The sequence below is a fragment of the Ornithorhynchus anatinus genome, chromosome 3 (genome assembly GCF_004115215.2).
Source record: "Ornithorhynchus anatinus isolate Pmale09 chromosome 3, mOrnAna1.pri.v4, whole genome shotgun sequence".
Taxonomy (NCBI): Eukaryota; Metazoa; Chordata; class Mammalia; order Monotremata; family Ornithorhynchidae; genus Ornithorhynchus; species Ornithorhynchus anatinus.
In genome coordinates this window covers 96,507,287-97,660,719 of record NC_041730.1, presented here as the reverse complement: position 1 = coordinate 97,660,719, position 1,153,433 = coordinate 96,507,287, and the positions used below count along the sequence as shown (strand labels likewise).

General features: G+C 43.0%; 4 protein-coding genes and 11 non-coding genes across 52 annotated transcripts; 4 read left to right on the top strand and 11 right to left on the bottom strand.

Annotated features, from left to right (window-relative positions):
• Positions 1 to 18,561: 18,561 nt before the first annotated feature.
• LOC114810424 lies at positions 18,562 to 18,699 on the bottom strand. The gene has a single exon (XR_003758124.1). It is a non-coding gene; the product is annotated as a small nucleolar RNA SNORA7 (small nucleolar RNA).
• A 55,827-nt stretch (positions 18,700 to 74,526) lies between these two features.
• Positions 74,527 to 74,664, bottom strand: LOC114810400. Its single transcript, XR_003758100.1, has one exon. It is a non-coding gene; the product is annotated as a small nucleolar RNA SNORA7 (small nucleolar RNA).
• Positions 74,665 to 79,312: 4,648 nt separating this feature from the next.
• RHOBTB1 (Rho related BTB domain containing 1) lies at positions 79,313 to 185,928 on the top strand. Of its 6 annotated transcripts, XM_029060440.2 has the most exons (13): positions 79,313 to 79,412; positions 91,140 to 91,235; positions 94,271 to 94,370; positions 144,893 to 144,976; positions 146,367 to 146,568; positions 146,935 to 147,038; positions 162,683 to 162,868; positions 164,360 to 165,303; positions 165,899 to 166,017; positions 172,621 to 172,771; positions 177,539 to 177,627; positions 181,935 to 182,040; positions 183,776 to 185,928. In XM_029060440.2, exons 5-13 carry the CDS (start codon positions 146,377 to 146,379, stop codon positions 183,943 to 183,945), a joined length of 2,061 nt encoding a protein of 686 aa, XP_028916273.1. In that variant the 5' UTR covers positions 79,313 to 79,412; positions 91,140 to 91,235; positions 94,271 to 94,370; positions 144,893 to 144,976; positions 146,367 to 146,376; the 3' UTR covers positions 183,946 to 185,928. The 6 variants fall into 6 exon arrangements, with proteins under 6 accessions (XP_028916273.1, XP_028916272.1, XP_028916274.1 ...); XM_029060439.2 differs by lacking the exon at positions 144,893 to 144,976; XM_029060441.2 differs by lacking the exons at positions 94,271 to 94,370; positions 144,893 to 144,976.
• On the bottom strand, positions 120,083 to 120,155 carry TRNAF-GAA. Its single transcript has one exon. It is a non-coding gene; the product is annotated as a tRNA-Phe (tRNA).
• A 41,198-nt stretch (positions 185,929 to 227,126) lies between the features above and the next one.
• On the bottom strand, positions 227,127 to 250,209 carry CDK1 (cyclin dependent kinase 1). 2 transcript variants are annotated; one of them, XM_029059062.2, is made up of 8 exons: positions 250,064 to 250,209; positions 246,322 to 246,377; positions 243,749 to 243,905; positions 241,764 to 241,887; positions 239,446 to 239,616; positions 238,666 to 238,829; positions 238,373 to 238,514; positions 227,127 to 227,814 (listed from the first exon to the last, which is right to left on the bottom strand). In XM_029059062.2, the coding sequence occupies exons 2-8, from the start codon at positions 246,356 to 246,358 to the stop codon at positions 227,698 to 227,700; spliced, it is 912 nt and encodes a 303-aa protein (XP_028914895.1). In that variant the 5' UTR covers positions 246,359 to 246,377; positions 250,064 to 250,209; the 3' UTR covers positions 227,127 to 227,697. The 2 variants fall into 2 exon arrangements, with proteins under 2 accessions (XP_028914895.1, XP_028914894.1); XM_029059061.2 differs by having other exon boundaries at positions 250,056 to 250,206.
• Positions 250,210 to 257,135: 6,926 nt separating this feature from the next.
• On the bottom strand, positions 257,136 to 257,273 carry LOC114810504. The gene has a single exon (XR_003758203.1). It is a non-coding gene; the product is annotated as a small nucleolar RNA SNORA7 (small nucleolar RNA).
• Positions 257,274 to 272,313: 15,040 nt separating this feature from the next.
• LOC114810795 lies at positions 272,314 to 272,451 on the bottom strand. Its single transcript, XR_003758488.1, has one exon. It is a non-coding gene; the product is annotated as a small nucleolar RNA SNORA7 (small nucleolar RNA).
• Positions 272,452 to 302,367: 29,916 nt separating this feature from the next.
• ANK3 (ankyrin 3) lies at positions 302,368 to 981,312 on the top strand. Of its 32 annotated transcripts, XM_029059644.2 has the most exons (51): positions 645,892 to 646,327; positions 769,301 to 769,402; positions 769,796 to 769,894; positions 770,918 to 771,016; positions 779,543 to 779,641; positions 787,397 to 787,582; positions 788,318 to 788,341; positions 789,510 to 789,608; positions 813,974 to 814,072; positions 825,954 to 826,052; positions 829,178 to 829,375; positions 836,677 to 836,775; positions 838,866 to 838,964; positions 843,076 to 843,174; positions 843,831 to 844,028; positions 847,613 to 847,711; positions 848,023 to 848,121; positions 855,100 to 855,297; positions 859,621 to 859,719; positions 867,114 to 867,212; positions 867,306 to 867,404; positions 868,899 to 868,994; positions 871,385 to 871,457; positions 872,046 to 872,108; positions 887,234 to 887,357; positions 889,126 to 889,137; positions 891,724 to 891,826; positions 908,216 to 908,322; positions 910,933 to 910,965; positions 912,972 to 913,196; positions 913,744 to 913,842; positions 915,658 to 915,812; positions 925,810 to 926,021; positions 928,026 to 928,233; positions 929,179 to 929,275; positions 932,415 to 932,643; positions 932,827 to 932,952; positions 934,998 to 935,120; positions 935,545 to 935,571; positions 936,747 to 936,828; positions 940,334 to 942,928; positions 948,759 to 948,833; positions 949,928 to 950,059; positions 952,170 to 952,313; positions 954,611 to 955,301; positions 960,053 to 960,431; positions 963,319 to 963,369; positions 967,281 to 967,367; positions 974,207 to 974,290; positions 975,788 to 975,873; positions 979,889 to 981,312. In XM_029059644.2, the coding sequence occupies exons 1-50, from the start codon at positions 646,214 to 646,216 to the stop codon at positions 975,854 to 975,856; spliced, it is 8,907 nt and encodes a 2,968-aa protein (XP_028915477.1). In that variant the 5' UTR covers positions 645,892 to 646,213; the 3' UTR covers positions 975,857 to 975,873; positions 979,889 to 981,312. The 32 variants fall into 32 exon arrangements, with proteins under 32 accessions (XP_028915458.1, XP_028915464.1, XP_028915455.1 ...); XM_029059625.2 differs by lacking the exons at positions 645,892 to 646,327; positions 963,319 to 963,369; positions 967,281 to 967,367; positions 974,207 to 974,290 and adding exons at positions 302,368 to 302,473; positions 392,971 to 393,009 and having other exon boundaries at positions 940,334 to 948,133; positions 955,208 to 955,301; XM_029059645.2 differs by lacking the exons at positions 967,281 to 967,367; positions 974,207 to 974,290 and having other exon boundaries at positions 645,893 to 646,327.
• On the bottom strand, positions 383,700 to 383,837 carry LOC114810906. The gene has a single exon (XR_003758596.1). It is a non-coding gene; the product is annotated as a small nucleolar RNA SNORA7 (small nucleolar RNA).
• LOC114810602 lies at positions 616,193 to 616,330 on the top strand. The gene has a single exon (XR_003758298.1). It is a non-coding gene; the product is annotated as a small nucleolar RNA SNORA7 (small nucleolar RNA).
• LOC114810832 lies at positions 691,937 to 692,073 on the bottom strand. The gene has a single exon (XR_003758523.1). It is a non-coding gene; the product is annotated as a small nucleolar RNA SNORA7 (small nucleolar RNA).
• On the bottom strand, positions 747,390 to 747,527 carry LOC114810802. Its single transcript, XR_003758494.1, has one exon. It is a non-coding gene; the product is annotated as a small nucleolar RNA SNORA7 (small nucleolar RNA).
• Positions 816,175 to 816,312, bottom strand: LOC114810546. Its single transcript, XR_003758242.1, has one exon. It is a non-coding gene; the product is annotated as a small nucleolar RNA SNORA7 (small nucleolar RNA).
• Positions 981,313 to 991,091: 9,779 nt separating the features above from the next.
• LOC114810782 lies at positions 991,092 to 991,229 on the bottom strand. Its single transcript, XR_003758475.1, has one exon. It is a non-coding gene; the product is annotated as a small nucleolar RNA SNORA7 (small nucleolar RNA).
• A 46,337-nt stretch (positions 991,230 to 1,037,566) lies between these two features.
• On the top strand, positions 1,037,567 to 1,147,054 carry CCDC6 (coiled-coil domain containing 6). Its single transcript, XM_029060039.2, has 9 exons — positions 1,037,567 to 1,037,976; positions 1,088,610 to 1,088,759; positions 1,100,483 to 1,100,611; positions 1,117,302 to 1,117,405; positions 1,120,461 to 1,120,621; positions 1,126,326 to 1,126,482; positions 1,128,655 to 1,128,755; positions 1,134,090 to 1,134,214; positions 1,142,737 to 1,147,054. Exons 1-9 carry the CDS (start codon positions 1,037,626 to 1,037,628, stop codon positions 1,142,929 to 1,142,931), a joined length of 1,473 nt encoding a protein of 490 aa, XP_028915872.1. The 5' UTR covers positions 1,037,567 to 1,037,625; the 3' UTR covers positions 1,142,932 to 1,147,054.
• The last annotated feature ends 6,379 nt before the right edge of the window (positions 1,147,055 to 1,153,433 follow it).

Here is a 1,153,433-nt window from a genome sequence, read left to right as displayed (position 1 = left end):
CTGACTTTCCCATCACTACAGAGGGCATCAGCATCCTTCCCGTCTCCTAAGCCCATAACCTTGGCGTTATCCTTGACTCCTCTCTCTCATTCAACCCATATATTCAATCTATCACCAAATCCTAACCGTCCTACCTTAGCAAGTTCGCTAAGATCTGTCCTATCCTCTTCACACATACTACTACCACATTAATACAATCACTCATCCTCTCCCACCTGAATTATTGCATCAGCCTCCTTACTGACCTCCCAGCCTTCTATCTCTCCCTGCTCCAATCCATATTTCCCTCTGCTGTCCGAATCATTTTTCTAAAAAAACATTCAGGACATGTCACCCACCTCCTCAAAAATCTCCAGTGGTTGTCCACCCACCTTTGCATCAAACAAAAACTCCTCATCATTTGCTTTACAGCTTTCCATCTCCTTGCCCCCTTCTACCTCACCGCACTTCTCCCCTTCTACAACCCAGCCCACACACTTGGCTTCTCCAGAGCTAACCTTCTCACTGTGCCTCGATCTCGCCTATCTCGCCACCTACTCCTAGCCCATGTCCTGCCTCTGGCCAAGAACGCCCTCCCTCCTCAAATCAGTCAGACAATTACTCTCCCCTACTTCAAAGTCTTACTGAAGGTGCATCTCCTCCAAGAGGCCTTCCCAGACTAAGCCCCACCTTTCCTCATCTCCCACTGCCTTCTGCATTGCCTTGACTTGTTCCCTTTGCTCTTCCCCAGCTCCCACACCCACAGTACTTATGGACACATCTGTAATTTTTATTTATCTACATTCATACCTGTTTTTCCCCCCTCTAGAATGTAAGCTCATTGTGGTCAGGGAATATGTTTGCTTATTGTTATATTGCACTCTCCCAAGCTCTTAGTACAGTGCTCTGCACATAACACAAAGTAAATATGATTGAAGTGTCCAAACTATCTTCTATTTAGTACACTGGGTTTTTTAATGGTATTTGTTAAGCACTTACTTTGTTCCAGGCACTGTAATAAGCTCTGGGATAGACACAAGCTAATCAAGTTCAACACCATCCAAGTTCTACATGGGGCTCACAGTCTTAATCCCCATTTTACAGATGAGGTAACTGAGGCACAGAGAAGTTAAGTCACTTGCTCCCTTTCCTGTTTAAACACTGTGAACCCTATGTGGGTAGGGGACTGTGTCCAACCTAATTATCTTGCATCTACCCCAGCGCTTAGCACAGTGCTTGTCATAATAAGAATAATGATGGTACTTGTTAAGTGCTTACTATGTGCTAAGCACTGTGCTAAGCGCTGAGGTAGATACAAGCTAATCAGGTTGTCCCTCATGGGGTTCACAGCCTTAATCCCCATTTTTAAGATGAGGTAACAGACACAGAGAAGTTAAGAGACTTGCCCAAAGTCACACAGCTGACAAGTGGTGGAGCAGGGATTAGAACCCACTAGCTCTAACTCCCAAGCCCTTGCTCTTTCCAGTAAGCCACAATGTTTCTTAATACAGTGCTCTGCACACAGTAAGCGCTCAATAAATGCGAATGAAGGAATGAATGAATGCTTCTCATATAGTAAACCCTTAACAAATACGACAAATTGAGCTCAAATTGTAATCAGAGAAACAGAGTGGCTCTGTGAGGAAGGAGGTTTTAAAAGGGCATATAAACATTGGGATGGGTTAGAGGGTAGAGGTTAAGGAAACACCTTCCTTAGTCAATAGAAAATATCTCTCTAAAATGGTGTAAGATAAACTATCCTTCTATACTCAGCTCTTCATGATTTCTATAAAGAAAAAAACCGGCCAAGGACAATGTTTGCTGAGTCAATATTGCTCATCAAATATTGATCAGTTTTCAATTAACTCGGTCCCTGGACTCTAGCACAAAGGATGTCCAGGATTAACCAATAGAGGCAGAGTTTTCATCACAAACAGGAAAGGACTGGAATCGCAAGGAAACAATCCATCTTTTTGAATGGTAGGTAATTAAGCAATGGGAAAATTACAGATATTTAAATTTGAAGCAGCATGGCCTAAAGGATAGGGGACCAGCTTGGGAATCAGAAGGACCTGGGTTCTAATCCAGGCTCCACCACTTGTCTGCTGTGTGACCTTGGGCCAGTCATTTCACTTCTCTGTGCCCCAGTTACCTCATCTGTAAAATGGGGGTTGATTGTGTCATGTCCCGTGTGGGACATGGACTGTGTCCAACTTAATTAGCTTGTATCTACTCCAAAACCTAGTACAGTACCTGGCACAGAGTTTAAAAAAAGGATCAGGAAGGTTATGGAGAGAACGGTTAATAATGTTGGTATTTGTTAATCATTTACTATGTGCCAAGCACTGTTCTAGGCACTGAGGTAGATACAAGGTTATCAGGTTGTCCCACATGGGGCTCACAGTCTTAATCCCCTTTACAGATGAGGTAACTGAGGCACAGAGAAATTAAGTGACTTGCCCAAAGTCACACAGCAGACATGCAGTGGAACGGGGATTAGAACCCAGGACCTCTGACTCCCAAGCCCGTGCTCTTCTCACTAAGCCACGCTGCTTCTCTTGTTGTCCTCCAAAGACTCAAACGCTTAAAAATCACACCATAATAATACTAGCAGTATTTATAAAGCGCTGTAGTCAGCACTGGGAAAGATATGATACAATCAGATTAAACACAGCCCCTGACCCACATTGGGTTCACACTCTAAGGGGGAGAACAAACAGGAATTTAATTCTTATTTTAAAGATGGGCACTGAAGAGTTATAAGTAACTTGTCCAAGGCTATACTGTAGGTGAATGGCAAAGAAGGAATTAGACCCAGGCCTCTTGATGCCCAGACCTGTGCTCTTTCCACTTAGTCAATTGGATTTAGGAACACTTCTCTAAGAGAAGATCCAAACTGCTCCCACCAGAGTGAGATGCAACTTTACAGAACTAGGAGATAGTCGACGAGCATGACTGGAAACCATTACTGCTTCCAATGGTGTGGGGATCCCCCAGGGATGGAGAATAAATCTGAAGTACTAACCCATGGGCTACCACCCACTTATATCTGCAAAGGAGAAAATGTCACACCTCCATTACATCTGTTTTCCCAGGAGTGCAAAAATATTGTAATTGTGAAATAATAAAATACAAAGTCTGCAATTTTCCATTATAGACCTTTTATCCTGAGAGCAATTTAATTATATTTGTAGAATAAGAGAACAAAAGAGATTTTTAGAGGAGTATTTCGATGAGTCAGTGTTTAAAGTGCTCCCTCTCGACTTCAGCATTTTGAGTGCTGAACATTATGAGTTTTCCTACGTGCAGAGGATAGTGTTTTATCTGTTGATAATAATAATTGATAATTGTGGTATTTGTTAAGCACAGACTATGTGCCAGGTACTCTGCAAAGCGTGGGGTGGATACAACCACCTGGGTTGGACACAGTCCCTGCCCCACACAGGGCTCACAATCTTAATCCCCATTTTACAGATGTGATAACAGACCCAGAAGTTAATGATTTCCCCAAGGTCTCTCTGCAGAGACGTGGTGGAGCCAGGATTAGAACCCAGGTACTTCTGACTCCCACGCCTGTGCTCTATGCACTAGATCATGCTGCTTCTCTACTGTCCCTCCCCTGAGGACTGTGAGCCCTGTGTGTTACAGAGATGTTGTCTACCTGACCATCTAGTATCTACCCCAGTGCTTAGTACATAGTAAGTGCATAACAAATAGCATAATTGGTAGTATTAGCAGCAGTGATGGTAGCCATAGTAGAAATACTAGACTGTAAGCTTCTTTTGGGCAGGGAATGTGTCTTATTTTGCTATATTGAACTCTTCTAAGCACTTAGTACAGTGCTCTGCATATACTAAGTGCTCAATAAATATGACTGACTAGTAGTAGTAATAGTAGTAATAATATAAAGTGCCTTCCTATCCTTCCCCTGACCCATTCTTGTTTTCTCTTTCCACTCAGAACTGAAAGTTTCCTTGGTAGAGATATAGGAAAATAACATCCCTTCTTCCCCTCTTCAAAGCCCTAATGAGAGCTCACCTCCTCCAAGAGGCCTTCCCAGACTGAGCTTCCCCTTTTCCCTCTGCTCCTTCTGCTGCCTCTCTACCCCTCCCTTCACCTCCCCTCGGCACTGTGCTCGTCCGCTCATTTGTATATATTTTTATTACCCTATTTATTTTGTTAATGAGATGTACATCTCCTTGATTCTATTTATTGCTATTGTTTTTGTCTGTGTCTCCCCCAATTAGACTGTAATAATAATAATAATAATAATGTTGGTATTTGTTAAGCGCTTACTATGTGCCGAGCACTGTTCTAAGCGCTGGGGTAGACAGAGGGGAATCAGGTTGTCCCACGTGGGGCTCACAGTCTTAATCCCCATTTTACAGATGAGGTAACTGAGGCACTGAGAAGTTAAGTGACTTGCCCAAAGTCACACAGCTGACAAGTGGCCGAGCCAGGATTCGAACCCATGACCTCTGACTCCAAAGCCCGTGCTCTTTCCACTGAGCCATGCTGCTTCTCAAGACTGTAAGCCCATCAACGGGCAGGGATGGTCTCTGTTGCTGATTTGTACATTCCAAATGCTTAGTACAGTGCTCTGCACATAGTAAGCATTCAATAAATACTATTGAATGAATGAATGCCCCGGGTGGTTTAGTCTTTTGCCTGCTCAGAGGCAGAGGGCTGGAACAGATGAACTCTTGAAGTCACATGTGGGGTTGGGGTGGAGCTAGTTTCATGCAGCTCAACAGTAATGAGTCAAATACATCGCTTCCTTAGCTCTTCAAGGAGTGGAAATCACTTCTTAAATGGGGAACTCCCTTGGGGTTTCTTCTGTCTCAAGGATTCTCCCTCAGCCCCTCAGCACTTGTAGACATAGCCAGTATTTATTTTAGTGTCTGTCTTCCTCTCTAGACTGCAAATTCCTTGTGAACAGGGAAGGTGCGTACCAATACTTAGTATAGTACCCAGCGCTTAATACAGTGCCTGGTATAGAGTAAGTGCTCAATAGCATTAACAATACCCTATGTTGTATTGTTCTCTTCCAAATGCTTAGTACACTGCTCTGCACATAGTAAGGGCTCAATCAATGCCCTTGATTGATGGATTCTGGGATTCTATGACTGGCTAGCTGAAAAGAAGAATCTGGGGTCAGTGACATCCTTTGCACGAAGGCTGCTGTCATAACTGCGCAGTGGGAGGAATTTCGTTGACAGCATGGCCAGCCTGAAGGAAACTACTGGTGGTCTACCTGGGACCAAGTCCCTTTGGGGGATCAATCAGGCCAGATACACAGCGAGTGCGACACTGATGCATTGCACGACTTGGCCTGTGCAGAGTGAAGGGCGGCATGTGCACATATGCAATGGGGTAGGCCGGTGAGGTCAACCAGACCTTCAAACCAGCCAGTCCTCTCTCACCTGGGGCCAAATCAGACTGTGTCCTTCCCAATATAATCAAGTGAGGATCCTATATCTGAACTCGGTATCTGAAAGCTAAAATTCAAATCCATCTATTGCATCATCATTAACATCATCAACAGTACTGATCGAGAACTTATAGGCTACAGTGTGTTTTATAAGGCACTTAGGGAACGTACAGAAATACAATAAATGATCCCTGCCCTCAAGAAATTTATGATCTAATGAGAGAAGACAAGCACATACAAAGAGAGAAGCAGCGTGGCCTAGTGGATAGAGCATGGACCAGGGCATCAGAAGTACCTGGGTTCTAACCTGGCTCTGCCACTTGTCTGCTGTGTGCCCTCCCTCGTGACCTGTGTGACCTCCCACACACCTTCCCCTCGACCCAATCGGGGAGAGGCAAAGACAAGTTGGGTTTGTGGGAGACCTCTGTGGTCCCACTGCTGGTGAGCTTTCTTCCTTGAGGTGGCTCCTCAATGTTCCTGAACATGCCTGGCCCTGGGAGATAACAGAGCTGGACACCGTCCCCATGAAGCTGGGTTGTGAAGGCCTGTGTGGGTACCTGTGCTTGGGGAAGCAGACTTTCCCTTTGTCCACGGTCACATATGTCCTCAAAACTAAGCCCCCGGACCAGCTTCAGCCAACACCTGGGAAGTAGAATGCCCAAAGCCATGGTGGGGAAGAGTGGCCGGATCCATGATGGGCAAGAGTACCTACAGCCATGGGAAGCAGGATCCACGAGTGCCATCAGAGAGCTGATGCCCCAGCCACTCCATTGAAGCAGAGAAGCAGCTTGGCTCAGTGGAAAGAGCATGGGCTTGGGGCCAGCGGTCATGGATTCGAATCCCGGCTCTGCCACTTGTCAGCTGTGTGACTGTGGGCAAGTCACTTCACTTCTCTGTGCCTCAGTTCCCTCATCTGTAAAATTGGGATTAAGACTGTGAGCCCCATGTGGGACAATCGGATTACCCTGTATCTACCCCAGAACCTAGAACAGTGCTCTGCACACAGTAAGTGCTTAAATACCAACATTATTATTATTATTATTGAAATAGTGCCAGAACTGAATGGAGGGTGCTGGTTTGCTGCTTGGAGACTATTCAGCCAGCCAGGAGCATCCCTGGATCAAAACAGGACCTACTTGGGCCACAGAGCATGACAGAGGACTGAAGATAGTGTCATTGGTCGAGAGGAGGGATAGTTTGTGGTGTATGTGTATTTGGACTGTACTGACAGGGGCTCTTGGGCCTGGGCTCCTGCCTCCCTGCTTTGCCTTCTGACTCCAAGCACAAGTGATTGCAGCTGGATGGGAGGTCCTTCAGTGGCCTTGTGAAAAGAATGTGGAACTAGGAGTTCAATCAATTATTGTTATTTACTGAGCACTTCAGAGTGCAATATAACAGAGTAGGTAGAAATGTTCCCTGTCCACAAGGAGCTTACAGTCTAGCGGGGGAGAGAGTCATCAATATAAATAAATGAATTATGTATATCAGTGATGTGGAGCTGAGGGAGGGGTGAATCAAGGGCAAATATTCAAGTGCAAGGAAGCCCAGACCTCTGCCACTGGCCTGCTGTGTGACCCTGAGGAAGTCATTTTTCTCCTTTGGGCCTCAGTTTCCTCAGCTGTGGAAAAGTTCTGCTTTCCCTTCCTCTTAGATTATAACCTCATCTGGGGCAGGGACTTTTCACCGACCCCAGAACTTAGCCCAGTGCTTGCCACCCAGAAAGGGCTCAATAAATGTAAATGTAATAATAGTAATAATAATATTTGTTAATTGTTTACTATGTACCAAGCAGTGCACTGGGGTAAATACGAGATAATCAGGTCCCATGTGGGGCTTCCAGTTTAAGTAGAAGGGAAAACAGGTATCGTTTTGAAGATGAGGGAACTGAGACACAGAGAAATGAAAGGAATGGCCTAAGGTCACACAAAGGCAAGTAGCAGAGTCGGGATTAGAACCCAGGTCCTCTGATTCCCAGGCCAAGAGTCCCTCCACTGAGTCGTGCTGCTTCTCATTAACTTGTCACCACTGGATACCAGAAAGTTGGGCTTCCACTCTGACCAATGCTTAACTCTAATAAACAAGCAATGGTATTTATGAAGCACTTACTATATGTAGAACACTGTACTAGGTGCTTGAGCATGTACAATACAACAGAATTGGTAGACATTCTCTGTTTACAGTGAGCATACTGACTAGAGCTAGGGGAGCAAATCACCAGGAGAAAAAAAAAATCAATCAATGATATTGAAATCTTATTCTATGTGAAGGAGTGTCCCAAAAGGTTGGGAGAATACAGTAAGATGGTAGACACGATCCCTGCCCTTGAGGATCTTATAATTTAGTGGGGAAGACAAACATTAAAATAAATTACAGCAAGGGGCAAGAAGCTGTACCAAGGATCCAGTGATTCTGACGAGAGGTTGGGGTGGGTTTTCAACCCAGTAGAGAAGCAGCATGGCCTAGTAGAAAGAGCATGGACCTGGGAGTCAGAGTACCTGGGTTTTAATTCCAGGTCCCTAACTTGTCTGTTGCATGGCCCTGGGCAAGGCACTTCACTTCTGTGTGCCTCAGTTCCTCATCTGTAAAATGGTGATTAAGACTGTGAGCCCCATGAGGAACAGGGGTTGTGTCCAACCCGATTATCTTGTATCTATCCCAGTGCTTAGTACAGTTCCTGGCACATAGAAGCACTTCAAAAATACCACAGTTATTATTATCATCAGACTTATGTCTGGAAGGTTGGCTTGGAAATTTGTACGGATGCTCTTAAGATCTAGGTTTTTGGGGCAAAATGTGAAACAGGCTTTCATGGGCTGGAACAAAATGGGAATGAGATATTGTGACTTCTGTGGCTTTGCTCAGATGAGTTTTAAGAGTTGTTTGAAGGCTATGAAGCGGGATGATTGATACACACTAATTGGGAGGCAGTTTCAGGAATCACAGAAGACAGTTCCCAGTGCAAGGTGATATTTGGGGAAATGAGACCCTGGATAGTTTGTGAGGGGTGACGGGATGAACAGAGGCCAAGCGAAGAGGAGAAATGCGGGATGCTGATGTAGGACTAGACTTCCACCTGCGTTTATACCTTTAGGACTTTGCATTTTCATATGGAAAAAGGGAAGTCAGAGATTAGAGCAACAGTGTGACATTCAGGGAAACAGAAAAGGAAAGCAACCCCAGCAGCAGACCTATGATCTCCCCTGACCGATGGGCTTTGCAAAATCTGGACCTGAAGGACTGAATCCGTTCTTTCCCCTGAACTCCTGTCTAATAATTGCATCCTGCCATAATGTTTGTCACACTGGATTTTGTTCCTTTTTAAAATATGCTGACGGGAAGGTTTTAGGGAAGTAATTATGAAGCCGCTTCAGTTCGCCCATCTTCCAAAAACCTCACCAGTGTCTCGGTGTCCTGTTTTATGAGTTGAGAATATTCTGAAGCGAACTTAAATGCTGACCCTCAGCATTATTTTTGAAAATCATCTGATTCCTCCCACCTCAGGGAGATGTCCAGGGGACACTTTCAGAGTGTCAATCACAAGGAGTTTTCTCCCTTTTTTTCCCAGTTTCATTAAATAAGAAGTGTGTCAGAAAGGTGAAAGGACGTCAGGAGATAGCGCCTTGAGTGTCCCATCAAGAAAGCGATGAGAGGGGAAAAGCTGAAGGTTTGTGTAGCCAGATGCTGCAGTTGGGCAGTGCCATCACCCATCACCCAGGAAGGGGCCTATAATAAATGGCATCTTCTAGGGTCTGAAATAATTTCCCAGCTCTGCAGGAAAGAGTCAATCTCCTTACACAAGGGAGCAGTTGTCTCCTTTAGCCACAGATGCACCAACTCGATTAATAAAGTTCCTCATCTAACTCCTCTTCCCTCCCAGGGCCCCCACTCCTCACAAACCTCTAATAGCTGCCCATCTCTCTCCACATCAAATGGGAACTCCTCACCATTGGCTAGTGGAAAGAGCACAGGTCTGGGAGTCAAAGGACCTTGATTCTAATACCAGCTCTGCCAATTGCTTGCTGTGTGACCTTGGGCAAATGACAACTTCTTGACCCCTCAGTTTCCTCAACTGTAAAATGGGGAATCAATACCTGTTCGCCCTCCTACTTAAGTCTGTGAGCCCTAAGTAGCTTGTACCTACCCCAGAGCTTAGAACAGTGTGTGACACATAGTAAGTGCCTAACGTCCGTTTCCCCCGATTAGACTGTAAACCCGTCAAAGGGCAGGGACTGTCTCTATCTGTGATCGATTTGTACATTCCAAGCGCTTAGTACAGTGCTCTGCACATAGTAAGTGCTCAATAAATACTTTTGAATGAATGAATAAAACAAACTCAATCAAGACTTCTCCCTGCTAACTATCCAAGTGTTTAGTACAGTGTTCTGCATGCAGTAAGCACTTAAAAAATACAATTGAATGAACTATTCTCAGTTATCTCCCACTACAAACCAGGCTGTACACATCGCTCCCCTACCTCCTAACATTGACTCCTTCCATGTTCACACCCTCCCTCCTGCCTGGAAGTCCCTCCCCTTTTATATCCAACAGCCTAGTGGAAAGAGCATAGGCCCAGAAGTCAGAGGACCCGGACTCTAATCCTACTCTGTCACTGGTCTGCTGTGTGACCTTGGGCAAGACATTTATCTTTCCTATGCCTCAGTTGCCTTATCTGTAAAATGGGGATTAAGACTCCCCATGTGGGACATAGACTGGGTCCAGACTGATTATCTTATATCTAACCAGATTGGAATATGGTAAGCATGAAACAAACATCATTACCAAAAAAAAAACCCAACTATAAAACAGACCACCACCTTCCCCATTTTCAAAGCATCTCTCCTCCAAGAAGCTTACCTGACTAAATCTCCATCTCCCCACTCCACTCTCTTGCCCTTCTGTATTACCTATGAACTTGGGCCTATAACACTTAAGCCTTTTGATGCTCATTATACCCCCACCCCATCAGCACTTTGGCACATAAGGTCATATTCCTCTATCTGTAATTTATTGTAATGCTCTTCTTTCCCACTAGATTGTAAACACCTTGTGAGCAGGGATCGTGCCTACCAGCTTCTTGTATTCTCCCAAACGGTACTGTGCTCCACCTATAGTAACCATTTCAATACTCTGGAAGGATTGATTTTTCTCCTGGTGATTTGCTCCCCTAATTCTAGCTCACTGCGGATAGGGAGTGTGTCTACCATTTCTGTTTTATTGTACTCTCACAAGTGCTTAGTACATTGCTCTGCACACAGGAAGTATTCTATAAATATCACTGATAGATTGATTCCTTAACATAGTGTAACACGTTGCTCAAACCATGAGAAAGCATCTGCTGGAGCCCACTGAAATGTGTCTACAGTTGAAAGAAATGCAAAATTTTCATTCAGTCTTTGATCGTATTGAGCGCTGTCTGTGGAACACTGTATTAAGTGCTTGGGAGAGTACAATACGACAGTAAACAGGCACATTCCCTGACCACATTGAGCTTACAGTCTAGAGGGAGAGACAGACATTAATATATATAAATTACAGATATGTACATAAGCATCAACTTAACTGAGTTACCCTACCATGGGCAGAGTGGACTGAATTTGGGAACTTCACTTCCTTAAACACAGCTCTTACACTCGTGAAGAATTTTAAGCCAAACTCTGTTCTTTGTACCAAGAGGAATCTATAAATTATAGAGTTAGTAATTAAAGAGTTAATAAAACTCTTGACCAGTATTCCCTCTGTAGTAGCCTCACTGGACTGAAAACAAGAGATGTGGACAAAATTAATTTTTAAAAAGCCCTGTGACAAAGGTGAGGGGGTCCTTCCTGCTATCTGCCCCAGGCTGTTACCAAGAAGGGTTAGTTATTTTTATTAATGTCTGTCTATCTCCCACTCCAGACTGTAAGCTCATTGCAGGCAGGGAATGTGTCTACCAATTCTGTTATATAGTACTCTCCCAAGCATTTAGCACAGTGCTCAGCACACTTTAAGAGCTCAATAAATACAGCTGATTGATTTATTGAATGATCAGGGTGCATTTGAGCTACTACTCCCAGAGATCCAGTTTCATCTATTTGCAAGCTCCTTAAAGGCTTGCTTGAATATGGAATCCCATAAGTGGAAAATCATGAGGCCGTAAGCTCCTTGAGGGCAGGGATCATGTCAACAGCTCTACTGTATTATTCTCCTCCAATTGCTTAGTACAGAGCTCCACACACAGTTAGTGCTCAGTAAATACCATTGATTGATTAATTGATTGATCAGAGTCAGGGATAAGACAGAAAGATGACAGGAGGTCTAATCCAGCATTTGGAATCAGATCCACTTGGCTCATGCTTTCAAAGCTTTATCAAAGGTTTATTTATTCATAATAATGTTTATCTCCCCCTCTAAACCGTAAGCTCATTGTGGGCAGGGAACGTGTGTAGACTCTGTAATAGTGTAATCTCCCAAGCACTTAGTAGAGGGCTCTGCATACGGAAAGAGCTTAATAAATACAATTGATTGACTGATTTATCTGCATCTAAAGTGATCGTATATTCTGGAGCAAAAAGTAAAATGGGGAAAGGAGTGTCAGCAATGCAAACTAAGGGGAAGCTGAAAGAGGAGGAAAGGGAGGAAGGGAGCCCCAGAGAAAGAGAGACAGAGAGATACATTTGGTGAGAGTGAGAGACACACACACATACACACACAGAGTCATACATACTCACTGAGACAACCTTGTTGGCACAGTACAGGAGCAACAACAGAAACAGGAGAGAAGAGAAGAGAGAAGGAGCAGCTGATGCAAGCTTAGTCACAGTTGCTATCCCTGGTTGCTAAGCATTTCCACCTATGCTATTCCCTACCCAGGAAATCCATGGCTGCCACAATGCCACCATCTTGCCTACTGACAATAACAACAATAATAATAATAATAATAATTGTGGTGGTAATTGTTAAGTGGTTAATACATGCCAAGTACTGTTTTAAGCAATGGAGTAGATACAAGTTAATCAGGTTGGACACAGTCCCCATCCCACCTGGGACTCACACTTTTAAGCCCTATTTTACAGATGAGGTAACTGAGGCACGGAGAAGTTAAGTGACTTGCCCAGGTCACACAGCAGACAAGTGGCAGAGCCAGGATTAGAACCCAGGTCCTTCTGACTGCCAGGCCTGTGCTCTTTCCACTAAGCCATGCTGCCCACTGACCTGTGTGGGCCATCAGCATCATCAACAATCATATTTGCTGAATGTCTACTGTGTGGACATCTGTCCATTAAGGATTTAGGAGAGTACAATAGAAGAAAGAAATGGATCCTCCTCTTGATGAGTTTACAATCTAATACTCCCTCCCACCCATCTTCCAGACAGTGGAACTAGGAAACAAAACTCTCAATTATCCCATGAAATCTAGGACATCTAATCACATAAAAGATCTCTGACAAGACTGGGTGATTTGAAAACAGTCACCCTTTTGACCACAGCTTGCTTGAGCTTCTCCTTTCTCCGGTGTTCTTCACCAATCTCCAATCCATCAATCAGTCATTCAGTGGTATTTATTAAAAGATTACTTTGTGCAGAGCACTAAATTAAGAGCTTGGGAGACTGCAATACAGTTGATCCCTGCTCTCAAGGAGTTTACAGCTTCCTGGCAGTGAGATCCCGCTAATCTCACTTGATAATCTGAGCAAAGGGAAATAAATGAAATTTTCCACAAAAACTGAGGCATCTGAATCCCATCCCAATCACATTCTTTCTGGGGCTGTGGCACAATTCAGGTAGGAAGGTCTGATGCTTTTATCCTGAGCTTGTTGTAAGATCTTTTCCCCTAAAGTGACCCTGCACTTTTCTATTGCCTTTCACAATCATCTCTTGCCTTTCTTGCTTCTGCTGGTTTAACTCCCACATCCTTTCTGACAGCTAACAGAAAATATCATCTCCATCTCCTACCTTCTCTCTGAACTGATATTTTTAAACTGAATCTAATGGCATGGCATTAAAGAATGCTTTCTGTCATTGAGGAATAGGGCATTTCATCTGCTACAGTGGTCGATCAAATGCCACAGAAAAGAATAAAAGCTGCAGAAATCAAATCCATCTCCATTTTCCCTGAAATGTTTTCTTTCACTACATGAGAAGCACTGACTCTCCCAAGTTTGAATTATTTGTTCCCCACGTGCAACTTAAATATTGGCTCACATACCACCATTCATCTTCCACAAATGTAACTTCAGACTTTAAAATCAAATCAGATACTTAAACTCTTAGCTTCTAATGACTCAATTGTTATTGTTTACAAGAGCAATTTGGTATTAGATCTTTTTTCTCTGAAAACTGACTTTAGAGACATCTCCCTCCTTCCTGTTCTCTCTTCCACCCTCTCTCCCCCCCACCCTCTTTTTCTTGGGACATTGGTTTGACTTGGAACAGCTATAACCCTAAGGCTCAATTTCCTTTTTAATCTTCCACAGAATAAATCAGGTGCACTTTGGATCAATGTCTAGAAATGCAAGAGACCATGAAACACAAGGTCTAAGCTTTCTTGTAGGAAGGTTAGGCTACTTTCTAGAATATCTTTTCATAAAAGGGGTATTTTCCATGGACTCAAACCTCCAGAAAAACTTCCAAACAAACCCATGGTTCACTCTAGTTTTTTTAAATGAAGCCCTATCCCTAAATACAGTAGGATTAGTAAAATATTCTTTGGGAATGAAGGGTTCACCTACAGCTCCTATTATAATAATAATTGTACTGTTAAGTGCTTAACATGAGCCTAGCATTGTACTAAACACTGGGGTGGATAGAAGATAACCAGTTCAGACACAGACCCTGTCCCACATGGGGATCACAGTTTAATGGGAAAGGACAACAGGTATTTAATCCCCTTTTCATGGATAAGGAGAAGTTAAGTGCCCAAGGTCACATAGCAGACAAATGGCAGAGCTGTGATCCACTAGGCCACGCTGAAGAGAAGAGCAGATGAATTAGCGTGGCTCAGTGGAAAGAGCCCGGGCTTGGGAGCCAGAGGTCATCAGTTCGAATCCCAGCTCTCCCACTTGTCAGCTGTGTGACTGTGGGCAAATCACTTAACTTCTCTGTGCCTCAGTTACCTCATCTGTAAAATGGGGATTAACTGTGAGCCTCATGTGGGACAACCTCATTACGCTATATCTACCCCAGCGCTTAGAACAGTGCTCGGCACATAGTAAGCGCTTAACAAATACCAACATTATTATCATTATTGATTATAGTTCACTGATTTGTTCAGAACCGCTAGCTCTGTTTCCCCCATGTAAATTGTGTTCCCACTGGAGTCCAGAGTGTCTGGATCAAGTAGAAGGACAAGGGTACAGCACGTAACAGAGTACACAGAGGTGTCTTATGTTTCCTACTATGTATGTCATATGTATAGATCTAATTTACCTATTTATTTACATTAATGTCTATCTCTCCCTCTAGACTGTGAGGTCATTGTGCGCAGGGAATGTGTTTGATGTTACACTGTACTTTCCCAAGCACTTAGTACAGTGCTTTACACACAGTAAGCACTCCATAAATGCAATCAATAATTAATAATAATAATAATACTAAGCACGCTCACTTTAACACTAGTCTGCTTACTGTGACTAAATCTCAACTATCTTGCCACCAATACCTCACATTCATTCAATCATATTTAATGAGCACTTACTGTGTTCAGAGCATGGTACTAAGCACTTGGAACATACAATCCGGCAACAGAGACAATCCCCACCCGACAATGGGCTCATATTCTGTCTCTGGCCTGAAGCTTATATACAGCAGACCACCACTCCCTCCAACTTCAAAGGCTTATTAAAATCCCATCTCCTCCAAGAGGTCTTCCCCAAATAAGCCCAAATTTCCTCTACTTTCTTTCCCTTCTATGTCACCTATGTACTGGGATGTGTACCCTCAGCCCCACAGCACTTCCATATCTTTGCTTTGCACACAATAGGCGCTCAGTAAATACAATTGATTGAATGACAGGCAGTTGTAGTAAGCTACCACATTAACTGGCTCTTTTTCAGGATTCCACTCGGGCCTGTCCATCTCATGGCACAACCTAAGTAGTTCTTCATTTTCACCATCCATGACCAAGCTCCAACTGGCATTTATTTGTCTGAAGAACCGGGACTAGAACGCAACTTTTCAGATTCCCAAAGCTGTGCTCTTTCCACTTGACTAACGGTAAGGCTCAAATGAAAGACATATATATAAGAACACTTTTATCAGTCCATCAATCAGTGGTATTTATTGAACGCTTACTATGTGTAGAGCACTGAATTGAGCACTTGGGAGGGTAGAAGACAGAATTAGTGGATATGTTCATTGGCCATAACGAGCTTCCACTCTAGAGGGGGAGACAAACATTAATGTAAATACATAAATAGGATCAAACCCAGTGGCAAGCCACATCAGACCAATTCAGTCTTTTCCCTTCTTTTATATCTTATTTTTCTGGAAAGGTCTAGCTGTTCTAGAACTTGGGCCTGGTATACCTGAAAAAAAAGTTTGCTAATTATACCCTTAATAGATCAAATCCACAACTGAAATTAATTTTATCAGCCCTTTCACACTACTGCCCTCTCATCCACTGTTAAAACAATATATATGTTTTCATTTTCTTTCCAGCTTCGAGCCTTTTCCAACTCTCATTTGATCAGAGAGAAAGAATGTTGAGAATTTGATGTAATTGGTTTCTCTGTTTTCAAGGTCACAGGGTCAGATGTTGCATTCCTGATTGAGATCATTACCAAACGTCTTTAAATGTAATAATAATGATGGTATTTATTAAGCGCTTACTATGTGCGAAGCAAATAGCAAGTGAGTCTGTGGGGGGAAACAGAGTTTAGCAGCTCCTTTGAGTTTTGGTTTTTTTCTTTTTGGTATTAGTTAAGTGTTTATTATGTGCCAGGCTCTGTACAAAGTGCTGGGATAGAAACAGACTAATCAGGTTGGACTTAGTCCCTGTCCCACATAGAGGTTACAGTCTTAATCCCCGTTATATAGATGAGGCAACTGAGGCACAGAGAAATTAAGTGACTGGAGCAAGGTCACATAGCACACAAGTGGTGGAGCCGGGAGTAGAACCCAGTTCCTTCTGACTTCCAGGCCTGTGCTCTATCCGCTAGGCCACGCTGCTTCTCAGTTGCTGAGTTATTCAGAAATTCCTTTTGCTCTATAGGCTGAAAATGGAATGTCTATCTGTATCCTTCCCAGCAAAGAGATCTTCATGGTCAGGAATGATAAACACACTTGAAAAAAACCTCAAGTTTGTCACAGGACATTTGTTTTCTTTTTAGCAAATAACAAGCAGCAGGAAATCTAGCAGACAGCAAGTAAAATAGACATGAGTCACCAATGACTACAGACAAAAAGGGAAGGGAAGGATTACACCATCTCCTCAAATGTAGGCTAAATTTGGGCACCTCCTTCTATAATCACCGGGGTTTTAGAATAAAATTTTCTTTGACAAAGCCTATCCATTTTTATTAGTGGTAATGATCATATTGGAGAGGTATTAATCCGTTTCTCCTTTCACTAGCTTGTGCCATTTAATCTGAACCAAAAAAATAACATCTAGAAATCTGTATGGATAACTATTTCCTTACTAAGTCATTTCCTCCTCCCCACATAAAGCACTACATTCCTAAAGTGGATTAAATGAGAAAATACCCTGTTATTACATAATGCCTTTCACTTGGACTTTTAAGAAAAAAATGTGGAAATTTCAAAGCAAACTCATCTCCACCCAAGACTTGTGTACAGAGTGGTCGGCACCTATAAATAAAGTATGGGAGAGTGTGAAATCACTTAACACATAAATAGCACCATTAGGTTTGGGCCCGCACATTGTTTAAATGATGAACTGAAGTGCAGCAGCAAAGGATAACATTGCTTAGAAAATATTTTCAATCAACTGTATTGACAGAGCTTCTTCTAGAGCCACTGTACTAAGAGCTTGGAGAGTATAATACAACAGAGTGGGTAGACGTAATACCTTCCCAGAAGGACTTTACAGGCTAGATGAGGAAAAAAAATTAAAAGAAACTATGGTAAAGAAACTCTTTACCATAGACTTTAAAGCACTCAATCACCTTGTCCCCTCGTACCTCACCTCCCTGATTTCCTACTGCAACCCAGCCCACACACTTCGCTCCTCTAATGCCAACCTACTCACTGTACCTCAATCTCGTTTATCCCTCGCCCACATCCTGCCCACATCCTGCCTCTGGCCCGGAATGCTTCCCCTCTTCATACCTGACAATCACTCTCCCCACCTTCAAAGCCTTAGTGAAAGCACATCTCCAAAAGGCCCTTCCCAACTAAGCCCTCTTTTCTTCTTCTCCCACTCCCTTCTGTCGCCCTTACACTTGGATTTTCACCCTTTATTCACCCCTCCCTCAGCCCCACAGTACTTATCTGTAATTTATTTACATTAATGTCTGTTTCCTCTTCTAAACTGTAAACTTGCTGTGGGCAAGGAATGTGTTTAGAGAAGCAGCGTGGCTCAGTGGAAAGAGCATGGGGTTGGGAGTCAGAGGTGATGGTTTTTAACCCTGGCTCCACCACTTGTCAGCTGTGTGACTTTGGGCAAGTCACAATTTCTCTGTGACTCAGTTACCTCATCTTAAAATGGGGATTAAGACTGTGAGCCCCACATGGGACAACCTGATTACCTTGTATCCCCCCCAGCACTTAAAACAGTGCTTGGCACATAGTAAGAGCTTAACATAAACCATTATTATTACCAACTCTGTTAAAATGAACCCTCAAAGAACAGCAATATAATGACCAAAAGGCTCTTTAACCACCAGGCTCTTAGGAAGCACTACATGAATTTGCAGATTTTTCCTGTTAAGCCTGTAGTTTCTACTTCTTCTTACTCTTATTGTAAATTATCTCAGCCTCTGTTCACACCTTCTTGTCTTATGCCGTCAAGTCGTTTCCAACCTATAGTGACACCACGGATACATCTCTCCCAGAACACTCCGCTCTCCACCTGCAATTGTTCTGGTAGAATATCCATAGCGTTTTCTTGGTAAGAATACAGAAGTGTTTACCATTGCCTCCTTCTGCACAGTAAACTTGAGTGGCCACCCTCAACTCTTTCCCATGTCACTGCTGCCCAGCACCGGTGAGTTTTGACTTGTAGCAGATTGCCTTCCACTTGCTAGCCTCTGCCCAAGCTGGGAATGGAAGGGGTATGCCTCTGCTTGACTCTCCCTCCCATAGTTGAGACTGGTGGAGTAACGGAAACTCTCCAGGTTCGACCCTGAGAGGGGGTTTCACCCTTACTAGAATGTAAACTCCTTATGGGCAGGGAAGGGGGAGCTTAGTGAAGGCCTCTTGGAGGAGATGTGCTTTCAATAAGGCTTAGAAGTGCGGGAGAGTAATTGCCTGTAGGATTTGAGGAAGGAGGGTGTTCCAAACCCTCAATCACCTTCTCCTACCTCACCTCACTACTCTATAACCCAGGCCACATATGTCACTCCTCTAATGCTAACCTTATCACTGTACCTCGATCTCATTTATCATGCCACCGATCCCTCATCCATGTGTTGCCTCTGGCCTGGAATGTCCTCCCTCCTCAAATCTGACTGAATTATTCACCACTTCAAAGCCTTATCAAAGGCACATCTCCTTCCAGGGACTTTCCCTGATTAAACCCTCCTTTCCTCTCCTCCCACTTCCCTCTATGTCACTCTGACTTGCTCCCTTTATTCATCCCCGCTCCCAATCCCACAGAATTTATGTATATATCTGTAATTTATTTATTTATATTAATGTCTGTCTCCCTCTCTAGACTCTAAGCTAGTTGTGGGCTAGGAATGTGCCAGTTTTTTTGTTGTATTGTACTCTCCCAAGCACTTAGCACAGTGTTCTGCACACAGTAAGTGCTCAATAAATGAGTGAATTGAATGAATGAATGAGCTTGCCTGGATCCAGAGAACATGCAGAATCACTAGCCACACCTCATATGCTAACTGCTCTTTGATTTCCTATCCTTCTAAACCTCTGGCAATCTAGTTCTGAGGAATTTGCCAACCGAACCCTAATTCACCCATTTAATGGTTTGCTAGAGTTTTCTGTGATCCTTGAGGCTCCCAAGGTGTCTAATAACGCTGACAAATATTTCTCATGAGGCCTAGTGGTGGAAATGATGGAGGCAGTGGTTGGGAAGGCACCCCCAGAAATTTTCTCCTCAACCCACAAAGCGACTCATTCCTTCGAATGCCTGTGCTGCCTGGGATTTTGGAGAAAGAACCAGGGTTGCCAGAGACAGTCGGAATCAATCATTTTCATTCCCACCACTGCTAAGAATGAGTTGAGTCCGGCCAATCCGCATTCATTAGAGGCAGAAGTCAGATCTGAACTAAGGTCAGAGGTAGAACGCTAGTGCACTCAACTAGGAAAATAGCCAAGTCATGGGATTTAAGCCACTTTGACTTCATTTCATTTGTATTAAAAACTTGGCATTTCAGCCAAAGAAACTCAGCTTCTCACAATTTGAAATATTTTTCCCATGCAGAAGGTATATTTGGAAATGCGCTTTTGCAATCAATCCTCGAATTTCTTCCACAGTTGTTTGGAGATATAACCTCAAAACTCAAATTAGGACAAGGTTTACTGCTGTTCAGGCCTGGGCCAGCTGGTATGACCCCTGGCTGCAGGTCCACTTGGAATTACGCTGGAAAACCTACGCAAGACGACTGTGGGGTCAAGTACGTGACATGGGAGAATGGCTTCAACTAAGTTTCTCTCATGTTTGACAAGCACAATGTCTTTGAGCTCTGGGGTTCAAAAGTGTTGTATAAATTCACGGTATTACCATTATCTGAGCTTCTTATGCTGACCACCTATTTCCACTGGTTGACATATGTCACACTTTCCATAACTGATCAAAATTCACAGGCCAGGTCTGTAAAAGAAGTATCAAAGGAGAAAAGCAATGGAAGAAAAAGTCAGTCAATTGTATTTATTGAGCACTTACCATGTGCAGAGCACTATACTAACCACTTGGGAGAGTACAGTATGGACAGGAAATTATTGTATTATTATTGTACTGAGCTTAGAACAGTGCTTTGCACATAGTAAATGCTTAATACCATCATTATTATTACTGTATTCTTCCAAGCACTTAGTACAGTGCTCTGCACATAGTAAGCACTTAGTAAATATGATTGACAGTCTGAATGACAAGAGACAATTCCCTGCTCACTTCATTCAATTGTATTTATTGAGTGCAAAGCACTATACTAAACACTTGACAAAATAAAATATAACAGATATATTTCCTACCCACAATTCGCTCATAGTTTAGAGGAGAGAGACAGACATTAAGACAAATAAATAAAACTACAGATTTGTACATAAGTGCTATGGGATTGGTGGGGGGGGGGATTAATATAAGGGAGCAAGGGAAGTCAACAACCTCTTAGCAGACCTTCATAAACCCCGGGTCTGGCCATCTGTCTTCAGTCTACAGCAGCTGCCTGCCACTGATCATTATCATTATCAACAATATGTACTGAGCTTCTACTGTACGCTGAGCTCTGTACTGAAAAACTGAGGTATATACACTAGATATACTAGTATATACACTATTTACACTCTAATGGGGGGAGATGAAGTGATGCAAATGGCCAAATATACTGAATGAATGAATAAAAGGGGGAGAAGCCTATGAAGGCTCCCAGGACCCAGAATATCAGAGAGCAGGGACACTCAGCCACTCAGGGGGGAAAAGGGAAGCCTTGGTCACTGTCGCTCCCCATGGCCAAATGGCATTTCCTGCCGCACTTTGGAGTTTTCTGAGAGTTAGGAGACTGGCGGTCCTTTCCCTCAAAGCCTATAACTCCACAGCTTGGGCTCAGAGGGGCACAGAGGGGGCTGATCCCAGAGGTGGGTCATGATTTGTTAGGAATGGCCACCCACCAGCTCCCCAGCACACTGCTCCCTATCCTCCCCACAGGGCTGGCAGCTTCCTCATCCTCCCAGGGCCCAGCAGGCAGATAGGTGCTGCTCAGAACCAAAGCGAATGGCTCGGGCTAACTATCTGGGGCCTCAGAGACTGTTCCCTGCTTACACTTGGGTAACACCAAGCAATGATGTCACCAGGTCACATGAGGGAGCAGCAAATCGGACTCAGGGTGGCCAAATGTCTGAAACTGGCCCTGGGGTAAGCATACTCCTATCTTGAGAAAAAGGCAACATAATAATAATGTTGGTATTTGTTAAGCACTTACTATGTGCAGAGCACTGTTCTAAGCACTGGGGTAAACACAGGGGAATCAGGTTGTCCCACGTGGGGCTCACAGTCTTAACCCCATTTTACAGATGAGGGAACTGAGGCACAGAGAAGTGAAGTGACTTGCCCACAGTCACACAGCTGACAAGTGGCAGAGCTGGGATTCGAACTCATGAGCCCTGACTCCAAAGCCCATGCTCTTTCCACTGTGCCACGCTGCTTCTGCAACATGGCAGGCTACGGACCATGGGAGAGTCAGGAACTCAATGAGGGAGAAGTCAGGAGTGGTAACCTGATCTTCTGAGGCCTAAATGGATGGCCCTTTTCAGCCAACTACAGAGAAGCCCAGTGAGGCCGTCAAGAAGTTAATGGTCACATGGAAACAGATTCATCCGATATGAATCTGTAAGGTGCCACTGGGTGGCTGATAAATTCAACTCAAGTCCAGTGATTTAAAATATACTGCCTAGACAGAGCCTTGAAACAGAATAGTCTTCCCATGAAATAACAGTCTTTTATCTTGAGCATTTGGAGGAAGAAATGAGGTGAGTTCATTTCCCCAAAATGTAACAATTAGAAAGAGCTCACTTTAAATCCTCTTTCATGCTTATTCTGATGAACTCCTACTTTGTTGACCTTCGAGGCATGGAAAGGGTAAGTGTCCTGTATAACTTTTTACTGTGAGATGACATATTTTTATACTTCCATGAGCTCTATACAAGAAGGATAGTTTTCAATAAATTTTATTAGCACAGTATAAAAGTCTCAGAAATTCATTCGACTGATTTTAGCTTTATGCAACAAGAGGCCTTCCCTGTCTAAGCACTCATTTCCACTTTTCCCACTCCTTTCTGGGTCACCCTTGAACTTGAACTCACACCCTTAGCCCCGCACACTTAGTACATATCTGTCATTTATTTTTTATATTAATGTCAGCTCCCCACTCTAGATGGTAAGCTCGTTTTGGGCAGGAAAGGTGGCTACCAACTCTGTTATGTTGTACTCTCCCAAGCCCTTAGTACAGCCCTTTGCACACAGTAAGTGCTCAATAGAGGACCCCTTCCAGACTGTGAGCCCGTTGTTGGGTAGGGATTGTCTATCTGTTGCCGAATTATATTTTCCAAGCACTTAGTACAGTGCTCTGCACACAGTAAGTGCTCAATAAATATGATTGAATGAAGGAATAGTTGAGAGGGAAATAGAAGCAAAGTAAAAAAACAACTTCAGTTATAGCTACTTCCTAAAACACATCTATGATCAATCAATAAATGGTATTTATTGAGCACTTACCATGTGGAAATCACTGTATTAAGAGCTTGGGAAAATACAATGCAACAGATATTGGTGTATTAAAACATTAGCATATATTTCACAGTCCAGTGTCCATAAACATCTCAAGACATTTTCGTTAAACACCCACTCACTAAAAATCATATTCAGCCAGACGTTGTTGAACTGGTGTTTTGAAGTAACTTGTCCTACAGTGAAGAGTTACTCCAAAAAAAAGAATAAAAGAGAACTGTTTTGTGATTTACTAAAAATACACTCACAGGTTGTCACTGACACTGGATCCTGACATCTATTCTGATCGAAAGTGTAAGATTTTCCCACTGCCCTTGACCTCTGAATTTCCAGTGGTGATTTTGTATATGGTCCAGAATATTTATAAAAGGGTACAAGCAAACTGAGTTTTGGTATTGCAGTTTCAGCAGATCTGAAGTTTGCCTGGGCAGTTTCTCCTTAAAGACATTCTGAGAACCCCTCTTGCATAATGCATTTATCCTTTTAATGTAAGAATGATAGTGAACATCCAAAGTCAACATGTTTCTCTTTTGCTTATTTCTGAGAACCTTGGAAAACTATTTTGTGTTGTGATGTTGTCATTGCCCCAAAAGCCAGAGACATTGAGAGAAAGCTGTGCTAAAATACATTCCTTTCTCTTCTTTTAAATATAATGTCTGAAAAGAGATCAGTAGAGCCATATAAACTTTGGCTTCTGAGAAACTAGAACAGTTAAGAATGGAGGGGCTGAAGGGAGTTACCAAGAGAAATTGATTATGTTTACTGTTTGCCCTTTGTCAGATTCGTCAATCAACCATATTTATTGAGTACATACTCTGTGAAAAGCATTGTACTAAGCCCTTGGGAGAGTACAACAGAATCTAGCAGAACTGTTCTGTGGCCATAATAAGCTTACACAGAAGAGTATCTCTCAAGGATCTTGCTTGTTCTGAGTAATTTAAAAGAAATGACATCCTGAAGAGAAGGATACTATAGCAGAAGAGGAGAGAATAAAGAAGAAAAAAAAAATACACCCAAACCACAGGACAAGTGGAATTTCCAGTCCATTGCACATAAATACACATACCCATACTAGAAAAAGGTAGCATCCTTCAAATAAACACCTAAAAGAGCAATGAGGATGGCTTATGTGGCATAGGGAGAGAAATCGTACTAAAAATGAAACCTTAGAGAAAAGCAATATGATGACCTTTTACTCACCCACGCTCTAAAGCATCTCTTAAGGAGCTCTAGATAAGTGCAGATTTTGCCTGGCAAGCCTTTAATTCCTACTTCTTCATTCTCATATTGTAAATTACCTCAGCCTCTGTTTGACCCCTACCAGAACATAAGCTACTTGTGGACGGCAATAATTCACTCATTTGTATCTCTTGAACACTTAACGTGTGCAAATCACTGTATTAAGCACTCGGGAGACTACAGTTTAACAGTAAACAGACACAGTCCCAGCCCAGGAGCTTACGGTCTAGAGGGGGAGACAATTATATGAATAAATAAAGTACAGCTATGTACATAAGTGCTGGGAGGCTGGGAGGGGGGAATGAATGAAGGGAGCAAATCAGGGTGACACTGAAGGGAGTGGGAGAAGAGGAAAGGGGGACTTAGGGAAGGCTTCTTTGAGGAGATGTGCCTTCAATAAGGCTTTGAAGGCGAAGAGAGTAATTATCTCACTCCCTTGGTGAAACCATTTGCTCCCATGGCTTCAACTATCATCTCTACACAGATGACACCCAAATCTACATCTCCTCCCCTGTTCTCTCCCCCTCCCCCCAGGCTCGTATCTCCTCCTGCCTCCAGGACATCTCCACCTGGATGTCCGCCCGCCACCTAAAACTCAACATGTCCAAGACTGAGCTCCTTATCTTCACTCCCAAACCCTGTCCTCTCCCTGACTTTCCTGTCACTGTGGACGGCACTACCATCCTTCCTGTCTCACAGGCCTGCAAACTTGGTGCCATCCTTGACTCTGCTCTCTCATTTACCCCACACATCCAATCCATCACCAAAACCTGCCAGTCTCACCTTCACAATATCACCAAGATCTGCCCTTTCCTCTCCATCCAAACTGCTACCCTGCTGGTACAAGCTCTCATAATATCCCGACTGGTTTAATGTGATCTCCCATCCTCCTGTCTGTCCCCACTCCAGTCTATTCTTCATTCCACTGCCTGGATCATCTTCCTTCAGAAATGCTCTGAGCATGACACTCGCCTCCTCAAAAACCTCCAGTGGTTGCCTATCAACCTTTGCACGAAACAAAAACTCCTCACTTTGGCTTCAAAGCTCTCCATCATCTTGCCCGCTCCTACCTCACCTCCCTTCTCTCTTTCTACTGCCCACCCCATACAATCCGCTCCTCTGCCACTCACCTCCTCACAGTCCCTCGTTCATGCCTGTCCCACTGTCGACCCCTTGCCCACATCCTACGGCTGACCTGGAATGCCCTCCCTCCTCACCTCCACCAAACTAACTCTCTTCCCTTCTTCAAAGCTCTACTGAGAGCTCACCTCCTCCAGGAGGCCTTCTCAATCTGAGCCCTCCCTTTCCCTCTGCTCTTCCTCCCCTCCCCATTCCCCCTTCTCCCGCCTTCTGCTCTTCCCCCTTCCCCTCCCCACTGCACTATGCATATTTGTACATATTATTTATTACTCTATTTTGTTAATGATGTGCATATATCTATGTTTCTATTTATCTTGACGATATTTACACCAGACTACTTGTTTTGTTCTGTTTTGTTTTGTTGTCTGTCTCCCCCATTTAGACTGTGAGCCCATTGTTGGGCAGGGATTGTCTCTGTTGCCAAATTGTACATTCCAAGCACTTAGTACAGTGCTCTGCACATAGTAAGCACTCAATAAATATGATTGAATGAATGAATGAATCTCTCGGATATAAGGAGGAAGGGCAATCCAAGCCAGAGGCAGGACGTGGGTGAGAGGCTGGCAGCGAGGTAAACGAGATTGAGGTACAGTAAGAACACTAGCATTAGAGGAGTGAAGTGTGTGGGCTGGGTTGTAGTAGGAGAGTAGTGAGGTGAGGTATGAGGAGGCAAGTTGATTGAGTCCTTTAAAGCCAATCGTGAGAAGTTTTTGTTTGACGTGAAGATGGGGGGCAACCACTGGAGTTTCTTGAAGAATAAGGAAACGTGTCCTGAGTGTTTCTGTAGAAAAATGATCCGGGCAGCAGGGTGAAGTATGGATTGGAGTGGGGAGAGATAGAAGGCAGGAATTATGTCCATGAACTCAGCTATATTTCCCCAACCCCTTAATACAGTGCTCTTGCCCACATTTTGGGCTCAATAAATACTATTGATTGACTGGTACTAGTAGCAACAGCAGCATTTAGTGATCACTCAGTGCAGCACACTGTGCTATGTGCTTGGAAAGTACAAAATAATGGAGTGGCAAATTCCCTGCCCAAGAGGACCTTACACTTTTACAGGGGAGACAAACACAAAAACATTTGCAACTAGAATGGCAAAAATAAGTAATTTAGCACTTAGTAGAGGGTAAATAAGTTTATATCTAGAGTTGGTTGAAGGGATGACATGGCTCATGGTGGCAGAAAATTAATCGGGGAAAACTTGTTGGAAGAAGTGGGATTTTAGGAGGGATTTGAGTCTGGAGAGAATAATAATAATACTAATGAGAGGAGTGGGGTGTGTCTCTTGAGGGCAAGGAGAGAGTTCCAAGTCAGGGTAACAGTGTGAGCTACAAGACAGAGGAGAGTTAGTTAAGAGCAAGGGATAGCTGGAAGGATTGGCTTGGGAGGAGTGAAGACAGTGGATTGAGAAATAGTGAGCAATAATGGTAAAAATAATATTTGTTTAGTGCTTACTATATGCCAAGCCCTGTTCTAAGTGATGGGGTACATAAAGATAATTAGGTCATACAGACCCTTCCGACATGGGGTTCACAGTAGAAATGAAACGAAGTAGGATTTAACCCCCATTTTATAGATTACTGAAGCACAGAGATGATTACTGAAACTGAAGCACAGAGATGTTAAGTAACTTGTCCGAGGTCACAGGGCAGATGAGTGGTGGTATCTGTAATTTATTTATATTAACGTCTGTCTTCCTCTCTAGACTGTAGGCTCATTCTGGGCAGGGAATGTGTCTGTTTATTGCTATATTGTACTCTTCCAAGCACTTAGTACAATGATCGGCACACAGTAAGCGCTCAATAAATACAACTGAATGAATGAACCCAGGGCCCGTCTCCCAGGAACATGCTCTTTCCACTAGGCCATAATGCTTCTAGGCCATGCTAAAGATGAAGAGACAAGAGAGGTGAGGCCAGATGGTGAGGCCTTGAAGCTAACTGTGAAGAGCTTTTGTCTGATGCAAACAGTCACAGGAAGCCTGTGGGATGTTTTTGAGGAGTGGAGAGATGTAAGGTGTGTGATGCTTGAGAAAGATGATCCAAGCAGCAGCAGGTAGTCTAGATTGGAGGAAGTAGAGGCCGGAGGGCAGGAGACCAGTGAGGAATCTAATACACAGTCTAGCTGTGGTAAGACCAGAACTTATACTAAGGTGGTAGCAAGTTGGGTGGAGAGGAGGAACGAAATCCAGGGGGTCTTATTCGGAAAATAAATGGCAAGATTCCAAAGTAGAAATTGTGCGAGTTGAATGATAGCAAATCTCTACATTATACATGTAAAAACAGGTACTGAGGTTAATTACTGCAAACAGTACTATATTATTGAGGTTACTGATACCTTTGGTTTTGGGGATCCTCCCATAATGCTCTTTTCCTACTGCCACCAGTGGAATTTAACTGGTTGCAAGTGAAGTAAAAACAAAAAAGTCAGTACTGGGCTTTAAACCAGTTGGGTGGAATTGTCAACTCAAAAGTCAACTCCCAGCTAATTCAACAAGTCCTTGTTTTTAATCCATACTTTCGACGCTCATGGGTCTGAGTTCTACCTCAGCATGTTGAAACTACTGAAACAAGGGCTGTGAAATTTTATTTTTGTTTCAGAAAAGAAATGTCTAAAAAAGCTTACCTCCCCCACCCCTAGAACATTAATAGTCTACATAAATGCCATTCCAACGCAAACAAGGAATCTCGGTAACAGATTCAAAAAGGTTAAAGACACAGCAATGTGGGCCACACTCATGGCTGAGAGCTATTAAGCATGCAACGAGTCCAAAAGAATAATGATGGTCAGTGGGAGAAAAACTAGTCCACAGAATTTTGTATTCTTGAAGATCTTTCATGGGGAGATATTTCCTGAAGCTTATTGTTCTGAGTGCCCGGGAGTTGTGGGTGGCCTCTTATCCTTGCTTCTGCAAACAAACCTCAATCTGAACTTGAAATCTCTCTCCTGTTTCAACACCAAGTCTCTCCACAGCAAAGGCTGCAGCAGGGTCAGGGTCAGACTCTATTCCGTTCTGTGGAGACGAATGCCCGCCCTCTAGAGAAGACTATGGCACCAGACGCACGCTCTAAAGAGGTTTTGCACCGTTCACACTTCTATTTCCATGGAAGGAAGATCTCTATCCCTGTGGCTAGTAAAAGTGAAAAATCCACTGCCTGATATTCATGACCAAAAAAACCCATTCTATTTCTTTAGCACATTTGCGATCACAGCTTTAAGCATTGTTCTTGACACTGGTTTATTCTGAAGTTAAAATGGAAATTATGAATATGCAACATTGCTGTGTCTTATTTCTGTCAGCTTTGTCCTTACTTTTCATTCCCAACAGTATCAATTAGCATTGCATAATATTAATAGAACTGCTGCTGAAATAATTAAGTGCTTCAGCTGATTTTTTGTTAATCGATATTTTCCCTTCCCACAAACAGCTGCTTATCCTCTTTCCAATAATCCATAGGGGTAAATATGTGAATGTTGACCAAGTGCTCTGCAGGTGTGGGGGTGGAATGTGAATTGTGATTTTTTTAAATTCAATTCCATGATTTCCTGGGGAAAAATAAAGTGTTTTCAACTTCATAAACATAATTTGGGCCAAACTGTGAAGCTTATACCTCCAGTTAAAAAGCATATAATATTTAAAACCATTTGAGGCAGTGATGCTTTAAATGGGGCTTTTATATTCAGGATGGCCCAAGGGAGAGAGGCCCCTTTCTGGTTTTTATGGCTTGTTAGCCCCATAAAGAAACCCTTACTTCATCACACTCAAATAAATAAAATGACTAGTAGTAACAAGATAATGAAACCAGTTTGCCCTCCTTTATGCTCCTTTGAAGCATGCCCATTGCCTCACTGTGTTTATGACCCACATTTCTGAAAAAAAGATCTAGTCAGACATTATCTAGGGCCACCCCAGAGTAGAGGTTCCTCTGATGTTGTGACTGACTTGGACCTCAAACCCTAGGGAGGCTGTAAAATAATCTGTGTACAACAACATTGCTTCTGGGCATTGCCTCTTCCTCTTTAATAGAGATTATTTTTCAAATATTACTCAATTCCCCAAGTCAGTGTCAGCAACAAAGTTCAATCTGCTATTCAGGATTGTCCTTAATGTCCACATTTTCTGGCACAGGGGACCCTGCCCTGTAACAAAGAATGAATCAATAATAGAGCTGGACTTTCTGTAAAAAATGCATTGACATGCTTCTATTTTCCCCCTCAAGCAGCATAATACTGTGAGGCCCTTACGTCTATTTTACAATCTAAAGTGAAATATTCCAGTGGAAATATTTTGCCCCGGATGATTTTCCCCTTTTACATTTAGCACTACTGAGCCTTGGTTACATATATTTGCATCGGCCATCAAATAGAGATCCACAATCAAAATATTTGACCTCTGTCTGAATCTGAAGGAACCTTGTATCTGGCCCCATAAAATAAAAATGCATATATAAAAATGATTTAATAAGAAACCTCTTTCCACATTGAGGAATATCTTGGTCGTTTGCTCTCTCGATCTGTGCAGCATTGCAAATGGTCTGAATTCAGAAAGGAAAGAATGGCTGTTCTGAACAACAATAAATATTTGATACGTGGGCATGTGACTGAAATAGCTAAGGATACAACCGATTTTGTTAAGACTGAGCTGCAGAGCACCCTGTGATGTCCTTTAGAGGTCAAGAAACTGTCTAGATGACTCATTTGTACTGGTTGTTTATATAGCCAGGATTTTAACCATACATCCTTTTCCTCTGTGCCTGTTGTCACAAGCTAGTATCTGTGCAATTGTATTAATTTCCATTTTGGATAATGAACTGAAGTATAAATGCATGGTATTATATATACATACTACTTAATATTTGATCCACTAATCTTCTTGGGGTTCTCAGAGGTAGACTATTATCACTGGGGATAGAGAATGTGTCTCATATGATTATATCGTACTGTCCCAAGTGCTTAGTACAGTGCTCTGCACACAGTAAGTGCTCAATACATTTAATTGATCAATAGGCTACTATTGCACAGACCAGTTATGTGACTTGTCCAAGTTCACATTAAAGATGAGAAACAGTGTAGCCTAGAGGAAAGAGCATGGTGCAGTTCATTTTACTAGACACCAAGGAAATACCAAACAATGAAGTGACATATTCCCTGCCCACAAGGAACTTATACACTTAAAGGAAAGAAACATAAAAATATTTACAAGTGGAGTGGGCAAAATTTATAAATTGAGCAGTCACATATAGTTGAGTGCCACGGTGGGTGCAAATTAAGTTCATGAATGATAAAGTAGACTGAAGTGATGATGTGGGTCAAGGTGTTATGGACAAATAAACCTCTGTCTAAAAAGCACAAATTAAATTAATCGATGAATGTGGCCTTCCAATTACTTTGGGGGTACAAGGAGAATGTTTAAATACCTTTGAAGACTTTTAAAAATAGTTGTTTTTCCTTTCTGATAATACTTATCCTGATGCTCTTTGTAAATTTTAAGAGACTGAGGTCATCTTCGGAGCATGCCTACAAATCCCAGTGCTCTGTTTATGAGACTGACATTTGGGCAATGAAAATGGGTTAAGGCCTATTTCTGTGAGATCATCTCGTACATAAGAGCCTAATTGTGTTGAATAATTTAAATAATAGATGCCCTTTATTTTAAGAAAAGTTTCACATAGCCATGGAAGATAGAGAAAAAATGAAACTGTTGACAAAAATGAAGTTTGATTTTGTCTTTGTTGTTGCGGCGTACTCTCCCAAGTGCTTAGTACAATGCCCTGCAGACAGTAAGCACTCAATAAATGTGACTGATTGATTGATCAATGATCTGGGCTCTCTCTACTTCCAATTAAGAGCAGGAAGAAAGAGGGTGAGTTTCCACATTTTAACAGCCAACTTAAGTGATTCCCCATGACACTGTTTTTTTCTTAAGAGAAAATCAAAACATTTAAGATGAAAGTCACACTTAAGAGGAAGCAGATTCAGTAAAATTCTACAAAAATCTCCCCTCTGTTCAGGAAAGTGAATTCAAGCAGAGAAGTCAAATTACAATTTTTCCAACCTCTTCATGACCTTTGATTTATTATCTTACCTAAACATAACTCAATTGGAGGAAAACAACAGTAAGACAGAGAATAAGTGGAAACAAAGAATAAATATGTTATGAAGCATCAAAGACTGCTATTTATAGCTGTTCCGTTAAGCAGACTAGCCAATTATGTCCTGGGAGTCCATGCACAAAGGTTAATGGACTTGTCAAAAACTTGGAAGCCAACATGTCATTTGAACCCCAAATCCTACCATACAACACCATACTGAAAACACTTGAGAATTTCAGTCTCTGATTCCTGACAGTATGAAAAATTCCAAATAGATCTTGGTTAAATGTATGCTTTGTCACTCTAAGACAGCAAAGGATATTGTTTCAACTCTATTTACGTAAGCCCGTTTATCTTGGCCAATGTCCTTAGGGTGTAAGCTCTCCTAGCCAAGATAGAAAACAGTGTCATATCCAATATTCTAAACTATTCATTCCAAGTTCTGAGTTAAATATGGGCAGCCTGCCTGAATATACAAAATTTCTGAAATCAATTCAAAAAAGTTAATTTTGCAGTGAGTAGATTTTTTTTAAGAAAACAGTTCATGGAAAATGAAAGTCTCTTGAAAAATTCTGCTATTCAACCACAGTAAAACACTTCACCAAAATATTTATCCTGATTCTTCCATCCCTGTTAAGCAGATTCCTTAACATATGGCTTGAGTACTTTTTCCTCTATCTTTCTGTCTCACCAGCCATCTTACATTCTAGGTTTTTTTTAAATAGATATATAGAAAAGTGATGCATGTCAGAGTATTAGAAAGCAAAATATACTAATTCTGGTACTTGTACAACCCTGCCTTTAAGAGATTATGACATGCTTTGCAGGCAATCCATCAATATTTATTGAATGCTTGCTGTGTGCAGAGTACTGTACTAAGTGCATGGGAGAATACCACATAATAGACACATTCCCTGCCCACAGAGAGCTTATGATTTGGATATTAGAAAACTCTGTGTCACAGGTCCATGCTCTGTCAAATAGGCCATGCTAATTAGGCCATGCTAATTGTATATTTATCATGGGTTACACACACACACACACACACACACACAACCTATCATGAGGTGTGCACCCCATAGAATCGAGACGGTGAGCCCATCATTGGGCAGGGATTGCCACTATCTGTTGCCGAATTGTACATTCCAAGCACTTAGTACAGTGCTCTGCACATAGTAAGCACTCAAGAAATACTACTATTGAATGAATGAGTTAAGCTCCTCAAAAATGTGACTGTCTCATGAATGGTTGCTTCATGAGGCCTCTCTTCCCCTAGACTCACATCTTCCAAATTAGGATCTGTTCCAGAATTCCAGGATAAATAATACAAAAGTTATTTATGTGGTATACACTTTAACCATTTAAACTATCATCTAATCTTTGTAAAAAGAATTCAAATCCTAGAAAAAAAAATCAATCCTAACTTTTTTTTTTTAATCACAAAGTAGAAAAGTGTCAGTGTGGTAAGCTTTGCACTGCCTGCTGAAATAATCATTATTCATTAATTCATATTTATTAAATGCTTACTGTTTGCAAAGCACTGTACCAAATGCATAGGAAAGTACAACAGAACAGTAAACAGACATTCCCTGCCCACAGTGAATTTACCATCTAGAAGGGGAGATAGTAATATAAATTAATAAGTTACAGATGTGAACATAAGTGCTATCCTTTCCCACATATGTCCTGTTCTATTGCTCCTGCTGTTTTCTGACTCTGATCTGTCTAGTTGTGTGAAGGAAAATGGAGTATTATTTTGTTGCTGATGTTCTTCATGGAGGTTGTATTTTTTTTGAGGTCTCTTGTTTTCTCAATGAATTGGAAAAGACCTCCCAATTTTTATTCATCCAGCCTGAGTATTGCATATAACAACAGCTTACCAGCTAGGTTGAGGAGAGAGTGTGTTTGCTGCAGCTTCTGAAGTTTCAGAGATATTCTAACTGCGACCATGTTGCACCCATTTTCCCTGCCAGCTGGCACACAATTTGAATCACTGGGCACAGCAGTACCAGGAGAGAGATTGTGGATGGCTTAGTGCAAACCATCAGCCCTACTATAAGCCTCAGGCACAAGTCCTGCTGGCAGTTGGATATATATTTTCCCACTCAAACAGGGTGTCTGGAAAATGCTTTCCAGAAAAGAACCCGACTATTTTCTTGAACAGAGTATGCAAGTATTCACAGGATTTCTTTCAAAGACACACTCACAGAGCCAGTCAAAACTGACAGGAAGTGGACTGAAGATGACTACCAACTTCAAATAAGGGGAGCAGTAAGTAGGAAGCTAAATGCTTTTAAAGAATAATTATTTGTAATGAAATACTTATCATCATGGGCTGTTTGCCCCTCCACATCCACTGGGACATAGAGGTAGCCCTTAATGCTTGGGGCTGTTTTTGTTTCACTTGCTATCACTATCTTGCTGAATCCTGTTTTAAAAGCATATGCTTACGCCAGACTGATCTGTCTTCAGCAGCTGTCTCCCAGCTGTCCGCTGCTATGCTACATTGTTGGAATTTTTCCTTAATTATATCTTTAGAGAGTTTCTCCTACTCATCCTGTCAAATTAGGTTCATCTTAAAGCAGTTATTGGTATTTCCTGTTGCCATGCATTCTTTTCACCTGTGCCAACTGGCAAAAGTGTGACATAAGTAGTGCTTTGGTATTTTTTGGACTGATTCTGTTCTAAGGCCTCACTGTTTCTGATTCTGTCTTGCCATTTTATATTAACATAGGCTAGAGTGGCCATTCATCTAGACTGATACAACAGAGTCTGGTTTTCTGATTGGTCTTTCCTACTACAGATGAAGCGCGCTGGGCATCTAAATGTCCAAGTCACATAAATCCATCAGTCACCACTTACACTTTTTCCACTTATACCCATCCTCAACCCTTATATGAATTTATTCAATTGTACTTTCAATTACTTTCAGTTGCACTTTCAATTAGAGAAGCATAGTGGTCTAATGGATAGAGCATGGGCCTGGGAGTCAGAAGGAACTGGGTTCTAATCCCAGCTCCACCACTTGTCTGCTATGTGACCTTGGACAAATCATTTCACTTCTCTAGGACTCAGTTCCCTTATCTGTAAAATGGGAATTAGGACTGGGGAGCCCCATGTGGGACAGGGAGAGCCCCATGTGGGACAGGGACTGTGTCCAACCTGATTTGCTTAGGAGAAGCAGCGTGGTGCAGTGGAAAGAGCACGGGCTTTGGAGTCAGGGCTCAGGAGTTCGAATCCCAGCTCTGCCACTTGTCAGCTGTGTGACTGTGGGCAAGTCACTTAACTTCTCTGTGCCTCAGTTCCCTCATCTGTAAAATGGGGATGAAGACTGTGAGCCCCACGTGGGAGAACCTGATTCCCCTGTGTTTACCCCAGCGCTTAGAACAGTGCTCTGCACATAGTAAGCGCTTAACAAATACCAACATTATTATTATTATTATTATTGTATCTACCCCAGGACTTTCTACAGTGCCTGGCACATAATAAGCGCTTAACAAATACCACAATCACTATTATTGTTACTTTGATTACTTTGAAAACACTTTTATGTCTCTTTCACCCACTAAAGTATGAGCTTCTCGTAGGCAGGAAACACTACAATGCATTGCATACAGTGGATGCTTCACGTCTGCTATTTCTACTATTCTGACTATGAGTATTACTCTATTTTTATTTTTAGGGACAAGTTTCTCTCTGCCTCAGCTCCTTTTGCCGAGTTTTGCAACTCTGAACAGCAGCCCATGTTCAAAGGGAGGGCAGAAGTACCCCAATAAAACTGCTCTTGATTCAGGTGACCTCGACTGGACTTCCCCAAAATCCAATGTGTGACTTCATTGAGTTGCATTTGAGTGCCCAATATAATGCATGTGACATAATAATGATATTAATAATAATTATGGTGCTTGTTAAGTCCTTACCATGTGCCCAGGACTGTTCTAAGTTCTGGGGTAGATACAAGCTAATCAGGTTGGACACAGTCCCTGTCCCACATGGGGCTCAGAGTCTCAATCCCCTCTTTACAGATGAAGTAACTGAGGCACAGAGAAATGAAGTGACTTGCCTAGGGTCACACAGCCTACAAGTGGCAGAGCTGGAATTAGAACTCATGAGCTTCTGACTCCCACGCCCATGTTCTATCCACTATGTAATGCTGCTTTGTCTCTGTAGGCTATCCTCAGAGGTAGCCAGTGACCACCTTAACTCAAGCACTACAGTCAACTCCTAGAGAAGAGTAATACACCAGACATGGTCAATAAGGGGCAAGTGACAGAATCATTGATATGGTCACATGTTTTATACCCTTCTATACAATTATAACAATCTATCAAACAATTTATCAATTGGATAAATGTATTTATTGAATGCTTATTATGTGCAGAGCACTGTACTAAGCGCTTAGGAAGGTTTGGCAGACATGTTCCCTGCCCACAGTGATATTAGAGTCTAGAGGAGAAGGAAAACTTTAAAATAAATTATGGATATGTACATAAGTGTTGTAGAGCTGAGGATGGGCTGAACAAAGGGTACACATCCAAGAATGTAGGCAATGCGGAAAGGAGAGGGAGAAAAGGAAATGAGGACATGATCAGGAAAGTCCTCTTGGAGTATATGTGATTTTAATAAGGCTTTGAAGGTGGGGAGATATGCAGAGGGAGGGAGTTCCAGGCTAGTGGCAGGATGTGAGTGAGGAATTAGAAGTGAGGTAGATGAGATGGAGGGATAGTGAGTAGGTTGGCCTTAGAGGAGTGAAGTGAGGATTCTGGGTTGTAGAGGGGTAAGGTGATGGAGTGCTTTAATGTCAATATAAGGAGCTTCTGTTTGATGTGGAGGTGGATGGGAAACCACTGGAGTTTCTTGAGGTGTGATGAGACATAGGCTGAACAATTGTTTAAAAAAAAAATGATCTAGGCAGCAGTGTGAAGTATGGGGAGAAGGAAGGCAAGAAGTCAGCAAGGAGGCTATATCGTATTCTACCAGTTAGTACAGTGCTGGCATACAGTCAATGTTCAATAAATATAACTGATAAAGTGAGAAGGGTTGGAGTCGAGGCACAGGTGGAGGAGGTAGATTGTGAAAGAAGGCAGGAGATCTTTTGAGATACTGCTGGAAAAGTCTGGGGAGTTGAAGAAGGAGCAGGAAAAGGTAGGTACTAAAGAGTAGCAGGGGAGATCCTAGGGACATCGCACCTAATGGCTTCAATTTTATCAGTGAAATGGGAGGCCAGGTCATTAGAGGCAAGAGATGGGTGGCTTGGGGGGACAGGGAGTTTGAGGTGGGAGTTAAATGTCTGAAACAACTGATGAGGGAAATGGGTATAGAAGTCAATAAGGATGGAAAAATAATAGAAATAATGCTGCTGGCAAAGGAGAGGGCAGAGTTAGAACAGGCCAGGATGAAGTTGAGATGGACGAGGGTGGCCTGATATCCGGGTTCCCACCAGCAGCACTCTGCGACTTGTGCACAGGAGTGAAGAAAGTGGACTGTGGAGGTGATCCAGGATGTCAGTGGTAGGAGTTTGGCAAAGGGATAGGGGAGTCAACAAGCTGAGTTCAGTAGAGTGCTCCTCAGGACATCAATTTGTGCATCAATAATCATAACACAAGACCAATTCCTGCCTTGTGGCATTAAAATCAAATAAGGAAATACATGTGACCAGGAGTAGGATGTCAAGGCTAGAAAAGTCCAGGGCTTTGTGTATCCTATCAAACCAAATACTTCATACTCAAAGAACCTGTATGAACCCAAACCAAAGTTACACCAAAACTGAAGGGAATTCTGCAGAGATGGCGACTTCAGACACTTTCTCCTTTGAAAATCAAGTCCTTCAGAGTCTAGAAAATTAAGTCCTTCAGAATGGAAAGACTCTAGATCTAACTAAAAGGTCAAAATATCGATGATAAGACCCTTCTAAACATGGATATGGAGCTACTTTACGATTCACAAGAACATGCTGATTGCCAGTCAGAATGTTTCAGTTAGTCTTTTATCCTGTTTCTGCCAGATGCCCCTAAATACAACTTAATGAAGCTAATTTTTGAATGTCCCCCTTTTGCACCTATTTATGGAGTAGTTTCCCATCTGGGGAAATTTCTTCCTGACCTCAGCTAATGAACTCCGTAGGATTTGAGACATGAAGATGGATGGATCTTGAAATTTAATCCTGGTTAATTTAACCTCTGCTATTCTTAGGAAAAATCTGTAACCCTCAGATTTGAAATATTGATAAGTTTCCATAGACCACATGCAGTAAAGAACAGTGGGCTTCTGTGTTGTTTTTAAACAGACTTTGAAAGAATGTAAAGCTGGTTAAAGAAAACTGGCTGCAAATCAAAAATGTGTGGGAAACATTTAAGATTGAGATGAGGAAGTTGCTAATAAAATTAATTTTTTTTAAAAAAAAACAATGTTACCACAAGGACAACACAGACCAGTAAGGTGGAGGGGAGAAAGAAGCAGAAAATAAAAGGAACATGATTTAAAAAAAAAAACAAAAGAAAAAACTTAAAAACAACTTGAAAACATCAGTTTGCACATCATTCAACCAATCTCTTATCTCCCCACCTTATTCCCCCTCCCTTATGCCACGCCTTTGCTTTCAAGTCTTTTCCCCAAAAGCACTCTGATACTTGTCCCATTCCTCACCCCCTTATTAATCTTTATACTCGATTGCTTCCCTTACCTGAAATTTATTTTAATGTCTATTCCATTGACCTGGTCTGTAAGTCCCTTGAGTGAAGGGATCATGTCTGCCTATGGCACTGTATTCTCTCAAGTGTTTAATATAAGGTGCTCTGCACTTAGTAAACATTCAATCAACACCACTCATTTATTGAACTAAAAAGGATGATCTATTTTGGAAATGGTAAAATAAAACCCCAACTGATTAAGTGGGCCTGTTTCATTCATTCATTCATATTTATTGAGTGCTTACTGTGTGCAGAGCACTGTACTAAGCACCTGGGAGAGTATGATACAACAATAAACTGACACATTCCCTGCCCCCAATTAGCTTACTCTCTAGAGTAACTGTCTCTGGGACTCTGGACGTGTTCAAATTATTTTGAGTTAGTTGATTTTCCCCCATAAGTGGAAGATTATCCTAACACCTAAATCCAGCCTTTTTTTTTTTTTTTTAACATTTTCCAGCATAGTGTCATAGAATAAATTATACAAGACCAAGTCCACTATGCATCCTTGCTTAATCCAGTGGCAGTGGAAAATGGATAATATTAATAATGATGGTATTTGTTAAGCATTTACTATGTGCCAAGCACTGTTCTAAAACAGCACAGTGCCAGCTCTGACCCACCCAAGCATGCTGTCACCAAGTAGTCTCAGAAGCTTATCACATTCTATGAGGCTGCCAAATTAAGAATTACTTTTCCAAATCCAGATATACTGATGTTGTCAGATGTTTTTGTATGGTCTGTGAAAACTAAAGACTGTATGCTCCTCGAGGGCAGGAATCATGCCTACTCATTTTTATTGTACTCTCAAAGGCTTAGTACAGTGCTCTTTACCAATTAAACACTCAAATACTACTGATACATGGTCCTGTCACACTGTGATCTGAAGTTGCACAGTGATTCTGGGGGTGTTCAACAAATTATATTCTTCAGTAGTCATTCCAGGTAGATTCTGACCCAGGCTCTATCCACTAAGCCACCCTGCTTCTCACTAGGCCATGTGCTTCTCGTATATGCCTGCAGCTGTTCCTTGAAAACCTTCCTGGTTTCAAAGAAAAAAAAACACAAAACTTGTGTCAACCATTGTTTACACGGCAAATAAGGGAGTAGGGAAAATATGGTTTGGAAACAACTGACCTATGCTTCCCACCTGTCATTGCCACTTCAAAGGGAATCAATTTGTTAACTGCTTAAATTCACTTTCCACAGGAAAAAGTATTTGATAGTGACAGTAGTTTCGCTTTGTGATATTGATGATGGAGTTTCCCACCTAGGAGAGGGGACCTAATCCCCTCCTTCAGGATTGAAAACCTTCACAAAGGTATTACTTAGAGACACAGTGGATTATGCCACACTGATCACACTTTTCATCCCTACTAGTTATTCATTCAATTGTATTTATTGAGTGCTTACTATGTGCAGAGCACTGTACTAAGCACTTGCACTGTACTAAGCGCTTAGTTATGTCTTTCCCATCATACAAATGAACTGCTGACAGTATAGCAGTGACCCTTCCATTCTGCTTGAAACATGTTTTAAAAGGCATCCTTGGGAGCACTCCTTCACTTAACCAATCAATGGCATTTATTGAGCACTTGCTGTACACAGACATTATAATAAACACTTGGGAGAGTACAATATAAGAGATTTGGCAATATAAGCTCCCTTCAAGAAGCTTACAGACTACAGGGGGAAACAGACATTAAAATAGATTACAGAGAGTGGAAACAGTAAAGCATAAGAATATTTACGTAAGTACTGTGGGAGGGAAATGTGCATCAAAGTGCTTAAGTGTTAGACCACATTAGGTAACTCTACTCCCATATTCTTCTATCACATTTCCAAATCAAATTCTAAAACAGCACATTCTGAAAGAAAAGCTTATACAACTGATAATAAATATCCTATAGAATTTATCATCATCATCACCATCAACAATGGGATTTATTGAGGGAATACCGCATGCAGAGCACTGTTCTAAGTACTTGGGAGAGTTACACAGAGTTGGTAGGCATTTCCTACTCACAACAAGCTTAGAGTCTAGAAAGGAAGAGAGATATTAATATAATTCATAATATATGATTTATAGAGCTGTACATAAGGGCTGTGGGGGTGAGGCGAATATCAAATGCCCTAAGGTCACAGAGCCAAATGAATAAAGGACACAGAAGGGAGAGGGAGCCAGGGAAAAGGGGCTCAATCAGGGAAGCCCTCTTGGGGGAGTTGTGACTTTAATGAGGCTTTGAAGCTGGGGAGAGTAGTGGTCTGGCATATGAAGGGGAAGGAGTTACAGGACAGAGAGAGGATGTGAGAAAGGGATTGGTGGCACATATAGATGAGATTGGGGCACAGTGAGGAAGCTGGCACTACAGGAAGGAATTGTGGGGGCTGGGGTATAGTCAGAGATCAGAAAAGTAAGGTAGGAGGGGATGAGCTGATTGAGTGCTTTAAAGCTGATGGTATGGAGTTTCTGTTTGATGTGGAGGTGAATGGGAAACCACTGGAGATCCTTGAAGAGTGGGGAGACATTGACTGAATTTTTTTTTGAGAAAAATGATCTGTGAAGCAGAGTGAAGTAAGGACTGGAGTAGAGAGAAAGACAAGAGGCAGGGAGGTCAGCGAAGAGGCTGATGCAGTAGTCTAGGCGGGATCGGATAAGTGCTTGGAACAGTATGGTAACAGTTTGGACAGAGAGGAAAAGGTGGATTTTAGCAATGTTGTGAAGGTTGAACCAACAGGATTTGGTGACAGGACGAATATTCAATAGTAATTATTGAGCCCTTACAGTGTGTTACCCTTCCCCTCCTCAGACTGGGTCAGAGAGGTGAGCACTGCCTGGTCTCTAGCCCAGAGCCCCATGCACAGAGCCTTTGCTGCCTCTGCATATCCCCAGATGGCTTCTAACACAGAGCCCCACCCAAAGGTGGTTTTTCCTCATTGTTCCTTCACTTATGTGGCTCCAAACAGCCATCTGGGTTGAGCTCGGCTGAGGCAAAGGGAGGAAGATTCTAGCTGCCTTGGTCCAAGGCAATGGTCAGTGGTCCAAGGTGGCCCCACAGTGCAGAGCAGGGACTCTTCCCGCCCAGGCCACATGGCTCTAAGATGGCGGATCAGGCTGCGAGGTGAAAATCAATGGACCGTTGGAGGAGAGATTAAGAGCGATTAACAGAGACCATTGGAGAACAAGGAATGCCAACTTCGTGCTGGACCGTCAGTGAGAAGCCCCGGAACCCAACGGACAACACAGAGACTAATGAAGTTTCGCTCCTGTGGGAGCATCTTCGGGAGGACTAAGTGGAGCTACTTGGGTCAGCCAGGGATGGGTTTATGCAAAGGAAAGGATATGTTAAAACCCTGCCCATGTAAGCGGCCAAAAGTATGTAGACCGCTAGTTCACGGACTGCTCTGTCCACGGATCCCTATGTGTCTGGAGCAGCAGTCACATGCTGAGCCCTCCCAAAAGGGAGTGGGATTAAAGGTGTTTGACAGAGCAAGCTGTGGTGTTCGTCGTCTCTATGTTACCCCTCAGTATACTAGTTGCTTGGGAGACTGCAATACAACAGACAGACAAATACCTGCCAACAACAAGTTCCCAGTCTAAAGACAAGCTATGTGAGTTGAGTGAGAGAGATTCGTTGAGAACAACGCCAAGGTGCTTGTGAGATATGAAGAATAGTGGTATGGTCTACAGTGATAAGCAAGATCAGGGAGGATGGGATTAGTACAGTGCTCTGCACACAGTAAGCATTCAATCAGTACTATTGAATGAATGAAAGAATTTGGGTGGGAATATAAGGAGTTCTGTTCTGAAAATATTTCATTTGAGGTGTTGGCAGGACACCCAGGGAGAGACATCCTGAAGGCAGGAGGAAATGTGAGGCTGCAGAGAAGGAGAGAGATGTAGGAGATGCAGATTTGGGAACCATCCTCATAGAGATGGTGGTTGAAGGCATGGGAGTGAATGAGTTCTGCGAGGGAGTGGGTGGAGATGGAGACTAGGAGGAACCCCAGAATTTTCAGAAGGTAGGAAGCAGAGAAGGAGCCTGAAAAGAGACTGAGAAGGAGCAAAGACAGGAAGAAAACCAAGAGAGGACAATGTCAGTGAAGCCAAGATTGGATAGACAATGTTTCAATCAATCGATCAATCCACCAATGTTTTTTATTGAGCACTTACTGTGTGCAGAGCACTTACTAAGCACTTGTATAGAACAATATAACATAGTTGGTAGGCATGTCCCCTTTCCATAGTCTAGAAGGGGAGACAGCACTGGGCTAAGTGTTTGGAAAGTACAATTCAGCAACACATAGAGACAATCCCTGCCCAAAACAGGCTCGCTCACACATCATGTTGCCATTATAATCAGTCATAGCTCTCAAAATAGGAGAAGGCACAGGGACACCTGCTCCTCTGTGGTCTCATATTCGGTGAATTTATTCCCAAGGGAAAACAAAGTTTTGAAAAGTCGAAATATTAATTCTATCGTATTGTGCTTGAATTGGTATCATCTATGCCCAATTTGATTCAGGCATATAATGGATAATATTTTTAAATGGGATTTGTACTAAGCACTGAGGTAGATATATGGTTGGACACAGTCCATGTCCCGCATGGGGTTCACAGTCTTAATCCCTACTTTACAAATTAGGTAACTCAGGCACAGAGAAGTTAAGCGACTTGCCCAAGGTCACACAGCAGACAAGTGGTGGAGCCAGGATCAGAACCCAGGTCCTTCTGACTCCAATAATCGTGCTCTACCCACTAGGCCACGCTTCATCTCTATGGATTCAATTATATATAACAAATTTCCTTTAAATTTTTAATTCAATGTATTCACTGTAAGAAAAGTTTCTTTGCGTGAAAAGGAGTCATTTCTGAAATGTTATGGTATGTTTTTATGTAATATCAGAAGAGTCAAATTAGTCTTTGTCATCAGGTTTTTACAAATAAGTTCAACATTAATGAAAACCTAATGCTACTAAAAAATGTTAAATTGCACATTTTGGAATTACGCTTCAGTACTTTCTATTACCCTTGTCAAGAAAATAACCGTCTATATTGCAGTTGATACTTTTCATGAGAAGAGCTAGGAAAAAAACATAATTGTACAATTTAGTAGATATTATTGTAAGAAAGTGTTGAAATCATTGACTTCCAACTCATTTTATAACTTGAAAAAAGAAATACATTCCTGCTGTTCTCAGCAACAGGAGAATATAAAACACTTTCGTTAGTGTTGTCGATTCTAACTAGCTTTTACTAGATAGGAAGAATCAATAAAATATGAGACTCATCGACACACAATTTGAGAAAAATGAGGGAGAAAAGCATGAATGGAATATGGAAATAGACCCAGCGATGCTTCTCAAGCATATTAAAAATACAAATCACTTGCTATTGGCAGGCCAGTCGTGCGCTAGCCATTCCTTTTCCATTATACAATGCAGTCTCTATATTTAATGGCCTTTTCTGAAAGATACTGCGGTTACTGATTGAGCCACCTTCGCTGCTTCCATCCTTCCAAAGCATCTAAGAGAAACTTACTTCTAGAAAAAGAGGGCAGTGCTGCCTTGACAGACATTTAATTCTTAGGCTCTCTCCACTGGAAATGTGTGTGCTCTTGGGGATAATAGATTATAGAATATGGACACTTGTCTTCTAGGAATTGGACAGAGATTATTAGCACATTGTACATTAGCTTGCAACGAGCTCTCTGGTGGTAATGATTTTATGCTTCTACCAACTTGAACTGGATTTCAGCCAAGAATGGCAATTACTTTCTAACTCCTTAATAATTTATTTGTGCTCTCCAGTCAACTGTTGGTCCTATATTAATCCTCTTGTCTTCACGGGTAACACAGTTCATAAAACGTATCACTGTCCCAAGATCTTCCTTTAAGGATTTACTGGATCTTAATTATAGGCATTAGTACACCTCTCTGCTAGTGTTCCTCAGTGGAGGTTAAAATGATTAATAAAGATTACATTGCCATATCTGTTTTCTTCAAATCTAGACACATAGGCCTTCAGGGGAACTTTAAAAGTCATCTAGTGAAGTTCCTTTCCCAGCCTCCAAGCAACAATACACTTAATCTCACCAAGAAAAACAGTGTCTCACTGTTTTCTTAAATATCTCCAGAAGGGATTCCTTAGCTTCCCTCACTATTGCATTCCAGTGACTCACAACATTCAGGAAGTCGAGAAGAGAAAATATTAGGTTTTCTCCAAGAGGTCTTTCCTCACTTTTTACACCCTGGAAATGACACGAAAATCCTTCAAGGAGGCAGCTGGATAAATCGTGGAGAAGTCACACTCTCTGCTCTTCCCATAAAATACCTCTGATTTACAAATGGAATCCTTGATTTTTAAAAGACTTTCTGCTTGAGCGAAAACTGGATTCCACTTCAGAAAAGGGGAATATTTGGGTTAGATTGTACGGGATAATTTGTCACATAGCACTGACTTTGCACCAGCCAGATCTCCTGCAAATATCAAATTTGGTTTGGGTGAGAGGAGAGGAGGAAATTGCGGAAAATTAAAAGGGAAAGTGCAAACCTTGTTCAAAACTTTTTAAAGTGGTATTTATTAAGAGCTCACTATGCATCAGGCACTTTACTAAGCTCTGGGGTTTTTTTTTGGTCTTATGCCATCGTCTCCGACCCATAGCAATGCCATGGACACATCTTTCCCAGAACGCCCTAGCACTATCTGCAATTGCTTTGGTAGTATATCCATACAGTAGATACAAGTAAATCAGGTTCGATACAGTCCATGTCTCACATTAACCTTAAGCTTGTTGTGGGCAGGGAATGTGTCTGTGATACTGTACTCTCCCAAGTGTCAGCACACAGTAGGTGCTCAGTAAATATGATCGAATGAATGAACATGGGCTCACGGTTTAAAACCCAATTTTATAGATAAGCTAAGGCACAGAGAAGTTAAGTGACTTACTCCAGATCACAAAGCAGACAGGTGGTGGAGGATTAGAACCCAGGTCTGATGACTTCAAGGACCATGCTCTTTCCACTAAGCTGTGCTGCTTCTCAGTTTTTACTGAGAAACAATGTGGGCCTACACAATCAGGATAAGACTCTAAGCCCCTTTTGGGCAGGGATCGAGAAGCAGCATGACCTACTGGAAAAAGCACGGGACAGGGAGTCAGGCCACCTGGATTCTAATCCCAGTTCTGCCACTTACCTGCTTTGAGACTTTGGGAAAGTCACTTTTAACTTTTCTGTGGCTCAATCTTCTTATCTGTAAAACACCTGCTCTCCCTCCTGTTTAGGCTGTGAACCCTTTGAGGGATAAGGGCTGTGCCTGACCTGATTATTTTGGATATCAGTGCTTGGTATGGTAAGAAGCAGCGTGGCTTAGAGGCAAGAGCTCGGGCTTGGGAGTCAGAGGTCCTGGGTTCTAATCCCTGTTCAGCCAATTATCAGTTGTGTAATTTTGGGCAAGTCACTTAACTTCTCTGTGCCTTAGTTATCTCATCTATAAAATGGGAATTAATGCTGTGAGCCCCAAATGGGACAACCTGATTATTTTAGAACAGTGCTTGGCACATAGTAAGCGCTTAACAAATACCATCATTATTATTACAGTGTGGCATGTAATAAGCACTTAAATACCACAATTATTCGGTTCATTAAGGCTCTCCCAAGTATTTAGTGCAGTGCTTTGCCCACACAAAGCACTCAATAAATATCATTGATTTATTGCAGCACGGGGTGAATGCTGGACTAGAAGATGGCTTCGACAGTAACTTCCATGATTACAGCCAGGAAGGAGAATGAGAATGACTAATATGTGAGGAGAAGGGTATGGAACTGATAGCTCATTGTGGGTGGGGAATGTCTGTTTATTGTTATATTTTCCCCAAGTGCTTAATACAGTGCTCTGCACACAGTAAGTGCTTAATAGAACTGAATGAATACCCGTTCTTGATGATAATGTTTTTAACGACAGTCACAGTGACAAACACACCAGAAACTCTTTCTGGGCAGGGAACCTATCTACTGAATCCATTGTAGGTACTCTCCCAAGCGCTTAGGACAGTGCTCTCCACACAGTAAGCACTCAAATACCATTGATTGATTGTTTGACTGCAAACAGGAAATGACTGAGGCAACCCAGTAGTTGAGCATCTAAATGCTGCTGACAATGCACTTTAGATAAAGAACAAAGCATAAGAGGAAATGCTTCCGCCTCAACAGAGATCAGGGCCTTGGACTCTGGAGAAACCCTCACAAGGAGGGGAGGGCAGGAAAAAGGGAGGGAGAGGAAAGAGAACACATTAGCTCAGGATAACAGATGGACACTAGGCAATGAGCTGCGATAAATATGTTCTAGTCTTAGCTCAGCCTCTGATTTTCATTTGGGGAATTAGATTTCTAAAAGTCTACTTCCAGTCTTGCATCCACACAATGGGAATAACAACACCTCGAACTTTCCCTGTAGGCAATCGTGAGGACAAGCAATCTCAGGCTATGTTTATCTCTATAAAAATACTTCTTCTGATTATGATGGAGTTGTAGACCTGGCCACATTAACTCAGGGGTTTTAGGAGCAGTAGCCCAGGGGTTTGGACTAATTCATTCATTCAGTTGTATTTACTGAATGCTTACGGTGTGCAGAGAATTATACTAAGCACTCAGGAGAATACAATGCAACAATAAACAAACATTCCCTTGTGGCAAGGAGTATACAGTCTAGAAGCTAAGCAACCTAGCCCTGCAAAAATAAATCCACAATTATATGCATGGAATACATTCATTCATTCAATCGTATTTATTGAGTGCTTACTATGTGCACAGCACTGTACTAAGCACTTGAAATGTACAATTCGGCAACAGATAGAGACAATCCCTGCCCAACAATGGGCTCACAGTCTAAACGGGAGAGATAGAAAACAAAACAAAACAGAACCACTGACTACAAGAGGGAAGAGAGGCCGAAGGCATGGGAAAGCATGACATCCTCCTGGTCACTAGGCTCCAAGGAAATCCCCATTCTGGCTCCCTTTCAGTTTTCACAAGTCCTACCAGTCCTTTTCTGACTATTGCTGATATTCCCGAAAGTACCCCCAAAACAGGGTTTAGAAGGTACATATCTATCTATATGCATGGATATATAATTATGTATATAATTATGAATTTATTTATAGATATGTATCAGTAGGTAGTTCTGATATACTCTCCCAAGCATGAAGTACGGTGCTAATAATAATGATTATGGTATTTTTTAAGCACTTACTGTGTGCCAAGCACTTTTCTAAGCACTGGGATAGATACAAGGCAATCAGGTTGGACACAGCCCCTGTTCCACATAGGGCTCACAGTCTTAATCCCCACATTACAGATGAGGGAATTGAGGTCTTTGCCCAAGGTCACACAGCTGACAAGTGGCAGTCAGAATTAGAACTCATGACTTTCAGATTCCCAAGCCCGTGCCCTATCCACTAGGCCATGCTCCTTTTCAATGCTCAGCACATAATGAGCACTCAATAAATACCACTGATTTCACTGATCTATGGTTTGGGATAGAACAATTCTATTTTACCAACATATCTTATTAAAAATTTCCTTATGATTATCATGGGAAACAATCTAATCTTATAGCTTTTCTTATCGCTTCCATTGGATAGGAACATCTGTGTGCAGCCCACAAAATCTAATACTTCAGAGCCCCTAGGACAGTTTAATCCAGCCCTGAATGACAGCCCTTATGCCAGTGACAGGAGCGAACCCTGTTCTCACTGCAACGTTTCATGTTGGGTTTCCTGACAAGGTGAGATCCAGGTGCCCCGGCAAATAGTAGAGAACCAGCAACCGGAGAAGAGGAAGAACTGTGGTATTTGTTAAACACCTACTATGCCAAACAATGTACTAAACGCTGAATTAGGTACAAAATAATAAGGTCAGACACACTTCTTGTCTCACAGTCTAAGGAGAGAGAGAAAAGATTAAGAAACTGAGGCTCTGGGAAGTTATGGTCACGTAACAGGCAAGTGGTGGGGATCAGGTTTAGAACCCATGTCCTCAGATTCCCAGCCCACGCACTTTCCATTAAGCCCTATTGAAAATAGACACTGCTCCAGTAGCTTTTGCCCCCATTGCCAGCTTAAATGGCCCCACGGTCCTGAAGCACAGACTGTATAGGAGCAATTTGGTTCCTCTCATGTCCCAGCTGCTGCTAATTCATTCCCTCATCTCCAGATGCAATTAATATTTTTCTAGACAGAAAATGAATGTGGTGATATTTATTAAGCACTTACTTCATGCTGGGCACTGTCCTAAGTGCTGGGATAGATACAAGCAGCAGCATTTCCTACTGGCAAGAACATGGGTTTGGGAGTCACATGACATGGGTTCTAATCCCACTGCTGTGTGACCTTGGGCAAATCTAGCTTCTCCATGCCTCAGTTACCTCAACTGTGAAATGGGAATTAAGATTACCCCGTGTGACAGGTAATCTGTTTACCTGATTACACTCTATTCCAGCACTTAGCACATAGTAACAAATACCATAAGAATGAAATAAGATAATCAGGTTGGACACAGTCCCTGTCCCACATAATAATAATGTTGGTATTTCTTAGGCATTTACTATGTGCAAAGCACTGTTTTAAGCGCTGGGGTAGATATAGGGTCATCAGGTTGTCCCACATGAGGCTCAAAGTCTTAATCCCTATTTTACAGATGACATAAATGAGGCACAGAGAAGTGAAGTGACTTGCCCACAGTCACACAGCTGACAAGGGGCAGAGCCAGGATTCAAACCCATAACTTCTGACTCTCAAGCCCGGGTTCTTTCCACTGAGCCACACTGATTTCCAGTCTCAATCCCCATTTTACAGATAAGGTAACTGAGGCACAGAGCAGTTAAGTAACTTGTCCAAGGTCACACACAGTAGACAAGTGGCAGAGACAGAATTAGAACCCAGCTCCTTCTGACTCCCAGGTCTGTACTCTATCCACTAGACCACACTACTTCTTGTGAAGAAGGAATCTGAAAATCATGGATGTTCTTCAAGAAAAATATTGAAACCACAGCAGTAGAATTTCTAAAAATGGATGAAAACTCTCAATGCTTGGGAAAATGCTTTCAAAAAACATCTGTGTCATGAGTCCCCGGTTTGTACCAACCAGGACCTTCATTCATTCATTCAATAGTATTTATTGAGCGCTATGTGCAGAGCACTGCACTAAGCACTTGGAATGTACAAATCGGTACAGATAGAGACAGTCCCTGCCCTTTGACAGGTTTACAGTCTAATCGGGGGAGACGGACAGACAAGAATAGCAGTAAATAGAATCAAGGGGATGAACATCTCATTAAAACAATAGCAAATAAATAGAATCAAGGCAATGTACTTCTCGTTAACAAAATAGGGTAATGAAAATATATACAGTTGACCTTCCTGAACTAGGGGAGCCTTTGTGACAGGTAGTAAAGTTCAGACCACACCTCTGATCACCAAAGATATTGTGTAAGGTTTTCACTTGGTCCCACAAACATGCAATAGAGTGATCATACATACGATCACTCAGTCCACCACCCAAGGGTCCAATACCAGTCTGGGGTCAAAAGAGCCCAATCTGCCAATGCTTCTTCTTTCTGCTTCCAAATGCTGCTGCCTTCTACTGCTCTCAGCAAACTTTCTTCTTGCTTCTCAGCCTGTGTCTGCTCCCTCTATGCTACCTCCAGCTTCCCCTTTGCAATTCCAAGCAACCACCTTTCATCTGCCTTAGGCTTCACAGCTGTGCCCCTACATAGCAGTCACTGATTGGCCCAGGCCCCATTACTGGGTAGAACAGGGAGAGAAAGTCCCACCTCCCTCCAACTTTCACCCCCACAGGACCACAATCACCTCCCTCAAGTAAAAGCCTATCAGTCCCTTCCCAAAATCTCTCCCTTGTTGCTGTTCTAGGGATCACAAACAGTCACTAGAAAGGCAGCTTGTTGGGGGCTCACCACAATATATACGTTACATACAGATCGTAATAGTAAAAATAAAACCTATTTTAGAAGTCCTTCAGGAGAATACTTATTAGAATTCCAGAAGGAACGATTAGTGTTATAGCAATAGCCGGTCTTTGTATTCATCACTATTTAGGGATCATGTCTACCAGCTGTATTGTAATCAATCACTCAGTCTATGGTATTTATTGAGTGCTTACAGTGTGCAGTGCTCTGTACTAAGAGTTTGGGAGCATAGGACACAACAGAGTTGATAGACACGTTTCCTGCCCAAAGTGAACTTACAGATAGAAGGCAAGACAGTTGTTTATATGAATCAATCAATCAGTGGTATTTATTGAATGCTTGCTATGTGCAGAGCACTGCACTAAGCATTTGGGAAAGTACAATACAATAGAGTTAGCAGACACATTCCCTGCCCACCGTGAGCTTACAGCCTAGAGGGGGAGACAGACATGAATATAAATAAAGAATTTCTAATATCTAATTTGAAGACACTGTACTCTCCCAAGTGCTCAGTGCAGTGCTCTTCACACAGTAAGTGTCCGATAAATACCAGTGATGACAAGGTGACTGCTGCTAAAGAACTGGTCCCTCTAGAATCCTGTAAAGTGCTCTTGTCACTCTATTTGCAACTGTATTTGAAGACCAAGAGGCTAGAAGATTGACTCTATAAGATAGTAATTAAATAAAAGAAACTAGTTTCCTTAGTGGCTTTTTTATAAGTTGAACCTCTCTCTTTGAGGCACCTAATTACTTCTCAAGGCTACCTTGCTTTCTGATAGTACAACACTTAGAAAACATTAGATTATCATCAAAGAGGAAAACAGTGTCTATGAAGTAACAATAATCTCCTTGAAACCACACTTGCCCCACCCTTACCCAACCTTATGAATCAGCAAATGTCCTGAGTTACGGAAAGGGATGTGAAAGTTCTGGAAATCTTTTTCCCCTTTTTTTGCACCGGAAATAAAATCCCAAACTTGGAGGGAAGGGTGGGGGAAACAAAGTACAGTAATTAACAAGTACCTTTAACAAAAATAAATACTTTCTTAGACAATTTACCTTGGGAACCACTGAGGGAAATATACCCTTCTTCTGCCTACCCCTCTACTGAGATGCCTGCTTCAGTCACTGACTCTCTGGACCAAGACGGGTCTGACCAGAGTCATCATCATCAATGGCATTTATTGAGCACTTACCTGTGCAGACCGCTGTACTAAGTGCTTGGGAGAGTACATTACAGAAGGGTTGGCAAACACGTTTCCTGACCACAGCGAGCTCAGAGTCCTGAGTCCCCCAGACCCTGGGTCCTGAGATGTAGCGGTAGATGAAGCAGTATGGCAGAGTGGATAGCACATGGGCCCGAGAGTCAGAAGGACCTGGGATCTAATTCCAGCTCCACCACTTGTCTGCTGTGTGACCTCGGGCAAATCATTTGACTTCTCCGCGCTTTGGTTACCTCATCCATAAAATGGTAATTGAAACTGCGAGCCTCATGTGGGACAGGGACTGCATCCAGCCCAATTTGTTTGTAGCCACCCTAGCGCTTAGTACAGTGCCTGGCACATAGTAAGCACTTAAAAAATATTACAATTATTATTAGGTGGCCCTCTGAGATCTTGGCCAAGCTAAGTCTCAGTTATGGGGACCAGACTAAGCTGAACCATATCCCCACGAGGCCCCTTTCCATTCCCCCAAAGGGGCTGAAAACCCTGGCAAGGCCTAAATAGCCCAAGCTCCATGGAGTCTGGAAAACCCAGGATTTATGAAGTCCTTCAGTGATCTTTGCCTTCACACTTCCTAGAAGGATGCAAGAGAATGGGGCTTCTTAGCATAAACAATTATATCGAATCTTGCCAGATCCAGCCTTCAGGTCTGCCAGTCAGTCAGTTGTATTTAATGAGCACTTACTGTGTGCAGGACATTGTACTAAGCACTTGGGAGGATACAATATAACAATATAATATTCTCTACCCATAATGGGCTTTACAGTCTACGGGGGGGACAGTCTTTACATTTTTTTCCAGTGCATGAAAAATAAGAAGCAAAGTTACAAATAGAAACCATCAACAGGAAATAAGAGGTCTTATTATCTGCATTTAGCAAGTACCTCCCTTCAGGCAGCATTGTAAGCCCTGAAGAAGAAATCCCAGTTATCAGGGGGAGAAAAGTGTTTGCTAGCCTAACAATATTTGAAAACTTCTTCTTGAATGTCTAAGAACACATTTCATAATGGTTTCCCACCATTTCTGAATATTCGTCTAGGATAATGTAAAAGTCTTTAGGAGAAAAACAGGATATATTTTGCCACCCAACTTTCCGGTTTTGCTCTGGATGTCCACAAACCTCGCTGCACACAGAGACTATGAGTCAAGTTATGAATCAGTGGTAATGCTGATGAATCCAGTGAACTATTTGGTCCTAAACTGGCAAATGGCCTATTATCTGTTGCATTCCCTCTGTTAGGAGTTGGCAAAATTCTCTAGCTACATCAGCAGGACCATTGTGACTCATGATTTAAATAAGCTTCTCCAAAGCCAAACCAGAACTGAAACTAAATAACAATAGAGTGTTTGGCTTCCTTGGGAATGATTCTCCATTCTGCTGATACATAAGGGGCAAAAACTTACCTTCTTTAACAATGATTCCACTCTCTAATGTAAAGCTCATTAACTTTTACATTTTTCCCAAGCTCAGTTGTCCGAAATGGCTTATGTACAAATCAATCAATTAATCAATCAAATTTTTTGAGCACTTACTATGTACCGAGCATTGTAAGAGCTTGAGAGAGTACAATACAACAGAGTTGGCAGACCCATTTCCTGCCCACAACAATCTTAGAGTCTTACAGTCTTCTTATCATGGGTGTACTTCAGGAGAAATGTTGAACCCGCAGCAGAAGAATTTGTAAAAATGGATGAAAACTCTTGATGCCTGGGAAAATGTTTTCAAAAACCGTATGTATCATGAGCCCCCAGGGTGTACCAACCAGGACCTTCCTGGACCAAGGGGAGCCTCTGTGTCAAGTAGTAAAGCTCAAACCACACCTCTGATCACCAAAGTTACTGTGTAAAGTTTTTACTTAATCTTACCAATGTGCAAGGGAGTGACACACACAAATACTCATTCACTTAAGTAAGCTTGTTGTGGGCAGAGAATGTTTTCTGTTTATTGTTGTATTGTATTCTCCCAAACCCTTAGTGCCATGCTTTGCACATGCCAAGGACACACAACAATTAACCGTCTTTATTGAGTGCTTATTTACCTATTTATATTAATGTCTGTCTCCCCATCTAGATTGTTCATTCATTCCTTCAATAGTATTTATTGAGCACTTACTATGTGCAGAGCACTGTACTAAGCCCTTGGAATGAACAAGTCGGCAACAGATAGAGACAGTCCCTGCCGTCTGCTGGGCTTACAGTCTAATCGGGGGAGACGGACAGACAAGAACAATGGCAATAGAGTCAAGATTGTAAACTCACTGTGGGCAGGGAAATGTGTCTGTTTATTGTTATACTGTATTTTCCCAAGAACTTAATACAGTGATTTTCACAAAGTAAGCACTTCAGAATCTTCGGTCCTGATGGCACAGCCACAGCAGGTATTAAGCACCCTGCCTGCTAAGATGGAGTCGAGGAGACACATGGACCTAGGGTGCCATGGGAAGCCACAGAATGGGAAGTGTGGGGGCTTTCTCCAACAGCTTTTTGCCACCAACCCCAGAAGGGAAGGTGGTAGATTAGTCCCCGGTGATTCCTACACCTTCAGGGAGATGCCTCAATCTTGTCTATCTCGCCACTATCCCCTGGCCCAAGTCCTGCCTCTGGCCTGGAACGCCTTCCCTCCTCAAGTTTGACAGACTCTCCCCTCCTTCAGAGCCTTCTTGAAGTCATGTCTCCTCCAAGAGGCCTTCCCAGACTAAGTACCCCCCATCCTCATCTCCCACTCCCTTCTCCATTTCCCCGACTTTTTCCCTTTGCTCTTCCCCACTTCCAGCCCCACAACACTTATGTACATATCTGTAATTTATTAAATTGTATTAATGTCTGTCTTCCCCTCTAGACTGTAAGCTCTTTGTAGTCAGGGAATGTGTTGGTTTATTGTATCGGAGTCTCCCAAGCACTTAGTATAGTCCTCTCCATGCAGTACGTGCTCAATAAATATGACTGACTGACTGATTGGACTTCAGCCATAAGATAGTGACGGCGAAAGGGGTGCAGAGACTTGGGGGAGTCCTGAACAGGTCCCCAGAACCTACAGGAAATCCACAGAGCTTTCGAACCAGGTGGATCTTGGGTCTTGAATGACTCAAGAGGCTCATTTGACAGGGATTTATGACTGAGACCTCCTGGTAACATCACAACCTGTCATCCATGAATTTATCTCAATTTGTCTTTTTAAGCATTTTCATTGGCGTGTTTGCTTTGGGTGAGATGCCAAATGAAATTCAGCTTGATCGAGGAAAGTGACTTTGCCCATACTTTCTGTGCTAGTACATTTGGGGCTGTAATTTGCATCTCATCTACAATGCAACAGTGACTAGATAATAGATTTTCTTTATTTTGTCTTCCCGAAATTCACTAGAATCAAGTCCAATCTTGTCACATTAGAGCTGTTGTCACTTCAGTGTCAATTCAGTATAATGGATTTAGTTTTGGAGAATGTTATTTAAAAAATATAAAATCACTAGAGTCAAATATAGCAATCGAAAAACCATTTTTCTCAAGCAAAAAAAAAGCAGAGAAAGCCATGTTTAAGCCATGTTTAAGAGTGTCAAAGAAACCATGTCATTTTAGAATGTTCAACCATTTACTTATAAAGATAATATTTCATTTTTTGTGTTTAAAGAATTAAATAGTTCTCTTGACTCAGAAGTTCCCATCCTAAAAAGAGAAACATGTAGAGGGTGAACAAATTGAGATATTTACAATAAGCCTTATAAGATAATAATAATGGTATTTGTTAAGCGCTCACTATCAAGCACTGTTCTAAGTGCTGGAGTAGATACAAGGTTATAAGATTGCACAGCCTTAATTCCCATTTTACAGATGAGGTAACTGAGGCACAGAAAAGCTAGGTCACTTGCCCAAAGTCACACAGCTGACAAGTGGCGGAGTCGAGATTAGAACCCACGGCCTCTGACTCCCAAGCCCGTGCTCTTTCCACTAAGCCAAGCTGCTTCTCTAACCCAATACATCACTTAAGGAGAAATCAGTCAATAGATTGAAGTTAGGTAATAAGGAAAATGAGCACACTCAGTTCTGCCATGACATAATAATAATAATTGCGGTACTTGTTAAGAATAATATTAATAATAATGGTATTTGTTAAGTGCTTACTAGGTGGCAAGCACTATTCTAAATGCCGGGGTAGATCCAAGCTAATCTGGTTGGACACAGTCTCTGTCCCACATGGGGCTCACAGTTAAGCACTTACCATGTGCCAGATACTATACTAAGCGATGTGGTCAATACAAGCAAATCAGGTTGGACACAGTCCCTTTCCCACATGGGGCTCACAATCTTAATTCCTGCTATACCACTGAGGTAACTGAGGAACAGAGAGATAAAGTGACACGCCCAAGGTCACACAGCAGACAACTGTTGGAGCCAGAATTAGAACCCAGGTCCTACTGACTCCCAGACCCGTGCTATATCCATTAGGCAATTCTGCTTGTCATATGTTTTCGTTATACATTTTGGCTAGAATGTTATTAGGGAATTGGGAATCCTTCACCTACAATGCAAGCCTTCTGGAATATTCATTCATTCACTCAATCACATTTATTAAGCGCTTACTCTGTGAAGAGCACTGTTCTAAGCAGTTGGGAAAGAATAGTACAGCAATAAAAAGTGACAATCCCTGCCCACAGTGAGCTCACAGTCTAGAGAGGGGAGACAGATAACAACACAAATAAATAAAATAGACAAATAAATATATAAAATAAATAAATAAAATGAGCCATGGTGTCAGAAATTGTTTATTTGCATGTGAGTATGTACCTATGGCCAAGGCCTTTGAGTGAGTGAGTATGGAAGTCAATGTGGGAGATTGACTTAAAAATGTATTTGCAAAACTAACCCATGGGTTATTGGAGAACTGAGTATATGAACATCATAAGTTCATCTCTATTGTACTGTATTCACATAAGCACTTAGTACCGTGCCCTGCACACAGTAAGTGTGTAATAAATACCATTGATGAGAGGATGCTGATAAATTCAGCTCTGTAAATTCTCTAATTTCCTTTAAAGAGCTGAACTAATGAATTGAGAAGAAACTCCATTCCTCCTCCTGCCCCCTCTTCGACACTCCCTCATTCCCTAGCAGTATCTCGAAAGGAGAACTCCCGCTCTCTCTCAGATTCCATCCCCTCCTCCTATACCTCTGACCACCAATCCTTTACACCTTAACCAAACACTTGCCACCTCCCCTTTTCCCTCATTGACCGCTATCTTCAGCTTTTAGTTTAGGGCCCTGCACACAGTAAGCACTCAATAAAGACGATTGAATTAAACACTATTGAATTAATTTTCAATCTCTCACTTTCTAGTGGCTCCTTCTCCACCGCTTTCAAACACATGCATGTGCTTCTTATCTTAAAAAAAACCCTCTCTTGACCCTATGGCTCCCTCCAGTTACCACTCTGTCTCCCTCCTACCATTCCTCTCCAGACTTCTTGAACAAGTTTACACCCGTTGCCTCCACTTCCTCTCCTCCAATTGACTTCCTAACTCACTACAGTCTGCCTTTCATCTACTTTATGCCAGAGAAACGGCCCTCTCCAAGGTCACCAATGATCACCTTTTTGCTAAATCCAATGGCCTCTACTCCATCCTTATCTTTCTTGATCCCTCAGCTTCCTTCCACACTGTGGACCACTCCCGTCTTCGGGGGAAAACATTATCTAATTTAGGCTTAATTGACACTTTCCTCTCCTGATTCTCCTCCTATCTTTCTGACCGCTCATTTTCAATCTCTTTCTCAGATTCAAACTCTGCTTCCCGCCTTCTAATTATTATGGGATTCCCTCAGGCCTTAGTTCTGGGTCCTTTTCTATTGTCCATCTACACTCATTCATTTGGAGTGAATGAATTCACTCAGTCCCATGGCTTCAACAATCATCTCTATGTGGATAATTCCCAAATCTACATCTCCGGCCCTGTTCTTTCTCCTCTCTAGTCTCACATTCCCTCCTATGTTCAGGACAGTTCTATTTGGATGTCTTGCCAACAACTCAAAATTAAGATGTCCAAAAGAGAACTCATCTTTTCACCCAAACCCTATCTGCCCCCTGACTTTCCCATCACCGTAGACAGCACCACACCTCCGTCTCGCCTATCCCGCCGTCGACCCCCGGGCCACGTCCTCCCGTGGTCCCGGAACGCCCTCCCTCCTCACCTCCGCCAAACTGATTCTCTTCCCCTCTTCAAAACCCTACTTAAAACTCACCTCCTCCAAGAGGCCTTTCCAGACTGAGCTCCCCTTCTCCCTCTACTCCCTCTACCGCCCGCCCTTCACCTCTCCGCAGCTTAACCCTCTTTTCCCCCCATTTCCCTCTGCTCCTCCCCCTCTCCCTTCCCATCCCCTCAGCACTGTTCTCGTCCGCTCAACTGTATATATTTTCATTACCCTGTTTATTTTGTTAATGAAATGTACATCGCCTTGATTCTATTTAGTTGCCATTGTTTTTAAGAGATGTTCTTCCCCTCGACTCTATTTATTGCCATTGTTCTCGTCTGTCCGTCTCCCCCGATTAGACCGTAAGCCCGTCAAACGGCAGGGACTGTCTCTATCGGTTGCCGACTTGTTCATTCCAAGCGCTTAGTACAGTGCTCTGCACATAGTAAGCGCTCAATAAATACTATTGAATGAATGAATGAATGAATGAGCCTGTAACCTCGATATTATCCTCAACTTATCTTTCTTGTTCAATCCTCACATTACCAGACACCAAATCCCGCTGGTGCTGTCTTCACTACATCTCTAGAATTTGCCCTTTCCTCTCCATGCAAATTGCTAGTATGCTGATCTTAGTCCTTATTATATTCACCTTGAATATTACATCACCTTGAGTATTGAGAAACAGCATGGCTCAATGGAAAGAGCATGGGCTTGGGAGTCAGAGGTCATGGGTTCTAATCCTGGCTCTGCCTCTTGTCAGCTGTGTGACTTTGAGCAAGTCACTTTACCTCTCTGTGCCTCAGTTCCCTCATCTGTAAAATGGGGATTAAGACTGTGAGCCCCAACTGGGACAACCTGATTACCTTGTATCCCCCCAGCACTTAGAACAGTGTGTGGCACATAGTAAGCGCTTAACAAATACCATCATCATCATTATTATTATCGACTCTTCCCTGCCTCTTCCCACTCCAGGCCACATTCCATTCTGCTATCCATAATGTTTTTCTTCAAAACCATCCAGTTCATGTTTCCCCACTCCTCAAGAATCTCCAGTAATTGCCCATCCACTCTGCAGGGGCAGAGGGATGAGGGAAATTGCTGGGACAGGATAACATGGATGGGGTCAGTGAGGAGACTGGGGGCAGTGCAAGGGGTGGGGAGGTGCTGTGAATAATAATTATGGTATTTGTTAAGTGCTTACTAAGTATCAGCCACTGTACCAAGTGCTGGGGTAGATACAAGCAAATCGAGTCAGACTCAGTCCCTGCCTTTTGTGGGGCTCACAGACTCAATCCCCCTTTTACAGATGAGGAACTGAAGCAGAAAGAAGTGAATTACTTGCCCAAGGTCACAAAGCAGACAAGTGGTGATGCCTGAATTAGAACCCATGACCTTCTAACTCCCAGGGTCGTGGTCTATCCACTACGCCATGGAGAATGCATGGGGGAGTGATATGAGTGTGAGTGTGTGTGGGGGTGAGGGCACTAGGCCTTGGAAGGATTGTCTAGAGGGAGGGGATTTAAGGGATATGACGGGGCCAGAGGAGTTTAAGGGTTATAGGTGAAGTTGTCAACAGCAATAACTGCTCAATCTGCTCATTCTGTTGACTGATTGCTGAATTGAAAGTGGCTCCTTGGGTCCTGGAGACTGAAGAGGTGAATGTTTCCGAGTAAACAGAGGGCTGGGTAGATGTGAAGGCAGGCAGCTGTTGATATGCAAAAAGACACATCACTCACCCTTGCGTTCTCTCCCATACAGCATGGCCTAGTGGATAGAACATGGGCCTGGGAGCCTGGCTCTGCCACTTGTCTGCTCTGTGACCTTGGGCTAGTCCCTTAACTTCTCTGTGCCTCAGTTATCTCATCTGTAAAATGGGGGTTGAGACTGTGAGCCCCAAGTGGGACAAGGGACCGTGTCCAACCCGATTTGCTGGTATCCACCCCAGAGTTTAGTACAGGGTCTGGCATATAATAAGCACTTAAATACCATAATTGCCTTCAGTCCTACAGCATTTATGGACATGTCCTTACACTCTGTCATTTCCCCTAACTGTAACTTATTTTATTATCGGTCTCCTCCTCTAGACTGTGAGCCGCTTGCGGGCAGGGATCCTGTCCACCAACTCTGTTTTACTGTCTTTTCCCAAGCACTTGGCAGTGCTCTGCGCACGGTAAACACTAGATTGGTTGACTGATTCAGTGAGGACTGATTTAATTTAATGACTTAATGAATCTTTAGTAGTGGGAAATATAATTTACTGTTTATTTTCATCATTTTTCCTTTCCAAGGTTTCACGTCAAGGTATAAAGTTGAATTTCTTTTCATAAAGATTGATCGTAGGTTTCGTTACTAAACACAATCTGTCTTGGCTTGGAAGCCAACAGACAAAATAAAAAGAGAGCAAAAGCTCTCAAAAATAGACTTGAGTACAAAGATTTGGCAATATTGCGTTAAATGTAGGATTTAACAAGCAGTCCATAAATTAAATATCTTAAAGGTATGAGTTATTTGTTGCTTCCTATATTTTTCCAGCTGTTGTAATCTAATTAAAAAGAGTCCCATTTAAAATGTTGAATACAAGAGAGCCTTCTGGGCCAAATCCTCATCCATGGATAAAAATCTCACCATTACTTCATCCTTGAACAATGAGGACAGCTTCATACAAATGAGAGATATAAATATTATAATCCTCTTTCTTCCTGAAAAAAACAGGATCTCTGGAAGTTAAGAAATATGCCACATTTTCATTGCCTTGGTAAATTTAGTTACCAACTCTAATGTGGAGAAAGAGAACAGTCCTGGAAGAGAACTGAGTTTTAGTTGCAAGTCTAGACTTCTGGTCCACAAGCAGCATACCTAGTCGATAGAGCAAGGCCCTGGGAGTCAGGACTTGGGTTCTAATTCCAGCCCCGTCACTTGTCTGCTGTGTGACCTTGAGCAAGTCACCTAATTTATCTGTGCCTCAGTTAACTCATCTGTAAAATAGGGATTAAGACTGTGAACCCCATGTGGGACATAAACTGTGTCTAACACAATTAGCTTGTACCTACCCCAGTGCTTAGTACAATGCCTGGCACACAGCAACTACTTAACAAATACATTTTAAAAAACCCTCAAACCAAAAAAACCCATCTCTGCCACCGACCTGCTGTGTAGACCTGGACCAAACATTTAACCTTGCTGGGCCTCAGTGTCTTCATCTGTAAAATGAAGATTAAATCCCTGCTCCACTTACCCCTTCGATTGTGATTACCGGAGACATCTGAACTGTGTCCAAATTGATTATTTCCTATCTACCCCAATCTTTGGCACAAAGTAAATTCTTAATAAATTAAAAAAAGACCCCGCCTTAGAAATATTCTCTGTCTTTTCATCAGCAATAAAACAGCATGAACTAGTGGAAAGAGCATGGTATTGAGAATCTGGAGATCCAGGTTCTAGTCTCACTTTGTCACTTGTCTGCTCTGTGACTTTAGGCCTCACTTCTCTGGGCCTCAGTTTCCTCATCTGTAAAATGAGGATCAAATGCCTGTTCTCCCTTCCCTTTGGACTGTGAGCACTGTGGGAGACCGGGGTGTGTATCTGATATGATTATCTTGTATCTTCCAGAGTGCTTGGTTATAAATTTTTAAAAAGCACTAAATTCACATCATTATTAATGTGATTATTATTATTCATAATAATGTTGGTATTTGTTAAGCACTTACTATGTGCCAAGCACTGTTCTAAGCGCTGGGGTAGACATAGGGGAATCAGGTTGTCCCACGTGGGGCTCACAGTCTTAATCCCCATTTTACAGATGAGGGAACTGAGGCCCAGAGAAGTGAAGTGACTTGCCCACAGTCACACAGCCGACAAGTGGCAGAGCTGGGATTCGAACTCATGAGCCCTGACTCCAAAGCCCGTGCTCTTTCCACTGAGCCACGCTGCTTCTCCATTCATCAAGAATCTACTCCCAAAAGAAAATGGTTGAGACTAGAAAAAATATAAAGTATATATATTTATAAAGTATAAATTCCCAGCATAAAAACTAATAGATGAAATAATGAGGAAGCAAGGGAAGCAGGATGACTTTCTGGAAAAAGAACAGGCTTGGAAGTCAGAAGACCTGGGATCTACTCTCAGCTCTGCCACTTGCCTGTTGTTTGACCATGGGCAAATCACGTAACTTCTCTGTGCCTCAGTTACCTCATCTGTAAAATGGGGTTAAATCCTCCTCCCTCCTCCTTAGCCTGTGAGTCCCATGTGGGACAGGCACTGTGTCCCACGTGATTATCTTGTATTTACCCCAGCAGTTAGTGGGCAAGGAATGTATCTGTTATATGGTACTCTCCCAAAGACTCAGTATAGTGCTCTGCACACAGTAAACACTCGGTAAATATGACTGAATGAACGACATGGGTAAGAGGTATTAAGAATAATAATAATAATGTTGGCATTTGTTAAGCGCTTACTATGTGCAAAGCACTGTTCTAAGCGCTGGGGGGATACAAGGTGATCAGGTTGTCCCTCATGGGGCTCACAGGCTTCATCCCCATTTTACAGATGAGGTAACTGAGGCCCAGAGAAGCGAAGTGACTTGCCCAAAGTCACACAGCTGACAAGTGGCGGAGGCGGAATTAGAACCCATGACCTCTGACTCCCAAACCCGTGCTTTTTCCACTGAGCCACGCAAAGTGTGTAATGGGCTTGGGCCTGTATTTAATCTTCCCTCTTGCCATGCTGGAGGATGAAACAAAAGATCAGTTGCCAGGGCCAGACTATGCTTCTATTCTTCTGGGGAAATCTTCCTACGCAGCAGACTCTGAGCATCAACTACAGCCCTCGAGGCAGTCACTGAGAGTTTCTCTAGGCAGTAACTGTGTTGTAGAGGCACACACCCATGAAGACAAGCAAAAGATTTTAAGCAAGCACCTTCCTGAATAATCCAGGTGTACCAGACCAATGCTGTGTTTAAAAAAAAATCTGAGGAGATTTTATACCAGCCTATACCAGGGGAGCCAGATACACAATCAAAAGTCTATAATGGCAATCCAAACCCAGGGAAGCAGCATGGCCTAATGAAGAAAGCACTGGCCTGGGAGTCGAATCCGGGCTCTGCCACCTGTCTGCTGTGTGACCTTGGGTAAGTCACTTAACTTCTCTGTGCCTCAGTTACCTCACCTGGAAAATGGGGATTAAGCATTTTGTTTTGCTGTGTCTCCCCCTTTTAGACTGTGAGCCCATTGTTGGTAGGGATCGTCTCTATCTGTTGTCGAATTGTACATTCCAAGCGCTTAGTACAGTGCTCTGCACACAGTTCCCGCTCAATAAATACGACTGAATGAATGAATGAGTGAAAGGCTGTGAGCCCCACTTAGGACATGGACTGTGTCCAACCTGACTAGCTTGTATCTACCCTAGTGCTTAGTACAGTGCCTGGCACATAGTAAGCGCTTAACAAATACCATAAAAACAAGCTATCTGGTGGCATAGAATTCTGCTAGGTAGGCAGCATATTGACCAGCAATTAAGTGCTGAACAAGGAAGCAGAAAACCTATTCATTCACTCATTCAATAGTATTTATTGAGCGCTTACTATGGGCAGAGCACTGTATTAAGCGCTTGGAATGTACAAACCGGTAGCAGATAGAGACAGTCCCTGCCCTTTGACGGGCTTACAGTCTAATCGGGGGAGACGGACAGACAAGAACAATAGCAATAAATAGAATCAAGGGGATGAACATCTCATTAAAACACTGATAAAAATAAAATAAATAAAATAAAAAAAAAACCTAGATAAGAGAGGCAACGCGTCCCCTTTGAGACTGGCAAAACGGTGTGACCTCTGTGGCATCGGGTTTCAGAGAGAACTAACTAAAAGCCTGCACAAGTGCAGGGCTGCCCAGCTTCGTTCATTCATTCAGTTGCATTCACTGAGAGTTTACTGGGTGCGCAGCACTCCACTATGTGCTTGGGAGAGTACAATACCAGTGTAGTGGATAGAGCACAGGCCTGGGAATCAGAAGGTCCTGGGTTCTAATCCCAGCTCCGCCACCTGTCTGCTGTGTGACCCTGGGCAAGTCACTTCACTTCTCTATCCCGCAGTTACCTAATCTGGAAAATGGGGATTGAGACGGTGGGCCCCACATGGGACAGGGACCGTGTCCAACCCAACTTGCTTGTAACCCCCCCAGTGCTTAGTATAGGGCCTGGCACACAGCACTCAACAAATACCACAATTGTTATTATTATTAATAACAATTAACAGACACATTCCCTACCCACAGTGAGCTTAGAGTCTAGAGTGGGAGGCAAACATACAGAGAGAAGCAGCATGGTTTAGTGGAAAGAGCATGGGCTTGGGAGTCAGAGATTGTGGGTTCTAATCCCGGTTCTGCCACCTGTTTGCTGTGTGGCCTTCGGCAAGTCACTTAACTACCCTCTATCTCACCCCAGCGCTTAGTATAGTGCTCTGATGATGATGATGATGATGTTGGTATTTGTTAAGCGCTTACTATGTGCCGAGCACTGTTCTAAGCGCTGGGGTAGACACAGGGGAATCAGGATGTCCCACGTGGGGCTCACAGTCTTAATCCCCATTTTACAGATGAGGTAACTGAGGCACAGAGAAGTTAGGTGACTTGCCCACAGTCACACAGCTGACAAGTGGCAGAGCTGGGATTCGAACTCATGACCTCTGACTCCAAAGCCCGTGCTCTTTCCACTGAGCCACGCTGCTTCTCTGCACATAATAAGCTCTTAGCAAATACCAACATTATTATTATTACTCTGTACCTCAGTTACCTTATCTGTAAAATGGGGATTAAGACTGTGAGCCCCACGCGGGACACCCTGATTACCTTATATCTACCTCAGCTCTTAGAACAGTGCTTGGCACATAGTAAGCACTTAACAAATACCATCATCATTATTGTTATCATTAGGAATAATATAAAATAAATAAATTCTGGATACGTACATAAGTGCTGTGGGGCTGAGGCGGGGGGCGGAGGGGCAACGCAGAAGGGCAAGGAAGAAGAGAAAAGGAAGGCTTAGTCAGGGAAGGCCTCTTGGAGGAGATGTGCCTTCAATAAGGCTCTGAAGAAGGGGAGAGCAGTTGTCTGTCAGACTTGAGGAGGGAGGGTATTCCAGGTCAGAGTCGGGATGTGGGCAAGGAGTTGGCGGTGAGATAGGCAAGATGGAGATATAGCTGTCTATAACGGCAAGACCTAGAGCACGGGCCTGGGAGTCAGAGGTCGTGGGTTCTAATCCTGGCTCTGCCACGTGTCAGTTGTTCGACTTTGGGCAAGTCACTTAACTTCTCTGTGCCTCAGTTACCTCATCTGTAAAATGGAGATTAATAATAATAATAATAATGGCATTTAAGCGCTTACTATGTGCCAAGCACCGTTCTAAGCACTGGAGTAGATGCAAGGTAATAGGATTGTCCCACGTGGGGCTCACAGTCTTACTCCTCATTTTACAGATGCAGGAGCTGAGGCGCAGAGAAGTTAAGTGACTTGTCCAAGGTCACACAGCAGACAAGTGGCAGAGCTGGGATTAGAACCCATGTCCTCTGACTCCCAAGCCCATGCTCTTTCCACTAAGCTACACTAAGACTGTGAGCCCCAAGTGGGACAACCTGATTACCTTGTATCTACCCCAGTGCTTAGAACAGTGCTCAGCTCATAGTAAGCGCTTAATAAATACCATAATTATTATTATGATTATTATTACCTGGTATCTACCCCAGTGCTTAGAACAGTGCTTGGCACATAGTAAGCACTTAACAAATACCATTATTATTATTATTATTATTAGATGTCACATCTGATTCCTTGAGCAGATCCATTAGCATCACTTGCGGCAAGACAGGATCAAAAACAAAGTCCTAGAATTCATCAATTAGTCAACCCATCAGTTTTATTAAGAGCTTACTATGAAAACTCATTTTGCGCGGGAATTGTGTCTACCAAAGCTGCTTTTCTGTACTCTCCCATGCACTTAGTACAGTCAGTCCATTGTACTTATTGAGCACTTACTGTGTGCCGAGCACTGCACTAAGTGCTTGGGAGAGTACAATATAACAATTAACCGGCACACTCCCTTCCCACCACGAGCTCACAGCCTAGACCTTACAGTCTACAGTGCTCTGAACACAGTAAGCGCTCAATAAATAACTCCGATGTCGATGATGATGCAGAGCACTGTACTAAGCATTTGGGTGAACACAATACACCAGACTCGGTAGACACATTCTCTGTCCACAAAGAACAAAGTTGGTCTCCTAATACTGATGCTATGCTCACCTCCACAGATCTACACTGGGTGGAACCATCATTCACCCAGTAAATGCCTGTTTACAGATCATCACTAGCAATTTCCATCAGTTGAAGTGATAGATTGGGTTATCACTGTATCTCTTTATTACTGTTTCTTACTAGTACTAAGCCCCCAAGCAATCTACTTGAGAAGAGTAAATGCCTGTAGGAGGACAGTCTAGAGCTTTGATTAAAGGAGTAAATGTTGTAAACATTCTTATGCATATACTGAGAACAGCAAGAATAATAACATTAATTATTCATATTGAAAGCTCATTATTGAAAACTCAAATTATTGAAACCTACTGAAAGCTCACCTCCTCCAGGATGCCTCCCAGACTAAGCCCCCCTTTTCCTCTGCTCCCCCTCCCCTCCCCATCATGACGACTCGCTCCCTTTTCTCTGCCCCCTTCTTTGCCCCGCAGCACTTGTGTATATATGTACATATTTATAATTATAATTCTATTTATTTTTATTAATGATGTTTATATATCAACAATTCTTTTTATTTATAATGATGCTACTGATGCCTGTTTACTTGTTCGGTTGACTGTCTCCCCCCTTCTAGACTGTGACCCTGTTGTGGGCAGGGATTGTCTCTGCTGCTGAATTGTACTTCCCAAGTGCTTAGTACAGTGCTCTGCACATGGTTAGCGCTCAATAAGGATGATTGAATGAATGAATAATAATAAGCTTATTAAATCCTTACCTTGTTACTAAACATGGGTTAGTGGAAAGAGCATGGACCTGGGGGTCAGAATGAGTTCTAATCCCGGCTCCACCACGTGTCTGCTGGGTAACCTTGGACAAGTCACTTCACTTCTCTGTGCCTCAGTTACCTCATTTGTATAATGGGGATTGAGACTATGATCCCCACATGGACAGGGACTGTGCCCAACCCACTTTGCTTATATCCAGCCTAGTGCTTAGTACAGTGTCTGACACATAGTAAGAGCTTAATAAATACCACAAAAATAATAATTATAATTATTATCATTATTATTAAGCACTGGTGAAATATGCGTGCTGGGTTGTAGAAGGAGAAAAGCAAGGTGAGATAAGAAGGGGCAAGTTGATGGAGTTCTTTAAGGCCAATAATGAAGAGGTTTTGTCTCATACATAGGTGGATAGGCAACCACTGGAGATGTTCTAGGAGGGGGATGACATATCCTGAACGTTTTTGTAGAAAGATGATCTGGGCAGTGGAGTGAAGTATTGACTGGAGTGGGGAGAGACAGGAGGTTGGGAGTCAGCAAGGAAGCTGATGCAGTAATCTAGGTGGGATAGGATGAGGGATTGTTTTAATATGGTAGCGGTTTGGATGGAAAGGAATGAGCAGTTTTTAGCGATGTCGTGAAGGTGGGACCGACAGGATGAATATTCATTCAATGGTATTTATTCAATAAATACTGTAGCGCTTGCTATGTGCAGAGCACTGTACTAAGCGTTTGGAATGTACAAATCGGTAACAGAGACAGTCCCTGCTCTTTGACTGGCTTACAGTCTAATTGGGGGAGACAGACAAAAACAATAGCAATAAATAGAATCAAGGGGATGAACATTTCATTCAAACAATAGCAAATAAATAGAATCAAGGTGATGTACATCTCATTAACAAAATTAATAGGGTCATGAAAATATATACAATTGAGCGCACGAGTACAGTGCTGAGGGGAGGGGAAAGGAGAGGGGAGGAGCAGAGAACATATGGGTTGAATGAGAGAGAGGAGTCAAGGATAATGCCAAGATTAGGGGTTTGGGAGACGGGAAGGATTTCGGTGCCATCCTCAGTGATGGCAAAGTCAGGGAGAGGACAGGGTTTAGGTGGGAAGACAAGGAGCTCCGCTTTGGATGTGTTACGTTTGAGATGATGGGAGGACATCCAAGTAGAGATGTCTTGAAGGCAGGAGAAGATGTGAGCCTGGAGAGAGGGAGAAAGGTCAGGGGAGGAGATGTAGATTTGGATATTATCTGCATAGAGATGGTAGTTGAAGCCATGGGAGCAAATGAGTTCTCCAGAGGAGTGGGTTTAGATAGAGAACAGAAGAGGACCCAGAACTGAACCTTGAGGGACCCCCACAGTTAGGGGGTGGGAGGCAGAGGAAGAGCCCACCAAGAAGACTGAGAATGAACTGCCAGAGAGATAAGAGAACAAGGAGAGAACAGAGTCAGCAAGTCAAATTTGGAAATGTTTCCAGGAGAAGGGGGTGGTCCTCAGTGTCAAAAGCAGCTGAGAGGTCAAGGAGGATTAAGATGGAGTAGAGACCTCTGGATTTGGCAAGAAGGAGATCATTGGTGACGCTTGGGAGGGTGATAACTGTGGAGTGAAGGGGACAGAAACTGGCATTTTTGAAGGCATATCTCCTTCGAGAGGCCTCCCCAGACTAAGTCCCACTCCCTTCTGCGTTGCCCTGATTTCCTCCCTTTGCTCTTCCCCCCTCCCAGCCCCACGGCACTTATGTACATATCTGTAATTGTATTTATTTGTATTGATGTCTGTCCCTCCTCTCTAGAGTGTGAGCTCCTTGTAGGCAGGGAATGTCACTGTTTATTGTGGCGCTGTACTCTTCCAAGCGCTTAGTACAGAGCTCTGGATACAGTAAGCACTCAATAAATATGATTGAATGACTGAATTAAGATGGGACACAGTCCCTGTCCCACACGGGGCTCACAGCCTGTCACCTCTAGTTTGCAGATGAGGAAAGTTAGACTCAAATCTCCCAATTCATAATCCCATGCTCTTTCCACTAGACTGCCCTTCCTTCCTGTCCAATGTTTTACACAGTCCCAGACTCACTGACACCATCTCCCGCTTCCTCTACCCCTCACCCCCCCCACCCCACCCCCAACACACTCACTATCTTAGAGAAACCAAAGAAGATAAAGAAGGTCAAAAGGCAAGATCACAAACTCAAACACAATGGTACCCCTCTTCAGCAGAATGGGTAATTTCCTGCGTCTAAGCAATTACAAATGGGCATTGACCTGCCTTAATAAGGAGATCTGAAGCCAGGACTGACTGGAGGGAAGGAAGGAAGAAAAGCTACACTGGGAGCCTGTTGTGGCCAGGGATTGTCTCTCTTCGTTGTTGAAATGTACTTTCCAAGGGCTTAGTACAGTGTTCTGCACACAGTTAAGTGCTCAATAAATACGATGGAATGAATGAATTGTCCTCCATTTATGGAAAGCGGGTGGAGATCTGGGAAAAAAAGGGAGGTGAGGGCAAAGGAGCAGAGTGGGAAAAGTTAGTGGAGTTCTTGGAAAACCTTGCTCAGAACTTTAGGCTCATTTATTCAATCAATCGTATTTACTGAGCACTTACTATGTGCAGAGCACTGTACTAAGTGGCTTGGGAGAGTACAATATAACAGTTAGCAGATGATGTGATCCAGGGGATGTCTGGAAGTCACTGAAGGATTGTGAGCTGCCCCGGGAAGTGATGAGCCGGGAAATCAAGGAATCAATCAGTGGTATTTATTGAGTGCTAAGTGAGTGCAGAGCACTGTTCTAAATGCTTGGGAAAGTAGAATATAATAGAGGTAGTAAACACCATCCCTGGCCAGAAGGATTTTAGAGACCACAGGGGAAAACACGTTAAAATAAATTACACATGGGGGAAATAGTAGAGTATAAGGATATGAACATAAGTGCTGCAGGGCTGGGATGAGTATCAAGTTACTTATGGGGTACACAGGAAAGTACATAGATGATGCAAAGCAGAGGGTACATTTAAAGTACTTTTAATCCCAGAGTTCAGTCAATCAGTGGTATTTATTGAGCACTTACTGTGTGCACAGCCCTGAGTAGAGTACAAAGACACAGTCCCTGCACTCAAGGGTCTTAAAAATCTAGCATGAGAGGCACACATTAAAATAAATTACAGGGAGGGGAAGCAACAGAGTACAAGGGAATGGACATAAATGCTGTGGGATGGAGTGTGTCAAAATGTTTAAATGGTACAGACTTAGGGGCATATATGTTACAGACCGGAGGGAAAATAAAGGGGGAGATAGAAGATTAGCCAGCTCAGGGGTTGTGTAAATTTAGGCAGAAGCCGAGGGGCCAGCAAGGTTATAGCAGACTGGGCCTTGGTTGATTGTGATCAATCTGTGGTGTTTTCTGAGGGCTTACTACGAACACCATGCACTGTACTAAGTGCTTGGGAGAGTACAACATATAACAGAGCTGGCAGAAACACTGCCGTGTAGTTGTGGAGGAGATGAAAAGCACGAAAAGATCCCTCTCCTTCCAATCCTGTCTGAGGAGGAGAAAAACAACATAAGGAAAAGACAAAAGGTTTTAGGATTGAACTCCTTATTGGTTTCTAATGGTTTCTTAAGACCCCACCTCTAACCCTAAACCTCCCAATAAAGATCCTTAGATGTTATTAAATGATCTTGAATTTACCCCCAAAGTCAAGTTTATCCAAGATAATTTACCCCAGTTTTCCCTAGATTATAAACTCTCTATGGACAGCGCATGTTTCTGCCTACTGTTATAAATATAATAATAATAATAATAATACTTATGGTATTCGTTAAGCACTTACTATGTGCCAGGCACTGTACTAAGCACTGGGGTGGATACAAGCATTCAGACTCAGCCCCTGCCCCACGTGGGGCTCACAGTCTCAATCCCCGTTTTACAAATGAGGTAACCGGGGCACAGAGAAATGTTTTGCCCAAGGTCATACAGCAGACAAGTGGTGGAGTCAGAATTAGAACCCATGACCTTCTGACTCCCAGACCCATGCTCCATCCACTACACCACGCTGCTCGCTTAGTACAGACCTCTGCTTCGAGTAAACGCTCCATAAATCCGATTGATTGACTGACTACCCCGACTCCAAAGGTGGTAAGAAAAGACACATTCAGCCTCTTGTGCCCTTTCGTCAGCATCACCTATGAACCAATTGCTCATTAAAGACAACACAAGATTACCAACTTGCCTTGCCTTATGCCAACGTGTCATTTCCAACGCAACCCACAAATGCAGGAACCCAGTCCCACCCCATTAGCATGGAGACAATATTCACACAGCCACACAGCTTAGTTTGGCAGGACATGTGAAGAGAATGATTGATAGCAGCAGACAAGCAGCTGCTGTATGGTGAAATGAATACGTGAGTCAGGAAGGACAGAACTATGAATGGATTTAAAGGCCTACCCAAGCATGACCGAGAGACAGCATGGTCTACTGGATAAAACCCTGGCCTGGAAGCCAGAGGATCTGCCTTCTAATCCCAGCTCTGCCACTTGCCTGTTGTGTGAGCTTGGGTAAATCACCTAACTTCTCCGTGCCTCACTTTCCTCAACTGTAAAATGGGGATTCAATACCCGTTCTCCTCCCATTTAGACTATGATCTCCATGTGGGACAGAGACCGTGTCTGACCCGATTACCTTGCATCTACCCCAGAGCTTAGGACAGTGCTTGACACACAGTAAACACTAAGCGCCAAAAAGAAAAATGATTTGGGTTCTAATTCTGGCTCCGCCACTTGTCCACACAATGTGACCTCAGGCAAGTCAGACAAAATCAGTACGCGTTTCCTCTTCTGTAAAATGGGAACTTGATACCTGGTTACTTATGTGCCAAGCACTGTATTATGTCCTGAGGTAGGTACAAGATAATCAGGTCAGGCACAGTCCCTTTTCTACTTGAAGCTCACAGTTTAGTTGATTGTTATTATTATAATTGCATTTGTTAAGAACTTACTATAACTCAAGCACTATTCTAAGTGCTGGGGTAGATACAAGTTAATCAGGTTGAACAAGGTCCCTATACCACATAGGACTCGTAGTCTAAGTAAGAAGTAGAACAGGCACTGAATCCCTGTTTTACAGATGAGGAAACTGAGGTACAGAGAAGTTATGTGACTTGCTAAAGGTCACATAGCAGGCAGCTGGCGGAGCAGGGATTAGAACCCAGGTTCTCTGACTCTCAGGCCCATGCTCTTTCCACTAGGCCAGGCTGCTCCTCTGGATTTATCTCCATAATTACTATTAGTTTTTAAGCGTGAAAATGGAAGAGTGTGCCCAGTGGAAAGAGCATGGACCTCAAAATCAAAGGACTTGGTTTCTCAACCCAGTACTGCCACTTGCTTGCTCTGTGACTTCGGGCAAGTCACTTAACTTCGCTGTATTTTGGTTTCCTCATTTGTAAATTGGGGATTACTGCAGGGAATATGTCCAGTCTGGTTATTTGATATCTGTCTCAGCATTTAGTACAGTATAAGTACTTTACCAAGACCACAGTTATTATTAAGGAGTAAAATGGATTCATTTGAATTTCATTCCCTCTTATTTCCCTTATGCCTTCTCTAAGAAAGGTGCTGATGGGAAGTGAAATGCTAAAAAGAAAGCAGCAAAGAGAAGAGGAGCAACAGAGCACATGGATAATCACCAACCAATTAATTTGTTTGTGAATAATCGAGGTGAATGTATTTGCTTTCTAAATGTACCCCTGATATACCTCCAACCACTACATGGTTTATGCAACTAACTATCCTTTAAAAGTTCTAAATCTGTCCTGGAATGTCACTGTTGCACCATGATGTACCCAGTGCACTCAACGGCATGGGAATTACTCAGTATAGAGAGAAGGTCACTCGAAAGACGGCGGCCAAACTCTCTCGGGTGGTCATTTTTCACTATGACTGAAATCACACTTTTACTCTCACGTTCCAATCACTCATGTCATTTTCATGCTGTAACGACAAGGGGGTCTCTCTTTAGCCAAAGATACCCAGATGTGCTTTTTCTCAGGCCAAATTTGGATGGAAAAGCCCTAAATTCCACTCTTCTCTTCCTGGCAGGCACCACGAGCAGGCTGTTCAAAGTCTGTGCCCTTCAGACAAGCTCATGGTCTTGTCATGCATTCTGCATACACCGCATTCCCCTATAATGCAAGGGTTCCATTCTCCACAAAATCCCCATTAAGAAAATTTTATTTTAAAGCAGGTGCTCATGAACCCAACCTTTTCTTCCGACACTGCACTCTACCAAAGAAGACTGATGTTGTGGATAAAAAAAAACAACACAAAAACCCTTCTAATGCCCTAAGAGTATTCTTTTTGAAATACCTAGTGTTTTCACTCTGAAAGGGTTGAATGTCCTTCACGTCAAGGAAAAACACCTTAATCCAGTATTCCTTCCCTTTAAATGATCATCTTTGGGCTTGTATATATTTGTACATATTTACTGCTCTATTTATTTTATTGATGATGTGCATTTTTGCAAGGGAAGCAGCGTGGCTCAGTGGAAAGAGCCTGAGCTTCGGAATCAGAGGTCATGGGTTCGACTCCCAGCCCTGCCACTTGTCAGCTGTGTGACTGTGGGCAAGTCACTTAGCTTCTCTGTGCCTCAGTTACCTCATCTGTAAAATGGGGATTAACTGTGAGCCTCACGTGGGTCAACCGGATTACCCTGTATCTACCCCAGCGCTTAGAACAGTGCTCTGTACATAGTAAGCACTTAACAAATACCAACATTATTATTATTTTTCTATGGTTCTATTTATATATTTTTATGGTGGTGACGCCTGTCTACTTGTCTTGTTGTCTGTCTCCCCCTTCTAAACTGTGAGCCCATTGCTGGGTAGGGATTGTCTCTATCTGTTGTCGAATTGTACTTCCCAAGTGCTTAGTACAGTGCTCTGCACACAGTAAGTACTCAATAAATACAATCGAATGAATGAATAAGGAAAATTTGGTGTCAATTTTTCTAATCAAAAGATTATTGGATTTGCCCATAACATACCTTTCTCAAATAAGCTTCTCCAGCAAATTATATTTTCTTTGATCTCCTATAATGTGCCTATTCACAGCATGATAATAATAATAATAGTGGTATTCATTAAGTGCTTACTATGTGCCAAGCACTATACAAAATACTGCAGTAGACACAGAATGAACAGGTCCCATATGAGGATCACAGTCAAAGTAAGAGGGAGACAAGGTATTGAAACCCCACTTTGCAGATGAGGGAATTTAGGCATAGAGAAGTGACGTGACTTGCCCATGGTCACACAGCAGAGAAGTGGCAGAGCCAGGATTAGAACCCAGGTCCTCTGACTCCCAGGCCCATACTATTTTCCTCTAGGCCCCACTGCTTCCCTGTCATTTTGAACATCTTTAGAAAATAGGGTTTTTCCTAATCAGAATTTACTGGATGCACCTAACTCTCAAATATCCATGGTAATTATCCAGATCAATGAAATCCCTAGATAATCACCAGATATTCTTTTAACCAATAGTTAGTGATGGTATTTACTAAGCACTAGCTATGCGCCAAACACTACGCTAAGAACCGGGAAGGTACAAGATAAGTTCTACCAGACACAATCCCAGCCTCACATGGAGCTCATTTACCTCACTAAAACTTGCATCAGAGGTGTCGATCTATTAATTAGTAGTATCTATTATCCACCTTGTAGAACATCATGAAATACAGCGTTCTTGCCCTCAATGAGCTTATAATCATGTCTTGTCTTGCCTTATGCCGTCGAGTGGTCCCATAGCGAAACCACAGACACATCTCTCCCAGAACGTCCTGCTCTCCATCTGCAATCGTTATGGTAGTGTATCCATAGAGTTTTCTTGGTAAAAATATGGAAATGGTTTACCACTGCCTCCTTCCGCGCACTAAACTTGAGTCTCCGCCCTCGACTCTCTCCCCTGCCGCTGTTGCCCAGCACCTGTGAGTTTTGACTCATAGCAGATTGCCTTCCACTTGCTAGCCACTGCCCAAGCTAGGAATGGAATGGATATGCCTCTGCTTGACTCTCCCTCCCATAGCTTGGACTGGTAGAGTACTGGAAACTCCCCAGCTGCGACCCTGAGAGGGGTTTGTAATCATGAGTTACGTACATATCCGTAATTTATTTATTTATATTAATGTCTGTCTCCTCCTCTAGACTGCAAGCTTGCTGGGGGCAGGGAATGCGTCTGTTTATTGTTATATTGTACTCTGTCTGCACACAGTAAGTGGTCAATAAATACATTTTACTGGCTGACTGATCTAATGTAGAGGGGGACAGGGAGAACCTATTTACTTATAAGGGTGAAAGAAGAAAGAACAAAAGATCAGGTATTTTCAACTAGTGTATTGTATTCTCCCAAGTGCTTAGTATAGACCCGCTTTAGACTGTGAGCTTGTTGTGGGCAGGAAGTGTGTCTGTTGCTACACTGTACTCTCCCAAGTGCTTAGTACAGTGCTTCGCACAGAGTAAGCGCTCAATAAATATGATTGATTAAATGAATGAATGAATGCTCTGCACACAGTAAGCGCTCAATTAATACCACTAATTGATAGTGGAGACAGGACTACGACTTGTTCATCCCAAGCGCTTAGTACAGTGCTCTGCACATAGTAAGCGCTCAATAAATACTATTGAATGAATGAATGAATGACTAATGAAAAAATGGTAATAATAGGTATTTCGAAAGACAACTAGTTGAATAAATGAATGACTAACAGCCACTTCTTGGATTTACCACATGACTGATTCCCAAAGACTGTCTTGAAACATTGTATGTCAGGAAAAATTTTCTCAAAGCATGGGTACAAAGGAGAATTGGTTCCTGAACAAAGTTCTTATAGCCTGCTTTTACCAAAAGTACCTAGAATTGTCTTCTCATTTATAGATGAATATTGTAGTTACACTAGTGTACTTATTCATTCATTCAGTCAGTCAATAGTATTTCTTGAGCACTTACTATGTGCAGAGCACTGTACGAAGCGCTTGGAATGTACAGATCGGTAACAGATAGAGACAGTCCCTGCCCTTTGACGGGCTTACAGTCTAATCGGGGGAGACAGACAGACAAGAACAATGGCAATAAATAGAATCAAGGGGAAGAACATCTCATTAAAACAATAGCAAATAAATAGAATCAGGGTGATGTACATCTCATTAACAAAATAAATAGGGTAATGAAGATATATACAGTTGAACGGATGAGTTCAGTCCTGAGGGGATGGGACGAGAGAGGGGGAGGAGCAGAGGGAAAGGGGGGAGAAGAAGGTTTAGCTGCAGAGAGGTGAAGGGGGAATAGAGGGAGCAGAGGGAAAAGGGGAGCTCAGTCTGGGAAGGCCTCTGGGAGGAGGTGAGCTTTAAGTAGGGTTTTGAAGAGGGGAAGAGAATTAGTTTGGCACAGGTGAGTAGAGAGGGCGTTCCAGAACCGTGGGAGGACGTGGCCCAGGGGTCGACGCGGGATAGGCGAGAACGGGGGACGGTGAGGAGGTAGGCGGCAGAGGAGCGGAGCGTGCGGGGTGGGCAGCAGAAGGAGAGAAGGGTGGAGAGGTAGGAAGGGGCAAGGTGATGGAGAGCCTCGAAGCCTAGAGTGAGAAGTTTTTGTTTTTCGCGGAGGTTGATAGGCAACCACTGGAGGTTTTTAAGAAGGGGAGTGACATGCCCTGAGCATTTCTGCAGGAAGATGAGCCGGGCAGCGGAGTGAAGAATAGACTGGAGCGGGGAGAGAGAGGAGGAAGGGAGATCAGAGAGAAGGCTGACACAGTAATCTAGCCGGAATATTATGAGAGCCTGTAGCAGTAAGGTAGCCATTTGGGTGGAGAGGAAAGGGAGGATCTTGGCGATATTATAAAGATGAGACCGGCACAGTAAGTGCTCAATAAATGTGATTGAATGAATGATACAAGGTTAGAGAGGTTCCACAAGCAGTCAACTTTTAATCATACAAAATGGAGCAAAATTGTCAACCTTCCCTAGTAGCAGCATGGTATAGTGGATAGAGCACAGGCCTCCAGTCAGAGGTTGTGGCTTCTAATCCCAGATCCACCACTATGCTATGTGACCTTGGGCAAATCACTTCACTTTCCTGTGCCTCAGTTACCTCATCTGTCAAATGGGGATTGAAACCCAAGTTGTCTGCATCCAACCCAGAATTCATTACAGTGCCTGGCACATAGTAAGCCCTTAGCAAATACCATAATTATTACTATAATTATTAACACCCCAGTGATTGGTTAACACTCCCTTCTCTACCCTCTCCCCCTGCCCCCCGCCCATTTCTGCCCCCCGCCCATTTCCCCTTCTCCCTCTCCACCTACTCCTAGCTCTCTTTAAACTTTCCACCTCCTTCACTACTCCTGTCGTGGCCCTTTTTCTTTGGCTCTCATGAACTGTTCCCCAACTAACTTCCAGTGCAATTCTGTACCATGGGGGAAAACTGTACTTACACCATAAAGCAGGTTAGTTTTATAAAGTTTATTTATTTTAAATTTATTTATGTCTGTCTCCCCCTCCAGAAGGCAAGCTCATTGTGGGCAGGGAATGCATCTGTTTATCAATATATTGTACTCTTCCAAACATTTACTACAGTGCTTTGCACACAGCAAACACTCAATAAATATGACTGACTCAGTGAATGAATGAACTTGAAACCCATGTGTTGTAAAAGAGATAAATAAAGGGTGTAAATTTACCAACATAGGTGTTAGTTGTGTCGAGGACTGCTTGAATATAAAATAAAATATTCACGGGTTAAGAATAACTGTTGAGGTGATATGACACAATCTGAGGTAGTGGAAAATTAACTTTAATTTGTTTATTTCTATCGATGCCTGTCTCCCCCTCTAGACTGCAAGCTCATTGTGGGCAGGAATGCGTCTGTGTTTTATTATGTTGTACTCTCCCAAGTGTTTATACAGTGCTCTGCACACAGGAAGTACTCAATAAATACGGTTGAATGAATGAATAAATGAATAACAGGGAGGGGTGCTTCATGAACAAAGCAGGATTTCAGGAGGGCTTTGAGGATGGGGAGAACTGTAGCCTGGTGGTATGAAGTTTCAGTAGGGGAGAAGCACTTGAATAAATGTTGCTAAAAAGTAGTGAAATTGATTGTTTTGATTGCCTTTGTTCTTCCTGCCCATGGCTTGAGGGAAGTGCTGAGGGGGAACGGAAATGTGTAGTCCCGCAAGGAGCCATAGGGGAAGGAGAAGCAAAGGGTCTGGATAATCCATCCTGGGCCAGCGCTAATAGAGAGGTGATTACTTGCAGCCATGACTCAGTTTAGTCACACTAACTTTGATTTTTAAATAGTTTAATGAATTCCTCTACCAAAAATATTGATAATTGTGGTATTTAAGCGCTTTCTATACACCAGGCACTGTATTAAGCGCTGGGGTGGATACGAGCAAATCGGGTTGGACACAGTCCCTGTCCGACACGGGGCTCACAGTCTTAATCCTCATTTTACAGATGAGGTAACTGAGGCACAGAGAAGTGAAGTGATTTGCCCAAGGTCACACAGCAGTGGCGGAGCCAGAATTAGAACCCATGACCTTTTGACTCCCAGGCCCGTGGTCTTTCCCCTGTGCTGTGCTGCTTCTCATTAGGGGTGAAGCCATGATCACATACAACTGAAAAGACCTGGGAAACTTGAGACCCTAAACTGTAAGCACCTTGTGGGCAGGGAACTTGTCTATCGGCTCTGTCTACCGGCCCTTGTGTTGAACTCTTCCAAACCCTTAGTCCAGTGCTCTGCACACAGTAAAGGCTCAATAAATATGATGGATTGAAGGAACTTGAGTTATGGGCATATTCAGGGGAGGAAAGTTGTAACTGACTCCTGTCAACTCCCCAGGGCCAAGGGAACATGTGGTTCTTGCTGTTGTCAGCCGATCCCTGTGACAATGGGTTTCATTTCGGGCCTCGGTTAGAAACAGTAGCACAGAGGAGGGCAAACCTTAAGCGTCAGCAAAAGATTTCTGGCCAAACCCTCCTGCCCACTTCCTCACAGCGCTTTTCACCTTAGCCGCCAAGGAAGGAGGTGAGGGGAGAAGTCAAAGTAGCTACATCCCTCCCCATCCTCACGCCTTTTTGAATGGGGTGAAGGCCTGGACAGGTGGGAAAGCCCAGTTGAGGCCTAAAAGTGGGCAGCCTTGGCCTGACCTTTTCCCCAGGGTCAGAGCAAGAAGGTTGGTGAGTTTCTGGTCCCTTGGAGGGTGGGCTGGGGGGTGGTCAGATGGGGGGCAGGCCACATGTGCAAGCAAGCATGGTTATCCACACCACTAGCAGCAGCAGCAGCAGCAGTTGCTGCACAAGCAGTTACAGCAGCAGTTGCTGCACAAGCAGTTGCAGCAGCAGCAGTTGCAGCAGCAGTAAGTTGCAGCAGCAGCAGCGGGCTCACGTGACCTCCCCCGCACTCTGCTCTGCTCCGGCGGCTGATGCTGCCGTTGCAGCAGCCGTTGCAGCGGCAGCGGCTGCATCTCGTGGGCCGGGCTGGGACCTGTGCAGCCTAAACCCCGGGAAGAGCAACGTGAATAACAGCTGCAGACCGTAGGCGGGGGGGAGGAGGCTCGGAGGGCAGGGGGAGCGGGGCGAGGGATGTGTCTGCACGGTGTCTGTGCACGCACTTGGGTGGGGCGTGTGTGCATGCCCGGGGTGTGTGCACGGTGTGTGTGCACAAAGGGGGTGTGTGCGTGAGGATGGAGGGCGGCGGGGGCGGGGTCGGAGGGGGCGTTCTCCTGCAGCTTACAAAGCCACCCGACAGTTGAGCTGCCGCCCCTCCGCTCTCCTTGCCCGCGGGCTGGGCCGCATCGCACCGCGCAGCACCGCACCGCATGCAGGTGAGAGCCGCCGCGGTCCCACCAGGGGAGCTGGATTTGGGGGGGCTTTGGGGGGGGGGAGCCCTCCCTCCAGTCCCCCGGGACGATGAGGATGATTTTGCAAACTCCCCACCCCGGGACCGGCAGAGGCTTCAACAAAGAGACTTTCCTTGCAAGGGGCGTGCCTCCTCCTCCTCCCTACCGACCCCGGCCTCCTTCCCCCCCCCCCCCCCCCCCGAGCCCCCCAACCTCCATCCAGCTCCCAATGCCTCCGCAAAAAGTTGGAAGCGCCAAGTCCAGCCCTGGGGGTGGTGCCTGCCAAAAGGGGGGAGATGCATGTGGCCGAGCTCAGCTGGATTCCTGCAGATCCGTTGTGGTTGGAGGGGTGGGGAGGGGATTTAAGCGCAAAAATAAATGACATTAAATTGGCCGAGTTGGGGTGCCCCGGCAGGACTCCCCGGGATGCCCCCGGGCACGACGGAACAGGTGGGAGGAGGAGTTGCCGAGTTGCTTGCACGCCCCAGCGCTTTGAGCAGGGCTGTGCACCGGCCTGCATCCCGGCCGGGCCATTGTGTGCAACTGCAGCCCCCTCCTCTCCTCTTCTCCTCCCACCTCTCCCTTCCACCGCTTCCTGTGCAGCAGGCAGAGCTGGGGCGCAGAAATGCAAAAATAACCCCCCCCCCCCCAAAACAAAGAACAAATCCCAGGCACTTTGGGATTTGGGAAATCCCAGGGATTTGCGATCCCAAATCCCAGGCAGCAACCAGATTGCACGGGCTGGGGGCTTTAAATCCTCTCCCTTCTGTTGCAAGACTTCAATTTTGTCCCATTAACTTCTGGAGGATGTGCAGAGAAGGGGAAGGGAATAAGTCATTCATTCAATCGTGTTTATTGAGCGCTTACTGTGTGCACAGCACTGTACCAAGCGCTTGGGAAAGTCCAATACAACAATGAAGAGTGACAGTCCCTACCCGCAACGAACTCACAGCGTGTGGGGGGAGGCAGACATCAATGCAAATAAATAACCAAATTGCAAGGGAAAATCTGCTAGCTTTCCCATAAAGCCCTGGTAGTTCTAAATAATAATATAAGAATGATGGTATTTGTTAAGCGCTTACAATGTGCCAGACACTATTCTCAGTGCTGGAGTAGATATATCAATACAAATAAACAGACATCAGTACAAAAGATGAAGGTGCAAAGGAAAATCTGCTAGCTTTCCCTTAAAGCCTGGGTAGTTCTAAATAATAATGATAGTATTTGTTAAGCACCTACTATGTGCCAAGCACTGTTCTAAGTGCTTGGTGGGGATACAAGGTCATTAGGTTGTCCCATTTGGGGCTCACAGTCTCAATTCCTACTTTACAGATGAGGGAACTGAGGCACAGAGAAGTTAAGTGACAGCTGGTAAGTGGCAGGGTTAAGATTAGAACCCACGACCTCTGACTCCCAAGCCCGGGCTCTTTCCATTAAGCCGTGCTGTTTGTCTGCTTCTAAAGTGAAGAGATTAAGATAATACCACCTGCTATCCTCTGGATGTTCTGAGCTAAGAGTGATTTTGAGATGTTTTATAAATTTGAAGTGTTGTAAGTATGCTTAATAATAATAATGAGGCCTTGTTTGAATTGATATAGCCCCCCCACCCCAAACCTCCAAGTTCCCAGGACTGACTGAAAGTAGTTTCTCTTGGAGTTGATTAGGGAATTGGAAAAGATTGACCTGTGAATTCTTTGGAGTGCAACTTAAAAAACCTTTGAGTGGAAAATGGTGTGCTGCATATCGAAAATTAACCGGCTTTTCTTTGTTGACTCTATATAAAGTGAGTCCTGGTACTTGCTTGGTATTCATGTTTCTTGAAAATTTATCAGAATTAAGTGCTAAATTATTATGCTCTGAAAAAAACTTTTTCCAAAAGTGCATTTGTGAAAATATCCATCTGTGGTATTGATCGCTTACTGTGTGCTGAGCACTTGGAAGCAGTATCATTCTGAAGACCTCTATAGATTGATGATTGTGGTTTAGGGGGGAGTAAATAGCCCAAGGAATTTAAACTCTTCAAGTTGTGCTAGAAATGTGGGTAATCCGAAGTTGTGTTGGGGAGAGAAATTGATTTGACAGGAATGTGTTGCCGAATTCCACGGATTTACAAGAAATATCTTTAACTTTAAATGTCAAGTGCAACTTGTGACCAGTTTTTCACATTTTTATACCTTCCGAATGTCAGTTCATATATTTGGACAAATCAACCATTATGAAATTACATCATTTTAATTATAAATGACTTTCTAGTTATTAAATATTTTAATTTTAATATAGCAGAAATACTTTGTCCAGGGTTTTGTACCAAGTATTTGAATTTCTCCATGCCTGAATTTGGTTTAAAAAAAGAAAAGAAAACCTGTTGAACTTGTAATGCCTGATTTACATTTATGTATATATATATACACATATAATATACACCCACTTATATTAGGTATGGCAATCCTGGCAAATTAGCTCTAGAATTGAAAGATAACTAAACATCCACTTGATGATAATCATTCAGTAAATGGTTTTGATTAAGAGCTCACAGTGTGCAGAGCATTGTACTGAGTGCTTATGGTGTAGAAATTACAGATATGTATTTAAGTGCTGAAGGGTTGAGGGTGGAGTGAATGTCATGTACTTAAAAGGTAGCGATTCAAGTGCATGGGCAATGCAGGAGGGAGATGAAGTAAGGGAAATCAGGGCTTAAATGGGGAAGGCCTCTTGGAGGAGATGGGATTTTAGTAGAGCTTTGAAGGTGGGAATAGTGATGCTCTGTCAGATATGGAGAGAAGGGAGTTCCAGACCAGAGGGAAAACATAGCCAAGTGAGATAGACAAGATCTCGGGCAATCGGTCATATTTATTGAGCACTTTCTATGTGCAGAGCCCTGTACTAAACACTTGGGAGAGCACAAATATAATGGGCACATTTCCTGCCCACAGCAAGCTTAGAGTCTAGAGAGGGAGACAGACATTAAATAAATGACAGATATGTACCTAAGTGCTGTGGGGCTTGGATGGGGGGGGGGATCAATAAGGGGAGCAAATCAGAGTGATGCAGAAGGAAGGTGAAGAAATGGAAAAGAGGGGTTAGCAGGGGAAGGCCTCTTGGAGGACATGTGCCTTCATTAGGTTAGTGTTGGATGAGTAAAGTGTGAGGACTGGGTTGTATTAGAAAATCTGCAGGGTAAGGTAGGAGGGAGAGAGCTGATTGAGTACCTTAAAGCTGATGATAAAGAGTTTTTGTTTAATGCAGACGTGTGAATGGGCAACCACAGAGGGTTCCTTAGTAGGGCGATCCCACAGTTTTTTAGACAGATGATCTGAGCAGCATAGTGAAGTAAGAACTGGAACGGGGAGAGATGGGAGTCAAGATATAGTTCAATTATCATTTTAACATTTGATCCATTAGACTTTTAGAATCTAGAACAAATATCCCATTCATTGCTCCTTTTGTACTTCTAAGGTACACAGCTCAGCATTACGTTTCAAGGTTCGAAAACTGAAGGAACCTTTGATCCAGCATACAGAAATGTAACTGAAGTTTGCACTCCAATAGGCTAATGTCCACTGTTGACACATCAAATGTTAAATTTACTTTGGACAAAAAAAAAAACAGTGGTGCAGGAGAAATTTTAACTTGATTGCTGCATGATATTTTAGATACTTAGATATTTTAGATATTTTATGATATTTATATCTCTTGGGGCAGGGAACAATGTTGTACTTACCCAAGCGATTTGCTGGTATCCAGTCCAGCACTTCACAAAGTGTCCCCCACTTCTAGAATGTGAACTTGTTGTGGACAGGGGTTGTCATTGTTTATTGTTAGAGTGCACTTTCCCGAGTGCTTAGTACAGTGCTCTGCACACAGTAAGCATGTAATAAATGGTTGAATGAATGAATGGCACATAATAATAACAATGTTGGTATTTAAGTGCTTACTATGTGCAGAGCACGGTTCTAAGCACTGGGGTAGATACAGGGTAATCAGGTTGTCCCATGCGAGGCTCACATTTAATCCCCATTTTACAGATGAGGTAACTGAGGCCCAGAGAAGTTAAATGACTTGCCCACAGTCACACAGCTGACAAGTGGCAGATCTGGGATTCGAACCCATGACCTCTGACTCCAAAGCCCAGGCTGTTTCCACTGAGCCACGCTGCTTCTCTAGTGCTTATCAAGTACCACAAATACTGTAATTTATTATTATAATTATTTTAAGTGCTTGGGAGAATACAGCATGAGTTGGTAAACATGTTCCCTGCCCAGTGAGTTTACTGTGAATCTAGCAAGTGTATCTACCCCAATGTTTAATACAGTGCCTGGCACATAATAAGTGCATATATATTTACATACAGTTACCAGACATATGTGAGGATGATTGGGTGATTGTGATATGTGTGTGTGTATTTAAAACTCACTTATGTTTGACTCTGAGATTTCTTCCCTTAGTGGCTTGTGACTAAAAAAAAAAGTCCCCAATACTATATTACATGCAGTGTTTAGTTTTTAAGTATTTAGAGTTCATCTTGTTGTTCCTTTAAGGTATCCAAAGTAGAAAAACAACTCTTATTTTGTTCTCTATGGTTAATCACTCAATCTATGCTATTTATTGAGTGTTTACAAAGCATTGTGCTAAGCACTTGGGAAAGTACCCCAACATAATCCCTCTCTTGGAAGAGCTTACAGTCTAGCAGAGGAGCAGGGAAATAGAATAATTCTCAGGGATTTCTTATATTTATTGAGAGACTTCAGTACCAGTGTGCATGTGGCAGCGTTTCTTCCTCTTCAGCTTGTGTCCCACAAGGCTCAATTTTGGACTCTTTGATCTTTCCCGTCTGTACTCACTCTCTTCAGAAGCTCACCACCTCACAGGGTTGAAACTATCTCTTCAACTACGGAATCTCTACTTCACACCATGAACTGTCTTCTTGCATGTCCTCCTTTTTCTGAGACCTCTCCATTTAGATCTTACATTTCAGACTTAGCATATCAAAAACTGAACTATTCTTCCATACTAGGCTGTCAGCTCACCCTGTTTTTCCCTTCACTGTCAACAGCACCATTTTCCTACCCAAATATAACCTTGAAGTTATCCTTGGCTCTGGCCTCGCGTATATTCTCGGTAGGCTTTCTCTTCCCAAGTCCTTAGGAGTATTATCAGAAATCCAGTACCTCCCATTCCCACCGCAGCAACACTAAGCCCTTATCATCTTTTGACTGGAATAACAGAACAGTCTCCTTGCTGGTCTTCTTGCCTTACTCCCCACGCCCCCGTCCAGGCCCCCTCTTGAAAAGTAAGAGCAAAAAATTTTTTTTTCCCCAAAAAGCCAGTCTCATCCTCAAAGCCATATTCCTTGTTGCAGTTTGCAGCAACAAATCAATCAGTTGTCTTTGTTGAGCACTTACTCTGTGCAGAGGACCGTATCATATACTGTGTTGGAAGAATACAGTATAGCAGAGTTGGTAGACAGATTCCCTGCCCACAAGGAATTTACAGTCTGGAGGGATAGGCAGACATTAAAATAAATTACAGTTATATATATGTGCTGTGGGGCTAATGAAGTGAAATAAGTGTACAGGTCAGTGCAAGGACAGTGCAAGTCCAAGTCCAAGTCCAAGTGCAAGGACAGTGCAGAAGGGAGGAGAGGAGGAAATGAGGACCTAGTTGGGGAAAGGCTTGGCTATCTGCAGGTGTCTCACCACCTTGCTCCCTCAATCCTAGTTTCTCTCGTCTTCCACTGGCCTAAGGAAAGCACATACAATTTCCCTACCTCTAGAGCCATCAGACACATCTGCTCTTAGAACAGTGCTTGGAACATAGTAAACGCTTAACAAATGCCATCATTATTATTATTCCCCCACCAGGAATGCTCTTTCTACTCTGCCTTGCCAGATCACATCCTTTCCCTTCAATTTCTATGAAAAACTGTGAAACCAGTCCTCTAGAATGTAAGCTCGTCCTCTAGATTATAAACTCGATATGGACAGGGAATGTGTCTTCCAAATTTGTTGTATTCTTCCAAGCACTTATTAGTATTCATTCAGTCATATTGAGTACTTTCTGTGTGCAGGGCACCGTACTAAGCACTCGGGAGAGTACAATATAATAAACAGACACATCACCTGCCCATAATGAGTTTACAGTCTAGAGGGGAAGACACATTAATATCAATAAATAAATTACATATATGTACATAAGTGCTATGGGGCTGGGAGGAGGGATGAATAAAGGGAGCAAGTCAGGGCGATGCAGAAGGGAGTGGGAGAAGAGGAAGGGAGGGCTTAGTCAGGGAAGGCCTCTTGGAGGAGATGTGCCTTCAATAAGTCTTTGAGGCAGGGGAAAGTAATTGTTGGATTTGAGGAGGGAGGACATTCCAGACCCAAAGGCAGGATGTGGGCCAGGGGTCGGCGGTGAGACACACAAGATCGAGGCACAGTAAGGAGTTTAGCATTAGAGGAGCAAAGTGGCTCGAAGTGTACTATTAGTACAGTGCTCTGCACACAGTCAGTGCTTAATAAAATACAGTTGATTGAAACCTTCCCTCATGTATTCTCTCCCACCTGGCTCTTTCCCCAAATCATGTTTTTTGCTCCAACTAGCTCACAGATATTTTTGTTTCTGTTATTTAAGCACTTGTGCCTCTTATCTAATTGTATGGTCAAATCTGTTTCCGTGTGCTGCTGTAAAATTTTTATTTATAGGTCTTCTTTGAGCCGTCATTTCCCCTATGTCCCCTGTCTTCTGCACATGAGTCTTTCCTCTTAAACACTTGGATATTCACCCCAATCCCAGCCCTACAGCTGGGGCTTCTGCTGCTTCTCTTAGCTGTAATTTTATTTTAAAGTCTATCCCTGTAAACTGTATACTCCTTGTAGGCAGGGAGCTTGTCTCCCAACTCTGTTATATTATACTCTTACAAGTGCCTAGTACATTGCTCTGCACACAGTAAGCAATCATTAAATAGTATTGATTTTTTTTGGTAATCTCTTCAGTCTGTAATATAGTGCTTTGCACAAAATAAGCTCTTGATCAGTGCTGTTAATGATGATATACCCAAGAGTTCACTGTGTGAAAAAATCACTGCTCCCCAGTCCTACACTGGTCCTAATTGTAACTGGTAGAATTATCACATCTGTAACTGAAAAATCTGATGGTTTAAATCAGGGCCCAATTGTATATTGGATATGTAGGCATATCCACCTATATGTGGATAGGTGACATCCTCAATTCCATTCTAATGATCCCTTAAAGAATCCCTCTCCCTGAAACAGAATGAGTGCAGGGGCATAAACAGAAATATAAGCAACCTTTCTCTGCCAATTCCAGCTTACCTTCACACCTTTAATTTGTGTACAATAATAACAACAACAATAATAATGGTGGGGGTGTTTGTTAAGCACTTATGTACCTAGCACTGTACTGAGCACTGGGGTAGATAATAGTATTTGCTAGATGTTTACTTTGTGTCAAGCACTGACAAAGCTACAAGTAAAGATGCAGTCCCTGTCCCACTTGGGACTCACAGCCTGAGGGAAAATAGTTATGGAATCCCCATTTTACAAATGAGGGAACAGGGGTACAGAGAAGTTACATGATTTTCCAAAATCCACAGAGCAGACAAGTGGCAAGGCTGGGATTAGAAGCCAGGTCCTTTGACTCCCAGTCCCAGACCCTTAATAACAATGATTGTGACATTTTTTAAGTGCTTTTTTTAAATATTATTTGTTAAGCACTTAATATGTGCCAAGTCATCTTATAAGCACTAGGTGGGTACAGGATAATTAGGTCAGATCCAGTCCCTGTTCCACATAGGGCTCACAATCTAAGGGGATGAGAGATCAGGTGTTTAATTTCCATTTTACACGAGGAAATTGAGGCCAGAGCATTTAATCAGCTTGCCCAAGCTCATACAGCTGGTGAATGGCAGGGCTGGGATTAGCTCTTGGGTCTCTTGATTCCCAATCCTGTGCTCTTTCCACTAGGCCATGGGGCTTCTTGGTGGAGATAGCCTCGAGGACATTTTGATTGTTTTTTCCACAAAGCTATCATTACTCACAACATAGGCCGAGCCTGGCAAAATAATATTACCGGCCATGTAGACCCTTCCTAGAGTGACTCCTGCTGGGGAAGGCGGAGATCTAAATTTTACCCATTCCAAAATTACTAATAGGCCACACTTGATTTTGTCTCTTGAGCTTGGAGTCCCATTAATCCCATGTTTTCCAATGACTTCTTATTTTTGCTTCTCTTAATTAAACATAGACATTTTTAGAGAGATGGATGGAGTTGAGGCAGGTGAAAAGAGGAAACTAGTTGATTTCTCTCACCCACATCTTTAGGAATCCTGGTGTCACTCCCTAGACACCTGGTACCCTCTGCTGGAACATAGGGCAGTGTAGTGAAGGATCTACAAACCCTGGGAGCTCCTCTTTTCAAGGGCCAAATTTAGAAGATTCTGCAGTGGAAAGAGCACGGGCTTTGGAGTCAGGGCTCATGAGTTCGAATCCCAGCTCTGCCACTTGTCAGCTGTGTGACTGTGGGCAAGTCACTTAACTTCTCTGTGCCTCAGTTCCCTCATCTGTAAAATGGGGATTAAGACTGTGAGCCCTACGTGGGACAACCTGATTCCCCTGTGTCTACCCCAGCGCTTAGAACAGTGCTCTGCACATAGTAAGCGCTTAACAAATAGCAACATTATTATTCCTGATTAAGCCTGCTGCAGTCAGACCCCTACCTTTTGGATAGATCCTAAGACTTGACATTAAGCATTATCACTTTCTAGGTGCAAATGTATTAATAAGTCTGCCTCAGGGTAGGGGTGGGGGGATTCTAAATCAAGTTAAATCGGGCTCTCTTAAGAGAATATGCAATTGTAAGCATTTGGAAAATGTTCATGAGGAATCCTATGGATTTAGGGATTTGCCAGAACAATAGTTTATTTGTGACTTATGATAATGGTATTTAAGCTCTTACTATGAGCCAAGCACTGTTCTAAGCATTGAGCACTGTTCTAAGCGCTGACTTGGACCTAATTATCTTGTAGAAGCATACTTGAAGACAAAAGGGCAGAATGTGATTCAGGAATTTAAGGCCCATACTTCTTGGATGGTAAGAAGTATTGCAGGCACAAAGGGCAATGGGACAAAAATGAAGACTCTTCCACAGGACAGTGGTTACAGTAATCACTGTTTATGAAATGTGATAACTACAGTCGGGTATGTTATAAAGCAAGGCATAATCATAAAATAATATACAAAGGATGACAGGTGTTATAATTGAGTGGGGAAAGCAATATAGAACCTTGAAATGGACAATAAAACATCTTTTGGCTAAAATATACATATTTACTTGAATATCTGTAAAATATTTTAGTTTTACCTACTTGTTGGATTGTAAGGTCTGAGGGCAGGGCTTGTGTCTACAAATTCTATTGTTCTCTCTCAAACCTTTATTTCATTGCTCTCTGCACATCTGGCACTTTATAAATACTATTGTTTAATTAAAATGTCACAAATAACTATATCCCACAGTAAAGCAATGGATCTCACAAATTGTATAGGGAAAAATTTGGCCATACTAAGAACAGACCCAGAAACTGGCCAAATCACACAGCTCTGCTTCTGGTGAAGAGGAAGCAAACCTTGTTTTCCCCTTAGAGTTGTCTGCCTTTCTCTGTCTCGCTCGATGCTAGATCTCATTCTTGTAGTTTAAAATTGCTCAGATCCTTCACGTACTAATCATTAAAAAGCAAAACTAAAGCCTCTCATGAATTAACGCCTTGTCATGGCAGGAGAGTTTGTGTATGCAGATGAAGCTTAAAGCTGCGCCATATAGGGCTACCCAGAGTGGCAGGGTCTAAGCAGAAGCATCAAAGTTGATTCACCTGTGCTGGCAACAGTGGCATGAGGGCATGGGAAAGAGTCAAAGGCGGATGATCAAGTGATCAAACCGTTGAGCAAAGTCAATGGCAGAGACCCGCGTTTTTACTGCACGGAGGAGGGCAATGGTAAACCACCTCCGTTTCTTTACCAAGAAAACTCTACGGCTAGACATACTAGAACAACCTTATGACAGAAGATGGGATGTTCTGAAGAGGGTGGATCCGTGGAGTTGCTGTAGGTCGGAATCGACTGGGTGTCATTTGAAGAAGAAAGTCTGATCTTGTGTGTTTTTTTAAAAAAAATTCCTAATTATTGCTACAGTTCATTCATTTCCAAAAAGGGAGCTTCTATAATTTATGTTCAGGTACATGACAGTTATTTGCCAGAAACTCTGGTTTCTTCATTGTCAGTCAGTTAATCAGATAAGCAATCAATCAGTGCTTACTTATGCAGGGCACTGTACTGATCTCTGCCCACAAGGAGCATACATCTATAGGAGGAGGCAGATAAACTACAGAAATTGTCAGTGGTACAGTGTAAGACTACTGTTCGTAAGTGCTGTGGGGCTTAGGGTGGAGTGAATATCAAGTATTTAAGGGGTCCTGGTCCAAGCTTTTAGGCATTGTAGAGGGGAAATGAGGGCTTAGGAAAGGTCTCATGGAGGAGATGTGATTTTTAAAAAGGCTTTGAAGATGGGGAGAGTGGTGAAGGGGTAGGATGCGAAAGAGTGGGAGTTCAGACCAAAGGGAGGACATAATAGGATAAGTCTTTCATTCTTTCATGTTGCATTCTTTGAAAAGGGGTCATTTGCTATCATGAATTTGACCCTTTTCTTCCCCACCACTTGTTAAGCACTGTACAAGACAATCAAGTTATACCCAGTCCCAGTCCCACATGGTACCATTAGAGTCGAAGTCAGAGGGAGGAGGATTTAATCGCCATTTTACAGTTGAGGTGACTGAGGCTCAAAGAAGTTAAGTGACATGCCTGAGGCCACACAGCAGGCAAGTAGCAGAGCTGGGATGAGAACCCAGGTCCTCTGACTCCCAGGGCCATGCCCTTTCCGCTAGGCCATGCTGCATCTCTATTTCATCTGGTTATCTCCTATGTCCGAGACAGCCTTCTTTTGATTATCTAAACATTCTCATAGGTTTCACCCCCTCCCACCATCAGTCTTGCTCTTGTGATCTCAGTGGCTTGGGTCAGTGAGCTGCTGTTTCCTCAGCAGACTGGACTTTAACACGTTATCTCAACAGGCCTATGTCTCTTTAGTCTGACTGTCAAATGGCAATCCTGGGGCCACATATGGGCCAAAAAAGAATCCTCATCCCGTAGTTTTGATACTGTGTATTGTATTGTGGTTTTACAACCAATTTCTCCTGTTTCGGGAGAAATAAATGAAATGCTCAGTGTCTGATGAAGAAAAGCCATCCAGAGAAGCAGCATGACGTAATGGATAGAGCACGGGCCTGGGAGTCAGAAGGTCATGGGTTCTAATCCTGACTCCTCCGCTTGTATGCAGTGTGACCCTGGGCAAGTCACTTCACTTCTCTGTGCCTTAGATACCTTGTCTGTAACATGGGTATTGAGACTGGGCGCCTCACATGGGACAGGGACTGAGTCCAACTTGATTTGCTTGTATCCATCCCAGTGCTTAGTACAGTGCCTGGCACATAATACAAGCTTAACAAATACCATTATTATATTATCCAGTGCCCTAGGGAGATTTAGGTCCTGTAATGCCAATGTGCTATATATATATATGCAGGCTCAGCTGACTGGAATGTTTCTTGTGTATGTTTTATTGGGTTAGCAGAAATCTCCTTCCTTCCAGGTATATTGGAACCATCCAGGAGATAATATTGGCAGTCCAGGAAAGTGTGCTTGACAAGACCCAAGTTGCCAATCACAACTGAAAAGACCCAAAATGGTGAGTTTCTGGCCTGTTAAACTGTCCTTTCCCAGTTCCCACCCCTAGACTCCTGGTCTCACTCTGTGTCCACACTTCAAGTGAAAACTCTGGCCTACTTATGATCACCCCCACGCCCCAGGAGGAACACAACTAGTAGCAGCAACAGAGTGCTGGTGGGGTTGCACAAACCACTTTTCTTTCATCAGTCCATTTGTGCATATTCTCTGCCCTAAAATTTCAGGACCTTCATTCTCAATGGAAGACTTCATCATAACCATCGTTAAAATGAAAGGTTGCTACCTATGACTGACCTCTAGTAAAATACAGGGGTTCAGTGTTTCCCTCTAAATGAGCTTTTTTAAGTGAGTTTCACTATTCTGTTCAGGTTTCTTAACCATTAGGATTCGCTCTGCCTTTGGCTTTCAGCATGCCAATACAATAAACAGTTTCTTAGAACATTATATGGATTCGTCACACTCTCTGAAGGATATAAATGGATCTATTGGCAGCTTTATTTGTTCTTAAATTGACTGTTTCTTTCCTTTTGTCAGATATAATTTAGCCAGGATTCTTTATAGGAATGCTGTATTGTCATAATTACAGGCTTCAGATTCATCGTTACTACATACGCTAACATTTTTCTCAATTCTTAAACTTGGATTTGGATTGGATTTAACACATTATCTTGAATTTAGAAGATAATGGAAAATACATTGTGATGCTTATGCCCTTATTTTCAATTCTGTAAACTCCAGATCTGAAATCCTGGTCAACCCCATCCAGATTGTTGAACTGTAGACTTCCCCCCCTTAAGCCATTGTTGGACTGGTGGACGCTTGAGCATTTTATCCAGCTATACTGGGTGTTTTGGCTTAGCGTGGCCCTACAAGGAAGACACTAGGCACCTCGAAAGTGTAGGACAGGCAGCAAGCAGCCAGGTTTTGCAGACAGCTGCTCTACTTCCGGCCGAGGCAGAGCTTAATATACTCTGCTTGAGACTCTGCTACTGACCGTGCACTTATCATTGGGCAGAGGTGTCCTGTAAAGCAACAGGGATGCCTAAGTCATATCTGGGCTATGGGAGGCCCACTTGAGGCCTCTCTGGTGTGAGCCCAGATGGATTTTTTGACAGTGGGTAGACCACACCAGTCTTTCAGATACATCCTGCCCCACTCCAGGAAACCCATGACAGGGACCAGAAAGGCCATGCTGACTGTAAGTCTTTCATAGTCTACATAAGGTATATCTATATATAGATATAGAAGAAATTGAAATTGAAGATCTGTTGCCGAATTGTACATTCCAAGCTCTTAGTATAATGCTGTGTACATAGTAAGCACTCAGTAAATACAATTGAATGAATGAATGAAAGATAAGAGAAAATAAAGAGAAAGTTGGCATAGTAACCAGAGAGAAAGATTGAGAGAGACAGGAAGGAGACAAAAATGGAAGGAGAAGGATCAAAAAATGGTATTTGTTGAACAATGCTTACTTTGTTCCAGGCTCTGTACTAAGTGCTTGGGTAAATTCATTATAATCAGATTGGTCTCAGTTCATGTCCCACATGGGGCTCACAGTCTTAATCTCCATTTAACAGATGAGGCAATTGGGGCACAGAGAAGTTAGTGACTTCCCTGTGGTCCCACAGCAGACAGGTGGCATATATTAATTGCTTGAATACCATTTAAAAAAAAATGGTGGAGTTTGGATTAGAACCCAAGTCCTCTGATTGCCAGGCCTGTGCTCTCTATCCATCATGGTCTCTATCTGGAGGTGGGGGGTGGAATCCTTTCCTCTTTTTCAAAGGGGAGGGAGCAGACCAGTTCTGATTGGTGACCCTCAATAAGCTCGTGCTGCCTTCTGGGCCCCACAATCTGTGGGCCTCCTCAGACATCACATATGATATTTTTAGTGTTTATAGGTTTGAAAGCTCTTAGGAAGATCTAGGGATGGGGATGGGGAGGGAGATCACTGCAGATAGAGAACAATTGTGTACCATCTCTGTTGTTAATCTACTCTGTTGAATCACTCTCCCAAGCACTTAGTACAGTGCTCTGCGCACAGCGTTCAAAAATACCGATGTTGTTGATGAAGGTGGCCAGATGGAGTGGGATGGAGATTTTTTTTTTTGAAGATGGGAATGCCTGTTAAAATCAGCTGAATCTTGGCAATCTAGTTATGTTTAATAACACAGCTTAAACTATTTGAAATGAACAACCTCAAAATTCCACCCACCTGCACTGAGGAGATTGTTTAATTTAGATTAGAGTCACACTGCATTTTGCTTGTTTTCTCTACTATGTTCCCGTCTTTCATTAGAGAAGCACCGTGGCTCAGTGGATAAAGCACGGGCTTGGGAGTCAGAGGTCATGGGTTCAAATCCCAACTCCGCCGCTGGTCAGCTGTGTGACTTTGGGCAAGTCATTTAACTTCTATGTACCTCAGTTACCTCATCTGTAAAATGAGGATGGGGATGAAGACTGAGCCCCACGTGGGTCAACCTGATCACCTTGTATCCTCCCCAGCACTTAGAACAGTGCTTTGCACATAATAAGCACTTAACAAATGCCATCATTATTATTATATGGGATGGGAATTCAAGGAACCCTACAGGGAGGAAGGAACGAGGTTGTTCTTGCCTTATGAGCCTGACACTGGACAGTCAGACCCAATGTCTGAATCCTGAAGCGGTGGAAGTTGAGGTGTTGGAAGTGTTGTTCATTGACTTGGACAGTTGGAAATCAAAGATGACTCGCAAATGGTGAGATAAACTGTGCATGTGTATTTTGAGTAGCTCGTCAATTAAAAGGTCAGCCATCCTCCTTTCCTTTGCTAAGTTGTGATATTTTATTAAACCTCCAAGAGAAGAGTTTGCCACTATCTGATTATATGGAACACTAGTTATGCTTCATAGGAGACAGTCTGTTTTGGTTGCATTAGCATTTTTCCTAGTTCTTTTTTCCCAGAATTGCAGTTGATATTACAGACTCTTAGTGCTCAATTTTATTTTTGATGGGGGGAAAAAAGTTAAATGTAGGCATTTCTTTCCTCAGAGTAACTACAGTAAAGAAACTCATGAGAGACCTCATCTTACTAAGTGGTTTTGCACAAGCTGTTAAAATGGAAATGAAGCTTATTTTTCCCATTGGAGTGGTAAGTAGAGGCTGATTGTAGTTTTAGAACTTGTTTCTCACTGTACTGATTTTTGACTTTTTATGACCAATTTCACGATAAAAGCTAGTTTTAAACAATCTCTTATATTGACCAGACAGAAAGCAGTTCTAATAATAGCCTAGCTATTTATTATTAGGCATTTAACACCTAGCTTATTATTCTTAGGAACTCATAAATAAAATCTAAAGTGTGAGTGCAAATCACAGGATAATTTGCCAGATACCAGTAGGGTCAAAATCTCTAAATTATTGTAATGCAATCTATTAACCAGAAGACAGAATCAAGAATGAATGCATCATTCAGTTCACTTTCTCTCTCAATGCATCCTGAGTGTGTTTTAAAGAATTCCCTTTTCAGAGTACGTGGCTGCATTGCATTGCACATTGATGAAGAAAAATTAGGCTATAAAGTATCTAACAAGAAAAAATATAGAATGTTTTCATCAAAGGATCTGGGTGTTTTGTGATTCTGATGGTATTAAATAATGGAGCTATGACATTTACTAAGAAATGGAGGGAGAAGTATTACGTGGTATCAAAGTCACGTACTTAGAAATATTAAGAAAACTGTCTATGATGAAATATATAATAGTATAAAAACTGGTAGGGGAAAAAGAGCCTCCTCATAATGAGGTACCAGAGCCATCATTATGATAAATGCAAACAAGTAAAGACATTTCTGCTGTAGTACACACTTTCATTACACAGTGAAAATAATCCAATGAACGTTCTAGGGAACGTTCAGCCTGAGTCCGTTCTGTGTAGAATGTGATCCACAAGTTGTTGTGAGAGGATTCAAAGGTGTAATCAGTCAGTGATATCTCTTGAGCAATTACTATGTGTAATGCTGCTATAAGATTGTATTGAAACTCTTATTATGTGCCAAGCGCTGAGCTGAATGCTGGGGTAGATGCAGATCGAACACAGACCTTGTCCCATATAGGGCTCATAGTTTAAGGGGCATGGGAGAAAGGGTATTTCATCCCATTTTACAGATTAGGTAACTGAGGTTGAGACTTATCCAAGGTCACACAGCAGGCAAATGGAAGAGGTGGGCTTAGAGCTCAGGTCCCCTGATTCCCAGACCTGTGTTCTTGCCTCTAGGCCACGCTGCTTTGCTTTCCAGCATTTTCCTCAGCCTTTCTATACTGCTCTGTACATTGTCTGTACTGCTCTGTGCATTGTCTCTCTTTAATTTACAGTATTCAGCATAATAAAGTAACTAGTGGTCAGGGTTGCAAAACTCTTTAAGGATGGACAGAACATTAATATAGGAATTTGTATTAAAAAATATCCATCAGGTCATACTTTGAGCCGTCTCCCCTTTCTCCCCCAAGCCCAGTCATTCCTATTGTCAGTGACGTCTATAATAAAATTTTTCCAAAACATGAGATTCTTTGAGAACATTACTCCAGTATTGTAGGAGAAAAGACTGTATTCAAACAAAAATATTATTTTTTGTCATTCATTCATTCAATAGTATTTATTGAGCCCTTACTATGTGCAGAGCACTGTACTAAGTGCTTGGAATGAACAAGTCGGCAACAGATAGAGACAGTCCTTGCCGTTTGACGAGCTTACGGTCTAATCAGGGGAGACGGACAGACAAGAACGATGGCAATAAATAGAGTCGAGGGGAAGAACATCTTGTAAAAACAATGGCAACTAAATAGAATCGAGGCGATGTACATTTCATTAACAAAATAAATGGGGTGATGAAAATATATACAGTTGAGCGGACGAGTACAGTGCTGAGGGGATGGGAAGGGAGAGGGGGAGGAGCAGAGGGAAATGGGGGAAAAGAGGGTTAAGCTGCGGAGAGGTGAAGGGGGGGTGGTAGAGGGAGAAGAGGAGCTCAGTCTGGGAAGGCCGCTTGGAGGAGGTGAGTTTTAAGTTGGGTTTTTGAAGAGGGGAAGAGAATCAGTTTGGCGGAGGTGAGGAGGGAGGGCGTTCCAGGACCGCGGGAGGACGTGGCCCAGGGGTCGACGGCGGGATAGGCGAGACCGAGGGACGGTGAGGAGGTGGGCGGTGGAGGAGCGGAGCGTGCGGGGTGGGCGGTAGAAAGAGAGAAGGGAGGAGAGGTAGGAAGGGGCAAGGAGCCTAGAGAAGCAGCGTGGCTCAGTGGAAAGAGCATGGGCTTTGGAGTCAGAGGTCATGAGTTCGAATCCCAGCTCTGCCACTTGTCAGCTGTGTGACTGTGGGCAAGTCACTTAACTTCTCTGGGCCTCAGTTACCTCATCTGTAAAATGGGGATTAAGACTGTGAGCCCCATGTGGGACAACCTGATTTCCCCGTGTCTCCCCCAGCGCTTAGAACAGTGCTCTGCACATAGTAAGCGCTTAACAAATACCAACATTATTATTATTAGAGTGAGGAGTTTTTGTTTGGAGCGGAGGTTGATAGGCAACCACTGGAGTTGTTTAAGAAGGGGAGTGACAGGCCCAGATCGTTTCTGCAGGAGGATGAGCCGGGCAGCGGAGTGAAGAATAGACTGGAGTTGGGCAAGAGAGGAGGAAGGGAGGTCAGAGAGAAGGCTGACACAGTAGTCTAGCCGGGATATAACGAGAGCCTGTAGCAGTAAGGTAGCCGTTTGGGTGGAGAGGAAAGGGCGGATCTTGGTGATATAGTAAAGGTGAAACCGGCAGGTCTCGGTAACAGATAGGATGTGTGGGGTGAACGAGAGAGACGAGTCAAGGATGACACCGAGATCGCGGGCCTGAGAGACGGGAAGGATGGTCGTGCCATCCACGGTGATAGGGAAGTCTGGGAGAGGACCGGGTTTGAGAGGGAAGATGAGGAGCTCAGTCTTGCACACTCGTGAACAAATGTGGGTTCAATAGGAATTCTCCTGTATCTGTTAACGTTAGTTGATTTTGCATGTTTATAAGATTTGGGTCTCTTTTTCCTCACTTCTCCCCTTTCCCCCCACAAATTATGCCACCTCAGAACCCCAATCATATTTCTCCAATATAGGGTCATTCAGTGTTCAGATGGTGTATCCCAGTGTAGATAATGGATAATCGTATATCTGATATTTTAAATTTATGCCATGGCTCCTGATAGTCCCATGACCTGGAATCTGATATTTTAAATTTATGCCATGGCTCCTGATAGTCCCATGACCTGGAATCAGCACCTGTGTTCATGGGGATCTGGAAGGGTAATGGAAAAGACCTGAAACCAAGGGGGAGGTACAAGGGTCTCCTCAGAGAAATGCCTAAGGATTTGGCAAACACAGGATGCTTCAGAAAATGGTGCCTGATGTCAGTCCATCATGCTGGATATCTGAATTTAAAATGTCATATCCAGTCTGATATTTTTGGTTGCTGTCAGTGTCCACTGTACTCCTGTATCTTGTAGTGCTTCCCAGTTCCATCACCCTGGGCCCCTTACATCAGGATAAGCAGCATGGCCTGGTGGAAGGAGCACAGGCCTGGAAGTCAGAGGTTCTAATCCCGCCTCTCCTACTTGTCCTGTCTGTGACCTTTCTCAAGTCATTTCTTAGTTCCTCATCTATAAAATGGGGATTAAGACTGTGAGCCCCATGTGAGACACGATGGGACAGGCAGAGTACACAGTAAGCCCTTAATAAATAACGATTGAATGAATTATCTTATATCTGCCCTGACATATAATACAGTGCCTTTTAACAAACGCCACTTAAAAAGTCACAAAAAAGGAGTAGAAGATGCTGAAAGTCATCTGTGTGAGTGTAGGAAGGGGGAAGCATAGAGGTTTGCATGGAAGCTTCAATTTAACATTTTAAATTTTTAATTCATTTGTAGAAAGGCATTTATCTAGTGACAATAATTTCTATGTTCATTCGGTAGTATTTATTGAGCACTTACTATGTGCAGAGCACTGTACTAAGCGCTTGGAATGTACAAATCGGTAACAGATAGAGACAGTCCCTGCCCTTTGACGGGCTTACAGTCTAATCGGGGGAGACTGACAGGAACAATAGCAGTAAATAGAATCAAGGGGAAGAACATCTCATTAAAACAATAGCAAATAAATACAATCAAGTTGATGTACATCTCATTAACAAAATAAATAGAGTAATGGAGATATATACAGTTGAGTAGACCTGAGGGGATGGGAAGGGAAAGGGGGGAGAAGAGGGTTTAGCTGTGGAGAGGCAAAGAGGTGGGGGTAGAGGGAGCAGAGGGAAAAGGGGGGCTCAGTCTGGGAAGGCCTCTTGGAGGAGGTGAGCTTTAAATAGGGTTTTGAAGAGGGGAAGAGAATCAGTTTGGTGGAGGTGAGGAGAGAGGGTGTTCCAGGACTGCGGGAGGACGTGGCCCAGGGGTCAATGGCGGGATCGGAGAGAACGGGGGATGGTGAGGAGGTGGGTGGCAGAGGAGCGGAGCATACGGGGTGGGCAGTGGAGAGAGATAAGGGAGGAGAGGTAGGAGGGGCCAAGGTGATGGAGAGCCTTGAAGCCTAGAGTGAGAAGCTTTTGTTTTGTGCTGAGGTTGATGGGCAACCACTGGAGGTTTTTAAGAAGGGGAGTGACATGCCCAGAGCATTTCTGCAGGAAGATGAGCTGGGCAGCCGAGTGAAGAGTAGACTGGAGCGGGGAGAGAGAGAGGAGGAAGGGAGATCAGAGAGCAGGCTGACAGTAATCTAGCCGGGATATTATGAGAGCCTATAACAGTAAGATAGCCATTTGGGTGGAGAGGAAAGGGCGGATCTTGGCGATATTATAAAGGTGAGACCTGCAGGTTTTGGTGACGGATTGGATGTGTGGGGTGAACAAGAGAGCCGAGTCTTAGATGACACCGAGGTTGCAGGCCTGAGAGACGGGAAGGTTGGTCGTAGGGAAGTGATAGGGAAGTCAGGGAGAGGACAGGGCTTGGGAGGGAAGATGCGGAGCTCAGTTTTGGTCATGTTGAGTTTTAGGTGGCGAGCAGACATCCAGGTAGAGACGTCTTGGAGGCAGGAGGAGATACGAGCCTGAAGGGAGGGGGAGAGGACGGGCAGAGATGTAGATCTGTGTGTCATCTGCATAGAAATGATAGTTGAAGCCGTGAGAGCGAATGAGTTCACCGAGGGAGTGAGCATATATGGAGAACGGAAGAGGGCCAAGAACTAACCCTTGAGGAACCCCAACAGTTATAGGATGGGAGGGGGAGGAGGAGCCTGTGAAGGAGACCAAGAATGAATGGCCAGAGAGATAAGAGGAGAACCAGGAGAGGACAGAGTCTGTGAAGCCAAGGTGAGATAAGTTGTGGAGGAGAAGGGGATGGTCGACAGTTCAGGAAATTCTGAGTGTTGCTACCTGGTTTTCTCAGTATCTTTTCTGATTGGCCTTAATGTGGGAGCAAACTTGTGCCATTCTTAGTGATTCTGAGAAGATGGCTTACTGTTCACAAAGGGGGTTCCTTTTCCTCATGCCCTGTTGCCTTATAGATAAATCCTTGGTATATAGCCAAAGGGGGATTTTGACCACATTCTATATGGAAACTCTAACTGTGGCTAGAGAAATGAAGGAGACTGAAATCAAGAAATTAGTGGTCTTGGAGAATGGAGATTGCTTTGTACACAGTAATCGATAGTAATTATTGAGCGCCTACTGTGTGCAGAGCATTGTACTAAGCACTTGGGAGAGTACAATATAACAGAGTAGCAGACATAGTCCCTGCCAACAAAGAGCTATATTAGATGCTCAATATGTACCATTTATTTGTTGATTATAGATATAGAATCAACCAGGAGAACTAAAAATCTTGGGGCAAAATTCTATTTTTTTCCTTTTACAAGAATAATTGGAGTAACAGGCAAACCTTTTACAACAAATGTTGTAATCTTTTTAATGTAATACACAAAAATCAATTCAAATGAAATGTTTGTAAAGCATTGGGGGGAAAAGAACACATTAAAGTAATAAAATTTTGAAAAGAAAGCATAGAAAGTCAGCATCACAGGAAGAGAATTTAAAGCTCCCTTCCAATATATCCCCTGTTTCCAGGAAGTACTAAACTCAAATTACCTTTGGCAACTGGGGATCTGAACCAGGGAAGTACTAAAAAGCAACCAGAAGGTGTGGAGAATAGAAGAAAATGCCATAGGCCAGGAAAATGGTGGATTTTATGTCCATATTTCTGCTTCTGAATTGGAATATATGCCTATTATCCTTTTACTGGGGACATAAAACTGTAGAGCATAATAGTGCAGAAGGCAAATCAGCTCATATCGTGCACTTCATTAGAAAGAAAACATCCATTGTAGCCAATTCTACTGATGTATTTTAGCAATGATCTATGAAAGACACAGTAACCATTGGCTTCCCAGAAAATAGGGCAATACTGACTGTGAAGAAAATGATACTAAGGAACCATTTTTCCTCATTTAGAGAGAGCAAATTTAGAGCACTTGTATTTCCATTTGTATGAATTTTTAATACAGAATAAAACATAAGTGTTTAGTATAATATTGATTCTTAAGGTAGTAATCTCCCATAATAGCATACTAATTGGGTAAGATTAAGTCATCCAGATTCAAGAACCCTGAGGATAACAAACACTCCAGCATCCATCATTCTTATCATTGGATTCCAGTGTTTCAATTTTAAAATACAACGGATGTAGGGAATAAAAACAACTGGTACCCAGTCAGTTGTTTAAAGCAATTTTCTAGGCCCTGGAATTTTGAACAGTCATATTTTCTCACAAATTCAGAATTTGGGCTAACATAAATCACCTCTAAGTGTCTGAATACACATTAGTAGGTCTTATAATCCATTTTAATTTATCATTTAGAACCATCTTCAATATTATATAAACTGACTGCATGTTGAACGTAGTCCTATTATGGCATATTTCTAATGTTTTAAAAGTGTTTTCCTCATACTTTTTAGTGTAGTAGGGGTGGATTTGCTCAGATTAAGATCTGAGAGCTTAAATGGCATCAATTGATGACATTCATTCGATCGTATTTATTGAGCACTTACTGTGTGCAGAGCACTGTACTAAGCACTTGGAATGTACAATTTGACAACAGGTAGAGACAATCCCTGCCCAACAACGGACATTTATTGAGTATTTACTATGTGCCGAAGAATATACTAACCATATAGGAGAGTACAGTACCAAAGAGGTGGCACACACTTTCCTTGTTCACAAAAGCTTACAAGCTAGAGACATCTCAGAACTGTGTGAAAGAAAGCACAGTAGCATTGCTTGGAGCTTCAAGGCTCAAAGCCCCCAGATTTTTACCTTCTTCATCCATACTTGCTCATCCTCTCAATAAATATACTAGCATGATGAATAGACCAGGCAGTCAGTCAATTCATTATATTTATTGGGCTCCTACTGTAGGCAGAGAACTGAACTGAGTACTTGGGAGAGTAGAATAGAGTAAGTCCTTGCCTCAATTCTATATAGAAGACCTTAGTGCTCCCATTAGATAGGTATTAATGACAAAACTCATGAATTTTTTGTTGCCTTTATTTAGAAAATAGAAGTAGGATAAACCAATTTGGTAGGCTGTGGACAAACCACCATTGTTCCAGCAGCAGAAAGGTCTTAGAAAAATTACTGAAGAGCAAGCATTGAGTTGTGACTTATAAGAGACAAAGATTAAGACCATCCAACACCCAGGCAGGCACTAACTGAATTTTTTCCTAGCCATTTTTTATACAGAATATCACAGATCTTCAAAGCTATTTCAGAGTTCTACTTAGTAGTATTACGTGGTTTTGGTTAAATAAACCGGAAGCCTAAATCATATTTCTAAACTATTTTAAGTGGAGGTGGTAATCCTCATTCCACTTAGCTACAGCATTGTAGAAGTGGAAGCTTCCCCAGGAGAGGGGCAGAATAATGTTTTATTGTTGTTTGTATTTTGTTGTGTTTTTTTCCAGTGGTACTTAAGCACTTACTATGTGCCAGGTGCTGGGGTAGGTACAAACTAATATATTTGGACACAGCCCATATCTCACATGTGGCTCACAATCTTAATTCCCATTTTATAAATGAGGTCACCAAGGTGTTAAGTGACCTGTCCAAGGTCACACAACATACAGTTTCAGAGTCGGTATTAGAACCCAGATCCTTCCAGCTCCCAGGTCCAGGCTCCATCCATTAGACCACACTGCTCCTCACTAAGTCACGCTGTTTCTGCTGTTTCTGAAAGAACTAGTGGGTACATCTATTTCTAAACCAGTTTCAGATGTTCCAAGAGGTAGAGTGTCCAGCATGCCTCTTGGAAGGCTTTTGCACAGCCCAATGATTTGTACTGGCAAGTCATTTGAATAAGATGAGGAGCAGTGTGGCCTAGTGGAAAGACGAGTGGCTCAGTGGAAAAAGCACGGGCTTTGGAGTCAGAGGTCATGAGTTCAAATCCCAGCTCTGCCACTTGTCAGCTGTGTGACTGTGGGCAAGTCACTTAACTTCTCTGTGCCTCAGTTACCTCATCTGTAAAATGGGGATTAAGACTGTGAGCCCCACGTGGGACAACCTGATTCCCCTGTGTCTACATTAGCGCTTAGAACAGTGCTCTGCACATAGTAAAGCGCTTAACAAATACCGACATTAAGAGTACAGACCTGTGAATCAGAGAACATGAGTTCTCATCCCAGGTCTGCTGCTGGTCTCCTGGGTGACCTTGGACAAGTTTGCCACTCAATCTCTCAGTGCCTGTTATCTCTTAAATGGGGATTGGAATTGTGAGCCCTTTGTGGGACAAGGACTGTGTCCAACCTGATTGTCATTCATTCATTCAGTCAGTCGTATTTATTGAGCGCTTACCGTGTGCAGAGCAATGTACTAAGCATTTGGAAAGTACACTTCAGCAATAGAGACAATCCCTGCCCATTGGTATCTATCCCAGCGCTTAGTATAGTGCCTCACATACAGTAAGTGCTTAACGAATACCATTAAAAAGTAATAGTCATCCTACGTTTTCTTTTCATTACTTCTCTTCTTTTCCTTACTCGAGCATCTGAAATCTTGGTCCTCTGAAGTTAATCCACAGTTCCATTTTTCTGAGTACATGAGTCAGTGGTTTTTATTGAGCACTCACTGAAGCTCTTTACTAAATGCTTGGAAGAGTACAAACAGAATGGGTAAACATGTTCCCTGCCTACCCGGAGCTTTCAGCCTGATGTTTTCATTGTTTGTTGCTGCTGAATTTTCTGATTTCCAGCCCTTGAGAAATTCTGTAGCAGGAAAATAAAGTCAAGAAGTTAGTTAATCCATCTCTCCATATCCAGGCAGTTCAGTACTGAAATTACCCTAAACCAAGGATTTAGTTTCCTTATCAATCCCTAGGGAAGGAGCAGGGCTAGATAAAATTCCCTGAGGGCTTTGAGGCTACTTGGTTTAGTGGGACTCCCCACAGGGAGGGCAGGGATCATTTTACTGATTTTCTTGTATTCTTCCAAGAGCCTATGCTTGATCAGTACAATATTTAATGAATGCTTACTGTGTGCAGAGCACTCTACCAGGCATTTGGGGGAGTATAATGTGACAGATTCACATTCCTGTCCACAAGGAGTTTACAGTAGCTGGGGAGACCACCATGAAAAGAATTTACAGGGATGCACCTAAGTGTTGTGGAGCCGTGGGTGGGTTGATTAAAGGGTGCAAATCAGTGTGCAAGGGCGATTCAGAAAGGAGTGGGTATAGAGGAAATGAGGGATGAGTTGGGAAGGCATCTTGGAGATGTGTATTAGATAAGGATTGGAAAGTGGAGCGAGTGATGATAGTCTGTCATATGAAGAGGGCATGCGATCCAGGCCAGAGTCAGAATGTGGGCAAAGTGTTGACAGCGAGATGGATGAGATTGAGATACTCTGAGTAGGGTGTTGTTACAGCATGCTGGTTTGTAGTAGGAAATCACAGAGGTTAGGAGGGATAGGGTAAGGTGATTGAGTGCTTTAGAGCTGATGGTAAGAAGGTTCTGTTTGATGTGACAGTGGATGGGCAACCACTGTAGGTTTTTGAGGAGAGGGGAGGCATGGACTGTTTTTTTTTTTTTTTAAGTAAAATGATCCAGGAAGCAGAGTGAACTACAGATTGAGTGGGGAGAGACAGAAGGCAAGGAGGTCAACAAGGAGATTGACACAGTAGTCAAAGTCAGGATAGGATAAACATGGTAGCAGGATGAATGGATAGGAAAAGGCAGGTTGGCCATATTGTTAAGATAGAACCGACAGGATTTGGTTACAGATTGACTTTGTGGATGGAATGAGAGAGACGAGGCAAAGAATGCCAAGGTTATGGGTTTGTGAGACAGAAAGGATGGTGGTGCTTTCTACAATGATGGGAACCTCAGGGAGAAGACAGTGTTGGGGTGGGAAGATGTGTTTTGCTTTGGACATGTTAGGTTTGAGGTATACAGTGTACCCTGCACACAAGGGATTTAATAAATACTATTAACTGATTATTAATCTGACTCTGAAAGATCCTAGGGTATTGAACTGGATTCTGAAGCCTGGGAAAATTCCTTTTGTGTGGACTTCTTGGGGAGAAAAGAATTACTGAAACTGAATTGAAACCCTGCTTTTTCAGGGTCACCCCTGAAGAGCACTGCTTCATTCTAGGGTTTTACAGTGTGGAAGGTGACAACTTTACTTCAGTTTCTTTTTCTGGCTATTTTCCCTTCGTATCTCATTTTTACTATCTCTGGTATCTTCTTGGCAGTTTTATTTTCTTTTTCCCAACATTTTGAGAGGGTTTGTACTGCGTTGTGGTTTCTGCAGTGTCAGGACCCTTCTTGTTATCTTTTCTTGGTGGCAGGCATGAATTTTAGTCCCACTGCCTTGGCAGCCCCTTTCCTGGAGTAGAATGAGGTGGTCAGAGTGGGAAGGACTTGACAGGGACAAGTTTGGTATAAGTCAAGGGCAAGCTCTTTGTTTTCAACAAAGAGCAAACCTGATGTAGGACTCTCAAGGGGACCGAGTGCAGGGCTCGGGGGTGATGCTGTGAAAGACAAATCATAGTCTTGGCCCAGAGAGATGAACACATGCCCAGTCATAGCATGGAGGTCAACACAAAGACTCTCTCTTTCTCTGTCATTGTCTGACTCTTTCCCTCTCCCTCCTAGGAAGGTGGACCAACTCCTTCTGTGTTCCACTTTTCCCCCTCATCCCCATTACATGTGGCCAGGAAAGTTGACCCCACAGATCTATGTATGTCTAGAGAAGTGGGCTTGCAGACACACACACACACACGTATGGGCAGGGCACATACACCCATGTCCAGGGAAGGTGGGCGTGTAGTAACATAGAGTGCCGTGAGGATACACACACAGATGGCAGTCAGGGTTTGGCAGAGAGTTTGTTTCCAAAGGATCGGATAAGGGCCTGGGGCTCCCATTCACAGCCTAGAGGTGGGGCAGGTGAGACACCCCATCAGGAGATGGGTGAGTTGAGCAGCCCAAACAGGTTGGGATGAAGGTAGTGATTTTGCCCCCCAAAACCCCATTCCGGGTTGATGACCTCTCTCCCTTAATGGTTGGTGCCTTTGACATTCGTAAATCCTGTTGCTCCAACCTTAACAACCATGTATCTACCCCAACACTTAGTACAGTACAGTGCCTGGCATATAGTAAGCGCTTAAATGCCATAAAAATGTACACAAAATGCAAGTATGACAAGCCCCCTATAGAATTGAGTTGAGGAAAGTTTAGTGTTATCGGGGGGTGGGATGTCTTTTTTTAATGGGATAAATTCTGAAGCCTTAAACCAGCACTTTCTTTGCCGATACGTGAAACCTTTGGGTCATGATATGGGTAAACTCCAGGAGTTAAAAGTGATTTGCTGTTTATTAAAGCTTCATTATACAGAGGGCAGAGTTTACAAGATTGTCAAGTTATGCAGCCAACAATTTGTCATGAAAGGGTGGAAAAGAAGACACTTCAGCATTAATCATCTCTGTGAATGGGAACAAATAGGGGGATTTCCAGTGCATTTTATCATGGAGAGATAAGGGAAGATTGTAATTCAAAATACATAAAATTGAGTGGAGAATAGTCTCTTATAGGTAGATTCTTCTGATAATATTTTGAAAAGCAACTTATTGCTTCTCCAAGAGAAAAAAATTAGTAACCAGATATGCTCAAGATATTCATAAACTGAACTGTTTCTGAACTGTTTCAGAATAAAAAAAAGTAGGTATTTGTTTCAGATGTATTTTTTTGCATCTGTTGTTTATCCCAGACCCAAACGATGCTTCTCAATGCGAGTTCACTTGTCAAAAAGCATAGTGGCTGTCCAGGTGAGAGGCCCAAGGCATTTTATAGGGAGAGAGAAAAATGAGAGAACCTCCTAAGTACTGCTTAGCAATAACAGGTCAAGTAAATGTCACTGCAAAGAATCTGAACAGTTACTGATTTAACCAGTCTTTGGGAGAGTGTTTGAAGTGTTTGAAGGCATGTTGGTTGTTTGTTTTTTTTAAAAACTTTGTTCAAGAGATTGTTTCAGTGGGAAAAAAATATATTCAAGAGGATGATATATCAGAATTAGTACAAATGCTTTAAATGTGTTCCGTGCTTCATATTTTACAGTCTTTGACAATTATTTAATTTAATTTTCCTGACAGAAGTACATCAGTATTTTGAAAGATGAGAAATCCTTTAATAAGTGATCTATTTCTTTCCAGTACATATTGGTTTTCTGGTAAATGATTAATTTAGGTCTGCATGAGCTTCATCATGCAGTGTATTCATAATTTAGTGTGAGATTTGATCCTAAAATGCTTTTGTAGTATGATAAATACAGCAATATATAATACAACAATGAGTCTGAGATTTTTAGAGACCCATAAATTTACAATTATGACTCTCAAATGAGTCTTCCCCTCTTCTGTTAACACCAGGGAAATCTTTTTTTTTTCTTTTATGGAATATGTTAAGCACTTACTATGTGTTAAACACTATTTTAAGCACTGGGGTAAGTACAAGTGAAGTTGGACACAGTTCCTGTCCCACCTGGGGTTCACAGTAGGAGAGAGAACAAGAGAACTGAGGCACAGAGAAGTGTAGTGATTTGCCCAGTATCACACAGCAAGCACTTGGCAGAGCTGGGATTTGAACCCAGGTCCTCTGACTCCAAGGTCTGTGCTCTTTTCACTAGGCCATGCTGCTAATGTTATACACTGAACAAGGAAAAAAAAAACTTTGAAAGTACATAGAGTAAAGGAGGAGTCAGGGAATGGAAAATTATCAATCAGTTGTTTGGAGTGCTTACTGACTGTAGAGCACTGTACTAAGTGTTTTTTTATGGTATTTGTTAAGCACTTACTATGTACTAGGCAGTGAACTAAGTTCTGGGGTAGATAGAAGCTATTCAGGTTGGATACAGTCCATGTCCCACATGGGGCTCACAGTCATAATCTCCATTTTACAAATGAGGTAACTAAGGCACAGAGAAGTTAAGCGACTTGCTCAGGGTCACGCAGGCAAGTTGTGGAGCTGGAATTAGATTCCAGATCTTTCTAACTCCCAGGCCCGTGCTCCATACACTATGCAGTGTTGCGCTTATGAGAATGCAGTATAACAGAGTTGGTAGAAACATTCCCAGCCCAAAATGATCTTACAGTCTAGAGGGAATTATTCATATTAACCTTGTTCTTGCTGAGTTGGTGTGACGTATTGTGATGAGCCCATTATAAGAGGAATGCATTTGTGGGCAAAAGTAAATCCATGTAGCCAAATCATTATCAGTGCATTTTAGTTCTCCACTCTGCAGTTCTTTCCCTTTCCATCCAAGGATCATAAATGCTTTCTAAGCACTTCCTCACCTAGCTGCATTGAATTCACCCTCTTTCCTTCCCATCATGTGGGTATAAATGAAAACAAAAAATGGGGTAGGTAATATTCATTATTATGGCATTTATTAAGTGCTTATATTCTTCAAAGCCTTATTGAAGGCAAATCTCCTCCAAGAGGGCTTCTTTTCCTCTTTTCTCACTCCCTTCTGTGTCGACCTGATTTGCTCCCTTTATTCATATCCCCCCCCTTGCAGCCTCACAACACTTTTGTATATAGCTGTAATTTATATTAATGTCTGTCTCCCCCTCTAGATGGAAGCTCCTTGTGGGTGGGAAATATGTCTGTTTTTTGTTGTATTGTACTCTCCCAAGTGCTCAGTATATTGCTCTGCACACAGTAAGCACACAATAAATATGAATGAATGAATGAATGTTCTCAGTGCTGGGGTATTAACAAGATTTGAGATTAGGCATAGTCCATGTTCAACTGTCTCTCTTACTCCCATTTTACATCTGAAGCCCAGGGAGGTTGTGACTTGCGTAAAGTCACACAGTAGGCTAGAGCTGGGATTCAAACCCAGGCCTCCAGACTCCCAGCCCCATGCTCTTTCCTCAGTCCTCTAGACTGTAAGCATTTTGTGGGCAGGGGTTGTGTTTATTAATTTGGTTGTTCTCTCTCAAATACCTAGTACTGTGCTCTACACAGTAAGCACTCAATAAATACCATTGAGCAGTGAATTTCCACTAGACTACGTCACTCCTTCTGTTCTTAAAATGACAAGTCAGAACTTCAAGTTTCTAAGACATAGTTAGACATAGACTCTGCATCCTCTCCCTTATGTAGGTTTTAGTAATGTTTCCTCATTTAAAAATGTGAACTTCAAATTTTTACAGTTGAAGGGAAAAAAAAGCTGGAAAAAGCAGAGACCCGGGGGTCAGAGAATCTGGATATCTGATTCTGGCTACACCACTTGCCTGCTTGGGCAACTCATTTACCTCTTTGTGCCTCAGTTTCATGAACTGCAGAATGGGGATTTATTACCTATTCATCCTCCTACTTTGACTATTAGCCTCATGCGGGACAGGGATTGGGTTAACTTGTGTCTACTCCGGTGCTTAGAGCAGTACCATAATACCAAAATTACCATAATAATATTTGAAGCTGATTTAAAAAAAAATTTAGTGCAAGGACAGCAAATGAAATAAACCCCTCTAAATCAGTCATATTTATTGAGCACTTACTGTATGCAGAGCACTGTACTAAGCACTTGAGAAAGTACGAGCAGAGAGTTTACTTCCTGCACCAACACAATATGAAATAGTATAATGAGCATATACCCCATACTGTACTTATAAAACATTGAAAGTTTTCATAAAGATGGACAAATGCTAAAAGGCTAAATTTCACCCGTGTGTGATATTAAGAAGGGATTCAATCAACAACTGTAGAGAAATCATATGAATCTACGTAGTAAAAAAAATCCCACCCCCAAATCCTTCCATCTAATGTACTTTTGCCATTCAAGTGAAACCTGTTTGTCATCTCCTATGAACTGCATTCACATGGTTTAGTTTACTAAGAAGTCCAGGGAATTTTAATGCATTTTTCTTCTCCATATACAATGACTACTGTTGTATCACATGCTTTTATTTTGGGGGCCTATTCTTCTCCCTAGAGAACTGGATCTTTACATGTATATCTCTGAAGGAAAATTAAATGTGTTTTGATGAGATCAACCTCACAGAGGCTTTGGCAATGATTTTGGCAGTGAAACTCGTGGCAGTAAATTACTTCTTTTTTTAATGGTATTTGTTAAATCCTTAGTATGTGCCAGGCACTGTACTAAGCACTAGGATAGATACAAGCTAATCACTTTGGACATAGTCCACGTCCCACACAAGGGGCTCACTGTCTTAATCCCCATTTTACAGATGAAGTATCTTCTTTTCCTGCCAAACCTTCAGATTACCATTGGAGGGGGTTATTCTTTATCGGTAATGTTGGATTGGGTTCATTTCACAGACCACCTCCCCAATACTCTAATTTTTGTTTCCTATAATTAAGTCATTCTGAGGCACACTTATATAGTTCCTCTTTCAATTATACCATTTTCTATGTAGTTACCAACTGCTTTGTAAGTAAAACACTGAAAGGTCACTCTTAAAGGAAAACGTTTTGAGAGAATGTTCACCCTGACTATAGTCTGCATTAATCAGGTTCTTACTAGATGGAATATTTTCTAGTTTTGGTCCTTGAGTTTTACAAAGGATATGGAGAAATTGAACACGGGCCAGAGGAGAACAGGGATGAAAGTGGGATTCTATGGAGCAGAAGTGAAAAGAAATTGTGATAATTTAACGTAGACAAGAAAGGACTGGAACTTTTTATGAGTAAGATGCCGAGTAAGCGGCTCTCATAGCAGCAGATGACCAAACAAAAGAAAACAGACTTAAATTGCAGTGAGTGAGTTCAAACAGGAGGAATTGCTTGGCAATGAAAGTGAAGCTTATATGCTGCATCATTGATTAAAGGTAATAATAAGAAAGATTACCCATCTAACCTAGATAATGAAAACATTGTAATTCCAGTTCCATTGTATGACCTTGGGCAAGTCACTTAACTTTTCTGTGCCTGTTTCCTCATCTGTAAAATAGGGATTATATATATGTTCTCCTTTCTACATAGACCATGAGTTCCATGAGAGACAGGGTCAATTATTCAACCTGATTATCTTGTATATACCCCAGTTCTTAGAACAGTGCTTGGCACATAGAAGCACTTAACAAATGCTATCAATACTATTATTATTATTGCTGTTATTTTCATAATTATTATAATTGTCCACCTACTTAGAAGCAGAGGACTAATAAAATCTTGAGATTCTTTTAGCCTCTGATTCTGAATAAAATGCCATTGCCCTTGTTCTTTCCAGAAGATAGGAGAAGCAACATGGCCTAGTGGATAGAGCATAGGTCTGGGCCTGGGTTCTAATTCCATCTCTGCCTTTTATCTGTTGTATGACCTTGGGCAAGTTACTTAACTCCTCTGTGTCTCAGTTACCTCATCTATAAAATGGAGATTGACTGTGAGCCCCATGTGGGACAAGTACTGTGTCCATCTGATTATCTTGTATCTGTCTACTCCAAGGGTTAGTACGTTGCCTGGCACAAAGTAAGTACTTAGCAAATACCATTTTTTAAAAAAAAGAAGGTACAGAAACCTTTTGGGCAATAATTTGCAACTAGTGAGGCTCAAATCTCCTTGTCACTGATTGGCGTGAAGAGCCGTGGCCAGGCTTCTGTCTGAGTCCTGCTTTCACATGATGTAAAGCCTTTCTAGGATTAACCTCATCCTTTGGAATTTCACAGTATTAAATATGGTGTCCATGGAAGTTATTTACGAGTTTCCCCATCCCATCTACGTACCACTGCACTCCCTGCCCAAATGGGAATGTTACTGGCAGAGATGAGAGACCATCAGCATCACCTAGAAGCAGCATTGCCTAGTGGAAAGAGCTTGGGCCTGGAAGTCAGAGGACCTGAGTTCTGATCCCAGCCCCACCATTTGTCTGCTCTGAGACTTTGGAAAAGTCACTTAAATTCTCTGTGCTTCAGTTATCTCATCTGCAAAATGAGGATTAAGACTGTGAGACCCATATGGGGCATGGACTGTATAAAAATAATAATGATAATGGTATTTGTTAAGCACTTACTAAGGGCCAAGCACTGTTCTAAGTGCCAAGCACTGTTCTAAGCACTGGCACTGTGTAGCCAACCCAATTATCTTGTCTCTACCACAGAACTCTGTATAGTGCTCTGCACAGAGAGAGTGCTTAAAATTACATCATTATTGTCATCACTAATATTAGTATTATTAGCAATGCCATGAGTGATAGTTGATAGCCATTCCTTAGCCATCTCATGGCAAAAGAACCAGAGGCTCTTTTAAAAAATGGCTACTATTTTTAACCCTTATTAAGCATTTACTATTTGCTTGGGGGAGAAAACGGACACTTAACAACAGGAGCATAATATAACCAATAGTAAAAACAGGTTAATTCAACTATTCAAAAAACATCATTGGCGAAATGGGTAAATCGAGTGTTGCTTGGAGAGAATTAGTTGTTTGGGCCCCTCACAACTCCTTTTGTGGTCTTTGAGAAAAGGCCGAAACATCTCCAACTGCAGCTTCTACATGGAGTAGGATTCCTCAGTCCCAGGGTTGAGAGGCAGGGTGGGGACACCCGATTATCAGACTCCCCCCTTCGCTGTAAGCTTAGGGTAGTAACTTTCTAGTCAGGGAGAGAGTTGGTCGTATTGGTTCTTATGATTCCCTTCTGCCTCAGGAGACTGGGTCCATGCTTAATAGCTTTAATGAACAGATCAGGGGCAGATCTAGGAGGTTAAATGTCAATTCCACATTTGGGAGTGGAGATGTTTGAAGTATTTCAGATATGAATTGAGCCTGAAGTTGAGTAGGGTGAATTTCCCTTTGAATTAGAATGATTCCCAAGTTTATTTTTCCCCTAAAATTTTGAGGGTCAGTAGTATCTGCTTTTTAAATTAATAAAGAGGAGAAGCAGTACTGGGTGGTTTGTTTCTCTGAATTTGGTTCACTGTTTGTTGCTATCAATCAAGCATGTAGCACAAGCTAAGGAAAAATGTAAATGGAAAAAATAGAAGCTAAATGGCAGTGCCATAAGGGAATTTAATACTTTAAAAACCTAAAACCTAAGAGCATTTTTATCTGTCTGTATGTGAAATGACTTACCAACTCACTTTCCAGGATATTGAAACCTAACTCCAATATACTAGGTCTAAGTGATACATGGATTTAATTGTTTCCAAGTACTTACCTGAGACTTAAAATGTTCTGAAACAACTCTTGGGAAGATCTACTTGGGAAGAGTTTCTAAGCAATGTATGGGTATACTAGTGCACAGATTATTTGCATTTTGAAGTCAAGGATCAGATGTCAGGGATCTGCTTACTCTGTCGTTAACTTTCCAAGTCATGACTTTGATAACATGAGCAGAGAGTAAAATCATAAGGCCAAAAGATACTCTGAAGTAACTTGAACCTTCTCCCTACCTTTAGGGAGATTACACCTTTACCCTTCTGGACAGAAAAATTTCTAGTAAATAAATCATTTATTGAGCACTTAACTGTGTGCATAGTACTGTAGCTTGGAAGAGAACAGAGTTTGGAAGAGTACAGAATAACAACTGGTAGACAGGTCCCTGCCCGCAATGAGTTTACGGTCTAGAGATCAGCAAGGAGGCTGATATAGTAATCAAGGCAGGATAATATAAGTGCTTGGATTAACATGGTAGGAGTTTGGATGGAGAGGAAAGGGTGGATTTTAGCACTGTTTTGGTAGATGGAATACATGAGTTGAATGAGAGAGAGGAGTCAAAGATAATGCCAGGATTCTGGACTTGTGAGACAGGAAGGATGGTGATGCAGTGGTGCTGTCTACAGTGATGGGAAAGTGGGGGAGGACAGGGTTTTGGTGGGAACATAAGTTCTGTTTTGGACATGTTAAGTTTGAGGTGTTGGCAGCACATCCAAGTAGAGCTGTCTTGAAGGTAGAAGGAAATAAGCAGTAGAGAGGAGGAGAAATCAAGGCTGGAAATGTAGACAGAGGTGGTAGTTGAAGTCATGGGAGCTAATGAGTTCTCCAAAAAACTGAGTGCAGATGGAGAATAGAAGGGGACCCCAATCTGAACCTTGATTTAAAGATCTCCAGGGATGGAGATTGCACAACCTCCCCACAGGAATCTATTCTGGTGCTAAAACCTCTCTGTCAGGAAACCCTTCTTAATAGCTAATCTAAAGCTTCCAGTTCCTACTCTTTGTTCCTTTCTGGAGATGAGAACAGCTGGTCTGGAAATAAAATCCTTCATCTATACCCCCAAATACCCACTCATATATCTCCTTCTTCTCCAGGATTAATTAAGGAGTTTAATTCCTTTACCTCACTGATCAGTCTTTCCAGTCCTCTCAGTTATTCTCTTCAGAACTCTCTCCAAATTATTCACATTCCCTTTGAGTCGTAAAACCAAATTTGGAAGTTCCCCATCTCAATCTTAATAGCAAGATGATCTCAGTTGTGTTGGCTGTTCTTTCGGATTACCAGAAGGTGATAGTTCTTCTAAAAAGTCTCCATGCTCTTTAAGCAATTCCTTTTTCGAAGGAAATCCTGCAATTCACTACTGTCAGTACACTGCAGATCCAATGTAAGCATTACTGTGATGTCCCATTTCTGGAGTTGTTTTTAAGTAAAGAGTAGATTTCTAAAGTGGTGAAGTTTAGAGGGATGGACTAGATAATCTTTTGTACTAAAATCAGCATTTGGTGCATTAGGCATATTTACATACATAGGTCTCATTTGTGTTTGAAGATGACCTGTCTGGTCCTCTGGTGTATCCAAACACGCAGATGTGGCTGCAGTTACCAAGTGATTCCATACACTCAGAGATTGTTCTCTTGCTCTGATAAGTTTGCTATCTGCAGTGTCTGCCTCTGTGAGACCAAGAGGAATACTTAAACAAATCTCCTCAAAGCCTCTGCAAAAGAAGAGCATCACTGTTCCTGATTGCTCTAGGTCTAGCTGGTCCACCTGCTGCAGGTCTCCCTCAACAGGTGGCTGCTGCTGAAGTGTTCAAGACTTTTTAAACAGTAATTGTGATTTTTAAACACTGTGCTGGGGTAGTACAGTATAATTATATCTGACCAGTCCCTGTCACACATAGGACTTGCTCTAATGTAAGCATGAAGGAGAACCCCATTTAACAGATGAGGACACTGACATGCAGAAAACTCAAGTTCATTGCCTAAGGTCACCTAGGCAAGTGGCCGAGCTGTTTAGAATCTGGGTCTCTTGCTTCACTATGATGTTTAAAACATTGTTTTCCACTTTCCCTATTTAATTGTCCCCACGGCAACTGCTAGAGTGTCCTCCTATCGTGTTCCTCCCAGAGGAATTGAGTTGTTGACTGCCTTGAAGCTGGTTAACTGTGTTTCAAGACTTTGTGTTTTGTGATTCTGCTCTGCCATTTAATTTCATAGGAGCCACTGAAAAACTACTAGGCTGTTTAGTTCTTCTAGTTAGGCACCTTGGGCAGTCTTCAGGACACCTTGGGCTTCTTGATTTCATTTTACACTTTCTTGTTTGTCCATACACCTTTGGTTAGATCCTGTATAGGTAGCTGTGAACACATGAGTTATATTTCAGTGGTGAGATATTTTTTTCTTTTTAAATGGTAGTTAAGTGCTTACAGTGCTTGCCAGGCACTGTACTAAGCCCTGGTGTAGATACAAGCTTACAGGTTGGACACCATTCATGTCCTGTGTGAGGTCACAGTCTGAATCCTCATTTTACAGATGAGGTAACTGAGCCACAGAGAAGTTAAGTGACTTGCCCAAGGTCACACAGCAGACAAATGGCAGAGCTCAGATTAGAACCCAGATCCTTCTGACTCCCAAACCTTTGCTCTACCGAGTAGGCCATAGGGTATTTAGAATTTCCCTGGTGCAGGCTAGTCATAGGCTATCTAGTTTAAGCTTTTAGTATGGCTCTACCACTATACTGTGTATTGAACTTCTAAATTGTATTTTCTCAAGTGCTTAGTACAGTGCATTGCACTCAGTAGATAAAGGTACTGTTATTTCTGCCACTATCTCTCAGAAGTAGGTCATTTTGTGTGTGTCTTTTATCATCTTGTGTGTGTCTTTTATGTTTCTCTATAGCTCGATCATTTAGCACATTGTTGAAAGCTGAAAGTTTCAAAGACTTTTGATGGTGCCACAGCCTGAGCTGGAAGAATACTCCAGAGAACCCTGAAGCATGGTCTCATAAGAACTTCTGGATCTTTTGTTGTTCTCTCAACCATGCTTATCGAAGCTTAGATTATTACTGTATTTACTACTCACAAATGCAGTATAGCTCTGGATAGGGACGCGGAGAGGAGCAATCAAAATTCCTGGAATTTTGACTTGAACAGTCATATTGTTGTGGAGTAGCTTTGGGAAACTTACCAGAGAAACTGCAGTTGTGTCCTAGTTGTCAGAGCAGAGATCTTCTGTTGATGACTAACAGTTTTGAGGATGTTGTGAATGAGAAGTTCTTGGTTGTTTAGCCCTCAACTTTTTCTTGGTCTATTTTGTAACAAAGATGACGTTCGCCATGGCCCGATACTACATTGTTCTTCAGGGATAACATTCTTTCAGCATTCAACTCCTCTCTATGAAATTATTTGCCATTGGCTCAGTATTCAGTATATTGAGAAAAATCTCTCCATTTAGCATCCAGCTTTTATCGATACCAAAATCAAATCTGCCCAAAAGCAGTGAGAATAGTTTGCAGATGAATATGTCCAATGAGCAGGGATGAACAAGCCTGCGTTTCTCTATCTGCAAGGAGTCATGTATTGTTACTTTTAAATTTCTAATTTGTGATTAGTAACTTACTACAAGAGGAGGAAAACATCATAGTTATAATATTGTATCATTACTTAACATGGTTTCGTGTATTCCTATGCAAGAATGGTTTAGGTTTGTTTACAATTATGACTTTCTAAAATTTTAAAAAAGAAATTCACAAGCTTGAACTAAAATAGAAATGCATTGTGCCATCCTTTTCACAATTGTTTGTAATTGAAACAGGATAGCTCTTGACACATCATTGGGTGTTCCTTTTCAAGTGTGATCGCTTCAAGCTGCTGTAGAGCAAATTCTCTTTGACAGGCTTGTTCTTGAAGATTAGCAATGTTTGGATTAAGTTGTCCTTCAGTCTGCTACTTAATCTTGGGGTAGTCTTAACTCCAAAGAAAATCTGCCCTGCCAAACCTGGCATCTCATATCAAATCTTCATTGGGAAAATTAGCTAATCCTCTCCCCCTCCCTCCCCCTTCCCTCCCCCTTCCCTCCCCCTTCCCTCCCTTCCCATCTCCCCCATCCTCTCCATCCTCCTCCTCCTCATTTAGACTGGGAGCCCGTCACTGGGCAGGGATTGTTTTTATCTGTTGCCCGAACTGTACATTCCAAACCCTTAGTACAGTGTTCTGCACATAGTAAGCGCTCAGTAAATACTATTGAATGAATCTACCACTACTGGCTAAGTATTCTTAGCTAATGAAAAGCAGCGTGGTCTAATGGTGTAAGCATAGGCTTGGGAGTCAGAGGACTTGAGTTCTAATCTCAGCTCCATGACTTACTTGCTGTGTGATCTTGGGCAAATCACTTGATTTCTCTAATATTCAATTCCCTAATCTGCAAAATGGGGGTTCATTACCTCTTCTCCTTCCTGCTTAAACTGTGAGCCCTATGTGGGACCTGATTATCTTGTATCTACCCTAGTGCTTAATACACTACCTGGCACATAGTAAGTGCTAAAGAAATACAAAAAAAAAATGAATAAGTAGTCATCCTTAGGTAAACTATAAGACAAGCCACAGAAACTGACCAGGTGCAGGGTATGACTGTACTGTGGGTATGCACCATACCCCAACAATTAGTATATAAAATAATCAGAGTACCACCACATTATTTATATGCGAAAGGATGCATATCTGAGTGCATATGTAATACTAAGGGCAGGGTGGGAAGGGGAAGGCCTTTTGGAGTGCTGGTCTGTCAGATATTCATTTCATTCAGTCATTTTTATTGAGCGCTTTCTGTGTGTAAAGCTGTGTACTAAGAGTGTGGGTGAGCACAATAACAACCAATGGACACATTTGCTGCCCAGAATGAGCTCATAGTCTAGAGGGGGAGACAGGCATTTATCTATATAAATGAATAAATAAATTATAGATATATACATATGTGCTGTTGGGATGGGCGGGATGATGAATGAAGGGAGCAAGTCAGGGTGATGCAGAAGGGAGTGAGAGAAGAGGAGAGGAGGGCTTACTCAGGGAACGCTTCTTGGAGGAGATGGGCCTTCAATAGGGCTTTGAAGAGGGGGACAGCAATTATCTGTCTGATATTAGGGAGGACATCTTTGCACACAGTAAGTGCTCAGTAAATATGAATGAATGTATGAGGCAGAGAGATATGAAGGAGGAGAAAGTTACAGGTCATAGGGAGGATGTGGCCAAGAGGTAAGTGCCAGGTTGGTGGTACAGAGAGTAGATTGGCAATAGAGAAGTGTACAGATTGAGTTACATTAGATCAGCAGGGTAAGGTGGGGGAGAACTGATTGAGTGCCTTAAAGCTGTTGCTAAGGAGTTTGTGTTTAATGCAGAAGTGGATGGACAACCATTATTATACATTAGAGTTGGGAAGCAGCATGGGGAGCATCGTCCTGGGAGTCAAAAGGTCATGGGTTCTAATCCCTGCTCTGCCACTTGTCTGCTGTGTGGCCTTGGGTAAGTCACTTCACTTCTCTGTACCTCAGTTACCTCTTCTGTAATATGGGGATTAAGTCTTTGAGGGTGAGGCCTTTCCAGGACAGGGACTCTGTCCAAACTGATTTGCTTGTATCCACCCCAGCACAATCTATATAGGAGGGAGAACATTGAATCCCCATTTTCCAGATGAGGAAACGGAGGCCCAGAGAAGTTAAGCGTCTTGCCCAAGGTCACACAGCAGACAAGTGGTGGAGCCGAGAGTAGACCTCAGGTCCTCTGACTCCTAGGCCTGTGTTCTTTCCTCTAGGCCGTGCTGGTTCTGACCTTGACAGTTCTGGTTTAGGGATCCACAACTGAAGCATAATCTGGAAAATTTCGAGAGTCTAGATTAGACTAATGAATATGATAAGGTAAAAGGAATGTCTTCTAAAGAATGAAGGAGCTGGGTATATTTAGCCTGGAAAGAGAAATCGAAGTGGTCCTTGCTAATAGTCTGCAAGATTGCATAACGATATTTCTTAGGAATAGCTAGCTAATAATTGTGAAATTAAGTGCTTTCCAGTCATCTTATTTCCACTGAGGACAGGATAAAGAGAGCAGGTTTAAATTGTCACAGGAAAGACATAGACCAGAATTACATTCCTTACTGAAAGGGAGTAATATGAACTTTGTTACCAGGCACTTTTCCTTCTCTGCAGATTTATTCTTTTTTTTATTTAAATAAAAGAGCAATTTATGGAATATTCCAGAAGGAAGAAGGGTGGGGTACATGACATTTCAGGACACTCAGCCTCTACTGTTACTACAACTGTTTTCCAACTTTATACTCCTACATATGTTCGAAAAATCAGCACTAAAATTTCCTGGTAGAGAAATCAGAAGGGTTTGTCTCCCCTTGGGAACACCCTAGAGGGCAGCAGAAGCTCGAAACTCATGATGGGTGTGATTCCCATCTCACCTAAGACCAGTGTTTCATCCAGGTCATAGTTTGTCACCCATTCTGTCGCATTTCACTCTCAGAAAATAGAGATGGCAATGTCTGAGCTCTCTTAATAGGCTCTAATTCCAAGCTTGTTTCTAAAAATTAAGCCACAAGTGGAATGGTCATTTACATCTTATAAATATTTGTGTTATCGTCCTTGCTAGCAATTGTTTTACTGAACACTAAAGAAGCGGCAGGCCCTAGAGGATAGAGCATGGGCATGGGAGCAGAGGACCTGGGTTCATTCATTCATTCAATAGGATTTATTGAGCGCTTACTATGTGCAGAGCACTGTACTAAGCGCTTGGAATGTACAAATCGGCAACCGAGACAGTCCCTGCCCTTTGACGGGCTTACAGTCTAATCGGGGGAGACAGGCAGACAAGAAAAATGGCAATAAATAGAGTCAAGGGGAAGAACATCTCATAAAAACAATGGCAAATAAATAGAATCAGGGTGATGTACATCTCATTAAACAAAATAAATAGGGTGATGAAGATATATACAGTTGAGCGGACGAGTACAGTGCTGAAGGGGTGAGACGGGGGGGGGCGGGGAGGAGAGGGAAAGGGGGGAGAAGAAGGTTTAGCTGGGGAGAGGTGAAGGGGGGAAAATTTAAGACTTTTACTCTGCAGAAAAAACTATCTGCCGAAACCCGGGATCGAACCAGGGACCTTTAGATCTTCAGTCTAACGCTCTCCCAACTGAGGTATTTCGGCTGAGAAAGGAGGCCTTCTAATATCGGCTCTGCCAGTTGCTTGTTGGATGACCTTGGGCAAGTCACTTAATTTCTCTGTGTGTTAGTTTCCTCAATGGTTAAATGGAGATGAAATATCTTTTTTCCCTTTTATGTAGACTGTGAGCCCCATGTTGGATAAGGACTGTGTCTGACCTAAATAATTTGTACCCATCCTAGCACTTAGAACAGTGTTTGACACATAGTAAGTGCTTAACAACAACAAGAACAACAACAAAAAACTAGATTGGTAACTTGCCTTCTGTACGAAGCCTCCTATTGTGCTTATTTATTTCAGTTAGTAAGGAGATAGAGTAAAATCTGTGATGCTAACTTAAACCCATTCAGTTTGGAAATCTGTTACGCTGTTTTTGTGGAGGGGAAAATAGATATCTTTTCCCCTGTAGACAAGTGTGTGTTTTGCAAAAACAATGAACAACAGTTGAACTTTAGGATTTGAAAATTGTTCTCAGCCAGACACAGATCTTAAATCTGAAAAAATGTGAATTGACAATTTTCAGTAATACTTGTACATGCTCAGCATAAAGTCTCTACTTCATCAAAAAGTTATTGTTTAAAAATGTTTAGTAATTCTACTATTACATAATGGATTGTCTACGACAACAGTGTATAGGAAAGACAGATCGGTCTCCAAAGCACCGAAAAAAGTGGTTCCAAGGATTGCAATTTCAGTAGTTATGTTGATACAGTAGCATTTTGAAATTCTTATTAGCAATACTTCCAAGCTAACAAATATTTTTCTAACATGGATGTATCCTACCTTGATTGGACTGGTGTTTATCTGTCTTTCATTTACCAAAATTAGAGTCGTCTTTTGAGGGTGGTTAAAAAAATTACAGGCTTTGCAAAATTATAATGAATTAAAGTCCATAAACAGTCTCGGTAATTGGGTAGGAGGAAGCAGCATCCTCGTAGTGTTACTCCATCTGGTTAGACTACTTCAAAGTTAAGGTCTTGGACCATCTCCCCAAAATGATGCTGGGACTTTTTTGGTTCAGGCCCATCAATTTGAGAGAGATGGACCCTGAACAGAAAGCATTCTCTTTCCAACTTCTCCCTCCTATAAAACCTAGAATTATTAGCATGGGAGGATTGGGCAATCTGTTGTTTTCGCTACTTTTTCCTGTCCATTAGAAAAATGAATAGGAAAAAAATTCCTGGGTGAGAAATGGAAAATGATGAACTTTGAGAAAGGACCCAAAAGTTTGAATGGATCCTAAGGGAGAACTTTGGGAATTTTATAAGGTTTTTATTTAACATGAAATTTCCCTTTAAAATGCAATCAGGTTTAATTTACCTAAGAAATCTGGCAGTTTTAATAGCTGTCAAAAGCTTTTTAGAATTTATGAAGGATCATAAATTGATTCTATATTTGTAATTTATTGTATGGGCTTTCAAGAATGGCTGTTGATGAACAAATTATTCACCTCCTGCTTCACAACTGAAACCCCCTTGTCCTATGTGGGAAATATTCTAGTCAGGAATGTTTGAGAATAAAGAGAATAGTTTATGGAGATGGGACCAAAGACCAGGATTTACAAATTGCAAAGCTTTGTTTTATGGTAATACTTGGGGCATTTGTCAAACGCTTATTGTGTGCCAGGCATTGTACTAAGAGGTAGGGTGAATACAAGCAAATCAGGTTGGGCACAGTCCCTGTCCCAAATGGGGCTCTGAGTCTTACTCCCCATTTTACAGAAGAGGTAACTGAGGCACAGAAAAGTGATTTTCCCAAGGTCACACAGATAAATCATGGAGTTGGGATTAGAACCCACGTCCTTCTGATTTACAGCCCCATGCTCCTTGAAGCTTGTTGGCATCACATAATTGAATTTTTGCTCTTTGATTGTGAGTCTTTCGAGGGACTCGGTCTGTGTTAATTCCCACCTGTGTACGCTTTCCCAGTGCTTAGTACAGTGCTCTGCATATAGTAAGTTAGAGAAGCAGCCTGGTGTAGTGGATAGAGCATGGGCCTGGGAGTCAGAAGGTCAGGAGTTCTAATCCCAGACCCCCCACTTGTCTGCTGTTTGACCTTGGGCAAGTCTCTTAACTTCTCTGTGCCTCAGTTATCTGTAAAATGGGGATTGAGACTGTGAGCTCCACATGGGACAAGGGGCTGTGTTGGACACAGCCCAACCTGACTTGCTTGTATCCACCCCAAACCTTAGTACAGTCCCTAGCACACAGTAAGCACTTAACAAATACCATAATTACCCTCACCCCACAGCACTTATGGGCATGTCCTTACACACTGTCATTTACCCTAACTGTAATTTACCTAATTATCGATCTCCTCCTCTAGACTGTGAGCCGCTTGTGGGCAGGGATCCTGTCTCCCAACTCTGTTTCATTGTATTTTCCCAAGCACTTAGCAGTGCTTTGCACACAGTAAACTCTAGATTGGTTGACTGTTTTAATGAGGACTGAATCTTTAGTAGTGGGAAATATAATTTACTGTTTATTTTAGTTATTTTTCCTTTCCAAGGTTTCACATCAAGGTATAAAGTTGGATTTCTTTTCGTAAAGATTGATTGTGGGTTTTACCTCATCTGTAAAATGGGGATTGAGACTGTGAGTCCCAAGGGACTGTGTCGGTCCCGATTTGCTTGTATCCACTCCAGTGCTTAGTACAGTGCCTGGCACATAGCGCTTAACAAATACCACAGTTATTAATTATTATTATTTACTGCTATTGCTTCTAAGTGGAGAGCTATAAGTTTGTGGCTCCAAGAGAAGAGAAGCTGGACCACCAGCAATTTATAAGCAGTTGGAATAGTTTGAAGGAAACTATTTTTGAGCTTTGCTTAACGTCTAGGAGGGATTGACTGCTTTTGTATACCAGAGCTTCAGGGCAATGTCAAAATGTGTAGCACTGGATAGTGAAACAAACTATAGAGTTGAGTCATCAGAGTCTAGTGGAAAAAACACTGGGCTAAGAATCTGGTGGACCTGATTCACATCCAGGTTTTCCCACTTCCCAATGTACTTTACTCAAGTCCTTAACTTTTCTACATCAGTTCCCCCATTTATGAAATAAGGATATTATTTCCCCTCTTCCCCTGTCAACCTCAATCAATCACTAGCATTTAGTGCTTATTATGCACACAGCACTGTACTTAGTGCTTGGGAGAGTACAATGCCACAGAATTAACCTTCCAAGGCATAGTGTGGAGAATCCACCCTTTCCTCCCTGTCCATACAGTTACCACGTTAATGCAGTCACTCATCCTATCCCACCTGGATTATCGCATCAGCATCCTTGCTGACATCCCAGCCTCCTGTCTCTCCCCACTCTAGTTCCATACTTCACTCTACTGCCAGGATCATTTTTCTAAAAAAAATTCAGGACATTTCACCCCTGCTCCTCAAAAAACTCCAGTGGTTGCCCATCCACCTCCGTATCAAACAAAAACTCCTCACCATTAGCTTTAAAGCACTCCATCACCTAGCCCCCTTCCTACATCACCTCGCTTCTCTCCTTCTACAACCCAGCCCGCACACTCCGCTCCTCTGGTGCTGACCTTCTCACTGTGCCTCAATCTCCCCTGTCTCACTGCTGACCCCTGACCCATGTCCTGCCTCAAGCCTGGAACGCCCTCCCTCCTTTAATCCTATAGACAATTGCTTTCCCCCTTATCAAAGCCTTACTGAAGACATCTCCTCCAAGAGGCTTTCCCAGGCTAAACCCCACTTTTCCTCATCTCCCACTTCCTAATGCAAAACCCTGACTTTCTCCCTTTGCTCCTCCCCCCTCTCAGCCCCAGAGCAATTATGTACATATCTGTAATTTTATTTGTATTTGTCTGTCTCCCCCACTCTAGACTGTGAGTTCATTGTGGGCTGGAAATGTTACTGGTTGGTTTTTGGTTTTTTTTGATGAGTTGTACTTTCCCAGGTGCTTAGTACAGTACCCTGCACATAATAAGTGCTCAATAAATGCAATTGAATGAGTGAGCAAAGATAACTGCCTCAAAGCTCTATGGGAAATAGAATTTCAAAATTTTACTCGTTATATATGTGTTATTAATGTATTCATTCAGTTGTGTTATATTCACTAAATATTATCTGATTGTTGTAAGGTTAAATAGAAATAAGTGCAATTTATTTCTTTCTTCCCCAGCCTCTCCATTCTGTGTCTGTCAAGTGAGGAGCTAGTGGAGAGGATAGGAAAAAACAATTTTGATGAGAGTGGGGGGGATTAAGATTGAGTTCAATGTGGGACATGAACTGTGTCGAAATTGATGAGCTCCTAGTGACCCCAGTGCCTAGAGTAGTGCCTGGGACATGTTGAATGTTCCAAGGAACTATCGTGGCCCTAGTGGATAGAGTACAGGCCTGGGAGTCAAAAGGATCTGGGTTCTAATTCCAGGTCCATCACTTGTCTACTGTGTGACCTTGGGTATGTCCCTTCACTTCTCTACGCTTCAGTTTCCTCATCTCTAAAATGGGGATTAAGACTGTGACACACACCACACCCCCCACCATGTGGGACCCAGACTGTGTCCAGCCTGATTACAGTATATCTTTTTCAGCGTTTAGAACAGTTGCTTGGTACACAGTAAGGTTTTTAACAAATATAAGGTTTTTAACAAATACCATAAATACCAAATACCTTGTAAAGCCTTGCATTTTCCATCATGGGTGTTCAATTGGAAAACATTGCTATTTAAAACATTAAATCCGCATGAAAAAAATGGTAACTCTCTGACATGTAGGTGAAATGGAAAAAAGTGTTTTTGTTTTGATGTACTGCATTTCGTTGCAAATGCACCTACCTTATTTAATTCAGAACTCCAAAGGGAATGTCTTATTCGTGTGAGCAGCTTATTTACAGCTAGCAAAGACCATGCCTATGTTCTTCGACGTCAGACTTTATTGGGTTATTTACGTAAACGCACAATTTGATTACTTTCGCTGACAATATCAAGACAGGGTTCTAGTTGCCACATAAATTACTTTCTTTGGAGGCAGCACTTAATTGGATTTTTCACTTAGTACTTATTAGCAAAGTGGAAGAGATGTCAGTACAGCTTTTTGCATAGTACTAATGCAGTCGCTGGTAAACAGCAAAAGAAAATTCCCATTCCCTTTTCCCTTCATTCTGATATTAGCAGGCTTGCTATGAGTTTTGAAAGTGATGGTCGCCATACGAATAATGCTTATGAGCTAATTGTGTAAATCTTTCATCGGCAGAGACTGAGATAAGTGTAGGTCCTGGTCATAAAGTTGGGACTAATTCGGGCATGGAACCAAATAAGTTACATTTAACTATAAATCCACTTTCTCAAAAAAACCACATCACAGTTACATCTCATGGTACACTTGGATTTCTCTCAGTGTTTCCCAGTTGGTTGGAAAATTTAATCTTTCTCTACACAAGATGGGCATACTTTTTAAAGATATTTTCTTGAAGATATAAAGTCTAACAGCTGGAAGGAGGAGTTAATGCTGCTCAGTGGTGCCTGATTTTTGTTCTTGGATTATGTGTGGTTGGAGATCCCCAGGTTTTTCCTCACTTCTTGAGAATTGAGATATGACCTGGGCCTCCACTCAGTCTGGAGTGGCTGGTTTTTCAAGGTTATGCTGTTTTTCATTCCCGTTTGCTTTAGGAGTAGCTAATATTTATAAAATATTTATTCAAGGCAGTACAGAAGAACTGTAGATGTGGGCTTGTCTTTGCTCTCAAGTCATGTACATAAGAAAAACACGCGTAAGCAGTCAATTAATGGTATTTATTGAGCATTTACTGTGTCCAAGTGCTTGGGAGAGTACACTATAACAGAAGTTGGTAGAAATGTCCTCTGCCTACAAAGAGCTTTGAGGGGGAATCTCACTGTTTTTTCTCATCTTGTTGCACTGTATAGAGAGTGGGCAGATCACTGTACTAAGCACTAAGAGAAAATATACAGGTGGGAATTAAACACAGGCCCTCTCCCTTGGAGTTCATTATCTGAAAGTTTAAGTGGGGAAAAAGAGATTGGGAACAGACAACAGGAGTGATGAAACATTAAAATACAACACAAATAGACAAAATGGGCTCAAAGTATTGGCGCTGATGAAGGAGTCGGAGAGTGTGTGGGAGCGAGCCAGGAGTGGGACCCATGGAAACAGGAGGGAAAGTGGAGGATATCGTGGTGCTTTGCTTGGCGGGGATAGAGGGGCTCGAGAGCACAGAGGCAACTTTTATCTCCAGCCTGTTGCCCACGGAGCATTCTGGGAGTGGGAACCTGCGGTGGTGGGAGGGAAGGTGGCGGAAACCTTGGTGCTTTTCTTCTTGGAGGGGTTGGAGGGGTCTGAGAGAGAGCGCAGGAACAGCTTTTATCTCTAGCCTGCCAGGGCCAGAGCATTCTGGGAGCAGGGACTCATGGTGGCGGGAGGGAAGATTGGGGATCTGATGCTTTTCTTGGCAGGGATGGAGAAGTGCAAGAGAGCACAGGAGCAGCTATTATCTCCAGCCTGCTGCGTACGGACTATTCTGGGATCAGGGACCCGAGGTGGCGGGGGAAGGAGGCGGATATTCAGTTGTATTTACTGAGCACTTACTGTGTCCAGAGCACTGGACTAAGTGCTTGGGAGAGTACAAAATAACATTAAATAGTCACATTCTTTGCCCACAATTAGCTTACAGTAATGCTTTTCTTAGTGGAAATGGAGGGGTCCAAGAGAGCACAGGAGTAGCATTTTATCTCCATCCCTGCACATGCCATGAAGTTTTCTGGGAGCCGGGATCCAAGAAGGCGGGAAGGAAGGTCATGGCACTGAGTACTCTTCTCAGTGCCGATGGAGGAGTCCAAGAGCATGCAGGAGCAGCTTTCCTCCAAGCAAGCTGGATCGGGGATGATTGTGAAAGCAGTGATCCTCAGTGGTGAGAGAGAAGGCAGCAGTTACTGCAGTGCTTTTCTCAGCAGCGTTGAAAAAGATTTGCTACATAAATAATTGATGAAACGTTTTGTAAAGCCAAAGTGTTTGGTTTCATTCATTCATTCACCTTTACAATATCGCCAAGATCCGCCCTTTCCTCTCCACCCAAACGGCTACCTTACTGCTACGGGCTCTCGTTATATCCCGGCTAGACTACTGTGTCAGACTTCTCTCTGACCTCCCTTCCTCCTCTCTCGCCGCTCCAGTCTATTCTTCACTCCGCTGCCCGGCTCATCTTCCTGCAGAAACAATCTGGGCATGTCACTCCCCTTCTTAAACAACTCCAGTGGTTGCCTATCGACCTCCGCTCCAAACAAAAACTCCTCACTCTAGGCTTCGAGGCTCTCCATCACCTTGCCCCTTCCTACCTCTCCTCCCTTCTCTCTTTCTACCGCCCACCCCGCACGCTCCGCTCCTCCGCCGCCCACCTCCTCACCGTCCCTCGGTCTCGCCCATCCCGCCGTTGACCCCTGGGCCACGTCCTCCCGCGGTTCTGGAACGCCCTCCCTCCTCACCTCCGCCAAACTGATTCTCTCCCCCTCTTCAAAACCCTACTTAAAACTCACCTCTTCCAAGAGGCCTTCCCAGACGGAGCTCCTCTTCTCCCTCTACTCCCTCTACCACCACCCCTTCACCTCTCCGCAGCTAAACCCTCTTTTCCCCCCTTTCCCTCTGCTCCTCCCCGTCTCCCCATCCCCTCAGCACTGTACTCGTCCGCTCAACTGTATATATTTTCATTACCCTATTTATTTTGTTAATGAAATGTACATCGCCTCAATTCTATTTAGTTGCCATTGTTTTTACGAGATGTTCTTCCCCTCGACTGTATTTATTGCCATCGTTCTCGTCTGTCCGTCTCCCCCGATTAGACCGTAAGCCCGTCAAACGGCAGGGACTGTCTCTATCTGTTGCCGACTTGTTCATTCCAAGCGCTTAGTACAGTGCTCTGCACATAGTAAGCGCTCAATAAATACTATTGAATGAATGAATGAATTCAGTAATATTTATTGAGTGCTTACTGTGTGCAGAGCACTGTACTAAGTGCTTGGAATGTACAATTCGGTTACAGAGACAGTCCCTGCCTAACAACGGGCTCACATTCTAAAAGGAGGAGACAGACAGCAAAACAAAACAAGTAGACAGGCATCAATACCATCAAAATAGGTAAGTAGAATCATCGATATATACACATCATTAATAATATAGAGAAATATATATATAAATATACATAAGTGCTGCGGGGAGGGGAAAGGGATAGAGCAGAGGGAGGCATTGGGGAGGGGAGAAGGGGTAGAGGGAAAGAGAGGGTCCAGTCTGGGAAGACATCCTGGAGGAGGTGAACTCTCGGCTTTGAAGAGGGGAACAGAGTTAGTTTGGCGGATGTGAGGAGGGAGGGCATTCCAGGTCAGCGGTGGGTCGTGGGCCCAGGGTCGACGGCGGGATAGGCAAGAACGAGGCAGAGTGAAGACGTTAGCAGTAGAGGAGTGGAGCATGCAGGGTGGGCTATAGGAGAGAAGGGAGGTGATGTAGGAGGGGCAAGGGGATGGAGAGCTCTGAAGCCAAGAGTGAGGAGTTTTTGCTTCGTGCGAAAGTTGATAGGCAACCACTGGAGGTTTTTGAGGAGGGGGGTGACATGCCCAGAGCATTTCTGTAGAAAGATAATCCGGACAGCAGAGTGAATTATAGACTGGAGCGAGGAGAGACAGGAGGATGGGAGATCAGAGAGGAGGCTGATGCAATAATCCAGTCAGGATATTATGAGAGCTTGTATCAGCAAGGTAGCAGTTTGGATGGAGAGGGAAGGGCGGATGTTAGCAATATTGTGAAGGAGAGACCGGCAGGTATTGGTGACGGATTGGATGCGTGGGGTGAATGAGAAAGCAGAGTCAAGGATGACATCAGGGTTGCGGGCTTGTGAGACCGGAAGGATGGTAGTGCCGTCCACAGTGACGGGAAAGTCGGGGAGAGGACAGGGTTTGGGAGGGAAGATAAGGAGCTCAATCTTGGACATGTTGAGTTTTAGGTGGCGGGCAGACTTCCAGGTGGAGATGTCCTGAAGGCAGGAGGAGATATGAACCTGGAGAGAGGGAGAGAGAACAGGGGAGGAGATGTAGATTTGGGTGTTATCTGCGGAGAGATGACAGTTGAAGCCGTGGGAGCGAATGAGTTCACCAAGGGACTGAAGATAGATGGAGAATAGTAGGGGACCGAGAACTGACCAGCATGGCTCAGTGGAAAGAGCACGGGCTTTGGAGTCAGGGCTCATGAGTTCGAATCCCAGCTCTGCCACTTGTCGGCTGTGTGACTGTGGGCAAGTCACTTCACTTCTCTGCGCCTCAGTTCCCTCATCTGTAAAATGGGGATTGAGACTGTGAGCCCCACGTGGGACAACCTGATTCCCCTATGTCTACCCCAGCGCTTAGAACAGTGCTCAGCACATAGTAAGCGCTTAACAAATACCAACATTAGTATTATTATTATTATTAACTGACCCTTGAGGAACCCCTACAGTTATTCATTCATTCAATAGTATTTATTGAGCCCTTACTATGTGCAGAGCACTGTACTAGGCGCTTGGAATGAACACATCGGCAACAGATAGAGACAGTCCCTGCCGTTTGATGGGCTTACAGTCTAATCGGGGGAGACAGACAAGAACAATGGCAATAAATAGAGTCCAGGGGAAGAACATCTCGTAAAAACAATGGCAACTAAATAGAATCAAGGCGATGTACATTTCATTAACAAAATAAATAGGGTAATGAAAATATATACAGTTGAGCAGATGAGTACAGTGCTGAGGGGATGGGAAGGTAGAGGGGGAGGAGCAGAGGGAAATGGGGGGAAAAGAGGGTTAAGCTGCGGAGAGGTGAAGGCGGGGCGGTAGATGGAGTAGAGGGAGAAGGGGAGCTCAGTCTGGGAAGGTCTGTTGGATGGGAAGGGGAGGAGGAGTCCGCGAAGGAGACCGAGAATGAACGGCCAGGGAGATGAGAACCAGGAGAGGACGAAGTCTGTGAAGCCAAGCTTGGATAATGTGTTGAGGAAAAGGGGATGGTCGACAGTGTCAAAGGCAGCTGAGAAGTCAAGGAGGATTAAGATGGAGTATGAATCATTGGATTTGGCAAAAAGGAGGTCATTGCTGACCTTTGAGAAGGCAGTTTCGGTGGAGTGGAGGGGGTCCAGGAGAGAGTTGGAGTTGAGGGATTTGAGGCGGTGAGTATAGACAACTTGTTTTAGGAGTTTGGAAACGGAAGGGTAGGAGGGAGATAGGGTGATAACTGGAAGAGGCAGTGGGGTCGAGAGGGTTTTTTCAGGATGGGGGAGACATGGACATGTTTGAAGGCAGAGGGGAAGAAGCCATTGGAGAGTGAGTGGTTAAAGATGGAAGTTCAGGAGGGGAGGAGGGAAGAGGTGATAATTTTTATAAGATTTTATCAGAGTGGGAATGGAGTCTTAAGCACAGGTGGAGGGGGTGGCACTTGTGAGGAGGAAGGAGATCTCTGAAGATACTGCTGGGAAGGATGGTAAAATAGAGGATGGGGTGAGAGCTGGGGGGCTAGGGGAGGGATGGAGAAGGGGAAGGGGTGACTTTGGGGAACTCAGACCTAATGGTGTTAATTTTCCTAATGAAATAGGTGGCTAGATCATTGATGGTGAGGGATGGGGGAGGGGGAGGAACAGGGGGCCTGAGGAGGGAGTTAAATTTCTGGAACAGTTGGCAGAGGTGATGGGTATGGGTGTCAGTGAGGGAAGAAAAATAGTTTTGCCTAGCAGAGGAGAGGGCAGAATTAAGGCAAGAAAGGGTAAATTTAAAGTGAACAAATTCAGCTTGGTGCTTAGACTTTCACCGGCAGTATTCAGCAGCTTAAGCGTTTATCTTGACACCGCACAATATTTAAATTAGCTTGAAACTACGCTGATCCTGATTTTTTTCTTTCCCAAAGTATATCTTTTGTGTCACTGAAGAATGGCTAGAATACTTTCTCCACTTGTGCTGTAATTAATAATAACTGAGTGTTTGTTAAGTGCTTTCTATGTGACAAACGTTGTATTAAGAGTTGGGGTAGACACAAGATGATCGGGCCAGGCCCAGTCCCGGTCTTTGTAGGAAAGAGAACATGTATTAAATCGGCATTTTACAGGTGAGGAAACCGAGGCACAGAGAAGTGAAGTGATTTACCTAGTGTGTCACAGTAGGGAAGTAGTAGAACAGGGCTTAGAACCTAGGTCCTCTGACTCCCAGGCCTATGCTCTTTCAGGTAGTCAGTCGTATTTACTGAGCGCTTAACTGCGTGCAGAGCACTGTATTAAGTGCTTGGGGAAGTAGGATATAACAGTATAACAGACACGTTCCCTACCCACTGCTGTCCTGCTTATCCCTTCTATTTATCCGTTTATCCTTTATAATCATCATGATCGCCTTGTTCTTTTTGTGTCCTTCTTCATTAGCTGCTTCTTTCATGGATGAAGAACTAAAGGAGATCATACGACCCTTCTCTTCCACACAGCTAACCCACCATGCTTGCTTCATTGTTAGAATGCCTGGGAGTGTGGTGGACGTCATAAGAGACCTTGAGCGGGGAGTTAAAATGTTGGGATTGCAGATTGAAAGGAGAAACAATGTCTTACTCTGAATTATGATCAAATTTCAGTTTTACATTTCATTTGATACGTGATCCCTTCAGGAAAATGTTTAATTGAAGGACCATGGCAAAAAAAAAAAAATCAATTTATATTTATTTCAGGCTCTCCCTTGCTTGTGTTTATTTATTGAGTCCTTACTGAGTGCAAAACACTGAACTAAGTTCTTGGGAGAGCACAGTATAACAATGAACAGACACATTCCCCCCCACAATGAGCTTACAGTCTAGAGGGAAGGCATATATTAATATGAGTAAATAAATAGATTACAGATATATGCCATGTGCTGGATGTTGAAATCGAGAAGCCGTGTTTCTTACCTGCTTCACTTTGTTTCATCCTACTAATGCTCCCAGAGTGAAGGCAGACTTTGTCCTGCTCCCCAAGTCATTGTCAGTTCATATTTTGAAGCACAAGAGATTGCATTTCATATCATGCTGGTCCTGGCCCATTTATCTGCTGATGCCAAGCGGGTCTTTTGTCATTTTTCTAAGTGAACTTACACGTGGTGATTTTTCTCTTGTATAGGAAATGGGGAAGTGCCATGGTAAAAGATAGAAATTCCAGGAACATTTCAAGACTGTGTGCACAAAAGCAGACGCTCCTTTTTTTTTTTTTGATGCCATTTGTAAGTGCTTACTATGGCTGGGTTAGATACAGGTTAATGAAGTTGGACCCAGTCCTTGTCCCACATAAGGCTCACAGTATTAATTCCATTTTACAGATGAGGTAACTGAGCCACCGAGAAGTTAAATGACTTGCCCAGGGTCACACAGCAGACAAGTGTTAGAGCCAGCATTAGAACACAGGTCCATCTAACCCACAGGCCTGTGCTCTATCCACTAGGCTATGCTGCTTCTTTAACCCAGAGGCTGAAAGCCAATCTTAACAATTTTCTAGGTGAGGTGTAAATGGAATCCAAAAAAAATGCCAGAGAGATGAAGTTTTAGAATTAATCTTCTCTCTGGGGAAATGCCCCCTCTGAGAGAAGCAGCGTAGCTCAGTGGAAAGAGCTCGGGCTCTGGAGTCAGAGGTCATGGGTTTGAATCCCGGCTCTGCCACTTGTCAGCTGTGTGACTGTGGGCAAGTCACTTAACTTCTCTGTGCCTCCGTTACCTCATCTGTAAAATGGGGATTGAGACTGTGAGCCCCACGTGGGACAACTTAATAATAATAATGTTGGTATTTGTTAAGCGCTTACTATGTGCAGAGCACTGTTCTAAGCGCTGGGGTAGACACAGGGGAATCAGGTTGTCCCACGTGGGGCTCACAGTCTCAATCCCCATTTTACAGATGAGGGAACTGAGGCACAGAGAAGTTAAGTGACTTGCCCACAGTCACACAGCTGACAAATGGCAGAGCTGGGATTCGAACTCATGAGCCCTGACTCCAAAGCCCGTGCTCTTTCCATTGTGCCACGCTGCTTGATTCCCCTGTGTCTACCCCAGCGCTTAGAACAGTGCTCTGCACATAGTAAGCACTTAACAAATACCAACTTTATTATTAAATCTTCCTGGAAAGGGTGTGGCTTTCTGAAATCAAACTTTGCTAGGGGCGTACTGTCAGCTCATGTGACAGTAGATCTCACACACTACCCATTTTTAAATAATATTGATTAGGTGGCTCATACCTAGAAAGTTCATGAATGTTTCCCACAAGGGGATTGTGAGCCTCACCTTTCCAGGATGAAGTCACCCTCTAGGTACCATCTGGCTACCTTTGAAAATGGCAGTACCTCTCTCAAGCTGTAAGTTGCTGCTCTGGGCAAGTAATTAGTACCCCAGTAACGTTAGAGTCTAATGGAAAGAATCCGTACATCATCATCATCAGTGCTATTTATTGAGCATGTGGTGTATACAGAACGTTGTACTACGCACTGGGTAGAGTTCAGTACAGTAGAATGGGTAGACGTGTTCTCTGCCTATAACAAACTTATAGGTTTTGGCTTTGGGCCCTCTTTTATGGCTCCTGAATTCTAAAGAGGAAAATCTCCATGAGCACCAAACACGTGACAGTGATTTTTTTTGGCTCTTTCCCCTCCCCGCCACAAAAAGATAGTACAGACATACTTGAGCTTGACAAATCCGCACCAGCCCTGGAATGGCTGGATACCTCAGTGCTGTCCTTGGTCAGTATCTCTGAGGGCCTTGGTAAAGAAAGCTTGTGTCTCTTGTTTTTAGGGTCAGAGCCACTCAGGATAAGAGCCAGGCTGACACTCTGGTTAGTGGCTCGATTTTTTTTTTTTAATTTTCTTTTTCTGGTCTAGGACAAAGGGCTGACCTATGCGTAGGAGTGAGTTGGGGGAGCAGCGGGCAGGGAGGGAGAGAGAAGAAACCGGATCTGCCCGTCAGCAGCATTAACTGCAACCGAGAAAGAACAGTGGCTCTCTCCGCTTGTCCTGTGCGTGCCCGCGTGTCAAGCCGCAGCCTGCTGCAGGCTCCGCGGCCCGGAGCAGTCCGGCAATCTCCCTGTCCAACCCCGCCTCACACCCAGAGAGCACGGGCACCAGGCCCTGTTTTCATGAATGAAATCCAATCGCGTGTATATAAATAGCACCGAAGGCTGCTCACGTCACAGGGCGAGCGGCGGCTGCCGCTGTCGCCGCCCCAGATCGAGGAGCTTTGCTCTTCACTCCTCCCGATTCACCCTCCCGGGTGGGAAAGGGGGGAGGGGACGAACCCCCTCCTGATCCGGACCGAGTGCAGCAGCAACGCTGAGGGAGGGACGGGGAGGGAGTGTGCCATGCTGCCTTTGTGCAAAGTTGTGCCGGCTGCTAGACCTGCTCGCCCCTTGCACACCCGTGACCTGGAGCAGTAGTGGCTGCTGCTGAGTTGAGAAAGCCCCCTCTCCCCCAACCCCCGTGAAGGCGGAGAGAGAGAGAGAAAGAGAGCGCACCAGTCCCGGCTCCCGGGTAGGTTCTATGTTGTGAGTGCACTGTTGTCCTGAACTTCTGAGCAACACTCCCCCTCCCTCCCCCACTCCCCCCCCCCCCCCGGTCCGGCCTGGGCCATGTCTGGGCTCAGCCCCCCACCCCACCTGGCTAAAGATTAACGGCATCCCTAGGCTTAGTGGCATCCAAGAGTCTTCGCCTAACGGGGAGTCTTGAAACCAGCCTGTCAGCGCGTGACCGTTGTCCTTACTAATATCTGAGTTCTGGTGGGGCTCTTTCCAAACCAGGAAGGGGCTTTTTTAAGCGGAAGCCCGGGAACTTCCTAGAAAGCTGGAGAGGTGGAAGAGCAGGGAGACAGGGACTCAGGAACAGGCTTGTTGCCGTCTACTGAATAGGAGGACTATTGGGTGGGTTCTCTGTAGAACAGTCCAACTTTCTAGCTAGGGCTCTCCCCCTAAGCGTGCGGTGCGCAGCAAGAGGAGGAGAGAAGTGAGTGATGCAGTATAAACAAGCCATTGTGCACTTGGCTCCCACACGACGGTTTACTAATCAGCCCAGAGTTGAAAGTTCTCTCCCACTTCTAAACCCCAAGCCCCTGCCGCCACCCCCCCATCTACAAAGTCTGTTGTGGGTTGCCATGGCAACAGCTGATCACACCCGGGGGCTTGCAGAGCACATACCTGCTATCTGCTTGCAGAACTCTTTCAGGGGACAGGGGAGAGAAGGGGCCCCAGGGGTATGGGGAGAAGAGGGGAGAATGGCTTGCGAGCCAAGTGGAAGGGGGAAATGTTTAAATATTTCAATAGCTTGTACCGTTGAAACGACCGACTAGATTCCCTCCCGGCATCGAACGTCTCTGTGTAGGGAAATGTCAATATTTAGACACGGGCAAGCCAGAAAGCTAGAAAATAGGGCCAAGCTAAGAGGTTTTGACTTGGCTTTACTGGTCAGAACACAAGCTGTGCCTGCAGAGCTGACTCTACACATCTACTTGAAAAAATACACCAGGCTTTATATATACAATCCCAGTAAGCTCTGGGATGCAGGGCCAGAGAATTCTCCCTCCTCGGCCTTGTGCTAATCACAGATCCACAGCTGGGCCAGGGCCAAACACACAGCTTGAACCTTTGCTGAATGGCCTATCTCTAACTGCCCTGCGAGCTGAACTCTTGTCCTACCCCTGAAGTTATTCTCTCTAAACTGTAAAAAACAGTGCTTTGGATCTTGAAGGTGTCAGTGGTCATTAGCAAAACTTTTGCACATTCCAGGAGTTCCTGGAGATCTTAAAAGACGAATGGATATCTTTGCTTAGGGTAGGCTTGTGTCTTATCTAAATTGCATTGGTGCATATGTTTACAAACACTTGTCAGAAATAAAGACCTGTTTTTATATCTTACAAGAACTTTTCTCAAGGCCTATGGGAGTTATTGGCTACTAGAAAATAAACATAAGCTCTTTTCAGTATAAACAGTGCCTACATAGTGCTCCGAGCCCAGAGGAATAGGGAGAAAATTCTCGTGTGCATAACGAAAGAAAACGGAATTTTTGGTCTAGTCTTTCCAAACCTTGTTATGAATGTTTTCATTGATAGATATTTTGAAGTAAGAAAATTTGTGCCAGAAACTTGGAACTATCCTGAGGAAATATTGCACAGCTGTTAAAGCCCCTTCCAGTCCAGAGGATATGTCTTGAAGTCATTAATATCCCATTTGTTAGGTGTACCAATACTGAAGAAACATCAATCATTGATCAGAAAATACTGTTTTCATCAGAACAAACAGTTGACCCTCAGCAGTGACACTCCGTAAAATTAGCGTTCATTGGTATTTATCTTTCTTACTGGCAAATTCCCTTTCCTGATGGTCATTTTTGGAAACACAGACATAGTGTTTTTATTATTATCATTATTGTTAGTATATTAAGCACTTTCTAGGTGTCAAAGACTGTTCTAAATGCTAATACATAGAGAAAGATATCCATGAATGAATATGAATCATCCTTTTCGCAATACATTTGGCCAAAAAATAGACTCATCTTAAACAGTGTCACTTATCGAAAGGGAGAGCCTATCATGTGGAAGGAAAATTGCATCTGAAATTTCAGGAACTCCCTCTGTGCTCTCTGGGCCAAGTGGGGTTTATCTAGTATCCTTCTTGTTTGTGGAGATCGGGTCCAGATGAGGTAGGGTATCTGTTTCTTTGCTTCTCCAAACCTGCTTTGTTGCCTTGCATCATGCAAGCAGATGCCCTCTGATGATGCATATCAGCCTGGGTGATCATTTCATAACAGCCTCGTCCAAAACAGCATCCTAAGAGTCATTGTTAGCATTACTCTACCTTGGCTCTACCTAAGTAGTCTGTCGGAATAAGGATGGATTTATCAAATTTAAATATGTCCCTTTGGCAGTTGAATTCTCCTGGGAATAAGACCAATTAGAAATCATCGTAACTCCCCCTGTTGTAGCCATGAAATTTTGTAGCTCTCAATTCTCCCCTATTTAAGATGTTTCAAGTTACCTCTGTTGGATTGCCTAAGACATAGGCATAGTGATAAAAAATCCACACATATCACCATTACTTTCTTTTATTAATAACTTTCTGATTTGATAATGACCTTACTATTCTTTAGCTTTACATCTTGATCGGTCATGCATCGGAAAATAATTCTATGCTACTTTTGCATGGATTCATGGATCAGTCTTGTGGGTGACCATTTGGAAGAGGGAGGGATGGGGGTTAAAAAAAAACCCTAAGGAATCTATCAACTAGGTTTCTCATCTAACAAAATGGGACAGGGGAGCGAAAGGTCTTCATCGGGGGGATGGGGGCGGAGGGGAGATTTTGAAGGGGGGCTAGGTGAACATCCTACTCTTCCATAGGTAACAAATTCCAGCATCGTAAGCCAGCCAGTTGTGCTTGGTGCTTAAACTCTGTTTGTTGTAATGAAATTTAAACTGCACTGATTAATAAACTATTTCAGGAAAGAGCACAGGATTTTGAGGATAGTTTTATCAAAGCTTAGATGGATCCAAAGTGTGTGTAAGTAAATTGTGTAAGTATATTCCAACTAAAACTTGGCAAGACCACTTTTTCAGGTATCTGTTTCCAGCTTCAAGTGGTCATATAAGCAGGCTTAGAGGTTTTTTGTTTTGTTTTGTTGACTTCATTTAGATGAAACCAGGCCCCCTTTAAGTGGATTCTCTCCCATAAGTGAAGCACTTTTCTTCATGTATTCAATTCACGATGACTTTGGGTTAGTCATACATTCAGAATACAACCCTCCTGGGACCTTAACTGTAAACCACATGCAGTTCGATGTGGGGATTTTAGAACAACCAATTCCTAACTGACCAACCATTAAAGTGGTGGTATCTTTGGATAAAATCATAGGACTTTCTCCCCCTCTGTACTCTCAGCTCTTGGTGGGCAGGGAACATGTCTGTCAATTCTGTTTTACTCTCCCAAACGCTTAGTACAATGTTAAGCACACAGTAAGCACTGAATTAGTATCATTGATCAACTGATTGATTAACTTCTCTCAGATTTCCAATGATATAATGCTAGGTGTAAGATTCTTCGCTGGTTTCTGGTTGAGAAGATTCATCTGACAGACTACTGCTTTCTCCTTCTTCAAAGCCCTCCTGAAATCACATCTCTTCCAGGGGTTCTGCCCTGATTTTACTCTCATCTCCACAACTAGTTTCCCCCATAACTGCCACTTCAGGACTTCTGCATTTTTTTATGGTATTTGTTAAGCACTTACTTTGTGCCAGGTACTGTACTAAGTGCTGGGGTATCCAGTCAAGTTAATCCATGGTATTAATTAAACACTTACTATGTGAAGAGTGCTGTACAAAGCATATGGGAGAGTACAATACAGCAGAATTAGCACATTCCATGCCCATCAGGTTGAAACAGTACATATTCCACATGGGGTTCACAGTCTTAATCTCCATTTTACAAATGAGGTAACTGAGGCACAGAGAATCAGCAGATGTGAAGCAACTTTCCCAGGGTAACACAACATACAAGTGGTGGTGTCATGATTAGAACCCAGATCCTTCTGATTCCCAGGCCTGGGCTCTATCCATTAGAGCATGCTGCAACTCCTAAGCACTTGAATATTCAAGCCTCCAACATTGATTGCACTCACATACATATCTTTAAACTCTCTTGCGTCCCCATACCTGAAATTTATTTTAGTGCTCGTCTCCTGTACTAGACGGTAAACTCTTTGAGGACAAGGATTATGCCTACCAACTCTAATCCTCCCAAGAGCTTGGATAGTAAAGTGTGCTCAGAGTAAATACTCAATAAACACTTTCAGTTGATTGAGGGCATAAATATGTGGAAGGAACATGATCCAGTTTTCATAGTTTCTCCTCTCTCGCCACCCTTTCAGTTCACAGTCTGCAAGTGGCAGAGCCAGGACTAGAAGCCAGGACGTTCTGACTCCCAGGCCCCGTGCTCTTTCCACTAGGCCATGCTGCTTCAGTCTGTCTGTCTTCAGTTTTGGCCACTGAGGCATCCTCTTGACCATTCTCGGTTTTGGCTTCCTCTTGGTGCTCCACGTGACTTCCTCCCCACCAACTTTCCACTGAACGCTGAGCCATGCCACTTGTAGCCCAGCCAGATGGGCTTCTCTGCCAGCCAGCCTTCGTGTCTGAGAGACCGTTGTCCTACAGCTCAGACCTTCATATTGCCGTTTTACAGGTAAAATATTTTCAAAAGCTTGTGGTAGCAGAGAATTACATTCTTCTTCTTCATTTTCTTTAACAGGCTTCAGTTCCTCCTTAACTTCTTCTTCCCACTTTGTTACTGACTCGAGCATTGATGTTAAGCCTATAAACGTTTTACAGTTTCCCCTTTCACCCTCTGGTAACTGCTCTGGCTCAATTTGTGTCTCTGAAAAATGTTTTCTGACACTCTTCCCCTCATCTGCCTCGCCCTGTCTGAGATTTGGAGCCTTGCTGCCAGTCTGTTTGGCTCAGTGCGGTTTGTCAACTCAAAAAGCTTGTGCATTTTTATAGATTTCTACTCTCAAATACTTCTCAGACTCTTCCCATTAGTTCCTGGCCCATCCAGGAGTCCTGCACGATGAACAGATTCTTCCTTTCTTTAGCTAATAGTGTGCAGAAACACCTGGGGACACTTTCTCAAAGGAAATTCCTCTTCTGATGATGTAAACAGATTCCTTTACCTTAGATCTTTGTTTTGATGCTAGACTGTAAACTCGTTGTGGGCAGGGATTGTGTCTGTTTATTGTTGTATTGTACTCAACCAAGCGCTTAGTACAATGCTCTGCACACAGTAAGCGCTCAATAAATCTGATTGAATGAAAGAATGAATGAACTGTGGTGTATGTTGTGCTTTTTCATTATCTCCTCTTCCTGATTCCTTATTGTGAGGGGCCTGGAGTAACTGCTTTTTAAAATAATCATTCCAAACAGAGGTGTGTGCTGAGCACTGCACTAAGGGTTTGGGAAAGTACAGTACAACAGAATTGGTAGGCACATTCCCTGTGCACAGGAGTTTATAGTCTAGAGAGGAAATAATCGTTCAAAAATGTGTCTACTTTTCTCTTCCTCCCCGCTGTACCTGACAAAACTATCCTGTTCTGAATCCATGTTAAACTATCAGCGTCATGAAAGTAGAACTGCTGTATTTCCTCCTCAATTTCACAGTATCACATGTAGGATTACGTACACCAGAGTCGATTGCTCCTGTGCGGTGCTAAGCTTGGTACCATAATAATAAATGTGGTATTTAAGAGCTTACTATGTACCAAGCACCATACTGACCTCTGGGGTAGTTAAACAAGATAATCAGATCAGACACAGTCCCTGTTGTACATGGGATTCAGTCTACTGGGGAGGGAGAATGGTATTGAATGTCCATTTAACAGATAAGGAAACTGAAGCACAGAGAAGTTGCATGACTTGCCCAAGGTCACACAGCAATGTTTGAAATGGGGAATCAAGATCCTCTTATTCCCAGACCAGTGTGCTTTCCACTAGGCTGTGCTGCTTGTGCAGAGAAGTTTTAATGTCATTAATAGATGCAAAAAGAGTCGATTCTATAGAGCCTCTCTCAGGAAGGCACTTTCAAAGGAGGATTGCCTATTTAAGGAAATTAGGTGGCTGCTTAGTATATTACAGCAGATTGTAAGCTTGTCGTGGACAGTGAACATGCCTACCAACTCTGTTGTATTCTCCCAAGCTCAGTACAGTTCTCTGCCCACAGTAAGTACTCAGTAAATATCATTGTCTAATGGATAAGCACAGAGTGCAGCACTGCCCACTCTACTGCATGAAAGTTATTGATCTACCCAGAGTGCCTTATTTTCTACCAGAGTAGCATGAGGCACTGGGAGAGTTTGTATTCCGGCTCTGGGAATACCATGATTAAGACCCTAAAGGACAGAGCAGTTTGGGGAAAGCTCTCAAATTGAAAATTGACCTTTTTAGTTTTGGTTCTAGGTCTTGTATTTGCCTTGGTTTGGCCAGGATCCTGGGGCTTTTGCAGTGGTCAGAGAAGGGGTAAAGTAATGATTCTTCAAACATTTGTTTCTTACAGCAATCTAATCCCATCCTCACACCCTCTACCAATTTGGTAGATGTGAAGTCACCCTCTCAAAGGCAGTTTTGCATGCATATCTTAAATGGGGCAGAGCGTTGGTTTACCAGCTGCCTGCCACGGGCTACGCTTGGCTGCTATTCGCCAAGCTTCACTAGAGACTTCTAGAAGGGAAATATTTCCTTATCTTCATTTTCCGTGTGGCCAGGCTAGAACAAAAACCAGAAACCGAGACCTGTAGATTCTGTTGTACCTCTAAGTACAGTAAGTCTATAGTCAAGTCCTGCCACTTGCCTTCGGACTTCAGTGTCAGGAATCTGCTTGCTCAAAGTAAGTCCTCAACGCAAAAGTTGTGTTTGTGGTGCAGTAGAATGGGAGCTGGAGACAGTCTTAAGACATCATCTTGAGAGGTAGGTGAGGCCTGCAACCTACTTCACTCTCTATTACTCTGGAATTTTTCCCGTTAGCCTTCTGTGAGGCAATTGCTTAGGCGTCCATTCTTGTGTAATAATTGTGTAATATTGTGAGGTTGTGTTCGTGAATAATGCCTTTTGGAAGCAGGACTATTTGTGGTGGTTTCCTGGGTTGAGCATTCTATCTTGTTTTGCCTAATTCGATTTGAGATAACTTGGTTTAAGATGACTGGGAAGAGGTCGGGCAGGCCTGAGTTGTCAGTATTATTAGTAATATTACTACTGTGAGGTAAGTGGAGGGATCCAAGAACAGCAGCAATACCTGAGTTTTCCACAATCGAAAGACTATCTTGGTGGATCTGGGAGTGGAGGTGAAGGGAGAAACAGGAGGAGGAGGAATCTCAAAGGTGAACAGAGAAGCAGTCAGTAATATGAGCAGTGTATATTTTTGATCTCTAATTCTCTCGTCTCACATCTTGGAAAGTTCTGATCTTCCTTTCCAAGTTTCGCCCAAAGTCAATGGAAAGATTTTTTTTTCCCTCACCCTGGGAGCCAGGGTAGGAGCTGAGAGTAGTGGGGAGAGAACCCAGAATCCATGTCATTTGTCTTGGGATCTCAGTGTTTGCAAAGTTTGTTATTCTCAGTTAGGAGACACTGCTTAGATTTCAGATTCTCAGATTGAGTGTTATTCCCATTTACGCCTTTCACTCGCCCAAGAAATCTGGAACCAGTAGGACTGGGGCATTTAAGGAAAACATCAAAGGTGTAATTTCATATTTCAGATACACAGCGAGTCCATAAACAGTGGAGCTTGCCTTCACAGCAGCGTGGTTTAACATTAACAGCAAGGTAAGGGGTGTCTGGGGAAGTGAGCAAAGATTAAATTCCTCCTTTTCTTCCCCTTCTCCCCATAAAACCTACAACTTAAGATCCCCTCCTCTTCTTGTACTTATGCCCCTGCTTGCCAAAATGCTCTGTGAGGAAAAATCCAAATGTGCATGTTTGATCAAAGCTGCATCTAAAGGTCACTTTTCCTCAAGTGACTTTCCTTGTGCAATGTCACCTAGTCTAATGACATTTCTTAAGACCGCCTTCCATTCCCTTCTGTTTTTCAGAGAACATTATAGAATGATCTTCCCTCTAGAGTTCAAAGGTGTCATTTGTGTTTTGTTTGTAAACTTTACCGATCCTTCTGTCCTTAAATGTTGTCGGCTTTTAGCTGAAACCAAAGGAATCAGTTAAATGATGATACTGGCCTCTTCTCTCATTCAAAGAGTTTGAAGAAAACAAGAGATAGTGCACCAAGTGCTTTCAGTTGCTTAGAAGGCTGCTCAAGCTATTCTTTATCTCTAAGTTTAACACACCAGGGCTCTGAACCTCTGAAACTCCTGCCTTCCTTAAGTTGTCCTCATGAAACCTTCATTTGGTGGAGAAAACAAAGCTCTGTAGTAGATTGATTGAAAGGTTTTCAGAGGACACTGTCTGGAAAGAAGTCTTGCTTCAGAGTAGGCTGTTCAGCGTGCTTCCACAGCAATGTAAGTTCATTCCCTGGCCCAAATACCTTTAGCACATGAGTAGAATATCAAGGCCTCTAGCTTCTTGCCTAATGAAGATCAGTGGTTTAAAATGTAAATGGCTATAGAAGACATCTCCCCAACCTGGGAGAGTGAGTGCATATATGAGTGAAGGACACAAAGAGTGACAGGTGTGTGTGTGTACAGGGACACACAGGTAATACGATCAGTTTGACTAGATATTAGACTAAATTGCTAGAGAGCAAAAATACCTGGGTTCGAGGTCAGGACTTGTGAACTTGTAAGAACTCATTACACCAGTCCTTAAAACCCATCAACTCCTCCTTCCTTCCAGTTTGTACAAAGGTTGGCTAGAGGCAATGGGTGGGTAAACTTTAAAAAAAAATTATCTGGTCACGTGTTTTAAATGCTAGTTTGTAGAATGGTGAAATGTCACTGCATTAATACCTGGTCTGCAGGTTCCCCCAAGTGAATTAGTCTCAAGCTCTCATGGTGCTAAGTCTTGGCCTGGGGCCCATGCCCGCTGAACTCTGCTCTGGAACTGAACTGGATTGGCACCTGAACTGGAATCAGTGGATTCGGGCAGAGAGGATGTCTACAGGAAAGACCCTACCTTGTTTAAATTGGAACAACTGGAGTGGAAGAGAAAGCAGAATCCATTGGTCATGTCACATTCAGGGATATCAACAGCTCATTCAGTTGTTAGATCCTTTTATAAGTCATTAATTTGGACCTCCAAAGATTGCATGAGGAAGAGATGGTGGCTTTGTAATTGGCAAGGTCATTTTGTTCTCTATCCTTATCAAGTGCCAGGCGAATGTCTCATGATGGGAGAACAGAATTACCCCAACCTGGCCAAACATCACACTGGAAATTCCTCAGGCTCTTTAAATGTCACTGCAGTTGCTCTAAAATCTTTCCCAAAATAAGAGCAATTCAGTTTTTTTTAAAATTAAAACTTCCCTGTAAGGTTTCTGTCTTAAAAGAAATGACTTTGGGGATTAATGTTTACTGCCCTCCATTTCTCTTTTTTTTTCTGGTGTGCATCATAATGCTATCTGCAGCAAATGTCATTTCAGAGACGACTGCTAGAGATTAAAGGAACAAAGTCTGATATTTTTATTTTTTCTCCCTCAGCATTGCTCTTTGGGGAGAATGTAAGGTAACGAGTGTGAGGTCCTTAGAAAGACACTTGTTCTCTGAGAGCAATTTAGTTTCAAACTCAGCCTGTCTGGCATTGCCTTTCCTCTGGGAAAAATTGATTTTTAAAAAGTGACGCACATAAAATCGCCAGGCTGGAAAGATCTCCAGAGGTGATCTTCTCTGTCCCCATCATATCTCGAGGCTAAGTGGCACCCAGTCAACCACAGACAAGTAACTGCTTCACTGTTCCTTTAAAATAATGAGATGAGGATAGTCCATGTCTCCTCTGGCAACTGCATTATCCATGTAGTTGGATAATTTTTCCTAATGTCTAATCTGAATGGCTCCTTCAGGTTGGGTCTCCCGATAAGGATATGAATTTTAGTGTTTTCCCCTACCCTGTTGCTATTACCTCTGTTGGTAGAATCCAGTGTGGCCAAGTGGAAAGGGTCTGAGCCTGGAATTTAAAGGATCTGGGATCTAACCCCAGCTCTGCCACTTGCCTGGGGTGTTGACTTCTCTGCGCTTCAGTTTTCTCATCTCTAAAATGGGGATTAAATATCTGTTCTACCTCCCCCCAGGCTGTGAATCCCATGGGACAGAGACTGTTGCCAGAGTAATTTTCTCATATCTACACCAGATCGTAGTCCAGCGCTTCACACAGAGTAAGCACTTAACAAATACAGTCTTCATTATTATTTAAGAAAATTCACATATGGGTAGTAAATACAATTCATATTATTCTCGATGGTCCATTGAATCCCACTAGGCATTTGTGTGGGTTTCTTTTCCTCTCTAAGAGAATTGCCATGTACTCATTAAATTGAACTTGACCCTCATTGCTTTTGACCCACTTTTCCAGCTATTCACTGTCATTTTATATTTAATGTATGTTTTTTAAGGGCCAGTCACCCTTCCTGGCCTTGTGCCATCTACATTAGTGAACACACATTCTGTTCAGTCTTGTCAGTCGCTCACCAAATTGATCAATTGTTCTGGGCCAAAGTCAGGCTCTGGTAGCACTCCACTCAATATACCCCCAAGCCAGGGTTGCTTTTAATGGTATGTGTTAAGCACTTACCATGTGCCATGCACTGTGCTAAGCGCTGGGGTACATACAAGCTATTTAGGTTGGACACAGTCCACATCCCACATGGGATTCACAGTCTTAATTCCCATTTTATAGGTGAGATAACTGAGGCAAGGAGAAGTTAAGTGACTTGTCCTAGGTCACACAGCAGACATGTGGTGGAGCTGGGAGTAGAAGCCAGGTCCTTCTGGCTCCCAGGCCCCTGTCCTAACCACTAGGATAGAGACATAGAAATGTGAACAACTCTGTTTGGAGAGTGGCTTTGATTCATTTGGCACGTACCCATTAAAAAATCATCCTTCCCCAATCTACTGATTAGTTTTGTGGGCAGAACTAAAATATTTCTTCTATGTAGGAAAGGTCTGCCTCTTAAGAAAAAAAAAAAAAAAACCCAAACCAAAAGAAACAACATTTCAACACCTACTTTTAGTGGGTAAAAGTTCCTATGTTTGGGCACTGTTTGGTTTCGTCTGCAGTCAGTGTGTAGATTGCTCCATGACACTGTAAAGTGTATTGAGAACATTTTTCCTGAATTGATGCTAGATGAAAAATGCAACAGACAGCTGGAAGGGCCAGTGGATGCAACAATGCCAAAGGTTAAACCAGCTGATCATCAGTGTGAAAAGCAGTTCAAGAGATTCAGACTTGTACCAGCAGCCCTGGTTCTACCCAAATTGAGCTCTATCTAACACCAGGTTTATATTTTCAGAAAACCAAAAAGAAAATAACATGTTAACTAGAATAAACCACTCAGGTTCAAAAAAACAATTTTGTGTTTTGGTCCTTATATGGAGTATAAAAAGGAGCCTCTCCTGAGTTTCAGTAGTGGTTGAGCTTCTCATTTGTGACTTTGAAAACTACAAAAGAAAGGGGGAAAGGGAGGACCTGGTGAATCAAGACTTTGGTCACCCTCAGACATCAGGGGGATTTTTGAAAGACAGTCTAACAAGAGTCTCTTTCTACAGTTTTTGATAAATGGACACTGACATGGACTACGAAAGGCCCAACGTCGAAACCATCAAATGTGTAGTGGTCGGAGACAACGCAGTGGGGAAAACCCGCCTGATCTGTGCCAGAGCATGCAATACTACCCTAACCCAATATCAGCTCCTGGCCACTCATGTACCGACGGTCTGGGCAATTGATCAGTACCGTGTTTGCCAAGAGGTAAGATGTCCATTTCTTCCATTGCTCAGTGCCCACTTTGCCAATCTGATGAGAATGGGCTTTTCTGGACGGTCAGAATAACATTAACCTTGTTGGGGACTTAAGAAAGAAAACAAAACCCCAGTCGAGCTCATCTTGGAAATTCAGTGCTCATCAATTCATTTTGTTCAGCTGCTCTCAGAAATGCAATATTTATTCTTCTTAAAACATCCCCCACCTTCACAAGGGAATAGAAAATGAGCAAACAAAAAAAAAGTATCTAATGTGCCTCTACCAGATGGCTGTAAATTGTACCAGTGGTGATAGGAGTGGAATTAATCCTGCTGCTCTAATGCCCCGTGTTGCTCTACTTTCATTCGGTTTCAGGTCTTGGAGCGTTCTCGAGATGTGGTGGATGAAGTAAGTGTTTCGCTCCGACTGTGGGATACCTTTGGGGATCACCACAAAGACAGACGTTTTGCGTACGGCAGGTAAGCTAATTCTAAGCCAGTCCAATTTCACTTGAGGTGTTGCCAACCAGAAACTGAAGGATTATTTCCCACCCCTCCCCCAACACACACACAAATCAATTATCAACACATAATACAGCAGAAATGTGTTGTAAGATACCAATCAATCTTATTGATTGAGTGCTTAATATGTAGAGAACACTGTACTAAGTGACTGGGAGAGTACAGTGCAACAGAATTAACAGATATATGAGCTGCTTGAGGGCTTTTTAATTGAACTTGTGGAAAACCTGCATCTCGGGGTCTCAGAATGCACATTGGGCTTGATCAGTTGATCCTTGAGTGCTTACTGTGTGCAGTGCGCTGAGCTATGTGCTTGAGAAAGTACAGCGCAACAGAGTTGGTAGACATATTCCCTGTCCACAAGGAGCTTCGGGTATGGAGAGGGGAGACACAAAATTATATTTCAGATATCTACATACGTGCTCAGGGACTGAGGGCGGGATGAATAAAGGGTTTAAATCCTAATGCAAGGGTGATGCAGAAAGGAGAAGGAGTAGGAGAAATGAGGGTTTAGTCAGGGAAGGCTTCTTGGAGGAGATGGGATTTTTTTAATAAGGATATGAAGGTAGTGAGAATTGTGTTCTCTTGGATAGGAAGGGGGAGGGAGTTCCAGGGCAAAGGCAGGATTTGGGCAAGGAGTCAGTGGCAAGGTAGACAAGATCAAGTTACAGTGAGTAGGTGGTGTTAAAGAAGCGAAGTGGGCATGCTGCATTGTTGTAGGAAATCAGTGAGGCAAGAGAAGGGGGAAGGGTGAGTGAGTGCTTTAAAGCCAGTATTAAGGTGTTTCTGTTTGATGCAGAGATGGATATGCAACCCTCGGAGGTTTTTGAGGAGTGTGGAGATGTGAATCGAACTCTTTTTTTAATGATCATGGCAGCCGAGTGAAATACGGACTGGTGGGGGGAGTTTGCATGGAGAATAAAGGGTGGTCTTAGTGATGTTGTGAAGGAGTCTAGCACTGCATCCTCCACAACCATCATCTTGGGCTTTATTCTGCAACTAGGAGATTTTTGTTTTTCCTGAACCTCTCCCATTTGGATTGGCATTGATTCAGAGATGATCTGTGTGTCTGGGGGAGGAGGAAGTGTTCTATGTCTATAGGCAGCAAATCCAGAGATCCCATCTGAGCTGAGGAGATGCCCTTATCTTGTCTTATGCGGTCGAGTCGTTTCCGACCCATAGCAGCACCGTGGACACATCTCTCCCAGAACACCCCACTCTCCATCTGCAATCGTTCCGGTGGTTTATCCATAGAATCTTCTTGGTAAAAATATGGAAGCAGTTTACCATTGGCACCTTCTGTTCAGTAAACTCGAGTCTCTGCTCTCGACTCTCTCCCATGCTGTTGCTGCCCAGCATGGGTGAGCTTTGCCTTGTAGCAGATTGCCTTCCACTGGTTAGCCCCTGCCCAAGCTAGGAATGGAATGGCTAGGCCTCTGCTTGACTCTCACTCCTGTGGTAGAGTACTGGTAACTCTCCAGGTGCGAACCTGAGAGGGGAGCAGAACCCCTAGGTTCAGGAATTCTGAGGCAGAACCTTTGTGGAAACTTTCATTCATTCATTCAATAGTATTTATTGAGCGCTTACTATGTGCAGAGCACTGTACTAAGCGCTTGGGATGAACAAGTCGGCAACAGAGTTCCAGACCTCCTTAGTTCTAACTTGTAGTTCTGGGAGTCTGGAAGACAGTTTCAGCTGGGGCCACCTAGTCACCCAGGCCCACAAATCAATGACACCACCCCGTCCCCCTCACTTAATAATGATAATCATCATTATTATTATTGTATTTGTTAAACATTAACCATATGCCAGCACTGGGATAGATACAAGTTATTCCCACAGGGACAAGTTCACAGTCTATAGGAGGACAGGTGTTGAATCCTCATTTTATAGAATAGGAAACTGAGCCACCAAGAAGTAACTTGCCTGAGGTCTCACAGCAGGTAAGTGGCAAAGCCAGGATTAGAGCCCTGGTCCTCTGCCAGGTCCGGGCTCTTTCCACCAGACCACACTGCTTCTCTGAGAGGGTGCTTGGATCCAGGCTGGTCTCAGTTCCTCTAGAGTTTCAGGGGTCAAATCCCAGGAGCACTGTGTTTTTTTCCTTCTCCTACCCCTTCTGCCTCACTCCTCTCCCAGAAACAAATAGCAGTCAGGCAGCAACTTCCAGCGCTTAGTAGGGCATTGCACCATGGCACACTGCCATTGTTCTCTTTAATAAAATCTTGCCTAAAACCCTTCAAACCAAAAGCCTTTGGGTCTCTGTAAAAGAGAATTTATACTGCAGATGGGAAAGACAGTGTAGTGTTCTCAAGCTTTCACCTTGTCCTGTCTTCCTTGCCGGCTTTCTGGCTAACACCAACATTTGCATTCCCTTGGAATGTTTTAAATTATTGTTGTTCCAGGCAGCCCTGCTTTGGCTTCCCATCTGCTGTCCCTGTCTTTTAATGGTGACATTAATGGAATCTAACACTCCTGACCTTGGGCTCCATAGCTTCTAAAAATGTTATTTTTATTTTGGTGATTATTCTCTTTGAGGAATCACCAAAATCCTCCATAAACTATTTTCCAAACTACAAGCAAAGCATAGCCTTTTTTTTCTTTTCTATTTAAGAAAGCAGAGATTGTGAAAATGAAACACCAAAAAGGGTATTGGCCCAGAAATCTGAGTGCCTTAAAATATTCAAGCTACTCTTCTCTGTCACCTTGATTTAGTCTCTTTTAAATAGGTTACCCGTGGTTTTTATATTCCAGTAACTAAAAGGAAAATTCCTCCACATATTCCAAATGTGTTCATCATCAGCTGGAGAGATCAATCCCTTAGATGCCGGAAAGTTAAGATACTTCTTTTCTCAGCCAAGTGTGACCTACTTAGAAGCAAAACACTATATGCTATGAGATACCTCATATATTACTTTAGTGCTCGTTAGGTGGTTTAAAGTTATTAACTTATTCTATCCAGTCCTACTGGTGCAGGAATTGACTAAATGATATAATCCAGGGATTTAAACAAATTAATTCATTCCTGAAAATGCATACCATACAGGAACTAACAATAATAATAAAAAGCCCTCACATAAAAGCACACCCAGAATAGGAGTTCCATGACACTAAAATGTGATGCCTTTCTGTTTCTGCCTCGCCACATCTAGGATTATTCTTGCAATGTGGAAATAATTTTCCTTCTGTGAATTTGCATAATAATTATAAATATCATTTAATGCGTATAATGCACCTTCTGTTTGCTGAGCGCTGAGGTGTAGATATAAGATTATAACCTTGGGTGCAGTCCCTGTACCACACAAAGGGCTAACTTCTAGAGTGTAAACGCGGTGTGGGCAGGGATTGTCTCTCTTTATTGCTGAATTGTACTTTCCAAGCGCTTAGTGCAGTGGTCTGCACACAGTAAGCGCTCAGTAAATACAAATGAATGAAGCCTCTATCGTATGCTCATTTAACAGATGAGGAAACTGAGGCCCAGAGCGGTTAAGTGATGTGCCCAGGGTTAGAGTAGGCGAATGGACATCCAGATTCTCAGTCCTATGCTCTTTCCACCAAGCCGCCTTCACTTCCTTTCCTGATGTTCCCGACTTTTCTTCTTTTCAGTCAGTGGCGTTTTTCTATTTTATGCTTCACTTCCTGAAGCAAATGAAGAAATTATGGTTAAAATCAGACATCCATATGCAGTGTTTGAGCAGTAGTTGCAGAGAGAATGTTTTCACATGGATAAAGATTCAGGGCTGCCAGGGCTAAAAGCTTAATTAAAAGATGCCCATTCTGTGCAGTGATATCACATGCTATGTCTGGCATATGCGGTGTAACCTAAAAATTTCAGAACACCTTTCCTCAAATGGTGTCATTGTATACCTGTCCTGAGCCCACAAACCAGAGTCCTGAAATGTTTCTTTTCAGGATTGTCAGTGGAGCTACATTTTTATTGCACTATTGAAATCATGCTAAAATCAAAATCAGTTGAATTGATGAATTTTGCATAAAATTTCAGATCTCCTTTTTAATAATAATGGCGGTATGTGATAAGCACTTACCATGTTCCAAACACTGTACTAAGTGCTGGGGTAGAATCAAGGGATCAGACTTTTCTGACTCATGCAATTGCAAAGCACTTCACCCCCATATTAAAGTTGGCACACTTTCATTCACCTGCTCCTGTGTATGATTATTTTAAGCCAATTTAAATTTTCTAAGACATCCAAATGCTTTCAAGAGGATATGTGTCTTTTCATATGAGTTTATTTTAGAATCCATTTAGTAAGTGTGGTTACTTCTCGTTTTCCTTTCCTCTTCAGTTTTTTTCAGTGGTACTTGTTAAGTGCTTATTGTGTGCCAGGCACTGTACTAAGAGGTGGGTTACATACAAGCTAATCAGGATAGATACAGTTCATGTCCCAGGTGGGGCTCACCATCATAATGCCAGTTCTACAGATGAGGTAACTGAGGCACAGAGAAGTTGAGTGACTTGCCCATGGTCACGCAGCAGACGTGTGGCAGAGTCAAGATTACAACCCAGGTCTTCTGACTCCCAGACCCAGACTCTTTCCACTAGACTACCCTGCTTCTCACATTCTGTCACAAAACCTATCCCAATCAGAACTACATCCTAGTCCCTTTCAAAGAATAGTCATTATGCCTTGGTTAAAATGATAAACTCATTAAATAATAATAAGTTCACTCTAGCCCAGTAATAGCCATCCTATTCCTTCCTGGAACTTTTAAAGCTACATTTCTTTGACTACAGCATTCTAAAAATATATTTTGCTAACTAGGTGATGTTTGTGCAAATCATAATTACTGTTTCTGTCCAATGGAATATTTGATTATAATCTGCAATTCACTTTAGCTTGTCTTTTTTTTTTTCCTGTATTACTGAACTTTCTTTGGAGCTAATTATAAATGAGTGCATTATACATAGAGACTCATTTTTAAGCTGTAGAATGTTTTTTGTGTAATCATAAGTTCATTTGGATCATGCTTTAGTAGCAAAATTAACTCATGCTAGTTCATAGATGAGAACTTGGAACACCATCACCATGTTTTCAGTCTCCTGCCCCAAGGAGAGTTTTTGTATAGCAAAGATTGAAGTTGAAAACAGGGACCTGAGGAAAAGCAAACACAACACACACGTACACACACACTCTCTCTCTCTCTCTCTCTCTCTCCCTCTCTCTTTCTCTCTTTCTCACTTTCTCTTTCAGAAACGAAAGGAAATGCTGAAGGTTAAAAAGGCAAGATCACAAACTATCCTTCTTGGGCAGAATGGGTATATATATGCACACACATGTATATCTGAGGAATGAATGTCAATTTAGTGGATGATTTTGTATTGGGTTTGACTGGGAACAGCCAGTAATTTTTAGTCTACCACATTGACCATACCCTATGGCTTTTATTAGCTACAGAAAGAGTTCTTTGCAGGAAGCATGAAATCAGCGTGATGTGAAGTAACCCGAAAGCCTGATTTCTAATAGTTATCTGATCACAAAAGATTCTTTTTCGAGTGTGACTCGCTGCTTGACTACTATTATTGTAGAGCCAGAAGAGTAGACCAAATTAATCCAGAGTATTAAAAGGGGGAAAATGGTGACAGGGCTGTGCCTCCTTTCTCCCAGCCCCATTCAGTAATCAGACAAGCTGATAGGGGGTTGTCTCTGACTGCAGTGAAGGCAAAATGTACCTGTTTCCATCTCCAAAGTGGGCCATATTGTCAGAAACAATGTTTTTGAGACATACTATCTCCAGAAATACTTTTAATGAAGAGATCTTTGGGAAATGTTTCTTTTCCTTATCCTAAATTGTTTGGAGGCGTGCCTTGGAGGGTTTTCCCCTCTCTAATAAATTCGGGAACTTCTGGCTCATACTCCATTCTGTAGATTGACTTTTTACTTTCTTTGTAGAGTAAACAGTTGGTTAGTCTTGGGCATGGGCATCAAAGAATTTAAAAAAAAATGAAAGGAACCAAAAGCCTTAATATCCTGGGCGTGTTCCAATATTGCCTGGCAACCCTCTGGCAGCTGAAAGCAGAGCCACCCTCTGAATGGCACGTGGAACCTCTGAACACTGTCTATGGGGGTGTGTGGCCTCGCCCAGTTGAGGATTGCTGATCTCATATGTGACAAGCAACAATGCAAAGCCAAGTAGAGAACCTAGGACTTTGAAAGTAAAATCTTCACTCAGAGAGGGGCAAAAGTGGAATTCCAGATCATTCTAGAAGGAGAAAAGAAGCAGCATGGCTTAATGAGAAGCAGTGTAGTCTAGTAGAAAGAGCACAGGTCTGGGAGTCAGAGGATCTGAGTTCTAATACTGGGTCTGCCACTTGTCTGCTGTGTGGCCTTGGGCAAGTCACTTAACTTCTCAGTTGTCTGGTCTTTCGCTGTCGAATCGTTTCCCAACCATAGCGACTCCAATGGATACATCTCTCTCATAATGCCCCACCTCCATCTGCAATCATTTTGATAATGTATCTGTAGAGTTTTCTTGGTAAAAAAAATATGGAAGTGGTTTACCTTTGCCTTTTTCCTCGCTGTAAACTTGAGTCTGTAAAATGAGGATTAAGAGTCTGAACCCTAGGTGGGATAAGGGACTGTGTCCAACCTGATTATCTTGTATCTACCTCAGTGCTTAGTACAGTGCCTGGCATGTAGTAAGTACTTAACAAGTATCATTTTCAAAAAGAAAACATATCAACAGGAAAGTCCATAATAGGTCTTTTTGTTCTTCTTATGATTACTATTCAGTCGTATTTATTGAGTGCTTACTCTGTGCAAAGCACTGTACTAAATGCTTGGGAGAATACAATACAATAGCAAACAGAAGCATCCCCTGCCCACAACGAGCTCACAGTCTATATTATTATTATTATTGTGTTTTTAAACACTTACTGTGTCGAGCATTGTTCTATGCTTTGGGATGGATACAAGTCAGACCCAGTCCCTGTCTCACGGAAGCTCACGGTCTAAGTAGGAGGGAGAGCAGGTTGAATCCCTATTTTACAGATGGGGGAATATGGCAGAGAAAAAGAAGTTAAGTGACTTGCCCAAGGTCACACAGCAGGCAGGTGGCAGCGTCAAAACTCAGGTTGTCTGACTCCCAGGCCTGTGCTCTATCCATTAGACCACAGTGCTCCTCATTTTATGGAAAGTTTGGGGATGTCAGGGGATAATCGAGGTTTGAGATGGGTTAAGTAGGCATAGTGTCTGCTATGTAACGGGGCAACTCACCTAACAGCTTTCTCCTTCAGTTTCCTCATCTGTAAAATGGGGATAATGAACCCTTTCTGGGGCAGGGACTGTATCCAATCTGATTATCTTGTATCTGTCCCTGGGACAGCGGTTAGCACATAATAGGTGCTTGATAAATGTCATTATTATTAATAATCAGCCTCCCTTGTCCCCTTTGGAAAAGGTAGACCCAGTTCTACAAGAGAATGGATTGTGTAACTGCAGTTCTAATTTCCTTCAAAAATATGAGCTCCTATTTGAAAATTTGAGACTCTAGTAGTATGTGGTTGTGTTTGGCATATGTATCTCTAATTAAAAAAGAAAAACGCCTAATAATCTGATATCTGTTCTAAACAATGAACAATTTGATTGGAATTGCACTATTTTAGCCAGTGTAGTGGAAAGAACACAGGCCCGGTGAGAGGACCTGGGTTCTAATGCCGGCTCCGTCACTTCTCTGCCATGTGACCTTGGGCAAGTCGCTTAACATCCCTGTGCCTCAGATACCTCATCTGTAAAATGGGGATTGAGTGTGGACCCCATGTGGGACGTGGACTGTGTCCAACATGATTAGCTTGTATCTATCCCAGTGCTGAGTGTAGTTCCTGGCTGATGGTGTTCAACAAATACCATTAAAAGAAAGTGCAAATGATTGGCATTCTAACCTCTATCAGTCCCCTAATACTCTGGAGTTGTAAATACCCCAGCTGCTCCTATCCAGGAAATAGGCCAGGGGTTGATGAAGAGGGTATTTGATATAGGTTTAGTCAAAGGGAAACAGTAATGTTGATGATGATAGTGGAGTCCTTTGAGAGTAATGAACGAACCTCGGTTTTGAGTCGTTGCCTGAAGATTTGATTATGGTGCTTAGAGTTCGCTGCACAATAGGACGCACACTTTCTTGTTCTTGCTGGGCCATTGTAGGCAGCAAATAAGTCGGGTGGGGCTGTAGCGCACTGCAAAATGCCACAAGAATTTTATATATGGAGCCTATTTCTGGCTAAAGTGACCCCAGAATAGTGCCCATGCTGTGTCGTGAAGATACAGACCAACAGGTGGTGGTGACTCACATTAGATTTCCCATACAGGAGTTAGATTTCTAGTGTGGATAAAAGTAATGTGTATATGCATTTATATTCAACAGATAAGACTGAACGACATCAAAACCCTCCCTTTTCCTCTTGTGTGTCCGTCAGTGCTTGATTTCGCAAATCTAGTAATATATCACATTCCCAGTTACTGGTACTGATAAACTATGTTATTGTCTAGGTCATTTGGGTTTTCATCACTGGAATTGGAAAACATTGTGATTTTTTCTTAAACCCAAAAAACTAAGACATATAATTTGACCTAATGGGTGTTATTCTTTGGAGCCAAAAATATAAACTGGGAGACTACTTAACCTGAAATTGAGCAGTAGCGTGAAGCCAGCAATTAGAAAATGCAGGCTCCCTATTTCCAAAACGAAGGCTAATAGGAAACGAACGGTCCTTTAATTCCATTACCTTTTGTCAAAACAAGATGGCCAACCAAGAGAGCAAAATCGAATTAAAGATGCAGCTATGTGTTTTGCAGTGATGTGCCTATCCAAGTTTAGCAGTAGATATTTCTAACAGTTCAGCTTTTTTCTCTGCCTGTAGAATTTGACCTAAAAAGTTTCCGCATTTCTGAAAGGGAAGTAGAATATCCAGTTCGTGGCTGGACATCCAAGTTCGGGTGTTGTGTCTGGGTTAGGCATTCCATTGTACTTTGAGTACATCTTATCCTTATGAATGCTGGGGCAAATTGTGTAAATTACTGATTAATAGATGGTATGACTAATTAAGCACATTTAAGTAATGGGAAATGTAATCGGACATAAGCAGGACCAACTTTATTCCAACAGCCTCTATCGTAGAGCTGCTGCTCCCACGAGGCTGGCTATTACATTAGCAGAGTAGACATTTCATCTGGAAAACAGCTCAGAGATGCTCCTCTGGACAATGTTTGGCACTGTGGTTCTGAAATTGGATAATGCCTCTTTTTTATTTATTCAGGAAAGTGCTGTGTTTTAATCACATGTTTTGGAAAATAACCAATTTCTCTGTTTAGAATATTGCTTCCTACTAAAAGTGCAGTTGCAGGCCTTGGAAGATTAGTTCCACTTGCTAATTGCTCCAAACTCTGGATATATTTCAGGGTGTTTTGACAGTTCCCCCACATAACACCTGCCCTTAAGAAGCTTCACTGCTATTGGTAAAGTATCCCGTTGATTTCTCCTGCTCCCACCCAGGCCACACTGCATGGACTGGCTCTGGCCCTGGCCCTAGCCCTGGCTTCCTGGATCACATCTTGCAGTCCCTCCCCATGCCAGGCGCCTTCTTTCTCTCCCCCACTACCCCGCTCCCCTCCCCCCCACCAACCTCGCAGTTCTGCCCATCCGTTGTGAGTGTGAAACCACACAGTCATTCATCTCCAGGTCACTTGGCTATGTTGACCTTCACTGACCAATTCCCTCCCATTTCATATGCTCCCTTACTAAAAAACTCTGACTCCCCATGAAACACATTTCTTCTCTGCCTTGCTCCAGGCTGTGTGTGCTGTTTTGATCTTGTCTGTTTGCACAACGCTGTCGGACTCCATGCATGAAAGGTTGTGTTGTCGATGTGAACAGTTAAAAAATGTTTCCGTGTAAGCGTGCCTAGTGTGGTGGTCGGGGGGTGAGTTAGGGAGTGAGACGCAGGGGAGGGAAAGTCCTAGCATAGAAACCTTGGCTCCCCAAGCCGGAGGCCAGGGACCCAGACCCTCCTGAAATAGCAAAAGTTGGGACATTTGTAATAGTACCGCGGAAACTGGAAACCCAACTTGAAGAGGGTCTCGTCAGATAATAGTGGCTGGTCCTTGAGTGCCGCTATAATAATAATGTTAATAATTATGGCATTTGTTTACCACTTATTATATGCCAGGCACTGTACTAAGTGCTGGGATGGATACAAGCAAATCGGATTGGACACAGTCCCTTTCCCACGTGGGGCTCACATTGTCAATCCCCATTTTCCAGATGAGGTAACTGAGGCACAGTGAAGTGACTAGGCCCAAGGTCACACAAAAGAAAGGTGGAGGGGCTTGGATTAGAACTCATGACCTTCTGACTCCCAAACCCGGGCTATATCCACTACACCTGCTAATTCATTCAATCGTATTTATTGAGCGCTACGTGCAAAGCACTGTACTAAGCGTTTGGGACAGTACAATACAACAACAGACAGACACTTTCACTGTCCACAGTGAGCTAATCAGTAGCTAATGTCAATCATCTAATCAGTGGTGTTTATTGAGCTCCTACTGCATGCAGAGCACTGTACTAAGCACTGGGGTGAGTTCAGTGTGAGTTGATAGACACGATTCCTTCCCTCAGGGAGCTTGCAGTCTTAGACAATTCAAAGTCCATCTTCAGGCACTGGGAGAGCTGCTCTCTAAGATAGAAACCGGAGATAGGGGATGGATGAGAGGGACTTCGGCAAAACAAAAGACCTAAGGAATCAAAGGGACATTAATTAGCAGAAGAGAAACATCTAAGCAGGAGTTAGACCACACATTGCCAGTTTACCTCATTGGTTATATTTTCTGGATGAACGATGGACCAGGCTAAGGGGTGGGTTCTTTCAAATAAAGTCATCCAGCTCTAGGCGGCTGGTAGCTGCACAACTGTCCCTTACCCACTTCATAGCTGAGGTTAAAATTCAGGGATTAGTGGGCAGCGAATATGTGACCCTACTTCATGATTCAGATGAGCGGGTCTACTGATGCTGGTAGGGGAAGTGTAGAGGAAGTCAGGGCTGTGCCTGACTAGAGAGTATGGCTGATGAAGAAGAATTAAGACAAGTTAGTTTCCCAGGACCCACATCTGACTACTGACAACTCATTTCAAACAAATATTTCAAGCACGACCTCGGATTTCCTGTGTCAGGTGAAAAGCATCTCTGGACTTGGATGCTTTATCCAGAAGTCCACACCTACTGTGGAATTTAAAGAGATGACTTTTTTTCTCATGGTGGTCACTGTTCAAAGTCCAGTTCAGCCCTGGAAGAGTGGGTAAATTCATTTTTTTGTGAATTTTCACTACACCATATAATCTCTCAGATTTGAATAAAGTCCGGTCCTGATCTCACCCAATATTTTACGTTCATTTTGACCTCTTTTCTCATTGTAAGATGTCAGAAAATGAAGAGATAATTTTGATTTAACCTATAATGAAAGGGTGATACAAATGAGGTTGTTTTATGGCTTATAACTTTCTGGATTATTTTTTTCTTTCATTACCCCATCCCACCTCCTCCTGGGGAAAAAAATAACTGGTTAAGGCTATATAAGCCTTTTTTTTTCTATTTTTGCATATTTGAGATATGTCCTTGAACAAAGCTCTTGATTATCCAGGAAGCCTCCCCATTTAATAGTTGTTGCCCAGGAATGCTTCTACTTATTTTGTCTTATCTGCTGAAGATTTGTCATTTAAATCCATTTTTCTGCTGCCAAGTCCAAGAGGGAAAAGAAACTTTATATCTTTCCCTTATCAGAAACTTTTTTCCCCTTTCCAGAAACAGTTTCTATTCAGCAGTTGCTGTGTTAGTCAACAGTACCTGGCAAGCACAGTTTATAATGAGGTTGTGAAAAGAACAGCTTCCTTGTAATGCTGCTTTTTTCCCTTTAGAGTAGTATTATCAATTTTAGGGAACTTTTGTTACTCCCAGAACAGCAGGGAGTAAGAAAGACAGGGTTAAGGCATGGATGGGAAGTCCTGGTGTTTTGGCTTGTCATTTAGGCATAGGCGTTGACATTAGAAGTGTTCATTGATTAGACTTTTAGGTGGACTAATAGGCCCTGGCTCCAAAAATATTAGCCTTGACTATTAGCACGAACCTGGTTCTGTGCAAGTGTGGCTCTGAAACAAACCCTTCTTAAAATCCTCTCAGAAAACACTCGTGTCCCATGAGGCAGCCAGTCATTATTTACTACAATTCAGTTGTATTTATTGAGCGCTTAGTCTGTGCAAAGCACTGTACTAATCGCTTGGGAGAATACAGTACAACAATAAACGGACACATTCCCTGCCCACATGTAGTCACAGGTTTTGATGTTCAGGTAGTCAGTATTACAGAGCACAAGGGCCTTTTTTATCCAACAGAAAAATCACTTTAATACCCAAAATAAAATAATCCAAGCCCAGATTTGTACATGGTTTGACCCTGCCTTCATGCACCATTTCTTTGCACCCTTGCAGAGCTGTTTATGCCCAAACGTTGCATCCCCCCGAAAAACCCACATAGGTCCCCACCCTGCAGTCAGTCATCCCTACACTCTTCTGGCCCCCCAAAATGAGTTAGCATTGCCTTTTCCACCTTTTTTATTGTTGTTATTATTTTTAACCAACCTCTTAGGGTGAAAAGGAAGTGAGGCCATTATAAAGAGAAAACTTTAGATGCTTTTTTCTGTTTTCTCCTTCATAGAACAGCTTATTTTAAATGCAGCCCGGTGTCAGACACTGAGCAGAGACTCCACACGGGAATTTGTGTTTTGATAAAAAAAGTTATTGAATATCACTGGTTCCTTGGACTCTTGCCTAAAGCTGAACTATTAATAGCTGCAAGAGCCTGTGCTCTCTCCAACTACAGATTGGGACAATTGGCTCAAAATTCAGAAGGAGCAAAGTGTGTTCCCGAAAGATTGGCTTACTTATATAGGTGGGGTTAATAGCGCTGGTTTAAAAAGATGTCATCGACTCGAAAAAGCCTGGTAGACAGATCCCTTCGCCCATGGCTTCGTATCCCATCTGTCCTTCCATCTATAGGAATATGAGGTTTCCTGACAGTCTTGCAGTGGGGGATGAGACAAATAGAGGCTGTGTAGCCAAAAGAGCTTGCACCGGATTTGAACAGGTCAGAGGATTCAGGTAGGGTCTAAAATGTTGCTGCTTATAGGATTAAGTACCAGAACATAGCCCCGCAGCTAGAATGTGATCAGACTGTGCCAGTCCCAGGTTACGGAGAGATCAGACCCAAGTTTAGAAGTATTTGTTCTCCCAAACTGCTCTCTCCTCTTTCTGGCCTTTTAAACGCCAGTTATTTAGGTAGGGTTTCGCGAAATGTTATGAAACACTTCTCAGCCTGCCAGGATGTAATTCTTCCACTGAGATTTTTTTTTTGCCCGAAATCAAACTCTTAAGACACAGTTTCTAGCTTTGTGTTGCCCTCGTCCCAGAATTCAATTTTTTCAACCCCCAAGGACCTGTCTGTACTTGTCTACAAGTCATCTGGACAGTTACTAATATCTGTTTAATGGCATGAATGCTATCATGGTTACCCTGGCAACCAAGCCAGCACTGATTTCAAATCCGAACATGCTGCATCGTAAACTTTGATAAGAGGATCGATGTTGAGCTGGAGGGCAATGGTGTGACCTGAGCTAGCAGAATGTTTTTCTTTCTGGGAATAGCCATGTGCTTGCACTTGGACATTGATAGCTTTAATTAGAGGAAAGCACACTTTGGGTAGATGCTGGGTAAGTTTTTTTCTTTTCTTTTTATTTTTTCTGTCTGTCACCCTCCTAAAGCTTTGCCAATCTAGGCCCCCATCCCAAAATTTCCTTTGACTCTGGGCAAAAATCTATTATTGAATGTAGCCTTGACTGTAGCCCTGCTTCAATTATCTGAGGTAATTGTGAACTCCATTAATAGGGAAAAAGCCAGGGTAGAGAGTGTTTAGTTTCTTTGCACAAATACAGGGAGAGTCAGCCCAGCATCGTGCCAATTAGTAAGGACATTGTGGTCATTTGGTATCAGATTGAAAGAACAGCTGCATAGCTGAAAAATATTACCTTGCTCTCAATACTTCATATGTGTTTTGGAGTTTGCTGCTGTTTTTTCTGATCCTGAACCTTGAATAATGCAAGAGTTTGGGTATCTAGGTTCTAAAGTAGACAGGCTGTACTTTCACTGTTATTTCAAGCCGGCACCCCGAAAGTTAATTCTTATGTTCCATGTTCCTTGTTCCTTTTTTCTTATGCTGGAAGTATTTTTCTCTCATTGTTCAAGGTTTGGTATGCTTTTGTTTTTTTTTTTTTAATTGAGAAGCCAAATTTGATTAATTCTTTTTAGGTAAATGCCCAGAATTTTCTTACATAAGATTATTTTTAGAAATTGCAAGCCTTGCTTGTTATAGAGGACTGAGCATCCCCATTGACATGGAGAAAGAAGTACGATTATGCAGCTATCTCATTAGTGGTTTAAAAGGAAAATGTTTTGATTCAAAATCCTGGCTGTTCTCATTAGGTAAATTAAGACAGTAAATTGATGCTAAAATCAAGTTCAGTAAAACTGAGATGGTCAGTTTATTGCTGATTTTAGATGTTGGAATATTCTGTTGATGACTCTTTAGAGATAGCTTTTAGGGTAAAAAAAAAAGTCTTCATTTTTTCCTGTCTTGATTCTTCTTAAAGTCACTATTCAGCATTTTCTTTTTCCTAAGGGGGGTTTGCAAGTACTGTTCAAATGATAATTTTCATAGCAGCTATCATTTGAGGAACCATAAACTGTAAGAATTTTCCATAAATTCCAGGCCTTTAACACATAGAACAGTGTGTTATTAAAAATGGAGGAGGAATATCTGTGGAAGTGAAAGGAATCATGTAGCAAAATAATATGAACTGGGATTTTTCCCATTAAGGCATGAAAGTCTTTTTGTGATGCTGGGTTTGAGAGAACAGCTTCTAGAGGTCTCTCTCCTTGCCAGCCTAATGAGTTGATCTAAATATGATTTTCTTTCATGCAAATGCAGAAAAATCAAAAAGCTCTTCGCAGTCACTCTGCCATTTCAATGTCAGGTCAAAATAGTTCTATGGTGTTTTCTCACCCAGGATAAGGAAACACAGTAGCTGATTACTTTGACATAGTTGTTGGAAGGTATTTTTCATCCCAGTGATTTTTAAAACTATCCCATTTACTTTTAAGCTGGTCGCGGGCTTTGTGGTGGTGTTTATCATGAATTTAAATAGTTTATATACGATGACGTTACGGCTGACTCAGAAATACAGGTAACCTCCATATGTTGTTGGATAACTTAATCACCAAGGGCCTTTCAGGACACTACCCAGTACTGCAGTGTAGGAGTGAAATTCCTGAATGATGATGGGGTGGTGGATTGTGAAGAGGCTGATGTTTCCATGGTTATAAGATCTACTCTACCATCCACATACGAGCCCATTTCTTTTAAAATGCCATACTACTGGGATAAGTGGCTTCACATTGGTTAGTTTTGACAATATGATAATGTTACTGCAAGTCCTCTACTTCGGGAAAGAAAAATAATTTGGGTTACTTTTGTGATTTCCTTCTAGGTCTGATGTAGTGGTCCTCTGTTTCTCGATTGCTAATCCCAATTCCCTAAATCATGTGAAATCCATGTGGTACCAGGAAATCAAGCACTTCTGCCCGCGAACACCTGTCATCCTAGTTGGCTGCCAGCTAGATCTTCGTTACGCCGACCTCGAAGCTGTTAATAGAGCCAGGCGCCCTTTAGCAAGGTAAATGGAACTTAAATGGACTCAGCAAATTCTGTACGTCCTTTACTTTAGGTGTTTTGAGAGAAAACTCAAGTTCCTCCTAGTTAATAGAGAGCTACAAACAGTGCACTGAAGACACACTCAAGAGCAACTTTCTAGTTAGAGGTTTTCCCATTCTTTGGATTTAAATCCTAACCAGATTTTGCTATTAGGCACTACCCGTCGCCTTTGCCCTTCAGTCACCCTCTCTCTGTAACCCTTTTTCCCTAATTCCTATCAATCATTTCTCTTCCCCTACGTCAGTACCAGTCCAGACAAATATTAATCCTAGAGCTCTCAGGGCCAACAGTTAGTTTTGGAACAAGTATCAATCAGCATCAGTCAGTGGTCTACTTTGAGTACGGTACTAAGCACTTGGGAGAGTGATAATAATGATGGTATTTGTTAAGTGCTTACTATGTGTCAAGCTCTGTTCTAAGTGCGGGGGTCGATTCAAGCTAATCAGGTCAGTCACAGTCCCTGTCTCACATGGGGCTCACAGTCTTAAACCCCATTTTACAGCTGAGGTAACCAAGGCACAGAGAAGTGATTTGGGTCACACAACAGACAAGTAGCAGAGACAGAATTAGAACCCATGACCTACTGACTCCCAGGCCTGTGCTCTATCCAGTAGGCCATACTGCTTCCCCTGGATATGGATATGTACATGAGGGTTGTGGGGCTAATAGTGAGGTGAATACCATATGCCCAAAGGGCACCTATCCAGTGCATAGATGATGCAGAAGGGAGAAGACGTTGGAGAAAAGAGGGCTTAATCGGGGAAGGCCTGAACTCTTTCCATTCTCTAGGGACCCATTTAAGTGCATTAATATAATGGACACATAGGATATACACAGTGTCCTTGACTAAATAGTCCACCAGTGATCTGAAATATGCTCTTTCTCGAAGGGCTTAGCTTATTGCAAGGAAGAAACTTGGGAGAACTGGCCTCACTGATGTTCAAAATTCTCTTTCTTTTGTGGGTTGTTATAGTTCTTCCCAACTACAACCACTTTTGATTCTGTGGAAGGTGAAGCACATAGTTGGTTTTTAATTATTATTATGTTGTTGTTTTTTCCACGTGTCAGGGAATGAAAGCCTTCAGCTCTGCTCAGCCAAGCAAATGTGTGCTGGGAAACAAAGGATTCTCTTGCCTATTTGGAGCAATTAATTTCTCTTTCTTTTCAATCGTCCCATTTATATGCTTAGGGCAGGATCCTCTCTACACTTTGGAAAACATATTTTGAAGTGCCACAATTTGTTATTTTTGAAGAGCTCAGGATGGCCTTGGCAAATTTTCAAAAGCCCTATTAGCTTTCTGAAATAAGACATCTGTTACTTTAATGTTTGTGAACTTGGAATAGAATTGTAAATGGAAAACAGAACAGGGTGCTTGGATGTGCTCTGGTTGCTATTGGTTTTTAGCATGTGGCTAGTTATGACCTTTATCGACTCTTCTGTGCCTGTTTTCAGACCTATAAAAAGAGGAGATATTTTACCACCTGAACGGGGTCGGGAGGTGGCCAAGGAACTTGGGATCCCATACTACGAAACCAGTGTATTTGACCAGTTTGGAATTAAGGATGTGTTCGACAATGCGATTCGAGCAGCCCTGATTTCTCGGCGGCACCTGCAGTTTTGGAAATCCCATTTGAAGAAAGTCCAGAAACCTTTACTTCAAGCTCCGTTCCTCCCTCCCAAGGCACCCCCACCCGTCATTAAAATCCCAGAGTGCCCCACCGCCAATATGAACGAAGCTGCCTATCTGTTGGACAATCCTTTGTGTGCTGACGTCATGTTTGTCCTTCAGGATGAGGAGCATATATTTGCACATAAGATTTACTTAGCTACCTCCTCTTCAAAATTTTATGATCTCTTTCTCATGGAATGCGAAGAATCTCCAACTCCGGTGGAAGTTCCGTGCAAGAAAGAAAAGCCTGTTAGGGATTTTCTGATGAGGACTTTGAGTCTCGACCCGGATGACGAAAGGAGCGAGTCCACTGACGCCTGTCTTCGGCCCTCCAGGAGCGATGGCACATTGCCAGAGCCTGAGGTGAAAGCCATAAGAGCTTTGTCGAGCTGGAGTAAGGGGTTTCTGAGCATGCACAAGGAGATTCGAGTTAACCCCATTTCCAATAGAGTGGGTCCGGTGACGGTGGTGGGGATGGACTCGTCCGTTCAACGGGGCCCTTTCAAAACTGTCCTCCGGTTTCTCTACACGGGACAACTGGACGAAAATGAAAAAGATATGATGCGGTTGGCTCAAATTGCGGAGATCTTAGAGGTATTTGATTTAAGGATGATGGTGGAGAATATTATGAACAAAGAAGCCTTCATGAATCAGGAGATTACTAAAGCATTTCACGTCCGAAAAGCCAACCGAATAAAAGAGTGCCTTTGCAAGGGGACCTTTTCTGGTAAGTCAGTACCCGGGGGAGAGCTTACGGTGGGTAGCGAGTGCCTTTTGGTCGATGATCTTTGATATTAAATGAAATCATTGGTACCCTCAGAGGTGTTTGATTTCCCTCCCCCCGCCCTCCAACACACACAGAAAATATGTTCTCATTGTGACTAAAGTCCACAGTTTACCTACGACTCTACAGGCACCCTGGCCCAAACTTCCCACCTTAATTTATAGTGGTTGCATAAAATGGAGGATATCAGAGCCTAGGAAAATCAGACAGATCTGGCTGACAGTCATTCAGGCAATGATCTACAAAAGATGAAATCAGTTCCCTCGCTCCTTTCCAGGACTTTTTAGCTTAGGTGGGGTACATATGAATTTTTATTTGTGGGGGAACACTAACCTTATTGCTGCACTTAGGCCTTGTTTCCTCTGCCTTTGAGCTTCAACAGCAGGGCAAGATGGGATGGGTGGGGATGGGAGGTCAAGGAAGCATATGGACCTGTGGAGAGGAGAGGAGGCGTAGCAAACTGGGAAATGTTGATGCGTCTAGATGTCTCTGCCTCCGGTCAACCTGACACAATTTGGTTTCTTTAATTCTTTGGCAGATGTGACATTTGAATTGGATGATGGGGTCATAAATGCGCACAAACCACTACTGATCTGTAGCTGCGAATGGATGTCTGCTATGTTTGGAGGATCATTTGTTGAGAGCTCTAACAGTGAGGTAACTTAACATTTTAATACATCCTTGACTCTTTGAAGCAATCTGTTGGAAATTCATCAGGCAGTTGAGATTGGTTATGAGTGAGGTTTCACAGCAATGGAGCTGATTGCGGTCTAAGCATTCATCACAGGCTGCTGATCTCCAGGTATTGACCGACTTCCCATTATTAATAATAATAATAATAATAATAGAAATGATAATTGTGGCATTTAATGACTCCTATGTGCCAAACCCTGTACTAAGCACTGGGGTGATGAGATACTCGGGGGTCCACAGTCTAAGTCAGAGGAAGAACGGATATTAAATCCCCATTTTGCAGATGAGGGAACTGAGGACCAGAGGAGTTAAGTGACTTGCCCAAGATCTCACAGCAGACAAGTAGTGGAGCCAGGAGTAGAAGCCTGATCCCTCTGATCCCTAGGCCCGTGCTTTTTCCATTAGACCACGTGGCTTCTCACTGATTTTGATTTCTCATTCTCACTCATTTCCATTGATTTAATAAAAAACAGTGATTGATGTCTCTTATGGTGCTTTTCAAAGCCACATCAATCTGTGAAAAACAGGGGAAGGAGAGGAGATGGACAGAGGCATAGAGGCAGGGATGGAGGGTAGATACAAGCTAATCAGATTGGACAGAGTCCATGAGGGGAAGCAGTGACCTAATCCCACTGCTCCAGCACCAGGAGCCCCGGAGTCCCACTGATCCCTTGGAGCAGTAATAATAACTGTGGTATTTATTAAGCACTTATTACGTGCCAGGCACTGTACTAAGCTCTGGGGTGTATACCAGCAGATCGGGTTGGATATAGTCCCTGTCCCACGTGGAGCTCACAGTCTCAGTCCCCATCTTACAGATAAGGGAATTGAAGCACAGAGAAGTGAAGCGACTTGCCTGAGGTAGCACAGCAGACAAGTGGCAGATCTGGGATGAGAACCCGTGACCTTCTGTATTCTTGTGGTGACTAGCCAGGGGGGCTGGGGCCAGGGCAGGGCAAGTGCGAGGCTGGAGCTTTGTGGGTGGATGGCTGACCCTCTCCCATTGCAGACCGTCTCCCACTTCAGACGGGAGAGGGAATCATCAGGACTCCTCAAACTTCTACAGTCCCCTTGGAGCATTGGGACCCTTAAGTACTTTGATAGCCCTCCCCCAGCCCCACAGCACTTATATACGCCTCTTTATACTTTGTCCTGTCCCCTATCCATAACTGATTTTGACTGCCTCCCCTACTAGACTGTAAGCTCTCCGGGGCTGGATTGTGTCTGTCAACTCCATTGTATTATACTCTCCTAAGAGTTTAGTACAGGGCTCACAGAGTAAGTGCTCAATAAATGCTACTCGATGGTATTGCATATTTGGTTGTGTGCAGAATTTATGGTGGAGTTGGTAGACCTGTGATTGGCGTACCGCAAAAGAGAGTTGAGAATGAAAAGCTTAAATCTCCCCTTAATTGGGCCAACCCAATGGTGTTTGGGTTTAGCAATCCCTCCTGGACTAAACTGCCTTTTATTCAAAGTGAGACACAGTAACTAAACAAAGAGAAGATGATCGGGGTCAAAACTGTAGAAATGAAAGGACACTAAAAGAGCTGACTTCACAAAAGTTAATCCCTCTTCATTCTGTCCAAGAAGATTAAATTTCATAGTAGAAGTGCCAAAATCCAAAGTGTTGCTTCGGTAGTGAACGTAACTTTTTGGTATGTGTTTACAGAACTCTGCCTCCACCAAGCAGGGAAGTTGGAAATCACTAGAACTGCAGATCCTAGCGCTAATTTACTAAGTGGCCAATCAGGTGATCTGAGGTCAGTAAGTTCCTGAAGGAAAAGAACTGTGGAAGTTATGTGGCATAGTGGAAAGAGCATGGGACTGAGAATCAGAGGACCTGGGTTCTAATTCTGACTCTGCCACTTACTTACCTACTGGGTAACCTGGGGCAAGTCACTTCTCTGTGTCACAGTTCTCTCATCTGCAAAGTGGGGATTCAGTTGACATATTATCCCTCCTAGATTGTTTGTGAGCTGCACGTGGGACTTGATTATCTCGTAAATTACCCCAATGTTTAGTACAGTGCTTGACACACAGTAAGCACTTAACAAATGCCATAATTATTAATGATAAACCAAGGAAAATGAAATTATTGTGTGAAGGTCCTCTAGGTAATCTTATTAAATAGGAAAGGTGTGGGGTTATCCAGTACCCATAAGATAGAGCCTCTGGTCAAGAGGGTTAGACTTGTGCCTTAGTCCCCAAAAGTCAGGACTGAAAACCTGCACTGAGGAACTGATTATGGAAAAATGGCTTGGACAGAGCCACCTGCACTCTTGTCTCTGCCAGTCATGTTCTTGCTGGAACCTGGAGTGCAACAAGTAATGCAGGGGTACAGCAATCAATCAGTGGTATTTATTAAGTGCTTATTGTGTGCAGAGCAGTGTACTACGCGTTTGGGAGAGTATACAATACAGCAATACAATAGTTATTTTTTTTTAATCGCATTTATTAAGTGCTTATGTGCCAGGCACTGTACTAAGTGCTGGGGTAGGTACAGGCTAATCATATTGGACAGAGTCCATGTCCAGTTTGGGGCTCACAGTCTTAGTCTCCATTTTACAGATGAGGTGTGGAGAAGTTAAATGACTTGCCCGGGATCACACGGCAGACAATTGGCAGAGCCTGGGATTAAAACCCAGATCCTCTGACTTTCAGGCCTGTGCTCTATCCAGTAGACCATATTGCTTCTCTGACCTGTTCCCTGCCCACAGTGAGTTTACAGTCCAGAGGTGTGGAGTGCGGGGGCAGTCTTCCCCCAGGTTAGTTAGGACCGGGGCTAGGACTCAGATCTCCTGATTCCCATGGTAGTAGTGTTTTCCCTGGTCCAACAACAGGCCTTCATTACCGGTAGGTGAACCTTGTATCATTCTCCTCTGTAAATCCTGTTAACTTTGTCCATAGCAATTTGGGAAAAAGCAAGATCCCAGTCATCTAAGGTTAATCCTAAAACAACTCTCTTTATCAGGGCCCAAGAAATCACCTCCATAGCAGGCATGTGTGTTAAAGGTAAAGCTGCTATTTTGGGGGACGAGGACGTGATCCCACTTGGGATCTGTCAGTCTTCCCAGATCCCATTATAACTCTGAATTTCCTGGCTTGGGTTAGGTTTCCGCAGGACAATTACAGGCCTATTCTTTCCCTCACTTGAATACGAGTTATTTGCACATCAAAGAGAAAACTTGCACGTTGTGGTTATTTTAACTCTGGTTCTTATATTTAATATTCCAGAAGATACTGTATTTTACTTATATTTTTCTCATTACTTTTAATGAAGCAGTAAGCATAATTTCCTCCCCAGAGGCCCTCAGCAAGTGGTTCATTAAAAATACATGCCCAGATTGTAGTAAGCAATACGATGGAACCATAATACCTTCTCATTCTCTCCGAGACCCTCTCTAATTATAAACTTAATAGACTTAGCTGATCTTAGCAATTAATATTTTAAACCTACCAAAGTGAAATATGTAAAATGCAGAACAGACCTCAGGACCGTACAGGCCAGTGTTAGGTTTAGTTCATTGTTCCGACTCGACGCACCATCCAATAAGCAGAATATAATTGTAAAACTCTTAATTCATACTTTGAGTGTCGGACTCATTAAAAGAAAAAAAAAGTTAAAAGAGTCGCTCGGAAGCTATAAAGTTAATTATAAAGTTTGGGATCCCAGCAGTAACCTTAAAAAAAATCAATCAGGGAAAGAAAGTGCACGTTTTGAAGCCGCTTCAATTTATTTCTCATTTGCAGTAGCTGCCAAGTGTACCTAACGCTATTTTCAAGGGAAAGGCAGGCTGATGGTGATTGAGGTTGAAAGTGTAACTTAATAAAGATAATACATTTGTGTGAAACAACGATCAAACCACAGGTCCTGGGGTCACTATAGACGTCAGCACACATCAGGTGCGGTGCGAGCCCAGGGTAAAGCCACGTGCTGGTATCTGTCATCACATGCTGCCGAAAATCCTTTCTTTTGATCTAGACCATGTTTTATTTAATGCAATTTTAGCATCTCTTATTAACTTCAGGAAAAACTCATAACAGAAAATGCATTAACCTAGTCTGAAGATGATATGATGTGTTGGAAAAAATTCTTCCCAATGGTTTACTTTGTTTTATGGCTGCCTTGCCGGTGAAGTGACCTGAATCAATAGCAAGCCTATTAGCCAAATCCCTAATTGAACAGAATGCGGATTGCTGCTCTCAGGATCGGCCAAAACTGATTACAGTTCAGTTCTCCACACTGAGCATTGTGAGCATTGTGTTCGTTTAATTTCAGTTCCCCTATAGACCCTAAGCTCCTTGTGGCCGGGGATCGTGTATACCAAATCTGTCATATTGTACTCTGTGACCGCTTAGGACAGTGCTCTACAAAGTAAGTGCCCAGTAAATACCATTGATTGAGAAATATCGAGAAAACTGTTGTTCCAGTGATCAGTTGTCTGCTGCTTTCCCAAAGTGTTGCGTGAATATCAGGGCAACTTCTTTGCTAAGACTGGAAAATCATCAGGCCAGTAAGTTGCTCTCTCATGAATGTAAATCAACAAAATCCACGAGGAGTTGTGATGCTTTTCGCCCTGGTATTGGCTTTATATAATATAATAATTGTGGTTTGTATCGAGTGTACTGTGTGCCAAGCACTGTGCTAAGTGTTCTGGTACACCTAAGATAATCAGGTCTCACATGGGACTCAGGCCCAGAAGAAGCAGCATGGTCTAGTGAATAGAGCACAGTCCTGAGAGTCAGAAGGACCTGGCGTCTAATCCCGACTCCACCACTTGTCTGCTGTGTGACCTTGGGCAAGTCACTTCACTTCTCTGTGCCTCAGTTACCTCATCCATAAAATGGGGATTAAGACTGTGAGTCCAACATGGGACAGGGACTGTGTGCAACCCAGTTACTGTATCTACCCTAGTACTTAGTACAGGGCCTGGCACATAGGGGGCACTTAACAAATGACATTATTATTATTTCTGTTATTATGTAGGAGGGAGAAGAGTTTTTGAATCCCCATCATACAGATGAGGAAACTTAACCAAAGTAATTTGCCTAAAGTCACGAGCAGACGAGTGGAGGTAGGATTAGAACCCAGGTCTTCTGTGTCCCAGACCTGTGCTCTTTCCACTGGACCACAGTGCCCTACTTTGTGTAGAACCCTATACTGAGTGCTTGGGGGAATACAGCAGAGTTGGCAGACTTGATCCCTGCCCATAAAGAGCAACCCGTCTAGAAGGGGAGACAGACATAAATATAAATAAATAGTTTATAATTTTCACCGATGCCCAAGGGTAACAACTTGTCTACCCACACCATGGAAACTTGTATGTGCTTTTGTATGAATTGGAGGCTGAGAGACTTAAAAATTAATGCCATTATCCCTATTTTGATCCAGTTCTTAATAATGTATGTAGATTCTTCATTGAATTGGTGTCCTAATCTTCCATTTTATTGACGTAATGAATTTTAATTCAGCCAACTACAAAATAAACTTTCTCTGGTATTACTGTGAAAATTGATGGATCAGAAAGTCACCTAAAAATAATTTAAAATTAGAGTTGGGAAGGGAAACCACTATTCAATTTCATTTTCCACAAACAAAAACTGGTGGGGGTTTTTTGTTGTTGTTCTTTTAAGATGTCTAGGATTCTGGGTCCCTCTTTACAAGAAAAGAAACATACCCAGAGATAGGAACCTGGTTCTGTCACCCATGGTGGGGAGACCTGAAAGTTGTGCAGATACATGGTGTAAGCAGGAGGCTTTGTGCTCCCTAGAGGAGTGTACTACAGGGCAGGTTGGAATATTTGGAGGTTGGAGAAGCAGCATGGCCTAGTGGAAAGAGCATGGACTTAGGAGTCAGAGGACCTGGGTTCTAATCCAGTCTCCGCCACTTGTCTGCTTTGTGATCCAGGGCAAATCATAGCTTCTCTATGCCCCAGATTCCTCTTCTGTAAAATTGTGGATTAAGACTGTGAGCCCTATATGGAACAGGGGCTGTGTCCAAACCCAATCATTGAACTGTATGTTCCAAGTGCTTAATACAGTGCTCTGCACACAGTAAGCACTCAATAAATATGATTGAATGAATGAATGAATGAATGATCATCTCTTAACTCTCCCAGCGCTGAGTATAGCTCCAGGCACATAGTAAGCGCTTACCAAATGCAGAATTGTTGTTGTTATTATTATTACATTTCCTTTTAAAGGGACCTAGGGGGCTGGCTGGAACAGCGGTGATGGCCATGGGTAGGGGCAGCAAGGTTTTCTTCCTGATGATTCTGCTCTAGACGGAAAATGGAATTGCAGTTTCGGTGCCCACAGAAAGCACCACCTTCCCAAGAGTGATTTTCTCCCCAACAGGGGCAGTAGGTGGAGGAAGGGCGTTCTCCCCACCAAGACCCAACGAAGCTACCTCATCGCCTTTTCTGCGACCAGACGGGCAACCTCAGCTCCTTGAGTTTGGCCAGGATTGTACCATATGGGCAGGACATCCGGAGGCAGGGGCCACTGAGGTTGGACCATCCCTCACCTCTGTGTCTCTGCTCAGTTTTGAAAATTTCTTTTCAGGTGGTCCTCCCCAACATTAATAAGATGTCAATGCAGGCTGTTCTGGATTACCTCTACACCAAACAACTGTCATCCAACTTGGACCTGGACATGCTTGAGTTGATTGCTTTAGCAAACCGATTCTGCCTTCCCCATTTGGTAGCTCTGGCAGGTAAGAGCGTCTGGCATGTGTGGCTTTGTCACCTCCTCTGCTGCAGAGTTTATTACAGTGGTTAAGTGCAAAAAATTATTTGACCCCTGAACTTGGCAACACAAAAATGTAGTTTCTTTCTCTTATGAGAACAGACTTGCCTAACCAATCAATCGTATTTTAGTCAATTATATTTCTTGAGCACTTACTGTTTGTAGAGCACTGTTCTAACGGCTTGGAGTACATTGTAATGGAGTTCATTCAGTTGGAATTTTTCAAGCACTTATAATAATGTTGGTATTTGTTAAGCGCTTACTATGTGCCAAGCACTGTTCTAAGCGCTGGGGTAGACACAGGGGAATCAAGTTGTCCCACGTGGGGCTCACAGTCTTCATCCCCATTTTACAGATGAGGTAACTGAGGCACCGAGAAGTTAAGTGACTTGCCCAAAGTCACACAGCTGACAAGTGGCCGAGCTGGGATTCGAACCCATGACCTCTGACTCCAAAGCCCATGCTCTTTCCACTGAGCCACGCTGCTTCCCCAATGTATGCAAAGCACTGTACTAAGCACTTGTGAGCATATACTATAACAATAAACAGATACATTACCTGCCCACAACAAGCTAGCTGGCAAATACGGTCCCTGCCCACAACAAGCTTTCAATTTAGAGGAGGAAACAGACAGTAATGGAAATAAATAAATTATGGGTATGTATAAAAGTGCTGTGGAGCTGAGGGAAGGGTGAATTAAGGGTGCCAATCCAAGGGTGCCAAGTGGGAGGGCAAATGTGACCAAGACAGCCTTTCCAAGTCCGGGAAGCTTGCTTGCTCTTCCGTTTTTAGACTCAGTGGTTTAACACGGTCCTTGGTGGAATGCACATCCCAGAATTTCAGCAAGCCACCCAGAGATGTGCTTAATGCACTAATTCCCTGTTAATCTACTTGGAGGATACACATTTTACCAAGAGATTGACCTTACCATTGTGAAATTCTATTTAGTTTTTTTTAAAAAAAAGGCTACAGGAAAGTGCTAATGCTGTAATTTTAGCCTCATCTGACTGCATGACTGATCGCATCAATCCTTTCTGCATACTCTCAGAATGAGATTCTCAGCTGAGCTGCTGTAAAAGACTTGAAACTGTGGGGCTCATGAGCTTAGCTAATATTACAATCCTCTGTCCCTCCAAGACTCCTTAGTTGGTCTCCCTGGACAGCCTAGGGGATGTGAAGTGCAAATGCTATATTTGTTCCTGTTGCTGAGAAAGTTCTGAGAGAATTTTGCAATCAGGCAAGAATGCTCTCCCACCATATATGCCTCACTGCTGTAGATGTGAAGTCCGGGGGAGGGATAAGATAAGTTTAAAGGGGGCAGTTTTATTTCTTTTTATGTTGCCCTGCTTTTCCCAAATTTTTCCCTTTGCTCTTTTCAGTTAGTTGGTCAATTCATTAAGTACCTGCTATGTGTCCAGCACTGTATTCAGTGTACTCTTGGAAGAACACAAGATGACCTTACCTGCTGTGTGTCCAGCACTGTATTCAGTGTACTCTTGGAAGAACACAAGATGTCCCCTTCCCTCATGGAGCTTACAATTTAGCAGAGAAAGCAGATAGTAAAGTAAATTACCAGTAGGAGGAAGTGATAGAATATATAATTATATCCATAAGTGCCACAGGGAAGCAGCGTGGCTCAGTGGAAAGAGCATGGGCTTTGGAGTCAGAGGTCATGGGTTCAAATGCTGGCTCTGCCACTTGTCAGCTGTGTGACTGTGGGCAAGTCACTTAACTTCTCTGTGCCTCAGTTACCTCATCTGTAAAATGGGGATTAAGACTGTGAGCCCCATGTGGGACAACCTGATTCCCCATGTCTACCCCAGCGCTTAGAACAGTGCTCTGCACATAGTAAGCGCTTAACAAATACCAACATTATTATTATTATTATTACAGGGGTCTTTGAGGATTTAAGTTCTTATGTGGCACAGAAGTGCTGAAAAGGTAGTTAGGGGATATAAAGTGGGAGATATGAAATCAGTCAGGGAAGGCGTCCTGGAGGGGATGCTATTTCAGAAGAGCTTTGGAGAACAGTGGTCTGTTAAATGTGGGAGGGAACTCCAGGAAGAAGGGAGAAGCAGCATGGCCTAGTAGAAAAAAGCACAGGCATGGGACTTGGGTTCTAAATCCCAGTGCAGCCACTTGTCTGCTAGGTGACCTTCGGCAAGTCACTTCCATTCCCTGTGCCTCAGTTACCTCATCTGTAAAATGGAGATTAAGACTGTGAGTCCCATGTGGGACATGGACTGTGTCCAACCTCATTCGTTTATAACTAACCCCAGCGCTTAGAACAGCACCTGGCGCACAATAGGCACTCAACAAACTCCATTGACAAAGCACCTTTGGAAAAGGAAGGTGTGAGCGGGCGGTCAGCAATAGGAGACGAGAGTGAGAGAGTGTGTGTAAGCTTGAGAAAAATGAAAAGTGTGCGTTGGGGTGGAATGAGAGTAAAAGAGTGTGTAGGTAAAAGGAAGAAAACTAATTGAATACCTTAAAGCTAATGGTTAGAAATTGAGGACAGGAGGCAATCTTTGGAGTCTTAGGAGGGACAGGAGACATGTACAGAATGATGTTTTATTCATTCATTCAATAGTATTTATTGAGCGCTTACTATGTGCAGAGCACTGAACTAAGCACTTGGAATGTACAAATCTGTAACAGAGAGAGGCAGTCCCTGCCCTTTGACGGGCTTACAGTCTAATCGGGGGAGACGGACAGACAAAAACAATAGCCATAAATAGAGTCCAAGGGGATGGACATCTCATTAAAACAATAGCAAATAAATAGAATCAAGGTGATGTACATCTCATTAACAAAATAAATAGGGTAATGAAAATACATACAGTTGAGCGGACGAGTACAGTGCTGAGGGGAGGGGAAGGGAGTTTTAGAAAAATGATCCGGCCAGCAGAGTGAAGTATGGACAGGAGAGGATGGAGGCAGGGAGATTGTGAGGAGGCCGGTGCAGTCGACAAGGCAGAGTGTGACATTGGACCGGCGTGGTAGCAGTTGAAATGGAGAAGAGGCAGATTATGGAGGTGTTGGGAAGGTCGAGATGACAGGATTTGATGATTGCCTGAAAGAGTGCCAAGTCAAGGTAATGCCACAGTTATGGCTCTGAGAGATGCTGGGGCTTAGTGTGGGTATCAGCTGTGATGGGAAAGTTAGGAGGCGAGGATTTTAGAGGGAAGATGAGCTCAGTTTTAGACATATTGAGGTAGAGGTTCTGGAAGCATGACTGTCATGTCCTGTAGGAAGAAAGCAATGAAAGATTGCACAGGAGGAAAGATTTGGGAGTCATCTGCCTTGAGGAGGTAAATTGAAGCCATGGGAATGGATGAGAGCACTCCAAGAGAGTGATGGAAGACAGGGAGGAAGAGCAAGAATCAAGAGTGCAACTTCCCAAGGCCAAAATTCCATTTGAAATATCTGAGGTGTCCATGACCAAGCTTTAGCTGTAATGTGAAATTGGGTGCTCGTCTAGAGCTCGCTTTCATCTTTCATTTCTCCAGTGCAAGAGGATCGATATTTGTTTAACCAGTGTTTGCAATACTTGGGGCAGATATAGGCTTGCTTTATTTACCAAGCGTATTTATTACATTCCTATATCGTTCCTGGGATGATGAATGGTAATAGGAGGCAAATTTTTGTCGGTAGTTTCTATTGTAGATGGCAGATTCGGGCTCATTCTGAGCCATCTGTGTGCAGAAGGCACAAGACTTACACAGCAAAGACCATAAATCTAAAAGTCCTGACAGAACACGGGTGCCATGGGCTTGTCTTGACACTTCATACTTTTCTGTGCCACCTAAAGAACCACTAGAAACATCTGCCACGGTTTATTTCTAGACCTATTTAATAATGATATTTGATAAGCACTTTGTTAACATTTGTTAAGGGATAGAAGGTTTTCAGAGTGGACGCAGTCCCTGTCCCATATGCGGCTCACAATCTTAATCCCCATTTTACAGATGAAGTCACTGCGGCACAGCGAAGTGAAGTGGCTTGCCCAAGTCACACAGCAGATACGTGGCAGAGTCGGGATTAGAGCCAGGTCTTTCTGACCCAGCCTTGTGAGAAGCAACAAGGCTTAGTGGAAGGAGAATGAGCTTGGGAGTCAGAGGTTGTGGGTTCTAATCCCGGTTCCGCCACTTGGCAGCTGTGTGACTTTGGGCAAGTCACTTCGCTTCTCTGTGCCTCAGTTACCTCATCTATAAAATGGGGATTAAGACTTTGAGCACCACATGGGACAACCTCATAAACTTGTGTCTACCCCAGTGCTAAGAACAGTGCTTGGCACATAGTAAGCACTTAACAAATACTATCATAAGTATTACTATTGTTATTATTATTTATCCACTAGGCCATGCTGTTTTATTTCCTCGACTGAGCGGCAATTGGGGAGAGGGAAAAGGAACATATACCACTTGTCTCAAAGCCTAGATGGGGCAGGGGGGATGTCAGCTCCAGATTTCCTGAGATGCCCAGTGACCTGGCATCACCCTAGTCCCTCAGCACTTATGTACATAAATGATATACTATAAATTATTTATATCCATATCTGTTTCCCCCTCTAGACTATAAGCTTATTGTGGGCAGGAAATGTGTCTACCAACTCTGTTGTATTTTAGTCTCCCAAGGACTTAGTACAGTACTCTGTATTCAGAAATCTCTCATTTAATACCATTGATTGACTGCACCCAAGTTTTAACTGAATTTTTTCTTTCTACTTCAACAGAACAGCACACTGTGCAGGAGCTGACCAAAGCATCAGTGAGTGGAATTGGCATAGATGGGGAAGTGCTCTCTTACTTGGAATTAGCCCAGGTTTGCAGCTATCTTGTTTTTCATCTTTTAACTTTTTTGAAAATGATATTTATTATTATTATAATAATATTTGCTAAGTACTTACTGTGTGCCAAGCATTGTACTAATCGCTGGGATAGATACAGTTTAATCAGGTTGGACACAGGCCCCGTCCCAAATGGGGCTCACAGTCTTAATCCCCATTTTACAGTTGAGGTAACTGAGGCCTAGAGAGGTTAAGTGACTTGCCCAAGGTCACACAACAAGTTTCAGTGTTGTAAAAGCCATCTGCTCTTGCATCAGTTAAATTTTTTCCCCAACAGCCTACTGGGTCTGCCAAAGAGATCAGAGCGTTTCAGGTTCTGTACTTAGCTGGGTTTCATGAGACAAAGCCGCAAGGTCTTTCCAGTTGCCCTCTTCCACCTACTACTTGCTCTCCCTTCTCCACACCTGTGGTTTTTTTTGTTTTGTTTTATTTTGGTTTTTTATGGTTGTTAAGCAACTACAATGTACCGGGCACTGTACTAACTGCTGGTGTAGCTACAAGCTGATCAGGTTGAACAAAGTCCATGTGCCACCTGGACCTTATAGTCTTAATCCCCATTTTATAGATGAGGTAAGGGAGGTGCAGGGAAGTGAAATAACTTAATAATGTTAATAATGTTGGTATTTGTTAAGCGCTTACTATGTGCAGAGCACTGTTCTAAGTGCTGGGGTAGACACAGGGGAATCAAGTGGTCCCACGTGGGGCTCACAGTCTTAATCCCCATTTTACAGATGAGGTAACTGAGGCGCAGAGAAGTTAAGTGACTTGCCCACAGTCACACAGCTGACAAGTGGCCGAGCTGGGATAACTTGCCCCAGGTCACACAGCAGACAAGTGGCAGAGCTGGCATTAGAACCCAGGTCTTTCTGACTCCCCCAAGTTAAGCCCCCTGGGCGGAAAACGTGTGATAGTGGGAGATTTATTTCCCCCTGGGATTTATTTCTCTCCACCTGGGATATTCACCCTGTGGTGCTGAAATGCTCAAATAGAAGAAGTTGTGGGTATCCATACAGTCAGCCTAATTCTTGCTCACAGAGTTGCTGGTTTCCACAGTATCATTTAATAATTCGTAGGTGATTCGCAGGTACACGCGCTTGGGTTAAGGTGTACGGAGAGAGTTCTGCTGAAAATGGAGCTGCCCTGCCCAGGACTGACCCCCTGCTCTCTGGAGCCCTTGAGAGTGCAGGGGAGCTGTGCAGCTTTTCATTCATTCATTCAATCATTTATTGAGTGCTTACTATGTGCAAAGCATTATACAAAGCCCTTAGAAGGGTACAGCCTAAGCCCCACCTTTCCTCAGTGCCTCTTCTGTTCTGCATCTCCTTGACTTGCTCCCTTTGCTTCCCCCGCAGCCCCACATCACTTATGTATATGTGTATCTATAATTCTATTTATTTGTATTGATGCCTGTTTACTTGTTTTGATGACTGTCTCCCCTCTTCAAGACTGTAAACCCAGTGTGGGCAGGGATTGTCTCTCTGTATTGCTGACAGTCCCTGCCCACACTGGGCTTACACACAGTAAGCGCTCAGTAAATAAGATTGAATGAATGAGTACAATAAAACAAAAAACACATTCCTGCCCATAGCGAGCTCATTTTAGAGGGAGAGACAGATGTTAATATAAATAAATTATTGACATATATATATAGACATATAGCTATATATATGTATGTAATGTGCTGTGGGGGTGGGAGGGAGGATGAATTAAGGAGCAAGTACAGTTTGGGGAAATGGAAGATCTTGATGAAGAATTTCTACTTGGGGTGGTGGGGAATCTGTAGGGAAATTTCCTAACAACTTTGAATTTACCCAACAGAATAGAAGCCATGTTTCACTTGTCCCACTTCCCATCGATGATCTGCCCCAGACTCCCTAGACCACTGAGAGACAAAGGCCTGCCTCCATGGGGAGCCTCTCCCCTAAGGAAACTCGCGGCACAAAACCTGCCATCTCATTTTCTAGTTCATTCATTCAATCTTATTTATTGAACACTAACTGTGCGCAGTGCACTGTACTAAGCGCTTGGAAGATTGTAATGCAACAAGAAACAGACACATTCTCTGCCCTTAAAGAGCTTACAGTCTAGAGGACAAAACTTACAGTCTAGGTAAGGGGCCCTGTGGGGAGTTTTTGCTTTCTCTGTTCTCTGCCTGACCCAGAGGTGTGGTTTGCCATGTGACTAGGAGTCTTTACCTCCCTGTTAAAATCAGTGATGCTGGTTGAGCGCAGGGAATGTGTCTGTTATATTGTACTCCCCCAAGCACTTAATACAGTGCCTGGACACAGTAAGTGCTCAATAAATACTAGTGATTGAAGGGTGCCTCCTCTCACAGAGAGGCAGTGATGGCTAGGTCCTGGAGGAGAAAGCAAAGACCATTTTGACAGCTGTACAATTAGAAGCTGCTTCGAGCGTGAGACGGAGAAGGGCTTGGTCTGAAGTGGAAGAAGGAAAATAAAAGCTTTTCCGTGGGTGGCAGAAGGGCGGCATCTGAAGCTTCAGATTCCAGTGCCCGTCTGAGAAGGACAATGTCACCAGTGTTAGTTCAGCCTTCCCTGTGGCCAGTAGCTGAGGATGAATAGTGGTCTTTGCCAAGAAAGCAATAAAATGGTGTTTCCCTCTGGACTCTTGTGGGTGGGCAGACTGGAAAACTTGTGTCAGCTTCTATGTTTTGGGGTATTTGCTGGGGGAAAACCCCAAATTGCCCCACCTGCCCTTCTCCTTGCCCTCCCTCCTCACCCCCCCATGCCCTCCCTCCTCCTTGCCCTACTACTTTGTACAAACTTTGACAGTAACTATTCAAGGACAACACTTATATTTCTCTACTTAATTTTCATGCAGAACTGTTGGGAAATCTGAACACACGGTGACATTGGATGCAGTAGAATTATGGGTTATTTTTAAAGAGCTTTTTTAGAAACCAGTCGAGTTCCTGACAACTCTTCCTTTTTATTACCATCTAAGAGGTTATTCTTCTTCTCCTGTAATATTGGGCAGCTTTCAATCACACAAATGCTGTACAAGAGGAGCAGCATCATCTAGTGGAAAAAAGCATGGGCCTGGGAGTCAGAGGACCTGGGTTCTAATCCTAGCTCCACCATGTGCCAGCTGTGTGTCCTTGAACAAGTCGCCTAACTTCTCTGTGCCTCAGTTTCCCCATCTGTGAAATAGGGATTAAATACCTGATCTCCCTCATACTTAGACTGTGAGCCCCACTTGATATAGATACTGTCTGACCTGAGTAACTTGTATGTACCTTAGCACTTAGAACACTAGGGAGAAAGGCGTGGCAAAGCAGTAGGGCGCCAGTCTGGAAGCCAGAGGACCTGGGTTCGAGTCCCACCCATCCCGCTAATCTGCCGTGTGACCATGGGCGAGTCACTTCACTTCCCTGTACCTCAATTTCTCCATCTGTAAAATGGGAGTAATAATACCTGCCTTAGTTCCCCTACCTCACAGGGTTGTTGTGAGGGCTGGAAATGAACTAATTAATGTAAGAGCACTTTGGCAATAAAGCGCTATAACTATTTTATTTAGAGAAGCAGCATGGCTTAGTGGAAAGATCATGGGCTTGGGAGTCAGAGGTCATGGGTTCTAATCCCGGCTCCGCCGCTCATCAGCTGTGTGATCTTGGGCAAGTCACTTAACTTCTCTGTTGCCTCAGTTACCTCATCTGACAAATGGGGATGAAGACTGTGAGCCCTACGTGGGACAACTTGATTAGCTTGTAGTATCTACCCCAGCACTTAGAACAGTGGTTGGCACATAGTAAGCGCTTAACAAATACCAACATTATTGTTGTTATTATTCGATGCATAGTGAGCACTTAACAAATGCCATAGTTATGTATTTTATTGTTATTATTAAGCACAAATTTCTTCATACAGCTCTACCCAAGCAACTAAACCCAACTCAGGGTTCACACCTGAGTGTTCCTTAGAGACTGGCACTTATTCTAAATTCCGTGGTGGCTTCAAGAGGTGGTTTCCAGAGGCTGACTGTGACTAAAGCTGGCGCCAGCCCCGTTAGAAGCATCTGTTCTCATCTCCTTGTTGTTTTTGAGCCCTTAGCTGTGGCCAAGATGGCCCTCTGAGCAGGCACGTCCTGCTCTGGTGTCTCAGTCTAGAATCTTCCCCAATCCTAATCCCGGGGCTCATGAGGAGAGACCGAAATTAGCTACGGGTGAAGGAAGGCTTTTCTCTGAGTGAAGTTCTCCTTTTGGGGGGAAGCCCCTGGCTAAAACCTGACTGGGATTTTTCATTTTTTCTTTTTTTCCTTACAGTTTCACAATGCCCATCAGTTGGCAGCTTGGTGTCTACACTACATCTGCACCAACTACAACAGCGTTTGTTCCAAGTTCCGCAAGGAAATCAAAGCTAAATCTACAGGTAAGGCCAAGCTCGTAGGACCCCGGGCACTGGTGGGCCTGAGTGACACTGCAGCAGTAGCTGAGAGCAGGGGGCTGCCATATGTGTTATGTGCCCGGGTCCCGAAAGATGAGGCAAGCAACGCAGCTCTGACCTCGTGGTTCAGTGGAAAGAGCACGGGCTTAGGAGTCAGAGGCCATAGGTTCTAATCCCCACTCCACCACCTGTCAGCTGTGTGACTTTGGGCAGGTCACAATTTCTTGGTGCCTCAGTTACCTCATTTGTAAAATGGGGATTAAGACTGTAAGCTTCACGTGGGACAACCTGGTTTTTTTTTTACGAGATGTTCTTCCCCTTTACTCTATTTATTGCCATTGTTCTTGTCTGTCCGTCTCCCCGGATTAGACTGTAAGCCCGTCAAACGGCAGGGACTGTCTCTATCTGTTGCCGACTTGTTCATCCCAAGCGCTTAGTACAGTGCTCTGCACATAGTAAGTGCTCAATAAATACTATTGAATGAATGAACAACCTGATTACCCTGTATCTACCCCAGCGCTTAGAACAGTGCTTGGCACATAATAAGTGCTTAACAAATACCAATATTATCATTATTAACTTTGTCCATCCCTTTGACTGTGCTCCTTGCCCACCCTTGCCCCTAAAGGAAGTATAGATAGAGGAGCAAAGTGTGCGGGCCCATGACAGAATACTGGTAGATTCTAGCACCAACTGTATCTCGACCTCATCTGTCTCACCACCGACTTCTCGTCCAGGTCCTGCCTCTGGACTGGATGGCCCGCCCTCTTCATATAGCATAGTATAGTGGATAGGGCACAAGCCTGGGCATCAGAAGGTCATGGGCTCTAATCCCACCTCCACCACTTGTCTGCTGTGTGACCTTGGGCAAGTCACTTCTCTGTGCCTCCGTTACCTCATCTGTAAACCGGGAAGTAAGACCGTGAGCCCTCTGCAAAACAGGGACTGTGTCCGACTTGAATTGTTTGTATCCACCCCAGCGCTTAGTATAGTGCCTGGTACATAGTAAGTACTTAACAAATAACATAATTATTATTATAATATCAGGAAGACAGTTACTCTCCCCACCTTCAAAGCCACCTTGAAGGCACATTTCCTCCAAGAGGCCTGCAGTGCCTAACCCGTCATTTCCTCTTCTCCCCTCCTAAAAAAAAAATATGAAAAGATACAGTCTTTGACCCCAAGCAGTATATAGTCTGAAAGGGAGAAACAGTTAACCTAAACTGGCAAGTATTCTTTTTTCTTTGATGTAATGTTTTTTTTAAATGACATTTAAGTTCTTAATATGTGCCAGGCACCAAACTAAGCAGTGGGGTAGATACAAGGTAGATATAGTCCATGTGGTACATGGGGCTCGAAGTCTTAATTCCCATTTTACAGATGAGGTAACTGAAGGACAGAGAAGTGACACGACTTTTCAAGATGAAGCTAGGATTAGAACCCAGGGCCTGTGACTCCCAGTCCCAGGTTCTTTCCCTTAGGCCATGGGAGTGAGAGCATAGGTGTCACTAATAGACACAAATGAATAAACCATCAGATAAATTCATGAGTGCTAAGGGGCAGCATCATCAGGGAGAAGGAAGGGAAGTTAGGCAGCTAATGCCTCTTGGAAAAGATGAGATTTTAGCAGGGCTCCGTAGAAGGCGCCATGTTGGGTAATTTACATAGGGTAAATTCTACCTCTTCTCTTCATACCCGTTCTTTTTTTTTTCCTTCTCAGACAATCAGGAATATTTTGAGAGGCACCGTTGGCCCCCCGTGTGGTACTTAAAGGAAGAAGATCACTACCAGAGGGTGAAGAAGGAGCGAGAAAAAGAAGACCTTGCACTGAATAAACATCATTCGCGGCGGAAGTGGTGCTTCTGGAATTCTTCTGCAGCAGTTGCCTGAGACGAGAGTCAAAACGTGCACCAACCTGAAACCCCTACTGTAAGACTAGTCGGGTTGCTAGGGAGAAGATGTAGTTCAGGTTTCAGGCACTGGTTTTTCCCTCCTCACGTGTGCATTTATCTCTGTTAGGATCAAAGCACAAGCTCACCTCAGATGAGCCTGGAAAAGTAAAGCTGATGCTTGCTGCATTCCTTAAAGTACTTGTAATATGTATATTTTTGGTTAGGAAGCTTAATAAACTTAGTCCATTATTACCTTTCTTTTTATACAAAAAAATCCAGTATTCGTGTTTCAGATTCCAAATTGGAAAATATTTTTATATCGTTTTGTGAATTTTGTTGAAATGAAAATACTATGTATTACTTTATTTTACAGGCCACAAATTAACCATGAGTAGCCCTGTAATTAAACTGTTACTATCTGCCCACATCCATGCATAAATACTGAGACGTCATTACCTAATTAGATGGTTGTTTCTGTGTTCTGAAGAGTTGTAATGAAATCACCCAAACTGCAAGTTAGAGAGTGTTTAATCTTTGTTCTTTTGAATAACACTGGTATAATTACCAAGTCAACTACAAGAACGTGTATTTCCAATATTTGCCATGTAAGTGCTTGTAATTATATGGTTATAGGTGCCATGTAAAATATAGTGATACCAAATATTCTGTTGAAAATGTCTAGATTCTAGAGGGTAATCTTTGTAATCATTAGAAGGGCTTATTAACTCCCAGCATTATCAGGGCAACTCAGTGATGGACCTGAATACAGGAAAAAAACAAAACAAAAACAATTCCATTGTTAGTATTTGGTTACTGTCTGAGAGTTCAGGTTTCTTATTGTTCCTTGTCATGCATTTGCATGCAAATTTTCCACTGACTTGAACGGGCAGGGTTTTGCTGCATTCGTCCACTATGGCCTGCGCCGTGCATCTCCCAGGCCAGCAAGTCTTCCTCAATTCTCTCCTGCATCTCTCCTCTCCTTCATCCCGACTCGTCCCTGGCCTTTTCCCAGACAGAACTCGGCAACCCGCAGCAGAGGGTGAAGCAAATTACTCGGACTTTTTCTCCGAAAGCAGGCGGAGGCCGTGAAAGCGTCAGAGCTGGAGGCCGTGAGATGCGGAGCCCTCGCCATGCTCGGTGGTGTTTGGTTCATCGCCGCGGGCCTGGTGCCCGGCTGAATTTTCATCGATTACATTCGGACGACGGGCTGGTGGGAGGGTCTGCCCTCCTGTTCACGGAGGGTCAGCTTGGCGGCGTCCAGAGGAAGAAACCGAGACAAAGGTGTCGGGTGTGAGTGGGCTCCGGTTCCTGGTTTTAGCTTGGGACCCACCAAGGTCTTGATGTCTCTCCTCCTTTCACCCTGTGGTCGGACATGACACGATCAGACCCGGTCCCTAGGTGCACAAGAGGCTTCCAGGTGGTCTTGATCTCAGAGTCGTAGATGGCGGCAGGCATGGTGGCAGGAGCTACTCGGCCTTAGAGCAACGAGGATCGCCCCTTCCTGAGGGACCAGGGAAGGGATCCAGCGAGCACACTCCAGCGCCCACAGTATTTCTTCCCATTCTATGATAAAGGAGGGCTATAAAAGAACGATGACTTGCAGGGGTATCCGTGTTAATTCTCCGTCAGTAGTGTCATCAATCATAGATGGGGAATAAAAGTGGGAAAGGGAGAGAAGAAATGACAAAGCTAGGAAAGAATTCACAACTATCCAATCATAAAATATTAGCTGATCATGTTTTCAACGAGTAGTGCTAGTAGGTTTTGTACAACCAAAGCTGTTTGATTGTAATCTTGCCAAAATGTAATGGATATATAAAAGAACCTGGGGTATATGCAATAATATCCACTTGTATTTGTTTTCAGCTACTATAACCAAGTGGCTGGTTCATTTGGTTAATGCTGTCTATGGCCTTTAATCTAGGTGGTTTATTTTATGTTTTTTATTTCACAGAAAGCCAATAAAACTGTTTAACTATAACATGTCTCGACTTCGGGCTTGCTTTAAAACCATTTTCCTAACACCACCTCTGATAGTGGTTTTTGCCTTGGCTGTAACAGCTGATTTCGGGCCAAGTGGTCTCAGGTCGTACCAGCTCATGCTCTGATCGCAAGACTGCTCTGACAGTTAAATCACTCTGGCAGAAAAAGACGGCACTGGGATGGGATTCTCCCAACTAGCTTTGCTGCTGTTTTCATGTTGTTGATTTTCTATAAGATGTTATGGCAAGCGGAGACGGAGCCATCTGGATCCAGTTTGCTTCTTCAATCAACGCTATCAGGCAGAAAAGGACAGCGGTCATGTCTACCGACTCTTTTGGATTGTACTCTCCCAAGCACTTAGTACAGTGCTCCACACACAGTAAGCTCTCTGGGTTCTAATCCTGACTCCACCACTTGTCTGCTATGTGACCTCAGGCCTCGGTAACCTCATCTGTAAAATGGGGATTGACTATGAGCCTTATGTGGGACGGTAACTGTGTCCAGCCTGTTTTGCTGGGACTCAGAAGGACCTGGCTTCTAATCTTGGCTCTGCCACTTGTCTCCTATGTGTCCTTTAATTTCTGTGCCTCAAATACCTCATCTGTAAACTGGGGGTTCAACCTGTGAGCTCCATGTGGAACATGGACAGTGTCCAACAGGAATTATATCTAGTATAGGGCCGGGCACTTAGATGCCATTTAAAAAAAAAAAAAATTGATCCAGGACGGCTTGTGGGAGGTGGATAATGCACACAAGAAAAGCATCAGAAGAAGTTTGTGTTTAGTAAAACTGTGACATAATAATGTTGGTATTTGTTAAGCACTTACTATGTGCCGAGCACTGTTCTAAGCGCCGGGGGAGATACAGGGTCATCAGGTTGTCCCACATGAGGCTCACAGTTAATCCCCATTTTACAGATGAGGTAACTGAGGCACAGAGAAGTTAAGTGACGCCCACAGTCACACAGCTGACAAGTGGCAGATCCGGGAGTCGAACTCATGCCCTCTGACTCCGAAGCCCAGGCTCTTTCCACTGAACCACACTGCAATGCTATACCCTTCTCCCTGGGTGAGGATTAAGATTCTCCAGTGCCATTATCCCTTGTCAGTGGGGTGCTGGTCCCCAATCCTGTCTCTTGGTAGAAATTTACTATCATTCATTCGGTCATATTTATTGAGCGTTAATATGTGCAGAGTACTGTACTGAGTGATGGGAAATGATTTGTGCAGCCCTGACTAACTCACCTAAGGGCTTCCAGTGTGACTCTTTTAGATTTAGACAGCTTCTTGGTGATTCAGAATAATATTCTGGCACCGGCTTCAGGGCCCCTTGTGACCTCTAACCTCTAGTAGCATAAAGGGAGTTAAACAGTCCTCTACACTGTAAGCTCGTTATGGGCAGGGATCAAGTCTCCTAATTGTATTCTCCCAAGTGCTTAGTACAGTGATCTGCACATAGTAAGCAATCAGTAAGTACAATTGATTTAACAAGACTGGACCTCCTGAACCTGCACATTTACTCTGATGATGATGGAAAAATGGACACAACCAGCTACTTGGTATGTTTGTATTCTTACCCGGAGCTGGTTTTCTTTAGGAACCCGTTGAAAACCATGTAGGGGAGAGGTGAACATGTGGTTGCTCAATATATCAACTACCAAAGACAATTACCAGGCTTGGCAGAGTTAAGTGGATGGAGGCAATCAATCAATTGATGGTATTTAATGTTTAAAAGTTATCAAGCAGCTTTTAAAAGCCACCCACCTCCAAATATTGAGTAATTTTACCTAGAAGCCTCTTCAACCCTCACTATATCTCTCAGCTGAAATTGACTCCCCTAGAATCTCTTTTGTAAACTAGACTCAGTGTATGTATGTGCCTACTCTAGAAGGTTTCATGGTTTATTTTGGGAAAGGGTTATTCTTGATGGAATGGCAAGGCTGCCATTTCAGGCTGGGTTTCCTGGATCATGTCCACAATGAAGTCCAGTTAAAACTTCTCATAAAGCTTGTGGCCCAGCTAGAGCTCTCTGGATTTGGAAATTGGACATCATCTACCTAGAACACCAATCCCAATTTCAAGTTTGTGAGCTGGCAGAAATATTTTCTTCTGTTTTGAAATCACTTGCCTCTGCTGCTAAATTAGGCGGGCTGGTCAAGCTTATACTTTTAAAAATGTTACGTGGGTTTTGAGGGGAGGTTTGATGCAATTGAGAAAGAGCAAGATACGGTGTGAATATGTAAAAGTTTGTGTTTATAAAATGAAGTTATTCATCATGGCCGAGGTAGTTAAATTAAGTATTGGGAGCCACGGATGTATTTTTCCAAAGCGTGAATTTATGAGATTGCTTATTAATGCTTCCATTTATTTTAGGATGTAAGACTTTCTCGAATTTCCAACAAGACCAGATCATGAAAGTATAGATTCTCAGAAAGATTACTCTGGTGTTACACTGTTTTTATGTTGGGTTTTTTTTATGGTATTTGTTATGTCAGGCACTGTACAGACCGCTGGGGTGGTTACAAGACTGTGAGTTTGTTGTGGGCAGGAATGTGTCTTTTGTTATATTATACTCTCCCAAGCACTTAATACAGTGCTTTGTACACAGTAAGTGCTCAATAAATACGATTGAATGAATGAAATACAAGACAATCAGATTGGGCACAGTCCCTACCCCGTATGGGGCTCACAATCTGTCAGAGGGAGGAAGATCAGAGAGATTGTCAGTTCCTCGGGAGAGAAGATTTAAATTGTTGGTGGGTTGTCCTTCACGTCACTGAAAAATAATCCTCATTTCCTCTTGAGGAATAATTGTTTGAACAGGGATTACATTGTTGCAGGGCTGACTGCACAACTCCATCCTCAGTGTTTGCTGAGACCTCATCAGTCTAAGCATTTTATTTCTCTATGGAAATGGTATGAATTAGGCTCACCCTAGATGTTTTCAAACAAGGTGATGCTTCCAAGGACCGAATACCAATCCTGACTGGCATCTGGGTTCCCACACAATTCCCAGAACAATTGAGAAAAGCCTTAACCCTCTGGGGCTCGCCTGCGCGATTCTTGTTGTCCCTGGAGCATTTTAACTGCAAACAAGCAGAGAAAGGGTAAAGGTGAAGGTTACGTCGCACGTCATTCTACTCTGCGGCCAGCCACAAGTTCGTAATCAAGTCTGGGCTTAACTGATGTTTGCTCAACAGGAAACAAGGGTAGCTTGGCTCACAAGATAGATCTTTTCCTGGAAGGGAGAGAGAGCATGGCAGGTTTCGTGCCAGTGTCAAAGCCCAGACCCAAGAACTACCTCTCAGGGAAAGAATCCTTCCAACCAGAACTTTGTTAAATTGTGGTCTTCCAAGTGCTTTGTACGTACTCTGCACAGAGTAAGCGCTCAATAGATACAACTCATTGATCTCTTTATAGAATTACTTAGGTTGTGTGGGACAGGGACTGTCTGATGTGTGGTCATGGGTTTGAATCCCGGCTCTGCCACTTGGCAGCTGTGTGACTGTGGGCAAGTCACTTCACTTCTCTATGCCTAAATTACCTCACCTGTAAAATGGGGATGAAGACTGTGAGCCCCACGTGGGACAACCTTATTACCCTGTATCTATCCCAGCGCTTAGAACAGTGCTCTGCACATAGTAAGCGCTTAACAAATCCCAACATTATTATTATCTTAGGGAAAGGTGCCCAATAATAATAATTATGGTATTTGTTAAGCACTTACTATGTGCAGAGCACTGTTCTAAGCGCTGGGGTAGATACAGGGTAATCAGATTGTCCCAGGTGGGGCTCACATTTTTTAATCCCCGTTTTTTTACAGATGAGGTAACTGAGGCACAGAGAAGTTTGTGACTCATTCATTCATTCATTCATTCAATAGTATTTATTGAGCGCTTACTACGTGCAGAGCACTGTACTAAGCGCATGGAATATACAAATCGGTAACAGAGACAGTCCCTGCCCTTTGGCGGGCTTATAGTCTAATGGGGGGAGACAGACAAGAACAATAGCAATAAATAGAATCAAGGGGATGAACATCTCATTAAACAATAGCCCATGCTCTTTCCACTAAGCCATGCTGCTTCTCATTAGTTATATTAATATCCATCTCCCCCTCTGGACTGCAAACTCCCTGTGGGCAGGGAACCTGTCTACAAACTCTTATATAATGCACTCTCCCAAGCGCTTAGTACAGTGTTCCTTACTCTCTAAGCACTCAATACCATTGATGATAATGCAAGTTATGCAATGCAATGCAAGTTAGTGACTTGCCCAAGGCCACACAGCAGATAAATGGTGGAGCCGGGATTAGAACCCACGACTTCTGACTCCCAAGCCAGGGCTCTTTCCACTAAGTCACGCAAGCATTTTATACCAGTTATTATAAATTAGAGATTTTCCCCTTGCTGAGTCGTTGTATTTGTTCTTAATGCCCACTTGGTGTCATGATCATTCTGAACCCTCTGCTTCAATCAATCAATGGTATTTATCGAACACTTCCTATGTGCACAGCACTCTACTGAGCACTTGGGCAAGTACAACAGAATTAGCCAACACGTTCCCTGTCCATGACATTCCATTTCTGATGGCCAGACTGATCTTGCCAAAGTCCCATCTCTTCAAAAAGTCTTCGCTGAATAATCCGCAACACTTGCAGTCACGACAACTCAGTAGCCACTCACAGTATTTACGTCTTTCTTTGTTGTCCTCAGCATTTGTGATATACAGATGAAGCCTTGGTTGTGTGTACGGTTGTGGGCTGCTACGTAGCCTCTGTTTTCGTACAGCTGTTAATTCCAAGTTCGGAGCTGCTCATGAGAAGCAGTGCATAATCATTTGTGTGTGGCTAAGGGGGTGAGGGGAAGGGTGGGCAAGCAGATACTTCCAGATTACAATCATCAGTGTATTAGGACCTCCTGTAAAGAGCATTTCAAGGACTCCGATGATGCTCTCAGTCTGTAAAATTGAAAATGTATCCCAAAGGCTTGGAATCTTAAGGGCCATCCTCTACAAGTAGTAAGCACTCAATAAATACCGCTGAGTGATCGGTTGGCACCAGAATCCCAAATAGATTAGGTTGAACTGGAATGGACCTGGAATCCAGCCCTTGTTTTCGCCACTGGTGGTGGTGAAAGCATCAACAAGGTACCCGCAGTTCTCTGTGCCTCATCTTGGGATGATGATCAACTTTTCTGGGCAGCCAAAGTGTTTTTAGTTGTTTCCAGAATCCAGGCCTATCGATCTGTCAGATGTTTTTTGTAAGATGTACAATCACTTTTATAAGAGCCTTGATTAGAAACGAATTAGATGATAGAAAAAATATTTGCTTTCTATATGAGAATTCCTGTGTGTGGCATTGTTAATATGAGCTTACATCCCACCTTTAACTAGACAGGCATCAATCTTGCCTGCTGGCCCTGACAGGCTTTAGAAAGCTGGCAAGAATGGCCATGATGGAAGCAATTGTGCTGAAAGTTACAGAAACCCACTGGGAGCAATGCAGCAGCAGCAGCAGCAGCTGGAGATCAGCATTATCATCAATGGTATTGAGTGCTTAGAGAGTAAGGAACACTGTACTAAGCGCTTGGGAGAGTGCATTATATAAGAGTTTGTAGACAGGTTCCCTACCCACAGGGAGTTTGCAGTCCAGAGGGGGAGATGGATATTAATATAACTAATGAGAAGCAGCGAGGCTTAGTGGAAAGAGCATGGGCTATTGTTTTAATGAGATGTTCATCCCCTTAATTCTATTTATTGCTATTGTTCTTGTCTGTCTCCCCCGATTAGACTATAAGCCCGTCAAAGGGCAGGGACTGTCTCTATCTGTTACCGATTTGTATATTCCATGTGCTTAGTACAGTGCTCTGCACGTAGTAAGCGCTCAATAAATACTACTGAATGAATGAATGAATGAATGAGTCGGAGGACATGGGTTCAAATCCCAGCTTCACTGTTTGTCAGCTGTGTGAGCTTGGGCAAACCACTAAACTTGACGCACAGGCATCAGTTACCTCATCTATAAAATGGGGATTAAGATTGTGAGCCCTAGGTGGGGCCACCTGTTTACCTTGTATCTACTCCAGTGCTTAGCACAGTGCTTGCCACATAGTAAGCAATTAACAAATATTATTATTGTTATTACTGTTCTCTGTGCCTCAGTTACCTCTTCTATAAAATGGGGATTGAGACTGTCCAACCCTATTTGCTTGTATCCACCCAGTGCTTAGTACAGTGCCTGGCACATAGTAAGTGCTTAACAAATACCACTGTTAACAAATACCACAATTTAAGAAATTATATGATTCATATAGTTATTTCAAGCAGCAGCTACTGTATTTCCAACAACTCGACTCTGTCCATCCCAGCGGAAGGTTGTCTGTGGGGATCCCGGGGGTGGAGGGCCACTATGGCTTCTGCTGAACTTCATTCATTAATTCAATAGTATTTATTGAGCGCTTACTATGTGCAGAGCACTGCACAGAGACTGAGTGAACCTGTCTGGATGTCTGTGGGTGGGTGTACCAGTAGTGTGCCAGTAGGTGTGGGTTTTGTATGTGTCTGGGTGTGTCAGTGTCTACTCTTGGTGTGGGACCACAGGTCTTGCGTATGTGTGATTGCGTATGTCTACGTACCTGAGTGCGACTGTGGGTGCAACAGTGTGTGTGGGTCGCTGTTTGTGCAGGGCAGTCACATTTCCCTTGGTTCTGCCTCTGAGTCTCTGTCTCTTTGCCTCCCATTTTGCCTTTTTCTTCCCTCACCCATTCTTGGACATTGGTTCCACCTCCTAGAAGCCCTGTACTCCCTTCTTCTTAGAGCGCCAGTATGGCCCAGTAGAAAGAGCGTGGGCCTGGGAGTCAGAGGTGTTGGGTTCTAATCCTGCCTCTGCCACTTGGCTCCTAGGTGAACTTGGGCAAATCACTTCACTTCTCTGTGCCTCAATTACCTCATCTGCAAAATAGGAATTAAGACCGTAAACCCCATGTGGGACTACTGAACTGGACTGTGTCAAATCTGATTAGCCGGTCTCTACCCCAGTGCTTAGAACAGGGCCTAACACATAGAAAGTTCTTAATGAATACAATTAAAAATTTTTTTAAAACCTGTTGTAAGCCAAGTGAGAGAACCTAGTATTTTGAAAGTAAAATTTTAACTCAGAGTGGGGTAGACATGTGGAATCCAGGACACTGTGGAAGCAGAAAAGAAGCAGCCTGGCTTATTGAGAAGCAGAGTGACCTAGTAGAAAGAGCATGGGCCTGGCAGTCAGAAGGATCTGGGTTCTAATCACATATCCTCCAAGTGCCTGCTGCGTGACCTTGAGCAAGTCATTTAACTTCTCTGTGCCTCAGTTACTTCATCTGTAAAATGAGGTCTAAGATTGTGAGCCCCATGTGGGACAGAGACTGTGCCCAGCCTAACTTGTATCTACCTCAGTGCTTGGCACAGTGCCTGTCACATAGTAAGTGCTTAACAAATACCATTAAAAAAATTCCAAAAAAATCTGATCTCTCTAGCTAAAACAAAAGAATCAAAAAATGCTGAAATTCTGAAACAGGTTTCAGTATTTTCATGGTGCCAAAGTGCCCCTTGGCACTGCTTCAGTAGGTCCCATCTGGAAATGGTCTGCAGCTTAACCCCTTATCATTATATTCAGTCAGTGAGACAGATGCCAAGAGTCAATCAATCAATCCTATTTATTGACCGCTTACTATGTTCAGAGCACTCTACTCTGCCCACCTAGTAGACATATTCCAACAATGGGTAAAGTGTTGGAGGGCAGAATCCAGACATCCAAGTGTCTAAATACTAGATATGACTTGTCAGATTAGGTCATTCCTTTCGTCCGAAGGACACAGGGTGATCCTCCTGTGAACGAGAGAAGCCGTTGGAAGGATTTGGCCTGTTAAAAATGGATTACTCTTTTTACTGAGTTTGCTGTAACAGATCAATCCAGAACACCTTTAAGACCCATCCATTCAGACCCATCCATTCCTTCTTCCAAGTTCAGTGAGGGGAAATGTAATAAGTCAAGAGAAGAACTTTCGATTCAAGAAGAATCAGATTCAAATCCAGAGAGTCCATCATTCATCCACAAAGCACTATGGGTTCCCTTTCAGCTACAGCATTTCTTTGAGTTGTACAAACTTCCATATACTGGTCCTCCTTTTTTCTCCCTCAAAAATAAATTCCCCATGCCTCCCTCTTTGCAACCTTTCTAGGCAGAGGAGTCAAAGCAAATGAAACCTCAGATCAGTTGGTGTGAGAAGAGTCTTCATTGGCTGATGAAGGAAGGAAAAAGTCTGATTAAGGAAAGAGGGGAGAAGAGAGAAGAGGAAGGGGAGAAGGGTAAAGAGGAGGGAAGACAGAAGAGGGGAGGAAAGGGGCGGGGGGAAGGGAGAGGGTGTGAGGAGGGAGTCAGCAACATGAAGCCCACCAGAGATGCTGTCTGCCCCTGGAGTGCATCGTGGTGGGACAGCTGCTGATTGGGGGAGGTGAGGGTGTGAACGAACACTGCAAGACCACACCCTGATCACTCACAGTGGTGACTGGAATGATCCTGGGAGACCCTGGGACCTGCACCCAGATTCGTCATCCCAGCCTAGACTGTAAACTCGCTGTGGGCAGGGAATATGTCTGTTTATCGTCGTATTGTACTCTCCCAAGGGTTTAGTCAGTGTTCTGCACACAGTAAACATTCAGTAAAATTGAATGAATCAAATTGAATGAATTCACCCAGGGAGGGAGTGGCTGTCCCTCACATCAACCTGAGGGCAGGGACTTCCCCACCCTCTCCCCACCAACCACCACATCAGCAGATGATCACCATCAGTATCAGAGGATGCTCCAGCGGGCTTGAGAAGTATTTTGGCTGAAACGTGATCCTGCCCCTCCTCCCTCTCCTGCCCACAGCTCCCCTGACTGCCCACCCCACACCTCTAGCTCCAAAAGGCAGAGGGATGGAGGAAAGAAGTAGAAGCTGCATTCCAGATCCTGGCCCTGTCTCGGGCCCTGTTCCAGCTCCCACCCAGTCCGCAGGATCAATTCTGAGCCTACTTTAGCACCGGCAGGAGAAGCTCAGCAAGGAGCAGACGGGGAGCTTTGGCAATAACAGCATTTGTGTTTCCTCGCCAAGGAGTGTGGGAGGGAAGGGCAATCAACCGATCGTATTTATTGAGCCCTTACTGTGGGCAGAGTACCACACAACAATATAGATGCATTCCCTCCCCACAAGGAGCTTACAGTCTAGAGGGAGTAAGAAACATAGGGAGGGAGAGAAAGAGAAGTGACCTCACATCTAGTTGTGTTCTTAGTTTCTATCTCCTCCTCCTCCTTTGCCATAGCTGCTGACACCAATGCTGTGCTTAGCTGGGCTACTTCTGGCCTTGGCCCATCAGATTCTTGCCCAAACTCTACCTTGGCCCGATCCTCCCGTGCCTGAAGCTTAGCCCTCCTGCTGCCGTCTCAGTGGCCTTGGCTCCCGGGATCCTGGCACGGGATCTGCTCTTGGGCCCCGTGGGCGAGGGAGAGGGGAGCTGTCTCCTTCCCTGCCCAGTTTTGGAGCTTACTCTTTCCCTGCCCAGCTTGGGGACTTTACCTCAGCACCACCGCTGCCGGCTCTGGGCGGGCACACGTGGTGGCGATGGCCTGGCCAGCCAGAGATGAATGCTCCCTCTGCCTTTCGGTGAGGCACAGCTCAATCAATGATATCTAGTGAGCACATACTGTGTGCAGAGAGGAAAATACAACCGAGTTGGTAGGCATGTTCCCTGCCCACAACGAGCTTTCAATCTAGAGTCATCTGGTCTCCCCCTCAGCCCCCTTCCATCTGGCCAGGAGAGCCCAGCTACTTCATGTCCTACTTCTCTCTTGGTTTACTGAGGTGGGGGTGACATTAATGGTGTCTCCCTCACAGTACCAAGTCTGTGGGTGGGCCCCTGGTCTTAAGAGCCCTGTTGAATTTTTAAGGACAGCTACATGTAACTCCTGAGTCACAGATTCCCGACTCCTAATTTAGAGCATGATGGAGATAAATAAAGTAGCGTGAATAAACTACTCCAGTGAAGCAGCCCCGGCAGGGCCTGGGAGTCAGAGGACCTGGGTTCTAAAATCAGGTTTACTAGTTCATTCCGTCATTTCAAACCTATTCCATTCAATCGTATTTATTGAGCACTTACTCTGTGCAGAGCACTGTTCTAAGCTCTCGGGAAAATACAATGCAACGATAAACAGACACATTCCCTGCCCACAACGAGCTTACAGTTGTCAGCTGGGTGACCTTGAGCAAGTAGCTTAATTTCTCTGCATCTGTTTCCTCATCTGTAAAATGGAGATTAAATCCTACTCCCTCCTATCTAGACTATGAGCCCCATGTGGGATAGGGACTGTTTCTAATCTGATTATCTCAGATTTACCTCAGCACTTAGTCCAGGGCTTGGCATGTAGTAGGCACTTAACAAATGCCACATTGGACGATATCTAACTCGATTAGCTTGTATCTTCTCTAACGTCTAGAACAGTGCCTGGCAAATGGTAAGCGGTTAAAAAATACCACAATTATTTATTATATTGCTAATAAAATAATAATAATAATCCAATTACCTTGCCAGGCCTTAGGAATGTCTCTGTACATGTGAAATTCAGTGGGGCTTCCATTTTACTTACTTTAATTGGCTCGTTTACTTTCCCAGTAGAGCATAAGCTCCTTGAGAGAAGAAGGCGTTGACTTTCAAGCCTCTCCATGCTTTGAATATTGTGTGCCATCATTTGGGGTGGTTGGCTGATTGAAGTGTTCCACAACTGACCTCATTTCTCCCTCCTCATTTCCCTTCGTCTCTCTTTCAATAACAGTGTGGAAAGCTAGGAGATGTCATACCCTCAGACAGACACTCCTGGCAGTCGCTGAAGGCCGGCAAACTATAGGGGAACTGCATGCAGCTGAAATCACTCCAGGAATACTTTCCAGCCACAAATCTGTTTCCCATAACTAGGTTACAGGGCACTGAACTGGAAAACACAACACTGTATCCCATTCCAACTTAATGGCCCTTTTGGCAAGACCATCCACATCTCTTCCCTTCCCATTTCTCTCTCCAGGATAATGCAGAAGGGGCAAACACTTCCTGCCCTACTTTGGAATTCACTCCAAATTCCTGGAATTCCACCATGTTTTTCAGTATTTGGAGGAAATACAGCTTCTAAGAATCTGGGCTTCACCCACTAGCCACAACAATTCCTCTTCATGCAGGCTTCGATTATTCAGCTGCTGGTAACTCTCCTTTTCGAATGACTCCACTATCCGTTCCTGGAAAGCCCTCCAGGGTGGTAATTTGCCAAGGGGCCCAGGAACTGTGATCGCTAATTTTGTTCCTTTTTGACTTTCACAAGGTTCAGTGCAGGAAGTGCAATGTTTCCTACTTTCTGCCATCATGGCACAAAACCAGTTTAAGTGATGCTCCTGGAGAGGAGACGACTGGATGAGACAAATGGGATTTTTTTTTTAAGTGTGGGAAAAGAAAGGAGAATACCGTAACTTGATAAAAGTGGTTATAAGGAGAGAAAATATTCTAATTTCTAATGTTTTCTCCCTCATCTTTGCCCAGCCCCCATATACCTATCCTGCCAAACTAAGACCCTCAAGCCCAGTCAAAGTGTAAAAACTTCAGGAAAGAGAAAGTTGTGGTGAGCTAGAGTGACTCCGTCTTGTATTATTTGACCCTGGAAGCAACAAGGGCAAAGGACGACTCCATCTTGTATTATCTGACTCGGGGAGCAACCAGGACAAAGGACAATTTAGAAGAGAAACTGTATTATCTCTCTGAGGAGTTTTGAGGAGAGGAACTGAAGTGTTTTGCTGAGGGCTTAAGGAGGGGCTAAATTGCTCTGCTGGACTGGAGTGGACTGCCCGATGGGCTATGCCTGCAGGGGACTTGGGCAGGAAGGGGTGGCCTTCCTCTCTGGTTAACATGGTGATGGTAACAAGCTAAGGAGCTGAAGACAGCAGGCAATCCTGAGCAGCCCCCCTGCTGCAGTCCCCTCTGAGAACAATGGATCAAAGGGGGAAAGAACTGGCCCTCTTTGCCCGGTTTGCTTGGCGTGGAGCATGGCTTAGTGGAAAGAGCCTGGGCTTGGGAGTCAGAGGTCATGGGTTCGAATCCCAGCTCTGCCACTTGTCAGCTGTGTGACTGTGGGCAAGTCACTTAACATCTCTGTGCCTCAGTTCCCTCATTTGTAAAATGGGGATTAAGACAGTGAGCCTCACGTGGGACAACCTGATTATCTTGTATCTACCTCAGTGCTTAGAACAGTGCTCTGCACATAGTTAGTGCTTAACAAATACCAGCATTATTACCTAAGCCATGCACTGACACCTAAGGCTGCCGCGACCCAGCACCAAAGACATGAAACAGGATGACGACGAGCTGCGGGCAGTCAAACTCCCTGAAACTCCTCTAACGTGGGATCATCTTCACCAAGACTTGGGGAAAACCAGGACGATGATGAGCTGCGGGCCGTCCGACTCCTTAAAACTATCTTCTTCATCAAGACTTGGGGCAAACCAATTGGATTGGTAACTATAGATGTTTTTGTGTGTGTGTGTGTCTGTGTATGTGAATGTATGTGTGCATATAAGCCTAACCCTTGTTTTAATAAAATAAAGCTTTCCACTGTAACATGTCATTTGAGCCTCCAAATTAATAAGGGTGTCAAATCCCTGGTTAAGGGCTCATAGGGCAAGAGCCTGATACTGTGGCGGGAGTGATCCGTGGGAGGGGCTCATGACAAAAGTATGGGCAAAGCGAACTGATTTTATGTGAACTAGGTGTGTCTACTGGAAAGAACACAGGCCTGGAAGTCAGAAAGACCTGGGTTCTAATCCTGGCTCTGCCATTTGTCTGCAGTGTTTCCTCTGGCAGATCACTTAACTCCTCTGTGCCTCAGTTACCTCATCTGTAAAATGGGGATTATGACTGTGAACCCCACGGGTGATATGGACTGTGTCCAACATGAGTAATTAATATATACTCCAATATTTACTACAGTGCCTGGCAATAGTTAAACACTTAGTGAACACCGCCTCCCCGCCCCCCCCCCCAAAAAAAACTAGAGGAGAAAATAGCTGCACTTTAAGATCTCCCCTCTAAGAGGCTGTGACCTGGTTACAACAAAACTGCCAGACAGGAGGGATAATATTTTCCAGTCAGCAAACTTAGTTGACATGAAATGCTGTTCTACAGAGGATGAATAGAGTAGTCTTTTGGAAGGAATGAGTGTCTTGCTTTCAGAACATCTCTACTTAGATGTCTGGCCAATACCTCAAATATAACATGTCCAAAAGAGAAGCAGCGTGGCTCAGTGGAAAGAGCACGGGCTTTGGAGTCAGGGCTCATGAGGTCGAATCCCAGCTCTGCCACTTGTCGGCTGTGTGACTGTGGACAAGTCTCTTAACTTCTCGGTGCCTCAGTTCCCTCATCTGTAAAATGGGGATTAAGACTGTGAGCCCCACGTGGGACAACCTGATTCCCCTATGTCTACCCCAGCGCTTAGAACAGTGCTCGGCACATAGTAAGCGCTTAACAAATACCAAAAGAGAACTCCTCCTCTTCCCACCCAAACCCTGTCCTCCCCCTAACTTTTCCAGCACTGTAGACAGCACCACCATCCTCTGTGTCTCACAAGGCTGTAACCTTAGCATTATCCTCGACTCCTCTCTCTCATTCAACCCATATATTCAATATGTCACCATATCCTGTTGGCTCTATTTTCACAACATCGCTAAAATTCACCCTTTCCATTCCATTGTACTCCTTCTCCAGTGGTTAGTGCAGGGCTCTGTATTTAGCAAGAGCTTAATCAATACATATGATTGATTCATTCATTTATTAATTGATTGGACAGAGCATGAGACTGAGAGTCAAAATGTTGGGTTCTAGACCAAACTCTGTCACTGGCCTGTTACGTGACCTTGGAAAGGTCACTAAAATTTTCTAGACCCCAGTTCCCTTATTTATAAAACACTGGATGAATCACCCCTTCTAGTTTACAGTCTAGAAGGGGAGACGGTCATTAAATTAAAGTTATACATAAGCACTGTGGGACTGTGGATGGGATGAATTAAGGGTATAAATTCACTCATTCATTCCATCGTATTTATTGAGCACTGACTGCATGCAGAGCACTGTGCTAAGTGCTTGGAAAGTACAATTCATCAACGGAGACAAAATCCAAATACAAGGGTAATGAGGGCTTATCTGGGGGAAGGCCTCTTGGAGGAGATGTGATTTTAATAAGACTTTGAAGGTAGGAGGAGTGATTGTCCTCTAGTCAGCAAACTCGTGGGCAGGGAGCGTTTCTACCAACTCTGTTATATTGTACTCTCCCAAGAGCTTACTAGAGGGACCTGCGCACACAGTAAGCACTCAATAAATATGATCGATTGATATGAAGAGGAAGAGCGGTCCAAGCGAGAGGTGGGTCGTGGGCAAGATCCACGAGATCGAGGTATAGTGTGTGGGTTGGCATTAGGGTAGTGAAGAGAGCGTGCTGGATTGTATTGGGAAATCACTGAGGCATGACACACAGAGGCAAGGAGATTGAGTGTTTTAAAACCAATGGTAAGGAGTTTCTGTTTGATGTGGAAGTGGATGGGCAACCCCTGGAGGTTCTTGAGAAAGGGGGAAGCATGGACAGAACTTTTTTTAGAAAAATGATTTGGACAGCAGACTGAAGTTTGGACTCTGTTGCCTTATTGTACATTCCAATGGCTTAGTACAGTGCTCTGCACATAGTAAGTGCTCAATAAATGCTACTGAATGAATGAGTCAAGGAGGTCAGCAAGGAGGTTGATGCAGTAATCAAGGCAAGATGGGATAGGTTTTTGGATTAACGTGGTAGGAGTTTGGATGGAGAGGAAAGGGTGGATTTTAGCAATGTAGTGAAGATTGAACTAACAGGATTTGGTGATAGAGAAGCAGTGTGGCTCAGTGGAAAGAGCCCGGGCTTGGGAGTCAGAGGTCATGAGTTTGAATCCCGGCTCTGCCACTTGTCAGCTGTGTGACTGTGGGCAAGTCACTTAACTTCTCTGGGCCTCAGTTACCTCATCTGTAAAATGGGGATTAACTGTGAGCCTCAGGTGGGACAACCTGATTACCCTGATTCTACCCCAGCGCTTAGAACAGTGCTCTGCACATAGTAAGCGCTTAACAAATACCAACATTATTATTATTATATTATTATTATAGATTGAATCTGTGGGTCAAATGAGAGAGATGAGTCGAGGATAAGTCCAAAGGTATAAGCTTTTTAGACAGGGAGGATGGTGGTTCTGTCTACAGTGATGGGAAAGTCAGAGGGAGGACAGGGTTTGGATGGGAATATGAGAAGTTCTGTTTTGAATGTGTTAAGTTTGAGTTGGTGGCGGTGGGACATCCGAGTAGAGATGACCTGAAGGCAGGCGGAAATATGAAATTACAGAATAAAGAGAGAGATGAGGGCTGGAGATGAAGACTTGGGATTCATCTGCATAAAGATGGAAGATGAAGCCTTGAGAGGAAATGAGTTCTCCAAGGGAGAGGGTGTAGGTGGAGAATAGAAACTGACCCAAACTGAGACTTCTAAATTGGAGGTGAGAAGCAGAAGAGGAGCTCGTGGAAAAAGACTGAGTGTCCAGAGAGGTAGGAGAACTGGGAGAGGACAGTGTCAGTGAAGTCAAGATTTGGTAACGTTTCCAGGAGAAGGGAGAGGTCTTCAGTGTTCGAAGGCAACTGAGAGATCAAGGAGGATTAGGATGGAGTAGAGGCCACTGGATTTGGCAAGAAGATCATGGGTGATCTTTGAGAGGGCAGTTTCTGGGGAGTGAAGGGGGTGGAAGCCAGATTGGAGGGCATCAGGGAAAGAATTGGAGGATAGAAAGGGGAGGCAGCAGATGTAGACAATTTGCTAAAGGAGTCTGGAGAGGAATGGTAGGCGGGAGATGTGGTGTTAAGGGAGGGTATTTTTTTTTTAGGATAGGGGATACATGAACATTTTTGTACACAGTGAGGAAGAGGTTTACTCTGATTATCTTGTATCTGCCCCAGAACCCTAGCATATGAGCTCAATAAATGCCATAATAAAGATTAATGTGCCTTTTACATGCATATTTTGCTTGAGAGATATTTCTTTTCTTTTATTTTTGAGGGATGTGAATAGTCAAACACATTCATTTGTGGTCATTTTGGATTTAGGTATAGGAAAAATATTTTGGCAAGATTATTTTGATTTAGGCTCTGCTGAATCCAGAAAGGAAGGATATTGATGGATTCAAGAAAGTTAAACAATCAGAAGCACAATTTTCACCACAGACCAAAAAGAAGATTTTATTTTTAAGCATGTGGAAGGGGAAAAGAAAATACTGAGAAAAATTTAATTTTTTCCTTTTGTTTTTATGATTTCTAGCCATGTTCTCTTACCTATTGTGTATCTGCATTTGATAAGTACCCATCTCTCCAAATGGAATGGAAACGCTTCAAAGACAAGACCTATTTCTTCCACTACTATTGTATTTTTCCAGGTAGAGTTGTAGAATGCTATGCACTGAATACTCAATAAATGCTCAACTCTCTCGCTCCCATATCCCTTTATCAAACCCGTACCATTAACGCACAGCCTGGATCACCTCCACAGTCCACTCCCTTCTCTCCCGTGTACAAGCCTCAGAGCACTGCTGGCAGAAGTCCAAATATCAAGCCGACCTTGTCCACCTAAAATTAATTCTTCCATGCTTTAATTCTGCCCTCCCCTCTGTCCAGTGACAATATTTATCCATTCTTATTGAATCCTATGCCCATTGCCCTCACCAGTTGTTTCAGACATTTAACTCCCTCCTCAGATCCTGTTCCCCTGCCTCTCCCATATCTTGCCCCCACTGACCTGGCCATGTAAATTGAAACTATCAGAGGAGATCTCCATAAAATCTCCCCAGCTCCTCCCCAAACCCTCCCCCGGAATCCCTCCCCTCTCCTGCCCCTTCTTCATCTCTCTCACTTTCCCCAGCAGAATCTCAAGAAAGCTCCTGCCTTCTCTCAAAATCCACCCCTTCAAAGCTTCTTATCAATCTGTCGACAGAACCTGTCCGTTCAACCTTCAAAATATTACTAAAATCTGCCCTATCTTCTCCATCCGAACTGCTACCTTGTTTATGCAAGTGCTTATCCTATCCCTCACAGATCATTTTTCTACAAAAAAATCTTCAAGAACCTCAAGTGGTTGCCCATCCACCTCCACATCAAACAGAAACTCCTTACCATTGACTTTAAAGCACTCGATAACCTTCCCCCCTCCTAAATTACCTGCTTAATGTCCCACTACAACTCAGGATGCACACTTCACTTTACCTCAATCTTGTCTATCTTGCCGCCGACCTCTGGCTCTCATCCTGCCTCTGGCCTGGAACTCCCTCTCTCTTCATATCTGACAGATTATCACTCCCCCCACCTTCAAAGCCTTATTGAAGGCACATCTCCAAGAAGTCTTCCCTGACTAGGCTGTCATTTCCTCTTCCCCCACTCCCTTCTGCATCACCCTTGCACTTGCATCATTCATTCAGCCTTCCCTCAGTCCCACAGCACTTAAGTACCTACCCATCATTAATTAATTAATCAATATTTATGTCTGTCTCCCCCCTCTATACTGTGAGCTCACTGTGAGCAAGAAATATGCCTAACAATCCCATTATATTGTACTCTCCCCAGCAACTAGTTCTTGCTCAGTAGGTTTTATTGCCATTCTGGGATCAAACCTAGCTACTGTGTCTCTGATTGTGCCAGAGAGCCTCTAATTTCCATACCCTCTCTTATCTAGGCCTTCTGGGTAAGGAAGTCAGAACCATCTGATTACTCTGGAGTGGCATAAATGGGCAGGTCAGGGAGGAGTCTCTTACCCCAAAGGATTAGCCTATAGAGAGAGGTTGAAGGGAAGACTATTGCAGTTGGAAAATAAATTTCACCCCAAGCGAACTAGATTTGGCTAGAAGGTCCATCTCAAATGCCAGCACGTTGAAAGGTGGAGGGGAGTGAGAAAAGAAGTGAGTGCTGGGGGTTGTGGGGTTGGTTGTTTTTTTTTTTGGGTGGGGGGAGAAGCTGAGCTAGTGGAATGGCCTGTAGCCTCAGTACTAATTCTTTCTCTAGGAAACAGGTGTCATGGTTGAATTGTGTATTCTAAGTGCTTAGTACAGTGCTCTGCATGGAGTAAGTGCTCAATAAGTACCAGTGATGGAATTAATTTGGGAATAGTAACATGTCTGGAAGGTTTTCTCAACCGTGATCTCAAACCAGCACCTCGTGAGGGAGACCACAGAAATGGACGACTCGCTCAAGACCTCGCTCTGTGGAAGAGGGCTCCTGCTACCCTTGAGGTCAGTACTCAGCATTTTTTCAACTGTTGGGGAAAATGGTGGTGATGATGATGATGTCAGTCAGTCAATGGTATTTATTGAGTGCTTACTGAATGCAGAGCACTGAAATAAGCACTTGGGAGAGTACAATATGAGACACATTCCCTGTCCACAACGTGCTTATGTTGAGCACTTACTATGGACTACGCACTGGGATAGGAACAAAGTAATCATATCTGACGTGGTCCATGTGTCACATGAGGCTCACAGTCCAAAGGGAAGGGCAAACAGATATCCCTTCTGGTTCAGATGAGGAAACTGAGGCACAGAGAAGTTAGGTGGCTAGCCCAAGTTTCTTCATAGGCAAGTGCGGAGTAGAATTTGAATCCAGATCTCTTCACTCCCAGGTCTGTTGTCTTTCCACTTGGCTACAATGTTCCTCTGAACTTCTAGATTTATCTGGATATATAGAGAGCTAGAATCTCCTCATCTGGGTATATTGCTGGGGAACTGCACTACCTGTTCTGAGATTGTCCTGGGGATTGATAACTGTGATATTTGTTAAGGGTCCCAAGACATTAAGCGAATTGCCCAGGGTCATACAGTAGACAAGTGGCAAAGCCAGGATTATAACCCAGGCTCTCTGATTTCTAGGCCACAGTGCTTCAAATAATAATAATAGCAATAATAATAATAATTATGGTGCTTGTTAAGCACTTACTAGGTGCCAAGCACTGTTCTAAGCACTGGGGTAGATACAAGTTAATCAGGTTGCACACAGTCCCTGTCCCACATGGGGCTCACACTCTTAATCCCCATTTTACAGAGGAGGGAACTGAGGCCCAGCGAAGTGAAGTGACTTGCCCAAAGTCACACAGCTGACAAGCGGTAGAGCCTGGATTAGAACCTAGGTCCTTTGACTCCCAGGCCTGTGCTCTATCTACTAAACCATGCTGCCTCTGGCCTGTGCATCCCTTGACTCCATTAACGTTGAATTAACTCTCTTCAACTTGCACTCACAAGCCTGGGCTTATCTAGGAGGGCTCCCAGTGCGTGGCTCCAGGCTCTTAGGTGGGGATTCAGCCTGGCACTGAGAGGAATCTGTACAGGTGGATACCTGGCCCTTCCTGCCTTGATGGGGGTTGATGCTTGATAAAGCGGAGGGGTTTTTTCCAGATTGTAAAAATAGTGCTTGAGCCACAAATCTATTGAGAAACTCAGAAAGGAAAAACCTCTGAATTTATGAACATGAGATTCCAAGTCCGGGTGCCACCATCCCCTGCCGAAAGCTTGACTTTCCATCCGTTTCCCATTCACACTCCTTGGGGTAATGCACAATGGGAAGAGTGGGCTGGGAGCATTGAAGAGGAGACATTTTTTCATCTTTATTTTATTGTTAGCTACCCTTGGCGACTTTGTTCTCCAGCTGGCTAAAATTACACCATTGGCATTGATGTTTTCTCTTCTTTTATTCTCTTCTTCACCTCTAACATTGTTTCCCCACAAATAAGAAAGCATCCAGTCTCCATTTAAATTAAGATCCTCAGATTTTTAAATCCCTTAAATGAGAATTAAATGAGAATTTTAAATGAAAAGCAATTCGGCCTAGTAGAAAGAGCACAGGCCTGGAAGTCAGAGGACCTGAGTTCTAATCCTGGCTCCCCCACTTGTCTGCTGTGTGACCTTGGGCAAGTCATTTAACTTCTTTGTGCCTCAGTTACCTCATCTGTAAAATGGGGATTAAGACTGCCAGCGCCATGTGAGACATGGACTTTGTCCAATCTGATTATCTTGAACCTACCTCAGTGCTTAGTACAGTGCCTGAGACTGTAAACCGGGTGTGGGCAGGGATTATCTCTATTGCTGAATTCTACTTTCCAAGTGCTTAGTACAGTGCTCTGCACACAGTAAGCACTTAATAAATATGATTGAATGAATAGTAAGCTCTTAACAAATGCCATAAAAACAGAATCCCTTAAAGAGCCAGAGTTATGGCTAATGAGAAAAAAAGTCAGCTGGAATGTGTAATGGTGCAACTGACCTATCAAAGTTAAATAGATTTTTTTTTTTTAAATCACCATAAGAGAGACTGGATCAGTGACTCTAATCCATTTCTCCAGGCTCGATATTCATAGATTCCGATTTGCTGACTGCTAAGAAATTGAAAAATGGAAACAACGTCCTAGGATTACTTGCCCTCTATTTTTATTAGCTATTAGTTTTCTAGGCAGTTATAGCCAATTACATCTGATTACTAATACCTTGAATTCATGTAGTGTTTTAATTTTTCCAAATCACTTTCAAATCAATCAGTTCTGTGTAGTAGGAAGAGGCAAGTGGTACTCTGACCATTATAAAAGGAAAAAAACTATAGTTCAGAGTGGTCTTGTGATGTGCCTGAGGTCACTAAGCAGGCCAGTGGCAAAGCCAGGTCTAGAATTCACACCTGAGACTCATGTAGACAAGGATGCCATGGGGGTATAAAAACATATGATGTAGATCCGGCCTTCTGTTTTGCTTGAGATAAAGAAGTTCACTTCTGGCCATTTCTTGTTCCCTTTGTAATCTTCCATTAGAAGAAGGGCAATGTCACATCCTCAGTAGGCAATGTGGATGTCTCTTTAAGATTAGGGGTCAGGAACCTTGAGTTCTGTGCTATTCATTTGAACCTTCTAGTACTTCCTTTGCTTAGAACAGTGCCTGGCACTAGTAAGCACTTAACAATTACCATTAAAAAAAGAGAAAAGTAAATGAGGGCATAAGGGTGGATGGCCCAATCCCAACCTCCTGGGGGTCAGTGGTTTCACAGACTGTCAGTAAAGAATCTGTTTCCTGCCCATGGAAACTCACCCCCAGCCTTTCACCTGGGGCTATTTCTTTTGTTATTGTGGATTCATTACAATGGTTTGCTATCCAATGCTTTGACTTCCTTCCCCAGTTCCCTCTAGCTAAACTACACCTGTTGCTCTCATCAGTGTTTGGATCTCTGGGTTTAAGACTGATATTCTGGGACTAGGTCCACCGAGCAAATGAAGAAAGATACATTTTTTTTGGTGGTGTTCTGGTGCCGTAAGGCCATGGAGCTAAATGTGGAGGCTGAAGGGTCTTTGTGTCCACTGTGGGAGAAGCAGCCACCATCTGATTCAAAGATAAGGAAGGAGGCCAGTCGTCTGGTTTTACACTAGATGGTCCAGATTTCAGCTGGTCTGTTCCCTGTATGCTATGGATACCAAGCCCAGTACTTTCATGTCTGGGATTTTTCTTTTCAGTGCCCAGCTGGGTTTCTGCTACCAGGTTCTGCAGCTTGAAAGCAACAGCTGTGTCCAGAGGGTCCCAGGGTGGGAATGCAAGGGCTCTGGAGCAAGTGTGCATGTGGGGAGATAAGTGTTCACAAGACCCCTTTCTAGCTCCAGAGCCCTGGCTAGGTTCAAGCAAAATCAGTATACTTCCACCTGAAAAGCAGAAATCAGCTCACTTGATAAGCAGTATGCGCAGTGGAGAGCGTGTGGGCTCGGAGCTAGAGGACCTTAGTTCTAATCCCCGCTCTGCCATTGGCCTGCTGTGCGACCTTGGGCAAGTCACTGAACTCTGTGCCTCAGTTTCTTCATCTGCAAAATTGGGATTCAATAACTCTTCTCCCGCCTTCTTCAAATGAGAGGCCCGGCAGTGTCCAACCTGATTAACTTGTATTAATAGCACTATTTAGTACAGTGTTTGGCTCATAGTAAGCCCTTTAAAAATACCACTATTATTAACATTCCAAAAAACAGCCCATCTGACTCATCACAGTACACTGTGTGGCCTTCCAAATACATGTGACATCACTTGTGCTTTCATGTCCATCAGTGGTCACTTTACTCAGGAGCTAATCTTGGTTGTTGGCCATCCTGCCCTATCCCTTCACTTCCTCACTGTCGGTTCATTCATTCAATCGTATTTATTGAGCGCTTACTGTGTGCAGAGTACTGTTCTAAGCGCTTGGGAGAATACAATGAAACAATAAACAGACACATCCCCTGCTCACAATTGTATTTATTGAGCGCTGTGTACAGAGTACTGTTCTAAGCGCTTGGGAGAATACAATGAAACAATAAACAGACACATCCCCTGCCCAAAACGAGTTCTCCTGGAGATTATGACCTGGTAGCTTTTGTGGTGATATCTTGGCTGCAGTGCCCAAAAGAAATCACGATAGTGAAAATCCTGAACACAGAGCTACTAAACTCCCAAATTCACCACACCTTCTGAGTTGTAGCAGGTAGGTGGGTCTTGAATAGGGAATCTAAATCCTGCAGCTGAATCAGATCACACAGTCACCGCACTTTACGCCATCATCCTGGTAGTGAATTTTGAGCCCTTAAGTATTTTCTCTAGCTTGAAATCATTTTGCACGTCAACCGAAATGTCTTCTTGCTTCCAAGTTAAACAGTATGTAAATGCAAGCTCGGGCTTCTTTGGAGTTAACAGTTTAATTGTGCAGATGTTTCTTGAAAAGCTTTCCAATTCATAGAAGATTTTTAGTTTTTATATTAGTCTGGCTGTCTGCCAGAAAAAATACCATTCTGTTTTTGCATAGAACCAAGGAATTATGATTTTTTTTTCCTCCAGACATCCAGGGGCTCTTTAATATTGAAGATACCATAGTGGCATCTGGTGGCCAGCTACAAGTAACACAGGAAGGGCAGAAATCTGTGACGATAACTAAGAAACAAAACAGAATTTTTTAAAAAAACCTTAGAGTATATGGTTTTTAATCCCACAAGTATTCCAGAGTTTACTCTATGTCGTTTTATTTATCAGTTTAGTCAAAATAGCTTTGGGCTTCACGGTTGTTTTGCTCGAGGAAAATTAAACAGCCCCACTGAAATTATAAACAAGATTCATGATTAGAAAGGATATATTGAACATAATTTGAACTGTTTCGTTTTTCCTCTCCATTTAAACCACCATCTTTACCCAAAATAGACAGCACATTTCCCAACCTTTAGAGACACATGGCCTCTGAAGTGAAAACCGATCAATCGTTTTAAACTCAACCAGTCATCTAAAGTTTTTAGAAAGCAATCAGATTAGAAGGTAAATAATCAACACTTGTTTGAGGCAGAAGTAGTACTTCTATGAAATAGTGATCTCATCTCCTCCAGGAAGACTTCCCGGATGAAGCCTATCTGAATCTGGTCACTCCAGTAATCCCTTGGGAGTTACGTGTTAGGTCTATTCACTGCATGTGAATTAATAAATCTGTGGCCTGTGTACTAATGAATCAGTCAGTCAGGAGTACTTATTGAGTGCTTATTCTGTCAGAGCACTGTACAAAGTGTCTATTCGCTGCATGTGAATTGATAAATCTGTGGCCTGTGTACTAATTGATCGGTCAGTCAGGAGTACTTATTGAGTGCTTATTCTGTCAGAGCACTGTACGAGTGTATTGTTCATGATCCCTGCCCTCAAGGACCTTACAGGGAACGTGTCTGTTTATTGTTATATTGTACTCTCCCAAGTGTTTAGTAATAATAATAATAATGTTGGTATTTAACTGCTTACTATGTGCCAAGCACTGTTCTAAATGCTGGAGTAGATACAAGGTAATCAGGTGGTCCCACGTAGGGCTCACACTCTTCATCCCCATTTTATAGATGAGGTAACTGAGGCACAGAGAAGTTAACTGACTTGCCCAAGGTCACACAGCTGACAAGCAGCGGAGACAGGATTAGAACCCATGACCTCTGATTCCCAAGCCCGGGTTCTTTCCACTGAGCCACGGTGCTTCTTACTACAGTGCTCTGCACACAGTAAGAGCTCAATAAATACAATTGAATGAATGAATTAATGCAATCTAGTAGGAGATACAGATACAAAGCTATACTACAGGTAAGGGAAAGCAGTAATAATATAGTATAAAAATGTGTACATAAGTACAACGGGGAAGGAAGACACTTTGGGGCCAGGTTAGCTGTGGTTCAAGAATGGCCTTTTATATCCTAGCAGTCTGTGACTCCCAATTCCAAGAAATAGTAATAACAATGGAACTTGTTAAGCACTTACTATGTGCCACGCACTGTTCTAAGCACTGGAGAAGATACACGTTAATCAGGTTGTACAGAGTCCCTGTCCCACATGGGGCTCTCACTCTTAATCTCCATTTTACAGGTGAGGTAACTGAGGGCCAGAGAAGTGACTTTCCTAAGGTCACACAGCTGACACGTGGCAGAGCTGGGATTAGAACCCAAGTCCTTCTAGACTCTCAGACCCGTGCTCTGTCCACTAAGCCACAAATGACACTAGTACCAAAATGAAGGCTAGGGAGGAGAAGTATGTTTTCCATGAAATGAAATCATTGGAATCTCCCTAATTTCCTCATTAAATTTAAGGCCAACTCAAGATAGCACCCACTGTATTGAGACAGTATCTATTTCCCATTAGGCATCCATTAGGCAGAAGCCCTAAATCATTTGTTCTTCCAACATCCTTGGATGTCCACCAACTGAGAATAGGGTGGTTAATTCACCTGCCCCGGCTCAGAGCCAGTTTCTACCAAGCTATTCTATTTTGAGGGCAATGCCACCACGACCCCCTATCTCACTGTGAACAAAGTGGGTCAAAAATGAGAAGGAACCGGAGAGAGAAAACAGTCTGATCGAGCTGGTCGAAACTGGGTTGAAAATCACAGCCTCGATGAAAAACACCCGGGCTAACTGTACCTCTCTGCTGTTGGCAAGTTAAGAAATGATTGGGTGGTCAGCCGGTCCTTGAAACTCTTCCAGGAGGAGCTCGCAATAAGGAGCTCTGTAGAAAGCGATGCCAAGTCATTTGTGTGTTATGTAATTAAAGATTCAGGGAAAATAGCCTTCTTTATCACAGTGGCTTCTACTGCATGCAAATGGATACTTTGCTGACACACCTATGCCTTCTCTTCTCTGAGAAGATTCAAATTTAAGTCTCCCTACCATCAAGGGGGCTGTTTGTGCCCTGATCTCGGGCAGCTAAGAGAAGCTCTCTCAGTTAAAGGATCATACAGAACCTGTCTTGATAATCAAGAAAGCTATTCTTGGATGGGATGCCGGATTTAGAAAGCTAAGACAGTAATTCTCTAGTCACTTTAAGAGGTAGCGGGTTGTCTGTGCATGTGTGTTTGTGAGTGAGGTTTGGGTTGTTGTTGGTTTTCTTTGATTATCAGGAGAGATCAGAGTGCAGGACCCAGGAGACACACGGCACTCATATTTCCCATCGGAGACAAAGTCTCCTTCGCTGGCTCTCAAAGTGTCCCATTTACTAATGATTTGACAATCTTTAATACTGAATATTTCTCAGCCCAAGTCATCCTCAGGATAGACAGATCAGAGACTCACTCAGGGAACACACATTCTGAAAAGCTTCTCCTTGTGGACAGGAAATATATCTACCAACTCTGCTGTATCTTACTTTCCCAAGCACTTAGTAGTGTTCACTGTGGGCAGGGAATGTATCTGTTATATTGTTCCTCTGTACTCTCACAAGTGTTTAGTACAATGCTCTGCACACAGTAAGCGCTCAATAAATACCATTGAATGATCAATTGATTGGGCTCTCTGCTCCCTTGGGAATTTGATCATCCATATAACAGGAAGCATATAAGTAAATGACCTGACAGAACTAGCCATCCTTCATTCATTCATTCAATCGTATTTATTGAGCACTTACTGTGTGCAGAGCACTGTACTAAGCGCTTGGAATGTACAATACGGCAACAGATAGAGACAGTCCCTGCCCAACAATGGGCTCACAGTCTAAAAGGGGGAGACAGACAACAAAACAAAGCAAGTAGACAGGCATCAATACCATCAAGATAAATAGAATCATACATATATACACATTATTAATAAAATAGAGTAATAAATGATATATACAATTATACACAAGTGCTGTGGGGAGGAAAGGGGTTAGAGCAGAGGGATGGGGTAGAGCAGAGGGATGGAGTAGGAGGAATCGGGAGGAGGAGGGGCAGAGGGAAAGGGAGGGCTCAGTCTAGGATGGCCTCCTGGAGGAGGTGAGCTCTCAGCAGGGCTTTGAAGAGGGGAAGAGAGTTTAGCGGGTGTGAGGAGGGAGGGCATTCCAGGTCAGTGGTAGAACATGGGCCAGGAGTCGATGGTGGGACAGGTGAGAACGAGGCACCGTGAGGAGGTTAGCAGCAGAGGAGCAGAGTGTACAGGGTGGGCTGTAGAAGAGAAGGGAGGTGAGGTAGGAGGGGGCAAGGTGATGGAGAGCTTTGAAGCCAAGAGTGAGGAGTTTTTGCTTCATGCAGAGGTTGATAGGCAACCACTGGAGGTTTTTGAGGAGGGGAGTGACGCCCAGAGCGTTTCTGTAGAAAAACAATACAGGCATTGGAGTGAATTATAGACTGGAGCAGGGAGAGACAGGAGGATGGGAGATCAGAAAGGAGACTGATGCAATAATCCAATCAGGATATTCATTCATTCAATAGTATTTATTGAGCGCTTACTATGTGCAGAGCACTGTACTAAGCGCTGGGATATTATGGGGGCTTGTATCTGCAAGGTAGCAGTTTGAATGGAGAGGAAAGGGTGGTTGTTGGCGATATTGTGAAGGTGAGACTGGCAGGTTTTGGTGACGGATTGGATCTGTGGGGTGAATGAGAGAGCAGAGTCAAGGATGACACCAAGGTTGCGGGCTTGTGAGACGGGAAGGATGGTAGTGCCGTCCACAGTGACGGGAAAGTCGGGGAGAGGTCAGGGTTTAGAAGGGAAGATGAGGAGCTCAGTCTTGCTCACGTTGAGTTTTAGGTGGCGGGCCGACATCCAGGTGGAGACGTCCCGGAGGCAGGAGGAGATGCGTGCCCGAAGGGAGGGGGAGAGGACAGGGGCGGAGATGTAGATCTGTGTGTCATCTGTGTAGAGTTGGTAGTCAAAGCCGTGAGAGCGAATGAGTTCACCGAGGGAGTGAGTGTAAATGGAGAACAGAAGAGGGCCAAGAACTGACCCTTGAGGAACTCCAACAGTGAAAGGATGGGAGGGGGAGGAGGCGCCTGTGAAGGAGACCGACAATGACCGGCCAGAGAGATGAGAGGAGAACCGGGAGAGGACGGAGTCCGTGAAGCCGAAGTTGGATAATGTGTGGAGGAGAAGGGGATGGCCGACATTGTCAAAGGCAGCTGAGAGGTCAAGGAGGATTAGGATAGAGTAGGAGCCATCAGTTGGCTGGGGAGGCAGAGTGACCTAACGGAAGGAGCCCGGGCCTGGGACCGGGACCGGCCTGCTGTGTGACGTTGGGCAAGTGACTCTTTTGGTCTCAGTTTACTCATCTGTAAAATGAGTTGATAGATTCGGAGCCCCAGTGTGGGACAGGGACTGCGCCTGATCTAATACTTAGATCAGCACTTAGCAAATACAAAGCACCTAATGTCTAACTTAAACTTTTAAGTAAGTGAAGTAGCCAGTCCTTCTTAAGTTTTTAGTTAACTTCAACATCAGGAACTGTCACTTTGGCAAATTCTACCCCAGTGGGGGACTGTGTGAGAAGCAGCATAGCCTAGTGGATAGAACACGGGACTGGGAGTCAGAAGGACCTGGGTTCTAATCCCAGCTCCGCCACTTGTCTGTTGTGTACCCTTAGCAAGCCACTTCACTTCTCTCTGCCTCAGTTGCCTCATATCTAAAATGGGGAGTAAGGCCGTAAGCCCCATTTGGGGCATGAACTGTGTCCACCCTGATTAGCTTCTTTCTAACCCAGTGCTAAGTAAAAATAATAATAATAATTCTGGTGTTTATTAAGCACTTACCTTGTGCCAGGCACCGTACTAAGCAGTGGGGTGGATACAAGTAAATGGGGCTGGACACAGTCCTTGCCCCATGTGGGGCTCACAGTCTTGACCCCCATTTTACAAATGAGATAACTGTGGCACAGAGAAACAAAGTGACTTTCATTCATTCAGTAGTATTTATTGAGCGCTTACTATGTGCAGAGCACTGTACTAAGCGCTTGGAATGTACAAATCGGCAACAGATACAGTCCCTGCCCTTTGACGGGTTTACAGTCTAATCGGGGGAGACAGGCATACAAGAACAATGGCAATAAATAGAGTCAAGGGGAAGAGCATCTCATAAAAACAATGGCAAATAAATAAAAACAATGGCAAATAAAAAACAATGGCAAATGAATGCCATTTATAAATGTCAAATAAATAAATGACTTGCCTAGGGTCACACAGTAGAGAAGTGGTGGAGTTGGGATAGTTTTGGAAAATCTCTGTAGTGGCTTAACCAACTTGTCCCACTTCCCCACGAGTTTCCAGGGCTGGGTTGGATACCGGAGACCAGTGCAGAGTTCAATTCCTATGATCCCAGCGGCCAGGCTACGTTTCCACCACTGAGAGGGTAAAAGGTCATGCCTACCTTACCAAGCCTTAAACCGAGGGCCCTGCAACACTTCATCATTTGTCCTGGCTCAAATAAAGAGCTAACCACACCGGAGGTCAGAGAGAGAGAGACATCGCCAGCCCTCAGTCAGTGATTTCAGTGGGTGGTCCATTAGGCCCTTAGCCCAGCACTGATCTGAAAAATAAAACAGACCCCGGTTAACCTCCTTTCGAGAACCGGACTTGACGAGCATGAGACCAAGGTAAAAGCACAACGAATGATTCCCATACCTTCAAGACCTCCTCCAGCCAAGCTTCACATCTGGACTTCCAGGCGGTGTGGCTTCATTTTCTTGGCTTTCCCAGATGCACGTTTCTGATCCTGCTGACGAGGACCTCCCAGACAACATGAGAAGCAGCATGGCATAATGGATAGAGCCCAGGCCTTGGAGTCAGAAGGTAATGGGTTCTAATCCCAACTCCGTCACTTGTCTTCTGTGTGGCCTTGGGCAAGTGACTTCACTTCTCTGGGCCTCAGTGACCTCATCTGTAAATGGGGATTAAGATGGTGAGCCCCACAAAGGACAGGGACTGCGTCCAACTAGATTTGCTTATATTCACCCCCGCTCTTACTACGGTGCCTGGAACATAGTAAGCATTTAAAAATTACCACTTTTTTATTATTATTATTAATTTTCTAGCAATGTATCACCATCCAGTAGACCTGAGGCATCAAGGTGTCTACATTGTAAATCTCTTTTTTCCAGTATTGTGGCTACAGATGTATATTCCCAGATAATGGCGACAGCATGGTCTAGTGGAAAGAGCAGTGGTCTGAAATTCAGGAGATCTGGGTTCAAGTCCTATCAGGTCACTGGCCTGCTGGGTGGCCTTGGGCAGTCAATAAATCAATCAACCATATTTATTTAGCCCTTACTGTGTGCATAGCACCATACTAAGCACTTGGGAGAGTGCAATAAAACAGAGTTCATAGACATGTTGCCTGCCCACACAGAGCTTACAGTCTAGAAAGAGGAGCTTACATTCTAGTCACCTAACCTCTCTGTACCTTAATTTCTTTATCTATGATAAGATAGATTTTTTTAATGTATTGTGTTGAAGTGCTTACTATGTGCCAGGCACTGGGGTAGATAGGTTGGACACAGTCCATGTTCCACATGAGACTCTAAGTCTTTATCCCCATTTTACAGATGAGGGAACTGAGGCACAAAGAATAATAATAGTGTTTGTTAAGCACTTACTATGTGCCACACACTACCAAGCACTGGGGTGGATAAAGGCAAATTGGGTTAGACACAGCCCCTGTCCCACATGGGGCTCAAGGTCTCAATCCCCATTTTACAGATGAGGTCACTGAGGTCCAGAAAAGTGAAGTGACTTGCCCAAGGTCACACAGCAGACAAGTGGCGGAGCCGGAATTAGAACCCGTGACCTGCTGACTCCCAAGCCTGTGCTCTATCCACTACGCCATGCTGCTTCTACACGACCTGCCCAGAGTCACACAGCAGACAAGTGCAGAGCCGGGATTAGAACCCAGAACTTCCAGGCCTGTGCTCTATTCATTAGGCCACGCTGCTTCTCTGTGACTGTGATCCCCATGCAGGGCCAGGGTCCTAGAATATAGTAAATTTTAATAAATGCTCTAATTATAATGAATGCTATTGTTATTTTACAAACTGATTGGCCCTCCCCTAACTGTGTATCTACTCCCAAATCTTAGAATAGAATAAATGTTAAATAAATGTCCTAATTAAAATGAATGCCATCATTATTTTAAGAATTGACTGGTGTTCCGGTGTAATTCTCAGTCCACAGAACAGAGAGTAGCACGCCAGCCCACCTTGTCTAGCACATCGATCAGTCACTGGTACTTCTTGAACACTTACCACGTGCAGAGCATTGTACTTGGGAGAGTAGAACAGAATTGGTAGACATGTGCCCTGCCGGCCAGTAGCTTGCGGTCGAGAGGGGAGACGGACATTAAAATAGATTACGGATCCGTATCCAAATGCTGAGGGTGCTGAGAGTGGGATGACTAGCAAAGGCTTAAAGGGCACAGATCCAAGTATACAGGCCAGCGGGAAGACAAAGGGAGTAGGGGAAAGTGGGGATTAATTGGGGAAGGCCTCTCGGAGGAGATGGGAAGCAGACCCAGAACCTCTAACCTTCCTCCCTCTCCTAAATCTTTCTGACTCAGCCCATATCTCCCACTCTCCCCACTCCACCCTTTCTCCAATGGTCCAGTTTGGGGTTGTTAAATAAGAGCCATAAGCATGGCCAAACTAATTCTCTTCCCCTCTTCAAAACCCTATTTAAAGCTCACCTCATCCAAGAGGCCTTCACAGACTGAGCTCCCCTTTTCCCTCTGCTCCCTCTACCCCCGCCTTCACCTCTCCGCAGCTAAACCCTCTTCTCCCCATTTTCCCTCTGCTCCTCCCCCTCTCCTGTCCCATCCCCTCAGCACTGTACTTGTCCGCTCAACTGTATATATCTTCATTACCCTATTTATTTTGTTAATGAGATGTACATCACCCTGATTCTATTGCTATTTATTTGCTATTGTTTTAATGAGATGTTCTTCCCCTTGATTCTGTTTACTGCCACTGTTCTTGTCTGTCCGTCTCCCCCGATTAGACTGTGAGCCCTCAAAGGGCAGGGACTGTCTCTATCTGTTACCGATTTGTACATTCCAAGTGCTTAGTACAGTGCTCTGCACATAGTAAGCACTGAATAAATACTATTGAATGAATGGAGAAGCAGTGTGGTTAGAGCACAGGCCTGGGAGTCAGAAGGACCTGCGTTCTAATTCCGGCTTAGCCACCAGTCTGCTGTGTGACCTTGGTCAAGTCATTTAAATTCTCTGCGCCCCAGTTACCTCATTTGTAAAATGGGAATTGACTCTGAGTCCTATGCGGGATATGGACTGTGTCCAACCTCACTGTCTTGTATCTACCCCAGTGCTTAGTACAATGCCTGGCACATATAAGCACTTCACACATAACTTTAAAAAGGTTCATCTTTTCAGCTTGTTGAATAGCCACCACTACAGCCAGGCGCTGCAACGTTTCTTTAAACACCTTGCTAAAAGCTATATTCATCAGATGTGTTGTACTGGTTGAACAGCATTAAATCTGGTTTCATTAAATCTGGTGTCAGCCTGAGGACAATCTCCTGAAACCACTAACTTTCCCAACAGCTCACTGAGTAGAAACACACTATCGTTCTTTGAATTAATGCTGAGCCAGCAAAAGAAGAGTCAGAACTCAGGAGTAAAATCAGTAATGGAATGAATTCAATAATAGTGGTCCCAACCAGTGAAGGAAAAACAAGGGAAAGTATTGGAGAATACATTCCAGACCTCACCAGTGCAAGCCCTGTGGTATTCCATACCCATTTCCACATGACTCTCAGCCTTATCACTAAGTACAGGGCATTTTTCTGGGCACTTGGATGGTAATTAAGTTGACTTTTTATTGTCTTTAAGATCCACATTATTGACTCTACTAGGAGCCCCCAGGATCATGGCCCCAGATACTAGTGAGAATAATGCTGCTTTCTTATTTTCTGCACCACCATATGACATCTTTCTTTTTTGTAAGGTATTTGTTAAGCGCTTAATATGTGCCAGGCACCGCACTACACACTGGGGTAAATAAAAGCTTATCAAGTTGGACACAGTCCATGTCCCACATGGGGCTCACAGTCTTAGTCCCCATTTTAGATATGCGGTAACTGAGGCCCAGAGAAGTGAAGTGACTTGTCCAAGGTCACCCAGCAGACAAGTGGGGGGTCAGAATTCGAACCCAGGTCCTAACTCCCGGGCCTGTTCTATATCTACTAGGCTATGCTGCATCTTATCTTTCTGGAGCACGAAAATGAATTGACAGTCTTCATTTTTGATCCTTAAAATTCATTTTGATATGTGGTACAACACTGACAGGAGCCAAGAGGCAGTACCACATTCTAGCCCCAGGCATCTTGAAATTACCCCATAAAAATCCATTTCAATTGACCTGGCACAAGGTGGTCAACCTATAACACTTAAAACCTGTCTAATCACTTCAGTGCGAATAACCCAATGCCTAACGTACCATGATCTAAGTTCAAAGGTGGCTGAATAATTGGGTTTCTTTAAACAACAGCCTGCTTTGCTGACATCTCATTTTCCAACAAGCAGCTGTTAGCCAAATATAGCTATTGTTTATGTGCCCCTCGAAGGCTGTTTTTAAAATCTCTTCTTCTGGTGAAAACGTTGCCTCATGTAATTGGAGATAACAGGAAGAGGAGAAGGAGTTGTTACTTGTGTTTAAATAAACATCTGCTCAGAAAGGCCGGCGTTGGTCCCCTGAGTAATCCCTTCATATACTGCCATGAGGCATATTCAGTTATTGTACATCCAGTCCCTGTTCTCTGCTGGGTTAGTTTCCAAAAGGGAGATTTACCTTGAGGAAAGGATAAAGAAAACAAAGCATCTCATCCTCTTTTCCCTCTACAATGAGCACTGCATTCATTCGCTCAGTCGTATTTATTGAGGTTTACTGAGGTTTATTGAGGTTTATTGAGGTTTGCAAAGAACTGTACTAAGCACTTGGGAGAGTGCATTATAACCATAAACAGACATATTCTCCGACCACAGCGAGCTTTCAGTCTACATATTAATGTAACAAATATGTAATGGAGACTAAAATTTGGTACCCCTTAGATGTGGGACTCAGAATGACAAAGTGGATAGAACATATGCCTGGGAGTCAGAAGATCATGGGTTCTAATCCCAGCTCCACCACTTGCCAGCTGTGTGGCCTGGAGCCGGTCACTTCACTTCTCTGTTCCTCAGTTCCCTCATCTTTAAAATGGGGATTGAGACTACGAGTACCATGTGGGACAGGGACAGTGTCCAACCCGATTTGCTTGTATCCACCCCATTGCTTAGTACAGCGTGAGTACATAGTAAGCACTTAAAAAGTATCATGATTATTAAATACCCTGATTATTAGATGCCTGAGGCATTTTTACGGCACTTGTTGCTGAGAGTGTTTCAGAATGGGACTAAGGCAATAGAGTGTCAGAGAGCAACCGTTTGATTGTAATTTAAAGGATGTCATGAGAATTGTTCTCCCTCTTATGGGTAACATTGCAATACTGGTAGGTCCCACAGCAGGGAAAAACGAGTTGTGCTGTTTCTTAATTTCTTATTTCTGGATCCACTTGATTTGCCTGCCGTCTCCCTGGGTATCCAGGACTAGGACATTTCAAGGACTTCCTGCTTCTCCAGTTCTCCCCAGATCCTGAGGGTTTCCCAGGGAGCAGTGTGGCCTAGTGGATAGAGCGGAAGGTGGTAGTGAGAAGGACCTGGGTTCTAATCCTGACTCCGCCACTTGTCTGCTGCGTACCCTTGGCGATTAACTTCACTTCTCTGTACCTCAGTTACCTCACATCTAAAATGGTGATTAAGACTGTGAGCCCCATGTGGGGCATGAATAGTGTCCAACAGGATTAGCTTCTTTCTACCCCAGAGTTTAGTACGGTGCCTGGCGCGGAGTAATTGCTTAGTAATAATAATGATAATGTTGGTATTTGTTAAGCGCTTACTATGTGCAGAGCACTGTTCTAACCACTGGGGAATCAGGTAGTCCCACGTGGGGCTCACAGTCTTAATCCCCATTTTCCAGATGAGGTAACTGAGGCACAGAGAAGTGAAGTGACTTGCCCACAGTGACACAGCTGACAAGTGGCAGAGAGGGGATTCGAACCCATGACCTCTGACTCCAAAGCCCGTGTTCTTTCCACTGAGCCACTTAACAAATACCATTTTAAAAAAAACCCAGTTCATCTGTTTGCAGGTGATTTCCAGGTCTTTGCCTGACTGTAGTACCATCTGAAGAGGAGGGCCACCCGCTAGTTTCCTGCATGGATTGTAAAATCATGCCATGACCATCTAACCTCTCCTACCCCTACGTTGAGGCCAAAACTGAGAACACCTTGAGGACAGGAATCGATTGTGTCTACCCACTCTTCTGTATTCTTCCAAGCACATAGTACCGCACTCTGCACACAGTAAACACTCATTAAATACCCTTGATTGATTAGGGAGGAGGGGGGAATGCTGATATGAATGACATACAATTTCGTGAAGCGTTCCATATTTTTCTATTGATGCCTGTCTACTTGTTTTGTTTTGTTGTCTGTCTCCCCACTTCTAGATCGTGAGCCCGTTTTTGGGTAGGGATTGTCTCTATCTGTTGCCGAATTGTACTTTCCAAGAGCTTAGTACTGTGTTCCGCACTCAGTAAGCACTCAATAAATACGACTGAATGAATGAATGAATGGGATCAGCCAGTAAGCCTTCCCAGCCATTCAAGAGAAGCAGCGTGGCCTAGTGGAAAGACCACAGGTCTGGTAGTCAGAAGGTCATGGGTTCTAATCCCGGCTCCGCCACTTGTCTGTTTAGTGACTTTGGGCAAGTTACTTCACTTCTCTGTTCCTCAGTTACCTCATCTGTAAAATAATAATAGTAATGTTGATATTTGCTAAGTGCTTACTATGTACAGAGCACTGTTCTAAGAGCTGGGGGAGAGACAGGGTAATCAGGTTGTCCCATGTGAGGCTCACGGTTAATCCCCATTTTACAGGTGAGGTAACAGGCACAGAGAAGTTAAGTGACTTGCCCACAGTCACACAGCTGACAAGTGGCAGAGCAGGGAGTTGAACCCATGACCTCTGACTCCAAAGCCCAGGCTCTTTCCATTGAGCCACGCTGCTTCTCTTGAATGGCTGGGAAGGCTTTGAGACTGTGAGTCCCATGTGGGACAGGGACTATGTCCAGCTCAATTTGCTTGTATCTTCCCCAGTGTTTAGTACAGTGCCTAGCACATAGTAAGCGCTTAACAAATACCACTACTATTATTTTTATTTTCTTCCACTTAAAATTCTAGTGTCTGGGGCTTGAGACTCTCCATATTCCTGACCAAAATTTGGAAACATTCCCAGAGAGGTAGCACGCTGCTTAGGCAGACTCTTCAGCATGCCCACATAAAAAGCACTGTTGCTTTTCCAAGAATGCTATACCAGTCGATCAGTCAGCCAGTGGCAGAGCCGGGATTCGAACCCTTGACCTTTAACTCCCAAACCCGTGGTCTTTGCAGAGCTATGCTGCTTCTCTTAAAGCAGTCTTAATCCCTTGACTACTATGTGCCAGACACTGTACTAAGCACTGGATGGATAAAAGGAAATTGGGTTGGACACAGTTTCTGTCCCATGTGGGACTCACAATCTCAATCCCCACTTTCCAGATGAGAGAACTGAGGCACAGAGAAATGAAGTGACATGCCCAAGGTCATGCAGCAGACAAGTGGAGAAGCAGGATTAGCACCCACTTCCTTCTGACTCCCAGGCCCATGTTCTATCCACTACACCATGCTTAGTTCAGTCCCTGGAACATACTAAGCACTTAACTAATTACATTTTCAAAGAAAAAAAGGAGTGGGAGGGAGTTCCAAGTCCATGAAAGAAAATGGGCAGGGGGTCAGTGATAGATGAGATCGAGGTACAGAGTTGACTGGTGTAAGAGAAGCAGAGCGTGTAAATTGGGTTGTTCTCTTGACTGTCAACCCCATGTGACAGGGACCTGATTAACCTGTATCCACTCCAGCTCCTAGAAAAGTGCTTCGTACACAATAAGCACTTGAATACAGTAATAATTCTAATTGTTGAAAGTCAGGAACCATATTTAATTCAATATCCTAGTACCTTTCCCCACTACATTTAGTATAGTTCCCTGAACAGTATAAATGCTTAACAAATGTCAAAACAAACACACCTGGTTTGATAATAACCCAGTTCTCTATAGCACTTGCATCTCCAGACTGACATTATCATCCCCATCAGCAAAATTTTTTATCGATCACCTATGTGCTGAGGGCTCTACCTTGTTTTACATTGATTCTTTGTGTGAAACTTTCTGAACTGTTGTTTTCAGTTTACTTTAAAAATAGAATTCAGCTGCAAGCCATGTTCACGCTTGGGAGCTTCTTAAAAATGCAGAACATGCATTGCTACAATGTAGGGAAATTATGTAGCCTAAATATTACTCCTCTATTAATAAATTCTAAAGAATCATGTGCTTCTCCAGGTTTATTAATAGAGCCACCTGAGCCTTTTTTTTTATATATACCATTGATGGATTTGATGAATGACATAAAATCAATCAAGCAATCATAGTAGATGGAATAAGGGCATGGGAATCAAGGGGACCTACGTTCTAATCATTGCTCCACCACTTGTCGGTTGTATGACCTTAACTTCTCTGTGCCTCAGTTACCTCATCTGTAAAATGGGGACATGAGACTACGTCCAGCCTGATCATCTCATATCTACCCCAGCGGTTAGGACAGTGCTCAGCATATAGTAAGCACATAACAAAGCCCATAAAAGACCTTTCCTGATGAAAGTCTATCTTTGAAAAAGCCAATTCTTTCAAAAAATCATAATTCAAAGGAAAGAATTAATATACAGTGTTTCCGTATCAGTTTTAAGATGACTTAAGGTACAGAACAACTTGAAGTTCTTGGGGTTAGTGTTGAACAACTGCCTATAATAAGGCTCGTGGTTTCAAAGAAGGGATGATAAAAACAGGTCCAGCCAAGGGATTTTAACACACTTGTTTACAATTAACCACAATCCTGTAACTTGATTTAAATGGTGCACAGCATCTGATTTCCATTTAGAAATGTGGTAATAATAACATTGTAAAGATTGATTCTTATATGTAGATCAATTTTCCCATGCTCTCAAAACACCTGAATACTGAGATAAATGATATATTGGATATGTTGCTCTTTTCTCAGTTTCAATGGAAAATATCACAGGGTAATTATTCTCGAAGGTTTACAGTACAATAACGATTTTAGTACTGAAACTTTTCATCTGGAAAAAATGGTGCATAATTATCGATAAAAATTAGAAAGCACTTCGCAAATATAAAGTGCTTTTAATATCAGTAGTCTTATCCATGCATATATAATACCCCAGAATGCAAAATCCTTTGATAGCTGTTATCTAATTAAATCCTGGAAAAAAACAACTATGTGTTTTTGTCCATGGGTAGTAAAAATAAGGCATGATTTGAAACAATTGTATATGATGCCTTTGAAGTCTAAACTAACTGCAGCTTGTGGCTTTTATCATCATTATACCCACAAAACTCAGAAGATCACTAGAACCACTCTAGTTGCAGAGGATAACTAACCCTAATATAATAAATGCACAATTTTGCACCAGCAATACAACAATTATATTGAATAGCAGCTTGGTCAAATGTAAAGAGCACAGGCCTGGCAGTCAGAAGAACTGAGTTCTAATCTCATCTCTGTCATTTGCTTGCTGTGTAACCTTGGGCAAGTCAAAACTTCTCTGTGCCTCAGTTACCTCATCTGTAAAATGGGGATTAAGACTGTTAGTCCCATGCGGGACAGGGGCTGTGTTCAACCTGATAAACTCGTATCTACTCCACTTAGAACAGTGCTTGACACATAAGTGCTTAGCAAGTAGTGTTTTTTTAAAAAACAAAAAACAAAAACCCCAGCAGCATCAAAACCATAAAGAAACTTAATTTCAAGCCTCTAGTGAATGAAGACTGCAAATATAATCTGTGCAACAATAATGAAATAAGGAACTCAAAATCAGTCCGATCCTCAAAACCCTATAGTGACCCCCTGTTGTAATTTGCATCAATCAATCAGTGGTATTTATTGAACGCTTATTGTGTGCAAAACAGTTTACTAAACACTTGGGAAAGTACACTACAAAAGTTGGTAGATATGTTCCTTTCCCATTTAAAGTTCAACAGAATCCTAAGGAATGGTTGGTTGAATCAAGAGAAGCAGTGTCTCTGAGGGGACAGAGCACTGGCCTGGGAATCAGAAGGACCTGGGTTCTAATCTTAACTTTGTCTGCTGTGTGACCTGGGGCAAGTCACTTCACTTCTCTGTGCCTCAATTCCCTCATCTGTAAAATGGAGATTAAGACTGTGAGACCTATGTGTGACAGGGACTGTCTAAACTCATTATCGTGTAACTACCCAGCACTTAGAACAGTGCCTGGCACATAGTAAATGCTTAACAAACACTATTATTATGAGTTCAGGGGAATTCATTTGACCTTTTTCTCCACACCAGTAAAATAGAGCAAGACCTGTCCATACTCCATGTTAGCCACTTTTTAGGCAACATAACTTCTTTGTCAGATCCTTGAACAAGACACAGTGGATAGAGCACGGGCCTGGGAGTCAGGTCATGGGTTTTAATCCCGGCTCCACCCTCTGTCTGCTGTGTGTCCTTGGGTAAGTCACTTCACTTCCTAGTGCCTCAGTTACCTCAAGTTAAAATGGGGATTGAAACTGTGAGCCCCACGGGGGACAGGGACTGTGTCCAACTCGCTTTACTTGTACCCATCAGTGCTTAGTACACTACCTGGCACATAGTAAGCACTTATTAATAATTGTGGCATTTATTATTATCACATTTACCAACTCCACCGTACTGTCCCCTAAGCACTCTGCACCCCCAAAGGTGCTCAATAAATAATAGTAATGAATTGATCAATCACATTGAGTGCTTACTGGGGACAGAGTACTGCATCAAGCACTTGGGAGAGTATAACAGCACCATCTAGGGCATGAGACAATTAATAATAATTAGTATTTAAGAGCTTACTCTGTGTCCAGCACTGTTCTTAGTGCTGAAACAATTGAGAAGTACTGATTGTTAATGGCTGCAGACATAGTAAACATGTAGAGAGTAATGAACTATTTTATGGAATCAGCTCAGCATTCTGGGCTGACAAAACAACAAAAAAACAATTTTACATACCAGCCAAATATTTTTACTGGCAAGAAAACTTAATCTTGCCACCAAATTTCACTAGAGTCAATGACAATGAATGGGTAAATAGAAAACAAGTCAAGATAACCACTGTAGTCTCATTCCTCTAGCTACTCATGGGCAGGAATCATCTAAATTTATTGTAATCTCCTAGGCACTTGGTAACAATATAATAATGGCATTTGTTAAGCACTTACTATGTGCAAAGCACTGTTCTAAGCTCTGGGGAGGATACAAAGGTTATCAGTTTATCCCACATGGGGCTCAGAGTCTTAATCCCCATCTTACAGTTGCAGTAACTGAGGCACAGAGAAGTCACAGGGGCAAGTGGCAGAGTCAGGATTTGAACCCATGACCTCTGACTCCCCAGCCACGCTGCTTCTCTGGTACAGCATGCTACACACAGTAAGTGTCCATTAAATACCATAGATTGAGCACCCTGCTTGAGTAAGTCAAAGACTGGCTCTGCACATTGAACAGCTCTCAAAACGGGCAAATCACTTATCTGTGACTCAGTTACCTCATCTGTAAAATGGGGATGAAGACTTTTGAATCCCATTTGGGACATGGCCTGTGTCCAGCATGATTGATTAATTTGTATATACCCCAGCATTTAATAGAGTGCCTGGTACATAGTAAGCACTTAACTACAAAAGAGAAAGAAAAAAAAATCACAGTTCTCCCTCCATGGGCCTACACTGAGCCCCAAGGCTACGTATGTGAAGTTTCTCCAAGCCTGAATAGTTGACATCAAGTTGGGAGGTGTCCTTCGGAGGGCCAGAGGTAGCCAAGTGGCATCCTGGCTCTTTGTTGCTACTAGCCCTTCCCGGTCTTGGGGCAAAAAGGACTGCAATTCATCAAACTTCTGTGCCAAGGCAGGGTTTCTGAAAACCAGTCATTCTTGCTACACTTTTTTTTAATGGCATGTGTTAAGCACTTACTACATGCCAGGCACTGAACAAGCGCTGGGATAGATAGAAACTAATCAGGTTGGACATAGCCCATGACTCACATGGGGCTCACAATGTAGACCATGCCGTTCCATTAATATGGTAAATTAAAAGGCATCAAAATTAAGCTAAAATGCAATCTGGGAATTTAGACACATCCTCACTTCTGTATCACTAATGTATTCGACAAAGGTGTTTTCTTCTTTGGCATAGCCTGGTGGATAGAAGACGGGCCTGGGAGTCAGAGGACCTACGTTCTAATCCCAGCTCTATCACTTATCTGCTGTGTGACCTTGGGCAAGTCACTTTCATTTCTCTGTGCCTCAGTTCCCACATCTGCAAAATGGAAATTCAATATCCATTCTCTCTCCTACTGTGAGTCCCATGTGAGACCTGATTATCTTGTATCTGCCCCAGTGCTTAGTTCGGTGCTCGACACCAGAGTAAGTGCTTAAATACCATTATCAATATTATATAACGAAAGCTGCCAGATGGTCAATGGAAAAGTATTATTGGGCAGTAATATTGCGGATGTTATGAGTTGCAATTACTGACACAATTTTTGCTCTTTTGCACACTGCTTTTTAGTGGTATTTGTTAAGCACTCAAATACAATCTCAACCCACAGTTGGAACTTATACATCTTTATTTTTGCAGTAACATTAATAAGTTCTTCCATGGGCCCCCTACCACCTGCTACGGTAATGACTCAGAAAGTAATATTTTCAAGATGACATTGTTGCAGGAAGTGGCAATAAACTTCCAAACACATAATACCCAATAGTGGGTTATAAAGAAATTAATGACATAATGAAAGTTGAGTTTGATTTGCAGCCCATAATTTGTAACAGCTTAAATATGCAAGATTCCAGAAGTGTTGATTACATAAATTGGCTCAGTTTTCCCTCCACCCTGCATATCAATGCTGGATTTAAAGTTAAACATTTAGAAAACTGTATTTAAAGTGTTTTTTTTAAAGAAACAAAAAGCAGTAATAGTGAGGTCTACATATACAACATCATTGTATTTAAATCTATTATGATATTTACATGTTAAAGGACACATTTGAAATCAGAAGACCAAGTACAGATTCCGTTTTATAACAGAGAAGAGACATATACAAAAAACACACAATAGAGTTAATAGTAAAATATGACTGTTCATTCTTGATAAACATACTTAGAAACATTGAGAGAATGCTAGAACTTCTTTATTTGACTGGATGGAAGGTTAAATTTGTCCAAATCATTAAAGTATGGATGATTCAATGCCATTTTGCCAGAAATTCGCTTTGCAGGATCATAAACTAACATTTTCTGGAAGAGAAAAAAGGAAATTTGTGGTTACTCACAAAATCTAGCAATAAAACTAAGAAATGCACCATGAAATTTTACATACCTATCAAATCGCATGTTTATACCTGTCAAGTGTCATATTTATTTCTACCAAACCATCATTAAGTTAGTTTAATCTTTGGAAAGAGGAATGACTAATCATTTATGATTTAACACCAAATGCCCTAAATTTTTATTTGAAGACATTTAATGCCTCTTATTCTTGCCTCTCACTAAAAGTGCTCTGGCAACAACCATTTAAAAAAAAAACAAAAAAAACTACTAGGGGCAGGGGCCTTCATTTTGTCATAGCATTTTATTTTGCTATGATCAAAACTAGAAAATGTAAACTAGAACACAAGTCTGTTTTCATCAGAATTTTAAATGCTTCTCCTGTTTACCTCTCTGGAACCTAAACCCTTCATTCCCACGCTGTGCCAGACTTCTAGCAGTGGGTCATTATCTTCAATGACCCACGGGCTGCCAACTTTCTATTCTAATTATTGTGGTAGAAAGAAAAGGAAGGAGAAGGGAAAAGCAAGGTCCAAGCAGAGGACTTGCCCCTTCAAGGAAGCAGGCAATGTGGTGAATCCAACCTCTCATTTGACTCTTTTTTTTTTTTAATCATATTTAAGAGCTTACTCTGTGCCAGGCACTGTTCTAAGCGCTGGGGTAGATATAAGCTAATCAGGTTGGACACAGTCCATGTCCCACTTGGGGCTCACAGTCTTAATCCCCATTTTACAGATGATGCTCCCAAGGCAAAGAGAAGTGAAGTGACTTGCTCAAGGTCACACAGCCAAGTGGTGGAGCCAGAAATAGAACCCGGGTCCTTCTGGCTCCCAGGTCTGTGCTCTATCCACTAGGCCATATTCGGTCTATTTATTCAATCTCCTTACTACCTCAACACTTCTGCGCTAACAACTACGGACTCACAGTCAGCTGTATTATGAAACCCTAAACTCTATAAATGTGATTGATCGATTACTTAAGCACTAATGTATCCATTTCTCTTCTTCCTCCGGCCTTTAAATTAGTTTAGGGTCTATCTCCCCTGCTAGACCGTAACCTTGAAGTTGGGGATGATCTATGAACTCTACTGTACTCTCCCAACTTCAGCAATCTGCACAATAAGCATGCAGTAAATTCTATTGATTGTTTCAGATCTGAGTACTGGAGATAGATGTCAGACAGTGTTTAAGGAAAAATTAATTAGAAAAAAGTCTCATTGTACAAGCAGTCCTAAACCCAAACTATGCTCCTGCAAGCCCTCTTGTCAAAAAGTTGCATCAACCACTGTTTTGCCAGAAAACAAGGAGTTCAAGCAAAGATGGATTGAAAGCAACAGAAATAGCGTAATTTCTGCCCCACAAGGTAAAATTCAAGAAGGCTGCAGAAAAGGACAAAGTTAACCTACGTTCCCTGATCTTCATTAGCATCATATAGGGGACTAATTTCCGTTTCAAGGAAACCAGAATGAATTTTAAAAGTTGTGATTTTGTTCCCTTCGATGCTAATGAGCCACAGTGTACAGTAGTAGGGTGTTCCTACCTAATGCTGTTAATCTGATTGAGGCAAGCTTTAAAAAAATTCCTTTGCAGAACCATATTGCACTATAAACCAATTCTCATCTGAGTGCACTAACTGGGTCCCCTTATTTTTCAAATTCCACTGACAGCCCAGAACATCCCATTTTGACAAATGCTTGTAGGATGGCACGATGCTGGGAAAGTAAGGTACCCTTTCCGCTCTCGCTCCCTTCCTATCAAACCTGCTCTCCCAATTCCCACTGGCAACTTGAACCTTAAACAATAGGTGGAAACCCATTTTGGTATCAAGCGCTTATTACAATGCTCCACACTCCCTGTGGCTTAGTGAAAAGAGCACGGGCTTGGGAGTCAGAGGATGTGGGTTCTAATCCCAGTTCCTCCACTTGTCTGCTTTGTGACCTTCGGCAAGTCACTTAGCTTCTCTGTGCCTCAGTTACCTCATCTGTAAAATGGGGATGAAGACTGTGAGCCCCACGTGGAACAACCTGTAACCTTGTATCTAACTCAGAGCTTAGAACAGTGCTTGGCACATAGTAAGCATTTAACAAACATCATCATCATTATTATTATTAATACAATTGAATGAACGAATATAAAGATTAAAGTATATATATTCTAATTAGATTTTGCTTGTATTAGAACTTCAATCATAGGTATTTGAGTGCTCACTGTGTGCAGAGTACTGAACTAAGCACTCGGGAGGGTACGATTCAGTTGGTAGATGCAGATATCTGCCCTCAAGAACCTTACAAAGATCTACATGTTTGCTTCTGTTTTGCCAAGTTTTCAGGATAATTTCAGTTTCGATGTATTTTGTTTGTGCTTTTATTATAAAGTGAATAGGAAGTAATGGCCATCACTGGCATCTGTATAAGATGAGATGGCAGTCATCATAAGGTCTTCACACTTGTAAAGAAAACAATAGGAAATAAGTGAAGCAGCACGGCCTAGTGGATAGAGCACAGCCCTTGGAGTCAGGAGGACCTGCGTTCTAATCCCGGCTTCTCTGTTGTGACCTTGGGCAAGTCTCTTAACTTCTATGTGCCTCAGTTACCTCATCTGTAAAACGCAGAATAAGATGGGGGAGCCCCATGTGGGATATGAACTCTGTCCAACCCGATTAGCTTATCCATCTATCCCAGCTCTTAGTACAGTGCCTGGCACATAGTAAGCACTTGGTGGTTCGTAGTAGAGGCCGTTAATGCCTCAGGTATTAATTTATTCATTCATTCATTCAATAGTATTTATTGAGCGCTTACTATGTGCAGAGCACTGTACTAAGCGCTTGGGATGAACAAGTCGGCAACAGATAGAGACAGTCCCTGCCGTTTGACGGGCTTACAGTCTAATCGGGGGAGACGGACAGACAAGAACAATGGCAATAAGCAGAGTCAAGGGGAAGAACATCTTGTAAAAACAATGGCAATTAAATAGAATCGAGGCGATGTACAATTCATTAACAAAATAAATAGGGTAACGAAAATATATACAGTTGAGTGGACGAGTACAGTGCTGTGGGGATGGGAAGGGAGAGGTGGAGGAGCAGAGGGAAAAGGGGAAAATGAGGGTTTAGCTGCGGAGAGGTAAAGGGGGGATGGCAGAGGGAGTAGAGGGAGAAGAGGAGCTCAGTCTGGGAAGGCCTCTTGGAGGAGGTGAGTTTTAAGTAGGGTTTTGAAGAGGGAAAGAGAATCAGTTTGGCGGAGGTGAGGCGGGAGGGCGTTCCGGGACCGCGGGAGGACGTGACCCGGGGGTCGACGGCGGGATGGGCGAGACCGAGGGACGGTGAGGAGGTGGGCGGCGGAGGAGCGGAGCGTGCAGGGTGGGCGGTAGAAAGAGAGAAGGGAGGAGAGGTAGGAAGGGGCAAGGTGACGGAGAGCCTCGAAGCCTAGAGTGAGGAGTTTTTGTTTGGAGCGGAGGTCGATAGGCAACCACTGGAGTTGTTTAAGAAGGGGAGTGACATGCCCAGATCGTTTCTGCAGGAAGATGAGCCGGGCAGCGGAGTGAAGAATAGACTGGAGCGGGGCGAGAGAGGAGGAAGGGAGGTCAGAGAGAAGGCTGACACAGTAGTCTAGCCGGGATATAACGAGAGCCCGTAACAGTAAGGTAGCCGTTTGTGTGGAGAGGAAAGGGCGGATCTTGGCGGTGAGGAAATAGGTGGCCAGATCATTGGGGGTGAGAGATGGGGGAGGGGGAGGAACGGGGGCCTAAGGAGAGAGTTAAAGGTCCGGAACAATCGGCGGGGGTGACGGGCATGGGTGTCGATGAGGGAGGAGAAGAAGCTTTGCCTGGCGGAGGAGAGGGCAGAGTTAAGGTCAAGGGATCTAGCACAAAATGGAGAGGGAGGTAAAGAGTTTATGCTACTAGCCCCTTTCTGTCCGTGAAGGCTCTGGTAGAGAATCCAAGCCCTTGAAAATGGCCGATATACACCTGATAGCATTATTTAGTTTCTAGCTCTTTGCTACCTTTCCATAATTTCCCTATAGGAGACCACCCATCACTAAATCCTGTCAGTTCCACCTTCGCAACATCCTTTCCCTTTCTTCTCCATCCAAACTGCTACCGTGATAATCCATTCACTTATCCTCTCCCACCACGATTACATTATCAGCCTTCTTGCTAATCTCTCAGCCTTCTGTCTATCCCCACTCCGGTCCATACTACACTCTGCTGTCCAGATCATTTTTCTACAGAAGTGTTCATGACATGTTCCCCACACCTCAAGAAACTCCAGTAGTTGTCCATCCATCTCCGCATCAAAAACTCCTCACTGTTAGTTTTTAAAGCACTCAATCACCTTGCTCCCTCCTTCCTCACCTCGCTATTCTCCTTCTACAACCCAGCCTCTACGCCTCACTCCCCTAATGCTAACCATCTCACTGTGCCTTGATCTCACCTGCCTTGCCCCTGACCCCTGGCCCACATCCTCCCTCCTCAAATCCCAAAGACAATTACTCTCACCTGCTTCAAATCCTTATTGAAGACACATCTCCAAGAAACCTTCCCTAAATTCCCCTTTCCTCTTGTCCCACTCCCTTCTCTGTAGCCCTAACTTGCTCCCTTTATTCATTATTGTTTTATTATTTCCCCCTCCCAGACCCACATTACTTATGTATGTATCTGTAGTTTATGTTAATGTCTGTCTCCCCCTCTAGATTATAAACTCGTTGTGGGCAAGGAATGCGTGTTATACTGTACTCTCCCAAGCAGTTAGTACAGTGCTCTGCACAAAGTGCTCAATAAATACGACTGAATGAATCTAAAAAGAATTCATCTATTTTATCAACTGCAGGCAGTCTTCAGATTTACGACACATGTTCCTGAAAATTCTACCTAACTGCTGTAAGCTAAAACCAATTTTCCCCTAGTAACCAGGTTATAAATGGGGAAATGTTTCCTTAAGAGAGGTTGGACACCCTGTTGGTTTTTTTTTTTAACCAAACTTCCTCAGAATTGTGTACTACATAAAATATAGATGAATAATATAGCTACATGAATAGATTTCATTGCATCAGAAGTTGCAAGAGAGGGTATCTAACTTCTAGACTGTAAGCTCCTGAACTCCCAAGCACTTAGTACAATGCTCTGCAAACAGGAAGTACTCAATAAATACAGTTGCTTGAAAAGGGACTAGGTTTATCAGACCTCCTCCCTGGTGACCCCACCTGACAAATCAAGTTCTCTCTCCTAGCCTCTGCTACTTCACTGCCTGCCCCCATCTTTTCTCTCTCCCTCCCAATGCAGTGCTCACTGTACCTCGATCTCATCTATCTTACCCATGTCCTGCTTCTGGCCTGGAATGCCCTCCCCCTTCCTATCTGACAGAAGATCACATCCCCCATCATCAAAGCCTTATTAAAGGCACATCTTTGAAGGGGCCTTTCCCAACTAGGCCCTCATTTCCTCTTCTCCCTGCCATTCTGTGTTGCATGTAGATTTGCCCACTTTATTCACCTTCCCTCAACCCCGCAACACTTACGTACCTATCCACAATGTATTTATTTAATGTCTGTGTCTCCCTCTAAACTGTAATTTTGTTGTAGGCAGGGAATGTGTCTACCAACTCTCTTATACTGTAATTATTATTAATGATGGTTTTTGTTAGGTGCTTACTATGTGCCAAGCACTATTCTAAGCACTGGGGTAGATACAAGCTAATCAGGTTGTCCCATCTGGGACTCAGTCTTCATCCTCATTTTACAGATGAGGTAACTGAGGCACAGAGAAGTTAAGTGACTTGCCCAAAGTCATATAGCTGACAAGTGGCAGAGGCGGAATTAGAACCCACAAACTTCTAAACCCATGCTCTTTCCACTAAGCAGTGCTCTGTATCCAGTAGGTGCTCAATAAGCACAATTGATTGATTCTACTCAAGACCCCATGCACCACTGCCCACACCCTCAGAGCTAGTATCAAGGGAACTAGTTTTATAAAATCAAAATTGATGTGTGGTTAGGCTAATGGTGCTAATAGAGCACAGGCTTAGGAGTCTGAGGATGTGGGTTCTAATCCCGGCTCCGCTTTGTGTGATCTTGGGCAAGCCACTTAACTTCTCTGTGCCTCAATTACCTCATCTCTAAAATGGGGATTAAGACTGTGAGCCCCATGGGGGACAACCTGATTACCTGTATCTACCCCAGTGCTTAGAACATTGCTTGGCACATAGTAAGCGCTTAACAAATACCGTAATTATTATTCCTCGAAATGCTAATGAAGGTCTGATCAATCACTTGTATTTATTGAGCGCTTACTGTGTGCAGAGCACTGTACTAAGTGCTTGGAAAGTACAATTGGGCAAAAAATAGAAACAACCCCTACCTAACAATGGGCTCACAGTTTAGGAGATGTCCAGTGTTCCACACATCTGCCTGAAAAATTTGAAATTGGAGGGAGGAGGATGGGAGGGTAGAAAAGACGGGTGGGGAGCCAAAGGAAGAAACAGGAAGATTGGGGAGATAACAGGAAGGGAAGAGGAGCGGGAGCTATTGCTACTTATAATAATAATTATAGTATTTGTTAAGTGCTTACTATGTGCCAAGCACTGTTCTAAGAGCTGGGTTAGATACAAAGTAACCAGGTTGTCCCACGTGGGGATCACAGATGAGATAACAGGCATAGAGAAGTCAAGTGGCCAGCCCAAAGTCACACAGCAGACAAGTGGTGGAGTTGGAATTAGAACTTCCCCCTTCCCCTTATTATTTATTACCCTATTTATTTTGTTAATGAGGTGTGTATCCTCTTGATTCTACTTAATCTTGATAATGTTGTCTTGTTTTTGTTCTGTTTTGCTTTGCTGTCTGTCTTCCCCCCGTTAGACTGGGAGCCCGTCATTGGGCATGGATTGTCTATCTGTTGCCGAATTGTACCTTCCAAATGCTTAGTACATTGCTCTGCACATAGTAAGGGCTCAATAAATACTATTGAATGAATGAATGAACCCAGGCCCTCTGAATCTCAAGCCTATGCTCCTTCCACTAAGCTACGCTTCTTTAATAATAATAATAAATGAAGGCAACATCCCTAGGAGCCATTCCCCAAGCTCCAAATAAAAAGCAGGCAACCCTGGTCCAGAGAACTTGCACACCATTATATAAAATCATAAATGCAAGAACAGTGCCTCCAATGGTTGCCTATTCACCTCTGCATCAGGCAGAAACTCCTAACCCTCAAATTCAAGGCAATCAGCTCTCTCTCAATTACCCCTATTCCTCTCCCACTACACCCCAGCCTACACACTTGAGAAGCAGCGTGGCTCAGTGGAAAAGAGCACGGGCTTTGGAGTCAGAGGTCATGGGTTCGAACCCCGGCTCTGCCACTTGTCAGCTGTGTAACTTTGGGCAAGTCGCTTCACTTCTCGGTGCCTCAGTTACCTCATCTGTAAAATGGGGATTAAGACTGTGAGCCCCACGTGGGACAACCTAATTCCCCTTTGTCTACCCCAGCGCTTAGAACAGTGCTCGGCACATAGTAAGCGCTTAACAAATACCAAAATTACTATTAAATTATTACACTTCACTCCTTAAGATCAACTTACTTACTGTCGCTCGTTCTTGTCTCACCCTGTATCATCCCCTTACTCACACCCTCCCTCCTACATATCTCATGGGCTAGCACTCTCTCCATCTTTAATAAAATCACCTCTCCTCCAGGATGGCTTCCCTGATAGACTATGTTCTCCCTCTCCCCTATCCTATTTCCTCCCCCACCGCCACACCCAGGTATTAATCCCACCCTTTAAGCACTTAGGTACTCATCCCAATCCCACAGCACCTAATGTACAGAGCCTTATACTCGGTTGATTCCCTTTGCCATAATATTTTAATGCCTGTCTCCCCAGCTGGACTGTAAGAGCTCTTTGAGGGCAGAGACTATGTCTCCGAACTGTATTTTCCTCTCCCACGTGCTAAAATAAGCACTCAGTAAACACCATTGACTGATTGATCCAGAAAGCTAAAAAGACAGAAAGTTTTGGGTCAGAGATTCTAAGTCTGTCTGCACTAAATTCATTCAGTACCTAAAAATTGCAATCCCTTTCCTTTTGATGCATCTCTTCATGCTTGACAACTAGCACTGCTTCGAAAAAAATTCCTAATTCAACCTAATCTAATCATCATCTCTTCCTTTGAAATATCTTTTTCCTAAGCCCTTATGATTTTTCTCTCCCAAGACTAATACACAAAAGTCCCCAGAACCAACATTAGGAAGAAACATTCCACTAGTGGAACAGCTGCATTTCGTTTCTGGGGCAATAAATATTTATTTTAAAATTAAATACCTTGAGTTGATAATCTCTTATGAAACAATGACTAAACTGTTAGTGTTCATTACAGAAACAAAGACTGAAGCCTCTAGACAAAGATTTCAAATGTATGTGTAACTCCCAAAGGAAGCAAAGAGTCAAAACCTCAACTCAGTCCATTTTTTGTGATCTTGAGTGAAGGTAGTGGCAGGCTAAGAGTATAGACTCCATCCTCTCACACCCTGCAAAAATTACAGTACTATGTTCACTCTAGACTCTAAGTTTGTTGTGGGCAGGGAGTGTCTGTTATACTGTAATCTCCCAAGAGCTTAGTACAGTGTTTTGCACATAGTAAGCGCTTAATACAAATGAATGAACTGTGTGTCAAATTTTGGTAAAATACATAACTATTTATGATTTTTGATGAGTTTATTCTCACTTTACAAAATTATCACCCCCTTATTTCCCCTCCTGTCTCATCCATGCATCTGGTCTCCTTGCCTAAGTATTTATATACGCACTCACTCCACCCCTACAACACTTAGATACACATCCTTACACTTGGTTGTTTCCCTTTCCAGTAATTTATTTTAGTGTCAGTCTCCTTCCTAGACTATAAACTAAACTACAGAAAAGGGATTACAAATTGTACTGTCCAAGCACTTAGAACAGTGCTCTACGCAAAGTAAGCAGCATTGGTTGGATATTTTATAATATGCATGAGTCTTCCCTGCTAATGATTCTGCATTAGAATATGAAGACAAACTTCTTTTCAAGCATCTTTACAAGGGAAGAATGTTTGATAGAAATCAATCCCAGAATCTTCCTATTCTTCCCCATCGAAACCACTTCCACAGTCCTTCTGGGTCCAGCAGCTACCAAAATTGTGTAATCCCTTTACTATTCCCCAGTGAAGACAAGGAAGCTTTTGATTCCAAGTATTTGCCTCCCTCCCCTGACCATTTACAAGCAGATGCTTGTACAACCTGCTTTACTCTGTTGTGGACCAGCTTTTCTCCCTGTGATCCCCACTAACTCCTCATCACCTTCAGCTGAGGGCTCTACACATTGAATCAAGATGAATTTTTCTTTAAAAAAAAAAGTCTGCTTATACAGGGAAACAGTGCTCGAAACAACTTCACTGGGAAACTATGGGAGAAGGAGAAATCACACAGAAGGGAAAGCCAACAACTTTCACAAGGGATTCTGAGAGGGGGCAAATCAAAAGTCAAGGTTAAGAGAAAACGTTTTATATACTTGGCAAAATAGGGCCTCAGAAAATAGCCATTACAGCTGGGAAAGAACTGAGGCAGAAAAAAAACCATATTTGAGCACTTCCTGTGTGCAGAGCACTGTACTAAGCACAACAGAATTGGTAGACGTGTTCCCTGCCCACAAGGATCTTACAATCTAGAGGACCACTATGGCCCACTAATCAAGAAATCTTTTTGAGCAGAAGATTTGAGAGGCTTGGGAGTCAGATACAAGCAAAAATCCAATGCCATGTGCGGCAAACCTGACAACACCCTGTCAGTTCTAAACTGGCCTCCTCAGCTACACCTACGCCCACAAGCAAACTTCAGTGTTATCTTAAAATAGGATCAACCCTCTCTTTTTGCCCATCTAATACTAAGGCAATATTTAAAGTGTATCCTTTAGCAACTGAGCCCAACCTGGAATAATTCACAGAATGGTGGTAATGAATCTACAACTCCCAGCACCCTACAGGGTTTACATGCACTCCACCTGTACGTGAAGCTACGATGATTTGGGGCTTCAAGACTTCAGGTGCACACTCCATCAGGTGTTGAACTCTGGACTGAGCTAAGACCCAGCAACCAACCAGTGGGAGGCTCAAACATGATGCCTGAATCCAAAATTCTTGCAACTGGCAAGAATTTACTTCTCTTGGAACGTAAACCTAAAACCATGTCCAGAAAATGCTTTACAGAATAAGATTTCAAGATGTCCATGTTCCAACTTACGGTCATAGCTAATGATGATTATGGTATTTGCTAAATGCTTACTATGGACAAGCTCTGTGCTAAGCATTGTGTAGATAAATGTTAATCAGATCAAATGGTTCCTGTCTCACCATCTAAAACAGAGACAACAAGAATGTAATCCCCCTTTTATAGATGAGGAAATGGAAGCACAAATAGATCCAAGCCTCGTGTCTGGTGTGTGTCCCAAAATGATCTAATACACAATTAAATCCATTTAAGAATACCTCAGGTTTGGGAGGACCACTTACCGAGAGCAAGTCTATTCCATTTTCATCCAAGTTTTTGACATGGGATGCCAAGCTCCCTGGTTTCCACTTGGGAAATGTGTTCTTATAATCTTGCAAGGATTCCACCTCTGGCCATACTTCATTATTGGGGGTACCCAAAGCCCTATAGTACATAACAAACCAAACATTTTTAAGTGAGTTTAAGTGTAACCCATGTAAATGTCCAAAAAATCCTGCTTTTGACAAGGATGTCTTAAATTTGATGTTTCAAACATTCATTTGTTTTTTAAATCCAATGAAAACTAAATAGGTACCTGAAAATTCTGAACAGCTGATCAATCTCAGAATCCCCATGGAAGAGTGGCTTCTTGGTTGCTAATTCCGCAAATATTGTGCCTATGCTCCATATATCTACAGGAGTCGAATAGCGAGCAGATCCTAGTAACACTTCCGGAGATCTGTACCAAAGGGTAACTACCTGGCAGACACACAAAATTCAGCAATTTGGATAAATAAAAATTCATACCAAAAATGTGAGAAATGGAACTACCCGTAGCAAAAACTGAATAAGAGATTCATTATAACATTGATATACAGAGACAGAAATAACGGTAGCACTAAAAACTGTAATTATAACCACCCCTATTTCTCTCTCCTACTTAAATCTATAGGGGGCAGATATTAATCCAGGTCACATAACCTATCCTCCAGATAACATACGGTTTCCAAAATTGAACTCTATAACCAAATAGCGCAAATTCTCATCTTTCATTTTATACTTTGATGAGCTTTGTTTTCTTTTTAATTTGCTGTACTGAAAAAGAGCCGTAACAAATCTCAGAGACTCTTGTGCATTTGAAAGAACACTGAATGTCAAATTCTTAGCTTTACAGAAATGCTAAAAATGTGTTATTTTATCTTCATTCTTACCGAACAAATTATAATAGAGGGCTCTGCAGACAGTAGGCGTTCAATAAATACCATTGATTGGATGGAAAATTTCCTGTGATACCAAAAGGGTGTTTCTTGTTTTCTGATAAAATCATCACAAATGCCTCAACTCTAGCATAAATACAAGAAAACGATTTTCTCACCTCGTGTGTGTAAACTCTTATGGGGATTCCAAAGGCTCGTGCAAGTCCAAAGTCTGCCAATTTAATTACTCCTTTATCATCTATTAACAAGTTCTGGGGTTTTAAATCTCTGTGAAGAACTCTTCTTGAGTGACAGAACACAATACCTTGTAGGATTTGGTACAAATAACTCTAGAGAAGAGAAAGATTAGAAATAAAAAAGCTAAGTCTGATGGTGACAGTTTTTTTTAAGAAGGCCCTTACAGATGTAAGGAACTATTTAAATCATTCAAAGTGGTTTAAATAATTACCCTCTATCCCCAAACAGGCCACAACTGGCATTGTTTCCAACAACATACACATTTACTGACTTGTTCACTGGGTTTTCTCTTTGGAACTTGGGATTTAGCAAAGAATTCAGGCTCTATACAATAATCTAGACTTCTTGTGTCCTTCTCGGTAGAACCCCGTACAGTATGGGGACTAAAGTGGGGCTGGCTGAACCTTTGTAAAGCAGATTAAACACTGATCTAGAAATTACTCTAAAGTCAGCCTCCCCTGTTAGATTGAGCTTCTTGAGGGCAAGAATCATGTCTACTTACTCTATTGTACCCTCCCAGGATATTAGGCCAGAACTATGCACACTTAGTAGATACTCAAAAGTCTGTTGATTTGGTTAATTCAGGAAAGGAGCATGGCCTAGTGAATAGAGCACAGGATTGTAGGACGTCAGGGGGCCTGGGTTCTAAACCCAGCTCTGCCAATTGCCTTCTGTGTGACTTTGGGCAGGTAATTTAACTTCTATGCCTCGGTTCTCTCCTCTGTAAAATGGAGACTGAATACCTATTCATCCTCCCACTTACTCTGCGAGCGTCCCGAGGGACCGGGACACTGTCCGACCTGACTACCCTGTATCTATCCCAGTGTCTAGCGCATGCTGATCATTTAAAGACCACAATTCGTATCATTATGAGGGTGACCGGTGGCCCATAATCTACTCCTCTTAGCCAGTTCAGCTCCCCTCAAACCAAGAAAGATTTTGGCCTTTAGTAAGTATCGCAGCAGAGAAGCTATAGCAATAGTGCTTGGCTAAAGTCTGGGTGTGCCTATGGGAACTACAAACCCTAGCCAAAGGCTGATACAGCCCAGCCAGATGTTGCCCAGATTTAAATCCCAAACATGTAGAAGAGCCCCTCTGGGGCAAGAAACACGAGCGCTGCTTCTGTTGAATCATCCCAACTGTTTAGTTCCATGCCCTGCACTCGGTAGATGCTCAAGACACCAACGATTGATTTATCTGGGCTCCAGATTAATAACTCAAGCAAGGTATCAGCTTATTTTATGTACCCTATTCCAGAGCTCATTAGTTCCCTTCCTAAACTGTCTCTGAACTAATGGCCTGCCAGGCGACCTGAGTTCTTAGTAACTGGTCTGAAAGCAATGGATCGTCTGCTGGCGCTATGCCAGCACTCTGCCAAGGGGACACGACCAGCGAGAATCCTGAAAAGTGGCCGGCTCACTCGGGCAGCCAAGGTTGCAGGGGCCACGAAAGCCATTGGAAGCGGCACTAAGAGGTAGTAACTTCAGTCATCGATGGAGTCCCGCCACGTGCATTTCATCGGGTGTCACACCTTGCCCCGCCTATTCGCTGTTGCCCCCTGTGTCCCAGGAGTCACGACATTGGCAGGGATGAGATGGGGGCAGTTCAGTGCAAAGCACCACACTAGAATCAATTCCTTCACGTGGATACTTGATCCTCAAGTGACAGGAGCAACAGAGCTCACCCTTCGTTCCCCACCGGACAACTCCTTCTTCAATCTCTCTATCTCAAATCCTCACCTCCAGAAGAGAAGCCTAAAAGATGTATTCTTGCGCCCATCAGCTCACAGCATTATTCCTGACCCTTTGCTTCCCTAGCTTCAGCTTCCTAACCTCATCACAGGCCCTCATTTGGAAAAGCTATTGGAAAATAGATTGCGGCTTTACACATACATGATTCCATGTACCGTGCTGTCTTGAGAAAGGGTTCTCAAGGATAGCCACCAAAAAATACTCAAAATAAATGCTCTCACATAATTCTTCTGAATTAGATATGACTTCAGTGTCTTAAGAGGCATAATCACAGCAAACTATTATTCCAGAACTACCATTTTAGAAACTTTTCTAGAAAAAAATACAAGCCCATTGTTACCCATGAAGTAATCTAACAAAATTACATATAAGATAGAATCTGCACACTATAACAGAATTAGCATTGCAATCTGATCTTTTGAATCAGTGAGCTAGTTAAATGCTTACAGAGATGTTTCTAGGGCTATCAGTAAGCAATTCACCCATACCTTAACCAGAGAAGAATCCATATACTGGCCAGGAGGGATAGAATCCAAATATTTCTTGAGATCCATGGAAAGGAATTCAAAGATTAGGTACAGTCTGGCATCTTGCATAAGCACATCTTGAAGACTAAAGAGCAAAGCAATTTTTGAAAATTAAAACCCAAGACTGATAAATGAATGCAAGACCTAATCCCCCAGTTCCACAAATAACTTGCTTGTTCATCCATGTTTCATCAAGTTCTTTGAGGTTGTAAAAATTTATCCATTAAAAATGCATTTATGATTCTGCCTTTTCATAAAGATAATCCTAAATCTATTTCGAACAAAAAGGTGGAAGTTGGACTTGTAAAATGTGGAAAGGAACCATTGTTAGAGAGAAATGAGAAATTGTCAGCTCCCTGAAAATGGATATTTTAAAGTCAGCCAATTGTATTTGAGCGCTTACTGTACTAAGCACTGTGCTAAGCGCTTGGGAGAATACAATAACACAATAAACAGACGTTTCCTGCCCACAACCTGAAAGGTAACCTAAGGAAATGTATTCAAATATGGTAAGACCTCATTAACATCTAATACGGTATGTCTGATAAAGGCTCTCATTTCTACTTCTCCCACTGCCTGTCTTGTCTTTGCACTCAGTTTTGCCCCCTTTATTCACCGTCTCTCAGCCCCACAGCACTTACATATCTGTAATTTATATTAATGTCTAAACTGCAAACTCTAGGGAAGCAGCATGGCCTCTCTCAATGGAAAGAGTGTGGGCCTGGGAGTCAGAGGACCTGGGTTCTAATTCTGACTCTGCCAATTGTTGCCATGTGATCTTGGGGCTTGGCACTTAAGTTTTGTGTGCCTCAGTTCCCTCAGCTGAAAATGGAGATTAAATCTTCCTCCCTCTTATTTAGACTGGGTCCAACCTGATAAACTTGTACCTACCCCAGGGCTTAACACATACCATAACAAAAACAAGAAAGTTGTTTTGGGTCAGGAACGTGCCTACCAACTCTGTTACACTGTACTCTCCCAAGCGCTTAGTATAGTGCACTGCAATAACAGTAAGAGCACAATAAATACCGAAGATTTAATTCACTCTTTGGTTTCATCTTTTTACCTTCTCTTTAGCTACCACGGCCACGCTCTACAGAAGGAAGGGTTTGACACTCATGATCACAAAGCCTCAGGCTGTAAGCAAGGAAGGAAACCTCAAGGGACATAGTAGGGGCTATTCAGATATTGCAGGGATCTGGGGGTTCTCCAACCTCGCTGCGCCGAGCGATCCCCCCACCCCCGGCATCTGCAAGCAACAGAGATGCCGGCCAAACCTGAGCCACTGAAGGCGGGGGGCATGCGGGGCACAGAAGGGGCTGTGACGCTAAGGGGGCTCACAGTCTAAGTAGGAGGGAGAAGAGAATTGAGGCACCGAGAAGTTGAGTGACTTGCCCAAGGTCACACAGCAAGCATTTGGCAAATCCTGGATTAGAATCCAGGTCCTCTGACTCCCGGGGCCACGCTGCCGGATCGGAATACAAAGGCAGCCTCCAGCTCCACCCGGCAGTTAAGCTAAGTGGCGGAGGGAGAGAATGGCGGTGACGTTTCCCGCGCTTTCACTAGGGCCGGGCAGCTCCTTCGGTTCTGCTCCAGGGTCCTACAAAGGGTGGCCCTTTGCCTCCCTTGTCCCCATCCCCGGGACCGGCACGAGGGTCCCACCCCTGGAGTGCCTTCAAAGACCCTGCCGACCCTGGGTAAGAACCAGTGGCCCAAATGGCTTTTCAGCTAAGCAGCTCCCGTGGCTCAGCGGGACTCCCCACAGCAGCACCCCTGATGGACCGCCCTTCCCCCCCCCCAGGCTGCTTTTTAGCCTGGTGCACCAGGGAGGCCCCACATCCTCGGATCTGCCCAGGCACGCCTAAGATGTTTTGAAGTCTTATTTGAAACTTTCTGAGGGAAGAACCAGGAAGGTCATTTTGTAACCGCAAGACCTGTGTACATACCATACTATATTTGGATGACGAAGCTCTTTCAAAAGAGATATTTCTCGAATTGCAGTACTGGGGACCCCTTCCTCCTCACTCTCTAGTCGGATTTTCTTCATAGCCACCACTTGACCGGTGGTTTTGTGTCGGCCTTTATACACCACACCGTAGGTACCTGAAACACAAAGGGAATGACAGATGCTTACCTCAAAAATGTGAAATTATAATTATGATCACAAACGGAGCAATACATTTCTTGAATCCAGGGAGATTTCGATCCCGCAGTCTTGTAAGTGCCCTTTTTAAGTATTTACTGGGGAATCATCTTCCTAAAACTAGAAATCAACAGCCTATAGTACCACCTACAACAGGACTCCTGCCTGGCCTGTTGTTTTCAACAGGTTGGTGTTTCTGGTATATGACAACTTCTATTACCTCCAGTTCTATCCTTAACTCTTTCACATTCAATCAATGAAAAGCAGCATGGCCTAGTGGAAATGGAATGGGCCCAGGAGTCGGAAGACCTGGGTTCTAATTCCGGCTTTGCCAAATGCTTGCTGCGTGACCTTGGGCAAATCTCTTAATTTCTCTGAGCCTCACTTCTCCTCCTCTCCCTCCTACTTAGACTGTGAATCCCGTGCAGAACAGGGATTGTGTCCAAACTAATTAACTTGTATCTAACCCAGTGCCTAGAACAAATACCAATAAAGGAAAAACAAAATCAATAATATTAAGAGCTTACTCTGTATACAGCATGATATTAAGTGCTTAGAAAAGTACAGCAGTGATTTAGCCCTCATTTCCTCTTCTCCCATTCCCTTCTGTGTTGCCCTTACACTTGAATTTGCACCCTTTATTCACCCCACAGCATATCTAATAATAATAATTATTATGATATTTGTTAAGTGCTTACTATGTGCCAGGCACTGTACTAAACGCTGTGGGGGATACAAGCAAATTGGGTTTGCACACACTGCCTGTCCACATGGGAATCACAATCCCCATTTTACAGATGAGGTAACTGAGCCACTGAGAAGTGAAGTGACTTGCCCAGGGTCACATTGCAGGCAAGTGGTGGAGCCGGAATTTGAACCTAATTCCTTCCGATTCCCAGGCCCATGCTCTACCCACCATGCCAACATCTGTAATCTATTTTTCTATATTAATTTCTGTCTCCCCTGTAGCCTGTAAGATCCTTGTGGGCAGAGAATGTGTCTACCAACTCTTACAGTGTACTCTCCCAAGCGCTTAGGGCAGTGCTTTCCATACAGTAAGCACTCCAATAAGTAGGACTGGTTACGATATAACAGAGTTGGTAGACAGAGTTCCCTACCCTTAAGGAATTTATAATCTAGGCAGTTTTACAATCTATTTTATAATCTTCCTCCCCATCCCTCACTTTTTTCCACTGGTAAATGAAAAACTTTTTAATATATGAGCATCACACCTCAACTCCAGTCTAGGGTTCTAAAATCTGTGCCACTGAACTGTGATACAGTGAAATTAATGCTAGGAATTTCATTTTAATAATTTCATCTGAACATTTATGCAACTAAGCATTTTGATTCAGTAAATATCAGATCACCTTCATATATTTCACTTTGTAAACCCAAACTTCTCCAGACCGTTCCCAAAAGCAACTCCTATCTATCAATGGTTTCAGGAATTCCTTTGGAAACATTTTGCCTTGGAAACATCCTTTACTATTACTAAACAGAAATAGTAGTAGCAATAATATTTACTAATTGCTTACTGGTCTCCAAATAAAACTAGATCGGCTAAATAATAATTAGGAATGCATTAAACACTCACTATTGGCTAAGTGCTGGAATAGATACTAGGTTATGAGATTGGACAAAGTCCCTGTCCCACCCAGGGATCACAATCTATTTTACCCTTATTTCACAGGTGAGGAAACTGAGGCCCAGAGTGGTTAAATGGCTTGGCCGAAGTCTCAGAGTAGGCCAAAGGCAAGCACAGCACGCTGTGCACAATGGCTGGTACTTGAACCCAATTCTCCTGACTTCTAGTTCTGGGAAGTTTTCACCAATGTAGAATGGAATATTGGAAGAAAAGCCACATTCCCAATTAATTCTTCTAGAAATTTGGGCACCTTTTGAGTAACATGGAGTAAAGTTCACCATAACTACTCAGTTGTTACTGATGATGAGCACATATGTATTTAAGGCACTACCCAACATGTTTCATAAGAGGCAATATGGGAAGTAACTAGTCTAGTGGACAAAGCAAAAGCCCGGGAGTCAGAGGACCTGGATTCTAATCTCAGCTCTGCCACTTGCCGGCTGTGTGACCTTGGGCAAGTCACTTAACTTCTCTGTGCCTCAGTTCCCTCAACTGCAAAATAGGGATTCAATATCTGTTCTCCCTCCTACTTACACTGTGAGCCCCATGTGGGACTGGGACTGTATCTGACTGATTAATCTATGTCTACCCCAGAGCTCAGAACAGAGCTCTGACGCAGATAAAGTCCATAACAAATATCTTAAAAAAAACCTATAACCACCACTCCCCCATCCCATTTACATGTAGTTATACCAGTTGGAAAAATTATTTGGTAGGATTTTACTCACCTTCACCAATTTTCTCTATCTTTGTATAGTCTTCCATGGTTTTTCAATGACGAACCCTGAAAAGGAGAACAGAAAATGAATATCTTTCTCACAAATATGAAAACTGAAAAGAGGTACTGAATTATTGGTTTTATTCTTGCACTGAAAGAGGACTTTGATGAACTAAAATTACTGAGCTCTTAGAGGGCCAGGTGCTGCCCTCATGTTCTGCATAGTGCCACTACTCTAAAATATTGAAGGTGAAGTACCTACCATTTCCCAAACACTCATTGCGCCTCCCACCCCCCTGCTCACTCAAATTCAAACAAAAATACAAAGAACAACCTTTCTCCTAATATTAGCTTTACAAAATTTAGATGATCATTCCAAATTTGCAAACTCCCTGAGAGCAGAAATCATGGCTGCTAATTTTACTACACTAAGTGCTCAACAGTCTTTAGGTATACAGAAAGTGCTCATTAAACACTATTCATTCGTTCCCCTCTGGAGCCCTCCCTATTTAGTTAGAAAACCTTATCTTACTGTTTCCAGGTACAAGGATAACATGAATTTAATGCTTCCCATTACATTATCACTATATTATGTGTTTTCTTTATTGTCTCCTAAAGATATCAAAAAATTAAGAGAAAAAGCGGTTTACTGAGAGTTGGGAACATCTCTTTTAGAAAAAGAGTAAAGGAAGTTTGGATAATAAGAGATGGTTTCTGGGCCTCTCTCTCCCAACAGACTGTAAACTCCTTGTGGCGGGGAATATATTTTGTACTTTCCAAGTATAGTAACAATATACTAACTTCACTACAGTGGTGACTTGTCCTTAATACTATTACTACTAATTAACGATCACCCAGCAAGCCAGAAGTTGACAGTATCCCAAGTTATATGTATACATTTACATACCTACACACACATACATATATATATGTATATATACACACACAAAAACACTAGACTGGACTGTAAGCTCCTTGAGGGTAGAAGACTCCCAATTGTTTAGTACAATACTCTGCACACTCTAAGCACTTAAATCAATCGCATTTATTGCATGCTTTCTGTGAACAGACCATTGAACTAAGCAGTAAATGCCCTTGATTTATAACTGTAAAAGCACAGAAGTATTCAGGTGGTCCAAAAATCCTTAGACTCGACAGAGGAACTGGAATTGGACAGTCACTATTCAGCTTTTACCGCCTACACTCTGCCATTGCTCTCACTGTCACAAAGAGAACAGCAAAATATAATTTCAGGCTATCACAATCCAGTGAGGTGAGTGGGGGAAGAAAGTAACACTGCCCGCATTTTGTGTTTTAGACAGAACTTCACAGAATTATAAATCTCAGGTTACAGACAAAGTTTGTGAGCTAATTTAGGGTTTTCAACCCACTCCCCTTAGAAAACTATAAGCTAACACACGCTCACACTACACATTTCCGACCCGATTTCAAAATAGTGTTCATTAAATCCTCCAGCTTCTGGTTTTCCTTCCTCCAGCTCTCCGTTACATTCATGCCGGAGAATTATCTGGCCGGAAAACAAGCTAATCATCTTCCTCCCAGTAGACGAGCTAAAAATGATCTTTAAGGCCTGACTTGCAGCACACTGGGATCTGCCAACACAACGTTAGGGGGGTGGTTATAAATTATGTATAATACTATCTTCCCCCTCCAGACTGAAAGCTCGTTATATGGGCAGGGATGTATCCACTAATTCTGTTGTACTGAACTCTCCCAAGCGCTTAGTTCAGTGCTCTGCACATAGTAAGTGCTCACTGAATATCATTGATTGATTTGGAGGTCAGAGAAACCACTGAGTAGGAGTCCCAATGGAAAGGCAACCTCCCCATCTCTTCCAGGCTGTTTCCCAGTGTGTCGCATCCTACAGAAAAATCACTTTCCCACATGCATGGACGTTATTATTAGGAATAATAATCGTTTTTATTGAGCACTTACTGTGTGCAAGGCACTGTACTAAGCACTTGGGGAAGTACAATATAATAAACAGTGACATTCCCCCTCGGGTGCATCCAGACTGCAAGCTCCTCATGAGCAGGGGATGAGCCTGCAGATTCTGTTGGGGGTTATACTCTCCCAAGCGTTCATTACAGTGCTCCGCACATAGTAGGCGTTCCAATGGATATCAACTGATTGATACCCATAATTTATTGATTTACATTAATGTCTAGCAACCTTTCTAGCCTCTAAGGTCCGGGTGGGCAGGGAATGCATCTAAACAACTGTTAAATTGTGCTCTCCCAAGTGCTTAGTACCGTGCTCTGCACACAGTCAGCGCTCAATAAATATGATGAATTGATTATTCATTCATTCCATCGTGTTTATTGAGCGCAAAGCCGTGTGCTAAGCGCTTGGGAGAGTACAATATAACATCAGACACATTCCCTGCCCATAATGAGCTTATTCTCCCCAGGAGCTTAGTACAGTGCTTCTCGTCCAGTAAGCACCCAATACATACGATGGATTACTCTCCCAAGCACTTTGTACATTCCATTCAATATTTATTGAGCGCTTACTGTATGCAGAGCACTGTACTAAGCGCTTGGAATGGCCAATTCGGCAACAGATAGAGAGAATCCCTGCCCAACAAGGGGCTCACCCAGTAAGATCTCAATACCTACGACTGATTCTTCTCCCAAGCGCTTAGTACAGTGCTCTGCACCCAATAAGCTCTCAATACCCACGACTGACTCTTCTCCCAAGCGCTTAGTACAGTGCTCTGCACCCAATAAGCTCAATACCCACGACTGATTCCTCTCCCAAGCGCTTAGTACAGTGCTCTGCACCCAATAAGCTCTCAATACCCACGACTGATTCCTCTCCCAAGCGCTTAGTACAGTGCTCTGCACCCAATAAGCTCTCAATACCCACGACTGATTCTTCTCCCAAGCGCTTAGTACAGTGCTCTGCACCCCATAAGCTCAGTAAATACGATCGATTATTCTCCCAAGCGCTTAGTATAGTGCTCGGAACCCAGTATGCGCTCAATACATACGATTGATTATTCTGCCAAGGCCTTAGTACAGCAAGTGATCAAGCAATACGAACATTTACTCTCCCGAGGGCTTAGTCCAGTGCTCTGCACCCGGAAGCCGACTTGTTCATCCCAAGCGCTTAGTACAGTGCTCTGCACATAGTAAGCGCTCAATAAATACTATTGAATGAAAGAAGCGCTCAATATATACGATTGATTCTTCTCCCAAGCGCTTAGTACAGAGCTCTGCACCCAATAAGCACTCGATAAATAGGACTGATTCCTCTCCCGAGCGCCTCGTCCAGTGCTCTGCACCCAGCAAGCGCTCCATACCTGTGATTGATTACTACCCCAAGCGCTTAGCACAGTGCTTTGGAAGCTTTTGAGGCCTACGACCGATTCCTCTCCCGAGCGCTTAGTCCAGTGCTCTGCACCCAGCAAGCTCTCAATACGATGGATTCCTCTCCCAAGCGCTTAGTCCAGTGCTCTGCACCCAGCAAGCGCTCCATACCTGTGATTGATTCCTCTCCCAAGCGCTTAGCACAGTGCTTTGGAAGCTCTCGAGGCCTACGACTGACTCCGCTCCTGAGCGCTTAGTCCAGTGCTCTGCACCCAGCAAGCTCTCAATACGCTCAATTCCTCTACGGAGCGCTTAGTCCGGTGCTCTGCACAGGGGGAGGGCTCAATAAATAGCAAAGTTTGCTTGATTTCCCGCGCTGGGGGGGGGGGGGGGGAGGGGAGTCCTCGCCGACCTCGTTACCGGAGGAGGAGAGGGCCGAGATGGCGTCGGGCCGGTTCGGGAGAGTTCGGCCGGGCTCGGGTGAGTTCGGGCCGGGTTCGGCCGGGATCGGGCCGGTTCGGCTGGGCCCGGCCCCGGTCGGCAGCGGCTGCGGGGCAACGCCGAGTGGGGCCGGTTTCAAACTCGCCGCGCTCCAGGCCCCGCAGCTCCACCAATCAGCGCCCTCGTAGACTTTCAAAGGAGCCAATCAGGGCGCGGTCGCCGCGGGGGCGGCCAAAGAGCCGCGAAACTGCAGCCGCGGGAAAGCGGGGAGGGAGGGAAGGAGGGAAGGAGGGAGGGCGGGCCCGGGGCGCATGCGCGGGGCCCTGCCGGGGGCGGAAGCCGAGGCGGCGTGGCCTGCTGGTCATTCATTCATTCATTCATTCATTCATTCATTCATTCATTCATTCATTCATTCATTCATTCTAACAATAATCATAATAATATTGGCATTTGTTAAACACTTACTATGTGCAGAGCACTGTTCTAAGCGCTGGGGGAGATACAGGGTCATCAGGTTGTCCCCCATGAGGCTCACTGTTTTCATCCCCATTTTACAGATGAGGGAACTGAGGCACAGAAATAATAATATTGGTATTTGTTAAGCGCGTACTATGTGCAGAGCACTGTTCTAAGCGCTGGGGGAGATACAGGGTCATCAGGTTGTCCCCCATGAGGCTCACAGTTTTCATTCCCATTTTACAGATGAGGGAACTAAGGCACAGAAATAATAATAATAATAATAATAATAATAATAATGGCATTTGTTAAGCACTTACTATGTGCAGAGCACTGTTCTAAGCTATGGGGTAGATACAGGGTCATCAGGTTGTCCCACATGAGGCTCACTGTTTTCATCCCCATTTTACAGATGAGGGAACTGAGGCACAGAAATAATAATAATAATATTGGTATTTGTTAAGCGCTTACTATGTGCAGAGCACTGTTCTAAGTGCTGGGGGAGATACAGGGTCATCAGGTTGTCCCACGTGAGGCTCCCAGTCTTCATCCCCATTCTACAGATGAGGGAACTGAAGCCCAGAGAAGTCAGGTGACTTGCCCACAGTAACCCAGCTGACAAGTGGCAGAGTGGGGATTCGAACCCATGGCCTCTGACTCCAAAGCCCATGCTCTTTCCACTGAGCCACGCTGGTTCTCCATCCATCCATCCATCCATCCACCCATTCATCCATTCATCCATTCAATCAATAATATTTATTGAGTGCTTACTATGTGCAGAGCACTGTACTAAGAGCTTGGAATGTACAATCCATTCATTCATTCATTCATCCATCATATTTATTCAGTCATTCATTCAATAGTATTTATTGAGCACTTACTATGTACAGAGCACTGTATTAATATCATTATTAAAAATAATAATAATAATGACATTTGTTAAGCGCTTACTATGTGCAAAGCACTGTTCTAAGCACTGGGGAGGATACAAGGTGGTCAGGAGGTCACACGTGGGACTCACAGTCTTCATCCCCATTGTAGAGATGAGGTGACTGAGGCACAGAGAAGTGAAGTGACTTGCCCAAGGTCACACAGCTGACAAGTGGCTGAGTTGGGATTAGAACCCATGACCTCTGACTCCTAAGCCTAGGCTCTTTCCACTAAGCCACACTGCTGAGCCCTTACTGTCTGCAGAGCACCGTACTAAGCGTTTGGGGAAAGCAATAAACGCAGTAAAGACAGACAATCCCTGCCCACAACGGGCTTACAATCTAGAGGGTGGGAGACAGACAACAAAACAAGTAAACAGGGATCAGTATTAATAAATAGAATTATAGACAATGATGATGATGATGATGATGATGATGGTATTTGTTAAGTGCTTACTACGTGCCAAGCACTGTTCTAAGCACTGAGGAAGATACAAAGTAATCAGGTTGTCCCTCGTGGGGCTCACAGTTAATCCCCATTTTACAGATAAGGGAATTGAGGCCCAGAGAAGTGAAGTGACTTGCCCAGGGGCACAGCGGACAAGATACGCGTGGCTCCGTGGAAAGAGCCCGGGCTTGGGAGTCGGATGTTGTGGGTTCAAATGCCAACTCAGCCGCTTGTCAGCTGTGTGACCGTGGGCAAGTCATTTAACTTCTCTGCGCCTCAGTTACCTCATCTGTAAAATGGGGATTTTAAGACTGTGAGCCCCACATGGGCCACTCTGATCACCTTGTATTCTCTCCAGTGCTTAGAACAGTGCTTTGCATGTAATAAGCACTTAACAAATGCCATTATTATCATTATATATATATATGTAAGTGCTGGGGGGCAGGGAGGGAAAGGGCAAAGGGAGCGAGTCGAAGCGATGCAGAAGGGCCGGGGAGCTGAGGAAAAAGGGGGCTTACTCTGGGAAGGCGTCTTGAAGGAGGTGAGCCTTCAGTAGGACTTTGAAGGGGTTGGGGGAAGAGTGATCGTGTTCCTCTCAGGGATCCACCCGCACCACTCTCCCTCCTTACTTGCAGACCTCAGAATAACAAATAATAAGCAGCGCGGCTCAGTGGAAAGATGCCGGGCTTGGGAGTCAGAGGTCATGAGCTCGAATCCCGGTTCTGCCACTTGTCAGCTGTATGACTGTGGGCAAGTCACTTCACTTCTCTGTGCCTCAGTTACCTCATGTGTAAAATGGGAATTAAAACTGTGAGCCCCACGTGGGACAACCTGATTACCCTGTATCTACCCCAGCGCTTAGAACAGTGCTCTGCACATAGTAAGTGCTTAACAAATGCCAACATTATTATTATTAAATAATAATAACAATAATAATGGAATTTGTTAAGTGCTTTCTATGGGCTAGGCACTGCCCTAAGCACTGAGGTAGAGCAAGGTAATCAGGTTGGACACAGTCCCCTGTCCCACGTGGGGCTCGCAGTCTCGATCTCCATTTCACAGATGAGGGAAGTGAAGTGACTTGCCTAAAGTCACACGGCAGACAAGTGGCAGAGCTGGGATCAGAACCCAGGTCCTAATGACTCCCAGGCCCATGCCCTAACCACTAGACCACACTGCTACTTGTTGAGCGCTTACTCTGTACATTGTACCGAGCACATGGAAGAGTCCAATAGAGTCAGTGGACATGATCTCTGATTTCAAGGATTTTAGACTATTGGGAGAGCAAACTTGAATTGGCAGAAGTCAGACTGGGGACAGGATTTCCGCCAGCTGTGCTTAATTAATTAATGAATTCATTTATTCATTCAATAGTATTTATTGAGCGCTTACTATGTGCAGAGCACTGTACTAAGCGCTTGGAATGTACAATTCGGCAACAGATAGAGACAATCCCTGCCCAGTGATGAACTTACAGTCTAATCAGGGGAGACAGACAAAAACAGTAGCAATAAATAGAATCGAGGGGATGTACATCTCATTAAAACAATAACAATAAATAGAATCAAGGTGATGTACATCTCATTAACAAAATAAATAGGGTAATAAAAATATATACAAATGAGTGGATGAGCATAGCGCTGGTGGGGGGGGAGAGGAGGAAGAGCAGAGGGAAAGGGGGGGAAAGGGGTTTAGCTGAGGGGAGGTGAAGGGGGGCAGAGGCAGAGAGGCAGCAGAGGGAGCAGAGGGAAAAGGTGAAGCTCAATCTGGGAAGGCCTCTTGGAGGAGGTGAGCTCTCAGTAGGAATGATGGCATTTGTTAAGGGCTTACTATGTGCAAATCACTGTTCTAAGCACTGGGTGGAGATACAGGGTAATCAGGTTGTCCCACGTGGGGCTCACAGTCTTAATCCCCATTTTACAGATGAGGTAACTGAGGCACAGAGAAGTTAAGTGACTTGCCCCCAGTCACACAGCTGACAAGTGGCGGAGCCAGGATTAGAACCCATGACCTCGGTCTCCCAGGCCTGGGCTCTTTCCACTGAGCCAGGCTGCTTCTCTATCTGATTGGGCACCAGAGCAGAAGAAGTGGACTACGAACGTGATCCAGGACTGGAAGAAGGTGAAGAGAGTCGATCATCGAGGGCCCGTATTTTCGCACAAAAGGTGGGGAGTCCAGGAGGAGTGTGATAGCCTGGGCTAGATGGAGTGGGTCTAGAGTCTGGAGGTAACCGTGTGGGGATGAGGACCGAATTCCTGGTAGAGGGAATGTGGCTGAGAGGAAGGTTAGAAGATTGCGCTCAAAGAGTGGCAGAGCGGAGTTCATGAGGAAAGAGATGACGCAGTGTTTCAAGATAAATAGGGCTAGTATTTGCCCATGCTGATACGTGGCTGAGGGATGAAGCAAGAGACAGGCAGAGTTGAAAAATTTGAAGAAACGGTTGGCTGGAAGGGACCAAAGCGTTCATCAGCGTGGTGGTTCTTTAAATTACAAGTTCTTTTTGGGCAAGGAACGTCTCTACCCACTCTGTTTTATTGTACTCGTCTCCCACTCCCTTCTGAGTTGCCCTTGTACTTGGATTTTCACTATTTATTCACCCTTCCTGCAGCTCCACAGCACTTATGTGCACTTTTGTAATTTGTTTATTTATATTAATGTCTGTCTCTCCCTCTAGAATGTAAGCTTGTTGTGGGTAGAGAATGTATCTACCAACTCTGATATATATATAATAGTGTTTGTTAAGTGCTTACTATGTTCCATGAACTGTACCACTGGGGTAGATACAAGATAATCAGGTTGGACACACTCCCTGTCCTACATGGGGTTTACCGTCTTAATCCCCATTTTATAGAGCAGGTAACTGAGGCAAAGAGAAGAGAGTGACTTAATAATGATAATAATGTTGGTATTTGTTAAGCTCTTATTATGTGCGGAGCACTGTTCTAAGCATTGGGGTAGATACAGGGCAATCAGGTTGTCCCACGTGAGGCTCACAGTTAATCCCCATTTTACAGATGAGGTAAATGAGTCACAGAGAAGTTAAGTGACTTGCCCACAGTCACACAGCTGACAAGTGGCAGACCCGGGAGTCGAACCCATGACCTCTGACTCCGAAGCCCGGGCTCTTTCCACTGAGCCACGCTGTTTCCCCAATGTCACACAGCAAAGCGGTGGAGCTGGAATTAGAACCCAGGTCCTCTGAATCCCAGGCCCACGCTCTTTCCACGGGGCCACGCTGATGAGCTCAGTACAGGACTCTGCACACAGTAAGCGCTCAATAAATATGCTTGATTGATTGATTGATGAATTACTCTTTCAGGCATTTATAACAGTGCTCTGCATACAGTAGGCCCTCAACAAATACCATTGATTGATTAATTGATTAAGGTTGGAATCCCCTAGGATTAGATTAGATTAGGAAGAGTCAGTGAAAGGAAGAAGTGGGAAAGCCAGCAAAATCCAAAAGGAATGCAGAAGTGGGACCAGAAGGGAGGTGGAGAGCAGCAACTAGTAGCTGCGGAGGGCGGACGAGAAAGACACAACATGGAATTTGAAGGACGAGAAGATGTTAGAGTGAAAGTGACAATAGGAGGCCAACTCCTCCTCCTTTCCCACTCAGTCGGGGGAGTGGGAGAAAATGAAGGCCTTTGGGTAGAGAGCAGTGAGGGGAGATGGTGTCATCAGGTAAGAGCTTGATCTCAGTGATGATAATGCTAGAGAAGCAGCGTGGCTCAGTGGAAAAGAGCACAGTCTTGGGAGTCAGAGGTCATGGGTTCGAATCCCGGCTCTGCCACTTGTCAGCTGACTGTGGGCAAGTCTCTTAACTTCTCTGTGCCTCAGTTACCTCATCTGTAAAATGGGGATTAAGACTGTGAACCTCACGAGGGACAACCTGATTACCCTGTGTCTACCCCAGCGCTTAGTACAGTGCTCTGCACATAGTAAGTGTTTAACAAATTCCAACATTAACAAATACCAACATTATTATTATTATAATGATGAGGAGGAGAAAAGGGAGGGAGTGGGCCAGGAACTGGTTTAGGATGAAGGGAAATTTGCTCATGATAGAGCAGGGGTTCCATAGACCACAGTAGAATGGGGCCTGTCTCCCCTGCTGGACTGTTAGCTTCTTGAAGGCAGGGATCAAATCTTCTAACTCTATTTAATAATAATAATAATGTTGGTATTTGTTAACAGAGGACTGTTCTAAGTGCTGGGGTAGATACAGGGTAATCAGGTTGTCCCACATGAGGCTCACAGTTAATCCCCATTTTACAGATGAGGTAACGGAGGCACAGAGAAGTGAAGTGACTTGCCCACAGTCACACAGCTGACAAGTGGCAGAGGCAGGATTCGAACCCATGACCTCTGACTCCCAAGCCTGGGTTCTTTCCACTGAGCCACGCTGCTTCTCTTGTTTTCTTGCGAGTGCTTGGTACAGTGCTGTGCACAGAGCAGGGAATCGATTACTACTGGTCAGAGCAACCCCTTTCTTGATATCTGTCTGCAAGGCTCGCATGTCTGCTCCATTAATCTCCCAAAAACCGTCCACTGCTATGGTGCAATGTTCAAGACTGCCAGTCAATCAGTGGTATTTACTGAAGTTTACTTTGTGCAGAATATTGTACTACATGCTTGGCAGAGTACGATACGGTTGGTAGACCCTACCTCTACGCTCAAGGAGCTTGTCTTGTCTTATGCTGTCTTCATCTCCGACCCATAGCGACTCCATGGACCCATCTCTTCTAGAACCCCCTACCTTCACCTGCAATCGTTCTGGAGGTGTATCCATAGTTTTCTTGGTAAAAATATGAAAGTGGTTTACCATTGGTTTCCCATCCCCTCAGCACTGTACTCGTCCGCTCAACTGTATATATCTTCATTACCCTATTTATTTTGTTAATGAGATGTACATCGCCTTGATTCTATTGATTTGCTATTGTTTTAATGAGATGTTCATCCCCCAGATTCTATTTATTGCTATTGTTCTTGTCTGTCCGTCTCCCCCGATTAGACTGTAAGCCCGTCAAAGGGCAGGGACTGTCTCTATCTGTTACCTATTTGTACATTCCAAGCGCTTAGTACAGTGCTCTGCACATAGTAAGCACTCAATAAATACTATTGAATGAATGAATTGTCTCCTTCCACACAGTAAACGCAGTCTCCGTCCTCGACTCTCTCCCATGCTCCTGCTGCTGCCCAGCACAGGTGAGTTTTGTCTTGTGGCAGATTGCCTTCCACTCGCTAGCCACGGCCCAAACTAGGAGTGGAATGGGTAGGCCTCTGCTTGTCTCTCCCTCCCTTGGAGGAGGCTGGTAAAATACTGAAAACTTTCCAGGTGTGATCCTGAGAAGGGAATCAAGCAGTTTAGAGTCTTTTTTATGCTCTTTAGGACTGCATACCCTTTCCACTTCCCCAGTGACTCAAGTATTCCGCTGTTATCCATTCTCTTCCGATGTGCCACCCAAAATACACGTGTTGCTTCAGTGCTGTTCGGTGGAATGCATTCCTCGTTCTCACACCTGGTAAATTTATCCTGCCATTTCAAGTGGGGCCTGGTTCATAGATGTTGTTGATGAAACTGTTCCAGGAACAGGATGCCTTGGTAACTGAACTCAGTGACTGCTTTAAGTTCTAGATATCTGAAGAAAATTTTGGGCGTGGATAGGGCTGGCCAGGGGAAGACTGGTGACTGAAATAATAATTATTATGCTACTAAATTCCTAATTTGTGCCATGCACTGTACAAAGCAGGGGGGTAGGTATAAGATGATCAAGTCAGAATAAGAAGTAAGGCTCACAGAATAGGAGGTAAGGAGAGCAGGATTCTTATCTCCATTTTACAAATGAGGAAACTGAGGCACAAAGAGGTTAAGTGACTTGCCCAAAGTTACACACTGACCTAGTTAGGTCTTCTGACTCACAGTCCTCTGCTCTATCTAGTTTTCCTCTGGTGGAGTACAGTGGGAAAAAAACAGGCAATAGAGGAAACAACTGACTCGATGTCAGTGAACAGCTATAATCAGGGCCCTAAAGAAAATTACAGCACTTTTGAGCCTCTTATGGGATAGGGACCCTGTCAGGATTGATTATTTTGGATCTGCCCTAGTGTTTAGGAAAGTGCTTGGTGCCTAGTAAGTCCTTAAAATACCATTATTATTATGTGACAAAGCAGAGAAACACCCCGGCCTAGTGGAAAAAGCAGGGGCCTAAGAGTCAGAGGACCTGAGTTCTCAGATTTGCTCTGCCACTTGCCTGCTGTGTGACGTTGAGGAAGTCACTTAACTTTTCTGTGTTTCAGTTTCCTCGTCTGTAAAATGGGGAGCGAATACCTGTTCTCCCTCCTACTTAAACTGTGAACTCTATGTGGGACATGGATTGGGTCTGATCTGCTTATTTTGTATATACTCCAGCATTTGCACAGAGTAAGTGCTTAATTAATAAATCAGTGGTAGTTGTGCCTTGCTTGCTGTGTGCAAAGCACTGTACTAAGCCCTTGGGAGAGTACGATATAATCAAGTTGATAAACATGTTCCCTACCTACAAGGATCCTTCAGTCTAGAGGGGGATAATAATTGAAGCTTAACAAGGGGATATAATAATACCACAATTACCATTATTATTATTATTATGTCAGCAGAGTAGCTGAACCAATGCTAATTCAGGAAATGGGTAAGAGGCAGGTCAGCTTAGAAAACATCAGGGAACTGGAAGCTAGGGACAGCTTGACGATGAATTATTAAGGATGCCAGCTTTGGAGGTTTCCATGACAATGGCGCTACATTTACCGCAGACAGCCAATGGGGCTAACAAGTTATTACTTGTTTGCCAATTCTTTATTGTTTTTTTTCCAGGCAATTTCCGCTTTCTCCAGGGCTGATTAACTAACTAAGAGTTTTTAAACAAGTGGCCTAGAGTAAAGGAGGCAGAGTGGGAGGAGAAGGGAAAGAGGAAAAATAAATTGTCAGTTACAGCAGCCTAAAGAGAAGGAGGGACTCAGTGTATTTCTGTCGGGAATATTTGTCTGGTTGGTTTCATTCATTTATTCACCCATTTTTCTTTTGGCTTCAAGAATACGTGTATGGATTGCATTGTCTGTGTTTGTGTTTTATGTAAGTAGTAAAGAATGAACTCTATTCATGCTTACGGTATTTTGGATGTGAGGGGCATGTTTGGGTTTGAAGCCCAAACAGGAGAGGGAGGACTGTGGGAACCACTCCTCCAGCTCTGAAACTCCCTGTGGGTGGTCCGAACAAACTTTACCCTTCCGCCTCGCAGAAGGGTGCAAAGAAGCAACTTGGCCTGCTGGATAGAGAGCAGGCCTGAGAGTCAGAAGGACCTGGGTTTTAATCCTGACTCGGCCACTTGTCCGCTGTGTGACCTTGGGCAAGTCATTTCACCTCTCTGTGCTTCAGTTACCTCATTTGTAAAAATGGTGATTAAGACTGTGAGACTCATGTGGGAAATGGACTGCATCCAATCTGATTAAGTGCATCTACCCCAATACTTAGAACAATGAGCACGGTGCTTTGTACACCAGAAGCGCTCGATAAATAGGAATGAATGAATGAATACGATCAATCAATCAATTAGCAGACAGGTTCCCTGTCCATAATGAGCTTACAGTCTAGAGGGGGAGACAGACATTAATATGAATAAATAAGTACGGTGTCTGACCCATAGTAAGCACTTAACAAGTACCTTGAAGAAAAGAAGCTCCCTGTTTAGAGGAGGCAGGTAGTGGAGAGGTGGGAGCAAAGTTGTCAGTCAATGATATTTATTGAGCGCTTACAATGTTCTGAGCACTGTACTAAGTTCATTCATTCATTCATTCAATAGTATTTATTGAGCGCTTACTATGTGCGGAGCACTGTACTAAGCGCTTGGAATGAACAAGTCGGCAACCGATAGAGACAGTCCCTGCCCTTTGACGGGCTTACGGTCTAATCGGGGGAGACGGAAAGACAAGAACAATGGCAGTAAATAGAGTCAAGGGGAAGAACATCTCATAAAAACAATGGCAACTAAATAGAATCGAGGCGATGTACATTTCATTAACAAAATAAATAGGGTAATGAAAATATATACAGTTGAGCGGACGAGTACAGTGCTGAGGGGATGGGAAGGGAGAGGGGGAGGAACAGAGGGAAAGGGGGAAAAGAGGGTTTAGCTGCGGAGAGGTGAAGGGGGGGTGGTAGAGGGAGTAGAGGGAGAAGAGGAGCTCAGTCTGGGAAGGCCTCTTGGAGGAGGTGAGTTTTAAGTAGGGTTTTGAAGAGGGGAAGAGAATCAGTTTGGCAGAGGTGAGGAGGGAGGGCATTCCGGGACCGTGGGAGGACGTGGCCCAGGGGTCGACAGCAGGATAGGTGAGACCGAGGGATGGTGAGGAGGTGGGCGGCGGAGGAGCGGAGCGTGCGGGGTGGGCGGTAGAAAGAGAAAAGGGAGGAGAGGTAGGAGGGGGCAAGGTGACGCAGAGCCTCGAAGCCTAGAGTGAGGAGTTTTTGTTTGGAGCGGAGGTTGATAGGCAACCACTGGAGGTGTTTAAGAAGGGGAGTGACATGCCCAGATCGTTTCTGCAGGAAGATGAGCCGGGCAGTGGAGTGAAGAATAGACCGGAGCGGGGCGAGAGAGGAGGAAGGGAGGTCAGAGAGAAGGCTGACACAGTAGTCTAGCCGGGATATAATGAGAGCCTGTAGCAGTACTTGGGAGAGTCCAATACAAAAATATAACAGATGCATTCCCTGCCTGTATTGAGCTTACAGTCTAGAGGGGGAGACAGACATTAATGTAAACAAATAAATTACAAATATGTACATAAATGCTGTGGGAGTGGAAGGGAAGATGAGTAAAGGGAGCAAGTCAGGGTGATGCAGGAGTGGGAGAAGAGGAAAAGAGGGCTTAGTCAGGGATGGCCTTTTGGAGGAGATGTGCCTTCAATAAGACTTTGAAGTTGGGGGAGAGTCTGTGGGACATGAGGAAGGAGGACATTCCAGGCCAGAGACAGGATGTGGTTGGAGATGAGATAGATGAGATTGAGGTACAGTGAGAAAGTTGGTATTAGAGGAGTGAAGTGTGTGGGCTGGGCTGTAGTTGGAGAGTAGCAAAGTGAGGTAAGAGGGGGCCAGGTGACTGAGTGCTTTAAAGTCAATGGTGAGGAGTTTCTGTTTGAAATGGAGGTGGATGGGCAACCACTGGAGGTTCCTGAAGAGAGGGGAAATATCACCAGAATGGTTTTTGCAGAAAAATGATCTGGGCAGCAGAATGAAGTATGGACTGGAGTGGGGAGAGACAGGAGGGTGGGAGGTCAGCAAGGAGGCTGACAAAGTAATCAAGGCAGGATAAGATAAGTGATTGGATTAATGTAGTAACAATTTGGATGGAGAGGAAAGGGTGGATTTTAGCCATGTTGTGAAGGTGGAACAGACATGATTTAGTGATGGTTTGAGTATGTGGGTTGCATGAAAGAGGATCAAAGTTAGGAGAGCCTGGCCCTGGGATTGCTTTTTTTTCCAATTATCTCCTGTCCCCTTGTCCAGCTGTTCACTGCCCTACCAAACAAGTCCCCATGCTCCCCCAATCCACTGGGTCCCCCCTTCTCTGTCTCCTCATGGGGGAAAGGAGTGAGTGGAGCTGGGAGAGTGGCTGTGGGTCTTTCAGAAGGTTTGTGCTTTTTCTGGCTCCTTAGGGGAGAAATTCTTGGTGAAAAGGAAGGCAGAGGGAGAAGGAGAATAATAATAATTATGATATCTGTTAAGCACTTACTATGTGCCAGATACTAAGCACTGGGGTGGAGACAAGCAAATCAGGTTGGACACTCATTCATTCAATCATTCATTCAATCATATTTATTGAGCGCTTGCTGTGTGCAGAGCACTATACTAAGTGCTTGGATAGTACAATTCAGGAACAAAGAGAGATAATCCCTGCCCACGACGGGCTCACGGTCCCTGTCCCATATGGGGCTCACAGTCTTAATCCCCATTTGACAGATGAGACCACTGAGGCACAGACAAGGTAAGTGACTTGTCCAAGGTCACGCAGCAGACAAGTGGCAGAGCTGGGTTTAGAGCCCAGGTCCTTCTGACTCCCAGGCCCAGGCTCTATCCACTAGACCACGAACCTGGAGGAAGTCTGTAGCAGGGGAACAGATTGCTCATAAAGTTTGCTCATTAATTCCTTCAACTTTTTATTGCAACCCCATAGCAGAGCAGACCATTCCCACCTCTGATACGTGGGCAGGTGTTTCCACAGTGTCGTTCATACCCTTGTCTTGCTCTGCATCAGGGTAACCGGTCGGCGTTGATTGAATCGACAGAATTGTGTTTGCCTTTGCTCCTGACAATGCAGAAACCTGTCCTGCCTAGAACCCGAATCTCATCCTTCTGCCCGGTCCATCATCTAGTGACCGCCCCCTCACCCCCTGCCAAACCCACAAAGGTGGGAGGGGGGTGAGACTTTCATTTGACATTTCCCTGAATGAAGCCAAAAAAGTAATCCGAGCACCAACATGCTACATGCTGCGGACTGTCATTTTTGCAGCCCCATCCTTACGTGAGGTGGAACTATTTTTAAAAGTGCCAGTAACAGCCATTTAACTACAGGTTTATTAGTGGTCTCTCAGGCAGAAAACACGTTATTGCCAAATATGATCTGAAAGATTGACAATTAACCGATTATTCATCCATCCTGTAACTGATCTCTTTGAAATAGCTGAATTATGATTGAGGTATTTGTTAAGCACTTTCTATGTAATAATAATGTTGGTATTTGTTAAGCACTTACTATGTGCAGAGCACTGTTCTAAGGGCTTGGGTAGATACAGGGTAATCAGGTTGTCCCACGTGAGGCTCACAGTTAATCCCCATTTTACAGATGAGGTAACTGAGGCACAGAGAAGTTAAGTGACTTGCCCACTGTCGCACAGCTGACAAGTGGCAGAGCCGGGATTAGAACCCATGACCTCTGACTCCGAAGCCCAGTCTCTTTCCACTGAGCCACGCTGCTTCTAACAGCTGGAGTAGATATAAGATAGACTGGACCCAGGCCCTGTCCCACATGGAACACGGGGAGGGAGTTTGGCCCAAGGATAGATTGGTAATTTTGGAAAGAACCTGGATCCCAGCATAAAACCAGGGAGAGATTTGTGTTGCATAACTGAATTTGTTTGTATGTTCTTGACCTGAGGTGAGCTTGTTATCTATCATAAGCTTTAAAATTTTAATTGCTGTTTAGGATTTATCTTTGAAAGTGGGACTACCTTCCCTTAGCTTTAGTAATGTACTTTTTAATCTCAAATATAAAGAAGGAAAGGGGTTGTGCCTTGGGCAGACTCTATTCTTTCTCCCATCCCTAGGGAGAGGTAAGGATTCAGAAACCCAGTAAGCACTCAATAAATATGATTAATTGATTGATTGAGTGCCTTTTTATGGTATTTGTTAAGCACCTACTATGTGCCAGGCACTGTACTAAGCACTGGGGTAGATACAAGCTAATCAGGTTGGACACAGTCTGTGTCCTGTGTGGGGCTCACAGTCTCAATCCCCATTTTACAAATGAGGTAACTGAGGCCCAGAGAAGTGAAGTGACTTGCCCAAGGTCACACAGCAGACACTGAGAAGCAGCGTGGTTCAGTGGAAAGTGCCCGGGCTTGAGAGTCAGAGTTCATGCATTCGAATCCCGGTTCTGCCACTTGTCAGCTGTGTGACTGTGGGCAAGTCACTTAACTTCTCTATGCCTCAGTTCCCTCATCTGTCAAATGGGGATGAAGACTGTGAGCCTCATGTGGGACAACCTGATTACCCTGTATCTACCCCAACACTTCGAACAGTGCTCTGCTCATAGTAAGCGCTTAACAAATACCAACATTATTAAGTGGCAAAGCAGGGATTAGAATCCAGGTCTTGTGACTCTCAGGCCCAAGTTCTATCCACCAGGTCAGGCTGCTTCTAAATACCTAAGTGCTTAGCTGGCATTGGCTCAAGTGCATAGGTGACACAGTAGGTGTGGTGGGGAGTAGGATGAAGTGATGAGAGTTTAGCCAGGGAAGGCTTCCTGGAGGTGATGTGATTTTAGTCGGGTTTAGATAACGGTAGAGTGATGATCTGTTGAATATGAAAGGGGAGAGGGAGTTTCAGGCATGAGGGATCATTTTTCTGCCTGGATCATTTTTCTGCAACAACATTCAGGCCGTGTTTCCCTGCTCCTCAAGAAACTCCAGCCGTTGCCCACCCACCTCCACATCAAACAGAAACTCCTTACCATTGGCTTTAAAGTGTTCAATCCCCTTGCCCCCTCCTGCCTCACCTCACTACTCTCTTACCACAATCCAGCCAGCACACTTTGCTCCTCTAATGCCAGACCACTCACTGTACTAGATCTCGTCTGTCTCGCCACGGACCTCTCGCCTACATCCTGTCTCTGGCCTGGAATGCCCTCCCTCTTCATATCCCACAGACAATTACCCTCCCTATCTTCAAAGCCTTATTGAAGGCTCATCTCCACCTACAGGCCTTCCCTAACTAAGCCCTCATTTCCTCTTTTCCCACTCCCTTCTGCGTCGTCACCCCGACTTGTTCCCTTTATTCACCATCCCTGCCTCCAGCCTTAAAGCACTTAAGTACATATCTGTAATTTATTTATTAATATTAATGTCAGTCTCCCCCTCTAGATGGTAAGCTCACTGTGGTCAGGGAATGTTTCTCTTATTTTGGTATGCTGTACTCTCTCAAGCTCTTAGTACAGTTCCCTGCACACAGTAAGCACTCAATAAATACAATAGATTGATCGGTAGGAAGGAATTGAGTTAGGGATCGACGGCGAGAGAGACAAGAGAGAGTGCTAGGTCCGCGAGGAGAACAACTGTGAAAGATAATCCTAAAAAATTACTCATCGGATGCTTCCCAACTTCAAAGTCTTGGATGCACACATTCTATCTCAACATGAACCATCAGACCCATTTCTAGATTTGGCATGGATCTCCAATGGCTATTTGGGATTCAGGTCCTTGGAGGTCAGTTGGATTTGAAGTTATTCCATTTGAAATTCCTGACTGTAATTCAATGATGTGTTTATTCTCCTTGACTAAACAGAAGTTCATCTATTTAGGAAGACACTTTACGGATTTCTTCACGTGGTACATAGTGAAAGAACAGTGCATAGAACTTTGTGATCTTTACAGGACACTGCCTCTGTAAAAGCTCAGATTCGAATCTAAGATTCCTAAAAGGCAATGTGGCTGGAAAAGCAATTAGGAAGTCAAAGATTACTCGTAGGGAAATAATGTCGTTTTCGGTAGGTTGCTTAGAATTCCATCGCTTAGAATTCCACAAGAGGGTGGTAGAGACAAATTATAACATAAGCATGAAGTCTCTTTCATCTCTGGTTTAAGAGTCTAATTTTCTTCTATTTTTTCCCCACTAATTATAGCACCTAGATTTTTTGCAGTTGTTGGTCACAGCTCTAATTGCCTAAATACACTGTTTAGGAAAAATGTACTGATACGTCTTCAGGTTTGAAAAAAACTTCTGCAATGCCATCTTGAGACCTGAGCTAAATCACGTTCAAGAATTTAAAATCTATGTAGCAGGGAGAATGGATAGACTGCCACTGTAGAATGGGATTGGGCAGGAAAAATGAAGGGGAATGTTCCCGTTCCTGTTATGGGGAATTTAATCCCTGTTGGGACCTTTATCTGCAAGGAGCAGACATCATTCATTCATTCATTCATTCATTCAATAGTATTTATTGAGCGCTTACTATGTGCAGAGCACTGTACTAAGCGCTTGGAATGTACAAATCGGTAACAGATAGAGAGTCCCTGCCCTTTGACGGGCTCACAGTCTAATTGGGGGAGACAGACAAGAACAATAGCAATAAATAGAATCAAGGGGATGAACATCTCATTAACAAAATAAATAGGGTAATGAAAATATATACATTTGAGCGGACAAGTACAGTGCTGAGGGGAGGGGAAGGGAGAGGGGGAGGAGCAGAGGGAAAGGGGGAAAAAGAGGGCTTAGCTGAGGAGAGGTGAAGGAGGGGGTAAAGGGGGAGCTGAGGGAGCAGAGGGAAAAGGCGGAGCTCAGTCTGGGAAGGCCTCTTGGAGGAGGTGAGCTCTCAGTAGGGCTTTGAAGAGGGGAAGGGAATTAGTTTGGTAGAGGTGAGGAGGGAGGGAATTCCAGGACAGCAGGAGGACGTGTCCCAGGGGTCGACGGGCAGGATAGGCGAGAGCGGGGGACGGTGAGGAGGTGGGCGGCAGAAGAGTGGAGCATGCGGGGTGGGCAGTAGGAAGAGAGAAGGGAAGAGAGGTAGGAGGACCTCACACCTGGAAACAATCTAACCTTGGGTAAAGAGTTCCTATCAATTAATCAATTAATCTGTACTATGTACAGAGCACTGTACTAAAAAGTTGGGAGAGTACAACAGAATTAGCAGACACATTTCCTGCCCATAGCGAGTTTACAGTCCAAAGGGGGAGGCAGACATAGAAGGCAGGGTGAATGTTTATGATGTCACAGAACAACATTCTCATCCTGTGGCCCACCCTGAGATGCCTGATGGAAACACAGTTGTGTCTCAGTAACACTGTATTGCTTGTACTTGTGGCTTGTTGCCTTGCCCTCCCTTTGAATTAGAGTCAGAACACCCTTTGGGCAGCTGAAGTTTGCCATGTGACTCCCGGAGACCCCAACCAAAATCCTGTAGGAAATCACCAGGATGTTCCCAAGGATACACTGGAGCCAGAAAGTCCCAGATACCACAGCCAGAAACAGGAGCCGGAGAGGAGAGAGGCAGCGTAGCCAAGTGGCTAGAGCATAGGCCTGGGAGTCCGAAGGACCTGAGTTCTAATCTTGGCTCCACCAAGTGCCTTCGGTGTGCCCTTGGGTGAGTCACTTCATGTCTCTGTGCCTCAGTTATTTCATGTGAGCCCCATATGAGACAGGGATTGTGCTCAGCCTTGTGTTCAGTTTGCGTCCCCCAGCACTTAGTCCAGTTCCTGATATATACCAACCAATTAATAAATACCTTTTTTTAAAAAAAAAAGAGAGACAAAAGAGAAGGAAATCAGAAGGTAGTTCCTGAACAGAAACAATGACAAACACAGGGATGAGCCAAAGAGAGAGAGGGGGTTACTAATGAAGGTAAGGTACAGTACTCTGCACACCAAAATACTTACTAAATGCTAATACTGATGAGAAACAGCATTACACAGTGGATAGAGTACGGACCAGGGAGTCAGAAGGTCATGGGTTCTAATCCTGGCTCCGCCACTTGTCTGCTGTGTGACCTTGGGCAAGTCACTTCACTTCTCTTTGTCTCAGTTACCTCATTTGTAAAATGGGGATTGAGACTGTGAGTCCCATCTGGGACAGGGACTGTGCCCAGCCCTATTTACTTGTATTCCCCCACCCAGTGCTTAGTACTGTGCCTGGCACATAGTAAGCACATAACAAATACCACAATTATTATTATTACTAGAATCAGGGACAGACTTGAAGACAAGATAAGGGAATGCAGTAGGTATACGAGAAGCAGCATGGCTCACTGGAAAGAGCCTGGGCTTGGGAATCAGAGGTCATGGGTTCTAATCCCGGCTCTAATCCCGACTTGTCAGCTGTGTGACTTTGGGCAAGTCACTTTACTTCTCTGTGCCTCAGTTACCTCATCTGTAAAATGGGGACTAAGACTGTAAGCCCCATGAGGACAACCTGATCACTTTGTAACCCCCCAGCGCTTAGAACAGTGCTGTGCACATAGTGAGCGCTTAACAAATACCATTATTATTATTATTATGTGCTTTTCCTCCTCTGGCCTGATGAAAGGGCCAAACTCAATCTGGGCTATCCATTGCCCTAAGGGAGAAGCCAAACCAGTTCCAGGTTGCCTTTTCCCTCCAGGGGGAAACAAAATGGGCTGTGGAGGCCCAGGGCTCGTGTGGTTGTGGGGCAGGAGGTGGGAGAAGGAAGGAAGGGATGGAGAGAATAGAAAGACAAGGAGAGCAGAGGAAGGGCAGAATAGGGGAGAAGAAAGATGGGTCCTCACAGCCCTGGAAGAAGTGGGACTACCGAGGCTCTGAAGGGAAGAGGCAAGAGGCAGATCCAGGCCTCGCCTCCAAGGAAGGTAGGAGCGGCGAGGCAAGCCTCTGGGGCTCCACCAGGGGTGGGGCAAGAAATGGGCCAACCATCATCCAGTGGGAGCGGGACACCCCACCTCATTTTCTCCCAACCTCTTGGGGCTCCCCTGGGCCAAGATAGGCTTATGGAAAGCACCAAGATGGGCCCCTTTTATCCCCATTATTAGGGACAGGCAGAAGGGGGACAAGATGGGATCACCAGAACCTGATGAGGTGGGGGCCAACTTCTTGTTATGGGGAGCTGGGAGGAAGGTAAACTCAAACTGAAGCTGCCATGTTGGCCAACTCTGGCTCTCAGGTAGGCAGGCTTGTTACGTCTCTCCGCCATGTCTTCCAAAGCCCATGGGATTAAAGAGCGGTCATCTCCTTACTCTACTGAAGTGGGTACCTGCAGTCACAGGCATGTCCACAGATTTTTGGGGGCCATTTCCTCAAAATGGCTGCAGATACTTCCAAGAATGGGTTCAGGGTGGTTGAGAGAGTACTGGGACCCCTAGGTTTGGAACTCAGAATTCCTTTGGTGAGTTTAGAAAGTTCCACACATATCTGCACACAGTAAACGCTCAATAAATATGATTGAATGAATGAATAAAATCCTCCTTTTCCCCATACTTTCGCATTTGGTGAGGTTCACAACGGTGGAAAAGAGACTAGGAATAGGCACAGCCCAATGTAGAAGCTTGTCTCAGTTCTCATAAAGCCAGGAATGGGGTGGCCTCTACCTTCTCTTTGGTTCTCATATTTGTACTCACCCCTTCAAGTCAAAACTCACCTGTGTTGGGCAGCAGCGGCACTGGGGAGAGTCCAAGGCAAAGACTCAGGTTTACTGGGTGGAAGGAGGCAATGGTAAACCACTTCCATATTTTTACCAAGAAAACTCTATGGATACACTACTAGAACGATTTCAGGTGGAGGTGGGGCTTTCTGGGAGAGATGTGTCCATGGCCTCGCTATGGGTGGGAGACGACTCGACAACATATGACAAGACAAGACTGCTGGTTTGACTGAGGGCATTTGGATCTTGTATCATTTCATCCTTCCCGCCTGTCACCATTGCTGGGTAAAGGAGTGAAGGGAGAAGCAGAGGCTCAAGGGGGAGAGGAAAGAAAAAGAAGAAGGATGAATAAACAAACCATTCCCTACAAAGCACGATTTAAAGTTTTTAGCAAAGTTTTGAACACTTCTTTGGGCATATTTGGTCTTTGCTGAAGGTAGTCAATCTTTCATCATCATCATCATCATCATCAAGAACAACGTAGTAGTAAGCTCGTTATGAGCAGTGAATGTGCCTACTAATTCTCTTGTACTCTCCCAAGCAATTAGATCTTAGTACAGTGCTCTGTACATAGAAAGTGCTCAGTAAATACTACTGATTCATTCCCTCAGATGTATTTATTGGGAGCTTACTGTGTGCAGAGCACTGTACTGATTTACTTACTGATAGAGCACTGAATGATTTACTATGTGCAGAGAGATGTTTCAGAGGCACGCAGAAGAAGGAAAGGTGAGAAGTCCAGTGGGAAGGCCCTCTGATAAAATAATCATTAAAGGAGGGGCAAGAGTAAAGAACTGAGTAGAATTCCTACTTTCCTGTTCTATTATTTGGACACCTGTTTGAAAAATGCTATCTTTAGACATAGCCAGGAACAAAATAACCATATTCTGAATCAGGGGAGGAGTGGGGGTGGGGGTTGGAGAGTTGAGGAGAAGCAGCAGGCCCTCTGGTTGCATTGTTTTCCTTTTCTCAATAAGGAAGAAGGGGAAATGGAAGGGACAGATGTGAAGCATCAATCAGCGTCCCAGTGAGCTGGCACCCAGAACTCAGCCATGTGGTCAGAAATGCACAGATGCATTGAGCAAATTCTTTTTAGGTTGCACCCAGTTCCACATCCATTATGACAAAGTTAAACATTTCCCAACAGAGTAGGACACATTTACATTATCGTTACAAAACATTTTTGTTCAGGGTATTTTTTATAATTAGTAATATGTTCCCTTCATTCAGACATAGTAAATGTGCCCTAAACTTTTAAATTTTAATTAAGCTTACAGAATTTACAAAAAGAGGACTGAAACACCATGTACTCTTAGATACGTAAAAAGATAGAGGGCTAAATTATTCATATATTGATGCCTGATGGTCCAAATGCGGGACACAGAGAAGTGGTATAAGCAACTCTGAGGAGAAGCTGCATCCAGAAAATTGAGTGAAAAATCCTTTTTATTTTTATGGAATGCTTGAAAGAAACAATCTGAAACAGAAATGTTCTTTTACATAACCTCGTTCATTCCAATGATATTCTAAAACTCGAGAATATTTCTCGTTGAAATAGCAAGAGGAGACTTTGCTATTTTATTTGTGTTACTTTCCAGATCTTGTTACTTTCTGAAATAACATCAAAAATTGTTGTAAACACTAATCTCCTGCAGTCTCCTGTTAATCTCTTTCAGTATTCTTTACACTATGCATCGTCCTCAGATAATTTATCCTATTAAAACAGCAAGATGGACAAAACAGAAACAGACACATAAGGGAGAAATTGTCATGTCATGCTAAGACTGAAATTCTTTCACTAAAAGAATGCACAAAAACGCTATTCACTACCTAAGAAAGAAAGTAAAGACAGGCTCTCAGTGTGAATAAAGATCTAAAATGGAATTTATCCATTTCATATGAGTGCAAAGTTGGGTCGTGTGGGTTTAATACCAGAGAGGCCCTTGCAAAATTTCAAGCCATGCAACTTCCATTAAAATGGAAACCTTACCTTACAACTCAGGCATTGAAAATGTCCTGATCTCCATCTGTGTCCAAGGACTGTGCTTGCGCACTTAGAAACATAGGACTGATTTGAAATGTGGTTTGTTATTTTCAATACACTCAGTTTTGTAAGGATGTACGTCTTTATTGGATATTGTGGCTAGAATACTGTTAGGGAATTAGGGGATGTTTATCTGACACTGTGAGTCTGTTTGGATACAGCATACTGCAGTGGAAGAAACTATTTTTATATCGTTAGGTGCTTTCAGATGGGCGACTACTATAGCACAAGTAATTCTAACTCTAGGTTTTGCCAGAGCACAGTGCCCGCAATATAGGAGAACTAATTGGGGATATAGCCAATATTTCCTCACCTTATTTCTAGGATATAAGTTTCTTGAGAACAGATGGGAACTATTAGAATTCTAGGCACCAGGATGCACTGCTCTGATTAAGCTCCAATCACTCACTCACTCAATGGTATTTATTGAGCACTTACTTTATGCAGAATACTGTACTAAACACTTGGGAGAGTACGCTACAATAGAGTAGGTAGACACGTTCCCTGGCCACAAGGAACTCACATTCCTTAGGAGGCTCCACTCTCTTAGGTTGTATCTATCCATTGGTAAACCTTATTCATTCATTCATTCATTCAATGGCATTTATTGAGCACTTACTGTGTGCAGAGCGCTGTACTTAGTGCTTGGAAAGTACAATTCAGCCACAGAGACAATCCCTGCCCACAATGGGCTTACAGTTTAGAAGGGGAGAAGACATCAAAACAAGTAAACAGGCATCAATAGCATAATATAAATAGAATTATAGATATATACACATCATTAATAAAAATAAATAGAATTATAAATAGGTGCATATATACACACAAGTGCTGTGGGGAAGGGAGGGGGGTAAAGCAGAGGGAGTGAGTGGGGGTGATGGGGAGGGAAGGGGGAGTAGAGATAAAGGGGGCTTAGTCTGGGGAGGCCTCTTGGAGGAGGTGATCTCTCAGTAAGGCTTTGAAGAGGGGAAGAGAGTTAATTTGGCGGATGTGAAGAGGGAGGGCATTCCAGGACAGAGTCAGGACGTGGGCCAGGGGTCGATGGTGGGACAGGCGAGAACGAGGCACAGTGTGGAGGTGAGCGGCAGGGGAGCGGAGTGTGCGGGCTGGGATGTAGAAGGAGAGAAGGGAGATGCACTTTAGCATGTTCTCAACATAATAACCTGCATGTATTTATCAATCAATAGTATATAATGAAAGCCTATACCACTGTACTAAAGGCTTGTCTTCTCTTAGGTTGTTGAGTCGTCTCCAACCCATAGCAACGCCATGGACATATCTCTCCCAGAGGGCCCCACCTCTATCTGCAATCATTCCGGTAGCATCTCCACAGAATTTTCTTGGTAAAAATACAGAAGTGGTTTACCACTGCCTCCTTCCACCCAGTAAACTCAAGTCTCCACCCTGGACTCTCTCCCACGCCGCTGCTGCCCAGCACGGTGAGCTTTGGCTTATAGCAGATTGCCTTCCACTCGCTAGCCACTGGCCAAGCTAGGAATGGAATGGCTAGGCCTCTGCATGACTCTCCCTCCCATAGTAGATTCTGGTAGAGCCCTGGAAACTCCCCAGGTGCGACCCTGAGAGGGGACTAAAGGCTTGAGGCAGTATAAAAGAGTTAGGAGACGTAATCCCTGGCTAATGGAGCTTACGATTTGGTAGGAGAAGGGGATGGGAAAGCAGTGGAGTGTAAAGATGAACACAAGTGCAGTTGGGCAATATGAGTATCTAAGTGCTTGGAAGTCAGAGGTTGTGGGTTCTAATCCGCGCTCTGCCACTTATCTGCTGTAATAATAATAATAATAATAATGTTGGTATTTGTTAAGCGCTTACTATGTGCCGAGCACTGTTCTAAGCACTGGGGTAAACACAGGGGAATCAGGTTGTCCCACGTGGGGCTCACACTTAATCCCCATTTTACAGATGAGGGAACTGAGGCACAGAGAAGTTAAGTGACTTGCCCACAGTCACACAGCTCACAAGTGGCAGAGCTGGGATTTGAACTCATGAGCCCTGACTTCAAAGCCCATGCTCTTTCCACTGCGCCACGCTGCTTCTATGCTTCTGCTGTGTGACTTTGAGCAAGCCACTTAACTTCTCTGTGACTCAGTGACCTCATCTGTAAAATGGGGAATAAGAACTGTGAGCCCCATGTGGGATAACCTGATTACCTTATATGTAGATACAAGATATGCGCTTAGAACAGTGCTTGACACATAGTAAGACCTTAAAAAGTACCATAATTATTATTATAAGCACTTAGTACAGAGCTCTGCACACAGTAATCACTCAATAAATACGACTGAATGAATGAAGTGCTTAGATCATGAAGTGGCATTCATGGAGGAAATAGGGTGGGGAGAGGAGAGATTAATCAGGGAAAGACTTCCCGAGTAGATAATAATAATAATGTTGGTATTTGTTAAGCGCTTACTATGTGCAGAGCACTGTTCTAAGCGCTGGGGTAGACACAGGGGAATCAGGTTGTCCCACGTGGGGCTCACAGTCTTAATCCCCATTTTACAGATGAGGGAACTGAGGCACAGAGAAATTAAGTGACTTGCCCACAGTCACACAGCTGACAAGTGGCCGAGCAGGGATTCGAACCCATGACCTCTGACTCCAAAGCCCATGCTCGAAGCAGTGTGGCCCGCTGGAAGAGGCACAGGCCTGGGAGTCAGAGGCCCTGGGTTCGAATCCCAGCTCTAACATTTGCCTGCTGTGTGGCCTTGAGCAAATCACTTCACTTCCTGGTGTCTCAGTTTCTTCATCTGTAGAAGCAGCGTGGCTTAGTGGAAAGAACCCGGGCTTGGAATTCAGAGGACGTGGGTTCTAATCCCAGCTCTGCCACTTGTCAGCTGTGTGACTTTGGGCAAGTCACTTAACTTCTCTGTGCTTCAGTTACCTCATCTGTAAAAGGGAGATTAAGACTGTGACCCCCCAAGTGGGACAACTTAATGACCTTGTATCTATCCCAGGGCTTAGAACAGTGCTTGTCACATACTAAGTGCTTAACAAATACCATCATTATTATAATTATTGTTAAAATGGTGATTAAATTCTACTCCTTTTCACTTAGACTGTCAGCACCTTATGGAACAATGACTGGATCCATCCTGATTGTCTTCTGCCTATGCCGGTACTTAATACCATACCACAGGTAAGCAAAGACCATAAAAAATGCATAACTATTCAGTGGTTTATCTATTTATCCTTCTGTACTTTTGCTATCAAAAACCATAGCATTTTGTCTTGTGTCTGTTATGTCTAAGATAGTAAGACTAATAATAGTATTATTATGGAATTTAATAAGCACTTACTGGATTCATTCATTCAATCGTGTTTATTGAGCACTTACTGTGTGCAGAGCGCCATACTAAGCACTTGGGAGAGTACAATATAACAACGTACTGACACATTCCCTGCCCACCACAAGCTTTGGAGTCAGAGGTCATGGGTTCGAATCCCTGCTCGGCCACATGTCAGCTGTGTGACTTTGGGCAAGTCACTTAACTTCTCGGTGCCTCAGTTCCCTCATCTGTAAAATGGGGATTAAGACTGTGAGCCCCACGTGGGACAACCTGATTCCCCTATGTCTACCCCAGCGCTTAGAACAGTGCTCGGCACATAGTAAGCGCTTAACAAATACCAACATTATTAACATTATTAAGCTACCAAAACATGCCGCGAGTACTGTGAAAGGTAATCTGATTGAACACAGTTCTTTTACCACAACTGAACACAGTTGTTTTACCACTAAAGAGTTGAAGGTAGAAACTCCATGAAAGCAGGGATCTGCTTACTTAATTGTATTTGCCCAAGTGCTTAGTTCAGTGCTCAATAGGGTCTTTTTGATTAATATCATAGTGCAGATGGGGGATCACAAAGAGCTCAATATGGGCGGGGAACGTGTCTGCTAATTCTGTTGTACTCTCCCTAGCTCTTAGTACAGTTCTCTGCACCTAGCAAGGGCTCAGTAAGTACAATTGATTGACTGATTGAGGTACAGATGTCACAGCAGCCTTCCGTAAAGCAGAATGTTGGATAGACCACAAATGCCAATGTCTTACTGTCCTTAGAACCACTGCATCAAAAACCAGTCTCTAGATCGCCTAAACGACCAAACAGTGAAGTCTTAGAGAATGCAGAAATCCACAAACAAATCTGCAACAACATCATAGCAGCCCAGCTTAAAAAAAAAAAATCAAACTTCAATCACTAGTTTAATTTATTCTATGTAGCCCTATCTCCCTCTCAGGGTCACACCTGGAGAGTTTCCAGTACTCTACCAGTCTTGACTATGGGAGGGACTACCCATTCTTCCTAGTTCAGGCAGTGGCTAAGGAGTGGAAGGCAATCTGCTACAAGTCAAAACTCACCTATGCTGGGCAGCAGCAGCGTGGGAAAGAGTCGAGGGTGGAGAATCAAGTTTACTGCACGGAAGGAGACAGTGGTAAACCACTTCCATATTTTTACCAAGAAAACTCTATGGGTACACTACCCGAATGATTGTAGATGGAGGTGGGGTGTTTTGGGAGAGATTGTCCATGATGCCGCTAAGGGTCGGAGATGATTCGATGGCATAAGACAAGACCGGACAAGCCAATTCTGGAAGATGCAAGAAGTGACCCGGATGAAGCAGTCAGAATACACTTCCACACCTCTTAAAATGCTTCTTATGTAGCAGACTTTAACATCTGGAGTCCTAGAGTTACTGTATTCATTCAAGAGTTAGTGCATGTAGCTCACTGCACAGTAGAGGCCCATTCGCAAGAAGACATGCAAGTGGAATAGAGCATGGGCCTGGGAGTCAAAAGATATGCTGTGTGACCTTGGGCAAGTCACTTAACTTCTCTGTGCCTCAGTTCTCCTATTCTCCCTCCTACTTAGACCGTGAGTCCCATGAGGGACAGGGACTGTGTCCAACCAAATTAACTTGTATTTACCCCAGAGTTAGAACGGTGTTTGACGTAGTAAGCACTTTATACCATTTTTTAAAAAATGGTAGTAACTCATTTCGCTGAATCAGCCAGACATTTTAGGCTGATTTTAATATTCATTCAATAGTATTTATTGAGCGCTTACTATGTGCAGAGCACTGTACTAAGCGCTTGGGATGAACAAGTCGGCAACAGATAGAGACAGTCCCTGCCGTTTGACGGGCTTACAGTCTAATCGGGGGAGACGGACAGACAAGAACAATGGCACTAAACAGCGTCAAGGGGAAGAACATCTCGTAAAAACAATGGCAACTAAATAGAATCAAGGCGATGAACAATTCATTAACAAAATAAATAGGGTAACGAAAATATATACAGTTGAGCGGACGGGTACAGTGCTGTGGGGATGGGAAGGGAGAGGTGGAGGAGCAGAGGGAAAAGGGGAAAATGAGGCTTTAGCTGCGGAGAGGTAAAGGGGGGATGGCAGAGGGAGTAGAGGGGGAAGAGGAGCTCAGTCTGGGAAGGCCTCTTGGAGGAGGTGATTTTTAAGTAAGGTTTTGAAGAGGGAAAAAGAATCAGTTTGGCGGAGGTGAGGAGGGAGGGCGTTCCAGGACCGCGGGAGGACGTGACCCAGGGGTCGACGGCGGGATAGGCGAGACCGAGGGACGGCGAGGAGGTGGGCGGCAGAGGAGCGGAGCGTGCGGGGTGGGCGGTAGAAAGAGAGAAGGGAGGAGAGGTAGGAAGGGGCAAGGTGATGGAGAGCCTTGAAGCCTAGAGTGAGGAGTTTTTGTTTGGAGCGGAGGTCGATAGGCAACCACTGGAGTTGTTTAAGAAGGGGAGTGACATGCCCAGATCGTTTCTGCAGGAAGATGAGCCGGGCAGCGGAGTGAAGAATAGACCGGAGCGGGGCGAGAGAGGAGGAAGGGAGGTCAGAGAGAAGGCTGACACAGTAGTCTAGCCGGGATATAACGAGAGCCCGTAATAGTAAGGTAGCCGTTTGGGTGGAGAGGAAAGGGCGGATCTTGGCGATATTGTAGAGGTGAAACCGGCAGGTCTTGGTAACGGATAGGATGTGTGGGGTGAACGAGAGGGACGAGTCAAGGATGACACCGAGATTGCGGGCCTGCGGGACGGGAAGGATGGTCGTGCCATCCACGGTGATGGAGAAGTCTGGGAGCGGACCGGGCTTGGGAGGGAAGATGAGGAGCTCAGTCTCGCTCATGTTGAGTTTTAGGTGGCAGGCAGACATCCAGGTGGAGACGTCCCGGAGGCAGGAGGAGATGCGAGCCTGAAGGGAGGGGGAGAGGACAGGGGCGGAGATGTAGATCTGCGTGTCATCTGCGTAGAGATGGTAGTCAAAGCCGTGAGAGCGAATGAGTTCACCGAGGGAATGAGTGTAAATGGAGAACAGAAGAGGGCCAAGAACTGACCCTTGAGGAACTCCAACAGTTAAAGGATGGGAGGGGGAGGAGGCTCCAGCGTAGGAGACCGAGAATGATCGGCCAGAGAGGTAAGAGGAGAACCAGGAGAGGACAGAGTCCGTGAAGCCAAGGTGAGATAAGGTACGGAGGAGGAGGGGATGGTCGACAGTGTCAAAGGCAGCAGAGAGGTCAAGGAGGATCAGAATGGAGTAGGAGCCATTGGATTTGGCAAGAAGGAGGTCATGGGTGACCTTAGAGAGAGCAGTCTCGGTAGAGTGGAGGGGACGGAAGCCAGATTGGAGGGGGTCTAGGAGAGAATGGGAGTTAAGGAATTCTAGGCATCGATTGTAGACGACTCGTTCTAAGATTTTGGAAAGGAAGGGTAGTAGGGAGATAGGACGATAACTGGAGGGGGAAGTGGGGTCAAGAGCGGGTTTTTTTAGGATGGGGGAGACGTGGGCGTGTTTGAAGGCAGAGGGGAAGGAGCCCTTGGAGATTGAGTGGTTAAAAATAGAAGTTAAGGAAGGGAGGAGGGCAGGGGCGATGGTTTTAAGAAGGTGAGAGGGAATGGGGTCCGAGGCGCAGGTGGAGGGGGTGGCACTTGCGAGGAGGGAGGAGATCTCCTCTGAGGATACTGCAGGGAAGGATGGGAAAGTAGGGGAGGGGGTTGTTGGGGGGGGAGGGGAGAGGCGGAGGGGTGACTTTGGGGAGCTCAGACCTGATCGTGTTGATTTTCGTGAGGAAATAGGTGGCCAGATCATTAGGGGTGAGAGATGGGGGAGGGGGAGGAACAGGGGGCCTAAGGAGAGAGTTAAAGGTCCGGAACAATCGGCGGGGGTGACGGGCATGGGTGTCGATGAGGGAGGAGAAGAAGCTTTGCCTGGCGGAGGAGAGGGCAGAGTTAAGGCAGGAAAGGATAAATTTGAAGTGTGTGAGGTCGGCTTGGTGCTTGGACTTTCGCCAGCGGCGCTCAGCAGCTCGAGCATAGGAGCGTAGGAGGCGGACGGAGGAGGTGATCCAGGGCTGTGGGTTAGTGGCGCGAGAGCGGCGGAGGGAAAGGGGGGCGAGAGAGTCGAGATGAGTAGTGAGGGTGGAGTTGAGAGCGGAGACCTGATCGTCGAGAGTGGGAAGAGAGGACAGGGCGGCAAGGTGAGGCGAGATGCTATTGGAAAGACGGATGGGATCGAGAGAGCGGAGGTCTCTGTGGGGCAGTAGCGAAGATTTGCAGGGGGAGGGAGTGTGAGAGATGAGGCAGGTGAGAAGGTTATGGTCCGAGAGAGGGATTTCAGAGTTGGTGAGTGAGGAGATAGTGCAGCGGTAGGTAATAATAATAACTGTGGCATTTGTTAAGCGCTTCTATGGGCCTAACATTGTATTAAGACCTGGAATCGATACAAGATAATCAGGTCCCACATGGGGTGCACAGTCCAAATAGGAAAACTGGCATTGAACTACCACTTTGTAGATGAGGGAACTGAGGCACAGAGAAGTAAAGTGACTTGCCCCAGGTCACCCGTCAGTAAAGTGGCAGAGCTGGGATTAGAACCCAGATTCTCTGACTTCCAAGTTACCTTCCTGAATAAAGGAGGGACCCAGGTCTCCCTCAGCTATTCCAGAGATCCCTGGCTACTTGGGAATATGAAGCTGTGTGACCTAGTGAAAGGAGCATGGGCCTGGGAGTAACCTACCCCATAATCTATGTCTATCCCAGTGCTTAGCAAATTATTATTATTATTACTATAATTTTTATTATTGCATATGCTAAACATTTACTATGTGCCAAGCACTGTACGAAGCACTGGAGTAGATTCAAGTAACTCAGGTCCGACATTTTCCCCATCCCACATGGCACTCATGGTCTAAATAGCTTGGAGAACAGGTATTGAATCTCAATTTTACATTTAGGGAAACTGAGGCTCAGGAAAGTTAAGACTCACTAAAGGTCACAGAACAAGTAAGTGGCAGAGTCGGGTTTAGAACCTATGTCCTCTGACTCTCAGGCCTATGCTCTTTTAAAAATAATAATAGTGTTGGTATTTGTTAGGCGCTTACTACTTGCAGAGCACTGTTCTAAGCGCTGGGGTAGATACAGGGGAATGAGGTTGTGCCACGTGAGGCTCACAGTCTTCACCCCCATTTTACAGATGAGGGAACTGAGGCACAGAGAAGTGAAGTGACTTGCCCACAGTCACACAACTGACAAGGGCAGAGTTGGGATTCGAACCCATGATGTCTGACTCCCAAGCCCGGGCTCTTTCCACTGAGCCACGCTGCTTCTCTAATTTTCTTCTTTTTTCTTTCTTCTTTTCTTTCTTCTTTCTTTCTTCTTTCTTCTAATTTTCTTCTTCTTTTCATTAGGCACACTGACCTTTATTAAACTAGCACTTGTGAATCCTTAATATTGTACTCTCCCAAATCCTTAGTACTGTGCTTTGCCCACAGTAAGCGCTCAATAGATATGGTTGAATAAATCGTTATTATTTATTATAAGGTTTAGAATTTAAAAGGATATAAGGGCATATTTGTGCACCATCCCTGACACTTGTCCCCTGGCTGGCAGTCTTCTTAAAGCAGTAGCTGCTGCTGATGATTGAGCTCTGATGATTGAGCTCTGGGCTCTAATATATGCTACAGGTGGCATTTTTTTTTCTCTTGAATGGTCTCCTTAGCAATTGTAATAAAGTGGGACTAGCACATCTTTATTGGAACCCCAGCTAGATAACTTTGGAACATTTCTTTTTCTTCACTGTAACCTGGAAACTTTGGCAGCCCCAAGATGCATTATGTTTTCATTCCATATGGAATTAGCTAATAAGGAACATGTGCCAATTGGAAATACACTATATAAAATCATTGTCTACATATAAATTAAGGAATTTCTCCACCAGTTAAGCAAGATATAAAGACAGCCTAATGTATAATTGCTTCTTGTCTACTTGTCGGACAGCAAAACCATACTCTTCAGCCTTAACAATCAAGCAATTGTATTTATTGAGGACTTACTGTACTAAGTACAACACTGTACTAAGTGCTTGGGAGAGTACAAGAGTTGGTAGACAAGCTCCCTGTCATTCATGCAGTTATATTTATTGAGCACTTACTGTGTGCAGAGCAGTGTATTAAGCGCTTGCCACAAGGAGCTTACACTTTAGAAGGACAGTATCCTTGTGTCTTCTTTATGACCCAAGTTGAGAAAAGGGAACTTAATGAAGTGGGTATTCAGCACTGAGAATTTTATTTTAGATAAGAGGCTAATAATAATAATAACTGTGGCTTTTGTTAAGTGCTTGCTGTGTTGCTAGGCACTGAACTGGGGAGGGTTCAAGCAAATTGGGTTGGATACAGTCTCTGTCCCACTTGGGGATCACTGTCTCAATCTCCATTATACAGATGAGGTAACTGAGGCCCAGAGAAGTGAAGTGACTTGGCCAAGGCCACACAGCAGACAAGTGGTGGTGCTGAGATTAGAACCCAGGGCCTTCTGACTCCCAGGCCCGTGCTCCCTCCACTGTGCCCTGCTGCTTCCCTAGCAGCTAGACCTGGGTAAAAGACTTGAAAAGCCAAGAGGTATATTTTCATATGTTTTCTAAGAAAATCAGTTCATCCAAGTTGTACAGCTGGCAGGGTAAGACAATTATACCTGGACCAGGATCAGATGGCTCTCCTTTTTAATGTCTAGTGTATTGCTGGCACAAAGCTCATAGTAAATAATAACAATATGGTCATTCCCTAAGAAGCTTCAGAATCTCTCATTATGCAAAAGCAGTGGATGTTCATTATAGGGTTGAAAATAATGAATGGGTTTCACTTTCCCTTGTTAAATGATGAAACAGTAATGATGACTCACGATGGATGCAAGTTGTGTTTGATGTGCTGAGAGTATATAGCCAAATAGCACATTTCCCATCCCAAACATCTGAATCTCGTTTCCCCTCCTACCACCTCCCCCCTCCATCCCAGTCTTCCATCCCCTCCCACGTGGACTGGTATTTGCCGTCGAAAGACACACGCAGAGATAAGAATGGGTCATTCGGGGAGGAAGAGTTCCGAGAGTACGGTCTTTGAGATTCTGGAGCCACCCTGAAATAAGCATGATCCTGATATTTCTAGGGTGCTTCTCTACTGCCAAGACCAGACGGACAACTGTGCAGGAAAAATCTACAGAGCCCAGGATCTCCCCTAGAACTGGCCAGACACATTTTGCATGTTATTTAAAAGCTGGAGATTAATTAATGACCTCGGCGTGACCACATGGTCTCTCGGATCACATGGTCTCTGACCCTCTCTTAGTTGTGTACCAGTCTTGTATTCATTCATTCATTCATTCATTCATTCATTCAATGATATTTATAGAGCACTTACTGTACACAGAGTATTGTACTAAGCACTTGGGAGAGTACAATATAACAATGAACAGACAAATTCTCTGCCCACATATAGCCTACAGTCTAGAGGGAGAGACATACATTAACATAAATAAATAAATTACAGATATGTATATAGGTGCTGTAAGGCTGGGAGAGAGGATGAATAAAGGGAGCAAGTCAGGATGACGCAGAAGAGGGTGGGAGAAGAGAGTCAGTTTAATCTGTAAACTAGACTGTAAACTCCTTGAGGAGAGGGAACCTTTCTACCAACTCTCCCAAGTATGATACTCTCCCAAGTACTTAGTAAACTGTTTCACATACAGTAAGTGCACCATAAATACAATTAATTGATTGATTAGTGTGGGAAAGGGGTAGGCAGTAAGAAAGATGTGATGGAGGTACAGTAAGCTTTAGAGGACTGAGGTGTGTGCACTCGGTTATAGTCAGAGATTAGCGAGGTAAGGTAGGAGCGGGAGAGTTAAGTGACAAAACCAATGATAAGGAGTTCCTGATGTGCAAATGGAAGAGCAGTTATTGGAGGTTTTTGATGAATGGGGAGAATTCTAGAGTTCACTTTTTTAAATATTTTGCAACCCTTAAGAATTCTATTCATTATACTTACAGGGTTTTTCAGAGCTGAGAAGTGAAATTCAAGTCCCTGTTCTTAGTCCTCTCCTTTACCTCTGCCAGCTGCCTCTCTTTATGTTTGGTGAAACCACCGGGCAGAGCCTAGAGAATAGGGATTATCCACCCCAAGCAAACAACCATTAGAAATGAGTCCAGGGCAAATCTTCTGGACGATGGGAAATCCAGTATGCAAACAACACTTAAACACAGTCTTTACCCTCATTTCATAGATGATATGATGCAATCTGATGCCGGCCTGGTGCTCAACCACCGTGGCTTGTGTGAGGCCCTAGTGGGCTAGCCAGTAGTCATCATGCCCCTTTTCCAAGAGTCACCTATGCCCCAGACCACTGGTGGCCCCGAGGGATTGATTTTTTGGTCAGGCTTTTAAGTAAAAAGAAAACAAACTCAAGCCTTCTTTTTCCGCCTCCTCCACCTTCCTCAGGGCGAGAGGGCTTGAGTCTGGCGAGGAATGACCTATGTTTTCCCACTTTCCCCTTTCCGGGCTGATGAGGGGAGCAGTCAGTCAGACAGTCATATTTATTGAGTGCTTACTGTGTGTAGAAAACCTTACTAAGCACTTGGGAGAGTACAATATAACAATATAACAGACACATTCCTTGCCCACGATGAGCTTTCAGGCTAGAAGCTGGGGACAGACATTAATATAAATAAATAAATTACGGATATATACCTAAGTGCTGTGCGGCTGAGAGGAGGGATGATGATGATGATGATGATGGTATTTGTAAAGAACTTACTATGTGCCAAGCACTGTTCTAAGCACTGGGGGAAATACTAGGTAATCAGGTTGTCCCATACAGGGCTCACAATCTTACTCCCCATTTTACAGATGAGGTGACTGAGGCCCAGGTAAGTGAAGTAACTTGCCCAAAGTCACACAGCCGACAAGTGGAGGAGCCGGGATTAGAACCCATGACCTCTGACTCCCAAGCCTGGGCTCTTTCCACTAAGCCATGCTGCTTCAAGGGGGCATGTCAGGGAGTTGAAGAAAAGGAAAGGAGGGCTTAGACAGGGAAGGCCTCTTGGAGGAGATGTGCTTTCAGTAAAACTTCGAAGAGTAATTGTCTGGGGGATGTGAGGAAGGAGGGCATTCCAGGCCAGAGGCAGCACAAACCCTCTCGAGGAGCTGGGCAGAGCCACTTCAATTTGCACTGCTTTTCTACTTTGAGGGGAGGGAAAAGGACTTCCCCACTCCAGAGCCTGGCCTGAGGAGTGGGGAGACGGACCTCCTCCTGTCCCTGGCCAAGAGGCCTCTCTGTCCCCTGGTCCAGCTGGGGAAACCACATGCTCGAGTGTCTCCCTTTACCCATACAGCCTGGAGGCAGCAATAACAACAGCAGTCTTCCACAACTGGCCCAGAGGGTCCTGGCTCCAGCAGCCCCGACTGGGTCAGTTCCAGGTTCACTCACTCACACACACTTTGGTTTTGGAGGAAATTGTACACACTTGCATCCCCAGGCCCTTCCCTGCTCACAGTCCCTCCCTCCTTTGAAACTTCACGGGAAATCCCACCTCCCTCATCATTCATTCATTCAGTCGTTTTTATTAAGCCCTTACTGTGTGCAGAGCACTGTACTAAGCGCCTGGGAAAGAGCAATACAGCAGCGCCACCCCCTGCTTGGAAGATCAAGCCACCTAATAATTTCAATTATGAGCCGATGGATCAGTAGTCATTAAAAACCATCCATCTGTCATATCATCTTGAAGGATTTCCCCTGAAAAACGTTTTGGAGGGTAGCATGTGCCAACCCATCACAGAATCCCCACATTTTTTTTAAAGTGGTATTTGTTAAGCATTTACTGTGTGCCAGACTCTGTACTAAATGCTGGGATAGATGTTTTTCTTTTTAATGGTATTTGTTAAGCACTTACTACGTGCCAGCCTGGCTTAGATACAGGCTAATCAAGTTGGACACAGTCCATGTCCCACATGGGGCTCACAGTTTTAATCCCCATTTTACAGGTGAGGTCACTGAGGCACAGAAAAATGAAGTGACTTTCCCAAGGTCATTCATTCATTCATTCATTCATTCATTCATTCATTCATTCAGTTGTATTTATTGAGCACTTACTGTGTGCAGAGCACTGCACTGAAACGATTGGGAGAGTACGATGCAACAATAAACAGACACATTCCCTGCCCACAACAAGCTTAGAGTCTAGAAGGAGGAGAGATAACTTTGTCTGGCATACCCAATGCCATGAGGGCCACCTGGTAAGCAGTATCATGGAGAAAGACTTATTTATTGTTTGTTTATCATTTGCCCCTTTCTTTGGAGATCGTGGTTGGGGTTGTCTGTAATGGTTCTGCGGAACTTCTTGTCCTTGTCTTTGTTTTGTCAGAAGCTGAACATTTAGCCACCTTGGTGGTTTGGAGGCCGCTCTCGGAGACGGGAGTTTGGATTGTATCAGATGATGGTTATAATAATAATGTTGGTATTTGTTAAGCGCTTACTATGTGCCGAGCACTGTTCTAAGCGCTGGGGTAGACATAGGGGAATCAGGTTGTCCCACATGGGGCTCACAGTCTTAATCCCCATTTTACAGATGAGGGAACTGAGGCACAGAGAAGTTAAGTGACTTGCCCACAGTCACACAGCCGACAAGTGGCAGAGCTGGGATTCGAACTCATGAGCCCTGACTCCAAAGCCCATGCTCTTTCCACTGAGCCACGATGGTCTGTCCAGGACTCTTCTTCCCGCATTACTGCTGTGATTCGTAAGTCCTGAAGGCCACACAGCGGACACGTGGCGAGGTCAGGATTAGAACCCAGGTCCTCCGACTCCCAGGCCCTTGCTCTTTCCACCAGGCCACGCTGCTTCTCACATCTCTAAGACTTCTCCAGATCACTAGCTTTACTGATGGCTGATGAGCCCTGATAATGAACTCTGAATTCTTCCCCATCCTGAGCAGTACAGGTAGAGAGTATGGCATCTTTTAGTTCATAAGCTGGTGGGAGTTGAGTAATAATAATAATAATGTTGGTATTTGTTAAGCGCTTACTATGTGCCGAGCACTGTTCTAAGCGCTGGGGTAGACATAGGGGAATCAGGTTGTCCCACGTGGGGCTCACAGTCTTAATCCCCATTTTACAGATGAGGGAACTGAGGCCCAGAGAAGTTAAGTGACTTGCCCACAGTCACACAGCCGACAAGTGGCGGAGCTGGGATTCGAACTCATGAGCCCTGACTCCAAAGCCCGTGCTCTTTCCACTGAGCCACGCTGAGTATCCTCCCCTAATAGTGGAACAGATTGCCGGTTACAGATGAGTCTTTTCAACCAGACCCACGAATATGGAGAGGCTCCCACTATCAGTGGCATCATCTTTGAAAATGTATATGATATGTACAAGCCTTCACAGAAGAGAGGCTATACTGCTTCTCCTCTATCCATATCGTGTACACTATTGCCTTTGACTATTAGTTCCCTTCTCCTGCTGTAAAACGGGGTTTTGTTCTTTCCCCTACTCACACTATTTGTGAATAGTTTTTGTCCTTCTTGCCCATTTGGCTGTGAACCGTTGAAGGGTAATAATAATAATGATAATGGTGGTATTTGTTAAGCGCTTATTATGTGTCAAGCACTGTTCTAAGAGCTGGGGCAGATACAAGGTAATCAGGTTGTAATAATAATAATTATGTTGGTATTTGTTAAGCACTAACTATGTGCAGAGCACTGTTCTAAGTGCTGGGGTTGATACAGGGTAATCAGGTTGTCCCTCGTGAGGCTCACAGTCTTCATCCCCATTTTACAGATGAGGTAACTGAGGCACAGAGAAGTGAAGTGACTTGCCCACAGTCACACAGCTGACAAGTGGTGGAGCAGGGATTCGAACCCATGATCTCTGACTCCCAAGCCTCTGCTCCAACATGGGGCTCACAGTCAGTCCCCAGATTAAGGTGAGGGAACTAAGGAGAACTGAGAAGTGAAGTAACTTGCCCAAGGTCACACAGCAGACAAGTGTCAGAGTCGGGATTAGAACCCACGTCCTCTGACTCCCAAGCCTGTGCTCTTTCCATTGAGCCACGCTGCTTCTCTAAGCAGCAGCATGTGTCCCATTTTTGGATAGGGAACATGTCTACCAACTCTATTATATTCTATGCTCCCAAGTGCTTAGGACAGTGCTCTGCCCACAGAAAGTGCTCAGTAAATATGATAGACAGATTTACTCTTTGTTCAGTGCTTTAGGGTTCATATGGACTTAATAAATGCCACTGTTTGATTGATTGATTGATTGGTTTCAAGATCCCAGATACCCTCCAATGCAACTCCAGGAGCCACCCACAACTATAATAGAAAAAGGAACCAGGATCCATAGTGCATATGCCTGACATTTAATCTCCCAACCTTATTATCCAAATTGCAATCTTCCCGGACAGTTGGTATAATCCTCATGCAAAAAAATATGGACAGTGCACTTGCTCAGCAAGGCTTTTAACAAGATCAAACCGAAATGGATCACAATGCAGGTCTCTAAAAACCAGAGAGAATACATAAGTCAGTGATAAGACGTAAACCTTAAAACTGTGTGATGAGAGGAGGAGAGAGGGGAAGGGAGGGAAGATCATTTATTTGGGAGTAATTCATCCGGAGGAGAGGGAATGGGGACAATAGATTGCAAAGAGCGGGAGAGAGAGACTGTGTTTCCAGATTGGACCTCCTTAAGCCACGACCTCCCCTCTCCCCAAGCATCCCCTCCTTTTTTGCTGCTGATTGCATCCTGTGTCCCACCTGATAGGGTTGTATCCACCCCAGTGCTTAGAACAGTGCTTGGCACACAATAAGCACTTACCAAGTGCCATTATTATTACTTCACTTCTATGGGTCTCAGTTACCTCATCTGTAAAATGGGGATTGAAACTGTGGGACAAGGATTGTGGCCAACCTAATTTGCTTTTATCCACCCCAGCACTTAGTACCGGGCCTGGCACATAGTAAGTGCTTAAAAAATGCCATGGTTATTATTATCTTGGCTCCCTCCACCAGTGTACCTCCTCCTGTCCATTGCAGCTCTGGGGGCTCTGCTCCTGGCACGTCCTGAGCACTGTGGGCCACCCACGTGGACTTAAAGCATGCGGGTAACACCCAGGACCATCCCACCAGAAGGCTGCATGATTTCTCTGGGTACCTCCTCCCTCCTCAAACCCGGCATCGTGGCTCCGAGGGCCCTCGGAGGCAGTGCGGCAGTTTCCCCGAGACCCCGTACCGGCTCACCGATGAGCCTTTGCCCTCATCGGCCCTGCACCTCCCAAAAGGACAGCCTGGTGCCGGCTCCACAAAACCTGGAGAAGACCGGGCAGCTGTTGCCATAGCAGCACTACAGTTTTGACAGTGGAGTCTGAGCCACGAGGAGCCTGAATTTCTTCCCCTCTAGCCACAGCACCCTGCTGATTCTTGTTTTCGAGAGTTCTAAATGTTTCACTTCAAGTCTCCTTATGTGTCTGTTGCTAGTCCTTTCTTCTCTTTTTATATTCAGACTGTGAGCACCCCCTTCTCCCCCAAGGGACAGGGACCAGTTTAATTAATTAATTAATTCAGTCAGTCAGTCGTATTTATTGAGCGCTTACTGTGTGCAGAGCACTGTCCTAAGTGCTTGGAAAGTAGAGTTCAACAATAAAGAGGGAGAATCCCCGCCCACAATGCGGTTATAGTCTAAAATGGGGGAGTAGTCAGCAAAACAAGTAAACAGGCATCAATAGGATCAATATAAATGAATAGAATTATAGGTATATACACATCAAAACAAGTAAACAGGCATTAAAATAAATAAATGGAATTATAGATATGTACATATATACACAGGTTCTGTGGGGAGGGGAGGGGCAGTAGAGCAAAGAGAGAGAGTGGGTGTAATGTGGGGAGGGGAGAAAAAAGGGGGGCTTAGTCTGGGAAGGCCTCTTGGAGGAGGTGAGCTCTCAGTAGGGCTTTGAAGAGGGGAAGAGAGTTAGTTTGGCGAATATAAGGAGGAAGGGCATTCCAGGACAGCGCTTTGGACGTGGGCCAGGGGTCGACGGCTTGACAGGCGAGAACGCGGCACAGTGAGGAGGTGAGCGACAGAGGAGCGGAGCGTGCGGGCTGGCTGTAGAAGGAGAGAAGGGAGGTGAGGTAGGAGGGGGCAAGGGGATGGAGAGCTTTGAAGCCGAGAGTGAAGAGTTTTTGCTTTGTAAGAAGATTGATAGACAACCACTTGGAGATTGGAGTGCTTGGAGATTTTTGAGGAGGGGGGTGACATTCCCACTGGATGTTTGTTTCCCAGTGCTTAGTATAGCACTCTGCATAGAGTAAGCATTTAATAAACACTATTACTACTACTACTACTTCAGCACGGCTCAGTGGAAAGAGCCCGGGCTTGGGAGTCAGAGGTCGTGGGTTCTACCTCCCGCTCTTCCACTTGCCAGCTGTGTGACCTTGGGCAAGTCACTTCACTTCTCTGTGCCTTAGTTACCTCATCTGTACAATGGGGATGAAGACTGTGAGCCCCACGTGGGACAACCTGATTACCTTGTATCTACCCCAGCGCTTAGAACAGTGCTTTGCACATGATAAGCACTTAACAAATACAAACAGTATTATTATTATTATTATTATTATTACTACTACTCCCCTTCTAGACTGTAAGCTTGTTGTGGGCAGGGAATGTGGCTACTGTTGTACGGTACTCTCCCAAGCACTTAGCACGGTGCTCTGTACACAGTAAGCGCTCAATAAACAATAATAATAATGTTGGTATTTGTCAAGCACTTACTATATGCAGAGCACTGTTCTAAGCGAAGGGGGAGATACAGGGTCATCAGGTTGTCCCAAATGAGGCTCACGGTCTTAATCCCCATTTTACAGATGAGGTAACTGAGGCACAGAGAAGTGAAGTGACTTGCCCACAGTCACACAGTTGACAAGTAAATGTGATTGAATGAATGAATATTACTACTAGGCTCAGTGGAAAAGAGCCTGGGCTTCGGTGTCAGAGGTCATAAGTTCGACTCCCGGCTCTGCCACTCGTCAGCTGTGTGACTGTGGGCAAGTCACTTCACTTCTCTGTGCCTCAGTTACCTCATCTGTAAAATGGGGATTAACTGTGAGCCCCATGTGGGACAACCTGATTCCCCTCTGTCTACCCCAGCGCTTAGAACAGTGCTCCGCACATAGTAAGTGCTTAACAAATACTAACATTAATTACTACTACTACTAATAATAATGGCATTTGTTAATAATGGCACTGTTCTAAGCGCTGGGAGGGATAGAGGGTAATCAGGTTGTCCCACGTGGGGCTCAGTCTTAATCCCCATTTTACAGATAAAGTAACTGAGGCACAGAGAAGTTAAGTGACTTGCCCAAGATCACACAGCTAAGTTGCAGCATAGGGATTAGAACCCATGACCTCTGACTTCCAAGCCCATGCTCTTTCCACTGAGCCATGCTGCTTCTCTACTACATCTACTGTATTACTATTGTTTCCCCATGTTGTCTCTCTTGGGCCATGTCGGAGTTAACCTACCTCTGTTTATGAGGGAAGGCCCATTTTCTTAACACCTGGCAACTGGGCAGAGATTCCAGGGGCATGACTTCAGGATTTGGTAAAGTCCTACATGGAATTAGTAAGAAGTGGTGTTAGAGTAGAAAAGCTGGGGCTGAGCCACTTGGATCCGTGACCAAGGTACAAAATCCTTTTCTTTTTTTAAAAATGCATTTGTTTTTCAGTCCTTCTGGGTCACATCCTCATCTCATTTTCATTCATTCATTCATTCAATGATATTTACTGAGCACTTACTGTGTGCAGAGCACTGTAGTAAGCGCTTGGGAAGTACAACTCAGCAACCTACAGAGACAATCTGATGGGTTCACAGTCTAGAAGACTCATGTCACCTGATCACCACTATTTATAAATACCTTCTGTCCACGGTCTCCCCCATTAGATTGTAAACTCCTCAAGGGTGGAGAATAGAGGTCTGACTTCTGTTATACTCTCTCCCAAGCACTTAGTCAAGTGATTTGCACCCAGAAGATGCTCACCAGATACTACTGATTGATTTTATGAAATTCACATAATCTCTGCCAGGAAAAAAAAAAATTTCTCCCTTTTCTAGCTCTCTCAATTAAGGATATCTTTCCTTCAGGGCCAAGGCATGAGTATTGAAAGGGAGTCCTCTAGATGGTTACCCAATTGGGAGCAATAGTTTTTTACAGTTGGATAGTTATAAATTTTCTTAGGATTAATTTTATGAGATGTGATGCTTTCAAGCCACCATCATAACCATTAGTTCTTATGAAGCCTGTTGTCCCACAAAGAACAAGAATATTACCATTTCTACTGACCAGAGAGTTGATTCCTTTGTCTAGAGAATAAATCCTGGCTGATTATTATAAAAATGGGACAGAGGGATGTTGCACTACTATGCAGCATTATCATCAACTGTAACTGTTACAAGTGAACTCCTCTGTCACTTTATTCCACTGCTTTATAATTTTTAAAATTATTAATCCTTAGTTTTATTACACCAGTTACTATGATTAATGCTATTCAGTAGGCTGCTGTTTAATCTGCCATTTTTAAAAATGATGTTTATTTGAAATTTAATGGAAGCTTCCAAAGCCATAATTCGTTTAACTACTGTAATGCATTCATAACTTTCCACAGTTTATTACATTAACCCTAAAAAATCCACCCCACATCTAATTTCAGTTAAACTTGATAAAAACACCGCCAGACTATCACTCTATGTATTTTGAACATGCATCTCTAATCATGGTGTACTTGGGGAAATTGCCAGAATAGAAAATATTTGGGTTAAGCTTTGTGTAATTTTAGCTTATTGAACTTTACAAGTTAAATAAGTACAGAGTACTTAAAAATGTCTCCTCATGGAAACAAACAATGGAAACAACAACATCTATTTAGGAGAGATACTTTCAGGATTTTTTGTTTTTGTTTTAGAAAGTAAAATAATTTCTTGCTATCCATTTGTGTTTTTTTCTTCTAGCCACAAGCTGTTTTGTAGCAGCTTTTGTTTATATTTTGCTCTCAAGATACTACAGGAGTGAATTTTTACCTTCATTAGCCATGCAGAATTCACCTCATTATCCAGAGATCCACTCCTTGTTTAGGTTATAGTTTAGCAAGGGCCAGGTTCCTAACTCCACTTTGGTCACCTCAATTGACAATATATTTGTCTTGAGAAATATACTCCAATTGTTTTTATTCGTTGTCCATTTACGCACAGCCTCGTAACCGTGGAGCAATAGTCAATTCTTGTAGCCCCAAATTCCTGTGCTCCTTGAATTGTCTGTAACCCACTGAAAAGTCTTTTCCCCTTTCATCTCTTTAGATAAACATGCCTGCCATTTAAGCGACCCAACCAATCCATCGATCTATCCTATTTATTGCACGCTTATTGAGCACAGAACCCCATACTTTGCCGTTAGGAGAGTACAGTAGAACTGTACCCTCAGTCTGTGCCTCAGTTACCTCATCTATAAAATGGGGATTGAGAACGCAAGCCTCACATGGTACAGAGACTGTGTCCAACCCAATCTGCTTGCATCCACCCCAGCACTTAAAACAGTGCCTGCCTCATAGTAAGCACTTTACTACCATTATCATTATTATTATTATTATTATTATTAATGCTACTAATGATAACAGAGGTGGCCTAAACATTCTCTGCCCACAAGAATCTTAGCTGCCCCTTGAAATTCAGTTTGGAATAGAGCCAGGGTGGCAGGGAGGACTAAACACCCAGGAAGGTGTGAAAGGCACAGGGACCTTCATTCTTTCTAACGTATTTATTGAGCGCTTACTGTGTGCAGAATATTGTACTAAGTACTTGGGAAAGTACAAAACAGTAACAAGGAGAGACGATCCCTGACCACAACGAGCTAACAGTCTACATGGCCGCTGTTGGAAATCTGTCTCTGCAGAGGGTAGGGAGATGAGTAATACTGACGGGCTGAGAAGGTGCAGGGGTAGGAACATGTGTGTGATTAGATTCTCTTTATTAACATGTGTGCAAACTTCCAGGTCAACCTCTGCACCTTCGCTCATTGTTTCCTACCCGTCTGACTACTTGCCTCCTGCTTTCCAGATGGCTGACTGTACTGGTGCCAGCAAGTTCCACTCCCAAGGATTTCCCTTTGTCTGGAGCTTACACTGGGCGGGAAATTTCACTGGGGTTCAGCCCTGACCAGGTCTTGGGTTTTATTTACTTCGTTTGTTTTATTTTCTTTTTTTAAAAAAATGGGTGTGGAAAAAAAAGAGTGGCTGAAGAACTTCTCCTCCGCGGTTTTGGCCCAGATGCAGAAGAGGGTGGGACAGAGGAATTCTCCAAAGGCCGGAACAATATAGCTGAGCTGGGAAAGTTGCATCATTTGGCCCCGGATCCAGGGAGTAAACTGTCAGCTCAATAGTCCCCTCTCCCTCCCTGTGGTTTCGGGTGTGGCGTGGTTCTGCCCAAACAACCTCCCGCGGTTTAAATCAGGGCTGGACTGGCTTGGCTCAGAGATCTCCAGAGGTGAAGAGGGACTGGGAAGAAGACAAAGAGGTCAGGGGAAGGTAGAGACGGAGGGAAGGAGAGAAGAGGAGAAGTTCCCACGTTGATCTTGGGAGCCAGAGGCATCTGAACTTTTCCCTGGGATCTGGACTGCGGATAAAAATAATAATAATAATGGTATTTGTTAAGCTCTTACTATGTGCCAGGCACTGTTCTAAGCTCTGGGGTAGATACATAGTATTTAGGTTGCCCCCCATGGGGCTCACAGTCTTAATTCTCATTTTACAGATGAGGGAACTGAGGCACAGAGAAGTTGTGACTTGCCCAAGGTCACACAGCAGAGGCTCTCTGGGCTCTGGGTTCCAGTTCACTCTGCAACATCTCAACCAGGTTCCAAATCTTTGTGAAGGTGCAGAACCACCCAAGTTTCACAGATAGGGTCCAAGCCTCACCAAGGAGGGTTAGTAAGACAAGGAGAGAAATTCACTTTGAAATAGTGTAGCCGCATGGAAAGAGCACAGACTTGGGAGTCAGAGGATCAGGGTTCCAATCCTAGCTCTGCCTCTTGCCTGCTGTGTGACTTTGGGCAAGTCATTTCACTTCTCCGTGCCAACGTTTCTTCATCTGTAAAATGAGGGTAAGATTCTTGTTCTCCCTCCCTCCTAGGCTGTGAGCTCTATGTGAGACAGGAGCTAGAGAAGTTAAGGGAGTTTCCCAAAGTCACACAGCAGATAAGTGGCAGAGTGGGGATGAGAACCTAGGTCCTTCTGACTCCCAGGTGCAGGCTCTATCCACTAGACCAAACGGATATTATTAATTATTAAATAACTCCAACCAGAACCCCCTACAGACACAAAAACAGGGCTATGCCGGCGGTAACGACAGTCTCTGCTTCCTCCCACCCCCACAACCTTCCCAAAGCAGAGATCCTTCTTCACTCATAATAATAATAATGATGGTATTTGTTAAAGTGCTTACTATGTGCCAAGCACTGGTCTAAGCACTGGTGTAGATACAAGGTAATCAGGTTGTCCCACATGGGGTTCACAGTCTTAATCCCCATTTTACAGATGAGGTAACAGGCACAGAGAAGTTAAATAACTTGCCCCAAGTCACACAGCTGACAAATGGCGGAGTCGGGATTAGAACCTATGACTTCTGACTCCAAAGCCCGTGCCCTTTCAGGTGGGAGCCAGAGCTACAGGTGGCACTGAGGGGATGGGGATAGCGGTAGGTGGCCCTTCTCTTCCCCTGCTCCCTCTCTCTCAGCTGAGCTCCTGCGCCAACTGCCTCCGATGCCAGTCTCTTGGCATGACTCTGTTTAGAAAGTAGATTCCACGGAATCTATATGTGACAGGCAGGTTTCTGAAGAAAGACACACCGATCTGGTTTCCCCACAGGATTCCTTTTCGGGAACACAAATCGGGATGGGATCAGGAGTCAGCCTGGTCAGCTAATGGTCAGAGGTGGATGGATAAACATTAGAGGGTCTTGAGGAGTGGGGAAACATGGTTTGAACATTTTTGTAGAAAAATGATCAGGGCAGCAGAGTGAAGTATGGGCTGGAATGAGGAGAGACAGGAGGCTGGGAGGTCAGCAAGGAGGCTGATGCAGTAATCCAGGCAGGATAAGATGAGTGACTGTATTAATGCAGTTTGGATGGAGAGGAAGGGGTGGATTTTAGTGATGTGAAGGTGGGATTGACAGGATTTAGCGATGGGTTGAATATATGAGTTGAATGAGAGAGAGGAATCAAGGATAATGCCAGGAAGAATGGTGATGTGGTCTAAAGTGAGGGGAAAGACAGGAGGACAGGGTTTGGATGGGAAGATAAGGAGTTCTCTATTGGACATTTAAGTTTGAGGTGACAGCAGGACATCTAAGTAGAGTTGTCTTGAAGGCAGCGGGAAATGTGAGATGGCAGAGAGGGAGAAAGATCAGGGCTGGAGAAGTAGATTTGGGAATCATCCACCTAGAGGTGGTGGTTGAAGCCATGGGAGCGAATGAGTTCTCCAAGGGAGTGGGTGTAGATGGAGAACAGAAGGGGACCCAGAACTGAACCTTGAGGGAACCCCACAGTTAGGGGTTGGAAGGCAGAGGAGAAGCCCACAGAAGAGATTGAGAATGAGCAGCCAGAAAGCTAGGAGGAGGACCAGGTGAGAACAGTGTCAGTGAAGCCAGGGTTGGATAATGTTTCCAGGAGAGGAGGGAGAGTGGTCAGCAGTGTGGAGGACAGCTGGGAAGAAGAGGAGGATTAGGCTGGAGTAGAGGCCATTGGATTTAACAAGAAGGAGGTCACTTGTCACCTTTGAGTGGGTGGTTTCTATGGAGAGGAGAGAAACCAGATCGGAGAGGGACAAGGAGAGATTTGAAGGAGAGGAACTTGAGATAACCGGTATAGGCAACTGGGGGGATCACTGGAGGGAGCATGGGGTCAGGGGAGGGGTTCTTTTGTTTTAGGATAGGGGAGACGAGCATGTTTGAAAGCAGTAGGGAAGAAGGCATTAGAGAGCAAACAGTTGAAGATGGGGGTCAGGGAGGGACTCAATCAATCATATTTATTTATTCATTCATTCATTCATTCATTCATTCAATCGTATTTATTGAGAGCTTACTGTGTGCAGAGCACTGTACCGAGTGCTTGGAAATTACAATTCGGCAATACACAATCTCTGCTCGACGACGGGCTCTCTTCTAGAAAAAGGGGGAGACAGACAATTAAAAAAAACAAGTAAACAGGCAACAATATAAATAAATAGAATTATAGATATATACATATCATTAATAAAATAAATAGAATGATAAATATGCACACATATACACCAGTGCTGTGGGGCGGGGGGCGGGGGTAGAGCAGAGGGAGGGAGTCGGGCGACGGGGAGGGGAGGAGGAGCAGATGAAAAGGGGAGCTTAGTCCGGGAATGCCTCCTGGAGGAGGTGACCTTTCAGTAGGGCTTTGAAGAGGGGAAATGTGCTAGTTTGGCAGAGGTGAGGAAGGAGGGCATTTCTGAGCTCTTACTGTGCGCAGCACTCTGTACTAAGCACTTGGGAGAGTACAGCACAGCAATGCAACAGACACATTCCCTGTCTGCAACCAGTTTACAGTCTAGAGGGGGAGACAGACTTTAATGTAAAAACATTTTGGGTATGAGTGCTAAGGGGCTGGGTGACGTGGAAGGGAGTGGGAAAAGCGAAAATGAGGGGGCAAGTGTTCTGATAAATTGTGAAGGGAAGGGGTCGGATGCGCAGGCGGAGAGGGTGGATTTTGAGAGAAGGCAGGAGATCTTCTTTTGAAAAACTGCTGGGAAGGTTGGGAGAGTTGAAGAAGGGACAGGAGGAGGGAGGGAGTGGAAGAGGAAGGAGAGATTTTAGGGAGATCACGCCTGGTGATGCGGCGGAGCGCCGGTCTAGAAGGACCTGAGTTTGAATCCCCACTGTCCTGTTCACCTGCCGTTTGACGATGGGTGAGTCACTTACTTTCTCTTCACCTTAGTTTCTCCATCGGTAAAATGGGGATATTAATATCTGCCTTCTCTCCCTACCTCACAGGATTGCCTATTAACCTTCGCACGAAACAAAAACTCCTCACTCGTGGCTTCAGAGCTCTCCATCCCCTTGCCCCCTCCTACCTCACCTCCCTTCTCTCCTTCTCCATCGCGGCCCGCACGCTCCGCTCCTCTGCCACTCACCTCCTCACTGTACCTCATTCTTGCCTGTCCAGCCGTCCACCCCTGGTCCACATCCTACCTCTGTCCTGGAATGCCCTCCCTCTTCCCTCCTCACCTCCGCCCAACTAACTCTCTTCCCCTCTTCAAAGCCCTACTGAGAGCTCACCTCCTCCAGGAGGCCTTCCCAGACCTAGCCCCCCTTTCCCTCTGCTCCCCCTTCCATCCCCCCTCCCCTCTGCTCCTCCCCCCCCCCGCCCTCAGCACTGTGCTCATTTGTATATATTATTTATTACCCTATTTATTTTCTTAATGAGGTGGATTGTTGGTATTTGTTAAGCGCTTACTATGTGCAGAGCACTGTTTTAAGCGCTGGGGTAGATACAGGGTAATCAGGTTGTCCCACGTGGGGCTCACAGTCTTAATCCCCCTTTTACAGATGAGGTAACTGAGGCACAGAGAAGTTAAGTGACTTGCCCACAGTCACGCAGCTGATGAATGGCAGAGCAGGGATTCGAACCCCGAAGCCCGGGCTCTTTCCACTGAGCCAAGCTGCTTCTCCCCTTGATTCTATTTATCTTGTTAATGTTGTCTTTTTGTTTTGTTCTGTTTTGCTCTGTCGTCTGCCTCTCCCGTTTAGACTGTGAGCCTGTCACTGGGCGGGGACTGTCTCTATCTGTTGCCGAATTGTCCATTCCAAGCGCTTAGTACAGTGCTCTGCACATAGTTAGCGCTCAATAAATACTATTGAATGAATGAATGAACAAACTGATGTTAGAGCTTACAGTCTAGAGACATACAGTATCCTATAGTGCCTTTATTACCCCAGTGCTGTAGAATAATAATAATGATGGCATTTGTTAGGTGCTTACTATGTGCACAGCACTGTTCTAAGCACGGGGAGGGGGGATACAAGGCGATCAGGTTGTCCCACGTGGGGCTCACAGTCTTGATCCCCATTTTACAGATGAGGCAACTGAGGCACAGAGAAGTGAAGTGACTGGCCCAAAGTCCCACAGCTGACAAGTGGCGGAGCCGGGATTAGAACCCATGACTCTGACTCCCAAGCCCGGGCTCTTTCCACTGAGCCAATGTCTCTAGACTGTAAACTCGCTGTAGGCAGGGAATGGGTCAGCTCTTGGTCCAGTTCTCTGCACACAGTAAGCGCTCAATAAATAGGATTGAATGAATCGAGTAGGTGGCTAAGTCATTCTGGGCAAGGGATGGGGGAGACCTGGGAGACAAGGGATTTGAGGAGGAGAGTTAAACGCCTGGAACAACTACTGTTGATTGACCGATGGGCCAGGGATAGATTCAATCCAATCAATTCAATTCAATCATATTTATTGAGCGCTTACTGTGCACACAGCACTGTACTATGCTACTAGAAGCAGCAGCGTGGCTCAGTGGAAAGAGCCCGGACTTGGGAGTCACAGGTCATGGGTTCGAAATCCCGGCTCTGCCACTTGTCAGCTGTGTGACTGTGGGCAAGTCACTTCACTTCTCTGGGCCTCAGTTCCCTCATCTGTAAAATGGGGATTAAAACTGTGAGCCCCACGTGAGACAACCTGATGACCCTGTAACGACCCCAGCGCTTAGAACAGCGCTCTGCACATAGTAAGCGCTTAACAAATACCGACATAATTATTATTATTATTACTAAGCGCTTGGGAGAGTTCACTACTTTCATTCATTCAATCGTATTTATTGAACGCTTACTCTGCACAGAGCACTGTGCTAAGCGGTTGGGAGACTTCACTGCTTTCATTCATTCAATCGTATTTATTGAGCGCTTACTGTATGTAAAGCACTGAGCTCAGCACTTGGGAGAGTACAAGGTAACAGCAAAGGGACACATTCCTGCCCACTACGAACTCACAGTCTAGAGGGGGAGAAAGACATTAATTTAAATTAGTAAATAAACAAATACATGCAACAATAAATAGACGCATTCCCTGCCCAAAAGGAGCTCACAGTCTAGACGGGGGAGACAGACATAAATACAAATAAATGAAATTACAGATTCATTCATTCAATAGTATTTATTGAGCGCTTACTATGTACAGAGCACTGTACTAAGCGCTTGCAATGGACAAATCGGTAACAGATAGAGACAGTCCCTGCCCTTTGACAAGCTTACAGTCTAAGAGAAGTTAAGAGAAGCAACGTGGCTCAGTGGAAAGAGCACGGGCTTTGGAGGCAGAGGTCATGGGTTCGACTCCCGGCTCTGTCACTTGTCAGCTGCGTGACTGTGGGCAAGTCATTTAACTTCTCTCTGCCTCAGTTACCTCATCTGTAAAAGGGGGATTAAGACTGTGAGCCCCACGTGGGACAACCTGATTCCCATGTGTCTACTCCAGCGTTTAAAACAGTGTAAGCACTTAACAAATACCAACATTATTATTTTTATTTTTTTTAATCGGGGGAGACGGACAGACAAGAACAATAGCAATACATTCATTCATGCAATAGTATTTATTGAGCGCTTACTATGTGCAGAGCACTGTACTAAGCGCTTGCAATGGACAAATCGGTAACAGATAGAGACAGTCCTGCCCTTTGACGGGCTTACAGTCTAATCGGGGGAGACGGACAGACCAGAACAAAAGCAATAAATAGGATCAAGGGGATGAACATCTCATTAAAACAATAGCAGATAAATAGAATCAAGGCGATATGGACAGATATGGACATAAGACTGTGAGTTTGTTGATTCAGGGAATGTGCTCGATGTTACGTTGTACTCTCCCAAGGGTTTAGGACCGACAGAAGCAGGGTGGCTTAGTGGAAAGGGCACGGGTTTAGGAGTCAGAGGTCGTGGGTCCTAATCTCTTATCTGCCATTTGTCTGCTGTTTGATCTTGGGCAAGCCACTTAACTTCTCTGTGCCTCAGTTACCTCATAAAGACTGTGAGTCCTGCGTGGGACAACATAATAATCATAATAATGACGGTATTTGTTAAGCATTTACTATGTGCCAAGCACTGTTCTAAGCTCTGGGATAGACTTGTCAGCTGTGTGACCTTGGGCAAGTCACTTCACTTCTCTGTGCCTCAGTTACCTCATCCGTAAAATGGGGATTAACTGTGAGCCTCGCATGGGACAACCTGATGACCCTGTATCTCCCCCAGCGCTTAGAACAGTGCTCTGCACATAGTAAGCGCTTCACAAAGACACCAACGGTATTATTATACAAGGTGATCAGTTTGTTCCACGTGGGGCTCACAGTCTTAATCCCCATTTTACAGATGAGGGAATTGAGGCCCAGAGAAGTTAGGTGACTTGCCCAAGGTCCCACAGCAGACAAGTGGCGGAGCCTGAATTAGAACCCAGGTCCCTCTGGTTCCCCAGCCCGGACTCTACCCACCAAGCCACGCTGCTTCTCCACCAACATGATAACCTTGTATCTACCCCAGCCCGTAGAACAGCGTTCGGCAGATAGTAAGCGCTAAACAAATACCGTAATAATTATTACAATTATTGGAGAAGCAGCGTGGTTCAGTGGAAAGAGCCCGGGCTTGGGAGTCAGAGGTCATGGGTTCGAATCCCGGATCTGCCACTTGTCAGCTGTGTGACTGTGGGCAAGTCACTTCACTTCTCTGGGCCTCAGTTACCTCATCTGTAAAATGGGGATTACCTGTGAGCCTCATGTGGGACAGCCTGATTACCCTGTATCTACCCCAGCGCTTAGAACAGTGCTCTGCACATAGTAAGCGCTTAACAAATACAAACATTATTATTACAGTGCTTTGCACGCACTAAGTGGTCAATAAATACGATTATTGTGACCTTGGGCAAGTCACTTAACTTCTCTGGGCCTCAGTTCCCTCATCTGTAAAATGGGGATGAAGACTGTGAGCCCCACGGGGGACAACCTGATTTTCTTGTATCTATCCCAGCGCCTAGAACAGTGCATGGCACAGAGTAAACGCTTGACAAATACCGTTATTATTAGACAAGCAGCGTGGGTCAGTGGAAAGAGCCCGGGCTTGGGAGTCAGAAGTCATGGATTCAAAGTGGCTCTGCCACCTTTCCGCTGTGTGACTTTGGGCAAGTCACTTCACTTCGCGGTGCCTCAGTTCCTTCATCTGTCAAATGGGGATGGACTGGGAGCCTCACGTGGGACAACCTGATTCCCTTGTATCTCCCCCAGCGCTTAGAACAGTGCTCTGCACATAGTAAGCGCTTCACAAATACGAACATTCTTCTTCTTCTTCTCCTCCGTGCCTCAGTTCCCTCATCTGTCAAATGGGGATGAAGACCTTGAGCCCCACGTGGGACCACCTGATAACCTTGCATCTTCCCAGCGCTTAGAACAATGTTCGACACATAGTAAGTGCTTCACAACTACCAACATTATTATTATTATTCATTCATTCATTCAATCGTATTTATTGAGCGCTTACTATGTGCAGAGCACTGTACTAAGCGCTTGGAATGTACAAATCGGTAACAGATACAGTCCCTGCCCTTTGATGGGCTTACAGTCTAATCGGGGGAGACGGACAGACAAATACAATAGCAATAAATAGAATCAAGGGGGTGAACATCTCATTATTCTCTGTGCCTCAGTTCCCTCATCTGTCAAATGGGGATGTAGACCGTGAGCCCCACGTGGGACAACCTGATCACCTTGCATCTTCCCCAGCGCTTAGAACAGTGTTCGGCACATAGTAAGCGCTTCACAACTACCAACATTTTTATTATTATTATTATTCTCTGTGCCTCAGTTTCCTCATCTGTCAAATGGGGATGGAGACCGTGAGCCCCACGTGGGACAACCTGATGACCCTGTATCTCCCCCAGCGCTTAGAACAGTGCTCGGCACATAGTAAGCGCTTCACAACTAGCAACATTATTATCATTATTCTCTGTGCCTCAGTTTCCTCATCTGTCAAATGGGGATGAAGACCGTGAGCCCCACGTGGGACAACCTGATCACCTTGCATCTTCCCCAGCGCTTAGAACAGTGCTCGGCACACAGTAGGCGCTTAAGAAATACCATCCCTACAATGATTGTGATGATGATGATGATGATGATGATGATGATGATGATGATGATGATGATGATGATAGGGAAGCAGCGTGGCTCAGTGGAAAGAGCCTGGGCTTCGGAGTCAGAGGTCATGGGTTCGAATCCCGGCTCGGCCACTTGTCAGCTGTGTGACTGTGGGCAAGTCACTTCACTTCTCTGTGCCTCAGTTCCCTCATCTGGAAAATGGGGATTAAGCCTGTGAGCCTCACGTGGGACCACCTGATGACCCTGTATCTCCCCCAGCGCTTACAACAGTGCTCTGCACATAGTAAGCGCTTCACAAATACTTGAGAAGCAGCGCGTCTCAGTGGAATCAGCAGCCTGGACTTGGGAATCAGAGGTCGTGGGTTTGAATCCCGGCTCGGCCACTTGTCAGCTGGGCAAGTCACATCACTTCTCTGTGCCTCAGTTCCCTCATCTGGAAAATGGGGATGAAGACTGTGAGCCCCACGTGGGACCACCTGATTCCCCTGTGTCTCCCCCAGCGCTCAGAACAGTGCTCGGCACAGAGTAAGCGCTTAACAAAGACCAACATGATGATGATGAGGATGATGATGATTTACGATTCCTCTCTCCCGGCCGGCTCCCCCTGCGCATGCTCAGTAGGAAACTCTCCCACCCGTTTACCTGAGCCCCGCCCCGCCGTGGCCCCGCCCCCCGCTCCGGATTGGTCGATCTCCGCCCGCCCCCCGGGGCGGCCCCCGCCCCCCGCGCCCCCCGCCCCGCCCCCCGGCCAATCCCCGCTTCTGATTGGCCTCCCCGCTCCCCGCCCTCGGGGAGACTCCGCCCCTCCCCGCCGCTGATTGGCTGCCGCGCGGAGCGGGCACCTGGCGGGCGGCAGGAGCAGGAGTGCAGGGGGCAGGGAGCAGGGGGCCGGGGGCAGCTCCCTCCCTCCCTCCCTCCCTCCCTCCCTCCCTCGCTCTCTCTCTCTCTCTCCCTCCCCGTCCCTCTCTCCGTCCCTCCGTCCGTCGGAGGCGGTTTGGGCGGCGCAGCATGGCCTCCGTCTTCTCCTCCTCCTCCTCCTCCTCGCCGCCTCCCCCGGGAGCCCAGGTGAGCGAGGCCGGCCTGCCCTCCGCCCCGCGCTCCCTCCCTCCCTCCCTCCCTCCTTCCCTCTTGTCTCCGTCCGTGTCTCTGCGCCCCCGCGGGCCGCGTCCGTGCTGCCGGCCCGGCCCGGATCCCCCGCACACCCCGTGCCCGCTTTCTCCTGCCCCGTACCCACTCTTTACTCTCCATGAGCACTTTTTCCTCTTCTCCTGGGCACTTTTTCTTCTCCTCCCCGGGAGCACTTTTTCTTTTCCCCGTGACCACTTTCTCCTCTCCCCTTGACCACTTTTTCTCCTCTCCCTTTGACTACTTTTTCTCCTCTCCCCTTGACCAGTTTTTCTTCTCTCCCCTTGAGCACTTTTTCTCTCCTCCCCGGGAGCACTTTTTCTTTTCCCCGTGACCACTTTCTCCTCTCCCCTTGACCACTTTTTCTTCTCTCCCTTTGACCACTTTTTCTCCCCTCCCTTTGACCAGTTTTTCTCCCCTCCCTTTGACTACTTTTTTCTCCTCTCCCCTTGACCAGTTTTTCTTCTCTCTCCTTGACCAGTTTTTCTTCTCTCTCCTTGAGCACTTTTTCTTTTCCCCATGACCACTTTCTCCTCTCCCCTTGACCACTTTTTCTTCTCTCCTCTTAAGGACTTTCTCCCCTCTCCCCTTGATCACTTCTTCTCTCCCCTTGACCACTTTTTCTTCTCTCCCCTTGACCACTTTTTCTTCTCTCCTCTTAAGGACTTTCTCCCCTCTCCCCTTGATCACTTCTTCTCTCCCCTTGACCACTTTTTCTTCTCTCCCCGTGACCACTTTTTCTTCTCTCCCCGTGATCACTTTTTTCTCTCCTCCCCGAGGGCACTTTTTCTCTTCCCCGTGACCACTGTTTCTCCTCCCCGTGACCACTTTCTCCTCTCCCTTTGACCACTTTTTCTTCTTTTCCCTTTAGCACTCTTTCTTCTCTCCCCTTAAGGACTTTTTCTCTCCTCCCCTTGAGCACCTTTTCTCTCCTCCCCTTGAGCACCTTTTCTCTCCTCCCCTTGAGCACTTTTTCTCTTGAGCACTTTTTCCTCCTCCTCCCCGTGATCACTTTTTCTCCTCTCCTCTTGAGCACTTTTTCTCCTCTCCTCTTGAGCACTTTTCTCCTCTCCTATTTTGAGCACTTTTTCTCCTCTTTTGAGCACTTTTTCTCCTCTTCCCTTGATCACTTTTTCTCCTCTCCTCTTGATCACTTTTTCTCTTCTCCTCTTGATCGCTTTTTCTCCTCTTCTTTTGAGCACTTTTTCTCCTTTCCTCCTGAGCGCTCTTTCTCCCCTCCCGGGGAGCACTTGATTTTCTCCCCGGGAGCCCTTGTTTTTCCTCCCTCCCTGCCCATGAGCACTGTCTCCTGTCCCGGCCCGGAGCTTCTGCCGGAGGCCGGCCGGGCCTCCCTTCCCCGATGGCCCGGGGTGAAGGGATTGAGGGGGTAGTCCCTGCAGGGAGCGGGATCCCGCAGGAGGGGGGAGAGGCAGGAAATCACCCGGCTTGAGTTCTTTGTTATTGTTGTTGTGTTTTTTTATTTTTGGTAAGGGGAGTGAAATCGTTTCTGCTTTCCCCTTGGCCCGCCGATGGCAGTTGAAAAGCTGCCACCTCAGTCCGGCGGCCCATAGAGCCCAGTGCCTGCAGGCCGGGCCCGAGAGGCGGATTTTACCTTGAAATCCTCTTCCTTCAAAGACCCCCACACCTTTTCGTCCTACAAAAGAAGGAGAAATCCTTCTCCCTCTCCTGCACAGCCCCTAGCCCAGAGCTCACCTCCTCCGGGAGGCCTTCCCGACCCGAGCCCTCCCTTTCCCTCTGCCTCCATCCCCCCCTACTCCCTCCCTCTGCTCTTCCCCCTTCCCCTCCCCACAGCACTTGTGCCTCTCTGTATATATTATTTCTCTATTAATGATGTGTTTATCTCTATGATTCAGCTGTGTGACCTTGGGCAAGTCACTTAACTTCTCTGGGCCTCAGTTCCCTCATCTGGAAAAGGGGGATAAAGACTGTGATCCCCACAGGGGACAACCTGATCGCCTTGTCTCTATCCCAGGGCTAGAACAGTGCTTGGCGCATAGTAAGCACTTAACGAAAACCAACATCATGATTGAGAAGCAGCGTGGCTCAGTGGAAGGAGCATGGGCTTGGGAGTCAAAGGTCATGGGTTTGAATTCTGCCTCCACCACTCGTCAGCTGTGTGACTTGGGGCAAGTCACTTAACTTCTCGGTGCCTCAGTTTCCTCATCTGTAAAATGGGGATGAAGACTGTGAACCGCACACGAGACGACCTGATCACCTTGTATCTTCCCCCACCCAGCGCTTAGAACAGTGCTTTGCACATAGTAAGTGTTTAACAAATACCATCATTATTCTGTATCTATTTTGATAGTATTGGTGCCTGACTACTTGTTTTGTAGTCTGCCCCCTCCTTTTAGATTGCGAGCCCGTTATTGGGCAGGGATTGTCTCCATCTGTTGCCCAATTGTACATTCCAAGCGCTTAGTACAGTGCTCTGCTCACAGTAAGTGCTCAGTAAATACGATTGAATGAATGACCCCTCTTTAGCAGGAAAAGAATCTTTAACAATTGTTTCCTTTCACTCAACCTGTGAGCCCTTTGTTGGGTAGGGATTATCTCTATTTGTGGTAGGGATTATCTCTATTTGTTTCTGAATTGTACTTTCCAAACGCTTAATACAGTGCTCTGCACATGGTAAATGCTCAATAAATATGATTGAATGAATGAATGGTTTCTGACTTGATTTTCCTTGGGAATAATTCATTCATTCAATTGTATTTATTGAGCACTTTCTGTGTGCAGAGCACTGTACTAAGCACTTGGAAAGAGCAATACAGCAATTAAGACAGACAATTCCTACAACGGGCTTATAATCTAATAATTATGGTATTTAAGTGCTTACTATGTGCCAAGCACTGTTCTAAGCGCTGGGGTTGATACAAGGTAGTGGGGTTGGACATGGTCCCTGTCCAGCGTGGGGCTCACAGTCTTAATCCCCATTTTTCAGATGTGAGAATTGAGGGACAGAGAAGTGAAGTGACTTGCCCAAGGTCACGCAACAGTCAGGTGGCAGAGGCAGAATTAGACCCCTGATCTTCTGATTCCCAGGCCTGTGGTGCTGCGCCATGTTGCCCAGGAGCAGTGTTCAAGAATTCATTAATAATAATAATAGTGGTACTCAATGTTTACTGTGTGCCAGGAACTGTATTAAGCACTGGGATGGGATACAGACAAATTGGGTTAGACACAGTCCTTGTCCCCCATGGGGTGCAGAGTTTCAATCCCCATTTTACAGATGAGGGAACTGAGGCACAGAGAAATGCAGTGACGTGCCCAAGGTCACACAGACCAGTGGCAGAGCTGGCATTAGAACCCATGACCTTCCGACTCCCAGGCCTGTGCTCTATCCACTATGCCATGCTGCTTCAAGACGGGGGGTGCTTTTGAGTAACGTGCTTGATTTAGACCTGAAGTTACCGTGAAGTTAATAACTTTCATGTGACACTGACAGATTTCCTTTATGCTCTGTTCTTGGTCTTCCACACTAGATAAGGAAGGAAAAAAAAAATTGGAGAAAGGAATGTTATCCAACAGATCTCTGACCTGTTTGGCTGACCTGGACTCAAACTGGTAGCAAATTTTATCTTAACAAAACAGATGTCTAATATTGAAAGAGAATGTAAACGCCATCAGAACCAAAGCAAACAGTAAAAGAGTTTGAAATCTATATCTGTTACATTAGCTATTAAATTTGAAGCTCAGAACTTCCTTCTCGACAAGTAACTACAGTTAAAGCTGCATGTCGTAGAATATAGGAGGTTTCTTTCCTTGCTGAAGGGTGAGTGTTAGAAATGCTGCAGATCATAAACTGGAAATGTAAAAGCTTGTATAGTACTGTATTACAATTATTTTCGGGGTGCTAATAGATTCCGAAACCTCTGACCTAGGAAAAAATCTTTAAAGCGCTATTTCAAAAGAGTTTTTAGTGATACAGGATAAAGGGAGGAGATATTCACTAATAGATGTTTCAGATGAAAAAGCATATTATAAGCAAGGGTCTTATTTTAAAGCAACTAGGTCTAACAATCTTGTTATATTCATTAATTACTTTTAAAATGTTGTTATACTTTTACTAGCCTAGATTTACGTGCTGCAGTTGACCCGTCTGTAAATCGGTAGAGTTCCCCCATCTGAAATAAAGTACTACACGTGTTCGGGGATACTGAGAGTTCTTTCAAATATACTCTTTATTTCTTAGCAAGAGCCCTTGTCACACATTATCTGCCCGCTAAGCTTTCTTAACAGGTTTATGGTGGCTGAAACAGGTATTACAAAACCTTGAATTAATTGAAAAAGACATGTTTCTCTAAGCGGATGATGGAAATTTAAAATCTTTAGTGTTTTTTTTTTTCTATCTCGTGTTTTGCCGTTGCCGAAGAACTGTTGATAAATATTCTGTTTTTGACATAGTAAAACTTTGAGTGCTTGCCTAGAAGAGAATTTATGGTTCAGTATCATCAGAGTGTACTAAGGCTAGGTATCTCCTTCTGAATTCCAGGAAAAAGACAGAACCTAATGTATTGTTTACATTTTTTTTTTTTGGTTACAGGAGTAACTATGGTATCTGTATAACAGTTACAAAGTGTGTGTTCAACTTCTTTTCAACTCTATCATATGAGAGTCAGTGAGTTTAAAAATAGTGCGAGTAGTTTTTCTAAAGCAGCGTCCTGTAATTTGAAATAGATATAATTGCATTTTACCCACAGTGAGTTACAAACTGGTATTGTGAGAAAGATAAAATAACCGAAAAGTACAATTGCTTCCAATCTCTGCATTTCCACAGTAAGGAAGGTGAAATGTGAATTGCCGTATGTGTTGAAATGTGGCAATTGAGTTCTAAAATATAGATTATTTGAAATGTGACCTATTTAGAAATGTGGCATTATTTTAAGTGTATAATTACTCATAATTAGTACCCAGAATGAGAGCCTTTTTGTGGTTTAAAAAGAATATTTTAAATTTAAAGGCTTCAGTCTTGGTGAACCACCACGGGTCTTATCTACCAGAAAAGAACAAGGTTACTTTATGATCAAATCACTTCTACAAATGACCTTTTGTTATGTACCTAGGCTAAGCTCTTATACACCTGAGTCGGCAGCAAGGCCTGAGCAAATGTGTGTGGATGAGATTTTTCATTGTCAGTGCAACGGCGACCATGGGGGAAATTCTATGTTCAGTTTCTAAGATACAGCATTCATCAGAGTGAATCTGTGCAAGTGTTCTTTTTTCTTTTCTTCTATTTTCTTTCTTTTATATAGCTGTCAACATTCTGTACTTTTCCTTTCTGATTTTAAGGTTTTCAAGTTTTCTCCTGGGTAAAGTGTCTTGTGGAGAGTTTTGCTAACCTATCAGACGGCAATAGGGTAGCCCGAAAATTCTAGCTCTGATAATGAAAATGTTTCCATGCTTTGATTATTTTTTCCTCCCTCATCGGACCCTCAGGGACATCTCTCAAATGTTCTGGCACAGGTGACTCACAGAGGTCAAGGTCAGTCTCTCCTATCGCTAACCTCTCGCTCATTCCGTCGGTCTGATCTAGGATTCCCTTCCCCTTCGCATCCAGTAGACCACTGCTTTACCCATCTTTGAAGTCCTTCTGAAATCATAGCTCCTCCAGGAGACCTTCCCTGATTAGTTCTCCTCTTTTCAACCTGTATTCTTCTTCCCACTCAGCTACCGAATTTCCACTTTAGCACTTACAGGCCACCTAAGCACTTGGATACCCTCCCTTCCCCAGTAGCTGTTATGTCCGTATCTTCATATTCTATTTGTCTTATGCCGTCGAGTTGCCTCCCACTCATAGTGATAAATGGACAGATCTCTCCCAGAGCGCCCCACCTCCATCTGCAATCGTTCTGGTAGTGTAGCCATAGAGTTTTCTTGGTAAAAATATGGAAGCAGTTGACCATTACCTCCTTCCATGCGGTAAACCTGAGTCCCCACCCTTGACTCTCTCCCATGCTGTTACTGCTCAGCACAGGTGAGTTTTGACTTGCAGCCGATTGCCTTCCACTCGCTAGCCACTGCCCAAGCTAGAAATGGAATGGATGTGCCTCGGCTTGACTCTCCCTCCCATAGTCGAGAGGTGGAGTACTGGAAACTGGAGTACTGGAGTACTGGTGGAGTACTGGAAACTCTCCAGATGCGACCCTGAGAGGGGTCATATTCTATTACTTCTTCCTAAATGTAACTTATTTATTCCATCAATCAGTGGTATTTATTGAGCGCATCCTGCGTTCAGGCCACTATACTAGGCGCTTGGAAAAGTACAGTACAACAGAGTTGGTAGACACCTTCCCTGCCCAAAAGGAGTTTAGCAGGAGAAGGAATTGAAGTGAGGCTCTTTCAGAGTTTATTTTAGCAAGCACACTTTTTTATTAATTGATTAAATGGATGAGAAAAATTTGAGGTACTACTATGTTGAGTAGATTTGTAGAATCCTTTCTGCAGGTTTTGTTGGTCAAGTACCATTTATTGAGCATGTGCTTGGTGCCTTTTATTACACTAGACACTTGGGAAGTAACAGAATAAAGAGGTGACTTGTTATCTGGCAGATGATCACTTTTCCCCACATTCAAAGCCTTATTAAAATCACATCTTCAAGTGGCCTCTCCCAGACTAAGCCCTCATTTCCTCTTCTCCCACTCCCTTCTCTGCCATCCTTGTGCATGGATTTGCACCCTCAGCCCCACAGCACTCATGTACCTATCCATGATGTATCCGCAACTAATTAGGGGTAGGGGTCAGCTCCTTGTGGGCAGGGAACATGCCTACAAACTCTCTTATATTGTATTCACTCACGTGCTCGGACAGTGCTCTGCACAGAGTGAGCACTCAAATGCCATTGACTGATTGAAAATACTAACTCCACTACCGAGCATATCCCCACTCATCCATGCAACAATTGTTTAACAGAGGCGGTAGAATAGTATACAAACTTTGCACTGGTTACCTTTAGTGTAGCCACCTAACCATTGTAATTCTTTATTGATGCCTCTGGTACTGAATTCTGCCCACTTTATAGGCTTAATTCTACAGAGGAAAACCTCTCTAACTGGAACTAGCTGGGTGCTGCTGGGAGATCATGGTTCATTCATTCATTAATTCAATAGTATTTATTGAGCGCTTACTATGTGCAGAGCACTGTACTAAGCGCTTGGGATGAACAAGTCGGCAACAGATAGAGACAGTCCCTGCCGTTTGACGGGCTTACAGTCTAATCGGGGGAGACGGACAGACGAGAACAATGGCAATAAATAGAGTCGAGGGGAAGAACATCTCGTAAAAACAATGGCAACTAAATAGAATCAGGGCGATGTACAATTCATTAACAAAATAAATAGGGTAACGGAAATATATACAGTTGAGCGGACGAGTACGGTGCTGTGGGGATGGGAAGGGAGAGGTGGAGGAGCAGAGGGAAAAGGGGAAAAAGAGGGTTTAGCTGCGGAAAGGTAAAGGGGGGGTGGCAGAGGGAGTAGAGGGAGAAGAGGAGCTCAGTCTGGGAAGGCCTCTTGGAGGAGGTGAGTTTTAAGTAGGGTTTTGAAGCGGGGAAGAGAATCAGTTTGGCGGAGGTGAGGAGGGAGGGCGTTCTGGGACCGCAGGAGGACGCGGCCCGGGGGTCGACTGCGGGATGGGCGAGACCGAGGGACGGTGAGGAGGTGGGCGGCGGAGGAGCGGAGCGTGCGGGGTGGGTGGTAGAAAGAGAGAAGGGAGGAGAGGCAGGAAGGGGCAAGGTGACGTAGAGCCTCGAAGCCTAGAGTGAGGAGTTTCTGTTTGGAGCGGAGGTTGATAGGCAACCACTGGAGTTGTTTAAGAAGGGGAGTGACATGCCCAGAGCGTTTCTGCGGGAAGATGAGCCGGGCAGCGGAGTGAAGAATAGACCGGAGCGGGGCGAGAGAGGAGGAAGGGAGGTCAGAGAGAAGGCTGACACGGTAGTCTAGCCGGGATATAACGAGAGCCCGTAGCAGTAAGGTAGCCGTCTGGGTGGAGAGGAAGGGGCGGATCTTGGCGATATTGTAGAGGTGAAACCGGCAGGTCTCGGTAACGGATAGGATGCGTGGGGTGAACGAGAGAGACGAGTCAAGGATGACACCGAGATTGCGGGCCCGAGAGACGGGAAGGATGGTCGTGCCATCCACGGTGATAGAGAAGTCTGGGAGAGGACCAGGTTTGGGAGGGAAGATGGTGTTTAGCAGATTTATTCAATGGTATTTATTGAGCAGTTATGATGATGATGGTATTGGCTAAGCGCTTACTATGTGCCAAGCACTGTTTTAAGCACGGGGGGGGGGGGGGGAACAAGGTAATCAGGTTGTCCGACAATGGGGCTCACGTTCTTAATCCCCAGTTTACAGATTAAGTAACTGAGGCACAGAGAAATGAAGTGACATGCCCAAAGTCACACAAGTGGTGGAGGCAGAATTAGACCTCTAACTCCCAAGCCCATGCTCATTCCACTGAGCCATGCTGCTTTGTGCAGTGCATGCTACTGAAGGTTTGGGAGACTATAAGCAGCATTGTCTAGTGGATCGAGCCCGGGCCTGGGAGTCCGAAGGATCTGGGCTCTAATTCCATCTCTGCCCCTTGTCTGCTGTGTGACCTTGGGCAAGTCACCTCACTTCTCTGTGCCTCCTATCCCTCATCTGTAAAGTGGGGATTAAGACTGTGAGCCCCATGTGGGACGTGGACTGTGTCCAACCTGATTAGCTTGTATCTACCCCAGTACGTAGTTCGGTGCCCTGCAGAAAAGAAGTGCTTGACAAATACCGTGGAAAAAAAAAGGAAGCAAACCCATCCGAGTTGGCAGACACATTCCCTGCCCACAACGAGCTTTCGGTCTAGAAGATGCTGCTGAAAGAACCTTACAGAGACACTGCCTGCTGTTTTTACACCATGCTTGGCCTTCTTGAGTTGGAAGAGATGAGGGGAATTCGTTTCCCAAGAACAGATCCCTTGTCAAGTTCTAAGCTCTTGGAGGGCAGGGATCATGTCTACTAATTCTGTGGTCCTCTCCAAAAGACTTTAACCAATCAATCGGTCATTTATTGAGCACTTAATTATGTACAGAGGACTGTACTAAGCACTTGGGATTGTTGCAAAGTAACAGAGTTGGTAGATACATTCCCTGACTATGGGAAGCAGCATGACCTAGTGGATAAAGCATGGGCGTGGGAGTCAGAAGGACCAGGGTTATAATCCTGGATCCTCCACTTGTCTGCTTTGAGGCCTTAGGCAAGCCACTTCCCTTTCCTGGGCCTCAGTTGCCTCATATGGAAAATGGGAATTAAGACTTTGAGCCCCACGTGGGACAAGGACAGTGTCCAAATTGATTAGCTTGTATTTACCCCCAGCGCTTAGAACAGTGCCTGGCTCGTAGTTAGAGCTAAACCAGTACAAAAATCCGCCCCCCTTAAAAGCAAGCCTACAGTCTAGAGGGGTTGACAGTGCTCTGCATATAATCATATAATTGGTGCTCAGCAATTACTATCGATTATCATTATCTGCAGAAGTGATCCCTTAGTGGTATATGGATAGATTGTTCCAGAGGGCCGCCACCTGCCCGAACCAGTTATCCCAATAGTTTGATGCAAAAAGAAGCAAGCGCTTCCAACTAAGCTTCCTCAGAGCTAGACGGCTCACCAAGATTATGTGACTGGACTAAAACGACAAAGCAAGAACAGTGTTTTGTTTGTCGAGCGTATATCAGAAAAATTCTCCAATTCTGATCCCTTCCTCCCCCGGGAAGTAAACAGCAAATGCTTTGTGAAATACTAGGAGGAGAGCAGAGATGGCATCAATGTAGTCTTAGTTCATTCATTCAATTGTATTTATTGAGTGCTTACTGTGTGCAGAGCACTGTACTAAGCTCTTTGGAATGTACAGTTCGGCACAGATAGAGACAATCCCTGCCCAACAATGGGCTCACGGTTCTGCTATAATGTGTATTTTCACTACGTGTTTTGGCTAGAATGTTTTAAGAGATTAAAGAACATTTGCCGGGCCAGTTGAGGTCATTTGAATGTAGTGTGCTGCGATGTTGGTAGAGAAGCAGTGTGGCTCAGTGGAAAGAGCAGGGGCTTAGGAGTCAGAAGTCATGGATTTGAATCCCGGCTCCGCCACCTGTCAGCTCTGTGACTTTGGGCAAGTCACTTAACTTCTCGGTGCCTCAGTTACCTCATCTGTAAAATGGGGATTAAGACTGTGAGTCCCACGTGGGACAACCTGATTATCCTGTATCTACCTCAGCGCTTAGAACAGTGCTCGTCACATAGTAAGCGCTTAAATACCAATATTATTATTATTATTATTAAATTGTGGTTTTTGCAGATGTGCACAACTGGGTTCTAGTTCTGGCTGCTCCACCTGTCTACTATGTGACCTTGGGCAAGTCACTTCACTTTTCCTGTGCCTGTTATCTCATTTGTAAAATGGGACTTAAGACTGTGAGCCCTATTCATTCATTCGGTCGTATTTAATGAGCACTCACTTCGTATTAAGCGCTTGGGAGAGTACAGTATAACAGCAGACGTATTCCTGCCCACGGTGAGCTCACGGGCTGGGGGGAGACAGATATTAATACAAATAAATATAGATAAATTACAGATATGCATATTGTGTACATATAGCTCTTGGGAGAGTACAGTATACAGCGGACATATTCCTGCCCACGATGAGCTCACAGTCTTGAGGGGGAGACAGATATTAATACAAATATAGATAAATTACAGATATATCCATATGTGTACATACATAGATATACACATATTATGGGACAGAGACCGTTTCCAAGCTGAGTTACTCGTATCTATCCCAGTGCTTCGCACAGTGCCTGGGACATAGTAAGCACTTAACAAATACTTTTTAAAAAAACCTGGGGAAATGCTGATTACTATACTATTTTTCTTAACATGAGATTTTTCAGGAATGCAATTCCCATGTTATAGGAGAGCTGGGTGTAAGTATTCCCTTGATTGGTAGTCGCAGGTTGTTACTTGCAGGGGAACTTTTTGGGGAGGCTTGGCCTTGCAAATGGGGTCAAACTGTGACTATCACCTGCTCCCGACGGCGAAAGTTTATTCAACAGAACTCAGGGTTATCTGGACTTTCCAGGGAGACGTTGAGGTGGCCGTCCAGCTATTGAGGAGATGAGGCCGTGGCTTCTGGCTACCAGAGAGACAGAAAAGAGCAGGGAGGGGGACTGGGGCCGCGGCCCCAGGTAGCAAATGGCCCCGCCAGCTGTGAGCGGCGGAACCACAAACGAAAAACTTTCACAAATGCCAAAACACATTCAAATAGAAGTCGTGATTGTTTTCATGGATTTTAGTTCATGAATTATCCCTGAACTCTTGCAAGAATGTCCACTGATAAGGATTGTTGAATGATAATGTTGGTGAGGCTTTAGTAAATGGGAAATAAATTATATATTGGTGACATTCATTCAGTTTCTAGTGCTTAGGAACAGGAGTGGTCCCGATACTAATAAAGGAGAAAACAAACAGGACGTTTTTGCCCTTGGGTAAAATACGTATTTCCGAATGTGCTTCTTTGAACTCTAGAGATGAACCAATGTTAGTCGAAATTCTGCCATACGAACATGACATATAGGTTTTCCTAAGGTTTGACTTGGAACGCAAGTGCGGTATTTCACAAAGCTTATTTTGGTGTCTCAAACTTCCAGTCTGAATTTAGATCTACTAAGTAGTAGCATTTATTGTGCATCCACTTGGAGTGGTGCATTATGCTAGGGGCTTGGGCAGTCATCTGTCATCACTGGTATTTATTGTGCATTTACTGTGGGGATTAAGACTGTGGGCCCTATGTGGGACTGGGGGCAGTGTCCAACCTGATTGCCTTGTATCTACTCCAGCGCTTAGTACAGTGCCTGACACGTAGTAAGCACTTAAATGCCACAGTTATTATATATGACACACACTAGTCTCCCACCTTCAAAGCCCTATTAAAATTCACATCTTCTCCAAGAGGCCGTCCTAGACTAAGTCCTCATTTCTTCTCCTGCGCTTTTCCACTGGACCCCGCTGTTTCCCAAAAGTACGTGTGCCTCTAGAACATTGACTTTGGAAAGTATGTTTTATGTGACTCAGTATTCACCTGCATTTGGTCAGAGAAATGGAAGTGAACAGGATTTTGTTTAATGTTAGAAACCAAACTGCATTTAAACTGAAAGGGAATTTCTGCCCTGGGTGTTTACAGTAAATATTGAACCCTTCCATTCACAACCAGAATTCTTCCTCATGCTTGTTTGTCTCATAAAGGAGGAACTGAATTTTCTCTGTGTGTTTTCTCATCTCCTTTCTGCCTGAACTCTGACCTTCCATTTTGTAGTCCTTGTTGTCTTTTCCAAAACAGGTAGAAATCTGTATAGGCAGCTGCAATTTTTAATATCTTCATTTAAAAACAAGAACACAAAACAACAACCCGAATTGCTGGTATTTAAATCTGGCCCCCTGTATCTTGCCCAGCTGACATAAGTAGCAAGCCAAGTTTATGAAAATCACAAACACATAAGGTGTGAAACCTATAGTGTGTACATTTTTATAGCACACATTTTCATAGCTGAATTTGGCCGCAGTTGCCTTGTAAACTTTTAAATGGAAGCAAACCTTGAAAGCCCTTATTATTAAAAAACATTTTACCAACTTAATGGTTTCCCACCTCCAAATTGCATAGAAAACTGAAATATAGGACCGGTTTTTAAATTAACCCCTTCTTGATTGCACACAGGTACTTTAGAAAGATGTAACTAGGTAAACAGCCTGTTGATGTGTTTTGCCCTTTACCTAATGCTTGCTAATTGCCAACTCCACTGTGAACAATTCAGAGGTGGGGACCATGTTTCTTACTCTTATTTTTTTTCAAGTGTTTAGTACAGTGTTTTGCACATAGTGAGTGCTCAATAAATCCTGTTGCTGATGAACTCATTTTCAAAATTTTACAACTAGCTTTTAAGCTCATCTCATTGCTTATTGAGAATCCGCATGGCTCAGTGGAAAGAGCCCGGGCTTGGGAGTCAGAAGTCATGGGTTCGAATCCTAGCTCTGCCACTTGTCAGCTGTGTGACTGTGGGCAAGTCACTTCACTTCTCTATGCCTCAGTTCCCTCATCTGGAAAATGGGGATTAACTGTGAGCTCCACGTGGGACAACCTGATCACCTCGTATCCCCCCAGCACTTATAACAGTGCTTTGCACATAGTAAGCGCTTAACAAACACCATTATTATTATTATCTCAGCAATTTGTTTTATTGGCAGTGACTTTACAAATCCCATTTTGCAAGATTGGCGGTAATGATTTTAATAAAACCTAAGGCTTGGTTCACCTTGTATTGTGAAATAAATAATTGAATCTCTCTATCATGGATTCTTGGATATTCAACAGGAAAAAAATTCCTGTACTGTACTTGCTTTTGCTTTTGCAAATATTTTCTGTTTAAAAAAGCACATCTGGACCTTAATACTTAATGTAGTCATCAAGAGCCCCAGGTTCAGAGAAGCAGCATGGCCTTGTAGTTAGAGCACAGACCTGGGAGTCAGAAGGACCTGGATTCTAATCCTAACTCTGCCACTTGTCTGCTTTGTGACCTTGGGCAAGTCACTTCACCTCTCTGTGCTTCAGTTACTTCATCTGCAAAATGGGATTAAGATGGTGAGCCCCATGTGGGATATGGACCGTGACCCACCTGGTTAGCTTGTATCTAATCCAGTACTCAATACAGTGCTGTACATAATAAGCGCTAAACAAATGCCATTTTAAAAAAGTCTGAATTTGCTTTCTTGCTGTTTAAGGCAGGGGCATGTCCCCCAAGAATCCGCGTGGCTCAGTGGAAAGAGCCCGGGCTTGGGAGTCAGAGGTCATGAGTTCAAATCCTGGCTCTGCCACTTGTCAGCTGTGTGACCGTGGGCAAGTCACTTCACTTCTCTGTGGCTCAGTTCCTTTATCTGGAAAATGGAGATTAACTGTGAGCCTCACGTGGGACAACCTGATTACCCTGTATCTACCCCAGTGCTTAAAACAGGGCTCGGCACATAGTAAGCGCTTTAACAAATACCAACATTATTATTATTAAGAATCCCTAATCAGCCTGGCATCCCCAATGCCCTGGCATGCAGCCAATTTATCCAAAATGGAATTCAGCTGCTTCTGTTGAGCATTGCCCAAGGAATGGGTTTAGGGTTTTCTTTTTTCTTTTTTTCTTGAGGTCATTAATGAATAAATGACCTAGCACTAAACATGCCTTCCAAGGATCTCTCTATGGCTGTGGGCTAGCACCCCAGCTGACGTCAGAAACCCAGTCTTGGGCCGAGTTCACCCTGGAGGGGTTCCAGGAATGTGAGTTTCTCGGCTCAGGAGTTGGGGTTATTTGGGAGGCTCTTCAGGCCATTGTGCAGAACATCTTGTCTCCTCTCTGACACTTCCTTTTATGGCTCCCCTTTAATTCTCTATTTGAACTCCTGAATGCTCTAGGGAGGAACCAACATGGCTGTGAGCCCAATGTTGGGTAGGGATTGTCTCTATCTGTTGCCCAGTTGGACTTTCCAAGTGCTCAGTACAGTGCTCTGCACACAGTGAGTGCTCAATAACTATGATTGAATGAATGAATGACTGTGGTTTCCAATTTTCTGGCCTGCACCGTAGGCCAGACCCCTAACTCCCCTGGGGTTCAAGATATGGATTGGGGACCCTGAATGCCCACTCTGACTTCTGTAGTACTCTGTGGTGTGCTGTGCCACCATGGCATAGGGTGGGATGTTAGAGTGTCACGTGCTGTGATAGAACCTATAACAGCCATCTCAGCCATGGGCAGTTGACTGTGAACATGTATAATTAAGATAAAAGAGGAGTTCCTAACTGTACTGAAACCCAGTTTCATAATTTGATCTCCAAGGCAGCAGCATGGTGTGGTGGATAGCGCACAGGCCTGGGAGGCAAAAGCGTTCTAATCCCGGCTCTGCCACTTCTCTGCTGTGTGAACTTGGGCAAGTTACTTCACTTCTCTGTGCCTCAGTTACCTCATCTGTAAAATGGGGATTAAGACTGTGAGCCCCATGTGGGACTGGGATCGTGTCCAAACTGATTAGCTTATATCTACCCGAGCGCTTAGTAGAGTGTCTGGCACATAGTAGGCCATCAACAAATACCATTAAAGGAAAAGAAAAAAAAGGGGTGGCTACAGCCAGGCTGTTACAGGTTTTGCAGACTGATTCAGACCAACCTTCCCCCACCCTCCAAGGTCGTCTGGAATATTCTGGGAGGGACTGGCTTTGTGCCAAAAGGACGGAAAGCACCATCCACCCCCCTCTCCGTCACCAGGGGTGAAGCTGAGCTCTGGTGGAGGTTGAGCAAGAAAACCGGGTCTTTGTGGAGTGAGCTAAGTATAGAGCAGCGGTTCTACTTGTTGTCCTCATCGGTCCAGCTGGAACCATTCGATATGGCAAATTATTTCTCTCTCTCCAACATATAGCCAGGGAAAAGAGGGAAAACTTGGGTCAGTAAATCTCGTTAGCGGTATAATTTTTGGTAAATTTCAGCCTAAACCCAGAATCTCAGGGTTCCCCCAAACAGCCAAGTCAGGTCCAGTTAGCCGATCAGACTGATTTTTAGGTGTAGATTGCTAGTTACCTTGCAAACCTCTCCTGTATTCTGTGTTGCAGTCTCTCGGTTTGTTTTACTAATGAAATCCAGATTGTAGTCTTGTCTGGATAGGGTGTGTAGGTCAGTCCAGGCTGCCGGAGTCTATAAAGTATTTTCTAGGGAGTGGCTGGCCGGTGGGAGTCTTTAATTCCATATGTGACTTGCGTGATGTTGAATTTGGGGGTGGTCAGTAATCTTAGCACCAGGTCGATGGTATGCAGAGAAGCAACCTCGAATTCAATCCAGAGAGGGAACTTCTCCTTTGGATTCTAACCCATCTTGGCAGCATTTATATCCCAGTCAAGTATCCCTTTCTACCTTGGTTACTGGCCTACAAATTGCCCTTTCTGCCCCAAGAAGCAGAAAACAAGCTCAAGCCATTGTAAATTTTTTTTTAAATGCACAAAATGCTTTAATCTAGAGGAAAGAGCGGAGAATGTGAGTGAAGAACATCAATAGCATTTAGTAAATCCTTCTCCTCTCTAATAATTGTGGTATTTAAGTGCTTACTATGTGCCAGACACTGTACTAAGTGCTTGGGTGAATACAAGGAAATCGGGTTGGACACTGTCCCTATCCCACATGCAGCTCACAGTTTTATTCCCCATTTTACAGATGAGGCAGTGGGGGCACAGAGAAGTTAGGCAACTTGCCCAAGGTCACACAGTAGACAAGTGTCATAGCTGGAATTAGAACCCATGTCCTTCTGACTTCCAGGATGGTGCTTTTTCCACTAGTCCAACGTTGCTTTTCCTTAGAGTGTAAGCCCACTGTGGACAGGGAATGTGTTTACCAACTCTGTTGCACTGTGGTCTCCCAAGTGCTTAGTACAGTACTTTGCACATTGTAAGCACTCAATAAATACCATTGGTGATGTACCCAGAATTAAATGTGCAGTGCAGTTCATCAGGACAGTTAATTCATTCATTCGATAGTATTTATTGAGCGCTTACAATGTGCAGAGCACTGTACTAAGCGCTTGGGATGAACAAGTCGGCAACAGATAGAGACAGTCCCTGCCGTTTGACGGGCTTACAGTCTAATCGGGGGAGACGGACAGACAAGAACGATGGCAATAAACAGAGTCAAGGGGAAGAACATCTCGTAAAAACCGATGGCAACTAAATAGAATCGAGGCGATGTACAATTCATTAACAAAATAAATAGGGTAACGAAAATATATACAGTTGAGCGGACGAGTACAGTGCTGTGGGGATGGGAAGGGAGAGGTGGAGGAGCAGAGGGAAAAGGGGAAAATGAGGCTTTAGCTGCGGAGAGGTAAAGGGGGGATGGCAGAGGGAGTAGAGGGGGAAGAGGAGCTCAGTCTGGGAACGCCTCTTGGAGGAGGTGATTTTTAAGTAGGGTTTTGAAGAGGGAAAGAGAATCAGTTTGGCGGAGGTGAGGAGGGAGGGCGTTCCGGGACCGCGGGAGGACGTGACCCAGGGGTCGACGGCGGGATAGGAGAGACCAAGGGACGGTGAGGAGGTGGGCGGCGGAGGAGCGGAGCGTGCGGGGTGGGTGGTAGAAAGAGAGAAGGGAGGAGAGGTAGGAAGGGGCAAGGTGATGGAGAGCCTTGAAGCCTAGAGTGAGGAGTTTGTGTTTGGAGCGGAGGTCGATAGGCAACCACTGGAGTTGTTTAAGAAGGGGAGTGACATGCCCAGATCGTTTCTGTAGGAAGATGAGCCGGGCAGCGGAGTGAAGAATAGACCGGAGCGGGGCGAGAGAGGAGGAAGGGAGGTCAGAGAGAAGGCTGACACAGTAGTCTAGCCGGGATATAACGAGAGCCCGTAACAGTAAGGTAGCCGTTTGGGTGGAGAGGAAAGGGTGGATCTTGGCGATATTGTAGAGGTGAAACCGGCAGGTCTCGGTAACGGATAGGATGTGTGGGGTGAACGAGAGGGACGAGTCAAGGATGACACCGAGATTGCGGGCCCGAGAGACGGGAAGGATGGTCGTGCCATCCACGGTGATAGAGAAGTCTGGGAGAGGACCGGGTTTGGGAGGGAAGATGAGGAGCTCAGTCTCGCTCACGTTGAGTTTTAGGTGGCGGGCCGACATCCAGGTGGAGACGTCCCGGAGGCGGGAGGAGATGCGAGCCCGAAGGGAGGGGGAGAGGACAGGGGCGGAGATGTAGATCTGCGTGACATCTGCGTAGAGATGGTAGTCAAAGCCGTGAGAGCGAATGAGTTCACCGAGGGAGTGAGTGTAAATGGAGAACAGAAGAGGGCCAAGAACTGACCCTTGAGGAACTCCAACAGTTAAAGGATTGTGTGGAGAGAATCAGTTTTTTAATTGGATGACCTCCTTTTACTTTTCTGCCTGCATTTCATTTTAGAAATCCAAAGTGATGTCGTTTAAGGAGCGTTAGGGATCCAGTCAGGGAGGAGCCCCTTATTTGACTATTTTATGCATCACTGGGATATCACATTTGTGTATAGCATGTTGTTTTTGTTTCTGGGATGTCCAAAAGCATTCAGGAGGCTAAAGATATGGTACAATTTACATCTTACACCCAGTTTTTCACTTAAGATTTTGCACTTGTCTGTAAGAATGATAGTTTCCAAGTTCAGCCTAAAGTGAGGGAGTTTATCTTTTTAAAAGAAGTTTGGGGAAGAAAATAATCTGTGAAATGTTCTCCTGCTAGAAATGAGAGAAAACACATATACTTAGATTAGTGGTGGAAATTTGAATTTTTTTTTCAGTGTTAGACCTTGGTTAAGATTCTTTCAGGGTTGTCTCTTCTCTAATGAAGCATTTCATTTGTAATTGTCTTTGGCATCACAAAGTTAGTCAATTAGCTTTTGTCATTAAATGTGTTCTGCTTCTGTGAGATGGAAAAGATCTTTCCATTGTAGATATCCTCCTGTTTTTTTCTCTTTGGCAGCAAAAGTTTTCCTTTTAATTTTTCAAAAACATAAAGAACTCCAAGAAAATGCATACACCAGAGAGGGTATTGCTCATTTTGAGTATACCAAAACTATGAAACTAACTGAATTTTGTCACCCTGGCTGTTGATTAGCATTTAATTTACCAGGAGACATATTCTTAGACCCTGAACCCCAAGTAGGACAGACATTAATTAGGTCCCATCTGATTATTTTGTATTGACCCCAGCTCTTAGCTTCACAAGTGCTGAATAAACCCGGTAAATGTAAGCTTGTTGTGGGCAAGGAATGGGTCCATTTATTGTTGTAATGTACTCTACCAGGTGCTTGGTGCAATGCTCTGCACACAGAGAGTGCTCAATAAATAAGATTGAATGTTGTTATTCATGTACGGGCCTTCAAAGGTCACCCGTATGCCACCCAAAATGGGTCAATCAGTTGTATTTATTGAGTGCTTACCATTTGCAGGGCTCTGGGCTGGGTGCTTGGGAGAGTACAATACAACAATATTTCAGAGTTGGTAGACATGTTCTCTAACCATTACAAGCTCTCAGTCTAGAGGGGGTCAGCGTCGCCCTGACTTGTTCCCTTTGTTCATCCCTGCCTCGGCCCCATAGCACTTATGTCCATATCTGTAATTCACTTATTTATATTAGTGTCTGTCTCTCCCACTAGACTGTAAGTTCACTGTGGGTAGGAAGTATCTAGTGAGTATCTAGTACTCAACCAGTCTCGGCTATGGGAGAGAGAGTCAAGCAGATGCCTATCCTTTCCATTTCTAGCTTGGGCAGTGGCTAGCGAGTGGAAGGCAGCCTGCTACAAGTCAAAACTCACCTGTGCTGGGCAGCAGTGGCATGGGAGGGAATCGAGAGCAGAGACTGAAGTTTACTGTGTGGAAGAAGGCAGTGGTGAGCCATTTTCATATTTTTACCAAGAAAACTCTATGGATACATGACCAGAACGATTGCGGATGGAGGTGGGAAGAGGAGAGGTGTGTCCATCGAGTCATTATGGGTTGGAGATGGCTTGACAGCATAAGACAAGACAGTGTTATATATGATCCTTCCTCAAAGGGACAAGTGAAAGTCAAATGGGATAATATACAGTCTGTGAAAGCACTTTTTATTTTGAGAAAATGATCATTGTCATGCAATAATAACTGTTCTTTTTAAAGGACAGTATTAATATGATAGTATGTCTCAAACCTGAACTGCTTCAAAATACAACCTTCCTTTGGCTCACTTTTCCTATCAAACTTTAGAGAAGCAGCGTGGCACAGTGGAAAGAGCACGGGCTTTGGAGTCAGGGCTCATGAGTTCGAATCCCAGCTCTGCCACTTGTCAGCTGTGTGACTGTGGGTGAGTCACTTCACTTCTCTGTGCCTCAGTTCCCTCATCTGTAAAATGGGGATTAAGACTGTGAGCCCCACGTGGGACAACCTGATTCCCCTGTGTCTCCCCCAGCACTTAGAACAGTGCTCTGCACATAGTAAGCGCTTAACAAATACCAACATTATTATTAACTTTTACCTTATTCCTCATCCCTAAAACTTACTGTAGTAGCATTTTCAAAACAAATTATTTTAACCAAAGAAGTCTAGAAGGTAGAAACTTGAATCATTCTCACTTTTTCAACTCCCTTCTAAATACCAGTCCTCTTAATAGCTCTGATGATATGGATGCCTTTTTTCAACATTGGACTTTTCCAAACCATTCCTGGATTTTTCACTTTCTCTATTCCAGGTAAATGAATAACTAAAATGTTACTGTTCTAGCTCTCATGACTGAAAATGAAGGGCATAGTTAACAGACTCTAACTTCCTAGTTCATGTCAGGAAAAAAGAAAATACCTCCCCAGTTGCAGAGTAAGAGTGCTGTCGTCAGTTCAGGTTTCTCTCCCATCTTGTTTTGTTATGTAATAATCTGGTTTCTGTTCAGATCCTTTCATCCTTTATCCAATCTTTCAAAGCCTTGTTAATTTCCAGGATTATTTAGTCTAGTTTTAGTCAGGATAACTGCACTTCTCATTTAATCCCCACCACAGTCCATCATTTCAATTTTGTGTTAAGTTTGCTGATGTTGGGTTTAAATCTTCACTTCTCCAACCACCTACCTAAGAGAAGCAGCGTGGCTTAGTGAAAAGAGCCCGGGCTTTGGAGTCAGAGGTCATGGGTTCGAATCCCGGTTCTGCCACTTGTCAGCTGTGTGACTGTGGGCAAGTCACTTCACTTCTCTGGGCCTCAGTTACCTCATCTGTAAAATGGGGATGAAGACTGTGAGCCCCATGTGGGACAACCTGATTCCCCTGTGTTTACCCCAGCACTTAGAACAGTGCTCGGCACATAGTAAGCGCTTAACAAATACCAACATTATTATTACCTAAGGTGTCCCAACCCAGCTCAAACCATGATCACCTCTGAATGTTCACTGTCTTAATATCTTAACCCTGAGAAACACTGCTGATTTTTGTAAAGCCTATAATGAAATACTGTCCAAGGAGACATAATGCTTTAGTCATTGGCATTAAATTACTTCAGACTTCTCAGATCTGTGTAGCTGAATTGTTAGCTGGTAAGGGCATTCAGTGTCACATTGCAACCAATTTGTTTTGTTTTTACTTTAATGAGTTGAACAGCAGTTAGATTTTTCGTGATCTGGTGAGGCTGTATGATCAGTGGTGAGCTATGTGTGTGCATGATTCCCAAATCTCTCTCTCCAGCCCCACCTGACCTTAGTCCTTCTTTGCAGCCTTTCATTTCCTCCTGCCTTTATGACATCTCTACCTAGATGTCCTGCCAACACCTCTACTCAGCATTCCCAAAACAGAATTCTTCATCTTCTCACCCAAACCCTGTTTTCCCATGGTCTTTCCCCTCACTGAAGAAGCACCACCACTTTCCTCCCTGTCTCAATCCCATGACCATGGCATTATCCTCTGTTGATCATTCTCATTCAACCCACATATTCAGTATCACCAAATCCTGTAGGTGCTACCTTAATTACATCACTAAAATCCACCCTTTCCTTTCCATCCAAATTGCTGTTATGCTGATCCAAGCACTCATATCCCACCTGGACTACTGCACCTGCCTCCTCGCTGACCACCCTGCCTCTTCCCTCCAGCCCATATTCTACTGCCTGGATGATTTTTCTAAATCGTTCAGCGCATGTTTCCCCACTCCTCAAGAACCTCCAGCGGGTGACCCATCCACTTCCACATCCAAAAGGAGATCCTTAATGTTGCCTTTAAAGCAGTCAATCACGTTGCCCTTTCCTATCTTACCACGCTGATATTCTGCCATAATCCGTGTCTCACACTTCTCTCCTCTGAAGCCAATCTTATCATTCTACCTTCGTTTCTTCTATTTCATTCATTCATTCAATAGTATTTGAGTGCTTACTATGTGCAGAGTGCTGTACTAAACGCTTGGAATTTATAATTTGGCAACAGATAGAATCCCTGCCCTATGGTGAGCTCACAGTCTAAACGGGGAAGGCAAACAGCAAAGCAAAACAGAACAAAAAAACAAGACAACATCATCACGATAAATAGAATCAAGGGGATGTCAACCTCATTAACAAAATAAATAGGGTAATAAATCATATATACAAATGAGCACAGTGCTGAGGGGAGGGGAAGGGGAGGAACAGAGGGTGGGGGGGAGGGGAAAGGAGGGGTAGCAGAGGGAAAGGGGGTGCTCAGTCTGGGAAGGCCTTTGGAGGAGGTGAGCTCTCACTAGGGCTTTGAAGAGGGGAAGGGAATTAGTTTGGCAGAAGTGAGGAGGGAGGGCCTTCCAGGACAGCAGTAGGACGTGGGCCAGGGGTCGACGGCGGGATAGGCGTGAATGGGGGACAGTGAGGAGGTGAGTGGCAGAGGAGTGGAGTGTACGGGGTAGGCAGTAGAAAGAGAGAAGGGAGGTGACTTAGGAGGGAGCAAGGTGACAGAGAGCTTTGAAGTTCTATTTCATCACTGACCCCTCGTCCACATCATCTCTTTGGCCTGGAATTCCCTCCCTTTTCACCTTCGACAGATCACCACACTCCCCAACTTTAAAACCTTATTAAAATTACATCTTCTCCAAGAGGCCCTCCCTGACCAAGTCTCTATTTCCCCTACTCCCTCTCTATTCTGCATCTCATATGCACTTAGATCTGTACCCTTTTAAGCACTTGATATTCACTCCACCCATAGCACTTATGTGCATATCTCTAATTTATTTTAATGTCAGTCTCCTCCTCTAGACTGTGAGCTCCCTGTGGGCAAGGATCACTTTCAGCCACTCTGTTTTATTGTATTGTCCCAAGTACTTAGTACAGTGCTCTGCACCTAGTAAGTGCTCAATCAATACTAGTGATAGCCAGCAGCCAGATTTACAAATTGGAGCTTTAATTATTTGCAGGATATCTCAAGTGCATACGTATTTCAAGTGCTCAGATTAATCAATTGCTGTAGTTATTTTGTATGCAAAATTGATCCTATCTATCCACTTGAGTTTGCAGTCCAGTTCTTATGAAGGTAAGTTCTTATAATATGATTGAATGAATAATGTTATGCTTTTAAAAAAGAAATCATCTCAACTTGGATTTCCCAATAATTCCTTAAAGTGAATGGAGCTGCTGAGAAGGGAAATTCTTGAATGCTACTAATCATTAATAATAATAATATTGGTATTTGTTAAGCGCTTACTATGTGCAGAGCACTGTTCTAAGTACTGGGGTAGACATAGGGGAATCAGGTTGTCCCACGTGGGGCTCACAGTCTTAATCCCCATTTTACAGATGAGGTAACTGAGGGCCAGAGAAGTTAAGTGACTCGCCCCCAGTCACACAGCTGACAAGTGGCAGAGCTGGGATTCGAACCCATGACCCCTGACTCCAAAGCCCGTGCTCTTTCCACTGAGCCACGCTGCTTCTCCATTACAATCTGGAACAGGACAGTTTCAAATGATTCTTATAACCCAAGAGTTTATAATTCCAAGGCACCTAGTAATAATTTTCTTCTGTTCTATTTCAAATCTAAATTGCATTCTGCGTAGTACAATCTTGATTTGCCTTCCTTGGTGTAAATGAAGGAAAAAATGCATTAATATTCTAAGTAATTTCCTTCTCATGCATTTCATCTGAAGTAGTTCCTCCACCTGAAAAGTAAACAGCTTTAACTTTTAAGTTCATGCCCACTGTTGATTTATTACCCAGTATCAGGGGGCATATTAGCTGCGTACATAATGTACTCATTTTAATTATATGTATTCTACCGTTGTTTGACAGTAGTATGGTAAAACGAGTTTTTGCAAATTTAAGAGATTTGGCCATATGAACCACTGTCATTGAGAATTTGGGGGAATAATCAAAGTCATCAATACCAAATGCTTAATTTGCCCATTACCCAGATATTACCCATGGCATTTAGGGAGTACCACCAGGGTTCAGAGTGCTTTACTGAACACTTGGGAGAGGCCAGAAGAGGTCAAAAACACGATCTCTGCCCACGGATTTCTCCCAATCTATTCAGGGGAGGCAAACATAAAGTATTTTGAAAGCAAGAAGTGCTTAGATGGTAGTTTACTTCAAGGCCATAGGCATGGGGATCAAAACCATCAAAATTGCTCATTTCGTATATAGTATTCAGTACTTACTGTGACCTTAGATGAAATAATTAAGGATGTCTTTATTGCGGAGAACAAAGATGATTGTTGGTGCAAGTTAGACGTTTATCTTTATGAGCTGTTAAGAGTGCAGTGGCTCGATAAATTCGGTATTTACAATAATCAGTTGGCAAGCCTCGATATTGCTGCCACATGTCTGTGTACATATGAGGAAGCAGCACACTTGCTGGATGCCGACTGGAAGTCAGATCTCCCAAAGAGCTGAAACTTGAATTGTCGTACAACTTTGATCATTTAGACCTGTGGACCCTAAGAGGGATGGCGATTGTGTCTTGTCTGATCTGATTGTAATCATTCATATGTATTGAGCTCCTGCTGTGTGCAGAACACTGTACTAGGTGCTTGGGAGAGTGCAGTGTAATCAAGTTGATAGACACGTTCCCTTTCCACAGCGAGCTTACAGGCTAGAGCGGGAAGCAGATGTTAATATAAATAAATGAATTACGGAATTTACCTACCGCAGTGCTTAGTACTGAGCTTGCCGCATGATAATGTTGGTATCTGTTAAGCGCTTACTACGTGCAGAGCACTGTTCTAAGCGCTAGGGTAGATACAGGGGAATGAGGTTGTCCCACGTGAGGCTCACAGTCTTCATCCCCATTTTACAGATGAGGGAACTAAGGCACAGAGAAGTGAAGTGACTTGCCCACAGTCACATAGCTGACAAGGGGCAGAGTCGGAATTCGAACCCATGACCTCTGACTCCCAAGCCCGGCCTCTTTCCACTGAGCCACGCTGCCACATAGTAAGCACTTAAATAGCACCATCATCATCATTGTTTTTATTATTGAAAGTAAAATAAAAATTAGTGCCTGATGAAACAGCATGGCTCAGTGGAAAGAGCACAGCCTTGGGAGTCAGAGGTCATGGGTTTGAATCCCCGCTCTGCCACTTGTCAGGTGTGAGACTGTGGGCAAGTCACTTAACTTCTCTATGCCTCAGTTACCTCATCTGTAAAATGGAGATTAAGACTTTGAGCCTCACGTGGGACAACCTGATTACCCTGTATCTACCCCAGCACTTAGAACAGTGCTCTGCACAAAGCGCTTAACAAATACCAACATCATTATTATTATTATTTTGTTTCTCTACTGCTTACCTGTTGGCCAATGAGAGCATATCTTGGTTCTGTGCTTCTGGCACAAGAATGTAAATAAAAGTTAAACTTCAGTAACTGTTGGAATTTCTCTCTATCTCTCTCTGGGGAGCATGTAGAGAAGCAGTATGGCCTAATGGAAGGAGCATGGGATGGAGAAGCAGGAGACTTGGGCTCTAATCCCTGCTCTGCCACATGTCTGCTGGGTCACCTTGGGCAAATCAGCAGACTTTGTTATGCTCTGGTTCCTCACCTGTAGAATGAGGATTAATTACTTATTCTTCCTCTCCTTTTTGATTACGAGTCCCATGTGGCTCAGTGGAAACAGCACGGGCTTGGGAGTCAGAGGTCATGGGTATGAATCCCGGATCTGCCACTTGTCAGCTGTGTGACCTTGGGCAAGTCACCTCACTTCTCTGTGCCTCAGTTACCTCATCTGTGAAATGGGGATTAAGATTGTGAGCCTCACAGGGGACAACCTGATTACCCTGTATCTACCCCAGCGCTTAGAACGGTGCTCTGCACATAGTAAGCGCTTAACAAATGCTGACATTATTATTATGTGGGTTAGGTGATGTGTCTGATAGTATCAGTCAATAAATGGTATTTATTGAGTGCTTACTGCATGCAGGGCACTTGTACTAAGTGCTTGGAGAGCACAGTATAACAGAGTTGGTAGACACGGTCCTGCCCGCACTGAATTTCCAGTCCAGAGGGGGAGACAGACATTAATATCAATAACTTATGGCTATGTATATAAGTGCTTTGAGACTGAGCAGGGGTGACTTAAAGGGTGCAAATCCAAGTGCAAGAGTGATGCAGAAAGGAGTGGGTGAAAAGGAAGTAGGGGCTTAGAGTAGGAGATGGGCTGTTAATAAGGCTCTGGGCATGTCACTCCCCTCAAAAATCTCCAGTGGTTGCCTGTCAACCTTCGCATGAAGCAGAAACTCCTCACTCTTGGCTTCAAAGCTATCCTTCATCTTGCCCCCTCCTACCTCACCTCCCTTCTCTCCTTCTACAGCCCAGCCCGCACACCCTGCTCCTCTGCCGCTAACCTCCTTACTGTGCCTCGTTCTCGCCTGCCTCGCCGTCGACCCCTGGCCCACGTCCTAATTCTGGCCTGGAATGCCCTCTCTTCTCATAGCCGCCAAACTCTCTTCACCCCCTTCAAATCCTACTGAGAGCTCACCTCCTCCAGGAGGCCTTCCCAGGCTGAGCCCCCCCTTTCCTCTGCTCCTCTTCCCCTCCCATCACCCCTACGCCCTCCCTCTACCCTACCCTCTTCCCCACCCTACAGCACTTGTGTATATTTGTGCATGTTTATTATTCTATTTATTTTATTAATGTGTATATATCTAAAATTCTATTTATTTTGTTGCTGTTGATGCCTGTCTACTGGTTTTGTTTTGTTGTCTGTCTCCCCCTTCTAGACTGAGCCTGCTTTTGGGTAGGGATTGTCTCTATCTGTTGCCGAATTATATTTTCCAAGTGCCTAGTACACAGAGGCGCTCAATAAATATGAATGAATGAATCAGTAAAGTACTGATACATTAGTAATAAGGTTTTGAAGTTGGGGAGAGTGATCATCTGTCACATATGAAGGGGAAAGGCATTTCAGGACAGGTGGGACTGGAGGAGAGGTCAGTGGCGAGATAGATGAGATTGAGATACAACTGATCTCCTACTACAACCCAACCTACACACCTTGCTCCTCTAATCTCAACCTGCTCACTGTACCTCGTTCTCATATATTTCATCACCATTCCCTTGCCCATGTTCTTCTTCTGACCTGGAACATCCTCCCCATTTCACATCTGATAGACCACCACTCTCCTCACATTCAAAATCCTCCGAAAATCACGTCTCCTGTAAGAGACCTTCCCTGACTAAGCCCATATTTTTCCTACTTGCTCTCCCTTCTGTGTCATCTGTGCACTTGGGTCTTTACCCCTTAAGCACTTGATATTCACCGTACCCACAAATGCCACAACACTTAAGTACCTAACCTTACACTCTGCCATTTTCCCTATCTGTAATTTATCTTATCTTCTCTTCCTTTATAATGTAACCTCTTCATGGTAGTGGGGCTCCCAACTCTGTTATATTGTACTCTCCCAAGTGCTTAGCACAGTGCTTTGCACAGTGGAAAGAACACAGGCTAGGGAGTCAGAGGACTTGGGTTCTAATCCTGCTCTACCACTTGTCTGATGTGTGACCAGGTAAATCACTGAACTTGATTTACCTCAAGTACTTGTTACCTCATCTGTATAATGGGGATCGAGCCCCATGTGAGACACGGACTGTGTCCAACCTGATTTTTTTGTATCCACCACAGTGTTTACTACAGTGCCTGGCACATAGTGCACACTTAAATACCATTAAAAAATATGCACTAAATAAATGCCATTGATTGAATACAAGTATGATGTAATTAAAAGTAAATAAATCAAATGGTGTTTATTGAGTGCCTAATGTGTGCAGAGTTCTGACCCTGTCTTCCGGGTCAGGGTTTCTAAAATATGGCCACCAAGTTATTCCTGTCCAGCCAAGGTAGCTGTTCTCACCCCCTGTGGCTAGGGTTCCTGCTTCCATTTTCTTAAGGAAGCTGATTTTCTTTATGGTCAGTGTAGCTGCAACAGCCTAGGCTATTGTGATGAAAGTAGGTTAGTGAAGGGGGGAAGAGAGGGAGAGAGAAAAAGAGAGGTAACTGAGGTGAAGCCAAGAAGCAAACATATAAAGGAGGAATTAATGCCAGGTGGGAGGGTGAGACAGTAAGAAAGGTGTGCATATGTGTTTAGGGCAGGAGATTGGGGAAGCACACCTGTATGTATGTGAAAAGAAAGTGCTTGATGTGGGGATTCATTCAATCTTATTGATTGAGTGCTGTGTGCAGTAATCTCCTCAATAAAATGAGGAGGTTAGGCAGAGGGTGAGAAGGTGCTGGGGAATGGGGAGGGAGTGATGAGGAAGGGGGAGGCCTGAAGTGGAGCAAATCAGATTTGGAGTGGGATGTGGGTGTATGGGGCGATGCGGGGGGCAAGGAAGGAGTCAGTTTAGATGGTGGGATGAGATAGCACAGGATTTTGGAGGGGTTAGGAAATAAAAAGTGGGTTAAGTAACAAATGGCAAGGCTGGTTTCTTTTACCTTGGGGATTAGTGAGATAAACTTTCAAAAAAAGCAGCACAGTGGGAAATATGATTCCTCAGAGCCAATGGACAAGTTAGCCAACTCCAGCACACTATTTGCTTTTTTAGTATCAAAATTAAATTGAATTCAATTCAGTAGTCCCCTCACAAGAAATCCGGTAGCTTTTGGATCCCTGTCTCGTTTACACCCAGTTCTAAAATGGATGTTGCATAGGAAATTGGCAGTTTCAACTGGTAAACAGATTAAGCTTTTTGTTTAATGATCATCCATCCCAGAATTTCCAAATTAAGACATAGTGTAAACAATTCACTCTTGAGGGTATTTGTTTAACTATTACCCAAGATTATGATACTCCTTTTGTCTTTTTTTTAGTCTCCTGTTGCTGAGGAAAATATAACAAACAGCACTGTAAATCCCGGGGCAAACTTTAGCCAGTCTCACCATAGATAAATTATTTTCAGCTATAAAACTGTCCGACTCCATTTTGAATAACAAGCAGGATCTGTTAGCTGCATGGGAAAAGGATGGCAGACCATGTCCACCTTAAAGAAATGCCACCTTGGGGAAACTTCTGGAATATTAGAGAAGCTTTATGGATCAGTGGAAAGAGCATAGTCCTGGGAGTCAGAGGACTGAGGTTTTAATCCTAGCTCCTCCACTTGCCTACTGTGGACCTTGGACAAGTCATTTCACTTCTCTGTGCCTCAGTTTCATCATCTATAAAATAGGGATTCAGTGCTTGTTCTCCCACGTATTTAGTCTGTGATCCCCATGTGGAACAAGGACTATATAAGATCTGATTATCTTGTATCAACCCTAGTGCTTAGTGCAATGTTTGGCTACCGCAATTTTTGTTAAGTTTCACTCAATTTGAACAGTAGCAGTTGCAGCAGAGGAAATGCAACAATAGGGAAGATAGTGAAATTCATTCACTCGTATTTATCGAGTGCTTACTGTGGGCAAAGCACTGTCGAAAGCACTTGGGAGAGTACAGTATAACAACAATAAACAGACACATTCCCTGCCCACAATAAGCATACAGTCTAGAGTGAAAGGCATGAATTAAAATGTTGGACAAGCTCACAAGAATGTGGATTGGTGCCAATTCAATAGAAAGTTATATGGGTATTTGTCAGGATTTAAGTTATACCCAGCATACCCTGGGAGGCAGGGTGACCTACTAGAAGAAAAGGGCTAAAAGTTGCTAATTAGCAACTTTATACTCAGTCATGGCTGCTACACATTCATCCTCAGCCCCCTCCCCAGCGCATCCTTGGGCTGACTTAATCGATCATGGTATTTATTGAGCAATAACTAATAATAATAATGTTGGTATTTGTTAAGCGCTTACTGTGTGCAGAGCACTGTTCCAAGCACTGGGGTAGATACAGGGTAATCAGGTTGTCCCACATGAGGCTCACAGTTAATCCCCATTTTACAGATGAGGTAACTGAGGCACCGAGAAGTGAAGTGACTTGCCCACAGTCACACAACTGAAAAATGGCAGAGCTGGGATTACCTGTGTGCAGAGCACAATATTGAGTGCTTGGGAGAGTATTTATATACAATACATATATAGACACGTTCCCTACCCATAAGGAGCTTGCAGTTAGGAGAGGCTGACATTACTATAAATAAATGAATTATGGGTATGTGCATAAGGGCTGTGGGGCTTATGTGGGAAGAATATCAAATGCCTTAAAGGGTACAGATCCAAGTGCACAGGTGATGGAGAAGGGAGAGGGAGTAGGGGGGAAACTGGGTTTAATAAAGGGAGGCCTTTTGGAGGAGATGGGATTTTAATAAGGCTTTGAAGGAGGGGAGAGTGGTGGTCTGTAATTTCCAACGTATCTTCGTAAACCTTGCATTGAGTCTTTCCTTTCTTGTCACGTTTTTGATTAAAGTGGTACTTTATGAAGTAGAATACCTAGAAAAGCAGCTAGTTCCCTGATGAGATTTTTACAGACCCTCTTAGAACACTGTGATGTGCTCAGTAGTTCCAAAGAGAATAATGAAAATAATAAGCTTACTCTGTGCAATGCACTGTACTAAAGACTGGGAAAGATGCAAGATAATCAAGTTGAATAGTCACTGTCCCACATAATAGTGTTGGTATTTGTTAGGCGCTTACTATGTGCCAAGCACTGTTCTAAGTGCTGGGGTAGATACAAGGGAATCAGGTTGTCCCACGGGAGGCTCACAGACTTAATCCCCATTTTACAGGTGAGGTAACTGAGGTACCGAGAAGTTAAGTGACTTGCCCAAAGTCGCACAGCTGACAGGTGGCAGAGTCGGGATTAGAACCCATGACCTCTGACTCCCAAGCCCAGGCTCTTTCCACTGAGCCACGCTGCTTCCACATGGGGTCCATAGTCTAAGAAGGAGAGAGTAGCACTCAATCCCCATTTTACGAATGAGGAAACCAAAGAACAGAACAGCAGACAAGTGGTGGAGGTGAGATTAGAACCCAGGTCCTCTGACTCCTGAGCCTGTCCTCTTTCCACCAGGCCTCACCTCTCCCCGGAATATGATTTGGACAATTGGTGTGAATATTATATGTTGGTGAGAGGAAAAAAAAAGTCTTGATTCAATCCAGCAGCTATATTTTTGTGTGTTCCACACTGAGCCAATCAGAATTTGATATGTGTATTATCATTGTCATGCTGTATATGACAAGGGTGTGAGTTGCATAAAGTGCATTTGATTGGAATACCGCTGGATCTGGGAGCCCCTTAAGTGATCACCCTCCACCCAGTTGAAGGGATGGATTTGTGACCCACTAATGAGCTGCTTCCTCTGATTGGTTACTGCAGATGAGATCTGATTCGTTTGGAATATTTGCCAATCTTACGATGCAGCCTGGTGGCTGGACAGATCTGGCCAATTGGCCCCAAGCCTCACAGCACTGTGTCCCAGATTCTTGGCATGGTGTAGTGTCTGTCTCCGCAACAGTGACTTTAAAGCACTCAATCACCTTGCTCCCTTCTACCTCACCTTGCTACTCTCCTATTACAGCCCAGTCCGCACACTTCGTTCCTCTAATGCTAACATTCTCACTGAACCTAGAACTCGTCTGTCTTGCCGTTGACCTCTCGCCCACATCTTACCTTTGGCCTGGAAGGCCTTCCCTCCTCATATAATTGCTCTCCCCCACTCTGAAAGCCTTATTGAAGGCACATCTCCTTCAAGAAAGCTTCCCTGACTGAGCCCTCCTCTCCTCTTCTCCACTCCCTTCTGTGTTGCCGTGACATGCTCCCTTCATTCATCCTCCTTCCATCCCCACAGCACCTATGCATAGATTTGTAACTTATGTATATTAAAATGTCTGCCTCCTCCCTAGACCTTGAGCTTGTTGTGGGCAGGGAATGTGTCTGTTATACTCTCCCAAGCGCTTAGTACACTGCTTTCCACACGGTAAGTGCTCAATAAATATGATTGAATGACAGCTGGCCCCCATAGCCTGTGCCCCTCCAGAGGACAGAGAGGAGGCGGGAGTGGGAAGGAACACTGAACCTCTTCTGGAGGGATGGAAATAGGCATCACAGACTGCTTTACTATCCCTCTTCCCCAGCTCTCCCTCCTAGGCTGGAGACTCCATAAATTAAATCAGTGAAAATAGTGGAGGAGACAGCAACGTAAAGAGGCCGCTCATGTGGTCATTTTGAGGGACTTCACTTGATGAACAGAGTCATAGTTCAAAATGTACCTACTTTGTGGAACCTTATTATTAGCCTGTCCCCTAAAGAATATACTGCAACACTGAAAAATCTCCCAGGATAGAAGAAAGAAGCATGGAAAACATTCCCATCAGTGATGAACTACAGGAGCCGGAGGGCAGCAGTTACCTGCACAATCTGCAGCCGTAGACGTCCGCATGGGGAACCTGGTTACCCTGGTTTCCCAGGTTTTCCCAGGGAAGGGTGTGGCGGTGGTTTATTTTCCCTGCAGAACCTCTGCCTCCCCACTTTTCTTGTCTCCCTCCCTTTTCCATCACCTCACCCACACTAACTCTCTCCTGGGGCAGGTTCAGGGTCAGGAAAGGCTGTACCCAACAGCTTTCCAAATTTGGGCACTGGTTGTCAGGACGGTCTTCATTCTGACCACCAAATGCGCCGCCTCATATTTACTTCAGGCCCTTTTTTTTTTTTTAGTGATGGCGGGGGGGTGGGGGTATTTAAGTGTCAAACACTGTTCTAAGTGCTAGGAGCTAGGATAGGTACCAAGTTAATTAAGTCGGACACAGTTCCTGTCCCACATGGGGATCACAGTCTAAGTAGGAGGGAGAACAGGTATTGAGCCGCCGTTATACAGTTGAGGAAATTGAGGCACAGAGGTCACACAGCAAGTGATTGGCCAGATGAGAACCCAGAGACTTCTGACTGCCAGGCCCTTGCTCTCTCCACTAGGCCACGCTGCTTCCTAAAAGTGTGATGACGCCACCTCTTATCTTATTCCCCCCTTCAAGGCCCTATCGAAAGCTCACCTCTTCTAGAAGGTCTTCCCAGACTGAGCTCCCTATTTCCTCTGCTCCTTTCCTCCCCAATCACCCTGACTCCCTCCCTCTGCTTTACCCCCTCCCTGCCCCACTGTGCTTATGTATATATGTACATACTTGGCTTGGAAGTCAGAGGTCATGGGGTCTAATCTCTGCTCTGCCACTTGACAGCTGTGTGATTGTGGACAAGTCACTTAACTTCTCTGTGCCTCAGTGACCTCATCTGTAAAATGGGGATTAAGACTGAGCCTCACGTGGGACAACCTGATGACCCTGTATCTCCCCCAGCGCTTAGAACAGTGCTCTGCACATAGTAAGCGCTTAACAAATACCAACAAATACCAACATTATTATTATACTTACTATTTAATTAATGATGTGTATATATCTATAATTCTATTGATGCTATTGATATCAGTCTATTTGTGTTGTCTGTCTTCCCCCTTCTAGACTCTAACCTCAATGTTGGGTAGGGATTGTCTCTGTTGCCGAATTGTACTTTCCAAGTGTGTCGTACAGTGCTCTGTACACAGTACATGATCAGTAAATACGATTGAATGAATCTCAACTGGGAGAGAGCGCTGGGGAAGGGCAGGGTCGAAGACGTTCTCTGCCTCGGATGTCATTTAATCTAGGGCCTGTCCTGGATGTGTGGTTGACAACTGTGACAGTGAAGTAATTTCCCACCCACTGGGCTGAGAGGATGGTTTTCCATTTCCCCTTTCCATTCAGATAAGTGGTCAGTCAGAGAGATGATTGGCATTCAGATAATTGACTTTCCACGCTCTCCTTGAAACTTCAGGTGTGTAGTCGTTAGGGATGTCAGATTTCCATCTCAATTTCTTCTCATTTCCACTCTCCCCCACTAGCTCACTGACATAAATACTGCCGAAAACGAGCTAGTGGCAAATTTAGGCTTCTGTGATTAAGGATGGGTAGGAGGACGGGAAGATTTGGCAGCTGAAGGAAGGAGAGTTGTGGTTTTAGAGTGAAAGGAAAGGCTCTAAGGTATTTTGGGGCATTTTGTGGTTGAGGAGGATTACTTTGGGACTTGACCACTAGGTTAAAGTTGTGCAAAAGCTCTTGGAGTTTACAAGTCTCTGGCAAACCAAACTTGATGTTTCACTGAAAAATGTTCCTGGTTCCATGGTTCAAATACAGTGCTAATCTGTCATAAATAAAAAAAAAAAATCTTATGTCTTCACGTATTCCCAAAGCCCCCATGTCCTTTGAATGCTGGTCTGTAAGGTTCATGCCTTTTCAGCTTTGCTGTTTCAGTTGGGATAACTCTAAGGTTTTGCAGAATAGGCTCAATTATTTCATGGTGTGTGTTTTTATAGTGTGTTTTGGAGAGAATGCAGATACGGATATGAGGAATGCTCTCTGTACAAGGCCTGGCTCCCTGGATAAAACGTAAATGAGATGTTGGAAGAAATGGTTTTATGTGAGCATGGCATTTTGGTCAAGCCTTAGGGATTCTCGCATGAGTTCCACGTCGTGCAGGTTTGTCAGGAACTTAACTCCTGTGTTGTAGAACAGAGTGTACCTAATACTTCTGCATAGTATGTTTGTGTGAGAACGGATTGGATTTGACTAGGAAATTTTCTTTGTTCAGTTTAATATTTATTAAGCACAAGCGACGTAGCATATCTGAGCGCAAAATGCTTTTGGGCTGAGGCCAAGTTGAAAGAAATTTACATCCAAAATAAAGTTAGAAGGGAAAGAATGATAACATGGGGATTTACGAAGAGAAGCTTCTTATACTGCTGCTGGTAATAATAATCTCCTTGAATTTTTATATGCACTCTTATTTCCCAAAGCACTTTGACATTAATTATCTCGTTTGTCCTCATGACATCCCTGAGAGCGAGGGAAGGGAAGGGGTTATTATCCCCTTTTTACAGTCGCCAAAATTGAGCCCCAGAGAAGGTAAATGACTCATCCAAAGTCAAAGAGCAGGTCACTGGCAGATTGGGATTAGACTCCTAACCCCATCCTCCTCTTCTACCCCACACTACTTGAAAATTTTAGAAGAGATAATTGACTTCCTCCTGTATTTAAAACTTTAGACTAATCAACTGTACAGATAGGCATTTCTCAAGTATTTTTTTAAAATTTTCCTATGTTTATCATGAGAAATGTATCAAAGAATAGAGGGCTGGAGTCAGTTGACCTGGGTTCTAATCCCAGTCAACTAATCAATCAATGGAATTTATACTGTGTCAGCCTTCTCTCTGACCTCCCTTCCTCCTCTCTCGCCCCGCTCCGGTCTATTCTTCACTCCGCTGCCCGGCTCATCTTCCTGCAGAAACGATCTGGGCATGTCACTCCCCTTCTTAAACAACTCCAGTGGTTGCCTATCGACCTCCGCTCCAAACAAAAACTCCTCACTCTAGGCTTCAAGGCTCTCCATCACCTTGCCCCTTCCTACCTCTCCTCCCTTCTCTCTTTCTACCGCCCACCCCGCACGCTCCGCTCCTCTGCCGCCCACCTCCTCGCCGTCCCTCGGTCTCGCCTATCCCGCCGTCGACCCCTGGGTCACGTCCTCCCGCGGTCCTGGAACGCCCTCCCTCCTCACCTCCGCCAAACTGATTCTCTTTCCCTCTTCAAAACCTTACTTAAAAATCACCTCCTCCAAGAGGCCTTCCCAGACTGAGCTCCTCTTCCCCCTCTACTCCCTCTGCCATCCCCCCTTTACCTCTCCGCAGCTAAAGCCTCATTTTCCCCTTTTCCCTCTGCTCCTCCACCTCTCCCTTCCCATCCCCACAGCACTGTACCCGTCCGCTCAACTGTATATATTTTCGTTACCCTATTTATTTTGTTAATGAATTGTACATCGCCTTGATTCTATTTAGTTGCCATTGTTTTTACGAGATGTTCTTCCCCTTGACGCTGTTTAGTGCCATTGTTCTTGTCTGTCCGTCTCCCCCGATTAGACTGTAAGCCCGTCAAACGGCAGGGACTGTCTCTATCTGTTGCCGACTTGTTCATCCCAAGCGCTTAGTACAGTGCTCTGCACATAGTAAGCGCTCAATAAATACTATTGAATGAATTGAGCACTTAAGTGCAGAGCACTGTACTAAGTGCTTAGCAACATAGCGTAGAGAGTAGAGCACAGGCCTAAGAGTCAGAAGGTCATGGGTTCTAATCCTGGCTCTGCCACTTGTCTGCTCTGTGACTTTGGACAAGTCACTTTACTTCTCTGTGCCTCATTTACCGTATCTGTAAATTGGGGATTAAGACTGTGAGCCCCATGTGGCCATAGGGCCGTGTTCAACCTTATTACCTTGTACTTACCCCAGTGATTAGAACAGTGCTTGACACATTGTAAGCGCTTAACAAATACCATCATTATTATTATTGGGAAAGTACAATAAAAGGAATGGATAAATGGAATCCCTGCCCACAAAGAGCTTACAGTCAGCAGTAAGACAGACATCAAAATAGATTATGGACATGAAGCCCACATCTGGTACATGCTTTGTGATCTTGGGCAAGGCACGTAATATTTCTGTGGTTCAGAATGGGGATGTAAAATGGGGATAAAATACTTGTTCTCCCTCCTACTTAGGTGAAGACATCAGTTGTGTCTGATATAATTGTATTGTATCTATCCCCATGCTTCTCACAGTGCCTGGCACACAGCAAACATTTAGCAAATATCACTGTTATTTCTTCTTCATTTTTACACGTAGAATCAGGGGCAGATTTTTCCTTTAGTTAGGATTTCAGCTTCGAAGAGTAGGGATGTAGTCAGAAGGTTTAGCAGCTGAGATCCATAAAAATCGTATCTTTCCTTGTTCCTCTTTTGATCTCTTACTACAACTTTCTATCTCCTGCTTAGCCATTTGGTATTTTCTATCATTCCTTATTGCAATCAATCAGTTAATCAATCAGTGGTATTTATTGAGCACTTACTACATGCAGAACACTCTACGTAGTGCTTGGTAGAGAACAATACATCAGATTTAGAAGACACATTCCCTGCCCATAACAAGCTTACAGCCTAGAGAGGGAGACAGACAATATATATAAAATAATTTGCAATATATAATTGTATTTACAGAGTGCCTACTGTTTATAGAGCTCTGTGCTAAGCACTTGGGAGAGTATATTACAACAGATTTGGTAGACACATTCTCCTGCTCTGCCGACCCTTCCCAACTCACTAGTAACCACCGCACCACACCTCTTTTCTGGTCTCTGTCTTGCCTGAGGAGTCTCTTTGGAATCCTCCTCTATCCTTCTCCCATCCACACACCTCTCTCTATCAGACACCTCCTCCTCCTGTATCTTTCCTCACCTCCTATTCCCGTGCTCCCCTCCCCACAATAGACTCTGTTTTGAACACCTCCCAGGAGGTCGCTTTGTGCTACCCTTAGAGAGGTGCTGGGTCCTGCTGCTATCATTTGGATCTAGGGTTCAGACTCTAATATCTGCCCTCATGTCATTCATTTATTCATTCAATAGTATTTATTGAGCGCTTACCGTGTGCAGAGCACTGTACCAAGCGCTTGGAATGTACAAATCGGTAACGGATAGAGACAATCCCTGCCCTTTGGTGAGCTTACAGTCTAATCGGGGGAATGTATGTCATGACATACTCATCTGAGATGGAATCCCCATTGGAGTAGTTGAGGAATAGAAAAAGCTGCATGGGATGTATTTGCAATAATGAGAATAATTCATTCATTCGATAGTATTTATTGAGCGTTTATGTGCAGAGCACTGCACTAAGCGCTTGGAATGTACAAATCGTAACACATAGAGACAGTCCCTGCCCTTTGACGGGCTTACAGTCTAATCAAATAATAATAACAATAATAATGATAAACTAACGTAGTATGCGCTAAGTGTTTACTGTGTGCCAAGCACTGATCTAAGTGCTGGGGTAGATGCAAGATAATCAGGCCTCACATGGGGCCCAAAGTCTAAGTAGAAGGGAAAACAGGTATTGAATCCCCATTGCAGATGAGGGAACTCAGGCACAGAGATGGTAAATCTTCAAGAAGCCTTCCCTGACTAAGCCCTCCTCTCCTCTTCTCTCACTCCCTTCTGTGCTGCTCTTACTTCTTCATTCACCCTCCTCCCATAGCAGCACATATGCTTGTATTTGTATATATCTGTAATTTATTCATCTATTTATATTAATGTCTGTCTCCCCCTCTAGACCGTGAGCTCATTGTGGGCAGGAATGTGTCTGTTGTTATATTGTACTCTCCCAAGTGCTTAGTACAGTGCTTTGCACACAGCAAACACTCAATAAATGATTGAATGAGTGGTGGAGCTGGAATTAGAACCCAGGTCCTCTGACTCCCAGGCCCTTGCTCTTTCCACTAGGCCATGTTGCTTCCCTGTTTGTTTTTTCAAAGTCTAATTATAAACCAAATTACCAAAAACATACAAATATCTAGAAGATATTGGCAAAGTGTTTCAAGAGACATAAGGGAGAGGAAACTTTACATTTCATTTGTTCTGTAATGAAATGATCAATTGTACTGCTAATTTTTTTCCCTCCATTTTTGTCCTGCTACAATGAACATTTATGGATCAAAATTTAATTACGTTGTAAGTTTGAGAATTTTAGAGGGCAGTTATTGATTTTTTTTTTAACTCATGTAATTTGTAACCTAAGCATCTAATGCTCTTATAGTTAGAAATCACGCTTCCTCTCAAGCATAATGGTATATTATGTATATCTGCTGTGTGACCTTGGGCAAATCACTCAACTTCTCTGTGCTACTAGTGGTATCTGCTGTTTACTATGTGTTTAATAGTGTTAAATAGTGGTAAATACAAATATGTGTTTAATACTAATACTAATAATGTGCTTAATATTGTAAAATTCTAAGTGTTTAATAGGTGTATCTGTAAAATGGGAATTAAGACTGTGAACCCCATGTGGGACAACCTGATTACCTTGTATCCCCCCCCAGCGCTTAGAACATGCTTGGCACATGCTTGGCGCTTAACAAATACCATCATCATTATTATTATTATAAATATATATCTGTCTTCTGTGTTTGAAGATAACATTGCTGACAATCAATCCATTGTATTTATTGAGCACTTACTGTGTGCTGAGCACTGTACTAAGTGCTTGGGAGAGTACAGTATAACATATTTGGTAGATAAATTCCCTGCTTACAAAGTGCTTACAGTCTACAGGGGGAAACAGACATTAATAAAAACCAATCAATTACGGATATGTATATAAGTGCTGTGGGGCAGAGGGTGGGGTGAATCAAAGTTGCACATTGTAGTACAAGGATGGAGGAGAAAACTGAAGCCCAGAGAAGTCAAATGATTTGCCCAAGGTCATACACCAGACAAGTGGCAGAGCTGGGATTAAGACTCCTGACTCCCACACCTGGGCTCTCAGTTGCTGTAGCCATGCTGTGGATAACTTTAGAGATGTCTTGAGAGAGGCACCTCTGGGAATCATGTGGGAGGAAAGGAAGAGGAGGACGACCACTTAGGAGATTTCTGGTCATGGGCACACAGGTCTGCTGACCTCTTTTGAATTTAAGAAGAGAAGCCAGGCCATATTTGGGTCAGAACAGTGTTCTTCCTCGTGTTTTGCCTTCAGCAATGGCCCAGCGTGCTGAGAGGGCATATCAGTCTATTTATTGAGAGCTTATCTGGGTGGAAAGCACTATACTAAGCACTTGGGAGAGTACGATATAACAATATAACAGACACATTCCCTGCCCAAAACGAGCTTACCGTCTAGAGCGGGAGACAGACATAAATTAATAATGTTTGCTCTGTGCCTAACCCAATGCTTACACAGAAGCGTCTGCTAACAGCACCTTTGCTGTATGAATAGGGTAGCTTAGTGTTTGCTGCCAGAGCGATGTCCCAAATAATCAGACTTGGGTAGTACCAGAGAGATAGCCAATTCCTCCTTAAACCAGTGGTCAAAGCACATGGGAATAAGGGCATTTCCAACAAGCTTCCCTTGGTGAATTTCCAGCACCGGAAGAATTATATCAACCCAAGAGCCACTTCTAGCTCTGATAGATTTCTTTATACCCATTCATAGCCCTTATACATACACTTGTACAGTCATTTATCCTGATTCCACTATGGTACCTTGATGAGAGCACAGTTCATCCAAGAGGCCTTTCCTGACTAACCCCTCATTTCCTCTACTCCCTCTCCCCCTGTGTCACCTATGCCCTAGGATTTGCTCCATTTATTCAGCCCACCCTCAGCCCCACGGCACATATATACATAACTGTTATTTTCTAATTTGTTTATATTAATGTCTGTCTTCCCCCAGACTGTCTCCCCCGTCTCCCCCCTAGAGTGTAAACTTGTTGCAGGCAGGGAATGTACCTACCAGTGCTGTTATACTATTACACTGTACTCTCCCAAGCGCTTAGTACAGTGCTCTGCACACAGTAAGCACTCGAATGTGATTAATTGCTTATGTACAAATATTTTTAAATCTGCATTCCTGATTAGAGTGTAAATTCCTTAGCAGCAGAGAACATGTTTTGTGCTTCTGTTCTATTTTCCCAAACACTTAATGTGGTACTTTGTACCCATGAGTGCTCAATAAAATCTTCACTATTTCTACTAAAGAGGAATGTGACAGAAGAGAAAAATCTCTGTCTATGCCTTCTGTTACTAGTACCGCTCAATAAATAAATATTACTACTAGGCAGATTGTAATCGACATTAGCCAAAGTGATTGGCTTTTCAACACGCTTCTAAAATGATGCCGTATCTGTTTTTGTTAAAACAGATATGTATGGAATTTTGAGCTGTGTAGCTTTTAATAGTCTGTCTTTCATTCTTCCTTTAATTTATAGGTCTGTCTTAATTCAAGATTACTCTGCAGGAACTATTTTTTGCCTGCGGCAGTTTCATTTCAACTCATTTATTCTGCTTTCAATCCTTTATGTGCTTTGAATGTTTAAATGGCTAATTTTGTGTGAAACAAGCTTAGACTCGAACTTTCTGAGTATTAAGGAGACAGATAATGAAGTTAGGTTACTTGATTAATAATAATAATAATGTTGGTATTTGTTAAGCGCTTACTATGTGCAGAGCACTGTTCTAAGTGCTGGGGTAGATACAGGGTGTTCAGGTTGTCCCGTGTGGAGCTCACAGTTTTTGAATTCCCATTTTACAGATGAGGTAACTGAGGCACAGAGAAGTTAAGTGACTTACCCACAGTTACACAGCTGACAAGTGGCGGCGCGGGGATTTGAACCCATGACCTCTCACTCCCAAGCCCGTGCTCTTTCCACTGAGCCATGCTGCTAATTATTTTGCTGTTTGTGAATATCCAATGACAGTTAGGTGGACTTTCTTTCAAACAGTTGATGATGTGTTTTGGGATACCCAGAATGTATTCTTTGTAATTACTAGAGGTTTGTCCTTATGGAAGAACTGGAGAAACAGTGTGGACTAGTGGAATAATCATGGGCCTGGGGAGTCAGAGGATGATGATGATGATAGTATTTAAGTTCTTACTGTGTGCCAGGCACTGTTCTAAGCGCTGGGGTCTTGTCTTATGCTGGCGAGTCATCTCCGACCCATAGCGACTCCATGGACACATCTCTCCCAGGACACCCCACGTCCATCTGAGATCATTCTGGGAGTGTATCCGTAGAGTTTCCTTGGTAAAAAATATGGCAGTGGTTTACCATTCCCTCCTTCTGCGCGGTCAACTTGAGTTTTCGCCCTTGACTGTCTTTCTTGCTGCTGCTGCTCAGCACACATGAGTTTTGACTAGCCACTAGCCACTGTCCAAGCTAGGAATGGAATGAATATGCCTCTGCTTGACTCTCCCTCCTGTAGCTGAGATTGGTAGAGTCTGGGAACTCCCCAGGTGTGATCCTAAGAGGGTAAGCGCTGAGATAGATACAAGCTAATCAGGTTGGAAAAAGTCCCTGTCCCACATGGGGCTCACAGTCCTCATCCCCATTTTACAGATGAGGTCACTGAGGCTCAGATAAGCAAAATGACTTGCCCAAGGTCATGCAATAGACAAGTGGTGGAGCCGGATTAGAACCCAGGTCCTTCTGACTCCCAGGCCCATGCTGTTTCCCGGGGATGTGGGTTCCCTAGAGGATGTGGGTTCTAATCTTGGTTCCACCACTTGTCTGCTATGTGATCTTGGGCAAGTCACTTAATTTCTCTGTGTTTCAATTACCCCATCTGCAAAATAAGGATTAAAACTATGAGCTCCATGTGGGACAGGGACTGTGTCCAGACTGACTATCTTGTATCTACCCCAGTGTTTAGTACAGTGCCTGGCACATAATGAATGCTTAACAAATACCATAGTTATTAAGAGTTGGCTGATACACGTGCCCTGCCCTCAATGAGCTTCCAGTCTAGAGGAGGTGAAAGGAAGCCATGCTTGTGAGAGGGGAGGGGGGAGGGGAAAAGAGGGAGGAGGTGGATAAAAGGGGAAGCAGAGGGGGAAGCAGAAATTCGGAGAGAAAGGAAGGGTGGTAAAGAGGGGAGTGGAGAGAGAGGAGGTTAGGAAGGAGGAGAGGAAGGGACAAAGGGAAGAATTGACCGCTCTCTGGCATTTGGGAAGCAGCATGGCTTCATGGCAAGAGCCCGGGCTTGGGAGTCAGAGGTCATGGGTTCTAATCCCAGCTGTGCCACTTGTCTGCTCTGGGACCTTGGGCAAGTCACTTAACTTCTCTGTGCCTCAGTTACCTCAACTGTAAAATAGGGATTAAGAATGTGAGCCTCATGTGGGATAGGGACTTTGTCCAACTTGATTAACTTGTATTTATCCCAGTGCTTAGAACAGTGCTTGGTACATAGTAAGTGCTCAACAAATACCATTATTATTATTATTTGGTGGCACTGGCCAGGTTCAACCAGGTTCCCAGCTTTAATGGCTGTCCATGCTGAAGAAGAGGAGGAGGAGGCTGGGCAGCTTCTCTTGCCCTGTGATGAGAGAGGCACCTTAGATGGTCAATTCAGAGTGGGGCTGCCAACTGCTGAGAGTGATTTTTTTTTAAATTAACAGTGTGAATAACAGTGTTGGACAGTTCAAACTTTTTAAAATTGACATAGTTATATAAGATGGTAATTGGGCATCAGATGTGGCATCTAATTTGACTAATTTCTAGGTAATGCCAAGTGCCCTGCAAACGGGTGGAGCTCCACGGGAAGGTAAAATCAGCCATGCGGGGATTTTGGAGACACTGGAAATGGTCTAGAAGCCACAGCTCCCTCCTCTTCTCTTCCTGCCTGCCAACTCCTACTTCAGAACTGTCCCAAACAAGGAGATATAAAACATATTTTAAAAGAAAGCAGATTTCTCAATGTTAATGACAGAGCAGGGATTATGTCTACATCTATGTTGGACTATGCCCAACCCCAGCACTTAATACAGTGCCTGGAACATAGTAAGCACATAATGATGTCTGTAAGCCTGGTGTGGGCAGGGATTCTCTTTCTTTATTGCTGAATTGTACTTTCCAAGCACTTAGTACAGTGGTCTGCTTGAAGTAAACACTCAATAAATGTTATTGAATGAATGAATTCAATAACATTCAATAACAGGGAGGGGGAAACAGAAGACCAGTTAGCCTGACTGGCACTAAATTGGGAGCTATTGGGGCACCAATTTGTATCATCCAATCTCATTACTTGCCTTTGTGGTTCTAGTTTGTTTTATTTCATTTTAATGGTATTAAGAGCTTACTCCGTACCAGACACTGAACTAAGTGCTGGGGTAGAACCAAGCTAATTAGGTTGGACATTGGCCTTCAGACTCCCAGGCCCATGCTCTTTAACAATAGTAGTGATGGTATTTGTTAAGTGCTTACTATGTGCCAAGCACTGTTCTAAGAACTGGAGTAGATACAAGGTTATCAGGTTGGACACAGCCCCTGTCCCACATGGGGCTCATAGTCTTAATCTCCATTTTCCAGATGAGGAAACTCAGGCCCAGAGAATGAAGTGACTCACCCAAGGTCACACAGCAGACAAGTGACGAGCTGGGATTAGAACCCCGGTCCTTCTGGCTGCCAGGCCCATGCTCTATCTACTAGGCCACACTGCTACTTAGTGTCCCTTCAGGGTTGCCACATGCTATGAGCTGGTCCTGCTTAGGGAAAAGACTTTGAGAAAAGCGTGATGCAGAAGGAGTGACAAAATGGCATCGGGCCTGCAGTGGTGCAGTCAGGGCAGTCTTTCCAAACACGTGAGGCCGTAAAGGATTGTTAGTCACACATTCTTCTTCGCAGGGGATGCTTTTGTGGTATTTGTTAAGCGCTTACTAATGTGGTAGGCACTGTACTAAGCACTGAGTTGGATGCAAGCAAATTGAGCTAGATACAGTCCCTGTCCCATGTGGAGCTCATGGTCTCGATCTCCATTTTACAGTTGAGGGGAACTGAGGCCCAGAGGAGTGAAGTGACTTGCCAAGGTCACAAAGCAGACAAGTGGCAGAGCTGGCATTGGAACCCAAGACCTTCTGACTCCCAGTCCTGTGCTCTATCAACTACACTGTCCTTAATGATAAAAATCTCATGGACAGGAGGGTCATCTTTGAACCTACAGATTTTTGGGTTTTTTTAATAGTATTTAAGTACTTACCATGTACCAGACATTGAACTAAGCATTAGGGTAGATGCAAGCTAACCAGGTTGGACACAGTCTGTGTCTCACATGGGGCTCACAGTCTTAATCCCCATTTTACAGATGAAGTACCTGAGGCACAGAGAAATTAAGTGACTTGGCCAAGGTCACACAGTGGACATGTGGCAGAGTCGGTACTATAATCCAGTTGCCTATACATATTTTTTCAACTTTGGTCCAAAAGCTATAGTTCCTGTTCTTATGTGAGCCCACTGTTGCTCTAACGGTAATACTAACATTAACAAAATCCTTCCAGATTTTAACTTAATTAAAGCTTGTTACCTTCATTACATGTGAAAATCTTCTCTTCCGCTTCCTCACCCTGATTTGCCAAATGGAAGCGTGCAGTAAAACTGGGACTTGTCTGTTAGTCTTTGGGGAGGATTATTTAACAGAAGCATTTATCACAATTAAGACCTTTGGAGAAGATTGAATAAACTACTAGTTCAAATGACTGCCCGTGAACTTCCCAAGTTTCTTTTCATGAATGACTGAGAGCCAATGGAGTGGAATCGGCAAACGGTACTGAATGTACAATTTCCCTGAGCGTTGTAATTTACATCTGGGAACATGCAATTTAAAGTGTTTTTCTTTTTTCCATAATTTTGGGAGTGAACGATCTGGTGAAGCTTAATGTTATCTCCTTGATTTTGTGATTTCTATATAATTTACTACATACTTTTTATTATTTCACATAAAACATAGCTTTAACAACTTCATCTTGATGTACGAGATATCTGGTGGAGATTTTTGAAGTGATCTAACCATGTGGATAGACGAGACCTAGAGGTCATAATATATTTTGATTTTCAAAAGGCTCTTATTGAAGGCTTTTAAACAAAGCGAAGAATCTTGAGCTTGGAGAAAGTGCACTGTCCTGACTAGAAAGTGGCTAAAAGGTCAGAAACTAGGGCTAAGGATGAACAGCCCTTATGAGAAATGTAAATAGCAGAGTCTTTCAGAGAGCAGAATAGCACCGATTTGTTTAATTTCCTCAGTTAATCATATTGAGCGCTTGCTATGTGCAGATCACTTCACTGAGCACTTGGGAGAGTACAATATAACGGACACTTACCCTGCCCACCAGGAGCTTACAGTCTAGAGGGAGAATAAATGATCTGGGAAAGGGAATGTGCAATGGAATCCCCAAGTTTTCCGATGACACTTAACTCTCCCTAGGCAGAAGCTGCAGCCTTCAGACCGTCACTCTCTCCATCTCTAAAATCCTATTGAAATCATATGTCCTCCAAGAAGGCAGGTCAAGAGATTGTGATCAGGGAATGGGATTTCACCTTTGGGGAGGTGAGACATGTAGGTAGAGAGTTTCAGGCAGGAGGGAGGATGTGAGCTAGGGGTCGAAGGTAAGAGAGGTGAGAGTGTGGCACTTTAGGTTGGTTTTAGAGGAGTGAAACGTACAAGCTGCTTTGTAGTGAAAGAGGAGCCCAGCTAGAGAGGGTGGAAATAGGGGCTTCGAGTGCCTTAAAACTGAAAGTGCCTGGAATTTGTATCTCTAGGAAACTGTGCTGGGAGAAAATGTAGGTTCAAAAATGTTTGGATAAATTAATGAATGAATTGTCCATAATGAGGCTCAGAGGGACAGTTAGGGATGGGGAGAAAATTTAGGGGTGGTAGATGGTACAACCCCAATCCTTAACGTGGTTATGAAGCAAAATAACTGACACATGGTTCTTTGAGCACCCTGTTGACACTGCAGGAGACAGAATGCCGGGCTAAAATGTGCCCATCTTATCTCAGATGCTGTATTTTGGCTGCATTTTGTTCAGTCATTTTAGGAATTCCTTTTTCATAGAAAATTCTCCTGATTTGGATCACTATTTCATGCCTGTAAGTAATTTGAACTGAAACCAGGGGTAGGCCTGGGACCCAGGAGATCCTGGTTCTAATCCTGGCTCTGCTATTTGCCTCCAGTGAGACCTTGGGCAAGTCATTTAACTTCTCTATGTTCTCTGTACATAATAAGCACTCAATAAATACCATTGATTGATTCTCCAAGCCTCAATTTCTTCACCTCTAAAATGAGGTTAAGTACCTGTTCTCTCACCCTCTTAGACTGAGACCTGTGTGGGACAGGGACTGTGTTCAACCTGATTATTGTCTATGAACCCCAGTGGTTAAAACAGTGCTTGACACATAAGTACTCAAAAATATCAGTTATTGTTATATTTGAAAGAGAGAGGGGTAGAAGCAATGTGGCCTAGTGGATAAAGCATGGTCCTGGGAGTCGGAAGGACCTGGGTTCTAATTCTGGCTCCGCCACTTCGTGGCTTAGTGGAAAGAGCACGGGCTTTGGAGTCAGAGGTTGTGGGTTCTGATCTGGCTGTACCACTTATTAGCTGTGTGACTTTGGGCAAGCCACTTAACTTCTCTGTGCCTCAGTTACCTCATCTGTAAAATGAGGATTAGGACTGTGAGCCCCACGAAGGACAACCTGATTACCTTGTGCGTACCCCAGGGCTTAGAACAAGTGCCAGTGCCAGTGCACATAGTAAGCACTTAACAAATACCATCATCATAATCATCATCATTTGTCTGCTATTTGTGACCTTGGGCAAGTTACTTCACTTCTCTTTGCCTCAATTACCTCCTCTGTAACATGGGGATTAAGACTGTGAGCTTCATGTGGGACAGGGACTGTGTCCAATCTGATGTTAAGCAGCGTGGCTCAGTGGAAAGAGCCCGGGCTTGGGTGTCCGAGGTCATGGGTTCGAATCCTGGCTCTGCCACCTGTCAGCTGTGTGACTGTGGGCAAGTCACTTAACTTCTCTGTACCACAGTTCCCTCATCTGTAAAATGGGGATTAACTGTGAGCCTCACATGGGACAACCTGATTACCCTGTATCTACCCCAGCGCTTAGAAAACGCTCTGCACATAGTAAGCGCTTAACAAATACCAACATTATTATTATTTGCTTGTATACTAAGCTTAGTACAGTGCCTGGCAGATATTAAGCACTTAACACATAGCACCATTATTATTATTAGATGGTGCCAATATAAAAGCAGTGGATTCTTCTTCTGGGAGCACCCTACTCCACCCCACCTGGCAACTTCACCCCTTTCACAAGGCCTCCCACGTCTGCCGGCACTAAAATGAAGGGGGCTTCTGCCACTGTCCCCTCTCCAGATGGGGAGAGTGGCTCACTTGGCCCAAGGGCCCGGCCAATTGCCCCAACTCAGTCTCCCTTCCGCCACCTCATGTGCAATGCCCACCGTGAGGGACATCTCCTCCAAGAGGCCTTGCTTGACTAAACCCTCCTTTCGTCTTCTCCCACTCCCTTCTGCATCACCCTGACTTGCTCCCTTTATTCATCTCTCCCCCCAACCTCAGCACTTATGTGCATATCTGTAATTTATTTATTTATGTTAATGTTTGTCTCCCTCTCTGAACTGGAAGTTCACTGTGGGCAGTGAATGTGTCTGTCTATTGTTATATTGTATCCTCCAAAGTAATTAATACAGTGCTCTGCACACAGTAAGCACTCAATAAATACCATTGAATGATTGATGAAGGATCAACTAAGGCCACAATCTCTGCTTTATTAAATTTCTTTTATAACCTGGAAATCTCCAAGCCTATTTACCTGGCAGGTTAGAGAAGTGAGTGCATGAAACAAGGGAAACCAAAAGAAAACTTGGCAGTCAAGCAACTCTGAGAGACAGTCTCTCCTATTACCAAGCCTTTGTGAAGCAAAGCTCCCCAGTACTCCTCCTGCTTCCTTTGTTAATAGTTTTTAACCTCCCTGCAATTTTATTGGCCCTGTGCAAGCTATTACCTCTTTTATCTCTCATTTTTCTTCTCCCAACTAGAGAGCACTTATTTTCCTTCAAGTTAAAGTCCCTCTTGCAAATTGTACTTCAGGAACTGGAAAAATCAAAGAAACAATTAGTTTCCTTGAACGTTAATCCTTCACCTCACATAGTTATAGGGATTTTTTTGGAATAATTTTAAAGGGCTGTGATTTTATAAAGGTACGATGACCCTTTTTCAAATAGGGTTTTAAATTTTAGTGGTAGTCTGATGCCTTAAATTTTTAAAAAAAAGCCTGCTTTCCTGTTACTAGTAAAGCAGGGCAAGCAAAGCATTTGTCAAAATTAGTGTTGAGGGACATGCATGAAAGAAGTTGTTCCTGGAATCGAATGCTTAAACAGAATCCTCTTCTATATTTGTCCAGCTCTGTCCTGCCTCGATCTGTGCTTCCATTTCCTCTTGGAGCTGCTCTTACCCTTCACTTTGTCCCAACCTGTTGCCAAACCTGTTTCTTCCCTTCTGAGCCTTCTTTCCAGTCCCTTCTTTCTCCTCATTTGCCTGTTCTACCCCTTCTGTTCTTTTAAACTCTCCTAACATTTCTAGGTATTCCAGGAAAGCTTTCAAAGTTTTTCTCTCAAGCTGATGCGTTAAGGAGTAGGGCTAAGCCACTTTGCAGTCATTTTTAGAGGTTTAGTGACCTAGTCTCCAGGTGTATTTGATGTCTGAATCCTATTGTTTGTGTAACTGAGATCGTAATCTTTTAGAGCAGGGACTGGGTTAGCAGAATCTGTGCCTTTGCCCTCGTTGTTCAGTGCTGAACCTGGGGTCAGTGCTCAACCTTTAATAACTTTAGAATTTATTTTTGGAATAATGGTGGTTCATTTGACAAAGAGAAACTAGCTAGGTGATTTGAATTTTGTTTATTTCTCAATGGAAAACCCGGCATCTTTCTATTTCCCTCTAGACTGTGAGCTCATTGTGGATAGTCAGTCATATTTATCGAGCACTTACTCTGTGCAGAGCACTGTACTAAGTGCTTGGGAGAGTACAATATAACGGACACATTCCCTGCCCACAACGAGCTTACAGTCTAGAGGGAAAGAGAAAAATGCCCCGTTTTCCATTGAGAAATAGACTAAATTCAAATCAGCTAGCTTTTAACTAGGGAATGTAAGTGGGAAGCTTGTCTGCTAATTCGGATGTATTCTCCCAAGTGCTTAGTACAGTACTCTGCACATAGTAAGCACTCAATAAATACCACTGATTGATTGACTGGAACTTTACATTTCTTCCAAGATCTCTTTCAAGCCTTTGCAAGAGGTAGGCAGGCCGTTCTCTTCTGCTTTCTTTCCTTCCCTCTCTGGCGTGAGAAGCAGCATGGCATAGCGGATAGAGAACGGGTCCGGGAGTCAGAAGGTCATGGGTTCTAATCCCGGCTCAGTCACTTGTCTGCTGTGTGACCTTGGGCAAGTCACTTCACTTCTCTGGGCCTCAGTTACTTCATCTGCAAAATGGGGCTTGAGACTATGAGCCCCATTTGGGACAGGAACTGTCCCCAACCTGATTTGCTTGTATCCACCCCAGCGCTTAGTACAGTGCTTGGCACACAGTAAGCATTTAACAAATACCATAATTATTACTATTATTTAGTCTGCAATTGGTGTAACTGCCAGCAGGGGGATAGGCCCTGCCCCTTAGGGAATTGCATTGGTGTGGAGGTGGAGGGTTCAAGGATCAAAGGCATCAACTTGGCCCCTACAACGCTTTGGTGGCAGGGTTGAAAACCCCAACTAGCCTTCCCCAACCAACCCTTGGAGCCATAGGTCAGCCAAAAGTGGAGTCACAATGGGGTCTCCATGTTTCGGTTCCATCGGTGTCGGGGTGACCCCCAGAACTTGGTCAATTTTCTCCTGCCCCCGCATTGGGCTCCCCGGCCCTGGAGCCCCGTGGGGGCACATGACAAATGGACTGTGTCACCTCAGCCCACCCAGATACCTGCTGAGATATCCAGACTCAAGGCCTAGAGATTTGAGTGGGATGACTTTGGAAAATACCTAGGGGAGTGATCTGTGATGTGCAGTGTCACCATTTGTGGTCACTATTAATAATAATAACATTATTATCGACCTTATTTAAGCACTTACTATGGGCCAAGCACCGTTCTAAGTGTCCTAACCAGGCCAGAGGTCATAGAAATGGGCAGAATGGGAGACTGGGGAGATGAGAAAGAGAAAAGAAGAGAAAAAGAGAAGAGAGAGAGAGGAAAGGAGAGCAGGCGGGGACAAAGTCACTGGGGTAGATACTAGTTAATAAGGTTGGTCACAGTCCCTATCCCACAGGGGTTCACATTCTTTAATGCCCATTTTACAGAGGTGGAAACTGAGGCCCGTAGAAGTCAGGCCACTCAACAGACATGTGCGGAGCTGGGATTAGAACCCAGGTCCTTCCGACTCCCAGGTTCCTGTTCTGTCCCCTAAGCTTACCCAAGAGGCATCAGCTCACAAGACCCATCATGGTGGTGACAGCAGCCAATGGCCAGGTGACATGGTAGCTTAGGGAAAATATTCTGTCCCCTCCTGCTCTCCTTTCCTCTCTCCTCTTTTTCTCTTCTTTTCTTTCTTTCTCTTCTCCCCAGCCTCCCATTCTGCCCATTTATCTGCCCCTTGGCACTGGTTAGGACCATTTTGGGCCCAGCCAGACCCTGGGGCTGGGTGAAAACTTTCTCTCCATAACCAGGTTCCAAGGCCAGCCAGGTTGGGGGTGCTCTCACCTCTCAAAGCCCCATCTCCTGGAATCTTGGTCCAAGTTTCTCCCGAAACTCAAAAAAGAAAATTGACCCCTTCCAACATTCTGCCACAGAGGGTTAGAATTGGGTCCATTTTTCTCTTGTGTTTATATTATTACAAATAATAATTATGTTGGAACGCATTAAAAAAAATGTTGGTATTTGTTAAGCGCTTACTATGTGCAGAGCACTGTTCTAAGCGCTGGGATAGGTACAGGGTAATCAGGTTGTCCCACGTGAGGCTCACAGTTAATCCCCATTTTACAGATGAGGCAACTGAGGCACAGGGAAGTTAAGTGACTTGCCCACAGTCACACAGCTGACAAGTGGCAGAGCCGGGATTCGAACTCATGACCTCTGACTCCCAAGCCCGTGCTCTTTCCACTGAGCCACGCTGCTTCCCTGTATTAAGTACTTACTGTATGTCAAGCGCTGTTGTAGGTACAAGATAATCAGGTTGGACACAGTCCCTGGTCCACATAGGGCTCACAGTCATAATCCCCATTTTACAGCTGAGGTAACTGAGGCACAGACAAGTGAAGTGACTTTCCCAAGCTCACATAGTAAACAAGTGGCAGAGACAGGCCCAGGCTCTATCTACTGGGCCATTGCTTCTACCAATGCTCTGCATGAAGTAGAAGTTCTATTATAATTGTGGTATTATGCACTATATGTAAATCAATCATGTTTATTTTTAAATGGTGTTAAGCACTTACTGTGTGTCAAACACTGTTGTAAGCACTAGGGTAGGTACAAGTTAATTAGGTTTGACACAGTTCCTGTTCTGCATGGGGCTCATATTATAAATACTATTGAATGAGTGAATAAGTGGGAGGGAGAACAAATATCCCCATTTTACAGTTGAGAAAACTGAAGCACAGAGAATTAAGTGATTTGCCTAAGGTCACACAGAAAGCAGGTGGCAGAACTAGGATTAGAACAAGCGCTTAGTACAGTGCTCTGCACACAGTAAGCGCACAATAAATATGATTGAATGAACCCAGCTCCTTCTGACTCCCAGACCCATACTCTCTCCACTAGGCCATGCTGCTTCTCATTCATATTGAGTGCTTAATGTGTACTAAACACTTGGGAGAGACCAGTATAACAAAATTGGTAGAAGTATTCCCCGTCCCCAACGATCTTGCAGTCTAGAGGGGAGACAGTTGCAGTCTAGAGGGGAGACAGACCAGTATAAATAACTAAATTACGGAAATGTAAGTGCTGTGAAGCTGAGAAGGGGGGGGGGTGAATAGAGGGTATAAATCCAAGTACAAGGGTAACTTAGACGGGAGAGGGAATGGAGAAAATCAGGGCTTAGAGAAGGCTTCTTGGAGGAGTTCTTATTTTAATAAGGTTTTGAAAGTGGGGAGAGTGATGGCCTGTTGGATATGAAGGGGTAGGGAGTTCCTGGCCAGAGGTAGGACATGATAGGCAGGAATTGTCTGTCTTTATTGCTGAATTGTACTTTCCAAGCGCTTAGTACAGTGCTCTGTGCACAATAAGTACCCAATAAATACGATTGAATGAATGAATGAATGAATGAATGAAATGGGCCAGGGCTTGGCATTGAGGTGGATGAGATCGAGGTACAATGAGTAGGTTGGCATTAGAGGAGCAAACTGAGCATCCTGGATTGTACTTGGAAATCATTCATTCAATAGTATTTATTGAGCGCTTACTATGTTCAGAGCACTGTACTAAGCTCTTGGAATGTACAAATCAGTAACAGATAGAGACAGTCCCTGCCCTTTGACAGACTTACAGTCTAGCGAGGTAAGGTAGGGAGCAAGGTGACTGAGTACTTTAAAATAAGGAGTTTCTGTTTGATGCGGAGGTGGATGGGCAACCTCTGGAGGTTCTTGAGGAGTGCGGATACATGGACTGAAATGTTTTTTAGAAATACGATCTGGGCAGCAGAGTGAAATATGGGCTGGGGTGGGGAGACAGAAGGCAGGAAGGTTAGCAAGGAGACTGGTGAAGTAATCAAGGCGGGATAGGATAAGTATTTGGATTAATGTGGTAGCAGTTTGCGTGGAGAGGAAAGAATGGATTTTTAACGAAGTCGTGAACCGGACCTAATTAGTGAAGTACTTACCAGGTAATGAGGTCAGACACAGTCCATCCCCGACATGAGGCTTCTAAGCCGGGAGGAGAACAGATTTTGAATCCCCATTTTCCAGAGGAGGCACAGGGAAGTTAAGCGACTTGCCTAAGGTCACACAGCAGGGAAGTGGTGGAGTGGCCATTAGAATCCCGGCCCTCTGACTCTCACCCCGCGCTCTTTCCGCTAGGCCACGGGACTCTCTCCGACCTGATTAACTTGTATCTACCCCGGAGCTAAGTACAGTGCGGGGCACATAGTAAGCGTGTAACAAATCTAACAATTATTATAATTATGGGATTATCTCTGGAGGCAGTGAGATCTGGTGGAAAGAACACAGGTGTGCCATTCAAAAGGCCTGGCTTTTAATCTTAGCTCTGCCACTAGCCTGTTGGGGGATCTCGGGTCTCTCAGCCGTTCCATTACCTCAACTATAAAATAGGGATGGTAGCCCTTTTCCCTCACTATCTCCCAGATCTGTTGTGAGGAAAAAACGAATATCAACCGCCTTGGGAACACTTTCTTAAAGCACGATATACAGTGCATTATGTGGGAATTTTCCATGGCTTCTCCAATTGACAATGTTTTAATATGGCAGATGACCTTAGGACTTGCGTATTGAGGGAGAAATTTTCTATTTATGTACATTGCATTTACATTTTAAATTTCCCCACTCTGCCCCATCTTCATAGCCTTAGAAAATCCTATCTCCTTCAGGAAGCCTTCCCTGACTAAGCCCTCATCTCCCCACCCTATCCTCCCTTCTGTGTCACCTATGCACTTGGGTTTATACCCCTTAGGACTTCGCTATGCACCCCACCCCCAAGAGCACGCATGTACCTATCCTTAGAGAGAAGCATCATGGCTTAGTGGGTAGAGCCCAGGTCTGGGAGTCAGAAGGACCTGGATTCTAATCCTGACTGCCACGTGTCTGCTGTATGACCTGGGGCAAGTCCCTCAACTTCTCTGTGCCATGGTTACCTCATCTGTAAAAAGAAAAAAAAATGGGGATGAAGAGTGTGAGCCCAATGTGTGACGGGGACTGTATCCAACCTCATCACTTGTGTCTACCCCAGGGTTTAGAACAGTGCTTAACACCTAGTAAGCACTTAAGTGCCATTATTATTATTATTGTTACTCATAGTTGTTTCCTGTGTATGTAATTTATTTTAATGTCTGTCTCCTCCACTAGTTTGCTTCTTGTGGGTAGAGATGGGGTCTCTCAACTGTATTGTACTCTCTCAGGCGATCAGTACAGTGCATGTAAAAATAAATACCATCAATTGATTTCTTTCTGCACATAAGTATGTAAGAAAGTAACAGTGAGCGTTTTCCCGCTAAGAAATTGGCCGACGATATCTTCAGAATTTGAATGACTCAAGAAAAGGATTTTTTTGGTTTTATGTTTTTGTGGTGTGACGGTCGGTAGGTCTGCACACGGGTGTAAGCATGGGAACTTGGGAGATAGTACGATCCAGTGGAAAGAGCACAGGATGTGGAATCAAGAGCCCCAGAGTCTACTCTTGGCTTTTGTTCCCTTTGCCGTGTGACCTTGGCGAAGTCACTTAATCAGTGGTTTTTATAGAGTGCTTATTATGTGCAGACCACTTTACTAAGCACTTAACTTCGCTGTTCCTCAGTTTCCTCATCTGTATAAGGGGAATCGAATACCTGTTCCTTTTCTTTAGACTGTGACCCCCATGTGGTCTGGTACAGTTGTCTCGTATCTACTCCGGCATTTAGCATAGGGCTGGCACAGAGAGCTTAATACCACCATCATCGTTATTATTATCGAGCACACAAGGAGCACATGCCATATAACACAGAAGACATTTGCCTGCCTTGAAAGATTTATGTGGAAGTTGACCTGAAGACTGGAAAAGGGAGTAGGCGAATTTGAAAAGCAGCGTGGCTTATGGTCTTGGAAAAGCCATTTAACTTCCGTGTGCTTCTGAGCTTTGCACACAGTAGACTTATAACAAATATCACAATTATTTTTATTAGGTGAGTGTCTTGCACCGTGTGTGTTTATGTTGACTAGGGGAGAAGCACAGAGAAATATGGGGCGACAGCCATTAGGTGGCAACCTTGCTTTGTACTTGAAGCCAAATTTTAAAATTCTGTTTGTAAAATGATGAACCGTTAAACCATTTGAGAGCGAAATGATTTTTATACTTCTAGTATCTTATCACATTTTTGGTTTACTTTTTGGGGAGTTTTCAGCAAGAGACTCGCTTATCTTTTAATGAGGAAAAATCCTTGACTTGCACTTTAAAAATAAAACTTTAAAAACAAGTGGTTTTCTTTGCTCAAGCTGTTTTCTGCTACTCATAGTGTAGGCTGAGTACCCTTTTAATGTGTAAGCAGGATGATTTTTTCCATTAAAATTTTAGAAGCCGATTTGTCAAGACCCATTTCTTTAGCAGCAGGTCAGGTATTGTGTTGAAGAGGAGTGTCAATTAGATGAATGAACAGGCATAACAATTTTATCTGCCTTTGTGCATGAGCCTCTCAATGAGGTTTGCCTTTTGTTCAGACTTGAGCCCAACTTGTCCCACCATTTGTTCTTGGAGTCTGCAGCCGTCATCTTTTTTATTTTTATTTTATTTCATTTTTTAATTATATTTGTTAAGCACTTACTATGTGCCAGATACTGAATCAAGCGCTGGGGTCGATACGAGATAATCAGGTTGGACTCAGTCTTAATCTCCATTTCACAGCTGAGGTAACTGAGGCGCAGAGAAGTGAAGTGTCTTGCCCAAGGTCGCACAGGCAAGTGTTGGAACTGGAATTAGAATCCAGATCCTCTGATTCCTAGACTTGTGCTTTTTCCACTAGACCACACTGCTCATTGCCTCTGACCAAAAAGTTTTGTTTTTGGATTTGCCCAGGACATTCTTGCTCTTGGATGTGTAACTACTTTTTTGCTTCCTGGAACCCACTTTGTTAGACTGCAGATCTGTCTTGCTTGTGAAGCGTAGCTCACCTGTCTTCCCGGTACTTTGTGAAGAGCTTGGCACCACATCTTTGACACCTGCATGTTTACTTTATTCTCTTTTCTTTATTTTCTTCATTTCTTCATTTTCTTTATTTTCTTTATTCTGAATAATAATAATAATTGTGAATTTGTTAAGCACTTACTATGTGCCAGGCACTGTTCTACGCACTGGGGTAGATACAAGGTAATCAGGTTGGACACAATTCATGTCCCACTTGGAGCTCACAGACTTAATCCCCATTTTACAGATGAGTTAACTGAGGTCCAGAGAAGTGAAGGTGGTCTAGTGGATAGAGACAGGCCTGGGAATCAGAAGAATCTGGATTTTAATCCTGGCTCCACCTTTTATCTGCCATGTGATTTTGGGCAAGTCACTTCACTTTGGTGGGCCTGAGTGAGCTCAGCTGTAAAATGGGGATTAAGACTGTGAGTCCTTTGTGGGACAGGGACTCTGTCCAACATGATTTGCTTGTCTCCATCCCAGCGCTTAGTACAGTGCCTGAGACATAGTGCTTAACAAGTTAACATAGTGCTAAACAAGTTAACAAGCACTTAACATAGTGCTTAACATAGTGCTTGGGAAGCAGCGTGGCTCAGTGGCAAGAGCCCGGGTTTGGGAGTCAGAGGTTTGAATACCGGCTCTGCCGCTTGTCAGTTGTGTGACTGTGGGCAAGTCACCTGACTTCTCTGTGCCTCAGTTACCTCATCTGTAAAATGGGGATTAAGACTGTGAGCCTCACGTGGGACCACCTGATGACCCTGTATCTACCCCAGTGCTTAGAATAGTGCTCTGCACATAGTAAGCGCTTAACAAATACTAACATTATTAACAAACACATAGTTATTATTATTATTTTATAGTTATTATCATTAATGCGTTGCCCCAGTCACTAAACACCACTAGGGATGGGCCTGAAAGCCACCTTGTTTTCCCTCAGTTCACGTTGTCGACTACTGACATTCTGCTTCATATTCTGTATTCATGAACTGTTTACCATCTCAAAGTGAGCATCTGGTGTTTAAAAATCAGTCCTTGCTGGTTTCTTCTCCCTGTTACCTTAACTGTCAAAAGAAGTGCCCTTATATAATTTCTCACCAGGGTAGCATTCTACTGCCATTTCTTCACCATTTTTATTAATGGAGCCAATCAGGAAATATTCATTGGGTATCCATGTATTCTTCCAGTGATTCACCTTCAAATCCAACTCTGTATCTTAATCATTAAGAGCATTTATTAATCATTGAGCCAGCATACCTACTGGCTACAGAACTCTGTGCTACGTGCATGGGGATATACAATAGAAGTGCACAGTACAAGTGCGAAATATTTCCTGATTGGATCCATTAATGAAAATGGTGAAGAAATTGAAGTAGAATGCCATCCTGGTGAGAAATTATATAAGGGCACAGTTCTTGCCCTCGAGGACCGTACAAACGTAATTCATTCATTCGTTCATTCAGTCGTTTATTAAGCCCTTACTGGGTGCAGAGCACCGTACTAAGCACTTAGGAAAGTACAACACAACTATAAAGAGGACAGTCCCTGCCAGTGAGCTCACAGTCTAGTGGCGGGGGAGAAAGATATCAATACAAATAAACAGACATCTACACAGACAAATAAAATTACAGATATATACATATGTATGGATGGCCATTCTAATGTTCTTGTGTCATTTGGAAAGTTCTTGTATCAGGAAAGAAAAGAAACATCAGTTGTCCATCATTAATACAAAACTTTCCTTTTTCTCCCTTTTGAGTTTGCTGCCTAGCAACTCCAATATGTCTTTCTATAAAGCAGCCCTGGCAAGAATGCCTTACCTTGCTTGGCACTTATGTGTAGGTGTTTATAGCAAAGGTTGTTGACTGTGATTTCCCTCATTCAACTGTAATGTATCAATCAGTGGCATTTATTGAGCTTGGACTCTATGAAGTCATTCATTCAGTAGTATTTATTGAGCACTTACTACGTGAAAAACACCGTAATAAGCGCTTGGGATGTACAATTCGGCAAAAGATAGTGATAATCCCTGCCCAATAATGGGCTCACAGTCTAAACGGGGGAGACAGACAACATCATCAAGAGAAATTGAATCATAGATATATACCCATCATTAACAAAATCAGTAGGGTAATAAAATATACAAATATGCACAGTGCTGAGGGGAGGGGAAGAGGGGAGAGCAGAGGGCAGAAGTGGTGAATGGGGAGAAGAGGAGCAGAGGGAAAGGGGGGGGGCTCACTCTGGCAAGGCCTTCTGGAGGAGGTAAGCTCTCAGTAGGGTTTTGAAGAGGGGAACAGAGTTAGTTTGGTGGAGGTGAGGAGGGAGGACATTCCAGGACAGCAGGAGGACCTGGCCCAGGGATCGACGTTGGGACAGGCTAGAACGGGGGATGGTGAGGAGGTGAGCCGCAGAGCGTATGGGGTGGGCAGTAGAAAGGGAGAAGGGAGGTGAGGTAGGAGGGGACAAGGTGATGGAGGGCTTTGAAATCAAGAGTGAGGAGGTTTTGTTTCATGCGAAGGTTGATAGGCAACCACTGAAGGTTCTGAGGAGGGGAGTGATGTGCCCAGAGCCTTTTTGTAGGAAGATGATCCCGGGCAGCAGCATGGAGAAGACTGGAGCGGGGAGAGACAGATTAGAGAGGAGGCTGACACAATAATCCAGTCGGCATATGATGAGAGCTTGTATCAGCAAGGTAGCAGTTTGGATGGAGAGGAAAGGGCGGTTGTTGGTGATATTGTAAAGGTGAGACCGGCAGGCGTTGGTGACGGATTGGATGTGTGGGGTTAATGAGAGAGCAGAGTCAAGGATGACACCAGGGTTGCGGACCTGTGAGCCGGGAAGGATGGTAGTGCATTCCACGGTGACAGGGAATAATAATGTTGGTATTTGTTAAGCGCTTACTATGTGCCGAGCACTGTTCTAAGCGCTGGGGTAGACACAGGGGAATCAGGTTGTCCCACGTGGGGTCACAGTCTTAATCCCCATTTTACAGATGAGGGAACTGAGGCACCGAGAAGTGAAGTGACTTGCCCAAAGTCACCCAGCTGACAAGTGGCAGAGCCGGGGTTCGAACCCATGACCTCTGACTCCAAAGCCCGTGCTCTTTCCAGTGAGCCACGAAGTCACGGAGAGGACAGGGCTTGGGAGGGAAGATAAGGAGCTCAGTTTTAGACATGTTGAGCTTTAGGTGGTGGGCAGACATCCAGGTGGAGATGTCCTGGAGGCAGGAGGAGATACGAGCCTGGAGGGAGGGAAAGAGAACAGGGGAGGAGATGTAGATTTGGGTGTCATCTACATAGAGATGATAGTCAAAGCCATGGGAGTGAATGAGTTCACCAAGGGAGTAAGTATAGATGGAGAGCAGAGTACTGTGCTAAGTGGCTGAGAACGTACATCATCAGATTGGTAGATTCTATCCCTGCCTGTAAGGAGCTTCAACCAATCAATTGTATTTGAGTGCTTACTCTTTGCAAGGAACTGAACTAAGCACTTAGGATTGCACAATATAACAGAATTGGTAGGCTTATTTTCTGCCCACAATGGGTTTAATGTCTAAAGGGAGAGACAGGCATTAAAATAAGTTTGGGTAGGACAAATAGCATATAATCGATCACATTTATGAAGCACTGTGTGCAGAGCACTGTACTAAGCACTTGGCGGAGTTTGATGTAAAAGAGAAGCAGTACGTATAGCGGATAGAGCACGTCTGGTATAGAAGGTCCTGGGTGCTAAATCCTGGCTCTGTCACTTGTCTCTGTGTGATGTTGGACACACTTCACTTCTCTGTGCTTAAGTTCCCTCATTTGTAAAATGGAGAGTAAGTCTGTGGAAGGAACTGTGTCCAACATGATTAGCATGTATCTACCCCAGGGCTTAGAGTGCCTGGCACATAGTAAGCACTTAACGATTACCATTTTAAAAAAGTATAAGACTATTCACAAAAGTTTGTGGAACAAGGGTGAGAACTAAGGCCTCCAGAAGGTCTTGATGTGTCAAATGTTGAACTTATTAAAAGCAGCATTGAATTCTGTTGAGTTGAATGCTTTTTTTTGTAGTCAGTGAATAAAGTGGAATGTGGAATTCTTTGCATTTTTCTGTTAGCCGGCCAAGGGTGTGGACGCGGTCAGGAGTTGAGTATCCCAACTGGATACTCTCCAAGGTTGCAGCTGTAGGTCACTCTTGGTACGCTTTAAAATGGCTTTGATGAATATTTTGTGTATTTGTGAGAAGATAATATTGGGCAGTAGTTTCTGAGACCTTTGAGGCCCCTTTCTTTATCCACACTATTATCTTTTGTCCTTTTCTAAGTCGAGGGCACCTTTTCAATATGTGCATATTAAAGTATTTTGCCTGTGTGTTAAATAGGGGTATATCCTCTAGACCTTAAGCTTGCTGTGGGCTGGGAACATCTCTACCAACTCTGTTATATTGTATACACCCAAGAACTTAATTCAGTGCTCTTCACGCAGTAAGCACTTAGTAAATATGATTGACCGATCTCCTTCAGTGAAAGTTTTCCTTGTTTCAGCTTATGAGTAACAGATTTGACTTTTTCCCAGGTTACTTATGGAGCTGGTTTTGAACGTGATCTTGACTGAATGAATTATATATGAATAGATGCTTTTTGAACACTATATTTTATTTTCAGTAACAATGGTAAATGAACGGTTTGGGTTTTATTTCTATTTTTGGTTTAACTGTTCTAAATTTGGACCATTAGGGAATATTCAGAAAGGAAATTATATCAGTCAGAACATTCTAAACTCAGATTATATTTCATGTGTATGTGTGTGTGTGTGATTTAGTTCTCATGGGAAGATATGGGGGTAATTCTTTGCCGTTTCTCATTCAGAAGAAAGTGATCCTATATGTCAACCTTCCACACCACATAAATACAGCCCGCAGTGTTTGTGCGGAGTTTTAATGCCTTAAGTGTTCAAAGTGCAGGTTCCTGCATGTTCTCAAAGCTGAAGTTATTTCTTTCTAAATTGGCTTCATCTGCAGCTGTCAGTGGGCAGTTTCTTATATTTCACTTGGCAAAATGGTACAGTTTTTCCCTTTAACTATTATTCTGTTATTAAAAGGTTTTATTTTTTTGAGAGGTAGCATGGACTAGTGGAAAGCGCATGGGTCTTTGAGTTAGATCTGTGTTTAAATCCCAACATTGCCACTTGCCTGTGTGACCTTGAGCAGGTCACTTAACTTCTCTGGGCTTCTGTTTTCTCACCTGCAAAAATGGGGATAAAATACCTCTTCACCCTACCCCTTAGATTGTGGCCCCCAAGACTATGTCTGATCTACTTATACTGTAGGGTTCCCTGTGCTTGGTAAATACATGTTTAAAATATTCCATTACTATTATCATCGTTGTTTTGTGTTTTTCTTTTATTGCTTTTCTTCCAGGATGAATATCAAAGGCCTTATGCTACAGCATTCACAATTTGCCTTCTCCAGAAAGCACAGTCTCTTCTTTGGGATAATCTAGAAGGGGATAAAATAGGTGGAGAAGAGCAAGTGTCAAAAATACAGTAATCAGTCAACCAATCCACTGTATTTATTTAGAGCTTACTGTGCGCAGAACACTGAACCAGGCACTTGGGAGAGGACAATATAACAATTCATAGACACATTCCCTGCCCACAGTGAGCATATAGTCTAGAAGGGAAGATAGACATTGATACAAATTCTGGATATGTACACAAGTACACTGGGGCCGAGGGAAGGATTAGTAAGGGTTGTAATCCAAGTGCAAGAACGATGCAGAAGGGAGTGGAGAAGAGGAAATGATGACTTAATTGGGGGAGGCCTCATGGAGAAGGTGTGCCTTCAATAAGGCTTTGAAGGTGGGGAGAATGATTGTCTGTTGGTTATGAAGAAGGAGGGCATTCCAGTCCATAAATAGAATGTAGGAGGGGGATTGGTGGCAATATAGACGACATCGAGGTACAGCGAGTAAGTTGGCATTAGAGGAGTGAAGTACATGGACTGGGTTGTGATGGGAAATCAGGGAGGAAAGGTGAAAAGGAGCAACGTGATTGAGTGCTTTAAAACTGGTTTTAAGGAGTCTTTGTTTAACGTAAAGGTGGAGGGGCAAATACTGGAGGTTCTTGAGTGGGGAAATGTAGACTGAAAGTTTTTGTAGAAAAATGATCTGGGCAGTAGAGTGAAGAGTGGACTGGAATGGGGAGAGTCAGGGAGGTCAGCAAGGAAACACGTAGCAATCAAGGTGGGATAGGATATGTAATTGGGTTAATGTGGCAACAGTTCTGATGGAAGGGAATGGATGGGTTTGAGCGTTGTTGTGAAGGTTGAACCAACAGAATTCGGTGACAGCAAATATGTGGTGACAAGGAGAAATGAGTGGAGGATAATGCCAGGGTTATGGACTTGTGAGGCAGGAAGTTAGTTGCATTCTACAGTGATGGCAAAGTCATGGGGAGGACAGGGTTTGGTGGGAAGATGAGGAGTTCTGTTTTAGATGTTAGGTGTGAGATGTCACAGGGACATCCAAGAGGAGATGTCCTCAGGGCAGGAGGAAATACGAGACTGTAGAGGAGATCACAAGCACGTAACCTTGGCGTTGTCTTAGACTCATGTTTAAGACACATTCCGCCCACACATTCAATCTGTCATCAAATCCCATCGGTTTTACCTTCACAACATTGCTAAAATCTACCTTCTCCATCCAAACTGCTGCCACGCTGATCCAAGCACTTATCCTATCCCACCTTGACTACTGCATCTGCTTCCTCGCTCACCTTCCGGCCCCCTGTCTCTTCCCACTCCAATCCATACTTCACTCTGCTGCATGGATCATCTCTCAACAAAAATGTTCAGTCCATGTCTTCCCACTCCTCAAGAACCTCCAGTGGCTGCTCATCTCCCTCTTCATCAAACAGAAGCTCCTTGCCATTGGCTTTAAAGTATGCAATCAAGTGGCCCCATCCTACCTCACATCACTGATCTCCTAGCCCAGTCTGTGCACTCTGCTCCTCTAGCACCAGCTTACTCACTGTGCCACAATTTTGTCCATCTCACCTCCGACTCCTTTCCCAAATCACCCCCTAGCCTGGAGCTCCGTCCACCTCTATATTTGCCAGACCACCACTCTTTCCTCCTTCAAAGAATTATTAAGGTCACATCTTAGTTCAGTCCTAAGTACAGTGCTCAGCCCACAGTAAACGCTCAAAAATACGATTGACCTCTTCTCCCAAGAGGTCTTTCCCAATTACCCCTCTTTTCCTCAGCTTGCTCTCCCTTCTGCATCATCTGTGCACATCCGTGATGTTTGAAGTTATGTTGGTATTTGTTAAGTGCTTACTATGTGCAGAGCACTGTTCTAAGCGCTTAGGTAGATACAAGGTAATCATGTTGTCCCACGTGGGGCTTATAGTCTTAATCCCCATTTTACAGATGAGATAACTGAGACACAGAGAAGTGTTTTGCCCATAGTCACATAGCTGACAAGTGGCAGAGCGGGGATTCAAACCCATGACCTCTGACTCCCAACTCCAGGCTCTTTCCACTGAGCCACGCTGCTTGGATTAGTGGATTAGAGCACGGGCCTGGGAGTCAGAAGGTCAAGGATTCTACTCCTGGTTCTGCACTCATCTGCTGTGTGACCTTACACCTTGGGCAAGTCACTTAAATTTTCGTGTGCCTCTGTTACCTCATCTGTAAAAATAGGGATTGAGACTGTGAGCCCCATGTAGGACAGGAACTGTGACCAACTCATTTGGCTTGTATCCCCCCCAGTGCTTATTTCAGTGCCTGGCACATAGTAAGTGCTTAACAAATACCGTAATTATTGTTGTTATTATTATTATTACTACAACTGTTACCTCAGCCCCAACCCCACAACACTTATGTGCATATCCTTAAATTATATATTATAAATTATTGATTCATATTAGTGTCTGTCTACCACTCTAGATTGTAAGTTTATTTTGGGCAGGGAGCGTGTCTAATTCTGTTGCACTCTCTCAAGTGCTTAGAACAGTGCTCTGCACGAAGTAATGATAATAACGATAATGGCATTTGTTAAGCGCTTACTATGTGCCAAGCACCGTTCTAAGCACCGGAGTAGGTACAAGGTCATCAGGTTGTCCTACATGGGGCTCAATTCTTAATCCCCATTTTACAGATGAGGTAACTGAGGCACAGAGAAGTTAAATGACTTGCCCAAGGTCACACAGCAGACAAGTGGCAGAGTGGGATTAAAACCCATGTCCTCTGACTCCAAAGCCCGGGCTGTTGCCACTAGGCTACGCTGCTTCTCTCCACTAGGCCATGTTGCTTCTCTCGAGTAAGCGCTCAATAAATGCCAGTGATTGATTAGTAGAGGTGGTAGTTGAAGCCATGGGAGCCAATGAGTTCTCCTAGGGAATGGGTGTAGATGGAGAATAGAAGGGGACCCAGAACTTAAAGAACTGTCACAAGTAGGACTTGGGAGGCAGAGGAATAGGGAGAAAGCTATTGGAGAATGAACTGTTGAAGATGGTAGTCAGGGAGGGAATATATTTCCATTACCCTATTTATTTTGTTAATGAATTGTACATCGCCTTGATTCTATTTAGTTGCCATTGTTTTTACAAGATGTTCTTCCCCTTGACTCTATTTATTGCCATTGTTCTTGTCTGTCCGTCTCCCCCGATTAGACTGTAAGCCCGTCAAACGGCAGGGACTGTCTCTATCTGTTGCCGACTTGTTCATCCCAAGCGCTTAGTACAGTGCTCTGCACATAGTAAGCGCTCAATAAATACTATTGAATGAATGAATGAATGAGGGAGAAGGCAAGTGCTTTGATAATGTGTGATGGGGTGGGTCGGAGGTGCAGGTGGAAAGGGTGGATTTTGAGAGAAGGCAGGAGATCTCGAGATACTGCTGGGAGAGTTGAAGAAGGGGCAGAAGGAGGGAGGGACTGGAGAAGAGTCAGGGAGATCACACCTGATGCTTTGTTAATTCAATATAATATGTGGGGCAGTTCAGTAGGAGCAAGAAATAGGGGAGGTGCAGGGACAGGGTTTTGAGAAGGGAGTTAAACATCTGAAACAACTGTCAAGGGCATGGGAATCAGTGAGGATAGAAATACACGGTTGCCAGGTAGTGGAGAGAACAGAGTCAAAGCAGGCAAGGGTGACCTTGAAACGCATAAAGTTGGCCTGATATCTGGATTTATCGCAGCAGGGCTCTGTGGCTCATGCACAGAAAAGTAAAGGAAGCAGACTGTGGGGGTGATCCAGGGTTGTGGGTCAGTGGTATGTGATCGAAGGGTTAGGGAAGTGAATGAGTTGAGTTCAGTAGGTGAGGCCGTCAATTTGGTCATCAAGGAAGGTAGTTTGTGTATGAGACTAAATGAGGGGTCAAAAAATCGGAGGTCTCTCTGGGGGAACAGGACAGATTTTAGGGGAGGAGGTATGGGGGAGAGAAGGCAGGTGAGGAAGTTGTGGTAATGGGATTTCAGATTTGGTGAGGGTAGAGACCGAACCCTGACTTCAGGTGATGAGATGGAGTGTGTTGCCAAGTTGGTGAGTGGGCGAGGTGGGCTGGTGCAGGAGGTCAATGGAGTTGAGGAGTGATAGAGGCAGTGGGCAGCGGGAGAATCATCAGAAACATTTATATGGATATTGAAGTCTCAAAGGATCACTATAGGGATGGAGAAAGAGATTGGTAAGATTGATAAGTAACCTTATCAATCATGTTAAAGTGCTTAGGTGACCTAGCGGCAATTATCTTGGTACCTCGTACATTCAACATTCATTAATCTCTTTTGCAGAGACATTCGTCAGACTACTGGTGTCGGAAATAGGACTACCTTGCATTTTTATTCTGAATTCAAGCGTGATATTTGTAAAGCCTTACTATGTGCCAAGCACTGTGATAAGTGCTGAGGTAGGTACAAGATAATCAGGTACCACTTGGGGTTCTCAATCTAAGTGGGAGTGAAAACAGGTATTGAATCCTCATTTTATAAATGAGGGAACTAAGGCTGGAAGCTGAGGCCCAGAGAAGTGAAGTGACTTGCCCAAGGCCATACAGCAGGCAAGTGGCGGAGCTGAGATTAGAACCCAGTACCCTGCTCTTTCCAAAAGGCCACGATTCCTCTCCCAGCATATAGAATACTACTTCAGAATACTATTAATACTACTAGTACTATTAATTTTCTAATATTCAAGTACTGAGTACAGTTCCACTTCACTAAGTGGACTTTTTAGCACTATTTACTACTCCCACTATTTTCCCACCAAGTATATTTGAGGTTGGTGTGTGTAGGGGTGTGTGGGTGTGTGTTTCTGGGTGGAAATACATTATAAAATCATTAACCTATCTTCCCTTCCAAGCCCTGTCCTCTCCCTGACTTGCCCGTCACTGTGGACGGCACTACCATCCTTCTCGTCTCACAGGCCTGCAACCTTGGTGTCATCCTTGACTCCGCTCTCTCATTCACCCCACACATTCAATCCGTCACCAAAACCTGCCAGACTCACCTTCACAGCATCGCCAAGATCCGTCCTTTCCTCTCCATCCAATTCGCTACCTTGTTGGGGCAATCTCTTATCATATCCCGACTGGATTACTCCATCAGCGTCCTTTCTGATCTCCCACCCTCCTGTCTCTCCCCGCTTCAGTCTATACTTCACTCTGCTGCCCTGATTATCTTTCTAAAGAAACATTCTGTACATGTCACCCCCTCCTCAAAAATCTCCACTGGTTGCCTATCAACCTTTGCATCAAGCAAAAACTCCTCAATATTGGCTTCAAAGCTCTCCATCATCTTGCCCCTTCTAACTCACCTCCCTTTCTCCTTCTACATCCCAGCCTGCACACTCCTCTCCTCTGCTGCTAACCTCCTCACTGTGCCTCATTCTTGCCTGTCCCGCTGTCAACCCCTGCCCCACGTCCTGGAATGTTCTCCCTCCTCACATCCATCAAACTAGCTCTCTTCCCCCCTTCAAAGCCCCAATGAGAGCTCATCTCCTCCAGGAGGCCTTCCCAGTCAGCCCCCCTTTTCCTCTGCTCCTCCTCCCCTCCCCATTGTCCCTACTCCCTCCCTCCGCCCTACCCCCTTCCCTGCCCCACAGCATTTGTGTATATTTGTATATATTATTCTGTTTATTTTATGAATGCGTATATAGCTATAATTCTATTTATTTTGGTGCTATTGATGCCTGTCTACTTGTTTTGTTTTGTTGTCTGTTTTCCCCCTTCTAGACTGTGAGCCCATCGTTGGGTAGGGATTGTCTCTATCTGTTCCCAAATTGTACTTTCCAAGCCCTTAGTACAGTGTTCTGCACCCAGTAAACCCTCAGTAAATACGACTGAATGAATGAAGTAACATAACTCCATTTCCCTCTCCTTCATCTATGTGGATCTAAGAAGAATTCTAAGAGTGGGAGAGCGATAGAAATTGATGAAGTATTCCATTTTTCAACCTTTTTGAAGTGTCACTCAAGGATGCTCTATTCCTAAGGGTTTATCGGCAAACAAAATCCCAGACAAAATTTCTCCAGAAAAAAAAATACTATATTTTTTCCTGTCCTACTCATAGCCTTCAATAATTAGAGCACTGTATTCAAACAGTCTATCAGTGGCATTTACTGTGTGCTTACTAAGCGTTTTGGAGAGTACAATAGAGTCAGTGGAGAAATACTGTCCATTTTGAGTTTAAATCAGTACTCCCAGTGGAAAGATCACGGACCTGGAAGTCACAGAACCTGGATAGTAATCCCGGCTCTGCCAATTACCTGCTGTGTGCCTGAGAGCAAGTCACTTAACTTCTCTGGGCCTCAGTTTCCTCCTCTGTAAAATGGCGATTAAATCCCTCTCTCCTTCCCCCTTCCATGAGGGCTGGGGACTGTGTCCAACCTGATTATGTTGTATATACCCTGGTGCTTAGTACAGTACTCGACACATGGTAAGTGCTCTACAAATACCAGTTACTAGAGTGGCAAAGAAGTAACAGGATTAACTCACAGTGGGTGCTTGTAGATTTGAAATCTGGATAGCTGAGGTAGGAAGAGTAATTAGTGACTGACTGCTGGATAAGGATAAGGTTGACACAGAACTAGGGAGACTCGGGAATTCCAAAAATGATCTAGGAAAAGCACTTAGAACTAAGAGTAACATTAGGTTGTGCCATTTAGGAATATCTAATGAAGTAGGCATTACTCTGGAATGATTGACTTGATTATTTTGGGGACATATTTTAATACGTAAGCCATTATGTATCTATTTTCAGTTGCCTACAGGCGATAATCTTCTTTCAGGTTACCTGGGAAACCTTGGTTTGATTGCCATTGCCCTTACCTTGATCGCTGGGCTTTTATGGGGAAATAGAAGCTGTAAGTCTTGTAGGCAAGGATTTTGTCAGATATTCTTAACAAAAAAAAAAAAAGCAAATCCTAATTTTTAACTTAAAAGGATGGAGATGGACATGTTCAAGTCCCTAGAAGGTTGACTTGCTTGTTTTATACTTTTTTCTTCCATCCTGATGCATGTTTTCCCAAAATTCAAATCCTGAAAGCTACTTGAATAGGAACATAGAAAAATGATAGCAAAATGTTCAAGTTGACATTTAAAATTCACGACAGCTCCTTTGTTCTATCTCAAAATTCTTATTGTAATTTCAAATGCATGTAACTTGGGTGAAAGTCCAAATTCTTATAGTTGATGATAGAACAGTGGAAAAATGTTTGGTAAAATGATGTAGAACACAGGCAAAATATATACATTATCTTTAAAGATATCTGCACCATTCTTTTCTTTTAATATGTGCTGTTTAAATGTAATAGTGTATTGAAAGACATTATCAATAAGACAGTTGAGAAAAAAAGCATCATGTAGAAATTTTTATTCTGAATTTATCTCTGTAACATTATATTGGTTATTGGTTGGATCCTTTTTTTTTCCCACTTATACATGTGACATTTCTGAGGAAAGACTTCAAAAATAAATTTCCTTTAGTATATTTTGCCACCCAGATTTATTTAGAAAATGTCAGAGTGAGTCTTTAAAATTTGGTCAGAGCAGTATATGAAATCTCTGGTTACCATCACCTCTTTAACTTTCTCTGTTATCACTGACACTTATTAGTATTCTGTGGAGGCCTGGTTGCCATAGAAAACGTGTAGTTCTCTGTTACCATGACAACAGCCCACCATTATGCATCTTCAGCATCAGCTTACAGGAGATTTGTCAGGATATGTTTGAAATGTCATTGGGTCCAGTAATGAAACTCAATTGATATTTTAATATGCAATCAATGTTATGAATATGCTACCTGAAGCCTTCTATTTAAGTAATGAAAGCGATAACAAAGCTTCCAGGATAATATACTGTCCTTCGGCCGCTTAACTTGACTCCTGAAGAAGCTGTAGATTTGCATAGCATCAGATGTTTTCCATGTGATAAATGTGTACATAAACCATCCATTCTTGATGCTTTGTGTGGTTCTTAACCTCTTGCTGAGGCTATCTTCAGAGAGAGAGAGAGAGAGAGAGAAAGAAATGATTTTTGCTTTGGGCACTGAAGCCAAAAATAAAGAAAGGAAATCACCTGGTGACTCACCACTCACAGGAGCTTCTCCTAAGGGAAAGAAACCCAGTCGTACAAACCAGTTTTATTGGAATGGTAAGTCCTCTTAGAAGAAAAAACCTCTGGAAACCACCAACTGCAGAGGATTTTGACGTAAAAAACACAGGAAAAAAATGATGTGGCCTTTTATACTTTTCTCACATTTGTTAGAATCTCTAATTTTTCACCATAGATCTCTTAGATACTTGTAAGATATGGCACATTATAATTGGATCCCTCTCAGGGTTTTTAAATGAAGTGAAAGTGATACTGAATTTATAAATTTGACCCCACGCCACCCACATTTTTTTTTTAAGAACCACAGTTATCAGGGATGACTTCCTGATGGCCTAAGCCCTGTGCTTTGGAAATGATCATTCAATTCAGTCGTATTTGTTGAGCACTTAGTGTGCAGAGTACTGTACTAAGCACTTGGGAGAATATAATATAACAGACACATTCTCTGTCCATGATGAGCTTGCAGTCTAGAGAGGGAGACCAACATTAACATCAGTAAATAAATTACAGATAAATGCTGAGGGGCTAGGAGGGGGGAATGATAAAGGGAGCAAGGCAGGGTGATGCAGAAGGGATTGGGAGAAGAGGAAAATAGGGCTTAGTCAAGGAAGACCCCTTGAAGGAGTTGTGCATTCAATAAGGCTTTGAAAGTTGGGGGGAAAGTAATTGTCGGATTTGAGGAGGGAGAGCTTTCCAGTCCACAGGCAGTATGTGAGCAAGGGGATGGCAGTGAGATAGATGAGATCTAGGTACAGTAAGAAGGTTATCATTCCAGGTGATAGGATAAGTGATTGTATTAACGTTGTAGCAGTTTGGATGGAGAAATGATGTGAAAGTGGAACTGACAGGATTTAGTGACGGATTGAATATGTGGGTTGAATGAGAAAGATGAGTCAAGGATAACACCAAGATTACGGGCTTGTGAGACAGGAAGAATGGTGGTGCCATCTACAGTGATGGGAAGCTCAGCGGGAGGACAGGATTTGGGTGGAAAAATGTTCTGTTTTAGCCATATTAAGTTTGAAGTGATGGGAGGAAATCCAAGTATACTTGTCTTGAAGGCAGGGGGAAATATGAGACTACAAGAGGGAGAGAGATCAGGACTGGAGATATCGATTTGGTATCATCTGCATAGAGGTGATAGTTGAAGCCATGTGAGTGAATGAGTTCCTCAAGGGAGTGGGTGTAGTTGGAGAATAGTTGGGGACCCAGAACTGAACCTGGAGGGACACCCACAGTTAGGGGACGGGAGGCAGACGAGGAACCCGTGAAAAAGATTAAGAATGAGCGGCCAGAGAGATAAGAGGACAATCAGGAGAGGACAGTGTCAGTGAAGCCAAAGTTGGATAATATTTCCAAGAGAAGGGGGTGGTCCATAGTGTCAAAGGCAGCAGAGAGGTTGAGGAGGATTAGGATGGAGTAGAGGCCATTGGATATGGCAAAGAGATCAATGGTGACCTTTGAGAGGGTGGTTTCGGTGGAATGAAGGAGGTGAAATTTAGATTAAGGTGGGTCAGGAGAGAATTAGAGGAGAGGAATTTGAGATAGTGGGTGTAGACAACTTGCTCAAGGAGTTTGGAGAGGAATGGAAGGAGGGAGTCGGAGCAATAGCTGGAGGGGTCACTAGAGGGTTTTTTTTAGGATGGGGAGATATGGACATGTTTAAAAGCAGTGAGGAATCATAATAATAATCATGGTACTTAAGCCCTTGCTATGTGCCAAGGACTGTTCTAAGTGCTGGAGTAAATACAAGTTAATCAGGTTGGACACAGTCCCTGTCCCATATAGGGTTCACACTCTTAATCCCCATTTTACAGATTAGGTAACTGAGGCCCAGTGAAGTGAAATGACTTGCTCAAGTTCACATAGCAGACGTGGTGGAGCCAAGATTAGAACCCTTGACCTTCTGACTCCCAGGCCCGTGCTCTATCCACTAAGCCACGTTGCTTCTCCAAAGCCACTGGAGAGCGAACAGTTGAAGGTGGCTGTTAGAGAAGAAGGGAGGGGGGAAGTGTGAAGGAATGGGGTCGGATGCTCGGGTGGAGGGGGTGGGTTTTGAGAGAAGGCAGATCTCCTTTAGAGAGAGTGCTGGGAAAGATGGAAGAGTTAAAGGAGGGGCAGGGGAGATTTTAGGGAGAGCACGCCTGCTAGTCTCAATTTTCTTAATAAAGTAGGTGGTCAGGTTATTAGGGGCAAGGGAAGGCTGGGGGATGGGGTTTGAGGAGGGAGTTATGTGTCTGGATAACTGGCAAGGGCAATGGGCATGGGTGTCACTAAAGGTGGAGAAATAAATTTGCTGGGCAGAGGAGAGGGCAGAGTTAAGGCATGCATTTGTTATTTACTAAAGCTATGTATTGGGTTAGATATTCATTGGCTTTAAAGCACTTGATCACCTTGCTCCCTCCTATCTCACTTCACTACTCTCCTACTAAAATGCAGCTCGCATACTTCATTTCTCTAATGCTGACCTTCTCACTATGCCTCCATCTCCTCTATCTTGCCTCTGACCTCTCATCCACATCCTGACTCTGGCCTGGAACACCCTACTTCCTCATATCAGGCAGATAATTGATCTCCTCCACATCCAAGCCTTACTGAAGGAACATCTCCTTTAAGAAACCTTCCCTGACTAAAGCCTACTCTCCTGCTCTGGCACTCCCTTGTGCATCTCCCTGACTTGCTCCCTTCATTCATCCTGCCTCCCAGCCCCACAGAACATATGTTTATATCTGTTTTTTATTTTATTTATATTAACATCTCTCTTCCCCTCTAAACTCTGAGCTCATTGTGGGCAGGGTATGTGTTCTTGTATGGTACCCTCCCAAGCACTTAGTACAGTACTTTGCACACAGTAAGTGCTCAATAAAGGTGAATGAATGAATGAATGAATATCCGGGCTAAAATCTGGGGAAGTTCTGTCCCCCCAAAATGGGAAAAAGCATGATGTTAGGACAGTCTTTGTCCTTGATGTTGGAAATTCTGGGAGCCAGCCAATAAGATGGTCCAGCAGGCTAGGATCCTGGTGGGTTATTTAAGGATGCCTCCGCCATCTTCAGTTGGACAGCAGCAAAGGTGCTAAAAGCAGATCGGTGGGGTCATAATTCACCATTTCACAGAAGAGGAGGTCATATGACTTGCTGCTGGTTCATCCAAATTACTCTGAGAAGAACTGAAGAGCCAAATATTGATTGACAATATGAGGCTGACCCTAGAAGCAGGAGAAAGTGGGGCAAGCCTGATTTAGAGAACTAAGCTTGCTGGGATCTTGAGGAACCAAATGGCTTTTTTCCAGGAAGCAGCATGAAAGGAAATGAAAGAGGACTGCCCTGCATGTCCAGGGATCTATTTGGAGCATGATTGGAAAGCCAAACCCACTTTCCTCTTTCTCTATTCCTTCCAACCAAGAGATCAAGGAGATTCCACCCCTCAGGCTCTGAGATGAGAAGCCAGTGGGCAGAAAGGTGTTTAACCTATTTGAAAAAGGAAGAAGAGGTATCCATGGCCTTGTGGGTTTTTTTTTAAGCACTTCTCTCAGAACTGCAAGCCCTTGGAGCTCCCCTGTCTCGCTGCTCATTCCTCACAATTAAAGGGGCAACATCCCCTTTAAGAGCCAAATATGTCAATCAGTCAAGAAGCAGCATGGCCTAATGGATAGAGCACGGGACTGGGGAGTCAGAGGTCACGGGTTTTAAATCTCGGCTCTGCCACTTGTCCACTGTGTGACTTTGGCAAGTCACAACTTCTCTGTGCCTCAGTGAACTTTTCTGTAAAATGGGGATGAAGATTGTGAGCCCCCCCATGGGACAACCTGATTACCTTGTATCTACCCCAGTGCTTAGAACAGTGCTTGGCACATAGTAAGTGCTTAATAAATACCATCGTTATTACTACTTAACTTCACTGTGCCTCAGTTCCCTCATCTGTAAAATGGGGATTAAGACTCTGAGCTCCATTTGGGAGAGGGACTATGTCCAACCTGATTATCGTGTATCTATCTCAGTCCTTAGAATAGGGCCTGGCACATAGTAAGCACTTAAATACTGTAAAATAAATAAATCGAGCACTCTGTGCAGACCACTGTATTCATTCATTCATTCAATAGTATTTATTGAGTGCTTACTATGTGCGGAGCACTGTACTAAGCTCTTGGAATGTACAAATCGGCAACAGATAGAGACAGTCCCTGTCCTTTGGCGGGCTTACAGTCTAATCGGGGGAGACAGACAGACAAGAACAATGGCAATAAATAGAGTCACTGTACTAAGTGACTCTGTTGTATTATAATCTTCCAAGTAGTATAGTGCTGTGCATACCGTAAGCGTTCAATAAATGCCATTGACTGATTGATACATGGAGTGGGTAGACACCCTCCCTGCCCACAAAAAGTTTACAGTCTCGAGAAGGAGGCAAATTTAAAAATAAATTACTGATATTTAAATGTTGAATGGAGGATGAAGAAATAATTGTGATATTAATAATTGTTAAGCGCTTACTATGTGCAGAGCACTGTTCTGAGCGCTGGGGTAGATACAGGGTAATCAGATTGTCCCACGTGAGGCTCACAGTCTTAATCCCCATTTGACAGATGAGGTAACTGAGGCCCAGAGAAGTTAAGTGACTTGCCTAAGGTTCCCCAACAGACAAGTGGTGGAACTGGGATTAGAACCCATGATCTTCTGACTCCCAGGCCCGTGCTCTATCCACTATGCCATAAATCCCAGTGCCAAGGCAACACAGAAGGGAGACAGAGTAGGGGAAATGAGGGCATAGTAGGGGAAGGATTCTTGGCGGAGATGTGATTTTGATAAGGCTTTGAAGATAGGGAGGGTGGTGGTCTGTTGTATATCAAGGGAGAGGGAGTTCCAGAAGAGAGAGGGGATGTGGGCAAGGGATGGGTGGTGAGGTAGATGGCACTGAGGTACAGAGACTAGGTGGGCATTGGAGGAGCAAAGTGAGAAGCAGTGTGGTTCAGTGGAAAGAGCACGGGCATGGGAGTCAGAGGTCATGGGTTCGAATTTTGGCTTTGCCATTTGTCAGGTGTGTGACTGTGGGCAAGTCACAGAACTTCTCTGTGCCTGTCACCTCATCTGTAAAATGGGGATTTAGACTGTGAGCCTCACGTGGGACAACTTGATTACCCTGTATCTACCCCAGCGCTTAGAACAGTGCTCTGCACATAGTAAGTGCTTAACAAATACCAACATTATTATTATTATAGTCTGGGTTGTAGTAGGAAATGATTGAGGTAAGATAGGGGTCAAGGTGACTGAGTGCTTTAAAATCATTGGTAAAGTGTTTCTCTGATGTGGAGGCAACCACTGGAGGTTCTTGAGTTGGGAGATATAATAATGGGATCTGTTAAGCGCTTACTTTGTGCCAAGCAGTGTTCTAAGCGCTGGGGTAGATATAAGGTAATCAGTTTGTCCCATGTGTGGTTCACAGACTTGATCCCCGTTTTACAGATGAGGTAACTCAGGCACAGAGAAGTTAAGTGACTTGTCCAGGGTCATACAGCAGACTATTGGTAGGGCCGGGATTAGAACCCACATTCTCTGACTTCCAAGCCTGTGCTCTTGCCACTAAGCCACACTGCTTCTATATTTATTCTTTATAATGCCCCAAGCAATGACTATGTTGGTAAGGTAAGAGGTGCAATTTTGGATATCATGTGATGCTACCCAAGCCTGAGGACCCCTGCAGGAGCCCTCTTAGTCCCTGCATTAGTCCAGTCCTACATAAATCCAATCCTTCCGCGCTCCCCCTCCCCCCACAGCCCCACTGGAAATTGTTGAGCGCTGATGGTATTCCATGTACTTTACTAAGTGCTTGGGGTAGATACAAGATAATCATATTGGACATGATCCCTCTACCACGTGGGGCTAGTAGTCTAAATCAGAGGGAGGAGGATTTATAATACCCATTTCATAAATGAGATAACTCTGGCACAGAAAAGGTAAGAGACTTATCTTAGGTCACATAGACAAGTGGCAGAATCAGGATTAGAATCAAGATCCTCCGACTCCCAGGCCTATATTCTTACCTTTAGGGCTCACTGCTTCCCTGTCACGTATAGGTCTCACAGTCTAAGTAAAAGGGAGAACTAGTTTTGAAACCTCAGTTTATAAAAGAGGAAACTAACACAAAGAGAGGTTGAGACTTCCCCAAGGTCACAAAGCAGACAAGTGTCAGAGCCTGGTTTGAAACCCAGGTCCTTTGACTCCTAAGTCTCTGCTCTTTCCACTAGGCAGTAATGCAGGCGTGGACAGCACTTGACCATGTGCTGGAATAGGAGTCTATCAGGTGACAAATGGTTGAAAGGGAAGAAAAGTGGTATTGCATTATATATCTGTGTGTTTTTTTTAATTTGCTAAGCACTTACTGTGTACCAGGCACTAAGTGGTGGGGGAGATTCGGGGTAATCAGGTGAGACACAGTCCATGTCCCACTTGGGGCTCACAGTCTTAATCTCCAAGGCACAGAGAAGTTAAGTGACTTGGCCATGGTCAGACAGCCGACAAGTAGCAGAGCCAGGATTGGAACTCAGGTCCATCTGATTCCCAGGCCTGTGCTCTAACCATGAGGCCATACCCTTCTCATAGGGATTGTCATATGTGCTCAGAGTGCAGGAACTGGGAGCTCCTTACTACTCCTCACTTTCATCTCCCCCCCCCCATCAACCTTTTTCTCATGTACTAACTTCTGGCTGGAATTCCCTTCTCCTTCACCTCTGACAAAACACTGCTCTCCCCGTCTTCCAAGCCCTTCTAAAAGCCTATCTCTTCCAGGAGGCCTTCTCGGATTAATATCTCATTCATTCATTCGTTCATTCATTCATTGAATCGTATTTGAGTGCTTACTGTGTGCAGAGCACTGTACTAAGCGCTTGGAAAGTATAATTGGGCAACAGATAGAGACAATCCCTATTCAGCAACGGGCTCACAGTCTAGAAGGGGGGAGACAGAGAACAAAACAAACTCCCACTTCCTTCTTTCCTAAATACTTGGGTTACTCATCCCCTCTCAGTTCCTTGTACCTGTGGATATATTTATTTTAGTGTCTGTCTTTTCCATTAGTCTGTAAGGGATCTGTGGGATGGGATCATGTCTATTCTATTTATTGTGCTCACCCATCAACTTAATACCGGGATTTGCACGCAGGGACTCAATAAATATTATTGACTGACTGGTTGATTGATTGAACAGAAGAAAACCAGAAGCAGAGTGTATCTGAGTTAAGATGAAAGAAGATAATCAAGAATGAGTCACATCATGCTAAGAGTCCTCCAAACAAAGAGAAGAAAGTGAATGAAGAACAAACTGTATCGGTTCATAGAAAGGACATAAAGACTAACCGGATGCCAAGCAAGGTGAAATCAGATCCAACTAGAAACCTGAAGTTTAATAGCAAGCTCACATGAAGAGACAGTAGGGTCAGATCTCTGAAGAGCAATACAAAAAAACCCAAAAAAAACCTCTACAGTCATGGAATAGAGTTGAGATTTTTTTAAAAAGCTAAAGCTGGAAAGAAGAGACCCAAAAAAGAATCAGTGGTGGTATTTATTGAGCTCTTACTGTGGGTGGAGGGCTGTACTAAGCGCTAGGGAGAGTGCAATGCAACAGAGTTGGTAGATGTCCCCTACTCATATTGCAATCTAAAAAAAGTGTTGGTGTTTCCAACAGCCAAATGCGGTAACACTGTTGGCTGAAGAAGTAGGGATCCATTCAACAGTTTTTTTTTCACTTCTGTCTTGGAATAAAGAGCAACAGTGATGAGTAAATCAGAGCAAATGCCTCTTCATGACCAAACAAACTCAGGTAGGAAAATCAGTCATTAAAGAGTACCTAAAGAGATCCAATAAATTCATCAGAGCTTTATGATGTACCCTGAAAAGTAATTAAGCCATCAGTGGATGTTATGGCGAAGCTACTAGTCATTATTTTTGAGAATTCATGGAAAAGTTCCTCAGGATTGGAAAATTTCAAATGGCATGGCTTTCTTTGTCAAAGGAAAAAGGTGGGAAGGATAAATATAGAACAGTCAGTTCAAATCTCTACTTGCAAAGGTTGCTCAGACTCATTAGATTTCCTTCTCAAACAGATCACATGGGTAATGGGGAAACAATAGATGTTTTCTTCGATAACTTCACTGAATTCTGTACCAAGTGACATTCCTTTTGGCAAAATAGTTGTAGAGCTGAAGGGATCTTTAAGGTCATTGGGTCCAGACCCCAGCCTCCAGGTGGGTGAGTATCTGAATAATCCAAGATGGATTCTTTCCTGTTCTTTTCTTGAACATCTCCAGACCTCCTTTAGTGTCCTGTTTATACATTGGTAGCCAAGTTTTTTCTTTGAACCACCAAACACTCTCCAGCTTGGATTGTTTTGTTCTCAGTGGACATGAAGAACAACCAGTCAGTGTCCTTTCCTATACACTTAACTCTTCCATTAGGCAGATTTTCACTTAGCATTTGTGATCGAATGCTGATAGAGAATCAAGGACTATTCTTTGGGCCACGTACATCTCTCCTTCTAGAATACGATGCAGCGTCAGAAGATATGGGTGTTTCCATCCTTGTACCAAGTTGCATAATAGAACATGTATTTTTCTTGATGAAGGTATTGTCAAGAAGTTACCCTGAGTTGAAGGAGAACTGACTATTAGGAAACAGTTAAGTTAATCCTTCTCTTGCTGATTTCTAGGCTAAACAACATTATGTAATTAATTCTTTTGGCATTTGTGTTTTGATCCTCTCTGTTTTTTGTACCATTCTTTTTAAAATGATCAGAATGCCACAGTTCTCCTAAGTGTATGGTCATTGCAGAGCACACTTTTGGCAAAGGTAATTCCTTCATCTAAAAAAGCCTCTTATTTAGGTTTAATAAGCTGACGGCTTCTTCACACACGTAATATAACAGTACCACAGTTATGGCATTTAGTCTATTAAAATCCATTTGTATCATTTCCACACAAATTTGGCACCTTTTGTGCATGCTAATAAGCTTGACATAGGGACTTCCCACTTAGCATTCTCAGTTGAATCCACAAAAAATGGGAAGCAGTGCAAAGAGCTTGGGCCTGGGAGTCAGAAGACTGTGTTCTAATCCCGGCCCTGTCACTTGTCTGGGCAAGTCACTTAACTTCTCTGTGCCTCATTTCCCTCATCTGTAAAATGGGGTTTAATCAATCATTTGTATTTTGTTGTAAGCTCCCTGTTTTACAGATGAGCCAATTGAGGCACAGAGAAGCTAAGTGACTTGCCCAAGGCCACACAGCAGAAATGTGGCAGGGTTGGGATTAGAACCCAGGTCTTTGCCCATGGACTATCCACTAGGTCATGCTGGTCTTCAGTGTGATTAAAGAAACCCTATAAATGTGGTCATTATTATTATTGTACTTAAGTGCTTACAATGTGTCAAACACTATTCTTTGTGCTAGGGTAGATGCAAGTCAGTCAGCTTGGACACAACAGCAACATACATTCTTGATTAAAAAAAAAATTCCAGTTTTACCAGCTAGCTAGTCTTTCCTGCAGTTCCTCAGGGACATATTGATACCTTTTTACTTGTTTTGATGTCTATCTCCTGCCTTCCCCGGCCCCCCTCCCCTCGCCCCCCCAAGACTGTGAGCTCGTTGTGGGCAGTGATTGTCTCTCTTTATTGCTGAATTATATTTTCCAAGAGCTTAGTACGGTGCTCTGCACACAGTAAGCACTCAGTAAATATGATTGAATGAAGGAATGTGAATGTGTGCTAATAAAAGATCATCAATTAGATTTTTATGGGTGTTTATTAAATATTTAATTTTCAAAGTGTTATCTTTCACATCTTATTCACAAAAGGACCCCTTTGGCTAATATGCTAAAGAGCTCTCATTTTCTATGACCAAGTAAAGAACAAATGGCCGTTAAGGTTGTCTTTTACTCTCTAGTCAAGTTAGACTGTTTCAGGAATTGTGGGGTTGGGGAAGAGTGAAAGCCAGAAAGCACTTGAGCTGAGGTAAACCTGGCTCCCAGACTAGTATTCCTGTGTTGGGCAGCAGGGTAAGAAATACTAACGATAACATTTTAAAGCACTATTGTGCTTTGTACTTCATTTATGAAGTGTATTATTAATGCATGAAGGGCACTATAGTGCATGGGCAGGAATCACATATGCTTTGAATGCCTTTAGTTTTGCTGTAGTAATAATAATAATTGTGGTATTTGTTAAGCAATTACTATATGCCAGGCACTGGGATGGATATAAGCAATTTGGGTCCCTGTCCCACATGGGACTCTCAGTCTCAATCCCTAGGTGAACTGAGGCACAGCGAAGTGAAGCAACTTATCCAAGGTCACCCAGCAGAAAAGTGGCAGAGCTGGGATTAGAACCCATGACCACCTGGCTCCTAGGCCTGGGCTCTATCCGCTGTACCCTGCTGCTTCTCTTCCGTACATAGTGTGGGATAGATAGAATCAAATGGATGAACAGATGTGGCCTCCAGGATATGATTTATGTATCTCTGATCTATGCAGTAGTACTTTTTGGTATTAGACAGTGGGGACTTGTCAAATGGCAAGATTGTTTCTATTAAATACCATTTTCATTGAGTTGAACTAAGGAATTATGAAGCCATGCATCAGAGTGGCATAAGACACTAAGTTAGGTGAATTGGTTCACATTTTAGAAGAATTAATGCCATACAGGAGGCACTCAGTAAGTATGACCGATCAATTAGTGTGTTTGAAATAGATTGAGACCCTCTGGTGGTTACAAGAAAAGCAGAAGCTCTGGAAGTTATAGTGGACCAAAGTTGAATTTGAATTCATTGTCTAATGTCCCTAAAAAACCAAAATATGACAATGGAACTTTCCTAACAAAAATGTGAAATTGAAAATATTCCTTCTTGTAGAGGTTAGAGAAGTTGGCCACATTCCTACATCTCAGCTGATTTATGAATACTGATCTGAAGCCAGATCATTAAGGAAGGAAACAGCCACCAGACCTTCATTACAGGTGTCTCTCTTTTTGTTCAGGTCTGGATATGTTTGGAAGTTATGATGGACCAGGATGTCACCTCAAATTGGTGATTTCATTTCTTGCCAATTCTCTTTGGCTCCCATTAGTTTTGATCTTTGTCTTGTCTTATGAGTTGTTTCCGACCCATAGCGACACCACAGCCACATCTCTCCCAGAACACCCCACTCTCCATCTGCAACCATTTTGCTAATGTATCCATAGAGTTTTCTTGGTAAAAGTACAGAAGTGGTTTACCATTGCTGCCTTCCGTGCTGTAAGCTCTAGTCTCCGCCGTCGACTCCCTCCCATGCCGCTGCTGTCCAGCATGGGTGGGTTGTGACTTGTAGCAGATTGCCTTTCACTTGCTAGCCACTGGCCAAGCTAGGAATGGAATGGATATGCCTCTGCTTGACTCTCCCTCCAGTAGCTGAGACTGATAGAGGACTGGAAACTCTCCAGCTGCGACCCTGAGAGGGGGCCTTGCTCTATAGCTGTGTCCAAATCAAAGTATAGCATTTTGTAGTAACAGGATGCATTTTTTTTTCCAAATAGCATGATAGTAAGGGAAGGCAAGTAGAATTAACTATCTTATCTATTACCCAACCCATTTATAATGAACTTCAGGTAGAAATGAATTGGACAGTTAAGGTCTGGAACAGAAATGATCACAACTCTCCAACGGTTTTGTTTTTTCTCAGTAATCCCCTCTTTTCTTTAGGTCATTTCAAAAAGGTATACCTCAGTAACTGGCGTTGATGATTCATTGTCATGGTCCTGTTTATCCATCAGTCAATTGTGTTTATCGAATGCTTACTGTGTGCAGATCATTGTACTAAGCGCTTGGGAGAGTACAGTATAACAGAGCTGGTAGACCTGTTCCCTGCCCACAATGACCTTACAGTCTAGAGGGGAAGATGCACATTATTATGAGTGTATGAATTACAGATATGTAGATAAGTTGGGGGGTGCAGGAGGGGTGATTAAGAGGTGCATATCCTAGTGCAAGAGGGATGCAGAAGGAAGTGAGAGAACAGGAAATGAGGACTTAGTTGGGGAATGCCTCTTGGGGAAGATGTGCTTTTAATAAGGCTTTGCAGTTGGAGAGAGTGATCATCTGTCGGATATGAGGAGGGAGGGCATTCCAGGCCAGAGGCAGGAAGTGGGCTAGAGTTCAGTGGCAAGATAGACGAGATCGAGGTATACTGAGTAGATTGGCATTAGAGGAGCAAAGCGTGCGGGCTGGGTTGGAGTAGCAAATCAGGGAGGTAAGGTAGGAGGGGGCAAGGTAATGCTGCTGTGCTTTAAAGCCTATGGTAAGAAATTTCTGTTTGATGTGGAGATGGATTGGCAACCACTGGAGGTTTTTGAGGAGTGGGGAAATGTGGACTGAACATTTTTGTAGAAAAAATGATCTTGGCAGTGGGGTGAAGTATGGCCCGAAGTGAGGACAGGAGGCAGGGAGGTCAGCAAGGAAGCTTATGCAGTAATAAAGCCAGGATAGGATACTTGCTTGGATCAATATGGTAACAATTTAGATGTTGAGGAAGGGGCAGATTTAGTGATGTGAAAGTTGAACTGACAGGACTTGGTGACAGATTGAATATGTGGGTTGAATGAGAGAAAGGAATCAAAGATAGTGGGTATCTTAGAATTACTAGTCACTAGTTAATAATGTTGGTATTTGTTAAGCGCTTACTATGTGCCGAGCACTGTTCTAAGCGCTGGGGTAGATATAGGGTAATCAGGTTGTCCCACGTGAGGCTCACAGTTAATCCCCATTTTACAGATGAGGTCACTGAGGTCCAGAGAAGTGAAGTGACTTGCCCACAGTCACACAGCTGATAGTTTGTCTGTCTTCTCACTCTTAAGCATTTTTTTCTGTCATTTTTTATCTACTGCCTTTCTGTTTAGAATGTGAGCTTCTCAGGATAGGGACTGTGGCTTTATACATTTTTATTTTTTTTTAAGTACCTGACATGGTGCTTTGTGTATCTCAGATGTTCAATAAATGCTGTAGTGGTTGATGATGGTGAGGAATGAGGCGTGAAGTTTCAGGGATGTTTGCTACAACCATGATCAATCAATGGTATTTGAACACTTGCTGTTTATAGAACACTGTGCTAAATGCTTGGGAGACTACAGAACAATAGAATTGTTAGACATGTTCTCCACCCACAGAGAGTTTACAGTCTGCCGAGGTGGGCTTAGCCATATCCCCCTCCAGAGCCAGCTAGCACACTAGTGTCTTCCTCGTTAGTTCTTTGCCTACAGAGTGCAAAGGAGCACAGATTTTTTTCCTCTCCTCTAGGTAAGTGATTTTTGGGCTTGACGAGTAGGGTTTGTGGGTCCCTTAATGCCCAACTAGTAAGAAAACTAATCTTGGGGGAGGGAATTAGGGAATCCAACTCTTTTCCTGTTCCCATCCAGTCCCCATCCCCACTGTTAAGAACAGTGCTTGGCACATAGCGCTTAACAAATACCATTATTATTATTGTTATCCCATCTGTGGGATGGTTAGCAACTTCTTTTGGATGTTTCCCCATCTCTCCTGTGTTCACCCCAGCATGTAATGTGTGCAAATCCTACTGGATTGTAAATTCCTGTAGGGCAGGGATTGTGTCTACCTAATCTACCTATTCTCAAAATTAACTGATCCCAGAGGGATAGTTATTGTCTGGGAGTTCACTGCCCTCCAGTTGATTCTTTGCCCTCATTTTATTTTGGGCTTTCTTCTATCAAGGACATCCTCACTTCTTCTGTGAAGTGAAAAAGATCAGGTGCCATATCCCAGGTGTTTCCAAATGCTTATAGGCAGGGTCACAGAACTCTTCTCTCAGGAGGTATCAATCCATCCTGGCGGGACTTGGCTTGGCAAGCACATCTGCAGCTACTTCAGGAAATCCTTTCTGTTTACCAAACAGCACAAAGACTGTTCCAAAAAACTCTGTTCTCATGATAACAACCAACCCGTGGAACACAGTTACAACCACATGGGGATCGGGGACCCTTCCTCGGGTTGAAGTGAGAAAGTTGAAAATCAATGCAATGACGCAGAGCCCAGCCACCTTATTCCTCCTATGGAATGGTCAGGCACATTTCGTCCTTTTGAATTTTTTGCGGTTCCTAAAGTGGAAGTCAGGGTAAAATGAAATGGTCATCTGGTAATCAGCGGGAAGGATGCAGAGAAGAATGTGAGCCACAAACTGGATAATCAGATGGACATCACTCCTCTTCCATCACAAAACAGCCTGCACGCTTTGCTCCTCTAACACCACCTACTCACCATGTCTTGACTTTTCTCTCTCACTGTCAACCCCTTGTTCACATCCTCTCTTCTGCCTGTCATATGTCAGATAACCAATTTCCCCATTTTCAAAACCCTATGAAAGTCAAATCTCCTCTAAGCACCCTTCCCTGATTAACTTCTTATTTCCCCATCCTATTCTCCTTCCGTCTTTGTTTCTCCCTTCTCCTCCACAGCACTTATGCACATAGTCTTCACTGTTTCACCTATCTGTAATTGTAAGATCCTTGACAGTAGGGATGATGTCTACCAACTCTATTGTGTTGTACTCTCCCAAGCACACAGCATTCAGTAAATAGCATTGATTGATTAATTGATAACCAGTCCCTGGATAATGGAAATTTGATAGGCTATTGAAAAAAAAATCCAAAATTGATCATTGCATAGGCTTGGTGGACCTGCTAGGTACTAAAAGGAAATTGTGAGATAACTAAGTTTGGAAAACTTGTTTAGCTGTATTAATGAAGCTTTTCAGCATTGTAATTAGCTTCTCCATCCAATGGACTACATTTCTATTCAGAAAACATGACTGTTTTTATTTGGATCTGCATGACTTCATTTCTAGTTAAAAAAAGTTTAACTTTTTAACATGCTAAATGATAAATTGCACACCCAAAGTTGAGGAAACTAATTTATGTGGTTTTTTTTTTTTAAGTGTTTAGACTACTTAGCATGAAATCCATTTTAAAGCTTCTTGCTCAGCAGTTATTCCCAGGAGGTGATTTTCAGTTTGAATTTTATGCAGATAACTACTCAGAATGCAATTAAAAAACTCTAACTTGTAAATGAGTGCTATTTTAGCACAGTCACTGATTAAAGAGAGTAGGGGTCTTCTTTCAGGGCAGTTTCTTCAAGTCATTTTCTCAAAGCTTTTTCTAACCATTTCCTAATATAACTAGCTCTCTATTGTTCTTTTCTGCTGTTGAATAATTGTATCATGAATAATTAAATGGCTTAGCTGTACAAGTGCTTGATTTTGTCCTATAATTTCAACCTCCTCATTCATCAGACACTCTAGAAGAACTAAAAAATAACAAATTGTTTTTTTTTCCTCCTTCTCTCTCTACCCACGAGACCCAGAATGACAGTACACATGAGGTGAAGGCTACCCTTCTTATTCTCTAGTGTGGGAGTTGACCCTGGGGTGGAAAAAGGGACCCTTTACTTCATTGTCATGAAATGGGGATAGGGTGACTTTGATGGAATGCATCCAAAGTTTTGGGGTGAATTGTTGCTGTTACTGTCAGGAATCTACGCATCACCATCCAAATTTACTGCACTAGGTACTTGGGGACATAGAATAGAGCCAGGATGTCAGATAAGGATCAGGGTCCTGGTGCAAATATGCTTCCACAAACACTTCCTGTCCACTCTCTGGAGGAAGTGCCAAAGGGTAGCAAAAAATTCACTTTGGTCTTTGGCAGAAGGGAAAAAGAGAAGCTAAAAGCCCAACCAACTCGCCCACTGGATTGATTTTGATGTTGTTAGATCCATATTTTCTATTTGCATGGTCAAAGCACCAGCTCATTCACTCCCTCTTACACTGATTAAATGGGGAGTGAATACTTTGTGATGCTTCAGGTTGATTGGTTAGGCCTTCCAGCCTGACATTTGATCATCCAACTTGCAGGCTCTTAATATGAAAAACACTTGAGATCTGACTGACTTAATCACATTTCAGGGTGCCCAGAAGATACCGGAGTATCTTGAAAAGCATCTATTAGCTACCATTAGAGCAACCATTAGGAAAGCAGCTTGGTGGAGTGAACAGAGCACAGGCCTGCGAGTCAGAAGGTCATGGCTACTAATCCTGGCTCTGCCACTTGTCTGCTGTGTGACCTTGGGGAAGTCACTTCACTTCTCTGTGCCTCAGATGTCTCAACCGTAAGATGGGGATTGAGACTGTGAGCCTCATGTAGAACAGGGACTTTGTGTCCAACCTGATGTGCTCATATCCACTCCAGTGCTTAGAATAGTGCCTGGCACTTAAGTTCCACAATAATAATTTTTATTCTTATTAACAGCAATTGTATCATTCTATTGCCCACACTCCTGGGCTCCAGTAGCAGATAGTGCCATTACAATAGCAGGAATATCTTCTTTTGAAAAGATATTAGATGGCAATTGAGATGCTGTAAAAGTATGTCCAAATTGCCATGTGTTTTTAAATTACCTGGGTTTCCAGAGTGGTTTGTCAAAATGCATTGGTAACAAATGCAAGGTATTCATTTATCAGATGAGTGGATGAATTATGATATATTTTTAAAAGAATTCTTCAATTTATTTTTATTTTTTTACTGACATTGTAGAGCGCTTCTATAGATGAGTACGTGCTCCACAAAATGGAATAGGACTGGGCTATAGAAATGATAAACATTTGCTATTTCAATCTTTAATCCTTCAATTGAACCAATGATGAAATTGATTTAGATTATTAATTAATCCACCTAATTCCCAGCATCATTAAATGCTCCAGAGATACTTATCAAGATACCCTTGATTTTAACAGACTCCTTTCTTAGATCATATTTAAAGGCACATAGCACATGGCTCGTGCTTGGGTCATTTATTCATTCAATCATATTTATTGAGTGCAGAGCACTGTACTAAGCGTTTGGAAAGTACAGTTCAGCATCAGAGACATTCCCTACCCAGCAACAGACTCACAGTTTAGAAGGGGGGAGACAGACATCAAAACAAAGAACAAGCACCAATAGCATCAATATAAATAGAATTATAGATATATACGCATTAATAAAGTAGAATAATAAATATGTACATATACACGAGTGCTGTGGGGCGGTGAGGGGGTAGAGCAGAGGGAGGGAGTTGGGGCAATGGGGAGGGGAGGAGGAGAAAAGAAAAAGGGTCTGGGAAGACCTCCTGGAGGAGGTGAGCTTTCAGTAGGGCTTTGAAGGGGGGAAGTGAGCTAGTTTGTCGGTTGTAAGGAGGGAAGGCATTCCAGGCCAGAGGTAGGATGTGCGCCAGGGGTCAATGGCGGGACAGGCGAGAACGAGGCACAGTGAGGAGGTGAGCACCAGAGGAGCGGAGTGTGTGGGCTGGGCTGTAGAAGGAAAGAAGGGAGGTGAGGTAGGAGGGGGCAAGGTGATGGGGAGCTTTGAAGCCAATAGTGAGGAGTTTTTGTCATGTGGATTGACATTTAAGAAACGTGAATTAGCATGATTCCCTGTGGTACTTTCCCACTATCTGGCAAGGAGACAGGTGTGCGGCTCTTTTTTTTATCAAATTGATTCATATTTCAAAGACACAGGATAATGGCACAGAGGAATGTATGGTTCATTTTGGCTAAAGTGAGCAGGTTTAAAATGGCCCGTCGCTATCTCTGTAGGTAAAAAAATAAGTCTGTGAAGAAAAAATGGTCAAATTCCTGAACATCTTCTTGAATACTGAGAAATAATCTGAAGAAAATCATTTGTGACACTTGTTCTCTGATTAACGACAAGTGTTCTCCCAGTCATTTTTGAATCAGGGTGTATAGCAATGTAGCCATAATTCCCAGATCCCATTCTTATATGCTCAGAAGTGATTGACCCAGAGTTCACTGCTTATTATCTCGAGGGTATTTAGCCAGAGAAGCAACACTAGCAGTTTGAGTAATGAGGATGTAATAAACTTAGATCTCAGAGTAATCATGTTGGGGGACAGTTGCAGAGGAGTGAAGCAAGATTCACACAGAGATTATGGCAATTTAGCAACCAATGCTACTGACAATATGTGATCCAAAAACTAGAACAGAAAGCGAGCATTTTATACAGCACTGTAAAACCAGAGGTGATGCACTCAAATATACTTTGAGTTATGGAAAAAATAGAATGAACTTATTTATTGACATTTGTGCAATCCCTTAAATTATTTTGATATTTCAGGAATCACTTTGCGTTATTTGATCTCGGTAGTGGGTTCTAACACATGACTGAATTAAATAATATTTTTAGGATCATTTGTAATTCGGTGGAATTACCTATTGTCAGTATGAGTCAGAATTAATTTTGAAGTCAGAATGGCCTATCCTGGTTAAAACTATTAACCCACTCTATGACTTTAGTGTTTTATTTACATTAGAAAGCCACAATTTCTTTGGTGAATGAATTACTGAACATTTTGTTAAATAGGAAAAGTGCCGAGTGCCTGATTTTCTAAAACCGTGTTTAGTTTGCTCTTTGGACACTGTGTATTATTCAGGATACCATACCTGAAGGACACAAAATTGCATAAAAGGTTTAGAGAAGGGCAACCAAAATGAAGGCTATGGATCATCTTCCAAATGAAGACTTATTATAATTTATCTATAATGTCTGTTTCCCCCTCTAGGCTGTAAGTTCATTTTGGGCAGGGAACATGTCTACCAACTCTGTTATATTATACTCTCCCAAGTGCTTAGAATAGTGCTCTGTGCACAGTAAGTGCTCAATAAATACGATTGACAGTAGGCCAAACAGATCGTTACTTCTCAGTGTGGAAAGACAAGGACCGCAAGCATACGACTGAAACCTAAAATATCGCGAAGGATGGGAACCGTAGAATTACTGACCGTTAAAACCCACTCTGAACTGGGGAGCTTGAAGGTGGAAGTTTCAGGACTAAGAGATTGAGGGAGTGTGTCCCTCTGCAGGTGGTAAGCATATGGATTTTGTCATCAGGAGAAGTTGTGTGGCTAGAAAATTTGAACAGATTCCAGAAAGATTTGGATAAATTCTTGGGCAGTAGCTCCAAAATGGGCAATTAGAAGGAAGAGTTAAGAGTGCTGCTGTAAGGACAGGAGAAGAGTAACCATCACACTCTTTCTCCAAGAGTCCTTTGACCATCATGGCCAGGTCTTGTGCTTTCAATTTGACTGACATCACCATTATCATCAGATGGTATTTACTGCGCACTTATTACATGAACACTGTATTAAGCACTTGGGAGAGTACAATACAGAGTTGGTTGACACATTCCCTGCCCACAACAAGCTTACAGTCTAGAGGGGGAGATGTTAATATAAATAAATCATTTATAATATAATTTAACGATATGCACGTAAGTGCTGTGCGGTTGAAGGTGGGGGAAATATCAAATGCCTAAAGGACCCAGGTCCAAGTGCATAAGCGACAAAAAGAGAGGGAGCTGGGGAAAAGAGGAATTAATCGGGGAAGCTGTTGTGGAGGAGATGTGACCTTTATTCCGGGTCAGGCAACCATCGGAAGGCTCATGGGTCACACGGGTGTCCCACGACAGACAAAATAAAGTAGTGATAAGGGAACTAGAGCGTATAAAGATATTTACTTGTGTTGTGTGGGACTGGGGAAGGGTTGGTAAAAAGTCCAGAGAATTGGAAGTTGCAGTTAGGTTCACTTACTGTCCTTTTCTCTTCTTTTGTAAAGTTTCTGCAAAGCTTGGAAGGCCGGTGTGGGTGTGGGGGGTGTGTGTGTATGTGAGTGTGTGTGTGTGTCCCCTTTCTGGTGTCTTTTTGTGTTTGCATGTATGTGTGGGCCTGTCTTCCACTTAGGGATTTTACTCTCTCCTTTCACTTCCTGCTCCTGCTTTGCCCTGTTCCCGGGTTTACTTTGGACTTGGAAAAAATCAGTTTGTTTACCACCGAGGTCAGAGTTGAAGATGTGCTTTGCATACCTTAAGATTTCTGCAGATAAGTGAATATTATGAGGGGTGAATCTCAGACTTCAACTAAGAATGCCCTCAGAATAACCTATCTGAACTTCGTCATTCCAGGAAAGTAGTTGAATACTGCCTTCCAAAACAATGCACAGACAGCAATGTTTTGATTTTTGCTGGCAATTCTGGCACACACGAAGCAGAAAACTTTGATGGCCAAATTGAAGCCCTAATGCAAATATGTTTCGTAATAGCTGTGAAGATAAGCATGCCATCGGCCCAACAATACTGCATCCGATTTGCTTTCAAAGTCTGAAATTTTGATTATTTGCAAATCAATAGGAGCCTTCTTACTTGGAATTTATTACCTTACCTAGTTTTGTGTTTGGGGTCATTTCATTTCATTTAATTTTGAATTTCATTTCATTTTGTGTTTGGGGTCATTTCATTTTGTTCGTTTCATTTAAGTCATTCCCATTTACTTTCAGCCTGATCATTTTTGTGCAAAATTTCAGGTATTCTTTAGGAATCCATTTACACATAATGATTTTCCAGGATGTTCCTTATTAATCAAGATTTTCTATATCCTTGGTTTTGTGCTTCTTTTACAGTCTTTTTTTTCTGATTTATGACATCTGCATGCGTTACGTGCTGTCTGAAGTTTACTAAATGTTGTTTCATTCATTTTTTTAGGGTGAATATGGATTTCATCATCTACGAAATTCTAAAAAGGTAAAAATAAAAGCGTTTAAACTATTTCCATATCTGTATTATTTCCAATGGGCAGCAACTTTCCCTTCTTCTTGCTGTGTTTGAATAAAACTATTCAGCTCACCAAATTGATTACAGGGAATTACGCTGACTTCTTCACTACTTTATGTGCTACTAGTAAATTGCTCTGATGATTGACTTTTGTAAGAGTAGCTAAGTCTTTCCTTTTGCCACAATCCTGGGAAAGATTTGCCCAGTCGAGAGAAACCAATATAATTCAGCAGAGAATATATCAAGAGGCAGAAAATGGAAGTTTCACAGAAGTTTCTCAATGTATTAGCATTTACATTTATGGCTCAGAGGCAGGGTGTTAGGATGACCCAGATTGTCTTCCATCATAGATGTCACAGAAGCAGTATGGCTTAATGGATAGAGCCCAGGCCTGGGAGTCAGAAGAGTCCCTAGCTCTGCCATTGTCTGCTGTGTGAGCCTGGGCAAGTCACTTAACTTCTGCTGTGCCTCAGTCACCTCATCTATAAAATGGTGATTAAGACTGTGAGCCTAATGTGGGACATGAACTCCATCCAACCTGATTGCCTTGTACCTACTACAGTGCCTATACAGTGACTGGCACAAAGTAATAATAATAATGTTGGTATTTGTTAAGCGCTTACTATGTGCCGAGCACTGTTCTAAGCACTGGGGTAAATACAGGGTAATCAGGTTGTCCCACGTGAGGCTCACAGTTAATCCCCATTTTACAGATGAGGTAACTGAGGCACAGAGAAGTTAAGTGACTTGCCCACAGTCACACAGCTAAAAAATGGCAGAGCCGGGAGTCGAACCCATGACTCCGAAGCCCAGGCTCTTTCCACTAAGCCACGCTGCTTCCCCTTAAACGCTTAACAAACACCATTATAAAAAAGAAGAGATAGAACACAATATTAGGCAATTTAGTAAAGATTTTATTCCCCCCATTGTGGAAAGATTGGAATATAAATGTGGCTGATCATCAAGCAGACGATAAAAATAGAAATTCAGGAACTCCTTGGTTAATGCTCTTAATTGGACTCATAAAAAGAGTGCTAAGCAAGAGTGCCCCAGCCAACACGGAGCCTTTTTAAAGCTTATGCAAGACAGACATGAGATGTTAATGCTTATCCGCTCAGGCGTGGTTAGTTCTGGGAAGCAGCAAGGCCTAGTGGTTAGAGCACGGGCCTGGGATTCAGAAGGTCATGGGTTCTAATCCCGGCTCTGCCGCTTGTCTGCTGTGTGACCTTGGGCCAGTCACCTCACTTCTCTGGACCTCAGTTAGCTCATCTGTAAAATTGGGGCTTATTCAATGCCTGTTTTCCTTCCTTCTTAGGTTGTGACCCCCATGTGGGACTTGATTATCTGGTGTTTATCCTAGTGCTTAGTAGAGTGTTGGCTTGTACCCACCCCAGCGCTTAATACAGTGCCTGGCACATAATGAGCGCTTAACAAATCCGGTCCTTATTATTATTATTATAATTCTGTTTTCCTGGCTCTGACAGCCCAGCCGTGAGCCCTCCAGCTTCTGCCGTTGCCATGGCCATTGTCCCCGTTTACCTCCACGTCATTTCCCATGCCCCATCCCCCCACCGGGAGCATCGCTGTTGATGGGTCCACGCGGCACCCTGGGAGCGGAGGCCGGAGCGTCATCGTGAAGCCCGAGGGATTTGTTAGCAAACACTGCCAGCACAATTCAGTAATGCTGCTGCAGAAGTGTTGTACAGAGAGACTTAGAACAGGTGACCCCTGTATATTATAAATATAGACTTTCCTTCTCAAGATGGGAAATTTAAAAAGGGATCATTGTGTGTAGGGAATGTGTCTACCAAGTCTAGTATCCTCCCAAGCCCTTAGTATTATGCTCTGCACACAGTAAACGCTTAATAAATGCCATTAATTGACTGATCCATTTTCCAAGGGTAGATCCAGTACTTGACCTTTCCAGCTCTTGCTACCTCCAGCCTCTTCCCATTCCTGCTCTGCTCTGAGGGGCCCCAGCCTGGATGGTCTGTTGGAACAGCCCTTTATACCAGTGCCATATGAGACTGTGGGAATACTTCTTAAGAACCTTGATATTCAGGCCAGGAAGGAGGGATGAAACTCCAAGATACCATGGGATTGGCCCCGAGTCCCTGATTTCACTCTCTGAGAAAAAACTTAAAGCTGATGGAGGTAAGGATTGGGTCAAGAAAGGACCTGATTTCTTACATCTTATATCTTTAGTTAGACTGTTACGTAGGTGTGTGCTTCTGTAGAGTGGGAATCAAATAGTCCATTTTGGAAATGTGGGTCACCTTTTTCTGTGTGCCAGGAATTTCTCTACTCATGGCTTTGATATAGAGGTTTGCAAATTGAAGCTGACAGCTAACCCCAGGCCTTCTGTTTGAAAGCTGAATTTATTTAATGCAAAGCAAGAAGCAAAGCGCGAAAGGTTCTTCAGCATATGTCTTCAACAGGGAGTAGAAAATGCAATAGGTGTGAATTGAAATGAGTGTACAAGGTGTTCAGGTGAAAAAATATCAGTCAATCAGTGGTATGATGTGGGCAAGACATTTGTCCAGTTCTCAGTCTCTTCTTGTGTAAAATGGGGATGATTCCTACTGTCTATATCTCTTAGACTTTAACCCCTCATGGGTTGGGGACATGATCCAAAATAATTATCTTGTATCTGCCCCTGTACTTAGTACAATGCTTGTGCACTTAATGCTTAATAAATATTATCATCACCCTCGTTAGTACAGTAATTATTATTGTTAATAATAATAAGCATAACAGATTAGTGAAATATGAAAGAAGAGTGCTTCAATAAAGAGAGAGAGAAGATTTTTGAATTGTAAAGATCTTCTGTATTATTTTTCCATTCACCGCATAGGTATATATAGTCAAATCATCAAGAATGACTTCTAGCTTTAAGTAGGTTCACCTTTTTGAAGTTTGGAACCAGTTGTTTAGGTACCTGGATTTTTCCATTTACATCTATTCAAATCCCATTTGACCTCGCATGATGTGTTTTATAACAGTGCCTTTCTAGGTAGAGACTTTTGAAAGTAACCTTTGTATTGGCAATTATCACTCTAGAGGCCTAAGTGGACCCTTTTAACTTAAAGGTTGAATATAATTTCACATATGCCCAACATACTTAGGTAGTGGCTTTCTCAGCGGGATCGATCCCATTAGCAAAAATTCAGGAGTATTAGGAAAAAGTATGGGTTACAAATGACGATGATGATGGTATTTGTTTGGTGCTTACTATGTGCCACGCACTGTTCTAAGCGCTGGGGTAGATACAAGGTAATTAGGTTGTCCCACGTGGCGCTCACAGACTTAATCCCCATTTTACAGATGAGGTAACTGAGGCACAGAGAAGTTAAGTGACTTGCTCAGAGTCACACAGCTGATCAGTGGCAGAGTCAGGATTAGAACCCATGACCTCTTACTCCCAAGCCCGTACTCTTTCCAGTAAGCCACGCTGCATCCCTGTATTGTTTGTTGACGATTCTGAAGATTGTCTGATAAGTGGTTAATAAGTAGAAGCCTAAATAAACACCTTTAATGGTGGTGACAGGACTCAAAGAGTTTGGGGCTTGAAAAGCAGCATTGCCTAGTGGAGAAAGCACAGGCCTGGGAGTCAGAAGGACTTGGGTTTTAATCCCAACCCTGTCACTTGTCTGCTGTGTGACCTTGAACATATCACTCACCTTCTCTGTGTTTCATCTGTAAAATGGAGAATAAGACTGTGAACCCCCATGTGGGGCATGAACTGTGTCCAACCTGATTAACTTGCATGTACCCCAACTCATAGTATAGTGTCTGACACAGAGGAAGTGCTTAGCAAATACCAAGAGAAAAAAAAGGCAAAGAAATCATTTCCCTCTTTTTGGCAGAAGCTTTTACTTCCCCCTATCTGGTATCAAAGCGACAACTCTCAGGTTTTTGCTCCAAATACCAGGATGTGGGCTACCTCTAATGTCTAGGTCTCTGTCCTTGTTCCTTGCGGCTCAGGAAGCCTGTATGTCTTAGCAATAACAACAGCGGCAACAATAATAACAATAATAGAAATAATAATGATCATGGTGTTTTTTAAGGGCTCATTTAGTGCCAAGTCCTGTGCAAAGCTCTGGGGTAGATAGAGAGTCATGAGGTCAGACAGTCCCTATCCTACATAATAATAATGTTGGTATTTGTTAAGCGCTTACTATGTGCAGGGCACTGTTCTAAGCGCTGGGGTAGATACAGGGTAGTCAGGTTGTCCCACGTGAGGCTCACAGTTAATCCCCATTTTCCAGATGAGGGAACTGAGGCACAGAGAAGTGAAGTGACTTGCCCACAGTCACACAGCTGACAAGTGGCAGAGGCGAGATTCGAACTCATGACTTCTGACTCCCAAGTCCGGGCTCTTTCCACTGAGCCACGCTGCTTCTCTGGGGTTCCCATGGGGTTCCCAGTCTTCAGAGAGTGGGAGTCTTCAGTCCCTCCCTGGGCTTCCCCTCCCCACAGCCAGCTTTTCCCTTTTAAATTTCCACGTGATTCTCCTTAAGGAGATATTTCTCTTCACTCGTGAAGACATTTAGACCCCAAGGGTGTTCAGGGATCAGAACTTTCTGTCGACTCTGTCTTGGGCGGGTTTTGTCGGGAAGCAATTCCACCGTGCCACAGTTTTATTAAAATCTGCAAGATGGAAAGATACTGTGCGTAGGCCATGAGTAATTAAAGTCTATTTAAAAATTCTACCTTTGGGATGTTGATTAAACTAGACAGAACAAATATAGGGGCATCATTTCTCCCAGATTCTATGTAGTCTGCGGAGAAAAAGCAAGTAATTAAAACTAGGGTGATTTGGGAAAAATTGCGGCATTATTATTCTCCAGTTAGATAAAAAGGAATCTCTTAAATTGTTTTCAGAGTTTTAAAACGAGTATGGCATTTAACTCCTTCCTGTGTTTCTAAACTCTTGGGTAGAGACAAGGCTACCAGTTCAAACGCATGCCTGTCCAAAATAGGGCTCACGATTTATCTTATCCCCACTTAACAGATAAGTAAACTGAGACCCAGAGAGGTTAGCGGATTTTCCCAGGATATGACAGAGTTAGGACTAGAAACTGGCCTGTTTTCATTAATTCAATTGTATTTATTGAGCGCTTACTGTGTGCAGAGCACTGTACTAAGTGCTTGGAATGTACCCCTTATAATTTTCTTTTCCCATATTCTGAGAAGCAGCATAGCCTAGTAGAAGAGCCCAAGCTTGGGAGTCAGAGGCCCTGGGTTCTAATCTCAACTCCACCACTTGTCTGCTGTGTGCCTTTGGGCAAGTTACTTAGCTTCTCTGTTCCTCAGTTCCCTCCATTGGCAAAATGGGAATCCAATACCTGTTCTCTCTGCTACTTGGACTATAAGCTCCATGTAGGACCTGATTATCTTGTACCTACCCCAGCACTTAATACAGTGCTTGGCACATAGTAACATTAACAAAAATATTGCAGTAATTGCATTGTTTTCACTGGCTCACACTGCTGACACACGGCATGTGCTCAGTCTTAAAAGTCAAATGTTATTACTAAATCATTTACAAGGCTCTCTTAAGCATAAAGGCTTTTTAGAATTTAAATAGTTATAGGGAAAAATAAACATGTTTTCCATTTTCTGGATGCTTCTATGTCTTATAAATTTTATATAACATTAACAGTGATATTGCTTGGGAAATGATTTTTTTTTGTGGCAACCAGCACTTATAAATAACCTCAAGGACTGCATAACTGCTTACTATATTAGACTCTAGATTACATTTGTGCCGCTGAAGTAATTGGACCAACAGCTATCGTTTTTAGAAATAGAAATAAATCACTTCAGTTTGATAAAGGTCTTTCTGCTTTTATTGATGGAGTGGAAGGGAAATGGTTTGTGACTGAACAGAAGGAATTGTGTCATGGGCTCTCTTTCTGATAAACTCATTTTGTTTCCTCAAGGAAACCTACTTTGGGCTGGGTCAGTATTTTATCCACGTTTGAATTCAAATGTGAAGCATGCCTCCTTTGGATGCAGTGATTTTGTTTTTTTAACATCTGATTATACGAGTGTAATATAGGTTGGGTGGCCAGTGACTTGGTTTCATACTGCTCGGTCCAGTTTCCCTCTGTCTTGCCCCATGTATGGTAAGGCCAGGGCACTGGACAACTCTGTGTCTGATGCTTTTGTTTCATCACTCCATCAGCTCACACGTTGCTGTCTTTCACTTAGATCCACTGACCACAGCCGGGGCTGTGTTGTCATGGTAACAACCCATCGGCGGCCGTGTGTGTGTGGGCCCGAGGGATACTAGCACAGATGTGGCCCTGGAGCTCGGAACCAATTACCTTGCTTCCATCTACCTTACGTCACTGATCTCCTACTACACCTCACTCCTCTAATGCCAACCTTACACGTCTATCTCGCCACCGATGTCTCGTCCGCGTCCTGCCTCTGACCTTGGGACACCATCCCTCTTCGTATCCAACAGGCGAACACTCTCACCGCCTTCTAAGCCTTGTTCTTACATCTCTTCCAAGGAGCCTTCCCCAATTAGACCCTCATTTCCTTTGCTCCTACTCTCTTCTACAGAGAAACAATGTGGCTTAGTGGCAAGAGCCTGGTCTTGGGAGTCAGAGGACATGGGTTCTAATCCCAACTCTACCACTTGTCAGCTGTGTGACTGTGGGCAAGTCACTTCACTTCTCTGTGCTCAGTTACCTCATCTGTAAAATGGGGATTAAGACTGTGAGCCCCACGTGGGACAACCTGATTACCTTGTATCCCCCCCAGCACTTAGAACAGTGCTTGGTGCATAGTAAGTGCTTAACAAATACCTTAATTATAAGAAGCAGCTTGGCTTAGTGGAAAGAGCACGGGCTTGGGAGTTAGAGGTCATGGGTTCTAATCCCGGCTCTGCCACTTGTCAGCTGTGTGACTGTGGGCAAGTCACTTAACTTCTCTGTGCCTCAGAAGCAGCGTGGCTCAGTGGAAAGAGCACGGGCTTTGGAGTCAGAGGTCATGGGTTCAAATCCCGGCTCTGCCCCTTATCAGCTGTGTGACTGTAGGCAAGTCACTTAACTTCTCTGTGCCTGTTACCTCATCTGTAAAATGGGGATTAAGACTGTGAGTCCTACGTGGGACAACCTGATTCTCCTGTGTCTACCCCAGCGCTTAGAACAGTGCTCTGCACATAGTAAGTGCTTAACAAATACCAACATTATTATTACCTCATCTGTAAAATGGGGATTAAGACTGTGAGTCCTACGTGGGACAACCTGATTACCTTGTATCTCCCCCAGTGCTTAGAACAGTGCTCAACACATAATAAGTACTTAACAAATGCCATTATTATTCTTCTCCATTGCCCTTGCACGTAGATTTGTCCCCTTTATTCATTCAATTCAATAGTATTTATTGAGTGCTTACTATGTGCAGAGCACTGTACTAAGCACTTGGAATGAACAAGTCAGCAACAGATAGAGACAGTCCCTGCCATTTGACGGGCTTACAGTCTAATCGGGGGAGACGGACAGACAAGAACAATGGCAATAAATAGAGTCAAAGGGAAGAACATCTCGTAAAAACAATGGCAACTAAATAGAATCAAGGCGATGTACTTTCATTAACAAAATAAATAGGGTAATGAAAATATATACAGTTGAACGGACGAGTACAGTGCTGAGGGGACGGGAAGGGAGAGGGGGAGGAGCAGAGGGAAATGGGGGGAAAAGAGGGTTAAGCTGTGGAGAGGTGAAGGGGGGATAGAGGGAGTAGAGGGAGAAGGGGAGCTTAGTCTGGGTAGGCCTCTTGGAGGAGGTGAGTTTTAAGAAGGGTTTTGAAGAGGGGAAGAGAATCAGTTTGGCGGAGGTGAGGAGGGAGGGCGTTCCGGGACCGCGGGAGGACGTGTCCCGGGGGTCGACAGCGGGATAGGCGAGACCGAGGGACGGTGAGGAGGTGGGCGGCGGAGGAGCGGAGCGTGCGGGGTGGGCGGCAGAAAGAGAGAAGGGAGGAGAGGTAGGAAGCGGCAAGGTGATGGAGAGCCTCGAAGCCTAGAGTGAGGAGTTTTTGTTTGGAGCGGAGGTTGATAGGCAACCACTAGAGGTGTTTAAGAAGGGGAGTGACATGCCCAGATCGTTTCTGCAGGAGGATGAGCCAGGCAGCGGAGTGAAGAATAGACTGGAGCGGGGCGAGAGAGGAGGAAGGGAGATCAGAGAGAAGGCTGACACAGTAGTCTAGACGGGATATAACGAGAGCCCGTAGAAGTAAGGTCCCGTTTGGGTGGAGAGGAAAGGGCGGATCTTGGCGATATTGTAAAGGTGAAACCGGCAGTTCTTGGTAACGGATAGGATGTGCGGGGTGAACGAGAGAGACGAGTCAAGGATGACACCGAGATTGCGGGCCCGAGAGACGGGAAGGATGGTCGTGCCATCCATGGTGATAGGGAAGTCTGGGAGAGGACCGGGTTTGGGAGGGAAGATGAGGAGCTCAGTCTCGCTCATGTTGAGTTTTAGGTGGCGGGCCGACATCCAGGTGGAGACGTCCCGGAGGCAGGAGGAGATGCGAGCCTGAAGGGAGGGGGAGAGGACAGGGGCGGAGATGTAAATCTGCGTGTCATCTGCGTAGAGATGGTAGTCAAAGCCGTGAGAGCGAATGAGTTCAAGGGAGTGAGTGTAAATTTATTTATTCACCCTTTATTTACCCCTCCATCAACTCCACAGCCACTTCTGTATATATCTGTAATTTATTTATATTAATGTCTGTCTCTCCCTCTAGGCTGTAAACTTGTGGGCAGGAAATGTGTCTACCAACTCTGTAATAGTGTACTCTCCCAAGCACTAAGCTCTGCACACAGTAAGTGCTCAATAAATACAACTGATTGATCAATCCCTTGTAAATCCATGAGGCTGCCTGAATGGTTTCCACTGGGGTGGGGTGAACAGACAACTAGTCACAAAACTTTGGATGGAGGAAGCAGGGAGTGCAAAAGGAAACTGCTTTCACGTAGCCCTGGAACCCAGTGAGAGTCTATCTCGCCGCCGACTCTCGCCCATGTCCCACCTCTGGCCTGGAACCCCCACCCTCCTCGTTTCCTATGATCAATTACTCTCTCCCTCTTCAAAACCTTAATGAAGGCGCTTCTCCTCCAAGAGGGCCTCCTTGACTAAGCCCTCCTGTTCTCCTCTCTCTCTCTCTCCCTTCCGTGTCATCTTGACTTGCTCCCTTCATTCATATTCCACTCTCCCAACTCCACATTACTTTTGTACATATCTGTAATTTATTTACGTACATCAATATCTGTCTCCCCCTTGAGACCCTAAGCTCGTTGTGGACAAGGAATGTGTCTGTTGTTATACTGTACTCTCCCGAGCCCTTAGTATAGTGCTCTGCACACAATAAGCGTTCAATAAATTCGATTGAAGGAATGAATGAATCTGAAAAACACCAGTGGCAGTGGCGACCTCTTTCCTCCTCTCTGTTTTGCTCCTCTTGCCAACAGAAGGCCAAAAGATGGCTCAGCTGTCTTACAGCTGTCTACTTTTCATTCTTTTCTCATTCCAAAGGGCAGGGAACGCATGGGAGGTTAACTGTGGTTGTCTATCCTGCCCAAAATATCTTGAAGTACAGCCTAATCAACATGGAGCAGTGTCAACTACTAGAGCACTAGCCCAGAAGTTTGGAGGATTTGTGTTCTAAATCTTGGCTCTGCCCCTTGCCTGCTGGATGACTTTGGGCAGGTCACTTAACTTCTCTGTGCCTCAGCTTCCTCAGCTGTAAAATGGTGATTCAGAACCTGCTCTCCCTCGTACTTAGACGGTGAGCAACACAGGGGACTGGAACTGTATCTGAGCTGATCATCTCGTATCTACTCCACTGGTTGGTACAGTGCTTGGCACATAGTAAATTCTTAACAAATACCATAATAACAATAATCCTTTGTGCCAACTGTAGGAGCTTCCTACCCCTTTTGGCATCTATTATCAAAATGCTATTTCTGGTTCCATCTTTGAATAAAAGTAATTTGCATGGATTCTTTTGTTTGCTTTGTGTCAATAAATCATATTTATTGAGTGCTTCCTGGTTGCAAAGGACTGTACTAAGCTCTTGGGAGAGTACAACACAATAAAATAGAAATACTCCCTGCCCACAGTAAGCTTACAGTCTCATTTAACTCCTGGTGTTTTCACGTAAAACTATGCATTTTCATTTTCGCCACATGAGATATTCGCCCGTGTGGCCTCATGGAAAGAGTATGGGCCTGGGTGTCAGAAGATCAGGGTTCTAATCCTGGCTCTGACACGTCAGCTTTGTGACATTGGTGAAGTCGCTTAATTTCTCTGTGCCTCAATTTCCTCGTATGTGAAATGTGGAGTAATTCCTACTCTAGACTGCCAGCCCCTTGTGGGCAAGGAATGCCACAAGCACTTAGTGCTCCGTAAGCGCTCAATAAATACGATTGACTACTCTATCCTACTTACACTGTGAGCCCTATGTGGGACAGGGCTGTGTCCAATCTGACTAATTTGTATCTATACCACTGCTTAGAACAATGCTTGGCACATAGTATACAGTTAACAAGCACCATAATTATGATTTAGAATTCATTTTTGGATTAATAATCAAAGCTTCAAATTTCTTCCTCAAAATTTGCCTTTTCTGTGAAGATTTCACCTGTGGTATTGGTTTTCTGAGTTCAAAGTATTTTGAATGTACTGTTTGTTTATTTGAGATTTTCAGAGTTTCTCAGTTTCTGTTGAAGTTTTAAAGGAAGATTTTAAGTGGAGGAAGTACTAGATTTTGGACACAGCAAAAAAGTATTTTGCCATCAGTCCTCTTCATTGCCTATATACCCAAAGTGTAAGTGGGTCTGGCCACATCAAGTGAAAGGTAATCGAGGCCCCGAGTTGGTGAAGTAGGACCAGAGAGAGAGATTATATTGCTGTTGCTTTAATTTATCAGCTTACTTGGGCTGCAGCAGAAAAGAGGGAGAAAATAGAGCCTGCATGGTCTCCAAATGGCCCAAGGACACTGCACTAGGCTGATGGAAGAGGTGGCTATTGATGGCACCCAAGAATGCCAGTCATTGAGGTACATGATCATTGGTCATGGGTTCTAATCCTTCCTACACCATTTGTATGCTCTGTGACCTGGGTCAAGTCACTTCAGTTCCTTGGGCCTCAGTTCCCTCACCTGTAAAATGAGGGATAATAATAATGTTGGTATTGGTTAAGCTCTTACTAAGTGCCAAGCACTGTTCTAAGCACTGGGGTAGATACAAGGTAATCAGGTTGTGCCACATGGGGCTCACAGTCTTAATCCGCATTTTGCAGATGAGGGAACTGAGGCCCAGAGAAATTAAGTGACTTGCCAAAAGTCAAAGAGCTGAAAAGTGGTGGAGGTGGGATTAGAATCCATGACCCCTGACTCCCAAGCCTGGGCTCTTACCACTAAGTCACGCTGCTTCTCCGAATAAGACTGCGAGCCCCAGGTGGGACTGAGACTGTCCACCCCAGTTTACTTGTATCCACCCCAGACTTAGTACACTGCCTGGCACACAGTAAGCGCTTAAATACAATTAATAAATACAATTATTATTATCATTATTATTATTACATAATAATAATAATGTTGGTATTTGTTAAGCGCTTACTATGTGCAGAGCACTGTTCTAAGCGCTGGGGTAAACACAGGGGAATCAGGTTGTCCCACGTCGGGCTCACAGTCTTAATCCCCATTTTACAGATGAGGGAACTGAGACACAGAGAAGTTAAGTGACTTGCCCAGAGTCACACAGCTGACAAGTGGCAGAGCTGGGATTTGAACTCATGAGCCCTGACTCCAAAGCCCGTGCTCTTTCCACTGCGCCACGCTGCTCCTATTACATGTGATATCATCAATCGATCGTATTTATTGAGCGCTTACTGTGTGCCAAGTAATGTACTAAGTACTTGGGAGGGTACAGTACAACAGAGTTGACAGACACATTCCCTGCTCTCAACAAACTTACAGCCTAGAGGGGGAGACAGACATTAATATAAATAAATATAAATAAATGAATTATGAATAAGTACATGATTCTTCTATATCATACTCGCCCAAGGTTTTAAAACTGTGTTCGGCACATAGTGCTCAGTAAATACCGTCAACTGATTCCATTCCTCACAAATGTAGGTAAGCCACTTGATAGTAATTAGGTCTTAGGCCAGATATAGGCCTCATACTCTTGGTTCAGGTTAGGAACTAATTTATATCCAACTTCAGATCCATGGTCCATTCAGCCTTGTAAGGAATGGGGTCAGGTGAGCCTGACTTCTGTGCCTGGTTGTTGTACTGATCTTTGGAAGTTTCCTCCATGTCTGTCATCTTGAAGATGGACAACAATTTAATCCAAATTAGAGCCCCCACAGATCAGGTATCATCAGAGGAGAGTCTTCTGTCATTAAATGGTTTGCTAAAATGTCAGAAAATCAGTGACCGGGCCAGGAATAGACACTAACACTGCCCAAGAGTGTAGCTTCCTCTACCCTCCAAATTCAGAAGTGAAGGAAGTAATGAAGAAAAACGGAGCCCAGGATTTCTCCCATAGGGTCTCAACTTAAGCCCCTAGGGTTTTTGTAAATTAAGTTTCCATAGCCATGAAAAAATTTAGGAATACTGCTGAGGTCCTAGAGGCAGTTTCCTTTAACCACTGTAGGACCTGCAGGATACCCTCTAGACTGTAAGTTCCTGTGGGCAGAGAATTGGAGAAGCAGCATGGCCTAGTGGATAGAACACCAGCCTGGGAGTCATTAGGACCTGGATTCTAATCCTGGCTCCACCACTTGCCTGTTACATCTCCTTATGCAAGTCAATTCACTTCTATGGGGTTCAGTTTCCTCATCTGTAAAATGGGTATTGAGACTGTGAGCCTCATGTAGAGAAGCCTCATGTAGTGGAAAGAACATGGGCTTTGGAGTCAGAGGTTGTGGGTTCTAATCCCAGCTCCACCACTTAGCCTTGTGACTTTGTGCAAGTTACTTAACTTCTCTGGGCCTTGGTTCCCTCATCTGTAAAAGGGGGATTAAGACTGTGAGCCCCTCGTGGGACAATCTGATTACCTTATATCTACCCTAGTTCTTAGAACAGTGCTTGGCACATAGTAAGCACTTAACAAATACCATCATTAATTAATGTAGGACAGGGACTGTGTCCACCCTGGTTACCTTCATTCATTCAATCGTATTTAGTGAGCACTTACTGTATGCAGAGCACTGTACTAAGCATTTGGAAAGTACCTTGTATATACCCCAGCTCTTAGAGTATGTGCTTGACACATAGTAAGTGCTTAACAAATACCATCATCATCAGGGAATGTGTCTACCAACTCTTTTCTATTCTCCCAAGTGCTTAATATAATGCTTGGCACATTATCAGCGCTCAGTATATACCACTGTTTGATTGATGGCCCCAATATTGTGCTGCTTTCACTGAAAATACAGTATCTCTAAATTCCAGCCAATGTGCTTCTTTTTTCATATTGCCATAGATGGACATATTGAAAATTATCAATTGCTCAGCATGGAACCAAAAGCCCTCGAAGCCAATTGAGCCGGAGAGTAGTAGGGATCATGTCCCAAGATAAAATAAACAAAAAGTTTAATCTTTTGGAAAATTAGCAGATCCCAAGCTATGCAGGTGACACATTAGTTCTTGCTATTTTAGTTCTGTATATGTAACAAATTGTTTGTAATCATCTTGCAACTATTCAGGATAATGAAGAATGAACATGAATACTTCTTGGGTAAGGGAAATTATGGATAACTCCCATATTTGTGGGGAACAGAACTGCTGGAATTCTGTATATATTTTAACTTATATTGAATGGGTAAAAATTATGTATTTCTACTCAATTCCAATGTTTTGAAAGTCAGAATCTAATTGGAAGCATTTAAATACCCTTTCTAAGAAAGAGTTGACAAGGAACTTGTCAGTTTTGTCAAAGTACCTGGGCAATAGAGTGCTGCATGCTTGGAAATACATAGATACAACATATGTTGAAACCTTCTGCCATGGAAATATGTTGTTTATTGGAGCATAGCGTGATTCCGTAGGCTGTTGCCTTCCCTTTGGAGTGAGGGGCTAGGGAATGTGTTATTTCCATTACGTAATATGAAGATTGGTAACTTTCTTTCCTTTTCAGACCTGATCAATCAGTGGCAATTTCTGAGTGCTTACGGTATGCAGAGCACTGTACTAAGCATTTGGGAGAGTACAGTGCAACAGAGTTGGTAGACACGGAGGAGTTTACAGTATAAAGCTATGGGCGTTGGTGGTTTTGCTATTATCTTTATGGGCAGGAGAACTGATACAGTCATCTTTTCCATACTGCATCTTGCTTTCTTGGTTTCAGGGCTTGGTGAAGTTTGCAGCTTTGAAACATCTGCCCAACTTCTTCGTTCAAAATGAGTCGCGTTTTACAAGATCCAGGATGATCTGCTGTTGTTTCTCTAGGTTTCTACAGCGATTTTTGTTAATGCGTTCTTCAAGCCACAGCTTCGTATGCTACCAACTCTCCTCATATGCTTCCAAATGTCCTGCCAACTCAAATGATTGTTAGTTTCAAGTATCACATCAGTGTTGGCTACATTCTAGGATTTCCATATTGCTGAAAGGGTCTTGCTGCTTACTGTTAAGTATGGATTGTATGAGACATTGACAAAACTATTCAAGAAGACAGATGTGATGCTAAAAAAGGCCAGGGTGTCTTTTGGCAAGCAAAAAATCATGCCGATATGGCATCTAACTCCAGGCAAAAGAAATCTAACTCTAAGGTAGAGCTATTGATGACACTGTATACTGGCATAACAAAGATCACAAAGGCTGTAAGCTCATCGTGTGGGAATGTCTACCAACTCTATTGTTCTTTCCTAAGCATTTAGTACAATGCCCTGCATGGAGTCAGCACTCAATAAATGCAATTGATTGATATAAGCTCCTTGTGGCTGGGGATCAAATCCACCAATTTTATTGTATTATACTTTCCCATACACTCAGTTTAGTGTTCTGCACGCAGTAAACACTCACTAAATATCACAGATTGATTCATTGAACTCTTCAAAACCTCTTGATTCATGGTTTCACCTCATAGGATTCCAAAAGTTGGTCGATTAGAATTAGTAGTGAAGAAGCCAGGGACAAATTAGTGGTTCTAGCACTTCTCACACAACTGCTGGAGCGAGAGAGAATTTCATTTTAATAAAAACAGAAAAAGGGAAGAAACAAGTTAAATCTGGGCCTTGGTTCCCTCATCTGTAAAAGCATGTAAATCTACATGCTTATAGTTTCCTCGTTTAGTAGCTTATTCTTACAGACTTTACTTGTCTTATGCTGTTGAGTCAGGTCCAAAGTGACACCTTGGACACATCTCTCCCAGAACGCCCCACCTCCATTTGCAATCATTCTAGTAGTGTATCCATAGAGTTTTCTTGGTAAGACTACATAAGTTGGACTTCTCTGTGCCTCAGTTCCCTCATCTGTAAAATGGGGATTAAGACTGTGAGCCCCACGTGGGACAACCTGATTCCCCTGTGTCTACCCCAGCGCTTAGAACAGTGCTCGGCACATAGTAAGCGCTTAACAAATACCAACATTAATTAATTAAGTGGTTTACCACTGCCTACTTTCGTGCAGTAAACTTGTCTCCACCCTCGACTCTCTCCCGTGCCGCTGCTGCCCAGCACAGGTGAGTTTTGACTTGCAGCAGATTGCCTTCCCCTCACTATCCACTGCCCAAGCTAGTGGAATAGAATGGATTTGTCTCTGCTTGACTCTCCTTCCGGTAGTCGGGACTGGTAAAGTGAGGGGGTTGATATGCCACGTGAGGTGGGGAGAGAGGGGGCCGAGGGATGGGGCCTAGAAGCAGTATCACATAGTGGCTAGAGCATGGGCCTGGGAGTCAGAAGGTCTTGGGTTCTAATCTCGGCTTCACCACTTTTCTGCTGTGTGACCTTGGGCAAGTCACTTCACTTTTCCAGACCTCAGGGACTCATCTGTAAAATGGGGATGAAGATTGTGAGCCCCATATGGGGCAGGGACTGGTCCAACCTGACTGATTACCTTGCATCTACCCGAGTACTTAGAATAGTGTCTGGCACATAGTAAGCGCTTAACAAATACCATGATTGTTATTGTTGTTAGAGTATTGGAAACTCTCCAGATGCAACCCTGAGAGGGACACAGATTTTACTAGCTACCCAAATTTCAGTAAACACCCCAATTTTTTGGGGCCTAAGCTCATGAACTCACAATTCACTATATGGAGACAAATGACCTCATGCCAGAGCCTTGTCAGGGTCGGGGAGAGGAAGAGAGAGGGAGAAACAGAGAAGGAGAGAGAGAAGGATCTAAAAAGTCTCATGTAGCTCCCTGATTAACTGTGTTCCTCCTCAGTTCCTATTGGTTATTCTCATCTCCTACAGCACCTGGGAAATGTAGTTTCCAGAAAAGAGATGCTTGCAGTGTCAGCTTCTAACAGCTCCTTCAGTCGCTGCTGGACATATTTCCAGGTTCTGCTATAGGGTGGTGAGCCTTAATGTCAAAATACAATTTTCCAGCATAATTTTGGTCTTAGATGCATCATTAAGAATTTTCTCTGGTTAAAGATGGTGTTAAAGGTTATAAAATAAGCATAGAATTAAGGCTCTGGGAGTCCACTGTTATCAGTCAATCAATCAACTGTATTGAGCATTCCCTGTGTGTGCAGAGCACCCTGCTAAGTGCCTGGGAGAATACGATAGACTTTACAACACACTGGTTTTGTTTTTACAACACTAGGTTCCTTTACAACACTAGCTCTGGAGCAAGGAGAGTAGTGGGGAAGAAGGAGAGTAAATGTGAGTCCAAAGCAATGAGAAGACAACTTAAAAGCAGCAATTGGGAAGAAAAATTGGAAGAAGAAACTTAAAGTGGGGAAGGGGCTGAAGGAAGGATTGCTTGAACACTAGGCGGGGTTACCCAGAAAGGTCGATAGGTCACTTTATTTCCAATGAGTAAAAGCTGGTATTTATTAAGCACTTACTCTGTGCAGAGCACTGTACTAAGCACTTGGGAAAGGCAGGGTGATGCAGAAGGGAGTGGGAGTTGAGGAAAAGTGGGGCTTAGTCTGGAAAAACCTCTTGGAGGAGACAGGCGCAACTCGGAAGTAAGGGTGGGACACCGCCCCCACAACCGAAACTGCCAGATTGACAGCCCAAGCTGGGAATACAGAAGGTGCCCCTCGCCTCCGTGCCAATCAAATTAGGAATGGAGGAGGGGGGAGGGCAGAGATTGGATAAACTGAGGCCGGAAGCTGGAATGGCCTAAGGGCACAGGTGATAAATACCTGCCGACCCTACTTAAAACTCACCTCCTCCAAGAGGCCTTCCCAGACGGACTCCTCTTCTCCCCCTACTCCCTCTACCTCCCCTCCTTCACCTCTCTGCAGCTTAACCCTCTTTTCCCCCATCTCCCTCTGCTCCTCCCCCTCTCCCTTCCCATCCCCTCAGCACTGTCCTCGTCCGCTAGACTGTATATGTCTTTATCACCCTATTTATTTTGTTTATTTTGTTGAATGAGATGTACATCACCCTGATTCTATTTAGTTGCCATTGTTTTTATGAGATGTTCTTCCCCTTGACTCTATTGCTATTGTTCTTGTCTGTCTGTCTCCCCCAATTAGACTGTAAACCCGTCAAAGGGCAGGGACTGTCTCTATCTGTTGCCAATTTGTACATTCCAAGCGCTTAGTACAGTGCTCTGCACATAGTAAGCACTCAATAAATACTATTGAATGAATGTGCCTTCAATAAGGCTTTGAAACAGGAAGAGTATTTGTTGGATTTGAGGAGGGAGGATGCTTCAGGCCAGAGGCAGGATGTGGGCCAGGGGTCTGCGAGAGAGATGAGATCGAGATATAGTGAGAAGGCTAGCACCAGAGGAGCGAAGTATGCAGGTTACATTGTAGGGGGAGAGAAGCGAGGTGAGGTAGGACCAATGGTGAGGAGTTTTTGTTTGATATGGAGGTGGATAGGCAACCCCTGGAGATTTTTGAGGTTGGAGGTGACATGTCCTGAACGGTTTTGTAGAGATATGATCTGGGCTGTGGAGTGAAATATGGACTGGCATGAGGAAAAACAGGAGTTTGGGAGGTCAGCAAGGAGGCTGATTCAGTAATCTAGGTGAGCTAGGATGAGTGATAGCAGTTTGAATGGAGACGAAAGGGCAGATTTTAGTGATGTTGTGAAGGAAAGACTGACAGGATTTGTTGACGGATTGAATATGTGGGTTGAATGAGAGAGAGAGGAGTCAAGGATATTGCCAAGGTTATAGGCTTGTGAGATGGGAAGACTCGTTTAGACTGTGAGCCCGTCATTGGGCAGGGATTGTCTCTGTTGCTGAATTGTACATTCCAAGCGCTTACTACAGTGCTCTGCACATAGCTCTCAATAAATACTGTTAATGAATGGAAAGGATGTTGATTCCATCTACACTGACAGAAAAAGGGAGAGGACAGGATTTGGGTGAGAAGTTAAGGAGCTCTGTTTTGGTTACCCTAGTGTGGAACCTCTCTGACTCAATATTATAAAAATCATTAATGTAACAATATTCATCATCTATAATAGAGTGATTGTGGACAATTTTGGTATAAGTGATTGGGGAACCACTGCTCCATTTATAACATTGTTCCTATGGAAAAACTGAATCTGTCAGGTTTTAATTTGTCATAGATTTCAAGAATCCATGAAGTTGTATGTACGCTGCCTGTATTGAAAATCATGAGTTTTGAGCACTAGTGAAAGGCAATGCTGTAATGACATGTCACGTGATAGAAATAGACCAAAGTGTTTGGATTTGTGTATGAAGTGATTTTTAGATTCTCTGGATGATTAAGCATTAGCTGCAAGTCATTCTCATGATTATTGTTCTACTAGCTGTACATTTTCCTTTTGCAAGACAATGAATAGATGTGTTGTTGTCTTTACGAAGTAAGTTTTGAATAATTCTAAATTTTAGGAAACATTACCCAATCATGACTAGGTAATATTTTTAAATGTACAAGCTCTGATTGCTTGTTAGATTTTGGGATCCGCTGTGAAGATTTTATTCAGTATATTGCTGCTTTTATGCCTCATTTCGTTATTATCCAAAAATAATTAAATTCTGGCACATTGAAAAGTGTTCAATACACTCAAAAGTATGTGATCAGAATGTCTGAGTGAAATGACAACCTTCAGACCTCACTGTATGTCCAGGCAATTTTCTGAAATGAGGTATTGAATTCATTTAGTTAGCCTAAACCTGTGGGAAATAGTTTGTAATTATGTATACTGTCTGCCATTACTCAAGAGAAGCAGTGTGGCTCAGTGGAAAGAACCCGGGCTTGGGAGTCAGAGGTCATGGGTTCAAATCCCGGCTCTGTCACTTGTCAGCTGTGTGACTGTGGGCAAGTCACTTCACTGTGCCTCAGTTACCTCATCTGTAAAATGGGGATTAACTGTGAGCCTCACGTAGGACATCCTGATTACCCTGTATCTACTCCAGCGCTTAGAACAGTGCCCTGCTGTTGTTGTTGTTGTTGTTGTTGTTGTTATTAAGAGAATGTGAAGAAGAAAGATGCTTACCAATTTCAGAATTCCATTTCATTTTACTCTACTCTAACCATCAGGCGTTTTTTAGATAAACAATACCAGTGGCCAGAGGATATGGACAATCAGTCCACCCTTCATTTCCAACACCCACTCTATGATAATCCACTTGCATATTTCAAAGCCATCCCCCTTCACCAGCTGACAATAAAATCTCTTTTGGCTTGAATGTCAAATTGAACAGATGCATCGTATACTGCATCTCACTTGCTGCCAAGTTCAGCTTTGGCAGATAGCAGAAAGGAATGAATTTGTAAGCCGTAGACATTACTCAGGCCAGGACAGTCAGTACCACTATACCAGTTGCTACGGTGAACCCTGGGGTGGGAAGCAGCTTTACAGAGAGTTAGATCCAGCGCTTGGAACAGTGCACCAATGCTTAGAACAGTGCTTGGCATATAGTAAGTGCTTAACAAATGCCATTATTATCTCAGGCTCCATGTTTCCTTGGGTAAGCAGTCACACCCTCCAATGAACTCTAGGCTGTGAGCTCGTCTTTAGACTGTGAGCTCAACTTTAGACTGTAAACTGGTGAGCAGGAAATGTATCGTTATATTGTTCTCTCCCAAGCGCTTAGTACAGTGCTCTGCACATAGTAAGTTCTTAATAAATATGATTGACCTATTGAATCACTGACTTTTAGGTGGTTGAGAAGTCAATTTGACTGGTGGAGATATCACCCTAACCCTAAGTGGCCCTATTGCCGGTTTTCACAGAACATGGGGTAAGCTGTTGTTTCAAGGAGCTGTTAAAATGTACAAACTGTTTCTGTGATTTAATACCATTTAAAGGCAGTGGCTGCCCTGGACCTTCTCAAAGATGGCAGTGGAATGGGGGTGATCTATTTGTAAGGCCTATCAATCAATCGTATTTATTAAGCACTGTGTGCAGAGCACTATACTAAGTGCTTGGGAGGGTACACTATAAGAGAGTTATAGTTCCCTGCCCATAACAGTCTAGAGGCATAAATTGGAATGTCGGAGCTGAGCAACCTTGGGTGCGTGGTCAAGGGATAGGGGGTTGGCGAGGATACAGTGATGAGGACAGTGCTATGGGCTGTTGACCTGCAGCGTGACTCAACTGAAGCGTGCAGGATGTAGGGGAGACTCTTTTGGCCCTGCTTTAGGACGTCAGAAAGTTCGAAGACGACCCTGCCTGGAGCTCTGCCTGTGTTCAGTGAATTTGGAATAATGGAGTCATCTTTGCATCTGTAAAATGATGAGTCTCTTACGTGGCCTAGTGGAAGGAGCCCAGGCCTGGGAGTCAGAAGACCTAGGTTCTGATCTAGTCTCTGCCACTAGTCTGTTGTGTGACCTTGGGCAAGTGGTTTCTCTGAGCTTCAGTTTCCTCACCTGTAAAATGGGGATTAAGACTGTGAGCCCCATTTGGAACAAGGACTGTGTCTAAGATTACCTAGTATCTTCTCCAGTGCTTAGAATACTGTTATAATAATAGCAGTTATTATAACTTGTGGTATTTAAGTGCCTATTCTGTGCCAGGCACTGGAGAAGATGCTAGGTAATCGAGTTAGACACGGTCCTTATCACGTAGTAAGCACTTAACAAATACCACGAGTATTATTATTGTTATTGTTACTATTATTATATACAGGAGAGACATGGGCAAAAACCAGGTAGCTCCCTTGGACCTGCCAGCCCTCGCTTCCTGGGCTTCCAAACTGAATTTTCCACCTGGACTCATGTCAGAGAGGCATCACTCGGTAGTGGATTATGCGTCTTATTAGATTATGCTTCAGCATGGAGTTGTCGTCACCTTGAAATGACCAAAAAAAAAAAAAGTAGTTCCTCAAGGTCACGGCAACTCAGTGGAAAAAAGAAAAAAAGAACTGATCTCCCTTTATGGGATAGTGATCTGTGGATAGCCATTGGTTTGGTAATAGCCCGAAAGCGGGATACCTCAAATGGGGCTTGTGGGTCAGACGATGGTGTTTACCTCCAAAACGTGGTCATCACTCTCTCTTGGCTAGCAGCCGACAAACCCAGTAATCTCTCGTGGACCTGAAGGGTAGAATTTGAGTCGCCTTTTTCCCGACTTACAATTTAACCCGCTAGAATAATATTGCCACCTTCCATTAAAATTGAGAGGGATCTAAAGATTCTGGCTGAGTTACTGTGTGGCTGCCTTGGGAGCACGGAATGGAAATAAGCTACGAAATAAAACTGCTACTTCCAACTGTTGCTAGGCAACCACAAGAGCTGTTAGCCAGCTTTGGTAAAAGCCAGAAATCAAACAAGAGAAGCAACATTTTCTTTTTACCATGTGTGTTTTACAGACCCTTTGTCTTGTAGCGTGGTTTTTCAGTCTTGGGAGAATTTTGGTTTGGAAAATTGTGCTTTGAAGAAAACATTGCTTCATTTGCAAAATGCATTTGGGTTTTGTATAATGCCTATGAAAAATAGTTCGAGTAGAAAGTTATGCTCGAAACTAGTCCCCTCAGGCCAATTGAAGAGTTCTTTTGAAGGAGGGATGGAGTAAGTCTTGTGAACTGCTCTACTGACACATCTTCCTCTCCATCTTTGATTTTTTTAATTTTTGTGTTTAAAACAAAAGAAAAGAATTATACCAAATTATCCAACCTATGAAATATGCGTTTACTCCATCTTAGATTACATTTTGAAACATTTTACCCTTTTTCATTTTAATTTACATGATACTACTGCATTGGGACAATTTTTAACAAATGTAGATTAAACACTTTTAATCTTTGTATTCAAGTAGGTAATAAATCACTAATAATAATGTTGGCATTTGTTAAGCGCTTACTATGTGCAGAGCACTGTTCTAAGCGCCGGGAGAGATACAGGGTCATCAGGTCGTCCCACGTGAGGCTTACAGGTAATCCCCATTTTACAGATGAGGGAACTGAGGCACAGAGAAGTTAAGTGACTCGCCCACAGTCACGCAGCTGACAAGTGGCAGAGCTGGGAATCGAACCCATGGACCTCCGAATCCCAAGCCCAGGCTCTTTCCACCGAGCCACGCTGCGACTTGTTCCCCTTCTCTAATGTATCACTGCTAGCTTTGTTTGATGAGACTCCTTAAAGTGCCATGGGCCCTGTTTTAATTCAGGTTAGAAGGGGAACATTTCGAAAACTGATTATTTCAAGCATTTGGAAAATATCAGATCTAGCCTGGGTATTTCAAAAGACTGCGACTGTCAAGTGATTACCTAAATTGTCTTTTTTTACAGCCTTTCATGTAAGTAGCAGGAGTAATAGTAAGTATGAAGCACATACTGTTTGGAGAGCACTGAATTAAGTGCTGGGAAAGAATACACAGATGCTTCCCCCCTTCAAAGTCCTACTGAAAGGTCACCTCCTCCAGGAGGCCTTCCCAGGCTGAGCCCCCCTTTTCCTCTGCTCCTCCTCTCCTCCCCATTGCCCCTACTCCCTCCCTCTGCTCTACCCCCTCCCCGCCCCTCAGCACTTGTGTATATATGTATATATTATTCTATATATTTTATTAATAATGTGTACCTATCTATAATTTTATTTCTGTTGATGCTATTGAAGCCTGTCTACTAGTTTTATTTTGTTGTCTGTCTCCCCCCTCCTAGACTGTGAGCCCGTTGTTGGGTAGCGATTGTCTCTATCTGTTGCCCAGACTGTAAGCCCGTCAATGGGCAGGAACTGTCTCTATCTGTTGCCGATTTGTACATTCCAAGCGCTTTGTACAGTGCTCTGCACATAGTAAGTGCTCAATAAATACTATTGAATGAAAATACTATTGAATGAACTGTACTTTCCATGTGCTCAGAACAGTGCTCTGCACACAGTAAGCACTCAATAAATAAGATTGGATGAATGAATGAGTGAATTAGACATGGTCCCTAACTATCGGGGGCTCAAAATCTAAAAAGTACTAAAAGGATTGCAGTAGAAAATCAACAAAATAAGATAGAAGGGGGCAAGATGATTGAATGCTTCAAAGATGATGGTAAGGAGTTGGTTGGATGCAGCGATGGAGAGACAACCACTGAAGGTTCTTGAGAAGGGGGTAAGCAGGGACTGAATGTGTGTTCAGAAAAATGATCAGGACGGCAGAGTGAAGCATGGAGAGAGACAGGAGGCAGGGATGTCAGCAAGGAGGTCGATGCACTAGTAGAGGCAGGCTATATTAAGTGCTTCAGTCAGCGCAGTAGCTGTTGAATGGAGAGGAGAAGATGGATTTTAGTGATATCACAAAGATAGAATCAACAGAACGTGGTGATAGATGAATATGTGTTTTGAATGAGTGACAAGTCGAGGAAAATGCCAAGATTACGGGTTTATGAGTCAGTCGTATTTTATTGAGCACCTACAGTGTGCGTCGCACTGTAGTAAGTGCTTTGGAGATTACAAATTAATAATAATAATGTTGGTATTTGTTAAGCGCCTACTATGTGCAGAGCACTGTTTTAAGCGCTGGGGAAGATATAAGGTAATCAGGTTGTCCCACGTGAGGCTCACAGTTAAACCCCATTTTACAGATGAGGTAACTGAGGCACAGAGAAGTGAAGTGACTTGCCCCCAGTCACACAGCTGACAAGTGGCAGAGCCAGGATTCGAACCCATGACCTCTGACTCCCAAGCCCGGGCTCCTTCCACTGAGCCACGCTGCTTCTCTCATTAACCATATGACAGACATATTCTGTGCCCACAGAGTACTGACAGCTTATAAGGTATGGCCTAGTAGAAACAGTGCGGGTCTGGGAGTCTAGTCTTGCTCTTCCATGTATTTTCTGGGTGAACTTGGGCAAGTCACTCAACTTTTCTGTACCCCAGCTCCCCCATCTGCCAAATGGGGATTCAGTACCTGTTCCCCTTCGTGCGTAAACTATGAGCCCCATGTGGGACCTGTTTATCTTGTATCTAACCCAGCACTTAGTATAGTCCAGCGCTTAGAACTGCATTTGGCACATAGTAAGTGCTTAACAAATACAATACCATCATTATTATAGGCCTTGGCACATAGAAAGCTTTTAACAAATACCACAATAATTTATAGTGATGGGAAATTCAAGGGGAGGACAGGGTTTGGGTGGAAAGATGTTCCTAAAGATGTTCTCCTTTAGCTTTATTCATTCAGTAGTATTTATTGAGCGCTTACTATGTGCAGAGCACTGTACTAAGTGCTTGGAATGTACAATTAGACAACAGATAGAGACAATCCCTGCCCAATTACGGGCTCACAGTCTAAACAGGAAACAAATGTATTGATCACAATTCCCAGAAGGAATCAGAAAGAACCAGTTGGCTGGGTGACAGGTTTTTGTCCACTTTTTATTCATTTCGCCTCCTTTTTACATTATTTAGGTGGTGGAAATCGAAACAATAAGCCTTCATCCTAGCTTCATATGTGAAACCTTAAACAAATGAATATTCATCCCCTAATATGACTGATTTTTTTTTCCCAGCTGCCCTCACCTACGGTCAGTGGCAATTTTCATCAGGCAATAAATTGAAAAGTAAGTTTTTATTAGAGCTTTTTGTGTATTACAGAAAAGGTAGGATTGATGTAGTTTTAGCACTGAACCCACACATCATCTTTCATGCTGGGAAACTAAGGCATTCAATCATTTACATGGCACTTTTTAAGTGTATATGCTTCCTGAAAGATTTTTAGTTTCTCAAGTTTAGAGTAAAGGGATCGATCAATCAATCATTTATTGAGTGCTTACTCTGTGCAGAGCACTCTTCTCTGCACTTTGGGAGAGTAAAATACAACAGAATTAGCTGACACATTCCCTGCCCACAAAGAGCTCCCTGTCTAGAGGAATCCAATAAGATACTCAGTTCTTTGGTATTTGCTTCAGTAGCAGTTGTGTTTTTAGATCAGTAAATAACTGTCTTTTAATTTATTCCTATTGGGATTCATAGATTTTGGTGAAGTTAGAGCTGAGAAAAATCTTCCACAAAAGTTTATTTTTTGGGTGTTTTGCAATTACGTGCTTATCAGTTAAATATAATTGAATATATTTAGGCACCCTAAGACTGTGGACCCCATGTGAGGTAGGGATTGTTTCTCTCCTGATTATCTTGTACCTACCCCAGTGCTTCTCATACAGTACCTGCTTAACATAGAACACAGTTATTTTCATCGTTATTACTTCCTGTAGGACCATTTCAAGGGGAATTGATTTTCTAAGGCTCCATTTCCTCTGGTGAGTGACTGTTTCCTCCAACATCATTCAAGATGCTTACTTCCTTTTTTCAGATTCTTGCCTGTTTTCACATTTTGATTCTCTCTTAGTACTTGATACTCTTTTAGCACTTCATATTCCTTAGCATTATACAAGCACCATATAATAGAGAAGTAAGTTCTAGACTTATTTTTTTTGTGGCCTAAATATCAAGAGAGCATCTTCTATGGAAAATGCCAAGATGGCTGGGCTGTTTGCCAGATTTCCATTAAGTGATCAGGGTTCTACTTGCCCTGCTCTTCTTGGAGGAGGGTTATAAATTAATCCGTAGTTTAGATAGTGAAAATTATAGAACAGTCAAAAGGGTTAAGGAAATATGCCTACACTCTGTTATGTCCTGTGTCATTAATAATTCCAAAAGACCACTAATTGACACTTGGTTTTCAGAAGAATCTCTGTTTCTGCAAGTAATGAAGATGAATTTCTTGTTCTGTCTTGTTTTTAGGTATGTGCAGGCATAGAAGCCATTATTTAGAGCTCCTCTCACCTAAATGACTAAAAACACTCTATCCAAATGCATTTTGTCCATCCTCACCATGCCAATTGAACATGTGTTTCACCATTCCTTGTATTGACTCCCTCCAGAATATTAGATCTGAAGTCCTGTGAGATTCATTTGGAAAGCAAGCAGAACTCATTCTACTTTCTGTCACAAATAATTGTCCCCATCCCTTTCTCTCTGGATGTACCCTGGGACCCCAAGGACTCCATGGACTCTGGTTCCTCTTCTCCAGAAGCTTAGCTTCACCCTTAATAATGATAGTAATAATAATGAAAATATTAATAATAATGAAGGTATTTGATAGTGCTTTACTATTGGTCAAGCACTGTATTGTGCTCTGGGGTAGCTACAAGATAATAAGGTTGGACACATTCCTTGACCCAGAGTCTCAGGTGAGGGAGAGCAATCAGACTTGCTTGTATCCACCTCAGCATTTAACACAGTGCCTGGTGCATAGTAAACACTTAACAAATACCACAATTATTATTGTTATTATTGATGAGAAAGTTCTTGCCATATGAAAAGAAACTACAGAACTGAAGAAATCCAGTAATTTGTATCAAGTAGTGGCTGATTTTCTGGCTTTAAAAAACATTTCAAACAGCAGAATATCAAGTTAGTTTTGTGTGCAGATGAAGCAGTGCCTGAAAGTTTCCATGAAGCTAGGAAAGGATGATTAGTAATTAGTATTTATTGGGTGTCTCCTGTGTGCAGGGCACTATACTAAGTGCTCAGGATAATACAGTAGAATGAATTCCCAATTAGTGGGGAAGGCAAACATTAAAATAAATTCTAGATAAGAGGAAATAATGGCATATATAAGATATACACGTAAGTACTAATAGAGATTATGAATCCTTTTTTTAATGGTATTTGTTAAATGCTTACTGTGTACCCGGCACTGTACTAAATACTAGGGTAGATTCAAGCTAATCAGGTTGGACACAGTCCAAGTCCCACATGGGCATATGGGGGAGAAATAAATCAGGAAAGGTCTCCCAGAAGACATGTTATTGCAGAAGACCTTGAAACTGGGAAGAGCTGTGTTCTGTGTTCTCTCTGTTATGAAGAGGGAGGGAGTTTTGGGCAGGCAAGTGGGTATGAGCAAGAAGGTGATGACAGGAGAGCTGAGAATGAGGTACAGTGAGATGGGTAGTTTGAGAGGAATGAAGAATGCAAGCTGGGGTGCAGTGGGAGAAGGGAACAGATTAGTAAGGAGAGAACTGATGTTCTGCCTTAAAGCCTTCTCTCCTTCACCCACTGCAATCTGATTTCCGTCCCCATCACTCCACAGAAACTGCACTCTCTAACGTAACCAATGACCTCCTTCTTTTCATTTCTTTATGGTACTTCTTAAGCACTTAATATGTGCCAGGCACTGTACTTAGTGCTGGGGTAGACAGAAGCTAATGAGATTGGACATAGGCCATGTCCCACATTGGAGGCTCAGTTGTAATCCCCATTTTTTCTTTATGGACGAGGTAACTGAGGCATAGAGAAATGATGTGATGTGCCCTTGGTCACGCAGCAAAGTGGAGGAGTCAGAATTAGAACCCAGGTCCTTCTGACTCCCAGGCCCACGCTCTTTATACATTAGGCCACGCTGCTTCTTGCCAAATCCAACAGGCTATATTCCATCTAATCATCCTCCACCTCCTATCTGCCTTTGACATTGTGGACCACTCTCTTTTCTTGGAAGAATTTTATCACCATGGCTTCACTGCCAGTGTGCTCTTCTGGTTCTCCTCCCCTCTCTCACTCACTTTTTGGGCATTTCTTAAGCGCTTACTGTGTGCCAGGCACTGTACTAAGCACTGGGTTAATCTAATCTACAGTTAGATTCAAGATAATCACACTGGTCACAGTCTCTTTCCCACATAGGGCTTGTATTCTTCCATAAGCTTCTCCTCTGCCTCCTACCCTCTAATTGAGGAGTCCCTGAAGGCTCTGTTCTGGGTCCCTGTCTATTCTCCATCTACACCCTTTCCCTTGGAGAACTCATTCGCTCCCATGGCTTCAACTACCATCTCATTGTGGGTGATTCCCAAATCTACCTCTCCAATTCTGATCTTTCTCTTTCTCTGCAATCTCAAATTTCCTCCGGCCTTCAAGGACATCACTACTTGGTTATCTTGCCAACACTTCAAACTTAACACTTCCAAAACAGAACTCCTTATCCTCTCACTGAAACCCTTGACTCATCTCTTTCATTCAACCCACATATTGCTCTGGGATCTGTGATTTATGGAGGTTTGCTATTTGCCCCGTATCACTTATGTGTTTATAAATTACACATTATAAATCATTCATTCAATCATATTTTTTGAGCACTTAGAGTGTGTAGAACACTGTACTAAGCACTTGGGAGAGTAAAGTATAGCAATAAACAGACACATTCCCTGCCCACAATGAACTTACAGTCTAGAGATGAGCTTTATATGAATATCTGTCTCCCCTTTACACTCTAAGCTCCATATTGAAAGAAGACCTGGGTTCAAGGTCATGAAGGAACATTTTGTGGTAATATTGGAATCGAATGCCAACTCGGCTATATTGTACTCTCCCAGATATTTAGTAAAGTGCTCTGCACATAGTAAGTACTCAATAAATACCTTTGAAAATAATTATTTTGTCACTAAATCCTATCAGTTCGAACTTCACAACATTGCTAAAATCTGCTTTTTCCTTTTCCATCCTAGTTGCTATTTTGCTGATCCAGCTCTTATCATCTTGCCTTGATTACTGCATCAGCCTCCTTGCTGATCTCCCTGCCTCTTGTCTCTCCTATCTCCAGTTCATACTCCACTCTGCTGCTTGTTTTTCCAAAAAAGAAGTTCAGTTCACATCTCCCGACTTCTCAAAAACCTCCAGTGGTTGACCATCCACCTCTGCATCGAACAGAAACTACTTGCTATTGGCTTTAAAGCACTCAGTCAGCTTGCCCCTTCCTATCTTTCCTCGCTAATTTCCTACTCTAACCCAGCCTGCATGCTTTGCTTCTCCAATGCCAACCTACTCACTGTACCTCTGTTTTGTCCATCTCATTACCTACCTCTTGCCCACTTCCTCCCTCTGGCCTGGAATTTCCTCCCCCTTCATATTTATCTGACCATCACTCTCCCCACCTTTAAAGCCTTATTAAAATCACATCTCCTCCAAGAGACTTTCCCCAGCTAAGCCCTCATTTCCTCTACTCTCTTTCCCTTCTGCATCACCTATGCACTTGGATGGGCACTCTTGATATTCACCCCTCCGTCATCCCCCCAGCACTTCGGTTCTTATCCATATTTATTTTAATGTCTGCCTCTCCCACTAGATTGTAAACTCCTTGTGAGCAGGAAGCATGTCTACCAACTCTGATATATTGTACTCTCCCAAACACTTAATGCAGTGCTCTGTACACAGTAAACACTCATTAAATACCATTGATTTACTGATTTAATGGGCAACTATTTGAGGTTTTTAAGGAGTGGGAAGATGAAGCAGAATGACATTAAAAAAAAACGTGATCTGGGCAGCAATGTGAAGTTTGGACCGGAAAGGGGAGACACTGGAGGTAGAGAGATTAGTAAGGAGGCTGATGCAGTAGCCACGCTGGGAAATGACAGAAGACTGGATCGATGCGATGGCTGTTTGGAAAAAGTGGAAGGAGCAAATCCCGGAAATGTTGGGCAGGAAAAACTGTGCCAGGTTTTAGTCATAGAGTTAATTTAGGGGTTGAAAGAAAGGGAAGAGTCAGATCAAGCCAAGGTCTTGGGCTTGAGAGACAGGGAGGATGGTAGTGTGGTCAAATGGGATGGGAAAGTTAGGTGGAGTAGAAGATTGGAAAGGGACAAGTTCAGTTTTGGACATGTTGAACTTGAGAATCCAATGGGTCTTCCATCTAGAGATTCCTGGAGGTAAAAGAAAAATGTTCTTTTTGTTTTAGTGATATTAAGTGCTTTCTGTTTGCCAGGCGCAGTACTAAGTGCTGGAGTAGGTACAAGCCAATCAGGTTGGACATGGTCCATGTCCTACATGGGGCTCACAGTCGTAATCTACAATGTACAGATGAGGTAACTGAGGCACAGAGAAACAAAGTCACTTGCCTAAGGTCACATATCAAAGACAAGGGGCAGAGATGGAATTAGAACCCAGGTCCTTCTGACTCCCAGGCCTGTGCTCTATCCACTAGACCACACTGCCTCCCAGTGTGATATTGAGAAGGAAATGTGAGATTGCAGGGAAATAGGTCAGGACTAGTGAGGTAGATTTAAAAGTCAACTAATTTTCACCATCAGTGGCCTTTATTTTTATTTATTATGTATTATATTAAGTGCCAAACACCAAGCTAAACATTAGAGTAGATGTAGGATCATTAGAACAGATACAGTCCCTATTTCTCAACAGGACAGAGGGCTCCCAATATGAGATTTCTTTAGTGGTAGAGGATGACTTCCAGAACACACGTATTGAAAGAGCATGACCGAACTCCTGGGTTCAAGGTCAAGAAGGACCATTTTGTGGTCATATTGGAATCGAATGTCAGTGGTGTAGCCCATCTTAATTTGTCAGCTGGCAATCCCTTTAGGACTTCAGCGTTTATTAAAACCTAAACTTCCTGGTCATTTCTCTTCCAGCAAGAGAGATGTGTGGCATGAGTCTGCCACAAGAATATTGTCTTTAATGATAATAATAATAATGATGAGTGGTATTTAAGCGCTTACTATATTCCAGGCACTGTTCTAAGCGCTGGGGTCTTGTCTTATGCTTTTGAGTGGTTCCTGACCCATAGAGACACCATGGACACCTCTCCTAAAATGCTCCACATTCAAGTGCAATCATTCTGGGAGTGTATCCATAAAGTTTCCTTGGTAGAAATACAGAAGTGGTTTACCATTGCCTTCTTCCATGCAGTAAACTTGAGTCTCTGCCCTTGACTCTCTCCCGTGCTGCTGCTGCCCGGCACAGGTAAGTTTTGATTTGAAGCAGATTACCTTCCACGATGCTGGCCACTGGTCAGGTTAGGAATGGAATGGGCATGCCTCCACTTGACTCTCCGTCCCATACTTGAGACAGGTGGAGAATTGGAAATTTTCCAGGTGCCACCCTAAGAGGGAAGCACTGGGGTAATAATGATGATAATAATTATGGTATTTGTTAAGCGCTAACTATGTACCAAGCACTGTTCCAAGCACTGGGGAGATACGAGATAATCAGGTTGTCCCACATGGGCTCACAGTCTTAATCCCCATATTATTCATTCAATTGTATTTATTGAGCGCTTACTATGTGCAGAGCGCTGTACTAAGCACTTGGAATGTACAATTGAGCAACTGATAGAGACAATCCCTGCCCAATGACGGGCTCACAGTCTAATCCGGGGAGACAGACAGCAAAGCAAAACAGAACAAAATGAAAACAAGACAACATCAAGATAAATAGAATCAAGGGGATGTATACCTCATTAGGAAAATAATAAATTAGGGTAATAATATATACAAGTATGCACAGTGCTGAGGGGAGGGAGGAGGAGCTGAGGGTGGGTGGGAGGGGAGGGGGAACAGAGGGAAAGGGGGGCTTAGTCTGGGAAGGCCTCTTGGAGGAGGTGAGCTCTCAGTAGGGCTTTGAAGAGGGGAGGAGAGTTAGTTTGGTGAATGTGAAGAGGGAGGGTTATTCCAGGACAGCGGTAGGACGTGGGCCAGGGGCCGACGGCGGGATAGGCATGAACAGGGGACAGTGAGGAGATGAGCGGCAGAGGAGCGGAGCGTGCGGGGTGGGCAATAGAAAGACAGAAGGGAGGTAAGGTAGGAGCAAGGTGATGGAGAGCTTTAAAGCCCAGAGTGAGGAGTTTTTGTTTTGTGTGAGGTTGATAGGCAACCACTGGAGGTTTTTAAGGAGGGGAGTGACATGCCCAGAGTGTTTCTGTAGGAAGATGAGCCGGGCAGCGGAATGAAGTATAGACTGGAGTGGGGAGAGACAGGAGGAAGGGAGATCAGAGAGGAGGCTGACACAGTAATCCAGTTGGGATATGATGAGAGCTTGTACCAGCACAAAAGTCATTTGGATGGAGAGGAAAGGGTGGATCTTGGCGATATTGCAAAGGTGAGACTGGCAGATGTTGGTGGCGGATTGGATGTGTGGGGTGAATGAGAGAGCTGAGTCAAGGATGACACCAAGGTTGCGGGCCTGTGAGACGGGAAGGATGGTCGTGCCGTCCACAGTGATAGGGAAGTGAGGGAGAGGACAGGGTTTGGGAGGGAAGATAAGGAGCTCAGTTTTATACATGTTGAGTTTTAGGTGCCGGGCAGACTTGGAGACATCCTGGAGGCAGGAGAAGATACAAGCCTGGAGGGAGGAGGAGAGAACAGGGGAAGAGATGTAGATTTTACAGATGAGATAACTGAGACATAGAGAAGTTAAGTGACTTGCCCAAAGTCACACAGCTAACAAGTGGTGGAGCTGGAATTAGAACCCTCGGCCTCTGACTCCCAAGCCCAGACTTCTTCCACTAAGCCACGCTCCTTCTTAGGTACAAGCTAATCATGTTGGATACATTACCTGTCTCACATAGAGCTCACAGGTGCTATTATTATTGATAATCCCCCTGTTACAGAACCAAAGCTCAGAGAAGTAAAGTGACTTGCCCAAAGTCACACAAAAGACAAATGGCAGAGCCGGGATCAGAGCCCAGGTTCTTCTGACTCCCAAGATCCAGTAGGCCTTGCTGCTTCTCAAGTTTTTATTGGCATAAAACAGTGTCCCCAGCCACTCCCCTTGCATTGAGCAATTATCTAAAAATGGTTTTCTCGTTGTCTCCAATTACCACGGTTACTGCAAGCATTGGACCGTGGTTATTGTTGCCTTTCAAGCCCATTATTTACGACCGATATTTGCAAATCTGATTAGAGCCGATGAGGAGAATAAGCCAAGCAGAAAAAGATTTTTGTTGATCCGTTAATATGCGGCATGCAAGTGACATAATTGAACAGGCTTGGTCGAATGTGACTAATACACGGTCGAATGGTGTGTAGCATAAGGTACTGCCACACATGTCTGATTGGGAAGGCTTCAGGGACCATCCAGAGCTAGAGGGATTTCTAAGTCATTTGTGTTCCTTGCAAACCGGGCTGGATTCAATAAAGTGGAACAGGAGAGGTATTGAAGAAATGTTAGAGTCTAGTAGGAAGCAGTTATCAAGAGAGGAATTGCAACCCTCAGCCAGTGTGGTCAGGGTGAAATGTGGACATGATGATGATCCAGAAAAAGCTCTAACCTGGAAACTAACCACAACTATTTTCCCATTGCATTGCAACAAATAGAACAAAGGTTAGAAAAGTTGGAGGAGAACTCCAGTGGATAATGCAGAGGCAAAGTAATTCTAGGAGTGAAAGCTCTGGAGGTCTCCTACACATGAGCTCCCTGATATGAAAAGGAAATGAGAAAGCCAAAGATTGAAAAATGTGTATGTCCAACAAGATTTTCCCAAAACACTGAAGAACTATGCCATTAATTTCTGCAGGAAAGAGGGGTAATGTTAGTCAATTATCTATTTTGATGCTATTGATGCCTGTCTACTTGTTTCGTTTTGTTGTCTGTCTCCCCCCTTCTAGGCTGTGAGCCTGTTGTTGGGTAGGGCTATCTGTTGCCGAATCGTACTTTCCAAGCGCTTAGTACAGTGCTCTGCACACAGTAAGCGCTCAATAAATACGATTGAATGAATGAATTAATTAATATTCATTGAGTGCCTACTGAGGGCTAGAACTGGGGTGTGAGTGCTTGGGGGAGTAGGACAGTAGCAAGACCGTGAGCCCCATCCAGGTCAAGGACTCTAACCAACCTAATTAACTTGTACCTACCCCAGCGCTTAGAACGGTGTTTATCTCATAGCAAACGCTTCACATGTTCCATAAAAAAGCAGTGTGGCCTAGTAGAAAGAGCATGAGCCTGGAAGTCAGAGGACCTGTGTTCTAACCTTGGCTTTGCCGAGTGCTTGCTCTGTGACCTTGGATGGGTCACATAACTTCTCTGCGTCTAAAGTTTCTCAGTACTAATTGTCCCTCCTATTTATATGGTGAGCCTCGTACGGGACAGAGACTGTATTCAACTTAATTAACTTTTACTTACCCCAGCGCTTGGAACAGTGTTTGACACATAGTAAGCACTTAAATTATTATTATTATTATTGTTGTTAAGTGCCATCGAGTCATTTCCGATTCATAGCGACTCCATGGATATGCTTTCTCCAGAACGCCCTGTCTGCTGCCATAATCCACAACCTTTCTAATGGTTCTTTCATTATTATTATCTTCTCTGTTCATCTAGCTCCTGGTCTGCCTCTTCCACGTTTTCCCTGGACTTTTCCTAGCAAAAAGCACTTCTGAGAAAGAGGCATACATGATCTTCCCCCCTAGTGGCTTGCGTACTATGAGGAAACAGAAACAACAGTTATTTATGGAGAATAAAGCAGGAGAATCAAAGGTGCAAGAGAAATCAGTGAACAAGACTGAGAAGGAGTGGTCAGTGAGATAGCGGGACCCAGTGAGGACCTTATTGGCAAAACCAAGCTCTGAAGAGAATGGTCCTCATTACTGATGGTAGCAGAGTGGTCCAGGATTAGAGCAGAACAGAATAATATTGATAATAATTATAGTATTTGTTAAGCAGTTAGTATGTGCCAGGTACTCTACTAAGTGCTGGGGTGGATACACGCAACTCGGGTTGGTCTCAGTCAGTTCCTGTTCCTGTCCCACACTGGGCTCACAGTCTCAATCCCCATTTTACAGATTCGGTAACTGTGGCCCAGCGAAGTGAAGTGACTTACCCAAGGTCCCACAGCAGACAAGTGGCGGAACCAGGATTATAACCCATTGCCTTGTGACTTCCAAATCTATGCTCTATCCTCTACACCATGAATCCACTCAGTTTTCCAGTGAGGTCATTCAGTGGAGTCAAGGGATTGAAAATCTAACAGCTTTTTCACCCACAGCTGTTTTATAAATTACCTAAGCCCATTTGAACCAACGTACGTTCCATTTAAGTCATTGAGTCACCTCAATGTTTCCCTCTATCTAGTCTAGTCCCTCCAAATTGTAACTTCGTTAGGGGCAGGCATGTGTCTGTTAATTTTGTTGTATTGTACTCTACCAAGTACTTAGCAGCTGCACACATGATAACCACTGAATAAATACCATTGCTTGATTGTTCATTATTATTATCGTATTAGGTGCCTACTGTTTGCCAAGCACTGTGCTAAATACTTGGGTGAACCCAAGTTAATCAAGTTGGACACAGCCCCCTCTCACAAGGGGCTCACAGTCTAAGTAGGAGAGAGAGTAGATATTGAATCTCCATTTTACAGTTGATGAAACCAAGGCACAAAGAAGTTAAGTGACTTGTCCAAGGTCTCACAGCAAAAAAATTGGAAGAAATTGGATTAGAACCCAGTTCCTCTGACTCCCAGGCCAGTGTTCTTTCCATTAGACCTTACTGCTAATTTAAAAACTTAATTTGTTAAAGTAATTAAAATGAGTGAAGCAGTTTTCACATGTTCCACTCCCCTACTCCTCCTCTATCTCTACCTTTCTCCTGCTCATGGCCAACAGTTGCATAACAACAACCCATGGAAATTTTTTGCTTTGTTAATGATAAAAACATTGTTGATGTCTTGGCTAGGATTGTTCTTAACATAATTTAAAATAGTAAGAAATAATTAAGAATCATTTTGCAAGGATCAATCTGTTTATCTAGTAAACTAAATATGCTGTCTTTCAATTTCCCTGCCTTTAACATACCCATTTTATGTCTCTTAAAAAACAGATTAAATCACTTAGTTTTCTTATTTGAATCATACCCTTGTTATTTTCATTAGTTTTTTCTCTTACTGAACATTAGTACAATATGAGTTTGTATAGAAAAAAATCATAGTGGGATATTTGTGTTATCTTCCTCCCAAACCATTCATTCCCATTAAGTAATGCTTTGCTAATGTAGTTTTCTCATAATGTAAGTTCTTCCAGCACCACAACTATAGCCTTTAAGGAAAAATGACTAGATATTGATATGAGAAGCAGCACGGCCTGAGAAGCAGGAGACAAGCAATGGGGCCTAGTGGATAAAAGCACTGTCTGGGACCCGGAGGACCTGGGTTCTAGTCCCAGATCTCCCACTTGCCTGCTGTGAGATATTTTCAATCCCTTGACTCCACTGAATGACCTCACTGCAAAACCCAGTGGATTCATAGTGTAAAGGATAGAGTACAGACTTGGAAGTCACTTAACTTCTCTGTGTATCAATTTCCTCAGCTGTAAAATGGGGATTCATTACCTGTTTTCCCTTCTATGTGACTGTGGGACAGGCCTGTATCTGCCCAGATTAACTTGTATCTTCCTCAGCACTTGGAATAATGCTTGACATGTAGTAGGTTTAACTACCATTTCTTTTTAATAAAAGCAGTATGCCTAGTGAAAAGAACCCACATCTTGGAATCAGAGACCCTGGTTCTAATCTTGACTACACCACTTGTTTGTGATATGACCTTAGGAAAGTCACAATTTATCTGCGCCTCTATATTTCCTCATCTGTAAAATGGGGGTTAAATCATAGACCCTCTTACTTAGATTGTGAGCCCCTTGTGGGATAGTATCTGTGTCCAATCTGCTTAACTTGCATCTACCTCAGCACTTAGAACAGTGCTTGGCACCTAGTAAGTGCTTAACAAGTACCATAATTATTATCATTAGCATTGAGATTTTACATTTTATGTTAAAATTACTTTTCTAGGTCTGGCACCAACAATATTGAATTGTGGTAAGGGAGGGACAATGGAGCAAAGAGGAAAAAGCATGAAACTGGGGATCAGGCCTATTGACCTGACCTGTGTCCTTCAGTCAATTAATGGTATTTATTGCACGCTTCTATGTGCAGAGTACTGAACTAAGCACTTGGGAGAGTACAGTACAACAGAACTAGCAGAAATATTCCCTGCCATAACAAGCTTGGGCAAGTCACTTAACTACTTTGAGGCTCAGTTTCCCATAGTAAGTGCTTAACAAGTACTATAATAATTATAATTATTGAAGATGATGCTACTGATGGTGAGATTTAATACTATAATAATAATAATTGTGGTATTTATCAAGCACTTACTATGTGCCAAACACTGTACTAAGCACTGGGATAGATACAGGATAATTAGGCCCTACCTGGGGCTTAAAGTCTAAATAGGAGGGACAGCAGGTACTGAATCCCCATTTTGTAGATGAAAGAACTGAGGCACAGAGAAGGTAAATGACTTTAACTGTCTTTAAATGACTTTAAATGTCACCCAACAGATAAGTGGCCCAGTCAGGATTAGAACCCATGCCCTCTGACTCCCAGGCATTCTGCTTCTCTCTCTTATGTTTGTGGGAAGGTAATAGATAAGATGGATGCTCGATCAACAGTATCTTATCCCTCTTATGCCTAGACACCAACTTCTAATTGTTGAGAGGTATGTTGAGCCTGCCCCCGGCATAACTCATTTTTCAGACACCACAGCACACTGTATCCCAACAGGCTCATAATGACAGATAAACATTCCTTAGTCCTTGTAGGGTCCTAGCTAAGATGCCTAGGGAATGCCTGCATTATGGCAGATCTAATTATAAAACAAAATGATGAACACACCTAATAAATAATAATAATTATGGTATTTGTTAAGTGCTTACTATGTGCAGAGCACTGTTCTAAGCGCTGGGGTAGATACAGGGTAATCAGATTGTCCCAGGTGGAGCTCACATTTTTTAATCCCCATTTTACAGATGAGGTAACTGAGGCCCAGTGAAGTGACTTGCCCACAGTCACACAGCAGACAAGTGGCGGAGTCGGAATTCGAACCCATGACCTATGACTCCTAAACCTGGACTCTTGCCACTGAGCCACGCTGCTTCTCTAATAAATACCTCTATAAATTTGTAAGTGGTTAATAAAGATCATTAACTTGTTTTTTTTAATGTTTAACATATTCAGAACTGCCTTTATTAGAGCATTTTGAACAGGGTCCAAGGGATTATAATCAATGGGGCTTGGTAAGGGTATTTAGAATATTCTGGAAGGAGACTGGCTTTTGGCTATTGGGTTAAAAAGCTGCAACCCCTGAAGGTGGTGATGAGCTCTTTTGGGGTTTGAGCTATGACAGGTGTTCATTTTGGGCCTACGAGTTGCCTGGAACGTTTGTTGGCCTGTCTTGTTCCTGGCATCTTGACAGAATGATGTGCATGTGGTAAGGTTTTCCTCATTAAGATATACCTGGGGTTAAAAGGAAGCTTCCTATGAGTTAATTTGGTTAGTGAGCATAATTCCAAGCAAGGATCTCAGCCAGCACTTGCACGTGGTCTGGTAATCAAACATTTAGTTTGGCTGATGGTCTTAGACCTTCAGGATCTGTAAACACTATCTCATCAATCCCTCCTTCAGCATTCTCTATTGTGACCCTTCTATTTGTTATTAATCCAATGCAACTCTGTTATGTTGTACTCTCCCAAGAGTGTAGTACAGTGTTGTGCACACAGTAAACGCTCATTAAATACCACTGACGGGATGAAATACTAATTTTGATCTTGTCGGGCTTGGAATTTTGGTTCAGAACTTTTAATAAGATTCTGGATGGAGTTCCTTTGGTGGCTTTAAAACCAGGATAGTTGTTGTTGGGCCTGGTTTAAGGTTTAAGCAATGTGGCTCCCAGTCTGATCCAGGGAAGGAAAAGCCTCCTTGGTTTCTAACACTCTGGGAAATACTTATTTAAATGATAACCTGTTTCATTAAAAGGAATCTAGACAGCTTAACTGAATACCGCAATCAGAAACGAACTTGTGAAATTCACATCAGTGGGGGAAGTATTCAGCACTTATGGAACTCTTCCCATTCCGTATTGATCGAAACTCATTCTGGTTAACAGGTTGGGTTACATTTTTTCCTGAAGGGCATCACTTTGCATTTCACACACCACTGAATTAGCATATTTTCTCAGGGAGTTATGATCACTTTGTGACTCTTGTGTTCGAGACAAATGTTTTACTCTTTTTTTTCCATGTTTCCTTTCTCTAAAGCAAAGGGTGTAAAGAAATCAGTTGGTCATCTGTTCTCTAGCCCTATTCAGGTTACTGTCTTGTCCAGTATCCGGGACCTGGAGAGCACTGAAATATAAAAGCCATCCACAGTTCCAGGCGGAGATGGTAGTAGAAGTAGTTAATGAGCATATTGTAATAAATACAGATTGTTAGGTAGTTTGGGAGTTCATTGGCCAGTTTGTTCTGGCCTAAAGCAGAACAGGCCATTTGGGTGGGTGAGTTTCCTCTGGCACTTCTGCAGCCCCCACTGTTTAGGATAATTTAGAGCAAGAAGGCACTCTTTGGTACCTGGCTTGGTGGTGTGTAACCAGGGTTGGCTTCAGTAAGCATGAAAGCCAGCCGATTCAGGGTACACTATCAAGTGGGGAGTGATGATTGAAAATCTGAAAACATCCAGCTAACCTCATCTCCAGTTCCTGCTGCCAAGTTCAGCTCACTAAAATGACTCCTGTGGGAGGTAAACATCTTCTCAGCCTTCAGTAAAGGAGTCTTTTTTCTCCATTTGAGCTATTACCAGTGTAGCCTACTGGATAGAGTATGGGCCTGGGAATCGGAAGGACCTGGGTTCTAATCCATGCTTTGCCACTTGTCTGTAATGGGACCTTGGGCAAGTCAATTAACTTCTCTGTGCCTCAGTATCTCAGCTGTAAAATGGGGATTAAGACTGTGAGCCCCATGTGGGACAGGGACTGTGGCCAACTCGTTTTGCTTGTATCTACACCAGCGGTTAGGAGAGTGCCTGGCACATAGTATGCACTTAACAAATACCATAATTATTATTAAAAGGAGTTTTTCCCCAAGGAGTCTGTATGCTAAACTGTCTACCTTTGGTAGTTATTCCTTTTTCATGGCAGCTTTTCATATTTTTATAAATGAGGAAGCATATATCTTTAGGTTCATTAAAGATGTCTTTCATGTTAACAGTGGGCCTTCCCACTGTGGTATTTGTCCAATACACATGATTCCATCATAACATATGTTTTCAGTACACGTTTTGCCTAGAATGCTGTTAGGGAATTACAGAGCATTTGTCCAATGAACAAGCCTGGTTAGTTATGATGTACTGGCTATCTGTTGCCAAATTGTACATTTCAAGTGCTTAGTACAGTGCTCTGCACACAGTAAGCACTCAATAAATTTGATTGAATGAATGAATTGGAAGAAACATCTTGTGCACAGATGTGAGGCATCAGAATGAGTGAGCTATACATTATGAACTTTTATATGGTATTTAATTGCTTACCATGTGTCAAGTGCTGTTCTAAGCGCTAGGATAGGTTCAGGTTAATTAGGTTAGACACAGTTCCTGCCTTACATGGGGCTCACAGTCTAAGAAGGAGAGAGTAGGATTTAATCCCATTTTTCAGTTGAGGAAGCTGAGGTGCAAAAGTGGAGTGACTTGCCCAAGGTCTCACAGCAAGCAGTTGGCAAGCTAGGGTTACAACCCAAGTCCTCTGACTCCCAGGCCTATGCTCTTTCCACTAGGCCATGCTGCTTTCCTTCATGTTGAGTTTTGCAAGAATGTAGCCCTTATGACATCAAACAGGGTGCACTTTTTAGTATCCTTAAGACCTGGTCCTAGGGTAGCAGCGGGGAAAATATATTAGCCTGGCTGCGTGGGAGAAGGACAGACATGGGAACTCAAGCTGCCTATCTCAGTTCTCTTCTAGGTGGGAGAGTCTCAGTCTTGGAGAAGAGAGTGGAAGGGGCCTGAGAATAGATGATTTTTTAATTTTTTTTGGAGAATCACAGTGAATTTTGTGATCTGTGTGGTGCTTTTCTTTGATGGACTTCATCTTCCAAATCTTTTGCAAGCTCTTGTTATATCAATTAATCAAATCAATGGCATTTATTGAGCCCCGACTATGTATAGAACACTGTTGGTAGACAAGATCCCTGCGCACACGGAGCTTACAGTTTAGTGGTACTGGTATTTATTGAACTCTTGTTGGGCAGTGAACTGTACCAAAGGCATGGGATGTATAAAACAAAGAAATGCCACTTTTACTGCCCACAGAGGAATTACTGCAGAAGCACCACAACGATGTAAAAACTGGCCACAAAATTTCCCCAAACAATCAAAAATCTATTTTGTGAGCTTTTAAAATTACTTTTATTTTAAAACTCAAAACATTTTGGTAGAATAGATAACTTTTTAGTTAGTTTTTAAAACAGTTTTAAAAATAACTTTAATGCCTTTTGTCTACCAGAGAGTTCAAGGAAATCCATCAATGGTTTTTACTGAGGGCTTACTTCATGCAGAGCACTGTACTAAGTACTTGGGGGAGTACAAGTCAGTTGGTAGACATTCTCTTTGCTTATCACACCACCCGTTTTGAGCTGTTTCGATATACTTTTATGTACTAAATTTTTTTTTTAGCTTGAGGTAGCAAGGAGCTTGCAATCTAATGGGGAAGTCAAGCTTCTTTTTAAACTTGAAACAAAATATTCAACACAGTCCTACCTTGAAATGGACTACTACCTGATATCTCAAGCCAAACAAAAGTGCTTAGTATAGTGCTGTGCACACAGTAAGCGCTCAATAAATACAATTGAATGAATGAAAAAGCCCAACACTTAATACATACAATAAAGTCAAAAGCTCAAAGTGGACAGTGTGAAAAGCAAAGAAAAAGCCCATCAGGTACAATTCAGTGTTTTCCCTTCATTCCAGTCTTTTCCCCATTCTTTATTCAGTATCCACTGAGGAATGCCAAATTCCCAGATGTGCTTTTTGGAGCAGAGACAGAAGAGAGTACATCCAAGGAAATGAGCACTGAGGTGTAGGTTAGACTTAAGGATAGAAGAATCATTTCCTCATGAGAGACAGCTGGAGATATGGGTGAGAAAAGGGGAATCTGGAATTGATAATCACAATGTGACTAGCTGTTCGGTTGAGAGAAGATGGAGGCCAGTGATTTATGGAGGGAGTGGAGGTGTTGAAACAGATTTATTCACTGTCAGAATGATATTCAAGAAAATGACTACTGCACCTTTTTTCCTGCTGTGGCTCATCAGCTGCTTTTGAGCTGGTTCTCTTTAGAGCTGATTGAGTTGACAGGAAGTCTGCTTCATATCAAGGTCTGAACAATTTGTTTCTTTCTCTAGAATATTCCAATCATACAGCTACTGAAACTCCAGCAGATGCTTGAATATTGAGAGAGTAGGCAATAGCTTGATCTAAAGGAAGACATTAAAATGGGCAACTATTTGTGATTGCTAATGGTAGCCCCAAAGAAGCAATTTTAAATGCAGAAAGGTGGTTTTAAAGAAGTTAAAGACTCTAAAAGCTTTTTAGACAAAATCAACATAAGTAGTCCTTTTAAGCATCAAAGGCCTCATCACAAAGCTTAATGATGCAGCAGTGCAATCCAATGAAACTGATTTATTTATTATGGTATTTTTAAGTGCTTACTATGTATGAAGCACTTTTAAGTTCTGGTATTTGATTAATGACTTGTTCAGGGAGGATTTTTATTTATGCATTGATGCAACCCACCATTTTTTACGGTATTTGTTAAGGGCTTACTATGTTCCAGGCATTGTTCTAAGCACTGGGGTGTATACAGATTGATCAGGATGGGCACTGCCCCTGCCCCACGTTGGGCTCACAGTCATTTGCTAGATATTTTTGAAGGAAGAAGTTTATGGAATTCAGGAGAAATGGTATGACCTCATAAGGAATATAATAAAGTGAATGAATACAATTGAGATGATGAAACTAAGTGAATGAAAAAACTATTTGCAGCAAAGCAAGCTTAGCATTGACAACATGTTGCAGCTCCTAATGATCACGACATCACAGAGGCAAACTAACTGTGTAACAGGTTGTCCAACTCAAGCTAAGGAATATGCATCAATAAGTGTGGAATGTCAATGCTGAAGAAATGCAGGGATAGGTTGATTGTTTCCAAACTAAGGATTTCTACTCATCACTAGAGAACCTCTACACTCTACTACAACCCCACCCTCATCACAGACAAAAAGGGAATTATTTCCAGGGTGGCAAGGAAATCCACACCTAGACTTCTTTTGCCAAAATTTTGCAAGTTCCACAGTGCCATTAGTCTTACTGCTCCGAGACAGAATCTAAGCACAGCTACATAACTGACAAACTGCATTTCATACTTTTCCCTCTCCTTCTTGTCTCTGTGTCTCAACCCTGCTTCCTTCCTCCAAGAGGCCTTCCCTAACTAAGCCCTCATTTCCTCTTCTCCCACTCCCTTCTGCATCACTCATGCACTTGGATTTGCTCCCTTTATTCATCCCTCCTTCAGCTCTTATGTACAGAGCCATAATTTATTTATATAATGTCTGTCATTAAGCATTTAAGCATTTAACAAGTACCATAACAATTATTATTATCTGTCCAACCTGTGCAACCTGATTACTTTGTATCTACCTCAGCACTTAGTACACTTCCTGTCACATAGTAAGCACTTAACACATACCCTAGAAAAAAAAAAAAGGACTCCACCGACTGTCAAGGTCACCTTTAAGCACTTTTGTGGCTGAAGAGGCCAATGTGGGATTCACAGCCCGGGTCACACCGAGCACACAGGTTGAAAATGATTAAAACCTTCAAAATAATAATGATGGCATTTGTTAAGCGTTTACTAGGTGCCAAGCACTGTTCTAAGCACTGGGGGAGATACAAGGTAATCAGGTTGTCCCATGTAGGACTCACAGTCTTCATCCCCATTTTCCAGATGAGGTAACTGAGGCACAGAGAAGTGAAGCAACTTGCCCAGAGTCATACAGCAGACAAGTGCTGAAGTTGGGATTAGAACCCACGACCTTTGACTCCCACGCCCGGGATCTTTCCACTGACCCATGCTGCTTCTCTAAATTCCTGTTTGATGAGCTGCCCAATTGTCCAATCTTCCATGTCCCCAAGGTGGCAGCCATAATGTGGCAGCCATAATAAGACTTCCTCCAAGAATAATAATAGTAATGGTATTTAAGCACTTACTATGTGCCAAGCACTGTTCTAAGCACTAGGATAGGTACAAGCTAATCAGGTTGTCCCACGTGGGGCTCACAGTCCTACTCTTCATTTTACAGATGAGATAACTGAGGCACAGAGAAATTCAGTGACTTGCCCAAAGTCATCCAGCAGGCAAGTAGTGGCGGGATTGGAACCCACGTCTTCTGGGTCCCAAGCCCATGCCCTGGCCACTAGGCCATGCTGCTTCCAAGAAGCTTTCCCTAAGTACTCTTCTCTTCTTCTCCCACTCCCTTCTGTATCTCCCTGACTTTCTGCCTTCATTCATCCTCCCATCTCCATAGCATATATGTATATATCTATATATCTATGTATGTATATTAATTTCCCTCTCCAAAACTGTGAGCTCATTATGGGCAAGGAATGTGTCTGTTTTTAGATTGTACTCTCCCTAGTGCTTAGTACAGTGCTTTGCACACGGTAAGCACTCAGTATGTTTGAATAAGTCTAAACAGCTCAGCAAACAGGGACTTTTGTAAATTTTAATCATTCTTAAACTCCTTGTGAATTAGAATGATGAAAATACATCACATACATGCCTCAGTTTTGTACTTTGAAGCTCTGTGAAATTGCATGAGGCAAAGCTACTGCAACAAATCACCATTTTCTACTCCAGACCCCTCTGACCCTCCATTACCTATTTATGTAAATGCGTATGCCCTTCACAGAAGATTAACACAGTACTCAGTAGAAAAAATGAACCACATTGAATGATTTGTTTAGGCAAAGTTACCTTGAAACATACTTATCTACTGAAAAATGTATATAGCTTAAGGACAAAAATCTCCTGCTACTGAAGTCACTGCATGTTTTTGAAAAGAGATAAACTGCAACTTTGTGAAAAATTTAAATAGGCATTGAAAAAAATTCTCATACCTGTTGACAAGGTGCAAGCCACAATCTTCATTTTCTTTTTAATTTTTTATTTTAACCCTTCTGCTCTGTCACATGCCATTAATGCTTATGGATGCTACAATTGTTTATTTTCTATAACTGTGACTGTCACCCGGCCTGTGAATCCCACATTGGCCTCTTTAGCCACAAATGTGCTTATAGGAGAACTTAAACATTTACAAGGTGCCAGAAACTGTACTGTAATTGTCATTGAGCTCCATCATCATCACTTTATCACTGAAAAATAAATTCTCCCCACTTCTGGGGGAAGTGAGGTTTATGGATGTGATGCTAAGTAGAATAGAAGGTATATCAGTTGACAGCAAAGTAACAGAAGCTCCCAGTTCCGGGCATTAGAAAATATCCTACCTGTCTGCCTGGGACTAAGAAAGACCTGGGTTCTAATTCTGGCTCTGACACTGTCTGCTGTATAACTTTGGGCAAGTCACTTCACTTCTCTATGCCTCTGTTATCTCATCTGTAAAATGGGGATTAAGACCATGAGTCCCAAGTAGGGCATGGATTGTGACCAAACTGATTAGCTTGTATCTACCCCAGTGCTTAGTTCAGTGCCTGGCACTTAGTAAGTGCTTAGCAAATACCATTAAAAAACCAGTGCTATTTATTTAGCGTTTACTGTGTTCAGAGCATTGAACTAATGGCTTGGAAGAGTATAATACAACAGAGTTGGTTCTGTGCTTTCTGTGATTTTATGATTTACCCAACCCCCGAGCAGGCCTTCCCTGACTAGCTCCTTATTTCCCCATCCTATTTGCTCTCTTTTTTGAATCACAGATGCGCTTGGGTCCATACCCTTTATTAACTATGGTACTCCACCTCCAGCCCCATTATGCTTATGTACACACCTTATACTCTTCCATTTCCCCACCTGTAGCTTGTTTTAATGTCTATCTTCTCCTCTAGTCTGTAAATTCTAATAATTATGGTATTTGTCAAGTGCTTACTATGTGGTGAGCACTGTTCTAAACACTGGGGTAGATACAGAGTAATCAGATTGTCCCACAGGTGGCTCACAGTTTTAATCCCCATTTTCCAAATGAGGTAACTGAGGCACAGAGAAGTTAAGTGACTTGCCCAAAGTCACACAGCAGACAAGTGGCGGAGCCAGGATTAGAACTCCTCCTCTGACTCCCAAGCTCATGCTCTTTTCTCTTTACCAACTAGGGTGAACTATAATCTCCCAAGCATTTAGTACTGAGCTCTGCACACAGTAAGTTTTAAATAAATACGATCGACTGATTGTCCAGCAAGACCTGAATCGTGCTGACATACGTTTTGACTTCAAGACCCAGATTCAGTACCATAATTCTGTGGAAGTGAGGTATCCATACTGGAACTGAAAACAATTTTTTTGGTCACGGAAATGCAGTTTTAAATGAGGTTCTCTGGATAAAGGCTCAGTCTCCCTCATGCTTGAATGGACAAGTTGCTGTTCACTACTTCCTGTACAAAGCCCTTGGCACTAAACATTCATAACAAAGATAACAGGTTTCCTTTTATAGAGTGTTCTTAAATCTTCTGGGGAAGACATTCTTTGATTTGTTGGCAGGGGAGAAAAAAACCAAAAACTCACAGTTGAAATGTGAGAGATTGACAGTGTTCTTCTCTTGTCTAACAGTCCGGCACTTCAAAAGGTGGTGTAGACCATAGAGAGAAATTTGGGGGCCCTAAGGCCTGTATGTGACTGACTTGGCCTACGAGTTCTGCATTTTCCCAAAACCGAGAAGGATCAGACAGTTCTCTGAAACATCTTGCTCACCTTTATTTGGGGTTGAGTTTGTGCTGAGAGAGCTGTGATCGGTTAGCTAGGGTGCCACAACTATGGAAAGCATTTAGGCATGTACTGCTCAGGCTGCTGGGAATACAAATGGTATCGATCAAATAATGGTATTTTACTGAGTACTTCATGCTGAATGCTGTGCTAAGCGCTTGTGAGAATATAATATAAAGAGTTGGAATAACTCCGTCTCCCCACTCCTCAAGAACCTCCAATTGCTGCCCATCCACCTTCGCATCCAACAGAAGCTCCTTATCATTTGGTTTTAAAACACTCAATTGGCTCTCCCCACCCTACCTCACCTCACTAGTCTCTTGCTACAGTTACACACTCCGCTCCTCTAGTGCCAGCTTGCTCACTGTGCTCCGATCTCCTCTATCTAGCCAACGACCTCTTTCCCATATCCTCCCCCTAGCCTGGGACTTCTTCCTCTTACATATGTGCCTGGCCACCACTCTCTCCACCTTCAAAGCTTTTTTTAAGGTCACGTTTTCTCCTAGAGGCCGCCCCCATTAAGCCTTCTTTACGCCAGCATGCTCTGCTAATTCTGTTTTACTGCACTCTTTCAAGTGCTTAGTACAGGGCTCTGCACAAAAGTGCTTAATAAAAACGATTGATTGGTAGATATGATCACTGCCCTCAGGGAGCCTACAGTTGAATGGGGGAGACAAACATTAAAATAAATTGCAGGTAAGGGAAGTGGCAGAGCCTAAAGACATGTACCTGAGGCTGTAGTGTTGAGAATGGGGTGGAGTATCCAGAGCCTAAATGGTACAGGCCCAAGTGCATAGGCGTTGGGAGGGCGGTTAGGTGTAGGGTAAAAAGGGTTAGTCGAGGAAGACTTCTTGGTGGAGATATGCGTTGGGATTGATCGCTGCAATGCCCTAGCGTGACAAGGTCCTTTTCTTGGCCCATCTGAACCTGGGCTGTGGGTCAGAACAGGAAATCCCAGCCCAAACAAGGCTCAGCTGAAGCTCCTTAAAGCCCCTTTTATCATCAGGAGAAACCAAGTGCTGATTGTCTTTATTTTTTGATCGCTGTTCATATCAGCATGGCCTAGTGGAAAGAGCACAGGCCTGGGAATCAGAAGACGTAGGATCTAATCCCAGTTTTGCCATCTGTTGGCTGGGTGTCCTGGACCAAATCATGTAAGTTCTCTGGGCCTCAGTTGTCTCATCTATAAAATGGGGATTAAGACTGTGAGCCCTTTGTGGGCCAGGCATCGTGTTCAACCTGATTGCCCTGCATCCATCCATCACAGCACTTAATTCAGTAACTGGCACATAGTAGACACAGTGTACGGGGTGGGCTGAAGACGGAGAGAAGGGAGGTGAGGTAGGAGGGGACAAGGTGATGGAGAGCTTTGAAGCTGAGAGTGAGGAGTTTTTGTTTCGTGCAAAGGCAAACTAGCACACTTCCCCCCTTCAAAGCCCTACTGGAAGCTCACCTCCTCCAGGAGGCCTTCTCAGACTGAGCCCCCCTTTTCCTCTGCTCCCCTCCCCTCCCCATCACCCCAACTCCCTCCCTCTGCTCTATCCTCCTCCCCACCCCACATCACTTGTGTGTATGTACATATTTATTATTCTATTCATTATATTAATGATGTGTATATACCTATACTTCTATTTAGTTATATCGATGCCATTGATGCCTGTCTACTTATTTTGCTTTGTTTTGTTGTCTGCCTCCCATTTTCTAGACTGTGAGCCCTTTGTTGGGTAGGGTTGTCTCTATTTGTTGTTGAACTGTACTTTCCAAGCGTGAGTGTAGCTCATTGGAAAGAGCCCGGGCTGGGGAATCAGAGGTCGTGGATTCTAATCCCGGCTCCGCCTTGTCAGCTGTGTGACTTTGGACAAGTCACTTCACTTCTCTGTGCCTCAATTACCTCATCTGTAAAATGGGGATGAAGACTTGAGCCCCATGTGGGACAACCTAATTATCTTGTATCTGCCCCAGCACTTAGAACAGTGCTTGGCACATAGTAAGCGCTTAACAAATACCATCATTATTATCATTATTATTAGTACAGTGCTCTGCACACAGTAAGCACTCAATAAATACGATTGAATGAATGAACAAATACCACATCATCCCAGTGTTGTTTGGATAATATAACAGTGATCACAGAATTTGTTAAGCCCTATGTGCCAAGCACAGTACTAAGCCCTGGGCAAAATACAAGGTAATAATAATAATGTTGGTGTTTGTTAAGTGCTTACTATGTGCAGAGCACTGTTCTAAGTGCTGGGGGAGATACAGGGTAATCAGGTTGTCCCACGTGAGGCTCACAGTTAATCCCCATTTTACAGATGAGGTAACTGAGGCACAGAGAAGTTAAGTGACTTGCCTACAGTCACACAGCTGACAAGTGGCAGAGCCGGGAGTCGAACCCATGACCTCTGACTCCGAAACCCAGGCTCTTTCCACTGAGCCACATAGGGTTCACAGTCTTAGTAAGAGGGAGAACAGGTAGATATTGAATCCCCATATTTTTCCGGTGAAAGAACTGAGGCACAGAGGTGTTAAGTGACTTGTTCAAGGTCACACAGCAGACATGTGGAGGAAATGGAAATAGAATCCAGATCCTCTGACTCCCAGGCTCATGCTCTTCCTATTTGGCCATGCTGCGTCTCACAATGGTGGTTCAGTGGACTTCCTCAACAAAAGCATGGATCAAACACCACCCTCCTGATGAGTCGACCTTCTTTGCCTTCAGCTACCCCATATAAGAAACTTTTCTGGAATGTTTAAGTGGAGGAAGGTGATAAGAAGGGAGGAAAAATTAGAAAATATGGTGGGGCCTACCACTGTTGTAGTAGTGAAGTCACAGTGCCATGGCCAGCATGTGACTTAGTTATTATAAAGATATCATAAAGCTCTTCAAAGCAAAATCCTTTTCCCTTCTCAATTTAACCTAGAGATTTCTTCTTGCCTGCCTCATCTCTTCCTGGCCCTAGAATTCACTGCTACTCATCCTCAGCGATGATTTTTAATAGACTGGCTCAGATTGTTAGTCACTTGGTATTTATTGAGCTCTTACTTTATGCAGATCACTGTACTAAATGCTTGATTCGAAGTTGGTTACATTCAAAGCCTGCACTTTAACTGCATCAAACTCAAAACTTTCTCTGATTTTCTCTGGAGGAATGGATTTGGCAGGGAAGATATGAGTAAAAATGTGAGGTATATTTAGGTAAAGAGCAGTATAGATCCATTTTCAATCTCTTTTCCTCCATTTTTCTAGTGAAGTAAATGCTCTTTCCCCCAAAAGACTATTCAGAATTGAGGGCATAACCAATTAGAAGTCTGAAAATGTGGCCACAATACCATACAATGAAATATCTATTTTATAATAAATGGCCGAGGTGGCTTGTGTGCCATTTAATCTTTTTTCATGCTATGGGAGGTTGGCATGCTTTTCTAATACTTCCAACACCATCTAGTTTTCTTGTATGATGTCAAAGCTACACCTTAGCATCAGATTAAATCATTTTATGTTAAAATAGCTTACCCCATTTACAGACAGTTACTCCTCTATATGATGACTGTGGTAGCCAGGAGTTACAAGGATTTGCTGGCCCCTCTGATTTGCTGAACTAGTATTTAGAAGAACTGGAGAGCCAAGCCCCTCTTCCTTCTCAGACTGTTGTTGGTAGATGAGGGATGCTTTTCATCGTAGTGCAGGATTGAATTGAAATCCATTCCACATCGTAGGTATGCATTTAGTAGGTGTAGGCTTGCAATCTCTAGATTGTTAAATTGTTATGGGCAGGGAATATGTCTGTTTATTGTTGTACTCTCCCAAGGCTTCCGTCCCCTCCACTCTACCGAGACTGCTCTCTCTAAGGTCACCCGTGACCTCCTTCTTGCCAAATCCAATGGCTCCTACTCCATTCTAATCCTCCTTGACCTCTCTGCTGCCTTTGACACTGTCGACCATCTCCTCCTCCTCCATACCTTATCTCACCTTAGCTTCACGGACTCTGTCCTCTCCCGGTTCTCCTCTTACCTCTCTGGCCGGTCATTCTCGGTCTCCTTCGCTGGAGCCTCCTCCCCCTCCCATCCTTTAACTGTTGGAGTTCCTCAAGGGTCAGTTCTCGGCCCTCTTCTGTTCTCCATTTACACTCACTCCCTCGGTGAACTCATCCGCTCTCACGGCTTTGACTACCATCTCTACGCAGATGACACGCAGATCTACATCTCCGCCCCTGTCCTCTCCCCCTCCCTTCAGGCTCGCATCTCCTCCTGCCTCCGGGACGTCTCCACCTGGATGTCGGCCCGCCACCTAAAACTCAACATGAGCAAGACTGAGCTCCTCATCTTCCCTCCCAAACCCGGTCCTCTCCCAGACTTTTCTATCACTGTTGATGGCACGACCATCCTTCCCGTCTCTCAGGCCCACAATCTCGGTGTCATCCTTGACTCGTCTCGCTCGTTCACCCCACACATCCTATCCGTTACCGAGACCTGCCGGTTTCACCTGTACAATATCGCCAAGATCCGCCCTTTCCTCTCCACCCAAACGGCTACCTTACTGTTACGGGCTCTCGTTATATCCCGGCTAGACTACTGTGTCAGCCTTCTCTCTGACCTCCCTTCCTCCTCTCTCGCCCCGCTCCAGTCTATTCTTCACTCCGCTGCCCGGCTCATCTTCCCGCAGAAACCATCTGGGCGTGTCACTCCCCTTCTTAAACAACTCCAGTGGTTGCCTATCAACCTCCGCTCCAAACAAAAACTCCTCACTCTAGGCTTCGAGGCTCTCCGTCACCTTGCCCCTTCCTACCTCTCCTCCCTTCTCTCTTTCTACCGCCCACCCCGCACGCTCCGCTCCTCTGCCGCCCACCTCCTCACCGTCCCTCGGTCTCGCCCATCCCGCCGTCGACCCCCGGGTCACGTCCTGCCGCGGTCCCGGAACGTCCTCCCTCCTCACCTCCGCCAAACTGATTCTCTTTCCCTCTTCAAAACCCTACTTAAAACTCACCTCCTCCAAGAGGCGTTCCCAGACTGAGCTCCTCTTCTCCCTCTACTCTCTCTGCCATCCCCCCTTTACCTCTCCGCAGCTAAACCCTCATTTTCCCCTTTTCCCTCTGCTCCTCCACCTCTCCCTTCCCATCCCCACAGCACTGTACTCGTCCGCTCAACTGTATATATTTTCGTTACCCTATTTATTTTGTTAATGAATTGTACATAGCCTCGATTCTATTTAGTTGCCATTGTTTTTACAAGATGTTCTTCCCCTTGACGCTGTTTATTGCCATTGCTCTTGTCTGTCCGTCTCCCCCGATTAGACTGTAAGCCCGTCAAACGGCAGGGACTGTCTCTATCTGTTGCCGACTTGTTCATCCCAAACGCTTAGTACAGTGCTCTGCACATAGTAAGCGCTCAATAAATACTATTGAATGAATGAATGAATGAAAGTGTTTAGTACAGTGCCCTGCACATAGTAAGCACTCAATAAATACGATTGACCGAAAAAAAATAAAAATCAGTAAAGATGTTTAGAAAAATGAGTGAGAGATACAGAAGACTGGCTGACTGAATAGACATTCAGTGCATTCTGATTGTTGATTTACCTGACTTTCCTTCAGCTTCTTGAGAATGAACTCCTGCTCTTTCTGTAATTGGGTTCCTTGGTATGAAGAGAGAGAAAATCTTTGATCAGACATCTCTCTTTTTTTTTTTTTAACCCATAGGCATCTTGGGTATGTCTCCCTGCACACAGTGATGCACTCATGAGTCAGTACTTTGATCTTGCTACAGCCTAAGTACTTTACATTTTGAAAAAATGTCCATCAATTCGTTGCAGAAGAAGCCTAATGTTAGAGTTGAGGATATTTGAATTGAACTTAATTATAATAATGTTTCCTTTGATTAGTGCTTTTCACCAGGCGATTATTAAAATCCTCAATGGATAATGGGATGATTACCCTTGGTAAAATTGTAGCCCCATTTTTGAAGCTTCCCGGGAAAGCGAAGCAAGACAAGAAATCTCTTGCAAGGGATTCGGATCCTCACCAGAAAGCCAAATAGATGAACCGCTGAAGCAGAATGTGAATAAAAGAAACCAAGGTAGAAGCTCTCTAACGTCCCACTTCTAACTGAAAGATTTTTCCTAGCCCCGTAAACTTGCCCTTACTGGAAAAGATGCCAAGTTCCAATGGAAAATATAGCTCCAGCTAAGATTGTAAGGAATTCTGAGATCTAATGCCAACCTGCCCGATTTAGGTTCTGCTTTAAAGAAATGTTCGAAAATTTTCATGAAACCACTGTGAGACTTTCATCAACTTTCACACTCCCTTGGTGCTTTGGTTAAGCATCGTTGGCCCAAACATGGGACCTACTTTATGTTATGGGCAAGAGAATGTCCTTGCCAAAGTATTTCAGAAATAGATGCAATTCCATGGAAGGAAGGTAGATTTTCTCTCTTCCCCGCTTCTTACCCTTCATCCCGGAAATTACAGAATTTGGTAGTTATTAAATGTTCCCATTTCCAAATCAAAATACTGAGAAAGGAGATATGTTGCATCCCATCCGGTGATGATAGCAAGGTGCTATCAACTGTAAGCTCATTGTGGGCAGGGAATGTGTCTACTAACTCTTATATTGTATGCGTCCTAGCACTTAGTACAGTGCTCTGCAGAGAGTAAGCGCTCAATAAGCACCATTGATTGACAGGGGGAGGATTGGGGCATTCACCATTCTCATTCTTACTCCTCCTAGTTGTAAGCATGAGCGTCTCATAGTTTGTTGGATGGATAGCAGCGTGGCTTAGTGGAAAGAGCACGGGCTTAGGAGTCAGAGGTCCTGCCTCTTCCACTTGTCAGCTGTGTGACTTTGGGCAAGTCACTTAACTTGCCTCAGTTACCTCATCTGTAAAATGGGGATTAAGACTGTGAACCCCCTGTGGGACAACCTGGTTACCTTGTATCTACCCCAGTGCTTAGGACACTGCTTGGCACATAGTAAGCGCTTTATTAATAATAATAATAATAATGTTGGTATTTGTTAAGTGCTTACTATGTGCCAAGCACTGTTCTAAGCACTGGGGGAGATACAAGTTAATCAGCTCATCCCACGTGAGGCTCACAGTCTTAATCCCCATTTTACAGATGAGGTAACTGAGCCAGAGAGAAGTTAAATGACTTGTCCATAGTCACGCAGCTGACAAGTGGCAGAGCTGGGATTCGAACCCATGATCTCTGACTCCCAAGCTGTGCTCTTTCCACAGAACCACACTGCTTCCCATGCCATTATTATTATTATAGCATTGGATTGATATTTCTACAGTACTTTTTTTGTCTTTCGTAGCCTTTACTTCTCTGTGTAGTGATTTGAGGATTAACCATATGTAACAGTAGGTAGTATAGGTGAATGAGAAAACAACTGGGTTGGTAGTCAGAAAGTCTGGCCCTTGTCTCCATTCCATTTTGACAAGTCAGAGGGACTACAGGACAAGCCATCCACCCACCCTCTCTGAGTCTCTTTCTGTTTCAAATTTGCAGAAGCACAGTAAAGGGCATTCTGAGGTTCTGTCCATTGGTGCACCTTTGCTTTTTTATTTTTGTGGTATTTCTTTCATTTATTCATTCATTCATATTTATTGAATGCTTACTGTGTGCAGAGCATTGTACGCATGGGAAAGTACAATACAATAATAAACAGTAACATTCCCTGCACACAACAAGCTCAAAGTCTAGAGGGTAGTTCACAGTCTAGTTAAAGTGCTTACTGTGTGCCAGGCACTGTAATAAGCGCTGGGATAGATAGAAGGTAATTGGGTTAGACACAATCCCTGTACCACATAGGGCTCACAGTCTTAATCCCCATTTTACAGATGGGGAAGTGAGGCACAGAAAAATTGTGACTTGTCCACGGTCACATAGCAGACATAGCGGCTTGGGTCTATGTGGTCAGGGGAGGGACAGCACCGGAAGGCACGGCTTCCAGTGCCACCCCACCACCACACGACCCGGAGGGGACGTAGGAAGGGGTGGAGTCAGGTGGGCACGGATGGCGAGGGCCAAGGGGTGGTATGTCCCAGGTGACCCTGGGGTACCGACCATCTCAAGGTCAAATGCTACCTTGTGACCTCCTGAGCCAGCAGGCGCAACTCGGAAGTAAGGGTGGGACACCGTCCCCACAACCGAAACTGCCAGATTGACAGCCCAAGCTGGGAATACAGAAGGTGCCCCTCGCCCCCGTGCCAATCAAATTAGGAATGGAGGAGGGGGGAGGGCAGAGATTGGATAAACTGAGGCCGGAAGCTGGAATGGCCTAAGGGCACAGGTGATAAATACCTGCTGACCCTACTTAAAACTCACCTCCTCCAAGAGGCCTTCCCAGACTGAGCTCCTCTTCTCCCCCTACTCCCTCTACCTCCCCTCCTTCACCTCTCCGCAGCTTAACCCTCTTTTCCCCCATCTCCCTCTGCTCCTCCCCCTCTCCCTTCCCATCCCCTCAGCACTGTCCTCGTCCGCTCAACCGTATATATCTTTATCACCCTATTTATTTTGTTTATTTTGTTGAATGAGATGTACATCACCCTGATTCTATTTAGTTGCCATTGTTTTTATGAGATGTTCTTCCCCTTGACTCTATTTATTGCCATTGTTCTTGTCTGCCTGTCTCCCCCGATTAGACAGTAAACCCGTCAAAGGTCAGGGACTGTATCTGTTGCCAATTTGTACATTCCAAGCGCTTAGTACAGTGCTCTGCACATAGTAAGCGCTCAATAAATACTATTGAATGAATGAATGACACGTGGCAGAGCTGTGGTTAGAACCCAAATCCTTCCGACTCCCAGGCCCGGGCTTGATCCACTAGGCCCCGCTGCTTCTGGAAATTATGAGTTCTAATGCCAGCTCCATCACTTGTCTGCTGTGTGATCTTGGGCAAGTCACTTCACTTCTCTGTGTCTCAGTTACCTCATCTGTAAAATGGGAATTAAGACTGTGAGCCCCATGTGGGACAACCTGATTACCTTGTATATTTACCCCAGTGCTTAGAACAGTGCTTGGCACATAGTAAGCGCTTAACAAATACCATAATTATTCCCAGCGAGCCTTGGCTTGTGACTTCCCAGGGTGTGCAGTGAACACACCCGTGTTGGTGACCGTGTGAGGGACTGAGAGTAGGAGAAGCTGAGGGCTGAGCATGCCAGAACAGGTATTTCCCCCATCTCGCTGCACGCCCTGTGGAGTTGGGGTGGCGGGGGCGCGTGGGAGGGTGTTAATCTGGGTGGGAAGCAAGGCTGAAGCGAAGTAAAGCGTAAGAATGGGCCATTCCTACCCCTCCCACTCAACTCTCTTGATCTACCGTCCCCCAAACCACCTCCTCTAGATTCGGTAGGTTCCCCTGTAGATTGAGACACTGAGAGCCTGTCAGTGTGGCAAGCTTTTATCAGTGTAGGATTAGGGCCTGGTGGGGCTGGAAATTTGGGCTGCAAGGTTTTGTTTTTTTGGGGTTTATTTTTGTGGGCTAAATCCTGTTTATATGGCAGGAGGTGGGTCTCTTAGAACCCCTTTTCCCTCTGCTCCTCCACCTCTCCCTTCCCATCCCCACAGCACTGTACTCGTCCGCTCGACTGTATATATTTTCGTTACCCTATTTATTTTGTTAATGAATTGTACATCGCCTTGATTCTATTTAGTTGCCATTGTTTTTACGAGATGTTCTTCCCCTTGACGCTGTTCAGTGCCATTGTTCTTGTCTGTCCGTCTCCCCCGATTAGACTGTAAGCCCGTCAAACGGCAGGGACTGTCTCTATCTGTTGCCGACTTGTTCATCCCAAGCGCTTAGTACAGTGCTCTGCACATAGTAAGCGCTCAATAAATACTATTGAATGAATGAATAGAACAGGTGTGGCTCCTAATAGGTTAGGAGTTATGACCTGTTACAGATACGGGTTCCAGGTCCCCAACTGCAGTCAATTGATTCCTGAACAATAAAACTCAGGATAGCTGATCCTGTAAGACTGGTGATGTAAGAGGTGTGACAATTTGGAGTTCCTTTGAAGGGAGGCCATAGGAAAGGCTCTCAATAGGACACAGCCTTGTCAGCTGTGTGACCGTGGGCAAGTCACTTCACTTCTCTGTGCCTCAGTTACCTCATCTGTAAAATGGGAATGAACTGTGAGCCTCACGTGGGACAACCCGATGACCCTGTATCTCCCCCAGCGCTTAGAACGGTGCTCTGCACATAGTAAGAGCTTAACAAATGCCAACATTTTTATTATTATTACAACCACAACCAAAGAGCTTCTTTAGCACCAACCTACTCATGTAATGTGTGTGCCTATTTACTCTCTACTCTTGCTCGCGGCCTCTCTCCTGCCCAGAATTCTCTCCCCTTTCCTAGCTGACAGACCACCACTCTACTTTAATACTCCACCTCTACAGCAGTTTTGTTCATATCCTTCTACTCTGTTGCTTCCTCTTCCTATAATTCATTTTAATGTCTATCTCTTCTTCTAGGCTGTCAACTCTTTGTGGCCAGGGATCTTGTGTACCAACTCAGGCATATTGTACACTCCCAAGCACTTAGTACAGTACTCTGCACACACTAAGTGCTCAATATATACGATTGATTGATTGTGCCGACCATTATTCTTGTTGGCGATTGACAGTTTCAATGATGTTGCTACCCAAGGTATGCGAAGCAGCGTGGCTCAGTGGAATTAGCACAGGTTTAGGAGACAGAGGTCATGGGTTCTAATCCCGGCTCCGCCACCTGTCAGCTATGTGACTTTGGGCAAGTCATTTAACTTCTCGGTGCCTCAATTACCTCATCTGTAAAATCAGGATTGACTGTGAGCCTCATGTGGGACAGCCTGATTACCCTTTATCTACCCCAGCGCTTAGAACAGTGCTCGGCACATAGTAAGCGCTTAACAAATGCCAGCATCATCATATTAAAGTGGCTGAAAGAAGCATTTCACACCATTAATTATTTGCATTTCTATATTGGTAGTTGTGGTGTTTGTTCAATCAGTCGTGTTAGCGTGGCTCAGTGGAAAGAGCTCGGGCTTGGGAGTCAGAGGTCATGGATTCGAATCCCAGCTCTGCCACTTGTCAGCTGTGTGACTGTGGGCAAGTCACTTAACTTCTCTGGGCCTCAGTTACCTCATCTGTAAAATGGGGATTAACTGTGAGCCTCACGTGGGACAATCTGATTATGCTGTATCTCCCCCAGCACTTAGAACAGTGCTCTGCACATAGTAAGCGTTTAACAAATACCAACATTAATTAATTATTGAGTGCAAACTGTGCAGAGCACTGTATGAAGCCACTTGGGAGAGTACAATATAACAATAAACAGACACATTCCCTGCCCACAATGAGTTTACCATCTAGAGTGCACTTACTAAGCACAGTACTAAGCGTTGGCGAAGATATAAGATAATCAGGTCCCACATGAGGCTCACAGAGGGAGAAGAGGTATCGAACCTCAGTTTGGCAGATGAGGGAACTGAGGCCCAGAGAAGTTCAATGACTCACCCAAGGTCACACAGCAAGTAAGTGGCAGAGCCGGTTTTAGGAGAGAAGTCCCCTGACTCCCAGGCCCATGGGAGTCTTTCCTCTAGGCCACACTGCTTCCCTCCTCTAGGGAGCACCTACACCTCCTGCAACCTAATATTGTTGTTACCTTTAACAGAAAGCAAAAAAAACCCCCAGACTGACTCATGTAAGAGAAGCAGCGTGGCTCAGTGGAAAGAGCCCGGGCTTGGGAGTCAGAGGTCAAGGGTTCCGACTCTGCCACTTGTCAGCTCTGTGACTGTAGGCAAGTCACTTGACTTCTCTGTGCCTCAGTTACCTCATCTGTAAAATGGGGATGAAGACTGTGAGCCTCATGTGGGACAACCTGATTACCTTGTATCTACCCCAGTGTTTAGAACAGTGCTTGGCACATAGCGCTTAACAAATACCGACATTATTATTATTATTATCATGTGAGTATTGAGTGTTTATTAGCATAAATGAATAGATTTTTTTTAAAAAAAACAGAAGTCTCATTTCCTTATTTGTGGGGGAAAAAAATCAACCTTATTCATTGCCCTAAATATGCAAATGACCTATCTGCTAATAGTTGGATTTTTTTTCCCATTAAAAAGCAGTTAAAAATGCAATACAAAATGAATGGTATTAGAGGAATGATCCATGGGATCCTGCTTGCTTTGAGCTGGCCCGTCAGCAATGTAGTCTACCATATTGTTCTGGTTAGTTGTTTTTTCATTAGGCTTTTCTTGTAGTTTGAACCTCTACCGGAGCACACTTGTTGCTTCGGACTGAATTTACTTGGCACCGTAATTCCTTGCCAAGAAATGACTTGTCATCAGGGCCTGCTTAAATCAGCGTGGCTTAGGAGAAGCAGCGTGGCTTAGTGGAAAGAGCACGGGCTTGGGAGTAAGAGGTCGTGGGTTCTAATCCTGGCCCCGCCACTTGTCAGCTGTGAGACTTTGGGTTCTCTGTGCCTCAGTTACCTCCTCTGTAAAATGGGGATTAAGACTGTGAGCCCCACGTGTGATAACCTGATTACCTTGTATCTACCCCAGTGTTTAGAACAGTGCTTGGCACATAGTAAGCGCTTAACAAATACCATCGTTATTATTAAATCGAAAACATGCCCGTTTCAGTTGTATACTCGATTTGTCTTTTGCTCTTCTTATCCCCTGCACTCCTCCTATGCAAGTCATCTTCACGTTAAAAATAGAGTTGTCCTATTAGGTCTAACTTGGCCCCTGTTGTTGTCCTCTTATGCGAGTTATTTGATTTAAAAATAGAACTGTCCTAGTTGATATGTATCAACGAGTTTGTGAACGTTTATATCTGGAGATAGTGGAGCTGTGAACTGATGTGAAAGGGCTGTGTGAAGCCCTTTGGGTTCCACGGTGTCCTATAGTTTTGAACACTCAAAAGATGGTCTCCTCACCAAATTCATAATTTCCCCACTAACCTCCCCAGATTTTTCTTTATACTATATTTAACTTCCCCAAGATGAAAGGAGAGAAAGTGTGATTCAGATGAAAAGGATTATTATTCTAAGGTAAGTGCACTTGCCTGAGAGAGGTAATCAACTGGAAATTGCTCTTGGTTCAGTCGGAAATTTCTCTGTCAGAGCAATTTTAATAAACGGGGTTTTTAAAGCCCTATAGCTTAGACTGTGCATGTATCGCTTCAGACTTTTTAAAAAAAAAATGATAGATTGGGTATAAACAAGGATCCAGAACTCACCCATAAATTTCTATATCTTTGTGATCAAAACCGACTCAAACGCCTTGCACAACCAGTATTTCCTTCTCTTCAAGATCCCTACCCACTCTCAGCTCGCTGTGGGTGGGGAATGTGCCTGTTTATTGTTATAATGTACTCTCCCAAGTGTTTAGTGCAGTGCTTTGCACACAGTAAGCGCTCGATAAATATGATTGAATGAATGAATGAATGTACAACCTCCACTTTCACCCACCAAGGCCATATTTCACCTACCAGTCCTTCTATACCAGGGTTGCCATTTACTGAGAAAGAATTTTTTTTCCCAAATAGTTTGAGGAAAAATGACTTCCAGACTTTTTTTCTGGCAGAGAGCCATCCCTGGAGAGGCAGGCGTTGACCAGGCTCATGACAGATTCTGTAAACAAACAAACAAAAAAACACATCGGTAACAATTGCAATGCAATTTCAAAGCAGCATGGCTTAGTGGAGAGAATACGCCTGGGAGTCAGAAGGTTATGGGTTCTAATCCCGGTTCCGCCACTTGTCTCATGTGTGACTTAGGCAAATCGCTTCACTTCTCTGGGCCTCAGTTACTTCATATGTAAAATGGGAAGCAAGACTGTGAGCCCCATGTGGTACGGGGACTGTGTCAAACTGATTGCTTATATCCACCCCAGTGCTTAGTGCAGTGCCTGGCATATAGTAAACACTTTACAAATGTAACAATAATGGTAATTGGAAGCCCCGATCCGACTGTAGCCTCCCCATTCCATCACACCCCTCGCACTCCTTGTTACCGGGGGCTCAGACTCCCATTGTCTGTGTGCCGTGGCTGGGCGGGAAGCAGCCAACGAAGCCCCAGTGACTAGCTGCATAGGGCCAGCCTGACAGGAAAGAGGGGATGTGAAAGAAGAGGAAGAGGAGAAGCAATGTGTCCTATTGCATAAAGCATGGGCCTGGGAGTCAGAGGACCCGGGTTCTAATACCGCGTCTGCCACTTGCCTGCAGTGTGACCTTAAGCAAGTCACCTTACTTCTCTGGGCCTCAGTTACCTCATCTGCAAAATGGGGATTAAGACTGTGAGCCCTGTGTGGGGCATGGACTCTGTGCAACCTGATGAGCTTGTATCTACCCCAGTGCATAGTACAGTGCCTGGCACATAGTAAGCACTTAACAAATACCATTTGAAAACAAAATGTGGAGTCCTGTGGCAGTGGGACTGAAGAACGTGAGCCCTTAGAGGCAACGGACATGTAGCCTTTCATAGTTGGCGGGTTGGGGGGAGCCATGGTGGGAGCCATGGTGGGGAAGACCCACCTGGCAGCTTCTCCCTGCCACAGGGAACCGGGAGATCTGGGTATAGGGAGGAGGTGAAGGAATGAATGTCCCCGGGATGGGGCAAGCCTTTGAGCTCATCTGAGGATGGGGAATCCCCTATCTTTAGGCAAATCTGGGGCCTAGAAAGGAATAGGGGCCAAACAGGAGCACGGAGCAGCGTGGCTTAGAGGATAGAACACAGCCCTGGGAGTCAGGAGGACCTGGATTCTAATCCTGGATCTGCCCCTTGTGATTGTTGACAAGTCACTTCACTTCACTGTGCTTCAGGGACCTCATCTGTAAAATGGGGATTAAGAATGTAATCCCCATGTGGGATGTGAACTTTGTCCTACCTGATTAGTTTATATGTACCCCAGTGTTTAGAAAGTGCCTGGCACATAGTAAGGGCTTAACAAATACCATTAAAAAATTTTTAAAATGAAACAGCATAGCATGATGGATCCAGTGGCCAAGAAAATGCCCCTCTGTCCCTAGCTGGCTAGAAAGGGACTGGGAATAAAGCTTTGAGTACACATATGTACGGCTGCAGGCAAGCAATAGTCCCAGACTGAGCTCCCCTTTTCCCTCGCTCCCTCCAACCCCCCCCCCCACCTCTCCTCAGCTAAGCCCTCTTTTCCCCTGTTTCCCTCTGCTCCTCCCCCCTCCCTTTCCCTCCCCTCAGCACTGTACTCATCCTCTCAACTGTATATATTTTCATTACCCTATTTATTTTGTTAATGTGATGTACCTCACCTTGATTCTATTTATTTGCTATTGTTTTAATGAGATGTTCATCCCCTTGATTCTATTTATTGCCATTGTTCTTGCCTGTCTCCCCCGATTAGACTGTAAGCCCATCAAAGGGCAGGGACTGTCTCTATCTGTTACCGATTTGAATATTCCAAGCACTTAGTACAGTGCTCTGCACATAGTAAGTGCTCAATGAATACTGCTGAATAGTTCGTTAGTGGTAAGTGCCTTTTTGCTGAGCCAATTTTAACATTTAGTGTGAATGAAAGTGCACTGCCCAACATTGGGAGACAGCATGGCCCAGTGGAAAGTGCTTGGGGCTGGGAGTCAGGAGATTGGGGTTCTAGTACTGGCTTTACCACTTGCCTACTGGATGACATTGGGTAATTCACTTAATATCTCTGGGCCTCAGTTTCTTCATCTGTAAATTGGGAATGAAGTACCTCTTCTCCCTCCCTCCCAGACTGTGAATCCTGTGAGGGACAAGGTCTTTGTCCAGTCTGGTTATTTTTCATCTACAGCATCTCTTAGCACAGTGCTTGACACATCGTAAGGCTTTAATTATTATTATAGTATTCATTATTATGGTATTTGTTAAGCATTTACTCTTTGCCAGGCACTGTATTAAGCACTGATGTGGATACAAGCAAATTGGGTTGGACCCAGTCCCTGTCCCCCATGGGGTTCGCAGTCTTGATCCCCATTTCACAGATGTGGTAACTGAGGCACAGAGAAGTAAAATGGTATTTGTTAAGCGCTTACTATGTGCCGAGCACTGTTCTAAGCGCTGGGGTAGACATAGGGGAATCAGGTTGTCCCACGTGGGGCTCACAGTCTTAATCCCCATTTTACAGATGAGGGAACTGAGGCACAGAGAAGTTAAGTGACTTGCCCACAGTCACACAGCCGACAAGTGGCAGAGCTGGGATTCGAACTCATGAGCCCTGACTCCAAAGCCCGTGCTCTTTCCACTGAGCCACTTGCCCAAAGTCACACAGCAGACAAGTGGTGCAGTGGGGATTAGAAGCCATGATCTTCTGACTTCCAGGCCTATGCTCTATCCACTACACCATGCTGCTTCTCTAGTATCATTTTGAGGGAGGCAGCTTGGCCCAGTGTAAAAAAGCTGGGACTAAGAGTCAGGAGACCTAAGTTCATGTCTTGACTCTGTCACTGGTCTGCTCTGAGACTTTGGGCAAGTCACTTTACCTTTTGGGGTCTCAGTTTCCTCATTCCTAAAATGAGAATAAGGTAGATGGTAAGCCCTATGTCACAGGAACTACATCTGTACTAATAACCCTTTATCTGGTAGTAATAATGATAATAATGATGGTATTTGTTAAGCTCTATGTGCCAAATACTGTTCTAACCACTGGGGTGGATACAAGGTAATCAAGTTGTCCCACCTGGGGCTCACAGTCTTAATCCCCATTTTACAGATGAGGTAACTGAGGCACAGAGAAGTGAAGTGACTTGCTCAAAGTCACACAGCTGACAAGAGGCGGAGCTGGCATTAGAACCCACATCCTTTGACTCCCAGGCCCATGCTCTTTCCACTAAACCAAGCTGCTTCTCTAAGCCATGCTGCTTCTACCCCAGGACTTAACACATAGTAAATTTTGAATAAATTCCATATTTTCATGTACCATTTAATGAATTTTTTATTCACTTTTCTAGTTCATAATTTTTTCTGAATTTTTGCCAATTATATCAGAGGAAAGTCGTTGCTCTTAGATTTTCTGGATGCTGAGTCTGAATGCTTCAATTTTTATGCAGCTGCACATTCTTTGTAGAGTTAAATTCATAATAATAATTGTATTTGTTAAGCACTTACTATGTGCCAAGCACTGTATTAAGTGCTGGGGTAGGTACAAGATAATCACTTGTCACATGTGGCTCATAATCCAAGTGGGAGAGAGAACAGATATTGAAACCACATTTTGTGAATGAGGGAACTGAGGCACAGAGAAATTAAGTGACTTGCCCCAGCTCACACAGCAGGTACCTGTTGGAGCTAGGATTAGAACACAGATCCTCAGACTCCCAGGCCTGTGCCCTTTCCACTAGGCCTTGCTGGTTCTCAATTTGACAGGGATGATTTGACATATTTTAAAAATATTTTTAGAACTAAACTGGTCTCTCAAACCCAGTGCTAAGGATTGATTTTTGAGTTCCTGTGTTTTAAAATCAGCAAATGCAAGTTTTTCTTTTAATAGACGAATGCTTGCAGCAGAATTTTCACCAAAAAACGTGGTTATTCATTCAATCGTATTTATTGAGCGCTTACTGCGTGCAGAGCACTGTACTAAGCACTTGGAAAGTACAATTCAGCAACAGAGGTAATCCCTTCCCAACCCCGGGCTCACAGACTAATGAAAGCTCTTTATTTTGTCCTTTCCAAGCAGCAGAGAGCACTTTAACAATTCCTTTACATTCACACTCAAGCGTATACATTCGGTAATTGTTCCCATTAAAATATTGAAAAACAAATATTAATATCTATTGGAATCAGGTTTTCCCTTTAAATGATCATAAGCCTCCATTAGCTACATTCATTTAGCATGTATCATAACATAATTCAGCAGAATGTATGTCTGAATCCTTCTCAACCTTAGCTCCTTCATGTAAGCAGCGTGGCTCAGTGGAAAGAGCCCGGCTTGGGAGTCAGAGGTCATGGTTCTAATGCCGACTCTGCCTCTTGCCAGCTGTTTGACTTTGGGCGAATCACTTAACTTCTCTGGGCCTCAGTTACCTCATCTGTAAAATGGGGATGAAGACTGTAAGCCCCACGTGGGACAACCTGATGACCTTGTATCCCCCCCAGCGCATAGAACAGAGCTTTGCACATAGTAGGAGCTTAACAAATACCAACATAATAATAATAATTGAATATTTACCGATTAATATTTACGTTGTTGGTATAAATGACGTCTCCTCTATTTGACAGTAAACTCCCTGAGGCCCGGGAATGTTACCTCATCCTAACTGAACCCCTTTAGGGTTCATTTCCTGTGCATTCAGGAAACACTTGGTAAAGCTTTGGAATTATTTGGATGCCATTCCTCAGACTTTCACCCTTTGGCTCTTCCACCGTGGTGTGGGTAAGGCTTCTGTTGTCAGAGCTTGGTGAAGAGTCAGATTCAGGTGCTGAAAGTCTGCCTGCAAGCTACTTGCAGGCTCCCAGCCCAAAGTTTGCTCTCCTAGTTCTATGGCTCTATGCAGGTTGATGGTATACCTACATTGAAAAGAATGGCTCTTAAATGGAGCATTCTGTTTAAGAGAAATAGAAAAAATCCTCCAAACAAACTTTTTGTAAAGGTGTCAGGCAGGCTAGGGTGAGCTAGTAGGTTCTTTCTGCTTGAGAGAAGCAGCATGGCGCAGTGGATAGAGCACGGGCCTGGGAGTCGGAAGGTCATGGGTTCTAATCCTGGCTCTGCCGCTTGTCTGCTGGGTGACCTTGGGCAAATCATTTCGCCTCTCTGGGCCTCAGTTCCCTCATCTGGAAAATGGGGATTGAGACTGTGAGCCCCACATGGGACAGGGACTGTGTCCAAAAACTTCTAGCTTGTACCTACCCCATCACTTAATACAGCGACTGGAACACAGTAAGCACTCAAAAAATACCATTATTATTATTATTATTCTTTCAATCAATCAGCCATTTCTACTGAGTGCTCACCATGTGCACTTTCTTGTCTCAAAGGTGACTTGGATTTAGACCACTGGAGGTGTTTGTGTTCAGGATGCCTGTTCATTCAGTATTACTTATTGAGTGCTTACTGTTTGCAGAACACTGTACTGAGCACTTCAGAATTAAAACTCACTGTTGTTCTGGACACTGTTTTTGAAATTACTGGTTCTTACTATACATTTAGATAGAGCGCTCAATCAGTAGGATTGAACGAATGAATAAATAAACAAACAAACACTGTTAGGGAATTTGAGAAGATTTTTCATTCATTCAATTGTACTTATTGAGCGCTTACTGTGTGCAAAGCACTGTACTAAGCACTTGAGAAAGTACAGTATGACAACAAACAGACACATTCCTTCCCACAATGAGCTTTTTCTGCCAACTATACCTGTCCTCCCTCCTATTTAGACTGTTTGGCCCATGCCGGATGGGGACTGTGTCTGACCTGATTATCTTGAATCTACTCCAGTGTTTAGTGCAGTGCTTGGCACACAGAAGCACGTAGCAAATGTCACTGTTGGTATTATTATTGCTATTATTATAAACATATATCTCTTTGGGTAGAATGTGATATTATGGAAGAAATAATTGTGTTAGTGCACACAGCACAGCTCAGAATGCATGTTATGACCCGAATTGTACTTTCCAAGCGCTTAGTACAGTGCTGTGCACACAGTAAGTGCTCAATAAATACAATTGAATGAATGAATGAATCACCCAAGTTCACCTCAATGTGAGGTTCATCAAGACACTTCCTCACAGTATAGGAGGACTGAGGACATTATTAACTAGGTCATGGGGTTCAAATATTTCTAGGGAAGTTAACTGAAGCTCTAGACTGTAACTTTCTTGTGGGCAGGGAATGTGTCTACCAACTCTTTTATAGAGTACTCTCCCAAGTGCTTAGTACTGTGCTCAGCACACAGTAAGCACCCAATAAATGTGATATACTGATTAAAGTGAATGTCAGGTGAAGGTGGAAGAGGAGGTTGTTAATGGACTGTAGATCACCGAACAGATGACTTGCCAAAAAGGAACTGAGATGTAGATTGGCATCATTAGACTGTAAGCCCATCAAAGGGCAGGGACTGTCTCTGTTACCGATTTGTACATTCCAAGCGCTTAGTTCAGTGCTCTGCACATAGTAAGCGCTAATAAATACTATTGAATGAATGAATGAATCATTTCCTGAAATAGCCATATGAGATTCGTGGTGATGTATGTGAATGCAATTGAGATGTGTCAGCCCGCCTGTAGGTGGACTAGCAGAGGGGCCAGACCAACTTCAGTTTGCAAAATGCATTGAGTTTCCTTAATGGGGGATACATTGCCGGCATTTCCCCTTGACCTTTAGCACAGCCCCCCCCAGCCTGTGCCAACCACCTCCAGCTGCACCTTTCTGCTCATGCCTTTCTGGATGACTTTTGGTGTGAGGGCATGGGGAGGGATATAAGTCAAGGGTAGGTTCTTGGACAATATCTTTGATAGGCAAGTAAGCAATAATTTACTGTGCTCATTTATGTGATTGACACTCCATCTCTTTTTCGGAGTCTCTCTCCCATATTCAACTCCCTCGCCTCCATTTTCCCCTCACATTGGCATGTTGTGCCTCCTGGGGTTGGATGAGGAAGGTTGCAGGGATCCCTACAAAAAAGAAGCTAGTCCGTCTGCCCTTCTACCTGCTGCCCCCGCTCCCACTGTTTAATAAAACATTCTCCAGGGCCATTCATGGCAACCTAGAATGGCTCTGGGTAATGGGAAATATGATAGAATGGGCCAGGAAATGCAGAGAGTGGCTTTGTGGTCGAGTCGTCACCCATTTTGGACTCTCCACCTGAGACCCCTGCGCTACATAACTGGGAGGGGAGGCAGTAGAGCGAGGAGAGCACTGGACCAAAGCATTCTATGAAGCCTGGTCAGCTGTGTGTGTGTGGTAACGTGATCTGAAACCTTCCCTGACATAATCACATACAAGAGGCACATGACATTTCTGCCAAATAGAGAGCCCTTCCTCATTTTTCTTGAAGATTCTTACCCGTGGAAGGTACCCATAGGGTCAGATGGTTAGAGAGGCGAATAATCCTAAATGCAGATTGTGGTGGGAGTAGGTTGGAGTTGCTGTGTTTGATTCATTTTTATCTTCAAGGTTTCAGTGTTTATTTGAGCAATTGGTTCCCATTTCTGATTAAGCCATAAAAGGGGGCTAGTTATGAAAATCTACTAGGTGATACCATCAAGCGGGGTTGGGTGGATTTTATTGTTTAAATCCCTCCGAGTGTTTTTAAAGATCCAGTAACCTGATCTCCTATTGCACTCTCTCTCTGTGGCCTCGCTCTCTGGTATGCCCTGATGCATTCAACACATGTGTTCATATTGTACGCTATCAGCAATCAGAGCAATTTACATTCAGTTTCCCCGTCTGCAAGAAACAGCAGATCATCCCCCGTGCAAGCTTCAGAGTGTTGTCAGCAGCCTGCAGCTTATTTCTGGGTGTGGGGCTCACCGACACCATATAGAGGTTGGAAACACTGTGGAAAGACAGAGCTACAGGAGTCTGGTCGAGATCTTATCTCAAGGGGTAGCAATTAGGTTAAAAAAGAATAAAAAATAAAAAAGCCAATACACTGATCCCTTAAGAGGAATTAAAGACGGTCTGATGGGAGGAACACCCAGTTTCTTCTCGAGGAAAGCATATGTGAGCAGTCGGAGCCTGTGTAGCAGGAGCAGAGGCTGTGTTTAAGCAGCAGCTATTTTGCTACTTGCCTGGGAAACGTCAGTAGATGGACTTTGGTTTCAGTGCTTTGAAGATTTCCGGTGGTTTTGGATGTTGGAATACAAGCAGTGATCCCTTCTTTTTCACAAACTTTCCTGATTAAAAATGAGTGAAGAACCAAAGGAGAAAAATGTAAAGCCTGCTCATAGGAAGAGGAAAGGAAAAAAGGTAAGAAACCTTTAAACGTGTCCCAACCCTTTTCTTTCTTCTCCCCCTCCCCACCCCCTACCCTCTTTCTTGACAAATTGGGAAGGTCTTTCTGCTGGATTTTAGTAGAATATGTTTGGATTTTAGGAAAGGGAGAAGTTGCTAGAATCAGGATGCTTTTGTTTTTGCTGGCCATTAATGGGTGTGTTCTGTGATGGAGAAAAACATCACAACTCAGATGCATTACTAAAATATTCAAACTGTTAAATATAGTCATTTAAATTTCACTGAAGTGATGTTTTTCATAGTGATATTCAGGATTATTAAGTAAACACATGTCCTAATTATATGGGTGTCTGTTGTTTTTTCCAGATTTTCTAAAATGCCTGTTAATTAGCAGGGTACAATTTTACTAATGAATTTTACTGTGACTTTAGGTCTAGCTTTTAACCAAATTTTTAGGGGAACTTTAACAACCTGATGGTCACATTTTCTAAATATGTAGAGAATTCCATTTTAATCAAGTTTTGGAGTTTGGGCTAATCTCTGGGTAAATTCAACTCAAATTTGTAACTAGTCTTCTGAAAAACCTCCTGTCTCTTTCCTCTGTTGAAAGAACACAGAGCAAAGATGAAACTAGTATTTAATTAGTATGCTGTTCTTAACCTGTAGATTCATTTCTAATTTCTCTTGGTAGCCTATGTTTTGTCATTTTTCCCCCCTCTGGAGAAAGAATCCACTTCTTAGAGTATAGAAATTGCCCCACCTAGTTTAAATTTTTGTTTCATTGTGAGAAATGGGGAACAATTCAGGGTGTGTCATGAAAGATAAATAGGTATCGATCGCAAGGGAAATTGCAATCACCTAAAGAGGATTATGGTTCAGGACTTAAGGGGAAATTTTCAAATTACTCTTTTCATTTTACAGCTTTCCATGAGTTAGCTTTAAACATAATGTTACGATCACAACTTAGTTTAGCCTCCATAGAACTGGTTATGTTTTCAATTCAAATCTCTCATTGAAATGCCACTTTCAAGCGTGGTTTTATATTAAGGACAGTGGCTCGTCAAAGGAACTGGTTTTCAGAATGCCATTAAGTTGAGGTAGATCAAGATAGCTGTATTATTATTTATCAACTCCTCTGCTACTTCTAGAAGATCCATTTGAATTAAGCATTCTTGAAGGAGCTACTATCATCTGCCCACTTTCATGTGTCTTCTACAGTCACGTATGTGCCAGCATTCTAGGGCAGTGGTCCAGCATTGTGGCACCCCATATCACACAGGAGGCCGGTTTTAAGTGATTTTGACTCGTCTCCCATTGTCCCAGCAGGGCCTGGCAATGGTGCAAAGGTGATATTTTGATCCCTTTGGGATAGTGGGTGCAGCTGCTGTGCACATATGCCTTATTTGTGCTTGGCACAGTGGTGTCCGTCTGAAGGAAGAAAAGCGTCAGCTTTGCTCGTGTTTAGGAGTGCCGTCTTAGGCGTTGGGGGGGCCCGAGTACGGTGCTTGAACGGGGTCTGGCAGATGTAGATATCAAGAGGCATCTCAGCACAACCAAAATGGTGGCTTTTCAGAGCACAGTGAGAAGTGCCTTTGGTTAGTCCAGAGGTCTCCGAATCTTTGGCAAGGAGGCGTTACTTTTAAAGACCGTTAACCTGTTGATGCTAATTTGATGGTTTGCTTTCTCTTGCTTCCCAGTGTGGATTCCTTATCTCATAGGTATCTCCGATCAGAGAAGTGGGTGATATTAACTATCTGACCTATATGATAACCGGTGGTTACTAATATTTCTCCGCATTTTTTTGGGGACCATCATTTTCTGTCTCACCCAAGCACACCTACATTTCTTTATTGATTCATGGAAGAATGAGTTTGTTTGTGCCCCTGAATTGGAAATAGTGGGGAGGGACAAATAATGCGTCGCAAAAGGCTACATCAGTAAGTCCCTCTGGATAGACCATCCTCACGCTAAAAGCAACTACTGGTCAGAGGTTTCAGTGGGTGTGGTCTCGCAAAACCTGGCCGGACGGCCATGATTTGGCAAAACTGTTTTATAATGGAGGAAAAAGCAAACCAAGGCACCCACCTATTAAAATTACATTTTCTAGTAGTTTGTGTGGAGACATTCAAAGGACAAGAGCAATGAAGGTTTGTAGTTATGCAGGCATTTCTTGAGCTATTTCCAAAATGGCAGAAAAAATGACCTATAAACTGTCCTTTATGGGGGAAGTACACATTGATTGAGAGTATCTCAGGCACTTAAGGGACAGGGGAAAGTACCATTTTTTCCTCATAAGACTTGTGCAAAGAGTAATCAACAAGGGGAGATAATACCACCGTAGCCTGAGAAGTGACCTACAGGCACAGCTCCCACCCCACCCAGTCCACAGGAGCTGCGATGGTGACAGGAGAGGAAGCTGACACAGTGCTCCTCACACGTAATGAGCTTTACTGTTTGTGGGCCACCATCTTTTGATTTAACTAAGCTTGTGAAGGAATCTTTCTCAGACCATAAGAACACGCCTAGGTCTGGGATTTCACATTTGGCATGATATCAAAATTCTCAGGGCACCCAGGAGGATTTCCAAGTCACACTGGCATGCCTTGGCACACCTGTTATTAGCTATGTCTTCATCAAGTGGTAGTCTTTAGAGGCAGGGTGCTTCAGATAGAATGAATGATGGACAAAGCCGACCTGCAAGTTGTCATATTTTTTTTTCTTTAAACACTGAAATATGGTGACTAAGGACAAGAAATTCTAAATCAGAGTGTGCCACCTAGGCCACGTCTCACTTTATGGCCAGTTTCTTAGTCCAGATTGGCACCAAAGCACACACTCTTTCCATTGTCCCGAGGTTGAGTAAAGCATTGGGTCCCTGTCTTCACTCTCCCTGGTGGTGAATATTGAAGAATTTTGTAGGTCTAGGTAGGGCAGCTGGGGAAGGTTCTGGGGCATCTGATTTCTTGGGTCCTGCATTTGAAATGGCTGCCGTCTGTGCCTACTGGCTTCTCTTCTCTCATGTTTTGGCACACTGAGCTGACTGAAATCTTTATTTTAGGGAGAAAAGTGGGGAGATTGAGGAAAGTTGAATTTATATTCTTCAGATGCCAGCATGTCTGTTTTTTATATTGAAAGATCTTATTTCTTTTACATTTTCCTTTCTTTTATTAACTCCAATGTTACTTTGCCAAGGAAGTGCTATCTGGGGCATCCATGAGCACAACACTGGTAACTTTGTTGTACACATGTGGACGCACTATCATTTTTTATGATGTTTGATACCACTGAGAACGTGACCTGGACTTCAACAGGCCTTGTAATTGAAATATTAATGGAAGAACCCCCTTTGACTGATGTAGGGGCAGCTGTGGTGGGGGATATCTCGATGGTAGTTTCCATGGGAGTGACCAGAATCTGCCATTCCAGGACAGGGGCTTGTCAGTTCCTACTTTCTTCCTCATGGTTAATTTCTCTCCACACCTTGCAGTACTCCTCTCCAAAGCCCCCATGGCCCGGTTTCCTGCCTGTTTCTTTCCGTCTCCCTCTGTCGACTGACTGGAAATTCCCAATGCATGCAGAGGAGTTTCCGATCCCCAACCAGCATTCCCTTCAGCCTGAATAAAATAGATACTTTGATCCACCGAACTAGGCGCCATAACCTTGGGTCCGTCTTTTCCTTTAATCTTTTGAAATTTGAGATAGTCTTTGTAACATTCTCTTCTTTCCTTCCAAGAGGCTCCTTCAGTGGCCATGTTTTAAATTACTTCACTGAAATGGAATGGTTTCTTTGCTTAATACTTAGCTTCACGAATGGATTTTTTTTTAATTGGCAGCGCTCTCTGGTGCACTGAATGACCCTTCCAAACTGGCCCTCCCTATGCAGCTGGAGCTGAGAGGTCAGGGTTAGAGAGCTGTAGGGTAGGATCAAGAGAACTCGCACACGACTGATCACAGGGAAGGGGAAGAGTGATTCATTCAATCGTATTTATTGAGTGCTTACTGTGTGCCGAACACTATACTAAGCGCTTGGGATAGTACAATACAACAACAAATAGATACATTCCCTGCCCACAATGAGCTTATAGTCTAGCAGGAGGAGACAGACATTAATAGAAAGGAATAAAATTTCAGATGTGTACATAAGTCTTGTGGGGCTGGGAGGAGGGAAGAACAAAGGGAGTAAGTCAGGGCAACACAGAGGGGAATGGGAGATGAGGAAAGGTGGGGCTTAGTCTGGGAAGGTCTCTTGGAGGAGATGTGCCTTCAATAAGGCTTTGAAGCAGGGGAGAGTAATTGTCTGTTGGATTTGAACAGGGAAGGCGTTCCAGGCCAGAGGCAGGATTGGCTGCAAGATAGGTGAGGCACAGTGAGAAGTTTAGCACTAGAGGAACGACGTGTGCAGGCTCGGTCATAGAAGGAGAGAAGCGAGGTGAGATAGGAGGGGGCAAGGTGGTGGACTGCTTTAAAGCCAAAGGCGAGGAATTTTTGTTTGGAGTTTTTGTTTGGATGAAGGGTGGGCGAAGCTGTCCAGCAGCTGTATCTTTTTTTTTTTGTAACACTGAAATTTTATCGGTAGGGCTGGGATAGTGCTTGAACTGAAATTGGAATTTTTTTTTAATGGCTTTTCTTAAGCACTGTGTGCCAGATTCTATACTAATCTTTGGGGTAGATACAAGCTAATCGGGTTGGACTCAGGTCGATATCCCACATGGGGCTCACAGACTTAATCCCCATTTTACAGATGAGGTAACTGAGGCACAGAGAAGTAAAGAGACTTGCCCAAGGTAACCCAGCAGATAAGTGACAGAGCTGGGATTGGAATCTTATTCCTGACTCCCAGGCCCGTGCTCTATCAAGTAGGCAATGCTGCTTCTCACAACTGAGGTAGGCTTTTATTAAACCCCCCAAGTTCTTTACTCTGCCTCTGCCAGCACCTCTTCTTAAATTAAATCCTAGAAGGAACTATACAATTGTGTAGGGAAAATTTTTCCAATAGGATTCTGTGAGTAAACTGCTCATCTTTGGGAGGAAATATGAACATTTGGGCAGGACAGAAGGAAGGCATTTATTGGCATTTATCAAACCTGTCAATTTTTCTAATGTGTTTTTAAGGAATAAGATTACTTAAAAGGAAAAGGGTGTACTTGTCCTGAAGAGAAATTAGTCATCCTCTAAATGCACTTGGTCGTGACAGTGGAAGGGCAGAAAGAAACAAGTCTGGTATTGTGCATAGTCAGACAAGAAGAGATTTTCCTGGGGGGGACAATTGTCATTCAATTTAATGACAACAACAATTCTGTCCATACCTTACCGGTGAAAAGAAAGTAAATAAATGCTAGCATATAATTACTCTCATTAGATTGGTTCACAAAATGACTTCTTGATTGCCCAACTCATTGTAGGATAAAGATTTCTACCAGTTAATAAGTTCAATTGTTTTAAAATTTTTTCATTCTTCAACTCATCCGCAGTTACATCACCACCACCATACATGGGGTGTCCTGATATTTCGAGATCTGGAAACTGCTTTCTTATTTCTCTCATAATCTTTTAACCATCAAGTGATCCCATCGGGTCACATTCTTAGCTCTGAAGCTAGACTGTCAATATCAGTATGATATTTTGGGGGTACTTAAAGTGCTCAGAGTTTGAGGAGGGTCATACGGAATCAATATCAGATGTGATCCCTGTCTCAACTCATTTATAATCTAAGCAGGGAGACAGAAAGTGATGGGTATATGGGGTGAGATTAAAATAATTGACACAATAGTCCTGGAAGGTGGGATAAATTAATCAGGAGATGCCTACAAAAGAAGAAACAGGAAAAAGTAATTTATATTTATTTTTAAAATACCTTTTAAATAGGGTTCTTGAATTTTTTGTATGGTTCATATGACCATTGGCAAGTGTACTAGATGAATGTAATGATGCTCATATGCAACCGGGGAAGTGGCCTGAGGGAGACTTGTGGCAATATTTGTGTAGAATTTGCAGATGGTGACACAGAGGCCCAGAGACATGAATGACTTAACAAAGTCACCCCAGTTATGGCAGAACTGGAAACTGTTCCCCAGGTCTCCTGATTTCTTAGCAATGCTTAAATACAGAAAACTACCCTCTGAGCAAGTAGTCCCAGGTATCATGGGCTGGGTTGGACCCAATATATTTCAAGAACTCAGGCAATCAAATCGTAATTATTGAGCATTTACTGTGTGCAGAGCACTGTACTAAGTACTTGGGGGAGAACAGTAGAATAGCGTTGCATGACACATTCCCTCCATTGAAGTCTGATCCTGAACATTTCTAGAGACTTTTGTCATCTCCCTCTGGAGAAGTCCTTTCAATACAGTTTTGGGCCAGTTCCAGACCTTGGCCATGTCACTTAATTTCTCTGTGCCTTAGTTTCCTTAGTACCGACACATAATAAGCGGCTTAACAAATATCATTATTAAAAGTCCCCCTTCTATTTTAGACTGTGTATCCCCTGGGGGACAGGGGCTGTGCCTGTCCTGAATATTTTGTATCTACACCATCATTTTATACAGTGCTTGGCACATATGAAGTGCTTAACAAATACAACAATTATCATTTTTATTATAACCAGCAATTCTAGGTTTTCCTCCCTTTTTCATTGGGCACTTATATTTTGATTATCCCCAACGCTTGAGATTTGACTGTCTTGCAATTAGGTACTCTGGAAATCATCTAGTTGAGGAATACTTATCTCAGACATCTGTCTAACAATTCTGTTTTCTATGGAATTCATTTGTTTCTGAGATGATCATAAGCTCCTGGAGAGCAAGTGTAGTTTCTCATGTTTGTTCTGTTTGACATCTAGCACTTGTTAGAGTGTTAAAGATTTAATGGCAATAGTAAAGTACTAAGTTAATGTATTGGCACCAAGATTAATCTCTGGAAAATTTGTCCAGTTCTATTGTAGTGCTTTTGCCTTAATGCAGGGGCAAGAAAGGGCTAGAGTTTCTGATTCAGTGAATTTACTGCTAGGTAATTAGTCTTCTTTGAAGATGATGGTTAATTAGCTTCAGGACTTTCCAACAGTCTCTCTCTTATATCTCTATCTGTTGCCAAATTGTACATTCCAAGCGCTTAGTACAGTGCTCTGCACATAGTAAGCACTCAGTAAATGCTATTGAATGAATGAAGAGTAAATTATCTTCACCTGTTACTTTCCCACCTGTTTGCTCCTCCCAAATGCATCCTTTTCTTTACCCCTTATGCATAGACCCTTCCCCCTCTATGGAGCTCCTTATCTTCCAAATTGACCAGATCACACCTACCCCCATATCTTCAAAACCCTCCTGAAAACCCACTTCTCTCAAGAGAGAGTCCCAACTAATTTTGCACATCAGGTTATTCCAACAGGTCCTTATATGGGTCAACAGCATTTATTGAGAGCTTATTGTGTGCAGGGCACTGTATTATCCACTTGGGAGAGTGCTGTACAACAGAGTTGGTAGGCACATTCCTTGCCCTCATAGGGATTACAGGCTAGAGGGGGAGATGCATGTTAATATAAATAAAGAAGTTACGGATATGTACCTAAATGCGGTAAATACCAAATGCCCAAAGGGCATGGATTCAAGTTCATAGACAAAGTAGAAGAGAGGTACTGGGGAAAAGGGGTTTAAGAGGGCTAAGTCTAACTGTTAGGATAACCTAATCTGAGGTGATGAAAATTAACAATCTAGCATCATAGATATTTGTACATATAGGCAAACAGACATAGATATAGATATAAGGGGAACACATAAAGTGAGATCATTTTTCAATTTATGTGCTCCCCTTATTCATTCATAATTGTATTTTCACACTCTTGCAAATACCAGTTGTAGCTAGGTTCTGCCTCCTGCTCAAAACTATTTGCAAGCCGTTTTTGTGTGCCAGTCTATCCCGTTAGTTTGTAAGCTTCTTGAGGACAGGGACCATGTCTTTCGCTCTTGCTGTATTCAACAAAGTACTTAGTATAATGCCTCTATCTACATTGACCTCTAGCAAATACTACTGATTGATTGTTTCCTGGGCTGAAATCACTACTTCTTATTTTTAGCATCAATAGGAGAAGGAGCCGCAAAAATGAATGTGTCAGCTATACCTTTTACTAAATATGGGATATTTGAACGATGATGACCTGAACTTTAATGGTAATGATTTTTCTGGGTGTTTATCTATGTAACACAATTAATTATTTATCTAAATATTTATAAACTACTACAGAGAGAATGCTCTCTTTAAAATTAAAATGTAGGTATTCTTTTGTGGTTTGGCAACTTTTTGCACTCCAATCATACATATCAGTAAATTAATGATTTCTCCTAACTGCTTAAATGAGAACTCTTTCCACTGAGTATTGAATTCTGTGATAGAAATGAAGAGATGATATCATGGCTCTGATATCTTCATTTTGTCTTAAACTATAATTCCAGAGGATAAAGGTATAAATTTTGTTAATGAAGTCTTCCTGTTACTTCATTCTTCACTCGGCACTTGTTTACCCAAACCTTTGTCGTGGTGAATGTTTTCCAAGGTATTAAGGTACATCATGTAAAGTGGAAATGGACCAGGATTTTCATCCACATAGATTTTACTGTTTCCCAGGTGAATATCAAACAAGTAGTATTTATTGATCATTTTTTGGGTGCAGAGGACCGTACTAAGCATTTGGGAGAGGACATTACAACAGAGTTGCTAGATATGTTCCCTACCCACAATGAGCTTACAGTCTGGAGGGCTTGCTCATGACTGAGCCTGACCAGGGGAATAGTAACTTCTATCTGATCCTTGATCTATGATTGATGTATCAACATCTCTGACATGCATGTGGAGTCAATATAATTTTCTTTTAAGATAAGTACAAATTATATCATGCAAAGATGGTAAAAATAGTATTTCAATCTAGTCATAGCAGACGAAACATTTAGTACTATGCTTTACTTAAAATAGCCAAGAAAAACTGTAATCCTGAAGAAATGGAAAAACATTTCAATGGTAAAATTTGGCTGCACTTTACTATTACATCATAGTTAATGCCAGGAGCTTATATGAGAGCTTAATTACAGTTACAGTAATTCAGACACTGACTTTTGTGAGTCTCATATTGGCCTAACTAATTTTATGGGGTTTTTTCCTCCTAAATTTTGTGGACTTATTTACTGAAGCAAAAACTAATTTTAGAGTTGATTCCTCCCCTCACTAAATAAGAAATTGACTGTTGTGAAATTTCTCATTAAAATTTGCTAAATGTATTTGAAAATGCCAAAATCCTCATTAGTTCATGTAAGTGAATACTGGCTGAAGAATGAAGTAGCAGAGTGGCATATTGAGGCAAAGTTATGGATATTAGATTGTGGAATTTGGACATAAGCATTTCTTATCTGGCCTTTGTGTCTGAGCTAACATGCAGGAGGCTCATCATCCCGGTGGTAGTGTCGTACCAGATCAGTATGACAGGGCTGCCTTGCCAACAATCATTCAGTCATATTTATTGAGTGCTTACTGTGTGCAGAACATTGTGTTAAGTATTTGGGAGAGTACAGAATAACAGAATTGGGGGACACGTTCCCTGCCCGCAAGTCTAGACAGGGAGACAGACATTTCTGTAAATACTTCCGGCTCCCAACTCTGCTTGCTGAGGGTGGGGCAGGATTGTGGGGGGCACTCCCCATGAGGCAAGATTTCCAATCCCCTTTCCTTCCCCTCAGAAGAAAACTGCCCAGCTTTCTGGGGCATGGGGAGAAGGGGAACAGTTCTTTTGGGGCTCATGTGGACCACAGAAGTTTTGTGAGTTGCGATGCTCCTTGGGAAGGAAATTAGGTGCGAGAGTGGAGTGGTGGGAGGTGAGGGGAAAACCAAGATGGCCCCCTCCCTTGCGCATATGCAGCTGCCCGAAGCTGCTCCTTCATGCTTCAGCTACTAGCCGTTCCCACAGACCTCTCTGGATCATCTTGTTCCCAGAAGCGCCTCAATTGTTTTGCTCTCCAATGACTTCTTTCCCATTTCTTTCAAACATGTACTTGTCTCCTCTAACCTAAAAAACACAACAACTTCTCTTGAAACCAACAGTTCCTCAAGTTATCACCCCATCTCTCTCCTACCATTCCTCTCCAAATTTCTCAAGTGAGTTTTCTACACCTGCTGTTTCAATTCCTCTTCTTTACTCCTTCCAATCTGGTTCCATCTCCTTCACTTCACAGAAACTGCCCCTCAAAGGTGAAAAGTCACGAATGATCTCCTTGCCAAATCCAGTGACCTCTACTCTATCCTAATCCTACTTGACCTCTCAGCTGCCTTTGACACTGTTGACCGCCCTCTTCTCCTGGAAACATTATCCAACCTTAGCTTCACTGACACTGTCCTCTTACGGTTCTCCTCCTATCTCACTGGCTGATCATTCTGAGTTTCTTCTGCAGGCTCCTCCTCTGCCTCCCACCCCTAAATGTGGGAGACCCTCAAGGTTCTGTGTCTGGTCCTCTTCTATTCTCCGTCTACACTCCAGTAAAGCCATTTGCTCCCATGGCTTTAACTACTACCAATGTCACGGATGATTCCCAATCTATAGCTCCAGCTCTGATCGATCTCTCTCCCTCTCGCAGTCTTACATCTTCCTCCTGTCTTCGAGACATCTTCTACTTAGATAGCTCACCGACACCTCAAACTAACATGTCCAAAACAGAGGTCCTTATCTTCCCATCCAAACCCTGTCCTCCTGTCACTTTCCCATTCACTGTAGATGGCACCACCATCCTTCCTGTCTCACAATGTCCATAACCATGGCATTATCCTTGACTCCTCGTCTCATTCAAACCCACATATTCAATCCATCACCAAATCCTGTCAGTCCCACCTTCACAACATCGCTAAACCACCCTCTCCTCTCCATCCAAACTGCTACTCTGTTTATACAATCACTTATTCCGTCCACCTCGATTACTGTATCAGTCTCCTTGCTGACCTCTCCTGCCTCTTGTCTCTCCCCCACTCCAGTCAATACTTCTCTCTGCTGCCCGGGTCATTTTTCTGCAAAAAAATTCACTCTGTGTTTCCTCACTCCTCCAGAACCTCCAGTGGTTGCCTATCCACTTCTGTATCAAACAGAAACTCCTTTGTAAGCCAGCTTTAAAGACTCCATCACTTTGCCCCCTCCTACCTCACCTTCTTGACCTGCTATTACATTGTAGCCCACACACTTTGCACCTCTGGTACCAACCTCCTTTTACGTTTGATCTCATCGATCTCACTGCCGACCTCTCACCCACAATCCTGCCTCTGGCCTGGAATGCCCTCCCTCTTCATATCTGATTGATAACTACTCTCCCTACCTTCCAAAGCCCTTTTGAAATACACATCTTCTCCAAGAAGCCTTCCCTGACTAAGCCCCTCTTTTCTTCTTCTCCCGACTCCCTTCTGCATCACCCAGATTTGCTCCCTTTATTAACCATCCTCCTGACATCCTCACAACACTTATGTACATACCTGCAGTTCATTTATTCTTGTTCTATTTATTGCTATTGTTCTTGTCTGTCCCGCTCGATTAGACTGTAAGCCCGTCAAAGGGCAGGGACTGTCTCTGTTACCGATTTGTACTTTCCAAGCGCTTAGTACAGTGCTCTGCACATAGTAAGCGCTCAATAAATACTATTGAATGAATATTTGTCTCGCCTTCTAGACTGTATGCTTTGTTAAGGGCAGGTAATGTGTCTACTAAGTCTGTAATATTAAACTCTCCAAAGAGCTCAGTACAGTGCTCTGCACACAGTAAGCCCTCAGTAAATACTATTGATTGATATCATTGTAGCCTGCCTGGACCCATGAGACCTGGAACCTGCCTTTAGAAACTTTAGAATGTGAGGGAAGTATTAGCACTTTTTGTCAGTTGCTGGTGTGGTGAGGACCCTGAAGTGGTTTGTTTACTTAGCTCAACACTGTTATTTGGGATTTACTTATTGTAGTTTGTAATTGACTGTTGTTATCTACCCCCGCTTAGATTATGCACTCCCCTTGGAACAGGGATGGTGTCTGTTCTAATTATCTTCTATTTATAATGGTGTTAAGCACATAGTAAGTGCTTAGTAAATAGTGTAACTAACTGAACAGAAAATCTGGTTTAGAACACAAATCCATATGGATCAAGACCACTAATACCTCCATGCATACTTTGTCCCATGGAGGACAAAGAGAAGAAATTGAAGTATTTTAAAATATAGAGGTTGTTTCTTTTTTACCTTTGGCTCATTGGCAAAATACTTGTAACAGACTACAAAGTCATTTATTTAATTATTGTTTTTACTGTATTTGCCATATTAGCTTTTTCCTGTGTGCTCTGTCTTCAGTCCTTCCCTCTCTCTTACTGACCCTCTTTTTCTCTCTCTTTTGGAGGACATGAGCTCTGTAGAAGGGTTTTGAAGATAGGGAGAACAGTGGGCTGGCATTTTTCAAGGGGAACAGTGTGAACCAGGGATTAGAGGAAGAGTTAGAAAGTGAGCTTGGGAGGAGAGAACAATCCAAGTTAGAATGTAGTGGGTGAATGAAGCTGATATTTGAGAAAATGAAGATTGGTGGAGAGCCTTAAAGCCTGTGGTAAGGAAGCAGTTGGGAATGTACAGTGAGAGAAGGCAGCCCAGTTTCTGCCTTTTGAGGAGTTTACAATCTATTCCCACTCCTGCATTTGTTTGAAATAGTTGGTAATGGCTAATTAGCTTATTCTTTTATTTTCCCCACAGTAGAACACCATTTTTGAGTAGGAAAAACCCGTCCTTATGTGTGAGTGTACTCTGAGATCGGATTCGACTGTTATAATTCATAGTGAAGGTTTTGCGAGGAGTCATTTTTGTCTTTTGGCTTTTACATTTCTAAATAATAACAGGAATGAAACTAGCAAATATTTCATCGCATTAAAATAAATAGTTTTCAGTGTCTGTAGTCCCTGCATTAAAATATATCCTTAGACTGCAAGCTCACTGTAAATTGTGGGCATGTCTGCCAACTCTACTGTATTGCACTTTCTCAAATGCCTATTACAGTGCTTGGCACACAATAAGCATTCAATATTTACCATTGATTGATTGATTAGAATTTTCTTTAGATTTGGATTGGATAGATTTCCCATACCCACATCACTTTAGGAACAGGCAGAAATTGTGCATTTGTGAATTTTCAATTTATTAAAACCTAAGATTAAGGCATTTCACCTATTTTAATGATGTCAGCTTCTTAAATTAAATTTCTATTTAGTCCATTAGCATTTATTTAAGTTTCAACTTTCTAAGCAGTGTGGCTTAGTGCCCTAGTGGAAAGAGCACGGGCCTGGCAATCAGAATACCTCGGTCCTGATCCCGACACTGCCACTTCCTTGCTGTGAGGCCTTGGGCAAGTCACTTAACTTCTTTTGTCTCAGTTTCCTCGTCTGCAAAATGGGGATTAAATCTTGTTCCCTCCTACTTGGACTGTGGTCCCCAGACTCCGTCTGGCCTGATTATCTTGTATCTACCTCGGCACCTAGTACGGTACTTGGCACATAGTAGGTGCTTAACAAATACCATTATTATTATAAAGCATCAAGAGCCTTTTCCAGTTCTGTTGCCCTTGAAAAGGTATGCAGTCAAATCTGTTTCAGGAAAAGAAATTTGGAACCAACTCTCCCTTTCACTTTGCTGTAGGACATCGTCTGGTGTTTCCTAGGAAAACACGATCAGCATCACTGGTGTGTAAACAACAGCCGCACAATAGGCAGTTGAGACTTTTGGATTATACATTGTAAAAATAGGGTGGAGTTTTACCTGGCAGAGGTGGCATGTGAAGAAACTTGAAAGAAGAGGATTAAAAGAAAAGGAGGCTAAAGTTTTTGGTTATAACAATCCATTCCACACCTGAGAAGAGGCTGTATTCCTAGTCATAGAGCCAATGACGCACAGAAGGGAGGGAAAACTGACGCTGTTTTGTTTTCTAATTTCCAAACATGTCCACCTGGAAAGCTTTGTCAGTTACGTTATATTGTTCTCCTTGAGGAACGAAGTTCTGTTTTTCTGGTGTAAGTGGTTTTTTTTTAAGTATACGTCATCTTGCTCATATAGAACATAGACATTTTTCTGTATTTACTTTTACTCTCCCTGTCAATTTTCACAAAAGCATATAGTTGAAATGTATGCTTTGTATTCCTTTTGGCATTGATGTGGTTTTGACTGAAGAAACACTGACTTGAAAGGCTTTTGGTCATAATATTTGAAAAAAATTGGTGGATTGAAGGGAGATTTCTGTAAGCCAAGCCGGCAGGATCAGGAGCAAACAGGGCTTTTGGTAGGCTCTTTATTCACCTAAAGTCTTGGCATTTGTACTTATTGTGAAGAATCACTTTCCTCATTATTCATAAATTTTAGGGCCACTTTGGAATCTTAAAGACTTCTGTTTTCCTGATTTGTTTTTGAAAATTGAAGATAACTTGCCCTTTGAAACTTGAAAATATGGACTGTGTGAAAATTTGAAATGCTTTCTTACTGTGATGAGCACATGCAGATTTTTAGTTAATGGGTGCAGTGAAGATACCATATAATGGATTGCTCAATTGCATCAGGCGGGTGGTACCGGCCAATTTTTGCTTCAGAGAGTTGGAGAGAAATGCTTGTGTGGAAAAGGAACAGGAAGATATTAGATCATTTTATTATTGAGGATTTCAGTATTATTTGAAGGGATAATTCAAGCTGTTTGCTACATTTCTTGGCTTGTCATGCAGATAATTCAATTGCGTTCTCTACTGTGAGAGATGTCATTTTATGCCATGATAGTGCCTGATTTCATGAGCCTGTCTGGAATGTGTATTGATGATTTAGCATGTGAAAAGCCACTATTCTGATGTACACAAGTGAGTCGTGTATATAGTGAGTTCCTACAGGTGCATAGCACTATCCTAAGTGTTAGGGGGGGAAAAAAAAGTGAAAAAATCATAGCCTTGTCCTCAGACAGTTTCTTCCCAGAGGCAAGACCAGCAAATGCAAAAGCAAGTTAAATATGAACACGCACTCAAAATGAGTTGAAGGCTGGGGGTAGATCAAGGAGTTGGGATGTAGCTGGGAGAACCAAGTAAAGGTAATCGGGGTAGCTTCCCATGTGATGTAGGCTTTAACAGTGGTTGGAACAAGAAAAGAGGATGTGAATATGGAAGAAGTTGCCTCATGGTAAACATCACCAACTAACTTCATTTGAGTACCCATGGGATACAAGGAACTACAGTAAGCTTTATAAAGTTGTTGGATTTTTGATGGTGCCATCCTGTCCTCAAAGAGTTTATAATCCAGAGGAAGGTAAAATTAGCAAACATAATTGTAAAATTAATACCCCCCCCACAGCACTAAAGTGGGGGGGTCCTAATTTCTCCATTGCTTCCCTTACCAGTAATTCATTTTATTATTCATTCATTCAATAGTATTTATTGAGCGCTTACTATGTGCAGAGCACTGTACTAAGCGCTTGGGATGAACAAGTCGGCAACAGATAGAGACAGTCCCTGCCGTTTGACGGGCTTACAGTCTAATTATCCATCTCCCCAGCTGGATTGTAAACTCCTTGAGGACAGAGATCATGTCTATGAACTTTTTTTTACTCTCCCAAGTATAGTATCTTCATAGAGTTAAGCACTCAGTAAATACCAATGGTCAATTATGTAGACATATAGTATCATATATATGTGTAGGCAAATGTCTGTGTATATGCAGAGCATATACACACATATTGATGTATGTGATATATAATTGTTATGTTGATATTCTGTATATAATTACACATTTATATATGTATATACACATGCATAGCTAATGTATATATATACATTATATCAGTTATTTGTGTATGTATTCACATATCTTCTAGACTGTGAGTCTGTTGTTGGGTAGGGATTATCTCTATTTGTTGCCTAATTGTACTTTCCAGCACTTAGTACAGTGTTGTACACACAGTGAGCACTCAATAAATAAGATTGAATGAATATATGTATAATATATGTACATATTTTAATGTATGTAATTACCCATGTGTATATATATATACACACACACGTAGATAGACAGAAAATACACGAGAAAATCCTGCAAAGAGGTAAAGGAAGTGAAATGGGACTTGGAAAAATAGCACGCACACACATTCACAGAGACTCTCCTATTTAAAATAAAGATGGCATTATGTCCAATAGGATAAGATCCTGATCAGTGAGTGTGAGTTGAAAAGGCTGATGTGTAAGCAACATGCCCTATCAACTTGTTTGCACTTAAGGATTGATATTAGCTGTATCAAAGGGCTAGTTCTTTATAAGATATGCCTCTGTTCTGGAGCCCCTTGATATCCGGAACTTCATGAAGTCTCAAGGAGAGTAACTCATGCCATGAGTGCTCCACACAAAGCTGGCTTGTCTGCTTCAGTGATCTTCTCTAACAGTCCACTGATAATATTATACTGTTTGAGTCTGTGCCTTACTATGTCTTTATAGTGTTTGCTTATTAGTTCATTCTGCTCCCCTGACCGGGTGACCCTTTACAATTCTAAATGCATCCGTTGCTTAGCTAGGCTGTTGCTAGCTAAGCAAGCCTGTTGTCTCTTCTCACATGTCTTGCCCAGTGGAGCCCTGGAGCTCTAAGAATTGCTTCCATGCTAGTGAGTTTCCTGTGTTCCAAGACCACATTGTTGGTAATCTTGTCGTTCAGTCCATCAGTCATACTTATTGAATGCTTATTGTGTGCAGAGCACTCTATTAAGTGCTTGGGAGTATAACAGATTTGGTAGACATGATCCCTGACCACAAGGAGCTTATAAGCTAGAGGGAGAAACAGATAACTTGACAACTCTCCATCAAACAGAAACTCTTTACTGTTGTCTTTAAAGCACTTGATCACCTTGCCCTCTCCTACCTTACCTTGTGGATTTCCTAATACAATCCAGCACATTCACTTCACTCCTCCTAACCAACCTATTCACTGCACCTTCATCTCGTTTGTCTCGCTGCTGACCCGTTGCCCATGTCCTGCCTCTGGCCTGGAACTCCCTCCCCTTTCGTATTGATCTATTGACAATTACTCTCCCCACTTTCAAAGACTTACTAAAATCAAGAAACCTTCAAGAAACCTTCCCTAAGCCCTCAATACTTCCCCTACTCCGTCTCCTTCAGTGTTGCCCTTGTACCCTTTATTCACCCCACCCTCAGTCCTTCTGCAACTTTGTACATATCTAATTTATTTTAAAATCATCATTCTGGGCAGGGAACATATCTCCCAACTTGTTTGAAAGGTATTTTCCCAAGCACTTAGTACAGTGCTCTGCATACAGTAAGTGCTCAGTGACTACAACTGATTAAAGTAATTTACAGATAGGTACATAATAATAATAATGGTATTTGTTAAGCGCTGACTATGTGCCAAGCACTGTTGTAAACGCTGGGGTAGATACTAAGTAATCAGGTTGTCCCACATGGGGCTCATAGTCTTAATTCCCATTTTACAGATGAGGTAAGTGAGGCACAGAGAAGTTAAGTCACCTGCCCGAAGTTCCACAGCTGACAAATGGCAGAGGCGTTATTAGAATCCATGACCTCCCAAACCCGCGCTCTTTCCACTAAGCCACGCTGCTTCTTCAAGTATTGTGGGGCTGAGGGTGGGGTGAATACCAGGCATTTGAAGGGTTTATTAAGCAACATCAACATATCAAGCAATATTAAGTGTTAACAACAGCCTTCTAGACTTCCAACTTGGAATCCAGTTGGATATCCCTTTGTTGACCCGTGTGTTATGAGTCCTCAATGTAATGCTGGCCATTTTGATTCTGTTTTCATCCACATCATTTAGAGTACTTTAAGTTGTGAGTTGTCGAGGAAATCCTATCCTTTATGTAGAATTCCCCAGGAGTGAGTTGCTACGGAACTTCCCGTATTCTTCAGACTCATTATAAGCCCAGAGCACTGGTTTTCATTCATTCATTCATTCATTCATTCATTCATTCATTCAATAGTATTTATTGAGCACTGACTATGTGCAGAGCACTGTACTAAGCGCTTGGAATGTACAAGTCGGCAATAGATAGAGACAGTCCCGGTTTTGTAATCATTTGCATAACCTTGTGTGTGTACCTGAAGAATACCATTATCTGCATCGAGCAGTACCTGGATCTCTGCCTTGGAGAAATTTGAAGATGCTCAGACCCACTTAAGCAGAAAGAGTTTCCCAGTGTTTTGAAAGTGTATTTGAACTCCAGCATGCAGGTTCTTTGTTACATTTTCAAGAAAGGCAGACTAGAATAAAGGTAGAACTGGTGATGGAAAAGGGGACAGACCTGGTGCATTCAACTCTGACACTACCAACGATTCGGTCACGAAGGAGCCAAGGATCTTGGACAATTTCGTAGGCTAGCCAAATTTATGTGGGAATTTCCAGAACCTTGGTTTGTTGATGGCATTTGAGTGTTTCTGAAAGGTCAGTAAACACAGTAGTGGATAGAGCTTGGGCTTGGAAAATGGAAGGTCATGGGTTTCAATCCTGACTCCACCACTTTTCTGTTGTGTGACCCTGGGCAAATCACTTCACTTCCCTAAAGTCTCTGCATGAATCCCATTCAGCCTACCATCCATGAATGCGGTCACTAACCACGGAACCTGGCAGTGTAGACTGTAAACTCACTGTGGGCAGGGAATGTGTCTGTTTATGTTATATTGTACTTTCCCAAGTGCTTAGAACAGTGTTCTGCAAACAGTAAATGCTCAATAAATATGATTGAGTTGATTAAGCCCGTCACTGGGCAGGGATTGTCTTTATCTGTTGCCGAATTGAATATTCCAAGCGTTTAGTACAGTACTCTGCACATAGTAAGCACTCAATAAATACTGTTGAATGAATTTGAATTGAAATTCTTTGTGCCTCGGTTTCCTCACCTGTGAAATGGGGGATTGAGAGTGTGAGCTCCATGTGAGACAAGGACTGTGTGCAATTCGATATGCTTGTACCCACCCCAGTGTTTAGTATAGTACCTGGCACAGAGTAAGTGCTTAACAAATGCCATCATTATTATAAGACATCATAGTGTTGTTCTTTATACTTTTTCTTTGTCTGTCATGTTATAAAGATCATATCCTCATTGAGATTCGGGTAAGAGGTTGCGTACGATTTTTAGTAATCTGTTCAAAAGGATCTGGCTAGAATCTTGCCATAAAGGGAAATCAATCAATCAAAGGTATTTATCGAGCACTTACTGTAGGAAGAGCATTGTACTAAACGCCTGTTGAGAGTACACTGCAATAGAGTTGGTAGATATGATCCCTGCCCAATAGGAGCTCACAGTTTAAATGGAGAGACAGATATTAAATTGCTGATAGGGGAAATGGCAGATGTGTAAGGATGTGTACTTAAGTGCTGTGCGACCGAGAGTGAAGTGAATATCAAGTGCTTAAAGGGTATGGATCTAAGCTCTTAGCTGAGGCACAAAAGAGAGGTAGTAGGTGAATGAGGGCTGTCTGGGAATGCCTCTTGGAGGAGATGTGATTTTAGGTGGGTCTTGAAGGTGGGGATGGTGGTGGACTGTCAGATATGAAGGGGAAGGGAGTTCCAGGCAAGACAGAGGATGTAGACAAAAGGGTCAGCGGCGAGATAGACAAGATCCAAGTACAGTAAACTCAGGACAGAGACTGTGTTAGACGGGTGAAGTGTGTGGGCCGGATAGTAGTGGGAGTTGAACATGGTTCAGTGGGAGGAGAGCTGATTGAGTGCCTCAAAGCTGATGGTAAAGAATTCTGCTTGGATCCTCCTCCACTTTTGCCTGTCAGCTCTCTCTCCTTTCTAATTAAAAATGGTGATTATGGTGATCTTTGAAGTCAGCTGGCATCTACCAAATGTTCCATATGTTGAGGGAATGCTCATGTAGATGTGAGGATTATGTCTTCAGAAGTGTAGCTCTTTGTGGGCTTCTTGTTTGTTTATTTTTGTATTGTACTCTCCCAAGTGCTTAGTACAGTGCTCGGCACACAATAAGCACTCAATAAACAGGGAAGCAGAGTGGCTCAGTGGAAAGAGACTGGGCTTCGGAGTCAGTGGTCATGGGTTCGACTCCTGGCTCTGCCACTTGTCACCTGTGTGACTGTGGGCAAGTCACTCAACTTCGCTGTGCCTCAGTTACCTCTTCTGTAAAATGGGGATTAACTGTGAGCCTCACATGGAACAACCTGATTACCCTGTATCTACCCCAGCGCTTAGAACAGTGCTCTGCACGTAGTAAGTGCTTAACAAATACCAACATTATTATTATTATTATTATAAATACGATTGAATGAATGAATGTAGACTTCTGTGGGGAGGCTGTCACATCCAAGTGGCTTTCATAACTTTGGCTTTCATAAGATTGTGGCTTTGACTTGTAAAATTGAGACAAGTGACCAAAACACTAAAAACCTAGTATTTGGTAATTTTATAGGAGATATAGAATTTAGAAGGTATCCATCCAATCTTGAGAAGCAGCAAGGTCTAGTGGTTAGACCACAGATCTGGGAGTCAGAAAGACCTGGGTTCTAATCCCAGCTCTGCCACTTGAGGAAGTCACTTAACTTCTCTGTGCTTGTTACCTCATCTGTAAAATGGAGATTAAGACTGTGTCCCACTTGACTAGCGTATACCTACCCTAGTGCATAGTGCAGCACCTAGTGCATATATTAAATGCTTAACAAATACCATTAAAAATATCCATATAATAAACTGTATTCAGTTGATAGTGAAGTGAAGGATTATTGAAAAAATTTGATGTGGTGAATTTAATACATTTAGGTACACCACAATGTATTGCATAGGTTCATATTTTTCTAAAATCCTAGGGCAAAATAGTATCACAGAAAATGTTTTTAAAGTCTTTATCAGTTCAAAGTTCATGACTGATAGACAAGCAGTAGCCATAAGTGAACGATTTAGCTATTTGTGCCATATTGTATTTAAAACCAGATCCTTGGACATAAGCCCATGCTTTTTTAAAGAACAATATTTGTATTGGTTGTAATGAAGACATCTTGCAGAAGTCCAATATATAGTTTGAACTAGTTGCAAAATCTCAAACTTGGATTTTTAATATGCATTATGGATGCAATTTTATTAAATCAGGATTTAGTGCACACTTAAGGACATATAAATTAACTTTAAATTTAAAATTGGGTACCTCTTGAGTGTTTGAAGGTACTCAGTAAATAATTATAAGCCACAAAGTTTTGATTCACTTTCATGAAAAATAAGCATCCTAAAACCAAATAAAAAACTGTTAAAACGGCATTATAATATTTGTATTAATTGCTAAAAGAGTGGCTGCTTTTCAAGTGAAATTAATTTACAAGCATAATTCCCCTTACCTGCCCTTTCTGCAAAAGAGTATGAGTGTGCTACTATGTGGTAATGACTTAGATCTGTGTCAAAACAAGTAAATCAACTGTATCTTCAATCCGTTCTTAAACTCACAATCCAGAGAACAATGAGTTCCCACAGGCTTGGTTTACAAAGATCAAATGTCCAAAACTGAATGAAACTCAAATTCAGTTGGTTAGTTTTTACCTCACTTGGCACCTGATGTTAGCAAACATTTTAAACAGAGGGGTGTAGATTTTCACATTCCTATTTGATTCATTGTTTCACCTCCGTCCTGTGTTTGCCCTCTCTGAGGTGATGGAGGACAGAAGAGGAAGGTGAGGTGTAGGGCAGATCCCACCTTTTGATTGTGGTGCATATGATAATAAAGGTACTTTTAAGCGCTTACTATGTGCCAAGCATTGTTCTAAGCGCTGAATAATAATGATAATTATGGTTCTTGTTAAGCGCTTACTATTTCCCTATCTCACTCCTAACCCCATTTTTCCTCTCTGCAGCACCATCATGCTGAGTCTTCATTACTCTGATGGTATTTTTTGAGGCCCTACTACTGTTACTGTTATATGTTAAGTGCTTCCTGTGCGTCCCAATCCTAATCATGGGCTTAGAAGCAGTTCCCGTCCGACATGAGGCTCACAGTCTAAGTAGGAGGTAGAACAGGTATTTAATCCCCACTGTACAGATGTCGAAACCAAGACCCAGGGAAGTTAAGTGACTTGCCCACAGTCACGCAGCAAGCAACCGGTGGAGCCGGAATTAGAATCCAGGTCCTCTGACACCCAGGTCTGTGGTCTTCCTACTAGACCACACTGCTTCTCAGTGTTAAAGCTCTCTTGAGTTACACCCTGTGAGGCCCCTTCGGGCCAGGGACTGTATCCGGCCTGATGAAATTGTAGCTACTCTGGCGCCTAGAACTGTGCTTGATATGTAGTAAGCGCTTAACAAATACCATACCTAAAACTATACTCAGCACTTGGGAGAATACAACTGAAGCCAAACACCTGCTCAGTGCCTCCCAGGACCTTAGACTATAGTGGGGAGGACAGACAGACAAATTTACCTGTAAACAGTGGGAAGTAGAACAGACAAACATATAAGAGGATGTCATGTATCAAACAAAAACTCCTCGCTATTGGTTTCAAAGCTCTCCATCACCTTGCCCCTTGTTCCTTCACCTCCCTTCTCTCCTTCTATATCCCAGCCTGCACGTTCTGCACCTCTGATCCTAACTTTTTCCCTGTGCCTCATTATCGCCTGTCCCGCTTTCGACCCTTGGCCCACGTCCTACCTCTGGCTTGGCATGCCCTTCCTCCTCAAATCCACCAATCACACTACCCCTCTTCAAAGCCCTACTGAAGGCTCACCTCCTCCAAGAGGGCTTCCCAGACTAAGCCCCACTTTTCCTCAGCCCTGCCTCTCCTCCCCATCTCCCCGTCTCACTCCCTTTGCTCCACCCCCCTCTTCCCGCCCCGCAGCACTTGTGTATATATATGTACATAGCTATAATTTTATTTATATTGATAACTGTTTACTTGCTTTGATGTGTATAAAGCTATAATTCTATTTATATTGATGCTTGTTTGCTTGTTTTCTTGTTTTGATGTCTGTCTCCCCCCCCCCCCCCCTTCTAGTCTGTAAGCCCGATATGGGCAGGGATTGTTTCTCTTTATTGTTGAACTGTACTTTCCAAGTGTTTAGCACAGTGCTCTGTACCCAGCGCTCAATAAATAGAATTGAATGAATGAATGTGTAGTGAGGTGGGAGGGAGAAAGAAGTGTTTAAAGGGCTAGTATAACAGCCCTTTCCAGGGTTTGGGAAAGGCTCCTGGGGCAATTCACTCATTTATTCAATTGAGTGCTTACTGTATGCAAAGCACTGTACTAACCACTTGGGAGAGTGCAATATAACAATAAACAGACACATTCCCTGCCCACAACAACAACAAAAATTCTCCAGTCCATGCTGAGCCCGTAGCCACTACTGTGGGACAAAACTCACCTGCCCTGAAGTGGTGGTGATCACACTGTGTGGTGCAAACAGAACCATGCCATTTGGGGTGTTTCTGAAATGCTCTTGAGCTGGAGATCCACCCCAGGGGCTGTCCCCAAGCCCAGCAAGCAGGGCATCAATTACTGAAGCATCTCTTGAAAGGGGGAAGAGAAGACGAATCATAAGGGGAGACAGAATCCCCTTGTGATCTTCTCTCATCTGTGCTTAATATCTGTGCCCCCTTGCTTTTTGACACATTTTTTTTTTTACTCTGACCGATTTAAGCAGAGGAGGGGCGATAGTCTCTCCCCACTTGTCCTCCTTGAGCTCTGCTTTGAAGTTAGATTTGAGCACTTAGGCTAACAAGAACAGAGATGCCACCCTCAGAGGCCATTATTTTTCTCTTGCCATTGCAAGCCCCTGCTGGGTAATGCCTCTGACATTTCAGGATTTCAGCCAGCGATTTCAAACTTCTGCTTACAGTTCTTTTTCGGAGATCCTTCAAAATTAAATAAAAGCAAAGGCCAGGACTCTGAAGCTTAGTTACTAAGCTTCCCCTGTGGCTGTGTACTTCCTCAAGACCATTTTTAAGCCCATGATTGACCTTTAAATGGTAAATGGAAATGCTTCCTTTCTTTTGTGAATATACCATATTAATTTTATTTTACTAATGGTAAAATGTGATTCTCTCAAAGTCTGGACCAGTTGCCTCTCTCTCTTCATCCCCTGGGTTGGTTTTTAGGTTGGTTGGTTTATAAACTTCTCCAGTGGGTTGTGAGCCCCTTGAGGGCAGAGATTTTATCCTCTACTTCCATTGTCTGCACCCAAGGGTCTACTACATTCTTCCCAATGGCATTTATGTATATATCCACAATTTATTTATATTAATGTCTGTCTCCTCCTCTCGAGCTCGTTGTAGGCAGGGCATGCGTCTACTAACTCTCACTGTGGGCAGGGAATGTGTCTGTTTATTGTTATATTGTACTCTCCCAACTGCTTATTCATTCATTCAATAGTATTCATTGAGTGCTTACTATGTGCGGAGCACTGTACTAAGTGCTTGGAATATATAATTCGGCGACAGACAGAGACAATCCCTGCCCAATGATGGGCTTACAGTCTAATTGGGGGAAACAGACGGACAAAAACAAGACAACATTATCACGATAAATAGAATCAAGGGGATGTACACCTCATTAACAAAATAAATAGGGTTAGTACAGTGCTCTGCACACAATAAGCACTCAGTAAATACGATTGATAGATTGCTTTTCAGTCAGGCAGTCAGTAAATCCTTAACAGTGTTGGTTACAATTGGTTTGTTTTTCATGTGAAGCAGTATGGCTTAGTGGAAAGAGCACAGGCTTGGGAGTCAGAGGTCATGAGTTCTAATCCCAACTCTGCCACTTAGCTGTGTGACTTTGGGCATGTCACTTAACTTCTTTGTGCCTCAGTAATCTCATCAATGGGGATTAAGACTGTGACCTCCACATGGAATAACTTGATTACTTCAAATTTACCCCAGCGCTTAGAACAGTGCTTGACACATAGTAAATGCTTAGCAAATACCATTATTATTATTATTATGTGGTTTTAATTCAGGGTGTCTTTGTCCATATTTCTGGTCCTATTAGCTCCCGTTTCACTGCCTTTTGTATGAGTGATGTTTGGCCACATATTATGCTGGGAACTGCCAGGACTGGTGTTTGGACCAGCATAGTTTTTTGTTTGTTTTATATTTTCTTTCCTGATCAGATCATCCTAAAGGATGGCTCTTATACCTTAGCCAAAAAGGTGTAGACCTTGCGCAGTGTTGAAGTGGTGTGGGAGATCCAGGGTAGGGAGGAGGAGGGATGAAAGTCTGAGAGCTCTTCCTAACGAGAACTTCTGTGGCTATTCAAAATAGCAGCTTCTCATCTATGTGGGAGCTGTCATTCCAGCTCTATCCTGGAAGGGCTTCTCTACCCCTGGGATTTAGTGAGGGGCAACTGGGTGAGCCGATGTCTTCTCTAGCCATGAGAGAGGTGCCATCTCATCCACCCAGCCACACTACTTCTCCATCCTTATTTAGTGCCATGCTCATTGCCCGTGACAGCTGTTTCAAACTTTTAACCTCCTGCTCAACCTCCATATCCCACCCCTTGTCATCTCTTACCCCAAATGACATGGCCACATAAATGATCAATAGCATCAAAGCCATAAGGCAAGGTCTTTCTAAAATCTCCCCTGCTCCTCCACACTTCCCCTTCTTCCTTCAGCTCCCTTTGACTCTCCCATTCTTCCCAGCAGTATCTTAAGAGGTCTCCGACTGTTTGTCAAATTCTATCCCTATCACCTCTCCTCACCTCATCAAAGCAATTCCCCAATAATAATAATAATAATGGCAATGATAATAATAATTGTGGTATTTAATTGCTCCATCCCCATTTTACAAATGAGGTAACTGAGGCCGAGAGAAGTGAGGTGACTTACCCAAAGTCACACGCCAGACAAGTGGCAGACTTGTCCTTCTGACTCCCAGGCTTGTGCTCTATCCACTACACCATGATTCCTGCTACCGTCTTCTTTCCCTGACCATCATCTTCAACTGCTCATGTTCCAGTGGCTCCTTCCCCAATGCATTAAAGCATTTCCATGTATCCCCTATCCTAAAAAAATAAAATCTCCCTTAACCCTATGGCTCCCTCCAGGTATCACTCCATCTCCCTCCTACCATTCCTCTCCAAACTCCTTGAGCGAATTGGCTGCACCTGCTGCCTCTACTTCTTCTCTCCTCGACCCCTTGCCAACTGGATTTCGCTTCCTCCACACCATAGAACAGTCCTTTTTAAGGTCACCAGTGACCTCCTTCTTTCCAAATCCAGTGGCCACTACTCCAATCCTAATCCTCCTTGATCTTTCTGCTGCCTTCAAAACTGTGGACCACCCCTTTCTCCTGGAAACATTATCTATCCTTGGCTTCACCAAATCTATCTTCTCCTCATTTTCCTCCTATCTCTCTGATTGCTTTTAATCTCTTTCACAAACTCCTCCTGTCTCCCACCCTCTCAAAGCTCATTTCTGGGTGGTCTTCTCCATCTACAACCACTCCCTTGGGAACTCATTTGCTCCCATGGCTTCAACTACAATCTGTGTGTGGATGATTTGCAAATCTAGTTCCCCAGGGGTGATCTCTCTCCTTCCCTGAAGTCTCAAATTTCTTCTTGCCTCCAGGACATCTCTACTTGAATGTCTCACTGACACCTCAAACTTAATATGTCCAAAACAGAACTCCTTATCTTCCCACCCAAACCCTGTCTTTCCTATGTCGTTCCTATCACTGTAGACAGCCCACTATCCTCCATATTTCATAAGCCCTTAACCTTGACGTTATCCCCAACTTTATATCTCTCATTCAACCCACACATTCAGTCTGTCCCAAAATCCTGTCAGCTCTATCATCACAACATATCTGGAATCCTCCCTCTCCTCTCCATCCAAACTGTTACCATGCTAATCCCAGCATTCATCATTTCCTGTTTTGACTATTGCGTCAGCCTCCTAGCTGCCCTCGCTGCCTTCTTTCTCTCTCCCCTCTCTAGTCCATACTTCCCTCTGCTGCCTGGATCATTTTTCTGAAAAAATGGTTCAGTCTATCTGTCCCCACCTCAAAAACCTCCAATTGTTGTCTTCCACCTCTGCATAAAACAGAAATTCCTTACCTTCGGCTTTAAGACATTCAGTCATCTCTCTCCTTCTTATCTAACCTCGCTGATCTTGCCAGCAATGGAAAGCAGTGAGGTGCCATGTTGACTCTCTCCTCTTCTTGAAGGTGGTGATTACAGCAGCATCTCTGAATTCCTGTGGCTTTTCTTTCTTCTAGAGAGGAAAAGTCTGTTCAGGCATATAAGTATCAGATTTCCTCGATGCTTACAGACTTCTGCAAAGATGCCATCAAGCCCTAGGTGCCTTACAAGTTCATGGTTTTGGCTGTGATATAGAGACTTATTCAAAAGTAGTAGCTCCAGCCAAGTCTTCACATTTTGGTTGTCCCCTCTGCTTCACATGACCTCACCCTCAATGGAAGAGGAGGACATAGGAGATCAATACAAGATTGCTGGCATTTCTAAAGGATTCCCCCATGCCCGCTTTGGGTAGGGAGCTTATCCACCCACTCTGTTGTATTGTAATCTCCCAAACACTTAGTACGTTCTCTGTGCATAATAAGCACTTAACGAATACCATTGATTGATGTATTGATTGGGATGATCCCTTCTCCAGATTTGGCAGTGAATGCCCTTATGTCTGATATTTTTATATTTGGGACCCAGTTTTTTGCCTCACTGCTGCAAGTTTTGCAGCTCCCAGTGTAGTGCCTCAGTACCCACTGATCTGAGAAAGGAAGATAAAGAAGTCTAGAAGTAGTAGGGGAAGTCAGGGGTACCCCCTCCCCCACCTTTCCCACCCCCATGCCTCCCCTACTTCTCCACAGCCTCCACCTCACACACACACACCCCGCTCTGGAGAAGTACTGTGGTTTAGGTGAACTGCATACCTGGTGTGACAAGACATGTGACCTTTGTGCATCTCAAGGTTCGATATTCTTGAGTACTGCCTCTGGCCGCTCTATCAGTGATCAGGTAGCTGCCGTTTACTTCACGGAATGACCCTTCCTGGAATCACTACCTGGCCATCTTGTACTTTAGTGGACATGTTCGAGCTTCGGAAGAACACAAAGGGAAAGAACAGTTTGAGGTACATGTACCTGTAGGCCAATCAATGGTATTTATTGAGCTTTTTCTCTATGCAGAGCAGTGAATTAAGTACTTGAGGGAGAACAATATAGCAGAGTTGGTAGACGTTCCCTGGCCACAACAAGCTTACATTCTAGTGGCTTTACAACCAATAAAAGACATTCAACTGTCTCATTTTTCTCCCTTCCTCTCTTTCAGACCTCCCCCTTTTTTTCTGACCTCTCCTCTCTGTCCATTTTTTGGTCCCGTCCCCTTTGCCTCTACCTTTGCTCCACCGAAGATGACTAATTTTCTGTTCACCCAAGTTCAGACTGTCTTTAGGTTCAATATTTTTTCTCAGTTTCTTGGATTTTTTTTAACTTTATGAAATTCTTATCCATCAGAAAATGTAATTGCAGTCACTGTGAATGGAATAGAGTGTCCAAGGTACAGAAATCCTTTGAAATTCAATTTCCAGATTACTTGTATGACAAGCAAAGCAACTTTTTTATAGATAGGTCAACTCTGAAGATCAAAGCTAATCAAAACCCAGGAAGTCCAGTAGGTTTTTCTCCATCAACCTTGCTACTAAATGCTGACAGCAGGAGCAGGGATAACACAAATCATTACATACATAATTTGAGGGTTAACAACCTTTGAACATTAGAGAAAATGTCTTTAAACAATTATCAACCTACGGAAATTCCTTCCTGAAGGGCTGAAAGGAGAGAAGTGTTACTATACAGTTGTGTCTTGTTTTACGATTGAAAATTTTAGTCCTGCTTTTTCCATGCCCAGTGCTTATTTAACAATCGCAGTAACAGTAATGAAACCCTAATTGTAAATGAAATTATTATGCTCCCTGTGGTTTCATCCTCTGAAACCACAATAAATATACCATAAGAAGACTCCAGTGACATATCAATCAATTATTCTGTTTCATAATATGCATGAGATTGTGGGGCTACACTACTTTAGAAGAATGTCCATGTAATGTACTATTCACTTGATTACTTTTAACTTGTCACATGACCTTCAATAGAGTTGAAACAGGATTGTTCTGCTCAACTCAGACATGGGTAAGGTTTAGTACATCCAAGGTGCCATGGGTTTTCTGTGAGTACAAAAAAACTCAAGTTCTGTGGAATATTATGTAAGTATATAGTTCATTTCCTTGTGGGGGCCGGAGTGAGGGGTGAGGGAGGGTGAGGAGGGCAGAAAGAATTGTTCTTAGTTTTAAAGGACTCTAGGGCCCAGGCAGACAGTCTCAAAACACATCACCTAATGTTTCAGGCCAAGGCGTTTGAAGGAAATCCCCACAGAACATGTGAGTCTACACTACTTGGATGCTGTAATTAAGGCATAAAATCTCAAATCCAATAAAGGAATTTCAGCTAAAGCCCGATATCAAGGTTTTCCTTTTTAGACGACAAACATCAGAAATTTTTAAACAACTAGAGGATAGGCAAAATGACAGCAAAAATATTAATTCATTCATTCAATAGTATTTATTGTGCACTTACTTTGTGCAGAGCACTGTACTAAACGCTGAAAATGTACAATTCGGCAACAGAGACAATCTCTGCCCATTGACGGGCTTACAGTCTAATCAGGGGAAACAAACAAAAACAGTAGCAATAAATAGAATCAAGGGGATGGACATCTCATTAACAAAATAAGTAGGGTAATAAAAATATATACAAATGAGTGGATGAGCACAGTCCTGAGGGGTGGGGAAGGGAGAGAGGGAGGAGCAGAGCGAAAAGGGGAGGAAAGGGGGCTTAGCAGAGGGGAGGTGAATAGGGGGGCAGAGAGGGAGCAGAGGGAAAAGGGGAGCCTCTTGGAGGAGGTGAGCTCTCAGTTTTGACATGCACATTAGATATCTAAGAGTACTGCAGATGATTTTACCAATGAAGAGATCCTTCTCATGATGATACTTGTCACTCTAACAACATGGTGGCCTCCTTGTAGATACAAACCCACTTCTCTTTGGAGCAAGAACTGTCCAATGCAAGAACTGCATTTGGGTTTCTGTTTCTGAAAACTAGGATTTCTCTATTTTTCATCCTAAGTGCAGTGATTTCTGAATTAGCCTTTAAAAAAAGTCAGCTGCTATGACAGCTCCATTCTTTTTCTGTGCAAAGCTCCGTTCTAAATAACCCACTAGTGCCACACTTGTAAGCATACTCCAGACACCAGGAATATATATAACTCCGGTATTAAAACACTAAAAAAAGGAATTGAGTGAAAACTGGATACTGAAGGTTGTGTGTGTATGTGTGTGTGTGTTCATTTGTATTTTAGGACTTTTAATGTATTTGTGAATTTCCAGCCAGCCCTGCAAAGTACTGCTCTCATGTTATAAAATTTCAAATTCATTTTTTCCCCCACACTAGGACTGTAATTAGTCTGAAGCTCACTTTAAAAACTATTAATCCCAAATCGACCCTCCTAGTTCTCCCCTTGGCGTTATTTGGAACCTTGTTTTTTATGGTATTTGTTAACTGTTTACTCTGTGCCAAGCACTGTACTAAGTTCTGGGGTAGGTACAAGTTCATCAGGCTGGACACAGTACCTGTCTCAGTTGGAGTTCACAATCTTACTCCCCATTTTCCAGGTGAGGCAACTGAGAAGTGAAGTGACTTGCTCAAGGTCACTTAGACAAGTGGCAGAGTCAGGAATAGAACCCAGGTCCTTCTGACTCCCAGGCTCATAGTCTAACCACTAGGCCACGCTAAGATTTAAGCGTCTCCCTGCCGAATTATTTCCAAGTTCTACCATTTATCACCTGTGACTCAGTGGGGTGCAAAACAGGGCATAGGTATCCTTTTTGGGATCCATCCTGCCACCCAAAAGGCCTTGCCAGAGTGGAAGGGGGAGACCACATATGGGGCTGCACAACAACAAGAAGAGAAGTGACAGGTGTCTTGCGCTCCTCTCTTCTGCTTCCATCTAAAGTGGCAGGTGTCCAGGAGACCGCAGCACCAGAGAATGGTAGCAATGACTGAATCGCTGCCTTATCTCTGCTTTCCTCTTCTCCTTCCTACCTCTTCTATTCTCCTTTCTGCATCTCCTCTCTCCTTTCCATGTGTCCCTCTCACAATTTTCCTTTGCTTATCATGGGCAGGGAATATGTCTGTCAACTCTGTTAAACTCTCCCAAGTGCTTATTGCAGTACTGTGCACACAGTAAGCACTCAATAAATGCAACTAATTGATTTTTCTCTTCCTTGTCTTCTTGCCCTTCTCATGTCTTCCTCTATGTCTCTACCCATCTCTCTGTCTCTCTCCTCTCTCTCTTTCCAGAGGCGAGAAATTCCATTTTATTTGGAAATCAATTGTAGGCTGTACTCTGGTTAGTGAATTTCAGAAGAACATTTTTAATGAAATGGTTTGTGTTCAAATACAAAAAGGCTGTAGGTGAATGACCCAGCATCATAACTACTCGGAGGTAGGTGAAAATCTGAAAATTCTGAAATTCATTCCCATATCAAAACTTCCCAAAAGAGATTTGCTATCTTTTACCTCACCCATTCAGTCTGTTACTAAATTCTGACTGTCTCTCCTTTTTCTCTTTTTTCGGATCTGCCCCTTGCTCTCCAACCAGGTCTAGTTGCCAGTTGCAACCTACCAGTTGCCCAGGTAGGTTAGGACTCCTAACTTTGACTAGGCCTCCATTCTGGTCTCCTTGACTCCTCCTGCCTCTCCCATCTTTTCTATAGTCCATGTATAATTATGCTGTTCAGATTATCTTTCAAAAGTGCTGTTCTACACCTGTCTCTCAGCAACTTAATGCAAATAATGATGCCAACCACTGTGCTAGATACCAGAGTAGGTATAGTACAACTAGATTAGCTACAGTCACTGTCCCTAATATATGCCTCTCTTCTCTGATTAAGCCCAGTTCTTCAGAGTAGCATTGTGGCTTGGTGGAAAGAGCCCGGGCTTGGGAGTCAGGTGTCATGGGTTCGAATCCCGGCTGTCGCTTGTCAGCTGTGTGACTGTGGGCAAGTCACTTAACTTCTTTGTGCCTCAGTTACCTCATCTGGAAAATGGGGATTAACTGTGAGCCTCACTTGGGACAATCTGATTACCCTGTAGTTACCTGAGCGCTTAGAACAGTGTTCTGCACATAGTAAGCCCTTGACAAATACCAACATTATTATTATCATTGTTTTGTAATGAGAGGGTTGCGGTCTTAAAAACCTCATGTTAAGGGAACTCACGCTATCTTCCCTCACTCACTGGTGTGTATCAAGTGCCTATTCTGTGCAAAGTACTGTATTAAATACTGGGGAAAAAGATTTCTTCTGATAGTGTGATATATGCAAATAAGTTTGTTTACTTGGGTAAACAGTATTAGTGTTCTAGCGAAGATGTATTATGGCAGAACTGAGTATATTAATAGTGATAATAATTGTGGATTATTAATATTGTGGAAAATTAATAATTTAAGTGCTTACTGTGTACCATGCACTGTACGCTGGGGTCTTGTCTTATGCCATTGAGTCTTTCCAACCCATAGCGACACCATGGGCAGATCTCTTGCAGAACGCCCCGCTGTCCACCTGCAATCATTCTGATAGTGCATACATAGAGTTTTCTTGGTAAAAATAGGGGAGTGGTTTACCATTGCTGCCTTCCACGTAGATGCAAGATAATCAGGTTGCACTTGGGGCTCACATTCTAAGAAGGAGGGAGAACAATTATTGAATCCCCATTTTGCAGATGAGGGATCTGAGGAGCAGAGAAGTTTTGTTTTGTTTCTTTTATGGTACTTTTTAAAAATGGTCTTTGTTAAGCTCTATGTGCCAGGCACTGTATTAAGCACGGGGGTAGTTGTAAGTGAATCAGGTTGGACACAGTCCCTGTCCCATGGGGGCTTACAGTCCTAATCCCCACTTTACAGATGAGGAAACTGAGGCACAGAGAGGTTAAATGATTTGCCCAAGGTCACACAGTGACTACTTGGTGGAGCTGGGATTAGAACTAAGGTCCTCTGACTCCTAGGTCCATGCTTTTTCCATTAGGTCACATTGCTTCCCTATTACAAAATGGATCCAGCAAACTAAATGCGAGGGATAGGCTTAATTATGTTGTTATGCTTTCTGGATCATATTTGAATTCTTTTGGGGAATCGGTTTTGGGTACCCTGAAGGAAATAAATCTCTTCAAACATTTTCCCTCTTTGTTCAGTGACTGAAATAAAGACCCTGGTGTGAACTTTGATCTATTCTCTTGTGAAGATGTTAAGAAGCCTTGTTCTAGTAGGAACCCCCCATAGCTTTGTCATCTGTACCAACCAGACAATATCACAGAGACTGTCTCTACTACAGGATCTCCCGTCGGGAAGAAGGATGGCTTACTCATTTGTCCTTCCTGAAACATAAGCAAAGCACAAGTATTCTCCCGTACTAGAATCAGAGCCTCTTCTTAGAACCAGGTCAAAGCTAGGGTGGCCAGTAATCAGGTAGAAACAAAGCACCGGACACTTTTTGGTCTGGTATTTTCATATGAAATATGCAGTCCCCACCTTCCTCCTCCTGGCCACCAGGTCCTGCAGCTTGGACTCATTGTCCATGTTGAGAGGAAGCTAGGTGGGGAACAGAACGACTCTGGAGCAAGTGGAGGAACAGACTGAACACAGGTGGCCTAGGCATGCTTCCACAAGTGGCATGAATGACGTCATCACGTTACGCTGCACGCCCAATCCAACACCTACAAGTCACTGATCGGTATCTCAATGACCGGTGTTCCACAGGGCTGTCCGTGGTCACTGTATTCAAAGCAAAGCTCAAAATCGGTGGTGGGAAGCAGAATAGTCCATCAGAGAACTCATTCCCTCCAACTACCACTTCCACGTGAATGATTACCAAATCTCCCTCTCTGATCCTGCCCCCTCTGCTTCTCTGCTTCCTCCTGTCTTCAGGGCATCTCTACTTGGTTGTTCCCCACTGAAACCTCAAACTTAATATGTCCTAAAAAGAACCCTCTTCCCCCCCAAACTCTGTCCTTCCCCTGACTTTCTCATGACTAGATTGCATCACCATCCTTCCTGTCACACAAGCCTGTAACCTTAGCATTATCCTTGGCTCATTTCTGTCATTAAGACCACATATTAAATTAGTTAACAAATCTGTTTGGTTTTAGCTTCATAACATTGCTGAAATCTGCCAGTTCCTCTCCATCCAGACTGCCTCTAAGCTGATCCAAGTACTTATTCTATTCCACCTTGACTACTGCATCGGCCTCTTTGCTAATTTACCTGTTTCCAGCCTCTTCCCACTCCAGTCCATACTTCATTCTGCTGCCCAGATCATTTTTCTATAAAAGCATTCAGTCCATGATTTCCCACTCCTCAAGAACATCCAATGATTGCCCATCTACCTCCACATCAAACAGAAACTCCTTACCCTCAGTTAAATCAGTTTGCCTCCTCCTATCTTACCTCTCTGATTTTGGCCCCACCCTTCTTCCACAAGCCCTCTAGGCTCTGCGGTCCTCCGGACCCCTGTCAGTGGCTGGGATTTCTACTAGGTGATTGCTGTCCTTGCTGCAGAAGGCAGAGCCGGAAGCTGTGTGGAAGCTGCTAGGAGAAGCAGCGTGGCCTAATGGCCAGATCATGGGCCTGGGAATCAGAAGGACCTGAGTTCTAATTTCTCTGTTGCCATTTGTCTGCTGTGTGATCTTAGGCAAGTCACTTAATTTCTCTGTGCCTCAATCTCCCTATTTGTAAAATGGGCATTAAGACTGTGAGCTCTATGTGGGACAGGGACTATGTCCAAACTGATTAACCTGGATCTACCCCAGCACTTATTTCAGTGCCTGGCAAATAGTAAGCCCTTAACAAATACCACTAGAACAAGCAAACAAACAGAATAAACCCAGTCTGCTCACTTTGCCCCTCTAATGCCAACCTACTCACATTACCTCATTCTCATTTATCTCAAGGCAAGATCAGCCCAAATTCTCCCTCTGGCCTGGAACTTCCTTCCCCTTTGTGTATGAAGGACTGCCACTCTCCTCAACTTGAAAATCTTATTAAAATCACATCTACTTCAAGAGGCCTCCCTTGACTGAGTCCTCATTTCCCTTACTCCCTCTTCCTTTTGTGCCGTCCTTGTACTTGGATTTGTACCCTTTAAGAATATAATAGTCATGTCACTCTCAGCCCCTTAGCTCTTACTGGTAATTTATTTTCACATCTGTAACCTAGTCTGTATGGGCAGAGACTATGTCTAACGACTGCATTCTACTCTTCCAAGAGGTTAGTACAGTGCTATGCATGCAGTAAACACCCAAAGCCCTTGATCGATTGATTGAAAAAGACATAACCTGGATGGAGTGGGTGTGTGTTTGTGTGTGTGTTTGTGTTACCAAGGGTGTAAGCCTCAAGATGTGAGTGGGTGGGCATTAGTCTGCCTTGTGAAAGTATTAGTATTACTGAGGCATTTTAGTTTAGAATTAAAGAGGGATTAATTTTCCATAACTATTACTTTGGTCCACTCAAAAGGGCTGATTTGCTTTTTCCATTTCTAGTTTTGCTCATCTTCTAGAACTATCACATCCATTTCTCTCTCAAATAAGTGTCACAGAATACACAGTCTACCTCAGATTATGAGTCAAGAGAATACCAGCAGATGCCCTCGTGTTTAACGTGGTATAGATCGTAGATGAATCTAAATTGTTATTGCTTAGAATGGTGACTACCTGGGCTTCTACCTGTTGTAATCTTAAAATAACCTTTAGAAATAATTCATTAAAGTCATTTCAATTCTGTGAACATATGAGTCATTATCATGAATCACATTTTACATGCCTTTTAGTCATTTTAGACAATTGAATCTGGGAGCACCAAGGAAAGTGAAATGTCATTTTATTTTCATATTTCTGAGTGGGGCTTCAAATTTGGACTTTGGAAGATGTAACTGTAGATGCTGATATTTATGTTCACTTTGGGAACAAAAATGATTTTTTGTCTTCTAGAGAAGGTAAAATAACAGGGCAAGTTAGTAACAGGAAATATTGCACCTTTCAATAGGTCACCTAATTAAAACTAACTCTTATTTTATTCAGCAACTTTCAGGGCCAGTATCACTTCTTTAAGTACAAGTCTTACTGTCTCGTGAGTATGATTCAGGAATATATAAAAAGAATCATTTTGAAGTTAGCTGGTACTGTATCCGGTGGAGGATTTACATTTTTGATTTAATTCCAACACTTCCGCAGTCTCTTAAGGGTAAGACACATGTGTTAAGAATGAATTGAGGTGGTTGTTGGCGGTGACAGCCGCATTACATTCTCTCAAAGTACTTTTACATCATCATGGATTTCTTAGTTTCAGAATTTACCAGTGGTTTGCTAAATGCATTCATTGAAAGTTGATAAAATGCATCAAACAATAAATGGTTGAAATGTTACTTAAACCTTTAACTTCCATTTTCTCATATAATCTCAGTAAGGAAAGTGAATCTCCATAATTACTCTAGTCAGCCAAATACAAACTCTTTTTTTCATGATGACCCCAAAATGACAGTGAACTCTAAATTTGAAATTTTATGGCACTCTCTCTATATCCTTGATTCTGCTTTGAAAGAATGGCAATTTGCATTCAATTTCATTGTCTTTCTCTTCATAATATGAATCAGGCTGCTATTATTTGGATTTTCTCTACCAATGATAGATTTTTTGCTGAGTCAAGCATTTGGTGTTGATGGTCATTCTGACTTTTGGCTTATCTTACTTTGTTGAATGTAATTACTTGGATTACTTTCATTTAGTAAAGTGCCATTCCTCTTTGTGAGCATGATTTATTCTTGCTCAATTGAATTAAACATTTTTATGGTGAGCTGAAATGTTCTCTTGGCTCTTGAATTCTCTGGTATAATAGCGCTGTACTTAAGTGATTAAAAAAAACCCCAAAACTGAAGAAAGGTTTAACATTAGAGAGTGGTCAGGTCCAGTTCAGAAGAAATAATAAAGAACAGATTCAGTTGTTTACAAGGTTTGAATTTCCCATCAGGATGGTCATTAGAGGAAAGCTTAATTTGAAGTGATTGAGCCATGCAACATTTCTTTGAAGCAGCCCTAAGAGGTGTTGGGAAATCATTGCTTGAATTCAAACTGCTTAAGTTAGATTTCAAAAAAGAAAATTATTTTCTTGAATTGTAAGAATAATTGCTTCAGAAAAGTTTGAACCAAAGTAGACTCAGATATTATGACACCTTTAACAAATAAAACTTGCAATCAGATTTTTTTTTTTTTTGGAAAGACGATTTACAGATGGATCTCTCATTCTTAGTTAATTGTGTCATTCAGATCATTAAATATTGGTTCAATTTTACATGCAGACTTTCAATTGGAATTTTTCTTCAAAATGCCTTGCACATTTTCAAAGAAGCTCAAAGATAGGCAATAGAAGAAAAGTTTTAAATTTCCTGTATTAGTACTTTTGGGTTTTACCTGCCAGGGGAAAATTACCTTTGTAATTACTGAAAAGTGAAGTGTTTTTTACTTTGTGGATCCCAACTGTTGAAAGTTTTCTTAAAGATATCCTGAGAGAGGATGGGGTCAAGGGTTTTGTTTTTCTAGGCAGCTGAATACAGATTTTGTATAGGTAGGCCTGGAACCAGACAAAATGATTATTACACAAGTAATTGGAGTTCCATATTCAGAGTCAGTTGAGGTCAGAATCAAACCCACAGGTCAGCAATTTATTATCTTTGCTGCCAACCAGTGCTGGTGAAAATAGGACTCCTAGTCTGGGACATTAAACTTTCCTTTCATGTGATCACAATGGATGGAATTAGACGATAAAATCTACTTTATGACCGTGTCAGACTGGGAAGCCCAGATCCTTCTGTGGAATTTATAGTTGACTGAAGAGTGTAGATTTCTTCAGGGTCAGGAACTATTTCATCACCTGATGCTAAAATGAAGATTGACCTGCTGACCCTTTTGAGATGGACACTTAGGCAATCTGACATTTTTGCGCGTACATTATTACTTATGTCAAAATATTCATCACTAGGTCAGGTCCGTGGTCAATACAAATCAGTTTGCTGTTGCTGATGGATTTCACTTCCAATAGGGATGATTGGAGGCATGGTAGGGTGATTAGCATTCTTACAACGATTCTTAAGTCTCTCCCTCTTTTAATCGATCATGGGAATATCTGCCCATCTATTTAATGTATTTTGCATCTTTAAGTAAACCTGGCTCTTTCCTCTAAAGTTCCCTCTTGGAAATCCTATGTAGTCCATTAAAAAACAACAGTGGTATTTCCTAAGTAATTACTATGTGTCAGACATTTTTCTGAGTGCTGGGGTAGATACAAGGTGAGCAGGTAGGACACAGTCCATGTCCCATGTCCCCATTTTACAGATGAGGGAATTGAGGCACAGAGAAGTGAAGTGACTTGCCCAAGGTCACATGCCAGGTAAGTGGTAGAGCCAGAAATAGAACCCTCACCCTTCTGATTGCTAGACCTGTGCTCTATCCACTAGGAAACACTGCTTTTCATTTTGTTCACGGTTCTACTTAACTCTCCTTGAGTTGGAGCAGGGACATTTTAGCCACTGTCTCTAATGCCACCATCAACACCCCCACCCCTACAAGTTCTAACTCCAGGAAATATGGGAGATGGGAGGAGCCTGAGGGAAGTAGGAGAGCTAAACTGGGCTGACATGGAGATTGTGTCCTCCACTTCAGCTGCAAAACAGTGCCAAGGATGAGTCCCAGGCCCTAAATTCTGCCCTAAATTCACCCCGTTCTAAAGGGTTGAATTTGGTATGGGCTCAGGGTGTATGGAGCAGTCATGCCAGACACAATGCAGACTTCACTCCTGCTCCCCTCCAAAGAAAAACAAAACGTGCACAGACATATATATGGGAAACACACACATACATAATCATATTCACGGAAACAAATACCCAACCATAGTACACGCTACCACATATGATATAAGGACTCTAAGTAGACATATACCGACAAAGACACAAAAATAATAATAATGATGGCATTTGTTAAGCACTTACTCTGTACCAGGCACTGTACTAAGCACTGGGGTAGGTACAAGATAATCAGGTTGGACACATTCCCTATTCCATATAGAGCTCACAGTCTCAATCCCCATTTTACAGATGAGGTAACTGAGGCTCAGAGAAGTGAAGTGATTTGCCCAAGGTCACACATCAAGCAAGTGTCAGAGCTGGGATTAGAAGCCAGGTCCTCTTGATTCCCATGCTTGTGCTCTATCCACTAGGTCATTCTGAAAACACAGACATCCATGAGCATTGGCACAAATAATCATTCAATTTTATTTATTCTGTACTTGCTGTGTGCAGAGCACTGTTCTAAGCACTAAGGGAGGACAGTATAACAGAGTTGGGAGACGCATTCCCTGCCTGCAATGAGTTTACAGTCTAGAGAGGGAGACAGACAATATACATAGATAAATTGCAGTTCTGGGGCTGTGGGGGAGCAAGTTCAAGTGCAAGGGCAGAGCAGAAGGAAGTGGGAGAAGAGGAAACGAGGGCCTAATCAGGGATGGCCACTTGGAGATGTGCCTTCGCGAAAGCTTTGAAGGTGGGGAAAGTGATTGTTGGATATGAAGAGGGAGGGCCTTCCTGGCCAGAGGCAGGATGTGGGCGAGAGATCGGTGACGAGATAGATGAGAGTGAGGTACTGTGAATAAGCTGGTATTAAAGGAGCGAAGTGTTTGGGCTGGTTTGTAGTAGAGTAGTGAGGTAAGGTAGAAACGGGCGAGATGATAGGGTGCTTTAAAGCTGATGGTAAGAAGTTTTTGTTTCATATGGAAGTGGATGGGCAACCACAAATAGGCACAGATTCACGTACACACAACACATGGGCAGGATCACAGGGATGATATCCATGCACAGCCAGGGGATGAGCACGCACAAAAATATGTGGACAAACACAGAGGAGGAAAGAGAAGTCATAAATTCCCTTCACTTGTTTAATCCCAGATAAAGCTCCATTAGATTGTTTCCTTCTCCAAAACTTCCTCCCAACCAGCAGCCAAAAATATGGACTAGAAGAAAAACATGGCCAAACTGAATTAAGATTGTAAAGTTCTTTAAGAATGATGTCTAAGTGACCATAGCAATCAGAGTACTTAAAATTGAAACTGGCCCCTTTGTTTCAGAACCAGACAGATTAGTTAGCCCACTTTGAGGAATTTATCTTGTTTATATTCCATATCCTAGGCGTCCTTGTGGAGCAGTCACATTACCCAATACTCAGTTTTGCAAATCTAGTCATCTTATCTTCCAAGTCTAGGCCAGTGTGGGTCAGGAAGTTTTTTTTAAGAAGCCAGACGGTCCTGAGAATGTGGTCTCATCCCTCATCCGGCTTGGGCCAGAGCCACATGGGAGCTCTCCATGAGTGGAAGTGGCTGGCCTAGGGCCAGGCTGGATCCGGGCCACAGGCTGTGGACTTCCTAGCTTCCCAACCTGACGCAGCATGGCCCAGAGGATGGAGCATGGGTTTGAGATTCAGAGGACCTGGGTTCTAATCCCGGATCTGTCGGGTGCCTGCTCTGTGATGTTGGGCAAGTCGCTTCCCAAGGAGCAGCTGTCAGCATGCCTAGTGGTTAGAGCATGGGCCTGGAAGTCCGAAGGTCATGGGTTCTAATCTTGGCTCTGCTGCTTGTCTGCTGCAAAACCTTGGGCAAGTCACTTAACTTCTCTGTGCCTCAGTTACCTCATCTGTAAAATGGGGGGTGAAGACTGTGAGCCCCATGTGGGACCAACCTAATTAGCTTGTATCTAATCAACACTTAAAACAGTTCCTGACACATAGTAACCACTTAACATATTGTCAGCTGTGTGACTGTGGGCAAGTCACTTCACTTCTCTGTGCCTCAGTTGCCTCATCTGTAAAATAGGGATTAACTGTGAGCCTCACGTGGGACAACCTGTTTACCCTGTGTCTACCCCAGCGCTTAGAACAGTGCTCTGCACATAGTAAGCACTTAACAAATACCAACATTATTATTATTATTATTACTTATCTGTGCCCCAGTAACCTCATCTGTAAAATGGGGATCCAATCCCTGTTCTCCTTCCTGCTTAGATTGCGAGCTCTGTGTGGGACAGGGATCGTATCTGATCTGATCCTCCTTTATCTTCCCCAGAGCTTAGAATAGGGCTTCACACATAGTATGTGCTTAAAAGATACCACAATTACTATTAATTATTATTCAGTCTCAACCTTTTTAAAAAACTAGGGGTAGTTGGGAGTTACCAGCTGGATTCTCAGTGACCTATAGCCAGTTACGAGTGATCTTGGGTAAAGGTGCTCCACTTCCATGGTTTAACTTTTCTTCTCCTTCTCAACACCCAAGAGGACATGAAATCCAAAGTAGTGTCTGATTGAAATGACACCCCTGCTCTAGCCAACCTTTTTCTGGGTCCCTTACCCTTAAAGCTGTCATGAATTTGCTGCCATTCTCTTTCCTGCTTTGGGGCCATTCCTCTTGAGCGTTTATTTATCACGAGGTAGTACTTATGGGTTCTTACGCATCTAACTGGTATTTGATGCTGTATGAGGAATGTGCACAGGCATATGTGTAGACACACATACAAATTCATTTATACACAGGACTTCCCTGAAGGATATTTTAAAATGAGACTTTAAGAACCTGAATGCATCCTAATTTAAATTTTAATTGCAAATGCAAAGGAAAACCTAATTAAAGGAATCCTTTTTAATGGTGATTAAGATAACCATTGTTGCTTCTTTATAAATGGATGTAAGGTACAAAAACTCCCTGATTCACGTCGGTTCTTTCTAAAATGAACTCATCAGCTTAAAGAACCGAGTACAAGATGCTTATTATATATTATCTTTGCCTTACTGTAGTATGATACCACGTTTAAAGAAACTTCTGTTTTTACTGTATTAATAAAGTTGATGTGTTTATTATAATGAGTCTACATTACAGCACTTTGTGAGCGATTGATTGAATAATTTTATAGCCTAGTGAGGAAAATCATTTTAGCAGTTTCAAAAGCCTTTCTAATTTACCTGTCACCATGTAGATGGATGAGCACAATTCACAGAGAGGGCTCTGTTCACTAAGCAAGGTTTAAGAGTGAAAATGCAATTAGGAGGGGGAAAATATTCCAGTGATATGAGGGGAGAGAGTTAAGATTTATAGTCAACTAGGGGATCCATATTTTGCTCCCAGAACACCTTTTCTGGTAAAAAAATATCTGGAATTCTAGTGGCAGGCCTGGGCGTCAGAGGACCTGAGCTCTAATGATGGCTTTGCTATACGTACCTGCTGTGTGACCTTGGGAAAGTCACTTAATTTCTCTGTGCTTCAGTTACCTCATCTGTAAACTGGGAAGTGGACATTGAGCCCTCTGTCGGCCGGGGACTGTGTCCCCAACATGATTATCTTGTATCTACCTTAGGGCTTAGTACAGTGCCTGTCATGTAGTCAGTGCTTAACAAATACCTTAAAATAATAATAAGAATAATTATGATTTTTGTTAAACACTCACTGAGTGCCAAGCCCTGTTCTAAGCACTGGGGTAGATGCAAAGTAATCAAGTTGTCCCACATGGGATCACAGTTTCAATCCCCATTTTACAGATGAGGTAACTGAGGCACAGAGAAGTTGTCACTCGCCTAGAGTCACACAGATGATCAGTGGCGGAGCTGAGATTAAAACCCACGACCTCTGACTTCTAAGCCTGTGCTCTTTCCACTAAGCCACACTGCTTCTCTAAAAAAAAAATACGCATCTCAAAAATCACACTTTCCAAGACAAGACCCATTCTCATCATTTTGAGGAGTAACCCAATTTGTTTCACTATTTTTTAACTAGGCCTATAATCTTTACTGTCTTACCATTCCCTTTCCCTTAAATTCTCAGATTTCATGCTCACCTGCCTAAGAATGAACTGAACTTGGGAATGGTATTGAGCCTACTCAGTAAGCATTTCCCCAACTTTGCAGCCCCAGACTTAAATTCTTTTCTGAATCACTGAGTTTCAAACACTGGCTTTTAAAATGATACTCCTTCCCTCAGGATCTTCCAGTGAACAAATATCACAGTTATTTGTTAAACACTATATTTCAAGCACTGTACTAAGTGCTGGAATAGATACAGGTTGGACACAATCCTGTCCCATGTGGGACACTCAGGCTAAGCAGGAAGGAGAACAGGTGTCGATTCCCCATTTTACAAGTGAGGAAACTGAGGCACAGAGAACTTAAGTGACTTGTCCATGGTCACACAGAGCTGGTAACTGGTAGAGCTGGGTTTAGAGCCAAGGTCTTCTGATTTGCTGGTCTGTGCTCTTTCAAGAGATCACTCTGCTTCTCTCATTGGTCAAATAATAATGATGGTGTTTATTGAGTGCTTACACTGTGTCAAGGTAGGGTAGATACAAGGTAATTCAGACAAGGTCCCTGTCCCACAGAGGGCTCACACTTATGGAAAAGCAACATGGAGCATGGGCCTAGGAGTCAGAAGGTCATGAGTTCTAATCTCAGCTCCCCCACTTGTCTGTTGTGTGACCTTGGGCAAGTCACCTCACTTAATCTGTGTCTCAGTTCCCACACTTATAAAATGGGGATTGAGATTGTAGGACAGGGATTGTGTCCAACTCCATTTGCTTGTAATCATCCCACTGCTTAGTACAGTGACTAGAACATAGGGCTTAACAAATACCATCATCATAATTATTATTAGTAATAATAATTTTTCTTCAGGACTTGAGTATAGTTGTTTCCTGGAATAAACAGTACAAGCATCCTATTTTGATTTTAAACCTCTTAAATTGTTAGGAGATGGAAAATTGTGGTCATCTTTATAACCAATGCTTATCATCACAGCTCTGATGTTGTCATGCACACTGGAATCTGATATTGAAATATGGGAGATCAGCTGTCATTGATAATTTAGTCAAAGTGTGTAAATACCATTTCTCCCATTCAGCAAATTGTAACAATCATCACATGGAATGGTCTTTCATACTGATAATTCATAATAGCTAAGAAAAAATGTAAGGAAGTTTAAATCTAACATCTGACTTTGTACTGTTCCCACCAAATGATAATTCAACTGAATGTTTTCACAAAAAACATACTGTTTGTTGTAAATTTGATAGGGAGAGGAAAACCTTGATATAATAACACATAGTGTTTATGTATTCTGTCAAAATTCAACCATCTTCTCACTTTCCTTGTTCATTTCACCACTTACAATTCAGGATCATGTAAATCCAATAAACACATTTATTTCTGCAAAATGCAAAATACCCTTTCCTTTCTTGATAACAGACTATGTCCTTAGATTCAAATTTCCCTCACACTGTTCTCTACTTTCCATGCCATTGGAATGGGTGAGAAGCTGGAGGGAAACTGTAGTTAAAATTAATTTTCTCAAATATTGTTTCTCCTCTATAAGATTATATATCCCATGTGGGACAGAGTTTGGTCTGATGTGATTGTATAATATCTACCCCAACTCTGAATACAGTAGTTGGCATGTAGTAAGCACTGAACAAATAGCACAATTATTATAAAAAGCTCCAAGAGGTGACATTTTCAAATCAATTAATCAATCGTATTGAGCATTTACTGTGAGCATAGTTCCATACTAAGAGCTTGGGAGAGTAAGGTATTGCAGTGTAACAGACACATTCCCTGTCCATGGTGAACTTACAGTCTAGAAGGGGAGACAGTGATATAAATGAATAAATTATGGGTATGTACATAAGTGCTGTGGGACTGGGTGGGGGGAGGAGTAAATGGAGCAATTCAGGATGACACAGAAGGGAGTGGAAGAAAGGGAAAAGAGGGCTTAGACAGGGAAGGTGTCTTGGAGGAGATGTGCCTTCAGTAAGGCTTTGTAGTGGGGAGAGAATAAAACGGCGATTTCTGATTAGTTCATTTGTTTTTCATATCATGAGATGATATAACCCAAAACCTACGATAAAAACATTGCTAAACCTGCTAAAGAAGCAGCATGGTGTAGCGAGCGGATAGAGCATGGGCCTGGGAGTCAGAAGTTCATGGGTTCTAATCCTGGTTCTGCCACTTGTCTGCTGTGTGACCTTGGGCAAGTCACTTCACTTCTCTGGGCCTCAGTTACCTCTTCTGTAAATTGGGGATTGGGACTGTGAGTCCCACTTGGGAAAGGGACTGTGTCCAATCTGATGTGCTCATATCCACCCCAGCCCTTGGAACAGTGCTTGGCACATAATAACCGCTTTACAAATACCATAATTATTATTATTCCAGTATGACAATAAACACTCAATTCCCTGCCCACAAGGAGCTTACTTCATGATCATTCTGTCTTGAAGTCTCAGGATCAAAGCTTTTTCCTTCACTTGTAATGGGAGGCATTATCAATCCATCAATCATATTTATTGAGCACTTACTGTGTGCAGAGCACTGTACTGAGCGCTTCAGAGAGGATAGTATAACAGAGTTGGTAGACATGTTCCCTACCCACAGGGAACTTAAAGCCTAGAGGATATGTGTACTTTCAGATCTAATGTTTCCCCATGATTCTTAGGTTCTTAGGGTATATTTACTTATTTTAATGTGTCTCTCCCTCTAGACAGTAAGCCCGTCGTGGAGAGGGAGAATGTCTGTTTATTGTTGTAGTCTCCCAAGTGCATAGTATAGTGCTTTGCACACTGTCAGGCCATAACGCGATTGAATGAATGAAATCATTAGTAGGGTGTTCTGCATACAGTAAGCACTCGAAAAATACCACTGATTAATTGAGTCATCTGAGTATCCCTTAACAGTTTTCTTTAGGATTGAGAGGAAGTGCTCAAGCTTTCCTCCACTGGGCACCCCAATCCCTCTGAAAATCATTTTGTAGCCCAGAGGGCTTGTGGTTTAACAGAGATTTCGTAAACCACAGTGTAGATCACATCATACCCCCTGGGTTAATAGGACCGATACCAATGAAGTTTTCCAATGTCAAAATAACATTAACATAACTGTGTTGTTCTATGTCAATTAGCTTCAATCTCCTTGGCCAGAGTGGGTGCTCATACTGGTTTGATTGATTTGAGAGAAAATGTATAAAGGCTTTTAGATTGCAAATATGAATTTTGTGAATATGACACTAAAGATCCAGCCTGTCAACCTCTGTCACTACTAGTGTCCATCCATTTCCTCTGAACTGCCCTCTAACAAACCGGGCAAAAATCAGTCAAGTGGGCTTTGCCACTGTGGCCTTCCAATAGGGCCCAATGTCACATCAGAGCCAGTTTGTGTCGCTAGAAATGATTTTCATCCAGGGTTTCTTTGAGAACACTGTTTAGAGGGAGAATGTCAATGTCAACTCTACAGGGGACTGCAGAGAGGCTCGTCTCACCAGACAACCCGCTGTTTGCTGCAACCTCCTCTGGTCAGGGCTTTGCTGAGTCCACAGTAGAAGCAAAGCTTCCTTGACCTTTTCTACTGTAATAGACTTTACCCTGCAGCCTGACGAGCACTTAGTAAGGTAGTCTGAACACGGTAAGTGCTCGGTAAATACCAGTGTTGGATTGGTTGCACTTTGGAAGCAGTGGAACACCAGTTTTCACCCAATCTTTCTCAACTCCTCAGGAAATCTATCATCAGATGGCCCATGAATGATTGAGAAACTTTTGTCATTCAGGAGGAAAGTGGGACAGGCTGACACCAGTGTAGTCAGTCAATCATATTTCTTGAGTTTTTACTGTGTGCAGTGCATTGTACTAAGCACGTGGGAGATTACAGTATAACAAATTAGCAGGCGCATTCCCTGCAAACGGTGAGTTTACGGTCTTATCTGGTAGATTAGCCACTAAAGGTTATTATATCTCTTTCCATCCCTTTTTGTTTTTCATTGCTTGACTTCATTTGACTACAGAAAGATTCTTTTTCCATGGTTATCCCAGCCACACACACGACAAAGAAACCATCCATCGTTCCGTCGCTGGCTAGTAATGGCAAGTTACTTCAGTGCTGAGTGTCTCTATTCATTTGTTGTAGGTGAAAAATTAAAGTTTTCTACCTGCCACCCTGGGGTGGTGAAAATAGATCGCTTAATATTTATTAAGATGCCATATGAATACATGAATGTATATGATGATCCTTGGGTGGAGATGATATTTTAATGCCCAATGTTACTTCACAGAGTGAACATCATTACGGCTTAAAGTGCTCTTGAGATTTATCTTGGGTGGCAGTTTAATTAGGATTCAAGAGATATCACTATACTGGGTTTTACTTATCAATTTTCCCAGACAAAACATGAAAAGTGATACATTAGGAACAGAAATTATTATGGATTCTAGGCTCACTTACAAGCACATATGTTGCTCAAGTATAAAATAGATATAATTAGGCAGGGCTCCGAAATGAATTACAAGCATAGGTTTCATTTGAAAGAATTTACTTGATAGAAAATAATGCTAGAATGCTACTGAAATATTTTGTTTGTCAGATATGAGGCTCACACTACATTATATGTCTCCCTAATGAATTCCCTGTCATGTCATAACTAGTAGTGTTTTAACTAGCATGTCTGTGTTCATTTAACGACTTAACAAAATTACTGTCTCATATGTATATGTGCATATATATATATGTATATATATGTGTGTGTATGTGTGTGTGTATATATACACACACACACACATACACATATATACACACACACACATACGTATATATATATGCACACCCACATATATATACATGTATGTGTGTCTGTGTGTGTCTCTGTGTGTGTGTGTATATATATGTGTGTGTATATACACACACACCTATATATGTGTGTGTGTGTGCATATATATATATACGTATGTGTGTGTGTGTATACACCTATATATATGTATGTGTATATGTATATATATATATACATATACACACACCAGTCATATTTATGGAGTACTTTCTCAGTGCAGACCACTCACTAAGTGCTTGATATAGTATAATAGAGTTAATGACTGTAATACATTTAGCTATCTTTCAAAGTCTCTGAAATTTTCTAGATTGCCATTTACAAATGTGACTAGTTCAGAATGGATTCTTTGAACTAATATTATTTAAAGGATTGTAGTCATCATGGTTTCTAGTTATAGACTCTTCATTTTAGATTGGGGCTTTCTAACTGGTGCACCGTAATACACTGATCATCAGTGGTAGTTATTGAGTGCGCACTATGTGCAGAGCACTGTGTTAAGCACTTGGGAGAATACATTGTAACAGAGTTGTTAGCCATGTTCCCTGCCCACAATGAGCTTACAGTCTGTGGTGTCTTTGGGAAAGTTAAGGGTAGGCAAAGTATTTGGGGAGTGTCCCCCTGCCATCATTGATTCATTTGTAGTGTGACCTTCATGAAGATGGTATATCCAGATGGTATTGAGGTGGGATGACTGGCTTTCTGGGAGAAAAAGGAATTTGGATGGCTGGAAGTGGGAAAGAGATTTATTATAGGATGTAAAAGCTGAAAGCTTCTTTGTGCTACACCAGTCATCCAAATGCCAAAAAATCCTTTAGTTGCAACTGCAAATATAGTGCAGCACCACAAGAGTGATGGTAACTTATTAGTGAGTGATTTTAACCCCTTGGCCAATTTTGCTATGTATCCTGTTGTGTAGATGTGGTCATTTGGATTTTACAAATCAATCAGTCAATCAGTGGTATTTTTAGAGCACTTACTAAGTGCAGAGCACTGTACTAAGCACTTGGGAGAGTACAGTAAAACAGAATTTAGCACACACGTTCCCTGCCCTTAGCAAATGTACAGTCTAGAGGGGGAGACAGATATTAACATGTATAAATAATTGTAATATATCATTTAAGGATATGTACATAGCTGCTATGGATTTGGGAGTGGGAAAAAGGGAGAGCATACCGGAAAGAAGAGGGTCTCATTAGGGAAGGCCTTTTGGAGGAGATGTGACCTTAATAATGGTTTGAAGGTGAAAAGAGTGGTGGTCTGGCATATATGGAGGGGCAGGGAGTTCCAATCTAGAGGGAAGATGTGGGCAAGGGATTGTGGGTGATATAAATGAGATTGCAGCATAGGGAGTAAGCTGGTGCTACGGGGGGGAATGTGCAGGCTGAGTTGAAGTAGGAGACTGGTGAGGTGAGGTAGGATGATGAGAGCCAATTGAATGCTTTGAAGGATGAGTTATGGTGTCATTTCAATTCATACATTCATTCAATTCTATTTATTGAGTGCTTACTGTGTGAAGAGCACTTATCACTTGGGAGAGTACATTACAACAACATGCAGATACATTTCCTGCTCACAACACGATCACAGAAGTGTGGGAGAAAAGGAAAGGGGGCACTTAGGGAAGGCCTCTTGGAGGTGTGCCTTCAGTAAGTCTTTGAAGGGGGATCAGTGGTATTTACTGAGTACATACTGAGTGCAGAGCACAGTCCTAAGCACTTGAAGGAGTTTAGTTTAATAGAGTTGGTAGACATGATCCCTGCCCTCAAGGAGCTTATAATCATTCATAAATCATTTTTATTTTTGGAGGATATTATCAGGGTTTGGTCAGTGACTTTTTCTGGGGCCTGAAATGGGAGGCTCATGTTCTGCTCTTCGTTTTTTGTTGGGTTTTTTTGGTGCTATACTTTTTTATTCCCCTTGCCGTTTCAGAATTTCCCTGCTGAGCAGCAGCGGGGACAGAACTTTTGGGAGCGTTGGAGTAAGTGCACTTGGGAATAGTGACTTGTTGCCCCCTCTCAACTGCTGCTGAGATCCCAGGGAAAAGGGAGTAGAGATTTGCATAGCAGAGGACACTTCAGCATCCTGAAACTGTCCTTTTGCCATGTGCCCACCCCCACCCCAGCCCATCTTTGTCCATCTTTCTACTTGCCCACCTGTGTGGAGGTTCAAGTGTGAGTCAACCAGTGTACTTGCCGAGTGTTCACTGTGTGCAGAGCATTGCACTAAGCAATTGAGTTAGTAAAATAGAACTGCGTTGGTAGCCATATCCCCTTCCCAACTGGAGTTTACAGTCTAGAAGACTGTAGGAAGGAAGTGTAGTACTTCCTTATGATACGTCTTTTCCCTCCTTTTCTTCCCTGTCAGGGGAGTGTGAGACTAAATAGTCTTTCTCATCAGTGGGCATCTTCTGTGTCTCCTCTTCCTCTGACCAAACATCTAACAGCTACATTATTCAAACCTTTAGTTTGTATCTTGTGAATTAGATATAACTGCTCAGTTTTTTTCCTGATCAATGATATTTATTGAGCGCTTACTGTGTGCAGAGCACTGTACTAAGCACTTGGGAGAGTACAGTGCAGCTTAATTAGCAGACATGCTCCCTGCCCATAATGAACTTATAGTCTAGAAGGGGAGAGAGACATTAACAAGAATAAGTAATTTATAAGATGCAATCTAAAGATAAGCCTCAAGTGTCTGCCTGAGGAATTTGTTCATTAATGTTAATAATAATTGTGGTTATCATATGTGTACCATGTGCTACACACTGTATTAAGCCTTGGGGTCGATACAGGATAATTAATCAGTCATATTTATTGAGCACTTGCTGTGTGCAGAGCACTGTACTAAGCACTTGGGAGAATACAATATAGCAGAATTGGTAGACATGTAGCCTTCCACAGTGGGTGTACAGTCTAGAGGATCAGGTCTGTCACAGTCCCTCTTCCCCATGGGCATCATGATCTAATTAGGAAGAACAGAGAAGTGAAGTGACTTTCCATGGTCCCATAGAAGGAAAGTTGTACAGCTGGGATTAGAACCCCAGTCCTCTGACTTATTCATTCATTCGTTCAGGGGTACTGCACTGTATTAAGTGTTTGGTAAGTACTATACAGCAATAGAGAGACAATCCCTGCCCACAACGGGCTCACAGTCTAGAGAGTCCAGAGCCCGTGCTCCTTCTACTAGGCCGTGCTGCCTCCCTGCACCGTTAGTTGAAAATTCCATGTTCTCCTAGGAAATCCATAGCTCATTTTCAGTTCACAACTCCTATTTTGTACTCATTCGTGCTTTCCGTTGGTATGAAACGTACAGGTCTGACTGGGAACAAAACAACGTAGGAAATAGTATTTGGAGCATAAAGGAGTGTTTGTTTTGTCTGACTCGTTTCCATGACTTTTGTTCTTTCACAATTATGTTTTTCTGATATTTTCCAAAGGGGGAACAAATTCATTGCACTCTTTACTTAGGAAAATATTTAAGCCTCAAATATTAGGAAGTTTATTCTCCAGAGTTTCAGGTCAAGGAGTGTCTTCCTCCCCTCCTTCCTTGTTTCCTACTATAATAGGACCCTTATCAGTGTACAATACCAGGAGGCAGAATGTGTTATTCACTAAACCTAGGAAATTAGGGGAACCATTGGAGTGTGAAGGTGTAAATTCAAGATAAAGGCATTCATTATAAGCTTGTGAAAACATCACTGGCTAAAACCCTGCTCTCTCCCCAATCTCTTCCGTTACCATCAGTTTCATAGTGCCTTTGTCACTCTCATTTAAAATGGGATTCTTTTGCATGATCTATGTGTGTTAAGAAATCCCAGCACATCGGTAAATTATTTACATATTTTTAACTTCTGTTTATATTAATGTCGGTCTCCCCCTCTAGACTATAAGCTCATTGTGGCCAGGGAGTGTGTTTATTGTTGTATTGTACTCTCCCAAGTGCTTAATACAGTACTCTGAATACAGTAAATGCTCAAAAAATCTCAATGACTGACTTAACATTGACAGAGAAGCAGCGAGGCTCAGTGGAAAGGGCCTGGGTTTGGGAGTCAGAGGTCATGAGTTCGAATCCCGACTCTGCCACTTGTCAGCTGTGTGACTGTGGGCAAGTCACTTCACTTCTCTGTGCCTAAGTTACCTCATCTGTAAAATGGGGATTAACTGTGAGCCTCACGTGGGACAACCTGATTACCCTGTATCTCCCCCAGCGCTTAGAACAGTGCTCTGCACATAGTAAGCACTTAACAAATGCCAACATTATTATTAATGAGCTCCTCTTGTATTTCTCAATTATTATCCTGTGAGATTCTCATAATTTTAAGAAAACATTTTTTATGGTATTTGTTAAGCGCTTACTATGTGCCAGGCACTGTTTTAAGGACTGGGGTAGAAACAAGGTAATCAGGTGGAACACAATTCCTGGCCTACAGGGACCTTACAGTCGTAATCCCCATTTTACAGATGAGATAACTGAGCCACAGAGAAGTTAAGTGACTTGCCCAAGGGCACATAGCAGACAAGTGGAGGAGCCAGGCTTAGAACAAAGGTCCTTCTGACTCCCACGCCCATGTTCCATGCTCTAACTACGGAGCAATGCTGCTTCTCCTGTACAAGCATTTATGTTTTCAGGCTCTGATGTAGAGATTCAGCTATAGATTGGAGAGGAGAGTTCAGATCTGTTGATTCTATTTATCACCACTTTAAGAAGAACCGTAGTCTCCCTCAGAGGGCTTTCATTTGATTCAGACCAAGAGGTGGAGTGGCCACAGATACTTCATGGTGGCTGCTTATTGCAAACTTAGAATGAGATGACATAAGGGCACATTTATTTGCTGATATTAATTGATCTTCTTTGTTGTCATTTGCTTTGTAGAAATTTTGCATTGAAGCTTTAGTGTTCTTTTAATTTTTGAGCTTTCCAGTGTTGAGGAGAGCCATAATTTCTCTTCACAGTCACTAAGGACAAACACACGTCAAAATCTTTTACATGCATGTCCTCAAAGGGAAGTCCACTCTGTGTTGATTAAGGTTATAATTGTGCAAATGACTTTGGTTATGATTAAAGTTTGCTCTATTTTCTAGTAGTAGGAAAAGAATAACCATTAGGCCTAAGAAGACCCAATATTCAAGTTGTTCTGGCCATTCTATCCAGGGATTTGTAACTATCATTACAGACCAGTCCAGGAAGTGAAGGATTCAGAGTGCAGAAGGAGAACAACTGACTGTTTTGAAAGCACTTTGTTCAGATCCAACTGTAATAAAAGGAGAGAGTCCCAGGAGGGTTAATGACTTTTATGGTTCCTCTTGGTATGAAGCTTCTCCTCCTATGTCAGTTCAGGTGAACTGGTGACGGAACCCCACAGCTAAATGTATTCCAGTTTGGCCAGTGAAATTTGCAAGTCAGGAGGACCAGATAAATTCTTTAAAGACAGAGTGAAGCACAGACTTCATAGCAGTGGTCTGTTTGGAGAGCATTGCACGAGACAGATCTTGCTCGGGGTGAATTATGACTAATTCTCTGGTGAGATGGATTCCAAGACATTTCGCCTTCTACTGCATGGTCATATTGGTGACCTCTTGAAGTAGATTGTTTCTTGACCTCCCTCCCTCCCTCAGCTCTCATTTACTCAGAGGGAATATCACTACTGTGGGCAGGGAATGGGTCTATCAACTCTATTATGTTGCACTCTCTTAAATGCTTAGTACAGTGCTCTGACACAGTAAGCACTCAGTAAATATGATTGATGGTGGTTTGCCACTCCCCAAGTACATTGATTGAAAGAGTATCAGTAAAGATTGCTGAATATCATGGGAAGAAATCTGCAGAGCCTGCACCTCAATTTTCAACCCAGTGTTGGTCTTCCTAAGACTTCTGGTCACTTCTATACTGTCAAGAAACCTTGCAGGTAAAATGCTTTATTGGTCAGAAATTTTTGAGATATTTTATTATTATTAATTGTATTTATTGAGCGCTTACTGTGTGCAAAGCACTGTACTAAGCATTTTTCTCTAGCTTCCAAACCTGTGCATGATCAGTAATATGCAGCTAAAAAGTCACTGCCCCACCTAAAGAAGCAGTTACCTACCATTTTCTGTTTTTTGGTGGTTTCTTGACTAACTAGAAGCACAATCATTCATATGTAAGCAATGAGGTAGGCGAATACATTGGACCTTATTTTTTCTTTTTTTGCTCCTGACCTATTCGGCAATAATGGGCAAATGATTCTAATTGGGAAAATTTAGTATTTTAATTTATTTATTGCAGTTTGGCTATCATTTGACTGTAGCCCTATTTTTTTCAACTTTATTTTTCTCCACCTTTTGAACTCTTCTTTGTGTTTGGGCCTGTATTTCAGCTGTTTGCATACTGAAATAATGCTAGGTGGCTAGCCTGAAATAAATATTTTGGAAGGTGATTTCAATCGCCTGAGTACCGCTCCTAGCAGAAAGAGTATTACTGTGGTAGCCAGTAGTAGTAGTTCTAATTCCAGCTCTCAATATTTTTAATTTTTTTTAACGGGACTTGTTAAACACTTTTTCACTGCCACGCACTGTACTAAGTGTTGTGGTAAATACAAGCTAATCTGGTTGGACACAGTCCATGTCCCACATGGAGCTCATAGTTTTAATCCCCATTTTGCAGATGAAGTAACTGAGACACAGAGGAGTTAAATAACTTCCCCAAGGATATACAGCAGACAAGTGGCAGAGCGGGGATTAGAATCCAGGATCTCTGACTCTCAGGTCCATGCTCTTTCTGCTAGGCCATGCTGCTTCCCATACTGCCCTGCTGTGTGACTTTGGGTAAGTCACGTAACCTTTTAAGGGCCTTAGTTTCCTCATCTGTGATGGAGATCACCATATCTGCTTCTCCTTACCTCACAGGGAAGTTTTAACAATATAATAAGATAGCTAGTGAAAGGAACCCTTCTTTACAATTTGGAGGTGTTTTATTATTGTATTTTGATTTAATTCATTTTAAGCAAATGAGCATGCAAAATAGAGCTATTTCATGAGTTGTTCAGTATATTCAAGTTTAGAACAGCGCTTGACAAATAAGCAATTAACAGATACTATAAACAAAAATTGCAGAGAATAAAACCATTCACAAGGAGGAATTGTAAAAGTATTTGCAAAATGGTCTCAATTGATTTGACATTTTTATCCAATAATAATCATAATGATAATTTTGGTATTTAAGTGCTTACTATGTTCCAAACACTGTGCTGAGTAGATAAAACGATAATCAGTTCCAATGCAGTCTGTGCCCCACAGGAGGGTCACAGTCTAAGGGGGAAAGAAAACAGGTATTTATTCCCCATCTTGCATACGAGGAAACTGAGGTTTAGAGAAGTTGTATGATTTGCACAAGGGCACATAGCAAGCAGGTTTGCAGAGTGGGATTAGAACCCAGGTCTCCTTACTTCCAGTCCTGTGCTCATATGGGTCAGGCTGTTTCCCATGGCTTAATAACTAGGTTGTATCATTATTCTCCCTATTTTCCCCAGATGTTAGTGAGCCCCTACCGAAAGCAAGCAGAGCACTGTAACAATTAAGAACTGAGCTTTTCATTCTGCATTTCACAATATTGCAACATCTATCCTAGGCAGCTTTTTTCCAAGAGTTAGGGAAGTATTGGGGGTATGAGTGAATTGAAGGGAGTAGGTGACAGGACCCTGTGCCTTTCCCTTTTAATTTGTTTGCATTTGTGAACTGCTCAACAAGGTTCCTCAGGGATTCTTCTAAGATCCTCAGGTTCAGATTACCATTTCTGCCGATTCCCAAGCGGTTCCCAGCAACTCTCACATACAGAACGTGCCAATCCCGGAGAACCACGCCAACCGCCTATTCAGGAGGTTCATGCTCTCCTTGTTTTTTTCCTTAAGGGGAAAAATATCGGGTTCACCTATCGAAAATCCTTGAGACTCGCCTTTCTACTGCATGCAATAGCTCAGGAGGAGATCATTACTGGCAGCATCTTAGCCCAGTGGCAAAGCACTTTTCTTGTATGTCAATGAATAATTAATTCCACCCCAGGAAGATATTTCAGCTGGAGAAAAGCCGAGTCAGGTTTGCACAGTGTGAAAGGAAATCCAGCAGGATACACTCCTCATTTCTTTATCACTTGGTGGCCATTTTCATGCTTAAACCATCAGTAGGATTTTTTTTAAATTAGCTAAATGTTTCATGTCAGTAATCCATTTGTTCAAAAAGCCATAACACCAACTGAAAATTATTCTAGTTATCACGCTGTATAGATAGACTTTAGCTGCCAATGTTATTGTCATTGGTTAGTTGATTTTAGAAACCTGAGTCGTGAATTTAAAAGAGAAAAATTAAAATTTCAAGGCAAAAATGTCTGTCTTTTGAACTGCTCTGGAAGGTGCCTTGGGAATTCTTCTAAATTCCTCAGATTCAGATTAGGTATAGACGTCAAACTGTCTACCTTGAACAGATTCTGTGCTTTCGCTTTGTGAGGTGAGTGGAAAAAGCAACTTGCTATGCATACGAGTGGCCGTCTCAAGAGGAAAGTTGATGTGAAGGAGTCTCATTCCAGCTACTAGTGCTGTCTTGGGTCTTCTGCGACTGAAGAGATCAAGTTGACCGGATTCAAATCCCGAAACTCTCCAAACCTTGAAATCCAGGGCCCGGCAGATTGTCCTCTATCACCTCTTTTTCCAGTGTACTGACAGAATGGTCAAAAGCTCCTGGGAATCCAATGACCCCCATCTTCTGTAGATGAAAGGCGATTTCATCCCTGTCACCAGCTATGAAATAGGAGCCTGCCCTCTCTGTTGAGAGAGAGAAATAGAGAGAGAGTGTTCCTGATAGCACTTGTAACTAGATCTCCCAACTCCTCCACGGTGCCTTCAATAGCTGTTGCACATTGATTTGATCAATCTGTGCCTGAGAAGAGTGTGTGGCCGCGGTTCTTCAAACTTTTCAGGAACTGGATCCCTTTGGACCTTCTTCAGAAAGATGTCATCAGTCCACCACATTCCCAAGTCATTTGTAGAGTTTAGGGAAAATAGTCCAAAGCCAGATTCCTTCTTATAGGGTGTTTCAGTAACCAAGATAGTGAGCAATATTACTGTGGTGGAATTTTGGCACGGACTGGCTTATTTCTTCTTTCCTTTCTTGGTAGGAATGTTTCTGGGGTGAATATGTCTATTCAAGTAGCTGAGACTATGTGCAATTATCTACGAATGAATTTAAAATAAAATTGTAACAGGAAGCATACAAAGTCATTTTGGAGCTGCTTAGCCTTTTGCAGAAATGAATTCTGCATTAAATATTTAATTGTGGTTACAATGCATGATTTATCACTTTTTTCCTCCTACACTCCCAGCTGCCAAAAGCTCTTAGTTGCAATTCCCAAACAAAACTTTCTTGGTGGGATGAAATACAGCTGTGTTTGCATTAGTTTTCCTTTTTTTTCCATGCCCATTATTTTCCCAAGAGAGTTCGTGGAAGACTGATTGTCTTCTAAGCTCATATTTTCTATTCTGAGACCTTTTCTTGACATACTCATATGGTATTTCTTCGAAATCTGAAGCAACCTCACCCCGCTTGAGGAGCGTCCCCTCCCCACAATTTTCCCCAGAGTGTTGGTTCCCCAAATACCTGTCCAGTGTCATGGAGTTGAGAATCGGATGGAGAAGAAAATGGGTTTTGTGGTGTTTCTACATTTTCTCTGGGTCAAATTAGGAACCATGCCAGTAAGACACTGACTTTCCCTTCCTACAAAATGTCGCTAAACTTCGGGTACGGTCCCGCCCACACACTTTGCTCCTCTAATGCCAACTTGCTTATTGTTCCTTGATATCATCTGTCTTGCTTAAAGACCCTTTGTCCGTGCCTTCCCTCTGTCCTTTAACTCCCCCTTCATATCTGACAGACCACCACTCTCCTCATTTTCAGAGTCCTAGTATGTTCACACCTCCTCCCTCCCTTTGTTTTGTACCACCTACGTGCTTGTGTCTGTATCCCCAAATTACTTTAATACTCACCTTCCCTTCAGTCCTATGGCACTTATGTATTAATCCCTCTATATCTGCGCTTCCCTATCTGTAATTTATTTTATCTGGCTCCTTTTTATGCTATTGGTTAAGTGCTTACTGTGTGTCCAACACTTTTCTGAACGTTGGGGGTAAATTCAAGTTACTAGGTTGTCTCTTTGAGGGCAGGAGTTGTGTCTGCCAACTCTGATGTACTCTCCCAGTCACTTAATATAGTGCTCTGCACACAGTAAGTACTCAATAAATGGTATTGACTGATTGACAGGACTCTTAAAACATGGGATTTGACTCCTTACTACTGACTTCAAAGCTGTCCATCACCTTGCCCCCATTTACCTCACCTCCCTGCTCTCTTGTCATGGGCTCATGATTAGGAATAAATAAAATGCAAGAATCTCCAACTGCATTAAATATATTTTTAAATACATTTTTGTAAGGTCAGTGAATTCCCATCCTTTCCTTTAAGTCAAAAAATGTGTCATCTGACATAGCCCAAGACACTGTTGTTGGAGGATTTTAGACGTTCCCTAGGTTTTAAAAAGGAAAGCAGCGTTCTTTGCATCAGTGTACTTATCGAAGATGTGTGGGTATTACACTGAAAAATAGAAGAGCAAAATCCTTCAGGATTCCAGGCAGCAGTGGGGATTGCTGCTTCTATTTGTAGCTCCTTTGAGCTGTCAGTTGCCTAGGAGATCACTGGCAAAACCCCAGCAACAACTTGCACTGTGTTATCCTATAAAGAAAGAGCCGCAACAGATCCAGTGACGATCATTAGACACTTCCTGCGAAAACACCCTGGAGGTTTATATTTCCCCCCACCTGTTTTATTGTCACGTCTGCTCTTCCACAATCAGAACAGGAAATGTTTATCATCTTGTAATACATATGATATTTGTTTCACTTCCTTATCAGATAAATTAGCCCTTGGTAAAGACCTCTGAGGTTACATGGGAAGGGAAAGGGAGTTTCTCCTTCACTCAGGATTTATTCAAAACACAAGGTTATATGATTCTTTTTCTGCATTGTCTTTGAGTTAAAGCCAATTAACAGAGATCTCAAGAGATTATTTCACCTTTTGTGATTAGTTCAAAACTCCTGTACTTTTTCTTTTGCAGGTAAGTGAACATGAGCAGTCTGGCCTTCGCCACCCTCACTTTCTTTGGCAATTATTCCCATTGCCATTTTCCGGACTAAAATCAATAAAAGCAGTAGGAAAACACTGACATGCAGGTATTGTGGATACTATTGGAGTATAGATTCTGAGAAAGATGGTAAGTGCCTATTTTCCATCTTAAACATGATATGAAGTTGGAGGTTTCGTCTTCCTCATTTTGGATAAATGTCTCCATTTGGTACAGGAAAAGGAATGAAAAATGAGAGCCACTCTGCTGGATTGTTGGATATTGATTTTGCAGCTGATTATTCTTCTCTGCATTTAAAGATACTCTGGCAGAGATCCTTCAAATGTTCCTGCACAGAACGGCTTATCTACATCCCAGACAGTTAGATAATGGTGGCATTTCATTTGGCAGTATAGAGTGTAAGTAGACTAAGCAAAGAGATGAAAAAGTCATCCAGCCATTAATTAGGCTTTGTTCCAGTATGAAACATGTAGTAGCTATTCAGGGATTTATGCCCAAGACAAAATTCAGAATTTAAATCAGAAAAAGGTGATTTCTTTTTCTTTTTTAAATATTGGAAGACTGTGTGATTTTTGAATATTAGATCTAAATTTAGGAGCTAAATGTAAGCATATTTTGAGCTCAATAGAATTGGGAGCGTGGTTTAATCATCTGGTAAATAGAATGATGGAACTTTATTAATACCATTTTCATAAATATAAAAGATAATAGTACATTTTGGGTGCAGTTGTTCCACTATTAAGGGTGTTATTTTAAAATACTACCCAGCTTTTCAGTAGTCTAATAGAATTGCAAGAACCAAAGACCTTTAAACATCTCCACTAATACTTTAGTTTAAAGTTAACACAGACCAGATTTTTCAAGTTAAAATCACCAGTAGTTTTAGAGGCATGTTTATATGGAAAAAGTGTTGTCCAATTTTACTTTACAGGATTTCTGACTTCCAAGGTAGACCTTTGTGCTTTGAAAATCGAACTGCAGTAAAGATATTTACATTAAGTGCTCAGTGGCTTCTTTTCAGCGAAGTTCATCTGAATTAAGTGACTTGAGATCCCATTATTTTATTAAATATGGCTTCTTTTGAGAAAGCCAGTACTTTTATTATTAGAAAAAGCATATTGATTAATTCATTTTGAGGTTGCTCTCACCTAGAAGAGAATCAGCCTTGCTTTATCAATCAAGACATTTTAATATGTTTTAAAATAATCCACATGTGATTCCCTGTGTCAATATGATCTCCGTAGTCTTTAATATGTTCCTACCACCCAGAAATATTTTTTGAGAAAAGCAAAAACAGCGAGATAACTACTAATCCCCCTCACTTCTGAATTAACTCCAAGTTCCTTTCCTATAAGGAAATTAAATATAGTGAGTATCTTTCCAGAATTAGACTTTAGTCAACAAAATTCTCTTTTCCTTCACTCCTCACATTGTAACTTCCACTGCTATTAGTGGGAATCCTGATGGAGTAGCCTTTGGGAAAAGATAACTCTTTTTTAGACTACCTGGGATCTTGGCTAATGATGAGGAGAGGATGTACGTATTAGAGTGAGGTGCAAGAGAAGGGAATATGTGGTGTCAAATTCCTGGACTTTGTAGTTCCTTTGAAGTGTTTAAAACATAAATTTAAGAGTCAATTAACTGAATGAGCGTTATCCAAACAGATTGTTTATTGAGGCCGAGACTAGTCCAGTACTACAGGCTGTGAGCCAGTTGAAATTGGCCAGACTCCATTTTGGCTGGTTGGCCAGGTATTCAGTGATGGTCCATCTCCTCATTAGTTTGGATAATTGATTTTGTAATGTCAACTGCTTTAATGCCCCACCCAAGGAACCAGACAGCCCGTTTGGACCTCCTAACATTCTTGACTTAGTATCCAGGCTTATCCTTAGTGGGTTGCCCATAGTAGAAGTCACTCATTCACACAAATACATATGGTTCTGATTAAGATTACAAACTTTGTCAAACTAGGTGGACTGCAGACCTAATGATGAATAGCAGTTATAAGTCTAGGGAAGTTAGGAGCTTCTGTTTTTTGGAAGCTTTCCAGTGAAAAAGATGTATTCAGGAAGTACAAGGTGATTTGCAAAATTCATGTAGCATCACCTTCAGATCCAAAAGATGTTGAATGTTCTTTCAGTTGTTCTCCCTGACTTCTGTAGATCCTCAGAAATTTCTGTATCAATTTATCTGGCATCATCTTAATCTGTGCTGGAGAATTTGTCATATCCATAGGTCTTTAATCATTGTTATGAAAAAGATTCATCTGATATTTCATCAATTCTGTCATCTTTATTGTGTGCCCTTAGAAGCTGTCAATACCTTTTATTTAAATTACTGAATTCCACATATTTGAATTAAACCTCTGTTAGGGTCTTTAACAGTGTTTGTTGTATAGATCCTTGTAAAAAATGAAGCAATCCTGTAGATTACATTCCCTTTGCTGTTCAGAAAGACTGGCTTTTTTCCGCATAGTAGGACTTGAAAACCTTTCGTTTGGTAACAGATGTTGATTAACGTAGCTTTTGTACTCATGATCCTTCCAAAGGAAACACGGTTTGAATAATTTCTGTTAAATACTAACAGCATGCCAAGGGCTGTATAACACTCAGCGGGCTGCTTGATCTGTCTGAAAATTCCTTGTGCGTGGATAATAAAGAGTTTAATTATTTTGGAAAACAAAAAGGATTTTTCTAAATCCCTATATTCTCTTTTGCCATATTTTGGAAAATGTTTAGATTTGATGATGAAGTCTGAAAAATTTCAGGTCAAAAAGCACTGGAGAGTTTTGGGGGTGAAGTGAGAAGCAGGATGGCCAAATGGATAGAACATGACTGGGAGTCAGAAGGTCCGGTGTTCCAATCCTGGCCCTACTACTTGTCTGCTGCGAGACCTTGGGCAAGTCACTTCACTTCTTTGTTGCCTCATCTGTAAAATGGGGATTAATACTATGAATTCCGTGTGGAGCATGGACTGTTTCCAACCTGATTAGCTTTTAATCAGGTTTAATATAGTGTCTGGCACAAATACCCTAGAAAAAAAGATGGTCATGGTCATGGTCATGGTCAGGTATATGAAGAGAAAGGAAAAGGTAGAGAGGGAAGAAGCAATGTCTAAAAACTGTTTATAACGTAACTACTGAAAAATCTCCATCAGTGTTGCAGAAAGGACCTTGATTAGGGTGAGTCCTGACACCCTGGATAGGGTTTTTTTTTTGTAGTTTAGTTTTCCATGGTATTTGTTAAGCGTTTTTTTTATGGTATATGTGAAGTGCTTTCTATGTGCCAGGAATAGACAAAACGTAATCAGTTTGGACACAGTTCCTGTCCCACATGGGGCTTACAATCTTAATTCCTATTTTACAGATGAGGTAACTGAGGCACAGACAAGTGAAGTGATATGCCCAAGGTCACACAGTGGAGAAGTGGTGGAGTCAGTACTAGAACCCAGGTCTTTCTGTCTCCCAGGCCAGTGCTCTAACCACTTAGGCCACACCACCTCTGCGTTTAAGGCAAGAGCTTAATACTGCTTCTCAGTTGAAGGATATAAGGCGAGGAGGAGTGATGAGGAGGGATCTCAGTGTTTAGTTTTGTTGACATTTGCACTGTCAAGAATAATATTAGGAAATAATTGTCTTTGAGTTGGGTACCCAAGCTGTGAAGGATAATCCGTTCACCTGTTTCTCTCTTGAAAAGTTTGTGTAGATGCTGAATTTTGATCTGGCAGTGGTTAAGAGGCTGACAACCATGGTAGCCCTCCATGTTTTTATCAGTGGGAGGTATTGTCGTTTACTTTCCCCATGAAAGAAGAGCTAATGTTTGATTTGAAAAATAATTGTTCTAGAGATTTAAATTTGTAAAGCAAAAGAATGATGGAAAATAACCCAAAATAGAGAATTCAGAGATTCTGTTCACAAGTATGAATGTACAAATCCATATGGGGAAAGGCATCAAAATTTAAAAAGAGATTTTGTTAGAATAAAAAACAAGGCAGGTAGGAGGGCTAAATTCCAAAACATTAGATCATTTATCTGAGTTTTTAAAAAATTGTTCTTATCAAAGATTGCAGGATCAAAATTATGGGGATATAGATTGTGAATATTAAGAGTAAACTATTTAGGACGCTTCTTGTCCCTGAGGCGAGAAGCTTTCCAATTGCAAATTATTTGAGTGAATCAGTATTTTTTCAATGCCTATTCTCCCATCTCTTCCTAATGAATCACTCATTTATCCCAAAATGGAGTCCTTTCAGAGTCCTGTATTTTCAAAAGGGGAATTACACTTTGTTGTCAGACAGTCCATATATAAATATATATATATATATATATCTGGGTTTATTTCTTTGGCAAATGAGCCATTCACACATCCTGACATTTTTCTTATTAAGCTCTCTCTCTAGTTTGAGTAGTTGATGTTTTTTTGGTGGTTGTTTTTTTTAATGCATGTCATATCAGTAGCAAGTAGACCTGTTAGTCTGTCTAAATTTGTGTGGGAATAATAAAACAGCCCACATAGTGTCCATCAAGAACTGTAAATGACCAATCTTACTGAGCCATACACCCACTCTTTGCACTTTGTGTGCAAATATGCTTATGCTATGGACGACTCCTCATCAGGGAGTATTGCCAGTTAGATATTTGACACCCAGCAGTGTTTGACGTCCATCTCTCCCCACTGATTTGAATGCTCCTTTTGCTGTTTTAGAAACACATTTCATAAATTTCTTTTGCGAGAAAGCTGAATCCTACAAACTCAGAGACAGAAGCTCTTTCCCTAATGATGTGTTGTTTTGGCTCCATTCCAACTGAGATATTTGTTTCATTCCACCTCATGCTGAAGCTTCAAATCAATTTAATTTTACTGTCTCCCATGTTCTCTCTCTAACCTATGTTGACATTCTTGGATTTTTGCTTCCGTTTCAGTGATTGGGAGGGAAAGAGCTCCTAGCTATAACATTTTAATTATTTGGGATTGTTTTGAGATAAAAGGTGGTGATAGAAGTTGGCTGAAAGGATTGAGATGAGGAAAGGAGTGGCTACACGGGAATCGAAAGTGGAGAGGCCAGGAAAGATTGAGAGAGCTGTCGTTTGTTTTTGAAGATGATGTTATAGCCCATGAGAGTCTATGGATGTGTACAAACATGGATGAGATACTGATGCATGAGTGACACTCCCTTCCTTACTGTGTGTCCCTAAAGGTAGCTCCTTATTTGCGTTCATTTGTTTGTCCAGTACAAGCCAGTCTGTTTTCCACCCGCAACCTGAAATCCAGTCTTCATGAAGCTGTTGTTCAAGAGCAACTTCTTTTCCGATAGCTGTCCCCCAAACTGGCCTGTCTTTTGTGATGGTCTCCAAACAGTCAATACTAAATGGTTTGGTACTGAACAGCACTAGATCTTCAATTATTCATTCTACTCTCCCAACACGTATCCCTTTTCCATTTACAGTACCGAAGCTGTATGAGAGAAGCAGCGTGGCTTAGTGGAAAGAGCACAGGCTTGGGAGTCAGAGGTCATGGGCTCTAATCCCGGCTCCACCACTTGTCAGCTGTGTGACTTTGGGAAAGTCACTTAACCTCTCTGTGCCTCAGTTACCTCATCTGTAAAAATGGAGATTAAGACTCTGAGCCCCACGTGGGACAACCTGATTATCTTGTATCTACCCAAGTGCTTAGAACAGTGCTTGGCACGTAGTAAGCACTTAACAAATACCATCATTATTATTATTATTACTATTATCCGACTGATTTACATTCTCCTCATTATCCTGCTGATTTGCATTCTTCTCACCGGCCCCGCTCAGTGACACTGTGTTACTATGATCATTGATTCAGCACTGGTGAGCTGACTGAATTCAAGGTCCTTATTGGTTATGGTAATTAAGTATGGCTCATCATTGAAACTGGAAAAACTGCCGAAGAGTAGTTGGGCCTTCTGTAATAGGTCTAAGTCTCACAGCGACAGAGTCGAAATAGATTCTGCAGGGAAACATCACTAAAATTTGAGTTGTTAGACTAGAGAAGAGAAAGTCGTGAGGCGGCTTTATGTTGGAAATGTCTATGATTGAGACGCTGGTCAACTGTTTTATCTGTACAATGGGCATTGAACAATAGGAAATGAGTTTAAGTAATAGTGGCATTTGTCAAGCGCTTACTATGTACCAGACATTGAGGAAGCAGTATGGCAGAGTGGATAGAGCAAGGGCCTGGAAGTCAGAAGGTCATGAGTTTTAATTCTGGCTTTGCCACTTGTCTGCTGTGTGACTTTGGGCAAATCACTTCACTGGGCCTCACTTACCTCATCTATAAAATAAAGATTAAAAGTGTGAGCCCCATGTGGGACAGGGACTGTGTCCAAGCCAATAATCTTGTATCCAGCCCAGAACAGTGCCTGACACATGTTAAGTTCTTAACAAATAGTATTATTATTATTATTATTATTTAGAAAATTCCTCTCTGGGTGTTGTAAATGGTACTGGTTCGTCCTTTTGATAATGGTATGCAGGAACGCTTTTGGTAAGAAATCCTTGTTTTGATAATGGTGCCCATGACCCCTTTGAGAGGAAGTTCCTCATGTTGATGATGTGAAGAGAAGGTTTCTGGGGGCCCTGCTTCCAAAAATGAGCAGTTACAGAAATGACCAAACTGTGTGTGGTGGAAAGATTCAGGCTTGGTGTACTACCTTGCCCACTGGACCCATGACCCATTGGACCCCTGCTACCAGGGAGATTTTGGTTGGGTTTAAGGAAGAACTTCCTGACTATCTGGATGGTAGTTTCTGTGAAGAAAAGATTGCAAAACCATTGTCTTGGAAAAGAACAGTAACCATTTGTCTTGGCTTGCCTTTCTTTTCTTTACTCGCCATTGCCCTGTTGCTAGGATCATCGCTTGAGGTTTATCTGAGCTCTGTCCTTCTAGGATTCTTGTTTCTGAGATTTTTTCATATCAGCCTAGTCAAAATTGATGAACACTTGAAGTTTTATGACCCTACTGAAGATGTAATTGTAACTGCATTGAGAAGTCTTCAAGTGCTTTATTCATGAAATGAGTAAACTGTAAACTTGTTGTGGGCAGGGAGTATGTCCATTAAATTGTTATATTTTACTCCCCCAAGCGCTTAGTACAGTGCTCTGCACACCGTATGAATGCTCAATAAATACGATGGACTGACTGACTCTCTTAGTCCCAAGAGAAACCAATTGTGAGTGGTATTATAGTCCATTATAAAAATAGTACGTTCTTAAATTAAAAAGGCCAGCCATAAACTCATGTTTTAAGCACATACTCATTCATACCCACAGATATGTAAGTATTGTGATCACCTTGTGCCTCCATGATACCACCCTGAATATGCACGCGTTCCACTCCCCTTCCTTTGCAATAACTTCACTCAGGGTGGAATTGAGGAAGGGCATTTCCCCAGCTTTCTGACAGTGATCAATAAATGCCATTGATTGATTAATCAGGACATGGTGGGAAAAGATGAAGGCTCCTTGGATAAGCAAAATATGGGATCAGTCAATACATCGAGGGTGAGTATTTTGCACTTACTCTGTGCAGCACACTGTACTAAGTGCTTGGGAGAGTACAATGCAAGAGTTGGCAGACACGCCCCCACCCACGAGTTTGTAGTCTAGAGGGGATGAAAATCTGGGATGAAGGGAATGCTTACTTAAGACATTTTTAGCCTTCTCTCCATACACTTACCAATTCTGTTTTATTGTACTCTTCCTAGAGCTTAGTGCACCCAAGAAGCACTCAAGAAATACTGTTGATGATGATATTTACTCCATTTAAAAAAAGTCATACTCATAAATCCATAAAGAATGCCCTTTCTGGGTCAGATCAATGGTGCATTCAGTCCAATGTTTCTTCTCTGTCAAAAGCAACAGGGGGCTTGGGGGAATTGTGGTGGTTGCCATCTACAAATTCATTTTCCCAGTGATAACTGAGAACAGAAGAATGGTATGTTTGCCTCTGTGAAATTAAAAAAAAGGGCCTGATTTATCCTGGATTGTGTCACCCTTAATTATTAACATTTTCCATTTTTCATACGGTATCCTTTCAGCTGAAATATAATTATTAGCTCAGTATAAAATATAGCCAGTGGTAACTTTAAATTGGTAGCACACTAATCAGTCTTCTTGTTCTACATTCCTGCACCATTTTCCTTTTAAATGGACTTTTGTGTCACATTTTAACATCTGCCTGCTAGAAAAAGGAATACATTTGTTCATAATATAGCTTTGTTTCACAGTGAAATAAAGATGGAATTGAATCAAATTTTGTCTTACATTTCAATGTACATATTGTCAGCATTTGTACTCTAAAAGGTATCGTTGATCAAAAACTACTGCTAATCCTCCTGGTCGCCCCACCCCAAACCCCCAGTTTCCCGGGTTGTAATGTGCTTTTGAGTATAATATTGAATTATTTATAATGGTTAATGGCACAACAAAGGGGAAAAGGCAACCTGTAGAAAATGCATGAATGCTTATCCAGCTCTGGTGCTCTGCTACTTTTCTGTCAGTGACTTTTCCCCCTTCTAATATATCCATGCAAATGTTAAGAGAAGCATTCATATTAAAATTTACTTAAATGTTAAAAATATAGTACATCATGAAAGATAATGTAGGCATATCCATTTCATGTTTGATTTATAATAGCATTAGTTCATTTTCCCCATCGACTATAACCCCAAAATTCAGGAGTGTTTTGAATACCATGTATCAAAGAACCATGCTGTTTTTGAATTAAATAAAATGGATAAATTATTCTCCAATTCACACAGCCTTAAAAGTCAATCAAGAGAAAGCAGCAGCCCAGAAATGGAAAATGAGCCACTGTTGTTCTACTGCACTATCATTCAGGTGGTGAAATGATAGAATTTCTTACATCAATCATAAGCATAGATTCGTGGTAATGGAGCACTTTTAACTGGATCGGTCTCTAGGGTTTCTAAAGTCTTTATGAAATAGTGATTAGAGTTTTTTCTTAGCCAATATCTTATTCCTATGCCTTTTGTAAAGGTAATTGTTAAGTGCTTACTATGAGCATGACAGATTAAATATAATCAGGTTGGACACAGTCCCTGTCCCACATGAGTCTCACAGTCTAAGTAGGAAGAAGTAGGATTTAATCCCCGTTTATACAAATGATGTAATTAAGCCCCAGAGAAGTTAAGTGACTTTATCAAGATCACACAGCAGAAAAGTGTTAGAGTTGGGATTAGAACCCAGGACCTCTGATTCCCAGACCTATACTCCTTGCACTAGGCCTTGTGTCCCTTCATTTATCTTCAGAATTATTTCAAAAATTGCCAAGAGTTTATTGCTATTAACATGGATCCTTACTCAGGATATCCTTTATCGTTATATGTTGGTAAAGCATCTTTAAATATATCCAAAGAGATTTGCTAATAAACATTTTTAGAAATCAAGCACATATATCCAGTGATAGACAAGTATATTTTGAAAGAATAAATTGCTCTATTTTTTAGTTTGGCTCCTAAATGCTACATAAATGACCATAGACCCTTTTTTGATTGGCTGATTCATTTTCTCTCTCTCTCTCTCTTTCTCTCTCTCTCTGTGTGTGTGTGTGTGTATACATGTATTATGTCTCTTTGTCTCTAAGTTTTCCTCTTTTCCTATTCTTTGTCCGTAGTTCCATGCAAACATAAGTGCACTCAATTGTATTTATTGAGCACTGTTCCAAGTACGTGGGAAAATACAATATAACAGTAAATAGACACATTCCCTGCCCATAGCAAACTTATAGTCTAGAGGAGCTTACAGTCTAGACATGTTTGAGTGCATACAGGGATAAAATGGGATGGAAAGTGAGCTGGTCTGGAAATCAGAGGACTTGAGTTTTAAGTCCCAGTCTTACCATTGATCTGGGTTAGCTCACACAAGTCACAATAACCATTGTTTCCTCATCTGTAAAATGGGGCTAATCATACCTACCTTTTCCTACATTACAGAGGTGCTGTCAGGATAAATTAAGTGTTCTGGGAAATCAAAGTTTTCTGCAAATAAAGATATTATTATGCACATTAACTGTATGATACAATTGTGTTATTTGTTAAGTACTTACTCTGTGCCAAGCATTGTACTTAGTGCTGGAGTAGATACAAGCAGTGATTGGTAATCAATAATAAAGGAACTAGTTAGTAAAAAAACGCCAAAGATTAATATTAGAAAGACTTGCTCTGAGGAGCCTGAAAAAGTCATGAAATATGATGAGGTAACAATTGCCACAAAAATACAAATTTTCAATTCTGTGGTGTTTCCAGTGACAATATATGGATCTGAAAGCTTGACAATGAAAAAGCAGGATAGAAAGAACATCGATTCTTTTGAAATTTGGTGTTGGAGAAGGCTTTTGCAAATACCATGGACTGCCTGAAAAACACACAAATGGATTTTGGAGCAAATTAAGCCAAAGTGGTCTTTGTAAGGCCAAATGATTCAACTTAGATTAGCATATTTTGGACATATAATCAGAAGGACCAGTTCTCTGGAGAATGCACTGATGCTAGGAAAAGTCCAGTGAAAACGTGGAAGAGGCAGACCAGCAGCTAGATAGAGACCGTAACAACGATAACGGAAGAACCGTTAGCAAAGTTAAGGATTATGGCATAAGACTGGACATTATGAAGAAAATATATCAATAGAGTCACTATGAATCGGAAACAACTTGAAGGCACTTGATAATAATAATAATTAGGTTGGACACAGTCTATGTCCCATATGGGGCTCACAGTCTCAATTCCCATTTCACAGATGGGAAACTGAAGCATAGATTAGTTGTGAGAAGTTAAGTGACTCACCCACGATCACACAGCAGGCAAGTGGCAGAGGTAGGATTAGAACCCAGGTCCTCTGACTCCCAGGCCTGGACTGTTTCCCAGAAGGCCAAGCTACTTTTTTACATGTGTGCTCATGCACACTCTCATAAGAACTCATATTCTGATAGACCCCTGCATGCCCAAGCACCAACGCTCTACAAACACATCCACACATAACTTAGTTTGCTGAAATAGGCCTGGGCCTCTTTAGTTTTGAGGGTGGCCAAAGAGGGGTTGCCATTTAAAGACTGCTGAATGCCCAAGTGTCAAAACCCTACAAGAACTCAGAGTCCAGAGCACCCCATTAGAATTTTATGCCCACGTGTTCACATCCAGCTTCACATCCCATCCAGCCTTTTATAAAAGGCCTGTGTTTCCCATCAGATGTACTGTATCAAGAGCTTGGGGTTGATGCAATAGAAGTGAAATACTTACTCTTAGACATGTATCTGAGAGCAGTTAGAGTGTAGAATAGTTTAGCCCTAAGAGGAAGATGGCATGTGATAAGAACTCTAGGATAAATCGAAGGAAGGAAGAGAACTGGGGGTCAAAAGGTAGAGGCAGGAAAGTGGAGAAAAGTAGAAGTAGGAGAGGAATGAAAGATGGAGACAATGAGGAAATGATAGTGAATGTGGGTGGTTGTCAGGACTTGAACGGGGATAATGGACGCTCTCACAAGGAAAAACAATTTTAGAATCATTGCAGAAAAATTGTCTAAAGATATTTATTTACTTGGAGAGTCAACATAGAGAACTGAAGTGATAGTGGTCACATTTGTGATTTGTAATGGCACATTTAGCTTCCTTTCTGATTCCAAATCTTTTATATGTCTGGAATCTTGTAAGCTTGAACAATTAGAAAAAGAAATTTGTTTCCTCACTCCCATTTCTGCCCTACCCTGATCATCCAGTGTTATAGCCCAGAACAGAAGTTCAGAAATGCATTCAATTGATTTGTCCATTATGTGCTGGATAAAATTTGGATAATTTTTAAAATGTATGTTTTATTCTACAGACTTGAAAGCGATAAAGTTGAAATCCCAGCATCCTCCCTCCTCAGGTTTTCTTTTGGATATTGCCATCCCATTTCCAACAAGTTGTGATCTAAACACTTCTATCTGAGTTGAATCATTGGAGAGGGAGCAAGCTCACCTTTTTGAACTCCACCATTGAGACCTAAATCTTTCCTGTAAACCATGCTGCCTTACTTTTTTTGATGCAAAGCAACTATTCCAGACCTTAAACTCCCTCCTTAAGTGCCCAGCCTCCTCCCCTCACCCCCCCAACCCCCACCCATCTCTCTGTGATGATCTGGCCAACTACATTGTTGACAAAATTTCAAGCCTCAGGTGTGAGCTCCTCCAAATATCCCACTCACCTTCCCGGCTTCTGATCCCCTTCCTCTACTTTCAAATCCTTCTCATCCATCTCTTAGAATCATGAAATCTACCCCTTCCACCTGCACCTCCATCCACATCCCAGCACACCTATAAACACTTCTGCCCACTCTTCTTCCCAACCTGACCACCATCGTCAACACTCATTCTGCTTTTTTGGGTGTTTTTTTTTTTAATGGCATTTGTTATGCCCTTCCGGTATGCCAAGCACAATACTAAGTGATGGGGTAATACAAGGTAATCAGGTTATTCACGGTCCATGTCTCACATGAGTGCACTGTCCTAATCCCCATTTTACAGATGAGGGAACACAAAGAAGTTTAGTGACTGCCCAAGGTCACATAGCAGACATGTGGAGGAGCCAGGATTGGAATCCATGTCCTGGTGGAACTCTGGCCCTTTCTTTCAAACGCGTTCATTTCCCCTGCCCTAAAAAAAAAAGCAAAATTTTTTCTGGACTCTACTATACCATTCAGCTGTCACCCCATCTTCCTCCCACTATTCCTGTCCAGACTCTTCAGATGGATTATATACATGCTCTGCTTCCTCTTTCTCTCCTTCAAATCCTCTTGGATCCTCTATAATCCAGATTTTGTTCCCTTCACCCAGACCACTTTCTCTCTGTGGAAACCAATGACCTCCTCCTCACCCAATCTAGCAGACTCTACTCTGTTCCGAACATCCTCCACCTCTTGCCTCTGATTCTTTCTACCGCCCTTGTCCTGGAAACGATGTCTAACCTTGGCTTCACTGACACTGTCCTCTCCTGGTTCTCTTGCTCTCTGTGGCCGCTCTTTCTCGATCTCTTTCTCTGGCTCTTCCTCTGCCTTCCAACCCCTAACTGTGGGAGTCCTCCACAGGCTCAGTTCTGGTTCCCCTTCTTTTCTGTACATACACTCACTTGGGTGTAACACTCATGGTTCCCTCCCTCCTACTGGGCTGTGAGTAGTACTTCTATACATTTTTATATTCCGTTGTTTCCCCGTACTGCTAGATTCTAAGATCCTCAAGGACATGAATCATTTCTACTGCCTGATTCATATCTAGTCCAGGACTCAGAACAGTGTTTGACACAAAATAAGCACTTAAATACCTTAAAAAAGTTAATGAACTCTCAAGTGCTTAGTACAGTTTTTTTGGGCAGACTAAGCACTTGAATTGGAAATAATTCTGTTTGGCATCTAGATTAGGATTGCTATTGGGTGAAACTTATCCAAGTAGTAGCTGGGAAAAAAAGGTTTCTCTCTACACCATCCAAATTCAGTATCCTCTGGGGAATCTTAAAGGGATCAAAGGTAAATAGTAGATCACAGCAGGCTGGGGGTTGGGATAATTTAGCTGAATTCCTGCCTCAGACTGCTATCAGGGAAGTTGTCCTAGTGTGGCCTAATGGAAAGAGTAGGGGCTTGAGAGTCAGATGACCTGGGTTCTAATCCTGACTGCACCACTTGTCTGGTCTGTGACCTAGGGCAAATCATTTAGCTTCTTTGTGCATCAGTTCCCTCATCTGCAAATTGGGGATAAAGACTGTTAGTCCCACGTGGGACATGAACTGTGTCTAACCTGATTAGTTTGTATCCACCCCAGCGCTTAGTACAGTGCCTGGCACATAGTGGGCTCTTGATAAATACCATTAAAAATGATAATTAAAAAAACTTCATAGAGGTGACTTTTCCACATGGGAAATCTGGGTTGGCCTAATTTCCTTGCTGCCTTACTACCACGGAGATGTTTCAATAGGAATAATACTTTTCTGGGAGTTCGAAAAGATCTGAACCTCCAGGATGGAATGGTGCTCTTGACTATAATGAATAATGACATTGCAATAATGATGCAAAAATCAATCAAACAGTGGTATTTATGGAGAAGTTGCTGTGTGCAGAGCACAATACTAAGTGCGTGGGCAAATATGAAAAGCAAAACTGAGAGCCTACCAATTGATACAGTTCGTTTCCATGAATCCTTTTGGAAAACAGTGGGTAGGACTTGCTTTCCTGGAGGATCACAGGTACATTTCTGCAGTGCTCTTCTACGACCAAACAACAAGGAGCCCAACACTGACATCATTTGATCGTGCACATTTAGGAATGATTTTGTTCTGAACATCTCTTCCTGTTGACTCACTGTCTGGTCACAGCTCATGAATAATCTAACTCCTTCTTAGGGCCTAGAGGGAGAGTATATGCTCCTCTGCTTTGCTAATGTAGCTATTACAATGCCACCTGAGTTCAATCTGCTGGTTACATTAATGAGGATGACTGAGTGGCTCACATGCTGGGTTAGATTGAAGATAGGTTGGACATAGTCTGTGTCCCATATGGAGCTCACAGAGATTCTATTTTGTGGACTCACAGGAAGTCCTAGAAAGCAGGGTAGCCTTGTGGAAAGAGTATGAGTTTGGGAGTAAAAGGCCGGGGGTTCTAAGATGGCCCCAAATCTGACTTTAGGCAAGTCGCTTCCCTTCTCAGTGTTTCAGCTACCCCTTCTGTAAAATCTGGGGAATAAGACTCTGAGTCTCATGTGGAATATGGACTGTGTTCAATCTGATTAGCCTTTCTCTACCTCTTTGCTTAGAATAATGCCTGGCACATACTAAGTGCTTAGTCAGTACTAACAAAAAAAGCCCCTCATGTCTCACAATGCCTCCCAGGAGCCTCAGATGGTGTGAGGAGTAGAGCCAATTCATGCCTACACTTTCCACTGTTGTTTTGGACCTTTCCCAGCAAAAACAATGACCTCAGCCCCATAACCAGTGACAACAAGAAATAGGCTAACTTAAAAACATGAATAAGCACTCAGGATTTGGACCTCACTTTAGATCTTAACAGTCACTCTAGTTAATGCCCCCAGTGCAAGGATTTGGAAAAGCCATTTAAAACTTCAAGACAAATCTCTCTCATATAATAATGTTGGTATTTGTTAAGCACTTACTATGTGCAGAGCACTGTTCTAAGCGCTGGGGTAGACACAGGGGAATCAGGTTGTCCCACGTGGGGCTCACAGTCTTCATCCCCATTTTACAGATGAGGTAACTGAGGCACAGAGAAGTTAAGTGACTTGCCCACAGTCACACAGCTGACAAGTGGCAGAGCTGGGATTCGAACTCATGACCTCTGACTCCAAAGCCCATGCTCTTTCCACTGAGCCATGCTGCTTCTCTGCCCTGAAACATCACCCAATAACCATTCACTCTGTGGTTGGTGACTTCCCCCCACCTTCTTTCTTTCCCCCTCCTCTCCCTCCCTCTTCCTTCCCCCTCCCTCCTTTTTATGGTATTTATTAAGCGCTTATTCTGTGCCAGGCACTTATTCTGTGCCAGGCACTTAATAATAATAATAATAATAATAATGTTGGTATTTGTTAAGTGCTTACTATGTGCCGAGCACTGTTCTAAGCGCTGGGGTAGACACAGGGGAATCAGGTTGTCCCACGTGGGGCTCACAGTCTTAATCCCCATTTTACAGATGAGGTAACTGAGGCCCAGAGAAGTTAAGTGACTTGCCCAGAGTCACACAGCTGACAAGTGGCACTTATAAGCACTGGGATAGATTGAAGATAATCAGATTGGACACAGTCCGTGTCCCATATGGAGCTCACAGACTTAATCCCAATTTTACAGATGAGATAACTGAGGCACAGAGAAGATAAATTACTTGCCCAAAGGTTACACAGCGGACAAGTGGTGGAGCCAGGCTTAGAACCGAAGTCCTCTGACTCCGAAGCCCACGTTTTATCCACTACATCACAGTGTTTCCTTTTCTTTCTTCCTTCTTCCCTTCCTTCCCTCTCCTATTTTAAACTGTAATTGTATAAATGGCTCTCTTGAGTTTCTTCTTCTGCCTTGGTGTACTTTTCCCTTTAACGTCCATATCACGTCCCTCAACAGTGTAGTCATTGTCAGCCCATGTAAGCAGCATGGCTCAGTGGAAAGAGCACGGGCTTGGGAGTCAGAGGTCATGGGTTTGAATTCCGGCTCTGCCACTTGTCAGCTGTGTGACTGTGGGCAAGTCACTCAACTTCTCTGTGCCTCAGTTACCTCATCTGGAAAATGGGGATTAAGACTGTGAGCCTCACGTGGGACAACCTGATTACCCTGTATCTATCCCAGTGCTTAGAACAGTGCTCTGCACATAGTAAGTGCTTAACAAATACCAACATCATTATTGTTGTTATTATTATTATTATTATTAAAAGCAGCTGCCATGTAATGCTTTCTTCCTATGTTTAATCTTGATTCAGGCTTCTGTGGTGTCATCTTTGCAGAACTCCTGATGTGACAGTTGTAATCTCTGGATATTATTGATGTAGCTCCAACCTGCCCAGCTCTGGATGGAGAGAAATGTGTTGCTCTAATTGCAGTGTGATACATCCATTTGGTTGTGATGTCTGACATTGACCCCAGCCTGCTTTTCATGATTTATGAAACCGCCGTTAATCTTGTTTTGAGCTTTACCTCATTTTAAGCATTCTTGCTCTCTCCTGATGAGTTCCTGTGCTCTCCAGGACTCAGGTCATTCACAGTCTTATAATCTGCTCTCATCTCACCAAGCAGTCATTGTTTGGCATGCAATGCCTGTTCTGTGAAAGGCCGATGCCCATCTTCTCCCTTTTAATAAGAACCGAGGATGTACATGTTGTCTCTTGCTTCCTGTCATCCCCCGGGACAGCACCAGGCGCTATTAAGATACTGTGATTCTTTTAAAGCCAGATTAGTGTAGGCAAGTAGAGCTCCTTTGTGAAGCCTATTGAAATCCAGTATACATTATTATGATGATTTAGAACAATAAAGGGAAGTCCGTGATGGCTACACTTTAATCGATTTGCTCTTCCATGGAATAAAATATGTAATCATAAATCAGAGGTTTTCAAGGTATCGGCTCATGGCTTTTTTTACAGTACTTTTTTAGTGCTTACTCTTTCTCTAAGTGCTGGGCTAGATACAAATTCGTCATGTTGGACACAGTCCCTGTCCCACATGAGGCTCACAGTCTAAACTGGAGGGAGACAGATTTAATCCAAGTGGCTGAGGTGGTAGTAGGGGGCTAGAAGGAGAGGAGATTTGAAATTAATCAGGGAAGACCTCCTGGAGGACATGCGATTTCAGAAAGGCTTTGAAGACTGGACAGCAGTGGTCTGTTGAATAGGAAAGGAGAGGGAATTCCAGGCCTGAGGGAGAGGAAGTGCAAGAGGACAGTGAGAGCAATGAGAATGAGGTACTTTGTTTAGGGTTCGCTTTAAAGGAATGAAGTGTCAGCCCTGGGGTAGAGTGGAAGAAGACTGAGGGTAATCAGAAGGTGGGGAATTGAGTGACTGACTTCAATTTGATCATCAAAAATTTCTTTTGGCTATGGAGAGGAATGACCAACCATTGGAGGATTTTGAGGATCAGGAAGCCATATGCAGAAGAAAAGTAAATGGAGTGATGTCCAGTAAATAGACTGGAGTCAGGAGAGATTGGAGGTAATGAGGTCAACGAGAAGGTTGATGCAGTAGTCAATCTAGGATATGACAGGTGCCTGGACCAGAGTGGTTGCCGATTGGATGGTGAGAAAGGGAAGGATTCTGGAAATGTTGTGGAAGAAGAACTAGCAACAGACAGGATATTGAGGAGTCATGGACAATAATAATAATAATAATTTTGGTATTTGTTAAGGGCTTACTATGTGCCATGCACTGTTCTAAGCGCTGGGTAGATACAAGGTAATTAGGTTGTCCCACGTGGGGCTCACAGTCTTAATCCCCATTTTCCAGAAGAGGTAACTGAGGCAGAGAGAAGTTAAGTGACTTGCCCAGAGTCACACGGCTGATAAGTGGCAGAGCCGGGATAAGAACTCACAACCTCTGACTCCCAAGCCTGGGCTCTTTCCACTGAGCCAAGCTGCTTCTCCCAGTGCCAAGGTTATACGTTTGAGAGTCATGGATGGTAGGGTTTTCCATTGTAATGGGGAATTTAGGTGCAGGAAAGGATTTAGGAGAAAGATGATGAGTTCCAGTTTTACATTTTCTAACTTGAGATGTCAGTGATGTGGAAGCAGGAGGAATTTTGAGATTGCAGAGAAGAGAGTGAATGTGGGAGTCATCTGCATAAAAATGGTTGTTGAAGCCATGGAAGGAGATTGGGCTCCCCAAAGGGGAGCGAGTAAAGATTGAGAAGAGAAGGGAACCTAGAACCCTTAAAGAGCAGGTATAGTTTTTAAAGTATATATTTTAATTTATTTAAATATATGTATGTTCCTTTAACTGTTGGAGTTCCTCAAGGGTCAGTTCTTGGTCCTCATTTGTTCTCCATTTACACTCCCTCCCTTGGTGAACTCATTCGCTCTCACGGCTTCGACTACCATCTCTATGCAGATGACACGCAGATCTACATCTCCGCCCCTGTCCTCTCCCCCTCCCTTCGGGCTCGCATCTCCTCCTGCCTCCGGGACGTCTCCACCTGGATGTCGGCCCGCCACCTAAAACTCAACATGAGCAAGACCGAGCTCCTCATCTTCCCTCCCAAACCCGGTCCTCTCCCAGACTTCCCTATGACTGTGGATGGCACAGCCATCCTTCCCGTCTCTCAGGCCCGCAATCTCGGTGTCATCCTTGACTCGTCTCTCTCGTTCACCCCACACATCCTATCCGTTACCGAGACCTGCCGGGTTCACCTTTACAATATCGCCAAGATCCGCCCTTTCCTCTCCACCCAAACAGCTACCTTACTGCTACGGGCTGTCGTTATATCCCGGCTAGACTACTGTGTCAGCCTTCTCTCTGATCTCCCTTCCTCCTCTCTCGCCCCGCTCCAGTCTATTCTTCACTCCGCTGCCCGGCTCATCTTCCCGCAGAAACGATCTGGGCATGTCACTCCCCTTCTTAAACAACTCCAGTGGTTGCCTATCGACCTCCGCTCCAAACAAAAACTCCTCACTCTAGGCTTCGAGGCTCTCCATCACCTTGCCCCTTCCTACCTATCCTCCCTTCTCTCTTTCTACCACCCACCCCGCACGCTCCGCTCCTCCGCCGCCCACCTCCTCACCGTCCCTCGGTCTCGCCTATCCCCACGTCGAGCCCTGGGCCACATCCTCCCGCGGTCCCGGAACGCCCTCCCTCCTCACCTCCGCCAAACTGATTCTCTTTCCCTCTTCAAAACCCTACTTAAAACTCACCTCCTCTAAGAGGCCTTCCCAGACTGAGCTCCCCTTCTCCCTCTACTCCCTCTACCACCCCCCCTTCACCTCTCCGCAGCTTAACCCTCTTTTTCCCCCATTTCCCTCTGCTCCTCCCCCTCTCCCTTCCCATCCCCTCAGCACTGTACTCGTCTGCTCAACTGTATATATTTTCTTTACCCTATTTATTTTGTTAATGAATTGTACATCGCCTTGATTCTATTTAGTTGCCATTGTTTTTACGAGATGCTCTTCCCCTTGACTCTAATATTGCCATTGTTCTCGTCTGTCTCCCCTGATTAGACTGTAAGCCTGTCACACGGCAGGGACTGTCTCTATCTGTTGCCGACTTGTTCATTCCAAGCGCTTAGTACAGTGCTCTGCACATAGTAAGCACTCAATAAATACTATTGAATATGTTTAAATATATATAAACTATATACATACATATATATACATTTATACACACACGTGTGTAGTTGTCCTTATTTAAAAAGAGATCGCTAGTGATAAAATTCACTTGTGTCCATGAGTGGCTGAAAACTTTGAAGATGGGGAAAGAGCAGTCTGCTGGGTGTGAAGCGAGGGGAAATTCCAGGCAGTGGAATGGACAAGAGTAAAAAGGCAGCAAGAGACTCAGGAGTGAAGCATAGTCCTGGCTACCTTAATCACACACAAAAAAGCACAAAATTACTGTTATGTGTAATGTTTATAATTCCTGGGGCTGTTGTTTTCCTCTGCTTCCTTGTCTTTCGTACATCCACAGAAAGGCAGAAGTCAAGCCAGCAAAAAGAGATGGAGAGGATTAGCCAGAGAAGTAAGAGGAGAACTAGGGGAAGACTGTATCAGAAAAAACAACAAACCATGAGTAGATAATGTTTCCAGGAGAAGGGAATTATACAAAGGGTCCCAGACAGCTGAGAAGTTGAAGAGGATAAGGACAGTGTAGAGTTCATTAGCTTTGACAAAAAAGAGATGATTGGTGCCCTTGCAGAATGTGACCTCCATTTTGTGAATTCAGCAGAGCCTATATTGAAGAGGGTTAAGAAGGGAATTGGAGAACTATGTGACCCATATAAAAAGTTTTGACAAGAATTGATGGAGGAATATGAGGGAGGTGGCTGGAGATGGTACAGTAGGGTCCAGAGAAGAAATTGTTAGGATACTGGAGACATGATTGCATTTTAAAGAAAGGGGAAGGAGCCATCATCAAAATGAACAGTTGAATACGGTAGTCTGGGAGGGAAAAAGCAGGAGCACAAGTGTTCATAGAAGGGTAGAGGGATGGATTCTAAGACACAGGTGGAGGGAGTAGATTTTAAATGCATGCGGGAGAGCTCCTCTTGAGAGACTGTTGAGAAGAATGAGATGGTTGATAGGGTAGTAGGATTGCCACTCTTTATTGCTGCATTGTACTTTCCCAAGCGCTTAGTACAGTGCTCTGCACACAGTAAGCAGTTAATAAAGATTGAATTGAATTGAATAGTACAAGGGAGCTGGGGAAGTTAGGAGGAGTTTGGGGGGAACTCATTCATGCCTGATGGTTTTGATTTTGTCAACAAAGTAGGTGATAAGGTCACAGGAGTTGAGGGTAACAAATTGAGACTTACAGTCCTTCAGGATGGACAGAGGTTGACTGATGGAGATTGTGGGATCCTATAGATTGTAAGCTTGTTGTGGGCAGGGAATGTATCTACCAACTCTGTTATATTGTATTCTCCCAAGCACTTAGTTCAGTGGGCTGCACACGGTAAGCGCTCAAAAAATATGATGGATTATTAAAAAAAATAAGCAATTGTTGCATCAGAACAATGGTGCATTCAAGCCAAAGTCATAGCGTTGGCGGTTTCAATAAGAATATTGGCAGTTGCAACAGGATCCTGAAGGAACCACTTGAGGCTTGTCTTCCTTGACAGTTCCTTTCTCGGAGATCTTAAAAAATGTGACAGCGAACTATATCATTACAATTATTAGTGTTAGGAGTAATAATGCTATGATGACATCGGCATTAAACTCTTATTATATGCCAAGCACTGTGCTAAATGCTAGGATAGGTGTAAGAAAATCAGATCAGACAGAGTCCCTGTCCCTCACAGGGCTCACAGTCTAAAACAAGGACCAGATATTTTACATTTTACAGTTGGAAAAACTGAGATAAAGAGAACACAGCAGCTAATAATGGAACTGAAAGTAGAACTCAATTCTCCTAAATTCCAGTCTTTGCTCTTTCCACTAGGCAACATTTGAAAATATGTCTGGAGGCTCAGATTTAGAGGTTGTTGCATTTTGTATGACTTTCATATCATTTCTAAATGTATAGTTTGGAAATAAGGGGGCTGGTTACAGCAATCATTATTTCATCTTCCTTGGATCTGAGGTTAAGATCCTGAGATTGAGATCCTCCTAAGGTTGAGACGCACCGTGGCCTGGTGGATAGAGCAAGGGCCTGATAATCAGAAGATTGAGACATGAAGAGCTCAAATTTAGAGGGGTCGAGTTGTGGGTCATTCTTATTATTTGATCTGAACTTTATATGTAGTTAAAAGACAATTTGTCTTCCTAAATGGCTCTGCCAATATAAATGTTAGGATTTTATAGCTTGTGCGTTGTATCAAATCCCAGCAGAGCTGAGTCTAAACAATGTTAGCTCGCAGGAGCAGTTTTGGCCAATGAGATTGCGTTCTACCAGGCTTCTGATCCACTCAGTAATCTGCCCAATTGTCACCAGCTGTCAGAGGATCTTGGTAGTCTCAATTGCCTCCCACTGCCAGATTCCATTTTAGGGTCTGAGCCCACATCTTCCATGGATGGATTCTGATTCGCTTGAGTGGGCCTATGATGGTTCTGAATTTGTACAATGTCTGTACTCCATCCAGAAATGTTTCTAGAAAAATAGTGGAAATGGATATGTTTAGATTTAAGATGAACATAATTGACATTTTTCAAATGTACACCCTATTTCAGTTCTACAAACGCATCAGATTAATAATCTCTATCCTGACCTCCTATATGGCAACCTAAGCACTGAGGGTGGCAAGCATTAGAGCCATTCTAAAGCTAGAAAACAATTTCAATCAATTCAACAATGGTACTTAGTGAATCTTTACTATGTGCAGAGCTCTGTACTAAGCACTTGGGAGAATATAGTACAACAGAGTTGGTTGATATGATCTATGTCCACAAGGAGCTAATTCTAAAATTCTCAATGTGGGGAAAATTGGGAGGAAATGTTTGAGATGCAGAGTGGTAGGGGATTGGGGATTAACTGCCTGAACTTCAAGTGGAATGACCAGTGAGGGTAGATACATCAGTTTTATTTCTGATGAGGTAAAAGTCTATTTTCATGCATTCATTCAATCATATTTATTGAGCGCTTACTATGGGCAGAGCACTGTACTAAGCGCATGGAATGTAGAATTCAGCAGCAGAGACAATCCCTGCTCAATAACGGGCTCACAGGCTGAACAGGGGAGACAGACATCAAAACAAAACAGAACTAAACAAAACAAGTAGTCTGGGGTAAATATCATCAAGATAAATATAATCATAGATATATACACATCATTAACAAAATAAATAGAGAAATAATATATATAAATATGCACAGTACTGTGGGGAGTGGAAGGGGGAAGAGCAGAGGGCGGGAGAAGGGGGAATGGGGAGGGGAGGTGGAGCAGAGGGAAAGGGGGGCTCAGTCTGGGAAGGCCTCCTGGAGGAGGTGAGCTCTCAGTAGGGCTTTGAAGAGGGGAAGAGAGTTAGTTTGGCAGAGGTGAGGAGGGAGGGCATTCCAGGACAGTGGTAGGACGTGGGCCAAGGGTCGACGGCGGGACAGGCGTGAATGAGGGACCATGAAAAGGTGAGCAGCTGAGGAGTGGAGTGTAAGGGGTGGGCAGTAGAAGGAGAGAAGGGAGGTGAGATAGGAGGGGCAAGGTGATGGAGAGCTCTGAAGCCAAGAGTGAGTTTTTGTTTCATGTGGAGGTTGATAGGCAACCACGGAGGTTTTTGAGGAGGGGAGTGACATGCCCAGAGCGTTTCTGTAGGAAGATGATCCGGGCAGTGGAATGAAGAATAGACTGGAGTGGGGAGAGACAGGGGGAAGGGAGATCAGAAAGGAGGCTGACCCAATAATCCAGTTGGGATATTATGAGAGCTTGTACCAGCAAGGTAGCAGTTTGGATGGAGAGGAAGGGGCGGATCTTGGCGGTATTGTGAAGGTGAGCCCGGCAGGTGTTGGTGACAGATCGGATGTGTGGGGTGAATGAGTGAACAGAGTCAAGGATGACGCCAAGGTTGTGCGCCTGTGAGTCCGGAACAGTGACAGGGAAAGCAGGGAGAGGACAGGGTTTTATAAGACCTCTGTGACTCAATATGCATTGTACATCCTTTCTTTATAATTAAGTGCAGAATTCTAGGTAACTTTGGGGTACCCAACCTTGATTCTGGAACAGATTCTCCATTTCTTATATTGTTTTTATTAGAAAATTGGTGCCAACATTGGTTTCAACTAAAAGGAAATTTTCCCAGAACCAATTATGTCATGTTTGAAGAGAGCTGACACAGTTGGCCTACTAAGCCAGAAGCAAATAAATTGTCCTTCTTAGCCCCTGCAATTTTGATATTTCCCTTGCTACTGGCGCATCTGCCTGAGATGGGTACAAAAGATTTTCTTTGCCCATATGACTCATATTATAAACTTACTCTTGAATACCTTTCTTTGAAGTGTTTTCCTCAGCATTTGTTGAGAAAGGGCTTATTGTTTTCAGATTTGATGATTTACTGTATTGTTTTGGCCAGTCATTTTTGTGCTTTCGCCTGAGGGCTTTATGAGGGTCTCACTTTGGTCCTTTTCCCAGTCTACATTCTCAACCTGAGCAATCTTGTCCAGTCATTACACCTCAAAGTGAGGGAATTCTTAAATCTTGGCCTGGGGGTGTTTCTGAATTTGGGTTAGTTTTGGCAAACCATCCAGTTGATGGATATGCAGAAAAAAAAACAAAACAGATGATATCTCTTTCCCCTAATTAAGCTTTGTAAAACTTGTTTGCTCTCTTGTCTTTTTTTCCACTCTCCTTCTCCTTCCTCTCTCCTCCCCCCCTACCCCCCCCACAACCCAAAGCTAGCTTCCTGAATCTATCCCTTTCCCCATATTACTTATGGGCTGGTTCAGTCATAGTCCACTAGTGGCTGGTGGTACTCACCACTTTACTTGAAGAAAACATCAGATATTTTTCAAAACACAGTCTGCCCTTGGAAACTTGAGAAAATTGCATAGATTTTTTTTTAAAAAGCCTACAGTCTTCAACAGATTAGCCAGCCCAGTGCCTCCCTGTTGTAAGTTCATCATCTAACTGTTGCATTTAAAATGTAGAATTTTTGCTAGGTTCAACTTCCCTTAAATTGAAAACTCCTTGAATGCAGGCTATGGACAGGGAGCATGGCTACCAGCTCTGTTGTGTCATATTCTCCCAAGTGCTTAGTACTGTGCTCAGCCCACAGTAAGTCCTCAATAAATACAATTGATCGATCTGTGTTCAATTCATTCCATCTCTCCCCTGCCTCACCACCCCCAAGAACCACATACAGTGCCTATCATGGGGAAAAAGACACTTAGTAAATCACTGATGCTCCTGATAATGATATTTATGGATCGCTTGCTGTGTGCAGAGCACTGTACTAATTTGCTTCCTGATAATGAAGCCAGATGTGGCATCTGTGTCCGATACAAATCTGACTTCCTATAGGATGGAGCCTAACTTTTTTTGAGGTGATTGAGAAGCTAGAGTGTACTGATCCAACTATCGTCTACCCTGAGCTCCGATAGTAAGCTCCAGGTGGGCAGGGATTCGGTCTACCAACTCTGTTGTATTGTTCTTTCCTGAGCACTTAGTAGCGTGCTCTGCATTCACAGTAAGCACTCAGTAAATACAATTGAATGAACAATTAAATAAATACCAATGATTGATTATTGAGTGCCCAAAGTACAGATTGAAGAAATGACATGTTCCCTGCCCACAAGGAATGAAGGAAGGAGAAGAGTAAATTTTATAAACATTTTATAGGTGTGGAAACTGAGGGCCTGACTCCCGGTCCCATGCTCTTCCATTAGGCAGCACTGTTTCCCCAATGTTCTAAAAGGAATTTCTCTACTGATCAGAGATTTGTGCCTGTTTTGCCTCTGGCTTCGGGACTGAGCCCCTGTTTACCCCAGATGGTTCCTTCAAAAAGTATTATGTTCCCCACCAGCATTTGATATAGGAAGTTTTATAGCTATTAACATTCCATCTTAACTCTCATCTTTCTTCCCTTAATTCCAGTTTAACAATTTGATTCCATTCTCATTCCCAACAGACTTCCATTTCTCTTCCAAAACATGCCCAGCTTTAGACAAAACACCACTCCATCCAACTATAAAGTGCTGGCCTTTCCAGAAAAGGTGAGCTTTCTTGCCCAGACTGTGTGATTCCCTAATCCAGAACTGGGAACCCTTGTTGGATGATCATGTTCGCGTGATTCCTTACAAGGAGTTACCTCTATTCCCCCCATGGCTTCTTGGCCCTGCTTCAGATGTCTCCCTTGGCCAAGGGAGGTCAGAAATAGACTTACTCCTGACTTCCTGTAAGACAGGATAGCCTTAGATCCGGAGACAGGAGGCTTCCCTAAATATGGAGGTGCTATAACTGTTTGAGAGTTGTCTTAGTTCCTGGGCAGGTGTTCACCTTGCCAGGTGCCAGAACATTTTGCTAGAGTTTTCTGAATTCTTGTCCTTGATTTTTCCTTGAAGCAGCACTAGGACAGGATGGCCATAAAGCATCAGTTCAGCAGCAAGCTTCATGCCAGTTTTGTACTGCAAATGATGGAAGCATATTCTCTGTAAAGAATGCTTTCAACTTTGGGTAAACAGTGAATTCAGTTGTTACCTCAACATTTATGGAAAGATATTTTATATCATTGAAAAAAGTGTTTAGCTTAGAGCCAGAAATAGGGTATCATTGAATCTGACATGCTGACCGGCTGTGTGACACTGAGCAGGTTACTGATCTCAGTTCTCATCTGCAAGAGGAAAATAATCAGGGCTGAAAGTTTAAAACAAAATAAATCTTCGTACAGGTGTCGGCCAGGGTTGGTACGAAGAGGCTGTCTGGGGTGAAGGAGTCTGGGTGGGGGGTGTAGAGGGAAGAGACTGCAGGCCCTCATTGGCAGGGGTACTGCCTCCCTGCTGGCCGAAGATGCCATCTCTGCCAATAAATTTTGCACCAGAAGACCCGTTCTGGGACTTTCTCCTTTACTGGAACTAAGTTTTTGCCCATCCCAGTTTTCTTCCAGCACTGGGAATGATGGTTTGAGTTGCACTGCTGATAGGAGTCCTTGCCTGCTCCCTGCTAGGGCTGTTAAGTACCTTCTTTCTTTTATCTACAGCTCATTAAGCAGTATTGTAGTGTAGTTAGGGAGGACTCTTGATGCTAATCCTTAACTCTCAAGGACAGTTTCAGAAGTTTCATGTAGCTAAGGTTTGCCTCTCCCTGCTTTATCCATCATAAATCTTAAATATTGCATCCCAAATAGCAGCCCATTTTGAATGCGATTTCTTATTTATCCTGCCATCATTTTCATCTGAAGGCTTCCTTGGAAACTGCTGATTTGCTCTTCCCACTGAATTTTTTGCTTCTAATTTTGTCTTCAAAGGAGCTTTTCTTCCAAATTCTCTGCTCTAGGTTCCTTCAAACCCTTCCTTCTCCCTTCCCTATTTCTGCCCTCCTGGAGTGAGATCACTTTGATCTTTTCTCTCCTCTCCTCCAGCCACTCAACCCATTCTTCAGAGTGCTTATTCTGTGCATAGCCCAGCCCTGAACACTTGGGAGTTTATATTGGAATTAGTAAACGTGGTCTCTGCCCTCAAGGAATTTAAGAGCAAGCTGGGAGACAGATAGTAAAATTAATTTCAGGGAGGAGGAAGCAACAGAGTTAAAGATATGTACTTTAAGTGCTTTGAGGACAGGAGACAGCATGAGTACCTAAAGTGCTTGGGGGATGCAGAAGTACTCAAATGGCAGTAAAGGAAGGAAATTGAGAGGGGAAATTAGGCAAATCTGGGAAGGCGTTCTGGAGGAGATGTGATTTCACAAAGGCCTTGAAGATGAGGAGACCAGAGGAAGGGGAGGAACCTCGGGAGGGTATGCGGAAGTGGTTAGCAGCAAGAGGGACAAGAATTGAATTACAATGAGTAGGGTGGCTTGAGACATGTGAAGTGTGTGAGCTGGGGAGTAGTGGGAGAGGAGCAAGGATAAGTAAGGAGAAGGAGCTAATTGCTTTAAAGAAATTCATCAGGAGTCTCTGCTTCATACAGAAAAGGATGCAAAGGTTGAAGTTTTTGTGGTGTGGGGAGATGTGTGTGAAATAATGATATAGAAAAATGATCCGGGCAGCAGAGTAGAGTTTGGATTGAGGATTGGGAGAGACTGGAGGCAGGGAGGTAAGTGAGAGGCTGATCCAGTAGTCAAGTCAAGATATGAGAAGTGCTTGGACCAGCATGGTAGCAGTTTGGATGGAGCAGAAGAGGCGGAATCTGGAGATTTTGTGAAGAAAGAACGTACTGAAATTTGGTTAGAGGCTAAATATGGAGGTTGAAAAGGAGAGAGGAGCCAAGAAAAATATCAAGGTTGTGGGCTTGAGAGATGGAGAATATAGTGATGGTGTCAACAGTGGTGGAAAAGAAATGCAGAGAAGAAGATTTGAGAAGGAAGATGAATTCAGGTTGGGGCATGTTGAGCTTGAGCTGCTAGCTGGGCATGTGGGGAATGATGTTATGGAGGCAGGAGGAGATGCAGTGCAGTTCATTACTTGATATAGTGTTCTACATGTGATAAAGCACTCAGTAAATACCGCTGACTGATGAATTGAGCCGGGGGATGCCAACGCTTTGATATGGGCTCTACTTTCTAAATAATATCAGTGTTTTGATTGAAGGCTCACGAGTGCTCCTGGCAGACCACACTAGCAGGAATATGCTTTTGAGCAGGTGGAGGACGATAGGGCAGACCTCTGAGGAGAATGATGAAAACCTCTTGGGCCATTCATTAAGGTTCAGGAAGAGCAATGAGAATCCACTCAGGGTAACGTGCCTGCCAGGCTGTGAACGGAAATGTTCCAAAATGCTCTCCTCTCTTAGATCTACTTTTACAAAGTGTCAAAGTGTAAGAGGCAACAGAACAGCTAAAATCACTCCAAAAGCGTGGTAGCAGTATTTGAGGCACAGTTCTTTCCGGGGGCCTGAGGGGGTTAGTCACAGTGACAGACACAGTGAAGTCATTCAAGAAATGTGTGTCCTTATGGAAGGCTGCAGCACTTCCAGAGAGGAGAAATTGAAATCATTTGGACTTAAAGAGAGGTGAATGGCCCTGTGAATCGAGCAATAAACTTTCCCACTCACTCATTATAGCATTTATTGAGCACTTACTCTGTGCAGAGCACTGTACTAAGTGCTTGGGAGGGTTCAAAATAACAATAAACAGACACATTCCCTGCTCACAATAAGATTACAGAATAAAGGGGGAGACAGACATTTATAAACGAATAAATATCAGATATGTACATAATGCTGTGGGGATGAATAAAGGGAGCAAGTCAGGGGTGATGCAGAAGGGAATGGGAGAAAGGAGAGGACGGTTTAGTCAGGGAAGGCCTCTTGGAGGAGATGTGCCTTCAATAAGGCTTTGAAGGGGGGAGAATAATTGTCTGTCAGGTAAGAATTGTCTGTCCCTTGCTCTAGTCTTGACTCCTGGCCCAACTACCCAGAAAGGGTGACTCCACTGGTAAATATTCATCCTCATGAGTGAAGTGCTGTACACACAGTAAACACCCAACAAATACCATTGAAACATGGCCGGGGCATCACAAAACCTGAGGAGAGACCAGGTTTTGAGATGCCACCGACCCTTTACTCAGTTCCCCTCAACCTCTAGTCTATGTTGGACTGGATTGGATTGACCCAAGGGCTTTCCCTTTCTCTGGAAGGCTCATCGGTCAAGGACTTGAATGGAAGTGGCATTTCTGGTGCAACCAGGACCTTTCCAAGATGGCTGTGGCACAGATTTGGTCATGCCAGAAAGAGCTCGGAAAATCCTGGAAAGGCTCTGGTGGAAGTCAGAGCGATCGGGAAGTTGGGGAGAATGGAACATGCGGTGTGAGGGTGAAACAAAAGAGGGCTGGAAAGACTGAGAGGAAGAACCAGAAAGAGAAAGGTGGGGAAGGAGGGATGGAGAAAGAGAAAAGGAGAGAGTGAGAATGAGTGAATAACTTGAGAGGAACCTGGAGATGTACAATCAAAAGGTGGGGAAACATGGAGATGTACAATCAAAAGGTGGGGAAACACCAGCACCTCACTTTGGAAAGGTCAAACTGTACTGACTGCAGAGGGAGCCACTTCTTCATAGGGTTCAAAGAGAGGATCAAGTTTGTAAATTCACCAGCTAAATGCTTGGTGGGTCCACCATGTTCAATATTTCTCTACTTCAGTTCAGTATGTCTGTGGTTCTCACCAGGAACACAGTCCAACAATCAATCAATTGATTACGTATACTGAGCAGAGCACTGTACTAAGTGCTTGGGAGAGAACCAAAGGGTAAATACATCTCGTCGTCAAAGAGTTTTCAAAGCTTGCCTTTTAGAGAAAAGTCTGGTGATAATGAAGAGTGTGGAGGAATCCCTCTGATGGAAGGAGGATTAAAGTGGTAAGGAAAAGTAGAAGGGAGGGATGGAGTTTTCCTTAAGGGTGAAAAAGCGAGTAACAAGTTTGGTGACTTGTCTATCTTGCGAAACTTTGTAAGGCTGGTGTGTTCACATCACATAGGGTGAATTAGGTTATTTTAATTTGGTCCCTTATGCCTCACCCCAAACTGGCCTGCTCTGAGGCCATAGCCCTAATCCTAACAGCTTGATGGAAGTGGTCAAGTTTAGTTTCTCAAGGCTCGTTTTTGTCCTGGTGACCCAGATGAAGACATTGTCTGTTCCCTTGGTGCCCCACGGCCGCTTTGTAACAGCAGCCGTTGCTGACAATGCACTAGCTCTGGCCTGTTGTCTCACCCTTGCCACCTCCTCCTGCGTTCCAGCCCCTCCTCCCTGCCTTTCAGGCCCATTCCTGTCACCCTTCAGGTGGGCAGGTGTCAAAGTGCTGGAATCAGAGTATTTGCCACACCAGCCCAATTTTAAGCACACCCTCTCCTCCCTCTGCAGCCTGGATATTGTCTGAAGGAATACAGCGCTCCCTTCCTCTTTCCCACCTCACCTGTGCTACTTGCTGCTCTCAGGGAGTGCAGCAGAATACATGTCCTGAGAAGAGGTGGGGAGTTGGGGGAGGGAGGACAGATGGATGATGAGGGAGGTGGGGGATGAGGAAAGTTGGGGGAGGGGAGGGAGGTAGGGGGATAAGGAATGTGAGGGGCGGGGAGGCTTTCCAAGACTAAGCCCCACTTTTCCACATCTCCCACTCCCTTCTGCATAGCCCTGACTCACTCCCTTTGCTCTTCTCCCCTCTCCCTGCCCCAAAGCACATATATAGCACATAGCTCATAGCACTATCTCCCTGTACCTTGATCTTGTCTATCTCACTACCAAAGTCTTACCCACTTCTGGCTTCTGACCTTGGAATGCCCCTCTTTTCATATCCGACGGACAATTACGCTCCCCACTTTCAAAGCATTATTAAAGGTATATCTCCTCCAAGAGGCCTTCCCTGACTAAGCCCTTATTTACTCTTTTGTCTGTAGCCCTGACTTACCCCTTAATTCACCACCGTCACCCCCAGCCCCAGAGCACTTACGTTACATAACCGTAATTTATTTATTTGTGTTTACACCTGTCTCCCCCTCTAGACTGTAAATTCGTTGTGGGCAGGGATTGTGCCTGATATATTGTTATGTAGTACCCTCCCATCCTCTTAGTACAATGTCCCCTCAAAACAGCCAGTATCCTGCTCCTGGGACAGAGGAGAAAGAATGAGCTGCATTAAAGCCTTGGCAGAGGCTTGCCAAGCTACATTTGATTTCAAGAAGATCCACATGTAGCCTGTGAACCATAGGTAAGCACTCAATAAATACAATTGATTAATTGTATAAGTACTGGTAAATGGGGAATTAGCTGCCTTTCTTCTATTTTGTCTGCTAGTCCGTGAGTGACAGGAAAAGATGAGTATGATGCGGTCCTTCTAAAATGAAAGTATTTCTCTTAAAAAAGATGTGTTTTTCAAAGTTTGCAGCAATTAAGAGAAGCAGCCTTCATCTGAGACACTAATCAGTTGGACAAACCTTTCAAGGCCTTGACCTCCCTTTCCCCTCAGTTTCCAAATCAAATTCATCTCCAGAATAAGGCATGAACAGCTGAATAACCCTTGCTTTCTCTGCCAGCCTTTGTTCACTGAAATCCAATGCTAGGAAATTATTTGTTCCTTTCTTGAAAAATAAACTCTACCTGAAAGAGTAGCTATTTATTGCGTCATTATTTTCTCTGAAATACACAGTTTGTCAGATTTGAATCATAAAGCTGAAAAGGTCATATTTTGCTAAGTATGATTAGTCATCCTTCTTTTTGTCTGATTTTTCTTTTTTCCCCATTCTCAAAACATCCTCTGTGGCTTAATCTACTGATACGTCTACATAATTTTTTTTTAGCATTCTTGATGATTTCTGTGACATTTACAGGCACAATGGAAGAGACCGAGAAAAAGGCTTTATTGAATCAAGCCTATTCAAATCGAAACTTTAAATAGGAATGTAAGTGTGGCCATGTTGCTTTACGCTAATGGCCGATCCAGGTGCCTGCCGTCTGTTCTGAATATGGTGAGACCTGTCTGCTTCCCGAAATGGACCCCTAAAATTCAAATAACTAAGAAAGCTGTGTGTGGGGAGGAAATTTGACACTCTTAATGAATTTCCTCCAAACCAGGATCCCTCTTCAGTCAAATCAATAGTATTGACTGAGCACTCACTCTGTGCCAAACACTGTACGAAGTGATTGGAAGAATACAATATCATTAGTAGACATGATCCCTGCCCTAAAGAGTTTATAGTCTAGTTTACAGTCTATCTTTATACCCTAATCAATGTGTAACTGCAGCTGTTTTCAAATCCTTGTTGCAAACTTTATTAAGCCATTTACCTCAGGATTGTTCCTTGGGAGTGAGTTCAACAGGATAATTAGATGTGAGATGAAAATATTTCCTTCGTCCATTTTAAGCTTGCTACTTCATCCTGTTGTCTTCGAGTTATTACAAAGACCAAACAAGAACACTCAGTTTTCTTTCTAAATGGTTTCAGGGTATTTTTTTTTTAAATTATGATATTCCCTGATTCAAATCCTTTCCTGGGAGAATCCACTGAGTTAAAGGGCTTTGACTTTATCCTAAGTATTGGCTTTTCATTCATTCATTCATTCAAACTTATTAATTGAGCACTTAGTGTGTGCAGAGCACTATACTAAGTGCTTGAAATGTACAATTTGGCAACAGATAGAGACAGTCCCTGTCCAACAACAGGCTCACAGACTTAAATGGGCTTTTCAGTTTTATCCTTTGGGGGAATAAAGCACTCAAACCTGTAGCAACATTCTAGATTTCAGTACCTTCAGGACATGTTATGGCAAACATTTCATGACTGTAAAAGGGAAAAGATAGAGATAGAAAACGTTATGTCCCCATCCTGTAGGACAATTGGCAGGAGAAGATTCTCCCCCCTCCCCCATTGTTTCTTCAATAATTGGCATTATCGGAGACAGACAGAATTTTGGTCTGGATGGACCAATCATCTGACCCAGGAGTAGCATTTCTTTTTTTATGGTTTTTAAGGGCTTACTATGTGCCAGCACATAGGTGTAGTCCTTCCCTTATTAAGAGTTGACATTCTCACTTCTGGGTTGACCAGAAGAATGATGATGATGATGATATAGCAGTAATAATAATAACTGTGGTATTTATTTAGCTCTCTCTATATTCCAGGCACTGTTTTAAGTGCTAGGGTAGATACAAGGAAATTGGGTTGGACCTAGTCTCTGACCCACATGGGACTCATAGTCTTAATCCCCATTTTATAGAACTGAGGTACAGAGAAATGAAGTGATTTGCTAAAGGTCACACAGCAGACAAGTGGCGGAGTCAGGATTAGAACCCAGGTCCCTCTGACTCTCAGACCTGTGCTCTATCCACTAAGCAACACTGCTTCTCTTTTTGATGATATCTGGTGAGCTCCATTCTTCCACTGGGCATCATGGATATCTTTGACCCTGTAGATGATTCAGTTTTAGAGTCAGAGATCCTCGACTATTACTGTAGCATAACTGTAAACTTGAACAAAAGGAAATAGTCCTCCTTGAGCACTCTGTACCAAAGAATCTATAACATTGCCTTGATGGGATCAACATTGAATTATATACATATATCCACACACACACACACACACACACACACACACACACACACATATGTATATATATTTTGGAAGAGAATTTCTCATTTATAAAGTTCTCTCTTGGTCTGAATCTGCATGAGGACACAAACTATGAAGCACCAAAGTAACATAGATAAGGTTTAGAAGGGAGACCAGATTAATGTTTTTAGAGACATGTACCTCTAGGCCCCCTCGGAATTTGCCCCTTAAACCCTGGCCTCAGCTTGAGCAAAGCACCACATGCCAATCCCTTGATGGGAAACTGATTAACAAGACACAGGCAGAGTCCATAAATGCTTGCAATGTTTGTGACAAGAAGACGTGGCTGGTGCGTCTGACTCAAGCCTTTTCTTGTGAAGGAAATGAAATTTGGAACCATAACTGAACTCATTTTCATTAAATCATTTGTATGCTAGTTAAATTGGTATTGAACACCTATTCTCCCTCCTACTTAAACTATGAGCCTCAAGTGGGGCAGGAACTGTGTCCAACTTGATAATCTTATATCTATCCCACTGCTATGTACAGTGCCTGTTGCCTATTCCTACTATTGCTATGTACAATAATAATTATGGTATTTGTTAAATGTTTACTATGTGCCAAGCACTGTTCTAAGTGCTGGGGTAGATGCATGGTAATCAGGTTGGACACAGTCCCTATCCCACATGGAGCTCACAGTCTTAATCCCCATTTTACAGATCAGGTAACTGAGGCACAGAGACATTAAGCAACTTACCCAAGGTCATACAGCAGACAGGTGATGGAGCTGGGATTAGAACCCATGTCTTCTGACTCCCAAGCCCATGCTTTTGCCACTAGGCCATTCTGCTTCTAAGAAGTGCTTAACAAGTATTATTATTATTATCATCATTGTATTATTACAAGATGGGGCCCAAAGATCCTGAAATTGAACTAGAATCTCTCAGTGTTCCACATATATTTAGCGTTGAAGTAGTGGTCACTAACCCTCCTGACCTTGAAAAGGTTTTTTTTTTTAAAGCACCTGCAGCTCGAGACCTCTACAAAACTTCAGGAAGACTGGTGACCACTCTGACAGTTGCTGTGGCTATGGGACTGCTTGATCCTCGAGGAACCCAAAATGCTCCTCCAGCCACAGCACCTTCAGATTTTAATTTTTCTCTTGGTATTCTTTCTTGTTTCTCGTTTCCAGGCACTGTACTAAGCACTGTGGTAAATACAAGCAAAATGTTTCATTCATTCATTTAATAGTATTTATTGAGTGTTTATTATGTGCAGAGCACTGTACTAAACACTTGGAATGTACAATTTGGCAACAGATAGAGACCATCCCTACCCCAAAATGGGCTCACAGTCATTCCCCAGTCTCCCTTATATATTCATAGATTGTGAACCCCTTAAGGGCCAGGGACTTTGCCTAATTTCCATTGGTGTATCCTTTCCTAGCATTTATTACAGTGCTTTTCACATAGTAAGTAAGTAATAAATGCTATTACTATTATTACTAGTAATAATAATAATTGTGATATTTGAACTTTGTGCCAGGCACTGTACTAAGCACTGTGGTAAATACAAGCAAATCTGGTTGGACACATCCTTGTCCCACGTGGGACTCATAGTCTCAACCCCCATTTTACAGATGTGGTAACTGAAGCAAAGAGAAGTGAAGTGATTTGCCCAAGGTCACATAGCAGACAAGTGGCAGAGCCAGGATTAGAACCCAGGTTCTTCTGACTCTGAGGCCCATACTCTTTCCACTAGGCCATGCTGCTTCGTTATTACTATTATGCTATTACTATTACTATGTCTTCTGATGCCTAGGCCAGTACTCTTCCCACTAGGACAATATAAGAGAAGGGAAAGGAAGATTCTTATGGAACTTCATTGGATTCTTTGATTATAATTCCTTGACCACCATCTAATTCTTTTATTCCTATCCAAAGAAATGATATTTTGGGCAATATCTCCATAGCTTTTACCATCAATTTAGTAAGGAACACAGGAGGTATGTCATGTTAGGCATAATGTAAGGCTTAACACATAGTAAGTGCTTAACACATATCACAATTATTATTATTATGATGTTCGTAGATTCTGAGGATGCCCAAATTCATAAACAGTATGAGAAGCAGTGTGGCTTAGTGGATAGAGCATGGGCCTGGAAGTCAGAAGGACCTGGGTTCTATTCCCGGTTCCTCCACTTGTCTCCTGTGTGACCTCGGGCAAGCCACTTGATTTCTCTGGGCCTCAGTTACCTCATCTGTAAAATGGGGATTAAGATGGTGAGCCCCATCTGGGACAGGGACTGTGACTAACCCAATTTCCTTGTATCTATCCCAGTGGTTAGTACAGTGCCTGGCATATACTAAGCGCTTATCAAGTACCATTATTAGTATTACTGTAATTATGAACACATTTGAGTGGTCAACATTTCTGGCACACTCCTTCATGGAAGCAGGGTTCTGAGCCTCCATTCCCTTGGAAGCCATCAAGTCACTGTGCTCCAAAATAAGATGGAGGGGGTCTCCTCTTTGAGCCCTCAAACGGCGTTGTGCTCTTTGCAAATGTAATTGTCACAATACCCTTGGAATGGCTTCTATTTATCATTGATAGCACCTAGGGCTTATCTGGTGTCATTTCCAAGTGTTCCAGTAGCCACTGTTCTCACTGTACGTATGTCAACTGGGAGTGATGTCCAAGTGAATGTGGTGACAAGGTGTTTTAAGAATGCATGGGGCTTTTAGCTAGTATTTAAATGAAGATTTATTAGAATGTTTGCTGGTTCGTTTTAGCCTTAGTCTAGTGGGCATTAGTAGAGCTGGACTAGAATTTAGAGTTACTTATTTCAATAAATAAATAGAATGATTTAATTGTGATTGGCAGGTTTCATCTAAGGTGCTAAAGTACCAGTTCAAAAATGAAAACTTCTTGGCCTCACTTATCAAAATATTACTTGAAATGCTGTAGCTTAAAAAAAAGAAGACATGTTTTCTTTCAATATTTAAAATCTCAATCTATCTTTAACCCTGAGTGAAGGCAGAGCTGATGTGCGAAACATGAAAACTCAAATACAGCAGCCCCAATTTATGCACACACCTAACATTGTTAGCTTGCAAATACAGCTCTTATCTGCTAGCTGTTGCCATAGCTACTGGGTGATTATTATTTTCAGCCCTGAATGTCGAAGAGTGAAGAACATTCCTGTTTTGGTGCACACCATGTGTACTTGACTGATAACCATAGCCATTGACTCTAATCTTTAATGGGATGGATGGTTTGCATTTTAGAAACGGATTAAGGCTTGCCTCTTTATGCCTTCATTGAAAATAAATGTTGCTGATAAAGAATTCAGTGTTGCTAGCTTTTGTGGTGTGATTTTTAGCTCAGATTTTGGTAGGATCTGAGCCCTACCTCTCTTGAATGACATGTATTCTGAGAGTCTTTTTCATTAAAAAAACAAAGGTTTTATAATTTGTTCGTAAGTTATTCTCAATGAGCTAGTCATTTCCTCATCAGCATTTTGTTTTAAATGTAAGCTTTCATTTAAAACTATGAACATTTTTATGGTATTTTGTAAGCATTTACTATGTGCCACACACTCCTCCCCTTTCCCTTTGTTCTTCCCCTTCCCCCCACCTTTTTCTCCACCACCTTCCCCTCCCCTCAGCACTGTGCTCATTTCTATATATTATTTATTACCCTATTTATTTTGTTCATGAGGTGTACATCCCCTTGATTCTGTTTTTGTTGATGATGTTGTTTTTGTTTTGTTCTGTTTTGCTTTGCTGTCTGTCTCCCCCGTTTAGACTGTGAGCCCATCATTGGTCAGGGATTGTCTCTATCTGTTGCCGAATTGTACATTTCAAACGCTTAGTACAGTGGTCTGCACATAGTAAGCACTCAATAAATACGAATGAATGAATGAATGAATGAATGCAAGATAATCAGGTTGGACAATCCATGTCCCACGTGGGGCTCACAGTCTTAATTCCCAATTTAAAGATGAGTTAATTGAGGCCCAGAGAAGTTAAGTATCTTGCCCAAGGTTTCACTGCCAACAAGCAGTGGATCTGGGATTAGAACCCAGGTCCTTCTGACTCCCAGGCCTGTGCTCTATCCACAATGCCACTCTGCTTCTGCTACTTTAGAAATAAGAATAATGATGGTGTTAAGCTCTTACTGTGTGCAAAGCATTGCATTAAACACTGGGACTGATACAAGATAATTAGAAGCATTAACTAAATCCCACAGAGCCTTTTAGTGATATATCTCACCTCTTTCATGAAGCTGATGAATCCAGAGTTTGCAGATTTGCCAAGGTCATTGCTAGAATTGCTGGGATCTGAACTCACAAACCTAGTCGTGATCTTGCCCTGAGGACGAATCTGTGTATTGTTATGGGCAGGGAACGTACCTGCTAATTCTGTGGTATTGTAATAATAATAATAATAATGACGATGGTATTTGTTAAGCATTTATTATGTGCCAAGCACTGTTTTAAGCGCTGGGATAGATACAAGGTAATCAAATTGTCCCACATGGGGCTCACAGTCTTAATCTCCATTTTACCGATGAGGTAACTGAGGCACAGAGAAGTTAAGTGACTTGCCCAAAGTCACACAGCTGACAAGCTGGGATTAGAGCCCATGACCTCTGACTCCCAAGCCCGTGCTCTTTCCAGTAAGCCACGCTGCTTTGCTTTGCACATAAGAGCTCAATAAATACGGTTCATTGATTGACTGGTTGATTTCTGAGCAGAGGTGTGTGATAATGTTGATTTGATTAGATTTTATATTTTTAAAATTCAGTGTTAGGAAAAAAGATATGAGCAATTATCTCAGCACTTGGAGACAGTGAAATTTCAAGTTTCTTCTGGTAAATTCTCAATCTGCTTTTACCATCTAGTATTCATTGAATGCCCACAGTGGTGGCCATTGAATATAGAAAGAGAAAAGGACCTGGACTGGGGATTGATTGTCCTTCAAGGACTTTCAAAGCAGCATGTCCCATTTCATGGTGTTCATGCCTCATCAATCAATCAATCAGTAGTATTTACTGAGTACTTACTGTGTGCAGAGCACTGAAGTAAGCACTTGGGAGAGTACAGTACAACAGAGTTGGTAGACACATTTCCTGCCCACAGTGAGCTTATAGTCTAGAGGGTCAAGATTCAGGGATCAAATAATAATAATAATAATGATGGTATTTATTAAACACTTACTATGTGCCAAGCACTGTTCTAAGCACTGAGGTAGATACAAGGTAATCAGGTTGTCCCATGTGGGGCTCATAGTCTTAATCCCCATTTTACAGATGAGGTAACTGAGGCACAGAGAAATTAAGGGACTTGTCCAAAGTCACACAGCTGACAGGTGGCGGAGCTGGGATTGGAACCCATGACCTCTGACTCCCAAGCCCGTGTTCTTTCCACTAAGCCACACTGCTTCTCAAAGGGTAAGGGTCCAAGTGCATAGATGATGCAGAAGGGAGGAGTTAGGGAAAGAGGAGGCTTTGTGGAGGAGGTGTGGATCTCAATAAGGCTTTGAAGGTGGGGAGAGTGGTCATCTGGAGTATATGGAGAGGGAGGGAGTTCCAGGTCATAGGGAGGACATGGGAGAGGGGTTGATGGAGAGGTAGAAGAGATTGGTGAGGAAGGGAGGAAGCTCGAGCAAGAGGAGTGAAGTGTGTGGGCTGGGCTTTATTAGGAGAGCAATGAGGTGATGTAGAAGGGGCTGATCTGATGGCCGATGGTTAGGGTTTCTGTTTGATGCGGAGGTGGATGGGCAACCACTGGAGGTTCTTGAAAGGTGGAGAGATGTGGTCTGAGTGGTTTCTAAGAAAAGTGATCCAATCAGCAAAACGATATATGGACTGCAGTGGAGAGAGAAAGGAGGCACGGAGGAAAAGGATAATAATGATAGTAGTAATTATATTCTAGTGCCAAGCACTGAACTAAAGGCTGGGAGTAGATACAATATAACCAGGTCCCCATGGGTCTCACAGTCTAAGTAGGAGGGAGAACGGCTCGGCCATTTGTCAGCTGTGTGACTTTGGGCAAGTCACTTAACTTCTCGGTGCCTCAGTTACCTCATCTGTAAAATGGGGATTAAGACTGTGAGCCCCATGTGGGGACAACCTGATTCCCTTGTGTCTACCCCAGCGTTTAGAACAGTGCTCGGCACATAGTAAGCGCTTAACAAATACCAACATTATTACATTATTAATATGTGTTGAATCCCCATTTTGCAGATGGGGAAACTGAGGCACAGATAAATTAAGTGACTGGCCCGGGGTCACACAGCCGGTAAGTGGCGGAGAAGGATTAGAACCCAGGTCCTCTGACTCCCAGGCACCTGTTTTTTCTATTAGGTCCCATTGCTTCTATAAGTGCTTGGATCAGCACTGTAGCAGTTTGGTTGGAGAGAAAAGGTCAGATTTAAGCGATGTTGTGTTGTTGACAGGCACTCCACCCATATGGATCACTTTGGGGGGTTAGTACAGTATTAGTTTTATTTTTTTTTCATCATTTATGGTATTTGATGCCCTTGATATTTTTTTTTCCCCCAACTATTTGTTGTACTTGATATTCACTCCTTCCTCAGCCCCACAGCATTTTTTTTTTTACATCTCCATAATTTTTTTATTCATGTTAACATATGTCTCCTGCTCTAGACTGTAAGCTTCTTTTGGTCAAGGAACATGTCTGTCGACTCAGTTGTGTTGTACTCTCCAAAGCATTTAATACTATGCTCTGCACACAGATAGCATTCAAAAAGTGCTTAGTACAGTGCTCTGCACACAGTAAGCACTCAGTAAAATATGATTGAATGAATTGCATGAATGAATAAATAGCATTGATCGTTTGATATTTGTTAAGGACTTACAATGTGTCAACATTGTGCTAAGCACTGAGGCAGTAGCATTAATAGCGGATTCAACACAGTCCCTATTCCATATGGGGATCATGATTTACGTAGGAGGGAGAAAAGGTGTAAAATCCCATATTGTAGATAAGCAAACTGAGTCACAGATAAATTGTGTCACAGCCAAGGTCACACAACTGACAATTAGCAGAGTCTAGATTAGAACCCAGCACCTCTGACTCCCAGCCTTGGACCCTTTTCACTGCATCACGCTGCTTTCACTCTTTTTTCTGTGCTTCACTTTTTCATTATTTTTGGTCTCATTTGTAAGTCCTGAAGTGGATACCAAGGAAAAAGTTTATTTCCAGACATAGCCTTGGGGGGTGGGGAGAGGGAGTTTAGGATCTGTGCTGATATGGAGATCAATTGTAGGGGATAATGATGTCCATATGTGCGGAAAGGGTAACATTATTCATTGTGGGAAAGGCCAGTGCAAATTTGGGGAACTAAATAGTAATTTTAAATGAAATTATTTTTGCAAACAATTTATAGGCCTGTTCCGTGATATAACTAAACATCTCCTAGCCAAATGAGGATGCAATTGTTTTTCCGTGATAAATGGCAAAAAGTGAACAACCAAGAAGAAAGCTAAATGCAGATTTTTTTTTTTACCCTCTCCATGGCAAGCTAAGAGATCAATAAAGAGTTTTGCTCTCTGTGATTTCTATCATATCAGGCTAAATCTATTGTCTTACAAAAGTGTTTTAACTTTAAGAATGAGTTTAAAATACATCTTGATGTTTTTTAGGGATAAACTGTGGTGATGGTAAGTAGTGGGTTTTTTTCCTAACATCCTTTCCCTCCATTCTCTTTAGTTAAATCAATGTTTAGACTTTTCTCTCTAGCTAGATTAACTCCAGGTGGGGACAGACACTGGAAAAATCAGTTTAGTGGCTTAATTTGTAATGAACAGTTTTCCATTTCTAACATTGCTTAGAAAATTAGTGCCTTTTAGCAAATTGGCTGAATCTAGTCAAGGAAATAGTCGTAAGAATTCAGAAATACTGATAGGTTCAGAGGATATCACATTAGTTCCAATGCAGAGTTTGCCCATTTGGAAGTGGGTTAATTCATGTCTCTCCACCAAGAAGCCACATGGTGAAGGACATGTGAGAATAATGAATCCACATCAAAACCAGAACAGCTGCTGAACAGTGAGCTGGTATGGAAAAGACTTTTAGAAAGATTTTAGGTGGTGAGTGGGGATCTGCTACCAACAAACCAATCTGGGATTTGGCAAATCCCTTTTAAAGCAGAGGCTTAAGGAAGTTACTAAACTCAGAGGCAGCATTTAAGCAGCTGCGATTTGGGGACACAGCCTAGGAAAAGCAGTGTGTAGACTCTATTCTCCCCCATTTTTCTCCTAGGGGAAATGCAGGGAGGAGGTTCCACACAGACTGCCCATTTAATACCAGGCAAGGCCTCCCTGTCTTTGATTTGTCCAAGTCCCTGGCTGCTAGACTAAGATAATAATAATAATAATAGTGTTGGTATTTGTTAAGCGCTTACTTTGTGCAGAGCACTGTTCTAAGTGCTGGGGTAGATACAGGGTAATCAGGTTGTCCCTCGTGAAGCTCACAGTCTTAATCCCCATTTTACAGATGAGGTAACTGAGAAGTTAAGTGACTTGCCCACAGTCACACAGCTGACAAGTGGCAGATCTGGGATTCGAACCCATGACCTCTGACTCCCAAGCCCATGCTCTTTCTACTGAGCCACACTGCTTTAATATAATCATATTATGGACAAGGAATGTATTGTTGATATTGTTATTTTATACTCTCCAAAATGCTTAGTACAGTTCTTTGCATATAATAATCACTCAATAAATACGATTGACTGACTCCTTCTATTCTGAAGTGGGTAGGTGTCGATTTTCTTTCTCAGCAACAACAAATAATTAATTGAACTAACTGGTGGAAAATGACAAAAGCTGTCCCTGAGAAATTTTGAGCATAGGAAAGAATGAAAAGTCGAGTGGGCCGGAACTGTGAAACAACAACTTGGAGAATAGGGGACTAACAAATTTTGGGGGAGCTCCATTGAGGTCCTAGAGATACATCAATACACTGTTCTGCATTAGTATGTAACCTCTGGAATTGGGGAACGGTACCAGGATTTAGGTTTCATGTGTTCACATAACACAGGGTGGCAAGGACTGTAAAGAAGCATGGAGAAGCAGTGTAGTATAGTGGATAGAACACGGGCCTGGGAGAAAGAAGGAGCTGGTTTCTAATGCTGGCTCTGCCACTTGTCTGCTGTGTGACCTTGGGTAAGTCACTTCTCTATGCCTCAGTTACCTCATCTGTAATATGGGAATTAAGGCTGTAAACCCCATGTGGGACAGGGACTATGTCCAAGCTAATTTGCTTGTATCCACCCCAGCAGTTAGAACAGTGCCTGGCACAGAGTAAGCACTTAACAAATGCCACAATTTTTGTTATCGTTATTATTATGAAAGACACCCGTCAGTATTCTTTAGTGAGCGGTTACTATGTGCAGACCACTCTACTAAGTGCTGAGACTGTACAATACAGTAGGTAGACATTCATTCCATCGTATTTATTGAGCGCTTATTTTGTGCAGAGCACCGAACTAAGCACTTGGGAGAGTACAAAACAGTACTACAAGATATACTCCTCTCCCTCAATGAGCTTAATGTAAATGCCCTCAAGCACCCGAAGTTCTTAATGGAAGCTCAGTCTCTAGACTCTCAGCTCATCGAGAACAGGGAATGTGTCTGTTTATTGTTGTATTGTACTCTCCCAAGTTCTTAGTACAGTGCTCTGCATACAGTAAGTGCTCAATAAATACAATTGAATGAATGAATATGGATTTTGTCTCACTCAGATACCCATCATTTATTGTGAGACCTCTCTATAACTTGATTTCCCCATTTGTTTTCTGACACTCTTTCTTCAGAGTTAACTAAGGCAGATAAAGAATATGGAAGACAGTTTTGAATCGTGCAGTATCATAATTGATATTTTTATTGTCAGAGACACACAGTCTCGTAAAAACCCTAATATATGATTAGGTGGTAGGGGCTGGAGTAGGCAGTTTCTCATTCAGATTTCCTAATCTGAAAGTTAGAGCATTACAGTGTAGATTTCCACCGGAAAATTGCTAGCCTAAGGGATTTTATCCTCCCCTTTTCCCAATTTAATATATTCAAACTTTTAACTAAAGGGAATAGTGGCTAGCAGTTCAGACTAATTAATTTCTTCACTGAATCAAAAGAAAATAAAATGACATTCTATTCTGAAGTGGGTAGGTGTGGATTTTCTTTCTCAGCAACAGCAAATAACTAATTTAACTAACCGTTTCGTGGAAAATGACAAAAGCTGTCCCTGAGAAATTTTGGGCTTAAGAAAGAATGAAAAGTCAAGTGGGCCGGAACTGTGAAACAACTTGGAGAATGGGGGACTAACAAAGACTACTTTGCTCACTTCAATCAATCAGTCAATCCGTGATATTCACTGAGCACTTACTGTGTGCAGAACACTGTACTAAGCAGTTGGGAGAGAACAATATAAACGACACATTCCCTGACCACAACGAGCTTACAGGCTATACTCAGGGCTACGATAGAATTGATAAACATGATCATTGCCTTCAAGCAGTTTACAATTTAGTGGGGAAGACAGATATTAAATTACAGATAGGGAAGCATCAAAGTGTAAGGGTATGTAATCATAATAATAATGATGCTGGTATTTGTTAAGCGCTTACTGTATGCCAAACACTGTTCTAAGAGCTGGGAGAGATACAAGGTTATCAGATTGTCCCAGGTGGAGCTCACAGTCCTAATGCCCATTTTACAAATTGAGGCACAGAGAATTTCAGTGACTTGCCCAAAGTTACACAGGTGACGAGTGGCAGAGCCGGGATTAGAACCCACAACCTCTGACTCCCAAGCCCGTGCTCTTTCCACTAAGCCACACTGCTTCACTAGCCACACTGCCTCTCTACATAATAATAATAATAATAATGTTGGTATTTGTTAAGCGCTTACTATGTGCAGAGCACTGTTCTAAGCGCTGGGGTAGATATAGGGTAATCAAGTTGTCCCTCATGAGGCTCAGTCTTAATCCGCATTTTACAGATGAGGTAACTGAGAAGTTAAGTGACTTGCCCAAGGTCACACAGCTGACAAGTGGGGGAGGCGGGATTCGAACCCATGACCTCTATCTCCCAAGCCCGTTCTCTTTCCACTGAGCCACGCTGTGCTGTGGGGCTGGAAGTGGAGTATCAAAGTGCTTCAAAGAATCCAGACCCATGTGCATAGATGACATAGAAGGGAGGGCAAAAAGAGAAGTTAGTCAAGGAAGGCTTCTGGGAGGAGATGTGATTTCATTAGGGCGTTTAAGATGGGGAGAGTGGTGATCTGTCAGATGTGAAACGGGAGGGAGTTTGCTCAGGGAGGATGTGAGCAAAGCAAAGATTCAGAGTTGAGACTGAGACCTATTGAGTAGATTGGTGGTAGAGGGGCAAAGTTTGCGGTCTTGGTTATAATATGAGATTAAAGAGATTAGGTGGGAGATAGAGAGGTGACTGAACGCCTTAAAGCCGATAGTAAGGAGTTTCTGTTTGATGCAGCGATGGGTGGCCAATCATTGAAAGTTTTCGAAAAGTTTTCGACGAGTGGGGACTTGTGCTTGATCTCAATTCTTTTCATCCTTAAAGTTATTAATCCTAGTAATAGCTATTAACCCTTAGACTGTGAGCTTTGTTTGGCCCTAATTATCTTGAATATAGTAGTACAGTGCCAGGCCCATAGTAAGCACTTAACAAATACCACAGCTATTATTTAGCAAATTGAATCCTAAATGTTCTCATAGTGATCTGAAAGAGTTGAGGTCTCCCAATAAGCCTGATTTATCTCCAGGGAAATAAGGGAAATAATTTTAGGCACTGGGTGAATTGTGTTCACTGGAAAAAACTAGTCACTGATGAGCTGCCAACAGTAGCCAAATTTGTCCCCACATATTAACCACTGGAATGGAGATTTGAAGTGACATATCAATAAAAGATTGGAATATGAGCTTTCATGGCTCTAGATGATACTTGATATTTTGAATATTTCTGTTCAGCCCACAATAGAGGGGCTGAAAGGTTTATGTGGCATGAATTTGACATTTAGAATCATTAATGGACTCTAAAACACCATTACAATCGTACTAGAATTCTTGGATGTCACTCTATGCAGGTGCTGAGTCAAATCAATGGTTCATCCATCCAACCCATTATTTTGTCCCTCAAAAGAGCAATCAGAGTCTTGAAGAAGCCATGAATGATTTCTTGTATTGTTTGGCTTCCCCTTTGCTGACTAGTTTAATTGTGTTGAAGCATAATCATTTGCCCTGACAATTTCTTATAAACACAGAGAAATAAGTTTAATCAAACCATTTTTTGTCTTTGAAATCACATCTCCTTCAAGAGGCCTTTCCCAAATAAGCCTTCATTTCCCCTACTCCCTTTTCTTTTCTGCGTCACTCTCGTACTTGAATTTGTATGGTTTAAGCCCTTGATATTCATCAAACACTTGGCCCATGTACCTATCTGTAATAGAGTTTGTCTGTGTCCCCCTACATGATGTAAACTCACTGTGGGCAAGGATATGTCTATTAACTCTGTTATTCTGTACTCTCCCAAGCACTTCATACAGTGTTATAGCCCACAGTCATTGCTCAATGAATACAAATGATGTATGTTATGTATATAGAACACAATCCATGAATTTCATGTTCTAAAGATGAAAGAGAACAGATATTTAACCATCTTACAGGTAAAGAAACTGAGTCACGTGGATGTTAAGTGACTTGTCAAAGGTCACACAGCAGGCAGGTAGCGGAGCTGGGATTAGAACCTAGGTCCTCGGACTCCCAAGCCTCTGTTGTGAGGAGATCCTTTTTATGCTTTGACACTGAGCTAACCTGATTACCGTATATCTACTCCAGCACTTAGAACAGTGCTCTGCACATATTAAGTGCTTAACAAATACCAACATTATTATTATTATTATTAATAACAAAAAAAACCCAAAGTCAACAACTGAACGTGTCCATTTTGAGAAACAGAAAAGACCCAAGAGATTTGGGACCCAGTTTGTTTACTGACAAAAGGTGAAAAGGTCACAACAAGAGAGGGAACTATTTTTGCCTGTATTATTTTAAAATGCCAGGAGGAGGTTAGTGTTTTTTAAATTTTATTAATATCATGGATGTAAAATTAGTACTCCTCCACATTGCAGCCCAATTTTATGTCATTTGTGTTATAATTTTTCTTTTGAAAGTTTCAGACAGACAATTTTTCTGAAGATTAAATAGGACTAAATATAAAAGCATTAAATTGTAGGAGACAAAAATTGAGCAAAATTGTTGCCTTTCTTCAACCGTCATTTGCCAAAGAGAAACTAATAAAGACAATTTGGCAAACACTGGATCCTCAGTACATTAAGACATTTTATCTTAATTACTTGGATCCCTCTAGATAGATTATGTTTAAAATGTTTATCACAAATTGTTCTTGCAATGTAGAGGATGTTCTACTCTCCTTAGAAAATAAAGAGGCCATGAATTAGGATCAATAACCAATGTTTCAGAGTAATTATTACCATCTGATGTCTACTGAATGTTACTTTACTATTTTTTTTTTTCTAGAAAAGAGGGAAGCTGGATATTTTACAGGCTATAATACTACAACACATTTGAAAACAACTGATATATGAAAATATAATTATATAAAATATGTTTTTCCTTTCTCCAAATACTTAATCCACATGCATATCTTTTTTAGGACTGGTGATGTATGTCGTTCTATCAGAATTATCAGTGGTTTCTGAACAATGATAAACTCAGTTGACTTTTGGTGTTACTTTCTTCCGAACAGACTTACCAGTCTTTTTATATTATAGGGTCTCTGGAGGCTTCCATGCATTCTCTATAAGCTGCATATGAAGTGCAATATGATACAGATAAATTCTCTTCGCTTCTACAGGTCCAATGTGGTCTGGGGGCTTCTGGGCCAGGCTACTGTTTCGGAGCATTTCAGATCTCAGTTGGCCAGAATGAAATGTCTAGCTTCCAGAGGCGTTCTAAACAGCTTCCTGATGGGAGGAAAGTTGGTATCCCACTTGGAAATTTATGATCTCCCCGGAGCACATTCAGCTTCCTTTCCTAGTATATGTGTTTGAATTATGAAGAAAGATATTTTTTAAAAGCCATTATATAGAAACACAAGCCAGAAAAAATGAAAGGATTAAAGAAAAACAGGCAGTCTTGTATTAAAATAGTTCTGATGAAGCGTTTAGGTTTTGGAGTGTGTTTTTAATTTAATAGAGCAAATGATCAGTAGTATTGATTGAGCATCCTTTGGGTGCAGAGCACACTGTATTAAGCTCTTGGGAGAGTAAAATATTCATTCATTCAATTGTATTTATTGAGCACCTACAGTGTGCAGAGCACTGTACTAAGCACTTGGAATGTACAATTCATCAATAGAAACAATCCCTACCCAACAACTGGCTCAAAGTCTAGAAGAGCACGGGCTTGGGAGTCAGTGGGTGCAGAGCACACTGTATTAAGCTCTTGGGAGAGTAAAATATTCATTCATTCAATTGTATTTATTGAGCACTTACAGTGTGCAGAGCACTGTACTAAGCACTTGGAATGTACAATTCATCAATAGAAACAATCCCTACCCAACAATTGGCTCAAAGTCTAGAAGAGCACGGGCTTGGGAGTCAGAGGTTGTGGGTTCTAATCCTGGCTCCACCACTTGCCAGTTGTGTGACTTGGGGTAAGTCACTTAACTTCTCTGTGCCTCAGTTACCTCATCTCGAAAATGGGGATTAAGACTATGAGCCCCGTGTGAGACAATCTGACTACCTTGTATCTACCCAGCGCTTAGAACAGTGCTTGGCACATAGTAAGCACTTAACAAATACCAAAATTAATACCTGCCTACAAGGACCTTACATTCAGTCTTTTAAAGAATTTATATCAAAAATGATCTAGAGGTGACTTGAATGGAAATATTTACATAGCACAAACTTTGGAAGTGTACCCAGACAGTAATCATAACAGACACCTCACAGTGAAAATGACCATTTGTCTCTTGTGCATTTTTTGTCATACAGTTGAGCATTGTCAGTATGTATATTGACTGATAGATTACAATAATTGTGATATCTGTAAATGTTTCCAATAAGCACTGTACTAAAAAGTGGAGTAGAAAATGAAATAATCAGATCAAACATATTTCCTGCTCGACATGGGGCTCATAGTCTAAGGTGGAGGGAAAACAAGAGGTCATGGGTTCAAATTCCAGCTCTGCCGCTTGTCAGCTGTGTGACTGTGGGCAAGTCACTTAACTTCTCTGTGCCTCAGTTACCTCATCTGTAAAATGAGGATTAAGACTGTGAGCCTCATCTGGGACAACCTGATTACCCTGTATCTAAACCCAGCGCTTAGAACAGTGCTCTGCACAAAGTAAGCGCTTAACAAATGCCAACATTATTATTAAATGTTCATTCCCCATTTAACTGATGAGAAAATTAAGGCCCAGAATTGTTAAGTGAGTTGCCCAAGGTCTCAGCAGTCAAATTGCAGTTTTCCTTGTGGCCTTATAAAGCTGATAACAATATTATTTTTTTTTTTAAAGAAATCATTACTTAGTCATTATTGGCAATCATAGTTCATGGACTGACATAGCTTTAAAGGTTTTTCAGGTATTTTTTTTCCAGTTAGCTACTGACATAACCAGATAGTGCTGTGTAACTAATAATATTAGTCATGCTATATGTTAAGTCGTTACTCTGTGCCAAGCACTGTTCTAAGCATTAAGGTAGATACAAGATAATCAGGTCAATTATTGTCCCTGTCCCGCAGTCTAAGTAGGAAGGTGAAGCAGTGTGCCTTATTGGAAAGCAAATGGGCCTGGGAGTCAAAGGACCTGGGTTCTAATTCTGACTGCCACTTATCTGCTGTGTGGCTCTGGGCAAGTCACTTAACCTCTCTGTGCCTCAATTACCTCATCTGTAAAATGTGGATTAAGACTATGAGCCCTGTATGGGACAGGTGTCCAATCTGATTGTCCTCTAACTACTCTAGTGCTTACTACAGTTCCTGGCTATAGTAAGTGTTTAACTGTACTTAGCCAGCAAGCCCCATGTGGTACAGGGACTGATTGGCTTGTACCTCTCCTGGGGCTTGGAACAGTGTTTGACACATAGTAAGTGCTTAACAAATACTATTAAAAAAATGCCATTTTAAAAAAAACCATAAGAATCGTGGGCTGAAATATATTTATAATTAATTAATTATGATATTAAACACTTACTATGTGCCAAGCACTGTTCTAAGCACTGGGGTAGATATAAGGTAATCAGGTTGTCTCATGTGGGGCTCACAGTCTTCATCCCCATTTTACATATGAGGCACAGAGAAGTGAAGTGACTTGCCCACCGTCACATGGCGGACAAGTGGCAGATCCGGATTAGAACCTACGTCCTCTGACTCCGAAGCCCGTGCTCTTTCCACTAAGCCATGCTGCTTCTCAGACATTTATATTAATGTCTGTCTCCCGCTCTAGACTGTAAGCTCATTGTGAGCAGAGAACGTGTCTATTATATACTTATACTGAACTCTCCCAAGTGCTTAGTACAGTGCTCTGCACACATTAGCGATCAATAAATATGATTGACCAGCTGACAACTAATATGAGGCTTTGATACAAGCAATTGACAATACAGAAGCTAGCAATTCTTGTTTTGCAGTCACCAGGCACTGAAGGTTTACAGAAATATTTTCTTGCCCCAGATGACATTTGAATTATTTGGAAATACAGGGAGAGCATTTATCACCAGTTTAGCCTGGGGTAGGTAATGCCGACAGAGGAACATTTCCAGAGTTCTGCTTTCTCCGTAATTTAGAAAAACCTAACCTAGATATTAACAGATTGGGACTGTAGGTCATGATTCCCACTCCAGCCTCATGTAGCAATGTGGTCAGCAATATCTTGAAACAAGATCTTGCAGCGGGGTCTGATGGTTCATAAATTAGAAATCTGACAGAGAGGGTGGGGTGAGATTTCCACAAGTGAGAATTAGCTTATCCAGCAGTTCCCTACAGATGCACTGCTGTATTTCAGTGTGACTCAATGACAGCTGAATGGGTTCTGACATTCTGGAGGCCGCCATTTTAGATTTGACAGCGGACCTACGATGGAAAATATGAATTCTAGCGCTTATGGGATCGGTTCCGGAGCACCCTAGACAAGAGGAGAAGTCACTGACTTGGCCGTCCCAGTCTGCCAGTTGTATTTATTGATTGCTTACTATGTGCAGTCTCTGTATTCAGCACTTGGAAGAGTGCAGTATAACAGTATAACAGATGCATTCCCTGCCCACAGTGAGCTTACAGTCTAGAAGGCGAGACAGATATTAATATAAATAAATTGCAGATATGTACATAAGTGCTGTGGGGCTGGAAGAGAGATAAATAAAGGGAGCAAGTCAGGGCAACGCAGAAGGGAGTGAGAGAAGAGGAAAGGAGGGTTTAGTCAGGGAAGGCCTCTTGGAGGAGATGGGCCTTCAGTAAAGCTTTGAAGGCGAGGAGAGTAATTGTCAGATATGGGGAGGAAGGGTGTCCCAGGCCACAGGCAGGACGTGGGCAAGAGGTCAGTGGCGAGGTAGACGAGATGGAGGCACAGCGAGCATTACGGGAGTGAAGTGTGCAGGTTGGTTGCAGTAGGAGAGTAGCGAGTTGAGGTAGGAGGGGATAAGGTGATTGAGGGTTTTAAAGCCAATGGTGAGGAGTTTCCATTTGATGCGAAGGTGGATGGGCAACCACGGGAAATTCTTGAGGAGAGGGGAAATGTGTCCTGAACATTTTTGTAGAAAAACATTCCCCCTCTCTTTCTTACTTTCAGTCTCTGGACTCCAGTCAATCAGTGGTATTTATTGAGTGCTTACTGTGTTGAGCCCTTTAGACTGTAAGCACCTTTAGACCTTTAGACGGGAGGTTCTTGAGGAGAGGGGAAATGTGTCCTGAACATTTTTGTAGAAAAACATTCCCCTCTCCTTCCTACTTTCAGTCTCTGGACTCCAGTCAATCAGTGGTATTTATTGAGTGCTTCCTGTGTTGAACCCTGCACTAATTGCTTGGGAGAGTGTAATACATTAGAGTTGGTAGGCACTTTTCCTGCCCACAAAGAGCTTACATAATAGATGGAGTTTACCGTCTAGACTCCCTTGTTATTTCCTCAGATGACGGCAACATTCTTTGTGGTTGAAATTCTTATCTCATCGCTCTCAAGGACAAACCCTCTCCTTTAACTCAGCCAAGTCCCCGGTGCCGTGGCACCCTGGAATGGAAAACCGAGCAAGCAGTCAGGACTTGTTGGGGATCGCAGTAGTGGCGAATAATGTGAAAATAAGATCCTCACACTATTTTCACATAAGTCTCTACACTCTGTAAAGAAAGGGAGAAAGCGTGAGTCTTGCTTTGATAGTGTGATTTTATTCAACTTGGCTCACCCCAGGCGGTTAGAACAAAAGTTGGGATTGGGAACAAAAACTTTGACTGCTCAGAGGTTTTCTTTATCAGTTGGTGAGGAGGAGTAACTATCTTTTTTGCAGTGGCTTTAGGGAGCCTCATTAGAGAAGCAGCTTGGCTTAGTGGAAAGAGCATGGGCTTGGGAGTCAGAGGGTGTGGATTCTAATCCCGCCTCCATCACTTGTCTGCTGTGTGAGTTCTCTGTGCCTCAGTTACCTCATCTGGAAAATGGGGATTAAGACTGTGAGCCCCACGTGGGACAATCTGATTACCCTATATCTACCTCAGTGCTTAGAACAGGGCTTGGCACATAGCTCTTAAAAACGATTATTATTATTATCACGGCCATTGAAGAGGAGCCCTCTTCTGCTTCTCCCCACCCAGCCAATCTACTTGATTCCCATGCCTGCTGCTGGACTGAAAATATCTCCAGTTTGACTGGGGAGGGGAACACAGGTTTCCAAGGAAGGCAGAATTGGTGCACTCTCTCCCCCAAATCACAATGACCTGGTCCTAGAAACAGCATAACTTGGTGGATAGAGCACGTGCCTGAGAGTCAGAAAGTCCTGGATTCTAATACCAGCTCCGCCACTTGTCTGCTGTGTGACTTTGGGCATGTCAGGGGACTTCTCATCTGTACCTCATCTGTAAAATGGGGATTAAGACCTGTGAGCCTCATGTGGGATAGGGACTGTGTCCAAACCAGTCACCTTGTATCTACAAGTGCAGTTAGTACAGTGCCTGGCATATAGTAAGCACTGAACAAATACCACAGTTATTATTATTGAGCGTGTTCTTTTGTCCCAGCCTCAAAGACAGAGTGAGCTGTTTTTCTTTATTTGCTTCAGATCCCTTATTAAAATAATGATGGTATTTGTTAAGCACTTACTATGTGCAGAGCACTGTTCTAAGCACTGGGGTAGTTACAGGGTAATCAGGTTGTCCCACATGAGGCTCACAGTTAATCCCCATTTTACAGGTGAGGTAACTGAGGCACAGAGAAGTGAAGTGACTTTCCCACAGTCACACAGCTGCCAAGTGGCAGAGCTGGGATTTAAACCCATGACCTCTGACTCCCAAGCCCCGGCTCTTTCCAGTGAGTCATGCTGCTTCTCTTATTAAAAAACAAAACAAATGCATCAAGAAAAAAACAAGACCAAAGCCTGGCTTCACATCTGTACCTTTAGATTTAGAATGTGCCCAGATGTATCCTTGCCCAGTTCATTCAAGCATTCATTCATATTTGCACACTATACTAAGAGCTTGGGAGAGTACAATATAACAATAAACAGACACATTCCCTGCCCAGAAGGAGCTTTCGGTCTAGAGGGGGAGACGGACGTTAATGTAAATAAATAGATTGCACAAATCGTTGCAACTCAGGAAATGTATGGAAAATGTGTCAGTTTGTGCCTTCCAAAAATGAGGGGCTGATTCTTGTGGGGCCTACACACTATGGCCAGTACACTGGGATTACACTATTGATCAGTGCCTTTGTATTACTGAGGTTTTGGAAAACTTCGGATTATGGCAATTACTTGCCATTTGTATTTCCCAAATATATCCCTCTATATAAGATTAGATAAAACGTGGGTTTTAACCCACTTAGGACTGGCACAAAAGAAAAGGCTAAACAGAAAAACTGTAGTGGGAAAACAAAATCAGACTTTCAGGGAATTAAAATTACACCCTTTATGTATATTATGTAATCACCAGTGTTGGCTGTGAACATGGTGCTAGAAGTGCTACAAAATCAAATTAAATGACACAACAGGTATTTGATAAACCACACCTAAAAAAATTGCAGCGATGTATAAAGCCCAAATTTGTACAATTGTGGCAAACACATAATTGTATTTGATTGCATCATTTAAGTGAAATACAAGTGCCCTCTTGTGGTTAAAAACCCCTGTGTTCCAAATCTGGTGAAAATGACTTCATCTTGAAATGTTGGTTTCCCAACAGACTGTATGTTGTGGAAAAAAATCATTATCCATTACCCTGTTTTTTTCTAAGGAATGTACATGAATATTTATATACATGAATATTTATATACATGAATGTACTGATAATGGCTTGAATTTCCTTTTCAATATGGTAATATCTCCATCTTTATCTTGGCATATTATCACTGAGTGCATTTTTGTTTTGTTCTTGGATTTTCTGTTCCCTTCAAGTTTCCAAAAATTATGATTTTAGTTTAAAGGCTCAGTAGCCCATTAACTACTCTCTTGAATGCCTGACTTTTTGGTTTGCTGAATCATTTTCTGGAACCTTTGGGAAAACAAGATCTCGTTTCCCACAGGGTTCAGTTCTGTGGAGACGTGGTTTCCTACTAACATCATCTTAGAGGTTTCTGTCATTCAGTCCCTCAGGTAATTCACAGTTTATCCAGGAAGAGTGTGTGAATCAGTTCAAAGACAGGGGGGGCCTTTATGGATGATCTTGAAGGAATTTGTGGCCCATCATGGTGATAGATTTCATCTGAAATCCTGGTTTAAATACTAGGAAAACAGTGGGGACTCATTAATTTCCTGTCTCTGATGGAGTGTGTGCGTGTGCTTGTGTGTGTTCAGTGCCACTGATGCATCTTTGTGGGCTAAAGAGACTTACCTCCCCAGATGTTATGTTTTAATAATGTGTTTTTGTGCCTGAGTGTTGCTGCTTTCCATCCTTTACTAGATAATGGATGAATCTCTAGTGTGATTAATCTAGGATTTTCAGAGAGAGACTTTTTTAAAAAGGCACTTCCTATTAAGTAAATTATTTAGACCACCATTTATTTAGACCCCATTGAATTTTTGTGTTCGTGAGGTCAGCTGATTTTTCACTCCCTATTTCCATCCAGACTCTTCGTTTTGGGACTAAAGTTAAGCAGAATCTCAAATTTGCGTGTTTTTTTGTTTATTTTTTGGTGGAGGAGGAAGTGTTGGAAAATGTGACCGTGACTACCTTGGAACTTTAGGAACGTGGTACTGTCAAAAAGCTTTACGTTCTGTTTCTGTTCATTTCTTTTCTTTTTCTCTCGGGAAAATTTGAAGTTCTCTATCTGATTGGGGCTGTGTCTCTGGGTAATGCTAGTTGGAATTAGTTCAGTGTATATTATCTTCTTTCGTTGTCTTGTAGCAACCATTAGTGAGCTCTGCATGGGTGTCATTTTTGTAAAATAATTCCTAACCCCAAGGCCACAGGTTTTATTAAAGTAGCAAGCATTTGCAAGCCTATTTACTAGCACCTTGAATAGAAGATTTGCAATGATGTCTATGCTTTTGAGAAGAGAGCGGCAAAGCTTGTTCAGGGTCTTGAGGTTTGCATTTGATAGGTCTGGGAGTTTTTTCCGATTATGAGCTGCTGGCTGGCAGGGCTGGAGTCTCTGTTCTGAAGCCTTTAACACAACACTTGGGATCTGGGATTTGCCAAGACTTTTTGGGCAAGAAGTGAGTTGGGGCAGGGGCACTGAAACAGCTCTTGATGCTCTCTGCATTCAGTCAGGTGTTTGCATTCAGTCAGTTGTGTGGCTAGCATGACTCCAAGAGAGGGCCAGGCCTGGCATTTAAGTCTGATGATGATGGTATTTGTTAAGCGCTTACTATGTGCCAAGCACTGTTCTAAGTGCTGGGGTAGATACAAGCTAATCAGATTGTCCCACGTGGGGCTCACAGTCTTAATCCCCATTTTACAGATGAGGTAACTGAAGCACAGAGAAGTGAAGTAGCTTGCCTAAGTTCACACAGCAGACAAGTGGCAAAGCCGGGATTAGAACACACGACCTCTGACTCCCAGACCTGGGCTCTTACCACTAAGCCACGCTGCTTCTCCAATGTGAGAGGGGTAAGGGGGAGCGTGTGAGGGAGGGAGGGGGGTGAAGAGTCCCTCCCGGCCGAGCCCCTGACCCCCGAACCCTCACTCAGACCCCCGCCCACCTCAGTCCGCTCGTCCGTCAGCACAACCCCACAGATTGGGGTGGGGAGGGCATCACTGGGAAGCCTAGTGGATAGAGTATGGGCCTGGGAGTCAGAAGGACCTGGGTTCTAGTTCCGGCTGCACCAATCATTTGCTGTGTGACCTTGGGCAAGTCACTTAACTTCTTTGTGCCTCAGTTACCTCATCTGTGAAATGGGAACTAAGACTGTGAGCCCCATATGGGACATGGGCTGTGTCTAACCAGATTACCGGGTATCTACCCCAGCGCTTAGAACAGTGCCTGGCTCATAGTAAGCATTTAACAAATACCACAGGTATTATTATTGTTGTTATTATTGGGTTTTATATGGAACAGGCCTGCTGAAAATGGGGCACCAGATGCTTATCCTACTCAGACTGGGCACTCCATGTGGGAACCTGATTATTCACCTGAGAGCTTAGTAGAGTGCTTGACACACAGTAAATGCCTAACAAATACCACAATTATTATTATTATTATGCCTTTGATGTCTGGTACTTTTTGTTCAAGGATTCAGACTCTCTTCACCTTGATTCCTGCCACCCTGTTCTGTAACTTGGCAGCTGTGCCCATCTTCAGAGAGTCCTGAATAGGGAATGTGGTGACTCATTCATTCAATTGTATTTATTAATATTGATGGTAATTCTTAAGCACTTGCTATGTGTCAGGCACTGTACTTAGCCCTGGGGTGAACACAAGCAAATCGAGTTGGACACAGTCCCTGTTCCATTTGGGCTCAGAGTTTCAGCCCCCATTTTACAGACGAGTTAACTGAGGCACAGAGAAGTGAAGTGACTTGCCCAAGACAAGTGACGGAGCCGGGATTAGGACCCATGAACTTCTGAGTCCCCGGCCCTTGCTCTATCCACTAAGCTTTCTGTGCGCAAAGCACTGTACTAAGTGATTGGGAGAGTGCAACAACAGACACGTTCCGTGCCCACAGTGAGCTCACAGACTTGAGCCATTCAGCCCTCATTCCTTGCCCTAAGTGATGCAGAGCTGAGTCAGTTTGACCGAGCTGTTGTTCCCCCGCTTTCTCCACTCTCTGTGTGGTCCAATTGACCCCAAGAACCCCTGATGCCTGCTTCCGGCTCCAAGCCCTCTCGCAGGTTCTCCTTCGCGTGAGGAAGGAAAGCCATGCCAGTCTCCATGGCAACAGTGCCATCCATTCTCCGGGAAAGAGAGCAGGCAGGCAGCATGAGCAGGACAGGTATCTGCAGGGAAAAATGGAGCTGAAAGAGAACAGCAAGGGGCAGGGGAGATGGGTCAAGCTGAGCTGGCTCCCTGCCATGGGGGACAGAGAGGCAGGCCCAAGGCCAAAGCATCTGCCATCGAGATCCTGACTGGAAGCCAGTAAGGTTTCTTGCCCTCTCCCCACCCCCGTCCTCCGACTGGCAGCAGCACTGAGCATTGGCACACGGCTGGAGCGGAGGCCGTGCCAATATCTGTTTTACAGAAAAAAAAAGGATACCAGGGGAGCAGTTTGGAGGGGCCTGGAGAGACAGGGAAGGAGGGTCCTCATTTAGGGGGGTCAAAAGAGTACTTAGTAATATTAGAAGTGAGGGGATGAGGGAAGGAGAGAACTACAACATCATTTTTACTTAACCTGTAGTTTTCTGGTGTCGTATTGGTCCTGGTTCTAAAACAGAAAAAACTAATTGCACATAAATGTATGGGAAAACATACTCCAGGATAAACCGTTCCTGATGTAACCAGATTTTTGTATCCTGGAATACCCCAATATTGTTTCTTTTCTTTCTACCATAAATCTACTTTTTTAAAAAAGGATTAAATAGAGAAGGTCCCAACCCAATTCTTTCCTATCCTCAAAACCTCCCAAGGGTTTCTCATTTCTCTCTGCATTGTGCAAAAAGGATGGAAATCAAGGGTCTCCACTAACCCTCTCCATCTTGCTATCAGCCCCTTTCCCCCACTACTCCTCAGCTTATTCTCTTTCTTCTGGTCAAGCAAACTTAGTTATATTTCTCTCTTTACTCTCCCATCTTTATTCCTTTCTCATGCTGTTCCCCCAACCTGTAATTCCCTCACTGCCTGTCTTAATCCAGCAGACCACAACTCTCCCCACATTCAGAGCCCTCCTAAAATCCCACCTCATCCAACAACCCTTCTTATTTAAAATCCCAGCACCCCAAGTCTCATCACTCTGTTGTCACCTTTAATCACATACATTTATTTATACCTTACATATTTGTGTTTGTGTGTATAGCTGATCAAATGTACAATTAATTGAGTCTGATTTCTCTCTTTGCAAATATTTTTGTCTGCTCCCCACCTCCCCTCTCCTCCACTCCCTGCTAGAATAGAATTCCCATTGTAGACAATAATGATAATAATAATTATGGTATTTTTTAAGAGCTTACTATTTGCCAGGCACTGTACTAAGTGCTGGGGTGAATGCAAGCAAATTGGGTGGACATAGCCCCTATCCCATGTGGGGCTCACAGTCTCAATCCTTATTTTACAGATGAGGTAACTGAGGCACAGAGAAGTGAAGTGACTTACCTTAGATCACACAACAGACAAGTAGTGGAGCTGGAATTAGAACCCATGACCTTCTGATTGCCAGGTCCATGCTCTATCCACTAAGCCATTCAAGGATCAAGTCTCTAGTTTTGTTGCATTTTTCCAGCACACTGGTATAGTGGATGCTCATTAAATAACTTTACCTTTTCATTTATCTTTAATTTGATTTAATAGCTTTTTGGTTTTTCAGTCCTAGTTTTATAGCTCAAAATTCCATACATTTAAAAATTTTCCAGTTATGATGTATTGTAAGTTTAAGAATACTGTATTTGCCAAAGTCTTCCTTTTTGATAGCGAGGGAGATGGGAGTAGGAAAAAGTTATTTAGAAATGTAGAAAAACAAGTGTCTCATTTGCCATATAAAATTAATTGGAATTATATTTAGCTTTGACTTGCTCCTAACTCTTAAAAGGCTTCATTCAGTCATATTTATTGAGCACTTACTGTGTGCAGAGCACTGTATGAAACACTGGAAAGAGTATAATATAACAACAAATGGACACTTTCCCTGCCCAAGACAATCTTACAGTCTAGAAGGGGAGACATAGAAATAAAGAATAAAGAAATAAATTACAGATACGTACGTAAGTGCTGCGGGGCTGGGGGCAGGGGAATGAATCAAGGGAGCAAGTCGGAGCGACGCAGCAGGGAGTGGGAGAAGAGGAAAGGAGGGCTTAATCACAGAAGGCATCTTGGAGATGTGCCTTCATTAAGGCTTTTAAGGGCGGGAGAGAGTAATTGTTTGTCGGATTTAAGGAGGGAGGGTGTTCCAGGCCAGGGGCAGAAGGCAGGCAGTGTGTGTGTTTTGTAAGGAATTGTACAAGAGGAAGCTTATAGAAGAAATTGGGTTTACCCTTGTCCTTGGAAACAATTACAGAAATAGAAATTTGGTTCTGGCTCACATTTCACCATACCTCTCAGAGATTATTATTAATATTAGGAAGAACTAGATTCAACTGGAATCGTCTCAGATAGCTGACACGTACTGGTGTCATTCCAAGCAGTATCTCTAACCCTTGAAGCTGTTGACCTCAAGCATGCCAAATCAAGAGTCAAGCAATACTTCCTGACTCAGAAACTTCACATTCTACTGCAATTGAGATAATGTAAAAGGAATGAATTCCACCAGAGACCCAGGCCCAAACATGCCAATCTACACCAACACACAAGGTGGTTTACTCCACAAATGCTGTGGACCAATTGGCTGAAAATGTAAACTGAAATTGTAGAACTGATTGATGAGTCTGATATCGTTAGCAGGGATGATGTGTTTTGTGGATGGCATGCTCTCCCAACTCTAGGTACAATGCTCTTTACTCAGTAGGCACTCAGTAAATATCAGCTGATTGTAAGGATTTAGATAATAATAATAATGTTGGTATTTGTTAAGCGCTTACTATGTGCAGAGCACTGTTCTAACCGCTGGGGTAGATACAGGGTAATCAGGTTGTTCCACTTGGGGCTCACAGTCTTAGTCCCCATTTTACAGATGGGGTAACTGAGGCACAGAGAAGTGAAGTGACTTGCCCACAGTCACACAGCTGACAAGTGGCCGAGCTGGGATTCGAACTCATGACCTCTGACTCCCAAACCCAGGCTCTTTCCACTAAGCCACGCTCAATGCCGTGAGCCATATTGATGCAATCTTGCACTGCTAGTGCTGTACTACTGAACATTCTGAATTGGAAAAAGAAATCAGGATGCTACTTTAAAGCAGAGCCCCATTTCAGACTATTGAACAGGTTGATGGAGTCTCCTCTCTCCCTTTGGAAAATGATTGCCTTTCACCTTCTTGCCATTCTCCTATTTTCTCCTCTCACTGGTGTTTTTTGTGACTTCAGTATATGGGAAAGAGTTTGTTTGTCCAGGGAAGATGAGATAGTTTTAATAGGAACAGAAGCAGAAAGTGCCAACCCCAGGATAGATTACAGATATGAAAAAAGAAAATGGGAGGAAAGTCATTCCAGATTGTACTTTCAGTTTAACTGGCTGTATATGGAAGGTGTTTTTTTTTCTTTTTACCCAAAAGCACGTGTAAAACAGTACATTTTAATGCCATGGAAAAACAGAGAGGTGCTGACATAAGAAGCCGTTTCTTGTATGACTCCCACTCAGAATCCAAATGACAGTTAAGTGGTAATAGAATTAAGGTGGCAGTTGGAATTGTAGGGGGGGAAAAAACTCTTGGAGGAAGCTTTCTTTACCTCATGAAAATAGATCCACTACTTGGAAGAGGAGGAGGAGAAAAAGAGTGTTAGAGTGTTGGTTAAGAAGACTCTTAATTAAATCTAGTCCACAAGCCTAATTCCCCACAGTCCACGTTCTAGAAACCCATTAGCCATCTCTAGCACTTAGGAACTTGATCTGAACCTATCCCCAGCAATTTAAGTGAGTTGATTAAAGTGTAGTTTCAATTATTTATTTTGCTTATAAGTATTTTTATATCTGTCTTCCCCAGTAGAGTGTAAGCACAAAGAATATGTAACCTCCTGTTTTGTACTATATAAGCACCCAGTAGGAGCTCAAAAGATGTATTACTGCTACTACTGAGGAAATCTGGCACTTGATTTAACATTAGACTTAACACAGTTAAGTGTAAAATCACTTTAAGTAAATGAAGCATTCTCCTTTGATAGGGGATTTATATTTTGAAATCTTGCCTTTAGTTACTAGTGCCTAAATGCACAAAGTGGACTAATGAGAAAATTCAGAATCTCTAGTCAGTAATTTATAATAAATACAGACCCAATGAATGAACAAATAGACCTAGTTGATTCATGATAAAGATGCTATTCATTAACTCAAAGGAGTGACATCCTTGTAAAGTCCCTTAACCATAACTTCTGTATCAACTGTCATGGCTGTTTGTTCATCATATACATAATGTTAGTATTTGTTAAGCACTCACTATGTGCAGAGCACTGTTCTAAGCACTGGGGTAGATACAGGATCATCAGGTTGTCCCACGTGAGGCACACAGTTAATCCCCATTTTACAGATGAGGTAACTGAGGCACAGAGAAGTTAAGTGACTTACCCACAGTCACACAGCTGACAAGTGGCAGAGTTGGGATTCGAACCCATGACTTCTGACTCCCAAGCCTGGGTTCTTTCCACTGAACCACTCTGCTTCTCTAAATTCAGTGGTCTATTATGTTCTGAATTAACAACTCCTGTTTTGATCACATTTTTTCCTTGGGCTGTCAGGTGATCCATTTCTTTAAATCTGACTTGTTTTACCGATCCTACCACCTCCATTTTAAGAATATATGTGAAAAGCAAATGGAAGATACTTTGAAATTTGCCTATCAGATAATGCGTCTAAATCAATTTTATGTTCCACATTACTTAGTGCTTCTGATTCTTTTAATTTTATAGCTAGGAATTGTAGAACAAGGAAGTTTATCAACAGCCTTCAAACATCTAGAAGTTTAATAAGAGAAGGTTGGTAACCAGCACTTCTTAATTTCTACCAAAGGCAGAAAAAGAGGTGATTGATTTTACTTGAGCAAAATAATTTGGACTAGGCTTAAGGAAAGCATCTTTAGCACTGTAAGCTCCTTGAGAGCAGGGATCATGTCTACCAACTGTATTGTTCCTTCCCAAGGACTTAGTTCAATGCTCTGCACAAAGTAAGCCTCAATAAATACCACTGATTGATTGACTGATTAGGAAAAGGTTGGTGAAGTATTAAAATAGGTTTTTAGGGGAAAGTGGGGAAATCCCCTGAGATGGTTTAGCTGTGGTCCTAGGTCCAAGGAAGAAGAGGATAAGGTTAGTGTTCTCTTCCAGGACTTTGATTACAAGAATCTAGCTGATCCAAAGCCTCTCTCTGTGGCTCTGTGAGCTATTCCAAAATGGTTCACCTTTGCCTGAACTGAAACACTGTATTTAGAGAGTTCACGGGGATGTTATCGCAAGGAAACAATGCACAGCCACACTTCTTGGATTCATCCTGTGGTGAAGCTTGTCAGTAACAGGTAAAAAAAGAAAGATCGGGGAAGAATAGTGACTGGAAAAAGTGCCCTAAAATGAAAAGATTTTCAGTGGCTGAACTAAGGTATTCATTAAAAATGGGAAGGAAGGTTTCAGAATTACAGTGGATTTATTTCTCATGGGAGTCTAAGGCAAGACAGATTTTTGCCCATAAGTTTAAAACTTGGGTCTTTACTAGATTTGGAATGGTCTTGTAATACTAGTAGCATTTTGCTAAGATATGTAGTGGTTTTGGAGATTAGGGTGCAGGGATTAATAGAGAGCAGGGCTTTTGACCAGTGAATAACCACTGTGAACAATATGTTGCTTACTGTATAGATTAAACAAACTGCATGAATGGAGGCAATGCCAGTTGAAAAGAGGAAACTGCTAGTTTACTACATTGTGAACTTGAGGGCTTAGTCACTAATATACATGGCTATACTCTAGGCTTCGAAGACTATCCTTAGGACAGTGTTATGTATATGCAGGTGTGGCTATTACAACTGAGGAATTTCAGATTCTCTTCCACATAGTGTGAATGTTAAGGTGGTCGTCTGCTCTACCGTTCAGTCACTAACAGTAGAGTTTGTTTCCATTCTGTGTTTTGGCATCTATCTTTCCAAGAGAATCACCCCATTTCTAATTGCTGCTTGCCAGACCGGCCCATCTTCTGCCATCTCCCTATGATTCACGGCGATGCCGCACTGTCTGAGGTTTAATCAAGACGTGAACTGCCTGCGAAAGAGGGCTAAGATTCTCTGTCTAGTTGGCTAGCTCATATGCTTTCTGCAAAAAAGTCCAAGTTTTCTCTAGCACCAAGATTTCCATGCTTCAAGGATGCATGAATTTTATGGATTCACAAGGATGTATTGTCATGTCTTCCTCAGGGAAAAAATACATCAGCAGGATATATGGAGTGAGACATATATACTTGACTGACATTGGATCCCTAGTGACACTCTATTAATATGTTTGACCTTGCCAAAAGGCATCAGATACATATATATATATATATATATATATATATATATGAAATTATGTATGTGTTTGTGAAGGGGTGGGGATGTTCAGCATCTCAGAACATAGGAAAGCCCCTTGCGATAATCTACGTGTCATTTCCTTCAGGGATGACAGAATCATCCATCACCTCGACTGACATGCTTTCTCCCAGGCATGACTGGAGGGCGGCTCCAGACACACCAGCCACATCCTCTGTGTTGCTGTCAAAGCCAACAGCCAAAAGACAGCAGCACAGAGAGCTGCTGAAAGGTCTAGGAGAGGCCACTTGAGCCAGCTGTCCCTGCTCTGTAATCAGCAGAGATCAGGGATGTCCCCGGTTTCAAATAGACACAGGGAGAGGGGAGGATGGAGCAAATGAAAAGGAAAGAGGAGGACCCCAAAACCTGCCAAGGATGTTGAACTCTCCCCCTAGAGCCCTGCTCTGCTGTGCTTCCTTTTTCTAGCTGTCCCAGTGACTCCAAACTCTTTTGCCTTCCTGGTTCATTTTTCCTCTTCTCAACTGTTCTCTCACCATTTTTTATGGTATATTTTTAAACACTTACTAAATGCCAGGCACTGTACTAAGCTCTGGGGTAGAAACAAGCTAATCAAGACCCAGTCCACGCTCTCTATGGGGCTCACTGTCCCTCTTCTCCATTTTACAGAGAAGTTATACGACTTGCTCCAGGTAACGTAGCAGACTAGCCACGGCAGGATTAGAACTCAGATCCTCTGGCTCTCAGACTCATGCTCTTTCCATCAGGCCATGCTTAATACTGATGATAATAACAATAATGGTATTTCTTATTTACTATGTGTCTTGACTGAGCTAAACACTGGGTTAGATGCAAGTTCGTCAGGTTGGATACAGTTCCTGTCCCACAGGGGGCTCAGGGTCTTAGTCCATATTTTATAGATGAGGTAACTGAGGCCCAGAGAAGTTAAGTGACTTGCGCAAGGTCATCCAGCCAACAAGTGGTGGAGCTAGGATTAGAACCCAGGTCCTTCTGATTCCCAGGCCCTGTGCTCTATCTACTAGGTCATGCTGCTTCCCTCTCCCTCAGCCTTTTTCTGTTCCAACCCCTTCTATGGCTCAGCATTCTCAGCCAGTCACAGTTGGGAATCTTGTCTTTTAGTGCATTTATTTTACCAGTCCGTTTCTGGATTCCCCTGGAGTAGGGAATTAAGCTCTAGCTAGATTACTGCATGTCAGTGTTATTGACATGGGATTGTGCTGTTGAAAATGATGTCCGAGAAGCTGTATGTGGAAGAAACGTTCGGCCTCTGATAGTCTTAACTGACAAGACAGCATTAAAATGCAGTCTTGCTATTGGTCCAAAGGAAAGAGTTAATAATAATAATAATGTTGGTCTTTGTTAAGCACTTACTATGTGCAGAGCACTGTTCTAAGCGCTGGGGTAGATAGAGGGTAATCAGGTTGTCCCACGTGAGGCTCACAGTCTTAGTCCCCATTTTACAGATGAGATAACTGAGGCACAGAGAAGTGAAGTGACTTGCCCACAGTCACACAGCTGCCAAGTGGCAGAGCCGGGATTCGAACCCATGATCTCTGACTCCCAAGCCCATGCTCTTTGAGCCACCCTGCTTCACAAGTTAGCCTTGGGGAATCAGAAGACTTGGGTTTCAATCCTAGATCTGTACGTAAGGGAATGCCTGCTTAAAGCTATGTCATTCGTGGTGAAATGCAGTACATTACTTGATGTGTGGGCAGGGAATGGGTCTGTTTACTGTTATATCGTACTCTTCTAAGTGCTTAGTAGAGTACCCTGCACGTGATTAGCACTCAATAAATATGATTGAATGAATGAGTTGATTAGACCCTAGAATCTTGAAAAATACCTGGCAAACGTGAGCCGATGAAGACGGCAGGCTAGTGGGAAGAGCAGGGGCCGAGGATTCAGGGGACCTGGGATCTAATCCCTGTTTTGGCACTTGTCTGCTGTGCTACCTTGGCCAAGTCCCTTAACTTCTCTGTGCGTCAGTTTCCTGATCTGTAAAATGGGGAATAAATACCGGTTTTCCCTCCTACTTAGACTGAGTCCCATGTGGGTCAGGGATTGTGTCTGACCCGATTATCTTGTATCAGCCCTAGTGCTTAGCACAGTGGTTGGCACATAGTAAGTGCTTAAAAATGTCATTATTATTGTTATTATCATTATTAGTATACTGCAGTCACTTCTGTCACAAATATGTCTTGCACGTCAAAATCTTCTGTATGTAAATATGTTGCGCTCCTGCCCGAGTACTTGCTTGTTGCACCCACTGCTGTCCCAGAGTGTGAATAGTGCTGTACAAACCACCACCACTATCATCAATTATTTCCCACATCCTGCCATCTCAATTTCCAGGTTTGTCTATTGGCATTTTATGGGAGAGACTCCATCATCGTAGACATTTACAGAGGCAGCTCTTTCCTTCTCATGGGAAGCAGCGTGACCTACGGGAAAAGCACGGACCTGCCTTCTATTCCTGGCTTTGCCACTTTCCTGTGTTAGACTGGGGGCAAGTCACTTGACTTCTTTAGGCCTCAGTTTCCTCATCCGTAAAATGGGGATTATAGCCCTGTTCTTCCGCCTTCTTAGACAGGGACAGGGATTGTGTCTGACCTGATTGTTGTATCTACCTCAGTGGTTAGTACAATACTTAGCATATAGAAAAGCCATGTGGCCTAGTGGTTAGAGCATGGGCAGAGTCAGGAGGACCTGGGTTCTAAGCCCAGCGCTGCCATTTGTCTGCCGTGTGACCTTGGGCAAGTCACTTCACTTCTCTGTGCCTCAGTTACCTCATCTGTAAAATGGGGATGAAGATGATGAGCCCCATGTGAGACACAGTGTCCTACCTGATAATCTTGTATCTACCCCAGCCCTTAGTTCAGTGCCTGGCACAGAGTAAGAGTTTAACAAAGCTCAGCCCCGGAGTACTTGTGTACATATCCATCATTTATTAATATATTAATATCTGTCTCCCCCTATAGACTGTAATCTCTCTTTGGGCAAGGAGTGTGTCTGTCAACCCTGTTATATTATACTCCCCCAAGTGCTTAGTACAGTGCTCTGCAAAGAGTAAGTGCTCAATAAATACGATTAATTAAAAGATACCATAGAAAAGTCAGTGATGACTCCCAAATTCTTCCTCAAAGTTGAATAAGACCCTCTAGTAGCAGCAGCCCACCCCCACCAGTGTACTTCCAGACCACCTCTTGTTCCGAGTTGCTGGATAAAACTCAATAGATGAATCGTTAATAGTTGGACCCTACTATAAAACACTGATGAGTCCAATAGTGGGCATAGGGATCCAATATTATTAACAAGTACCCAAGCAGATATGTTCAAAAATACATAAAAAGAGGATTTGGAATCATTTTCTCCGTAAAGATGAGTGACATGAAGGAAAATCCAGAAATGCATATAAATGGACACCTTGAGTTTAAGGGGTTTAGGAATTGGCAGATGCCATACTTCGAAATCTCTCTGCCCACCTCTTTTAATACTCTTGTTCAAAATATCTAATTGCTTCTCTTTCCATGACTTCAGAACCCTCTAAAAAACCCTTTGGGAAAAACCCTAAAATGGTCTGAAACACAGCTTTTCTCCCTCCCATATTAAAAATACTATCCAAGTGGCTATCTTCAATTAAATTTCAGAGATATTTTCCTCTCATTAGTCACATTTCCCATCAGGTTTTATATTAATGATATTTTGTATAGTCAGTCAATTGTATTTATTAAGTGCTTACTGTGTACAGAGCACTGTACTAAGCCCATGGGAGAGTACAATACAATAAACAGGCACATTCGCTGCCCACAGTGAACTTACAATCTAGAGAACTATAACCACTTTCTGTTTCTTTGGGGCCACCCAAAAAATCACGACTATTTCTTGCCATAGCAAACGGAATAGGGATTTAGGACAGGAACAAAGTGATCTTCAAAACCATCGGTCTCAGATTTCCTTCCTCATATTTTCTCAACTAGCTCACAAACTGCCACATCAAGAATTGATAAGAGATGCTTTCAACAAAGTTGTGTTAGGTATTGGTGAGATTTAGTTCATCTTCAAAGTATCCAAAAATTATTTTGCCATTCCAGTCTGGCTTAGTTCCTGAGACGAACCCTCAATTACAAAGTTTCCTTAGAGTTTGGAGTGGTTTAGAAGATTCTTTAGTTCTGAAATGCATTATTATTTGGCCCCATTCCAGGACTGGATGTGGATTGGAATTTCCTGGCATGCCGTGAAGCCAAGAGACTAAGTCAGTGGTATTTATTGATTGCTTATTATGCACAGAGCACTGTACTAAGCGCTTGGGAGTGTACAATGCAACAGGATTTGCAGACACATTCCCTGCCCATAACGAGCTTACAGTCTAGAGAAGCCAAGAAGAGCTGAAGAGGGTTACTGATTGTCTCAGCAATTCATAGCATGGCGGCCGCTGTAACAATTAGAAATTAATACAATATGTAGGAGGTAGTCACTGAGCAAAAATAATAGCCTTACTACAGTGCTCTGCACATAGTAAGCGCTCAATAAATACTACTGAATGAATGAATATCTTCAGGGATCCTGAAATCCCTGTCTGTTTTCCCAAGTACAGTTATTCTTTGCCTACAATGTTGAATTTAAAGTGCGGTGTCCATCTAACCAAATATCTTCACTAATTGCTGCACATAAATCACTAAAGGCTGCACATAAAGTTTTTCTATCTAGCTAGATGGAACAGAATCCTGATTTTCAGAGAATATTATTTTAAATTATTTTTTAAAAGAACAATCACTCCCCCTAGTGAAAAGTTTTGGCAAAGCAACAAAATAAAATCTGACCCAAGTTACAAAACCCAAGAGAAGGAAAGTTCCACGTTGTGGAGCCAACTTAGTTTGCTGACAGAGATCATCACTTGTCTCTGAAGTGCTGAGCAGCGAGGGAAAGTGCTCCTTTATATTTGCTATGCCCAAGCCTTATAGGAATGTCTTGACATAGGTGATCTGCTCTATATACATATAAATATATATATATATATATATATACACACACACACATATATTATAGAAGCAGCGTGGCTCAGTGGAAAGAGCCCGGGCGTGGGAGTCAGAGGTCATAGGTTCAAATCTCAGCTGCACCACTTGTCAGCTGTGTGACTGTGGGCAAGTCACTTAACTTCTCTGTGCCTCAGTTACCCCATCTCTAAAATGGGGATTAAAACTGTGAGCCCCACGTGGGACAACCTGATTACCCTGGATCTACCCCAGTGCCTAGAACAGTGCTCTGCACATAGTAAGCGCTTAACAAATACCAACATTATTATTATTACATATATACATCTGTAATTGTATCTGTTTATATTGATGTCTCTTTGTATTGATGTCTGTTTTGCCCCCTGTGGACTGTAAGCTCATTATGGGCAGGGATTGTCACTCTTTGTTGCTTTATTGTACTTTCCCAAGCACTTAGTAAGTGCTCTGTACACAGTACGTGCTCAATAGATTATTGAATGAATGAATGCTACTTGACAGTTATTCCAGTTGCTATCATTTCATTTTAAAGGAGCCATCTCTTTCTTGTCAGTGCCCTGTCACACCATTGCATTTTTTTTCCTGTTAGGGCCTAATTTCAATGCAACATTGCATGTGGTGAGTTTTACCTTGTAGAGAAGACAAGCTGTCAAATGTATTTAAGTAGCATCCCAGTTGACACCCCGAACCGGGTGCATTAAGCAGAATAATTGAAAGTAGAAGCGATGTTAGCCATCAGATTTTTAAAATTTTGTTTTTCTTATTGGTACTGGCAGTGCCAGCCCGACTGTCAAAGGGAAGTATTTGGGGGCCACTAGTTCTGTCTTCCTGGCTCTCCCCTAGAGGAGATTCTCAAAGTCACATACTTTCAAAGAGATAATGCTTAGAAGAACTAGAAGACTGGTGAGTGGGAAAGGCTTGCTTAATGTTTAGTATGCTACAGATTAATTTTTAGCCACATTCGCCAGACCATACGTCTAGTAATACTTTACTAATTACAATTCAGTCAATTTTTCTGTGAAGTTGCTGAGGTGGTTATTTTTGTTGTTGTTATTTAATGCTATTTGTTAAGCATTTACTATGTGCCAGTAACAGAACTAAGTACTGGGGTAGATTCATGGATACAAGGATACTCGGGTTGGATACAGTCCTTGTCCCACATAGAGTTCACAGTCTTAATCCCCATTTTACATATGAGGTAACTGAGGCATAGGGAAGTTAAGTGACTTGCCCAAGGTCACACAGACAAGTAGAGAAACAGGGATTAGATCTCAGGTTGTCCCACTCCCAGGCTTTTTCCACTAGGCCACGCTGCTCCCCTGCGTGTGATCAGGTGTTGATAAGCATTCTACCATATTCATTTCCAGTTGTACTTAAAAAGGAACAGGTAAATATTATTTACTTAGGGATATCCTCCCAACCTCATTTCTGAATAAGTTGTGTCTCATGTCCTTGCTTAAAATAAGTGTTGAAAACCTGAGCCTTTTGTTATGACTGCTAATGATAACGTACACTTGCTGGTCTTCTCATGGTCATGACATACAGGGATTCAGTCTGTGCAGACTGAAAAGTGCAGTGTGCTCATTTTAGTAATTAACAGTCTTTTTCAACCTGACAAGTGGTGTTCAAGCTGATGTAAATCCTGTAACAGTACTGTGCTGACAATCATAATTTGAAGACACCTTTTCTCCAAACCTTAAATAGATTTGAGCTCATTTTGTGTTGCTTATGATATCGTGGGATGGGGAAATAATCTAGTGCAAAGAACACATGTCTGAGAGCAAGAAGACCTGGATTTTAACCTCGGTTCTGCCTCTAGGCTGCTAGACCACCAGTGGCCTAGTGGAAAGAGTACGGAGCTAGGAGTCAGCAGACCTGGGTTCTAGTTCCAGCTCTAACATTAACCTGTCATGTGACTTTGGGAAAAACAACAATAATAATAATTGTGGAATTTGTTTTTTAATGGTATTTTTAAACACTTATGTTCCAGGCACAGTGCTAAGCGCTGAGGTGTAGATACAAGGAAATTGTATCCCTGTCCCACGTAGGGCTCACAGTTTTTTAATCCTGATTTTTACAGATGAGGTAAGTGCTTACTACAGGCAGACACTGTATCAAGGGCAGGGTAGATACAAGGTAATCAGGCGGGATTGGAGCTCACATTTAAATAGGAGGGGAAGCAGATATTGAATCCCCATTTTACAGATGAGGTAACCCAGGCACAGAGAAGTAAAGTGACTTGCCCAAGGTTACACAAAAGAGAGGTGGCATGGCAGGGGTTAGAATCCAGGCAGGGATTAGAATCCAGGTCATCTGATTTTCAGGCCTGTGTTCTTTCCACTAGGCCTGGGTGCTTTAACTTAACGTCTCTGGGCCTCAGTTTATTCATCTGTAAAATGGAGATAAGACAGACCGTGAGCTTCAGTTGGGATGGGGACAGGCTCTGATCTGATAACTTTCTATCTACTCAACATAGGACAGTGTTATAAATGGTACTACTATCATTATTATGATTATTAAGATAGTCACTTAACCTCTCTTTGCCTTGTTTGCCTCCTCTGTAAAAGGGGGATAATATCTGCACTTCCAAACCTCATAAGGATGCTAGAGGGCAAAGTTAGATCATTCTTATCAAAGACCTATAGAAAATAAGAAAGCTATTTGTATATTCAAAGTCTTTATATTCTGTGAAATAATTGTACAATAGCTATATGGTATTCAACTAACAATAGAGAATTCCCCGACCCAGCTAGTGGAAAAATAGATTTCTCAATCCTCATCCCAGGAGGTGGTTACGTAACATTGCTGTGGAGTGAGGTCATGTGACATTTGACATTTCAAATGTCAGAAAATCCAAGAGCAATTATGCAGAGAACTAAAGGTAGTTCAAGGTCCTGTTTTTCCTGCATTCATTTAGGAATTAGAGATTGGAATCTTTCACTCGGGCAGGTATGCCGAAGAGAAACTCTGCTGAAATGAGCCCACTCCGGGTCACTATCTGTGCTACCCTGGAAGTGAGAATGGCTGCTGGGCCGCTCAGATCAATCAGAGATTCTGAGGAGACTGGTAGACTGGGGCAGACCCTGTCCATATCTGTAAATTATTCACTGATATAAATGTCCGTCTCCCCTTCTAGACTGTGAGTTCATTGTGGCCAGGAAATATGCCTGTTGTAATGTTATAGTGCACTCTCCCAAGGGAGAGTACAGTACAGTACTGTGCACACAGTAAGTGCTCAATAAATACAATTGACTAACTGACTGGAACCCCCCAAGCATCCAAATGAACCCACGACTCCAGACGTTTATTCCTCCAAACCCCAGGGAATTAATCATCTTCACTGTGCTCATCAACCCCGCCAACCGTGTGTATTTCTGGTACCAGATCTGCAAACTGGAAATGGAGAGGGGCCGAGGAGCTAGGAAGCTGGGGACAGAGATCGGGGTAGCCAGCGGGACTTGGGAGAAACCAGAGGTAGGGAAGTCAAGGAAGGGGTAGGATGTGGGGAGGAACATCAGGGGCATGGCCAGACTAGCTCTGAAATTCCCTTGGAGACCCAGGAGGAATTGTGGAGTGCTGTGCTAGACGGATGCTCCTGGACAACTGTCGTCTTCGACCATTTTTAAATGACGGATGGGGCTCGGTCCAGTTGTTGACACTTTGGAACTGGAAACCATTGCATAGGGCTTGATTGTGCAAGGTGCCCCTCGAGTTCTCTCGACCCTGCTGCTTGTGTCCCCAGCTAGCGGGATGGGCTTCCTAGCCCATGTTGGCCAACGATTTTCAGGTTTCCCCCTGAGCTGGTCTCCCGCGGACGGTGCCGAAGGAAAGAGGCATCGAAGGGGCGTCAGCTCCCAGACTGAGCCCCCCTTTTCCTCTGCTCCTCCTCCCCTCCCCCTCGCCCCTACTCCCTCCCTCCACCCTACCATCATACACGTCCCAAAGCACTCATGTATATGTGTTCATATTTATTATTCTATTAATTTTATTAATGATGTGGATAGCTCCATAATTCTGTTTATTTTGATGCTGTTGATGCCTGTCTACTTGTTTTGTTTCGTTGTCTGTCTCCCGCCTTCTAGACTGTGAGCCCGTTGTTGGTAGGGATTGTCTCTCTCCGTTGCCCAATTGTACTTTCCAAGTGCTTAGTACAGCGTTCTGCACACAGTAAGCACTCAATAAATACGAGTGAATGAATGAATGAATTTCTATGGCAGCCAGAGGCACTAAAGCTCCCACTACATTAATCTCTGTCCAGTGAGACCCTGGCGAACTGTCTAGAACAGCACCACGGGAGGGTTTTTTTAAAAATGGTATTTGCTAAGTGCTTACTATGTGCCAGGCACTGTATTAAGCACTGTAGTAGATTCTGTTTAGTTGCCATTGTTTTTACGAGCTGTTCTTCCCCTTGACTCTGTTCATTGCCATTGTTCTCGTCTGTCCGTCTCCCCCGATTAAACTGTAAGCCCGTCAAACGGCAGGGACTGTCTCTATCTGTTGCCGACTTGTTCATTCCAAGCACTTAGTACAGTGCTCTGCACATAGTAAGCGCTCAATAAATACTATTGAATGAATGAATGAATGACCAGGTAGTCAGGTTGGACACACAGGCTTAATCCCCATTTTACAGATGAGGTAGCGGAGAAACAGAGAAATGAAGTTACTAAGTGATAAGTAAGCCCTGGAGGGGGAAGTAGCCAGGACCGATCCCCTGCAGCCTCCCCACGGATGCTTTTTCCCCGATTCCTCTGCTGCATAAGGAGGTGGCCCATGTTGAGAAGGACACAGGAGGAGAATGCAGTGGCCCCATAGCAAGTGCTACGGTTGGGGCTTCCCTCAGAAAAATGCTCTAGGTTAGCTTTCCATTTTAACAATAATTGTGGTATTAGTTAAGTGCTTACTATGTTTCAAGTACTGTACTAAGGGCTTAGGTAGATACAAGATCATCAGGTGTCATACGGCGCACACGTAAGTTGGAGGGAGAACAGGTAATGAATTCCCATTTTACAGATGAGGGAACTGAGGCACAGAGAAGAGGGAACTGAGGCACAGAGAAGTTAAATGACTTGTCCAAAGTCACACAACAGGCATGTGGTGGAGCTAGAATTAGAACTCAGGTCCTCTGACTCCCAGGCCCGTGCTAGTGTGACTTTGAGCAAGTCACTTAACTCCTCTATGCCTCAGTTACCTCATCTGTAAAATGATGATGAGGTATTTTTTTTCCTGTTAGGGCCTAATTTCAATGCAACATTGCATGTGGTGAGTTTTACCTTGTAGAGAAGACAAGCTGTCAAATGTAGAGCCCTTAGAGGGACAACCTGATTACCTTGTATCTACCCCAACACTTAGAACAGTGCTTGGTACATGGTAAGCGCTTAACACATACCAACATTATTATTATTATTATTGTTTCCACTAGACCATGCTTTTTCTAGTATGTAAACTTTAAGCTATAAGTCCTCTGTGGGCAAGGAATGTGTCAGCTAATGCATTGTACTTTCCCAACTTCTTAGTACAGTGCTATGCACATGGTAAATGTTCAGTAAATTGTTTGTGGCCTTGGGCAAGCTTCCACAAAATAAAATGAATGGGAACATTGTGTTATACCACATATCTTGCATTTGCATATTGATGTCATTTGTGACTCTTGGGTGTCCACAAGGGCCCTCAGTGGCCTCTCTCCTGGAACAGGCATTTTTTTTTTTGTTCTTTTTTATGGTGTTTGTTAAGCACTTACTATGTGCCAAACACTGTTCTAAGATCGGGGGTAGATAGAAGTTAATTAGGCTGGACACAGTCCATGTCCCACATGGGTCTCACAGTCTAACAAGGAGGGAGAACAGGAGAACCGAGGCACAGAGAAGTTGCATTCCTTGCCCAAGGTCACACAGAAAGCAATTGGCAGAGGTGGTGATGCCTGTCTACTTGTTTTATTTTGTTTTTTGTCTCCTCCTTCTAGACTGTAAGTCCACTGTTGGGTAGGGATTGTTTCTATCTGTTGCCGAATTGTCCAAGTGCTTAGTACAGTGCTGTGTGCACGGTAAGCGCTCAATAAATACGATTGAATAAATGAATGGACCCAGGTCTCTGACTCCCAGCCTCATGCCCTTTCCACTTGGCCATACTGCTTCTCACCCTGCTTCCATTTCTGACCCTCTATTCACTTAAACGCTTAAAATTTTTTAATTAGGCATTTTATGGGCAATTTTTGCTCCTTAGGGAAGCAGCATGACCTAGTGTAAAGAGCTCATGCCTGGGAGTCAGAGGCTCTAGATTCTAATCCTGGCTTCACCACATACTTGTTGTGTGACCTTAGACAGTCACTTAACCTCTCTGCCTCAGTTCCCTCACCTGCAGAATGGGGATTCAATACTTGTTCTTCCTCGTATTTAGACTGTAAGCCCTCTATGTCTCCTGATCTTGTATCTACCCCAGAACTTAGTACAGTGCTTGACACATAGTAAGCTCTTTACAAGTACCACAGTTATTTTGCTCCTGGTCTTTCTGGGTGTTGGCAGCATTAATTGTTTTGAGAATCTGTCTAATATGTAGCCAGCAGTGTAAGCTTGGTTATTATTGCAAATCACTGGATAACAGAGGGATTGCACAGTGGGGAAAAAGAATGAATAAATCCAGAGGTTGAGGATCATGCTCTGGACGGAGAGTAGGGTGGACATTTGCCTGATTTTTATAGACGACAGTCTGGTTTTCATCCAGTTTGTTTCCGATGGGTATTGATATGATATTGGCTGCCTTTATGTCTAGCTAATCTTACAACTAATTGAGAGATTTCCTTTTGAGATGAGGAAAGATTAATAATAATAATGATAATGGCATTTGTTAAGCACTTACTATATGGTAAGCATTGTTCTAAGTGCAGTGGGGGATACAAGGTAGTCAGGATGTTCCACATGGGGCTCACAGTCTTAATCCCCATTTTACAGATGAGGTAACTGAGGCCCAGAGAAGTGAAGTGACTTGCTCAAAGTCACACAGCTGACAAGTGACGGAGCCAGGATTAGAACCTATGACCTCTGACTCCCAAGCCCGGGCTCTTTCCACTGAGCCACACTGTTCCCATTAAATTGGGACAATTCACGTTTGTTCACAGGAGATAGTTTGTCACTCAGAGTAAGAGCAACATTGCTTTGGGGTTCATCAAAATCCTGTATACCTGCCTATTTCACCCTCTCCCTCCCATTTCCCAATCCATAGGGAATTCTCATACTCCCCCATACCCTGCTGGGTCTCCCAAATGACAGAAGATGGAGGTGGAGTGGAAAGGAGGAGGAAAAAAGGAGGTGTTTTTCTGAGGATCAACTCACAGCTGTAGACCCAGGAAGACAACGATCCCCACAGCTCCACTGGCAAATAGTAGTAGTAGTATTTATAATGCACTTACTGTGTGCCGAGCACTGTACTAGGGGCTGGGAAAAAGTGCACAAGTGGGAATGAGACCCAGACCCTGCCCATTGAGAAACTTACAGTTTATGCATATGGGTTTTGGGGGAAAAGGGGAGGACTGGGATGGACACATCGGGAGCAATGAAACACTAACATGTTAAAACCCAACTCCTCAAAAAACTCCAGCGGTTGCCCATCCACTTCCGCCTCAAACAAAAACTCCCAATATTGGCTTTAAAGCAGTCCATCACCTTGCCCCCTCCTACCTTACCTCGCTTCTCTCCTGCTACAACCCAGCTCGCACACTCTCTCCTCTGATGCTAATCTTCTCACTGTGCCTCGATCTCACCACCGACCCCTCGCCCACATCCTGCCTCTGGCCTGGAACAGCCTCTCTCCTCAAATCCAACAATCACTCTTTCCCCCTTCAAAGCCTTATCAAAGGCACATCTCCTTCGGCAGGCCTTCCCTAAGCCCCCCCTTTCCTCTTCTCCCATTCCCTTCTGCGTTGCCCTGACTTGCTCCCTTTGTTCTTTGCCTTTCCCAGTCCTACAGCACTTATGTCCATATCTGTAATTTATTTATATTAATGCCTGTCTCACTCCTCTAGTCTGTAAATTCGTTGTGGACAAGGAATGTGTCTCTTTATTGTTGTACTCTCTTAAGAGTTTAGTAGACTGTAAGCCCGTCGATTAGTCTGTAAGCCCGTCAGTGGGCAGGGACTGTCTCTATCTTTTGCTTATTTGTACATTCCAAGCTCTTAATACAGTGCTCTGCACATAGTAAGCGCTCAATAAATACTATTGAATGAATGAATACAGTGCTCTGCACACAGTAAGTGCTCAATAAATACGATTGAATGGATGAATAAAGCAGCATAAATGGTAAGGGCAGATAAGCAGTACAGAAAGAAAAACAAAAACAAACTCAGTAGGGAGCTTTGGCCGGACGAGTGAAATTTCCCTCCCTCTTCAGAGTGCACAGCAATGTCTGTGCAGCCATGAGCTTTCCTGACGTTACATGAGGCTCACAACGTTACATGAGGCTCACACTGCAGAGTGGGGTGGTGAAAAGCAGGCCAGAATGGGGGATCGCATTCCCCACTTCAGCGAGTGTGTAAGTTATTTGGAAATATAATAATAATGTTGGCATTTGTTAAGCGCTTTCTATGTGCAGAGCACTGTTCTAAGTGGATGGATACAGAGTAGTCAAGTTGTCCCATGTGAGGCTCACAGTTAATCCCCATTTTACAGATGAGGTGACTGAGGCACAGAGAGGTTAAGTGACTTGCCCACAGTCACACAACTGACAAGTGGCCGAGCCAGAATTCGAACCCATGACCTCTGACTCCCAAGCCTGGACTCTTTCCACTGAGCCACTCTGCTTCTCAATGTGACTTCAGAGTGTGTGGAACTGAAAAAGAAAGTCGTCTGGATTTAAGAGATCCACGTATTCTAGACTGGAGAGTTGATTTTTTTTATTTAAAAGTAACTTTTACCACAAGAAACACTATTTATGTTTGACATTTGACCATAGATTATTTGAAGAACGGGGGCCTTTTCTAAGGCCGAGCAGGTGTAGTATTTTCATTCCAGCTTGGCTCAGTGGAAAGAGCCCGGGCTTGGGAGTCAGAGGTCATGGGTTCGAATCCCAGCTCTGACACGTGTCGGCTGTGTGACTGTGGGCAAGTCACTTCACTTTTCTGTGCCTCAGTTACCCCCTCATCTGTAAAATGGGGATTAAGACTGTGAGCCCCACGTGGGACAACCTGATGACCCTGGATCTACCCCAGCGCTTAGAACCGTGCTCTGCACATAGTAAGCGCTTAACGAATACCAACATTATTATTCCACAAAGAAACCACAAGGTGGCAGTGCACCAAAGTCATAAATTATGTTGCATTGCTCTCTATCACTGTGGTCTTGAAATGTGCAAGAAAATGCATTCCATCCACAGCAAATGTCTCCCAGGCATGGAAATATAGAAATTGCAGCCGTAAGAGGCACAAAGAGCGAGGTTCTGAGCCCATAAGCACCCACAGGATTTCTCTCCCAGTTTCATGGGTCAGCTTCACAAAACCTTCAGTTTGCCGAGACGAATCTAAACCTTGTAGGCTTTAAAGTCTGAATAATATCATCGGGACTCAGGATGCTAATTAGCCACATATCACATTAAGAATGCACTCTGATACGCCTGATGAATTCCCCTCGGAGGGAGAAAATTCACAATTAAAAAATGAAATCCTCATTATGTAAGCAAAAAGAGAAAAGGCAATGATGCTTTGGGGTGTCCCAAGGCCTTGAATATTTAACTCTTAACTAAGGACTTCATTATTGTGCAAGTTGGTTGTTGGGGCCTTTAAGTACTACTTTTATGTGGATTTGGTTGACTTTTTTTCCTTTTGTTATGATGAAAGGCAGTTGACATTTTGCTCTGAATTGGTACCTGTCAGGTCATGAAGATTTTATCAGTTGGTGACCAGTCAATTAGTCAGTGGTATAGATCTTTTTGTGTCTCTCTTTCTTTCTCTTTCTCTCCATATACTATATGTCATTATATATATATGTATTATGTATATGTATATATGTGTGTATATATATATGTATTATGGTATTTGTCAAGCGCTTACTATGTAGGAGGGAAAACAGGAGAATTGAAACACAAAGAATTCTAGTGACTTGCCCAAGGTCGCACAGCAAGCAATTGGTAGAGCTGAGATTAGAACCCAGGTCCTTGGACTCCCAGACTTGTGCTCTTTCCACCATACCACACTGCTTCTCTATGTGCTGTCTGTGTGTAGAGCACTGTACTAAGCACTTAAGAGCGCAATAGAGTTGGTAAATGTGATCCTTGCCCTCAAAGAACTTACAGTCTTGAGGGGGACCTGGGTTGCGGTCCCGGCTCTGCCACTTGTCTGCTGTGTGACCTTGGGCAAGTCACTTTACATCTCTGTGCCTCAGTTACCTCATCTGTAAAATGGGGTTTGAGACTGTGAGCTCCCTTGTGGGGCAGGTACTGTGTCTAACCTGATTTGCTTGTAACCACCCCAGCGCTTAATTCTGTGCCTGGCAAATAGGCACCATAATTATAATTATTATTATATTAAAAACAATTATAGCTAAGGGAAATGGCACAGTATAAAGATACATGCACATAAGTGCTCTGAGGTTGAAAGTGAGGTGAGAATCTTAAGTGCTTTAAGGGGTACAGGTCCAAATGCACAGAAGGAAATGTATTGTAAGGAGGAATGCAGCCAGGTCCTTTACACTGGAGCCATTTTTGCCCTGTGGATTCAAGGAAAGATTCATTGCTGGTGTTTAATGTGTCATCTTGATTCTGAGTAAAGTCAGTATTCATCACTGTTGTGTTAGATCTTCCACCCATGTGCTTCAATTAGCAATGCATAGTTTAGTGGCCAGGAGGCATTTTCTTTCATCACTTTGGATGGTTTTAAAAGTTCACTCCCTTCACCCATTTCTCTTTTTCTCTTTTAAAGGAACCTCCCCCCAAAAATTAAGATTCAGACCTCTCATTCTGAGGTTGAGGGTTCCTTTCACCTATGTTTCCATTTCTCTACATAACAGATTTACGAACAATATTTTTGACCAGAGTAAGAGGGGTATAACTGACTGAATAAATGAGATGCCCCTGGCCACAAAATAGGAGCCGGGCAGCATTGTTCAATTTGGGTAGATTTTTGTAAATGTGAGTCCAATCACATTATCAAATGTGTATATTTATATATCTGCATATGTATATTTGCATAGTTTTCTCTCTCTGTCATTTGAGAAACAAACTATAGCATGTCTGCCTTCCAAACAAATGCAATCAAGATTGATGTCTAGAATTATTCAAGAAAAGACCAGAGGTAGGGTTTCCAACTTTGTTTAAACATACCCCACCACAGTGATTGCGAGTGTACTTGAATTAACCCCTTCTCTTGAACCTCTTTTTCTATCCAAGTCCCTTCACACCTAACACTTCAATAAATCTAGGCAGGGAATGTGTCTGCTTATTGCTATGTCACACTCTACCAACCACCTAGTACTCTACACACAGTAAGCACTCAATAAATACAGTTGAATGTATAAATGAATCTTCTGTCTTCCTCTTCCTCGCCCCCTCACCACAAACCCAGAGAAGCCAGCGTGGCTCAGTGGAAAGAGTACGGGCTTGGGATTCAGAGGTCATGGGTTCGAATACCCGCTCTGCCACTTTTCAGCTGGGTGACTGTGGGCAGGTCACTTCACTTCTCTGTGCCTCAGTTACCTCATCTGTAAAATAGGGATGAAGACTGAGAGCTTCACGTGGGACAACCTGATTACCCTGTATCTACCCCAGTGCTTAGAACAGTGCTCTGCACATAGTAAGCACTTAAAAAAATATCAACATTATTATTAAACCCACCCCAACCTGTCGTAGAAATATTTCCTGGAACTGAGATGTCCCATTAGACTCTAAAGCTCCTTGAGGGCAGGGATTGTGTCTACCAACACTCTTATCATATATCATATGCTCTCCTAAGCGCTAAATCCAGGGCTCTGCACATGATAAGTGCTCAATAAATCCCAATCAATCAATTGTATTTATTGAGCACATTCTCGGGAGAGTACAAGGCAACAGAATTGGTAGACATGTTGCCTGCCCACAACCATGTGGTGTAATGGCTAGAGCACGCGCCTGGCAGTCAGAAGGTCATGAGTTCTAATCCCCACTCCTCAACTTGTCTGCTGTGTGTTCTTGGACAAGTCACTTTGCTTCTCTATGCCTCAGTTCCCTCATGTGTAAAATGGGGATTAAGACTGTGAGCCTTCTGTGGGACAGGGACTGAATCCAACCCAATTTACCTATATCTACCCCAGTGCTGAGTAGAGCACCTGGCACATAGTAAGCGCTTAACAAATACCATCCATGTTATTATTGATGCTCTGTGGGGCTGAAGGTAGGATGAATAAAGAGTGTAAATGAAATGCAGAAGAAAGAGGGAATAGGGGAAATGAGGCCCTAGTCAGGGAAGCTTCCTGGAGGAGATGTGATTTTAGTAAAACTTGGAATATGCGGAAAGTGATTGACTGATTGACAAGTGAAGAGTAGCAGCCCTCAAGACAAATGACTTGAAAAAAAACTGCCTCTATGGCCCAGAGCTTCAAAATTCTCCTCTCACCTGCTGCTGATGCTATTTATTGCTGCCTGCTCCTTCCTCCCCCTCTCTGCCAGTTCCCTTAATCTGCCTGTAATGCTCTGAAATACTTTCCTACCATCCCTCACTCAAAACCTTCGGATTAGAGGTCTTTTTCATAATAATAATAATAGTAATGGTATTTGTTAAGCACTTACTATGTGCCAGGCACTGTACTAAGCACTGGGGTAGATACAAGCAAATTGGGTCAGACACAGTTACTGTCCCAAATGGTGCTCACAGTCTTAATCCCCGTTTTAAAGGTGAGGTAACTGAGGCACAGAGAAGTGAAGTGGCTTGCTTAAGGTCACACAGCAAACAAGTGGCAGAGTCAGGATTAGAACTCTTGACCGTCTGACAACAAAGCCTGTGCTCTATCTACTAGGTCATTTACACTTACATGTTCTAGCAGTGCAATTTGAATTGACCAAAGGATAGTGGGAGGGGCCCATGTCTTGGAATAAGGTCAATAGGCGCTTAGAAACATGCTCCAGCCGGCAGGAGATACAGGAAAGTCCCAGGTTGCCCTGATCCAAGGGATCTGATAGAGGACCCCCCCAAATGTTATTCTGTCATTCCACAAGTCAGCTTGGTGTCGTCTTGAAATCCACAGGCAGCATTTAGCTTATTGGCAGATACCTTACCCTTTTTGTAATATTTAAGGAAAAAAAGGATTTTCATATACCCCTCTGTGTTAAATTTTTAGCCCTGTCATGTAAACTGGGGTGCCTAAGGCATAGTGGATGTTGGGAAAGAGGTTTTCTAGTGGAGTATGCATCTGGAGTGACAGCAGTGGTCAGGCGAGATGCCACTTTAGGTAATTGTGAAACGTGGTGGCCTTCTGACTTCAAAATTCTTGCTTTCAGCTGAGGCATCAACACCAGCTTTGGTGGCAAGGAGCCTTTTCCTTGCAGCGGCAGCCTGGAGTAGAGAGAGCAGCCGTGGAGGCAGATCAACAGAGGAGGGGCAGTTGCAGCTGCTCGTTGGGTCTGTTATATTGTTATATTATACTCTCCCTAGTGCTTAGTACAGTGCTCTGCACATAGTAAGCGCTCAATAAATATGAATAACTGCCTGACCAACTGATGCGGTCTTCCCAACACCTCATGCTGCTGTCATTTCCTCCAAAAGAATTATGGTGTGTTTCTCCTTTTGACCTTCAGTGGGCACCTAGCTTTTATCAACACTCACATGCTCATCCTGTATTTCATTCATTCGTTCATTCCATCCATTTATTTACTGAGCACTTACTCTGTGCAAAGCACGGTACTAAGAGCTTGGTAGAGTACGGTATAACAGCAGACACATTCCTGCCCAAAACGAGCTCACAGTCTAAAGGGGGAGACGGACATTAATATAAATACATAGATTAAATAGCACTTAGAACAGTGCTTGACACATAGTAAGCGCTCAACAAATACCATGATTATTATTATATCTTTTTATATATTATATATTACATCTGTAATAATAATAATGCAGATATGTACAGCTATCTACATATTTGCTGTGGGGATGGGAAGGAGGATGAATGAAGGAGCAAGTAAGAGTGGCTCAGAAGGGAGTTAAAAGGAGAGGAGGACTTAGTCAGGGAAGGCTTCTTGGAAGAGATGTGCCTTCAATAAGGTTTTGAAGTGGGAGAGAGAGTTCCAGGCCAGAAGTAGGATGTGGGTGAGAGGGCAGTGGCAAGATAGACCAGATGGAGGTAGAGTGAGAAGGTTAGCATTAGAGAAACACAATCTGCCAGCTGGGTTGCAGTAGGAGAGTAGCGAGGTGAGGTGGGAGGGGGCAAGGTGATTAAATGCTTTAAAGCCAATGGTGAGGAGTTTTCATTTGATTGTTGTTATTTTGTCTTTCTGCCTAGCTCTCTCTCTTTCACTGTCTCCCCCTTTCTTTTGTTGTCTTACTTGCTGTCTGTCAAGCTTGCTGTCTCCCTGTTCTCTCTCTTCTTTTACTTGTTAGGTATTTTTCAGGTTCTGCTTCTGACTCTTGCCTTCCCCATACCCAGAAACTCCATTCCTCCCTCTCAGTTTAAAATCCCCATTATTTGGTCATATTAATGCGTAAGCATACAGTCTCGTGGCCAAAATCCATGCCTGACCGGACTGATCCTGGAACTCTTAGATACACTTGCTCTCACCAGTTCTGAAAAGAGAAAAGAACGCTTGTGCATGGTTAAGAAAATTCTGGCTTTGGTCTTCTATTTGCAGTTATAGCCATTGGGGGGGGATCGATGTTAATTATGTGGATAAATTAAATTCTGATTTCTGAATGACTAACATTTTACGGAGTTATTTTCTGCTACCAATAGCTAGTCTAGAGGTAACCAAGGTTTAAGCATAAAAAAAAGAGAAGCAGCATGGTGCAGTAGAAAGAGCATGGATGTGGAGTCAAACAACCTGGGTTCTAATCCCGACTCCATCATTTGTCTACTCTGTGGCCTTAGGAAAGTCAGTTAACTTCTCTGTGCCTCAGTTACCTCAACTGCAAAATGGGGGTTAATACTTTGAGCCCCACGTGGAACATGGACTGTGTCCAACCTGATTAGCTCGGGTCTACCCCAGTGCTTAGTACTGTGTTTGGCACACAGAAAATGCTTAACAAATACCACTTTTTTTTTTTTTTAGAAGAGCACCATTTTCTCAAGGAAGAGTGTAGGCATTTCTTGAGCACAAGGTGACCTAGAGATGAAACAAGATATGATCAGTTTTCTTATAATGCATGTTGGATAGAACACTAATGCAGAATTAGGGACCATTTTTCCAGCAGTGTGACTGTGTCTGGGTAGGGTGTAATAAGGTCTCATAAGAAACTATTGTACGGGGGTACATTTAGTCAAGAAGTAAGTATTATACCATGAGTTTTCATTGGTATTTATTGAGCATTTACTTTGTGCAGAACACTATACTAAGCATTAGGAAGGGTACAATCCAGAGACAGTTGTTAGACATGATCCCTGCCTATAAGGACCTTACAGTCTAGAGGAGTAGTTTACAATATAAAGGAACTCAGTCTACAAAACCTCTTGAGAATAAGGATGATAAAATACAGCAAGAAACCATCAAGGAAGATTTTGGAGTCTCTATTCAAGAAACCCAGTCTGCCCTGGGTGATAGTGTCTCAGTCCCCAGAACCAACATTACTGGACACTAGAAATCTAACAAAGCTGTCTTGGTATTCAAAGATAATGGTATTTCTGGTGAAATCCTACCCATATGTGGGAAGGGAAGACCTATCCACCATTCTCTGTCTCTTCTACATTATATTCCTAAAAAATATTCTTTGATACCATGATGCATTTATCCCTTCCACCCCTCCAGCTGGAGTGGAAAGAATATGGATGTGGGAGTCAGAGGACCTGGGTTTTAATCCTGATTCCACCATTTGTCTGTGTATGACCTTAGGCAAATCACTTAACTTCTCTGTGCCTCATATATCTCATCTGTAAAATGGGATTAAAACTGAGAGTCCCATGTGGGACCGGGACTGTGTCCAACTCGATTTGCTTGTATCCACTCCAGCGCTTAGTACAGTGCCTGGCACACAGTAAGTGCTTAACAAATACCATTATTACTATTATTATTATTAATCTGTGTCTTGCCCTGATGTCTTTGTAGCTTAATTGCTGCATGCCAGGCTGGTCAACGGGCTCCCATTGCCTCCCAACAGTTGACCGCTTAATCCTAATGACATACCGTCAAGTAGCCAGGGGATGCTGAAAAACATTGCTGTCATGCCCAGAGTCATTTCTTCCCACTGTGTATGATATGTGAGTACTGAGCTCTGGTTTGAATTCTAACTGAATTTGAAGGCAAGATTGTATGTATGGAAAATCATTTTAAAATGCCACTCTACTATAAGCTATCAGATGCAGTGCCCTCAGAGTCAGGGTAGATAAGAGTTAATGACTTGGCCCTCTGCTTTGTCACATTGGTTCTCTCTACAAAGGTCAAAATTCTGTTTATGTCCGACAAAGGATTCTCTTTTATTTGAAAGAAAGAAGCAGGATTTGGGAAAGTGGAACACTACTTTGACCCTTTATTGAGACAGAACTGCTAAATGTGATTCTGTTTCCAACGTTGAGCCCATCTGTCTGTACTCTCCTCAATTTTTCACCGGAGGGTTCTGGGTCAGCCTGTAGGAGGGGCTTTATGGACTTTTGGGCCCTCAGATTTTCTACGTGTCAGGGCCCTGGGCTGCTGACCAACTGAGATTTGGGCTAATACCCTAATTCGTGCAACAGATACCATTCAAATACAGTTATCCACACTCCCGCTTTTTGGCAAGCAACTTTTTTGGCAGTGAAAATTCTCTGGCCTTTCAGTTCTACAACTGCCAAGCCTATGAGGGAAGGATTATTTTGAACTCTGCCGTAAACTCCCAGTTCACAAAGGTAGTCAGGATAAATAATAATAACAATAATAGTAAAAATAATAGTAATAACAATAGTAATAATTGTGGTATTTGTTAAGGGCTTACTATGTGCCATGTACATACTCCACTAAGTGCTGGAGTAGATACAAGCTAATGAGGTTAGTCACAGTCTTTGGCCTACATGGAGCTCACAGACTTAATTCCCATTTTACAGCTGAGGTAACTGAGGCACAGAGAAATGAAGTGACTTAATAATAATAATGATGGTATTTGTTAAGCGTTTACTATGTGCAGAGCACTGTTCTAAGCGCTGGGGGAGATACAGGGTAATCAGGTCGTCCCACGTGAGGCTCACAGTTAATCCCCATTTTGCAGATGAGGTAACTGAGGCACAGAGAAGTTAAGTGACTTGCCCATAGTCACACAGCTGACAAGTGGCAGAGCCGGGAGTCGAACCCATGACCTCTGACTCCGAAGCCCAGGCTCTTTCCACTGAGCCACGCTGCTTCTCTATGCCCAAGGTCACACAACAGATAAGTGACAGAGCCAGGATTAGAACCCAAGACCTTCTGGCTCATAGGCCCGTACTTTATGGGAACCATTTTTTTTGTAATGGTACATATTAAATGCTTACTTTATACAAGGCACTGTACTAAGGCCTGGGGTAAGTACAAGATAATCAGATTGGACACAGTTCCAGGTGTACATGATGCTCATAGTCTAAGTTAGAGGGAGTGGGATTTAATATCCACCTCCCCACCCTTTTTTTTAACAGATGAAGTAACTGAGGCACAGGAAAGTTAAGTGACTTGTCCTAAGTCACACAGCAGACAAGTGGTAGGGCTGGGATTAGAAACTAGGTCCTCTGATTTCCAGGCCCGTGCTCTTTTTGCTAGGTCACACTGCTTCCCCTTTATTATGGATCTCTGAGCAGAGCACTGTAGTTAGCATTTGTGGAATATGCAGCATATATTAGAGATGTATCTTCTACCCACCAGAGACCCATAGGCAAATCTACCTTGGAGTGCAGTGAGAGAAATCGTTACAGATGACGCACTCAAGTGAGTAATTAGATAGCAAATAGACAGATGTACACATGAGTGGTAAACTACCAATAAAATGGCCTGACCAGGAAGGTGGTGGATTTTTTTAGGGATAAGTTCTTGGAGGAGGACAACACTTTGGATGTTTTGAAAGAGAGCGTTGGGAGCATGCTATTTGTTGAAGCTGCTCGAAGAGGTTGTTCCACACAAGGGCAAAGATAGGAAAGAACAAAGGTAGCTGTGTGGCCTAGTAGATAGAATACAGACCAGGGACTCAGAGGACCTGGATTCTAATCCCAGCTCTAATCCAGCTGCTGTGTGACCTTGGACAATTCACTTCACATCTCTGCCTCAGTTTCCCAACTGTAAAATGGAAAGTCAGAACCTGTTCGTCCACCTACTAAGACTGTGGTCCCCATGTGAGACAGAAACAGTGTCTGACCTGATTAACTAGTATCTGCCCCAGTGCTCAGAACAGTGTTTAACATATAGTAATGGTTTAACAAATATCATAATTAATCATAATTAGAAGGTGTGCTTGTGAGGAGCAAAGACTGTAAGCTGAATTGTAGCAGAAGAAGAGGGAGGATGGGTAAAGGGGAAGTCAGCTGAGAGAGAGTGAAGCCACAGGATTATTGGTGAAGAGCTGTATCGTGACTTAATTATCAGAAGTGCAGAGAACTAGGTGGGTTAAGCAATATGCCCCATCAAGAAACCCATCCCCAGAGCTAAAGTAAGGCTAATTGGAGAGCTAATAGCTCAAATGAAGGGTGTGATTAAGGCACCTGGCTTCTAGACTGTAAACCTGGTGTGGGCAGGGACTGTCTCTCTTAATTGCTAAAATGTATTTTCCAAGCACTTAGTACAGTATTCTGCACACAGTAAGCGCTCAGTGCATATGATTGAAGGAATGAAGGAATGAATCATTTTGTGGAAATGAGGAAAACAGAACAACTGTCCTTCCCTACTGGATTTGGATGCATATGGAGTGAGATACTAAGGTTTAATTCATGTAACATTCAATTGTAAATTAATCCTATATATTGTAAACCCTATGCAGGCAGGAATTAGCTGTTTTGCTATTGTTGTACTCTCCTAAGCATTTAAATACACTGCCTGGCACTCAGGTGTTTGATAAATAGTATTTATTGGGCACTTTCTGTATGCAGAGCACTGAACTAAGCACTTGGGAGAGAACAATACTACAGAGTTGGTACATATGTTTCCTACTCAAAAGGTCCTTACAGTCTAGATGGGGAGACAGACATTATCAAAAATTACAGATATGTACATAAGTGCCATGGGGATGAGGGTGGAGTGAATGTTAAGTGGTTAAAGTATACAACTCCAAGTGCAAGGGTGATACAGAAAGGAAAGAGAGTAGGGGGAAATGAAGACTCAATCAGAGAAGGCCTTTTGGAGGAGATGCGATTTTAATAAGGCTTTGAAGGTAGTAGTCTGTTGGATATGGAGAGCTTCAGGAGGACGTGGGTGAAGCATTAGTGGCAAGATAGATGAGATTGAGGTACAGTGAGTAGGCTGGTGTTAAAAGAGTGAAATGGGTTGGGTTACTTGGGTTATAGAAAATCAGAGAGTTAATATGGAGTAGGGAAAGGTGATTGAGTGCTTTAAAGCCAATGATAAGGAGTTTCTGTTCAGGGAGGTGGTGAATGGGCAACCACTGGAAGCTTTTGCCAAGTGGGGAAACATAGACTGGATTTTTTTAGAAAAATCATCTGGGCAGCAGAGTGGAGTGGGGAGAGACAGGAGGCAGGGAGATAGGAAAGGAGGCTGATGCAGTAGTCAAGGTGAGATATGATAAATGCTTGGATTGACATAGCAGTTTGGATGAAAGGAAAGAGCAGATTATAGCAGCGTTGTGAAGGTAGAACCAACAGGATTTAGTGACACTATGTGGGTGGATTGAGAGAGATGAGCCAAGGATTATGTCAGGGTTTGGACAAGGAAAAACAGGGAGGGTGGTGGTGTTGTCTACAGTGATGCCCCTAATTCTATACTTCTATGTATCACCTGGTCATATCCAATACCTCCCTAGTACAATAGTGTAACATTTGCATTCCTTAAATGTATATTTTCAGAGGCCACATTTTCCCTTTACCATTTTGGTTTATTTGCAATGAGAGAGGGAAGTGTCTAGTGATCGTTCAGTAGTATTTATTAAGTGCTTACTGTGTGCAGAGCACTGTACTAAGTGCTTGCATTCATTTGGGTTGTTAATTTGGGTGCTGGATTTATTTTGCATTTCATGAGTCAAAATTTTTCTTCATAAATCTAATTTAGATGTTATGTTTATTGTTTGATATTCTAGGCTTATTTTTTCTTGAAAACTTTGCATTCATTTTTATCATTGTTATTCAGTAATTCTTTATCAAGGAAGTAGATTATGAGAATTTATCTAGACAAGTAGAAAGAATCTATGAATTGTGTGAATCATACTATTTGGTACTTTCCAACCTGTAGGAAAAAATTGGTTGGCAAAAAGGATTGTTGTGTAGAGACTTAGGCATGGATAAATGCTTTGGTATTTTTGATAGACTCCTTTCTGCCTCAATAATTTGTCTCCAAAATATATAACATTTTAACAAGTTGAACACTGAGTTAACAGAAGTTGCTTTTGTTTGCAGACTTGACAGTTTTTAAATTAGCCTACAGTCCAGAAATTCAATTTTAAAGTCAAACCAATTGCCAATAAATAATGATCTATCATACACGGAGTGGTTATCAAAATTTCCCAGTCATTAAACTTTCATAATAAAGTCATTTAGCTAAAAAATTGTTGTTCAGTGCCTGTGATGAGTGCAGGAATGAAATTAGTGACCTGTTCCCTCTCATTTAACAGTTCAGATTCTCTTCTCCTCCCCGTCTTCTCTCTCCCATCCTCTCCTCCCTCATGTCCTTTCCTTCCTCCTGTCGCCCCTCTCCTGTCCTGTCTTGCCCTGTCCTCTCATCTGCTCTCCTTTCCTCCTCATCCTCTCCTTCCCTCCTCCTCTTCTGCTCCTTTTCTCCTCCTCATCTGCTCCTTTACACCTCATTGTCTTCTCCTTTCCGTCACCTCTTTTACCTCTCCTCCTCCTCCTCCTCCTCCTTCTCCTCTCTTCCTCCTTCTCCTGTCCTCTCCTGTCCTCTCCTCCTCTTTCCACTTCCTTCTTCTCTCCTCTGCTCTCCTCTCCTCTCCTGTTCTCTGCTCTCCTCTCCTCTCTTTTCTTTTCTCATCCCTTACCTCCCATTCCCTTTCCCTCCTCTCTCCTTCCCATCCCTTCTCTTCTTTTTCCTTCTCTTCTCTCTCTACACTTATTGTGTTGTGGTGCTCATCCACTCTCTTGGCTTCTGCTACATCCTTTAGGTGGATGACTCCTAAATCTGTGGTGTTAATCTGGCCTCACTCCTTCTCTACAATCTTGCATTTCCTTTGTCTACAAGTCATCTGTATAGGGATGTCCTGTCAGCACCTAAAGGTCAATATATCCAAAAGTGAACTCTTCATTGTCCTTGTCATCTCCTCTCCTTCACCCAATTTGCCTATCGCAGTTGACAACAACCCCATCCTCCTTGTCCCTCAATCCAATAACTTTGCCATTTCCCTCTTTCCTCCCTAATTTTTCCTCCACAACATTTCCAGAACCCACCCCTTCCTTAATATTCAAATGGCCACCACACTGGTCCAAGCTTGTCATGTTCTGGCTTGACTACTTCGTCAGCCACTGTGTTGATCTCCCTGCATCCGTAGTCTCCCCTCGCCAATTCATCCTTTACTTGACTGCCCAGATTATCTTTCTAAAAGTTGTTGTGCACATATTACCTCATTACCCAGAAACCTCCAGTGGTGTCTCTCCACATCAATCGGAAACTTCTAATCATCAGCTTTAAGGCAAGCACTCAGTCAACTCTTTCCCCACTACTACTGATATTTGATAAGTGCTTATAAGATGCCAAGCACTGTACTAAGTGCTGGGGTAGTAATAAATTAATCCAGTTGGATACAGTGTCCATCTTACACGGAGCTCACAGTCTCCATTTCAGTCACTCAGTTGGTGGTATTTATTGAGAACTTACTGTGGGCTGAGCACCGTACTAAGAACTTGGGAGAGTATAGTACAACAGAGTGGGTAGACACATTATCTGGCCAGAAGAAATTTACAACCTAGAGCTTACAGATGAGGGAATTGAGACACTGAGAAGTTGTCACTTGCCTAATGTCACACAGCAGGCAAATGGAAGAGCCAGGATTCAAACACAGATCCTCTGGATCCCAAGCTTGTGCTCTTTCCACTAGGCCATAGTGCTTCTACTTCTCCACTCTCTTCCCCCTTTACTCCCCACCTGGTATACTTCGTTCCTCTCAAGCTAAACTACCCATTGTACCCTGCTGTCATCTCTCCTATTCCCTACCACTTGCTCACATCCTTGCCTGGAACACCTTCCCTCATCACATCTGATTGACCATTGGTCTCTCCATCTTCCAAACCCTTCTGAAATCATGCCTCCTCCAGGTGCGTTCTTTGATTAATTTCTTATCTCCCCACTTTATATTTTCTCTACTGCCATTTCAGCACTTCTTCTGTACCCTAAGCACTTGGGTACTCACACCTCTCCCACCGCCATAGCACTTGCGAACATATTCTTCTGCTTTATTACTTCCTCCTATCTGTATTTATTTTAATGTCTGCCACCCATAGTAGATGGCAAGCTCCTTGAGGGCAGGGATCGTGTCCTTAGATTCTACTGTACTTTCTCAAGGACTTAGTACACAGTCTTGCAACAGTACATTTAGGCTCTGCAAATGGAGCCTACTTTCAGGTTTTCCTCACTTAATTTTGTCTTCTTTCCAACTATCATCACAGCACTTTTGTACTATCTCTGTTATGTCTGTCTTCTCCCTAAGTATCTGTCTCCAGGTCCCTTCTCCCTCTTTTTATTTTCAGAATGTGTCCACTTCCTACCTTGGTATTCTTTCCTAGAGCCCTGCACCCAAGCACTCAATAAGTACCGCCGATTAATTGATTCACTGTAATCTGCCAAACACTCAGTAACTATAAACTCTGTAAGTGCTCAATAAATACCATTAACTGAATTAATTCCCAAGATTTATTTTGCCCATGTTTTTTTCTGTATTCATAGCAGGGTATTCGGGAATAATGTTTGCCATTTCATAAAATGGTAAAGTATGAGAAGCAACGTGGCTTAGTGGAAAGAGCATGGGTTTGGGAGTCAGAGATCGTGGGTTCTAATCCTGGCTCCACCACTTGTCAGTGTGACTTTGGGCAATTTAACTTCTCTGTGCCTCAGTTACAGATGTGCCTCATCTGTAAAATGGAGATTAAGACTGTGAGCCTCATGTGGGACACCCTGATTACCTTGTATCTACCCCAGTGCTTAGAACAGTGCTGGGCACATAGTAAGAACTTAACAAATACCATCATCATCATCATTAAAGTGCTCCAAGGTGTGTGTTTTCAGTACTCTAAGCCTTTTCCTCACTCTTTACTGTCTGAGATCAGTTTCAGGAAATCTTTCCTTGTGCTACTGTTTGATTATGACACAAGTGATTCCGGGAACCACTGGGACATTAAAAGCCTCGGCAATTGTTTACTTCCTCTGATTTAATATTATTCTTGTAACTCTGGGTCTTTTGGGAATTATTTTGTATTGAAGTGGTGGAACACCTAGTCACAACTATTGCCGTAAATATTGGAAATGAATATTGCAGAGAGCTGTTAGAGGGTGTCAAAGGATATAAGATAATATAGCTTGGTTCAAACAACTATAATAAGGCAAAACACAACTAAAATGTGATAATGACATTTGTCATTTGTCATAGAAGTTCTGAGTATGATTCTGAATAATGGCTCACTGATGTTTTGATTTTACAGTCCATTAGTGCCTATGGTGAAGACTGAGTGGTACATTTTTCAGAGTGACTCTTATTTAATAAGCATCTACTATTCATTCATTCAATTGTATTTATTGAGCGCTTACTGTATGCAGAGCACTGTACTAAGTGCTTGGAAAGTACAGCTCGGTAACAGAGACAATTCCTACCCAACAGTGGGCTCATAGTCTAGAAGGGGGAGACAGACAACAAAACAAGTAGACAGACATCAATATCATCAAAATAGATGAATAGAATCATAGATATATATATATCATTTATAAAATAGAATAATAAATATACACAAGTGCTGCAGGGAGGGGAAGGAGAAGGGGCAATGGGGAGGGGAGAAGGAGCAGAGGGAAAGAGAGGGCTCAGTCTGGGAAGGCCTCCTGGAGGAGGTGAGCTCTCATTAGGGCTTTGAAGAGGGGAAGAAAGTTAGTTTGGCAGATGTGAGGAGGGAGGGCATTCCAGGTCAGAGGTAGGGTGTGGCCCAGGGGTCGACGGCGGAACAGGCAAGAATGAGGCACAGTGAGGAGGTTAGTGGCAAAGAAGTAGAGTGTGCGGGCTGGGTTGTAGAAGGAGAGAAGGGAGGTGAGGTAGGAGGGGGCAAGGGGATGAAGAGGTTTGAAGTCGAAAGTGAGGAGTTTTTGATTCATGCGAAGGTTGATAGGCAACCACTGGAGATTTTCGAGGAAGGGAGTGACATGCCCAGAGCGTTTCTGTAAAAGGATAATCTGGGCAGCGGAGTGAAGTATAGCCTGAAGCAGGGAGAGACAGGATGATGGGAGATACTATGGGTGAGGCACTGTGTTGAGCTCTGGAGAAGATGTAGCAGGTAAGTAAGGTACCTCAGAGGTAGGTCAAGCAGGTCTGGTATTCCCACTTTACCAGTGAGGCAAAAAATGACTTGCCCAAGATAATGATGGTATTTGTTAGGTGCTTACTGTGCATCAAGCACGGTTCTAAGCCCTTGATTAGATACAAGTGAATCACACTGGACCTGATCCCTGTCCTACGTGGCCTCAAGCCAGAAGTTGATCTAGGGTAAAGTCCCAGATGTCTTGATTCCCAAATTATCATCCCTGTGCTGCAATAACCTCATCGGTAAAATGGGAATTAAGACTGAGAGCCCTTTGTGGGACAGGAACCACATCCAACTTGTTTCAACTCCAGTGCTTAGTACAGTGTCTGGCACATAGTAAGAACTTAACAAATCTCACAGTTATTATTATCATCATTATTCACATTGTTATTATTTTTGTTATTATTATATGATAACCCTGTACCAATCCCAGTACCTAGCACATAGTCAACATTTAATATATGCCATCATGTTCATTATTAATGACCAAAAGCATCCAGTTGGGGAGATAAAGCTGCTAACAGGCTCAGAGGCTTTGGCAGCCATGGTGAGGAAGAAATGCACTGACCTTCAGTCCCCTCCTTTGACCTGTGCCCTTTCGTCCCCACCTCTGGGTTCACCCCACCACCCCCAAACCATCCACTTTCCACTTTGAACATTTGAACATGTCAGTCTGAAGGAGCAAGCTTCAAAGCTCAGTTACACTTGTTAAGTGATTTGCCAAGCCCAAGCCTGGGCTAAAGGTTTAGGGTGAAGTTTGAGCTGGTTTCTTAATTTCCTAGAGATTCAGGTCCCTTCTCAATTCTGTCGGAGAAGGTCTCTTGCTACCAGATAAAACATTTATTAAATATAGGAACCAAAAAAGCAGCCGTCAATATGTTGGCTAGCTGTCAAAAAAAATACCTGCATACTACTGAGAGTTTGCAGCTTGGCCTAGTGGAAAGAACATGGCTCTGGGAGTCAGAGGACATGGGTTCTAATCCCAACTCAGTCACATTTCTGCTGTGTGATCTGGTGCAAGCCACTTAACTTCTCTGGGCTTCAGTTAACTCAGCTGTAAAATGCAGATCAAGACTGTGAGCCCCATGTGGGACAGAGACTGTGTCCAACCTTATTACCTTGTATCTACCCCAGTGCTTAGAACAGTGCTTGGCACATAATAATAATGTTAATATTTGTTAAGCCCTTACTATATGCCAAGCACTGTTCTAAGCACTGGGGGAGATACAGGATAATCAAGTTGTCCCACACGGGACTCATAGTCTTCATCCCCATTGTATAGATGAGGTAACTGAGGCACAGTGAAGTTAAGTGACTTGCCCAAGGTCACACAGCTGACAAGTGGCGGAGCCAGGGTTAGAACCCACAACCTCTGACTCCCAATCCTGTGCTCTTTCCCCTGCTTCTTAAGCACTTAACAAATACCACAGTTATTGATATTATTACACAGGGCAGGGGACTGTAGTTCATATTCACTGAACTGTTCTAGGATGTTGGATTTAGTTTGAGGAGATACGAACTGCTCTCAAACTATTAATCTGCCCTAACTGGGTAGTATTTTATCCCAGAAGATACGAAAGGACGCTACAGTGTGAATGTGTATGCACACATGTATTTTAGCAGCAGGCATTGGCTTTTAAGTCCCTTTCAGGGTTGCACCTGGAGAGTCTCCAGTACTCTACCAGTCTCGGCTGTGGGAGGGAGAGTCAAGCAGAGGCCTACCCATTCCATTCCTAGCTTGGCTAATGGCTAGCAAGTGGAAGGCAATCTGCTACAAGTCAAAGCTCACCTGTGCTGCGCAGTGTAGGCATGATAGAGAGTTAAGGGCAGAGATTCAAGTTTACTTCGTGGAAGGAGGCAATGGTAAACCACTTCCATATTTTGACCAAGAAAGCTCTATGGATACACTGCCAGAACGATAGCAGATGGAGAGCGGGACATTCTGGGAGAGATGTGTCCGTGGTGTTGCTATGGGTTGGAAACGACTCAATGGTATAAAACAAGATTGGCTTTTAAAGAGTTATGCAGTAAGAAAAGCATCATGTTACATTATATCGGACATCTCAAAAATAAATCTAGCTTAATCAAGAATAACCATGCTTCCCTGTTGCATGTAACGATGGGATCGAAAAGAAATCACCAGCTGTCATCTCTGCATCAAGAAATATGACAATGCCTGTGGCTGCTGGTGACCTATTTTCATTCCTGGGTCCTCTGTCCATTCTCCTCACCAGTTTTCAGGGTTCCAGATCCTCCCCCTGCCTCTGCTCATCTAGCCCACCCTCTTACCCTGTGTTCTGGCCCACCAACACAATTTCTACACATACCCATGCTCTGAATATAATAATGGCAGTGGTGTTTGTTAAGCAATTACACTGTTGCCAAGAGAAACAGCATGGCCTGTTAGAGCATGGGCTTGGGAGTCTGAGGGACCTGAGTTCTATTTCCAGCTTCATCACATGTCTGCTCTGTGACTTTGGGCAAGTCACTTAACTTCTCTGTTCCTGAGTTACCACTTCTGTACGATGGGGATGAAGTTTGTGAGCCCTATGTGGGACAGGGACTGTGTCCAACCTAAATAGTTTGTATCTACCCCAGTGCTTAGTTAACAGTGCCTGGCACATAGTAAGCACTCAAGAAATACCATAAAGCATAAAGCACCACATTAAGATCTGGGAAAAATACAAGGAGATCAGATCAGACACAATCCCTGACCCAAATGAAGCTCACAGTTTTAGGAGGAAGGTGAAGAGATCTCAAATCCTCATTTAACAGATGAGGAAACTGAGGCCCAGAGAAGTAAAGTAAGTTGCCCAAGGTCACCCAGCAGAAAAGTGGGGGAGTGGAACTACAATCCAGATCCTCTGAACTAGGATTCAACCTAACATAAGAAAACTAGGTGGTGTTAGACCCATTGGAAAGCCATGCTGACATGAAAACAGAACATAAAAACTCAGTGGTGCCCTGAGCTCTGAGAAAGAAAGCATAATGCACTGTAACAAAATGGACAAGGTATTTTATAAGACTGTTGCCACATATTTTAAATTCCTTGTTAAATCAATGTACTGCCTGACTTGGGCAACTTTGGGATGTGTTCCACTTTATGAGTTTTTCAGCTTTGAAAACAACCTTCCCCTTTCCAACTCTCACCCTCATGCTCTTCACCCACATTGGCTGTTGTATCCATCTTCTGTTCATGGTCCATTTACATGAGCTTTTCAAGCTCTCTTCCCCTTTTGTTGTTTTTTCTTTCTGGGGTCTGAATTTTTTCACTCCCTCGCAGCCAAGGCATCAGTATGGAAGGCTGTATTTAACTCCTTTCAGCACTCATTTGACCGCAGAGAAAATCCTGTGAATTTCAAGTGAAGCACTTTCTATAATTTAGTTCCATCAGATCAGCTATTTTGTGGAGTAGGTTCCTTGGAGAGTATGTTGACCCTTGTCCAGTTTGCGTTGGACAGATTGCTATCACCACTGGACTTCACCAGTGTCGTGGACATTTTTTCATAGAGTGGGGTATGCAGTGGGTCACTTATCAATTATTTAGCAGGATCTGATTCAGCTCAAAGAAGGCTTTAGGCTGAAGTAGTAGTAGTAATTAGTATTAGGCACTTACTTTGTGCAAAGCACTGTACTGAGCATTGGGAAATAATACATGGGTGGGAATTCGATGACCCTTCAGGCTCTTATGGCTTTTTCAGGAACTTGTTCTAATTTGCTATTCGTTATCCCAGCATGTGGGTTATTAAGTTAGATATTACATAAGTGTGGGATTGAGTGACATGATAAAGGAAATCATTGGTTTCTGCTCTTACTAAAAGCTTCTGTGGTGATGAATAATTAATTGTAAGAAAAAGGTTTAGAAGGCTCTGACTTACTCTCCTGAATTTATCCAGTGCCATCTTCTAAAACATTCAATAACTGCAGAATCAATCAATATTACGGCATGTATTGACCCCATCCCTCAGAGCCATCTGATCCCAAATTTAAGACAGAAAACTACAGAGTAGAAAAATTTAGGAGCTGGGTCACCATCATCTAAGATTCAGTGGTAGAGCCAGGAATGGGTCCAGTCCCTGATTTCCAGTACAGGGCATAATTCACTGTTTTAAGTGCTCCTCTGTTTCTGGGATAAGTGTTTTCTTCTCCAGGCCAACAGCAGAGAGTAAGGAAGTGTGGACTTTTGTAGTTGGAAGAGTAGCTCTTGCCTGTTGTGCTCAAGAGACCTGCCCTTGATCATTTTTGATGCTAATGGTATTTGACATCAAACTACTTTGTCTCTTGTTATCTCTCTAACCCCTTTGTATCCAGCATTTCTTTTTCTGTGGGTGCAGCGTCTTTGTCAGGTTAAATATCCAGCCTCTAATTTCCTGTTGGGAACAGTGCTTTGCACATAGTAAGCGCTTAACAAATGCCATCATTATTATGATTATTATAATCAAACATACTATCAAACTCGTTAGGATTTTTCCTCAGATTTGCTGTTCACTACTTTGATTTGCCCCATAACAGCAAAAATTGCTAGAGATCTTGATGCTCAGTGTCCTTGTACCCACTCTCTGCTGCCCTTTGCTGTCAGTCTCACCTGTCCCTCCCAATGTCTTCTCAACCCTAATCAAGTCACTATGATTCCTTTGTCATCAATCAATCAGTAGTATTATGAGCACCTACTCTGTAAGCCCGTCAAACGGCAGGGACTGTCTCTATCTGTTGCCGACTTGTTCATCCCAAGCGCTTAGTACAGTGCTCTGCACATAGTAAGCGCTCAATAAATACTATTGAATGAATGAATGAATAAGCACTTAGAATAAAATACAAAACACTTGGGAGACTTGATCCCTGCCCATAAGTAATCTACAGTCTAGAGGGGGATTCAGACATTAAATTGAATTATTGGTATGGGAAATGGCAGGGTATAAGGATATGTACATGAATGCTCTGAGGTCAGAGGTGGGGTATCAAAATGGTTATGAGGTACAGAGCCAAGCACCTAAGTTACGCCAAAGGAAGGAAGGGTGAATAGAGTGGGGAGAAAAAGAATTTAATCGGGGAAGGCTTTTTGGAGGAGGTATTATTTTATTTGGGCTCTGAAGTTGGGGAGAATGACGGTCTGTTGCATATGAACTGAGAGGGAGTTCCAGGCCAGAGGGAGGACATGGGCTAAGGGTTAGCAGTGAGACAGTTGATATCAAGGGACAATAAATAGAGAAGTGAAATATATTGGTAATGTATTTTAATTTTTATATCCTCCACCAAATACAAACTCCTTGAAGACAAGAATAGTGTCTCCCAACTCTATTGTATTTGCCTAAGTGTTCTGTACACAGTAAATCAGTCAATCATATTTTCTGAGCACTTACTATGTACAGAGCACTTTACTTCAGCACTTGGGAGAGTACAATATAGCAGACACGTTCCCTGTCCACAATGATCTTACAGTCTAGAGGACAGTATGTTGTCTTAATCTGTCGAGTAGTCTCCGACCTATAGTGATGCCATAGACACATCTCTCCCAGAACGCCCCACCTCCATCTGCAATCGTTCTGGTAGTGTATCCAAAGAATTTTCTTGGTAAAAAATACGGAAGTGGTTTACAATTGCCTTCTGCACAGTAAACTTGAGTCTCCGCCCTCGACTCTCTCCCATGCTGCTTCTGCCCAGTTCAGTAAATTCCATTGATTGATTCATGGATATGGAACTAGACCCCGGCAACCCTTCCTTCCAAAACTCCAATCGACTGTTTTTTCAAATAGTTCTTACAAAAAACCAACCCCATTATTATGTCCACATGGTCAGAAGGGGACAACTAGGGCAGTATTTCCATTTAAGCTTGGAAAGTGAATCTGCCTGCCCTTAGCCATTCCCTGTTCACGTACTGTAAGCTCATCTAAAATGGAACTGTGTCTCCTACTTTGATTGGACACAAGATTAGGAAATCTTGCCTAAAACAGTGCTCCCTACACCACAGACACTCTAATTTCCTCTCCCTCACCTCAACCACTTCTTTCTCAAGCATTTACTTAGTACAGTGCCAGGCACATAGTAAATTCTTACCAAATACAACTATGATTATTATTACTTTTAGGCACTTGGAAAGTACAAAACAAACCAGCGAAACAGTTCTGGCTCACAAGGAATTTATAGTCCAGTGAGAGAAAGAGACATTAACTTATTTATAAATAGATTAATCCAAATAAATGATTAAATTTAAAATTCAGAAATGGGCAAATACCTGGAGAGTGGTAGCTTGTCACATTTGAGAGGGAGGGAGCTCTGTGCCTAAGACCAGATGTAAAAGAGGAGAAAGTGGTTGGGAGAGTACAATAAAGCAGAGTTGGTAGGCCCTCAATGAGCTAATAATACATACTACTATTTCTGATGATAATTGTGCAGGTTGTCCATAGTCCAGGGCTGTGGCAGCAAGGTAGATGCAGGGGGGCATGAATCAGGGTAGCTCTCTAGTTTGTCAGACTGGGAACGTAAATAATGGTGATAATAAATTGTGGTGTTTGTTAAGAGCCAGCAATCAATCATTTAGACATATTGAGCGCTTACTATGTGCAGAATACAGTCGTAAATTCTGGAGCGTACAATATAACAGCATGACAGACACATTCCCTGACCGCAGTGAGCTTACAGTCTAGCGTGAGAGATAGACATTAATACAAATAAATAAATTATGGCTATGTATGTAAGTGCTGTGGGGCTGGGAGCACTGTACTAAACAGTGGAATAAATATAAGATAATCATGTTGGACACAATCCCTGCCTCTGACAGGTCTCACAAACCAAGTAGGAGGGAGAACAGGTATTGAATGCCCATTTTGCAGATAAGGAAACAAGTACAGAACAGTCAAGTAACTTGCCCATCATCACACGATAGACCAATGGCAAAGTCAGGATTAGAACCCACATCCTCTACCTAACTGCCAAGGCTAGGACATTATCTGGGGGGTGTGGCAAATAGTGGGGTATGCAGGTAGGGTATGGTATGCAGGTAGGTGTAATTGCCAAAATGGAATAAAATGAAGTATGTCCAACAAGGCTCAAGTGTAACTATCTCATCAGCACATCCTTTCTGGGTCACACCAGCAATCTATCAGTAGTGGCAAATGGTGAATTTTAAAACAAGCCATATAATAAGACCAGCCTCACAACATGGGAAGCAATGTGTCCTAGTGAAAAAGCACAGACCTGGTAGTTGGAGGACCTTTGTTTGAATCTCAGCTCCACCACTTGTCTGCTGTGTGACCTTGTGCAAGTCACTTAACTTCTCTGTTCCCCAATTTCCTCAACTGCAAAATGAGGATTCAATACATGTTCTCCTGCCTACTTGGACTGTGAGCCCCAGGTGGGACAGGGGCTGTATCCAGCCTGATTAACTTGTATCTACCCCAATACTGAGTACAGTGCTTGACACAAAAGAGTGCTTAACAAATACATTAAAAAAAACATATGACCGACCTAACAAAACACAAATAGAATGATACCAGAGGTTTCCTGGCTTCCCTGTATCCAGCCTGATTAACTTGTATCTACCCCAATACTGAAAACAGTGCTTTACACAAAAGAGTGCTTAACAAATACATTAAAAAAACACATATGACCGACCTAACACAACACAAGTACAATGATACCAGAGGTTTCCTGGCTTCCCTATCCCATCTGTGAGTAGTGAAAAAACACAAAACACAGAAACAACCACCACCTCCTTTGCTGCTGATTGAAAGGTGTTGGCTATTGCTGCTGGGGAACTAATTGCATTCCATGTTATCTGCCGTTTTATCACAGTTCTTGATTTCAAGTTGATAACGCGTCCTGCATAATTTGTAAGTCCCGATAACAGCCAATTGAGTGTTCCACTTCCAAACAGTGGTAGCAGAATATTTGAAGGAGTATTGGGCTAGCTGCCCTCCATACATCTATCCAGATCCCTAATAAAGCTTTATGAATTTACCCCAACTCCTCTTCATTCTACTGACATTTTCAGGCAGCAGATATTCCTGTGGTAAGGAATCCCAGATTGTGTGAATTGCCACTGCCCGATAGAAATAGTTTCTTCGTATTTAAACTACCACCTTCAGTTTCAACGGGTACCGTCTCATTCTGGTTGTTTGGGATTTGGTAAATAACCATTCCATGCTCCCCTTTCCCCCGCAATCTCTGTCCACAAATACCCCTTCAGCACAAATACTCCTTCAGCCAAAAAGTGGATTCTTGTCCAGTTCCATTCAACCCAGAAACTCCACTCACAGAAGATTGACACTCTGCGTCTTTAGAACCTAACCAAACATGTTTTTGAGAGTTTGCCTCCAGGAAACTTGATTTCTTTATAAGTGTTGGAGAAAAGATTGCCCACCACAGTTTTCAGATGAGACTTAGATATCATTTTCAACCTGGAGTATTCAGCCTGCCAGAGATATACATAACCCAGTAGGTTTTCTAGCGTGCTGGAGACTTGAGGGAATCGAAGCTTGATAGCTCTCACCGGCAGATTTCGGAATGTTAAACTCAAGCAGTAACCAGTCCGAGTGCCCAAGCTAGGCCTTACTTTGTGAAAGCAGCATTCTGTGGATCTAGGTTCTCTAGCCTCAGAATTGCTAGCCCCCAGGAGGTAATTTTCATGAAAAGCTGAAAATCTGAATTCTCTGAAGTGTGAGAATTTTGGAGAATAATGGTCTTTGAGGAACAGAATCACTAGCCAATTGTGCAGTCCCACTGGTTTTTCACTCATCTCAAAATGGTTATGCATATTTTGAAAATTCAGTAAATATTGAGTCTAAAAGGTATTAGTTCATATTAATACTGGTATTTATTAGGTCCTCTTGTGCCAAGCAGTATACTAAGCACTGGGATAGATGGGTACCACGTATTTGGGTCAGACACAGATCCATATGTGTCTCACCATCTAAAATAATATCCCTCTCAATTTTGCAATAGGCCAGATAGGAGGAAGTTTTCTAGAATAAAATTGAGTGTTTTTAAACACCCCTGTACTGTACAAGTTTACAGAGAGAAATAATAAAAACAAACCTATTGCTAAACTACTTTAATCCTTTAAAACAAATCTGCCATCTCAGCAGGTTTCTAGATGAAGCATAGTCTTAATCTTGCCCACACAGCATTTTTTTTTTTATTTCCCCACTCCAAGTATTTAGTTAGGACCCTGAACCTTATTATTGGTTCCTGCTGCTGGGTCTTCATTAGTGGCCCAGCTAGTTACATGAATGTGGCCTAGGCTGGAATTCAGGAAACCAGCCTTTGAGTCTCAGCCCTGCTACTGGTCTGTAATGACCTTGGACATGTCACTGAAGACCTTTGGTCCTCAGTTCACTCATCTGTACACTGGCAATAAGATAGATTGCTGTCATTATTATTAGGAACCCTGGGATGGAGTTGAGGTTCTAAGATCAGGCCAGCTAATGCAAGCCAGGGAGGAAAAAGAAGTGATATCTAGTGCAGTATGAATCCAATGCAATGCCTAAATTAGCTCTTAGAGATACGTCCAGAAATGAATCACATCTCCTCCAAGAGGCCTTCCTGACTAAGCTCTCATTTCCTTCAGAGCAAGTATTGTGTCTATTTACTCTATTATATTCTCCCAAGAACTTAGTACAGAACTCTACACCCAATTAAGTGCTCAATAAATACTGTCCACTAATATTTGTTGATACAGATAGACCTGATCAACAAAAATCAAGGCACATAAATAGATCCACAGAGTTTCCAGGTCTTAAAATGAATATAATTCAAAGAAGAGTTGTGATTAAAAGTAAATTTGTTTTATTCAAAATTCTTTCCCTTTAAATGAGCTAATGTTCTAGGTTCACAGATTGCTTAGGAGGGAATTATCTTGGCAGTGCCCCTTTAAACCTGTAAGTCCAGGTGCTATTGATTTCAACTGTAGTAATTTTTCCTAGCTAGCAAATGATTGTAAGTCAGCCCTGAAAAGTTAAATATTTCAAATGTTCTTTTTCCAAATCTAAGTAACTATGTTAATTAAAAAACTCTCCATGAATAAATGACTTATTTTAAAAAGTACATAGTGATTGTTTTATATTGCTTAGGCCCCAAGGACGAAGAAATCGCACAGTAGGCTTTTTTCCCCATGTTCCCACTCCACCCTGTCAGGGGAGGGGGTTTGCTCCCTTCCCCCACTTTTTCCCAATCCCGTGAACCCCTCTTTATTTTAAGGAAATATGAAACTTGGAAAAATTGGTCAGTGAGGCCATGATAATCATTATGGTATTTGCTAAGCACTTACTATGTGCCAGGCACTGTACTAAGTGCTGGGGTGGATACAAGCAAATTAGGTTGAGTCCCGATCCCACATGAGACTCAAAGTCATAATCTTCATTTTACAGATGAGGAACCTGAGACCCAGACTATTAAAGTAACTTGCCCCACGTCACACAGCAGACATCTGTTGGAGCCGGTATTAGAATGCATGACCTTCTGGCTCCCAGGCCCATGCCCTATTCACTATGCCCTGCTGCTTCTCAGATCCTCTCCTTCCCTTAAGTTTTTGTAAGCTCCTCTATACTATAAGCTTAATGTGGGCAGGGAACATGGTTACCAACTCCATTGAACTGTACATTTTCAGGCCCTGCACAAAGTAAGAACTCAGGAAATCCCATTAGTTGATTCTGCTTATGGGAATTAAAACTGCCAATGCTCAGGAGACTAGGGGGAGCGGGAGTTCCTCAGAAGAGGCAAAGTTGAATTTTGGCCAGGGTTGTTCCTAGGATGGCCAATAACAATCATAACTGTAGTATTTTTGAGTGCTTACTTTGTCCTGAACACTGTACTAAGTGCAAGAATAGATACCAAGTAATGAGATCAGACACAGTCCTTGGCCCCCATGGGGTTCACATTCTAAGAGGGAGGGTGAACAGGCATTGAATCCCCATTTTACAGATGAGGTAACTGAAGCCCAGAGAGGTTAAGTGACTTGCCCAAGGTCCCAACAGGCAAATGTCAAGGCCAAGCGACTTGCTTTTAGCTGGCCTGTTTCCTGATTTTGATATGGCACTAGGCGCTTTTATGTCCATTTTTTTAATTTCCTGTAGACCGTAAGCTCGTTGTGGGCAGGGAATGTTAGAGTGTACTCTTCTAAGTGCTTAGTACAATGCTTTGCACACAGAAAGCGTTCAATAAACACGATTGATTTACTAACTGACCGTAGGTGTCAAAGTAGGGCCAATCTGAGCTATTGTTCTGGGCACCCTCAGGAAGCCTGCCAATATGCAGGTTACCTAGGGGGTGGAGAGGAGGTGGGGAGAAGTTTGGGCCTGGCACCTCTTGATACCACCACACCCCACTAACTAGTACTGAGACAGAAATTTGGGGTCACACTCGCTAGGAGGGACACAGGGCCTTCCTCCCAGGCCTCTGGTTTCATGCCTATTGGGGCTTTCACTCCCTGGCAGGAATAGAGAGGGGTTGAGAGGTGTCAGCAACATCTATAATATTGGTTGGGAGGAGACCAGGGAAGGGAGCAGGGAAGATTCAAGGGCAGAACTTCACTGTGGGAGCCCCTCAACAAGGCAATTATCCTAAGCCAAACAGACCTGGCATGAGAACTGGATAGGAAGTTGTCTATGCTTTAGTGCTGGCTGACATGACTCAGATGCTCACCTCATGGGACCCTGAAGGTAGCTGTGTTTCCCACAGCAGCACCTTTAATGAGACTGGTAGCTTGAAAATCATGTTTTCTGTTGTTTCTTTATGTGGGGATGGTGAGGCAAAGGGATCCTTGGAAAATGAGACAAGTTCCTTCCAGAAAGCCAGGCTTCTGAGGACTTGGAAGGGAATGAGGGCTATGAGGTGATCCCTTTCCTCCAGCTTCCCTATCTTGGCAGTCTCTAGTGCTTGCATTCAGAGAAAAGGAGCCTGCTGCTGACTGAGGAAAAAAAGCAACACCATAAATGGAAAAGGCCCAGGTTTGATGTAAGCCTTGATTTCTGTACCCTTTGAGAGATTTCAGGCTCTCCTGGGTGGCTGCCCCACTATGCTTGCCTTAGTTTTACTCTTGCTCTCTCGTCTTTGGGCAAACCCTTCTTAGCTTTTGATCCAGGCTGACTGTGGGAGCAAGGGGCGACAGGCGAGACCATGCAGTGATCCCCACCCACCATGGCAGGTTGAGGCCTCAGAATTCCAGGGAGTGTGGATTTTATTCATTCACTCATTCAATCGTTTTTATTGAGCTCTTAATATGTGCAGAATACTTTACTAGGTGCTTGGGAAAGTACAATACAGTAATAACTTCTCACTCTAGGCTTCAAGGCTCTCCATCACCTTGCCCCCTCCTACCTCTCCTCCCTTCTCTCTTTCTACTGCCCCCCCAATAGGCTCTGCTCCTGTGCCGCCCACCTCCTCACCGTCCCCCGTTCTCGCCTATCCTGCTGTTGACCCCCGGTCCACGTCCTCCCGCTGTCCTGGAATACCCTCCCTCCTCACCTCCGCCAAACTAACTCTCTTCCCCTATTCAAAGCCCTACTGAGAGCTCACCTCCTCCAAGAGGCCTTCCCAGACTGAGCTTCCCCTTTTCCCTCTGCTGCCTCTCTGCCCCCCCTTCACCTCCCGTCAGCTAAGCCCCCTTTTCCCCCCCCCTTTCCCCCTGCTCCTCTCCCTCTCCCTTCCCCTCCCCTCAGCACTGTGCTCATCTGCTCATTTGTATATATTTTTATTACCCTATTTATTTTGTTTATGAGATGTACATCCCCTTGATTCTATTTATTGCTATTGTTTTTGTCTGTCTGTCTCCCCCGATTAGACTGTCATCAGTGGGCAGGGACTGTCTCTGTCTGTTGCCGAATTGTACATTCCAAGCGCTTATTACAGTGGTCTGCACATAGTAAGCGCTCAATAAATACTATTCAATGAATGAATGAATAATAAAGAGAGACAGTCCCTACCCACAACGAGCACTCATGACATTATATTAATGTCTGTCTCCCCCTCTTAACTGCAGCCTCCTTGTAGAGAGGGTCATGTCTACCAACTCCGTTATATTGTACTCTCCCAAGCATTTATTATGATAATAATAATAATGGTACTTGTTAAGTGCTCACTATGTGCCAGACACTATTCTAAGTGCTGGGGTAGATACAAGATGATCGGGTCGGACACAGTCCCTGCCCCACGTGGGGTTTCACAATCTTAATCCCCATTTCACAGGTGAGGGAATTGAAGCCCAGAGAAGCCAAGTGACTTGCCCAAGGTCACACAGCAGTCAAGTGGCAGAGCCGGGACTAGAACCCATGACCTTCTGACTCCCAGGCCCATGCTCTATCCACTACGTCACGCTCAGTGATTCCTGTACAGTATCATCAAAGCAAAAAAAGGGTGAAGTGAGTACTAAAGAAGAGGAATTTGGGAAGCATTTGGGATTATGGGGGTTATAAGGCTATCATAGGCATAAATCTTGGCTGCAAAGGTATGCACTTACCAGATGATCCTGAGATGATGCATTCTGGCATGAGAGTTCAGTGGGACCCTCTAATGAAAGAACATGTTGTGAGCCATGATCCTGGTCGCTTCGAGAATGTCTACTGAGAGAGACCATCTCTAGTGCGTCTGCATTACCCGATTAAGACAGTCTTTTTACCTGAGCAGGTAAGTGCTCACACTCTTTCATTTAAAGAGAATGAAAGTAATGTGGCCAAATGGAAAGAGCATGGGCCTGGGAGTCAGAGGACCTGGGTTCCAGTCCTGGCACTCAATACATATGATTGATTGATTATTTCTTGGGCTCGGAACAGGGGCATTTCCCATCCCCTCTGTGTGACATCCCTAGACTTGTGGCCTTTCCTCCACATTTGTGATAGAAAATGAATGGTCAAAGGCCAGTTTTTCATTTTATGTAGTAATAGTATTTATTATTAGTAGTATTTATTAAGCACCTGGGAGCCTGGGGGGTTACTGATTTTTCTCAGATTCAGCTTTCTGAAAGGATTTCTCTTCATTATGAGTAGGGAGAATCACATCAGGGATTATTGAGAGAGAATTAGGAGTTTTAGAAGCCTCCAGAAGAGTTGTATAGCAAATGAATGATTGGTCCTTGATGGGTTAATAGAGAAAAAGCCAGGAGGATGGATTTCAGGTAGGGCAACTATCACACTGTTCTCCCAAGCATTCTTTGGTGCCACGGCCATTGGCAGAATGCTGGATTGGGAGGATTATGAGCTGGCCCAGGGTTGGCATTGCTGTGCTTTTATTTTCTTCTGTGCGAGGCACTAGAAAAGTCCTCAGAAAGGTTTTCCACAGTTTCAAATAATGTTATGTGTGCTTCTCCCTTAACATTCTTCATGGAAATATCCCAGGGAACAACGTTGAATAACATTCAATGGAAAGCAGCATGGCTTAATGGAAAAAGTAAGGGCCTGGGAGTCAGAGGACCTGGGTTTTAATCCCAGCTCCATCACTTACCTGCTCTGTGACCTCAGACAAGTCTCTTAAATTCTCTGTGCCTCAGTTCCCTCATCTGCAAAATGGTGATTCAATAACCAACTCTTCCTCCAATGTAGATTGTGAGTGCCGTGTGGGACTTGATTATCTTGTATCTACCGAGGTGCTTCTGGCACATAGTAAGTGCTAAACAAATATCACAATTATTAACATTTTTTTCATCCTGGGCCCTAGGTATGAAATGTTGTTCTGCTTTCTTGGGTCTCTTGTGAATTAGGAACAGCTCTGTACCTAGTAACTTGGCACTGAATCATCTTCATTTAAGATCCTGAAACTTTAATGAGGCAGAAGTGACTAGAATTGCTGCAATATCTATTTTTAAGGTTCAGTTCTGGAAACATAGCATGACGATAATAGCAATATGGTCCATAGCAATTAGATTCATACCAGTGTGACACGTAGGCTATAGGGTTCTGTTTCGGAAACACATGGAGCCATTTTAAGAGGCTGCTTAAAACCCTGCTGTTCAGAGTGAATTCTCCTGTACGTATTGATGAGAAAGGAGGTGCTTTTTGGACATTTGAGGATATTGGTCAAGTTCATAATTACTTATAACTTTACAGGCAGGATGGAGAAAACAATTCCCCTTCTCTCAGCCTCAGAAGCTACCTCGAGTGGCATTTGAAATGCAAATACTTTGCACTAGGGAATCTGAGAGGTTTTTTAATTGATTCTCATATCTCTATTGGCAAGACTGTTAGGATAGTAATAATAATAGTAATGATATTAATTGAGCGCTTATGGAGTGAAATGCACTGTACTAAGTGCTTGGGAAGTACAACAGAAGTACACAGCGCCATAACTTCCAGCAGATGACCCACAATAATAACATTAATGTGCTGCTATACTGTGTTTGAAGTCTTAATAGTGATGAATTAGCTCATTTGCCTAAAATCAGTAGCCCTTCTCCCTTAGCATATGTGAGATAACTAAAGACTTAAGGTGATTTCAGCATGCCAGTGGTCTAAGACTATGTTAGAACTCAAAGTTTCTGGCCTCTCCTACAATATTCAGAAATCAAAAACCTAGTGAATCTGTATTTTAACCCACATCTGTAGCTTCAGGGCTACCACCTTGCACCTGCCTTTTTATGTTCCTATTTTTCATTTTACCTTTTACTGCCTGAGTTGTGGTAACTATTAAAATTGAAACTTGAAAAATGTTAGAAATCAAAATGAAAGAATTAACATGTAGAATTGATTTGGGATCCTGTGTTCCCCCAACCTTTTCCAGAAGCCCAGGAATAAATAGAATGAAAGTGAAATGAGAGAGTGGAGGGGTGCAGGAAGCTAAGGAAAGGATGTATATATACAGAGGAAAGGTGGGTTGGCAGTGGTGGAGAAGGGGAGGTTGGAAGTTTATATCAGCGAAAGGATGGTGGATTGTGGCAGGATATAATAATTATGGTATGAGTCAAGCACTGTACTAAATGCTGATGTAGATATAAAATAAATCAGATTGGATGCCGTCTAAGTGGGAGGGAGATAAGGTCTTGAATCCCCGTTTTCAGATACAGAATTTGAAGCACAGAGTAGTTAAGTGGCTTGCCCAAGGTCACAAAACAGATAAAATAGCATAGTCAGGATTAGAACCCAGGTGCTCTGACTCCCAGGCCCAAGCTCTTTCCATTAGACCACGCTGCTTCTCAACATAGAGCAGTAACAAATGAACAACATGGAAAGGTGATATGTTGGTCAAAGGACTGAGTAGGAAGATGATTTAGCGATCATAAGGGCAGAGAAATGTCTAGAAACTGCAGATTAGGAGGTTTTTTTTTTTCCAATGGTATTCGTTAAGCATTTTTTCTGTACCAGGAACTGTACTAAATTCTGGGTAGATACAAAACTAATCAGGTTGGACACAGTCAGTGTGGCACATGAGCTCATAGTCTTAATCCCCACTTTACAGATAAAGTAACTGAGGCACAGAGAATTTAAGTGATTTGTCCAAGGCCAACAGCAGACAAATGGCAGTGCAGGATTAAAACTCAGTTCCTCTGACTCCCAAGTCCATTCTCTTTTCATTTGGTCATGCTCTTTTGCAGTGTGAAATGAGGAAATTAGATAAAGCATAATATTATTATCCATTTCACACTTTTAAACTATTACTATTTCTTTTAACCAGTGAAACCTAATGCCAAGGATTAATGGAAGAGTTCTGAATGTTTACTGAGTGTCCCAGGCAATTTGGAAAGAAATTACAAATGCTCCAGGAAGCTTTGACCCTCAGATACATTTACTCACTTTAAATACTTGGGCTTCCATTTCCTGACTGGAGCCAGGGAAAGCCAACAACTTGGAGTTGGGTTCAGCTGTCCTGATTATCAACAAAAATAATAAATTCAAACTAATTAAAGCCTTGATGGTAATGATTATAATAATCACGTTAGCTTCTGTATTTAAAAACATGAATCTGCATAGGTATTATTTTCAATTAATTCATTGAGTGCTCACCAGGAGCTCCACTTAATGCATCAGAGCCTACAAAGGAACCCAGCTACTGACCTCAAAGTGCTTTCAGATGTGTGCCGAACACATTATCGCATTTCAAACTACTAATTTTGGTTGGCCAGCTTGAAATTTCCTGCAATGTTGGGATGGGATGATGAATTATATTAAGTTTATATAATTCTCTGCGCCTTTCTGTCTATTGTGCCTTGTAGTATATTAAGGGAGACATCTTGTGCTTGATACCAGCTGCTCGAGAGGCCTCACTTGTATTCAGATTCTTTAGAGCACTAAAATTTTGCAAAACCCAGAAGTAGTTTACTATTCATGGCTTGAATGTATCTAGTACAGTTTTTATAAACTACTTGGGGACTTGACTCCCCCAGCCAGTACAGTACCACTTCTGTGATCCAAGCATATCCCACCTTGACTAGTGCATCAGCCTTCTTCCTGACCTCTCCGCCTTCTGACTCTGAACCTTCCAGTCTGTATTGCACTATGCTGCCTAGATTATTTTTCTAAAAAGAAAAAAAAATTCAGTCATAGCTCACTCTTTAAAACATGCCAGTGATCGCCTGTCCACCTCCACATCAAACAGAAACTCTTTACTATTGGTTTTAAAGCACTCAAACAGCTCGCCGATTTCCTACTATTGCAACCCAGTCTACGCCCTTTGCTCCTCTAATGCAAATTTACTGACTGTACCTCAATCTTATCTATCCCAATGCTATTCAGTTTCGTTAATCACGACAAGCCTCCAAGGAGGAATGACTCTGAGTTAGCTCTCATTGGCCAGAAAATTTCTAACAGCTGAAGAACAACTTATACCTAGGCAAATGTTGCAGAATTTGGAAGATATGTAAAGTCAGCCTTTCTTCTTTCTGCTGGGGCAACTGTTTTACTTATTTATTTGGAAAAGCCATCTGTGTCTGTGAACTAAGACTGAACCCAGAACAGGAAAAGACTGGGAAACTTTTGGGAGGGAAGGCAGAGGACTGTGAGGTGGGATGAGGTGGGGAGGGAGATCCCATTGGTCTGTCTGAAAAAATGTGCTGACTTCACGTTGATTAACACCAGTTGTAATGGCAGTTTTTAGATATGACATCTGCCCATCAGGGCCCAGACCAAGACTCCTAAGGAGCTCTCAGATGGCAATGACTTTGCGGCTGCCAATCTGCACTTGAATTTAATCAATGACCTTGCGGTGAGCCGTGCTCCCTTTCCCATTACTAATCCCCTGAACCATCTGGTCCCTCCGTTTCTCAACAACGCTTCCGTTTTAAAGCACCAGTTTCACGTCTGTGATGTTTATGGTAGGCAGGCTTGTATTCTCCCTGGGATTGGTTATCTTCGGAGGTCACAGAAATATCATTATAGACACCTAAGTCTGTTCTCCTCATTTCTAGGTCTTTCCCTTTATTAAGGAATTTTTGTTGTTGGAAAACAATTTGGAATTTTGCAACACTCTTTATCTCATCCTAAGGTCACAAGGAGCAGTAGTATCACGCTAATGAACAGTTTAGTTAAGAAACTGCTTCACTGTCAATTTAACACATTTAACCATTCTTCGCCTGCCAGGGGTGACATGGTACTGGCAGAAATCATTCAAAGGTACAGCTACCCTTCTAAGCATCCCTTTTAGAAGAGAGGACTATTACTACACCAAGGACTGTGTTTAACAAGTCTCTTCCCACAATACAAATCCCCCTTCTTCCTGAGATATAATGGTAGGAGTGCAAAGACAATTTGACTATTTAGAGCTGAGATTCCCAGGTTTATAAAACACTTGGTAAAAATGTTTGTACTCTTCATCTGGAATCCCATATGCTTCGTTGCTAAAAGGTTAGTTGATGAATTTTCTTTGAAATAATAATGATAATGCCCAGCACTTACATGACTCCTTTCAGCTACAGAGCACAGCAGTCAATCAGCAATGATCTCTTAATTCTCCGCTTTTCTTTCTGTCTGGTAGTGGACTGTTAAGAAAAAAAAATGTGGAGTGCATTGCTTACTAAAGAAAGTGGCAATTTTGATTCAAATAATTTTCCAGTTTTTCTGTTTTGTAATTCTTGGTAAGCACCTTGACTCAGTCACTCACCACATCAAAAAAGCGTCATTATTCTGATCAGTCACTTCTGCTTAGTTTTCTGGAGTGCACAAACAGAAGAGTCCAGTCCGTGCAATAATGATCAGAGATTGAAGCAAAGAAATCCCAGTGAATATAAAAAAAAAGATACAGAAAATGTGGCGTACATCAAGGCAAGAGAACTAGCCAGCTGATTATCCGCTGCAGTCGATAGTATTTTATTGTGGTCATTTTCTCGGTTTCTTTAGGTTCTGAGCAGGTGGAGAGGTTGGCTCTTACCATGTTTCCTGCCTTGGCAGATATCACACTACTTGCCCTTTGATAGATGACTCTAGTCAGACCATGCAAAATGGAAAAGCACCTGGATCGGATGGCATTCCTGCAGAAATCTGTCTGCATGCATAGAGAAAACTTGATCCTCGGGTAACTCCTCATGCTTTTCCTTAACTTGGAACACCAGGGAGATGCCACAAGATTTAAAAGATGGCCCCATAATCATCATTTCCAAAATGATTTCCTTGCTTTGTTTCCCCCTGAGGGATGATTTTCTAGCCAGAATACTTTTGAACAAACTGAAAGAACATAAGATTTGAGGTCTGTTTTCTTTTGGCAGGGAGAGTGAAGGACATAGAAGGAAAGGGTTAAAAGTGGAATCTTGGTAAGGAGTGGCCCAACTTTCTAAGCATGGGTATTTGGGGACTCTGCCACATTTACTGTGTGACTTTGGGCCAGTTGCTTAACTTCTCTGTGCCTTTTTCCCTTCATCTATAAAATGGGGACTAAGACTGAGCCCCAGGTGAAACATGGACTGCATCCAACTTGGTGAGCTGTATCTACCCCAGCACTTAGTACAGTTTCTGGCACAGACTAAGCACTTAACAAATACCATTTTAAAAAGACTCTGAGATTTTCATACAGGGAAAGAAATTCCTATTTTACCCACTAAAGTGCCAAAAATCAAGAATGTGTTGTAAGACTACTTGAACAACCTCTTATTGTATTTTACATTTTCTTTAAATGCAGTTCTAGGAAACTCAATATCACTCCTTTTATCCATTCTCTTGTTATTTTCTTGGAAAACAGAGTTCTGCCAAAAAAGAGCCCTCACATAATTTTGGAAGTTTGAAAGTTTTTTTCATTTTGCTTTTTTTTTTAACCCCAGTAGTTTGTCTTCCAGAAAGTAGACCTCTCAGAGGATAAATATTCCCATAAACTTTAGGTTGCCCTATATAGTAGTATAGTAAATTAAATGTAACAAATCTTTTTAAGTTCTGACTATTTTGAAGTCACAATTGTTGCTTCCAAATAAAATTTAGTAGGCAAATACCTCAAACCAAGAAAAGCAGTGTGGCCTAATGGAAAGAACACGGGCCCAGGAGTCAGAGGACCTGGGTTCAAACCCTAGCTCCTCCACTTGTCTGCTGTGTGACTTTGGGCAAGTTACTTAACTTCTCTATGCCTCAGTTGCCTCATCTATAAAATGGGGATTAAGACTGTGAGCCCCATGTGGGACATGGACTGTGTCCAAACTGATTAACTCGTCTCTGCCCCAGCATTTAGTGTACTGCCTGGCACCTAGTAAGCACTTAGCAAATACCATTAAAGAAAACCCAACAAAAGCCTGCCAGATGTTAGCCCTCACCCCTTCAGAGTCCTCCTAAAATTCTTTCTCCTCTAGGAAACATTTTCCAATTAATCCTCCAGCCCTAGAGCACTAATGAACATATCCTGCTTCCCCTATCTGTAATGTATTTTAATGTCTGTTTCCCTAAGTAGATTGTAAACTCTTGAAGGCAGGGCACAGGTCCATCAATGGTATTGTACACTCCCAAGTACATATTACAGTGCTCTGCCCACAGTAAATGCTCAATAAGTACCATTGGTTGATTGATTGATTGATCGATTGATCGATGGTAGAGTATTTCTGGGCCATGTATTTCTTTAGATACTAATTTGTCTTGGGGAAGTTAGGCTTTTTCAAGACACTAGTTACCTTATAACCCATGATAAACTCACTGAGAATAACTAGTTTTTCCTCAAATTACAGCAATTTGATGAATGGAAATAAAAATATGATTCCTGGCTTTCCAGGCATTCCTCTATGGGATTTGTGACCTTTTTTTGTGACAAAGAACCTCAGCCTTGATTTTGTAACTGGTTTTCTTCTCCATGGCTTTCAGTTGGGTACTCATTTTGATAGGAAGAGAGTTATGTTGATCCCGAAGGCTGGTCAGCCTGAAGGTGACTTCTTCATTCAACAGTGAATGTACATTGTTCAGCGATGGGAAACTCTTCTTTTTCAACTCATTTCTCATTCCTCCTTGTTCTTTTATATCTTAAAATGAAGTAAAGCATTCAACTAAATGCAGTAACCCCAATTGTTTCTCTGATCTCTTCCCTGGAAGCTGGTCCATTATAGCTCTACTTTCTGTATCCTTCCAAAATTTTCATTACTTATAAGCCAGTACATGAATGAAAGATTAACAAATGTCCATCAAGCAGCATGGTGTAGTGGATAGGGCATGGGTCTGGGAGTCTAAAGGTCATGGGTTCTAATCCTGGCTCTGCTCCTTGTCTGCTGTGTGACTTTAGGCAAGTCAGTTCACTCCTCTGGGTCTCAGTTACCTCATCTGTAAAGTGGAGATTGAAACTGTGAGCCCCACTTGGGACAGGGACTGTGTCCAGCCTGATTTGCTTGTATCTACCTACCCCGGCACTTAGTACAGTGCCTGTAACATTGTAAGTGCTTAACAAATATTAGAAATATTAAGAAATGGTGGGTAAGATATTGAGAGAAAACACAAATTTATGATGAAGTATGTTTTTCTCTAATTCTACAGCTTTTAAGCTGGTAGAATTCAGTAATATTAATTTAAAATTAAATGGAGATTTCAATTGTTCAGTAAATTGCAGTGATACACCATCATGATATAGATGTCATTTTTTATGTTGTTCAAGAAAATCATTTATGTGAGTGATAATCATCATAATATTCTCTCCATTTTTTGGCCCAGGGCAAATCGTCAGATACTATGAACTGTTACCCTAGGGGGATTTGATCAGAGATTCTCATTTATGCTTATCCTTTTTCTTTTGGTCTGATGCTTTATGATTCATTATTACAATCTCAACAGAGTTCAAGTTAATGAATCTTGGGTAAATAATTTACCCTTTCCCTTAATGATGCCTGGAAGAAAAAAGTCCACCTTCACCAAAAAAATAGGCAGTTGAAGTGTGAAACTGTTGAAAAGCTGTCAAGCAAAGAGGCAGGAAAAACAGGTCATTAGGGACAATGTGGTGACATTGTTCAACTTGACCCCGAGACATTTTAATAGCCTACTAAGTTGGTCATGACCGCCAATCCATCAATAGTATTTATTAAGTGCTTATTATGTTCAGAGCCCTGTACTAAGCACTTGGGAGAGTACAATATAACAGATTTAACAGACATGTCCAGGAGAGGACAGTGTCAGTGGAGGCAACGTTGGATAATGTTTCCAGGAGAAAGGGGTGGTCAACAGAGTCAAAGGCAGCTGGGCGGTAGAGGAGGATTAGGATGGAGTAGAAGCTGGTGGATATGGCGAGAAGGTGATCATTTGTGACTTTGGAGAGAGCAGTTTCTGTGGAGCTAGGGGATGGAAGCCAGATTGAGGGGTTAAGGAGAGAATTGGAGGAGAAGAACTTGAGAAAGTGGATATAGAGAAGAATGGTAGGAGGGAGATGGGGTAATAACAGGAGGGAGCCATAGGGTCAAGAGATGGGGAAGACATGGGCATATTTGAAAGCAGTGGGGAAGAAGCCATTGGAGAGTAAAAGGTTGAAGGAGGTGGTTAAGGAGGGAAGGCTGGAGGGGCCAAGTGTTTTGATAAGGTGTGAAGGGATGGGGTTGGATGCTCAGGTGGAGGGGGTAGGTTTTAAGAGAAGGCGGATCTTCTCTTGTGATACTGCTGGGAAAGATGGAAAAGTTGAAAACGGCGAGGAAGAGGGATGGATGGGAGAGGGGCAGGGGAGATTTTAGGGAGATCACACCTGATAGTTTCAATTTTCTCAGTAAAGTAGGGGCAAGAGATGGAGGAGGCTGGGGGACGGGGGGTTGGTAGGAAGTTAAAAAATGCAAAGTTTTTTGTTGTTAACAATTCAGAACTAGGCTTGACATTCTGTTGGGGAGGCAGCAGAGCCCGAGGTTATTGGCATTTTCTCAGAGTCTCCTGCTAAATCTGTGTCAGGGCTGGGTCCTCGCACCTTTCTGTCCTTCACACCCTCTGAAGGTGGCAAGTGCCCAGGAGTCTCTGCGTTAAGTCACCTAGAAGAGCCAAGAGGTAACATCCTCTCTGTCATGAATCAGTCATGAAAAATATCAAAAAGCGTTGATGTATAGATTTGGATTTGTCATGAAGACCCCTCCTACACTGAACCTTCACCCAAATAACTTATTCCTTCATCCCATCCTCCTCTCTTTCTCCTTCTCACCTTCCTTTCCTCTCCCCGACTCTCTCTTCTCCCCCAACCCCCAAACTGTGACTTCAGATCAGACACAGGGGGAGTCACAATTTCTTCATTTCTCATTTCATGATTTTTCCACTAAGCCACAAAGGAGCGTGGCTCAGTGGAAAGAGCACGGGCTTGGGAGTCAGAGGTCGTGGGTTCTAATCCCGGCTCCTCCACTTGTCAGTTGTGTGACTTTGAGCAAATCGCTTAACTTCTCTGTGTCTCAGTTACCTCATCTGTAAAATGGGGATTAAGACTGTGAGCCCTATGTGGGACAACCTGATTACCTTATATCTACCCCAGTGCTTAGAATAGGGCTTGGCACATAGTAAGCACTTAACAAATACCATCATAATTATTATTATTATTATTCATCACCAAATGTTCACGGTCTAAATTGGAGCTGGGGAATCCAGCCCTCAGGTCTTTACTTCAATCCCTCATCCCCCACTATATTAGGCCAAAGCAAAGAAGCAGCTGGCGGTTGTTGTGGCCAGCTGGCTCCTCTTCCAGGACTGAGGTCAAAATGTGTTTGTTGCTCAGATAGATGTATGAGGGGGTCAAGCAGAGGAGCACGCCAGCTGCCCCTTGGAAGGCCCTGATTAATCCAAAGAGAGTGGAGAGACCACAGGACTAGTTCAGCTCTCAGCCACATTTAAGTGCACACAGTCAGCTGGGTCCCCTTTAGGTAAGAAGGAAAAAACAATTTCAGGGGCCTAGAAGGATGGAAAACTTCTTCTTTAGGGTTCTAGAATTCAGAGTGTAGTGTTCTTCTTAATGCTCTTAGTGGTTGTCCCCAGTAGAACTTTGACAGAGCAAGGGCTTTCAGCATGGCTCAGTGGAAAGAGCCCGGCCTTGGGAGTCAGAGGTCAGAGTTCTAATCCCAGCTCCACCACCTGTCGGCTTTGGGCAAGTCACTTCACTTCTCTGGGCCTCAGGTCCCTCAACTGTAAAATGGGGATGAAGACTGTGAGCCCCATGTGGGACAACCTGATTACCTTGTATCTCGCCCAGCCCAGCGCTTACAACAGTGCTTGGCACATAGTAAGCACTTAACAAATACCAACATTATTATTATAAATGGTAGCTTTCTTTCGTTAGAGGTTAAAAAAAAAACCTTCCTCAAAAACAAAACAAAAACAAAAAAACCCTCCATCTCTCCCTTATTCTGTGGCTGCAGTGCTTTAAAATAAACCAAATCAGGGTGAGCCCAAATCACTTCCCATTTCACTGAAGCATTAAACTCTCTCCTTTTTTTTATGGTATTTGTTAAATGCTTACTATGAGCCAGGCACTGAACTATGTACTGGGGTAGATACAAACTAATCAGGTTGGACACAGTCTTTGTCTCATATGGGGCTTACGGTCTTAATCCCTATTTTGCAGACGAGGTACAATGTACTAAGAGTTGGGATAGATACAGGCTAATCAGATTGGAAACAGTCCATGTCCCACATGGGGCTCACAGTCTTAAACCCCATTTTACAGATGAGGTCACTGAGTCACAGATCATTTAAGTGACTTGCCCAAGGTCACACAGCAGACAAGTGGTGGAGCCAGGATTAGAAGCCAGATCTTTCTGAGCCCCAGGCCCATGCTCCTTCCACTAGGCCACACTGCTTCTCATCTTCTCCTTGAATATGAAGCCTGGCAGGGGTATTCCCATGCAAAGATTTGGGATCATCTCCCTCTATTTTGGAGACAGGGTATTTCTCTGCCTCTCAGCTTCATGCAGTACCTCTGCCAGTCCCCCCCTTTATAGTCCTTCATCGGTACTTAACACTTGAGCACCGTACTAAGCACTCGGGAGAGTACGATACAGAAAATTTGGTAGATATGTTCCCGGCCCACAGCATGAAATCCCAGCATCACTAGTCTGTGTTGTAGGGAGTCTTACCCTGAAATGTCATTACGATTCAAATGATTATGGTCACCTCAGTTCAACTGCTTTTGGTGCTCTAAGAAGACCCTACAGATTGTTTCAGGTTATTAATGCACTGATGAAATACTAAAGTCTTGGCTTACACCACTGGACAGCTTTGCCTGCCAAAATTTAGAAAATGCTGGCTGAGCCCTCTAAATGTCATAAAACACTTCAGTGAATTATTTTAATTACAATTGAATTAGATATTTAGCTGTGTATTATTGAATAAGAAATTTAGCACATTTTTCCAGGTGAGCAAATGGGAAAAGTGTTTTACCCGTGGTTTGTAGATACTTGTTCATGATCCTCAGCAAGCACCCCAAGGACCTGGCTGTCCAGCTCAGAAACAGCAAATTAATGGAAAACTCTTGACAGGGAAAGGAGAAAGGGTAGGAGCCAAAATTGAGCCATTCCAGAGAATCATGTCAAAAATGTTTGAGGTTCACTGGGGTAAAGTGTCATAGAACTCACCTTTCAGATCACTTTGTAAACTGAGAAAAAATGTAGTAGCTCCTCTACTGAGGCTCTTGAAAATGAGGGTTGTGATAATAATTATTGTAATGATGGTGATTAAGTGCTTACAAGGTGTCAGAAACTGTGCTAAGCATTGGGATCAATAGAAGATAATCCTTCTCCTCTGGGATGTATTTTGCAACTCTGGATGAAGGTGGGGTAAGGGATGGGCTGGGTGAACTCTCAAAATTCTTTCCAGACTAATAACTCTCTGATTCTTGGTAGAATACTAATTCATTTTGACAATATGATACACTTAAAGCTTTGATGGGAAGATTTATTTCTAGCGGCACCATTGGAAATAAGCCTCAGATAGTGTTTGCATTAAATTTCTCTTGTACCTAGTATTTATTGGACTATATGTGTCCACTGGACTGCCCTCTTCAATTGCAAGCACTTTGGAGAATATGTCTGCAACTTTTGCTTCAGTCACGTGTTTAGGGACCTAAACACACAGTACACCCAGGTATCCTGTAACACAGGTGTTGCCTTCTTGCAAAAGGCGACTCGAAGGGAAACTCATGCTGTAGGATTCACCGTGTTCAATACCATGTCAATGCACATGCATACAAAATTTCTTCTGACCACTGTGCACTGTGTCCCAAAGAGAACCTGGATTCTAATTCTGGCATTGCCACTTACCTGCTTTGTGAACCTGGGCAAGTCACTTAACTTCTCTGTGCCTCAGTTTTCTCAGTTGTAAAATGGGGATTTAATACCTGTTCTCCCTCCTACTAAGACTGAGAGCCCCAGTGGGACCTGATTATCTTATACCTACCTTAGTGCTTAGTACAGTGCATGGCTCATAGAGCTTAATAAATACAATTATTATTAATTATTGTTAAAGATATTCCTGTTTCAGATGGTTATTCCCTAATTCCAAAAGAGCTTTCAGGTCAGAATGTGTAGTGAAAACAGAGGTCATGACCAGACCCTGCCCTCTGCAGCAAAGTGATCATTAATTAATTATTATTAATTACTAACCATTAATTATCACTTTTGCGCCATCGGAACCCTTCGCACCATCCCAAATAAATACCCTTTTCTCGCCTGGTTCCAAAGTGATTTGGGAGTGAATGCGTTCATCTTGTTATGGTATCTGTTAAGCACTTACTTTGTGTCAAGCACTATTCCAAGCACTGAGGCAGATACAGGTCATAGAGTCCCTGTTCCACATGGGCCTCAATCAATCAATCACAGTTATTGAGCACTTACTGAGTGCAGAGCACTGTAGTAAGCACTTGGCAGATTACAATCTTACAGTTGGTAGACCAACGAGCTTACAGTCTAGAGCCTCCCAGTCTAAGCTGGAGGGAGAATAGGTATCGAATCTCCTGTAACACAGGGCTTGTGTTCTTGAAGAAACCCAAAATAAAGAACAGTCTTGGTGCTGTAATATTCACCCCATGGCCAACATGGCACACGTGCATACAGTCTTCCTTTGACATCATGCTGGTTTGTATCCTGGCAGGGATGCTTGGTCAGAAGAACATTCCCTAGTTCTACTATCACTTTCTGTACAAAATACAGTTTCTGGTAGAAGTGGTAGAGCACAGGCCTGACAGTCAAAAGGACATGTGTTCTAATCCTGGCTCGGCCATCTGTCAGCTCTGTGACCTTGGGCAAGTCATTTCAACTTCTTTGTGCCTCAGTTTTCCCATCTATAAAATGGGGAATAAGACTGTGAACCTCTTGTGGGACGTGGACTTTGTCCAACGTGATTAGCTTGTACCTACCCCAGCGCTTAATACAGTTCCTGGCATATAGACAGCGCTTAACAAATAGCATGAAAAATGAAACTCTAAGTACTAGAGTGATTATCGTGTATCTCAGTGCTTAGTGCAGTGCCTGGCACATAGTAAGCACTTAACAAATAGCATTTTTTTTTTAAAAAAAAGAGTGTTAGATTATTGTGCCTCAATGTTTGACTTGGTCATTTGTTCAGATAGCCTTTAAAAAATCCACACATGGAGTAGAGCACTTTACAGGCTTGTAGTGCCACATGACGATGTTCAATCAATCAAACCATGGTATTTATTGAGAATTTACGAGCACTGTACTAAACATTTGGGAGAGTACAGTAGAGGAGAGTTGGTAGACATCTGTTGCCCAATTGTATATTCCAAGTGCTAGTACAGTGCTCTGCACATAGTAAATGCTCAATAAATACTACTGAATGAATGGACATGTTCCCTGCCCACAAGGAGCTTACAGTCCAGGGGTGGTAAGGTCCCCAAGTTGTGAAGTTCCGTCCAATTTATCCAGAATCAACCCCAAATTAGACTCAGCTCTCAGTGGTCTCACTTTTACTGCTTCAGAGACATTTCATCTCGTATCAGGTCTCTGTGAACTCAGACATTGTGTCTGAGCCACACAGCTCAATGATGGTAACCTTGGCAGAAGGTTCTGGTTACTGAAAGTTAATCTACCAGATATAAAAACATCTGGTACCACATTGATCCTGGATAATAATAACAATAATGTTGGTATTTGTTAAGTGCTTAGTATGTGCAGAGCACTGTTCTAAGTGCTGGGGTAGATACAGGGTAATCAGATTGTCCCACGTGAGGCTCACAGTCTTACTCCCCATTTTACAGATGAGGTAACTGAGGCACAGAGAAGTGAAGTGACTTGCCCACAGTCACACAGCTGACAAGGGGCAGAGCCGGGATTCGAACTCATGAACTCTGACTCCCAAGCCTGTGCTCTTTCCACTGAGCCATGCTGCATGTCTACCATCTCTGTTGTATTGTACTCTCCCAAGTGCTTAGTACAGTGCTCTTCACACAGTAAATGCTCAATAGATACCATTGCTTGACTGATGGATAGCAAAAGGGAACATTTAAAGAAGAAATAAGTAAACATTTCAACTTAGGGTCTTTCTTGAGAAGTTTATCAGTGTTTTGATCAGAAACAGGTTTGTTATCATGATTATTATTACAGTTATTATTATTGTATTCGTTAAGTGCTTATTATGTGTGCCAAGGTCTGCATTAAGCGCTGGGTTAGGTAGAAGAGAATCAGGTCAGACATAGTCCCTGTGCAACACAATATCTGAGGGGGAGGGAGAAGAGATACTGAATCCTGGTTTTACAGATGAGGAAACTGAGGCAAAGAGAAGTTAAGTGACTTGCCCAAGGTCAACCAGTAGGTGAGTGGCAGAGCCGGGATTACATACCAGATACTCTCGCTCCCAGTTCCGGGTTCTTCTAGTGGGCCACGCTGGTCTTTGATGATCCTCATGTCTGTACTCTCGTAGTTACGGGGGGCAAACTCTTGCTGACCAAGCCCCATCTCTGTTTCAGTGCTCCCTTTCTCTTCTGTTTCCGGGAAGACAGAAGTCTGTTTGGGCTGCTGGGTGGGTGGAAGTAAGTATGTTCCCAGAACTCACTGATGTCCATAAGGAAGGGAGAGCCATCCAGGGGCTAGTAGCAGCCAGGCATCTGTTAGCCTGGAACCGTCTTCATATTTTAAAATAGGAAACATTGGTTGAGGGCAAAGGTGCAATTCAAGGGAATCATTGTGGCAGCGGGTGGTGGGAGGAGACGATGCCCGAAGCTAGTCACGATGATTCTCCCATTGCCCCATGCTGCTCCATGTCTCCGTTCTCTTCTTCCTTCCTCCTTATCCTTGCCTACTTTCTGCTGTCCCTTCACTTACTCACTCCCACCCATCTCTGACCTAGGGGAAGCAGCATGGCCTAGTGGATAGAGCTCAGGCCTGTGAGTTAGAAGGACTTGGGCCCTAATCCTGGCTCTGCCACTTGTCTGCTGTGTGGCCTTGGGCAAGTCACTTCACTTCTCTGTGCCTTAGTTACCATATCTGTATAATGGGGATGAAAACTGTGAACCCCATGTGGGACAGGGACTGAGTCCAGCCTGATTAGTTTGTCTCTACCCCAGCACTTAGAACTCTACTTGACAAATAGTAAGCATTTAGCAAATACCAGCATTATTATCAGTATTACCGAAATCCATTTTAAAGTTTTGCCAAGCAAAGGTAGAAACAGACACTTACTTTATGATGCATGCCACAGAGGGGAGTTCACTCTGCCTTTCGGGCCAGATAATTGTTGGTTTCCAGATTCCGATTCGTCGACTTCTAATGAGTCAAGAGAAATTATCTGATGGCGTGGAGGCTGCCCTGATCATACTTCTCTCCTTGACGAGCTTGCCCATGTGAAAGCAGCTGAAAATCAAGGTTCTAGCCAAGATCAGTCTGTAGAAAAGAGCTGGTTTCATGGTGACCTGCAGTGTCCTTTCCTTCCTTCTCAGTGGCAGAACGGGATGGATCATTGGAAACTTTGGAAAATATCTTGGGGGAGGCAATAGGGGTCTCTTCTCTTTATTTCATAAACTCTTTCTAGAGGAGATCAAATAAATCCTCACGTGATCATGCCTTTGAATCTTTTGGTTGCAACCCGGTAGACCCAACAAGCTTGGTCTGCATTGCAAAATCACATGCCCCAGCACAGGCGGCAGTGAACTTTCAGTGGCTGGAGCATACCAAATGTTGTATGAGAACCTGAGCAATTTCTGTTGGGATTTCTCGGAGAGATCAATATCACAGTGTTTAAAGATGATATTAAATTATAAGACAATAAAAACTTTTTCTAAAAAAAAAAATCCTGTTTTTCCACTTTATGGGGAAGAAATATCCTTATTTCTTTTTTTTCCCCCACAATGTTGCACCCCAGTAGAAACTCCCACAGGACTAGGATTCTGCTGCTATTTTACCTTACATAATGAATATTCAGAAGCTGCAGTCATTGAGGACTCAGGTGGTGGAAATAGTAAGATGATTGAAAGAAGCCTTGCTATGAAAGCCTAAAACTACATTTTTAACTACATTTTTCACTGCGTGGAAATAGTAATTGTCACCCAAATTTCTCATTCTCGGACCTTGTTGAGAGAATGGCGCTAGGACCTTCATATGAATTAGATGTCTGTTCTACATACTAACATGATCACATCTATTCGTATGATGTGTTGTAATAGGTCTGTTTTTTTTTTTGTGAGACAACAAGGTTTTTTGTAGTCCTATCCCTCAAAAAGCGCTGGATTGATAATTCGGCATAAAGGACACACTGTTAGGGAGCAATGCATGTATTGTTTCCTGCATAATGCAGTCAGGGTCTCCATAGCAAAATGAATTATTTTATTTTATTTTTTTTGTCACCATCAGCAGTTAACCTAAAGTAGGAACTGCTCCATTCCATTTTAGGTTAAACGACTCTCTATGCAATACCAGCAGTAAGGTACAAATTGCCACGCTGTCCTCTTTTCAAGTGTTTTAAAATAGATTTTCAGAATTAGGGTTAAATCTGTGCTGCTGCCTGTGTGGCTTCCCCTGATTTTTTTTCCTGTGGAAGCGCATCCTTTGCGGTATTCCCCCTTCAGCAGAATCACTTAGACACTTCCAGCTGGTGGCCGGGGATACAGCCATAATACAGCTTTCTCTGTCCCAGCTGTCTTTTTCATTCCGTTCAGTGCATTATGATGGCTGGACGATTTTCTGAAGGCTCAGGTGCAAGAAGGTGTAGGATGAAATCCGAGGACGGGCATTTTCATTGTTAACCCTCGGCTCCGACAGCATCTTGGCCATTTGACTGTCTTCCCCTTCCGAGGCAAAGATTTCTTTCCAGTATCTTGAATGCTGCTTGAAGGCTGAATTAAGGTGCCTGAGGAGACCACCTTTTGCAAGGAAACACCGTTTCCGGGGATTTTTAACGCACTATGGCTCATGCAGCATCGCAGTTAAAGAAAAACAGGGATTTAGAGATCAATCCTGAAGAAGAGAATGAGAAGAAAAGGAAGCACAGGAAACGGTCCCGGGATCGGAAGAAAAAGGTATCTCTCACTCTCTGTGTACCAGGATTCCTATTGTTTTAATTTCCTTATATCTCAGGGGCACTGCGGGTGATTTTCATATGAGTGACTTCGAGTCTGGGAAATAGAGGCTAGGAGGTGATAAAGAACCATCATAAAAGGCCACTGTGAGGGTTTGCAATGAAATGGAATGTTTTGTCCTCTGTGTTGGATGATTGCGGTGATGATGCAGAAGGTGTGCTCTCATTGCACATCGAAATTCGGTCATGTTACCATGTCACAGAAATGTGTTCTAGGGAGTTCAAACAGTGCCTCCACAATGATTTCAAGGTTAAATGTACAGTGCTGAGCAAGGCATGATTGAGAGTATGGAAGAGCTAGTTTTTGTACCTCTTCTGAATCAACCTCATGGAGAGCAATCAGGCTTTGTGCTGGAACGATGAACATGTAGGTCCTCACAGTTGGAGCAGAAATAGCATTTGGGGATTTTGTTTCTTATTTTCAAAAGATGCATTTGTTTGGAAACTGTAATGGTGCCAATCTGTTGGAGGCAACTTTCTTTTGTTGGCATCACTGAAGTATTCCTGTCCTGAATGTCCAAATTCCAGGGACACCAGGAGACCTGCAATCTTCAGCACAGTGATTGTTGTGGAACTGAGATTGGATCCTGCTGGGGCTCTATTGTTTCTCCAAGTTGGGGGGGGGGGGGGGGATTTTCTAGGTCAGTGGTGTTATATTACAAATGAAGAGTCTTGGTTAAATGACTGATGGCTTTGCCCTTAGAATGTGACACCTATCTGCCAGTTCTGAGGAAAAGGCCCCAGAGTAGTTCCGACGCTGTTGACAATTAATAAAAATGGAACGAAAGTCTGTGATTTGAAAACTGAAGTGAGAGCATGAAGCATTTTATGTGTCTTTGCGAAATCCCCTAAGGAATAGATAATCTCAATTGGCTTTAACCAGTGAGGCATGGGCACCCTAAATGACATGTAGATTTCTTTCCCCATATGAGCATCTCGAGTTGGAACTCTTGTCAGAATTCTTTTGCCTTTCCTCTCCTTTCTTAAGAAATGTTAAGGAGAAACATGAGAGAAGAAGCCCTTTAGGCTTTTGTTACATAGCACATTTTAAAAAGACAAATTGCAAGAGAGGCTTTTGGGTGTACTGCGGCATGTTAAATATAGATAGGCTCCACTCAGTTATACATATAAATATTCCTCGAATATATCCTGGCAAAAGCCTACAATCAAATTAAAATTATCAGTATGGGGGAGATTTCCAAGTCTTCTCCTGCAGAGCTGTTAGAGAATTACCATATTTTGATCTAATTTTATTGTGTTATGTATGTACATGGCTATGTCACTCTCAACCTTTCTCCTCCTTCCCCTCCCCCATGGCCTCTGCTCAAAGTGAGTCTGTCCCTACAGGGAAGAAAATGGCATGGCTTATTTACATTTATGAGCTGTGCTTCAAGGGTAGAGTGTTACCACCCACATTCTCAATGTATACAATGCTGGTAAATTTAATCAGGTTTACCCCTGAACAATAGTCTAAATCACCCACACTGCCCCTGCTGCTGCTGCTGCTGCTGCAGTCTGTGTGTGTGTGTTTTAATTTAGACTGGAACAGATTTGGAAGAGATGATACTTTGGCAGTTCCTTGATCCAGAAGTCTGAAACAACTGCTTCGTGGACAGAAATATTTTACTATCGAAAGGAACTCTTAACAACTGGAATGGAGCGTAGAAAAATATCAATATATCTGCCTTCATTTTGCTGGTGGTTTTCAATATTTTATTTCTGGAAGTTGTCTTAGCATATACCAGAAAGATATCTCTGAGTTTCTTCATCTCTGCGGTACTGACTAATCTTTAGCTCTCTTTTAATGTAGGGATGTTCACCAACCCACTTTAGAGTTTAGATTCTTTAAAAAAAAGATGCAGGGTCTTTCCCAAATGCAGCAGCAATTGGTGAATTAATGTCTCTGCAGACCCAGGTCAGAGATACCCTTCAGGATCTTTATCCTATACTCTGAGTCCAATTATGAAGATGTCCAATGTATGGGAATAGTTTTCTTTGGGGACCATCATTACTTTTTTTTTCATGCGCTAAGGACTGCTCATGAACCCACTCTGAATCCCAACCCCAGGACCAGAGTTAGTGTTCATTTTTTCGAAACAAGTATTATTGATCTATTCCACTCTCAAGGCTAACTCTTTACTCACATCTTATGCAAGACCATCCATCCTCCAGTGTCTTTCCAGCCCCATGAAAACCATGAGTGCTGACATCCCTGGATTATTTTCCCCAATAAGAGTGTGATCCTCACTTATATCTGGGCAAGTGCAGAATGTGTACATCCTTTCCCTGCCAAGCCAAGGCAGAAATAGCCAGCAAGCATCCATCACCTGGAGGGAGTGTTTTCATGCTTAGAAGAAATGTCACTGCTTTGTGCCAGGTTAGCTCTGGATGTGTGCTAAAGCGATCAGATGCTTTTTAAGGATCCATTAAACCTTCATTTATCTCTGTTCTCTGGGTTAATGACAATAATGGTAAGCAGGCAGCTAAATTTTAGGAACTCAAATAGCTGCCTTTAATCAGTCTAGTATGATGGTTTCCTCTGCCTCAAAACCTATGGATAGCAATTTTTCTCCAATTGTCCAGAATAGAAATGTCAGATCAGACAAGTAGTAGCACCAGCATTCAGCAAGAGCCCACTTATTGGGCTTCACTGTTCTAGGGACTTTGGAAGAACAAAACATACCTTAGAGTCATATTCCCTGCCCTCAAGGAACTTATAGAAGCAGAGAATGTTTTATCCAGTTTCTACATTTAAGAATCTGGCCGTGTGTCATCTCCAGTCAGCTCTCCATGCTGTGCTTGTTGTGGGCAGGGAATGATGATGGTGACTGTGGTATTTGTTAAGTGCTTACTATGTGCCAGGCACTGTACTAAGCACTGGGGTGGATATAAGCAAATTGGGTTGAACACAGTCTCTGTCCCACATGGGGCTCACAGTCTCAATCCCCATATTACAGATGAGGTAACTGAGGCACAGCAAAGTGAAGTGACTTGCCCAAGGTCACACAGCAGATAAGTGACAGAGCCGGTATTAGAACTCACCACCTTCTGACTCCCAGGCCTGTGATCTATCCAGTACACTGTGCTGCTTCTCTGTTATATTTGTTATATTATTATATTGTACTCTCCCAAGCACTTAGCACCATGCTCTGCACACAGAAAGCATTCAATAAATATGATTGGCTAACTCTGCAGCCCCTCACACCATAATTTATCATCTGAATAGGCATTTATAGAAGTTCCAAAAATTTTTTTGGTCACACCATGGTATCGACTCAATGGTCAAGCACTACAGGCAATTAAGTTTCATTGGTCTGTCTCAAAGTGTGATATAATCATCTCAAAATATTCTGATGTGAACTTAAGCCCTTGGTACAGTCCTCTGCATGTAGTAAGCACTCGGTAAGCACGATCGATTGATTATCTGGAGAAGTATGTAGAGGGACGGATCAGGGTTTGGACTATTCTGAATGTGTGGAGTCTTCAAAATCAGGCTGTATGTCTCCAGAGGAGGTACTTTCTATCGTGCTTGTCTCTGGTCCTGCTGGGCAACAAATGTTGATGCTATTTACCTCCTTCCTTTTTGGAATTGTCTGAAAGAAGAAAGGGACCATCGGAGAAATCATTGCAAGAAAACTAAATAATCTGATTGCCCGCTTACTTGTTTCCCAGGATCTCCAAAAATCACCTTGGAGTGACTAATAAATACTTGTTGACTGACTGACATTGTGTTTGATGTTATTTTCATCTTCCTGCAACTTTGTTGCAGATCTAATTTTTTGAAAAGCTCAGTGTAGGGTTTTTTACTTAGACACTTTTCAATTTGCTATTTTAAGAACAATCTTGCACCAGCAACAGCAAAATCAATGTATGCATGGCTTCCATAGAGAGTGTTCAGAATGTCCTCATGAGCTCTACCACATTCATTTGGCTTTCAAAGAAACGCTTCTGAGTTGTGTTTACAAAACACTTTCTTTTTGCCATTTGACCTTTCCCCAACTTTGATTTTGGCATTCCTTTTTTGTCTCTGATGCACTGGCTTAAGGTCCTAGCTTTCATTTGCTTCTGCTCTGGCCATGAACTGATGTATCAGACAGTGTGATCTGCAGTTGGTCTGACCCCCGTTGGGGGCCAATACAGCCCCGTGCCTTTATGCCTGGTATTTTTATTTGTAAACCCTCAGCCTCCATGTGCCTTGGCTCCTGCCTCCAGATCGTGTCCTCAGAATTGGGTTTTATAGGGCTTTTGGAGGAGAACATTTCTGCCTTAGAGCAATATATGAAGGGAGCTGGGGGACCACCCAGCGACTCACTCAGCAACCTTATAGGAACTGCAAACTTCTGCGAAGAACCTTTCCATTTGTGTCCTTATGACACCATCCTTTTTGTAACATAAGTTCATTCAATTCAATTCATTCAATTCAATTCATTCAGTCGCATTTTTTGAGCACTTACTGTGTGCAGAGCACTGTACTGAGCTCTTGGAAAGTACAGTTTGGCAGCAGATAGAGACAATCCCTACCCAACAATGGGCTCACAGTCTAGAAGCGGGGAGACATACAACAAAACAAAACAAGTAGGCGTCACTTGTTTACAGAATACACAAGTGTTATGGGGCAGGGTGGGGAGTAGAGCAGAGGGAGGGAGTCGGGGTGATGGGGAGGTGAGGAGGAGCAGAGGGAAAGGGGCTTAATCTGGGAAGGCCTCCTGAAAGAGGTGAGCTTTCAATAGGGCTTTGAAGGGGGAATTGTAATCGTTTGGCGGGTGTGAGGAGGAAGGGCATTCCAGGCCAGAGGTAGGACATGGGACAGGAGTCGATGGCGGGACAAGCGAGCACGAGGCACAGTGAGAAGGTTAGCACCAGAGGAGCGGAGTGTGTGGCCTGGGCTGTAGAAGGAGAGAAGGGAGGTGAGATAGGAGGGGGCAAGAAGATGGAGAGCTTTGAAGCCAATAGGAGTTTTTCCTTGAAGTGAGGGTTGATAGGCAACCACTGGAGTTTTTTGAGGAGGGGGTGATATGCCTAGAGCGTTTCTGTAGAAAGATAATCCGGGCAGTAGAGTGAAGCATAGACTGAAGTTATCTCAGGTGGGATGGCAAACAGGTATCTGTTGGTCTTTAGTGGCCAGTAGTCATCTGTGTCCACCTTAAAGACAGAAGACCGGTAGTTAAAAATCTGTGGTTTTTTTCCCCATGACTGCACTCTATTTGGGCAAATGATTCATGAAACTTCTCTATACCCTTTCCTCTTCTCTTCCTTTTCTCTCCATCTATTTTTCTTTTTCTTCTTTCTTCTCATTTGCATGCAAAGGATTGTTTCAGGGTTTCCACAGTCAAAGTCTTTAAATCTTTAAATGAAGGAAGCAGTGTGGCAAAGTGGAAAGAGCACAGGCTTAGAAATCAGTTTTTCTGGGTTGTAGTTCCAATTGTGCCACTGCTTTGTGACCCCTCTAGAATGTAAGCTCAGTGTGGGCAGGGAATGTGTTGATTATTATAGTGAACTTTCCCAAGCACTGCACACAGTAAGTGCTCAATATATACAATTGACTGACCTCGGGCAAGTCACTGAACCTCTCTCTGCCTCAGTTTCCTTATCTGTAAAATGAGGATTCAGTACTTTTCTCCCTTCTACTCAGACTGTGAGCCCTCTGTAGGACAGGGATTGTAGTCAACCTAATTAGTTTGTATCAGTCCCAACGTTTAGAACAATGCTTGACATGTAGTAAGCACTTAATGAACATCATAATCGCAAAAATAATCACATTCATATTCTGGAAAAACAGGTGCTGGCTAATTGTCCATTAGAAGTAGACTGAACCATATATTTATGGGAAAAAAATCTATACAAGCGTAAAATTGAATTCTGCTTCCATCATTATAGGACCAAGTTTTGATTATATTTCATTTTTGAACCTTTTGATAAAAAGAGTGGGAAAATATACTAAGTTTTGAAGAAACTGGTTAAAAAATCCAATAACGTCATCCTCTTTTAAAATAGATGTATCAAATAAAAAAATGGTTATTCCTTCCTGCGCATAAGAATTTATTTACACCCTCCTTAGCACTCATGTATATAGTATCCTCAGTGGCATTTACTGACCTCTTACAATGTGCAGAACGCTGTACTAAGGGCTTGGGAGAGTACAAAACAACAGAGTTGGCAGATATGCTCCTTGCCCACAATGAGCATACATTCTAGATGAGGGAGGCAGACATGAAGTGCTGTGGGGTTGAAGGTGGAGAGAATATCAAGTGCCCAATGATTACAGATCTAAGTGCCCAGATGACACAGAAGGGAGAGGGAGCCGGGAAGAGAGGGTTTAATCAGGGAAGGCCTTTTGGAGGAGATGGGACCTTAATAAGGCTTTGAAGGTTGGGCAGGGAGTTCCAGGCTGGGGGAGTGGGAAGAGGGTTGGCAGAGAGATAGATGAGATGGGGGCACAGTGAGGAAGATGGTGGTAGAGGAGTGAAGCATGCAGGCACTGCTGTAGTAGGAGATCAGGGAGGTGAGGTAAGATGGTGCCAGCTGATTGAGTGCTTTAAAGAAAGTGATAAGTAGTTCCTGTTTGATGCCGAGGTGAAAGGACAGCCACTGGGGGTTCTTGAGGAGTGGGAAGATCTCACCCTGAACTTGCTCCCTTTTGCTCTTCCTCCATCCCAGCCCCACAGTACTTATGTACATATCTGTCATTTTATTTATTTGTAATCATTTCTGTCTCCCCCACTCTAGACTGGTAAGCTCATTGTGACCAGGGAATGTGTTTGTTGTTGTACTGTGCTCTTCCAAGTGTTTAGGAAAGTGCTCTGCACACAGTAAGCGCTCAATGAATATGATTGAAGAATGAATGGACTGAATTTCTTTATAAAAATGACCCATACAGCAGAGTGAAGATTGTAATTATGTAATTTATTTCTATAAATGCCTGACTCCCCCCGAGATTGTAAGCTCATTGTGGGCCGGGAATAATAATGTTGGTATTTGTTAAGCGCTTACTATGTACAGAGCGCTTACAGGGAATGTGTCCGTTTATTGTTGTATCATACTCTCCGAAGAGCTTAATACAGTGCTCTGCATACAGTAAGTGCTCAATAAATACAATTGAATGAATGAATGAATGAATGAGTGGAGTGGGGAAAGACAGATGCAGTAGTCAAGGCGAGAGAGGATAAGTGCTTGGATCAGCATGGTAGCAGTTTAGATGGAGAGAAAAGGGCAGATTTCAGCAATGTTGTGAAGGTAGAACTGTCAGGATTTGATGACAGATTGAATATAATAATAATAATAATAATAATGTTGGTATTTGTTAATCGCTTACTATGTGCACAGCACTGTTCTAAGCGCTGGGGTAGATAGAGGGTAATCAGGTTGTCCCATGTGGGGCTCACAGTCTTAATCCCCATTTTAAAGATGAGGTAATTGAGGCACAGAGAAGTGAAGTGACTTGCCCACAGTCACACAGCTGACAAGTGGCAGAGCCAGAATTCGAACCCATGACCTCTGACTCCCAAGCCCGGGCTCTTTCCACTGCGCCACACTGCTTATGTGAGTTGAATGAGAGCGAAATGAGTCGAGGAAAGTGCCAAGATTATAGGCTTATGAGACAGGCATATCTCATAGTGGTATTGTCTACAGTTATGTGAAACGCAAGGAGAGGATGGAGTTTAGGTGGGAAGATAAGGAGTTCTGTTTTGGACATGTTAAGTTTGAGGTGACAGCAGGACATCCTAGTAGAGGTGACCTGAATGCAGAAGAAAATGCGAGGCTGCAGAGAAAGAGCGAGAGGTCTGGGCTGGAGAAGTAGATTGGGAAATCATCCCCATAGAGATGGTAGAGAGAATCAAATCTTCAAGGGAGTGAGTGTAGATGGGGACCTGGAAGGGGACCTAGAATTGAGTCTTAAGGAACCCCTACTGTAAGAGGGTGGGAGGCAGAGGAGGAGGCTGTAAAAGAGACGTAGAAAGAATGGTCAGAGAATTAGAAGAGCAACCAAGAGAGGATAGTGTCAGTGAAGCTAAGGTTGGGTAAAGTTGCTTCTAAGTAGAAGGAGTTGGTCTACAGTGTCGAAGGAGACGGAGAGGTCTAGGTGGATTAGTATAGAGTAAGAGGCCTCCAGATATGGGAGAAGTTCATTGGTGACCTTAGAGAGAGCTGTTTCTGTGAAGAGGGTAGAAACTAGATTGTGGGGGATTGAGGGAGAGGAAGCGGAAACAGCGATGTAAACAATTCTCAAGAAATTTGGAGAGAAATGGCAGGACGGGGATGAGGCGATAACTGGAGGGAGCCGTTAGGTCAAGGGAGGGTTTATTTTTTACCTCCGTAGGAATTATATGTATATTTTTCTCCCCCATTAGAGTGTAAGCTCCTTGCAGTCAGGGAATGTGTCATTAGACTGTAAGCCCATCAAAGGGCAGGGACTGTCTCTATCTGTTACCGATTTGTACATTCCAAGCGCTTAGTACAGTGCTCTGCACATAGTAAGTGCTCAATTAATACTATTGAATCAATTATTCTGAATTTCCCCAGGACCTAGCACAGTGCACTGCACCAAGAGGGTGTTTAATAAATACAGCTGCTACAACTCCTTCTACCACTGCTCTTAGGGGGCTGATACATGTGTCTGAATCTTTACAGGATTTCTTTAGCATTGCATATTTCTTTGGCATTATTTATCCCCTTCAAGCCTCATTTTATAAACCTGAAGATCTGTTCAATTGTAAGCCTGATTCATCACTGAAGGAGTAGCTTTGTATATAGAGAAGCAGCGTGGCTTTAGTGGAAAGAGCACGGGCTTGGGAGTCAGAGGTCATGGGTTCTAATCCCAGCTCCGCCCCTTGTCAGCTTTGTGACTTTGGGCAAGTCACTAAACCTCCCTGTGCCTTAGTTACCTCATCTGTAAAATGGGGGTTAAGACCGTGAGCCCCACGAGGGACAAACTGCTAACCTTGTATCTACCCCAGCCTTTAGAACAGTGTTTGGCACATAGCAAGTGCTTAAGAAATACCATTATTGTTATTATATTATAAATTGGATTTAATATCTAGATTCAGATTAAAACCTGGTTAAAACCTCAGTTAGGTTTGCATTAGAATGGTTATGTGCTTTGAGAAGGGAAGGAAGGAAAATATTAATCCACAGTGAGGCTTGTGGAAGGCAGAATAACCACCATTCCTTGACTCATGCAGAGAACATTTCTTCTGGCTGCACATCTGCAGAGGCCTAATGGGGACCAATGACAGCCCAGCTGGATAATGATAATACTAATAATGGCATTTATTAAGCACTTACTATGTGCCAAGCACTGTTCTTAGTGCCGGGGTAGATACAAATTAATCAGGTTGGACACAGTCCCTGTCCCACATTGGCTGACACTCTTAATCCATATTTTCCAGATGAATTAACTGAGAAGTTAAGCGACTTGCCCAAGGTCACACAGCAGACGTGGCAGAGCTGGGATTAGAACCCAGGAGTTACTGAATCCCCGTTGTACAGATGATGAAACTGAGGCACAGGAAAGTTAAGTGACTTGCCTAAGGTCACCCAGAAGGCCAGTGGTGGAACTGGGATTAGGCCCAGGTCCTCTGATTTATAGGCCTGTGCTCCAACACTGCCCTATGTGCTGTTTTTTTTTTTTTTTTTTTAGTTGGGAGATATTAAGAAAAGCTCGGTATTACTTTGCTTTGTCTCTAAAAGCCTTGTGTAATTTCTGAGTAAGTGAGTTAGTGCTTATTTTCATGTTTTTGCTTCATTCTCGACCGTCACGCCACAGAAGACGTATTCCAGTCTTGCACCTGTGTGCAAGGATAGTGTGATTTATACTTTGGCCTTAAGAAAGCATGGCAGGTTTGCAGAGGGAAATCCTTCTGGAACCAATTTCAAGTGGAGAAACAGAATTCAGATATTCGTTCATTCGTTAAATAGCATTTATTGAGCGCTTACTATGTGCAGAGCACTGTACTAAGCGCTTGTAATATACAATTTGGCAACAGATAGATACAGTCCCTGCCCAATGACGGGCTTACAGTCTGTTTGGGGGAGACAGATGGACAAAACCAAGACAACATAATATCCCCTTTGCCACCTGATGTCTTGTTGCTTGAGCTGGATTTGGGCTAAAAGGAGCCCCCTTCATCTTAGAGAATGGAACTTCTAGGGACAGAGAGTGGCTTCTAAGACCAGTGGCTGTTCATCAAGTTTGATCCTGAATAGTCCAGTTTTGACCTGGTTTTACCCTTGTCTGTCACAGATAGACCACCAGATGAATTTAGGTGCGGTAAGCATGGCCTAGTGGATAGAGTATGGGCCTGGGAATCAGAAAGACCTGAGTTCTAATGCTGGCTCTGCCACGAGTATACTGTGTGACCTTGGCCAAGTCACTTCACTTCTCTGTGCCTCAGGTACCTCAACTGACAATGGGGATTAAGATTGTGAGCTCCATGTGGGACATGGACTATGTCCAACCTGACTAGCTGTATCTACCCCAGCGCTTAAAACAGTGCTTCTCACATAATAAGCATTTAATCAATACCATCATTATTATTTTCATCATGCACCCTTTCCCCTCTATCACTCCTGCGACTGACTCCCGAGGCTCAGAAATGGCCAATGTTCAGGGGGATCTTGGGAGGGCGATGCAAAGACTTTGGACCAAGCGGGAAGGTCAGAAAATGCCTTTGGGAAAGCGTTCTAGTTTTGTGGTGCCTTAGATGGTTTTCCCCACAGTGATGTGTATGATTTCACGTGTAAGGCAGAAAACATCATGTTCACTGGTACTTCGTTTTTTATTTACGTAATTTTGGTTGCCATCTGTGTAGTATTAAGGGAACTTTTGCCTGTCTCTGGCATGCCAACAGATAATGAATGACATCACAGAGCCGCCAATGGTATATACAATTGGCACAACAATGCACAATTGATTATATGAGAGACAGCCATAAATGACATCACAGAAAGAAACACAGATACTAAACACATATACACTGTAAGGAACATTCACGGAATTGCAAACACTGAATTAACATGGAGTGCAAAGCTACACAAAGACCTCTTTCCTCCCACCACCCCCTCAGATGCACACCCAGATGTAAACTCTCAGATACTGGTAAACAGAAGAACACCGAGACATTGAGGGGGCCCAGCACATCATTAAAAAGACAAACAAGCATATTCACAATCCTGCTTTCCTTGCCCTTATCTTGTAGGAATCCTTTTATCACTGAGCTGGACCTCTATAAGGATGAGGTGCCATGTTCATGGTGCAGTATTTGAGAGGTGAACATAGATTTCATCTAGTATTTTATTATTTGTATCTCATTTTTGAGAGTGAGACCCAGGGAATTGTTTGTCCTGGGCTCACAAAAGCCATGAGTGACAGAACTCAAATGAGAATTTAAGAAGTACGTTGTGGAAATGGAAAACCACAAAATCACAGAAGACACCGTCTTGGATGTCTAGAAGTAGACTCGAAATCTCGAACAAACTCTCGGATTACTCTCCCAAGCACTTGGTAGAGCACATACTAAGTCCTCAGTAAATACCACTGATTGATTGATTAATTTTCCATGGCAAACAAACAAAAAAAAAATCACTGTTTCCCACCTTAGGTTGTGAGCTCTATGTGGAACAGAACCGTGTCTGACCCAGTGCTTAGTACAGTGATTTGTGTGTGGTAAGCACTTAACAAATACCATAATTGTAACAATAGCGATTGTGGAGTGGTGGAGTCCTTCATGACAGAAGCAGGGAGGAGAGCTGGGAACAAAACCAAAGTAAGATCAGGCAGTCAGTTGAGCAACTATTGAGTGCTAGGCAGATTACTAAGTGTATGTACTAACCACCTTATCACCACACATATTCCCTTCCTTCAAGGAGCATGCAGTTCAAGGGGGAGACAGACACCTGTAGATAAAAATTAACTAAGAGAGTTAAAGCTGGAGGAGGAAAATGGAAGTGGAACAACCACATCAGGAGGAAGCTGCTGAATAAATGTGTGTGATTAAATACATTAATAAAGTGGACATATAATTCATATCTTCACAAGTGCAGAGGTTAGGAATAAAGTAAATAAATACGAAGGGAGAGGGGTTGGGCTGATGTGACTGGGATATTGTGGATTAATAACGGAAGTCTTCCTAGAGGAGGTGGAATTTTATGAGGGTTTTAAAAATTATGAGGGTTTTAAAGTTAGGGAGGTCTGAAGTCTGACAATTTTGAGGTGGATGTAGAGAACTGCATTAGTAAAGGCTGTTAGATGGGAAAGGTGAACATGAGATAGTTAGCAAGATGATCTTCGGAAGCAATGTGGCTTAGTGGAAAGAGCCCAGGTCTGGGTGTCAGAGGACCTGGGTGCTATTCCCGGCTCCATCACTTGCCTTCTGTAAGGCCTTAGGCAAGTCACTTATCTTCTCTCTGCCTCAGTTCCCTAATCTGCAAAATGGTCATTGAATACTTGTTCTCCCTTCTACTTACACTGTGAGCCTCATGTGTGACCCAGATATCTTGTATCTACCCCAGCGCTTAGTACAGTGCAAGGTACATAATAACCACTTAACCAATACCACAATTAGTATTATAGGGAAGACCAAGGCATACGAGATAGGGAAAGCTGGTGGAGAGATTTGAAGCCAATGGTGAGGTCTTTCTGCTTGATGAGAAGGGAGATGGATAATGATTGGAGGTTTTTGAGGAATGAAGGGAGAACTGTGCTACAAGAAGATGATTCGGGCAGCAGCACACTACATAGGACTGAAGGGGAGAGAGGCTGAAGACAGAGAAACCAGCAAAGAGGCTGAGGAAAATAAGGGAGTCCACCCAGAATTTGGAAAGACTCGGTTCTGGGTTGAAGCTTGAGGGTTATTCAAAGCTTCACCAGTCCTGGAGTTCAGCCAGAGATCATGGGACAATGCCTTCATGGGAAGTGATCGGAAAGCTGTGTACTCCCTAAAGATGAAGCAAAGCTCACCATTATGACTAACATATAGTTTATTTAGTTCCAGGTGTATCCTTGACAATAAGAACACAAGAAAAAGAAACTTTTTTACATAATTGTTTTAAGCGCTTATGGTATTTGTAGAGATGAGGTTACTGAGGCACAGAGAAGTTAAGTGACTCATCCAGGGTCACGTTCCCGACAAATGGCAGAGCGGGGAGTAGAACCCAGGTCCTTCTGTCTCCCAGGTCCCTGCACTATCCACTAGATCACACTGCTTCTATTGGTTAATAGTCAAGCAGAAAGACTGATTGGGAACATACAAGATGAATAGGCTTGTACTGAGCACTTCAGGGACATTTTAAAGAAAAGGCAAACCCTGCCATTTAGGAAGCTGGTCTGACAGGGGACAAATACATACGTTCAACAGAAATATGCATCTGCAGATTGAAAATTTACCATTTTCCCCACACCAATACCGATTTTAAATAACATCTAGTTATTTTAATTATCTTTTGTTTTTCAGAAGCCAATCCATATACTCCACCTGAAAAGGAAGTACTTGGGTGTGGCCTAGCTTAATTCACTGATAGTTATTTCCCAGTGTGGCCCTTACATACTTAGCATGCTTTGATTATTTACCTATCTGTAGACTGTGAGCTTAATGTGGGCAGAGATTGTATCTATAACTCTATAGTGGTATATTCTCTCTAGCACTTAGTGCAATGCTCTGCACACAGTAAGCGCTCAATAAATATCACTGATTGGTTGGTTGAGAGCAATTTCAATCATACATTGAATCAGCCACATTTGTTAGATCAATTTTTCTTCCAGTCTCTACCTTAGTCATTCCTTAGTTCATTTGGCCAGTTTCAGGTGTAAAGGTGTGGATTTTTTAAATGTAATGTAGTTGTTAAAGTACTTTGGTTTGGGGGGCGGGGGGGACGGTGTGTGTGTGTGGGGGCATATTAACCCTTTAATGATAAGTTGAGATGATTAATGTGTTTGGAAATTGCAGTAAGATGAAAAAAAAGATCAGGATGAAAATGCAATTCAGAACTTAAAATTAACCCCCAGAAATATTTGGTTAAAATTGTAAATTCAGTGAATACTTGTGTTTTGTTTGCTGCCAATAAATTCAGAAAGGAATATTTCAATTCTCCTTCTGCATCCCCTTTCTACCTAGTGCATATCAATCAGTGGCATTTATTGAACACACACCTATGTGCAGAGCACTGTACTAAGTATTGGGAAAGTGTGCTAGAGTTGGTAGACACAATCCTTGCCCTCAAGAGTTTACGATCTAGGAAAGTGAAGTGAAGTGATGGTGCTGTTTGTTAAGGTATCTCCAGCCTCTAAAGCACCTGAGCATGGCCCAATCATAAGGAAGAAATATCCTCCTACTGTCTTCTACCTGCCCCTTCGCTGGTTCCCCTGATAGGTTCTGGAACTGAGATGCACTGGTCTTCAACTCCAGTGTGTCTTCTTTTCCCTTCTCCCTTCCCCCTCTATGCCCCTTACTTAGAGAGACTAATCACTTTTGTGGCCCCATGGGAATTCTCCATCCAATTTGCCTGGATCCATTTTCTTGAAAGAATCGTAGGAAGCAGCATGGCCTACTGGTGAGAGCACAAGCTAGGGAGTCAGAGGACTTGGATTCTAATCCTAGCACTGCCACTTGCCTGCTGTGTGACCTTGGGCAAGTCACTTAACTCTTCTGTGCCTCATTTTCCACAATTGTAAAATGGCAATTCATTAACTGTTCTCCTTCCTACTTAGACTGTGAACCCCATGTACAAAAGGGTTACAATTAGCTTGTATTTAGCCCAGTAAGGAGAACAGTTCTTGGCACATAGTGAGCGCTTAATGAATACCATGAAAAAAATGGTGAGGCATCCAGTCCTAGGTCCCTAAGTGTCTATCGATGGAGCCCCATGCAGTCTGTCTCTTGCCTACGGTTCCCAGGACTGGAGGGCAGGTCACAGATGTGCCCATTTGAGTTTGGATGTTCCTCCAGGACCCTGGCAGCCCTCCATTTTGGTGGGTGAGGATGCTGCCACGATATGTGTGGATGATTGCTGGGCTGCCAGCACAATACACTCTGAGAAGCAGCTTGACATATGGGAAAGAACACAGGATTAGGAGTCAGGGGACCTGCGTTCTTATCCTGGCTCTGCCTCTCATGTCACATATATGTACCTTGGCCAAGTCACTTAATTCATCTGTGCCTGTTACCTCATCTGTAGAATGGGGATAAAGATTGTGAGCCCCACATGAGACATGGATTGTGTCCAACCTGATTAACTTCTATCTACCCCAGCGCTTAGTACAGTGCCGGGAACATAGTAAGTGCTTAACAGATACCATTAAAAAACAAGAATAAAACCTCCCAGCAGCAATCCTCAGTGGGATTTGGTCTGGCTCACTGCTTGGAGGCCTTGGCCAAATGGGGCAAGCCCAGTCCCACACTTCAGAATAGCTGTCTGGACCGTGCTCTATCTTCCGAGCCCAGAGCTAGGTGGTTTTACATGTTTATGCACCAAACTTGATAATCAATCAGTCAATCGTATTTATAGAGCACTTACTGTGTGCAGAGCACTGTACTGGGCACTTGGGAGAATTAAACATAATACAATTGGTAGACATGTCCCCTGCCCTGTTAGACATGATATGGCATAGAACACATCAATTCAAACCTCATGTGTGTGTTCTAGAGTCTATTCAATGAAGATCAATACATAGGTGTAAATGCTTACTTAGTTTAACAGATACTAAATGAAATGTGCCATTTGTTATTTGAGAGAATAGTGAGTTTCACTTTTACAAATTGAAGTAAAAGTTAGATCAGGCATTGTTTTCACTCCAGGCTATAGATAACAAATAGGAGCTCTCTGAATTCTTGACTGCTAAAAGGTCATCTTTTCATCAATGTGCCTAAAAAGATGTGCTTTGTGTTCAAATAATGATAGGGAGAGTTTTCATAGGAAAGCCATCAGCACCTCAATATCCCATTGTTAGTTGAAATAGAGCTCACTTAGTCCTTGAGTGTCAGATCTAAGAAGCAGCATGAGCTAATAGAAAGAACACAGGCCTGGGAGTCAGATGACCTGTTTTAAAATCCTATTTCTGACACTTGTATGCTGAGAGAACTTGGACAGGTCACTTAATTTCTCTGTGCTTCAGTTTCCTCAACTGCAGAATAGGGTTGAAATACCTGTTGTCCCTTCTACTTAGACTTGGAGCCCTTTTGGAGCCCCATATGGGACAGTCTAATTATCTTGTAGCGAAGCAGCATGGCTTAGTGGAAAGATCATGGGCTTGGGAGTCAAGAGAACGTGGGTTCTAATTCCAGCTCTGCCACTTGTCTGCTGTGTGACCTTGGGCAAGCCATTTAGCTTCTCTGAGCCTCAGTTACCTCATCTGTAAAATGGGGATTAAGACTGTGAGCCCCAAGTGGGACAACCTGATTACCTTGAATCTATCCCAGTGCTTAGAATAGTGCCTGGCACATAGTAAGGACCTAACAAATACCATAATTATTATTACCCCCGTGCTTAGCTCAGTGCTTGGTACATAGTAAGTCCTTAACCAATACCATAATTTTTATTATTAGTCTCTGGGTCTATGGCCTTCTCAGCTGCACAGCAGTGAAGGGTGAAGTTCATGCTCAGTGATGTTTTCTTCAAACATTTACAACTGTAGAATGTAAGCTCTTTATGGGCAGGGAATGCTTCTGTTTATTGTTATATTGGACTCTCCCAATTCCTTAATACAGTGCTTTGCACACAGTAAGTGTTCAATAAGTACAAATTGAATGAGTGAATGAACTCTTTCTCTCCCTTTCATTCTGTCTCTCTCTACAGAGATAAAGACTGTTAAATGGAGAGGTAATGAGAAGCAGCGTGGCTCAGTGGAAAGAGCATGGGCTTTGGAGTCAGAGGTCATGGGTTCAAATCCTGACTCAGCCACTTGTCAGCTGTGTGACTTTGGGCAAGTCACTTAACTTCTCGGTGCCTCAGTTACCTCATCTGTAAAATAGGGATGAAGACTGTGAGCCCCACGTGGGACAACCTGATTCCCCTCTGTCTACCCCAGTGCTTAGAACAGTGCTCGACACATAGTAAGCGCTTAACAAATACCAACATTATTATTAGATAAGTTTCCTTATATTTTTAAATTCATATGGGATATAAATATGATATGAGTTCCCCTGGCTGCATCCATTTGGTTCTGCTTTCTGCCACGGTTATGGGAGGGAGCCCAGTGACTGCAGACCGTGTGCTCCTAGAGGTCAGGGATCAGATCTACCAATTCTATTGTATCATACTCTCCCAAGTGCTCCGCACATAGTCCAGTGCTCAATACATACCATGGAGTGATTGGTTGCAGTGGCAGCAATAGGGAAGCAGGGTGTGGAGGAAAGGCTGCTCAGCTTTGACCTTCTTTTCTTCCTCTTTGGGGCCATTAGTCACATCTTTGCCTCCACTGTGTTTGAACTGGCCCAGAAGGATTGGCTCATCAGCAATGGCCTTTCCAGTAGCCGGAGCAGCTGATGCAACTACGTGGTCCAGGCGGTAACCAACGATTGCTGCTGCTGTAAATTATGGAACTGCAGCTGTCAGTGGTTGTGTGAATCTCGGTCCCCTCACCCTCACCTCTTCTTTCTTTTTTTCTTTTATCCCTTCTTGATCTCTGTCTCCTCCTTCCATTCCCCTTCATTTTCTTTTTTCCCTTGTACTCTGTGCACCCCATTCTCTGTTTTTCTATCTCCGCCTCCCACCTTTTTGACTACTCCTTCTAGAGATCCTCTCCTCATTCCACTCTGGACCCCAGAGAATTTGGTTTATGTTATTCTGGATGTAGTTAATTTCAAGTTTGGAAACTGGTCATGGCCAATAGTGATTGCTTTTCTCTACCTTGCAGTCAAAGAACCATTTCTTTATTTCTAAAAATAAATGGAATAATTACCTCTCCATTTAACAGTCTTTCTCATCAGTACATTAATATTGTGAGTTCATCTTTCTTCATTAATATAGACTTAGTAATCATGATGATAATACCCTTTCATTTGAGGCTCTGATTATCTCCTAAAGGTCTTGTATCTGTCTGGTCTCTTTAGAGATGTCATCTTTTAGGATAAGCCATGAAACAGAACTCTTAAATAGTTCGAATCACCTTTTAAAAGTGTGTTGAACAATGGGAGGAGTCAGAACCAAATTCTAAAGTTGAGTTTTTAGATTCTTTACATCCTGGTCCCAGGGAAAACTTGACCAGTTCATGTCCACCCAAATGCTTTTCCTCCACAACTTTCCTATCACTGTAGACAGCACTATCATCCTCCCCATCTTAACTTAAGTCATTTAATTTCTCTTGGCTTCAGTTCCCTCATGTGCAAAATGGGGATTCAATACCTCTTCCCCCTCCAACTTAGAAAGTGAGCCCCAGGTGGGACCTGATTACCTTGTATCTTCCCCAGTGCTTAGTACAGTGCTTGGAACATGGTAAATGCTTAATACCACAGTTAACCATTATTAACCCATATACTCAATCTGTCACCAAATCCCATTGGTTGTACCTACACAACATCACTAAATTCCCCCCTTTCCTCTCCATCCAAACTGATTCAAGCACTTATCCTATTCTACCATGACTACTGCCTCAGCCTCCTAGCTGACCTCCCTGGCTCCTGTCTCTCACTACTGTAGTCCATACTCACTCTGCTGCCCAGGTTGTTTTTCTGTTCATTCCAAAGGTGCCCGTCCTCGTCTGCATCAAACAGAAACTCCTTACCACTGGCTTTAAATCACTCAATCACCTTGCTCCCTCTTCTGTTACCTTACTGATTTCTTACCCAGCACACTCACTTCACTCCTTTATCATCAACTGACTCAGCGTACCTTAATTTCGTCTGTCTCACCACGAACTCCTTGTCCTTGTTCTCTCTTTGGCCTCAAACTCCCTCTCCGTGAATATCCTACAGACCACCACTATCTCAGCTGTTTGACTGTGGGCAAGTCACTTAACTTCTCTGGGCCTCAGTTCCCTCATATGTAAAATGGGAATTAACTGTGAGCCTCACGTGGGGCAACTTGATTATCCTGTATCTACCTCAGCACTTAGAACAGTGCCCTGCACATAGTAAGCGCTTGACAAATACCAGCATTATTATCTCCACCTTCAAAGTCTTATTAAAACCACATTTCCTCCAGGAGACCTTCCCCAACTAAGCCCTCATTTACCCTACTCCCTCTCCCTTTTGTATGGCCTGGCACTTGGCTCTGCACCCTTTAAGCACTTGTATGTACATATCCATAATCAGTTTGAATATTTTTTATCCCTCTGTAGATTGTAAACTCCTTGTGAGCAGGGAGCCTATCTACCAACTCTTTTGAATTGTACTCTCTCAAGTGCTTAGTATAATGCTCTGCACACTGAATGTGCTCAATAAATGCAATTGATTGATGGATGGTTCAGAAAATTCTGTATATGAAAGTTTTATTTTCAGCTAGTTGGCCCATCTGTGACCCATATGATATGTTTAAAAGGATTTTCTTTATGGAAAAGGTTAAATTGTTGTTGTTTTTTTAATTCCTGTTTGCTCTCAATTGCTTAGTACTGTGCTCTGCATACATTAGGTGCTCAATAAATGCTGTTGTTGATGACAGCTAAATGTGTTCAGTACAGTCTGGGTGAACCTGAAGCAAACATTCTTTGAGAAGGATTAAAATGGTCAGTATTACATATCAAACCGCTCTGGGTGCATGACTGGCAGGGAGAAAAGAGGGCAGGTAACTGCCCTATCACTAAAATAAAATCCATTGCCCAGGTTCTCAGTCTGGAAGTCCCTGGCCCAACCGAGACTGCTCCCTTGCTCTTCACTGGAGACTCCAGCATCATATATTGAAATCTTTTTAGCCTTCTGGGTCTGGACCTGCTTCATTTTAGATTTAGGAGAGTCTGAATTATTAATCAGGATCTTGCTTTGCTCGCACCTGGGCACGCTCTCTCTCTCTCTCTCTAACACACACACACACACACACACACACACACACACACACGCAGCTCAAGTACCCTGTTTTTCTATAGGACCTTGCCCATCCCCCAAACTCTTGAAAATTCAGTGCTTGGAGAAATTAAGCTTTCTCAAATGATGTGTAAAGTGGGTTAACTGGAACTTCAGTAGATCCAAAGTCCTAATTTAACCATAGGCAGTGAATGAGATTTGCCCAGGGCAGCTGGGGATTTGGTGAAACCTTGGCTAGCTGGGCATAGATTTTCTTGGGGAGGGAGACTGTGACGTTCCCCTGATTTCACTTTGTTACTGCACTGTCCGCCAAGGTCCTGGGCAACTTCTCCCGCTGGCCATCCTAGTCCAAAAGCTGTTTCTCTCACACACTAGAAACCCAATAACATCCCTCCCTCAGCCAGGGCAGCTGGGCCAGGCAGGGCAGCCAGCCCAGCGTGTTTCCTTCTTCACTTACCCACCACATTTCCAGGGCTGATATGCCCTCTGCTGTGCAGCCAGAGAAGCAACGTGGGGTAGTGGATAGAGCAAGGGCCTGGGAGTCAGAAGGTCATGAGTTCTAATCCTGCCGCTGCCACTTGTCTGCTGTATGACCTTGGGCAAGTCATTTCACTTCTCTGTCCCTCAGTTCCCTCCTCTGTAAAATGGGGAGTAAGACTGTGAGCCCCACATGGGACAGGGACTGTGTCCAACCTGATTTGCTTGCATCCACCCCAAGATTTAAGACAGTGCCTGGTACGGACTAAGCACTTAATAAATATGATTAGTAGTATTATTATTATAATAATAAGATGAGGTTGCTGTTGCTCAGACTTGGCCCAAAGGGAGAAGTTATGAGTATTGAAAATAATGAGGAGGAGAAGCATGGCCTAGTGGAATTAGCCCAGGGAAGTCAGAGGACCTGGGTTCTAATTCTGGCTCTGCCACTTGCCTGCTGTATGACCTCAGGCAAGTCATTTAACTTTTCGGTGCTTCAGTTCCCTCATTTGTAAAATGAGGATTCAGTACTTGTTCTCTCTCATCCTTAGATTGTGAGTCCTAGGAGGGACAGGGACTGTGTCCAACATGACAAATATAATAATAATCATAATAATGATAACCATTGCAACATTTGTTCAGTATTTACTGGGTGCTAAGCACAGTACTAAATGCTTGGGTCTTGTTTTATGCCATCGAGTCGCCTCCGACCTATAGTGACACCACAGACACATCTCTCCCGGAAGCGCCCGCTCTCCAACTGCAGTCTTCTGGTAGTGGATCCATAGAATTTTCTTGGTAAAAATACGGAAGTGGTTTACCATTGCCTCCTTCCATGCAGTAAACTCCAGTCTCCACCCTTGACTTTCTCCTGTGTCACTGCTGCCCAGTCTAAACCTATGCTGAGCAGCAGTGACACAGGGGAAAGTCAAGGGGAGAGATTGCTGCCTTTTACTTGCTTGCCACTGCACAAGCTAGGAATGGGTAGGCCTCTGCTTGATTCTCCCTCCTATAGTCAAGACTGGTAGAGTACTAGAAACTCTCCAGGTGTGACCCTGGTGGGAAAATGCTTGGGTAGATACAAGATAATCAGGTAGGACACAGCCCCTACCCACTCGGGGCTCATAATCTAAGGGGACGGGAGAACAGATATTCCAACCCACTTTACAGATGAGAAAACCGAGATACAAAGAAGTTAAGTGACTTGCTTAAGGTCATACAGCTGGGAAGTGGTGAAGCTGGGATTCCTGATTTTCAGGTCTGTGCTCTTTCCTCTAGGCCCTGTTCATGCATTCATTCATTCAGTCAAATTTATTACACACTTATTGTTCTCAAAGCACTGTACTAAGCACTTGGGAGAGTACAGTACTAGAAAAGACAGACCCATTCCCTGCCCACAAGCAGTTTACGGGACACAGTCCCTGTCCCACATGGGGCTTACAGTCTTAATCCCCATTTTACTGATGGCATAGAGAAGTGACTTTGCCAAGGTCACTCAGCAGACCAGAGGCAGAGTTGGAATGAGAACCCAGGTAATGGCCTGAGAGTCATCTCAGGCCCAAGCCCTACCCACTAGACCACACTGAGAAGATGGGGTGTGGTGGAAGGGTAAGGGGGGAGCCTATGTGCGTTCCCCCAAGAGTGTGAGGGGGTGGAAAGGGGGTTACCCTGGCCGTGCGTCTCCTCCTGCCTTCCCCAGGGAAGGCGTGGTCTCCTTCCCCTATTACTGCTTATGTACATGAGAGTAATGATTGGTTCTGTTGCTCTGACCCTGCTCCCTTGAAGGTTTTCACTCCCCTTCCAGCCCAGCCCCTTCTACAAAGGGGAACAGCCACTCTGTGCAGTTTAATTTTTGTCTGGCAGTTCAGAGTTTTTATGAAATGTTTGGACAGATCAGTCTGTTAGCATTCTTTTCGCTAATTCTCACATATCTTAATTTTGGAGAGCCTAGAATTTTACTTTGCCTATCTGTGGAAAACTCAGCTAAGTCTACATGACTCAACCAATAAATAGTATTTGTGCAGAGCACTGTACTAAGCACTTCGGAGAGTACTATAATCGTTAGACATGAGCCCTGCCCACAGAGAGCTTACCGTCTAGAGGGGAGACAGACATTGAAATGAATTACAGGTAGAGGAAATAGCAGAAATAGCACTTATGTGCTGTGGGAGACTTTTGATTTCTGGATTTTTGTCAACCTCCCCAGCCCCCCACCCCAAACATACCTACAAAACAAAGGATTCCTGGAAAACTTTCATCCATGAAATCAAAGTACTGTGTGCCCATGACAAGTGACATTTTATTGCAAACTGTCTTTAGATTCTGATTTCAGTTTTTGCAGTTTTTGTTTTGATTGGCCGATTGGACTAGCTGAGTTGTTCAAGTCTGGAATTTAACCCCATTTATATGAGTAAGAAGGACCATTGCCTAGAGGAAAAAACATGGGCCCGGCAGTCAGGAGGTCTGGGTTCAAATTCCAGCTTTGTGCATGTCTGCTGTTTGACCTTGGGGAAGCTTCTGTTTCCTCATCTGTAAAATAGAGGTTAAATGTCTGGTCTTCCTTGCCCTTCCCTGTGGGATAGGGAGAATGTGTCCTACTTGATTATCTTATATCAATCCCAGTGCTTATTGCTGTGCTTGGCACATAGAAAGCGCTTAACAAATATTATTATTATAATAATTATTCATTCATTCAATAGTATTTATTGAGCGCTTACTATGTGCAGAGCACTGTACTAAGCGCTTGGAATGTACAAATCGGTAACAGAGACAGCCCCTGCCCTTTGACGGGCTTACATTAATACCATCATCATCAAAAACTGTTTCACTGTGTATGGATCTGATTTGCCTAACTTCTTGGAGAATGCATCTCCCCTCCAATCTAGAGTATTAATCCTCTGCATTTTTATTTTTTTATATACCATTTCTGCCAGAGTTCCTCTTTGCCACTGATAGTACACCTCTTCCCCGAGCTGTAAGGAATCTCATCTTGTTGATTCCAGTAGATACCCCCACAGCATTTTGGGATTGAGAGCATGAAAAGCCCAGTCGTAGCAAGTGCCAGAAGCCTGGGACCCATTCTCCCACTGTCCTTGCCCTTACCTGTCCCGTTATGGAACTTACTGGCCTTTGCAAATCAGACTCATTGCCCCAGCACCTTCATGGCCCAATGGGCAAGGTGCCATCAGACAGGAAGTGAGCAGGCCCAAACCAGAAAGTGCTTCAGGGCTCACCTGCAGGGTTGTTTCCACGCATGACCAGTTGTCCACGGCCCCTATATCCAGTAGGGGAAATACCCCTCACCCCTCATTCTTCCCTACGTGTGATAAATGGAATCACTTCTGGCCAACCAAGCCCAGCCAGGTTCACCTGAATACCTCCTGGCAGGTCCACAGCAGCACACAGCATGGTTCTTTTTTCATAAGTAGTAAATAGGTCGTCGCCCTACGGATTGAATCCAAAGGAGAGGAACTAGGATCACATGTACTTCGAGAAACATCACCATTTTTATGGGAATATGTTACCCTACTCCCAGGAAAGCCTCATGTGCATTATTTTAGAAAATAGTTCATAGTGTTGTATTGATTGAGTAAAACGTGCTTCAAGGAGCTTCTGGGCTAGTGCCACAGTGGAAACATTCATGCCACTCAAAGAATCCGTTGCTGGGAGAGGCCAAGAAGTCTGAATGAAGGAAGAAGCTGGAATGGGGGCTCTCTTAATGTCCCTGACATAGTGAGGTATTTATGAGCAAATTCTGCTGCTCTTGAAACAGTATGACCTGTAGGAATTCCAGGAATCAGCTGGGACCATGTCCAGCAGGAAGGAGGATAAGGTTCAGGCCGCTAATCTATTTATTGTTAAAAATGACAAAATCCCTGCTGTGCCTAATCTAAAATGAATTTATGATGGGAGTGGAAGAATGGCAGGGGGAGGAGGGAAGAAGAAGAGTCAAACATTAGTAGAATGAAGTTGAAGGAAACTTTAAGGAATCTTTCCCTTTTCTTTAGAGAAAATTGCTTTTGAGGCAAGTGACATTCTATCCTGCCGTTAAAAGAGGAAAGAGATTTCACAGGCGCCCATTGCACCTGCTTAATAGGCTAACAGAGATGGTGTTGGCCTTTTCATGATCCTTAGAACGTGAGTTCACCATACTTTAAAGAAATGAAACGCACCATTCTGCTTAGCAGTTTTTCTGAATGGCATTTAGTCCATCCAGTAACCAAGGATAGTAAGGAAATTCCCCCTTTCCTCACAGTTTATACGGATCTTACACTGAAAGAAAAATTCTCTCTATATCAACATATATATATTTGAAACAAGGTGCTCTCCAATCTGACTTGGCAGTGACCCTTTTTAATTACGTTCCGCTTGGCCCAGTGGATAGAGGTCAGGCCTGGGAGTCAGAGAATTTGGGTTCTAATATCAGCTCTGCCAATTGCTTGCTGTGTGTACTTGGTCAAGATACTTAACTTCTCTGGGCCTCAGTTTCCTCACTGTAAAATGGGAATTACATGCCTGATCTCCCTCCTACTTAGACTGTGAGTACCATGTAGAGAAGGGACTGTGTTCAACCTGATTTACTTATATCTACCCCAACAGTAATAATGTCAGTGTGGATACTTCCCATCTGAGGCTCAGTACAAATATGGACCAGTAAAAGAGGGAGAACACAATTTTTTCAGGAAAATCAGTCCAAAAGATGTATGTGAGGGAAAAGAACATCTTTAAAGGCAGTATTTCAATGTCCTCCTTTCTAATTTTACACATTGCTCAATTTAATTCCAAACCACCTGTGTTCTCGCTTCCAGATTCAAAGCTCTGAATGTTTCTGGGCTTTTTCCTCATGGTTTGTAAAAAATATATATAAATTATTAAGTCAAAAGTCTCTCTTATCGGGGACACATCTGAGTTAAGAACTTTGAATAGCAAAGGAATAATTTACAATGTAAATAGTCCATTGAAAAAACCAAAGTTGTCTGTAAAAATATTTTCATGGACATTCATTAGCTATGAGGCATTGTTTGCTACATTGATTAATATCCTATTTGTTAGCTGAAATATGCACCCCTTTTCAAATGGGGGATTGATTATTGAAGAGTAAAAGTTACTGTCAATATTTTCTTTGGAATTTTGCAGGTCTGGAATTGTTCCCTTACTTTTTCATTTTCCCTCCTTTCCCCGCTTTCCCACCTCTCCATATCCAAAAGAAGTTCACTTACAGGGTATTGTATTTACAGTCCCACTTTGAAGAATTCATTAAAGATAGCTGAAACCAGTGACTGTGTTTGATTCAATTTGTGACTCATAATCACAGGAAATCACAAAGGACTTTGGAATTAGGAAACTAGAAAATAAATTAAAGATGCACCTGGCTTAAAGAGACAGATTTGTGCATGGTTCATGGGTGAATAATTCTCAATGTCTTCAAGTGGAATACACACCATTTCTGGCGCAATTTTAAATTTAATCAGGAACTTGGCACATGAATTGCAAGTTTTTAAATCAGTCAATCAATGGTATTTATTGAGTAAAGCACTATTCTAAGCTCTTGGGACCATAGTACAAATGCTAAAGAATCATTCATTTGACTAAGATGAAAGCAGATGCCAATTCAAAGCCTTTGGAAGATTAGAAGAGACATTTATTGTTTTTCAGGAGTATAAATTGCTGAACATCCAATTAGAAGAAACACTAAGCATCTATATATAACTATGAAAGTCAGCAGACCTAATCTGTCTTGCTTCAAACCCCAGGAGATCCTGCTGGCAAACAAACTTTCAATGGAAGGTCCTGTTAACTTCCGATGATGACATTTCCAACTTTCATTTTTAAGGCAAGAGGCTTCCGATCTGTCACTAAAACCTGCCCCTGGACCTTGAGCACGCGCAATGTTATTGTCATGACTATAAAGGAGGCCACTTCTGACCCCTTTGGGTCCTGGGAAGGGAAGTAGAGGAAGCAGATACCTGAGAAGAGCCTTGGGTAGGTATCAATGAAATGGATCTACTGGCCCAGTGCCCAGGGAACATTTAACTTAAGACACTGAGTCAGTAGTACGTACTGAGCATCTACTCTCTGTAGAACAATGTAGGAAGCACTAGTGAAAGCATTTCAGAGGCAAGAGACACTTTTACTGCTCTCAAAGAGCTTACACTCCAAAAGGGGGTTGAGGCAATCAAGCATATTTTTTGAGCACTTACTATGGGTAGAACACTGTACACTATGCGCTATGCACTTGCCAGACAAAATTATTTGAAAACAGAGGAAGCAGGAAAACAGATAAATAGCTAGAGTTGGTGGAAGGCAACAGATGAAGAGGAGAAGAAATAAGTTGCATTCATAGTTACAAACCACTGTTTTATACATAGACATGTATATTAGTGCAGAGGGTTTGGAGGATTACTATGACTAGGGGATTGGAATTTATTAGGGAAGGGCTCCCTAGAAGAGGTGGGATTTCAAGAGGGTTTGCAAGTTGGGAAGAGCTGTGGTCTGCTGAAATTGAATGGGGGAAAGATTTTCAGGCAAGGGAAGTGCCAGGAGAAAGGCACATGAAATGAGAGAGTCGACAGAGATACAGTTAGAAGGGGAATTTTGGAGGTGGTGAAATAGTGTGGCATTACAGGAACGTGATCCCAGGCAGTATAAGAAGCACAGACTGAAGGTGGAGAGGATAATGTGGTAGTTTAGTCAAGAAATGGCAAGAGCTTGGACCGGGGAGATGATCTTTTGAATGAAAAGAAAGGGACAGATCTGGGAAATTTTGAGGGGGAGGAACTCATGGAATCTAGTGACAGACAAAATGTGAGAATGAAAAGGTAGTGAGGAGCAGAAGATGACACCAAAGTTGCGGGCTTCAACTATAGAGGAGTGAGTGGGATTGAAAAAGTGCTATGAACCCTGACCCATCCTGAAACTCAAAGTTGGGAAGATGACATCCCTAGAGAAAGTGACGCTAAAGAAGATGGGTGTGCAAAGGAAGAGATGAGGAGATTTGGTGAGAATTCACCACCACATACCACAGGGGAATTAGCAGGAGCCCCACTCCCAGGTTGGCTTTTCTGGACCTAAAATCCCTCTAGAAATGGCCCTGTAATAATAATAATAATAATAATAACTGTGGTAATGGTACCCCACTGTACTAAGCACTGGGATAGATACAGGATAATCAGGTTGGACACAGTCCATGCCCCACATAGGGCTCACAGTCTTAATCCCCATTTTACAAATGAGGTAACTGAAGCACAGAGAAATTAAGTGATTTACCCAAGGTCACACAGCAATCAAGCGAAGGAGCCGGGATTAGTCAAATCATGATACCATACCAATTTCAGCACTTTTTTCACTAAGCTGAAGTCATATGATAACAATAGCTACAACAGTAATAATAATAGTGATTTTTTTAAGTGCTTACTGTGTGTCAGGCACTGTACTAAGCTCTGGGGTAGACACAACGAGCCCACAGTCTAGATGGAAGAGAAAGTTTATTGCACATAAGTAGAAATTCATTCATTCATTCATTCAGTAGTATTTATTGAGCGCTTACTATGTGCAGAGCACTGCACTAAGCTCTTGGAATGTACAAATCGGCAACAGATACAGGCCCTGCTGTTTCTTTGTGCAGCACACTGTACTTAGAGTTTGGGAGATTACAGAGCAGCTGGTATTCACAATTCCTATCCTCAGAGATTTTCCAATCTAATAGGATGAAATTAAAAAAATTCATTTGAGGAGAGCAATTTAGTATAAAAATATATACATAAATAGTGTGTGGGGGGGAAAGGAGTGAGTATCTAAGCGTTTAGGGTGGTGGGACTAAGTGCTTGTGTGAAGCAGTAGGCAGGAGAGATAGATTTCATATTTGCCAAGCAGAGTCTTCCATTCTATTGTGCTGCAGATAGGTGATGGCCTGCATCATGCATTTCAGTTGAAGTCCCATAATCTCTTGGTCCAGAGTAAAGAAGGTATTCTTAATCCAGAGTTTTAGTTTAAATTTGTAATTTGTGGATTTTAAGTGCATGAGATTTGATAATCAGCTACCATTGGATAAGAGTAAAGTGGTCATTGTTTAAGCTAAATCACATGATAATGACTTGATAGTGTGTGGTAATGAAGCCTCTGAAGGCAGCATCAGAGACCTCATTGTTCTCATTGTAAACATTTGGTTCAGTGCATTCTTTTTCATTTCACTGTCTTTTAATTTGCAATTGCAGTGGTCCAAAAATTGTACTGGAAGGGATGATATATTTTTAAATCTTAATTTTTTGATTCACAATCCAATTGTGGATTTAGAGAGTATATTCTGGTCAATCAATCAATGGTGTGTATTTGAGAGCTTACTGTGTGCACAGGGCACTATAATAAGCACTTGGGAGAGCACAGTAGGACAGAGTTGGTAAATGTGTTTCCTGCCCACAACGAGCTTACGGTCTAGAGTGGGAGAGTGACATTAATATCAGTGAAATTATGGCTATCTACCTCTACATGCATATATGCTCATATACATGTATATATGCATAGGTGATGGATCTACATAAGTTCTGTACATATCTAATGTCAGCTTGCACATCCATTCTGACAGGTGTCTATAGACATTTATGTTTGTAAATTTATTATTGGGACAGCCTTCCTGTAAATTATAGTGATGGAAAAAAATCCATTTTGTTTGAGGATTTCTATCTACAATATCTAAAACACATTAACAAGCTTTATCCCTAACAATGAGATATCTAATGAAAAACAGGTCAATTTTAAGCTTATCAAAATATTTCACGTTAAACCAAAGGTATTTACTGAGCGCTTACAGTGAGCAAAGAGCTGTACTAAGCTCGGAAGAATGTAGTGAAATAGAGTTGGTAGACATGATCTTTGCTGCAAGGAGTTTATAGACTAGGGAACGAGTCAGATTGAGATAAATTTTAGATAGATATGTACAGTGTCGAGGGGGCGGGTTGAAAATCAAAGTGCTCGAAGATTACAGATCCAAGTGCAGAAGTGATGCAGAAGGGAGGGCAAAATAGGGGAAAAGAGAGCTTAGTCAGGGTAGGCCTCTAGGAGTAGATGTGATTTCAGTAGGGCTTTGTGTGTGGGGTGAGTAATTATTCCTTTGGAGATGAATAGAGAGGGAGTTCCAGGCCAGAGGGAGGATGTGGGCAAGGGTTCAGAGACAAGAAAGACGAGATCAAGGTACGGTGAGTAGGTTGGCATTAGAGGATCAAAATGAGTGGGTTGGGTTGCAGCAGTAAATTAGCAAAATAAGGTAAGAGGGAGAGAGATGATTAAGTGCCTTAAAACTGATAGTAAGGAGTTTCTGGTTTATATGGAGATGGATGGGCAGCCATTATGTTTTCAAGGAGAGGGGAGATGTGGAGTTTTTTTTGTTTTTAGAAGCAGCTTGGCCTAGTGGAAGAAGTATGGGCATGGGAGTCAGAGGACCTGGGTTCCAATCCCAGCTCTGCCAATTGCTCGCTGGGTGACCTTGGGCAAGTCACTTAACTTCCTAGCGCTTAGAACAGTGCTTGGCACATAGTAAGTGCTTAACAATTGCCATCGTTATTATTCTCTGTGTCTCAGTTTACTCAACTGCAAAATGGGGATTCCTCCCACTTAGATCATGAGCCCATGTGGGACAGGGACTGTGTTCAACCTCATAAATTTGTACCTACCCCAGTGCTTAGAACAGTCACGTAGTAAGCACTTTACAAATAGCATTAAAAAAAAGAATAATCTAGGCAGCAGCGTGAAATAAGAACAGGAGAGGTCAGTGAGGAGTCAGGGAGTTCAGCAAGGAGGCTGATGTAGTAGTCAAAGTGGGATATTAAGTGCTCGGATCAGTGCAGTAGCACTTTGGGTGGAGAGAGATGGGCAGATTCTGGAGATGTTAGGAAGGCAGAACCAAGAGGATTAGATGATAGCCTCAATACGTTGTTTGAATGAGAGTGATGAGGCGATATTGCCGAAGTTACAGGCTTGTGAGACAAGAAGAGTGGTTGTCTTTTATTCAGTTATGGGAGGACAGGATTTGGGTGGGAAGATGAGGCTTTCTGTTTTGGATATAGTAAATTTGAGATGTCAGCGATTCTTCCAACTAGATAGTATAACTGTTATTATTTGTTAAGCACTTACTAACTGTCAAGCACTTTTCATGAAGTATGGACTAGTAGAAAGAGCATGAGCCTGGGTTCTGATCCCACACTCTGCCACTTGTCTGCTGTGTGACCTTGGGTAAGTCACTTAACTTTTCTGTGCCTCAGTTCCCTCATCTGCATGTGCGGATTAAAAGCCTGTTCTCCTATTGTGAGCCTCATGTGGGACCTGATTATCTTGTATCTATGCCAGCTCTTAATATAGTGCTTGACACATAGTAAGTGCTTAACAAATACCGCAGATATTATTTTTATTATCATTGTTATTTAAGCACTGGTATTTAAGATAAATCGAAGGTGGAGGAATCACAAAACTGCAGAGAAGAGAAGCCGGGGGATGGAGAGGTAGATTCTGGGAGTCATCCTTGTAGAGATGGTGGTTGAAGGCATGGAAGTGAATGAGTTCTCTAATGGAGTGGGTGTCGATGGAGAAGAGCATCATCTTCAGTAGCATTTACTAGTGGTTCAGTATGCAGAGCACTGCATTTTAAAATGGTTTCAAATCAGGATAATTGCAACTACAAATAATGGAAAACTAATTTTATTTCTATAGTACTATATTGTAATTTCCAGCCCAGGAAACCCCTCCCCCCAACACTATGTAATCAGTGGACTAATAGCCTAGTGGATTTAGTGAACAATATACTAGCATCAAATGTTCTAAGCAGGACTGATTCAGATCGGTGCAAAGGGGTGAATTTGAGAGATTCTGTTTTAACATCACCTTAGTGACATTAGATGAAGTCAGGGCCTTTGGATCTGATAGTTCTCTTTAACTGTGGTATCATTGGCTCTGAGGTAGTGCTATAATCATTTGGTTCTCATGGCAACCAGACTAACGGTACTTTTGTTCATCCTCTTAAGGGGTAATGTGTGTGTGAGCCTCCCTGCTTGTGTGAATTTAAGCACTTGGCCCTAGATACTTTATCGTTTTCCCTAATGCATTTTTTTTGACTAATATATTCCCAAATTTGTGTTGGGTGATGAATAAATCTATTCTCTAGTGAAACTAGGCTAGTCAGGGACAAATTCGCCGAATGTGCTAGTTTTAGTCTGCATTTTAGTACAAGTATCAAGGAACAGAAATGCAGGGCTTTGTAATTAATTCTCTTTATTAAAGTAGACTAGCATCATGTAGTCATATTTTCATTTATATTCACAGCAGGCTTTCCCTATATTAAAGAAAGATTATTTTTTTCCCCAATTCAAAGCACTCTAGACTTTATGCGTTCAAATACCGAAGATAAAAAGTATCTCATACACTTATTCCTGTATTCAATTCAAGGCTGTTCCACACATTTATTTGAAGCACTGCATCATTCTCAAAAGGAATTCTGGCCTTCTGTTCTCTTAATGTCCCTGAGGACACGCAAAGAGTCATGTTTGAATCTGCAGTGCAGCATGAGGAGATGACCAGACCTGCAGCTAGATTCAACCATCAGTCCCCTTTTCATTGTTTAGATTGTTTGAACTACAAAAAGAGGGATATGAAAGACATTTTGACGGGTATATGGACATACAGTGTCGTGAGAACAATCTCTTTCTACATTTTATTGTGATTTTTCCCCACTACCCCAAGGACAAAAAATTTTAATACTTGTAGACTGCTGTTCTAATTCACATGTAAGCAAACATTTTCTTCTGGGTGTGGAAGAGAGGTTTTGTTGGGATGTGAAAATGTCCATCTTATAATGCCGTGAATGCATTAAAAAGGAAGTGATTCAGAGCACTAGATGGTGTCCCCACAAACCAATTCTCAGAGTAATGTATAAGAGTGTTTTATTTCTAAATTTTGTAATTTGGTGAAGAAAAAAACTGACTGTTTAGGAGCAACTGTTCATCCCATTGACACCTAGGCTATCCAGCTGGTGGGTGGAAGGATTTCTGTGGGTTAGGTGATGATGTATGTTTGAATAATACACAAGTAGGATTGAAGAATCTCTAGTACAGTTTTTGTACAAGGGGAATTCTAAGACAATTCATAGATACACCTTATCTGCCTCAGTTGTCACAGTGCACTTTAGGAAGAAAAAACTCAGTTAAAACAGGTAATCATCCTTGTATTAGAGGGAAAATCTCAGTACAGGACTGAAATGATTTTTGAAATCATTCATTGGTCAGTCAGCCGCAGCCACCGAGGCCCGTTCATTTACAAGTCTCAAGGTCAGGGTCGGCTCTCCTGCTGCTGAGCTAAGAACCAAAGCAGAGGGACTCCACACTGCAGCTGTGGCAGAATAGCATCAGGTCTGTGAGCCTGGGGAGCCCCCCTGCTTCCATTTGACAGTGTGGCCCTGAACTCTCACCAGCTCAGATGGAGGGGACGGTTCCAGGGGAGTCTCCCTGCAGGCCTGTGACCTCAGAGCTGTGTTCAGCAAAAATGAATAGGCAGAAATTGAACAAAATAAAAATGCCATCTGATAGGATCCCGATAGGTTGGAGAGCGGTAATCATTTCCTAACGTTACTTAATTTATGGTCAGCGGAGAGGTGAATTAACCCGTTAAACATAAATGAGAAGGAATTGGTTGACTCCTGGTTAGGCAGAAGAGGCTATTGGATATTTCTTGGAAAATTACTTCCGCTCTGGTCCTGTTGTTTCTGCCTCAAATTATAGTGGTTCCCAATTCTGAAAGCACAGAAATCCATTTTCCTTCCTTTTTCTTTTCCTCATTTTGATTTCCTCTTGTTGGCATGAGTGAGACAGCAGTTCGTGTCCTAAATCCCCATCCTGACCCACTCTAGACCACCCAGTGTTAATGATGATGGTGGTGATAATAGTAATAATAAATGTCTAGTACCTACTACGTGCCAAGCTCTGTACTAAGCACTGGGGTACATACAAGATAATCAGGTTGGGCAAAGTCCTTATTCTTCACCAAATTCTCAGTCTAAGTAGAGGTCAGAACTGGTATTGAATCCTTATTTTACAGATGGGGGAAGTGAGGTACAGAAAAGTTAAGTGACTTGCCCAAGGTCACCCAGCAGGCAAGAGGCAGAGTGCGGGATTAGAACCCAAATCTTCTGACTCCCAGGCTCGTGCTCTTTGTATTATTCAATTATATTAAGTGCTTACTATATGCAGAGCACTGTACTAAGCACGGGGGAGAGGACAATATAAGAATAAACAGACACATTCCCTGCCCACAATGGAACTTACAGTGTAGTCCAAGAGGAACCCCTAAACATGGTGTCCAAATTCAGCCCAGGTCTAAAACTGGAAGTGAGACAGGCCTCACGCTTGCCCTCTCAGTGGGGTTTCACCTGTGGGCTACTAGAAATTGTGGTCTCAGGCATCCAAAGAACAACCCCACAGATGAGCAAATTCACCAAATGAGTCCAACTGTGTTCTCTCAAAGATGAAAAGGCTCTCTTAGTTTGGCCTGGCAGCTCCCGAGACATGAAATAAACTCCTGGAGAACTGGTGGTACATTCCAACCTGGTGACCTGAAGTGCTCTGGGTGGGGATCCTCTGGCTCAGAACTGCTGACACAACTGTGGACAGGGACAAGCCTGTGCTGGGCCCGTGGTGGTTAAGTTGACCAGTGGGCTTAAAGGCTAAGCCTATCTGCTTGAATAAAGAAAAATGTAATCTAAATGAAGTCAAGGATTTGGATAAGCAGAGAAAATAATTCAGCAGCGGCTAACCTAATGATGGGTTTGACGATTATCAGGGAAAACGAGAAACCATTCTCCTTTCTCTTAGCTACTTGGTTATTTCTGAACCAAGACACTGTTGGTCCAAAAACCTTAACTGTGACTATTTCAGTAAAAGGGATTTCCCAGTAACTGAATTGGAGAAATTATTCTAGATCATGTTATACAGTTTTTATAGATGACCCCAAATCGAGTAGGATCTTAAAAGAGCTTTAGGAAACTATTTTCAAGGAATGGGTACCTTCTTAACTCATGCAGGGAAACAAAAGCCATGGCATATTGACTTCAGGCCAGATTTTACTGGGTGAGTGAGCAAGCATTGGAGAGGGTCACTAACCGCTTCAGCCTTTTCTAAACAGTATCCAATGACTCCTTTTGGATGAAATGCCTCCCCAAATGCTGCCTATTCCATCCCAGGAAAGTAGTTTGCTAACCCAGCAGGATTCAGTGCAATTATAGTTCCGTAATTCTGTTATAAAATGTTCATCAAAATTCTTCTGACATATTTTATAGTAAAAATTCATGCCATTGCTACATTTTTTGGCATTACTCTTTGAAATTAAAGATTAGTTTTTTTGCTTAATAATCGACATGTTACATAAAATAGATAGTTACCACCAGATTGCCCTCGTTGAGGGCAAGAGACATGTTTACTAACTCTATTGTATTGTCTTCTCCCAAGAGCTTAAGATTATTTATTCATTTAACCATTATCCTTTTATTCATTCCCTCTCCCAGACCCACGGTTTTTATGTACATATCTGTAATTTATTTATTTACTTTAATATCTGTCTCCTGCTATAGGCTGTAAGCTCTCTGAGGGCAGGGAATGTGTCCATTTATTGTTAAATTGGACTCTCCCAAGTGCTTAGTACAGTGCTCTGCACACAGTAAGTGCTCAATAAATAGTACCAACTGACTGACTAGTACAGTGCTAGTGCTCTGCACACAGAAGGTGCTCAATAAGTACCATTGGTTGATAATAAGAACAAATGTATGCAGTTGAATGCAGAGCACTAGACTCACCACCTGGGAAACATACAATACAAATAAAACATTAGATCTGTGTCCATAAGGAGCTTACAATCTAATTGCTTAATATACAATAAGTGCAAATTACAAGCCCCTCTCAGGGTCACACTTGGAGAGTTTCCAGTACTCTACCAGTCTCAGCTATGGGAGGGAGAGTCAAGCAGAGGCATATCCATTCCATTTCTAACTTGGGCAGTGGCTAGCGAGTGGCCGGCAATCTGCTACAAGTCAAAACTCACCCATGCTGGGCAGCAGAGGCACGGGAGAGAGTCGAGGGCGGAGACTCAAGTTTACCACATGGAAGGAGACAATGGTAAACCACTTCCATATTTTTACCAAGAAAACTCTATGGATACACTACCAGAACGATTGCAGATGGAGAGTGGGGCGTTCTGGGAGAGATGCGTCCGTGGTGTCGCTATGGGTCAGAAACGACTCAACGACTTAAGACAAGACAGTTGACAAATTCAAGTGAGTAAATGTTTGAAAAACAGATACAGACATGATTTTAAAATGGTTGCTAATATGTAATGATTAGGAAAATGGGGGATTAATCATGCTTTGGAGAGTCCAAAGAGGGGTGGGCTTCGTTTGACTGCCCCGATTGGCGAGTGAGAGCCATTCAAGTGGGAAAACTGTGAACAATGGGCCGGAGACAGGGCAGTCAAGAGCAAAGTACAGGTTGGCAGTGATATTGGGAGGAATGAAGAACCTCAGCTGAGTTGAAATGGGAGAAATAAGAGTGAGTTATATTCTATATGGAAAACTCCCCGCTCTAGATTGTGAGCTCATTGTGGGCAGGGATTGTTTCTCTTTATTGCTGTAATGTACTTTCCCAAGCACTTAGTACAGTGCTCTGCACACAGTAAGAGCTCAATAAATATGATTGAATGAATGAATGAGAACTTGTGGGCAGAGAATGGATGGCATTGTATGTTGTACTTTCCCAAGCGCTTAGTACAGTGCTCTGTGCATAGTAAATGCTTAATAAATATGAATGAATGAATAATTATGGAATTAAGCATTCTAATATGCGCCAAGTACTATTCTAAATGCTAAGATAGAAAATGAGGTTGGACACAGTCCCTGACCCATATTGGGTTCACAGCCTAGGTAGGATGGAATCCCCATTTTACAGATGAGGAAACCGAAGCACATGTACTTCTGTGACTTGCCCAAGGTCACACAGCGGATATATGGTGGATCTGGGATTAGAACCCAGGTCTTATCACTGCCAGGGCTGTGCTCTTTCCACTGGGCCATGCTGTTTCTCTTAAGCTTTGAAGACCACGTTTAGGAGTTTTTGTTGTGAGAATGAATATACAGCTATTTGGGTTATTTTATTGAGGAGGAGAGATGATCACTTCCAACTGATGCCATGTTCTACCCTTATAATGCTCCCTGCGTGTTGACAGAAGAAAATACTCTCATTTTTCTCAAGGCGTTCAGGATTTAAGTGAGTGCCATGAGACCCTGTGGATTTTCCATCGTGAACCACAGGGCTGGCCTGAAATATTTTGGCATCCCGAGTAAAATTTCAAGAATTGTCCCTGTCCAGTTAGTCAACATATACACAAAAATATAATTATTATTTTTTTAAATTGTACAAATACAGAGAAATTTCAACTTAACAAATACATTGTAGTATTTCCATTTTTCCATTGTTTAGAATGGAATCTCTGGAGGAATTCCCCAGCCTCTTTCTCATGCCTCCTCCCCTTGTTGCCGAGCCGGGACTCAGAGTGAAGGGGCACTCGGAGTGGATGCCAGGGAATCCCAGTACGGTGGGTGGTGGAATTGTGGTCCCCGGGGGGGGGGGGGGGGGGGGGGGGGGGGGGGGGGGGGTCAAGCAATTTGATGAACTCCCTCTGCAGTCTGGCTCCTGACACCCCTATCCCCCAGCTTGATTGACTGGCTGCCTTATTCATTCATTCATTCATTCAATTGTATTTATTGAGTGCATACTGTGTTCAGAGCACTGTACTGAGCGCTTGGAAAGTACAATTCGGCAACAAATAAATTTGCCTTGGGAGGTGGGGTGGGCGGGTAGGGGGCTTTGACAACAGGTGGCGAGGCTCAAGCCGCCTCCCCCAAAGCTGGCTCTGGCCTTCTGGCCTCTTGGGCCCTGGACGTTTGCTGGAAGAAGCGGGGTTCATCTGATCTTTGTTAAGCCCTTTCTTTGTTCTAGGTACCATACTAAGCGCTGGAGTGGATTCGAGCTAACCAGGTTGGACACAGTCCATCTCCCATGTGGGGCTCACAGTCTTAATCCCCATTTTACAGATGAGTTAACTAAGGCACCGAGAAGTTAATGGCATGCCCAAGATCACACAACCGTCAAGTGGTGGAGCCAGAATTAGAACCCAGTTCCTCCCGACTCCCATATCTGTGCGCTGACCATTAGGCCATGCTGCTTCTCATTGAAGCCTGCCCCCTGCCCCTCCCCCACCCCGACCCCCACTTTGAAGTGGAAACAACTTGAGCTGTCATTCATTCGTTCATTCAATCATATTTTTTGAGCGCTTCCTGTGTGCAGAGCACTGTACTAAGCACTTGGAATATACAAGTCACCTGGATCACCACTAGCAATCAGCCGACCTAATGGCTCAGGTCTTTTCCTTAAATGAGGAAGGATAAAGCCCAGGAAAGGAATAGTAGATCCATCCAATTGTTTTCTTCCCTGCCCACCCCCAAAGCAGGGGGTGAGAAGTAGCGTGGTACAGTGGATAGAGCACAGGCCCGGGAGTCAGAAAGTCATGGGTTAATAATAATAATAATGTTGGTATTTGTTAAGCGCTTACTATGTGCCGAGCACTGTTCTAAGCGCTGGGGTAGACATAGGGGAATCAGGTTGTCCCACGTGGGGCTCACAGTCTAAATCCCCATTTTACAGATGAGGGAACTGAGGCACAGAGAAGTTAAGTGACTTGCCCACAGTCACACAGCCGACAAGTGGCAGAGCTGGGATTCGAACTCATGAGCCCTGACTCCAAAGCCCATGCTCTTTCCACTGAGCCACGCTGCTTCTCTAATCCCGGCTCCGCCACGTGTCTGCTGTGTGACCTTGGGCAAGTCACATCACTTCTGTGTGCCTCAGTTGCATCATCTTCAAAATGGGGAGTAGGACTGTGAGCCCCATGTGGGACAGGGACTGTGTCCAACCTGATTACCTTGCGTTTCCCCCAGTGCTTAGAACAGTGCTTGGCAGATAGTAAGCGCTTAACAAATACCTTAATTGTTATTAGAGAAGACAGTTGATGCTAAGCCAGACAGTTTCTCCTCTTACATGGCAGGTGACTTGAGTTAAGGGTGAGTGGGTTTGCAGGGAAGACTTGTTCTAAAATACCTCTCAGAGTTAGCACACTCATAAGCCTTCTCTCCCCTACTCCCACTGAACAAGAACTGGCCTTACTTTCTCACCCTCCTGTTTACTTTTCCATCTTTTTGACACGCAGAAAACTCTTGCCCTCCCCACCACCGTTAACTTGCCGGCACCATCTTCCTCTCAGCTATTGATTACGTCGCTCTCTAGGGTCTGTCATCCCTCGCCACACAAACCTCTGTGTCGAGTGAGCTGGCAGATGATATTGTGATGATGATTGCCGAGCTTGAGAATAGGCATGAAATGGTTGTGCATGGCTGATGTGTCTCCATGGCCACGTGCTACCGTATGATGTAATGGAAACAAGTATTGTTTCTTCCCAAGCATTGTTTACTGTCTATCGAAATCTGCAGCATCTACTAAGCTTTCCCTATTTTTAGTCCAATGCTCTATCTCTTATGATCAGCCGCATTTGGCTACTGAGAACATTGTGGATTGTTTAGCGGTGATAAAAAATAATGCTTCTGCCTTTAATCCTCTCTTCCCCCATCCCCTAGAATGATGATCCATATGGTTAAAGGGGAGAATAGGGAGGCAGGAGGTGGCGTGGGGAAGTTTTTAGATCCTGCCAGAAATTTGCAAAAGCTTCAAATGATGTGGGATGTTTGGTATAAACCAAACTGCAGCTCACCAACATCTGCTCTGTTATTTCAGAGGAGATGGCAGGACCCCCAGCCCCTACCCTGACTGTTCTTTGCTTGCTGCCTCTTAATCCCCCTATCATCGCTCCCGTTCCCCCACCAAATGTTTGCCATCAGCCATTCACTGTGGCTCCTCGGTTTATGAGGCCTGAGGAATAGAGTTTTTTCACTACAAAATCTTCCAGTTCTAAGGTGGAAATAAAAGATTTTCTCATCCGACTGATGCTAATGCTAAAATCATTTTCAAGTTATGAGATTCCGAATCCTTCAAGCTGTGAGCTGAATAATTGATGCCTGGATTGTGAATGTTGCAGCAGTCTGGTACTTGGGCAACAAATGTGCCTTATTGTTGACCAAACCTGACTACACGTTATCTGTGGAGCTCAGCCTCTGGACTGTAAGCTCGTTGTGGTCAGGGAGTGGGTCTGTTATATTGTACTCTCCCAAGCGCTTAGTACAGGGCTCTGCACACAGTTAGCCCTAAGTACAATTGACTAAGTCGGCCAGGTATGTATGGCACTGACTTGAAAGTGGGGTCTCATTGTAGTTCTGCTCATTGTCAGTGGGATCTGAAGTGACTGCTCCAGGTTGCTATTACTCCCTCTCTATTCCTTTTCCTCCCCTATTGAGGATTAACCAGGATCCTATAGACTGTTTAATACTGGATCCTATAGCTCCTTGAGTGCAGGGGTCATGTTTACCAACTCTATTGTACTGTACTTTCCCTAGCAATTACTTTCTCTAGCAATTAGGACAGTGTCCTGCATACAGTCGTGTCTTATGCAGAACTTATGAGTCATTTCTGACCCATAATGACACCATGAACACATCCCTCCCAAAATGCCCCTCTCTCCATCTGCAACCATTCTGGCAGTGTATCCACTGACTTTTCTTGGTAGAAATATGGAAGTGGTTTACCATTACCGCCTTCTGCCCACTAAACTCGAGTCGCTTCTTCGACTCTCTCCCATGCCGCTGCTGCCCAGCATGGGTGAGTTTTGACTTGTAGCAGATTGCCTTCCGCTCGCTAGCCACTGGCCAAGCTAGGAATGGAATGTGCAGGCCTCTGCTTGATTCTCCCTCCTGTAACTGAGATTGGAGAGTACTGGAAACTCTCCAGGTGTGACACTGAGAGGGCTCTGCATACAGTAGGCATTCAATAAAATACTACTGATCAATAAATAATACTGGGGCTGAGCAATCAGTCAATGGTATTAATGTGTGGAGCACTATATTAAGTGCTTGGAACAGTCCAGTACAACAGAATTAATGGACACATTCCCTACTCATAACGAACTTACAGTCTAAAGGGGATGATGGATAGTAATCAATCAATCAATCAACCAATTGGATTTGTTGAGCATTTACTGTGTGCAGGGCACAGTACTAAGTGCTTGAGAGAGTACAGTACAACTGTGTAACAGACACATTCCCTGTCCACAATGATTTACAGTTTAGAGGAGGAGACAGACATTAATCTAAGTAAACAAATTTTAGATAGGTACCTATGCTGTGGGGCTGGGGGTGCGGTCAATAAAGGGAGGAAGTCACGGCAACACAGAAGAGAGTGGGAAGAGATGTACATCACCTTGATTCTATTTATTTGCTATTGTTTTAATGAGATGTTCTTCCCCTTGATTCTATTTATTGCCATTGTTGTCTTTCTGTCTCCCCCGATTAGACTGTAAGCCCGTCAAAGGGCAGGGACTGTCTCTATCTGTTACCGATTTGTACATTCTAAGTGCTTAGTACAGTGCTCTGCACATAGTGAGTGCTCAATAAATACTATTGAATGAATGAATGAAAAGGAGAAATGAGAGCTTAGTTAGGGAAGGCCTCTTGGAAGAGATGTGCCTTCAGTAAGGCTTTGAAGGTGAAGAGAGTAATTGTCGTGTATGAAAAAGGAGGACATTCCAAGACAGAGGCAGGATGTAGGCGAGAGGTCGACAGCGAGAAAGATGAAATCGAGGTACAGTGAGAAGGTTAGCATTAAAGGAGTGAAGTGTGTGGGCTGGGTTGTAGCAAATGAGAGGTGAGGTAGGAGAGGGCAAGGTGATTGAGTGCTTTAAAGCTGATGGTAAGGAGTTTCTGTTTGAGGGAGGGTTTTGAGGAGTGGGGAAATATGGCCTGAATGTTTTTGTAGAAAAATGATCTGGGCAGTAGGGTGAAGTATGGACTGGAGTAGAGAGAGACAGGAGGCAGGGAGATCAGGAAGGAGGCTGATATGGTAACCAAGGTGGGATAGGATAAGTCCTTGGATCAACATGGTAACAATTTGGATGGAGAGGAAAGGTGAGATTTTAGCAATGTTGTGTAGGTTGAACCGACAGGGTTTAGTGATGGATTGAATATGTGGATTGAAAGAGAGAGAGGAGTCAAGGAAAACGCTGAGGTTATGGGCTTTGGATGGTGGTGCCGTCTACAGTGATGGGAAAGTCATGGGGAGCACAGGTTTTGGGTGGGAAGATAAGGAGTTCTGTTTTGGACATGTTAAGCCTGAGGTGATGGGAGGACATCCAAACTGAGATATCTTTAAGGCAGGAGGAAGAGAGATCAGAGCTGGAGATGTAGATCTACATAGAGATGGTAGTTGAAGCCATGGGAGCAAATGAGTTCTCTAAGGGAGTGGATGTAGAAAGGGGATCCAGAATGAATCTTGAGGAATGCCCACAGGGGTAGGAGGCCCCAAAAGAGCCTAATGAATTAATCAATTAATATAGTGTAACATTAATATAAATGAATAATTTATAGTATATAATTGAAAGACTAATGACTGGCTTGTGGCCAAAGAGCGTCTTCAGTGAGGCTAAGAGGCCTCTCCTATTTCTTTCCTCCTCCTCAAAAGCCTTTCAAGGAAGAGGAGGCAGCATGAGGAGGCTGCCCCAACAGAAACCAGACGTGTCAGCAGCCATCCCCTTCCCTGATGGGCAGGGATTGTGTCTACCAACTCTGTTGTATTTTACTCTCCCAAGTGCTTAGTAGAGTGCTCTGCCCACAGTAAGTGCTCAATAAATATCATTGATTAATTGTAACACCAAGATGGCCCCTTACTTTGCAAGAGTCTCTTTTCCCTTCAGGAAAAAGTATGTAGATTGTGTCCTCAGCAAGAGGCTTTACTGCTTCAAGAGGCCTTCCCTGATTAAAACCTCCTTTCCTCTTTTCCCACTATCTTCTGTGTCACACTGACCTGCTCCCTTCATTCACTGCCCCCCGTCAGCCCCACAGCACTTATGTACATATCTATAATTTATTTATATTAATGTCTGTCTCCCATCTAGACTGTAAGCTTGTTGTGGGCAGGGAATGTGTCTGTTTATTGTTATAATGTACTCTCCTAAATGCTTAGTACAGTGCCCTGCACACAGTAAGGCTCAATAAATATGATTGACTGACTGAAAAAGCAAACATTGTGTATTAAACAAAAATCAACTGTCTTTGAGTCTTTCCCCATCCCCTATCCCTCACCTCCCACCAGTTATTTTTCTGTCCATAATTAAGGCTTGGTGTATCTCAAATAGTGCAATAGCCCACAAAGCTTAGAAAGACAATATTTGTAAATAGTTTATACTACTTGGAAGTCAGATCATGCAAACGTAAAATCTTAATCCGTTTGACAGTCAGGCACATTAGAACTGGCCCAGGCAACCAGGGCTTGAAGAAATTAGGTCAGGCTCAGAAGAAATTATGCTTTGAAAAACTGAATCTTATGGAAATTATAAATTATTACCCAGTTTCTGTGGTTCAAATCCCCAATGCTGTTTTCTTTAGATACAACATGACTGGGTTGTGAGCGATGTGGGGAAAACTAGTACACATTTCCACAGACTGGAAAAAAATTTAACCTTTTTTGCCAAATCAGATTATTATTACTTGCCGGCTGAATCTAGAAAAAATGAGTAGGACCTTATCTTTGCATGTAAGAATGATTTACAAACCATATTATAATCAAGAGATTTGAATCTTTGAATATGGAAGAAGAGAAGCAGCATGGCCTACTGGAAAGCACATGGAATTGGGAGTCAGAGGACCTGGGTTCTAATCTCAGCTCTTTGAATTGCTTGTTCTGTGACCTTGGGCAAGTCACTTAGTTTCTCTCTCCCTCAGTAAACTCGTATGTAAAATGAGGATTAAAGTCTACATCCCTCCAACTTGGACCGTGAGACCCAAATGGGACAGGGACTGTATCCAACCTAATTAACATGTACTTACAACAGTGCTTGACACATAGTAACCGCTTGACAAATACCATTAAAAAATGGAAAAAAAAATCATTAATTGTCACTGTATGTAGCTTGTACGTTACCTGCACCTACACACCCTTCTAAAGAATAGACAAAATAGTTGAAACCCACAAAAAATTTGCAGTAAGCCTAGAACCTCTTTTCTCTTCACTACCTGTTCACTTATAGCCCTGCCTGGTTTCTCTAGGCTATTGACTCACTTCTCTGCTCGAATTTGCCTCTCTTTTTCTCTTCTATTCCTGGTACTCTCTTTTTGAGTTCCTCTCCTATTTTCTCTGCAATTCTTAGCTTCCTTTCTTGGTTTCTCTTTCTAAACCCTCTCTCCCTTTTCTCTGAGCTCCGGCTTTAGCCCTCACATGCAGAATGAGCCCTATGTAGGACAGGGACTGTGTCAGACCTGATTATTTTGCAGTTACCTGAGAGCTTAATACAGTTCTCAACTCATAGTCAGCACTCAACAAATACCACAATTATTATTATTCTTTCCTTTTCTTCTTTTCCTCTTTCCCTTCTCCCTACGTTTCCACACATAGTCAAGTGGGGTGTGATTATCTCACTGGTATTGGTGATAACATAAATGATACATGGAACACTCAACGTATTTAATTTTCTCTTTAGAATACAAGTGTTGAGTAGCCAGTATTTTCTACTTATTTGATCAGGATTGTATCCATCACATATCTGAGTTGGTCTTTTTCATTTTTCAGCTTATTGCATGCCCATCCCTAGAGAGACTTTGATTTTAGTGGAATTATGACTCATGTTTTTATGTACAGTAAATTAGATTTCTGTCAGTCCCTATCAGCCAGCCTTTTTCAGGCTCCCTCAAAATGAAGCTAATTTATAATGTCATGTACCAGTTCTTATTAAAACAGTTCAACCATATCACTCAGGATTTTCAAGTTTCCTATAGCAATCTGTCAGGCTGCACAATTTGGTCAACTCTTGAGAATTTGCTGTTATTTCCATGGCAAATACCTAACCTGTCAATAATTATTTGCACACATCGTGGAATATCCCTCCTCTGTGAGTAAGCATTAGCTAAATGAAGACTTTGAGTAATAATAATAATAATTGTAGTATTTGGTAAGCACTTACTGTGTGCCAAGCACTGTACTAAGCGCTGAGGCGGATACAAGTAAATTGGGTTGGACACAGTCCCTGTCCCACGTGGGGCTCACAGTCTCGATCCCCATTTTACAGATGAAGTAACTGAGACCCAGAGAAGTGAAGTGACTTGTCCAGGGTCATACAAGAGAGATGCCACTTGTTCGAATTGTGGTTAGACTGACTTCACTCTTTTTGCATGCACAATGCCACCCAAAATGGTGGCATTGAAGCAGAGAATTCATTGATTCATTGATTCAGATGCATTGATTCAGAGAAGCAGCGTGGCTCAGGGGAAAGACCCCAGGCTTGGGAGTCAGAGATCGTGGGTTCTAATCCTGGCTCTGCCCCTTGCCAGCTGTGCGACTTTGGACCAGTCACTTCACTTTTCTGTGCCTCAGTTACCTCATCTGTAAAATGGGGATTAAAATTGTGAGCCCCACGTGGGACAACCTGATCACCTTGTATCCCCCAGTGCTTAGAACAGTGCTTTGCACGTAGTAAGTGCTTAACAAATACCACCATTTATTTATTTTTATTTAATTTTCAAGAATGGTGGCCCCTTATTGTCCTTTTCAGTCACACAAGCACTCACACATTCACACACACACACACAAACAATTATAATTACATTTTGCCTTTAGTAGTATCTTCTTTGAATACAAAGGGTGTAATTGTATATTTGTGATGGAATGATTTCCCTTGTCTTATGCCATTGAGTCATTTCTGACCCATAGTGACACTACGGGCATATCTCTTCCAGAATGCCCCGCTCTCTATCTGCAATCATTCTAGTAGTGTATCCTTAGAGTTTTCTTGGTAAAAATATGGAAGTGGTTTACCTTTGTCTCCTTCTGTGCAGTAAACTCGAGTCTCCACCCTCGACTCTCTCCCATGCTGCTGCTGCGCAGCATGCGTGAGTTTTGACTTATAGCAGATTGCCTTCCACTCACTAGCCACTGCCCAAGCCAGGAATGGAATGGATAGACCTCTTCTTACTCTCTCTCCTGTAGCCAAGACTGGTAGAGTACTGGAAACTCTCCAGGTGTGACCCTGAGAGGGGAATGATTTTCCTACTTCCTAAAATAATAAAGAAATTGGAAAAAATTATGATAAATCAATCAGTGAACTAAGGATTTACATCTACAGGTGAGATCAGCAAGAGTAATAGTATTTATTAGGTGCTTATTTTGCACATAGCATGTACTAAGTGCTGAGAGAATACCCAGGTAGGATTAGACAAAGTCTCTGACCTTAGAGGGGCTCATAATCAGGGGACTCAGTAGTTTTCCCCTGAATCATAAGATCCTTGAGGGTAGGGATTTTGTCTACCCACTCTGTTGTGGCGGACTCTCCCAAGGTTTAGTAAAATGTTCTGAACAAAGGAAGTACTATAAATACCATTGATGATTCTCAGAGAGAGCTCGCAATAGTTCCCATTGCCCATAGGATCCCTTGTGTACTTTATTCTTATCCCCTCTAAACTGTAAGCTCCTTGTGGGCAAGGAAAGTATCTCCCTGCTCTGTCATATTGTAGTCTTCAAAGAACATAGTACTGTGCTCTTCACGCAATAAAAAATGGTGGTATTTGTTAAGCGCTTACTATGTGCAAAGCACTGTTCTAAGCACTGGAGGATACAAGGAGATCAGGTTGTCCCATGTGGGGCTCACAGTTTTAATCCCCATTTTACAGATGAGGTAACTGAGACATCGAGAAGTTAAGTGACTTGCCCACAGCCACACAGCAGTAAATAAGATTGGTTAAATGACTATAGCTGCCGTTTGCCTATGGACAAATGTAACATCTTGGGAAGAGAAGAGGTATCTTTTGAAATTCGTTTCATTTGATGGAGACGTAGCCTTCAAAAACATTACTGTCTCATTGAGGGAATGGAGAGCATAGCCATCCAGTCACCAAACACATATACATGAGAAACATATACACAAACACATATACAAGTACATATACACAAACACGAGAAGCAGCTTGGCTACAAGAAGCAGCGTGGCTCAGTGAAAAGAGCACGGGCTTGGGAGTCAGGGGTCATGGGTTCTAATCCCGGCACCGCCACTTGTCAGCTATGTGACCTTGGGCAAGTCACTTCACTTTTCTGTGCCCCAGTTCCCTCATCTGTGAAATGGGGATGAAGACTGTGAGCTCCACGTGGGACAACCTGATTACCTTGTATCTACCCCAGCGCTTAGAACTGTGCTTGGCACATAGTAAGCGCTTAACAAATACCAACCTTTTTTTTATATATATATACACCCTTGTGTAACATTCTCACTTCTATACGCCTGATTGCTGAGGAAGCAAGTGGCCCAGAAAACAACTCCTATTTTATTAGGATGGAAATCAACAGTTTAGCTCATTGTGGAAGGGAATTCACCATGCCGTCATGACAGGTTCTGGTGACACTCAGTTCCTGGTTCTTGTTTCATTGTTTTTGTTTTGTTTTTAGTAGTATTTGTTTGGCACTTTCTATGTGCCAGGCACTGTACTAAGCCCTGGAGTAGATTCAAGGTAATCAGATTGGACACAGTCCATGTTCCACTTAGGGCTCAGTTTTAATCTCCATTTTACAGATGAGGGAATGAGGCAGAGAGCAGTTACGAGACTTGACAGAGGTCTCACAGCAAACAAGTGGGGAAGCCGGAATTAGAACCCATGACCTTCTAACTTCCAGGCCTGTGTTCTAACCTTTAGGCCATGCTGCTTCTTGTTCCAAGTTGCATGTTAATTGTTCCAAGTTACATGTTAATTGTAAATTTACAAAGTTTCCTAAAGGTCTCTCTTCCCTCAGATGGAAAGTTCCTTGAAAGCAGGAACTGTGCCTGCCATTTCTCTGTAATTCCCGAAGCTCTTTGTTCATTGTTCTGCACTTAGTTGGTGCTCCATGAATAATTAATAGTGAAGATAATAATGATGAGCTATGCTAATAATGATGGGAGACTGAAACAGAGAATACCAAACAGGAGAAGCAGCTTAGGCCCCATTGAGGCAGTGGGAAAAAGAACCAAGAGTTAGGCTGGAGCCTGGGGAGAGTCATTATTGCAGTTTAGGGTTGGTGGGAGAATATTGGAGTGGAAGAAGGTACACTGCTGATGAGAGTTTAAAAATGTGTCCTGGTTAATTTTTTTTTCCTAGGTAATGGATGGTGTTTCCCTGAAATTGTAAATAAAGCCCCTTTAGGATGGTGGCTCTCTCCTCCCTCTTTGTATCATTGGGTAAAATGGATAAGATGTTTAGGTTGGTAGTGGGAGAGAGAGGGAGGGAGGGAAGATGGATGAAAGAAGGAAAAGAGGGAGGGAGGGAGCAAGATAGGAAAAGAGGGAAGGAGGGAAGAAGGAATGGCAGGAAAAAATTAGGGAAGGAGGTATTAGGCTGGAATCAATAGTAGGTGAAACTATCCATTACTAGAAAAAGAAGCTGGCCCTTACCCAGCTCAGGATCAATGGCCCTTCATTCTAGGATGAAAAGAATCTAGAACAAAGCATGGGTCCCCTCTTACTAATGCTGTGTCTAGTCACCTTATGATCATTGAGGAGGGAGTATCAATGGTCCCTTATCTATTACCTGACACAGGGTGAAATCTGATAGAGAAAGCAACAAATCCTTTGCCAGTCCTCTTAATAATCACAGAGGATGGAGCCTTCCAAAGTGTAGAGAAACTGCCAGCTTACAAAGACCATGCCCCCTCATTTCAGATTTGGAGAAAGTCCCAAATTTGAGAACATAACTACAGAGATCTACAAGAGTGGAGATGTATTACTTTAATATTTACCCAGACTTTCCAAAGCATACCAAATACTTCAGTAGTGTCACAAGACTTCACTTCATGGGGTTAATAGAGCCAATTGCCCCCATAGCTTTTTGAATAGGATTCCAAGCCTCACAAACCACAGATCTCTACAAAGCCCTGACAGTATTCAGTTGAAGTTGAAATGATTCAAAATGGTGGCTTTTTTGGTAATATTCATCCTTAAGTGTCCTGTAGTTTTCCATTCCCCCTTGAAACTCCTGCCCCCTTTTGACCACCATGCTCCCAATGAAAGCTGGCACTCGTGCCTTCAGGGAGAATGCTGTCAGTTGCCAAAAGGATTCTAGGGGACCAATTAATTACTGAGAGAATATTGTTAACCACCTCTCCCAGTATACCAGTGGGACTATAAACAGCAGAAAGGAAAAGGACTTAGCATCACAAATTGCACTGTAGTCAGAGACCTTGCAAAAGTGTTTTGACACCGTCAATATACCTCAGCTCTGGTCACTATTAAACATGTTTTGCTCTCTTCACGCAATATAAGGACAGAATGAAAGGTTCGTTCCCTGAACCATTCCCTATCATTGATGAAGTAAATCTGAATTGTATACTTGGTCCAATTTTTAACAAAGTAGTCTATTTTATCATGGTTCAGATATATCACGAGATGTTAGAGCTAATATGTTTCTGGCCTTCAGGGGAACATTTTAAACTCTACTGGTCGAGAGCATCTTCAAAAGTTTCTGAAACAGTCATCCAGGGATTGCTCTAGGAAGACAGTTTGTACAGAGAGCATGATGGTATTGCATTGAATATTGTGGGGTTCAGGCCAGAGGGCTAACTCCGCTGGTGCAGGAGGAGGAAAACATTTCAAAAATTCAATCGATGAGACGCCAAAGTGCTCCAGGCCTGAGGTCTTGAAAGTAAACACATGGATGTTCTTATAATCTTCCTGCAGAATCAGCCAGGTGAATGGCAGTAAAGATAAAGAAAAACCAATATTATGCACCCAGTTTCACTTTAAGCAAGGTTTTTTTTAAACTGACATAGAAGTGAAAGTTTTCAAGAATTCCGCTACCTGAGGAGACAGACTAATATACAAAATTGATTCCCTGATGGAGAAGAAGAAAGGTGAATCAGGATAATTAATATATCCTATGTGAAATTACAATTAAACTGAAAGTCTCCAGAAATCATGTCTCTACAAATAATATTATGCCCAACTTTCTATATGAATGTAAAGCCTTTGTCTGATCTAGTTATTGTGATTTTACCCCAGGGCTTAATAAGTGCTTAAGAAATGCCATCGTCATTTGTTGTTGTCAGCCATCAATCATTTGTATTTATGAGCACATACTTTGTGCAGAGCACCATACTAAGTGCATGGAAATATATGAAGTACATATACTCAGATAATTGCTCTCCCCAACTTCAAAGCCTTAAAGGCACATCTCTAAAAAGTCTTCCCTGACTAAGCCTTCCTTTCCTCTTCTCCCATTAGATTCTGCCATGCTCTTACTTGCTCCTTCATTCAGTCTCCCTCCCATCCCCAGAGCACATATGTATATATCTGTAATTTTTAAATTTATTTATTTATATATATATTGATGTCCATCTCCCCCTCTAGACTGTGAGCTCATTATGGGCAGGAATGTGTCTGTGGGTTGTTATTATTGTACTCTCTCAAGCTCTTAGTACAGTGCTTTTCACACAGCAAGCACTTAGTAAAAATGATTTAATGAATGAATAAATGGGAAAATACAATACAACAAAGTTAGCAGACACATTCCCTGCCCACAAATAGGTTACAGTCTCTAGGGGGAGATAGACATTAATATAAATGAGTAGTTTATTCTATATATATATATATCATGTAATTTATAACATATTATTTAAAGATATGTACATAAGGGCTGTGGAGTTGAGGGAGGGGCAAATATCAAATGCCCAAATGTCACAAATCCAACTACATAGATGATGCAGAAGGAAGAAGGAGCCGGGGAAAAGAGGGCTTAATCAGGGAAGACCTCGTGGAGGAGATGTGACCTTAATAGTCATTAATCATTAATGACCTTTGATCTTCATCATCATCATCATCATCCATTATAGGTATTATTGTCAACTTCTAGAGCAGTTCCCATTATTGTCACCTCTGAGTCAAGTTTCAATATAATAATAATAATAATGGTGGTATTTGTTAAGCGTTTACTATGTGCAAAGCACTGTTCTAAGTGGTGAGGGGGAATGCAAGGTGATTAGGTTGTCCCACGTGGGGCTCACAGTTTTAATCCACATTTTACAGATGAGGTAACTGAAGCACAGAGAAATTAAGTGACTTGCCCAAAGTCACACAGCTGGCACTTGGCGGAGCCGGGATTAGAACCCATGACCTCTGACTCCCAAGCCCAGGCTCTTAAGGCAGAATCACCAACAGTGAGGTTCTAGTGGTATGATAGCATTTATTAAATGCTTACTTTGTGTAGAGCACTGCATTATGTGCTGGGAAAGTATGCAAGTAGGAATTGGTCACAAAGTGTGGTCCTCAAGGGACTCACAATAGAATGTACACTCAACCTCATTAATATCAAAATAACACTCACTGCCTCACAACTTTACTAGGTGGAACATACAAGCAGCCTCCTGTAGTCTGTTCTTGCTACCATTCACTAGTGAGAATCCTTTAGTTGTACAGGTAAAAATCAATAATAGCTGACAGGAATCCATGAGGATGGTCTATGAATTCCAACTGTGTGCTTAATACATTTTCGTGGCCTTTAAGCCAGTGGATTGGATAACACCCTGAGAGAATTATTTACCTTGAATTATTTCAACATGATATACACCCTGAGAGAATTATTTACCTTGAATTATTTCAACATGATATGCTTGCAAATTTTGCAGGGAATCCGGTGCCTGGCTCAGCCCACAAAAAGGCATCTGAGGAAGGTGATGATGATAATGGCACTTGTTACTACTGTTAAGTGCTAAGCATCGTACTAAGCTCTGGGTACATACAAGATAATCAGGTTGGTCACAGTCCCCATCCCATAAGGGGGAAGGAGAACAAGTATTGAATCCCCATTTTACAGATGAGGAAACCAAACCACAGATAAGTAAAGTGACTTGCCCAAGGTCCCACAGCAGGCCGAGGCAGAACCAGGGTTAGAATGCAGGTCCGCTGATCCCCAGGCCTGTGCTCTTCCCACTAGGCCAAGCTGGTTTTCCATTTGAAATTGGTAAAACATGCTATGCTATGCTACTTCTCAGTGATCATTGGATGGGTATCATCCCCCCCCACTCTCGTGTGACCCCTCTGCTTTCTCCCGGCTAACACCTCTGTGTACCTTCACACCGTTTCATCTCAAGCTCAGTTTTGATTCATATCCACCATCTGACCCAGAAAGGAAGGTTGGAAAGCATTAAGAAGGCCCTAGTCTTTGAATGTTTATAAAAATCCTAAAGTGAAAGATGTAAAGAGCGTGTGGATTTTTTTTCCCTTCTTCTAGGTGGGGGGCTCTTCTCGTGTGCTCATGTACTTCCACAGAACAGCCTGTATAGCACTGAAGTGAATAATTCTATATTTGGCAGTTATATGTCAGAGCAAATCTCATAAACACAGCAGATGCACTTTCTGGATGATTGCCACGAGTGCAACTGGGGAATTATTTACTAGTTATTGGCAGATTTGTGGGCCACGGAGGTCGGGGGTGGGTGTTGGGGGTTGGGAGGGAAAGCCAGGAGATGATTCCCATCTTTATTATCTTCTGTTCCCGGGCCAACGCCCCCAGCCTGGAACACTTTAACATTACGTTAGTCTCTTCGAGCTCACATTACGTTAGTCTCTTCGAGCTCCTTAAGTACCTCTCAAGGCTTGAATCTCTGGGATTTGTTTTTCTCCCCCGACACAGCCCATGAGTCGTCAGCTACCCTGTTCCAGTTCCACTTGTTTTTAGCCCAGAAATATTTAAGGCAGTTCTATCATGCATAGCGTATAACACTGCTCTCTGAAAGGCAGGCTTATGGGATTTTCTCTGTAAAAGCCCAAGAAATAGCTTTAGTGTTTGGAATGGAAATGTTCGTGCTGGAATAGAGCCAGCCTGATAGCCCTGGAAGTTGAAGAATAGTTCCAAATAATGACAAGATTATTATGATTTTTCACAGATTCAAATAAGCTATGGGAGGTCATCCAGGCAATCTCTGAGACTTCAGCCCTCTCTAGACAATCCCAGAAAGATGAATATCTATGCTAATTTCAAAATCCTCTAGAAGAGTAGATATAAGATCATCCAGAGAAAAGTGTTCCAGTATTTAAAGAACCTAAGTGAGGAAATTCTTCCTTAGAGCTAGCATAAAGTGCTCACGCTGTAGTCTGTTTTCTTATGTTTCTAGTCAGCCTCCCTGATAATAATTGTGGTATTAAGTGCCTACTATATGCCAGGCACTGTACTAAGCACTGGGGGAATACAAACAAATCAGGTTGGACACAGTTCCTATCCCATGTGGGTCTTACAGTCTCAATCCCCATTTTACTGATAAAGTACCTGAGGCACAGAGAAATGAAGTGACCTGCCCAAGGTCACACAACAGACAACTGTCAGATCCCAGATTAGAGCCTACCATGACTTTCTTACTCCCAGTCTCGTGGTCCATCCACTAAGCGGTGCTGTGTCCCTACATACTAATGATTGTGGTATTTGATAAGCCTTCACTATGTACTAAGCCCTGGGGTAGCTACAAGTCAGTCAGGTTCAACCCAATCCCTGTTCTACATCAGGTCAACATCAGAAGAGCCAAAGAAAGGGAATGCCTGTTTTTTAAAACTTTAGTTTTGAAAAGTATGGCCCCAATTCTTGCTGCATCTTCCTCTTTAGAGAAATCACTACTGTTTCCACGCTGAGCTTAGCAAGAGCAACTGGACCAAAGGGGGTTTATGTTACCCTCAGAGGATCTTATGACCAAGAAAACACTTCATCTTTGACGTGAGATCTTTACAGTAATTTCTGAAGCATCAATTTGAAAGGTGCCTCATCCTGAATGTTTGGGAAATTGGACATCACCCATTTAAAAATTTCATTTTTCAAATGTTTTGGATAGTTCAATCTGAGGAACATCAGTGGGGAAACATGAGCCTAGATGAATGAGTTTGAGTATTGACCAATGCATTTCCTCAGTAGTGAACAGCGGGCTTTAATCTTTACGTGCCATTGCCCATGAGAACCAAAGAACATTTCTATCAGTTGATTACCAGAACATGAAGTCTTTGTTCTCTCTATCCACAACAGTTATGAAGCCCTGAATTCAGCCTTTCTGCTTGGGTATCCACAGAAAGAGATCTTTTTCTAATTTGATCAGAAGTTAAAAGAAAGGTTAAAGTTTAAGCGACAAATGAAAGGTCAAAACGAAATCAAAAAATGTGCCCCACGTCTTTAGCCTGGCAAGGCGGATTAAAAAACTTCTGTGAAAGAACAAACCCATGCAAGAGGGCATAGAAATGCCATCTAATACGCCAGGGCCTAAAGGACTTGAACCCTATGGGTGCCAGTGGGAAGAATGAGGATAACCAGGCTCCCAAGAACTAGGGCTTTGCTATTCCTATTTTCAGCACCAAGAACTGTTGACCGTCTGGGAGCATTTTGGAAAGGATGCGGCCATGTGTTCACGTTCACACCCAGTTTTATAGGATACAGGAGACTTTTTGACTCTGATGAGGTGGGAGGAGGAAATAGGAGGAGCCAAGATAAAGTGGAGGAAGAGAAAAAGAATGAGGAATAGGTAACTGCATGGCTTACTGGAAAGAACACAGCCCTGGGAGTCAGGAGACCTGGGTTCTAAGCCCGGCCCTTCCATTTGCCTGCTGTGTGACCTTGGAAGAATCCCTTAGTTTTTCTGTGCCTCAGTTTCCTCATTTGCAAAAGAGGGACAAACACCTGCACCTTAAGGCAGTTAGCTCTATGTGGGACCGGGACTTTGATTATATTACATCCACCCCACTGCTTAGTACAGAACTTGATACTAGTAAGCACTGAAGTAATGCCCCAGTAATTATAATCATCCCTTCGATTGACCCACTTCATTTGCCCACCCTCAGGTGGCAATAGAAAGATTGAGAGCTGACTTGTCTTGAACAACTTCCCTAAAACTAGTGGTAAGCAGAGGAGATTCTAGGGGGACCTCCCTTGAACTTTGAGTCCCACGTGGGACTGGGACTCTATCCGAAACCCAATTATCTCATATCTACTTCGATGCTTATCTAATAGCACCTTAAAAATTCCCAAGCCACCATCTCCTATGCCAACTTTGGGCCCCAAAGTATCAAAAGATGAGTGCGATTAGGGAGAACCCAGGAATAGGTTCTCTCCAGCCAAGCACCACACTAAGCACTGGGGTGGATGCAAGCAAATCGGGTTGGACATAGTTCCTGTCCCACGTGGGGCTCCCCGAGTCAACCCCCATTTTACAGATGAGGTAACTGAGGCCCAGAGAAGTGAAGTGACTTGCCCAAGGTCACAGAGCAGACAGGCATCAGAGCCAGGATTAGAACTCATGACCTTCTGACTCCCAGGCCCGTGCTCTATGCCATCTCTTTCCTGGCCACAGATGACATTGTGCCACCTGGGGAAAGTCCCCACTTGTCTTTCTATGCTTGTTCCCTTACCTCCTGCTACATTCCTGAATGGATTTCTTGCCCCAAACTTCAAGGAGCTTGGGTCGAGTTATTCAGTTTGAGGACTCTAATCATGTGACCCCATGAGAAGAAAAAAAAATCACACATCAGCCAGGGCAAATTAGTGAGTATTTATTGATTGCCAATAGGTGTGTAGCCCTCTATTGGCATTCTAAGCATCCCTTAGGGCTAAAATGGTATTTACCATATATTTCTAAACCAAGCACTTTGGTTCTTTAACCAACCCCAGCTCTTCAGAGCCTGTGGCCTGAAAGCTACTACTAGAATGAGGTCAAGAGACTTAGATTTTAGCCAATTCCATTTCAGAGAAAATGAATGAAAATGAATGTTTTTGGAAACCCCAACCTGTTAGTAGCATCTTATTAAGTGTCTGCACATTTTTCAAAGGCTCCTGCTTTTCATTCAGATAAAGAAAGGAATGCTTTTAATTTAATGCTTGACTGAAACTCTGGTTTTCAAGGAACAGCCTTATTATGCAATATGGTCTACTGAGCTATCACTTTGTTACTATAAAGAGTGACGGAGAAACAAAATGGCATCTATAAGCAAGGTAGTTTGCTGGAAAAAAAAGCTTAATGTAACTTTCAAAAGCTCCAAGCAGACCTCTGAGAGGTGAAAGAGTGTTTCTTTTAGTGTAGAACCTATGCTGTATTTTGCTCTCTGCATGGCGATCTATCAAATCGTGACTGTCAACTTTCACCAAATATTTCTTTTTTTTATAGATTGCAAGTTGAAATGAGTTGGTCGTTTTGAACTAATGATAGTAATTATGGTAGTTGTTAAGGGCTTACTACATGCCAGGCACAATTTTAAGCATTACTATGTGCCAAGCACAGTTCTAAGCACTGGGTTAGATACAAGCTAATCAGGTTGGGTTTCACAGTCTTAATCCCCATTTTACAGATGAGGTACAGAGAAGTTAAGTGGCTTGCCCAAGGTCACACAGCAGACAAGTGGCGGAGCTGGGATTAGAACCCACGTCCTCTGACTCCCAAGCCCGTGCTCTTTCCACTAAGCCACGTTTACCTTAATTCTAGGCTTACCAAAATATTTCCTTTGTTCAGTCTTTCTGCACTGGAAAATGATGAAGTTTAAAATCTTTCTCTGCTTAATGGCCAGAGTAAGAAGTGTGTATTTCTTAAGTGAAATAGGATTTCCAGAAGATGTAAGTTCTTTACTGAAGTGGTTAAAAAAATATATGGAAGATTCTGGAGTTTCCCAGGTTTTAAAACCAACAAGACACTTCATCGAAGTCCCAAGGAGCACAAGAAAAATGGGCTTGATTAATTTTTTAAGGGAAAAACATGTTTTAAGGGGGCCAAGCTGTGGCAAACCTTATGTAAGATGCAGGATGTGTTTGAAAACACTCCCAGCCTAATAGATAGCTGAATCACTGGATAAATTCTGACTGCAGTGCAACCTACAAACAATTGCTTTTTTGCAGTGATCCTCCAATATTTGGTGGAATTTGGGCTTCTCACCTGGGAATCTTTGACATTTTATGAAACATTTTTTGATGGCTGCTCTTTTTTCATAGTACTGAGAGAAGACATTTTGTGTGATATCTGTATTTCGTTCCCCAGCAGGAGAGCAATATTTAAGTCTGAAATATTAAGTCTGAGGCATCCAAAGCACTCAAAGGGTTTTCACCCCCTATTTATCATCTTCATCATCGTCATCATCAATGGTATTTGTTGAGCACTTACTGTGTGCAGAGCATTGTACTAAGTGCTTGGGAGAGTATGGTACAACAGAGTTGGTAGACATGTTCCCTGCTCCCAAGGGAAGGGCTTCTGCAATATTGCACTGTGGACCAGGAAGGGGTTCAAGCCTGCCAAGTGGAATTTCCTTGGTAATTGAAGTGGCTCGTGTGAATTTGTAGTTTTCAGCCAAGTAACTGCTGGATGTGCTACATTTCCTTTTTCCTCCGGCAGTTCTGGGTATTGTCATCTTGCAGCTGCTGCATTAGCAAAATGGTTGCTGAGTGAATATTTTCTCCTGCCCTCTCTATAATGCAGGAGGAAATTCAGGAGGCCATTCAATTCTTTTCTAAGATGACTCCTAAAGGGATTCCCTTAATTACCCTTAATTACTATCCTGACTAATATTCCATATCCTGACCTCCCACACTGGGAAGTGGTGTGGCCTAGTGGAAAGAGCACAGCTCTCAGTTCCCTCGCGGTGTGTGATATTGGGCAAGTCGCTTAACATCTCTGTGCCTCAGTTACCCCCTCTGTAAAATGGGCATTAAGATTATGTGAGCCCTATATGGGACAGGGATTTGCTTGTGTCCACCCCAGTGCTTAGAACAGTGCTTGGCACAGAGTAAGTGCTTTAAAAGGTGCCATAATTATTAGTATTTTCTTTGGGGATTTTTGATTCATTCAGAGCCTATAGCCTGAAAGATTTGTTTACTCTGGAAATGGGTCTTTGCCTATGCAAGGTAGAGCATCTTTTATGCAGGTCATTTCCTTCTTTGTTAAGTAATTCAATCTCTTCTTTTTGGTGATACATGCATAATTTACCAAGTGACGCAGGAACTAGCCAGAATGGAATTAGCTGGAATGGAATTTTCTGCTCCTGGAAGATTGAGTGTTCATAAGTTCCTTTGAGATTTGAAGGAGCACTCCCTATTGGAAAAGCTGCAATCCCATCCTAAAGACATGATCTTTAACTCATGTAATGACTGAAGAATATGAACACGAGAAGAACAAACACAGACTAACATTAATGTGGGCCTGAAATTGGAATTTATTTTTATTTAAGGTAGAGTTCATACTTCATTACTCTATCCTCAAATAACAGTATTTATTGAGCTTCTGCAGTTTGTGGAATACCATATTTAGTGTTTGGGAAAGTACAGCTGAGGTTACAATTGAACAGAGGAGACTGATGGGCACAGGTAGCTGGAGGTGGAGAAAAAAGCAATGCTACAGCTATTAACAATATTATTATTATGGCACTTGTCATGAATGTGCTATGTGTCAAGCACTGTTCTAAGCACTATGATGGATACAAGGTAATCAGATTGGCCAAAGTCTCTGTTCTACTTGGTGCTCATAGTATAAGTAGGAGGGAGTAGGATTTAATCTCCTTTTACACATGAGGAAACTGAGACACAAAGCAGTTAAGTGACTTGCCCAAGGTCACACAGCAGACCAGCAGCAGAGCTGAGATCAGAATCCAGGTCCTCCAACTGCCAGGCCTGTGCTCTTTCCACTATGTCATACTGTTAACCAAGATGGGAAGTCTGACCCCCATTGCTTCTCTAAGAATAAAGATAGAAGAGATTATCGTATGCATTTGGCAGATGAGGAAAATGAACCACAGGCTGGTAAATAACTGGAAGTGATGTAAAGCATGGGTCTTTCCTTGCACAGTCATGCGACTGACCATTTTTTATGGACAGAATCATGAGCTCCAGATGTTTGTGCTGGTGGGTTTGGTCGTGCGATCCTATTGAGAATGATGAGGCCCGGGACTTTCCAAATACCAGTGAAGGCCTGCAGAGGTGCCGTAGTACCTAAGGACGATGGATTCAATGAGCCTTGGCTCATTGATAGATATGGCACCAGGTTAGGACTCAGGTACCACTCTCTCTGCCAGGCAGCCTTGGATCTCCCAGCTTGATTTAGAAAAGTATGAACATGGGAAAGTGTGCCATTTTGTTGCTGCATCCTAAAAGAAACTCCTGACACCCGGACTCTAGAGTGGTATTTGGAAGTCACTGTGCTAGGAAGTCTGGGATTTCATAACTGCTTTGTGGTAATGGGTAGTATTGGACCCAGAGGGAATTTTTCATCTACATCATTTCAAACTGATTTACCTTGGGCAATATCTACAACCTCTGAGGAACTGTCCACAGAGAAGCAGCAAAATTAAGCGTTTGTTATTTGATTTTATTTTAATGGTACTTGTTGAGCCTTTATAGTATGTCAAGAACTCCAATAATAATGTTGGTATTTGTTAAGCGCTTACTATGTGCAGAGCACTGTTCTAAGTGCTAGGGTAGGTACAGGGTAATCAACTTGTCGCACGTGAGGCTCACAGTCTTAATCCCCATTTTACAGATGAGATAACTGAGGCCCAGAGAAGTTATGTGACTTGCCCACACTCACACAGCTGACAAGTGGCAGAGCTGGGATTCGAACCCATGACCTCTGACTCCCAAGCCCGTGCTCTTTCCACTGAGCCACGCTGCTTCTCTAACTGCTTCTCTAACTGCTGGGGTAAGAAGCTGGATAATCAGGTTTGATACAGTTCCTGCCTCACATGGGGCTTACTGTCTAAGTAGGATGGAACATTACTCCCCATTTTACAGGCGAGGTAACAGATCCAGATAAGTTAAGTGACTTGCCCAAGGTCATACAGGAGACAAACAGCGGAGTTAGGGTTAGAATCCAGGTCCTCCAACTCCCTGGCTTGCTAGACCACACTGCTTCCTGGCGAAGGGATCTGGTTTAAGCCCCCAAGAGAACTTTTTCCCGGAGCCAGAAATTGCGTCTTCTGCAAAAATTCACGCATTCCCTAAATGCAAGCAGACACAGGTGCCTGATCCCAAGCACAAGGATTAAACAGCAGCCATGGGGATCGGGGTAGAAACTGAGATCCCTGGCAGGATATGTAACGTGTTTCCTCCAGAAAGGAGAAACTGAGCCCAACCCACAGGCATTTAGAATTTCAAATAGTTTCCAATCTGTACCGTTTCAGTGTCCATCTCCCCCACTACACGTAACCTCTTGAAGAGCAAGGCTCAAGTCCAGTAATTCTATTGCACTCTCCCAAGTGCTTAGTACAGTGCTCTGCACACAGTAGGTGCTCAATAAATACTCTTTATTGAGTTGATTTTGAGCCTCCTGAGAAACACTGTTCAATCGGATTATATTGTATTTACACCAGCACTTAGCACAGAACTTGATCCATAGTACACCCTTAATAAATCGGAGATTCTGAGCAATTAAGTATCTCGCTTCTGATTTTACTGATTTCGGAAATGCCCGCGTCCTCCTACAGCCGGGATTGTTTGCAGTGCTGTGCAGAAGATAGAACTCCCACAGATGTTAATGGAAGCATGTGATTAGTCAAGCCTTTGAAAATATGCCACTGAGTGTTTAAACCTTTTAATCCTGCTTAGATCTATGTACCTTTTTTTTTCTAAAGAAAGGGGTCTCCCTTCTGTTCCCAATACACGTAGTTTCATTTGGAGAATTCACTGAACATCGGTCAGAATTTTCAATAGGCTTTGCAGCTTTATGGCCCAGATGTGAGAGCACTTTGTTCATTCTGCTCCTGGAATTGATTCTCTAGAAACCCTCGGTGCAGGAGGGAGTAGAGTGAATTCGTTTGCAGCTGATCTGTCCAGCCATTCATCCAGGAATCATTTCTAGTTTGAATAGATCATAAATTATGGGAACTTTTTCATGTTCAACTCTTTATATGAATACGAGGGGGGCAGGGCTGAACCCTTTCAGCAGACATTTGGGGATTTGCTCAGTGGACCTGGTGGATATCCCGAACTTTGTAGTGATACATGGTATTCTGAGACAAATAAGGTTCTACCAAATGAACACAGAATGACAAGGTTGGGTTCACAATTGCAGGCTTGAAGCAGACAGTTTAAATGAGTTGGAATGTCAGTGTTGCCTTGCTAGAATTAGAGCAGTGAGTCTGAATTTGAGAATTGTCAGATAGTTTTTTTTAATTATTTTTCTTCAGCACACAACTGCACAAACAGGGAGAGGAGAAAACCGGAGTTTGTGGGGCAATTGTGATAATGATAGAGGTGCAGAGAGACCGTTCATTCAGTCATATTTATTGAGCGCTTCCTATGTGCAAAGCACTGTATTAAGCACTTGGGAGAGTTCAGTACAGCAGCAAACAGATGTATTCCCTGCTCACAACCAATCTATAATAGAAGTATGTTCATTGAGAGGATCTTTCATGTTAGGGAGGGAAGGGCCAGGTCAGTTTGTGCCTAGGCCGTTGGATGTTGTTAAGAGACTCAAGGTCTTTCTAAAGTCTTCTAGACTGTAAGCTCCTTGTGGGTGGGGAAAGTGTCTATTTATTGTTATATTGTACTCTCCCAAGCACTTAATACAGTGCTTTGCACACAGTAAGCACTCAATAAATACAACTGAACAAATGAAAAGCGTCTACCAATTCCATTGCATTGTACTTTTCCAAGGGCTCAGTACAGTGCTCTGCACCCAGTAAGTGCTCAGTAAAAACGGTATGGCCGAATGGATAGAGCACGGAATGGGAGACAGAAAACCTGGGTTCTAATCCCAGCTTGGCCACTTGTGTGCTGTGTGACCTTGGGCAAGTCACTTCACTTCTCTGAGCCTCAGTTACCTCATCGGTAAATTGGGGATTAAGACTGTGAGTCCCATGTGAGACAGGGACTGTGTCCAACCCAGTCCCCTCCCCCTGAGTGTTTAGTACAGTGCCTGGCACATAGTACACGCTTAACAAATACCATAAATATTATTAGTAGTAGTAGTATCATTAATTGATTCTGAGGATACCTAGTTGACCTGGTAGTAATAGCCAAACTTGCTGGTATAGGACATATTGAGTGCCCATTGGGTGCAGTAATGCACTGTGCTAAACAAGTATAAACTCCATGTGGTGCTTACAGTCTAATGAGGGATACAGAAATAAAGGTATTTACAAAGAGTAATCAACTATTGGAACATGCAGTCAAATTATTAAAAGCATACTGAAAGAGATGGCTGTGATTCTACAGAAGAATTTGGAACTGAGAGGGAGTACTTTGGGGGGCTCATGTAACTTGAGAGGTGTCTCATTATGAGGTCAGGATGTGTTTTACAGGGGAGAAAATGGAAAGGGGTTCAGAAAGGATCTAATTTTGGGAAAGAGGTGGAGAAGATGAAAATGAAGTATTTATAAAAGACTTTTAGGATATGTTACAGGAACCAAGTAGGATGGTAGAAAAAAGCCATAAGGAGATGGCACAGTTGATAGAGGAACTTTATTACTTAAGGAGGAGAGAAATGGAGCAAAATAGGAGAAACAAAAGCAATGGTAATGGAGGAGAGAAGGGAATTCTGGTACTAAGTAATAGTTCCCTTATTCATTTCCTCCTACACCAGGGGAGCAAGAAGTTAGAGCCATCAGACCACAGCTCTCCCCATCTTCAGAGCCCTTCTGAAATCCTACCTCATAAGCTTCTCTGATTAATGCCTCTTCCCCCCCAGACAAAAGCCTCCCAACTACCAACCCCAACTCTGATGCACACAGATCTGCAACACTTCTCTACATACTCTAAAAGTTAAGCACTACAGCACTTAGTACAGTGCTTTGCACACAGTAAGTGCTTAATAAGTATTGCTACTTACTCATCCACATACCCATTTTCCTATTCTCTTCTTCCACCTACTTAGGCTGTTTGAGGGCAGAGATTTTATCTTCTACCTTTATTATACTCTGCATAAAGTAAATGCTCTGAAAATACTGCATTGATTGATTGTGTATATACTGTGTGGACCCTTTTGACTACAAGAGCAGTTTTAAATAGATCATCCTATATTCTTATATTATAATCACTTCCCCACATGCCGTTGTGGGGAATTCAGTTCTATGATAAATACACATGCCCTGATTTTCCAGTGGAGCTCAACGCTTTTAAGGGATTTACAGGTAGAAGATCGACTTAAACATCATTTAAAGGTTTGGATTTGATCTGAGTGCATTTTCACTTCTGTTTATTGCCCCCATGGAGTAATATTTTTAGGACTTTCATTATTCCTTAACAGAATCTAAATTGTATTTCAGATACAAATTCAGCTAAAACTCTCATATACATTGATTGGCATGGCAGATTACATTAAGCAGGATCATAGAAATACAAAAAGCAGCATGTAAACTACACAAGTGTGGCCACAGAAAACCCAGCATCAACACATTTTTGTTTGTTGACTATAATTTTAAAATGTTTTTAGCCATTCCTAATTTGAGGGGAAAGAGAAAGAGATGGAGTTAGTAGACTCAAAAAGTTCTACTACCTGCTTCGCAACTTGCCTTGTCTGACATGGGGAAATCAAGTAACTTACCTGTGCCTCAATTTCCTCGGCTTTGAAATGGAACTAAAATACCTGTTTTCTCTCCCTCTTACATTAGACAGAGATTGTGCCTTATCTGATTGTCTCATACGTCTCCCTGTACAATATGTGGCAGTCAGTCAATGGTATTTATTGAGCACGTACTTTGTGCTGAGCACTGTGCTAAGCACTTGAAAGAGTACAATATAACAGACACTTTCTCTGTCCGCAGTGAGCTTACAGTTTAGAGGGGGAAGCTTAGTAGATAATAAATGCCAACATCGTTTGCAAAACATAAGTGTGAAGCTGCTGCTTACTGGATGTTGCATACATAAAAATTTCTTATTAAGGCAGTGAGTGCAATTGGTAAAACTTGTCACCTCTCTGTTCCCCTCCAAATCTGTGTCTCTTCCCCGCCTCTGCAGTCTATTTCTGGAACAGGGGGTTCTGGCCATTTAGAGTGGTTGAGTAAGAAGAGTTAGGAAAAAAAGCATTTTGAAAGCTGTTTCTCGGGGTAACAATTATAAAAATGTCATCTGAAAATAATCCAAAAATGGGCTCAAAGAGCCTATATTGGCCTATGCAAATTATTTTCCAATGACACGCAAATTCAGTTGGTGCCTTCCTAACTGTCTGGGGACCCTTGCTGTGACCTGGAGAAAAATCCTCATCATACAGATTGTGTTTAAGAACATATAGTCTTATGCACCCAGAACAAATCCAGACCCTTAAATGATGTTTCAGAACGTATAGTCTTAGTCTTCATTGTCCTGTGCACCTTTTTGTCATGTCTTATGCCATCGAGTCATTTCTGACCCATCGCTACACCATGGACACATCTCTCCCAGAACGCCCCACTTTCCATCTGCAAAGGTTCTGGTAGTGTATCCGTAGAGTTTTCTTGGTAAAAATACGGAAGTTGTTTACCATTGCCGCCTTCCACTCAGTAAACTTGAGTCTCTGCCCTCAACTCTCTCCCATGCCGCTGCTGCCCAGCATAGGTGAGTTTTGACTCGTAGCAGATTGCCTTCCACTCGCTAGCCACTGCCCAAGCTAGGAATGGAATGGGTAGGCCCCTGCTTGACTCTTCCTCCCGTAGCCGAGATGGTAGGACACTGGAAACTCTCCAGGTGCGACCCTGAGAGGGGGTGCATCTTTTTACTGAATTTGAATGTGATTATGCTGGAGGGTTTTTAACCAAAGATTTGCCAAACTATTTCTTATGAAAGAAGGATTTACATAATACCCTTCTTCATTTTAAGGATTCCAAGAAGCAATAAAGAAATGTATTCACTATACTTAAGCTGAAGAAAAAAGTTTTTGAGGGCAATGTAATCTGTTTTCACTTATATGAAGAGATATGCCGTAGAAAAGAGTGACCACCTGTTCATCTCTGCTGAGGATCTAGGCAGAGGAAAGGGACTTAAGCTACAGCATGAAGGATTTAGATTTGATGTGAGGAAGAACTTTCTGAATGGGAGGTCAGTAAACATTGGAATAGGTTGCTCAGGAAGGATGTGAAATCTCAGTTGGTCTTTTCAGCTAGGAGGGGATCTCTGTCTGGAAGAGTTTAGGCATGCACTTGCTTCAGGGCAGGAAAAGGTTCTTTCCAAGTTTCTTTCAGCCCTCTGATTCTATGATATTCTTGTTCTGAACATTGGGTTTAACCTACATATCTTATGTGAGGCACTGTGGTGTCCTTTCATGCTTTAATTGTTCCTCCAGGCCTTATTTTTGTGTGGTGAGTGTGACATTTCTAGTTTAGACTATGAGCTGGCTTTCATCTCCTAGGAGATAAGTGCAGTTTCTTGATCAAGGATGCTAGCTCTGGACCTGAATTCAGCAATCAATCCATCAGGGGTATTTATTGAGTGCTTATTTTGTACAAAACACTATATTGAGCCCTTGGGAGAATACATTACAACAGAATTGGTAGGCTAGTTCCATGTCCACAATGAGCTTACAGTCTAGAGGACGAGCTAAGAGTCTAGAGGTAGAGTTGCCTGAAATGTGTTGAATTCTTCGTTCTCCCTGAGCTAAGAAATGCCACTGTGCTTCCAACCCCAAAATCTGTCTCTGATTTGGAGGAATTGTGTGATTCATTCCGTCATATTTCTTGAGTGCTTACTCGGTGCAGAGCACTGTACTAAGTGCTTGGAAGAGTACAAAACGACAATAAACATGATGGTTGCCTTTCCTCCCAGCTCTCTTTATGGATAGAAAATCTCTAGCTTTCTCTCGACTAACCCTTTATGAACTTTATAAGCCCTTCTTGATCCTACTGGATTCTAGAGGGAAGCAGAAATGAATCAGTAAAAGAAGGTTCTAATCCCAGCTCTGCCAACTGTCTGCTGTGTGACCTTGGGCAAGTCACTTAACTTCTCTGTGCCTCAGTTTCCTCAACTGTAAAATGAGCATTCAGTACCTGTTCTCCCTCCTACTTAGACTCTGTGCCCATTGTGGGATGGAGATTGTGTCCTACCTGATTAACTTGTAACTACCCCAACACTTAGAACAGTGCTTGACACACAGTAAATGCCTATTAATAATAATAGCAATTATGGTACTTGTTAAGCACTTACTGTGTGCCAAGCACTGTTCTAAGCTCCGAAGTAGATACAAGATAGTCGGGTTGAACACAGGTCCCTGTCCCAAATGGGGCTGACATTGTTAATCCCCATTTTACAGTTGAGGGAACTGAGGCACAGAGAAGTTAAGTGACTTGCCCAAGATCTCACAGCAGACATCTGGCAGAGCCAGGATTAAAACCCAGATACTTCTGACTCCCAGGCCCATGCTGTATCCACTAAGCCACATCATTACATCATATTAATAGTATTGATAAAGGCACATACTTTGGTTAATTTATCTTAAAAGCCCTAAGACTCCCCTTTGACCCTTGGGCCATCAAATTCCCCTAAAACCTTTCATCTGAGGTTATCTCATTACTGGTATTTCACTGTCTCTGCCAGCCTGGAGTTTAATTTGACCAAGAACATAAACATCCCTGAAGCATCTACTCCCTCCAGGGTATCATTGCCCCTGTCAAACTGCTCGGTCTTCTTGCATTCAGCCACTTATGGCTTTTCTTTTCTTAACCTGGAAAAATCAACTGTCATGCCCTATTGGCAAGCTGGAAATCCAGCCAGTGTTAAGGGGCCAAGGAAAAAGAGATTGGTAAGAGATCGGTAATAATAATGATGATGGTATTTGTTAAGCGCTTACTATATGCCAAGCCCTGTTCTAAGCACTGGGATAATGCAAGGCAATCAGGTTGTCCCAACTGGGGCTCAGTCTGAATCCCCATTTTATAGATGAGGTAACTGAGGCACAGGGAAGTTAAGTGACTTGCCCAAAGTCACACAGCTGACAAGTGGCAGAGCCAGGATTAGAACCCATGACCTCTGACTCCCAAGCCTGTGCTCTTTCCACTAAGCCACGCTGCTTCTAGCATGCCAAGGGGCCTGAAATTCTCATCCTCCATGACCTCCCTACCTCCAGCCTCTCTCCCCTCTCCAGTTCATACTTGACTCTGCTTCCTAGCTTTTTTTTTTTTAATGGTGCTTGTTAAGCGCTTACTGTGTGCTGAGCGCTATACTAACCTCTGGGTATTTACTAGAAAACTTGGTTGGATACAGTCCCTGTCCCACATGGGGATCCCAGGCTAAGTTGGGGGTGGATGGAGGAGGGTAGGATTTAATCCCCATTTTAGAGATGAAGAAATTGAGGCACAAGAAGTGATACAGTCATACAGCAGTCAAGTGGTGGAGCTGCAGTTGGACCCCAGATCCTGTGACTCCCCGACCCGTGCTCTTTCCACTGAAATTTTGGACTGTACGTGTCTCCCCTCTCCTCCAGTGTTTCCAATGGGGTGCTCTTCTGTCTCCCCATTAAGGAGAAACTTCTTACCTTCAGATTCAAGACACTAAATCAGCTTTCTCCCCTTTTCGTATCCTCATTTATCTCCCACTACAACCCAACCCACCCACTTGGCTTCTCTAACATCAACCTATCCCCCTCCCTTGTTCTCACTCACCCACAAATAACCTCTTGCTCACACCCTCCCTCTTGCCTAGACCATTTTTCCCCTACAGATGTGGCCGACTAGCAGTCGGCCCCACCTTCTAAGCCCTACTAAAATCGTATCTCCTCCTAGAAGCCTTCTCTGACTAATCTCTCATCCCCCTGCCCTGTTTTTCCTCCCTTTTGCCTCATCCATGCACTAAGACCCACTCTTTATCAGTCAGTCAATCAGTGGTATTCACTGAGTGCTTACAACGCTTAGTACAGCTCCTGGCACATAGTAAGTACTTAAATTTGAGAAGCAGCGTGGCATAGTGGAAAGAGCATGGGTCTGGGAGTCAGAAGGTCATGGGTTCTAATAGCTTCTCTGCCACTTGTCTGCTGTGTGACCTTGGACAAGCCACTTCACTTCTCCCTGCCTCAGTTACCTCTTCTGTAAAAAGAGGACTGAGACTGCGAGCCCCATGGGGGACAGGAATTGTGTCCAACCCAATTTGCTTGAATCCACTCCAGTGCGTAGTCCAGTGTCTGGCGTATAATAAGCACTTAACAAATGCCATTATGATGATGATGATTTTGATGAGCAGAATACTGTACTAGGTGCTTGGGAGATTACAACAGAACAGTGTTAGTAGACATATTCCCTGCCTAAAAGGAGCTTTCAGTCTAGAGGGGGAGATAGACATTAAAATAAGTTATGGATAGGTATGTTAATGCCGTTGGGTTGAAGTCGGGTTGAAAATAAAAGGTGCAAGGTCCAAGTGCAAGGGGATACGGAAAGGAGAGAAAGGAACTCTTCTTGGAGGAGATGTGATTTTAATAATCCTTTAATTTTAATAGGGCATAGCACTTAGTTATTCCCCCATTCCCCATCTCCACAGAACTTTGTACCCATCCTTATACTCAGTTTCTTCCTTTACTTGTAATTTGTTATACTCTCTGTCTGTCCCATTAGGCTGTAAACTCACTGTGTGCAGGAATTGTGTCTACCAACCAGATTGTACTCTCCCAAACCCTTAATTCAGAGCTCTGCCCATAGTAATTGTTCAGTAAATAATACTGATCGATGAATAAAGAGACCTAAAAAATACGACCAGAAGAACAGGTTCCGTTTAAGAGACATTAATTTTTCACTGTAAACCAAGGTGTTCATCTACCGCAGTTATTTATTTATTTGTTCACTTGTTTGTACATTTTTTTTTTACCGAATAGGGGCTTGGAATTGTTACTTCCTGGTCCAAGTGTGACTGGGAGATCAGGGAAGGGGATGAGCAATCAATGATATTTAAGACATCTATTTTACAGTCTAGACCTTCCTCAATAATGTTGGTCCCTGTGACCAAAGTGGGGCGTGGCCTTGTGGATAGAGCATGGGCCTGCGAGTCAGAATGAGCCGAGTTCTATCTAATCTTGACTCCATCACTTGTCTGCTGTGTGACCTTGGGCAACTCACTTCACTTCTCTGTGACTCAGTTATCTCATCTGTAAAATGGAGATTAATACTGTGAGCCCCATATGGGACATAGACTGTCCCCCACCGGATTAGCTTGTATCTGTCCCAATCTTTAGTACAGTGCCTGGCAAATAGTAAATGCTTAACAATTACCATTAAGAAAATAAAAAAGGGGTGGGGAGCGCTCTTTCAGAACCTGCTTTCCTTTTTCTTATCTTTTCTTACATTGGGTGCTTTCTTCTTTGTTGTTTGTTATCTTTATCCATTCATCATTTACCTTGTGTTTTTCTCATCCCCCCTTAACAGATAAACCTATTTTGTTCTGGTGTATTTTGAGAAAAAAAAAAGCAGTTCAACATCTATTTTTACACACTATTATGTACATTATGCATCTCTCACCAAATCACAAAGGGCTGCACTTTAGCCTAAAAGGAAATCATTAAACCTATTACAAGACAAGGCACTGTGAGGATTATTGACCTGTATAGGAATATTTAAAATTAAAGAACAAAACAAAATACATTCTTTGATGGAAGACCAAATCAGTGCGGTGGATGGGAGACACCCAAATAAAGCATCTTAGGGAGGGTGATCATTTGTCTGGTTTGAATAAAATAATATTAATAATAATTATGATATTTGTTAAGCGCTTACTATGTGCTAAGCACTGTTCTAAGCGCTGGGTAGGTACAAGGTAATCATGTTGTCCCACGTGTGGCTCACAGTCTTAATCCCCATTTTACAGATGAGGTAACTGAGGCATGGAGAAGCTAAGTGACTTGCCCAAGGTCACCCAGCAGACAAGTGGCAGAGCCGGGATTAGAACCCATGTCCTCTGACTCCCAAGCCCATGCTCTTTCCACTAAGCCACGCTGCTTCTCCCTGTCTGGTATGCGTAGAGCACTGGAGGCCTCTCTCTCAGTATTTTTATTTTAAATGTACAGTCTCCTTCTGCTTGGGCTCCCACCGTCGAGTCTGGGAAATAACGGCCATGCTTACAGGGACCTGAGAGAGGAACGCAAAAGCGGGGAGGTCGGTGGTCATACTCTAGGTTCTGCTTTCGTCTTGTCTTATGTTGTCAAGTAGTGTGTGAACCCGTCATTGGGCAGGGATCGTCTCTATCTGTTGCTGAATTGTACATTCCAAGCACTTAGTACAGTGCTCTGCACATAGTAAGCGCTCAATAAATACTCTTGAATGAGTAGTCTCCAACCCATAGCGACTTGATGAGCATATCTCTCCCAGAACGTCCCACCTCCATCTGCAATCGTTCTAGTAGTGCATCCATAGAGTTTTCTTGGTAAAAATACAGCGGTGGTTTACCGTTGCCTCTTGCTGCACAGTCAACTTGAGTCCCTGCCCTCAACTCTCCCATGCCGCTGCTGCCCAGCACAGGTGAGTTTTGACTTGTAGCAGATTGCCCAAGCTAGGAATGGAATGGCTATGCCTCTGCTTGGCTCACCCTCCCATAGTAGAGACCGGTAGAGTACTGGAAATTCTCCAGGAGCCACCTAGAGAGGGGTGAGGTTCTGCAGATCCTTTTAAAGGGCTCTGTAATATCATTTAGTCACATTGCAGGGCCTGCAAAATTCAGGTAACTCATTGTATATCTGTTTCATCAGGAGGTCCCTCTAGTCTGGAAGCTTGTTATGGGCAAGAAACGTGTCTGCCAATTCTATTGTATTATACTCTCCCAAGCATTTAGTACAGTGCTCTGCCCATAGTAAATGCTCAGTAAATACCATTAATTTATAAAAAATTAACAATGATTCATTGGAATGGTGAATGCTTATCTCATATCTGTGAGTGCTGTCAGCATCCACCCTAATTCTATGTGACCAGGTCATTTATATGGATAAGAAATGTTTTTCCTGATGTCACCAGTACCTTTGGGGGAAGCTACAGTATTTTATATTTGGATTCATATACTTGGATTATACCCTCCTCTCCTCTTCTCCCACTCCATTCTGCACCACTCTTAGTTGCTCCTCCATTCATCCTCCCTCCCATCCCCATAGCACATATGTCTATATCTGTAATTTATCTATTTATTTATCTATTTATTTATAGTAATGTCTAACTCTCCCGCTAGACTATAAGCTAGTTGTGGGCATGAATGTCTCTGTTGTTATATTGTACTCTCCCAAGAGCTTAGTACAGTGTTTTGCACATAGTAAGAGTTCAGTAAATACGATTGCATGAATTCAGGTTAAGGTTTTCCTCACACTATTAGTTAAAAGCTCTTCCAAAAGTCTGTGGCTATTCTATGGCTCTTAGGAAGGAAAGTTGACAAAATCAAAGTTTTTGATGGTGGAGTCTCCCACTGGGGATGTCATATGAACCTCGGCCTTGAGGCATATGCCAGGAAAATATCAGGACTGCTTTACATTTGGGAGCTTTCCATTGTGCCAGTCAAATAATGCCAGCCCTCCTGAGAACTCCTTCAATAGGTGAGCACAACAGAAGGTGATGCTCATGTCTGTAACACATTCAGATGTAGGTGTTCTGGGGACAGGTTCTTGTTTAGATTTGTCTTTCCTTTGAGAAATTTAGAACTGAGCCCTAAAACCTATCCCTGCTCTGCCACTTGTCTCCTGGGTGGCCTTGGGCAAGTCACTTTACTCTGTGCCTCAGTTACCTCATCTGTAAAATGGAAATCGAGACTGTGAGCCCCACATGGAACAAGGATTGTGTCCATCAAAACTTATGTATATCCACCCCAGCACTTAGTACAATACTTGGCACACAGAAGTGCTTAACAAATACTAGTTAGAGTTATTTTGTGCTGTATCCCAGGGTGAGAAAGACTCCACTAGTGAATCTCCCTGGTTTGTCCATCTGAGGATCTTCCAGCGTCTTCATTTCTTCAGTTATTGTGTAGTATCTTGAAAGCTAAATCCCTGAACCCAAGTCTCTCCCCTGTCCCTCAATCCCCCAACCAGGGAAGACTGATCTGTTGAACCTGAGTTAGGATGCATGGCTCTTTTGTCCATTTGAACTTGCTTCTGAAGAACGTGTCCCCTTCAAAGCCTTATTAAAGGCACATCTCCTCCAAGAGGGCTTCCCTGGCTAAGTCCTCCTGTCCTCTTCTCCCTCTCCCTTCTGAACTCTGTAATCTGTAATTTATTTATTTATATTAATGTCTGTCTCCCCCTCTAGACTGTAAGCTCACTATGGGTAGGGAATGTATCTGTTTATCGTTAGATTGTTCTCTCTCAAGTGCTTAGTACAGTGCTCTGCACACAGTAAGCTCTCAGTTAATATGATTGAATGAATGCAGGAATGAAGGAATGAAACCCCACCAACCAGGAAAAATTTCAGAATAGATGCCTCCTCCGTCCTCGAGGTCACTGGACCTAGGAATGGGTAAGCCTGGGTTTCCACTCTTCTGATGACAATTTCTCAATGCCCCAGGCAGGATATAAAGAAGTCTGAGATTTCTCTGACAGACTTGAGGAGCACAAATTCTTTCACTAGGTTGACAAGCCTACTAATAGGTGCACATTCCAGGTGGGCTCTTACTGTACTTTACTGAACATTCACTGCTGAATGAAACATGCTTATAAAATCAAAGAGTATCGTCACCATGGTGCTCTCTAATGGAACAGTGTGGCCTAGTGGAAAGAGCACTGGAAACTGGTAAGTTTGAATTAGAATGAACATATTCCAGGGATCTTAGATTCTGGACTTTCTCTTTTGATCTTCACTAGAAACTAAATTTTAGGCCTGGCTAATTTTTTTAAAGGTATTCATTAAAAATAATAATAATAATAATGTTGGTATTTTTTAAGCACTTACTATGTGCAGAGCACTGTTCTAAGCGCTGGGGGAGATACAGAGTAATCAGGTTGTCCCACGTGAGGCTCACAGTCTAGTTCACAGTTCATTAGGTACTTATTGTGTCTCAAGCACTGTTCTAAGCACTAGTTTAGAAACAAGTTTATCAGATAGGACACAGTCCCTGTCCCTCACGGGGCTCACAATCTAACTAGGAGAGATTTTATAGTTAAGGAAACTGAGGCACAGAAAAGTTAAATGATTGGTCCAAGAGATCAAACTGTTGGTAAAATGGATCATCCATCAAATCTTCCTCACTAGACTGTAGATTATTATGGGCAGGGAACGTATCTCCTAATTCAGCTGAATTGTACTCTACAAAGAGCAACTGGTGGAGCCGGGATTCGAACCCAGGCCCTCTGACTCAGAGGTCTATGCTCTTTCCACTAATAATAATTATGGTATTTGTTAAGCGCTTACTATGGATCAAGAACTGTTCTAAACATTGCAGCCATTCTACTTCCCTTAGTCATCCAACTTTGGGAGGTAGGGTATAATATTGTTTTAATTATTTTGAGAGAGCGTACTGTGCAAAATAGAAGTGGTGAAGAGAAATTAATGTTCTTGAGTTAATTGTAAAATCTCCTTATAAACCCACTTTATAATGAATGTAAATATGCCTTTGTAATGAATGTAAATATGCCTTTAAGAAGTCTCCTTACAAAGTCTTCCAAATTTGTCTCTTTAGTGTTGTTAAAAAGGGGTTTAAACCAGCCTCCAAAAGCCTAAAATAGCAGCAGACCAACTTCAAACACAATGCAGATGCCTCATCCTAGTTCTTATATAAAATATGATTTGTTAGCACAATAGGAGAAATTATCCAGATCATTTCATGTTTCAGGTTGCCGTCTGACTACCAGGCAGAATAAAATAAACTGATGCTTCAAATTCCCATCCCATTTTTCAGTCCACCAGGTCAGAAGGGGGAAAGTATTAGAGATTCAGGTGCCCTGGAAGAGGGGGTTTCTTCCAAACTACAGAAATTTAAACAGAAAGAACTGTGGGTGAGCACTTCACTTTTCTTACTCCACTGGGATTCCAAAGTCTGATATTTTTTAGGGCTGTTTCCTGAGAATACATTATTTAAGCAAACAGTGACATAACCTGTGAGCATCTCAGTCAACACTCTCCATATCTTTAGTGCTTACCTTTCTTCAAGTTTTGCAAAATCTCTGTCTGTCAAAAGAAACAGTCCACAAGTTATTCTTGCTGGCATTTTATTTCATCATAGCATTTTATTTGTAGAAACATAAGGGAAATGTTCAGCATCCAGATAGAGAACAGTTAACAGCTCAGTGAAGAAGACAGGCCAAGATGATACTAGGAAGACAGGGATAAACTTTGCAAAAGAATCAGTTTTGCTGAATAGGAGGAAAATATTCTTCAAAGGACATTCTTTTAATTTCCAGAATAATTAAGGGAAGCAAAGGCAGCCCTGCTTTTTGATGAGGAACTAAAAATTGCCGTAACAGATGAATAGATAAAGTGCTTTTCTAGGGCACTTTCATCCATAATTTCTTCAATCAATCAATGGTATTTATTGAGCACGTACTATATGCAGCACTGTATTAAGTGCTTGGGAGAGTCCAATGCAACGGAGTTAGCAGAAATGTTCCTTGCCCATAACAAGTTTACAGTCTAGCAGGGAAAATTTGATGGATGACCCATTTTACCAACAGTTTCACAGAAGCAGTGTGGGTTAGTGGAAAGAGCACAGGCTTGGGAGTCAGAGGATGTGGGTTCTAATCCTGCCTCTGCCACTTGTCTGCTGCATGGCCTTGGGTAAGTCACTTAACTTCTCTGTGCCTTAGTTACCTCATCTGTAAAATGGGGATTCAAAGTGTGAGCCCCATGTGGGACAACTTGATTACCCTGTCTGTACCCCAGCACTTAGAACAGTGCTTGGCACATAGTAAGCGCTTAACAAATACCACAGTTATTATTATTATTTCCAAGTAGGTGTTCATTAATCTGTCAGAGAATCTTTACAGCTTTCCAAGGAGTTGCACCCATGCCTAGAAGCTCTTGAAATGAAAGACTGATTGGATTTTCTGGGGCAGCTAAAGCAATTCTACCTTGAATTATTATATTCTGGGAGGAAAAACAATTAAAATTTTAAAGAGATAGGATGTCTAAATGATTTTCCAAAAGAATTCATTAAGGACATAATTCCAGAAAGATAAATATCAAAAAAGATTAGACTAGACACTCAAGAATCTAGTAGTAATAGCTGAAGTAATAGAGTAATGGGATTATTGGGTATCTTCAGAGTGCAGTACATTGTGCCAAGTCCTTGGGAAAATAAACGGAAGGACAAGACATGCTCCTTGCCCATAAAGGAGCTAACAGAGGATACATAATGAAAAATGATGGTAATGTTTTAGTCAGATAGCATTCTGTGGTGCTTGGAAATCATCCCTAATGCAATTCAGTCCATTTTGACTCTCAGGTGTGTTTTCTGGATTAGCACACCCAGGAGTGTCTGTGTTTGTCTGTGAAATCAAGTTATTTTCAGGCAAAGACATAAATTGCTGAGTGGATATAATAAATCAGCACCATTTATTTTTTAATGGTATTTATTAAGCTCTTACTGTTTACCAAGTACTGTTCTACTGCCAAAGTAGATATGAATTAATCCATGTCCCACATGGAGCTCACTGTCTTAATCCCCATTTTATAGTTGAGGTAACTGAGGCAGAGAGGTTAAGTGACTTGTCTAAGGTCACGCAGCTGAGAAGTGGCAGAGTTGAGATTAGAACCAGGTCCTCTGACTCCCAGTTCCATGCTCTTTTCACTAGGCCATGCTGCTTCTCTTTTCGTACTTTTACTCTGTGCATAATACTGAACTAAGTGCTCGGGAGAGTATATTAGATGTAGTAGACATGATCCCTGTCCCGTGAGCCCCATGTGGGACAGGAGCTGTGCTAATCAATTTATAGTCTCTCTATCCGGCATTTAGTACAGTGCTTGGCATGAGTAAGTGCTTAATGTATCAATTCATGTTTTTTTATTGAGTGCTTACTGTGTGCAGAGCACTGTACTAAGCCCTACAAATGCTGCTATTATTCTTACCTAGCAGGAGAGACAAACTGAAGTAAATTACAGGCCAGGGTGTGGGGGGGATGTAGTTTAAAATTATATATATATAAATGCTATGGGGGAATGGGGAGAAGGGTTAATACGCAAGTGCTTAGGTGACGTGGAATTGCCGAAGTAGCAATAGGGAATAACTGTGGGGTTGGGAGATTAGACGTTAATCAGGGAAGGCCTCCTGGAGGTGTTGTGATTTCAAAGGGCCTGACAGATGGTCACCCAGATGTGAAGGGGTGAGGGGTTCCCGGCAGCTGGGAGGTCATGAGCAAGAGGTCAGCGCTGGTCTTTGCGAGGTCTTTGGCATTTTGAGAAACGATAGTTGTTTCACTTTGAAATTTCAGTACTAATAATTTCTAAATCAAGGCATTTTCAGAAGTTTAAATTGATGATTATCTGTGACTGTGTGTTATACGGTTAATCCTTCAGTCTCTAGTAGTAGTCATAGCAGTATTTATTAAATTTCCTTTTTGGGCAGAGCACTATACTAAGCGCTGGGAAGAATGCATGGATGAGAATTGGACAGGACACTCACAATATAAAACAACTGGGGTGTGAAGAGACCCGTACAGATGCATGAGGAATGATGAAACACAAATACAAAGACAGTATAAAAGGCGAGGAGAGAAATAAATATATAAAAGAAAAACGAAAAGAGCAGTCGGATACTGTGGCTAGACGAGCAGAGTTTCAGGCTACTCAAGGCTTAGATTCTAAAAGTCCCATCTGCAGCCCCAGCCCCAGCCCCAGCCTTTCACACATTCTAAACTGTGGGGACGCATATGCTGCCTTGCTTCTGGGATTGGGGATTGCTAACTGTCTTTTGGGTTATTTTCTTCCAGCACTTTCCCTGTGAATTGTGAATACTTTCTAATCAAAAGAGCACAATTAGGTTGACAGAATTTGGAGGATGTTGGGGAAAATTAATACCCTAGAAGCGTAGTAATTGTCCATTAGGAGTTTGTAGGTCTCCTTTTCTTCCCTCTGCTCTCGCTTGCTACATTTTGTGGCTCACCGAGGAGGCATATGCACCATTCCTGAAACACTCAGCTCTACACTTCCTTGATCCTTCCATTTCCAAAGGGACAGCCTTCACTTTCAGCCTACAGGAAGAACTAAATGAGGTGTAGAAAGAGAAAAGATCAGGTCATCAAAACCGTGAGGCTTATTAGATGTCTCTTGTGTGTCCTGGGGTGAGTGGAGCTCAGGATAAAATAAGAGGTCAAGAAAAAAGCAGCAGAGGAAGATAGGTTGTGATGGAATTATTTTCACTGAACTCCTACAGCATCACTTCTTTATGCTGAAAGGAAGGCAAGTAGTTGGGCAATGTAAATTTCCTAACAGTTCCTCTGATAAAATGTTTCACAGTGGCATATTCATGTTTATTTAAAACTTTATTATTCATCAGTAGAAGTGTTATGTCTCATCTGTAAAATGGGGATTGAGACTGTCCCATGTGGGACAGGTTCTGTGTCCAACCCGATTAGCCATATCCACCCCAGTACCTGGCACATAGTGAGCGCTTAACAAATACCATAATGTGTAAGGGCAGCAGTAAACTTAGAGCTTTGAGTTATAAAATGATTAAATGATCACAGTATCTGTAGGAAAGCATCCATGGGTGTCTGAGTTACTTGAGAAGCAGCGTGGCACAGTGGAAAGAGCCCGGGCTTGGGAGTCAGAGTTCATGGGTTCGAATCCTGACTCTGCCGCTTGCCAGCTGTGTGACTTTGGGCAAGTCACTTAACTTCTCTGTGCCTCAGTTACCTCATCTGTAAAATCGGGATTAAAACTGTGAGCCCCACGTGGGACAACCTGATCACCTTGTATCCCCCAGCGCTTAGAACAGTGCTTTGCACATAGTAAGCGCTTAACAAATACCACCATTTTGATTAGTGTTGTTTAGAATTTGAAGAATTACCTTCCCAGTCGAGTGACAGAAACTGCATATGTTTCAGAATAATTTTGAATAACACACTCAGAATATTCAGAATAATAGAATGGTGGCCAGCCGGTGCATCTAATGGACCAGAACATTTTGAGTTGCTGGTTCTCTGTGTCCAGCTGCTATTTCAGCGATATCTATCTGAGGACAAATTATATTTTCTTTCTACTCCATCCATCCATGTGCTATTTTGATTGCATTTTACTTTTAAGTCAACAGCCAACAATCTTCCATCTGGTTTAGGGGATAAAGGAAGTAGCAGAGGGACATTTCCGTGAGTCTTTGTGAAATAATCCCATAACCCTATAAAGACTGTCCCTTTTATGAAAGCAAGAGATCATTTTCCATTGCTGGTAATTATTTGACAGCATCCCAAAGCCACGCTTCATCTCTAGCTAGGGGCAGATTAAATGTTAAATATGGAACATAGGATGAAGTTCTTAACTGGGCTCCCCTGCCACTGGAACAAAACACATTGCAGGAAGTTTGTCATTTCTGTCAAGTATAAAGCCACCTCAACCCATTTCCTCCTCCCTTTTTGCTTTCAGCAATTAAGCAAAAACAAACCAGAGATTAGGGTGAGGTTAAAATATGTTTAATTTTTCCCCTCTTGGGAAAGAATTGCCTTGCAGTTTTGTTTTTGCAATTATCTGAAGAGCATCAGATTCTCACCAAATCTGACAGCCTCTACTTGATCCTGGATTCCTCAGCTGCCTTCAGCCCTGTGGACCCCTGCCCTCTTTCTTGAAACTTGAATCAATCTTGGCTTCACTGACATGGTCCTCTCTTGGTTCTCCTATCTTTCTGACTGCTCCTCCTCTAGACTGTATTATATTGTATTCTCCCAAGCACTTAGTACAGTGCTGTACACACAGTGAGTGCTTAATAAATAACACTGATTGATTGATTATCAGTCTCTTTTTCAGGCTGCTCCTCTGCCTCCCACCCACTGAAAGTATAGATCCCTCTATTCTCAGTTTTGTGTCCCCTTCTAGTCTCCTTTGGAGAACTTATTCACTCATGGACAGGGAATGAGTCTTCCACCTCTTTTAAGTAATACTCTCCCAAGCACATAGTACATAGCAAGTGCTCAATAAATACCAATGATTGATTGATTCACTACCATGATTTCAACTAATGTCTCTATGTAGATGTTTCCCAACTCCAGGCCTGATCTCTCTCCTTCTCTGCAGTCTCTCATTTCCTCCTGTTCTTCAGGACACTTCTACCTGGATGTCCAACTGACAACTCAAACTTAACGTGTCCAAAACAAAATTCCTTTATCGTGCCACTTAAACTCTGTTCTCCCCCGTCTTTCCCACCACTGTACACAAAACCACCATCCTCCATATTTCACAAGCCCATAACCTCGTCGTTGACCTTGACTCATCTCTCTCATTCAACCCGTATGTTCAATTTGTTACCAAATCCTGTCAGTTCTACCTTCACAACATTGTTAAAATCTGCCCTTTCCTCTCCATTCAAACTGCTGCTGTGCCGATCCAAGCTCTTATTCTAGCTCACCTTGACTACCACATCTGCCTCTTCACTGACTTTCCTGCCTCCTGCCTCTTCCCACTCCAGTTCATACTTCACTCTGCTACCAAGATTATTTTTCGTAAAAAAAGTTCAGTCCATGTCTCCACTATCTCCCCACTCCTCCCCTTTTACCCATTTACCTCCCCATCAAACAGAAACTTTAAAGCACTCAGTCAGCTTGCCCCCTGCTTCCTTACCTCACTGATCTCTTACTATAGCCCAGCCCACACACTTCACACTCTTTTAGTGCCAGCTTGCTCAACTGTGCCATGATCTCGTCTATCTCACCATCAACCTCATCGCACATCCTCACTTTGGCGTGGAATTCCCTCGTCTTCCATATACACCATACCATCACTCTCCCCACCTTCAAAACCTTATTAGGTCACATCTCCAAGAAGCCTTCCCTGATTAAACCCACTTTTCCCCGATTCCCTCTTCCTTCTGCATCGTTGACACACTTGGATCTGGGCCCTTTGGGCATTTGGTTTTTACCCCATTCTCATCCTTACAGCACTTATGTTCATATCTGTAAATTAAATTTGTTTAAATTAAATTATTTATATTAGTGTCTGTTTCCTACTCTCCCAAGGTGAATAACCTTGGTTGCTTATAGCAATTCATATAGGGAAAGCTGACATCAGTAAACCTTAGGTAAGTCACTTCCCTTCTCTATGCCTCAGTTCTGTCATCTAGAAAATGGGGATTGAGATTGCAAACTCCACATGGGCCAGAAACTGTGTCCAACCCGATTTGCTTATATCCACCCCAGCACTTAGTTCAGTCCTTGGAACATAGTAAGCACTTAACAAATACCATTATTGAGAAGCAGCATGGTTTAATGGAAGGAGCATGGGCTTGGTAGTTAGAGAACGTGGGTTCTAATTCTCGCTCCACCACTTGTCTGTTGTGTGACCTTGGGCAAGTCACTTAACTTCTCTTTGCCTCAGTTTCCTCATCTGTAAAATGGGGATTAAGACTGTGAGCCCCATGTCGGACAACTGATTACCTTATATCTACTCCAGTGCTGAGAACGGTGCTTGGCACATAGTAAGTGTTTAGCAAATACCATTATTTTTGTCATTATTATTAAACCCAAAGTAAGAGCTGAAATACCACAATAAACAAACAAATAAATACATGGATGTTGCTGTGGCTGATTGAATGACATAGCTAGGCAGATCCAAGGAACCAATCAGGGAATGCTATCTGTAACAGATGATGTTTTAGTGGGGCTTTAAACAGCAGAGGGACAAGATTAGACAAATCCAAGAAGGAAAGATTTATAGAAGAAGAATGGTGTGAGCAATTCAAATCACAAATTTTTCAGTTGTCAAGTTACCATCCTTTTCCCGGTAGCCTCTGCTTAAAAACCTAAGGCTGAAGGCTAGCCAGCTTGGAAGATATCAATTTTAGGATTCCGGCTGGAAATTAGCCATTTCTCCCTCTAATCCAAACCCTTATTGATCAGTTTATTTTCAACAGGCCTTTACTCATGGGGATTGAAATGTAGGCAGCCCACTTTCAGTTGGCCAAGACTTGTGTGTGATTGAACCTTGAGGGAAAAATATCCACCTTTCAGATCTTAGAATTGGTACCAATAATTGTTTCATCTATCTCTATAGCCACAAACTAGAGTCCTGAGAAATTGTGAGAGTATCATTTCATCTTTATTTCTTTTTGACTTCAACAAAAGTATAGCTTCTGAAGTCTAATAATGCCATAAATCCCTTTTCCATGAAGTGTCTCAGGAGTAGAATTTATTTCTTCCGTTGATTGGAGTGTGTGTAGTTTTCATTCTTGGTTTCAAGGAACTCGCGTTTATTTTATCAGTCCTTTGAGGTATGCTGGCAGAAAGGATTAGTCAGTAAAGTACAGTAAAACCTTGATCCACTGCATGCTTAGGATATTGTTTCTAGCACTTGGCTTCATCCTCCTCTAATCGTTCTCATTCCACTTTCACATCCAATCAACTGCTATATCCTGCCAAGTCTTCCTCCAAAATATTTCTCAAATCCTTGCTTTCCTGCCCAAATAGCCGCCACCTTGTTTCAAGCACTCACCGATCCTATCAAGGTTAGACTTCTGTATTAACCTACTTTCTTCCTTCCCCATTAGAGTATAAGCACCTAACAGGCAGAAAACGTCTTGTGCATCTGTTGTAATTTCTCAAGCACTTTATTACTACATTACACTCTGTGGGTGCTCAATAAGTAGCATTACTGCTACTCCTCCTACTACTACTGGAAAGTTCGTAAAAGGATGCAGTTTGGTTTCAAGTTCCTCGGGCTAAAGCAATAGCTTCTTCTACTACATCAACATTTCACAATCCCGGCTAGGGACAGTGCTGCTCTTTTACTTTTAAAATGGCCTCCATTCTGGCGGGAGAGGACAAGCCACTGTCACAGCCCACCTATCAGGTGCCTTTCCCCAACCCCCCTTGTACTCAAAAAGAGAATGGAACTAAAAACGCAAAGAGGATTTGAACCCAAGGTGGTGACGCAAGCAAAGAAAAGTAACACTCAGAGACAGTGCTGGATATATCAGAAAAGGGAGGAATATGACCGAGTGCCCATTCACCTCCAGAGAGGTACACAGTGACACAGAGAGTGACACAGTGGGCCCCCTCTCCAATTTGGCTGTGCCTTTATTTACAAGATATAGGAGAACTAGCCAATCGCAAAAGAACTCCGACAAGTGTGTTTTCTTCAATGACAGGAGAGGCTCTTCAGGCAGGCCTTATTTGTTTTGGGTAAGAAGCAATCTCTGGTCCGCAATCCGCGAATGTGGTATACATCTCACCTGAAATGGGGGACTTCCCGAAGCAAAAACAGAGTCATTTCGACCAAGAGCTGCTATCCTCGGAATGCTCTTCCAAAACACTCTTCCTTCTGGCAGGCACACCCCACTTGAGAGGAAAATCCTGAGAAGGTTGAGAATGAAGCCTCCACTTACTGTAAGGCAGGGCAGGGCAGGAATATTGTCTACCGGTTCTATTGACTGTTCTCGAGCATTTAGTTCAGTGCTCCGTAAATAGTAAGTGCCCAGTATATACCATTGATTAATTAATATTTTTTAAGGAATTTGTTAAGTGCTCACTATGCGCTCACCACTGTACAAAGTGCTGAGGTAGATACAAGCTAATCAGATTGGACACAGTCCATGTCCCACATGGGGCTCATGTATTAATCGCTATTTTGCAGATGAGGTAACTGAGGCATAAAGGGAAGTGACTTATCCAAGGTCACACAGCATACAAGTGGCAGAGCTGGGATTCATACCCAGGTCCTTCTAACATCCAGGCCCATGTTCTGTCCACTAGGCCACACTCCTTCTTTATTGATTGATTAGCCACAGTTAAAGGCAGCTCAAGTCATACAGATTCAGTAACCTCTCACTTTTCCCTCCTCCTAACTCTTTTCACCCACCCAGGGAACAGGAAAGAGAAGTGACATCACAGTAGCATTTGGAAAGGAGGATCATTATACACATGAGCACCGAGATGATGCAAATGGAAAGGGAAGACTGAGAAATAAGCAGCAGCTGTCTTCAGAGTAGCTCTTCAAGGGGTAAACTGGATAAGCAGCCTCCAGTGATAAGAGAACAATGAAACCTTAAAAAAAAGCTGAACTAAAATGATTTCCTTTTAAGAGCAATTGGGGCACTCAAAAGACAATGTGAATGCCAAGAGCTAGGAACTGAGCCCATATCAGGAGAGAGAGGCAGCTGTACTTTTGCTAAATGGGACTCCAAGGGAGTCTGGGAAGCTGTGCCGACAGCTCCCTGCTTTGAAGGATAGTTTGGTATAACAGCATTCATTTCCCAGTCCCCTCAGGGTCACTCTTGGGCTCCACTGCCTCTTCTCAGCTGGATTTTGAGCCATTCCTCCAGTGCAGTATTCCCCAATCTCTATATTATTACTATTGCTATATGGTACTCACCCAAGTGCTTAGTACACAATATGTGCTCAATAAATCCGTTTGAATGAATGAAAAAATGAATTCTCTGTGAGCCACAGAATAAGTAACGTGGATTTTTCTGTTAGGTCATTAGCAGTGATTTCATTTGAACCAAGTCTCCCCATCACAGGAGTAGATGAGAACCAAACCGTTCCCAGAAAGAAGAGAAAAGAAGAAGAAAATCTTTACACAGCAGATGCAGGTGTTACCTACTTTTATGTGGGACTCTGGTAAAATTGAATTACATTGATAACCCAAAATCCTCACTTAAGAGAATAATTTAAATAGTAATAATAATAATAGCAACAATGGCATTTGTTAAGCGCTTACTATGGGCTCAGCACTATTCTAAGCGCTGGGGTGGATACAAGGTAATCAGGGTGTCCCACGTGGGACTCACAGTCTTAATGCCCATTTTAGAGATGAGGTAACTGAGACACCAAGAAGTCAAGTTATTTACCCAAAGTCACATAGCTGATCAGTGGCAGAGCCGGGACTAGAACCCATGACCTCAGACAGCCAAGCTCGTGCTCTTTCCACTATGCCACGCTGCTTCTCTAAAGCACTGTCACCCACCTGATTTCTAGTGCTCTCACTAGCTCAGCCTATAGTGGAGTTAGGGGGAATTGGGATGGGGCAGCTGAAGGAAGAATTGGTAGAAGCAAAGAGCTGGGCCATCGCACCCTGGCTAAGTGGCCCCTGAATAACTGAGAGTGGATGGGAATTTCTGTCATCGAGCACTGAATATAGCCTGGTATATCAAGGAGGGGACACTTGGGCTAGAGACTCTTAATAGGAATGTCTTAGCCTCTTTTCACAGGTCCTTCATCATCTCTGCTTACAAAAGGCTGTTGAAAAGGCAGTCCTAGAGAGGTTGCAAAATAAATTACATCAATGTCATGGCCAAATGACAAGAGAGACAGATTAATGTGCTGCTTTTAAAGCCTTGTGAATCAGCACTCAGTTGTTTGATATAAAACTCAGTAACCCCCGTTTACTTTGTAGTGGCTTGTTAAAATTTCTCTGTAGGACTCTGGGAGAAACAAAGGGAAGAAATCACAGGGCCAGAGAGAATATTATTGGTGCTAATCCAAGCATTGAAGTATTATATTGCAATAATGCAAAGGTAGTCACGGCTCCCTACTTCATTTTCACAGAACAGTCACTTTCTCATTCTCCTGACTTAAAAAAAAAACACACATACAAATAATGTCTAATCATTTTGGGTGGGGACTTTTTTTCCATTTATCTTTTTCTTATGAAATGTGTGTAAATACAAAACTAAATATGAGCAAAGTCATTCAACAAGTCAGCAATGAAAGTATTTTATCCATCGGGCAATTCCAACCTAAAAAATGTTTTGCCTTATGCTTTGCACACAGTAAGCCCTCAATAAATACGATCGAATGAATGAATGGATATTAGGAATATTATTGGATTGAAGAGGGATGGGGAATTTATGCAACTATTTCAAAATGTAGTCTGTGCCAAAACCTAATCCTGCCTTGCTTGTTTTCTGTTCATTCTCCCTCCCTTCCCATTCCCTAATGTCCTTTGAGATTTTATCCTAAGTTGTTAGCAGGAAAACTGCACTCCAAGAGGTTCAGCAGGAATGATAGCCTCTTAAATCAGGCATAATCTCCCTGATATCCCCCCTGCACCTCTCCTGTCCCATCCTCCTCCTGGCTCCTCTTCAACTGTCCCACCATCCCAACCAATATGGCAAGAGGGGATCACCCACCTCCCATTAAAATCTACTCCCTTCCACCTGCATCTTTGATTCCATCCCTTGGTACTTAATCAACACACTTTCTCCCTCATCTACTGCGCCGGCCTCCTCGTCAATCTCCCTACCTCCTGTTTCTTCCTACTCCAGTGCTTTCTTCACTCTCCTGTGCAAATCATTTTTCTAAAGTACAGTCTAGTTCCTTTCTCCCCATTCTAGGGCTTGCTTAACCACCTCCACATCAGGCTCCTTACCATCAGTTTTAAAGCGCTCATTCACCTCACCCCATCTTACCTTACCTCTCTGATTTCCTACTACAACCCAGTCCACATACTTCATTCCTTCTATGCCAACTTAGTTAACTGTGTGGCGATCTCATCTATCTACTGTACCTCAACCTTATCTATCTCACCACTGACCCCATGCCCATGTCCTCCTGCTGGCCTAGAACTCCCTCCCCCTCATATCTGACAGGCCATACTCTCCTCACCTTCAAAGCCTTATTAAAATCATATCTCCCCTATGTGTTCTTTCCCATTTAAGCCCTTATTTTCCCCACTTCCTTCCCTTCTGCATCACCTATGCACTAGGATCTGTACCCCATAAACATTTTATGTTCACCCCACCCTCAGCCCCACAGCACTTGCATACATGTCTGTAATTTGCTCTGCACAGTAAGTGCTCCAGTAAATACCAGTGATTGATTCCTTCAGCCCTCACTGTTATTTTCAACCACTCACTCTCCAATGGTTCCTTTCTTACTGCTTTGGAACCTGCTCGTGCATTCCCTCTCCTAAAAAAACACTCCCCATGGGTCCCTCCAGTTATTGGTCCCTTTCCCTTCTACCACTCCTTTCCAAATTCCTTGAGGAAGTTGTTTTCACCTACTGCCTCCACTTCCTCTCCTCCAGTATTCTCTTTGACCCTCTGAACTCAGGCTTCTCCCCTCTCTAGTCCACAGAAACTTCCCTCTCTAAGGTCACCAATGACCTGCTTCTGACCAAATCCAGTTGACCTCTAGAATTTAGAAATTGAAACCTAGATCAGTACCAAGAGATTACCGTATAGCCAGACCAAACTGAAAATCATTCATTCAAACATATTTATTGAACCCTTACTGTGTGAAATCCCATGGTTAGTTTTCATTTGATGAGGATCCTCTAGTGACAGCTTTATTCCTAACTTTAAATAAAACATATGGAATGCACTGTAACAGAGGATCAACTAACTTTTATGTCATTTTTAAGAGGAGGAAGTCAATTGTATTTATTGAGCACTTACTGTGTGCAGAGCACTGTACTAAGCACTTGGGAGAGTAGAGTATAACAGACACGTTCCCTGCCCACAACGAGCTTAAGAGGAGGAAGTATGCCTGGTCACGACACCCCGGGAATCCAGAAATCACTGTGGATTCAAAACTTTTTTATTTTAATGGCATTTGTTAAGCACTTACTATGTGCCAAACACTGTTCTAAGTGCTGGAGTAAATGCAAGTTAATCAGCTTGGACAAAGTCTCTGTCCCATAAGGGGATCACAGTCTAAATAGCGGGGAGAACAGCGTGGCCTAGTGGATAGAGCATGGGCCTGGGAGTAAGAAGGATCTGTGTTCTAATGCCATCTCCCTCATGTGTCTGTTCTGTGACCATGGACAAGTTACTTCACTTCTCCGTGTCTCAGGTACCTTATTTGTAAAATGGGGATTAAGATTGTGAGTCCTGTGTGGGACAGGGACTATATCCAACCTGATTTTCTTGTATCCAGCCCAGCAATTTGAGCAGTGCCTGGCACATAAGAAACACCTAAATACCACAATCATCAATATTATTTTACAGTTGAGAAAACCAAGGGACACATAGGTTAAGTGACTTCTTCAAAGTCACACAGCAGGCAATGGCAGAGCCAGGATTAGTCCCAGGCCTGTGTTCTTTTTACTAAGGTCATGTTGCTTCTAAATTATGAGGTTGTGAGGTTAAAATCTCCAACAGTAAAATTAAACTTTGAAGAATCAAAGCTACCTTCCCCACCTTTCCCTAGGTGTCTCTCTCAGTCAGAAGCCCCTCTCTCTCATCAATCTTGATTGGGCTAAAGCCAAACTCTCAGGTCAGACACCTATGGGAAAATGATAGAAACTGTCTAGAACTGATGAAACATTGCTGCTGGGTTTCATATACACTGAAACTGTGTTATATCCAGATTATCTCATTATCTCTGCAAGTGAGCCTCCAGGGGTGCTGCGAAGATTGGACCTCCTTTGGAATTTGACAACACTTCTCACAGACAGATGAATGCATCCTGAGGCAGGTTCTTCCAACTCCCAGTCAATCTAGGAGGGGTTCTGTCAGCCCAGATATCTAAAGGAACATGTGTTGGATATGCTTAGCGAGACACAGGATTCCTGGAACCTTGTTGGAATCTGAAAGGATAAATATAACAAGTGCTAATTAGTTGAGAGTCTTTTGTTTTGTGGAAACAGGGTTGCTTTGGAGTGAGAGAATTATGGGACATTGGAGCTGCTTTGCAGTTTCCCTGGCTTGAAACTAATTTGTTATTCATCAGAACCTTAATGCTCCTACCTGATCTCTGACACTCAATGACATTCTTTTTGCATGAGCCTCTTACTTTCTGCCTCACTCCTCTCATCCACTTCCTCCTTCCTCTACTGTTTCTTAATCTTCCTTGTTCCCAATTTCCTTGTAGAGCAAAACAGAAATTTAAAAGATGCCTTCCTGAAACAGTTCTCTGGCCCAACTCGCCCAATATTCTGTCCCTGAAAGTGGAGAAACCATGTGAAGGTTGCCCTTCTTGAAGTCATTACCTTAGATGCCCCATTGAACAGCTCAGTCTTTCCTTGTAAATGCCCTGCATGGACCTGCTGCCCATGAATTTACCAAAATTCTTCTTTACCTCAGTCAATGTTTTCTTGCCTGTGTATCTAATTAGTCATTAAGCACAAATCCTTACTTTATGGTGTCCCTCTGCCCCAATCTTCTTTAATTCCAGGAATGGATTCAATGAAGGCAAATTCATCATAATTACTCCAGTGTTTGCTATGATCTGATAGCTGGACCCGTGAGTCAAGGTGATGCAAGTGAGAATGAGAGAGCAATATCAGTGCCCATTTGCTCCTGATCGGAATCTATACTTGATGCCTGATGTTTCCCCAAACAAATGTTACTGAGCACATCTGCAGAGTAAACGCAGGTACCTCTAGATTCCCATGGATGTGTTCTGCAAACTATCAGCACTCAATAAATACCATTGATGATTGATTGATCAAATGAAGGTTTCAGGGTACTAGGTCTGTGCCAGAGGGCTGCTGCAGAAATGAGTGAGAAGTTACTGTTTCTCCAGAACCAGAGAAAGAAGAGGAATTGACATTTCAAGAAAAGAAAGTAATACAGGAAACACAAATCTCAAAGGAAAAAATCCCTGAGCCGCGAAGATCAACTATACACTGTTTATGCTCCCCTGTATGTTCCTAGTAAATACAAATGCCACAGAGGAGGCAAAGCCAGCTTTCTTTAGAGTCAGCACAAAATCACTCTCTCCATGTGTCCTTTTGCAGCTGCAGTGTCTGTGAGGAGAAGTGTGCTGTTTTAAAGAAATAAATGGATTAAATTAAAGCAGGAAGGAAGAGCCCCTTATCATTAAGTTTGTTAATGAAATGAGTTATACAGGAAGCTCTTACTAAATAAGATTAATGCTTGTATAAAGTCTTGTTTATAGTTAAGGTTTCTTGTAGCCCCTTGATTTTGTAATTCTAAAGCACCAGTAATTATTTGCTAAAGTGCTTGCATTTCTTTCTGCCTTCAGGGTGTCTCTACCTGGATGTCCTGTCCTCCCCTCAAACTCAAAATGTCCAAAACAGAACTCCTTATCTTTCCACCCAAACCCTGCTCCCCCTAGTCTTTCCTATCACTGTAGACAATACTACTATCCTCCCTATCTCACAAGCCCGAAATCTTGGTGTTATATTCTACTAATCTCTCATTCAACCCACATATTCCATCTCTCACAAAATCCTTTCAGTTCTACCTTCACAACATCACTAAAATATATCCTTTCCTCTCTGTCTAAACTGCTTCTACGATGATCCAACCACTAATCCTAGCCATCCTTGATTACTGCATCTGCCTCCTTACTGACCTTCCTGCTTCGTCTCTCTCCCCACTCTAATCCGTTAACTTTACTCTGCTGCCCTGGTCATTTTTCTAAAAAACGTTCAGTCCATGTCTCCTCCCTCCTCAAGAACCTCCAGGGGTTGCCTATCCACCTCTGTGTCAAACAGAAACTCCACCATTGGCTTTAAAGTACTCAATCATCTTCCCTGCTGTGGGTCAAGCACTGTTTTGACCCACTGCTGTACCCTCTACCTTTTTTCCAGCATTTAATACAATGCTCTCTATGTGAGAAGTTAGCAAATCCCATTACCAAAACTGCCACAGATAAGTTAAGAAAAATGACCCAGGGTCACTCAGTATGTAAGAGACAAATTACTCACCTCTGGTATTCGTTTTTTACCACCCTTTCTAATAAAGAGTTTATTATTCCCTTTCTGATAGTAGCATGGGATTGCACGCTATCCCCCATGAGATTATGGGTGCATTCAATAATATTAATATTATTAATAATAATTGTGATAGTTGTTAAGTGCTTACTATGAGCCAGGCACTCTACTAAGTGATAGGTTACAAGCAAATTGGGTTGGACACAGTCTTTGTCCCACATAGGGCTCATAATCTTAATCCCCATTTTGCAGATGAGGTAACTGAAGCACTGAGAAGTGCAGTGACTTGCCCAAGGTCACATAGCAGACAGGTAGTGGAGCCGGAATTAGAACTCAGATCCTTCTAACTCCCAGGCCCCTGTTCTATCCATTAGGGCATGCTGCTTCTCTCCAAGGTGTCAGCTTGCTCCCTCATGATAGGCCAGGAAAGTACCTACCAACTCTGTTATATTTTCCCAAGCACTTAGGACTGTGCTCTGCACATAGTAAATGCTTAGTAAATACCACTGATTGATTGAATGATTGATTTCTCCCTAAATCTGAAATGACCTAAATATGAAAGCCTCAATCAAATCAGAATCCAAGCCAACAGAAATCCAGCATAAACAGGCAGTGCTAGGTACCTAAAATATAAGTTAATCACTTGCCTACCGAGTTCTCCCCCTTGCTACATTCACAAGATAACCTGACTGAACTGCGATCTCACAGGGCAGTTGAGATTTTCTCTGATATCAGAAATATGTCTTCATAATGCCATTATGTGAATTTTATTGCTAAAAATCTAGTTTATTCAGATTTTCATCTTCTGCAATGTTCATTTTCAACCCTGACCGCAGCAGCTTGAAGTACATCACAAACATGCAAGAATAGTCCCAAGTTTAAATGTTGTTTAACCTTTTAGAATCCCTTATCAAATAAATCTAATTAAGCAGAAATTGACCAAGCTGTAGGGAGCAAGCACAGATCACAGATTTCAAATGTCCAGAGGATAAAATAGTGTTATTGTTGCCTTCAGAAAGAATTCCGAAACGGTTTGCACTCCAGGGGAAAGAACTGATAAGCAGAGTGACAAAAGCTGGTTTCATGAGTGGTTCCAAGCAGCGGTACTATCCCAACCAGCTGATTGAATTGCTATTTTTGGCATTCCACATATCATGGTTACATATACAGAGAATGATTGGCGCTTACAAATATGGTCCGTCAGCCTGGAATTGTGGGAGACACTGCATTGTTTGTCAGAGTTGTAAAACTTTTCAAGCGAGCGCCTGTTGTTTCTGCAACAAATAGCTAAGGCGACAGGCATGCCAGAGCTTCGTTTCTAGAGGGAAAACCAACTTTTATATTTCTCACGACAGATATTTTTAGCTGTGATGCTATGTCCATAGTGTTAACTAATTGAGCTATCAGGTTTCAAACTTGGCCACAGAAAATGGCAGTAGAAGAGGGAGAATGCTTCCCAGAACAAGTAAGCATTTTTGGCTGCTGAAAGAAACTTGTTTTTTGAGTAGTTGATTTAGATCATAAATAATTGTAATTTTAAGATAAGTTTTTTACTCAACCTTTTTGAAGGGAATTGGTACATGGTCGTTAGAAGGCTGTGTTCGGGTTGCTGTGTGTTGTATATTGTTTCTGTATATGATTTTGCCTCTTCACAACAAGCACTAGGGGTGTTCGTGATGTGCTTTCTGTCTAGCCTCATCAGCCTTTAGGTGATGCGTTATGAAACACAAAAAAAGATTTCTGCATCATTTGGAAATGTGGCACAGGCCAATGGAAACTATACTCTCTGTACTTCTGAACATGCTTTCTGTTAAGTAAAATCTTGTGATTTTATTTTTTAAAAACCTTTACTGGGTAGGTTTTCTAGATATCTTTGGCTATATTGATTTTTTTACATATATATATATTTATATATATGTGTATGTATGTATGTATACACACACACACACACACACACACATAAATGTGCTCTGCACATAGAAAGTGCTCAGTATATACACTGATTGATTGATACTGATTTTGTGTGGATTGAGAAAGTATTTTGAGAACTGAAGTGATAAAATACAGAGCCAAAATCTGTGCCTTGGTCATTCAGGTAATTGCAGAAAAGTGGGGATTTTACTTCATTTCTCACATACTGAAAACTCAGGCAACACGTTTATAGAAGAAAAATGGGACTTCTAATGATTTTGAAGCGTTGCTGCATAACCTTGGCAAAATCACCCTATTGTGGGCAAGAAAGCATGGTAGTTATATTTTCACTAATATTAAAAATGTATTCAACCTAAAGTAGCAAAATATGGAAATCATTTAGAAATTACTTTTATTAGACATGTTCAATTATGAAACCCCCTCATTTCTGAGTTTCTTCATTTTTTGATATCTGTTCATTTTATTAAATGTGGAATTTTTAATGCTTGTCAGTGCTAAACTGTGTTTATACCCTGTGAGAAAATAATTAGCTGTAACCATATCAAATAAAAATTTTGATTTATTTTGAGAAGATGGTTAATGGTCAGAATTAGGTGTCCTAGGTTTTTGACATGGTGTATCAAAATAGTGAAAATATTGTTTAAAATATGATTTGATTTTTAAAAATGTGTTTGTTCAAGTTGTGGTTAGATCAGTGCAGACAGATTTTTAAAATGTACTAATTTCAATAGATTTCTTCTGCAATAAGTGCTTTATTTCTGCTGTGGAATCAGTGGTGGCGGTTACTATTGCTGTCGTGTAATGTTAACATTTATATAATTGAATTAGACTGACAGTGGTAGAGTGCTGAGAGATTGAGAAGAATTAAGGATTCCCATGCTTTCATTTACAATGTCCAGAATGTGTCATAAAGTTGACAAAAATCTACACTAAATTAGAATGACGTGTAGAGTGATGAGAAATTGGGAAAAATTGAGGATTCCGGTGCTTTCATTTGCAGTTGATCGATGGTATTTATTGAATTCTTACTATGTGTAGAGCACTGTACTAAGTGCTTTCCAATGTCCCAAATATGTCATGGAGTTGGCAAAATCTGCACTGAAATGTCCATATTGTTCCTAGATTTCCAGGTATAAAACATACATACAAACAAGAAGAACCACCCACATTTTTAATTATGTGATTTTATAAAATTTTTTTGTACAGGTTTACTTATTTCACTAAATTTAAAACTGAAAATTGCACCTATTGAGGATATATTATGTTGGTAAATATGATGTGTGCTGTGAAAATGATCCTGTAGCATACTGAATGCTATAGACTTCTTGTTTTTAAACATACTCAGATGACAAAGCTGAATTTGAATTATTTGCCCTGAATAATTGGCTGGGTAAGAGTGCTGACCCAGTGCAAATTGTGCATGAGCATTATCACAAAAGACTATTATTTATTGTTGGATTAGAGAGTTTGAAAGTTGAATAAAACCTAAGATTCAGACTACACATTTTGTGGATTGGGATTAAAAATCTAAGAGTTATCCAGATGAGCTAAATTATGGATAAGAGCCTAAATTATGGATAAGAACCTTGCGAGGAGGGTATAGTAGATAATTCTTTTCCTAATTTTCTTTCAAGAATTGTCAATAAGTGCCTATGTTAAATTATATTCAAATGCTGTTCTTTAGTTTATGGTTCTTTTCTGTTATTTGCTGTCCTGTTCACAGAGCATTTTGCCAATTTTCCATTGGGTCATTTTACAAATACTTACTGTCAACTGTGTGCACTAAAATGTTGGAAGTGAGTTTATATGACCTTTAGTCAGCTAAGTAAGCTCTGCTTCAATTTCCTTCTTTAATCTATCCTACAAATCATAGATTTTTGAAAGAGTGTTTTGTAAATTTACAAGTCATGATCGAATCAAGGTTTAAAGACTCCAAACCAATGATTTTATGCTAACATTCTTAGCACGTAGCTGTGTGTGAAATATACTCTTAAAATGCAAAGTTCAATAAAACTTGAAAATGAGCAGTAAGACTGGTTACATATTTTCCTAGTAATTTTGAGAGACGTTTTTCAATGGATTGAACTTTTTTTAGGAATTTGATCATTAATAGTTATGTATCAATCAGAGCTTTCTCTCTCTTCCCCTCCCTAAATTTTCCATCTCGTTTTATACCTGTCTCTGGGTGCAGATTATAGATTTTTGATTGACTAGCATTTAGCACAGACCTCTGCACACAGTAAGTGCTCAATAAATGTCATTGATGGACTCACTAATGTAATATCAGTTGCCTAGTTAATGGTTGCTGTATCAATAGTATGGCTAGTTCTCTCTGGGGAGAAGGGAGCATTTTTGTAAAATATGTAAACTACAGTAAATGATGTAGGTATCATAAAAAAAGACATGCTATTTTTCAGTTCAGAAGAGACTAACATAAGCATTCGGTTTTAAGGTGGCCCTGCAAACTCAAGTTCCCTACTTTCAATCAGTGGTATTTAGTGAGAGCTTACTGTGTGCAGAGCACTGTGCTAAGCACTTGGGAGACAACAATACAACAGAGTTGGTCGACATGTGCCCTGCTACAACTAGCTTACATTTAAACCCCTGAATGTCAGGATACAATTAGTGTTTGGTACTACAACTTAATGTTGGTTTGTTGACCTTCATGTCTCAGAAAACCCCTGGAAGGGCTAGGTTTGAATTCTGAGATTAAAATTATAGTGTAGTTATCATCCACCATTTACATATTTATAGCTAATTATGTCCTTTTTTATCAGATTTGGAAATGAGAATAGTTAAGCTCTGATATACTACAATTCTCTTTGTTCCCAAACTATTATTTTAGTTGTAATTCAGAACAACTTGAACGAGTGTTGTTCAGTGGAAAGTTGATGATGGAGATCAGGGTAGAGGAAAAAGTATGAGCTCTGGAACGAGTTCAGGTGGATTCAACAGATGAAAAAATAGTCTTCCCTCTCTTGGTCATCGTGGACCAGTCAGAGGTTACTAAATTTTAAGCAGTATACACATTCAGTTTACAATTAGAACATACCAAGGAGAATTGTGTTTTTATAAAGAGTAGACTATCTTTGTCATTTAAGGGTACATCCTTTTCTGAAGGTCTGTTATTTAATGAAATTTGAAATAATCTAGACAAAGGGAAAAAATAGCTACCTCAAAAAAATCGAAGAAGTTGGTTTGAAAATTGTCACTAGGATAGTATCGGTTATGAAAGCCTCTGACTAACAAGAGTAGGCACTTGATTAAATTCAAACCTGTTAACCTCACCAGCAAAGTTAAAAGAAAACAAAACCAACTAACTGCAGTGCCTTTGAAATCCTGAATGTAAGAAATTTAAATTTGCTGAAAATTAATCTAATTTTAATTTTAATCTAATGTGAGCTCGTTGTGGGCAGGAAATGTGTCTGTTTATTGTTATATTGTACTCTCCCAAGTACTTAGTACAGTGCTCTGTGCAAAATAAGTGTTCAAAAAATATGATTGAATGAATATAGTACTGCTAAGGCTTACTCTAATTAAGGCTGATTCTAATTCCTGCTCTGCCACATGCCTGCAGCATGTCACTCAAGTTTTTTATGCCTCAGTTCCCTTATCTGTAAAATGGGAGATTCAAGCTTGTCCTTCCTTTTAGACTCTGAGCCCCATGGGGAACAGGAACTCTGTCCAAGCTGATTAACCTGTAGCCACCGTAGGGCATTCAACACATACCACAGTTATCCATTTTATTAACAACAGAAAAGTTCAGCAGAGCTGGCTGTTTAGAAAGCATGACTAGGAAGGTGGAGAGATTCCTCGGGAAATTCCTCCCATAGGAGATGACTATTTAAGGAGACTGTGAAAGGAGGAAGTCGAGGATTTGCATGGATTTAATTTACTGGCTTTCTATATCCACTGTTACAAGGAATTTAAATCCACACTCTCAAAACCTAATCACCTATTGATAGAGTGTTCAGGGATAGAATTAAAGTAATAAGGAGATAAAGAACAGTGGGAAAATAGAGGAAGAACAGCACATGAAAAAGCAACCCTAAAGGAGAGTGTAGGCAGTAGCAACAGGCAACCAATTGCAGATTCATTTACACAGAGTCACTTTCTTTGGGCACCTGGGCTTTTTTCTAGACTGTTTCCCACACAAGAGTATCATCTACTAGGTACCCTCAAGAAGGCTTCCCCTCATCTGTCCTCATTTTTTATAAAATCAGTGATAGTCTGGGTAATTGTTGGAGCTTGAAGAGTACTGTCACTGGGGTTAATGCCGTCATTTTTTGTAAGTTACTTTGAGTTGATGATATGGAAAATCCTAAAGTTGCCCTTGCTCACACCCCCCGTTAGGGATTCCTCAGCCCTTCACATCCAGTAGATCTCTGCTGTACCTATCTTCAACGGTCTTTCTCAGACCACGATTCCAGAAGACCGTTGCTGAATAATCTCTCATATCCCACCTGTATCCCTATTCTCCCCCAATTGCCATTTTGGACCTTTAATGTTATCTAAGCACTCAGGAAATTACAAACCCCCATTCTGCCTGTGCCAAATAGCATATTATTACTATTATATACTATATTCACTATTATACATTATATTTATGCTATATTGCTTCTTCCTACCTCCTACTGGACATGGCCATGGTGGAAAGAGCACAGGCCCAGGAGTAAGAGGACCGGGTTTATTGCATCAGCATCCTTTCTGACCTCCCAACCTCCTGTCTCTCCCCACTGCAGTCCATACTTCACTGTGCTGCCCAGATTATCTTTCTATGGAAACATTCTGAGCATATCACCCATTCCTCAAAAACCACCAGTGATTGCCTATCAATCTCCAAATCAAGCAAAAACTCCTCATTATTGGCTTCAAAGCTCTCCATCACCTTGCCCCTTCTTACCTCACCTCCTTTCTCTCCTGCATCCCAGCCCGCACTCTCCACTCCTCTGGTGCTAATCTTCTCACTCTGCCTTGTACTTTCCTGTCCCGCCATTGATCCCTGGCCCACGTCCTCCCTCTGGCCTGGAAGACCCTCCTTCCTCAAATCCGCCAATCACGCTTCCCCCTTCAAAGCCCTTCTGAAGGCTCACCTCCTCCAAGAGGTCTTCCCAGACTAAGCCCTTTCCTCAGCTCCCCCTCACCTCCACTTTGCCCCGACTCACTCCCTTTGCTCTACTCCCCTCTTCCCACCCCACAGCACTTGTTTATATATGTACATATCTATAATTCTATTTATGTTGATGCCTGTTTACTTGTTTTGATGTCTGTCTCCCGTCTTCTAGACTGTAAGCCTGGTGTGGGCAGGGATTGTCTCTTTATTGCTGAATTGTACTTTCCAAGCACTTAGTACAGTGCTCTGCACACGGTAAGCACTCAGTAAATATGATTGAATGAATGAATAAATCCCAGCTCTGCCATTGTCCTGCTGTGTGACTTTGAGCAAATCATTTAACTTCTATATGCCTCAGTTTCCTCATCTGCCAAATGGGGATTCAGTTCTACTTTCTACTTAGACTGTGAGCCCAAGGGCAGACCTGATCATCTTATATCTACCCCAACACTTAGTACAGTGCTTGGCATATAATAATCACTTAACAAATATCATTATTAGCAGTAGTAGTAATAGTATTTATTTTCATGTCCATCTTCCCTGCTAGATTGTAAAATCCCTTTTGTGAGGCATCAATCAGTTAATTAATGAATGGTATTTTCAAAGTGCTTACTTTGTACAAAGCACTGCACTAAGTATGTGGGAGAGAACAGTACTTTGGCTCAGTGCCAAAGCATGGGCTTTGGAGTCAGGGCTCATGAGTTCGAATCCCAGCTCTGCCACTTGTCGGCTGTGTGACTGTGGGCAAGTCACTTAACTTCTCTGTGCCTCAGTTCCCTCATCTGTAAAATGGGGATTAAGACTGTGAGCCCCATGTGGGACAACCTGATTCCCCTCTGTCTACCCCAGCGCTTAGAACAGTGCTCGGCACATAGTAAGCACTTAACAAATACCAACATTATTATTATTATTATTACTTTGGTAGACACAATTCCCTGCTCTCAAGGTGCTTATAGTCAGTTGGGGGATTCAGACATTAAAATGGGTGAAGCAACTGGATATGAATGTTGTTGGCCGGGGGGAAGTTACCTAAGTGCTTGAGAAGCAGTGTGGCTTAGTGGAAAAAGCACAAGCTTGGGAGTCAGAGGATGTGGGTTTTAATCCTGACTCTGCCACTTGTCTGCTGTATGGCCTTGGGCAAGTCACTTAACTTTTCTGTGCCTCAGTTATCTCATCTGGAAAATGGGGTTTAAGACTGTGGGCCCCACGTATGACAACCTGATTACCTTGTATCTACCCCAGCGCTTCAAACAGAGCTTGGCACATAGTAAGCGCTTAGCAAATATCGTAATTATTTTCATATCAGCCGGTGTGGCTAACTACAGTGGAGAAGCATCGGCAAGGAAAATAGTGTGGCAGCCGAGAACATAGTCCAAAAAGGTTACCTGGAGGAGAATTAATTAAATTATGGCTTTGAAGATGGGGCGAGTGTTGGTCTGCCTAGAGAGAGTGATCATGTCTACTAATCCTGGTATACTCTCCTAAGTGCTTAGTGGAGTGCTGTACACCCAACAGGTGCTCATAAATACAGTGCTCTCAAGCAGAGCACTGCACTGAAGGATTATTGTGTCTCTAGGATTCCATTTTATGTAATTACAAAAATAAACTTTTCTAAACATTCTCTTTATCCCCTTTATCCCTTTCCCGAGGAGAGGAAGCAGCAGGGCTCTGTGGAAAGAGCATGGGCTTGGGAATCCGAGGTTGTGGGTTCTAATCCCAGCTCTACCACTTATCAGCTGTGTGACTTTGGCCAAGTTACTTAACTTCTCTGTGACTCAGTTACCTCACCTGTAAAATGGGGATTAAGACTGTGAGCCCCACGTGGGACAACCTGATCACCTTGTATCCCCCCCATCACTTAGAACAGTGCTTTGCACATAGTAAGCACTGAACAAATGCCATCATTATTATAATTATTATTATTTCCTATCTTTAGATTTGGAGAGGGAAGGTTAAGTGGATTACACTGGCTAAAGGCATATTAACCTCAACAGTTAGTAATAGCAAAGTCTTTTGCTTTTTTTGCACTGTTAAAATGTCTTAGATCCCTTTTTTATTCAGAACAGGTGACTGATACATCACTACATTACCAATCTGAGTCAGTTATCTCTCCTCAGGATAAGCCAGTTTCAAGTGAAAGACGAAAGCACCAATTGACAGAAAATTACCTTTAATATTTTGTTTGTGACTACACACCAAAATGTGTCTACTTCTTAAATGTCATGGAAGTGGATCCATGGAGTTCCTGCTATCGGCAAAATTTATAAAAAGCAGAGGTTTCACAGAAATAGTCCTCTTTTTTCCAGTATCTTATTGGGAAAATAAATGAAGTGATGCTTAGATTAAGATAGGAAAAAAAAAAAACTGCCTCTGGTAGAGTTGATTTCACCCAATACTTTAGCACTATTTTTAGAATATTGCTCCATGTACTTAAACATCAAATTCACTATCTCTGTATTTCAAGTAGATTACAGATATAGGTTTCTGAGCTGCATCTTCTTAAAGATTAGATTCCCTATCTACTTCACAGTTCTAAAATTGCACTAGCTAAAAAGTGAAAATATACCTCCTCAGAGTCCCTTTTTTGAACCCAGAAATGGGTTAAAATGGGAAGAAAAATAGCATTTTTGCCCCTTGAGGTAAAAAATCATTATCTGACTGCTGAATAAAATAGTGGAGAATTTCATTTATCACCGACACCCACGCGGCCCCAGCTGCACTCTCTGACTCCAAGCATTCACCAGTGATGAATTGAAGAAACTCCTCCCCTATGCCACATCCTTCCTCTCACTCGCCACCTCCTCACCATCTGCTTCCCTGAGTCCCTAAATCAGCCCTAATGTGCTCTCAGCTAGCTCTGTCCTGGCCTTTGGAGAGCTTGAATCCATGGAACTTCAACACTGTAGCTTTCAGTTTATCTGCCAGTCCAACTCTCTCACTCCAATTTTCAAACTCTATTCTGGAAAAAAATTAATCCGTGGTAAAAATTAACCTATTTATTGATTTTGGAATACATGTCCAAAGTAAATACCTTTCCTCATCTCCTGATACCTAGGCTAAATTTAGCCTATCATTGGTCTCTGTTGCTATATTTATACGTGAATAGTTCCTGGGATTAAATATTTCAGTCCTGACGCCAATCTCTCCGACATAATAAGCATGAAGCCTGACAGCCCTGTTCTGATTCATAACATAGCAAATCAGTGGAAAAACCCCAAGAAGTCAAAAGAGCCCTTGCCAGTTTTCTTTAGTAGTAGCTAAGGGTCAGACTTATAAAGCTTCCCCCTTTTTATCCTTAATATTTCCCAATCCTGACCTGCTTGATCTTTTCCTCTTCTGATGCTATTAATTCAGCTGCTCTTCTTTGGCTTTCTGAAGGGCTCTCTAGGCCCTGGCACTCCACCATCATTTTACTTCAATCAGTCAATCAGTCAATGATATTTATTGAGCATTTACTCTGTGCAGTGCAATGTACTAAAGCACTTGGGAGAGTACAGTGCAACAGAGTTGGTAGACACATTCCCTGCCCATGAGGAATTTACAGGCTAGAGACAAGACAAACATCATGATGCAGTTGTTTAGTGGTTTGAGTCCATGTTGCTGGAAGATAAGCATAGTGGTGGTAAAACGTAGAAAAAGCAAAAAGGCCAGACTTCAATTTGTCACAGAGAGTGTTGGATTATAAATTAAATAGATCTTTTCAATCCTTCCCTCATCAACTAAGAAAGGACCCAACAGAGTGGGGTTTTGTGTGTGCTTTAAAAAGAATAAAGTTACTTCCACAGAGTGGAGTATGGCCAGAAAAGGGGAGAGGCTGGAGACAGGGAATTAGGGAAGATTCCTTAGCAAGTCAGCAGTAGAGGTGATAGAGGAAGGAACACATGAAGCAAGCTTTAGACTCCCATTTTCTATCCCTTGATTTGGCTCTAGCTTCCCAGATTATTTTGTTCTTTAGCTGAATCTCTAAGTCCAATTTTATTCGTAAAATGAGTATAAAAAATATACTCTTAAGAATGAATCTGTCATTCATTAGTAAGTGGTGGTTACCGTTTGTGTTGGAGTTTCAAAACTATGGAGTTTCAGAGGTAAGAGTTTATAAATTTATTTCCAGCTACAATCTAGCACATTCACTTCTCTCCCCTAACACCAAGCTATTTGCTGTATCTTAGTCTCGTCTGTCTTGCCAGCGACCTGTCGCCTCTGGCCTGGAACTCCCTCCTCCTTCATATTCAACAGGCTGTCCCTACTTTCAAAGCTTTATTAAGATCCATCTCCTCCAAGATGCCTTCCCCAACTAAGCCTTCATTTCCCCTGCCCACTGTTCCTTCTGGGTCACCCTTGCACTTGGATTTGTACCGTTCATTCCCTCCACTCTCAGCCCCACAGCACATAATGTTCATATTGGCAACTTACTTTTATGTCCATACGGAAAGTTCCATATGTGCAGGGAACATAACTACCAACTCTGTTGTACTGTTCTCTTTTAAGTGCTTAGTACAGTACTATGCACAGAGTCTTGTTTTGTCTTATCCTGTTGAGTCATCTCCGACCCATAGCAATGCTATGGACACATCTCTCTCAGAATGCCCCCCCCTCCATCTTCAATTGTTCTGGTAGTGGATCCATACAGTTTTTTTGGTAAAAATATGGAAGTAGTTTACCATTGCTTCCTTCCACACAGTAAGGTTGAGTCTCCACCCTCAACTCTCTCCCATTATGCTGCTGCCCAGCACAGGGGATTTTTGACCTGTAACAGATTGCCTTCCACTCACTAGCCACTCGCCAAGCTAGGGATGGACTGGTTATGCATCTACTTGACTCTCCCTCCTATAGTCGAGACTGGTAGAGTCCTGGAAACTCTCCAGGTGCGACCCTGAGAGGACCTGCTCGGAGTACATGCTCAATAAATACAAGTGATTGTTAGGATAGATAAAATATAGACATAGATGTATGCATATATGCATACACAGAGATAGAAATCTAGATTCATAGCCTTTAGAAACACTTGAAATATCATCCGGTTGAGTCATTTGTTTCTAATGAGCAAATGGCTTCGGACTCTTGGACAATTGGGTGTCTATCCTTTAATTATTTTCAAGGATGGTGAATCCACACTCTTCCAAAGGAATCTTTTTGAATTACTGACAGTCAATGAATCAATGATATTTATGGAAGCAGCTTGGCTTAGTGGATAGATCATGGGCTTAGGAATCAGAAGATCATGGGTTCTAATCCTGGCTCCACCGCTTGTCTGCTGTGTGACCCGGGGCAAGTAACAAACTTCTTTGGGCCTCAGTTACCTCAGCTGCAAAATGGGGATTAAGACTGTGAGCCCTTTGTGGGACAGGGACTGCCTCCATGTTAGTTAACTTGTATCTACCCCAGCACTTGGAACAGTGCTTGGCACATAGTAAGCACAAAGCACTCTACTAGGGCTCAAGAGAATATAAGACAACAGATTTGCCAGAGGCATTTCCTGCCCACAGCAAACTTACAATCTAACGGGGGGAAACAGACATTAATATAAATTCATCATTCATTCAGTTGTATTTATTGAGTGCTTACTTTGTGTAGAACACTGTACACACAATGTACACTGTATGCTTGGAAAGTATAATTCGGCAACAAATAGAGACAATCCCTACCCAACAACCGGCTCACAGTCTAGAAGGGGTGATCTATTGTAAATCAATGATTTATGTCAGGGAGTTCTTCCCTAGGTCTAAACCAAACTCTCCCTTGCTTTTAATGAAGTCCATTTCCTTCCTTTCATCTCTCAGGGGATATAGAGAACAGCTGGTCACATTCTCCAAGTGAATGACTATTACTGGAAGAAGAAATGATGAAAGAATACCTAAGGGAAGAGAATTATTTAATCACTCCTTATTATCTTCTTCTCTTGTCTAACCCCAAAGGCTTTAATTATTTCTCATTCAATATGGAGAAAGAGGAATCTATTTATGAAAATGATAACCAATTAGTATATATGTCATTTCTGGTAAAGGTAGATGTACTAAGAAATCCAAGAAATTTTAGTATTTTCATTCTAAAATTTCTTATTTTTAATCAGCCAAGTAGCTTTGTTCTTTTTTTAGAGTTGTGTATTTTTTGACTCTGAGAAGTCTGTAGCCAGTGCTGTTGACTCAGTTTTACATGGAAGCAAACTGTCCCGAGATCATCCATTGTTGGCAGTGCGACTGAAATAGAACTAAGAATTCTTAGTTCTGGATTCTAACTCAGAATTCCTTTGCATGCCTTTGAGAAAGGTCAGCCATGTCCCAAGACTGAGAGATTTATTATTTTCAATTTTGGGTCTTTGGGACTACTTAATCCTTATTCAGAAAGTTTAGTTATTTGGGGAGAGATTGAGCTCATACCTTATCTTTTCCACATATCACTAATGCACCAAATACAAGCTATACAAACCTGTGGCAGTTTGGTAAACACTTGCAGATTGGAGGATTAAGGTTCCTTTAGGCATGTTGAGGTGAGTTGACACAGACTATTTTAGGCAGGAATTTGTATAAATATATTTCATATTTGTATATTTTCATAGTATTTCATTTTCCTGCATGAAAATTTGTTTAGCTTTTCTATCTCTACTTAATGGATGTAGTATTTTGCTCATGTTTAGCTAGAGTAATGCCAGTTCTCTGCTATCTCTCCAGAGTGCTTAACAAATATCATAAAAAAGGGCCTTAGGGACATTGTTAATGTTAGGGCCATTGCTAATTGTTCTCATAATCAAGATTGGCACCAGGTCTCCATTGCCTGCCCCTTCCCCCATTATCTAGAGACCTCCCCTGGGTATTGCTAGTGATATAGTGATCCTTCAGCTTGCCTTGTCCTGTGCAACCTTCAGCTTTCACTTTTGTATTGTATTTTTTAAGCATTTACTAAGTGCCAAACACTGTTCTTAGGGTTGGGGTAGGTACAAAGTCTCACAGTCTCAGTAGGAGGATTTGATTTAGCTTGAGATTGGGGAGGAAAAGCAGTATGATTTAAAGGAAAGGGGCTATGAAGTTTAAGGTGATGGTAAGTTTCTGTTGTTTCTTCAGGTAATCCCTGCTCTGGCTGCTTCACTGGGGCAGTAATATTGTCTTCAGAAAGACATTCTTGCCACTGAGGCCCAGTGGAGAGTGCAGCCCTTATGACTACTATTACTAATAATGAGAATAATAATAATAGTGGTATTTGCCCTAGGAGTTTGGTAGCTTGAAAGATTGTGCCCAGGGTACAATTGGCTCAGCTCTCCCTCCTTCATCCAGCTGCCAGTAGGCTGGACTCTGGGACAGTTCTGAGCAGCCCAAGCCTCTGGCTCCGGTCCTCAGCATGTTGGCTGCAGGATGGGGGCTATGACTCTCCTGCAATCCTGCTAATCTACCCTGCAAAGAGAGGCAGCGTGGCCTAGCGGAAAGAATACGGGCCAGTAGGAAATCTGGGAGGTGAGGTAGGAGGGTGCAAGGTGATTGGATGTTTTAAAGGCAATGGTAAAGAGTTTCTGTTTGATGGAGCAGTGGATGGTCAACCACTGGAGGTTCTTGAGGAGTCAGGAAACATGGCCTGAAAGTTTTTGTAGAAAAATGATCCAGGCAACAGAACGAAGTATGGACTGGAGAGGGGAGAGATAAGAGGCAGGAAGATCAGCAAGGAGGCCGATGCGGTGATCCAGGGGAGGTAGGATAAGTGCTTGGATTAGCGTGATAGCAGTTTGGATGGACAGCAAAGGGCAGATATTAATAGCGGTGTTCTGAAGGTTGAACCCACAGCATGTGGAGACAGATTGAATATGTGGGTTGAATGAGATCAGCCAGCCAATGATATTTATTGAGTGCTTACTATGTGCAGGGCACTGTTCTAAGTGCTTGGGAGAGTACAGTACAGCAGAATTAATAGAATCATTTCCTGCCCATAATGAGACAGATGTTAATATGAATAAATAAATAATTTATAATAAATAATTTAAAGACCTGTACATAAGGGCTGTGGGGCTGGGGGTGGGATGAATATAAAATGAAAGAGATGAATAGAGTATAATGCAAAGTTTATGGACTTGTGAGATAGGGGAGGATGGTGGTGCTGTCTACAGTAATGGGAAAGACAGTGGAAGGACAAGCAGTTCTCTTTTGGACATGGTAAGTTGGAGGTGTCAGTGGGACATCCAAGTAGAGATGTCTTGAAGGCAGAAGGAAACGTGAGCCTGCAGAGTAGAGAGGTCAGGAGTGGAGATGTAGATTTGGAAATCATCTGCATAGTAGTTGAAGTCATAAAGCAAATGAATTCTCTAAGGGAGTGGGTGAAGGTAGAGAAGAGAAGGGGACCCAAAACTGAACCTTGAGAGACTCCCGCAGTTAGAGAGTGGGAGGTAGATGAGGAGCCGATGAAAGAGACTGAGAATAAGCTACCAGAGAGAATAATTAATAATAATAATGACAATAATGGTATTTAAGTGCTTACTATGTGCTAGGCACCATACTAAACACTGGGGTGGATACAAGCAATACACATGAGCCTCACAATCTTAATCCCCATTTTGCAGATGAGGTAACTGAGGCACAGGGAAGTAAAGTGATTAGCCCTAGGTCACACAGCAGACAAGTGCCAGAACTGGAATTAGAATCCAGGTCCTTCTGACTCCCGCACCCGTTCTCCATCCACGCTGCTTCTCTTTTAGGATGAGAACCAGGAGAGGGCAGTTTCTGTGGAATGAAGGGGGCAGAAGAAAATTGGAGGAGAGGAAGGGGAAGCACTTTTTCTCCCCTTCTCATGAGGGACACCACAGGCCTAACCAAAGGAAATATTTTTGTTATAATTCCTGACATTCAAAACTAAAATCCTCCTTTGAGTGTAACTCCATGAGAGAAGAGGTGTTTTCCAACTCTGTTTAGTCTCCCAAATGGTTAATACAGTGCGGTGAACACAGGCTCAAAAATATCATTGATTGATTGAATGATTGCCCTGAAGTTTATCTTTTCTCCTTGAAAATATCCTCCCAAACCCTTTTTGATGGTGGAAGCGTCCCCCACACCAACAAAAAATAGTAAGAAACCTACGGCTTAATTTAAAGTCATTAGAATTGTTTTGCCTGATGGGAGAAAACCTATGTTATGCACAAAGAACGTTCTCTTTTGGATCATATATCTTCATGAGAACTGTTAGGGCGCTGAATTCTGGTTGTAAAAAATCTTTAAAAGGATCCTTCCTTGGTGCAATATCAACACGAGACTTTCTGGGTGAGATTCAGCAATAGCAGCTTTTCTCAGGATACTAAGATTGCCTCTTTAACCGCACTTTAAAAATACCACGACTAACATTTGTTTAAATGGGTTTCTCTTTTAATTCCTTTAAAGAGAAGACCTTTTTTCTACCTCTCCGGATTTAGTCGGAGCTGCTGCAAACAGAAAGTCCCAGGGGTTTGTGGCTGTGCAGCAAAGGCAGCGGGAAGCATGTTGGCCATCATCCCAGTGAAAAAATGCTTACTGCATTGAGCATTTGTTGGGGGACAATGACCTCCTTTCAAGGGACAGATTTAACATTGCTTCCATGTGAAATCCCTGAAAACAAAGAGAACCCTGCAGCGGCCTGATGCTGTTTAGATAGCGATGACTTGTAAACATTGTGCACAGAGACCTCCACAAAGTGACCTGCTGGTTTTCTCCCCTCTTCTTCTAACTGGATTATTCCTGCAAACAATGTTGACTCTTATTTTTGAATAACCGTAAACACACTTGCAATGCCCAAATTCCCCCTTGCTAGCAATCTTCTGGGGGTTTTTTCCAAACAAAAAGAAGCCGTCTACAGGAATAAAAGAGAAGCAGTGCGGTCTAGTGAAAAGGGCTCGGGCCTCAGAGTCAGAAGAACTGGGTTCTAATCCTGGCTCTGCCACTTTTCTGCTGTGTGCTCTTGGGCAAGTCACCTCTCTGTGCCTCAGTTACTTTATCTGTAAAAATGGAGATTAAGACTGAGTCTTACACGGAACAGAGACTGTGTCCAATCTGATTATCTTGCATCTACCCTCGCATTTGGTAAAGTGCCTGGCACATATTAGGCACTTAATAAGTACCAGAAATAAAAAGAAAAGAAAATTATACATTTATGATTTGAATTATACATTTATGGCTTTTCCCTATCTCTCCTGTTTGATTTTCTCTTCCTCATCTCTATTGAGGTGTTAGTAAGAGGATCTGAGAAAATAACCACCCATAGGCCCCTGAACATGATTAAAACTTTCCTCGAAGCTTTTCTGCCAAGAACCATACTACAGTGGGAAAATCATGGCTCCATGCATTTCTTTTATTGGCTTCATTTGTTTGTAAACCATTTAAACCCCTAGTCTGCAATCGGATCGCTCACCCCTGCGAGCTTTGAAAGCCACCAGGACCAAAATATTTTCTCCTAAGTCTCTGGCAGAGTCAAGGGTGAACCATCTGAATGGAAATGTCCCAGTGCTCAGATAGGGTTTCCCAGAGGGAACACCCTGGGGTATTCTGAAGAGTTGAAACAATTCTCCGGTTTCCCTGTCCCTCTTGGCTTAAGTGTTGACCTCCTAGGCTGACCATATTAGTGCTACCCCAGGAAAATATCTCCAGTGGTTGCTAGCCCTTATTTAGCATTCTATAGCCAATTAATTTTTTCACAACTATTTCACTAAAGATAAAGAATATTTACACTGGGACCATTTCAGTCTCTCCCTATTTGGTGGCTGTAATCAAAACGGCATTTTTTTGTAGTCCCAAACTCAATTATGCATCTATCCAATAACCGGCTCACAATCTAAACTCAGGCAACACTGCTTCTACTGCTTGTAATATTAAGTGCTTCGATCTCTTTTTACCAAGCAATAGGACGGTAAGTTTTAAGAACTAGTCTGGTCCTATACTGGTATTGGCATTAGTGACACCATAGCTAGAACTGGTGCCCAGCCATATACACATAATATCTGTAAATCAAGCTGTGTGACCTTGGACAAGTCGTTTAACTTCTCTGAGTCTCTGTTATCTCATCTGTAAAATTGGGATTTAAGACAGTGAGCCTTATGTGGGACAGGGACTGTGTCGAACCTGATTATCTTGTATCTACCCCAGTGCTTAGTACAGTTCCTGGAACGAAGTACTTAACAAATACCATTTAAAAAAGGATTTCTTGAGCACCAACCTTGTGCTAACTGCTTGGGAAAGAATAATAGAGGTAAAAGACATGATCCCTGCCCACAGGAGTTTACAAACGCAGCTTGGCTAGGGAAGAGAACCTTGGATGGCAATATTTCTTCTCTCCTTTTCCATTCTGCTCTCTATCCTTTCTCCTCTTCTTCCCCTTTACTTTATGTCTAGCCCACATTTATCTCTCTAGCATCTGCTATAAAATTTGTGAAGGTATTTGGGTTAAAATGGCTGTGCCTGCTGTGATCTGTTCTGTTACTGACAACCCTAATGGAAAGATAATGTTCATTCATTCACTCCTATTTATTGAGCACTTACTGTGTGCAAAGGACCCCTTACTAAGTACTTTGAAGAGTACAATATAACATCAGAAACATTCCCTGCCCACAACAAGCTCACAGTCTAGAGGAGGTGATGGATATTAATATAAATAAATATATAGTTAAATTACAGATATACATAGATATATATGTATATGCTATGGGGTAGGGAGGGAGGATGAATAAAGGAGCAAGTATGATTGGCAAATAAGGGAGTGGAGAAGAGGAGAGGAGGGCACAGTCAAGGAAAGCTTCCTGGAGGACATGTGCCTTCAATCAATACTTAGAACAGTGCTTGGCACCTAGTAAGTGTTTAACAAATACCATCATTATCAATGAGAAGCAGTGTGGCTCAGTGGAAAGAGCACAGGCTTTGGAGGCAGAGGTCATGAGTTCAAATCCCAGCTCTGCCACTTGTCAGCTGGGTGACTGTGGGCAAGTCACTTAACTTCTCTGTGCCTCAGTTACCTCATCTGTAAAATGGGGATTAAGACTGTGAGCCCCACATAGGACAACCGGATTCCCCTGTGTCTACCCCAGCGCTTAGAACAACGCTGTGCACATAGTAAGCGCTTAACAAATACCAACATTAGAGAAGCAGCGTGGCTTAGTGGAAAGAGCCTGGGCTTGGGAATCAGAGGTCATGAGTTCGAGTCCCAGCTCTGCCACTTGTCAGCTGTGTGACTGTGGGCAAGTGACTTCACTTCTCTGTGCCTCAGTTACCTCATCTGTAAAATGAGGATTAACTGTGAGCCTCACGTGGGACAACCTGATGACCCTGGATCTCCCACAGCGCTTAGAACAGTGCTCTGCACATAGTAAGCGCTTAACAAATACCAACATTATTATGAGAAGTAGCGTGGCTCAGTGGAAAGAGCACGGGCTTTGGAGGCAGAGGTCATGGGTTCGAATCCCGGCTCGGCCACTTGTCAGCTGTGTGACTTTGGGCGAGTCACTTAACTTCTCGGTGCCTCAGTTACCTCATCTGTAAAATGGGGATTAAGACTGTGAGCCCCACGGGGGACAACCTGATTTTCTTGTATCTACCCCAGCGCTTAGAACAATGCTCTGCACATAGTAAGTGCTTAACAAATACCAACATTATTATTATTTATTATTAATAAGGCTTTGAAGTGGAGGAGAGCAATAACCTGATATGAGGAGGGGAGGTGTTCCAGGCCAGAGGAAGGATATGGGTGAGAGGTCAGCGATTAGAAGAGCAGAATGAGGTACAGTGAGAAGGTTAGCACGTGGGCTGGGTTGTTGAAGGAGAAAAGCGAGGTGAGATAGGAGAGGGCAAGATGATTAAGTGTCTTAAAGCCAATGGTGAGGAGTTTTTGCTTGATGTGGAGGTGGATGGGCAACCACTGGAGTTTCTTGAGGAGTGGGGGAACATAGTCTGAACATTTTTGAAGAAAAATGATTCAGGTAGCAGAATGGAGTATGGACTGGAGTGGAAACAGACAGGAGGCAGGGAGATCAGCAAAGAAGCTGATAAAATAATCAAGATGGGTTAAGATAAGTGCTTGCATTGATGTGGTAGGAGTTTGGATGGAGGGGAAGGGGTGGGTTTTGGTGATGGCGTGAAGGTAGAACTGAGAGGATTTAGTGATGGCTTTAATATGTGGATGGAAGGAGAGGGAGGAGTAAAGGATAATACAAAGGTTACGGGCTTGTGAGATAGAAAGGATGGTAGTGCTGTCAACAGTGATGGGAAAGTGACAGGGTTTGGGTGGGAAGATAAGAAGTTCAGTTTTAGCCACATTAAGTTTGAGGTGACGGAAGGATATCCAAGTAGAGATGTCTTGAAGGCAGGAGAAAATGCGAGACTGCAGAGTGGGAGAGAGATCAGGGCTGGAGATGTAGATTTGGGTGTCATCAGCTTACGAGATGTTCTTCCCCTTGACTCTATTTATTGCCATTGTTCTTGTCTGTCCATCTCCCCCGATTAGACTGTAAGCCCGTCAAACGGCAGGCAGGGACTGTCTCTCTCTGTTGCCGACTTGTTCATCCCAAGCGCTTACTCAATACAGTGCTCTGCACATAGTAAGCGCTCAATAAATATTATTGAACTCAATAAATACTATTGAATCAGCTTAGAGGTGATAGTTGAAGCAGCGAGGTGATAGATGATAGGTGATAGAGAAGCATCGTGGCTCAGTGGAAAGAGCACAGGCTGGGGAGTCAAAGATCATGGGTTCAAATCCTGGCTTCACCACTTATCAGCTATGTGACTTTGGGCAGGTCATTTCACTTCTCTTTGCCTCAGTTCCCTCATCTGTAAAATGGGGATGACTGTGAGCCCCACGTGGGACAACCTGATCACCTTGTATCCCCCCCAGCGATTAGAACAGTGCTTTGCACATAGTAAGCACTTAACAAATGCTTTCATTATTATTATTATTAGTTGAAGCTGTGTGAGCGAATGAGTTTTCCAAGGGAGTGGGTGTAGATGGAAAAAAGAAGGGGACCCAGAACTGAACCTTGAGGAACACCCACAGTTAGGGGATGGGAGGCAGAGGAGGCCACAAAAGAGACTGAGAATGAGCAGACAGAGAGTTAGGAGGAGAACCAGGAGAGGACAGTGTCACTGAAGCAGCGTTCACCGTAGTATGTCTCAAAAGGCTTTAGAGCATGAAAATGATCACTGGCTCACATTTCCCCTCTAGATTGTAAGCTTCTTATTGACGTAGGCTCCATGTCTACCAGTTCCTTAATAGTATACTCTCCCAAGCGCTTAGGACAGCTTCTTGACTCTCCCCTCTCCAGTCCTTATTTCATTCTGCTGCCTGGATCATGCTTCTAAAAAAATCATTCTATGTTCCTCACTCAAGAACCTCCAGTGATTGCCCATCTATCTACGCATCAAACAGAAACTCCTTACCATTGGTTTTATAGTACTCAATCACCTTGCCCCCTCTCTTCTCTCCCACTACAACCCAGCTCACATACTTTGCTCCTCTAATGCCAACCTGCTCACTGTACCTCAGTCTCATCTATCTCACTATCAACCTTTTGTCCATGTCCTGCATCTGGCCTGGACTGCCTCCCTCTTTATATCCAACAGACGATCGCTCTCCCCACCTTCAAAGCTATGTAGAAGACACATCTCCTCCAAAAAGCCCTCCCTGACTATGCCTCCATTTCCTATTCTTCCACTCTCTTGTGTATCACCTTTGCACTTAGATTTGCTCCTTTTCTTTGCCCCTACCTCAGCCCCACAGAACTTATATACATATCCATAATTTTTTTTTATTTACATTAATGTCTGTCTCCTCCTCTAGACTTTAAGCTCTAAAAGCAGATACTGTATCTATCAACTCTGTTGTTTTGTGCTCTCCCAAACTCTCAGTACAGTGCTCTGCACACAGTAAGTGCTCAGTAAATATGGCTGATTGATATCCAAGGTATGAGATAAAACAGATAGTTGTTCTCCAAGGAGATGATGAAAGTAATCATTTTTGTTGCCTAATTTTGGGGTTTGCAGAGAAATGTGTTGTGGGAAGGCAATATGTCTGACAACTCTGTTGCATTATACTCTCCCAAGTGTTTCATAGAGTGCTCTGCACACAGTAAACTCTCAGTAAATACAGTTGATTGTGATGATGCCCAAAGTAAGCACTCAAGTCATTCATTCATTCAGTCGTATCTATTGAGTACTTACTATGTGCAGAGCACTGTACTAAGCACTTGGGAGAGTACAATACAACAATAAACAGATGAATTCCCTGCCCACATCAAGCTTACACTCAATATATACCACTGAGTGATGGAAACTTGGTGGGGTTGCAGGGACACGTAGCAAGCTTGCAGCTCATTGCACTGATTGCCTTCCTTTCATTTCAGTACTTGCATGTTGCCTCCTGAACCATTTAATTTGAACCAGAATCAGACATACCAGAATCAGACATAATAGTATCACAATTATTACTGTTGCTATTACTTCTGGCTTTCTGTGTATATTTTTATATGGTATTTGTTATGTGTCAGGCGCTGTACTGAATGCTGGGGAAGATACAAGTTAATCAGGTTGGGCACAGTCCATATCCCACGTGGGGCTCCCAGCTTGAATCCCCACTTTATAGATGAGATAGCTGAGCCACAGAGAAGAGAAGTGATTTGCCCAAGGTCATACAGAAGACAAGTGGTAGAGCCGGGATTAGAACCCAGGTCCTCTGACTCCTAGGGCCCCCTACAACCAGGTCCTACTAGGCCACACTCCTTCTCTGTTTGAAAAAATACTATTGCTTAAAACACAAGAGGGGAAAACTTTCCTCTTATCAGACATGACCCAATCAGCCTTATAAACCTGGTACCTCCATAAAAGGCTGCTTCCTTTTTGCAGTGCCGAGAAAAATGTTTCTCTTGAAGGAAAAGTTAGATGGGACCTTAATAACATAAGAAAATGTTTCCTCTCCAGAATGCTGCCCCTTAATATAGGGAATGTGATGATTCAGCTAGTCTCTCCAGGGAAAGGAATTTGCCCACTAGGTTCACTCTGAAGGTAGTACTCAGCTTTGCTGGCCAGTTTCTCTGTGAAATGAAAACTCATTTTAATGAGTGTTCCCTTAGAGAAGGATTCCCAACATTCTGTGCATTCAGGGTCCATTAGGATTGGGTTTAAGAAGGAGCTCTTTCCCCCTAATAATAATATTGATAATGACATTTTTTAAGTACTTTCTATGTGCCAGGCATTGTTCTAGAGACAAGATAATCAACTTGGACACAGTCCCTGACCCACATAGAGCTCACAATTTTAATCCTCATTTTACAGATGAGGGAACTGAGGCACAGAGAAGTTAAATGAATTGTCAAGGTCACACAGCAGACAAGTGGCAGAGCTGGGATTAGAACTCAGATCCTTCTGACTCCCAGGACCATGCTCTATCCACTAGGCCATGCTGCTTCTCTACCCCCTACCTCCCCAGACCCACACATCTGCTGTAACTTCCATTCCGACACCATGTTTCTTAGGTATTTACACAGTGGCTGTTGATTTAGATCTAAATCAGCTATAAGGGAAGTTGATTGAGCTACTGCCCACTCAATCCCAGGAAGTACTATAGATGTTTAAGGGAAATATGGAGAGGTTTAATTACCGGCAGTAGCCATTAAGTTTTGGCCTGTCTGGATGAGGATGATGCATTTGCTGTCAATAATAGGAATAGAGCCTTCCATGTGAGAAATTCTTATCGACTTTACTAAAGGGAAAAGAAGGGAGTCATTTGGTGAATGAAAGGACTGAGGCTAAGGTGGCCACTGGTGGACTGAACAAAACCAGGACACCCCTTTGCTCACTCCAAAATGTAACTGCCGGCAACATAATGGGTCATAAAGATGCATGCAAAAGTGCAGTCTGCTATAATAATAATACTGGTATTTGTTAAGCGCTTATTATGTGCAAAGCACTGTTGTAAGCACTAGGGGATACAAGGTGATCAGGTTGTCCCACGTGGGGCTCACAGTCTGAATCCCCATTTTACAGATGAGGGAACTGAGGCACAGAGAAGTGAAGTGACTTGCCCAAAGTCAAACAGCTGACAAGCGGTGGAGCCAGGATTCGAACCCATGACCTCTGATTCCCAAGCCCGGGCTCTTTCCACTGAGCCACACTGCTTCTCTAAAGCAACCCTTGCTTGATTCCATGGCACCCATCAGTAATCACATCTCCCTGTACCGCTCGTTTGTGAACTCATCAAGCAAATTGTTTATACCTGCTGCTTCCTCTTCCCCTCCTCCAGTTCTCTCATAACTCCCTGAAATCTCGCCCTTCACTCCACAGAAACTCTCCTCTTTAAGGTCACCAATACCTCCTCCTGGCAAAATCAAATGGGCTCCTTGACCTCTCAACTGCCTTTATCACTGTGGGCTATGGCCTTTTTCATGGAAACATTATCTAATCTCGACTTCACTGACATCAGCCTCTACTGGTTCTCTTCTCATCTCTCTGGCTGCTACTTCTCAGTCTCTTTCACTCATTCCTCTGCCCCCCCATTCCCCAACTGTCAAAGTCCATCAAGGCTCAGTTCTAGGTCCTCTTCTATTCTCTATCTACACCCTCTCCCTTGGAAAACTCATTTGCTCCCATGCCTTCAACTATCATTTCTACACAGGTAATTCCCAAGCCCTGACCTTTCTCCTTCTCTGCAGTCACAAATTTTTTCCAGCCTTCAGGACATCTCCACCTAGTTGTCCTGCTGACACCTTACACTTAATAAGTCCAAAACTGGACTGTTCGTCTTCCCACAAATCCTGTCCTCTCCATGACTTTCCCATTACTGTCCTCAACTCATCTCTCTCATTCGAGCCATATATTCAGTCTGTCACTAAATCCTGATGGTTCTGCCTTCACAAGATCTCTAGAAACTACCTCCACCGTTTTTATGGTATTTGTTAAGCGCTCGCTATATGTTAAATACTAATCTTAGTGCTGGGATAGATACAAGTCAACTAGGTTGGAACAGTTCCTTTCTCTCGTGGGGCTCAGAGTCTAAGTAAGAGGAACTACAGCAAAACTAAGGTACAGAGAAGTTAAGTGACATGCCCAAAGTCACACAGCCAACATTTGGGAGAGCCGGGATTAGAACCCAGGTCCTCGGGCTCTTTCCACTAGGCCACACTGCTTCTCCATCCAGACTGCTACTATACTGGTCCAAGTACTTATATCTCACCTTGTCTACTGCATCAGCTTCCTTGCTGATCTCCCTGCCTCCTGTCTCACCCTCTCCAGTCCATAATGCACTCTACTATCCATATCATTTTTCTAAAAAAAAGTTCAGTGCCCATCTTCCCACTCCTCCAAAACCTCCAAAGCCTCCAGATCAAACAGAAACTCCATACCATCAGCTTTAAGTCACTCAATCAGTTCTCCCCCTCCTACTGTACCTCTCTGATCTCCTACTACAACCGCACCCACACACGTAGCTCCTCTGATGCCAGCCTACTCACTGAACTTCAATCTCGTCTTTCTCGCCGCCAACGTTGCCCACACTGCCTGCTGTACTATCCGCCGCCCTTGCCCACATCCTCTCTCTCTGGCCCAGAACTCCCACCACCTTCATATCCAACAGACCATCACCCTATCCACTGTCAAAGCCCTTCTAAAGTAATATCTTCTCCAAAAGGCTTTCTATGACTAAGCCATTACTTCCCGTTTTTGCCCTGCCCTCTGCATCATCTATACACTTGGATCTCGATCCCATAAGCACTTGACATTCTCCCTTACCCCCAACTCCTGCTGTACTATCATTATATTCTGCTAATTACCCCATCAGTAATTTATTTTAATGCCTCTTTTCCCTCTAAACTGTTAAGTCCTTGTTGGAAGGAATTGTGTCCTCCAAATCTATTATATTGAACTCTCCTGAGTGCTTAGTACAGTGCTCTGCACACAGAAACACTCAATAAATGCCGCAGATTGATTGATTGATTGGTTTGTGGAACCTCTGCCGTTGCTGACGGTGTCCTCAGATGGACCCTGACCCCCTCCATCGCTCCAGAGCCATTGTGTTTCCCCACCACCCCTTGAACCCTGGCACGGCTTCTAAGCCACACGACTTGGCAGATAGAGTAGAGGTTGATGGAGGAAATCATTCATATTTATTGAGTGCTTACAGTGTGCAGAGCACCATACTAAGGGCTTGGGAGAGGACAGTATAACAATATAACTGAGATGGTAGATACATTCCCTGCCCACAGCCCACTTACCTTCTAGAGGAGGAGACAGACATTAATATAAATACATGAATTAAGGCTGTGTACATAAGTGCTGTGGGGCTGAGGGAGGAGTGACTAACGGGAGCAAATCAAGGTGACGCAGAAGGAAGTGGGAAAGAGGAAATGAGGGCTTAGTCAGGGAAGTCCTCTTGAAGGAGATTTGCTTTCAATAAATCTTTGAGGGTGGGAAGAGTAAATGTATATGAAGAGGAAGGGCATTCCAGGCCAGAGGCAGGATGCAGGCAACAAGTTGGTGGCAAGATAGACAGGATCGAGGTACAATGAGTAGGTTGGCAGGAGTGAACTGTGCAGGCAATGTTGTATTATGGGGCTTGGGGAGCAAGGTGACTGAGCTGTTTAAAGCCACTTGTAAGGAGTTTCTGTTTGATGCAGAGGTGGATGAGCAACCATTGGAGGCTCTTGATTCGGGAAGCATGGACTGAACATTTCTGTGGAAAAATGATCTGGGCAACAGAATGAAGTAGAGATTGGAATGGGGAGAAACAGGAGGCAGGAAGATCAGCAGGGAGGCTGATACAGTAATCAAGGTGGGATAGGATAAGTGCTTGCCTTAACGTGGTAGCAGTTTGGATGGAGAGGAAAGGGCAGATTTTAGTGATGTTGTGAAGGATGGACCTACAGGATTTCATGATAGATCAAATATATGGGTTGAATAAGAGATGAATCAAGGATAAAGCCCAAGTTACAGGCTTGTGAGACAGGAAGGATGGTGGTACTGTCTACTGTGGCTGACTAGTTAAGAACGAAAATCCAGATGTAAAACCAGCTGGTGCCATACCAGTGCCAGACAGGGGACAGACCAGCTGACCACCAGACTGTCCAGTATCAAAGGACTGAATGACCACTCTAATTGAAGCATGGAGAAGCCAGGCCAGGAGGTTTGGTAAGTATCCACCTGAGCGATAGTGAATCAAGTGGAGGCCCAGGAAATGAGAACATGTAGGAAGAGAGAGATATATTTATATGCATAGCTTTCCCTTTTCTCCTCCTTTTTTATTAATGACAAATGAATGTGGAGAGGAAGGTAATGAGTTTGACCCAGTTTCATGACAGTGTATCAGTTTATCACCTTTCTCTCCGGTTCCTGGAGCTGGACTTTCCTGTGGTGTGGTGAAAGTGGGGGTAGATATTTCTGCCTTAAGAATCCTATCTTCCGCTAGAGTTCTGGGGTCTCACGGGGCCCACCACAACCTCAGCCTGTGCCTAGCTTGGCCTCCCAATACTGAGATTGTCTCTAGGATTAGAGCTCTGGACTGGACTAAAGATGAGCCTGGGCTAACTAGTAGTTTGCCAGCCTGGCTTCCATGCACTCCTGCACATCTTCAGTTGTTTCCGGTGCTGCTGGAAATCAGAGGTAGTAAAGTGAGTACTCTATTCCCAGTTAGTGTTTGATAAACACAATTGATTGAATGATTGAGTTCCAGCAACCTCAGGGGCAGTCCCATGCGTTAGGGCTCAGGTCCAAAGTTGGTCCATCATTCTCAACGGGAGATTGAATCACGTACTTGGAACTGCAGTGCAAAGCACACTAATTTCCTAGCCACTGACTCTTGTCAGCTCCATAGCCTGAAAGAGGATATCTGAAGTCTTCATAAATGGGTTGTACTTGGTACCCGTCTGGGCTGGCCACACCAGCCATGACATTGCTTTGGCAGACATGAGGGCATCTGACTGCCATCCACAGCATTCCCTGTGCCCCATTGTTTCCTAAACCTTCATTCACATCTTCTGGACCAGGGCAGATTATAGGGAATCTGCCTCTAAACTGTAAGCTCATTGTGGGCAGGGAATATGTCTGTTTATTGTTTTATTGTACTCTCCCAAGTGCCTAGTACAGTGTTCTACATACAGTAAGTGCTCAATATATGTGATTGACAGATGACTCAATCTGAGATTCCTGTGTGTGTGTGTGTGTGTGTGTGTGTGTATGAGGGAGAGAGAGAGAGGGAGAGTGAGTGAGTGAGTGAGTGAGTGAGTGAGTGAGTGAGTGAGTGAGTGAGAGTGTTTGTGGGTCATCTGAGGGCATTTTACACTGAGGACTTTCTTCAGAGTCTTGAAACTGCCTCACTTACATGGTACCATCATCAAATCTTCTGGGTTGCTTTAGGCTGGAATAGTCCCTTCGGCCCTACCCTAGCCCTGACCCCAAAATGTCCCAGGCAGGAATGATTGAGGCCTCCCAACCAAGAGGCCCATGTCTATCATCTGCTTCCCCAAGGCATTTCCCCTCTTCCCTCTTCTTCCCCTCTCCTCCTGGGCCCAGGAGATCCTGACATGCGTTGACAGATCGTATCTTTCCTTGAAATCCATTTTTCCACAAGTAGCTACCATTCACTGTCCATCTCGTTAATTAGATATACCCTTAAATGGTGAAAAACAGCCCAGTCACCCCAGGAGTTCTTGCCTTGTCTTTATAACAATGATAAATGCTGACCTCTTTGAACCCCGGGCCCTACTGCTGCTGCTCCCAGCTACTTAGGAATTGCCCTGTCCTCTGTGACTCTACAGACTGTAGAGCACAGATGGTGGAGGAACTAAAAATGCCAGAGGAATTTTTTTTTCCCAGCTTTGTCACTTTGTGATGGAAAGATCATTAAAATAGTACACTGCAGATGGGCCAATTCTTTCAATTCAGGGGATGTTAACCAAGATGAAGGCCAGCCAGGAAACCAGCCACTGCAACAATTGAACACAGGCAACACCACCTGTTGCTAGTTTAAAGTGACCTAGAGCTCTGGTTTTGGACAAGGTCTAGAAACTGACCCCTAGGGCAGAGGAGCCTGACCTCCCCCTCGGGTAAGGGTCATTCAGGAGTCAGTCTTCAACCATCAAGGGGACTCCAGTCTCCCCCCCCATCCATTCATTCATTCAGTCATATTTATTGAGCACTTACTGTGGGCAGAGCACTGTACTAAGCCCTTGGAAAGTACAATTTGGCAACAAATAGAGACCATCCCTACTCAACGGGCTCACCCCACTACAAACTGTTAGCCTCCTTTTAGACCATAGGCTCATTGTGGGCAGGGAACGTTTCTACAAACTCTGTTATATTGTACTCTCCTAAGCACTTAATTCTAATACAGTGCTCTGGGCATGCTAAGTGCTTGGTAAATATGATTGATTGATTGATTCTCCACTGATATAGAGCTGGACTGCCAAATTCTTACTCTAGCTAATCTAACCCAATCTGACCCTGGAGACGCACAAAGTACCTAGAAAGCCAAATCTTTCCTGCTGTAGAAGGAACTGAGCTATGCGTCTTTCATCCAATGCCATTCCTAATTTTTGTACTTTTATAGATACTAAGTTATTTTTATGCATTTGGACGCATTCAGTGAAGCTCTCGACATATCTTCATCTTTGGTGATAAAGATACTCAGAAATTCTGCTAGCATCAATTGTAGTTACAGCTTTGTGGCCTTTTTGGGCAAATCCTAGAATTTAGCAAAGGGTGTGTTTTTTTTAATGGTATTGTTAAGCTCTTACTATGTACCAGGCACTGTTCTAAGCTCTGGGGTAGATACAAGTTAATCCCACAGTCTTAATATCCATTTATAGTTGAGGTAATTGAGGCATGGAGACATTTAAGTGACTTGCCTGGGGTCACACAGCGGACAAGTGGGAGAGTTGGGATTAGAACTCAGGTCCTTCTGACTCCCAGGCCCATGCTCTATGCACTAGACTACACTGCTTCTCAGCATTCTGCCATATTTAATGCAATTAAGCCATCCTTAAACAGCTTTTTTGGAGGATATTAGTGACAGAACTAAAGGGTACATACACACATTTTCTCTTTCTCTAGCAGGTATTTTTTGCTTGCCATTTTCCTTTCTTCACTCATCTAACATTCACGGGACTCATATGTGCCTGCATTTATCTGTACCATACTGATTTTTCTGCAGTAAATGTATCTCTCTGTAATTCATTCTTCGCTATACATTCCTACATACTAGACCAAAACTCCACAGTTATGATCATCTATTCTCCTTTCGGCATCTGCCCTATTTAAAAACCCTAGGACTTCCTCCTTAGGTTCTGGCAGTAATTTACTCTTCAGTGATGTAGCCAGGGCTGCCTCCCACAGGGAAACTAGGTGTTGGTTGCTGAGGGCAGGTCTGCGTGGCACACTGCCATCAGAACAGACTAACTCTCTTTGAACAAAAGCTTCTTTTGGGAAAGAGAGACAAGGAGACAAAAGATAAAATAGCTCCAGGTGCTACAAACATTAAATGCAATGATGCAACATGGGACAGCCTTTTTCTGGGCCCACTGTGGCTGGCACTGTAGATCCTGATTTGGCCTTTTCAGCCAGATATGCGCTCATAAGTGAACTTCACTATCAGTGGTGCCCTGTTGAAAATGAAGGGCATAGTCATTGATAAATTCATGAGAAGCAGCGTGGCGCAGTGGAAAGAGCACGGGCTTTTGAGTCAGGGCTCATGGGTTCGAATCCCAGCTCTGCCACTCGTCAGCTGTGTGACTGTGGGCAAGTCACTTAACTTCTCTGTGCCTCAGTTCCTTCATCTGTAAAATGTGGATTAAGACTGTGAGCCCCACGTGGGACAACCTGATTCCCCTGTGTCTACCCCAGCGCTTAGAACAGTGCTCTGCACATAGTAAGCGCTTAACAAATACCAACATCATTATTATTCATTCATTCATTCATTCAATTGCAGTTTATTGAGCACTTACTGTGTGCAGCACATTGGGAGAGTAAAATATAACAATAAACAGATACATTCCCTGCTCACAGTGAACTTACTGTCTAGAGGGGAACATCTATAGCGTATGTGTGTGGGTGCATACAGCCACACAAAATACATATACTTGTATCTCTATATCTCAGCACTTAGAACAGTCCCTGGCATATTGTAAGCACTCATATTGTGAGCAAATACCATGAAAATCACATAAATATATACATATGTAGCATATAAATATATTCATATTATGTACATCTATATCCTGTGCTATCAAATCAGTTTATTTCTGGGCCCACGTTGCTAGTCCCTTTAATTAGAACTATTTCTCCATTGACCCAAACTGACTGTCCATTAAAGACTGAATCTGATGAGACTTTCAGAGATTTTTTTCCCACAAAAAAATAGACCCAGGAGTGTCAGGTTCAGAGACTTGGCTTGACTATATGATTGAGGTTGTGACTGATCAAACTACTTAATAATGTTGATCCTGAAGACTGGAAGCAGCAGAAGCAGCATGGTGTAATGCAAAGAGCATGGTCTTGGGAGACAGAGGTTCTAATCCCAGCTCTAATCTTGGCTCTGCCAATTATTGAGTGACCTTGGCAAGTCACTTAACTTCTCCATGCCTCAGTTCTCCTGTTTCTACCTTCTGCTTAATCAGTGAGCCCAGTCTAATTAAGTTGTATCTACCCCAGCACTTAAAATAGTGTTTGATACATAGTAAGTGCTTAACAAATAATATATTTATATACACATACATATATATGTATATGTAAAAATAATATATATATACACACACATGCATCGAGTTATGGGGTTCTTCTGGCCAAGACAGGACAGCTCATTAATGTACATCTACCCTCTCCATTTACATCTTCCCTCATGATTATTGTGTACCTACCCTGTCTTGTTTTGTTTTTTCATATATCCCTTTAACAAAGGTGAATACTACTGATAATGATAGAACTCCATTCAGTCAGATTGCAGGTATAGTTGTTGAATATTGAAACAGTGTAGGTGTAGCAATATGGACCCGTTGTTGTTGTCTTATGCTGTAGAGTCGTATCTGATCATAGCAACACCATGGGCAAGTCTCTCCCAGAACGCCCCTCCTCCATCTGCGATCATTCTGGTAGTGTATCCATAGACTTTTCTTGATAGAAATGCGGAAGTGGTTTACCATTGCCTCCTTCTGCACAGTAAACCTGCGTCTCCACCCTCGACTCTCTCCTGTGCCGCTGCTGTCCAGCACAAGTGAGTTTTGACTTGGAGCAGATTGCCTTCCACTTGCTAGCCACTGCCCAAGCTAAGAATGGAATGGATATGCCTCTGCTTGACTCTACCTCACATAGTTGAGATTGGTATTATACAGGAAACTCTCCAGATGTGACCCTGAGAGGGTAATATGGGCCTAGAGAGTACCTATCAGGCAATCCCTGTTTTTGTTGCTAATGCTGTGGAGGATGTTTCCTCTAAAATTTTGATAGCTCAGAGTTCTGGTGGAGCTTTCCAAACCTCTTTACCCTATTTCTCTTTTTCTTATTTCTTTCCCTCCCTCTGCCTGCCATATGCTTCTGGGGTCAGGAATCTGCTGCAGTGATATAAGGGTTAGCCGCAGCAAGATGGATGAAGTAGGGAAACATTAAAAATGTTCCAGGTAGCAATCATCCAGTCCTATTGAGAAAATTACCTAAGCTAAATGGAAGTCTAGGCAAATGCATGTGAAAGATATTTAAATACTTTTCTGACTTCACAGAACTGTGTCACTCACCTGACTGTATATTGTGGACATTACTATCCCCTGTGATATTTTTCTCTGTCGTGTGAAGTGATTGGATGGGTGAAATGTCATATTCCTAAATACTAGAGGTTTGGAGGGAGGTGACTCTACAAATGAAATATTTGCAGTATTGAAGAGATGGTAAATTCCAGTGAAACAAGTTGGCTATTAAATGTAGCGTATTCAATAATGCCACATAATTGTGTATAATTTTGTAGTTCTGTGTTATATTTCTGACATTCATTTGTGCCATTTTTAATACTATAGTAATTGTGTGTTGGCTAAAAAACAACGGCCAAGCAAATTTTTTAAATCAAATTGGACTTCGACTTTACTGCTGGAGCTGCTGCTGTAGTTTAGCAGGAAACCTGTCCCTCTGCATGGGGCTGCAGTGTCTGTTCTTTCATAGGAGGCAGTAAACTTGGGGGAAACAAAGACTCCACTTTCAATAGTGTTTGATTTAAAGATATCAGGCAAATTTCTTCCACTGAATTGCTGCCCTAAAGCACTTGCCTGAAAAATAATGTCAGTTTTACTAAAAACAAACAAACAAAAAGCATCCTTTCTTCCACATTTATATGTTCATCACCATTTGGGAAAAGCACATTATGGGCCTCTCCTCCTTACTGTAAATTTGACAAGTTTTGGCTTTTGGAAAAATCTTTTATTAAAGTTTACTTAGACTGTGAGCCCCATGTGGGACAGGGAGAAACTTACATCTCCCCCAGGGCTTAGAATGATGCTTGACACCTAGTAACTGCTCAACAAATGCCAAAGTTATTATTGAAAGATGCTTGATCAGTAAATTATCGTCTATCATAGGTTTAATAGGGAGTGTTTCTTTCTTTCGTTCACCGTATGTTCCCCACGCATGTCCTGACTTTTCAGTTAATCAGTGAAAATAAGGATGTATATTTCAACTCATCTCTAACTCAAATGTTTTTTCTCCTTTTTCAGTCGGATGCTAATGCAAGCTATTTACGAGCAGCACGAGCCGGGAATTTAGAAAAGGCCCTCGACTACTTGAAAAATGGAGTCGACATCAACATTTGCAATCAGGTGGTACTTAGAACAAAATGGAATTTGCTATTTACTCCTTAGACTATTTCTTACCCACTAGCAATTTTAATTATGATTCTATCTTGTAGCCAATCTACCTGCTCCACCAAATCTTTTTTTTTTCCTTTGTTAGGTGGAGAATCAAATATTTATCTGTATTTTTTAACATTCAACCCCCCAAACAACTGAAAATGTCTAGCTTGGACTATTGTAAGCAAGTCATTCTCCCTGTGTTTAGTGCACTTTATTTTCATAATCTTCGTTTTGCAAATATATGTTGGCAAGAGATTGTTGCAGCAATAGTTAAGTTGGAATGTAATCTTAAGTGCACCTGATGGTTTGGTGCGTTATTGTTGACCTGCTGAATGAACCTTTCCCATTACTTTTGGCCAGAATGGGTTGAATGCCCTCCATCTTGCTTCCAAAGAAGGGCACGTCGAAGTTGTTTCCGAACTGATCCAGCGAGAGGCCAATGTGGATGCCGCCACCAAGGTCAGTGTCCTGGGGTTAGCCCCCAAAACTGCCTAACGGGGACCCCACTGCCTTCAGGAGCTGCTGATAAGAATTGAAAGGGAAGAGTTCTTTTTACAGTTTCACTTTGGAAAGTGTTTCAGCGTAACATAATTAAACTCTTCTTCGGTCACTAGTTATTTGAGAATCATTGCCGGTACTACTCGTATAAGCAAGAGGGTGACAGTGACAAACCTCACGCTAAGGAAAACTCATATGATACCACCCACAGCTTGTCCGATGTCACTCCCATGCACCCAGTAGTTCCTTTTGACATCACATCGTGTTCCTCGCAGACAGGGGCAAAATGGTAGAACGTTCCCTAATTCCCCAATCGCATCCTCTCCAAAATGAAAAGCGAAAACATGCAAATGGGAGAACTGACTTCTGAATGTAGTAGGGAATGTAAGCAGGATGAAGAGGAAGTTTGTAGGACATATGCATATATCCTCTAATATATTTTTATATATAAGGATTGTGTCCACTCCTACTCTCTCTTTATATATCAAGCAGTAGGAGTGGACCAAATCCTTATTTGTAAAAACAATTCTGAGGATTTGGAGAGACTTTCTCTATTCTGGTGACAAGCTGTATTGAAATCAGATATCAGCAAACCCCATTTGATAAATTAGAACAGTAGCCACTCCAAATGATCTGATAATAGTCCCCAACGTAACTGGTCTCCGGCCCATCCTTTCCTGATGCTAAAGGCTAGCGGCTCATTGCCTGTAGCACATCCAAGCACACACTTCATTGACCAGTAAGGATGAGCAACAAAAGCCTTTAGTAGAGAATAATTAAAATATAAGTACCGTATGTGACTGTAAGCGATCATATGTTATTTGCGTGACCATATAAGCAGGATGCCTGGATAGGTAGGGACAATGTAAATAAGGTAGCTGTGTGTTACAGGAGAGTGCTTTTAGAGAGCTGTCTTCTTCCCTACAGGTCGTTCCTCTGTAGCGTTAACCTGACTCATTTTGTATTTACCTTCTTCAATTTTAGAAAGGAAATACAGCCTTGCACATAGCATCTCTGGCTGGACAGACAGAAGTAGTGAAAGTTTTGGCTACCAATGGGGCCAACGTCAATGCACAATCTCAGGTAAATCTGTATTTTTGAATTGTTGTACATGCCATTTTGGGTAACAATTCCTCCTTTTTGTGGGTTCATTCTGCATGCTGTCTGGCAATTTCATACATTAACATCATTGTTTCAAGACAAAATTGAGAATTATAAATGTATTACCTTTATCCTAACAGAGTGGTGAGTTTGGGAGATCTAACCAAAGATTTCCAATGAAAGCAGATTTCTACCCTGAGTTTTGTATAGATAAACTTCGCCTATCGGTTGTTCCACCTCGCTTTCACGAGGAAGCCCCCAGACTCCACCACTCCTGAGAGCACACAAGTTGATGCATAGCCAATGAGTGGCCATAAATGGAAATGAGGAAAAGTAGGAGCTCAGAAAGTGACTCGGGGCCAATGGATCCTACTCCAAATAGGAAAAAAGGGACTCATAAAGGAACCTAAGGGCCAGTGGATGGTACTCCAAATGGCAGAGAGGAGACTCATTCAGTTGTATTTATTGAGTGCTTTCTGTGTGCAGAGCACTGTACTAAGCGCTTGGGAAAATACTATACAGTTCTCCCTTCTAGGCATAGAGGACAGCACTGACAAGGACCAGACTCATCTTATCCACTGTTATTTCTGACATACAAAGGAAGTATTTTTCAAAGGAAGAAAAAGTATGAGATCCTAAAGAGAATGGCATCCCTTGAAGGCCCAGTGCCACCATAATCCAACCTTGAACACAACCTAGACTTGAATTCCAAGAATATCTGCAAACTTTTGATAATTCAGAACTCATTTTACAGTAGGGATTGCTTGGCCTAATCGGTCTACAAAATATTTGACCAGCCCACAGAATTTTTACCACTAAATCTTCTACAGTACTGTAGGATGTATTTTTAGAATTGTGGTTTTGCTACAGTCTGTGCCTCATTTAGTGTACATCTTATTTCTCTCTGGCTTTAGTTTGTGAACTCGTGCTCTGTGACACTTGTCCATGGTTTTCTTTATAAAATTTCTCTTGAGGAATAGCATTTTCAAGAAGATTAAAGTTCAGGAGGTAGATAGTGTTATAGTACTGTTAGGGAGAGGCAAATTTTCATTCACCACCTTGAACTCCAACTCTCCTTTCATTGCAGACAGAAGTCTTTCCTTGACAGAAAACTGTTCTAACCTTTAAGGGAAAGTTCTTTTTGAAAAGTTATGGGGAGGGCAGCAATAGTTTTGATTTCAGCTGCAAAATATGGGGAGCAACACATTTTGGGATAAGAAAACTGCAACCATTTCCTTTTTCAGTGTGTATGTGTTCCCCACTGGTGATAAAACTATCCAGGGGAAATACTGAGCCTGAAATTCTGGAAACTATGGTGTGAAAATGTCGAGCTAACGGACCTCAGCATTTCACCCTTCAGTTTAGGGCTTGCCCTCCTGTGTCCTCCTAACTGCATTGTTGCATGGTCAGACTTTCTAATGAGTTACAGAGCAGCAGAGCAGTTAAAGTTGAAAAAATAAATTCCCTTTTTAAACATGGACTTTTGACCTCTCCGGATCACTTGAGTAGCATTTCAATTGCAATCTGTCTAAGGAAGCAGTATTGATATAGAGCAATCTGAAATGAAGCTTCATTTAGGTTGCAGGATGTCTTGGAAAATGAATAATAGAAAAGCCTTGGTACATGAAAAATAAAAATGTTTTCTAAAGATTTGAAATCAAAGAGTACCTTCAGTATAACCAGAAATTATGTAAAATATATTTTTCCCTCAGTAACATTCACCTTAAGAGCATGAAAATGTGCCTGGACAATGGAAGTTTCCCTAAATCAGGGATTGCTATTGATTGTCTCTTTTGATCCAAACCCCCCCGATCTTGGATTCCTTATCTTAAAGTTTGCATAATAGAATAGACAGGGCTAATGATATCATGTGGGGAAAATGTGTGGAGTGATTAATTCATGATTATGAGGTGCTCTGATGATACAAAGTACTCTAAAGTTAATAATACACTATGCTAAAAAGTATCACCTTATCTAGTAACAATGTTTCACAAGTTGGGTATTTCTAATAATCACTAAATGTTACAGTGATGTTTCCCCAAAATTGTTTTGCTTCATATTTGTATTTGGTAATAGGAAATACCAACTGTATTTACCCAGTGGGTCACATTTGTTTAAGAATAAATGAACTGGGTAAATAACAAATTACAAATATTTTTAATTGCTTTGTGCCAGGTACTGCACGAAGCCTTGGGGAAGATATAAGATGTAAGTCTTGGGGAAGATATAAGATAATCAGGTTGGACATAGTCTTAGTCCTTTATAGGGCTCACTGTTTTAATTTTACAGATGATGCCACTGGGGCACAGAGTAATGAAGTGATTTGCCCAAATCACTCAGCAGACAAATGGTGGAGCTGGGATTGGAACCCAGGTCTTCTGACTCCCAGATCTGTTGATCTGTTCTCTTTCCACTAGGCCACACTGCTTCTTCAGCTTTGTATAATTATCTGCTGTGTACCCTTGGGCAAGTCATTTAACTTCTCTATGCCTCACATCATTTGTAAAATAGGGATTCAGACTTTGAGCCCCAGGTGGGACAAGGACTGTGTCCAACCTGATTAGCTTGTATCTACCCAGCACCTAGTGTAGTGCCTAGCACATAATAAGCACTTAACAAATAAAATTTAAAAATACATAGCAATGGTGAGAATGTTTACGTGGCCCACAACCTACAAGAATTGCTACTGCCCTTTGGCCTTGGTTATAGTTTGGTTCCTACCTGAACTGGAGGCTGCTCTTCTGCCAGCATTTGACATCAGAAACCTAAAATATTGCATGAAGTTTAAGGGTTTCCTTCCTTAAATTAATGACACTAACAGGAGGATGTTGTCTGGGGTAATTGTACTGTCTACCTAGAGTAATACTATTTGCATATTGCTTGCTTACAAAATCACTATTAGGAAATCTCAGGGCAGAATGTTTGGGACCAAATTGAGCATCAGATATTGGCATTTCCCCACAGTTCTTCAGACTGTACAAGATCACTGATCAAGCTTAATGTCAGGCCTCCTTGCCCCTGGGTAATAGCCTGTCAGAACTGCCTGTGAAGGAAGCTTCAGAAGCTGAGGCCCTGATGGATCATCCAGTAGCTTTCTGTCATTTAGGTTTCTACAGTGAGAATTTCTTAACCTGAGGGATCTTCAAAAAAGTGTGATCCATTTACAAGAGAAGCAGCGCGGCCTAGTGGATGGATTACAGGCCTGGGAGTCAGAGGACCTGGGTTCTAATTCTGACTCCGCCACTTGTCTGCTGTGTGATCTTGGTCAAGTCACTTAATTTCTCTGTGCCTCAGTTACCTCATCTCATTGCAATAGAGATTAAGACTGTGTACCCCATGTGGGACATGTACTGCTTGCAACCTGATGAGTTGTATCTTTCCCAGCACTTAGAACAGTGCTTCACACATATTGAGCACTTAACAAATACCATCATCAATTTCCCTTTTGCCCTAAAGCTTTACAGTTTTTCTGGTTTAAGCATTCGTCTTCCTCACTGCAAGGCAAATTATGACTCCCTCAAACTGTCCCGTGATATGTGGGCTTTACCCTGTAGCTATATAGTGAATGATGTTAGATATCTATTGAAATTCAAATGATGATTATCATTCATACTCATTCTGCCCTCAAATTATCACATATTCTGCCCTTAGTGATGCCCTACAGTAAGAGACCCCCTGTACAGATGATATCCAGTCACGGCCGCCACCCACCCCGGACAACCTCAGGGCCCCCCCGCCGCCACAGGGTTATTTGGTCATGAGCTCTGGGACTCTCTCCAGACTCACTGGCCGCTTGACTTTGAGTCTGATCGGGTAGGGTCGGCTCGTCCCCCGACCCTGGTCATCGCCTGCTTATTAACACTATTGTAGTGTGCCTTACTGTAGCATGTTGCTATATTAGCGATCTCGCTTGTCATTGTTTATTGTCGTCAGACTTTGAATTTGATCAGGTCGCCCCTTAATCGAGTCTACCCTCCACCCTGATCATCACCCCTTTTATTAACACAACTATATTGTATCATACTGTATCATGTTGCTATGTTAGCACTACCGTATTGTATCATACTGTATCATGTTGCTATATTACCGATTTCGTTTATTACTGTTTATTGTTGTCAGTGCTGCCACCCACCTCTCTGGCCTCGCCATGTCCCTCCTCCCCCCTCCCCCCTCCCGCCCCTTCCTATCCTCCCCTTCCCCTTCCCCTCTCTCGCTCAGCTCTTTCCCGCTCTCTCCTCTGTCTCCTCCCCCCCTCCCCTCTCCCGCCCTAGAACCCCACTTTACCAGCGCTACCCCTCTTCCCCCTCCCCCTACTCTTCCCCCCACCAAACCCCCTCTTCACCCCCTCCCCCCTTCTCTCTTCCCCACCCATGCCCCATCCCAGTCCTCTTGTCCCACCGCCACCCCTCATCCCCCTCTCCCCATCCAGGGCCCCACCACCTCCTTCCCATCCAAACCCTCCCCTCCCCCCGCCCTTCCCCCCTCCCCCCCCTTGCACCCACAGCTACTTTCAAGTGTGGCCTCTGGAACCCCCGCTCTATTACAGGCAAGCTACCTTTCATCCATGACCTTTTCCTCTCCCGCTCTCTCCTCCTCCTCGCCCTTTCGGAAACGTGGCTCTCTCCCGAAGACACGGTCTCCGCCGCCGCTCTCTCCGGCGGAGGCCTCTCCTTCTCCCACTCCCCCAGACTCACCGGTAAGGGAGGAGGCGTCGGCTTCCTCCTCTTGCCCCATTGCTGCTTCCGCACTATCCCTCCTCCCCCCTCCCTCTCCTTCCCCTCCTTCGAAGCCCATATCATTTGCCTCTACCACCCACTCCAGTTACTTGTCGCCGTCATCTACCGCCCTCCCGGTCCCACCTCTGACTTCCTCAACCACCTTGACCCCTTTCTCACCTTCCTTCTCTCCTTCTCTCTGCCCACTCTGATCCTTGGAGACTTCAACATCCATACGGATGTACCCGACGACTCCTCTGCCGCCCGCCTGCTATCCCTCCTCGACTCTGCCGACCTCCTCCTCCACCATACCGCGCCCACTCACCGACTCAGTCACACCCTCGATCTCGTCATCTCCTACCGCTGCACTATCTCCTCCCTCACCGACTCTGAAATCCCTCTCTCTGACCATAACCTTCTCACCTGCCTCATCTCTCACACTCCCTCCCCCTGCAAATCTTCGCTACTGCCCACAGAGACCTCCGCTCTCTCGATCCCATCCGTCTTTCCAATAGCATCTCTCCTCACCTTGCCACCCTGTCCTCTCTTCCCACTCTTGATGATCAGGTCTCCGCTCTCAACTCCAACCTCTCTACTCATCTCGACTCTCTCGCCCCCCTTTCCCTCCGCCGCTCTCGCGCCACTAACCCACAGCCCTGGATCACCTCCTCCGTCCGCCTCCTACGCTCCTATGCTCGAACTGCCGAGCGCTGCTGGCGAAAGTCCAAGCACCAAGCCGACCTCACACACTTCAAATTTATCCTTTCCTGCCTTAACTCTGCCCTCTCCTCCGCCAGGCAAAGCTTCTTCTCCTCCCTCATTGACACCCATGCCCGTCACCCCCGCCGATTGTTCCGGACCTTTAACTCTCTCCTTAGGCCCCCTGTTCCTCCCCCATCTCTCACCCCCAATGATCTGGCCACCTATTTCCTCACGAAAATCAACACGATCAGGTCTGAGCTCCCCAAAGTCACCCCTCCGCCTCTCCCCTCCCCCCCACCAACCCCCTCCCCTACTTTCCCATCCTTCCCTGCAGTATCCTCAGAGGAGATCTCCTCCCTCCTCGCAAGTGCCACCCCCTCCACCTGCGCCTCGGACCCCATTCCCTCTCACCTTCTTAAAACCATTGCCCCTGCCCTCCTACCTTCCTTAACTTCCATTTTTAACCACTCAATCTCCAAGGGCTCCTTCCCCTCTGCCTTCAAACATGCCCACGTCTCCCCCATCCTAAAAAAACCCGCTCTCGACCCCACTTCCCCCTCCAGTTATCGTCCTATCTCCCTACTACCCTTCCTCTCCAAAATCCTAGAACAAGTCATTTACAATCGATGCCTAGAATTCCTTAACTCCAATTCTCTCCTAGACCCCCTCCAATCTGGCTTCCGTCCCCTCCACTCTACCGAGACTGCTCTCTCTAAGGTCACCCATGACCTCCTTCTTGCCAAATCCAATGGCTCCTACTCCATTCTGATCCTCCTTGACCTCTCTGCTGCCTTTGACACTGTCGACCATCCCCTCCTCCTCCATACCTTATCTCACCTTGGCTTCACGGACTCTGTCCTCTCCCGGTTCTCCTCTTACCTCTCTGGACGGTTATTCTTGGTCTCCTTCGCTGGAGCCTCCTCCCCCCTCCCATGCTTTAACTGTTGGAGTTCCTCAAGGGTCAGTTCTTGGCCCTCTTCTGTTCTCCATTTACACTCACTCCCTTGGTGAACTCATTCGCTCTCACGGCTTTGACTACCATCTCTACGCAGATGACATGCAGATCTACATCTCCGCCCCTGTCCTCTCCCCCTCCCTTCAGGCTCGCATCTCCTCCTGCCTCCAGGACGTCTCCACCTGGATGTCGGCCCGCCACCTAAAACTCAACCTGAGCAAGACTGAGCTCCTCATCTTCCCTCCCAAGCCCGGTCCTCTCCCAGACTTCTCTATCACCGTGGATGGCACGACCATCCTTCCCCTCTCTCGGGCCCGCAATCTCAGTGTCATCCTTGACTCGTCCCTCTCGTTCACCCCACACATCCTATCCGTTACCAAGACCTGCCGGTTTCACCTCTACAATATCGTCAAGATCCGCCCTTTCCTCTCCACCCAAACGGCTACCTTACTGTTACGGGCTCTCGTTATATCCCGGCTAGACTACTGTGTCAGCCTTCTCTCTGACCTCCCTTCCTCCTCTCTCGCCCCGCTCCGGTCTATTCATCACTCCGCTGCCCGGCTCCTCTTCCTGCAGAAACGATCTGGGCATGTCACTCCCCTTCTTAAACAACTCCAGTGGTTGCCTATCGACCTCCGCTCCAAACAAAAACTCCTCACTCTAGGCTTCAAGGCTCTCCATCACCTTGCCCCTTCCTACCTCTCCTCCCTTCTCTCTTTCTACCGCCCACCCCGCACGCTCCGCTCCTCTGCCGCCCACCTCCTCGCCATCCCTCGGTCTCGCCTATCCCGCCGTCGACCCCTGGGTCACGTCCTCCCGCGGTCCTGGAACGCCCTCCCTCCTCACCTCCGCCAAACTAATTCTCTTTCCCTCTTCAAAACCCTACTTAAAAATCACCTCCTCCAAGAGGCGTTCCCAGACTGAGCTCCTCTTCCCCCTCTACTCCCTCTGCCATCCCCCCTTTACCTCTCCGCAGCTAAAGCCTCATTTTCCCCTTTTCCCTCTGCTCCTCCACCTCTCCCTTCCCATCCCCACAGCACTGTACTCGTCCGCTCAACTGTATATATTTTCGTTACCCTATTTATTTTGTTAATGAATTGTGCATCGCCTTGATTCTATTTAGTTGCCATTGTTTTTACGAGATGTTCTTCCCCTTGACGCTGTTTATTGCCATTGTTCTTGTCTGTCCATCTCCCTCGATTAGACCGTAAACCCGTCAAACGGCAGGGACTGTCTCTATCTGTTGCCGACTTGTTCATCCCAAGCGCTTAGTACAGTGCTCTGCACATAGTAAGCGCTCAATAAATACTATTGGATGAATGAATCCAGTCCCTGTCCCATAACATCTGGTGAACTTAATAATAATAATAATAATAAATATTGTGGTATTTGTTAAGCACTTACTAAGTGTCAAGCAGTGTACTAAGCACTGGGTTGGATACAAGCTAATCTGGTTGGATACAGTCCCTGTCTCACATGGGGCTCCCAGTCTCAATCTCCATTTTACATATGAGGTAACTGAGGCCCAGAGAAGTGAAATGACTTGCCCAAGGTCACACAGCTGAAATATTTCTCAGATAAACGTTTCTGTTGGCAGTGTCAACAATGAGCTGGGTTCCCTATAGACCATTCATATGGCGTGATACACATATCACATATACTGTTCATATATCAAACCTTCTAATGCTTCATAAAGTAATGAAAGTGAAATTGATGTAGCAAAGAAAATGTGCTCTGAGCGGGAATGATAAGGGCAATTTCCTATTAAAAGTTGTCATACTTTATTCCTGTCTGCATGCCCATTCCATGCTTTCCAGTTTGAAGGTTCTAACTTTTAGGAAAACCAGGGCTCCTTTAATAAAATCACTGGTCAGGTTTCAGAACTACTTTTTCAGAAAAACAGGGTCATGATCTTCAGATTTGGAAAGATACTATGTCTCCGGCTGACCTGAATGAACTAAACGTATTGTGATTACATTAAAATGAGGGGGATTAGTTTTAGTATTATATACATCAGTTCTAGAAATACATTTTAGTTACAGTAAGTCACAGATTATGTTTCATTAGTTCATTGTAGTAGGAAGTGGCGTGTTTTGGAAAATACTGAAGGAAACCTCATATGTTGCTTCTTTACAGAATGGGTTTACTCCATTGTATATGGCAGCCCAGGAAAATCACTTGGAAGTTGTCAAGTTTCTCCTGGACAATGGTGCAAGTCAGAGCCTGGCTACAGAGGTAATTAGTTCCCCCTTTACCTTTCAAATTCAAGATTTCCCTTAGCTTCTTTTGGTGTTTCCATAAAATGCAAATTGATGGCATTCCGGGATAATGGGTAACCTTGGAGTTGTGAATCTGATAGAATATGAGAGCATTCAAGAATGGGATAGAAGATGAAACGTTAAAGCTCTTTTTACAGAGTTATCCCGGTGAGTGTTAAGCATTGTTCTATGTGGTGTATTTATGAACAGTGATTTATCTGATTTGTAGTCCAGTTTTTCCCTTTTTTTCTGGAAAACCACTAGCTAGGTTCAGCAAGAAATAAGCGTTGTTTTTACGATGTTTATTAGGCTCTCTGAGCCAAGTGCTGTGCTAAGCAGAGGCATAGATACAAATATAACAGTTCAGGTGCAGTTTCTAATCCACTGGGGACTCACAATCTAGATGGGAGTACACATCTGAAAACAATGATTGTGATGGATTACTGCACACAACAGAAACAATGAACCAAGACCACAATGTCAAGATAAATAAATAAGCAGTTCTTGGAATGGAGAGTGCTCAGACTCCCCACTGGTCCAGGCATTCAACCCTTAGTTACACGCCACTTTCCTCTCCCCAGGGTCTGAAATGTTTTAATGGTATCTTTGGGGGCAGTGGGCTGTGGCACTAGGGAAGGCTGGCGTGGGAATGGGGGCAGTGGATGCAGACCCCAGTGCTTTGGTCTTCAGGGTGATCTAATCTTTGCAGAGCACTGTATTAAGTGCTTGGGAAAGTACAACACAACAATTAACAGTGACATTCCCTGCCCACAACAAGCTCACAGTTTAGAGTCCGGGAGACGGACATCAATTCAGCCACATGTGTCTCGGTCTTGGGCCTCATCCTCTTCTCTCTCTCTTGCTCTCTCTTTTGACTCTTTTCCTCTCTGTCTTTCTTCCTCTCTCCTCTTTCTTCCCTCTCTTCTTTTATCTCTTTCTTCTCTCACTCGTCTCTCTTATCTCTCTTTTTTCTTTCTTCTCTCTTCTCTCTTTCTTCTGTCTTTCTCTCTCCCTCTCTCTCTCTTTCCCAATATCCCCTTTGGACAGACTGCATTCAGCCAAAGGGGAGAATTGCTCATCCCCTGCAAGTCTATGTAGTGTGTGGAGCAGTGCCATTTTCCCTAGCCATCATTGGGTAGCTCTCGGGGGAGTGAATTTCCATATACTGGCTCCTCATTTTGGTGTGGAGAGGAAGGAGATATTAAGAAAGGGAAATTTCCTCTCAAAGTCTTATTTCAAAGAAATCAACCGATCAAAAAAATAGTCTCACAGTTGAAAATTCAGCTGAAGTCTAGTATGTTGGTGGATTTTTACTTCCTTCAGTTTTGAAAATGACAGATTGCTTTAGGCTTGTTTCTGAGAATACTTCATTTTTAGCTCCCATTTGCTTTGCAAAGCTCCTGCTCCTAGCAAATAGAACTATATTTGCTTTATAGATTCTAGCATCATTTTAAGGGGATTAATGAAAACTAAGCTACCGGTTCTGCCACTTATCTGCTGTATGGCCTTGGGCAAATCACTGCAGTTCTCTGTGCTTCAGTTACCTCATCTGTAAAATGGGGATTAAGACTGTGAGCCCTACAAGGGATTCATTCATTCATTCAATCTTATTTATTGAGCGCTTACTGTGTGCAGAGCACTGTAATAAGTGCTTGGAAAGTACAATTCAACAACAGAGACAACGGGCTTACAGTCTAGAAGGGGGGGAGACAGACATCAAAAGAAGTAAACAGGCGTCAATAACATCAATATAAATAAATAGAAACATAGATATATACACATCATTAATAAAATAAGTAGAATTATAAATATGTATACCCATATACACAAATATATACACACAAGTCCTGTGGAGCAGGGAGGGAGGCAGAGCAGAGGGAGCGAGTGGAGGTGATGGGGAGGAGGAGAGCAGAGGAAAAGGGGGCTTAGTCTGGGAAGGCCTTCTCAAGGAGTTGAGCTTTCAGTAGGGCTTTGAAAGGGGGAAGTGTGCTAGTTTGGCATAAACTATGAAATGTGGATAAGGGATATAGACTGTGTCCAACCTGATTTGCTTGTATCCAGCCCAGCATTTAGTTCAGTGCCTGGCACATGTAAGCACTTAACAAATACCATAATTATTATTATTACTATCATTATTTCTAAGTCAGTAAGCATGCCTTAAAATTTGTGTGCATTTTCCTCCAATAATAATAATAATAATAATAATAATGTTGGTATTTGTTAAGCGCTTACTATGTGCCGAGCACTGTTCTAAGCGCTGGGGTAGATACAGGGTAATCAGGTCCCACGCGGGGCTCACAGTCTTAATCCCCATTTTCCAGATGAGGTAACTGAGGCACAGAGAAGTTAAGTGACTTGCCCAAAGTCATACAGCTGACAAGCGGCAGAGCCGGGAATAGAACCCATGACCTCTGATTCCTAAGCCCGTGCTCTTTCCACTGAGCCACGCTGCTTCTCTAGGGAAGCAGTGCATTTTGTCACATTTGCAAAAAGTCAGCTCCTTCTCTAGACTGTAAGCTCGCTGTGTGTAGGCAAGATGTCTCCCAACTTTGTTAGCTTAGTTCATTCATTCATTCATTCAATAGTATTTTTTGAGCACTTATGTGCAGAGCACTGTACTAAGCACTTGGAATGTACAAATTGGCAACAGATAGAGACAGTCCCTGCCCATTGACGGGCTTACAGTCTAATCAGTTCAATCCTCTGCATGCAGTAAGCACTCAATAAACTTGATTGATTAATGAATCCAGTTTAATCCAGACCAAATACAAACCCAGTGTCCTGGCTCAAAGATTTAAATTAAGTCGATTAACTGATTTTTAAAAATGATGTATTCAGGCACAACACAACAAGCGGAGGGGAACATATGCCCAGTTCCAGGGGAGGGAAAAGGTTGCATCCATGCCAAATCAGAGGGTAACTGGGAGATCTTGTCCACGCACGTCCCAGGAGCTCAGGCACATACTCACCCCAGCACCAGAGGGTTGGACACACCAGGAACCACTCCGCATTAATAATAATAATAATAATTATGGCTTTGTTAAGCACTTACTATGTGCCAGGCACTGTACTAAGCACTGGAGTGGATGCACGCAAATCAGATTAGACACAGTCCCTGGCCCACGCAGGGCTCACAGTCTCAATCCCCATTTTACCGATGAGGAACTGAGGCCCAGAGAAGTGAAGCGGCTTGCCCAAGGTCACACAGCAGATGAGTGGTGGAGCCAGGATTAGAATTTATGGCCTTCTGTCTCCCAGGCCCATGCTCTATCCACTGTGCTATGCTGCTTCCCAGAGGGTTGGAGGGCAAGGGGATGGCGGGAGAGAGACCTGGTGCGGGGTGAGTGGACACACGTGGTGACGGCTGCTCTAGCCCACCCCCACGGTAGGAAGTGCATGGTAAGGGAGAGTCGGTCCCATCCGAGGCCAGCCCAGGGCCAACCCTTCCCTTCCTCCTGGAGTGGGGTGGAACTGGGCTAGGCAGACAAGTTTGCAAAACTTCACAGCGAGAGGGACCCAGCCCTGTAAACTCATTATGGTTAGGGAACATGTCTACAAATTCTGTTATATTGTATTCTGCCAATAATAGTAATAGTGTTGATATTTTTTAAGTGTTTACTATGTGCCAAGCACTGATCTAATCGCTGGAGTAGATACAAGGTAATCACGTTGTCCAACATGGGGCTCACAGGTCTTAATCCACATTTTACAGATGGGGTAACTGAGACACAGAGAAGTTAGGTCACACAGCAGATAAGTGGCAGAGCCGGGATTAGAAACCACATCCTCTGACTCCCTAGCCTGTGCTCTTGCCACTAGGCCAAGCTGCTTCCCAGTGCCAAGCACTTAGAACAACGCTCTGCACACAGTAAGGGCTCAGTAAGTACGATTGATTGATTGATTAATTGGCCCCTCCCCTCCCCATCTTGGGCCATGTGGGGATGCCAGTTTGTGCTCCTCCTCTTCCCGCCCCCCCTCCCCACCACATCCCAGCTCCTTGGGCAGCTGCTCCTGGATAGTTGGCACCCACCCCCTCCTCTCTAAAGCCCCTGAACCATGAATTTGAATGGCTGCTACACTGGGGTAGATGTTACTGTATTTTCCCAAGCACTAGTACAGTGCTCCACACACAGTAAATGCTCAGTAAATACCATTGATTGATTGATTGGTTGGATGGAGTAGAGAAGACGTAGCCTCTGGGCTTCCCCACTAATCTCCGGCTCTGTTCTACCTCTTATTTAGATTGGGAGTCCCATAAGGGACAAGGACACGGACTGTGTCTCGCTTGGCTCTGAGAAAACATTTAAATATTCCAATTAATACGTAGTGTATTTTACACATAATGTGTACATCCGTCTATGGGGTAACTTCATCTTTTTAGTGTTGAGCCTATTGTTCCTCACTGAGCTGTTCTTTTGACATTTTACCCAGATTTCAGTGGACGAATCCAAGAAGTTTTCTCTGTTCAGGGCATCTCAATAAGGAGTTACCCATAAGCAGCACATAAAATCTTTTTCTCTCACTCTTTTTGTCTCTATGTAGAATCTTTCTATATATAGTCTAAATATATAATCGCAAAATTAAAAAGCCAAATTTAATCGCATTTCAAATACCCAAGTGATTTACCATTTTATTATTTATTGAGACTGCCTTCTAGAAATTATACACTTGTCTTCCAGTTTAACAAACTCTGGAGCTCTGCAAATTGATTATGGTTTAAAACTTTCTCCCCAAATCTGGATGCCGTTATGCTGAGCTAGGTACCATATTGCTATGCATCTTACTATGACATATGCCACTCTGGCAGCTATATTTTCTAAATGTAATAGTTTATACACTAATGAAATAATTTTGAACTTCTCAGAAATAACTACTGGAAGCAAACCAAACAATTTCAACTTGGTTTGTAAACAAAATCTGGAGCTGCTACTTTTAGAATTGGTAGCCCAGTGATATTTCTTGGAGACTGGTGTCTGTTGATCGCATCTGTAACTGCCATGTGCAAAATAAGTACATTCTTAAAAATGTTAATTTTGCCTCTAGCTCATATAACTTAGGAGCTATAGTCATATTTGTTAAATGCTTACTATGTGCCAGGCACTGTACTAAGCACTGAGGTAGATACAAGATAATCAGGTTGGACATAGTCCATGTCGCACATGGGCCTCACAGACTTAATCCCCATTTTACAGATGAGGTAATGTGGGCAACAGAGAAGTTAAATGACTTGCCCAAGGTCACAGAGCAGACAAGTGTGGAGCTGGAATTAGAACCTAGGACACATAAGTTGCAGATCCAGAATTAGGTCCCAGGTGCTCTGACTCCCAGGCCTATGCTCTTTCCATTTGGCTCCTCCTCCTTCACCTCACTTATCTTGCATTACAGCCCAGGCCATACACTCTGCTCCTCTAATGCCAACCTACTCAGCCTCTCTCCTGGAACTCCTTCCCTCTTCATATTTGACAGACCACCACTCTCCCCACCTTCAGAAACTTCCTAAAGTCACACCTCCTCTAAGAGGCCTTCCTTCCCTCACTGAGCCCTCATTTACTACTACTACTACTACTAATAATGACATTTCAGCGCTTACTATATGCCAAGCATTGTTCTAAGCACTGGGAAGATACAAGGTAATCAGGGTGTTCCAATCTAGGGTTTATGGTCTTCATCCCCATTTTACAGATGAGGTAACTGAGGCACAGAGAAGTTAAGTGACTCACCCAAAGTCACCCAGCTGCCAAGTGGTGGAGTCAGGATTAGAACCCATGACCTCTGACTCCCAAGCCCGGGCTCTTTCCATTAAGCCAGCTGCTTCTCATTTCCCCTATTCCCTCTCCCTTCTGTGTCACCTGTGCCCTGGTATCTTTACCCATTAAGCACTTGATATTCACCCTCCCCTCAGCCCCACAGCACTTATATACATGTCCATAATTTATTTTATGGGTCTTCCTTTCTAGACTGTAAGCTCATTTTGGGCAGGGAATGTGTCTACCAACTCTGTTGTACTATACTCTCTCAAGTGCTTAGTACAGTGCTCTGAACACAGGAAGTGCTCAATAAACATTCATTCATTAAATCATATTTATTGAGCACTTCCTAAGCACTGTACTAAGCGCTTGGAAAATACAATTCGGCAACAGATCGAGACAATCCCTACCCAACAGCGGACTCATAGTCTAGAAGGGGGAGACAAACAGTAAAACGAAACAAGTAGACAGGAATCAATAGCATTGAAATAGATAAATTGAATTACAGATATACACACATCATTAATAAAATAGAGTAATAAATGCATACAAATATACACAAGTGCTGTGGGACAGGGAAGGAGGTAGAGCAGAGAGAGGGAGTAGGGGCGATGGGGAGGGGAAGAGGAACAGAGGAAAAGGGAGGCTCAGTCTGGGAAGGCTTTCTGGAGGAGGTGAGCTCTCAGTAGGGCTTTGAAGAGGGGAAGAGAGCTAGTTTGGCGGAGGTGAGGAGGGAGGGCATGCCAGGCCAGAGGAAGGACGTGGGCCGGGGTCGACGGTGGGACAGGAGAGAACAAGGCACATTGAGGAGGCTAGCAGCAGAGGAGTAGAGTGTGCGGGTTGAGCTGTAGATGGAGAGAAGAGAGGTGAGGTAGGAGGGGGCAAGGTGATGGAGAGCTCTGAAGCCAATAATGAGGAGTTTTTGCTTCATGCGAAGGTTGATTGGCAACCACCGGAGGCTTTTGGGAAAGAGGGTGACATGCCCAGAATGTTTCTATAGAAAGATAATCCGGGCAGCAGAGTGAAATATAGACATCATTGATTGAGTCTCCTGCCACGACTTCTTACGTTTTAGTTGAGTGATGCAACTATCTGGTAAGGAGTTCCTTCTCAATGTAATTACCAGGCTGGGTCAGGGGCAATCCTAATTGACCTGAGTGGTGTTTGGGGGCTTAGAGCTGTCCTGTTATTGCTTGGTTGAGCTGAGCCACTGTGTGCATAGTGCTATCCTTTATACCTGCTCCTTGGGTCATTGCCCACAACATCATCAATCAGGGGTATTTATTGAGCATAAAGCGGGTGCAGAGAACTCTTCTAAGTGCTTGAGAGAGTACAGTACAACAGAGCGGGTGGACACATTCCACAGTGAGCTTATAATCAGTATAAAATACGTCTCTGAACTATAGTCTACATTCCCTATATCAATCTACCATCTTAATATATGTAGAATGCTAATATAAATCCATTCTTAAAAATAATTATGTATCCCTCTGGCCAGTGGTGAGAAATAGTGGATAAAGCACTGGCCTGGTAAGCACTTAATAGAGTGCTGTGTACACAGTAAGCGCTCGATGAATATGACTGAGTCGGAAAGTTGTTATACCACCTCCACCTGCTGTGTGACCTTGTCTGCTCTGTGACCTTGGGTGAGTCACTTCACTTCTCTGTGCCTCAGTTATCTCATCTGTAAAATGGGGATCGAGACTTTGAACCCCATGTGGGACAGGGGACTGTGTTCAACCTAATTTACTTGTCTCCACCCCAGTGCTTAGTACAGTGCTTTTGAAACAGTAGGCACTTAACAAACACCACAGTTGTTATTATGATTATGATTAAATGTTCTGAGGATGTCTCCTGGTCTTCATTCATGGGTACTTGTGTTTGTCTTGGGCACTTTGGGTAGGTGTCACTTCAAAGCCTTCAAACTGCTTCCCAGATCCTTGCATGCCGGACTAACAGTGTTTTTTGTTGGGGTTTTTTTGCAGGATGGATTCACACCTTTGGCTGTTGCTTTGCAACAAGGCCATGACCAAGTGGTGTCATTGTTGCTTGAAAATGATACAAAAGGAAAAGTCCGTCTTCCAGCTCTTCACATTGCTGCTCGAAAGGATGACACCAAAGCAGCCGCACTGCTTCTGCAGAATGACCATAATGCAGATGTGGAATCCAAGGTGAGTCACAGGAGAACAAGCTGATCACATGCGGAGTTGTACTGTAGAAGCTAAGGGAATCCTGCCAGATCTCTCTTTTGACTGGCTCTTATTTTCTCCCTTTGGGTTGGGATGAGGGATGGTGGGCAGTGGGGAGAGGTGGGATGGGGAGAGCCAAGAGGTCATGGGGGTGAACTGGGGAGATGGAGGCGCTGTCATTGAGCGTGCCAGAAGGGAGGTCATATAAAAAAAAAACAACTTTGGATTTCCACCTACAATCCAAGGTTCCTGGTCAACAAGTGCATCTTGCACTACTTACATTCCTGCGTGGAGCTTACATTTTACCTTAGGATAGAATTTAATTTAGGAATGGTATCGAGTCAGGGGGAGTAGCTATCTGAGACTGAAGAGAACAGGTGCCAACCAAAACTTGATGAATATCTAAAAACCATAGAATTTTCTACCAATATAGGATCATGAATCTGCTAGGGAGAGCATGAGCACTGTTACCTAGTAAATGAGTCGGAAGAATGCCATTGTCTTTAAGCCTGTTACTATAAACCTTCTTAAGGACATCTCATTTGGAGTATGGAATCATGTAGATTTCATTCAGTCTAGCTTTCTTTCTGTGCCTATTCTGCTTTCATCATAGCTGTCACTTCATCTAGCTGTCATGAAGCTTTTTTGCACCCACGTCACCAAGAGCGAACTAACCGTTCATTTTTTCCCCCTTTGCTTCCAAATGTGTTAACCTAGATGGTGGTGAATAGGACAACAGAGGTATATATGCACATATATCTATCTATATCTGTATCATCCCTTTCCATGACTTAGTGGTGCTGCATCATCTCTCTCCCGTCCTCTCTGCATCGCCTTCCGTAGGATAGATACCTGCTTTAGACGGAAAAAGTAGCATGTGCTAGAGAAGACCACAGTTTGATCACCAGGGCTTTCTGCAGCTGAACCCGAGGTTTAAACGAAAGCATAAGGATTCCTTGAAATGAATTACCATGTATAAAAGAGTCACATTAGTCGAAGAGATGGGAGGTTCTGATACTGTAGATGTTGAGAGCTGCAGACAACCCTGTGCATCCAGGACTGGTTCTGTAGGCTTCTGCATGACACTTCCCCTCGATGGTGTCAGCAAATAGATGACCTCGGAATGGTACAAGATCGGCCAGACTCTCAGAAAGAGAGAGCCAGCGGCAGCTAGCATGGCTAAAAGGCTTGCTAACAGTCTAGAACCGCATCAAGTTTCTATAAGGTTTGGTTCTCTGGGGACTCAGTGATTCGCTGCATGTTTTAGCACCTTTTTTTTAAACGGAAGTCAAATGACCCCGGAATGAAAATATGTTGCAGGAATTGTGTTACCGATCAGCCGTTCGCTAATTAGGTTGCTACCTTATGTCTTTGCATAACTCAGAGAGATGGCCCACAGTAGGAGATGGAGCTTTATGATATCATCCCTTGAAAGAAAATCACATCAGTCCTTTAAAAGAGGTTCTGTGATGTTGCTGTAATTAGCATCTGCTTCGAATGCACCAAAGCAACCTGACTCTGACCTCAAATGAGAAGTTAAAGAGAAAATAACAGATCTAACCATGAGCCATTTGACCCAAACTAAGAATAGCTGTCTAGTTACGAATAATTATTCCAATTAAGAGGAGGGTTCGCTTTTGGAAACCTCGGCTGATGGTTTACTTCAGTGATTCCGAGTCTATACCTGCTTCTTCACTGCTAATTCCTTCTGCCTACTAATATTCTTATTAGACATCAACTCTTGGAAAGCCTAAAAACAATTGGCACCGATTGAAAACTAGTACCGAATGGAATGTTAATTCAAAACCTACTTTGTTTCCAAGTTTTTAGACGGTCAGGGCAATGAGTTCACAACCTCCCGGAGAGGAAGGCGTCAAAAATCAATTGAACATCTGTGTTTTCTCTCCAGAGTGGCTTCACTCCTCTCCACATAGCTGCTCACTATGGAAATATCAATGTAGCTACGTTGCTGTTAAACCGAGGTGCGGCTGTGGACTTCACGGCACGGGTAAGGGTTCGATCTAAAGCACGTTTGATGGATGTGGAAATGTATCCTTCCGTGCTTCTGCTCGGAAGCTCGCACCTTCTCAAAAATGTGGATCGTGTCTTCTGGGGCCTCTGAATTCCTCTCACCGAAACGGGCCCAGATGGCTCCCACTAGAAACAAATGTTCTACGGGATCGTTGAGAATCGACAACTGGGAAGTGAGCAGGGTTTGGGCAACACTGGCGGGCAGCCACACTCCTGCTGTTCGTTAAAATGTCTCTGTTTACATGGTAAATGGTAAACTGTTTACATGGCAACACCAAATACCATACTCAGAGAGCGCATGTGCTCCCATTATTTCAGTGACAGAGGTCAGAAAAACCTTCTAAATAACAATAATAATAATAACAATAATTAAAGTGCTTGCTAAGTGCTTACTATGTGCCAAGCACTGTTGTATAAGAGAAGCAGTGTGGCTTAGTGCAAAGGGAACAGGCTTGAGCCAGATGATGTGGGTTTTAATCCTGACTCTGCCACTTGTCTGCTGTGTGACCTTGGGCAAGTCACTTAACTTCTCTGTGCCTCCCTTACCTCATCTGTAAAATGAGGATTAAGACTGTGAGCCCCACATGGGTCAACCTGATTTCCTTGTATCTATCCCAGTGCTTAGAACAGTGCTTGGCACATAGTAAGCGTTTACCAAATACCATAATTATTTAATCAGGTTGGGCACAGTCCTCATTCATTTAATTGTATTTATTAAGCATTTACTGTGTGCACAGCCTTGTACAAAACACAAGGCCTGTTGTTGGGTAGAGATTGTCTCTATCAGTTGCCGAAGCATACTTTCCAAGCGCTTAGTACAGTGTCTGCACACAATAAGCTCTCAATACATATGATTGAATGAATGAATGAATGAATGAACGAACAAAGCTGGGACTCACACTCTTAAACCCCATTTTACAGGCAAGGTAAGTTAAGTGACTTGCTCAAGGACACCCAGTGGACATGTGGTGGAGCCATGATTAGAATCCAGGCCCTTCTGACTACAAGACCCATGCTCTATCCACTAGCCAATCTACTTCCCTTTGAAATTAGGAAAAATGATCCGACACTTTTTTTATGGTATCTGTTAAGCACTCACCGTGTGCCTGGTACTTTACTTAAGTACTAGGGTAGGTAAAAGTTAATGGGGTTGGACAAAGTCCGTGACCCGTGTGGAGCTCCCTATCTTAATCCTCATTTTCATTATAGGCAGAGAACGTATCTGGTAATTTTGTTGTACTGTACTTTTTTTAGCCTTTATTACAATGTTAGCGAAAAGCAGCATGGCTTAGTGGAAAGAGCACGGGGTTGGGAGTCAGAGGTTATGGGTTCTAATCCCGACTCTGCCACTTGTCTGCTGTGTGACCTTGGACAAGTCACTCAACTTCTCCGGGCCTCAGGACCTCATCTGTAAAAATGGGCATTAAAAAATGTAAGCCCCACGTGGGACAATCTGATTACCATGTATCTACCCCAGTGCTTAGAACAGTGCTCTGCACATAGTAAGCACTTAACAAATACCATAATTATTATTAATGTTCTGCACATAGCAAGCACTCAATAAATACCATTGATTAATTGAAGAGGTAACCAAGGAACAAAGAAATTAAGTGATTTGCCCAAGGTCACACCTCAGGCAAGTAGCAGAGAGTCAGGATTAGAACCCAGGTCCTTCTAACTTCCAGGTCCATGCTATATCCATCGGGTCACACAGCTTTTCTAACATTTCCATGGTTTTCAAGAAAGAGAAATCTCTTTCTGAAAAATATTTCAGGCCAAATTGGGTGTAAAGTGAGAGCGCCTGAAAGACCCAAGCATAAGAAGTGTCTGCTAAGTCTGTTGTACTCTACTGTCCTAAGTACTTAGTTCAATGCTCTGCACATAGTAAGCGCTCAATAAATGCCATTAATTGATGAGAAAACTGAGGAACAAGAAGTTAAATGACTTGCACAAGGTCATACAGCAGGCTTGTAGCAGAGCCAGGAGTAGAACCAAGGTCTTTAAGAAGCCCAGGCCCGGGCTCTATCCACTAGGCCACATTATGGCTGCCATGGCTAAAAGTTGGGGCACCACTCAGCTGCTTCCCCTTTCAGGGGTTAAGGGCAATTTCTCCAGCTGCTAATAGTTATAAAAATAATAAAAATAAGAATGGTTTGTGTTATTGGTTAAATGCTTACTTTGTGCCAAGCACTATAATAAGAACTGGGCAAGCTACAAGATAATCAGGGTGGACTCAGGGTTGTCCCCTGTCCCGCAAGGGGCTCAATGTCTGCTAGTGATAACCTGGCAAACTGAGTTGGTATTGAATCTCTGACTCTTTGAGGTGAGACACCCGTGTTTCCATTTAACTTCTGCTTATTGTATTTTTATTCCCATCCCTACTTACCCTTTTCTGAAGCCTTTGAGGAAGGAAGAATTAATCAATTAATCATTGGTATTTATTGGAGAAGCGGCATGATGTAGTGGATAGAGCATGGGCCTCAGAGTCAGAAGGTCATTTGTCTGCTGTGTGACCTTGGGCAAGTCACTTAACTTCTTTGTTCCTCAGTTTTCTCAGTTTTTATCTGTGCCTCAATTACCTCATCTGTAAAATGGAGATTAAGAGTGTGAGCCCCACATGGCACAGGGACAGTGTCCAAACCGATTTACTTATATCCCGCTTCGCACACAATAAGCACTTAACAAATACTGCTATTTTTTTATTGAGGGCTTACTTTGTGCAGAGCACTGTACTAAGCACTTGGGAGAGTACAAGGAGAAGTCAGTTGCTAATTTATCACAAGAAAAGGGGAGGAGTTAAGATTTTTCCATCTAGGAACATGAAAGGAGGACTGCAAGTTGATCGTGGGCAGAGAACGTGCCAACTGTTGAACTCTCCCAAGCTGTTCGTACAGTGTTCTGCACATACTAAGTGTTCGACAAACACCATTGATGATGATAATTCAACAGGCAAACGAGGTTCGGCTTCTGGAGGAGATGTGGTTTTGGAAGGGCCTTGAAGATGGGGAGATAGCAATGATCCGGCGGATGTAAAAGGGGAGGGTGTTCCAGGCAGGCAGAAGACAGAGTGTGACCAGGAGGTTTGTGATGAGAAGGGGGTGAGTGAGGCACAGTAAGGAGTTTGGATGAGAAAATTGAAGGTTGCCATAAGGGCTATAGTGGTACTGGCTATTCACCCCATCCACAGCTCCACATATCTGTAGTTTTTTATGTTAATGTCCATCCCCCTCTCTAACCATAAGCCCTCGATTAGATTTTAAGCCCGTCACAGGGCAGGGACTGTCTCTGTTACCGATTTGTACATTCCAAGCGCTTAGTACAGTGCTCTGCACATAGTAAGCGCTCAATAAATACTATTGAATGAATGAGCTGGGAGTACGTCTACCAAATCTGTTGTACTGTACTCTCCCAAGGGCTTAGTTCAGTGCTCTGAACCCAGTGAGCACTTGGTATATACCAGTGAAGAAGAAGAGTCTCAGTGCCTCAAGGACCATGTTCAATCCGATCATCTTTTATCTATCCCAGCCCTTTGCAAAGTTTTTGGCACAGAGAGCTTAATAAAAGCCATCATTATTTTGCCCCAGCAACTCAGCATGGGATAAGAAATAGAGTGGTCAAGTAGCTGATCAGAAGCAGTGTTAAAAAAGAAAAATAAGTATTTCTCTGCCGACTCTACCAAATGGGGTGTGACGTCCTCCCTGGGTAATGAGGGCAACAGTACAGAAGCGCATTGCTGAGGGGTTCTGACTGGGTGACGTCAGCTTCTGTCGGGACTGGTCAGGGGGCATGGCTCGAATTGTTTAGCTGCCTGCGGGGACAGCTGAGAGGCTACCCAGATGTCCCTCTCTTGAGTCATTTTGTGTGTATAACGAGGGCTCACTTGCATATTAGCTCTCTGACAGACACAAACCCAGTGTACAAAATGAGCATGCGTAATAGGATCCGACGTTTCCCTGATTTGGGAGAGAGCTGGACGATTTATACCATAATCAATTTGATTCCACGAGGGCTCTTTATAGAAAACGGCTGCCGGAGTGATGCTCCGTGTTTGAGGGTATTTATTAACGTAAAGAGTCGGGGGTTAAACTGCCGAAGAAGTTTGCATATAGATCCTGCTTTCGACCTAGCCTACGGGAACTGCAGCAAGCTGATGTGAGAACAGCTTAATACTGCACTGCAGTCTCGACTTTCTTGGTGAATTCCAGTTCATTGTTTGCTTTCAGACTTCGGGGATGACATTGGCTCCATCCTGTTGCACTCTTGGCTCGGTGTCCTTGGATGGGTTTACAATCCATTCTCGCTCCATTTTAAAGAATGCAGCTGAAGGAAAGCATCGCACTGTAGAAGCCATATTGTTCCGTTACGTGCCTGAGTATCAAAAGCACCTGAGAAATATGTGGGGGCTAGAATTGTTCCCTTTTGATTGAAAGGGCAGCACTGTGTTTTCCTGGACAAACCTTCATTCACTAGTCTTTCAGTCGAATTTATTGAACGCTTACTGTGTGCAGAGCACTGTGTGTCCCACACATCTGACCATGTTTTGTACATATCTTTAAATTATACATTATAAATTATTTATTCATATTAATATTTGTTTCTCCCTCTAGACTCTAAGCTTGTTGTGGGCAGGGAACACGTCTACTAATTCTATTGTATTGTGCACTTCCATGCGCTTCGTTCGTTCATTAAGTCGCATTTATTGAGTGCTTACTGGGTGCAGAACACTGTACTAAGCACTTGGGAAGTACAATTCGGCAACAAATAGAGACAATCCCTGCCCACAACAGGTGCTTAGTATAGTGCTCTGTACATAGTAAGCACTCAATAAATGTGGTTGATTGACTGATCTGTTGATAGATAGTTCTGAATAGAGGTTTTCTTTTTCCTTGTTATAGTGTACTCTCCCAAGCACTGAGTACAGTGCTCTGTACAGAGTAAGCTCTCAGTAAATACAATGATTGATTTATTCCTTATAAACAACATTTGTCGAGTACTTATTGGGCCAAGCATTGTACTAAGAGCTAGGATAGATTCAAGTTAATCAGTTTGGATAGAGTCCCCGTCCTACATGGGGCTCACGGTCTAAATAGGAGAGAAGTTGGATATTGTGATTCTGTTGAAACCTCCAAAGCATTAGGGACTTTGTCCTGGCCCTTGATGAAGACTCCTAAGGTTGGAAGTGGATAGAGAACCCCGTAGATTAGCAGCCCTGATGTTCCATACTTTGAGTCCCTGCTCTCCATCTGGTATTAGCGATCTGTATCTGGAGCTAGGGAAAGAATGATTCCTCCAACTTAAACTGTTTTTTTAAACTTTGTTCCTTAAACTGTTCCTATGTGCCAAGCACTATACTAAGCAATGGAGTAGATATACAATAATCAGGCCCCACCTGGGGCTCACAGTCTAAATATGAGGGAGAACAGGTATTGTTTAGCCCCCCCATTTTGCAGATGAGGAAACTGAGGCACAGAGAAATTAAGTGATTTACCCATGGTCACACAACAGAAAAGTGGCAGACCTGGATTTAGAACCCAGGTCTTCTGACTCCATGAGTTCATTAAACTGTTTTTTCCCCGACTTTCTTCTTTTGTTTGCTCGTAATGAGACAGCACTAATGAGATGTTTGGACTTCTTCACTACAGAGGTGAAGATGGGGCAGGTTGGTTTCCTTGTGGGATCCCCATTTGTAATCAGTCAATCTATCAAAGGTATGCATTACACACTTCCTGGGTGCAGAGCACTTAAGAAGTAGTGTGGCTTAGTGGAAAGAACACAGGCCAGGGAGTCAGAAGACCTGGGTTCAAATCCCACTCTGCCACTTTTCTGTTGTGTGACCTTGGGTAAGTCAGTTAACTTTGCTGTGCTTCAGTTTTCTTATCTGCAAAATGGAGAGCTAAAAAAATACCTGTTCTCCCTCCTATTTAGACTGTGAGCTCCATCTGGGGTCTGGTTATCGTGCATCTACCCCATTGCTTAGTATAGTGCTTGGCACGTAGCAAGAACTAAAGAAATGCCATTATAATTATTGTTATCATTATTACTAAGCTCTTGAGAGAATATAGTATAGCATAGTTGGTAGACACATTCCCCATCCACAAGGAGCTTAAAGTTTTAGCTTCGACTTAGAATCCTATTTCTCCGTAAGGGGAGACTTGTCTTATTTCATGGGTATCGAAAGATCCGATCATGATCCCGCATGATGATATTTCTGAAACACATCCTCTACCTTAAGAATATCAAATGAGGATGCTTTTCTAGCGAATGTTTTGGTGAATAAGGTCTCTTTGCTGATGTTTCCCCACTCATTCAATCTAATTCCATTCAACTGTATTTATTGAGGACTTGCTGCGGGCAAAGCACTGAACTAACTCCTTGACCCCCGAGTCATTCTGATGAACTTGCACTCTGAATTGTGCAAGAGAACAGAGTGCCCACGGAAGACTTCTAGAGTGGGTCCAGCTCCATGAATTTAGAGCACCTGGAAGGACAAATGAACTGGAGAATGGCTTCCAGCCAGATTGGGTTGGATGAGCGAGGGTAAAGTTGGGAGAGATTGAAATCATTCCCAGAAAGAGCAACATCAGCCTCAAGACGGTGGGGCTTGCCAGTTTTGCTCCTGCTTTCATTTCATTTCCTGAGGAGCAGGAAAAAAGATGACAGGCAACAGGAGAGGTGATTTTAAAGAGTTTTTTTTGAAAAATGTCATCACGTGGGTGTCAAGCTTCAGACATGCCCCCACTAATGTTTCTCAAGGAAGATAAAGGAAATGAGAGGGGACAGGCCTGAAGAAGAACACACTTGGGGTAGCTGTTGTTTGCTGATGCAGTGATATGGGTAAAAGATATATTGATCTTGCCTTCCTTCTCTAGGTCTTGCCTTCCTTCTCTTTGAACCCATGACTCACTTCCAAAGAAATTATTCACGGAAGGAATGTGAGACAAAAGTAGCCATTAAAATGTAAACTTAGTAGTGGGAAACTTGAAGATTGTTAGAGATCTGACAATCCAGAAAGCATCTCCTCCAGGAGGCATTCCAAGCCTGAGTCCCCCTTTTCCTCTGCTCCTCTTCCCCTCCCCATCACCTCTACTCTCTCCCTCTCTCTACTCCCTCCCCACCCCGCAGCACTTGTGTATATATGTACATATTTATTATTTTATTTATTTTATTAATGTTGCATCTATGGAAAGAGCACGGGCTTGGGAGTCAGAGGTCATGGGTTCAAATCCCGGCTCTGCCACTTGTCAGCTGTGTGACTGTGGACAAGTCACTTAACTTCTCTGTGCCTGTTACCTCATCTGTAAAATGATGATTAAGACTGTGACCCTCACGTGGGACAACCTGATTACCCGGTATCTACCCCAGCGCTTAGAACAGTGCTCTGCACAGAGTAAGCGCTTAGCAAATACTAACATTATTATTATTATCTATAATTCTATTTATTTATATCGATGCTATTGATGCCTGTCTAACTTGTTTTGTTTTGTTGTCTGTCTTCCCCCTTCGAGACTGTGAGCCCGTTGTTGGGTAGGGATTGTCTCTATTTGTTGCCAAATTGTACTTTCCAAGCACTTAGTACAGTGCTCTGCATAAGTAAGCACTCAATAAGTACAATTTAATGAATAAATGAATGAAAGGGGTTGGATGAAGAACACTTCTGTTTTGAATTTCAAAAACAAGTCAGAAGTGTTGCTTCCCAAAATGCATTGACTATTGGTGTGTGATTGAATACGTCAGAGATCCTGAAAAGGGTGGTGGTGTGGGCGCACTTCTGTTGCCGGGGTCACTAATTCAGCATTGTTTGAGTACTGAAAAATGAAAAAAAAAATGCAAGGAATTAGATATTATAGCTTTTTCTTCATCTCTAAAACTTTCTCTTTGGTTACATGCACAGCTCACTGATGTAAGAACAGGCCCTGAATGAAATGTATAAATCCCATTTTAATTCTGTGAAATAGTATTCTGTGTAGGATTCCTTATTGTACCATCTTTCATTTACATTTCAAAGGAGAATGTAAATAGGAAAGTATCTGAAACTCTAAGCATCTCATTTTTTTCAAACCAGACAAAACCAGAAGTAAGGGGCTTGTGTGTTGCATAGCATAACAGTACAGTAAGTACCCTGGTATATTTATCTGCATATTTAATCATTAAGAATGGGAACATAATCAGTCCCTGTTGTTCTGCCTTCAAGAGTGCTGCATGCGCCTTAGAGCAATCAGAGTTGCAATTAGAGGTTCAGAGAAAAGGAGTCTGAAAAACCAGAGCCGACTTCCGTTAATTTATTCATTCAGTTGTATTTATCGAGCACTTATTGTGTGAAAAGCATTGTACTAAGCACTTGGGAGTGTACAATACAATAATAAACAGAAACATTCCCTGCCCACAATAGGCTTACAGTCTAGAGGCAAAGACAGACATTACTATAAATAAATAAATTACAGATAAGTTCATAAGTGCTGTGAGGCTGGGAGTGGGGATGAATGAAGGGAGAAAGTCAGGGTGAAGCAGAAGGGAGAGGGAGAATAGAAAAGGAGGACTTAGATAATCAGAATAGTGATTTTTGGGGGTCAGCCAGGATTTGCTTAGAGCACAGGGGTGGGTGTCTCTATGCATATATGTAGGGAGCAGAACATGTGTATCACCACTGCCTCTCTCTCTCTCTCACACACACATATGACCATCTCTGTTTAGGCAGCTGAACCAAAGTTCCAGAGGAGGGGGAAAAAAAACCCTTGTAAGAGTGTGGCCAGAGAGCAGAAAGGCTTAGGTGGTCCTGGAGCGGAAAGATCTGAATTTGGGAACCTTCCCTAAAATGCAAGCTCTCCACTGCAAAGTCCTGCCCTAAGGTGGAAAAAAGACAAGGGTTGAAGAGTTTCATATCTTTGGGTCTGTTCTGACCATTCATTAGGGAGGAGGCAGCCAGTACCTGAGTCGATGTGAATTTCTGAATCCTTCTGAGACATGAAGGGATTTCAGTCTCATCCACCATCACAACCATCTTGTAGGCCAGGAGGGTCACAGAATGGGATTGTGATTTTACAGATGGGGAAAGTGAAGTCCAGAGCGTTTTAGTTGATTTGATATGGATTGGGTCTGCCTAGGAGAAAATTGTGTTCTGGGTCCAGATTTGCACAGGGTTAATATAATGTTGAGGGCCAGCCCAGAATTAGCAGGGATTGCTCAACCCGGATGAGGGCCATGTAGTAATAATAATAATAATGATAATAATAGTACTTAAGTGCTTACTGTGCATCAAGCACTGTTCTAAACATTGGGGTAGATACAAGTCAATAATAATAATAATGATGGTATTTATTAAAGTGCTTACTATGTGCCAAGCACTGTTCTAAGTACTGGAGGAGGTACAAAGTAATCAGGTTGTCCCAAGTGGGGGTCACAGTCTTCATCCCCAATTTACATTCAAGGTACCTGAAGCACAGAGAAGTTAAGTGGCTTGCCCAAGGTCACACAACAGACAAGTGGCAGAGTGGGGATTAGAACCCGTGTCCTCTGACTCCCAAGACCATGCTCCTTCCTCTAAGCCATGCTGTTCCCCTCAGGTTGGATACAGTCCCTGTTTCCCATGGGACTCACACTCTTAATCCCCATTTTAAAGATGAGGTAATTGAGGTCCAGAGAAGGGAAGTGACTTGCCCAAGGTCACGCAGCAGACTAGTGGCAGAGCCGGGGTTAGAATTCAGGGCCTTCTGATTCCATGTCTGTGGAGCTCCATCCCATTAGCCCACCTCCCACTAGGCCACCCTGAGCCCATTCCAGGAACCTTGCTGGCAGCTTTCACTCCCTTTCCATCAACCCGTGTGTTTTACATACTTGCCGTCCTGTGGAGTCTCAGAGTGGACTCACAGCTTGAGATGAGCCAGTGGCATGTTTTGGGGAGGGAATGGCGGGGCGGTCCCTGCTCCTGGCTGGTCAGATTGGAAGAGGTTAAGCCGGGGATTAGTTCCTGGAGTGCAGGGATTGTGTCTTTTAACTCTCTCCCAAGTGCCTAATACAACTCTCTGCATGGAATAGTTGTTTATGTCTGTTAGCTCCTGAAATCAAGAATCATGTCTACCCACTGTATTGTACCCTCCCCAGTGCTTAATATAGCACACAGTAAACACTCAATAAATACCACTGAATGATTGACCCATCAATTGACTGACCCCCTCAGGCCATTACAGAAGGAGAGAAACCACTGAACTTTGAACCAAAGGAAAAAGAAGGCTAGAGCTAAATAATAATAATAATAATGTTGGTGTTTGTTAAGCACTTACTATGTGCAGAGCACTGTTCTAAGCGCTGGCGTAGGTACAGGGTGATCAGGTTGTCCCTCGTGAGGCTCACAGTCTTAATCCCCATTTTACAGATGAGGTAACTGAGGCACAGAGAAGTAAAGTGACTTTCCCACAGTCACACAGCTAAGTGGTGGAGCTGGGATTTGAACCCATGACCTCTGACTCCCAAACCCGTGCTCTTTCCACTGAGCCACACTGTTTCTCAGATGCAGACTACAGACTAGATGACTGGCCGTAGTTCGTCTTAATATCTCACACTGCTCCTTCTGTTACCCACAGTACTTTGCTTCAGGGAACGCCAGGTAAACATCACCTTCGATTTGACTTGAATGAAGAATTGTAATCACCAGTAGTCGACTCTGTCTCCCCTCCCCTCGAGAACCAACCCGTGATTTGAAATGATTTAAGACACTGCCCAGTATGAAAGCATAAAGATGTATTTCTTCTCTGAGAACTAATTTATATGGCTTCAAAGTTGGACATGTATCCCAGTGCTCTCTCCAGAACCAACCTTGGTCTCTGACTAGATACGAATAGATTGGTAAGGACAGCTCGTCTTGCCTATCTTCCTTTATCCGACTTTCTAAGCAGGTTTTCATAAAGGAAAAATAGTGTGGTATTTCTCAGGCTCAGAATAAAGTGAGAGCCCCTTGCTAGTGGGAGACTGACAGTCTCTGAGTGATTCCAACACCATGTGCTCTTGGGAAATATGGCTGTGAATTTGGGTCTCCAAATACAACTTTCCCCAAACCCCACCAACTGGATCTCCACATGGACCAGAAATTATAATAACAATAATAATAATAATGATGATGGTATTTGTGAAGCGCTTACTATGTGCCAAGCACTGTTCTAAGAACTGGGGTAGATACAACTCCATATGGGGCTCACAGTCTTAATCCCCATTTTACAGATGAGGAAACTGAGGCACAGAGAAGTTAAGTGACTTGCCCAAAGTCCCACAGCTGACTAGTGGTGGAGCTGGGATTAGAACCCATGACCTCTGACTCCCAAGCCCGGGGTCTTTCCACTGAGCCACGCTGCTTCTCAGTCCTGTGCTTAATCCACTAGACCATGCTGCTTATCATAAGAATAGTGTTTGTTAGGCACTTACTATGTGTCAAGCACTGTTCTAAGCACTGGGGTAGATACATGGTAATCAGGTTAAGCACATACTAAATATTAAGCACTGTTCTTATCACCACAGTGGATATAAGTCTTTATTGAAGAACAAAGGCAGAGGTTCTCACTATGTTGTTTTTTTCCAGTTTGCTCAGAACTTTCAATTCCCCACAATGGGACTATGGGGATTTCTCTAAAGGGGTTGGAAGAAAGAGGAGAAATTTTGCCCAAAAGTAATTAACCAATAGCAGAGAGAAGCTCCTTGGAGACGTTAGGGGCTGTGGAGTGGAGAACTGCTTAATTTTACCGTTGCTTTCTTTGGTGGAATTTTGCTTTCTGAGTCTGTAGTGGAACTGCCACTGTGAAACTCTCGGGAAAATTGACCACATTTTTTAGAGGGCTTGGAAAGACGTCGATCTATTTTGGGTGCTGGCTAACGATGCTGGTCACATCGTTGCCATATTCAGCAGTTGTAGATAGTTCCTGGTGAGGGGTCACATAGTACCCCTGGGTAATTTGTGTCAGCGATAGGCACAACTTCAGTGTTTATTTTGGATCTGGAAGAAGTGCTCAGTGTTGAGGTGATAAGTGTGTTGACAGTAAACCGGAGCAATTTTCAAGCAAGCAACTTCATTTCAAAACAAAATTAACTCAAACACAGCAAGAGCACCTGCTTTCATTCTTTGGCATGTTTGAAATTTCAGAAGAAGGCCAAGTTTCAAAGGAAAGAAGGGGGTATCATTTTAAAATTCACTGAGAGTTCACAAACCTTCCAGATTGAATTACTTTGGGTGGAAAAGATGTCGGGTTTTTTTCTCAGAAATCATAGGAACTTGACATTTAGTTCTTTTAATAAAAATCCTTTCCATTTTAGTGGTAAGATCATTGTGGGCAGGGGATATGTCAGTTATTTGTTATGTTATACTCTCCCAAGTGCTATGCACATATGATTGTTTAGATATACCTCTTCAATTATAATAGAATTCTATTAAGAAGCATAGGAACCTTCAAAAATAGTATGTGTATTTTTTGTATTTGTATTTTTTCAAATCTATAATTCAGATCTCTTAATTATAAGATCTCTTCTCTGTTTATAATTTGTTTAGAGTACACCTGTTAAGAAGCAGAGTGGCCTACGGGAAATAACACAGGTCAGGGATTCAGTGGACTTGGGTTCCAATTCCAGCTCCACCACTGGCCTGCCTTGTGACCTCGAGCAAACCTGTTCCCCCTCAACTTGGACTGTGAACTCCATGTGGGATATGAACTTTGTCCAACCTGAATATCTGAATCTACCCCAGTATTTAATACAGTGCTTAATGACAGAAAACACATACAAATACCACAGTTTTTGTGATTGAAAATTATCTGTAAGGATGCCATATAAATTTTCTCTTAAAAAGATGTATCAATCATTATCATAATAATAATTGTGGTATCTATTAAGCGCTTACTATGTGCCAGGCACTGTACTAAGCTCTGGGGTGGATACAGGCAAATCAGGTTGAACACAGTCCCTGGCTCATGTGGGGCTCACAGTCTCAATTCCCATTTTACAGCTGAGGCCCAGAGAAGTGAAGTGACTTACCCAAGGTCACACAGCAGATAAGTGGTGGAGACAGGATTAGAACCCAAAACCTTCTGACTCCCAGGCCTGTGCTCTATCCACCAAGCCATGCTGCTTCCCTATCAGTCAATCAGTGGTGTTTTTGAGTGTTTACTGTGTGCAGAGCACTTTACCAAGCAATTGGGAAAGTACATTACAAGAGAGCTGGTTCCTTGCCCACAAGGAGTTTACAGTCTAGAGCTGAATTCTGAGCTCTCTAATTAAGGATTTATGAATACTTCCTATTTTCAGTCGATCCTGCTTTCCTCTCAGGCTAATCTATTATTCCTTATATCTCTCCTACCACTGATCTGTAGCTCACACCCTCCCCTGTGCCTGGAACGTCCTATGTGACAGACCCCAGAGCCCATCTAAAATCACAAGTTGATTTCTAATTTCTCTATTTTCTATCCCCACCCCCCAATTGCCGCTTGAGCTCTTTTGCAATACCTAAGCACTTAAGCACTCTCAACCTGCCAAAACACTTCTGTACTTACCTCATATACCTATTACTTAAGCACTAATCTATGTACTCACCCCCTTTTCTGTCTTTCTCCTATCTGTAAGTTATATTAGGGTCTGTCTGTCTCACAGATTGTAAATTCCTTGTGGGCATGGTGTGACATTACCAGATTCTCAGCCCCAAATCCCAGCTGAAATAGCCCTTGGAGTCACTTGAGTAGTGCCTAGACTCTGGATAGCTTCCCCTGGATTCTAAAGACCTCCAATTCCTGCCTCTCACCCTCATCAGGTTGGCCACCTTCTGCCCAGTGTACCCCAAATGTACACCTTTATCGCTACCCAGGTGTCTCCCCCCAAGTTGAAGGGGTCACTGGGGTCTAGGCTACCTCCCTCCCCGCCTAGGTCCCAGGCCTGGCTATAGAATCTTGTGAAAAAAGTAATTCCTCCCCCTTCCACAGCTTCTCAGCTCCGTGCATCTTCTAGGCACCCAGACCTCCTAGCCAGACACCAAGATCAGAGTTCTCAGTAACACTGAAGAGTATTCTTTATTCAGTAACAATAAAAAGAATGCCGCTTCAAATTGGCTTTTTGTAGATCTGTTAGTTGGGTCCTTTCCCTGCTTCTCTTGGGGCATCCCAGGTTCCACTCTCCCCCTTTTTGAGTCCTTCACATGTCCTTTCTGCCCCTCAGAGGCAGGAGTGTTGCTCCTCTAGAGTCCCAGCTGAGGGGCCCTAAACCTTTAGGGGTACCCTAACACTTACCCAGGATCATCTCCAACCACCCTTTGTGCCCCGTGCCTGTCCAGGATCATAGCAACAAGCTTTTCCTGTGTCCTGCTCTTCCAGGCAAACATTTTGTAACCTCCCACCTTAAGAAGGCTAAGGGTCTTCTTCCCCAGCTACCTGGCTCCCCTTCTACTTCCCCCATCCTTCCCTCTGATTGGCCTGCTTCCAATGCCTCTGTTCAAAGCATGAGTTAGATTGCCCTCAGGGAGTGATTCTCCTGGTTTCCTTTTCCCCATCCCAAATGTCAGGGCTAATTGGACTGACCATCAAAACCTAGCTCATCAATCAATCAATAGTATTTAATAATAATAATTATGGTATTTGTTAAGCACTTACTATGAGAAGCAGCGTGGCTTAGTGGATAGAGCACGAGCCTGGGAGTCAGAAGGTCCTGGGTTCTAATTCTGGCTCCACCACATGTCTGCTGTTTGTCCTTAGGCAAGTCACTTCACTTCTCTGGGCTTCAATTACCTCATCTGTAAAATGGGAATTAAGTGTGTGAGCCCTGTGTGGGATAGGGTCTGTGTCCAACCTGACTAATTTCTATCTACCCCAGTGCTTAGAACAGTGGTTGATACATAGTAAGCACTTAACAAGTACTATTATTATTGTTATTATTATGTGCCAGGCACATTTTACTAATTCCATTGTATTTTCTAAAGTCCTTAATACAGTGTTCTGTGGACAGTAGGTGCTCAGTAAATATTATTAATCGATTGCTTGATTTGGTTGACTGAGTCAGACATCCGAGAGATATTGATTCCTTTAAAAGAAATGCAAAGCAAACCAATCAAAATGTGTATTCCGTTTTTCTGACAATAAACTTTTTCATTTAGCTATTTCCTCCTCATTTTAAATACTAGCCCTCCTGTACAAGGTATTCTAACTGTGAACAGTAACTTAGAAACAAGAGTCTGACAACCTTGTTCAGATTGTCAGTTCCATTTGGAACATTTGCATTAACTGTTTTCGGTATATATGTACCTGAACAATTTTGCCAGTGATGGAAGGCCTATTGGTATCTATTATCACCTGGAAATTCTGCACACTTGCCCTTTCCCACCCTCCTCTCTCATTCCCATCCCAATCACCATGCTTTAATTAAAAGAACATTTCCCTAGAAACTTTCCAATACAAAAACAAGAAACCCCAACAGCAAAAGCCCCTACTACAGCTAATTTAGAAATAGATTGAAAAATTGCAGAATACTGGTAAAATTAGAATCCATCCTAAAGGCACTGAAAAAATATCATTTTCGCCTTTTGCGGTTACTCAGAACTTTGTAACTAAATGATGAAAATAAGTCACATGGATTATTCCAGGCATAGTGCCTTCACACAGAGATAAATATGTGTGTGTGTGTGTGTGTACATACGTGTGTGTTTCTGTCTATCTCTGTGTTTGTCTCTCTTTCTCTCTCTCCTTCCCCACTTCCTCCCTTTCCTTCCCTTCTGTCCCTTCTCTCTAATATATGTCTATTAGGTTTAAGTCTTATTCTGTTTTGAGCTGTGTGAATGGTAAATCCCTAGAGCAACAATGAGGTATTCTAAGTTGAAACAGGCTCTCAATTGAATATGTTGGTGTTCAGAGAATAAGGTGACTGGTAATAACACAAAAGTGATGATTGCAAGAGTTATTTAGTACTTTGTTTACTTGAATGGAATTGCAGAGTTCTGCAGCATTTTATTTTATGACACAGTATCGTGGTCATCAATGCTATACTACATTCTAAGAAGGAATAATAATGTTCTTAGGGTGCTTCTTAAAAACCTTCCAACCATGCTGCACTGTTCAAGGAATCAGATTATTTTCGAAGAAATTTATTTTGTTCTGCAGTAAAACATTTTCAGACGTTTCTCTGTTTTACCATTCTATCTGAAGAACAAAGAGAGAATTTTGTGGAGGATCAAAGACCTAAAAATATGCTGAATGACAGAATGTGTCAGTTCAGAACTTTACAATAGAGAGGTTAGTGCCAGAGAATTGTAGATAATGATTTGCAGCCAAACTTTGACATTGATGGGAGTTATTTGTCTGGACTCTGACTCTAACTCAAAATTTTCAAGGCAAATGCAGAACTTCATTTTTTATGTTGTTTCAAAATCTATCTATAAGGGACCAAAATACTTCGATATTTTTTGGATTGGTCACAAGTTAAAGATTACATAATATCTGTAACTCATTTATTTCCCACCCACTTTAACTTTATTTCTTGAATTATGTATGCCTAAATTTGAATGTTAATATTTTACTAAAATATACTTATCTACCAAGGATTGAAGAAAACTAGGATTAATAAAATGCTATTCATTCAATCAATGGTATTTATTGAATGCTTACTATGTGCAGAGCACTGTACTAAGTGCTTGGAATGTACAAATCGGCAACAGATAGAGACAGTCCCTGCCCATTGATGGGCTCACAGTCTAATCGGGGGAGACGGACAGACAAAAACAGTAGCAATAAATAGAATCAAGGAGATGTACATCTCATTAAAACAATAGCAATAAATAGAATCAAGGTGATATACATCTCATTAACAAAATAAATAGGGTAATAAAGAATATATGTAATTGAGTGGATGAGCACAGTGCTGAGGGGAGGGGAAGGGAGAGGGGGAGGAGCAGAGGGGAGGGGGGGAAAAGGGAGGGGAGGTGAAGGGGGGGCAGAGAAGCAGCAGAGGGAGCAGAGGGAAAAGGGAAAGCTCAGTCTGGGAAGGCCTCTTGAAGGAGGTGAGTTCTAAGAAGGACTTTGAAGAGGGGAAGAGGATTAGTTTGGTGGGGGTGAGGAGGGAGGGCATTCCAGGACAGTGGGAGGATGTGGCCCAGGGGTCGACGGCGGAATAGGTGAGAACGGGGGACGGTGAGGAGGTGGGCGGCAGAGGAGCGGAGCGTGCGGGGAGGGGGAAGTAGAAAGAGAGAAGGGAGGATAGGTAGGAGGGGGCAAGGTGATGGCGAGCCTTGTAGCCTAGAGTGAGAAGTTTTTGTTTCATGTGGAGGTTGATAGACAACCACTGGAGGTTTTTAAGAAGGGGAGTGACATGCCCAGAGCATTTCTGCAGGAAGATGGGCCGGGCAGCAGAATGAAGAATAGACTGGAGCGGGGAGAGACGGGAGGAAGGGAGATCAGAGAGAAGGCTGATATATCAATCCAGCCAGGATATTATGAGAGCCCGTAACAGTAAGATAGCCGTTTGGGTGGAGAGGAAAGGGCGGATCTTGGCAATATTATAAAGGTGAGTCCGGCAGGTCTCGATGACGGATTGGATGTGTGGGGTGAACAAGAGAGCCAAGTCAAAGATGACACCGAGGTTGCAGACCTGAGAGACGGGAAGGATGGTCGTACCATCCACAGTGATAGGGAAGTCAGGAAGAGGACAAGGCTAGGGAGGGAAGATTAGGAGCTCAGTTTTGGACATGCTATGGTTCAGTGATGCTTGTGGGTACAGAATGCATAGAATATTTGGAATGAATATTATTGAATTGAGTATCTCAGTGAAGTTTTAAATGTCTAAAGGAGATTTTGAGATGAGCAGCATGGCCTAGGAAATAGAACATAAGCCTGGGCATCATAAGAATCTGGATTCTAATCCCAGTTCCACCACTTGCCTGCTCTGTGACCTTGGGTAAGTCACTTAACTTCTCTGGCCTCAGTTACCTCATCCACAAAACAGGGCTAAGACTTGTGAGCCCCAAATGGGACATGGACTGTCCAACCTGATTATCTTGTATCCAACGTGGCTGAAAAGTTTTTAGTACAGTACCTGGCACATAATAAGCCCCTCTTGTCTTACGCCGTCGAGTCGTTTCTGACCCGTAGCGACACCTCTCTCCCAGAATGTCGCAATCTCCATCTGCAATCCTTCTGGTAGTGTATCCATAGAATTTTCTTTGTAAAAATACAGAAGTGATTTACGATGGCCACCTTCCATGCAGTAAACTCGAGTCTGTCCTCGGCTCACTCCCATGCCACTGCTGCCTAGCACTGGTGAGTTTTGACTTGTAGAAGATTGCCTTCCACTCGCTAGCCACTGCCCAAGCTAGGAATGGTTTGGGTAGGCCTCTGTTTGATCCTCCCTCTCAGAGCCGAAACTGGTAGAGTACTGGAAACTCTCCAGGTGTGTCCCTGAACTACCATAAAATGACACTATATGACTGGGAGACTTGATCTAGATGTGAAGGCACATCTGGTTTCTTGAACAATTTTGCATGTGCCATCTAATCAATCAATCGTATTTATTGAACACTTACTGTGTGCAGAGCACTGTACTAAGTGCTTGGGAGAGTACAATGTAACAGAGTTCATTCATTCGTTCCGTCGTATTTATGGAGTACGCACTGTGTGCAAAGCACTGAACTAAGCAGTTGAGAAGTACAGTTTAGCAATAGAGACAATCCCTGCACACATTGAGCTTACAGTCTAGAAGCGGGAAGACAGACATAAAAACAAGTAAACAGGTATCAATATAAATAAATAGAATTATAGATATATACATTTATACATAAATGCTGTGGAGACATAAGTCCCCATCAATCTCTTGTCTACATCCTGACATTAACCTGGAATGCCCTCCCTCTTATTATGATTATTATAATAACAGTAATAACCACTTGTTAAGTGCTTACTATGTGCCAAGCACTGGGGTAGAGAAAAGTTAATCAGCTTGGACACAATCGCCATCCCACATGGGGCTCACACCCTTTTCCACATTTTACAGATCAAGTAGGTGAGGCACAGGGAAGTTAAGTGACTTGCCCAAGGTCACACAGCAGACGTGGGACAGAGCTGGGATTAGAACCCAGGTTCTTCTGACTCCAGGCCTGTGTTATATCCACTAAGTCATGCAGTTTCTCATATCTGACAAATACTCTTCCCACCTTCAAAGCCTTATTGAAGTCACATCTCCTCTAGTAGGCCTTCCCTGACTAAACCCTTATTTCCTTTTCTCCCACTCCCTTCAGCATTGCCTGATTTGCTCCCTTTATTCACTCCTCCTCTCAGCCCTACAGTGCTTACAATGATGAGTATTTCTAATTCATTGATTTAAACTAATATCTGTCTCCCCTCTAGACTGTAGGCCTGTTGTAGACAGGGAATGTGTCTGTTATATTGTTACATTTTTCTCTCCTAAGCGCTTAGTACAGTGCTGTGCACACAGTAATTGCTCAATAAATATGAGTGATTGATTGTTTGAACATTGGTTCCCATGTGATAAGAATGATCAAAGCAAAACTCTGGACAGTTTCTGAATGGTTCCCTCAAATGGGATACATGCAAGCAGGGAGAACAGCATGAGAAGCAGCATGGTCTAGTATATAGAGTATGGACCTGGGAGTCAGAGGGACCTTGATTCTGATCCTGGCTCTGCCACTTGTCTGCTGTGTGACCTTGGGCAAATCACTTTACCTTTCTGGGCCTCAGTTACCTCATTTGTAAAATGGGAATTAAGGTTGTGAACCCTGTTTGGGACACGGTCTTTGTCCTACCCAATTTGCTTGTATCCACCCCAGGGTTTAGAACAGTACCTAGCACATAGTAACTTAACAGATACCACAATTATTATTATTAGTAGTAGTATCAGGATAAATTCTTAAAAAATGTAGGGCTTTCCAATCTTAAAAAATGTGGAGTATCCACATACAGTTGGGAGGCTACAGCAGTAGGGAGATAGGGAGACCAGCCTGGAAGAGGCTATTCCCAAACTGCAGAGCCATAAGGAGGGATGGGAGACAGAGACATTCGGGAGACATTTGAAATCAACAACTCATCTTGCAAGTGTGAACACATCAGCATGGCAAAGAATTGTCTTTGCATGCACCAAGTATGACAGGATGAGTCCTCCACAAAGACAGAATTCATTATCAGTATCACATTTGAGTGTGAAGGACAGCTAGTGGGTTTCAGAAAACAAGCTATGAGTAAAACTTTGGACTTTTAAGAAAATTACCAAGTCACGCAAATGGTGGAACAACCATATAGGGCAGCTAGAAATCATTATACTGAATCCATGGGTCTAAGGCTGCTTCTTAGAGAGCAGAAGGCTGTTTCTCTGCCTCTAGATCTCTTCTCCATTATTGCCCCCATCACTTTCATTAGAATTACCAAAGAAAATGTTCTTTCAGCCCAAGGCTGAAGTTTAGAAATCTCGCCGCAGCAGTGAAAGTAGTGAGTAGCTCTATGATTATGCCATGATTGAACGGAGCATGAGGATAAAGAAGACGGTAGCCTGGATGTGGTTTGACATAATGATTCAGAGATTTAACAGGCTGAAGAAAGCCCTACTGCCATCTGTCTCTAGTGTCTTAGAATACCTCCAGGGAATGAATGGAAGGATCCTTATCTTAGAGGGAAGCTATTAAATGTGGTGTGTTTCCCTCGTTTGGGTTCCTGTTTACTTGTTCTAATCTTTAATCTCACCCTGGAGCCATTGTCTGATTATAGGAAGGGTAGTTGCTCCATTTGGAGAAGCTCCCTTTTCTGAAGTTCTGATTGCCTTCAAGGGAGAGCTAGCAAGGAGGGAGCTTTTAGGGAATTAATCAATCAGTCGTATTTATTGAGTGCTTACCGTGTGCAGAGCTTAGTATTTGTCTTTTAGCAGAACACAGTATAACTGAGTTCATTCATTCAGTTGTATTTATTGAGTGCTTATTGTGTGCAGAGCACTATACTAAGCGCTTGGAAAGTGCAACTCGGCAATAGATAGAGACAATCCCTACCCAACAATGGGCTCACAGTCTGGTAGTCACATTCCCTGTCCTCATTGACCTTACAGTCTAGAGGAAGAGACAGCCATTAAAATAAATAAATAAGTTATGGATAGGTACTTAAAGTGATGTGGGGCTGAGAGGTAGTGGATCATTCATTCACTCAACCATATTTATGGAGCACTTACTGTGTGCAGAGCACTTAGGTGAGTACAATATAATGATAAATGGACACATTCCTTGATCATAATGACTTTAAAGTCTAGAGGCAGACATTAATATAAATAAAGAAATTACAGATATGTGCATAAGTGCTGTGGGGTTGGGATGGGGGGCGAATAATAATAATAATATTGGTATTTGTCAAGTGCTTACTAAGAACTGTTCTAAGCATTGGAATAAAGGGAGCAAGTCTCAGTGACACAGAAGGAAGTGGGAGAAGAGGAGAGGAAGGTGAATAACGGGTGCAAATCCAACTGCAAGGGTGATACAGAAGGAAGTGGGAGAAGAGGTATTGAGGACTTAGTTAGAAAAGGCCTCTTGGAAGGTCGTGCTTTTAATAAGGTTTTGAAGATGGAGAGAATGATTGTCTGTTGGATATGAAGGAGGTTGTTCCAGGCCAGAGGCAGGATGTGGGCGAGTGGTTGGAAGTGAGACAGATGAGATCTACATTGAGTAGGTTGGCATTAGAGGAGCAGGAAGGCTGGCAAAGTCTGTGGAATCTTAAAATTCTGAACATATACCATACATAAGTGAGATTGTAGTGTTTGTTGTCTTTGTGCGGTAATGACGATATGGTATTAAGCTCATACTCTGTGCCAAACCCCATACTAAGAATTGGGCTAGAACCAAATTAATCAGGTTAGACACGGTTCCGGTCCCATATTGGGCTCACAGTCTAAGAGGGAGGGAGAACAGATACTGAATCCCCATTTTACATATGAGAAAACTGAGGCCCACAAAAGTTAAATGATTTGCCCATGGTCACATAACAGGTCAGTGGCAGAACCAGGATAATAATAATAATAATGTTGATATTTGTTGAGCGCTTACTTTGTGCAGAGCACAGTTCTAAGCGCTGGGGTAGATACAGGGTAATCAGGTTATCCCACGTGAGGCTCACAGTCTTCATCCCCATTTTTCAGATGAGGAAACTGAGGCACAGAGAAGTTAAGTGACTTGCCCATGGTCACACAGCTGCCAAGTGGCAGAGTTGGGATTTGAACCCATGATCTCTGACTCCCAAGCCCATGCTCTTTCCACTGAGCTATTAGAACCCAAGACCTCTGATTCTCAGTCCCTTGCTCTTTCCACTAGACCATGGTGTTTTTCATGTTGTGTGGTGGGGGATTATATCAATGTGAAAACTCACAATATGAGAACTGGCAATATGTTCCCCCTAAAATTAGTCTACCTGGAACAATGATCATTAAATCCATCTAAGGCAAGAGAGGTTGGGTGCAAAATAACCCGCACTCCTTATCATGCCCTGCACAACCCAGTTCAGTTTGAGGAAGGCTTGCAGTCCTTTCTGTTTCAGCCTCAGTGAGGTGGACTTCCCAGCGTGGCTCAGTGGAAAGAGCCTGGGCTCGGGAGTCAGAGGTCATGGGTTCTAATCCCGGATCTGCCGCTTGCCAGCTGTGTGACTTTGGGCAAGTCACTTCACTTCTCTGTGCCTCAGTTACCTCATCTGTAAAATGGGGATTAAAACTGTGAGCCCCATGTGGGGCAACCCTGATCACCTTGTATTCTCCCCAGCGCTTAGAACAGTGCTCTGCACGTGGTAAGCGCTTAAATACCAACATTACCTGCTGCAGGGCTGCTGGGAGAGCATTTCCGAGCCGTCGGTGACATGAGTCTCTTCGACTCCACCACACTGCAGTTCATCTGAGCTTCAACTGATGTGTTCAGCTGGGTGACAGATGTTTCCCATAAAATTTAGCTGTGCAGTCATCGGGAAGCTAATTTCTTCCTGCCAGCTGTTATAAGTCACCCCAAAGGACAGAAAAACAGCCCCTTGAAAACCAAGGTGGTTTACCTGTTTCTTGACCTTAAATCCTTCGTAGTTGGGCCTTTTCATTTTAATTCTGTGAATTAAAAGCCACTCTCCATCGGGCAGTGGGAAAGTCACCGGACTCTAAAGAGGCCCCTGATAAATCTGGTTCCACTGAGTGCTTTCTTATGTGTGCGAGAGCAAAGTTGAACCCCATTACGCTGAGAAGTGGGAATCAGGCCCCCAAAATAGATAACGTTACTTATAAATAAATATCAATCAATCAATCATATTTATTGAATGCTTACTGTGTGCAGAGCACCATACTAAGTGCTTGGGTGAGTACAATGTAAAGGAGCTGGTAAACACATTCCTTGCCCACAACAAGTTTACAGTCTACTTGACAATCTCCATGGAAGACAAAAATATACCCTAGTAAAGGAAATTATTATTACAATAAACACCCTCGAAGAAGCCACAGTGAACTTCACTCTATTTTTCCAATTGAGAGAAGCAGCGCTGCCTAATGGATAGAGCCTGGGGCTGGGAGTCGGAAGGACCTGGGTTCTAATTCCAGCTCTGCCACTTGTCTGCTGTGTGACCTTGGGAAAGTCACTTCACTTCTCTGTGCCTCAATTACCTCATCTGTAAAATGAGGATTAAAACTGAGCCCCTTATGGGGCAACTTGATTTTCTTTCATCCACCCCAGTGCTTAGAAGAGTGCCTGTCACATAGTAAGAGCTTAACAAATACCATAATAACAATAATAATAATAATGTGGCTGTTTCTTGACATCAGGTCAAAAAACAAGGATTGGTTTTCAGTGAAGGGAGACTCAAAAATGCCTGATGCTGATGTGGACCCATAAACCCATTCAAAATTGATGGGTCCAAGAGACCTTGGTCATCGATGCGCCCCTGAAAAAAATATCATGTGTTGTTTTCAAGCAAAGAGATTAACTTTATTTCCACCCCTTGACAACTCTAGGCACACTCTGAGAAGTGTTGTGGTTTAAGGGATTCAATAATATAAAAGTATTTAAACCTAGTCTTAACCTTGATGCAGTGTTCAAGAGTATGAGATGAGATACACTGAGTTCCAGATGCAGGGCTTCGGAGCAGAAAATCTTCCAAGAACCATCGTGTCATATTGAGCCTTCTCATGAAAACCAAATAGACCAGACCCTTCTCCCTAAGGAGGCTCCCAGGTAAAGAGTCATGTCATCACTCGTTCTTCCTTTCCTCCTCTGAGGGAAAATAAAGCTGTTGTTACTTGTCAGAGGAAGATATTTGAACAAGGTGTTGGTCATGATCTGAACAAGCGCTTTCCAAACCACAAAAACAGAAACTGATTTTTTTTTCTCCCCAACAGAATGATATCACACCTTTGCACGTGGCATCTAAGAGAGGAAATGCCAATATGGTAAAACTACTGCTTGATCGAGGAGCTAAAATTGATGCCAAAACGAGGGTAAGTGTGTAATACATGAACAGACTTGAACCTTGATTCTCTGAAGTGTGGGAAGTGCTACTTTTGGTGGTTCATATTAATGTCTGTTTCTCCTCTAGACTGTAAGCTCCTTAGGAGCAGGGAACGTATCAAATAACTCTGTTGTATTTTACGCTCCCAACCGCTTAGTATAGTGTTCTGCTCCCAGTAGGCTCTCAAATAAATAATAATAATAATAATAATGTTGGTATTTGTTAAGCACTTACTATGTGCCAGGCACTGCTCTAAGTGCTGGGGTAGATACAAGGCGATCAGTTTGTCCCACGTAGGACTCACAGTCTTCATCCCCATTTTACAGATGAGGTCACTGAGGCACAGAGAAGTGAAATGACTTGCCCAAGGTCACACAGCTGACAAGCGGTGGAGCCGGAATTAGAACCCATGACCTCTGACTCCCAAAGCCTGTGCTCTTTCCACTAAGCCTTGCTGCCTCTCAATAAATAACATTGGCTAAGTAGATAGAGCATAGGCATGGGAGTCACAGGGTCATGGGATCTAATCCCAGCTCTGCCGCTTATCTGCTGTGTGACCTTAGACAAGTCACTTCACTTCTCTGTGCCTCAGTTCCCTCATCTGTAAAATGGGGATGAAGACTGTGAGCCTCACGTGGGACAACCTCATTCCCCTGTATCCACCCCAGCGCTTAGAACAGTGCTCTGCACGTAGTAAGCACTTAACAAATACCAACATTATCATTATTATTATTATTATTATTCTCTGGGCCTCAGTGGCTTCATCTGAAAAATGGGATTGAGACTGTGAGCCCCATTTTGGTCAGGGACTTTGTCCAACCCGATTTGCTTGAATCCACCCCACTTAATACAGTGCCTGAAATATGGTAAGCACTTAACAAATACCATAATTGTTATTATTGCTATCAATATTATTATTATTTATTGGAAACGAAGAAGAAGGAGACACAGAGTACAAACCCCTTCCCCTTCTGTCCCGCCAATTCCTTGCTTGGGACAAGATTAGTGTCAGATGGAGACTTTTTAAAGAGCCACCCAATTTGGATAACACTTGGCTAATGATTGTTCAGAGCCAGGCAGTTCAGGCTGTGAAACCGAGATTCCTGGGCAAATCTCATTCCCATCTTTCTACGGTCACTCTAGTCACATAGATGAGTTCAGACCTGGGAATCAACAGTTCTGGGATCTTTACTGCTCTTTAGAAAGCAATGTTCCTGGCATATTTCTAGTCAGTTATCTTTATCACTTTGGAGTAGGGGTTATATACATTAAGATGTGTTATTATATACTGACTTTAGCCTTTCTTAAGTTTCCATAATTTTATTTGTGCAAATAAGAATATCCCATAATACACCCCAACATTCTGTTTTTGCAAATCACATATCTGCACTATTTGTAGAGTTGATTGGCTGGGACATCTACACCTGAAATGACCTGAATGATTTTTTAAAGGGTAAACCTAAAATGAGTGTGTTTTTCATGCTGTAGGAAAATTCTCTTTTTAAAAAATAATACTTGTTAAGTGCTTACTATGTGCCAGGAACTCTTGTAAGTGCTGGGGTAGATACACACTAATTTGGTTGGACACAGTCCCTGTCTCCCATGGGACTCACAGGCAAAGCTGGAGGAAGAAGGATTTAATCCCCATATTACAGATGAGGTAACTGAGTTAACTTTTCACAACCAGGGAAAACTGAAAATTGCTACCCTCCTCTATTGGCCATGGGACATTTGCGTGGGACCTGCAAAGAATTTTTCTCACTCTGGCAGATGGTTGCTCCTTTTCAGCAGAAATTTTAGATTTGTAAATTTTAGATATGTGCAACTAGCCGGTAATAATAATAATAATTGTGGTATTCGTTAAGTACTTCTTGTCCTATGCCATCGGGTCGTTTCCGACCCATAGCAACACCACGGACATATCTCTCCCAGAACGCTCCGCTATCCATCTGCAATCGTTCTGGTAGTGTATCCAGAGTTTTCTTGGTAAAAATACGGAAGTGATTTACCGTTGCTGCCTTCTGTGCAGTAAACTCGAGTCTGCCCTCAACTCTCTCCCATGCCGCTGCTGCCCAGCATGGGTGAGTTTTGACTTGTAGCAGATTGCCTTCCACTCGCTAGCCACTGCCCAAGCTAGGAATGGAATGTGTAGGCCTCTACATGACTCTCCCTCTCATAGCCGAGACTGGTAGAGTACTGGAAACTCTCCAGAAGCGACCCTGAGAGGAGAGTTAAGTGGGTATGTATAATAATAATGATGGTATTTGTTAAGCGCTTACTATGTGCTAAGCACTTTTCATTCAGTCGTATTTATTGAATGCTTACTGTGTGCAGAGCACTGTACTAAGCGCTTGGATAGTACAAATCGGCAACAGATAGAGAAAATCCCTACCCGAACGGGCTCACGTCTAGAAGGGGGAGACAGACAGCAGGACAAAACAAGTAGACAAGCATCAATAGCATAGGTGCTGTTCTAATCTCTGCGAACTGTTCTAAGTGCTGAGTACTGTTCTAAGCATTGAGCACTGTTCTAAGTGCTGTGCCAATCACTGTAGTAGATAAAAGATAATAAGGGGCTGTCCCTCATGGGACTCACAGTCTAAGACTGCCCCATCTTTCTAGCAGTATCTCAAGAGGAGATAGCTCACCTCTTTCCAAAGTATACTCCTTCCACTTCCACCTCCCTTCTTCCCCTCTGACCACCATCTTCAACCCCTCACCTTTCAATTGTTTTTTCCTCCTGCCTTCAAATGTGTTCATGTATCCTGTAGTCTAAAAAAAAAGCCCTCCCTTGACTTCATGGATCCCTCTAATAATCACCCTCCCAGAATTCATCTCCCAACTCTGAGAGTTGTCTACACCCACTCTGCCTCCACTTCCTCTTCTCCTCTTCTTTTTTGACCCCTTCCAATGTGGTTTCTGCCATCATCACTCCACAGAAACTGTCCTCTCTAAAGTCATCAGTCACCTTCTTCTTGCCGAATCCGGTGGCCACTACTTCATCTAAATCCTCCTTCAACCATGTGGACCAATCACATCCATCTCCTTGAAATACAATCTAATCTCTCCCAGTTATCCTCCCATCTCCTTGGTTGCTCCTTCTCTATATTTTTCTCAGGCTTCTTCTCTGCCTCCCACCCTCTAACAGTGGGAGTCTCTCAAGGCTCAGTTCTGAGTCTCTGTCTATTCTCCCTCTAAACCCACTCCCTTAGAAAACAAAGTCACTCCTATGCCTTCAACAACATTCTCTCTGTGGATGCTTCCATTTACTTCTGCAGCCCTGACATGTCTTCTTCTTTGGAGTCTCCCATTTCCTCCTGCCTTTAGGACATCTCTATCTGGATGTCCTACTGACACCTCAAACTGAACATGTCCAAACAGAACTCCTCATCTTCCCACCCAAACCCTGTCTTCCCTATTACTTGCCAATTACTGTAGAAGACACCCCTATCCTCCATGTCGCACAAGTCTGTAACCTTGGCATTATCCTTGACTCATTTCTCTCATTCAACCCACATATTCATTCTGTCACCAAATCTTGTCAGTTTTACCTTCACAGCATTGCTAAAATTCTCCCTTTCCTCCCCATCCAAACTTCTACTATGCTGATCCAGGGACATATCTCTCCTTGACTACTGCATCACCTTCCTCATTGACCTCCCTTCCTCCTTCCTCTCCTCACTCCAGTCCATATTTTCCTCACTGCCCTGATCATTTTTCTAGAAAAAAAAGTCCACTCCACATCGCCCCACTTCTCAAGAATAATAATAATGGTATTTGTTAAGGGCTTACTATATGCCAAGCACTGTTCTAAGCGCTGAAGTAGATACAGGGTAATCAGGTTGTCCCACTTAGGGCTCACAATCTTAATCCCCATTTTAGAGATGGCAGAGAGAAGTTAAGCGGCTTGCCCGAGATTCATTCATTCATTCAATTGTATTTACTGAGAGCTTGGTGTGTGCAGGGCACTGTACTACGCACTTGGAAAGTACAATTCAGCAACAAATGGAGACAATCCCTGCCCACATAGGGTTCTCAGTCTAGAACGTGACACAGCAGAAAAGTGGTAGATCTGGAATTAGATCCCAGGTCCTCTGAATCCCAAACCCGTGCTCTTACCGCTAGGCCCCTCTGCTTGGTTGCTCATCCACCTCTGCATCAAACAGAAACTTCTTACCATCGGCTTTCAAGCACTCAATCAGCTCACCCCTCTTGCCTTACCCAGCAGATTTCCCACTACAAATGAGTCCATACATTTCACTCCTATAGTGCCAGCTTGCTCACTGTACCCTGATCTCATCTATTTCTCCACTGACCCTTTGCCCATATCCGACCTTTGACTGGAACTCCCTTCCCTTCCATATACAACAGGCCACCATTCTCCCCGCCTTTGCACTTAGATCTTTACCCTTTAAGCATGGGAGTGTCACCCCACCCTCAACCCCACAGCACCTCTCTTCATATATGGAATTTCTTGATTTATATTAACGTCCGTCTCCCCTCTAGATTGTAAGCTCCTTATGGGAAAGGGACTTATCTACCACCTGTGTTGTACTCTCCCAAGTACTTCAAACAATCCTCTGCATACATTAAGCACTCAATAAATACCACTGATTGATTGATAAGTAGAAGGAAAAACAGGTAGTGAATCCCCATTTTGCAGATGAGAAAACTGAGGCAAGGAGGAGTTAAGCAACTTGCCCAAGGTTACACCACGGGCAGGGTAGGATTTTGGGGAGGTTGAATGAGCGAAGTTGCCGTAGACCCCCTGTTACAGGGTAACCTGCCCCTTTTCCAGATCCTTTGGATCTAGAAGTCTCTGCAGGATCAAGTCATCCCCGGAACTAATGGCTCACACCCTGAGTCTGGTGGGAAAGGTGTGACCACTGTTTTAATACATGGTTCCGCTCCTTCAACTCTTCCCCACCTCCAGATTGAGCTTGAAAATTGATAGCCCTGAATGGACCCATCTTTTCTTAGACCACACACTCCTCTAAGAATGGGCTGGAGAGGTAGAATGTCTTCCCACTCCAGAGGAGCTTTGATGTTCTCCCTAACTACTGCCTTCACTGATTTGAAGTCTCAGCTCTAAGAAAGCCTCTGGGGAGATTAGGGCTCCTGAGCAGAAAAGGAAAGATTGCTTGCTAAAGCCTGATGTGGAGTGAGGTTTGGGAGTTATTTCTCCTCTAAAGACACACCCATCCATCCCTGAAGTTCTAAGGAGACTTATTTTCCATACCACTTTGAATTTCTGTTTTGTCGGCTCTTCTCTCAGATTTTTGCTCTCATTTTTTGGTTCTCTTTTAGGCAAACATTTTAATGTTTGTGAAGTCTAGATTCAGTGAAGCAAGTGAGGATTTTGGTGGGAAAAAACTTGAAAAATTAGACAGAAGAACTAGTCAGATGATTTGATCCTTAGCATGCCTACTAGTAACGGATAGTTCTGGGTTTCAACAGGAATAGCAAGATCAATGGTGGAGAGGCTGGATTCCTGGCAGGCATCCAACCATGCATACTTTCTGTGGAAGAAAGTGTAGAATATACAAAGAATTTGTAGATTCATTTCTTCCCCTCACAATCAAAGATTCCCTTCTCTCTGGATGAAAGGATTAGCAAATGATTGGGTGTGTGGGTGAAGGGGAGGGAGTCAACTAAAATGTCAGAGGAGGAGGAGGAGGGAAAGAGAAGGAAAGTCTGGGAAGAAGAAAGCAAAATTGTTCATAAATACTAATTTCAGCTCTCCAATTTAGTGACACAAGAGTGGAAAGCTTTCTGGAATGGAATGCTATTGTTATCTCCTTGTAAACAATGCCCAGTGCATAGCACAGTGCTCTGTGCATAGCACAGTGCTCTGCACACAGCAAATGATAAATATTATTACTAGTACTATCAACTTCCCTAATTGTCTCCTGAAAAGCAAAAGGCACCGTACCAAAAGTACCAAATTCCCTTTTGAACGGTAAAGCTCGAGTCAAGATTTCAGTCTTGTATTCCTTCCCCTACATTCATTGCTGGTCCCTGACTGAATCCATCTTTATTTAAGCATTGGCTAACAGCAGTGGAATCTTACCACAGAACTGGGCTACGCTTAACCAGGAGGAAGGGAAGTAACACTTGTTAGACCTTCCTGACTGTGGACGATAGCCTCTGTGTTCATAAATAAGAAAGCGTATGAACTGCCCTGAGCTGCACTGTTGTTGTTTCTTGGCCTTTACTTATGATACCTGTCCTGGAATGGACAGTGGTAATTAAATGTTATTTATTAATTGTTCTGGAAAGTCCAGTGGTTCACATAGTGAAATACATATGATTTTGCTGTGGATTGGCAATAGGCCAGGCAATTCATAAATTGCAGCTAATGGATGTACAGCCAAATCAAAGATTAACACCTAACTGACATGGGATCAGAGCTAGAGATAGGCTCTGTGGACTGCAGAGTGTCATTCTCCTTCTCAGTCCACTTCTTCTACCCATTAGTGCAAGGAATTGTGCTCCCTGTTGTTTCTGCCCAGTGAATTCATGGTTCTATCCCATTTATGGTCCATCTTCTCCCATTCTCTCATTGCCAATGCTCTTCTAGCCATTCCAACCTTTCTAATGACAGCAGGGATGTTGAGCCTTCTGCCTAGACCTGACCCACTGGTCTCACCAAATCGTTTAATGGGCCTATATCGAAAATCGAAACAGTTCTTAGGCCAAACCCCAAGTGTGTGTGTGTGTGTGTGTGTGTGCATGTTCACGTCCAAGCACTTAACACGTAGTAAGGGCTTAATTAATGCCTAAATATCGATGAATATGTACTAATCTTGAGGTAGATACAAGGTTTTGTGATTGGATATAGTCCTTGAACCACCCAGGGCACACAGTCAACTTGGCCCCTATTACTTTTGTAGGTGTGAATAATCGATTTTAAATAGACCCCAACATCAGTTCTGTGTGGGTCAGGATAGTCTTAGTCATATAGCCCTGAATTTTACATTGACCTCAAAGGCTACAAAACTAGCTTGGATAAGCTACCCAATCTTAACCCTGAGAGGACAGAAGGCAGTCATGTACTCTTTCTAATGCAGTCTCTGATAAGAGAGCCTTAGAAAAGGCAACCCTACACAAAAATAGATGCTAGGAAGAAAATCCTAACATTGGTGATTTGAGTATTTTCCACTGGATAGAAGAAACATTCTAAAAATAATATACCCAAGAACATATGGGTAGTTAAACACACACTGAATGTTGGTGTATATATATATATATATATATATATATATATATATATGCATATATATATATTAACTCAACTTCTTTCTGCTAAAATCATATTCTGGTCAGTACCTCTTTCATTCATTCAGTCGTATTTATTGAGCACTTACTGTGTCCAAAGCATTGTATCAAGTACTTTGGAGAATACAGTTTAACAATAAATGGACATTCATTCCCTGACCACAACGAGCTTACAGTCTAGAGAAATGGAGAAGTAAAAGAACCATTAGATGAATAAAATAATGCCACTTGCCTAAGACAATTTTGTTTCCCTTCCTTACTGTGTCCATGGATTCCTCCTCTCTGTCCATCCTTGTCCATTACTCCCTGCTGCCTACATTTCATTTTCCTGGCATCCTTCCTTGGGTGTTCCATGCTGCTTGCAGGTTTTCTGGAAATATACTCAGTCAAAGAGAGGTCATTCTGGGCAGGTTGAGTCCCAAAGAGATCCAGGAACAGGGAGCCGACTGGCATTCAGCCACATTTTGGCCCTAACATGATTTCAGAGAAGATGGTCTTCTCATCCAATCTCTTCGTTTAGGTTTGGACCTGTTCCTGCTCTCTAGGGCACTAGGTCAGTTGGCAGTAGCCTTGAGGGTTCTGGTTGGATCCAAGGACTATGACATGCCAGCAATACGCTAGTTTTGTATTTCCCCCTTGGATTTCAGTCACTGTTCTGTGGGCCCAGGGATGTCAGATGGCATCTTGTCCAAATTAGACCTCTGGACCCAAAAGTTACCTAAACCCCTCTTCCCAGAGTCAGTCTGGACCACAAGGATCCCCTGGGGATGGGAGCTCAAGGGGTGAAAAAAAAACTGGATCAACCTGGCTTGGTGACCCCCAAAATTGCCCAGTGGTCATTCTTCTCTCTGCCTTTTCTCTTCCCCGCTAGACTATAAGTTCCTTGGTGGGCATGGAGCATGTCTACCAAATCTGTTATATTGTACTCTCCTAAGCACACAGTACAGTGCTCAGTAAGTGCTCATAAAGACAGTTGATTGATTGATTGCCACAAGCTCAGGTCATGAAAGCCAGACACCACCCTGGCCAATGTGGGAAAGGGTGCTGAGAGTGCTATGGCAGCAGAAAATGCCATGTGCACTAAAGTCCTCTAGAATGTGTCTGTTTACTGTTATACTGCACTCTCCCAAGTGCTTAGTACAGTGATTTGCCCACAGTAAGCACTCAATAAATATGATTGAAGGAATAAAAGAAGAGTGATTGATTTCAAATTTTGAACTAGAGAACAGGGAATACTAGAAGCAATTTCTCATTATTCCATCTCGCCAAATTAATTTCCCAAAATTTAACATCTCCACAAGGAATACAATTTAGTCGGGAAGGTGGCAATTGGTAATTCTGAGACAAAATTCTGGGCCACCATCAGGCATTGTGATTTCCGGTTATCTGTATGACTCCAGGCAAATCATGGTCACCTAAAGAGAATATTTGTTTGCCAAGTGTTCTAATTCATTCATTCATTCATTCAATCATATTTATTGAGTGCTTACTGTGTGCAGAGCACTGTACTAAGCGCTTGGGAGAGTACAATGCAACAATGAACAGACACATTCCCTGCCCATAACAAGCTTGCAGTCAAGAGAGACATTAATATAAATAAATAAATTACAGATAAGAACATAACTGCTGGGGTCGGTGAACAAAGGGAGAAAGTCAGGGCTACGCAGAAGGTTGTGAGAGAAGAGGAAAGTCAGCGCTACGCAGAAGGTTGTGAGAGAAGAGGAAAGTGAGGCTTAGTCGGGGAAGGCCCCTTGGAGGAAATGTGCGCTCAATAAGACTTTGAAGGTGGAGAGAGTAATTGTCAGATTTGAGGAGGGAGAGCATTCTGATGAGTGGTTATGTAAAGTAGCATGTCTCCTGGAGAAGCAGCATGGCTTAGTGTCAAGAGCATGGGCTTGGGAGGCAGAGGATGTGGGTTCTAATTCCGGCACTGCCACTTGTCTGCAGTGTGACCCTGGGCAAGCCACTTAACTTCTCTGTGTGTCTCAGTTATCTGTAAAATGAGGATTAAGACTGTGAGCCCCATGTGGGACAACCTGATTACCTTGTGTGTACCCCAGTGCTTAGAACAGTGCTTGGCATATAATAAGCACTTAACAAATGCCATCATCATCATCATCATTCAAAGCAAGAGACAAAATTGTCTAATCAAATCTCTCATCCCTTTGGTGGTCTGGGTGGGGAAAGGCTTGTCATATTCAAACATATACCTTCAAAGAAGGCCATTCCACCTTTATACATCTCATCATTCACCAAAGAATTTCTGTTTTTGACAGTGGAATATCAATAAGCATAATATAGCTATAAAAACATCCTGCAGGGTTTTATGTAACAAAATAAAATCCAGACTTTAGTTTTCAGCTGACCTGAAAATGTTATTACAGCTGGGTTGTTTATTCCTGGGTAGCGATGTGATCATGACATCTTGCATCTAGTTCTCTGACTAGAAGAGTATCCTGGAGGATATTCTGGTATTTGAAGCTCCATATACCACTCAAAAGTGTCATGGTGAATTTGCGCAAGATTCAGATGAACTTGCAGCTTCAAGTTTGGGCTGAAAATTGCTCCAAGCCAAATGGCAATTGAAAGGGTACTGGCTATAAGGTACTTTTCACCTCAGCTATAATATATTATGTGAGAAACAATGTGCCCTAATGGAAAAAAAACCCGCACAGGACTTGGAATTAAGAAATATAGGTTTCACTCCCAACTCTGCTACTTGCCTTCTGTGTGACTATGGGCAAGTCATCTAACTTCTCAGTGCCTTAGTTTCTTTATCTGTAAAATGGGAATCAAATGCCTATTCTCCCTCCCTCTCAGACTATGAGTCCTCTGTGGGACAGGGACAGTATCTGATCTGACTGTCTCGTTATCTATCCCAGTGCTTAGCACAATTCTTGACTCAGAGCAAGTGCTTAATATGATGATAACAAATAACTGTATAATAATATTGTAATATATCATATTATAATAATGATGATTTATAATAAATCACTTTATTCACCTATTTCAAAGACTAATAAAAAACAAAAACTTTTTAAAATTCTGTTTTCTTAACATCAAAAGTAAGTATCATTTTATATTCACCAGTATCCTAGGGGTTTAAAGAACTACAAATTGTGGCTAGCTTCTGGCTGACACAAACCCAAATAAATAATATGACTCAGGAGACAGAGGTTTGCTCTAGGAGTTTTAAAGTCAGTCAATCATATCTATTGAGCGCCTTCTGTGTTCAGAGCACTGTAGTAAGAAGTTGGGAGAGTACAGTACAACAATAAACAGACACATTCTGTGCCCACACTGAGCTTACAGTCTAGAAGGGGAGAGAGACATTAATGTAAATAAATACATTACAGATATGGTGTTTGAACTTAATGCAAATCAAGAAAAAGGCAGAACGATAAATTCAATCTCACAGGCAACAAATAATAGATAGGACTGAATTACAAGATTACAGGGGATTTGCACTGTCTTGAACTGTTTTGAGATGCTAATTTTTGTTGATAATACATTTAATAATACATATTGCCTACTTACCCCAGATGAACTGGATTGGGATGAATTTGGTTCAAGGTGGATAGTTTGATATAGGAGGTGAGCAGGTTATAAGGGTAAATGAGTTGGCTGCATATGCATTTCAGTTCCTTTGTTCAGAGTTTTAGAAAATATGTTATCAACTCTAGATTCTTAAAGTAAGTTTCTTGGGAAATTAAAAATGTTGACTTTTTAGTATATATTCACAAAAAAATCTTAGCTTATCTGGTAGTATTTGAATAGAATGTTATCCTGTATTATACACTTTGAGGCATGACATGATTTCTATAGAGTGAACTGACTGTTCAATGCAACTTCAGCATATTTGAGGATGAGTGGTTGTTTATGATTTGAAGACTTTCCATTCTAGAAAATGGTTGTATTAAATCTCTTTTTTAATTTCAGATTGTTGGGTTTTGTTGGTTTTAATTGGCATAAGCTTCACCACTTGATTTGTCTTTGTGTTAACTTGCTTAAAACTGTTTGTCTCTAGCAAGTTGCACAAGGCAGATTTCTTCCAAACTGTCTACTGGATTAAAAAAAAAAATCGAAAAAACAAAATCAGACTGTAGCACCTCATAAATTTAAGGAGATGTTTTTATTTAAGGAAAAAAAAATTTTATACTAAAATGACTAGGGCTGGGCTGTTGGTTTGGTGATAGGATCCGATGTCATCCCCATAAAATATGCTTCTTCTTTCTTATCATGTCAGGACATGACATGATATATTTTCTTATCCAGTGAACATCTGTAATTTATTTTAATGTCTGCCTCTCCCACTAGCTCTTTGAGTGTGGGAACCGTGCCCATTAACTTTACTGTACTCTACCCTTCCAAGTACTTAGTACAGTGATCCGCACATAGTAAGCACTCAATAAAGATTCATCATTTATTGAAATGACTACTTATCCATTCAGACCACCAAAATATCAAAGCAAAAGGTATTTCTTACATGCATATGGTGCCCCAAGACACTGTGTAGGTTGGTGAAATGGCATGCTTTCTCCGTGTGTAGAAGTCAGTTGGAGTTAATTGAAATGACTGTTTTCTTTCAATAGGATGGGCTTACTCCACTCCACTGTGGCGCTAGAAGTGGACATGAACAGGTTGTGGAAATGCTACTTGATCGAGCTGCTCCTATCCTTTCTAAAACGAAGGTAAGGGGTTCTTTGATGGGTTCTTGGAACTCTTGTAGCTGTATTTTTTTACATATTAGATGAAGTTGCAGAGATTGCCTACATGATTTCATAACAATTTTCAGAAGTCATGTTTATTAAATTCTTGAATTCCCTCCAAAATGAATTGACTTCATAATTTATTTATAAGGGTATGGGTGTATAATGCAGCCTTATTTCAGGTGGGAATATTCATTTATTCAAACTGAAAAAAGGGAAAAAGAATACAAGAGCATAATCAGAATACTTGTGCTTGAATTCTTGAACTCTTTTTGAAGGATGAAAGCCCTTAGTTTAGGGGAAATTTTGAATAGAAAAATAACAAAAGTAACACATGTGAGGTGTTAATTCACTTCTTGACAGGAAGTTAAAAATTGTAGGCCAGGAAATTCTGCCCCATAATGATTGTCTTTTTAGACTACTCCACCAGCACCTGGAGTTTTACCAACCCCTAGGAAGTTCCTGTAAGCTAAAGCTATAGGTTTCCTTATTATTTCCAGTACTAACATGAGGCTTCAGGTGCCTGTGGTGAGGGAAGGAAACCCTTTTCTGTCAGTATCCACAATACAGAATGGGTGGGGAGGGTGAGGAAAGTCCAAGGTGGAGGTTTTCCCCTTTCTACTAGCTACTTCTCCTGTCTCCCCAAGGCTGAGTCCAGGTGACTCCGGACTCCAGGTTGACTCACATCTCTTCTCCCCTCATTCATCTCCTGAGCCCAAGATCAGAGACCTCTCACCCAGTTTAAGCCATATCTAAAAGAACAGGTCATATTTAGTTTGGTTGAATCTGCTTCCGATATCTCCCCTCCTTTCTCAAGAGGAAGGAGCATCTAAAGAAGAATTTTGCATGGAATTGTAGATAAAAGATGCTTTCGATCTGTAGAAACTCTGCCCACTTCAAGTATCATGTCTTGCCTGAAGTACTCCCCTCTCTCTTATCCCTCCCTCTTCATGTCTTCACCCCTCACAACCAGGTCACTTCTCATGTCCTAGGGTCCTGCTCTCCCTCCCCCCCCCCTTCTTTCCCTCTTTCCCTGCCTCTCTCTGACCAACATTTTAGAATAGAACATTTCAGGAGTGCTTTAGAAGCACTGAAGTGGCAAGGGTCAAGAAATTGCTGTAGGCAGATCTTACTCCATGATAACGCCCATTAAGGCTGGTGTTTCTGAAAGCGCTGCAAGTCTATAAAATGAAGAGGCTCAGAGCCAAGCCTTCAGAAATCGTAATAGCACCATAATAGTATTGAAGGACCAATTTTACAAACATATGTGACTAGGTGCCTCCACAGCTGCCAGATGGTAATGGTCTATGAGATGCAGAATATTTTTACACTGCATTTTCTTAAGTATTTCTTACAGACAGATCTATTATTTTTTTTTCACAATGAGTAATTGTAATGGGAAGCAGCTTGGTGTAATGGATAGAGCATGGGCCTGGGAGTCAGATGGACATGGGTTCAGAAGGACATGGGTTCTAATCCCAGTTCTTCCACTTGTCTGCTGTGTGGCTTTGGTCAAGTCACTTAACTTTTCTGCACCTCAGTTACCTCATCTGTAAAATGGGAATTAAGACTGTGAACAGAATGTCCAATCTGATTGGCTTGATTTCACCCCAGCACTTAATACAGTGCCTGGCACATAGTAAGTCCTTAACAAATGCCATCAATCAAAATATAAAAATTATCAGTAAATATATAGTGATGGTCTCTAATGTGTGGCCATGGGGGTTAGTACTGTTCTTTTATTTTCACAGGTTCAGGGTTCTTGGTGAAGATCATCACTGGCATACCTTGAGCATTCTCCTCTTACTAATTAACACTATACCATTCCAATGCAGTCTTTTCCCTGGGATAATGTCACAAACCTTATTTCTCTGCTTACTTCTTATTTTGCGAATATAATAATCATGGCCAATTATAGCTCGTTTTGTATTTTTAACTACGGTTTATCCTCAAACTGCAAAATGCATTCTGTTAGCGTGCTGAGTCGCATAAAACTCATCAGCAGACACTATTTTGGTTAATTGCATGCAAATATGTAAGGAAAGATTATTTTCAAAGACTGCTTAGCTAATTTGTGAATTTCTCCATTTTTTTCAGCCTTTAAAAATGTGTTATTCCTATATTCTACTTTCTTTCCCTTCTTTCCTTCCTCCCTGGCAGCAGCCAGTGATTTCTAGTTACAGCAAACTTCCCCACAGATGTTTGCTTGGAACCTTGTCTTTCCTCTTTATGGCCACGTGGGGACACCAAATGTTTGAGGAAAGAAGAAAAGTTTCTTAGCCGCTGCAGCACTAGTCACATCGCTTTAGTGACTTTGAAAACAACTGAGCCTAAAAATCATTTCTCATCAGAATCGCATTGAGTATAAATTATTTAACATATGATGAAGGGAATTCTCAAGAGGAAGGACCTCTAAATCCACCTCCATGAACTTCTTGTCTCCTTTCGTGAATTAATATTACTTTGGTTTTCATTCATTCTTTTGGTATTTATTGAGCACTTACTGTGCGCAGAACACTGTATTAAGCACTTGGGAAAGTACAGTACAGCAATAAAGAGACATATTCCCTTCCCTTCGGTGAATTTCTTTTGGCGTACAATTAAAAAAATTAAGTATATGTGTAAATATATATATACTTAATTTTTTAAATTATAGAAACAAAACTATGTACAAATTATTTAGAAAAGATTATACGCAGAAAATTTCTTGGCAATTTTTTTGGTGGATGGGTTACAGAAAAGACCATTCTAGACTCTAATCTCATTGTAGGCAGGGAATGTGTCTGCTTACTGTTATATTGTACTTTCCCAAGTACTTAATACGGTGCTCTGCACACAGTAATTGCTCAATAAATATGATTGACTGACCAGTCTTAAAAACAGAATCCAAGTTCACCTAACCTAAATAATCAGCATTTCAAAAGGAGACTTTTCAAGGAAACACTGAGTACTATATCTGCTAACACTTGCACTTTGATTTTCATTTCACTTTCACTTTAAGGAGAACCCTTCGAGAGTGTTTTTTGGGGGGGGCGGTTTGGAAAAAGCCCTCCTGGGCAAAAGACTATCGGCCTTGATTTACTATTGACTCCTGTGCTTGATTGCAGAATGGCTTGTCTCCACTGCACATGGCGACACAAGGGGATCATCTAAACTGTGTCCAGCTTCTCCTTCAACATAATGTGCCTGTTGATGATGTCACCAATGACTATTTGACTGCACTGCATGTGGCCGCCCACTGTGGTCACTACAAAGTTGCCAAGGTTCTTTTGGACAAGAAAGCTAATCCGAATGCCAAAGCGCTGGTAAGGACACTCCTGAGCTTCCGTCCAATCCAGGTCATCTCGTTTCTGGAACCATTGTGTAGGGAGTTACTGCCTAAAGTTTTGCTTTTATATTAGAAATGCTGAGAGGGCCAGACATATCTTGGGATGGCAGGGTTTAGGTAAATCAAGAACTGTCCTAGTCTGTTAATAATGTAGCTCTTTGTGGAATCTTCCGAGGTCTATCTCGAAGGTAGACCTTTGAGGACATGTCTCTCTCATCCTTGCCCTGATCCAAGGAACTATGACACTAAGAAAAAGTCATGACAGGTCACAAAATACAGTTTGCCAGTCTGGAAATTCTAGGTACTCGCAGTGACTTGGTTGACTTTGACTAAGACAAAAGGGAATCAGAAAGTTTTCTCCCAAATAATTAGAGAATAATAGAGTTGGTCAACTTCTAAATTTGAATTCTAAAACTTTCTTTCCAAGAGAATGTATTCTCCATCTAGTAAATGATGTGTGCTTTAAATTGAGTCATTTCTTGCCTTGAAATATCCCTTTACATCTTTTTCTTAATGTTAATTTATAGTCAGCTTGCATGACATGTCTTTTAGCTTCTCTTTACCTTTCATTAATTCAATTGTATTCATTGAGCACTTACTATGTGAAGAGCACTGTACTAAGTGCTTGGAAAGAACAATTCAACAATAGAGACAATCCCTGCCCACACTGGGTTTACAGTATAGAAGTTACCTTGGTTTTCTCATCTCTGAAATAGGATTCATACCATCCACTCAGGATTGTTGTCCACTATAATTTTTGAGTATGAAGAATGGCAATAATAATGAGAAGCAGCATGGCCTGGGAGTCAGAAAGTCATGGGTTCTAATCCCAGATCCACCACTTGTCTGCTGTGGGACCTTGGGCAAGTCATTTCACTTCTGGATCTTGGTTACCTCATCTGCGAAATGAGGCTTGAGACTGTGAGCCCCACAAGGGACAGGGAATGTGTTCAACCTGATTTGCTTGTATCCACCCTAGTACTTAGTACAGTGCTTGGTACAGAGTAAACACTTAACAAATACCTCAATTATCATTATTATTATAATCCCAGGTTCACCATTTGTCTGTTGTATAACCTTGGGCAAATTACTTCACTTCTCTGTGCCTCAGTTATCTCATCTATAAAATGGGGATTAAGACTCTGAGCCTCATGTAGGACATAAACTGTATCCACCCTGATTGTCTTGTATCTACCCCTGCACTGAGTACAGTACCTGGCACAGAGTAAGTGCCTAGCAAATACCATAAAAACCTGTTATTGTCAAATTTTTTTTCCTATTTAAAGGATGTTTAAAGACATTACCCTATGTTAGAACTAGAGAGGCAGAAAGAAAGAGGGGAGACTTTCTTTTTCCCCCTCTAGACTGTAAGCTCACTGTGGGCAGGGAATGTGTCTACCAATTCTGTTGAGAAGCAGCATGGTGTAGTGGATAGAGCACAGGCTTAGGAGCTATAAGGTCATGGGTTCTAGTCCTGGCTCTGTCCCTTGTCTGCAGTGTGACCTTGAGCAAGTCACTTAACTTCTCTGTGCCTCAATTACCTCATCCATAAAATCGGAATTGAATCTGTGAGCCCCAAATGGGATAGGGAATGCGTCCAACCCAATTTGCTTGTATCCACCTCAGCGCTTAATACAGTGCCTGCCACATAGTAAGCACTTAACAAATACCATAATTATTATTGTGATTATTACTCGTCCAAGTGTTTAGTGCAGTGCTCTGCACACAGTAAGTGCTCAACAAATACAATTGATTGATCAATATTCCTTTTCCAGTAAGTGCAATCAATGAACAGCAGTTATTGAGCACTTCCTCTGTGTGGAATATTGTACTAAGGGCTTGGGAGAATATAATAGAGTTAGTAGACATAATGTCTGTCCTCAGGGAGTTTGCAATCTCTAAATGATGGGGGGAGTGGTGATGGGGAACACAAAGGATGTCTAGGGGCCAGAGAGGCCACCAGATTGGATCAGAGAACCAAAAAGAAGAGAGCTCATCCTTTAGAATGAAGCTTGTTCTGGGCAGGGAAAGTGCCCACCAACTCTCTCATTTTGTTATGTTGTACTCTCCCAAGTGCTTAGTACAGTGCTCTGCACCGCGTTATGGCTCAATAAATATGATTAATTGATTGAACAGGTGGTTCGAAACTTGACTGTTCTCACCTCTCTTCCTGTCCCCCTAACACCCTTCCTGTAAGTCCTCCTATTCTCCCCCAGCCTGCTCTTCCCTAACCCCTCAGGTACTTCTCAGAGGGAATAGCAGACAGGTATGATTTCTGCATTAGTATAAAAATTGATACCACACTCATCATTTTGCCTGCTCAATTAATTTGTCTGCGCCTAATGTTCCTTATCTGTAAAAGGAAGATTAAATACCTAATAATAATAATTGTGGTATTTAAGTACTTACTATATGCCAAGAACTGTACTAAATGCTGGGGTGGATACAAACAAATCAGGTTAGACACAGTCCCTGTCCCATGTGGAGCTCACAGTCTCAGTCCCCATTTTGCAAATGAGGTAACTGAGGCACAGAAGAAGTGATTGATTGCCCAAGGTCACACAGGAGACAAGTGGTAGAGCTGAGATTAAAACCCATGACCTTCTGACTCCCAAGCCTGTGCTCTAGCCATTATGCCATGCTATTTCTTCCTCCCTCTTAGAATGTAAGCTCCGTGTGGGACAGAGACTGTGTGTAATCTGATTAAAGATCATTTTGGGCAGGGAAACTGCCTACCAACTGTTATATTGTACTGTCCCAAGCTTTTAGTCCATTGCTCTGCCCACAGTAAGCACCCAATATGATCAATTAATTATCCTGTATCTATCCCAGCCCTTAATTCACTGTTTGGCAATCAATCATATTTATTAAGTGCTTACTGTGTGCGGAGCACTGTACTAAGCACTTGAGAGGGTACAGCCCAACAATAAAACAGACATATTCCCTCCCCACAGTGTATTTACAATCTAGAGAGACATACCAAGCACTTAAAAAATACCATTATCATTATTATATGAGAAGCATTATGCTCTAGTGGAAAGAGCATTGGCTGAGGACCTGGGTTCTAATCCTGTCTTTGCCACTTACCTGTGTGTATCCTTCGGCAAGTCACTTCACTTCCTAGTTCCTCACGTCTCTCATCTGTAAAATGGGGAATATCTACTTTCCTTCCTGCTTAGAATGTGAGTCCCATGTGGGACCTGATTATCTTTTATCTACCCGAGCCCTTAGTACAGTGCTTGGCACATGGTAAGCAGTTAACAAACATTATTATTGTTATTATACAGTGGTTATTACAATTACTTTCTCTTCCTGCTCCTTGAAGGTGAAATAGGGGTGCAGGGTGAGTTCTAGTAGACCTAGTACTTGTAGAGAACCAGAATGAGTTAGGATAAGATCCCAGTTCTTTTCCAAAGAAGAGTTTCCATGGAAGAGTAGGTCTTTGCTTGTGGAAACATCATCACCCCCACCACCCCACTTTCTGATTTATCTAATTGAGGTATGCTAATGATACCAATTTCATTTTGCTCCCATTTTGAGCCTTGGGCAGATTACAGAATTTGCCCTTTAGCAATTGAGGGAGACCACTAGAGTTGGAGGAGCAACCAGTGGCCCCTTTGCAGGTGGTGAGTAACTGGAGCCGGGTGCAAATAGGAAGACCATCTCATATGAGGAAGAAGGGTGGTTTTTTAATGGTATTTGTTTAGTACTTAACTTTGTGCCAGGCGCTGCTGGGATTGATACAAGATAATTAGGTTGGACATAGTCCCTATCCCATATAGGGCTCACAGTCTTAATCCCCATTATATTGATGAAATAACTGAAGCACAGAGAAGTTGAGTGACTTACCCAAGGTAACACAGCAGACAGGTTGCAGAGTTGTACATGGCCCCACATTTTTAAATGATCCAGGTCCAGATTGGGCTTGGGTAATGAGAACTATAAGACACACACCTTCTGAAAATGATTATCAATTTCCCTTTGATTTTCAGGGAAATCAATGCATTTACAATAACAAACCATCAAATATGTAACAGTCTGCTCCTAGAGAATCAGATTACCTTTAAATGATCATATTTATGAACACTCATGTATTTTATGCTCCCAAGCAGTTAGCTCAGGATTCTGAACACAGTAAGCACTCAGTAAATACCATTTATTGATTAATAATGGTGGTATTTGTTAAGTGCTTATTAAGTGCTCAACAGTTTATTAAGCCCTGAAATAAATGCAAGATGTGGATCTGCCTTATACTGAAATCATCTCTCAAAGCAGTCTGGGAAAAGAGGATAAAGTATTAGCAACATGACTCATTTTTCCACAGGGGGAAAAAGTCCTACAATGGGAAGTGGAATTTTCTGTCCTTTTCCTTTGTCCTTGGCTATTTCCCAATGTATTAAGCACTTAACCAGTCATGCTTTGCTGACGCATGACCAGTGAGCAATGGAAGGGATTCAGGTCCCGCCGTTATCCACTCTGCAGGGTATCTGACCTACGTTTTGCAGCAGGGTGCTGGCAATTTTACAGTGCCCCCTCTCAGTCTGAATTACATAGCCCCCTGGCAGCAGTGAGCCAGCACAAAATGAATGAGAGTGCTAAAGAGGAATCAGTTTTACTGGATTAAATAATAGACTGAATAACTGAGTTCACTAGTCCTCCAAAACAAGCAATCCCCAAGTATCCCTGCTATCGAGATATCGTCTCTGTAAGAGAACGCAAAATAATCCCAGAGCCGGGAAGGGAACTCTGCTTTGATCACAACCCTCCACTGTTCTGAGGAATCCTAGCGAGCCTGGTCTCGCGATTGCTGATACCTGGATTAATAACAAGAAGACATTACATTTATATTAAGGCCAATTAATCAATGAATATATTTATATTAATATCTGTCTCCTCCTCTAGATTGTCAGTTCATCATGAGCAGGAAATATGTTTGTTTATTGTTATATTGTATTCATTCATTCAGTCGTGTTTATTGGGCGCTTACTGTGCAGAGTGCTATACTAAGCGTTTGGGAGAGTACAAAGTAACAATAGTACAGTGCTCTTACACAGTAAGTGCTCAATAAATACTATTGACTGACTGACTGACTGACTTGCCTGACTGACTGACAAGATGAGATATGTCTCAGGAGCCCATCCTTTCCCCTGAGAGTTTGCTGAAGCTGAACTTAGCCGAGAGACACCTCTCTCGAAGCAGTTTTCAAAAGAAGCTAAAAAGATTTTGGCAGTGGAAACATGCATGGATCTTGCTTTTAAGTGGTGGGCGGTAGGTGCGGTGGGGGAGAGGGCTCAGTCCCAGGTAGTGATTGGGAGGATGGGATCTGGAGGTTTGGAAGTCTGATCTAGGGGTCTGCTTGGGGTAGGCCTCGTCTTCCGCCCAATCTGACACATGAGCTAAGCGTAGGCAGAAAATGAAAATAATTCCCTGGACACATCTGGGCTCAGGATCCCTTCTCGTACAGAGTTAAGTGGCAGGTTTTCTAGGGATCCTCACAGAAGAAGAGGGTAGGGGACTTGCAAATTTCCTTCAGTTTCCGCAACTACCGGCACTGCACTTCTAGCCTCCACCATACTGTATCCCTCTTGGTATGATGATAATAATAATAATTGGGGTATTTGCTAACGCTTACTATGTGTCAAGCACTGTACTGAGTGCTAGAGCAGATTCACACTGAGCAGACTGGACACAAATAAGGAAACCGAGATATACAAAAGTTCAAAGATCACCCAGGAAGCAAAAGACAGAGCTGGGATTAGAATCAAGGTTTCCTGATGCCCAGGATTATATTCTTTTTACTAGGCCACACTGCTTCTCATCTTTTCTTCTCTACACAAGCACTAAGGATTCAGAAATTCCATGCTAAATGGATTAAATTTATGTGCCTGGGAATTGTATATAGGTGGAGATATGGGTCTGGGCTGTATTTGTGCCAGAAAACTGATAGATTGGACCCAGTTGGGTTCTAAAATATCTGCTTGTGCAGACTTTTACTTAGCCTTAATAGAGGAAGCAGAGGCCTGGTATCTGGGAGGGAGAGCCTAAGAGAGTTCTTTGCAAGAGAGGAGATTTTGGTAACTGCATATTTAATAATAATAATAATGTTGGTATTTGTTAAGCACATACTATGTGCCAAACACTGTTCTAAGTGCTGGGGAAGATACAGGGTCATCAGATGTACCACATTTATTCATTCAATAATATTTATTGAGCGCTTACTAGGTTCAGAGCACTGTACTAAGCTTGGAATGTACAATACGGCAACAGATAGAGACAATCCCTGCCCAATGATGGGCTCACAGTCTAATCGGGGGAGACAGACTGCAGAGCAAAACAGAACAATAGGCTTGCAGTCATTATCCCCTTTTTATAGATGAGGTAACTGAGGCCCAGAGAAGTTAAGTGACTTGCCCAAAGTCACACAGCTGACAAGTGGCAGAGGCAGGATTAGAACCCATATTGCCATTGTTCTTGTCTGTCCGTCTCCCCCGATTAGACTGTAAGCCCGTCAAACGGCAGGGACTGTCTCTATCTGTTGCCGACTTGTTCATCCCAAGCGCTTAGTACAGTGCTCTGCACATAGTAAGTGCTCAATAAATACTATTGAATGAATGAACCTCTGACTCCCAAGCCCGTGCTCTTTCCACTAAACCATGCTCCTTCTCTAATTTTATGCTTTCTATAAATATTGCATCTTAATAGATGCAGTAATTGCTTCTACCTCCTATACATCTCCTTGGCCTTCCTTCAGTATCTTTGAGGCTTGAGAGATCTACATAGCCTAAGATCACAAGGGAAAAATATTTCCAGAAACCTTCATTTCAATCCCAATTATTCATTAATATCCCTCTATTTTATAAGCTCCTCTACACTGTAAGTTTATTGTGGGGAGGGAATGTGTCTACCAACTCTGTTACGTTGCAGTCTCCCAAGTGCATAGCACAGTACTCTGCACACATTAAGTGCCCAATAAATATGATTGATTATGTTTTTACTTACACATGTCCCTATTCCAAGTTTTAAATGCACCCACTATGATATCCTCATAATGTAACAGGTGTTTCATGCTCTCATCTTAAAATCAAAAATTCAAATAGTTTCATTACTGTGGCAAAATAGATTTTCTGTCATAGCATCTGTTATATTGTCCTCTCCCAAGCACTTAGTACACTGCTCTGCATATAGTAAGTACTCAATAAATATGATCGATTGATTGAATGTATTTCAGTAAAACAAACATGAACTGTGGTGTAACTAAAATATATGTTCCCTTTACAGAATGGTTTTACACCTCTTCATATCGCCTGTAAGAAGAACCGAATTAAAGTTATGGAGCTTCTACTGAAACATGGTGCATCTATCCAAGCGGTCACTGAGGTAAAAGGAAACAGTTGTCTGGAGACTAGTATTAATTTGTATTTTAATGAACATCACTTTACCTTTCTGAGGTCAGTCTTCTTTCCAGTAAGATAGGGTTTGCAAGTTGTAACACCACGTATTTTAACTACTCAGAAAGAACTTAATAGAGGCCTAAACCCTGGTTCGTTACAAGCTGACAACCTCTTCCACAGTGGCCTTGATTTTGAAGTTGGTGCAGTTTGTCTGCACAGGTGAGGCCCGTAGGATGTGAAGTAAATAAGAATAGATACCTAGAAAAGTCTAGAATATCAGAGTGCTCCCTGAGGACGAGAGGCAGACAGGCAAGTCTCCACTGTTTCCCTCATAGATTCTACCATGGGTGTCAGACACCTGGCACTGTCATGGTATTTGTTTGGCATAGTTGTGGCATTGTTAAGGGCTTACTATGTGCAAAGCATTGTTCTTAGAGCTAGGGTAGATACAAGCTAATCAGGTCTCACGTGGTGCTAACAATCTAAGAAGGTGGTAGAGAAGCAGCATGGCCGATTGGAAAGAGCACGGGCTTGAGAGTCAGAGCTCATGGGTTCTAATCCAGGCTCCACCACTTGTCAGCTGTGTGACATTGGGCAAGTCATTTAACTTCTTTGTGCCTCAGTTACCTCATCTGTAAAATGGGGACAAAGAGTGTGAGCCCCGTGCGGGACAACCTGCGTACCTTTTATCTACCCCAGCACTTAGAACAGTGCTTGGCACATAGTAAGTGCTTAACAAATACCAACATTATTATTATTATTATAAGAACAGGTATTGAAGGCCTGTTTTGCAGATAATAATAATGTTGGTATTTGTTAAGCACTTACGTGCAGAGCACTGTTCTAAGCACTGGGGTAGATACAGGGAATGAGGTTGTCCCACGTGAGGCTCACAGTCTTCATCCCCATTTTACAGATGAGGGAACTGAGGCACAGAGAAGTGAAGTGACTTGCCCACAGTCACATAGCTGACAAGGGGCAGAGTCGGGATTTGAACCCATGACCTCTGACTCCCAAGCCTGGGCTCTTTCCACTGAGCCACGCTGCAGATGAGGGAACTGAGGCACAGAGAAGTTAAGTGAGTTGCACAGTGTCACACAGCAGGTAAATGGCAGAGCAGGGTTAGAACCCAGGTCCTCTGACTCCTGGCTATTGGCCAAACAAGATTTGTTGGCTATCAGGTGGTGAAAGCTGTGCAGCTGACACCCATCTTTACCCTTCTTTAATGGAGGCCCAGAACTAGGTTGGAAGGCTGGGTTTGCACTCATTCTTTGGTGCCAGACTAGTCTTGGGAGGAGAGAGTCTTCCTGCCTGCAACATGTGTAAATTCTGTTTCCCTCTGTGAATCTGTGGCCTCCCAGGCCTTCTCTCTAGGAGATAGAAACTATGGGAAAGGAAGGATGAATAGAAGGGTCAGATCTCTGTGGGTTAATTCATGAATGTGCAAAGGAGTTTGGAAAAAGACTAATTATAATTGTTTCCAGAGTGAACCTGACCTTATGTTGAAAACCGAGAGTTCACATTTATTTTGGAAGGCCCGTGGACCATTTTGAAAATCAAGACTTTCTCAAATTTGACAGCAGGTCTACTGGGTGGCAGAAGAGGAGTTGGAAGGGGTAGGCTAGCCTCATAATGCAGATGGGAGGTAATGGAGGTCAGATCCATCCTACCCATCATGATGACTAGCCTCATAATTCAGATTGGAGGTAATGGAGGTCAGATCCATCCTACCCATTATGATGGATCACAACCCTGTGGATCAAATTCTACAAAGTACAAGAGAATCCATTTTCCCTGCTCCTCATGAGGTTTAGAGCAGTTGGCCCAGTGAATGTCACCTCTCTCTCCTGACATCCCACATAGCATTCTCTCCAAGGGAAGCTCTGTGGGCGGCCTTAGCTATTCGTAACTCTTTCTTCCCCAGGTTGCTTTTTCTATGTGTGAGCGGAATAATCTTGATGAAATTAGATTGCTCACAGTGCACGTGATAAATGTAATATCATACAGTTCAATAATATGATGTGAAGGCTCTAAACTATTTATTCATTAGCATTTTCTTTCCTTATTTTTCCCCAGTCGGGTCTCACTCCAATCCATGTTGCTGCCTTTATGGGACATGTAAATATAGTATCACAACTTATGCATCATGGAGCGTCACCAAATACTACTAATGTGGTAAGAATCTTTTATTCTACAGAGAATAGGGGGAGATGCTGAAAAGCCAATGCAAAAGTATTGTTACCTGGTACTCTACCAACCAGAGAACTGTAGCATTGGGCATTTCTGTTATTCCCAATACTTTACCTATCTCAGCCAATGGAATCCTGGTGGAGAACCCTTCCTCAGCAATTCTATCATGATCGGAGTCCTGTATATTTGAGTCTTCCCTGAGGTAGAATCAAGTTGTCTGCCTTTCTCCTGGAGGATTGCCAAAGGTCTTGGTGGGGAGGGCTGTTTTAAGCAGGCAGCTCAGGCCAGAGGCAAACTTTTCTGCTAATCCAGTTAATTAAACAGTTTTCCCTCTTGCATCAGCTTCAGTTTGGGGATTGCCCAATTTCCAGAGACTGCATCCTCACCGAATACTTGAGCCCAAAGCCAATTTCAGTTAACAAATTGTAAGCTTCCCAAGGGCAGGGGTTGTGGGCAGGGGTCTTGTCTATCTACTCTGTTATACTCTCTCAAGTGCATAATACAGTGCTCTCCACACACAGTATGCACACATGTAACCAAACTCTACCATGTTAATTACAATATCAGCCTCCTTGCTGACCTCTCTGCCTTTAGTCTCACCCCACTCCAGTCCTTACTTCAATCTGCTGCCTGAATCATTTTTCTTCAAAAACTTTCAGGCCTTATTTCCCCACTACTCAATAACCTCCCTAGTTGCCAATCAACCTCTGCATCAAACAGAAACTCCTCCCCACTGGCTTTAAAGCAATTTCCTTGCCCCCTCCTACCTCACCTCGCTACTCTTCTACTACAACTCAGCCTGCACACTTCGCTCCACTAATGCCAACCTACTCACTGTAACTCAATCTCATCTTTCTTGCCACTGACCTCTCGCCCACATCCTGCCTCTGTTCTGGAACGTCCTCCCTCTTCATATCCGACAGTTACTCTCCCCACATTCAAAGGCTTATTGAAGGTACACCTCCTCCAAGAGGCCTTCCCTGGCTAAGCTTTCCTTTCCTCTTCCCCCAGTCCCTTCTGCACCACCTTGACTAGCTCCCTTAATTCATCTCCCCTCCCAGCCCCGCAGCACTTATGTACATATCTTTAATTTTATATTAATGCCTGTCTCCCCGTCTAGACTGTAAGATCACTGTGGGCAGGGAATGTGTCTGTTATATTTTTACATAGTGCTCTCCGCAGCACTTAATACAGCACTCTGCACACAGTAAGCTGTCAATAAATACGATTGACTGACTGACTGACACAGTAAGAACTCAATAAATATCATTGATTGAATTATGAAATTCTCACTAGTCCTCTGTTTGATCTATGCAAAGCCCTTCCCAAGCAGGCTGACTCTAATTAACCTGAATTGTTCACTTAACCAGCCCTTCCCATTCTCCCAGCTTTCAGGGTATTTTTTAATAGTCTTTGCTAGGCACTTACTTTGTGCCGGACATGGTACTAAGAGCCCTTTCCTCTCCACCCAAACGGCTACCTTACTGTTACGGGCACTCGTTATATCCCGGCTAGACTACTGTGTCAGCCTTCTCTCTGACCTCCCTTCCTCCTCTCTCGCCCCGCTCCGGTCTATTCTTCACTCCGCTGCCCGGCTCATCTTCCTGCAGAAACGATCTGGGCATGTCACTCCCCTTCTTAAACATCTCCAGTCGTTGCCTATCAACCTCCGCTCCAAACAGAAACTCCTCACTCTAGGCTTCAAGGCTCTCAATCACCTTGCCCCTTCCTACCTCTCCTCCCTTCTCTCTTTCTACCGCCCACCCCGCACGCTCCGCTCCTCTGCCGCCCACCTCCTCACCGTCCCTTGGTCTCGCCTATCCCGCTGTCGACCCCTGGGTCACGTCCTCCCGCGGTCCCGGAACGCCCTCCCTCCTCACCTCCGCCAAACTAATTCTCTTTCCCTCTTCAAAACCCTACTTAAAACTCACCTCCTCCAAGAGGCGTCCCCAGACTGAGCTCCTCTTCTCCCTCTACTCCCTCTGCCATCCCCCCTTTACCTCTCCGCAGCTAAAGCCTCATTTTCCCCTTTTCCCTCTGCTCCTCCACCTCTCCCTTCCCATCCCCACAGCACTGTACTCGTCCGCTCAACTGTATATATTTTCGTTACCCTATTTATTTTGTTAATGAATTGTACATCGCCTTGATTCTATTTAGTTGCCATTGTTTTTACGAGATGTTCTTCCCCTTGACTCTGTTTATTGCCATTGTTCTTGTCTGTCCGTCTCCCCCGATTAGACTGTAAGCCCGTCAAACGGGATGGACTGTCTCTATCTGTTGCCGACTTGTTCATCCCAAGCGCTTAGTACAGTGCTCTGCACATAGTAAGCGCTCAATAAATACTATTGAATGAATGAATGAAAGAGGTGGGGTAGATACAGGCTAATTAGGTTGGACAAAGGCCATGCCCCACGTGGGGCTCACAGTCTTAATCCCCATTTCACAGATGAGGTAACTGAAGCACAGAAAAGTTAAGTGACTTGCGCAAGGTCACACCACACACAAGTGGCAACGCCAGGAATAAAGCCTAGGTCCTTCTGACTCCTAGGCCCATGCTCTATTAGGGCACGCTATTTCTTTAACGTTTTATAGGGTAACACATTTTATAGTGTACTTGCAAAACAGGAAATGGTTGTGCTGATTTCCTTGCAATTTTTAGTCAGGAGTAGATAGACTTTGCGATGAGGCTAGCTTTATTCAGAACTACTTTGACTGACGGAGCATCTCGGATCTGGAACACCAAAAGCCTCTTTGCCTTTTAAGGCAGGATCTGTGCTTGTCAACAGATTGCAGCAGATTGTGAGGACATATTGCATGTGTCCGCACCATCATTTCAGACACTGTTTCTGCAGTGAAAGCTGGGCCGGTCAGACAGCCTGCAGAAAAAAATAAGAAAAATATAAAAGGAACTGTAGTAAGAGGTTTTCATCATGTTGTTTGCATTTCTCCCTCAGTGTTTTTCACACCGCAGTACAGTTATAAAAAGCAAATAGACTCTGAATGCAGGTCAGTGTTATCATTTGTTCTGAATTTGTTGCACAAGATTCTATAAACAAATGATCTCAAGTTTGAAAAGCACATGCTTCCAGTGACCCAACAAAGCACAAATAATTTCTAAAATCCCCTTTGATTCTTTAGTTCTTTTATGGTGTACCTATTTAACCTAGGGTTTTTATAGTCATTGTATTTTCCCTGCAAGGCAGTGCCAGGATTTCAGAGATGATCTCTGTGGGTGAGTGTGTGAACATCTGCAGTGATTCTAAATGTTTCAGAGGAAATGGCATCATGAGCAAGCTCTTAAATCAGTGCAGTAAAATACATTTTTTAAGACACACACACACACACACACACACACACTGCATCATCAGATTAGAAGCAAACCCTAAAATGAATTGTCTCCTGAGAGACCTAGAATTCATTCAATAGTATTTATTGAGCGCTTACTATGTGCAGAGCACTGTACTAAGCACTTGGAATGTACAAATCGGCAACAGATAGAGACAGCCCCTGCCCATTGACGGGCTTACAGTCTAACCGGGGGAGACAGACAGACAAAAACAAAAGCAATAAATTTTCACATTCCATCCACCAATCAATCAATCATCTTTATTGAGTGCTTACTGTGTGCAGAGCACTGTATTAAGCCTTTGGGAGATCTAACAATTGAACAGAGTTGGTAGATACATTCCCTGCCCACAGTGAATTTACAGTCAGATGGGGAAGGCAGACATTCATATGAATAAATATATTACAGATATGTACTGCAGGGCTAGGAGAGGGGTGTGTGAATAAAGGGACCAAATCAGGACAATGCAGAAGGAGTGGGAGAAGAGGGAATGAGGGCTTAGTTAGGGAAGGCGACTTGGAGGAGATGTACCTTCAATTAGGCTTTGAAGATGGGGAGAGTAATCATCTTTCAGATACGAAGAGGGAAAATGTTCTAGGGCCAGAGGCAAGATGTATCCACCATATGGAAATGCTAAGGAACACTTATACTATGATTGCTTCAAAATGACTCATGGTTTTAGTGCACTCACAAAAGGCCACTGTCCTATGGAACCATTATCAATGATCTGCTTGTGCTGCTTTGTGCCAGAGAGGAGAAACTGCACTTCATATGGCAGCCAGAGCCGGCCAAGCAGAAGTTGTGCGGTACCTGGTACAAAATGGAGCCCAGGTGGAAGCGAAAGCAAAGGTATGCTTATCCTATCTGTACTGGGTTTTGATATAATCAAACTTCTCAACTGCCTGACATGCTACACTCCCATAATTCTTTGCTCTGTTCTCTTCTTTTTTAATAACAAAGTACTCACTTTGTCTTCATTTTTCTTGAAAAGATAGAGTGGGAAAAAAATAGGCTTATATTTAAGTAGTATTTTATGCACGAACCTAGAGAAAACTGATAATGGAGGAAATAAAAGAGGAAAAGACTAGAAAGGAAGGGAGCTAATAAACAACATAATGTTGATGATTCTTCCTCGGAAGGGAAACCATTTGTTCACTGGGTTCTTTGTTATCTGAATAATTTCTGTTCATGAGATCAGTTCTGCCGTCAGGTGGATTCTTAAGGGGCCACAGACAGAAAGAAAAGCGCTCTAGGGTTCTCATGGCCAAAGTCAGTTAGGCTGGAAGCCCGGGGTTCCTCACTTAGGACCTCACTTTCTCCACCATCACCACTTTTCAGCTGAACTTGGAGAAGCATAAGATCTTGAGAAACATCAGTCTGAAACATCTGATGTGGCCTAAGAACCCCAAGGAATGTGACAGGCCGGAAGCTTCTCACAACAGTGTTCGGTTCAGGGCCATCGCCTGATAACTCAATCATCCACTCTCTTCTATTCTGCTGTCTAGGATGACCAAACACCACTGCATATTTCGGCGCGGCTGGGGAAAGCTGAGATAGTCCAGCAGCTGCTACAGCAAGGAGCATCCCCAGATGCAGCCACTTCTTCCGGGTACACTCCACTTCACCTTTCCGCACGGGAGGGCCACGAAGATGTAGCTTCAGTTCTTCTGGAGCATGGGGCCTCTCTAGCCATAACGACAAAGGTAAGGAAGTGAATCCCCCAATTTGCCATTTATATTTACTCTCCTCGGTACACCTAAAAGTTCGGAGGTTGCATGATGTCCTGAAAACTCTGGAAATATGAATTTTCCATATCAATGATAAGAGGTGCTTTGGATTTTCTATGCCATTCTTCTATTTTTTTAATGCTATTAAGTGCCAGGCACTCTATTAAGCACTAAGATAAAGGCAAGGTAATCAGGTTGGACATGGTTTTATTCCCCAGTTTACAGCTGAGGTAGCTGAGGCACAGAGAAGTTAAGTGATTTGCCCAGAGTCACTGGGGTTAGAACTCAGGTCCTCTGACTTCTATTCTTGCTTTATTCCGAGAAAGACAAACTGATTTTTGCAGAGCCCCTGATCAATTGCTAGGAATATCTATAATTTTGTGGAATTTTAAGATGGTACATTCAGTAAGTTTTCTCTTGCAGAAGTTAAGCAGGGGGCATAGATTGGTTGTTAGAGATTTCTCTAGGGGAATGCACTACCCTTTTTTTAATGGTATTTGTTAAACACTTATGTGCCAGGCATTGTACTAAGGGCTCTGGTAGATATAAGGTAATCATACTGAACACAGTCCATGTCCATGTCATTTTACAGATGAGGTAATTAGGCATAAAAAAGTTACGTGATTTGTCTAAAGTCACACAACAGACAAGGGGTGGAGCTAGGATTAGAAATCAGGTTCTTCTGACTCCCAGGCCAGTGTTCTATCAACTAGACCATGCTGCTTCTAACCTTTGAACCTATTTATGGACCGCGTTAGATCAGCAAGGGAATTTGCCCTAGGTTGTTTAACATTAAAGGTTGATCACAGATTTTAAACCCAAGCAGACTTTAATTTCAATCCCAACTATGATCCTGTACATTTAGACCAACTCCAAAGACACAACAGCATGGCCTAGTGAAAAGAGCACACGGCTGGGAGTCAGAGGTCTTTGGTTCTAATCCTGCCTCCACCACTAACCTACTGTGTGAGCTTGGCCAATTCAGTTAACTTTTCGATACCTCAGTTACCTCATTGGTAAAATGCGGATGAAGGCAATGAGTCCCATGTGGGCCAGGGAATGTGCCCAACCTGATCATCTTGTATCTACCCCAGTACTTAGTAAGTGCCTGGCACATAGTAAGTGCTTAACAAATACCATAAAAAAATTAAAAAGTAACTTTTTACAAAACTATCCTTAAGCACTGGAGTAGGCACAAGATAATCAGGTCCCACATGGGATTCACGGTCTAAGTAAGAAAAAGAACAGGTGTACTGAATTCCCATTTTGCAGATGAGGGATCTGAGGCACAGAAAAGTTAAGTTGCCCAAGTTCATCTAGCCGGTAAGTGGAAGAGTACTCCAGTACTCCAGTGCCCAAATCTGACTGTGATGTGGGTCGATTTGAAGCACTCCAAGAGAAATTATGAATTGCTCAGTGTGAGTCAATACAATGCTTGAGCGTTTAGAGAATAATTACGATTGTATAGGCTGAATGGTGGTAGTAGCAGTTAATAGTAGTTTTTATTGAGTGCCCACTGAATCATTGAAATCAATCAGTGTTATTTATTGAGCACATACTGTGTGTAGAGCGATGTACTAAGCACTTGGGGGAGTACAATGCAGCGGAAGTTGGAAGACACATTCTCTGCCCACAGCGAGCTTACAGTCTAGATCAATTTAGGAAGATTGTACTGTATTAAGTACTTGGGCAAGTACGGCACAAGAATGAGGTGCCTGCAGACAGGTGCTTTACAGCCTAATGGGGGAGACGCAATCCCGGCTCAGCCGCTTGTCTGTTGTGTGACCTTGGGCTAGTCACTTCACTTCTCTGTGCCTCAGTTACCTCATCTGTAAAATTGGGATGAGGACTGTGAGCCCCATGTGGGGCAGGGACTCTGTCCAACTCGATTTGCTTGTATCCACCTCAATGTACAGTGCTTGGCACATAGTAAATGCTTAACAAATACTATTATTATTAAGTAGAGTAATCAGAATAAATTAACAGAACGGTTGATTATACATATATGTAAAAGTGTTGAGGGAGGATGTAAATGAATAAATTAATATTTAAGTGCTAGAGGTAGCTGATGTTTTGATGTGACTTGGGTTTGGAGATTTTAACTGGGGAAGAGTCGGGATTAGAAACCAGGTCCTTCTGACTCCCAGGGCCATGCTCTATCCACTAGGCCATGCTTCTTCTCTACTGTTCTCCGGCTCCACCACTTGTCTGCTTTTCGACCTTGGGCAAGTCACTTGGGCAAGCCTCAGTTATCTCCTCTGTGAAAAATGAAAAAAGTGTGAACCCAGTGTAGAACAGGGACTGTGTTCAACCTAACTTGTATCTACCCCAGTGCTTAGAAGAGTGCCTGGCACATAGTCAGTGCTTAACAAGTACCATCATTATTATTATTATTATTATTATGTTCCCTGCCCTCAGTGAGTTTACGGTAACTAAGCACTTTCTGTGTTCAGAGCACTCTGCCTGATCCCGGGTCCTCTGGGTCAAAGATCTCCAGTGAGGTTGGGTCCATTTTGGGGCCACCCAAAAGGCTCGGGCATTCTAGCATGGGCTCAATTCAGTAAGCGACAACTTGTGGGTACTCAATAGTGAGATCTAGCTTTTCCAAGAAGGATGGGCCAATCTGGAGATTAATGTTGGCATTTGTTAAGCGCTTACTATGTCCCAAGCACTGTTCTAAGCACTGAGGTAGACACAAGGAAATCAGGTTGACCCACGTGGGGCTCACAGTCTTAATCCCCATTTTACAGATGTGGTAACTGAGGCACAGAGAAGTTAAGTGACTTGCCCACAGTCACACAGCTGACAAGTGGCAGAGCCAGGATTCGAACCCATGATCTCTGACTCCAAAGCCGTGCTCTTTCCACTGAGCCACGCTGCTTCTCTTTACTTGGACAAGTGGAGATTACTTGGACAAAGGTTTATGGAGGGACTGGGTGAGGAAATAGGGGCTGACCTCTTGGGAGTCAGAGGACCTGGGTTCTAACCCTGGCTCTTCCACTTACTGGCTGGATGAACTTGGGCAACTCACTTAACTTTTCTGTGCCTCAGATCCCTCATCTGCAAAATGTGAATTCAGTACACCTGTTCTTTCTCTTACTTAGACCATGAACCCCATGTGGGACCTGATTATCTGGTGCCTACTCCAGTGCTTAGTAGCCTGGCACAGAGTGAGTGCTTAACAAACACACTATTATCAGTATTATTTTTAATAATAGTAGTAGTAATAGTAATAATGAAATTCTGGGGCCTCTAATGGGTTTCAGATTGCAAGCACACCAACTTCCTCTATAGCATGAGGGCTTTTTTTATGAAAAACCCATATAAGGAAAAATTGCACTTTATTTTGCTTACCTGGACCAATATCCTGCTCATGTGCTAACTGTTTCTCCTACTATGATATCGTGTTCCATCTAGATTGGCATGTTGTTGGAAGAACATCTCCTAATTCCTCCCAGCCTCCAATCCACAAATACCTAGTGATAACATGTGCTCTGGAACAACCAGGCTTATTTTGCGGCATCCTGTGGGGCTCATCACGTTGACATTTTCTTTTACAGAAAGGGTTTACCCCACTTCATGTGGCAGCCAAGTATGGAAAAATTGAAGTAGCCAACCTCCTCCTTCAGAAAAGTGCATCCCCAGATGCTGCTGGAAAGGTAAGACGGAAGAAGCAGTCCTCTTACAGAATGCCAATTCCCACTTACTAATAGTCACAAAAGCACTTGCTAAAATACGGTGCCACAGTGACCCAGATGGCCATCGTCAAACGTTAAAGCATCTTTAGAGCCTACGAAGATCAAGAGTCCATGGGAAAAGAAGAGGTGTATGTAATAGCTCCAATGTCATATAACCTCACATTTAAGGAGTCAGTTTATTTGAGCACAATGTCTAATTTCCTTGTCTAAAACCGTGACTTGAATGTAAAGAACGTTATAACCCTGGTCGTTATCTCTGCACGTATTTTCAGAGTGGATTAACTCCACTGCATGTAGCCGCCCACTACGATAACCAGAAAGTGGCCCTTCTACTCTTGGACCAAGGAGCTTCACCTCACGCGGCTGCGAAGGTATATATACTGACACAAGACCTCATCAGTCTCTCAAATTTCTGTTGCTAATCATTTCCTCTCTCACCTTTCCTCTTTGCTGAGCCCCCCTTAGAATGTCATCCCCACTGAAGCAGCACTGGAAGCTTGGGAATTTGGTTTTAGCCTCTCGGGCCACTGGAGAGCAGGGGTGAGGTCCAGGGATAGTAAACTAAAAGATTTAACTACCCGACGGAGCAAAAATTTCCGATGAATGAAGAGAAGACAGACATCTCACAAACCTTTGTGATTCAAGACAAAATTGCCAAGGAATAGCTGAAATATAAAGATGGTTATCTTCTGCCTTGCAAAAGATTCTCTCTAACAGTGAGAGAGAAACAGCTTGGCCTAGTGGAGACAACATGGGTCAGGGAAGCGGAGCAGCTGTGTTTGAATTGCAGCTCCACTGCTTGTCTGCTGTGTGACCTCAGTTTCTTCATCTGCAAAGTGGAGCAGAAGCAGCATGGCTTAGTGGAAAGAGCCCGGGCTTGGGAGTCAGAGGATGTGGGTTCCTATCCCGCCTCCGCCACTTGTCTGCTGTGTGACCTTGGGCAAGTCACTTATCTTCTCTTGACCTCAGTTACCTCATCTGAAAAATGGGGATTAAAAGTGTGAGCCCCATGTGGGACAACTTATTACCCTTTATCTACCCCAGCGCTTAGAACAGTGCTTGGCACATAGTAAGTGCTTAAAAAATACCATAATGATAATAATAATAAAATGGGAGTTCAATACCTGTTCGCCCTCCTACTTAGCCTATGAACTTAATGTAGGACAGAGATGGTCAGACCTGATATTCTTTAATCTACCACAGTGCTTAGTATAGTGCTTGACACAAAGAAATTGCCTAAAGAATGTCATTACTATAATTATTATCATTATTAATAGCCTTCACAGAGGCTTTGGGGTAGTCTTCAAGTCAAAGTCAAATGTCTGTTTCCATCTTTGAATATCCTGTTAGATCTAACATTACTATTGATCCCTGATTGAAAATTCTCAAGTCTCCCTACTAAGTTATATTGAATTCTCCCAAATGCTTAGTAGAGTGCCCTACACACATTAAGCACTCAGTAAATACCCCTGGTTGATTCTGTATGCTTAAAGCCTTCCCATGGATTTTGGTAAACTAGTATTTTGAAAAACATAAAAAGAGGAAAATCACATGTTGTGAGTTGTTTATTGCCCACTTTCTTTCTCTAGATTTTCAACTCTGACAAACTTTTCTGTTTTATTACTTTTTCTTTTTGACATCCAGCACATTGTGAAAATTCAGTAAATATGAAATCATCTATTCAGGGTCTTCCCATGAGAGGCAACACTCTAGGTACAGTTGGTAATAAGAATTTTTGAATTAAAAAAGCATTAAACAACAAACAAAATAAAATACCGGTTTACTTCATCCACGGAAGCAAAGACACTACCAAGCAGTACAACGGTTGGCAGCTGATGGCAGTTTTTCCTCCGGGGTTGGGATTCGTCAAAGTAGACTCTGTAAAGTGAATTTTACAGGAAGTGAACTATGGAAACAGAGTTGGACACTAACAGTCATTGAAATTAGTAATAGGCACACACTGTACAGATGTTGTTTTGGTAGCTGATGAATCCTTATTCCCACAGTAAATTCAGCCTAAGAAAATCATGTGCAAGGCCACATCTGTCAACAATTAAGCCACATGACCTTTGTAGCAACCAACAGCAAAAACTGAAGCAGCATGGCCTAGTAGCAAGGGCATGGGCCTGGGAGTCAGAGGACCTGGGTTCTAATCCTGCCTCCACCACTTGTCTGCTGTATTACCATGGGCAAATTACTTCACTTCTCAGTTTCCTCATCTAGAAAATGGGGATTCAACACCTGTTCTCCCTCTTATTTACACTGTGAGCCCTATGTGTGGTAAATATGGTGTCTGACCTGATTATCTTGTTTCTTCCCCAATTCTTGATGCAGTGCCTGGCATATAGTAAACCCTTAACAAATGCCCCAGTTATGCCATTATTATTATTATCATTATTATTAACTGAGATGGCTCTACCTCTTTTCATAAGTGTTCACCCTATGCAAAGCTAATGGGTTGTAGAAAAAGTATTATTGGGGTCACTGGCACAATACTGCTGTATCCTGGGAGAGATAACATGCTAGATTCCCCCTAATAGCCTTACACCCTTGTTGGTTATTTCTCAAGAAGCAGCACTACTTCTTCTGCTTCTGCTCCATAATCTGCTCCCTGCTGAGTCCCAGTATCAGTTTCTTCTTCACCACATTTCCATTTCTTCCACTCATTTTCTCCTTAAGTGCTCTCGGTGACTTTTCACCCTAACACATACTTTGATCCCCTTGGAAACAAATTATAGTTGATGTTTAAAAAGCCAAAAGTAAGGCCTGGAGCCCATTGTTGGGTAGGGATTATCTCTGTTGCTGATTTGTACTTTCCAAGCACTAAGTACAGTGCTCTGCACACAGTAAGCGCTTAATAAATACAACTGAATGAATGAATGAAAGCTGGCATCATTTCCCCACCAATGTGGCCAAAATTATTTTACACAGACATGCCTCATTGTAGAATAAGCCGCCACTTTTAGTCAGGAATTCAGGTATGGAGGAGAGAAAGCAATAGTGAGCTGCTCACTGGGATTTGGGCAGATGGCAAATTTATCTATCTTTTTGACTAGTGAGAATTATTTCCCAGCCAAAATTACCTCAGTAAGCACTATGTGTGTCATTCCTTCTAGCATGATTAAGTCCGGTTTCACTGGTTTGGCTTTCTGTCCTAAGATTTTTCTTTTCTATTGCTCGCTGTGGGCACTGAATGCATCTGATGAATGGAAGACCCCCTGCTAAGCACTGGACATGGGCACCTCTAGCCAAAGCCTTCTAAGCACTTTTTTTATGGTAGTTCCTAAGTGCTTACTCTGTGCCACATACTGTAGTGAGCGCTGAGGTAAATGCAAGCTAATCAGGCTGGACATATTCCATGCCCCACATGGGGCTTACACTCCTAATCCCCATTTTACAGATGAGGGAATTAAGGCCCAGAGAAGTGAAATGACTTGGCCAAGGTCACACAGCAGACACGTGGTAGAGCCGGGATTTGAATCCAGGTCCTTCTGACTCCCAGGCCCGTGTTCTAATCAATAGGCCACATTACTTCTCAATAAGAGGGAGCCCATCTGGAGTCCTCTCTCCCACCCACATATTCACACCACAATCTGAATATGAGAAGCAGCATGACGTAGTGGCTCTGCCACTTTCCTGCTATGTGACTTTGGGCAAGTCACTTTAATTCTCTGTGCCTCAGTTTCCTCACCTGAAGAATGAGGATTCAATCCTACTCCCTCCTACATAGACTGTGAGCCCCATATGGGACAGGGACTGTGTTCAACCTTATTATTTTAAATCCACCCCAGCACTTAGCACAGTTCCTGACACATAGTAATCATTTAACAAATACCACTATCATTATCCAGAAGGATCCCTTGAAGCCCCCCAATCAATCAATCAATCAGTCCTATTTATTGAGCACTTACTGTGTGCAGAGTAAGCTCTTGGGAGCTCTTGGGAGAGTATAATGCAATAAAGTCTGTTGACACGATCCCCACCTTCAAGGATTTTACAGTTTAATCCAAATGAGCTGCAGCTTGTATGGAAACTGGCTCCTCATAATTTTCTTAAGAAGCATCATATCCTTGTGGATAGAGCACGGGCCTGGGAGTCAGAAGGTCGTGGGTTTTAATCCCATCTCTCTCACTTGTCTGCTGAGTGTCCTTGGGCAAGGCATTTCACTTCTTTGTGCCTCAGTTACCTCATCTATAAAATGGGGATTAAGGCTGGGAGCCTGATGTGGGACAGGGATTGTGCCCAGTCTGATTAGCTTGCATTCCCCGCAGCATTTAGTATAGTGCCAGGCAGATAGTAAGTGCTTAACAAATGCCATTATTATTATTATTTTTATTAGTATTCCAGGTGTGGGCAGTTGACTCCACCAAATAGAGCCAAGAGTAGAGGAGGCAGCTCTGACCAGGGCAGCACTTGTCTTAAAAATGACTATCCAGTTCCCTCTATCACTAGCCACTAGTTTTGTGGCAGTGGGAACTTTTGGCAGTCAACTTATTAATAGTGGATTGATTAACCTTAGAGAAGCCGTGTGGCCTGGTGGAAAGAGCACAGGCCTGGAAGTCAGAGGACATAGGTTCTAAACCCGGGTCCTCCACCTGTCTGTTGTGTGACCTTGCTGGGCAAGTCATTTAACTTCTCTGTTCTATTATCTCATCTGTAAATTGGGACTTAAGACTGCAAGCCCCACGTGGGACATGAACTGTGACCAACCTGATTAGTTTATATTACCCCCATGCTTAGTACAGTGTCTGGTTCATAGTAAGTGCTTAACAAATACTATAAAAAGATGTTTCATTTAGTCTGCTTGTTCTAAACAGGGATAATTCTTTTACTAACAGCAAGGGTTGGTCTAGTTGTTCCCCACTGGATTTGAAGGGTCCAGATTGACAAAGGCAAATTGATTCAAGAGCTCCATGCCCTTGGCTGCTTGTAAAATGAGAAAGCGCTCTGCCACTTGTCAGCTGTGTGATATTGGGCAAGCCACTTAACTTCTCAGTGCCTCAGTTACCTCATCTGTGAAATGGGGATGAAGACTGTCAGCCCCACGTGGGACAACCTGATTACTTTGTATCTACCCCAGTGCTTAGACAGTGCTTGGCACATAGTAAGCGCCTAACAAATACAATCATTATCAGTGATATTATTATTAGTATTATTAGATTTTACAGAACCTCTCCATTTCCTCTAGGGGGACTGGGCCTCCTGTTTCCTTAATTTGATCCTGATCAAGCACTTGTCCAAAATCACTGCATTTGGTACCACTCAGAACCCCAAGCAGGAAGCATGCATCACGGCCGGCAGCCTCGTGCTGCCCAGGACAGCCTCAGCTGTGCTGTGGGAATAGGTCACAACTAAAAATAGTATGTAGCTGTCCTGTTTTCCTGGAGCATTTCAACCCCTCGGCCCCTCCTGAGAGGAGGATAGGTTTCATGAGAGGCTACCCGTTTGGTTTCCACTTTGAAAGGAGCAATCTCCAATCCACCAAGCCCCTTACAGAGATTGTTTATGCAGTGGGTCTTGTCATCAGGTCAGAAAATGCAAATGATTTGAAAGATCCATAAGAAGATGTCTTGGATGTGTGCCTTTGTAGCCTGTGCACACAAATTCCCCCTGGTACACTCAATAAAGGTCAGTAAATCTGGGAACTGAATGGCGACAATCCAGTTCCTGATAGCTAAATTCTGGCCATGGTTCTTGGTTTGTATCCTGAAATTCCCCCCTTTCTCTCACCCCTCTCCTAGCAACCTTCCACCTCTCCACAACATAGCTCTAAAAAATTAATCTTTTGGGAAAGTGACAGATTAGATCAACTGTTTTTGATTCAATTCAAAGTATTTACAAATTAACCATGTAATAAATTGTAAACTTCTAATTGTTATCCCAAACTTTCAGAACTGTTTTATGGTGAAAACCATATAAAAATAATTTTTAAAATAGAGACCCCAGAGAATGTTATTATTTAGAAATCAATATACTGCCCTTTTTTAATAATCTCTCCTAAATTCTTAATAAGAAGGAAATTTGGAGGTGCCTATTACTTAAACGCACATTTCTTCTTCAGCTCACTACTGTCTTTGCCTCTCTGCTAGATGCTTATTAAGTGTGATATTTGTATCTGATTAAAACTAACAGATTTGACTTCACACGCTACTTGGCCAATACTGCTGTATAATCTCCGTTTCATTCAATTTTTCCCTCTTGCCAAGGGACCCTGGTTTCTAAATCGTATATGCCTTCTTTAAGATCAGAAGATCTGATCTAGTTGGTATTTGACAATTTTTTCCAAGCCTACAATCCATACCGATTTTTCACGATGACATTTGCACAGGACTTAGACTCTTCAGCTTCCACATCAATCAGTCGATGGTATTTGAGCCCTTACTGGGTACAGAGCACTTTCCTAAGCACTTGGGAGAGTGCAATACAACAGAGTTGGTAGACATGTTCCCTGTCCACAAGGAGCTTAAAGTCTGGAGTTCTTCCTGCTAAAAGAGAGGGAATGATCCATTTTTAAAGCTATGAAACAAATCGAGTTTATATAACTAGACTTTAGCAGTGTTTTTCAGATAATAATAATAATAGTGACGATGGTATTTGTTAAGTGCTTACTATGTGCCAGACACTGTACTAAGCACTGAGGTAGATACAAGGTAACTGTGTTGAACACGGTCTCTGTCCTACATAGAGCTCACAGTCTTAATCCCCATTTTCCAGATGAGATAGCTCAGGCCTAAGTGAAGTGACTTGTCCAAGGTCACACAGCAGACATATGGCAGAGCTGGGATTAAGTCCTTCTGACTCCCAAACCCATGCTCTATCTTCTAACTCTATCTACTAACACCGAAACGTATTCAGATATCCAGAGAGGGAAAGGATGATTAGTATTTGTAAAGAGCTTACTAGTTGCCAAGCATTGTGTTAAGCACCAGGATAGAAACGAGATCATCCAATTGGACATAGAACTGGTCCCAAGTGGGACTCTCAGTCTAAGGGGAAGGAGAACAGGATAAAGACAAGTGACTCTTCCAGTTTTTGTTTAAAACCCATTTAGGCCCAATCATCCATATGCCCTGTGTGGATAACGGTAATCTGTAGCAAAATACCCCCATCATTTTCAAGTATCTCCTCAAGAAGACAAGGATTTCTTTCAAAAGCATTCCCAAGTATGGCCTCAAGGAATGTAGGCACATCTCCATCTCAAAGAGTCTTACAGATGGATAATCAGAGAAAAAGGTGTTGATTTTTGTTGATAGGGTGCATGGCGGTTGTTGAGTATGGTAAGAAACTAAAATGCAGGTCATTCAGCTTTAGAATCCTTACCCACCTAACCAGGTGCTTTGTGTCAACAGAATGGCTACACACCACTACACATAGCTGCCAAGAAAAACCAGATGGACATAGCAACAACGCTGCTGGAATACGGAGCAGACGCCAACGCGGTTACCAGGCAAGGGATTGCTTCGGTCCACCTCGCGGCCCAGGAGGGGCACGTGGACATGGTGTCCCTTCTCCTCACCAGAAATGCCAACGTGAACCTTAGCAATAAGGTAAAACACTTTTCCTCCATTTGCGTACTGCAGCAGCTCAGATGGAAAGAAATGGGTCGGGGCATTTGGTGAGTTTGGGGCAGTCAGTGAACCATGTCAACATGGTCACGATGGGGGGAAGTGTGGCCTGGTGGGAAGAGTGCAGGCTTGGGAGCCAGAGGACCTAGGTTCTAATTCTGTCCTGCCCTTTGTTGTGTGACCTTGGGGAAGTCACTTAACTTCTCTGTGCCTCAGTTTCCTTATCTGCAAAATGAGGATTCGGTGCCTGTTCTCCCTCCTGCGAGTCCCAGGTGGGACAGGGACTGTGTCTGGCCTGATTAACTTGTCTCTACCCTAGCTCTTGGAATAGTGCTTGACATGTAATAAGTGCTTAACATCAAGTCTGATCTCCCTAAAATCCCCCACACTCCACGCCAGTGCCCTCCTCCTCCTGCCCCTTCTTCAACTCTCCCATCTTTCCCAGCAGTATCGCAACAGGAGCTCTGCCAACCTCCTCTCAAAAGTCCATTCCCTTCAATATGCCTTGGTCCTCTGATCTAATGCTAACCCTCACACTGTAAGTCATTTCACCTATCTCACCGACGACCTCTCTCCCACCTCCACCCCTGGCCTGGAATGTCCTCCCTCATCATTCATTCATTCAGTAGTATTTATTGAGCGCTTACTATGTGCAGAGCACTGTACTAAGAGCTTGGAATGTACAGTTCGGCAACAGATAGACAATCCCTGCCCACTGACGGGCTTACAGTCTAATCGGGGGAGACAGACAGACAAAAACAATAGCAAGAAATAGAATCAAGGGGATGTACACCTCATTAACAAAATAAATAGGGTATTAAAAATATATACAAACGAGCACAGTGCTGAGGGGAGGGGAAGGGAGCGGGGGAGGAGCAGAGGGGAAAGGGGGCTTAGCTAAGGAGAGGTGAACGGGGGCACAGAGAGGCAGCAGAGGGAGCAGAGGGAAAAGGGGAAGCTCAGTCTGGGAAGGCCTCTTGGAGGAGGTGAGCTCTCAGTGGGGCTTTGAAGAGGGAAAGAGAACTAGTTTGGCAGAGGTGAGGAGGGAGGGCATTCCAGGACAGTGGGAGGATGTGGCCCAGGGGTCGATGGCGGGATAGGTGAGAACAGGGGATGGTGAGCAGGTGAGCGGCAGAGGAGCGGAGCGGGCAGTAGAAAGAGAGAAGGGAGGATAGGTAGGAGAGGGCAAGGTGATGGAAAGCCTTGAAGCCTAGAGTGAGAAGGTTTTGTTTTGTGTGGAGGTTGTTTCGTTCAGAGGTTGATAGGCAACCACTGGAGGATTTTAAGGAGGAAAGTGACATGCCCAGAGCGTTTCTGCAGGAAGATGATCCGGGCAGCGGAATGAAGAATAGACTGGAGCGGGGAGAGACAGAAGGAAGGGAGATCAGAGAGAAGGCTGACACAATAATCCAGCCGGGATATTATGAGAGCCTGTACCAATAAGATAGTTGTTTGGATGGAGAGGAAAGGGCAGATCTTGGCGATATTATAAAGGTGAGGCCGGCAGGCCTTGGTGACAGATTGGATGTGTGCGGTGAATGAGAGAACTGAGTCAAGGATGACACCAAGGTTGCGGGCTTGAGAGACGGGAAGGATGGTTGTACCATCCACAGTCATAGGGAAGTCAGGAAGAGGGCAGGGCTTGGGAGGGAAGATAAGGAGCTCAGTTTAGGACATGATGAGTTTTAGGTGGTGGGCAGACATCCAGGTGGAGACATCCTGGAGGCAGGAGGAGATATGAGCCTGAAGGGAGGGGGAGAGAACAGGGGAGGAGATGTAGATCTGTGCGTCATCTGCATAGAGATGATAGTTGAAGCCGTGAGAGCAGGTGAGTTCACCAAGGGAGTGAGTGTAGATGGAGAACAGAAGAGGTCCGAGAACTGACCCTTGAGGAACTCCTACAGTTAGAGGATGGGAGGGGGAGGAGGAGCCCGCGAAGGAGACTGAGAATGAATGGCCAGAAAGATAAGAGGAGAACCAGGAGAGGATGGAGTCTGTGAAGCCAAGGTGCGATAAGGTGTGGAGGAGAAGGGGATGGTCTACAGTGTCAAAAGCAGCTGAGAGGTCGAGGAGGATTAGGATAGAGTAGGAGCCATTGGATTCGGCAAGAAGGAGGTCATGGGTGACCTTAGAGAGAGCAGTCTCAATAGAGTGGAGAGGACGGAAGCCAGATTGGAGGGGGTCCAGAAGAGAGTTGGAGTTAAGGAATTCTAGGCAGCGAGTGTAGACGACTCATTCTAAGAGCTTGGAAAAGAAGGACAGGAGGAAGATAGGGCGATAACTGGAAGGGCAAGTGGGGTCAAGATGGGTTTTTTAAGATGGGGTTATCATATCATACAGATTATTGCTCTCCCTCACTTCAAAGCCTTATTGAAGGCATTTATCCTCCAAGAAGGTTTCCCTGACTTAACCGTCCTCTCCTCTTCTCCCACTCCCTTCTGTGCTGCTCTTGCTCTTCCATTCATCATCCCTCCCATCCCCACAGCACATATGAATATATCTGTATGCGTCTGTAATTTATTTATTTACTTATTTAAATTAATGTCTGCCTCCCCCTCTAGACTGTGAGCTCACTGTGGTCAGGGAATGTGTCCGTTGTTATACTGTACTCTCCCAAGTGCTTAGTACAGTGTTTTGCACACAGTAAGCACTCAAAAATACGATTGAATGAATGAACCTCATTCATTTGCACCTTATCAAAGCACTTGCCTTCTTCCTTCTTCCCTCCTTGTACTCCATCTTCAACTGTTCATTCTCCACTGACTACTTCCCTACCACTTTCAAATATGCTCACGTGTTCCCTATCCTAAGAAGCCCCTCCCTGGATCCCCCAGTAATGAGCCAAAGGTAAGGAATTTCTGGTTGGTGCAGAGGTGCATTAGCAATCCCTGGAGGTTTTTGAGGAGTGGAGAACATGGAATGAGTGGTTTTGAAGAAAAATGATCCAGGCAGCAGAGTGAAAAAGGAACTGAAGTGGGGAGAGACAGGAGGCAGGGAGGTCAGCAAGAAAGCTAATACTGTAGTCAAGGCAGAATAAGATAAGAGCTTGAATTAACATGGAAGCACTGTGGATGGAGAGAAAAGTGTGGATTTTAGCCATTTAGTGAAGGTTGAATCAACAGAATTTAGTGACAGATTGAATATGTGGGTTGAATCCAGAGATTTTTCAGGGCAGTTTTGTACAGTGCCATCTCCAGCAGCTAAAAAGTGGGTCACAGTGGCTTCCGTCCATATCAGAAAAGGATTTTCAAGGGTACACTATAGTACCCCTTTGGCACTTCTTTAGTCAGGAGCCCAGTGCTTTTTCAGATCTAAATACACCTGCTTCGGCTACAGGATATTCTGGAAGAGTACAGTTGAGTTTTCAGGCAGAAAAGCCATGGTCTTTACATTGTATCATTACGAAGAAAATCTGTGCTTGGCACATGCATCCATACTTGAAAACTTTGTCTTTTTTCTAATGATGACATTCTTATCATTCTTTCCTTTGCTGAACATGGAAGATTTTATATTGTTTTTGATAGTAATTGCAATAGTATTTAATTGCCAAGTGGGTGCAGAGTACTATACCAAGCATTGGGAAAAGAATACACCAGTGAAAATGAGACATGGTCCCTAGCCTTCTAGGAGTTCATAATGACCATTAGAAAAGGGAAAAAGCAACTTTGAAGTCATTAAGAAAAATACCCATTTTCTTAAGGTTGCAAGTATTAGATTGGAGCCACAGTAGTGGGACTATTGGATTCTGAGTGAGATTGTAATTGATGTGCTTCTGGAGTTTAGTGGAGGACCTAGAACGTAAACATTTGCAAGTGTTTTATCCATTTTCCTAGTTTCTGTTAAAACTGTTACAATGAAGGCAGCATGGTCTAGTGGATAGAGCATGGGCCTGGGAGTCAGAAAGATCTGGGTTTTAATCTCAGCTCCACCACATGTCTGTTTTGTGACCTTGGGCCAGTTATTTCACTTGGGCCCCAGTTCCTTCTTCTGTAAAATGGGGTTGAAGACTATGAGCCCCATATGGAACAGGGACTGTGTCCAACCCAATAAGCTTGTATCAACCCAGTAGATAGTACAGTGCCTGGCACATAGTAAGCACTTAACAAATATTAAAAAAAAAAAAAGAACAGAAAAATCTAGCACTAATCTAGTATCATGGCATAGATTGGAAATATAGGTCTACCCTCTGGCCCCCTGTTAAAAACAGCTGCTTACCATTTCCCAGATCTGGAAAGAATAAGAACGCTGATTCAAGTGTGATACATTTCCTGCGGAAAGAAACTGTTAATTTTGTTTAATCTATAGAGCGGACTGACCCCACTGCACCTGGCCGCCCAGGAAGACCGAGTGAATGTGGCAGAAGTCCTGGTGAATCAAGGAGCTGTCGTCGATTCCCAGACCAAGGTATGGTTACCCAGTTCTTGAGAACTGGGCTTCTGGAGGTGAGATGCCTTTACAACCTCAGGTTCACAGGGTCAACTCTTCAGCCTCAGGCAGTGCATGAGGGGTGAGATTATTACATTATTCTTAATAATTATGAGTCCTAAGGGCATTATTGAGTTCATTATTAATAAAAATAAGAATAATGGTAGTAAGGACTACTACGTGCTAATCACTGTGAAATCACTGGGGTGGACATAAGGTAATTGCTGCAAATAGACAACTGTGGTGTACTATGATCAGATAAGGAGTGGTTTTGTGAAGCAAAGAGAAAATAGTGAAAATAGCCCCAGGCACCACAGGCAAAAACAGGACCACACAACAACGGTTGCCTTTTGTGTGTGCACCGCACAGCCTTAGACTCTGGGTCCCAAATTTTCAGTCACACATGGGTGAATTTCACAGATAGTGACATCTTCTTTAAGTACAAATAATAGTTATATGTAAATATAGTAACTGTATGTGTTTATATATACATATATATATATACATATATATACACACATATATTTATATGTAGCTATAAATGTATATACCACCCCCCCAACACACACACACACACTTAGATGCTTTGAAATTATATATCTTTCCAACTTCTTTAGGTTTTGTTTTCTAACCTAACAGTCTGTTCAATAATTTTGCCTTTTCTCAAAGCCTGCCTGCCTCAATTTAATTGCATATTTAAAGTGCTTGTGACATTTTTGTGGAATGGGTACTTGGCGTTAATGTAGTCTGGCAGAATTTGTGGCTAAATAATGGTGTTCTGCTGCCATGGCCAGTATGTGCAGGTTAAAGAATGGACCCCGTGGTACTTCCTTACTCTTTCAAATCCATTTTTTAAATCTGAAGATTCAGATTGTCGATCTGTTTGTTTGGAAAATGAAATGGACTCTAGTTAATAGATGAGGAATGCATTTGCTGATTGTAATTGAATAAATGCAGAATCCTTTTGATGTCTGCTCTGTTTGTTTATTTACATTGATGAAGAAAGAATGTATTGTAAGGAAAACAGTGACCCCATCATCTGTCCTGCTCAGTTTAAGAATTAAAAAAAAAACCCTTCCCTAACGTAGAGTTTAACTGTCTGACGTGATGTTTTTTTACATGACGAAAATGACAGACTTCCAGTTAACCAAGCTGAGCTCCTTGAGCTAATTTCAAAAAGGGCCAAGATGTCAAATCTGAACCAGAAAAATGAGTATATTTAAATTTATTTGTTCTGAAGAAATACCAAACAGATTATTTTAAGCTCTTTTCATTTATAAACCTTCATTACCTTGTTCAAATTGGAAATGAACTGAGGGCATAATTTCTTTTCATTAAATATTTGTTCAAATGCTTGTTTTCTCTCTATCTATTTTACTTATCTGTTTTTCCTGGATCACTTTAGGTCCGTTTTTGGGGGTGCATCTTTGATGTTAACCATCATTTCTTGCTTCATGCTTAAGCAGTACTTGGGATCCAGTAGATGCTCAACAAATCTCTAGGGCAGAGACTGTGACCATTTGCTTTATTTGTTCTCAAATGTCTACTACAGTGCTCTGCACCCAGTAGGCACTCATTAAATACTTTGAGTGAAGATGGTGTTGAGTAGAGTTATATAAAGGCTAACCCAAGATGAAAAATTATGATGATTGAAGAATTAGCGCAATTAATCAGAACTTAATAGAAATCAAAATGATAAAACTCTTACAGTCAATGAGAAACAAGAAGCTAAAGGACTGTTCACCTAGACTTTGGTCAAATACCTTCTCCCTAAATGTCCCAGGACCTTCGGGATGTCTAGAGCTAGCAAGAGAGCCCTGCATAGGTTGAAAATACAGGAATCAACTTAGCCTAACGTGGCCCATATTCAGTGTACTCAGTAAATACCATTGATAGATAAACCCAAATACCATTGATTGATAAACCTAAATAGTCTTGTTCTGGAAGTGTGGGTTCTGTAACCAATTATTATAGTGAACAGTTCATACATTCATTGGATAGTATTTATTGAGCGCTTACTATGTACAAAGCACTGTACTAAGCGCTTGGAATGTACAAATCGGCAACAGATAGAGACAGTCCCTGCCCAATGACGGGCTTACAGTCTAATCGAAACAATCCAATCATATTTATTGAGTGCTTGGTGCATGCAGGGCACTGTACTAAGAGCTTGGGAGAGTACAGCACAATATGAGACACATTCTCTGCCCACAATGAGCTTACAGTCTTGAAAGCAGGGATCAGGCCTACTAACTCTGTCTTAATGTACTCTCGCAAGTGAGTAGTGCAGTGCTCTGAACACGGTGAGTTCTCATTAAATACCAGTGATTATTTGGTATTCATTAAGTGTTTATTCTGTGCTGGTTGCACGTGTAGTTGTACACTGGAATGCTAAAACTTGTAGTCCCAGCAAGGGCAGAGGGAGCCGAGCATGCCTAGATCATTGTACATGTGCAGCTGGGCGGCAACCAGAGCCAGATGACCCACAAGCACCTCTGGACACAGGCCCAGCAAAGTTTATTTTGGGAGGTCGACAATTTCTCAGGAAAGAAAATTAAAAGGAGATTTGGGGATTTGGAGGGGATTTAGAAGGAAAATATTTTAGGAGGAATTAAACTTCTCTGTGCCTCAATTACCTCATCTGTAAAATGGGGATTAAACCTGTGAACCCTATGTGGAACAGGGACTGTCTTTAACCTGATTAACTTGTTTCTACCCTAGCACTTTAGTATTTAGTAAATGCTTAACAAATACTATTTAAAAAAAAACGCTGAAAAAATATTTATTGCTAACAGGCACTTTCACATTTGTTTTAGTGAAGTTTGTTCCTTACAAAAATCTATAATCAGCACAATACAAGGGGCAGGAAGGCAGGATTCCGTATATGACCTGGGTGTTCGGATGTGAACTCTCCTGAGAAGCAGTGCAGTCTCCTTTGCAAGAGAATACTTTTTATTTGTTTAAACTAAGGGGCAGCAATAAGCGAAGGGCCTCGCAATGACAAATCCACCCTTGGCAGCATCATAACAGCTACCATATGTGCCCCGCGGGGTCCAAGCAGAGGAACGGTCATGAGGAGTGGTGTGAAATTTTTGCCACCTGAGTCCTGTGAAATCTGGGATGAAAACTACCGAGGTGGTTGCCATCCCTATGGCCCAGCTGATGGCACCCACAGGACACCCCTCGGGTCATTCTCTCAGAGCCCGGGTTGGAGCTGCCAGGATGATCACTGGAGAAAGATAGGTCTGGGCCAGGTCAAGAAGGACCTGGTTTCTAATTTTGGCTCTGCCACTTCTCTGCTGTGTGATCTTGAGCCTCATTTCTCTGTGCCTCAGTTATCTCATCTGTAAAATGGGGATGAAGACTGTGAGCCCCATGAGGGGCAGGAACTGTGTCCAACATGATTAGCCTGTAACTATCCCAGTGCTCAGAATAGTACCTGGCACATATTAAGTGCTTAAATATCATTAAAAAAAGACTGGGTTTTCTGATCTGGAGCAGTTCCAGGGGCAGCCCTGTTTCTCCTGTGGGGTTGAAGATTTCCAGTACACCCTCTTTCCCATAGACAGATGGATCTGACAGAGCCTTTGCCAACTGTAGACTGTAAGCTTGTTTTGGGCAGGGAACCATCTCTACCACCTCTGTTGTATTGTACTCTTCCAAGGGCTTACTAATAATAATAATAATAATGACATTTGTTAAGCACTTACTATGTACCAAGCACTGTTCTAAGCACCAGGGTAGATACAAGGTAATCAGGTTGCCCACTTGGGGGTCACAATCTTATTCCCCATTTTACAGATAACTGAGGCCCAGAGAAGTTAAATGACTTGCCCAAGGTCACACAGCAAACAAGTGGTGGAGCCTGGATTAGAACCCACGTCCTCTGACTCTCAATCCCGTGCTCTTGCCTCTAGGCCATGCTACCAGTAAGCACTCAATAAATGTGACGGATTGATTGATGCTATTGAGGGGCCTTTGGATCCCTGGAATTTTAATCCCGCCTTCTCCACTTTTCTGTTGTAGGACCTTGGGCAAGTCACTTCACTTCTCTGGGTCTAGACTGTGAGCTCGTTGTAGGCAGGAATGTGTTTGTTCTTATAGAGTACTCTCCCAAGCACTTTACATTCCAAGAGCTTAGTACAGTGCTCTACACAGTAAGCACTCAATAAATACGATTGAATGAATGAATGGGCCTCACCTCATTTGTAAAATAGGGATTTATAGTGTGAACCTCATGTGCCACAGGGACTATGTTCAACATGATTAACTTGAATCTACCCCAGCACTTTAGAACAGTTGCTTGGCACATAGTAAGTGAGTAATAAATACCATCATCATCTCCACTTGAAGGAGCTACAGAGTGGATCTAAATTAGATGAAACCTCCTTCCTGTTTCCCAGCTGGCTCAAGGTACAGCAGGTGTCTGGACTCTAAAACCCAATGTAAGAGGGGATTGAAAAGGGGAGATTGAGGAGAAATCACTTTCCCAAGCACTTAGTACAATACTCCATGCACGATGTGTATATTTCTATAATTCTGTTTATTTACACTGATGCTATAGATGCCCGTTTACTTGTTTTGATGTCTTTAAGCCCACTGAGGGCAGGGATTGTTTCTCTTTATTGCTGAATTATACTTTCAAAGCACTTAGTACAGTGCTCTGCACACAGTAAGTGCTCAAGAAATATGAATGAATGAATGAAGTGCTTAATAAATACATTTGAATGAATGAATTTGAGGTAGATTTGAAAATGTTAATCCTTTTCTCTCAAAAGGGCCGTCGAGTAGCAAAGAGAATCTCTCATTAATTCATTTATTCAATCATACTAATTAATCAATTAATTAATAATGATACTTGTTAAGCGATTACTATATGCCACACACTGTTCCAAGCGCTGGGGTAGATACAAAATAGTCAGGTTGGACAAAATCCCTGTCCACATAGGAGTATTGAGTGCTTACTGAGTGCAGAGCACTGTATTAAGCACTTGGGTGAGTATAGTATAACAATAAGCAGACACATTCCCAGCCCACAGTCTCTCAGATCTAGTACCTGGACTTCATTGGTCATATGTGAAGGAGACAGGGATATGAAACACAAATAATTCTAGTGACGCCATGGTTTATGGAGGAATAAGAGCTACTTCTCAGTATTTGTTAGTCATATCCTTAGTACTTGTTAGAAGGAGTTTCACAGGCCATAAAATGTTAGATACCCTGACTCAAAGCTATGCTTGCTTGGGTATACTTTGACCTTTAGGGAGTAGCCAAGATCCATCTCTTATGTGTGAGATTCTCTGAATGGTGTGTCTGAATCAATTCGCCCTAAGGAAAGGGTGTGTTAAAAGTTTGAGCTCATTTATGACTGCCATTTATTTCCTAGGTGATTTTTGACAAGTCGCCTTCACATCTCTCCACTTGTTCACCATTATTCTCCAAAGCTGACTGAGACTATCCACACTTAATTTCAAATCGCCCCAACATTATATGTCAGACTATGTATTGTCCTTTTTTTTCCCCCTGAAATCTCTTTGCTCCAAACCAATGAACAGTCTTTCAACTCTCCGTTCTCTTTTCCCACTCCTAGCACCTTTGGGCTTTCTCCTGTACTGCCTCCACACTCAATCCCTTTCTTCATCTCGTCCTTGGCAGGTATCTTCCAGCCAGATCTTCTCATAGAAGCAGTGTGGCATAGTGAACAGAGCACGGGCCTGGAAGTCAGAAGGTCATGGGTTCTATTCCCAGCTCTGCCACATGACCTGGGGCAAGTCACTTCACTTCTCCGGGCCTCAGTTAACTCACCTGTAAAATGGATATTGAGACTGTGAGCCCCCATGGGGCAGGGACTATGTCCAACCCAATCTCCTTGTGTCCACCCCAGCACATAGTATAGTAGTCGGCACATAGTAAACACTTAACAAATACCATAAAAAGAGCCACCTGCCCCTTGCCAGTGCCTGAAGCAATGTCCACCTCTTCCCCAAGTTTTATCCTTGGAAGCAGCATGGCTCAGTGGAAAGAGCCTGGGCTTCAGAGTCAGAGGTCATGAGTTCGACTCCCGGCTCTGTCACTTGTCAGCTGTGTGACTGTGGGCAAGTCACTTAACTTGTCTGTGCCTCAGTTACCTCATCTGTAAAATGGTGATTAACTGTGAGCCTCACGTGGGACAACCTGATTACACTGTATCTTACCCTGTATCTACCCCAGTGCTTAGAACAGTGCTCTGCACATAGTAAGCGCTTAACAAATACCCCAGCGCTTAGAACAGTGCTCTGCACATAGTAAGCGCTTAACAAATACCAACATTATTATTATTATTATCCTCCAATATTACCCCATCCTGGCAGTATATACCAAAGAGAGAGAAGGGTATATGTGCCCCTCTCCTTAGACTTCGATTCTTAGAGGCTGATGACTGCATCTTTTACGTTTCTGTAAATCCACTAAATAGGCATGTTCTGAATTCCAATAAATGGAGAAGCAGCATGGCATAGTGGAAAATGCATGGACCTGGGAATTAGGGAACTTGGGTTCCAAACCCAACTCCAACTGTCTGTTCTGTGACCTTGGACAAGTTACTAAACTACTCTGTGCCTCAGTTTTCACATTTATAAAATACGGAATGAAATACCTTTTCTCACTGTTCCTAGACTGTGAGTTCTATGTGTTGATAGGACCTATGTCTGACCTGATTATCTCAGATCTACCCCAGCATTTAGTATGGTGTTTGGTACAGTATTGTACTCTCCCAAGTGCTTAGTACAGTGCCTTGCACACATAAGTGCTGAATAAGTACGAATGAATGTATGAATGAAATGCATTATGATTGTAATAATAAAATAATAAATGCTGAATATGCCTTACTCATATCCACCTATCAATTTATCCAGGATGGATAAAACATAAAACTCTCAAGAATAAAGAATGTGTGTGCTATTATTTTTTGCTTTCAATGGGAAAGAAGGGGAAAAAAACTGAGAATACAGAAATTTCACCCAAAGTCTCCAAACAGTGTTAATCTCTATAGCCAAAATGAATTCATTTAAATAATGGAATTTCTGCCAAAATGGAAATATTCAAATGAAATGCCATAAACTGCATTTGGATTTGATTCTGCATTACATTTCATTTGAACTTTACCTTTTTGAAAGGAATATAAATGCTTTGCCCATTCAGAGTAAATATGAGTTGTTAGGATAGAAAAGAAAAATTAGGCTAGAAAATTGCAATGAACAAAAATATACAATTGAAAAACAAGGTCTGGTTCATAGCCCCTAACTGTTACATAAGGCAGTTACTACTTTTTATCTGTGATCGGGGGGTGTATGTTTCACTAAATTGTTGTTGCTCATTTTATTTTTAATTTTCAGATGGGGTACACACCATTGCATGTGGGTTGCCACTATGGAAACATAAAGATTGTTAATTTCCTGCTGCAACATTTTGCAAAAGTGAATGCCAAAACAAAGGTGAACATCTTTTCTCGTATAAGTTTGGTCTCTGCCAAAGCCAGTGTTTTCATGGAATAATAATTGGAATTCCTTTCTTCTCATCTTCTACAGAATGGTTACACTCCTCTACACCAAGCTGCCCAGCAGGGACACACCCATATCATAAATGTCTTGCTCCAGAACCATGCTGCCCCCAATGAACTCACTGTGGTAAGACAAAAAGGGATGGAGGGAATGTTCTTTGGCCTAGTGGCCTTGTGGAAAAAGCCCAGGCCTGGAAGTCAGAAGGACCTGGGTTCTATTGTAGGTTCTGCCATTTGCTTGTTGTGTGACCTTGGGCAAGTCACTTCACCTCTCTGTATATCTGTTTCCTCAACTGTAAAATGGGGATTCAATACCTGCTCCCTCCTACTTAGACTGAGCCCCATTTGGAGCAGGGGCTTCATTTGACCTGATTAACCAATATCTGCCCCAGTGCACAGAACAGTGCTTAACACATAGTAAGTGCTTAAAGAATACCATTAAAAAAAAGTTGTTTCCATGGTCAAATATGTCGTTCCGCTACATTTTAGGAAGAGACATGTGGAAACTAGAATCCAGCCAGAATATTACTGTTATACATATCTATAGATTAGACAGTCATAAAATTGTATTTATTGAGTGCTTACTATGTGCAGAGCACTGTACAAAGCACTTGGAAAAATACAGTATGGTAGAGTTGGTAGGCACCATTCCTATCTATAAGGAGCTTGCAATATACAGGGGGAGATAGACATTAAAATAAATTACAGGGACTGTGTCCAACCTCATTTTCTTATACCCATCCCAGTGTTTAGTACAGTGCCTGGCATAGAGTAAGTGCTTCATAAATACCATAATTATTGTTATTATTACTACAGATAGGGGCAATAATAGGGAATAAGGATATGTACATAAGTGCTATATGCCTGAGGTGAACACAGTCAAGTATATAGACAACACAGAGGAGAGGGTGGGTAGGAGAAATGAAGCCTTATTCATTCTATTGGATTTATGAGCACTTTCTGTGTGCAGAACACTACTAAGCCCCTGGAAGAGTATAATATAACAATAAGCAGACACATTCCCTGCCCACAATGAGTTTACAGTCTAGAGGGCTTCACCAAGAAGGGCCCATCAAAGCTATCAGTTCCATTTCCATTTACTGGGAAATCGGTTTAAAAGAAAACAAAGACTGTTTTCCATTGCATGTTCACAGAGAACACGGTTAAACTCACCCAGATGAACTAGAAATGTACCCTAATAATGGCTTGTTTCACTCAAACCAAGCTCATCAAAGGACCACATCTGAAGGGCTGTCATCTTGCCTGGCAAACACTAATAGAAATTTACCAAATTCTAAAATACCACCAAGATCCCATAAGGGATTACTAACAGTAGTCATTCAGAAGTTATGGTGCTGGTGGAATAGGAGGTAAATTGAATATGACCAAGAACTGCCAATGGTGAATTCAGTTGTCCAGTAAGAGACAGTCTTTACTTAAAGCACTGAATGATAGTCAAACCTGCATCCAAATAGAAAATCCTATCTTCAAATTGGAAGAATGATAGATGGATAAATAGATAGATAGATAAATATGCAGTTGTGTGGTTAAAGTTGAATGTCTTGGGTACCTAAGCCTAATAGTCATTTTCAATGACTCATCAATGTTTTTGACTTCTCAGAATGGGAACACTGCCCTTGCCATTGCCCGGAGGCTGGGCTACATTTCAGTGGTTGACACATTAAAAGTTGTGACTGAAGAGACCATGACTACAATTGTAAGTATCTTCATACCATTAAGCCTCTAATTCTGAGCCCATCCATCAACCAAACAATTGTATTTATTGAACGCTTACTGTGTGCAGAGCAAGGTATTAAGCACTTGGGAGAGTCCAATATGACAGAGTTGGTAGACACGTTCCCTGCCCACAGCGAGCATACAGACTAGTGGGGGAGTTTGTGTGCCATTTTAGAAAATAATAATAATAATGGTATTTGTTAAGCACTTACTATGTGCCAACCACTGTTCTAAGAAAATCTAACCTTCAAACAAATCTGCCTGAATATTTTTCTTCCACTCAAACAGCAGTGTTGTAGTCTAGCTTTCAAGGTGATTATCAAAGGACTCTTCACAATAGTTAGCATAGCCCAGCTATCTTTTCTAAGATTTTTTTTAAAAACCGACAAAACAATTCTTACAAGGAAATGATTGAATGTTAAAAAGAGAGTACACCGTTGGAAGTCCGCCTGTGTGTGTGTGAGTAATATAAACCCCAGGGTACATTGCTGTCTTGTAGGGCAGCGGCAAGACACGTTACATCAGGCAGCTCCCCTCGATATTTCACTACTGGCACTGCCTCATGGGGAGGGAGAAGAATGGATGGCAGTGATTCTGCCTTGAGGCAGAAATATAAAACTTTCAGAACAAGCAAAGGAACTTAGGCTTCCAAATATACATTGTTATCACCTTGAATCTTGAGTTCAACAAAAATACTAGGTTGTAACATCACTAAGAGAAGCAGTGTGGGCTAGTGGAAAGAGCACCAATCTGGGAATCAGAGGACCTGGTTTCTAGTCCTGGATATGCCATTAACCTGTTGTGTGACCTTGGACAAGTCACTTAACTTCTCTGAGCCTCAGTTCCATCTGCAAAATGGGAATTCAGTATCTCTTCTCCCTCCAACTTAGGTTATATGCCCCATGTGGGACCTGATTATCTTGCATCTATCCCAGCGCTTGGTACGGTTCTTGACACATAGTGAGTGCTTAACAATAAGACAGTTATTATTAGTAGTATTATTGTTATCATCATTGTTATTATCATCATCACTAAGTATATGTGGTAATGGACTCATTGAATTACATTTCAAAATACTTACTAAAATGTATCAAGGTTTACCTCTCTAAATCTGCCTCATGTAAATATGTTTATGAGTTGTGTTTCTCTGGACAAGAAGCAGCATGGTCTAGTGGTAAGAACACGGGCTTGGGAGTCAGCGGATGTGGGTTCTAATCCCGGCTCCACCACTTGTTTTCTGTGTGACTTTGGACAAGTCACTTAACTTCTCCTTGCCTCAGTTAGCTCATCTGTAAAATGGGGATTAAGACTGTGAGCTCCATGTGGGACAACCTGATTACCCGGTATTTCCCCAGTGCTTAGAACAGTGCTTGACATGTAATAAGCACTTAACAAAATCATAATTATTATCATTGTTATTATTATTATTAAATAATTCAATTCCAACTGCTATCACTGTTATTACTTTCTGCAACAATAATATTGAATCAAAAATAGAGATTCATTTATTATTAAGGAAATGAGTCAAAAGCCAGGGTATACCTGTTTGATAACTGCAGTATAAATTAAGGAATTAGAAATATTTAGGTGACTCCGTTACACCTCCCTAACGTTATCCTCTAACCCTACCCTCTAAAATGAGAGATGCGCTTCAGTTTTTTTACCTGATGCAGCTACGATCAGAAAAACAAGTAGAATGTGTTTATTGCTATTGTGGAATAAGTAAATTTGGACCAATTCCTAACTTTAATAAGTGAAGAATTCCCCAATTGATGGCAAAAGAAGTCTTTTCCTCCCCAACTTATGCAATTGAGCGACAGCTGGAAGGTTCAAAGAGCATATCACAATACAGTTGGTACCAATGCTACACATCTGCAAATTTGGGACAGGGACTATGTCCAATCTAATTATTCCATATCTACTCCAGTGCTTAGAAAAGTGCCTGGCACATAGTGCTTAACAAATACTATTATTATTATTATTATCATCATTATTAAAAACAGAGCAGTCAGATGTTCCAACACACTCATCAGAGGTGAAGAGCTTTAAGCACACTGAATTCAAGAAGTTTCTGATTAGAACCTTGCAGTGAATACCTGGAAATTTCTGAAGGTCACAATCAAGGTCTGAGCTCCAATTTTACCAATCAGCTTATCCTGCCATATCACTCTCATTAACTTTTCATTCGTGCAAGAACCATCTCATGTAAGTCCACAAGAAGCTGGAGTAGCAGTATCTTGAAAGAGACACGCTCTCTGATTCCTGCTAGCAAGGAAACCAGAATCTCAGGGACTCTCCAGGAACCTGTATAAGAATGGATATAAGTAACTGGTTCAGGTCACCCCAAATGACTGACTTTTTCTTTGACAGACTGTCACGGAGAAACATAAAATGAACGTGCCAGAAACAATGAATGAAGTTCTTGATATGTCGGATGATGAAGGTATGGAGAAAGTTACTCCAAACAAATCTTAGATGCTTGTTTACTTTAGATTTTAATTTGTTGTCTGATTTTCTGATGAACATCTTTGGAAAACATTCAGCTCAATTCTCCCCTCCCCACTAGAATACACATGCTCCTCTCACATTCTCTCCTTTGCCCAATCTTGTGATTGATTGGAGAGGAAGCCTAGCTCCACATGGAAACTAGAAATAGTTGAGAATGAACCAGAATCACGCCCCTTCACCCCCCCACACTCCCACCCCCCAGTATCTGGAGACCTGTCCATCCTTGCCCTTTTTGCATCCCCTTTGATTTCTTTGATTTGAAGACATTACCTATGCCCTGGGGCCAAGAGGAGGAACTCAGTGCATGCATGTAGCAGGGGTGACATTTTTCCTTTCCACTTTAAGAAGCTTGCTCTCTTTAAGAAGACTTACTCTCCATCTTCCCGCTTCTCCCTCTCTCCTCCTTGTTCTCTAGGTGATAGGTACTTGGGCTCATTTTGAATTACCTATGACATTCTTGTTTTGTTGACATATCAAGAATCTATGTTGTCAGATACTTATTCTGTTTACTTAAATCATGCAGTTCGTAAAGCCAATGCCCCTGAAATGCTCAGTGATGGTGAATATATGTCAGATGTTGAAGAAGGTATTTGTACATTTTTTTATTGCGGTGAAATTTAACTCCCAACTTTTTCTTATCATTTCCTAACTTAAAAATTTAACACCTTCTTTTACTAACTTTCTTATTACTAGATAGCATTAATTTATGCATCATGCCAAGAATGCATTTGATAATGCTAACTCTCCCCATTTTTTCCTGAAATCAAATATCCCAGAAACCCTTTTTTCTCCTTTAAAGGCAAAACCATTACTTTCCCGCAGTAGTCTTATTGCAACTTAAGTAAAACAGAAGTTCAATTTTTAATCTCAAGGGAAAACAAAGGGAGACATATCCATTTTTAAAGGAAGAAAATTATTCAAAAAAACAGGTGAAATTTGCTAAAAGGGTGAGAGAGTAAATCTCTTTATCCAGATTTTACTTTAATCCATTGGAGGAAAATGGGTTCAGGGACTTTTGATCTGAACTGATAATGAAAATTCAATTACCAAAAAAAATCCTTTCAAAATAAAAAGTTTTAATCATCATTTCAAGAAAGAAATCAACAAGTAACTGTTCACATTGCAATCACTTTTTATTAGACTTAAGAAAAACTCTTTGCTTCCTATGGCTGTTAGCAACTGTATTTCCATTTTTCACCTCACTAATACAACAAAACAATCAAGTTGTGTGTCTGTGGGAGTGTGTGTTTTGAGAGGGGAACTGTTAATGGCGTGTATTTAAAAATGTAAGCACAAATTGCTGGGTTACATTATTGTTGTGAATGCTAAGGCATTTTGACTAATTGCAAAGTTACACATTCCAAAGTATTCTGAGAGTATGTTTACATTGGAATTAGTTCTAATATGTTTGTATTTCTTTTTCTGCTTCTTTTCCCTCTCCACTGAGATTTATCTCAAGCTACCTTGTCTTCTCCTCCCTTTGTTGAGATTCCCTTGTATTACTTCTGGCTGTTCTCAGAGTGTCTTGGGTTTTCCATGCCTTTACCTAATCTAATGGATTTGAAATTTAAATGAAGGAGACTGCTTATCCCCACTTCCCCACGTTGCTTTTCTAAACTCAGTACTATTACAAATCACTGTAAAGCATAAGATCTTGGTTTATTATATTACAGTTTGACCCACTACCTTGCAAAATGCTGGTATCCTCCTTTGCCAGAGGAATTGGAGCATTGATATATATCCTGTGCAAAGTAGTCTTTAAGAACGAAATCATATTTACATAAGAAAAGAGTAACTGCATGTCTATATAGTCATATACATTATCATTCAATTCATTAATAAATATGTGATAATCAAAGAACTAAAAAATTACTACTGGTTTTATAAATTCATTATAGCAGCTAAAGGAATGGGGTGTGACTTTTGAATGGATTTACAAGTAGCTACTGCAATTATAGATGACCATTCAGTACAACAACAATCTCTTGAACAGGAAAATTAGAAGGTCTTTATGTTAGAAATAATTGACAGAACCACATGATTGGAGAGAGCAAACCTATGATCTACAAAATGTTTAGGCATGTAATTAGCCCAATTTGTAAATGTGTAGCTGTTTGGTCAATACAGTAAGATATGTGATTATAGTTTTACAGACTTTTTTCTTTTGCTGTGGGGGTCAAACTGTCTTGGCATTTCTCATCATTATCCTGCTATCTTGTAATCTTAGCTCATATTCTAAAACAAATCATTAAATCAGAAAGAAATCCCACAACTTCAATGTTGGTTTTCCTTTCTAAAATCACGCTTCTATCATCCAGTGTCAGGCAGCTTTCTTCTACCTTCGCATACTGTGTGCTGCAGCCATGGGCCTCTCTATAGTCCATGAAAGCCTGGAAAATAGTTGCTAGAAAAGCTACGGTAAGGGGAGTAGATCAAGTATAAATGTAAGAGCTCAGCAAATGTCCCTTAGCTCCCCAAAGTCACCAATACCAACACGATAAAAGGTGCTCCTGACACCTGGAAAGGTCTCACCATTTGGCACTGGCAGGCATCAAAGGATGATAGGAACGCTGGCCTTTTTTAAAAGACAGGTAAAATAAGATAGTAAGAGAATAAGCAATATATTTTAGTGCTAATTTTCAGAGAAGAGGAAATTGAATGTGGCAAATTGTTTTGGGAAATTGGATTTCAATCATTAGGTAGCAAATGGAGAAATTATTGAGGAATCCACTTCATGAGTTTAATGAAAATGACTTTTGTTTTGTGATAAGAAGCAGCATGGCCCAATGGAAAGAGCTTGGGCCTGAGATTCAGAGGACCTGGGGTCTAATCCCAGCTCCACCACTTTGCAGTATGACCTTGGTCAAGTGACTTAGCTTCATTGTGCCTCATTTATCTCATCTGTAAAATGGGGATTAAATCCTCCTCCCTCCGATTTAGACTGTGAGCCCTAGCACTTAGAACAGTGATTGATGCACAGTACATGCTTAACAGTTGTCTTAAAAAGATGAATTATAAGGAATTGAAATGAAATAATTTGATGGATGTTGTAAACCAATGTACTGATTCCTGCTTTGGATCAGATTGATGGATTAAAAGATGCCTGGCTTCAGAGACTATGAATAGATTTGGGGATCTCTGAAGAGTAACCGTGGTAGCTATGGTTTAGCCACCTTGAGAATGAGAACATTTCTCATTTTAGTAACAGTCTTTTCTTCATACTCATCCTTATAAATTTAGGAAATGAGAAAATTGGCCCCAGAGAAGTTAGTTATGAGAAGAATGAAGGTAACTAGTCTAGACTGTAAACTCTTGGGCAGGGAAAGTGTCTACCAGCTCTGTTATATTGCACTCTCCCAAGCACTTAGTACAGTGCTCTGCACACAGTAATTGCTCAATGAATATGATCAACTGAACTTAGAAAGGTATAACCTACCTCAACCTAGAAAACGGTCCTGGTGCCACATGCTTTTGGGAGGAAGAAAAGTGATAGCTTGTGGGGGAAGAATATTTCAAAAAGTGCAGCTGTGAAATTCATCTTTAGCTCTCTCCACAGAAACGACACATCAGAAAGAGGGAAGTAAGTATCAGTGGATCAGTGGAGGTTCACAGGGACTACACAAAATTTTAGTCCATAAATTCAACCCCCTCTCCATGGCTCTCATTCTCACATGATGCATGTTCTACACTTGCACTCTACGTAAAGTCAGGTACATACAAAATCAGAGAGATAATGCTGACCGTCATTAGTATTTAAGTGTCTACTAAGTCCAAAGCCATCCACTAGCCCTTGGAAGCATACAAGAAAAATAGAGGTCCCAGACCATGTCCTTGAGGACCTTGCAGTCTAAAGGAGGAGACAGGAAGGCAGAGATTGTACATAAATGGTCACAACTAGGTCTGAAGGAAGGGAATAAGTGCTAACGGAGACAAATAATTTGCCAGACCTCAAGGAGAAAACTGGTTGGGATGGAAATTATATATATATATATATTTTTTTTTTCCAGGAAACATTCATAATCCTGTATCTGTTCTGATTCAGACAGTTGTTAGATGTGTTTTAGCTTTGTGACTCAGGCTTCTAGACAGTAGGTGGAAATTAAAATAATCATCAGGAAGATCAAGACCAGTGGGACTAGCCAGCAGTAGTTGTAGTTGCAGGGAAGGAGGGGGAGAGGAAGGAGAGTGAGAGTTTTTCTAAAACAGATTTTGTTGTGGTATAAAAGATAAATTAAGATCAAGGGATTAGGGAAAGAAAGAAAACTGTCATCAGCATCTTGTGGATATACTTCAATCTCTAAACTAGAAACTTTCCTTAAGGATTCTCCAGTAGCTGAGTCACCCAAAATGATTGTTTTACTTTTGTTCATTTAATTGTATTTATTGAGGACTTACTGTAATAATAAGAATAATTATGATATTTGTTAAGTGCTTACTATGTGCCCAGCACTGTTCTAAGCACTGGGGTAGACAAGGGATAATCAGGTTGTCCCACGTGGGGCTCACACTTTTAGTCCCCATTTTACAGATGAGGTAACTGAGGCACAGAGAAGGTAAGTGACTTGCCCAACTCACACAGCAGACCAGTGGCAGAGCCGGGATTAAACCCCACGTCCTCTGACTCCCAAGCTCGAGCTCTTTCCACTAAGCCACACTGCTTCTCTTGTGTCCAGCAAAGCACTGTACTAAACACTTGGGAGAGTTACAGCATAACAATAAACAGACACATTCCCTGCCCATAAGGAGTTCATTTGTCAGGAAGACTTATTTTCCTATATAATCATGTAGGTAGTTTATAATCAAGTGTCATTTTGAGGCCTCAGGGAAACCTTCTGAAGGAAGAATTATTCCTTTTTAAAAAATAAAACCAATGAGGCAATAAACAAGTAAGGCTTCTATAGGGCCTGTTCCCTAATAGTGCCCTCCAAAATCCCTCAAGTTTTATTGCGAAACATTAAAAAAGAGTTTTAATACATTTAGATGGTTTGGGGTTTAGATTCACTACATAAGGTTTCTGATAGCCTGGATTTACTCCTGGAAATGACTAACTGCATTTTGTGTCCTTACTTGAATGACTGCCAAGGGGAAGTTGTGGGCTGGTAATGAATACATTGTCTAGTCTCCCTCCATCATTCTTCCTCACTCCTAAGAGGCCTAGACTAGGGAACGGCTTTCCTTCTCTTAGATAGACTATATCTCATAACAGATGGTCCCTTAGCCAGAGTGACTGTAACTTTCAGAACCTGAGAGGTGACAGAGCTTCTTGGGCCAGGTTTAAAGGTGCACTGATGGGCAAGGGAAGGAAAAGGCGCCAATTATGCCTCCTTCCATGCACGAACTGAACTTTCACATGTAAGACACACATAATGCCACTTTTTGGCTGGGGATGGACTTGTTTATGAACCAGCCAAATCACAGGGGAGGGTTTTCTTTTTCTTCAGTGGAAGGATTCCAAATCTGAATCATGCACACTTACTTTAGAAAATGTATCCCCCTTGGATTAAAAGGCAGTAGAGTAAGTGACAGTAAGCAGCTCTGTGTTTTTTTAAGAAAGCAAACCTAACCACTTAGAACTGGGAAGCACTGAATTAAAATTACCACTCACCTACCCTCCCACCTTCCATACCTAAAATGGCAGCACAGTTTGAGATTGGAGGATGGAATAGAGGAACGGCTTTTAGGGAGTTAAATGAAGTTTAAAAGAGAAGACTGATAACAAAGCCAAAAAAATCTTGCCATAGAAAGAGGGCAGCCTGATTTTCAGCCCTTCCTCCCCTGGTGGACGGAAGTTTCCAGTGAATAGCAAGCTCTGTGACACCATAAAATGCAGGCTGGGTGAGAGTCCCAGAACTCTGATGAGATCTGTAGATGTTATTGTTTTATCCCCTTGAACTGCACAATTTGGGGGAAATCTTGAGAAGTGCCCAAAGGTTCCAACCGTAGGAGAAGGAGGAGCCACTTCCACTGGATGTTGTGCACTGTCAAAGGGCTACAAATGAAAAACTTAAAGTAACCGATTCCCGAAGTGCCTTATACGGAAAAGCGAGCAGTCACTTTCGGGGGGCCATGGTGGTTGTGGTGAATGGAGACAATCATCTAGTGGATAGAGTATGGTCCTGGGAGTCAGTGGGACCTGGGTTCTACTCCCAGGTCTGCCACCTGTCTGTTGCCGCAAGTCACCTTCTCTGGGCCTCAGTTACCTCATCTGTAAAGTGGGGATTAAGACTGTAAACCCCACTGGGACATGGACTGCATCCAATCTGATTATCTTGTATTGACCCCAGCGCTTAGTACAGTGCCTGGTGCATAATAAACTTATAACAAATACCATTAAAAAAAAGTCAGGGGCAAGCAGGGGAGCCTGATCCCACATGCCTTTTCCAGACCAGGCCCTTGTGGGGAGGGGAAATTGCTGCCAAAAAGGCTGGTCGCAGAACACTGCATCTCACTGTTGCCACTGCAGCAGTGAAATAATATATAATGAATAACTGCTACTTAGCTTTTCCATCTCAAGCTACAGAGCGAACGAAGAAGAGCCACTTGTGTCTCGTAGGTCACACCTTGGCCTCTGCTGCTCTATCTTTACCTTTCCTGAAATTTTTACCTTCCTTGGAGAATATTGGCTCTTCTAAAGATTTTGTACTGAAGTTTTTTGTTTTTTTTGAAATCCCCTTGTTGACCCCGCAGTTAGTTAATATTCTTCCTTCCTTGGTTATCTTGGTCATCCCAATTCCTCTGTCCCCTTAGAGCAGTTGCAGAAAGAGGGTGAGAGAAGGAAGGATGAGATTGTTATTGGAGTATTCCCACCTATCTCCTTGCCTTTAAAAATAAAAGGGCTTAACATCTTAACTAAGTTTCTTCTGGGCATGGAACTCATCTACCAACCCTGTGGTATTGTATTTTCCCAAGCAATTAGCATGGTGTTTGGCACACAATAAGCGCTTGATAAATACTTTTGATTGATTGATTAGCTGAAACCTAATTCAATTTATGGCTTGCCTACAAGTGTGTTGCTCAGCAAGAATTGCTATTTGAAGACACCAGCCTGGACTTCTGATAGTTCCAGTGGTGCACAGGATCAAGGGACCCGATGTGACTATAGCCAGAGAATGATGGTATTTGTTAAGCGCTTACTATGCCAGGCACTGTACTAAGCACTGGGGTGGATGCAAGCAAATGTAATTGGACACGGTCCCTGTCCCATGTGGAGCTCGTAGTCTCAGTCGCCATTTTACAGTTGTGGTAACTGAGGCGCAGAGAAGTTAAGTCACTTGCCCAAGGTCACACAGCAGACAAGTAGTGGAGCCGGGACTAGAACCCTGACTCTCAGGCCTGTGCTCTATCCATTACACTGTGCTGCTTCTCTGAAGAAGGGTCTGTCTGGGTTCAGTTTATTCCAAGTCCTAAGGATTCTCCGGCGGCTGTGGCAGTTCTCGAGATATAACAATAATAATAATAATAATAATAATAATGGCATTTGTTAAGCGCTTACTATGTGTAAAGCACTGTTGTAAGCGCTGAGGAGGATACCAGGTGATCAGGTTGTCCCACGTGGGACTCACAGCCTTAATCCCCATTTTACAGATGGGGTAACTGAGGCACAGAGAAATTAAGTGACTTGCCCAAAGTCACACAGCTGCCAAGTGGCTGAACTGGGATTTGAACCCATGACCTGTGACTCCCAAGCCCGTGCTCTTTCCACTGAGCCACGCTGCACTGGGGGATTACTCCTGTGGCTTTGAGCCTTCCCCACCTTCAGGACTGGTCTGGACCTAGAGCAGAATTGCTAGATATGGATCAAAGACTCTCCTGGACCCACCCCAGTCACTTTCCACATGTCCTGGGGTGACTCCAGAGGCTCTTGAATTGGCTTAGGTCCTCAAGGATTTGGATTGGCTCAGACATGCCAATTTGGTGCTCAGTTCCTACTGTGGATCATTAAACTAGCCTATTACATGTCCAACATAAGCCTGGTATTATGCCCTGATAGGACAGGGGCAGGGTGGCAGGAAGCAGTGTTGTATAGGGGATAGAGCACGGGCCGGGGAGTCAGAAGGTGAAGGCTTCTAATCTCAGCTCGGCCACATGTCTGCTGGGTGGTCTTGGGCAAGTCACTTCACTTCTCTGTGCTTCAGTTACCTCATCTGTAAAATGGGGATTGAGACTGTGAGCCCCATGTGGGACAAGGACTGTATCCAACCCAATTTGCTTGTATCTACCCCAACACTTAGCACTGTGCCTGGCACACAGTAATCGTTTAACAAATACCACAGTTGTTATTATTAGAATGTGCTAATGTCCTTCAGTAGTATTAGTGAAACCCATTTAATTAAAAAGTGATTCATTCATTCAATTGTATTTACTGAGCGCTTACTGTGTGCAGAGCACTGTACTAAGCACTTGGAAAGTACAATTCGGCAACAGATAGAGACAATCCCTACCCAACAACGGGCTCACAGTCTAGAAGGGGGAGACAGACATCAAAACAAAACAAGTAGAAAGGCATCAATAGCATCAAAATAGATAAGCAGAATTATAGATATATACACATCATCAGTAAAATAAATAGAATAATAAATATGTACAAATATACACAAGTGCTATGAGGCGGGGAAGGGGGTAGAGCAGAAGGAGGGAGTAGGGGCGATGGGGAAGGGAGGAGGAGCAGAGGAAAAGGGGGGCTCAGTCTGGGAAGGCCTCCTGGAGGAGGAGAGCTCTCAGTAGGGCTTTGAAGGGGTGAAGAGAGCTAGGTTGGTGGATGTGAGGAGGAAAGGCATTCCAGGCCACAGGTAGGACTTGGGCCAGAGGTCGACGGCAGGACAGACGAGAACGAGGCATGGCGAGGAGGATAGCGGCAGAGGAGCGGAGTGTGTGGCCTGGGCTGTGCCTCTGGAAGCTGACCCAACATGGTCTTCTTCAGAGAGGACAAAGGACACTACTTCAGTGGATTGTGGCAGAGTATTTGCTAGATGTTGCTGCCTTTATTGTCCTCAAGAGATATCCTCAAGTTTAATGCTTGAAGGTGCCAAGGCCAGAAAGAAGCTGAGGCAAAAACCCATAGGGTGGTGCCAAAACCTGAAGAACTTTTGAAATGTGATTATAGAACAAGTCCTGGAGATTAGCCTAGGCTCTCTCACTTTTATGGCCTTGTGCCATCAAGAGAATTCACAGAGCACTAGTCGGACAAGGCTAATTTTGAATCAGCACCTCACTGTACAGTTCTAAAAACTCCCATTGCAGAGTGATATTTTCTGCTCTCAGCTCGTTGCGGACAGGGAAGGTGTCTACTAATTCTGTTATGTTGTACTCTCCCAAGCTCTTAGCTTGTTTCTAGCTTGATTAGCAAAGCAGCCATGGCCTAGTGGAAAGGAGTCAGAGGACCTGAGTGCTAATCCTGGCTCCACCACTATGGGCTGTGTGACCTTGGGCAAGTAACTTAACTTCTGTATGTCTCAGTTCCCTCCTCTGCAAAATGAGGATTCACCCTGTCCTCCCTCCTACTTAGACTGTGAGCCCATGTGGGAACTGATTTTCTCATTTCTGCCCTGCACTTAGAACAGTGCTTGGCATATAGTAAGTACTTAAAAATACTATTAATATTATTACCATCATTATGATTTACCCCAGTACGTAGTAAAGTGGCAAATAGTAATCACTTAATAAATAAATGCCTTGGATTGATTGATATTGTTGGGATGAAAATGAAATAATGTATCCTTATTAGTGTAGAAGAGAGGTATATGGATAGTTTTATCGGGATCTTCCTTAGTTACTGATTCTGAGCCCTTTGTTTGAAAAACACTGTTATTGGTAAAATGTCAGGAAATACCAGTCATTAGTGTTGCCTTGTTGTCATCTGCTGAATGGTGGAGTTGGCTTCAGGCATTTTGCTATCCCTCCCATTTCTTACGTCATTACGTCAAACTGCATGCTAATGCTGCATGTGACCATTCATAGTCCCAAAGGTTGGGATAACAAAATGCCTGAAGCCAGCTCTGCCATTCAGCAGATAACAAGATGACAATAATAATAATAATGATATTGATAATAATTGTGGTATTTGTAAAGTACTTACTATGTGCCAGGCACTGTAGTAAGCACTGGGGTGGATACAGTCCCTGCCCCAAATGGAGCTCCCACTCTCAATTCCCAATTTCCAGATAAGGTAACTAAGGCTCAGAAAAGTGAAGTGACTTGCCCAAGGTCACACAACAGACAAGTGGCAGGGCCAGAATTAGAACCCACAACCTTCTGACTCCCAGACCCGTGGTGTATCCATTATGCCATGTTCCTTCTCTAGAATACAATACTACCGACTGGTATTTCCTGGTATTTCATCAGTTAGGGTTTCTTTCAAAGAAAAGCACTAAGAATCAGTTGCTACCGAAAATCCCGTTAAAGCTATTCATATACCTCTTCTCTACATTAATAAGAATGCCTCATTTCATTTTCATCCTCACAATATCAACCAATCATTAGTATTCTTTGAGGGCTTACTGGGTGCAGAGCACTGTACTAAGTGCTTGGAAGAGTACAACAAAAATGGTAGATGTGTTCCCTGCCCACAGTGAACTTAAAGTTTAGAAGGAGATTACATCCTTTGAGAAAGGGATCCAGATATGATTATGTCCATTTTACAAGTGAGGCACTGTGAGGTTAAGTGATTTGTCCAAGTCGCACGTTAGGCTAATGTCATAGCTAGAATTAGAACCCAGTTCTTGACTCTTAGAATCCTAATCTTCCCATTCTGCTACACTGAATCTTCAAATGCCAAATGGGAACAGAACTAAGATCTCAAACAGGAAAGGAAACGAACTATCATCAGCTGCCGAAGTAAAGCTGATGACCGATCATGCTCTATTTTATATTATAACCCCTAACCCTGGGGAAATGATCATAATAATAATAATAGTATTTAAGCGCTTACTATGTGCCAAGCATTGTACTAAGCATTGGGGTGGATATAAGCAAATCAGGTTGGACACAATCCCTGTCCTACAAAAGGCTCACAGTCTCAATTCCCATTTTCCAAATGAGGGAACTGAGGCCCAGAGAAGTTAAGTGACTTGCCCAAGTTCACACAGCAGACAAGTGGCAGAGTCCGGATTACAACCCATGACCTTCTAATTTCCAGCCCATGCTCTATCCACTAGACCACACTAAGGAATCTAGGAAGCAAAAGATGATCATAAAACAGATTTCAAAGGAGACTGGCTTTTTTTAAGCTAAGATGAAGAAGAATGTTTTGTTTGCTCTGTCCAAGAACATCGTGGCTGACTCAATCCATGGTATTTTTGAGTGCTTACTCTGTGCATAGCACTGTACTAAGTGCTTGGCAGAGTACAGTACAACAGAGTTAGCAGGCAAGTTCCCTGCCCACAGCAATCAAACAGTCTAGAAGGTCAACTGACATACGGGAAAATTTCCTGATCCCACAGTTGTAATTAACCACTCTAAAGATATTTCACACACTTTCCCATTTAACATTAATGTGATCACCTGGTCACAATTCAACACAAAAAGACTTAAAAGATTGATGAGCCTGCAAGTTAGTTGCATGGGTGGTTCTGTCAGACTGGGACCTCCAATCAATCCAAAGAATTTATTAAGCACTTCTTTGTGCTGAGCACTGTATTAAGCACTTAATGAGCTTTCAGTCTAGAGGGCAAGCTGGAGCCCACCAAAATGGCAGCAGGATAGGACTGAAGAGTCTGAAATGCTGAATTGTCTTTTCTCCATAGGACATTTGTTCCACAAAAATGGAGTTTAACTTTGTACCTTGAACTCACTGTGGAAAAGTCTAGCCCTGAGATGTAGGAAAGAAGAAGATCTAATTCAGTTGGTACTGTAGATTCATCCGTGAAGGCCAGGGATGGCCCAAGGGCTAAATCTGCAGCAATAAATAGTTGAACGAGAATAGGGGCCTTAGGGACTGGAGCTCCTTTGTCTTAAGTTTTTTCCAGTGGTTTTCTGTGGTGAACAAAAAAACAAAGCCTCACTTGAGCAAGAGAGTTCACAAGCCTTCTACCCCCTTTGCCGCCTCTTTATCCCAGTACCTCAACTGTTATCTGCTACATTTATGTTTAGGAATGATGATTTTAATCTGCTCTGCCAGCAGCCCGCATGGAGTTTTGTCCACCATGTGACTAGCTTTTCATCTGCTGAAAATATCTAACCGGTGGAGTAGCAATGAGGTCGAGGAAAGAAGGTGGGAAGAAGAAGAAAAAAACGCCAAAAAACTAGGAAAATGATAGACTCCTGTCCTTTCTCCAACAACGCCCCAATCCAAATCACACTTTCTCTCCCGGCCACCCCTTTCATCTATTTTGCTGTTGGCATTATTTTTATACTGAAAAACAGGAACGTTGACTAATTTCACTAGGGCCAAGTTACTCCTTAGTAAACACCGTGGTTTAGTGGCAAGAGCCCGGGTTTGGGAGTCAGAGGTCTTGAGTTCTAATCCCGACTCTGCAACTTGTCAGCTGTGTGACTTTGGGTGAGTCGCTTAACGTCTCTGGGCCTCAGTTGCCTCATCTGAAAAACGGGGACTCTAAGCCTGTGAACCCCACCTGGCACAAGCTAAAAACCTTGTATCTCCCCCAGCACTTAGAACAGTGCTTTACACCTAGTAAGCGCTTCTCGAATACCATCATTATTATTAAACCACGAAGCCCGTTGTTGCGTAGGGATCGTCTTTTGCCGAATTGTACTTTCCAAGCGCTCAGTACAGTGCTCCGCACAGAGTGAGCGCTCAATAAGTACGATTGAATGCATGATTGAATGAAAGATTGCCCTTTATCTCTGGAGACACGCAGTTTCAGCTTTCCTAAGGAACTCCTGGCTTTCTTTTTTCTTTCTCTCCTCACTCTGCTCATCTCCTTTTTTCCTTTCCCCTTTCCGTTCTCCATCCCCTGTCTCCACGCTTCCTCTCCCACCTCTCGCCCCTCTCCCTCTTTCTCTGTGTCCCCCCCCGCAGCCCCCCGGCCCCTGTCCACTAGAAGTTGAGCCCCCAATTCATTCAGTGGTATTTATCGAGCGCTTACGGTGTGCAGAGCACTGTTCTAAGCGCTTGGAATGTCCAATTGGGCAACAGATTGAGACCATCCCTGCCCAACAACGGGCTCAGAGTCTAGAAGATAAGGGGGAGTGTCCCGCCGTTCCCGGCGGCGGACAGAGCCGACCCTCGCAGAAGAGGAAGGTGGCCGAATGGTACTTTCCGAGCGCTTAGTGGAGTGCTCTGCGCACGGACGGAATGAATGGCTGCGGGGCGAGGGAGCGGGCCGGGCTGCTGGATTACACGGCCTCTCCGACCCATTTTAGATGCAAATAACTCCGGGCCTCGCATCTGCCGCCTTCTCCCCCCTCTGGGGCTGGGGCTGGAGGCCGGACCGAGAAGGTTTAATCCTCCCGGGAGGCGCTTTGGAAGGACTGTCTCCAGGGGGAAGGGGGGCCGTTGTAACCACGCTGGAGAGAGTTAATGGAGCCGGATTTAGCTCAGCTGGGCTCCCCGAGCGGGAGAGGAGGAGGAGGAGGAGGACGTGGTTGGGGAAGGGGAGGGAAAGGAGGGTAAGGGAGGGAAAGAGGGATGGAGGAAGGAAGGGGGAGGAGGAGGAGGAGGAGGCCGGGGAGTCCCGCGGCGCGGAGCGGATTGTGACTGTGTCCCCGGCCTGGGGCGGGAGGATCGGTGGGTGGGAAGATGGATGGATGGATGGATGGATGGATGGATGGATGGATGGATGGATGGATGGATGGATGGATGGCTTCCCGGAGGAGTAAGCGCTGGCTCTGCATTTAGGAGGAGGGAGAGGGTGTGTATGTGTGTGTTTTCCCGGAGGAGTAAGAGCTGGTTCTGTATTTAGGGGGAGGGGAAAGGGTTTGTGTGTGTGTGTGTTTGTGAGTGTGTGTGTGTGTTTTCCTGGAGGAGTAAGCGCTGGCTCTGCATTTAGGGGGAGGGGAAAGGGTGTGTGTGTGTGTTTGTGTGTGTTTTCCCCGAGGAGTAAGAGCTGGCTCTGCATTTAGGGCGAGGGGAGACGGTTTGTGTGTGTGTGTTTGTGTGTTTTCCCGGAGGAGTAAGAGCTGGCTCTGTATTTAGGGGGAGGAGAGAGGGTGTGTGTGTGTGTGTGTGTGTGTTTTCCCGGAGGAGTAAACGCTGGCGCTGCATGGGGGGGGGGGGGGGGGGGGGGGAAGGGTATGTGTGTGTGTTTGTGTGTTTTCCCCGAGGAGTAAGAGCTGGCTCTGTATTTAGGCGGAGGGGAGAGGGGTGTGTGTATGTGTGTATGTTTTCCCGGAGGAGTAAGAGCTGGCTCTGTATTTACGGGGAGGGGAGAGGGTGTGTATGTGTGTGAATGTGCGAGTGTGGGTTTTCCTGGAGGAGTAAGGTCTGGCTCCGCATTTAGGTGGAGGGGAGAGGGTGTGTTTGTGTGTGATGTGTGTGTTTTCCTGGAGGAGTAAAAGCTGGCTCTCCTCTTAGGGGGAAGGGATCGGGTGTGTATGTGTGTCTTTGTGTGTTTTCCTGGAGGAGTAAGCGCTGGCTCTGCATTTAGGGGGAGGGGAGACGGTGTGTATGTGTGTGTTTGTGTATGTGTGTGTGTTTTCCCGGAGGAGTAAGCGCTGGCTCTGCATTTAGGGGGAGGGGACAGAGTGTGTGTGTGTGTGTTTAGGGGAAAAAGGGGTGGGGGTAAACTGAGGGAGGGTAGTCTGTGTTTCCAAAGGACTAGAGCCTTCCCGGGCTAAGCAACGGGAGGCGTCCCGATGGGGTCTCAGGTCCTCCCACCCATTCTGGGGAATGAGTTTGAGGGGAGGAGGGCAGGGGGCAGAGGGAAGGGGTGGGCAGTTCCCTGTCCGGGGACTCTTCCCCACCGGGCTCCGACTCCGGGCCGAGCTCCCCGGGCCATCTTCCAGTCCCCACCCCCTAGAAGGCCTCCAAAACAGTTGCTTCAGGGTTAATTAACCTCCGAGCGGTTTAAAGTCCCACCCCCCGGGAGTATTTAAAGGACTAGAGTCACCGGGCTGAATTTCCAATTGAGGGTAACGGACACCAGTCGAATAATTTAGAGCTTTGGGGGACTTTTGACTCCTTTCAGCTCCCTCCCCGAGGAATCATGGTGTGCTCCAGGGGGCCGGGGTTTGTAACGCATGGACAAGTCCTAAGCTTCAAGAACTGGGAAAATCGGGATGCCTTTCCCAGGAGAAACCGGTCATTTTGGGGACAAAGGGGCTCCCAACCTCCCCACCCCCACCCAGGCCCCCTGACCCTTGCTGGGGGGCGGCTGCTGTCCCTCCTGGCCGACAGCCCTTTTTCCCAGCGCCTAGAACAGTGCTCGGCACATAGTAAGCCCTTAACAAATACCATCATTATTATTCAAATGTGCCTTGCGGGGCACCTCGATCGATTACTCTTGCTTTCCTTGCAACCTAGGGGAAACTGGGTTTAAAAGTCGTGTTGGAGACACCGCTTAGACTGAATTCGTCCAAATCAGCAATCACGCGCTAAATCCTGCAGAGATTTTTATTATTTCCCTCCCACCCCCACCCTCCTCTTAAAATAAGGCCCCAAAGCGGACGCGCTAATATGGGAAAACGCCTTTGGGGATGAATGGGAAGTGATTGATGATCTGCCAGGGCCCGTGGGGGAGAGTCTTGTGAAATAACTGACCCAAGGCCGTATATGCAGCGGGTGGCTTCTGATTTTAGCTTGCTTGATCCTGGCAGGTGAAGATGCCATGACGGGTGACACGGACAAATATCTTGGGCCACAGGACCTGAAAGAGCTGGGAGATGATTCCCTGCCCGCAGAAGGATACATGGGCTTTAGTTTAGGCGCTCGCTCTGCCAGGTATTCTGTGTTGTTGTTTTTGTGTGTGTGTGTTTCTTGCATCGGCTGCACCCTGAGCATTACTCTATCATAAAATTCTGTCTTTTCCGGTCTTAAAAGATACGTATTTTGAAAGGCGAAAATGTATTTTGGGGCTGTGGGTCACTTACAGAAGCATCCGGGCTTTGCTATTTTAAGTTCACCGATTTTAGCTATATTAATTTGTAGGCCTGAGCAAATTAACTGCTCTTTTTTTTTCTGTTCTACTGTCATGCATCAAACATAATGTCCCAAGCTCTATATAGAGCTGAGGTTTCGAAAGAAACTTTTTACTCTTTAGAGGAAGGAGATTCATTCATTCGTATTTATTGAGCGTTTACTGTGTGCAGAGCACTGTTCTAAGCTCAGTTATCAGTAAAACACTCGTGTTTATCGATTCCTTTACTCCATTGTCCATCTGATGAAAACCGTTGTTGGGACCAAAACAAATTCACCATTACACTGTACTCTCCAAGCGCTTAGTACAGTGCTCTGCACACCGTAAGCGCTCAATAAATAGGATTGAATGAATATTAATGTTGCCTTTATATTTTTTCTTCTTTACTGGTGAAAGCTCAGACGAAATAACGCTATTCCCCAAACCGCCTTACAAGGCTGTGTTTCCTCGCTAAATCTACCGTATTATTTATATGGGAGGAGGAAGAGAAACTTTTCCTGATAGAGAATGTGCCTGTTTGCCAAGATGTAGGGGGCAATTGATTTCATTCTTTCTTGCGTTAAGCGCAAGAGGTTTGGATAAGTGGAACTTGGCCAAAACTCACAATTGAAATGCTAGAAACCACCTGGAATGTGTGTAGAATGTGGAGATTGGTTCCTCTAGTGGTGGATTAACTGCATGTTTGCTGACAGTCGAATGATTTCGAAGCTAATAATTAAACCTCCCAAACCAGAACCCTGGGGACATTTTCCTATGGTTTAATGATCTGTTGTAAAACGTTTCATTGTCTGACGGTGAATGGCGCTTCCCACAAAGTAAAGATGTTTATCCTTCGGTCTTTTGTTGTGGCTGCCTTAGAGATCCAGGCCTGCATTCTCAATGGGCTCTTCTTTGTTTTAATCAATTAGAGGAGATCTAACCTCGCGCAATTTAATGAGGCTTTTGTTTTACAACTAACGACTATCGGGGAACCCCTGAAATTTGAACAGAGCCGGTGAAGTGACTGAAAATAAAAATGTTTATAGAGAATCCCCGGTATTCCTACCTAACCACTCACCGTTACACATTTCTTTAACACTGAAATTAAAACCTTGTGTGCATTTTAGGACAGAGTTGTGTTCTTTGAGCCACGTAACATATTAATAGGTGAGCCGTGCCTACCTGTGTCTGTGGAAGATCCTGAAAGGAGTTGAAATCCAGCAAGGAGATCTTGGTCAGGCAGACTATTTCATTGAGAGTGTTATTTTTTTGTCTGGAGAGAGTCATAAGGTTTCCATATTTCTGAGTTTACAGCACCATTATTATTTGCTGCTACTCTATGTAACCCATTTTTACATCAGCAAAATCTACCTATGTTATGCTCAGAGACCAAAAAAAAAAAAGAAAAAAAACCATGGGGTACCCCGTCAGAGCACGTTATAATCTAATCAAGTAAAACATTCTGAGTGTAACATTAAGGAATGAATACATTCAACGTGTAAGTCATTCAGCCATAGCATTTTTATTTTTCGCGTCTGATTCTTTGCTTTCTATTTCTCTTATTTCTTTTCCCCTATATATTTCTTAAAATAGTCCTAAGATCAGGTAAGGAGACACATCACCGTTTTTTTTTTTCATTTTTGTGCTCTTCCCTGCCTCATTTTTATTTTATTCAGCATTGTGGTATGATGTGATGTGCTTTTTTTGTGCTCGATATTAGAACGTTCCTGTTGTATGATTCTGTTCGATATAACAAAATTGACTTGATTCATTTTGAGGCTTTGATCAGAAACGTTGAATTAGTTATGTGGTTACATTGATAACAGAATGGAGAGCAGTTGACTAGTACTCTAAAGGACTTTGTTCCATTAAGTTTTATAAGATGCATGAAGTTATTGGAGAGTTTTAAACTAGGGAAAACGATTGGTTTCGGCTTCTTTTTGTTTGCTGGATTTTTTTTTTAATAGTGACTTGGAATACCTTTTTAAAATTTATCTTCTAGCATTTCCAATTTATAACTTTCAGCATTCACTTACATACAGAATATTACAGGGCTTTTCACGGCACACTTTTCACTTTTTCAGAAGTAAAATTTCCTAGTTTTCATGGTATACAAACTTTGGTGCCTTAAAAATTCACATCGAATTATCAGGATTTTGAAATCCACTGACCTCTATATTTATCCAAGGTGAATAACCTTGAGAGTCAAGAGTCTGAGCTAGGATGCTGGAAATTTAAGAAGAGTTTGTGGGTTTTGTTTGCCGTATACTCTCATGAGGCTCTCTTTTGTGGTTGACATTCATAAGCAAGGCAAGGGTGGTGAGTGGCGGTTGTCAGACCTTTCTTTGCTTTAGCAGATTGGAGGAATTTTCCTCCTGAAAATCTCTCGTGGTTCAAGTGGCTGAAAGCCTGGGACCCAGAGAATCAACGCCTCCCCTCTCCATATTGGTACAAAGGCAAACTTGGATGGTCATGGAACATTGGCCAATATTAGAAATATTATATAGGGTCTCTTCAAGAGATTCATTCTGAACTAGAGATTCAACTCTTCTTCCTTTTGATCTCCCTGAATTTTTCCTTTTTCTGTATAGTTTAACTTATTCTCTGCCCTCCCATTCAGCCCACCCGTCCATGTCACTGATTCCTTGGGTGGTGAGCTGAAGGGTGGTTGCTCTTGAGAAGAAGGAATAGCAACAGGAAGATTAGACAGGTACAGAAATAAGGGAGAAATGTGTTCAGCCTGAAGAGAGAAGAAAGAGAAAAGACTGGGAAGGAAAGGGGGATTAAGGGAGTGAGACCTGTTCAATAGAGAGTAGGTAGTTCTTCAGGTCAGAGATATCACTGCTGCCAGGGAGATCCTATCAATGGATGTGAATCTTACTGAAAGAGAGTCTCTTGCTCATTTGCACTTTGCGTCCATGAAGATCGAATAGTGCATCTTTTTCCCCCACCTGCAACTCTATCAGATCAGTGCTTTTCATTGAATACTTACCTTGTGCAGAGCACTGTTCTAAGTGCTTGGGAAAGTACAGTGCAACACTATTGGTAGATATATATGATGGTATTTGTTAAGCACTTACTATGTGTCAAGCACTGTTCTAATCTGTCCACAAGGAGCTCACACCAGTGGTGGGTGGGAAAAGAGTAGGACCTGTGTTTGATTTGATTTTATAGTATTGATGATGCCTTATGCTGAGCCATCCATACTCGCATTCAGTCTCTCTGCAACCAACCACAGTCACTGTGGGACAGCTGGTAAGGAGAATAGGTGCAATTTATAGCCACAGAACAGATTATCTCTGAGACTTCAACAGTGGTTGAAATTGGTTTGTCTTCCCCTACCTAGTAAACCAACAAAGACGATTAGGCCAACTAAAGAAGTAGGCTTTATGATGCCCAAACTAATACAAGGCAAAATCCCTGCTGACTTGTTGCTACTTTTTTATTCCTGGAGGCAGGCAAGCAGGTAGAGACAGAGTGCTCAGTCGGTGTCAACAGATCCTAAATTCGGTGTGGATTACCCAGGTAGCGGAGACAGGATCACCTTCTCTCTTGGCATCGTCTCAATTTCGTCTTCTGAATCGTAGCTACAAAATAGAGCTTATTAAAAGCAAGCAACATTCTTGGGCATAAGACTAAACTTCAGTCAAATCCAGCAGATTATAATTCCCAGTCAAAGAAAGCCAACCAGATAAATAGTCTTAACCAACCTGCAAGGTCTTACCTTGTATTCCAGTGGTTCAAAATCAAGGGCACTGTTGGACCGGATCCTAGGAAACGGAATATACTAAACACGACTTTCATCCTCAGAATAGTTTCTCAAATTCAAATTTAGGGACTAACAGCACTCCTGCAGTTAGTCTCAATTATTGTATAGATTCAGTTGCTATACTGAAATAATGAAAATATTCCATACATTTCATTTTTTCACTGATGCAACCAAATTGGTCTAATTGCAACATCCAGTCACCGAGAATTTTGATTTTATTCATTTTTCAAGCTGAAAAACATTTTTTTTTTAAAGGGAACTAGAACTATCCCTTTTTTTGCTTTAGGGAACATTTTTCTTTCTATTAAATAGATTCTTTATGTTATCATCTTTTGCTGTTCCTTGGAAGTTGCATGCATTAACTTTTTTTTATTCATCTCATTGTCATCAACCTGTTCAATGGTTAATTGTAAATACAACAGCCTCCGCTCCTTCAGTTCGGATAGGTCCTACACCTTGAACCGAAGCTCCTACGCACGAGACAGCATGATGATCGAAGAACTACTTGTCCCAACAAAGGACCCGGTATGTACTGTCTTTTTAGTTTTTTCTGAGCTGTATTTACTAAGCATTCATATTACTGTTCAGATCCCTGGGACAGTGACGCTGGCAAGGATCACTATTATATCGCGGTGGAAATCATGGTTTGTGCCATGGCAAGGGTGGTTTTCAATTGATTAACTCAGTGGAGCTAGTCATTTGAGAAAGTGTTGAACTAGGGTTTAACTGGGATTTTAAGAAAATCAATGTATATTATATTGAATGGTACTTGTTAGATGCTTAGTGTATGCCAGGCACTATAGTAAGCACAGGCATAGGCACAAGATAATCAGGTTGGACACAGTCCCTGTCCTACATGGGGTTCACAGTCCAAGGTGGAAGGAGGAGGACTTAATCCCCATTTTATGGATGAGGTAACTGAAGCACAGAGGAGTTAAGGGACTTACCCAAGGTTATACGGCAGAAAAGTGGAGGAGTTGGGATCAGAACAAAAGTTCTCATACTCCCATGTTGAAAATATTGAAAATGACCTTCTTGAGAACACCATTCATGGCCTCCCAAGACCTCTTTGTACGGGTCCACTAGAAGTGCAAAACTGAAAAGAAACTAAATAAGCTTTGTCGTGGTGTTTATCACTTGGTGCTCTTTTAGCTTGGGTGTGATTCACTGTGTTGAATGAGGAACAGGTTGGGTTTTGCCAGAGGGTTTGTTTTTGATAACTATTTTAAATCAAATTATCCTTAGCTATAACCTCAGGTTTTCAAAGCTGTTTGGCATTTAAAACCATGAAGCTTGGGCCAAATTCAATAATTTCTCCTTCCCCTCTTGGATTTCTTGACTTTGTATAGCCAATTAAATTCATCCACTATTTATGTGGTCGCCAGAGGCCCTGGGTTCTAATCCTGGCTCTGCCACTCACCTGCTCTGTGACCATGGGCAAGTCAGTTAACTTCTCTGTGCCTCAGTTCCCTCATCTGCAAAATGGTGATTCAAAATGGGGATTCAATACCTGTTCTTCCTCCTACTTAGACTGTGAGCCACATGGGGGACCTAATTATCTTGTATCTACTCCAGCGCTTAGTACAGTGCTTGGCATATGGTAAGCCTTGACAAATGCCACAGTTATTTTTCACAAGAATGGTTCCCACCTATTGTGTTCTTAAAGCCATTGCAGTTATGAGATCGTAGCCCACCACCAATGTGGATTTTTTTTTTTTTTATGGAGAACGTGTGACTTGAAACATGTGGAATTGTTATTAGGTGACATGGAAAAAATGGAAAAAATTTATTGGCCAATATCTAGGACTATAAAAATGTTTTAAAGGAGGTTAAGAATGTGTGAACCCTTCATGAATTGTTGTTCAGATATCTTCTATCAACCTAACTGTTGTGAAGTCAAGGCAAAATGAAATAATGAATTTGTCACTAGTTATTTACCATAGCCAAGTTGGTAATTAACATAGATTAACTAACTAGATTTTAAGGCTGGGTCCTGTCTAGACTGATTAGTTCTCAGGTTAAGAACCTGGCAAGGTGCTTAATGTGCTTAATTCCGAGTCTATAGTAAATATTTTATTGAGCTCTATTACTTAGAATAGTCTTAAGACATAGACTGACCAGTAAATAATGTAATGTTCATACCACGTTCTGGAAGACAAATGTTTCTTGTTAAATGATTGCAGGTACTGCCAATTCTATTTGAAGTAGTGATTGAAACAGGCAGGGAATTTTTCTCAAGTTTCCTCAGTAATTATCTATATCACTTGTGAATCATAGCAGCCTGGTCCTCACTCACTGTTAAGCAATGTCCAGTTCTCTAATCAATCTCTATTTATTGAACGCTTACTACATGCAAGCACTGTACTAAGCACTTGGGAGAGTACAGTGCAACAGGATTAACAGACACGTTCCCTGCCCAAGACAGTTTATAGTCTAAGTGTGATCCATTGGCTCCCAAGACTTTTGTTTAGAAAAAGCATATTTGGAAGGCATGGATCCCAAATATCTTGTATAGTGCTGTACCCCAAGTGGATACTTAACAAATATTCAGTGACTGATTGCTAATCCTGCTGCCTTCAGGATAGAAATAAGCCTGGCTTCCGCAGAAGAGCATTAAGAAAGAACTGAGCTCCCTTGAAGGAAGGTTCCGAGTTATTGCATTATAGAATCAGCCTGACCAATCACTCAATCAACTCTGCTATTTACTGAGTGCTTGCTGTGTGCAGAGCACTGTACTGAAGTCTTAGGAGAGTACAGTATAAAAGAGTTGGGAGGCACATTCCCTGCCCACACACAGCTTACAGTCTAGAGAGGGAGACAGACATTAAAATGAATTATGATATGTACATAAGTGCTGCGGGGCTGAGTGAAGGGTACAAATCCAAATACAGAAAGACAAGGGAGTAGGGGAAATGAGGGCTTAACTGGGGAAGGCCTCTTGGAGGAGTTGTGATTTTTACTAAGGCTTTGAAGATGGGGATTGTGATGGCTCATTGGTTATGAAGCGGGAGGGAGTTCCAGGCTAGGAACAGGACATGGGAGAAGAATCAATGGAAAGATAGACAAAATCAAAGACTAGCAAGTAAGATGGCATTAGAAGAGCTAAGTGAGAGTGCTCGGTTTTAGTAGAAACCAGTGAGTAAGATGACGGGGGCAAGGTAATTGACTGTTCTAAAGCTAATGGGCAGCTGTAGATGGGCAAACAGCTGCATTAAATGGAAACCACAGGTTGTCAACTCTATGGTGTTTCCAGTGACAATGTATGGATCCCAAAGCTGGTCAGTAAAAAAAATAGGTGAGAAAGAACATCGATTCTTTTGAAATGTGTTGGAGAAGGCTTTTGCGAATACCATGGACTGCCCAAAAAACAAATAAATTGATTTTGGAGCAAATTAAACCAAAGTGGTCTTTGGAAGGCCAAATGACATAGATTAGCATATTTTGGACACATAATCAGGAGGATTGATTCTCTGGAGAAAACACTAATGCTAGGAAAAGTCCAGGGAAAACGTAGAAGAGGCAGACCAGAAGCTAGATGGATAGAGACCATAACAATGATAACGGAAGAACCATTAGAAAGGCTGTGGATTATGGCAGAGAACAGGACATTCTGGAGAAAGTATATCCGTGGAGTCGCTATGAATCAGAAATGACTCGAGGACACTTAAAACTACAGTGCTCTGCACACAGTAAGCACTCCACTAAATATGATTAAATGAGTGAATAATTATAGATGGGCAAGCATTGGAGTTTTTTGAGAAGTGGGAAGATATGAGCTGAGTGGTTTTGTAGAACAATGCAGAGTGAAGTATGGACTGAAGGGGGGAGAGACCGGAGATAGGGAGGTCAGTGAGGAAGCAGGATATGTTCCTGGATCAGCAGAATAGCAGTTTGGCTGGAGAGAACAGGGCAGATTTTAGCAATGTTATGAAGATAGAAGTAACAGGATTTGTGACAGGTAGGGTATGTGGGTTGAATGCACGAGATGAGTCAAGGACATTGCCAAGATTATGGGCTTGTGAAACAAGTATTCATTCATTCAATAGTATTTATTGAGCACTTACTATGTGCAGAGCACTGTACTAAGTAAGCGCTTGGGATGAACAAGTTGGCAACAGATAGAGACAGTCCCTGCCGTTTGACGGGCTTACAGTCTAATCGGGGGAGATGGACAGACAAGAACAATGGCAATAAATAGAGTCAAGGGGAAGAACATCTCGTAAAAACAATGGCAACTAAATAGAATCAAGGCGATGTACAATTCATTAACAAAATAAATAGGGTAATGAAAATATATACTGTTGAGCGGACGAGTACAGTGCTGTGGGGATGGGAAGGGAGAGGTGGAGGAGCAGAGGGAAAAGGGGAAAAAGAGGGTTTAGCTGCGGAGAGGTAAAGGGGGGGTGGCAGAGGGAGTAGAGGGAGAAGAGGAGCTCAGTCTGGGAAGGCCTCTTGGAGGAGGTGAGTTTTAAGTACGGTTTTGAAGAGGGAAAGAGAATCAGTTTGGTGGAGGTGAGGAGGGAGGGCGTTCCAGGACCACGGGAGGACGTGGCCCGGGGGTCGATGGCGGGATAGGCGAGACCGAGGGACGGTGAGGAGGTGGGCGGCAGAGGAGCGGAGCGTGCGGGGTGGGCGGTAGAAAGAGAGAAGGGAGGAGAGGTAGGAAGGGGCAAGGTGATGGAGAGCCTTGAAGCCTAGAGTGAGGAGTTTTTGTTTGGAGCGGAGGTCGATAGGCAACCACTGGAGTTGTTTAAGAAGGGGAGTGACATGCCCAGATCGTTTCTGCAGGAAGAGGAGCCGGGCAGCGGAGTGATGAATAGACCGGAGAGGGGCGAGAGAGGAGGAAGGGAGGTCAGAGAGAAGGCTGACACAGTAGTCTAGCCGGGATATAACGAGAGCCCGTAACAGTAAGATAGCCGTTTGGGTGGAGAGGAAAGGGCGGATCTTGACGATATTGTAGAGGTGAAACCGGCAGGTCTTGGTAACGGATAAGATGTGTGGGGTGAACGAGAGGGACGAGTCAAGGATGACACTGAGATTGCGGGCCCGAGAGACGGGAAGGATGGTCGTGCCATCCACGGTGATAGAGAAGTCTGGGAGAGGACCGGGCTTGGGAGGGAAGATGAGGAGCTCAGTCTTGCTCAGGTTGAGTTTTAGGTGGCGGGCCGACATCCAGGTGGAGACGTCCTGGAGGCAGGAGGAGATGCGAGCCTGAAGGGAGGGGGAGAGGACAGGGGCGGAGATGTAGATCTGCGTGTCATCTGCGTAGAGATGGTAGTCAAAGCTGTGAGAGCGAATGAGTTCACCAAGGGAGTGAGTGTAAATGGAGAACAGAAGAGGGCCAAGAACTGACCCTTGAGGAACTCCAACAGTTAAAGGATGGGAGGGGGGAGGAGGCTCCGGCGAAGGAGACCGAGAATGACCGGCCAGAGAGGTAAGAGGAGAACCGGGAGAGGACAGAGTCCGTGAAGCCAAGGTGAGATAAGGTATGGAGGAGGAGGGGATGGTCGACAGTGTCAAAGGCAGCAGAGAGGTCAAGGAGGATTAGAATGGAGTAGGAGCCATTGGATTTGGCAAGAAGGAGGTCACGGGTGACCTTAGAGAGAGCAGTCTCGGTAGAGTGGAGGGGACGGAAGCCAGATTGGAGGGGGTCTAGGAGAGAATGGGAGTTAAGGAATTCCAAGCATCGATTGTAGACGACTCGTTCTAGGATTTTGGAAAGGAAGGGTAGTAGAGAGATAGGACGATAACTGGAGGGGGAAGTGGGGTCAAGAGCGGTTTTTTTTAGGATGGGGGAGACGTGGTCATGTTTGAAGGCAGAGGGGAAGGAGCCATTGGAGATTGAGTGGTTAAAAATAGAAGTTAAGGAAGGTAGGAAGGCAGGGGCGATGGTTTTAATAAGGTGAGAGGGAATGGGGTCCGAGGCGCAGGTGGAGGGGGTGGCACTTGCGAGGAGGGAGGAGATCTCCTCTGAGGATACTGCAGGGAAGGATGGGAAAGTAGGGGAGAGGGTTGGTGGGGGGGAGGGGAGAGGCGGAGGGGTGACTTTGGGGAGCTCAGTGGTGGTGCTGTCTACAGTGATGGGAAAGTTAGGGAGAAGACAGGGTTTGTGTGGGAAGATGAATTCTATTTTGGATAAGTTAAGTTTGAGGTGTTGGCTGGACATCCAAGAAGAGATGTCCTGAAGGCAGGAGGAAATGCGAGACTGCAGAAGAGAAAGATCAGGGCTGAAGATGTAGATTTGAGAATCATCAGCAGAGAGATGGGAGTTGAAGGTATAGGAGTGAATGAGTTCTCCAAGGGAGTGGGTGTAGATGGAGAATGAGAGGACCCAGAACTTAAATCTGTGGGACTCTCACAATAGGAGCCTCTGAAAGAGTCTGAGAATGAATGGCCAAAGAGATAGGAGGAAACCAGGAGAGATCAGTGTCAGTGAAACCAAGGCTAGATAATGTTTCCATGAGAAGGGAGTGGTCTGCAGTGTTGAAGGCAGCTGAGAGGCCAAAGAAGATTAAGATGGAGTAGGAGCTATTGGATTTGGCAAGCAGATCATTAGCTATCTTTGAGACGGCAGCTTCTGTGGAGTGAAGAGGGAGGAAAGCAGGTTGGAGGGGGTCCAGGAGAGAAACAGAGAACAGGAATCAGAGACAGTGGTTGTAGACAACTCACCCAAGGAGTTTGGAGAGGAATGGTAGGAGGGAGATGGGGCAATAACTGGAGGGAGCCGTGAGGTCAAGAGAGGGTTCTTCTAGGATTGGGGAAACAGTACATTTGCAAGCAGTGGAGAAGAAGCCATTGGAGAATGAAAGGTTGAAGTTGGAAGTAAGGGAGGGATACAGAGAAGGGGCAAGTGTTTTGATAAGGAGAAGCAGCATGGCTTAGTGGAAAGAGCCAGGGCTTGGGAATCAGAGGACATAGGTTCTCATCCCAGCTCCGCCACTTGTCTACTGTGTGACCTGGGGCAAGACGCTTAACTTCTACCTCATCTGTAAAATGGAGATTAAGACTGTGATCCCCACGTGGGACAACCCAATTACCTTGTACCTACCCCAGAGCTTAGAACAGGGCTTGGCACATAGATAGCACTTAACAAATACCATAATTAATATTATTATTATTAATGCAGTGAGATGAGGTGGTAGGCTCAGGTGGAAGGGTAGATATTTGAGAGGAGGCAGGAGAACCCTTCTTGAGACTGCTGGGAAAGATGGGGGAGTTGAAGAAGGGGCAAGAGGAGGGAGGAACTGGAGAGGAGCAAAGGAGATTTTAGGGAAGTCATGCCTGATGGTTTCAATTTTCTCGATAAAGTATGTGATTCGGTCATTAGGGCAAGAGATTAGGAGTGTTGGGAGGACAGGGGTTTGAGAAGGGAGTTAAAGGTCTGAAACAACTGGAAAGGACAATAGGCGTGGGATTCAATAAAGGATGGAGAAATACAGTTGTCAGGCAGAGTAGAGAGCAGTATTAAAGCAGGTGAGGATCAAGTTGAAATGGACAAAGTCAGTCCGGATATCCTAGATATCCTCCAGCAACAGCTGATGTTCAGTAGCGAAGGAAGTATACTGTGGAGGTGATCCAGGGCTATGTGTTAGTGGTGAGCGATTGGTGAATGGATAGGAGAGCAAATAAATTTGAGTTCAGTAGAGAGAGTGGTATTGGTGTAAATTGGGTGACCATGAGTAACCATGATCACTGAGAGTATAGCATTAATACTCGAACCAGTCACATGACCCTGTCTCTAGGTGACTCCCTAGTTTATTCAGTCGTATTTACTGAGCGCTTACTGTGTGCAGAGCACTGTACTAAGTGCTTGGAAAGTACAATTCAGCAGCAGAGAGAGACATTCCCTGCCCACAGCGGGCTCACAGTCTAAGAGAGTAGAGACAGATATCAAAACAAGCGAACAGGCATCAGTTACATCAATATAAATAAATAGAATTATAGATATGTACATACATATACAAGTGCTGAGGGGCGGGGAGGGGGGTTAGAGCAAAGGAAGTGAGTCGGTGCGATAGGGAGGGGAGCGGAAGCTGAGGAAAAGGAGGGCTTAGTTTTGGAAGGCCTCCTGGAGGAGGTGTGAAGGGCTGTAGGGCTATGAAGTAGGGCGTGAAGGGGGAGATGTGATTGGCGAATTTGAGGAGGGAGGCCATTCCGGGTCAGAGGTAGGATGTGGGCCAGTGGTCGACGGCAGGACAGGCAAGAAGAAGGCACAGTGAGAAAAGGTTAACACCAGAGGAGTAGTGAGTGCGGGATGGGATGTAGACGCAGAGAAGGGAGGTGAGGTAGGAGGGGGCAAGGTGATGGAGAGCTCTGAAGCCAATAGAGAGGAGTTTTTGCTTGATAGGCAACCACTGAAGATTTTCGAGGAGGGAGATGACATGCCCAGAGCGTTTCTGTAGAAAGATAATCAGGGCAGCAGAGTGAAGTATAAATTGAAGTGTGGAGAGACAGAAGGCTGGGAGATCAGAAAGGATGCTGATGCAGTATAGTGATGTAGATGATATATGTAACTATATAGATGATAATTTATTGTAACCGTTACTGTCGGCAACATCTTAGTTTTGGGGAGGATGAGCAGTGGAAAACAAGTAAAAGCATAGTCATAAAGGTGCCTCCACTCCCTCTCTTTAGCCCTACTAGTGAGCAAGTCATTGAATCAATCAATTAGGCAGATTTTCCAGAATGCATCGTTTTTGCTCACATTTACTTGCTCTTTAGGAGTTGAGTGTTGTGAGGCAACATGTACTGAACTGGAACTCTGATAATCTAGCAATCGCAGGAGAGGCAGTTTACAAGCATTCACAACCCTACCCTTCTCTGTACCCTAGCAGGAAAATTGATATAGCATCTAAATTTAAATGCTCCGTGGGTATTTGGCTGGGAGGGTGGGTACAGGGTGGGGCTCAGAATATAATGTGCTGTCAACAAGACTGCCCTCTATGCCTCGATTTTCAGCCCTTGGCTGGTAAACTTGGCAGCAGCAGTTCAATTTGAACTAATTCTCTTATTGGCTCTCATTTAAGAAGATTACAGCAAGTATCATAATCCAGGGAATTGGGGCATCCTGGAGATATTATTTAGTTGGGATTAGGGTGAAGGTAACCACCACTATTTGATTTTTCTCATTGCCCAAATCTTCAGAAAAGAGGCATGGTTAATTCCAGGGGAAAATTTGTGGATAGAAGAACAGACAGTTTGGTCCTAGTTTATCTCAGCCTTGAGTTTTATGGTCTGATCATGGGTAACCCTGTGGGGCTCAGTTTCCTCACATGTTGAATGAGTTAGAAATGTCTGTTCTTGAGAACAGATGTAGAATTGGTGTGAACAAATTTTGGAAAATATAAATGCAATGCAGATTCAGGGTGATATTACTGTTCATTCAATCATATTTATTGAGCATTTACTGTGGGCAGAGCAGTGTACTAAGCACTTGGGAGAGTACAATACAGCAATAAGCAGTCACATTCCCTGCCCACAATGGGCTTACAGTCTACAGTGGGGGAGACAGACCATCAATACAAATAAATAAAATCACAATATGCACATTAGAGCTGTGGGGCTGGGAGCAGGGAAGAGCAAAGGGAACAAGTCAGAGCGATGCAGAAGGGAATGGGAGATGATTTTGCTAATACTTATTATTGCCATTATTATTCACCCTTTCCTAAACTTCTGTACAACTTCTGGCTCAGTTTGTGGTGATTGGGGTTTGCCTAGCTATTGTAAAGAAGTAGAACCAGTAATTGATTCTTTTGAAAAAAAAGCAACAACTTAGTGATAAAAAAGCAGAGATAAAAATATATAAGAAGCAGTTTTGCCTCATGACATAAACATAGGCCTGATAGTCAGCGGATCTGAGTTCTAATCTTTGCTTTGCCAGTTGCTTGATGTATAACCTTGGGGAAGTCACTTGCCTCAGTTGCCTCAACTGTGAGAAGGGGATTAAGTAATTTTTCTCCCTCCTCTTTAGACTGTGAGCCCAATGTGGAACAGCCTTGTGTCCTACTTAAGTTGTATCTACCCCAGCACTTAGAATAACATAGAGTAAGTGCTTAACATATACTATTTTTTTTTAAAAGACAGCATTTAGAATAAGTCTCAGCCTCAGCACTTATGTGTATGTCTGCAATTTATTTACTTAGTTATTTATATTAATGTGTGTCTCCCCCTCTAGACTTTAAGCTCATTGTAGACAGAGAATGTGTCTGTTTATTCCTATATTGTACTTCCCCATGCACTTAGTACAATGCTTTGCACACAGTAAGGGCTCAATAAATATGATGGAAAGAATGAATGAACATGTGGGGCTACAGGCTCATAATGGTTCCTGAGCTCCCAGAAGCAGAAACAGAGACCATTGGGAAGTGCAGTACACGAAGCAGATAATGTGTTAGAAACATTTTGTTGAATAAAATTCATACTGGGCTTCCTTTTTGCTTGCTTCTTATTACTCTGTCAGGCCCTTCATAATCTCACTCGTGAATTAAAAGGAGTCAGTAGGCCAGGTCTACTGCTCTGTTAGGAGAAGCTATTTGGGAGGAAAGAGAGAATAGAAAGCAGAGTACATGTAACACAGCGGAAAGGTGACCTTTGAGAATCATATAAACCATTGCTTAAAAGTAGAGCAGGTTTGTGGTATCTCTGTATCTCAGGAATGATCTCTGAATTCCCAGAGGACCAGTGAACATAGTTATACAGCCAGAAGCTGGTAGAGTTGATGCTGAGCCCTTGTTTCCTCAGGGTCTTGGAGGAAGTTTTGAGAAGTGCATGAGATCTGTCTCCAGACCCTACAAGACCTGCAGTTAAAAGAAAATGCCATTCTTGGGACCCAGGTGGTGCCCAGGGCATGGGGGTGAATGGAAACCCAAGAGGGAGAGAGGGATGTTTCAATTTTAATTTTTTATTCAGGATTATATCTATATTTTAGGGGTCTTAAAATCATAAAACCTCTCCACAGAGTATGGGAGTCTGTCATCATTGCTTCTCTTTCTATTTCCAGGGGACCTTATTAGCTCTATGCAGATCAAAGAGGAAGAAAAATTATGGCAAATGTCAGCATGGAATACTGGAAAAATTGGTTCCTTTGGAAAAAAAAAATCCCCAACAAATAATGCAATGAATTAATCCATTTCTCGGAAGCATTTCCATAAATAGGGAGAGGGTAAAACAAATAGACTTGATAAATAGCCATTGGGGGATCTAAATCTGTGCCTAGAGAATTTTTTCTCTTATTTTCGCCTCCCCACAGTTGTGAACTTAGCTTCCACAAATAGACTTGTTAAGGAAGGACATAGAAGGCCCATAAAGAAAAAAAGTTTATTTAAGGGGAGCATCACTGTTTAACTATTTAGTTATCAGTCAGTCGATCAGTAGTATTTATTGAGTGCTTACTATGTGCAGAACACTATACTACAGTGCAATGCAACATAATTTGCAGACACTTTCCCAGCCTATATGAGCTTATAGTCTAGAGGGGGAGAGAGATGTTAAATAAATACTTTATAATATATAATTTATGAACATGTACATAAGTGCTGTGGGACTGAGAGTGGGGTGAATATCAAGGGCCCAATGGTCACAGATCCAAGGGTGCAGACAATGCAGAAGGTAGAGGGAACTGGGGTAAAGAGGGCTTAATTGCAGAAGGCCTCTTGGAGGAGATGTGACCTTAATAAGGCTTTGAAATCAGGGAGAGTGTTGGTCTGGTGTACATGGATGGGGAGAGAGTTCCAGACCAAAGGAAGAACAGGGTGAAGGGGTCAGCAGAAAGATAGACAAGATCGGGGCACAGTGAATAAGCTGACACTTGGGGAGGGAAGTGTGCAGTCTGGGCTGTAGTAGATCAGTCAAGTATGGTTGGAGTAGGCAAGCTGATTGAGTGCTTTAAAACCAAAGGAGTTTCTATTTGTAGAGGTGGATGGATGGACAATCATTGGAAGTCCTTGAGGAGTAGGGAGACATGGACTGAATTTTTTTGAGAAAAATGATCTGGGCAGTAGAGTGAAGTATGGACTGGAGTGAGGAGAAAGAAGGGGCAAGGATGTCAGTGAGGAGGCAGATACAGTAGTCAAGGCGGAATAGGATAAGTACTTGGATCAGCGTGGTAGCAATTTGGAGAGAAAAGGACAGATTTTAACAGTGTTGTGATGGTAGAACTGAAAAACTTAGTGACAGACTGAATATGTGGGTTGAATGAGAGAGTTGAGTTGTGGCCAAGGTTACTTATGAGATGGGGTGTTATTGTCCACAGTGATGGGAAAGACACGGGGAGGACAGTGGTTGAGTGGGAAGATAAGGAGTTCTGTTTTTGACATGCTAAGAGTCTCCTGGCACAGGCCATGGAAGAAATGGTTTAACGTGACAGATGCTCTCTCTCTATTTTCTTTAAAGTAACTAGTTCCCATTACCTAGTTGGACAGCTATTTATTAGATTCCCTCAGGTAAGGGTGATATCGTGGGCACTTTCCAGAGTGATGAAAGAAAAACAGGATTTTGGCCCTCAAGGATCTTAAATTTTAAAGCCAACAGAATGGATCCTGCACACATTTTTGTCAACCCATTTTAGTCCAACAATATTAGATGCCAGCAATTTTTTTTTCATTTACTCATGCCTCAAAAAGATAGACATAAGGTTTATTCTATAGATAGGTAGTATATGGGAATTGAATGTATGCAACTCAGCCAGGAAACTGAAACACGTATCCATAGTACATAGTGAAAGCAGCCTGTAGCTAAGGGCAAATTGGAGCAGGCACAGTGATTATTGCTGGGAGAATTTAGTTAATCCCGAGAGTTTAGCAATATATATATGTAGGCATATTAGTATTGAAATCCAGTGCTATTTTGAACTTTACACCTGAGTTGTTGTATTGTAGTTGCTAATAGAAAATGCGGCATACTGGAAAGAGCATAGACCCTAGAATAAAAGGACCAGGTTTCTAACCCTGGCTCTACCACCTGCCTGCTGTGTGACTTTGGACAAGTCACTTGACACCTCTGTGCCTCACTTTCCTCATCTGTAAAGTGGGTATAAAATACCTGTTCCTGTTCTTGCTCTCTTTCTCTTAGGCTGTGAGCCCTGTGTGAGATAGGGACTGTCCAATCTAGTTAGCTTGTTATCTACCTCAGTGCTTAGCATGTAGTCAACACTTAATAAATATTATCATTATCATTACTATTATTATATTCTTCATTCATTCATTCAATCATATTTATTGAGTGCTTACTGTGTGCAGAGCACTGTAGTAAGCTCTTGGAAAATACAATACAGCGATAAAGAGAGACAATCCCTGCCCACAATGGGCTTACAGACTAGAGGATAGTTATGGTATTTGTTAAGCACTTACTATATGCCAGGCACTGTTCTAAGCGCTGGAATGGATACAAGCAAATTGGACTGGACACAGTTCCTGTCCCACGTGGGGCTCATGGTCCCATTCCCCATTTTACAGATGAGGTAGCTGAGGCCCAGAAAAGTGAAATGACATGCCCAAGGTCACACAGCAGATAAGTGGCAGAGCCGGGATTAGAACCCATAACCTCCTGACTCCCAGGCCCATGCTCTATCCACCACGCCATGCTGCAGCAACCAGAACCACATGGACTATTCCAAATATAGGTCGAGACAGACTAGAGTCTGCATAGAGTGGCAGATCTGTACTTTCTGTTTTACTGCACATGCTGCCATACAATTTATCTGGAATCCTTTACTTATTTTTCTTCATTAGAGAGTATGCAAATCAATTCTTTGGAAATGAATAACAACTCAAGAACCACAGCTCTTGCTGTTAACATGACCATATTTTGTTCCAATCTCAGAGAACAAAACTAGTCCAGAAACAAGTCCAGTTCTTCCTGTGGTATGTTAGTCATTCTTCATGTCCGCTGATGGCTGGGTGTAGATTGGCCACAAGTCTAGAGAGCACAGCAGATTGTTGCCAGGAGTGAAGTGATCTGGACCTCATCAACCACAGCAGGGAACTCAGAGAGGGGAGGAGCTGGGGCTTCCATGGGTTGCGTGTTTTCCCCCCACAGTTTAAATTCTTCCTAGGGATTTCCTATGGGTCAGGAGTTCCACAGAGAAACTCCTTGAGAAATGACTTGAAATTCATATCCAAAATATGGAAGAATGCATGTCTCCTTCCCCTGTCCAGATTCATGACCGCAGAGATCAACAGATGGCCGGTCACTGCTCTCCAGGCGATGACTTTTTGAATCCTTTATCCATCGTAGATTATATATCAGATTTGGCTAAAAATAACTAAACTCAAAGCCCCTGCCACTCCCCAAAATGATAGGCCAGTGAGCGAGCTCTGGAGATGTTTAGGCTGCTGGCAGTAAATATTTGTATTTATGAGCCTTAATATGGAGAAAGAAAAGATGATATACTCAAACAAGTTAGGTGGAATACAAAATTAGCATTAGGAAGAAAGAGCTCTGAGCCGAAAAGGAAGCAAATAAATTAATGGTGGCTGTTGTAGACAAAAATGCTTGACCGAGTACTAACATCTCCAGCTGGCCCCTCAGAATTCATCAGATTTGTGACTCAGCCCATGACCCTTTCCTTGGGAAAACTTCAGCTTTCTAAACAGTTCTATCTCCAAGATTCAACTCTAACCGAAGGCTAATTTTGCATATAATCTCCAATGATAAGGTCTCACTGCTAGCCGAGTATTTTTCTGGTTTCCTACTGATCTTCCAACTTGCAGCTGGTCTCAAAAACTTTAGGCCAGCCTCCAAACATTTTTGCCAGCCTTTTCACGTTTAAAGACTTCATAGCAGTAACACCACAAAAACTGCAAAATTACACTACTACTATGCCCCTCTATTTATTATTTTCAATATTTATAATGAATGTCTGCCCACAGTCTGGTGTAGGGTTGAGGCCCTTGGGATATTTGAATTTGACAATGGCCGGAGGACTTGCCTTTTTTCTTTCTGCGATATAGTGGTCAGTGCCACCAGCAGGCAGGCTTTGTCTTCTGGGTGATGAACATGTAACACCCTGGAGCCAAAAGGTGCATCTTTCTAGAACAGTCATAGTAATTGGCATGGATACCACCTTGTTCTGGACACAGACCTGAAAGCTCCTGACAGTGAAAGTGATAGATCTGTGTTCAGGGTCGTGGCAGTCAACCAAGGCCCTATATAGCTCTAAAAAATAAGTTCATTTGAGGGACCCCAAAAAATTTAGTTCAGTGAGTGTTATACCCTATAATGTTGGGTCCTAGTCATGATTTGACCAAGAGACAACTTTCCTACTTGCTAGGACTTGCTCTTTTGACAACTATGAAGGAACTTGGAACCTGAAAGTCTTGACTTCTTTTTAGCAATCTAACTGCCTCATGTGATTTAAGTCCTACCCTATAAAAAATGGTAAATGCATGCAACATTGCTTTTCATACCAAGTGCTGCCAAGATGCCAGATTTTTAAATGTTTTCATTTATACGGTATTACAGTATACAGTTGAGTTTTTAGATTGGCACTAACCAAAAGACCCACCTTCCCTTCCATAGGTGTGATAAAAGTAAATAGATCAATCAGTAGCATTTATTGAGCACTTATGTGCAGAGCACTGTACTAAGTGCTTTGGAGAGCACAATATGACAGAATTAGAGAAACAAACCAAGAGATTGACAGAGGAAAACAAACCGTCTCTGAGAAACAGGACGAGGATGACGGAGTCTCCCTTTGAGAGCTAAGGGTGAGCCTCAGGCTCAAGAGTGTAGTAAAAATAGTATATATTAAGTGCTTATCCTGTGCAGAGCACCATACTAAGTGCTGGAAAACCAGTGAAGAAATTGATTATAGTGATTTTCATAACGCCCCTTCGGCTCTCTTACTCCTGCCAGTCATGTTCTCATTGGGCATGATTGAGTGCCACAAGCAAGTAGGCAGGAAGGGGTGCAGCACGCTGGGAAGTGCATGCCATTTTTTTGAACGCCAAGCCCATTTTCAGTCAACTGACCACAGCATAGTGTCATAGCGCCACAGCTTACCTATCTCTAGCCTTGTTAGCCACCATAGTCTTTGCTGCCCATGTGAGCCAGGAGTGTTTCAGGATTCCTGGTGGATCTTCCACCTTGTATGCCATATAGCCAAATGGAAATCATGGGCCCTGGAGTCAGGGGAACTGGGTTCTAGTTCTAGCTCCACCTCTTGCTTGCTGTGTGACCCTGGGCAAGTCACTTAACTCCTCTGTGCTTCAGTTTTCTCACCTGTAAAATGGGGACTTAAATACCTGCTCTCCCTCCCGCTTAGACTGTGGCCTGCATGTGGGAGAGGGACTGTGTCCAATATGATGATCTCAAATTTACCCCGGCGCTTAGCATGAGCAGTGAGCACTTAACACATACCATGATTATTATTCAGGCAGTAGCCTTTAGCTCTGATGGCATAGCCCCAGCAGGCAGAGCTGGGATGAGAACCCAGGTCTCCTGATTCCCAGAGCTGAAATGAGTGTTTGTTAAGCACTTACCACATGCCAGGCACTGTTCTAAGCACTGGGGTAGATACAAGCTAATCAGGTTGGACACAGTTCCTGTCCCACTTGGGGCTCACAGTCTTAATACCCATTTTACAGCTGAGGTAAATGAGGCAGCTGAGGTAAATGAGGCACAGAGAAGTGAAGTGATTTGCCCAAGGTCACACAGAAGACAAATGGCAGAGCCAAGATTAAAACCCAGGTCTTTCTGACTCCCAGGTCCGTACTCCATTAGTTCACACTGCTTCCCATCGATGGTATTTATGTAGGTAGTCCCTCACTTTTACTGTCAAGTGGTGAGAAAGGGGAATGATTTTTAATATTGATTTATTTTTGAAAAAGACTTATCTAGGTCTAAAAGAAAAAAAAGTGACATCTGGGGGAACGGACATCTTTAAGACTTGTTTATAACGGGCTGAATTTTTTTCAGCATCTGACATTTACGAGGGAATTCGATTCAGATTCTCTTCGACATTACAGCTGGGCCGCTGACACCTTGGATAATGTGAACCTGGTCTCAAGTCCTATCCACTCTGGGTAAGTAGCCTAAAGGATTTCTTTTCCAGTCGGATCAGAAGACAATATCATTTGGAATTGAAAATCGCCTAATTGCCCTATCAGAAATATATATAAATGACACATTTTTTATGGTACTTTCTAAGTACTTAGTGTGTACTAAGCACTGGGTTAGATACAAGATAATCAAATTAGATTGCTCCTAAAAGTTTTTTTTTATCTTTATTCAAGGAAGCAATGTAGCAGGCACATTTGGAAACTTCATGCATTCTTTTTAATGGTGTTTCTTTGTATTTATTCTGCAGATAGGCATTTTAGTTTGTATGGGCAAAAGTTAGCAATAAGAATTCCAATTAAGAGTTGCATGCAGAATCTACACACAGTACACTATAGATTTTGGTCCTTTATGTGAAATTTTCCTGCTGATCAGTGACAGACAAAATTCTTATGAACTTTCGTTAACCAGCTTTGCTGTCCTATTGCTCATACTTTGTTTTAATGGTGTTGGGCACAATAATAGGTGAATTTTGAATTCTCTGATTGCTCAGCAATTTACTATCTTCCCTGCTTTTCCTCCTAAAATGTGGCCCTATGAAATGATTCCTAATATTTTATGTGTTTTCCTGCCAATGGAATTCATGTTCTAGTCAGTGTATACAATTATCAGGACACTACAGAGAGTTCTGGATTTATACTGTTTTTAATTATGGCAAAAGTCACAGTGTTTCTGGCTTTATCTATAACCCATTTCAGCTTTACAGCATATTGGTTTTAACTTTACCAGAGTAGCCTCCTTTGCAGTACTAGCTCTGGGACCTTTGGTGGGTCATTCAATCCTATTTATTGAGTGCTTACTGTATGTAGAGCACTGTACTAAGCTCTTGGGAGAATGATTTATTGTAACTCAATGCAAGCATGTTCATATAGCTATTTTACTCATTTATTGACTTACAAATTAATAGACTGCACAATTAAAGGGATTTTAGTAAAAATAGGATGTCTGACATGGATTCAGGAACCAACACAACCATCACTGTTCCTCTGAGAAAATTGGTTCTAGTTTCCAAATGTCCCTTTCCTAAAATGCAGTTTCAAGCTCCAATTGTGATGTAAGTCTGAGGATTGCTTGTACAGTGTTTCTCAGTGATACTACTGCAGTGAGGTAAATGAATAGTGAAAAGTCAGTGGTGCAAATTAATTGAGGCCAGTTCAGATAATCGAAATTTAGAGTAATTGAATATTATTGGATTTGGATCTCTCAGCCTACAAGTACCCAATTCTGCTTTGTAAGGCAAACATTTTTTCAGCTATTCCACTTAGTCTTTGTTCAGTTAATCAATTATGTAAATAACCGAGGTTCAGGTAATCAGCTTTCTACTCAACACTGAACAGAATTAAATGGCTCATTCTCAAAATGAACCGAACGAAAAGAAATTGAAAACTGATTACATTCACTTAATGTTCTTAGTTTAGAAAAGGAAAGCAGATCAATCAACATCCAACAAATTATCTTTTGAATAATCTTAGAATGATATTTAGATATTGGTGGCTCATGATGCAAAGGAACAGCATGCATGGGAGTCAGAGGACCTGGGTTTTAATCCCAGCTCCACTACTTGTCTACTGTGTGACCTTGGACAAGTCATTTAACTTCTCCATTCCTCAATTACCTTATCTGTAAAATAGGGACTGTCTCCAAACTGATTATCTTGAATCAGTGTCTGGCACATAGTAAATGCATACTTACCAAATGCCATTAAAAAATAACATCACCCCCACTAAAATCTAAATAACTTTATGACTCTGAAAACATGGGCCTAAAAGAGACTACATATCAAAGCAATAAAACCTTCAAAATGGGCATATGGGCTCTGGGATTATTAGTTCACAGTCAGATGCCAATTGAATCTTGTTCAATGATAAGAATGGATTTAATTTAGTTTTCACATCCAAAATTTAGTTTGCACCACAAGACATCATGTTTACTTTTTTTGATAATGGTCAGATTTCGGGAAAACCTCAAATTTACACTTTTGAGATTGTGAGCACTTGAAAATGTCCTTTGATCTCTAGAAGTTCTGAAAAGTCATGCATTAGCATTGCAAACATATTACACAATCAAGCATAAGGTACCACCACTCATCTAAATGGATCTGAATCAATCATTTCTCCCAGAACTAGGGTAACTGGTACACTTCCTGGAGGCAACAACAATAATACAGGAATTCATTTAGAATATAGAGGATATAAAAAGTAGACCTCCCTTTCAAATGTTCAGCCAGCCTAACAGGTTCACACAAGAAAACAATGTAAATGAAATATAAAACAGATTGCCCTGCTTTTGTGCTGAACAGATGATGTTCAGCCAAAGTTATTTTACACTTAAGGGAAAAAAAAATCTGTACCTCTGTCATTCCCTTTGAAGTAGACAGAAGTGGGCAGCAATGCAAAATTATGAATTTTCATAATTCATTGGCTAAATAAGCTATGTCCAATTAAAATCAAAACTTTTTTCAACTTGGCATTGTTTTCTAATGGCTACATTTTCCTTTGCTTATGAATGTTTCTGTTGCTTGCTTCTAATTATCTTATGTTAATTATTCCCCATTTGCTTTCTAAATTATTTTGCAGCTATTCGTCTCCACTACCCCAGTATGATTCAAGGTGATAACTGTGTCCTTTGTGTGAAATGTTGTTTTTTGATTTTATTTTTCTTTAACCCTTTTTCCACAGTTAGAATGTGTAGATTGTTTGTGATGCACTGGAATTTGTCTTCGTGGTGTATCTGAGATTAGAAATATCTACTTGTTAGCTTTAGATTTGTGTTTAGAGATTGTGTTGTCATTGTACATCATTTGTAGGACACAGATAGCATCCAATACCACCTACTAATTTGTCTATAAATCTTGTGCATGGAATTTTATTTTGAAAAATGATGAGTAAGAGAGTAAAATAGAACATTGCTTTATGTCAAAATGGTATTTAGATGCATTTCTTTGTCTCCTAATAAAATGGGAGACAAATATCTTTCAGCAGTAAAAAAACTGAAATAAAATCCAAAACAATTAGTTATTGATCTCTAGCCTCATGCTAGTTGTTAAATAACAAGGTAACAAGGTAATTTAGTCCTGAAATGGTCCAACCAATATCCTTTTTATTTTCTACTATCAAAATGTCCTTCAGGCTGGTCCAATAATGGTGATCTCCGGGGCTTTAGCAAGAACATTTTATAAGCATGCCCAGTGCAGCTATTTTGAGACCGCATTAATCATCAATGTCCAAGATTTTCAACCTTCTCTAAGAAAATTATTAATCCCTCAGTGGAAAGATGACCCGCATTCTAATGAGCCCCTACAGAGCTTGCAGAACTAGATTCAGTTAGCCAAGGCCTTTACCTGCCCACATCTTGTTAATGACTATTATGCCCAATCCCAAGAACCTGACCCTAGAGGCTGAGAATCTGAGTTAATATTGTGGCCAGATGATTAATTCTGACTGGGCTGGTAACTCATATTCGTACCTTTCAAGGGTCAGTGTTGTGGCTGGGTAGCCATAATTTTCTCCTTCCTCTCCCTTTCTTTGGATTTTTGCCACTACTCACCACATTTTGGCTTAGGCATATCTGCTGGGACTAGTTAGTGGAGGCTGAAGTCGCAAGCTGAGGTGGCTGGCAATGCTGAGGAGAAGCAGCCTGGGCCTGGTAAATGGGTTGGGGTTGGGTCGCAGTGGAGGAAGATAGGTGGCAAAGGGTGGCACACAGGAAGTAAGTTCCTCCCCCACCATTTCAAGCCTATTCTCCTTTCCCTCTTCTCTTGCTTTCCCTTTGTCTCCTTTTCTCCAGTCTCTCTCCTTTACCATTTTTATTCCTTTGGTCCAATCCCCTGTAGGCCCTACCCTGTCCCATTTTGAGTTCTTCAAATCTTTATATTTAATATCATTCCAATAATGCCCTTGGTTTCAGGTGAGTTTATTCAGATCATTTAAAGTCATTTAAAGTACACTTGGATGCAAGAATAGTATTTCTGTTCATGTACTCTGATTTACACTCTTGTGCCTGTTGGGTTCATGACTTAAAATTTACAAGAAGTTTGGGTAATATAAATTAGGTAAGAGTTCACTAGTAGTGAGATAGCCCCCTCTTTCGTTCCTAGCACAGTCAAGAATCACAAATCTTCATGTTCAGTTAGACAAGTTTGACTAAATTTGCCTGTGGCTTTAGATCAAAGTTTTGACCCATAAAATGAAAATAATACTTACCCTTTTGTGGGTGATATGAGGACAAACAAGTTCATGACTACAATTTGATTGGGAGAAATAATCCAAGAGTTCCAAGTTATTGTGATTTTTTTACAATTTTATTTTGACTGTTACTATACCCAATCTTTTCCCATCTTGTCTTTTCCTAAACCTAAAATTTGTATAGCTTATTGTATTTAGTATTATCCTTTCCATGATATTAGTGCATGTACTTTAAGAAAGAAGATTCCTCGAGCTAAATTTCTTTCCTTTCTGTTCAAGGAGACACACAACTTTTTTAAAGGATGTTATTAGCTACATTTTTGTAAACCTCCACACTTCCATTTGTTTTCAACAGCTAATGTTTAGAATGAGCATGCTTTCCCTTCTTTCGTGATGCAGGTGGACTTATTATCTCTTCACCCTCACTGCAGGTTTCTGGTTAGCTTCATGGTGGACGCCCGCGGAGGAGCCATGAGAGGGAGCCGTCATCACGGAATGAGAATTATTATTCCCCCACGCAAGTGTACTGCTCCGACTCGCATCACCTGCCGTTTGGTAAAGAGGCACAAACTAGCCCACCCACCCCCCATGGTGGAAGGAGAAGGATTGGCTAGCCGGCTGGTAGAGATGGGTCCTGCTGGGGCACAGTTTTTAGGGTGAGTTGTTTTAGGAATCTTGCCTCTTGGGAACTCATAATGCACCTTTAATTTTTTTTCCTTTATCCTGTGAACTTAAGTAGTGAACCCTTGCAATGACTTCACCGAATATTCTAAGGAAGGGCTCCATATACTGTTAGAAATCATTAAACCGCGTGGCATGGTCAGAAGAGTAGATAGAGCACCTCGTTCATCATTTTATCAGCTCAGAAGAAAGGCATTTACTAACAAAGAAGTATGTCCTCTGTTTAGAGAGTGCATATAACCCCATTGACACCAATGGGAGATAAAGAACCTTCCATCCAGAGAAAAAGATTGTAGCGGCCAGAATTTGTGCTGAATGAACACTAACTTGGTCCATTTGTTTTATATGATAAAACCAGGTGAAACAATCCACTATGATGTGGTCTTTTTATATTATAAATTTTGTTCGTTAGCATGAGCGGCATCTGATTGAATGCAAATATAGATTCTGTCGGGACTGGCAGGAAGTTTGTTCCTAATTTCCCCTTCTCGTTTCTCTTCCTGCTGCATGGATGTTATTCAGTAAACTGCACCTTCCTACCAATCCTCCTCCTCTAAACGAGGGTGAGAGCTTGATTAGCCGAATCCTGCAGCTTGGGCCTCAAGGAACAAAATTTATTGGGTAGGCGATTTCTAGACAAGATTCAGAATGTCTACAATTTTTTTTAATTTCAATTTTTTTTCAATCACCCCCATGTTTTTTTATTTTTTTTATTTTTAGTTTTCCAGAGCTTTCAGTTGATCTGTGTCACTGAAAGAAAATCATAGTGGCTTGACTTAATAGAGCTCTGCTAACTACCTTGTGCTTTAAAGGCATGTGTAATTCACTGCAAGCATTCTGCTTCCATAACTTTTGTGCTTTTGTAATTTGTTAAATTTTACCTGTTTCAATTGCATTTGATGCATTTTAGCCCACAGTGGCAATCCTTTATTTTCAACCCTGTAGCAGAGAAGGTATTCTCAGGCTTTGAGCCAACATGTGATTGACAGTGATACAATGGGGTATCTGTTCATTTCTCTCTAAATGGGATTGGCCAAGGAGCCTGGGAATAAGCAAACAGTCTTTGGAGATAATATTTTAATCTTCTCTAAATATAGGCAGTTGTTGAAGATGCCAATATGAAATTAAAATTGCAATATCTGACTCAACCTCAGTATTTTTTGAAGGCTGAAAAAGTTTCACCGCTTTTGGCTGTCTGCATGAAAGCCTACTATGAAAATGAAAATCTTGCTTTAATGTTGGTCTAAGTCCTTTGTCCAATACCTTCTCTCTGAGTTTTGTTGAACTTCATGCACAAAGTTGTGTCGTTCCTAAATATGTACAGAGACAGTATCTGCCACATTCACCTGCAAAGATTATATTTTATTCTTTCAAATTTAAGGATACAGCTGTTTACTTGAATCCTATGTGAAAATATTCTACAAACAATTGGAATTTTGACATTATGCTTTTAATGTCAAACACTTACTTTAGAAAGAAGTTTTGGAAAGTGATTTTTTACTATGTTTAGAAACATTAAATTTCATTCATTCAAATATTTTAAAGTAAGACTGCCGTCGTCAAATTGCCCTCCATAAATCAGCAAGTGATTGCTTTTATAATAAATATGGAGATTCATTTTGGTTTTATTAAGTTTTATTATGGGCTTCTCTCCTCTTAATAACCATATACTCTTAAGCCTTTATTTTTGAGTTGTTGCTTGTAGGTGAACAATTCCGAAAGGAGGTGAAGTTGTGTACAACCTCTGTAGGAAAATAATGATACTGTCTATTGAAATGTCTTAAAGCTGCATAATTCAGTTAAGTTAAGTGTGGTTGAGTTCTGTTTTTTTGCACGTGTCTTTTTGATGCTTTTCCAATTTTTAAATCTGGGCCTAGAATTACCTTTCGTAGAGGTAGATTGCGTCATGAAATGGGCATCAGTCTTCTCTTTGCCAGTCCCAGCCACCATTTAGCTGTTGGCTCATGGTCCTCTATAAAAAAGATATTTTGTATTCTAAACTCAGAAAAATTAAAATGGCTGTATAATGTAGAAAAGCCAATTGATTCTTTTTAGCTTAGAGGGATATTTATATTAGCTTCAAATCTTTCTAATGTATAATTGAATGTGACTGTGTCCTTTTAATGCCTCAAATACTGAATAATTGAGTAATTTGCAATGTTGAATAAACATGAACATACCTTCCATGATAATTTTAATCTGTTTTTACCACGGTGATTATTGTGGTTCAGAACTCTCATTTATCCATGTGTAGAATGACATTCTCAAGCTTCCACTATGCTGATTTATTAACCAATGATTCTGCAGCTTTGACAAGTCTACTTCATATGGCTCTAATTTTTAAATGGCTCCTAACTACAGAAGAATGAGGAAATAAAGGCCAGTGCATCATTATTCATTTCAGTATGAAAATAATGCAGAATCCTTTTTTTCTAGCCCTGTTATAGTTGAAATCCCTCATTTTGGATCTATGCGAGGAAAAGAGAGAGAACTCATTGTACTTCGAAGTGAAAATGGTGAAACTTGGAAAGAACATCAGTATGACAGCAAACAGGAAGACTTAAATGAATTACTTAATGGCATGGATGAAGGTAAACATTATGTACTGCAGAATTCCATAAATGTCAGAAGGCATTTGCTTTGGATTCTTTATTACTGCCCATTAAGGAGAAAGAAAATTACTTCTGGGGAAATTCGGGAAGTTAACTGATTCAAGTATGCATGGGTGTATATATAGTGATTAAGTGGTAACCAAAATGGTAGGTGAAGAAGGTTTGGATGTCTCTCCCCCATCCACTATAGGCCAATGACATCTTACAGTCTTTTCTCCGAACCTCTTTTTATGCCATGTTTAAACTTTGTTGAATGTCCAAAAGTAACACATTCCTCTTGGACAGTTGCTAAGGAAACACCAGCAGTGTACAATATCATGAGGGATGTAAGAGGAGGAGGGGTCATAGTGATTTCCACAAGGAACATTTCCACAAGGAACATTATTAAAGTCAATAGACTCTTTAGGGTACTTAGAGTGGGCGTCTACAATTTTAAAGGCTATTGTAAAATTAGCTCCTCTCTACCTCAGTGTAAATTATATTCTCCAAATGATTTGATTTGACAGAGGAAGTGAAGATGAATCACCTAATAAGATTTGAAGCAGTGATTTCAAGATATCAAGGTTTTCCCAGAATGCCCCAAACCAGAGCCCATCCAGATACCTGGTGTTTGAATTCAATTTAATTTTCTGTTTCTATTCCATCATCATCAAGTCAAAGCAGTAATAAATGAAGTCTCCTATTCCTCTGGAAACAGAAACCACTCCTCATGGGCAGATAAATTGCATTTCACATAGAATTTTAAATTAATTCTAAAATAACTTTCTAAAATAACCTTTTTTTTTTCAAAATTTAAATGAGGAGAACCATTTTTGAATCTTAGGACATGTCACATTTCAATTTGAGATAATATCGATGGCCCTCCCGTTCTCTTATCATTTTGTTTACTCCAAGATTGTTCTCCTGTCCTTCTGTCTGACTGTGGTATGTGAGCACGTCTTCTAGACTGTGAGCCTGTTGTTGGGTAGGGATTATCTCTATTTGTTGCGAATTGTACTTTCCAAGCGCTTAGTACAGTGCTCTGCACACAGTAAGCCCTCAATAAATATGATTGAATGAATGAATGAATTAATTGGTATAGGTTCATTTTCTCAAGCACCGTATGGGCCTCTGGTGTCCACTTGGCTTTTTCCATTCACTTGTGTTATGAATGCTTGGGCCTTGAAAGAGATAGCAAATTCCATCTTTTCATTATTTCTTCTGGTTGACTAAATCCAAGTTCACTGATAATAGTTTATGAAGGGGAAAGTTTTGAACTGAATAAGCAGCAGAAGGAGATTAGAACAAGGTCTTCTTGAGAATGAGAGAAAATTTAGTTCTTAATGTCATTAGCAGAATCAGAAAAAAAATCCAGATCTTCTGAACTCAAGACCAGGCTCTTCCCACCCTTAAGTTTTCCATTTAAATGAAAGAGAAGCTAAGACAATATCAAGTCTTGCTGTCCCAATTTTTGAAAGGAATCCTGGAATTTTCAAGTATATGCGAATCTATTAATGTGCCCACTAAAGTGATACAGTCCACAAAAATAACTCAGTAGCTTCTGAACACACTGAATTTGCACACAAATTATTGTGCAAAACCATAGATGTAAAACCAGACCTTCTGTTCCTCACATGGGTATATCTCCATTTTGGAGGGAAAAAAATCCACCCCACAACCTCCAAATTTCATTGCAAAAAAACCTAAGTTTGGGTTGACCTAAATAATCTACAATTTATAGATTAAATCATGTACCCTACAAAAAAAATTTTTATTATATACTTCTGGTCATGGAAATTACCTTTCTCACTATTAGCATGGTGATTATTAATTTTATATGGTGACAATAAATATAGGACAGTGCTCTGCACTATCAGTCAATACTATTGATTGATAAATATAACCATTCTACAGAGAAGGTTAATATAAAAAAGAGTATCTAAACAATACAGAAGTACTGAGTTGAAGTACTAAAGGTGGCATTTAAAATGGGTAATAATTGGGGGAGGTTTGCTGGAGGAGGTGGGATTTTAGGGGGAATTTAGGGATGGAGAGAGCTGTATTCTGTTGGATTTGGAGAAGGAGGAAATGCCAAGCCAGGGGTCAGTTGTAAGTGGATGGAGAAGGGAGACTCAAGAGCCAGGTTCAGATGGAAGTTTGGCTTGGAAGGAATAAAGAGAGCCAGCTGGGGCATAGTGACTGAGGACAGCAGAGAGGGAAGATGAGATAAGCTGGTGGAAAGCCTTGAACTAGAGGGTGAGAAGTGTTTGATGCGGAGAAACACAAGAAATCAGTGGAGACTTCTGAGAGGAGGAGAGATGAGGGCTAAGGGAAACTTCAAGAAGATGAACTGTACGGTAGCAAGTAGTGTGGATTAGAGAAGGAAGAGAATGGAGGCTGGGACACCAGTGAGGAGATTGATAAAGTAATCTAACTCCAATATGACTAGATCTGGTACTGAGATAGTAGCTGTTTGAATGGAGAGGAGGAGATGGATCCAACTGATGTTATGCATTTTTAAAATTTGCAATTCTCAGAATCCCTCCCAGTGAATCACAGGAAACTTGGAAATTTAAGGTTGGTTTCTGATTTAGTAGCAAATTTTGCTCTTAAGAAGAAGACTTGTGTTGAACTGGTTGAAAATTAAGAAAGATTTGCTCCAAGAAAGGAAAGTGTCTATCGCTGGTACAAGATAGAGGTTTGTAGATTCAGTCGATGCTCTTTTTAAAACTTTCTTCCTGGATCCGGAAGGCCAAATCACTTCAGAAAATCTTAGGGCCCATGCCTATATGTTGTAGAGATTTTTCACAATAGCCAGTGTATCATTAAGCATTTGGTTTCCTAAATGTAGAATCCTTTTCAAATGTCACATATCACTTGACTCTGAAACTGACTAGAAGTTTCAAGAAATTCCCCTACCCCCTCTGAGGTACAGTTTTTGAAAAGCTTAATTCCAGGTGTCCGAAATAAAATGAGGATCTCGTGTGCATATTTAAACCAAAATTCTAGGTATCTGTCATAAAGTGTGGTTCTTGTGTGAATATTAAAATAAATTGAGCTGCCTTGGTGGGAGTTAAGGGGCTTAAGGAAAATTATAGGCACTCATGTTAATGAAGTAGCAAATGCATTTGTTACTGAGGATATTGCAGGACAAGGCTAGTGAAATGACATCGAATACAGTTGGAATCCACTTGAAAAGTTTCGCCATTCTGAGGCAGGTATCATGTGATGGAGGACTGTCCTCTCTGATGCCTGCATTTCTTGTTCTTTCTCTCTTCCCTGCATACTTATTGTCCTTCCCGAAAAATGCCACCAATGAGAGGCATCAAATCGAATGCTCTTGAGTTTCTAAGCAAGCCCTGCCTTAAATGGAAAAAAAGTGTTATGGTTAAGTGCAAATGTCCACAGTTGAGATTCGAGAGCATTTAGTCATTTCTGCCTTGGGTGGAGCAAAAATGTAAATGTATGTGGCAGAAGAAATTTCAGTTGCACACAGAAGAACTTGGGATTGCTTTGAGACAAATTTGGGCCACAGGATTAGCACTTGGGCTGCTAAATAAGACCATTGTCGCTTAAAGACTAAATTACCCAAAAAACCCCCCAAAATACAAAAACCTTTGAGTGCACGGCAATGAGTTAGCACTTAAAATTCCAGGCACTTTCGAAGGACAAAGAGCAACTGAAGAAAGTTTCAGGCCTGATTTTTCCTACCAAGCTAGGTCTTTTAGAATAGGCCTAAACTTTTTATGGAGCAAAGGAGTTATCTTCTTTTTATTGCTCAGCTTTAGGATTAGTTGTTTTGGTTTTTTTTAAAAGTGATATTTGTTAAGCTCTTACTGTGTACCAGGAACTGTACTAAGTACTGAGGTACTATGTGCAGAGCACTAAGTGCTGGGGTAGATACAGGGTAATCAAGTTGTCCCATGTGAGGCTCAGAGTCTTAATCCCCATTTTACAGATGAGGTAACTGAGACACAGAGAAGTTAAGTGACTTGCCCAAGGTCACACCGTAGATGTGTCAGAGCCACAATTCGAACTCAGGTGTTCTAACTCCCAGGACAGTGTTATTCCTAGGTGGTGTTATTTAAGTAAATTTGTAGCAGTTGAGGACAGTGCCCGAGTAGTGAGATTATATTCATGTGTGTAATACAGAGAGTCTTGCACAATGTGAAAGAACTGTAGAGCATCTTCTGCTGGCTGTTATCTGTGTATACCGGCTCCTGGGAGAGTACATGTGGGGTACAAGAAAAAAGAATTTCATTTTTCATGGGAGAAAGTTATCTTGCCTGTCTTACTCCTAGCAAACTACCTCTCTTCTCTTCAAAGCCCTACTGAGAGCTCACCTCCTCCAAGAGGCCTTCCCAGACTAAGCTACCCCTTTTCCCTCTGCTCCCTCTGCTCCTCCCCCTTCCCCCTTCACCTCCCCTCAGCTGAGCCCCCTTTCCCTCTGCTCCTCCCCCTCCCCCCCTTCCCCTCCCCTCAGCACTGTGCTCATTTGTAGATATTATTTATTACCCTATTTATTTTGTTAATGAGGTGTACATCCCCTTGATTCTATTTATCGTGATAATGTTGTCTTGTTTTTCTTTCGTTCTGTTTTGCTCTGCCGCCTGTCTCCCCTGATTAGACTCGGAGCCCATCATTGGGCAGGGATTGTCTCTATCTGTTGCCAAATTGTACATTCCAAGGGCTTAATACAGTAGTCTGCACATAGTAAGCACTCAGTAAATACTATTGAATATCCTTAAATTTTGAAATAAATGTGAAAGCTTCTTTGAAATCTCCAGATTTCAGATGTGGTTAGTGCTTTAGAGGAAACTTTGCTGACAGCACCATCTGTTGGAGAATTGATGTATCCATTTTGAAAGGTTTGGAAATAAAATAAAATGTATAATCAGTCAATTGTATTGAGTGCTTGCTGTGTGCGAAGCGCTGTACTAAGCGCTTGGGAGTGTACAGACAACACAGTTGGTAGATAAATTCCCTTCTCTCAACAAGTATGTGATGAAGAGTAATATAATGGAGAAGCAGTATGGCCTATTGGGAAGAGGCTGGGCCTCGGCATCAGAGGACCTGGGTTCTAATCCTGCCTTTGCCAGTTGCTCTGCCAGTTACGCTGCCACTTGCTTCCTGTGTGACCTTGGGCAAGTCACTTTACTTCTCTGTGCCTCAGTTTCCTCATTTGTAATATGGGGATTCAACCTCCTACTTCAGACTCTGAGCCCCGTGAAGGACAAGAACGGTTTCTGATCTATTCAACTTGTACCTACCCTAGCGCTTAGAACAGTGTTTGATATAGTAAATGCTTAACAAGTATTACAAAACAAACAAACCAACAATAAAAAAAAAGTTGAAAAGCAAAGGAAAAAAAAATTTACTCCATTTGTCACACTAACAAGAAAAACTTGATTTTTGCCAGTTTCTTTATGTGGGAGATGTTAGGCCTTAAGAAAAATGTTATTTCAATTGATTCTTCTTTACAACTGACCAAAGAGGATCCTATTAAAATAGAAAAATGAAATTGTAAAAGTGGACTGGTTCCAGAAAGATATGCTGTCTCATGGTGATGAACCCGAAAATTTAAAATTAACATAAGTTAAATGTTATACTGGTGCAGCAGTATGTATTTGCTTGGCTTTAATGGCAAAAATTAAAAAGCAGATGTTTTCTTAGGTTACCCATTGCTCACAATGCTTAGCCTCCTTGTCTCTCTGTCCACTATAAAATGATACTGGAACTGGAGCTTTTGATGCTTCTGCGTGATTGTGAATTTCTAATTTGAAATTAAGTCATGGGTTCTAATCCTATCTCTGCTACTTGTCAGCTGTGAGACCTTGGGCAAGTCACTTCACTTCTCTGGGCCTCAGTTGCCTCATCTGTAAAATGGGGATGAAGACTGTGAGCCCCACATGGGACAATCTGATTACCTTGTATCTACCTCAGAGCTTAAAACAGTGCTTGGCACATAGTAAGCACTAAACAAAAGCTAACATTATTATTATTATTATTATTGTTCTCTGGGCCTCAGTTACCTCACTGTAAAATAGGGATTGAGATTGTGAGCCCCATGTGGGACAGGGATTATGTCCAACCCAATTTGCTTGTATCCACCCCAATGCTTAGTACAGTGCCTGACACACAGTAAACGCTTAAAGAATGCCATATTAATTATTATTACTATTATTAATAGCACTGTACATCACTGTTCAAGTGGCTAAAGCCAGCAGTTCATACAGGTCCTGATTGCCCCGTATGTACCATTTTTGGAATTGAACCATAGGAATTTAGATCCAATAACCATAGGTTTCACACCTTATATGACACAGTTTTTGTTGAATGGAAATGACAACACGGCCTTCAGATTGTGTCTCAAGTCACAGTGTTGAAATGGAGAGTAGAGCAAGAATGGAGTTGTTAGCACAAGAAAAGGTAGAGGCAAAGCAGTTGGAGCCAACACAGAGTATCCAGTGTCACATCCCTTTCTTCTTCCCTCAAACCTTCCCATGTGGTATGTACAATAGAAGCAGATCCTCTGCTGGGCAGGGAATGTGTCTCCCAACTCTGGGTTACTGTGCTCTTCCAAGCACTTAATACAGTGGTCTGCACATAGTAAGCACTCAGAAAATCCCATTGATCATGATGATCCTCCCCCACTTGGGGCCCACATCATAAGGGGGAGGGAGAACAGATGTTTAATCCCCATTTTACAGATTAGGAAATTGAGGCACAGAAAAGTTAAGTGACTTGCCCTAGGTCTCACAGCAAGCAAGTGGCAGAGCCTGAGTTAGAACCTATGTCTCCTCCCTTGAAAGACCTTGCTTTTTCCACAAGGCTATAATGCTTTTCTTTATGCTAAAGAGAATTCTAATCTCCCTAATTTTTTTCTCTTCCTGCCAATCTCCAAATTTCCTCAATTCATCAATGTCACAGTTTTATTTTTCAAATTCTCTTAGTTGACTAGTGTTATGCTTATTTGTGTAGCATCCTGGATTTTGCAAGTAACATGGTACCATGTACATAGAAAAGACCCTAATGGTTTTCTCAGAAAAAGTGGGGTATACTTCTCCTGAAAACATTAACAAACTCCTGACTTGGCTGACACTGTCCTCTCCTGGTCCTCTCCTATCTCTCTGACCACTCATTCTCAGTCTTTTTTGCGAGTTCTTTCTCTACTTCCCACCCTCTATCTCTCTGACCACTCATTCTCAGTCTGTTTTGCGAGCTCTTCCTCTGCTTCCCACCCTCTAACTGTGTGAGTCCCTTAAGCTTCAGTTCTGGATTCTCTTCTATTCACCTTCTATACTCATTCCCTTGGAGAACTCATTTGCTCTTTTTCAGTCGTATTCATTGTTTACTATATACCAGGCACTGTACTAAATGCTGGGTAGATACAAAGTTGTCAGATTGGACACAGTCTCTATCTCTCATGGGGCTCGTAATCTTAATCCCCATTTTACAGATGAGTTCACTCCATGGCTTCACCTACCACCTCTATGCAGCCCAAATCTACATCCTCCAGCCCTGATCTCTCTCCCTTTCTGCAGTCATGCATTTCCTCCTGCCTTCAAGATATGTCCACTTGTATGTCCTGCCAACACCTCAAACTTAACATGTTGAAAACAGAACTCCTTATCTTCCCACCCAAACCCTGTCTTCCCCCTGATTTTCTTGTCACCATAGACAGCACCACCATCCTTCCCGGTTCACATGACCGTAACCTTGTCGTTATGCTTCACTCATCTCATTCAACCCACATATTCTGTCACCAAATCCTGTTGGTTATACTGTCACACCATCCCGGCTTAGTGGTAAGAGCCCGAGTTTGGGAGTCAGAGGTCATGGGTTCTTATCCCAGCTCCGGCACTTGTCTGCTGTGTGACCTTGGGCAAGTCACTTAACTTCTGCAGGCCTCAGTTCCCTCGTCTGTAAAATGGGGGATTAAGACTGTGAGCCACGTGGGACAACCTGATTACCTTGTATCTATCCCAGCGCTTAGAACAGTGCTTAACACATAGTAAGGGCTTAACAAATACGATCATTATTACTATTATTGCTAAAATCTGCCCTCTACTTATACATGAAATATGTTGGGGGAGTTTTAAATGGTATTTCTAAAGCGCTTACTATGTGACAGACACTGTACTAAGCTCTGGAGTAGATAGATACAAGGTAATGAAGTTGGACACAGTCCATTTCCTTCAAGGGACACACAGTCTTAATCCCCATTTTACAGATGAGGCAACTGAGGCACTGAGAAGTTAATTAGAACCTAGGTCCTCTGACACACAGGTCTTTACTCTTTCTACTAGACTACGATGCTTCCCAGTTTGTTTATTTAGTGCATTTCCCAATATCCCACTCTGAGGAAGCATAGTATCTCCCATTTACAAAGAAGTAACTGTAATACAAAAAGTTAATGAGAAAGTTACCCGTACAATTAGGGTGCAGAGTTGACACACTTTTTGGGTGATCCTATGTATGTAAGAGAGAGTCTGAGCACTGAGAAAATGGATTGCTGCTGATATCATAAATCTTACATCTGTTGACTCTAGATCAAGGGATAAAAATTGATGATGAATCATCATCATCAATGAATATTTCATGCCCATTTCCAACCATCAGGTGTTTGTTGCCATTAAATGTCATCTTTTTACATCCTCCATGGATTTTGACCTTTATTTTGGTTTGCTATCTACAAACTGTACCCAGGAATTTGCCCTTGTATTTGCACCCTTATTCACCTCCCCCTCAGCCCCACAGCACTAATGTACATATCTGTAATTTATTTATATTAATGTCTGTCTCCCCATCTAGACTGTAAGCTCATTGTGTGTAGGGACTGTTTCTTCCAATTCTTTTACATCGTACTCTCCCAAGAGCTTACTACGGTGCTCTTACACACACAGTAAGTGCTCAATAAATGTGATTAATTGTTTATGTTTCAGTGGCTAATTGTTTAGAGATAAGATGTATGTCAACCCCTTTCATTTCAAGGAAGACACTTCTGAATGTGAGGTCCTATGGGTGAAAGTGGGGGTGTGTGAAGAAGAGACTGATACGTTAATGGCTTTCTCTTCCCTATTGTGTGCCCTTGTAGTTTCTTGCTCATCACTTCAGTTAGTCAGTGTATTTATTGAGCACTTACCCCGGGCAGAGCACTGTACTAAACGCTTGAGAGAGTGTACTATAACAATAAACAGACATTCCCTGCCCACAACAAGCTTACAGTCTTGCTGGTTTATCTGTTATAGTGCATCTTTGTTGGTTAGGGATTGGCTCTATTTTGTTGCCGAATTGTACTTTTCAAGCACTAAGTACAGTGCTCTGCACACAGTAAGCGCTCCATAAATACGAATGAATGAATGAATGAATGAATGAATGAATGAATGAATGAACAAACTATGGGCATAGTTCTCTGAGTCAATTTTGAGTTTAATGAGGCAGACATATTTTAAGACTCCTTTCTGGTCCCTTCTCCATTCAGGGTGAGCAGTGCATTCCAAATAATACTGTCACCCAATACCACTCAACAGTGATCAAAAAACTAGCATCCAAGGCAATAACAGTAAGAGAAGGAGAGTGCCATGGGTTTAGAAAAGGTAACACCACCACAACTGCTCCAACTTTATCTGACATTATTAAGAGAAGACCATCTGGTGAAACTGGCCTAAAATACGGTTGCCTGAATTTGCATGTTCTTCAAAGAATGGGAAACTTAAAGCTGTTCTGAAGAGTGTCTCCTCTGAGGGAGACACCTTTCTCTGTCTCTCTTAATCATACAGAGTATCAACACAGTTTGTTGGTTTTTTGTTGTTGTTGTTAACTGGTTTTAAAGTTAGTTCTGTTTGGCTATGAAAAATCTGTGGTGGCTCATGAAGAAATCAAGATCCAAACTGTGCCTTTTGAGTCTGCGTGTTTTAGTTTTGGTTGGGGGCATTTTCATGTGCGTAGAGGGAGTGCAGCGTATCATAATGTTTCATTTGATTTATCCCTCCAGAACTGGACAGCCCTGAAGAACTTGGAAAAAAGCGCATCTGTAGGATTATCACCAAGGATTTTCCCCAGTATTTTGCGGTGGTTTCTCGGATTAAGCAGGAGAGTAATCAGATTGGTCCAGAAGGAGGCCTCTTGAGTAGCACAACAGTACCCCTTGTGCAAGCATCTTTCCCAGAGGGTGCTTTAACCAAAAGAATCCGTGTGGGTCTCCAGGTAATAAAATCAGGAAAAGCCATTTAACTCGGCAGAATCGAAAGGCGGTCATGAAATTTCCATAATGCATGCTTCTGCTAATTACTTCTCTAGGCAAGGCTTGTGTTTTTATAATTATTTAAATGTACCATGAAAACTATTTTGTGTTTATAGTTCATTTGGCTAGGTGGTTCATTACATAGAAGATTAATTTTAGAATTTATTTGGCAGCATTGCTTACTTTCTGATGGAGATGAAACTATTTTATGCAATTTGATGCCTATGAGTAAGGAAGCAGCTGCAAAATCACATGACTAAGAAAAATTTACAAAAGCATTTATTCTTTTGAAGTAAAAGGTATAAAGATCAGTCTAATTCTTGGCCATACCCATTGGAACTTTTTTGATCTAGAAAGCTGAATGGAAATTTAGGAGAATAATCATCCTTGAATTTCTCAGGGGTAGCTAGATCACAGTCACTGAAAGACTGATTCTCATATTGTTCAATAAAGTACTTCCCTTTTCTTCCCTTAAATAAAATGGAATACCATTGTCTTCAGCCATTCTCATATTTTAGCTGTTGTTTTGTTAACATAAATCACGTGTGTACAGGTTTTGTCCATAAATCTGATTTGTAATCAGTAATGCTAGAACCCAACTACTAATCGTGGTCTCCTAAAACAAGGATTCTAGAGAAGCAGCATGGTCTAGTACAAAGAGCACAGGCCTGGGAATCCATGGACCTGAGTTCTAATCCTGTCACTGTTTGCTGTGTGACCTTAGTCAAGTCACTAAACTTCTCTGTGCCTCAGTTCCCTCATCTGTAAAGTAATAGTAATGTTGGTATTTGTTAAGCCCTTACTATGTGCAGAGCACTATTCTAAGCGCTGGGGTAGATACAGGGTGATCAGGTTGTCCCAGGTGGGACTCACAGTTTTAATCCCCATTTTACAGATGAGGTAACTGAGGCACAGAGAAGTGAAGTATTTGTTGGTTTTGTTAAGTGCTTACTATGTGCAGAGCACTGTTCTAAGCACTGGGGTAGATACAGGGTAATCAGATTGTCCCATGTGAGGCTCACAGTTAATTCCCAGTTTACAGATGAGATAACTGAGACTCAGAGAAGTTAAGTGACTTGCCTACAGTCACACAGCTGACAAGTGGCAGAGCCGGGATTTGAACCCATGACCTCTGACTCCCAAGCCCGGGCTCTTTCCACTGAGCCACGCTGCTTCTCTTATTTGGTACCTGTTCTCCCTCAATCAATCAGTAGTATTTATTGAGTGCCTATATTTGCAGAAGGACACTGTACTAAGTGCTTGGGAGGGTACAATACAATCGAGTTGGTAGCCCTGTTCCCTCTCTCTTAGGTGCTTAAGCTGTTTTCCCTCCTATTAAGACTCTGAGTCTCATGTGGGACAAAGACTGTATCTAGCCAGATTATTTTACATCTACCTTAGCTCTTAGTTCTTACTTAGTTCTTGGCACACAGTAAGCACTTAGTAAATACCACTATGGTTACTATTATTATTGTGATTTTTCTATAGTAAGGTACAAAACCAGAGTCTTAATAGCTCAGTGAAACATTACATTTACACTTTATCACTGTGAGGTTTCACTTAATTGTCTACAGACTTTTACATGTTGTATATTTGACCAAATAAGACACAAACCAGGTTGAAGTGGTTAGGATTCAGCAGACTGGAAATCTAAAGTTATGTATTTCACCTCTTACTAACCACAATGGTTTTATTGCTAGTAATTTAACTGCTTCTACTCATATTTTTGGTTTCCTTTTGAATCATATCAGCAGAGTTGATTTAGTTGCAAGATAGGTGATTGTTGACCTGTGAAAATTCACATAAAAGATGTTTATTTCTTGCAAAGCCCATCTGGAAGGGACTGTTTTTCAGAGAACGAAGAGGGGGTGGAAATGAAAATATTTTTATTTTTCCCCCTTCATTTTAAAAATGTGCTTTCTCATTAAAAAAAATCCCATTTTAATTTGTGTTACTCTCCCCCGTAGGCCCAGCCTGTTCCTGATGAAATTGTGAAAAAAATCCTTGGAAATAAGGCAACATTTAGTCCAATTGTCACTGTGGAGCCACGAAGGAGGAAGTTTCATAAACCAATAACTATGACCATCCCCGTGCCACCACCTTCAGGAGAGGGAACAACCAATGGTTTCAAAGGAGAGATCACACCTAGTTTGCGACTTCTGTGTAGTATTACAGGTTGGATTAGCCCCTAAACTCTAATCAATTCAAATTGTGAATTTGTTCTTATTCTCAGTGGTAGATTTCTAAGCATGTTGTGTTATTCCTTTGGAGGCTGAAGAACGATTGTTATCAGTAGGGAAGTGAAAGGATTAAATCATTTCTTTGTCAAATATTCTTTATCCCCTCCTTTGTTTCTCTTAGGTTCTCCCATGGCTTCCCCAAGTTAAGTCAGGTCTCCCTTAAGCCCCCTCGGACAGGGAGAAGCTCACAATGAATGCCAAAAGCCTGCTCTTTGGACTCACAATGCCAGTGTTGTTGACAAGATTGTAGAAGATGGCAAATAGCTCACAAGATGGTGATTAAGGCACAGGGAGCCAGGGCTATATGTTACTGCCACATTTGTTCTAATTTTGGGCCCAGCAGCTGAGATGATTCTGGCCCATCTTTTCAGAAAGGGGAATTGAGAATGATTTGAGGAAAGTGTTCATTCCATTATTTTCACCCAAAAGGAAAGTCTTGGCAGGGTCCAGGATCCTCCCAATTAGGCTGAAGTTTCATGCCACTGTTATCGAATGTGGTGTGTTATTGAATTTTGGATGGAGACCCAGAGGCAGGAGCCAGTCCATCCTAAGCTTTCCATCTGAGCCAGTGAATGAATAAATCAGGGATTAAAAAAAATAAAAAAAATAAAAGTAAGCCGGCAGCTCAGATCATACAGCCACTCTCAATTCAGGATGTCGGGATTGCAGCGGTCTTGTCTAGGAAGAACCAAGGCCTGAGTGATACCAAGCCAAAATCAGTTGATGTTATAAGGATGCAGTTACTCAGGGTGGGAATTGGCTGGAATTGGGGATGAAAAATCTAGAGGGATGAAAGAGAAAACCAAAATCCCACAGCTAAAGTCTGTGCCCAAAACTCTTAACATGTAAACGAGCGTGTCTTTGACATTTATTTTCTCAGGGGGAACTTCACCTGCTCAGTGGGAAGACATCACCGGAACCACCCCACTCACCTTCATAAAGGACAGTGTCTCTTTCACAACCAATGTTTCAGCCAGGTATGGAAATACAAAATGTCAAAGATCTAAAGTTTCTTAAATCAAGATGAACTTAAAATTCTAAGGAGTACTGTTCTTGGAACAGATCAATTGGCCAATCTCCATATTCATTGAGCAGTCACTGGGTGCAGAGCACTTGGGAGAGAACAGTGTAACAGAATCGGCACACGCTCCCTACTCACAAGGAGCTTACAGTCTACAGGGGAAGACAGACATTAAAATAAATTATGGATATATAAGTGCTGTGGGTCTGAGAGTGGGGTGAGTATCAAGTACTTAAAGGGTACAGATCCTAGTGCAATGGTGACACAGAAGGGAGAGAGAGTAGGAGAAATGTGGGCTTAGTTGGGGAAGGTCACTTGGATTTTAATAAGGCTTTGAAGGAAGGGAGAGTGGTGGTCTGTCAGATGTGAAGAAGGAGGAAGTTCCAGGTTTGAGACAGGACATGGGCGAGAGGTCAGCGACAATGTAGACAAGATCAAGATACAGCAAGTAGGTTGGTGTTAGAGGAGTGAAGTGAGCATGCTGGGTTGTATAGGATATTAGTGAGGTAAGTTAGGAGGGGGCAAGATGATTTTATTTAAAGCCAGCGGTAAGGAGTTTCTGTTTGATGCAGCTTTGGATGGGCAACCACTGGAGGTTCTTGAGGAGTGAGGAGACATGGACTGAACATTTTTGTAGAAAAATGATTCTGGCAGCAGGATAAAATATGGACTGCTGTGGGGAGAGACAGGAGGCAGGGAGGTCAGTGAGGAGGTTGATGTAGTAATCAAGGCAGGATAGGATAAGTGCTTGGATCATTATGGTAGTTCTTAGGATGGAGATGAAAGGACTGATTTTAGCGATGGTGTGAAAGTTGAACTGACAGGGTTTAGTGATAGATTGAATTATGGGTTGAATGGGAGAGAGGAGTCACGGATAATGCTAAGGTTATGGGTTTGTGAGACAGGTAGGATGGTGGTGCTGTCCACAGTGATGGGAAAGTCAGGGGGAGGACAAGGTGTGGAACCTCTCTGTGCCTCTGTTTCCTCATCTGTAAAATGGGAATTCAATACATGAATTTAGACTAGGAGCCCAATGTAGGACAGGGGTAGTGTCCGATCTGATTATCTTGTGTCTACCCCAGTGTTTAGAACTGTTCTTGATACATTATAGGTGCTTGAAAATATAATAATAATGTCATAATTGTACATCTTCTCAGCCTTCTGCCTAAACTGGAATCTTTTCAGTGTATTCTCGTACGAAAGCTACTTCATCCACCTGATCATATTGGATATTAGAAGCAGTATTTAAAAGCACATTATTACCCAGACAATTTGACGAGAGCAAAACAGCAGGAATTCTTGTATGACTGCAGCGGCAGCTCAGAAGTAGCTTGTCCTCAGGAATACCATATATGGGATCACATATGATGTGCTCAAAGCAGTCAAATTTGTTTAAAGCACTCAATCATCTTGCCCCCTACTACCTGATGTCACTACTATCCTACTGCAACCCAGCCCTCACACTTTGCTCCTCTAATGCCAACCTTCTCTCTGTACCTCAATCTCATCCATTTCGCCGCCCACCTCTGGCCCAAGTCCTCCCTCTGGCCTGGAACGCCCTCCCTCCTCATATCTGACAGACAATGACCCTTCCCGCTTTCAAAGCCATATTGTAGGTGCATCTCCTCCAAGAGGCCTCCGCTGACTGAGCCCTCCTTTCCACTCCCTTCTGCGTCACCGTGACTTGCTCCCTTTATTCATCCCCTCTCCCAGCCCCATAGCACTTATGAACATATCAGCAATATATTTATATTAATGTCTGGCTCTCCCTCTAGCCCGTAAGCTCTTTCTGGGAAGGGAATATGTCTGTTACATTGTTATATTGTACTCCCTCAAGCGCTTAGTAAAGTGTTCTGCACAGAGTAAGTGCTCAATAAATATAATTGAGTGACTGGGAGATCACTTCCTTATTTTTTCATTCATTCAGTCGTATTTATTGAGAGCTTGCTGGGTGCAGAACACTGTACTAAGTGCTTGGAAAGTACAATTCGGCAAAAGATAGAGACAATCGCTACCCAACAATGGGCTCACAGTATAAAAGGGGGAGACAGATAAAACAAAACAAGTAGACAGGCATCAATAGCATCAAAATAGATAAATAAAATTATAGGTATATACACTTCATTAGTAAAACAAATAGAATAATAAATATGTACAAATATACAGAAATGCTGTGGGGAGGCGAAGAGGGTAGAGCAGAGGGAGGGAGTAGGGATGACGGGGAGGGGACGAGGAGCAGAGGGAAAGGGGGAAGACCTCTTGGAGGAGGTGAGCTCTAAACAAGGAGTAACGCAGTGACAAGTCCATTCTTTTCTCCACACTGAGGATGCTTCACTCTTCTTCTGGTAATCATTGGTATCCAACAAGCTTATGCATTCCATTTTAGGAGCAGTGTTTAGCCATAGAGGGGAGTCTGCTACATTGGCCTTTCCTCTGGTACAGCTCCAACACGATCAAAGGGGGTATGTGAGAGAGAATGTACAGCTGCCAGCAATACCATCCTGTGGTGGCTACACACTTGACTCACTAATTAGTAATTAAGGAAACAGTGTGGTTTAATGAATAGAGCACGGGGCTGGGAGTAAGAAAGACTTGAGTTCTAATTCCAGATCTGCCACTTGTCTCCTGTGTGACCATGGGCAAATCACTTAACTTCTCTGTGCCTCAGTTACCTCATCTGCAAAATGGGGGTTAAGACTGTGAGCCCCATGGGGGACAGGGACTGTGTCCAACATAATTAACTTGTATGTACCCCAGTGCTTAGAACAGTGCTTGGCACATAGTAAGGGCTTAACAAGTAGCATAATTTAAAAAAATTGATTGATCTGGAGATTACAAATATAGGTAGGTACAGATTCCTGTTACCCATGGTCAGGATTTTTTTAAATTTTGTTTTTAATTAAAAACCAGTTTGACAACTTTAAACAGGCATGCCTTTTAGCTTAATGATGTTAAACCAATTTTCTAGATTTGATCTTGCAATTCTAAGAATTTTGTTGAGATTTTTGTATTGCTGGGTCTTACAGTTTAGTAAACTTCTGATAGCTTTTTTATTGGGTTTTTTTTTTGTTTGTTGTTTTTTTTACTTCCTCCAGGTTTTGGCTTGCTGACTGCCATCAGGTTTTGGAAACTGTGGGGTTAGCCACTCAACTTTACCGAGAACTAATATGTGTTCCCTACATGGCCAAGTTTGTTGTTTTTGCCAAAACCAACGATCCAGTGGAATCTTCCTTGCGTTGCTTTTGCATGACAGATGATAAAGTGGACAAGACCTTAGAGCAGCAAGAGAACTTTGAAGAAGTTGCAAGAAGCAAAGATATTGAGGTGTGTAATTCAACCCCCAAAAGTGAATTTATTAGGATATTTGCACAACCAAATTTGCCTTAAATATTCTCTGAAAAACTACTTTGCCAGTGAATGACTAGATATAGCATACGATGAAATTTCCCTTTATATTTACACCTACCTTAACTTTTACCTTCTTTGTGGGGGTGGTTTATGTTTCAGGTCCTAGAAGGAAAGCCGATTTATGTCGACTGCTATGGAAATCTGGCTCCTCTGACAAAAGGAGGACAGCAGCTTGTTTTTAACTTTTATGCTTTCAAAGAAAACAGACTGCCATTTTCCATTAAGGTAAAACTTCCCAACATAGATGCCATGGTTAGAAAAAGTTTTAGCTTCTCAGAAGTAGAGGAGGGATAGGTTACTCATAGTGCAGTTGATTCAGGACCTTAGCAAGGCATCCAACATAATGATGGTATCTCGTTTGTTTCAGCTGTTAAGGGATTTTAGGAACCAGAACAACTGAATAGTAATATTATTATTTCTGACATACAAATCAGTTTTGTTGGAGTCAGGAGTATCGTTTTTAGCTGTCCTAATGATTTGGCAATGCAGCAACATTCTTCCTTTATGGAAATGCATTTATTTGTCCCTTCCTCTTCACTCAGTCCTTCTTTTGATCCAGTGAAAAAACTCTCTGTTCTAGAAAGAAGGCTCGTTGGATTCTTCTCCTGTTTCTGTCCATGACCGGCTAATACGAGTAGTGAAAAACAGTGTAGCCTAGTGGAAAAGAACTTGGGCTTGGGAGTCAGAGAACCTGGGTTCTAATCTCGACTTGTCTGCAGTATGACCTTAGGCAAATCACTTAACTTCTGTGTGCCTCAGTTTTCTCATCTCTAAAATGGGGACTGAGACTGTGAGCCCAATGTGGGAATTGGACTGTATTCAACCTGATTATCTTCTATCTACCCTAGCACTTAGTACAGTGCCTGGCATATAGTAAACATTTAACAAATACCATGAAAAAAAACAAACAAAGATTGCATGCCCACATGGCAGTGTGCTACTTCCCTACCCACCTACTTTCTCTTTGCACTCCATGACCCCAGGAAACGTGGCTTGCTGGGACAGTGAGCTTGTTGTGGGCAGGAAATGTGCCTGTTTATTGTTAAAATGTACTCTCCTAAACACCTAGTACAGTGCTTTGCAGACAGTAAGTGCTCAATGAATACCATTAATTAATACTGGTTGCTCATGCCATCCTCTTGCCTAGAATGCCCCTTAATCTCAACAAACTTCCCTGCCTTTAAAGCCCTTCGAAATAACCTTCTTATTAGACATTGAGTAATCCCCAAAGCATCCCACACATGCTTTTTCCTCAGTACATCTCTGCTCATTTGACTATATCAAATTTGTAAGTGCTCCTAGTCCCCCATAGATTGTAAGGTCCTAGGAAATAGGAATCTTGTCTTCTACTTCTCCATTCTTCTCAAGTACCTAATTCAATATTGTAAACACAGTAGGGTGCTTGGCACAGAATGATTGCTGAATACCACAGTTATCAGTAGACACCCTCAAGATATTGATGGTGACCTGTATCAGAGCTCTATCTCCTATTTCCAACTGTGTCAGCTCTTCAGAGCCCTGAAGGAAAGATATTCTGTGGGAAAACAATTGAGTTGCCTTCAAAATAGCAAAGAATTACCAATAAAAAAATCTCCAAATACATAATCTTTGTTGGAGGGGAATGACAAGGGATAAAGAAACTGGGTAAAACACAATGCCAGATGTTAACCCCTATTTTACAGAAAAAGAAAAGGACATGACATTTTTCCAAACAGCATATACTCAATTGGAAGTGTGGCCTTTCCAGTTAGCCAGTCTGTACTATTTATTGAGGACATTGTTCAGACCACCAAACTATGAACTTGACATCACATCAATTCAAATAATTTCCCATTTGATTGTTCTTGCCGTTATATTTTCACTAGTTGGTGGTGGTAGTTATTAAGTACTTTACATGGGTCAAGCATTTTACTAAGTGGCAGGGTAGTTATAAAATAATCAGATCAGAACACAGTCCCTGTCCTTCAGGAAAATCTCAAATAAGAGGTTGGGAAACTCAGGGAACTTCTCCATCTTCAACCCACAAGGAAGATTAAAAAGTTTAGTGACTTGCCCAGAGTCTCAAAACAGGACAGCGAATGACAGGGTTAAGAATAAAATCCAAGTCTCAACTCCCAGTCTCAAGTTCTTTTCATCAGGTCACTCTGCTCAGAGTGCTATGTTAAAATAAACAAAAAAACAAAAACCTCAAACCCACTGAGCTGTTATTTATGCATCAACATTATTAAAAGCTCCTTATTTACAACTGTTCACTCTATACATTTGTCTAGATTAGAGACAGCAGCCAAGAGCCTTGTGGTCGTTTATCATTCCTGAAAGAACCAAAGACTACAAAAGGACTATCTCAAGCAGCAGTTTGCAACTTAAATATTACCCTGCCAGCACATAAAAAGGTATCTCTTACTTCCATCTAACTTAACTCTTCTAGAAATGAGGAAACAAGCCGTCGAAGCGTCAGTAGTGGAATGCTTTGTAATTTAAGGCAGTTTAAACTTGTTTTTATTAGTTTTCAACTGTAGAAAGCTTTTTAAGTCTGTGACTGTGGTGTCAAATTCTTATGGTTTTTGTGCCTGGGTCCTCTGTTTACAGTTCATGCTCCAGCCTGCAGTTCATAGATTTTATGCTTTCAGTAATGTCACGTGTTAATTTGCACTGGATGTAAAGTTCTTTTTACTTTGGCCTTTTCGGTTTGCTTTGCTTTTATAAATCAGCTTGCATTTTGTGCTCCCTACTCGATCCTTTTCATATCCTGATATTCTTTTCCCTGCTGTCCATTATAATATTCCTTGTCTCTGCAATGCATCTTGGGACCAAAAGGAAACAGAGTCAGATCAAGATGATGAGGTAATATGAACACTGTCTTCTGCTTTCATTTTATTCAGAAGTAGAATAGAAATTAAAACTATTCTAGAAAGCACCAGAAAACTTGGAGTTTGGGGAGAGTGATGTCATCAGATTATATTTTCATTTACTTTAAGACAGTATGTATGGAGATTAGGCCAGTTGTTTTTCTTGGAAAAAGAACCGAAAAACACTTAACTCAAACTTGCATTCTATACTACTATGTACTAAATGTTAGCCCATTGCATTTTCCTACACAGAGTAACAGATAATGCTGTCTGATTATTTTTGCTATTTTTGTAAGTGCAGGGAGAAAACACTCACGCTTAGGAGCTTAGAAGGCCATTTCTCCCTTTCAAAATTTTCCACTGCTAAAAACCTATATTCCAAGATAATTTACACACAACAGAATTTTTCTTACAGAGGAAGAGGATGTTTTTTGAACACAACTAATTAGAATTCATCTCAAACTAGGAAAATAAGTGTTTTTAAAATGAAGATTTGAAGGGTCTCTTAGCAAACCTGCTTAAAATCCTCTGCACAGTAAACAAATGTGCCTGTTACATAAAGACTTTTCATTAATGCATGTGTACTAATTACAAAGGAAAAGAATTAATAGTTCCAAGAATCAACCACCCTAATTCACTTTAAAATTATATTGAAAAAATATAATTATTTTATCATTTTTATAAAAGGAATTATTTTAAATCAAGTCTTAAAATCACAGCTGTTATAAAACATGCAAACAATGTGACACATTATTCCCAAGTTAAAAGCAAATTAAAATTTTCATCTGTACCCTAGAATTTAACACCTATTAAAAAAAACCTTCATGCCTAATTTGTCCTTTAATGTACTGACTTAGTATTCATTGTGCTTTTTAAATGAATTAATTTGGGGAAATGTATTGCTCAGCACACAATAGTCTCTGTAATGTTTTATGTCTATTATCTGTAATTCCATGTAGCGTTCTGTGTTGATGCTCCTATTGCTGCTGCCTAACAAATTATTTTTTAAAGGAGGGGTAGAACCAATGATGATTAAATAAATGGAAAGTTGCTGAGAGGGAAGAAAATAAATAAAGTTAATATGAAAGTGTCATAACCAGAAACATGCTTAAAGACTGTAAAAAATGCCTTAGGGTATCCAGTGGAAGCATAGTCTATTTTTTCTTGCAGACGGAGAAAACAGATCGACGTCAGAGTTTTGCATCTCTGGCTTTACGTAAGCGCTACAGCTATTTGACTGAGCCTGGAATGAGTGAGTTTTCTAACATATTTACTAATTTATATGACCTTTTAGAAGAAGAGACATTTTTTCTATAGATGTTGAATTTTGGTGTCATTTGAGGAAAAAAAGAGAGTGAAAAAAGACCTCTCCCAAGTGCTTACTTAGTACAGTACTCTGCACACAGTAAGCGCTCAATAAATCCACTGATGGATTGTCTGATAAAATGAACTCTTTGATGAATTTTTAACAATAATTGCAAGAGCCTGACCGCATGCTAAGCATCTCCAAGGCCCACTAAAAATGACCCCTCCCCAGTTTAGAAGTCAAGGGCTTCTCTTTAAAAAGCTTCAAAATGAAATCCCTTGGAATCTCCAAGTAGTGTTGGAAAAAAGTTGACTACCGAATCTAGATGTGGAGACCAACATTTGACTAGGGTTGTTGTTTTTTTGATAGAACTCCATGATGCACTGACTTTCCTTTTTGAATGTTTCTGCAGTTCAGATTTCAGAATTTTTTTTCATTTTTTCTCCATTTGAGCCCTTTCTAAATAGAGGCCTCGCTCTCCTTTTGCATCATTCATTTTCTTGACCTAAACTTGCAGTTCCCTTCTCAAAGGGTTCTCAAAGTTTTTCCTAATTTCTCTCATCTTTACAACATTATTTCCTTGCTTTTCCTGCTTAAATATTCCCAGTGCTGTTCCTTCTGCCAGTGTTTCGTATTGCACCTTTAATATCCCTCCTCTTAGCATCTAGGTGGGGTATTCTAGCACATGGAGGCAGTTCTCTTGTGATTCTTTTCTTTGGGAATACCCCAAATCATTTCATTTGAGGACAGCAAGTAGATTAGAGGACCAATCCATTTGAAAAAGTTTGAAAAGCTTGAATTTACTTCTCAGACTTCAGTTTTGGAGGATCTCTTTTTATATAAGTTTCTTCCTATATCCTTCCTGGTTCTCCATTTCTCTGCCTGCTTACTAAAGAAGATGTTTGAAGCCTTATGAAAGCACCATCCAGTGGACACAACTCTGAATAACGTTCTTCAGTAAGCCAGAAAGGGGAGAGACAGAAGTGATCCGACAGCAAATTGTCACTACTAATGTAAGAAAATGCACTGGGCACTGCAGTCAAATTGCTGGGATGAGGCCAAAGCCATTTTGTGGAATGAAATTATCCACAATTCCCTGATCTTCTAGCCCATGGAGAAGACTATTTCCTCTTTTTTTATATGTAAGCGGGTGAAGTGGGGAGGAGGTGGGATGCTAGAAAGGAAGGAGGCTTAGGTCTAGGATCAGTAATTAGTAACTCAGGTAAATTAATCTGTTTCCACAAGCGGGATGGGGTCTGTCCTTGTCCTGGAGTCCTCGTTCCAAAAGGGATTCCATAATTTACCAATCTGTAAGCCCGTGCCCTCCAGCTGTCAACGTGAAGCTTCCATCGTATGGGATATGGAACTTGGAAAGGCTGAAATGGCAGATATGCTGACAAATGGTAAAACAGGAAAATCTCTGATAATTCTATGAACAGCCAGTGGGATTTGGAAACCACAGAACACGGTAAATCTTATGAGGCATGAGACAGAACCCTTCTGTAGCCATCAACACCTTCCGAAGAGTTAACGGTGATCGAAGCTTCAGCAGAGAGAAGAGTCAGGACTTCAGCAAATCCAAGAGTCTCTTTAGGTAATCCCAGTTTCCTGAGAATAAAACACAAGCATGAAAAATGAAGTTATTGAGTATTGGCGTTGAAATGGGTGTTCACTGTGAAAATTTTGACAGTTATAGGAATTACCGACAAGACCAAGGAGTGGACTGTAACAATGAATCAAGCCTGCCATGAAGAGGAACCTCAAAGATGAAGGATATTTTCATTTCTGCTTGCCATTTAGCATAGTTTTGAAGTACTGGCTTCTGGCAGTGAGATTGTAGCAGACTTTGAACTAGAACTTTCACACCCACCACTGGTCCTAATCACTGTTGTTAAAGTTTTAGAAGTTTAAGGGTTTTAAACCCTTCCAGATTCAGAGACTGTCTCTCCATCACTCGTGCATTTTGGGTACAGTAATGGAAGTGTGCGTCATTTCAATACTTCTCCCAAATGAATTACAGTGCAATATATTGAAAATACCTTGGTGACTCAGTGATTTGAGGTCCCCTGAGCCAATTGATTATTCTAGACATTTCCCATTGAAATTAATGGATTATAAGGATCCTTATAATTCAGGTCTCAATAGTGACTCTCATATTGTATCATGCTGGACGTATTTCAGAAATGTTAAATATTAATGTACTCTTGTTCTTTCTGTACTTTTCCTACGATACCTTTTGAAAAATTAGAAGAAAGAAAGGTTTTTGACTGCCTGGGGATAATTATGTTCTAAATTTTCAGTGCTGATGGCTCCAGAAAATGAATAAGTATTTGCAGAGTTTTGCCCCCACCCCACCAAAAAAGCCAGGCATTAGGCTGATTTTTTTTTGAAAAATTTCAAAAGGCACCAAGAAACGATAGTTCATGGAAAAAGTGTACTCATCTTTTAAAATGAATCTTGTAAAAATAATCTTAAAGTTTAAATATTATGCATAATACAGCCTACCAGTTGTATTTCTCTGTGTGCTTGTTTTGATATGGTATCCTGTGCATGACAAAAAGTTTTGTTTGCTTTGCTTGCTCACGTTTACCATGAATCATAGCTTCCATATTTCATGTATGACACATGCTTTTAAAGGCCATTTCATGTTATATTTTTCTTTAGTTTTTCCCACATAAAAGGAATATATCGCATGAAAAAAGTGCCAAAAAATTCCTTTTTTCTTTTTAAACTTTGACTCAGAAAATTTCTTGCTCTTATTGGCTTTGTGAGTGTGAAGCATAACCGAATTGTGCATGGAAGGTACAGATTTGAATTTATTCCAGTTGCTTCACAGTTTGCACATCAATTGCCTGTCACTTAAAGATATTTTTGGGTTCTGCATGAAATAGGCTTGAGTGGTTTTCGAACAGATTTTTAGATTCCTCCCGTCAACCTAAACGAGTCGATACGGTTTTAATTAGGTACAGTCTCTGGCGTTAAATGGTAGTAAGGGGAGAGCATTCGTAATGACTAAAATGTTAATCGTGTGGTTGCACAAAGCAAGCATATACCTATACAGGCAAATGAGAACCGCTAGTGCTGTTTCAAAATTAGCCTATCGGAAAGTCAATAGGAAGTAAGAGAAGACTTTTGAGTATGTGGTCATTTTTCCCATTATGGATTCTTTCTTTCGTGTGTCCTCCTTTTCATTGTTGTCATATTTGGTTGCTAAGTGCTTTATGTCTTTCATTTCCCATTGCTTTTTATTTTGGATCAGTCACAATTTTATGGATCATTCTTTTTGTTTCCTTCTTAATTGTTCCTTTTGCCTCTCTTGTTCTACATCATGCAAACAATTGTACTTGCTTCTGTAATATTACAGTTTACTGACCAATTTTCTTCTCTGGTCTCTCTGTTTTTCAACCATTTTTGTTGATTTTTATGTTTGATTTTGATTTCAATATTTAAGAAACAGTTGAACGGAGTGCAGGAGCCACAAGATCCCTCCCTGCTACTTATTCATACAAGCCATTTTTTTCTACGCGACCCTATCAGTCATGGACAACAGCTCCAATTACAGTGCCTGGGCAAACCAAATCAGGCTTCACTTCCCTATCAAGCTCTTCCTCTAATACTCCATCAGCTTCTCCGTTGAAATCAATATGGTCCGTTTCTTCTGCTTCTCCCATCAAATCCACCCTAGGAGCTTCCACAACATCTTCGGTCAAATCTGTCAGTGACGTGGCCTCTCCCATTAGGTCGTTTCGGACCATGTCTTCGCCAATCAAAACAGTCGTGTCGCAGCCCCCCTACAGTATCCAAGTTTCCCCCAGCTCACTCATAAGAGCCCCCACGGTCACGGTCCCGGAGACTACTGCACTAAAAGGCCTGGCGTCCACTTCGACGTTTCCCTCTCGAACCTCTCCGGTGACTACAGCCGGCTCGCTCTTGGAGAGGTCGTCCATTACCATGACCCCTCCAGCCTCGCCCAAAACAAACATCAACATGTACTCTTCAAGCCTGCCGTTTAAGTCGATCATTACATCGGCAGCTCCGCTCATATCTTCGCCTTTGAAGTCAGTGGTATCTCCCTCGAAACCTGCAGTTGACACCACCTCATCGACTAAGTTCATGATGGCCCCTTCTCTCTCGTCTCCTGGGAAGCATGTGGCTGGACATGCAGAAGTACCATTAGTTAATGGATCGGTTTCGCCTTTGAAATACCCTTCGGCTTCAGCTTTAATTAACGGCTCCAAAGCCGCGGCCTCTGCCACATTTCAAGAAAAGATCTCCGCGGTTACCAACTCCGCAAATGGGGTGCTGAACGCCGCCAGTGATTCGGTTGAGAGAGTGTTTTCTACCACACCCCCCATCCAGTTTTCCCCCCTCAGGTCATTTGTGTCTGCAACGCCGTCAGCGTTTCCATCCATAAGGACTCCTGCAAGTGCCCTCTACACATCCCTGGGGTCAACTCTCTCTGCAACTACCTCATCGGTCACCTCATCGACGATCACAGTGCCCGTATACTCTGTGGTCAACGTGTTGTCAGAACCAGCAATGAAGAAGCTTCCCGACTCTTCTTCACTTACGAAATCAGCAGCTGCTTTGTTGTCCCCCATTAAAACACTGACTCCCGAAACCCGCGCTCAACCCCACTTCAGTCGAACATCCTCGCCCGTCAAATCGCCTTTGTTCCTCACACCCTCCGCCCTCAAGTTGTCCACGCCGTCATCTTTGTCATCCAGTCAGGAGATACTGAAAGATGTTGCTGAAATGAAGGAGGATCTGATCAGGATGACTGCAATACTGCAAACGGATGTGGCAGAAGACAAGCCGTTCCAACCTGAAATGACAAAGGAGGGGCGGATTGATGATGAGGAACCTTTTAAAATCGTGGAGAAAGTAAAGGAAGACTTAGTCAAAGTCAGTGAGATCCTGAAAAAGGATGTGTGTGTAGAAAATAAAGGAGCGGCTAAAGCCTCAATAAGCGACCAGGGCCACTCGCCTGACGAAGACTGGGTAGAATTTACTTCAGAGGAAATCAGAGAAGCGAGGCAGCAAGTTGCTGCGGGCCAGGCCTCACCTGGGACAGAAAAAGTTCAACTAAAAGCAAAGGCCACGCCTGAGAAAGATTACAACTTGACAAAAGTCCTAGATTACTTGACCAACGATATTGGGAGTAGTAGCTCATTGACCAACTTGAAGTACAAGTTTGAGGATGGAAAGAAAGATGGCGAGGAGAGACAGAAGAGAATTTTGAAACCAGCCATTGCCTTGCAAGAACATAAGCTCAAAATGCCTCCAGCCTCCATGAGGCCTTCCACTTCAGAAAAAGAATTATGTAAAATTGCCGATTCCTTTTTCGGAACCGACACGATCTTAGAGTCACCAGATGATTTTTCTCAACATGACCAGGACAAAAGTCCCTTGTCTGACAGTGGCTTTGAAACGAGGAGTGAAAAGACGCCTTCCGCCCCTCAGAGCGCCGAGAGCACAGGCCCGAAACCACTGTTTCAGGAAGTTCCCATCCCTCCTGTCATCACAGAAACAAGAACCGAAGTCGTGCACGTGATCCGGAGCTACGAACCCTCCTCGGGAGAGATCCCCGGCCCCCAGCCCGAGGAACCGCACTCCCCCAAACCAACACCGGCTTTTGCGGAAGTGGAGGCGAAGCCCGCTGGGTCCAGTATCAAAGAAAAGGTTAAGGCCTTCCAGCTGAAAGCCAGCAGTGAAGAAGATGACCATAACCGGGTCCTGGGCAAAGGTGTCCGTGTGAAAGAAGAAACTCACATCACCACTACCACCAGGATGGTGTATCGTTCGCCGCCAGGCGGCGAGAGTTCCTCCGAACGAATCGAAGAAACGATGTCTGTCCATGATATCATGAAAGCCTTTCAGTCTGGACGGGACCCTTCCAAAGAACTGGCAGGTCTGTTTGAGCATAAATCTTCCGTGTCACCGGATGTTCACAAGGCTGCTGCCGAAACGTCGCCACAGCATGCAGAGAGGGTCAGCAAAACGAAACCTAAACTGGAACGTAGAATAGAGGTCCACATCGAAAAAGGTAACCAGGCTGAGCCTACCGAAGTCATTATTAGAGAGACCAAAAAGCATCCCGAGAAGGAGATGTATGTGTATCAGAAAGACTTATCTCGGGGAGATGTTAACCTAAAAGATTTTCTGCCCGAAAAACACGACGGTTACCCTGGTTCTGATGACCAGGGCCTACAGCAGGAGGAAGAAGAACTGACAGTCGAAGAGTCCCTTCCTTCCTACCTGGAATCTTCTAGAGTAAACACTCCTGTATCCCAGGAAGAGGATAGTCGCCCTAGTTCTGCGCAACTCATTTCTGATGACTCCTACAAAACGCTGAAACTTTTGAGTCAACACTCAATAGAATACCATGACGATGAGTTGTCAGAACTAAGAGGGGAGTCGTACAGGTTTGCCGAGAAAATGCTTCTGTCAGAGAAGCTAGACGTGTCTCATTCCGACCCCGAGGAGTCGGTGACCGATCCCGCAGGACCCCTTAGTGCAGAATTCTCGGGGTCGGACAGGCGATCCAGAGAAAAAGTAGCCGCTGCCCCCAAGAGAGAAATTCTCCCCAAAATCTATAAAGATGTGTCCGAAAATGGGATAGGTAAGATGTCTAAAGATGAGCATTACGATAAAGTGACAGTGTTGCACTACACTGGAGATATTAGCAGTCCAAAGCAAGCTATGTGGATGCGGTTCACGGAGGACAGATTAGACAGAGGTAGAGAGAAGTTGCTTTACGAAGACAGGGTGGACAGGACGGTGAAGGAGGCTGAAGAAAAATTGACCGAAGTGTCACAGTTTTTTCGGGACAAAACGGAGAAGCTGAACGATGAGCTGCAATCCCCAGAGAAGAAGCCTCACCCAAGGAACGGCAAGGAAATGCATCCCTCTCCCAGCTCGGCGAGCAGCAGCCCTGAGAAGGGACTGCTGACCGAGTTCCTGGCGTCGAACGATGACTGGTTCAAAACTCGGCCGCCTGGGCAGGAGGGAAAGGGCTTCCCTAGAGCAGAGGAGAGGAGGGCGGCCAGCGTGCCCAGCAGTCCGGAAAAGAGGGTTCCGTCGAACCAGGCCGAGGGCGGCAGACCTCCCCCGGTTGCCCGGGGGAGCCCCGCCATACCGAGCAAGGGGGCCGAAGGGTCGCAGTCTGGATTTCAGCTCCAACAGTCAAAGCTAAATTCCATCCGGTTAAAATTTGAGCAGAGCATTCACCCGAAGGTGAGAACCGTGCCGCAGGATGAAAGGAAGCTGGATGGTGAGTCCAAGAGTCAATTGAAAAAAATTCAGGACAGTAAGCTGCCCGTCTACCAGGTCTACCCACGAGAAAAGCAGGAGAAGCCCTTAGATCTTGCAGATGGCAACGGCTATTTGCACAGAGAAGTTCCCATAACGAAAGCAAAGGAGGATCAGGCCCACAACATCGAAGTGGCCACAGATGGCATTTGTTCCACAGATGGACAGAAACCGAGACCTGAAATGCCAACTAAAACGGTGCCTGAATATTTTTCTGAGCAACGGGCTATAGATTTGGCATACAGTGTGAGCTCTGACCTGACCACTAAGGGACCGTGGGACAAAAAGATCTTTAGGACATGGGAAAGCCCTGGAGCTCCTAACCATAAAACACAGAAAGAAAAACTCTCTCACGTCCTGGTTCAAGACGTCGTAAAAGAAAACTATGTGGCCCACCCCGAGAAAATGGGCATGGACCAGAAAAGTGAATTCATCTCTGTGACGGAGAGGGAGCACAGATTGCTCACAAATGGGTCTCATTCTGAAATGAAAGAAGTGACTGTAAAATCACCATCGAAAAAGGTTTTGTACAGAGAGTTCGTTGTTAAGGAAGGGGAGTGCACCGTCGAAACGATGGACAAAACTTCCAAGAGGAAAGAAGGCCCCGCTGTGTCACACATACCAGTCAGAATTGCTGACGAGAGAAGAATGTTGCCACCGGACGGTCCTGAAGGGGTCTGTGAGCAGCCCAAATTTTCGAAACAAGAGCTGTCGCCCAAAGCACCCCCATCGAGCACGGGGAGAGAGAAAACGGAGACACAGCCGTTCCATTCTGTGGAAGATGAGAAAATTAGATATTCAGAGATCAGTAAAATGTCCAAACATCAGAGTTATGTAGGGCTGTGTCCTGCTCTTGATGAGATTGAGACGTCCCCTAGCAAATCTCCTGATTCCTTAGAATTTAGTCCAGGAAAGGAATCGCCCCTGAGTGAGTTGTTTGACCCTAGCCCCATTGATGGCCTGGACAAAGTTGCGCCTTTAGCCCAGACAGAAGGAGGGAAAGAAATAAAGACTTTACCCGTCTATGTCAGTTTTGTCCAAGTAGGAAAGCAATATGAAAAAGAGGTGCAACAAGGAAACGTAAAAAAAATCATAAGCCAGGAATGTAAGACGGTCCAAGAGACCAGGGGAACCTTCTATACCACTAGACAGCAAAAGCAGCCTCCTTCTTCTCCCCAAGGTAGTCCAGAAGACGATACTCTAGAACAAGTATCCTTTCTGGACAGTTCTGGGAAAAGCCCTCTGACCCCAGAAACACCCAGCTCAGAGGAAGTGAGTTACGAGTTCACATCTAAGACCCCGGACTCACTGATAGCTTACATCCCGGGCAAACCGAGTCCAATTCCTGAGGTGTCAGAGGAATCTGAGGAGGAAGAGCAGGCCAGGTCATCCTCCACAAAGCAAACCACAGTGGAGGAAGCCACGGCCATTGAGAAAGAAACACCCAGCAGCACCAGCAAAGACGCCGGCAAAAGACCAAAAGGAAACAGGGTCGCCTATATTGAATTTCCACCCCCTCCGCCGTTAGACGCAGACCAGGCTGAATCAGAAAAGAAACAGCGCTTTTCCCCAGAGAAGGAGATGGAAATGATCGAGGTCAACCTGCAGGACGAGCTGGACAAGTACCAGCTGGCTGAGCCGGTCATCAGAGTGCAGCCACCTTCTCCCATTCCCCCGGGCGCGGACATGAGTGACTCAAGTGACGATGAATCCATCTACCAACCGGCCCCAGTTAAAAAGTACACCTTCAAGTTAAAGGAATTGGAAGATGACCAGAAAGAAACCTCAAAATCTAAAACCTCCGGGAAGACTCCTGGCCAGAAAGACTTGGCGAGCCACAGCCCTGGAAAGGATAATGAATTTGATCTCGATTCACCGCAGAATGAGGTGGCTCAGAATGGGAACAACGACCAGTCCATCACTGAGTGTTCTATCGCAACCACTGCAGAATTTTCGCATGATACAGATGCGACAGAAATCGACTCTCTGGATGGATACGACCTTCAAGACGAAGACGATGGCTTGACCGAGAGCGATTCCAAACTCCCCGGCCAAGTGGTTGAGTTAAAAAAAGATGTCTGGAACACAGAGGGCATCTTAAAGCCAACGGATCGCTCTTTTAGCCAAAGTAAACTTGAAGTTATTGAGGAAGAAGGAAAGGTTGGGCTTGAAGAAGATAAGCCACCCATCAGAGGCTCAGCGCCTGAAAAGACTTCAGATAAGACGGATCCAAAGGCAGGGGCCCAGTTTTTCACCTTAGAAGGCAGACATCCCGACAGATCGCTGTTCCCCGATACTTACTTCAGTTACAAAGTGGACGAAGAATTTGCGACCCCGTTTAAAACCGTGGCGACCAAAAGCCTAGATTTTGATCCTTGGTCCAATGGCAGAGGCGATGATGACGTATTTGAGAGCAAGTCACGGGAAGATGAGTCCAAACCGTTCGGTCTGGCGGTTGAAGACAGATCTCAAGCCACGACACCCGACACCACTCCAGCCAGAACGCCCACTGATGAAAGCACCCCCACTAGCGAGCCCAACCCCTTCCCATTTCACGAAGGCAAGATGTTTGAGATGACCCGCAGTGGCGCAATTGACATGAGCAAGAGGGATTTTGTTGAAGAGAGGCTCCAATTTTTCCAGATTGGTGAGCATACTTCTGAAGGGAAGTCAGGGGACCAGGGGGAAGGGGTTAAGAATCCAGTCCCGGTCACCTCCCAGCCACAGTCAGGGGGCAGTGCTGTAGAAACAAGCCTAGAGAGGAATGTAGAGGCCCCGGAGGTGGAACCCAAGCCCAGTCTCCAGACCAGCGGAGAGTGTCAGGAAACGGCGCTCAATAGTAGCTCCCTGGAGAAGTCGTCTGCAACGGCGAACACGGCCAAAGTCGACTCCAAGTCACGCACTCCGATAAAAATGGGGATTTCGGCTTCCACCATGACCATGAAGAAAGACGGGCCCGCAGAAGAGACAGATAAGATAGACGCTGGCATGTCCAGTTGTCAGGGATTATTAGAGAATGACAATCTGACAGCGATTTCAAGTTCAGCAACTAGCCAGAAAGGCTTTAGGGCCAAAGAAACGCATGCTTTTCAAAAAGATAATTTTAATAACAACAACAATTTGGATTCTTCCACTCTCCCTACTGAAAATAGTACCAGTAATTTAGTGCTAAAAGAACCTCCTGAACCCTCTTGTACCACAGAAGCAGCTAAACCAGAGAAAAGCTCTTCAGGAAAAAGCCCAGGGTCACAGCCACAGCCAGGCTCACAGTGTATCAGAGCTGAGCAGAAAGTACCTGGAGAGCAACAGAAGCCAAAAGAGCCCATAGGGATTAGGCCAAAATCCAAACTGCCCATAAAAGCCACTTCGTCAAAGGATGTCTCCCCACAAAGTAGCGTTCCAAACATGGCAGTGAGTAAAGTGAGACAGCCTCATGGCAGGCCCGAGAACACCAAAACATGTCCTGCTTCTCCATGTCTAGAAATGAAGTCCAAGATTCCAGTTAAAGACACACTCAGGGAAAATCTAGCCCTAGCTAGAAAAACGTGCACCATGCAGAAGCAAGGACAGCTAGAGAAAGGCAGGGTCAAGCAACTTCCTTCCAAATTGCCAGTCAAGGTAAGAGCCACCTGTATTACCACCACAACAGTGAAAGTGAGGAAAAACCAGCTTAGGGAGGTATGTAAGCATTCAATTGAATATTTTAAGGGCATTAGCGGTGAGACGTTAAAACTCGTGGACCGTCTGTCGGAGGAAGAGGAAAAGATGCAGCTGGAGGCGTCTGGTGATGAAGACGGTACATCGAGAAATGCGCTGTTGTCGGAAGCTCCTCGGCTCGGGCCGCCCTCCGTTCCTTCGAAGCTCGCTAGAGATAAGAGAACAGAGGCAGCAACTTTAAAATCAAAGATTGAAAAGGTCGACAGGAGCAGTAAGAGGACTGGTGAGAATGAAGGCAGTCAGGTTTCTGGAGTACTCTTTGCTCACTTCGTGGAGCTCAAGCCTAGTTTGTAAAACTTTCAACTTTGTTGATCCTAGTGCATGAAGTGTTGTGATTGCCTGTGGAGTGACTTACTGTAGTTCTCATTCTGTCATTGTCATCTGTCTGTGCTGTCTTATACTCTTCTTACCTCCTCTGAAACCAATTCTGCACCGTAGACAGCTAGCGAAGCATGCCGAAGACGTTGGTGTCATTGAAGACTTGAATGATTTCCCCAAATTATACTAGCGACTGTGATTCTGTCAAAGTAGAAACAGTAGTTTTAATCCCCTCCTGGTGTTTTCACCCAGACAAGAATGACATTACTGTTGTATCGTAGTTAGAATGTCAGCATGATTGGTTCCATTCCCACTGCAGCATCATGTAGTCTTGACATTTGGCCGTACACGGGTGAAAACCATACAAGTTGTGTCTGAGAAAAACCTTCCTTTCGTAGGTAACTAGGATCCATTTGAGTGTACAATTTCAGCACTAGTCACTTTGTAAAATTAAAGTACTGCTACAAACAATTTTCCAAGCCTTGTATCTTTCTTGATAATCATTTTAATTAAGAAATTGTAAATCGCAGGTCCTCAGAGTCCATGTGAAAGGACAGATATAAGGATGGCAATAGTAGCCGATCACTTGGGGCTTAGTTGGACAGGTAAGTGTACATCTCCATGACCATCTTAAAATAAAGTGTGAGATTTTGCTTGACCCCTTGAATGTGAATGAAAAACAGTCACTCTCCCTCGCAGCACACTGAATGTTTATCTCTGATAACAACTGAGTTGTTTTTACTGGGAAAGAATTTGTGGAGACAATTGCCTAGAAATTTCACTGAATCAAAACTTCCTCTAGCTTCAGAGGCTTTCGTTGTTCTCAGAGTCCATTTCTTAATTCAGAAGTCCTTTAACGGCAAGTGTAATTTATTCAGTGGGCATTGTCTACATACGGTCATGGCCCTCACCATAATACGGCCCTTTGTCAGGAGAAATTAGAGGAAGAGGAGTTTGGTAATGATAGTGAATGATAGTGAAGCCATCCATCCACAGTTTGAACCAGTTACAGAATTCTTAGCTCTGAGTCTCACTGCCCCTGAATGTGCACCTCCTCCCACCTCGTCCCCCGCCCCCATCCACCAAGTGTGTTTATCCTTTGGGGAGATTTTGCTGACAAAAATAATGACAAGATTGTTTTAAGAAGGAATATTTTGCCTAGATAAGCAAGTCTTTGGATCATGATATGGTCAGCAAATAATCTGCACTTGTAGAGGAATATTCTTCACACCCTCTCCATCATTCAGGACTTTTCCTGTGAGGGTTCCAAACTGTAAAACATGACCATGCTTTTCTTGAAATTGGTATAAGGCTTATCCCTTGTTCCGATTTGTAGGTCAGCATGAGGGAAGAAGACAAGTTATTGCAATTGGTAAACATGAAAAGAATAATTGTCATTCATAAATGATACTCAATATGTGTCACTCAATATATACTATTGATTGACTGATTAATTGATGAACCCTTTATAAAGGATTTGCTTACAGGTAGTACCTCAAGATAGTTATACGGTGTGTATGATAACTACTTTCCTGGGAAAATAAAGGTACGTTGGCTCACGGGACTGGAATCATTTACAGTTCTATATTTCCAGTAAGTCTCAGATAGATTTGTTTTATTTTGGTCCTGTTCAACATAATGCTTCTCTCTCAAAATATACACAATGTGAGATCTTCAGAATTTTCTTCTTGTTTTACAGAACTCGCAAGGGAACTGAATTTTTCGGTGGATGAAATCAATCAGATCCGTGTAGAAAATCCAAACTCTCTAATTGCCCAGAGCTTCATGTTATTAAAAAAATGGGTTACCAGAGATGGAAAAAATGCCACAAGTATGATCAAATTAAATTCTTTAAATGTATTAGTATTGGGCAACTCCATGAGCTGTTTTAATCTGATCTAGCATAGGGTCAGATAAGTCTCACTGAATGATCATGAACTATTATTTCTTAGTTCAAGTAATAATAATGTTGGTATTTGTTAAGCGCTTACTATGTGCCGAGCACTGTTCTAAGCGCTGGGGTAGACATAGGGGAATCAGGTTGTCCCACGTGGGGCTCACAGTCTTAATCCCCATTTTACAGATGAGGGAACTGAGGCACCGAGAAGTTAAGTGACTTGCCCAAAGTCACACAGCTGGCAAGTGGCAGAGCCGGGGTTCGAACCCATGACCTCTGACTCCAAAGCCCGTGCTCTTTCCAATGAGCCACGCTGCTTCTCATATTAAAACTATCAGTTGCTGCCAGAGTTTCAAATGGAGGTGACTCCTGGGTTAAGCAAACAGCCATTGAAAACTGAAATATCCTGTCAATATAATCAGGAGAGAACACCGTGACTGCAATCCCCACTGAGGCCCGGGATTGGGTGGGCAATCCGACAGAGAGGGGGTGTGGGGAGGGGAAACATGGTGTGAAGTAATTCGAGTGCTACTACTTAGTCACTTGTTTTCCAAGGCCGTGGAGTCAGCCAAATTAGAGGCAGAGAGGACCAGGGTGTTCCCATTTAAATCCCTTAGTTTGGATATGGCATCAATCCCAAAATTGCTTATCAAAGATGGATCTACCCAAAATTGTCCTTGGCAAGTAATTTTGCATCTGATATACCTCTGGAGAAATGGAGCAACTACTTGAGGCCTTACAGATGTAGGAACACCCTCCCATGAGGGTGAGAAAATCCCTCTGGATTGCCCGAGGCATCTTGACTCCATAAACAACTCACAAGCAATAATCTTGCCCTTCTCAGTTCTAATTGGGTCTAAGCCAAAGAGCCACTCAGAGCCATCGAGGAGAGGAGAGTGGTATAATAATGTTGGTATTTGTTGGGCACTTACTATGTGCAGAGCACTGTTCTAAGCGCTGGGGTAAACATAGGGGAATCAGGTTGTCCCACGTGGGGCTCACAGTCTTAATCCCCATTTTACAGATGAGGGAACAGGCACAGAGAAGTGAAGTGACTTGCCCACAGTCACACAGCTGACAAGTGGCAGAGCTGGGATTCGAACTCATGAGCCCTGACTCCAAAGCCCATGCTCTTTCCACTGCGCCACGCTCCTTTGCTCCAGGTCACATACAAAAGCCATGTGAGCCAGCCTTAAGGGCACCCACTCCAGCCCTGCTCTGCTCACACTGTTCATCCAGCCTTGAGTAAATTAAACATTAGGAATTAAATTGGGGTTGATGCGTTACATCTGTGTTTGGATATGTGTTTTTGAATGGATTTCAACTTGGAATAATAATCTAAGAGCCCTGGCTAACGCTTGGTGGGGAGACCAGAGCTGCAGGTGAGAGAGGGATGGAAGAGGAACTTCTGTGCCTTAATTTCTTATGGGATGTATAGCCACAGTAATACTGCAAATCCTGAAAAAACTTGGTGTGGCAACCCAAAATCATGGCCCCCGTGTCTACCACTGCATGATTTACCCCCTCTGATAGGGAGAGGGCCCAGTTCCAATCAGTCGGATGAGCCATCTTTGCAATGGTTTTACTGGTAGCAAAGAATAAGAAACAAGTCACACCTCCAGAGGTGAAGATTCAATCAGCGTTGAGTCCTACTCCCAGACCTTATTTAATGATCCTGTGGATAAAAGTTCTCTCCCCGGAGATCAGTCTGGAGTGGCATTATGATCCCTGGACCTCCTGGAGATGTAAGGGAACCACAGCCAAGCATTTTTGGGTTTTTAATTACTTTATGTCAGACCTGCTCATTGTGCCAAGTTGTCGCGGGTCACTCATTTTTGAAGACCAAGCTGTAGCCCATCTCTTGGGCCTCTTTTGATGTGGCCATTCAGCACAGGACTAGGAGAGGTGACGGGAGTTGGAATGTTTGGGGAGGGCACGAGGAATGATATAGTAGTCCCACCTCTAATTGAAAACTGACCACACTTGATTCAGAGAATATATCTGTGTTAGTAAGATTTTTCTCATATTTTTTTTTCCTTTTCAGCTGATGCCTTAACTTCTGTATTGACAAAAATTAATCGAATAGATATAGTGACCCTGCTGGAAGGACCAATATTTGATTATGGAAATATTTCAGGCACCAGAAGTTTTGCAGATGAAAACAATGGTTTTCATGATACTGTTGATGGTAATTGAATTCATTGTTTGTATTTATGCAGTTATCCAATATTATGTGGGAGGTTAATAAGTCAGATACTAAAAAGGAATCAAGTTTTTCTTGATTCACGTTCTCACTTTCAGGACCGTCTTCCCTTCAGAATTACAAACGCCATACATTTTGCTTGTGTGAACATGTACATTCAGATGTTGCCCTCAAATGTGTAAATTTTTCTAATGTGCTATGGAATGTACAGGTTGAGGCAAGAAAAGTGTATGGTAAACAGGAGGATCATCTCAGCTGAATTCTTAGTTCTTTAGCCATTCCTGTTTTTAATGGCCAGATTTTTAGTCCATTGAAAAATTTACCTTTTGCATTTTCACTTTACTAGTATGACAAATCTAAAGTAAAATATCAAAAGAAATATTGATTTTATTGGTGAGTCCAAAGGTAATGGGGTCTTTTTTGTCAGGTGAACGAGCTGTATTCTGAAAATAGATCCAGCACTGTGAATTCGTGTAGCCACAAGAGGAAATTATTGTCCAGTTTGCTGAGGCTCCTGTATCTCCTCATACTCAACTAGCAGTTTACTCACCTAGTCAAATATTGGCCACTCTATTGCCATTTCTTTTAACATGGAACCCATATCTTTTGAGTGATGAGTAAAAGACTGCAAGCTATTAGATTCAGGAGGTTATTTTAATACAACCACTAATGTTCATGTAGTTTTGGTTTACAATCTGGAGCCCAGAAGGGTTAAGCGACTTGCCCAAGATCACATAGCAAGCCACTGGCAAAGCCGGGACTAGAAGATGGTCTCCTGACTCCCTGGCCCATGCTCTTTCCACTGGGCCCTCCCCCTCCCAGTCCGAGACTGCCATTGCTACCCATGTTACTTGGGACTTTTAAAATCTGCAGTCAATAAATCCTTACCTTCAGTTGAAGTGTTAGTCCATTGTGTTAAAGTTTTTGCTCCAGCTACTTTTCTGAATCTTTTTATCATTTAGTCAGAACAATTTTGGACTGTAAGGACATGAATATAAATTACACATATTATCAATCAGTCTGACTACCCAATCACATTGCTATCGGGAAATATTTTCTCTTTGAATGTTGAAGAAAACAGTTGTGGGCATTTTGCGTAAACCATGGGGTTTTCATCCAGGCTCCACTTTACCTGTATACTGTACAAAATGGAGGTTGGCTGCAAACGTGAGTCTGAATCTCTCTGTAGCCACCATGCAAAAAACAAGCTTGGGAGCCGTTTTTTTTCCTCTCTCTCCTCACCTCTGAAACTTCTTAGAACTGTCTTTCCTCACCAAGGCCAGATCTCTCTCTCTCTACCATCCTTTCAGCTGAGGCAGAGAAAAATACCTCTTCTAGGTAACACATTGAATTGAATAGAGAAACATTTCTTCCCATTTTGAATATCTCATATAATTTACAGGGTTTTAACTTCATATCATTCATTGTACGTATTTAAACTAACCCATGTGATTAGCTTTACCTGTATTCACCTTTTCTTTTTTCTCTTTATTTGATCAGTGGTTCTGAGTGTACCTATATCACCAAGATTACCTCAGTCTCCAACATCACCAAGATCTGCTTACTCACCACAATCCTCTCATCTGAATAGTTTTACTGTACCTGAAATTTTTATTTAGATTATGTCCTTGTAGATGTTTCTGCTTTTTAATCCTTTGCTGATACACTTCCTCTTTAGATTACCTAGGCTGTTCTGAGACTCGATGAACTTTACTATCCTTAGTTAATATTATTCTTCATGCAAACTGCTACATCTGAGTAAAGCTGTGTTAAAAAAATAAAAGGTGAAGTTGGATTTTAGAGCTGGACTATACAATTAAAAAAAAACTACCCCCCCAACAACAAAAAAATGTTGTCAACCACTTCACTTGCTGCAACTGTTTGTTTGTGGTATATCTATTCTTTCCTCTAGATGGTGAAATGCACTCTCCCCAGATAAAGATATTTGGCTAGCTAAGATATAAATGATATAATACCCAACTTTACCAGGGTATAATTAAATCACTTTTTTCATTAATAGACATTATAAAATTACTAAATTGACATCTAATTCTGTTAAAAAAAAATTCCCGAAACTAAAAGCATTCTTTTGACTGTGGTTGCATTTTAGCAGCAGCTGGCTTTGGTGGCATTTAATTTTGCTAAACCAGTGAATTGACCAACATTCTTTAGCTTTCCATTATTCATTTTTTTAGTCGGTGATTTTTTGCATTCATTCATTCATGTTGTCTTTGTTGTTCCATATTTCATTTCAGTCAGTCCAAATGTACTGTCTTTCATAGGTTATGCTACCCTTCAAACGGAAATGGAAACGCCCACAGGGTTGCACAACACTCCACCCACCCCTTTCCAGCAAGATGATTTTTTTAGTGATATCTCTAGCATAGAATCGCCCGTTAGAACTCCCAGTAGACTGAGTGATGGGTTAGTAACTTCCCAGGGAAATATGAATTTTACAACAGAAGGACCTCCCGTGGTAAAAGCCGAAGACACTTCCCTGGAAGACAGCAAACTTGATTTTCTGATGCCAGTGGCAAGAGTGTACGAAGCTTCCGAGAGAGATGAGAAGTGTTTGGTGGAAGACGTGAACCTCCGGAAGTACCCTCAGTATATTGGATGTCTTTCTGGAGAACCGAAAGATGGTAATCACTTAAAGCCAAAAGGAATAGAAAAGAGTAGAAAAGTAGGAGTGAGCTTTGAGCAGCTTGAGAGAGGAAAGTCTGGTGTTGATGAGGAAATGACAGAAGAAAAATTCAAGTCCCTATTTGAGGACATTCATCTCGAAGAAGGTATGGAGGCTGAGGAGATGACAGAGGAAAAAGTGCAGGCCATCCTTAAGCATGTTCAGCAAGCAGAACAGGAAATGTCTTCAATTACAGGTTGGCAGAACGAAGCATCTAGTGACAATACAGAATCACCACCACCCCTGGGATGCAAAATGATTGGTGGCATACTCGAGCGACTAGATGACAGGTACGCATCTTCTTGGAAAACAGTATTTGCGCGCTCTTCTTTTTTTAACATAACTAAAAGAGAAGGATTCTTCTTTTAAAAAATGGCATTTGTTAAGCACTTACTATGTACCAGACACTGTACTAAGCACTGGGGTAGATACAAGCCACTCCCTGTCCAACGAGGGGCTCACAGTCTCAATCCCCATTTTACAGATGAGGTAACTGAGGCACAGAGAAGTGAAGTGACTTGCCCAAGGTCACAGAGCAGACAAGTAGCGGAGCTAGGATTAGAACCTATGATCTTCTGACTCCCAGGCCCGTACTCTATCTGCCACGCCAACTCTAACTGGGAGAGTGGGAGAGTGAGAGCAAGGAGAAATGAGTGGTGATGGGAGAGACTGGAATGAGACACAGTAAGTAGGTAAAGTTTGAAAAGAACGAAGAGCGCAAGCTGGGATGTAGTGGGAGAAGAGAGTGGATATGTAGGAGGGAGAAAATTGAGTGCCTCAAAGACAGTAGTCGAGAGTTGATGTGGCGAGGAATGGACAACCATTGGAGACTTTTGAGAAGAGATAACTTGGGCAGAATGACAGTGAAAGCTGGGTAAATTCGGGCACTACTGCTTCATGTATGAAATACCTATCACCCAGGCAATTTTAACAGGAAAAATAGAAGTTTGAGATTTGATGGCTGTCCAATTCCATTTCTCAGAACGTTTACTGATTCATAATGAAAAAAAGACATCCGTCAGTTAAAATAATACTGAATGGAAAGTGGCTTGTAAGCTTCCCAGCAAGAAGACGAATTACCAATCACCTGTAGCGTATCCTCCTATTTTTTTAATGGAATTTGTTAAACACAACCCACATGGAAATACAACAGCAAAACAAGTGGCTTTGGGTCAAGCAGCAGCTGGAAGACATGGCAACTTTATTTTGAGGCTTGAGAAGTGGAGTGGCCTAGTTAAAAGAGCACAGGTCTGGGAGTCAGAATCAGTCAATCATATTTACTGAACACTTACTGTGGGAAGAGCTCTGTACTAAAGACTTGGGAGAGTACAATATAACAATATAACAAACACATTCCCTGCTCACAGCAGACTAACAATCTGGAGGCAAGGTTACAGTCTACTGTCAGTGGACCTGATTTCTTATCCCAACTCTGCCACTTGTCCTTTGTGTGACCTTGGGCAAGGTCATTTAATTTCTCTGTGCCTCAGTTACCTCATCTGTAAAATAGAGATTAAACTGTGAGCCCCATTTGGGACATGGACTGTGTCCAACCTGATTACCATGTTAGTACCCTAGTGCCGAGTAGAGTACCTGGCACATAGTAAGTGCTTAACAAATACCATTTTAAAAAAAGATTTTATGGTCCTATCAGTTGTCAGTCATTTTAACTTAGCCTAGTGCACCTGTCTATATTCCCACCTCCAATGCTTTCCAGATCATTACATGGTTAATTGAAAACTCGAAAGTAGTTTCTAAATTTTAACTGCTTATATTTTTTTCATTTTTCAGCTAAGGCATTTTTAGGGAATGGTAGAATTTAGTGCTAAATCAAGATTAAATTATGACCAGCATAAAATTTGTTTAATCAATGCCAGTCACATGTCCTTGTCCCTGTTGGATATGTTTCTTCTCGGCCAGTGGATGTAATTAATCAATCGATGGTATTTATTGAGTGCTTACTATGTTTAGAGCACTGTACTAAGCACTTGGGAGAGTACAAAACAATGGTTAGCAGACACATTCCCTGCCTATAACCAGTTTGCAGTCTAGAGACCGTACAGTATAAGAAGTGGGTTGGTGGTCAGGGGGAACGACATTAGAAAATCAGTAAGAGAATTTGATATACAAAGCTCAATTGTGACTAGAATGACAGCAGCATTAGTGCTGAAGCTGGGCCTTAGCGCTATCACCAGCAGATAGTTACCAGGGCAGCCAACTTGGTATCAATCAATTGTATTAATTGAGCGCTTACTGTGTGCAGGGCAATATTCTAAGCTCTTGTACGATGCAGTGCAATACCAAGTTGGTAGATTTGTTCCCTTCTCACAAGCAGCTTTCATTTTAGAGACCATGTTGGGTTTTTTCTGTCCTTGTTAGCCAGATATTGCCCAGAATCCTGCTGAATCTGTTCCCACACAAGTTTCAGCGAAAAAACCGTCACACTTCTAATGACACAGCCTCAGCAAGCATTCCCTTCCTTCTTGGCTGTTTCACACTACCCCTGAAGTGTGGTGAGGCATGTCACACTTTGGGGTGATTGTGGGGGACGAGGAATCAGGGGAGGAAAGAGTCAATCCAACAGAATTTGTCATTTCCTGGGAAGAGACAAACCTCAGAGGTCAGGTGACCAAGAACATGAGAGAGACACAGCAAGATGTCTCTAAGTCCATTACATTACAGCTTGGGAACATGAAGAGAGAAATCGTTGATGCTATTAAGACATAGCCATTTTAAACTTTATTAATCTGTGGATTTGTTAATTTATCATCAGAGCATCTGGGTAAAAAAGTGTAATTCAAAACTGTCTCCTGGGAACACCTGGGGAAGTGTACAAGAACTCACCAGGGCTGAGGAAGAATTCACTCTCAGGAGGCAATTCATTCATTCAGTAGTATTTATTGAGCACTTACTTTGTGCAGAACACTGTACTAAGCGCTTGGAATGTACAATTCGGCAACAGATTGAGACAATCCCTGCCCAATAACAAACTCACAGTCTAAATGGGGGAGACAGACAGCAAAGCAAAGCAAAACAGAACAAAACAAAACAAGACAACATCATCAAGATAAATAGAATCATGGAGATATATACCTCATTAACAAAATGAATAGGGTAATAAATAATATAAACAAATAAGCACAGTGCTGAGGGGAGGGGAAGGGGGAAGAGCAGAGAGCGGGGGGAAAGAGAGGGGAGGAGGAACAGAGGGAAGGGGGGGGGGGCTCAGTCTGGGAAGGCCTCCTGGAGAAGGTGAGCTGTCATTAGGGCTGTGAGCTCCTAGCTCTCACTGGTCCTGCAGCAGAAAAATGTAGGTTTGTCCCAGGAGAACTGAATTTAAGGGAAGAGAAGCTTAGGCTTTGAACAAATAGAAAATGATCCTTTGCATTGGATACATAACAATGTACAGAGAATAAAACATGAGTAGTAAGCAAGAGCATAAAGAAGAGATGTTAAATAGAGATGTTAGCAGTAGTTGAGAGGAAGTTGAGATTGAAAGTTCGACTGAGAAGTTAAAAGTAACGTAAAACCAAGAATTTGGGGAGTGGAGGAGATCCAGTTAAAGCTGTAAGCATGTAATGAGTTTCAAAGCAGGAAATAATTTCCAATAGGTCAGAATCACAAGAACTTTAAGGTTTCTTCTTCCTCTTTGATCCATGTTTTTCAGGCTCTTTTTAGCTCTAGAATGCATTGTTTTATTACTATTATGCTGCTAGAACAGCACCTGGAGGTGACAAATCAGATGCACATTAAAAATAGTGGCCATTAATAATAATAATAATAATAATGATGGTATTTGTTAAGCGCTTACTATGTGCCAAGCACTGTTCTAAGCACTGCGGGGGGGAGATACAAGGTAATCAGGTTGTCCCACATGGGGCTCACAGTCTTCATCCCCATTTTACAGATGAGGAAACAGAGGCACAGAGAAGTTAAGTGACTTGCCCAAAGTCACACAGCTGACAAGTGGTAGAGCCGGAATTAGAACCCATGACATCTGACTCCCAAGCCCGTTCTCTTTCCACTGAGTCACGCCAAAGGAACTCCCAACACATTTGTATGGAAAACAATTATTGTAGTGAACACAGTAATAATTGTGATATTTGCTAAGCCCTGACTGTATGCCAATCACTGTACTAAATGCTGGGGCAGATACCAGATAATCAGGTCACACGTGGGGCTCACAGTCTAAATAGGACGGAGAATAGGTATTGAATTCCCATTTGGCAGATGAGAGAACTGAGACACAAATAAGTGAAGTGACTTGCCCAAGGTCACACAGGAGGTCCTCTAAATCCCAGGCCCTTGCCCTTCTTACAAGGGCACACTGCATCCCTATGTGAGAGAAAGAATGTTCTCACATCTGATGAATAAAAGATTGATGCAGTTAAATTTTGGGACAATTAGTGAATTACACCATAATCACCATGCTGCATATCAGAAATTTCTGTGCTTTCCAAATATGTTATTTGGGTGTCTCGGCATCCAAGCAGCTATTTCAAGATTTTCTATATTTATATTCATATATACATAGACATATGCCTAGACACCCAAATAATATATATATAATTAACGTATCAACTTATTATATTACTAACATATATATATATGGATATGGATTCTAACCATATATTTTGGTTCTAACTTTCTATTTTTCAACTTTTGTAGCCCTGACCAATGTAGGGAATCTATTACCTCATATCTGAAAGGAGAAGTTGGAAAATTGATGCATAAAAGATTGATGCAGTTAAATTTTGGGACAAATAGTGAATTACACCATAATCACAATGCTGCATATCAGAAATTTCTGTGCGTTCCAAATGTGTTATTTGGGTGTCTAGTCATCGAAGCAGCTATTTCAAGATTTTCTATATTTGTATACATACATACATAGACATATGCCTAGACACCCAAATAATATATATATAATTAACATATTATAAACTTGTTATATTACTAACATATTTATATATATATATATATGGATATGGATTCTAGCTATATATTTTGGTTCTAACTTTCTATTTTTCAACTTTTGTAGCCCTGACCAATGTAGGGAATCTATTACCTCATATCTTAAAGGAGAAGTTGGAAAATTTGAAGCCAATGGAAATCACTCCGAAGGTACTCCAGAAGGAAAGACTAAATCTCATGTTACAGATTCACAAAATGATGTAGGGAAACAGAAAGATAGAGAGACCCTGAAACCAAAAACACAAGGTCCCATTCGTGTTGAAGAACAAACGTTATCACTAGCAGCCTACCAGAAGTCTGTGGAAGAGATGGGCAAGCCAGCAACAGAAGAGCCTAAAACCTCTGTGCCTGTCAGTGGGAAAAAGATGAATAGGACTTCTCCCGGAGATGGAAAGCCAAGGCTTACCCTCCAGGGGGAGGAGGGAGCAGGAATATCTGACCATAAGGTATGATATCCAGTTATGCATTGCCCTCTGTTGATTTGAAAATGTTCTTCATTATCTGAAGGGTCTGAAAACAGACCATGCCTTTTTCCATTTTGCACTTATCCTGAATCTTCTAAATTCCAAATGACATTGAAGAAATTGAATTTGTGCTGAGTTTCAGCCCCGGCAGCTGTGAGATTGGCAATCCGTTGCCCCGATCTCCCTCATGGGTTTGCTCTTTCACATTTTGCCCTTCGGCCTTGGCGATGCTGATCAAGTGAATCCCAGCACTTCCTCGATTGCCCGTTAAGCACCGGGCGCAGAGTTCTGGTAGGTTACTGCCTGTGGTGTCAAGCAGAGCAAAACCCATTTTCACTTCTTGCTTTCCCAGCATCCTTAGGAGAGAAGTTGAGGCAGGTATTTTCAGCCCCATCTTTCAAGATATGAAAGCAAGACATGGAGAAGTGAAGCAACTTGTTCTGAATGACAGCGTTGGTTAGTTCACGAGGACGCCGAGGCACCTGAATCCTGGCATCCTGGTATTCCCCCATGAGGTTCTGTAGGGCTTGGGGTGCACCAATGCCTCTGTACTGTATTTTTTATGTCAAACATCCATTGACCTCTTTAATAACCAGGCCATCTTTGGATCTCCTATAGGACTCTTTAACCTTAACTACTATTTCTGATGGGATTTTAAGGTTTAAAAAACTACTTTCTGGATCTAAAATGAGACTGGCATTTATTGTTGGATTGTCAGTCATTGACACCCACAGTTCTTGATGTAATTTGGTCTCAGAGTGAAGTCTTTTCCACCTGAGAAAAGTGTCAGCATAGTTAGACTTCACACGTGAGAATCACCTTTCCAGGGTACGATTTTCAATCCGAGAATCCCCACTTCCCCATTTTTGATTTGCAGAAACCCAGAAGACCAGAGGATGATGAAATAAAAATAAAAATGTTGGTATTTGTTAAGCGCTTATTAGGTGCCGAGCACTGTTCTAAGAGCTGGGGGAGATACAGGGTAATCAGGTTGTCCCACGTGGGGCTCACACACTTTTAATCCCCATTTTACAGATGAGGGAACTGAGGCACAGAGAAGTTAAGTGACTTGCCCACAGTCACACAGCTGACAAGTGGCAGAGCCGGGAATCGAACTCATGACCTCTGACTCCGAAGCCCAGGCTCTTTCCACTGAGCCACACTGCTTCTCCCAGTATGTTCCCAGTATATCTAGACAGACCATTTTCTTTTCATTTAGTGCTCAATATTTTTTCCACAAACCTTTTTCCAACAGTGTCACTTGAAACAGTAATTGCTCTGTCCTAATTTCCTGTTTCCAAAAGTTTTCTTTGTTTTAGCTGCCCTTAGGTGGTTTTATTCCTTGACCTCTCAAAGGATATGAACATCAAAATTTCATATTTTCCAAACAAGTGATAACTCCTTGCTTTTATTTTCTGCACTTTTTTAAAGTTGTTTTTGGTTTTTTGGGGGGGATCCTTCACATAAATAGGGAATTGAACAAACGCTGTCCTCTCTTTGGGCCTGTTCTCGCAGTTCCTACCTGGGGGATTATCTTTTCCATTTCATGTTCTGAATTAACTCAGTGTGACAAATCTCTCGTGATGCCTTGGCAAATGTAAATTCCTCTTTTAATTGTATCACTGGTGAAGAGAAATAACTTGGACTAGAGAAGAATAAAAATCCCCTTGTTTTAAGTTAAGCCCTCAGTTTTCCAGTACCCGATTATCCCACTTGTGAATTATTCATGAATTATTCATTTCTTTACTTCTCCTCTAGACTGTAAGCTCATCCTCTAAACTGTAAACATGTCCTCTATACTGTAAACTCACTGTGGGCAGGGAACATGTCTACCAACTCTATTTTACTGTACTCTCCCTGGGCTCTGCACACAGTAAGCACTACATAAATGTGATTGATTGATTTATAGATTCTCCTTGCTAGTCGGTAGCATCCTCTCCAGAGTTAGGGTAGAGCTGTCTTGTGTTCTGACCGGGGAATTTGCTAGATCTTCCCTCTGGTCCAAATTTAGAAAATGCTGTTAATTGTACCACTGAGTCACTGAATCACACCCACTAACATTGCGGAATTTTTTTTTTTAACTGGATCTGGGAGTATTTAAGCAACACGATTTTTTAAGACAGATAACAAATACTTAAACATACCTAACATATGGAAGGGGTGCCAAATCTTCAATACAGCAATGTGAATATAAAGATACATTGATCAATCAGTGGTATTCATTGAGTGCTTACTATGTGCAGAGCACTGTACTAAGTGCTTGGGAGAATACATTACAAGAGAGACGGCAGATATGTTCTCTGCCCACAAATTTACAATCCAGAGGATGAGCTTACAGTCTAGAGGATAAAAATCTATTTAAAAATCAGAATACTATTTGTAGAAAAAGACTTTTAGAAAATGTCACTAATACTTTATAGTGTTTATGTGTGTGTATAGTTATATGGATATATATATATACTGTGGATGTGGAAAGAAACTAGCAGGTAAAGAGAGGTGGAAAGTGAGTAGCAAAGGGCTGCTTCAGGCACTAAGAATGGAAGAAGATTACTTTGTTATAGCTGTTGCATAGCCCGTAGAGAGTATGAGTTGGTGCCCTCTGTATCAGAAGAATTTCCCCCATGACCAGGCAAATTGAGTAAATGATTAAATACAGATGAAGATTAAGCTACGTTTTCAACCTTAGAAGTGGTTTTCCCCTATTTGTTGAATTCCACTGAGAAATGTGACCTGTAGTCCAGATCAATTTAATAGGTCTGGCTGGAGCCACTGTGGCTAGATCGTAGAGCACAGCGATTGTCGACCAAAGAGCTTTGCTTTCGGGATAATCTCGGAAAACAGCCACACTTTTTGTCCCTTGAAAAATCAGGTCAAAAGTCCCGGTGCGACTCTTTCACGGATGGCTGGCTGCTGCTCCAAGGTAAATGATCCCTACCTCCTTCTCCTTCTCCTGCCCCGGCGGAGCCCCCTTCGAGCATTCATATCTCTTTTCAGACTTTGTAGTCCAAGATCCAAATACGATAAGACTCACTTTTAACTAGATTGCTCATTGCAGAAATTTTTCTGTTACAGTAAGAATTGCTTTGTCCCACTCAGTTTCACTCAAGCCTTTAGAGCAATGCCACCTCAGCATACTTCCTTAAAAGAGGCAAACCTGAACTGGGTGTAGACAGTATTTGGTGTGTCACACTAGCTGAGTTTACTGCTAAGTCAGGGTGCAGTAGCCAAGGCTTTTTTTGTTTGTTTAATGGTATTTGTTAAACGCTTACTGTGTGCCAGACTTAGTACTGTGCTAGGATAGATACAAGCTAATCAGGTTGGACCCAGTCCGTGTCCCACATGGGGTTCACGTCTTAATCCTCACTTCACTTGGGAGGTAACTGAGGCACAGAGAAGTTAAGTGACTTGCCCAAGGTGACGCAGCCGACAAGTAAATGGTGGAGCTGGGATTAATAATAATAATAATGTTGGTATTTGTTAAGCACTTACTATGCTCCAAGCACTGTTCTAAGCTCTGGGGTAGACACAAGTAATCAGGCTGTCCCACATAGGGATCACAATCTTCATCCCCATTTTACAGATGAGGTAACTGAGGCACAAAGAAGTGAAGTGACTTGCCCAAGGTCACACAGCTGACAGGCGGCGGGGACAGGATTAGAACCCATGACCTCTGACGCCCAAGCCCGGGCTCTTTCCTGCTTCTCTCGCTCCCAGGCCTGTGTTCTATCCACTAGGCCACACTGCTTCTCGTTCCTCCTTCTCATTTCCTCCTTCACGGAGTGACAGCCAGAAAAGCCAAAGATGGAGAGTAGCCGTCATTCTGAAGATAATTAATTGATGGAAGAAACTGAAAAAAATTTTGCATTCTGAAATAATCAGGCATGTGTGTGAGACAGATCGAGAGACAGATTGAAGTGTTTTTCACGTAATGCGGAGTGTCTTTCAAAGAAGTGGAGGGGATAAGGAATCAGAGAGCAGAAATCCACAGGGCAATCGAAAAAGGGCAGAGCGGGTACTAAGTGTATAGGAAGCCATAGTGAAGTAGAACTGAGAGCAGGGGAGATGAGAGCTGGCAGGAAACCAAAGCAGAGGAGGCCTCTTCCCAGTTTATTTTCCCTTTTTCCAGTTACTCTTCCATTCCTGGACCGAGACCCGGTTCCTACTGATTGCCCATTTGTCTATTTCCTATGGCTTCCTGCTCCCCTGGTCCTCTGGGTTCTTCCCTCCTTCTTCTTCTTCTTGTCTGATGGTTGCACTTACTCTCCTGTGATATGGCTTCCTCTCAACCTACTCTCTTGTGGTTTCCCACTCTCCGCTCCTCTCCGGTGCCAGATTTAGGCCCTGCTCCCTGCTGCCCTCCCCTTATCTTGTCCCAGTCCCGCAGCTGACACCGTATAATAATGTTGGTATTTGTTAAGCGCTTACTATATGCAGAGCACTGTTCTAAGCACTGGGGTAGATACAGGGTCATCAGGTGGTCCCACATGAGGCTCACGGTCTTCATCCCCATTGTACAGATGAGGTCACTGAGGCACAGAGAAGCGAAGTGACTTGCCCACAGTCACACAGCTGCCAAGTGGCAGAGCTGGGATTCGACCCCATAGAGAAGCAGTGTGGCTCAGTGGAAAGAGCCCGGGTTTGGGAGTCAGAGGTCATGGGTTCGAATCCCGGCTCTGCCACCTGTCAGCTGTGTGACTGTGGGCAAGTCACTTCACTTCCCTGTGCCTCAGTTCCCTCATCTGGAAAATGGGGATTAATGTGAGCCTCACGTGGGACAACCTGATCACCCTGTATCTACCCCAGCACTTAGAACAGTGCTCTGCACATAGTAAGCAGCAGCACTAGTAAGAGAAGCATATTAAGAGAAGCAGCGTGGCTCAGTGGAAAGTGCACGGGCTTTGGAGTCAGGGCTCATGAGTTCGAATCCCAGCTCTGCCACTTGTCAGCTGTGTGACTGTGGGCAAGTCACTTAACTTCTCTGTGCCTCAGTTCCCTCATCTGTAAAATGGGGATTAAGACTGTGAGCCCCACGTGGGACGACCTGATTCCCCTGTGTCTACCCCAGCGCTTAGAACAGTGCTCGGCACATAGTAAGCGCTTAACAAATACCAATATTATTAATATTATTAAGCGCTCAACAAATACCAACATTATTATTATTATGACCTCGAACTCCCAAGCCCGTGCTCTTTCCACTGAGTCATGCAGTATATTAAGTGAACCATCGTGGCACACTTATTTAGGATTTGTATATTCACCTTGGCTACGGGAATCAGTTCTCAGTTTTAATGAGGATGGACCAGCAGCTTCATCTCTGGCTCTGATCTAGCTGTCACCCTCCGAAGGAGGCAGCGCTCTCTCGTGGCCCTCTTCTGTGCCCTCAGTTTGTCCAAGACTCATCTTCCAAAATCATCCGTCTGGCCCTGGGCAGGCTCAGCTGAATTCAACAACTCCCGTCCCTGGTTCTAGTTAGTTTGCTAAAATATTTCAGATGATAAAGGAAATGCTTATCTTTGGCAAATGCAGCAAGTGATTTTCCCAAATGTGCAGACTGAAGCACATTTCATCTGGCAATAGTCTCTCTGTGGAGGCAGCAGAGAATTTTTTGAAAGGCAGATTTCACACAAGGGCAGTGTAAATGTCACGACAACCTTGAGTAGTATTTATTGAGTATATGCCAGAGGGCCAATAGGCCAGGATAGCATCTGTCTTTTTGGCACCAGAATCACAAAATCTTAACTGTCTTGCTGAATAACACCCAAAATTATTTCTGTATTTTTCTTATTTTTTTTCTCCTTGTTTGTGTTTGTTTGAGCATATTTTCCCCCTGGGTAACATACAAAATAATATTTCAAGCATGGTTAAACCCTAATTTCATGGGAATAAAGTCTATTTGTGTATTTCATAGAGAATTACTCACATTAAACTCTAATCCATTTTCTAGGATGATGTTTTGTTACTAGTAGAAAACTTTTAATCACTGCTCAAATATAAAGATTTCATTTTTTTAATAGTAGTTTTCTTCCACGCAACACTTTTCTATTTCATTTCTAACCTATTCTTGTCTCCCACACAAAAGAATTATTTTAAGCAATTAACCTTCACCTGTGCCCTTTTCCATTAAAGCATTCCTTTTTTTCCTCTCCCTTTAGATGAGTTCTAAAAATTGTCACCTAATATACAAATTTAAGAAAGAAATGACAGTTGAAAGATTTTCATTGTAGATTTAGAGGGAATTGGAATTTCTATTTTTTTGTAGCTGCTGTTATTTTACAGAGTCGGGGGTTGCTTTGGATCCAACTCCATGTCTGATCTTGGTGCTGGTCAGGATCTCCTGGCATCTCAGAACCAGGATTTTCTTCATGTGACACCTACAGAAGGTGTCAGGAGCTATATCTAGGGCTAGTTTGCAGCTCCAGGAGAGCCTCCTCCATTTTTATATTAAAGTAATTTTGTTGGAAACTAGTAATCTATTAAAGATGAACCTCCAACTGGCTGAAAATATACATTTTGACAGCCAATTCTGAGACTGCCCAAAAAACCCAACCCAAAATTGGCTTTTTTAAATCACTCGATTCCTTTAAGAAAATTGCATTTTCCTATGGCTTCTGTCCACTGAAAATAATCTTGCTTCGTTTCCCCGCTCAGAAATCATATCCTTCTTCCCCAAGAATCTGATTCTCGTAAGAACATAAGCACATGGGCAGCTGTAGTTCCTCCAGCAAAGAAATGGACAAGTTCAGTGAAATGATTTCTTTCCTGATTTCCCTTCTCAGAATGTCTTTTCTTTAATTGTTCTGATAACATTACACTAAAAAATGCATTTATCAGGAATTTAAAGGCAGTGAAAGTGATTCGACCTCAGATGAGGAAAGGAGAGTCACTACCAGAGTTATTCGCCGACGTTTGATTATAAAGGTATTCCGTGGTCATGCTAAGTGAGAGCATCGGAATGGCTTGATTGAGGAGAAAGCTGAACTTGTGAACTTGCTTTGGGTCACCGTATTAGGGGTGACTTTCTATTACTGACATGTCCTGGTGTATAAATGGTGAAGTGGCTGTGTTCTTGTTTCATTTTCAAGCTTGCTGCCTGGAACTTTGTCTCTGTCTGGATCAGTGTGTTTGGCAGTGATGAAAATGTGTGATATTCGTACTGTGTTCCTTCTGGAGGTGCTTTTTGAGCATGAGCGACTAATGTCCGTCCTTGGGACCGAATTGTATGAAGCCTTATAGGTCAGCAAATGAAAAGCTTATTTGGGCCTTTCCATACTCTTAAAACCCCAGTTGAAAACCTAAGAGTTCACCGAATAGAGTATTCCCAAATTTCCCATGGTTTGGTGAGCATCTTGGAGAGTCGTCCTGGATCGCCAAAGGCCGACTTGCACTCATCTTACAGCCTGCCATCAAGGAAGCCTAATCTGACAGTTATCCTGTTTAACATCCTTTTTGAAAATAATTTCAAAATCCCTTTATCAGACTTGAAAATGTTTGAAGAGAAACAAGGGGACAGGTTCCCAGGACCTGGTAAAAACTCCTAAGAGGCTGGCTATTCTTTGGTGGTTGAACTGAGATTGAGACAGACAGAAAAAAGACTGATCCAGTCTTAATAATTATAATACTAATAATAATAGTTCTTGTAAAGGACTTACTGTGTACCAAGCACTATTCTATACACTGGGGTAGATAAAAGTTAATCAGGTTAGACACAGTGCCTGTCCCACATGGAGCTCACACTCTTAATCCCCACTTTACAGATGAGGTAGCTAAGGCCCAGAGAAGTTAAGTGACTTCCACAAGGTCACAAAGCAGAGTTGTGATGGAGGCAAGATTAGAACCCAGATCCTAATGACTCCAAGGACCATGCTTTATTCACTAAGCCATGTTGCGTCTTGCTACCTTTCAAGAGATTTTAATGCACTTCAGAGAGGAATAGCCAGAGGGAGTCTTGAGAAGGCAAGATCATGACTCCTGGACTGTGAGTTGTGTTGCTAGGCAATCAGTCAGTCAATCTATTGAATTTATTGAGCATTTACTGCAGCTCACTGTATTAAGCACTTGGGAAGGTAAAGTGGAATAGAGTTGGTAAACAAGATCCGTGTCCACAAAGAGTTTATAATCTCACTGGGGAGACATACATCAAAATAAGTTAAAGATAACGGAAGTAGCAGAACATAAGTATATGTACATAAGTGCTTTGGGGCCTGGGGTAGGGTTTGTATCAAAGTGTTTAATGGGTACCGACCCAAGCGCATACGTGACGCAGTCAGAGAAAGTTTTTTGGAGGAGATGTGATTTTAATAGGGCTTTGAATATGGGTAGGCTGGTGGTCTGTTGAACATGAAAAGGCAGTTATTTTCCAAGTTTTTCCACAAAAAGAAATGCATTTTTCCCATTGCTGGTTTTATTATTTGCAATAATAATAATAATAATGATGGCATTTAAGTGCTTACTATGTGCAAAGCACTGTTCTAAGCACTGGGGGGATACAAGGTGATCAGGTTGTCCCACATAGGGCTCACATTTTAATCCCCATTTTACAGATGAGGTAACTGAGGCACAGAGAAGTTAAGTGACTTGCCCAAAGTCACACAGCTGACAAGCGGCGGAGCCGGGATTAGAACCCATGACCTCTGACTCCCAAGCCCGGGCTCTTTCTACTGAGCAATGCTGCTTCTCTGCTTGCAAGGTTTCCCAAGAATCTAGACATGAGAAATCCAGTAGAAGGAAAGAGGAACTGCAGAGAAGCAATAAGGGCTGAAATTGAGGCACTCAAAGGAGTAAGAGTCAACCCCATTCCCAGCCAGGAGAATTATCTCCCTTGAAGTTCGACAGAGTAAAACCATAGCCTCAGCTGAAATACATTTTTGAACAACTTGATTAAAATCTTAAGCTTAATTAGCCCTAAGCCAATGAACATTCAAAGACAAAAATGAGGAATTAGTACTCAGTCACTGCGTCCCTTTTGGATTTGTAAACAGGTCCTCCCCTTACAATGCTTTGCCAGCACAAACTCTTCCTGCACCCTGAGATTCTCTCCCTTCCTGGTTCTTTCCTTTCAGCCAGTCGTAAGGACCGGCGCGGGGTGATTATTTGGGCTGGCAGTCCACTTTCTGGCATGGGTCACAATGGAGAGTGGAGGCAGGAAAGAGCAGAATCAGATGTATTTCCTCCTCCCTACTCTGAAAGGTATAATAATAATGATGGTATTTGTTAAGAGCTTACTATGTGCCAGGCACTATACTAAGCTCAGGGGTGGGTACAAGGAAATCGGTGTGGACACAGTCCCTGTCCCACAAGGGGCCCTCAGTCTCAATCCCCATTTTACAGATGAGGAAACTTAGGCCCAGAGAAGTGAAGCCGCTTGCCCGAGCCCACACAGCAGATGAGTGGTGGAGCTGGGATTAGAACGCATGACCTTCTGACTCCCAGGCCCAAGCTCTAGCCCCGATGCCATGCAGCTTCTCATAGTTGTGTGTCTTCCCTGAGAAGGAGTGCAGTCCCTGGTGGTTTTAAGGAACGTATAGCCTATTTATTTAAGGTCTAGACCTTTAAATAAATAGACTACAGATGAACCAAGCCCCACGAAGCTCGCTGTTTCTGCCCTTGGCCCTGCTCTGTTTTATGTGACCGAAACAGAGCTTCCGCTGCTACACCTGAGGAAAAAAAAAATCCTTTGACAGGCTTTACGGGATATTCTTTTTTTAATGGTATTTATTAAGTACTTTGTATGTGCCAAGAACTGTACTAAGCCTTGGGGTAGATGCAAATGAATCAGGTTAGACACAGTCCCTGTGCCATATGGGGCTCACAGTATTAATCTCCATTTTACAGATGAGGGAACTGAGGCACAGAGAAGTGAAATCTCTTACTCCTTCAAGTTTCCTCTGACCTGTGCCAGTTTTCTTCTGTCTCTAATTGATCTGTAAGAGATACTAATAAATGAACAAGATCCTTTGCAACCAGACATGTTGCAGCAAGAAAAACGGGTCCCTTGATATTTCATTCAATAGTATTTATTGAGCGCTTACTATGTGCAGAGCACTGTACTAAGCGCTTGGGATGAACAAGTCGGCAACAGATAGAGACAGTCCCTGCCGTTTGACGGGCTTACAGTCTAATCGGGGGAGACGGACAGACAAGAACAACTAAATAGAATCAAGGCGATGTACAATTCATTAACAAAATAAATAGGGTAACGAAAATATATACAGTTGGGCGGACGAGTACAGTGCTGTGGGGATGGGAAGGGAGAGGTGGAGGAGCAGAGGGAAAAGGGGAAAAAGAGGGTTAAGATGCGGAGAGGTAAAGGGGGGATGGCAGAGGGAGTAGAGGGAGAAGAGGAGCTCAGTCTGGGAACGCCTCTTGGAGGAGGTGAGTTTTAAGTAGGGTTTTGAAGAGGGAAAGAGAATCAGTTTGGCGGAGGTGAGGAGGGAGGGCGTTCCAGGACCACGGGAGGACGTGACCCAGGGGTTGACGGGATAGGCGAGACCGGGGGACGGTGAGGAGGTGGGCGGCAGAGGAGTGGAGCATGCGGGGTGGGCGGTAGAAAGAGAGAAGGGAGGAGAGGTAGGAAGGGGCAAGGTGATGGAGAGCCTTGAAGCCTAGAGTGAGGAGTTTTTGTTTGGAGCGGAGGTTGATAGGCAACCACTGGAGTTGTTTAAGAAGGGGAGTGACATGCCCAGATCGTTTCTGCAGGAAGATGAGCCGGGCAGTGGAGTGAAGAATAGACTGGAGTGGGGCAAGAGAGGAGGAAGGGAGGTCAGAGAGAAGGCTGACACAGTAGTCTAGCCGGGATATAACGAGAGCCCGTAACAGTAAGGTAGCCATTTGGGTGGAGAGGAAAGGGCGGATCTTGGCGATATTGTAGAGGTGAAACCGGCAGGTCTCGGTAACGGATAGGATGTGTGGGGTGAACGAGAGAGACGAGTCAAGAATGACACCGAGATTGCGGGCCCGAGAGACGGGAAGGATGGTCGTGCCATCCACGGTGATAGAGAAGTCAGGGAGAGGACTGGGTTTGGGAGGGAAGATGAGGAGCTCAGTCTTGCTCATGTTGAGTTTTAGGTGGCGGGCCGACATCCAGGTGGAGACGTCCCGGAGGCAGGAGGAGATGCGAGCCTGAAGGGAGGGGGAGAGGACAGGGGCGGAGATGTAGATCTGCGTGTCATCTGCGTAGAGATGGTAGTCAAAGCCGTGAGAGCGAATGAGTTCACCGAGGGAGTGAGTGTAAATGGAGAACAGAAGAGGGCCAAGAACTGACCCTTGAGGAACTCCAACAGTTAAAGGATGGGAGGGGGAGGAGGCTCCAGCGAAGGAGACCAAGAATGACCGGCCAGAGAGGTAAGAGGAGAACCGGGAGAGGACAGAGTCCGAGAAGCCAAGGTGAGATAAGGTATGGAGGAGGAGGGGATGGTCGACAGTGTCAAAGGCAGCAGAGAGGTCAAGGAGGATTAGAATGGAGTAGGAGCCATTGGATTTGGCAAGAAGGAGGTCATGGGTGACCTTAGAGAGAGCAGTCTCGGTATTTCAGTTCCACCTTTGGCATGAATGCTCCAGCATTCTTTGTTCAGTTTGCAAGGCACTCCCAAAGCTTTGCTTTGGCTTCTGGGCCCATGCAGCTAAGTGAATATCACTTTGCAGAAACCAGCGTAGGACAATGGGCTCTTATGCCAGAAATAAAAAAATTAAAAAACAACATCATTCTGTGGATGGCCAGTATGGGGCACTCTAAATCTGAGCTGCCTGGTAAGAAAAACAACTATATCACCGTGCTTGCTTTATGTCTCACATTTTTCCCATCTTTGCATGATACAGTCCCCCCAAAAGATCAAATTCCTTGTTTGTCAGATTTTTCTTTAGCCCATTGTGATCCATTAAAGTCTGTATGTTTCCAGGTTGAGAAAGAGCCTAGGCCTGGGAGTCAGAGGACCTGGGTTCTAATTCTGGCTCCACCACTTGCCTAATGTGTGACCTCGGGCAAGTCATTTAACTTCTCGGGCCTCAGTTACTCCATCTGTAGAATGGGGATTAAGACTGTGAGCCCCAAGTGTCATAAACTGTATCCAATTTGATTAGCTTGTATTTTCCCCAGTGCTTAGTACAATGCCTTGTACCTAGTAAGCACTTAACAGATACCATAAAAAGGAGGTGTGTTTTACTGCAGCACTGTCCACCTATTCCACTTTCATTCACAATATAAGTGGTTGAAAGACTTGTGTAAATGTCTGAATGGTTAGAGATATATGATTAGAACTTTTCTGCTCTATGACCTTTGAGTAGGTCACTTAACTTCTCTTTGCCTCATCTGTAAAATGGGAAGTAATACTGTGAGACCCATGTGGAACAGGGACCATATCCAACCTAATTACCTTGTATCTACCCCAGTGCTTAGTACAGTGCCTGGCACAGAGTAAGCACTTAACAAATACCTTAAAAAAAAGTAGAACAATCAGAACTCCACAGTGCTTGAGCTCCCAATGCAAAAAATAAACTTTCTACCCCATAAGAGTAGATCAGATGTGGCATATAGCTTTTTTCCCATTTGCTTCCTGCTATCCCAGAAATCCCAGGACTAGAGCCTACCAAGTCCTTCTTCCAGTCTTTAGGTGGAATTTTATAAAGTCTTTCAGGCACAGGAAATACTCCCCTGTTTTACAGGCAATCTTCTCTGACATTCTGTTTAACCACCTTCACATCAGGAAACTGTTATATCTAATGTAAATCCCAATATTTCCATGGAAGCCCACTTTCTCTTACTTTGATGCCACTGAGATAGAGAATCTCTAAAAGAACCGTTCATCAGTAGGAAGATTGATTAAATTGGTCCCCAGCTTTCTCTTTTCCTACTTGAGAAATCCCAGCTTCTTTACCATTTTTTCTACTTTCCATCTCTCACTCCATTTGTTTCTCTCCTCAGAGTCCTCTCTAAATTCTCCGTGCCTCTCTTTAATCATTAGCCAGCTCTAATTCTGCTGACTGAAAGCACTTTCAAGCAGAACAAATAAGTAAAACCATATTCAGTCTGAGATTCTAGAAACCAGATTATATTCTGCTTCAAAAAATTCTCATTCTCAAAAAATTTGAATTTAAATTCTCAAAACCAGCATCTCTCCTCAGTAACTCATCTGCTCCAAACCTGAAGGATTTGGGCTTTGTAGGTAGCTGACTCACAAATGACCCTTCAAGATGACTGTTTTCTAACAATATGAAAATGGCAAATGTTAATCCAGGAGAAGATTGTTCTTTACCCTCAGTAACTGGTTTAATGAAATAATAACAATAATGATATTTGTTAAGCATTTACTATGTGCCAGGTACTGTTCTAAGTGCTGGAGTAGATACAAGCAAATCGGATTGGACATAGTACCTGTCCCACGTGGGGCTCACAATCTCAATCCCCATTCTACAGATGAGGTAACAGGCCCAGAGAGGTGAAGTGACTTGACCAAGGTCACACAGCAGACAAGTGGTGGATTCGGAATTAGAACCCATGACCTTATGACTCCTGGGCTCTTTCTCAATGTTTAAATAATTTAGCCAGAGGTTTTACAAGAAGTCACTTACATCTTGAAAAAACCAAGCAACCAACCTGTGCTAGAAATATCTGGTCTTTGTCAGAGTTACTTTTTTCTTTAACCTGTAGCATGAATATGTTCTCCCCAAGCATGTGTTTTGTGTGTGGAGTGGTGTGAAACCCGGGGTCTGGATTTTTCCAAATTTGGAATGTGTTACTAATCTTTGTGTGACACATTCTTTAGGGGGCGGAAGCAAAAAACATGCCAGGTGAATCTGTCACAGAAGAACAATTTACTGATGAAGAAGGCAACATCATCACGAGAAAAGTAATAACAATTGGGCTTTGTCTGTTCTCCTATCATTATATGGTTTTATTTTCCAAAACCTGCAATTTTTTGTCCTACTTTCTTTGGAAATGAAAAAAAAAAAAAGAAAACCAAAATCCCTGCACTTTTCATTCCTGCAGGTCACCCGGAAAGTAATAAGACGTATTGCTATCCCTCATGAGAGAAAACTTGGTGACATGGTAATGGTGGAGGGTGGGGGGGCATGGGTCAGGCCAACAAATTGAGTTTTATTGACTGTGATGACTTGATAGAAAATGCTGCTCAAGGGTTGGGAGTTTGCTGTTTGGCAAGATGAAATGCTTGCAGCCTTAACAAGATGTGTGACCGGTGAAGAATAAAAGGCAAAACTTCTTGATGTATTTGCAAATCTTTAATGTGAATTCCATTCTCCCCTATTCAGTGAAACGCCATTAAAAACTTCATAGCTATCCAATTTGCACTTTGGAACTGTTCTAAGGATCTTTCTGGGGAAAAAGGAACTTTCTCCCACAGGCGCCTATCCTAAAAGACACTGACTTGGAGCTCAGTATTACTGGGGATGTGTGTGTGATGATATTTAGGTCTAACACGTTAGAGATTTTGAGAAATCCTGGCCTCAGTGAAAGTTGCTTCAATAAATAATTGGATTCTGAGAGGTTCCCTGTTAGAAATTATATTTCTGTCATTGTCCCCTGGATCACAAATAGATATCCCACAAAAGAAATGATACCAGTGTTGAACCCTCTGGCTCCTGTGTGCATCTTTTTTTTTCTTCTACTTCTACCATTTTAAAGACAATATTCTACAGGCTCCCTTTACCAAATGAGGATAATCTGACTAGAAAATGTCAACTGTTGCTCAGACTCCAAAAACAATATGGTGTCTTTACCTCTGTAATATTGTAAATCCTAAATGCTCATATTATCCAGTTTGCTAGCAGAAGAATATCTCTGATGTGGAAAAAGTTGAACCACTCACTAGATTGTAACTTTTTTTATTTGTAATTCTATATGTTTGTGAGAAAATGCCCCTGAAAAGACTACTAATGTATATTTAATCTCTGATTTTCGTGGTCTTTACTACACAAAGCTCTGTGGTGGGTTTCACTCCGAGGTCTGCTGATTTAAAAAAAAATGTGATTTGAAAGTGCACTGCTTTTCAGTATCCCCATGAGGGGAATCTTGCTTCTGGGATGCAGTGATTTACTGCTGATGTGTATTTTTTTAATTGCCACTTACTGGTATTTTCTTTCACCGCTAACTTACTCACTTTCATGAATGTTTGTTGGACGGCATAATGGGCTTTTCTACAGTGAGACTGCATCCTAGTCTGTGGGATTGGACCTTAGCTGAGGGCTAAAGGTGATGGATTGTATGGCCTAGTAGCATAACCTGCTTTCTCCTTAGCCTAACAAAGCTCCAGGGACCCAGTGGGGAACTGTTTTACCATTTCAAACCCTAAACCCATAAAATCTTAATTTGTTCATTTTGTTTAAAGCAGGGAGAAGGCTATAAGGTGAAGACAAAAAAAGAAATCAGACACGTGGAGAAGAAGAGTTATTCGTAACAGCCTAACAGTGAATGGTCAGTCAATGTGAGAAGTAATGCTACTTTTGATATCTGAAAAATGACAGAACTCAATGGGAAGGGAATGGTTTCACATCCAAAAGTTTCTTTCACCCTCTTCATCTTATTCCACCTGTTTTTAGCTTGGAAGGCCAAAATGAAACAATCACAGAGTTGTCATCTTTATGATTTCAACCATGTGAGCCCTTGAAACTCCACTCAATCTCACAAGTCTACAAATGTTTAAATTCATTCTAAGACCTGAATCTGGAAGATAAATCATATGAATTTGAGTAAATATCCAGAGTACCTTTATTTTGTCTCTCTCAATTTCTTAGAAAAGCCTGTGGCATTGTAAATCCTCAGAAGAAGGTTAAATACAGACCATCAAAGATTTTTTTTTTACCAATGTTTCCTGTGATTTCTACTGATGCATTCTTTAGCATGAGACCAGAGTAGTTGCAGACAGTCTGGGTTTTGTTGAAATAAACCTCAGGTCAAAGTTAAAGATTTGAGTAAAACAAAGTTCACTAAAAGGAATATTCTAAATGGCATGCTTGATACTGAATGTTTGGTAATGTTTACTTAAATTGGTTGAGTTCTCCCTCTGAAGAGGGTTTTCCTTTAGCAGTATTTTTCTATAAATTTTGCTTCTCCCATCCAGAATTCATAGTTCTCTTTTTGTGGTTTCCAACAGGATTGACAACAGGGCTTCCAAATAAAATAAAAGAGCATTTTATGAAGTAACCGGAGGGCCAACCTGCAGCTTAGCTCCTTCTAATACTCTTCCTGGTGCCCCTGGCCAAAAGATTGTTCCAAGTTCTCTTGCCTAAACAAACGATTCCCAATCACGAGGCAAACCCAACTTGTCTGGATTACACAGTTAATTTTGTTTTCTAACAAAATTATATATATAATATATATAACCTGTTTTATATCATTTGTTAAGCGCTTACTGTGTGCCAGGCACTGTACTAAAAATTGGGGTAGATACAAGCTAACCAGGTTGAACACAGTCCCTGTCCCACATAGGGTTCACAGTCTTAATCCCCATTTTACAGAAGCAGTAACTGAGGCACAGAGAAATGAAGTGACCTGCCCAAGGACTCAGAGCAGACAAGTGGCAGAGCAGGGATTAGAACCCAGGTCCTTCTGATCCTAAACCCGTGCTCTATCCATTAGGTCACCACTACTATAAAATAACAATGTCGTATTACATTTTTTCTATAGTTTTCTATAGCAGTCACTCCATCGTGCACTATACAAGATGCAGTGAAATTATGAATAATAGAATCTTTAATGTACTGCTCCATTGACTTGGTTGCCTCTGTGTCAGAAGGAGGTGGCCAACCAAGACAGAGAAAGAAATAAGAAAACAAATGAGGTCTTCATCAGAAAAAGGAAAATGAATTGTGTGTCCAGTGAGATTTGCGTGTGTTAGAGCCCTATGGGACTGTTCAACTAAGTGTTTGCTTACCATAAGCCTGCTAGTAAAATGATCCAGGAATACTGCTTGGAACTCGGAGCCCTGAATGAGTTCTCTGAAAAAGAAAACTGTCTAATATACTACAACTCTGTTTGCCAGGCATTTAACTCTTCCCCATAGGAAAATTTTTTTTTTACAGGATCAGTTTTAAACTTGGAATGTTGCCAGGTCCCACTGATTTTTGGAATTTCTATTTTGATTCTGAAAAGTCCCCTCTTTGTTACCAGGAAGTCAAGCCAGGTTTGTAAATGGTCTCAATCGTTTTCAGATTTGAGCCTTTAGTCTGAAAGCATTGCTGAACTGAAAAAGAAAAATAGTTTTTTATGAACCCCAAAGATATCACCTGTTTTACACAAGACAGTGTCACAGACTAAACTAAAGGCAGGATGTCCAAACCCTTCTTTTCCCTCTCCCACCCTAAGCCTCGACCTATTGAGCAGGGACAGAAAACCCCAAAAGGAATCTATCATCCCAATTCCCCTCTTCTCCCGACATCCTGAGCCATTGTCGTCCACAGTTCAGGAGGAGTGTGGATCCACATTTTGGGTCAGCCCTTCGCACTCAATCATGAGGTCACCCTCTCCTCCCTAGAACCACTCCCTCCCCATGACTCTGGTCCCGACCCCTACTCCAGTGCTGTGGCAGCAAAGAAGAGAAGGACGTAGAGTAAGTTACACCGTCTTCCTCTTCCACCTGAAAACCAGGCTGTGGACAGAGTTTGGGGAGCAGAGTGGATACCCGAGTAGCTACCTTTGGGTGGCAGCTGAGGGCCTGTTTCAGCTAGACTGGGCCAGGCTGGGAGACACTATCTGCTGCATGCGGTGCTGCCTTCTCTCACCTCCCTTGGTGATTCTCACTCCACAGTATCCATGGGAGGGGAACGTCTAGCTGTAGCCAATCCATTGACACCTCCCCCACTTCAGCACCGGGACCCCCTTTCTGGCTCCACCAAGAGGTGGCAGCAGGGGCTGAATGGGGCTGGGAGGTGCCCCTCTTCCTGGCTCGGATGTGCTGCTCTCCCCTGGCTGGAAGGACCTATTTCCTCAACAATTTTTCTAACCAGAGCGGTGGATCTCACACTCCTTCTTGTACCGAACTAAGTTTTCGCCCATTGCACCTTCCTTCCGGCACTATGTGAAGACCAAAAGATGATGATGTTTTCGTGAATGGGTTGGTTGAGACTTTCTTTGGGGAGTTTAAAACAAAACGTGAAAAGCAGGATTTCCTAGTGGATAGAGCACAGGCTTGGAATTCAGAAGGGCCTGGGTTCCGATCCCGGCTCCGACACCTGACTGCTTTGTAACCTTGGCAAGTCACCTAACTCCTCTGTGCCTCAATTACTTCATCTGTAAAACAGGTATTAAAACACTGAGCTCCGTGTGGGACATGATTCACTTGTCTCTATCCCACTGCTCAGTAAAGTACCTGGAACATAATAAGCCCTTAACAAATGCCATTGAAAAAATAGGTGTATAAAATGCGTTTCTGCTACTTCAGATCAGCGATAGCTTTCATTTTCCTAGCAAGATGGAGAAATCCAGTTTCTGAAGTATGAATAGGAACACTCTGCCGCTTGTCTGCATTGTGACCTTGGGCAAGTCATTTCATTTCTCTGTGCCTCAGTTACCTCATCTGTAAAATGGGGTTTAAGACTGTGAGCCCCATATAGGGCATGGATTGTGTCCAACTTGATTAGCTTCTATCTACCCCGTTGCTTAGTACAGTGCCTGGCACATAATAAGCACTTAATGACAATTATCATTATTATTATTTTGATTATGTGCTTAACAAATACCATTTAAAATAGATTGCTCTGGGCCTTCCAGTCTAAAGCATCTACTCCAGTCCCTAGCGTAACAGGAAGTACACTGGGTTTAGCAGCAATGGTCAGAGAGGGCAGTAGGGGAACTCTGGGAGCTAGAATAATAACAGAATTGTGGTGTTTTCTGTGGAAATGAGCAAAGGATGGGAGATTTCTTGGAACGTCATGTTGCCGTGAATTGGGGTGAATGACAGATCCCCCTGGACTGTAACAGACTTTGCCTGGCCCCCAGATGTCCCTCTCTGGTGTCGTGCAGAAACAAGATGGAGTGATTCATGGGGGATCTCAAAAGAGTTTGTATTCCTCTTTGGGAAAAAGGTGATGCAATCATATCTCCTACTAACAGCTTTTTTAACCACCTGGACAGGGGTGATTTGAGGTAACCAGCCCTGAATTATTCCTGTCCTAGATATATATAGTTCAGGGAGTGAGATGGCAGTGTTGAAAGTGTGGCCATTTGGTCTCAGTGAGTTCTTAAATGACCGATGAAAGAGGAAGTAATTTGAAACCGACTGTAAGGGACTAACAATTTGACAATCTTACTTCTTGTAATAATTGTTGGGCTACTTCTAATGGATGTTAAATCTAGAAAAGTCACTGATTTGGGAAAAGTAGTTTTGCACTGCAGCATTAGGCTTCATTTTGAGCCTGAGCCTTTCCAGTAAGTTCAGAGAAAGCCTTGGAGAGAAAACTGGGCTCATTATGTGTTTTCTTTCTCTCCATAGGACTGTGAGCTCTTACTGCCAGGATTCTAGAAAGCCGTGTATGGAAGAAAAAAGATCACCAAGAATTGAAAATTCACTGATGTGTGTGTGAGAGAGAGAGCGAGAGTGTGTGTGTGTTTGCTGCTTCCACACATTAACCGCATGGTTTTTATGCGAAAAAGAAAAAAAAACCCAAAAAATTTTAATTTAGCATGAGCCAACATTCAGAGCATGGAAATTCACCTTCATTCCGGGATTAGAGAGTGTGCAAATAACAATGCAGTGTACATACAAGATGCCATACTGTTAAAAGTTATCTCAAGCAATTTGATGTCACCACAAATGAAATAAGTTCCTGTGGCCGAATGGGACAGCAGGAGATGAAATGGTTAAACCATGGACAGACACAAAAGATACTAAATCCACAACAGCTCGCCTTATTTTTCTTGGACCCAAACTGTCAGGATATAAACACTCTATGTTTCTTTTTTAAACATCAATAGTTTTGCTGTAAATAAATAACAATGTATAAATTCTAACAGAAAATAGAATAAATGTTGATAAGGCACTGCCTCTTAGAACACAAACAGAATATTGCAAACGCATTTAACAGGATAGTATCTCAAGTGGCCTCACCTACAGGGATATTCTGGGTATATCTTCACTGATTCTTGTATATTAGCAATTATAATGTTTGTATATGCAAAAGTGCTGGCTTGATTTTAAAAAAAATCTTTAAAATCTGCTGCAAATTTAAATGATTCCCAAAATGAGGAATTCTGTAGTTCTGTGAAAATTTTTCTTCAGATACTAATATTTTGATGCATGAGTTTCACCTTATTTTGATTAAATCTTTTCCAATTTTGCAAACACTACAGTATACCGCACCACAAAAGATAAGATTTTATCTGTAAACACAAAGCCCTTCATCTAATATTTGTTGCCGTTGCCAATTTTTTTCAATGAAATGACCTAAAATAAAAAAATAACCTATACAGTAGTTGCATTGGGGGTGGGGGGTGGGGGGCTAACTGTTTTTGCTTATCCGGGGGGATGCTTGCAGCTTTAGAGTTGGGTCAGGGCCCTTTAGAGGCACAAGTCTGGGATATTTCAAAATGAACCGAACAGAAATTTTTAGCCGATAGATTGGCAGCACGCTGTAAAATTATTACTGTATTGTGTCCTGGCTATAAGATGTAGAATCTTGGAGTAAGCCAATCATCTGTAACCATTCTAGCAGTTGTAATATTAGGTTGTTAAGGCTGCTGTGTTTTAAAGGGCATTTTTATTTGGGTTTTGGTGAGATACTTTAATTTGTTGATTATATTCATCTGAAAGAAGCATTCATTGACAATAGCTCTAATGACATATGTATGAAAAGAACAAAAACACTGGATGATCTAGTTGATTATTTAAGCATAAAATAAATTGTTTTAAAACTCTTCCACGATGTGAACTTTGTAGTGTTCTTACACCGTTAAACCAGATGAATCATTCAGCCCTGTTGATCTTTACGCCTCACCTTTCCCGGCAGTGCCAACGCAACAGTCGCTTCTTCCTCCTTCCTGATCTGAACAGTCTCATAAATCTCTTATGTCGCTTGATGTTCCAGAATCCCTTGCAAATCAACCTAGCTGTGTCTCACAGTCCCCACCGTTTAAAATACCTCTCACCATGTCTGAATTGTGCTCATTCTAAGAAGGGGGAAATCTTATTTTAAAAATTAGGGAAGATTAGATTACATGGGGTGGGTATCATTTCTATTTCACTTGATCTCAGGTTCCTGAGAGCAGTGGGATGCAGAAAAACAACATGGGGTGTTAAGAAATTATCCACCACCACCACCCCAAAAAAGAGATTGAACAGCCTTCCCTAAGCTCTGCAGATCTAATGTCTGTTTCAGGAACTCACAGCTAGAGGTCAGGTGAAGTGGACCATCGTGCCACTATGGAGTTTCTCCTACCCCAGGGGATAGAATCTGCCCAAATACTCAGATGGTGCACCACTAAAATTTATTTTCATTCATTCAATTGTGTTTATTGAGCACTTACTGTGTGCAGAGTACTTTATTAAGCACTTGGAAGAGTACACTATAACAACAAATAATATTAATGGTATTCATCAAGTCCTTACTTTGTGTATATATCTATAATTCTATTTATTTATATTGATGGTATTGATGCCTGTCTACTTGTTTTGTTGTCTGTCTCCCCCCTTCTAGACTGTGAGCCAGTTGTTGGGTAGGGATTGTCTTTATTTGTTCCCGAAATGTGCTTTCAAAGCGCTTAGTTCGGTGCTCTGCACACAGTAAGCACTTTATAAATACGATTGAATGAATGAATGAATGTGCCAAGCACCTTGTACTAAGCACTGAGCACTCTTTTAACCATTGGACACTCTTTTTACCGTCTCAGCGTTGGGGGAGTCCACCTCTTCTCCTTATGAGAGCAAAGGAAGAGAAGAGGACACATCCTAGCAGAAACCCTAGTATGTGCTAACTAAACTCCTACTCTGCATACTCCAAAGCCAAAACCCCCAATTATGGGTGCTCTCCAAACCATACCCGGCATTCCTTGTGGTAAGGGCCCATCCTCAGACAGTTAAGGAGCCATTTTAGACTCTCAATCTGAGGCTTGCCCCACCAAGAAGAATGGGGCTCATTATGTTATCCCAGCCTCTTCGACAGTTGAGGGGGATGGGTGTCCACCCCTGGTTGCATTATACCATGAACTGGTTTTGCATGAAATCGGGACTTGAGAGCTAATTAACCAGTTTGTCCAAAATCTCTGATTTGATTTTAGGACAGAAGCAATCAACAAGCCCTGATACTCCCTGTCAGCCCTTCTGAATAACTGACCTGGATGCTGTCTATCTGGAGACTTTCCTCACTACTGTCCTATGGCCACGATCCATTCCGTCTCCTCTCCTCTGCAATCACCACCCACCTCAGTCTATAACATCACTGCAAGACAAAACAAACTTTTTTTTCATATAGTATTAGTAGTATTCCTGAACTCTAGCCCATGTCACTTAGAAGGTGAACCCCCAACCAGATGATCCATCATCAATGTACTGCATATGGTGTGCCCTTCTGGTAATGGCTATCGAAAGTCTAGAAAGTACTCCTAAAGCGTGTTTGGCATCAGTAGCTATAAGCCCTGTCAAAAAGATTTCCAAATACATCTTTGGAAAGAATCCTCTCATTAAGATGAGGACAATGCCACTCAACAGCATAGTCTTTCCTCTAGTATGCTAAATGACTTTGCAATAAATATTTTGCATATGGCATAGTGGATAGAGAACAGGCCTGGGAGTCAGAAGGTCATGGGTTCTCAGTCCAATTCCATCACATATCTGCTGTGTGACCTCGGGCAAGTCACTTCACTTCTCTGTGCCTCAGTTACCTTATCTGTAGAATGGAGATTGAGGCTGTGAGCCCCATGTGGGACAGGGCCTGTGTCCCACCCGATTGCTTGTATCCACCTCAGCGCTTAGTTCAGTGCTTGGCACATAGTAAGCGCTTAATGAATACCAGTTATCTTTATTATTGTTATTATTGTTATTAATTAGTGTCTTGTCATATGCTGTCGAGTCACCTCCAACGCACGGCGATGCCCTGGATACATCTCTCCCAGAACACCCCACCTCCACCTGCAATCGTTCTTGTAGTGTATACGTGGAGTTTTCTTGGTGAAAATACACAAGTGGTTTACCACTGCCTCCCCCATGCAGTAAACTTGAGTTTCTGCCCTCGACTCTCTCCCATGCTGCTGCTGCCCAGCACAGGTGAGTTTTGACTTGTAGCAGATTGCCTTCCAATTGCTAGCACTGACCACTGGATTCTCCCTCCTATAGTCGAGACTGGTAGAGTACTGAAAACTCTCCAGGTGTGACCCTGAGAGAAGATTAATTATTAGAACTGATCGATTTCCCATTGTTCCATGGTTAACTTTGAAAGATAGGAGAGCTGGGGTTCTCTGCCACGCCTGGTTTTTTTTTCATATATCAAGTTCATTTTCCTTTCCAATCGTACTTGTAACATTTTTTGTCATTTTTAGGTCACCAAGGTACTGTAAAACTTTGAATTATTCTTTGGTGGGTCTGATCATTCGACTGCCAGAGGTAAGAACTACTTTTTTCAGAAGCTGGGAGAGGCTGGACCGTGGGGCCTCTCTGGTTATCCTGCCTGGATGAGGACTTCACTGGACCCCAGCATCCAATCGCATCATTTTCTTGTTCTGGAGTGTTCTCCTCTGTGGGTGCACACCTAGCACTTAGGTCATGTCTCCATGACTCTGGCAGGGATCCCGGGAGAATTAACTACCCTTCTAGCCCTGGCAGACCGAACTGGGGTTTGGGGTGTTCTCTTTTTTGGGGTTTTTTTTTGTTTTGTTTTTAGAACAATGTGGTTGGTGTTTCTTGGGCGTTTCTCTTGATTGTTAATGAAGAGACTGCCTTTTGGATCAACTGATTGTTCAGTCTAACAAGTAACTTCAGAGGCCCAGAAGTGAATCATTGGCCAGGTAGAGACCCACCCATTAATGTGACTGTCTCAAGCCTTCTCAGCTTTCTTCATTTCTGCATTATTTTCCTTCTCTGTTTCTTCTCTGGAATATCTCTTGTTCTACTTCTGTGTGAAGATTTTCAAGGCTTTCCTTCTCTGGATGACCATACACCTTGATTGACCCAAACCAGACAAACGAAGCTAAATTAGGAGTTGAATTGAAGTTAATGTGAACTTCTGAGTAGCGACTGAATTTTGAACTCTAACCAGTATACGCCAATTAATGGCAACAACATTTTCCATGCCAAGCTGAACTAAAGCCTGAACACATTACAAGCAAATCACTCTTTGTCCTTCACATTGCCTCAAAAGCCCCAGAGCTGCCTGGTAGCAATGGAGTCTAATGAAGAGAGCAAAGGACTGGGAAGCAAGAGACCCAGGTTCTAATGCCAGTTAAGCCACTGGCCTGCTGAGTGACCTTAGGCAAGTCATTTAATCTTTCTATGCTGATGTTTCCTCACTGAGGATGATACCTGTTCTCTTAGGCCAAGAGCCCCATTTGAGACAGGAATTGGACTTTAAATTGATTATCTGTATTTATTCCAGCACTTAACACAATTCTGGACACGTAGGAAGAGCTTAGTAAAAACCATAATAATTGTAAAAGAACTTAGGGTGCTGAACAGGATAATTGGAGAATTGGATCCTTCCTTGACATACAGAGAGGATGCCATTTTTTCTTTCTTATCTCTTTGTTATTTGAGCAACCTCTTAGCAACCCTGTTTCCCCACCCCACACAGTTCTTTCTGGGAAAGCTGGAAGGAAGGGAAGACAAAACTCAGAGGAGCATTTAGGGAATATCACATAAGGAGAAGATTCCAGAAGTTGGGTTGGGTCTCTTTTATGGTGGAAGAACAAGGTGTTCAAGAGAAAATCTTGTTTGTCGAAGACTTGCTTCCACCCCTCCATTGTTTATAATCCCGACATTATCCCCTAAAGAACTTCTGTAAAGTACCCAAAGCTTACGTCTCCAGAAATGACCGAACTTCCACAAATGCAAGTGATGGTAGATGTGTCCCTGCATAATCCATTTAGTGCTAGCAGTCTTACAAAATGGACCAGTTTCGACAGTGGGTTTTCCAATAGTTCAACCAGGAAGCTAGTTGCTGTAACAGTGCTGCCTATCTAAAGATAGTCTGCTCTTCTTATAGAGAGAAAGGGGTAGAAAAGTGCTCTAAGCACTGCGTAACTCCAAAGAGCCTGCACCAAATCCAGTCCTGCTTTAAGAATGCATATTGCTGGGGTAGAGACACGATGAAGGCCCTAGTCAGCATAAAGAAAGCCATGGAATTTGGCAACGGCACCAAGGAAGTTGTCCCGCTTTGAAATTTACCTTGCAGTTCTGATCTGGTGGTGAAGGACACTCCCTAAGGGAAGGACAGTTCCCTGAAAAGGAGCCAGCTATGTCTTTCACCTTCCCAACAAGATTTCTCAGGCCCATATGACAGCAACTCGCTTTAATCTTCCTAAACTCTCCAGAAAAATAGTGGTTGAAGAAGGGACACCTCCCCACCCCCCGAACACATGCAAATGACAGACACCATGGTGGACAAAGAGAAATTGTTTGTAGACCAAGATAAAGTCTTAAAGGGGGTCCCTTCATCCGAGGGAATGATTTTCAGAGCTGGGGCAGTGTCTAACTTTTGTTCCTATGCAAGAGTCAGCAGACCTGACCAAAATGATTCATCAGCAGAGATATGACACATATTTCAGAGTGAAAGGAATGGTGGTTCATGCAACAGATTTTGCAGTTTCAATTCTATATACTGAGTAATGCTGTCAGGTTAAATTGACTGCAAACTTGAAAGAAAATATATAAATCAGTAGAAAAAAGGAATAGGTGAATCGATCCACCTGAACTTCAATGAAATTACAGTTGACTGTTGAAACCCCAACTTTTCTTAAGCCAAATTAACTTTCCAACTCTCCTTTAGGCTCCTGGCTAGCCCTCATGCCTGCTTGGATGTGTTCAAACAGCTTAGCCCAGAGAGCCATAACCAGCTCATTGTGGGCAGGGAATGTGTCTGTTATATTGTTATTTTGTATTCTGCCAAGCGCTTAGTACAGTGCTCTGCACACAGTAAGCGCTCATTAAATATGATTGATTTACTGATTGATGTGAACACAAATTGCTTCAATTTACTTTGGGTCCCAATCATGCTGCAGAGAGATTTGGTCAGATATTGTGGGGATTATTGTTTATTGTAGGGGTCAGATACTGTGAGAGCAAGAAGGTGTTCCCAAATGAGAGTGTGGCATAGTGGATAGAGCACAGGCCTGAGAGTCAGAAGGTCATGGGTTCTAATCCCGGCTTCTCCACTTATCTACTGTGTAACCTTGAGCAATTCACTTAACTTCTCTGGGTCTCAGTTACCTCATCTGTAAAATGGGGATTAAGACTGTGTATCCATGTGAGACATGGATTATGTCCAACCTGATGAATTTATATCTACCCCAATACTTAGTACAGGTCCTGGCACATAGTACATACTTAACAAATACCATTTAAAAAAACCAAAAAAATGTAATGAGAAGCTGTGTCCTAGTGCACCCACATGCAGGGCAGAGTTAAAGATGTTGAGGGAATCTCGAGTCCAGATTTCACATCTTTCTCAAATTGCAATCTCAGGGCAACTATTTGTTATTTTTGGGTATTCATTTCATGGGATATTGCTACTAACTTGAATATTGGTTAACTAATTCTGGCTGGGTAACTTCATAGCTCTTCCAATACAGAACTTGTATCTGGGTTCATAGTTAAATAATGGACATAACTGACAACAATGCCAAATGTTTCATCCACCACACACCTTGCTCTCCAAGAAAATCAATGATTTGTGCTCCTTGTGGATCATTGATTGGGCTAATATTTCTCAAGTAACTCAACCAAAGTCAATCTCAGCCCTCTGAGTTCTAATTATTGCCATTTGTTTATTAACTATCAAAGCAAAAGCTGCATCACTTCTTGGTAACATACCTTCATTTGAATCCTGCCTTGAAAATTTAATTTTGTTCAGTATTATGAGTCATAAGGGAATCAATGCTTATATTCCAAGTTGAATTTCCCAGACTCTTAGTGCTATGTTTATGGATCCATCTGGGGGGCAAGTAGGTGTCAAAGGTTATCTTCTCTGTCCTTAAAAAGTGTTAACTTTTCTCAGAATTGACAGTGGCCATGTGTGAAAGGGGCAACTTTTATGAGAAGTTGGAGAACCTTCTCAGTTTGTCTGTGGCTTCAGTGGTGCTAACTGACAAAAGGGTGATTTGTTCCTAGGATTTATTATCACAATTCAGCTAGGGAAGGGCTGAAAAGTAACAGGTTGGGCTCTGCGAACAGGGAATCCTGGTGTGAGTCTCCTAGCATACCTAGTAGACTGCCACGTTGCCTGTCCTAAACTCAGTTGTCATCTTACGAGGATAGAGCATGGGCCTGGGAGTCGGAAGATCATGGGTTCTTATTCCGGCTCCTCCACTTGTCTGCTGTTTGACCTTGGGAAAGTCACTTCACTGTGCCTCAGTTTCCTCATCTTTAAAATGGAGATTAAGACTGTGAGCTGTATGTGGAACAGGGACTGTGTCCAACTCAATTTGCTGTATCCAAGCCAGCACTTAGTACCTGTGCCTAACAAATGCTATTTTACATCGAGACCTGCTCTGAACTCAGCTGCCAGCCTATGTAGACATCAGTACTTTCTTTCATTCATTCATTCATTCATTCATTCATTCATTCATTCATTCATTCATTCACTCACTCATTCATTCATTCAATTGTATGTACTAAGCACTTACTTTGTGCAAATCACTATACTAAGCACTTGGAAGATTACCACATAACAATAGACACATTTCCTGCCCACCACAAGCTTACAGACCAGAGGAACTTACATTCAAGACCTGTCATGAACTGAGCTTCTGGCCTAAATGGACTTTGAGGCCTGCCCTGACCTCAGTGCCAGCCTATGTGGACATCGGGGCCTGCCCTGGCCTAGTGGAAACAGTATAGGTCTGGAAGTCAGAAGGCCTGGGTTCTAATCCCTACCTCCACATGTCTGCTGTGTGGCCTTGGGCAAGTCACTTAACTTCTCTGCACCTCAGTTACCTCATCCATAAAATGGGGATTAAAAGTGTGAGCACCACGTAGGCAACCTGATTACCCTGTATGTACCCCAATGCTTAGAACAGTGCTTCACACATAATAAGCGCTTAACAAATACCATTACTATTATTATTTTTCACACAGCGAGTGCTTTATATCATTGATTGATTGAAGCAACCTCATTTGTCAAACCGTGTCAGCAACTGCTAACTCCATCCTCTTACCCTCCATTACTCTGTCCTCTACAGTATGATTCTTTCTGCTTTCAATTTTATATGGATTTAATTTCTCTAAGTGGAACCAGAAAGGAAGCAAATGTTGGAAAAGGTGCATACAAGGCTGTTTCTTCTCCTGGCTCATCAGATTCTTTTGTGCTGTGTGTGTTTTCTGGCATATCCAGGGCAATAAAAACTAGAAGGTCAGCACATGTTCATGTAACTGAGTTATCTTGGGAGTTTGGATGTTAAACATGGAGTGCCTCTAGCCATGGCTAGGAGTTTATAATTAAAACACCCCATAGAACCTTGCAGTAGAATTGAAGGCTGGGCTATGGATAAATAGAAGGTTGGAATGTTGCTAGCTAAGATCAATTAGTCAATCAATCAATCAGTGGTATTTATTGAGCACTTATTATGTGCAGAGCCCTGTACTAAGCACTTGGGAGAGTACAGTGTGACAGAATTAGCAGAAATGTTCCTTGCCCACAAAGAATTTACAGTCCAAAGTGAGAGACAGACATTGATATAATTAAATATGGAAAGTGATGACAGTGTAGTGATGGAGAGATCTAAATTCAGGAAATGTTTATCCTCTTTTGTTTTGTTCCAATCAAGTCATAAATCAGAAGCAATAGCTTTGTAAAACTTTGTGCTTCAAAACGTATGGTTTTATTCATTTATATTGCTAACATGACTCTCCCTCCAGACTGTAAGCATGTTATGAGCAGAGAAAGTGTCTACCCATTCTATTGTATTGTATTCTCCCAGGTGCTTACTACAGTGGTCTACAATTAATCAAGCAATAGTATTCACTGAGCATTCCTGTGTGCAGAGCACTGTAACAAGCGCTGGGGAGGGTACAATCTAACATAGTTGGTAGACAAGTTCTCTACACACCTGAGCTTACTCTTTAGAGAAGAAGACACACATTAATATTAAAAAAAATTATGGATATATACAAAAGTGTTATGAGGCTACGGGTGGGGTGAAAAAAGGGTGGAAAACCTAGTGCAAGGGTTACACAGAAAGGAGGGGACAAGAGGAATTGAGGGCTTAATCAGGGATGGCCTCATAGTGATGTGTTTTTAATTAGGTTTTTAAGGTGGGAGAGTGAACATCTGTTAGATATTAAGGGGGAGGTAGTTCCAGGCCTGAAGTAGGATGTGGGTGAGGGATTGGTGGCAGGATAGATGAGAATGAGGTACAGTGAGTACATTGGCCATAGAGATTCAAAGTGTGTAGGCTGGGTTGTATTAGGTAATCAGGGAAGTAAGGTAGAAGGGGACAAGGTGAGTGAATGCTTTAAAGCCGATGGTAAGGAGTTCTGTTTGATGTGGAGGTGGATTGGCAACCACTCGAGTTTCTTGAGGAGTGGGGGAACATGGACTGAATGTTTCTGTGAAGTATGGATTAATTTGGGGAGAGATGGTGGGAAGGAGAACAGCAAGTAGGGTGATGCTGTAGACAAAATGGGATAGGATAAATGCTTGGATTAACATGTTAGCAGTTTGGATGGAGAAGAAAGGGCAGGTTTTAGCACAGATGTGAAGGTTGAATGGACAGGATTTGGTAGCAGACTCAATATGTGTGTTGAATGAAGAGATGAGTCAAGGAAAATGCCAAGGTTAGAGGCTTGTGAGACAGGGAGGATGATGTTGCTGTCTACAATAATGGAAAAGTAAAGGGAGGACAGGGTTTGGGTGGATATATGGGGAGTTCTGTTTTGGACATTTTGGACATTCTCTCTTCCGTACTTATCCTCTCTCCTCTCCCACCTCACTCCAGCTTGTGCACTTCTCTCCTCTCAAGCCAACCTACTCACTGTGACTCGCTCTCATCTTTCTCATCACCTTCCTCTTGCTCACACTCCCTTCTTCCTGAAACTCCCTCCCCTTTACCATCTGGCAGAGCATTCCTCTCCCCATCTTCAAGGCCCTTTTGAAATCACATCTCCCAGGAGGACTTCCCTGATTGATTTCCCCAACCAATTTTCCTAGCTACTGTCACTTCAAAATTTTCAGATGACCTATGTACCTAGGTACTCACCCTCCCCAACACACATACATACATACACACACACACACACACACACACACACCCATCCCAGTAGCACTTAATGTTGTTGTCTTATGCTGTTGAGTCATGTCTGACCCATAGCGACATCATGGACACATCTCTCCCAGAACACCCCACTTCCATCTACAATTGTTCTGGTAGTGTATCCATAGAGTTTTCTAGGGAAAAATATAGAAGTGGTTTACCATTGCCTCTCTCCACACAGCAAACTCAAATGTCCACCCTTGACTCTCTTCTATACTGCTGCTTCCCAGCACAGGTGAGTTTTGACTTGTAGCAGATTGCCTTCCATTTGCTAACCACTGCCCAAGCTAGGAATGGAATAGGTATGCCTCTGCTTGACTCTCCCTCCCATAGTCGGGACTGGTGGAGTACTGGAAACTCTCCAGGTGTGACCCTAAGAGGGGACACTTAATGTACATATATTAAAATGCCATCATTTCTCCTTGTTGTAATTTTTTTCTTATCTCTTTCTCCTCCTACATCCTACGAGCTCTTTGAGAGCAGGGACCATATCTGCTAGCTTTACTGAACTTTCCCAAGTGCTTAGTCAGCCCATCAGTCAATCATATTTACTGAGTGCTTAAGTGCTTAGGAGAGTACAATATAACAATAAAAAGACACGTTCCCTGCCCACAGTAAGCTTACAGTCGAGACAGTGGGGACAGACATTAATATGAAGAAATAAATTACAGACAGGTACATCAGTGCTATGTGACTGGCCGACCAGGAGAATGAATAAAGGGAACAAGAAAGGGTGACACAAGGTAGTAGGAGAAAAAGAAAGGAAGGCTTATTCAGGGAAGGCCTCTTGGAGGAGATGTGCCTTCATTCAGCCTTTGAACTGGGGGAGAGTAATTGCTTAGTACAGTGCACTGCAGAGTGTATACATATTTTCCTTCGTATTCAGAAAAGATCCACGGATGATGAAGTTAACCAATGAGTGAGAGTGTGTAGCTTTTTTTTGTTTTGTTTTGACTGCAATGTCTAATGTAGAACCCACAGTCCCACGGGGCACAGAAGAAGGCTACCCTTCGTTTTATCACTGTATATCATGTTTGTAGCTCCTGGTGATTTCTCTCTTTCCATAAAGAGTATTTGTTATAAGACAGTCACAAAGCAGTTCACTCCCACTTTTCAGCAGAGGTGCAGCATTGTCTGAGGCTTTGTTTTGCCATGCCTCCTCTGCCCTCCTTGCTTTGGTTTTCCAATTTCAACTCTCCATTCAGCAGCTGTTTGAGTCTCCTGCTGTTCCTCATTCTCCTCATGTGTCCCATCCAGTCTAGACGTTTAAAGGTGAACACAGTTTCAGTGCTAGGAGACCGACGAGGTTTAGAACTTCATTGGCCATGATCCTTTCTTTGCACTGGATTTTGAGTCTGGCCTGTAAGTGATGCTGTTGGGACTGCACAAGGATCCAAGTGTGAGGTTCATTTTTCATGATTGTAGAGAAAGTTGGACAATGCTACGGCTTTGTAGAGCTTTAGTTTGGAAGGGAGCCTGGTTATCAAGCTGCAGCCTCACTTAGTTTGATAGTTTCCCAAGGGATGTACTGCCCTTCTTGATTCTATTTTTTATTCTGTTTCTTCATCTGATATTGCAAGTGAGTGCTCAATAAACACTATTGATCAATTGATTAGATGACAGAGGTTAACCAGTAATAATAATAATAGTTGTGGTATTTGTTAAGTGCTTACTATGTGCCAGGCACTGTACTACATGCTGGGGTAAATACAAGATAATCATGTTGGATACAGTCCCTGTCCCACATAAGCCTGACATTCTTAATCCCCATTTTACAGATGATGGAACTGAGGTCCAGAGAATAATAATAATAAAGATGGTATTTGTTAAGCACTTACTGTGTGCCAGGCACTGAACTAAGCACTGGGGTGGATACAAGCAAATCAAGTTGGACACAGTCTCTGTCCCATGTGGAGCTCAGGGTCTTAATCCCCATTTTACAGATGAGGTAACTGAGGCACAGAGAAGTGAAGTGACTTGCCCAAGGTTACACAGCAGACAAGTGGTGGAGATAGAATTAGAACCCAGGGCCTTCTAACTCCCTGGCCCATGCTCTGTCAACTAGGCCATAGGGTTAATCTGGTAGCCTCATGAATTCTAAAACAAAGCACAAGGAAACCAGTTCAGTCTAGTGGAAACAGCATGGGCATGGGAGTCAGAAAGACCTGGGTTCTAATTCTGCTTCCACCACTTGTCTGCTGTGTGACCTTCAGCAAGTCATTTCACTTCCCTATGCCTCAGGTACCTCATCTGTAAAATGGGTATTAATTCCTCCTCCCTCCAATTTAAGCTGGGAGTCCCATGTGGTACAGGGACTTTGTCCAACTGATTCTCTTGTATCTGCTCCAGTGTTCTATACTGTAAGCTTGTTGTGGTCAGGGAATGTGGTACCAGCTCTATGTTGTACTTTCCCAAATGCTTAGTACAGTGCTCTGCACACAGTAAATGCTCAATAAATATAATCGATTGATCAATTACAGTGAATGGCCTTTAGTAAGTGCCTAACAAGTACTATAAAAAAGCAAAAAACCAATGAAGCTTCCTTTCCATTAAATAAAATCCATAAAGGCCACACTTTTAAGACAGTTTAGGGAAAAAAATGCTCCATCATGTCTAGAAGTCTTTTTAAATTAAGATGGGAAGGGCATGGCTAATTTTCCTGTATAAATGAAGAATGTTTCATTTATTCTCCTAAGCCCCCCTTTCTTTTTTTCCTACTCCCTTTTGTGTCACCCTGACTGCCCCCTTTATTTTATTATGCCTCCTTCATAAAGAGGTGAAGCTGGGTTAGGGTTCTTTCCACGAAGCAGCATATCCTGCTCTGGCTCTGACTGCTCACAGCGCTTACAATCTTTCATCTCCTTTTGCCTCTGGGTGGTGTGGGAGTGAAGGCACATTAGGAACCTGGGGTCAGAGAGGGCGATTCATGGTTGGGTAGGTTAGAAATGATACACTGACTAGTGATGATCAGTTATGGTGTGTGTCCAAACTGGGGAATGGTTAAGGTTGGGTGAAGCAAGAGATGTGTGTGCATTTGGATCTGTGATCTTTGGGCATTTGATACTGATATTGATATTGGGCATTTGATCTATACCTTCAACCCCACAGCGTTTATTTACATACCTTTAAATTAGCTATTCTGATGTCTGTCGTCAACTCTAGACTGTAAGCTTGTTGTGGGCAGGAAGCATGTCTGCTATTTCTGTTGAAGAAGCGTGGATAGAGCACAGGCCTGGGAGTCAGAAGGTCATGGGTTCTAACCCTTGCTCCGCCACTTGTCTGCTCTGTGGACTTGGGCAAGTTATTCACTTCTCTGGCCTCAGTCCCCTCATCTGTAAAATGAAAGTTAAGACTGTGAGGCCCATGCAGGACAGAGACTGTGTCCAACCCGGTTTACTTGTGTTCACCCCAGCACTTAGCACAGTGCCTGGCACATAGTTAGCACTTAACAAATACCAGAGTTGTTATTAACTATTATTCCTCTCACAACCACTTAGTACAGTGCTCTGATTGATTGTGGAGTTAAGTGAGAAGAAAGGGGTGACTGGGGGTCATCAGAAACTTCGATGTGGATATTGAAATCTCTAAGTTGGAAAGAAGAAAGGTGAAAAAGGCAATCAGACATCTAAATCACTCAGAAAAGTGGAAGTGGAGCCAGTTGATGACTGCAATTTTTAAGTATAGTGACCAAGGCTTCAAAGGAACATGTGCTTCAAAGGTTGAGAAGCTCAGGGAGAGAGAGAGAGGGTGGGATGGTTGAAATCAGCATTGAAAGACTCAAAGACAAAGAGCAGAATACCTCTCCCTTTCCCAATGAGTTGGGGAGAGTGGGAAAAGATTAAACCTTCCAGGAAGAGTGTGAAAGGGGAGACAAGATTATCAGGATTGAGCCTTGGTGACAATGAATAGTAGTGGGGTCTGGTGAAAAGAGCTTGTGCCTGGGAATCAGAGGATCTATGATCTAATCCCAGCTCTGGCATTTACCTGCTGAATGACCTTGGGCAAGTCATTTAGCTTCTCTGTGCCTCAGTTTCCACACCAGTAAAATGTGGATTCAGTACCAATTTAGACTTCAAGCCGCATTTGGGACAGGGATGGTAGCTAATTTTATTTTCTTGAATCTCTCCAGTACTCAGAAAGGTACTTAGCATGTAGCTCCTTGTGAGCAGGGAACATGTCTACCAATTCTGTTATATCCTCCCAAGATTTTAGTACAATGCTCTGCATTTACTAAGCACTCAGTAAATCGTCAACAGTATATATTGAGCACTTACTGTGTGCAGAGCACTGTTCTAAATATTTGACAGAGTACTATGCAACATATTCAACAGACACATTCCCTGCCCACAATAAGCTTACAGTGTAGAGGGGGAGACAGACATTAATATAAATAATTTATAATATAATATATAATTTAAAGATATGTACGTTAGTGCTGTGGGGTTGAGGGTGAGGTGACTAGCAACTGTTCAAATCCATATACCAATTAAATACATTTGGTTGATTGATTGACTGGTATTAAATGCTCAACAAATGTTGTTGTCTTATGCTGTCAAGTCGTGTCCGAACCTTAACGACACCATAGACACATCTCTCCCCCAGTGCCCTATTTCCATCTGCAATTGTTCTGCTGGCTGAGCTGGTAGCCAGGTGATGCAGTAATCTAGGTGGGACAGGATGAGTGACTGTATTTTATGAGTATCCTTGTGTGCCTGCTAGTAGACACCAACTTTTAGAGACCCTTGAGATCAAGGTTTCTTTCTGTCCCTTTGGTTCTCAGGCTGTCTGAGGATCTTTGCTTTCAGTATCCAGCCAATCGCTTTTCCCAAATGCTTGTCCAGAGCCATCATTAACCAGAAGTCAGAGGCTGAAGGTAGGTTTTTCATCCTGGTTGATTCTTTAGCTCCCTTTGTTGAGGTTTTCCTCCATTTATCTCACCATTCACCAACTGCTTAGGTTCAGAATTCCATAACCATGCCTGTCGCCTCGAATGCCTGGCTGGTGCAGCTGAGTTGCAGTAAAGGAGCCCATCTGCGCTCTAGGAACTCAAGTGTGGGGAATGAGACCAAGATATTAGTGTTAGGAAAGAGGTCAGACTCCACCAGTGAGGGAACTCTAGTGTAAAGAATGATTCCACTATATGAAACAACTCCTTTTGACTGAGCAAGAAAGAGAAATCTAGATTATCCCTGTCAGCTATACCCCAAGAGAGATCATTTCTGTCCAACTGGTCTGAAGAGCCATTCCAGAATAAACACACAGAGCAGTTGGCATTTAAAGCTTTGGCTCACCAAGCTGGATCTAGTTTATTTCCACAGGAAATCTGAATTTTTAGGGACTTTGAAATCTGTGAAAATGTTAGAGAAGGAACATAATTGGAACTGGACTAAAGAATTGGAAAACAAGAAAGCACTTTAATAAACAATATTCCAGGAGGGTTTAGATCAGGATCTGACCTTAACAGATCATTCCTTGAAAAAAGAACTTTTGGAGGTTCAAAGGTTTTTCATCCTTTTCCTGTATTGAGGTGCCTGGAATCTCCCCGTAGGGAAGGGGAAGTGAGGGAAGCACAGGTAAAGCTCCAATCTGAGGCAGGAAGCACAGCTGAGCTATTACTACTACTACTACTACTAATAACTATGGAGTTTTTGTGAAGTGTTTATTTTGTGCCAGGCACTGTACTAAATTCTGGGGTGTATACAAGCAAATCAGGTTGGACGCAGTCCCTGTCCCACATCAGGCTCAGCCTCAATCCCTATTTTACAGATGAGGTAACTGAGGCACAGAGAAGTAAAGTGAGTTGCCCAAGGTCGCACAGCAGACAATTGGCAAAGCGGGGATTAGTACCCACTACCTGCTCCCCTGCTGCCCCTGGTCTATTCACTACACCATGCTGCTTCCCTAAGTTCAGACACCCATCCTGAATCTGTATCCCTTTTGTTCCCCTTCTGCTGTGCCAGCAGGTGCAGACAAGTAAGAACCCAAGTTACCCTTGAGAAAACCCTCACCCTCCAGAAGGAAGAAGCAGCTTGATCTGGTGGAAAGAGCCCGGGGCCTGGGATTCAAGCGACCTCAGTTCTAATTCCAGCTCTGCCACTTGCCTACTATGTCACCTTGGGTGAGTCACTTAGCTTCTCTGTGCTTCAGTTTCTTCATCTGTTAAATGGGGATTAAACACCTGTCTTCCCTCCCTCTGACACTTAGAGCCCCATGTAGAACAGGGACTATGTTCAATCTGCTTATATTACATCTACCCCAGGGTTTGGCAGATAAGTGCTTAACACATATCATGGTTATTATTAGAAGAACCAACCTTCTCAATCAGTCAGTCATATTACTGTGTGCAGAGCCCTCGATTAAGTGCTTAGGAGAGTTCTCCGCAGGTTGCCATTTGGTGTAAGGCTACATCTACTATCAAAGGTCTATAGTTTCACTATAAAGTTTTTATTCTGTCTACCCTCCCTCTGCATCAGTATGCACTTGATACTCACTCCAGCTCTATAATGCTTATATTTAGACACTCTACTATTTACCCTACCCCTAATCTATTTTAATGTCTGTCTGTCCTGTACGATGGTAAGCTTCTTGTGGGCAGGAACTGCATCTATACTGTACTTCCCCAAGTTCTTAGTACAATGCTCCATACACAGTAAATGCCGAGTAAATACCACTGATAGATTATTCACTGCTGAAATCATCTAGATCTGGATGCCTGTACATTCCCTTATTAAAGAACAATGAAGGGCTTGGTAGCTTTCAATACACCAGTTTTCTCTCAAGTTTAAAATTGATTATTAATAATAATAATAATGGTATTTGTTAAGTGATTACTTTGTGCCAAGAACTGTTCTAAGCACTGGGGTAGATACAAGCTAATCACGTTGTCCCATGTGGGGCTCACAGTCTTAATCCCCATTTTACACATGAGGTAACTGAGGCACAGAAATTAAATTACTTGCCTAACGTCACAGTTGATTTGTGGCGGAACTGGATTAGAACCCACGACCTACTCTGAAACCCATGCTCTTTCCACTAAGCCACACTGCTTCTCAAGAATAATTTAAGTACTTACCATGTGCCGAGCACTGTTCTAAGGACTGAGGTAGATACAAGGTAATCAAGGTAATCAAGTTGTCCCACATGGGGTTCACAGTCTGAATCCCTACATTTGCAGATGATGTAACTGAGGCAGAAAGAAATTAATTAAGTGACTTGCCTAAGGTCACACAGCAGACAAAACCAGCTTACACCTTTTTTGGCACTCATAATAATAATAATAATTATATTTATTAAGCACTTATGATTTTCCAAGCACTGTTCTAAGTTCTGGGGTAGAAATAAGGTAATCAGTTTGTCCCTTGAGGGGCTCATGGTCTTAATCCCCATTTTACAGGTGAGGTAACTGAGGCAGAGAGAAGTGAAGGGGCTTGCTCAAGGTCACACAGCAAACAAGTGGCAGAGCCGGGATTAGAACCCATGTCCTCTGACTCCCAAGGCTTTGCTCTTTCCTCTAAGCCATGCTGTTTCTCATTCATATATATATGCTCAGTTTATTTATTTGGACCACTCTAGTTGAAGATATGTGCATGTTTGCCTCCTCTGTTAGTGTATAAGTTCCTTGTGGACAGAGACTATATCACTTTATCAGTCTGTACTTCCCAAGTACCCAGTTCGGTGCATCATATCACATGGGCATTCACTAAATGCCACTACTATTACAAGTTTGGTGGACTAGTTTCAAATAAATAAAACTCAAAATGGCTCCACTGTTACACTCAAGTCCAGTAAATTCAGTTCTTGGAAAATATTCAATTCCATTTTCAGAATATTATATTAATCCTCACTAGTTGGGGTGGGTTTGAAAGTTACAAATGGAAAATACCGTGAAATGAGAGAGTGAATTCAGTAAATTCAAATTGTTGATGAGCGTCTTTGTGTAAAATAAAATATGTATACTCTAACATTTAAGATTTACTATATTCAGTAGGCAGTGCCCTTGAGGCACATACCAATAAAGACATGCAAATAACCGTGAACTAATTCACTGCATCAGCCAGATGTTTTGGCCTGACAATAAATGTATTGAAAACCAAAATGATTCATCAACCTGCAATCAATCAATCAATCAATTGTATTTACTGAGCGCTTACTATGTGCAGATCAATGTAGTAAATGCTTGGGAGAGTACAATACAATAGAATTAGCAGATATTTTCCAGATAATACATCTGCACTAAGGAAGCCATACATAACCAAGAATTAATATTAGCAACCCAAAGATAAACTCTGTCACAAAATTCTGTTACTTACTCAGCGAACCAACCAGTGAAGAAATGATAGAGAAATAGAAAAACAAATCTACAAGTCCAGCACATCCTTTGGAAAACTGTTAAATAGAATATGGTGACGGGATGGTTTGAGGATCCAGACCAAACTAAAGGTCTACAGCATTGAAGTGCTGCCCAACCTTCTTCTATAGTTGCCACACCTGGTCTTCCTTCTCCTTAGACCATGAGCCCCACTTGGGGTAAGGACAGTGTCCAACCCCATTACCTTGTATCTTCCCCAGCTCTATGAACAATGCATGATGCAGAGTAAGCGCTAAATAAATACCATTGTTATTATTATCTGTACCCTATGAAAGTACCACACCTGGCTCCTTTAGTCATCCCATCAACATCCTAATGGACCGTATTCAATGTCAGCCGACAAAACAAGATCACAAGCAATAGAATTCTGGAACATTAATCTGCTAGGACTGAATCCATCCTCCCCTTGAACGAAGCTATGCCGAGTGGGATACGAGAGATGGATGAGAGACGGGAGGATACCCAAGCGACTGTTGAATGGGGGCATAAGGCTGGGAAACTGAAAGCAAGGTGAACATAAAAAACACTTCTAGGCCGTGATGAAACAAAACCTCAGACAATCTGCATTCCAACTGAAAGCTGGGAGTAAAATGCTGAAGATAGACCAGCATGGTTCACTGCCTTCAGGAGATGTTTGACCCTTTTTGAGCCAAAGCTTTATAAGAAAAAGGAGGCAAAGAGAAGAGAAAATTGTCCCATGTGCTGCAAACATTACCAGTTACCACACAAAAAGAGACAACATTTTCTGTACAAATGTGACCAGAACTATTAGTTCCACATTGTCCTTTTCAGCCATATGCCATTCATAGCTGAATTTCAGTATGGGTGATGACTTCTTCAAATGTGAAGGAAAAGTGTAAATAAGTAGCAATAATATATATATCAATCTCTCTTCACCAAGTAACCTAACTTTGGTGCATAACAAAAAACACAACTATCTTGACTTTCATTACCATGAGCCATCACTACAGGAAACCCTGAAGTAAGACTCACAAATTATCAGTACTGGGGAATCGAAGGTGGTTTCTAATAACCCTAGCAAGCAATAAGGTCAAAACGACATTGGTATCTAAAACCCAGTTCTATATTTATATGTACATATATATATGAATAAAATATTGCTATTTCTTGAGTTTTCCCTTGTGAAGCAAGAACTGTGTCCAATCTGCTTATGTAGTTATGAAGCAGCGTGGCTCAATGGAAAGAGCCCTGGCTTGGGAGTCAGAGGTCATGGGTTCTAATCCCAGCTCTGCCGCTTGCCAGCTGTGTGACTTTGGGCAAGTCACTTAACTTCTCTGTGCCTCAGTTACCTCATCTGTAAAATGGGGATTAAAACTGTGAGCCCCATGTGGGACAACCTGATCACCTTGTATCCCCCCAGTGCTTAGAACAGTGCTTTGCACATAGTAAGTGCTTAACAAATATCACCATTATTATTATTGTAATTAGTTTCTACCATGGAGTTTAGTAAAGTGATTGGCACATAGTGTCTAACAAATATTATTGTTACTGTAATTAATTAGACTACTGTTCCAAAGAGCCACATTCTCCAACACCTATAACAGCTACAATATCAATACCATCACCCTCAAACTCAGAGGATATCTATATTTATTGTTAGATACAGAGTTGAAAGAAAAAAGTAATACAATGACAAAAGCCCATTAAATGGAATCTGCACTACAATTATGTTAGATTATTCCGATTTAAGTATGCTAACTTGGAAGAAAAAAGCTAAACTAATTGGAGTTTTTTTTAATTGGGTATATTTTCAATATTGTACATGGGTGCCAGATTTTAATGGAAACTTATAATTACTTTAGAAAGCAAAACGCATAACTAAACAAATGTTAAATTTGCAATTTGTTCATTCTCAAGATTGCAATTTATGGTGCTTAGCAGTGCACACATTAATCTCTCTTCACCAAGTAACCTTAACTTTGGTGCAGAACAAAAAACACAGCTATCTTGACTCTGATTACCATGAGCCATTACTAAAGGAAACTCTGAATTGAGACTCACAGATTATCAGTATTGGGGAATCGAAGGTGGTTTCTAATAACCCTAGCAAGCAGTTAAAAAGACATTGGCATCCAAAACCCAGTTCTATAAAGAAAGATAACAATAAAACAACTGAGAAAGATTTCTGTGGAGGAGATTTGGGACCAAGCATTTATTGTAGTATTTCAGGGAGCAACACCTGGAGAAATACCCAGTCCTTGAATTACTACCACTGAAATCCTAGAACTTGCATGAAAGCCGTATCCATCTGGAACAGTGTAATTACCAACAATGTTGTGATATGCAGTAGCAACTGGACAACCAATAGGATCGCTAGTTGCTGTTTTGCTACATATTCCCTAAAGGATCGCTCTCATCACTTGTAATGGGTTTGCTTTGTTTTTCTGGCTGCCGCGCTATAATAGTACACAGCTGCTGGAGACCTTCCAAGCAGCTTGTGGAACACGGGTGTGCTGCGCCTTTCAGTTTTTTAGACTAAATAGCTCTCCATAATTCAGCATCAGCAAGAGGGAGGAAGTACCAATAAAATATTATTACAAATCTTCACCTTCCAGAATGTGGGTGGAGAGATAGAATAGAAAATAGAGATACTGGTTTCAGAGTGAGGTATGATTTTTAAGTTGAATGATGCCTTATTAGAGGGCTTTGTTTCCTCTGCTCCTTGTGCTTCTAGACAGTTCTTTCTTGAAACAGAGCACACCCTCCTGTCTGTCTTGAATTAAGTGTGTGTCTATGGATGAGAGCAGGAAATACAAATCGATGGTTGGGCTCCCAAATTCATTCATTCATTCATTCATTCATTCATTCATTCATTCATTTAATCATATTTATTGAGCGCTTACTGTGTGCAGAGCACTGTACTAAGTGCTTGGAAAGTACAATTCAGCTACAAATAGAGACATTCCCTGCCCACAACAGGCTCACAGTCTAGAATGGTGGAGACAGACATTAAAACAAATAAACAGGCACCAGTAGCATCAATATAAATAAATAGAATATAGATATATACACATCATTAATAAAATAAGTAGAATTATAAATATGTACCTATATACACACAAGTGCTGTGAGGTGGGGAGGGGGGTAGAGCAGAGGGAGCCAGTGGGGGCAATGGGAAGGGGAGGGGGAGCAGAGGAAAAGGGGAGGTTTAGTCCCAGAAGGTCTCCTGGAGGAGGTGAGCTTTCAGTGGGACTTTGAAGGGGGGAAGTGTGCTAGTTTGGCTGATTTGAGGAGGGAGGGTTTTCCAGGCCAGTGGTGGTCAACAGCAGGACAGGTGAGAACGAGGCACACTGAGAAGGTTAGCACCGGAAGAGTGGAGTCTGCGGGTTAAGGTTGTACATCGCTTTGATTCTATTTAGTTGCCATTGTTTTTACGAGATGTTCTTCCCCTTGACTCTATTTATTGCCATTGTTCTTGTCTGTCCGTCTCCCCCGATTAGACTGTAAGCCCGTCAAACGGCAGGGACTGTCTCTATCTGTTGCCGACTTGTTCATTCCAAGCGCTTAGTACAGTGGTCTGCACATAGTAAGCGCTCAATAAATACTATTGAATGAATGAATGAATTAAGGTGTAGAAGGAGTGGAGAGGTGAGGTAATAATAATAATAATGATGGTGTTTGTTAAGCGCTTACTATGTGCAGAGCACTGTTCTAAGCGCTGGGGTAGACACAGGGGAATCAGGTTGTCCCACGTAGGGCTCACAAACTTCATCCCCATTTTACAGATGAGGTAACTGAGGCACAGAGAAGTGAAGCGACTTGCCCACAGTCACACAGCTGGCAAGTGGCAGAGCCGGAATTTGAACTCATCACCTCTGACTCCAGCAGGGGGCAAGGTAATGGAGAGCTTTGAAGCCAATAGTGAGGAGTTTTAGCTTCATGTGAAGGACGATAGGCAACCACTGGAGATTTTTGAGGAGGGGAGTGACATGCCCAGAGTTTTTCTGTAGAAAGATAATCCAGGCAGCAGAATAAAGTATAGACTGAAGTGGGGAAGGACAGGAGGTTGGGAGATCAGAAAGGATGCTGATGCAGCAATCCAGCTGGGATATGATGAGTGATTGTACTAACATGGTAGCGGATGGGAGACATAGGGAGAATTTGTCTAGAAAACCAGTGAAAATCTCCTGAAACCATGGCTTGAGTTTAGATCTCTACAGAGGAACACCTTAAAGACAAGACTAAATAATAATGATAATAATAATGATGGTATTTGCTAAGCTCTTACTATGTGTGAGGCACTGGTTAAGCAGCTGGGCCTAGTGGGAAAAGTACCGGACAGGTAGTCAAGAGACTTGAGTTCTAATCCTATCCCTGTCACTTGCCTGATGTGTGACTTTGGGCAAATCATTTAATTTATCTGTGCCTCAGTTTCCTCATCTGTAAAATGGGAATTCAATACCCGTTCTCCCTTCCCCTTAGACTGTGATCTCAAAGTAGTAAAGGGACATGGTAAGTCCTTTATTATTATTATTATTAGTTGTTTATTTTAAATGCTTACTATATGCCAAGGACTAAACTAAGCACTGAGGCATAGTCCCTGCCCCACATGAGACTTATAGTCTAAGTAAGAGGGAAAACAGGTATTTTATCCTCATTTTTCAGATGAGAAACCTGAGGCACAGAGAAGTTAAGCAGCATGGCTCAGTGGAAAAAGCACGGATCTGGGAGTCAGAGGACGTGGGTTCTAATCCCTCCTATGCCATTTGTCTGCTAGGTGACTCTGGCAAGTCACTCAGCTTCTCTGTGCCTCAGTTTCCACATCTGTAAAATGGGGATTAAGGCTGTGAGCCCCATTTGGGACAGGGACTGTGACCAACCAGATTATTTTGTATCTACCATAGTGCTTAGAACAGTGCATAGTAATCACTTATAAAAATACTACAATCATCATTGTGATTATTAGTGTTATTATTATTATATGATGTGTCTAAAGTCACACAGCAGGCAAATGGAGGGGCTGGGATTAGAATCTAGATTCTCTGCCTCCCAGGCCTGAGCTCTTTCCCATGCTGCCTCTTTATGTTTATTAATTTATAATAATTAATGATTAATAATAATGATAATAAACCATTCCTTGGAAAGCATAAGTCTGCACTGTGAAATTACTTCACAGAAACTCATGACCCCAAAGAGGTGGAGAAAACAAGTAACCCTGGTCATATGGAGAAGTTCTTTTGAAAATCTTTCAGCAATTAGTTCATCGCCAAAGTGGTTTTATGAAAACCTAATTCCTGTTTATTGCTATACTGTTTTTGTTTGATGCTTTGTTGATGAATTTTTTTAAAGTGTTCTCATTTCCTTTCCCTTTCAAGGTTCTAGGGAGGCTTCATTAGAGCTTTGAAGAGTTACATTCGAAATGAGCATCTACATCTTCCCTCTCAATTAATCAATGATGTTCATTGAGCACATAATCTTGTTGTGGGGAGGAAGTCTGTCAGTCTGTTGTTATACTTAGTGCAGTGCTTTGCACACAATAATTGCTCAATAAATATGACTGACTGAATGAATGAATACAGAGCACTGTATTTAGTGCTTGAAAAAGTACAGTATGATAAATAATGATACTTAATAATAATAATAATAAATAATGTTGGTATTTGTTAAGAATTTACTGTGTGCAGAGCACTGTTCTAAGCGCTGGGCTAGATATAGGGTAATCAGGTTGTCCCACATGAGGCTCACAGTTAATCCCCATTTTACAGATGAGGTAACTGAGGCACAGAGAAGTTAAGTGACTTGCCCACAGTCACACAGCTGACAAGTGTCAGAGCCGGGATTTGAACCCATGACCTCTGACTCTGAAGCCCAGGCTCTTTCCACTGAGCCACGTTGCTTATTATGTGCCAAATGCTGTAAGCATAAGCGCAGACAATAAGTGCTGGACTAGTTACAAGTTGATCAGGTTGGACAGAGTCCCTGTCCCACATGGGACTGACAGTCTAATTAGGAGGGGATACGATTTAATCTCCATTATACAGTTGGGGTAACTGAAGCACAGAAAAGTGAATTGACTTGCCAAGGTCACACAACAGACATGTGGCAGAGTCAGGATTAGAACCCAGGGCTTCTAACTCCCAGGCCCCTGCTCTTTTCACTAGACCATGCTGCTTTGCTCCCAGCAGCTTCCAAATAACTCTAGAATGAAGCTCCTGGAAATCAGGCTTATTAAAATCAATTAATGGGATGATTTCTTATGGAAATTTTTATGTGCTTAATATATACCAGGCAATGTATTAAGCAATGGAATAGATAGACTGTAGATAGATTTGTTCTAAGCGAGTCTCTAGTCCGTAAACTTGTTGTGGGCGGGGAACGTGTCTGTTTATTGCTATACTGTACTCTTTAAAGTCCTTAGTACATTGTTTTGCATACAGTAAGCCTTCAATAAATACGATCGAATGAATGAATGAATGCAAGATAATCAAGTTGGACACAGCCACAGACAGGACACATGGGGCTCACAGTTTTAATCCCCATTTTACAGATGAGGTAACTGATGCACAGAGAAGTTAGGTGACTTACCCCAGGTCACACAGCAGACAAGTGTTGGAGGCAGGATTAGAACCCATGTACTCTGTCTCCCAGGCCCATGCTTTTTTCCAGGAGACCATATTGCTTCTCAACAGCTGTAGACTATTCCCCAACAGCTTAAATATGTCTCCAGCTCCATTCCCTCATTTCGGTTATAATTCATCCAGCTACACAGAGCCAAGGCTGGGACCATGAGTCATGGGAGTCCGATCAATATCTGAAGGTGATGTTAATCATGGATATTAAAACTCCTCACCACTGGCTTTAAAGCACTGAATCACCATGCCCCCTCCTGCCTCACCTCACTTCTCTCCTACTACAACCCAGCCCACACACTTCCTTCCTCAAATGCTAACCTTCTCTCTGTACCTCAATCTCATTCATTCATTCATTCATTCCGTCGTATTTATCGAGCACTTACTGGGTGCAGAGCACTGTGCTAAGAGCTTGGGAAAGCACAATACTGTAATAAGGAGAGACAATCCCTGCCCACAACAAGCTCACAGCATCTTTCTCTCTGCTGAACTCTCGCCCACATCCTACCGCTGGCCTGGAGTGCCCTCCCTCCTCACATTAGGCAGGTAATTGCTCTCTCCCACTTAAAAGCTTTGATGAAGGCACATCTCCTTCAAGAATCCTTCCCTGACTAAGCCATCCTCTCTGCTACTCCCACTTTGCTCTGCATCACCCTGACTTGCTCTCTTCATTCATTCCCACTCCCATCCCTACAGCACACATGTATATATCTGTAATTTATATATTTGTGTATATTAATACCTCTAGTCTGTGAGCTCACTGTGGGCAAGGATTGTGTCTGTTTGTTAATAATTATAGTACTTGTTAAGCACTTACTATGTGCCAAGCACTGTTCTAAGTGCTGGGGTAGATATAAGTTAGATTGGACACAGTCCCTGTCCCACATGGGGCACACAGTCATACTACCCATTTTACAGATGAGGGAACTGAGGCCCAAGGTCACACAGCAGACATGTGGCAGAGGCAGGATTAGAACCCATGACCTTTTGACTCCCAGGCCCATGCTCTATCCACTAAGCCATGCCGTTGTTGTATTGTACTCTCCCAAGTGTTTAGTACAGTGCTTTGCATACTAAGCACTCAATAAATACAATTGAATGAATAAATGAATTTCTTCCCCAGGATGGGGAGAACTGCTATCGAATGAAAGCAAAAATGTAACATGCCTCAACCCTTGAGCAGAATTTGCTTAGGTAATGGCCAAGTGAATGCAATGCACTATATTAAGGGCTCGTGAAGTGCATCAGATGTACAAGACACATCCCCTACTCACAAGGAATTTGTTCTCCACTGGCGGAACAGATAGAGAAACATCATTCATTCATTCATTCATTCAATAGTATTTATTGAGCACTTACTATGTGCAGAGCACTGTACTAAGTGCTTGGAATGTACAAATCAGCAACAGATAGAGACAGTCCCTGCCCATTGATGGGCTTACCGTCTAATCGGGGGAGACAGACAAAAACAATAGCAATAAATAGAATCAAGGGGTTGAACATCTCGTTAAAACAATAGCAATAAATAGAATCAAGGGGATGTACATCTCATTAACAAAATAAATAGGGTAATGAAAATATATACAATTGAATGAACGAGCACAGTGCTGAGGGGAGGGGAAGGGAGAGGGGGAGGAGCAGAGGGAAAGGGAGGAAAAGAGGGCTTAGCTGAGAGGAGGTGAAGGGTGGGTAGAGGGGGAGCAGGGGGAGCAGAGGGAGCAGAGGGAGCAGAGGGAAAAGGGGAAGCTCAGTCTGGGAGGGCCTCTTGGAGGAGGTGAGCTCTCAGTAGGGTTTTGAAGAGGGGAAGAGAATTAGTTTGGCAGAGATGAGGAGAGAGGGCATTCCAGGACAGCAGGAGGATGTGGGCCAGGGGTCGGCGGCGGGATAGGCGAGAACGGGGGACGGTGAGGAGGTGGGCGGCAGAGGAGCGGAGAGTGCGGCGTGGGCAGTAGAAAGAGAGAAGGGAGGAGAGGTAGGAGGAGGCAAGGTGATGGAGAGCCTTGAAGCCTAGAGTGAGAAGTTTCTGCTTCGTGCAGAGGTTGATAGGCAACCATTGGAGGTTTTTAAGAAGGGGAGTGATATGCCCAGACCGTTTCTGCAGGAAGATCAGTAAGCATTGGACTCAGAATACATGAAATTGAACGTTCATCCAAATATATACATATATATGCTAAGTGAATAAGTGCAAGAAGTGGTTGAAGAGTTTAGATTTGGGGTACGTGTAATTAATTGATAAGGGCTTGTATCGGGGGTGGGATTTAATTAGGACTTTTGAAGGTCAGGAAGGTTGAGACCTAGTGGGTTGGGGTGAAGAAGAGAGTTTCAAGCCCTGGGGATAACATGAGCAGAGGGTCAGAGGTGGGCAAGATAGGAGCAGTGTTCAAGCAGTATTTGGGCTTGGGAGAAGCCACAAATGTGAGAAGGGGAATAGCAACTGAGGAAAGCTATTAAGATGGAAAACTTAAAGAGGGACTTAAAGCCAACGGTAAGGAGTCTCTGCTTAACCTAGAGGAAGACTAGCAGCCTTTGGAGGGTTTTGAGAAAAGGAGAGACGTGTACTAACATTTCAGAAAGATACTCTGGGCAGCAAAGTGACATATAGATGGAAGGTGAAGAGGCATGAGACATGAAAAGTAGCAAGGAGACCAGTACAATGTGATCTGACAAATACTTGAACCAGGGTAGTGATGGATCGATAAGTTATTTTTGAGGAAAAATCAGCAAGCTGAAGCAGTACGTAAGATGTCAAAGCAGAATGACAGTGAGGACTCAAGTTTGATGTCGAGGTTGCAGGCTTGGGTCACAGGGAAGGTGGTGGTGATGTCAGTGGAGATGGGAAAGGTAGGAGGAGGGGAGAATTTAGAAGGAAAGATGTGAAGTTCAATTTTGCACATGCTGAGTTTGAGGTGCTGGAGAGCTTTTGAATTAGAGATGTCCTGGACACAAGAAGAAATGTGGGATTAGAAGGTGGAAGAGAGGTCCCATCTAAAGAGGTAGATTTGCGAGTCATAGAGAAAGAGATGGTAGAAGAAATCATGCAGAGGGATGAGCTTCCCAAGACAGTGAAGGGCTAAGAGATGAAAGAAGAGTCAGCAAATGAAATGGGGAAGAAATAGTCAGAGAGGAAGGAGGAGGAGACTAGACTGTTAACTTGTTGTGGGCAGGGAATGTGTCTGTTTATTGTTATATTGTAATAATAATAATAATCCTGGTACTTGTTAAGAACATACTATATGCCAAGTACTGTTCTAATTGCTGGGGTAGTTACAATCAGGTTGGACACAGACTCTGTCCCAAGTGCTTAGTACAATGTTCTGCACACAGTAAGCATTCAGTAAACATGATTGACTGGCTGGATCAGAAGAGGGTCGGATCATCAAAATCAAGATCAGATAGCATTCTATGGTGTAGAAAGCAGCCGAGAGGTTGAAGGGAATTAGGACATAGTAGAGCGTATTGAACTTGGCTATGAGGGAGTGGTCCCTGGCAACTTTGGAATCAGTCAGTTAATCAATGACATTGGAGGAATATGTTGCCTTGGAGGAGAGAAAGGAGTGAAAAACCTGGTTGTCACTGAGTGTTGGTGGAGAGGCAGTGAAGACTGTGCAGCTCTTTCAAAGCATTTGGACAGGAAAGGAGGAGGGAGATGGGATTCCAGCTGCATTCATTCATTCAATAGTATTTATTGAGCACTTACTATATGCAGAGCACTGTACTAAGCGCTTGGAATGTACAATTCAGCAACAGGTAGAGACAATCCCTGCCCACTGACGGGCTTACAGTCTGATCAGGGGAGACAGACAGTAAAAAACAATAGCAATAAATAGAATCAAGGGGATGTGCATCTCATTAAAACAATAGCAATAAATAGAATCAAGGGGATATACATCTCATTAACAAAATAAATAGGGTAATAAAAATATATACAAATGAGTGGACGAGCACAGTGCTGAGGGGAGGGGAAGAGGGGGGGAGAAGTAGAGGGAAAGGGGGGAAAAGGGGACTTAGCTGAAGGGAGGTGGAGGGGGGGCAGAGAGGCAGCAGAGGGAGCAGAGAGAAAAGGTGAAGCTCAGTCTGGGAAGGCCTCTTTGAGGAGGTGAGCTCTCAGTAGGGCTTTGAGCAGGGGGAGAAAGTTAGTTTGGCGGAGGTGAGGAGGGAGGGCATTCCAGGACAGCGGGAGGACGTGGCCCAGGGGTCGACGGTGGGATAGGCGAGAACGGGGGATGGTGAGGAGGTGGGCGGCAGAGGAGCGGAGCCTACAGGGTGGGCAGTAGAAAGAGAGAAGGGAAGAGAGGTAGGAGGGGGCAAGGTGATGGAGAGCCGCAGGGAACTCTGGGAATACAGAGAGGATTATTTTACAATAGGTGGGATTTAGCACATTGGAAGCATGAGGGGATGAAGCCATCTAGCCATCTGAAAGACTGTTTCAAGATTGCAGTGAGAGAGAAGCAGCGTGGATAGAGCATAGGCCTGGGAGTCAGAAGGGTCTGAATTCTCATCCCAGCTCTGCCACTTGTCTGCTGTGTGACCTTGGGGAAGTCACTTAACTTCTCTTGCTTCAGTTACCTCATCTGTAAAATGGGGATTAAGACTGCCCCACGAGGGACATGTCCAATTTGATTTGCTTGTATCTACTTCAGCGGTTAGTACAGTATCTGGCAAAAAGTAAGCACTTAACAAATACCATTTTTTTAAAAAAGAGAAAGGGACAAGAGGGTAGGAAGGAGGGTTCTCCAGAGTTGAAGAGGAATGGATTCAGAGGCACAGATGGGAGTTCTCCTTTTGAGAGACAGCCAGGATGAAGGAGATAGAGAAAGGGAGAGGGAGGTAAAGCAATTAGTAGTAAGGAATGGGCTGAATATTTCATGCATTTATTCAATTTTATTTACTGAGTGCTTACTGTGTGCAAATCACTGTACTAAGTTCTTGGGAGAATATAATAAAACAATAAGCAGACCAATTCCCTACCCACAGTGAGCTAAAAGTCTAGAGAAGGAGACAGACATTAGTAGAAATAAATTACAGATGTGATGGTTTCTACTGCAGTGACCATCTATAAAATGGGGATTGAATACCTGTTTTTTCCTCTCAGTCTGTGAGCTCCATGGGGAACAGGGTCTATGTCCGATCTGATTATCTTGTATCTAAACCAGCCCTCAGTAGAGTGCTTAGCAACTAGTAAGTGCTTAATACAAGAATTATCATCATTATTACTATATATTTTGCAAGACTGGTGGGGTTAGGGTGGGTGATGGATGGGCGGTGAGGGCTTATAAGCCTATTCCAGTAGACAGGAATACATTGCATTACTTCCTAGTACATCTATAAACTTTAATTGATCTCGTAGGTCATTTTCCCACTGAATTTATTCATTGGTAATAATTAAAATACTCCAGTTGGCCAAAAACTAATCAACATAGGTCAGCACAGTTTACAATGTACACAGATCCCCATCAGCTTTACTGACTAGACCCTTTTTTCCTGTACTGTAAATATAGGCTTGGGAGAAATCTGATTCCAGGACCCTCTCAGACAACAAGTAACTGAACTAGTAATCTACTTCATGGAAACTAAGAATTAATGCCAAGTTTCTTTGCACCCAACTGATGTCAAAGGTTGGTGGCAAAGACAACAAAACCTCCCTGTGATTTCAGAACTATTTTGAGTAAGGACAAGAAGGGCTGGGAAAACCAACTCTATTCTAAATGGAAATGAAATCAGCCAAATGGCAACACCCAGGGAAGAGAACAAGCATACAACTAAAAGTTTACTTCAGACTGATTCAGTTTAGGTGGGATTTATTTGCTTTTCTGTAGCAAAGGAATGAAATATTTAGTTGGAGTAGGTCCAGGCTATAGGTGGTCATTTTCAGGTGCGGGGCCTTTTCTAAGAGATGCATTCATCACCAAATGATGGGGATGTCTTTTTGGTCTTCAAAGCTTGGCACAGTGTAAACAGCATGGGCTTGGGAGTCAGAGGACGTGGGTTCTAATCCCAGCTCTGCCACTGATCAGCTTTTTGACTTTGGGCAAGTCACTTGACTTCTCTGTGCCTCAGTTCCCTCATCTGTAAAATGAGGATTAAGATAGTGAGCCTCTTGTGGGACAACCTGATTACTTTGTATCTACTCCAGTGCTTAGAACAGTGCTTGGCACATAGTAAGCACTTAGATGCCATTATTATTTTTCAGAGGGGAAAGGGAGGGCTATCCTTTAGGTAGGATTCATTCTCGGTTTATAAGCAAAGCTAGCTGAAACCCATATGCCATGTCTGGGATTCTCTTTCCCGTCCAGTCTACTCCTGCTTCTCGATCTATGTCAGGATCTCAGGAGAGGATGTTAGGACTGCCACATTCCCCACTGACACTGATTTGCCTTTATGAATGGGTGCTCTTTAATATTAATTACGGTATTTGTTAAGCACTTATGTGACAAAAATTTATTGTGCCAAGCACTACACTAAGCACTGGGGTACAAACGGGATAATCTGGTCAAGCATAATCCCTGTCCCACATGGGACTCACAGTCTAAGAGGGAAAGAGAACAAGTATTCGATCATCCCCATTTTACAGAGGAGGAAACTGAGGCACAGAGGGGCTGAGTGAATTGCCCTTGGTCATAAAGACAAATGACCGAACTGGAATTACAACCTAGGTCCTCTGTCTTCCAGGCCTGGGCTCTTGCCATTAATCTACTCTTTATGACCCAGAGCTCCTGACCTAAGAAAGACTTCAATTCCTAACACCAGTCTTTTCCCAGTAACTGTGCCTGTCCTCCTCACCAGCCTCTAAGAGCAGCATTCCCCAGCACCTCACTCTGCCAATCAATATGGGTTCAGCCTAGTGCCCCAGTCCTTCCCAGACACCCATCGCCTTCCCACCAGAGATCTTTTCTAACCAGTTCCTCCTGTTTGCAGTATCTTTTCCAGCAAACAAGCATGCCAATCCAGTTCACCTGTCTAATCTGCTGTCTTCAGCCCTCATCTGCTTCCTATTTCTCTCTCCTGCTGCCCCCAGAAGACATTGTAAACAGCTCTAATGATTCTCAAATCAGCTGGTCTTTCAATTCCTATAACCATGGAGGTAGAGCTTTGTTTCACCACCACCTCTCACCCACATGCTGCCTCTGGCTGGTACACCCTCCCTCCTCATATCTGACAGACAATTACTCTCTCCCACTTCAAAGCCTTATTGAAGGCACATCTTCTCCAAGAGGCCTTCCCTGACTAAGCTCTCCTTTCCTCTTTTCCCATGCTTTTCTGAGTAGCCTTGACCTGTTCTCTTTATTCATCCCCCGACCCAGCCTCACAGAACTTAAGTACATATCTGTAATTTCATTTATTCATATCGTCTGTCTCCCCCTATAGACCTTAAGCTCATTGTGGGCAGGGAATGTGTCTGCTGTATTGTTCTATTGTATTCTTCCAAGCCCTTAATACAGTGCTCTGCACACAGTAAACACTCAGTAAATATGATTGACTGACCGACTGACTTTGGGCCTGGCAAGGAAACACAACTCATCTAGAAAGAAAGGCAGACAGGCAGGCAGGCAATATGAGCCAGTTAGCTTCCAGGCAGTGTGTACTGCCCTTCTGTGCTTTGGGTTCAGTGGATATATTCCAATCTGGGGCATAGCAGAAGTGCAGAGCGCGTATTGGGCAGGGAATCAAATGTGTTGCTCCAAAGCTTTCCCTGTTCCCGACCCCCAAGGCCCAGTAGTATGGGAAGAATGCTGCCCCTGTCCCAGGACATCAGGGCTCCCATGGTTTCCTGCTCCAACTCAAGGGGGGGCTTTGACCACTGTCAGCCACATGAGCCACTCCTCTGCTCTCCCTGCTCCCAGGCCTCGGGACCTGGCTGAGCAGGTAAGATGGTGACCCTTCCCCATACTGGGGCTCCCATGGTTCCCTGCTCTAGCCTGGGAAAAGGCCATCTGCAGCTCTGGAACTTTTAAAACACTGAGAAGGTCATCACTGGGCCTCTAGCTGTGACTTCTGTGACTGTTGATCTGAGCTGTGTGGAAGCAGCATGGCCTAACAGGGGTCTGGGAGCCAGAGCAACTGCGTTCTAATCCTGACTCTACCATTTGCCTGCAGTGTGACCTTGGGCAAGTCACTTAACTTCTCTGTGCCTCAGCTTCCTCAACTACAAAATGGAGATTCATTACCTGTTCTCCCTCCTACTTACCTTTGAGAGGCCCCATGTGGGACAGGAACTGTATCTGATCTGATTAACTTATAACCACTTCAGTGCTTAGAACAGTGCCTGATCCATAATAAGCACTTAAATACCATAAAAAAATAGAGCCTGAAATCCCAGTGTTTCTTTCTTGTTTGTTATTGTCTTGGTTCTTCTTTCCTTACCTGTTACATACGCATGCTTCATTCTCCCGCCTCATTCTTAGTCAGTTGTATTTATTGAGCACCAACTGTGCACAGACACTGTACTAAGTGCTGAGGAGAGTACAATACAACACTAAACAGACACATTCCCTGCCCACAGTGAGCTTACAGTCTTAGATTGTGAGCTCCTTGAGTCTAGGGACTGTGACTATATCTAATCTATGCATTTCTTTTCCAGGGCTCAGTATAATGTTTTGCACAGAGTAAGCACTAAAAATACACTACTACTGTTAGCCAGGACCTCAAATGACTCCTCCTCCTATGCCCCTCCCACTAGCAACGCTGGTGGTATTTAGGTGCTGGTCCAGAGCAGCCCAGAGTTAACCGACAGCAAGAGATGCCCAGAATGAGAATAGAACTGACTTTATCCCTGGGTTCCCTGCAGACCTTTCATTCACTCATTCAATTGTATCTGTGGAGCACTTATTGTGTGCAAAGCATTGTACTAAGTCCTTAGAAGAGTACAATATAACCACAAACAGACACATTGCTGCCCACAATGAGCTCACAGTCTAGAGGGGGAGATAGACATTAATGTAAAGAAATAAATAAATTACAGAAATATACATGTATGCTGTGGGGATGGGAGGGAGGATGGATGAAGGAGCAAGTAAGAGTGGTGCAGAAGGGAGTGGGAGAAGAGGATAATAAGGCTTAGTCAGAGAGGGCTTCTTGGAGGAGATGTACCTTCAATAAGGTTTTGAAGTGGGGAAGAGAAATTTTCTGCCTGATATGAGGAGGGAGGGCATTCCAGGTCAGAGGTAGGATGTGGGCGAGAGGCCGGCAGTGAGATAGACAAGATCGAGGTACAGTGAGAAGGTTAGCATTAGCACAGCATTGGGTTAGCACAGCCCCCTGGCCTATGCCCCTCTCTGCCAAAATACCCTCCGACCAAGAGGTCCAAGGAACTGGCTAGCAAACTGACATGCAAGAGGTAAGAGAAGCAGCATGGCTTAATGGATAGAGCACAGGCCAGGGAGTCAGAAAGAACTGGGTTCTCATCTGGACTTGTCTGCTGTGTGACCTTGGGCAAGTCACTTAATTTCTCTGGACCTCAGTTACCTCATCTGTAAAAAGGGGATTAAGAGTGTGAACCCCATGCGGGACAGGGACTGTGTCCAACCTGATTAACTTGTATCTACCTCAGAACTTAGAATAGTGCTTGGCACATAGAAAGCACTTAAGAAGTACTATTATTATTATTATTATTATTATTATCTGCCAAGCACTTGGGCTTCACATTTTATCCCCTGTGTTTCAGATAAGCACTGCCTGGGCCAGGGAGAAAGTTGGTCATTTCCTTCTCTGCCCACACGATCCAGTGTACAGGCTTAGCGTGTGCTCGTGTGTTATGTATGCTTGGCCTGACCATTCAGATGATTCTCTTGCTATGTAAAAATTGTCACTTTTTCCACTGCATATGTCTGGTTGCTATGGTGAGGGTCTCAGCTCCCAGGTGATCACCTTTACTTTCATCCCAGAGGGGTATCTGGTCGATTTCCAACTGATGCCAGCAAGCCCCTCTGTCTCTTCTTGAGCATCTTTACACACTATTACTATCACTATCTACTACAACAATTACTACAACTAGTAGTGTTTGTGTGTGTGTGTGTGTGAGTGTGTGTGTGTGTGTTTGTGTAGATTAAAGGAGGCTTTGTTGGTATGCAAAACAAACAAAATACAGTGAGATCCCTGAGATTCTTTTCAGCTGCCCTATGGCTGCAGAAAGAGGGGTGAGGTAAGAAGGAAAGTCGAACATTTCAGATCATAATCAATTAAGCCCTGGTATAAAATCCATATTCCAGAAGCCATCATGGTTTCCTAGTTGGGTTTTTTAGGACACTCAGACTTTTCTCTGCTTAAGGAAATGCATTAAACACATTGCTCTGGTGAAAAGCTGGCTTCTGGGGACCAGCAGTTTGCTAATATCATCCCTGGCTAGTCTTGTCTTGTGTTATGCTGTCGAGTTGTCTCCGATCCATAGCGAATCCATGGACACATCTCTCCCAGAACAGCCCACTTCCATCTGCAAACGTTCTGGTAGTGTATCCAAAGAGTTTTCTTGGTAAAAATACGGAAGTGGTTTACCACTGCCTTCTTCCACACAGTCAACTTGAGTCTCCGCCCTCAACACTCTCCGATGCTGCTGCTGCCCAGCACAGGTAACTTTTGACTTGTTGCCTTCCACTTACTAGCCACTGCCCAAGCTAGGAATGGAATGGGTATGACTCTGCTTGACTTTCCCTCTTGTAGCTGAGATTGGTAGCTGAGAGATCCCTGGTTAGTAGTAAGAGGTAAATGAGGCCAATGAAGGACCCTGTTTCCCATTTATTCATATCAGGAAGAGTCAAGAGGTTCCTTGTAGAATAGATGAATCAGTGCTGACTTTCCCTCCCACCCTTCCAACTCTCTTTCTCTCTCCACTCCCCCCAACCCTGTCACCCCCCTCTTTCCTACCCACCAAAAAAGCCAGGATCAATGCCCCAATTTCAACTGTGGCTCTCTGGATCACTATGCCCTGGGAAATTATTTGTCTTGATGCTGAAAAGGAATGGGGCATTTAGAGATTCATGGCAAATCCTCTTTTCCCTCCTCCTATTTGCCATTTTATGTGGTGTCTCACAGAGGGGGTTAAAATTAGCTGTCCCCACAGTTCATGCAGTTATGCTCCTTATTTGGGATTTACCCAGACCCTAGGCGAGACAGGCAGCTAGCCCCTTGGCTTTTTTCCACTCTGCCTCCTCCCAACTGCTCCCCCTTGTCTGTCCGTCTCCACGGTTTCCTTTCACATTGAACACTTCCTGTGGAATGAAATCTTACAATGCAGTCATCTGTCTGACTTGCGTTAGGGAGAGAGCAAATACACAACTGTGCCAGAATGTTCACTGAGACAGTTCTTCCTCACTGAAGAGGATTTTGGCCTACTTAAGCATGGAAATGCAAATCGCTTCCTAATAATTCCAGATCCCAGCCAATGTATATGTATCGCTATAATAAACCACCTTTTTCAAAACAGACTGCAACGCTTTTCAGACCAGGTCATTTAATATCATTAAATGATGATCTGTAGGACCAAATGCCAGAAAGACCGGCTAAAGAATTACTTAGAGGACCTAGGTTCTTATCTCAGGTCAGCCACTCTCCTGATGTGAAACCTTGGGCAAGTCACTTAACTTGTCAGTGATTCAGTTTCACTGAGGATTTAATATCTCTTCTCCCTCCCATTTAGACTATGAGCCCCTTGTGGAACAGGAGAAGTGTCTGACCTGATTATCCTGTATATATGCCGGTGCTTAGTAGAGTGCTAGGTGTGAAGTGCTTAACAAATATAATAATAATAACTTAGGGAACGGATAGTTTTCCAATGATATTTGAAGAATGATATTTATTAGTACCAATCCTGGGAGACATAATTGGTTAGATTAAAGGATAGCAACGATATAAACATTATTTTTCCTTTAAAAATCCTCTAAAAACGCTATTTCATAAATGCACTGCATTCACCACCCTCTCAGTCCTAAGACTTCCAAAAAGAGATGTTCAACTTCATTTTAAAGTACAGCAAAAGCCAGAGAGATTTTTGTTTTATAGGCTGTCAAATTCAAACATCATAAATACAGTCTCTTTATTCATAAATAATTAGGAAAATTCATTAAATATTTGACAAATAGGACTATGAGGGAAAGATACTCTAAATTTGAGAAAATGAAGCTAGAAGTTTTGCTCACTGAATTTTAATTTGGATCTTCCCATTCACTCCAGGCTGATAATGTTCAGGGGAGAGTGTATCATAGGGATTCATATTTATGAACCAAGCACTTAAAAATAATTTAGCAATTTCTTTGAAAATTGCATTTCACGTTTCTGATTCTGAATGGATTTTCTGTCCAGCTGCACTTGGGAGGTGAAGCCAGACTAAGGTGGATCTGGAAACTTCATAGTTAGTTCAAAGAGCCATGTTGATTTTCAGTACTGCTAGCCTGAAAAGAAAATGGGAAAAGACTCTCCCTGCCAGGCTGGGTCCTGTGAAGAATGAAATGAGAGGCACTTTGGGTCAGTTGTGGACAGATTTCAGGGATTACACAGTAGTTTAAAATAGAATTAATGTAGGTGGATGGACTGCTTTCTATTTCCTTTCATTCATCGGGTAGGATCAAATGGAGTATTTTTGGAGGAAAGTTATAGTTTCCCACAAGGTAAATTTGTCCAATTACTCAAGTTGACTCACTCACTCAAAGATTTTGCTGTTTCCATGGCACACACCCTAGGACTAATAATCATAAGTGAATAATTTGTTGTGTTTACTATGTGCCAAGCATTGTGGTAAGCACTGGGGTAGAGAGATGATAATCAAGTTGGTTACAGTGTCTGTCCCACAGGGGGCTCACATTCTAAGGGTGGGGGATACTAGGTATTTTATCCACATTTTACAAATAAGGAAAAAGAGGCACAGAGAAGCTAAATGACTTGTCCAAAGTCACTCACATCAGGCAAGTGGCAGAGCTGGGTTTAGAACACAGCTTCCCTGATTCCCAAGCCTGTGGTCTATTACTCAGTTAATCGTATTTATTGAAAGCTCAGTGTGTGTACAGCACTGTACTAAGCAGTCGGGAGAGTGCAATACGACAATAAAACAGACATAATCTCTGCCCAAAACGACCTTACAATCTAGAGGGGAGACGGACACTAATATAAATAAATCAATTACAGCTATGTACATAAGTGCTGGGGACTGGGATGGGGGGATAAATAAAGGGAGCAAGCCAGGGTGATGCACAAGAGAGTGGGGGAAGAGGAAAGGAGCGTTTAGGGAAGGCCTTTTGGAAGAAGTGTGCCTTCAAAAAGGCTTTGAAGAGGGAGATAGTAATTGTCTGTAGGATATGAGAAGAAAGAGTGCTTTCCAGGCCACAGGCAGGACGTGGATGAGAAGTCAGTGCCGAGATAGATGAGTTTGCATACTGCTTCTCTAAACTTTATCCTGTTGTTTTGTTCTGAATCAGATATTGAGATGAAAATGCCTTTTTCCCCTCCCAGCAAGACACATGATCAATACCCTGCATGATCTTAGAATCAAATGAGGTGGCCAGACAAAAATCATTTACAATAGTGGGAGCAGGAGAAAGAACAAGAATATCACAGAAAGTTAAGGTGTCCATATGAGACTTAAAGCTAAAAGAGCCAGCTTTTCATTTTGAACGGAGCCAGGACAAAAAAAGGACAGAGATAGACTTCCATCAGCTAAAGACCACTTTCTGAAACAGCATCCTATAGTGGAAAGAGTTCAGGTATGGGAGCCAGAAGACTGGGGTTCTAATCCAGGTTCTGTCCTCTGCCTGTAGTGGTGTGATCTTGGGATATTAACTTAACTTCTCAGGGCCAAATTATAATCATGATACTTGTGGTATTTGTTAAGCATTTACTATGTGCCAAGCACTGTTCTAAACGCTGTCCTATATACAAGGTAATCAGGTTGGGCACAGTTCCTGGCCCACATGGGGCTCGGCGTCTTAATCATCTTTTACAGATGAGGGACTTCAGGCACAGAGAAGTTAAGTGACTGTGATAAGGTCACACAGCAGTCGTGTGGCAGAGAGGAATTAGAACCCACGTCCTCTGACTCCCATGTCCGTGTTCTTTCCACTGGGCCTCAGTTTCCACTAGGTCAAGCTGCCTCAGTTTCCTCATCTGTAAAAAGGAGATTAAATACCTGTTCCCTTTCCAGTCTCTCAGTAGAGCTGTGAACTCAAAGGAAAGGGACTGTGTCCCAACTAATTAACTTGTACCATCTCCAACGCATAGAACAATGTTTGACATTTAGTAAGTGCTTAACAAATACCATAAAAAAGGGCCAGAGAACTATGTCCCACCTGATTATCGTGTATCTAACCCAACACTTGGTACAGCGATTGGCATATGCCATAAAATGAAAATACCATTAAAAAAAAAAGACTCGTAAATTAACATTTTGGTGCTTTTCAACCCTGAATGCAAACTCAGGTCTTCTCACAGTCCTCGGATGAGCAAGGCTTGGGGTTCAGCTCAAAAGTCTGTGTGGGCTATTGCTTGTCAGCCCAGTGGAGTTGGGAGCTGTGCAAGAGCTGGCTGTTGAGTGTGGCCTAGTGGATAGAGCATGGGCTTGGGAGTCAGAAGGACCTGGGTTCTAATCCCAGCTATACACTTCTCTGCTGGGTGACCTTGGGCAACTCATTTCACTTCTCTGGGCCTCAGTTACCTCATCTGTAAAATGGAGATTAAGACAGTGAGTCCCATGTGGGACATAGGAAGCAACAAGGCCTAGTGGCAAGATCACAGGCTTAGGAGCAAGAAGAGGTGGGTTCTAAACCTGACTCTGCCACCTCTGCCACTAAGGTCACTCTGTTGTGTGACCTTAGGTAAGTCACTTCACTTCTCTTGGCCTCAGTTACCTCATGTGTAAAATGGGGATAAAGACCGTGAGTCCTTTGTGGGACAGTGATTGTGTCCAACCTGATTATCTTGAATCTACTTCAATGCTTAGAAGAGTGCATGGCACATAGTAAGCTTAACAAATACCAAAATTATTATTGTTGTTATTATTATTACGTGGACCGTGACCAGCTTGGTTAGCTTGTATATCCCAGTGCTTAGTACAGTGCCTGACACATAGTAAGTGCTTAGCAAATACCATAAAAAATACTAACTGCACATTTAAGAGGACATTCCTCCTTGAGGCTGAGCCTCAGGAAATGGGAAGTCTCTAGTTCGAATTGGCTGGCACATCAGGTTCTTCTGCCAATTTCATTGAAGATATACAAAACTAGGGACCGAAGAGTCGGGAGACATGTATCTGCTACTATCCTGCTCAGTGACCAGCTCTGCGAAGTAGGGTGGCTAGTGGAAAGAACAAAGGGCTGGTAGGCAGTAGACTTGGGTTTTAATCCAAGCCCCAGCATTTGCCTGCTGCCTGACCTTGGACAAGGCACTTAATTTCTCTATGCCTGTAAAATGAGGGTAAAATACCTGTTCTTATTCCCCCTTAGACTGAGCCCCTAGTGGAACAGGGCAAGGATAATGCCTACTAATGTCCCCCCTGCTTTCAAACATGTCCCTATTTCCCCTATCCTAAAAAAACCCCTCCTTGGACCTCACGGCTACCTCTAGTTATCGCCCCAATTCCCTCCTACCATTCCTCTCCAAACTCTTTGAGTTTTCTACATCCACTGTCACAAATTCCTCTCCTCCAATTCCCTCCTTGACACTCTCCAAAATGGCTTCCATCCCCTTCGCTCTACATAAACCGGTCACCAATGATCTCCTTCTTGCCAAATCCAACGGCCTGTACTCCATCCTAATCTTCCTCCACCTCTCATCGCTTTCTACACTATCGGCCACCCCCTTCTCCTGGAAACGTTATCCAACGTTGGCTTCACTGACACTGTCCTCTCTTGCTTCTCCTCTTATCTCTCTGGCTACTCGTTCTCAGTCTCCTTTGCAACCTCTTCCTCTGCCTCCCACCCCCTAGCTGAGGGTATCCATCAAGGGTGTCTCACTCCCTTGAAAAACTCATTCGCACCCATGCCTTCAACTACCACATCTTTGTGGATGACACCCAAATCTACATTTCCAGCCTTGATGCCTCTCCCTATCCGCAGCCTTGCATTTCCTCCTACCTTCTAGACGTCTTTACTTGGATGTCCTCGCATCACCTCAAGCTTCACATGTTCAAAACAAACAGAACTTCTTATCTTCCTACCCAAACTCTGTCTTCCCTGTTATTTTCCCATCACTCTAGATGGCACCACCATGTGTCCTGTCTCAAAAGCCCATAACCTTGGTGTTATCCTTGTCTCCTCTCTGTCATTCAACCCTCATATTCAATTCATCACTAAATCCTACTTCACAATATTGCTAAAATCCACCCTTTCCCCTCCATCCAAATTGCTACCGCTCTAATACAATCACTTACCCAGTGCTGTCTTGATTATTGTAACAGCTCCTTGCTGACCTCCCAGCCTCCTTCTCTCCCCACTTCAGTCCATTCTTCACTCTCCTGCCTGGATCATTTTTCTGCAGAAATGTTCAGGTTGTGTTTCTGTACTTTTCAAGAAACCCCAGGGGTTGCCTATCCCCTTCACATCAAACAAAAACTTCTCACCACTGGCTTTAAAGCACTCAATCACCTTGCCTCCTCCTACCTCACCTTATTATTCTCCTACTACAACCCAGCCCTCAGGCTTTGCTTCTCTAATGCTACTCTTCTCACTGTGCCTCAGTCTCATCTCTCTTGCTACCAATCCCTCGCTCACATCCTCCCTCTGGCCTAGAAGGCCCACCCTTCTCAAATCTGACAGACAAGTACTGCCCACCACTTCAAAGTCTTATTGAAAGCACATCTCCTCCAAGAGATCTTCTCAGACTAAGCCCCACTTTTCCTCATCTCCCATTCCCTTCTGTGTCGCTCTGACTTGTTCCCTTTGCTCTTTCCCCCTCCGAGCCCCACTGCACTTATGAACATATATGTTATTTTATTTATCTGTATTGATGTCTACCTCCCATCCTCTAGCCTGTAAGCTCGTTGTGGGCAGGGAATGTCTCTGTTTATTGTTGTATTGTACTCTCTGTAAAATGGAGATTAAGACTGTGAGTCCCATGTGGGACATAGGAAGCAACAGTACAGTACTCTGCACACAGTAAGTGCTCAATAAATATGACTGACTGAATGAATGAATAATAAGATCGGTGTGCAAGGGTGCCCTTCTTCTGGGACAAAGAGTTGTGGGGAATGGGGCATCTGATTTTCTCATCCCTGTATATAGCTAGGGAATTATGTCCCTTCTGTATTGTTTCTTGGGCAGCTGGCATGAGTATCTGGGCAACACTGTAAATACAAAATCAACCCCGTTTCTGCTTGTAATTTGGGCTTTGTCCATTGAGATTCCAAAAGACAGTCAGTCAGTCGGTCAGTCATATTTCCTGAGCACTTTCTGTGTCCATAGCAGTGTACTAAGTGCTTGGGAGAGTACAGTATTACAATATAACATACATTCTTGCCCACAGTGAGTTTACAGTCTAGAGTGGCATGGCTCAGTGGAAAGAGTCCAGGCTTGGGAGTCGGAGGTCATGAATTCAAATCCTGGCTCTGCCACTTGTCAGCTGTGTGACTGTGGGCAAGTCACTTAACTTCTCTGGCCTCAGTTACCTCATCTGTAAAATGGGGATGAAGACTGTAAGCCCCACGTGGGACAACCTGATTACCCTGTATCTACCCACTGTTTAGAACAGTGCTCTGCACATAGTAAGCGCTTAACAAATACCAACATTATTATTAGAGGCCTTCCTTGACTTAGCTCTAATTTCCTTTCCTCTCACTTCCTTCTGCGTCACCCTGATTTGCTCCCTTTATTCACATCCCTAAGTCCCATAGCACTTATGTAAGTATCCATAATTTATTTATATTAGTGCCTGTCTCCCTCTCTAGATTGTAAGCTCATTGTGGGCAGGGAATGTGTCTGTTATATTCTACTCTCCCAAGCACTTAGTATGGTGCTGTGTACACAGTAAGCACTTAATTAATATAATTGATTGGTTGATAACAGCACTGATCTGGACGGAGGTTTAAGCAATGAGTCAACTTTCTTTGGAGGGTTACACACAAGAGGCACTACCCTATTAAACCATAATAATCTACAGTAAATAAAATGACTGAGATCACCCACAGAGTGAGGGTAGATTGCAGAATTCACATGTACCATTCACAGTGCATAGGATATAATAATTGTGGAACATGTTAAGCGCTTACTATGTGCCAATTACTTTTCTAAGTGCAAGTTAATCAGGTAGGACACAGACCCTTTGTCACATGGGGCTCACACTCTTAATTCCCATTTTATAGATAAGGTAACGGAGTGACTTGCCCAAGGTCACACAGCAAATACGTGGCAGAGTCTGGATTAGAACCCAGGTCCTTCTGATTCCCAAGCCCGTGCTCTATCCACTAAGCCATGCTGCTCCTCTAATGCCTCAGTGTCCTCTTTAAAATGGGGATGTTTTTACCTGTACTCTCTCTCCCTTAGCTCTGAGCTCCACAGGGGACAGGGGCTGTGTCCAGTCTGATTATCTTGTATCTACCCCCAGAGCTTTGTACAGTGCTTGGCACAGAGTAAGTGCATAACAAATACTATTACTATTATTGTTATTATTATTATCATTATGCCATCACCAGGTGGTTTACCCCAACAACCAGGTAATTTATGGAGTAGTAATTAGGTCCTGTGAGAGGCCTTATGCTGCTTGGAGCTTGCTGTGGGCAGGGATTGTGTCTGTTATATTGTTATATTGTACTCTCCTAAGTGCTTAGTGCAGTTCTCTGCAAATGTAATCGCTCAATAAGTACAAATGAATGAGAAGGTGTGTATTTTTTTTCTCTGTAAATTGGGACCACCCTTACAGTTCCATCCACTTCTGGAGCTAATGACTGCAAGCTCCCTCCAAAGAACTGTACAGATAGGTGAGGAAGCCTGGCTTAGTGTATAGACCCCAGGCCTGGGAGTCAGAAGGTCATGGGTTCTAATGCCGGCTCTGCCGTATGTTGGCTGTGTGACCTTGGGTAAGTCACTTGACTTCTCTGGGTCTCAGGTACCTCATCTGTAAAATGGGGATTAAGACTGTGAGCTCTATGTGGGATAGGTACTGTTTCCAACCTAAATTGAATCTTCCTTGGTGCTTAGAACAGTGCTTGGCACATAGAAAGCGCTTAGCAAGTACCATAATCATCAGTATTAATTATTGTTATTATTATTTTCAGCATCAGAAGCACGAAGGTAATGGAGAGGATTGTTATGTCCATGCATCCTTGCTATTCATTATTTAGAGAATGCTGACAACATGTCTGGAGCTTTATATAGAAAATGCCCATTCCCATTCCTAGGATCACCACAGAGCAGTGGAGTTCTAAATTCAATTGCAAAGCCTCCCACTTACTTAGTTATATGCCTCCCTCGCTCCAACAGCTTCTAGAACTTCCTGACCAGCATAGGGTCTAAACCATGGAAAAAGCTACCGAAGGGGGGTGTCAAGATTTTTAAATAAGGAGGAGTAACTGTGTACCTTGAGCGAGTTGGACTGTAAGCTCCTTGAAGGTAGAGATCAGCTCTATTGATCTTATTATAGTTGTTGTGATCTTCCAAGTGCCAACTGAGTACAGTGATCTGCACACAGTAAGTGCTCAATCAGTGCCGTTGATTGAGTGATTGATTCCTGCCTGAAGGCAGGGGACTGGACCTCAAGACCTATAAAAGAGGGCCATTACTGGGCTAAGATTCCATTAAAAATAATATTTATTAAGCTTTTATTGTACAGTAAAGATAGGGGGAATTAGACACAATCCCTGTTCTAAGGACTGTCTAGCCATTTATGCTTGGCTGCCCATCTCACCTGACTAGGGCTTATTCCAAACTGCAGTTTCAGAGTTGTGCTGCTGCAGAAAAATACAAACCCAGGCATTGAACCCCAAGAAAGAGTATGTGAGAATGCGCCAGGCCAAGGACAAGTGACAGAATTTCCTCAGTCACCCAGGGGTACATGGAAACTATTCCTTGAAAAGGCCTTCTTTTATGGTATTTGTTAAGCTCTTACTATGTGCCAGGCACTGTGAATACAAGCAAATCGGGTTGGACACAGTTGCATGTGGGGCTCACAGTCTCAATCCTCATTTTACAGAGGAGGTAACTAAAGCACCGAGAAGTGACTTGCCCAGGGTCACACAGCAGACAAGCGGCAGAGCCGAGATTAGAACCCAGGTCCTTCTGACTCTCGAACCTATGCTTTATCCACTAGGCCATGCTGCTTCCCACCGCCCGCACCAGACCCTGTGTGCACTGCGTAAGTGCACTCATCTGCATCACAGCGCCTGACTCAGTAGCAGCATTTTCATCACGTTGCACACACAGCACTCACATGCCCGCAGGGCCCTGACATGCAGGTATGATCTTAGGCTTCTCCCTGCTAGTGCCTTGCATGGTTTTGAAACAACAGTGGGCTTCCTGAGAGTGTATAGACTGTAAACTCCTTGTGGGCAAGGAAAGTGTCTAACGACTCTGTTATATTGTATTCTCCCAAGCGCCTAATATAGTGCTCTACTCACAGTAAGCACTCAGTATATATGATGGATTGATTGATCGATTGACAACATGTGACAGAAATGCTTGGGACATAGAACGTTCTCTTCCACCTCCACCCTTCCCAGCAGCCCTGTCCCCATATCTGCCCCAGGCCTTGCTCAGCAAGAGAGAGAAGCCCTTGATCCACAGCTTCTTCCTGCCCATCAGATTTCCTGGTTTCCACAGGAGGCCCTCGCGGCAGTTATGAAGGCCTGTTGATGCAGCACACCTGTGGCAGAAGGGATTTCAATGCTGTGGGAACCAGAGGAAGCAACCGTGAGACAGGAGATGTGGGCAGCTTGTTGCTTTTTCCCCAAGTCTTTTCTACAGGAAGCTGGCCCAGATGCCACCAGGAAATACCCTCCTAAAGAAGGAAAAGTGGTACTGCACTGATGGCTGCGGGAAAAGTGATTCTTCACTCGATTTTCCTGGACGTCACTTCACTTTCTGATTGTTTTCCTAATCTTATAGAAAGACAAAGTGCTCCTTTCACTCAAGTATCCCCATTCCTCGCCTACAGCAACAACATAAACCACTTCACTTCAGGGAAGGCTGAAAGGAGAATGTGTTTTTCTGCTTCCTGTGCCAGGAAACTCAACTCACAGAAGGAGTGCCCTGTGCCAAGAGAATAAGCAGTTCCCCTCCACAGGAACCAGAGGCGGGCGGCTTGGCTCCCAGCTGCTGCTGGGCCTCTCCCTTGGCAACAGAAATGACTCGTCGCGCCTCACAGGTGAACCCAAATCAAGCTGTGTCTCTTCAGGAAATGAGTGGGGGAGGTACACGTAGGACATGTCCTTTGGGTTCTAAAATCAAGAGCCGTCTTTGTATTCCTCTTCCTCTGAGGCCAGGGAAAAGCAAAATATAAGCCTCATAGGTAAAATGCCGTTCATTTTGTCAATCATTATGTCATTCAGAAGAATAAAATGGGAAAGCCCCATGCAGTGAGTAATGAATCAAATCAGTAATAGCTCATTGTAATAAGTTGTTACTGAATTTTCAAAAATCATAATAAAGAACTTCATGACATCTGAGGTGATTTAGAGCAAGAGACAAAGAGATGCAGAAACAGAAGCAAAGAGGTAGAAATGCAGATTGACTCAAATGCAGGACACAGTCATACAGATAGAAAACAGGAAAACACAGAAAAAGAGGCACATGAACATACAAACTCAGCAGAGAGAATACCACTACCCATCTTTAGGTAGTGCAGCTTGGCTTAGTGGAAAGAGCACAGTCTTGGGAGTCAGAGTCATGGGTTCTAATCCCTGCTCTGCCACTTAGCTGTATGACTTTAGGCAAGTCACTTAATTTCTCTGTTCCTCAGTTACCTCATGTGTAAAATGGGGATTAAGACTGTAAACCCCACGTGGAACAGCCTGATTACCTTGTATCTACCCCAGTGCTTAGAACAGTGTTTGGCACATAGTAAGTGCTTAACAAATACCAACATTATTATTATTATTATTATTATTATTATTGTTATTTGTGCACATACACTCCTCTCCCGCCCCTGAAATAGAAAATCAAAACTCATCCCTTACAATGGACAAACTATTTACTTCCAACTTATACTTACAGTCGCATGTATACATTTCATATATATCTATATGTGTGAGAGTAGGTGTACATATACATATGTACATGTATATGTAGGCAAAAAGGGAAGAATCTGAATAGAGAGAATAAAATGGATATGACAGAAAGAAATGCAGGGGCAAGAAAAAGAGCAAAAAGAGACAGACAGAGAGAGAGAGATGACTGGAGAAATGGAAGATGGGTAGGAAATGGAAAAAGGGTAAAAGACAGATTGGGAGACCCAAAATCCACAGTGTAAATGAAGAAGAGAAATGACAAACAATTCAGTATCTACATAAGCAATGCGAAGTGTATTATTGAAGCCATCATCTAGGTAATTAATTCACAAAATCACATTCAAATATCTGAACTACCTGGCACTTGAGACTTTGAGACAGCATCAATTAGTGGCGAAAGCTCAAGTCTGGGAGTCAAAGATCTAGGTTTTAACCTAGTTATGTCATCCGGGTGCCTTGTGGACTTAAAAGAGTTAGCTGATCTCTCTGTGCCTTTCTTTCTTGTCTGTGAAATGAGGATAAGATGCCTGCTCTTTCCAAGAAGGTGAGCCATGTGTGGGAGAGGGATTGAGTCCAACCTAATAATCACACACATACCCGAGTCCTTACCAAGATGCTTCGCACCTAGGAAATGATTAGAAAATGCCATTTAAATTTTGGAAAAATCCAAGAGCTATATACAATTCAGTTATCATTATTATTATAATGCATATTTTGACCAGAATTTTCTCTATAAATGAAGTTTGTAGATCCAAATATTCTCTCTGATTCTTTTGTTTGAATTATCCAAAGAACAATCTCATTCCTCAGTTAACTATAGAGTCCTGGACTCAGTGTAGAATTCTATTTTTCTTTTATTCTCAGACTTCCTTTTTAAACATTCTTCTAATTAGGGATGGTTAGTACACACATATCTATGAAGTAGTGTTTGTCCCATGTCTCAGAAACCTAGATTCAAATCTCCAACAACCGAAAATAGTACTACATTTTCCCCATTGGCAGGTGAGTCAGGAGATGATTGGATCTACCCCACAGATTTACATTTATTGCTGAATGGTTCTCAAAGGGGAAGAAATTCTTTTCAACCTTTGAAAACATCAAAGAACTTTCCTCCAACCTGATCCTTGTACATGTGACATGGGTAAGGGAGAGCAAACACAATCAGATCCATTAGAAAAGGTCTCCATTTCATTAAACAGCATTAAAGAGGTTGGAAGGCAAGTCCCTTCCTCAAAGGACTACCCAAAGAATGTGATGTATTGATATAGCTCTCTCTTTCAGAATAATAGAAAAAGCCTTAATAGCAATGAAAAAATCTTCCAAATTCTAGTCCAATTAGTAAATGAAGTGTGTTGCTGAAAAGATGCCACAGATGGGAAAGGAAGGAGAGGCTCAGTTGCTTAGTATTAGATAGGCTTTTATTTTTCCCCTCAATTAAAAGGAAAATGTCCCTTTATTCCAAGGTTCAGTGGAGGTGCTGTCTCTAAATGAAAAGAATTGCAGCGATTGTTCGAATGTTAGATTTGTTCGGATGCGAACAACTAGCCAAACTCAGGTCCTCTAAGGATGGGAAAATGGGCAGCTCTTTAGATGAAAGTCATATTCAGGGGTCCAGATCCTTAGAGGGATGCGTAAAGAGGCCTGTAATAAGACTCCTAAATCTCAGGGGCTGCTGTTATTCAGGAAACATAAAGACCCATTAAAGGAGAGAGCTGAATAGCCCTTCCAATCTTTGCTCCCTTTTTCTTCTCCAGGGAATAACGGCCTTTGGTCAAGTGACTACCAGCACTTCAACTTTTCCCTTCTCTACTTACCACAATCTTTTCAGAGTCAGAAAATGGCAGCAGTCTTGCCTGCCTATCACCATTTTCTTGAAGGGAACCGGGATTATTCTAGAACTGCCAGGATCTTCTTTCTGACAACAAGGAGATTCAGGGAAATCTTTGCTCTTTCTTTATTCAGATGGTTAGAGGGAAGTATATTTTCATCATTCTCCAGATTTTCGATTGAGCCCCTCTACTGTGCAGAATCAATACTGTTTTAGGTGACTGGGGAAATACAGAAAAAAAATAAAGGCAGCCCCTGCCCTTATGATGCTCACAGTTTGGGGGGCAGGAGGGGAATGGGGTATAGAGAGGGAAGGGAAAATCAATATAGAAATAATGTACAATTTGGGGCTAGGGCATTGGGATCTTGGGAGGCATTCTGAGATGGGTGCTGGGATGGCAGGAGGTGCTCTTGTGTGGTAGGCTGGTGTTGGGATGGTGGGAGGTATTCTTTAATGGGCACTGGGATAGTGGGATTGCATTGTGAATCCTTACTTTCCAGCCCAGCCCCATTTCCTGTAAGTCTGGCCTATCTCTTTCTGTCTCTGGCCAATGAGTGGGGTCTCTACAAGAAGTCCTAGACCCTAGGCTCCTGGTGGGAAGTGCAGGTCCAGAGCAGAGCCCATGGAAGTTGGGATGCAGGTGGAACTATCGCCCTCTGTGGTGCCGGGATCTGAAAAGAGAAAGGAACTAGCCTGTTTTAGGTAGGGAATCCTCCAACTTGGGGGTTGAAACGTCCACTGCAAGATGGCGGCTATCAGAATGAGAGCCTGGGGTGGCCCATAAACCCCTTCACTGTTCTCTTTTCATTCTTCTTCCCCAGACTCAGAGTTAGGGGAAAGAAGGAAGGTGGGAGGTAGGGAGAGGGGAAGAGGGATAAAGGGAAAGTAGGAGAGAGGTTAAGAGGGAGAGAGGAAGAGGGGGGAGAGAGGGGAGTATTGGGGGAAGAGACACGGAGCAGCAATGGAGACTGTAATCTTGGTCACATGCCTGTGGAGTCTCCCATTGCTAGGAGGCCTCAGTCTGCATGCATGGCTCTTGGAGAACAAGATGCATTGACTTCATCTCATGGTCATTAATGTCCAGTAGTCCAGTGCTGATTTGGGGGGTCAGGGATGCCCTTTAAAAATTCTTCCCATTTAAGGTCAAAATACATTCACAAGAGTCTGTTTGAATGTATGATTTTGCATCTGCAAGCATGATGCTAAATTTATGATCCCTCTAGGCCTCAGAGTTAGACAAAGCCTATCAAATTGAAAATGCAGATAAATAAACACAGGTGGCATAGGAAAAAAATCATAAAATCACAAGGGCAAGCTAATTTGGTCAGGTTAAATGCAGACCCAAGTCTTCCTGACTCACTTCCTTTTAAAAGTCACAGTAGATTCTTAGCCTGCCAAATCCCCAAAATGGACTTGAACATGAATCATTATACCTAAAATTTGTACAACAGCCTCTGCCCGTCAAATAATTAACCAAAATAATTTCCATAGGATTTATTCTAACCGTGCTGTAGAAAAACATGGAAACAAAAAACCTAGGGCTGTGAAGTAGCTAAGTATTCGAACTGTGACTATCCAGGAAAAGCTCCTGACATCTTGTCCAGCTATCAGAGTAATGGGACTGCTATCTTTCATAGGATTTTGTTTTAGATTTGGGAGTAAAGATATGACATATTTTCCTGTCAGCAGGATACCTTGGGGCTTGTTTTTCCAGTAATGATGATGGATTGTACCAGTCTGTGCCCAACAGCATTGCCGTGTAAAATCTCTGACCAAGAGAGTGGGTGCAGTTTGTTTCCATGGCACAGTGTATGTCTGTGGAAGCTCCTAAGCAGTAGTCAAGGGCTTTGCCTTTGTCCATTTTTTTCTGAGCTATTGTTGAATATCACCCTCAGATTGACTTGAGGAAGGGTTTGGAGTGGAGTGAAGGTGGGAGGAGGAAGGGGAAAGAGGGCGGTCTTTCCCAATAAAAAAGTGGTTGAAAAAAATCTCCCACAAATATAACTCATTTATTGTCCCTGGAAAGCTGAGATGCAATCGTATTATGGTGTTTCTGGGTTTTTTTTTTTTAAATTGGCATTAATGTTGTAATTCTAATATCAAAAGAAGACTGTCATACATGGTTTACTTAATAAGGGTATCGCTTTTACAAAAAGCAGAAAATTAGGCTTGCCGCCCCACCGCCCCCCATAACACTACAAATCAGGTGAAAATGATTCTTGAATTTGTTCCCATGGGCATCAGCAGGGGAGGTGTTGAAAGATACTTTTCTCAAATCTATTCAAATATGTTTGCTTCCTAGGAATGCAACAGCCCTGCCATGCCTGAATGCCGATTCTTCTTTCTCCTAATCCTCTTAACACAGGGCTAATCAATTCCGATGCCTACTACGATGTGGCTCCTTTAAGAGAGTCAGCCGTCTGGAACTCCACCCCTCTGCTGACTTTATTTAGTCAGACTCTTTTCAAGGCGGTTGGTGATAAAGAATGAAAGAGAGCCAACTCGTTCCCAACTCTGCCAGGAAAAAATGTTGCTATTGCAGAAAACTCTGTAAATGGAAGCCCAAAGATTGAAATGGGCTAGGGAACAATACAGGGACTTGTGATGGGTTGAAGCCAGAGTCACTCTTGAGATTCTATCAGAGTGCTGAATGAAGTGGGAGGAATGCTGTTAAATCTGAATTTCCCCTATGGCACAACTCCTACTAGCCTACTTCTTTCTCTCCGCCCAGCTGGTTGATTTTTCCAGAAGTTCTTTCCAAGTTAAGGAGCCGCTTTGACTCCTGCTACCAGATCCCAGGAAGTTACTAGGCAGGACAATGTCTGTCTCCCCCTCTAGGCGCTTAACAAGCTCATTGTGGGCCAGAAACATTGTGCCCATCAACTCTGTTGGGTGGTACTCTCCCAAGCGCTTACTACCATGCTCTGCGCACAGTAAGTGCTCAATAAACGCGATTGATCGGACAAGAAATACAGTATTGCATAGGAGAAGCAGCGTGGCTCAGTGGAAAGAGCACAGGCTTGGGAGTCAGAGGTCATGGGTTTGAATCCCGGCTCTGCCACTTGTCTTCAGGGAGTACAATGTAACCCTAGGTAGACATGTCCCCTGTCTACAAGCTTCCTGTATAGAGGGAGAGATAGACATTATTATAAAAGAATAGGGATATGTACATAGTGCTGTTTTCTGAATCAGTAGTTGGAGAAGGAAAGAGGCGAAAACATTTCCTAGGCAAGCCGCTCTGACACCTGCCTATGTTATCTCTGCTTTCCGAGAAATGGGCAATGATCAAGATGGATGTCCACTCTGGAACCTGGAGAGACAAAACCATCATCTTCCTTCCTTGCCACATCCACTGCAAAGCTTGGATTGATTAAAAATGAAATATGGTGTAGGGAGGCTCCTTTTAAGCATCCAAATTCACAGAATTTGTGAGACAAATACTTTTGCGATTTGTTCACTATCAGGGAAAATATTTGAGAAGGTTGAGTGGGGTCTCTCAACCCTTCTGTGGGTCTGTCACAACCTAGTGACACTTTGCCAGGTTGTGAACACTGGAAAGGGGAACTGACCAGACAGGTTTTACTGTCTACGCTTAGCGGGAAAAAGGAATTCAAACAGAAAACAATGAGATTACAAAAACCTTTTTTTAAAAAAGACTTTAAAAAAATGTAGATAAAATGTTCCTTGATAAGGGAGAAAGTTTTGGGCCTTAAAGAGAATTGTTCACTTTTGAGTGAACAATAAAACCTTAATTTTCCATCACTATTAAAACCTCTGATGGATATTGCTGCCCAACAGTAAACTCTGAAACTCTCAAGTCTTAGAAATGTCATTCCTTTTTTTTGAGAAGATGGCCTTTCTAGCCAGACTTTAGAAATGCTGATTCCAGTTACAGCACATTTCCCTGGTCCGTTTTATGGATTGGAGGTGGTAAAGAGTTCTTCAGAATTTATGAGTGTACAGTTGGTCAAAGTGGATGCATGCAGTGCTTGCCATCCGAGCCATTAGTTCCTCTAAATAATTGCATTGTATACGACCTGCAACACTCTGGTCGGATTTTCCAAGGGGAAATGGCTATAATAATAATAATGTTGGTATTTGTTAAGCGCTTACTATGTGCAAAGCACTGTTTTAAGCGCTGGGGTAGATACAGGGTAATCAGGTTGTCCCACATGAGGCTCATAGCCAATCCCCATTTTACAGATGAGGGAACTGAGGCCCAGAGAAGTGAAGTGACTAGCCCACAGTCACACAGCTGACAAGTGGCAGCTGTGTTCTCTGCACATAGGAAGTGCTCAATAAATATGAATGATTAATTAATTGATTACTGGCTAACTTCATCAGATCAAGGTGACAAGCAGCATTTCCCAGTGGATAGAGCACTGGTATGGGAGTCAGTTGGACCTGGGTTCTAATTCCGCCTCTACCATTTGTGTGCTGTGTGACCTAGGGCAAGTCACAACTTCTCTGTGACTCATTTACCTCATCTGTGGATTAAGATGAGGATTAAGACTGTGAGCCCCATGTGGGACCTGATTACCTTGTATCTACCTCAGACCTTAGAACGCTACCTGGCACATAGTGAGCACTTAACAAATACCATAATAAAAAGGTGGCCTTTCCTGTTTCATACTGCCGCTGGCAAGAGTGAGCACCTCGAAGAGTGAGCACCCTTCCTCCTCTCTCGCCCCGCTCCAGTCTATTCTTCACTCCGCTGCCCGGCTCATCTTCCTGCAGAAACGCTCTGGGCATGTCACTCCCCTTCTTAAACACCTCCAGTGGTTGCCCATCAACCTCCGCTCCAAACAAAAACTCCTCACTCTAGGCTTCGAGGCTCTCCATCACCTTGCCCCTTCCTACCTCTCCTCCCTTCTCTCTTTCTACCACCCACCCCGCACGCTCCGCTCCTCTGCCGCCCACCTCCTCACCGTCCCTCGGTCTCGCCTATCCCCACGTCGAGCCCTGGGCCACGTCCTCCCGCTGTCTTGGAACGCCCTCCCTCCTCACCTCCGCCAAACTGATTCTCTTTCCCTCTTCAAAACCCTACTTAAAACTCACCTCCTCCAAGAGGCCTTCCCAGACTGAGCTCCCCTTCTCCCTCTACTCCCTCTACCACCCCCCCCTTCACCTCTTCGCAGCTTAACCCTCTTTACCCCCCATTTCCCTCTGCTCCTCCCCCTCTCCCTTCCCATCCCCTCAGCACTGTACTCGTCTGCTCAACTGTATATATCTTCATTACCCTATTTATTTTGTTAATGAAATGTACATCGCCTTGATTCTATTTAGTTGCCATTGTTCTTACGAGATGTTCTTCCCCTTGACTCTATTTACTGCCACTGTTCTTGTCTGTTAGTCTCCCCCGATTAGACTGTAAGCCCGTCAAATGGCAGGAATTGTCTCTATCTGTTGTCGACTTGTTCATTCCAAGCGCTTAGTACAGTGCTCTGCACATAGTAAGCGCTCAATAAATATTATTGAATGAATGAATGAATGAATAGATGATGGGACGAGCAGGAGCGAGCAGGGGCGAGTGGATCTCCGGGGCCCCTGGCCAAGAGCCCTGACCAGCGATGGGGGAAGTCACCGCAGAGGGACAATTAGGGACCGTGGCAAGAGGAGGCAGCCTTCTTTGGGGAGCATGAGGAGGGAGAAATCAAAACTGGGGCAGCTTGTCCACATTCAGAAATATCTCAGGGACGGAGGACCCCAGGATGGTGGATACCACGCCCTGCCCTCCTTTTAATCAGGCTGCTCCAAGCTTCCTCTTTTATTTTATTTTTTGGTATTTGTTAAGCGCTTACTATGTATCAGGCACTGTACCAAGAGCTGGTGTAGATCAATCCTTCAATCAATGGTATTTATTGAGTGCTTAATACATGCAGAATACTGTACTAAGTGCTTGGGAGAGTACCACATAACAGAATTTACAGCTATAAGCTAATCAGGTTGGACACAGTCCCTGTTCCACATGGGGCTCACACCTCTTCATCCCCATTTTACAGATGAGGGAACTGAGGCCCAGAGAAGTGAAGCGACCTGCCCAAAGTCACCCAGCAGGGAAGAGGCAGAACTGGATCAGCCTACTGGTGAATCCCACCACCCCTGCCCACGGGCAGCTTGGATTCCCCAGGCGGCAGCACACCCTCTTCGACTGTCCCAAACCTTCCTGATAAGCGCAGTCCCGTGCCGTGCCCTGCCCTGCCCTGGAGGGAAGCAGCGTGGCTCAGTGGAAAGAGCCTGGGCTTCAGAGACAGGGGTCATGGGTTCGACTCCCAGCTCTGCCACTTGTCAGCTGTGTGACTGTGGGCAAGTCACTTCACTTCTCTGTGCCTCAGTTACCTCATCTGTAAAATGGGGATTAACTGTGAGCCTCACGTGGGACAACCTGATTACCCTGTATCTACCCCAGTGCTTACAACAGTGCTCTGCATATAGTAAGCGCTTAACAAATACCAACATTATTATTATTATATCACGCCATTCTTCAAGACCCCCCCAGTGGTTGCTCATCCACTTCCGCATCAAACAAAAACTCCTCACCATTGGCTTTAAAGCAGTCCATCACCTTGCCTCCTCCTACCTCATGTCACTACCCTCCTGCTACAATCCAGCCTGCACACTTCACTCCTCTAATGCTAACCTTCTCCCTGTGCCTCGAATTTACCCATCTCACTGCAGACCCCTGGCCCACATCCTGCCTCTGGCCTGCTCCTTGTGGGCAGGGAACTTTGTCTGTTTAATGTTGTGTTGTGCTCTCCCAAGCGCTTAGTTCAGCTCTCTGCACACAGTTAGTGCTCAATAAATAGGACTGAATGAATGATTGAGGGCCCTGCCTCCTCAAATCCTGTGGACGAGGACTTTTCCTGCCTTCAAAGCCTCATTGAAGGCACATCTTCTCCAAGAGGCTTTCCCTAAGGCCCCCTTTCCTCTTCTCCCACTCCCTTCTGCATCGCCTTGACTTGCTCCCCTCCTTCATTACCCCCCTCCCAGCCCCACAGCACTTTTGTCCACATCTGTCATTTATTTATTGAAATTCCCTTCTGCCTCCCCCTCCAGACTGTAAGCTGGTCGTGGGTGGGAAATGTGTCCGTTCATTGTTGGAGTGTTATCTCCCAAGTCATTCATTCAATAGTATTTATTGAGCGCTTACTATGTGCAGAGCACTGGACTAAGCACTTGGAATGGACAATTTGGCCACAGATAGAAGTCCTTAGTCCAGTGCTCTGCACACAGTGATCACTCCATAAATACGACTGAATGAATGAATCCCCCCTCTCCCCGCCTTCAGCACTTATGTCTCTATCTGTAATTTTATTTATTTCCATGGATGTCAGTTTATTTGTACTGACGCCTGTCTCCCCGCTTCCATTCATTCAATAGCATTTATTGAGCGCATACAATGTGCGGAGCACTGGACTAAGCGCTTGGGAGGTCCAATTCGGCAGCAGATAGAGACCACCCCTGTGGGGATGGACTGTCACTGCCGAGGGCCGCGGTGGGCTTTCCCCAACGCTTAGCGCAGGGCTCCGCCCTGGGTAAGCGCTCCTTAAATACGATGGAAGGGAGGAGGGAGGGCGGGCCGGAGCCCGTGGTGCGGCTGCGCGGCGGGCCGGCAGGGGGCGCTGTGGGGCGGAGGAGGGGGGTCCCCGGGCCGCGGGGAGGGCCCTCTTGGCCGCCCGGCTCGGACGAGCTTGCGCTCGGGGGTCCGTTCGGGCCCGCTCGGCCTCGTTCGGCCCCGCTCGGCTCCGCTCGGCCCCGCTCGACTCCGCTCGGCCCCGCTCGACTCCGCTCGGCCCCGTTCGGCTCCGCTCGGCCCCCTCTCCGTGGGCCGCCTCCGCCCGGCCGCCCTCCAGCCCGCCCGGCCATGGCCGACAGCGCCAGCGAGAGCGACACGGACGGGGCCGGCGGCAACAGCAGCAGCAGCAGCTCGGCGGCCGCCATGCAGTCGTCGGGCTCCCCGACCTCGGGCGGCGGGGGCGGCGGCGGCAGCGGCGGCGGCTGCAGCGGTGGCGGCGGCGGCGGCGGGGGGATGGGCGGGGGCGTGAAGCCCGGCGGGATCGTCATCTCCCCGTTCCGGCTGGAGGAGCTCACCAACCGGCTGGCCTCCCTGCAGCAGGAGAACAAGGTGCTGAAGATCGAGCTGGAGACCTACAAGCTCAAGTGCAAGGCGCTGCAGGAGGAGAACCGGGATCTGCGCAAAGCCAGCGTGACCATCGTGAGTGACCGTTTCCCCCCCCCCCCCACCCCCTTTTTCCCTCCCCCCTCTCCCTCGGCGGGATGCGGGGGAAGAGGACGCGCCAGAAAGAAAAAAAAATTTTTAAAAAGCCTCCCGCCGAGCCGGGGTTGGTGGCCACGCTTTGAAGGCGCTGGAAAGAGCTGCTCCGGCCGGGCCCAACTGTGCGGCTTGCACGAGGCTGCACACGCACGTGTGCCTGCTTCGGCGTGCTTGTGCATGCGTGTGCATGCGCGTAGATGGCCGTGCGTGGTCGTGCATGCGTGTGCATGCGCGTACCTGTGCGGACATGTTGGTGCATGCGTGTGCGTAGATGGTTGTGCATGTGCGTAGGTGGCTGGGCATGTGCGTACATGGTTGTGCAAGCGTGTGCATGCGTGTCCATGTACGTGCATGCTGGTGCGTGCGCGTAGATGGTGGTGCACGCGCGCACATGGTTGTGCATGCGTGTGCATGAGCGTAGATGGTTGTGCATATGCGTGCATGCGCGTACATCGTTGTGCGTGTGTGTGCGCGTAAATGTGCGTACATGAGCGTGTGTCTACACGCGAGTGGGTGTGCGGGTCCGGACTGTGGGGCCAGAGGAGGGTGAGGACCGACCCGCAGGACCGTCATTCATTCAGTAGTATCTATGGAGCGCTGACTATGTGCTGAGCGCTCTACTAAGGGGAAAGGGCGAGGGCTGCGGGAATCCCCCGCGGGGCTGCCCGGCCTTGACCTTTGCCCCCGTGGCCTGGAACCCCTTCTTCTTCCTTGCAGGCTGGGAAGAGGGAGGCCCTCAGCCCTGCTGCTGGAGGAGGCCACTGCCCTGTGCTGGACAACAATAAGAATAGTAATCACGGTATTTGTTAAGCGCCTAGTAGGTGCCAAGCACTGTACTAATCATTCATTCATTCAGTAGTATTTATTGAGCGCTTACTATGTGCAGAGCACTGGACTAAGCGGTTGGAATGAGCAAGTCGGCAACAGATAGACAGTCCCTGCCGTTTGACGGGTTTACGGTCTAATCGGGGGAGCCGGACAGACGAGAACAATAGCAATAAACAGAGTCAAGGGGAAGAACATACTGAGCGCTGGGGGGGGTGACAAGGTCATCACGTTGTCCCATGTGGGGCTCACAGGTCTGATCCCCATTTTGTAGATGAGATAACTGAGGTACAGGGAAGGGAGCCCGTCGTTGGGCGGGGATTGTCTCTATCTGTTGCCGAACGGTAATAATAATAATAATAATGTTGGTAGTTGTTAAGCGCTTACAATGTGCAGAGCGCTGTTCTAAGCGTTCTAAGCCCTTCTCCAAGGAGTTGTGTTGCTGTGAGCCTCGCTTCTGTCCAGGGGAGCTAACTGGGTTCCAGGATTGCGTTTTTGGTGTTAAGTCAGTTGTATTTATTGAAGGCTTACAGTGTGCAGAGCACTGCACTAAGCATTTGGGAGAGTCCAAGAGAACACTTAACAGACACATTCCAGGTGGGGACCCGGGGTGGGGGCAGGAAGTGGGGAGAGGGGGTCTTTATCTCCCAGTCTGTCCTGGAGTGTGGGCTTCCAAGTGTGAGAGAGAAGAGAGGCCTCACCGTCCACCTGTTGTCCAAGAAAACCAGGGAGGGTTTCAGTGAAGGTTTCAGGGGAAGCCCCGGACCCTTCATCCTCTAGTAGCCTGCACTCACCCTCTCCAAATCGGAGCTAAAAGAAGCAGAAATTGGAGAAAAGGACACTTTGAACTCCCGGCGTAGGACTGCCAGGACTCTGCAGACTCATCGCACACACAACCCCACACACAATCAGTACTGTTTTCCAGCCAAGGAGCCGGGGAAACAAAAGCAATCCTCAGGATTAGGTCGTCTTTAGTTTCTGCACAATCGGTGACTACCCTGTAACGGCTACCTTTAAAGGAAGGGGTAGGGAGCTGACAAAACTGATTCTAGAAAATAGGGAAGCACTTCCATACAAGACCAGGAGTACAGAAAATCGAATCAAAAGAGTGACATTGCCATTATTATTAGAACAAAGATTTTTATTAAATTTGTCTGTTTCAGTGGCAACCTAATAAGCAGATTGTGGTAAAGACGTTGCTGATTTGGAACGCTGCTTAAAGTGAATCTGTTGAATTTGTTCTTGAAGCCCCATTTTCCTACTTAGTTATGGACAGGTCTGTATGGACTGAGCGGTTAGGCCCTAGACCTGTTATGTGGGTCTTTGAAAGGGGACGCTTGTGATTGTTTAGTAAGGATTCAAGATCCGTGGTAGATGGAGCTACTGCGTCGGCCAGCTTGGGTGTTTGATTTCTTCGCAGATGGAATGATCAGAGAAGGTAGTAAAATCCATATGCAGCTATAAACCAGTGCCCCCGTAATAGTCGTTCAGAGTTTTCATTCCCCCAATGGGAAAGGAAGTGGGGGCTGTGCAGGAGCAGTACGATTATTCAGAGTTTGTTGGAAGGAAGTTTTTGGAAAATGTGAGTGCCTGTGAAAGGTAGGGCCAGTCAAGGTGATGTTGATGGCAAGAGGTTCAAAATCACCTTGAGGGCCACAGCATGAAACAATCAAATGATGTGTGCCAATTTAGAAAATGCATTATGGACCCATGAAATACATTCCAGACCTGATTTAAATAAGACGCCGAGATCATTTTTTTTTTTTTAAAGTTCTCCCGTGCTCTGTAGTCACCGGGATTTAGACTACTGGGATACTGATGGCAATCTGGCATCTAGAGATGGTTGTTCAGCGTAAATGTTTACTGATCTTAGTTATGAGTGCTGTTGAGTTTGTATTTTATTATGTGAGATTCTGAGGAACTATAGCTTGAAGAAGGGGAAAAAAGCAGAATGATTTGGTAATTCTGTCAAACACTCTTTTTTGTTTTATGGCATGTTAAGTGCTTGCTATGTGCCAGGCACTGTACTAAGTGCTGGGGTATGTACAAGCTAATCAAGTTGGACAAAGTCCATGTCCTACATGGGGCTCACAGCCTTAATCCCCATTGTACAGCTTTTTGTTTTTCTGTCATAGGAAACCATTGACTTTTGTAGCAGCATCTCCCAGACTGCTCTTTGAGGCAGGGAGCGTGTCTACCAACTCTGTTGTATTCTCCTGAGCACTTAGTACAGTGCTTTGCGCACAGTCAGTGATCAGTATATATCGTTGTTTGATTACCCTTGGAGGGAAGTGTCAGTCTGGGAAGCTGCTGTGCTGGTGTCCTGGACCAAATCTTTGGCGATTGATTGGCGTGTACATGAATGGGGTATGGATTTTGGCAAATATTTACCATTTACCATGGCTATGAGTTAGAACTCTTTAAAAATCCCATTGTATATACTCCAATGTGGGAGTCTGTTTCCATTTGCCATTCTCATATGACCTTTCATCCTTTCAGCAAGTGAAAATGCTTTTAGATGATATTCTCTTCCTTGTAAAAGCTTTTAGGAAGGTACATTACTTATTTTCAGGGGTCTTAGATTGTAACCCAATGGGGGATAGAGACTGTGCCCAATCCGATCTATTCCAGCCCTTATCACATAGTAACTGCATAATAAGTACAATGATAATACTAATTCTGGTATTTAAGAACTTACTACATGCCAAGCATTGTAGAGGTCATGAGTTCTAATCCCGGCTCTGCCACTTGTCAGCTGTGTGACTTTGGACAAGTCATTTAACTTCTCTGTGCCTCAGTTACCTCATCTGTAAAATGGGGATTAAGACTGTGAGCCCCATGTGGGCCAAGCTGATTACCTTGTATCTACCCCAGCACTTAGTGCTTGGCACATAGTAAATGCTTAACAAATACCACTGTCATCATCACAAAACCATCAGTCTCTGTTCCAAACAGGATCACAGTCTAAGTAGGAGGGAGAACAGATAGAGGAAAATGAGGCACACCGAGAAGATCAGTATGATCAGTACCATGGCCAATTATCATTCATTTCCCGATACAACATTATAACTGCCTCAATATTGGATAATTCAAAATAAGAAAATAATCAGCTTACTACTGAAAGTTATTTTAAGGATGCTTCACAAGGTCTAGCCTTGATCAATTCATTTCTCTGCCCTTTAAAACCTTGACTGTTGTAAGGGGAGTTATGCTTCTGAAAATCTAAGACCACTTCCCAGACTTCACCTCCTTGCATTTATTGCCTCTGTCGGTGCTGTCTGTGATGAGGATGATGACGTCTCCCACAGAGAACAATGGATGATCCCTGGGCCTGGCACTTCAAGATCAAGAACCTGCACAGAGGAATTGATGATAGCGATTTGTGCCCTGTTAGTCTGTCTATCTCTTCCCTGCCAGGCGTGTTCCCTCGGAAGCACAGAGTGCAACAGTTGACCAGCCAGGCACGGTTGCAGCCCATTGCAAAGAGCCTGGCAATTTTCATTTATGCAGAGCCCATTTAAAAAGAAAGTGAGCACAGCAGAGGGCCAGTGCCGTACCATGGTGCTGTCACCCATCAGGTGGCTGCTGTGGTGGTTGCCATCTGTGCTGGTCAGCCAGAAGAGTAGCTGGAGGGAAACCGTGGATGTAACTCACATTTCTTGGCTTTACTGAGGCTTGGGATTTTGGTGTTCCAGGATACACTTAATAAACAGAGACATACTAGAGCCACATAAAGTGGTTATCACAGTTCATGATCTGTGAGGAATTTTGAGTGTAATTCTGCTGGGGTCAATCACCTTGCCTTTTAAAAAGGGCATTTACGTGCTTATTATAAGCCGGGTGTTGTATTAAGTACTGGGGTAGATACGAGCTAATCAGGTTGGACACAGTCCATCTCCCACAGCTTTAATGCCCCTTTTACAGATGAATGTACTGAGATACAGAGAAGTTAAGTGACTTGACCAAGGTTACAGAGCAGACAAGTGGCGGAGCCAGTAGAACTCGGGGCCTTCTGACTTAGAGACCTGTGCTCTGTGTACTAGGCCACATTGCCTGACCAATTTACTGACTCAGTCACTGTTTCTCTGATAAAAATTGCTTTTAAAATTTTAAGTTGGATTATGGATTGAGCAAAAATATAGGAAATGGTGTGAAAGATGGTAGCACCCTGATAATCAGAATGGACATTCAGAATGACTTAAAGATCAATCAGTGGCATTTAATGAGCCCATAAAGTGGGCAGAGTACTGCATCAAGCAATAGGGAGAGTACAGTAAAATAGAGTTGGTAGATGCACTCTCTACCCTCAAGGAGTTTACAGTCCAGAGAGAAAGACAGACATTAAAATAAATTATGGATATGTATATTAAGCGTGGCTCAGTGGAAAGATCCCGGGTTTGGTAGTCAGAGGTGGAAGGTTCTAATCCCGACTCTGGCAGAGGAATGGGACTTGCAGCAGCCAGCTGCAGGTTGCCTCTGTCCAGAGCGTGAGAAGGCCGCTCTGCCTGCACCAAGTGAGGAGCCGGTGGGATGGGTGAGTGTCCTCTCCTGCTGAGTGCTCGTAGGGTTGGAAGCCAGATGCTTCACCGTGGGTATGTAACATTTAAATGGATTTGATGTCTGACTGTCTCCCCAGGGGGACGTGAACAGGGTGGGAGCTAGCCGCCTTACCAAGTGCGAGTAGCACATGAGTGGATTTGATGTCTAAATAGGTGCCTCCCCAATGGTATGTGAATATGGTGGGAGCTAGCCGCCTCACCAAGTGCGAGTAACCATAAGTGGGTAACGCATAACTCCCTTCCTCCTGTCTCTCCCTGCTCCAGTCTATTCTTCATTCTGCGGCCCGGCTCATCTTCCTGCAGAAATGCTCTGAGCATGTCACTCCCCTTCTTAAACACCTCCAGTGGTTGCCTATCAACCTCGGCACGAAACAAAAACTTCTCACTCTAGGCTACAAGGCTCTCCATCACCTTGCCCCCTCCAACCTCTCCTCCTTTCTCTCTTTCTACTGCCCACCCCGCACGTTCCGCTCCTCTGCCGCCTACCTCCTCACCGTCCCCTGTTCTCGCCTATCCCTCTGTTGACCCCTGGGCCACGTCCTCCCGCTGTCCTGGAATGCCCTCCCTCCTCACCTCCGCCAAACTAATTCTCTTCCCCTCTTCAAAGCCCTACTGAGAGCTCACCTCCTCCAAGAGGCCTTCCTAGACTGAGCTTCCCCTTTTCCCTCTGCTCCCTCTGCTGCCTCTCTACCCCCCCCTTCACCTCCCCTCAGCTAACCCCCTTTTCCCACCCTTTCCCTCTGCTCCTCCCCCTCTTCCTTCCCCTCCCCTCAGCACTGTGCTCATCCACTCATTTGTATATATTTTATTACCCTATTTATTTTGTTAATGAGATGTACATCCCCTTGATTCTAGTTATTGCTTTTGTTTTAATGAGATGTACATCCCCTTGAATCTATTTATTGCTGTTGTTTTTGCCTGTCCGTCTCCTCCGATTAGACTGTAAGCCCGTCAGTGGGCAGGGACTGTCTCTCTCTGTTGCCGATTTGTACATTCCAAGCGCTTAGTACAGTGCTCTGCACATAGTATGCGCTCAATAAATACTATTGAATGAATGAATGAATGACTCCGCCACTTGTCAGCTGTGTGACTTTGGGTAAGTCCCTTAACTTCTCTGTACCTCAGTTACCTCATCTGTAAAATGGGGATTAAGACTGTGAACCCCACGTGGGACAATCTGATCACCTGTTATCCTCCCCAGCACTTATAACAGTGCTTTGCACATAGTAAGCGCTTAACAAATGCCATCATTATTATTTCCCTCATATATAAAATGGGGATTAGGACTGTGAACCCCACGTGAGACAGGGACTGCATCCAAACCGATTTACCAGTTTCCTCCCTAGAGTTTATTGCTGCTTGGCACATAGTAAGCCCTTAACAAATACCACCACCATTATTATTATTATTATCATTGTTATTATTATTATTATTAGTATTGTTATATGTGATAAGGCTTTGAAGGTGGGAGGGTGGCGGTCTGTCATATATGAAGGGGGAGGGAGTTCCAGGCTAGAGGGAAGATATGGGCAAAGGGTCAGTGGGGAATTCAGCCAGATCGAGATATAGTGAGTAGATTGGCGTTAGAGGTGTGAAGTAAGGGAGCTGGTTTTTAGTAAAAAGTCAGTGAGATAAGGTAGGAGGGGATGAAATGTACAGATGGGATAAGGGCAAGGCAGTGAATTCCCTTACAGATCACCCAGACACAACCTGAGGAAGGATCGGCTTTTATAAAAGTTAAATCTGTCTGCATGGAGGTTGGGTTATTGCCCATCCCTGGTATTCCCAGAGTGTTAATGTACAGTATACAGAATTGAGGAGCTTTTCACCCATGAACATCAGAGTGCTTTCAATATATAGCTCAATTGACCCTTTAAAACAAGTTTGAATAAGGTAATTGTATCCTCACGGAATGTGTGTAAAGGATATTAAAAACATAGATAGGCTTTTTTCCTAGTCAAGGTTGATTCAGTTGACCATGAAACCCTTCCGTGTGTGTGGATGTAGCTGAAAAATTCATGAATGAACAAGATCCATTTGGGTGTGCCAAAATTGTCCTTCACCCTGTGAATGTCTTGAGCACTTAGTCAGTCAGTAGTATTTATTGAGCTCTATGTGCTGAGCACTATGTTAGGCACTTGGTAGAGAACAGTATACATAGTGGCCTCTATAGTATTCATTCAATAGTATTTATTGAGCGCTTACTACGTGCAGAGCACTGTACTAAGCACTTGGAATGTACAAATCGGTTACAGATAGAAACAGTCCTTGCTCTTTGACGGGTTTACAGTCTAATCGGGGGAGACGGACAGACAAGAACAATAGCAATAAATAGAATCAAGGGGCTGAATATCTCATTAAAACAATAGCAAATAGAATCAAGGCGACGTACATCTCATTAACAAAATAAATAGAGTAATGAAAAAATCTGCCTCTTTTCCTTTGTGGTATTAGTAAGCACTTACTATGTGCCAGGCACTGAATTAAGCATGGGGTAGAGGTAGGGTTGGACACAGTCCATGTCCTATGTGGGGCTTAATCCCCATTTTACAGATGGAGTAATGGAGGCACAAAGAAATTAAGTCCCTTGCCCAAGGTCACACAGACAAAGCAGCGTGGCTCAGTGGAAAGAGCATGGGCTTTGGAGTCAGGGCTTATGAGTTCGAATCCCAGCTTTGCGACTTGTTGGCTGTGTGACTGTGGGCAAGTCACTTAACTTCTCTGTGCCTCAGTTCCCTCATCTGTAAAATGGGGATTAAAACTGTGAGCCCCACGTGGGACAACCTGATTCCCCTATGTCTACCCCAGCGCTTAGAACAGTGCTCTGCACATAGTAAGCGCTTAACAAATACCAACATATTAGAACACAGGGCCTTCTGGCTCGCAGGCCTATGTTGTATCCACCAGGCCACGCCGCTTCTCTTTCTATTCCTCTCTCTCTTTTCTCTTACTGTCCTGATCTTTCTGCTTACGGGAAGCATCCTCCCTCCTGTTGCCACCCTTTTTGAAGGCGACCACAGTACCAGACCAAAGTCCCAGGCTCTATCCCATTGTCTTTGAGACTGGGCTTCAGAATGTCTTTAAAAGACTCGTTCCGCCCTCCATGCGTGAAGTTGCCCCAGCTCCCTTCACCACCATACAGCCCTAGTGTCGCTGTCGGTATCTCCCATCCTCCATTCTCCTGCCGTGCCCCACCTAGCCAAGGCGTGTTGGGGTGAGTTTTCTTCTAAGCCATAGGAAAAGATAAAGTGGAAGAAGCCGAGGATAAAGCTTTTTGGGGCCATTGAGTATTAATGCTAGGGTGCACCTGCGTGTTAGAAAGTGAAAGTTTGATTATTTCATTATAAATAATCATCTGTTCCTATGTGGTTTGCGCTGAGTTCACCCAGTTTATCAGAAGCAAGATGTGATCTAGAGAGCCCAGAGATCTTGATTCCTACTCTTTCAGAGCATCCCCTTTTGGAAGGGGGCGGCCTCTGGTGTTTCCCCAGATCACCAAATGCTGTTAGAACTTGGGTGTAATTTTCAACCTATTTAAGGAAGGAGTTTGGATTAGGATCCATGGCGTTCTAGTATAACTACGTGGCAAATTCAGTGTTTTTTAATCTCTTAGGAGATTGAAGAAATGTGTCAAACAGAAGTTAAGGGACTGATTTTAAATTTCAAGATGGGTTGCTGCCCATTGGGAATGGACACCCCAGATGATCGTCTTCCTCCTGTCCTGCTTCCTATTTGGGGAACTCTCTTGGGATTGTAAGCAAAATAAGGACCCCGTGCAGGAATGCTTTAATGGGTTTTGCCCCTGGGATCCCTGACTGCTCACCAGACTGCAGCGATGCCCTCCATCACTGGAGACTACTGAGAAGCAGCATGGCCTGGTGGATAGGGCATGAGAGTCAGAAAGACCTGGGTTCACTTGTCTGCTGTGTGACTTGGCCAAGTCACTTAACTGCCCTGTGCCTCAGTTACTTCATCTGTAAAATGGCGATTAAGACTGTAGAGTAGCCCTTGTGGGACCGGGACTGTTTCCATCCTGATTTGCTTCTATCCACCCCAGCGCTTAGTACAGTTCCTGGCACATAGCCCAGTGCTTAACAAATACAATTATTCATTATTATTACATGGACTGTGTCCAACCTGATTACCCTGTATCTACTCCAGCATTTAGTTTAGCACATAAGTGCTTAACAAAATCATAACCAAGAAAAAAAAAAACATTTGTGGTGAGCTCCAGGGATCCCCACAACCTTGTTTGCATCCTGTTGGCCCAGAGTTTGAAGGGTGAAAGTGGAAGAACATCCCTTTGGAGGTTGCAGACTCTAGTCAGGCATGAGCAAAAATGTTCTTGCAACCCAAGGAGAGGTAGACAATACATTATCCCCCCTCAAAGTGACTGCCTAATGGCTAGACCTAGATTCATCTCCTGCATGAGATGTTCAGGGCCTGCACAGGGACTCTTTTATCTCAGGCTCAGAAAAAAAAAGCAGTGTTTTTTGGGACTCAGCATCTAATCTATGGCATCACTACCATCAGAAGCTCCAGAATGACCCTTTGTTTTCCCTGGGCCCCTGATTTAACAGCCTCTTGGCATCTGTGGCCTCTTCTTTCTAAGGTAAAATTTGGAGTCACTTGTCAGTTGAGCAGATTTGTGCTGTTTGCTTGCTTCTCAGAGTCCCCCTGTCTGGACTCAGTAGGCTTCTTTCCTGGAATTGGTTTTCCATTCCCTTAGACCCTGTGAAAGTTCCTGTGAATTAGAAACTCCCCTTGGGCAGAAAACGTCTACCAACTCTGATATAGTATTCATTCATTCATTCATTCATTCAATAGTATTTATTGAGCACTTACTATGTGCAGAGCACTGTACTAAGCGCTTGGGATGAACAAGTCGGCAACAGAGACAGTCCCTGCCGTTTGACGGGCTTACAGTCTAATCGGGGGAGACGGACAGACAAGAACAATGGCAATAAACAGAGTCAAGGGGAAGAACATCTCGTAAAAACAATAGCAACTAAATAGAATCAAGGTGATGTACAATTCATTAACAAAATAAATAGGGTAACGAAAATATATACAGTTGCTCCCAAGCGCTTAATACAGGACTCTATACACCGTATGCGCTCAAGAAATATGATTGATTGATTAGGACTTCTTCCTTCCTTCTTGTCCTGCCCTGGACGCTCAGGCAGTCATTGGAGGGGGACTATGTTTTGAAGACAGATGTCCTAATGAAGCCACCTGTGTGTGCTCACCCACCCACCCACCCTCAGCTGCTGCTTTCAGAGGAGGGGAATCCCCCCTTTCCCTCTCCCCCCAGCCACCGGGCCATCCGGCCCCCACTTCTGCCCGGGCCCCCGGCTCCGGAGCAGGCAGGTCCAGAAGCCCTGCTGCACCCTCAGGTGGCCTTGTGAGTGTCTTTCTCTCTCTCTTTCTCACTCACTCATATGTTTGGTCACTCCCACCTGTGATAAACAAGCAGTCAGCCCAAAAGATCTCTCTCTATTTCCCCCCAGGCTCTATTTTGTATAAACACACAGTCTCACACATGCACATGTAGAGTTGGAAATTCTGTCCTAGACAGAAAATGTCTGCACAGACATTTTCACTATCAGCTGTAAAATGGGGATTAAGACTGAGCCCCACATGGGACATGGACTGTGTCCAACCTGATTAGCTTGTATCTATCTACCTCAGTGCTTAGTACAGTGCCTGGCCTATAGTAAGAGCTTAACAAATACCATTTTAAAAAAAATTAGAAATTTAGACTTGGACACTTTATAAATTCTGTTTGCTTTGTAAAAGGTAACTCTGGACTGATTCAGGGATTTTCCAATAATAATAATAAAAATGATAATAATAATAATAATGGTATTTGTTAAGCATTTACTCTGTGCTGGGTACCACTATAAGTGCTGGGGTAGGTACAAGATAATCAGGTCCGAAATAGTTACTGTTCCATGTTGGAAGCAGCAGGAGCCTCGTGTGGGACAGACTGTGCGACCTCGTTGTGGGCGGGGAATGTCTGTTATGTTGTTGTACTCTCCCAAGCGAAAAGCAGTAAGTGCTCAATAAATACTGTTGATTGATCGATCTTGTATCTACCCCAGTGCTTAGTACAGTGCTTGGGCTAGAGTAAGCGCTTAACAAGTACTACTATTATTATTCTTTCATTCATTGTCATGTTTACTGAGTGCTTACTATGTGCAGAGCATTGTACTAGGTGCTTGGGAGAATACAGTCCAACAATAAACAGATGTATTTCCATCCACAATATTATGGGGGTATGGTTTAAGTAGGAAGGAAAACGTGTACTGAATCTCTATTTTGCACATGAAAAAACTGAGGCACTGAGTTGAGTGTTTGCCCAAGGTCACAATCAGCCAGTGGTAGAGCTGGTATTAAAACCCAGGTCCTCTGACTCCCAACTCCGGGCTCTTTGCAATAGACTATCCTACTTCTCATCACTCAACCCATCAGCCACCCATAGCACTTCAATATTTATTTATTCATTTCTTTAGCTCTTGTGACTATATCAGTTGTTCAGTGAATTATTCTGAATTACTCTATTTGTGTATATTTTTTGCATCTGCCTCCTCCTTTGATGCGTAGTCTCCCTGTCAGCAGGGAATGTGGTTGGTATTTGTTAAGTGGTTACTATGTGCACAGCACTGTTTTAAGCGCTGGGGTAGATGCAGGCTAATCAGGTTGTCCCTTGTGAGGCTCACAGTCTTCATCTCCATTTTACAGATGAGGTAACTGAGGCCCAGAGAAGTGAAGTGACTTGCCCACAGTCACACAGCTGACAAGTGGCAGAGCCGGGATTCGAACCCATGATCTCTGACTCCCAAGCCCGTGCTCTTTCCACTGAGCCATACCCAAGTGAATTTGCATGAAAGAGTTTCCAGTACTCTACCAGTTTTGACTACAAGAGGGAGACTGAAGCAGAGGCCTACACATTCCATTCCTGTTCCTAGCTTGGGCAGTGACTAGTGAGTAGAAGGCAATCAGCTAAAAGTCAAAATAATAATAATAATGTTGGTATTTGTTAAGTGCTTACTATGTGCAGAGCACTGTTCTAAGCGCTGGGGTAGACACAGGGGAATCAGGTTGTCCCACGTGGGGCTCACAGTCTTAATCCCCATTTTACAGATGAGGGATCTGAGGCACAGAGAAGTTAAGTGACTTGCCCACAGTCACACAGCTGACAAGTGGCAGAGCCAAAACTCACTTGTGCTGAGCAGTAGCGGCATGGGAGAGAATTGAGGGGAAGGCTCAGATTTACTGCATGGTAGGAGGCAGTGGTAAACCACTTCTGTATTTTTACCAAGTAAACTCTCTGGATACACTACCAGAGTGATTGCAGATGGAAGCGGGGTGTTCTGGGAGAGATGTGTCCATGGCATCACCATGGGTTGGACATGACATGACAGCATAAGACAACAAATAATAATAATTGGAAGAGTGCAGCAGAGCCTCAATAATACCAGAATAATCACCTTGTATCCTGCCAGTGCTTAGAACAGTGCTCTGCACATACTAAGCGCTAAGCAAATACCATCATAATTATTATTAATAATGATATTAAGTATGTATTATGTGCCAGGCACTGGGGTAGATACAAGATAATCTGTTGGGACACAGTCCCTGTCCCACATGGGGCTCTCAGTCTTAATCCCCACTTTACAGATGAGGTAACTGAGGCACAGAGAATTGAAGTGACTTGCCCAAGGTCACTCAGCAGACATGGTGGTTGGGATTAGAACCCATTTCCTTTGACTCCCAGGCCCATGCTTCTTCCACTAGGCCACACTGCATTACACCCAGCGAACATTCACGTGCCACGCCTTTATTTTGGTGGGAACTGCATTTCTTTCATTCATTCAATAGTATTTATTGAGTGCTTACTACTACCATCAGAGTATGGGAAACCTTTGACATAATGTTGCAGCAAATGTTTTTCATTTTGTTCATTTGTTAACTGTCCAGCCAAACACAAACTTTAGTTTTATAAAGTCCGGGTAAAACACACCAGGCCTGTAAATTAATCTACCACTACAGTCCCTGTCTGTCTAGTAAAGAGCTGCTCTTTTCAAGGATTTTCACAGGCAAGATACCTCTGCCTTGCTTTTTATTCTGATTGTTATATTTCTAATCTTTTTATGTCTGGTTAGATTGTAAGCTCTTTGTGGCCAGCTGCTGTTTACTTTCCTGAGAGCTTAGTAGAATCCAAAGCATTTTTTGAATGGTCAACAAATACCACTGCTGCTGCTACTACTACTAAGACTTACTCCAAAGAGGCTGTGTTGCACTAGTCCTCAGAAATTCACATTGTTTGGGACCTGACTTTTGTCAGGCTTTTAAATTTTTTTTTTTGCATTTCTGACCAGTATATTTTTCTGACAGAAAAAACATGGGAGGAGAAGATTCTGGCAGGTGGCCAAGAAGTGCCAATCTAGAAAAAGGCAGACATATTGGGAACTCATGGGAGGGCAGGAACAAAGCGAGACCCAGCTCTGGGTTTTCACTCTAGTAATAATAATAATAATGTTGGTATTTGTTAAGCGCTTACTATGTGCAGAGCACTGTTCTAAGCGCTGGGGTAGATACAGGGTAATCGGGTTGTCCCACGTGAGGCTCACAGTTAATCCCCATTTTACAGATGAGGTAACTGAGGCACAGAGAAGCTAAGTGACTTGCCCACAGTCACACAGCTGACAAGTGGCAAAGCTGGGATTTGAACTCATGACCTCTGACTCCCAAGCCAGTATGACCATTGCTGTCAGCTTTTACTTCTTGAAAGGCTGAGGAGGAAATTTTTCAGATTCCTGAAGATGCCAGGTTCTTGAAACTGTTCCCTATATCTCTGATATGTTAGTTAGTGATATGTTAGTGATAGTTAGTTAGTGATATGATCTGTGGTAAAATAATTGATCTTTTGAGCAACCTGTTTGTGAAGGATGTGACACTCATTTCCAAATCCAAGGCCTTTGATTACCTGTGCAAAAGGCATTGGCAGTTACTAGCCTGAGGGCTGCAGGCCTGGGAGTCAGGCCTGGCTTGTCTGCCTATGTCTGGCTCTGCCTCACTAATCTGAATATTTCTGCTTCAGGAGCTGCCTCTTCCCCTCAGCCACCAACTCCCGCTTCCTCTTGAGGGGGCCGAAATATGAGGGGCTGGAATGAAAGAGGCAGCAGACATGGAACAGTACCTAGAAAGCGAGAGAAGCATCCAGAGATGGTGGTTCTGTTAATTTCCCACACATCCCACCATTTTACCTCTAGCCCTTCCTTGCAGTGACCCAGGAATACACAAATACAACTGGGCCTGTCAGGAAGCCAGAACAGAGGTTTGCATTGACAAGTCACTTTCTAGTATGACCATTTTGTTTTCTAGACCTGTTCCAGAGATCAATATAAGTTCTTGGAAAAAAATCAGCCTATTGGTGGTTTCCTCCCCCAACTTTTTTTTAATACCCTAAGTAGACAAATACATGGAAGGATCCGCATAATCAATCAGACAATCAGTGGGATTTGGTGCTAAGTCTATGCAGAGCACTGTATCTTAGTACACTTGGGAGGGTACAGTACTGCAGAGTTGGTAGACAGAGTCTCTGCCCACAAGGAGCAAGTGCTTTGCACACAGTAAGTGCTCAGTAAATATGATTGAATGAAGGATCTTATGGCGTCAGACAGGGAGGATGATGATGCTGTCTACAGCGATGGGAAGATTGAGGGGCAGGGAGAGTACAATACAAAGACAGGTTCCCTGCCTATAATGAGTTTACAGTCTAGGGGGCTATAAATTACTGTTCTTGTCCTTCTCCCCAGGGCTGCCCCCAGCAATCTCTAATCTCCTCTCTAGTGCCTCAAACTGCCACTTCATCTTTTTTCCCTTGCCCCCTAAGGCGCTTAAACTTAGCACAGCCGCTGTGTAGGACTTCTTCTGTCTGTAATTTCTTAAAGTATCTACTTTTTCCTCTAATAATAATAATTGTGGTATTTATGTGCTTATTGCATGCCAGGGACTATACTGAACTGTGAAGTAGATAATAATCAGGTAGGGCAGTCCCTGTCCTACAATGAGGCTTAGAGTCTAAAATGAAAGGAGAACAAGCATTGAATCCTCATTTTACAGATAGGAAACTAGGGCACTTTAGTGAGTTGCTCAAGGTCACACATCTCGTAGGCTTGAGGTCTCTAGAGTGTAATGGGCAGTGAATGTGACTGTTGATTCTGTTGTACTCTCCCAAGTGCTCAGTACAGTGCTCTGCCCATAGTAAGTGGTCAATAAATATGATTTATTGATTTCCACCAGGCCATACTGCTTTGGTAGACTAAGCAGGTTGAGGGACTGAAGAGACCACAGGGGTGGGCAAGATGAAACTCTGGACTGAATATACCCATTCTTTTTCTAGTTGCTGCAGAAGATAGATTGGTATGGAGAAAAGTTGAATGCCCCTACCTGAAACTTCCTTGAGAACAGGGATCTTTTCTTTTAACTATTAGAGTCTTACAAGCACTTCATATAGAACATATCTCTTCTGTATTGTGTCCTTCCCAAGCATCTAGTGTAATGCACTGCACCAAGAAGGTACTCAGTGAATGCTAAGACTATTTCACATATGCTTGATAAATAATAATAATAATTTTGATAATAATTATGGCATTTGTTAAGCATTTACTATGTACCCAACTCTGTTCTAAGCCGTGAAGTAGAGACGGGATAATCGGGTTGGACACCGTACCTGTCCAACATGGGGCTCTTAATCCCCATTTTACAGATAAGGAAACTGAGGTTCAGAGAAGTGAAGTGACTTGCCCAAGATCACACAGCAGAAGCCAGGTCTTTCTGACTCCCAGGTCCATGCTTTTTCCACTAGATCAAGCTGCCCTTGCATAGAAGAGCTTGGCAGGGAGCTGGAAATCAAAGGCTTAGCCCATCCCACCTCAGATCCTGCCTATGTCAACCTGGGATTGACCACTCCTGTTACTGGCCAGCCATACACAGACAGTGAGGCAGTAATCAATCAATTGTATTTATGAATGTTTATTGTGTATAGAACACTGTACTAAGCACCTGGGAAAGTACAGTAAACAGTTGGTAGACTCATACTCCGAACCAAATGAGCTTACAGTCTAGAGGCATCATTGTAGCTGTGGGCCACTGTAATAAAGCCCAATCTTGTCCCCTTCCTGCCCTTGCCAAGAGGAATTGCTAGGCATGTCTGCCTGCAGCTTTGCATCAACTCTCTCTGGCTGCCGGAGCTTGGGATCCACAGTGCCGGAGCTCTAACTGGAGGAATAGAGGTCAGGGCTGGTTTGACTCCTAATTCTTCAGCCACATCAATTATCAGATGGGAGGAAGACCAAAATTTGTTCAGCTTCATCTCTGACTTGGTCTAGGTTCATCACCCATGTGCCTCAAGGACTGCTGATTTTAATGTCTAAACTTTCAGGAGCCAACTCATGGGTGGGATATATAACCATATATGACAGTGTGTCCCTTCCCTTGCAGGCTGCCTGCCTGTGGATGAGGGACTGGTGTCTACCCAGAATGCTCCGAGTTGGTGGAAAACAATTTGTTTTAAATTCTGGGGGTGGGTTGTCATGGTACAGGAATAATATAATTGTGGCATTTTTTAAACCCTTAATGGGTGCTAACTTCAGAACTAAACCATGTGATAGATACAATATAAGCAGAAACTGAGACCTTCCCCCCGCCCCAAAAAAGGGACTTGCCCAAGGTCACACAATTGACACATGGAGAAGCTGGGAGTAGATTCCAGGTCTCCTGACTCCCAGGCAAGTGCTGTTTTCATTAGGCCACCCTGCTTCTCTGTCCGCTCCTTGAAGGCACAGGGCATGTCTACTAACTCTGTCATACTCTCCCGAATGCTTAGTACAGTGGTCTGCAAACCATCGGTACACAGTAAGCAGTGAGTCCCAGTAACCCTAATATCTGCCTGGAAACAGGATTTAAGAATTTAAACCCCAATTTCCCCTTCAGTGATTAGGAAGACACAATTTCATAAATTAAGGATTTTTTTAAAAAAACACAAAACTAAAATAAAACAAAAAAATACAAGTCCAGAACAAGGTGGTAGGCCTCACTGTTCAAGCTTATGCCCAGAAACAGTATTTTACCCTAGGGATGCAAAGGTGTGAAAGAGTTGTTACACTCTCATCTTTTGGGGGTTGGGAGCATGCTTTATTTGTCTGTCATACAGGGTCCCCTACTATGTGACATAATATTTCTGACTTGTGGGGCAACTGCCGGTAACCTTACAGTACTTAGAGATCCACATTTCTTTTACTTTTGAATGTGCTGGTTAGATGTCATACTGGAAGAAATGGACAGAAATACAATTATAAAGCATCCTCACATTTACTTTTAAAGTGCTTTTCAGTAATGCTGTGGAAGGAGGTTCACTACCGAGATTATTCAAATTTGCTGCAGAGATAGGGGGTGCCAGGAACAGTCAATTGGGCTGTAAATTTCAAGGTCCTGCATTCTTGGGGGCCTTTAGGAAAACATGGACTAAGATGTTTTAGGGGCAGTTAACTAGAAGTAGTTAAGGAGAGAGCTAGATTACCTTGCATCCATGTACCCATCCATCCATCACATCTGTCCAGTGCTTTGCACACAGTAAGTGCTCAATAAATACTACTGAATGAATGTAGTGGTTTTTAGAGGCCAGTTTAGAGCTCGCCAAATTAGGATACCTCTTTAATTAGGATTTGGGATGCTGTCACTATCTGTTACTGTCAGAGACACAGTGTACGTGTCTTAATGTGCTGAAGTTTGTCTTGCAGGAACACTTTGAACACTCAGAGCAGAAATATTTTGAACTGGCATTTGCCTGACCTCAATGGAACAAACAGTTTTGAGTGTTGCATTTTTTTGTGGGTGTTACCATTGTTTTCTGTGCTTTACAGGGTAATTTCTTTTAAGCATTATATTGAATTGCATTTAAAACAGGAAAGAGAGTTCTACCTGTTCCTGACTGATGATAGTTTTAATTTTTTTCTCAGAAAAGCTACTGTTCTCAAGAAGCTTTCTAATTCTGGTAATTTTTTCTCTGCTATTACCTTGCAACGTCTTCTTGCCATGAGGAGGGACAAAATTAATGTTACTTGGACATCATTTAGTCTTGTCAAACTGAACCAACTTGTCCATTTCGTTACTGATCTAGTGCTAATAAAGAGCAAATCTAAGATTAAATTGGATTTTTCCCTTCTATGAAAGGTGGGTAAACTGAGTTTAGTAGAAGTCTTCATTATCTTCATTACTCTCCCCAACCCCAGCACTAATGTAACATCTGTAAACCTGATTGTTTCGGTCTCCCCCACTGGACTGTAAGCTTCAAGAGGGCAGGGTTCTTGCTCTTTGCTCTCTCGTGGTCTCCCAAGAGCTTAGTACAGTGCTCTGTGCTGAGTAAGGAAGCAATAAATACTGTGGATTAAATGTCTGATGAGGTAGAGGTATAGTAAATGCGTAAATTTACCACTACATACTACCTTAAATCGAAGACCCACAAAACTTTTTTGCCCTTAAAAATATTGGAGAATTGACCGCGTTGTGTTTTGTTTTAAAGAATAAACCACGTATTATAAAGATGTTTTAATAACTGGACTTCAAGAATGTTCTTGCCTTTTCCACCCTGAGATTATAATTTGGATAGCCTAAGTACAATTTTCTCAGAACTGACTTTGCATAATGTGTGTTCCCTTAATATGTGGTAATATTTTCTCTTTAGGCAGTTTAGACTTTAGGCAGTCTATTGAAAACCTTAAAATAATTACACATATCCTTCTTTGCAGAGCTTGTAGTGCTTATATCACTCAGCATAAGGGACATTTGGGCCCGAACGAGATGGCCACTAGCAAGGCAGTAGTATCGCTCGTTCTGTCTCTGCTCTCCCTTGTACCTGGGGTTCTGGAGAAGGAACCCTAGACCAGGACTGAGAAAGAACTTGCTTTGCTGAGTGGCCAATGCTTTTTGTTCCTTGCTCTCCTCACCTTGGTCATTTTGGTGGCCGCCCCAAGGCTCAATTGAGCTCCCTCTTTCCCCATCGGCCTCACAGTGACCAAAGAGGAGAACAAGAGGAAGGAGCAACAGGAGGCCCTGAGGGAAAAGGTCAGCAGATACTTTAGAGATTGTGCTCAGTCCTTGCCAGGAAAGGAGACCGAAGAAGCCGGAAGAGCAGTTTTATCAGCTGACAGGTAAGAGCTGGAAGCTAACAAGTTCATAAGCTCAGAGGAAATGGAGGCTCAGCACCCTGACTTGCGAATCTGTGACCCCGACAGCATACACAACCAAGAAGCCCTGAGGAGAGGGAAATTGCCTGAGCCCTTATGCCAGCCAGTCCCATCTGTCGAGCTGTCCAGAGTCAAGAAGGTGCCCATTTTCCCTGAAGGGCCTCCCAAACAGGCCGTTGAGGTCGTCACCCTGGCACTGCAGAGATGAACGGTCGCGTCCTAAGGAGAAGGTTTCTCAAGTCTTGTAGCTCACAGTTTCCACAGATGACTGAGAGGCTTGGTGAGAGGCTGGAAGATTGGACCTTTGCTGCCTGTGTGGGCTCGCTCCCTCTCTGCAAGACTGATCAAGGCTCTTGCCCCTGGGACTGGCTGCAGCCCAGAACAGGTTCTGTTCACAGTGCCCAAGGGTGACTTGGGGCCCTGCTAGTGGGGCATCTGGTATGTACAGGTGGCCAGTCTTCAAGGGCTCCCCTCGAGGCATGAGTGAGGCACCCCCTTAACACTCAGAGTCAGAGAGGTATTTACTGCAGGGATTTCAGACTGCCTTTTTCAATTAGTGTATATTTCTGCCTTTAATTGCTTGTGACTGACTCTTGGATTGTACCTGCTGTGAACTCACAAGATCAAAGGACTGTACTTCTGAAGAGCAGACATTCCCTGTCATCATTCCCTCAAGACTGTAAGCTCTTTGTTGATGGGGAACACCTCTACCAACTCTGCATTGTACTCACAAAGCATGTAGTACAGTGCTCTGCACACAGTAAGCGCTAAATATCATTGATTTTATGCCTCTGAAGCCAGAAATGTTGCCTTTTTTGTGTGTGTGGTATTTAAGTGCTTACTATGTGCCAGGCACTGTATTAGGCGCTGGGGTAGATAGAAGCTAATCAGGTTGGACAAAGTCCCTGTCCCACATGGGACTTCCCATTTAACAGATGAGGTAACTGAGGCACCTTGAAGTTAAGTGACCTGTCCAAGGTCACAGAACAGACAAGTAGCGGACTCCCAGGCCTGTGCTGTATCCATGAGGCCATGCTGCTTCTCTGCCCACATTCTCCCTGTGGCTTGGAACTGTCTCCCTTCATATCTGACAGACCATCACTTTCCCCATCTTCAGAGCCTTATTAAAATCACATCTTCTCCAACAGGCCTTCCCCACAAAGCCCTTGTTTCACCACCCTATTCGTCCTCTCCTCTGTTTCACCTTTGTTCTTGGTTCTGCACCCTTTAGGCACTTTCATAGTCACTGTACCTTTGGCACTAATAATAATTGTGGTAATAGTAATAATTGTGGTACTTGTTAAGCACTTACTATGTGCCAGGCACTGTACTAAGCGCTGGGGTGGATACAAGTGAATCGTTTTGCACACGGTCCCTGTCACATGTGGGGCTCACAATCTTAATTCCCATTTTACAGATGAGATAATTGAGGCATAGAGAAGTTTCAGTGGCTTGCCCAAGGTCACACAGCAGCCATGTGGTGGAGCGGGGATTAGAATCCATGACCTCTGACTCCCAAGCCTGTGCTCTTTCCACTGAGCCACGCTGCTTCTCAGTATGTAGGTAGAACCGACAGGATTTGGTGACGGATTGAATGTGTAGGTTATGACTAGTGAGACAAGGGAGGATGGTGTCTCTGGATTGTAAACTCATTGTGGTCAGGGAGTTCAGTGCTCTGCACAAAGTAAGTACTCAATAATCACCATTGATTGATTTTGGAAAAGCTAGTTGGAGGACAGGGTATTGGGAAGATGAGGACTTCTCTTTTGAACATGTTTAAGTTTGAGGTGTCATTTGAACATCCCAGTTGAGATGTCCTGAAGGAGGAGGAAATGCAAAACTGCTGAGGAAGAGAGGGGTCAAGGGTTTGGAGAGGTAGATCCAGGAATCATCGGCATAGAGATGGTAGTTGAAGCCATGAATGAATACTCCGGTTTGGTGTAGATGAAGAATGGAAATCATTTGGACATTGGTGTTAGAACAGCCTTTGTTATCAACAAGCCTCAGATTTGTAAATGAGGAACCTATCCAAAGTGCCCTAAAATTCATTTTCAAATACATTTCCAGATTTCCTTAAGCTACACCGATGATCTTTCTCCCTGGTAAGATTTGTCGTGTTTTATGTTGTCGAGTCGTCTTTTACTCACATCGACTCCATGGACACATCTCTCCCAGGACGCCCCACCTCCATCTGCAATCGTACTGGTAGTGTATCCCTAAGTTTTTCTTGGTAAAAAATACAGAGGACGTGTTTGCTCATTGTGCGCAGTAAGTTTTAGTCTTCAACCTTTATTCTCTCCCACGCCACTGCTGCCCAGCACAGCTGAGTTTTGCCTTGTAGCAGATTGCCTTCCATTCCCTAGGCACTGCCCAAGCTAGGAATGGAATGGATAGGCCTCTGCCTCACTCTCCCACTACTACTCTCCTCACTCTCCAGGTGTGACCCTGAGAGGAGGCTGGCAAAATTAGCAACCTCTATTCTCAACCTCACTGGTTATACAAAATTGGAGGAAATACTGCCAAAATTTTGAGATCTGTCCACCTCTGCTTTGGAAAAAGAAAATTCAAAATTAGAGCATCCTCGTGTTTGGAATGTGTTTCCTTAAATGATATCCACAGATACTTTATTCTTTTGGAAGAAATCATGGCCCCTCTTACTACTTTTGAAGTGAATCTAGGGATGCTATAATTTTTCAGTTGTAATTGGATCCTAGTAGTAAAACGAGGTTTTTACCTTCCACCTTTTTTAAAGATTACTTTCCTGTCTGATGTCTGCGTGTTGAAGATCAGCGTTTGGGTTTCCTTCTTTGGGAGTTCAGATTTTGAGCACTATTTTTTTGCGGCTGTTTTTTGTAAGAGGACTTGGCCCTAATTGGTGTTGCTTCTGAACGTTAGTGAGCTTCAGACTCTATTTATCAGGTGATTTTATTTTACTCTGCAGCTTTTTCCATTAACCTGCATTGGAAGATTGGTTTTTAACTAGGGCCTTGGATTTTATTTTAGTCCTGTTCTCTGTTTTGATAATGGTTATTTAACCTTTGTTGTCTCATTTAATCTTATCTTGGTTGTGTCTATAGTTTCTTGTGGTGTTGGTTGAATTTGATCGTAAATGAACTTTGTTGTCCTTGAAACACATTTGGAAAACCTAGTTTTTACTTCTCCAAAGTCTGGGATATCCTAAAGAGAGAGACTTCTTAGCATACAGACACCACAGATGCCTCTTTAAAATCTTTGAATAACAATGTTTTCAATTTAAAAAGTAATACCAGAATGTGTCAGTGATTTTAATTGAGAGTAAGATGATCTTTGCTGCCCAAAATATGGCTTGTCTTGTGTTTTCATTTTTGATATAAAATTGGTAATCAGGTAACCAAGATTCCTCTACATTTTTACATTAAATGCTTCTATTTTTCACTTTATTTGTATTTTCCATTAATATTTTTTAAAAATAAATTTTAAAATGGAAATTAAGCAAGTCAAAACTTATTTTTCGTTTAGCAGGTCTTCATTTGGAAGATGGATAGACTGTGAGCCCATTGTTGGGCAGGGATTGTCTCTATCTGATGCCGAATTGTACATTCCAAGCACTTACTACAGTGCTCTGCACACAGTAAGTGCTCAATAAATACGATTGAATGAATGAATGAATGTAGAGCAAATGTTTATTCAGAATTGGTCTCCTCCCCCACTTGTTCAGATTTCATTCTTTTGCCCTCCTACAGTTGTAAAAAGAATGTTCCTCTCTGTCCTTTTCAGAGACACGCAAGAACAGACTCTCCCTTCTCACTCCTTTACTGGCCTCCTGTCCCATCTATATTCTTAGTTGGTTCCTACCCATTGCTGTTTTGTTTTCCTTGCCCCACTGTTGTGTTAGGTGCATAGAAGAGCAACATTAAAATAATCTGTATGATTCACTGACAGTTGCGCACACACTATAAAACTCAGCAGTCATTTTAATGTCTCTTACATTCTATTCCGCATAATAGACTGAAACAGGGAAAGCTGGAAGGACAGAAAATTGGATAACAAGAGTGAAAGTGTTTTTGTGTTGGGTGGTGAAAATTTGGAAAATGGTTGGGGTTGTTTTCTTTAAGGGAGCTGGAAACTAATCAGTAGCTGTTATTTTTATTTTTTTCCCAGTCGACAAGCCTACAGAATTTTGATCCTTTTTTTTCTCTTTTGTACTTAATTCAGAGATTTCTTTCCACCTTTCACTTTAACGTTAGGTGTTCATATTCTTGTACTTAGTGTTGTACACTAAGTGCCCATTAAATACCATTGATTGATTTTACTTTTAAAGGCTGGTGATATGGGAAGCATAATGAGGCTGGTGACAGTTGTGTGGACTAATTAAAAAAAAATCAGCTATCTGAAAATTCTAAGCTCCTGTGGGAAGGGATCATGTCTACCAACTCTATAGTATTGTACTCTCCCAAGCAGTGAGTACAGTGTTGTGCACACAGTAAGCGCTCAGTAAATACCACTGATTGATTGCATTATATTTTCTCTCAACAAATCCCCAAGTGTGTGACAGGGTGATCTAGAGGTGTGAATGCTTGCTATGAAATATGAGATCTGGGAGTGCTTTCTCTCAGGCCAGGTGTGGGGATCCGTGCCAGTGATGAAGCAGCCCCTTTTATGCTCTGCTAATAGGAGGTGGTTCCCCATACCCTTTGGTTCCAGCAGTGGATCAGGTGGTGGGACTTCCTCCTGTTCACTTGTCATTTTCTGAGGTCAGAGAGTAGACACTGAGCTCAGTGTATTAAATGACAGTCTTAATAGTCAAGGTTGTTGGTGTTTACTACCCAATTAAAATATAAGAGGTTGAAACAATTAGGAAATACTGGAGAAGCAGCGTGGCCTAGTGGAAAGATCCCGGGACTATCAGTTGCCTGTTTTGTCACCTTGGGCAAGGAATTCTGTATGCCTTAGTTCCCTCATCTGTAAAATGAGGATTAAGACTCTGAGCCTCATGTAATAATGATAGTGATTGTGATATTTAAGCACAACTATGTGCCTAACACTGTATCCTGTTACTGAATACAAGCAAATTGGGTTGGGCAAAGTCCCTGTCCCACGTGGTGCTCTCAGTTCCAATTCTCATTTTACAGATGAAATAACTGAGGCACTGAGATGTGAACGGACTTACCCAAGGTCCCACAAGAGACGAGTGGCAGAGCCGGTATTAGAAACCATGACCTTCTGACTCCCAGGCCTGTGCTCTATCCACTACGCCATGCTGTTTCTCCATGTGGGACATAGACTGTGTCCAAACTGATTAGCTTGTATTTACCCTAGCACCTAGTAGTGCTTAACAAATACCATTAAAATGAAAAAAAAAAAAGGTCACAAAAATTTTTCTCCCCACTTTCAGAGAAAAATTAAGTTGCCTTTATTTGAATAGGTTATTATGCTTCAAGCATGCTGCCCTCCATATTTTGACTCTTATCAATCACCAGTCAGTGGTGTTTATTGAGCAATTAACTGAGTTTAGTGATGTTTTGGAAGTAGGACTGACAGGATGTGGTGATAGATTGATTATGTGGTTTGAATTTATCGTATTTACTGAGCACTTACTGTCTGCCAAGCACTGTACTAAGCACTTGGGAAAGTACATTATAACAGAGTTAGTTGGTAGACACATTCTCTGCCCACAAGGATCTTACAGTCTAGAGGGGGAATGAGAGAGATGAGGTTATAGTCTTTTGAGACAGGGAGGATGGTGGTGCTCTCTGCAGTGGCGGGAAAGTTAGTGGGTGGGGAGACAAGGTTTGAGTGGGAAGATGAGATCTGTTTTGGACATGTTAAATTTGAGACATTTGGTGGGTTATCTGTAAGTTGCATTTCTTTACAGGAAAATATACAGACTTATTGGGATTTTATCCCAACTCTGAAACTGCTTTGGGGTTAAAAGACATTTTTAGAGTTGCTCTCCTGTATGGTGCTCCATTAGATTTTATGCTCTATAAGGGCAGTACTCCCTAAATATTCTTGATTGACTGATCTTGTCGATGTCTAGCAACCCCCCCTTCACACATTCTGCCTCATTCTTGGATTATCAGAATAAATGTCTTGCCCTCCCTAGTGAGGCTTTCAAAGCTTAATTTTAACTAGAAATATCTGTTGAATTGATGCATATTTTAATTTCAGCTTATCACATTTTTGGGTTGTTTTAATCTTGGCTTTACTCTTCAAATGTAAATTACATTTTTACCATGAAAAATACTATGTTCAAATCAATTTAGAAATGAAGGAAGTGATATCAAGATGAAGCTTTAATTTCAGTATTTGAAAGATACTGTGTTTATGGGGGAACGACATTTGGAAGTATTTTATTTTGGTACAATTTTGAAATTGAGTAGGCACACTGTAGTTAATAAAGGTGACATCAAAGACCTTATCAAAGACCTTCCCTTGGGTAGGGAGAGGGTGAAGGGAGCTGAGACCTGGGCTATCATAAAATGTGGACTGATTTGGGAGAGAATGCCCCTTATCTCAGTCCTTTAGGTACACAAGCACATAAGGTCCTCTACCCCTCTTCTCCCCTTCCCCTGGCCCTTGTAGCTCATCTTCTTGAGTCCAAGTCCAAATCTGGTCTAGTGGCTGTGATTTGCAGGGAGGAAGGCCTGGGGCCCAGGCCCTACTAGGATTCTGCTTCAGCACTGTGACCACTTTTATCTCCTAATGATGGGCTCCCTCTCTCCTGTCCCAAGAGTGTCTGCAATTTCCCAATCCCCCGAGGGCAGAGGGAGGAATTCTGCTAAGTGAGTCTTCACAGCCTTGGACACATCTTGGTTTACTGACCAGGAAGCCCTTAAGCATCTTTTAGAGACAGTTACAAGTTTCTGGTGTGTTTTTTTTTAAAGTTAGGTATAAGAAGTCGTCAGTAACAACTTTTTCTCCGCAGAAGGTTCTGAGCAGAAAACAGATTTAAAATTTTGCTTTGTGAATTTTTAATATTCTGAAGATTCATAACTAGGACATTTAGAGAAGTGAAATGGAATCAGACTAAATCTGGGCCTTTGGAAACTATAATCTCAGTTATATAATTCATTTATATGGCCGTGGGAAGCTATTTTTTAATAACAAATATCGCCTGTCTGCATGGTATATTTTTTGTAGAGAATTTTCTGGTAGAACACTATGGTTTGGGGCCAAACTACATAGATAGAGCATGTATAATGTTAGCAGGATTTATGTCATACATCTTCATAATCTTCAACAGGTTTTATTACTTTTTTTTTTTGCAGAGCACAGAGATGAACAGAATAATAAAGTTTAGGATCCTTTATAGTAGCTTGCAATTTGAAGAGGATACCAGAACAAATATAAACTTACAAACATTCATTTAGACAAAAATGTTTAAGTTTCCAGAGCTTAACAGATGTATTTCCTCATCTGTAAAATGGGGGTTTAATACTTCATTCATTGTATTGATTGAGCACTGACTGTTGCAGAGTACTGTACTAGGTGCTTGGGAGAGAACAATATAATGAAAAAGACACAGTCCCTGCTCACAAAGAGCTTACCGTCTAGAGACATCGAGATTACTGTCCCTCTCCTGTAGATTGCAGACCCTATGGTGAGACAGGGACTGTGTCTGATCAGACTGTATTCTGTCTGCCTCTGCACTTAGACCAGCACATAGGAAGCCCTGACCAAATATGATGATTAAATGTCAGAAATAAGCACATGTGATCACTCAGTGAAATTTGAGCACTTACTGTGTGCAGAGCACTGTAATAATAATAATAATAGTAATGATGGAATTTGTTATTGTGCCAAGCACTGTTCTAAGTGCTGGGGTAGAACAAGGTCATTAGGTTGTCCCACATGGGGCTCACAGTCTTAGAGAAGCAGGGTGGCTTAGTGGAAGGAGCACGGGCTTGAGAGTCAGAGGTCGTGGGTTCTAATCCTGTCTCCGCCAGTTGCTGAGTGACCTTGGGCAAGTCACTTAACTTCTCTGTGCGTCAGTTACCTCATCTGTAAAAATGGGGATTAAAAAATGTGAGCCCCACGTGGGACGATATGATTACCCTGTATCTACCCCAGCGCTTAGAACACTGCTCAGCACATAGTAAGCACTTAACAAATACCGTAATTATTATTACTATTAATCCCCATTGTACAGATGAGGTAAGTGAAGCCCAGAGAAGAGAAGTAACATGCCTAGAGTCATACAGCTGATTATTGTATTTTGGTATTAGAACCCATGACCTTTGACTCTGAAGCCCGTGCTCTTTCCACTAAGTCACACTGAAGCACAAGGGAGAGTACAATAGAACAGTGTTGGTAGACAATAGACTTGAGTCTTGGGGAAGAGGGGTATTTTGGAAATGGTATAGAAGGGTGGGGACTTAATCTGATTCTTCACAAAGTTTTAATTGAGCTAGGCTGAGGTTTGTCAGAGTAGAGGAGTAGCGCATTAATATAGGCCCTAAATAAGGAGGAACCAGCTAGTAGAGTGTAGAAAACCACAATCTCAGCTTTTAATTATGTGTGAAAATTAATGGGGTTCTATTAAAGTATCCTATGGTCAGGTTTGGGAACATGACATGGCCTAGTGGGAGGAGCATTGGCCAGCCAGTTGACCTTGGGCAAGTCACGGAATCTTTCTGGGCTAAATGAATTAGGATACCTTCCCTCCCAAACTTTTAGATTGTGAGATCTGTTAGGGGCAAGAACTGTGTCTGATCTGATTATCTTGTATCTGCTGCAGCAGCTGGCAGTTTATAAATGCTTAATGGCTATCATAATAATTTTTAAAAAGTCAACACTGGGCAAAGAGAATTATTGCTGCTAGAAAGGGTGGACTTGAGTGGAGAGAAACTGGGATCAAGGATCCTGTAGGTAGGACCAATGTTCATGGAACCACAGTTCTCTAGTCTTATCTGGAAAAACGTAATGTCAACCCATCTGCCTGATTTCCAGGTAATATTTCGAGCCTTTCCACCCTGAGAACTGTCTTTGACATCAGAGCAATTTCTAAAAACTAGGTGGATGGTGGGTGGAGTGATGGATGGTGTGCAGAGAGGCCTGCATTACTAATCACCGCTGTCAATCAAACGGGCACTTGGGCCAGTCAGGAGCCCTGTTGCAGGATCCAATATCATATAAAAATTTACCATATCTCTGTGATCATGATTTTGAGCTTTTCAGCTCTATAATGCTGACTTTTTTTTAGAGTATTAAATACTATATGCCAAAAACTGTGCTAAGCACTGGAATAGAAAGAAGCTTACCAGGTTGGACATAGGCCCTAACCCACAAGGGAATTACAGTCGTAGGTTGGGGAGAGGACAGATATTGAATCCCCTTTTTACAGATAAGGAAACTGAGGCCAAGGGAAGTTAAGTGAGTCACCCAAGGTCATACAGCAGACAGTTGGCAGAGCCAGGATTAGAACCCAGATCCCTCAACTCCCAGGCCCCCACACTTTTCGCTAGGCCACGCTGCAGTAAATTGTATCAGTAGTAAAATACCTGTTCACTAGTCTAGATATAATTAACACCATTAAGATGAAAGCAAAAGCCATGAAGTTTTTTTCAACCAGCAGTTCAATTTGTTCTAAACAGACATGATATGCCTTTTAATTTTCATCACTGTAGAAGGGAATAGTTGTTCTTAACAGAATTTTTTGTGGTTCACTGTGGAGTAGTTAGATGGTCATTGGAAGGAGCTGTGAGCATATGAAGACCAAAAAAGGTAATCTGGTGAATGAGATTTTTTTTTTAAGAAAATGGATTCACAAATACATTTGTAAAGAAATGTCCTATTTGGACTGCATTTTACATCTTTGTTAGCTTCAAAATGTAGCATCAGACAATCCACATGGTTGTACCTTATGGATCTGGCTAACTCTGAAATGCATTTTTAATTGTCCAAGGACAGGTACCGCTTGAAAAGGATGCTTATTTTTCTAACGTTTCTGTCCACTGGAGGTTTAACTTTCTGATTTCTGGCATCAAATTGATTTTAGATGTTGCCATTTACTCATAGATGAAGCCCTAATTTCCTCTGTGATCTGTACTAAGATTTTTGGGGAAGTACAGTTCAACAGAGTTGGTAGGCATGTTCCCTGCCCATAAGGAGCTTACGATCCAGACTGGGAGACTGATATTACAGTAAATTATGGATGTGGACATAAGTGCCGTGGGGCAGAGGGGGAAGAAAGGGAAAAGCTGCCAGGAAGGGGAGCTTTGGCCGGCAAAACAGTAAATTTTAATTCTCTTATGGAAAGAAATAATTATAGAAAAAAAGGACAAAACCAACCCAAAGATAGGCAATCAGGTTAGTAAGCTTGTATTCCTGATTAATGCTGTTAAATAACTGAGTTTTCAAGGGTCCATTTTTGCAGTTCAAATGGTGTTGCCAGGTAGAAAATTGCTGATGGACTTTGTCACCCCACATATCCCTGAGTTTGTAGCTGTTAAAGCCCTCCAGAGTGAGTCTTCCCTCCCCCATCACCTAGATGTCATTCTTATTAGCCCTGTGAAATGGACACTAGTCTTTGTTGTAATCTGGATCAGATTGACCCTGAAAGTTTTTTTATCCAATAAACAATGTATTTAGGCATTTAATACTTTTATCTATTATGGCTCAACCACAGGATTTGGGCTACTTACCCTTCTCCACTGGCTGATTACAAAATGGCACAGGAAATCAATCATTGGTGTCTGCTGAGTTCTTACTGTGTTCAGAGCACTGAATTAAGTACTTAAGAGAGTACAGAAACAACATGCCATAGTGGATAGAGCACGAGCCTAGGAGTCAGAAGATCATAGGTTCTAAACCTGGCTCTGCCACTTGTCTGCTGTGTGACTTTGGGCAAGTCACTGTGTGCCTCAGTTACCTCACCTGTTTAATGGGGATTGAGACTGTGAGCCCTGCATGAGACAGGGACTGCGTCCAACCCGATTTGCTTGTATCCACCCTAGCGCTTAGTACAGTGCCTGGAACATAGTAAGCACTTAACAAATACCTTAATTATTGTTATTTCTGCAGTATAGTTGGTGGAGATGATTGGTGTGGGAGAAGAGCACGGATAGGTAGGAGGGAAAAAACTGAGTGCCTTCAAGAAGACGCTCAGTGGAAAGAGCACAGGCTTGGGAGTCAGAGGTTATGGGTTTGAATCCCAGCTCTGCTACCTTTCAGCTGTGTGACTGTGGGCAAGTCACTTGACTTTTCTGTGACTCTGTTACCTCATCTGTAAAATGGGGGTTAAGACTGTGAGCCTCATGTGGGACAACCTGATTACCCTGTATCTTCCCTAGCGCTTAGAACAGTGCTCTGCAAATAGTAAGCGCTTAACAAATACCAACATCATTATTATGATGACTAGGAATTTGATGGAAAAGAATGGGCAACCACTGGAGGTTTTTGAGGAGTGGGGAGACTTGTGAAGATCAGTTTTTTTATATGAGTGAGCCAGGCAGCAGAGTGAAGTACCAACTCGCTATGGGAGAGGCTGGAGACAAGGAGGTTAGAGAGGAGGGTGATGCTGTAGTCAAATGACAAATGCTTGGACTAGTGAGGTAGCCATTTGGTTGGAGAGGAAGAGTTGGAGTATGGTGATGTTGTGAAGGAAACCAAAAGGATTCAGTAACTGATTGAATACGTAGTAGAAGGAGAAGAGTCAAGAACCAAAGTCACAGGCTTGTGAGGCAGGAAGGATTGGGAACAGTGATATGAAATGTGGAAGGAGGAGAAGGTTTAAGATGATAGATGAGGAGTTCTATTTTGGGCATATCAAGGTTAAGGCATCACTGGGTCATCAAAGTGGAGGTGTCCTGAAGGCAGGAGGAAATATGGGACTGCAGGGAAGGAGAGGGGTCAGGGCTGGAGAGGTAGATTTAGAAGTCATCTGCATAGAGATGGTGTTGAAGCTATGGGAGACAATGAGTTCTCCAAGGGTGTGGGTGGTAAGAGGGAGATGGGGCAATAACAAGGGTGTTGGGATTAATGGAGAGGGGTTTTTATAAGGATGTGGTCAGTATGGGCATGTTTTAAAGTGGAACTTGTACATGTAGTTTCTTTCCTTGGCAATACCTACTCACAATACTTTTCCTCTAGAGGAGTGAATTGGCTAGGCATCTTTTGCCCTCAGTCCTTTTCATGGAATGTTTCCACCCCCACACTCCTTATCCTCTCTGACTTGTTTGGGTTGGAGCAGCCTGCCTTAACTTGAAACACCAGGTTTGGATCCTTGAAAATGGGAAAATTTCCTAACCCCATACCTCTTTTTATCTGCCATTTGTCCCCATCTCTGTTTCCTTCCTTTCAAATAGAGGCAATCACTCTTCTGCTTCCCAGTTACTGTTTTCAGGGGGGCGGGAGAGCAAGATCATTGATTTCAGGTATTTAGAAGCATCACTACTTGGAAAACAAATATTATAATTAATTTTTCCCACCATGAAGTGCCTTGAATGTGTTCTTCACTGTTTTTAAGATTGGTCCTGTTGCACTGAATATCCCTGTCAGGTCATCTTTAACTTTGCTGACCCCTTATTTAGAAAACACATTGAGAAATAATTCTTATGGCTTTCTTCACATGAAATATGTTTTTAGCAGATTCAGTGAAACATCTCACTGCCCTTCATGCCTGACCAGATTCTCACCAAAACCTTCCTGAGTCAGTTTTTGAACAACACCATCAGCCTTATGGTCTCTGCATGATGATCTCTGCTACATGTTCGACAACAGTTCAGGGAAAAACACAGTAACATACCTCGATTTGACGGTGACTGATAGAGAAGCAGCGTGGCTCAGTGGAAAGAGCTAGGGCTTTGAAGTCAGAGGTCATGAGTTCGAATCCCAGCTCTGCCACTTATCAGCTGTGTGACTGTGGGCAAGTCACTTAACTTCTCTGTGCCTCAGTTACCTCATCTGTAAAATGGGGATTAAGACTGTGAGCCCCACGTGGGACAACCTGATTCCCCTGTGTCTACCCCAGCACTTAGAACAGTGCTCTGAACCTAGTAAGCGCTTAACAAATACCAACATTATTATTCTTATTATACATCAGCAAGCTTGGGTCCTAGCAATCGATCAGACACATTTATTGAGCGCATACTGTGTGCAGAGCACTGTACTAAGCATGTGGGATAGAGTACAATCGAACAGAGTTGGTAGACATATTCCCTTACAGTCTAGATAGGATGCAGACATTAGTATAAAGTAATAAATATTTAATATAAATGAATTATAGATATATACACATATGCTGTAGGGCTGAGGATGGGGTGAGTAAAGGGTACAAATACAAGTTGAAGGGTGTTGCAGAAAGGCGAAGAGTAGAGGAAATGAGAGCTAAGTCAGGGAAGGCCTCTTGGAGGAGATATATTATTATGGATTTGAAGGTATGGCGAATGGTGACCTGTCGGATACGAAGGGGCCGGGTGGAAGGGGGTGGGGGGTATTGCAGGCCAGAGGCAGGACAATGGTGAGGGGTTGGAGGGAGATAGACAAGATCGAAGTGCATTGAGTAGGTTGGAATTAGAGGAGTGAACATGCTAGGTTGTAGGAGGAAATCTGCAAGTTACAATAGGAGGGGGGTAAATTGATTGGGTAATTTAAAGCCAATGGCTCGGAGTTTGTGTTTGGGGAGGTAGATGCACAGCAACTGGAGGTTCATGAAGAGTGGGGAAACAAGGACTGAACGTTTTGAGAAAATTGATCCAGGCAGCAGAGTGAAGTATGAACTGGAATGGGGAGAAACAGGAGGCTTGGAGGTTAGCAGAGAGATTTATAGAGTAATCAAGGCATGATAGGATAAGTGCTTGGATTAATGTAGTAGCAGTTTGGAAGGCTGGCAAGGGTAGAAGGGATTTTAGCAGTGTTGTGAAGTTGGCACCTAAGGATTTAGTGATAGATTGAATATGTGTGTTGAATGAGAGAGAGGAATCAAGGATAATTTCCCCTGATTCCTAAAACACATCCAGGGGAGGGGTCTTATCAAACACTGGCGATCCAGAACATCAGTCAGTCGTTCAGTTGTATATATTGAATGCTTACTGTGTACATAGCACTTTAATAAGAATATCATTACAAACCTCAAAAGAGATGGTTAGGTTTTGACCACCACTAGCTAAAATTTTGCGATTAAAAGTGTGATGTAAGCTTGTTACAAGCAGGAAATGTCTTCTAATCCTGTTGCACTGAACTCTCCAACCGTTTAGTACAGCTCTCTATACAAGGCAAGTACTCAATAAATACCATTGATTGATTTAAATCCCCTAGGTGTAAGTCCTCTACAGTCCTGTAGACTGTAAAGCTCATTGTTGTTAGGAAATGTGTCTATCAACTGTAATATTGTATTCTCCCAAGTGCTTAGTTCAGCGTTCCCCACACAGTGAGTGCTCAATAAATGGGATCGATGAAAAATCTTGCAAAAATTTTCACAAAAGCAGGTGAATTTATATATTTGATGGAAGAAGAAGAATCTCGTGGATTCCTCTTAGTCTATAACTTTGTTGTGTGCGGGGGATGTGTCTACCAACTCTGTTATATTTTCCCAAGTGCTTAGTTCATTGCTCCACACACTGTAAACACAATAAATGTGATTGATTGATTAGTGATTTCACAGCAGCCCAAAGGTTTTCAGAAGGTATAAAAAGAAAAGGTAGTGGCTGCTGTGCAACTTAATTGGACAAATTATTTGCAGAAGATGGAAAACCAATGTCCAAGTTATCAGAATAAGCTTTTACTTCTACAGTCTCTTGCCAAGACTCATAATCGTATTACAGTATGTTCATTTGATATTTCAATATTGTATTTTGAGTTGCTGATCACTTCATTTTAATGAAGATTACACAGTGTTAGCATTTATTATTAATCAATCAGCCTTGTTTTTTGAGCACTTACTGTTTGCAGAGCAATGTACTCAGGGTCTGGGAGAGTACAATATAACTAAGGTGCTAAGCACGTTCCCTGCCCAAAACGAGCTTACAGTGTAGAGGAGGAGACAGACATGAATGTAAGTAAATTACAGATATGTACTAAGTGGGGTTGAGGGAAGGGTGAGAAAAGGAAGCAAGTGCAAGTGTGTCTAGTTCTGCTTATCGGTTCAGTGGAAAGAACACTACCCTGTGAATCAGATCTGAATTCTTTTCTTGGTTCTCTGTAACAAGTGGTGAGAGTTTCTGACTGAAAAATCAACAAAAGCACTGTATGAAGTCAACAGGCTTAGCAGGATCCCTGAAAAATAGCTGGCCAGAATGGGCAGCAGAGTTTTCAGCAGTTACCAAGACCACAACCTTTTTTTTTGGGGGGGGGGGGGTGTATTTGTTAAGTGTATGCTATGTACCAGGCACTGTACTAAGCACAGTATAGGTAGATGCTAATCAGGTTGGAGACAGTTCATGTCCCACTTGGGGGCTCAAAGTCTTAATCCGCATTTTACAAATGAGGTGACTAGGCCCAGGGAAGCCAAGTAACTTGCCCAAGATAAAAGAGCAGACAAGTGGCAGAGCTGGAATTAGAATCCAGGTTCTTCTAACTCCCAGGTCTGTACTCCATTCGCTAGATCACCCTGCTTCTCAGCCTGCTTGGATTAAGGAGCTACCTCCCAGCCTCGACACCGTATCATGATTACTTCGGTTATAAAAGATCCTTTGGGGGCCCTTTGCAATTTGCTTCACTCTTGCCTGCCTACTAACCTGTTACACTCTTTGCCTTAGTAGGACACAGAAGGGAGAAGTGAGTGCAAGTGACACGGCGCAAACCACTAACCGTTCAGTCATTTCCTTCTCTCTGGCTCTTGGTCCTGAAGTCTCAGGACTGAGGCTCAACCATCATTCCCTCAAGGAGACTGTCATAATTGTGCAGCACATAAAGGAATTTCATATTTCTTTTCCAGGAAAAATCTATGGGAAAATTCTAATAGTGGTATTTGTTAAGTGCTTACTATGTGCCAAGATTCTACAAAGGTCTACGGGCTGGTGTACTTTACAATCCAGCCACATTTTGGGGGATAACAACCAGATACTATCTTGGGATATACATTTCCATTGAGACATTTTCAGAGAAAATTAATGAGAATTTTTCATAGGTAACCTCTCTCTCCCTTTATATCCTGATGCTGTAATAATAGCAATAGTAATATTTATTATACATTTACTGTGTAAAGAGCATTGTATTTAGTGCTGGGAGGGGTTTGGCCCTTTCAGACTTACCTCTAGACTGTAAGCTCATTGCGGACAGGGAATGTGTCTCTTTATTGTTATATAGACTCTCCCAAATGCTTAGTACGGTGCTCTGCACACATTAAGCACTCAATAAATACGATTGAATGAATGAAGATCAGGAAAGGGAAGAATGGAGAAGTTAAGTGTGTGGCCCAAGGTCACCCAGCAGGCAAGTGGCAAAACCATTGTCTTCCAGGCCATGCTGCTTCTCCTGAAGCACTTACTGTATGCCTATTGTATGTAAAGTTCTGTACTATGTAAGCCCTTGGAAAAGTACAGCTAAAGGGAAGAGGCCTGGTTTCTGCCCCTCAGTGATTTTGCATTGAGGAGGGCAAAGGCTTTTAGGCACAAGTCATTTACAGATAATTGAAGCAGGAATAAGAAGCAAAGCTATGTACCTGCTGATAGCAGAAGTATGGTAGGGTAAATAGAAAAACAAAGAATAGTGTGTAATTTAAGCCAAGAGTACTAGGGAATAATGTGTAAACCTAAATGTTAAGGGCAGTTGTTGGATTGACATGTGGGAAAGTGGAAGGGAAGCAGCTGGAGCAAGGATCTGGGAGTAAGAAAGACCTCTGTCATATTTATTGAGGGCTTATTGTGTGCAGACACTGTACTAAGCGTTGGGAGAGTACAACATAACAGGGTTGGTAGAAACGGCCCCTACTCACAAGGGGTTCGAATCCCTGCTCTGCTACTGGTTTGCTTTGTGACTCTGGGCAAGTCACTTAATTTCTCTGCACCCCAGTTCTCTCATCTGTAAAATGGGGATTAAGGTCGTGAGCCCTGTGTGGGACAGGGACTGTGTCTACCCTGATTAGCTTGTATCTACCCAGCACCGAGTACAGTGCCTGGCATAAAGTAAGTGCTGAACAAATACAATGAAGAAGGGTGGTGTTTAGATTTTAACACTGATTCATTTGGTATCGTTAGATGTAGACTTTCCAGGTTCCTGGGATGTTTGTTTCAAAAATGAATGGCATGATCACCCAGACTTAAAATTGTAAAATGCTAACATTGTTCTGTGCATTTACAAATGTTGATTTTAAATGTGATCAACACAGAACTGCTAGATTACCTATCTTGTTAGTTATTTGAAAAGACTAAATTGATTTCTGTCAGGTAAGAATGTAAAAATATGGATGGTTATCTGACTACCAAATTCATTGAAAAAGAAAACATGGATGGGAAATCAAGAACTAACCATTTAACAATTTGAAATGCAGAGTAAAAATGTGAGGTCAGGGTTTTTACCTCCGAAGTCCATTTTACATTCCCAAGCTTAATAGAGTGCTCGGAAATCGATTGCCTGAAGTACCAGTTTTTGACTGCTCTTCATAAACCAAAGCAAATGAAGACCTTTGTTTTCCATTTTGCCTGGTGGCAAACTTAAATAGCTTTCTGGCTTACCTAATACATCCTGCATTTCATTTCTTCAGAAAGCTTGGCTAGGCAGAAGGACATTCATGTTAAACCCAAAACCCTCCATCCAACTTTGCATCTGAAAGCAGAGATGTCATAGGAAGTAAAACAGCTGGGGTTTTCTCACTTGCACAGGAAACTGACTTGAGTTCTCCGGTTCTGATAAAGATATTATAAGCAAGTCTGTGGAGGGCAAACTGCTCTTTTAGGATTGTGCTTTTGGCAAGCCAATTTGTAAGGTCAGTTTAGATTGTTTTGAGTTCTGGCTATAATATCAACATCAAATCAATCAATAAGCCAGTGGTAATGAACACTTAAGCACTGTGCTAAGTGCCATATTGTGGGTTTAAGTGAATATAGTAATGTTTTAGGTGCTAGATAAAAGGCAAGTTACATGGGAACAAAATCTGCAATGTTGGCATGGTTATTCACAAGTTGTCATTGTTAGTTACTCCTACTAATTCTGTCTTCTACTAGCCACTTTCATGCCATCTCTCAGAGCCCAAGTGTTTAGACATAGCTCTGATTCAGTCACAAACACAGAATCCCACAAAACCCATAACTACAATCATTGGTATTTATTGAGTATTTCCTGGATAGAATATTGTACTGAGCACTTAGGAGAGAAAAATATAAGTTAAAAAAAACCCCACACCCTGTCTTAAAGGAGTGTACAGTCTGATGAAGTAGCTTACAAGTCAATACCTGTGTTTTATGCCCTTAATTCAGGGGTAGAAATTAGTTTCAGTGCTTGAGTAGTCTCTTACTGTAATCCACATTTCCTTTAAATACACCACCGTCAAAACTGAGCCACTCCTTTTTTATCAGATCTTTTTTATTTTGTTGGAAAGTGGGGTTCTACCATATTGAGAGCCATTCCCATCTTTTTGAGGTTAGAAACTTTAATCATTTTCTCCTTAATGTTTGATAAATCTTCCAAAAAGTAGAGTTTTCTAAGGTTAAATATCACCATACCCTTCAGGTTATTTTATATAGTAAATGTTAGTAGTCAAAATATTTCGAGGCAAATTATTTTTAGAAGTCGCGATTATTTGTTGCCAAATACAAGGAGGCACGTACTCCCAGCCTGGCAGATATCACTCCCCAGCCCCAAAGCACCTGTGTACATATCCTTTTCCCCTGAACTGTAATTCATTTTAATAGTGGTCTCCCCCACTAGTCAGCCTGCCAGTTGCATTTATTCATTCATTCAATAGTATTTATTGAGTGCTTATTATGTGCAGAGCACTGTACTAAGCGCTTGGAATGAACAAGTGGGCAACAGATAGAGACAGTCTCTGCCGTTTGACGGGCTTACAATCTAATCGGGGGAGACGGACAGACAAGAACAATGGCAATAAATAGAGTCAAGGGGAAGAACATCTCGTAAAAACAGTGGCAACTAAATAGAATCGAGGCGATGTACAATTCGATGTACAACAAAATAAATAGGGTAAAGAAAATATATACAGTTGAGCAGACGAGTACAGTGCTGAGGGGAGGGGAAGGGAGAGGGGGAGGAGCAGAGGGAAATGGGAGCAAAAGAGGGTTTGGCTGCGGAGAGGTGTGGGGGGGTGGTAGAGGGAGTAGAGGGAGAAGGGGAGCTCAGTCTGGGTAGGCCTCTTGGAGGAGGTGAGTTTTAAGTAGGGTGAGCACTTTATTGAGCACTTACTGTGTGCAGAGTACTGTACTAAGTGCTTGGGAGAGTACAGTATAATAATAAACACACATTCCCTGCCCACAACAGGATATATTGTAAGCTCATCGAGGACAGGGAATGTATCTACCAACTCTCTTGTACGTTCCAAAGTGCTTAGTAGAGTGTTTTGCACATAGTAAGTGCTCAGTAAATACCAGTGACTGTTTTCCAACATGCCTAGTTGTATCAGCCCATCCATAGGTGTCTGCTCCACGGGGGCAGTGAGGGTAATTGCTCCCATAGCTGCCGGAGCTGGACTCCCAGATATCTGACAAAACTTTAGAGCTTCCACTTAGGCTTAAAAAATGCCGAAGAGGGAACTTCTTGCCCTACTAGCTCTTTGAAGTTCTGCCTGTCTTCTCTTTTTTGCCCCCTCCTGTATTCCCTGCCCTCTTCTGTGCTCAGAGCGAAACATTGGTATTTAGGAACCTGATTGCTACCTCTAAAATTATGCACTCACCTGTCTCCATCCTCAGCACTTGTGTGTGTATGAATATATAGTTGAAGGTTCAATTATTCTAATTCAAATATTTGTAAAGATTGAGTCAACCAATTGGTAAGGGGCCGGAAAAGGGGTATATTGTATATTCGTAGTTGATCAGATTTATTGAGTACTCAACTACATGTAGAGCATTATACTAAGCATTTGAGTGAGTACAATTACAGAAGCAGCGTGGCTCAGTGGAAAAAGCGCAGGCTTGGGAGTCAGAGGTCATGGGTTCCAATCCTGGCTCCGCTGCTAGTCAGCTGTATGACCTTGGTCAAGTCACTTAACTTCTCTGTGCCTCAGTTACCTCATCTGTCAAATGGGGATTAAAACTGTGAGCCCCACGTGGGACAAACCTGATCACCTTGTATTCCCCCAGCGCTTAGAACAGTGCTTTGCACATAGTAGGCGCTTAACAAATACCACAATTTTTTTTTTACAATATAACAGATACATTCATTGCCCACAATGAGCTTTCAGTCTAGAGGAGGAGATGCAATGTGTACAAGAGATTTTTCTCTTTCACATATGCCCAAACTCAGAGATGCTGTCTTGCCATTAGCAGTGTCATTTTAGCTCTATGTCTGTCTTCCCAGGTGGATTGTAAACTCCTTGTGGACAAGGAACATACTTTGTGCTGCTGTTGTACTTTTGCTGGGGCTTAGTAGAGAGCATTGAACCTAGGAAACACTAAATATAGTTTTTACTACTACATATAATACCATCAATTCTGTTTAAATACCACATTCTAGTGAAAGAACTTGAAGAGAAGCAGAGTAGCCTAGTAGGTAGAGCATAGGACTGGGAATCTGAAGGACCTGGGTTCTAGTTCTGGCTTTGCTGCTTGTCTGCTGTGTGACCTTGGGCAAATCACTTAACTTCTCTGCGCCTCAGTTTTCTCCTCTGTAAAACAGGGGTTAAGACTGGGAGCCCCATGTGGGACATGGACTGTGTCCAATCTGATTACCTTGTATATACTCCAGCACTTAGAACAGCACCTGGCACATAGTAACCACTTAACAAATACCATTAAAAAAAAAGTCACCAATAAGGAAGATGTGCAGTGAGGACCGAAATCAGATTTTCCATGCAGAAAATGAAACTGGGAAAATTGCCTGGATTGGTTGAAAAATCATGGCCAGAGACTAGAAAGCAGAATGCCTGTGGCCAAGAAAAGGAGTGACTCTGGAGTTTTGCAAAATAAATCCCAATAGGAAAAAAATCTGACAGCTGGAAATTGTCTAGAGCTGTTTGCCACTAAAGAAAGGGGGCATACAATGTGACAAAATTCTCGAGCAGTGGTGGAGGTATTCAAATTTTTACACAAGTCATTCTAAATCTTATAAAAAAGACATTGGTTGGGCCAAGAGAGGACTCACAGACAGACTTCCAGAAAGAATATCAAATGATATTTCTGCCGTCCACCAGAGAACAAAGAATTTAGATTCCTGCTCTTTCTGCTGATTTTAAGCACAAGAGAGCAATTCTTGATGTACTATTAGAACAATGAATATCATCCATATTCAAAATGTGTTAAGGGCCATAATGATGGACTCCTACCTAAGCAATTTCCAGTGTTTTGGAGATTTGAGGGAGATCAAGCATGCCAGTGACTTTTCCAATGAGAGACAAATAAAAAATGCCTGCATTTGTTGATATATGTGATTTCATAATGCAGTCACCATAAAAGCATGAACAGCAACTTACTGCAGTAAATATAAGAAGAAGCAGTGGGGATAGCTTTGGAAATTCACCTCAGGCAAACACAATGGCTGAAGATTAAAGTGTGTGATAAATATGCAATCACTTCAATGGACAATTACTGTAAAAATGATAGAAAATAGAAACTTTGGAGAAATGGGACTGTGAGCCATGTAAGTGATCTGGAGATGTGGAAGTTCTCAAAATTAAGAGCAAAACTTCAATAATCACATATCCACAAAGATATGTGGGTAGTAAGATGTGAAACACCACCTAGTCAGAAGAGGAAAACCCACAAATAACCAAAAGTGCCTGAGAACAAATGTGTATAAAATCTCTTCCTGGCATCCCGAATTTCATAAGTTAATGTGGAAACATTAGAAATGAAATTTGAAATGACTTCAAATTTTCCCTCTGTAGAATTAACTTTCTAAAAGATTTTTCTTTCAATTGCTTATAAAGCTGATTCTTGAATACTCGGGAGATAATTCCTCAGCTTCTTACTTATTCATGTCCCTTCTACCCATCTTTCCTCCGTTACTTTGAGAAGACACCCATCCCTTATCCTTTTCTAAGCCAGTACTGGTATTGTAGCCAATGCCGGGTGACGAGTCAGGGTTTCTGCTACAGTCGAGGTCTCAAGATATTCAGTTCTGGTATTTGCTTAGCGGAGTACTCTGCACACAGTAAGGGCTCAGTAAATACTATTGATTGATTGGTGGCTACACCCCATATCCTAGCCAGCTGTTTTACAAGCTCAGTATCTCATCCTTACTGGAAAAGTGATGCAGGCACTTGTCTTGCTAGTGGTAGGACCCACCTGTTCCCTCTCAACCGTTGGTGCTGAGCACTGCTCACCATCATCATCAGTGGTATTTATTGAGTGCTTACTGTACGCAGAGCACTGTATTAAGCACTTGGGAGAGTACAGTACAACACCATTGATAGACACATTCCCGCCCACATTGAGCTTAGAGGTAGAGGGGGAGACAGCTATTAATACAAATAAATAATTTACTCATTTTAGGGTAAGGGACCAGAAAAGGTTCACTATCAGAATTTCAGGGACAGAATGGGCATGAGGTTCTCCTTTACACGCGTGCGGTCTTCCTGTCAGCAACAACGTCTTAAAGCCAAAGGAGGAAATTGACTTTCTTGGGTACTTTATTGTTGCCATTACTTCTCTCTGAGGGTTAGGAACTGAAACAAAATAAGTTGTTTGATTTTGAATTTTCTTAGCAGTCCTAGGAAAAGATTTGTAGGGGAGGAATTTGCGGCCATAAAACAAAATCAAAGTTAGAGATGTAGTCGGGAGACCCGGGTTCTGATCTTGGCTCTGCCACTGGCCTGTTGTGTGACCTTGGACAAGTTACTTAACTACTTTGTGCCTCAATTGCATTATCTGCAAAGGGAAATAAATACCTTTTCTCCTTTCCTCCTAGACTGTGAGCCCTGTGTGGTTCACACACTGTCTTGTATCTACCTCAGCTCATAGTACAGTGCTAGCACTTAGTAAGCACTTAATATTTGGCATCATTATTATCTATGGATTTCCATTATTAGAGCTCTATTTCCATGAAATATTGCAATTACTCTGGTTAAGCAAATAGTGAGTGGTTAGCACCTGGGAATGATCTTCCCTTTTTCCTTTTGTTTGATCCAAATTGGCATTGATCACTGATCATTTTATTTGGCCAGTATATTTACTGAACACGTGCTCTGTGAGAAGCACTGCACTAAATGCCTCAGGGAAAAATGCCTAGATGAAAATTGGACACAACCCCTGCTCCCTGAGGGGCACATAATCTAAGAATAAGGGGGGCAGGATTATTATTATTATTAGCGATAATAATAATAATGGCATTTGTTAATTGTTTAATATGTGCCAAGAGGTGGATACAAGCAAATCAGGTTGAACACAGGTTCCCGCCCCACCTGGGGCTCACAGGCTTACTCGCCATTACAGAAGAGGTAACTGAGGCCCTGTGAAGTGACTTGCCCAAGGTCGAATAGCAGACAAGTGGAGGAGCTGGGATTAGAACCCAGGTCCTTCAGACTCCTAGGCCCCTGATCTCTCCATTAGGCCATGCTGCTGCTCTGTGGCTACAGATACATAGGGAAAGAGGAAACAATAAAAACAGGAAAACAACATAAATGATGAGGACAGGAATGAATATAATAAGAGCAGCCTTAGGATCATCCTCATCCCTCAGGAAGAGCAGCTGAGTCCAACAGTCACCACAGTCACCCCAGCCCCAGGGTTCTAAAAGTTTGGGAAGTCCTGTTGCCACTTCTCCCACTCCCTGCCACGAGGGAACAAAACAAGACAAGGCCCAGCAAGAATGGTAATAGTGATGGTATTGGCTAAGCGCTTACTATCTATCAAGCACTGTTCCAACGTTGGGGTAGATACAAGGTAATCAGGTTGGACACAGTCCCAGTCTTACATAGGGCTCATAGTCTTAATCCCCATTTTACATATGAGGGAACTGAGGCACAGAGAAGTTGTGACTTGCCCAAGGTCACACAGCAGACAGGTGGCGGAGCCAGGATCAGAACCCAGGTCCTTCTGACTCTCAGACCTGTACTCTATCCACTAGACCACACTGCTTCCCCTCTGGGTAGCAGTGAATGGTAGCCGCAGGCCTGCAGGACTTGCATTCCAGGGTCACAGGAGTCCTTGGGTATGCCTCATCACATTGGAACAGTGCAGGATGTGACTCCATAGCTGTTGGGTTGCTTGTGGTTTTCCCAGCAATGTCTGTTTGCCTCTCATCTTGCTCTGGGGTGCGTAGGACGTGGGTCTCATTTTTGGGAGTGGGAGTGTGTGAAGGAGCAGTGGGTGGTCCAGAGAAGAAGGCATGAGAATTCATCAGTGCCTATGCAGGCTTTTGTGTATGTGTGTGTGTGGCGGTGCATGTAGATTTATTTTCTGTGTAATACTTTGGGTCTGAATTTGAAAAGTTCAAATTGAACAATATAAGTATCATTAGTTGAGATTGCTCATGCAGACAGGAGCAACATATTTTGAGCCATTAGCCACTAGTGGTCTTCGAATCTGTCCTAGAAACCTGATGGCAGCACATCCATCTAATTTGACAGAATTTCCTGTCTTTTCAGCCTCCAATTTGCGGGTTCTCATCCTTTTTCCTCTTATTCCTCATTTTCCCTTCTTGCTATCACTCTTTGTGAGAGCTCCTGGGGCCTTAGGCTGGTGGTGCGTAGTTGTGGTAATCTCACTGTGAACAGGGAATGTGTTATATTACTGTGTCTTACTCTCCCTAGCACTTAGTACAGTGTCCTACAAACAGTAATCACTCAATAAATACAACTGATGCGTATTAGAACTAAGAGCAATCCAGTGATGTCATCATCCCCAGGTTGTAGTTGTCAGTCAGGCAGACAGACCCCTGGGCCAGTTGGAGATGTGCAGTTTCATGGGGAACAAAGCAACCCAAATTACCTTTTCTTCATAACTTAGCTCTCCTGTGCTGAACTGCAGAAGTTATTGCTTGTTTTAAATTCCCCCTGTGTTAACTGACTAATGAGTTTGATGTTGTTAGTACCATTAAAACTCACACAAGCTCAGTGAAATTGGTTTCAACATGTATTGGATTTGCCCTGTGGAGACATGGTTAATATTTTTCTTAAAATTTCTGTCTCTGGAATTGGCTCAACATAAGTTAAAATTGTTTTTCGCAAGAGCATTGCTCTAGTTAGTATGACAGAACAATTTGATTCACAGAAAGATATGTTTTTTCCTTTCCTAGCTGACTTTCATTTTGGATACTGAAAGTGGAGGAGAAATGGATATTTAAAAAATAAGAATGCCTTGGGCTATAAATGCTAATGATATCCATCCTTTATTTTTCTTTGTATACAACCATGAAGATAAAATGCAAAGAAAGAAATTATGGATAAGCTCCATTATTAAGCATATCTAAATAGTGAATATCAGATGTGCTTGATAGCCGTTCTTATTTTAGTAGCTTTTTATCATCAGTTAGGGGAAGCAATGTGGCCTAGTGGAAGGAGAATCAGTATCTGTCCTTCTTACACTATCAGCCCTGTGTAGGACGGGGACCGATTATCTTAACTCTGCCCCAGCACTTAGTACAGTGCTTGTGTAAGCACTTAGCAAATATCACTATGATCATTATTGTTATTATTATTATTCATAATAATAGACAGTTATATTTATTAGGTGCTACTGAATGTAAAGCCCTGTGCTAAGTACTTGGGAGAGTACAAGAGGCTACTATAGGAAATGCTCAATTACCCATTTCTCTCTTTTCCTCTTCATCATTTCTAGTGGTTTAAGCTTTCTGTTTGTGAAGATCTTTCCCTTTTTGAGTTGGGGAAGGATTGACTTTGTGACTCCAGCCAATTCCATGTGCATCACCTTAATCTGGAAAGCCCAGTGAATGTATAAGCATTCAGGACAGATCACTGACTGGTTTTTTTCATATAAAATTGCAGGGTTGCATCTTCCACAATCTCTCTGTTGGTTTGGGAGTTTGAATAATGATATTAATAATAATATTGTTATTAAGTGCATACTAAGTGCCGGGCACTATCAGACTAGTCACGGTCTCTATCTCAGAAGGTGGCTTTCAGTCTGAGGTGGGGAAAGCAGAAATCTGATTCACATTTTACTGATGAAGAAACCATGGCTCAGAGAGGTTAAGTGACTTTCCCAAGGTCACACAGCAGACGAATGGCAGAGCTGGGATTAGAACCAGGAGATCTCCTGACTTTGAGGCCCTTGCACTTTCTGTGGGTATATCAACTTTCACAAAAGTGCTTGGAAATCTTTAGTGATTTGGGCCTTTGTCTTTGTTTTCCTGTCTCTTCAGAACTCTGTGCCTTCCCCATCTAATGGTTTGGGCCAATGTGTTTGAAGTTAAAATATAATTTGTCTGAGGGCCAATAGTCTTAATTCCTACTATGATTACCCATCTTAGTATCTTCCAGTACCATTGGAATTAGCATATATATAATAGGTGAAATAATTTCCATAGTGTTTTCCAGTAAAACAGTGTGAGGTGGTAAATCCAATTAAACTTTAAAGGAGTCATAATCCTTAATACGAGCAGTCAATACCATTGATCGATTCACCCCAGAGGAAGTAGAAATGAAAGATTATTGCACTTTATTTTGATTTGGAACCATTCTCCAATATTTTTTTCTTGTCAAGAGTTAAAAGCCATCTATGATTTTTTTAATGATATTTGTTAAGCGCTTACAATGTGCCAAGCACTATACTAATTGCTGGGGTAGATACAAGATACTCAGGTTGGACCCAGTCACTGTCTCACAGGGGTCACAGAGTCTAAGTAGGGGGCAGTGGGAAGCAGCGTGGCCTAGTGGAAAGAGCACTGGCCTGGGAATCAGGGGACCTGGGTTCTAATCCTGACTCTGCCACGTTTCTATGTGACTTTAACTTAACTTCTCTGTTCTTCAGTTTCCTCATCTGTAAAATGTGATTACTTAAACTGTAAAGCTCCATGTGGGGCAAGGGACTGTGTCCAACCTGATTAATTTGTATCTACCCCAGTGCCAAGGACTGTGCTGGGCACATAATAAATGCTTGACAAGTACCATTATTATTATCATCATCATCATCATTAGGATTTAATCCCCATTTTATAGATGAGTAAACTGAGAGCTAGAGAAGTTAAATGACTTGCCCAGGGTCACCCAGCATACAAGTGGTGGAGCTGGAATTAGGACCCAGGTCCTCTGATTCCCAGGCCTGTGCTCTATCCAGTGGTGACGTTTTCCAGTATCAGTACATTGCTTTTGGGTTTAGGTGCCTATTTACACGTTCTTTCATTCATTCAATCAGTCGTAATTATCAAACACTGTGTGCAGAGCACTGTACTAAGTGCTTGGGAGAATACAATACAACAATGAATGGACACATTCCCTGCCCACCTCTTGTGCTGTGAGGACACACAGTATGGTGTTTCACCACACATCACACCACTGTTATGGTCAGCTTGTGGCCCCCAGTGGAGTTCTGTGACTTTGTTATGGCAAACTGTTGTAAATGGGCTGGAAATACTGGAAAATGCTCCAGGAAGTTAGAGAAAGAGAGAAGAGATGATTCTCCCTGCCTCCCACTAGGCTTTGGGGACATACCCAGATAAGATTCCCCTCAGAAGTGGTTTTAACTTCCCAAAATACTTGATGTCATCTGTGTACTAGTAATGATAGTTTGAAAAAGAGAAGCTGTTTTCTTCTCTACTCTCTGGACTTGTACTTAGTGTTCCTGTAATTATAGCAGTTTGAGATCCTTTAGCAGGCTATCAAGTTTTGATACCATTAAAAAAATAGACTGCTAAGTGTCTAGGCAGAGCAGGAGTGCAAATATAACCCACTTAGTTTTTCATGTAGTAAAGTGTCATGGTATCATACATTTATAAAAAAAGGTTAGTAGCCTAAATTGAAAATCACTGAATGTTTTCTTGGATTTTTTTTAATTCAGTAAAAACTCCCATATTTCAGTTCTACATATCTAGAGAATTCAAGTATCTAAGCATGAGAAACCCAGATATGGTGCATTTTCGGCTCTGTACCTGTGCCTCTCTGTGTCACTGCAGGGACCTCAGAGTCAGCCACCTGATCTGGGGGAGATATCATCAAGAACTGCACTATAGACTGTAAGCTCACTGTGGGCAGGGAGCGTGTCTGCCAACTCTTTTGTCCTCTCCCAATCCCTTAGTGCTGGGCTCTGTACAAAGTAAGCGCTCAGTAAATATGATTGACTGATCGATCGACCTAGCTAGATCCTACAGTCTCTGTGTCCTCTTTATTAGAACAGGAGAAGTGTCTAACAGCATGCCATTCTCATTCCTCTGAGCAACAGGAAAACCAGTTATTTGAATATCTGAGCATTATGAGTGATCTCATGTATCTGTGAGAGGTGTCCCCTTGGGAAATTTTGCTTTTACCAAACTTGTCATTTAATCATTAGTTGTGTAATAAAATTAATGGCATTTTTTATTTTTATAAATAATTTGATATTTGTTAAGCACTTAGTTATTTACTTATTTATTGAACTCCAACTTAGTGCAAACCACTGTCCTAAGCACTTGGGAAACATAGAGACATGTTCTCTGCCCTCAACATGATGGATAAGGACCCACTTGGGAATGGAGAGTCTGGCTCATTTCTCTCTGTGAGGAGATGAGGAAATATTAGAATTAGAAGGCTGGTTAGCTTGAGAGAATCAAAGTGTTAACTGGAGTGTAGTGTTGAAAATGGAACTCCTTGTCTTCCCTCCCAAATTTTTTCCTCCACCTAACTTTTCCATCATTGTGGACAGTACCACCTGCTTCCTTGTTCTGCAGCCAAGTCATTACCCTTTATTTCTTGTTCTCTTTTTCTCACATAAATCTAGTGTTAAATTTGTTGGTTTCTTAAGAACATTTTCCAAACAGAAATAATAATAAAATAATAATAGTATTAGCCAAGCATTTACTATGTACCAGGCATTAAGTGCTGGGCTAGATATAAGATAATCAGTTGGACACAGTCCCTGACCCATATGGGGCTCACATTCTTAATTCCCAGTTTACAGATGAGGGAACTGAGGCACAGAAAAGTGAAGTGACTTGCCGAAGGTCACACAGCAGACAAGTGGTGGAACCGATATTGGAACCCAGGTCCTTCTGACTCCCAGGCCCATGGGAGTCCACTAGGTCACACTGTTTCAGTTGGCTACATTCTGGTCCAGGCAGCTGTTATATCCCAGTGTCTTGAGAGTGCCCAGGAGAGAGGCAGAACAGGCACAAAACACTAATATTCCAAGGGAGTTTTTCCTTCTATTTAAAGAAAAAATGAATGGTCTGCCTTTTTCCAAAGGGGCAACCAAACTCTACTCCCCAGACAGGATGGGGAAGGAAAAAAAGCAGGGAAGAGCGCTGTTGTGGGATCTGGGGAAGCCTAGATGGGTGATACCCTCAGAGACTTCTCATTCTGGCTCCCATAGATGACATCACTCTGGACTGTTGACTAACAGGCTTTTTGGATCGTGCCTAATAAAGGGGTTCTGTGGGTGTGGGGTCAGGCCCCGGCATCTGGGGGAAGGACTGCCACATTGCACTACCATCTCACCCCGGGAAGGATTAACCCCCAGCTGAAATCCTAGAGCCTATGGCTGGCTGGCCCAGTAGGCCCCCAGCCCTTTTCCCTCCATCTCTGGTGAGAGAAGTGCTGGTTGCTCTGAGATCAGAGAGTGTTTTTTTTCCAAAACCCCACTAGATAGTCCTACCCTGGATGGTGGCATCTTCAGCAGTCATGGATCAAGTAGCTGAAAATACCTTTGTCTTTTTTTTTTTTTTTAAGACTCATTTTAGAGAGTGAAATTCAAGTTAGGCTCCCCTGAATACATTCAGTATGGTGGTGACCATTCATTTAAAAATAAATAAATAAATAAAAGGGAAAACTCCTTTGGAATAGTAGTGTTTTGTGCCTGTTCTGTCAGTCGCTTTCAGTTTAAAAAGTAATTGTTTAATGTAGTATATATGCCAGAGTCTCCTGACCTTTTTACAGAGCCTGCCTTTATTTTCTGACACGACAGGCAGGCTGCCTTTTACATTATTACTAATGACAGGTGCTGCAGACTGGGAATTAATATAGTACTTTTACAACTTGGCAGATAAAACTATGAATATTTCATCTAGGCTTAATGCATCAAATTATGCTAGTCTCCGGTTCCTCTTTTTATGATTTTGCAAGAGCCCAGGCTATTTGAATGTTTGGAGTTCTTTTGAAAAGCTTTCTCATCCTGGCTGAAAATATAGGGTGTTTTTTTGGTTTCTGAACTGAGACTTTGGAGCACTTTTAATAATGCCATTGTTTCATATTTTCACATAATATAATTGAATACAGAAATTAGGAAAGGAAAGGGATTCTTTCCTGAATACTGTGCTCCATAATGGCAAAAATTGAAATCTTCAATTTGGTGATAGAGCACTAAATTCTGTTATTGTCTCTTGTGAAGACAATTGTTTCATATTTTCACATAATATAATTGAATACAGAAATTAGGAAAGGAAAGGGATTCTTTCCTGAATACTGTGCTCCATAGTGGCAAAAATTGAAATCTTGAATTTGGTGATAGAGCACTAAATTCTGTTATTGTCTCTTGTGAAGGTGGTTCTGATTTCTGGCACTATCCTCGGGAGACTTCCTAGTTATCTAAATGAAATGTAGGCTCTTTCTCCATTTTAATGGGGAAATACAGTTCGAACAGCATAGATGATAAAGATGCTTCTGTCATTTTCCTATCTAATTTCCTCATTTTCACACTTTTGAAATAAAGCTCCTACTAAAAATGAACATTCCCTGGGCATAAAAGAACAGTTATAGTTTTTGGTGTCTGTGTTTTCTATTTATTAACCAAATATATATTTTTTCTTTTTTGCTTCACAGCAAGCTAGGGCAGAGCAGGAAGAGGAGTTCATCAGTAATACCTTGTTTAAGAAGATCCAGGCTTTGCAAAAGGAGAAAGAAACGCTTGCTGTAAATTATGAGAAGGAAGAAGAATTCCTCACTAATGAGCTTTCTAGAAAATTGATGCAGGTAAGTTGTATTTTTATGTCTTCTTCCTTTCCGCATGCACCCCCCCCAACCTCATTTCTAACTTTCATACAGCAGATCTCCTGAAGTTTTTGCAGGTAAGTGCACATAACATCCTGAAAGAAGAAAGTTCACATGGAGCTTAGTGGGTAGAGCATGGGCTGGGGAGCCAAAAGGGTCTAATCCTGCCTCTGCCACTTGTCCGCTGTATGACCTTGGGCAAGTCACATAACTTTTCTTTGCTTCAGTTACCTCATCTGTAAAATGGGGATTACAACTGTGAGATCTCTGTGGGTTGTGGACTATGTCCAACCTGATAAACTGATTAGCTTGTACCTATCCCAGCACTTAGTATGGTACCTGGCACATAGTAAGTGATTAACAAATCCATTTAAAAAAAATCCATAAATAGTTGGCCCTAAAACTTGTTTCATTATCAGGGGTTGCTGATCATTCTTCATCCTTGCGAACACACCTAATGAGAATAAGCAACTCTTCTACCAATCATTTCCTCTCAAAAATTCAGCTAGATGTGAGACAGGAATTTCCAAAGCTTCATCAAAAAGAGTCCTCCTGAATAGCAGGTCACACAGTAAAGTCCATGAATTATAAAGCAGCAATGAGCTATAAATACCTTTATATGTATTCCTATGGCATACCTCTTTTCATTTAATGCTGTAACATGTGTAAGTATATTCCTCCTACTTAAGCCCAGTCACATTAATACTAGCAGATTTAGTGGTTTTTTAAAAAAGTTTTGTAGGCTTCTTATGGCCTACGTGCTGCATTCTAGTACTAAGAATAGAAACCACACTTAATTTAGTACTAGTTATTGCTTTGGAGATTCTGCTGATAATGGGGATGGACTCTAAATGTTTTGGATTTTTGTTCTTTTCATTTTTTTTTAAAGCAAGCACATGCATAAATACATTCCAAGTCTTTTATGATAGCAAGTAGTAAAATATGAGTAGTAGAGAAAATATCCCTTTATTAAAGCATAAGAAGAACTCTCCTTAATGTTCATTCAGTCGTATTTATTGAGCACTTACTGTGTGCAGAGCGCTGTACTAAGCACTTGGAAAGTACATTACAGCAATGAAGAGAGACAGTCCTTGCCCACAACAGGCTTATTGTCTAGAGGGGGAAGACAGACATCAAAACAAGTAAGCAGGCATTATTATAAATAAATAGAATTATAGATATATACATATGCAAATAAGTGCTGTGAGGCGGGTGGGAGAGCAAAGGGAACAAGTCGAGATGATGCAGAAGGGAGGGGGAGCTGAGGAAAAGGGGCTTAGTCTGGGAAACCTCTTGGAGGAGGTGCATTTTCAGTAGGGCCGTGAAGTGGGGAAGAGTGATTGTTTGGCAGATTTGAGGAGGGAGGACATTCCAGGATGTGGGCCAGAGGTAGATGATGAGGCAGATGAGATCGAGGCACGGTGAGAAGGTTAGCACCAGAGGAGCAGTATGTGCGGGCTGGGATGTAGAAGGAGAGAAGGGAGGTGAGGTAAGAAGGGGCAAGGTGATGGAGAGTTTTGAAGCCAGTAGCAAGGAGTTTTTGTTTGATAATAATTGTGGTATTTGTTAACCGCTTACTAAATGCCAGGCATTGTACTAAGCACTAAAGGGGATACAAGCAAATCGGGTTGGACACAGTCCCTGACCCACTTGGGACTCATGGTCTCAGTCCCCATTTTACAGATGAGGTAACAGAGAAGGGAAGTGTCTCACTCAGGGTCATACAGCAGACAAGTGGCAAAGCCTGGATAACCCGTGTCCCCTGACTACCAGGCCCATGCCCTATTCACTACGTCGCAAATGTTTTGTTTTGACTACACAAAAAACCAGATTTCTCTCTGTTGCATAATTGTACATTCCAAGCACTTAGTACAGTGCTCTGCACATAGTAAGTGCTCAATAAATGCTATTGAATGAATGAATATGAATGAATGTTTAATAGAACTGATGTTGATTGAGATTTATTATTTCACACTAAGAGTGTAAGTGATTACAGCCACACCTAAAAGAAGCCAGCAGGGGCCTCTGCCAAAGGACTAAATCTAAATAATTTATTTTCCTTTGTTTTTCTACATGTTCAGGAAAGACTTACTCTAAATAATTAATTTTCCTCTGTTTTTTTCATAAATATACGGGTCCAACAGTTCAGGAAAAGTGGTGTTTTTCAAGTGATTAATTTAAGACTGTATTTTAGCATACCTAATTTGGGTACATATTTCTTATTCATCTGTTCTTTAGATTTGTATCTTTTGTTACTGAAAGTAGATTCTTTCCTTGTGATTGTGGTTGAAAAGGCCTACAACCCATTGTGGATGAAAGATTGTATGATGAAAACTGTAAAGTATTCAGTTAAAAGCTTTTGAAGCCTTCTATATTGCCCTCTCACGATTTAAACTATGTGAATAATAGAAAATCTCTCTTACCCATACTATTACCAGTATTTGTAGAATCTATATAGTACATACATTCTGGGAAGTCAATTTTTTCAGTGGTACTTATTAAACACTTACTATGTGCCAGACACTTTACTAAGTGTTGGGAAAGATTCAAGTTAATCAGTTTGGACACAATTGCTGTCCCATATGGGGCTCACCATTTAAATCTCCAGTTTAGAGATGTTAACTGAGGCACAGATAAGTAAACTGATGTGCCCAAGGTCACACAGTGGGCAAGTGGCAGAGTGGGATTAGAACCCACATTCTCTGCTCCCAGGCCAAAGCCGTTTCCACTAGACCACATGGCTTCCCTTCATCTAGAATATGCCATATTAAAGTTTTGTTTTCTTGCTTCTACATTAGTGTTGCATGTGTTAAGACACACAGACAGGGAAAAAAGGAAAGGTGCCTTTGTGATGCTGCTAACCTCAGCGAGCTACTGACTAATTTCTCCTTAAATTCTGCCCTTGTAGAGATGTATTTATGTTCCATTTGCTTGATCCATGGCTAAATACAGTGAATTAATGTGCTATTTTTACATTCTACTCATTGTGTATAAATATCAAAATACTTTTCAAATTCAGCAGAGCCAAAGGATTTGAAATACTTTATGGAGCATATGATGACCAAGTTCGTAAAGCATTTTCCCTTAACAATAATAATAATAATAATGTTGGTATTTGTTAAGCGCTTACTATGTGCAGAGCACTATTCTAAGCGCTGGGGTAATAATAATGTTGGTATTTGTTAAGCGCTTACTATGTGCCGAGCACTGTTCTAAGCGCTGGGTTAGACACAGGGGAATCAGGTTGTCCCACGTGGGGCTCACAGTCTTAATCCCCATTTTACAGATGAGGTAACTGAGGCACAGAGAGGTTAAGTGACTTGCCCAAAGTCACAAAGCTGACAAGTGGCCGAGCCAGGATTAGAACCCATGACCTCTGACTCCAAAGCCCAGACTCTTTCCACTGAGCCATGCTGCTTCTCTTAGACACAGCGGAATCAGGTTGTCCCACGTGGGGCTCACAGTCTTAATCCCCATTTTACAGATGAGGTAACTGAGGCACAGAGAAGTTAAGTGACCAGAGAGTAAAGGGCTGGAAAAATGCAAAATGCAGGGAACATATCTATATTTTGTGTAAAAAATATGAATTCATTTTCCAGCAGGAGGAGAAGAGAGAGAAGTAAGTAGTAGCAATAGCACTTAGTCTTTAGCCTTTAGTAGGGAGGAGGCTAATTGCTTGTGATGATATTATCTGTAAAGATAACACAAAAAGTTATTTGCACCCTAAAGTGTTTATCAATAGCAGTTCTATGGCCTATTTCTACAGAAAGGAATGGAATCTAGGTGCCCCTGCCACAAGTCTTCCAAGAGGCCTTCCCCAACTAAGCCTTCATTTCCTCTTCTCCCCATTTCCTTTGTCATCGTGTGTGGCTTAGTGGAAAGAGCAAAGGCCTGGGAGTCAGAGGACGTGGGTTCTAATTCCAGCTCCACCACTTGTCTGCTGTGTGACCTTGGGCAAGCCACTTCTCTGTGCCTCAGTTACCTCATTTGTAAAATGGGGATTAAGATTGGGAGCCCCACGTGGGACAACTGCATTACCTTGTATCTACCCCAGAGCTTAGAACAGTGCTTGGCACATAGTAAGTGCTTAACAAATACCATAATTATTATTATTACCCTTTGTTCACTCTACCCTCCTCTCCACAGCACTTATGTGAATATCCATAATTCATTTATGTATATTAATGCCTGTCTCCCCCTTTAGACTTCATGGTCTTTGTGGGCAGGGAATCTTCTACCAACTCTCTTGTATTTTACTCTCCCAAGTGCTTAGTACACACAGTAAGGGCTCAGAAAATGCAATCATTAACAATATAATAGATTTTTTATTTTATATAAATTGCATGTATTGCAAGGCACCTCCCCGCCCCCAATGCAGAAGGGAAGTCACAAGGACAGGTACACCATTAACACTTTTTATGTTTGTCTCCCCCATGAGAGTGTAAACACCTCATGGGCAGAGAATGTGTCATTTCATTCTTCTAAACAAGTGACTGCTCAATAAGTGCTATTGCTGCTACTTACTTCTCTCCCTTCTCCTCCTGCTGGAAAATGAATTCATATTTTTTACACAAAATATAGATATGTTCCCTGCGTTATGCATTTTTCCAGCCCTTTACTCTCTGGTCAGCATCCTTTCTCTTCCTACATAGCACTGCCTCCTCTGATCCCTGGAAGCAATGGAGGACCATATGACACACCTACATAGAAAAGTTAAATCAATCAATCAGTTGTAGTTATTGAGTGCTTACTATATGCATAGCACTGTACTAAGCTCTTGGAGTACAGTACAACAGAATTAGCTGTCACATTCCCTACCATAATGAACTTTCAGTCTAGAGAGGGAGACAGATGTTAATATGAATAAATTAAAGCACCATTATAATCATTTTCCAGCTTGATCTGCCTCATCTAAATTTGTACCAGTGAAATTTTCCATTGGCCTGTGGAGCATGTCATACCTGTCATGTCCAGGACTGATAAGATATCAGACATTGCAGGTTTTTACTAGTATTTTCCATCCTGCTTTATGTGAATTGAAATTACATCTGTTCCTATATGAACTGTTTGGAAAGCTATTTGTTGCTGATTCTACTCGCTAGTTCAAAACCATTAAATTGCACAATGTGGGTATTTTTTAACCAAGAAAAGTGATACTTTCATTTTTCTAAGTCTCAAACTTTCATGAGTTTATTTTCTGTCTTTTTTAGTAGCAGGCAGAATAGTTTCAAATTTTACTTTTGTCCAATTTTGGTCTTTGAGAAGTTTGTATGTTGTAAGTGCTTAATATGCCTTTTGGGAAAAAAAAGGTAAAATCATAATCTGAAGAAAAAGTACTTAGAAGGTGTTTTACTTTTCGCATTGACTAGGTATAATCTTTGCTTTCTGTGTAGCCTGTCAGTTTAAATGCATCCACAGCATGTAGCAGCTGAGGAAAGATAGGTGAGGGAAAGCAGGAGAGAAGGAAGTTGTGGGCAAAACCACTTTTAAAACCACTACTGCCAAATGCTTCCAGAGTGTAGAAGCTGAAGTAAGATAGGTGAGAGAAGGAAGGAAAGAAGGAAGTTGTGGGCAAAACCACTTTTAAAACCACCACTGCTGAATGATTCATAGGCCAGCCATGGCCACAGTTCTCGAGGAAAAGGAAAATGTTGGAGATCCACATGCCTACAGAATAATAAGTGGGGACCAAGCCTTTAGAAGAGTGGAAAAATCCATCCATCTCCCAAAGCACTTCCATTTTCCTCTTCAGCGCCCTTACTGATTGAGGCAGTTTTCTCAAACTGTGTTTTTCCCCCACCTCAGCTAGTGTCTATATGGATTAATCAGTGGTATTTGAGTGCTTAGTGTATACAAGGTACTGTACTGATCACATAAGCCTACAAGCAACAATATAACAAACACATTTCTTGCCCACAACAAGCTTACAGTCTAGAGGGTTGAGTCTCATTTCCTCTAGCCCTCCTCTTCATGCCCCTTCACTGGAAGGAACGGAGTGTCTTGGCAGTGCTTTTATTTCTTCTCTCTTCTGGAATGTGTATCTGGTTTGAACTCTCTAACAGTCAGGATTGCAGTAGGAATCCTGGGAATGTGAGTGAATTCAGCCATAGCATGAGAGGGCAGTGACTGAACCACTCCTAGGGCCAAGTCACCTCTGCTTAACACTGGCAGGAGTGTCACAGTTTGAGATTAGGTGTGGGGAAGCTGTATTTAATTAAACAGAACAAACTGCAAGTAAAAGTGATGGTCAAACTGACTCAGCTGAAAGCCCTTCTTAAAGCTATGGGCAGGGAGGAGGCTTTGAAATGAATCCACTAAACCGACTAGACCTTTTGCCCTCTTGGTTTGAAATATTTTCAAGCCTGTCAATCCTCCAGCCACATAAAATTGCTGCCACATCACAGAGTCAGCCAAGCAACCAGCTAACCCCAAAAGTTCATAGTGACATGTTTTTGTCTGCCTAAACTAACTCCCAGTGTTGCCAAGCCTTTGTTCCTTTTTGTCGCACAAGGGAGCTTACACGTTGCATTCATGGGGGATTCTGGAAAGCGCTCCCAGGATGGTTCTAATACACTGTAAATGCTAAAGCCACCAACTAACAGACCACTAGTCAGAAATCTGAATTTTTGCCATACACGTGAAGAGAGAATACTGCCCTCCAAACACTGTACATTACTAAAACACAGTATGGTGCATTATGTTAATTTGATATTTTAATTGCCTACAAAACTGTGGACCTTGACAGGCATTTTGGGTAATTTTAATAGAGTACTGAATTTTTTAAAGCTGATTTTGCTGCCATTTTTTGGAAGATTGTTTCTTGCTAGTAAGAAACATTTGTTTTTTAAATCTGTCTTGTGCCAATTGAAACATTCTTTACACTTTGTGAAATTGAGAATAGTTGGGGATTTCAAAATCAGATTAGTTAAGAGTTCACAGAACTCAAAACATTTTGGAGTATGGGTACTTTTCTGCTTTTATTGCTAGATCTGACATTATAATTTTCCAGCTGCACAAGATGATCCCCACCTTTTAAATTTAGCCATGGTGTTTAAGCTGTATTTTGGAAGTTAATTTCATCTATAAATAAATCAAATCCGACAGTCCACTCAAGAATCATCAGTTTTTGAAATTAGGTTTGGGTTCAGAATTTCCGTGCATATCAGGATTTTTCACAAGCTTTTTGCAATGAAACAGTAATTTCTGAGTTATGTCAATAGGAATTAAATTAGAGAGGAAACCGCTGGGAGTTGATGACAAAGCCAGAATTACCACTTGTCTCTGATTCCAGCATTTGGGCCAGCCTGCTTCCGGACCTCCAGCTCAACAGCAGCATAAACACATACCCATCTTCAAACCTCAGAAAATGAAAAATGTCAGCAGTGTTAGTGTTGGCTTTCTGAGTCTTTCATTCATTCATTCATCCAGTTGCATTTATTTAGCACTTACTGTGTGCAAACCACTGTACTAAACGCTTGGAAGAGTATAATGTAACCTACAGTTTACAATATAATAATACGTAATACCATAGTACAATAGTAGAATACAACAATAAACAGATATATTCCCTATCCACAACGAGCTTACAGTTTAGACTATTGCCCTTGATACAATTGAGTATTTTGTTTATTGGTATACCTTGAAATGTAAAGTGCATACTATTTTTATTTGCATTAATTTTGCTGTAGTAGTTTATTTCCCAAGAAGAGAAAATTACCAAAAGAAGCTAGATTTTGCTTTGGTTTTGCTTTATTTGCTTTATTTTAAATGTGCCTTTAGACTGTCTCAAGTTTTATGTTTATATTGTCTGTCTTTCAGGATTCTTTTCTGCTGAATTGCATGTTCGTGTGGTTTCTTTAGTTTTAAGACAGTGTTTCAAGACCGTGCATTTGGTGTTCCCTGTTATCCTGTCAGAAATGCTTAACAGCTCTTAAAAATGTCAAGGCCAACCAAGAAGGTGCTGAGAAAAACTGCAGCAGGATTGTTTATACCAATTGTACCCTTTGGGAATGATAAAAGCCTGTTTAATTAGTCTGAAATCAGCAACTGGTCTTTCACTGCCAGTGTCTTTACCAGTCATATGCACATGTACCACTGACTTCATTTCAGTTGCAGTTGTAACAGTTCAACAGGCAAAGTCTCCTCCCATTTTAGGGATATAGCCCTTGAGAGGAAAAAGCAACTCACTACTCAATTTTAGCGCAGTCTAAAGGAGTAAAGGTGTTAGGCATATGCAATTAAATATTAATATCCTGGAATTAAGTGAGCATTAGTAGATAAAATAGGTAAAATACGTTAAATGCTTCATAGAGATGAAGCTGTTTATTTTTCAATTCCATTGCAATTAGTTTGCCTCAGGATTTAAAATTAAGGACTAAATGGGAATAAATTCATCCTAAAATAAATTAGCCCTAAAATTGGCCCCTTATGGTTGGTATAAAAAGGGAAAGCCTGATATCTTGTAAACAAAAAGGATCCATCTTGACTGCTAAAACATTAACATAAAAACTCATATCAGTTATTTTTCCTAGCAAGTGAAAATATAAGCCTTTTTATGTGAACTTTCCCTCATTGCTTGGCTTTGCAAGAATATGTGCTTTCATTCTTTTGTTTCATGTTTTCATTTCTAAAGCATTCCTCTAGATACTTTCTACAGTTTTATAAGCATAGCTAAAAATAGAACTGTCACCATAAGCACCTTGGCATCCATCTGCTTCCTTCTGGGTGACTGGGTAACCACGCAGTGACCATGGTTAGTTCTAAGGGAAAACCAGCAAACATTTGAATGATCAAAATTAGGAAGTACGTAGCAAAGTTGTTTGATTTACCGTTTCAGATTTGACAAATAGCTCGTCAGCGTGAAAATGTTTTGTTTGCTGGTAGGTGTTTTGAAATCAATGTAACATCAGATTTTATCAATAACCACTTTTATTTTTAGTATAAATTCTAATTGGGGTGAATTTTAGAGTCTGGGGTCAGTTCTTGGCCCTCTTCTGTTCTCCATTTACACTCACTCCCTCGGTGAACTCATTCGCTCTCACGGCTTTGACTACCATCTCTACGCAGATGACACACAGATCTACATCTCCGCCCCTGTCCTCTCCCCCTCCCTTCAGGCTCGCATCTCCTCCTGCCTCCGGGACGTCTCCACCTGGATGTCGGCCCGCCACCTAAAACTCAACATGAGCAAGACTGAGCTCCTCATGTTCCCTCCCAAGCCCGGTCCTCTCCCAGACTTACCTATCGCCGTGAATGGCACGACCATCCTTCCCGTCTCTCGGGCCCGCAATCTTGGTGTCATCCTTGACTCGTCTGTCTCGTTCACCCCACACATCCTATCCATTACCGAGACCTGCCGGTTTCACCTCTACAATATCGCCAAGATCCGCCCTTTCCTCTCCACCCAAACGGCTACCTTACTGCTACGGGCTCTTGTTATATCCCGGCTAGACTACTGTGTCGGCCTTCTCTCCGATCTGCCTTCCTCTTCTCTCGCCCCGCTCCAGTCTATTCTTCACTCTGCTGCCCGGCTCATCTTCCCACAGAAACGATCTGGGCATGTCACTCCCCTTCTTAAACACCTCCAGTGGTTGCCTATCGACCTCCGCTCCAACAAAAACTCCTCACTCTAGGCTTCGAGGCTCTACATCACCTTGCCCCTTCCTACCTCTCCACCCTTCTCTCTTTCTACCGCCCACCCCGCACGCTCCACTCCTCTGCCGCCCACCTCCCCACCGTCCCTCAATCTCGCCTATCCCGCCGTCAACCCCTGGGCCACGTCCTCCCACGGTCCTGGAACACCATCCCTCCTCACCTCCGCCAAACTCATTCTCTTCCCCTCTTCAGAACCCTACTTAAAACTCACCTCCCCTTCTGAGGACTGAGGACTGAGCTCCCCTTCTCCCTCTACTCCCTCTACCGCCCCCCCTTCACCTCTCCGCAGCTTAACCCACTTTTGCCCCCATTTCCCTCTGCTCCTCCCCCTCTACCTTCCCATCCCCTCGGCACTGTACTCGTCTGCTTAACTGTATATATTTTCATTACCCTATTTATTTTGTTAATGAAATGTACATCGCCTTGATTCTATTTAGTTGCCATTATTTTTACAAGATGTTCTTCCCCTTGACTCTATTGCCATTGTTCTCGTCTGTCCGTCTCCCCCAATTAGACCGTAAGCCCATCAAACGGCAGGGACTGTCTCTATCTGTTGCCGACTTGTTCATTCCAAGCGCTTAGTACAGTGCTCTGCACATAGTAAGCGCTCAATAAATACTATTGAATGAATGAATGAATGAACGGTATTTATTGAGCGCTTACTGTGAGTAGTGCACTGTTTTAAGCCCTTGGAAGAGTTACAGAGTTGGTAGACATGTTCCTTAACCACAACGAGCTTACAATTTAGACGGGGAGAGTAGTATGTTAGTCTGATGAGAAAGGGGCACTAGGAAAACTTAGCCAGCACTGATATAAATAAATTATGGCTATATACTTAAGTGCTCTGGGTCTGGAGGATGGTTGAATAAATGTTACCAACCCAAATGCAAGGATGATGCAGAAGGGAATGAGAGAAGAGGAAATTAGGTCTTAGTTGGGGAAGGCCTCTTGGAGGAAATGTGTTTTTAATAAATCTCTGAAGGTGGGGAGGGTGATCCTTTGTCCGATATGAAGAGGGAAGGAGTTCCAGGCTGGAGGAAAAGGTTTCCAGGCTTCAAAGTAAAAGAGGAAGTTACAACATTTAGGATTTTACATGGTTACGGGGTACTTCTTCCTCTGAACTTTCCCCCTCCCCTCTTTTTAACAAGTTGATTTGATGGGATGTATACCTTTCTCTTTCCTTGCCTGAAAAACTAAGCATAGTCTTGGATCATCATCTTTTACATGTCTTCACCAAAAAATTGGGCCGAGTATTCTGGGCAGAATCAGGGAAAATAAATAGTTTAGTGCAAGTGTAATAAAATGTAACAAATCAGATCTGTGGAAGGCTTATCGATTGGAGTATTTGGAAACATATCCTACATCTGGCTACAAAGGAAAAATCTCAAAATGTTGAAACATGAACATTTTCCTTATTTTACTGTTAATTGTGCACGTTTTAATTCACGTGCAGTTTAGTCTTATTCATTTAATTACTTTAAATTGCCTCTTACAATAGCCATGGCATGGTACCCTATTTTGTCACAAGAAATAAAGTTGTATGAATATTTTTCTTATTTTGTTATAATAGTCTTTTTTGGGGCCTGATACATATTATGAATGCTTTAAGTCGACCATACTTTGCCAGATTCATTTTATGCTGTCTTTTTGGGAAATTAGTTTTTTAAATGTGCATATTACAATAAACAGTGTTAATGCGATGCATTTTCTTATCTCTGTTTAACAAAAGAAAGTGGATATATTATTTTATGAGGCTTTTTTTTCAAAATGGATTCTGAGTTTAAAACACAAGACTTTCTATGCAACCACCCATTTACCCCACAAATTTGGTGAAAATGTATGGCTTGGTCAGTTATTTAATCTGTATGCAGGGCACTGTACTAAGCATGTGGAAGAGTACCATGCAGTTGGTAGACACAGACCTTGTCCAGCAGGATCTAGTTGGAAGACAGTCAATAGAAGTCCTTGACTTTTGGGTGAATTTAACTTATTGTATTTTTTTAATTGCTAACACTGTAGTGGACTTTTTTTTTTTTTTTTTTTTTTTTTAGTTGCAGCATGAGAAAGCTGAACTGGAGCAGCATCTGGAGCAGGAACAGGAATTTCAAGTCAACAAACTGATGAAGAAAATTAAAAAACTGGAGAATGATACTATTTCAAAGCAGCTCACTTTGGAACAGGTAAACAACCATTTTTTGCCCTTTTGGTTTTTTTGTATTCCTTATTGAAATGCCTTTATAGTCACAGGGAAGTTTGTAAGTACTGTTGAAAACTCTTTGAATTCTTCCATTTTGAAAGTGCTTCAAAGATGTATTTTTGGAATAATTTTTTGTCATCCAAATTTAATCGCTGAGAAAATTGAAGAAATAGCTCTAAGCTTTCAAAGGGAATATTCATCCACCTGTATTTGAAACCATAGTTAACAAATGCCCTTCTAGGAATTGTGCTAACATTATTAATATTGTCACTGTGAAAAAATGTCATCTTTAGTCAGAGAAGAAAAAAATGGTTTGGATTCCCAAGGAAATTATGCAACAGCTGAAATTAAAACAATCTACTTTGAATATTTTTGTTTACCTGAGTAACTTTTTGAACATTTTTAATCTAATCGCATAATATCTTCTGTGATCTTACAGATCTAATTTATAATTGTCTCTTCAAAAGCTTAGTTCTGTGGGCTCAAAATTAGTTACTAAATGGGTCCAAGGTAGATTAAGTGTATTAACCTATATAGTCTTCTAAATCAATCAGTGGTATTTATTGAGTGTTTACTGTGTGTAGAACACCATATTGGCACTTAGGAGTGTGCAATGTACTGAGTAGACATGCTCCTCCTGCCTCCAAGACATCTCTACCTGGATGTCTGCCCGCCACCTAAAACTCAGCATGTCCAAAACTGAGCTCCTTATCTTCCCTCCCAAGCCTTGTCCTCATCCTGGCTTCCCTATCACTGTGGGTGGTAAGACCATCCTTCCTGTCTCTCAAACCCGCAACCTCGGTGTCATCTTTGACGCGGCTCTCTCGTTCACCCCACACATCCAATCCATCACCGAGACCTGCCGGTTTCACCTTTATAATATGGCCAAGATCTGCCCTTTCCTCTCTACCCAAGCAGCTATCTTACTGGAACAGGCTCTCATAATATCGCGGCTGGATTATTGTGTCAGCCTTCTCTCTGATCTCCCTTCCTCCCGTCTCTCCCCGCTCCAGTCTATTCTTCATTCTGCTGCCCGGCTCATCTTCCTGCAGAAACGCTCTGGGCATGTCACTCCCCTTCTTAAAAACCTCCAGTGGTTGCTTATCAACCTCCGCACGAAACAAAAACTTCTTACTCTAGGCTTCAAGGCTCTCCATCACCTTGCCTCCTCCTACCTCTCCTTCTCTCTTTCTACTGCCCACCCCGCACCCTCCGCTCCTCTGCCGCCCACCTCCTCACCGTCCCCCATTCTCACCTATCCCACCGTCGACCCCCAGGCCACGTCCTCCCGCTGTCCTGGAATGCCCTCCCTCCACACCTCTGCCAAACGAATTCTCTTCCCCTCTTCAAAGCCCTACTGAGAACTCACCTCCTCCAAGAGGCCTTCCCAGACTGAGCTTCCCCTTTTCCCTCTGCTCCCTCTACCCCCTCCACCTCTCCTCAGCTAAGCCCTTTTTTCCCCACCTTTTCCCACTGCTCCTCCCTCTCTCCCTTCCCCTCCCCTCAGCACTGTGCTTGTCCCCTCAATTGTATATATTTTTTTATTACCCTATTTATTCTGTTAGAGATGTACATCACCTTGATTCTGTGTATTGCTGTTGTTTTAATGAGATGTACATCCCCTTGATTCTATTTGTTGCTATTGTTTTTGTCCGTCCGTCTCCCCCAATTAGACTGTAAGCCTGTCAGTTGTCAGGGACTGTCTCTATCTGTTGCCGATACTGGTGCATATGGGTGGTAGAGAATGTAAAGCATTTTAATCTATAGTGCTGCCTAAAGATTCATGATCAATCAATCAGTGCTATTGATTGAGTCCTTACTGAATACAGAGCACTGTACTAAACACCAGGAAGAGTACAATAAAACTAATTTGGTAGACAGGTTCCTTGCTTATAGTCTAGAAGGAAAGGCAGAAATTTAAAGAAATAAATTACAGAGATGTACATAAGTACTTGGATCAGCCTAGTAGCAGTTTGGATGGAGAGGAAATGGCAGGTTTTAGCGATATTGTGAAGTAGAACCGACAGGATTTGGTGACAGATTGAATATGTGGGATGAAAGAGAGAGATGAGTCAAGGATAATGGTCTGCATGTCATTCCAATTTGCTTCTGAGTGAAATTTGACAAGTTGGTTTCAAACTTGGTTTAGGTTCTAGTTGCATGCCTGGTTACCCATCGTACTGCATTTCGTCTTAGTGAGCAAAAAGCCCCCAAGTCCTTCCTGCACATATGCCTGGGGCAAAATGCACTCAGCTCTGAAGAGTTTGCCTTGCACGCTGATCCTCAGATGATTCCCTAGAACCTATTAGGAATTCTAGGAATATTATAAGAGGATGAGTGAATGGCTTGAAATTAGGGGCCTTCATTAAATGAAGTGGAATAGTTTTAAGAATCTAAAGATCACATTTTATTTTTACTTTGGACTTAACGCAGGTTCAAAATTCAGAGGTGATTACAGAGAAAGAAACATTTAAAAAAATGTTTCCCGTGAAGCCCTCCTTAAAATAAACAGAAAACATTAAAGGCCAGAGAACAATAACTATAAAACTTGGTGATCTTTTCTTTTCAGTTTGAAAGTTTTGATAACCACTCCGTATTCACAAGGAGGTTGGCTGTCTGTCCGCATTCACACTTCTGATGTAGCTGCCCAAGTGTTTTAAAGTGTAAGCTTGTGGTTTTGTGATTTCAGAATTAGGTCACTTAACTCCTGGTTTAGGCAGCAGCAAACTGAACTAAACTGAACTAAAGCTTCAAAGCCCAGTTCATTAGTACTCCTTGAGGTCTTGCCAATTAAGATGAAAGTTGATGCCAAGTGTGTCAGAATATCAAGAAATGTCATTGCTACTTGAGAATCACTTTCTGTCTACTGCGGATGTCAGTATTTTATTAGTAAAAGTTCTTATTCTGTAGCTTATTTGCAGTATGGCTTAGTGAAAAGATCAAGGGGTTGGGAGTCAGGGGTTGTGAGTTCTAATTCTAGCTCTATCACTAATCAGCTGTGTGCATTTGGGCAAGTCACTTCACTTCTCTGTGCCTCAGTTAACTCAATCTATAAAATTTTTTCAAAAAACCATTAAAATTCAGGATTTCCTAGCATTCATCTTCTTGTTCTTCTAAGGGTTTTTTCAACAGTGCCATTGCCATCCAGACTTAAAGAGCCCATTCCTTGGGTGCTTTCCATTGGTATGGTTTTTGGGTATATTACTCTGCTCAACTGAGAGAAATTTGGAAACTGCAAAGGATTCGTGCAGAGAAGAGGGCATGACCCTGGCATGAGGAAGGAGTTTGGTCTCATACCACAGGAGGGAGAAATTCTATGATTTTACTTTTTAGCCATTGAGATCTAAATTCCCGAGACAAACCTGAAAAAAAATCTCTGCTTTCAAAGATGACAGACCTTCGCCACGGGACTGTAGAATGCCAGGCAGCAAAAGAAAAAAGTAACTTTATTGTTAAAAAGCACACACAAACTCCCATCAGTGGGACTTTGTAAGGAGAAGAGGGAAGGATTGAAAACACTAATTTTATTTGTAACCAACCCCGTCTGGGACATATTGAGGTCTGATCCTTTTTTGCTTCTTTTAAGTTTTACCACCACATTTATCTTCCAGTGCACAGGCTCAAATCTGCTAGCAGTTGCATCGTGTTTCTTGTCTTTAAAGTTATCCAAGTGGTAATTTTCATACATTGCTGTGTCAGTAGATCAAGTATGTTTTGTGGTTCTGTGGCGATTGTTGTATTAGAAATGAGAAAAAGACTTCAGATTCCTCAGCAGATTTTTTTAGACTGTGCAAGCACTGGTTGTAGTAAGTTACCTTTTTTCTCAGTAAGCACTTCCCTACTTTGTGCATTAGCTCCATTCCCTAGAAAGGAAAAAAAAAACCCTGAATTTTGCTGGAATGGATTTTTTCAAAGATCTGTAAATACAGAGAGAGAACTACTAGAGTAATTTGGGGAAAGGGAATGTTTTTAGGGTGAACTAACTCTGTTGACCACAAGGTGGGGGTGGCATCCACCTTTCCTCTGGGTTGGAACATGGAGATACAAAAACATTTTTGGAGACTTTAAGGGGGCGTTAATAATAATAATGTTGGTATTTGTTAAGCGCTTACTATGTGCAGAGCACTGTTCTAAGCGCTGGGGTAGACACAAGGGAATCAGGTTGTCCCACGTGGGGCTCACAGTCTTAATCCCCATTTTACAGATGAGGTAACTGAGGCACAGAGAAGTTAAGTGACTTGCCCAAAGTCACACAGCTGACAAGTGGCAGAGCCGGGATTCGAACCCATGATCTCTGACTCCAAAGCCCGTGCTCTTTCCACTGAGCCACACTTATTGCAGTCCATAGATGGGGTTTTGTTCTACAAATGGCATAGAAATGTGAAAGTCAGAGCACATATCAATCTCTTGTCCCCTCCTACCTCTCCTCCCTTATCTCTTTCCACTGCCCACCCCAGATGCTCCGCTTCTCTGGCACCCACCTCCTCACCGTCCCCCATTCTCGCCTATCCCGCCGTCGACCCCTGGGCCACGTCCTCCCGCAGTCCTGGAACCCCCTCCTTCCTCACCTCCGCTAAACTAATTCTCTTCCCCTCTTCAAAACCCTACTTAAAGCTCACCTCCTCCAAGAGGCCTTCCCAGACTGAGCTCCTCTTTTCCCTCTACTCCCTCTACCCCCCCGATGTCTTCGCCTCTCTGCAGCTAAACCCTCTTCTCCCCCCTTTCCCTCTGCTCCTCCCCCTCTCCCGTCCCATCCCCTCAGTACTGTACTCGTCCGCTTGACTGTATATATCTTCATTACGCTATTTATTTTGTTAATGAGATATACATCACCTTGATTGTATTTATTTGCTATTGTTTTAATGAGATGTTCTTCCCCTTGATTCTATTCATTGCTATTGTTCTTGTCTGTCCATCTCCCCCGATTAGACTGTGAGCCCGTCAAAGGGCAGGGACTGTCTCTATCTGTTACCGATTTGTACATTCCAAGCGCTTAATACAGTGCTCTGCACATAGTAAGCTCTCAATAAATACTATTAAATGAATAGTTTAAAGAAAAGTAAGTGGTTAAAAATTGGGATAGTAAATGCATTTAATGTACCAGGTTTCTAGCTATGTGATATGTGCATGACTATATTAATATAATCATAATAATAATTATGGTGTTTCTTAAGTACTTACTGAGTGCCAGGCACTGTACTTAGTAAGCGCTGGGGTGGATACAGCCAAATGGCTTGGACACAGTCCCCCATGCCCCATGGGGCTCACAGTCTCAATCCCCATCTTACAGATGAGGTAGACCCAGAGAACTGAAGTGACTTGCCCAAGGTCACACATTATCCAAATGGCAGAGCCAAGCTTAGAACCCATGACCTGACTCCCAGACCAATCCTTGATCCATTACACTATTCTGATTCTCATTTATATCTTTTATCTACCAAACTATAGCAGGTAACTTATTTTTTATCTATTTCCCCATTAGTGTGTCTGTTGCACCGACTGCATCATCATCATCCTAAAGTATAAGTGAATGTTATAATCAATCAGTCGATGGTATTGAGCACTTACTGGGTGCAGATCACTGCAATAAGTGCTTGGGAGAATGCAGTACAACAAAGGTGATAGGCATGTTCCGTGCCCACAAAGAGCACCCACTCTAGAGGGATAGGCAGACATGAAATAAATTACAGATCTGTACAGAAATGCTTTGGGACTGAGGGTGCTTAAAGGGTATCAAGTGCATAGGCAGCACACAAAGGAGAGGGAGAAGGGGAAATGAGGACTTAGTTGGGGGAAGCCTCTTGGAGGAGATATTATTTTAATAAGCCTTGAAGGTGGGAAGAGGGTGGGGTTCTGTTGTATATAAAGGAGACGAAGCTCCTGGCCAGAAGCAGGATGTGGATGAAGAGTTGGTGGTGAGATAGAAGAGATCGAGGTACAGTGAGTAGGCCGGTGTTGGAGGATTGAAGTAGGCCGACCTGGTTATAGTAGGAAATCAGCGAGGTAACGTAGGAGGGAGCAAGGTGATTGCTTTAAAGCCGATGGTAAGGAGTTTCTGTTTGATGCGCTGGTAGATGGGCAACCATTGAAGGTATTTGAAGAGTAGAGAGCTATGAACTGAACCTTTTTTTTTTTTAGAAAAATGATCTGAGTAGCAGAGTGAAGTAAGGACTTGAAGTTGGGAGAGACAGGAGGCATGTCAGCGAAGATGCTGATGCAGTAGTATGGGTGGGATGTGGTAAGTACTTGGTTTGGCATCGTAGCAGTTCAAGTTGAGAGTTAGCGGGGATTTTAGTGATGTTGTTAAGGTAGAATTGACAGGATTTGGTGAAAAATTGAATATTTGGATTGAATGAGAGAGATGAGTCAAGGATAACGCCAAGGTTAGGGGTTGTGAGATAGGGAGGATGGTGGTGTCTAAGGTGACCAGAAAGGCAGGGGGAAGACAGGGTTTGGGTGGGAAGATGAGTTCTCTTTTGGACTTAAGTTAGAGGTGTCTGCCGGACATTCAGGAAGAGATGTCCTGAAGGCAGGAGAGAGATCTGAGAGAGGGTGGGGTTGGAGTTGAAGATTTGGAAATCATCTGCGTAGAGATTGCAGATGATGATGACAATAATAATTGTGGTATTCATTAAGCACTTACTATATGCCAGGCACTGTACTAAGCGCTGGGGTAAATACACATTTGTCAGGTCCCTGTCCTGCATGGAACTCCAGTCTTAATCCCCACTTTTAAAATGAGGTTATTGAGGCTCAGAGAAGTTAAGTGACTTACCCAAGTTCGCAGAGCAGACAGGTGGTGGAGCTGGGGTTAGAACCCATGTCCATCTGTCACTGAGGCACATGTTCTATGAGAAGCAGCATGGCTTAGTGGAACGAGCATGGGCTTGGGAGTCAGAGGTCCTGGGTTCTAATCCTGGCTCTGCCACCTGTCTGCTGTGTTACCTTGGTCAAGCCACTTAACTTCTCTGTGCCTCAGTTACCTCATCTGTAAAATGCAGATTACTTAATTCCCCTGTACCTCCCCCAGTGCTTAGAGCAGTGCTCGGCACATAGTAAACGCTTAACAATATCATCATTATTATTATTATGTTCTGTCCACTAGGCCATGCTGCTTCTCAGTTGAAGCCTTGAAGTTGGAAGTTTTCTATAACTGGAAACTTTTTGTAAATCTTATGCTGGAAGTTCTTGAAGGGTTTTAGTTTCAGATTTTTTGGTTTTAGCATTGTGCTGTAAATTTTATTAATCTACCACAGTACTTAAATAACAAACAGAACTTCTTTTTCCCCTGTTGCCATCAATAAGTCATCTTTGCCCACTGAGAGAAAAGGTCAAGCTGTAGGTTTAGTAAAGGAAGACATGAATACTAGGATTCCTTTTCAGAGTTTTTCAATGTATACTTTTAGCAGCTATATCTTTTTAAAACACTCTACTTTGTCTTTTTATTCTTGCTTTAATATCTAATTTAAATCCTTGAACATGCAGGTTTAACCTCCATCACACTTTATTTTATTTAATATCTCAAATACTTGACTTTGTAAAATACTTTTATTTTGGTATGGTAAATTCCAGTCAGAGGCAAAATTTGAATAGTTTTAATAATATTCACCAAACCACTGTCCATTATCTTTGAACTCACATTAATGAGGGTATGTAAGCAGGTTTATCAGCATTGAACACGTTTTAGTTTTTGAGTGCTCTGAATGTTTATTTGTTGTATTCCTTTTTCCCATTGATCATAGGTAAGAGGGTTTATCCCTCTTAGGGTTGCACCTAGAGAGTTTCCAGTTCTCTACCAGTCTCAACTGTAGGAGAGAGAGTCAAGCAGAAGCATTTCCATTCCAGCTTGCGCAGTGGCTAGTGAGTGGAAGGCATTATGATACTAGTCAAAACTCACCTGCACTGGGCAGCAGCAGCAGCATAGGAGAGAGTAAAGGGTGGAGACTAAAGTTTACTGCATGGAAGGAGGCAATGGTAAACCACTTCCATATTTTAACCAAGAAAACTATGGATCCACTCCCAGAACGATTGCAAATGTAGCTGGGGTGTCGCGGGAGAGATGTGTCAGGGCTCTCCATCACCTTGCCCCCTCCTACCTCTCCTCCCTCCTCTCTTTCTACTCCCCACCCCGCACGCTCCGCTCCTCTGCCACCCACCTCCTCACCTTTCCCCGTTCTCACCTATCCCACCGTCGACCCATGGGCCACGTCCTCCTGCTGTCCTGGAATGCCCTCCCTCCTCCCCTCCGCCAAACTAATTCTCTTCCCCTCTTCAAAGCCCTACTTAGAGCTCACCTCCTCCAAGAGGCCTTCCCAGACTGAGCTTCCCCTTTTCCCTCTGCTCCCTCTGCTGCCCCTCTGCCCCCCCTTCCCCTCCCCTCAGCTAAGCCCCCTTTCCCCCCCTTTCCCTCTGCTCCTCCTCCTCCCTCCCCCTCCCCTCAGCACTGTGCTAGTCCGCTCAATTGTGTATATTTTTATTACCCTATTTATTTTGTTAATGAGATGTACATCCCCTTGATTCTATTTATTGCTATTGTTTTTGTCTGTCCCCCCCGATTAGACTGTAAGCCCGTCAGTGGGCAAGGACTGTCTCTATCTGTTGCCGATTTGTACATTCCAAGCGCTTAGTACAGTGCTCTGCCCATAGTAAGCGCTCAATAAATACTATTGAGTGAATGAATGAAATGTGTCCTTGGAGTTGCTATGGGTTGAAGATGATTTGACAGCATAAGACAAGATGGTCTATGATTTTAGTCTTTAGAAGTCTAGCTTTGGGGAAATGTTTTCTGCCCACAAGGGAGAATTTCTCAATTATTCCCGAAATTAGTGCCCCATGGTGGGCAACCACTTAGAGAAGCAGCTTGGAGTAGTGGATAGAGCCCGGGCCTGGGAGTCAGAAGGTCTTGGGTTCTAATCCTGACTTTGACACTTGTCTGCTGCGTGACTTTGGGTAAGTCACTTCATTTCTCTGGGCCTCAGTTATCTCAACTCTAAAATGGGGATTGAGACTGTGAGCCCCATGTAAGACAGGGACTTGTCCAACCCAATTTCCTTGTATTTCTCCCTGCTTCTTAGTACAGTGCCTGGCATCCAGTGAGCACTTAACAAATACCACAATTATTATTATTAGTAGTAATAATAATAATAAAAAACCCTTTAGTAATCACATCTCTTCCAGGAGGCCTACCCTGAATAATTTCAAATCTCCCCACTGTGTATTCTGCCAGCAGCCAGTTCAGTACTTCTGCTCCACCTAAACTTTTTAGTCCTCACAACCCCATAAAACATGCATGTATATATCAATGTATATGTTAGTACTCTTACTTCCTCATACATGCCATGTGTTTTAGGGTGCTCCACTAGATTGAGAAGTCTTTTGGGGCAGGGATCATGCCTACTAAGTCTTTTATAGTCTCCCAAGTGCTTAACACAGTGCTCAGCCCTAAAGTCAAGCAGCGTGGCCTAACAGCATAGACCTGGGAGTGGGAAGGACCTGTGTTCTAATATCAGCTCCGCCACTTGTCTGCTGTGTAACCTTGGGAAAATCCCTTCTCTGTGCCTCAGATGCTGTAAAATGGGGATTAGGACTGTTAAATCCTATTTGGGATAAGGACTGTGTCCAACCCGATTATCTCATATCTACCCCAGGACTTGTACTCTCCCAGTGCTTAGAACAGTGCCTGGCACATAGTAAGCACTTAACAAATACCGTAAAAAAATAGGCAAGAACTGAATGGTTGATTTTTCAACTATCAATGGCCAGATTAATAAATAATGGGTTGGGAGAAGGGGAAGACGATGCTGAATGATGTGGACAGCATATCAAACTAGCAGTCTGTCTTAGAGCAATTTGAAGATGATTGTGAAGTAAATGAATTCAATAGCAACCCTTTAATTTGTGGTATTTTGAATTCTCCAGTAATGTGAGGGTTGAATTTTTGCAAAGCCTCACACTGAGGAAAACCTACGCTCAAGGTCTCCCTCAGGTCCCCTTGTGCCTGCATGGCACCCTGCGTACAAGCATTTTCTTCAGGTGGCGTGACACGACGAGCTGAAACAGGCTCATATTGCCAGAAGCCTGTTCCTTACCTCCTTAATCATGTAATAGCCAAAACGCATCTTTGCAAGCACTTATGGCAGAATGGGGGGAGAACGCGTCATAAAGCACTAATGTCAAACCAGTTCTGATGGTTGCTGCATTTTTCCTCCTCATTTCCAGTCACCGTTTCTTTCCTCTCTTGAAATTTCTGTCCTCTCTGTCCATATCATCCAACCAGAATGGGTGTGTGTATGTGTGGCGGTGGGGTGGGGTATGGGGAAGTCTATAATCTATCTATGGCTGTCTCTAACTACCTTTCTCTGTATTTTTTACTCCTGTTCTTGCCTCTCACTCTCCTCCCTAGTCATCTCCTCATTTCCCCTTCTAATTCCCCCGTGCCTTCATCACTATGATAAATGTATATATTTCCTCAGTGCTTAGTACATTGCTTGACACGAAGTAAGTGCTTCACAAATACCATAATAATATGAAGTGCTATCTCTCATGGGGCTCATAACCTATCTTATCCCAGACTGTAAGCCCACTGTGGGCAGGGAGTGTGTCTGTTTCCTGTTGTACTATCCTAAGTGCGTAGTCCAGTGCTCTGCACACAGTAAGCGCTTAATAAATACCATTGAATGGGAAACAGAGACCCAGAGAGATGAAATGACTTGCCCAAGTGCCCTGCACGAAGGGGGCAGAGCAGAAACTAGAACACATTTCTGCCGGCATCCTTTCCTATAGCCTTTCTAATAGGTCATGCTACCACCAAAGCTAATGCTTTGCCAGCAGGCCTGGTAACCTGTCCCAGTGGCCTGCAGACATAAGGTTGCTGGCTGCTTGCACCTACACGTTCTGAAGTCATTCCAAGACTGGGGATGCCTTCCAAAAAAGACACTTCAAAATACCTCTGTGCAAAATACATCTCTCGCTCCCCTCCCTGCCTCCTTCCCTTCCTTCCTCCACTCATTCTTTCATTCAGTCGTATTTATTATGTGCTTACTGCTTGCAAAATAAGATGGACAGGGAGGGAGTGGGGAAAAGCTGAATCTCTGGATCAGTTAGTTAGCCTTCTTCTGAGGCTCCCTGGGGGTACATTTCCCCAAAGTCTTTCAGCACATCAGCCTGTTAAAGTTAACATGGTTTGTTGATCCATCTCTCTCCCGTTTCCTCCCCCTTCATCCCCCGCCTCCCCCAACCTCCCACTTAGACTTAGCTAAAAAGAATTTCAGAAAAGCACTGAGAAAAAGTGTCATTTTTCCTATGCAGATCCAGCCACTAGGGTCAGGAAGAAAAGCTCAGAGTATTTAATACGGAAGCAGGAAGCTGTATTTAAAATTGGCCAAGAATAACCCAAGTTCAAGACTCAATTTCATGTCTGTGAACTGCCTTAGGCATGCAAACTTCTGATTAAAAACTAATAATCTGTGCAAGCCTGCATCTGTCAAAAGCACATATGTAAAGCAAGGGAGGCTACCTTCCTTCTGGCCATTCCTAAACAGATAAAGCCACACCCATCGTCTTTATGTGTGATCAGCAGTGTGCAGGGAGGGTATGGGAACATTCCAAGTTGTCCTCTAGTTTGCAAATTCCTCCTGGGGAGGAATCGTGTAGTACTGTATTTTCCCAAACACTTAGTGCAGTGCTTTGCACATTTCAGTAGGCGCTCAATAAATACAGTTGATGCCGATGACTAAGCAATCAGTAAATTCCATTGATTAATTGATGGGTTGAACTTTATATCCAGGGTCAGTGGCAGCTTGTGTAGACAGATAGGCATATTGCAGACTGGGTCTCGAAAACTGCTGTCTTGACTCATCCAGGACACAAGTTGTGGGTTTGATTAAAAAGAGAAAAAGTTCTTCCCGGGGGCAGAGGTCACCTGCCTGCTTGAGGAGGGGGAGGAGGAGAATGCCGAGCCTCAGGTCAGTCCCACAGATGACCCAAACAAATGCCAGCAGAAGTAATGGTCAGGGCTCAGGTTATTGCTTTTGTTGTTTTAACTTGTAAAGGCAATTTTTTAAAGTAGTATTTGTTAAGCACTTTCTATGAGCCCGGTCCAAAGAGCTGCGGTAGATACAAGCTAATCTGGATGGACACAGTCCCTCTCCCACATGGGGCTCACAGTCTTAATCCCCATTTTACAGATGAGGTAACTGAGGCCCAAAGAAGTTCAGTGACATGCTTAAGGTCACAAAGCAGATAAGGGGTGGAGTCGGGATTAGAATCCAAGTCCTCTGATTCCCAGGCCCGTGCTCTAATAATAATAATAATAATGTTGGTATTTGTTAAGCGCTTACTATGTGCAGAGCACTGTTCTAAGTGCTGGGGTAGACACAGGGGAATTAGGTTGTCCCACGTGGGGCTCACAGTCTTCATCCCCATTTTACAGATGAGGTAACTGAGGCACAGAGAGGTTAAGTGACTTGCCCACAGCCACACAGCTGACAAGTGGCGGAGCCGGGATTCGAACCCATGATCTCTGACTCCAAAGCCTGTGCCCTTTCCACTGAGCCACGTTGCTTCTCTATTCAATAGGTCATGCTGCTTTTCCGTAGTGATACAAATAATATTTGTGCATCATGTCGATTCTTAATGTTTAGATTATTTTAATGTGTGGATTAGTTATGTGGTGGTAATATTTTTTGACATTTCCTGTTAGGTATTGTTGTAAATGTTGTCAAGTACAAGGGGGTGTCATTATGGGACTGTTAACTGAGTTGCAGAAAATCTTTTTTTGGAAATATTTCATTTAAAGTGGGTTCCAGTGTGAGCACAATTTAGGAGAAAATTCAGGAATAATTCTGTTGCCTTGCCTCTCAGTTTTCTTTGACAAAGTGCTTATTTGTTTCACTGGAAAACATTTGGCACTATGTAGCAATTTAATAATAATAATAATAATAATAATAATGGTTTTGGTAAGCGTTTACTATATGCCAAGCACTGGAATAAGCTTTGGGGTGGTGACATCCACCTACCCTAATTCTCCTCGACTTCTCAGATGTCTTGGACACTGTAGACCACCCCCCTTCTCCTGGAAATATTGTCCCACCTTGGCTTCCTGACTCTGTCCATTCCTGGTTCTCCTCTTATCTCTCTGTCCATTCATTCTCAGTCTGCTTCACAGGCTGCTCCTTTGCCTCTCACCACAAAACTGTGGGAGTCCAGAGTTCTCGGTCCCCTTCTATTCTCCATCTGCACTCATTCCCTTGGAGAACTCATTTGCTCCCATGACTTCAGCTACCATCTATGCAGATGATACCCAAATCTACATCTCCTCCCCTGATCTCTCTCCCTCTCTTCAGGCCCGCATCTCCTCCTGCTTTCAAGACACCTCTACTTGGATGTCCTCTCATCACCTCAGACTAACATGTCCAAAACAGAGCATCTTGTCTTCCCATCCAAACCCTTTCCTCTCCCTGACTTTCTGGTCACTGTAGACGGCACTCCATCCTTCCCGTCTCACAAGCCTGTAACTTTGGCGTAATCCTTGACTCCCGTCTCTCATTGAACTCACATATTCAATCCATCACCAAATCCAGTCGGTCCCACCTTCACAACATTGCTAAAATCCGCCCTTTCCTCTCCATCCAGACTGCTACCTTGTTAAAATAATCACTCATCCTATTCCACCTAGATTGCTGTATCAGCCTCCTTGCTGACCTCCCAATCTCCTGCCTCTCCCCACTCCAGTCCATTCTCCACTCTGCTGCCAGGATCATCTTTCTAAAGAAACATTCGGGACATGTCACCCCTCCCTGAAAAATCTCCAGTGATTGCCCGCCCACCTCCGCATCAAACGAGAACTCCTCACCATTGGCTCTATCGCCTTGGCCGCTCCTAGCTCACCTCCCTTCTCTCCTTCTACAACCCAGCCCACACACTCCGCTCCTCTGGTGTGTACCTTCTCACTGTGTCTCGATCCCCCGTCTCGCCACTGACCCCTGGCCTTTGTCCTGCCTCTGGCCTGGATCGCCCACCCTCAGATCCACCAGACAGTGGCTTTCCCCCCACTTGAAAGCCTTACTGAAGGCATTTATCCTCCAAGAGCCTTCCCAGATTAAGCCCCACTTTTCCTCATCCCACTCCCTTCTCTGTCACCCCGACTTGCTCCCTTTGCTCTCTACCCCCTTCCCAACCCACAGCATTTATGTATGTATATATAATTTTATTTACTATATTGATATCTGTTTATTTTCATTGATGTTTGTCTTCCCCCGCTCTAGTTTGTGAGCTCGTTGTGGGCAGGGATTGCCATTGTTTATTGTTGTATTACATTTTCCCAAGTGCTCAGTACAGTGCTCTGCACGCAGTAAGCGTTTAATAAATGTGATTGAATGAATGACGGAACATGCAAATTGAGTCGGTCTCAATCCCTATCTCAGATGGAGTTCACAGTCTTAATCTCCATTTTACAGATGAGGTAACTGAGACACAGAGAAGTTGTGAGTTGCCCCAGATCACATGGTTGAGAGGCGTGGCAGCCAGGATTAGAACCCGAGTCCTTCTGACTCCCAGGCCCATGCTTTATCCACTAGGCTACGAGGCTTCTCATTTGAAGTGTATGTAACTTAGTATTACTGCCTTGTGGACTTGGCGGGTTTTAATGCCTTTGGAAAATGAAATAGGAGGTCATTCGTTCATTCAGTCATTTTGTGTGCAGAGCACTGTAGTAAGTGATTTGGCAAGAACAATACAACAACAGACACATTCCCTGCCCACAGCAAGCTCGTAGTGTAGAGAGTAGAGGGGTGTTACTTGAGAAACATGGCTGAGCCTCCTCACCAAGTAGATTGAATGTCAGAGTTGGATCATTTGAACTGAGTTCCTTCTAATATATTAGCAGCTTCTGTGAAAAGAAACACTTCTTAAACTGTCATTTTTTTCTTACATAGTGAAATAACTATAATATATAATTTTTCCTCCACCGAGGGAAATGACCATAGTCAATATATTATTTTTTGCACGGGTTCATGGTTGGAGGAATAATTACTTTGACACACCAATTTGAAATTCGAACCAAAAGTAGTGTAAAACCCCGTTCTGGAACTTTGTATGTATATTTAAAAATTGTGTGATCATTTCCCTATTCCTTCCATTTATCTTCTAAGCCATTTCTTGACCTGTTCCCATTGTAAGAAAAGGGATATGCATTTTTAGTACATTATTTCTCTATTTATTTTCATTCTCAGCACTTGCATATATTTTGATAAATAGTAACGTGTGGTATTTGTTAAGCACTTTGGGCCGAGCAGTGTACTAAGCACTTGAGTAGTTGCCATTTAGTCAGATCAAACTAATTCCTTATAGTATGTTGCTCCCTGTTTGTATTCAGTAAATATCAGTTCTCAATATCTTCTTTGTTGAAAATTACCATTTTGCAATTGACTAAGACCCTGAAAAAGTGTTGACATACTAACACTATCTTTGCACCTTTGGGGACCTCTGCTCTTAATAGTAATCTTTGGGCTGAAGAGCAGTTGGACATTTGAGGAAACTCTCTTTCAACTGTTGTACAAAATGAAAATGGCACCATTGTCACCATTAGCAGCTTGATTCCCCAGTGCTTCTTAAAATTTGAAGACTTAGTCTATCACTCATAACTATTTCAGTTTTTATCTTATCATTTTTCCATAATGCAATGACAAATAATAGATGAGTGAATTTCCAGGTTCAATTGCAGCAATCGAGAGACCAGAAGGAAGATATCAATTTGACTTTTCTATTTTGACAACTACAGTAGATTGTTGGCCAGACTGGCCCACTGGGTTAGATGTGAATGAAAAGAAAAAAGGGATGAGACACTTGTAAATAGAAGAATATTTTTAAAGAGTTTTCCTAGAGGGACTTCCTGTATATAGAGCAATGGAGATAGTAAAATAGTGTAGTGGAAAGATCACAGGCCTTGGAGTCAGAGGACCAGGGCTCTAATGATAATAATAATAATAATAATAATGTTGGTATTAAGTGTTTACTAGGTGCCAAGCACTTGTTCTAAGCACTGGGGTAGATACAAGGTCATCAGGTTAGTCCACATGGGGTTCACAGTCTTAATTCCTATTTTACAGATGAGGTAACCGAGGCCCAGAGAAGTTAAGTGACTTGCCCAAAGTCACACAGCTGACAGGTGGCGGAGCCAGAATTAGAACCCTCGACCTCTGACTCCCAAACCTGTGGCCTTTTCTCTAAGCCAAGCTGCTTCTTTATCCTGTTTCTGTTAGTTGCTGCTGTGTTTCCTTTGGCAAGTCACTTTACTTCTCTTGCCTGCATTTCCTCAACTGTAAAATGAGGATTAAATGCTTTCTCCCTCTTACTTGGAATGTGAGCCCCATGTGGAACAGGGACTGTGTGCAACCTATCTATCCCAGCTCTTAGGACTGTGCTTAATGCATATTAAGCGCTTCATAAATCCCATCAGAGTAATAGCAATGTGTGGCAAGCAAGGAAGTGCCCTTGTATCTTGGAATAGATGTGACTCAGTGATTTCAATTTGTGATTAAGAACTACTTCACTTTTTAAATGTTTGAGTTGGAAAATTGGCATCTCTCTCTCATTTGCTGCAAGTAATGTGATCCTTGTTAATATAAGGTCTTTGTCTCACCTTTCTCAGTAAACCCATTTTCCCTTTCCTTCAGCTAAGACGTGAGAAGATCGACCTGGAAAACACATTGGAACAAGAACAAGAAGCGCTAGTAAATCGTCTCTGGAAAAGGATGGATAAACTTGAAGCCGAAAAACGGTTTGTTATTATCTGCCACGTTCACCTCATTGGGGTTTTATGCTTCTGTATATAAATGCATCAGGCGACTGACCTTTTAAAATTCCACTGCACAGTATTACGTGGCATTTTAGTCTGCTGAAAGGAGTAGTTGAAAGATTTATTTCATTTGCGTCCTTCAACTTTACTGCTTAAATGCTTTGCTTGGCTCTCAACAAGCTGTTGAAATATAGTTTGCCTGCATGGGGCCACTCCATTCTAGCTTATAAGCACCCAAAAAAGCTATATACTTTGAGCGGGTATGACAGGGAGATGGACACGTGAGAAGCCATGGGTTCATTCAGAGAGAGGCAGAAGGGAGATGGGGAGGAGAGAGAAAATGTGTGAGGTGCAAGGGTGGAGATATAAGTATTCTGTGCCCTCTCTATGTCATTTCCTCTGCTCCTCTGCTCTCAGACAGAGAGATAAGAGGAGAACCAGGAATGGACAGAGTCAGTGAAGCCAAGGTGGGACAATATTTCCAGGAGAAGGGGGGTGGTCTGCAGTGTCCAAGACAGCTGAGAAGTCGAGGAGAATTAGGGTAGGTGGATGTCACCACGCCAAAGCTTATTCCAGTGCTTGGCATATAGTAAACGCTTAACTAAAATGGCTGCTTGGGCCGAAAGCAAGGCCCAAGGGAGTCTTATTGGACTTTTCGTGTCCCACTCCTGAGGGAGAGGTGTTGAGGCTGCAGCCACTGTCTGCGTGGCCAAGGAGAAGAAAGAAATTAGCTTGCTACCACTATTGCTCAGTTAGTGCTAATTTACTGAATGCTTCCTTTGTGCAGAGCACTGTACCAAACCTGGAAAGGCACAAGACAACTGAGTCAGTAGACATGATCCCTGCCCATAAAGGAGCTTACAGTCTGAACCAGGTAGCGAAGCCACACCATGACTGCTGCTGTTTCACTGCCTGTTAATGGGTCAGAGGGACACACCCAAAGAGATAGATGTTGTGTCTACTCCTTCCTATAACCCAGATCTCCCAGCCAATCACCTAGAAGTTTTTTTTGCCAACATAAGCACTTGTTACTGGCAATCCTCAGCTTTTATATCTAATGAAGATACAACTGAACAATTCAGCCGTGTTCATTAACCTCCCAGAAAGTGCCTTGGTGTTTAATACAGTGAATTGCACCCAGTGACCAACTCAGTAAATACTCTTCTGAAGGGTGATTGCATTCTTGGTCCTCACCATTATGATGACCATCCGCTTTCAGGTGTATCTTGATTCTTTCTAGTCTCTTGGGTCACAAAATATGCTATTTGCGATCCTATATGTCATATATTTAATGCATACTATTCATTAAATATTCTGAAAGATGATTGCGTTTAGTCCTTGCCATTATGATAAACATCCGCTTTCAGATCTTTTTTCTGTTCTTTCTAGTCATTTTAGATCACAAAATATGTTGTTGGCGATCCTTTATTTAAACCCAAACTGTCCTCATGTTACAGCCCCAGAAAATAGCTCAGTATGGGATTTTGCTTAAGATCTGAGTATTTAGAAAATCACTCCAAAATTACTGCTCCAGTTACTTTAAATTTAGTTTCCTTTGGAATCAGAGTGGTCCATTGCAGGTATGGTGCTTTAGAGAATTGTGATGTGTGTGTATTCTGTTCACCCTGGGAGCTTTAAGATAATAGTAGGGAAACACCCTTATCCAAATGCCAGGGAAATGGTTGCGGCAGTGGAAGGGTGCAAGTTGTGATTGTGGAAAAGGAAGCTGGATTAGACCAGTTCAGGTAGCTTGGAGGAGAAGGCCCAAAAAGGACCAATGAAAGACCTGTCCTCAAAGCTCACCTCTCCCTCCCCCATGCTACCACCCCAGACCTTCCTAATAAAGCAGAGTTCTGCCTTTGAAAAAGGTATTTGATACTTTTCCTAAGTAGAATGAGGTCTTTATCAAAGGATAAAAATATGAATGTTCCTCAGGAGTTGAGAATGTGTTTTCTGAAAGTAGGAAGGTCCTATATTAGCAGTTTTAAATTTAAGGCAGTTGCAGCCTAGTAGTCTAACTCTTCCCAAGTAAATAAGTCTTAACACTTTGCCCTGAAAAGGAACAAACCTAAGCGTTTGGGGACTGTATGGATAGAAGTAATTTTGGAAAAAATTGCCCTGTCAGGCTTTAATTAGGGATTATGAAATCTCTTGACGATCTTAGACATAGTAGGATGCACACTGAGAGCAGGTTCCTTAAGCCCCAAATCTCTTGTTGTAAAATCAGCAACCTGACCCATAACCCTGAGTGAAAAGATGCACTTTATGGTACAGATTTTCACTTTGGACTCATTGTCACTGATGTTATAAGAGTTAATATTCCTAGGGTAATTGGAGTAGAATTTTTTAAGCTCTGTTTTCCCATAGTATATCATTTACTCCAGAGTTCAGTGCCATTTTCTCATCTAGAGCTCTATCTAAAACAAAAAAATGAGGCAGGAAGAAAGATTAAGGGAAAGTGAAGATTTTTAAAGTCCTTGAGTTGATTCATCGCCTCCTAGTAAAAACCCTACCCTCATAATAAAATAAATGCTTAAGTTCATAATGATGTAATGATTGTGGTATTTGTTAAGCATTTATTATGTGCCAGGCACTGTACCTAGTGCTGAGGTGGATACCAGATAGAAACTCAGCATGGCTCAGTGGGAAGAGCCTGCGCTTGGGAGTCAGAGGTCATGGATTCTAATCCTGGATCCACCACTTGTTAGCTGTGTGACTTTGGACTAGTCACTTCACTTCTCTGTGCCTCAGTTACCTCATCTGTAAAATGGGGATTAAGACTGTGAGCCCCACGTGGGACAACCTGATCACCTTGTATCCCTCACCAGTGCTTAGAACAGTGCTTCACACATAGGAAGTGTTTAACAAATGCCGTCATCATTATTATTATTATTACAAGCAAATTAGTTTGGACATAATCCCTGTCTTGCATGGGCATCACACATACATAAAATGAGCACTCAGTCCTCAGGGTCATTGTTTCTTTGGCCAACCATGCCTTATACACCAAGTGTATCAAATTTAATTTTTGATGCAGAATCTTGCAGGAGAAATTAGACCAACCCGTTTCTGCTCCACCGTCACCAAGAGACATATCCATGGAAATTGACTCTCCAGAAAACATGATGCGCCATATCAGATTTTTAAAGAACGAAGTTGAAAGATTAAAGAAACAACTCAGAGCTGCACAGTTACAACGTAAGTAAATGGCCTCATCTCTCATATTTCATGTCTTAAAATCATTGTTTTCATACAGTTCTGAAAATACAGCTGTATGAACAAAGAGCAGATTTAGAATCATTTTGTGGATTAAGGACAATATTCATTCATTCATTCATTCAATAGTATTTATTGAGCGCTTACTATGTGCAGAGCACTGTACTAAGCGCTTGGGATGAACAAGTCGGCAACAGATACAGTCCCTGCCGTTTGACGGGCTTACAGTCTAATCGGGGGAGACGGACAGACAAGAACAATGGCAATAAACAGAGTCAAGGGGAAGAACATCTCGTAAAAACAATGGCAACTAAATAGAATCGAGGCGATGTACAATTTATTAACAAAATAAATAGGGTAATGAAAATATATACAGTTGAGCGGAGGAGTACAGTGCTGCGGGGATGGGAGGGGAGAGGTGGAGGAGCAGAGGGAAAAGGGGAAAATGAGGGTTTAGCTGCGGAGAGGTAAAGGGGGGATGGCAGAGGGAGTAGAGGGAGAAGAGGAGCTCAGTCTGGGAACGCCTCTTGGAGGAGGTGAGTTTTAAGTAGGGTTTTGAAGAGGGAAAGAGAATCAGTTTGGCGGAGGTGAGGAGGGAGGGCGTTCCGGGACCGCGGGAGGACGTGACCCAGGGGTCGACGGCGGGATGGGCGAGACCGAGGGACGGTGAGGAGGTGGGCGGCAGAGGAGCGGAGCGTGCGGGGTGGGCGGTAGAAAGAGAGAAGGGAGGAGAGGTAGGAAGGGGCAAGGTGATGGAGAGCCTTGAAGCCTAGAGTGAGGAGTTTTTGTTTGGAGCGGAGGTCGATAGGCAACCACTGGAGTTGTTTAAGAAGGGGAGTGACATGCCCAGATCGTTTCTGCAGGAAGATGAGCCGGGCAGCGGAATGAAGAATAGACTGGAGTGGGACGAGAGAGGAGGAAGGGAGGTCAGAGAGAAGGCCGACACAGTAGTCTAGCCAGGATATAACGAGAGCCCGTAACAGTAAGGTAGCCGTTTGGGTGGAGAGGAAAGGGCGGATCTTGGCGATATTGTAGAGGTGAAACCGGCAGGTCTCGGTAACGGATAGGATGTGTGGGGTGAACGAGAGGGACGAGTCAAGGATGACACCGAGATTGCGGGCCCGAGAGACGGGAAGGATGGTCGTGCCATCCACGGTGATAGAGAATTCTGGGAGAGGACCGGGCTTGGGAGGGAAGATGAGGAGCTCAGTCTCGCTCATGTTGAGTTTTAGGTGGCGGGCCGACATCCAGGTGGAGACGTCCCGGAGGCAGGAGGAGATGCGAGCCCGAAGGGAGGGGGAGAGGACAGGGGCGGAGATGTAGATCTGCGTGTCATCTGCGTAGAGATGGTAGTCAAAGCCGTGAGAGCGAATGAGTTCACCGAGGGAGTGAGTGTAAATGGAGAACAGAAGAGGGCCAAGAACTGACCCTTGAGGAACTCCAACAGTTAAAGGATGGGAGGGGGAGGAGGCTCCAGCGAAGGAGACCAAGAATGACCGGCCAGAGAGGTAAGAGGAGAACCAGGAGAGGACAGAGTCCGTGAAGCCAAGGTGAGATAAGGTATGGAGGAGGAGGGGATGGTCGACGGTGTCAAAGGCAGCCGAGAGGTCAAGGAGGATTAGAATGGAGTAGGAGCCATTGGATTTGGCAAGAAGGAAGTCATGGGTGACAATACCATGGTTCACTACTAGTCCGTCTAGCTTGTAAACTTGTGGTGGTCAGGGATTGTGTTTATTGTTATATTATACTTTCCCAAGCGCTTAGTACAGTGCTCAGCACACAGTAACTACTCAGTAAATACACTTGACTGACTGACTACTGATGTGTGTATTTAGAATTTGCTAGCATTAGGGCTTGTGTTCTGCGATTGTTCTCAAAATAGAAAATAAAACCTAAAAGGCGTGAGACATTTTGTGTATCTTGAAACAAAGCTGTATAGCCATGAATAGTTGCAACTAAGTGTCCTTCCTCTGCCTAGAGTGTTCTAGTTTCCAAAACATGGGATATCTTTGGTTTTCAATAACTCAGTCTGGGCTCTATGTTTTATGCTTTCAGTAAACTGCATTGGATGAATTGCTTGATATAGGACTTTCACTGTATACTGTGGCAATTAACAGAAGTCATGGTGCAGCATGTGGAAAATGACCAGTTTGCCCATGTTTAAGTGTATAGATTTAATTGCATTTTCCTTCATATATCTGAGCTGTTTGTTTCCTCTAAATCACCACTGGCCCATTTCAGTCAATTGGTGTGCACTTAACTCCATGCAGAGCACTATACTAAGCACCTCGGAACATTCAGTATAGTAAATAGATGCAATCCCTGCCCTCAGAAAGTTTACATCTAGCAGGGGAGACAGACATTAAAATTAATCAGAGGTAGGGCCAAGCAACAGAGTATGAGGATACGTACGAAAGTGCCCTGGGGGGGTGGAGATGGACTATCAAAGTGCTCAGTGGGTCAGACTTCAGAGTAGGTGTCACAAAAGGAAGGGAGAATAGGATGGGGAGATGGGAGGTTAATCAAGGAAGGCTTCCTGGAGCAGGTATGATTTTGTAGGTCTTTAAAGATAATAATAATAATAATAATGTTGGTATTCGTTAAGCGCTTACTATGTGCCGAGCACTGTTCTAAGCGCTGGGGTAGACATAGGGGAATCAGGTTGTCCCACGTGGGGCTCACAGTCTTAATCCCCATTTTACAGATGAGGGAACTGAGGCACAGAGAAGTTAAGTGACTTGCCCACAGTCACACAGCCGACAAGTGGCAGAGCTGGGATTCGAACTCATGAGCCCTGACTCCAAAGCCCATGCTCTTTCCACTTAGCCACGCTGGAGAGAGTGCTGTTGTGAGAGAGAGTTCCAGGCTGGCTGGACAGATTGAGGCAGGAGGGATCATCAGCCAGGGGCAAGATTGAGGTACAGTAAGTAAGTTGATAAAGTAAGGTGTCCAGGCTGGATCATAGTGGGAGAGGAGCAATGATAAGTAGGAGGGAGAGAGCTGAAGGGGGTTTAAGTAGGGTTTTAAAGCTGATGATGAGGCGTTTCTGCTTGATGTGGAGATGCATGGAGGTTCTTGAGTTCGATCAGGTGTGCAGAGTGATTTTTTTTTTTTTTTAGAAAAATGATATAGGCAGCAGAGTGGATTGTGGACCGGAGATGGGAGCAAGAGAGGTCAACGAGAAGGCTGAAGCAGTAGTCAATAGGATATGACAAGTGCCCAAACCAGGGTGGTAGCAGTTTGGATGTAGAGAAAGATGTGAAGATAGAACCGACAGTGTTTGGTGACAGACTGAATGTGTGTGGTGAATGAGAGAGATGAGTCAAGGATACAGCCATAGTCAGGGACTCATGAGTCAGGGTGCTTGGTGGTACTGTTGACAGCAATGGCAGAGTCTGGGAGAGGACAGGGTTTGTGTGGGAAGATGAGGAATTCTGTTTTGTATATGTTAAGATTGAGGCATCAGTGGGACGTCCAAGTAGAGATGTCCTGTAGACAAGAGGAAATGCAAGACTGAAGAAAGAGAGATGTGGGGGCTGGAGAGGTAGATTTGAGAATCATCTGTGTAAAGACAGTAGTTGAAGCGGAGGAGCAAATGTGTTCTACAAGGGAGTGGGCAGGGTTGGAGAATAGAAGAGGACCGAGAACTGAATCTTCAAAGACCTCCACAAATAGGAAGTGGAAGCCAGAGGAGGAACTGGTGAAAGAGACGGAGTAGGAGCAGCCAATGACCTAGTTGGAAATATTTTCAGAACCCTATCAGCAATAATTTTTTTTTGTTGTTCAGTGTTTTGCTATGCCTGCTAGGGAGTGTTGTTTTGTCAGGTGGCAGAGTTGATGGAAGTCAATGGTTTAGAGGTGGAGCTGAGAATTACCCGCTCCATGTAGCAGCTGGTGGTTTCTGGGGTCACTGAGAGACTTTGGGAAAGTTAACCTCTTGAATTGCTTGGCAGGGTGACGTTTTGCACTTGCCTTAAGAAGGGTGGCAACTGACAGCACTGAAGAATTTCAGGTGCTCCTTTGCTGACCTTCCTCCCCCCTCCCTTCTCCCCACTGTATTTTTTTATTAAATTCTTATTTCAAAAACCAAAACCAAAAGCAGTATGTATTTTATCTTTGGGAACAATTAGCGTTGGCACTCCTGTGTCATCTTAGTGACGTTCAGAAACTTTTTGTTTTGAATCTGATGAAAGACAAGCACTTTCATCGCAGCGCAGGCAATACATGCGGTGCAATTCATTACATGATCTAGGTAAGGGTGTCATCAATACACATCCCAAAGTACTCTGGGGAAATTCACTGACCCTACCTGTTTAATTCTGGGTTTTTAGAAGATTTAGTACCCTCTTCCTTAAAGCAGATACCTAAAACAACGAGGCTGTTATTTGGAGAGCAACTTGCCAGAATTGTGTTGAGAAAAAGAGTAGCAGCTCCAATGTGTCCATAAATCATCAGCCCTCGAGGTTACCCCTGACTCAGTAGTTGGGAAATGAAGAGGAATGGGCAAGATTAATTTGGAAAGGGCAGAGGAGGAAACGGTGCTAAAAGGAGAAGATACTGGAAACTGGAAAGATGAAAACCAAGGGGAACAATGCACTCCCCAACTTCACTCAATAATAATAATAATAATCACGGTGGTATTTGTTAGACGTGTGTCAAGCACTGTTCTAAACGTTGGAGTAGATATAAGCTAATCAGATTGCTCCATGTGGGGCTCCTAGTCTTAAATCCCATTTTACAGCTGAGGTAACTGAAGCACAAAAAGGTGAAGTGACATGCCCAAGGTCACACAGCAGACAAGTTGTGTTCCAGAGGAGTCTGTAGAGCCGAGTGTCCTCTGTGATTTCACCCCCTTCTTTCTCCAGTCCACTTCTTTCTCCAGTATAGGTTCGCAGAGGAAGAATGGAATTTGCCCTGTGAGCAGCCATTATTTAGAGTAATAATAATTATAGTACTTATTAAGTGCTTTACTGTGTGCCAAGCTGTTCTAAGCGTTGGGTTAGATACAGGGTAGTCGATCCTTTTCCCACAAAGGGCTCACACTCTTAATCCCCATTTTACAGTTGAGGTAACTGAGGCCCAGAGAAGTGAAATGACTTGCCCAAATTCACACAGCAGGCATGTGGCAGAGCCGGGATTAGAACCAATGACCTTTCTGACTCCCAGGTCCGTGCTCTATCCACCAAGCCATGCTGCTTCTCTAGGCACGCTGCTTCTCTAGCTTGATATTGTAACAAGAAGACATATGATCCCACATGCGGCCTTGACGCTTTCATCCCCCTTTTTCTTGTAATCTGTTTCTGGCGGCTTTTGAAGGGGACAGTAGGAACAGTTTCAGACTGCCGGAATTCCCAGGGCCCAAGACTTGGACCTGAATTGTTGACCTTCTCCCTGCTTTTTATCCTCAGTAAATAGGATTCAGGGGGCAAGATCATGGTATCGTTTTCCTTTAGCAGAGGGGAAAGTCCATGCTGGGCAGTGCTTGATTTGCAAGAAACTAGACCAAGAGCATCAAGCAATTTATCAAAGTTGTGTCATAACTTAGAGGGATTGAGGTGGGGCCGGGGGTTGTTTGGGGGTGGGGGTTGGTGAAAAAAACATTGATCTCAGACACTTGATGTCATCCACTTTTGCATTTCAAAGAGAACTGTGTGAACATAGTTGATGGAAAATTCTGACATTTCAGATTCGGAGAAAATGGCCCAGTATTTGGAGGAGGAACGTCACATGAGGGAAGAGAACCTGCGGCTCCAGAGGAAACTGCAGCGGGAAATGGAGCGAAGAGAGGCCCTGTGCAGACAGTTGTCAGAAAGTGAATCCAGCTTAGAAATGGATGATGAAAGGTTTGTGTGTTTCCTAAAATCTTCCAGTGATAATACCCGTGGTTTTCTTAAGAGTACATTACAAATAAAGAGAGAATAGAGATAAATTGAAAATAAGATAATTAAAGGGACATGGAAATTAGAAGCCACATCACCACTCTGTTACCCTAACTATGGATGTTGTGGGTGGATTGTACTGTTTGGATGCAGATGCAAAACACCTAGATCAATGTTGAATTTAAGCCCAAGCAAGCACAGTCTGTGAGTTAGAATTCCATCTTGGTTCAGGCACACAGGAGTTGGGCACAGCAAATACACTTCATCATTGAAAAGTGAGAAAGCAAGGCTGGCAAGTGAGTGATCCTGAGTGTAAGTAGCTAACACAGCAGTTGAGAGGTGAAACTCAGCAAAATACTACATACAGCCTACTCAGGGTGAATGGCAAGAAGCAACGTAGAACCACCACTTGCTTGCTATGTTACCTTGGACAAGACACTTTTCTGTGCCTCCATTTCCTCATCTGTAGCGGGTTAAATCCTACTCCCTCCTACTTAGACTGTGGGCCTCATGTAGAGAAGCAGGGTGGTACTAATGGAAGGAGCATGGGCCTGGGAGTCAGAGGATTTGGGGCCTAATCCAGGCTCCACTTGTCTGCTGTGTGACCTTGGGCAAGTTACTTCTCTTTGCCTCAGTTACCTCATCTGTAAAATGGGGATTACAATTTTGAGCCCCATGTTGGTTATGGACTGTGTCCAATCTGATTATTTTATATCTACCCAGCACTCAGTGATTGGCACATACTACTACTAATGATAATGATAATGTGGTGTTTGTTAGCACTTCCTGTGTGCCAGGCACTGTACTAAGCACCAGAGTGGACACAAGCTAATTGGATTGGACACAATCCCTGTCCTACAGGGGGCTCACAGTCTTAATCCCCATTTTACAGATGAGGTAACTGAGGCCCAGTGAAGTGACTTGCCCTAGGTCACACAGCAGATAAGTGGCAGATCCAGGATTAGAACCCCGGTTGTTCTAATTCCCAGGTCCGTGCTCTATCCACTAGAAAACACTGCTTCCCGAACAGGTAGTACAATTCACCACTCCAAGGTGGACGCTTAAAGATTATGTCCACTGCTACTGCCTTCCATCCTGCAATACATTGCGGGTCTCATTTGATTCTTATTCTTGAAGTGTTGGAGGGTTTAAAACATTATTCCATCATTTCTACTTGCCGTAATTTACAGAATCAGAGAGCTGTGATTTATGGAATCAGGGCTCCTTCAAGAGGATGTGCTGGATAGCCGTTTTCCTGATGTCAACAGAATCTAAGCACATTCCAGCAGAACTGAAGCAGCCCCACGTAGTTGGGAGTCCCTTCTTTCACTTGCTCGCTGGTTATATGGAGCCTGGATGAGGGACAACACGGATTTTCCACCTCTTAGCGGGGTTTCTATATTTGATTTTATTAATAGCCGTCTTATTTTAATAATAATGATGGTATTTGTTTAGCATTTACTATGTGCAAAGTACTGTTCTAAGCTCTGGCGGGGGAATACAAGGTGATCAGGTTGTCCCACATGGGGCTTAGAGTCTTAATCCCCATTTTACAGATGAGGTAACTGAGGTACAGAGAAGTTAAGTGGTTTGCCTAAAGTCACACAGTTGACAAGTGCTGGAGCCGGGATTAGAACCCGTGATCTTTGACTCCCAAGATGGTGCTCTTTCCACTGAGCCATGCTGCTTCTTGAGAAGTCAGAGGTCTTGGGTTTTAATCCCAGCTCCGCCACTTATCAGCAAGCCGCGTCACTTCTCTGTGCCTCAGTTACCTCATCTGGTAAATGGGGATGAAGACTGTGAGCCCCATGAGGGACACCCTGATTATCTCAAATCTCCTCCACACCTCCGACCCGCTGTGATTGGGAGCTCCCCCAAGGGACAGGGACCGTGTCTAACTCTCATCTTTGTGTTCTCTCCCAGTCTTTAGTTCAGTGCTGCACACAGAATGTGTTTAGAAAATTAATTCAATCATATTTATTGAGCACTTACTGTGTGCAAAGCACTGTATTTCTCCTCCTCCTAAAGACTGGTCTCAGGTATCTAAATAATCGCGTTTGTGACCTTATGATGTGAACCATAATTTTCTTAATTTTTAAAACCCCTATTTTTAATTATTTTCTCTTCTTTCATTAGATATTTTAATGAGATGTCTGCACAGGGATTAAGACCTCGCACTGTGTCCAGTCCTATCCCTTACACACCATCTCCAAGTTCAAGCAGACCTATATCACCAGGTAAACAATCTTTTTACCAAGCACTGTTCTACGCACATAGGTAGATATCATAGGCATCTCTTCAATTTTAAAATATATATGTATAATGTATGTATGTATACACACCAATTTTGTCAGGATAACATGCCTGCCATATATTTTGCTTCACTCTCACCAGTGTTGAAATCATTTTAGCAAGAAGCAATTCAAATAAGTAATTTTAAAATATCTTGTTATGGATGTTTCTATGGCTATTTTCCCTTTTTGTAGAACCTACTCTTAAGTTCCCATTGATTGATAAAGTGCTGATGGGGGGAGACAGAGAGATGAGACAGAGAGAGATGAGACAGAGAGAGAGAGAAGAAAGAGAGAGAGATGAGAGAGAGATATTTGACAGAGAGAGAGAGAGAGAGATTTGACAGTTGTGTTTTCAAGATATTTTCTAGACTGAGCTTGTGGGCAGGGAATGTTTGATGTTATATTGTACTCTCCCAAGTGCTTAGTATAGTGTTTTGCACATAATAAGCGCTCAGTAAGTACAATTATTGTTATTAATAATGATAATAATTTAGTTCAGTGTGGGGAAACCATGCTCCTTTGAAACAATTAAAAAACACAAAAAATGAACAATATCCTTAATTTTCCTTAAATTTTGAACAGGTTTTTTATTTGTTAACCCTAGAGCACAGTATCTGTGAAAACTCAGAATATATATTAGATTGTAAGCCCTTCTGGATCGTGTCTTCTACTTCTAGCATAGATTCCAAAGTGCTCGGTACACAAGCATTCAGTAGGTACTCTAGATAGAGCGATAGATTGAAAACATCTGCCCTGCCTGCTCTCCAAATCTCATCTGGCATGTCCCCTGACTTGCAAGTGAAAGGTCGGAGATGTTTCATGAAGCTTAAGAACTTGGTTTTGAGGAAGTAAGCAGGTAAGCCCGCTGCTTCACCTGGTCATGGTAGCTCTGTACCCCCAAGATATCCAGGTCTGGATTGTCCAGACCCCCACCTGTGCCCAGTGATGCTCATGGCAGACCCCAGGCTGCAGCCCTGAAGAAGTGAGCCCTGGTTTAGCCAAAAGTGACTTGGGGTTCCCAAGATTCAAAAGCACATGGGGTCCAGTGAACTGCTGAGACCGGCCCCCAAAATGGGGGAGGAAGGCAGTTGACGGAGGTGGAGAAACTGGCCCCAAGTTTTGAGGCTGAGGCCAACTTGAGCAGGACTCACTCCATTTCTTTTGTAAATTTGCCAGCAACTTTAGGGAGGTAATAAAGAAATTCTGTAGAGTCTTGTGTTGCAACATGATGAAAGGATAAGAGGTTGAGAACATGGGAAACCGCCCTTTGATGTACTATCATTTACATTTTTAAGGTTTCAAGGAGGGGTTAGGTGATTTAGGGGAAATTTGCCTGGGCTCAAGGATTGCTGTACACTGATATGCACAAAACAAGTTCTGTTCGAGCTCTCGACTCCTGATACTTCATGTAACATGAGCTCCAAGAGTTCTCCCGCATTCCAGTATTCCTCCTAGGCAGTTATAGTTGAGTGGCATTTATTAAGCATTTTACAGTTTGCAGAGCCCTGAACTAAAGGCTAGGGAGGGAGCATAAGGATATTGATTCCAATGTGGTCCATAGCCCAGGAAAGGAATTGTGGAAGCAGTGTGGTCTAGTGGATAGAGCACCTCTGACTCCCAAGCCTGTGCTCTTTCCACAGAGCCTCGCTGCTTCCGGGAGTCAGTTCTGAAAAAGACAACTGAAAACAGCGCACATGTTCAGTGAGATGGTATCAGTGCCCTGGGGGGAAGTGATGTGCAAACCCATGGTGAAGTATCACATGCAGCGAAAACAAGTATAATTAAGAGGTCCTAAAGGAGAGGTCAGGAGTCCCAGACCAACTCTTGCTCCCTGAAGCAGCTTCGTATGCTGTGGAAAAGCTTGTGAGAGCCTCTTTTACTTTGGAACCCTCTAACCCTCACCAGAGAGACTCTAGTTCAGCTCTGCTCTTCTCGCCAGGAAAAAAGTTTGTGTGACCCTGGTTCCCAGTGACCATAAAACATAGAGTCCTTAGCCATGCACTAATTGCTGAAGCAACTCGGGACTAATAATGATGATGATGATATTAAGCACTTACCGTGTGTCAGATACTATACTAAGCGCTGGGGTGGATACAAGCAAATCGGGTTGGACACAGTCCCTGTCCCACGTAGGGCTCACAGTCTCAATCCTCATTTTACAGATGAGGTAACTGAGGCACAGAGAAGTGAAGGGACTTGTCCAAGGTCACACAGCAGACAAGTGGCAAAGATAGGATTAGAACCCATGACCTGACTCCCAAGCCACACAACATTCCATCCGATCTCTGTTGGAAAATCCGATCCCTTCTCCACCTCCTCCATTCTGCTTGTCATCCTGTGCCCGCTTGGCCCTGTTCTGACAGTTTTCCTCCTCCTTCAGCCCCTTAACTCAGCCCCTAGCCCGTCAACACAGCCACCACCCTGCCCTCCTCCCCCCTACAAATTTCATTCAATAGCAGGTGGTTGCCTTCTTCACTGCCCCTGCCCGGAGCCGCAGCCCTGCCTGATTCCCCATGGAATCACTGGTTCTCAGCCTCCTTCGATTGGAGGGGTAGGGATACTGGATGCTGCAGTCAAGGAATCATATTTGAAAGCTCACCATGGGTAGAACACTGTACTAAGTGATTGGGAGAGTCCAATGCAACAAATACATTCCCTGCCTAAAACGAGCTTACAGTCTAGAAGGCGAGACAGACATTAATATAAATAAATAAAATTACAGATATGTGCATAAATTCATTCAGTCACTTACTGAGTGCAGAGCACTGTACTAGCCCCTTGGAAGAGTATAGTTTAACATCTGACAGATGCATTCTTTGCCCCCAAAAAGCTTATAATCTAGAGGGTGCTGCACTAGGGGACCAGAGATCCTGAGGGTCCTCGGGACCAAGTGGGCACCCAAGGGGAACAAGGCCAAGTCCATGAAACCTGGGCTCCGGGTGTAGGGATCGGGGCTACCCCGAGCACAACCGCTGCTTGAAGCCACAAGGCAGGACTGGGACCCAGGCGTCCAGCCAATGGAAAGAGAATCCCAGTAGTATTTCCCTGCTCCTGCTAGCAGTACATGTTTTGAGGGGTGCTGCACACCTCACTAATGAACATAAAAAGGAGGGGGCATGAGACATCTGGAGAGACAGGATGGAAGTTCACCAGGGTCAGAAAAGCCCCTAGGAATGGTGATGGGGAAGAAACGGCAGGAGGGAATCCACAGGGTAACTATTATTTCCCCACTGGCCCCATTTATGTTGAGGCTGATTCTGGAGTGAAACCTAACACATTGCATGGAAGTCTCTGGGAAAATATGCCTCACAATACAGCCTTTCCCCATTTTTGAGGGACACATCGTTGGGTACACCTGTTCGACTTTTTCCCTTAGAAGCTGACAGAAAAATCCTTTCTTCCCGAGTCCTCCTTAATCTGTAAGCACAAGCCTGAGGAATTACCATTTTCAAAGGCAAGTTATAGGTTGAAAGGAAATTCCTCCTTTCCTTGTTATGTGAGGCAGCTTCCTCTTGGTACAAAACAGAGCACCGTCATCATCGGTTCCTTACTTGATCCGCACCGGTCTCATGATGACACCGATCTGAAGCCTTTTGGATTCTTGAATCCTGCCTGTGCAGTTCGTAAAATATAGGAATAATTAGTTTGTGCCTTTCTTCAAAATTCAAGCACTAGGTACGTGCTTGTCACATAGTAAGCCCTCAATAAATACCATTGATGTTGATTTCAATATTAAAATTACTGGGTTGGTGGGTAAATGGAGATTGGGTGAGTTAGATGACGGCCTGCCTTAGGCAAGCAGTAAGGCCCCAAACTGGGAGTTAAAACCCTTTAGTGTGGCTGCTTTGTTTCACACCATAGGATAAGGAGGAAAGAATGAAAGTGTTCGGGTGACTATCGTTCGCCCAATATTGGTGATGATAAAAGTCTGGGGCTGGTATAAGCAGTCACGATCTAACCTTTCAAGCTCAAAACCTTCCTCCCCCTACCACAGTCAGGCAAGCCCTTCCTCTAAACTCCAGACCAGTAAAGAACAAGCAAAGAATTGCCCACCAAAACTTGAGCTAATTGTTGCTGGACAGTGGTGATTAGATATAAAAAAGGCAAACAGTCCATTACTGGCATATTTAGTTGATGGTTTTGGCTGGGTTGTGTGGGGTTTTAAAACCCAGATTCACATTAAAAATCTGTTTCTCTGTGATGTTTCTGTTCTATCAGTCATTCGTATTTATTGAACACTTACTGTGTGCAGAGCTCTGTACTAAGCACATGGGAGAGTACAATATAGCAGAGTTGGTAGATACATTCCCTACCCACATGAGCTCAGAGTCTAGAGGGGGAGACAGACATTAATATAAATAAATTACAGATAAGTACATAAGCGCTATGGTGCTGAGGGAGGGATGAATAAAGGGAGCAAATCCGGGTGATACAGAAGCGAGTGGGAAAAGAGGAAAGGAGGGTTTAGTGAGGGAAGGCCTCTTGGAGGAGATGTGCCTTCAGTAAGGCTTTGAAGGTGGAGAGCATAAATTGTCAGATAGGAAGTGCTTTCAAGCCGATGGTAATGAATATCTGTTTGATGTGGGGGTGGATGGGCAATCACTGGAGGTTCTTTAGGAGTAAGGAACAAGGACTGAATGTTTTTATAGAAGAATGATCCAGGCAGCAGACTGAAATATGGACTGGAATGGGGAGAGAGAGGAAGCAGGGAGATCAACAAGGAGATGGACACAGTAATCAAGACGGGATAGGATAAGTTCTTGGACTAACGTTGTAGCCCAGTGGATGGAGAGGAAAGGGTGAATTTTAGCGATGCTGGAAAGGTTGAACCGACAGGATTTAGTGATAGATTGAAAATGTGGTTTGAGTGAGAGAGATGAGTTAAGGACAGTGCTGTGGTTCTGTTTTTGTGAGAAGGGACATCATTGACACATTCCCCAAAAACCAAGTCAGAAACAGTTACCGCCCTTTATTTCATGAGTATATTTCATGGTTAGAAATACAGCTGGGTGACTTTATTGACGTGCCACTGTATATCTGCTTCACAGGGCAGAGTCTTAAAGTTGAAGAGGTTTATTTAACCTTTACCTGGAATAAAAACCTGTTTTTATTATTGAAAGGAAAAGAAAAGTTTCTGAAGCTCCTTCTTTTTTACTTTTAGTACTGTATGTTTCTGTCTTCTAGACAAAATTTTTAAAACTTGCACCATGTGATCTAAAATGGGAGGATGCAAATGTGAGATTTGTATCTGAAGCCCTTTGGTTTATTTCATTCCAGGTCTCTCGTATGCAAGCCACACAGTTGGTTTCACACCACCGACCTCCCTGACTAGAGCCGGAATGTCTTACTACAATTCCCCAGGCCTTCACGTGCAGCACATGGGTGCATCCCATGGCATTACCGTAAGTGTACAAAACGATTCCCACTCTGGCTGTGATTTACACATGAGCTCTGGATGTTCTCCGATGAGGTCCTTTTTACAAGAGGCAAGGTTGTCTCGGTCACTACCATATGTGAAAACACTCGCGTTTGCAAAAGAGCAGTTAGGACTACAGTATTCCTTGCTTTAGGGACCGTGAATAATAATTCTGTTTTCTCAAATGGCTCATTGTTCCTGCCTGAAAGTCTGGCAGACTACCCACACTCCTTTCAGTCTTCTGAAAGGCTGCTTCATTCCATCATTACAGTAGAATTATTAGAGAGCAGACACATGAAACTCATTCCTGTCTTGTAGTTGACCGCTTGTTCACACCCTCGCAGCTGTCTGGAACTCTCTTCCCCATCACATCTGGGAGACTACTGCTCCTCCCATTTTTAAAGTCCGATTAAAATCACATCTCCTGCAGGAAGCCTTACCTGACTAATCTCTCTTCTCCCTACCCTGTTTCCCTCCCTAATGAGTCTAATGATGATAATTGTGCTATTAATTAGGCACTTACTATGTGCCAAGCACTGTACTAAGTACTGGGATAGATGCAGGATAATCAGATCCCACATGGGGCTCCCATTTCAGATAGGAGGAAGCACAGGTATTGAATCCCCAAATGAGGTAACTGAGGCACAGAGAAGTGAAGTGATTTACCCAAGGCCACACAGCAGACAAGTGGTAGAGCCAGGATTAGAACACAGGTCACCCAACTCCCTGGCCTTGGTTCTTTTCCTCTGCCACAAGGCTCCCTGCCTAGCACTTTTAGGAATTCACCCCACCCGACCTGTTCCCCCCACGGCACTTATGTACATATCTTTATATTAGGTTGTGTCACCTACCTGTAATTTATTTTGGTGTTTGTCTTCTCCACTAAATTGTGGGCTCCTTGAGGGAAAGGATCATGCCTATTTGTTCTTTTATTCCCTCCAAAGCACTTAAAACTGGTCTTCTCGGAGTAAGTGCTCAAACAGTACTAATGATCTCTTGTTGAGTATGGAGTTACAGTTTTTTGTTGTTGTTTTTTTTTAATTGAAAAATATGGTATTTGTTAAGCAGCTACAGACCAGGCATTGTACTAGGCACTGGGATGGATACAAGCTGATCATATTGGACATAGTCCATGTTCCACCTGGGGCTCGCAGTCTTAATCCCCATTTTAATAATAATTATTATTATGGTATTTGTTAAGTGCTTACTATGTGCCGATCACTGTTCTAAGCACTGGGGTAGATAAAAGGTAATCGGGTTGTCCCACCTGGGGCTCACAGTCTTAATCCTCATTTTACAGTTGAGGTAGCTGAGGCACAGAGAAGTGAAATGGCTTACCCAGGGTCACACAGCAGACAAGTGGTGGAGCAGGGATTAGAACCTGCGTCCTCTGACTCCCAAGCCTGTGCTCTTTCCACTAAGCCACACTGCTTCTCTAACCAGTCTTCTGACCAAAGAGCAACTGCACACTTTCTATTACCATGAATTTGTATCTGAGCCTTACATTGGAAGGCAGCAAATGTGTGAGTTTCTAGTGAAATTTTTAGCACCTAAATGAAATGAAACGAGATGCAGACAGTTGTGGATGTGCCAGGAAAGAACAGAGGCAGGGAGAGGGGCCGACAGAAGCACACACCTGCACACTTGTCACTAATACACATGCCCTCACACCCTAAGCCTTCTGTGTGTCACCCTCATCCAGCTCTTGCTGCTCAAGCAGTAGCAGAGCGCGTATTTCCCCTGCCACTGCCAAGCGGTCCAGCATCGTGATCCCAAGCTGGCAAGGCTGCTACCCTCCCTGATCTTCATTCATTCATTCATTCATTCATTCATTCATTCATTCATTCAATCACATTTATTGAGTGCTTACTGTGTGCAGAGCACTGCACTAAATGCTTGGAAAGTACAGTTCGGCAACAGATAGAGACAATCCTAACCCAACAACGGGCTCACAGTCTAGAAACAAGTAGACATCACTGCCATCAAAATAGATAAATAGAACCATAGGTAAATGCACATCATTAATAAAATAGAGCAATAAATATGTACAAATATATACAAGTGCTGTGGGGAAGGGGGCAGAGCAGAGGGAAAGAGAGGGCTCAGTCTGGGAAGGCCTCATGGAGGAGGTGAGCTCTCAGGGCTTTGAAGAGGGGAAGAGAGTTTGACGGAGGGGAGGAGGGAGGGCATTTCAGGACAGCGGTAGAATGTGGGCCAGGGGTCGATGGCAGGACAGGCATGAACAGGGGACTGTGAGGAGGTGAGTGGCAGAGGAGCGGAGTGTACGGGTTGGGCAGTAGAAAGAAGATATGTGAAGTAGGAGGGGACAAGATAATGTAGAGCTTTGAAGCCAAGAATGAGGAGTTTTTGCTTCGTGCGAAGGTTGATAGGCAACCACTGGAGGTTTTTGAGGAGGGGAGTGACATGCCCAGAGCATTTCTACAGAAAGATAATCCAGGCAGCAGAGTGAAGTATAGACTGAAGCCCAGGGGACTGACTGCTGGAGAGCAGAAGCAATGGCCGCAGCCCCTCTGGCCCGGAGCTGGAACCGGTGGCCCAGCTGCCAGAACCTGGGGACCGATGGGCAGCTCCACCACATCTTCCTCTTCCTGCTTCTTTGCTGCCTCTCTCCAGTTTACATGGAGTTTACATGGAATTTGTGGAAGCAGCTTGGCTCAGTGGAAAGAGTCTGAGCTTTAGAGTCAGGGGTCATGAGTTCGACTCCCGGCTCTGCCACTTGTCAGCTGTGTGACTGTGGGCAAGTCACTTAACTTCTCTGTGCCTCAGTTACCCCATCTGTAAAATGGGGATTAACTGTGAGCCTCACGTGGGACAACCTGATGACCCTGTATCTACCCCAGCACTTAGAACAGTGCTCTGCACATAGTAAGCACTTAACAAATACCAACATTATTATTATTTCACTCCGGCCTGTGGGCTGGACACATCTGCTGTCAAACCCATCTGTGGTTAGATATGGATTTGCTTAGGGGTTGGCCGATGGGGGGAAAAATATAATAATTATGGTGTTTGCGAAGTGCTTACTATGTGCCAGACACTGTACTAAGTGATGGGGTGAATACAAACAGATTAGGTTGGACACAGACCCTGTCCCACTTGGGGCTCACAGTCTTAATCGCCATTTTACAGATGAGGTCACTGAGACACAGAGAAGTGAACGTGACTTGCCTCAGGTCACACAGCAGGCAAGTGGCAGAGCCAGGATTAGAACCCATGATCTTCTGACTCCCAGATCAGTGCTCTGGCCACTATGCCATTGCAAGTAAAATCCAACTCCCCAAAGAAATGGCTGTTAGGATCAGTGTACAGGAAGAAAAAGAAGCCATCTGCTTTACATAGCTGGGCAACTCCAGGAGCCTAAGTTGTCAGCTTCACCAACAATAGTGATTGAATGTCAGCTTGGGTTGAGAACTGTTGTAGGTGCCTCAGGTACGTGGAGGGATCTGGGTCCCGGAGGAGCGGACAGTCTGTTGTGGAGAAAGGGAAGACCCTGGTGATGGTGGGAGAAGGGGGCAGTTCTCTGCTCTGGAAACTTGCAGCCTGGAAAGGAGAGAGGTAGGAGGCAAAGAGGTCAGCAAGGAGGCTGTGTGGGAGCACCTTTGTCAATTACTGAATTTTAACCTGTTAAGCCTTTCCTAAAGGAAGACATAGAAAATCCCCTTTCAAGTACCCATCTACTAAAAGACAACCCAACTGAGAGTGAACCCAAGTGGCTCCAGTTCCAGCCTCCACCCATGCCCTTCCTTAGGTGGTCTTAGAGTGAAGTCACACTGAGGGAGTGTAGCCCTAGCTGTTGGATAACCTAGTCCACAGCACCCACCTGTAAATCCAACAGTCTTGGAAGCCTTGTAGTGCCATTGGAAGGGTATCAGAATCATTATTGACTTTGAAGCATGGAGTGATATTTTTGTTTTTAATTATTGTCTTGTCTAGAGGAGGCTTATTGCTCTTCTAACACCGACTTGCTCATTGTACCTCTGTCTTGCTGCCGACCCCTTGCCCATGTCCTCCCTCTGGCCTGGACTTGCCTCCCCATTCATTTATGTTGGACCACCACTCATAGCCTCTATCAGATCACATCTCCAAGAGGCCTTCCCTGAATAAGTCTTTATCACCTGTACTCCCTTTCACATCACCTGTGCACTTGGGTCTGTATCCTTTACGGACTTGATATTCACCTCAGTGTCTGTTTCCCCCCAGAGACTGTAAGCTCTTGATGGGCAGGGAGCTTGTCTACCAGCTCTTTTGTATTGTACTCTTCCAAATGTTTAGTACAGTGCTCAGTGCAAAGTAAACATTCAGTAAATACCATTGATTGATTATCAGATCTGTAATTTGGGACAGGAGTGATATCTATAATCTCTCAATTTTGCTTTGACCTCAAACAATGGTATTTATTGAGTGTAGACTCTGTGCAGAGCACTGTACTAAGGTCTTGGGAGGAGATCTTAGTAGAGAAGCAGTGTGGCTCAGTGGAAAGAGCCCAGGCTTGGGAGTCAGAGGTCATGAGTTTGAATCCCGGCTCTGCCACTTGTCAGCTGTGTGACTGTGGGCAAGTCACTTAACTTCTCTGTGCCTCAGTTACCTCATCTGTAAAATGGGGATTAACTGTGAGCCTCATGTGGGACAATCTGATTACCCTGTATCTACCCCAGCTCTTAGAACAGTGCTCGGCACATAGTGCTTAACAAATGCCAACTTATTATTATTGGGAGGAGAGTACAATCCAGTTGGTAGACACAGTCCTTTCCTTCAGGAAGCTTACAGATAGTCATCTATTGTCTAGCCTTAGATCAAAGTGGGCCGTTATTACAAGTAAAGTGCTAAATGCAAGTAGAGAAATAGTAGTGAGTATTGGCTGACCTGGTGTAACTAGAGCCGAACGAGGCTGTTTAACCACGAGGCTGTTTAACCACCATAATGCCAGAATTTCAGTCACTAGTGAAGGTTCTCCCAAAATAGGCTGCCATGAACCCAAACCCCTGGAGAACTTCTCATAGGTGAAACAATCCTTGTTTAGAGGCACTTATGTGTCCTGTCCAAGACATCTTTGGGAAAGAAATTCCCTTTATCTAAAATTTTCATGGCATTTAAGTCACATTTTATGGTTATAATTTTGCCACAGTAGTTTTCAAAGCTTCTCTGAAGAGTTATTACCAAATAGTAACATGCTAATAGAGGGTCATCTTTAATTTTGAAAAGGATTTTATGTTTTCCTTTAGGGAAGGCTTCATGGGTTAAAATTCAGTAATTGATGAAGATGCTATCACACAGCCTTCTTGCTGACCTTTCTCCCTCCTGTCTCTCTCCTTTCCAGTTCAGTCCACTCTACTGCCCAGATCATTTTTCTAAAATGGCATTCCGTCCATATTTCTTCACTCCTATAAAAGCTCCAGAATTTGCCCATCCACCACATCAAAGAGAAACTCCTTACCATCAGCTTTAAGGCAGTCAGTTATCTCTCCCTCTTACCTTACCTCAATGATCTCCTACTTCATCGCAACCCACACATGTAACTCCTCTAATGCCTTTACTCACTGTACCTCTACTTCATCTGTCTTGCTGCCTATCCCTCGCCCCCATCCTCGCTGAGTTCTGGCACTTCATCCCCCTTCATATCCAACAGACCACCACTCTCCCCACCTTCAAAGCAGCATGGCTTAATGGATAGAGCTCAAGCTTGGGAATTAGAAGATCGTGGGTTCTAATCCCAGCTCCGCCACATGTCTGCTGTGTGACCTTGGGCAAGTCACTTCACTTCTCTGGGCCTCAGTTACCTCATCTATAAAATGGGGATTAAGAGTGTCAGCCCCGTGTGGGACAGGGACTGTGTCCAAGCTAACTTGTATCTATCCCAGTGCTTAGAACAGTGCTTGGCACATAATAAGTGCTTAAGAAGTACCATAATTATTATGACTATTGCTATTCAGAGCCTTATTAAAAACACATCTCCAAGGGATCTCTGACAAATAATAATGATGGTATTTGTTAAGCACTTACTATTTGCCAAGCATTGTTCAAAGCGCTGGGGTAGATACAGTTTGTCCCATGTGGGGTTCACAGTTTTAATCCCCATTTTACAGATGAGGTAACTGAGGCACAGAGAAGTTAAGTGGTTTGCCCAAGGTCACACAGTAGACGTGCAGAGCTGGGATTAGAACCAAAGTCCTCTGACTCCCAAGATCGTGCTCTTTCCACTAAGTCATACTGCTTCTAAGTCCTCATTTCCCATACATGCCCCCCACCTGAATCATTAATATTTATTGAGCACCTACTGTGTGCAGAGCACTATGCAAAGCGCTTGGGAGAGTACAATATAACAGACACGTTCCCTATTCCCTACCCACAACAAGCTTACAGTCTAGGTGGGAAGACAGACACTAATAGAAATAAATTACTGATATGTACATAAGTGTTGTGGGACTAAGGAGTAGGTAAATAAAGGGAGCAAATCAGGGCAATCGCACATTGTCTCTGCACTCATATCTGGACTCCTTAAGCACTTGATGTTGACACCACCCCCATCGGTGCTCTGCGGCGCTTTTGTACTTTTCCTTACACTCTGTCATTTCCCCTCTCAGTAATTTATTTCAGCTTCCATCTCCCCCTTCCATTCTATTTATTCATTTTATATATATCAATACCTGTTTTACTTGTTCTGATTATCTCTAATTCTGTTTATTTATATTAATGCTATTGATGCCTGTCATTTGTTTTGTTTTGATATCTGTCTCCCCGCTTCCAGACTGTGAGCCCATTGTGGGCAGGGATTGTGTCTCTGTGGCTAAATTGTACTTTCCAAGAGCTTAGTACAGTGCTGGGCACACAGTAAATAATGTTGGTATTTGTTAAGCGCTTACTATGTGCAGAGCACTGTTCTTAGCGCTGGGGTAGTTACAGGGTAATCAGGTTGTCCCACATGAGGCTCACAGTCTTCATCCCCATTTTACAGATGAGGTAACTGAGGCCCAGAGAAGTTAAGTGACTTGCCCACAGTCACACAGCTGCCAAGTGGCAGAGCTGGGATTCGAACCCATGACCTCTGGCTCCCAAGCCCAGACTCTTTCCTCTGAGCCATTCTGCTTCTCTCACACTCAATAAATACGATTGAATGAATGAATGTAAGCGCCTTGTGGACAAGGCCAAGGCCTTGTGTCTGCCAACTCTGTCGAATCATACTTACCCAACTGCTAAATGCAGTGTTCTGTAAACAATTAATCTTCAGTAAATACCATTGATATCCCGGCTAGGACACTTGTCAGCTGTGTGACTTTGGGCAAGTCACTTAACTTCTCGGTGCCTCAGTTACCCCTTCTGTAAAATGGGGATGCAGACTGTGAGCCCCACGTGGGACAACCTGATTCCCTTGTGTCTACCCCAGCGCTTAGAGCAGTGCTCGGCACAGAGTAAGCGCTTAACAAATACCAACATTATTATTATTATTATTGCCGCTTTTGGAATAAAGGGAGACTTCTCCTGCTATACTTTTGCAGTTAATTATCTCCTTTGTTCCGTTTTTAGGGAGGGATTGTGTGTCCCCCTCCATCGGATTTGTCTGGGTCAAAGCAAAGTGAATGGCTAATCCATTCTAGGTTAAGGCCTCACACATTCCTACCCACACTTGTGTTTCAAAATACACAAGAATTAAGGTCATTACTGACTGTTTCCAGGCGTAAAAGACCTGGTTCTTATTTATCGTCCAGAGATGAGGTAATGGGGCAGTAATTAAGACTGGGAGGCAGGGACTGTGTCCAACCTGATTTACTTGTATCCACCTCAGCGCTTAGTACAGTGCCTGGACACATAGTAAGCACTTAACAGTTACCACAGTTATTATTAATGGACAAAGGTGCTGCAGGTGGGTGGTGGGGAAGGGGAGGTCCCACATTTAAAAAAAATTTGCTCCAGAATATTTATACCTGTCAGGCATAACTGCTTGAGATCAGTCCATATTATTTTTGAATGCTTACTATGTGCAGAGTCTTGTACTAAGCACTTGGGAGAGTATAGTTTAATAGAGTTGGTAGGTACAGTCTCAGCCCACAAGGAACCTACAGTGTAGAGAAAGGATGGGTAACTTCCATTTTCTCAGGAATTTCCAAGTCAGTACTAAGTACACGTACAACCCAGTTTTCACTCATTGGAATCATCTTGCACCCAAATGTCATTCATCTGCTCTGGGTCCTCCCTTTGAAATCTTTAGGAGAAATGGCAGCGGGGTATTATTATTAATGATGTGTATATATCTATGATTCTATTTAATTTGATGGTGTTGATGCCTGTCTTCTTGTTTTGTTTTGTTGTCTGTCTCCCCCATCTAGACTGTGAGCCTGCTGTTGGGTAGGAATTGCCTCTGTTTGTTGCCAGATTGTACTTTGCAAGTGCTTGGTACAGTGCTCTGCACACAGTAAGCGCTCAATAAATAGTATTGAATGAATGAATGAGGCCGTGGACAGCTCCAGGTAACCATGTTCTGCTTCCTTGCAGAGACCCTCGCCACGGAGAAGCAACAGCCCTGACAAATTTAAACGCCCCACGCCGCCTCCGTCTCCAAACACACAGACGCCGGTCCAGCCGCCGCCACCGCCCCCACCTCCCCCACCCGTGCAGCCCGCGATCCTGTCAGCAGCGTTGCAGTCCGCCACCTCTCAGCATCCGGTGCATCCCTCCCCTCAGCCTTAGTGCATGTGCTCAGCGGTCTGTATTTAATGTCGGGACTCATTGAACGGAGCAGTTTACTAAAAGCCAAAGGCTTACCTGGCATATTTGGATTTGACTTATTTGCACTGAGGTTATATAGGCTTCATGATTAATTGTGCTGTTCATGTTTGTCTAAAATGCAGCCAGTGTTGTGGGTGTACAACACTAACTTATCAGATCAATTTCCATCAGTGTTTACTTGAATTTACATGTGTGTCCATTCTCTGGCTGGATCACTAGCTCCTCAATATTTGGTCACACAGCAGTGTGCGTTTTGCTCAGCCCCAAAGCTTCCTTTTTCAGCTTTTTAAGTTTGTAAAATAGAAGGGATTCCTTTTTTATCATTTTTTTCCATGACCGTTTGCATAAAATTACAGGCATGGTGGGCTGCATTATAATGAAACTTCTAAATATAGTGGCGTTTGCCAAGCATACAGTAATTCAGCACTACACTTCAGTAACTTGAAAATGCAGCTTTTAAGTGCAAAGTTGAGTCAAATTAATCCAGGCCCCAAACTGCCCCCTCACTTAACGTATCACTTCAGACAAGCTTTTTACAGGTTCAGTATTCAGTACCCATTTGTGACAGCCATGCTTCCCTGTCAAAAAAAAAACAAAACTCATTTAAACAGATGGTACAATTTGAGACAGGTCAAGTATGGGGCAGTTATGGCTTTTATCTAAATATGTGGAATGTACGATTTATGAATCTTGAGATTTGGTCTTTTGATTTGTAGTTAATGTTAAATCTACCTGTAAGCTGTCCATATTGTCATTTTTAACACAATTTCTGTAAATGTGGTCCTATCAACTGATCTTTGTGGCTGATTAAAATGTGCTGTTTTATTTCTGCTGCAGAAGGCAATGTGATTGTAGAAAACAGCTATCCCCCCCGCCCTACTTCCCGCCTTTGGTTCGATATATTACTTGTGATTCCTCCCCCAGAAAAGTTTGAATAAGTATTGTAAAGGTACAAGAGACTATTAGAAAAGGCTATGATTTGAAATGAACATTATAGGACTATCTTGGCCTAAGAGCCAAACATATATTGCTTGGTAGAAACAGAAAAGAACCTAGAGAAAGTAGCACAACATGGCACTAACGAATGCTTCCTTAGCAGCATCAGCCGGTACAATGTATAAAGTAGTATATTGGAAATACATCCTTTTCATTTATTTAGCACAAATAAATCATTTGGTTTCACTTGGCAGTGGAACAGAGAGTGAGTCACTCTTTTCTTAATACTAGCAACATCTTTCCTTTTGCTTTCCGGCAGTCTTGTTCTGAATTTTTTGTGCTTTGATAGTGAAGTGATTTTCCCACCTGTGCCCGCATATTTATATATGCTATAGAAAAACTTACTAGAGGATGTATATTTTATGAGAATGTGTCCATCAGTATAATCAAGAGAATGAAAATTAATTTATCAGGAATTTTTTTTAATTCGCACCCTGTCACAGAACCATCTCTGTTGACGCAGTCTAAAAAGGGACATAATAGTGTCAATATTTAATATTGTGCAGTATGTAAACTTGCGCTTCTGCCTCCTGTGTGTATTTAAGAGTGGCAAAATGAAAGATTTAAGGGATACTGGTGTTTTTGAAAAGATAAGTGAAAAAGCAACGGGTTTGTTCTCCTTTTCCTCTCTTCCACACTCTCCTGCCCCTAAACCCCCGCCTAAAAAAAAAAAATAATAACCACAGAAGAAACATCACTGGCTCGTTAACAGTTGAGAAGAAATTGTGTATAATATACATTTTATATTTATAATGTGTGTGACATGTATATTTATATGGCATTTGTTAAAGCTGTAAGATGGGAAAGCGTAGCTGCGGTCCAGTTAAGCTACAGCCCCCTAGAAAGGTAGAGTCATCTCATATATTCACCGCGTCATCCTACTCCGCACACTATATCCTTCCCTCACCCCACTTTCCTCCCAGAGTGATCAGCCCCCAACTTCTAGGTAGATAGCAAAGCGAAAGTAATTTAGACACGGCATATGTTTAAGCGTTGGGATCTCAAATATCCAGTTTTTACTCCAGCAATATCAGGGCATTATGAATTACAGGCCCGCCAGAAGCATTATCCCTCAAATCTTGAACCCCACAATCCTTCCCTCCACTTCCAGTGACATTAGCTTATGAAAATTCAGAGAGTGAAATCAAGTTCAGTAGTAAAAGCTGGACTCAGGATTGCTGCAGAGTGGCCAAACCACACTTTTCTCAAACCCAGGTAATAAAAATTCTTGCAAGTCCACATTTCGGCAGTGTGCATTTGCTGGTTCCACTCATTCCAGAGTAAGAGTCAGCCGTCTTGCAAGGAAAGTCAGACCTCCTCCCCTGCTGCGCTTTCAGAATTGCCAGGAGAATTAAAGTCTTTGCTGCTACTTGGTGATTATGTCTCAGTAAAAATTCTTGTTATTTCTAAAAGTGCTCTATGACCTCACAGATAGTGTGGCATCGGTGCAGCAACTGCCAGGCCTGCCACTGTCACAGTCAGGGACACCTGTCCACCCACCAGAAAGCTTGAGAGCTGGAGGGACATTTTGTGAAGGAAATGTTATCTGCAGTGGTCATTTAGTGCCCTTCAAACCCTGCTACAAGCTTCCTTGCAAAGACTGCTGCTGGATGCTGACCCTTGCCAATTGCTTTTAATGATGCAGATCCAGGGGAGAATAAAGAGTTAGTTCAAGCCCCATCCCTGCAAAAGAAATGGAGTCACAACCCTGAAGTGGCTTTGATTAAGGTCATCAGAAAAGACCCAGGCCAGGGTTCTTTACTCTGGGTCCAGTATAGCACATGCCTGCCAGTGTGAGATCAAGGTGCCTGGCAACAGGTGGGAATTATTTTAAGTCTTAAATCACTCTTGTTTTTAAACCACTCGGCTCGAGTGGCCGAGCCCTCCATCTCTGATCCCAACCACCAGGGAGTCGATGTGGGTTCCTGAGGCCGGGGAGAAGCCGAGCCCTTTTTCAAGAACAAGCAGAAATAGGTAAAGCAAAGCTGTTGGTACTGCTATTGGGGTATAAATTACCCGCAGATATGGAATTTGCAGTGCCTCACCTGCTCCTCTCCCCCTCTGCCCCTTCCCCCAAAGTGATGCCACTGCCAATAAGATAGAACAAAAAACCCCCCAAGATGTAAATAGAGATGTAATAAGATCTAGGGTGTCTGGAACAACTGCACTAAAGAAACATCTTTGATCTCCCTTTAGCCCAGTCTGGGTCTTGTAGGAGTCCTACAAGGAAAATATGGCAGGATTGACTACCAAAGAACTAGATCATGAAATAAAACTTTTTCTCTAAATGATTAATGAGCCAGTTGTTGAAGCTGCTACATGGACACCGTACTAAATCTTAGAGCCCTTACAGACCAAGAGGTCTTAGGTGGTTAAAAAAAAATCCAGCTGCCAACTTGGAAAGTTGTGGGAAGTATTTTCCAGAATTTTTCCAGAAGGTTAGACAGCTTGCTTGATTTCCAGTCAAGTGCCAGTTGTCTCTGTGTAAGGGGTTTGGGAGCATAAATGATTCAAAATGTGGAAGCTGTGCGGGGGCTGTGCGTGTGTGTGTGCGTGTGTGCAGTGTATGCGTGTGTCTAAGTGTGTTCAATCATGCCTTAACTCTAGTTACTGCTCAACTTAGGTCTTAGGTTAGTCTGCATTTTGTCACCTGGTGTACTGTACATGTTGAGCTGAACTTTATCCTGACAAAAAGTTTCAGGAACAGCTACTTCAAAGGATTCATTCTAAAGAAAAGCGTGTGACAAGTACAGCCTGAGTCTCCTCTGGACTGGGTTATTTAAGAAAGACGGGATACAAAGGAGAATGTTAAAGATGAAAAGAAGCCAGTAAGGAATGGGGGTGAATCAAATCTAGAATGTCTTTTTACCTTTACATATCAATGCACAAGTGTATGTTCTTCATGATAGCTTGTCCTACAGCAGGACTAGATTTGGAGTTCTGGTATTCGTGGCAATCTTGAAATTCTTGGTCCGAGCGTAGAAAGCTGTAAACTTCCAATTAATGTCTTACTTGCCTTATGTTGATTAGTCTTTAATACATGTGCTGAATCAGAAACCTGAATAAAGACAATTTTTTAAAATGCAAATCTTAATACACTACAATGCTTTTATTCTTCTGGGTTTTTAGGTGTATTTAAAGTGTTTTCTTTTGTTAGAGAGCCTAATTCAAAAGCAAAGTTCAAAGTATGCTAAGTGGAACAATGCAAACTTGTTTGAGCAGTAGGGTAAAGGGGATATTTTTCATCTCTGTCCTTTTATCCTTAATCTCAAAGCCTATTACGCGACTCCTTTCCCGAGGTGAGGTTTTCTGGAAGGGACATTAGCCGTGACAGCATCAGTCTAGTAAATCTTTTCAAACTGGCACATTTTTCAGATTTTAATTCCCCAGGTTTATAATGGGAATTTTGAGTGTTTAGTCATGAAGTACCTTATTGGATATTAAATTTGATTGGATTTTTCATTTTAGAAGTGAAAATGTGTCAATCATTACCGATTTTTCTTTCTCATATTCCACTCAGGGTGGGTGAAACTTTACCACGTGGTCATTCATGACTTCATGGGTCCATTTTCTGTTTTTCAAAAGGAAATTCAGAAATTGGGATTAATTTGACTTGCTCAGTGGAAAGAGCACGGGCTCTGGAGTCAGAGGTCATGTGTTCAAATCCCCGCTCTGCCACTTGTCAGCTGTGTGACTGTGGGCAAGTCACTTAACTTCTCTGTGCCTCAGTTACCTCATCTGAAAATGGGGATTAATACTGTGAGCCCCACATGGGCCAACCTGATTCCCCTGGGTCTACCCCAGCGCTTAGAACAGTGCCCTGCACATAGTAAGCACTTAACAAGTACCAACATTATTATTATCTGACTTGGTTGGCAGCATTGTGCTCCAGTTGGCATGCCAAAACAGCTTCTCTGAAGTCTTACCCTGAAGAGAATCTTTACCAGCCTGCAAGCTTTGTTGTTGTTGTTGGTATTTGTTAAGCGCTTACTATGTGCCAAGCACTGTTCTAAGCGCTGGGGTAGACACAGGGGAATCAGGTTGTCCCACGTGGGGCTCACAGTCTTAATCCCCATTTTACAGATGAGGGAACTGAGGCACCGAGAAGTTAAGTGACTTGCCCAAAGTCACACAGCTGGCAAGTGGCAGAGCCGGGGTTTGAACCCATGACCTCTGACTCCAAAGCCCGTGCTCTTTCCAGTGAGCCACGCTGCTTCTCAAGCTTTCTACTGACCCACTCAGTGGTAGAAAGGCACACGTAAAAGGTAGAAGGGGCCATGTGGCCTGAGGGCATTTGATGCCAGGACCGAAATTTACGTGACTATCAATTTCCAAAACTCCCTAGTTGACTTCCTTAGAGAAGACCTCAACTACGCCCTGTTCGGCAGAAGAATGAAGCCAATCAATCAATTGTATTTATTGAATGTTTACAGTGTATAGAGTACAGTACTAAATGTTTTTTTATGGTATTAAGTGCTAACTTTGTGCCAAGCACTGTTGTAAGTGCTGGGGCAGATATAAGGTAATCAGGTGGGACACAGTCCATGCATGGGGCTCACAGTACTAATCCCTGTTTTATGAAGTACCTGAAGCACAGAGAAGTGAAATGACTTGCCCAAGGTCACACATAGCAGGCAATTGGCAATGTCAAGACCAGAACCCAGGTCCTGCTTATTTCCGGTCCCATGCTATGCCCACTAGGCCACGCTGCTTCTGAGAATACAGCATGACAGTGTTGGTGGACACGTTTCCGGCCCGCAAGTGAACATAGCCTCTGAAGTCCCAAACATCCCCATGTGGCTCTAAATTGAGCTAGATGTCACTGATAACCTGAGATTTACATTGCTGTTCATGAATTTACACTTCTTTATCTTTATTCCAATTCTTCGTATAATAGAATTTAACTCTGAACCTGGATAACCCTGCCGATCTCTCTGCTAGCCACAGGGAAGTGTTACACCTTCTGGTTTGAGCCCCCGTGCCTCCCTGCTGCTTGGAAAAAATGTGCAACACAAGCCAGTGACAATGCTGTTCAGGGGTTCAAATTACATAGGTGATTTCTCTGCCTGATTGCAAAATTGGGGCTCAAAATAGTCTCTGTTCAAAATTAACCCCGGTTACGTTTCAGAAGCAGTTCTCTGTGGCGTATGAGGTTCTAAATCAAAGATTCCAAGATCCAGCCTGGAGCAGGGCGGTGCCCATTACTCGAGAATTTAATCCAAGTCCATAAGAGATTCTGTATGATAAAAAATCTTACTAATGATTCTCCTACTCACAGTATCCCCCTCCTTTCTCCCTCTCCCACACCTCTCTTTTTCTTCTTCATCCCCCTGGGCCCCACTAGGTATATCTAAAAGGGGAAATAGTGTATATCAGGAGGTCTGGTCTGTTTCTTGCTAAGACCTCTTTGGCTATTGCGCTGACTGGATGCGTAGCTGGATTGTTTCTAAACTGGTGGATATAAATTATTTATTTGTAAAGTAATTGCCCACAGAGTAGAGAGGAGAGAATGAGTTAATGCAGGAATGAATATGTTGTGTGGATTTCATAAATGCTAGAAAGTATTTCTGCAACAGTAACTGTTCAGCCTGTCCCTGTCCCTGTCCATTATTTTTTGTGAATGTAATGAATGGTGTTTCTTCGTTTGTCTTCACACTGGTCAGTTGCTTCAGTTACTTTGCAGAGTTAGGGAAAGTTTGTAATGAGACTATCTCTGTCCACTTACTGGACTGTAAAAGAGAAAAACGACATTCAAAGAATGCTCTACCTATTATTTCATCCCCTCTTCCTGAGCGGCTGGGTTTTCAACCTGATATCTTGGGCACTGTTTGCTTGCAGTCTTTCCACATGAAGGATCAGGAGAATCGAGCCAACTTTGATTTTGAATCCCAAGGGCTCATTCCTTCTCTCCAAAAGCCAAGAGAAATAGCTGAGAATGCACCTCTTTAAAAAGGTTTTTACTAATAACAACCAGGTTCATTATGTGAAACGGTGACATATTGCAAAAGAAATCCCGGCAGCAACCTGTGAAAAGGAAATGAAAGTAGAATTCACCCAAGCCAACATAATCATCGGGCAGAAAAATTGAACTAAATGCTGACACTAGAATATGCAAGATTATTTTTCTAAAACTTCTACTTTAATTAATATTGAATAATCCCCTTTGGAGCCTGGTGATTTATAAATAATCATCTGTTTCCCTCCTCAAATTTCCTAATTTAGAATGTGATGACAAATCTTTTTGGAGAAGGGGAGAGAGGACCTTTTTCCATTTTGGGGGGGTATAGTATGGCCACAGAAGTCACTCAACTCATCCTGGTTAGGTTATATCTCCTAAATCAGCCAACTAAACCATCAATCTTAGTTCAAAAGCTTAAACTATCGCAAAAGAAATGCCTAACTCAGAGGGTACAGGAACTGAACTTCCCGAGACATTACTTCTGGGAGGAAATTATTGGGATTTTCCACAGGTATTTCATAGGGCCTCCGTACTTATTGCTCTATTTGCAATTCCTGGTCCCCTTAGTCTGAATCCTGAACTTTGGAGGGATTCCTAAACTCACGTTTCATTGGTTCAAGTCATACCCAGACCATGAGGGCTCAGCCCCCAAATCAGGAAGCTCAATTTGGCTCATTCATCCATTCAATCATATTTGTTGAGCACTTACTGTGTGTAGAGCACTGTACTAAGCGCTTGGGAAAGTACAATACAACAATAAACAGTCACATTCCCTGCCCACAACGAGCTTATGATCTTGAGTGGGGGAGACAGACATCAATACAAATAAATAATATTGCAGATAAATTCTGTGGGGTTGGGTGGGGAATGGGGGAGGGAGAGGGAAGAACAAAGGAAGCAAGTCAGAGCGACGCAGAAGGGAGTGGGAGATGAGGAAAAGTAGAGCTTATTCTGGGAAGATCTCTTGGAGGAGATGTCCCTTCAGTAAGACTTTGACTGTGGGGAGAGTAATCATCTGGTGGATTTGAGGAGGGAGAGTGTTCCTGGCCAGAGCCAGGACGTGGGCTATGGATTGGCTGCGCGACAGGCAAGATGAAGGCACAGTGAGGTTAGCACTAGAGGAACGAAGTGTGCGGGCTGGGTTGTAGAAGGAGAACAAGTGAGGTGAAGGAGGGGGTAAGGTGATGGAGTGCTTTAAGGCTGATGACAAGAAGCTTCTGTTTGATGCAGAGGTGGATAATAATTGTGTTATTTAAGTGCTTACTGTGTGCCAGGCACTGTACTAAGTGCTAGGGTGGATACAAGCAAATCAAGTTGGACACCAGTCCCTATCCCACAGAGGGCTTACAGTCTTAATTACTGTCCCCATTACCGCACCTCAGGACGATAAATGGCAACCACTGGAGGTTCTGGAGGAGTGGGGTGATGTGTCCTGAACGTTTTTTGTAGAAAAATGATCTGGGCAGCAGAGTGAACTATGGACTGGAGTGGGGAGGGACAGGAGGCTGGGAGGTCAGCAAGTAGGCAGATACAGTGATCCAGGTGGGATAGGATGAGTGACTGTATTTCTGTGGTAACAGTTTGGTTGGGGAGGAAAGGGAGGATTTTAGTGATGTTGTGAAGGTGGAACCAACAGGATATAGTGATGGATTGAATATGTGGTTGATTTCATTCATTAATTCATTCATTCAAAAGTATTTATTGAGCGCTTACTATGTGCAAAGCACTGTACTAAGCGCTTGGAATGTACAATTCGGCAACAGATAGAGACAAGCCCTGCCCACTGAAAGGCTTACAGTCTAATCGGGGAAGACAGACGGGCAGAAACAAGACAACTTAATCACGATAAATAGAATCAAGGGGACGAACACCTCATTAACAAAATAAATAGGGTAATAAAAATATATACAAATGAGCACAGTGCTGAGGGGAGGGGAAGGGAGAGGGGGAGGAGCAGAGGGAAAGGGGCTTAGCTGAGGGGAGGTAAAGGGGGGGCAGAGAGGGAGCAGAGGAAACAGAGGGAAAAGGGGAAGCCCAGTCTGGGAAGGCCTTTTGGAGGAGGTGAGCTCTCAGGAGGAGGAGTCAAGGATAACTCCAAGTTTACGGGCTTGTGAGATAGGAAGGTTGGTGGTACCATCTATAATGATGGGAAAGTCATGGGAAGGACAGGGTTTGGGTGGGAAGATCAGGAGCTGTGTTTTGGACATGTTAAGTTTGAGGAGACTGGAGGACATCCAAGTAGGGGTGACTTGAAGGTAGAAGGAGATGTGAACCTGGAGAGAGGGAGAGAGATCAGGCAGGCTCCAAGCGCCACTCTCCCACAGAGTCTTCCAACAAACCTCAGGGATCTCAGAAACTTGACTTGTTTATAAGAATAATAGTGGTATTTAAATTCCAGGCACTGTACTAAGCACCAGGGTGGATGCAAGCAAATTGAGTTGGACATAGTCCCTGTCCCACTTGGGGCTCACAGTCTTAATCCCCACTTTACAGATGAGGTAACTGAGGCCCAGAGAAGTGAAATGACTTGACTAAAGTCATACAAAAGACAAGTGGCAGAGCCGGGATGTTCATGACAGTAAGAAGCAGCCTGGCCTAGTGGAAAGAGCATGGGCCTGGGAGTCGGAGGGCCTGGGCTCTAGTCCCAGCTCTGCCACTTGTCTGCTGTGTAATCTTGGGCAAATCACTTCACTTCTTTGTGCCTCAGTTGCCGCATCTGTAAAATGGGGATAAAATACCTATTCAATCATTCAATCAAAACTGTTGAATATGTATTGTGTGCAGAGCACTGTACTTAGACTATGAGCACCGTGTGGGGCAGGGGCGAGAGTTCCTGCTCTTTTTATATTGTAATCAATCAATTGTATTTACTGAGCATTTACTGTGTGTGGAGCACTGTAGTAAGCGCTTGAGAGAATACACTATAACAATAGACACATCCCCTCCTCACAGTGAGCTTACAGTCTAGCTCAGTGTTTAGTACCATACTTGGCACATAGTAAGCACTAAACAAATAGTACAATTATTATTACCCTTAGTACCAATCCCCTGAATTCAGATTTAACCAGAACAATATATTTTATGCAGTCCCGTTGGATTGGAAGCTCCTTGAGGCAGGAATCATTTGTACTAACATTATTGTACTCTATTCTTCCAGGGGGTCAGAATGGTTCTGTGCATATGGCAAATCTCAATACCAATGGGTGATTGATTGCAATAGTATGAAGGTCAAATTTCAGATGGAAACGTAATTTAAGAGAAGCTGTTTCTATCTTGTATGTGATTGTCAAAAGCATGTATTAAGTCTCTTCTGCTTCTAAAAGCAGAATCCTCTTATCAATACTAATAATTACAGAATTTGTCATGCACTTACTATGTTCCAAGCACTGTTCTAAGCACTGGGGTATGTAGAAGGTTATCCCTTTGGGCACAGTCCCCGTCCCATGAGAGACTCACAGTCTAGGTAGGAAGGAGTAGGATTTAATCCTCATTTTTATACATGAGGAAA

What these genes read in the sequence shown, in the direction of transcription:
- CDK1 (XM_029059062.2), bottom strand. Translation starts at nt 246,358, where the DNA reads ATGGAAGACTATACAAAGATAGAGAAAATTGGTGAAG. An exon ending in GATAGAGAAAATTGGTGAAG is followed by an intron (nt 243,906 to 246,321) that starts GTGAGTAAAATC and finishes TTTGTGTTTCAG; the next exon opens with GTACCTACGGTGTGGTGTAT. An exon ending in TGGATTCTTCTCTGGTTAAG is followed by an intron (nt 239,617 to 241,763) that starts GTATGGGTGAAT and finishes TCTCTTCTCTAG; the next exon opens with AGTTATTTGTACCAAATCCT.
- RHOBTB1 (XM_029060441.2), top strand. Translation starts at nt 146,377, where the DNA reads ATGGACACTGACATGGACTACGAAAGGCCCAACGTCGAAACCATCAAA. An exon ending in TTGAGAGCTCTAACAGTGAG is followed by an intron (nt 166,018 to 172,620) that starts GTAACTTAACAT and finishes ATTTCTTTTCAG; the next exon opens with GTGGTCCTCCCCAACATTAA. An exon ending in CTTACTTGGAATTAGCCCAG is followed by an intron (nt 177,628 to 181,934) that starts GTTTGCAGCTAT and finishes TTTTCCTTACAG; the next exon opens with TTTCACAATGCCCATCAGTT.
- ANK3 (XM_029059622.2), top strand. Translation starts at nt 646,214, where the DNA reads ATGGCTCATGCAGCATCGCAGTTAAAGAAAAACAGGGATTTAGAGATC. An exon ending in TGGTGAATAGGACAACAGAG is followed by an intron (nt 788,342 to 789,509) that starts GTATATATGCAC and finishes TTTTCTCTCCAG; the next exon opens with AGTGGCTTCACTCCTCTCCA. An exon ending in CCCCAGATGCTGCTGGAAAG is followed by an intron (nt 847,712 to 848,022) that starts GTAAGACGGAAG and finishes ACGTATTTTCAG; the next exon opens with AGTGGATTAACTCCACTGCA.
- CCDC6 (XM_029060039.2), top strand. Translation starts at nt 1,037,626, where the DNA reads ATGGCCGACAGCGCCAGCGAGAGCGACACGGACGGGGCCGGCGGCAAC. An exon ending in GCAAAGCCAGCGTGACCATC is followed by an intron (nt 1,037,977 to 1,088,609) that starts GTGAGTGACCGT and finishes TTTGCTTCACAG; the next exon opens with CAAGCTAGGGCAGAGCAGGA. An exon ending in AAGCAGACCTATATCACCAG is followed by an intron (nt 1,128,756 to 1,134,089) that starts GTAAACAATCTT and finishes ATTTCATTCCAG; the next exon opens with GTCTCTCGTATGCAAGCCAC.